General features: G+C 42.9%; 2 protein-coding genes, 2 non-coding genes and 1 pseudogene across 4 annotated transcripts; 3 read left to right on the plus strand and 2 right to left on the minus strand.

Moving 5' to 3' along the window:
• Nucleotides 1-165,909: 165,909 nt before the first annotated feature.
• Nucleotides 165,910-808,490, plus strand: LOC126474680 (uncharacterized). Its single transcript, XM_050102159.1, has 35 exons — nucleotides 165,910-165,958; nucleotides 166,068-166,115; nucleotides 169,947-170,188; nucleotides 677,791-677,919; nucleotides 679,121-679,253; nucleotides 685,265-685,398; nucleotides 687,778-688,022; nucleotides 693,337-694,476; nucleotides 696,453-696,820; nucleotides 701,971-702,102; nucleotides 706,363-706,662; nucleotides 708,759-708,950; nucleotides 712,276-712,344; nucleotides 715,380-715,503; nucleotides 717,834-717,932; nucleotides 724,060-724,171; nucleotides 727,706-727,774; nucleotides 728,761-728,991; nucleotides 731,352-731,502; nucleotides 732,321-732,472; nucleotides 732,801-732,965; nucleotides 741,354-741,512; nucleotides 742,224-742,439; nucleotides 743,084-743,213; nucleotides 749,654-749,829; nucleotides 749,909-750,080; nucleotides 756,249-756,360; nucleotides 757,993-758,159; nucleotides 761,016-761,292; nucleotides 768,462-768,582; nucleotides 772,084-772,189; nucleotides 783,689-783,746; nucleotides 797,879-798,045; nucleotides 801,134-801,276; nucleotides 805,980-808,490. Exons 1-35 carry the CDS (start codon nucleotides 165,910-165,912, stop codon nucleotides 806,691-806,693), a joined length of 7,002 nt encoding a protein of 2,333 aa, XP_049958116.1. The 3' UTR covers nucleotides 806,694-808,490.
• On the minus strand, nucleotides 644,498-644,581 carry Trnas-gga (transfer RNA serine (anticodon GGA)). Its single transcript is given in 2 exon segments — nucleotides 644,498-644,532; nucleotides 644,542-644,581. It is a non-coding gene; the product is annotated as a tRNA-Ser (tRNA).
• A 37,511-nt stretch (nucleotides 808,491-846,001) lies between the features above and the next one.
• On the minus strand, nucleotides 846,002-1,122,226 carry LOC126473158 (protein white-like). The gene is made up of 13 exons (XM_050100020.1): nucleotides 1,122,010-1,122,226; nucleotides 950,180-950,465; nucleotides 911,701-911,933; nucleotides 892,136-892,207; nucleotides 885,224-885,322; nucleotides 877,605-877,843; nucleotides 868,602-868,782; nucleotides 856,878-857,042; nucleotides 856,632-856,763; nucleotides 854,451-854,679; nucleotides 853,606-853,711; nucleotides 852,983-853,154; nucleotides 846,002-847,809 (listed from the first exon to the last, which is right to left on the minus strand). The coding sequence occupies exons 1-13, from the start codon at nucleotides 1,122,130-1,122,132 to the stop codon at nucleotides 847,708-847,710; spliced, it is 2,139 nt and encodes a 712-aa protein (XP_049955977.1). The 5' UTR covers nucleotides 1,122,133-1,122,226; the 3' UTR covers nucleotides 846,002-847,707.
• Trnat-ugu (transfer RNA threonine (anticodon UGU)) lies at nucleotides 905,831-905,904 on the plus strand. The gene has a single exon. It is a non-coding gene; the product is annotated as a tRNA-Thr (tRNA).
• On the plus strand, nucleotides 918,675-918,792 carry LOC126475828 (5S ribosomal RNA; annotated as a pseudogene).
• Nucleotides 1,122,227-1,153,433: the final 31,207 nt, after the last annotated feature.

The following is a 1,153,433-nucleotide window of genomic DNA, read 5'->3' on the forward strand; positions in this document are numbered from 1 at the left end:
TTGGCGGCAAGCGTCGAAGGATTGAGGCTCTTTATTGTAACACAAATAGATTTCACAGAATCTTTGATAAAATAAATCTTAACAAGTTGCGAACAGTCTGCATTGATGAAAAGTTATAAAATATAAAAATAAAAGTACATCTGTTACTACGAGGCAGCACACGGTGTACCCTAAAACTATCACACAGGATAACAAGGAAAGGCTTTAAACTGCATATCAACTACATTACAAGCAGATTAACGAAACATGTTTTGATACAGGGCGTCTGTATGGTGCGGGTTGGTGTCCCATGTTATACAAAAGCACGTAGTTGGAGTAATGCTCTTCCTGTACATTAAATGTAATCGGATTAATAAACCATCCTAAATACTGTAATAAATATACAAAATGATTGTAAAGTAGAAAGAATGGTTATGGTAACCCTTGGAGAACAGGGTATGTTCGTTTGTATGATTGACGAACACAGCAATAGACCTTTGTGGAAGCGTTGTACTAACAGTACAAAGCACAAAAAGATAAAATTGCGTAACTAACGTCGAAGTAGAGCTGCCAAAATTAGGAGGTGTTGCAAAGGAGTGTAAGCCCAGGCCATGACATTTACATAAAAACCATCATATGCCCCTGACTGTAGTATTTTTATAAAACACTATGTAATAAAATACATGTTACATAGTGTAAAACTTCTTATAGTCCAAACATAGATGAAGAGGTAACATAATACAGAAGTGGAGGGAATGGCAATGTTAGTATACAATACATATAGTTAAGAAAAAGTGACATCATTCATAAAATGGAGTTGCAGATTGTAACAGTACCATTATCTAGGTTTCAATGTATTCCACACTATCAGATAACAGTCCATGTACATACCCCTTGAATACAATTACTAACAGATATATGTTATATCGAGGAAACTGTGGAAGACATAAAAAAGAGGGTCTCAGTTTTATTGGTGGGAATACACTGGGTTACCAGCCACGCGACATGCATGTGTAAACAAGATGATGTGAAGTACAACACACACATTTCTGGCTGGATGGGCATTCAAAGCTATTTATCCTTTCATAAATGTCTAAATTTCACCGTTGTCAATCGCTTGGGCTCTGGCAGTATTGATTAAAGAAACCTTTTTCCAAAGCAAAATTACGAGTTTTTACGTCATTGTATGGACACTTACCGATACAGGCGTTATCGATAACGGCCAACAGAACAAATACGTGAATTGCGGTCTCGCACAGAACCCGATGTACCGAGCTGCAGACCTGATCGACAAGCCTTGGATTTATGTGCCACATTGAAGTCGTCGTCCGCGAATTTACAGCGTCGTAAAACTTTCATAGCGGAGCTGTAATTTATATAGACGGAGTGTGATGTACGGCGGGCGTTATATTGTGGAGCGCCTACACGCAAGCGACCGCGTCGCGGCGCAGCGGTCTGTAAACGCGTCAGAATAACAAAAGTTCCTAGCGGTTGCCACAGGCGCCGTCGAAATGACGCACTGTTCGACTCCGCGAGTTATTTTAAGACGCTTTCGCGTCTTTGTTTGCGCTTCCGTGTATCAACTGCCTTCCATTTTTATCCGTGCTGCTGCATAAAATCTGGCGGTGCTATATTGCAATCCGTGGCTTATCTCTCACGTACCCTTTCAGTGCTACCTCTTGTGTGTTCCGCGAAGGGGTTTGTTATTAGCAGAGCACCAGAGAATTGTGTGTTATCGCGCCTGACGCTGGCGCGGACTGCATGCATTGTGTGTATGCAATTGACCGTGTGGGATCTTCAAACAAAGGGTAGTTAGGATATTTGAAATATAGCGCTCCAGATCAATAGCTCACATCACAAGCTTTTCGGTGCATTGTAGCCTAGCGCGCGAGTTCCTCCTGAAGTTTGGCTGGATTTGGCTGTCAGCTAACAGGAGGTGTCGCAGTGGAGAGAAACAGAGTGGCGATCACTTTCACTCTGTGATTAAGGCGATGAGTCGACGGTGAATCAATGTTTCGAGGGACCGTCACCACTGCACTCAACGCGCTGCTGTAGTCATCGGTTAATTGCAAGATAATGTCTGTAAAGAAGAAAAAGAATCCGATAACATCTAATTGAGGTATTAGTGGTGAACATCTTATACTTAGGGGTAATACTAAGGAATGATGTAAAACGGGACGATCTTGCGAAATCAGTACGAGGGAAGGAAATTAAACGTTGCCGATGACGCTGTCATTGTCTCAGTGCCGGGCAAGGATCTCGTAGAACAGTTCAGCGGTGTGTAAAGCGTCGTGAGAAGAGATTATAAGTTGAACAATAACAAAAATGAAGCAAAGGTAATGGAGTGAAATGAAATTAAATTAGGCGATGCGAAGGAAATTAGATTAGGAAATGAGAAACTAAAAGCAGTAGGGGACTTTGGCCAGTAAAGTAACTATTGATGGCCGAAGCAGAGAGAATAGAAAATACAGACTGGCAACAGTAAGAAAATTATTTCTGAAACAGAGGAATTTGTTAGCACCTAATATCAAGTTAAGTGCTACGAAGACTTTTCAGAAAGTATTTGTCTGGAGCGTAAGCTTGCAGTAAAGTGAAACGTAGACGATAAGCAGTTCAGACAAAAAGAGAAAAGAAGCTTTTGATATGTGGTGCTGCAGAAGAATGCTGAAGATTAGATGGGTAGATCGAAGAGCAAATAAGGAGGTACTGATTGGAATAGGGGAAAAAAGAAATTTATTGTAAAACTTGACTAAAATAAGGGATCCGTTGATGGGACACTTAGGGGGCGTAAAAATTGAAGAGGGAGACCAAAGTTCGAACACTGTAAACATGTTCAAATCGATGTAGCTTAGGGTAGTTATGTAGAGATGAAAGGACTTTTACTGGGTAGACGCTGAAGGTTAGATGGGTAGATCGAAGAGCAAATAAGGAGGTACTGATTGGAATAGGGGAAAAAAGAAATTTATTGTAAAACTTGACTAAAATAAGGGATCGGTTGATAGGACACTTCGGGGGCGTAAAAATTGCAGAGGGAGACCAAAATTCGAACACTGTAAACATGTTCAAATCGATGTAGCTTAGGGCAGTTATGTAGAGATGAAAGGACTTTTACTGGGTAGACTAACATGGAGAGCTGCAGCAAACCAGGCCTGGAACTGAAAACAACAACAACGATGTAGATATTTTCATTTCATTTGCTAAAACATTATGATCAACGTTAGCTAGTGTAATACTGAAACGGATAAGTTGTTTGTTTCAGCTGGGAACATCATATTGGTTGGCGAAAAAGATAGAACAATAGAGCATTTTATATTAGAAGAAAGGAAGAAGAAAATTTTTAATGTCCCGTCGACGATTAGGTAATGTTGGGAAAGAATGGGGAAGGAAGTGGGCTGTCCCCTCTTCAGTGGAACCATCCGGTATTTGCCTCTAGTGATTTAGGGATATCCTGAGAAAACTTGAATCTGGATGGATTGACGAGAATTTGAACTGCAGTCCTCCCGAATCCAAGTCCTGTGTCCAACTCCGGCACCTCCATGTTAGGTCGTTTCATATTCCTATCTCATAGATACTTCGGTTATTTTATTTTATTTAATTATGGAACGTGGTTTCATCAAGTGGAAAGCTCACTGAATGAAGATGCTGTGTGAATAAATATCTTCAACGTTGTGTCAAACTAAAGATGGCCTAGCATCGCAACTGCCACCTGTCGGTCACGAAATCGGCATATTTCATCATTGCTGCGCAAATAAGTAATTGTAATTAGTATATAGAAGAACCAGCCGATCTAGTTCCCATACTTACTACCACCTAAGATACAGGGTAACAATTATTGAACTATATGAAAAAAAGCGTAATTTGGTTACAAACTATGGCGTGCACACACTTTATTCGACATGTAAACGTCACTACAGATATTCGGATTTAGCGTATGACATGTTCGATATGCCTGCCATCATTGTTGATGATGTGGCGCAGACGAATAGCATGACCCGCTGAAGTGTCTGAACATCGATGCTGTCGGTGACCTCCTGAATGACTGTTTACAGCCCAGCTATAGCTTTGGGGTTATTGCTGCACACCTTGTCTTTAATATAGTTCCACAAAAAGGAGTTGCACATGTTCAGATCTGGAGAATATGACGGCCAATCGAGGCGCATGCCTCTGAGCTACAATGCGGCCCCAAAGTGCTCCTCCAGGACATTAAACACTCTCCTGCTTCAGTGAGGTCGAGTTCCGTCTTGCATGAACCACATCTTGTCGAAATAAGGGTCACTTTGAATAATAAGGATGAAATCATCTTCCAAAGCCTTCACGTACCGCTCGGTAGTCACCGTGCCATCAAGGAATATCGGACCGATTATTGCGTGACTGGACACTGCACACCTACGCAGTCACCTGTTGGGGGCGAAGAGGTCAATGGTATTCGGCGCAAGGGGCACCTTCAGCTCAGTCCCCTTTCTATGAGCCGCTTGTTAATTGTCCTTGAGGTCACTGAAGCACGTCGGATCGTTGATAATGATAAATCCGGGGCAATGAGTGGCTCTCCGACGATTGGTCGGTCCTCAAATTTTATCGTCTCTCTAGGTCAGCCACTTCCGTCTTCATACTATGTTCGGCCATTGTTCACCCACTTCTGCCAACACCGTCCAATAGTGGCATCGCTCCGATTCAAATGTCGAGCGATTCGCCGATTACTCCAACCGGCGTCTTTGAGCCCATCTATATACTTGTCAGCTGGGCGATGAAACTGCGCTGCTGCGTAACATATTCATCCACCGACCACCGAAGTTTATAACTTTGCATTTTCCTTCGATACCTTGCGTAACTCTGTTGTGGTGCATCTTTCTTATTTTATATTTTATTTTATTCCTTAAAATAAATTAGTTACAGCCACTCAACATGAATTGTTACAGCCTTTGTTTCCCTTCCAGTGAAGAATACCAATTATCGCACGGTACTCCGCTATGTCAACGGGCTGAACAATTCTCTGCTGTCTACTAAAGCGGCGTGCTATCGTAGTGTAGCGTGGGGATTTCAATGAATACTAGGAGTGCAGACATGTACCTGCAGACAAATACAAGTTAATTACGTAACTTTATTATTTTCGGAGTGGTAAGTAGAAGTTTATGACTAGTTGTCATAGATGAATGTGGATGTACGAGGCATGTTCTGAAAGTAAGTGTACCGTGACCATAACGGGCTGTTTTTTTTTTGTTTTTTTTTAATGTTTGACAACACTGAGTGATAGAGGGGGACTTCCTGACCAGAACTAGCACAGCCGGAAGACAGTAGTACTTAAATACACGTTGTAGTATCCAATTGAAGCCGGCACGGTAGCCCAGCGTGTTCGGTCAGAGAGGTGTGTGCTCTCTGTGATAAAAAAAACTGAGTCAAGGAATCAACAGTTAACTTGAACGGATGTCTTGTGACGTCCGCCAAGAGCAAACGCAACGAACTATATCGAACGAAATGAAAAAAAAAATGTGAAAGATGTCTAAGAAGTCCGGCAAGTACAAGGCACGTGCAGTGATCCGCTTCCTACTCGCAAAAGGAATAATACCTGACGAAATTTTTTCGGGAATCAAAACAGTTTACGACGTAGGTGTTATGAAGAGAACGAGTTTGTTTAGTGATGTAGAGAGTTTAGTGGAGGCAGAAAAATGTTCATGACGAACAGAGGAGTGTAAGACCTTCCATTTTGACTGATGAGTCGGAGCAAAAAATCGAGGAAACTGTTCGTGAAGACTTCTGATTGACAGTGGATGAAATTTCTGCGTTGTTTCCACAGCTCTCCAGAACTGTCTTAATGCGACACACCAACAGAAACGCTGGGATACCGGAAACAATGAGCAAGAGGAGTTCAAAAACAACTGACAGAGCAGCAGAAGAAAAATCGGGTCAGTAGTGCCCACGCGTTTCTTGAGAAACTTGAATGGGAAGGTGAGGATTTTCCGAGCTCTATTGTGATTGGAGGTGAAACATGGGCGTCTCATTACGCGCCTGACACAAAAATACAGCCGTCACAGTGATGTCGTACCAATTCCCCCATCTGCCAAAAAATTCAGAACCACAATTTCGGGCAAAAATATCATGGCCTCAAGAGTTTTTCGACCGAAAAGATAATTTTGGCCTAATTTCTGCCTCAAGGAGAGACCATCAATGCACAACGATATTGTGAGATCCTTAAAAAAACTGAAAAGGAGCATTCGAAACAAAAGGAGGGGAATGCTGACGAGAGGAGTGTGCTTTTTGCACTACAACGCCAGTCCTCACATCGCATTACCCACCAAGGCGCTCTTGGACTCATTTGGATAGGATGTTTTTAGCCCCGTCCCTCTCCGTGTTCCTCTGATTTGGCGCCTTCAAATTATCATCGTCAACCGATAAGCAGGTGCAAAAGAGGTTTTGAGTTGGGGAAAGGAGCTGGCTAGAGAAGTATTCGGCGAGGACAGCAGGGCACAAAGAAACTTGTGCCAAGGCTCACCACATGCTTTTAACTTGATGACAATTATGTGGAAAAGTGGTCGACAAGTGTATCAATAATATCCTTTTTTTTCAGATGTACTTTTTCTTTAAAAAAAAAAATCTAATACACTTACTTTCTGAACATGCTTCGAAGGCACACAGCTGAACTTCCTCGGAGCAACACTAAAATAAAAAGAGACGTAGGTCTGTCTTAAAAGCCATGTTACTCTGCGTCGTGCTCCTGTGCCACAGTTTGCTACGAGCACTTTAGGGCGCTGCGCATTGCGAACGCGCGAAAGGCCTGTCGGCCTGAAGGCCGCGGCGTCCAAAAATCTCCGTCGGAAGCGAACCGCGCTCGGCTATTGACGAGCCGCTGTTCGGCGCCGAGAAAGCAGCCGCTGTGTTCGGCGTGACGGAAGCCGGGGAAGGGACCAGCCCTGACCTTTATTCATTCCGGGTATTTCTCGTGATCGCAGGGCGGCAATTGGCTAAAATCTTGATCGACCCGAAAATTAAGTACACCGGCGACGGACATTCGCTCACAGAAAAAGCTGACATGCCAATCGGTAGCTGTCATTGCGGCCGCGGTGTAATATTATGAGCCGTTAGTATAAAATGCAACGTGGCTTTGTGGTGTTGAAATCGCTACCAGTGGCACGTTTCTGCTTGAAACGAAATGCCATAAAATTCTGATGTCCGCAGGTGTCCTGGGTGTCCAGATTTTTCTAATAGGGTGAACTGACTAGCAGAGGATGAGTACTCCGCTAGTAACAGAGTGTGCTGTATCCCTGCAGAAAAACGACTTGCAGAAATGGACTACATATCTAAGTATCTGAGTGTATTGGTCAGTGGCGCAAAGACAGACAACACATAACGTATATGAATGTAATTATCTGAAATGAAATTAGCCAAATGACGCGATTTACAGTCTTTCGAAAACATTCATCGGATTTCACAAGACTGCATCTTTTACATGACTGAAGCCGGCTGCTGTGGTCTAGCGGTTCTAGGCTCTTCAGTCCGGAACCGCGCGACCGCTACGGTCGCAGGTTCGAATCCTGCTTCGGTCATGGATGTGTGTGATGTCCTTAGGTTAGTTAGGTTTAAGTAGTTCTAAGTCTAGGGGACTGATGACCTCAGATGTTAAGTTCCATAGTGCTTAGAGCCATTTGAACCATTTGAACATGACTGAAGATAGTATTTATCGGTAAATATGTCCGCCCCAGTAGCTGAGTGGTCAGCGTGACGGATTGCCGTCCTCTGGGCCCGGGTTCGATTCCCGGCTGGGTCGGAGATTTTCTCCGCTCAGGGACTGGGTGTTGTGTTGTGTTCATCATCATTTCATCCCCATCCGGCGTGCAGGTCGCCCAATGTGGCGCCGAATGTAATAAGACCTGCGATATGGCGGCCGGACCTGCCCCGCGAGGGGCCTCCCGGCCAATGACGCCAAACGCTCATCATCATCATCATCATCGGTAAATATTAGCTTACAAAGTTTTTATGTTGAAGAAATCATCCAGTTTAGCACGGGTCTACCTTTTACATGAATGCTCGTACAACCGTGAGGTACTCTTTAAAATTACGTTTATGATCAGTGTTTTCGTTTTAACTTTCACGAATGTTCCAGTGTACCCACCACCGGACGTACAACAGAGAACCACGCCATCATAAAATTCGTTCATACTTCTACGGTACGTGGTTACTGTGTTTCTCATATTCTCCCGTCCTGATGATTCAGTTTTGCATTTAAATGAAACGTAGCCTCATTCCTGAGCACTGAACGAGATGAGAAATTATTGCCTTCATTAAAATTATTGCCTTCCGTAATGGGTTTGTAGCATCTGAATTCTGCATGAGTAGAAACAGCCAAAGAAGCAGACATGAAGGATGGAAAACTCACAGCTGGCACGACTAATAGACTTCTGCGGACTACGTGCAAAATTCTGTCGAATGCGGTGTACGTCTCGAATGAGCTCAAAGGTGTGACCTGTGAATTACCCATTACATAAACAATAAGTGCGTGAAAACAGCTGATGCCGTTGTCGAATTCTTTGCACTATAGGAGGTACAGTACCGTCTTCTTGACGAAATTCACGCCACAGCTGAAGAAGAATTTCACCTCTTGAAACGAAGAACGCGAAACAACTCTTGTTCCGGCTTTATCGCCACCTCTACTGACGCATATTGGTTAATGAACGAGCGACCTACCTGCACCAGGTAGATGCCTACCGGTACCCAAATTATTTGGCAACTTAGAACGGCCATGAAATTTAATTTATAAGTCAACCCAAGTATTTGTGTTGGCTTATGTAGAAGATATAGTCTTGCGGAACCATATAAACCTTTTTGGAGAACCCTTCAGTTCGACTACGCGATAAGCGATAAGTCACTGAACTGTATCATAGGAGTATCTATCGGCAACCATATCAGGAGCAACAATCACAGTCGGAAAGACAAATGCGAGATTGAGATTTGCCGAGAGAAACATGAAGATGAGTGACTCACCCATCGCAGAGTTGCAAAACCCTCGTACGGCACGTTATTTTGTGTTGTCCGTAGATCTGCGTCACTTAACAACAGCAAGAACGAGTGACAGACAAACAGTGAGAATGATCACAGGGGGTTTGCGCAATTCGTCAGCGCGATAGCTTCATATCATTGCGCAACGAACTCCAGTGGGAGATGCTGCAGGAAAGGTTCATTGGCGGAAGTAATTGTGGAAATACAGCGTCACAATGTGGTGCGACGCTTTTCAATTTTCTCTGACCAACTCTATGACTAAGCGTTTAGAGTTGCTGGTTACGGAATCTGTAGTTCCCGTGCTCGATTCCTGGCGCCCACATCGTATTTTTCACTAGCCGCCGGCCAGAGTGGCCGTGCGGTTCTAGGCGCTACAGTCTGGAACCGAGCGACCGCTACGGTCGCAGGTTCGAATCCTGCCTCGGGCATCGATGTGTGTGATGTCCTTAGGTTAGTTAGGTTTAATTAGTTCTACGTTCTAGGCGACTGATGACCTCAAAAGTTAAGTCGCATAGTGCTCAGAGCCATTTGAACCATTTCACTAGCGGAAAGGTCCGGAACCTTATCCACTTGGTCTCGTGAGGTCAATTAGTAGGCATCTGCTAGCATAAATAAACAGCAATGTTGAATTGTAAGCTGGCGAAGTTGCGTCAAATCGCCAAGTTTCCCACTTTTTTGAAAGCACAGGTCTTGTATTTTTATGTTACTTCGCATAATAGTTAGTTTGCTTTTAGCAGTCCGTAAAGTGTAGATGCGAGTCGGAAGTTTCGTGTCATTCCTAAAGCATCTTCTCCTATTTCCGTGCACTGAGTACTTCTTGAGCCTCATATTTTAGAGCTAGTGTTTAGAGCTAGTGTTTAGCCATTTGGTTTATTAGTTTTCTGTGATTGTGTTGTAACAGACTGAGGTCATAAAAGCCACTGCGTACCTCCTAATATCGTAGTAGTGCAGTAACTCGACGTGGCGTGGACTGGTCAAGTCGTTACAAGTCCCCTACAGAAATATTGAGCCATGCTGCCTCTGCAGCTGTCCATAACTGCCAAAGTGTTTTCGGTGCTCGGTCTTCTTCACGAGCTGACCGCTTGATTAAGTCTCAAAAATGTTCGATAGGATTCATGTCGGGTGATGTGAGTGGCCAAATCATTCGCTCGAATTGTCCAGAATGTTCTTCAAACCATTGGCCAGCAATTGTGGTCTGGTGACATGTTTTGGAACATGAAGTGAATGAATGTTTCCAGATCGTCTCCAAGTAGCCGAACATTACCCTTTTTAGACAATGATAGCTCAATTGGACTAGAGGATCCGATCCATTCCGTGTAAACACAGGCCACACCATCATGGAGCCAAAGTGCCGTGTTGACAGCTTCGATCCATGGCTTTGTGTGGTCTAAGGCACACTCGAACCCTACTACCAGCTTTACCCAGCTCAAATCGGGACTCATATGACCAGGTGTCGGCTTTTCAGTCGTCTAGTCTCCAACCGATATGGTCACGAGCCCAGGAGAGGCACTGCAGGCGATGTAGTGCTGTTAGCAAAGACACTCGCTTTAGTCGTCTGCTGCCATAGCCCATTAACGCAAAATTTCGCCGCACTGTACTAACGGATACTTTAGTCGTACGTCCCACATTGGTTTCTGCGGTTATGTCACGCAATGTTGCGTGTCTGTTAGCACTGGCAACTCTACGCAGACGCCGCTGCTCTCGGTCTTTAAGTGAAGACCGTCGGCCACTGCTTGTCCATGATGGGAGGTAATGCCTGAAATTTGGTATTTTCGGCACACTCTTGACACTGTGTATGTCGGAGTACAGAATTCCCTATCGAATTCCGAAACTGAATGGCCCATGCGTCTGGCTCCAACTATCATTCCACGTGCAAAGGCAGATAACTTCCGTCGTGTGGCCATAATAACGCCGGAAATTTTTTCACGTGACTCACCTGTGTAGGAATGACCGCTCCTCCGATGCACAGTCCGTTTATACATTTTGTACGCGATTGTAGCGCCATCTGTATATGTGCGTATCGCTCTGCCATGACTTTTGTCATCTCAGTGTACAGGTTATGTGTACGAATCACAACCATTCACAACATTCAAGAATTATTCATTAATCGTATAACATTTATTTATTGGCGACGCGTTTCGAGCCACAAGTACTTACCCTCAGGCATCATGAAATACAAGTCTTAAATATTAGTTGCATTACAAGGCTAATTAACTAGATTGTCGCTAGTTTGTTGAATTTCCTGTTTTCGTCAGGTCCTTAATTTATACCACCTGCATGTACGTCCATTGGCTGCGGTGGTGGTCGAGCATCTTTCCTTTTTTTGTTGCAGTTTTCTTGCACTGTTTTCAGTCACGTTTCACTTCGCACAATGCACTTAATATAGAGTGATTCTGTCATGATGTTACAAATTTTTGGGGATGATGGAGAAGAGGAAAAATTAAGGTAATCGACCCTGGTCTGGAAATGACCGAGTCAGAAATTATAAACGAAAATCGTTCTCATACCTATGACAGTGGACCTCTTCTACTGCAAGGTCTTTGGTTTCCATAGTTTGTGAGGCGGTAGTGTGAACCAAAAAAATGTGCAATTAACACGGGCTCTAAATTGCACGATCACTTGTTCATCTTAGACACTATGAAACAAATCTCTTCCACTGCAAGCTCTTCCCTTTCCGTACTCGAAGCGGTGGTAGTATACAACAAATGTTCAATGAACATGGACTCTACTAAATAAGTGTTCATAGTTCTTGAGATATGTCTTTTAGAGCCCACGTTTACTACACATTTTTTTCTTGTTTTGGTGTACATTACCTTCTCCCAAAACATCAAAACGAAAGAACGTGTAGTAGAAGAGGTGCATAGTATCAGAACGATTTTCTCTTATAACTTTCGAGTCGGTCGTTTCCTGACCAGGCCCCCTTGCCTTACACTGGTACATTTACTCTTCTCCGTCATCCTTGAAAATTTGTAACATCATCAAGGAATCACTCTGTGCATAATTATCTCTGTGTACGGGGTGAACCCGAAATCCGCCGTAGGTTGTTCCCCATTTATCTTTGTATTTCACTGAAAATATGTGCACTACAGTGCAAAAAGCGACGGTATGCGCTGTGTGTCTTGTTTGGGAACAAACTTGTGTCATTGACGCACAGTAGACCTACATGCTGTTGACATATTTAATGACCGCTTTATTGTTTTTTTTTTTCGAAACTTGCGCTCGGTACTGCTCAGATCTGTCTTGGATTTGTTTTACAGGCGGTGTTTGTTCTGCGTTGACAGTGGTACTCGGCAGTGTGGATAGATTCACGAGAGTAGGTCGGGTTTACTGGATGCGGTTGAAAAGCGTCACAATGGCGATGAATTGTGTTGTTGACGCAACGACGGCAGCGAAAGCACAGTACTGTTGTATCCAGCTGATGATTGCTGTATTACTTTGTGTTCTGTGTCGCACGTTTTGGTGACTGCTAATCACTGGCTCTTTCATTCTCGTGAAGGTATTTTTGCAGAAAAAATGTAACTGCTGTGACAAACCGAATGAGTCATCATTACACTGTTTCTTTATAACGAGCCGCCGGATACCACGGGACCCTTATACCAAAATTGTTAGGAAAAAAACAGCACTACCGCATAATGAAAAAAATATGAACCTACAGAATATCAGACGAACTGTATGATTAACTGAAGAGTTTGTAGCAATCAGAACACAACGGAGAGAAAGTAGTGTCTTAGAGCCATTGCTTTTCACAGGATAAATAAATGAGGTAGTGAGGAACATTGGAAGTTTCATGAGCCTTTTTGCGGATGATGATGCTGTATACGGAGAAGGAGCACCACTACCAGATTGTAACAAAATGCAGGAAGATCTGCAGAGGATCGACGCTTGGCAATCAAATTTAACATCTTGCACATAAATAGGCGGAAAGACGGCTTATTGTATGATCATACGATAGTGGGACAGTCACTGGGAGCAGTTGCATCCTATAATATATGGGAGCAAGCGTCATTGGAACAGCCACATAAAATTAATCGTACGTGATGGCAGACTGAAATTCATTGGAACAATCCTCAGGAAGTGTAGCACACCTACAAACGAGGTAGCATACAAAATCCTTATTAGACTCCTTCATCTTTTACTGGTGCCTTGTTCCGTGGCTTCACAGGATCGACATGGTTAGGAGCGGATCTGGCAAGGTCAGTTTTAAGGGGTGCCCGTATGCCCTTTCTGCCGCCACCCCTTACTCCCTGGGACGAAATTAGTGTATCCCAGCTGTCTGCGTCTATTGTAATCCATGGACTAGTGCGAACGTGTTCAGGTGTTCGCGAGTCGTGTGACTTAGGCGGAACGTGGGGACCAGCCCGGTATTCACCAAGCGGGATGTGGAAAACTGCCTAAAAACCACATCCAGGCTGGCCAGCACACTGGCCGACGTCGCTAATCCGCCGGGCGGATTGGATCCGGGGCCAGCGCGGCTGCCCGAGTCCAGGAAGCAGCGCATTAGCGCTCTCGTCTAACCTGGTGAGTCACAAAACCCTCGTTCGACTAAAACTTGAATATTGCATGTCAGTCTGGGATCCATACAAGATAGGACTGATAGATGAAAAAGCGAACAACTGTAGGAGAGCAATGTGTGTTTCATTGGAGCTTCATTTACTAAGCTCTAAAGTGTCACAGATATGCTCAGCCAACTCCAATGGCAGACGGCTGCAAGAGTCGTTATGCATCACGGAGAGGTTTACTGTTAGAGGTCTGAGAGCATAACTTTTCTAGAAGGGCCAACCTGTATATTGTTCCTCGTATGTATATCTCACGAAAAGACAACGAAGGTAAAATTAGAGAGATCCTAGCTAACAGGGAGGCTTATCAACAATCAATGAGGGCGGGGGGATATGGCAGTGGTACATTAAGTGCCCTTGACCAGACACCATAACGTGTCTTACGCCATAACGTGTCCTGCGGAGTATCAATGTAGATGTAGTATAATCTCCGAGGTTTTGTCGCTGCAGTTCGATTACACCCTGCAAGCGTTAGCTGCTTGGACTCATTGTCAGAATGTGATGCCCTGCTGGTGTTGCATTTCTCTTTATAAATAGTTCGATTCCCGCCTTTGCAGTGCATTATTTTTCCCTCCGTGCTCTTGTTCCGCAAGAATATATATAGCACTGCACAATATGAACTTCAGCCTGAATAATTGCACACAACTCTGAATCCACTAAGTCTTCACGACTAAACTCCGCGTAATTATTTCCGAATACGAATGTACAGCAGTACCGTAATTCCGTGTTCAAGACAAATTAATTATTGCTGTTTTAATGCGCTAATAGACACACGACCTGCAATTTTATCTCATTGCCGGTTTCCTTTTAATAATTCCGTTACGCATCATGGTGATGTAGCTGATTGAATATGAAGTTAAATGTTCTCTCGACAGCGAGAAAAATTGCGCCTCTCGCAATAATAATACGCCTCGCTTCGATATTATCTGTAATTTATAGAGAGCGTCATTTCTGAATGCTCTTTTTTCCTAGAAAAGTTTTAAATAAACTCGAGAGTCACATTAAACGCATCGAATTATATAGAGTGGAGTAATTTTGTTTCGGAAAATTATGGAAGCTTTTTGTCGACTGAACAACCTAAGTGAAACTGCCTGCGGCAGTTTGATCTAGTTACAAACTTTTAATATCGCATAGCATCCCGCTCACAGGTTCTGCACCAAAATGTCAAACAAAAAATTGAGAATGCGTAATACTCAAGCTTAATTTTGCGTTTGTATTTATAATCAACTCTCTAATGCGTATTTTTTTACGTTAGTCTGAGTTTACGCCTTGACTAAGTTGCCCTTATTTTTGATATGAAAAAAGCTGGTAGTTTTTAGTTTTAATCGATTTCAGTGATTTCCTACATCAAGATAAATACATATTTTTGAATTAATCATTTACTAGTAACTATTATACAGTCATTTTCTGTTACGCAAATTAGAATTAAGCTAAGAACGCACCTCATAGCCGAAAAACATTAGTTAACCAGAGTTTCTACCCACAATGAGAACATCAGCACACGAGCACACTGGACTGGTTAGATTATTTATTTATCGCTTTTACAGAAGTGGGTAAGCATTCTAAGTTACATGTAGCTAATCTAATATTCCCCATTTACGGTGTATCATCATTTGCCTTAATGAAATCTAGGAAAAAAATTATTGAAAAAGTATAGCTACTCGATTGTGCCATTTGTCCCCTATCATACGAGAACATTCACTTAATCCACTGCAGGCGCAGTCCAACTACTCTTTTCTACTGCAATTAGTAGCCTGTTTTTAGAATCTTTGTGCTTCGAAGTGCCTTGCTTAAGTGCATGTACCTTCCGTTATGGGTTAGACCCACGTCCCTGCATTGTTGCGGTGGTGCCTAAAGACTGTTACACACCACCGACTTCTTGTTCACAGTGCACACCCATACTCGTAGTGGCCGGCCGCTGTGGGCGAACGGTTCTAGGCGCTTCAATCCGGAACCGCGCTGCTGCTACGGTCGCTGGTTCGAATCCTGCCTCGGGCATGGATGTGTGTGATGTCCCTAGGTTAGTTAGGTTTAAGTAGTTCTAAGCCTAGGGGACTGATGACCTCAGATGTTAAGTTCCATAGTGCTTAGAGCCCTTTGAACCATACTGGTAGTGGATGCGCGTCACTTCCCAGCGTCTAGGTCACCCACGATCCTCGTCACAAGTGAGTCAGTGACGTCAATTATCAGTTGATTGTGCCGAATATACTGCAGACTGCGCATGCGTAGAAACAGGGCACCGCGACAGCCTCTGCTAACATCAGTAAGTTACTCACTCGTTTTATAGTAACGGATTTTATATTTTGTGTCTTAGTGATCATTATATTCTTGGAGTTTTGTTTTCGCGCCATATTGCGAAAGTATCTGAAAGCAAAATGCTATTTAGGTTTTGCATTATCTGCACTATGAAAAATCCTAAATTGAGCATGAATGAGAACGTAAATAGATGAAGAACCTCAATTAATGAAAGTGTTGTCAACAGCGAAAAATTGAGCTCTATTGTAAGACAAAAATAGTTTTTAATATCGTATTTAGAAAGACAACAAGACTCGTAGGATAAATTAAAAAAAGCCGCATTTACTGCCTTGTACAAATTATTTGATGTTTTTGTTTTTAAATATTTACTCGAGCAAACACACTACCGGAAAAAATTAGTACATCTTTTTAGAAGTTTCCAGTTCACTCAAGATTTGCCGTTGCAACAGTGGATATGGAGTACATGAAATGATCATATTTACGGGCCAATAGTACAAACGGGTCTGAGGTACCAGATATCGACCACTGCTGGAACACCCATGTTAGTGCGTTGTGTAGCCTCCACGGGCGGCAAAGCAGCCGCTGACTCTGGCATCTGGTCGATTGTACGGATGGAGAGCACTATTCTGGGATATGCTATGCCACGCCGGCTCGACCCGTTCACGTAGTTCTGTAAGAGTTGCTGGTTGACGAGTCACGCGAGTCGCTTCTCGTCCCATTGAAATATACCAGGGCGTAACGATTAAGTAACAAATACTCATCTTCATTTCTCGGCGATCTCCAGTCCTGCAGTATCTTTTAAGGAATTTGCGAGTTATCTGCTCCACCAAAATTTGCTGCAGATTGCTCAGCTCTTCACAGTGTTGCTATAAAATTAGTAGTGCTAAGACAAATTTCAAGAAATTCACGTTGATACGGTGTTCTCTTCCAAAATCACAATTTTATTGCGTAACACTGTAACAAAACTTATTCACAAAAACTGTCGGAATACTGGCACACTGATGACTGATTCGCCACTTCTTGTAACAATTACTGTCTACGTCATCCAAAATCTTGCTAGTGTACGCAGACTGTCGTCACTGAGTCACGCATTCATTCGTTCCCCTCACATAAATTTTTGCACGCCTTTTAGCTTTTAATATTGAAATTCGTAAAATATGTTCGCTATCAATGTTTTTTTATAAGTTCCTTGTATCACAAAGATTATTATTTGAAAAATGTTATTAAAATTTCTGTCAGTTTATTACACAAATACAAACAGAATGCTAATTTCAATCCTAACAAAAACTATCCTGCACTTACAAAATGAGAACTGTTTATGTTTTATGTTCAGTTTTCGATTAGTAACAGTCGAACCAACGCAGAGATATATATGTATGCTTGCTAAAGTCGGAATGAAATAATGAATTCTTAATCACCAGATAATTGAAATAAGGCTGTTACAAAATGTATGTAAGCCTGTAAATGGGGCAGCCTGACACCTAAGGTCAACACTTCGAGTCATACTTACCATAACGATCATTTATTGGTATGTTTCACCGTCATATCCCACACTTGGTCGATTGGAGACAAGTCAGGAGATCGTGCTGACCAGGGAAGTTGCTGCACGTTTAGCAGAGCACGTTGAGTTTCATGGGCAGTATGTGGGCGAGCATTATCCTGTTGGAACAACACTTCACCTTCCTGTTGCAAGAACGGCAAAAGAACGGGTCTGACGACATTCTGCTCGTTCGGAGCGCTGGTTAGCGTCTCCTCCAGAAACACCAAAGGTGAACGGGAGTTGTAGCTTATCGCGCCTCAGACCATAACGCCTGGGATGGGGCCAGTGCCTTGGACGAATGCACTCTACGTGACAGTGCTCACCAGTTCTACGTCTTACGCGCAATCGGCCATCTTTTGGGTGCAGGCTGAATATGCTTTCATCGCGTAAGGCCACGTCGCACTGTTCCATCTTCCAAGTGACCCCCTGACCGGCGGGAGGGGGGGGGGGGGATACCAGTTGAGTCGTGAACGTCGATGCTGTAGTGTGGGTGGAAGACAAGCTAGAGATGTGCGTACCTGTAGTCCCACTGCCAATAAACGGTTCGCAACAGTTTGTGTTGACACGTCTGGGCCCACAAGCCCTCCTACTTGTCCTTAGGTAGCTGTACGATCTGCCACTGGCGCCCGGTCACTGCAGGCGTCTGTGCTGCGTCGACGTCTACGTGGTGAGAATTTTCGCGTGACCACTGATATCAGCATCGTTGCACAACTGACGCGCCATATCCAGCTTGTGTGGCAATTCTCCGAAAGGACCCTCCAGACGCTACTCGGAAGGCCACAGTGTGACCTCTTCCAAACTAAGTTGGCTGTAGGAAGCACGAGTGCGTCTCCGTCGCATGGTTGCTTGCTTGCTTCACGCGTTTGCTCCACTCTAAGCCCTCTGGCTGCGAGCATTCCGTATTAAAGGGTAGACACAGATGGCTCTGTGGTAGCTATGCCACTGCACTGTCCGTTGGCGGACGACATTGAAACCGTTAGCAGTACATCTGCTGTCCCCCAGTTGGCGTATACTGGCATCGGATCAAGATCTACGTCTTTTCAGGTGTGCTAATTTTTTACGACAGTATAATTTAAATGTTGATGTTCTGAAATATTTAGACAACACGTTTTCTGTTTCTTCAGTTGTCAGAGACTACACGACCCTTGTTCAGAACATTCACTATGAATTTTGCCTAGATTATTAATAAACTTTATTATCATTGCTAGTTTCTTAAAGCTTTTACTGCTTCGACTTTTGTAAGAAGAATGATACCTGATAACTTCACTTTCACCATTCAGGCGCCAAACTCCACAACCAACAGCACTTCAGAATACACGCAATTTTGGCTATTACCTGTGAACAGAAACAAGCACTCGTGGCCAGTCTCAGTACATGTAGACCTAAAAGGCGCTAAGGGCGCTGCGGTAGACTCACTTGCCACGTGTTTTCGATTGGAACAGGAAAATTGTTCGTGTAAAAGTTGCTTCAAAGCTAGCACGCTGCTCGCTTCGGTTCGTGACGCTCCACCTTCCGTCACGAGAGATTCTCCCGAACCTTTACCACTCAGTGAACACACATGATAAGGAACATTTTTTATCACACGTGAATATTCAGTGAATTGCAGATCAGATATTTCCATTTTTAATGTCGTATTGGTCTCTACTGTTGTTCCTTATGTAAGAACTAGCTATTGTATGTGGAACCGTCCACCTTTGACTCACAACCAAAGTATTACGTTACGTGTTCCAGTTATTTAGAGACTGCTATTATCGTATATTATTTCTTGGTTACATTTCAAGGAGTGCTCAGAGGGCCGGCCGCGGTGGCCGAGCGGTTCTAGGCGCTTCAGCCCGGAACAGCGCCACTGCTACGCTCGCAGGTTCGAATCCTGCCTCGGGCATGGATGTGTGTGATGTCCTTAGGTTAGTTAGGTTTAAGTAGTTCCAAGTTCTAGGGGACTGATGACCTAAGATGTCAAGTCCCATAGTGCTCAGAGCCATTTGAACCATTTTGAAGTGCTCAGAGGCAGCTGTTTTCCTGACTGTTTCAGTCTACTGTTTGTACGATCTGTATCATTCATTGGACTTGACACATGCCATCAATCAGTGACGCCGAAATAACCTCACAAATCACGTTGGTGCGCAACGCTCTCATCTATCGTTCGCTGCTTTCGAAGATAGTAAAGGAGCTGTAACACAAAAGTGGGTTGAGTGTTCCCGACTCGCCTAAACAACAAGTATTTAAAAAAGGAATCAGAGCTGAGGATATCTGTAGGCGGAACACGCAGAAGCTGTAAGAAGAGCACGGTGCAGATGCCGGTCAAAAAACTCTCAATCTGGTACAGCAGCTGAGCCGCTGTAGCCTGCAGTCTGCGAGCCGTAATCAGGAATACCTCGGCGATGCCAGGCATGCGGGGAATTTGGCAGCGTCCCCAAGATCGCAGGCGACGCACGCAGGGAGCACATGCGACAGCCGTGGCTCCAGTATTGCGCTCGTAAACCCGTCCTTTCCCGTAGTGTGTACCGGCAAATGAAGCAAGTGACCGACAACGACGTGATTGTATTTAGTTTATTTGGCTCTTTCTGTAACAAATCAGATGTGCAGCACAATACAAGGCAAGAAAGGAAACGAGAATAGCGTTTTCGAAAGCAGTGGTGGTTCCATCCATGATATATGGATACGAAACGTGGACTCTTGCAAAAAGGGAAGCATCGATGGCGCAGTACACTGAAATAAGTTTTCTTAACGTTGTAAAGGGTTGCTCTAAGACTTGGTCAGAAATGAGGACGTACTGTATGCGATTACAAGGTGTACGACTTTGCTTCCGCCGTTTGCCGATAGGTGGCGACAACGGTAAGCAGCGGTCGAAAGAAACAGGTCGCAGACGTCAGGAAGTTAGCTTGGACCTCGGTCAACATAACCTCATTCAAACATTAGTCAATTTGTGTCTTCATCATAAAGTTGTTCTTGATTGAAAATGTCAGTTTACGACCCTAATTCTCGTCATTTGCGGAGGTGTTACTGTTTTCTTTCAATACGAAGAAAATAGCGGCTGAGTCTCATCGAATGCTCTCAAGTATGTATGGTAAGGACGCTATTAGTGAAAGAACGTGTCGTGAGTGGTTTCGACGCTTTTAAGAACGGTGATTTTAACGGCTTAGACCGGCATAGTGGTGGAATGTTTTCGAAGATGAAGAATTGGAGACATTGCTGAGTGAAGACTCGCGTCAAACTCAAGAAGAATTGGCACGATTAGTGGGAGTGACGCAGCAAGCCATTTCAAAACGTCTCAAGGCTATGGGCATGATTCAGAAAGAAGGAACTTGGGTCCCGTGTGAGCTGAAACCAAGAGACATGGAACGTCGTTTGAGTGTTTGTGAACAGTTGCTTCAGAGGCAAAAACGGAAGGGATTTCTGCATCGCATTGTGACCGGGGACGAAAACTGGGCTCATTACGATAACCCTAAACGCAAAAAATCATGGAGATATCCCGGCCATGCTTCCGCGTCTACGGCCAAACCGAATATTCTCGGTTCCAAGATCAAGCTCTACATCTGGTGGGACTAAATCGTGTACTATGAGGTGTTAAAACCAAGTTAAACAATCACAGGTGCTCGTTATCGAACGCAATTAATGCGTCTGAGTAGAGCATTAAAAGACAAACGGCCGCAGTACAGCGACAGGCACGAGAAAGTGATTTTGCAGCACGACAGCGCTCGACCCGCGTTGCAAAAGAGGTCAAAACGTACTTGGAAACGTTAAAATGGGGAGTCCTACCCCACCCGCCGTATTCTCCAGACATTGCTCCCTCTGAGTATCACCTGTTTAGATCAATGGCGGATGGCCTGGCTGACCAACACTTCCGATCTCATGAAGAAGCCACAGATTGGATCGATTCGTGGATCGCTTCAAAAGATGAACCATTTTTTCGACGCGGGATTCGTACACTGCCCGAAAGATAGGGGAAAGTAGTGGCCAGCGATGAAAAATACTTTGAATGATACATGTGTAACCAATTTGTTTCAGTAAAGCCTCAAATGTTGGGAAAAAACGGCGGAAGCAAAGTTGTGCACCTTGTAATTAAAAATATCCAGCGAGCTGAGTGAGGTAATGGAGTATAGTAGAATTTCCAAAAACACTGACACGGAGTGTGAGTTGTGTTGAAACTTTGAACTCAATCGCTGATGAAAACTGTATACCGGGCCCGGAATCGAATGTATAACCTTGTCTTTCAGAAGAAATATGTAACGCCTGTGTACTCGTTTCTGTGCCTGTTGTGTACGCCCGAGAAAGATTTACCCCAGCCTGGAAGTAATGGTTCAAATGGCTCTGAGTACTATGGGACTTAACATCTGAGGAGGTCATCAGTCCCCCAGTACTTGGAACTACTTAAACCTAACTACCTACTTAACCTACTTAAACCTAACTAACTAAACCTTAAACCTAACTAACTAACATCCAAGCCCGAGGCAGGATTCGAACCTGCGACCGTAGCAGTCGCGCGGTTCCGGACTGAAGCGCCTAGAACCGCACGGCCACCGCGGCCGGCTGGAGGTAATGAACAGGTCATTCCCTAATCCTCTCAAATGGGCGATGGTCGGAGCCGACAGGGCATATTTCAAAGGCGAGTATTTTGCCGGTGGCGGCCGTTGTTTTCCAAAACTCGTTGCAGAGTTAAGTTACAAAGGTCGTGCCATAAAGTAGCACCTTACAAGAGTGCCAGAAGCGGGAGCATTCTGCTCTTGCTTCTCATTCGCTAGAAGGTCTAAATGTTAAAATAATTTCATGGAACGGTTTGAAGCTCGCTAAAACGAGGAGTCGACCGACAGCCGTCGCGCGTGTTGGTTGGTTCAAATGGCTCTGAGCACTGCGGGACTTAACATCTGTGGTCATCACTCCCCTAGAACATAGAACTACTTAAACCTAACTAACCTAAGGACATCATACAACACGCAGTCATCACGAGGCAGAGAAAATCGAACCCGGGAACCCGGGCGCGGGAAGCGAGAACGCTACCGCACGACCACGAGCTGCGGACGCGTGTTGGTGGTGTGTGTCCTCTGAGGCGGAAATAGGGTTTTATAGTGTGTTATGAAGTAAGTAGTTGGTGATTATGAGTGATCAGACATATTATTTTTCTGGTAAGGAAACTTTTAGAACAATCGAAAGTACGCCCGTGCGCGGGCATGGAATTCTGCTCTAGCATTGTGCGGTAGTCTAGGCCAGTGTTGCTTTTTAATTCAGCGTAAACGTGCCCAGTAGATACACCTAGCAGAGCCAGTAGCTAACTGGATGGTAGTGTTTCACGGAAAGAAATGCACTTGGCAAGGTTTAATTGAAGCAAATACTCTGCATTTCTTTCCGTAGAGATTTCGGAGAGATTTTGTGTGATTGTCTCCCTATTGACTTCGCCTATTGTAGGCGGTGTATTAAACTATTAGCATTGAACATATCCCACTCCGATGGTCTGATCTCGACATCTTCCTTGTGAGTAGTTATAATCAAAAGACATTTAATTATTGACTTTGCAGTAATGAGAAGTTTTAAACCAGTCGCGCGGGTCAAAGTGAGGCAGAAGACCCTTATGTGAACTGATTTTTATCAGTGCAGAAAATTAATGCAGATTAGCCGATAAACGTTGCCGAATAAATCTGTGGAGCAGTATGTCGCGTAGTTTGTCCCACGTGCTGCACATCGCAAAGAATACGAGGATTCTGGCCGTGGCCGTGAGTGTGACATCATGCGATGTGGCTGTAGCTCCGAAAAACCGACGAACCGCTTCAAATGCTCTTACCGGTTGAGCTATCCATGCACGGCCTCTATGGAGCTTGGAAAGTAGGGGAAAGGTACTGGCACAAGTAAAGCTGTAAGTATGGGGCGTGAGTCGTGTCTGGTTAGCCCAGTCGGCGAGGGCACTGCCAGCAAAATACAAGGTTGGTGCTTTACTGGACTTGGTCTTCGTGGGGGTGGGTCGTTTTCCTTCATGGGACCTTAGAACTGACTTACAAGGTCTTCCAGTTTAACAAGCACAATGTACAACGGTGCAACTTGTCTTTTTCAGGGGTCAGGGATTTTCTCTGCCTCGTGATGACTGGGTGTTGTGTGCTGTCCTTAGGTTAGTTAGGTTTAAGTAGTTCTAAGTTCTAGGGGACTGATGACCATAGATGTTAAGTCCCATAGTGCTCAGAGCCATTTTTTTTTGTCTTTTTCACGTTAGCAAATTATCGCCAGAGATGAAAATAAGCGATATCCAGCGAACATGGCAGTGTGACAATGCATCACAGTAAGAGGAGACTACTTTAGACACTCTTTGCGTCGGGCAAGTGCTTATGTGCGTGCGACGAAACCGAAAAACAGCCTCTAACATCTCGTCTGAAGAGCTCGAAGTACATCAGCACTTCCAACAGAGTAATATTTGGCACAGAGTAGCGTATCAGCTGGGAGGCATGTTTCTGCTGCCATGTTATTTCAACTGTGCGGCGATATCGGATTTGCAGACGGCGCGCCGTTTGATGTCGGTCAGTTTCGTAACAGCTCTGCGGCGTGTGGCTCTCGCATATTAAATCCCGCCGGTAGCAGAGAGCAGGATCAAAAATAACAGCTGCAGCGACGTAAGTGCAGCGTGGACGAGTGAAATCTGAAAGCATTCCTGACGCGGTAGGAACTCCAGAACAGGATGTTATAGTCCATCATGAGATCTTTTTCCCCAAGGAATACTTCCGAGCTGAGCTATTTTCTACGCACATCGGACAAAAAGCTAGTCGTTCTCAGGATACGTTAACTCATTCCGAGCAAAACAGCTTCTAGCCCTGATAAAGGCCTCAACAAATTTCTTCAGATTAGTAGAAAAGCATATGTTTATTTGTGGAAAAAACTTATATATTTGCGTATTTGGTATTGCACGCATTTTCCGGTACAATTTACAACAAAGCAAAGCAAAACAAAATACAGCCTCATTTCACCATTAGAATTAGGCGAAGTACTAAAAAACTGAAAAAAGGTGGCCTCTCGGGTAGTAATGCGCGGAAGTTTGTATCAAGGCAGGTCCGCTAGACGACGTGGACAGTGGTTAATGTCAACAGATTACTGCAGTTAACAGTTTGGAGTTTTGTCTCCTAACGTCGTACGGCAGTTATTTGATAATGCCGCGTGGAAAGCCTCTATTAGGTGAAGAGCAAGCAAGTCTTAAGGCGTACAAAGAAATAGAGCTATCTAATTGCCAGATTCCTGAGAAATTAGGGCGTTCCAGTTGTGTTATTGATAATTTTGTCACATTGGGTGCACAGTGTGGCAAAAATTGCAAATATAGGCGGACACGAAAATTGTCAGCGTTTCATTGTGCATAAAGGAAAAGCCAGCAGTTATCAGTCACTTCCAGAGGTGTTAGACAAATTCTGGTTCGAGATGCGAATCTGGCGTTCACGAAACGGCTCCATAAGCCACTTTTATACAATGCGCATTACGAGACTCGATTGAATTTTGCGGAAGAACGTATGTCGTGAACCGCAGAATGGGACAAAGTAATTTTCGGCGATGAGAAGAACTTTAATTTGGATAGGCCGTATGTTTTACAGTATTATTGCCAGGATCTCCATATAGAAGAACATGTTCGGATGAGTTGAATTTTTGCGGTGGCAGTATAATGATATGGATAGCATTTTGTACTAAAGGCACGCCCAACATAGCACGGCTGCACCTCAAAAGAACTCGGTGGTTACATAGGAATGCTGGAAAATGAATTGGTTCGTATGTACGCGGAATTTGACGATGATAATTTACTATCCCAACACTATAACACTGAGATTCACAGGTCTGCCAAGACGAAGTCGTGGTTTCAAGATAATGGAATTCTACTTCGGAGCTGGCCATCGAGATGTATGGATTTGAATCCCATGAATAATATATGAAGGATCCTAGCACGATGTGTTTATCGCAATGGACGACCGTTTGAGAGTATGGCTGAGCAAAAAAACTACCATTGGAATGGAATGGACCTCAGTCTGAGAGGAAGAGATCACTGCCCTTATACCACCAATGCCAGAGAGTATTTTCACAGTTATTAAGAACAGTGGAGACCATAGTTGTGATCTATTTACTGTATACGGTAGTTTGTTCTGACAACAATTCATAAGTGCCTTTATATCGGCTTTCCACCCCTAAAGTTGTCTTGTTTCTTTAAATTCTTAAGTGCCAATGGTAATGGTAAAATGAAAATGTATTTCGGTTTGCTTTGTTGTAAGCTGTATGGGAAGAATGCGTGCAATACTAAATACGTAAATAAACTTTTTTCCACAAATAACCACGTGGCTTTATACTAATTACCATCACTGTATACAGATAAAGCCCCTCCGTGATGATTTGATCCCATAGAGCTACCATACCGAGGGGACGCAATGATGATTTGATCCCATAGAGCTACCAAACTGAAGGGACGCGGTTTGCTACGCTTCACCCGCTGTTCCATATAGTCCCATACATTTTCTATGGAATTAAGACTGGGTGATTTAGCGGTTCAGTGCAGGTGCGAGAAGGTGCGTGAGTGCCCGTCAAACCTGCTCTCTTAACATGACTTTCGTCATCTTGGAAGCTGGGAATGACCACAGTATACTTACGAAGATGAAGAAGAATGGGCAACACTTGGTCACAGAGTATGTTGGAATAAATACTCTAGTCCACGTTCATGGTAAAGTGAATGAGTGAGCCCGAGTCATGGTATGGAAAACACCTCCGAAACATCACAGAACCAACTCCGACCTGAACTACTCTATCCACCAACTAACGCCTCAGCGCGTTACAGCATTTGAAAAGAGTCAGACTCACGAATCGTCGGACCATACTAGACAACTGTACTTTCTGTGTAGTTTGTCCTTTTAATTAAGTAATGTGTCACAAGGGAAAGTACGTAATTTGTCGTATTCCAGAACAATGAAAACGGCTCTTATATGCATCCGTATTTCTCCGGAGGGACCTGTATTCTTGGATGCTCAGTAAGCCGGGAGTGAATTCTAAGGAAAAGAAAAATCACATGGAAAACTTCTGCAGACTTTGTTCTGGAGCACTGTGGCTATAACTTCTGGAGGTATGGGAATGGTCAATGCTATTGATACTCGGTGAGAGATTTGTATTTCACGCAGTTAAATAACTGTATATATGTAGAAAATTTACAAACATGTGGCAGTGCGTTCGATGTTCTGGAGTTCAGCTAGCCTCTGTTGCCAGTACCGCGTGCTTAATAACCGGCTGCTGAAATCGAAAGAAAAACGCGCGTCGTCTGACGCTAACAGTGTGGATCATGTGTCATTATTTCGTGACCTTGCGCTGACGTCACCATTGCCGAGGTCAGGAGTCATCGAGAATTACTGCAGTTATTAACTCCGTTTCTGCAGACGCTCTTGCGTCGCTGACAAGATGATTTAAGAGGTGTTTTAATAGGACTTTGCCACGGAGTCGTGTGGGATTCTGTTGTGACCGAGCGGTTCTAGGCGCTACAGTCTGGAACCGCGCGACCGCTACGGTCGCAGGTTCGAATCCTGCCTCGGGCATGGATGTGTGTGATGTCTTTAGGTTAGTTAGCTTTAAGTAGTTCTAAGTTCTAGGGGACTGATGACCTCAGCAGTTAAGTCCCATAGTGCTCAGAGCCATTTTTGGGATTCTGTTAAGGCTTTAAGTTGAAAATGCACATAGTTTCAGGGGACCAAATGAAGATGGCACCGATGGTCATTTGTTTCAATACAGTATTTTTTAAAGATGGCATTTGATTTACATTTAATGAAATCTAAAAACAAATGTAATCGCTGTTTTTCGGTTAATCATCTGTCTGAATTTACGCAATTGGACTAGTGCTGTATCTGTCGTATTAATAGTATCATTCTGAATTTAACAACTGCCGCATCGGTAGGTGGGCATGGTTAATAGCAGATTACTGTTAATGTAATGCTATCGCAAGATGCAATTTCAGTGGCGAATGCTACTGGACAATTTCGGCTGTGAAACATACAGTTACAAGATGATAACTACTTACCTTTGACTGTAAAGTCTGATAATGTGGCGAAACTTCTCAAGATCGCTACTGCACCTATTTGAGCCTGCGCACTGTACTGTAGGCATTGGTCCCCCTTTTATAATCTTCACTCCCCAGTCTTCTCTGCATTGACAGATTAACTTATCCTTGAAGCCTCAGGATGTGTCTTATGAAGCTATTCATTCTTTCTGTCTAGTTATGCCACAAAGACCGTTTGTCATCAATTCGGTTCAATACCTCTTCATTAGTTACTCGATTGCTAGTATGAGAATTGATGACTTCTTGGATTCTGACGAAGGTATGGCACGGACTGTACTTTTGCATACACATCAGAATGGCTTCACAACCGACACTGTATAGTAACGGAAACAAAATAAGGGGAATTACGTAGTCTTTCGCTCCGGATTCGTTCTGCAATGTGTTGCTGATCACTTATCACGTTAATTATCTGGCGACGCTTTCCTGGCGAAGACAGTGGTGGTTGCTATCGAAAGCACACATTTTAAGAAAGAATCGCAACAACTGCACCGATAACAGTTTATACAAAATAGAGGGAAGATTTTCTATGTGCAGTGAAAGCTAGTGTGGTAAAATTTTACGATTGAGACAATTTGAGGTGGCTGCGGATTCTGTTGCAGTCACAGTAATGGGTCAGATTAACCCTTTCGGTCAGGGCATCTTCATATAAGGACATACTAAATAAGTGCTTAGTATATTAAAATTCGTTAAATTTTACCATTTGTGATTGTTGTCCTCATATTGTCGCATGCAGAGAGTTTATTTGATAACAATGTCGACGTCCCCTGTCAATCTGTGGCACCACAAAACAAGACAGAGCGCACACAGTCACATGGACGCTTCCCAGGTGAAAACTAAAGGTGTCTTTCAGAACGAAAGGTGACATATTTATAACTTTACACGTGTGTCCAAATGAGGACATTGTGATTGAAAGGCTGTAATAGCATAGAAATTGAGGACATTATTTCGCTGTCTTTTTAGTCACCTTACGGTGATTTCACATCGCGCCGAGTCTAAGATAGACGAAGGCTACTTACAGAAGGAGAAGTTACATAGCTCCTTAATTCATCTGAAACAGACGATCCATCCGATGATCCTGGAAATAATTTTGAACAAGACGACAATGATGGAAGTAATGTTAGACGTTTTATACCATATGGTATACTGTAAGCTGAGTAGCCTTGACGCAAAGCCCGCTAACTGCATGATACGTGACACTGAGATAATCACGAAACACTCGTCCCATCCGAACGACAATGCATTAGCAGCGAGAATGTTATTGTTGCGTACGAATTTGTTACAGCGCAGCCAACCTAAAGCTGAATAAGAAAAATATCCATTATAATCGTAACAGACTGAAAGGTAGCTCTGAATGACCAGATTGGTAAGTCGGATGTCTGTTCACGTGCTTTGCGTCCGGACATGGCAGGGCGACAGCCACGTCTACCGGCCATTTAGCGATCTTTGCCCCCGAAGACAACATGCAGTTAGCTGCTTTTGAAACCGAACTCGATTTTCGACAGCCATGTTTGTTCATGCAATTGATATTGCATGTGTAAATGCATGGACTGAGTACAAGAAAAACGCATCAGAATTAGTTGTTCTTAAAAATAAGACACTTGATTTGCTTCACTTTAGGGTAGGTGTGGTCGAAGTACTGACGAAAGCTGCCAGGAAAAGGGGGCGTCCCACTAGTCAGAGTCCAATGCCATATCCAAGAACTTCAAAACGAGTCAATGCGGAAGTTCGTCCAGAAGCTGATGTTCGTTTGGACAACGATGGGCATCTTCCAGCGGTCAGTGACAAAAAATCATTTGACAGGTGCAAGAAACCGGGTTGCAAACCAAAACCAAATTTAAATGTGTAAAATGTAGCATTCAAATGCCTGGATGCAAAAAAATTGTTTCTTTGATTATCATTCAAAAATGTTCAAATGTGTGTGAAATCTTATGGGACTTAACTGCTAAGGTCATCATTCACTAAGCTTACACACTACTTAACCTAAATTGTCCTAAGGACAAACACATACACACCCATGCCCGAGGGAGGACTCGAACCTCCGCCAGGACCAACCGCACAGTCCACGACAGCAGCGCCCTAGACCGGTCGGCTAATCCCGCGTGGCTGGTTATTACTCTTCACAAGTGTAAAATCATAGTTGATGTATATAATCATTATGTAAGCTTTGTGTAAATTATGTATTTTGATGAAATAAAATACTTTGAGTTTTCGACTTATACTGCACCCACTTGAACACAATGTCCTCATTTGGGGACGCGTTGTATCACCCCTTGGGGGAACCTCGGAATATTTTATACATCTGAAAAGTCATAATTTAATTCGAAGAACTGGAAAAAATAATGCATGACTGAAAGGGTTAATAACCTTCCGACAAGATAGACGCCGAGTGTGCCACAATCGGTGGTGCATGTAATTGCTCACTGGATGTCATAAGTAAGTGCGTCGACAGCAAGCGTACCAGTGATTTGAAGTTCTCAGTGTGATTCCGTGTATTGCGGTATTTTTTGCCCAGTGCTGTAGCAAAGCTCGGCCCGGCGCCGCATTGACCAGCGCCCCTGTCGCTGCTCTATCTATTTCTGCCCGTCACCGGAAAGCGGTCTCTACGCCCACCCCGTCTCACCCCCCTCCCGCGGCCAGCCATTCGGCACGACTCTTTTTGCACGCACGCGCTGCAGCCGCGCCGCCCCCGCTCGCGTTCTTCTGGCGTAGCACGCCCTTGACCCCCTTTGATATCCATCGGCGTCGCTTTTGCGTGCAGACCACTCCACTGCCACTCCCGTAATCGGATCCGCTTTTCAGGCGGAAAAGCTATGCAAAAGCGGCGCTGCCAAACAAAAGCCCTTTGAGGCCGGCCTCGCCTGCTTTCGTGCGGCAGAACGTGCCGGCGCTCCGTGTTGTCAAAACTATGCTGAGCAGGCAAGCGGCCGGCGAGCGACGCCCAGCGCTGAATGGAGAGGCGAGAGGGGCTCGCCTTTCACTCGCGCCGATGCCTGCCACAACACTGCCGCGAGAGGGCACTTCACGCGTTCACTGCAGATGCGCTCCTGTTCCGTTTTCGAAGCTGTGCCGTTGAGAAGATGTGCGACACTTCGTAACAAATAGACAACCCTGAATGAATGCGCGCCCTTACACCGCTGCATCACCGCACTAAACGGTCGGACTATTCAAAGAAATATCCTGGTAAGTGCGAGTAAGACTCACTCACATTAAGTTCCGCGTAGACTTAATTATGAACGTAAATAATTTACCTATCCCAGGAATCCACAACCTCTAACTACTTTTGCCTGTTATCGATATCGATGAAATGAAATGTCGTGTGGCTAGGACCTCCCGTCGGGTAGACCGTTCGCCTGGTACAGGTCTTTCGAGTTGACGACACTTCGGCGACCTGCGCGTCGATGGGGATGAAATGATGATGATTAGGACAACACAACACCCAGTCCCTGAGCGGAGAAAGTCTCCGACCCAGCCGGCAATCGAACCCGGGCCCTTAGGATTGACAGTCTGTCACGCTGACCACTCAGCTACCGGGGGCGGACATCGATATCGATACTGGCAGGCTATCGTCCTGGTAACTGTTAGACTAACGAGAATGTTAAAAAACTTTTTTCGTGTGATATAATTACAAATTAATAATTTTGAGATTTATTTCTTGTACTTGCAGTGTGAAACTTTACAAAATTTCATGACTAGATCAACGGGAGGTACCCCGCAGATTTTGTCGAGTGATTTTGCGAGTATCAAAATATATGAGATAAATGGCCGTATCTTTTAATTGCATTAGACTTAGAAACTTAACTTTTTACAACGCCAATGGACCATAGACCTTAGTATGCAACATAAACTTCATCTTGATAGGTCCACCCGTTGCTGAGAAAAAGGTGTCTTAACAGACGGACAGGTTGATAGTCGGCTAAGAAATTACAAAACAAAAATTTTTTTGTTATGATACAATTTCAAAGTAACTCTTCCTCGATTTTTACCTTTACTTGCACTTTTAAACCTTGCCTCTTTCAAGATTTCGTGCTTCTATATTATTGAGAAGTACCCTGTATATTTCGATGATTAGGTTTGCGGGTGTCAAAATATGTGACATGAATGTCCTCATTAGTTCATAGCATTGACTTAGAAGCTTACATTTTCTACACGTTCAAGGAAATATAGACCTCAGTATGTGACATAAATTTCAACTTGATACTTCCCTTTCCGAAAAAAACAGGTTTTTAACAGTCGGACAGACAGACAGACAGACGGACGGACAAAAGTCCGATCTTATAAGGGTTTCGTTTTTACCGATTGAGGTACGGAACCCTGAAAATGGAGCGCTACCCATATATAGTTTGATTCACTCGTAAGTCATGAAGTGTAGTAAGCAGTGCTTGGCACAAAGATCGGCAGCTCTCTCTAAACCTAAATATACTCCTGTCCGCCGGCCGAAGTGGCCGTGCGGTTAAAGGCGCTGCAGTCTGGAACAGCAAGACCGCTACGGTCGCAGGTTCGAATCCTGCCTCGGGCATGGATGTTTGTGATGTCCTTAGGTTAGTTAGGTTTAACTAGTTCTGAGTTCTAGGGGACTAATGACCTCAGCAGTTGAGTCCCATAGTGCTCAGAGCCATTTGAACCATACTCCTGTCCATTAATAGCATCATCAGGAAGAATTGAAAACAAGAAATTTTATGTTTTGTGTTTGTGTGGTGTACGAGGGAGAATTCGTGAAATTTAAAGATGATCTGGGGTTACACAGAGTGCTAAATTAAGTACATAGAGCTGCCACCACTGACTCTATCCCAGTTGAGCTCTGATTCGAACCGACCTTTGATGACAGAAAGAGTGCGTTATTCCATTCTGCTTCAATTCTGTGCCAGAGTTCATCAATGATAGTGGCTAGCGATTGGTGGCCAGTCGGTCTCTCGGTAACCCATGGCCAGATGTTGTAAATGGGTGAGAGGTCCGAAGAATATGCTACCCAGGACAACATTCGAACAAAGATAAGTGAGTGAAGTACAGAGATAAGTTCCTTATGTAAATTAAAAAAAAAAAAAAGGAAACACAAAATTGTGACCATGGGTTTGAACCAAGCCGGTTTTCCCAAGGTGAATGACATCCACAGCAACGTATAATTGAAAGCTGAACAACAAATATCGTTTACAAAGGTAAGTTCTTAATGCAAAGTAAAAACATAAACAGACGTCCCAATTTCCAAATCGGGCTGGTTCCAAGAGGGGACAAGATCCACACAATTTATACACTGATGAGCCAAAACACTACGGCCAACTGCTTAATAGTTTGTTTTTCAATCTTTGGAACGAAATACATCACTGATTCTGCGTATCAGGAATCCGAGAGTTTCTTGGTAGGTTTGTGGAGGTATGTTGCATTAGATGTCTATGCCTAGATAACAGGGCGCTGATTTGTACTCGCGGTGATAACGCCCGATACCGACCCAGCTGGGTTCCATAGGATTTACTGCAGGTGAATTTGGTCGCCGAGACATTAACATCAGTTCACTATAATGCTCCTCAAACCAATGTAGCTCGGTTCTGGCTCCGGGACACGGACAATTATACTGCTGAAAGATGACATCGGCGTCGCGGAAGAAATCAAGCATGAAGAGATGCCAGTGGTTGGAGCTGTCAGCTTGTCTTCGATTACTACCGCAAGTCCCATGCAAGCACAGGATAAGGTCTCTCATATCATACCATTGCTCCAACCAGCCTGATTCACCCGAAGATCAGACACGTTTCCAGTGACCGACTGTCGAATCACGATGGTCCCGTGCCCACTATAACCGTAATTGTTCAACAATGTATGATGAACGTTTCCGCCCCCCCCCCCCCCACACACACACTTGTGCGTGCACCAGCATTGTGCTCTTCCGGCAGAGATGCCACAGGTCACCATCTATCCTATTCTACGGAGTAGACAAGCCTCCGAACCCCGCGTTCTGTGAAAGTCGTGGGCGCCCAACCATTTAGCGACTAGTGGTAGTTGCACTGTCCTACCTCTTTCTGTAGATGCTCACGATAGTAGCACGTGAATATTCGACCAGCTTCGCCGTTTTCGAGGTACTCTGTCACAGGTTCTGTTGAATAACAATCTTCCCTTTGTCAGAGTCGCTTATCTCAATGGATTTCCCCTTTTGCAGTCCATATCTTGGCTGCGGTGATCGACCGTCCATGTCTGCTCCGCTTACATACTTTTGTTACCACGGCACCAGGCGGCATCCAACGTCGCGGTGGGCAGTGATCATTAAGTTTTGTCTTACCAGTGTACTGACGTCTTTTAAACAGCTCGCCACCAAATAATGGTGAAGTAAAGCAGTTACACTTGTAGGGAAGGGGGAGCCCCTCCCAACCAATTTTTCTCTCTCTTGTTTTTTATTTTTTAATCTTCTTTACAAGATCGCCTCCGCGGCCGAGAACTTGTGACAGGACAATATGACGTGGTTCAGATCCGCCACCGCCGTTGTGTTCTGATCACAGTGTCCAGAAGCGATTGAAAAAATGCTTCAAATGGATCTGAGCACTATGGGACTTAACATCTGAGTTAATCAGTCCCCTAGAACTACTTAAACCTAACTAACCTAAGTACATCACACACATCCATGCTCGAGGCAGGATTCGAACCTGCGACCGCAGCGGTCGCGCTGTTCCGGACTGAAGCGCCCAGAACCGCTCGGCCACAGCGGCCGGCTGAAGCGATGGCTTTCCAGTCGGTATATGTGGGCGGGGTTGCACCCGTGTCTCAGGTTACATGACGTTTACTAAACTTCACCGAGGTTAACCATGGCCGTGAAGAGACGTTTGCTTGTATGACCTCCAGGTTTCTGAAAGATAACGTCACCGAAACCCAGCTCAGAAACGCAATGGCTGCTATCGAAATGCCGGACTTTGAGAAATAAAGGTAGTCGTGCTTTGACCTCACTGGCACCCCACGTTCGCCACTATGAAGACAGCAGATGCACTCTGGGATCGTTTGTTCTCTTAGAGGCCTCCACGTTAGAATGAATTCATCCTGATTCTGTACGCAGAACGGCGACACGTCTTTAAAGACTACGTGGCACCTCTCCTGTCCCAAAATTTTCGTTGGGCGCACTACTGTCTGGCCGCCTTTGTCTGCTGTTGCGTCAAGGTAATCCGCAACAATGGTCGCCTTGCTGACAGTATGTGTCTTGCTGCTGGACAGGCTCCAGGTACGGCAGAGCTAGCAGTACGATTGTCCTCTCTGGTTCTAGTCGTGTGGCGCCATTGAGGTCCTGCATAGCGTTGAAATGGCCCTTCCGGATGCATCGATTACATATTGGCATGGCAGTCGTAGGATCACGAGTAATATGAGCAGCAATGTCACGGGTCAGTTAACTATAGTATCGATAGGCCACGATCCTGTCACTGTCGACGGCAGTGTGTAACGCAGTTGGCTCTCGGCCCACCCCAGGAACAGCTCCCAAATCGTCAGTTAATTCGAATTTCCGAATCATGTTCTTCAACCCTAGTGCGGAATCAGGGCCTCGCCGTACCCCTTCAATGCACCAATTTTCGTAAAGAGCAGCAGCGCTATTGGTGCTGTTTTTCTAAAAGCTGGACAGGAAAAGCTCTGCTGACCTTGTGCAGACACTTGTTGACTGTCTGCAACTGTAATGCACACAAGTGGTTGAGCTTCAACCCTGTGTCGGTGTAACACTACGGCGCTGAACTGGGAGTCATGACACTTAACACTACTAACAACGCAAATCCAGGAGTGCACAATGAGAAGACCATTCCTATAAAGTTTGGTGCCAATACGGTAAATATTTTCCGTGTACAGTGGCTCAAGTAGAGAAAGTTTAATTATGACCACCCTGCATATTCGAACAAAGTTTGTAATATAGTCTCTGCCATTGGTTTCTACCGATTAGCACCAACCATCACTCTTACCATATTCATGTCCATTACGTTTGTTTAGGACATCACATTAAGAGTAAGCGAGCAGCCTGCTACACAGCTAGTTACCAAACTACAAATTATAATCACCATCGTCATGTAACGACTGGTTATGTCATTCACTTTTCAGTGTATTATTATTATTATTATTATTATTATTACTATTATTATTGGCTACCTCGATGGATACTTGAAAATCTAGTCCTTTAGTGCTAGGGAAACGGCGTAACTGGAATCTTACGTCATTCGCATGTGGCAGGATTGGGATGAATAATGCAGGACAAATAAGGACAGACATTGTCGACTACTTGTTGACATTATGACAGAACGCCACGTGTTGCGCGAACACACTTGCGAACCCTTAGTTTTTTATCCTCATCCATTTTATGCAGAAGCACTCCCAAAGAGTTCAGAAAATGTTCTGCGTTGTTGGACAATTCAAAACTAGAAAATAAAATTTAGGCCTAGAATCGAACCTCGCAAGCTCTAGTTCAAAATGGTTCAAATGGCTCTGAGCACTATGCGACTTAACTTCTGAGGTCATCAGTCGCCTAGAACTTAGAACTAATTAAACCTTACTAACCTAAGGACATCACATACATCCATGCCTGAGGCAGGATTCGAACCTGCGACCGTACCGGTCGCGCGGTTCCAGACTGTGGCGCCTAGAACCGCACGGCCACTCCGGCCGGCCCAAGCTCTAGTATTCTAACACAAAACTCCACCAACTGCACTAAGTGGGCAGCACAGCTACAGAGATATTGTTGTACATGTGATTACAGTGGTGCCAAATTCCCTTCATTTGCCAATGTCTGGTACCTGTAGGTCGGGGCCAGCGAGACATACCGGCCCTGTGGCATGCGTCACAGCACGTAACAAAACAGGTCTTCACGAGTGCCAGCGACCATCTTTGGCGGAGAGCGGTTTACTATTTAACACCAGTTTAATACCTCACAGCTGCGCCTTTAAATACAAAAAAATGGCTCTGAGCACTACGGGACTTAACAGCTGTGGTCATCAGTCCCCTAGAACTTAGAACTACTTAAACCTAACTAACCTAAGGACATCACACACATCCATGCCCGAGGCAGGATTCGAACCTGCGACCGTAGCAGTCGCGCGGTTCCGGACTGCGCGCCTAGAACCGCGAGACCACCGCGGCCGGCTTTAAATACAGAGAGGCTCTCGATAACACATGACAAAGTTAAGGACTTTACTGCGTACCTTAGCATTCACATGCTGATTTTCTGCCTGACCCCGGACATAGCCGAGGATTTGCGATGTGTATCGGGCAAGACAACTAATGCAACGTCTCAAGTTCGTTACGGGGCTGTATTTCTCGTGGAGCCCTCTGTAGGTTCAAGTGGTTCCGACGCGTTTACGTTACGGAATGAATTGTATTAGTTGCTGCTCACCTCGAATGATGGAAATAGATTTTGACTCATGTGAAAGACATCAGCGAATATACCATACAGCTTTACAGGCATTTCGCTACGTTCGCAGGTTCGAATCCTGCCTTGGGCATGGATGTGTGTGATGTCCTTAGGTTTGTTAGGTTTAAGTATTTCTACGTTCTAGGCGACTGATAACATCATAAGTTAAGTCGCATAGTGCTCAGAGCCATTTGAACCATTTTTTTACAGGCATTTAATATCCGATCACAACGAAACTCGTCGTTAATTAAATATTTTATCATGGAGCAGTTTCTAGCATTTCCATTTTAATTTAATTCTTCAAAAATATTCTGCTTTAAGATACGCAGAAGACTCGTCATGGAGAATAGCATTTTTAAAGGTAACGTAGAAGTGTGTATCTGAAGCGAGACGCCGCGCGGGATTAGCCGAGCGGGCTTAGGCGCTGTAGTCATAGTCTGTGCGGCTGGTCCCGGCGGAGGTTCGAGTCCTCCCACGGGCATGGGTGTTTGTGTGTGTGTGTGTGTGTGTGTGAGTGTGTGTGTGTGTGTGTGTTTATCCTTAGGATAATTTAGGTTACGTAGCGTGTAAGCTTAGGGACTAATGACTTTAGCAATAAAGTCCCATAAGATTTCACACACATTTGAACATTTTTTGAGGTGGGACGCGAAGTCGGCCTCTCGTAATATCCTCTAAATAGTCATATAAGGGGTTTTAAACCACCCAGTGCCTAATTGACACTTTTTTTGGTGCGTATATGTGCGGGGCCAGTTACGGGTGAACTCGTCAGTGGCATCCAGATAACAGAATAGTAAATCACTTAGCAATAAAACGAAATTTATTTATGTGGAGCCAGAAAGGAACTTAACTAGGACTAATATGACCAGTAGCACAATTATTCTTAAAATAATAACAGGACAAATTCAAATACGGAACAAATTCAAACCTTGCCATATAACAGATACCGGGCAACAACATAAAACGGTTTACAATGTGTAGCACTCAAATGGTTCAAATGGCTCTGAGCACTATGGGACTTAACTGCTGAGGTCATCAGTCCCCTAGAACTTAGAACTACTTAAACCTAAGGACATCAAACACATCCATGCCCGAGGCAGGATTCGAACCTGCGACCGTAGCGGTCGCGCGGCTCCAGACTGTAGCGCCTAGAACCGCTCGGTCACTCCGGCCGGTAATGTGTAGCACTCGGAAATAACCAGATATAATAACTGTAAACCTACCTTGGATGAGTCATATAATCTCCAACTGCACCTTGAATTACTGTTACTACCGTCACCAGACAACTTAGGCACCAGTTTATCCGCAACGGTACCAAACTACTCATGCTTATCTCTAAATAACTTCTTATACTATGAAGTATGTGACAGATTATCTACAAAAAATGGTTCAAATGGCTCTGAGCACTATGGGACTTAACAGCTGTGGTCATCAGTCCCCTAGAACTTAGAACTACTTAAACCTAACTAACCTAAGGACATCACACACATCCATGCCCGAGGCAGGATTCGAACCTGCGACCGTAGCAGTCGCGCGGTTCCGGACTGCGCGCCTAGAACCGCGAGACCACCGCGGCCGGCTATCTACATAAATGCAATAACAAAATAAAATCTTAATGCAACATGAGCGAACCAGTAGCTCAATCATGTAACATCAATAACACAGTTAACTCTTAAAATCACTGGAGTAAACGACTGATTTACGGTCACGGCGATAAAAAGATCAGTTCTGTTTAATACACCTAATCACACCTACAGCGCGTAACATCACAATTATGCCCACATTGCTTCACAGCACTCACTGTCACAAGCCGCGTGTACCACAAATAGCCAACAGCTAGTTACACAACACCCACATATTTCCGTGCAGGAAGTCGCTTACAAGTGCCTTGTGGTGTACAGAGATACCACCCAAGAAGAGTTTGTGTCAGTTGGTACCAGAACTTCCGTGGACGTCTGTCCGGAGCAGGAACATCACTTCACGCAAACCAATCATAGGGTGCCCGCGAGAATCACACCCCCTGGAGCGGCAACGCCGCCAGGAAGAGAAGACGCACGCTTAAGTAACCGTGCATGATCAAAAGTTGTCAGTTGTGAGTCACACCGATTCAGGCTAGGGAGTTCTGCAGATCGTTCGTCGTTTCTTAAGTCTTCAAGTAAGATAGAAACAGCAGCCGATCGGTAGAAGTGGTTAGTCTTCAACAGAAACAGAAAAGTGAATAGAGCTGTCGTGTATGGACAGAGCCCGCCTGCCTAGAGATTTAACTGGAGTTGTGTTCGTGGAACCGTAATCAATGTAGAACAGATAGGCTAAACATGCATTCCGCATTTGCTGTAACAAGCTTGACCAAATTTGAGAAATGTATTTTAGCATTCACTGTTCTGTGTTACGTTCGTTGTGTGTGCGCTGCCCTGGAACCCACGCATCCGCCCTACCGGGACACCTGTATTAGCCTTTTTCAGCGGCAGCGAGATTTTCATCAAAGTGGACGCCCGGAGCCCACCACATCTCTCAGTGGACGGTTCGCACAGAACACAGTGCACCGTCTCCTTCATATAACCTCCAGGATGCATTCATCAGCTGCAAAAGCACTCGGGTGGTGCCCCTCGTATCATGCGGACGACCTTCCTTCGTCTCCACAGGCATTACTGTGCGTCCGACCAGAAGAGACAACAATCGCTCTGCCAGGTTATTCTCCGAACAGCAGCTGTGTCATTGCAGACCGTCGTCTCGTCTCGTAACTGCCCAAACACACCAGCTTCTTGAGGCTCTCGCTCTTGGCTGAGCCCAGCTCTCGCTCCTGCGTAACACTTCGACAACTGACGAGCTCCAACAACTTCAGGCATTTATTCACAACAGGGTTCCACTTCCCGAAACAATGCAATTTCCAGTTGCGATAATACAATATCTTCGAATGTTTATCGATAGTAAACTAAGATGGGCTCATCATATCCGACATTTCATTACTAGATGTGAAAAAGCATGCACTCTCACTAGAATTACGATTGGACTATGATGAGGCCCTGATCGGCGGACAGTAATGACTTTATACCGGTTCCAACTAAGGACACACTTTGACTGTGACCGCATGTGCTAAAGATCAGCGTGCTCCGAAGACTTGATATTATGCAGTACAAAGCCTTGTGTGTAGTTACTGGGGTGTTCATGTCAACCCCAACCAACGCATTATTTGTTGAAGCGAATGAACCACCGTTAAAGCTGTGACGAATATTCCTCTGCAGTACATGCCACCTGCGGCTGTACTTCAACGAATGTGGGCTCTGTGAAGAAAAGGTCCGGGAATTAACATCCTACTGTGTGTGTGGAAGATTTTGGATAAATATCCAACTTCCACACGTCGCGGCTGAATATATGGCCATGCAGGCGTTAAGAGACATGATGTGGATGTCTCTTCTTACGTATACCGCAATAGGCCATACGAAACATCGAATCTGCAGACTGATTTCCGGACCAATTTAACGATTCAAAATCAGGACCCAACTAGCGAAACGGCAATGGAATTCATGTCTCAGTGCCATGATGCGTGCGTGGTGTATGCAGATTGGTCCAAGTCTAGTGAAAGTGCTACTAGTGCTTACTGGGTACCCAGAAACAAACGAAGATGAATGCCGCTTTGGAACCCCTGATACTCGCACAGACAAAATAGTCGTGATCTCCGATTGTGTATGAGCCCTACAACTAAACCATCATATAAGTTGCACCAACCCCATAGCTGCAGAAGATGTCGACGTTGTGTTTCGGATGCAGAGGAACAGACGCAACATTGTGATGGTATGGATGAAAGGCCGCATATGATACCTGGAAATGAGGAAGTACATCTCCAAGTAAAACAGGCATCTCTGCATGGAGCTATTAAATGTAAATAAACTTCCTCTCACAGATAGGATATGATGCTCAGAAAATGGTTGTCCTCGGACTGGCAAGAGGAATGATCGAAGACATCTAAAATCAAAGGCAGACACTACGCACTAATTCCCACGATTCCGAGAGTACCATGGTATAATAAGGCACAAACATCAAGGAGCTTCACGACAGTTATCGCACGGTTGAAATTTAATCATTAGAAGTTCAACAACACCTCCATCGGATGGGCTCAGGCGCCACCTCTCTGTGTGTTTTCGGAGAGGAAGGCCATATGCTCCGTCAGTGTCCTCGGAACACGTATTACATAAACGTTGTTGCAAATAATCTTCGGGCTCGTGGTCATCAGTTCCCAAGCAACATCCAAACCTTGGTATCATCCAGCTATATAGCAACGTGTAAGATACTGTACGAATTCGTCAATAGTCATAATTAGATTGCCAGGGGAAGACGAAAAGCTCAATTAATTGGCTATATTCCCACGTATTCCTCAGCGGGATGTGGAACCTCAGCCTATAAAATAATGTATGACACTGTGTACCTCGTGTATGTATGTGTCCGATTAGTAGTTTAACTATATACGTGGTTGTAATATCAAATCCAATGTAGGCCTGCGTATTCAAATACAGATACATGTAAACAGGCAGAATACAGCGCTGCGGTCGGCAACGCCTATATAAGACGACAAGAGTCTGGCGCAGTTGGTAGATCGGTTACTGCTGCTACAATGACAGAGTATCAAAATTTAAGTGAGTTTGAACGTGGCGTTACAGTGGGCGCACGAGCGATGGGACATAGCATCTCCCAGGTAGCGAATGAAGTGGGGATTTTCCCGTAGGACCATTTCGCGAGTGTACCGTGAATATCAGAAATCCAGCAAAACATCAAATCTCCGACATCACTGCGGTCGTAAAATGCTCCTGTAAGAACGGGAGCAAAGACGCCTGAAGAGAATCGTTCAGCGCGGCAGAAGTGCAACTCTTCCGCAAATTGCTGCAGATTTCAGTGCTGGGCCATCAACAAGTGTCAGCGTGCGAACCATTCAACGAAATATCGCTGATAGAACATTTTATTGCTCATTTATATACATAGTCATTACTATGGATGGAATAGGGTTCAAATGGTTTTAAGCACTATGGGACTTAACATCTGAGGTCATCAGTCCCCTAGTCTTAGAACTACTTAAACCTAACTAACCAAAGGACATCACACACATCCACGCCCGAGGCAGGAATCGAACCTGCGACCGTAGCAGTAGCGCGGTTCCGGACTGAAGCGCGTAGAACCTGTCGGCCACAGCGGCCAGCTATAGAATAGGGAGTATCCCAAATGTGTACCAACGGCGATTTAATGGTTCTTATTGTGTTACCAGCAGGATTTTTGTTGCATACTAACTCTATGTATCTTGTGGCACATTTTCAACTTGCTTACTCGATTCGTTATACTGTGGATTTAAAATTTGTTTTCGGTCGGAATCTACCCTTTGTTTAAGCCAATGTAACTTCATACCAGGTTACGATTTAAACTAATGTGTACTCTGAATTGTCAGAACAAACTGTAGTAGAATATTTCTATTGTTGAAATGGCTATATGGGCAAGTTCCGAAAGCCAATTAAAAAAGAGAAATTGCTTCAGGCCCTGCCCGTCGTTACTGACACCTCGGCCGGCGTGCCAAACGGGCTCCCGGCGACAGGCCGCCGCTCCCACCGGCCACGGCGCGGTCATGAGATGTTGCTCCGTCTCCATCTCGATCACGGTGGCCTGCGCCTGCGCCGTAAACCCTCTCGGCTCGAGCTCGACACCCGACTCGAAACGATCTCTAATGACAGGGAAATCGACTGTGCCGTTCGACACGGCACACATCGGTTTGGCGTCAAATAGATGGACTTGTACCAGGCTTCCAGCCAGTAATGTCTTCCAGTGGAGCCGGCCGGGGTGGCCGAGCGGTTCTAGGCGCTACAGTCTGGAACCGCAAGACCGCTACGGTCGCACGTTTGAATCCTGGCTCGGGCATGGACGTGTGTGATGTTCTTAGGTTAGTTAGGTTTAAGTAGTTCAAAGTTATAGGAGACTGATGACCTTAGAAGTTAAGTCCCATAGTGCTCAGAGCCATTAGAACCATTTTTTAAAATTACGTGCGCGGGATTAGCCGAGCGATCAGGGGCGCTGCAGTCATGGAGCGTGCGGCTGATCCCGGAGGAGGTTCGAGTCCTCCCTCGGGCATGGGTGTGTGTGTTTGTGCTTAGGATAATTTAGGTTAAGTAGTGTGTACACTTAGGGACTGATGACCTTAGCAGTTAAGTACCATAAGATTTCACACGCACTTGAACTTGAACATTAAAATTACGCCATTTCTCTTCGAATGCGATCCAGACATCGCCAGTTCTCTTCAAATGTGTGCTGGTACGCAAATAAAATGTACCAAAACATGCTCCGTAGCGCTCTCTCTCAAATAGCTAGAAACCAGTGTCGATTGCTGAAATGACGGGTTAGCCGCCCTACGGTCGACTCAGAGAAGGGATGCAGCTGTTTTGTTTCTGACTGTGCATGCTCTGATGTGACGTCTTTCCTACCGCCAATGAGGCTGCTACGCTGGTCACAGCACCAGGTCAGTATTTTTCTTCGAGCACTGTGAGTAAAGTATTGTCCAAGCGTAGATTGAGGGGAGCACCTGGCATATCGGTGCCATAGTGCAGTGATCAAGTGCACGGACTGGCAGTTTGTCAGGTTGGGTTCGCTTCCCACTGCTACCATATTTATTTTTTCCATTTTATTTCAGACAGTGTTAAACTTTGAATTACAACAGGTACCCGTTTGGCTCCTACAGACGTAGTCTCTACATTCCTCGCTGAGAGGGGCTTTGTTGTCGGCGTACTGCTATCCTAATGCTGCTACCAATGTTGAGAGACGGTGTTCCGGTCGCTACGAAATACTTATCATCCGATTTTAAGAAAATTTTACAGTGAAAAATTTTTATTTTTGCTCATCTTACAGTTTGATATCTTCACTCATTAAAGAACTTTTTTTTTTCTTTTATTCGGCGTAGTCACTTTACTGCTTCAAATTAAGCAAAGCTCTGCGCAAAATTTTGCTGAGTTCGCAGAGATAAAAACGCATTGCGTAAACTTTGCATATGGTTGATTTTAGCACATACATTTCTGTGTGTGAAATGTAGACAGCATATCTAAATTTTATTTAAAATTTAGGGCTGGAAGATATTCTCATTTTGCTCCCGAGTTATTGATTTTTGTATTCGTCAGACGTTCACCCGTGGTGTGCCCAGTTCTGTCCATACGGACTTGCCAGCTGCTGTGAAATGCTAGCTTCAATGAACAGCACGCAAAGAGGCACGTATGTTATGTGATAAATACTCGGAACTTTTTTATTCACTGAGATGGGGAAGCAACTTGTCCGCAGCAATGAGAGGATTGGCGGTACGTGTTGCGTAACTACGTCAATACTGCTTAAGTTCTCTATAGATTTACACATAGAGTATGAGGCATTTTCGAGCACCGGTTCACTTAATAGTTCGATAGCCCAGTAGTCTAGCACACCGAATGCCAATTCGTTGGCTCGGGTTTGATGCCTACTGCTACCATTGCTTTCATTTTCTTCATTTTATTTTGTTCCTTGCAACGTTAAGCGCTTAATTATAAAATTGAAATAAATTTAAACAGTTCAATATATGTAATATAATTAATATAGGTTTTCCATTGAGTTTTGACTAGTACCCTTGTAAGTTAAATGGCTATAGGCCACTACGCTGTAGCACATTGGTAAATGTGCGCCTGTTATTTGAAGTTTCAGACCAGAGAAGTGGTGCAATGGTTAACACACGATTTGTAGTTTAGAGGTGCATGATGCATAACCCTTCCTGGTCACCAGATTTAGGCTTCAGTTGGCCTCGTTTTACTGCTGTAAAACATATACTAATTTTTTTTTATTCGCTAATGTAGACCTAAAACTGTAAAACTTATATTATGTTTTGTTACTATTGCTTATCTGAACTGCATTAATTTTAAAGTTTGTAAGATACAGGTTGCCCTTATTTTATGTGTTTTACGGTGAGAGAGCGTGCCATGTACAAAGTACTTTGAGAAAAAAAGTCTTCTTATGTTTCGAGAGCGATCTTGTTTGCAGTTCCCGAAAGTAAAGGTAATGAATGTATTCTGCTTACGTTTTTCGTCGTATTATGAACCCTTGGTGTGTTTTTTGTGGGTTGTAAATAAGCACATATATTTTTTACACCTTTTTTACTTCTCTCTCACCTAGTATCGCAAATTTTCATACTCAAAACGAAATTTAGACAAACCTTTCAGAATAGTCATTGACAGATATTTTGTTACTGGCACTGCTTACTTGTTGGTCGTGTTGAATTAGTTAATAGTGGCGCAAAGGTGATTGGATGCTTTCCTCTTGATCTGTCGTTATTCTATCATTAGAGCATTGTACATGTGTGGAGGGATTTGGCTCAGTATTAGGAGCCTCCTGAGGTTGAGTTTATCTGTTTGTCCCGATAATTACTCAAATCTTCAGCAAAGTATCCAGTAGTCTTACGTTGAGAATTTGCGATCAGAGGCACATATTTCTTAACGAAGTCAGTGCAACAAAGTCGTGAATTTTCTCATATTCACAGAATGACCGAGTTCTCTGATGAGAAACTTGTCATGGCACAGTACCGCCAAAGTGTTACCAAGTACCTTTAAAAGTGTTTCATTATCATTTATTTATGTAAATTTAAATAGGTAACATTAGTCATATCTGTGCTGGCTTAGAGCCTCCACATAGGGTAGTGGCTTAGTACACCGGTAATTTTTCAGCCTCAGTGGTACCCCAGCATATTCTAAACAGTTTCTATAGAGACTGCGCCATTAATAGTAAATCGCCGCTTAAAACAGCAGCTTCCCTTATTCAGTATTCAGAAACCAGTCTTAGCCATTTATATAGATGCTATTATGTTTACTAATGTCGTCGCCAGCGTAATGCGCCGATGTTAGAGACGGGGTTTCTGATAAACTCCAAACAGTTGCTTTCTAAACTGTGATCAACACTGACGGCAACGGCCGGACTGAAGTGGCGCGGGGAGAAGACCACGTTCCCGTGTGCGAGTGCGAGAGAAGATTGGAAAGCTCCTAAGAAGGGCGGTCCATTTCGGTCCAGTTCTTAGCGAAAGTGTCATTGATGAAGAACTGTCTAAACTATTTTTCACTCAGACCCAACTTTCATTTCTGCGAAAGTTAAAGATCAGAACCAAAATCAGCCTCCGTGTAGACGTCAACATAAAAATTTTTAATGCGAACGTTTTAGGTTAGGCTTTACCGTGACTGTTATTAAATGAAACAACAAGTTTACTGTTACCAGTCACTCCACGACGTGTTTCAAATGTTTAAACCTCCATCATCAGGTGGATTTACATTTGTTAGTATGACGTGTGTGTGTGTGTGTGTGTGTGTGTGTGTGTGTGTGTGTGTGTGTGTTGTGTTACGATTTTTTGGAGGAACTTGTGGCACTGTTCCCAGTGGTCACAGGTTCTTTTCACTGTTATTTATTTATTAAACATTTGTTTACAAAATATGACAGTATGTTTGTGATGTGTTACGACAGTTATCTTGTTGTTTCATTTAATGAAGATTTTTGCAGTACGTCGTTCAATGTAAGAGTAAGCAGTCTGTAGTCCCAGCGTAAAGGACATCTACTCATCTTTTACGTAAGAATCACTGCCACTCATCTTTTGGAACTGAATTATTGTTATTGTTTTCATCATAAAATGTTTGACGTAATTTTGAGGTGCCTTCAGTGGTCTACAAAGACAAAAAAAAATCATACTTAGGTGTAAATATTTTGTTATGAGGTATGTACTGTCACATACTACCACTTTTAGGCTACACATATCCACATTATTTGCAAGTTAACGATGTAGACTGCACACTTATTTTATCTTTCTTACATTTTATGTATACAGGGTGTTACAAATAGTTACGGCCAAACTTTCAGGAAACATTCCTCACACACAAAGAAAGAAAATATGTTATGTGGGCATGTGTCCGGAAACGCTTACTTTCCATGTTAGAGCTCATTTTATTACTTCTCTTCAAATCACATTAATCATGAAATGGAAACACACAGCAACAGAACGTACCAGCGTGACTTCAAACACTTTGTTACAGGAAATGCTCAAAATGTCCTTCGTTAGCGAGGATACATGCATCCACCCTCCGTCGCATGGAATCCCTGATGCGCTGATGCAGCCCTGGAGAATGGCGTATTGTATCACAGCCGTCCACAATACGAGCACGAAGAGTCTCTACATTTGGTACCGGGGTTGCGTAGACAAGAGCTTTCAAATGCCCCCATAAATGAAAGTCAAGAGGGTTGAGGTCAGGAGAGCGTGGAGGCCATGGAAGTGGTCCGCCTCTACCAATCCATCGGTCACCGAATCTGTTGTTGAGAAGCGTACGAACACTTCGACTGAAATGTGCAGGAGCTCCATCGTGCATGAACCACATGTGGTGTCGTACTTGTAAAGGCACATGTTCTAGCAGCACAGGTAGAGTATCCCGTATGAAATCATGGCGGTGAATCGGGGAAGTACAGTACATACTGACGAAACTAAAATGAGCTCTAACATGGAAATTAAGCGTTTCCGGACACATGCCACATAACATCTTTTCTTTATTTGTGTGTGAGGAATGTTTCCTGAAAGTTTGGCCGTACCTTTTTGTAACACCCTGTATATGTCTGTAGGAGACACAAAAACGCCCAGTTTACATCATTTACCTGTAAATCTAAAATTGCTGCTATGATATACAGCATATCTCAGACAAAAGAACTTATACTGAAGCAGTACACCCAAGGTTCACGTCCAGTTTAGTGGATCAGTATTTTGCGCGTGGTGGTGGTTGTCGGAACGATTGCGCACACTGGTCATAGAGGAGAGGGGAGCATTGCATCCAGACGCTGAAGAGTGGGCGCACGATTCGTCTCTGAGCCAATTATGTGTTTTAGTATTGTGTGTGTTATAGTGAAGCAAGGTTCTACAAAATATGTTTTATCCATAAAACAGTTAATATGCCACCAGACTTTTGATTACTGGGGGTTGATTAGCAAATGAATCTAAATTCAACATCAGCTGGGGGCGCCAAGCTGTAGTCTCACCCCGGAAACGGATACAGTATTGCCGTCTGCGCCTTAGAGCATTATATTCTAGCAATTTTCATTCAGAGCTAATTCAGGAAACGCGGGAAATGTGTGTCCAGGGCCGATATAGGCTACGAATCTGAAAGGTCGGAGATCATTCTTTTGTGTCAGTGTTCTCAGTGTAGAGTCTTGTACCAGGAGAAGCAAGGAGAGAATGTTGTTTTGGTGGCCAGTATCCTCTATCTACAACAAAACTTTATTAACATAAAGCTAGTTCATATTTTGTGGTACAAACTCTTCCGTAACAGACCGTGTGAGCCTCACTGCTGGTGAATTACAAGCCCCACTATAGACACTACACTCTCGTAGCCAGTGACGTGAACTGACAGACACCAACTAGAATAGTAACTGAGCTAGTAACTGCGACTGACTCGGCTGGCTGAATGACAGTAACTGACTGGACTCTCTGGTCCGCGGCGGCGATCTAGGTACTGGCCGTCGAGAGGGCGTTGCGAGCGCGTTGCTTGCGAGTCTGTCTTTGGTCTCCCTCCTGATAGGTTCACTTGATTCAGCGCCTATCATCGATCTTCGTGCAACCTCTTCGCCGACCAGCGTGCTGGCAACAGGTTACGCCAGCACACATTCTACTGTCTGTTCCAACGATTCTCCTTGCGATTGAATGTGGCGTCACTGGCGACAACGTTCTGTATGTGTGTCAGATATGTCATATTCCACCAAAGCTTGGGTTTTGCATTGACCTGTGTAAGGCTTTTTTAATGTGTCTGATGAGGATCAGCAACTTTTTTTCGTTTTTAGGTTAAAGCCCCCATGTATAAACGAGTAATTCTCACACTTTTTTTTAATGCCTTCAGAAAAGAAATTAGTTCTGAAACGCTAAATACAAGGTGTGGATTCATGATGATGTGTTGCTAGCATGTCATGCCGATCACCGATGCACTGAAGTGCAGCATTCCCATTGAAAGCATTAGTTATATGCTCTGGACTTCCAGGTGCGTGTCAGTCTGCACTGCATCTGTGTCACTGAGAGGTTCACCAGTGCATACTCTACCCAAAGTTTGTGAGAAATTGTATCAGGTCACTGGTCTATTACGCCCCGCAACTTTGAATCCCTTACCTCACCGTTTACTGATTTGTCTGCAGCGTGGCCTGAATAAGCGGCCACCATGCTCAAGGACATCACGTGCTGATCATGGATATTCGTTTCAGCATTTTCACTGTCCACTCTATGATAATGATAAAAGCTTGGACATCTCTACAACCACGTGGAAATTTTACGGGTTCCTCGTGGAAGCTCTCGACACTAATTATGTTTCGAGAAAATATGCTTAATCTTCAGGCGTGGGGCTAAAAGCCAAACGCCCTGGCTGATACTCACTAGGTCAGAACTGTCAATCATTGCGTAGTACTTCTGCGAGTACTTAGCAGCTCTGGCAGCAAATCCCATGTGTGTGTAGTCCCTTGACAATGCACTCACTTTGAGTGTAGCAGAAGGGCCAGAGTGGAATACCTGTCTCTGGCTCCTTAAAGGTGGAACTTTTCTGTAAGGGTGACAAAAGCACCTCCCCCATCCCCCTACCACTAGTGCAAGTTGTTAGGTTTCAAGAGGTCATCAACGTACATGCGTTTGACCCTGTAGCATCAGTCGAGCGTTGTTCATTCTGTACAGTTTTTACAACCCTCCATGACAAAATGAAGAACACCTCGATGTTTCACGATGTCTCTTAACATTTGCCGTCCTTAGTCAAGTTGTATTATACTTTTTTCCAAAACTCGATGCAGGTCTTCATTTTTTATCCAGTATACCCATTTAATGTTAAAACACTCTTCCATAGCAACAAATATCAAAAGTTTCTAATGTGTTCTTGTCTGCAGTGTTAATCGTCCACGCGTGGTTTGCACATAATGCTACTCTCCAGTTTCATTCCTAAAGGAAAAACTTCGCTATATTTATATCTCATTTAAATCCTATAGATTGAATACTTCAGGGTGTGTCTTAACATTTTCCTTCCTTAGTCAAGCTCTACTACAGATTTCTTTTCTCCTAAACTCGATGGTGATCTTCATTATTTATCCAATATAATGGTTTAATGTTACTCTTCGAGAGCAACATATATCAAAAGTTTCTGATGTGTTCTTCTCTGCAGTGTTAGTCGTTCATTGCTCACTTCCACATAATGCTATTCTCCAATTAGATCCCTTCAGAAAAATCTTCGCAATATTCTTAACTGAGTTACATAATGTAGGATGAGTACCTCAAGGACGCAGATAACAATCAAGTAACAAGCCAATTTTACCGTGGTATGATTGCGATATGAATTTCTCACTATTTAGACTTCAACTAACTTTATGATCGTGTACGTTTAATTTTCGACTGCGAGAACTTCATTTTTTGTACTCTCCCTAAGACGCTTTGACAGATACATTACAGCTTTTACGGTGGATTTTTCACGTGCTTCCGAAGGAGAATGTTCTGATAGAAAATTCCATGCTCGACAAAACTGTTACCATCTCATGCCGTTCAAATTTTTTCTTGCCAGAACTGTTTACAGCGCAAGTTTAACTTCCGTATAAGGCTAAACTCCAGGCGAATATCTTAAGTAAAGACTTCTGAACACTTATATTTATGGTTACCTAACATGATCAGTCAGTGCAGGGGATAAATTTTGTATTATAGTCTTTTTTTCGAAACCAGTTTATACGCCAAGGTCGTTACGTGAACACAATTACAGGATTACTAGTTTGGGTAATGTGAATTTCCGTTGTCAGATGTATAAAAAGAACAGCTCAGTGTAGCTACATCACACCACTCCGTCACGTGAGGACTATATGCTGTAAAATAACAATGCTCATAAAATTCTGCTCATATGGGCGGATACACTCCAAAGTCAGCATATAATAATGAATACGTCTAATACGGATGCGATCATCATGATGCTGTAAACAGAACCTGGATTCATCCGAAAAAATGACGTTTGGCATTCGTGGACCCAGGTTCGTCGTCGAGTACACCATCGTAGGCGCTCCTCTCTGTGATGCAGCGTCAAGGGTAACCGCAGCCATGGTCTACGAGCTGATAGTCCATGCTGCTGCAGACGTCGTCGAACTGTTCGTGCAGATGGTTGTTGTCTTGCAAACGTCCCCATCTGTTGACTTAGGGATCGAGACGTGGCTGCACGATCCGTTACAGCCATGCGGATAAGATGCCTGTCATCTCGACTGCTAGTGATACGAGGCCGTTGGGATAAGCACGGCGTTCCGTATTACCCTCCTGAACCCACCGATTCCATATTCTGCTAGCAGTCATTGTATCTCGACCAACGCGAGCAGCAATGTCGCGATACGATAAACCGCAATCGCGATAAGCTGCAATCCGACCTTTATGATAGTCGGAAACGTAATGATACGCATTTCTCCTCCTTACACGAGGCATCACAACAACGTTTCACCAGGCAACGCCGGTCAACTGCTGTTTGCGTATGAGAAATCGGTTGGAAACTTTCCTCACGTCAGCACGTTGTAGGTGTCGCCACCGGCACCAACTTTGTGTAAATGCATATCAGAGCATCTTCTTCCTGTCGGTTAAACTTCGCGTCTGTAGAATGTCATCTTCCTTGTGTAGCAATTTTAATGGCCAGTAGTGTATATTCTGACTTTGGTATTTTGCCCGCTCTTCAGAATATTATGAGAACTGTTATTTTACAGCATATTGTATAGTCGTCATTTGAAAGAGTGGTTTAAGCATTATATGATGTAGCTGCCACTACCTGGTGTTATGGGTATGTAATTTTTTTCACTGAATTGTTCTGAATGCCCTACTAGATTTATTTTTTGACTCTAAACCTATAATTGAGACTTCTTTTTATTTGAAATCTGACGATTACAATACATACTGCCGAAACTAGTAATCTATTAGTTGTGTTTGCAAAGTGATCTTGGAAAATGCATTGGTTTTCAAAAGAAGACTGCAATACACTTATATTTATATTTGATGTTAAGACATTTTCTCTTTATCACGAAAACTTTTCTTGCTGTTGGTAGCCTAATTTTATTGTCTCTTCGCTTCCAGCACAGTCAGTTGTCTTGTTGCCCAAATAGAAAACCTCGTGTACCACTTTTAGCGCATTATTTCCTAATCGCCAAATCTTAAATTTTAGTTTCTTCTCATTGAACTTCAATTAACTTTCACAATTTCTCCTTGGTTTCATTTAGTGCTTGCTCTGTGGAAAGAGTGAGTAACGTGGGGATCGGTGACAGCCTGTTGTGCCCCGTTTCAAGTGGTGCGTGTAGTGCGTGCAGCGCCCGCCGGCCATTGTGCTGTGTGCCAGGGACCCGCCCCCGTGGCACGCCACTAGCGTGGGCGGACGGTGCGCCCTCGCTACCCCCCTGCGGCCGGTGTTCCAGCGCCGCTGGCGCTGCCCGGACGCCCTCGCCCCTCTTTCTGGGCCGGTCGTGTCGTTTCTTCTTCCGCCGTCCCTGACCCACTTGTCCGAAGGCGCCGGGACACGCCTTTCCTCACCAGTGGCCCGCGTGGGCGGCACCTGAGCCAGGCCAGCAAGTGCCGGCAGCCCGTCACGCCAAAATCTCATTAAGTCTGCCTGCAGTGCATCACGCCCTTCGCGTAATTGATCGCTGCTCTCCACGGCGATACTAGCCCACAAAAGCGGAGCTTTGACTTTAACTCCTACTACATCGAGAATCTTTATTATTTCACTGAATTACCTTTCGCTGCCCTAAGCTATACAATCTTCTTTGCAGTCGACTAACTCCAGATAGAGGGTGGAACAAGTCGACTAAAACTAACTAAAGATACTACGAGGCAAAGTAATGTATTGCGAATACATAGAAAGAAGGCTCCTTTATTGTATGATTATATGATAGCGGAACAAACACTGGTAGCAGTTACTTCTGTAAAATATCTGGGAGTATGCGTGCGGAACGATTTGAAGTGGTATGATCATATAAAATTAACTGTTGGTAAGGCGGGTGCCAGGTTGAGATTCATTGGGAGAGTCCTTAGAAAATGTAGTCCATCAACAAAGGAGGTGACTTACAAAACACTCGTTCGACCTATAGTTGAGTATTGCTCATCAGTGTGGGATTCGTAAAAGGTCGGGTTGACTGAGGAGATGGAGAGGATCCAAAGAAGAGCGGCGCGTTTCGTCACAGCGTTATTTGGTAAGCGTGATAGCGTTACGGAGATGTTTAGCAAACTCAAGTGGCAGACTTTGCAAGAGAGGCGCTCTGCATCGCGGTGTAGCTTGCTGTCCAGGTTTCGAGAGGGTGCGTTTCTGGATGAGGTATCAAATATATTGCTTCCCCCTACTTACACCTCCCGAGGAGATCACGAATGTAAAATTAGAGAGATTCGAGCGCGCACGGAGGCTTTCCGGCAGTCGTTCTTCCCGCGAACCATACGCGACTGGAACAGGAAAGGGAGGTAATGACAGTGGCACGTAAAGTGCCCTCCGCCACACACCGTTGGATGGCTTGCGGAGTATAAATGGAGATGTAGATGTAGAGTTTGTTAAAGGGCCAAACGAAATAATAGATACTGTGTTTGTGTTTTAGCACGATACTGGATACGGATGAATTTCAGCCAACCTCGTCTAAATAAGAGGTGTGACTGTAAAACAAAGGGACTGTTGCTGTCACAGCGTACGTACGCACGGGACAAAAATGGACGAACAATAGCTGTGAAGCCTTCTCAGTCGAATGCGGCATCTCTGATGCCTGTATACAACTCAGTGTGGCCGTGCCTTCGTTTGTGAGAGAGCTGTTACGTTGTTTTACCGAAAAAAAATGATAAGTATAATAATGGAGCAACGAACTGTCGTGAAGTTTCAAATGAAACTTTGAAAAACTGTTATCTTTTACTTAAAAAAGTGTATGGCAAAGACTGTTTAGTACGTACATGAGTGTTTGGGTGACTCAAGCGGTTCCAACATGGCGGAGACACGACTCACGTCCGGGACGCCATTATACATAAAAAACGGATGAAAGTATGAGACAAATAGGTAATGTAATTCGATCTGACTGTCGGTTAAGTATTCAATCGCTTGCTGAAAGAGAAGGAATTGACAAAGAATGGGTAAGGCAAATACTACATAACAAATTTACATGAGAAAATTGTGTGAGAAACTGATTCCGGCAATTCTGACGGCCGAACAAATATAAGCTCGGGAAAATGGTTGTACTGAGACTTTGAATACCAAACCGACATTTCACGGCAATTAATCTGTAAAAAATGCACCACATATTCTGATGAAAGCAAGAAAACCGTCTGAAGATGAATCGCAATCATTCGAAACTGGTAACGGTACCTTTTGAATAAAGGAGCTGCAAATAGATTTGTGGCTGGTTGCTGTTTCAACACCATCAACATTCATCCATTGAAAATGATTGATAAAATGTGACAAATCTTGGTTTTTTAGTTATGATCCAGAAACCAAGCGCCAAAACATCCAATGGAAAGGCCCAACACCACCGACAGCGAAAAAAGTTGAAATGAGGAAATCAGTATTCAACGCGATATTCGTGGAATTTTGTATCTTCACTGGGCTTTGAAAGCCAAAATAAACTGACGGAAAAATATCGGAACACCCAAAAATAACTGATGTACAGTAATGAAATTTCGGGAATACGTTTGTCGAGGTAATTTATTTTAGTGATTAATATTGCGAGATCACAGGTCAATGTAAGTGCGAGATCAGCCATTGCCAATGTGAAATCCTGGTACACTAGTAACCGGAGTAACTGACAGAACGTTGAATGAAAGTATGCAAACATGCCTGCATTGTGTTGCACAGGTGCCAGATGTCAGTTTGTCGGATGGAGTTCCATGCCTGATGCACTGGGCTGGTCAGTACGGGAACGGTTAATCCTGTTTGTGGATGACGGTGTAGTTGTCGTCCGATGATGTACCATATGTGGTCGATTGAAGACAGACCTGGTAATCGACCATACCTAGGTAATATGTCGACACTCTGTGGACCATGTTTGGGTTACAACAGTGATTATCTGGGCGAGCGTTATCCTGTTAGAAAACACCCCTAGGAATTCTGTTAATGAATGGCATAACAACACGTCGAATCATCAGATTGACGTACAAATTTGCAGGATAACCACGAGAGTGTTCCTGCGGTCATACGAAATCACACCCTAGACAATAACTCCAGGTGTAGGTGTAGTGTGTCCAGCATGCAGGCAGGTTAGTTGCTGACCCTCAGCAGACCTAACTAACTCACGGCCATCACTGCCATCGGGGCAGAAGCAACTTTCATCAGAAAACGCAACGGACCTCCACCCTGCCCTCGAATGAGCTCTCGCTTGACACCGCTGAAGTCGGAAGTAGGGTGGTATGCACGCTACAGGCCGTCTGGCTCGGAGATGCGCTTGAAGTAGCCCGTTTGTAACAGTTCGTTGTGTCACTGTGGTGCCAACTGCTGCTCGAATTGCTGCTGCAGATGCAGTACGAAGTACCAGAGCCATACGCCGAACGCAGTGGTCTTCCCTCTCGGTAGTAGCCATGTGGCCGTCTGGAGCCTGGTCTTATTGCGACCGTACGTTCTCGTGACCACACTGCCAGCAATCATGTACAGTGACTACATTGCTGCCAAATCCTTTGTGCAGGTTCGCAGCCCTATTACACGACCTTGTTCAAACTCAGTGAGTTATTGGCTCGGTTGAAATGGCTCTGAGCACTATGCGACTTAACTTCTGAGGCTATCACTCCCCTAGAACTTAGAACTAATTAAACCTAACTAACCTAAGGACATCGCACACATCCATGCCCGAGGCAGGATTCGAACCTGCGACCGTAGCGGTCGCTCGGTTCCAGACTGTAGCGCCTAGAACCGCACGGCCACTCCGGCCGGCTGAGTTATTGATAATGGCGTCTTTGTCGCCTAAAATATATTCTTGATTGACATAAAATCATAACGTCCAATCTCGATGATAACTAGCGCCCACGACCGTTACGGCGTGTATTTAAAGCAAACCTGATTTGCATCTTCATAGTGGCGCTAGTAGCCCCACTCTCATGCGACTCTCGCGAAACTGGAATAGACTTCATTCTTCGAACGTAGAAACACGCCTATCAGCTTTCGCACAATTCTTATGTATAAAAGAAGCAACTATCGTTGAAATGGTGAAAGAGTTTTTATTCTACAGACCCGTTCATTTCAACGGATCTACCTTTAAGGGACTGAAATGTCCAGTGAGACGTACATTGGCGGTCAAGATCAACAACTTACAGGCACAGCGGATCAAATACTGGCTGTAGTATCCGTAGATACACATCGCGAATGCATGCCGCGTCGGAAACTGCAATCACTTTAAATCTATGAGCATATTTAGATCACAGGGTACAAATAGAACGTGCCATACCGCGTGATGACGGTGGCTTCTATTACGTTCAGCAGCAAGTTCTTCACGGCCGGATTTGTTCCGTTGCATTTGTAACAACGGCAACTAATCAATAAATGAGAGTTTCCAAAAATTTTTCTGTCGAATTCTCGAGTTTCGCCCGTCCCACAATGTACTGACATTTGATGGTACTATCTTCAAGATGAGTATTGCTGCAGTAATTTGGGTATTTAATTTTTCTATAATTTTTTTCGTTGTTTCATCTGAATGCAGAAATTTTAAGTAAATCGGCCAAGAACTTACAAGCAGAACGAGCTGTATGGTAACAACATTAAGTATTAAAAAATATATAACGTATATCTGCCCACATGCTCGTTAGTGGATTGTGTATAAATTTGAAGTTAATCGGCCAAGGACTTTCAACGATTTTTGGTAACAACCTTTTCCCTGTATATATGACATACATTTATACTTCAAGTCAGATTTCCAACTCTTTAGTTGCTTGTTATCTTCCTCTTGTTGTGAAGGTAAAGTATGTACGGGATCGTCTAGACATTTGAAGTAAATCGGTCAAGAACTTTAAGAGATTTTTGGTAACAACCTTTCCCATCATACATCACGTACTTACGTGTTTCAAGTCAGATTACGAAATCTTATGTACGCAGTGATCGTCCCCTTGTCTTGAAGGTAAAGTATGCAAAATTTCATCAAGATCGGAATAAAACTGTAGATCTGGTTGAATTACAAACAAAGAAACGGACACTTCTCTTTACGTATACAGACTGTGAAGGAGATTTCGAATCGTCATGTATCTTCCATGAACAAAATGGTTCAAATGGCTCTAAGCACTATGGGACTCAACATCTGAGGTCATTAGTCCCCTAGACTCAGAACTACTTAAACGTAACTAACCTAAGGACATCATACACATCCATGCCCGAGGCAGGATTCGAACCTGCGACCGTAGCAGCAGCGCGTTTCCGGACTGAAGCGCCTAGAACCACCCTGCCACAGCGGCCGGCTTCCATGAACAACTTTAAGTTGTTTGATTGAGGGTGGGTTCACCGAATAATTTTTTACTGCTCGCAGAAAAGCCAAACTCAACGTTTATGTTTTATTAATATTAATGTATATTTGTAACAGAGTTTATTTCCTGTTTCGTGTATGTTCTTACACGTTTAAAAAACAGTGAATACGAAAAGTACCTTCGATTCACACAACAGATAGATATGACTCCTCTATCTGTCTGCAGAATATCGACTTAAATAAACGATGACTGGGAAACCAGGGAGCCAGCTAGTTACAAATTAAACTCATTGCATACCGTCACCCATTTTTACATGTTTGTCCACCACACTCTTCAAGAAATTTACTGCGTCATCTTCAGGTGGACTGCCGTATTTACCTCGTCTTCATCCAAATGATGCAAGTTCAGCAGCCTACCTGAGATTAAATACGTAACGCAGGAATTTGTTTTATTGCTGCTTTAATTCTTACTCTTAAATCTAATATGTATGTCATTGAAATATAATAATTACATTGATCTTTAGCAGATTTTCCACAAAACATTTATTTTCATACGGTTTAGGTGACAGTTGGTTGCAATACATTCGTATTACGCTATTACGCGCAAAGATATTAAACACATTATTCTTATTGGAAGCATGAAATGAAGTGTCAGCAACCGAAGGAGGAATGAAGCGCTGATATCTACAAGGTGTGATTGGAAAGTTTTAAGAATGGACTTGTAATTGTACAATGGTGGTACTTACATGGTACTGTGATGCATCTCCTTCAAAATAGTCCCCTTCTGACTGAACACACCGACTCCAACGGTGTTTCCACTTTTGGAAACATTCCTGGAAATTTTTTCCCTGAAGTGTAAGGGCGCTCTCCGTATTTGCCTGGATGTCTTCAGTCGGGTCAAATCGCTTCCCTTTCAGTGAAAATTTCAGTTAAGGAAACAGGTAGAAGTCCGCAGGGGCCAAATCAGGGGAATATGGCGGTCGTTGAAGCACAGGAATTTTGAATTTGGTCAAAAATTCAACGATGGAGAAGGCTCGATGGGCCGGAGCATTGTCATGGGGTAGCACTCAACTCCTGTCTTTCCAGAATGCAGGCCTTTTCTTCCGCACCTTTTCGTACAAACACTCAAGGACACATTTTTTGGTTAATTGTCTGTCCTCCAAGGGTAAATTCATGATGCACAAATACCGGTAGAATCGAAAAAAATCACCAACATTCTCTTCACGTTCGACCGACTTTGCCGTGCTTTTTTCGGTCGTAGTGAACCTGGAATCTTCCACTGCGTAGACTGCACTTTGGTTGCAGGATCGCCTGTAATTATCCTATTTAACAATGAGCTGCATAGAAACTTAAATTAAGTTCATCAGCCATCTCCCTAATTGTAAGTCTACGATCAGAGCGCACTAAGTCGCCAACTTTCACAACATTTTCATTCGTTTTTGAGGTGGAAGGACGGCCGGACCGTGGTTCATCTTCAAATGATTCGCGGCCATTTTTAAATCTGTTGAACCAGACAAAAACATTTGACTGGCTCATACAATTATCTCCAAAATAGTTCGTAACTCTCAGAAGCTCATTTGCCGGTTTTAAAACAAAATATCACACAAACTCGTTGCTCCGTTTTTACGTCCATTTTCACGTAGACAGAATCCGGCAACAAGCCCTAACAGACCCACATTCAACCAGCCGCCACAAGGAAATGAGTAAAAGAAACGCAGTTTCCTGTCAAAGGGCGTTCAAGGACAAGGCAATGACTCACTTCCCACCCTCAGTGTCCCTGCGCGCCAAACCAGTAAGCAGTAGCCGATCCATTCTTAAAACTTTCCAATCACACCTCATATATTCCACTCGTTGGTATTATAATAGTAAAAACGATGTATTGGTGATCTACTGTGAAGGCTACTGTTACCTCTGGAGTGGAAAATCAAGCAGGTTTTATATCGTGCCCCCTACTGAGACCAATAACAGTGTGAAAACTGAATCTGTTCGGTTAGTTGTTTTTATTCACAGATTATTGAGTTCCCGTCAGTCTTATTCTTTGTGCCCTGATGTACAGTTTTTTCATGTACGTTGTTATTTGTATACGCCTTCCTGACAACCTTGTGCAGAATTTGAATCGCGTTCCTGTTGTTACCAACCTCTGTGGTGCTTCTTTAGCGTAGCACAACTGACTCCCATGTATTACGTGTTCCATATAAAGCAAAATCTAGCTTGTATGTAGTATTTTTATTCATTTGTGCAATTTTGTTTTTTAACTAAACGGATCTTTGCCTGCATTCCCTATACTGCGGTTTGACACAACGCGTTACTCCTTCACGATGTTGGCTGTTCTGGTAGGCAGTGTACGTACACGAGGCAGAATGCATCGTTTCTTGGAGAATGTTCTCTTTGGTCTTTATATTTCTTTTTTTCTCCACAAGTGTTGTGAACGATAGTCACTCAGCAATCATTGTCGAAGGCTACTACGTTGATACTATGTAACTGCATGTCGAAATCATTTTCCGACGTTGGGACGGAAAGCAGAACGTGGATCGTGAAATTAAATTTTATGGGAGGCTGGCTGCACAGATACACCTCGTAAAAAGAACCTATGAATGTCTATTTGCGGTAGATTTGTAAACTGAAGAGCATCCGGGAGCAGATTTTTCTTTTTTCTGTCCTTTCTAAAGTTACGAATCGTCGAAGGTCGATTGCCTGTCATTACCGTGTTTTACTACAGCTGGGACAAATACTGAAAAGGCGAATATCAATTTCAGCACCTTTCTAAAATTTTACAGTGGCAACATTGCCATTATTTCATCACAATCCATTGAGCTACGCCTCGAGAGATGAGACAGAACAAATAGAGGACCTAGGGTCTTTATGTAAGGACTTTACAAAAGAGGACCATGTAGTGATAGTGGGTGGGGCGGGAAACAGTTTGGACAGGGATGGGGCATATGACATAGGTGGTGACCTGGACAAGATAGCTTCCCTGACTCATGGCACCAACGTACACTTTGTTGAGCTGTTCCGGTGTCATGATCGACCACACCTTGAGGAAGCTGTGAGGTGAATCAATGTGGGGTGAGGGATGGCTCTGAGGACAGCCAACTTTGCTCATGTTTCTCTGGTGACCGTCAGGACTATCAACAGATGGGGTTTCACTAGGCTAATAATGTCAAATACAGCATCTAGAAGCAGTTCACTAACTTTATCTCTACTACCTTGGATATCGAAGCGCCAAAGAAACCGGTATAGGTATGCGTATTCAAATATAGGGATATGTAAACAGGCAGAATACGGTACTGCGGTCGCAACGCCTATGTAAGTGTCTGGTACAGTTGTTAGATCGGTTACTGCTGCTGCAATGGCAGGTTATCAAGGTTCTTGAGCAGTGCTTGTTCTTGAAAAAACTTGCTCTTTAGCTGAAGTCTCGATAATCGCTACATATCCTGAAATTTTGCGTGACATAAACACAAAAAATTATACACCTAAACAGGAATGGGAAGGGAAGATTGGTACAGCTGATTCATGAAAGTATAGGGGTGGATCTTGGGCCACACATGGTCATATAACTGTTGTTATGGGTAGGAAAAGTAAGTCTTTTCTAGGATATGTCCAGACAACAGGTTCCCCTACCTAAAGAATATCTCTAGCACTTTAAAAAATACTGAAACAATCACTCACAAGACAGATTTTAACACTCCAAATATCACACATACCAAATGTCACAAAAAAATAGGAAAGAGTAATTTGGGGCATTTCACAGACTTGTCAATCCTCCATCAAAATATGCAATCAATAAAAAATAAAATATAACTATTAGAAGTTGAGCTCCAATCTTTGAACTGCACAGTAGTTTGTTTTACTGAGCACTGGTGTAGAGACACAGAAATCCAACTAGTAGTATTATCATTGAATGAAAAGGCAAACTCTTACTGCAGAACTACTTCAAGGGGTGGAGGATCATGCATTTATATCAGAAAAGGTACACAGTTCAAATCAAGACATGACCTCAGTACTATAAGTGAAGGCAAACACTTTGAAATATCAGCTAGTGAATTAACAGGGCTTGATATCACCAAGAAATTAATCATTTTGTGTGTGTATAGATCTCCCATTGGCAGTGTGGACACTTTTTTCATTAAGTTAACAGAAGTTCTAGATGAAGTCTCAAATACAAAGGTCAAAATAACTCTGTGTGCGGACATTGACATCAACACTAATATCGTAAATGAATCCAGCAGCACCTTCATAAACATCCTTAAAAGTTTTGGTATGTTCCTATTGGTCAATAGTGCAACAAGGGTTACCACAACGACTTCATCAGTAATTGACCATGTGGCCACAAATATGGACAGGGAAAAATGTGAATGTAGCTGTAAAAGATCTCGGACTATCAGACCACCTCTGTCAAATAACAACAGTAAAGTCAGGCATCGAATCGTTCCCTAAACTACAAGCCTACAAGCGACATCTATCAGAAATCAAAATAAAAGATTTTTCAGAAGAACTAGCAAAACAAAGCTGGGATGAAGTGTATAAGGAAACCAATGTGAATATGAAATTGTCTAAATTCTCCACATTGTTTAAATTGAACTTTGAAAAGGCATTTCCAAAAGTCTGCATGTCTGTATCGACATTTCACAAAAACAGATGGATAACAGTTAGTATTAAGAAGTCCTCCCAAACACTTAAACACCTCAGTTCCATGAAAAAGATTCGCAATGATCCAGAATTCTTACATTTCTATCATAGATACAAAAGATCTCTAGGAAGGTGCTAATTGCTGCAAAAAAGTCATTTAATGACAAAATAATATATAATGCAGAGAATAAAACCAAGCAGTCTGGGATGTTATAAAAAAGGAAACGGGGAGAGACAAACAAACGCTGAATAACATACTGCTACGGGAGGGGCATAAAGTAATAAATGATCCACAGCACGTAGCAAACTATGTAAACGAGCATTTTTCAAATATTGCAGAGAAGTTACAGCAAAAATTCCCCTAACAAATATAACACCTGTAAATAATGTTGCTCTAAATACAATGATGTTACTTCCAACCACAGAGAATGGAGTCAGTAAAATAATGCAAAAACTAAAAAATAAAAAGTCAGTAGGCTTAGATGAAGTACCAATTCGTGTACTGAAACAATGCATAGCTATTATGCCAGGCCCCTTAACAATATAATAAATGATTCCTTCACATCAGGGACATTTCCAAAGCAGTTAAAACAGGCAATAGTTGTTACCTTTGCTTAAGAAAGGTAATACAGAAGACAGAGAAAATTACCGGCCCATTTCCCTACTATCAGTATTCTCAAAAATAATAGAAGCAATTATGAAAGACAGATTAATTAATTACCTGAATAAATACAATGTTTTAAGCGAATCACAGTTTGTTTTCCGAAGTGGCAAAAATACGGAGTCCGCCATAGTAGAATTCACAAAAGTTGTACTCAATGCTCTTGATAAAGGTGAGTGTGTTACAGGCATATTTTTGGATCTTTCTAAGGCGTTTGATACAGTCGACCACAAGATTCTATTAAATAAATTAGAATCGTTAGGAATAAGAGGGGTAGCAGGACACTTAGACAATGTAATAGGTCTACTAAGGAGACTGACTACACTACGCTTGTCCGTCCTCTTTTAGAATACTACGGCGCGGTGTGGGATCCTTACCAGATAGGACTGACGGAGTACATCGAAAAAGTTCAAACAAAGGCAACACGTTTTGTATTATCGCGAAATGTGGGAGAGAGTCACAGCAATGATACAGGATTTGGGCTGGACATCATTAAAAGAAAGGCGTTTTTCATTGCCACGGAATTTTCTCATGAAATTCCAGTCACCAACTTACTCCTCCGAATGCGAAAATATTTTGTTGACACCGCCCTACATAGGGAGGAACGATCACCACGATAAAATAAAAGAAATAAAAGCTCGTACGGAAAGATATACGTGTTCATTCTTTTTCCGCGCGCTGTACGAGATTGGAATAATAGAGAATTCAGAAGGTGGTTCGATGAACCCTCTGCCAGGCACTTAAATGTGATTTGCAGAGTATCCATGTAGATGTAGCTACTAATACTATTGAGAACTCTTTGGAACTGTCCAAATATTTGGAATTTTAACTACGAACCACAAGGGGAATACACATTTGGGGAAATTGTATCGTAACGATTGATTCATAAATGAAATTACTAAGGCAAAAATGAAATAATTTTTCATGAGATATTATTTAATGATATTCTCTACGATTAAATTGAAAAAAGAAAAAAGAGGAAAGAAAAAGCAAATTGAAAAAAGCACTGGCAGGACCCGTACCACCAGCGTGATAGCCGTGAACCTTGGCCCCTACACTTCGCGCACTTGGTCGCAATGTATTTAACGTTAAAGTAGGAGGTACGCGTGAAACTTCAATATTGATTTTGTGGGAAACTAGGGAGCTTCGAGGGAATAGTCGCTAGCCAGGTACTCAGGACAGGTCCCCGTACAACACACCGGAGGCTGATCAAATTCCGTGATGAATAGGTCTGATGGTGCCCTTGTAATATCGAAAGCCAGGATAGCAAGTAGTAAAGTAATGCTAAAAAGGGAAGACAAAAAAATCAGCAGTGATGACACTCAAACCGTAAACATCTTCATACTAGCTAAAGTGACATTTAGCATATTTCCGCGACGAAAAATCGACGATTGATGAAGTAGTTGGTTGATCGCCGTGCTGTTCATGAAACATCTCTGCCTTAAATGAAAAAAATAGTTGAGAATCAACGGTCTTAATGGTTATAAGCCAATCGTGGCTCTTAGAAGTTGGCCGTGTAACGAAATAAATGAATATGGAGAAGATTTTCCAATTTTTTTTTGTTTTATCTGTAATTAAGTAAAACTGTAATCAACCTGAAAGCTCATTTGTACCCCACAGTGCTGTACTAGATATGGTCCTGTAGGAGGTGGTATGCCGTTGCCTACCTCCGATCTCTGTACTGACTCCCCACCCAGTTGTAGAGAGACCTGCAGTTCATTGTGAGCTCCGAATCACGATGCAGTTCGGAAATTTTCGTGAAGAAAAAGGAAAAAGAAAACGTTGCCAGAGGTAAAAAACATGGTAATGACTGGTCGGGAATCGAACCGCTGATGTTTGGATCCTTTGTGTGGTACTTTACTACTAATCCACCGAGACACTTTGTTTAATCGATTCTTCTGTAATTACATCGATACCGCTCATTTGTGGCAACTTAATACGCGGCTCTGGACTGGTACTTGAACCCTGACAAGTATATTTCACGTCCAGTGCTCCCTTCAATTTGATGAGCATCAGGTGACTCAAAGCATCCAGTTACTGCTGCATCTTCTCCATTCCATCCACACTGCGCATAGGTTACGCTGTTGCGTTAGCAACCTTGGCGAATGGATATAAGCGAGCATTTGAGTGCACTACGGCACAGAGCTGAAACGGTGTGGGCAGCACACTCACTTTTCACGAATGATCAATGCAGCGCATATTCGGTGAAAAGGAAGATGATTCCATCTCTCACGGAAGCTTTCCCTGCTGCCGTTTCACGGACTCGGAATAACGCTCGACATGAACGCGTTGGGTCGATAGCTGCAGACAAAAGCCTCCGAGGCGACACTATGGGAGTCTGCGAGCGGTTTGTTGATATCGGAACGACGCCCAGAGACAAAAGCGAAGTGGGAGAGGCGGCGAACCACCGCCGGAGAGCAGATAGCTCGCGCTGCGAGTCGCATTGTCCCAGCTGTGCGGCGTATCTCTGGCCAAACTCATGGCGGCGCCCGAGGAATGCGGTTGGGGAAACGATGCAGCGCCTTCCCAGCGCTCGCTGTGATGTTCCTTGTAATGTTGCTGCAAGATCGTTCCTGTGTATAAGAGCTGTTCTCTGGACCTAAGACTCTGAAACCAACTGCGAGATGTTACTTTGGAACATGATAGTAGTCTCCATTAGAAGTCATATAAAGTTGGTACATCAGTTCGTAATGTTTTTGTGAGTCCCATAGTGCTCAGAGCCATTTGAACCATTTTGATGCTACTTCATGATAACACCCGCCTGCATGCTACTAGACTGACAAAAAACACTCTACAGGTGTTGGATTGACTTGTCATTCCGCGCCCACCTTTTTCACCTGATCTTGCGCTTCCAGATTTTCACCTTTTACATTCTCTTTCGAACAACTGTCAAGGAACTTTCTTTTCGGATGAAAATGCGCTCCGAATATGGTACGACGATTCTTCGCCTCAAAGCCACGTGATTTCCACAGTCGCGGAATCGAAAAGTTATCCCAGCGCTGGCATACAGTTGCAAATAGTGAATTAATGACTAATGTCTCTTTTATGTATATCTATTCTTAAACGCTACGAACTTATGCACCAACCTAATATATCCATCGACGAATGGGAGGAAAGGGGACAAGGGAGTTGTAGAGGGCTGATTGCTCCATCCTATTCGTCATCACTCGGTATTTCCCAGCCGGCACTTGACAATGCTGACTATAAATGTACTATGAAATTATGGAGATGGCAGGAATAAAATACAGGGAGCGAAAGATTATCTGCAGCTGGTACAAAAACCAGGCTGCAGTATAAGAACTGAATGACGTTAAATTGAAACAGTAATTGAGATGGGAGTGAGAGAACGTTGTTTCCCATCACCCATGTTAGTCTGTACATTGAGCTAGAGGCAAAAGGAACCAAGGAGATATTTAGAAAGGGGGCTGAAGTTCAGGGAGAAGAAGTAAAATCTTTGAGGAAACCAATGACATTGTAATTCTGTGAATGACGGTAAAGAACTTGGAAGATAAGCTGAACTGAATGGATAGTTCTTGAAGAACAAGATGATTATCAACAAAAGTAAAACAAGGACAATGGACTGTAGCTGAATTAAATCAGGCGATTCCGAGAGAACTAGATAAGCAAATGAGACAACAAGAGTAGTGGATGAATTTTGCTATTTGGGCAGCAAAATAAATGACGGTGGCTGAAGTTGCTGATACAGTCATCGCCTCCGCATTGTGCCTCTACTGCACGCAGTACACCGTACTGTAAAATGGGTTCGTATCCTTCCGAATGTGGCGGTTTCAACCACGAAAAACTCACCCACACCATAACACCATCTACTCCGTACTACACTATTAGCGCTACACGAGATGGCAGGTAACGTTCTCAAGGCAACCGCGAGGCCAAGACGCTTTCATTAGATTGTCACGGGGTATAGCGTGATTTAGTGCTCTAAATCACTCGTTTACAGTCATCCACTGACCAATGGCGTCGCTGTATCTCCCTGCTCAGTCATTCTGCTAGCTGGACTGCTTGTAGCACTTTGGAACTCACAGGTGGGTCCGTCCGCTTATTTCATGCGATTGTTTACAGCCATCCTCTGCAATGCAAAACGGTCGCTGTCCGTCAGTACATAAGGCTGTCTGGTCTTGGTTTAGCTGCGGTTGATTCTTTGCGTATCTCCTTCACAATCGCATCACGAACAATCGACTTGGGCGACTTTAAGAGGGTTGAATGGTCCTGATGGATTTGTTGTTGTTGTTGTTGTGGTCTTCAGTCCTGAGACTGGTTTGATGCAGCTCTCCATGCTACCCTATCCTGTGCAAGCTTCTTCATCTCCCAGTACTTACTGCAACCCACATCCTTCTGAATCTGCTTAGTGTATTCATCTCTTGGTCTCCCTCTACGATTTTTACCCTCCACGCTGCCCTTCAATGCTAAATTTGTGATCCCTTGATGCCTCAGAACATGTCCTACTAACCGGTCCCTTCTTTTTGTTATTCAGGTTAAATTCAATGACTGGTCCTCGTTGGATGTCACTGAGCTCACCTATTGCATCTCTAATGACAACACAATAGGGTACTTCTCATCTAATAGGTTAGCTGTCTCTCTCGCGTACGTACTACCTACACTATGCGATCAAAAGTATCCGAACACCTGGTTGAAAATGACTTACAAGTTCGTGGTGCCCTCCATTGGTAAAGCTGGAATTCAATATGGTGTTGGCCCACCCTTATCCTCGATGACAGCTTCCACTCTCGCAGGCATATGTTCAGTCAGGTACTGGAAGGTTTCTTGGGGAATGGCAGCCTATTCTTCACGGAGTGCTGCAATGAGAAGAGGTATCGATGTCGGTCGGTGATGCCTGGCCCGAAGTCGGCGTTCCAAAACATCCCAGAGCTGTTATATAGGATTCAGGTTAGGACTCTGTGCAGGCCAGTCAATTACAGGGATGTTATTGTCGTGTAACCACTCCGCCACAGGCCGTGCATTATGAACAGGTGCTCGATCGTGTTGAAAGATGCATTCGCCATCCCCGATTTGCTCTTGAACAATGGAAAGCAAGAAGGTCTTAAAACATCAGTGTAGGCCTGTGCAGTAATAGTGCCACGCAAAACAACAAGGGATGCAAGCCCCATCCAGGAAAAACACGATCACAGCATAAGACCACCGCCTCCGAATTTTACTGTTGGCACTACACACGCTGGCAGATGACGTTCACTGGGCATTCGCCATACCCACACCCTGCCAACGGATCACCACATTGTGTACCGTGATTCGTCACACCACACAACGTTTTTCCACTGTTCGGTTGTCCATTGTTTACGCTCCTTGCACCAAGCGAAGCGTCGTTCGGCATTTACCGGCGTGATCTGTGGCTTATGAGCAGCCACTCGACCATGAAATCCAAGTTTTCTAAATGGTTCAAATGGCTCTGAGCACTATGGGAGTTAAAATCTGAGGTCATCAGTTCCCTAGAACTAAGAACTACTTAAACCTAACTAACCGAAGGACATCACACACATCCATGCCCGAGACAGAATTCGAACCTGTCAGCGTAGAAGTCGCGTGCAAGTTTTCTAACCTTCCGCCTAACTGTCATAGTACTTGCAGTGGATCCTGATGCAGTTTGGAATTCCTGTGTGATGGTCTGGATTGATGTCTGCATATTACACATTACGACCCTCTTCAACTGTCGGCGGTCTCTGTCCGTCAACAGACGAGGTCGGCCTGTACGCTTTTGTGCAGTACGTGTCCGTTCACGTTTCCACTTCACTAATACATCGGAAACAGTGGACCTCGGGTTGTTTAGGAGTGTGGAAATCTCGCGTACAAACGTATGACGCAAGTGACACCCTATCACCTGACCACGTTGGAAGTCCGTGAGTTCCGAGGAGCGTCCCATTCTGCTGTCTCGTGATGTCTAATGATAGCTAAGGTAGCTGATATGGAGTACCTGGCAGTAGGTGGCAGCACAATGCACGTAATATGAAAAACGTATGTTTTTGGGGGTTTCGGATACTTTTGATCACATAGTGTACGTGTTTTTCACAATGGTCTTTCATCACCTGACTCTTTTCACGCCCTATATATTCTGTACCAGGCCTGGTGGCAACGTTAAACACGAGCAACACTAATGCTGTCTGGTGGCTGTTCTAGTTGTCACATAGAACCGCAATTCTAACCATTTACATACCACGATGGTGTGTATATGTGTAAAGTTACATTGACCTGCGACTATGTGTGCTGGATGCTCAACATTTTTTCAGGCAGTGAATTTAAGAAATTTTGAAATTTGTGGTAAGGTCTCATGGGACGAAACTGCTGAGGTCATCGCTCCTTTTGCTTACACACTACTTAATCTAACTTAAAGTAACTTACGCTAAGGATAACACACACACACACCCATGCCCGAGGGAGTACTCGAACCTCCGACGGGGGGAGCCGTGCGGGTCGTGACAAGGCAGTGAATTTAAAGAGGACAAGGACAGATCCACTGATGGTATACCTAAAATTATTTTTGACGTTTGTGATACAGCACCAGGAATAAGCCCATGAAGTGAACATTGCGGAGTACTCTAGAAGAGCCTTCAGGTAGCTTTACAGCTGCTTTCGGTACTTTCACAAGTTACCTCTGTTACTGCAAACGGAACAGGAACGGAACGATTCATACGAAAGGCAGCACCTGTTACGACGGAAACAGGGTGCACATGTAATGGTACGAAACACGAGGAAGAAGGGCCTTATAGATGTTAACAACGGACCTACCTAGTGCGGGAAAGCGTACACTGAAACCATTATAATGGCTCTGCGCGAAGTGTGTAATGATAGTGACTTACAACTATTGTTATTATCGATCAGAAAATAGATAAAAATCGTAATACTGACCCTGCCCTTTAATATTCAGTAACATTAATACCGCGGTGCAAGCTTTTATCCGCAAAGTAGTTCTTACTGCGGACATCCGCAGATATGCGCAGCCGCCGTCGTCTGTTACAGCACCACATTTTTTCCTATCTCTGTATGATTCCTGCTGTGCACTGTGTGTTATAAGGAGTCCCTTTTCTGAGTGAGATCTTGACCTTTCTTCGCACTCCAAGTTTCTCAAGCCCTCTCGTCGGACGCCCTGCGGGCGTAAAGCGGTCGCTCACCCGGCCGTGAGAGGGTCGGGGGGATGGGGGTGGGGGGTGAGTGTAGGACTAGGGTGGGACGGCGGCATTTGGGCTCCTAAAGGTCAGCCTGGCAGTCTGCGCACGCTATGCTGGCTGCTACAGTTTCTGCTGGCCGTGACTCTGAGGGCTTGCAAACACTGCCATACACTATTCCTACTGCCCAGCTGGGAATTCGCTTCATTTCACAGTAGCTATACTATTCTTACCTTCAAAAAAAACTACACACATTCAATTTCACGTACATTGTAGTTGTATCGCGCATTTCCACTATACAGGGTGGTTCAGCTGTCTCTACCCATGGGTTTTACGCAAACTGCAATGCCTTCAGAAACCATGCGCAAATTTTTCATGTTCTGTCGCTCGCTACACACAAAATATTAGTCCTACACGAAAAATGAATCGGATCTTTTCGTAAGAAATGTAATGCAGTTAAATTTTATACTGGGATATGTTTTCGCTGAATGTCATGGTTTTCGAGTTATTCAAGAAAAACGCCTTGGAAGGTCACTTTCCAGGTTTTTCTTGAATAATTTAAAAACTACGGCGTCTAGCGAAAGCATATCGCAATACAAAATTTAACTGCATTAAATTGCCAACTAAAAGATCCTGTCCATTTTTTTCTGTAGGACTAATAGGTTGCGCATAGTGAGCGAGAGCGTATGTAAATCGTGCACATGTTATTTCAAGGCGTTGTGGGTTGTATAAAACACAGACAGCTGAAACACCCTGTATATCAAACACAATGCCTGACAAAAAACGAGAAGCACCCAGGACGGGAGGAGAAAACGAAGTGAGACTTCAACAGGTTGGGAGTGTATGTGACGTTATTTTAGCAGTTAAAATATCGTGTCAAATGCACGAAGAACTTGGTAGTTTGAGCTCTCTGGCTTGACTGCATGCAATGATTCAGTTGGGCAAACTGTCGTAAAGCTGTTGTATCCCCTGCCAAGGCAAGCTGCACGTAACTGTCTATTTTAACTGATCCTTGATATCCTAGATAGTGGCACTGGGGTGGAGTTAACATCTGAAATGGCCCCACACACGTCTTATCGGGGACAGATCTGTGGAGCCTGCTGGACGCGGGAGTACCTCAACACCACGCAGACAATTCGTAGAGACGAGTGCCGTTTGTGGATGAGCATTTTCGAGATATGGCATAACAGTATTGTTGCAGAGTATTTTTTAAGTTCTTTCCATTCCCAACCCCTAAAGGTAGAGCAGGCGTTTCGAGTAATGACAGACTGTTTAGTCGTGTACTTTTCAGCCAAACACTAGGCGATAGAGTAGAGGACGTCGCAATTGGTATTATTTGGGAAGTGGTTTTCAGTTCCAGTATTTGCCTTTCAGCGTAAGGAAAACTCCCTAAAACCTTGCTCAGAATCGAACAATGAGAACAACTTTTATTTTTATTCTGGGACATCATGATCCAGAGAATAAATGTGAAAGCCTAGAAAATAACTGTTGATGGTTAAAGTAAAGAGTATATAAATCGCAGACTGCCTGTAGCAAGGAAGGAATTCCTGAAAAAGAGGACTTTGTTAACATCTAATATAATTTTAAGTGCTAGGAAATAGCCTTGTATGGAACTGAAAAGTTGACGTAAACAGTTCAGTCAAAAAGGGAATAGAAGCTTTTCAAATGTGGTGCTGCAGGAGAACCCTGAAGATTAGATGGGTAGTTGCGTAACTAATGAGGAGGTATTGAAGGTAATTGGGGAGAATAGAAATTTGTGGCACAACCTGACTAGAAGAAGGGATCAGTTGATGAGACATATGCTGAGGAATCAAAGTCTCTTCAGTTGTATTCTAGGGAAGTGTTGGGGTAAAAATTGTAGAGGGAGAGCAAGGGATGAATACAGTCAGCAGGATCAAACGGATGTAGGTTACAGTAGTTATTCTGAGATGAATACCTTCCATTGGTAGAGTAGCGTGGAGAACTGCATCAAATCAATCTTAGAACTGAAGACAACAACAAACAGTGTATGTACATGTGTATTTGTTTGCGTGCATACAGAGTGAAGTTAATGATTTGTTCCACGTGCCCTTTACAGAATATGTATGTGCGTGTAGATATAGATCAAAGAACGACCTTCACCTCCTAACTGCGAGTCCAACATTTTCTTTTCTCGAATGTAGTACCTCTGTATAACTACGAAAGAGGTAGAGAAGGCGGCCACACAAACAAAAACTGAAAAATCACCAGGGCCTGGAAATCTACCAGCAAAATAAGTGAGATATTGCCCAAGCATTCTGTGTGAATGTCGAAGCAGGTTGTTTAATAAAAGTATATGAAAAGTGTATGGTATGGGATGGAAATTCTAGTGGAGTGGAACGTATCGAAACCCTACACATAAAAAAAAAGTAGCAAGGAAGTGTGTAGCAATTATTGTGGCATAAGTGTCACAAGTTCAGTTAGCAGACTGTACGGAACTATTTTAAAATCAATAATGGAGAAGATTGTAAATGAAGTGGAAGAACAAAGTGGCATTAGAAGACGCAGGTAATGTGTAGATATCATCTTTACCCTAAGACAGATCATGGAGAAGAGACGAGAAAAGTATCTAAGCAGCCATTTTGTCTTCATAGATCTTGAGAAATCATATGATACAGTGCCACTAAAGCTATTGCTCGAAGTGCTGTGGTGAGGGGAATTGTGAAAAATTTATATAAAAATATCGTAAACCTCTGCAAGTCGGAAAAATGTGTCATTAAAGTAGAGAACGAAATTTCTAGAGAGGCCTAAAGGACTGAAGCATGGGTACTGTTTGTCTCTCACACTCTTTAAGGTATGTGTGCATAAGGCACTGGATTTATGGTTTAGAAAGTACATAGGGGTGGGAATTGAAGGAAGCAACCAGTGTATGTACACACTTTTCTATGCTGACGATGAGGTCACTGCAGCAAACGTTGAAGAGTGTATATCCTAAATGCTTCCGAAATTGTTGGAAGAGTGTTAAACGTGGATCAAGTAACAAGCTGAAGGAGTGAGTGCTGGGCACTCACAGAAATAAATAAAAAGAGACTTAGAGCTTTAGAAATGGACTGCTTGATAAGCGCAAATACAACTTCTCGACTTGACCACGTAAGAAATGAAATAAGAGAAAGGTCGCTGACGGATAGTATAGAAGAAAGGCAGCTAAGATGGTTTGGATATGTTAAGAGAATGGATGAAGACATATGGTCAAAAAGAGTACTTTCATGGCAATCTTCTGGAAGAAGAAGAGGAAGACCATAACAAGTGTGGCTGCGTGGTATCCAAGAAGTTTTGGAGAGAAGAGGAATAGAAGAGGATGAGGGAGAAAGGCGAAATTCAGGCGTTTGGCGACAGCTGTAGGATATCCCCCAACAAGAGAGGCACTAGCACAGTTAGACTACAGGTAAAATAGTTTCGTAGTTAAATTAATTAGAAAAATCTTAAAACTACACCATTATTATATTACTTCTCTACATATTCACCTTTCAGATTTAAGCATTGTGTTATTTTTTAACCATTTGCTAAATTTCGCCTACATACAATTCGTGAAGTTTTCCCGGCGGATGCGATATTCCATCATCTTCCGGACGTACATCCGCGACATAATTATTTCTTCTTCTGATAGTGCAGCTCCTAACCGTACGACCACCTTCTAGGTGAGTCGGGGACTGAATTAGAACCACTTGACGGAAATATAAGCCTACTGTGGAGTAAATGCCCGTTTTAGGAAATTTCTGAATTTAGAAAGCAAATGTTTTATGTTCCTAACTAAGCATTCATTCAAAGTAATACGGATTACATTGCGATGAACTTCCAAAGAAAAAAGTGGTCGCTACCACACACACACACACACACACACACACACACACACACACACACACAAAGTGCGCGCGTGCGACTCTAAATTTGTATTTGATGGGATTCGCATTTCATTGTGTGGAATCTGTTTATTAGAGTAAAATAGCTATTCCAAGAGACGCTTGCATCTGACAGCCGAGACTTTAGAGTTTATGGAAGCAAGCTGTAATGGACTGAAACAATTTTGATAAAATTCTGGAATCCTAAAAAACAAATTCATTAATCAGTAATTACATTTAAGAGCGTGACGTGATGGATATACTATGTGTATCTGATGAGTAAGTAGTAAGGCCCATGTTGATGTATAGTACAGCGAAGTAGCAAATGGGTTCACCAGGCAAGTAGAAGAAACAGCAATATACGAGTATATTTGAAGATATTTCCAACTACAGGCATTTTGATCTTTTTTATTCAGAAACTTTATTGATTTCAAATATTTCTAGAGTAACAACAAATTTCTAAAATCGTAAACTCTGTCGAAATCTGTTCTGAAAAAAATACGTCAGTTGTACTTAATACTTGCTTGTGGGCGAGTTAAAAAATATTCTCTGTGAAACCCCTCAAAAAAGCAAATTTAAAAGGTCCGAATAGTTTCAGTTTCTGTTATTAAGATTGGCATTACCAGTTTGTAAACAGTGTTAAAGTTGGCCCGTAACATTTCTGGCATCGGACGTAAATTGTGGCAAGGAACACAACCTAACATTGTTTAGTTGCTTAAATAGTTATGCACATTTACTTGATTAGCAACAATTTTTGAAGCACATTTGCGTTCAGGACCATATTCAGGATCTTTCTCTTAATCGTGGTTAATAACATCACCCTTGAATTTTTACAAATCATCCGTGAAAAATATTTTCTAGGCACGAACACTGCACACATTAATGCTACTGGCAGTCATGTTTTTGACACCACTGTTTACATGGATACATCCAAACAAAGTTGCCTTTTGTGAGGATATGAAAATACGGATAGAACTGCTATTTCTCAGTTTACAGCGGAACTATCAACTGATGTGAATAGAGCACATCGCATACCACGTTTTACTTGCAGTAACTCTTGTTTCCCATCGTGTGTCACTTAACCGCTGTTTACGACCGAGGTCTTCATTTTTCTTCCCTACAAGAGCAGTATGCGTATTTTGAGATAATTTTCAACGACATTGATTTAAGAACTATCTAGAAAGACGAGTGATGAGAACTACGTATAAAGAAATACAAGTGATGAAGCGGAAACAAAATATACCTAGATAACCATATAAATCAAAGTATCCATTGACCAGCCATATCCGAATTTGTGGATAGGCATTCCCTCGTTAACAGTAAAGTAACTAGGGAATGGGACTCATCAAGCTCATAAGTGCAAAATAAAAATAGATGAGTCGCTGAACTGGAGCGATCATAGCCAAGAAATACGCGATCTGTAAATTTGCTGTTAAAATGTTCGTAGTAAGAATCTAGCAAAAGAAGGTATCTAATAAATTATTTAAATTAAACACCCAGTAACTACAGGTATCAACGAAATGTGCCGTCGACATGTTTTTAAATACAAATATAGTAGTTGTTAACCATTTAAAATCGTTATATATAACTGTTTCAACGCGCTTTAAAATATCTATGCCGCACTTTTGTAATTAAATAATGTGATCCTTGGTTAAAATGTTGACTGCATCGGTCAAATAAAAATTCTTAACAAATGCACATGTCTTTTTCATCGAGCGTTTTATTTATAAGCTCCTTAATGTTATGAATAGTCAGTTTTCCAAATTGAGTCATCCATGTAATGAAATTTCTGCTTTGTTTCAGGTAAGACGCTATTCCTGCGACTGCAGGGAAAGGTAAACGGCTGCTCAATCTATATAACTTACTGAACTTTGCATGCCCGCATCTCGTGGTCGTGCGGTAGCGTTCTCGCTTCCCACGCCCGGGTTCCCGGGTTCGATTCCCGGCGGGGTCAGGGATTTTCTCTGCCTCGTGATGGCTGGGTGTTGTGTGCTGTCCTTAGGTTAGTTAGGTTTAAGCAGTTCTAAGTTCTAGGGGACTGATGACCATCGATGTTAAGTCCCATAGTGCTCAGAGCCATTTGAACTTTGCATACCGCTTTGAAGGAGATAGCAACCGAAAGTTAACGTGTGACACCGACAAGATCTAAGCAGAGCAAACTTTTTGTGGTGCATACAATTTCATCCAGTAAAGAAATGTACTCGTATACAGTTCTCTCTAAGCCTTCTAATTCGGACCCGTTGTATTGAGGGATCTTTGAATAATATTGTTTTGCTGAAGTTACACAGGTGACATCATCCGGTAGATTTTCAGTTATCTTCTGTACTTCTGGGAAATGCTTATTGTAATATTCCGCTGCTGCTAACCACATGCCCCAGAGGGTAACAACAGGTTCAGGTGGCAAGGGGACATCTCTAAGTAGTTGCTTGAATGCCTGCATCCTTGATGGTGCCTTAACAAAAACTTTCTTTTCTGTGGAAATTAATTTATTTGCCTTAGGGAATTTTAGCCTTACTTGCTGTGCTGTACGGGTGGTACCGTGTACGACACACGTTACATGCAGCATCAAAGGCTAGAATACTTGAAACAATTTAAACGCTGCAATCATACGAGGGTTGACAGAAAAATAATGCCTCCACCTACGTAACTCTTCAACAGTTGGCAGCATTGGTATGCGGCAGGGACTGGGGTGTTCCGTAGCCTCTTCTCAGCAGCTCCAGTTGGCGGGAAGCCTTAGCATTGAATGGTTGTGTTGTTACGGTGTAAAGCATGGAAACCTGCGCATACGGTCGGTCAATGCGATTTAAGCAACGTGCAATCTTTGAATTCTTGACAGCAGAAGGTGTCACCTCAAAGGAAATTCATCAGAGAATGAAAGCAGTTTATGGTGACTCTGTTGATGTGAGTACTGTGCGTCGTTGGGCGAGTAAGCTTGATGTTGAGGCGGGAACATCACACCTGCGTGACAAAGAGTCGGACGTCTGTGACAGCAACCACCGAGGTTTACAAGCAAAATGTTGACAGATTGATTAAGGACGATCGTCGTATCACTCAGAGAGAAACTGCAAGCACAAATCGGGATTTCACAAGAACGTGTGAGTCACATTATTGCTTTGCTTGGCTGTCGGAAGATCCGTACACGCTGGGTACCCCGGATTCTGACTCCTGAAATAAAAGCGCACAGACTTGAAATTTCCCAGGAACTCCTCTCGCGTTACGAGAATGAAGGTGAAGCCTTTCTCCTTTCAATTGTGACAGGAGACGAAATGTGGCTACAACATTACGACCCCGAGAGGAAACGTCAGTCTATCGAATATCGACACAAAGACTCGCCCCAGAAAAAGAAACTCAAGACGCAGCCCTCAGCTGGAAAAATCATGGCCACAGTGTTCTAGGGCGCAGATGTTGTTATCCATGCTGATTTCCTTGATCGTGGAACAACAATAAATTCAAAGCGTTACATCACATCGCTGCCAATTCTGAAACGACGGCTAACAAGGGTCCGAAAGGAAAAGGGAAATGTTTTCCTGCTGCATGACAATGCCAAAACACACACTTCACGTGCCACCACAGTAGAACTTCAGCGACTGAATCTCACCAATGTACGGCATCCTCCATACAGTCCAGATTTAGAACCGTCTGACTTCCATGTGTTCCCGATAATGAAAGACGATCTGCGGGGACAGCATTGTGCTTCTGCTGAAGCCGTTGAGAGAACTGTGAGACTGTAGTTGCGGAAACAGTGTCGACTTCTTGCGTGACGGCTTCAGAAAACTTGTTCATCAGAATGAGATTTTCACTCTGCAGCGTAGTGTGCGCTGATATGAAACTTCCTGGCAGATTAAAACTGTGTGCCGGATCGAGACTCGAACTCGGGACCTTTGCCTTTCGTGGGCAAGTGCTCTACCAACTGAGCTACCCAAGCACCACTCACGCCCCGTCCTCACAGCTTTACTTCTGCCAGTACCTCGTCTACCTGTGGAGCAAAAAAAAATTTTCAACATATCTGCGTATCTTTGCGAAGTCATTGCCAAGGCCATCTTCAAAAAAGTATAGCCCTATGATCCCTAATGTAGATATGGTGCACCACACCAAATAACCGGAGAGATGGAAGTGAGCTTCATCACACATCCTAAAACGGTTTACAATGTCCTCGTCTTGATTAATCATGTCCAAAAATTATAAGCAGAATCGGTCTCTGCTCACATAATCTGTTAAGGGCCTGAAGCATCTGGTTTATGTCGGGGTGAAAGTGCAAATCTCGGTGTAAAATTCTTCTTACCGTCCTGATTGAAATCTCAAGTGTAGTGCTGCGCCGGCGAGCTGAGCGACGAGGGCTTCTCTCAATGGCAACTTTTACACGTTCGATGTTTTCAGGTGTACGCACAGTTTTCTTCTTTGTCGTTGTCCACCTCCCTCCGATGCAGTTTGATTCGCATGCTTTTTAAAATCGCTCGATATTATGCCTCACCCTGTATTTAACATGTAGAGCTTCCTGTCAAATCTTCGTAGAATATCCTTTTCTTCGAGAAAATCGTGATTTGCCACCCCAGAATATTACAAAATATTCCCGGTAGCTAGAACTTTACTGAACCACGTGTTAAGCTTACCATACATACTGAGGTGAAGTTGTGTTGTAGACAAGCTGAGTTTGAGTGCTTTCTCAGTAGTGGTGGTGGTGGTGGTGGTGGTGGTGGTGGTTAGTGTTTAACGTTCCGTCGACAACGGGGTCATTAGAGACGGAGCGCAAGCTCGCGTTAGGGAAGGATTGGGAAGGAAATCGCCGTGCCCTTTCAAAGGAACCATCCCGGCATTTGCCTGAAACGATTTAGGGAAATCACGGAAAACCTAAATCATGATGACTGCAGACGGGATTGAACCGTCGTCCTCCCGAATGCTAACCACAGCGCCACCTCGCTCGGTCTCAGTAGTCAGTGAGTCATTTTGAGTCAGTGTAATCTGTCAATTTTTAAGTCGGCCAGATTGACAGCATTGGCGTTACGTGGGACAGCAATTAATATATAATATGAGATTAATGCAGACGATTGAGTAAATCAGGGATAATTTGACGAGAAAAATGAAAATTAATAAATAGTGCGGGTGATTGTGATAGGGCGTTATTACAGTAATTACTGTGGCTCCAATACTTAAAGTTAACAACCGCGTGTAAATAATAAACAGCGTAATTTCCCGTATATGAAGTTTCAGTTAAATTTCGTTGGTGTAATGGTACGTGTTTAAATCAAGGTGAATCAGAATGTATAAAAAATAGGGAAAACAATACAGAATGACAGTAACCATAATGAAAGTGGTATCATGACAATGACAGCGCGAATACGGACTTAAAGTTTTAAAGTCGAAATGCTTGTTAAAGAGTCAATGATTTAAGGAAGTGCTTTCCTAGTGCTCAATTGTAGACTAAAGCACATTCTCCTAGTATTGATGAGATTAAGTAATACGAATAATTATCAGATTACATTTATAAAGAAACAGGCACAGGGGAGCGTTGTTTGGTACACAGTCACAGCTCGTCCAGTGTTTGCCTTTATGTGAGCTTCTCAAAGTAATAAATTTCCTTTGCCATAATTAAAATTGCGCCCGATAATACCCAATAAATATAAGAATAAGCTTTCATAGGCTTCACTTCATCTTTATCGAAAATTTCCATGCACTGAAATGATCTATGTTTCATACAAAAATGTCAGCCTGGGCTATCGCTGCTGTGGCACTGTCATTTGAACTTCACACAACTGTTCTGCTGTCTGAAGGTTAGCAAAGCAAATTATTAGTGCGTGAAAGTAAATTTTACGAAAGACTTATTAGTGATACGTCGTCGTTAAATCGCAGCTGTTTATTGCAAATGAAAGTGGTTTGTAAGGCATATCCGATATGGGATGATGGAGTGGTTATGATGTGTAATGTTATGACAAAATTTCACATGGAATTGTAATTGAATAAGTAAAACAGAAAGAGAGAGATATACATTGTTCTACTGGTCTCAGTAGTCGTAGATGGAGCAAGCATTACACTTCCAAATGACACACGTTGTACTGTCGCGTGGAGTCACGACTGAATCTTGAATCTTGCTGCTGCAAAAGGGGATGCCGCCTCTGACCCCTGCAGCATTAGTCATTCGTGGCTGACAGAGAAAGCAGCGCAGCCGCTCCCCACACGATGTTTCCCGCTGGTGGTCATTAATTGATTCCGCACGGAACATCGCCCCTGCCGTTCTTCCGCCGTAAGGGAAGCCTCTTCTGCCGGCCTGCTCTTTGTTGTTTGTCAGCCGCAGCTAAGAACAAGCTATCAGCAACTGCCGTCCCGCACTTATAATTATTTATAAGACTTACCATCAGTCCCCTCCATTCCTGTGGCTTCTGCTTAACCCTTGTGACCGCCCTACCTAGGTGACTCGCATGGGAACCTTGCCTGCTAACCATCCAGCAGAAAATTCGCATTAGACTGAAACTTTTTTTTTAAAATCGAGTTGAGCCTCTATTGACTGTGTGGTAGCAACCAATTTCATTATAGTGTCTAGGTCGTGTTCTTGTTCCAGCTTTGACTTTCTGCCAGCATCTTCTGAGCCCACCAAGAAGTGCCTGTTTATGCTCTTCGGACAAAGGTTCTCTCCGTCTTTTGGACGTTGAAGCCATTTTAAAACTTTGGTAGTTGTTCACCAATCTTCTAAATTTGTTCCTGTCAGGAATTTCTCTCTCTGAGATACCAATCTGCCTAAGATCTTTTTCACATTTTTCGAACCATCTCGGCCTTGTTTTCTTAGACAGGATGAAACTATTAAACGGCTGAACACGAGGATTGCATTCCTCACATCTACATTTCCGAAATTGGACCCCTCCTCTCCTCTAACAGTCTCACCTTGATATTCGCTGCACCCAATTTCTATCAGCCCCTCCTTGAAGCCATGTACTCAGTCTTGTTTACTGCACCCCCTTTTCATCGCCACTTGAATCCTTCACCAACTCGTAAAATCACACTTCCTGATCTTCTACAATGAACATGTCAGTATGTACTTAACATCCTTAAAACCCGATTCCAAAAGCCCCAAAGTTCCTTACTTGACAACCAGTCCTGGCATGCCACCGATCCAGCACATTCCACTAATCCCACCTTTTGTGTTTTCTTCTACGGGAACTTCAACAATCTTCCCCAGCTAGGAAAAGAAGTCTACCCCGACATTTAACCATCTTGGTACATCTAATCCGTCCCTGTCCTACTGCACATCAGGGCTCTCTCGTTCTGTATCATTCTTCTTTCTCCATAACCGTGGCCTGGCCACCACCCCTCCATATCTCTTTCTCCTGCCACTCTCACACGCGGCATTCTGCACAAACGAACCCACCAACTCCATTGTCGCCCGTACCTTACAACAACCGAGGGAAGTGACGCAGTGAACTTGCATGCCGGAGGACAGCACGTCAAGTCTCCATTCGGCCCTCGGGATTTAGGTCTTCTGTGGCGTCTCTAAATCGCTGAATGTAAAGACCGGGATAGTACCTTTGAAAAGTACGCGGCATATTTTCTTTCCCACACTTCCCCAATCCGAGCATGTGTTCCGTCTCTAAACACATCATCGACGGGATGTTAAACCCTAATCTGCTTGAAGTGCTCCACTGTCAGAAATACATCAACTTTTGTTTTTAAATGACAAGATTTTCTGACATCAATCAAATTACAGTCGTCTGGTTAATAATATAAAAATGTATGATAATATTTTACCGTTTAAGTACATTCGGAGAAAAAAGAACCCGATAATAAGGTCAGAGCAGGGTAGGAGGTGTCGAATCTTTTCCCAATAACCTCAGGTCGGAAAGTCACTTGTAGAGCTAGAGTTATATAACGGCATACATGCGGCGACTGTCTCGCGGTAGTCGCCACTCTAAGAGCTCGTCGCAAGAATTTTTTAGGTCGTGACAATCATTCCCAGAATGCCAATCATTTCTTCGACAATGTCAAATTTGTATCAATGTTGGAGGCAGGAATCCTATACCTTCACCTGCTCTCTGCAAGCCACATTCCGGTGTATGACAGAGATTACTTCTAGTAATACTATTTTTCCCCCCTTCCTGTTCCATTCGCGAATGGTACATGGGCAGAATGATTATCGGTAATCCTTTGTATCAGCTCTTAATTTGTAATTTTCGCGCTGTGGTCATTTTGCGAGACGTGTGTGTTTCAGGAAGTAGTGTGTAACAACCACTCTTCCCTGAACTGTTACGCTGCTTCAGTAATAAATCTCCCCTTCATGCAAAAGGCCTCTCTGCTTTCGTATGTCACCGGAGTTTTTTGAGTATCTTGGTAACGACCGCGCGCCGGCGTAGTGATCGCGTTTCAATGAGTCCCAGCCAGGCATCTGCTTTTTCTACAATTTCGAGCATCTTTTCTATTAATCCGACTGTCAAGACTGACGATCAGTACTCATGATCGGACAAACAAGCGTTTCGTAAGCCACTTATCTCGGGAGATGAGTTACATTTTCGTAAGATCCTTTCAGTGAATCTCAGTCCGGCATCTGCTTTTCGTACAATTCCGAGCATGTTCTGGAATGAAAAGAGAGAAAGAGAGAGAAAAGAGTGTTTTAAAGTTGATTTTTTCCCCACCATTGTCTTACTTCATACTTAGGCCACATTCACTTGGACGCTGCCGCGCGGGTTTAGCCGAGCGGTCTTGGGGGCCGCTGCAGTCATGGACTGTGCGGCTGGTCCCGGCGGAGGTTCGAGTCCTCCCTCGGACATGGGTGTGTGTGTTTGTCCTTAGGATAATTTAGGTTCAGTAGTGTGTAAGCTTAGGGACTGATGACCTTAGCAGTTAAGTCCCATAAGATTTCACACACATTTTTGAACTTGAACGCTGCGAGCTCCTAGGAAAGCAGTACGGGTTGGCAGGCAAACTGGGGCAGTGTGCAATGAACAGCATCGCCACGCATGCCACTAATGTTTGGGATTGGAAGAATGTCGCTATCAAGGGTGCCAAGAAAAATTTATTTGCTAGAAAGTGCTACGGTTAAGACTGACGATTCTGTGATGTTGTTGTCCTGTACTTGGGTACATGAATTCAGTGTGTCCAGAATTATTCATAGTGAATTTAACCGTCTCTGTCGTGATGCTCGAAAGTAATGTGATATAATTTCCATCTATATACGAATGTCATTAGAGACGAATGATTCACTGTTGGAAAAGCTGGAGAGACGTCTTCAAAGAGAAGAACCACAGAAGGACAATAACCCCAGAAGAACGGATTGTCGTTGTCATGAGGCGTGTAATATGACAGCATTTCTAATTTATAATTGGGTAATTTACTCATAAATATTGTTAGAAATGTCACTAGCGTTAGAAGTGGTAGAGCCGGCCGTAGTGGCCTACCCTGCTCTGACTTTACCAACAGGCTGTTCTTCTGCGCATATACTTGCAAAGATCTTCGTATTGCAATATGCTTCTGAAGAGCGGCAAATGTACCGCTGCGAGCCTGTCTTTACTCTTCTGAGCGAGGGAATGAAATTACAGTAACAGGAGAAAAATTATCTGTCACTCTTCAAACAGCAGTTTTTCGGTGACGGCTTTACTGATACAAAACCCACCAACTGGCGTCTTGTAGACACGTGCTTACTTGGCTAGGCCACAGGACGACATGTTGATTGCATAGCTTGACGCTGCTGAGCCCACAGTCTGTTCAAAAGCTCCTCGTTTGAGCGGAATGCTTCGCGCTCTGCTTGAACGTGTTGAATAACGCCACAGCAGGCTTTAAACGTCATTCACGCAACATTTAATCATCGCCAGCGAATTACAAACAGTTAAAAGCCCCGGCGCAAATATTTTAGGATCTTGTCACACAGCTGTAATCTGAGTTGACGTCGTAAATTTGGAACCTGGAACCATTAAACTTGCGAGTCTGGACGTCACTTGAGGCAAATAAGACCAGACTTGTTGATGATGTACAACATCCTCGTGTTCTAACGCCCGTAAATTTGCATGCGACTCGTTGTTAAAATTCCCAAGCGGCCTATTTATGATGTTTCTCCACTAACGAGATAAGCACCAAATGTTTCTTCGGCTGTCGCAATAATTTTGCTTATATGTGCGACAAATCTTGTTTAAGTGTAGTATAGCGTATGAAGCGTAGTGCTTCCAATCAAACTTGTCCAGGGTACGTGAAACTGGCAAAGAAAAAGAGGGAAATTGGGCACTGGGTGCCACAATTCTAATACAGTACTTTGGTTAAAGGATAGAACTCCAGTATAGTGCAAGAAAGCGTAAGTATACAGTAATTCAATGTAGCGTATGGTGAATTTATTTCACACTATTACTGCGAGATTTCGGTAATAATTGGCTTTGGGCAGATCAAGGTCAGTGATCAACCGTGAGTTAGTACCTCCGTGAGGCAGTGGTTAGAGGGCAGGTCTACCCTTCCTCTTGAAACCAATTGAGAAGCTGTTTGAGAAATTAGCCAGTGAAATGGTCCCACAAGCTGCTGAGGTGTTGTCAAAGGTGAAAAGTTCCACCAGCCTGGTAGCCATACGAGTTAATTTATTTATCAAAAATGGTTCAAATGGCTCTGAGCACTATGGGACTCAACTGCTGTGGTCATAAGTCCCCTAGAACTTAGAACTACTTAAACCTAACTAACCTAAGGACAGCACACAACACCCAGCCATCACGAGGTAGAGAAAATCCCTGACCCCGCCGGGAATCGAACCCGGGAACCCGGGCGTGGGAAGCGAGAACGCTACCGCACGACCACGAGATGCGGGCATTTATTTATCGTGACGATTAATTCCACAGTACTTTTTGTATTTGGTAACAGTATTGCTTCTCTTTTAATTTATTGTGTGTGTGTGTGTTGTTGGTTATGCCTTCTTGAGTTCATTTTATATTTAAGAGTTCTTTGGGCTGCTAAAACATTGATGAAAAGGGCTAGTTCTCGCCCCGAAGGACGAGAGTTTAGCGAACTGCTGCGTTGGCCCAGTTTCCGGCAACTTTCCGAGCTACTGCCAACACGAGGCCAATATTGTACACGAGAGAATGATGTAACTTTAAGGAGACGTGCAGGGATCATGTTCTAGTCGTTCTAAAAGGAAGGAGAGTTTGGTAAGAGTCTGCTGTGCCGTCAGCGTCATGGTTGTTACGAGTATAAACGGAGTTGCACGCTGTTCATTGGGGAAACAAGCAGTGGACCTTTTCAAAGAAAATACCTCGTCACGTTCTTGCTCTTCTTTGGTAAAAACCCAAAATAGGATAGTACAGGTTTAGAAGTCATGTCTGTGCAACTGAAAAAATGCAGTTTTTTTAAAGGATATCATTTTCGCCATCGACTGTACTATTTATTATACTTTTCACTATTCCGATTTTGCCGGTGCATCATTTTCAAGAGAGTATAGTTGCTGAAAGTACTACAGACGTCAAGGCTGTGAGCCCTATGCCTGTCAGCATTTTTCACATTCGCCATCGGTATGTAAAGGATGGGATTAAATCAGTTGAAACTAGGTTTGTGGTTACTGCACACGTCAGTTTATGCTTTGCCATACGCGTGTCGGCGTAATTTATTTGAAGCATCTTCAGTGATTAATTTATTTGAGTCATCTTCAGTGACCTGACGTGGATACGTGTTTTCTCTTACATGCAGCTCTCTTACATTACATATTTCGACGTTACATGTGTATGACATAAACAGTTCTGGCTCAGGCGCTTTCTTGCGCAGTGCATGCTTTGTCTTTTTACTTACAGTGTACCTGTATATTGATGTTGCACTACGTGTGTGCTTGCTTTTCTGCCGGTGAAGCTGTTTCGCGTCTCCAGTGGTGTAAACACCTGTCAGCATTACACGAAAACTATATACACTTTTCCAACATGTTATTAATGTTTCGCGTTCTGTTGTGTTACCAACTGCAGAAAGTATCCTGTGTGTGTGTGTGTGTGTGTGTGTGTGTGTGTGTGTGTGTGTGTTTGTGTGTGTTTTAACTGTTTTATGTCTTTGGCTAAGATTAAAAATGGATTGTTTTCAAACTTTATGGCAGATTAAAAATATGGACCAGACCGCGACTCGAACCCACAGCCCTTACCTTTCGGGTACAACGTTCTTATCGAGTGAGCCGTCGAGACACGACTAACGACCCGCCCTTCTCGTAGCTTTATTGCGGGCAATACTTCTCTTCTGTTTTTGTTTATATGTGTTTGGTCGTTTATCAGTTCTTTGACCTTTCCAATGACATTTAGGATACCACAGTTCTCTTACATTGGGATGAGGACCCTTGAATGTTTCGTGACAAGTGAAAACTTGTGCCAGACCTGGACTGGACCCCGGATTGATTTCCTGATTATCGCGAGCAGCCGCCCTAACCATAATGCTGTCTGACTCAAACTTTCATTGTCACTGATGTCTCCATCTACGATGATTATTAGAATAATTTCGGTATCTAGCAGAATATTTCTGCGGTGATGGCTATGCCGTTTTAAACAGTGTGAAAATGTGGAATGATCTGTGTAATACTTCCAACATGTAATATATTCTTCACATCTTGTTTCAAAATTTATGTTCGTGATTCCTCCATACACTGCATTTGAACATTGTCATTTAAGTTCTTGTATGCCTGCTCGTTTGAATTTATCACTCTTCAGTGTTGGAATAATAATACTCATAACTGTTGGAAAGACGCTTCCGCTCCGTTTATATGAAGCAAAGCATTAGTTTCAAGTGCAATACAGTTAGAGAGTTTGGCACACAACACAGACGTCTGACTGGCAGGAGTTAAGCAGAGGATGAAACTGTGATGTACCTTAAGTCCATGAATCTTGCGCGAGTCCGTCTTAGCACAGTGAGATATCAAGCCACAGTGAGACACGAAACATACTCCAAACTCACAGTGTAGTTCATCAACAAAACGTGGCTGGTGAGTGTGTTCTTGACACAACAGACGCATAAAACTACAGACCTATATCTCCGACGCCGCTCTGTTGTAGAATGTTGGAACCTGTCTTACGCTCGCGTTTTGTGTCATTACTGGAAACTGACTATCTGCTCTGTAGGAATCAAATTCGGTTTCGAAAACAACGCTCGTGTGAAACACAGGTCGCCCCGTTCGTCCACGAGACGCATAAGGTAGTACATACCGGCGCCCAGGTTGATGGCGTATTCTTAGACTTCCGGAAGGCGTTCGATAGAATTATGCCCTGCCGCCTAATCAGCAATATACGAGCGTGCGGAATATCGTACCAACTGTTCGACTGGACTGAAGACTTTCTAGCGAACATAAGATACCTTGTTCTTCTCAACAGAGAGAAGTTTTCAGAGGTGGAAGTAACTTCGGGCGTATCCCTAGGAACTGCTAGTGGACCATTACATTTTACAATTTACAGGGTGAGTCAGCTCTCCTTACCGCTGCCGTTTCGTGCTACCCCCAATGTTACATCTGGCCTTCAAAAATCACACGCAAGAGTTTCATATTCTCTCGCTCGCTATACGCAACCTTTTAATCTTACAGAAAAAATGAACAGGACTTTTCTTCTACGAAACTGAATGTACGATAGTCATTTTTAAAGTAAGAACCGATAGCACATCGTGTTCGCGCATCCTGCCAGTACGTTTGACGTCTTTGCCGGTGTTGGTTGAATGGTTGTACTGCTTCGTTCGTCGCTATGTCAATCAGTAAGCCCTCCGATTGTGAGGTGCGCTCGATTATTCTTTCTTAAACGTAAAACAAATTTTTCATGTTGAAATTCACCGGCAACTTGTTGAAGTTTATGGTGCAGGTATAATAAATAGCCGGCCGTTGTGGCCGAGCAGTTCTACGCACTTCAGTCCAGAACCGCGCTGCTGCTACGGTCGCAGAGTCGAATTCTGCCTCGGGCTTGGATGTATGTGATGACCTTAGGTTAGTTAGGTCTAAGTAGTTCTAAGTCTAGGGGACTGATGGCCTCAGATGTTAAGTCTCATAGTACTCAGAGCCATTTGAACCATTTGTATAATGAATGATGCAAATGTGCGTAGATAGTGTAAGCTGTTTAATGAAGGAAGGACAAATGTTCACGATGAATAACGATCTAGACGGCCTACTGTCGTGAATAAACACTTGACACAAAAAGTTGGTTAGGCGCCTCGCTGTTGACGAGCTGCACCAGAAACTTCCACAAGTTTCTAGATGAGTAGTTTTTCCCATTGTTACTGACAAATTTTACTAGTACAAAAAAAAAAAAAAATATGAGTGCGAGGTGGGTGCCGAATATGTTGACAGAAGAACACAAAACAAAGCAATTGGCACATTCTTTGTGCGTTTTGGAGCGTTGTAACAAGAATGCCGACGTTCTTGAGTCACATTGTGACCGGTGATGAAACGTGGATTGCGCCCTACACTCCAGAGAATAAGCATCAATCCACTTAGTGGCATCATTCGAACTCCCCGAGACAATTCAAACAAGAACCTCCAACATGGAAAATCATGGACTCGGGGTTTTGCGACTGGAAACGCATTAGACTTTAAGAAGAATGACAATAAATTCTGAGGGGTACTGTGAAATATTATTAGAACTTACTGTTCAAAATCGCCGTCGAGGACTGCTCTCTAACGGCGTCGTTGTGCTTCACGACAATGCTCGGCCTCTCGTTGCGGCAACTGGACAAGTTTCATGAGGAATTATTGGAGCACCCACCATACAGCCCTGACTTAGCACCATCAGACATTAATGTCTCCAAAACTGAAGGAATTTCTTGGTGGAAAGCGCTTTGAAGATGATTACTTGTTTGGAAGAAATTGTTACTAACTGGTTTAACGGTCAGGCGACGCAGTTCCTGATGCTGGGATTCAAAAGCTGGTGCCACGACTTGACAAATGTTTAAATGTTCATGGTGACTACGTTGAAAAGTGAAAAAATTTGCATAAAATTTATGTTCAAAAATAAATTTTCCCTTACTCCGTTATAAATCGGATCCCACCTTAAAAATGACCCACGCACTTAAAAGTTATACCAGGATACGTTTTCGTTAGAGGTCGTAGTTAAAGAGTTCTTCAGGAAGAACGTACAAAAAGACTTTCAAAAGCGTCACCGCCCTCACACTCATCCCTCATCAATCAGGATTTCTAGTATGATGTTCATGGCACTCCCTCGAACCACTGTACAAAAATTTGCGACTGCACAAATTATATTACTACCCACATTCTTCACTGACTCGTTTTATTACGCCGCTGGCTTATAAAGCATTTAAAAATTGTAAAACAGTACTTTTTATAAATTTCACGTAACAGTTTAACAATTTTATGAATTTTAACAGCATAAAATAAACATTATATCGTTGTATTCTTCAAGCCCTCTGACTACGAAACTCCTATGCTTGTAAGGGTTAAGTTTGAGTCGAATTGTCAGCGTAATTACTTTTAGCGTAACGTTTACAAAGGCTGTACAGGTGTCGGGTGTCAGTTTGTGGGATGGAAATCTGTGCATGTTGCACTTGGTCGGTCAATACAGGGTAGTTTAATGCTGTTTGTGGATGACGTTGGAGTAATCATCGAATGGATGACGTTGGAGTAATCGTCGAATGGTATCCCGCATGTGCTCGATTGGAGACAGATCTGGTGATCGAACAGGTCAAGGCAACATGTCGGCACTCTTAGAGCATGGTGGGTTACAAAAAAATGGTTCAAATGGCTCTGAGCACTGTGGGACTTAACACCTGAGGTCATCAGTTCCCTAGACATAGAACTACTTAAACCTAACTAACCTAAGGACATCACACACGTCCATGTCCGAGGCAGCATTTGAACCTGCGACCGTAGCAGTCGCGCGGTTCCGGACTGAAGCGCCTAGAACCGCTCGACCACCGCGGCCGGCTGTTGGGTTACAAAAGCGGTATGTGGGCGAACGTTACCCAATTGGAAAACACCCCCAGGAATGTTGTTCATGAATGGTAGCACAACCGGTCGAATCAAGGTCCGACGTACAAACTTGTAGTCAATGTGCGTGAGATAATCACAAGAGTTGTCCAGCCGCAGCAAGAAATCGCACCCCAGACCATAATCGCAGGTGCAGGTCCAGTGTCTCTAGCACGTAGACAGGTAGCTGCAGGCCCTCAGCTGGCCTCCTCCTAACGAACACACGGCCATCCCAGGCACCGAGGCAGAAACAGCTTTCGTCAGAAAACCAAACCCACCCTCCAGTGAGCTCTCGCTTGACAGCACTGAAGTCGCAAACAGCGGTAGCTTGGAGTCAGTGGAATGCACGCTTAGGGGCGTCTGGCTCAGCTGTCCTTAAAGTAACCGATTTGTTACAGTTCGTTGTCGCTGTGGTGCCACCTGCCGCTCAAATAGCTGCTGCAGGTGCAGTACGATGCGCTAGAGCCCCACACCGAACACGATGGTCGTCACTGTCAGTAATGCCACGTGGCCGTCCGGAGCGCTGTCTTCTTGCGACCGTACATTCTCCTGATCACCGCTGCCAGCAGTCATGTGCAGTGACTACATTCCTATCAAGTCTTTCTGCTGTATCGCAGATGGAACATCCAGCTTCTCGTAGCCCTATTTCACGACCTCATTCAAAGAGAGTGAGGTGTTGATAATTGGCATCTTAAAGTCCTTCGGGACTGACGTCAACTCACTGCGTCCAGTCTCGAAAGTAACTAAGCTCACGACCGTTACTGCGCGCATCCAAACAAACCTGATTTGCGTCCTCATAGTGGCGCTAGTAGCGCCACTCTTATTCGATTGGTGAGAAATTTGAATAGACATCTTTCAGAGGCCTATCAACTTATGTTCATGTCGCACAACTCAAAAATTCAAATGTGTGTGAAGTCTTATGGGACTTAACTGCTAAGGTCATCAGTCCCTAAGCTTACACACTACTTAACCTAAATTATCCTAAGGACAAACACACACCCCCATGCCCGAGGGTGGACTCGAACCTCCGCCGGGACCAGCTGCACAGTCCATGACTGCAGCGCCCTAGACCGCTCGGCTAATCCCGCGCGGCTCGCACAACTCCTGCTTGGTATTGCGATTTTATTCCTTCAGTGTATATTTAAGGAAACTTAGATAAATTGGTTGATTCAGTGATTTAATGCCATATATTATTTATGTATACGTGCTGGAAGAGATATGGTGCTATAGAGTGATAAAATTAGATGGTTATTATGTAAACTGAAGATGAAGGGGGAGAAAGGAAAAGATGATATCAGTTACATTGGGAATCGGCGGATACGAGTGAAAAATGTGTGGTGGACCGGGACTCGAGCCCGGGATATCCTGCTTACTAGGCAGTTCCCACCTAGTGCCACCTATCCGCTGTCCCCTTCTATGTCCTCTACGGTCGTTAATTTTAGATTCCTGCCGGAGGTCGAACGATATAGTGCATCCACACTGAAGGTTGTGGATTGCCCATCGTGGCGAATCAATTATATGAATGCCTGATGTCTGATATTTCATAAAAGTAGATGGATTGATGAGATAAGGACTTTATTCGTAGAATTAACGAGGAAAGGAAAATGTGGAAAACATTGATAAGAAGAAGGGACAGAATGATAGAACAATTGTTGAGACATCGGGGGATAACTGGAGAGAGCTCTAATGGGTAAAAAATTTAAATGGGGACAGATATTGGGATATATCCAGCAAATAACTGAGGACTGAGGAAGTTGAGTATGTGCTACTTTACGATGAAGAGGTTGGCATAGGAGAGAAGTCGTGGTGGGTCGCATGAAACTAGTGTCGACACTGAAGACCCCTCAAAAAGAGTAAATAAACGACAATCGTAATACTGCCTCTGTTTCTTAACTTTTAACAACAACACAATTCTTATTGCGGATATCGTCATCCGCGCAGACCTCTACCGGCTGGTGAATGAAGTCTTCATAATCGGTGTTTGGCTGGTAGCAACCAGTTACTCATTATCAGAGTGCGCACCACAGTTTTGAGTTATATCCAAAACCTCTCCTCAGTGCGATACGGAAAAATTTGAAATTTGTGTTAAATTCCTTTGGGGCCAAACTGCTGAGGTCATGGGCCCATGGGCTTACACACTACTTAATTTAACTTAAACTTACGCTGAGAACAACACACACACCCATGCCCGAGGGGGGACTAGAACCTCCGACGGGGGAAAGCCGCGCGAACTGTGGCAAGGCGCCTGAGACAACGCGGCTACGCCGCGCGGCTAGTGTGACATAAAGGGCAGTTAATGACACTCTTGAAACTCAGTTGTCTACTTGGTACGCGAAATTTCGTAATTGTTTTAAAAAAATTCTTCGCCTGCATCTAAAACCAAACGTGGGAAAGCTGCACCAGCTGAGCACATTTGGGAGGGATTACTTTAATACTGCAGAATAAGGTGGGAACGGATAAAAGATACCGGCAGCCACATTCAGTCCCTGAACCTCAATCTTATGAAACTAACCATTTACTCGTCCAGCTGAGGACTCCATGAATGACAGCGACCATGCAGTTCGCCTTCATAGCTGAGTGGTCAGGGCGGCGGTAGTATTTGCAATGGGCCCGGTTTCGATTCCCGGCTGGGTCGGAGATATTCTCCGCTCGGGAACAGGGTGTTGTGTTATCTTCATCATCATCATTTCATCCTCATCTACACGCAAATATCCGAAGTGATTTCAGCTAAAAAGACTTCCACCTGGCGTCCGGGCCCCTCGCAGATGGGGCTCCCGCATAGACATACACTTTATTATAGCGACCATACAAAGTACATAAGTAGGTCTAAAATGTTCACACTCGGTTTTCTCGAAACCGGTTGAGAGTTAAGTCTTCCTGTTTACATATGCTGAAGCGACGAATGAAAATTTGTACCAAGGCTGGAACTCGAACCGGATCTCCTGCTCACTAGGCTGATGCGCTAACCACTATGCAACCCTTGCACATTTGCATTCGCACAACAACTACACGGACTATCCTAGCATGTGTCTCTCCAAAATCCAAATTCCCATTCACGCCTCAGCTGACTTGGTATTCTTCCTAAACTCGAACAGCATTGCAGAGGCTCTCATACTGTGTTGGAATAGTACCTCAGCGTCGAACGAATCGACGGGTCCTGCCTGAAACCCAGGCATAGGTGCTTTACGGAACTACCTGATTCCAGAGACCGTTTCAAGTCTCAGATCCATAATATATAAAAGCAGTTGGCATAAGGTTCACGCAACTTATGCAAATATTTTATCCTGTGACACCTGTTACAGTTTTATGTTGACAAGAGACTCTGCCTGTGTGCATTTACTAATGAGCATTCATTTCTGAAGTACGATATAGGTAATCATGGCTGGCGATAATTCTTGTTTTGTCAATTTTGTTTATGACAAGAGCCGCTCGGCTTCATCTACTGTATTGTACCATCGTGTGATGTAACGAGGCCACTACTTCTAAAAAAGATATTTTTACAAATATCGAAACCATGGTCAATTTTTGATAAACCTTTATTTGCAACTGGTTGGCTGATTTTTCAACCTCTTCACACATAAACAGACTGAAACGACGAATGAAAATTTCTTTTCATTGATTGAAGCACACATATGCCTGGGTTTCATGCAGGATTCCCTATCTTTTCGTTCGAAGCCAAGATGCTATTCCATAACAGTTCCAGAGCCTCTGTAATGCTCTTCGAGTTTTGGGGGGAATACCAAATGGCTCAGATGTAAATGGGAATTTGGATTGAGGAGGGAGGTGTGCTAGAATAGTCCGTGCAGTTGTGCACTGTGCCATGTGCCATGATGACATATTGGGTAAAACGTGCCTAGTCAGCAGGAGAGCTGGTTTCAAACCCTGCCTTGGTACAAATTTTCATTCGTCACTTCAGTCTGCATGTACATATCACAAATGTTCGAGACTTGAAAAGGTCTCTGAAACCTTATTGTTCATTGGATTGTTTGTTTTAAGGTTAAACTTGTATTGGCCAGCTGGGTAAGACTAAGTACTCGATTTGTCGCTGAGCTGCAGTGCCGTATCTTCCCTCGCTGATAGTCGCCGTTGGCGGACGCTTTGCTTCGTGATTTCGCATTAGCCAGCCGTGGGCTACCTCGCCGACCGCTTGTCTCTGCTCAGGCCACGCGCTCGGTAGTTGCTCGCGGTCGTGATGTGACGTCACGCGGGCGCAGCTGCGCGGTTCCAGCGGAAATAATGATTACAGTGGCGCAGCGCGCAGCCTTGTCATTGTTACGAGGCAGTCCCATTTCGCGGGGGAGTCGAGTCCACGTACGCGGCCTGCTCTTTGATCTGGTAAAAGCCGGCCGGCCCCATGCAGTCTCATCTTACGGCGCAGCGGGGCGTTTGTCTGCGGCCGTGTTACTCGTAGCTCCGCGAAGTCGTCCGCGGCGATGACGTACGTGCCATTTGTATAACGGGTTTGCTCTCCAGCGAGCAGCCTCAGCGTCAGTGGGCGGCTGAGGATAAAGGTAATCGGTGAAACAGGAGGAAAAACTGTGGAAAAAGTTCTGATACGAATTACTAGAGACAGTATGGAACGTAACTTCGCACTAAGCTGTACTGAATAAACTGTCAATAAATTGCTAAATCAGTGTTAGTGCACCACTAGTCTTATCAGAACTGAGCTGCATTCACACTGAACAGACGCACCGGCTTTATCATAATTACTAATAGCGGAAAGAGACACGGCTGAACGCATACGACCATTGACGTTGAAACTTCCAGAAAGCATGGGTTCACAACGATCCATTTGAAAGATGAAACTCGGGAGCTTTGCCTGTTGTGGGCAACAGCTCTACCGACTGAACTATCCAAAGGCGATTCACTGCCCGTCCTCACAGCTTTACTTCGGCAGTACCTCTTCTCCTGAGGTGAGGACGGGTCGTGAGTCGTTCTTCGATAGCTCAGTCGGTAGAGCAATTGCCCGCGAAATAGAAAGGTCCTGAGTTCGAGTCTCGGTCTGACACACAGTTTTAATCTGACAGGGAGTTTCATATCAGCAAACACTCCGTTGCAGAGTGAAAAATTCATCCTGACATTTGAAAGGTAATTGCGAATATGTGGTTACGAGCTGCCAATGGCTTAATTGTGAAACATTTTCCTAGATAGTACAACGACTTTTCGATTAATTCTCCGTCTAACTGGTATTTAATTTCAGCCACGGCCTACTTTTACAAGAAATGCAACACTATTTCAGCACATTACATGTTGCATTTTCTGATCCAAGTGTCGTCCTCACATGATTTCATTATTAGAACATTTCTCTTCCGTAACACACATAAAGTTGTGTTTTCCTTTTCAGCTGCATACACAAAAAGTGTGACCATGTTTATCAGTTTTCATCTACTTTCAGAGCAATTTTTCTTTGAGTTAACTACGTACTGGTGGTTAGAACATACAACGTATCCAGTTAAGCAACGTCTTACGTTTAGTGTGTCAGTATACAGTTAGATGATATTTTTTGTACTTCTGTCTCATTTTTTCTGGTAAAAAGTGAAATAATTTGCAAATTATGCAATTCAATTATCAAACCAAAAGCAAAACAAATTTTTGTATTTTAATTCATTCCACTTGCCACATTTTTATTGAAGCTGGAATAATTCAGTAGTCTCGTTCTTTCCGCTTTCACCAAAAACCTTTATAGATCTCAGGAATTATCTTAAATGAGAGTGAATTGTTTCTTCTTTTGGTATTTAAACAATAATAAAATTTAGAACTTATTTCCGTTGCAAAGGAATGTCTGTGTGATACTTACTTTAAAACAAAAAATTGACTATTGCGAGTAGGACCTGGGCACTGACAGTTTCATACAAACTTAGTTATATAGTTAATCCATCTTGGGAATCGAGAATCACAACGCCTTTCGCCTGTTTTCGATATCTATATTGACAAGGTACTAGTTCCCAGAATTCCAAGACCGTATCAATGTCTACAGTAGTTCCTCAAACTTGTCCGGACGTACACAGAGAAACGAGCAGGGGACTTCAGTTTATGTATGTAGAGAGACAAGATTTAATAAAACGTTTTTTTATTTACTAAAACGTGACTGTAACGTATATTTTATGTTTGCATGCAGTAATGTTCGTCTGTTCTGCTGTCGAAGGATGTTGAATGTAGTGGATTTTCAAATGGCAAATGATATTTTTATGTGATATAATTACAATGTAACAAGTTTCGGATTTTTTTACTTTACTTGTACCGCGAAACCTTGCTTCTTGACGTATTTCGTTATATTAAGTCAACGGGAAGTACCCTATAGCACCCTATAGGTATTAATGAGTGAGTTTGCGAGTATCAAAATATATGACATAGATGTTCGAATCTTTTGATTACTTGAACTCGATATATGTACCAGCTCCTGAGAAAAAGGATTCTTACCAGTCAGGCAGGAAAACAGACACACAACACAGTGACACCATAAGGGTTCCGTTTTTATTGATTCAGGCACGGAACCTAAAAACCCATATTTTCACGATCACTAGATACAGATTTATTTTTAATGGTCTTAAATAGAGCCCTGAGAAAGGCAACTAATGTCTGAGTGACAGAGAGAGAGAGAGAGAGAGAGAGAGAGAGAGAGAGAGAAGGGGGGGGAGGGTGCGCTAAATGATGTATCGCTTATGTGGAAAAATGTTGTCGACTCAGCCCTGCGTAGCTGTCATCTGCGAATGTCGTTGTTATTGATTGAGGTAGACCCAGGTTTGACGCCCGAGGTGGCCCCTGTGGGAGCCAGTAGAAGTGATAGAAAGGTAAAGCTCGATGAGTACGAAATTGAAAAGTCGAACAATTGAATGAAGTACAGAGTTTGGTTGCTGTGCAGGATGAGGACAATATACTGCAGTTAGCGGCGCTTCCATTTGAAAATGAAACAATACTCACATGGAAGAAACGACAAAAACTTCGTCTCACCGAAGATGAACGTCCGTTTATGCCTCCGGAAGTGTTTGCTTTTTTTACTTTTCCTTTATAACATAGTAACATTGTCTAAATTATGCGACTCGTTCACAGTCGTCTGACTTCTGCCACGATAGTCATTTTCAGGTGATAACTGCGTGCGTATGTATTAGAACTATGCATCTAATGTTCAAAATTCTGAAGTTAATCTAACAGTAAACCCTGGACTTCTGAAGTCTCCACAGACATGGTGGAGAGGAGGCATTCACAAAACGGCTTCCGAGGTAAGCAGCGAAAACTCACTTTCCTGAAAAATAGGGTTTTCAGGTGTGACTTTTATCATCCGCAAACATTTTTCTAACTGTGCAGGGTGTCTCAAAGAAAGCACGGACAAGCTTTAGGGACGGATTCCTTACAACAAAATTAGGAAAGATGGGCGGCTGCTGCTGCAGAAAGTGTCGCCTCTTCTTTCTCTAAGTTGCTCATTTTTGGAACACTGACTACGGCCAGGACAATGCTTGGGCAAATATAGCAAAAGTTGTAAGTGATTTGTTCGATCGATGGGTCTGGGAAGTGCTGTACCATCGACTACGCTTCCCGGACTTCAGCCCTTGTGACTTAACTTCATTCCTAAATTATAGGTGGCACTTTATGGCATTCGCTGTAGAACTGCTACAGACATTCGTCGGGCAGTAGACCGCTCCATTAGAACTATCAACACAACTATCGTTGCTGAGGGTAACCTGCGACTTTCACGTCCCTGGTAACGGTCACAATGGTGGTGACTACTTTGAAGGACAGTAAAAATCTGATACATGTATCTATTTTATTTAAGTTGAAAATAAATAGTAGCCACTATTAAATTTTCAACCCTCGTACACGTGATGAGCTGTGGCACAGAGTTGTAGCAAAGTTCTGCTCGATGCACGGCGGATCAGACCCGTGTTCGATGCCAGAGGTGGCAACTTTGTATACTAAATTTCCCACTCTGTATAGGAGGCAATCAAAAATTCCATTATTTGTTGTTCCTGCTGTATTAGGCATTTATCCCCAGTAACTAAAATTTGGTTCTTTGTTATCCTCCAGTTTTAATATCCGGTTGTGTATTATTCTCGTAATAGGTAGGACCCAGTAGCAATATCATTTGGTTGGTACCCGCGTGTGCAGTCATGGCTGCTGACACACTCGATTCTCAAGTAAGCCGATTCGAATCCTGGTGCTGGATGAAATTTTCACATCCAGTATTTGGCAGGCAAGAGGATGAAAGGTGACCGAGTAAAGTTCCTAACCGCCAGTCTTTGCGCCAATGAACTGGATTTAGTTTCAAACCTCTGCGCATTGTCTCACAAAGGTGTTTATCTGAGACTGATAGTGATCTGTCCATCAGATGCCGACGTTAAGCTCGGGGATCACTTGGAACTATTCGAGAAGAGTACACTATGTGCTGACTCCATGTATCACCCTCTCTCGTCTTTCGTTACACAACATAAATATCAGTTACACTCATGTACACTCTTCAAATAAAAATACGAAACGATTCTCACATACCCGCAAGGAAAGTGTCCAATGTGCCGACAGGCGGCTGAACCCAGTCCGTCGGATATTGCAGCCAATAATGCCATACAACGTTTTGTTATTTATTTTGTCAGACACTTGAAGTTTCTCCCATCCATAGTTGAGCACTGCTATGCTGAAGGCGACTGCCCTGCTTGCGTTTAGTCTCAGCACAGTGGAGCTCCATAGTCACATTATACCGGGTGTTCCAAAATGAAAGAAGAGATTTCAGTTGTTTATGACAGACAAACTACGAAAGATAGAAAACCTTGTGCATGCCACGGGATAGCGGAAGGTTCAGAGTTTTGAGGCAACATGGGGTGTGCATGACTAGGGAAATAATTTTGTGAGTTGGGATTTGCGCGGCATCAATCCATTGTTAAAAGTGCAACGCGAATTCCGTCGTCGATGTAGCAGGAAACCGCCTCTGCACAAGCAGATGTATGACTGGCATACAGAATGCTTGGAATTTGGTTGCATAAGCGAAGGAAAGAGCACTAGTCGGCCTCACACGTCTGATAAAAAGGTCGGGCGTATCCTAGATGATGCGTTCACACGAACCCTCGGAAGTCCAGAAGATGAGCAGGCAGGAATTTCAGCTTCCTCAAACAACGGTGTGGCATGTACTGAAAAGACGCCTGGATATGAAGCGTTACAAGTTGCAGTTACAGCAGCAACTGTGTCCCGGCGACCATAACAAATGGTTCAAATGACTATGACCAGTATGGGACTTAACTTCTGAGGTCATCAGTCCCCTAGAACTTAGAACTAATTAAACCTAACTACCCTAAGGACATCACACAAATCCATGCCCGAGGCAGGATTCGAACCTGCGACCGTAACGGTCGCGCGGTTCCAGACTGTAGCGCCTAGAACCGCTCGGCCACTCCGGCCGGCCGACCATAACAGAAGGTACGAATATTGCATTTCAGTTCTCCAGGATATGGCGGAGGACACTTTTTCCGAACGACCCGTCTTTTAGGAAGAATCAACCTTTTATCTATCGGATAAAGTAAACCGCCATAATTTCAGAATTTGGGGCTCACAAAATCCTGGAATCGTCGCGGAACCTGAAAAGAAACTAAAAAATGGTTCAAATGGCTCTGAACACTATGGGACTTAACATGTGAGGTCATCAGTCTCGCCGGCCGGAGTGACCGAGCGGTTCTCGGCGCTTCAGTCTGGAGCCGCGCGACCGCTACGGTCGCAGGTTCGAATCCTGCCTCGGGCATGGATGTGTGTGATGTCCTTAGGTAAGGTTTAAGTAGTTCTAAGTTCTAGGCGACTTATGACCTCAGACGTTAAGTCGCATAGTGCTCAGAGCCATTTCATCAGTCCCCTAGAGTTAGAACTACTTAAACCTAACTAACCTAAGGACATGACACACATCCATGCCCGAAGCAGGATTCAAACCTGCGACCGTAGCGGTCGCGCGGTTCCAGACTGAAGCGCCTAGAACCGCTCGGCCACAACAGCCGGCGAATAGAAACTCTCTGAAACTGAATGTGTTCTGTGCTGTTTCTGTTGACAAAGCATAGGACCTTTTTTGCGAAGGAAACTGTGACAGGAATGTCATGCCTCGACATTCTGCTGTAGCCGCGCGGGATTAGCCGAGCGGTCTACGGCACTGCAGTCATGAACTGTGCGGCTGGTCCCGGCGGAGGTTCGAGTCCTCCCTCGGGCATGGGTGTGTGTGTTTGTCCTTAGGATAATTTAGGTTAAGTAGTATGTAAGCTTAGGGACTTATGACCTTCGCAGTTAAGTCCCATAAGATTTCACACACATTCGAACGTTCAACATGCTGCAAAACTTGTTGTTTCCTCGACTTCATAAGGATTCCAATGATTTCATGAATGACGGCACCCCGCTTCACTTTTAGCTTGAGGTGCGGCGTTAACTTAACAACACCATCCTACAATTTTTGATTGTAAGAGGTGTGCAACAAGATCGTGTTCATTGCCTTTGGCCTCCCAGACCACACACCTTGTGATTTATTTTTCTGTGCAAGTATATTAAAGGCAGAGTCTTTGTCCCATCTGTGGCATCTACTCTTTTAAGAGCTGAGAAATCGAACTACTGAAGCTGTCGATTCAATAAACAGGGACCTGTTGATTCGTGTGTGGAATGAGATGGACTATCGTTTCGATGTTTGTCGAGCAAAGCATGGTGCTCATGTTGGGTGTATGGTATTATGCCTGTGCGAACACAAAACTTTTAAGCTTCCTCTATCCAGTGGCATGCGTAATGTCAAAAAAAGGTTCAAATGGCTCTGAGCACTGTGGGACTTAAATTGTAAGGTCATCAGTCCCCTAGAACTTAGAACTACTTAAACCTAACTAACCTAAGGTCATCACTCACATCCATGCCCGAGGCAGGATTCGAACCTGCGACAGTAGCGGTCGCGCGCTTCCAGACTGAAGCGCCTAGAACCGCTCGGCCACCCGGGGCGGCGCGTAATTTCATAGTTTGTCTGTGATAAACAACTGAAACCTGTTCTTTCTCTGTGAATGACGCTGTATACGGCGTGGGAGGCTGCAGTGCGATCAGCAGCACAGGAAACGGCGGTGACGCGGGTCGGCGGTCACCGAGGCAACCGCTTGTTGGCAGAGCAGGCATAAACTTCCCGGCCCGTGTTTACCGCCTATTTCGATCATTGCACGGGCGCTAATGGATGCATCAAGCGCCATCAGCCCGCGTCCGTCTCCGCCTGGGACCACTCCGGGATTTGCTGAGTCGTTCCATATGTCTCACTGCTTTCCATCGCGTTGGGATTTATAGGATACATTATCTGAATGAGTTAATGACTGAATCGATTGCGCGGCACTAAGAGTAATCCAACATGAGACGTGAGATAAATGTCCGCACAGTACGTCTGAAGCACAATGAGCACGTCAAAAATTAACAGAAAAGTTGGCATATTCATTGTTTATTTGCTCACGAGAGAGATAGCAGCGTGTTTTGGAATTCACTTACCATGTAAAGTTTGCTTTCTTTCCTCACAAGCTTCTTTGCCGACATCACTTACGTTTTAGCTGGCAATACCCTAAGACAGGCCCGGCCACGGCGTGTCAAACTTCACGTGGGCCAAGTGTGCGCGTCACGGCTCGGCTTGTCTCGTTCCTTCCTGAAAGTACTTGGTAAAGCGCGACATTTTATTTAGATATATGAATGCGTGGCTTCTGTTCTTTCGGACATGTCCGAAAGAACAGATACCACGCGCAATCCACAGCTGCGATACATACAAGAGAAACTCTCCATTGCATCACCCTCAGATGTGGTGCTAAGTGGATAGTCCGCCAAAAACTGAGCACAGATCAGGCAGATAGAAGGTGTACTGAACTGTGTAAAAAGAAGCAAAATAGAAACAGTGAACGGCTCAAGCGCAAGATGTGCAACATCGAGCGGATGTCAGTATCCTTCGCGTCGTGGTTATGTGGTCACAGTGGTGGACTGCGAAGGGAGAGAGTCAGATCTCACTCGTGACCCCCATTTTTCCCGAAATTATGAACTGCCCGTTCGGTCATTGTCGTGTGTGTCTGTTCTCCTTCTGTAGTTTTGGCGGTTGTCATAATATACATTGGTTATAGAATATGAGTGATGTAGCAAGAATGTATCACCGTCCCAAGTAAATGTGATAAATAGTGAGAGCAGACGAGGAGCCGCATAGACCTCTCACAGATATGAAAAGAAGAAATAAACGGGTACGAACTATTTTACAACAAAGGAATGCATGTGTCAGATCTTCTGAAACGGAACGCAACAGTCATAACATGTGGTACTTGTGTAGAATAAATAAGATTTGTGTTCATCTGGAAGTCCCTTTCTTACAAATTATGGTTCAAATGGCTGTAAACACTATGGGACTTAACATATGAGGTCATCAGACCCCTAGACTTAGAACTACACTACTAACCATTAAAACTGCTACACCACGAGGATGACGTGCTACAGGCGCGAAATTTACCCGACGGGAAGAAGATGCTGTGATACGCAAATGATTAGCTATTCAGAACATTCACGTAAGGTTGGCGCCAGTGGCAATACCTACAACGTGCTGGCATGAGGAAAGTTCCGAACCGATTTCTCATACACAAACAGCAGCTGACCGGCGTTGCCTGGTGAAACGTTGTTGTGATGCCTCGTGTAAGGAGGAGAAATGCGTACCATCACGTTTCCGACATTGATAAAGGTCGTATTGTAGCCTATCGCGATTGCGGTTGGTCGTATCGCGACATTGCTGCTCGCGTTGGTCGACATCCAATGACTGTTAGCAGAATATGGAATCGGTGGGTTCAGGAGGGTAATACGGAACGCCGTGCTGGATCCCAACGGCCTCGTATCACTAGCAGGTATCTTATCCGCATGGCTGTAACGGATCGTGCAGCCACGTCTCGATCCCTGAGTCAACAGATGGGGAAGTTTGCAAGACAACAACCATCTGCACGAACAGTTCGACGACGTTTGCAGCAGCATGGACTATCAGCTCGTAGACCATGGCTGCGGTTACCCTTGACGCTGCATCACAGACAGGAGCGCCAGCGATGGTGTACTCAACGACGAACCTGGGTGCACGAATGGAAAAACGTTATTTTTTCGGATGAATCCAGGTTCTGTTTACAGCATCATGATGGTGGCATCCGTGTTTGGCGACATCGCGGTGAACGCACATTGGAAGCGTGTATTCGTCATCGCCATAGTTGCGTATCACTCGGCGTGATGGTATGGGATGCCATTGGTTACACGTCTCGGTCACTTCTTGTTCGCATTGACGGCACTTTGAACAGTGGACGTTACATTTCAAATGTGTTACGACCCGTGCCTCTACCTTTCATTCGATCGCTGCGAAACCCTACATTTCAGCAGGATAATGCACGACCGCTTGTTGCAGGTCCTGTACGGGCCTTTCTGGATACTGAAAATGTTCACCTGCTGCCTTGGTCAGCACATTCTCCAGATCACTCACCAACTGGAAACGTCTGGTCAATGATGGCCGAGCAACTGGCTCGTCACAATACGCGAGTCACTACTCTTGATGAACTGTGCTATCGTATTGAAACTGCATGGGCAGCTGTACCTGTACACGCCATCCAAGCTCAGTTTGACTCAATGCCCAGGCGTATCAAGGCCGTCATTACGGCCAGAAGTGGTTGTTCTGGATACTGATTTCTCAGGATCAATGCACCCAAATTGCGTGAAAGTGTAATCACATGTCAGTTCTAGTATAATATATTTGTCCAATGAATACCCATTTATCATCTGCATTTCTTCTTGGTGTAGCAATTTTAATGGCCAGTAGTGTATTTCATTTAGCATTGTAGTCGGTCGGCTCAACTCTCTTCACTTCGGCAGAATCGTGGTGTCAGTGTTGTTTACCCTTCGCAATGTGTCTGTGTTGTGAAAGACGTTCACAGGTCCAGCGGATGTTTTGCACAGAAAGCGGCAGCTCAGTGGTCTGTCGTCACAACCCTTTAAAAATCAGTGGGCATGACAAAAGAGAGAGATCAGAATTCTCAACAGCTATTATGCGGTCGCCTGAACGACAGTTACCACAAATTTGCCATGGAACAACATTACAATACCATACAGAATGAATTTAAAGATTTAGTTGATCATGGGAGAGCAAAAAATTACAACTATCGACAGATGGGATTCATCAAGAAGCACTTTGTCCTAAATTTGCAGGCATACAGCACGCGAAGAAACTGGTAGTTGGAAAAATAAAATATCAGATGTCCCACGCAATATTCCACTGTTAGTTGCAACAGTTTTCGATGGAGTTGAAGGTTAGGAACACTTTATATATTCCTGCAAAGTACGTTGTTTAGGTCAAGGGGCACGACTAGAACGATTTTCCAATTTAAAACTCGCCATTTTTGAATTTATGAAGGAAAAGGAGTGCAGGAACGAAAACTAGAATACCCCGAACGGATTGCAGACCTCGCGATTTAAGTGCACGTTTCTGCACACTGCTAGCAAGAAGACACTGCATGGTGAGAAACAACTTCTCTTTTGATATGGATGCATTTATAAAGAATATCATATTATAGAGGGTATACGTTCTGACAAACAGAGTCCAGCTCTCTTAACTCACTACCATTAAAGAACACGCGAAATCTGAAGAATTCATTGAAGCCTCGAAAGAATTAGAAGAACAGTTTCCTAAACGTTTCGAAGACACTGTCAGTCTTACTACTGTTAAGGAGACCGTTCGTAGTTTCAGTTGCAAGCGGCCCTGTCCATGTGCAGAGCTAACTGTTCGACCTGCAGGGTAATTCCCCAATTTATTTTACGTTAAAACCGTCCAGGGCGTCTGCATTGCTTTCCTCAGGTAATTTTTCCACGTTTGCTGATGAGGACGGAAAAGTGCTACGATATTTCGATCGACATATTTGTGTGAAAGACCTTTTTCGATTCTGAAAATCACGATTACGTGGAAACTTGAGTGGGAAAATCTGTGAAATCGTGTGTGTTTGTCCGTATGCCGACAGTTTGTAAAATTGTAAATTCGTGATAGGGTCTTATGGGGCCCAACTGCTGAGGTCATCGGTCCCTAAGCTTACCCACTACTTAATCTGACTTAAAGTAACTTATGCTAAGGGCATCACACGCTCCCATCCCCGAGGGAGGACTCGAACCTCCGACGGGGGGAGCCGTGCGGGCCGTGACAAGGCGCCTCAGACCGCACGGCTACCACGTGCGGCTGACATATTATTTGTTCAGCGCGCCAAAAATAATTAAATAATACTGAAGAAATATAACATCAGGTTGTATGCGGTGCGAGTGCTCTGCCATTTAAATGAGGCTCCTTTGTTTTTTCCTCTCGTCTCCCTCCAAGTCCTCAGACGTGGCGAGGCTGAGCGCTATGGCACTAACCCCAGGGCACGGCACACGAACCGAAATCTTGGGCGCCCCTGCCGTAAGTGGGAACTCAGAGAGTAAGTTATAAGTGTCGTTCCCAAGCTAAGAGTATTCTGCAACAAGAGTGGCGCATTGTCAAATGTAGGTACACGTTCTGGGATTCCTGCAAACACAGTTCGGTTGCGGTACGGATAACAGGTGCCTCACAGTGTGCGAGTGAAAAGACGCGGCAACTGGAAATGTACTCCAAACCTGAAGGACGATTCTTATAGGCAAAACATCTGAATTGCACACAAATGTCACCGTGAAATTCTGGCATTGTGTGGACCAAATGCAGTGTCGCGTCCAGCGGTAATGAAATGGTGCCAACAGTTCGACAGAAGGCGTGAGTGATGCTAATGAGGAAGGAAGGCCATCTACGTCGACGACAATATCCAGGCAATCGACGATCTGATTCGTCGCAGTCACGGGAGAAAGACATTTTCCAACGGCGATGACGCTGACGCAGCGGTTCTTGAACGGCTTCGTGACCAACAAGCAGATTTCTATTATCGAGTAACTTAACGATTGGTAGAACATTCCAATTACTGTTTTCAGATACTTGACGGCTTTGTTGAAAAACAGTGACATGTGTATGCGTCACTTTGAAGTGTAGTGCAGCAGTTAATAAAAATTAACGTGCGTGTCATAATAATGTCTAACGTACTATATGACGTCCATTCGTATAAGTAAAGGATATACAGGGTGGTCGGAAATTTCCGTTACAAACTTCTAGGACATGTAGAGGGTAGTGAGTACATAACATTTTGAATAGGAACCGATGTCCGGAAATGACAACAGTTTCAATGCAGATGATTATCTGATCCACACCCACGTGATGAATGTACTTAGGCGTGACCCAGTACAATTGTTGCAATCCATTTGAAAAGAATACTGACTCGTTCCGTTATCACTTACGCATTTGCATTACAACTTACATCTTATGATTTACATTACTCGACAACAACAAGAACCCAACATCTACGGCACCAGCCGCAACATGCCGATGCATTACCAACGTTGTTTCACACATTGTACCTCCGAAGCATGTTCTGGTACACTCTGTCCATCCCACCTGGTGTTTCTTCAGTGTTTTGTGCAGCGGCCAGAACTCGTGCCAGCAGATCTTCCTCTGTCTCCAGTGGTGTCTCAAAAATTAGGTTCTTCATACGACCCCACAAGAAATAGTCCATAGGGGTTAAATCCGGCGATCGTGGCGGCCACGCGGTTGGACCACCAGGGCCTATCCATCTTTCACCATACCGTCTGTTGAGATGTCTCCAGACAGCCAGTGAAAAGTGAGGTGGTGCTGCCGGCCGGAGTGGCCGAGCGGTTCTAGGCGCTACAGTCTGGAACTGCGCGATTGCTACGGTCGCAGGTTCGAATCCTGCCTCGGGCATGGATGTGTGTGATGTCCTTAGGTTAGTTAGGTTTAAGTAGTTCTAAGTTCAAGGGGACTGATGACCTCAGATGTTAAGTCCCATAGTGCTCAGAGCCATTTGAACCATTTGAGGTGGTGCTCCATCATGCTGAAACCACGTTTCCTGACGGGCATTCAATGGCACACCTTCCAACAACGGGTCCGTTACGTGTTGTAGGAAGTCTAAGTATGCGGGACCCGTGAGCTTGGATGGAAGGAGGTATGGTCCAATCACATGATCGTCCAGAATACCTGCCCAGACGTTAATTCCAAACCTGTCTTGAAATCCCTGAACATGAGTGGCATGAGGGTTTTCGTCCGCCCAGACATGTCTATTTCGAGGATTCAGAACACAATCCCTTGTGAACCTACATTCATCTGTGAAGAGAATCCGACGTGGAAATAGGGGCGCGTCGATGCAACGGTCCAGGAACCATGTGCACAAGGCGACGCGTTGTGGAAAGTCTGCTGGACCCATAGCGTGTACCCTTTGTAAGTGGTACGGCTGTAACTGTTACTGATGCAAGACGTCCAAGACGGTACTGTGACTGACAGCCATTGCACGCGCAATTGTTCGCGGACTCGTTGACGGGCTATTTTCAATGCGACGCAGTACACCTTCTTCACATTCGGGAGTGCGGCGTCGCCGTGGAGCACCACAGGCCTGCCTCCTCACGGTGAAGGTACCCGTTTCTCGGAGCCGTTGTGTAACTTGGGCAAACAGTTTTTGGGATGGAGTGTGACGGTGTGGAAAACGTTCGTGATACAGCCGACTAGCATCTCTTCCGTTACCTCCAGCTTCGCCATACACAAGGAGCATGTCTGTGTATTCCGCAAACGTGTACTGCAGCATGTTTCCTCTATCGGTGATGCACAGTTATTGACTCGGTCTCACAGCAAAGTGGACAGTAAATGACATCTGGGGATCGTTTGACGTAGTACACGTCATCGTGTCTACCCTGTTGCATACCAGGACAGGGAACTCGAGACGTTTCTCTTGCCCTAGGCAGACGTTGACGAGGTACACATCTGTATTGAAACTGTCGTAGAAACGATACGATTCCGGACATGGGTTCCTTTTCAAAATGTTCTGTACTCACTACGCTCTGTATGTCCTAGAAGTTTGTAACGGGAATTTCTGACCACCCTGTAGACTGAGTACGTATTTTTATGTTTCCGGTATATACTGAAACCACTGCGAAATGCATGGCAGAGGGTACTCCAGATTCTACGATGCGTTAGTGTATCTTTCCTTTGCATTTGGAGCGTGGGATGAATGACAGCCCAAATGCCTGTGTGTGCGCTAATAAGTCTCGCCTAGTCTTCGCAGTTCCTACGGAAGCGGTTCGTAGGGGGCTGAACTAAATTTCTAGATTCCTCACTTAATACTGGTTGTTGACATTTTTAGTAGGCTTTCGTTGGATATTTTGCGCCTGTCTTTAATCGCATGCCTGTTTGGGCTTTTGGTATCGCCATGACTCTCGCTCGTGGGTGAAACACCCCTGTGACCTTATGTTGATAATTTTCACGTCATGTCCGTCTGTACGTGAAAATCATCAATATAATGTAACAAGCAAATAAGAACGACAGAACAATGAAAGTTAAGCCCTGTGACCATTCGTGATGCCTTTCTTTGTATACGCTCAATGTTAGACCGATTTAACGTGGATTCCACATATTTTGAGCAATATTGTGAGACTGGTCGCACGAGTGTAAACAATCACCTTGATAAGATTATTGCATTTTCATAGTACCCTACCCATGAACCGAACTCCGGCAACTACTTTACCGACCCCTATGTCATTACTTCATTTAATATCCGTACATCATCCAGGAAGTTGTATGAGTTGACTGATGTTATATTCATTGGATATTACCTTTTTTTCCTTTTCTGAAGTGCACAGTTTTACATTTTTGAACTTTTTAATGCAGTTTTCAGTCCTTGCACCATCTGAAATCTACTCCAGATCGACTGGATATTTGTGCAGCTTCTTTCAAATAGTGAGTCGTTACACAGTGCCCTGGGGGGCGCCTGAAGCAACTTCTACAGCTGTCGATGATACTCCGTGCAATGTAACAAGATGCATGCTCCTTACCAGTAATTCTCAGTCCAGCCACATAATCTGTTTGATGCCCCACAAGATCGTACTTTTATTAATATGCATTGTTGATGCACTGAGTCACGTGCTTTTGGAGGTCGAGTAATACTTCATTTACTCGATTATATTGCTCTTTGTTCAGGATGTCATGCGAGAAAAGCGCTTCTGGACCGAAACTAGTTGTTTTGGGACTTGCCGGAGGCCTACGTTCTTTTGCGGTGGTAACGTGTACGTGTGTTTCTTCTCCTTAACGGTCTTTCGCACTCTCCATGCGGTGGCGAAAGGACGATGTGCTCTGCAATTTGACAGTAATCAGCTGGACACGATCCGCGGACAGTCAGATGGAGGCGACTGCGTATTTACACCGTCCTCATACGGGACTAAAAGCTAACAAGGTAGAGGTACTGCTCGAATTTTGTGACGTCACAACGGGTAATATCAGGGGACATTCTTCAAGCTTGGAAGGCATAATCAGACATGTATTACGACACAGTTTGGGTTCCGGGGAAATGTAGGAACACGCGCGGCAATACTGACGCTGTGATATCAAAGGTAGACTGAACGCTAAGGTTTTGCCGGTGACATTGTAATTATGTCAGAGACCATAAAGGACTTGGAAGAACAGTTGAACAGGATGCAGAGTGTCTTAAAATGGGGTTCTAAGATGAATATCAGCAAAAGTAGAACAAAGTTAATCGAGTATAGTGGAGTTTTGTTGCTTTTGCAGTAAAATAAATGATGATGGTTTAAGTAGAGAGAATATAAATGCAGATTCGCAATAGCCAGACAAGCATTTCTAAAAACGAGAAATTTTCTAACGGTGAATATAAATTGAAGTGCTTGGACAGATTTCTGAAGGTATTAATCTGGAGCGTAGCCTAATACTGAAATGAAGCTTTGGCTATAAAGACTTCAGCCAAGAAGACAAAGAACCATTTGAAATGTGATGCTGTAAAAGAATGCTGAAGATTAATTGTGTCGCGTAACTGAATCCAATTAACAAGAAGAGAAATTTATGGCACAACAAGACTAAAAGAAGGGATCGGTTGATAGGACACAGCCTGTTACATCGAGGAATAGTTGAAATAGTAATGGAAGAAGGTGTGGGGTTAAAAATAGAAGAGGGAGATCAACGCTTGAGTATCGTAAGCAAGTTCTAATGAATGTATACTGAGGTGACAACAGTCACGGGATAGCGATATGTACATATACAGATGACGGTAGTATCGCGTACACAACGTATAAAAGGGCAATGCAATGACGAGCTGACATTTGTACTCAGGAGATTCATGTGAAAAGGTTTCTGACGTGGATATCGCTGCATGACGGTAAATAACAGACTTTGAACGCGGAATGGGACATTCAGTTTCGTAAGTAGTTAGGGAATTCAATATTCTGAAATCCACAGCGTCAAGAGTTTGCCGAGAATACCGAATTACAGGCATTACCTCCCACCACGGATAACGCAGTGGGCGGCGGCCTTCACTTATCGACCGAGAGCAGCGGCGTTTGCGTAGAGTTGTCGGTGTTAACAGACAAGAGTGAAATAATCGCAGATATCAATGTGGGATATAACGCCTCCGTCTGGACAGTGCGGCAAAATTTGGCGTTAATAGGCTATGGCAACAGACGACCGACGCAAGTGCCTTTGCTAACAGTACGACATGGCCTGCGGCGCCTTTCCTGGGCTCGTGACCATATAGGTTGGACTCCAGATGATTGTAAAACTAGGGCTTGGTCAGATGAGTCCCCATTTCAGTTGGAAAGAGTTGTGTAAGTGTTAGGAAGTTTCTTCTAAAGGCATCTGTCGGGAGTGTAGACTCGTACAGAAGTGATAGGTGGACGATAAACAGTTCAGTCAAGAAGAGAATGGAAGAGTGGTACAGGATACATCAGTAGATCGAATAACTAATCAGAATGTACTGAAACGCATAGAGGTAAGCAAATTTATAGCGCAGCTTGACTAAAATAAAGGATCGGTTGATAGGACATATACTATGGTACCAAGAAATCGTCAAGTACACCCGAGCTAACTACGTGCGTAATGATAAGTGTAAACAGTATGTGACGGTAACAGTCTTCGTTGAATAGAATTTTCCGCCAAATCATCGTATCAAAAGCACGTGGAAGTCATAACATCTTTCGTCAACGCATTTTAGGCAGAGCACGAAAAATGAAAAAAGAGGTTCTCAGAGTCGCGAATGAAACATAAAATAATGTAAGATTATGTACTCGTTCTGAATAGAAAATTTAAACAAAGTGCATCACGTGTGAAATGTGTAGTATTTGAATTAAAAAAAAAAAAGAAACAGGCATGGAACCAATGCCAGAAGAGAGGATTCCTGTGAAATGTACACGCAAGCAACACATCTGCAAGTAATGTGAAACATAAACGGAAACAGCCAAACTGTCTGAGAATGGAAAACTTGTAGTTGCATAGACAGCATCAATTTTAATAAAATATTTGTGCAGCAACTGTGGTTTGATGATCACACGAGAAACTAAAGCAATTTAACACCCACAGTGAACATTCAGTCTGCAGCGGAGTGTGCACTGATATGAAACTTCCTGGCAGATTAAAAGTGCGTCGGACCGAGACTCGAACTCGGGGCCTTTGCCTTTGTCAACATTAACTTATTAAAAATGTTCATCGCAGCGTATACCCCCCCCCCCCCCCCCACCACTTAAAAGTAGTGAAATGTTATGTATCAAGCCAGTTAAACACCAATTTATTGTTGCACAAACAACAGCCATATGTAGTATCTCTTTTCGTCTATTCCAAAGGTTGTTAGAGATCAAGCCCATCATAGTCGAAGTGTCTCAGTTTATTATCTTCCTTTTAGTAAGGATTGGGTCGGTGTGCATTAGATTCGGGCCGTCATAGAGTTTCGGTTCTTTTCGGCCAAAGGTAGTGGAGCAGCGGGATTTCGAGGACGAATGAACTGTCAGAAGATTCCATCCTTATAAGTATATTTATAAGATATATTGCCTGTAGTTACTTGGAGAGCTTGTATGCTCTTTGTGGGAAGGAGTGGCGTGTTTTCACCAAAGTTCTGAAAATAGCTGGTAGAAACATTGGCACACATTGAAATGTAGGATAATATAAAGAAGACCTTGAGTTTCTAGTCATATCAGTGGGGACCAGAGATTTATATATATATATATATATATATATATATATATATATATATATAGAGAGAGAGAGAGAGAGAGAGAGAGAGAGAGAGAGAGAGAGAGAAGAAAACAGAAAGAGGTAAAGTAAGTTGCTTATGTTAAGACTGGCGACTAGGTAGTTGGGTGGTCGAAAATGTCATCTTCCTTTGCTCGAAAACATAAAAAAATGGGATTATATAGAATGAAATCAATCTGAAAGATTTCGGACTTTTTAATAACATGTATATGGTATTATATTTTAATAACATTTATATGAAAGACCAGCGCTCCTCCAGCTTCACTGTCTGCGCTTCGCAGATGCAGAGAAACGTTGACAAGAGGCAGTATGTTCGACTAGTGCTTAGCTAAATAAAAAGTAACAGCGACGTGCAGTCGTGGCCTGCCCGAGAAACCGCGCACGTTAGCACGCCGCTTTCGGGATTCGGGTGTTCGCGTCCGGCAGTTTAACGACGAGGGCCAGTGTGTCGGCTAGGCTGGAATGCGGTTTTTGGGTTCACATGGCTGTCACTAGACGCAGACAAAAAAATGGTTCAAATGGCTCTGAGCACTATGGGACTCAACTTCTGAGGTCATTAGTCCCCTAGACCTTAGAACTAGTTAAACCTAACTAACCTAAAGACATCACAAACATCCATGCCCGAGGCAGGATTCGAACCTGCGACCGTAGCGGTCTTGCGGTTCCAGACTGCAGCGCCTTTAACCGCACGGCCACTGCGGCCGGCAGACGCAGACACATTGCTACACGGTACGGGATAAAGCCAAGAAAAAGGAATAGGAGAAGTTGCAACATCTGATCGATCGTATGGAGTTGTACCTCAAAAACACTGTCTGTTTCATTACTCTTTCAAAAGAAGACCTCGTTAGCGGTTCGTATGGTACATACCAACGTTCTCGTTGCTGTCTACCACTGTAGGCTTCAAGCATCGTAAGTACAGGAAAAGTTCTTCATAACTAGACACCTGTGATTATATGCAGTGCCGTTAAATTTTTGTCTGAAGAGACAAACGAGGAAGGAAAATTCCCATTACACATTGTGCTTCAGAGGATTACAGGATCCGCTAGCTATTGCAATCTCTCAAGGGAGTGAATAAAGAACGAGAAGGAAAACATAACTACAAAGCTTCATTACTTTGGAACTTTGGAAAGATGCAGAAGGAGAAAGTTTTTGTTTTTCTTAAATATGACGTTGCTGAACAAGTTATCTGGGACCTGACAATTTCCATGCAACACATGTCCTTTATTTTAGATTGGCGGTATTGTAGTACCGGCCGGCCGCAGTGGCCGAGCGGTTCTAGGCGCTACAGTCTGGAGCCGCGCGACCGCTACGGTCGCAGGTTCGAATCCTGCCTCTGGCATGGATGTGTGTGATGTCCTTAGGTTAGTTAGGATTAAGTAGTTCTCAGTTCTAGAGGATTGATGACCTCAGATGTTAAGTCCCGTAGTGCTCAGAGCCATTTGAACCATTTTTTATTGTAGTACCCGTTTTTTGTTTTGTGAGAATGATCAGACTTATTTTGCATTGGTTCATTCTTTGTTTATGTGACTATTTCATTTTCGTTACTCTAGTGATAAACTATTGACTTCGAACATTTATATTTGACAAAGTATTGCCGATACTGGCGTAACCTTCAGTACGATCGTTTGCATACTCTCTCGCTGTACCTTACAAGTTACGCGTGGTATGTGTTTGTACATAAGCTTCAGCTGTCGAACTGCATCTACCCCACCGCGGCAACGTCGCTCACGATAGAGACGCCACAACTGCCGTACCGTCTGAACAATGGACACAGTTATATTATACAGGGTGTTACAAAAAGGTACGGCCAAACTTTCAGGAAACATTCCGCACACACAAATAAAGAAAAGATGTTATGTGGACATGTGTCCGGAAACGCTTAATTTCCATGTTAGAGCTCATTTTAGTTTCGTCAATATGTACTGTACTTCCTCGATTCACCGCCAGTTGTCCCAATTGAAGGAAGGTAATGTTGACTTCGGTGCTTGTGTTGACATGCGACTCATTTCTTTACAGTACTAGCATCAAGCACATCAGTGCGTAGCATCAACAGGTTAGTGTTCATCACGAATGTGGTTTTGCAGTCAGTGCAATGTTTACAAATGCGGAGTTGGCAGATGCCCATTTGATGTATGGATTAGCACGGGGGAATAGCCGTGGCGCGGTACGTTTGTATCGAAACAGATTTCCAGAACGGAGGTGTCCCGACAGGAAGACGTTCGAAGCAATTGATCGGCGTCTTAGGGAGCACGGAACATTCCAGCCTATGACTCGCGACTGGGGAAGACCTAGAACGACGAGGACACCTGCAATTCTCCGTGCAGTTGACGATAACCCTAATGTAAGCGTCAGACAATTTGCTGCTGTACAAGGTAACGTTGACCACGTCACTGTATGGAGACTGCTACGGGACAACCAGTTGTTTCCGTACCATGTACAGCGTGTGCAGGCACTATCAGTAGCTGATTGGCCCCCACGGGTACACTTCTGCGAATGGTTCATCCAACAATGTGTCAATCCTCATTTCAGTGCAAATGTTCTCTTTACGGATGAAGCTTCATTCCAACGTGATCAAATTGTAAATTTTCACAATCAACATGTGTGGGCTGACGAGAATCCGCACGCAATTGTGCAATCACGTCATCGACACAGATTTTCTGTGAACGTTTGGGCACGCATTGTTGGTGATGTCTTTATTGGGGCCCATGTTCTTCCACCTACGCTCAATGGAGCACGTTATCATGATTTCATACGGGATACTATACCTGTGCTGCTAGAACATGTAACTTTACAAGTACGACACAACATGTGGTTCATGCACTATGGAGCTCCTGCACATTTCAGTCGAAGTGTTCGTACGCTTCTCAACAACAGATTCGGTGACCGATGGCTTGGTAGAGGCGGACCAATTCCATGGCCTCCACGCTCTCCTGACCTCAACCCTCTTGACTTTCATTTGTGGGGGCAATTGAAAGCTCTTGTCTACGCAACCCCGGTACTAAATGTAGAGACTCTTCGTGCTCGTATTGTGGACGGCTGTGATACAATGCGCCATTCTCCATGGCTGCATCAGCACATCAGGGATTCCATGCGACGGAGGGTGGATGCATGTATCTTCGCTAACGGAGGACATTTTGAACATTTCCTGTAACGAAGTGTTTGAAGTCACGCTGGTACGTTCTGTTGCTGTGTGTTTCCATTCCATGATTAATGTGATTTGAAGAGAAGTAATAAAATGAGCTCTAACATGGAAAGTAAGCGTTTCCGGTTACATGTCCACATAACATATTTTCTTTCTTTGTGTGTGAGGAATGTTTCCTGAAAGTTTGGCCGTACCTTTTTGCAACACCCTGTATATACTCTACCTGTTCACGAATAGATTCAACAATGGAAGAGACTGCAAACGCTTTCCACAGGCGCGTCATGTGTGTGAGCTTTTCTTATCGGCTATATGCTGGACTGTTCTTTGGAAGACGCAACTTCCTGTAACAGAATCGAAGAGTAGTACGATTTTGATAGAACATGTGTGAGCCTAGCTACATTTTAAGAGGTGCCGTAGGCGCACTGACGAGCTGCCACTGACAGCGACGCTGCCAACACACTGCAGACGCCATCGGAAGTGTTTCTGTGGGAGGCGCGCAGATGTCCGTTGGCGGCCCACGATTGGTGGTCCGATGCTGGCTGGCACACTGGTTTGCTGCTGCTGCAGCCGTGAGTCTGTCGCCCGGAGCGTACCGACGTGTGTAAGTGGGCGGGATACGTCTCGCAGCTGCGTGTAATGCCTCTCGGCTGGCCGCGAGCCCGCGCCGCGCTCCCTAAAAATATGCGCGCCGGATGGGAAGGCGGACCTGCTAGACGCTGGACGCACCACAACAGGGCCGCGGCCTTATCACGGGAAGGCCGCTCTAATAATACGGACGCAGTTTGAGCCAGCTGCGAACGTCACGTCGTCATAACACAGTGCTTTCGTATCAAAACGGCCATTGTGAATAACAACAACACCACTCAATAACCATTCAAATTATCATAAAGGTTATAGCAATTAAAAAGTCAAGAATGATGAGTTGTTTCCAAAAGCCGCCTAATGTAGATGGACTGTTACGGACTACCAGCCTTCGGTTCAAAATGGCTCCAAGCACTAAGGCACTTAACATCTGAGGTCATCAGTCCCCTAGACTTAGAACTACTTAAACCTAACTAACCTAAGGACATCACACACATCCATGTCCGAGGCACGATTCGAACCTGCGACCGTACCAGCAGCGCGGTATCGGACTGAAGCGCCTACAACCGCTCGACCACAGCGGTCGGCACCGGCTTTCGGGACTTCATCCAAGTTAAGAGTCAAACCACACTGGTGAGTTGTCATAATGAAACTGAGTACACCCAAAAGATGCTTTCTCAAAACGTACGAAGCAAAGCTGCTGAATGAGCCATGTCAGGTAACAAGCGGAATGCCTTCCACCTTCCAGTATACTGCTAGCCTCCACGGGCTGCTTACACCACATCGGCCTCTTAGCCATACAGCGGAAGTACGCGATTTTCCTAAGTTTTATTAACATTGGTTCTGTACAGCTGAGGAGGAGGAGATTAGTGTTTAACGTCCCGTCGACAACGAGGTCATTAGAGACGGAGCGCAAGCTCGGGTTAGGGAAGGACGGGGAAGGAAATCGGCCGTGCCCTTTCAAAGGAACCATCCCGGCATTTGCCTGAAGCGATTTAGGGAAATCACGGAAAACCTAAATCAGGATGGCCGGAGACGGGATTGAACCGTCGTCCTCCCGAATGCGAGTCCAGTGTGCTAACCACTGCGCCACCTCGCTCGGTGTACAGCTGATGTGTACCGGATCTGATGATATGTCCTGTGGGGTGTTACCTGGCCTGGCTCATTCATGCTTTGTGCATTTTGACTCTTGTCACTTTGACTCTTTTGAATGTACTCAGTTTTAATATGACAACCCACCGATATGGTTCGACTCTTAACGCGGATACCTTCCCGAAAGCAGGGACTCCGCAATTGTCCCTATCCGTTACAGACCTACACTGAAGCGCCAAAGAAACTGCTATAGGCACGCGTATTCAAATACACAGATATGTAAACAGGTGGAATGCGGCGCTGCGGTCAGCAACGCCTGTGTAAGAGTGTCTGGCGCTATTGTTAGATCGGTTATAGCTGCTACAATGGCAGGTTATCAAGATTTCAGTGAGTTTGAACTTGATGTTATAGTCGGCGCACGAGCGATGGGACAAAGCGTCTCTTAGGTAGCGATGAATTGAGGGTTTTGGCCGGCCGGAGTGGCCAAGCGGTTCTATGCGCTACAGTCTGGAACCGCGCGACCGCTACGGTCGCAGATTCGAATCCTGCCTCGGGCATGTAGTTAGGTTTAAGTAGTTCTAAGTTCTAGGGGACTGATGACCTCAGAAGTTAAGTCCCATAGTTCTCAGAGCCATTTGAACCAATTGAGGGTTTTCCCGTACGACCATTTCACAAATCTACCGTGAATTTCAGGAATCCGCCATTACACCAAATCTCTGACATGTTGCGTCCGGAAAAGGATCCTGCAAGAATGGCACCAAAGACGACTGAAGAGACTCGTTCAACGTGACAGAAGTGCAACCCTTCCGCATATTGCTGCAGTTTTCAAAGCTGGACCATCAACAAGTGTCATCGTGCGAATCATTCAACGAAACATAATCGATATGGGCTTGCGGAGCCGATCGCCCACTTGTGTACCCTTGAAGACTGCACGACACACAGCTGTAGGCCTCGCCTGGGCCCGTCAGCACCGACATTGGACTGTTGATGACTGGAAACATGTTACCTTCTCTGACGAGTGTCGTTTCAAATTATATCGAGCAGATGGGCGTGTATGGGCATGGAGAGAATCTCATGAATCCAAGGACCTGCATGTCAGTATGGGATTGTTCAAGGTGTTGGAGGCTCAGTAATGCTGTGGGGCGTGTGCAGTTGGAGTGATATGGGACCCCTGATACGACTAGATACGACTCTGACAGGTGACACGTACGTTAGCATCCTGTTTGATCACCTATCCATTGTCCATTCATGTCCACTGTGCATGCCGACGAACTTGGGAAATTCCAGCAGGACAATGCGACACCCCACACGTCCAGAACTGCTACTGAGTGGCTCCAGGAACACACTTCTGATTTTAAACATTTCCGCTGGCCACCAAACTCCCTAGACATGAACATTATTGAGCATATCTGGGAAGCTTTGCAACGTGTTGTTCAGAAGAGATCTCCAGCCACTCGTACTCTTACGGATTTATGGACAGCCCTGCAGGACTCATGGTGTCAATTCCCTCCAGCACTACTTCAGACATTAGTCGAGTGCATGCCACGTCGTGTTGCTGCATTTCTGCGTGATCGCAGGGGCCATACACGATATTAAGCAGGTGTACCAGTTTCTTCGGCTGTTCAGTGTTTAACCGTTATAAATCTGAAGACCCTTCTATACTGACGGGAAACCGTCTTTTGCGAATAAAGTACCCTCATACAGCTATACGGCTTTTGGAAACACCTCATCATTCTTTAATTTTTAATTTTATAATTTTTATGACAATTTGAATTGTTATTGAGTGTTGAGTGTTGTTATTGTTATTCGTAATATCTCTGAGCTGTAGTTGCTCTCCCTAGGAAATTGTTTGTAAACGGCCATTCTTCCAACGATAAATCAGCCACATTATTTATTTATTTATTTATTTGCTGTTTTCTTCTAGTCTTTGATCTATATAAAAGAATAGATAGAATATTGCACACGAATTGGTATGAATAAAGACCATAATATTTTGATATAATTTCAAATGTGATAGTAATAACTAAGCATTATGCTATTTAATGGGAGGGGGGGGATGTACACAGAATAACGAAATTGAAACAATTATAATAATAACTAAAAAGTCTGCTTACTAGTATTTGGCCATCCGACGCACATATATATATTCATCCGGAAGGCACACACTACTGCTCTATTACACTACGTGGCACTGGTAGATAACAAAGTTTATAATTTTGGGCTCTACTACTACAACATTAAACTACACAGCACTACAGTACAGTACATCACTGTGCTTGGTATTTGAACCAAGTTGGATCTCTCATTTGTTTGGATGGGTTGCCCCCCCAGCGCGCAAAGGTGCAACTGAGGATTCACAGGGGCTGTGCCACCCAAGATGTAGAGATGGGGAGATGGCTATCAGGATCTTAGGAAGTCCTTCCTGGTCCTCGCCGAGGCTCGCCTCCTCACTGCTTCCAGAAGGTTGTTGTACGTGGGTGTTATGCCGTGGCGCGTTTCTATATCGTGATGTAAAGCCTCTTCATGGTTGTTTCTCAGCCGTGTAGGATTGCAGTTCATAGCCTCATATTTTAGCTGTGAGCGAGTTCAGCTCATGCCTCAGTTCCTCATTCCTTATTATGTTATAAACTGTAGCATTTCCAAAAGCGTTCCACTCGGGGTCCGTAAAATCATGTCTAATGGCACACTCCAAGACGATATGATCCGGGTTACCGACTGCTTCACATTCACAAGTGTCTGTAGTGCGCTGTCATATTATTAGTAAATAGCTGGGATACGGATCATGTTCCTACAGGTAGAGTATAGCTCCTTGGGTCGGAAGGAAGTATGTCAATTCTTGTTCTTTCTTTTATGTTGAAAAGGAACTGGTAGGTTTTCCACCCTGTTACTGCCCTGCCCCAGATTTCTTGCCATTCTCTATCAGTGCATGCTTTTATTTCCTTCCCCACACCTACGGGGTCAAAATTATGCAGAAAATATAGCATCCGAACCCACGTCTACGTTGCATCTGCATTCTGTACTCTGTAATGCTTCTTACGGTGTCTCATGGACGGCACTTCTGGCACCACTATCTTTGTCTACACTACACCACCAGATCAAAAGTATCAGGACACCAATTAGTGGACATTAATAAGGAGTGTGTCCACTCTCTGCTTTTATGACGGGTGTAACTCTGCTCGAACATTTTAAGTGAGATGTCTGAAAGTCTTTGGAGGATTGTCAACCCATTCTTCTTCAAGAGTAGAAATCAGAGAAGCTAGTGATCCTGAACGACGGAGTCTGGAGCGAAACCGAAGTTCTGTTAGGTCTACAACTTTGCTTCCATGGTTTTGCAATAGACGGCAGCAGTGGCGAGTGGTGGTGCAGATGGCATGTCATAAGTCTCATACAGTAAGCTAAGCCGTTTGTGAACATAACACCATCAAAATGTAAGTCAGTTTATGATATCATCATAAATTTATTCTCGATTAAATATGTCAACTTACAAGCTAAAGTCTCCTCATATGCGGGAAGTTTTAATTTTCTGCTTTAACACGAGAAACTCTTCGGAGGCACCTGATAGTGAACGAAAGACGCAGAGAATGGTTTCAATGCTTCAAGAATGCGATTTTGACGTCGAAGACTGGCATGGCGGTGGAACAGAGAAGGTTATCGAAGCTACTGAAACTGACAGAAACGATCGCTGGAGGTCGTTATGGAAAGCAGTTGATGCGTCTGACCCAAACACTGAAAGACAAAGTGCCACAATTGAAAGGTGGCTACACTGAGCCACTGCGTCAGAGATTGCGCCAAAGAGTATTATTCTGCCGCCTCCACAGTGCTTGGAGAGAACTCGTAGAAGTCAGTGCCTGTCGAGGTCTCGTAGCAGTCAGTGCTTGTTAAGAACTCGTAGCAGAGAGTGTTTGTTGAGATGTGCTAGTAGGCAGTGCTTGCTGAGATGTGATACTGAAGAGTCTTGTTGAGATGTGGTAGTAGAGAATCGGTGTAGAGATATATTGTAAGGATTAGAGTGATTTTCATCAATATAAATGAGGTAACCAACTCCGTTTCTTTTTATTTCAGTGTCCTAAATAATGCGTCATTATAGGATCAGTCAACAAAGCATCTGGCGTGTGTTCTTGTATTAGAGTTTAATTCTGCTTTCCTTACGCAATTATAGTATTTGTAATTTTCTTTTATCACGTCAGTGAAATTGGTATTTAAAATTTCTTGTCTTGTTGAAGAAGAACCGTGCCAGATGTGTACGTTGAGTCACACTCCCACACACAGAACAACTACACTTGTGCTTTGCTTTAGTAGGTTTTATAGTTGCTGGGGACTTAATTAATTAATTGTGTTAACGAAAATTTTCATTTCATTCTTTGTTGTTGTTCTTTGCAGTCAGATAGCGTAATAATACTAGTCAGGGCCAACCGATTACGAGACACAGCGTAATCTACTAAAAATAATTTCATTATATTTAATTAAGCCCCCATGCACAATACAGCGATAGACATGAAGAGGTGATTCTGCAGCATGACAGTACTGGACACCATGTCGCAAAACCTATCAAAACGTACTTAGAAACAATAGAACTGGAAGTCCTACCACATCCGCCATGTTCTCTAGATGTTGCTCCCTTTCGCCTGGCTGATCAACACCTCCGGTCATTTGAACAACTGCAAAATTGGATCGATTCATGGATCTCCACAAAAGACCCCCAGTTCTTCCGCCTCGGGATTCGTAAGCTGCCGGAGAGATGGGAGAAAGTAGTGGCCAGCGATGGTCAGTACTTTGGATCGCATATCTTTTGTATGTTTCTCACGATAAAGCCTCGAACTTGAAGAAAAGACGGTGGAAGCGAAGTTGTAGATCTAATAACTCATGCCAAAAGGTGCTCCGTTGGATTCAATACGGGACCCCAGGGCAGGGCAGACCGTTTCCTTCAGATGCTGCGTAGTGGGTGCATTGTCATGCCGGCGCAGCGCTTTAAAATGCGTTCATATATTTCCAAATTTAACGTTTGCTAAAACGTGACAGGGAGACTAAACCGTACGCCATCTCCTCCGTCATTCACTGTTTGGACTACACATGGTGGCATGTAGCGTTCTCCAGGCATTAGCCAACCCAAACCCTTTCACCGGATTGCCACAGGTTATAGCGTATTCGTCATTCCGAATCACTCGTTTCTTGTGATCGATTGCCCAGTGGCATCGCTCTTTACATCCCCTCAAGCGTCGTTTAGCAATGACTACAAAAGTATGTGCCTTAAGAGCAGCTGCTCGACCGTTGTACACATTCTTTTTAACTGCCAACGCACTGTTATTGTGCTAGCTGGACTACCATAGCGCTTTGAAATTCAAGAGTAATTTCTCCCGTTTATTTGGTGCGATTTTTTACAACCACCCTGTGCAGTGCTCGACGGTCCCTGTCTGTCAGTACGCGAGGGCTCTAATTGCTCCTTCGCGTTTCCACTTCACTATTACATCACCAGCCGATTACTTGGGTAGCTTTAAAAGGGTTTAAATGTCGCTGATGGATATTGATACTCAGCTGAAATGAAATGACTAAGCTGAAATGAAATGACTAGTCCGCGTTCGAAGTTACTGAGCTCTCCTGTTGCTCTTATTGCTTCGCTACTGCCAACACAATACTCCCTGCCTCCTTTTCTACTGGCTGTTCCGCCTCGTTTGACTTCTAGCTACCAATTCCGCATTACATAGGGTGTCCGGATGTTTGATCAGATAGTGTATAATCCGCAAGCCATTTTGCAGTTTGTGACTTATTGTACTTTCAGAGTTCCACTATCCTTTTCCCCCTTCCCTGTTCCACTCGCGAATGACACTTGGGAACAGCGAGCGGTGACAACTTTCCGTATTAGCTTCAATTTCTCTCATTTGCTCGTTGTGGTCTTTTCGCGAGACATGTGGGAGTAAGTAGTATTTTGCTCAACTCTTCCGGAAAATAGTCTCTCCGAATTCAGTAGTAAACCTCCCTGTGATTACAACGGATGCCCTGTAGCGTTTGCCAGTGTGGTTTGTTCAGCATTTCTGTAACGCTCTCTCGTTGGGTCCTCTCTCTCTTTTACCAGTGGAACTTGTTAAGGGTCTCAGACTGATAGTCAAGAACCGGTCCAGCAAGTGTACTGTAAGCTACTTCTTTCGTGTTTGAATGACATTTCCCTAACATTCCTTCAATGAATCTCAGGCTAGGATCTGCTGTTTCTACTGTTTGTTGTGCGTAGTCATCTGTACATCTCTTCGTGCTTTTAGGCTCAAAAATGGTTCAAATGGCTCTGAGCACTATGGGACTTAACTTCTGAGGTCATCAGTCCTCTAGAACTTAGAACTACTTAAACCTAACTAACCTAAGGACATCACACACATCCATGCCCGAGGCAGGATTAGAACCTGCGACCGTAGCGGTCGCACGGTTCCAGACTGTAGCGCCTAGAACCACTCGGCCACTTCGGCCAGCTTTTAGGCACCAGTGGGGTTCAATAAGTAATGCAACGCATTTTTTCTCAGTCAATTTCGGTGTAAAAAAGGCGGAATCTGTTGCGAGACACCGTGGAATGTTCTCCCTCCCCCCCCCCCCCTCCCTGCAGTTTCATGAGGTTCCGATAGGTGGCGGCGCTGCACGCAGCCTTCAAAGTGGCGTCTCTTGCGGAGGTGTGTTCCAAGCAGAGAACTGTCATTGAGTTTCTTTTGGAGGAAAACCAGAGTATCGCAGATACTCTGAGGCGCTTGTAGAATGTCTGCGGAGACATGGCAGTGAAAAAAAGCACGGTGAGTCATTGTGCAAGGCTTCTGTCATCATCACAACAAAGTCTAGCAAAACCTGTCCAATTTCCTGTGTGTCGGCCGGCCACACGCAGCTATGACTTCTGCAGTGTTAGAACTTGTGGACACTCTCGCCTCACAGCTGGATGTCTCTGTTGTGACACACTCGTCCACCAGCTGTGCTACTGAAAGGTGCGTGCCTGCTGGATTCCTTGACGCCTAACAAAAGACCATAAATAACAGGGAAGGACCATCTGTGTGGAATTCCTTACGCGTTACGAAGCTGATTGTTACAATTTTTTGACGAACGTGGCCACAGGCGATGAAACGTGGGTTCGTCACTTCGAACAGCCACCAGAAAAATAAAAACGAACTTCTCTTTCTCCATGACAACGCAAAGCCTCACCCAAGTCTTCGCACACGAGAGCTGCTCACAAAACATCATTGGATCTCGCGCCTTAAGCTTCCATCCGCCCTTCCCAGTGAAGAATGTACTCCTCGGGAAGCAGTGCGTGGATGATGGGGAGGTTATCGATGCTCCGACGTCGACCAGTAGAGTGGTACCATCCGGGCATACAGGCCCTCCCAGTAAGGTGGCGTAAGGCTGTCGCAGTGAATGGAGATTATGATGAAAAGTAGGGGTTTTGTAGCCAGAAGATGGGGGGATAATATGATGTATTTGTATCCTGAACACAACAACCTGCTTTCAGAAAAACATGTGTTGTTTTACTTATTGAACGCCCCTCGTATTTTATGGTAATTACTCTTTCCAGTGATTTTTCTCCAGTAGTGTAATGGAACAGCCTGTTTATAGGCAGTACGTCACATTTACTTACATTCAGAATCAGGAGCCAGTCCCTACACCAATCATTGATCCTCCACAATCTTCGTGCAATTCGTTAGAGCGTACTGGCGTTCCTATTTTCTTATAGACAACTGCATCGTCTGCGAAGAGCCTTATGAAGCTTCCGACGTTAACCAATAGATCATTTCTACATGTTGTAAATGGTGAAGGTGCTACCTCACCTCTTGGGGATACTTCTGAAATCACCTTTACATCTGCCTATTCTGTTCCTGTAAGAGCGACATGTTGAGTTCTGTTTGCGTTGAAGTCCTGTGTCCAGTGACAAATCTGGTCTGGTACCCGGTCAGCTCGTATTTTGTGCACTAAACAACAGTTCAGGACTCTATTTAATGCCTTATTGAAGTCCAGAAAAACGTCATAATACATGAACGTATAACGTCAGTGGTATACAACTATAATTATTTGTGTTTATGCTACGACATTTCTTGAAAACGAGAACGACCTGCGCTTTTTTCCGGTCACTACGTATCCTTTGTTCCTACAACTACGTACAATAAACTACTGCCAGGCGGGGACAAATTCTATCGCTTAGTCTCTGCGGTATCTCACAGGTATCTCATCAGGTCCATATGCCTTTCGACTGTTGAGCGATTTTCAATTCCTCGATCAGTTGTCCCAACATTTGCCATTTAGGAGTCGATGCGATGGTAGAAAAGGGGGATCTTCTTTCTACATTCCTTTTCCAATAGCGAAAAGTGTGTGGAACGGAGGACTGCTCTAATTTTTCGATTTGTTTCTCGCAGATGTTTCACGAGACATATGTCATAAGAAGTAATACGTAGCTCCGTTCTGCTAGGAGAGCACACTCTCAAAATCTCGAACAGTAAGTCTGTCCGCTTTACACGAAGTTTCTCTTGTATCTGTGTGACACCCTTCTGTCCGCTTTACACGAAGTTTCCCTTATATTGGTTTGCCAGTTGAGCATGTTGAGGATCTGCGTGACACCCTTCTGCTTACTGTAGGAACCTCGTAATCTCGAACAGTAAATCTATCCGCAGCTCGTGGTCTCGCGGTAGCGCTCTCGCTTCCCGAGCACGGGGTCCCGGGTTCGATTCGCGGCGGGTTCAGGGATTTTTCCTGCCTCGAGATGACTGGGTGTTGTTGTGTCACTCTCGCAATCTCGAACTGTAAATCTGTCCGCTTTACACGAAGTTTCCCTTATATTGGTTTGACAGTTGAGGATCTGTGTGACACCCTTCTGTTTACTGTAGGAACCTCGTAATCTCGAACAGTAAATCTATCCGCAGCTCGTGGTCTCGCGGTAGCGCTGTCGCTTCCCGAGCACGGGGTCCCGGGTTCGATTCGCGGCGGGTTCAGAGATTTTTCCTGCCTCGAGATGACTGGGCGTTGTTGTGTCACCCTCATCCCCATTACGGTCGGAGGAAGGCAATGGCAAACCACCTCCACTAGGACCTTGCCTAGTAAGACGGCGCGGGTCTCCCCTACGCTCTGTAAAGAAGAATGGGACTCATCATCATCATCAAATCTATCCGCTTTACATGAAGTCTCCCTTATAGTGGTCTGCCAGTTGAGCATGTTGAGGATCTGTGTGACACCCTTCCGCTTACTGTAGGAACTTGTGGCGGAACACGCCCCTCTTCGTTAGTTCTTTTAACACTACCTGTCACTACGTAGTGTAGGCATTGAAAAAATACAGTTCACTAGCTAATAGATGCTAGCTATTTTTAGATGCATGGTTGGACAAAAAGGAGACCGTTTTAAAAGAGATACTTAACTTTATTGTTATCATGACTTTCTTCTAGGACTGTTTCTAGCGGAAAGACCACGAGCTACATGTGCTTAATCCACTCACAGCCTGCGTTGCTTGCGCCGATCACAATACATAAAAGTATATTTTTCCAAAATACAAAAATTCCACCTAGTTTACGATATCCTTAAATGATAAATTTAGTTATTATTAATTAAATATAATAATTCTAGTCTACTCGTAAGGGTAATAACAATTGCTTGTTGCTCAACGGCCTGGTGCAAGCCACTTCGCTGACTTGCCTGTTCCTAAGCTATCCCAGAAATTCTACTGGCGAAAGGGAATCTACAGTTTGACGTGGAATCCGAACCACGTGTCATTCGTGGCGAATATTCAGAACTTTGAAAGGAAAAGGATAGGCGAAAGGCAGACTGAAAAATTCCGTGGTCCGACAGTATTCAATCCCGCGACCTTTCAGTTTCTAGGCACACGTCTTATCACTACATCACCGGGCTTGGCTAATCCTAAGTGTGGCAAATGGGTACAGTCACACTTACTGTGGCTAGGAATTTGCAACTTCTGGTACAGAGAAATGAAATGCGTACGAGATATCTGTGAGCTATGTTCTGAGTATCTAGTAAGGCGGCGCGGGTCTCCCGCGTCGCTCCCCTACGCTCTGTAAAGAAGTATGGGACTCATCATCGTCATCATACAGGGCTATTACAAATGATTGAAGCGATTTCATAAATTCACTGTAGCTCCATTCATTGACATATGGTCACGACACACTACAGATACGTAGAAAAACTCATAAAGTTTTGTTCGGCTGAAGCCGCACTTCAGGTTTCTGCCGCCAGAGCGCTCGAGAGCGCAGTGAGACAAAATGGCGACAGGAGCCGAGAAAGCGTATGTCGTGCTTGAAATGCACTCACATCAGTCAGTCATAACAGTGCAACGACACTTCAGGACGAAGTTCAACAAAGATCCACCAACTGCTAACTCCATTCGGCGATGGTATGCGCAGTTTAAAGCTTCTGGATGCCTCACGGTTTAAAGTTTACGGCCCCTTTTTCTTCTGCGAAAAAAACGTTACAGGACACGTGTATCTGGACATGCTGGAAAATTGGCGCATGTCACAACTGGAGACCGACAGCGCCGACTTCATCTTTCAACAGGATGGTGCTCCACCGCACATCCATCATGATGTTCGGCATTTCTTAAACAGGAGATTGGAAAACCGATGGATCGGTCGTGGTGGAGATCATGATCAGCAATTCATGTCATGGCCTCCACGCTCTCCCGACTTAACCCCATGCGATTTCTTTTTGTGGGGTTATGTGAAAGATTCAGTGTTTAAACCTCCTCTACCAAGAAACGTGCCAGAACTAGGAGCTCGCATCAACGATGCTTTCGAACTCATTGATGGGGACATGCTGCGCCGAGTGTGGGAGGAACTTGATTATCGGCTTGATGTCTGCCGAATCACTAAAGGGACACATATCGAACATTTGTGAATGCCTAAAAAAACTTTTTGAGTTTTTGTATGTGTGTGCAAAGCATTGTGAAAATATCTCAAATAATAAAGTTATTGTAGAGCTGTGAAATCGCTTCAATCATTTGTAATAACCCTGTATGCTAGAAGTTAAAGAAATTAAGATAATAATTTCCTCTACTTCTTCTGTTAACGTTATCTGTTACTGTACCAAACTAACGAGTAAGATTTAAGACTGAGCCGAAGAAAAGATTGCTTCGCAGTGCACTTTTTTAGTGGATGAATTACGTTTCCAACTAACCTCGGCAGGGAATCTGCTTGTATCTAGCACTGGAAATAAGCCAAAAGAGATAAAAGTGGATAGAGTTTACTATCATATTTCGCATCTAAATATGTATTCGCAATAAAAGGAAACAGATGCAGTGTCATTGTCACCGTTATTGCAGATCGGCAAGTTGGTCATTGGCAGGACGTTTTCAATAGTCGACGAGATGACATTAGAATAACCGACAAATTCATATATTTCTGAGGCGTATGTCACGAACTAATAACTCTCAAATCGAAAGCAGTGCAATACAGTGAGCAATAAATACTGAGAAACCTATCACTTGTAATGAGGATGGCAAAAGGAAATGACTCTAGAGATATTCCGCTGAGCAGGTAATGAGCGAGGCCCCGGATAAAATGGAAAAGCAGCATCAACAAAAGCACTGATGAGACGGGACGGATGGAAAACGAAAAGATAACTACATTTGTTAGTCCGACTAACTCCTGTAATTGTGGTGCAACGTTAAAAAAAAAACTGTTCGGCACCTACACGGCTTGCGATTTAACTCGTAGTTTTTCATATGCTTCTAACTGTCCCTCCATTTGCTGTGCGTAAAAGACTATTTTTTTGTACATAAACTCAAGGCTGCGCTCTTTATGGCTTTGCAGTTGGTCGGTTTTAACGCTTTTCAGTGCGGACAAAAAAAAAAAGGATGAATAGCTCTTGCAGTCTATTAAAATAATAGTTCAAATACTTTCGATCTACAATCTACGCAGAAAGTGAGCGCGCGCTCTCTGCTATTATTATTCTAAACAGCAGCTCCGGGGTACAAGCGGACGTGCTCTGAAAAGCAATTACACTGTTACATGCGGCGACTTAAATTTTGATTACTATTCAAGAGCGGCTAAAGACCGTAGCTTAATTAAGCCCAGAGGCTGCGCACCGTGATATTATAGGTTAAAGGTCACCGCGAGAAGCTGGCGACGCTGTCCCTAATGAGCTGCGTCCATTCCATTACGTTCTGCACTGCCACGTTCAGATTCAGTGAACTGAGGTGCACGTACAGTGCATCTGTACGTTGCTATCTCCGTCAAGTAGTTTGTTTATCACTGCACAACCTAACATGAGTTATCGATTGTTTCAGGGGTGTTGCCTTCTTTAACCTGGCTCGTCTCTCCGCAGAGCAAAATGTTTTTGGAGTTAATTTTACATCGGAATCCTTCTCTGTTATTGACTGTTAGAAGCTCCCCATTGCAGTCCACCATATCACTCAAGACATTCAATAACTTATTAGCAGTTTTGCTTTTCAATGCGACGCAACCGTCTGATAATGAACAAAATGTTCGATATCTTTAATTGCAGGCAGTGTTTGGACAGCTTTTAGGATTTTAAGAAACGTGATCATATTATTACAAAACTGTACTTATTTTTTTTATTTTAACAGTCGATTTCGGTCGGTTGTATAGAATATTGTATAACAGAAAATACGTTAATCTGAAGTCAGTCGTACAACTAACAAAGCAGTTACAACTGTGTAACATACGATGAATCTTCGTAAAAATAATGAAGTATTTTAAAAATACGCCATCAATTCAGTGGTTGACACCTGTTTTGAAACGGATCCATCCGTATCTGTCTAAGTAAACAGCTAACCTGGTGCGCACTCCTTGTTGTATGTTGCCTATCTAAAGGCTTTCACGGACAACAAAAATTTGGTTTTCAGTATTGCACATAATTATAGACCAAAATTTGAAGTACTGTCACAATCTAGCCATTAAGGGGTATAATCTTATGGTAAAGGTTTAACACAGCAAGACGAGTATTACAGTTGGAAACTGTGTATACATACTGAAGCAGCATAACTCGTGAGGCGCGCAAATTACCTGGACTGCACGAGTATTCATCCATTAGTTAAGAATAAGAGCACTTAGAGACTTGCAACGAACTTTACACTTAATTTCAAATCTTTTCAGTTTTTTTTTCCTTCCTGACCCCCCCCCCCCCCGCCGCCCCTCCCCTCTCACACGCACACACACACACACACACACACACACACACACACACACACACAAAATAATGAAAGGAAAGAAGTTTATCGCTTTGTTTTCGGTGTTCATGCAATAGACCTCCAGCATCAGGCAAGGAGTTTTATTTACTCTATACTACTAACTTATTTCGCAACACATTTTGCAAGCAGTCTTCACGTATACCACTGAATGTAACTGCAACTGCAACTGCAACTGCAAAACTATATCATACTATAATAGATAGCCGAGGTACGGCGTCGCAAAACTTGAGATGCGTGAAAAGCTATGTTTCCTTAAGAGAGAGCTGTTGAAGCTGTTTTGTGCATGGGAGCTCGGTGCTTTAAAAAATCGGGCGTAAGGGGGGGGGCCTTTTACTGGCATTTATCAGTTATTCGTTAAAGCTATTTCTGCACTCATGTCAGTCGTATGCCATCATAATTAATGTTTCTTACGATGGCTGGAATACTCTCTTTCAAATTCTGAAGGTGGCAGGGGTAAAATACAGGGAGCGAAAGGCTATTTACAATTTGTACAGTAACCAGATGGCAGGTATAAGAGTCGAGGGGCATGAAAGGGAAGCAGTGGTTGGGAAGGGAGTGAGACAGGGTTGTAGCCTGTCCCCGATGTTATTCAATCTGTATATTGAGCAAGCAGTAAAGGAATCAAAAGAAAAATTCGGAGTAGGTATTAAAGTCCATGGAGAAGAAATAAAAATGTTGAGGTTCGCCGATGACATTGTAATTCTGTCAGAGACAGCAAAGGACTTGGAAGAGCAGTTGAACGGAATGGACAGTGTCTTGAAAGGAGGATATAAGATGAACATCAACAAAAGCAAAACGAGGATAATGGAATGTATTCGAATTAAGTCGGGTGATGCTGAGGGAATTAGATTAGGAAATGAGATATTTAAAGTAGTAAAGGAGTTTTGCTATTTGGGGAGCAAAATAACTAATGATGGTCGAAGTAGAGAGGATATAAAATGTAGGCTGGCAATGGCAAGGAAAGCGTTTCTGAAGAAGAGAAATTTGTTAACATCGAGTATAGATTTAAGTGTCAGGAAGTCGTTTCTGAAAGTATTTGTATGAAGTGTAGCCATGTATGGAAGTGAAACATGGACGATAAATAGTTTAGACAAGAAGAGAATAGAAGCTTTCGAAATGTGGTGCTACAGAAGAATGCTGAAGATTAGATGGGTAGATCACATAACTAATGAGGAGGTATTGAATAGAATTGAGGAGAAGAGGAGTTTGTGGCCCAACTTGACAAGAAGAAGGGACTGGTTGGTAGGACATGTTCTGAGGCATCAAGGGATCACAAATTTAGCATTGGAGGGCAACGTGGAGGGTAAAAATCGTAGAGGGAGACCAAGAGATGAATACACTAAGCAGATTCAGAAGGATGTAGATTGCAGTAAGTACTGGGAGATGAAGAAGCTTGCACAGGATAGAGTAGCATGGAGACCAGTCTCAGGCCTGAAGACAACAACAACAACGATGTTTTCAGTACCAGGTGATATTAACCGCCATGTGCCCTTGAAGTCTTTTCCGGCGGCTTGTCTGGATAATTCTACGCCACTCTTATATAATTATCCGCCCCGTGGTCAGCGTGACGGATTGCTGTCCTACGGGCCCGGGTTCGATGCCCGGCTGGGTCGGAGCTTATTTTCTCCGCTCAGGGACTGGGTGCTGTGTTGTCTTCATCATTTCATCCCCATCCGGCGCGCAGGTCGCCCAATGCGGCGTCGAATGTAATAAGACCTGCCCCAAGGCGGCCGGACCTGCCCCCACAATGGGCCTCCCCCGGCCAGTGACGCCAAACGCTCATTTCCATATATAATTGAATGCTTGCGAGGTCTTTTTCTACATGACGTGATTGTGCAAAAGTATGGTACCGTCATTGTTTCTCCTTCCATTTTGTTTGGTTCGTGACTTGTGCGCTACTTTTGTTGTGTGTACTTGTAGACCCTATACCTCCTCTATCCATTAGGTGCTGATTATCTTGCCAGCAGATTTTCCCATGTTGTATTGGAAACTATGATGGGTTTTGTGACCAAACGCTTGGATGTGACAATTCAGGGGCTGTCTTGCTTTCATGTAAAAGAGTGGTGCAATTTCCCAGAACCGCTTTCTGTGGGTGGAGGGGGGGGGGGGGGGACATCTACAACTACCTGAAGTCCTTTTTCTCGTGGTGCGGCAGTCGTAGTGCGCAGTTCTGTACTCACTCTACGGGTTGGGCGTGTGAATCCGCAACGTCCCCACGCACTGCGGCGGTGTACTACAGAACCGAACTCAGGAGTGCCTTGTAAAGGGTGCGTCGAGACGTTCCGCTAACGCTACGCAGCAGGTAGCGGTACCCAACCCCTCACTTCCTGTGCTGAAGAAATATCGCGCGTTCAGCAACACGTTGAGGTAACTGGAATGCCATCAGACTTAGGCCGCGTCCTACGTAAGCGACAGAAGCGACCGACAGCGCGCGTCAGCTTCCAGCCGCAAAACACCACCGAAGGTATAGTTACAGAAGTGTATTACGCGAGCGACATCTGTGTCGCTGCCTGTCTCCCGCTGCAACTGGCGATGTTAGAATTAAAACGTGTTTGAATCTTGTCGCTGCAGCACACGTGACAGAGAGCGACAGCCACGTGTCTTCTCTGCAAAGCAGTGGAGCGGACGCGACGGCAGCCATGAAATACTTATCATTTGATTTTAAGAAAAGTATTTGGTGAAAATTTTTGATTCTTCCGCATCTTATAGCTTGATATCTTTAAACAATAAAGCTCTGAATTTATTTTCGTTATTCGTCGAGGGGCGTTTGAAAAATCCGAGAGATGGCACAACCGGCGCGTATCGACGTTATGTTTAGTTAGTAGCATCTTTGGAAAGAACGGACACCAAGTTTCAGCCATATTGGTCTATTTCTTTGTGTCTGGCATTCGTATGAATCAATGAAGTCGAATGATTGACAAAAAATGGACGAAAAAGAATTTCGTGTGGTGATTAAACATTGCTTTACGAAAGGCAAAACGCCCCAGAAGACTAAAGAGAAGCTTGATAAACATTACAGAGACTCTGCACCTTCGATTAGAACAGTTTATAAGTGGTTTCAAAATTTTCGGAGTGGCCATATGGGCACAAGTGACGCTGAACTTTCTGGACGCCCTGTGGAGGTTACGACTCCAGAAATCATTGATAAAATCTATGATATGGTGATGGATGACAGAAGAGTTAAGGTGCGTGAGACTGCTAGTGCTGTGGGCATCTCGAATGAACGGGTACGTAATATTTTGCATGAACATTTGGACATGAGAAAGCTATCCGCAAGATGGGTTCCGCGATTGCTCGCGCTTGACCAAAAACGGAATCGTGTGAAGTGTTGCAAGGATGGTTTGCAGCTGTTAAGGAAGAATCCGCAGGACTTTAGGTGTCGTTTCGTCACTACGGATGAAACACGGATACATTAATATACTCCTGAGACCAAACAACAGTCTAAAACAATGCGTTACCAAGGGAGAAACTGCACCAAAAAAAGGCGAAGACCAATCCTTCGTCCGGAAAGGTTATGGCGACTGTCTTTTGGGATTCGCAAGGGATAAACCTCATCGACTATCTGGAAAAGGGTAGAACTATTACAGTTGCATATTACTCATCGTTACTGGACCGTTTGAAAACCGAGCAGCAAGAAAAACGCCGGCGATTGGACCGCAAAAAAAGTCCTTTTGCATCACGACAATGCTCCAGGACACACCTCAGCAGTTGTGGTCGCAAAATTAATGGGAATAGGATTCCAACTCGTTTCACATCCCCCCCCCCTTCCCCCTATTCTCCAGACTTGGCTCCCTCGGACTACTATTTGTTCCCCAGTTTGACGAAATGGCTGGCGAGACAAGGTTTTATTCAAACGAGGAGGATCCACAGCAACTAATAGCTATTTTGCAGACTTGGACAATTGCTATTATTCGGACGGGATCAACAAATTAGAACAGCGTTGGACGAAGTGTATAAGTCTAAAAGGAGACTATGTCGAAAAATAAAAAAGGTTTACTCAATCACGTAAGTAGTTCTTATTTTTGCACAGACTTTTCAAACTCCCCTCGTACTGTGCTGCACGGAATTGAGTACACGGCTGCACGAAATTTTTAAGAATTTGCAGAGGTAAAACCGCATTGCGTATACTTTCCGTATAGTTCATTTAAGGCCATACATTATTGCGTATGACATGTAACCAATGTATCTAAATTGTGTTTAAAGTTGAGACCGGAAAGATATCTCTTTTCATTCTCGAGATATTGGTTGTTATATCCGCGGACGGGTCGCTCGCGGCGCGTCCGAATCTTTCCTGCGCTTAGGGAATCAAGTGGTCGTAAAAATCGTCGTATCTCATAAACGGCTCAAGATATCGAAAGGACGATTTTTGGAAATGACAGCACGCAGAAAGGACTATTGTATCGTATGATTAACACTCTATTCGTTTATGTAAACGCGTGAGCGGAGCGAAAACAAGACCCTCTATAAATTACACCAACAGGTTTTTTCCGAATTTTCATATCCACACAAAGGGAGAGAAAAAGGTAAAGGGGTGTATCAAAGTGACCAGCGTGAGGTATAGTTTTCCATGAAAATATTTAACTGCTTGGAAGTAATCAGGGTAACTAACGAAATCTTAATTAATGAGTTGAGGAGAAATTGAAATATTTCACGAAAAGCTGCTGCCAAGCTATTTAAATGAAGTCTCAAAATTTTCATCTGTTCAAGGCCTAGCTATTTTTTACATAAAAAGATAGATTGGTGCGGTATTTAAATGTCAAAAAGGTTTCCTTCCAATCAAGTACGTTAGGAAGGCAAACGAGGAGTCAGTAAGATCATGCTTTCTGAATAAATCTTGACAAATAAAAAATGAAAGAAAGCAGTCAAATATTTTATGAAATGATTTGTGTAAGCCGGCCGGTGTGGCCGAGCGATTCTAGGCGCTACAGTCTGGAACCGCGCGACCGCTACGGTCGCAGGTTAGAATCCTGCCTCGGGCGTGCATGTGTGTGATGTCCTTAGGTTAGTTAGGTTTTTAGTAGTTCTAAGTTCTAGGGGACTGATGACCTCAGCATTTAAGTTCCATAATGCTCAGAGCCATTTTTTTTATTTGTGTTGTAAGAGGTCCGAGCAGATGTAATTTCGATGTGTTGCTCATGCGCTGCCTACGATATGCAAGGTATAAGAGAATCTCTGACCAGAGAACAGTGTTGACTGCAGTAGGAACTGTGTAGCTGTAGCAGTAAGTTGTTGCTAGTCTGCAGTCTGCTCTGGTCTGGTCTGGTCTGGTCTGGTGTATCGTGTTGGCTGGGCCGGTCGCGGTGCAGCGATGCCGGAGCCTGAGTATTATTGTATAAGGTAAAAAGCAGCCTCGCGCATATGTAGTAATATCATCTCAAGTCCCATGTAAATGTTTTAAAAATCTCGTAATAATAATCTTTCTCATAAAAAGTAACTTTTAACAACCATTCATTTCAATTTAAAGAATTTACTAATTTCTCCCATCCATGACCATCCCGATTGTTGCAAAAGAAAAATCAGTTGCTTCCTTTCATAAATGACAAATCTATCGGGCAGCATTACACAGGGCTGTGCCAGAAAACATTATTTTAAGAGCAGATATATATGCGTTATCCGGCGACTTCATTGAGATAAGAATTTTCTTTTTTTTTTTTTATTCAGAATGATCTTTCAGGGCCATGACGCAGCACTGCTGACGTCCAAAATTTACCAGGTTAAATTCACAGTCAATTATTGAAAAGTCATAAGTGAGTGACAATTTAATTGAGAGGTTAGTTACATTGTATTATTACCAGGTTACTGAATTTATTTTTTTGTTGGGACGTTACAGTGAATGTGAACGACATAATTATAATTTTTTGCTGTTGAGAGATTTAGGAATTTTTCTCTTTTGAGCTTACATTAAATGAGAAATGAATTTTGTGCGGAGGTTAAATGTGAATGAATTTTGTGCGGAGGTTAAAAGAGAAAGAAATTTTTGTGGGGAGGTTACACTTAACGTGAATATTATTCATATTATTTATTTTATTTTGTGGGGAGGTTACAGTGTAAAAGAAATAAGTACATCTTTGAATGCTGCACGAAATCATGAACAGAAAATGATGTACCCTAAACGTTTTCCTAATGCTTTTTATTTCATAATTTTTTAGACAAATCATTACACAAAACGTTTGATTTTCTTTTCAAAAATTTTGTATTGCTTTACCTTTATAGACTATTTAGATTAATGGAAATGCTTGGCCTTAACACTGACTGCTAATGAATTACCTTCGCAACATCAAATATCTGTAAAATTTCATGGTGCATTGTAATTTATTAGGAATTTAATATGTGTGATATACTGGGATAGATGTGTTAACACTTAAAGATGAAGTTCTTTGGCAAGACCTTAAAAATATACCTAGTGATGCAGTGTAAACAGTATACATAAAATTTAATATATAGAATTGTAACTGAGTCAGTTAAAATATAACACGAAACCAGAATCGTACCTAGGATCTTAACGAAGCACGTAATCAAGGTCTTTAACGCTACCGCTACACCTCAGCTTGGTACTGACTGCAATCTACGTACTTATGTGGGTATTTAGGGTAGTTAGTCATGTAGTGAGTCATTCTTCCGCATTTATTGGCTGTGAAAAGTTCTTGATCATGTAATAAACATTCTTATTTAATTTATTGATGAGATTGTCGAATGCTCCTCTGCTCGTTCATGTGTATTCGAAGAATTTGTATGGTGAGCTTCCTAGTTGATGATATTTATGAAATTCTCCATGGAGATTCCTCCCTTTGTAAATTTCATGCACAGCATTCCTTTTCGCTTTATTTTCTTAAGTAAACCTAATTTTGTGACCTTACTCTCCAGCTACAATATTCTACAGTTTAGGGGCCTCGTTTTATAGAAACAGCTGGTTGACTCCGAGCAGCCATCTTGTAGCGCGACGTGGTCGCCCGCACGCAGGACACCCGAGCTTTTCAGACGATGCTGCTGCTTGTCGCTGGAGTGTCGCGTATCCAGAAGTCGCTCGCTGTCGGTCGCTTTTGTCGCTCACGTATGACACGGCCGTAGCACCGGTCGTCAGCGTGACAGTCGAGCGCAAGGTGGGCAAGGCACGCGACATGAGTGCGTTGGTTGTCGGCCAGGCCGTCTGTGTTCGACGCAGGACGTAGTGCAGGCACCGGGCATCTTATAGTCCAGCATGTGACGGGTGTACGGTGAGAGGCTCTATTCGGGAAACAGCATCACCGCCGCCGTAGCACACAACGCTTTGATCCTGTAGGTGCAGCGTCCTCGCTGCACACTTGTAATTGGCTGTAGCCCTTGTCCTGCGTACAGCGGGGGAGCTGTGGCGTAACGCTGTTAGCCCATTACGGCCCACCCACCGCACCGTCGGTAACAGGATTAGACGAGGCACTGCGCCCTCTGCTGCAGCGACCCGCGTGCCACCTCTCTGTGTGGGATGCATATAGCGCAGGCGCAACACTCACAGTGCGGTAAGGCCCTAGCTGCGGCGAATTGTCCATGAATGAAGAGAGAGATGTTACGCAACTTTTCACTCTGGCTGTAAAGGAGCGTTTGAGCTATAGCGTTGTTGTTGTCATCGTCGTCGTTCCAGTCTTCGTAAGGCTCGATTCACACGGTGGGCAACGTCACGTCATCGTCAGCTTGCCTGCCGGCCGGTATACTTCGAAAGAATAGTTTGGCGTTGACGGTGGGGGTCACGTGGTTGGCGAACTGCTTACGATTGGATGTTACTTTTCTCTCTGTTCTGCGGTTGCTCGCATGGCAAGAGTGATTCTGCTGGAAATGTTCTCCACATCGAAAATATCTACTGAGTTTTTAGTTATAAAATGTTTTTATATAAACACGAACGACGGGAAGTTAATCGAACTTGTTCGCCAAAATGTGGAGTTGTATGATATGAGATGCAAAAAAATACAGCGACACTTTGTTTAAAGGAGAAATATGGGAGAAAATTGGATTTGTTATCGGTCGCCCAGGTAAATAACTGTATGAATATTATAGGCATACTGCAGATTATATTTAATTTGTATGTAATATATTTAGATGTATAACATCGCACCTGCATGTATTTATGTATGTATGTACTCACGATCAGGAGGTGAAAACGCTTAGCAGAGGTTAGAGCCTTCCTGCTTTCCAATTTCACAATTATTCGCGAGTCATGAAAGTTTATTTCGACCATGTTTATATGTAATACTTATCATTCCGAAGCAAATATGAGTATTCTACGCCAAATAGTCATTTTGGCTAGTAGTTTACTTATTTATGTATAGTATTTATTTACATACTTTCTGGTACTGAGTCTCACTCAACATTTCGTATGGATACAGCGTATTTAAGTACAACTGCCTTGCCAATTTCCGCTCTCTTTCTCCTCATCATCTAAAGCAATTGCAATCGTAGCAAGTTCATCAAGACTAAATTTAATGTCCTCCATCCTCTCTCGTGAACACTTCTGCGAGTTTCCAACAACGCGCCAAAACGTGGTTGAAGTTCTGCCGTCGCTTGACGTGTGAATGTATGAATGCAAATGGATTTTTGACGGTGTGTGACATCACTAACGTTGACGTGACGTTGCCCACCGTGTGAATCGAGCCTAAGAAGGCTGATTTGATGCACTCTCCACGCTAACCTAAAGTCGTCGGCGCACGGACCGTGCTTTCGAACGGAAACGTTGAGCGTGCGGAGTTCAGCGTGCAGCTGAACGGTCAGAAACGATGCGACGTGTGCAGACGGTACGTGTGCCTCAACATGGTGGTATACGCGATCGCAACGCACTCCAGCGGCAGTTGTCGGTTGTATCTGGCTCCCTAATCACACTCTTAACGAAGTGGACGGGCGTAAAATTCATACGTTAGCTCTATTAAAACGCAAATTTCCACCATTGCCCCTGTGCTAGTCATGTTGTTATGTCTGTAGTACACGTAAGTAAAAGCTTCAATATCCTAGAATATGTTATAAGGCAAAAAGGAAAGTATCCTGTCCAATCACGAAGGGCATGGCCTTATAAAAGTTGCATTACAAATAGCGCTATACAAATTTACAATAGGTCTCTATTATTTCATTATTTTCACTTTCTAGTAAAACCCTAAGGTCATTACACGCCAGGGTAGCCGAGACCGCTAACGCGCTCCTTCCTGGACTCGGGTAGGCGCGCCGGCCCCGGATCGAATTCGCCCGGAGGATTAACGACGACGTCCGGTGTGCCGGCCAGCTTGGATGTGGTTTTTAGGCGGTTTTCCACATCCTACTCGGTGAATACCGGGCTGGTCCCCAAGTCCCGCCTCAGTAACACTACTCTCAGACATTTGAAACACATTCACACTATTTCACGATTTACACTAGACGCAGACAGCTGGGGTACACTACTTCTGTACTGGGGGGGGGGGGTATAGGGTGGCGGCAGGAAGGGCATCCGGCCACCCCTTAACCCTGCCGACCCTGCGCACAATGCGGGATAAAGGCAGTAGAAAGAAGAAAAGTAAAACCCTTAGGTCATTGATCACTGTTCCTGTTCATTAGCAGAATCGTAACATGTGAAATACGGAACATAAAAGAAGGCAGTGCAAAATATCTTACTGCAAGTAGTGCAGGAGACCTGTCTTGTAGATTAAGCCAATCGAAGAAACTCACTCCTCGTAAAGAGTGAACTTATATTTACATAACATCGAATATTATAGAATATACTTTTATTAAACTAATAAGGATGGTACGCACTACTGGTGTAAGGTTGCCTGAGAGTGGAAGGAGCGTGCCAGATAACGGTTGAACATCATTCGTATCAAGATTTTTTTTAACACTTCTCAGCAAAACAACTTATCAATTAGGCCAACAGGGGCTTGGCATATTAAGACAATAATTATTTAATAATAATTACTGATAACCTATCAATGAAGCTATTAACTATTTCAGAGAGGTCAGATAACAAAAAGTTGTAGTGTAAATTCAGGTACTTGCTCTCAACTTTCCAAGAGTCATTCTTGGGACCATGACAATTACCAAATGGAGGCTATTATGTTTTGGTACTAGCGACACGTTCCTCAAATCGCCTGGCCAGACGCACAAACAGGGAACAACAGCAACAGTAAGCTGCAGCGGGTCCAGTGTAGAAGCAGCAGGGCACAAACACGCGCAGGAAGGGAAACAGTCACAGTTATCACGCCCACAGCTAGGTGGAAGATCAGTCTCCACGAATGCCGCGTGGTCTCGGCACCCAAGCGATGAACTACAGGTACCTCACCAAGCATACAAACAGTGGAAAAGCTTGGAGCCGCCAGGACGTATGTGGCCACTGCTCGCCGCCAGACCTGGTCGGCCAAAGGAATTGTGTGGTCACCCCCATTTCCGGTGCACGTCCCTCGTGTCCGGAAAATGCTCAGACCAACCTGGAAGTCACACGGGCGATAGAACAAACAGCCGGCCTGTTGCCCAGCAATCTGCACTGGCCGTGCTGCTTCGCTGACTGCCTCTCCCCGGAAAAAAACCTCAGCGGCATTCATCGCCAACGTGCCACACCCTTTCATGCCAAAGATCTTGTTCCGCGAGACGTGAGGAAAGCTATCCACTGCGCAGCGATTCAAAGGAAGTGTCAGAACCTATTAGAAAATACCATAAAAGTTTTTCTCCACTGAAACACGAACTAGCAACACATCACATGATACAATTTTGCGACCCTGGTTATTAAGCTACACAGACCATGAATGATTTACATCCGTACATTGATTCTTAGCTTCTTACCATGCCTTGAAAGCTGTAATTGAAGGTACATTATTAATTGACATTTAATCACAACAGATTGTATCAAGAACATTGCGTTTTTGATGGCTCTTCAATATGCCGTTGCCTTGAAACAGCATACTTTCACAATTGGCATGTTACAATAATTCTTTAATCATCAGTGTGGCGATTTCCAGCATTTTATTACAATAAATAATACAATTAACGACGGGTTTTCGAGAGACCCTCAATTTACTGGTGCTTCGAAACGGCATGAATAGTCGTACATAAGGGCTTCCGCTGAAAGCCAATATTGTGTCTCGCGACTCTGTCTATACTGAACATAAATGGCATGCATGCGAACTAGGTGGCGTTCTTAAATCTCACTGGTCTGCGTCCAGAAGCACGTTCAGAATATGACAAGCTAGATATTGTTCTACACGTTCGGAAAGACTCCCAGCGTGCTTTTCCACACCATGACGTCAGAAACTCGGCACGCTCAATGCTCCACGTTCGAGTGCACGGTCCGTGTACCGACGTTTAACCGTGTAAAAGACTCCCTATCTCTACATAGCGACTGCAACCCACATCTGTTTCAAACTGATTATTGCATTCAAGCCTTGATCTCTCTCTGCAGTCTTCACCCCGTACACTTCCATGAATTGCTTGTTACTATTCCGAGATACCTCTGAATGTGTCCTATCTACCTGTACCTTCTTTTAGCCAAGTCGTGGTATAGATGTCTTCTTTCACCAATAGGTTTCAATGGCGCACCACTAGTTACGGAGTTAACTTTCTAATCTTCAGCATTCTTTCGTTATACCACAGCCTAGCTACGTGGTAAATGAGGACGGAGATTCGGTTCCCGCCCAGCCGTCCAGATTTAGATTTCCCGTGATTTCTCTAAAGAGGTTGAGCCGAATATCGCGATGGGTACTTTGAAACGGTACATCTGATTGTCTTCCCTATTCTTTCACAATCCGAGGTTTACGTCGACGAGACTTTAAACCACGGATGGCCCAGCGGCAACCCGCGGGCCGGATCATGCCCGCGATTGGTTTCAATCTGGCCCGGAGAAGAAATTCTTGGGTGAGAGAGCGGGAGAGAGGGGGGTGGGGGGCGGGGGGGGGGGGTGGAGGAAAGAGAGCGAGGCGCTTGCATTGTTCTCCACCCGGAACGAATTTTCGAGTGTTTCAATATTAATATTAGTAAACAATTCTCGTCCGTATTTCAACACTGCAGCTATTGAAATTAAGGTAATTTACGAGTATAATGAATTAGCTGCGGAAAGTTGCTTTTATAAGCGTGTGTTTTTCCATAATGACATTTCAAGATACCTGTATCACATGTTTACGTTTATTTTCGCGTCGTGAAGACTGTTTCTTTAGCTATGGCGTTGCAGCATTTTGTAACGGAAGTTCTTAAGACAGCTACTCTAAAACATCTTATGTAAAGAAACCATCTGAAGATGGGTTCAACATAAAATAGATGTGCTCTCAAAAACGGCATAAGTTGTTGACGCACGGGTGCCATACATACCGATGCGTTACCCCATAAACATTAACGTCACACATGCTATAGTTCTCACATTAGGCGCTAGGAGCGCTGCTGTCGCGTCACGTGACGAGGTGCCCGCGACCTTAAGTATCTATGTGAATCTGGCTCGCGGGTCACCAAAGGTTTCCCATAACTGTTTTAAATCCTAATCTTCCTTTCGTTGTGGACATTAAATTTCAGAGGACTCAACCCTCCTTTTGTCTGTGCTGTTTATTGTCCACGTTTTGCTTTCATATAAAGCTACACTCCAGGCAAAAGCTTTGAAAAAGATTTTCCAAGCGTTTCCTTGATATTACATGTAAAATAATAATATTTTTCGGAAGAGCTTTGAGTGCTGTTGCCAGTCTGCTTTTTAACGTCAATTACTTTGTTGCTCATGTACTTTCAGTGCCTCGTTTCCTTATCTAATTCTTTCAGCATCGTCTGAATAAATTCGACTACACTTCATAGAATTGCTGGGAACTGAGGATCGATAATTCACCGCTGGAGGACGCACTGGCGCAATACGACGTTATATGTGGTGATAGGGGTACTTAAGTGGTTCAGATGGCTCTAAGCCATCTGAGCTCATCAGTCCCCTAGACTTAGAACTACTTAAACCTAACTAACCTAAGGACATCACACATATCCATGCCCGAGGCAGGATTCGAACCAGCGATCGTAGCGGCAGGAGTACTTAAAAGTTTGCACTATCTACGAATTATGAAAGTGTGGCAGCTGCTCTTGTTTTAATTCGCAGACACTGTATATCGAAATGTTCAGTTCATCACAATTCTTTATTATACCTGGCCACGAATGTACCACAGTGGCCGGCCGCTGTGACCGAACGGTTCTAGGCGCTTCGGTCGGGAACCGCACGGCCGTTACGGTCGCAGGTTCGAATCCTGGCTCGGGCATGGATGTGTGTGATGTCCTTAGGTTAGTTAGGTTTAAGTAGTTCTAAGTTCTAGGGGACTCATGACCTCAGATGTTAAGTCCGCTAGTTCGTAGAGCCATTTGAACCATTTTGTACCACAGTGATTACCTGTAGTGTTGTTCCTTTCTGAAGAACCAAGATTCGTTGTAATGATACAAATGGTTAGTTGGTCAAAGACTGAAAAAAAGACGAGATTCGAACGCAATACAGGCAGACTTGTAGGCGGCAGTCTTAGTTGGTTGCGTTAACACCGCTGCTCGATGCTGGCTGTCACTCTCGTACGTTATTAAACAGATCTGCAAAATAGTGAACTTGTTTTTCTCGACACCACTTAAGAATCGCACGAGTCTAAAACACCATTCGTTATATCTAAATATGTCAACAGTTATGCTAAATGTAAGCAAAATCGGTAACCTGTTGGGCGTATGCGTCAGTTGTTAGTATATGAGGTCAGACGCAGGATAGCAGTCATTAGAGTTAAAAAATGGTTCAGATGGCTCTGAGCACTATGGGACTTAACATCTGACGTCATCAGTCCCCTAGAACTTAGAACTACTTAAACCTAACTAACCTAAGGACATCACACACATCGATGCCCGAGGCAGGATTGGAACCTGCGACCGTAGCGGTCGCGCGGTTCCAGACTGCAGCGCCTAGAACCGTTCGGCCACACCGGCCGGCGTGATTACAGTATACAATATTGCAGTGCGTGTGTTCGTAAGATGTACGATGCAATGTACTTTCAGAAATGCATCCATATCCGTAGGAACTGGCAGTGCGGCGAGTACATGAATCACAGGAAATGTATTCGCAGTTACAAATGCGGGCAGCATCCAACCGTAGACTGGACTGACGACATTGAAAATTGATGCCGGACCAGGACTCGAACCCGGGATTTCCCGCTTGTTGCGAACCGTCTTAACGAGTTCGGCTATCCGTGCAGACTTCCGTATGTCGTCGTCCATGGTTCATGACTGTAGTCGTACACTTACTGTAATTCCCGTACAAGAGAGAGATTTTAATCGAAAGTCGCTAGCCAGGTATCGGCGGATAAGTACATCGCAGTGCCTTTGCTTTTAGGTACGATACAATATTGCTTCCGACATTCCATTCTATGGTAAGAATGGTTCAAATGGCTCTGAGCACTATGGGACTTAACTTCTGAGGTCATCAGTCCCCTAGAACTTAACCTAAGGACATCACACATATCCATCCCCGAGGCAGGATTCGAACCTGCGACAGTAGCGGTCCCGCGGTTCCAGACTGTAGCGCCTAGAACCGCTCAGCCACTCCGGCCGGGTCTATGGTAAGAGGTTGCCCATGTTCGTAACTGAGAATACATTTCCTGTATTTCATAACGGCTGTAGTCGCCGCAGTGTCTGTTCCCTGGGATATACATGCATGCCCGAAGAAACGTTGCATTGTACTTCTTACAAACACAGGCACTGCAACATCATATTTATCGACCGATACCAGCCTAGCTAGTTTCGATTAAACTGTGTCCCCTGTACTGGAATTAAAATAAGTGTAGGAATACAAGTTACTGATACATGGACGACAACATACGAAAGTTTGATTGTGGCTGTGAAGCGTGCACGAGTAGCCGAAATTGTTAAGGCGACGGCTCGCGAATAGCGGGAAATCTTGTTTCGAGTCCGGCTTCGGCATAAATTTTCAGTGTCGCCATTTCATTCTACAGTTTAAGGTTGCGCCCATTTGCAACTGCGAATACATTACCTGTAATACATTAGGAGATGTTCCTTGTGGTGACCCACAATCACATGACATTGAATCAATCCGACAGCCTTCATCTCTACATACCTGCTGCAACCTACATCTATAGGGACTTCGTATGTCTGTAGTACACATCACTACCGGTCTACCTCCGTTGCAACATAAAACCAGTCTTCGGACTGAAGAGCACGGCACCAACCTGGAGACTCGTATGCGCTGCATGCTGATTGTTATCCGGCAGCAGGTCCTTTGCTAGTCCCCCACTCCTCCAGGCAGCTCCAGGCGCCGCGGCTGCCTCCGGCTGGCCTCGCACAGGTGTGGGCGGGCGTCCGGCGCAGACGTCTGCAGCAGTGCCCGTGGCGGCCGGTTACGCAACCTGCACGGTGCGACCCGCTTTCCGCCGCGGAGAAGAAGAAATATTTGCCGCCGGCGAGGCGCGGCGCTATTGTTTCGGGAGGAGCGTGTTTGACGGGCCGTTTGCGTCTCGGATGGCGCTACCGCGAAATCGGTTATTTTCGTTTGCCGGCCGGGGCGAGGCGCGCGCCCGCCGCCGCTGGATCCGGCCGGATTTCAGTCGCTCTGAGCAGCGCCGCCCGTTCTGGAAATGAAAAGCCCGAGCTTTGAATCGTCACTTTTCGTAGTAAGCACTGTTGCCACACAGGTGTATTAGGCGACTACAGTACTGTTGTACTTGGAAGCTATGGCGCTTCAATCGGCTTATCGTGAATTTTTATCGTGTTATTTCACGGGGACATGCTGAACCACTTGACAGTAAATACACAGCTGACTTGTAATAGCCGGGTGGGGTGGCCGAGCGGTTCTAGGCGCTACAAAAATGGCTCTGAGCACTATGGGACTCAACTGCTGAGGTCATTAGTCCCCTAGAACTTAGAACTAGTTAAACCTAACTAACCTAAGGACATCACAAACATCCATGCCCGAGGCAGGATTCGAACCTGCGACCGTAGCGGTCTTGCGGTTCCAGACTGCAGCGCCTTTAACCGCACGGCCACTTCGGCCGGCTTCTAGGCGCTACAGTCTAGACCCGCGCGACCGCTACGGTCGCAGGTTCGAATCCTGCCTCGGGCATGGATTTGTGTGATGTCCTTAGGTTAGTTAGGTTTAACTAGTTCTAAGTTCTATGCGACTGATGACTTCAGAACTTAGGTCCCGTAGTGCTCGGAGCCATTTTAACCATTTTTGAACTTGTAAACATTGACAGTGCAGTTCGTTTTCTTTAGTCACCACTGTAGTTGTTTACTTTTCCGGTAATGGCCACGACAGGCTGGGTGCAACAATACTCGTGTTTGGCAGTGTAAATGAGGAAAGCCATGTATTTTCCATTAGCGCGACACCTGGCCTTAGGTGCTGTCAAATGTTGTTGGTGTTAAGCTCCCCATACACGAGTGACTGATCGCAACGATTCGTTGCCAGATCGTACGATCTGTCTGGAAATGTCACTTACGTGGGAAAATTGCAGATAGCTGCGATCGATTACTGATCGATTGAAATTCTCAATCTGAGAATCCGATGCGATCTGGACGACACTCCTTTACCTAGTTATTAAGATTGGTTGTGTAGCTTCTTTAGCCGGTCGATGTGGCCGAGCAGTTGTAGGCGCTTCAGTCTGGAACTGCGCGACCGCTACGGTCGCTGGTTCGAATCTTGCCTCGGGCATGGATGTGTGTGATGTTCTTAAGTTAGTTAGGTTTAAGTAGTTCTAAGTTCTATGCGACTAATGACCTCAGAACTTAGGTCCCGTAGTGCTCGGAGCCATTTTAACCATTTTTGAACTTGTAAACATTGACAGTGCAGTTCGTTTTCTTTAGTCACCACTGTAGTTGTTTACTTTTCCGGTAATGGCCACGACAGGCTGGGTGCAACAATACTCGTGTTTGGCAGTGTAAATGAGGAAAGCCATGTATTTTCCATTAGCGCGACACCTGGCCTTAGGTGCTGTCAAATGTTGTTGGTGTTAAGCTCCCCATACACGAGTGACTGATCGCAACGATTCGTTGCCAGCAGATCGTACGATCTGTCTGGAAATGTCACTTACGTGGGAAAATTGCAGATAGCTGCGATCGATTACTGATCAATTGAAATTCTCAATCTGAGAATCAGATGCGATCTGGACGACACTCCTTTACCTAGTTATTAAGATTGGTTGTGTAGCTTCTTTAGCCGGTCGATGTGGCCGAGCAGTTGTAGGCGCTTCAGTCTGGAACTGCGCGACCGCTACGGTCGCTGGTTCGAATCTTGCCTCGGGCATGGATGTGTGTGATGTTCTTAAGTTAGTTAGGTTTAAGTAGTTCTAAGTTCTAGGGGACTGATGACCTGAGATGTTAAGTCCCATAGTGCTCAGAGCCATTTTGTAGTTTCTTTTCGCATTACCCAGATTGAGTAAGACCTTTACGTTTTGATTATACACAGGGTGTCAAAACAAAATAAATTAAAATAAAATCGGACAAGCTTTAAGGACAGATTTTTTATGCAAAAAAAGTCTGGTATAGATAGGCACTAAAATGCATACCGTAATAGCTGTGAGCACTTTGCCATCTTCGGTACTATGAAAACCTCTTCTATATATTTTGGGTGGTGGTAGTATGGATAAAGCCAAGAAAAAAAGGTCCATTAAACATGTTGTCAAAAATGCATGCTTTAAGAGCTATAATCACTTGTTCATCTTCGCTAGTATGGAAACATCTCTTCCCCTGAACAAATGCTCATAAGTCATCGGGTGTGCACTTAGAGCCCGTGTTTACTAGAGTTTTTCCGTGTGTTGACCCCCTGCAGTTATTCCTGGACCTCCATCCACTCTTGAGACTGAAGTTGAAGTCAGACTTGCCATTTCATTGAGTTGATAGAAGTCATGGGATACCTCCTGTTATCGGCTCGGACTTCCTATTACCCGACGTAGTGCAGCAAGTCGACGTGGCACGGACTGAACAACTCGTTGGAAGTCCCCGCAGAAATACTGAACCATGTTACCTCTATAACCGTCCATATTTGCGAAAGTATTGCCGGTGCAGGATTTTGTGCACGAACTGACCTCTCGGTTATGTCCCACAAATGTTCTATGGGATTCATGTCGGGCGATCAGGGTGGCCACATCATTCACTCGAATTGTCCAGAATGTTCTTCAAACCAATCACGAACAGTTGTGGCCCGGAGACATGTCATGCACAAAAATTCCATTGTTCTTTGGGGACATGAAGTCCATGATTGGGTGAAAATTGTCTCAGGGAAGCCAAACATAACCATTTGCAGTCAATGATCGGTTCGGTTGGACTAGGGGAATCAACACCATTATGAGCCAACATCAACTTGCACAGTGTCTTGTTGACACCTTGATTCCAGGACTCCATGGGGTCTGCACCACAAATGGTGCAAATGGCTCTGAGCACTATGGGACTTAACATCTGAGGTCATCAGTCCCCTAGAACTTAGAACTACTTAAACCTAACCTAAGGACATCACACACATCCACGCCCGGGGCAGGATTCGAGGCAGACGGTAGCGCCTAGAACCGCTCGGCCACCCCGGCCGGTTGTGCACCACACTCTAACCCTACAGTGAGCCATAAGCAACTTAAATCTGGACTCATCTGACCAGATCACGATTTTCGAGTCGTCGAGGGTCCAACCGATATGGTCACAAGCCCAGGAGAGACACTGCAAGCGATGTTGAGCTGTTGCCAGATCGACTCGCGTTGGTCCTGTGCTGCCATAGTCCATGTACGCCAGATTCCGCCGCACTGGCCTAACGAATGCGTTCGTCGTACGTGCCACACCGATTTCTGCGGTTATTTAACGCACTGTTGCTTGTCTGTTAGTACTGACGACTCTAGACAAAGGCCGCTGCTCTCGGTCGTTAAGTGAAGGCTATCGGCCACTGCGTTTCCATGGTGAGAGGTAATGCCTGATATGTGATATTCTCGGCATGTTGTTTGCACTGTGGATCTTGGAATATTTAAACCCCTAACGATTTGCGAAATGATATCTCCCAGGTGCCTAGCTCCAACTGCCATTCTGTGTTCAAAGTCTGTTAATTCCCGTCGTACGACCATGATCATGTCGTAGAGGTTTTCACGTGAGCCACTGAGTACAAATGATCGCTCCGCCAATACACCGATCTTTTATACCTTGTGTACGCGATACTACCGCTATCTGTATATGTGCATATCGCTATCCCAAGGCTTTCGTACCTCTGAGCACGTTCAGAAGTAACACAAAATTCACTCTCCGATTTTGCAGTGATTAGTGTTTTGAAGCTTGTGCATGCATGCATGTTCGAAGGAACTACGTGTAGTCCTCCTAAACAACACAGTCACTGCAATATCGTATTGCTTGGCAAGTCACTCGTGTACGACTGTGTCGAGGGAGAGCACCAATTTCAGCGATATCGCTTGCGACGGATCGATGCGATCCACCATTCGTGTGTGGGGTCGTTTACGGACAGTGTATTCTGTGCTGTTAACGTAAATTTTAGGAGAGATTAATGATGTGAATTAACGATTTTGTAGCTACATTTTCACCCGACAGAACAGCTTACGCTGTGTGGCAGAGGGTGCTTAGTGCATCAGAATAATCCAGGCTACTCCCGCTTTCCCGAGACCCCTGCCCCCCCCCCCCCCCCACTCCCTCCCGCCTCCTCCCCTCCTTGCAGTTTCTTTGCTGTATGGGTCGCAGGAAGAAATTTTGTCAGTGACATTCTGATTAAGCCAGAGTTTTCCTAGTTTTAATGTCGGAGACATTCTGTGAGGTGCATGTTGGGGAGAGATATTTCAGCGTTCATATTGGAACGTCCGTTCGGAGTCTGCTCCGATTCTCCGCAACATAAATACAAGAGTAATAACTTTGATTAGAATGCGGGTGATCCATAATACAAATAACGTACGCTGTCTTTAGACGACCGCATTTATCCGGTGCCAGTCCTGTACGTATTGTGAGGCGTTCAGATATGAGCGTGGCCCATTGCTGGACTGTATGGGAACACGACGGCGGGCATACCTGTCGTCAAGGTCTTGGTCGACCACCTCTGACCACCACAAGGGAGGATCGCAGTACTGTGCACCAAGAAAATCGTAACACTTCACATCTGCTTCCGACAATCCGAAAACATGTAATGGACTCCCTGCAACTTTGTGTCATCCCGCCCCATTGGTTGGAGACTAGCAGCAGCGGACTAAGAATTACTGTCCGTTGAGTACTCTGCCTTTAACTTCACAACACGAAAATCGGCTGGGTTTGGACAGTGCCGAGGTCGGGAAGGATGCTATAGGTCCTGTAGTACACCTGACGACCGTCGTAGGTGAGTATGGCTGCGCTCTCTTGAGAGGTCCCATTCTTCAAATGTTTTGCAGTGGCACAGCGGTGTTACTCCTGCCGTCATGGTGTGGGAAACCAACGGCTAAGGCTTCAGGTCAAGGCTGTTGATGATTGAGGGCACTCTGATAGCACAACGGTACGTCGCGGACAACCCGCGTTCTCATGTCTTATGTCTCATGCGATAGTGCCGTGGTACTGTTTGTGAGCAGGACACTGCTCGTCCACTTATGGGATGTATGTCTCTGAACTGTATGCGTGATGTTGACGTACTCACTTGGCTATCACGAACTATAGATCGGTCCCCGATAGGATATGTGTGGGACCAGCTTGGACATCAGTCCCGTCACGGTGCCAGTAACCGGGATACGAAGGACCAGCTACAAAAGTTGCGGACTAGCGTACCTCAGGGCTGGATACAATGGCTTTATGACACCCTCCCCAACTGAATCAGTGCCTGCAACCATACCAGAGGGCGTGCAACTTCACATTGTTAATTTGACTCGATTTTGTAATCATTGCAACAACACTGCACCCCCGCCCCCTCTCCTCTCCACAACTCGTAAAATTTCATTTCATTTCGTTTTCTCCTCCCTTTCTTGGCGTCTGAGTGTTTTTATGTCAGGCAGTGTAAGTTCTGTGGCTCACTCGTGGTGTGTGGCAAAGAGCACTACAGGCACAACGATCATTTCGTCCTCTTTCTGTTACCGAGCGCGTGCCTCGGTAGTTAAATCACTGGGAGGGATGACGGCGGTTCAGATTTATCTTTTGCATGGTTTCTCAAAATCGTCCAACGCGAATCTCGGGGTACTTGTTTTCAAAAAAACCACTGCGCCAGATTCAAAAGTGGTTCAAATGGCTCTAAGCACTATGGGACTCAACATCTGAGGCCATCAGTCCCCTAGAATTAGAACTACTTAAACCTATCTAACCTAAGGACATCACACACATCCATGCCCGAGGCAGGATTCGAACCTGCGACCGCAAAAGCCGCGTGGTTCCAGACTGAAACACCTAGAACAGCTCGGCTACCGCGGCCGGTCGGCAAATTCATTCCATATCCTTTCCCAATCCGAACATCTGCTCCGTCTCTTGTCACCTCATCATTGACGGAACTTAAAACTGTAACCTTCCTTGTTTTCCTGTTCTGGTGTGCGCGAAGAACAACGATCATTAAACATCCAAATGAACACAAAGTTCTCATTTTATATACATTACTGTTCACCCTAATAAAACCGAAAAACTGCGGGACGGATTCATGGCTGGGAATGGAAGAAAAAAGGTCCTAAGAACATGTGTCCGGAAACGCATGGTTGCCGCGGCTGTGTGATTGACGCAGCAACTGTCAGACAGTTGAACGTGCAGAAAGGCGGCGGACTGTGCGTACACCAGATTTGGAGGGCCAGGTTCTACCGGATACTGAGACGAACCCTTGTACAAGCTAGTTTTTTATTAATGTTCACCATGTATATACACCAGATATATACGGGAGCAGGCAAAATGGTTTTTCACTGTTCTTGGCACGTGCTTGTCGCAAGTTTAGCAGTCACTTCTCCGTGGTGCACACTGCTTCTTCTTAACGTCTGCCATTGGAGTTCTAACAGATTCACGGTGAGGCTTTCGCACTTTCAGAATGAACCTGTGGCGAAACATACTGATCTTTATTGGATCTTCTCTGTCTCTCCCCCAGTTGACGACCACTACTCAAGAACCTAGCGAACGAGGTTTCACTTTGTGAACGCAGATTGTTTATTTATCGAATTATTGATAGTGTGTACTATGCTTAAGACCCAAAGAAACTGGTATACCTGCATATTATCGTATAGGGCCCCTTCCACCTCGCAGAAATGCAGCAACATGACGTGGCATGCACTCGACAAATGTCTGAATTAGAGCTGGAGGGAACTGACACCATTAATCCTGCAGGGCTATCCATAAATCCGTGGCCGAGTGGTTGTAGGCGCTGCAGTCTGGAACCGCGCGACTGCCACTGTCGCAGGTTCGAATCCTGCCTCGGGCATGGATGTGTGTGATGTCCTAAGGTTAGTTAGGTTTAAGTAGTCCTACGTTCTAGGGGACTGATGCCCTCAGTTGTTAAGTCCCATAGTGCTCAGAGCCATTTGAACCATTTGTCCATAAATCCGTAAGACTACGAGGAGGTGGAGATATCTTCTAAACAACACGTTGCAAGGCACCCCAGATATGCTCAATAATCTTCAAGTCTGGGGAGTTTGGTGGCCAGCGGAAGTGTTTAAACTTAGAAGAGTGTTCCTGGGGCCACTCTGTACCAATTCTGGGCGTGTGGGATGTCGCATTGTTCTGCTATAATTGCCCAAGTCCGCCGAAATGGACATTGGACATGAATGGTTGTAGGCGATCAGACAGGATGCTTACGTACGTGTCACTTGTCAGAGTCGTATCTAGACGTATCAGTTGTCCCATATCACTCCAACTGCACGCGTCCTACACCATTACAGAGCCTCCACCAGGGTTGAACAGTCCCCTGCTGACAATCCATGGATTCATGAGGTTATCTCTGTACCGTACACGTCCATCCGCTCGATACAATTTGAAACGACAATCGTCCCAGGCAACATGTTTCCAGTTATCAAGAGTCCAATGTCGGTATTGACGGTCGCAGGCGAGGCTTAAAACTTTGTGTCGTGCCGTCATCAAGGGTACACGAGTGGGCCTTCGACTCTGAAAGCCCATATCGATGATGTTTCGTTGAATGGTTCATACGCTGACACTTGTTGATGGCCCAGCATTGAAATCTGCAGCAATTTGCGGAAGGGTTGCACTTCTGTCACGTAGAACGATTTTATTCAGTCGTTGATCCCGTTCTTGCAGGATCTTTTTCCGACCGCAGTGATGTCGGAGATTTAATGCTTTACCAGATTCCTGATATTCACGATACACTCGTGAAATGGTCCCCACTTCATCGCTACTTCGGAGATGCTGTGTCGCATCGCTCGTGCGCCGACTATGACACCACGTTCAAACTCACTTAAATCTTGATAACTGTCATTGTAGCAGTAGTAACCGCTGTAACGACTGTGCCAGACACTTGTCTTGTATAGTCGTTGCCGACCGCAGCGCCGTATTCTTCCTGTTTACGTATATCCGTGTTTTAATACTCTTGCTTATCCCAGTTTCTTTGATGCTTCAGTATATATGGCTTTATGCGATTAGTTTGCGGTGGCACATGTCACTAATGTTACAGCAGCTCGGTTCAGGATAGCTTATTTTCTTTTTTATTTCTTAAAAAGGCAATTGTTTACAATTTCTTACGAAGATTCAGTCTTCATACGAAGTCTGGTCGAATATTAACAGGTAAAACGATAACATAATATTCGCATTTGCTGTTTTCACAGGGAGAAATGTCCCAGTCATTCTTGCGACTGAGATGTGTTTTTCCTTGATGCAGGCCTGGATGTGAGCACACCTGGCTTGCGAGTTTGTGGTGCCCAACTTGGCGTTTTGTTACCATGTCGGAAATTCCTGGCACCGCGGGAGCCGACCACAGCCCTGCATCGAGTTCTCTCGTCAGTCAGTGGTAGAGCGAAACTAGATCTACAGCAACCGGGCCGCTGCAAGAGCGGAGAAATCATTCTGAGAACGCAGGGGACGCGTTAGGAGCAAATATTCCACTACGCTGGCAACTTGTATTGACATCCAGGCCGTATTCGACGTGAAACATAAACGAGAGAGAGCCAAGGTGTTGAGCACTCTTGTCAACGACGATATGAAAATACAGAAGAGAGCTGCTGTAGGGCCAGAGATGCTGAAGTACACATTTACGTCTGTATCATTGCCATAGTTGGACATTTCCTCCATTTTAATTGTTCTTGAGTAGGGTATTTCTTCAACTACAGTGAATGAGCAAAGGTCATGGAAGGTTCTGCGACACGAGTTTGTAGTCGGCTGCTGTACCCTGCGCGATGGATTTGCCTCTGTGCAGTCCAGGCAGAAATGCGTTCTTGGCGCGCCACGTCCAAATCGTCGACGCGCTGACTCACAGTAGACCGTCGATACGGATCTACTGCTCTAACGTGACGACCGTTTGTCAAACACTAGTGTTCGTCCTGTGCCGCAGTTTACTTATGTGTAAGATCTATTCTAGACAGTGTTGACCTCAAATTCCAAAATTCCTATATTATCTCCTATATGTTATAGCCCACGCGTTGAAGGTCGGTTAGCTCGCGGCGTGCTGCCATGTTCACTAACCACCTGTTTGTAACAGAGTGCTCAGATATCGTGTCTACTGTCGCACCATACGTCACATCCATCCGCAATATTCGCGCGTCATGTGGGGCCCATCTTCAAATGGTGCAACCCTTCACTGTGCTTTTGACTATTCAGTTCATTCGCTCTTTTCCTTCTATTAACATCAGCTTGATTGCTTTCATTACATCATATCATGGGTAATTTATACGTTTACGGCTCAAAATGTTTGCTTTTGCTTCCTTATCATGCTCGAAATCCCTTCTACACTCTTATACAGCTCACATCTTGGTCTGTGTATATACATTTCACCTTATTTTTTCTTACCACTTGATGTCTCTCAGCATCTTTCGCTATTCGCGATTCAGTCGGATACAAACTTTCTTGCTCAAGTTCATCGTCTCCGTTGCATATAACGACTTCTGAATTTGATCTTATTCATCAGAGTGTAATGAGTATTTGATTGATTTACTTTTAACAGAAAATTACCTGTCACAATTCCAAAAATGTTGCGTGTCTAGGACAAAATTATCAGATTTCTCCATAACGAGCCATTGGAAACCGAGGGGTCGTTCTATCAGATCATTGAGAAACCATTTCTGAGCGACCTCTGATAGCTTCCGATCCAGAATATTTTATTCTTCGTGTGTTTGTCCCGAACAACGTTACGTGGAAGCTGTTCATCCAGTGAAATGTCCAAGGTTATGGACATCTAAATAGGACTAAGACACTGGATGGTATCTCTTATTATAGATTTGTAACTATATACCGACTAATAGTGTAGCTTAAAGTCTGTAAGTCAGACAGCGGGGCCTGAGCACCGACGATCTGTGTGCGCGTGAAACAGTTTCCCATCTGTGTGAAAGTGAAGCATACCTGATCTTCACGCTGGGAATTTCCCACCAGACCTTTACCACGCCAAGACCAGTCATGGCGGTCCGGTTTTTGTACTTGGATAGACTGTACTTATAAAACATGAACGTATAATTTTTTACTTTTCTTAAATTCCCACTAGCCTTCTGAGTAGTTTGATGGGGCCCGCAGACTTCTTCGTCCACATTAGTGTCTCAATCTTAGAGTATTGTATGTGTTCCAGTCTCTGTCTTCCTATACAGTTTGACAATGTAATACTCTCTCTAGTGCCATGGAAGTTATTCCCTAATGTCTTAATAGATGTCATGCCATCCTGTCCCTTCTTCAGGTCAGCTTTCTCCACTTATTTCTTTCCTCGACGATTCTGCATAGGATCCCCATTTCTTATCGTGTCAGTAAACCCCCGATTCTTTATATAATGGAACTCCCATGTATAAAACAGGTTCAGCGTCTCATTACTTTACAAATGTGTTAATGTGTTGCCGTCTGCTGCGGCCGAGCGGTTCTAGGCGGATCAGTCCGGAACCGTGCTGCTGCTACGGTCGCAGGTTCGATCCTGCCTCAGGCATGGATGTGCGTGAGGTCCTTTGGTTAATTGGGTTTAAGTAGTTCTAAGTCTAGGGGACTGGTGACCTCAGATGTTAAGTTCCATACTGCTTAGAACCGTTTGAACCATTTTTTTTATTAATATGTTAATATTTGACTTCAAGCACGTAAGCGAGAAAAAGTTTAGGAAAGGTTTGAAGTTAAATTAAAATTTATTGGAAGTCGCTAAGTACTCTCTTTAAGAAACGACGAATGAATTAACCTGGGTAACTTGTGTTCGATTTTAGGCAGAAGCTAGTTTCTGACGCATCTCAATGTTTCGCAGGGACTTTCAGTGATATATGTAAATACTGTCTGTAAAATGTTTTGCGAATAGAATTAGTAGTAAAGAAATAATGATTTAAAACGCCATGCCTATTGCTGATGTTTACCCGCAATCACAGCGAAATGTAGTAAGCGATAAACTTTTTGCTTTCATTATTTTGTGAGGAGTGTCAGCGAGTGAAATATTTGAGGTTTGAAATTAAGTGTAAAGTTCATTGCAAGTCTGTAAGTGCTCTCATTCTCTGCTACTGTATGAATATGGACTACGTAATTTGCGTCTCGTGACATATACACAGTTTTAAATTGCAATACTTGCCTTACTGTGTCCAACTTTTAACACAAGATTATATTTCTTAATCAGTAGAGTATGAGAGCATTTTCAATCTGTAAATTCGGTAGATAATTACGCGTAATATTGAAAATCAAATCTTTCTTTCCCCTAGGACCCGTTAGATAGTCAACGTGGAACAGGTTCCGGGATAGCGTTTCAGTAATGTAGATCAGTGCTGCTCATAATTTTCAGCACCCTTGTTTAGCACCAGGTATTAAACACTCCGATTTTCTTCTTTTCGTACTTACTCTACATGCCTGTTCATCTACGATTCAGTGAAAAAAATCAGTTTTGCAAGTAACAACAACCGGTTACCAGGCATACTGTATCAAAAAAAAAAAAAAAGGCTCTGAGCTTAGAACTACTTAAACCTAACTAACCTAAGGACAGTACACAACACCCAGTCATCACGAGGCAGAGAAAATCCCTGACCCCGCCGGGAATCGAACCCGGGCGTGGGAAGCGAGAACTCTACCGCACGACCACGAGCTGCGGAATCATACTGTATCGAAACACTACGTTATGTTATAAGGAAGCTACCGCCCAAGACTTGCACCACTGGTCGCTCCACGCATCTGGGCACATGAGCATCGCCACTGGAAGCCCGAGGGGCTGGAATAGGTCTCGTGGACTGAGGCGCCGCAGTACCGGTTTGCATTAATTGTTCCCTGTGAAAGTCTCGGCGCGGTTTCTGGCCGGAGTAGCCATTTCCATAGAAATCGGAAGACAGTTTATGACTTAGGACTGATATCTCACTTGTTCCCAATCACTAGCCACCTCAGCTGTGAAAAACGAGTATCTTAAATGAACAAACGACGATTGGAGAAAGGTCCAGCCGTTGTCGTTGAGCGGTTCTAGGCGCATCATTCCGGAACCATGCGGTTGCTACGGTCGCAGGTTCGAACCCTGCCTCGGGCATAGATGTGTGTGATGTCCTTAGGTTAGTTAGGTTTAAGTAGTTCTAAGTCTAGGGGACTGATGATCTCAGATGTTAAGTCCCATTAGTGCTTAGAGCCATTTGATTGGAGAAAAATGCGAGAACACCGAGAGAAATGCATTGTTGAACTTAAATGCAGGTGCTCACAAAAGCCTGCAGGTTGTGCTGTCGTATTTGTCCGCGAATGGCACTTGTCCACTGTCCTTTATATGTTGTGCCATTCGTGGTCAGCACAGTGTCCTGTGTAGCTGTGAGTGCATTATGTCACATCCAAATGAATTCGAGCGTGGGGAAACTGTCGGTGCCTGTATAGTGGGTGCTTCCGTAACCAAGATAGCCGAAGTGTTTGGTGTTGCAGGACGCACCGTATCGACGATTTATACCGCGTAGAGGTAAAGCAGAAAAACAGCATCCGCTAGGTATCAATGAAACTGTGTGTTGAATGCTCGTGACAGACGGTCGTTGATGAGTATTGTGTGGAAAAGTAAGAGGACGACAGCTGCAGAAGAGAATGTCGTACTAGCGGATCCTGTCAGCACCGCAACACGAAGGAGGGGGGGGGGGGGGGGGAGAGAATAAGCAGGGAAAACCAGACGAGCTGGAACTCCAGAAACCATTCGTGATGCAAATGCCCAAAACGGGAAAACATGGTCCTGAAGCCATAAAAACTGTACTATGGTACAATGGAAAAAGTCATTTCGTCGGAAGGATCTTGTTTCACGCTCTTTCCAATTTCCGGCCCAGTTGACTTCCCAAGAGGGAAACATGCCGGGAATTCGGTGGTGATTTGGACAGCCACATCGTGTTATTCGACAGGCTCCGTGGTTACTGTGCAAGGTCACATTACTGCCCAGGACCATTTTTGGCTGATCAGGTTTATTCCATGGTACAATGTTTGTTCCCCAATGGTGATGCTTTGTTCCAAGACGACAGGACCACTGTCCCACACCTCGCATCGTCCAGGACTGGTTTTGTGAGTACGATGATGAATTGTCGCACCTACGCTGGTCACCACAGTCAGCATTTGTCAGTGTTATTGAGCCTTTGTGATCTGTTTTACAGAGAAGGGGACGTGATCGCTATCCACCTTCTTCATCGTTATCTAAACTTGCCACAGTTTTGCAGAAAGAAAGGTATACGATTCCCTTGGCAACCATAGAGGACATGTATTTATCCATTCCCACACAGTGTTACCCGTATTAGCTTAGTAATATGTCGTTTTTTTGGTGGTTCTATTTTTGTCCAACCTCATATCATCGTTTCCAAATGAGGCACTAAAAACCGTAAGGGTCCAAAGTACAGAAACAAAAGTTCTGAGAAAAATAGATGCTTGTCAAAACGACGTTTATAGACAATCCACCGGTCACAGAGGTATTAACATCCTATACCTCCTAAAACAAATAATATACCAACTTTATATTGTGAAATATTAATTAACATTTAAGAATAGGGGATCATGGAGGAATTTTATAAGGGGGCTATGCTCCAGACTGAACGCTGAAAGGCATAATCAGTCTTAAATGATGATGATCTACATCTACACTCCGCAAGCCACCCAACGGTGTGTGGCGGAGGGCACTTTACGTGCCACTGTCATTACCTCCCTTTCCTGTTCCAGTCGCGTATGGTTCGCGGGAAGAACGACTGTCTGAAAGCCTCCGTGCGCGCTCTAATCTCTCTAATTTTACATTCGTGATCTCCTTGGGAGGTATAAGTAGGGGGAAGCAATATATTCGATACCTCATCCAGAAACGCACCCTCTCGAAACCTGGCGAGCAAGCTACACCGCGATGCAGAGCGCCTCTCTTGCAGAGTCTGCCACTTGAGTTTATTAAACATCTCCGTAACGCTATCACGGTTACCAAATAACCCTGTGACGAAACGCGCCGCTCTTCTTTGGATCTTCTCTATCTCCTCCGTCAAACCGATCTGGTACGGATCCCGCACTGATGAGCAATACTCAAGTATAGGTCGAACGAGTGTTTTGTAAGCCACCTCGTTTGTTGATGGACTACATTTTCTAAGCACTCTCCCAATGAATCTCAACCTGGTACCCACCTTACCAACAATTAATTTTTTATGATCATTCCACTTCAAATCGTTCCGCACGCATACTCCCAGATATTTTACAGAAGTAACTGCTACCAGTGTTTGTTCCGCTATCATATAATCATACAATAAAGGATCCTTCTTTCTATGTATTCGCAATACATTACATTTGTCTATGTTAAGGGACAGTTGCCACTCCCTGCACCAAGTGCCTATCCGCTGCAGATCTTCCTGCATTTCGCTACAATTTTCTAATGCTGCAACTTCTCTGTATACTACAGCATCATCCGCGAAAAGCCGCACGGAACTTCCGACACTATCTACTAGGTCATTTATATATATTGTGAAAAGCAATGGTCCCATAATACTCCCCTGTGGCACGCCAGAGGTTACTTTAACGTCTGTAGACGTCTCTCCATTGATAACAACATGCTGTGTTCTGTTTGCTAAAAACTCTTCAATCCAGCCACACAGCTGGTCTGATATTCCGTAGGCTCTTACTTTGTTTATCAGGCGACAGTGCGGAACTGTATCGAACGCCTTCCGGAAGTCAAGAAAAATAGCGTCTACCTGGGAGCCTGTATCTAATATTTTCTGGGTCTCATGAACAAATAAAGCGAGTTGGGTCTCACACGATCGCCGTTTCCGGAATCCATGTTGATTCCTACATAGTAGATTCTGGGTTTCCAAAAACGACATGATACTCGAACAAAATACATGTTCTAAAATTCTACAACAGATCGACGTCAGAGATATAGGTCTATAGTTTTGCGCATCTGCTCGACGATCCTTCTTGAAGACTGGGACTACCTGTGCTCTTTTCCAATCATTTGGAACCCTCCGTTCCTCTAGAGACTTGCGGTACACGGCTGTTAGAAGGGGGGCAAGTTCTTTCGCGTACTCTGTGTAGAATCGAATTGGTATCCCGTCAGGTCCAGTGGACTTTCCTCTATTGAGTGATTCCAGTTGCTTTTCTATTCCTCGGACACTTATTTCGATGTCAGCCATTTTTTCGTTTGTGCGAGGATTTAGAGAAGGAACTGCAGTGCGGTCTTCCTCTGTGAAACAGCTTTGGAAAAAGGTGTTTAGTATTTCAGCTTTACGCGTGTCATCCTCTGTTTCAATGCCATCATCATCCCGGAGTGTCTGGATATGCTGTTTCGAGCCACTTACTGATTTAACGTAAGACCAGAACTTCCTAGGATTTTCTGTCAAGTCGGTACACAGAATTTTACTTTCGAATTCACTGAACGCTTCACGCATAGCCCTCCTTACGCTAACTTTGACACCGTTTAGCTTCTGTTTGTCTGAGAGGTTTTGGCTGCGTTTAAACCTGGAGTGAAGCTCTCTTTGCTTTCGCAGTAGTTTCCTACCTTTGTTGTTGTACCACGGTGGGTTTTTCCCGTCCCTCACAGTTTTACTCGGCACGTACCTGTCTAAAACGCATTTTACGATTGCCTTGAACTTTTTCCATAAACACTCAACATTGTCAGTGTCGGAACAGAAATTTTCGTTTTGATCTGTTAGGTAGTCTGAAATCTGCCTTCTATTACTCTTGCTAAACAGATAAACCTTCCTCCCTTTTTTATATTCCTATTAACTTCCATATTCAGGGATGCTGCAACGACCTTATGATCACTGATTCCCTGTTCTGCACTTAAAGAGTCGAAAAGTTCGGGTCTGTTTGTTATCAGTAGGTCCAAGATGTTATCTCCACGAGTCGGTTCTCTGTTTAATTGCTCGAGGTAATTTTCGGATAGTGCACTCAGTATAATGTCACTCGATGCTCTGTCCCTACCACCCGTCCTAAACATCTGAGTGTCCCAGTCTATATCTGGTAAATTGAAATCTCCACCTAAGACTATAACATGCTGAGAAAATTTATGTGAAATGTATTCCAAATTTTCTCTCAGTTGATGATGATGAACATTTAAGATTGTATTAATTATTAATATTACTTCACAAAATTTCGGTATATAGGCTTGTGACAGTCGTAAATCTTGTAACTGATATTAAACTAGAATTGCATCTTAAGGCGCTACAGTCTGGAACCGCGCGACCGCTACGTCGCAGGTTCGAATCCTACCTCGGGCATGGATGTGTGTGATGTCTTTAGGTTAGTTAGGTTTAAGTAGTTCTAAGTTCTAGGGGACTGATGGCCTCAGAAGTTAAGTCCCATAGCGCTCAGAGCCATTTTTTGCAACTTAAGGAACAGATACTAAATTCGCCATACACAGACGATTACGACCAATTCCAGGACTTCATGGTCGTCATTATCATAATTTTCATTAAGCACATCTGTGGACTTGAGGTTCAGCTAAAACTGGCGATACATCTCCGATTATACAGAGTTACTACTACGTACATGATGTAGATACTAAACTACGCGCACGCGGGAGGACGACGGTTCAGTATCGCGTCCGGCTATCCTGATTTAGATTTTCCGTGATTTCCCTAAATCGCTCCAGGCAAATGCCGGGATTGTTCCTTTCAAAGGGCACGGCCAACTTCCTTCCCCGTCCTTCCCTAATCCGATGAGACCGATGACCTCGCTGTCTGGTCTCCTTCCCCAACCAACCCAACCCAACTAAACTACGTTGTCAACCCTAGGGAACAATAAAGCAGCGCTGAGGAACAAAATTATGCTTTATGCTTTGGGTGCTTGTGGAAATGAGTATCCGAGAAATTGGTGAGGCAGATTTTCGTGAATGTACATATATACAGTCTGGGGCTACAGATATAGATAAAACTGGATCACCATAAGATTAGCAAAAGTCAGGAGCACGCATACATGCTACAGTCTCAAAATCGATGACGGTGTGCTTTAGGCCCTTATGGTTCTCAGCGCCTGAGATCATTGTAAACTAAATTAAATAAACATTTATGTGATCTCTAACTCCGTATTTTTACCGCTACTTTTGGTCACGAGTACGCAGACGCACTGATCACGGTGTTCTCCTTTAGCTAAAGTTGATTAGGTTGGCCTGCGCCGGGACAGCTGTCGGTAGCAGCCGTGGCCTTTCGACTTTGATCGATACTGCCACTCCTGTCAGCTACCAATCCGAGGGCCTTCTTAAATGGAACAATTCATATTCGAGTATGTCGAAAACGAATGAGGCGATTCATTCCGCTTTCCAACAGTGCACCGCTCAGGTGAGGTGTTCTCGTTTGGAGGGATGTTTATAAGGGATGAGGTAGGGCCACTGATACGTCTGACATTGTCTTTCGCGTGTAAACGATTCAGGAAACTACTGTCAGAACATATACATACGTTTGTGCACCTATCGCATGTGTGGGTTCATAATGGTCGCCGTTCCATCACATAATAGGTGCTTTGAGTTCGAGTTGCATTACGAAACAATCACCCAGGAAGTGTATGATTGCCGGTGCTGGTATTAAATATTGATTTAACAACTCGTTAAAGCTGTACAACGGAAGCGGCCAATTGTTCGCGTGCGTGTCCTTTGTCGGTGAATGCGCCGAATGTGTCTGCTATATTGACTCTTATCGTTTGCTCCGGGGCTCGTTTTCACCTGTCGCTTGATGAAGCTCCCCCCCCCCCTCCCCCCCGGACGTCGATATCCCGCCCCACGTTTTGTGTCGCATTGTGCCGCTGGGTCCCTCTTGGCTCCACTCGTCGTTCCTCCGTCTCCCCTTTCCCCGCGTGGCTCATCGTTTTGTGGCGGTGATTGCTGAAAGCAGCAGATCATTCAGCGGCGTCCGCAGGGAGGTGGTAATTAAAAGGCGACTGCCTTTCCGAGCCGCCGCGAACAAAGGCAGCCTGTCGTGTTGTCCCCGAAGTGGAACTGCAGTCTGCCCGTCGCGCGGCACCGCTGTATCGATCTGCCATCGGCGCTGCCGCTCCTTACTTCGTGGCGGGAGCTCAGTGTGCAGTTTGATGGAAACTGCGCGTTGTCTTCTCAGCGACACTAAAGTACTACTGGTCACTAAATGGTTCAAATGGCTCTGAGCACTATGGGACTCAACTTCTGAGGTCATCACTCCCCTAGAACTTAGAACTACTTAAGCCTAACTAACCTAAGGACATCACACACACCCATGCCCGAGGCAGGATTCGAACCTGCGACCGTACCGGCCGCTACTGGTCACTAATTTGCTTATTGAAGTCTGTATATCTGCGCACCGAACGGACAGAAGGTGTGACTCTGCTGACAATGACTTGTGCTTGTGGTAAATAAGTTCAAAATGGATCAAATGGCTCTGAGCACAATGAGACTTAACATCTGAGGTCATCAGTCCCCTAGAACTTAGAACTAGTTAAACCTAACTAACCTAAGGACATCACACACATCCATACCCGAGGCAGGATTCGAACCTGCGACCGTAGTTGTCGCACGGTTCCAGATTGTAGCGCCTAGAACCGCTCGGCCACCTCGGCCGGCGGTAAATAAGTACAGCTGCAAAACAAGAGCAATATTTAGGGGCGATCAGTTACATTTCTAACGTGAACACAATGTCAGCTTCTTGTTTTCTTTGCATACAAATTGGTTTTTCGTCGCTTGCCTGGAGTGTAAATCGGTACGTAATATATTCTCTCGCAGAAGAATGTGATGTATGTTAGGCTCATAACAGAATAAAATCTTAAAATGGTCCACTAGTATCGTAATAGTGAGCAGTGTTTTTTCTTGGTTGAAAAGGAGGAAGATTACGGTCTAACGTTCCGTCGACCTCGTGGTCATTAGAAACTGTTCACGAGCCGGCCGCAGTGGCCGAGCGGTGCTAGGCGCTACAGTCTGGAACCGCGCGACCGTTACGGTCGCAGGTTCGAATCCTGCCTCGGGCATGGATGTGTGTGATCTCCTTAGGTTAGTTAGGTTTAAGTAGTTCTAAGTGACTGATGACCTCAGAAGTTAAGTCCCATAGTGCTTAGAGCCATTTAAACAATTTTGAACTGATCACGAGCTCGAACTGGGGAAGGTAATTGCCTGGTCCCGATCAGGGGAACATCCCTGTCATTTTCGTTAAGTGATGAATTGCTACTGACGAAGGTGATGGTGGTAATCGTAGAAAGCTCGAATTTTATCCAGAACAGCCACGGCAAGATTTATTCTAAATCTAGATGGCCGGACGGGAGCTTGAACCACTGTCCTCCCGAATACTAGTCGTCTTGTTCCTGCGCTGTCTCGCTTGGTCCCTTCTTAGACACAATGTTTTGTAGCTTCACTTATATACTCGCAGCTGAAATGCGCATCAACTCCGGGATGCACTTTCTGAGTATACAGCAGGAGTGCCCGTCCTGTAAGCTTGCCTGAGCCACAGTGGAAGAAAAGGGGTATTTTTGGACCGTACATAATGTGATTAAACTTACCACTGCTAACAGTAACCGCTGAGGAAAAAAGAGAAAGAAAGTAGAGAGATAGAGGGAGAGAGAATATTATCGTGTCGCGAAAGTTTCGGTACTTTGGGCGCGGGTTTGGCACCCCTGATATACAGGGTGGTCAGAAGCAGTCTGAAAAACTCGCGAGAGTGTTGCGGGGTAGGCTGTGCTCAGAAACGGTTGTTAAGAAAAAACTCGATACATTACGCCGTTTCCGAGTTAATTTGCCTTGGACTTTGCCAATAACGCTGTTGCGCAAACAAATTCAAGCGGCCCACCAGAGACAGTGTCGCCAAACGTGTTCTTCGTTTGGTTTCGTTTTGGTTTCCTAAAACCAACAAAGACAGCGATACAGAAATTCGATATGGGACGGTAGTGAGGATCGAACCGTAGTCAATGAGCAGTCTCGTGAGCTAATCAACTGGAACTAATTGTACCTGGCAAGTCCCTTAAATTTTCGCGCGCAACGGCCTGATTAGCTAACTTCAATGCGGGTTAACTCGGAAACGGCGCAACGAATCGAATTTTTTTTTTGTTAACAATTATTTCTCAACACTCTTGCAAGTTTTTCAGAATGTTTCTGATCACCCCTGTATATGTGTTAATGAAATGTGTAATTATTTGTCCAGTCACATACATGTGTTGAAGTGTGAAACTGTTGTTCGATTCTGCGCTGTCTATATTTCCCTGTATCAAAGCTTTCTAACAAGAATACTCTGACATTACTGTGCTCCCCACACTTGCTGTAAACCGTCAAATTGCTTCTAAGTCCTACTCCTTTAAATGTGTGTGTGTGTGTGTGTGTGTGTGTGTGTGTGTGTGTGTGTGTGTGTGTGCGTGTGCGTGTGCGAGAGAGTGAGGGGGGGGGGGGGGGGGGGCAGAAACGAAAACTACTGTGAGGAACAAACCAAATAATTTCGTTTCACAATGTCTTATTCCTTTCTCTGAGATGAATTTGTGATTATCATGATTGTAATCCCTGTAGTGTTCCAAAAACGACGTATTTGTTTTATTCAGTTGTTAGTGCTGCCTGGATATTTTCATCATACTAAAATCTTCACTTAAAAAAAAACTGAAAACAAATAATGCTGATGTGCTTCATTAACGTATGTTTTCATCGTTGTTAGATAAGCTAAATTCTGTTGTTTGCTTTTTTTAAACAGCCATATTCTTCATTTAAACGTAAGTTTAAATACTATAGTACAACCAGTTTAATCTTTAGAGCTGTCAGCCAACTTTAAATGTAATCTTTAACATTGTCAGCCAGCTTCAAACCATATATTTTCTGATGATGCTCTCGTTCATTTGAAGAAGAATAAAAAAAATACAAAGTGCGACTTGTGGCTGTTTTCAGAAACTCATATTCTTCTTCTTAGAGTTCAGGTACCCACAATGGTATGCTTCCAACTGTTTTAGTATACAATAACACATTAGGCGTTGATGTTTATGCAGTTAGGCAAATCAGTTCGCCAATTCTGTCATTATGTTACAAATAATCCGCTATGTTATAGATGGACTGTGATAATGAATAGCCTAGGACGATGTTTCGTGGTGTCCTTAACTGATTCTAGGCCTGAAATTCGACGAAGTTTCCTTCAGGTTGGTTTATAAAATTTTGATCGAAAGTTACCTAATGTAGGCACGCTCAGACATGCCGGACTTGATTTTATATTTTTATTTTCTCAGTTCGTATCCAGCGGGTGAGTAACAGCGTACTTACAGTGTAAGAATTCTTTCTGTACTGCAGTGCGCGATAGTGCGAGTATCCATTTCCAGTCCGTATTAACTCTGCTTGTTTCTTTGTTTCAGGTAAGGTGTTGGCTCTCAGCCAGCAAAATACTATCATTACGTCTGCAGGTGAGTGTCTTTTCGCAATTGTCTGATTCATATTTACTGTCGCAGTGTGTCTGCTTAGTTTACCTGGCATTACGATACGTCTTGTTTCTTTGGAATAATATCCCCCATCAGGAAGTACCAAAAAGTGATTCTGGAAAATGAGAACCATTGTCAGGAACAAAGTGAATGAAAAATAAAAACCGAGAAAGTGTAATTATTTCCCCGAAAGTAAAGTGAAAGCCAGTTGTACGAAAAACACTGAGTTCAAAAATGTTCAAATGTGTATGAAATCTTATGGGACTTTAACTGCTAAGGTCATCAGTCCCTAAGCTTACACACTACTTAACCTAAATTATCCTAAGGACAAACACACACACCCATGCCCGAGGGAGGATTATAACCTCCGCCAGGACCAGCCGCACAGTCCACGCATGCAGTGCCCCAGACCGCTCGGCTAATCCCGCGCGGCCAAACACTGAGTTTTAGCGTGATTTTGCAAATAAGTTCTCAGTGTCTGGGGCGAGTAACATGCATGTAACTCACTCGATTTCTAAAGGTGACATGTGCCATTTTTTTTTCTTTTTAAATACTGTAAACAGCAGTTCGCTGTTAACACATGTGGGTTTTGGATTATTCGTGTTATTCGGCTATATGTACAGTGTCTGAGTTCGCATTAACCCGGATAATTGGGACTTTGCTGTATTGAACCTGCCGATACACCCTTCTATCACGTCTCATGACATCATGAAAATAGCGGACATGAAACACTCATAATACGCCTAAAATACGCGTCATACCTAGAATTGTACTGATCATCCTGACGTCTCATTCGTTAGTATTCCCAACTCACGACGGGCCTGTCATCATTCAACTTTAGATCTCGAGCTAGGCTACAGATTGTTGTCATTGTTTTGCTCTATATCTCGTCGCGCACGATGACATCAAATGGGTAACCGAGGGGCTGGCGAGCGCTACCAAAGGCGCACGCATAGGGAAGGGGGGGGGGGAGGGGGAGGGACAAAAATGGACAGAAAACAAACAAGAAAGAGAAATAGATAAGAAGGAGAGCTACGTTTTCTTTTATTTCCGGTTAATAAGTTATGCGCCTTACCAGAAGCTGCCGTAAAGAGTAATTAATACAATTTGTTTCACTTTCGATTTTGTAGAAAATTTACGTATTACAATGATATACTTAATTTGTTGTGTACAATATTTGTCATCAATGTAGTTCATTCATATTTATCAAATAATAAAAGAAATATTATATTTTGCTTTCAACGAAACATCTCTTACTTACTCATCAGTGGCCTATAAAACTAACGATAACTGCTGAAGTAATGCACGTATTTTGTCGGTTCGAAATCGGTAATTGCGCTGTTTGTGTAAATGAACAGCGAATTATCAGTAGTGGCTGGTTGCCGTTCTGTCCTTTGCAGGAATAAAGCTGTATTTTGTACACGGCCACGGTCTCAAAATGTTAGTTTTCGACAAAATGAGATATTTTGATATGAGTCGTGTACAGCTTCCTGGGAACACAGCTATAAGTTAAGTAAAATAGTAATATTCTTTCACACACACACACACACACACACACACACACACACACACAGAGAGAGAGAGAGAGAGAGAGAGAGAGAGAGAGAGAGAGAGAGAGAGAGAGAGAGAGAGGGGGGGGGGAGAGGGAGGGAGGGAGAAAGGGGGGGTTCCTGTTATGACATCACCCACCCTCCTTGCCGCCCCGCTCTCCTCCTGAAACTACCTGCAGTACTACCCTCTACAGCTCCCAGGATCCACCAGTCACCCTGGAATAAAGTCGTGTGCAGTGAACAGCAGGTAAGGCCAAGTGATATACTCGGTGATTCAAAAAGAAAGAACAGATCTCAGTTGTTTACTACAGACAAACTATAAAAGATATAAACACATCGAGTATATGACTGGATAGAAGCAGGTTAACAGTTTTGATACAGCTGCGCTGTTGCTTGTGGCAACATGGCGACTACACCACAAGAGAATCAACTTTGTGCGTTGAAATCCATTGTCGAGTGCAATGTACTCGTACTTTCCGCCGTCGATTCAGCAAGAAGCTGCCTCTACACAAGCACATTTATGACTAGCTCACAAAATTCCTGGAAGCTGGTTGCATATGCACGTCTGGTGCAAATGTCGACGTATCCGAGATACGTTCACGCGGTGCCCTCGGAAGTCCACAAGACGGGCAGGCCAGAAATTTCCTTCTTCAGTGGTGTGGCGTGTTCTGAAACGAGGCCTGTATACGAAGCCTTGCACGTTGCAGTTACTACAGAAGTTGCATCCCGTCGACCATAGCCAACGGTACGAATTTTGTATTTCAGTTCTCCAGGATGTGCAGAAGACACTTTTCCCAACAACTTTCTTTGCGGACGAATCGACGCTTCGTCTAATGGGTAAAGTAAACTGCCATAATAAAAGAATTTAGTAGTCACAAAATGTTGGCGTCGTCATCGAACATGAAAGAAACTCACCGAAACTGAATGTATTTTGTGTTGTTTCTGTTCACAAAGTTTATGGACCTTTCCTCTTTGCAGAGGAAACATTGACACCAATGTCATACTTAGAAATGCTGCATAATTGGTTGTTTCTTCACGCACGAAGATTCCATTGATTTTATTTTTATGTATGACGGCGCTCCGCTTCACTTTCATCACCATCCCACAACGCTGGATTGGAAGCGGTGGACAACAAGATATTGTTCATTGCTTTTGGCCTTCCAGGTCACTAGTTCTCACACTTTGCGATTTTTCCTATAGGGGTACATAACAGAGAGAGTCTTCGTCACTCCAATGGAGCCGTTCTTCAGGAGCCAAGAAAATTGAAGCTGTCGATTCAATGAACAGGCATCTGTTGAATCGTGTGTGGAATGAAATGGACTGCCGTTTTGACGTTTCTTGAGCAACGCGTGGTGCTCATGTTGAGCGTACGGTATGGTGTCTGTCGGAATATAAAACTTTGAACCTTCCTCTATCCAGTGACATGTGGAATGTTTTCCTATCTTTCATAGTTTGACTTAATAAACAACTGAAATCTGTTCCTTCTATTTAAATCACTGTGCACGGTTAACTAGAATCTTACAGTGTGCGTACACAAGAGCGAATGGGCACACGAAAAAATAGGAAGCATAAGAGTTCAGAATCGTGTATTTTCAAACAGTAAAATCACCCCCAAGTTCGTCCAGGAAACATTACGTGTCTCACAACAAAATAATGTTACGTTAAACAATTATATTTTATAGATCACTAATTGTTCCTAATCTGCATAGGTGTATCATGTTTGATTGAAACCAAATTGATATTCAGTTACAAAAGACGGATAATATTTATTATTAAACTTGGTTAACCTAAATGAAGTAGCAACTGATGAGGATGAATGGCTGCAAATGTCGACGATAGTTCATTTAAGTAATGTTTTCAACAACGCTTATGAAATTTGCAAAGTCTGCGTTTAGAAAATTTGCAGGGGGGTAGCTTACCAGGAGGGGGGGGGGGTTGGGGGTGGGGGACTTTCAGCCTTAATGCTGAGTGATTTGAAGTGCGTTATCAGCGATAGTGGCAACAATCTTGTGCGAGATGCAGCGAATGTTTCATCAGACAGGATGTTAATTTTGCAGATCAATAGCCGAACAGATTTGCCGTAGTAGCGAGGCACGGTTCAATTAGGCTGTAACGCTGATCCTTTCAGTCGGCCGCGATGCAGAGCGCCGGTTTTTTTTTTTTTTTTTTTTTTTTACTGTTTTTCCCCTCCGCCACCGCGTAATCCGTGCGCCGAGTCGGGGACAGCAGGTGCGCGCGCGTGCGGCGGCCCGTGTGGTGGGGGAAGCGGCCCGCGTGGAGGGGGAAGCGCCGGCCGGCGCGCGCCGCGGCTCAGTCTGGGTCAGTAGGCTGAGCCCGACACGTCTGGTTGCGGAGTGTGCAGCCAGCCAGCCAGCTGTCCGTGTGTGCGTGCGCGCGCCGCGTGTCCCGAGTCACGGCGGCGGCCGCTCCGCCACGCCTCGTCTCACCTCGCCACGCCACCTGCTGACCGACGACTTCGAAGCCGAAAACTTTCCGCCACTGATTGAGGTAGGTGGCTCCAGAGCAGCGGCGAGTCCGCGACAATATGCGAACCTCCATCTCTGACGTCTGCGGCGTTACTGTCAGCTGTGTCGTCAGTTCGGTGTCATCCCAATATTATTGCTGCTATGGACCTAGTAGATGTTAAACATAGGTGGTGTACAGCAAAATTTTTCATCCCCGTTTTCGGATAGGCGTTTACTGTTGGTGATGACGCGAAGTTTCGTATTAGAGCTGCCGTCCGGCAGATTTTAATAGGCATGGTCCTGTTGCATTTGATGAGCGTATTTATTCGTCCAGACAAGCGTCTCTTTCTCTTCTATTATAATAGGTACGGCACTATTTACTTTCAGACAATCAAAGCAGTGTGAAAGTAAATGTTACTTTTAAGTGTCAGAGGAGGTCGTTTGAATTAGATGGAAATTAAACTCCAAATATTTATAATCTGGTTGTTATGTGCACATATGAAGAGTTTGAAGCCGAACATAACGTCGCTTAAGTCGTTCGTGAAATACTAATGTTGCAATAGTTTCCCTGTCTTCTTCTGTCAGAAACTGTAGCTATAGTGAGGAGAAGTTCCGCCTTATACTGTACACAATTCATTTATTTTCTTTTCCCATGTGTTTTCTTTATATTACCTGTGCGTGGTGTAACTCCTAGTCATTCGTTCATCAAATGACAGTTGTAACTGTGTGATTATGACCGCAACCAGTCACTTTGCGTGGTTTATTACGGCCGTAGAACTTATGCGTACGTCACGGTTACAATAGGAGTGTCTTTGACTTTTTAAAAAAAGTGTGAATTAGATTTACACACCACACATCCACACAGTTTCCGCCAGACTCTCCACGTTGCCAACTGCAGAGAGGTCGTATTGTGCGGTATACACCGCTCTAAAACTTCAAAACTTGCAAGTACAAGGGGATAATTCAAGAACACTCAGTGCAAAATTTCCCTGCGCGAACATTCCAAAACAGTCGCCCGACAACACTGCGTATGTTATTTAATTTTCCGTTTGTTTATTTGTGGCTCAGTTTCAATAGTATTTTAATTTTCTGAACTAATTAGTAAGGAAGGAATTTGGATAATTAATAATATAGCATAGAATGCTATCCAAATATACAGTGATTTTGTTCTTTAAAAAGGCTACGTTTCAGATTCGTCCCCTCGTTGGCTAGGCAATATCCTTAGACGTGGTAGCTTCCAAGAAGGTATCTAACGTGTTTACACACATCTTTTAGCAATAAGTTGGTTCTGGTACTGTTTTAGTGTCCGTTTACGTCACTACAAAGCGAGCCGATCGCATCTGTTTCTCAAATGTATCTATGAAGACGTTGGTCGTACATCGCGCGGTCGTTGCCGCATCCCATTGCAATATTATCTGTGAGCTTCCATGTGCTTACTGTAGTTTGTTATAGTTTAGTTCAACACGTATTCGGCGCTAGTTTTACAGTACCACGTGCAGAGACATAATTCTTCAGCATTCTATACCTTAACAATTTTCCCTTTAATCTCTTCACGGCTCTTTACGATTCTATGAATGCTTCCCTCGCTATTGACATCTTTGAATGCACCCATTTGCGTCATTGTTCAAGGTCGCTGTAGTCACGTAGTACTGGGGAACCCGCTTTAAATTCAGCGTTCGGCAAAGCGTAACAGAACGATAGTGTTTGTGACGCTTGGGCGCAGATGGAATGAGTTGACATTTCTGCAGAGCCCAAGACACATAAAGTAGCTTTTGTCTTCAAATTCGTTGGATTCGCCAACTCACACCCAGTCATCTTCCAGCTTAACCTAGACCTTGTGCTAAGCTACAGATCAGTCTCTCACCACAGTCAGCTTCACATTCGTTGGTTTCGCAAACTCGCAACCAAACTGTCACATTCAAAATCCACTAGTTTTTTCAACGTTTCATCGTACATTAAACTAATTCCAAGTAACGCATGTGGACTGCGGAAAGCTGCACTCTACCGCTAGAAAGGACACCGTTTCTTAGTGTGGCCGTATGTTACCTGTGAGAAGCTGCTCATTCCAAGAGTTCCACGCACCGCAGAACTGTCTCCAAGAAGTTTGCCCGCGCTAGTGTGCTAACCTCGAAGAATCGGCTGCGGATAACAAGCGTGTAGAAATAAGTTCGCTGCTGATTAGTGTGTATTCCAAGATCTTGGGCGTCACGCGCATTAATAGGTTTTATTGCGCTTTGTGAGTAAAAGAGGGCGTTAACCTTATTCCAGTTACTGGCGTGTAAATAAAAGAACGTTGTAGAACAGGGACTAAATCAATGAGGCAGTGCAGTTAAGAGAGACATTCGGAAGGATGGACTTCGCTCCCTCCGGCCTTCCTGATTTCCGTAGTTTTCTAAATCATTACAGGCAAATACCGGTATGGTTCCTTCAACAAGACGAGACGGCCGGCTATCTGTCCTATGCACATAAAAAACATAACATTGTATAATGATAGCTCCTGTCTCTTTGTGAGATCATCCCTAGATGAATAAATAAATCATACAATACTGTAGAACTTCTTTGCTTGCTGTTTCATGAAGGATTATCGTTGTTACTTAAGTGAAATCTTCTATTACCGTAATATTTACAGGAGATAGTTATTAAGCAAAACCGCCTAATAACAAGTTTCCTAGACTCACACCTGCGTTTGGTGTCTAGCGGGTTGATCAGTTTCATTTACTGCTGCTTCTAAATAAACCGCATAGCAGTAATAATCTTTGACTGAGCTAGCACATGTAGCTTCGTCATTTGTACTACGGTTCACTCTTTCATCCCTAGACGATAACGTCTAGATCTCCGAAGATAATTTTATCTCAGAGAACATAATTCAGAAACAAGACAGTAACCTCGACGCATGAGGTCTTAGATGTTTTTCCTGTGAGTGTTCTTTCACAAAAGAGGCAGAATATTTGAAAATAATGATTTGCTTTGCAACATATGAACATAAGTCTACACCGTGCATTAATAAGAACATGAGTACATGGCACAATTTTCGTTAACTTTTTGACAATGGAAAAGTCCGATCCATTAATAAAGAAAATAATTGTATGAGAACGAAGTTTTTCGCGACGGCACTGTTGTAAACATTCTAGGCCTCCTTGCCGCGTCAGTTCAGGGTAAAACCTCAAGCTTTCGAGAATTACTTCCAACAATGTGTAGAGTCCTAGGAAGACGAGATATAAAACCTATTTTACGGGCTCCTGTGAGAGTGCGGAAGCAATTATATGGGTTAATCCATCCGCGCCATTTCCAACCGCTGTGCCGAACATCAACGGCGTACTAAAAATAGAGAACTGGAGAAATCGGCAGTTGTGCACAATCTCACAAACACAAAATAGTGTTTGACGAAACAAACGTTTTGTCCCAGGCTCCTACATACTGGGGTTCTGTAATTAAATAGGCTGTAGAAATAATGTTTGAAAAGAACTTCAACCGTGACGGCGGATAATAATATTTGCGGTGCATGGAAGCGACCTCTCGATGAAGAGGAGGCAGAGATACATTCGTTGCAGTGTTTACGCTGCTACGGAAGTGGTGGCGGCACCAACGCAGACGATGGAGATAATCGTCGAAATCTCGAGGTTTTACGCTGAATCGACAGCAGCAAGACGTCCGAGAATGTTTTATACATAAGAAAGTAGTTTTTGATGTTATTTGATACCTAGAAAGAAAACAAAAAGCAGTGTATATTGTAAAAGGGAACGTAGTTTGATTTGTTACGCATGTATTTTCTTTCACCAGTGAATGTCGAGCTTTTGAAATGTTTGTATGCCACTTTTCTTTTGAGCAATGTAGAACTTTCAGCATATAACCTTCAACAACATCCGTTATGAATTTTGTTTTGACCATTAACAAACTCTCTTATAATTGCTACTTCCATAATTCTGATACTATATTCAGATTTTTTTGCGTCACGGATGGTATCTCAATCTCACGCTCAGCGTTGAGTACAGGGCTACGAACACACTTCCATTTCACTACGACCTTCCGTTGACGTCCAGTCGGAATGGACATTAAGTTAACTTTTTTTTTTTATTTATCTTGCCGTTCTTATATCGAACAACTTACGTTGGAAAGAACACACAGAAAATGTTGAGGAAGGTTGACCAAAGACTGGGTTTTATTGGCAGGACACTTAAAAAATGTAACAGACCTACTAAAGAGACTGCCTCCACTACACTTGTTCGTCCTCTTTTAGAATACTGCTGCGCAGTTTGGGATCCTTACCAGGTAGGATTGACGGAATGTATCGAGAAATACAAAGGAGGACAGCCCTTTTTGTATTATCATGAAATATGGGAGGGACTGTCAATGAAATGATATGGGATTTGGGGTGGGCATCATTAAAAGAAAGGCGTTTTTCGTTGCGGCGGAAATTTCTCACGAAATTTCGATCGCCAACTTTCTCCTCCGAATGTGAAAATACTTTTTTGACGCCGATATACATAGGGAGAAACGGTCATCTTATCGTTTTTCCCGCGCGCTGTGCGAGGTTTGAATAACACAGAATTATTGTAGAGTTGGTTCGGTGCACTTAAATGTGATTTGCAGGGTATCCATGTAGATGTAGATAAGTAAAATTGCGTTTAACATGGAGGTAACGTAGACATGGGGCTACGCTACAGATCAGTCTCACCACAGCCTTGATTCCGCATTCACATTCGTTGGCTTCAACTCTCAACCAGATTGGTACCTTCAAACCTAATCCAGATATCTGACTACACTACAGTTAGCTCTGTCCCAAAAGCCAAGATTTAAAAGAATGATAGATGAGATTGGCACCGTACCGCTTTAGCCCTATATTGCTATTCAGACAGTAGTCCGTGCGTCGTCGTAGACTTTCACCCTCTACGGTAGATGCATTCTGTTTGTCTGCTTTCATGTCAAATATCTCCATTATTATTTCCCCAAGCTTTGCAAAAATGTCATTACAAGACAACAAGTAGAAATTTGTTAGCGCCTCTTTCGTTCGAAACTTAACAGTAAATGCAACGTATTGTTGTGATTGAATTTTGGCTCACGCCCCACAACTCGAGGCTCTTCGCGACCCACTGCATGGACGCGTCGCTTTACCTTTGTGATGAAGTGGATATACGAACTTCTTGTGACGAGATATATTGAGATGGACGTAATGTTGTTTTATCATGTGTGCTTGGTTTTCAGGAAGATCTGATCCCTGAAACAAGAGGTCAAATGGTTTATCAACGATACCGTCGGAAGAGCGACCGGAAATAATGAACCATTTACTCTAACTTAACCTGTTGACAAGATGGCTGCAAACGGAGTGATCCGTAAGTTAAAATGCCTGAGCACGTGCGGTGCACAGATCTACGTCGCACTCGGAATAGTGCTCGAAGGTCGCGCACGTCCTATTGATTCTTCTCGGTGTGTCCTTGAACAAAACTCTCACCATTGGCGTTTCGTGTCTCTACCGATTAAGTAACGGCTCATTTGCCAGTCGCAACTGTGCACGTCCCTTGGCGGGAGGAATCATGACTATCACTCCGAAGACTTCATCTGTCATATAGTCGGCGGCGGTGGTCTCGTAGATGATTACAGATGGCTGCGCTTCGCTGGAAGGAAGGAAGGAGCTACTGCTGTGCGTTACGTGTCAACACGCTGTCGCACGGTTCACAGGCGGCACCGCTCATGGTATTTGCGTTGGAGAACGCGTCGCTGTGGAATTCCGTTTCACACGCCGCGTTCCTCACGTGCCAGCTGTCTACACGCGCTTGACGGCTATCGGATGTGCTTATGTCGGAAGGACATTTGTTATTGTTTCAAATACGATAGTACACTACCTGTTGTTTCACTTACGATAGTCGTTGTTAATGGTGAACTAGTTTAAGCATTCAAGTATCCGGTTTTCGTGTTTTTATTTATAAGTTACTTAGGCACCCACATAAGGTTTCCCGTAAAGGTATTTCTCCATAACGCTTCTGGTTGGTCATATTTATTTATTTATACACACACATCCATCCAACCATCTGGGATCACATTGCAATGTATGGGATTTTTCATGATACTATGAAAATGAATATATTTAGAAATATAAATAAAATCAGAATACGTAAGAATGCTTTAAGACGGCTAGGCAGGTGGTCGACCGTGGGTTTTGTGAAGGAACCGCCCTGGCATTTGCCTATAGTGACTTAGGAAGACCACGGAAGACCCAAATCAGATTGGCTGGGCAGTGCTGAACATGAATTCATCACCTTCACAAATGCAGTGCCTCATTCGGTTGGTCCCTTTTGTACCAGTGTTCTTCGATAGAAACACTGTTTTAATTTTCATCTGTACACACATCAGCGAACCCGCTTATGACTTCGGAACCACGAACTTGCTGCTGTACCCCTTGTACATACTCCAGTTCCTTCGGAAAACTTGTCTCCAGATCTGTAAGCGTGTCACTGTTCCTCGTACACACTTCAGTATCGACTCTGTAAATACGGATTTGGCTTGCAATTTTTAGCTTCCACATTCAGTTTTCTAACTTACTTCAGTTGTGATTGGACTGTCAAGTCTCTATTTCATTGTTAAAATGCTTGTTAATGTGGGGCCAGCCGCTGTGGCAGAGCGGTTCTAGGCGCTTCAGTCCGGAACCGCGCTGCTGCTACGGTCGCACGTTCGAACCCTGCCTCGTTCATGGATGTGTGTCATGTCCTTAAGTTAGTTAGGTTTAAGTAGTTTCTATGGAACTGATGACCTCAGATGTTAAGTCCCATAATGCATAGAGCCATTTGGACCATTTGTTAATGTGGGTGAATTGGGGTCAGAGAAACGTAATAGTACTGGATCTACTTGAAAGTTCATTTAATTTACTTAAATGACGAAAATAACATGTAAATATGCAAGAATACTTAAAACCAAAAATATTTCGACGTATTATATTGGGCTGGCAACCTTACGGAAGGTGGTCTTTAGATTTCAAGTTTAAGATGTCGGCTGAGCTTAAAAACACAATTTTTGACCGATTTATACCACTAGTAATAACTTACAGCTGTGAGACAAGGGCATTGTGTTCATTTTTAGAAAACTGATAGCAGCTCAGAGATGAATGGATAGATTAGTGTTGATCTACACGAAGACAGAAAGAAATCAGTAGATGTCAGACGTGTAGGAAAGGTCAGTGGCATTACGGAAGGGGTAAATATCTTTAAATAGCAATGAGGTCGTCATGTCGTTCGAAGAAAGTATGGTATATCGACAAAACAAATACTTAACTGGAGCCGAATTCACTAATAGACCGGGGGGGAGGACCACCGGAGAGATGGGACAGATTTACGAAAGACTACGGGAAGCTCAAGATCGACCGGAATGGAAGAACTGTTGGTATCGTACGTTACAAGCAGACTCAGAGGCCATCATTGAATTAACGATGATGGTATATAACCCAAAGCAGGTTTTATTGAAGTGAAATACCGCCTAATGTAAGGCACCGTTTGATTCTTTTCGTTTCATCGATACATGTTTCAGCACATTGTGCTACCTTCAGCTGATTTCTTTTTGTTTTCTTCCTGAAACAGGCGGAAATTATTTCCAGTTTACGTAAGCAAACACGAAAAGTAAGAGGAGCTAAAACATCCAAAATATGATTAAAGTGATACATAAATGCTGGTACATATGTTGAATGGGCAAGCTCTAACTGCTTTGCGACAACTCTGTCCTGCATCACTGGCATCTTTATAAAATGCTATACCCACTTCCACTTTTAATGGAAAAGGCTCATACACGGTTAGTGATTGGTGACAAAATATTCACTAATTATGTGGTCAAGATTAAGAACGTCTTTATCCATTATTAAGAAATTTCGAAGACGCTAATAATGACGTTTCACCGTGCTGAGGAAATCGGTACTGCTTATTTGCAAACATCACTCTTTCTTTTCTTTTCTTTGAGTCTCCACGGCTCCACGGAATCAATTCTGACCTTACGTTTAACAAGACAGCGAAAATCGATCTTAGAAATTAAATTTTTGTCTTCCACAAGTTGCGTCGGTTGTAGACATGGACTGTGCGGCACGAAGGAGTATCACGCTTTCGGAATTGAACTCTCGTTGACTCGCCAGTTGTCCTAAAGTTAAATGAGGCATCACGACTTACTTGCATAAGTTAGGTGCGTACTTGAGGGTCACTGAAATATAGTTAGTGATTCTCAGTTATTACAAATATTCGTATGAAATATTTATGTTCTACAAAGTTCTAACGGTATTTCGTTAATTTGTCTCGTACAGACACATTCGCATAGTATTTAGCGCTATCGGGCCAGGAAAAAAGTTGTACACAAACTTAGGAAATTTAATTTCGTCTAGCTGGCCTTAGCTTCTCGGCCCAGCGTCCTATGACATGACTGTTAGGCCGCATTTAGAAGTAATTTTCATGAATAGGAGAGCAGTCTGCATTATAACTCAACATTGCGCTGTTAAGAAACTGGTAAAACTGATGCCATCCTTTGTGAAATCCTCTTTGGTTATGAACCGTGTGGCCGCGTCGACTTGAAACGGTTTAAGGAGTTCCGTATTCATATCCAGGAAACTAGCTTGTGGCAGTCTCTGGCATGCTATTTCAAACTAACTCTATTTTGAACTGCGTCGGAGGATATCGTGATCTTGTCGTATACATGAAGGAAAATTTAATCCATTTTTCCGGCACGGATAGGTGCCTCAAGCGACTAATGAGTAAAATTTTACTCGTTTGATTGTATTATCATTTCTCTCTCGAAATGAATGTTATCTTTTAACTGTAAACGTCTGTGATGAGTACGTGTAAAAAGTAATGTTCATGTTACTGAGAGTGCCACATAAAGTGAAAGGGCGATATCCAGCGCCGGCTGTTAGTGTTTCCTTCTTTAATATCATAAGTAGAAGCGTCACTTTCACATTGTTATCCCATTCCGCAGTGAATTACTGTCTGCCTTGTTACCAGCTCTGCTCTATAAATTTTAATTCAAGAGCGAATCAAATCAGTGACAAGAAATGGTGCACGGTATATGGGCGAACGAATGACTTACAGATGTATACATAAAATAAGAGTAATGTTTACAGTGCTGCTTATTAATCACGACGTAGCGTGTTGGGCAGGTCATGAGTCATCTGAACTCGTGCAGGCTTCTTAGAAGGTAGTTCTAAATGCTGCCAGCAGAACTTGTTATGTTGTTAGTCAAAACCACAAATGGAATAAGGGAGGCAATTGCATCGCTGCAGAAGCGGTACTGCTATAGTTGCCCGCGGCATCAAGTGAACAGCGCGAAGAGTAGTTAGGCGGAGAATTGCTGGCAATTGAGTAGGAGCGTTTTGTTCTCGGTACTCGCAGAAGGGCGAGGTCAGTAGTGACCTCCTACCTCCTACACGTTGTGTAGTATTCATAGTTACGGGCAGTGACTGCTTCTGAATGTCCTCATTTTCGTAGCTTCTCTCTTCTCCCCCCCACCCCCCCCCCCCACCCCCTCCGTGACAAAAATGAAAACTGAAGTGATTGAGGAATGCAGGAATAACGACAAAATGGATTGCTACGCCTTCATTTGTTTTCGTCTGTATTGTTTCCAGTGCTCGGTAAAATGAAATGTCATAGCTCTGTGCGCTATATTCCTCCGTGGCTTACATTTCTCTACGAACGGTGTCAGGGACGAAACAAACATAACTCCTAAATCAGTCTGCAATATTTTATACGTCAGTGTCATACTTAATCGTTAAATTGCATTACTTAGTATTCCACAGATACCAAGGAACGGATGGTGGTTTCTGGGATGTGGAGAGAAGTCAAAGACTGACATTTTAGTCACTATAGTGAAATGACATAACATTATGAAATATTGATGCATACAGTGCTAATTATACCTATGAAAATCTGAAACGAATTTAACAGTTTATGTGAACATACTCTACAGTGCGGTAGAGTTGAGCTGCAGAAAATTCTTTAATTCAGCCGTAAACTCCACATTTGATATTCTCTGGTATTTTATTGAATACATGTGTACTCATGTCTTCCATTTCTTTCTGTACTAATGTTAACTACGTGAAGCGTTTGCAGAGGTAGTTTTTGATACTACAGTTACATTCGTGCTTTTCAGTATATTTTGAGAAAATTGAAATATTGGTCACTTACAAAGAAGACTAATAATCAGTGTGCATGATGTGAAGCGGTCATCAAAATACAAAGTTTTTTTGAAGAAGTCTCTGCAGGGTCTTCGAGAATGAACGCAAAAAACAAATTCTTGTTGCATGCTCCTGTATAGTGAAAAGTCGTTCCCTGTAAGTTGAGTTTGCCCATATGATGATTCCGTAACTGATTAGTGAATGCAGAATAAACTATGAAAAGTTTTTTCAGAGTCCACTATCAGTCACAAATTATTCTTGGCTTGCTTAAATTATTTAATAAAGCAACAAGTATCGCGGTACAAACCTCAACAGACTACAACGGCAATTTAAAAAACAGTGTTATTGAAGATGTTCTTCACAATCTTGGCTTGTGCTGTAAAGAACAACTTCAGTGTTAGTATAATCTTTCGTTAAATGTTTTTTTGTATTGCCATTGTAGCCTCGAAACTTTTTGCTTTATTAAATAATTTAAGTACTGTAAGTCAACAAAAATTTGTCTGGTAGCGGTCTATGTAAAACCTCGATACTTTTTAAAGTCATGGTCCATAAACAGTCAATATGGCTTTAAATTGTGGAATAAACTAGTTTCTTCCTTTTTTAAATCACCTATAACATTAATCGTGTGTACTGATAACGTAGTGGAAGCAAGGGGCTTCATTAATTCTAGGCTGTGATTTACAAAAAATTAAATTTCTACTTCTTATACTTCATTATTCGAGAAACCTGTTTTTATAGCTTGTGCAGTTCTTTGAGAAGCACTGAACTACATCTACTCAGTCTTGTCAGAATGCTGCCTTTTTCAGGAAGAGAACTGATACTGACCTTTATTTCTGCGCTTGTCCCATCTGCTAAAAGGAAAAAAATGAAGTCCTCTGATACTGCAAGTGGAAGTTAGTTTATGAATACCGGAAAAAATAGAGGACCACAAAATCGAACCTTGTGGTTCCGTCTGTCTGCTTCTAATTTTGAGTGCCTAGTGTTACGTGATTCAAATGAAACTGATACACATTGATTTCAGTCTGATCTTACACAACGCAGGCGTTAGACCGTAGAACGTGATGGAGGCTGTGTAAAGGAATAGTAAATGTAGAAGAAATGTTGACTGATACTGTCAGCAAATTCTAATTGTTGAGAATAAATACGTTCTGAGAAGAACCTTGTCGGGCATTATTAATTGAACGAATCTCTTGCGAGGACCACGAAAATATTCTGAAGAGCCAAGAGAGAGGTCCACTGGTCTTGTCAGAATCAGTACTGCAATTGCCGAAACTTCTGAGATAGGTCAAATTCGTGATCAGGGTATGACCTTGATTCTACAGGCACAATACCCATCTGAAGTTCGGTTATCAGATAATTTTATCGCGTATCTTTTTTAGCAGAGAACTCGCTTATCTTGAATAAACTGGTCTTGGTGGGAACCAGCGTAAATTCTGCAAACACCTCTTACGTGAAATCTTAACTCTGGCTCTTCATACGGTACAGTCAGAAGCATGCACAAGGATGGCTTGTGTAGAGTCGCTGTTATTATTGACTTTGGAAATGCTTAGGTTCATTGTCGCACGAAAGCCTGTTACATAAAATACTTTTCCCCGTTTAACTAGACTGAGCGCTTCTGTGTGAACTAAATTATATGCCAGATTACGAGGCATCCATAAATGCTCAGGGACTCTAATAGGGGCATTTTCATAATTTTGTCGGTTAATGATCTAAGAATTCAGAAATATCTCACAGTCCAGACTGTCACAAAAATTGTAGTGACAGTTACTCTTACCTCCACAGATCAGGCGTCAGAGACTCCCCAAACTGTTCGTGCAACTCTACACCAGAAAGTGATTTAAACTACCCATTCTTGTCGTGTTAGTGGTATCGAGATCAGAAAGTCACGTTGTGCAAAAGACTTAAGTAAGTTGAAACACAACTAACGATAAACACTGGCAGTTACTTCTAAATGAAGAAAAACGTAATACCGTCCTCTTCGTGAATCTTACAAACCTCGTAGTCGACTTAATGAGACCCACTCTGAACGGAAGATTTGGAATTAAAATCCATTAAAAACTGAGCACAATATCGTATTGAAAAAAGTTGGGGAAGAAATTTGACGTATTCCTTTTTAAAAGAACCATCCTACCATCGTCTGAAGAGATTTATGAAACCCATGGGAAACTTCTTTATGCGTCAGAACTTCGTACAGATCCGCGGAGATCAGAAGGCAGGGGGGAAATAAACTTTCGCTTTGACGACAGCTTTATTTTAATTATACCTAGGAAGAGCAGTGTTTTTGATGATTCGACATGCAGTATACCACATTTTAATAAGAAGCGCTTCCATTACACACACCTGCCCCGGTACCTCCACAGGTCAGGCGTCAGAGACTCCCCAACCTGTTCGTGCAACTCCACACCAGACAGTGATTTAAACCACTCATTCTTGTCGTGTTAGTGGTATCGAGATCAGTAAGTCACGCTGTGCAAAAGACTAAGTAAGTTGAAACACCAATTACCCACTGATCCTCCAGAATCGTCACACCAGAAAATGCAAGGCTTTACAGAATCATCGTGAAATTTCTAGGAGGTATTAACCCGTACATTTGTTTATTCTCTTTGAGAGCTTCTGCATCGTGGACTTTTTTCAGGCAATAGCCCCATATCTTTACCTTGTTTAATCTTCATCCTATGAAATACATATAGAACTTAAAGATCAGGTGACTATCACTTAAGAATAGATGAGTGGATTTGTATTTTGCGTGAGTAATATAAGACAGGGTGTATCAAAAAGAATCATATTATTTGGCATGTCTATATTTCTGAAACTAATAAACATATACAATGAATTTTGTTTTTTGATAAATAGGAAACTCAAAGATTTTTTCATATCTTTTCATAGGCGTTCTACACGCCCCCCTTGAGACGTACGGCATATGTCAGTGCGGCATTCAAATTGTTCCCATACTGCAGCGAGCGTGTCTTTTAAATGGAATGTTGCCTCACCACTAAACACAAAGAGAGAAAGAAAACTGTCATACATCTTTCCAAGAACGAAATTACAGAACTTCACTCGTTGTTCGTCACGTTCACGAAGAACGAGCGGTAGCTGCATTTTGTATGGTTTCATGTGTAAACATCGACGCCACTCACGCCAGACGAACATCCGGAGCATGTTGAGCTGGCGACCTGCATGGCGAACTCCTTGTGAAAATATGGCGGATGCGTTCGACGTCGTGTCAGACTCTCGGGGACGGCTCGGCGATTTGCCTTTACGCAAACAACCTCTTTCTCGGAATTGTTCATGCCATCGTCTAAAGCTCTGTGCTGTTGGAGGATCCACACCATACATAGTACGAAAATCACGCTGAACAGTTATTACTGCCCCGCACTGCGCAGAACGTAGAGCACAAAACAGTTTCTGTTGTCCCAACACCATTTTTACTAGCACTCAAGTGGGCGCACATTGCTGCTACCTAGCGGGAACCATTCAGAACTATAGAGTTTGCTCTTTCTAACCGTACGTTGTTCACGCACATATCTCAAATAACATTATACTTTTGATTTTTTAGAAACCGGATGATTCTTTTTGATACAACCTGTATAATTGTTGTAGTAGTAGTAGTAGTCGTCAGTTATTCTTCTCCTCTAAGAGGTTCTTGTAAGTTATGTAACTGGTTCCCCCTTTCCGCACGTTGCATTGTCTCTCCCCCCCCCCCCCCCCCCCCCCCTTTACCGAGCGAGGTGGCGCAGTGGTTAGCACACTGGACTCGCATTCGGGAGGACGACGGTTCAATCCCGACTCCAGCCATCCTGATTTAGGTTTTCCGTGATTTCCCTAAATTGTTTCAGGCAAATGCCGGGATGGTTCCTTTGAAAGGGCACGGCCGATTTCCTTCCCAATCCTTCCCTAACCCGAGCATGCGCTCCGTCTCTAATGACCTCGTTGTCGACGGGACGTTAAACACTAACCACCACCCCTCCCCCCCCCCCCCAATCCCTCTCTACCCCCACCGCCCTTCGAATATCACGTGTACTAATATGATTGATGCATGAACAGAACATTGAATCACCAACTTTTCAACAAATGTTCTACGAATGCCCATTTGGTCACATGGCATATATCCAAGCTGTAGTCAAATTCGTTCCGTCTGTTACTTAGCTACATCGTGTGAATTGTCATCACAGCAGCATTGATGCGATCTCTGAGCTCTTGGCAGTTGGGGGTCCCTTAACCTTGGGCTAATCCCGTTCATGCGCCAGGATTTCATGAGAATTTTGTGTTCCTCACCCTCCTCCACATCGTGGCTATTAACCTTTCCAGATAAATGGAACGTTGTATCCTCGCTAAATATCAGCTTTGATGCGAAATGTTCATCCTGAATTGCACAGAAATCATGTAGATCTACATGAAGTGAAGTGCTTCTTGCATTTTGATGCAAAACTGAAGTCGCGTCGGCCATAATGTTCCGGTTGTACTTGTTACACAAACTATCGACGGTACGGTCTGAAATGTAACTGCCGTTACAAAATCTTCTACATAATTTGCTGCGAGATTCAAATTTCGTGGCTTCCGTGCACCGTTTTTTTTTTTTTTCTTCTGCGACGAAACTTTCCCTCATCCTCTGCACGGTTGCATCTGTCACTCTTGGTCGACCGTTACTTTTCTGTTTACAGACGCAACCAAAGTTCGTAAATTGCCGACACCAACGCACAATGCTCTGTTTACATTGGGTTTCTGTTCCATAATTCCTTCCAAATTCACGCTGAATTCTTTATAACAAATGCTTTGTTTTCATTTTGCTAGGGCTCTGCAGTATTAACGCCAACTGGTGGGCACAATGCAAACTCGGTGAGTTTAAGGTTCTATTCATGTATTAATCATATTAGATTGGTGCGTAAGTTCGTAGCGTTCTTGTTTTGGATGTTAGTATTCCGGTCGCTATGGGTTTATTTGTCAATTGTCATCTTTTATTTTCAGTTCACTGCTGCTAATTGAGTTTATATTTTGTCATTTGGAGATAGTGACTGGAGAAGTGGACGCTAGGAAACGGAGTGCCCAATGTAGAAATAGGAACATTTCCAACATATTCGTCTATTTGACTACAATAGAGGGGTGACAGCAACGGAGACAGCCAGAAACGTTTGCACCACCTCTGGATATAATGCCATTGGATAGAGCACGGCAGGAAAGTGATTTTTTCGTTTCAAGGAGTATAGTTTTGAAATTAGTGACTCGGCACGTTCGGGAAGACCTTCGGGGTTTGAAGAAGATCGTTTAAACGCATTAATTCACAATGATCCTCGTCACTGTGGACTGATCATTCCACCAACGTGCAACATTTGCATGCGACGCGGAAGGTTCAAAAATCGTGTGTGTGTGTGTACCGCATGCTGTAAGCCAGCATCACAAAATTCAGCGGGTGGCCTTATGTGCATCTCTTCTTGCTCGTTATTAGTTGGCTCGAGAGCAACACCGATCGTTCCTGTCGTCACTGGTGACGAGAAGTGGTTTCTTTAAGCTAACATCAGGAAAAGAATGGAATGCTTGAGCCCAGACAAAGCAGCAATTCCTCGTACAAAGACCTGTACGCATCCACAAAAGATAATGTTATGGATCTGGTGGGACAACGACGGTGTGGCGCACTACGAATTGCTCCCTCGAGGTGTAACCATCAGTGCTGACATTTATTGCCAACAACTGAGACGTCTTACAGACACAGTCCAAGAACAACAACCAGCAAGACTGCGTGATGTGATGCTACTACACGGTAACGCCCTCCCGCATTCTGCTATACTGACAAGAAACACTGTACAGGAGTTGGGTTGGGAAGTCATTCCGCATCCACGTTATTCACCTGCTCTTGCGCCGTCAGATTTTTACCTTTTCCGCTCTGTCGAACCGCCGTCAAGGAACCTGCTTTGCGGATGAAAATGCGCTCCGAACATGGCTCAATGAGTTCTTCGCCTCAAAACCACGTGGTTTCTATAGTCGTGAAGTCGAAAAGTTACTCCAGCGGCAGCAGACTGTTGCAAACAGTAAAGGACAATATACAGGGTGATTCAAAAAGAATACCACAACTTTAGGAATTTAAAACTCTGCAACGACAAAAGGCAGAGCTAAGCACGATCTGTCGGCGAATTAAGGGAGCTATAAAGTTTCATTTAGTTGTACATTTGTTCGCTTGAGGCGCTGTTGACTAGGCGTCAGCGTCAGTTGATGCTAAGATGGCGACCGCTCAACAGAAAGCTTTTTGTGTTATTGAGTACGGCAGAAGTGAATCGACGACAGTTGTTCAGCGTGCATTTCGAACGAAGTATGGTGTTAAACCTCCTGATGGGTGGTGTATTAAACGTTGGTATAAACAGTTTACAGAGAATGGGTGTTTGTGCAAAGGGAAAAGTTCTGGACGGCCGAGAACGAGTGATGAAAATGTAGCACGCATCCAGCAAGCATTTGTTCGCAGCCCAGGAAAATCGACTCGCAGAGCTAGCAGAGAGCTGCAAATTCCACAATCAACTGTATGGAGAGTCCTACGAAAAAGGTTAGTTACGAAACCTTATCGTCTGAAATTGGTTCAAGCACTGTCTGCAGCTGATAAGATTAAAAGAATCGGTTTCTGTGATTTTATCCTTGCTCAAATGGAAACAGATGAATCTTTCGTTTCAAAGATTGTGTTTAGTGATGAAGCAACTTTCCACACTAACGGGAAAGTCAACCGTCACAATGTCTGTATATGGGGCACTGAGAATCCGCGGGAAACAACTCAGTATGAACGTGACTCGCCTAAGGTGAACGTTTTCTGTGCCATTTCAGCCAATAAAGTTTTTGGTCCCTTTTTCTTCGAAGGTGCTACTGTAACTGGACTACAGTATCTGGAGATGTTAGAGAATTGGCTGTTCCCTCAGCTCGAACAAGAAGCACAACAATTCATATTTCAGCAGGATGGAGCGCCACCACATTGGCACTTATCTGTCTGTAACTACCTGAACGTCAACTACCCGAGGCGATGGATCGGCCGCCAGGCAGCCCGTGACAGAGCACTTCATCACTGGCCTCCAAGAAGCCCTGATCTTACCCCCTGCGATTTTTTCTTATGGGGGTATGTTAAGGATATGGTGTTTCGGCCACCTCTCCCAGCCACCATTGATGATTTGAAACGAGAAATAACAGCAGCTATCCAAACTGTTACGCCTGATATGCTACAGAGAGTGTGGAACGAGTTGGAGTATCGGGTTGATATTGCTCGAGTGTCTGGAGGGGGCCATATTGAACATCTCTGAACTTGTTTTTGGGTGAAAAAAACCTTTTTAAATACTCTTTGTAATGATGTATAACAGAAGGTTATATTATGTTTCTTTTATTAAATACACATTTTTAAAGTTGTGGTATTCTTTTTGAATCACCCTGTATTATTATATGTATATATGAGGTGTTTATTAAACTTAAGCAAAAACCTTACGAAGTTACGTACCAACCCAACATTTGTACATGTAATGCTTTGGGAAATATAGGGCTTTGAGAACGAAAGCATCATTGATATTAGCGCTGTATAATTATGACAGACTCAGTGAGGCTGTTCATCTCGATATCAGAGTCACGTGGTCGGATCCTCTGTTACCAACTGTGCAGACTCCGCGGTCGACTGTGTTTGAAGGCGCACTGCCGACGCTCAAGGTCACTCGCCTTTTCACTTGCTCCGTTCCTGGGAGTCGGCCAGGCCAGCCGCATGCCTGCAGATAACTGAATTGCCAGCCAGTATCTTTCATCTGGATCGGCGTCTACAGAGAGGGCTGGGAACAGAATCACTGTGTGACGTGGCCAGCTGCAACAAACACGCACCGCCGGTACGGCCGGCCCACTGGCAATGAGAAACCTTTTTTGGGGGTGGACGGCGCGCACAGAAAATTACTACGCGGGATCTCGGGCCGATTACGCTGCCGTAACCTCGGCTTTTCCCGCTCCGCACGTGCCAAATATGCAGCCAGCGCGAGTACAACGCGCACTGTTGTCCACGAAACACTGGAGCGACGCGCCGGACACGCCACGTCTGGTGCCCCGTCGCCCCTTATTCGGGTTTTCTGCGTACTGTGAGATCGGCGCCAGACCGCGTACACGCCGATATTTAAGGCTCAGTGGGCTGCATTACGACCTGAGTTTGCAAAGCTACTCAGAAGTAATTGGAAGAGGAGGCGGATTCTTATTTGGAGAGACCAATTTTATGCGCAACACAATCGTCTTTCCGTCCTAACAAGGATAACACGATCGTATACAACCTCTAGCCCTCGCTGCAATCAAAGCAATCACGAATGCAATATACTTCTACACTACACAAAGCGTAAATGCTTCCTTCTGGAGACGCCTACCAATTCGTGACGTTACATGTCGAGCGCTACGGATGTTTAATTTTGATACCTACCATAGTAATCGCATAATTCTATGTATTCCTGCTTTATACAATACTGGCCATTAAAATTGCTACACCAAGAAGAAATGCAGATGATAAACGGGTATTCATTGGACAAATACATTATACTAGATCTGACATGTGATTACATTTTCACGCAATTTGGGTGCATACATCCTGAGAAATCAGTACTCAGAACAACCACCTCTGGCCATAATAACGGCCTTGATACGCCTGGGCATTGATTCAAACAGAGCTTGGATGGCGTGTACAGGTACAACTGCCCACGCAGCTTCAACACGATACCACAGTTCATCAGGAGTAGTGACTGGCGTATTGTGACGAGCCAGTTGCTGGGCCACCATTCACCAGACGTTTTCATTTAGTGAGGGATCTGGAGAATGTGCTGGCCAGGGCAGCAGTCGAACATTTTCTGTATCCAGAAAGACCCGTACAGGGCCTGCAACATGCGGTCGTGCATTATCCTGATGAAATGTAGGGTTTCGCAGAGATCGAATGAAGGGTAGAGCCACGGGTCGAAACACATCTGAAATGTAGCGTCCACTGTTCAAAATGCCGTCAACGCGAACAAGAGGTGACAGAGACGTGTAGCCAATGGCACCCCATACCATCACGACGGGTGATACGCCAGTATGGCGATGACGAATACACGCTTCCAATGCGCTTTCACAGCGATGTCGCCAAACACGGATGCGACCGTCATGATGCTGTAAACAGAACCTGGATTCATCCGAAAAAATGTTTTGCCATTCGTGCACCCAGGTTCGTCGTCTAGTATACCGCCGCAAGCGCTCCTGTCTGTGATGCAGCGTCAAGGGTCTCCGAGCTGATAGTCCATGCTGCTGCAAACGTCGTCGAACTGTTCGTGCAGATGGTTGTTGTCTTGGAAACGTCCCCATCTGTTGACTCAGGGATCGAGACGTGGCTGCACGATCCGTTACAGCCATGGGATGAGATGCCTGTCATCTCGACTGCTAGTGATACGAGGCCGTTCGGATCCAGCACGGCGTTCCGTATTACCCTCCTGAACCCACCGATTCCGTATTCTGCTGACAGTCATTGGATCTCGACCAACGCGAGCAGCAATGTCGCGATATGATAAACCGCAATCGCGATAGGCTACAATCCGACCTTTATCAAAGTCGGAAACGTGATGGTGCTCATTTCTCCTCCTTACAGGAGGCATCACAACAACGTTTCATCAGGCAAAGCCGGTCAACTGCTGTTTGTGTATGAGAAATCGGTTGGAAACGTTCCTCATGTCAGCACATTGTAGGTGTCGCCACCGGCGCCAACCTCGAGTGAATGCTCTGAAAAGCTAATCATTTGCATATCACACAATCTTCTTCCTGTCGGTTAAATTTCGCGTCTGTAGCACGTCATCTTCGTGTTGTGGCAATTTTAGTGGCAAGTAGTGTAGATAATCAAGTACTTTTTCACTCTAGAAGTATAATGACCAATGTCTCCTGACACAAATGTTCGAGATTTGTTGTACAGTGTGTTTCCAAAAGAATTGCCAGATTTAAAAATTCCATATTTATTGATAAAAAAAGTTCAAATGTGTGTGAAATCCTATGGGACTTAACTGCTAAGTTCATTAGTCCCTAAGCTTACACACTACTTAACCTAAATTATCCTAAGGATAACAAAGACACACACACACACACACACACACACACACACACACACACACACACACACACACACACACACCCGAGGGAGGACTCGAACCCCCGCCGGGACCAGCCGCACCGTCCATGACTGCAGCGCCTTACACCGCTCGGCTAATCCCGCGCGGCATGTATTGATAAAAACATTAGAAACATGGGACGAATTGCAAAACAAGTCAACAAGTGGCCACGAAAGCCTTAACAATTTTGAAGAACGCAAAATCTTAAAATTTAGCTATGCTACTACACTCAGTGAATTAGCCGGCAGCAGCACGAACAACGTCTAGACGATAGATAAATTCTTCATAAGGTTTACACAATGTATCTTCTTTTACTGAAATTATGACGGCCGTTATACTGTTGTTCGCTTCTGCTATGTTACGAGGTAAAGGGGGAGATGAACACACTTCCCTGCACTTATCCCCACAAGAAAACATCTCGTGCGGTCATATCTGGCGATCGTGGAGACCAAGAATGCAGGACCGTGTCTCGAGGTCCCGTGCGCCCTATCCAGCGTTGAGGCAGTGTGTCATTGAGAAACTGACGTACGTTGTTGTGCCAGTGTGGGGGATTCCATGTTGCTGGAAAATGAGGTCGTTGTAGTCCTCCTGAAGTCCCCCACCCCCCCCCCCCCAAAAAAAAAAAAAATTATGCAGCATTTGAAGATAGCTCACTTCAGTCACCGTCTTTTGCTAAAAAAAAAAAAGAAGGGGCCACCAGTTTCATGAGAAATGGCACAAAAAAGTTCTCTTTAGGTGAGTTTCTTTCGTGCTTAATGATGTCATGAGGGTTCCAGAGTCCCCTTGTGCACACGTTATGTCGATTTACTTGATCGCCGACGTGAGAAGTTGCTTCATCACTGAAAATTAACCGTGTTAAAAATGCATCCTTTTCCATGTCCTCTAGCAAAACATTGTTGAAGTCGTCCATTTTCCGTGTATCACCGCGCGAAGAGCTTCTTCTAACTATAGCCTGTACGGTTTATAGGCCAAACAACGCCTTAATACTCGCCACTCGCCAGACAGTCGTATGAAATATTGCCAGTTCTCAGCTTACGCGGCGAGTAGATTTTCGTAGAGTCCGGTTAAACGATTACCGAATTCTTTCTACCATCGCATCAGAAGTGCGAGGTCGACCTGGACTCTTTATCTTTGCACAAGCATCCTGTCTCTTCAAACCGGCGATACCAAAAACGAATGTGTGCAGGCGGATCAGTGCCAAAACGCTGACGAAAAGCACGCTGGACTTAAATTACTCATACACACACACAACGCCTTCTGTTGAGCCGACGCCATCGTACTTCTGACTGCAAACGGAGAAGACGCATTGACTGATACCTAACGGCGATTTTCTGAATCTCTGTGTCACGCCCATTCAAACATACTTTTTCTTGCCGTCACGCCCCATGTTTCGTAATTATTACCGTCAAAAATCGGGTTATTCTTTTTAAAACAACCTGTACTACAAGATGCATTTCGGCTCCTTTGGGAACGTATTCGGACGTGACTATATTCTTATTCAGGTCTACATCTCTCGAGAAAGGTGAGGTCGTAATATGTTACGTGTTAAAGTTTTAAAATTGAATCATGGAAAACTTAATAGGAAAATAAACTGAAATGAGAAAGCGCTAGTTTCTCACTGATTTAAAGAATCTTACAGTTGCCGAATTTCCACGGCAGCTGAAGTCATTGGAAGACAACGTGACGCAAGTGTATCGGCGTCTCCCGGAGCATATGCGGTGCGTTTGTCTCCGTACGGTCCTCGTAGAAATAGATTAATTATATAACAACACCAAAGTATAAAATTTACGACTGTTATGCTGTTCACTATCGTAATTTATTTTCCACGTAGTTTGCTGTCACCCTTTTTCTTTTCAAACAGATCTGATGATGATGACCTGCTAAGAAAGACACACCGGTAATTATTTATTTTATCCTCCAGTAACAGTCCTGGAGTATAAAATATATATTTAAAAACACGCATTTTTGTTCCTCTCTCTTCACCCACACGATTCGGTGGTGATACACCCTAAGTAGGTTCGCTTTTTCTGCTGTAAAACTGGAAGTAAATATTAGATCATAATATCCACAAATATTTTAAGGAATGTATGTACCTAAATAGTACGTTTCGTTGTTGATGTTGCTGCCTGTATTCTGCAATACTGCAAGTACTTTAGCACACGTTGTAATCTGCAACTGACAATGATTTCCTAATAGTACTGAACTTTGTATAGAGCGAAAAATATTGGGATATATTACACTCTGTTATCGTTTCCATATCTCCACCCAATGTTTGTTTTTCCTACTATCATCACGACTCTGATGATCATGATTCACGTTTTTTCTGAAGTTTTTGTTACCGTTTGCGAAAAATATGCCTGGTATGTAGCTCAGAAACATGTTACTCAAGTTGGACTCTGCAAAATTCGTATGTGTGATGACGTGTTTGTAATTTGCTGAAAATTAATTGCGTTTGTGCTGGAGGTGTCGCGCTGTCACAACATTGCAAAGAAGATTGTGCTTCGCTCAAGAAGAAATCCTTACAATATAGAGGATGTCTGAAAAAGGTTCATTCGATTTCACAAGATTATATCTTTTACATCAATTAAGATAGAAACCTGTGCCGAATTTTAACTTGCGCTTGAGGCTACAGAGTTTTTATTTCCAAAGTAATTATTCGACTTTGCAAAGGTGTCTCTTTTATAAACACGCAAATACTTACAGCTGTTGCAAAAACGATTGTTTCTTTTCCATTTTGTACATGGAGACCAAATGTGCTTAATGTCCCCGTCTGTAGAATTGGTGCGTCCGCAGTAGGGGCAGGGATTCTATTTCGATGAAGGTGTGCTGGGATGTAATTTATAGGGTGAATAGGAATAAAACCGACAAACTGCAGGGACGGATTCCCGAGCGGGAAGGAAGGAAAAAATGTCCTACGAACATGTGTCTGGAAACGTGCGGTGTGCGTGCAAGGACAACAAATCGTCCCGGAACGCAGTACAGAGCTGCGTCGCATCCACGTCACAGCAGATGTTCAAGGTGCCCTCCATAGGTTGGAATGCACGCCGTTGTCACGTAGGATACGATAATCGTACTATGGCTTACACCATGTTGGTGGCCCATTTGTCTTGAACCTGTGCTAGGGTTCGTCTCAGTATTCTGTAGAATCCGGTCCTCCAAATCTGGTGTACGCATAGTCCACCGCCTCCCTACACGTTCGTCTATCTGAAAGGACCCATGGTCATACAAACGACAATAAAGGGCTTGAAATGTTGAGTGATGTGATTGGTGTTAGTGAGGGTCCTTTTTTTTTGGTGCAGCCGTGCTGCCTCTCGACTGTTTCAATCTGCTTGGCCGTACACAAACATCTCGGCTTGTTCCAGACATCAATACCGGACCATTCTGCCGCTTACAGTACGCTGCGTCAGTCACACAGCATGTAACACAGAAGGAACACACGGCACGTGGTCACAGGAACTGTCATTCGTCTATTGTGGCAACGATGGATTTCCGGAATCCTGTTCATAGGACCTTTTTTCCTCCATTTACAGTCAGGAATCCGTCCATGCAGTTTGTCGGTTTTATTACTGTTCACGTGTATACCCATGATTAACTTACAGGCGATATAGTCGTCTGGGCATCTTCAAAAAATGCCGTGAATAAAATCGTAAGAACAATCGGTACCGAAATGAAGGAACTCCGCAATAATTATGTGACCCGCTTGGATCTTTTAACATATAGCTATTTCTTCACGACCAATTTTAAGCAGTTTCCCGTCTGCCGGGACCCCAAGTGACCTATCACGTTTTCTTCCTGCGTTCTCTGCAAGGCTACGGAGAGTTTTGTCATTAACTAGTAACCCATTGTGTAGTTTAATCATTATCCATTTTAGTATTTCAGAATATTGTTAGGAAGTCTATGAAATAGATTGGAAGAGTGAGGGAACTGCGATTCGTCACTGCCTTCTTCACAGAAGACTAACTAGCATACCACGGCCTCCAGTTGTGGGGAAAAAGCAACAGCAGTGTGAACGTTGAGTGCTGAAGTTCATCAGTAAACTGAAGAGCGAGCAGCGCGTGTGGTGGAAGAAGGGGGGAAAGTCGCAGATCCGAGTTCTGATTCTAACAAGGGAACCTCCCCATCGCACCCCCCTCAGATTTAGTTATAAGTTGGCACAGTGGATAGGCCTTGAAAAACTGAACACAGATCAATTGAGAAAACAGGAAGAAGTTGTGTGGAACTGTGAAAAAAATTAGAAAATATACAAACTGTGTAGTCCTTGGGAAGATAGGCAACAACAAGGACAGTTGGACTCAAGGAGCGTCGTGGTCCCGTGGTTAGCGAGACCATCTGCGGAACGAAAGGTCCTAGGTTCAAGTCTTCCCTCGAGTGAAAATTTTAATTTTTTATTTTCAGTTTATGTGACAAACTCTTAAGTTTTCTTCACTTTTTTGGGGGTGATCATCACATCCACAAGAAAACCTAATCGGGTAGAAGAATCTTTTTACCCATTCGCTAAGTGTACAAGTTAGGTGGGTCGACAACATATTCCTGTCATGTGACGCACATGCCGTCACCAGTGTCGTATAAAATATATCAGATGTGTTTTCCTGTGGAGGAATCGGTTGATCTATGACCTTGCGATCAAATGTTTTCGGTTCCCATTCGAGAGGCACGTCCTTTCGTCTACTAATCGCACGGTTTTGCGGTGCGGTCGCAAAACACAGACACTAAACGTACTACAGTGAACAGAGACGTCAATGAACGAACGGACAGATCGTAACTTTGCGAAAATAAAGAAAGCAAAATTTTCAGTCGAGTGTAGATTTGAAGCAAGGACCTTTCGTTCCGCAGCTACTCACGCTAACCACAGGACCACGGGGCTCCTGAGACCACAGTTGCCTTGATGTTGTTTATTTGCTCATCGATTACTCAGTTCGTATATTTTGCTTATTTTTTTCATAGTTCCACACAACTACTTCCTGTTTTCTCGATTGATCTGTGTTCAGTTTTTCAAGGCCTATCTACTGTGCCAACTTATAACTAAATCTGAGGGGGGTGCGATGGGAAGGTTCCCTTGTAAGCAAGCTCTCTCCCCCTCCCCTTCATCATGGGCCATCCTCTCCTCCCCCCCCCCCCCCCCCTCTCGCCCCGTTGCCGTCACACCCACATTTAACGTGCCACAGATGGGTAGGCTTTTATTATTAATATTATTATTTTCAGATATTTGTGGAGTAAGAAGCCCACAATAAGCAGAGTCAACGAAGTAAAAACGGATTTAGGAAGAAACAATATAAAAGTAGAAGGTATAAACAACAGAGAAGCCTTACGGGAAAAAGTATTGAAAACGGAAGGATTCCAAAGCAGGATAGCTAAAAACACTGGTTCAAAATGGTCTGAAGGCAGAAAGAAGAAACATACTCGAAGAAAAGGAAAGAACGAAGAACTGAAATTGGAACGTGGTTCTCAGGTGGCCTATAGACACACATGAGTGTGTTTTAATACAAACAAAATAATTTGTTTGCATCAGTGGTTTAATAAAGTGATTGTACTTTTTTGGTGGGGATTCATGCTAACGCCACCCCACCCCCACACACGAGGTAGTGCAACATGTTGTGATTTATGCAGATTTAATTCGTGTGGTGTAGTGGCTGGCGTATAGTACTAACGCATTAGTGAAAATAAACGCTCACCTGACGTATGTGGACACCCTATCGTCACTGGCTTACAGATGCACTGCAGAAAGACTGACTGATATAACATTGTGAAACTGCCTATAGTTGCTCCTAGAGAGAGAGAGAGAGAGAGAGAGAGAGAGAGAGAGAGAGAGGGGGGGGGGGGGAGAGAAAGAATTCGCCTACTCGTTTTTCAGTTTGCATACAAACTACCGTACGTGCCGGTAGAAGTATCTGTTCCGTAGTAGCAATAGCAGAAAATTAATAATAGTAGCGGCGTTCAGCGTCAGTTACTTAGTTAATTAATGGATTATCGGCACAATAATTGTAGCGGAGACGTCGGCCGAGACCTTGGTTGCCCGTGTGTAGGCACGTCAGCGCGCAATACGTTTTGACGAAAGAAAACAAACAGTGGCTCTCCTCGCGCCGGGGTTACGTAAGTAGGAGAAGCCCCGGTGCTGCAGCTAACCGGGACGCCCTGCCCTCGCCGCCGCTGCTGCTGCTGCTGCTGAGCCAGCGGTCTGGTGTTCCAGCCAGGCGCTTCCGCGCTATGCTGGCGCTCTCCTCTGCAACTTTGCTGTGGCTCTAAAGTTCGGACCCCAGTCTGTGAATCGAGCTGTTGCTACGGACTGTCATTTACTACCGCAAGTCTCCTATCAGAAAACATTAACGCTACCCTTTCTGGTTGAGTAATAGAATGTTTGGCAAACTTTTAGGGATTCATCCACAGAAAAAACAGCTTCGATTCGAAATAAAATGATACCATAATTTGTGGAACGTTAAACAGAAATGTCTGTGTCAGTAAAATCCTTTTGATACAAGTACCTCAACTCGACTGGCTAAAAAGACTACAAAAAACAGATATTTCTGTTCTAGAACTTCTCAAGGTCATTACATTTCTGTGCTATTGACTTAACTTACGTAGAGTCTGGTTTAAACTAGTTTTGCACCTGATATTTAAGGTCCTAAGTTGCGGCGTTGTGTTAACCCTTTCGTGAGCCGTGGGAAACATGCTTCCCACTACAATGAACTTGCTCCTAGTCCCGTGGGATTCACAGTTCCCACCTCTGTACGGTGCTACCACCTAGTGAACAGTATAGGGTACTATTCCAATCGGAAGTTACCGCCGTTTTTGCTGTACCTTCGCGCAGAGGCATTGTATAGCTGAGTGTTGCTCTCTAGAGGAGCCTTTCAGTGCTGTTTGCGTGACATTTTGTGATTTTTTCCTCAAAGCTATAGTATAAGGTAAATACTTTTAATTTACCCAAATTTATGAAGGAAAAAAAAGTAAAATTGGAACGAGGAGAATTCCAGTTTGAAACAAAAGGAGCCATTTATGCAGTAAAATGGATGGATAACCGTCCAGTCACTTTCCTGTCCTCAATTCATGACCCACGAGAAACAGCCACAGTGAAAAGGAAAAACAAGGATGTTACTAGTACAGAGATTTCTTGTCCTGAAGTTGTGGCAGAATACAACAAAATAATGGGTGGTGTCGATTAGTTTGATCAATTACGAGACGTTCTGTAAAATGGTGGCACAGAATATTTTATTTCCTGGTGGACGTTGCTGCAGTGAGCAGTTTTATCCTGTGGAAAATGAGTAAAAGAGAAAGTGGACAGCATGATCAGCTCACATACAGGATCCATCTAGCCAGACAATTGATCGCTGACTTCTCATCCCAAAAAAGGCGTGGAGAAAAACCTGTCTTTCTGGCAAAAAGGGGTAAAGTACCTGAAGATTTTCGTCATGTGGCTGTAGGGAGCATCAACCCATTTTAGGAGAAACCTACTGCACGTGCCGTCATTGTAGTACCAAAGCTACGGAAAAGAGCACTCGCTGTGTTTGTACGTATTGTCAAATACCACTTTGCATAGACCCATGTTTCAGAAAATTTCATGGCAAGTAATTGTGAACAATCATTGTAACGAGAGAAGTAAATTTATCAAATAAATATGACATATATTGAAAAAGTTGTTTTTGTCATTTAACTCCAAGGAAGGGCAGTGGGAAGAATACTTCCCACCTTGTTGTGTGACCTCACTTTCACAGTTGGAGCAAATTTGATATTCTGTATGATAAACATACCTATATGTTAACTACCATCTGCTCTCCATCCACTAAAAAAAAAAAACTGCTCAATAATTTTGCCCACGAAATGGTTAAGTGCTTTCTACAGGCAGCCGCCACGTCGCATCGCTCTCTGTGGCGATAGAAAATCTCCTTAAACTCTCTATCTGCTACAAACATCAAGTAGAGAAATCTCAAATTCTCGTACGATATAGATCTACATAGTCACTCGCCATGTCAAAAAGTTTTTTTTTTTTCTTCCATAACAAATTTTCCCATTTGTAACATCCTATCACAAACTGCTGAGAGAAATAATTAACCAAACTTTTGGAGATTGCGTACTGCATTGCGTTTTCTATACAGACTTCTGAAAATGGCGTCTTTATGTAAGTGTCTCTATATTTAACACATAACAAGTACAAAATTTTGGCGTTATGAGGGGCATTTGGTCACCAACTGTCACTAACGCTGCTTCAACCCTATAAAAATGCCGATCCGCAGAGAATGGGAAGAAGAGGAGGAAGTGGAGAGAAAGAAGTAGTGTGAAGTGCTATCTTCTACAAAATTAACGTAAAATTTCCGAAATTCACTTACGCTATCACTCTCAATAGTATTTCTAAGCACGTTAAAAATCGCTGTTTAATTTTAATTAGGGACAGTGTTAAGTTTATTACTGAAATAAGAGAAATTTTCGTGCCGGAAAAGTTTCCTACATTTACGTTGCATCCCTAAAAAACTATTATACGCCCTGAAATCACATCTTGGTGTCTACACAAGTTGAACTATGTATCAACGTATGAGGGCGTGCCGAAAAATCACGCCTCCGAAATTTTTATGTGAAAATTCTTAATGCTTTTTAAATAAAACAAACGTAGTTAACGTTGTACATCTTTATTTCTCACCTCTACGTATTTGCACCCGTTGCCAGTAGAGGGCTCCCAATTGTAGCTTATAACACGGCGGTGTGCAACGTGTCGGTGTGTAGGAAACAGCGTGCTGTCATTGAGTCTCGAATTCAAAAAGTTTTTTCTCTCCTTCGGCATGAAAAATGCCAGGCCGCACACGAGTGCAGCGACATTCTCAACAATTCGACCCCCCCCCCCCCCCCGCACGGCCACCCTGTCGTCGATCATCCTCGTTAAAGTCCCGACTAGGCCCCATCCGATTTTCATCTGTTTCCAAGACTTAAAGAAAGCCTTCGAGTAACTTCACTTCGGTAGTGATGAAGCGGTGCAAGCAGAAGTGACGTTGTGGCTCCGCAGCAAAGTCAGACATTCTACAATGACGGCACCAGTAAACGTCTCTCTTGTGCGAGAAATTTTTTCGTTACCAGAGTGGCTATGTTGAGGAATAAATATGTAAACATGAAGAATAAAGATGAATGTTAATGACGTTTGTTTTATTTAAAAAGCTTTAAAAGTTTTCCGAGACAAAATTTGAAGTCATTACTTTTCAGCATGCCCTCGTATCGTACCCTAACGAGGCAATGGCAGCTAACTGAAAGTTATTCCTTAGTCTCACAAGAGGAAAGAGGAATTGATCGAAATAAATTCACAAACTCAAGATTTAATGGAAATAAGTTACAGTAATTTCAGGGGTAAGAAAAGGCTGCAACCTGTCTCCACTGTTGTTCATATTATTTATGGATCATATGTTGAAAACAATAGACTGGCTGGCCAAATAGGAGGAACCAAGTTAGAACAGGTGGACAGTTTCAAGTACTTAGGATGCATATTGTCACAGGATGGCAACATAGTGAAAGGACTGGAAGCGAGGTGTAGCAAAGCTAATGCAGTGAGCGCTCAGCTACGATCTACTCTCTTCTGCAAGAAGGAAGTCAGTACCAAGACTAAGTCATCTGTGCACCGTTCAATCTTTCGACCAACTTTGTTGTATGGGAGCGAAAGCTGGGTGGATTCAGGTTACCTTATCAATAAGGTTGAGGTTACGGATATGAAAGTAGCTAGGATGACTGCAGGTACTAGTAGATGGGAACAATGGCAGGAGGGTGTCCATAATGAGGAAATCAAAGAAAAACTGGGAATGAACTCTATAGATGTAGCAGTCAGGGCGAACAGGCTTAGATGGTGGAGTCATGTTACACGCATGGGAGAAGCAAGGTTACCCAAGAGACTCATGGGTTCAGCAGTAGAGGGTAGGAGTCGGGGTAGACCAAGGAGAAGGTACCTGGATTCGGTTAAGAATGATTTTGAAGTAATAGGTTTAACATCAGATGAAGCACCTATGTTAGCACTGAATAGGGGATCATGGAGGAATTTTATAAGGGGGCTATGCTCCAGACTGAACGCTGAAAGTCATAATCAGTCTTAGATGATGATGATGATGATGATGATGATGATGATGATGAGTAAAATCTCTTCTGTTCTATGCATACATACGAATTGAAGTTCCCTGGTCGCTTCTTTCTGATGCATGAGTTAATCTCAGGAACTACAGCAGGAATTTTGATCTGGTTTTGATTGATAGGTACTTTGATTCACGCGAAACGTTCGTGTGTATAATTTATAGCTGTTTCATGAAAATTGGATGAACCGTGATGAATTCTGGTCTCCCGATGAGTGTGAAAGGTACTTGCAGGAACTGCTTTAGTAAGTTAGATACAGTCCTCTCACGTCTTTAGGCGTTGTGATGCTTAAATAGTTCAATTTATGTGAAACTGGTGATATTCAGTTACCTGAAGTTCTTCTCTGAATTTTAATCATACCTCTACGCAGTGAGTCGTATACAAAATTACCATTACGCCGAAGTCTGCCGGCCCCTATATACTTAATGTTACCCGTGCGAAGCCGGGGCGGGCTACTAATTAATTACGACGTTGCCAAAGTTGTAAAAGTTTGTCGCTATTATAGTTCTTGAAATAGTTACATGATACAGGTACTTCTCACATTCCGGGACTATAGACTACAGTAGCACAAGTTGCTGAATGATATGACTTAGCACATTTCTCTTGCACACGTGTCCAGGCAATGCAATGGAGATGCTTATCGCCCAACTCTACATCAGTAAACATATACATACTGCAGTGCATCGTTGTTAACAACGGTTCGCGCGGCTGCTCCCATCGGAGGTTCGAGTCCTCCCTCGGGCGTGTGTGTGTGTGTGTGTGTGTGTGTGTGTGTGTGTGTGTGTGTGTGTTGTCCTTAGTGTGTGTGTGTGTGTGTGTGTGTGTGTGTGTGTTGTCCTTAGCGTAAGTTAGTTTACGTTAGATTACGTAGTATGTAAGCCTAGGGACCGATGACCTCAGCAGTTTGGTCCCATAGGAACTTACCACCATTGTTAACAAGCAACTAACGCCGTTGGGAAAACAAATCGTAAAAAAAGCAGAACAGTAGCGAATATAAAATTTAGGTCGATAAGTAAAGAACCACAGGAAGCGCCGTCAGTAAATGGAACAAGTTTGTTCCCAAACGATACACACATTGTGTACCGACGACATTTGCATTGTCTTGCAGAAAGTTTCTGTGCAGTGTAGACACAATTACTCAGTAATAAAAGTAATGAACCGACAGAGACAACGGGGTTTCTTATACTGGGATATTTATAAAACATTGGAGTTCACCCTATATAACAAAGTGGTTGAATTAGGTCATGACGTTCAGCGTTCAGGTATATTATCAACGTTTGCTTTTCTACTGATCTCGAGAAATGCACTGGAAAATAAGATTTTACTGATATCGTATGTTGCACCTGACGAGCTAGGTGAAGTTGTTTGTTTTTCATGCCGAAGACTACTCCGTGATGCGTTACGTTATGTGCTGTCAACTTGCTCCGTGCAATACAGATATCTTCTCCACTATTCGGCATATTACTTTAAATAACGTTAATTTGGCGACCATGATGATTTTTAGAACGGAGCCCATTGCAATTTAAACATCAAACGTGCAAAATGAAATTTCCTTTCTCCTCATTAGTCCCAATAATTATCTTAGTATGGATTAAGATGGGGGGGCTCTCTTCCAACGTTATTTTCATCCAGCTGAAAAGGTATATTCTCTAACGCCTGTACTACTACTACTACTACTACTGCTACCGGAGAAATGTCACTCGATTCGTAGTCACTAAGTAAGTATCCGCCCCCGGTAGCTGAATGGACCGCCGGCACGGTAGCTCAGCGTGTTCGGTCAGAGGGTTAGCAGCCCTCTGTAATAAAAAAACTGAGCTAATCGATCAACAACGAACTTAAACGGATGTCTTACGACGTCCGCGCCGGGCACATGCAACGAACAAAAGCGAACAAAATGAGATTATAAAAAAAATGGTCAGCGCGACGGATTGTCAATGCTCTGGGCCCGGGTTCGATTCCCGGCTGGGTCGAGGAATTTTCTCCGCCCAGGGACTGGATATTGTACTGTCCTCATCATCAATCTTTCACCCTCATCGACTGCAGGTCGCCGAAGTGGAGTCAAATTGAGAGACCGGCGCCCGGCGAACGGTCTGCCCGACGGGGGGCCCCTAGCCATACAATTAAATAATTACTAAGTAGGTTGTGAATTAATTTGTTTTCTTTGTTGGTTAGTATGTGACGCGCTTACTCTACGAGCACATGTAAGCGCATGACACACCATCGAAGGAAAGTGTGACAATATCTGTCCCACGCTGAACGCCATATTTCCGTAGAGAAATTCAAGGCTACAGAGACGGGATCCGGCGATAGCTGTCTAACCAGCAACTACATATGCGGGATGAATTATAGGACAAGGTGCTGACACGAAGGCAAAATGGTTATTTGTAGAATACAACGGCGCATAAAGATCTGACAGATAGTGGACTGGTTATTTCGGCCAGTGCTCTCTCCTCTGTTACGTCATAAAGCGACAGAGTAGCGTAACTTCCGTCTTGGGTGAATTGATCACTCCTTTTCAGTCCTTGGCCTCGTTTATTTGTTTGCTTCCATCCTGCCCTCTCTAACGGCAGCGTCCTACTTTAGAACAGTATTCCGGAATGTCGATTAATTCCCGCTTTGCCACTTACTGCTTTCTTCGGGGAAATGAGCTGAAAGAGGCAAGGAGCTCCTAAGGAGAGACTGAACGGTAGTATTAAGGTATTCCTCTTCTTTTATAGATGACTATCCCTAGCAGTATGTGACGGAAGCGGAACGAAAACCGGACAAATATTTTACTCCACTGGAGAATCTCAAAGGAATCAATTTAGTGTAGTCGGCTAGTAGCGATACCCAGCTGTCGACTTTGTTAGTGACTTCTCACGCCGTTTTCTCCAAAGTGCAAAGCGAAGAGGCTCTCGTTTAACTGACAATATTGGCACACGGCTTGTTGGTAAGGAAACAGCACTCCACCTGCTATCCATCCCTTGAAGGCCAAATTTTAGAGGTGAAGGCGGTCTGAAGTCGAGCCAGACACCTCCGTGTCGACCTCTCCCAGTCCACTGCGCTCTATCAGCCTCTGCTATGGAGGACACCGTTTAAATATTCAACAATCTGCAACGGAATCCAGAGGTTTTCCATTATTTCTGTAACTAGATACTGCCGGTTTCTTTCTCTTTCTTATGAGTATTATGTTATATTTATCTGTATTTAGAGAGGGGCCCACTTCATCATCTTGGCTCTTGGGGGAGTTCTTGATACTGTCAAAATCCTTCGGAACTACAGTTAGATGTAAACCACCTGTTGATCTCCATCTACCATTTGACTGATATCTTGGTCGAAAAAAGCAAGATGAATTCTCAAATTGGTGACTTTCTGCACGTATCTTCCTTTGCCATTCAGTGGGCTTTATGTGCACAAGGCCACCATGTAAGCGCTACTTGGCTCCACCACTACTTGGCCTGGTACATAGAGTGAACTCAGTCAATTGCGCACCGTCGTCCGCTTCTTCCTTACAGAGGTCGTCTTAAAAATAATGCTCTTTCTGACCACCTTTACAAATTTATAGTCTTCAAGTGTTTTGTAAGTGTTTTCTTCAGTATAACATTGCCTTTACGGTTATTTGAGTTGCTTTAAACATGTTGAAGCGTTAATTGCATAATCAAAAATGCATGTAATTCATAATGTAGGTTCTGAATATTGCGGTCGAGGAAGTAGTTCTCTTCTAGTAAAAGCACTTACCGACACCACTTCACACGGAATTAGTAGCCCGTTGTCTGTGAAAATCAAAGACATCTCTTATGTATAAATTGGCAAAGAAAATCTATGTTGAATGATTCAGGCACGTTACAGTACTTTACAGTACTGCCAAGTCTGCACGGACTAAATTTACCGATTGCAAAAATGTTATCGGATGGTATAGGGAGTTTACGCGGGAATCGCTGAAGGAAAGATTATTGTTCTTACGAAAGCCTCGAAAATGTGTTTAGAAGCAGTGTTTACAGTTCGATGATTCTTATGCCTCTATTCTGTACACTGGATAATGGCAGTGAGATCAAGATAGTGAGATTAGAAATTGTTTGAACGGCGAGGTATACCGACTTTCTTGTGTACTGTTTACTGAGTGAGTATGGCAGTGCCTTTCGAATGAGGTCACACGACTACTCGCAAATCTCTTTTCGATTATATGAACAAGGATTTCAGAGTTAAAATAAAGGTAGCCTTTAATAATGGGCTTCAGGAAGTTTGCGAACGAACTCTGCTGATCGTATGAGTGCTCTTCGTGAATGTAGTAAGTTGCCTCAAAATTGTCATACCAGTGGACATAATGGAATAACAGTTAACAACCTTTTGCGTTTCATTGTTACTTACAGTGGAAATTATGTTTGGAATTAAAATAGCAGCATTTAGTTTCAGTTTCAGATTGAGAATGCGATACTTTAAAGAGAGCTTTTCATCTACTTTGTCCAACGAATTTAAAGCATTAGACTTGTTACTCTCCTCCTTCCAGTGCTCAGGCCGAGAACTGGTTGCCCGTTGCATCGATAGCAGTAGCTCTTCTCGTCTTTCAGCCTCATTAATTTTTGTGTGTGAGCTACAGTAATGTTTCTGTCATTTTATCTATGCATTTCAGTTGTGGCATTCATCCAGATTTTTTTCCATTGAAAACCTCTCGTTACTTTTTATAGAGGCACCTCGTGGTCCCTGGATACCAACAATCTGGCATCTTCTTTTTGCAATAGTGTTGCACAGACTCCTTCCTTACTGTTTTCAGAACTTCGTCAGTCGTGCTCTTATTGGTTCATTTGAATTTCAGATTGCGCCTGTAACATCGCATCTCAGAAGAATTCAGACTCTTTCTTTCCTCAGTCGCCAGGGTCGTGACCTCTCAGCCACTCAGTGCTACACTCCAGACACAACCATTGTCGAACTTACTCCTGATTTTTGTGGCTGTTACTTTTTTTATAATATCTTTTTGTTTTATGGAAGGCATCTTTTGCTTGGGCAATCCTGCTTGTTACTTGGGAAGGGTTCATCATCTCCAGCGATTTTGTTTCCTAAGTAAGTTAATGAGACAACATGTTGCAGGAGGTTGTCACGTTCCTATGCTTTGGCTTTTCTTCTTTTGTTACAAACCAGCACTCGTTTATTTTCACGTTATATTCTTGACGTGGCTTCAAGATCTGTTTCACTTTCAATTAAAACAGCTATATCATCATGAAATTTGTTCTCTTACCATGTACTTCTAAACGCTGTGGTTATAAAATGTGGCTTCCATATGAGAAAACTGTGTAAATTGTGTTTTTCTGCAGTTATGTTTAACTTGTACAGAGATGAGACTGCAGTTCTAAGCGCCTAAAACCATGACAGAAAAGAAGTAGTTGAAAATGAAGAGGTGAGACAGGATTTATACACCGAGCAAGCAGTAAACGAAAACAGGGAGGAAAGGGAATTAAAGTTAAGAGAGCGAAAATAAAAAGGTGGAAGTTTGCCGGTGATACTGGAATTTTCGGAGGCGGCAAATGACTGGAAAGAACAGTTGAATGTTATTAATAGCGTTTTAGAAAGAGATTACAAGACGAACGTCAAAAGTTTTGAAAGGAGGATAACGGAATGTAGTCGAATTAAATCAGGTAGTTCTGAGAAAATTAGGTTAGGAAATAAAACACTAAAGGTAGTCGGTGAATTTTCTATTTGGGCAATAAAAAAGATGACGGTGGCTGAAAAAGAGAATGCATCAAATTCAGATTGGCATTGCTATGTAGCAGTTGGCCGCAGAGTGAAACAATATACGCCACTGAAACACATTTTAACCATCGTGTGTTATCAGTAATCTAGTTTGAATGTTTTGGAGATGACCCTTTTTCGAACCTGATGATCTTGATGAGGCAACTAGCGTTCTGTTTGCTGCGGAAGCATTGTGCTATGCAAGTTTATAGTATTCACAGTTATTAGAGCAGCAAAAGAGTGTTTTATGAACTCACAAGTTTGCTCATAATGTACTCAAAGTACAGCCACAATCAAAACGCAGGAAAGCAGATAATGGTAGGTGTACACTAGTTATCTTGTCTGTCCACTGGTAAATGCTGTTATAAAATGGTTCCTGCTCGTCAGGAATGTATTGTAGAATTTTATTTACATCCTCTAGTGTCTTCTTTTCTATTGGAGCAGCTCCACTATCCGACTTACATCGTTCTTTGAACAGGAAACTGGAAAGAAGTGAGTCCATCAGTGAATGGCCTGGCTTCAGTAACTGCAGAAGAATCTCTACGGGAAATGAAGTGACTGTACGTAGATATCTGTAATTTTATTTTTGTTTTGCTCCCTTAAGGGAACGCTGAGGTAGCATCCCTTGTTTAATTGTTAGGCCAACAGGTCTTGGAGACCATAATACCTTCTATTTCCACGTTTATGACGCTTAAAGTTCTGCTTCTGAGACGAAGAATGTGAATGTATCAAAATTCCAGACTCTGCTGGAGTCATCTCTGGACGTAGCAAAATGGTTCAAATGGCTCTGAGCACTATGGGACTCAACATCTTAGGTCATAAGTCCCCTAGAACTTAGAACTACTTAAACCTAACTAACCTAAGGACATCACACACACCCATGCCCGAGGCAGGATTCGAACCTGCGACCGTAGCAGTCCCGCGGTTCCGGACTGCAGCGCCTAGAACCGCACGGCCACCGCGGCCGGCTGGACGTAGCCTCTTAACTCCGTACCCATCTAGCGAGCATTTCTGTTGACGGGACGTGACCCTTATTCTAAAAATGTTATGTACAGATACGCGGATCAAGTACCTCCGGTTAACGGAATTCGTACAAAAGTGGACATAACCCGTTTTGCAACTCACTGATTCAATTGAAACTTCCTGGCAGATTAAAACTGTGTGCCGGACCGAGACTCGAACTCGGGATCTTTGCCCTTCGCGGGCAAGTGCTCTACCAACTGAGCTACCCAAGCACGACTCACGCCCCGTCCTCACAGCTTTACTTCTGCCAGTACCTCGTCTCCTACCATCCAAACATCTGCAGGGTTCACAGGAGAGCTTCTGTAAAGTTTGGAAGGTAGGAGACGAGATACTGACAGAAGTAAAGTTGTGAGGACGGGGCGTGAGTCGTGCTTGGGTAGCTCAGTTGGTAGAGCACTTGCCCGCGAAGGGCGAAGGTCCCGATTTCGATTCTCGGTCCGGCACACAGTTTTAATCTGCCAGGAAGTTTCATATCAGCGCACACTCCGCTGCAGAGTGAAAATCTCATTCTGGATCTTAGGAATTATTTTCTGAAGGCATTTTTCTGGAGTGTAGCTTTGTGCGGAAGTGAAACGTGGAAGACAGTCAGTTCAGACAAGAACAGAATAGAGGCTTATGAAATGCGATGCTACAGAACAATGGTGAAGATTAGATGGATGCATCGAATAGCTAATGTGGAGGTACTGAATAGAATTGAGGAGAACGGAAATATTACATAACGTGAGTAAATGAATGTATCAATTAATAGGATACGTCCTGAGGCATCGAGGATCTACATCTGCATTTACACTCCCCAAGATACTTTACGATGTATGGCGGGGAGCGCTTTGTGTACCCAGTCCTTTTCCTGTTCGGCGTATGGTTCGCGGTAAGAACGATTGCTGGTAAGCCTCTTGTGAGCTCGAACTTATATGATTTTATCTTCATGCTCCTTTCGCAAGATGTAGGGAGGAGGAACCAATATATTGGTTGACTCCTCTAGGAACGTATCGTGTCGGAACTTTTAACAGTAGAACATATTGTGATGCAGGAAGTCTGTCTTGCCATTAAAGTTGGCATCTCCGCGAGGCCTACTAAAGGAACATGTAAAGAAATTTGCTCTATCAGTCGTGTCTGGTAAGGATCCCAGTGTGACGAGCAGTATTCAAGTGTTGGGTCGAAAGAGTACTTTGCAAGCTACCTGCTCTGTTGATGGACGACATTTCCTGAGATATCTTCCAACGAATCTCTGTCTTGCATCTGTCTTACGATTGATTTTATGTAGTGTTTTTAGTTCAGATGGCTCCGTGTGCATAATCGCTCAATCGTCAGTTTTGTTGTGGGAAGAAGCGCGCGTGTGTGTGTGTGTGTGTGTGTGTGTGTGTGTGTGTGTGTGTGTGTGTGGCGGGGGGGATGGGGGAGAGGACACTTACAGAGAGGGAGACCAAAGCTTGAATACAGTGCCTATTTCAAGTGGATGTAGCTTGCAGCAGACAGAGATGATGAAACTTGTACGGAATAGTCTGGTGGAGAGCTCCATCACGTATCCTCGGACTGAGCACCGTAACGATAGTGAATCAACCTGTTGCCTGTAAGCCGTCGGGTAATATTATCCATTGCAGTTAATTTGGGCTGTAATACCTCTTTGTTGAGTAATTCCGGCAAAGATGCGTCTGGACGTATCCCAGTCAGACGTCGCACCGCGTCCCGACACGATTAGCGGCCGGCGTGGGTCCTTGACCAGGTGCCGGGGGGCGTGGCGCGGCGCGGCGCAGCGCCTGGTATCGATCCCGCGACCGCGGCGCTTAACGAGCTGCACCGGCGCGGCACAGGGGCACAGGCGTGAAAGCCGCATTGTGCGGCGCCGAGCCGAGCGCAGCGGAGAAAGCGACGCGGCTCGCTAATTACAGACGCCCACGCCAACACGCCAGCCAGCCAGCCAGCCGGCGCTGATTGGAAGAAAGGCAGAGCTGCGGCGCCGCGCGAAAGCGGGGGCGCCTCCTGCACACCCTGCTGACCGGGCCGCGTCAGTCAGACGTCAAAGAGGACGCTACTATAATCAGTTATCCGCCCATTTCGCAAGACTGCTCATAATAGGGTAATGAACGAGGACGCTAATGAACAGCAGTAAAAGATTGTTGGGAGATCTGAAAGACAATGAGGATGTGTACGTAGTGTTTTGTGCATCTGGAAAAATCATTTGTTGGTGGGACATTTCCTTATTTTCTCCTGTTCCCCCTGTCGAACAATGCGCCCCACCCCGCAAGTGAAAGTAGTCTCTCACTCAGGCAATGAGCATAGGGGAGCGGATGCAGGAATCTCACATCGCCGTTCTACACAGGGTTCTAGTAAAGGTGGTTTGCCATTGTCTTGCTCCGATATCTTACAAAGTGTCAAGTGTGCGCAAGTGTGTGTGTGTGTGTGTGTGTGTGTGTGTGTGTGTTTGTGTGTGTGTATGACTGCGAGAATTACTTGTACAGTGTAGTGTTGGGTTTGTGCTGTGGATGAAAGGAATGAAGAGGGCGAAACCCGGTTTCAGGACACAGCGTCCTCCTCTCGAAGAGCCGGCCGAGTGGCCGAGAGGTTCTAGGCACTACAGTCTGGAACCGCACGACCGCTACGGTCGCAGGTTCGAATCCTGCCGTGGGCATGGATGGTGTGATGTCCTTAGATTAGTTAGGTTTAAGTAGTTCTAAGTTCTAGGGGGACTGATGACCTCGGCAGTTAAGTCCCATAGTGCTTAGAGCCATTTCAACCATTTTTTCCTCTCGGAAGACCACAAAGGGGGCCACCGATACTAACGTCCCCATCCGACTGTCGCTCACTTGATGAGATACTGCGGAGACGTTTGCAATTTAATCCTGTAAATGGGCGAAAAGACTTGTGATCGGGAACTTACGACACCACCACCTCTTCTTCCCATGCCGGCTAAATACTGACAACGATAGTTTTCCACCACCAGGATTTGAACTGGCGTACGTCAGAGTAAAGTGCCACAGCACAACCATGAGTTAGCGACCTCGGCTACAGAGGCGGTTAATAAAAACAATAAAATATGCAAAATCTTGTAATATAATAGTATTCGTCTAAATTAGTGCGTAGTACATCACTTCGCAAGAAGAATCACGATAAGCTACAATCTGACCTTTATCAAAGTCGGAAACGTTATGGTACGCATTTCTCCTCCTTACACGAAGCATCACAACAACGTTTCACCAGGCAAAATTCAACCGTTGTTTGTGTATGAGAAATCGGTTGGAAACTTTCCTCATGTCAGCACGTTGTAGGTGTCGCCACCGGCGCCAACCTTGTGTGAATACTCTGAAAAGCTAATCATTTGCATATCACAGCATCTTCTTCCTGTCGGTTAAATTTCGCGTCAGTAGCACGTCATCTTCGTGGTGTAGCAATTTTAACGGCCAGTAGTGTATGAACTGAAGAGTTTCCTCCTTCTATACTGTCGAGGAGTTCCTTGAAGAATTAAGCTGATTCCTCTGTTACATTGTTGATTGCATTTACATAAACTTATAGCTTGACGCCTTTTTAGGATTCATAAACATTTTGTGTGTTATTACTTTTATTGTAATTTCATGTACTGACGTGTTCCATGACCATGGTGATTTGCTGCTCGGTTTGATCCTACGGAACTAGGCGTGTAAAATAAAAAAGGAATGAATACATGACACACAGTCCGCGTAAACAATTGTCGCTTCGTTTTAGCAATCGTAGAGTTCCTCGACGGTAGAGAACCCTTCCTTGATCCTCGTATTGTTCGCTGCACGTGACTTGTACGGTTGGGCTGTTAGATGGTCCTAACTGATGATGATGATGATGATGATGATGATGATGATGTTTGGTTTGTGGGGCGCCCAACTGCGCGGTTATCAGCGCCCGTACAATATCCCAACGTTTGCTCAGCCCAATATCGCCACTTTCCTGGGTGATGATGAAACGATGAGGACAACACAAACACCCAGTCATCTCGAGGCAGGTGAAAATCCCTGACCCCGCCTGGAATCGAACCCGGGACCCCGTGCTCGGGAAGCGAGAACGCAACCGCGAGACCACGATCTGCGGGCTATTGTCCTCACTGTGTGAATAGACAATGTAACTGTAGCTTTTCCTGGGCGTCTACTGCGTGCGAACGCTAATGGTGAGGCAATTTTTGGTGGGCGAGTTGGTGCAGCCCACCACGAGAGGTGCGGAGCCGAGCGGCGTGCCTGCTTTCTCACCTTTGTGGGGCGGCGAGTGGCGCAGCGCAGCGATCGATGGCGCGGCGAGCGGTTGCCCGGTCAAGGATGCCGCCACGGGCCGCGCCACGCCGCGCCGCTTACCGCCTCTCCAGAAGGCGACGGCGACGCCCCCGCGCGGCGCTCTGCTCTTCACACAGCTGTGTCCGAAGGCGGCTGTTGCGGCGGCGGGGCTACAGACTCAGCGCCACACTCCATCACCGTCCATTCACCATATTCTAAGCTCATACAATGACTCCTGGAGGAGAAGGGTAGTAGAAGTACACTGAAGCACCACAGAAACTGGTGTAGGCATGCGAATTCAAATACAGAGATATGTAAGCAGGAAGAATACGGCGCTGCGGTCGACAACGCCTGTATAAGACAAGTGTAAATCTGTTACTGCTGCTGCAATGGCAGGTTATCAAGATTTAAGTAAGCTTGAACTTGGTGTTATAGTCCGGCGCACTAGCGATGGGACACAGCATCTCAGAGGTAGCAATGAAGTGGGGATTCTCTCGTATGACCATTTCACGACTGTACCGTGAATATCAGGAATATGGTAAAGCATCAATTCTCGGACGTCACAGCGGCTGGAAAAAGATGCTGTAAGAATGGGACCAATGACGACTGAACAGAATCGTTCAACTTGACAGAAGTGCAACCCTTCCACATATTGCTTCAGATTTCAGTGCTGGGACATCAACAAGTGTCAGCGTGCGAACCATTCAACGAAATATCATCGATATGAGCTTTCGGAGCAGAAGGCCCACTCGTGTACGACTCAAAGCTTTACGCCTCAGGCTTTCAAAGTGCTGTTCATAAGAGGTCTCCAACCCCTCGTACTCTTACGGATTTCTGTGACAGCTCTGCATTATTTATGGTGTCAGTTCTCTCCAGCACTATTTCAGACATTTGTCGAGCCCATGCCATGTCGTGCTGCGGCACTTCTGCATGCTCACAGGGGCTCTACACAATATTAGTCAAGTTTCTATGGCTCTTCGCTGTATTTTAGACCATATTCTGCGCTCAAACATAATGAAATGTCTCGAACAGAATGACCACCTCCGTGCCAGTCAGCATGGATTCCAGAAACATGGATCATTTGAAAACCAATTCACACTTTTCTCACATGGCTTATTGGAAGTTTTATATCAAGACAGTCACGTAGATGCAGTACTTCTTGATTTTCGAAAAGCATTTTACCCAGGACCATGCCTACGCTTATTGTCAAAAGTTCCATCATATTGGGTATCAGGCGAAATTTGCAGCTACATTGAGGTCTCCTTGGTCGGGAAGACGCAGCATTTCATCTTGGATGTGGAGTGGTCGTCAGATCCAAAAAATAAATTCGGGTGTGTCCCAGAGAAGTGTGTTGGGACCCTTGCTGTTCATGTTGTACATTAACGATCTTGCAGATAATATTAATAGTAATCTCAGACATTTCGCTGATTATGCAGTTATCTATAATTAACTGCCGTTTGACAGAAGCTGCATAAATATTCAGTCAGATCTTGAACGAATTTCAAAGTGGTGTAAAGATTGACAGCTTGCTGTAAATGTTTAGAAATGTAAAATTTTGCCCTTCACAAAATGAAAAAACATAGTAACCTATGACTGTAATATCAGTAAGTCACTTTTGGAATCGGACAACTCATACAAATACCTGGGTGAAACACTTTGTAGGAATATGAAAAACACTTTGTAGAAATATGAAATGGAATGATTACAGATGCTCAGTCGTGAGTAAAGCAGGTGGTAGACTTCAGTTTGTTGCGGACGTGCAATCGCAAGTCACGTGTGCGACCCATTCTAGAATATCGCTAAAGTGTGCGGGACATGTACCGAAGAAGAGTAAGGGGGGGGGGGGGGGGGTGTTGAACGTATTCAGAGGAGGACAGCACGAGTGGTCACAGGGTTGTTTGACTCGTGGGAGAGTGTTAAAGAGAAGCTGAAGAAACTGAACTAACAGACTTTTGAAGATAAATGTAAACTATCGCGAGAAAGTCTACTGACACAGTTTCAAGAACCGGCATTAAATGATGACTCTAGGAATACACCACAACTCCCTACCGCTCACTTAGAGATTGTGAGGACAAGATTAGAATAAGTACAGCACGCGCAGAGGAATTAAAAGAATCATTCTTCTCGCGCTCCGTGCGTGAATCGAACGGGGAGAAACCCAAATAACTGGTACAATGGGGCGTACCTTCTGTCATTGATTTCACAGTGCTTTTCAGGGTAGAGACGTAGATTTAGAAGCAGCACAGGTTCAGGAAAAAGCACTTTCTTAATTGATACACAATATTTTGCGAACTGTAGATGCTGATGAGCTGATAGACTCAGTTTCCCTAGATTTCGACACTGTACCACATCTTTTGAATAATAACCAGGATAGGATCATGCGTAGTATCTTCGCGGATATGCGATTGCCATAATGCATTTTTCACTAATAAGACTCAGTGCTAGGCTAAGGGACGGCGAATATTCAGCAGAAACACAAATAACATAAAATGTACCTCAACGAAGGTCAAGAGCAGCAATAATGATCTCAATATGAGATCCCACTAGCATCCGATTACAGGATTAATGAGAACATCTCGCTTAAGTTTTAGGATTGTTACTAACAACTCCCCATCGCATCCCCCTCGGATTTAGTGGTAAGAGGAAGAAGGAAGAACGTTTTCTGAACTATGAAAACAAAGAAAAATTGAAATAGTGAACGGTCTAATAAAACAAAGTGCAATATAAAGCAGTCTGGAACAACGCTGTGGTCAAGTGGTCTCTGTGTTGCAATGTCAAGCGGGCAAGCCGTGTTCAGACCTGCCTCCTGCAATCTTTTTTTTCCGCTATATTCAAATTTGTGTGTCTGTCATGGTTTAACGTCCGTTTGCAACAGCGAGGTGTAAGGAAGGGACCTATAATGACATTTGATTCTGCACAACTACTCTATTAGCAGCCGAAATGAGGATGAGGATGAGGATGATGATGTCTGGTTTGTGGGGCGCTCAACTGCGCGCTTATCAGCGCCCGTACAAATTCCCAACAGTTTCTCAGTCCAATCTTGCCACTTTCACGAATGATGTAACAGCCGAAAGGAAGTGGCTTCCGAATGGGAACCACAAAGCTTCAAACGTTTGATGACGTAGGCGATAAGTCAACCGAAACCTCCACCGGAAAATCCGTCTGGTGTGTCATACACGACATTAGTGACAGTACGTGTGTCACACGATAGGTATCTCGTAGGGACGCGCCTAATTTGTACGCCTCGTAAAGTGAGTGAAATATGCCTCCTTGCCCGATTTTGGTCTTCGTATGAATGTGAATGTGACCACTCACAAGGAAATGATGAAAGCATGATAGTTTGTCATATAAGGTGCAACAAATGAACGCAAAAGTTTCACAATCGTACAGTTTCTCTGTGCTGTGGCTAAATGTTTTTAACGTTTTTGAAGTTGCATTCCGTTTTAGATGTTATGTCCCTTGAATTCATTTCTTGTAACATAGTTCACACCCGTTTATTTGTTGTTTTCGTTTCTGTGAGATGCCTATGTGGCATCTCGCCTGCTGTCACTATTCATCACGTTTACTTGCGACGGTAACGTATTCTTACCACATGCCTCACATTCTATAACCAATGTATAGTATGACAACTACCAATAGTACAGAAAGAGAACAAACATTTCAATGACCGGAATAATGTTGCTAAAAAAAAAAAAAAAAAACACGAGGGAGTTTTTGAACACGGCTCTTCCGCTTCACAGTCCAACATCGTGACCACTTAACGAAGACGCCACGATTGTTAGTTTTCCCTCAGTGTTGCACTTGTTAAGCTTGCACCGTTCAATGTTTCTCTTTTGCTGTTTTTTCGCAGTTCAGAACACCTCATTCCTGTTTTCAAGATTGATCCGTGTTCAGTTTTCGACGGGCTGTCCACTGAGCCATCGTACCACTAAATCTGAAGGGGTGCGAAAGGGAGTCTCCCTTGTAAGAACCAATATGAAATTGTATAAATTCGAAAAATTAGTAGGATGCAATACCAGTGGAAGAGATTGTTGGAAGCGGTCTGGGAAAATGCGAGTCCTCTGTAAAGGAAATAGCGAACAAGACGGTATGGGAACAGATAGTTCTAGCATTTTGAGTTCTTATAAGGTAGGCATGTCAGCAGACATGGGAAGCAAACAGAAACGCGCCGATCGTATTACAGGTTGTTATAGCCCATATGAAAGTTTAAGAGACGTGCCCATGTATTAAAAATGTAGAGAACCTGTGTTGGAGGAAGACGCAGCAACTGTTGTCTTCACCATCGGATATCTTTACTAGGGATCATGACAGTAAGGTATGAAGGATTAGTGCATATATACAGCCATTATTGCCTCGCTCATTGTGTAAAAGGAATAGAATAGAAAATTGCCAATATTGTTACGAAGTACCCTTCGCCATATACAGTATTGAGACTTCATTTTTCGTCACCATCCTTGACTTTGATTTCTTCAAAAACTAGTAAAAAGCCGAAACACGTTTCTCTTTCTTTTTTCAGTATGGAACGTCCTTACAAAACTCGATCAAAATCGGCGACTCATATGTCAACCCTCCCCTTGTATGTTCTGCATCGCAGGCTTTGCTGGAAGTTTTTTTAAAAAGACTTCCAGGCTTAAACTCTTGTGTGAGCCGTTCCGCACACGTTTTCCACGACTGTGCTTCGCGTAACACTCGGCAGTGAATACGCGCTGTTTTATAGTGAGTACCATTCTGTGTTCCATTTAACTGGACACTAAACACGTCTGCTACTCACATCACTCGAAACTAATGTCACAGCGAAGTGATCGAGAGTGAACAAGCCAGAGATGCGCAGACATTTCACAGCAATCGATTGGTGCATCGAAATCACGGTTTTCAGCACTTTCTGTGATGGGCAGTTTCTCCTGTTCATCAACAAGGGTCAGTAACGCCCGAGTGTTACAAAGTTTTCCGGACCACTTTTATGTTGTACACCCTATAGGTAATTTGTATAGCGTTCTGAAAGGTTTGTGAAAATCTCAAAAAGAGTTTCCGAAAACAAATTTTCAGCCCTCGTTTCTTTTTTCTGTTATCATGCACGCTAGAAAAACAGCAAGAAACAATATTTGTCCACATGTATAGTGGCGTGATTTACTACAGACAACTGATAAAGTAGAAAATTAAGATGACTGCATATTGTGAATGAACGGTTTTTAAAGAAATTAATTTAAGTTCATTTGTACTGCCGATTTATCATTCCAAGCCAATCTACTAACGAGTGTTTATAGTCGCCTCTGTAAATAATAGTAACATCAACAAAGCAACAACAGTAGCATAAAATGATTGTGATTAACAGTTGGTGAAAGATGTAAATTTAACATTGTGACACCAAATGTGATTTTCAGGAGTTTTGAAACCTATTATGCCACTGCGCCTGAGTGACTAAGAAAGAGGTAAATTTCTAAATGTGCACCAGCCTACGTCCTGTTAGAGACGGAAGAGTTAGGGCAACGTGTTCGGTGCATACCGGGTCAGTAGTAGTAAAAGTCACGGCCTCGCAGAGGCGCTGCTGTGTGTGTACGCGCAGTGACCTCGGACATATCAGGTAACTAACAAGTCCTTATCTAGCCTCTCCCGGCGCCTAGCGTAGCCCAAGGTGCTCTTTGTGTGTGATCTAGGCACCCGCCGGAAACGTACGGATAGCGTGTTGGGGCGCTGACCTTTGGAACATATTGTAAGACACCCAGATTCTCGGCGGACAGGGGCCCTCCTATCGCTGTCGGAGAAACTGAAACCTCTTATCTAATCTTCGGTCACGAAGCCGCACTTCGACCCCGAGCCTAAGCCGATTATCTGTAACAGATCACTCGCGATTCGCTTATGCGGTGCGTCAATAAAAGTTGTTGGCACAGCTGATCGCATCTCGGTAGCTTTTCTGTTAATCGGGATTACTCTTATTTAAAGTATGAAGTACGCAGTACGATGTATAGGCATGGAATGAAAAAGCAGCGCATCAACTTTAGTCGGAGAGAGATACATTCCGATCGTCCCATAAGAGTACTGATTTATACCGCGTCCGGGTTCAGCATCTGTTGCTTACTAAATATTTTGAAGGAAGAGATAACCACCGTATTCGTAACCTACTTCCCTTGAATCTCACGAAACACCTTGGTTGACTTCGTCATTTCATACGTCGTTTATTGTGCCCTCAGTTCAAAAAGTATCTAGCATGCGTTTTGATTTCAATCCACAAGATTGGCAAACCGCCTCGGTAATCAGAAGAGTGTTACTTGGTGGCACCTCATGCTAATAATCTGGAAACTGAGTGCATTAAAAAAAAGGCCTTGATTATTACTGCAAGCGTATCCCTAATGAATTTTCACTCAGCGAGTGTGCGCTGATTTGAAATTTCCTGGCAGAAATTTCCCGGTCCGGGACTTCAACCTGAGATCTTAGACTTTGGCGGTCAAGTGGTCTACCGACCGAGCTAACCAAGCACGACTCACGACCCTTTCTCAGCCATAGGTCCCAAGTTCTAGTCTCTGTGTGGCACACAGTTTTAATCTGCTGGGAAGTCTCTACACTGCTTTCGTGAAAATTACAACTCTCAGAAGGAAAGGTCTGTATCACTCCAAGATCGGAGGATTTGTAGAACAGTGTAAACATAGTAAGTGATAAAGGTTGCAGAGAGATGGCGTGTGCATAGGCCCAGTAACGCTCTCTTTTGTACGCTCTGATAAGTCAGTGTTACTCTACGCTCATTGGGTGCACAGTTATCAAATGAAGTGGAAACGTGAAAGCAAGTGCTGGCATGCATCTTCGATGTCAAAGGGTACGATAATCAGCATCTGAGTGAATTTGAACGGGGCAAGAGATGGTCTCTGCGAGAAGTGTTTGTCGCACCATGGCATTGCTGCTCTTCAGAGCATGCTGCTACGACAATGATGCGAGAGTGTAACCAGCGAATAGGAGAGCACCGTACACTGCACAAGCGGGTAGTGCAACACACAGTGTGGGATGACCATCATCTTATTTTAATGGTCGTAACCGACAGAACAGCTCCGTCCACAGCGTTGGCTCGACGTTGGAGCTCTGCAAATAGCGTGCACATGTCTGCGTCGGCGGTGCGACGCCCTATTCTGAGGGCTAGACTGGTGGCACGCATGCCATTGCGTCGGCCGCCATTAACCAGAAACCACGAACGTCCCAGACTCAAATGGGCACGTGACGCCGTCAGTGGCGTACTTAGTGGCAAAATGTAGTGTCCTGGGAAGAGTCTCGCTTCAGCTAATCCCACACTGATGACTGCGTGTGCCTTAGACGCCACAGTGGTGAACGGAATCGGGCATTCTGCGTTGTTGAGCGTGATATCGGACAGACGCTAAGGCCGGGTCGACGCATTGGGGCCAACGTTGCCGCCACCAGTGTTGTGGTCCTATGTGTGGATTGATGACACAGCATTGCAAGCAACGTTGGCCCCAGTGTTGATAAGGCTCCGTCGCTTGTCTGTATTCCTACCAAACATCGAACGGCGTTGTGGCCAATACTTGTACGTCCACCACACATTGGCGCCAACGTAGTTTGGTTTGGTTATCGTTTCGAAATCCGAATTTGTTTGTTGCTTGTACTTCCAGTTCGGATATTTGAAAACACGATGTCTCAGGTAGAGTGGAGTAGTGGAAGTTCTTGAGTTTTTGTAACTTTTCCAGGAAGAAATACATTTGTGGAATCCTACTACGAGAAGACACAACAACCGCAGTGTCACTGTGGATACGCGGCAATCAAAGAGCTACACAATTTCTGGCTCTCTTTCCGTAATCGAAATTGTTAATGTATGAACACAAACGCGTATCACAAAAAAAGTTGATTATTGGTGTATAGATTTTTATTCGTGTTTGTAACAGTGGTGCGTTTTCTTTACATTTATGTATTTGTTTACTTGTGCAATAAAGTTTGATTCACCCAAGTGCTTGTCATATACATTGTGCCATTTGATATTCCGAGAATTTTGTGACGATAGAGAATCCTGACACAGACTGGCATTATACTTCAACATTTCCGAAAAGTCAGGAGCATAAGGTCGTTACTTTTTGTTGTAACAGAAAAATTGGTTGCTGGATGGAAGGTATGGTGAACTACGTCTTTTTTCTACGAGTATTATAAAGTTTAGTAGCTGATAAGAAATGAAGTGGTTGTCCGAAGAATCGGCAACGAAAGGAACATATGGAAAATGCTGACAGCAAGAAGATAGAGGACGATAGGACATGCGGCAAGACATCACGTAATAACTTCCGTGGTGCTAGGGGGAGTTGTAGAGTGTGAAAATTGTAGAGGAAGGCAGACATTGGAACACATCCAACAAATAACTGAGGACGTAGGTTGCAAGTGCTACTCTGAGATGAAGGGATCGGCACATTAAAGGAATTCTTGGCGGGCTGCATCACACAGGTCAGACGACTAATGACTCAAAAGATTCGGTTTTTGAGAAGTTGTAGCAGGCACTACTCCAATAATCATTTATGTTGGTTTCTGGAAATTGGAATGAAATATGTTTTCACATTTAGGAAATATGGATTACAGACAAATGGCCTGTACCTACCTTTGAGTAGATAGTTTGTATGCAAAGTAAAAATGTGCAAATTACTCCATGAAACACAATGTTGGTAGGTATCCTTTTGTACATGGGTTGTCATTTTGCAAGGTTTGTATCAATACAGTGAACAAATAAGCTAATTCAGGGTAAAGCTAGTTTAGCAATGTAGTGTTTTAAGCATCAGTTTCATAAACTCACGGTCACCCAACAACTATGTTGTGTATTCGACTTTCTGGGTGGGTTACGCCGTAATTTATCTGATCCGTGAGTAAGAGTTTCCATGTTTCATCGATGTAATACACAGATTAATTCAAATACAAAGATAATCATATGCTATGTACTATTTATATAAACATATTTGAGAATGTTTTTCTCTTAACTCTGTTTTCCGAAACTTGTGGGTTGCACATATCTCAACCTGATTTTGGAATTTTTCTGCGCTGAAAAAGCAAAGGGTATATTAAAGCACACGAAGACTGATCCTACACTGAAATTTCCAAACCATGCCTTCTTGTTCTGGATGCCACACAATAGATCGTTGAGACTGGAGTATCTGTGTATAAATGTTAGTCATTGCCCGCCATATTCTTTTACAAGTTTTCGTTTCTTTTTTATTTCACAGGGTCAGAATGTTATCATTCACCTTCAAAACCGCAAATTCACCGACCACGACCTGTCCGTCAGACACGCTTACTTGGCTTTTTACGAATTTAACTGAATGTTGGCAACATTGCGTGGGCACTGTCCCATAACTATCACCCAATGTTAGCGCCACGTTAACATGTTTGTGGGCTATAGCTTGCTGTCTCGCCTCTTACATATCGAAGGTAATCTTAATAGTAACCGCATCCCTCCTGCAGGCAATTCCACATCCCATGTTCCAGTAGAACAATGCCCGACCACATGTCGCGAGGAATGTGTAAGCGTTTTTCGAAGCATGACGAGTACCACTGATTTTCTGACCTGCACGTTCGCCTGACTTGTCGTCCATCATACACGTCTGGGGAATGATCGGGGGGAAACTTGTTAGTTCTGGTCCACGTGCAACCACCGTCGATGCTTTGTAGACGCGCCTACAAGCCACGTGTCAGTGTGTTCCTCAGCAGCATATCCAGGTGCCCTTTGATTCCATACCACGACGTCTACGGGCTCTCATTGCAGCAAGTCCCGGCTTCATACCTTACTGAGTAGTCACGGTCAAAGTGCATGTAATTCTAATCATTTGTTTGTTGCCATCTGCGAAATAACTTTTATTGTAATGACTGTCTCCTCCTTGATATTGAAATTTTCGCAAACAGTACTGTACATCATGTCACAATAAACACCAAATGTACTACGATCCTTCGTTTTTTAATCTTATATGTAGTAAATGAAAACGAACACGAGCCACAATTAAATGTCAACATTTTGACTATGTGCCGTTTTTACCATTTCTGTAATACCATACCACCCGGTATTACCGTTACCCAGTGGGCAAGGTAATTTTAGTTAGTAATGGGATAATGAACTGTTGTGAATCAGAATGGATTTTGAAATTGTCCGCCCGCGAAGTTCGGATATTGATGTAATCAGTTGTTCATTATGTATACCATTCCCCTATTACTTCTCAAACAACGCGTGCTTCTTCCTATTCCTTAGAGGCAACGGTGGTTACTCTGTACCTTTCTAAAGCAAGCTCACGTAGCTTTCAGGTTCATTGTCCGCGTTACATAACGAAGCAGTTTTGTAATCTTCTCAGTTTTTCGTTGTATGCTTCACTGGTCGTGTGGCTCGAGGTGGCTTCAGCAGTTCCGTGTCGATAGCGAGGACCGATTGTGTCGGCGCCAGAAAGTTCCCATACATTCACCCAGCTGCTGCCTTACTGTGTTGATGCTGCATACGACAACTCTGTAACAAACCCGTGTACTACCAATCATTTTGCTCTACAGTTATTACAAAATCATTGTATAAGTAGTTTAACGTTTGTTGTTGTGGCCATTTTTCGCAAAGTCTATTTATAAACTGGAGTAGTTTACAAGGGAAACACCTTTTGCATGTTGCACAATATTTTATTAGGCACTCATGTGTTTCGCCGTTTTAGCAAGGTGTCTTCATTGGCTGTCCTGGATTACTACATTTTTTTTAATTTTCACATATTGGTTATAGATTTAAAAATAGTTCCTGGACGTTGTTATAATAAAGTTGAAAAAGGCCTATAGTTCAACGTCTAATTCATTATTTGAAAATCATGCAGATTTTCCTCAGATGGAAAACCAGTTAAAAACCATTTCTTTTTGGTGTAGTCAGTCACTGTTGTTTCGTAACATGACATTTCAACTGCCATTTTCGATGTCAAATTTATTTTTATTAAGCGTGCGCTCGTTGTTTATTAATGTATATTTAGGAGAGGAACTTGATCTGTAATCATCTGTTCGGATATTGATTATCTGTTGGGATATTTGGCTATTCATTTTGTTTAAGCAGTGTATGGCTAGCCATATTCACTTGGTCATTTGGTGATAGTTTCGTGCCTGCCCTTGTTTCGTAAATATGATAATTTTCTTGTAAATTTTGCTGGTGTCTTTAACTATTTATTCTGTTGTTATGCCTTTATCTCTTGCAGATGTCTTGCTGTTAATTTTTCGTAAAAATAGGAGTTGAATGGGTTGTCTCTTATTTCTGGGGTCTGATACGTTCATTGTAATGGGTGTCGAATGTTATGTTCTGCCGGGTGGCCTACGTATTTTCCATCACGTGGGTTGCATGGTAGTTCCTAGATTTGTGCCTTCTAATAGATATCTGTGGCATTCGCTATTTTTGGCTTGTGCTTCCGAACTTTAAATAAACTATTCCAGTTTATAAGTCGTTCCATTGCTTTCCTTATTGCTGTAGCTGATATCAATGATATAAAACGAGTCTTGTGGATGATTGTGATGACTACAACCCATTGTTGATTTGTGTAGTTGTGACTGACCACACAAATAAAAGATGAAAGATGAAACTCTCTTCACATAGCAATTTACACATAAATAGTACAAACGGACATGCAGGTCTCAAGCTTTCTCTATTGACGGCTCACCATAAATGGACCTAGCGCTCCTGTGGCATTCCGCAGAGACTCAGATTTAACGTGGGACATTGGCGCACCATGGCAATCGGGAAATGTATGGCTGAATACAATACTGCTAATAACAATTTCTCCCACCACTTGGGTATCAATATATATTCTGAAACGTTCGTCGCAGATGTAGTGGATTCAGCGATGTGGTCAAACCGGGTTAGCGAGATACACGGGCCTTGCAACGAACTTGTGACTCTCACTAGTTTGCTTGTCCGCCACTCTTCCCGAGCGCTCGGCTCCGTGCAGGACCCACGGGAAATCAACATTTAATTGGAAAGACACCGTCTAAAGGTCTTAATTTTGTCGTATGCCGTCGAGACCTTGCATGCATTCGAACACGCAGTCAACAGTTATTAAACTTGTCTCAGACAGCTACTCGCTCTCCGCCGGAGACCGCTGCTGGCACTCGTAAGACCTGTAGAATCACGTGCTGTGACGTACACGCAGCGGCCTGTCTTTCTCGTGGGCCTCGTCCAAACAGATGAGTTTTCCCTTCAACAGTCGGGGCGCTCGGCTAACGACACTGTGGTACTGCAGTTATCACATTAGTCGAAACGTTCGTAAACCTGTTGCGTAGTCAATTCTGTCTCTAATAGTAGACATTTGCTAAATACATTAATTTCAGAAAAATGTCAAAGCTACTGTGGTTTATGCAGCTAACGACATTTGTTTAAGTCTGCGAACATGACTGATTCTTATATCTGAAGTTTTCCTTTCATAAGTGATACAGCGTATACTCCCTCTCATGTCCTGAAAATATCCAGAAGCGCTTTTGGTAAAATAGGTAGGAGCATCAAAACCAAGCTTCCGATATGCCTGAAATGGAATGCTAAAACCATTCAAAAGCTGAGGGTTGCTCAGTGATGAGTGGAGAGATCCATATTGGGTTGCCGTTGCAGAGACAGGAAACAAACAGACGGATTAGAGAACGGAGCGAAGTAGAAGGTGCAGTTATGTCCGAGTGAAAAGTGAACCATGGATGTGCAGGACATACAGCCAGGCGAATGTATGCTAGGTGGACCCCTTCTAGTCCAATAGAGACGAAACGAGACGAGACGACCACCTAAGGGAAGGGGGGCAGATGACGTCAGCAAGCATGTAGGAATAACGTACGCGCTTATAGCGGAAGACCGTGATCCATGAAAAAAGTTTAGGCTCTAGAGGAAGTCAATATGCAGTGTTGGATGTGGAATCAATGATACGTACATAGGAGACAGCTTAGCCGTTTAACTTACATTAACCAGCCAATCAAGTTAAGGAGGAAAACCCTCGGTTACCTTCTTGCGACGTGCTCATTGTCTGCTACTCGCACTGATTTCTGAAATTCAGTACCATACGTCTCATAACCATCTGTATCCTGATTTTTAAGGCAGTTTATTGCTCTTGAGGGGTATAACAACACAGGCCGTTTGTTGTTTGTGTGCACTAGGATTACAAATTCTTTACCATTGTTTAGCAGCCCCATTTAGAGAACTTTCGAGTTTCTATTTCACTGACTCGCATCTCCCATTATTTGCCAAAATTGATAGCAGGTGCTTTTTAAGACAAGTTAATTTTTATCAACAGTTGTCATCTACAAGCAACTGTGCATTATATTGATTAAGTCGAAGAACAGACTGCCTGTAAGTTTCCACAGATCTCAAATAATAAGTCTATGGGACGTTTGGTATGTTGGCTGTGCAGGAAAGCCTGTTACTACAAATCCGGAGATCCTGTGTTCGAGCCTCGACTTCGGTAGGGTGTTTGTGGCCTTAACGTGATGTTCATTTCTGTGAGGAATAATTAAGTAAAGCTGTCCTGTGGTTCACATTACACGTTAAATTGTACACACTCTCTAACTGGCTGGGCGAACCGCTACTCAAACTGGATGAAGTCTAAGGCACCCCCAACGGTGCCGAGCCTGGTGTGTTTCTAACCAGCCTTCGAGTTGTCTAGTAGTTGTTCCTGTAGCAGATAATCATACGCTCTCAACACATGTTTTATTTGTAAGCCTTAATGTGTAAGCCTTATGGTGACGCATGAATCCTTTCTTCTTGCGCTTTCCTTTCAGCGGTGCTGTAGGCAAAAGAAATGTGTAACCAACTGAAGATTTTTTTCTTTGAAATTTTTATACTTACCGCGTTCGGAAATTAAATTTCGTAGCGCAGTTTCTAAATTTGCAAGATGTGCCTGCATTACAGTACAGTTATGTTATTACCGCTCGAAACGTGCATCACAGCTGGAGTAAAAAGGACGCCCAACTTCGTGTGCAGCAAATGCCACACGATTCACTACATGCACGGAATGATTATGGGCGTGACGTTGCGAACCAGTGACCATATCATTCACTGACACCACCGAACGACTGTCAACATTGATTGCAGCAGTAATGTTGTTTGTCATTACGGCAGTCACCAACAAATAGCGTCGCCTCTGACGGTTCTGCATGTCGGTCTACCTTCTTTGGCCTTAGTCGCAGCCCTATGGTTATTACCACTATTAACAGGCTACGGCCAAGGTCCATTAGATCCACTGTCGAAACAGAGTTCGGGTGCCTCAACTGGATAACAGATTTACTGTCTTACTTTGGCAACAACAGTACTATGGAACACAAAGCACGCGGATATTGCAGTCGTACTGATTCATTTAATTAGTTCGTTCATTGGGATCCCATATTGTAGAATCTTGAGTTATTTGAAACGATTCAAGGAAGAAGGAATACTCAAACTGAAGATTATGTACGGATTGTATTAGCAATAAACTAATAGCATTGTGTGCTTTCACCTGCGAAACGTAAACCAGTAAATTAGCAGGAAAGTCCGTTCTCTAATCTTATATTCGTAGGTTAACGTTTAGATGAACACTTCGGTACGTTTGAGAAGAAATAGTTACGTATATTTGACAAAAAATATTTGCGTTTTTGTAATAACGGAGAATACACAGCTTCTTGCGATGCAGTTTTGCAGTGAACATTGCAGCTTGCCTTGCGGAGATAGAATTTTCAGTCAATAAGTCTAGGTTAATTAGATAATTTGTAATGGTTGTCTGTTGGTCTGTTTTTATTATATCCAGAACTGTTAGGGATTGATACTCCCTTACCTTGCTAGATGTGACGTCCTTGAAGACGATCGGACGATCGCATTACTCGTTCCACACTGAATCACAGATAGGAAGGTTGGGGGGAAGGACCAAACAGCGAGGTCATCGGTCCGGTCGGATTAGGGAAAGACGGAAGGAAGGTAAAGTGTACGGAAGTATTTTGCGCGTTATAATTTTGAAAACTGTAATTCACATGAAACCGATTTTTATCACCAGTAACAAATATTATTAGGAATAAAAATAGAACGTGAGTGTGAGAATTAAAAGACCCTTAAAGAGACCTCTGCAAGATTTGTGGTTATTTGAGTTAAACATTATTCTTACTGCTGGGTACTGCAGTTCAGCTGGTTTCTTTTGGGTACATTTCCCAGAAAAAAATTCCGTAAAACAGGGGACGAAAATGCCAAGGCAATAAGATATTTGTAAGTGCAAAACATGCTGAAGTAAGGCATTTCATCTTGCCACCTCCTGAGAATGTTCAGAATAGTGTTGTGCTCAGTACGGGTGAGCTCTTTGGTGCATTATTGAGGGGGCAGATACACGTCCTTTTGATGTTACGCAACCGCTCGTCGTGCTTTTGCTGCCCGGCGTTCGCCGTTTGTCCGCCTGCTACCGAGCTATACAATTGCCAACAGTACCAGTTGTTCGGGTGAAAGGAACCGCGGCAGGCCCACGACTTTCACAGCAAGCAGGAAACAGATTCTTTGCCGAATTCCAAATGCAACAATCCCGCCGCCGGTTGAAAAGCGTACCTTGTAGGATACCTGAGTGTACCCTCTGTCACCCACCTTCTGCGGTCTTAAAATGATCTAAACTCCTTGACAATTGCTAAGGTACAGAAACATTATTGGACAGGAATGATCACAGGCACATAGTACATACGTAATAGATATTTATAACGAAAAATGGTACAGGTTTCACAACTTGAGAAAGCAGGATAACAGACATATGTAACGTTCATGTTTGACACAGGTCAGACTCTCAATGTAAAGGTCCGTCTCGGACTCTCAGGAATACGCCCTCCTCGGGCTGTAATGTACATTTTGCACTTGTTATTCAGGCTGGCTACCAAACCGTTGACGATTCCCACTTCTATCGCAAGGCGGTTTTCAGGTCTTCCACAGTTTGGGAAGGCGGTGTTCGTTGACACTCAGTCAACACTGGTTTAGAAAACATCGTTCATGTGAAACACATGGAGCTTTTTACTCACACTATGTGTCTAGTACTGTCGACAAGCAATTTCAAATCAATTTCCCATGTTTAGGCTTTTGACACTGTGCCACACACGTGGGTTGTAGTGAAATTGCGTTCTTGTGGAATATCGTCTCAGTTATGCGACTGGATTCGTGATTTCCTGTTAGACAGGTTGCAGGTCGTAGTAACTAACGTAAAGTCATCGAGTAAGACAGAAGAGATTTCTGGTATTCCACATCGTAGTGTTACAGGACCTTTGCTGTTCCTCATCTGTGTAAACGATTTATGAAACAATCTGACCAGCCGTCTTAGGTTGTTTGTGGATGATGCTGTCGTTTATCGTGTAGTACACTCATCAGAAGATCGAAACCAATTGCACATCGATTTAGATAAGATATCTGTATGATGCGAAAATTGGCTATTGACCCTGAATAATGGAAAGTGTGAGGTCACCCACATGAGTGCTGAAACGTTAAACTTCGGTTACACGATAAATCAGTCAAATCAAAAGGCCGTAAATTCAGTTAAATATCTAGGAACAACTTAAATTGGAAAGAACACATGGGAAATGTGAAAAAGGCGGACCAAAGACCGCGTGTTATTGGCAGAACACTTTGAGGATGCAACAGATCTACTAACGAGACTGCCTACACCACACTCGTCCATCTTCTTTTGGAGTGCTGCTGTCCGACGTGTGATACTTACCATACAGAATTAACGAAGTATATCGAGAAAGTTCAAAAGAGAACGACACGTTTTGTATTACGAAGAAATAAGGAGAGAGTATCATGGACATTATACAGGATGTGGGGTGGAAATCGTTAAGACAAAGCCGTCTTTCGTTTCGGCGGGATCTTCTCACCAACTTTCTTTTCCGAATACGAAAATTTTTTGTTGACGCCCGTACATAATAAAAGATGGGAAATCAGAGCTCACGCTTAAAGATATAGGTGTTCGTTTCTTGCGCGCGTTGTTTGAGTGTGGAATAACGGAGAATTAGTGCGAAGGTGATTCGATGAACCATCTGCCAGCGATTTAAGTGTAATATGCAGAGTAGCCATGTAGATGTAGATGTGGATACCAAGAACACCCTCGGAATGCTCTGTAGGGTGTAGGTCCGGGTAGTACATAGGCCATTCCATACGTTCCATATATTCACTTTCCAATGTGTCTCACACGTTGTTGTTGTTGTTGTTGTTGTTGTTGTGGTCCTCAGTCCTGAGACTGGTTTGATGCAGCTCTCCATGCTAATCTATCCTGTTAATCTATCCTGTGCAAGCTCCTTCATCTCCCAGTACCTACTGCAACCTACATCCTTCTGAATCTGCTTAGTGTATTCATCTCTTGGTCTCCCTCTACGATTTTTACCCTCCACGCTGCCCTCCAATGCTAAATTTGTGATCCCTTGATGTCTCAGGACATGTCCTACCAACCGATCCCTTTTTCTAGTCAAGTTGGGCCACAAACTTCTCTTCTCCCCAATCCTATTCAATACCTTCTCATTAGTTACGTGATCTACCCACCTAATCTTCAACATTCTTCTGTAGCACCACATTCTCTTCTTGTCCAAATTATTTATTGTCCATGTTTCACTTCCATACATGGCTACACTCCATACAAATACTTTCAGAAACGACTTCCTGACACTTAAATATACTCGATGTTAGCAAATTTCTCTTCTTCAGAAACGCTTTCTTGCCATTGCCAGTCTACATTTTGTATCCTCTCTACTTCGACCATCATCAGTTATTTTGCTCCCCAAATAGCAAAACTCCTTTACTACTTTGTCTCACTTCCTAACCTAATTCCCTCAGCATCACCCGACTTAATTCGACAACATTCCATTATCCTCGTTTTGCTTTTGTTGATGTTCATCTTATATCCTCCTTTCAAGACACTGTCCATTCCGTTCATGTGCTCTTCCAAGTCCTTTGCTGTCTCTGACAGAATTACAATGTCATCGGCGAACCTCAACATTTTTATTTCTTCTCCATGGACTTTAATACCTACTCCGAATTTTTCTTTTGATCCTTTACTGCTTGCTCAATATACAGATTGAATAACATCGGGGAGAGGCTACAACCCTGTCTCACTCCCTTCCCAACCACTGCTCCCCTTTCATGTCCCTCGACTCTTCTCTTGTAACTGCCATCTGATTTCTGTGCAAATTGTAAATAGTCTTCCGCTCCCTGTATTTTACCCCTGCCACCTTTAGAATTTGAAAGGGAGTATTCCAGTCATCATTGTCAAAAGCTTTCTCTAAGTCTACAAATGCTAGAAACGTAGGTTTGCCTTTCCTTAATCTTTCTTCTGAGATAAGTCGTAAGGTCATTATTGCCTCACGTGTTCCAACATTTCTACGGAATCCAAACTGATTTTCCCCGAGGTCGGCGTCTACCAGTATTTCCATTCGTCTGTAAAGAATTCGCGTTAGTATTTTGCAACTGTGGCTGATTAAACTGATAGTTGGGTTGGAGTTATTATATTCTTCTTGAAGTCTGAGGGTATTTCGCCTGTCTCGTACATCTTGCTCACCAGATGGTAGAGTTTCGTCAGGACTGGCTCTCCCAAGGCTATCAATAGCTCCAATGGAATGTTGTCTACTCCCGGGGCCTTGTTTCGACTCAGGTCTTTCAGTGCTCTGTCAAACTCTTCACGCAGTATCGTATCTCCCATTTCATCTTCATCTACATCCTCTTCCATTTCCATAATATTATCCTCAAGTTCATCGCCCTTTTATAGACCCTCTATATACTCCTTCCACCTTTCTGCTTTCCCCTCTGTGCTTAGAACTGGGTTGCCATCTGAGCTCTTGATATTCATACAAGTGGCTCTCTTTTCTCCAAAGGTCTCTTTAATTTTCCTGTAGGCTGTATCTATCTTACCCCTAGTGAGATAAGCCTCTACATCCTTACATTTGTCCTCTAGCCATGCATGCTTAGCCATTTTTGAGACGTTTGTATTCCTTTTTGCCTGCTTCATTTACTGCATTTTTATATTTTCTCCTTTCATCAATTAAATTCAATATTTCTTCTGTTACCCAAGGATTTCTACTAGCCCTCGTCTTTTTACCTATTTGATCCTCTGCTGCCTTCACTATTTCATTGCTCAAAGCTACCCATTCTTCTTCTACTGTATTTCTTTCCTCCATTCTTGTCAATTGTTCCCTTATGCTGTCCCTGAAACTCTGTACAACCTCTGGTTTAGTCAGTTTATCCAGGTTCCATCTCCTTAAATTCCCACCTTTCTGCAATTTCTTCAGTTTTAAGCTACAGTTCATAACCAATAGATTGTGGTCAGAGTCCACATCTGCCCCTGGAAATGTCCTACAATTTAAAACCTGGTTCCTGAATTTCTGTCTTACCATTATATAATCTGTCTGATACCTTTTAGTATCTCCAGGATTCTTCCATGTATACAACCTTCTTTTATGATTCTTGAACCAAGTGCTAGCTATGATTAAGTTGTGCTCTGTGCAGAATTCTACCAGACGGGTCCCTCTTTCATTTCTTAGCCCCAATCCATATTCACCTACTATGTTTCCTTCTCTTCCTTTTCCTACTGTCGAATTCCAGTCACCCATGACTATTAAATTTTCGTCTCCCTTCACTATCTGAATAATTTCTTTTATCTCATCATACATTTCTTCAATTTCTTCGTCATCTGCAGAGCTAGTTGGCATATAAACTTGTACTACTGTAGTAGGCATGGGCTTCGTGTCTATCTTGGCCACTATAATACGTTCACTGTGCTGTTTGTAGTAGCTTACCCGCACTCCTATTTTTTTATTCATTATTAAACCTACTCCTGAATTACCACTATTTGATTTTGTATTTATAACCCTGTATTCACCTGACCAGAAGTCTTGTTCCTCCTGCCACCGAACTTCACTAATTCCCACTATATCTAACTTTTATCTATCCATTTCCCTTTTTAAATTTTCTAACCTACCTGCCCGATTAAGGGATCTGACATTCCACGCTGCGATCCTTAGAATGCCAGTTTTCTTTCTCCTGATAACAACGTCCTCCTGAGTAGTCCCCGCCCGGAGATCCGAATGGGGGACTATTTTATCTCCGTAATATTTTACCCAAGAGGACGCCATCATCATTTAACCATACAGTAAAGCTGCATGTCCTCGGGAAAAATTACGGCTGTAGTTTCCCCTTGCTTTCGGCCGTTCGCAGTACCACAACAGCAAGGCCGTTTTGGTTAGTGTTACAAGGCCAGATCAGTCAATCATCCAGACTGTTGCCCCTGCAACTACTGAAAAGGCTGCTGCCCCTCTTCAGGAACTACACGTTTGTCTGGCCTCTCAACAGATACCCCTCCGTTGTGGTTGCACCTACGGTAAGGCTATCTGTATCGCTGAGGCACGCAAGCCTCCCCACTAACGGCAAGGTCCATGGTTCATGGGGGGGTCTTACACCTTAGCGGCCTAATTTTGGCATAATCAGAAAGTCGGAACCAACAACAACCCTAAACAGGCGTACAAGATCCAAAACAATCTCCCTGCAATACCGGTGTGCCTGAACGGTAGATTGCGCAAATAAATGCAGCGGTGTCCAGCCATTGTGCGCAATGACTGTCCCCACAATAACGCCTAGGTCATACCGATGACGCTCATGAACATTTTGTGGTGTGCAACTTGTCGCCTCCCCCCCTTCTCTCTCTCTCTCTCTCTCTCTCTCTCTCTCTCTCTCCCTCCCTCCCTCCCTCCCTCTCTCCCTCCTCTCTCTCTCTCTCTCTCTCTCTCTCTCTCCCCCAAACTATCTGTGGCCAGAATCATTTGCGACAGTGGAGCGCGGTTCGTCGGAGAACATCACTCCAGACCAGTGTCGCTGACCCCCAAGCAACATGCTCCACACTACAACGAACTACTCCTCAATGACGGCGTGGTTGAAGTGGTGTACATTTAAAAGGTTTCCGAGCGTAGAAACCAACCTGATTTAATCACTGCGAGATGGTTCTAACAATGACATGTGTACCGCTAGCAGTTACAGGGTCTGCAGCGATCAAGCAATCTGCCGAAGAGACCACTAGAGCGCGGTGTGGTGGACCGTCTACGACCACTTGCACGCTTTCACATAGCTTTTCCATCTTCAGCGGTCTTTTACAATCGCGGCGTGATACTGTTGGACATACCCATTATTGTGGCCAGAAGAGTGACACTGTGACCGGCTTCGGGCGGTCCAAATGTTCGTTCACGATATTAAGCACTCGGATGATGGCTTACAGACACGTTGCTGTACCACACGGAATGTCGCATTAATCCGTTCCACAATAACTATCCTTCGTCCGACACCGTACTGCATGAACTGTCGAATGCATACAGGGCGTTCGTGCACAAGCTTCGCTGCAGTTAACACGCACTGCCATGTACATTTGCTTTTACTCTCGCTGGTCAGGTAAAAATGGAAATGAGCGCAAGGCGTCAGTGGCAGGGAGTTCCCAGTGGGGAAGTTCGGCCTCCAAGTGCAGGACTTATTGAGTGCGACGCCACATTGGTCGATCTGCGCGTCGACAATGGGGATGAAATGATGATGAGGCCAGCACAACACCCAGTCTCTGAGGAGAGAAAATCTCCCTCCCGGCGGGAATCGAACCCGGGCCTCCATGCGTGGCAGTCTGACCATTCAGCTAATGGGGCGGAACTGGTCAGATGTTCCGCATCAATTGTCAGTTGTTTCTTAGCAAGTGTCGGTTGTTCCTTAGCGTGTTTGCTTACCAGTGTGTATCGATATACAGTTTCGAAACTTGGTTCTTGTTCGTCACTAAATGCCAAAAGTTTCTTCTTATTGTTACCTTCATTACGAACAGTAGTTCGATGTAAGAGTGTGACTATCTGTTCTGCTCAAGTTTCCATCTCTGCATAACTACTGCAGCCTGTTTACTGTAGTCAAGCTGTCCCCTCCCTGTACAATTTTTGCCGAAAAATGCTACCCGTTATTACCATGTGAACTATGCCTTGAACACACACACACACACACACACACACACACACACACACACATACATGCTTATGTCGATTAGATAAGTATCCTGCTGGTGATTACATTTTTTTTTTTTTTTTTGTTCCTCCACGTTATCGATGACTAAAAATACTGGCAATTTAAAAACAAGATTTAAGCAGCGACGTACAGCCAGTGGACACACATTCTCTCTTTGTATTAGTAGCTTTTGTTTGGCTACGAAAATGTTTCAAATAGGTAGCTACAGCACTGTATTGTTTCTAGATCGGTATGTTTTCATAAAGAGACTGGCTTTTAGCGGCGTATAGTTACTCGATTAGCGTGACGCATGTAATGGCACTTTTAAAACTTGTATGATTACAGTTAGAAATTAATTGGAGTGCAGAGAGAACGAATTAGTGTTGAGTAACGCTGAGCTGTAAAACACTCTTTCGATTGCTGTTTTTACTGTATCACATTCAGTGTTTTATGCGGGAACCGCTTGTTTTTTGTCAGCATTTTTGAACTTTATACATTTTCTACACTTTTATCATGGATAAACTTAGCGTTAACTGTTCTGACTATTACTGATTAAGAAAATTCTTTGGTACCGTTAACCGGGTATACTTTACCGCCTGGTTACTTTGCCTACTCATACACCAAAAATTTTACAGCTCTCTGATGGCTCTCAGTTGGGTGTTTTGTGTATACTATTTGGTGGTAAAGTTCCATCAGTATATGCTAAATCGCGCTATGCAATTCTAATTTTTTTTCGCAACAGTGAGCGAACGTGTGGCGATTTATAATTGTATACGAAAAAGTATGTTAAAATGAGGTTGTGCAAAATCCACCGATATCATTTAACTGTAAAGCGATCGGCGTTTTCTATTATTTCATGTATTTTACGCGGTTAATTCTCAAAAGAGACCACTGATCAGTTTTTTGTTTACGATTTCTAAGGTCATGTGCATGGTATCTCTGCTCCGGCGTTACTTTGACCACTGGTCATTGTTACACCAGGATTACAAATTCAAAATTTATTGAACGGTGTAGATGCCAATGACAGTGTGGAACTAGGGAATACATAAACAATCGATATATAGACGAAGGCTCCTTTGTAATTGTTAATGTGCCTGCAACTAAGAAAAACAAATGTTAGTCATATATTGATCAAACTGCAAGCTGTTGTGATACAGGTACAGCATGTAACGTCAGGTATTGCCGAAAACAAGGAATGAAGTTTGTTTGCCCACACGTTCCAGATTGTTGACTCGATAAATAGAAAAAAGATGAGCGTAATTGTAACTACAGTGGATGTTTTGAAACGAGGATTTAAGTCTAAGTTGGATGAAATTGAAGGTATGTGAGCGGTACTTCATCCTAGTATCCGTCACTATAATTTTGATGATGGATCACACTGTTTGAGATATGTACCGTACTAGGTGTTTATTCTTTTATGGGCCTTGATGACCTTGTTTAATAAAACCTTGTTAGTGTGTTTATTTCTGGATGATCAAAATTTTATTGTGTTTCTGAAATATTAACCGCAAATGGAATGGTAGTTGACAGTTGTGGTGGAAATGTAGGCCGGTCAGTATCTCTCCAAATCTGTGTTAACTTTGACCAACTACATTTTTTTCCATTACTTTCTCTGCATTTTAGAAAATGTATTGTACTAATTAGTGTGTAATTCTTTTATACAAGCCCCTGTGTCAACTAACATAAATATATCAGAAGTTAAAAAAAAAAAGTGCTAATCACATTCGAATTTGAAAGTTGGTCGAAGTATACCCGGTTTACGGTGTTTCAGTTGTGGTTATTGAAGTGGGATGATGGTGATCTTCAAGCTTTCAGTTCGTATGTCACGAGTTTCTTTGTTTGAGATTATTATGCTGCTGAGCATACTTATTGATTCTATTTAGTCTATTGAGTGTATTTAGTTCTTACAACAAACCCTCTAGCTCACCTGGAAAGAAGGGAGGAAGAAGGCAAGTAACGAAGAAAGAAAGAATGATTGAATTTTAAAGCCCCGTTTATAAAGAGATCATTAGTCGCAGCAAGGGCTCGGAATGGATAACGACGACTGAGGAAACTGCTCAAGTCCTTTTCAAAGGAACCATTCCGTATGTGTCTTCAACGGTTTAGGGAAACGACTGGACGGTTTATTTGATCCACGGTCCTCTTCGATGCGAGTCCACTAGTCCACTGCCATAACCACTGCATCAAGTCGCGTGGTACAGCTCGTCCGAGTTGTTGGCGAACAGCAAAATGTCATCTGCAGATATGAAGATTTTAGATTATTTTCTTCATTGGAGGTGGAATACTCGCTCCAGTCTGCTTTCCTGAACGACTGCTACGAAGTTAATCGCACCTCGGAGGAAGGAAACGGTTGATTCTGTCAAACAAGTTACGGTACTCGCTGCGCTGCGTTGTCTACACATGCAGAGGGTTCGCAGGTTGGTGTTTGTACAACGTAGTCGCTTACACGGCTCTTTGCAGTCTGAGAGGTTAAAATACCAGCAAGAAAAGTTTGTTTATTATGAATTTGAGATTGTAATCTCTGATAAGCCTCAAACGTAAATGCAGATTCGGAAGCAAAATTAATGGAATTAGAAGAGCGCATGTAGTTACGTCACGATCGGTTTTGAACGCTGCGATACACCACAGAAAAACGTTATTATAATTTTCCTCTCTAAGCCCTTTACAATTACTCTCTCAGACAAAGGAAGTATAGGTAACATTTGAAGAGAATGAAGAGCAATGAAAAGAATATTTTCAAGTGCTGCTCACTTTAGTGGCGAAATTTTATTTAGTCACCAGACAGTGCAATATTACGAAATGGCGTCAGTACGCGCCAGTAAAAATAAGTATTTACAGCTCGAGTTAATCACATGAAAATGGGGAGAATAATTGTCATGTATTTGTTTTATAATTTAGTATGGAGCTAGTAAAAGAAAAGAGCCAGCGATTCAAATCCCGAACGCATTGTGTCTTCGAAATAATGTGATTAACATGGTAGACAGTATTATTACTGAATTGTATACCAAATTTCAAAGGCTTAAATTTGGTTGATATTACAATGCAACGTACGGTGGTCAGCTGATGGCAAGTATTTACGAACGACCTCTTCCTTGATATTTAGAACCATTCTTTCATTCATATACATCCACACTGTTATTTCGGGAGGATTATGCACCAGTTCATGGTGCAAAGCAAACCCATACTTGGTTTGGACGATCAGCTGATCTGTACGGTCCTGCTTTATAAACCTCATCGAGTTGTTTGTATCGTATACAAGGAAACAATGGTAATTAGTAAAAAGGTGCGACTCACTGAGACTTCGTGCGTGAGACGATGACGTGCTAGCTGTTCCACCTCCACTCGGTGAAGTAGAGTTTAGATACAAGACGAGAAGCAGTCAGCAGAAAATAGAATCGTGATTCATCTCTCGATTCTTTTTGGTGTTGTAGGAGGTGGCACGTTTGCGGCAAAGCAGTCCTCAAGTCGAAGGTTGGTCTGTATACGGAAATCGTTAACTAAGCGTTGCCCTGTTGGTAATGTTAAGCTCTTGCCCTACCCATATTGTTGAACGGACTTAACCACCTAGATGTAATGGACGTACAGTTCAACGTAGGCTTCGGACCCCCGCGTGTTTCCGCATTTTTCACAAATACAAATCGTTGCAGAAGCGAAATAAGTTACAGAAAAGCTCCTAAGATTTTGGACAAGGAGTGAATGGCGGATATTGAATTACTGTCAGACTAAAGATCTTTTTCTCAGTTTCAGGATCTGAAAACTTTCTCTAGGACTTCTGTGAACCATTTTGGTAATACAGAATTCCTATGTTCGGAATTTCCCACTTCCTAAAGACATGTACTAATTCCGCTGTTGTATGTTCATTATTATTTTTTTTGGTGCAAGAGGCTTTACATTTTGATCCAGCTTCATATGTATAGTAATTTTAACTATACTCCCTTAGAGTGAATCAGTGTCTTATTTCGCACTGGCTGTTACTAGAGATTTTATACAAATTGAGTCGTGTACCCTTAGCGGAATTGTAACGGATTTCAAGTTAAATTATCGTCCCATAAGTTGCGTCCGTGCGCTTGTAAAAGTGCAGGCGCTGGAACTTATAGTTGCAGTTAGGGACGCTCACCTAGAGTAGGGTCACAAAAAGGAGAAGGTGAGGCGACACTGACATCACATGCTGTTCCTGTACAAATTCTCGGAAATTTCCTTCCGCCGGCAGCTCCTGCCGCCCAGTGGGATGATCCTGCAGGAAATGTCAGGGCCGTGTCCTTTTCAATCCTGGTCGGAACCGCTCAAATCGCTCCGTTCCTCACGACCGCCGCGTTAACGAGACGCAGCGCCGCAGGCCGTCGTCAGGTGCAATTAGCAGGTGACGTGAGCGCGACACGAAACACCGGCCACAGCCTTCCTTGTTAGCTTTCTGCATCGACATCTCTGCAAGCCATCTTAAGGCCTGTGGCGGAGGCTACCTTTAGTACAACTATCATTTTCCACCTCCTCTGCTCCGCTGTTTATATATTTATAGTATTACGCTGATTTTTTTTGTGCGGATTTCAAACTATCCACGCGTCGTTGGAGAACTCTGACTCTTCATTCAGTTTTTATGCAAGATAAAGCAGTCATCGATCGGAAGATTGGCTTGAACAATACAGTGTTTCACGAAACATGGTCCTTTCGCAGATTTTATGCCGTTGCGTTACTCTGGTCTTCGATCTAGCTTCCGACACACTTATGGGGCCGGCGAGACGGGGGGGGGGGGGGCAGTTTAGCGTGGATTCCGAACCACTTTGTAACTCGGCATGTTTTTTTTCTGAATATACGTGATAAGAAATAAATAAAAATCATAGGGCAACTGGGGATCGGATCCAGGGCCTTTGGATCCGCCATCTGGCACTTTATCACGTAGCCATCAGTAACAATTCCCTTACATACGTCTTGAAACGTCCCCTTTTGAAAATTATGAAATGACTTTGCTGGTCAACTTCTACGCTATTTGATTTTCAAACAGCTGAGCAACACTGAACGTACTCAGTCTATTTTTCTCTTTACTTATTCTGATCATCACTAAGCTGACACACAATATTTTTTTCAGCGCAACGCAATCTGACTTTCAATAATCCCTACAAAAGAATAGCCCTGACTAACAATAACCTATACCTTTCGTGAATCACTTACCTCACAAAAATCTTCGTTACTCGAACTACTGCAATACAGCGAGCGCCAATATTGCCAGCTAAATAAAAGATTCTAACTACTGAAGACACTAACTGCTGATAGGCGTAGTTAGCAAATGAAAGATTTTGGTAGAGAACAATCAATGTATTTACCTTAATAGTGTTCAAAAGTCGTAGTATATATATCAGTTCATGACATCCAGACTTACAAATTTCCTTTTTCTGACGGACACACGTCCAGATCGTCCGCTCTCCAAATTGTGCCATCTCTTCCCCTACATCCACTACTGCTGGCGGCTCACCTCCAACTGCGCAACGCTACGCGCTGTTCACATCCAGCTGCCCAACACTACAATAGAAAATATTTCAACAATGCAAATCAGACACAGACTGCACACAGCACAGTCAGTGATTTTCACACAGAGTGCTACGTGGCGTTACCAACATAAAAACCTAAACAGCCTACTTACAGTCTTGCAATTCTTCCTCCGCCTTCTATGTTTCTTCTGCCCTTGTCCCACATCCCCGCAGGGTGGGTATGGTTATTTACGGATTTTATTAATTTAGGAGTGATCAGATGCCTTTACTATGGTCTCTTAACCCCCCGAGATGGAATGGGTATATCCTAACTGCCTGCGCGTACCGTTATTCATGTTAAAGTGACCGAAAGTTTTTGAAATGGCTGCGAATCGTGTGACTGAGGCGAGAGTTGGATACAAGCCCGGTATTCACCCAGTGGAATGTGCGAAACCACCTAAAACCCACATCCAGGCTGGTCGGCACACCGACCCTAATCATTAATCCACAGGATGGATTCAATCCGGGGCCGGCGCACATCCCCACCCCGCAAGAGGCGCTTCAACACTCACAGGCATCCGAGCGGATTTTCATCTCTCTTGTATTTGAAGAATCTTAAGTGTTATATTGGGTGTTTCAAAAAGATGCACGTGGATTGAAGATGCTAATAACAGTTTTATTTTCGAAATCACCATCCCATTATACAACGGTATATCTTTGACATGCTTCGATGTACAACCTTGGGGTATTTCTTTCTTTTATCAAACCAAAACCGATGACAAAAAGTAAGTAAACTTTCTATTTCAAAAGTAATCGCCGTAACGATTAATAATTTTATCTCACTGTGAGACAATACGGTGAGGGCAATCAAGGAAAAATACACTGAATTGCCAAAGAAACTGGTATAGGCGTTCGTATTGAAATACAGAGATATGTAAACAACCAGAATACGGCGCTGCAGTTGGCAACGCCTTTATAAGGCGACAATTGGTTGGCGCAGTTATTAGACAGGTTACTACTACTACTACTACTACTACTACTACTACTACTACTACAATGGCAGGTTATCAAGTTTGAAAGTTGTGGATTAGTCGGCGCACGAGCGATGGGACACAGCATCTCCAAGGTGATGAAGTGGGTATTTTCACGAGTGTACCGTGAGTACCAGGAATGCGGTAAAACATCAAATCTCAGACATCGCTGCTGCCGGAAAAAGATCCTGCAAGAACGGAATCAACGACGACTGGAGAAAATCGTTCAATGTGACAGAAGTGCAACCCTGCCGCAAACTGCTGCAGATTTCAATGCTAGGCCATCAACAAGTGTCAGTGTGCGAACCATTCAACGAAACATCGTCGATATGGGCTTTCGGAGCCGAAGGTCCGCTCGAGTACTCCTGATGGCGGCACGATACAAAGCTTTACGCCTCGCCTGGGCCCGTCAACATCTACATTGGACTGTTGGTGACTGGAAACATTTTGCCTGGTCGGACGTGTCCCGTTTCAAATTGTATCGAGCGGATTGATATGTACGGATATGGAGACAACCTCATGAATCCATGGCCCCTGTACGTCAACAGGGGACTGTTAAAGCTGGCGGAGGCTCTGTAATGGTCTGGGACGTGTGCAGTTGGAGTGATATGGGACCCCTGATACGTGTAGAAACGACTCTGACAGGTGACACGGATGTAAGCATCCTGTCTGATCAGCTGCATCCATTCATGTCCAGTGTGCATTCCGACGGGCTTAGGCAATTACAGCAGGACAGTGCGACACCCCACACGTCTAGAATTGCTACAGAGTGGCTCCAGGAGGTGAGTTTAAGCACTTCCGCTGGCCACCAAACTCCCCAGACATGAGCATTATTGAGCATACCTGGGATGTCCTGCAACGTACTGTTCAGAAGAGATCTCCACCCTCTCGTACTCTTACGGATTTATGGACAGCCCTGCAGGATTCACGGTGTCGATTCCCTCTAGCACTACTTCAGACATTAGTCGAGTCCATGCCACGTTTTGTTACGGCACTTCTGCATGCTTGCGGGGCCGTGCACGATATTGGGTAGGTGTACAGTTTTCTTTGTGTTTTCACTGTGCGGAACCATGATTGTACCGAGGCGTGCATCTGTTAGTCCGAAGCAAATTAACAGGGGAAGATCGGCACTGTGCCGGTCGATATGGCCGAGCGGTTCTAGGCACTTCAGTCCGGAACCGCGCTGCTGCTACGTCGCAGGTTCGAATCCTGCCTCGGGCATGGGTGTGTGTGATGTCCTTAGGTTAGTTAGGTTTCAGTAGTTCTAAGTCTAGGGGACTGATGACCTCAGATGTTTAGTCCCATTGTGTTCAGAGCCATTTTTGATCGGCGCTGTATGGTGGTTGTGGCAGGGCTTCCCAGCGAAACGTCAGCAGCGTAGTAGAAACAGCAGACACGGCAGCTACGGGAAAAGTGTGATATTTTTCCTGAATGCAGTGACCCGCTGTAGTAATTACGAAATACCCTGTACACAGGTCTGTGAAGAACGAAGCTGATCTAAACTAGCCTGTTAATTTGAAAAGCGCTGCATTACATATTGCTGATGTTAGAGGTATATCTGTTCGTAGTAGGTCATTTGACATAGCACGTCACTGACTTTTCAATCACAACACGGGCGAGCCCCCGTGTAATCATTAAGTAACGTCATGATCACGATGGCAAGCCGCTGCTTGAATGAAAGCATTTTATTGGGTGCGAGTTTCGATCACTCAGATCATCATCCGGAGCCTTTATAACAACGGGAAAGCATGAACAATATTTGACCAATTTTACATGGAAAGAAACGAAATGTGATGTACGTTAACATAAAAAGTAACGTATTTCTATAAAAAATTAATCATCTGTGTGATTGAAATTGACAGTTAAGTTTTTATAGGATTAGTAGCTTATTGTGGTGGTGATTACGTTCCTTAATTATTTATAACATGTGTAACCCGGTATATATATATATATATATATATATATATATATATATATATATATATATATATATATATATATATATATATAGTGTGTGTATTTAGTCGTAAGCTCAGAATGAACTCTATCCCGGAAGGAAGGTTTCCTTTGCCGAGAGACAACCTGCGTTCGGAAAAAAAGAGCAGTACACCTAGTGGCTACGTAGTTTTTGTAGAGATGCCTTTGTTACCATGCGTAGTTGTTCAAAGCAACGCAAGCCGCCGCTGCTGTTAGATAAGCCACATCCGTTTCCCTTTCCTTGTTTTTTTGTCCTTCGCAGTGAGCTGCTTTCTTCCGCGTCGATTTCTACCTCTTGTGGTTCAAAATAGTAATGCCCACACCTACAACACTAGCGGAAAGAATTTCCATTCTTATCAATTATTAAAATTGTGCAGTGGTTCAGAAAGGAGTTCAGTATGGACCAACAAAAATCTTTGATGATTTGTCCAATAACGTAAAATGTCTGAGAGACAGCAAAGCAAGTTCTAAAGCTAAACTAAAATCATTTCTCTTTGACAACTCCTTCTATTGCGTGGATGAATTTCTATTTAAGTTTAGTTGCGTGAGAAGGATTTAAATAATGTTAATTAACCACAAAACATGTATGTATATCATGTAAACTGATTTGCTCCACATGATTTCGGTAAAAGAATCGTTGATATCATCTGTGGAATATACAGGGTGGAGAAAAACTGTCACGAATTTTTAACCCTGGATAGGTGATGCCAATGGGAACCAAAATTTCTAATGTTGTATAGGTCGAGAACGCACCATTTTTAAACTATGGAAACTTGGCGCCACGCGCTCCGATTGGCCGCGGGATTGCCCTGTCGCCGTTCGTCGGTTGACGGGCAGCGCGATGGTTGTCGGTTCACACATACAAACGTCCCTCGCCCCGTCACTGCCCCAACGTGATATGCACACGTGTCGAATAGGTCTTGCTGTTTGTCTCCATCTCACGTCAGAGGCATTCACACGTAAGCTTCCCTTTGGAGCGCATACGCGTCACCTGCGATTCAGTCATACAGTAATCATTCAGCATGCCGCCAATTGCAGCAGAGCAATGCCAGGAATCTTTGAAAGAGTTCGGCAAAACACCGTTCGACGTTACCAAGTTTGTGTCGCGTCAGAGGGTCGCCAGTTCGAGCACCTGCTTTAAGTAAACAATGTCATAGCTACAAAAAGGCCATTTTCAAGGCCGACACAGTTCGTAAAAGACTTTCTGTTCGCGAACTAACAGCTGTTGACGGGTTTGTTCCCGGTACGTCTTACCATGAAACTATGAAACTACAATGGATGTGTCGGGACTCTGGAGGATTCGCCCCCAGAGTGGAAGGCTGGCACGCTACCACCGAGCGTGCCTTAGATACATCATGATCTGCGGCAGGCAAAGCATTCGCGGTCATGCGTTCCCCAGAGCATCCGGCATCAGGGGAATCCCGCGGCCAGTCGGAGCGCGTGGCACCAAGTTTCCGTAGTTTCAAAATTGTGCGTTGCCGACCTACACAACATTAGCAATTTTGGGTTCTACTGGCGTCAGCTCTCCAGGGTTAAAACTTCGTGACACAGTTTTTCTCCACCATGCGTAACTTAGTAACTCTCAGCCTCTGAATGCCCTGTGTAAGTTTTGGTCTCTGTTTACACAATGTGTCCAAATAACTCAGCGTACAAGGCCGTTGGCGTCTCTCTATTGGACAGTTGCCAGGGCGACAGGTTTGGGGAGGTCCTTTGTGATGGATGTTACAGTTAATCAAGGCGGCAACGTGCGAAGAAGCTGGCCGGAATTGGCACTTTTCCTCTCTGAGACTCCCATCCATAGTTAGGATTTACGCGGGCGATAGTTCGTCTGTTTGTCATCCGGGATGGACATTACTTATTCGATGGCCTGTTCTGGCGTGTTGTTTGTCTGACAGTGTTGGGAGATGATACATCGGGTGACACGGTCGGTAACATTTTCTTGGCTCCAGCCAGTAGAGGGAGCTCTCTCGCCCCTTCTTGTGGTGAGCCATATCACGGTGTAACAAAATAGGTTTCTTCGTGCATATAATGTGTGACAGTGGGAAAGACTGTTAACTGTGTCAAATACGGATCATAGATTTACTTCTATTAACGAATGTAGTTCAGATGTTTGTCGGCAATGAACTGTAATATTACTCGACTAAGCGAATCGTTAGGTAAAGTCTCAACGGAATTGAATTGTTCACGTCACTAGGTACAGTAACGTTCCCGTTCAGAGTCGTGCACGTTGTTCCAAACGTAGGAAGTTACAGCGAAAAATGTCTTCTTGTTACAAAAATTGGTGTTTGTGCGTTTCAAGGATGCTAGATACAATTTATAGGATGTGCGTAATAGTGACCTACTACGCGCATCAAATTGCGCGCGCCATAGATTACAGTGGTTTCCATGGAAGCAATGGATGGTTGCATAGCTTCAAACAGTGCCGCAGACTTGCAAGGTGTAAGATAGCGAAATTTCCTACAAAGCGTCAAATTGACGATGCATAGCAAACTGTGGAATCGACCCGAAAATTTGTATATGATGTAAGCAAACTTTTCCATATTTGAGTCAGGAATTTTTCAACTCCGACCAGTCGGGGCCGGTTGGGGTGGCCGAGCGGTTCTAGGCGCTACAGTCTGGAGCCGCGCGACCGCTACGGTCGCAGGTTCGAATCCTGCCTCGGGCATGGATGTGTGTGATGTCCTTAGGTTAGTTAAGATTAAGTAGTTGTAAGTTCTAGGGGACTGATGACCTTAGAAGTTAAGTCCCATAGTGCTCAGAGCCATTTGAACCGACCAGTCGGGATTTGAAGAGGGAATGCATACGAAAGGACCCCTGGAAATTGGAGGTACCAATAGAGGTGCATCAAACTCAACTAACATTAATGCCTTAACGCATTCGTATACAATTATGCCGCGTGTTAATGTGGATGGTAAATTCACTTGAAAATTATTTATTGTGCTGCGAGAAATTGGAGGTGCTCTGCCTCCTACGATTCTCTCTGTCATGCGTGATCTTGCAAGAGTTGAAGGGAATATTTGCGTCATAACAAGCAAGACTGGGAAAATGGGTGTAAAACTACAACTAGGGTATGAGCAGTGCTTTTGGCCAATAGCTGTTCAAAATAACTCGCTTTTGTTCGATTCCTGGTGTGCGTATAAAAATCATACTCTTTTAGAGTAAACTATCCCTCCTGAAAAGTGTACGACATTGCAGTTCATACCACGTGGAACCACTGGACAAATTCAACCTCTGAACATTTGCTTTTTCCGTGCCTATAAAACATATTATCACACTACCTGCAGCTACGCCTTGAAAGATACATTCACGATAAGCTCCACGGCAGACTGGTTCGTATTCGGTTGCATACCATCACATTCCATCAGTTCTCATCGCCACATTGCACCGAAATGAATCTGTATGAATGAATGGATCTGTATGCACTCCTTAAGAGTGGATACGTAGCTGAAGGTCCTGCACGTTTTATAACTCCGAAGGAGTTCACCTTCGAACTTGACGAAGCGAACCTTTGTGATCACTGCGGCGCGCCATTTTTCATTCGTTGTTCATGGTGCAAGTTAATGCTTCGTTTTGCGGTCTAACGCACGGCTTTCTGGGCGGGAAGGAGCGCCTGGTCCCCGGCACGAATCCGCTCGGCGGATTTGTGTCGAGGTCCGGCGAACCGACCAGTCTGTGGATGGTTTTTAGGCGGTTTTCCATCTGCCTCAGCGAATGCAGGCTGGTTCCCCTTATTCCGCCTCAGTTACACTATGTCGGCAATTGCTGCGCAAACAAGTTCTCCACGTACGCGTACACCACCATTACTCTACTACGCAAACATAGAGGTTACACTCGTCTGGTGTGAGACGTCCCCTGGGGGGCCCACCGGGGGCCGAACCGGTGTCGGAAGGCGTAGGGGTGAAGTGGACTGCGGTAGTCGTCATGGGGTTGTGGACCACTGCGACTGCGGCGGGGATGGAGCCTGTCCGTCGTTTCTAGGTCCCCGGTTACCATACAATACAATACAATACAATACAATACAATACAATAATGGTTCGTTTTGAACATTCCTTGAATATCGACGATGTTCATTTAGTGAAGTGTGATACATACTTCCCATAATAGGTTGATCCCAGCACCTACCAGACACTCGTTTTCTGTCGCCTTCCTGGTGCATATGCGAGTCGTTAGCAGCTAATATTTTTCCTGTCATGATTGTTAACACATCACTTTCAAATTAGCCTTACTAAAGATTGAACTTGCGACCTCACGCTCAAGGGGTTCCTTGTGAGCTCTCCTGACCGGTGCGTTCTGCCGTTGCTCTTTCTCTAGTGATAACACAGTACTCGGCGCCTCCTTTTATACTGGCGGGTCCCTCTCTCGCGACATCTTATGCTCAGTTCCGCATCGCGCTGGGGTGTCTGGATACTTTTGATCAGATAGGGTACCTACCTACGGCCACTTTTAAAGACTCTCGGACCGTTCCTGGAAGGCGTTTTTATAGCTCCTATATCGCGTGGCTGCGGGTGGTTTGGGAGTGTGTGGAAGCAGAAGGTGAATGGCTCCCTGGGATGCCGGAAACTGGTTTACAGGAAACGTCGTGCGATAGTGGCCGTCGCTATCGCCTGTGGCGCCGGTTCTGGGCAGGACGTGTGGCGCCGCGCCGTTGCGAAACTGAGGCGCGGCCTGGCGGGAACTGCGAAAACACACGCGTAGTTTTGTCGTCTGCACATGCGGAGTCAACTTGCTTGAGAGAGAGAGAGAGAGAGAGAGAGAGAGAGAGAGAGAGAGAGAGAGAGAGAGAGAGAGAGAGAGAGAGAGACTGAGACTGACTGACTGGCTGACTGACTCAACTCGTTATGAGCGCTCTAGAATTTTCATTACAGATTTCGTAAATGACTACTTTGCAACATTCCAGTGAACGAGGCTGTGGCACTAACGTATGGATTGCAGCAGCACCATGCTGCGAGCTACAGAATTGCGGAGTTCATTTAGTGTGAGAGCATTTTAACTGTATTCTTGTTACTGTCTCCGTGGATTCTATTCTGGATAAAAAATCTTATTTCTGTGTCGGTTACAAAGTCTTTACTCATACGCTATTCATTTCGACGGCTAGGCCGTCATCAGGTGGAGGGCATCATTTACATAGCGATTTTGGTGGCTAGCGTTGGTAATAACTTGTTGTAATATGCGTGGTGGCCATAAGGTGAGTTTGCTTCCTGCATGTAGCGTACGAATGAAAACCTTTGGCTGCCGTCTAAATAGTTATATAATTCGCACTCCCCGAAACCTTATCATTCCTGAATGAAATTTTTACTTGTCTTCTACTTTTTTCATTTTCCCTTTCCTAGAATATATCTATCGCGTTCTTGGTGTGGTTTCCTGTTTCCCTTGGCCTATGTCGTCTCTTCATGTTTACTGTACAACGTCAGTATTCTCCGCCAGAAAGCTGATTTGGAGAGTAGCCATAATAAGGTTCAGAGGTACAGTGGTAATTAGCTGGGGCTCATAGATGTGTGATCGTTGAAGACGTGAACTTGTAGGAGACCGGATCTGTGACTGTAGTGAATATTTACAATGAACTGAAGTGCGATGGTTCCATAAGAACTACTGACATAGAACTGTAAAGAACACAAGTAGGAAAGTAAATCTGAAAATTGAACAGTGTTGTGATGGCAGTATTGCACGCCAAAAAATGTCAGTTTGTCAAAGGTGGCTATGTAACTACAAATGACATTGTCAATGAAGGAGACTTCGGTTAAAACACACAAATTTACGAAAAATCACTTAGAAGCAAAATGCTAACTGCATAAGATCACATTCGTGATTCAGAGTCCAATCTGGACTAGCTGGCTTGTTGGGCATAGTACGTAAATATTTGAAATCAGATTAGGAATCTGCCAGGTCACAATTCAACCGGCTCTCATAGAACCATGCGGCGTAATGAAATACTGCAGCGATATTGGCGCCGCCTGTCCGAGTGGCGCCTTCCGCAAGCTTGACTGTAAACCTGTTGTTGCTGCTTTTAGGTTTCTGTTGACGTCTGCCAGGTAGTCGGTACTGCGGGATGGCCGAAACCGTAAGTTAGAGCAAAAAGAACACAGTAAAAGTGAGTCATAGAACCAGCTGAGTGTATCAGAAGGCTGGGACTCGGTGGACAACAAAAGAAATAAATACTTTAAAACGGAGCAGAAGTGATTTCGTACGCTAAGTATACGTATTATCAGTTTAAATATATGGCAATCCGGCATATACTCGTACTTCCAATGCAAAAACCAATGAAAAACTGCGAGATACTGAGAGAGCAATGGAGAAGTGCAGGCTGGAACTTACTAAGACAGCCAAGAAAACAAGAGAATGGATGACGATTCAGTCAGCACTACAACATGAGAGGATGGTATTGAAAATGAAGTAGAAGTGGGTGAGACATGTAGCCAAGCGGATGGGTGGTAAATGGACCGAGAAAGTTCTCTGTTGGATCCATCAGATGACAAAAGACTGAATTTATAAATAAGTTTTTCAGGAACTGTTACCAATCACAAGTTTTTAGTTAACTTGCTTAAATTATAGTAATATTGCAACATGTCTGGGGGTATAACACACGGCAAAAAAGACTTAACAAAAACGTTTAACACGTGTAGACGCCGTTCTTCAAGTAGCCCTGCTGCCTGCCACCGGTGAAAGAGAAGCATAATTCATGTGAGATACTGTTTACTTAGTTTGCTTGCCTGTTGGTAACAGAGAAAACGTAAAGAATCATTAACTCCGTCCATCTTGAACGCTTTCTTTCTGTGGCGTGTTGTGTGCCTGGGTCTCGTTGGCAAAGTTTCGCAAGTAGTTTGTAAAAAGTGTACAATAAAATCCATGTAGCCACAGCAAGTGAAAAAGAGAATAAGCTACAAGAAGACAGCCATTTTAGACGAAAATAGCGTGTGTGTTTACGTTTTTTTTGTTGACAATGGAAACCGAACAAAGTAACCTTCCTAATGGATTACACGCCTTACTTCGCAGGCAGTGAACATGGCATACAAAGACAGGAAAGTACTACCTGAATATTTCTGCGTATTCGTGTCACATATTTATGTACGGGTATATGCGATAGTTACGTTTCGCCAAATCGTCACGCATACCGAATTCGCGTAGATCGAAAGTCATTTTGTATATAAAATATGGGTTTAGGTTCTCGTTTACTCACATATTAAGTTTAAAGTAGCAGCGTTTCTTAGTATTTTCATTAAAAATAAACACAATTATCTTAATGAAAAGCATTTTAATAAAAATTTATATATTTATAAATAAAATACTGAAACATACAGAAATACACTAAAATTATTATTCCGTCTCTAATGGGCTCCCAGCCAGCTCTTATCGCAGTCCTTTAGTGCACAAGGATTTTGAGAGTTGTAGATAAAAAGGAGTTTTAATTTACAGTCCCCTGCAGCATTGCCTCCGAAAAGAAGGGTGCATCGGTCTTTGGCAGCTGTGACTCCAGGTGCTGTTTATTTCTTCAATAGAAATGAACGTGCGGCTAGGTATTCGTTCTCAAACATAAGCTCGTTTCATCAAGGTTGGTTTCATCAAGGTTGAAAATCTGCTTCGCAGTATTGCCTTTTTATGTCTCAGTTAAATTCGCAATTTTAAATTCCTCAGATCCATCTTGGTCTGATGCAGCTACCTCTCCTGTCATTTTAATGTTGCGAAAGCCAAACCAACCGGAGCTAACCGAGACAGGTACCTGATCGACCTAATCTTTCGTTAAATCTCCATATAATTTCTTGGCATTAGCCTGAATAGCATGTCCAGAGAGATGCATGTGCTGTTGGTTGTTGTGCTCAGTACAGTGATAAAGCCTTATTTTTCCATTCTTTCCGCTGCCTCCGGGAGAGATCTGGTCACTGTGGTAATACGTAAGTCAGTTGAACGGTTAGCAGTTTTACGAAATGATTCCTCGTTGTCACGAGTAGTTCTCTAATCGGATTCGCGGAGTCCCAAAGCACACTGAATGTCAAAACTACGCTCACTTTTCTCATAGCGATCCAAAGTTTTCTCTTTGTTTCTAATGAATATGGCCTTCCTACATGTTTTTTTCGCTCGACGGGCACACTAAATTTCCTTTAACCCGACATTTTAAATACGGAAGCTGTCAAGTGCAACTTCGCAGCTCTGCTGATGGGAACTGACGATGCATGTCTCGACAAACGCGACAGAAAATGCGCGTTGAGATGCTCTAATGCGGTAACTGCTTCCGCTTTCTTCTAACAGATGGCAGCACAGCAATTCAGAGAAAAATCGGGTGTATGAAAAAACGCGAATAATAAATCCGCATATAACGGGATCTACCTGTGCAGCTATTTTTGTCCCATGTTGTTGTACCTCGAAATATGTTATAATATTAAATAGATTTAACAAACTAACAAAAAATTGACTGCGGTCACTGAAAAAACCTCTTCATAAATTTTAAGTTTGTTCGAATGAGAACTAGTAGCTTTGAAAAATACAGATCGAGATGAGTACTTAATGGTTGGTGAATCGATATGCTATGCAAGAGCAACATGGCTGCTCATATCTGAAGATTGTAATGCATGTGTGGACGACGACGATATCTACAACGACGACTTTCGCGAGATGGTCATAGAACTGATACACTGAGGTGACAAAAAGTCATGCGATATCACGTAATATCGTGTCGGGTCTCCTTTTGCATGGTGTAGTGTAGCAGTTCGCCGTGGCATGGACTCAACGAGGCGTTGGAAATCCCCTATAAAAATATTGAGCCATGTTGTCTCTGTCAGCGTCCATAATTGCGAAAGTATTGCCTGTGTAAGACTTTGTGCGTGAACTGATCTGTCGATTCTGTTCCACAAATGTTCGACGGGATTCATGTCGGGCGATCAGATTGGCCATATCGTTCGCTCGAACTGCTCAGAACGTTCTTCAAAGCAGTCGCGAACAATTGTGGCCCGGTGACATGGTGCGTTGTCACCCATAAGAATTCGATCATTGTTTGGGAACATGGAGTCCATAAGTGGCTGCCAATAGTCATTGATCCGCTCGGGTGGACCTGAGGAACAAGTCATCTCCTTGTAAACACAGCTCTCATAATTATGGCGCCACCACAAGCTTGCACAGCGCTTCGTCGACAACTTGGGTCCATGGCTTTGTGGAATCTGCTCCACCCTCGAACTCTATCATCCGCTCTTACCAAGTGAAAGCAGGATTCATCTGGCCAGGCCACGGTTTTCCAGTTGTTTAAAGGGTCCAGCCGATATGGTCACGAGAACAGGAGAGGTATTGTAGGCGATTTTGTGTTAGCAGAGGCAGTTACATCGGCCGCCTGATGCCACAGTCCATTTACCCCAAATTTCACCGCACGGTCCAAACGGACACGTTCGTCGTACGTCCGACATTGATTTCTGCGATTATTTCACCCATTGTTGCTTGTGTGGTAGCACCGACAATTCTACGCCAATGCCGCGCTCTCAGTCGCTTTGTGATAGTCGTCGGCCACTTCGTTGTCCGTGGTGTGAGGTAATACCCGAAATTTGGTATTCTTGGCACACTCTTGAGACTGTGGATCTGAATTGTTTAACAATTTCCGAAATGGAATGTCCGATGCGTCCACCTCAACCTACCATTTCGCGTTCAAAGTCTGTTAATTCTCGTCGTGCGCTCATAATCATGTCGGAAATCTTTTTGATGTGAATCAACTGAGTGCAAATGACAGCTCCGCCATTGCACTGCCCTTTTATACAGGGCGACTCACGGGAGACGGACGGTTTTGAACTGCGTAGTACTGAGGGCGCGGTGGTGGGAGGTGGTCGTGGTGGGGATAGTTCTGATCCACACAAGACGCCGTTTCATTTACTCACTCACTATGGAGCAGTGGGACTTGCGACGTCGAGTGTTTGTCTACGACAGTTTCGTGAAAAGTGGTGAGTCTCTTATTGCTACGCAGCGATTGTTTCGTGCGAGGTTTAATGTCGGTCGACATGGAGCTGTTCCGAACCGTAACACAATCCTCAGATGGGTGGAAAACTTCAGGTCACCTGGAAACATACTGGATAAGAAGCACCCTGGCCCGAGACGCAGAGTAACGACACCCGAAAATGTTGAAAGGGTAAGGCAAGCGGCAGTCAGAAGCCCAGGACGGACAGCTAGACGTCATGCTAGTGAGTTACGAATCAGTCGTGAATCGGTTAGACAAATTTTGCATGAAGATTTAAAATTCCATCCGTACAAAATGCTCATTGTCCAACTATTTAAGGAAACTGATTTTGCTGTACGAGAAGACTTCGCTTACAGAATGCAAGTGATTTTGGGCTCGAATGAAAATGAAATTTTATTTATGAGCGAGGAAGCTCATTTTCATTTAAACGAGACCGTGAATAAGCAAAACCTACGTTAGTGGACTCCAGAGCATCCACACCTTATCCACCAGCGTCCTCTACAGTCAGAAAAAGTAACAGTCTGGTGTGCTCGTGGCTCTGTTGGCATTATTGGAACTTATTTTTTTGACGAGAACGGGGCCACAGTTACTGTTTATTCGGTTCGTTACATTCGTATGCTCGTCGAAACATTTTTGAAACCAGAACTAAGAAGACGACGAATCCCTTTAAAACGCGTTTGGTTCCAGCAGGATGGGGCAACATCGCACACCGCAAACACTTCAATTACAGTTCTTAGACGCATGTTTCGTGGCCGGATTATCTCCCATTTTGGCAATGTTCCTTGGCCTCCCAGGTCTCCCAACTTGTCAAAAAATGGTTCAAATGGCTCTGAGCACTGGGGTCATCAGTCCCCTAGAACGTAGAACTACTTAAACCTAACTAACCTAAAGATATCACACACATCCATGCCCGAGGGAGGATTCGAACCTGCGACCGTTGGGGTCGCACGGTTCCAGCCTGTAGCGCCTAGAACTGCTCGGCCAATCCGGCCGGCTCCCGACTTGTCAGTATGTGGCTCTTTTCTGTGGGGGTACCTTAAGAACTGTGTCAATAACTACAAACCACGAAATTTGGACGAGTTGAAGATTGCAATCATTTAAGACATTGCTGCCATCCCTGCAGAGATTTTCGTCCGTGTGATGGAGGATTTTGAGAAGAGACTTGAGTCCTGCATTCGAAATGATGGACATCACCTTGACGACATTATTTTTGACAAATAACTTTGTTGACTAAAATGGCAAATAATGAGCTTTGATTTTGTGTAAATAAACATGTATTAATTTTAAAGTTTGGCTGAGTATTATTTCATTGAAAACTCTCCGTCTCCCGTGTGTCACCCTGTATGTTATGTACGCGATACTACCGTCGTCTGCATATTTGCATGTCGCTATCCGATGACTTTTGTCATCTCAGTGTAGATAGTGTCAGACTATTGGCGACGTGGAGATTTCTTACTGGTCGACAAGTTTGGCGTACCGCGGCGCTGCCTGGCATTGTGTATTTTGAAACTGCGACACGGAGCAGACCCGTAGTTTGTAGCAGTGGCTGAGCGCACGAGACTGAGCAGCGCCCAGGGAGAGTGACAAGTTATAGCGGCGGGCGGCGGCGAGCGCGCCCAGGAGTTGTTTGGCTGGCGATTTAAGAGCGCCACCTGCGGCCGGTTGTAAAGCGGCCGTGGCAGCCGCCGGCCGCGTGGCGTTTACTGCTCCTGCTGTTGCTGCTCTCACAGCAGGCGCCTTGCCGTGCCTGCCGGATGAGCGTGGCGGAACCTCTCCCTCTCCTCCCAGCCACCACTACGTGCACCACCACGACCACCCCGTCCTGGACGGTGAGCCGTCTGCAGACGCTCGTGTGGTATCCGCTATGCCCCATGGGAGCTTCATGGGAGCATTCCTGCTCGCTGCACACAGGGTATTACAGAATGATTCATTCAGTTTCAGACGACTATACAGGTTTTGTACAAAAAGATTCGGAAAAATATTGGATATATTGTTAAAATGCCTCAAAATTCTTCAAGGTACTGTCCTTGAGCGTCAACACACTTTTGCCAGCGGCTTTTCCACGACTCGAAGGCTCCATGGTAGATAGATTCCGGAAGGTGCTTAAGAGTACGCGTGCAAGCTTGTTTGAGCGCACTTAGGATTCCATGGAGGTATCCTTTGAGGGACGATATCCCTTTTGGGAATAGGAAATAGTCTGCTCGTGCCCAGTCTGAACTGTAAGGGGGTTGGGGAATCGTCGCGATCCGTTTATCGTCAGGTAGTCGGTGACTTGGAAGGAGGTGTGGCCGGGTGCATTGTCGTGATGCAATTTCCAATTTTCGGTCAATGGTTGGCCTCACTGGTTGGCCCTGCTCTTTAATATTCTTAGCACTTCTAGGTAAAAAAGTCACTGGCTGCCCTTTGTAAGGTGCCTCTTACGTGAGGAAGACATTTTTACCAGTTTTAATAAATTATTGTCTCTTATGGATGTATTCACCGCCATCTTAGGCGCCAAAATCACCGATTTTATTTATTTATATTTAATAATTTGTCATTTACGACGACATGAATACTAGGAGGAGCCTCTGGATGTTTAAAACTATTTATCATAATTTTGCCTCGTTAAAATTCACACCCGTTCATTAACAAATGCGTATCTTAGTAAGTACGAACTTGACCGGAAATCCACGAACTGTGATGAAACTAGTAAGAGATACGGACTGCGCACCAAGTCGGCAGTCGGCGTTAAGAGCTCTTCCTGTCTTGTTTGATGGTAGCCATGCTCTCGGTTACGAGTAGTTTGTGACATGAGTGTTTCATTATTGATCTAACAGGAATAAAAGTGATATTACGGCATTCTGAATGTTAATTTCGAGTAGATAGATATCCCAAAGTTGATCGCAAGCAATTTCAGATAATTAACTTCCACCGACAGAGACTTCAATGCGCCAATGAAGAATCTGCACTGCGCACAGGTAGGAGGAAATCCGACGACACGACCCATCAAGGCGGATCAAGGAAAGTCCGACTTACACTCGCAAATTCCGGGTGGAAATGCTGACCAATTACGCTGTACGTCACATATACCACCCTCTACGGACTCGCGGCTGATTCATAACAGTATCAGATTAGAAGCGAGGGAATCTTGCACCTTCAGGTACACATTGATAGTGGACCATCACTTGGCATCGAGGGAGACAATGTGCTTGGCTGGTTTGCCGTTTTTGGACGAAATGATGCAGCAGTGTGACACTCGGAAGTTTGCCACGTTTCTTCCGGTCGTATTCGAATATCGAAGTGTAGTCTCCCATGATTGCCTTGTCCAAAATGTCTGTATCTTCTCCAATGCATTGTAAAAGGCCTTCGCAACCAGACACTCGTCTCTGCTTTCGGTCGTTCTCCATGACCTCGTGGGAGGAGCTTAGCGCAGATCTGTTGTATCGCCAAAACTTCAGTGATAATGGTGCGCCAGTTGCATCTGGGAACAAGTGCACACAAAGGCGACGGTCTGAACTCAGCACGTCACGCACACATTGCACGTTGTCGTCAGAAACCCTCCAGCGTAGGTCTTGTCCTTCGCACTCTCTCGACCAGAGAGCTTGGAACACTTAAAAACGTGCTTTCATCCTTGAACACTTGGCGAATTGTGGCGAACATCTCTGTACCCGCTTCCCTGAGTTCAACACGGAATTTGATGGCGTACCGCTGTTCAGTCGCTCGCTGCATTTTGCGCTCGCACCGCGACACTCGACAGGGTTCCACTAAAAACACGATCTCGCCTGAACGGACGCTCGCAGACGGCTGGCACTTGGCGCCTGTTGAAGCTCACACTCTCCACCACCGGCATGCGTGATGCGAATACTCTGCGATTTACAGTCACGCCAGGAAAATCTTGTTCCCGGTACTTTTTATACAGACTTTGTATGTCCTGCATGAATGAAACTTGGAAGCTAGATTTTACACATAGGAAAAAGCTTTCTAAAGCCAAAATTGCGTAAATATGTCTTTTGTTTACAAAGACGGGTATCGGCAGACTTTGCTGCCAACTTCAGGTGTTCAATAATTTTTATTATAAAACGTGATCATTTTGTGTTGCAACCGCACGCGAAATTATCATGTAGAGGAAAAATTGTAGTACATTATACAAAGGTTTGTCATAAATAAAACATTTAAATCAAACATCGCCTTGAGCATTCGGCCGTCTCCATATATTTAGCGCTCACAGATGAATGTTACGTCATAAAAATCACAGTACACAATAGAATGCACATTAGCACATCTGTTTTCGTTAGCAGGTCCTGTTCTAATAAAGACATGCTTTTGCGATCTTCGCACTATAAAGTTTTTACCAAGTAAAACAGATCGCTCCTGATTTCTCAGCATGAGAAAATTCAGATACACATAGATTTACAAAGTTTTTATCGTCAAAAGATCTAATCTATCCCATCTTTCAAGATTATATCTTTTACATTCATGCACATAAAACCTCTGGGTATTTTCGGCAATTATGTTTACGATCAAAGCTTTTATTGATCTGTAGCAAATGTTCCTTGCGTCCTCAGCTAGCCGCACGATAGACATCAGGGAGGCAGTCCAGACTTGAAATGGGAGTGACATAAATGGAATATTTGACATCCCCTAAAATAGACATCACATACCATGACATGAGGCGACGTTGGAGGATAATGGTGCTGTGCTAGATCTATATACTCATTACGCTACAGACGGTGTAGTGGCGTACTCTTGACGAAATTCGCGGCGTACAGTTCAACTGTTGAAACATTGAACGCAAAACGCCTTTTATTGCTGCGTTATCGCCATCTATACTCGATGCACATTGGGTAACAAACGAGCGAGCGAGCAAACAAACAAGCAAGCTAGACACTGAAAGTAGTAAGCGTGTTGTGTGATTTGAACAGCAGAATCACTGATTACGGTCGACGTAGACAGGTTATAAAATATAGACTACCTGTAGAAAGAAAAGCATTTCTTGAAGAAGAGAAATTTGGTAACATCTATTCTACTATACAATAACAAGTCGTAGTTTAACGCTTTTACCAAATATTTCGAGGAGTTCTGTAGCGTGTTAATTTAGATTTTTATACGATACTCTAATAAACGTTCTGGTCTACTTAGGCTACTTATTTTTTTTAATATGTATGGGAAATAAATATATACATGTATTATATAAATGGGAAAGGTTTTTACCAAAAATCTCGGAAGTTCTTGACCGGTTATCATCATTTTTTTACACCATACTCTAATGAATGTTGAGAGGGACATAGACTAAATATTTTTAATTTGTATACACAGTAGTGTGCTGTTTCCTTTAATTTCTTGCAATCGGATTTAACAGAAAACGGAGAAGTTGTATTTATGGGTTATCGGCTTATGATTAAGATTACTACAGCGGAATCAGAATTATCTGAAAATTTGTAATCCTACTCGCTCACAGATTAAAACTATCCAAAATATTGTTGTTGGAGCTACTGTCGTCACAGTTCCAGCATTATGAGATTTTCTCTCTCCCACCCCGTATGCAAACGATCCCAACCGATTTACCCATTCATTTTAAACGATTTAAATTCTCAATCAAGGTTTACTTTGGAGGAACACCAATAAACAAGGCTCAAAGCAAGAGAGAGGGGGGGGGGGAGTGACTGGAGAGAGAGAGAGAGAGAGAGAGAGAGAGAGAGAGAGAGAGAGAGAGAGAGAGAGAGATAGAAGGGGAGGAGGAGAAGGGTAGAGAGAGTGGAGAGAAGGGAAGGAGAGGTGGGAGGAGGGGAACGACAAAGAGGAGGACGAGGAGGTGATGCACAGCAATTGCAATTAGAAGGCTTTGCCGGGTTCGCCAGACTTGTATAAATTTAAGTGCCAGGAAGTCCTCCCTGAAGCCATTTGTCTCAGTGTAGCCTCGTGCGGAAGTGAAACGTGGACGATAAACAGTTCAGAGAAGAAGAGAGTAGAAGCCTCTGAAGTGTGCTGCTACAGAAGACTGCTGAAGATTAGATTCGTAGATTATGTAATCAATTAGGTGGTACTGAATCTAATTGGAAAGAAAAGAAATTTATGGCAGAACTTCATTAGAACTATGGATCGGATCATAGGACACATGCTGAGGCATGAAGCAGTTGACAGTTTGGTATGTACGAGAAGGGGCGGGTGATTAAAATTGTAGGAGGATACAGGAGGAGAAATACAGTGAGAAGGTTCAAAGAGGTGTAGGTTGCCGTAGTTATTCCGATGTAAAGAGCCTTGCAGCGGGTAGACCAGCGTGCAGAGTTACATCAAACCGGTCTTCGGACTGAAGACAACATCAACAGCAACAACAACAACAAGAACAACAACACAGTTGTGTACAAAACATTACCTAGAATCAAATACTGGCTTTCTAGAGAACTGCAAAGTTGTGCCCATCACAAAACGTACAAGCGTAGTTTATTTTGGTGTGGTATTAGTGAGTCACAACTAGAGTCATTCATGCGACATAAATATTTCCGAGTAACCATGAGTAAAGATAAGAAGTCGATCGACCACGTAGGCTCACTCGAAGGTAAAATAAATAGTGAGCCTCAGTTCATTCGCAGTTCAATTAACTACGAAACAGCGAATTTTCTACAGAAAATACTTCAGTCCATAGTGTTGAATGCTGATAGTGTGTATGGCACCCATACTAGATGGGACTAACTGGTGACGTTGGGCATATACGTGGGGACTCGAGAACGTAAGTTATACATTTCGTCCCACGCTAAGGCCATTGCACAACAAGAATGGCACATTGTCAGAAGAGGGTACATCTTTTGGGTTTCGTGCAAACAATTTTGCTGCGGTACGGACAACAGATGCAGCATAGTGTGAGATTGAAATGGCGTGGAAACTGGAAACGTATTCCAAAGTGGAAGTACGCAAGACAATTCGATTCTTGTGGACAAAAGTCTAAATTACACAGTGGTTCACAGTGAAATTCTGATGTTATAGGGACAAAATGAAATGTCGCGTCCAGCCGTACTGAAATGCTGCCGACAATTTGACAAAGGCCGCAGAGACGTGCGTGACGGTGATGGGAATGTCCAGATCTTGCACCATGCTGTTTCCATCCTTTTTTTAGACTGAGAGTACATAGGGGCGAAAGAGATATTCCGACGATGAAGACGTTCATACAGCGGTTCTCCAAAAGCTCATTGACCAAAGAGCGGATTTCTGTTATGAAGGAACTGAACGATTGGTTTAACGATCTGGTTGGTAACTATGTTGAATAACAACAGCTATGCATCTGCGTCACTTCGTGTAGTGCATCATCCAACAAGAGTTACTTGGCCTGCGATATAGTTGTGTAACTTACTTTTTGAAGTCACATCGTGTTAAGAAGGGCAGTGTAGATGGTGAGATCAGTGAGAGAATGTAAAAGTAAGGTTGAAAAAGCTGTCAAACACTCAAGGAAAAATACCGTGCATCTAGTGAGAACTTGCTTTAAAAAATTCACGAACTATATTTCACGGTAGAAAATACGAACACTTTTCAGGCCCCTACGTGTCTATCCCGTAGAGATCGCACAAATAAAATTACGCAACTAACAATTCTCCCGGAGGCGTACAAACCAGTCATTCTTTACACGCTCCAAACTTTATTATATGGTCCGATGGTAACTGCCACCCGTCACGCAATTCATTGTATCGCTTAGCGTAGATCTAGATGTAACACTGAGAGCGTGTGCGTAATTTCTGAATGTGCATTTCGTGGCGACACCTCACCGTGAATTTCCCCTCACTGTCATTGTACCCATACAACGTCTCCAGAAATACACTCCTGGAAATTGAAATAAGAACACCGTGAATTCATTGTCCCAGGAAGGGGAAACATTATTGACACATTCCTGGGGTCAGATACATCACATGATCACACTGACAGAACCACAGGCCGGCCGAAGTGGCCGTGCGGTTAAAGGCGCTGCAGTCTGGAACCGCAAGACCGCTACGGTCGCAGGTTCGAATCCTGCCTCGGGCATGGATGTTTGTGATGTCCTTAGGTTAGTTAGGTTTAACTAGTTCTAAGTTCTAGGGGACTAATGACCACAGCAGTTGAGTCCCATAGTGCTCAGAGCCATTTGAACAATTTTGAACAGAACCACAGGCACATAGACACAGGCAACAGAGCATGCACAATGTCGGCACTAGGACAGTGTATATCCACCTTTCGCAGCAATGCAGGCTGCTATTCTCCCATGGAGACGATCGTAGAGATGCTGGATGTAGTCCTGTGGAACGGCTTGCCATGCCATTTCCACCTGGCGCCTCAGTTGGACCAGCGTTCGTGCTGGACGTGCAGACCGCGTGAGACGACGCTTCATCCAGTCCCAAACATGCTCAATGGGGGACAGATCCGGAGATCTTGCTGGCCAGCGTAATTGACTTACACCTTCTAGAGCACGTTGGGTGGCACGGGATACATGCGGACGTGCATTGTCCTGTTGGAACAGCAAGTTCCCTTGCCGGTCTAGGAATGGTAGAACGATGGGTTCGATGACGGTTTGGATGTACCGTGCACTATTCAGTGTCCCCTCGACGATCACCAGTGGTGTACGGCCAGTGTAGGAGATCGCTCCCCACACCATGATGCCGGGTGTTGGCCCTGTGTGCCTCGGTCGTATGCAGTCCTGATTGTGGCGCTCACCTGCACGGCGCCAAACACGCATACGACCATCATTGGCACCAAGGCAGAAGCGACTCTCATCGCTGAAGACGACACGTCTCCATTCGTCCCTCCATTCACGCCTGTCGCGACACCACTGGAGGCGGGCTGCACGATGTTGGGGCGTGAGCGGAAGACGGCCTAACGGTGTGCGGGACCGTAGCCCAGCTTCATGGAGATGGTTGCGAATGGTCCTCGCCGATACCCCAGGAGCAACAGTGTCCCTAATTTGCTGGGAAGTGGCGGTGCGGTCCCCTACGGCACTGCGTAGGATCCTACGGTCTTGGCGTGCATCCGTGCGTCGCTGCGGTCCGGTTCCAGGTCGACGGGCACGTGCACCTTCCGCCGACCACTAGCGACAACATCGATGTACTGTGGAGACCTCACGCCTCACGTGTTGAGCAATTCGGCGGTACGTCCACCCGGCCTCCCGCATGCCCACTATACGCCCTCGCTCAAAGTCCGTCAACTGCACATACGGTTCACGTCCACGCTGTCGCGGCATGCTACCAGTGTTAAAGACTGCGATGGAGCTCCGTATGCCACGGCAAACTGGCTGACACTGACGGCGGCGGTGCACAAATGCTGCGCAGCTAGCGCCATTCGACGGCCAACACCGCGGTTCCTGGTGTGTCCGCTGTGCCGTGCGTGTGATCATTGCTTGTACAGCCCTCTCGCAGTGTCCGGAGCAAGTATGGTGGGTCTGACACACCGGTGTCAATGTGTTCTTTTTTCCATTTCCAGGAGTGTAGGATAGACTTCTAAATTTTTACCTAGCTATTGTCTATATTGCTCTGCTATATGCCCATTTAATATTTGTTCTCTCTGTGTTTCAGGTAAGCCACTACCTTTACTCTGGGTCATTAAGGAAGCTGCAGGTAAGAGCACGCTCCAGTAGATTGGGCTGTAGTTTTATCAGAACTCAGTTTCTGAGTAGTGCATGTCACGATGTGAACATCTGTTCACTTAGCCGGTAGAGACGACAGTTACTTCGAGCAGATAGACAGCGAACTCGTGAGGGTAACGTGTTAGACCATGTAGCAATAAATAGATGTGGACTTTTTGAAACAACGTAGGGGAGGAGGGGGGCAGGGCTGTGACATTTTTCAGTGGCTACAGTGTTGTAGTAGAATGGCATCTGAATCAAATGAGGTGCCTGTAAAACTGTACAGAGATTATGGGAAATAACTTGCTCCATTCTAGCAACAGTTTATCGTAGGTCGCCAGTGCAGTGCAGGATACCTAGCGACTGGAGGAAAGTGCAGATTCTTCCTACCTTCAGGAAGCGGTCGTAGGACAGGTGCATATAATTATAGACCTTTATTGCCGTTCAGCCTATTTAGAATCACGGAACAAGTTTGGTGCTCAAGAATCATGACTTTTTACAGACCGAAAATCTGCTTTATCAAAATCCACTTGTATTCTGCAGACAGAGATCTTGAGAAAATCAGTTTGCTCTGTTCTGCCATGAGATCTCCAGCACCGTAGACATCGGCACCCAGGTGATGCCGTGTTCCTCGACTTCAGGAAGGATTTCGACAGCACCCCGCAGTGCCCTTTAGTGAAAAAAAGTACGAACTTAGGTAGTATCAGGCCAGATTTGCGACTGGATTCAAGGAATCGTTGCAGACGGAACTCGACACGTCTATCGTAACGGAACCAGCCGACAGATACAAAGGAAATGTGTCTATAAGAAAGAAGACAGTATCGATTTGCGGAATGACCAGCAGAGAATTGATAATTCGTGTGGGGACTCGCAGCTTACCCTACAGGTTAATAAATATAACAAAAAATGGTTCAAATGGCTCTGAGTACTATGGGACTTAACATCGGAGGTCATCAGTCTCCTAGAACTTAGAACTACTTAAACCTAAGTAAGCTAAGAACATCACACACATACATGACCGAGGCAGGACTCAAACCTGCGACCGTAGCGGTCGCGCGGTTCCAGACTCAAGCGCCTAGAACCGCTCGGCCACACAGGCCACCTAAATATAACACATTGCGCATATATAGGTGAAGATACCCACGACTCTACAGCTACACTGTTGATGACAAATCGCGGGAAAGCCAGCCGCTGTGGCCGAGTGGTTCTAGGCGCTTCAGTCCGGAACCGCGCTGCTGCTACGGTCGCAGGTTCGAATCCTGCCTCGGGCATGGATGTGTGTGATGACTACCACGGCCGGCAAGAGCAGCACGTTTTTTTTTTTACTAGGCTGTATAACTACAATGCGGTCTGTTCATCATGGAATTCTACTGTTGCATTGTTGCGAGTAAGGGAGATTGTATTTTCCTAGACAGAGCCAGTTTTGACACCCTTAATTGTTTACAGTTGGTATTAACGAAAAGTCCTATAGGGAACATGCCAAAGTACACCTTTGCGTATATATTTAAACCCGTTAAAGTACACTCGGTTTCTGTACACCCCCTTTCCCGTAACAAAAATTATCGAGAATTTGCTGTTCAGCTGTTCTAGTAGTAGTGTAAGCAAATATAGGCTAGACTACATGCTGCGCATTAACAGCTGTAAATACAAAAGTCACTACTATTTGTAAGTCACATTTCCTTCTGCTTGTAAAACTATCGCACTGGCATGATCATTCTAAAAAGTTGAAAGCTAGCTGCGCTACTTGTATTTATACTCCGAGCTACCTTACGATGTGTGCTGGAGGAATTAGTGTCCCCCCCCCCCCACCTCTCTCTCTCTCTCTCTCTCTCTCTCTCTCTCTCTCTCTCTCTCTCTCTCTCTCTCCCTCTCTCTCCCCCTCCCCCCTCCCTCCCTCCCTCTCCTCCTCCCTCTCCCCCTCCCCCCTCCCTCCCTCCCTCTCCTCCTCCCTCTCCCCCACCCCCACCCACCCTCCCGTCCCTTTCACAGATACATCCCGTATGAGCTCGAATATCTCTGTTTTTACTGTTGTGATCAGTTTGAGAGATGGATAGAGGGCTTGTTTTTGCGTAGATGACAGGCTGTGCGCTTAAAGTTTCTTTCCCGTCGTGTGCAGAAACCTTAGACTTGTGCACAGTATGAACGAGGATACAGAAGCTGCCTGGCTGTATCACAGCTGCCAGTTGCTGCAGCCAGACTGGTTGCGTAGGCGGTTGAGTGGTACTTTGCTGCGTATTTATACTCGGGGTCACGGCGTCTGCAAGACGGACGCGGCGGCTGTTCCATCCTTGCTCCTAAATCCAGCCCCCTGTTGCTGCCACACCTTCTAGAATACGTCTGTGGCTTGTGCCTTGGCACACGCTGGTTCGCGGTGTGGTTACGTAGTACAGGTTCATTGACGAAGTCGACGCGGCTTTGTGCACTGAACATAACGTCTCCATATTAATTACCGTTTCAGAGGGCCTATGACTATTGGCGTCCGTAACAAGTAACTAAGCACTGTTTACCCCAGTAGTACGTACAATGACTGATATTCAGAAGACAAATGTGAAATTCTGGTGCACTAATAACTACACTCGTGCTCATAAATTAAGGATAATGCTGATACATGGTGAAACATCGCTCTCGTTTATATCACTTCGGGGTATGACCATGCGGTGCATTTGACCTGCGGCCGTCGCATGGCGGCGCTGGCAGCAGTCCACATATGCAGAGGTGTGTTGGAGCATGTCAAAACACGGTGCAGCAAGTAAGTGTGCGACGTTTTCAGACGTGCTAATGGCGACTGTGTGTTGAAAATGGCTCAAATAACACATACTGACGACGTTGTGACGGGTAGAATACTAGGGCGACTGGAGGCTGGTCAAACACAGCGGGTCGCAGCACGGGCCCTCCGTATGCCACATAGTGTGATCTCATGATTATGGCAACGATTCCAGCAGACAGGGAACGTATCCAGTCGCTACAGTGCGGGTCGTCCACAGTGTACAACACCACAAGAAGACCGGTATCTCACCATCTGTATCACCGAGCGAGGTGGCGCAGTGGTTAGACACTGGACTCGCATTCGGGAGGACGACGGTTCAATCCCGCGTCCGGCCATCCTGATTTAGGTTTTCCGTGATTTCCCTAAATCGCTCCAGGCAAATGCCGGGATGGTTCCTCTGAAAGAGCACGGCCGACTTCCTCTCCCTCCTTCCCTAATCCGATGAGACCGATGACCACGCTGTCTGGTCTCCTTCCCCAACCAACCAACCAACCATCACCATCTGTATCCGCAGACGGCCACGGAGTACTGCGGGTAGTCTTGCTCGGGACCTTACCGCAGCCACTGGAACAATTGTCTCCAGACACACATTCTACAGACGACTGAACAGACATGGTTTATTCGCCGGAGACCTGCAAAGGACATTCCACTGACCCCTGGTCACGTAAAGCCTAGTGTCAAGAACGCAGTACATGGTCATTGGAACAGTGGTCCCAGATTATGTTCATGGACGAGTCCAGGTATAGTCTGAACAGTGATTCTCACCGGGTTTTCACCTGGCGCAAACCAGGAACCAGAAACCAACCCCTTAATGTTCTTGAAAGGGACCTGTATGGAGGTCGTGGTTTTATGGTGTGGGGTGGGATTATGATCGGTGCACGTACACCCCTGCATGTCTTTGACAGAGGAACTGTAACAGGTCAGGTGTATTGGGACGTCATTTTGCACCTGTATGTCCGCCTTTTCAGGAGTGCAGTGGGTCCCACCTTCCTTCTGATGGATGATAACGCACGGCCACACCGAGCTGCCGTCATGGAGGAGTTCCTTGAAACGGAAGATACCAGGCGAATGGAGTGGCCTGCCTGTTCTCCAGACCTAAACCCCATGGAGCACGTCTTGGACGCTCTCAGGCGACGTATCGCTGCACGTCTTCAAACCCCTACGACAATTCAGGAGCTCCGACACGCACTGGTCCAAGAATGGGAGGCTATACCCCAACAGCTGCTCGACCACCTGATCCAGAGTATGCCAACCCGTTGTGCGACCTGTGTACGTGTGCATGGTGATCATATCCCATATTGATGTCGGGGTACATGCGCAGGTAACAGTGGCGTTTTGTAGCACGTCTTTCTGGACGGTTTTCTCAACTTATCACGAATACCGTGGACTTACAGACCTGTGGCGTGTGTGTTCCCTATGTGCTTGTGCTATTAGCGTCAGTTTTGTGTAGTGCCACATTGTGTGGCACCACATTCTGCAATTATCCTTAATTTATGAGCGTGAGTGTAGTTTAACTGCAAGTATGCAAACGTGCATGCGCTGTGTTGTACAGGTATCTGATGTCTGTTGGTGGGGTGGAGCTCCATGTCTTTTGCACTGGGTCTGTTTATACACGGACGGTTAATGCTGTTTATGGTTGACGTTGGAGTTGTCGTCCGTTGATATCCTGTATCATGGTCGATTGGAGGTTAGATATGGTGGTCGAGCAAGCCAAGATATCGTGTCGACACATTGTAGAGCATGTTACAACTGCGGTATGTAGTCGAGCGTTATACTGTTGGAGAACACTCCTTCGACTGCTGTACGTGAGTGGCAGCGCAACTGGTCAAAACACCAGATGGACGTAGAAATTTGCAGTCAGGGTGTGTAGATAACCACCAGAGTGCTCCTGCTGTCATCCGGAATGACAGACCATAACTCCAGCTGTAGATCCAGTGTGCCCAACACGCGGACCGATTGTTTACAGGCCCTCAACTGGCCTCGTCCTAACGAACACACGGCGATTACAGGAACCACCTTTCATCAGGGAATACAACAGGCCGCCACTCTGATGTCCAATGAGTTCTTGCTTGACACCGTAGCGGTCGCAAGTTGTGGTGGTTTGGGTTCAGTGGAAAGCACGCTACAGGGTGTCTGGTTCGGAGCTGTCTATGAAGTAACCGATTTATAACAGTTCGTTGTGTGACTTCGGCACCAACGGCTGCTTAAATTTCTGCTACAGTTGCAGTACGACGCTCCAGAAGCATACACATTCCTCTCGATAGGTCGACGTGGCCGTCCGGAGCCCGGTCTTCTTACGACCGTACTTTCCCGTGATCACCACTGCCAGCGATTATGTACAGTGGCTGTATTCCTGCTAAGCTTTTCCGCAGTATCACGGAAGAAACATCCAGCTTCTCGTATCCCTGTTCTACGACCTCGTACAAACTCAGTGACGAGTTGACAATGGCGTCTTTGACGCCATAAAGGCATTCTTGGTCAACAACAACTCATCACGTACAATTTCAAAGGTAACTAAGACTCAGCACCGTTACAGCCTGTATTTAAAGCACACCTGATTTGCATACTCATAGTGGCGCAACTAGCGCGATGCTCTTTTGCAGCTGGCACGAAATTTGAATAATAATCATCATCTTTCAGATGTAGAAACACGCCTACCTACTTTCATTTATGTCGTACAACCTCCTCGTGGTGTTGCGAGTATTTTTCCGTCAGTGTATTTCTATTGTTGAATTCCTAGAGTACTTTCGTGGATTGCCGAGGTGTTCCCTCGAACTTTGCCATGGATTACTTTGACATCTGTAACTTAGTTAAGGCTCTGTCACTATCTTTCCATGTACTGGAAGATGACAACTGAAAAAGTAAAAGAGGAGGGTGACGCTCAAGTAGAGTTTGTGTTCTAGTTAATGTGTGCTCTTCGTGATTCGAAAATTCGCCGACCAACGACAACTCGCTGCTGCACGTGTTATGTTTTGGGTTCAAGACCTGGCAGTGGCGATGTAAGTTTCTCTTAGCGGGCGGTGCTACTAAATCTTTGATCCGCAGCAAGTCGTTCGTCCCAGGAGCGACCCTGCTTCTTGAACAAAGTTTTGACTAATGAAGAGACTATAGCACGAGAGGCGTTGAATAAGTAAAGCAAAAAAATTTTTCCTCGGTCAATTTCGATTGAAGGTATTGGGAATTTGTTGTTGGACATTGTAGAATAGTCACGCTTCAGCCCCTAATTTCATGAAGTTTCGGTAGGTGGCGGCGTTATGCGTAGCCTTCAAAATGGCGCTTGTAACGGAGGTGCGTTCCAAGCGGACGGCTATCATTGAGTTTCTTTTGGCGCAAAACCAGAGCATGCCAGATATTCCTAGCGCTTGCAGAATGTCTACATAGATGTGGCAGCTAACAAAAGCACGTTGAGTCGCTGGGCGAGGCGTCTGTCATCATTGCAGAAAGGTCGCGCAAACCTGTCCGATCTCCTGCGTGCCGGCTGGCCGCACACAACTGTGACGCCTGCAGTGGTGGAACGTGCGGACACTCTCACTCGAGGTGATCGACGGATCAAAATCAAACACTTTAGCTGCTCACTGGGACGGCTCTGCTGGTAGTGATGAGACATTCGTGCACCAGGTTGGGGTACTCAGAAGGTGTGTGCCCACTGGGTTGATCTACGTCTACATCCATACTCAGCAAGCCACCTGATGATGTGTGGCGGAGAGTACTTTGAGTACCTCTATCGGTTCTCCCTTCCATTCCAGTCTCGTATTGGTCGTGGAAAGAAAGATTGTGGGTATGCCTCCGTGTGGGCTCTAATATCTCTGATTTTATCCTCACGGTCTCTCCGCGAGATATACGTAGGAGGCAGCAATATACTGCTTGATTCCTCGGTGAAGGTATGTTCTCGAAACTTCAACAAAAGCCCGTACCGAGCTACTGAGCGTCTCTCCTGCAGAGTATTCCACTGGAGTTTATCTATCATCTCCGTAACGCTTTCGCGTTTACTAAATGATCCTGTAAAGAAGCGCGCTGCTCTCCGTTGGATCTTCTCTCTCTCTCTCTCTCTCTCTCTCTCTCTCTCTCTCTCTCTCTCTCTCTCCTGTCAGCCCTATCTGGTACGGATCCCACACTGGTGAGCAGTATTCAAGCAGTGGGCGAACAAGTGTACTATAACCTACTTCCTTTGTTTTCGGATTGCATTTCCTTAGGATTCTTCCAATGAATCTCAGTCTGGCATCTGCTTTACCGACGATCAACTTTATATGATCATTCCATTTTAAATCACTCCTAATACGTACTCCTAGATAATTTATGGAATTAACTGCTTCCAGTTGCTGACCTGCTAATTTGTAGCTAAATGATAAGGGATCTTTCTTTTGTGTATTCGCAGCACATTACACTTGTCTACATTGAGATTCAATTGCCATTCCCTGCACCATGTGTCAATTCGTTGCAGATCCCCCTGCATTTCTGTACAATTATCCATTGTTACAACCTCTCGATATACTACAGTATCATACGCAAAAAGCCTCAGTGAACTTCCGATGTCATCCACAAAGTCATTTATGTATATCGTGAATAGCAACGGTCCTACGACACTCCCCTGCGGCACACCTGAAATCACTCTTACTTCGGAAGACTTCTCTCCATTGAGAATGACATGCTGCGTTCTGTTATCTAGGAACTCTTCAATCCAATCACACCTCGACACCTAATAGCAAACCATAAAGAGCAACGTAGGATCATTTGTGCAACGAAGGATGCACTCCGGGGGAAACAGTACGTGGATGATGGGGAGGTTACTGCAGCAGCCAAACATTGGCTCCGAAGTCGACTAGCAGAGTGGTACCATGCGTGCATACAGGCCCTCCCATGTATGTGGCGTAAGGTCATCGCACTGGACAGAGATTGTGTTGAAAAATAGTGTTTCATTACAAGAGAGATGGAAATAGTGTGGTGTCTTGGAATCCTGAATAAAAACAATCTGCCTTCAGAAAAAAGTGTTGCTTTACTTATTGAATGCCCCTTGTAGATGGCCAAGTATCTACGCTTCTGGAGGGGAGAGGACTGAGCCACTTACTAATAGATGAACCAGCTTCATTACAGGTTGACAGAGCGCTCAAGGATTTTGAAAAGTGACTAGAAAATTATTATGTAATCGTCTCGTTAAGATTCTGTTTCGAAGACTAAGTAAATAATTGTATTCCAGTTGGTTCCTTTTAAATAGGTTGCTTCATCAACTGTTCATCAGTGTCAGCCATAGTACTATTGCTTTTAAACTAAGTGATACCTTCTGTAGACAGTGGGCCTTTGCTTGCACTCAATCTTACTTATGTTCAGCTGAAATCCTAACTACGTAAAGAAGAATTTCACTTCCCTGTACTCTAATTTTTCGCATCGTATTAACACTGATACATACTGGCGCCTACATTGTTGCAAATATTATTCATCATATTTAACTGTCGACTTGAACGGCTTGTGCTTTCTCTAAGTATAAGACATCACTATTTCGTATCATAGGCCGGTACATACATATTTTATGTTGTCGTATTTTCAAGTTAGTCTTCATGAATTGATAGTCTTCCTCGAATTGTTAGGTCACACGTGGTAACCCTGTAGATAGCGGCGCTAAAAGACCGCAGAGAGAAGCAAAGTGTAATGTTAAGACAGCGACGACACAGAAAACGGTATAGAGTAATGCTGTAGTGGCGCTGTGTCCAGCAGCGCTAATGTGTTTCCATTGTGTGGGAGGGAACTCCTCGCCGTTCAGCTAGGTGTCCTGCAATCTGCGAAATTAATCTCTGGCACTTAAAGCGCCTGCATTCGCGTCAGGTATCCACTCCATCAACCAAGTGCTTTAAAGCTTCAGGTCTTGCGTATACGAGTATAATTGTGTAATAAAGTAAACCGGGTTCGATTACAATAGTCGAAAAAATCAATCAGCGTCTGACATACAGTCTATCGTAATTGCTTATCTACACGGTCCTCCTAACGGACAAGTGGCCGCGTAGTTGGGCATATTGTCTTCAACTTGATACCGCTGCTATCCTGTTTCTGTACGTTGCACAGAATTGAAAGCAGGCCTATGTACATGCGTAGAAAGCGCTTCCGATGCTATACGAACGATGCCTATAGAAATCGAAGCCTTCACGCACACCTGTGCTTTCAAGCGGAACAGAGTCCCAAGCACGCCGACGAAGCGATCTCGAGGAGGAAGAAGAAAGTAAAACATGGCAAGGAATGAATGTGTGGTATAAATAGGCTTCTAATGTTGAATCCTACAGACATGTTGGAGTCTCGATTGCCTATTCTGTGGAGGCGACTAACTGCAGACGCGGATCCAGATTTCGGTGTGGCAGGAGAGGGTTCACAGTTTTCTTGCTCTTCGCTCCCTCTCACTCCCCCCATTCCGTCCATAAAAGGTAATCCATCACTCCCACATTTAACTCGCCCCAGATCCCAGGATTTTATAATAATAAATATATTACGTTTTGTAATATAAGAACTTGCTTATGTCAGTGGTTAGTGCAGTACTGTTGCTTTTTTTTTGGGGTTGGTGGGAGGCTGTCATAACCGTTATGAGACCCATCTGCGCTCTTGGATTTGCGTTTGTGACTGAGGAAGCTTTATTTGATGGAAGCGCAGCGTTACTAACGTTTGGTATCAGCTGCCGCATCTCTATCCCATATACTTCGATCTTGAGAGGTGGATAGTTGCACTACATAGTTATGGTGACTTCTCTTCTATCGTCTTATCTGCCGCTCTAGTTTCTGTGCGTTAATCTCCCTTGGTTTAAGATCATCCATCTAGTAGCATTGGAAAAGTGTGTATCCGTGTCGAGTACGTAACTACAGTAAGTGCTGATCCATTGTAGTTCAGTGTGGTGTTGTGTAATGGTGGTTGTTTATGTACGAACGTGAGCTAAATAGGAGAGAAAGAGTGGGAGAATTAAAAAAGGAAATGAAAAATGTATTCTCAGTGATGTCGAGAGAAGTGGTGCTTGTAATGATTGCGTATCAAAAGTGTAGTATTCTAATTTTTGTAGGATTCACCAGTTCTTATGTGGGGAGATTGCCAAAACAGTTGAAGATGAGGTCATTGCGTTTCTAAGAGCCATGGCCTCAAGCTGCAACATATGGATCTTGCATCTTCCAGAGGGGTTGTTACCCGCAATATATTCAGTCACATTCTTGCCGTCCCTTTCAGCTGTGTTGAGTGAGCGGCCAAGTCCAAGACTTTCGAAACTAGCACGCCTCAAGAGTACACTGTCTAGAGGGAATTGAGACTCGCGTGTGAAAAAGGCTAACGATCTGTGGTCGTGGATACGAATAATCTCTCTACCTCATGCTCATCGTAAACGGACTCTTCTGGGGGGGCGCTGAATGAAACATCTGTTCATTTGATGTGCAGGGCACAAGCATGGATGTACGTACGGACAGTACTTGGTGATTCAGACCGTCTAGTAACAGGCAGTCTGTTAACACTCGGCTGACTTGATGTAGCGCGCCTGTTTCTTCTAAGCACGCCGGCGAATGTCCCTGTCAGTCGCCGGCTGATGTTACGAGCGTCCTGCCTGTCATCGAACTCTGTGAGCAGTTTTCGCAATAGCTGACTGGACTTGAGCAGTTTACGGAACACCAGAGACCGAACGTGGAGCCATCGTCCCTGTCTTCCCCTTTCTATCATTCTGCTGAGTTACTTTTTTCGTCATGTCTCTAAATTCTGAATAGTTTCGAATTGTTGTTGTTGTTGTTGTTGTTGTTGTTGTTGTTGTCTTCAGTCCTGAGACTGGTTTGATGCAACTCTCCATGCTACTCTATCCTGTGCAAGCTTCTTCATCTCCCAGTACTTACTGCAACCTACATCCTTCTGAATCTGCTTAGTGTATTCATCTCTTGGTCTCCCTCTACGATTTTTACCTTCCACGCTGCCCTCCAATGCTAAATTTTTGATCCCTTGATGCCTCAGAACATGTCCTACCAACCGATCCCTTCTTCTAGTCAAGTTGTGCCACAAACTCCTATTCTCCCCAATTCTATTCAATACCTCCTCATTAGTTATGTGATCTACCCATCTAATCTTCAGCATTCTTCTATAACACCACACTTCGAAAGCATCTATTCTCTTCTTGTCCATACTATTTATCGTCCACCTTTCACTTCCATACATGGCTATACTGCATACAAATACTTTCAGAAACGACTTCCTGACACTTAAATCTATACTCGATGTTAACAAGTTTCTCTTCTTCAGAAACGCTTTCCTTGGCATTGCTAGTCTGCATTTTATATCCTCTCTACTTCGACCATCATCAGATATTTTGCTCCCCAAATAGCAAAACTCCTTTACTACTTTAAGTGTCTCATTTCCTAATCTAATTCCCTCAGCATCACCAGACTTAATTCGACTACATTCCATTATCCTCGTTTTGCTTTTGTTGATGTTCATCTTATATCCTCCTTTCAAGACATTGTCCATTCCGTTCAACTGCTCTTTCAAGTCCTTTGCTGTCTCTGACAGAATTGCAATGTCAATTGTTTCGTAACTCTTTTAATTATTTGGCATTTCGTGTACGTTCGAGGTAGGCACCAGCTCTCCTCGGCTCAGAACCTGACAGGCAGTGCATTATAAATCTGTGTATATAGTCTACATACGAGCTTTGTACACGCGATCTGGGCTTGTTCATTCTTTGAGAGCTGTATAGATAAAGCAGTTCTCCACATTATGACCTGCTGGTTTAATAAAACACCGGTCATCTGCAACGTGTTCTGCACATGCGGAATGAGAATAATCATTTTGTTCTGTTACAGGAATTTTCTGTGGGGAAGAAAGAGGTGACTTATCATTTACGCCGAAACAACAAGGTCCCACGTACTAGGAACTACAACAGAATATAATTGGTTACTCTTTTACTGGAAATATGCTCATCGTATTTCCCACGAAAGGCGAGGTCCCAATTCTGAGTCTCGGTCACTCACATAGTTGTCATCTACCAGAAACTTTCATTGTTCCACATGTCCGCCCCTGGTAGCTGAGTGGTCAGCGCGACAGACTGTCAGTCCTAAGGTGCCGGGTTCGAGTCCCGTCTTGGTTGGAGATTTTCTCCGCTCAGGGACTGGGTGTTGTGTTGTCCTAATCATCATTATTTCATCCCCATCGACGTGCAAGTCGCCGAAGTGACGTCCAATCGAAAGACTTGCACCAGGCGAACGGCCTACCCGAGGGGAGGTGTTCGTCACACGACATTATTTATTCCACATGCTCATGGATCTCGTGCCCTGAGCAATATGCCCGACACGGTAAATCTTCTTTGTTTCTCAGATTGTTTAGAGGCGTAACTCAATTCACTATTAAACACTCTGTTGACTAATTATTAGGTTGGTGCATAAGTTCATAGCGTATTTGTTTTGCATATTGGTATTACGGTTGCTATGGGTTTATTCATAGATTGTCATTTTTTATTTGTAGTTCCTTGTTGCTATATGACTTTATTTTGTCGTTTGGAGGTAGCGGGGGGCTGTGGATGCTAGAAAATGGAGAGGCAAATGGAGTGCTCAGAACATTTGCAACATACTCTTCTGTCTGAGTTCAGTATATGGGTGACAGCAGCGGAGACAGCCGGAAGCATTTGCGCCGTTTATGGGGATAAAGCTGTTGCACAGAGCTCGACAATAAAATAGTTTTCTCGTTTGTGGAGGATCGTTTTGACATTAGTGACTCTCCACGTTCGGGAAGACGCTCGGGGTTTGATGAAGATCGTTTAAACGCACTAATCTACAATGATCCATGTGTGTGTACTCGAGCACTGGCAATTGCTAAGAAACTATGTTCAATACACCATCGTGCGACATTTGGATGCAGTGGGGAAGGTTCTAAAGTTGGGTGTATGGGTACCACATGCTCTAAGCGAAAATCGCAAAAATCAGCGGGTGACCACATAGGCATCTCTGCTTGCTCATCATCAATTGGCTCGTGAACAACACCGACCATTTCTGTCGTTACTGGCGACGAGAAATGGTGTCTTTATGCTAACGTAAAGAAAAGAATGGAGTGGTTGAGCCCAAACAAAGCAGCAATTCCTCGTACAAAGACCTGGCCGCATCTACAAAAGATGATGTTATGCATCTGGTGGAACAGCGACGGTGTGATGTACTACGAATTGCTTTTTCGAGGTGTCACCATCACTGCTGACATTTATTGTCAACAACTGAGACGTCTTGCAGACACAATCCAAGAACAACGACCAAGAAGACTGCTTGAAGTGATGGTGCTCCAGGGTAACGCACGCATTCATTCTGCTAGACTGATCAAAAACACTATTCGGGAGCTGGGTTGAAAAGTCATTCCGCCCCTACCGTGTTCACCCGATCTTGCGCCTTCAGGCTCTGAGCAGATGGGACTTAACTTCTGAGGTCATCAGTCCCCTTGAACTTAGATCTACTTAAACCTAACTAACCTAAGGACGACACACACATCCATGCCCGAGGCAGGATTCGAACCTGCGACCGTAGCGATCGCGCGGTTCCTGACTGTAGCGCCTAGAATCGCTTGGCCACCCCGGCCTGCGCTTTCAGATTTTCACCATGTCCGTTCCCTATCGAACTACCTACAAGGAACTTCCTTTCCGGATGAAAATGCGTTCCGAACATGGCCCCACAAATTCTTCGTCTCAAAACCACGTGATTTGTACAGTCGCGGAATCGAAAAGTTACCCTAGCGTTGGCAGACTGGTAAACAGTGAAGGAGAATATGTTATTGTTGACTTAAGTCTCTGTTATGTGTATCTGTTGTGTTTATTAAACCTAGAGAGAAACGCTACGAAGTTATGCACCAATCCACTACCAATAAAAACCTGGGAACGCATAACGTGGAACTGAGAAGTTCACGTTCCAGCGGTTGACCTCTGCCTAAGCAGAAGCGATATTTTACGAATTATAAGATGAACTTTTTTCTTCGAAAAATTGCCTCCAAAATTCGAGTGAGTCTTATACTCTAAATTAATATAAAAAGATCCCATGTTCGATTAAAATTTCCGCTAGTCTTAAAAATGGCCATACATTGGATGCCGCTGGAAACGTATTTCTGTCTGGCAACACTCGATACAACTGCTAGTAGCAATGCACCGATCCGACGAACATGAATTGTGAGGGTTCACAAGCTTGCTAACAACACACAAGCGCCCCCCCCCCCCCCTTTTGTAGTGGTTTTCTAAGCTTTCCTTCTGCTTGTTAGTTTCCCCACCTTTTGAGTTTCGCTCCCATTGCTGCTGATTTCCAATTTGGTTTTTCTTTTACCCTTCCCTAAGTCACAGAACGGGCACCAGTGACGGTAGCAGTTTTGCGCCCTAAAACCATAACAAAAAAAGCTTGCTAACACTGTCTCCCTCCCGCCCCGCCATCACAAACCCAGAACACTGTCTAGCCTGTGATGCATCATTGCAGCCTTCGGCGCCAGTGAACTTAAATTGAAAATGATTTGTGTTATAGGTAAAAGTACAATATTTTTGTTAGTAGCTAGTTACGTGATGGGGAAAGAATAAAAATGTATTCATATGATGCGCGCTATAAATTGAAAGTAATAGCATGTGCAGAAGAACATGGAAACAGAGCAGCTTAACGGCATTTCGATCCTCCACCATCAGAAAAAACCTTTCGCCATTGTTGGGCTAATAAAGAAGAACTGGAAAAAATGAGGAAAACTAAATGTGCAACTAGAGGACTGAATACAAAATGGCCAAAACTAGATGATGACGTATTGAAATGGATTCAAAGGCAACGTCAAAATGGCATTGGAATTAATACAAGAAAGGTTCAAATACACGCTCGTAAGCTATCGCTGCAGTGGAACTGAACAGACTCGGACGGGTGGAGTTGTTTGGTGCTATAGATTTATGAAGCGTCATGGCCTTAGCACGCAAACCAAAACCAAAATATCTCATAGGATGCCACAAGGGTATGAAGAGAAAATATTATCTTTCATCGCTTTATTATTCAACATCGAAAGAAAACCAGTATGGAAGTAAGTCGTATAGCGAATGTGGGCGAAACTCCTCTGACATTTGATGTGCCGAGTAACAGAACTGTTGCCATGAAAGGTGCAGAAATTAATGACGATGCACTACACTGTTGTATTCTCAAGTTATGCTGACGGTACTAAACTTACTACAGTGATCACTTTCAAGCTCAAAACAATGCCAAAACCTTCTGAAATATCACCAGTTGCTGGTGTTCACGTACACGACAAGGGTTGGGTGAACGATTGTATTGTATGTTAACCGGGCACCTAGAAACGACGGAGAGGCTCCATCCCCGCCGCAGCTGCAGTGGTCCACAACCCCACGACGACTACCGCAGTCCACTTCACCCCTCCGCCCTGCCACACCGAACCAAGGGTTACTGTGCGGTTCGGCCCCCGGTGGACCCCCAGGGAACGTCTCACACCAGACGAGTGTAACCTCTATGTTTGCGTGGTAGAGTAATGGTGGTGTACGCGTACGTGGGGAACTTGTTTGCGCAGCAATCGCCGACATAGTGTAACTGAGGCGGAATAAGGGGAACCAGCCCGCATTCGCCGAGGCAGATGGAAAACCGCCTAAATACCATCCACAGACTGGCCGGTTCACCGGACCTCGACACAAATCCGCCGGGCGGATTCATGCCGGGGACCAGGCGCTCCTTCCCACCCGGATGGGTGGACGATACTTGTGTAAAATCGTGCATTAACCGAGTGTGGGAGAGAAGGAAAGGTACTTTATTGAAGAGGAGTTGTCTTCTTGTGCTGGATCAGTTTAGTAGGCATTGAAAAATCCTGTGAGAGAGAAACTGAGACAGGGAAATACAGATCTTGCTATTATTCCGAGAGGACTTACTTCACTATTGCAATCTCCTGATGTGTCTATAAATAAGCCATGTAAAGTGTATATGAGAGAGGAATGAAACCCAACATGAATTCGCGCCGAAGGGGGCTTTAAAACGACTTACAATCAAACAAGTGTGTCAGTGGCTAAAACAGTCGTTGTCTAGAGTGAAATCTTTCAAGAAGTGCAGCATAAGGAATGCTCTCGATGGCAGTGAAGACCTTATGTATGAAGAGGAAAATGATGACGACGACGAAGAAAAAGAAGAAGAAGAAGAAGAAGAAGAAGAGGAGGAGGAAGAAGAAGAAGAAGAAGAAGAAGAAGAAGAAGAAAGTTCAGATGACGATTTTCAGGGATTTTAGATATCAGTTCAGTTTTATATACTAAGAATTATTTTAGTGTGTCTTTGCAATCTAATAATAAAAATGGTAAACATGTAATTTAAAAAAAAGAAAAATTGCTTAGAAATTACGGTGCGTCTAATAGTCCGTAAAATACGATACGTCATATCCGGAATAACTTGCCAGAGAATGGGTCGTCGTGTTCCGTGGCACACCGGCTACGACAGGGACTGGCGCTGTTGACCTTTCGCCGAAAACAAGCGGCTCGGTGCCTCAGCAGCGATGCTGGCTATGGCGTTGGCCGTATTTCTTGCGACTCGACGTGGCAGTTCTGCCGCTAGCCCGAGCGGACACCTGTTACCCGTTGCCAACTTGGGAAGTCACACACCTGCTTCAGCCGGTAACGCTGTAATCCGCTACTCCAACTACGGACGGAGGGAATAGCGGCGATACCCCTCTAAAATTACTGAATTGCTTCCAATGCGGTACACTTCGAAGGAAGATCACTCTTAATGTCTCGTCGACAACTCGGGACAGAGTAACCTTGCAGTGGGTATGGAAATCGGCGGCGTCACTTTCAAAGGAAGACACTGCATCGTGCATGGCGGAGATGGTCTTGCACCCATAAATGTAGCGGGACAGCCGCGCGGGATTAGCCGAGCGGTCTCAGGCGCTGCAGTCATGGACTGTGCGGCTGGTCCCGGCGGAGGTTCGAGTCCTCCCTCGGGCGTGTGTGTGTGTGTGTGTGTGTGTGTGTGTGTGTGTGTGTGTGTGTGTCCTTAGGATAATTTAGATTAAGTAATGTGTAAGCTTAGGGACTGATGACCTTAGCAGTTAAGTCCCATAAGATTTCACACACATTTGAACATTTTTTTGTAGCGGGACAAAAAAATCGGTGTATACCCCTATGGACGAGCCTTAATTTCTGTTGTCTTCGCAGTCCTTACGAAAAATTTACGTTGGCGGCAGTAGAATCGCTCTGCAGTCAGCTGCAGATGCCAGTTCTCTAAACTTTCTCCGTAGTGTTCTGATAAAGAATCCTGGGTAGTGTTTCGATGAAGAAAGTCGTCAATCTTCTAGGGATCCCATTTGAGTTTACGAAAGATCTCCGCAGTACTCCCCTGTTGATGGAACCTACCGGTAACAAATGTAGCAGCACATCTCTGAATTGGTTCGACGTCTTCCTTTAATTCGGCTTGGTGGTGATTCCAAACACTTGACAAGTACTCAAGAATGGGTCGCAGTATGCGGTCTCCTTTGTAGATGAGCTACACTTTTATAAATTCTCTCAATAAACCGAAGTCGACAATTTACAATCCGTACTGCCGTCCTTGCGTGCTCGTTACATTTCATATAGCATTCCAACGTTACGCCTACATATTTGATCGACGTGATTGTCAGGCAGCACACCACTAATGCTGTTTTCAAAAGTGACATGATTGTTTCTCCTAGCATCTGCATTAACTTAAAAAAACTGAGTGTGAAATCTTATGGGACTTAACTGCTAAGGTCATCAGCCCCTAAGCTTACACACTACTTAACCTAAATTATCGTAAGGACACACACACACACACACACACACACACACACACACACACACACACACTTGCCAGAGGGAGGACTCGAACCTCCGCCGGGACCAGCCGCACGGTCCATGACTGTAGCGCCTTAGACCGCTCGGCTAATCCCGCGCGGCTGCATGAACTTACATTTTGCTGTATTTAGAGCAAGCTGCCGGTTATCACACCAAATAAAAATTCTGGCATTTGCCTTGGGCGATTCAGGTAAATCTCGGAGAACCTAAATCTGCATGGCCGGACGAGAATTTGGACCGCCATCCTCTGGAATGCGAGGCCAGTGTTTTAAAACACCGGTTTAACACCTTGAATACTTTTTCATGTATGTAATTCGTTAAACATTCAGTTCCCCAACCACTGATAGATGTGAACTGACGGACGAATACCACCTATGGTCCCTAGGCTCTTCCACTTTTCCTTTGGAGATCTCTGAAGCAGTGTTGTGCCGCATCTATCCGGGTGTTCAGGAATGGAGAATAAGCAAGAAATGAGAACAGATTTCTGGAAAACAGTGTCTGAAAAGCCGCAGAACTAGCGACACTTCTAGTATACAGATACGTTCAAAGCATCCAATTATAATTATTAAACCGTTGGAGCGCAATAAAAAAGATGTAACTAAGTTGAAAAAGCTTTTCTACAACGACGTAACTGCTAACACAAAATACCGTTACCCATTACATGTCGTACATGCGTTGCGGAGACACAATTAGAAAGCTCTGACTTCAGATATTACACCTAAAGAAAAGAAGCCGTAACCAACGTCTGGAAGAGCCCACAGTTGTGAACGACTGCAGGCAGGTCGCGTCTCCAATATGTCGCAGATATATTAATCATATAGGTTTCAAACCCGGAGACCTGCTGGCCCGTCCTTCAGTGGATATTTTCACTGGAGAAACTCATCCGCCAGTCTAGAGTAATGCAGACGCTCATTGTCGTCCATCAGGAGCAAGTTAGGACCATGTGTGCTACATAGAAGTTGCACGTATGATTATAGTTCACCTCTGTACGTCAGGGTGCTCAAAGTATTCATTCGTCAACTAACAAGTATTTCAAGCTCCGTGTGGCCACCTGATATGATGCTTGAACATGAAAGATCCCATGACCACCAAACTTGTGCCTCCTTAGGGTTTTCTTACCGCACCTCTCAGACAAAAGTATGTCGAGAATAATTCTGCAGACTGAAGCAAGATTCTAGTCAGAACAGGACGTAACCATCTGTTCGGCTCTATTGGTCTCTCGACTGCCAGTGAGTTGGCACACTTTCGTTTATACACTTCGCCATGTGGATAGTTCACATGCTCTAGGTAGTTCCTTGTAGCAGTGTAGTTTGTTTGGCTTTTGACGGTTCGGCCAAAAAGTGATCTTTGTGACAAGCCTGCAGCGGAGTTCGCACTGTTTTGAAACTCCTAACCGATTAAATCTGTCCTCAGTCGATGTGAAAATTGCGCGTGAACGGCAAGGTTTGGGATTCAAGTTGTGGTCCGACACACTCTTACGTTTCAGAATGAGAGGTAAACACGTAAATAATATAAAAATGACTGTTCCGAGGCGTTTCGCAAACCGCTATTCATTAATGCTCAAATCTTAGTATTACAGAGTCCACGCACTGCCGGACATCTTTCATACAGACGAACTGCTCTAACACGCTAAAAGAAGATTTGTAGGGACATTGCAACTTCTGAGGTAGCTACAACTCTCCCGTCACAACAGCATCTACTTCTAAACTCGGCAAGCTACGTTATGGTGGGCCTTATCAGTCTAAATAGTTTCGAGGCTGGATTGATAAAAAATGGTTAAGAGGGTGGTTTTAATGTTTCAGGTGTTCTACATAGTCCCCCCCCCCCCCCCCCCAACTTGAGTACGACACAGAACGTTCACACAAACATGTGAGACTGTCAAAAAATTCCATCTTTGGGTTGCTCTTAAAGTCACGCGTCACATTGGCTTGAATCTCGATTATGTAGTCAAAGCGTCGACGCGTCATGTCTGTCTGTGTCCTTTGTCACTTTGTGGTCTGTTTGTATTGATAACGGCAAGCCTTGTCATCCATGATGATGATCAAAAAGAGTTATCCGGGTTTTGCATTTCAGTCAAGTCCCGGCAGGCGTCCACGCGTCATTGTTCTTGTTCGGAATTCAAGGTGTGCGGGACAAACTGTGCACACTTTTCTCTTCTTCAAAACATTCTGTAGAATGCCTTGAACACTTGATTCAGAAATTTAACACTGTCTGCGCGCTCTCTCTCTCTCTCGTTCAGGAACGTATGCTCTTGGAATTTTAACACTAAATCACACAATGATAGCTTATCTGATGTAGCCTCTGCCACAGAAGTTTTCTATTCTTATGATTTTCCCCTATCAGTCCGGGACTGGTAAGGCTTCCGGGCTAACGATCGGTATTCAAGTATCGGTAGGACGAGTGTTTTGTTAGCTACTTCTTTCGTGGGCGGACTAGAATTCCTGAGGATTCTTCCAGTGAATCTGTCTGACACCAACCTTTCCTGTGATTAATTTTAAGTTTTAAACGTATCTGTTTGAGTACTCCCAGAGACTTAATGGATCAGAGTGCTTCTATTGATTGTTCGTCAATCGCGTGATCATACAATGAGCCTTTCCGCTAATTTAAGCCTAATACATTACATTTGATTATGTTGAGAGCCAGCTGTTAATAACCACACCAAGTGTAGCTCCCATGCAGGTCTTCCCGCACTTCGGTACAATTTTATAGCGTCGCGACTTCTCTATGCATAGTGTCGACTGTGAACACCCGTATGAAGCTTCCGATATTATCCACTATATCATTTATACAGGGTGTAACGGGTATAAGTGCGGCTATAGTTGTATATGATACCTTAATATGTCTACACATCTGGAGTTTGGTTGTTTTTCCTCTGCGCCGAACAGTCTTCCCACAAACACAATTCCACGATCTGATGTTTTCTGCACAGCCGTAACTACCCCATTAAGTGGACTACGTCTGTCAGTATAGACTAACCGTTTGGCGTCAGCTCTTACACATCCGACCTGCTGTCGAGGGGGAAATAAGCATTAATGGCGTACTCTTGCCACCTGTACTTTGAGGTACTAACCAGGCTAAAAACATACGACTCGTAACAGCTATAATTACTAGTCTGCAAAGGACTTAAGTATTGCTGTAACATTTTTCAGCACACCGTCCTCAGTCACCAGTAGAAATATCTGCACTTACAAACCTAACACGATGTACAAACCTAACACGATGTAGATAATGATCCTAATAGACCCAGATGTTGAGGGGGGGGAGGGGAGGGGATGGTTCTGGTAGGACTGGTCAATCAGTCAGTCAGTCAAATTTGGGGCCACGGCGTTGTTCCAAATGACGCGGCGGGCGTGCCGGCTCGAGCCGTGTGCAGCGGCAGCCAGCCGGCCTAGCCACCCCGTGACCGCTCCCGCTGCTGCCGCCGCCACGCCGCGGCGTTCCGCTATGCACCGTTGCGCACCGGTACAGCCCGGGGCGGCCTGCATTCGCGGCCCCGGGGCACACACTTGCAGCTCCCGGCGCCTTGCCCTAGCGCTGATGTTTCCCGTCCACTTTCCCTAACCATTGTGCAACCATCACTGGCCATTTACTTATATCATTACATCACAGTTTGTTCAGACAGTAATTTGCACTACTGGCCATTAAAATTGCCACACCAGGAAGAAATGCAGATGATAAATGGGAATTCATTGGACAAATGTATTATACTAGAACTCACATGTGATTACATTTTCACGCAATTTTGGTGCATAGATCCTGAGAAATCAGTACCCTGAACAACCACCTCTGGCCGTAATAACTGCCTTGATACGCCTGGGCATTGAGTCAAACAGAGCTTGGATAGCGTGTACAGGTACAGCTGCCCATGGAGCTTCAACACGATACCACAGTTCATTAAGGGTAGTGACTGGCGTATTGTGACGAGCCAGTTGCTCGGCCACCATTGACCAGACGTTTTCAATTGGTGAGAGATCTGGAGAATGTGCTGGCCAGGGCAACAGCCGAACATTTTCTGTATCCAGAAAGGCCCGTACAGGACCTGCAACATGCAGTCGTGCAATATCCTGCTGAAATGTAGGGTTTCGCAGGGATCGAATGAAGGGTAGAGCCGCGGGTCGTAACATATCTGAAATATAACGCCCACTGTTCAAAGTGCCGTCAGTGCGAACAAGAGGTGACCGAGACGTGTAACCTATGGCACCCCACACCATCACGCCGGGTGATACGCCAGTATGGCGATGACGAATACACGCTTCCAATGTGCGTTCACGGCGATGTCGCCAAACACGGATGCGACCATCATGATTCTGTTAACAGAACCTGGATTCATCCGAAAAAATGACGTTTTGCCATTCGTGCACCCCGGTTCGTCGTTGAGTACACCATCGCAGGCGCTCCTGTCTGTGATGCAGCGTCAAGGGTAACAGCAGCCACGGTCTCCGAGCTGATAGTCCATGCTGCTGCAAACGTCGTCGAACTGTTTGAGCAGATGGTTGTTGTCTTGCAAACGTCCCCATCTGTTGACTCAGGGATCAATATGTGGCTGCACGATCCGTCACAGACATGCGGATAAGATGCCTGTCATCTCGACTGCTAGTGATACGAGGCCGTTGGGGATCCAGCACGGCGTTCCGTATTACCTTCCTGAACCCACCGATTCCATATTCTGCTAACAGTCACTGGATGTCGATCAACGCGAGCAGCAATGTCGCTATACGATAAACCGCAATCGCGATAGCCTACAATCCGAACTTTATCAAACTCGAAACCGTGATGCTACGCATTTCTTCTCCTTACAAGAGGCATCATAACAACGTTTCACCATGCAACGCCGGTCAACTGCTGTTTGTCTATGAGAAATCGGTTTCAAAACTTTACTCATGTCAGCACGTTGTAGGTGTCACCACCGGCGCCAACCTTGTGTGAATGCTAAGAAAAGCTAATCATTTGCATATCACAGCATCTTCTTTGTGTCGGTTAAATTTCGCGTCTGTAACAATTTTAATGGCAAGTAGTGTATTATCTTAAGAAAGCCGCTAATTACTACAATATAAACATACACATTACTGGTTTGGGAATATTGACTGCCATCGTCGTACGTGACAGAAATCCAGCAATAGTTTAGCTGTAAAACGGCAGGATGTATGCATATTTTGACGGACAGTGCTTGACAAAAAAAGTGAAGCGTCCACAATACATGGTCGGCTGTAATTGTAACTTCGTACAGGAACGCTGACATGTAACCGAAATGCTTCCATTGGCTCTAAAGCACTATGGGGCTTAACATCTGAGATCATCAGTCCCCTAGAACTTAGAACTGCTTAAACCTAACTAACCTAAGGATATCACACACATCCATGCCCGAGCCAGTATTCGAACCCGCGACCGTAGCAGCAGCGCGATTCCGAACTGAAGCGCCTAGAACCGCTCGGCCACAACGACCGGCACATGTAATAGAGTTGCAGTCCTGTGTGACACAACGGCCATCAGAGTATGGTAGCGTTTTTCGTGTTTACTGTTGTTGACAGGCCTGATAAGGTACATAATGGGAATCACCGATCCATGTGTAGGTTCCCGTGAACACTAAACCATAAACGGCTGCGTTTGTAGTAGTGCCTTGACTAGGAAGCATGGACTGTTGATGAATTGCGTGGAACTGGGTTCAACGATTAATCGCGGTTCTGCAGTGCCTCGGTTGACCACCGTCGGCGACTGCGCCGGTGACCTCGAGAGGTGTCCCATTGTTCCCATGTTTTGGAGAGGCGCAACGGTGCCCTCCTGGCGTCATGTTTCGAGGAGCCATCGGGTACGACTTTTGGTCGCTGCTGATAGTGACTGAGAGAACTCTGAAACTTCCTGGCAGATTAAAACTGTGTGCCGGGCCGAGACTCGAACTCAGGACCTTTGCCTTTCGCGGGCAAGTGCTCTACCGTCTGAGCTACCCAAGCACGACTCTCACGACCCGTCCTCACAATTTTACTTCCGCCGGTACATCGTCTCCTACCTTCCAAACTTCACAGAAGTTTCTTTCTTCCAGTAGTGATATTCCTGCAAGGTTCGCAGGAGAACTTCTGTGAAGTTTGGGAGGTAGGAGACGAGGTACTGGCGGAAGTAAAATTGTGAGGACGGGTCATGAGTCGTGCTTGGGTAGCTCACTTGGTAGAGCACTTGCCCGCGAAAGACAAAGGTCCCGAGTTCGAGTCTAGGTCCGACACACAGTTTTAATCTGCCAGGAAGTTTCAAAATCAGCGAACACTCCGCTGCAGAATGAAAATTTCATTCTCAGAGAACTCTGACGGCACATCGGTACGTCACGGATATTCTGCGTCCTAACGTCTCACTTCCCAAGCGACAGTATCGTGGGGCAGTTTTTCGAAGTGGTAGTGCTCGTCCAAACATGACACGTGTCGCTATGAACTGTCTGCCTGATGAAGTGCTTCTTGTGGCCAGCGATATCCCGGGATCTAGCCCCGATAGAACATTTGCGGGACCAGCTCGGACGTCGAATCCGGCAAAGTGCCAGTATCCAAGATATCACGGACCAGTTATGACATTTGTCCCCTAGCTTCCACCAGGAGAGTATACAGCGGCTTTACTACTCTCTTCTCAACCGAATCAGTGCGTGCAACTTCATACTATTAAGCGAACTTATAGTGCCAAGTTCTCTGTAAATTTCAGTCAGTTTTGTAATCACTGAGATAACATCATATACCCTCTCAAACTGTGAAGTTTGATTCGTTTCCTCGTCCTCTTCTGGCTGCTCCAATTTTACAGTCTGGTAATGTATTTTGCACACTTTTTATTACATTCAGTTGCGTGTAACTAACGTTCATAAGGAAACTGTTTATCTATTATTGTCACATCTGAAAATGAAAGTCTAAAGCGGAAATCAGCAAAGTGAATGTTCATAGTAATTAGTGACGACCTTGACATATTACCGTACGTCCATATATACGTGGCATTCTTCTATTTGGCAGAGCGAAGTGTGTGCAAAGAATATTGACAAGAGAGGCGCTCTGCATCGCGGTGTAGCTTGCTCGCCAGGTTTCGAGAGGGTGCGCTTCTGGATGAGGTATCGAATACATTGATTCCCCCTACTTATACCTACCCAGGAGATCACGAATGTAAAATTAGAGAGATTCGAGCGCGCACGGAGGCTTTCAGACAGTCGTTCTTCCCGCGAACCATACGCGACTGGAGCAGAAAACGGAGGTAATGACAGTGGCACGTAAAGTGCCCTCCCCCACACGCCGTTGGGTGGCTTGCGGAGTATAAATGTAGATGTAGTAGACATTTTCGCCTTCAGGTTTTACGAGCGTAAATCAATTATTATCCGCAGTTTAGTTCTATTTTTGTTTATTTTGGTAGTGCTGCCGTTTTACGTTGATGACGCATGCTTTGTTTATTTGTTGTTATATCTTTGCAATTTTCAAGCTACTAGGTTAGCTTCGTTATCGCTGCCTTGCTGTTAATCATAGCTGATCCGCTGTCTACTTGCACCAAAGAAGAGCAACGTTCAGTGATTCGTTTTTTTGTGGTCGAAAGCGTATCAGGGGCCGAAATTCATCGAAGACTTTCGGTATAGTACGGGAACAGTGTATCGCCACAACGGACTTTCTACGAATGGATTGAAAAATTTCGAAATAGTCGCACGATGAAGGAGCCGGACGACCGTTTACTGCCGCAAATGAAGAAACCATTGAGCGTTCGCGTGAAATGATACTCGTAGACAAACGAGTAACTATTGACGAAGTGGCACATCGTCTGCAAATTAGTCACGGTTCTGCCTACGAAATCATCCACAACAGACTTGGATATCATAAAGTTTTCGCGCAAGATGGGTCCCAAAATATTTCACACAGTTGCATAAACAAACGCGCCGTGGACATTTACAAAAACATTTGGATTCCTATGGTAACGAAGGGGACAACTTCTTAGACAGGATCATTACTGGTGACGAAACATGGATCCATCATTACGAGCCGGAGAGTAAACGGCAGACTATGGAATGGAATCATCCAAATTCGCCGTACAAGAAAAAGTTCAAGGTCCAACCGTCCGTAGGAAAACTGAAGCTTACGGTTTTTTGGGACACACAAGGTCCAGTACTGGAACATTATGGGGAAAGCGGCACAACAATAAACAGTTTACGTTACAGTGAGATGCTTACTGTCAGGCTAAAGTCTGCAATTCGAAGCAAACGCCGAGGATTGCTGTCAAAAGGTGTTGTGTTGTTCCACGACAATGCCGGTCCACATACTGCTGCCCACACTGCTGAAACGCTCCAGAAACTCGAATTTGAAGTACTGCATCATCCTCCGTATAGTCCCGAACTTGCCCTTCTGACTATCACTTGTTTGGTCCACTCAAACGGGCATTAAGGGGCCGTCGATTTGCGTCGGACGAAGCAGTGAAAGAAGCGGTGCATTCCTGGCCCGCAGCTAAACCGAGAACCTTCTCTTATTAGGGAATCAGGAAGCTTGTACAACGATGAACTAAGTGCTTTGAGCCGGCCGGAGTGGCCGAGCGGTTCTAGGCGCTACAGTCTGGAACCGCGCGACCGCTGCGGTCGCAGGTTCGAATCCTGCCTCGGGCATGGATGTGTGTGATATCCTTACGTTAGTTAGGTTAAAGTAGTTCTAAGTCCTAGGGGACTGATGACCTCAGCAGTTAAGTCCCATAGTGCTCAGAGCCATTTGAACCAAGTGCTTTGAAAAGCAAGGAGACTATATCGAAAAATGATGTTCTCTGTGTTTCCAATTTGATTACAGTAAAATTTTATAACTAATTTGCGGACAGTAATTGACTTTACCTCGTACTTCTTTTGTAACTGTGTGTTGCTTCTATTTTATTCATGTGTTTTCGCGTCCAACATCTCACCGTTCCGTCCCCTCCGAAGCATCTCAGCCGTCACCGTATCGAAAAATGTTAATTACGTAGAATTTTTGTCGTCGTGTTTGAACGGTAGCTCATGGTAGCACTGCAGTGGCATGTGTGAACGCGGCTTTAAGGCTCTCCGCGATGTACATGTGTGTTACAACATTTAACACTGCAGTTTGTTGCGCATTTCTGGGACACTCTGACGCTGGCTAAAGAAACCCGTGAAAAATTATGCATTTCCTCTTTGACTGCCGCGGGGGATTAGCCGAGCGGTCTAAGGCGCTGCAATCATGGACTGCTCGGCTGGTCCCGGCGGAGGTTCGAGTCCTCCCTCGGGCATGGGTGTGTGTGTTTGTCTTTAGGATAATTTAGGATAAGTAGTGTGTAAGCTTAAGGACTGATGACCATATCAGTTAAGTCCCATAAGATTTCACACACACACACCTCTTTGACTCTTTCCTGTCTGTTCCCTTGTAGAATGGGAGTGGCTGACAACGGTATGAAGTACCGCGCTGTTTAGTGACTCGTGGACGTAGACGTGACGGAATGTGCGTTGCCTAGAAACGGAGCACTGCCCGGTCTCGGACGGGCCCGCCGGTTAATGGCACGACAGAAGGGATTGCAGCGGCTGTCAGGGGAGATGCATGGTTTGGGAGCCGCCGGGTGCGGGCCCCACATCCGAGCGGGCATGAATAAAACACGAAGCGGCGCTACGCCACGTACGGAAACGTGCGAGCTGTCACTTGCATATGAAATGCGGTAATTATGAAAATGAGCTCGCGCGCCCTTCCCCGCGGCGGTCGTCCCTCGCGCGAGGCGGGTTGGCCGACGCGCCGAACCTAACGGCAGGACTGAATGGAAGGACCGGTCGTGGGCCCATTGTGCAAAGCCACCGCCGGTCCCAACATCGTTGCGCGGGGGACGCCCAAACGACGGCAAATTGATCTCGTGGGGGCGGCTTCTGTCGCGCCCCGTGGGGAACCTCTAATGCGATTGGCGCACCCCAGCGCTAAAGTGACTAACTGGATTTCAATATCAGCATCGTTCGCCTCTAAAACATTTTCAGCGTCCCTTTGACAGCAACAAAACTCGCTTGGATAGAAGCGGAACAGATGATTCCCCAGCAACTTGTAAAACACGTATGTCGAGGAAGCGACACACTTGAATTCTGCGTGTGCTCAGCAAGTGTATCGAAACAGAAAAAGTGGCAAAATTACACTCTGAGCCAGCAACAGACGACTTTTATATGTGTATCCAGCAAGGCACCTCGTAGCGTGTGGCGGAAATTGCATCAGGTAGAGTGACCAAAAAGTAATTCGGCCCGTATACGTGCAGACGATGGTAGTGGCGGGGCCTCCATTGTGGATGGCCATCGCGCCGTTGCAGAGATACATTTCGACGGCTGAAGCCGTAGCAGAAACTCATGCCACGCGTAACTTGTAAGCTGCAGCCAGCGAGCTGGCAGACTGTGGTATTGACAGATTATGTTAGTAAGTAACTGTAGACGTTCAAAGTCACTTTGTCAGTAGAGTAACGAAAAATAAGTATTCGCATCAACAGAGGATCAAGAAAACAAAAAAGTCCGAAGATGTGCTGCTACAAGGAAGTCTAGTACAGCGATAGTGTCAGACCTATTTCTGCCCAGCGTAGTGCAACAACTCTACGTGCCATGGACTCAACAAGTCATGGAAATCCCATGCAGAAATATTGAGCCATGCTGCCCCTATAGCCGTCCATAATTGCGAAGGTGTTGCTGGTGCAGGATTTTGTGCGTGAACCGACCTCTCAGTTATGTCTCATTAATATTCGATGGGATTCATCTCGGGCGATCTGGATGACCAAATCATTTGCTCCAATTGCCCAGAATGTTCTGACAAAGTATTGTCATCCATAAAATTTCCAAAGTTATTTGTGAACATGAATTACATGAATGGCTGCAAATGGTCTCCAAGTATCCGACGACAACCGTTTCCAGTCAATACCCAGTCCATTCCAGGTGAACACATTCCACACCATTATGGAGCCATCGCCAGCTTCCTCAGTGCCTTGTTGACAGCTTGTAGCCCTGGTTTTGTGGGGTCCGCGCCACTTTCGAAACCTAGTCAGCTTTCACCAGCTGAAATCGGGACTCATCTGATCAGACGATGCTTTTCCAGTCGTCTAGGGTCAAACCGATATGGTCACGAGCCCAGGAGAAGCGCTGCAGGCGGTGTCGTTCTGTTAACAAAGGCATTCGCGTCGATCGTCTGCTGCCATAACCCATAAAGGCTGAATTTCGCCGTACTGTCCTAACGGATACGTCCAGCGTACGTCCCACATTGATTTTTGTGGTGGTTATTTCATGTAGTTTTGTTTGTCTGTTAACGCTGACAACACAACCAAATGCCGCTGCTTTCGGTCGTTAAGTGAAGAGCGTCAGCCGTTGCGTTGTCCATGGCGAGAGGTAATGCCTGAAATTTGATACTCTCGGTACAAACTTGAAGCTGTGGATCTCGGAATTTTGAATTCCCTAACGATTTCCTCAGTGGAATGTCCCTTGCGTCTAGCTCCAGATACCATTCCGCGTTCGAAGTATGTTAATTCCCTCCGTTCGGCCATAATCATGTCGGAATCTGTTTCTCACGAGTCACCTGAGTACAAATGACACCTCCACCAATCCACTGCCATGTTATACCTTGTAAACGCGACGCTACCGCAATCTACACACACCAAAAAAAAGTTTTGCATCACCTCTGTTCCGAGAGTTCCGGAACCTGTACAGAAAATTGGAATAGGTATCAACATAAACAACATTTCCGCCCTTTTTATTGCTCATGAAAACCGCGCATTGCCTGTTGTACCACCATTCAGCAAGACCTTCAGAGGTGGTGGTCCAGATTGCTGTACACACCGGTGCCTCTAATTCCCAGTAGCTCGTCCTCTCACATTGATGCGTGCCTTTATTCGTCGTGGCATACTATGCACAAGTTCATCAAGGCACTGTTGGTCCAGGTTGTCCCACTCCTCAACGGTGATTCGGCGTAGATCCCTCAGAGTGGTTGGTGGGTCACATCGTCCACAAACAATCATTTCCAGTCTATCTCAGGCATGTACGATAGGGTCTGTGTCCCAGAACATGTTGGCCACTTTAGACGAGCGATGTCGTTAGACTGAAGGAAGTCATTCATAAGATGTACACGATGGGGGCACGAATTGTCGTCCATGAAGACGAATGCCTCGCCAGTATGCTGCCGATATGGTTCCACTATCGGTCGGAGAAAGGCATTCACGTATCGTACAACCATTACGGCGCCTTCCATGACCACCAGCGGCGTACGTCGGCGCCACATAGTGCCACCCCAAAACATCAGGGAACCTCCACCTTGCTGCATTCACTGGACAGTGTGTCTAAGGCGTTCAGCCTGACCAGGTTGCCTCCAACACGTCTCCGACGATTGTCTAGTTGAAGGTAATGCGACACTCGTCGATGAAGAGAACGTGATGCCAATCCTGAGCGGTCCACTCGACATGTTGTTGGGCCCATCTGTACCACGCTGCATGGTGTCCTGGTTGCAAAGATGGACCTTGCCTGGACGCCGGGAGTGAAGTTGCGCATCATGCAGCATATTGCACACCGTTTGAGTCTTAACACGATGCCCTGTGGCTGCACGAAAAGCATTATTGAACACTGTGGCGTTGCTGTCAGGGTTCCTCCGAGCCATAATCCGTAGGTATCGGTCATCCACTGCAGAGTAGCCCTTAGGCGATCCGAGCGAGGCATGTCATTGACAGTTCCAGTCTCTCTGTATGCCGTCCATGTCCGAACAACATCGCTGTGGTTCACTCCGAGACGCCTGGACACTTCCCTTGTTGAGAGCCCTTCCTGGCACAAACTAACAATGCTGAAGCGATCTAATCGCTGTATTGACCGTCTAGGCATGTTTGAACTACAGACAACACGAGCCGTGTACCTCCTTCCTGGTGAAATGACTAGAACTGATCGGCTGTCGCGCCCCCCCCCCCCCCCCTCCGTGTAATAAGCGCTGCTCATGCATGGTTGTTTACATCTTTGGGCGGGTTTAGTGACATCTCTGAACAGTCAAAGGGACTGTGTCTGTGATGCAATATCCACAGTCAACGTCTATCTTCAGGAGTTCTGGGAACCGGGATGATGGAAAACTTTTTTTGATCTGCGTATAAGTGTGCGTAGCGGTATCCAATGACTTCTGTGACAGAGTGTAAACTAAAGAATGTGTCACCTATTAATCGTGTGTCAGTCCCCCGACATCCCGTTTGGCGATATTATCTAAATATAAAATTTTCTTCTGTGTCATTCCTGTTCCTTTAAGCCGTGGGAAATATGTAGCTGTATTGTCCCCAATTTTCTTCCATCTCTGTAATATGCGAGCGGAATAGCTATCGGTTCCTGCAGCCGTGCATCATTGCATATAATCGCAAGTGACTGATTACGGAGAACTTTCCCAGCACCTTCGGTGCATGAAGACTGCGGTGTCATGCTATGTTGCCACCTTATTTTGCGCAAGGTCTGCAATCTTAACTCGACTTTCCCTGATTTTTCCATCATAGCGAGATGTGTGTGAGAGAAAGTAATACGTTGCCCGACTCGTCTTGAAGCATGTGTTCTGGGAAAATGTCTCCATGATGCACAACTCCTACCCTGTAGCGCCTGCATACCAGACGAACCCGTGACGTAACACGCCGCTCTACTTGTGCTCTGCCCTAGCTCGTCTATTAATCACTCTTGGTAAGCATCCCATACTGATAAGCACTACTGCGGAAGAATGTGAACACGAATTTTGCAAGATAATCACCCTTATCATTCTTCCAGTGAAGCTGTCTGGCACATGCATTTTCTGGGACTTTTCTTACTGGCGTGGTACTTACTTATTCGTTCATTGCGTATACTTTTTCCAGTGACTGATCACCAGTAGTGTAGCAGTAGAAAGACAATATGTCCCTTTAAATATTATTTATGGGTGGTAAATTATTCCCATACCCTGCACCAAGTGTCGACGCGCTGCAGCTCTTCCTGTATTTCTGTACAAATTCGTGCCTTTGCGACTTTATCGTATAAAACAGCACTGCAAACAGAGTACCGATGTCTGCGATGTTTTGCGCCGTACCATTACACTAGCGGAAAAATGCTCCTACCGGAACACAAAAAAGGCGAATAAGCTCCTGTTTAAAAGACCCTGACTGAAAAGTGGGATATCAGCTTCCTTATTCTTCCTTCCTCAGCACCTTAAAAAAATTGACGAAGGTTTTGCATGTGAACAGATTCTCGATATTTTTAACATGCGGCTCACCTCTCATTCCCAGAAGCTTCCCTAACTGTAACTCGCGCACACCCATAGTCCGTCACTGTGAGTAAATCATATCCATCCACTCCCACTTAGCTATTCTCGCTCACTTCTGTACTGTCTCCTGTTTCATAGCCACAGTCTCCTTCGTTCTGTCCTACTACCACTGTCCCCTCCTCTCTCTCTCTCTCTCTCTCTCTCTCTCTCTCTCTCATTCATTCATTCCCACTGCTGATGTGTCTCCTCACTGTCGCTATATCTCGCTTCCTCGTTGTCACTGTGATAGACTCTTTCATTTACACCCACTAGCACTGTTTCCTTCGCTTTCTTCCTAGTACCATTATGTCACTGTCAACAATGTCCCACTGCCACTGTGTACCTCTCTTTATCCCACAAAGCCATTGACTCATTCGCCATTTCTGTACGGCAACCAGCCGGCCGAAGTGGCCGCGCGGTTCTGGCGCTGCAGTCTGGAACCGCGGGACCGCTACTGTCGCAGGTTTGAATCCTGCCTCGGGCATGGATGTGTGTGATGTCCTTAGGTTAGTTAGGTTTAACTAGTTCTAAGTTCTAGGGGACTAATGACCTCAGCAGTTGAGTCCCATAGTGCTCAGAGCCATTTGAACCATTTTGTACGGCAACCACTGTCTGTTATCTTCCAGTATTTATTACTTTTCCGTCTCTTTCCTACTGCCAGTGCCTCCTTTCATCTAAGCATAAAACGCGCGAATATGTTCGCATGCCAGAATTTTTGGGAAACGTTTGAAAGGTTCTGAGGAAGGTAGAATGAGGCAGTTGGTACCCCACTTTTCAGTCAGGAGTATGTTCACCCTTTTTATAATCCGCAAGTTACTCATATGAAAAGAACTTTATGGGTAAGTAAAATTTTGATAGTTTGCTTATATTAAATTGAAATAACGGAAAACTAATTTTACGCCACACATCGGATATTAATTGCACATAAATGTTGTCCCTGTGCCCTTGTGATGATAACGGAGACAGTTTACAGCATATTTCTCCGTGTTACGCCACTTTATAAACTACGTTCTTGTCTCACACCGAATTTCACGTGCGTATTTTACATAACTTTGGAACTCTATATCTCGAAAACCGATAAAGATGTCAATAAAATTTTCAAGATCATTCGATATCAGGATCTTAGGAATACATCGTAAAAATTCGGCCTTTTGAGTTGCATAACCGCGGCTCGGTTTTAGTACCCAGAAACCATGTTCGTCGGGTGTTTGTCAATGACGGATAAAGATTCTTGAAAACGTAAAGATGGCACTTCTAGATAAATGGCTAGAGAGTATAGCGTTAAGAGCACTTTGCTGCAGTTATTTATTTAGATATACGCTGTTGGCACCGAAAATATGGTGGAAAACGGGTTTTTCGTGTTTTCACCGGAACCGCTCATGAACTGAATGGTGCCTCCATAAGCCCCTTAAGGCACTTTATAGACCACATGTAATGCAAAACGAACCAACCGATTTGTTCCATTTGTGTAAAACTTTGACCGTGTACTGTAGGGTACTTACGGTAAGATGATCTTTCCGTTGGTTATACAAATGTATGTCTGCCCAAAGGCTGTCCAGAACACTTGACGTTGCCCCTCTATCATCAATAGAATCCTCTCAGAACTGAAAACAGCGACGTGACGCGATCGGCGGGCATACTACACACACTTCCCAACACATCTGTGCAAAACTTCATCGTATTTTCACTGTAGTTTCCATTTCGCAACCCATCGGACCTTACTTTCCGAATAGCCCTCGTACATAATGTTTGATTTTAAATAGTCTCTCTTTATTTTCCGATAAGTGCAGAAATGCTTTCGTAGTGCGTGGACTATGATGAGCAGGCCACTGTTAGCATCTCTTGTCCCATGAGCGGTGACATTATCCATGTAGAAAATCACGTCTTTTGGAACAATGTGCCCTTTGCAGATGGACATCAGCGATGACAAGCTGCCTTAAAAGTCTTACGTAGACAGATGGGTCTGAGAGCACCATGCACGGTGAACGCTTTTAGATCAGGTCACTACTTCAAATTGGAGCCGCGCTTTCCGACACGACAACGACGTTACCTGGCATGGTGGAAGGGCATCGTGCATTTAATAGATGAGCATTGACTTCCCCCCTGTTCCCATTTACCATAGAAGCTAGTGAGTTTACCATGTCAAAAGTGGACCCGCTTGCTTCTACACTAAAGTACAGTGTTAAATAAACCAGTGCGAGGTATTGTCGCAAAAAACAGGGAAAGACCGGGGTAGGGTTGGACAGTGTCCACCACGGACGTTGTCTCCTTCAGCGCACCGGCTGTGACAGGTCACATCACAGTTAGCTTTGTTTTATTTATTTTCGGTATTTCATCCCATCACGTAGACATTTCTGTATGTATAATTATAATTCGCGCTACGCCAGAGCCGGCTACTACGTTGTGATTCAGGGCGCCTAGGGTGTCAGATGGCACACTGCGTGTGTTGAAGGGAGATGGTGATGGTGGTCGTGGGGTGTGGGGGGGGGGGGGGGGGGACGCGTATGATGCTGTACATACGTTAAGCCTCCAGGGGAAACACTTCCTCACAAAAGTTCCTACTAAGTTCCTTGTTCAAAGACTCAAATTAGGATTGTCTCCAGACCCAATCTTTCACTCTGCAGTGGAGCATACTCTGTTTTAAAACTTCTTGGAAAATTAAAACTGTGTGTCACACCTGGAATCGAACTTTGCTTCTCGCGAGAAATGAATGGTGTGATTCACACTGTTAACATGCCATTTTAGTCAAATGCGAAACTGACCGAAGTTCAACGGTATTTGACGAAATCAGCAGTAAAGTTATCCCTTCCACTGTCTGGATTTAGTACAGTCTCGTACACACACAGTCATTGTAAACCAGGATACGTAGGAAGCGGGTTCCTTCAAGAAAGGCTCGAGTTCCAGTGGGCCCAATAGATTGTCAGAAACGTTAAGAAGCTATACTCTCTTTTCAAGTACATAATTAGATCCAAATCCTAACTTGAGAATGGCGACCACCATTTTCGAAGGCTCAATGACGGCCGCGCCCAAATAGCATCTCGCACTGCGGCAATGGCTGTCGTGGATGTATAGACAATTCTGTCCAAGCACGACCCTCCAGCAACTACATCGAGCGGTCAGACTATGTGAATGACTCGCAAATTAGAGTCGTTGATATCTAAGTCTTCACTGCCCTTAAAACTCGAAGGCGGACTATTACTCCTGTCTCACATCCACTTAACACACTATACAAGTTCCTATAGACGTTTGCTGACTGCCGGATAGATAGATAGATAGATAGATAGATAGATAGATAGATAGAGACGGCGCGGGAGGAAGGGGGGGGGGGGGGGAATACCTACTCAAAGAGTGTGTCTGTATGTTCTTCCCGTTTCCAACATCTTCCATCTTGTACAGGGTATTGCTATAACTGCTTGGATCCAAACATTTGCTGCGAAAATACGAGTTTATGATGTAATTTGGCTTCATCTCTGAGGATACTAAATAATTATTGCTCTGTTATTTAAAAAAACACGTGGTACCAGACTGAATTACAAAAGCATTACAGCGTATGAAAAAAGATCCATCCGGTGGGAATTTCTGATTCTGATTCGAGATAAAGATCAAACTCTGTCACATAACTGCATTTCAAGAAGTACATGGCCTTGCAGTGACTGTTGCTTCCTGTGTTCTCCACATACACTTCCAGTTATTAGGGAGAGTGCCGGGAGTTCGAACAGATTTACTTTAGACACCCCTATATATGGCGATATATTGCGGTAAGGCATTAGAAAGAGGGCAGGGATCACTATCCTTGGAAGATTCCTGTTACTGAGATAATGCGCACCCGCCAACTGCTCTAGTTTGTATCGAGCTGTACAGATGGGAAGAAAACAGGTGCCACCAGTCAGGAAGGATAACGTCATGTGAGCAAGAAAAAATAGAAATAGCTCGGTCGCTTGAAACGGTGGGATTCCATCTCGCCTACATGTGAAGATTTGCGGTGTGTTCAGATTGGCAAGAAGTGCCTGCCTCTGCTGAAATGACAGCTTTCCCCTAAGAGAGTATGCATCCATCATGTACCTCACCACGAATGGCAATCCTCGTTCATTTCCGGGCACTGCACAAAATCCAGTCATTACGGTAATTAATGTGGTAGCTTTCACATAAGAGAAATAAGGATATTACGGGCACCGTACGCTTAATGCAAACGTGTAGTATGACTTTTTCCATCATGCCGAGAGATCGAAATCGAGGGGCGTCTATGACTGCAGACAGTGTAGTGGACAACAAGAAGGTGTTGCTACAGGACGCCAGTCTCTCTAGACGTGTGCCAGATTTCTTTAAGTGTAGGGCGGTACCGTAATCACAGGCCTTCTCTGACCCAAATGTAGATCCGTTGTTCATTGAGGCCATCATTGTCACCTGCATAGCTTTGTTTGACAGAGTGGACGCTGTGGATAAGACACTCGTAGTATACACTGCCGGAAAAAAAAATACAACACCTGGAAGTACGACATCGATTTTGATCCGATAACGATATAATCCACCTGGACGATAGTAGATGTACTGATAATGGTTTCAGCGTCTTCCACCAGTAAATGGCGCAGTGGCATAGCTACCAAGACACACTTGTGCTTCCTACAGCCAACTGAGCGGGAGTAAAAAGGGGCCAAATTGTGGTCTTCCGAGTGGTGGGATGGTCCTTTCAAAGAATTGGCACCCAAGTTGGACGTGCTGTGTAAATTGTGTAACAATTCTGGTATCAGTGGTCACGTCACATTTTCATACCTACAGACGGGGTTCTGGACGTCCACGCACACAGACGCCCGCGGTGATAGTCGTCCTGTAAGGGCAGCAGTTGCATATCGTACAGCTAACACAGCACAGATAAGAGGGCTTGTGAGCCCGAAGTGTCGACACGAACTGTTGCGAACCGGTTATTAGCAGTGAGACCGGGCACGCACACCGTCTTCCAGTCACACCAAGCACCGACGTGCGCGGCTCGACTAATGCCGTCAGAGAATCGCTTGGAAGATAGAATGACTTGCCATGGATTTCAGCGATGAAAGTAGGTTCTGCCTGCAAGCAAATGGTGGTCGTTTGCGAGTACGACGTAGACCTGGAGAACGCTGTCTCGTAGACTGCATTCGTCCAAGAGACAGTGGCCACACTCTAGCCCTTAATTAAGGTCGGGGGGGGGGGGGGGGGTCGATAACCTACAACTCACGTTCACCTTTGATGTTTTTAGATGACACGCTAGTATGCGTTTGGTACGTGCAGATGTTGTTAAACCCATTCTTTTGCCATTCTTGCAACAGGGAATTGATGTGTTGTTCCAAAAGGACAATTCTCAAGCGCACACTGCCCGTGAAACTCAGTGTGCTCCGCAAGACGTGCAGCAACTTTCCTGGACCGCACGGTCTCCGGATTTGTTTCCAATCGAGAACAACTCTTACAGAACTATACAAACAGGTCGAGCAGGCGTGGCATAACATACTCCAGGACAGTATTCGACATCTGTACGATCTACTGGAAGCCATCGTTAGCGTCTGCACTGCCGCAAAAATGGTTCAAATGACTCCGAATACTATGGAAACAAAGAATGAACCTCCTTAATTATTTTACACATTTTGACTCAATAATGTTTTAGGGGTTAATTTTCTGGAATAACTCATAACTTAGAGAGTATCGATTGGATAAAAGCGATCAGTAAAGATAATATAGCGCGGTCACACGCAGACATCTTGTAGGTATCTCTTCTATGAGTTAGACATCTTAATTGCACTTTCACAATATATAGATGTCCGCCCCCGATAGCTGAGTGGTCAGCGCGACAGAATGTCAATCCTAAGGGCCCGGGTTCGATTTCCCGCTGGGTCGGAGATTTCGTCCGCTCAGGAACTGGGTGTTATGTTGTCCTAATCACCATCATTTCATCCCCATCGACGCGCAAGTCGCCGAAGTGGCGTCAAATCGAAAGACTTGCACCCGGCGAACGGTCTGCCCGACGGGAGGCCCTAGTCACACGGCATTTATTTTTTTACCAGAGAGGCAATTCTGACGTTGCGGTTGATAATAGAAGCAAGACTAAAGAAAAATCAAGACACGTTTATAGTATTTGCCGACCAGGAAAAAGCGTTCGACAATGTAAAATGGTGCAAGATTTTCGAAATTCTGACAAGAGTAGGGATAAGCTACATGAAGAGGCGGGTAATATACAGTATATACAAGAGCCTATAGGGAACCCGAGTGCACGACCAAGAACGGAGTGCTCGGATTCAAAAGAATGTAAGACAAGGATATAGTCTTTCCCTCGTACTGTTCAATCTTTACGTCGTTGAAGCAATGATGGAAATAAAATAAAGCTTCAGGACTGGAATTAAAATTAAAGTTGAAAGGATATCAATGATACGGTTCGCTGATGATATTGCTGTACTGAGTGAAAGTGAAGAATAATTACGGGATCTGCTGAATGGAATGAACAGTCTGATGAGTACAAAATATGGATTGACAGTAAATGGAAGAAAGACGAACGTAATGAGAAGAAGCAGAAATGAGAACAGCGAGAGACTTAACATCACGCTTGATGATCTCGAAGTACATGAAGTTAAGGAATTTTGCTACGTAGACAGCAAAAAAGCAATGAGGAACGCAGCAAGGGGGACATAAAAATCATAATAGCACTAGAAAAATATGCATTCCTCGCCAAGAGAAGCCTACTAGTACCAAACATAGGCCTTAATTCGAGGAAGAAATTTCTCAGAATGTAAGTTTGGAACAAAGCAGTGAAAGGTAGTGAAACATGGAAGCATTTGAGATGTCATGTTGCAGACGAAGGTTGAAAATTAGGTGGACTGATAAGGTGAGGAGTGAGGAGATTGAGCGCAGAATTGTAGAGGAAAGGAATATTTGGAAAACACTGACAAGGAGAAGGTTAAAAAAAATTGGCTCTGAGCACTATGGGACTTAACAGCTGAGGTCATCAGTCCCCTAGAACTTAGAACTACGTAAACCTAACTAACCTAAGGACATCACACACATCCATGCCCGAGGCAGGATTCGAACCTGCGACGTAGCGGTCGCGCGGTTCCAAACTGAAGCACCTAGAACCGCTCGGTCACCACGGTCGGCCAAGGAGAAGGGTCAGGATGATACGACATCTGTTAAGACATTAGGGAATGATATCCTTGGTAATACAGGGTGTTGTAGAAAGCAAAAACTGTAGAGGAAGACAGAGATTCGGATACATCCAGCAAATAATTGAGGAAATAGGTTGCAAGTGCTACTCTGAAATAAAGACGTTGGTGCAGGTGAGGAACTGATGTATTAAAAAAAGGCTGAAAACCCTAGGGACCGTTCAAGATCTTTCGATGACATTTAATCGTGATGCGAACCAGCAAAGGGTGTTCATGCTTTTACAGACCTTCCGTGACGTGATTAAGGGGGAAAGAGGCGGAAATGTGAATTGATCCATGCACGAAATAAACGTCAAATGCTCCCCACGCCTCTCAGTTCGGCAACACCCGCGCACCTTTGTTGGACAGTTTAAAAATATACATGTACGAAGACAGCCAGTCGCTGATCACTGGCCGCCGGCGCGATAGGCAACTGTTTCGACACCCCTGCGCTGAGTGGCGTTATGTTGCTGAACTAGCGCTCATTGCATACGAAATCTAAGACACGTCGAAAGGGCGTAAACACCCTTTGCTGCCTCGGATCACGTTCGGATTTCGTCGAATAGTTTTGTACGGTCGCTAGTGGTTCCATCCTTAGAGCAGAGCAAAAATCGGTGCTTACGTTCACATGAGGCTGCAGACCCACGATATCCTTTTAGAGAAGAGTTGAAAATTCCGGAGAGTGTCAGCAGTATCAGAAGTTGTCAAGAATGTCGTGCTGTTGCTCGTAGAACTGCGAAGTGTTTTGTTTTTGACCGCAAAATCTGCGCTAGTCAAAACCCCAAGGGAATGAGTATTTTCATTGACACCCGTATGCAGTCCTCTGAGGAGTTTCCGTGTCGATACTGAGCGGTGGTGCGTCTGAAACGTTCTTCTCGGCTACCTACATGAAACCACGTCATTTCAATGCTGGACGTCGTGCTTCAGATATCCATGACTGAGGCGTCAAACGAAGGAGTGAAGTATTGAAATATGGGTAAGAGGGGTCATGACGATATTTTCATCGTGTGACACGTCCACGGCGCGTAAAATCTCCTCCAGTACCAACCTTCCAATCCATCAGGACGTTGCCTCAAATCTTTCCCGACTAAGATCTAGAAGACCACCATGGAGAACAGCTCAAAACCTTATGGCTACGTCTTACGATGCTATGGATTCATGCAAAAATGAATGGTCTCAGACCGGACTATCCAAGAACTGCAATGAAATATCACCTGGTGGAAACCTACCTGGTACAGACCTGCCAAGAAGAACTTGGGTTATACTCAATAGACTCAGAACTGGTCATGGCAGAAGTAGCGAGTTGCTCTGTAGATGGGGCATACGAGATTCACCACAGTGCGATTGTGGACATCCAGAGCAAAAGATCCAGCACATCATTCAGGAATGCCCTAAACGTGCCTTTAAAGGATCCATTCGAGAACTTTATGCAGCCTCTCCTGCAGCCGTCGAGTGGATGGAAAACCTAGACTCTATAGATTCCATATGTGTGATTGCTGAATGACCTTATAGCAACAATTTCTATATGATAATTTTATCTTATCTATGACAAGATACCTTATTGTAACAACCTGTGTATGCCTACTTTATCCTTAATTGAATGTCCATAAGACGAGACATTAATTATGTGTTATAATGTATGTTGATTTTATCTTTATCTGTCTGTATGTATTTAAACATGAAACCATTTGTACTTGAAAACCACATACGCTAAATAATAATAATGATAACGGCGCCTTTGGGCACAATTGTGGCGAACTTACTCTTCACATGAATACCTGAGCTCTGGCTTTCTTTTCGCAAGCGTCGCCACCGTGCTGTTCGAAGCGTCGCCAAGCCCAAGGATGACGTTACAGGTCGCCACGCTTTTGTGGCATTAGAGAGCAAGGTTGTAGGCACTTTTGAGCCAAATTTCAAACTTCTGCGTCGCAATGCGAGAGAACTACAGGGTTTCGAGAAAGTGACTCTTCAGTTGTTGTACACAGTGTATTTTCTTTAGTTTTAGCTGTTATAGCCGGTGTGTTCCCTTGTAAGATTGTGGTCTGAGCGTGTAGATTCTCCACAGCTGAAACCATACTAGTCACGTAACTATTTCTACTGACGTTTCACTTACGAGAACACTCAACATACGAAACTGAGATTTCCACTATAAATACCTTTATTTAACAATGAAACTCGCCAAACAGCCGTGCAATTGAGAAGTTATTTTATTTTCGCTACCAGTTTCGGCGATTCATTATGCCATAATCAGCGAAAATAAAATAAAATACTTTCTCAGTTGCACGGCTGTTTGACGAATTTCATTGTTAAATATTTGCCCAGCCGCTGTCCCACGTCCACAATGGATCAACAAGGAATAAAAACGTTCGGTTCTGCAATACGAAAAAATATCAAAAGCACTGAGAATGCTCTTAAACAGAGAGTAATATGACGCAATGCATAAAACGAAGCAGTTGAAAGACGTCTGGTAGCAGGAGGTTCGTAATCCCGACAGCTCACAAGCGAAACGGGAAACACAGTCACCTTTCAAGTGGGCAGAGTTTACGTTTAGCTAGGTTTGCGTCATCGGCCTCGCGGCTGCATATACCAACGCCATCAAGTTACACCACGTTTTCAGTGAGTTGCGTGTTCAACAGACCTTTAGAGTATCCCTCTTCCCGTAACCGTGGTGTTCATCACGCTGCAACAATTACCAATGTAAACAATCGGCTAGAAAATCGTTTTTCTTTTAGCTGGTGACTTCGTTTACGAAGGACACTATGAAATAAAAATGATAGTATGTCACCAGTGGGCGGGAGACCCGTCTGGGTTTGCCCAGCCGCCTCGTGCAAGTCTTTCTATTTGGCGCTACTTCGGCGACTTACGCGTCTTTGTGATGAAGCTGAGATGAAATGAAACGGTTAGAAGTAGATGGAATTAGTTAACTACAAGCCAATAAAGAGGGAGAAACGAAACAGTCCGTCGAGAGAAACTGTCGAGCGAATCATGAAGGGAAAAAAGAGCAGATTGCTAATGCCAAAATCACTTCAGTGCTATTCTCTTGTGGCCATGACTATAACTTCTTGTGAGCTAGACAAATGGAAGTGTATTTTAGCCATAATGGATGCTCTTGCTCTCTGACCATACCTTTAAAGGGCTATATGAATAAAATCCTCTGCCTGTCACAGTTAAAGGTAGTTTATGTAAATCATGACATGTTTGCGTTTATGCCCATTTTCAGGTGATTACACGTTCACTGCTCAACATGTAGATAGAGTATCCCAAATCGCAGTCGCAGATTTATCACCAAAGAAACCATTTGAACCAATATATTCCGATTTTCACACATTTATACCTCTCAAATTGTCATTAACGGCAGATCGGACGTGAACTCAAAACATTCTACTTGTTAATATTCGAATGTAAATAAGTTGGATTCTGTGGATTCACGTCTCGTCTACAGTTAGCAATATTTTAAGAGGAATTAATGTGTGAAAATCTGAAGATATTGGTTAAAATGATTACTTTGGTGACAAACGTGCAATTACAGTTTCCGATAAAACAATTATATGTTGGACAGTCAATTGCAACATTAAATGTGGAAACATCACGCTGGGTGTGTAATGCCCTGAAGATGGGCATATACTAGGAGCTGGTAGTGATTTTTAAAAAACCATGCCGTTAGTGATTTAAACAACCAACCTTCAACTGTGGTTCGATGCAGATTTTATTCAACATTACCCTTTAGAAGTTTAGATGAATGGAACTTGACGGAGGTTCTGAATATTTCTGAAGCAGTCGTGGGAAAAATCGGAAAAGCGCTGTTCTCGCACAACCATCGGTACGTTCATCAGATGCCTACGAGGTCATGGCCACTCTAACCATCAGCCTAATTTTTTTAAGACGCCAGAAATAGCACAGAATTGCGTTTTTTACCCACGATATTCGTTCAACGTGTAGCAGTGTCCATACGCTGTGGAATGTCACGTTTCTAGCATTGGTGTAGGTAACTACCCTATCGAGTTGCAATCCATCCCTCGATGCTAAAGTTGTCTACAAAAGCCGTATACTGCAACTGGCTTAAGCGTCGCCAGTAGGTCTATCTGATCCACGTTTTGTATTTGAGACTAAGAGCATTTTGGCACGTCTGCACTAGACTTACGGCTAAATCGCCCAAGTTAAAATATTTATGCGATTGAACCTCTGCATGTATTTCGAAGGTGTACTGTTATTTGAATTGGACTTCCTGCTGTTATTACGCAGTGCATTCGGAAGTCGTAGTAAATGGTATCGCTAGATATACAGACAGCACAAATTTAATGACAAGAGACTGTTGGGGCATATGCTAATGTGTCCAAAGATAAAGTAAAGTGACAAAGAAGGGAAATTTGAAAAGAAAGCCGAGGAATAGAAAATGTGAAATTATACGTTTTTGAACGCGTTAGATGAATACTGCTTACTAAAGCAAGACACCTAAAAGAGAGTAATTTCAGTAGATTTGGAAATTAACATCTTTATGGCATTTTACAACTTTTTAAACAAGAAATACAGAGAAAATATCTTACCTTATCTTTAAGCCTCCTTTGTAGTAAAAGTCGTACTAAAATCTCCCATATTTAGGGAAATTATCCAACAAATTAACCCGAACTCTCAATCTAGCAACTACAGAACTTCTTTTTATGTAAGAGGCACTATAGCTCTTACCACATTCATCAGCGAGGAAAATAGATTTAATAAATCATAGTGGTGTTTATAAAATCATTTGCATTGACTGTAACATTGTATAACGGTCAACCAGGCAGTGCTATGGCAAGCTTGATTCATTGAGCATGAACGTAGCTTGATGTTACACAAGTCAGGCTCCACCTTTTTGTTGAGCATGTGCTGAAGGAAGCACATAGAAACAGACTTACCACAAAAGTGCTACATATAGCGAACAGAGGTATAAACTTCACCTATTGAAGCACGTGAAGTGAGTGAGAATCTAGCTTAAAAACCGTCACCTGGTTCTAAATGATCACTTACTGCTGAGCCGGCCAGGGTGGCCGAGCGGTTCTAGGCGCTACATTCTGGAACCGCGCGACCGCTACGGTCGCAGGTTCGAATCCTGCCTCGGGCATGAATGTGTGTGATGTCCTTAGGTTAGTTAGGTTTAATTAGTTCTAAGTTCTAGGGGACTGATGACCTCAGAAGTTAAGTCCCATAGTGCTCAGAGCCATTTGAACCATTTGAACTTACTGCTGAGCATGTCCCTTCTCTTAAGCTTGACATGATTCAGTAAACCAGCCACTCGATCCCAGAACTCAGTCTCTGTCGTCATTGATTTGCACAACTTATACCGCGACAGAACTGTCTCGATGATCTACGACTGTAAGTATTACATTCATACTACTTGTATATTTTAATGTTGTGTTTTTTTTGTTGTGTACGGTGTTTCATACTGTGCATTTTGTAAGCTCTAGTTCAACATGTTTGCTGCATAACACGATTGATGAGCGCTCGATTCAACATTTATTACATTTGTCATGAGCACAAGATTCTGTGTATGTTTATAGAATATTAGTTTGGTTTCCTGCTAAGTCTAGTATCTGTTGCCATCGCTAATCAGTTTTCTCTTGCCTCTTGGCCCAGTAACACGAAAACCGTTTCGAAATAAACAAGCGTTAATAGAATAAAAACTGATGGTTTTCCTACCTTAAACATGATGGAGAATTCGTATTTAACGCCCTGCCAACAGGGGTCATGAAAGTGGCAGATTCGAAAATGGTTAGGGCATACAATTGTGCATGAATTTTCAAAGGGAACATCGTGGCGTTCACCTCGAATAATTTAGGAAACTACGAAGAAGCTAAATCTTGTACTGTCAGCGGGGATGTGAGCCTTGTTCCTCTTGCACGAGTTCAGTAATTCAACCAGTGACTGCGTCGCCCTACGCGCTACTGTAAGACTGGCACTATAAGAACCTTTAAAAAGATGGAAACACAGGAAAATAGGCCTCCTAAGTTTCAGTACTTCTATAGTGTCGATGTCGTCGTATAAAAATACGAAGCATATAAAAGGTGAACAAATGACATATCTTTACTGCACACACAAACTCGTAAAAAGGTAACTGCAAAGAATAGTAATTTAAAACTGTCCTGATAATTCCCGTTTGCTACAGGAAATAGAGTGAGGGGATTTAGAAATCTATCAGATTATAATTGTCTTCTTGCATACATTCCAATTATTATTTCTAGCCATTTCTTAGTTAACTTTACATCATGAGATCCTCTGGAAAAATCTGGCAGTGTTACAGGGAATTGTACATTGCAGAGGACTGAAGTAGTGTGAAAGCATTAAAGAAAATAAGGAAGAGAAGAGTGTGGATAGCATCAGGGTGCAAGCCTTAGTCAATGCGTATATTGTGCTACTTGCCTGTCAGTTTATTCAAGCAGCTTCGCTGACGATACCACAAGGTAAGGTGGATCCGTATCCAGTCCGTCACATAGATGTCAAAGTGGTCACTGGATGTCGGTTTGTAGTCGTCCGCAGCAGTCGCCAGCAAAAAGTTGCTAGTAGCCCACAGAGACAGCCTCAGTATTTGAGGCGATTTCATGGAGTCTGATACAGGCATTTAACGCCGTGCGTATCACACAAGCATGCGACAAGTATCAAATCCACGCAACAAGCCAATATTCGGTGATGACAGTGGGACAAACGCACAAACCTTGAGTTTTAAGGTCGAGTCGGCCAGTGTCAATGACACCGCAGCAGAGATGAAGCATCTGCTCCAAACAGGTGTTGGGCTGGCAGCCACCGTGGGCCCGCCGGCTCCTTGGCATTTCGTGAGATCCCCCTCCCCGCTGTCGCTAAGGCCACGGCAAAGGTCGTCCCGCGGCTCGGCCGCTCTGACCCCATCCCTCAGATATTCAGGCCGCTCGTCTTGTTTGTGACGCACAAATGTCAACGCGCCCGTCCTATTTAACATCGCTTCGAGTTACTCGCGTGGCGTTGGACAAGATGCCTAAGGGTCTTCAGGCTGCAGCACCAGTGACTCGTACAGACACGCCAGGGATTGTTGAGGCGGTTTCCACAGCCCCCCCCCCCCCCCCCTAGCATAATGCCGTCGTATTTAGTCTGCTGTTATTCCACGATTTGCCATATTTTAGTTTTAACTTCGTGGCTGGATACCCTATGACGTCTACATATACTCCGCTAAGTTGACATACCTTGTATGGCAGAGGTTACCTTCTACTGCTGCTGCTGCTAGTCATTGCTTGCCTGTCCGGTTGCAAATGGAGATGGGGAAAAGCGACTGTCTTCTTGCCTCCGTACGATCTATAACTTACGTTGATGACAGCAGAGTCGTTCCGCAGTCGCAAATGCCGGTTCTCTAAAATTTCTCCACAGTGTTTCGCGAAAAGAGCGTCTTTTTCCTTCGGGGATTCCAATTTTAGTTCACGGAGCATTCCCGTAATACTGGCGCGTTGATCGAACTTAACAGGTAATTATCTAACAGCCTGCATCTGAAATGCTTCGCTGTCTTTCTTCAATCCGACCGCGTGGAGTTCTCAAACTCTCTAGTACTTCGGTACACAATAATCAGTCGCAATGGGGTTCCATGCGTGGTCTCTCTTATAGGTCAGCTTCCAATAAACCTAACTCGGCCACTCGTCTTCTCTACTATCGTTCCTAGGTATTCGTTCCATTTCGCGTAGCTTTGCAACGTTATGCGTTGATTTTTAAACGCCGTTGCTTTGTCAGGTAGCAAATCCTGTACTCGAACATTACAGAAAGATATGCTTACTCTTCAGCAAAAACTTACACGCTGTCATTCGTCACACGAAATAAAATTTCCGCCTGTGCTAACGAGTATCATCTTAGTCACTGAACCACTACACTTCTGTGGAACCGCGCGACCGCTACGGTCCCAGGTTCGAATCCTGCCTTGGGCATGGATGTGTGTGTGATGTCCTTAGGTTAGTTAGGTTTAAGTAGTTCTAAGTCTAGGGGACTGAGGACATCAGATGTTAAGTCCCATAGTGCTCAGAGCCATTTGAACCAACTACACTTCCCCGTATACTGCAGCATCATCAGCAAACAGTCGCAAATTGCTGCTCACCGTAGCAGTCAGATCGTTGCTGCAGGTAGTTGACCAAAGGTCGATAAGTTGTACGTTCCAACTGCCTCTGAACGGCGTAATTTTGTGTGTGTGTGTGTTATCATATTGTAAGTGTATCGTATTTTCTGAAGTGGAGATTGATGACCAGCCCAGCATTCGCCTTAACGGTTGTGGAAAATCGTCTAAAAGCCACTGCCAGGGTGGCGTGTGTAGCAAACGAACGCTCATTAATCCACCGCGGGGAGTAGTTTAGCTCACCTCCGTGTCTTGCTACCTAACACGCTTGACGTTGTACTATACCAGTAGGCCCAGAATGCAAATCGCGCTATGAACGCTAAAGAACTTTATTCCTTAGAAAAGTTGTGCCTTTCTGTGTGTGTGTCTTTTTTTTTTCCCCTCGGAAGCAGGCCTAGATTTACACTCGACAAGCTGCCTCACTCGGCGTGTGACATTGGCGCTCTACCTTTTCCTGTTTTAGTCGCAGAAAGAATTATGGTTGGTAAGCCCCGTCCCCTGTACGAACTGGAATCTTTCTAATTTTAACTTCATGGTCTCTTCGCGAAGTATATCTAGGAGGAAGCAATATGTTAGTTGAATCTTGCAAGAACGCAAGCTTCCGGAATTTCAGCAGTAACACCACAGCGCTATGCACACATACAATCAAGAGCTACAAAACCTTATACACCAGCCTAATACCGTCTAGGACCCCCGCGAGCACGACGTGGTATGGACTCGAATAATGTCTGAAGTAGTGCTGGAGGGAACTGACACCATGAATCCTGCAGGGCTGTCCATAAATCCATAAGAGTTCGACGGGGCGGAGAACTCTTATGAACAGCACGTTGCAAGGCATCCCAAATATGCTCAATAATGTTTTTGTCTGGGGATTTTGGTGGCCAGCAGAAGTGTTTAGACTCAGAAGTGCGTTCCTGGAGCCACCCTGTAGCAATTCTGAACGTGTGTGGTGTTGCATTGTCCAGCTGGAATTGCCAAAGTTCGTCGGAATGCACAATGGACACAATGGATGCGTGTGATGAGACAGGATGCTTACGTACATGTCACCTGTCGGAGTCGTATCTACACGTATCAGGGGTCCCATACCACTCCAACTGCACTTGCCCCACAGCATTACAGAACCTCCGCCATCTTGAAGAATCTCCTGCTGATATGGAGGGTCCATGGATTCATGAGGTTGTCTCCATACCCGTACACATCCATCCGCTCGATACAATTTGAAACGAGACTCGTGCGACCAAGCAACACGTTTCCAGTCATCAACAGTCCAATGTCGATGTTGACGAGCCCAGGCGAGGCGTAAAGCTTTGTGTCGTGCAGTCATCAAGGGTACACGAGTGGGCCTTCGGCTCGGGAAGCCCATATCGATTATGTTTCGTTGAATGGTTCGCACGCTGATACTTGTTAATGGCCCAGCAATTTACAAAAGGGTTGTACTTCTGTCACGTTTAACGATTATCTTCAGTCGCCATTGTTCCCGCTCTTGCATAATCTTTTTCCGGCAGCAGTGATGTCTGAGATGTGATGTTTTACCGGATTCCTGATGTGAAATGGTCGTACGGGAAAATCCGCACTTCATCGCCACCTCGGAGATACTGTGTCCCATCGCTCGTTCGCCGACTATAACACCACGTTCAAACTCGTTCAGATCTTGATAACCTGCCATAGCAGCAGCAGCAGGAACCGATCTAACAACTGCGCCACACACTTGTTGTCCTATATAGGTGTTGTCGACCGAGTGCCATATTCTGTCTGTTTACATATCTCTGTATTTGTATTCGCATGTTTAAACCAGTTTCTTTGGCGCGTGTATATAATGTGTATGGGCCAAGGGGCAGGCCGGGATTGAAGCGAATGATAAGCCTGACGAGTTGGTAAAGAACACAGGAAAGAAGGATGCATGTCAGGTGGCGATTTAACTGCTGTAGTTACCGACATGGCCTAAAGCAAATGGAACAAGGTTGGGGGTCGCCGTTTATATGTCACATGGGCACGTGGTATAGAAAGCTGCATTTGTACCGAAGGAAAATGATACGTTAGAAACTGAGATGTGAAACAACTCCACTGGCAAAGGGAACAAGAGGTGGCTCGTAATTACCACCGCCAGATTGAAATTCCACTACGGCTGCTGCCGACACCACCTCCATAGAATTCACGTCATCCTATGACGACACTACGTCTGTGGCGAGCACTAGGGAGTCGAACACACAGATCTGGGCTGCTCTAGACGCAGAAAGGAAGTAGACTGACTACTTAGGGATCTGCTTAAATTTGAAAATATATTTACCTGGAACGTGGTGGTAATCTTCAGTATAGTGAATATGCGAGGGGTCTTCAATAAATAATGCAACACATTTTTTTCCGTGACCAGTTTCGATGGGAAAAATGCAAAATATGTTACGGGGTATCGTGAAATATTCCCGCTTCGGTCTCTGTAGTTTCATGACGATCCACTTAAGCTATACGTAGGCCTGAAAATGGAGTCTGTAACGGAATGATGTTCCAAGTAGAGAGCTGTCAGAGTTTCTTCTTTTTTGGCGAAAAGCAGGGCATCGCAGATACTCATAGGCGCTTGCAGATTGTCACGGAGACCTGACGGTGAACAAAAGCACGGTGAGTCGTTGGGCGCGGCATCTGTCATCATTGCAAAAACACCACCTGCCGGCCGCCCGCGCAAAGCTGCGATTCCTGTAATGTTGGAACTTGCAGACACACTCATTCCAGGTGATTGACAGATCACAATCAAACACCTCTCTGCACAACATCCACGCTACAGTCTGAATCGCGCACCTTCCGACTTGCATGTGTTTGGCCCAATGCAAGTTAATGACACAGCAAGACGTTGGCTCTGACGTCGACCAGCAGAGTGGTACCATGCGAGCATACAGGCCCTCCCAGTAAAGTGGCGTAAGGTTGTCGCAGTGAACGGAGATTATGTTGAAAAAATAGAGTTTTGTTGCCAAAAATTTGGAGAATAATATGGTTTATTGGAATCCCGAAGGAAACCAACCGGTTTTGAGAGAAAAAAGTGTTGCATTACTTACTGAACGCCCCCTGTAAACAGACAAAGCTGTCATCAATGCGAAAGTTAGTTTGAACACCACGTTGCTTCACTAGGTGTGGTGCACAAGAGAGGCAAAGCAGCGACCAGAGTGAAGCAAACTGAACTTCCCTGAACAATGTTTTGTGTAGGCAAAATAGAGGGGAATGGGGAGCGGGTGGTACATGATATTATGTATGGAAATTACGAAATAACTCTCAACTGTTAGCGCTTAGAAATTATAGTCTGGAAGAATATTTCCTCCCAGAACAGCGCACGAACACTATATACATCGTCTCTCGACCGCAGGATGCCTACACAAAACATGGCAGCCAATAGGACAGCGTGGCACTGCCGGGAGCGTTGAATCCTAGGTATACTCCATCTTTTCGCGCGGTGCGCCTGTAGATGATTTGTTGTTGTGTTCCTCCGGTCTTTTAAACAGACATACCGAGTGGTTTGCAGTGGACTCCGGACCATGGCACAACTCGGCAGTCTCGCGTAGACGAAGATTGCCAGAGGGGGAAGAATTATTATTATTATTATTATTATTATTATTATTATTATTATTATTAATATTGTATCACAAAAGAAAACCTTGGAATGAGCGGAGGTCTCACCGGGTTAAGGTCTGCCACTTAACAAATGAATGACCGAGCGATACAGACACTGGATATAAAGATTTATAATTGCTTGTGGAGTTATTGTTAAAAATTGGCGTGAAATTACAGTATACCGTATCAGTTCTTTTTGGCCAAGCACTTATTTTTGTGACTGTAAATGAGTTCTGTGTATTAAATTATTCAGAAATTTCTGGAAAATTAATATTGATTATTCAGCGGAAAGGAAGCTCTGTTGTGTTTTAACTGGCTGTATCGGTAGTACCAAGGCTAGAAAAGAAATAGAGAACACACTTCTGTTGCATCGTATGCTTTCTAAACGAACCCGCCGCTCGTCATGGAACTACACCATTTCTACTATCGATCACACGTGACAAGGGACCGAGACTGAGAGGCAATATTAAAGTACCAGTGGTCTTTTCTTCGGCCTGAAAGCCAGCACACGCAGTCGTAGGTAATGAAAGTACGCACATCAGATGTAACCATTACGCCGCAGGTTCGAACCGCGGACTAGTTGGGCGGTGTCGCATTTCAGCTGTCCAGGGCTTGCCGTAACTAGTGGTATAGTGTGCACTTGGCTCGCAGCTGTGGGCCGGCCACGGAGCAGCTGTCGCCGTCGCTTAGCCCCCCCTCCGCCGTATCTCCTCACCCCCTGCGGCATTCCACTGGCCCAAGTTCGGCTGTGGAGCCGCTTATGAAACCGGAGCTTTCGCAACTGAATGCGGCGCGCGCCGCTGTAGGTGCAACGGAGCACTGCAGGTGCTCGCCATAGCTTTCCAATCGCAGCCACGCCGTTTGTCTCGTGCTGCTAACGTGTCACTGCTCAAGCAGTGGAGCGTCCTTGTAGCCACTGGCTGTGTCCTTGCCGTAATTTTACACGCGACTTTGTTATATCACGAAACTTTCCTGGCAGATTAAAACTGTGCCGGACCGAGACTCGAACTCGGGACCTTTGCCATTCGCGAGCAAGTGCTCTACCAACTGAGCTACCCAAGCACGACGCACGCCCCGTCCTCACAGCTTTACTTCTGCCAGTACCTCGTCTCTCACCTTCCAAACTTAACAGAAGCTCTCCTGCAGACCTTGCAGAACTAGCACTCCTGAAAGAAAGGATATTGCGGAGACATGGCTTAGCCACAACCTTGGGAATGTTTCCAGAATGAAGAAAAGATATTGCGGAGACATGGCTTAGCCACAGCCTGGGGGATGTTTCCAGAATTCTGGAAACATCCCCCAGGCTGTGGCTAAGCCATGTCTCCGCAATATCCTTTCTTTCGGGAGTGCTAGTTCTGCAACGTCTGCAGGAGAGCTTCTGTTAAGTTTGGAAGGTAGGAGACGAGGTACTGGCAGAAGTAAAGCTGTGAGGACGGGGCGTGCGTCGTACTTGGGTAGCTCAGTTGGTAGAGCACTTGCCCGCGAATGGCAAAGCTCCTGAGTTCGAGTCTCGGTCCGGCACACAGTTTCAGTCTGCCAGGAAAGTTTCATATCAGCGCACACTCCGCTGCAGAGTGAAAATCTCATTCTTTTGTTATATCACCATTATATACTGATAACTCTACATCTACATCTATACTCCGCGATCCACCTTACGGTGTGTGGCGGAGGGTACTTATTGTACCACTATCTGATCCCCCCTTCCCTGTTCCATTCACGACTGCTTGTAAGTCTCCGTATTTGCTCTAATTTCTCGGATCTTTTCGTTGTGATCATTACGCGAGATATATGTGGGCGGTAGTAATATGTTGCCCATCTCTTCCCGGAATGTGCTCTCTCGTAATTTCGATAATAAACCTCTCCGTATTGCGTAACGCCTTTCTTGAAGTGTCCGCCACTGGAGCTTGTTCAGCATCTCCGTAACGCTCTCGCGCTGACTAAATGTCCCCATGACGAATCGCGCTGCTTTTCGCTGGATCATGTCTATCTCTTCTATTAATCCAACCTGGTAAGGGTCCCATACTGATGAGCAATACTCAAGAATCGGACGAACAAGCGTTTTGTAAGCTACTTCTTTCGTCGATGAGTCACATTTTCTTAGAATTCTTCCTATGAATCTCAACCTGGCGCCTGCTTTTCCCACTATTTGTTTTATGTGATCATTCCACTTCAGATCGCTCCCGATAGTAACTCCTAAGTATTTTACGGTCGTTACCGCTTCCAATGATTTACCACCTATGGCATAATCGTACTGGAATGGATTTCTGCCCCTATGTATGCGCATTATATTACATTTATCTACGTTTAGGGAAAGCTGCCAGCTGTCGCACCATGCACCATGCATTAATCCTCTGACCGCATGGACAACATTCCTTAGTAATTTCTGAAATCATTGGGGGAAAAGGCAACCAAACGACTATTGGTGTGTAGAATCTATGAGACATACCACCAGACTTTCGGAAAAATATAATACACAAAATCCCGAAGATAACAAATGTAGATGAGTGCGAAACTGCTGTACAATCAGACTAACAGTTCTTGCGTCAATGTTACTAACAAGAATAGTATACGGAGGAACCGAAAAGAAAATTGAGGCCATGTTACATAAAGATTAGTTTGGCTTTGGGAAAGGTAAAACACCAGGGAGGTAGTACTGCCTTTGCGCTTGATAATGGAAGCAAGGTTGAAGAAAAGTCAGATAATTTCGAAGAATGATTGCCTATCGAATTAGCGTCTCATTGTCGCCTACATGACTCTGGTGGGGCGAAGTATGCTAAATGTACAGTGCGTTGCCAGGGGAACATAGATTATCGTTTTGGTTGTAAATATCAGCGAGTGAAAGCGTTGCAGTTTAGAGTGCCGATAGTCTCAGTTGCAAAATATAATTCATCGATTGTGTGAGAACGAAGTCTTCTGCAACGGCACTGTTGTATAAAACATTCTCGGAGTTCTTGCCACGTCAGTTCAGAGTAAAACCTCGAGCTTTCGACGATTACCTCCATCGTCTTCGTCAGGAGCAGCTGACTATCAAAGCTGCTGCTGTGGCCTTATATAGCCCAAAGACGGCTGCTGATTGGTGTGTAACTACGTCATGCTGTCGCAGATGGTGTCAACGCCTGCGCTGGTGGCGTCACCGCTCCCGCCGTGGCGTAAACTTGCGACGAATCTCTGTTTTCTGCATCGGGAGGTCGCTTCCCTGCACCGCTAAGATTATATCCACTGTCACTGTTGAAGATCTTCTCTCATCGGTTATGTAGTGTGGAAAGTAGTTTGAAATTTTGTTGGGATTCCGGTTTGTTTCCAAATGAGAATAGCAGGAATTGTGTAGAATGACATGGACTCAACGAACTCCGTGAAATTTCACAAGAAATAGGGGATGCTAATTTTCCTTTGAAATGGTACTCCGCCCCACGTCACAAGAGAACATCTATAAAAAATAAAACATGGTTTGACAGTTCCAATTTATTCATCAAGAAGAGCATAATTTTTAGTTTGTTGTTGAGAGACTTTACGCTACAGGCGACAGCTTCTGAAACAAAATTCTCCACTAGCACAGTGTTCGACTACTAAGGTTTCTGCTGAGAAGTCTGTTACGTCATAGTCACGAATGAGACTCCATCCCTGAAAAGAAGAAGAAAAAAAAAAAGATTGTCGAAATAGACGAATCGCATATAGCTACTAGCAAACACCAGACGGGACGAACGTTGAAAAATGAAGTTGAACACATTTGGGTATTTGGCGGCATTGAAAGAGAATCCCGCAGGTGCTTCATAGTGCATTCAAGGCGGAAGAAAACTTAAGTGCCTCTGATAAAGCATTTTATAATGCCAGGCACGAAAATGATAACAGACGGCTTCAAGAAACTTCCTGGCAGATTAAAACTGTGTGCCGGACCGAGACTCGAACTTTCAAGAGTGCTAGTTCTGCAAGGTTCGCAGGAGAGCTTCTGTGAAGTTTGGAAGGTAGGAGACGAGATACTAGCAGAAGTAAAGCTGTGAGGGCGGGGCGTGAGTCGTGCTTGTGTAGCTCAGATGATAGAGCACTTGCCCGGGAAAGGCAAAGGTCCCGAGTTCGAGTCTCGGTCCGGCACACAGTTTTAATCTGCTAGGAAGTTTCATATCAGCGCACACTCCTCTGTGCAGAGTGAAGATCTCATTCTAGACTGCTTCAAGTCATACATCATCTTAAGAAGAATTTTAACATGAATTCGTGAATCATTTTGTTGAATTTGTGTCATCGGACGCTCCATCTGTCCGCACACAGAACTTCGATGGCTTGTGGAAATCTGTGAAATCGATGATAAAAAGGGAGGGGCGTCCAGGAGATAAGGACGAACTCTACCTTTTCCTATACGTTCATTTCCACTACTCGAGTTGTGTGGAAAAATTGACCCTCCTGGTACTCTCTCGATATTTGTGACTGACGGGTTATGCGAAAAAAAAATTGCTGCCGGCCCATATACCACACACTAAACTTTGCTTGAAGAAGATGTGGCTAACAAGTAAACTTAGTACTTTGTAACCTAGTAAACGTTCGTCTTTTGTCGTTACTCTAGTGAACGCTTTAAACAGTATCTGTAACTCGAGCCACTACAGTCGTGGTGGACATCGAGTCGCACGTTCAATATATATCTTTGGGTCCCCGCGCGTTCGATAGACATTCCTTCTTGGAAATTATCAAAAATCAAGATACCTTCATAGGATTTACCGACCACGACAAATCATTTGCCACTGTAAACTTGTACAAGACTTTAGAAATTCTCAGGGAAATCGGAGTAAGCCATATGGAACGCGGGTGATGTAAAATAAGTTCAAGAACCAAGGGGGAACAATGAGAATGGAAAGCAGGGTTAAAGAGGCTGTAAGATAGAGATACAGTCTTTCGCCCCTACGGTGCAGTCTATGCATCGAAGAAGCAACAATGAAAATGAAAGAAAGGTTCAAGAGAGGGATTAAAATTCAGGGTGTAAAGTTATCATTGATAATATTCATAGACTCCTTCGCTGTTCTCGGTGAAAGCAAGGAAGAACTGCAGGACCTGTTGACTGGAATGAGTAGTCTATAATTTGTAAAGAACTTCGATTAAGTATAAACCGAAGAAAGACGAAATTAATGAGGCGTAACAAATGAGATTAGCGATAAATGTAACGTCAAAATTGGTGACCGTGAACTAGACGAAGTTAAGGGATTCTGTTAGATTGCATGCAAAATGAAGTATGACGGACGATACAAGGACATAAAAAGCAGGCTAGCACAGGTCGAAACATCCATCACCATCTTAATTTGACGAAGTGATTTCTGGAAAATTTTGGAAATTTGTAGTAGGTTCCTGTGCGTCAAAACTGCCAAGGTCGTCGGTCCCTAGGCTTCCACATTATTTTATCTAACTTAAACTAATTTTGGCTAAGGACAACACACACACAAGCCCATTCCCGAGGGAGGACTCGAACATCCGACGGGGGTAGTCGCGCGAACCGTGGCAAGGCGCCTTAGAACACACGGCTCCCGCGCGCGGCTGATTTCTGGAAATACCCGTTTGGGGCACAACACTGTTTGGTAATGAATCATAGACTTGAGAAAGCCGAAAAGGGAGAGTGTCGAAGTGTTCGAAATGTGATGCTATAGGAGGATGGCCGGCCGCGGTGGCCGAGCGGTTCTAGGCGCTTCAGTCCGGAACCACGCGGCTGCTGCGGTCGCAGGTTCGAATCCTGCCTCGGGCATGGATGTGTGTGATGTCCTTAGGTTAGTTAGGTTTAAGTAGTTCGAAGTTCTAGGGGACTGATGACCTCAGATGTTAAGTCCCATAGTGCTCAGAGCCATTTGAACCATATAGAAGGATGTTGAAAATACGTGTGTGAATGAGATAGTCAACGAAGAGATTCTTCGCAGAAATTGCGAAGAAAGCAAACTTTCGCAAGAAGAAGGGACAGGACGATAGTGCATGTGTTGAGACATGAAAAAATAACCTCCATGGTGCTAGAGGGAGGTGTAGGTGGTCTTAGAGGAAGAGGGAGGTTGGAATATATGCAACAAATAACTGAGGCAGTAGGGTGCAACTGCTAGTCTTAAGGTGAAAGGGGTGGTACAGGAGAGGTGGTCTTGGCCAGCCACGTAAACCACTCAGAAGACTGAGGGAAACAAAGCCGCAAGTCTTTTACCCACATCCACGGATATGAAAGCTTGTAAAACGCTTTAACTGGATGAGTACACTGAAGCTCTGAGTGTAGGCTTGAGCTTGTCTTGAATCGTCTGCTGGAGTCAGGCCTCGTAATTTATATTTCAGAGACTGACGGAGAGCCCGACTATAACACACTAAACTATCTAGAACCTACAAGTGCTATATATATATATATATATATATAAAGAATGGCTTATAGACATTCTATTCTTAAAGTTACCGATGCTCTCCTCTATAATTACAAGTAGTCTTTGTGATTAATAAGCAATTTTAGTCATTGATGGTTAGGTAGTCAAACCTATTGTATTTATTTCATACAAGTTACATGAATTTCGCTAGTTATATTTACTTCATGAAGCGCACTTAGTACTTAATATACATTTCTGAACTAAATATTCCACTGTAACAAAAGTATACGACGATGCCCACGTTTCCTTTCTCCTATAGCTGTTCTTGGTGCTTCGTTTTAGTTACTGGCTAGGAACTGTCTCTCCATTTACTCCAGTTATTACTTCTAGCCGCCGCCCCCCCCCCCCCCCCCCCCCCCCACCCTTGATGCACCTCGCGCGCTGTTTGAGCGGCCGTGTTTCCTGCTACAGTACTATTGAAATCTCTACACTAGTACAACGATGTTCTGAAATGTACAGTGCCATACAATTAGTATAATTGCCGCTAGTTACAGTTCTTTCTCAAAACGCACTTGCGATCTGCATATATTCCAGTCCTAGTTGTTTTACTGTAATGTAATTGTGCCCACTCATCTTTTCCTCTGTAGCCACTTTCCGACACTTAATATTAGCCAGTCGTTGACAATTCTCTCTCTACTTACTCCAGTTACACTTTCCAGCCCACTGATAAGCTTTGCAGTTTGTTTTTGCTGACAGGTTTCTTGCTTGTATGCCGCTGACCTTATTACAGCTGTTTTGAGATTAGTTTCCAAATTTCCCGTCCATAGCGCCACTTGTCGTTGGTATTAAGTTATTTTAAATATGTTTAGGTTTTTATATATTACTAATTACGCTACTTTTGTAGACTTACATTTTTGTTAATGCCTTATGACAATTGTAGCTGGACAAGGTTTTGTTTTATTATTTTATCGTGCTTTTTCCCACCCTGAGACCAACCTCAACATACGCAAGCCGTTAACTGATTAGCTCCAGTTGTGGCGTGATGTCTGCAGTTATTGTCTGATTGTCATCATTATACCATTTTTGTACAGATACTATGAATCACATTCAAGCGTTTATGAGCTCTTATTGTATTAATGTTTTCATTATTGTAATACTTATTGCTTTTAAATTTTATGTAGGACAGCAGCAATATCTGCATGCGTCGTATTGATGACACTTGTAAATCATGCGATAGTTATAAGTAAATTCCATTTTTATCTTTAAGTTATTAAAATTATTTAAACTTTCTGTACAGCCTTCTCAAGAAATTCACTAGGTGTCTGAAACCGACCAAGAAAATTAAATTCCTTTTATGCAACTGGTTGCTGATTATTTCAATACATCCAACATAGCCTGCCCTACTGGTAAAACGTTCCATACGTTACAGCGTTCTGTCGTAATTACCGAAGTACAGTTTGTGATTTTTTCCTGTGCAAAGTGGGAATTCAGTTGAAGTTGTCATATTTAGTGTACTATTTAAAAGCAGTGTGTAATTCATTTGTCAAATGTAGGTTAATTCATCATGATGTTACTCATGTTGAGGTGTTCCACTGCTTAGTGTGTTAAATGTTGCGTTGTGTGCTTTTAAGTGCTTTTCTCTTTCCCTTTATCCTGTATCGTGGCCGAGCGGTTAAAGGCGCTACAGTCTGGAACCGCACGACCGCCACGGTGGCAGGTTCGAATCCTGCCTGGGGCATGGATGTGTGTGATGTCCTTAGGTTAGTTAGGTTTAAGTAGTTCTAAGTTCTAGGGGACTTATGACCACAGCAGTTGAGTCCCATAGTGCTCAGAGCCATTTGAACCATTTTTATCCTGTATCAACACGGGGTCAGCGTCTTAATCTGGACTAATCATACAGCGTGGGAATCGGTTCGGTACCCACCGGGTCGGGTGTGGGGAAATCGCCTGAAAACCCCATCCATGCTGCCCAGCAGACCAGCCCTTGTAATAGATCCGATGGGCGGACTCGATCCGGGGTTGGCGCGTGAACTCTACAGCGGCTTGCTAACGCGCTAGGCTGTTAGGGCGTGTCCGTGCATTTGTGAAACACTTCAGATAAACGTTCATAGTCATTGTTTTTATATCGAGCAATACTAATGTCGTACGTGATACCATGAAGCGAAGATTCCAAGAGATGGAGGATCCAAGAATAGCTTTCCCGTCACTTCGTTGCGTTTCCTGGTAATTGCGCAAGTGGCCTCTGTTACTCTTAACGATACAGGAATGAGAGAGACGTAACTTGCTAGCACGAAATATTTTTGCTGATTTGTCTTTCACAGCTGATAAGTGATATCTGTAGAGCCCATAGTCTCCCTCCCTCCCAACACACACACACACACACACACACACACACACACACACACACACACACACCTACCTCCTGAATACATTTATTTTTACAAACAGTTTGGATCTTTAAGGCTATCTTCAGATACTCAGATACGTAAACATTACATCAATGTACAAATATTCACATCGTTATTTCCACACTTTAAATTCGTAGCAGCTAAGTACTGTTCGTGGGCCGAAATTGGAACCTGTGCTCTTGCGGACTGAGTTTTCCAGGCACGACTCACGTCCCGCCCTCACAGCTTGACTTCTGCCAGTATCTATGTCTTGCATTTCCAAACGTGTTTATCAAGACAGTCTATGTCAAAGGCTCTTTAAAATCTCATTTGAACAAGTGCTTCAAGTGTTTAACTATAGGAAACACGATTAAAAGTTGCAGCAATCCAGGAAGGAGCATATGTCGCGTCGTTACTGCACTGCAGATGTCAACAACGTATGTATCGTCTGCGCATTGAAGACAATGTTGTTGCATTCTATTTCGAACTGATAATTACAACTGCTATGCAGACGTGCCACAGCTGTTTGCTTTCTGGCAATTACAGGGAAATCACGTGCATTTGATTTTCCCCAGTAAAGTACACCCCATCCGCATTTCGTCACGAGCATCGGAATTGTGCGAAAAAAACTGTTGGTTGGTTGGTTGATTTGTCAAGACCGAACAACGGGGTCATCGGTCCCATCGGGCTTGGGAAGAATGGGGAAGGAATGCGCCCAATCCCTTTCAAAGGAACCACGCGGCATTTGCCTAAGCGATTTAGGGAAATCATGGAAAATCTAAACCAGGATGCCCGGAGGCGGATTTGAACCGTCGTCTTCCTGAATGCGAGTCCAATGTGCTAATCACTGCGCCACCTCGCTAGTCAAAAACAGTTTTCTAGTGTCGTATTTGTAGAGGGGGTCTTCTTTCAAGCTCACTAACGACCTTGGGTTATATTTGTGCAAGAGTATAAAGATTAATTTAAACTGTTCGCATAGGAGTATAGCGGAAATCGTTGCTTCGGCTGTGATTAGCGAAAATCGTTGCTTCGGCTGTGATGATTTGACCCCAAGTAAAAGGTATAGAGTATTGTTTATACGTTGTCGCTATATAACTTGTCTAGCTCAAAAATCATTCATCAAGTTGCAAAAACTTTCGTGTGTTCCGCCAGCGTGTGTACGAAATAATTTTTCTTGCCTTACTGGGACAAACTTACCACAGTTCGAAATATGTGTTCTTTATTGAATAATGCACACATTAGCGTGGCTTTGGGCATTCTCCATCGAAGGGGCGCAAGCTTCAGCATTTAGAACTTGGCAGCAGTATGACGTGTACGGTGGCGTTTCTGAGGGATGTTACGCAAAAAAAAAGTCATCTTATTGTTGCCACACTGGTGCAAACCTTTCAATTTATCCCATCTTCTGCGGCGTCTGCATATGGTTTCCTGAACATTCTGCCACACACAAGTCTTAAAGGTATTCACCTGATGTCGAGCTCTGGTCTTAAGCGTCTGTAGACAGTTTGCTGCTAACCATTACACCCCAGAGGAGACCTGTCAGAAAGTGACTAATGCGGACCCTGTACAGATAGAATTGAACGTGTGTTTAAGATGTTCATATTTTGAAAGAGTAAGGTCTGAGTCTCTTCCATGCCTTTATGCTGTATTAAACTTTCCGTGGTTTTCGAATATGGCGTATACGTGGTGGGACGGTGTGTCTAATGATGAGTAGCGTAGACTTGACGTCAAAGTGTGTCCCGCCCACAGTACCACCGCCTTAACTAAGAGTGACGCGTGTGAGGAAACTCCGCCGTAAGTTATCAGCTGGCTGCACCGCTGACGTAGCACCAAGTTTAGATTACACAGCAGTTGCCAAGACTTGTGTACAGCACGCTGAAGGCAATATTGAATTCCGCATTCAGTTTGCTGGTACAGCGGGAACATGTTAAGCTTTGCTTCGCGGCGCATACCCTCGTATACTTCTATGGCTTCTGTGGACGTATACGAGGCATCAGCGGGTGTTAACAATTGTAAGGCTTTCCATATGAATAGGTTTAGCTACGTATACTTATTTCTCATACGCGGCCACAAGAAATTGCCAAGTGCTTTGCACTAAAGAGGCTGTTAATATGAAAGTAGCGCTTCCTCCTGATGACGGCATAACAACTTGGACGCGTCTTGAATAACATTAAATACTTGTTATTGTTCAATTCTGAATCCTTTAATCGAGTTTGTAAGATGTGCCAGGAGCGGCACTCGTTCGTGTGGTCACGCCAAATGAATATCGACGTAACCCTACCTAACTAGTTTCTTCTCTTTCTACGTAGAGCTCAGTTCCTTTTTTTAAGAAAGTACCTCGAAAACAAGAGTACTTTTTGTCCGCTCTAAAGTGACTGATGTACGTTAGACACAAACTTTTTCATTTCTTTAGAGTTGACCCACGCATAATCAAGAATAGGTGACAACAAATAGCAGAAAGGTTTACGTGAAGCTGTGTCAAACTGTGGAAAAATAACTTTTATAGCAGTTTTATTACGTGTTATTTTTAAGGATAATCCGCCTATTTGGTTGCATTTGTAGACGAATTATAAAGTCTATCAGACGCCAATGACTGCACTAGACGTTTCGTAGATTTTCGTCAAATCTATTGACGGAGATGACGACGATCTTTATGTAAAGAAAACTGTCGTATTACAAATGCGTCGAAGTTTGGCAGTCGTATACCAACAAAAAAATTAATTATTTGTAAAAACTTTCAGCCGGCCCGGGTGCCCGTGCGGTTCTAGGAGCTACAGTCTGGAACCGCGCGACCGCTACGGTCGCAGGTTCGAATCCTGCCTCGGGCATGGATGTGTGTGATGTCCTTAGGTTAGTTAGGTTTAAGTAGTTCTAAGTTCTAGAGGACTGATAACCACAGATGTTAAGTCCCATAGTGCTCAGAGCCATTTTAAAAACTTTCAGTTGGCTTAATATGGTGCTTGATTTTGCTGACGATTTGGAATCCTGTCTCTCTGTCGGTGGTGTACGCTTGCAGATTGCGTTACCAAAACGATGACTCGAGAACCACCTTTACAGCTTATTTATGCCAGTATCTCTCTTACACTTGTCAAATTCAGTAGACGCTCTTCTATGTAATTTGCGGATCAAGCGCTCGTCAGAGAGAGGACATCTCAGAGAATATCTCAGCCACAGCCCAGGAGCTTTTCCCAGAATATTTCATTCTGCTGCAGAGCGTGACAACCTCACTGTGTAAACTGCGCTGTACAGCGATGGGATCTCGTCTAGCATACAGTTTTGTCTGGCAAATAAAGAAAGGAATTAGAGACTCTTCCGGAACGCCCTTGGAATGTAACAGTTGATTTAAGGAATACTAACACATCGCCCGCGCTTTGTGTGTGTGTGTGTGTGTGTGTGTGTGTGTGTGTGTGTGTGTGTGTATCGGGGGTGAGAGGGGGGAGGAATGACGTACACCTCATTGTAAATGACAACGTGGTTTTCGCAGTCACCAATTGATTAAAATGCCGGACTTTCACACACAGGGAGCAATGGATACTGGAAACAGACTGTAAACGAATATACAGTAGTATGTAATTTGACACGTCATTAAGTACATCAGAAGCGTTATGCGTAAGGGACAATAGAAACAGATAAGGGACGGGAAAGGGGGTGGGGGGATACACGCAAGCGCACGAGATTGAGATATATATATATATATATATATATATATATATATATATATATATATATATATATATATATATATAGCGTGGGGTGGGCGATCGAACATTGGTGCTAATACATGTAGCACGTACATAAACTTAACGTTTTAGCTGATCGGTGCCTATCGAACTTCAGTGCCGATAATGAATTAATAGCGGTATTTTTTTTGTTGTTATTTATTTTCACGCGAGTAACGTATGCTTGAAGAGAACATCAAAAACATACTAGTCTGTAGAAAGTGTTTCCACGACTAACAGTTGCCACTTGGCAACGTTTCTAAAACAGTGTTGTGGCAGATGATGGTTTATCCATCAAAAACGTTTGAATATCCGTTGAAGAAAACAAACGACGAATTATGGTTAAAAAATATCACAATAGTAACAATAAGTAGTTCGTCTAAATGTCCGTCACAAATATTGACAGAACGTGTAATTTTCATTTTATCCGTTATGAAATGGTTGTTGAAAACCTACGAGTGTATAAACGATGGTTGGGTTTCTTATAAAATATTTGCTTTTACCAACCACAATGTTTCCATATTTTGCGCACGACACCAATTGGCGAATGATTCCCGATATTAAGAGCATCCTTTGTGTAATATCACATTTCCAAATTCGCCATTATCTACAGGGAAAGGAAAATTCTTAATTACAAAATAGTGCATGTTCACATAACAGTAAAATTGCTAGACTAATCCAGCAGCTTACACATCGCAAGCATCGTTTCATAGTTCACGAAACGCGCACCTGATAATGGGTGTGATGCTGAAAGTAACTGATAAATCGTAACTAGTAGGAGGAGATATTTTATAACAAACGAAACCATTTAATTTTCAGATACGAAATAAAAATAGCCCGCCGATCGTAGGAAAATAGTACCGAAACGTGTATTGACAAAAAAAGTAAGAATAATTTGCTCTTGTGTGAGCAAAAGGTTGTAAGCCGCAAAGAAAGAAATATAAATTAATAAATGATAAAGTGTAGCTATTTAAATAATATTATCGGGAGGAAAATGAACATGACTCTTATAGAGAAAGGTATGATCTTCTTTAGATACTTAAACCAGGAAAGCTGTTTTGCACATCTAATAACGTTCAGGCAGTTGGGTATGGCAGTCCCTTATTCAGTTTACAGACATATCAACTATTCATCGACAGTGACCGTTTCAAAAATATGAAAAGGTTTTTCAGAGTCGTATGATTTTCTTGACTTACGCAAACGATTAAATGGATTAACATATTTCTTGATACAGACGTTATCTTCAGGCTAAAGTGGCAATACAAAAGCATTTATCGAAAGCACACACAGAAATTAAAGTTGTTCTTTATAGTCTTGGTACCTTCTGTGGTCATACTCTACAGAAAGAGAATGATAAACTGAGGGACTGTTAACTTTGTTTGTTGCTTTGCTGTTAACATAAAAATTTGAATCGCTCATTCACTTTGTTCACATAAAACGGCTGTCTCCGTGTGGTGTATTCAGTTACCTCCGTTGTTATGACTCCATGGATCTTGTTGAGCACTATTAATAAACTTGGAAGGCGGACTTAAAACACGAAATCATAATCAACTATCTTGTTCTGTAGAAACTAGATGCCTATCAATCGATTTAACTATCGATGTTTCGATCCTTGTTACATGCAATGTCTTCTGAACATCTTGATGTCTGATGTGTGTTGACAAGTATACATTGCAATAAGAGAGGGTGTGACAATTTAACAATAGAAATAACAGTAAAAATATTTTAAAGAATTACAAAATATTGCTGCTGGACCAAAGATTCATACGAGCAAAGTAAGTGATTACTTAAAATTTATGTGAAAAACAGATCAACAAACGAAGTGCGTATTCCCGCATATTAGGTTGTTATTCCCTTTCCCCATAGGATGACCTCTCCACATGCCAAGACCATAAAGAACAATTTTAATATTTACGTGTATTTTTGTTAAATGTTCTTGTATTGCCATTTTTTGTACATCGAAACATGGTGCTTCATTAAATCATTTAAGTAAGTCAAGAAAATCTTGTGACTAGTGGCGGGCTCTGAAAAACTTTTCCCCATCTCTTGTTCAGCTGTGGAGATCGGAATTATAACCTTCTGCCCGAAAGGAAGAGCGAATTTGTGTGAGGGGTGTTCCAAAGAAAATATACGAAACAGCACTGTGTGTTTAATTGAAATGTTTACTCAAAAGTTATCACCAGAGGTCTGAGCACAACTGTTTCAGTTTCACGATTAGCACACTGGACTCGCATTCGGGAGGACGACGGTTCAATCCCGTCTCCAGCCATCCTGATTTAGGTTTTCCGTGATTTCCCTAAATCGGTTCAGGCAAATGCCGGGATGGTTCCTTTGAAAGGGCACGGCCGATTTCCTTCCCCATCCTTCCCTAACCCGAGCTTGCGCTCCGTCTCTAATGACCTCGTTGTCGACGGGACGTTAAACACTAAACTACTCCTCCTCCTCCTCCAGTTTCACGATTCGAAAGATTTCCTGTTCTCTGAATTCTTGTGGCTGTGACAGGAGCCAGTCCTCTACTGTGCCCTTCAGTTCGTCGTCCGACTTGAACATCTTCCCTTTGAGATACTCTTTTAGTGGCCCAAACGCATGACAGTCACAGGGCGACATGTCCGGGCTGTAGGGCGTGTATTCAACATTTCCCACGTGATCTTGGCCATTATGCTTTGTGTGACCTTGAAGACGAGTCGTAATAAAATCAAACTGCTGTAACCGTCGTTTGCACATTTTTTTATGATACTGCAACCAGTTTCGGTGACTCAGTACTCCATCTTTAGCCTTTAACTGACGCTAAGGTGGTAAATTCCAATCCTCAGTGTCAGTTTAAGGCCTGAAGACGGTGTATCAAGTCACCGAAACTGGTTGTAATAGAGTAAAATAACATCAAAAAGACGGCTGCAGGTGTTTGTTTCATTTTATAACGTCAGTGAACGGTCAAAGTCCCGCAGTCTATCAGTCACAAGGATGGACATACAAAAACTTGGAGGGAGTGAACGCACGTTACCGTTGAGCAGACTCACTCCCTCCGTAAGCAGCCCACGCCGTTTGCTCTTGAAGGACTCACGTGGGCCACGGGAGAGTGTCACTGTACACGTCATTGTGTGTGGTTTCTCCATGCTCAAGGAATTCGAGAAGTATCGGACCTCGATCGTCAAAAAACACGATGAGTATCACCTTGCCTGCTGAAGTTTGTGAGTGGGAGATGACGACATTACTTTCGCGTCCCTAGATGACTCACGTTATCTCAAAGTGGCGTTTGCAAATTTCAACCTGTTTGGTTTTACGATGCTTCGTATCTTTTCATTTTAACACTCCTCATACGCAACACAGAGTCCTAATATTTTACTTAATGGTACTAACAGAGTCCTGCAAACATATAATTTTTTTAGCATTACAAATCAAAGGATAACAAGTCAAAAAGATACGTAACCTGTGGAAGATAAAACTAAGTACTGTAATTCACGATCAAGATTTCCAACCCACGATGAGTTGAGGAGCTACAGTCTTTGATCAACGCCTGTAAGCTCCGTTCGCCGACAGCGAGACTGTCAAGCGCGGCGGCACCCCGCTACTACAGAAGAGCCTCCCGCACAATGGCTGGTGGTCCTGCCGTGAGCCTTCCCAGAACGCGGAAGCACGCCGAGGGGGACAGAGTTCTCTCCGCCCTGGCGGGGTTGGCTGGCGTTTCCAGGAAGCACCGCTGAGGCGGGCACTTGCTGGCGCCGCCTTGGCGAGCGAAACGGAACAATATGCGCGCCAGCATAATATACAATGGCATTCACAAACTCCAAAGGGCAGAGCCACCGGCACCAGACGATGGTACCCCAGGGAGTCAGCCCTCAGTCCTAGCGACTGGAAGGCGCCGCATACCTGAAGAGCAGGCTGAAAGAATCCATAGCTTCAGAGGCGCAGACAACGCCAGTGCGAAGTTTCGAACCGACCAACAAATTGGACGTGTGGCCAACCGACCGGACCAACTCTTCTTATCGGGCTGTTGATCGGGTATGACTACTAATCGGGTTCGTATGAGCAGTTGCCAGCGGGCTCGTGCGCATGCGCAGAGCTGAATTCGCGTATGAGCAGTGCCTTCCTCCCGCTTCTGGCTACTTGGAGCGTGGCTGTTTGGTGTACGAGCAGTAGCAGCAAGTAGCCAGAAGCTACCCGGAAAAATTTTCCTGGCGCGCCCAAGCTGCCAGATTCGTGCATGCGCAGAGCAAGCTGAGTTATAGTGGGGGGGGTCCTTCCTCACGTGACCCGTGGCCGTGTCTTCGTTTAATGAAAACAAAACAGATTTCTGTGGCCGAGAGCCATCAAGTGAATTAATATACATTCTCATAATCATGAAAGACCAAAATAAGTTAGTAGTTTCAATTTTCTGATTTTATATTATTTCCAGGTTATTAGTAATCAACCATTAATGTCTTAATGAAGCTATTTCTGTCTGTTTTATAGAGAAATTTGCTTCAGTTAATTTTTTTTCCGCTGAGGCAGTTAGTTTATTTGAAACGAAACGAAGTGTTTCATTCCGCGCTACTGGCTACTTTCAACCTCATTCAATTTAAAGTGCAAATTTTCATTTTCTGGGACGAATGGCGTTATACCATAATAAAGAACCAAATACGAGAATACAGTACTGGACCTCCAAGAAAATTTGTATCACGAGAACCACATGAAAAGCTGAATTTCAGGAACTTCAGAGTCCATCTGGACACAGAAATGTGCAATTAGAGCGGAATGAAGCATTTAGTATGGTTTATGGAATTCCGATGCTGCTGGAGTAGTCTCTGATGTCCTGTTCCTTGTATGACACTGTAAGATCTCTTAATGCTATATACGTACGAACATACGTAAACATTGACTTGAAGCTAAGTAGGCAAATTTGGTCAGTGGTTTTGAACTAAATATTTTGTTTCAAATATAATGACAGCTGTAGCAGAATTTTATAGATCTGCCTTCTGTGAAAGTGTTTTTCGATCACAAGGCACTTGTCTCGTACTTCCTCTGGGCCTGAAGTTATTTCTTAATTTGTGTTTACGTCTTAAATTTATAGAATGCCATTCTACGCTAAATTTTAGACTGGCAGCATACCATGTTTTATCGTTTTAAACTCCCCACATGGCTTCATATTTATTCCTAGAGTAGAACATAAGCTGTCAGTTGTACAGTTTCTTTGCCTCATAGACAGCCATGTTAATTTTTTCACATTTTGAAATAGTCATGAAATTTATTGTCCTTTATTCCGGTGTAAGCTACACAAGGAACTCTCTTTTTTTGTTGCAAGTAATTTGTATTACATCCTAGTAGCTTTTTGCAGTGATGTGTAGATGTAAATGTGTTGGAAATGCTACATAACAACATCGCAAAGCACGAATTAAAAAAAAAAATCTGTCAAAAATTTTATGGTACTTCGAGCTGTGGAGTCTAATTTTGAAATGACTCAAAAGCCAAGAACTGCTTCCTTATTTGCATCCTTTATCTGTGTGCTCTAAGTACAATTCAGTATCCTCTCAACAACATGCCGCACGGGTGGCACGGCTACACATGGTCACGTGATGCCCTACCAGAAATACGACGAAAAGCGTATGAGCAGAGCAAGCACCAAGCACGGGCTGCCTACGTCATCGTAGCTGCGCATGCGCAGTACAGCCTGTTGTCTGGCGCATTCTGGTAACTGCTCAAACGAACCTGTACCGGCCACCATCCCACTACTTCACCCAACACCCACCACCATTTCAGCCTACAAATTTCGCCGTGTGTAGCGTCGCCGTGCTAACTGCTTGACTGACGTTTGTCAGCTATCTGTGCGCGGGAAATTGCTCTTACAGCAGTGGAATACTCGCACAATAGTGAAATGACAGATTCCAAGGGTGATCGCCTTAAAATGACAGAATTATTGGAAAAGTGCAGAAACAGTAGATGCCTGTGGGTTATTGATTGTCAGAAGTATAGTAACAGGGAAGCAGGACATACAGCAAGTGGTTCAAATGGCTCTGAGCACTATGGGACAACATCTGAGGTCATCAGTTCCCTAGACTTAGAACTATTTAAACCTAACTAACCTAAGGATATCACACACATCTATGCCCGGGGCAGGATTCGAGCCTGCGACCGTAGCGGTCGCGCGGTTCCAGACTGAAGCGCCTAGAACCGCTTGGACACAGCGGCCGGCTGCTAATAGAGTAGTTGTGCAGAATCAACTGTCATTATAGTTCCCTTCCTTACACCTTGCTGTTGCAAACGGACCTTAAACCATGACAGTGCCACCAAAAAGGTTGCACGAGGCAGGTTTGAACACGGCTCGCCAGCTTGGCATTCCAACACGGTGACCAGTTAACCACGACCCTCCAAACTGCTCATATCTTCAAACAGTTCAGTCCAGACACTACACCTCTGATTTTGAGGCACAAATAATATAATGTGCGAACGGCATATAAAACTAAATTGGAGAAGATATGTACTTTGGTGTAGCAGAAACTTTTTAGGGCAATCTGATTACGATCAACAGCACTCAATAGTTACGACTTAGTTTCATTAGATTCATCAGCTCCGGAAAGCATCGTCTACTCTAATTGCAAAAATCATCCGCTCCCAGTTTCTTCAGTCAAAGAGTGTGAGTGAATTTCTTTCTTTGCCTAAGCCACTTCTTTGCCCACAGTTTTCTCTGGGCTTTTCTTGCTGTTGTAACCTTCAAAAAAGCCAAGGCAATTCCCAGTTTTTGCTTGAGCGGCACCTCCCGAACCGAACCGAACATCAATGAACTTCATATAAACAATTCGGAAGCAGCAATACGAACGGGACGGCACTGCTGCTATCGCTAAGTGAGTGAAGTTGGTCGGGATGTGTGTAGGCTGCACGTAAATTGGTCAGTTGGCTGGTTGCTTGGTTGGTTGGTCGGTTGGTACGTGTATAGAGCACTTAATAGTCACTCTTTTACATTTAGAGTTTTCTTCTCCGAATCGACTATAGTTCGATCCACGAACGATGGCAGCTGGCGCATGTCGAAGCACGGACAGGGATTGCTTTGTTGACGATTCCAAGCGACAGTTGCGATATGCGTTTGCGCATGCTTTCCGCTTGAAGAAAGCGTATTTCCTGCAAATTATGTCTGTCACTTGCTTATGCAGAATTTGTGGTGTCACCGCCAGACACCACACTTGCTAGGTGGTAGCCTTTAAATCGGCCGCGGTCCGTTAGTATACGTCGGACCCGCGTGTCGCCACTATCAGTGATTGCAGACCGAGCGCCGCCACACGGCAGGTCTAGAGAGACTTCCTAGCGCTCGTCCCAGTTGTACAACCGACTTTGCTAGCGATGGTTCACTGACAAAATACGCTCTCATTTGCCGAGACGATAGTTTAACATAGCCTTCAGATACGTCATTTGCTACGACCTAGCAAGGCGCCATTATCAATTACCATTGATATTGTGAATCATGTACCGTCAAGACCGACGTTCACCATTAATGGATTAAAGTAAAGTATTCCACCAGCTACGTTCTTTTTTCTAAATTCTAATTTCCTTATCCTGTTCCAGACCTCACGCCAGCCTGCGTGAGCTAAAACGCGTGCCTTTCGGCCTCCTCTAGTAACACGGTGTTGGCTCTCCTGCCAACCAAAACAGAATTTATCTCTTACCACCACAATGATCGATGGTAACTCGCAACAAATGGAATTGAAATAATTTTGCTACGATCACGTTTAATGCTCGTATTACCTACGGGATTCAGTCCAGAGCGCTCAGAACACTACTAAGCGCTCATTGGTTGTCGGAGAATACGTGACATAGGCGCGCAGAACGAGGTTAAACTAGACCGCCATCGTTCGTGACTCCAACTATAGTCGTGGTGGGTGCGTCCAGTGCGCCGTCCCTGGCGTATTTTTGCTGTACGGCGTGTTTCCTGTCACAAGTGGTCGTTTTTGTTTACACGTTGGCGCCAAACTTGTGTCTGTTGTGAGGCCTGTCTTGTGTGGAGTTGGGCTTAAAAAGTCGAAATCTAGACTTAAAGAACTAACAATGAGAATAGGGTTTATTAATGAAAAAACGAAAAATACTAACAAAGATAATTTTTGTAAACTCTCCTCGCTGTTGAGAACCGAAAGAATAGCAAAAGTGCCGTGTGCAAGAGGTATTCAAAGGATAAAGACACAGTCGTTCCCCAGGAGCTGAATTTCCACCTTCTTTATCATCAGTCATTCGATTTATTGAACACATTTCTCCATATTTGTCATTCTGTGTCAATTCTTCTATCTCTTCCCACTTGGCCCAACACGTTAGTTAAATCGTCCTATAAAATAAACTGCAAACGATTTCCGGACCTACAATTTTTGCCCTCTACTACTGCGAGGGGGGAGGGAGAAACAAAACGTAAGTAAACTGTTTATTATTTCAAAAGTAATCGTCGTAACTGTTAATACATTTATGCCACTGAGACAAAGACAATCGTCTTCGTGGAGAAATGTTTGTGGTTGCCTGCGGAACCGTGATTGTACACAGCCGTGCACCTTTTCTTTCGAAGCAAATCGACGGTCCCAAATGTCTTTCCTCAGGGTTCCAAAACTTTGGAAATCGAATGGGGAGAGGGCGGGACTATAAGGAGGCTGTGCTACGGCTTCCTAGACAAACTTCTACAGCGTAATTAAAACGACAGGCACGCCAGATCCGGGAAATTTATAATGACCCATTTCTTTGACTGTGACGGCCCGCCCTTTATTGACTTTCTGGAACACGGCGCCATAATTAACGCACAGCAAAAATTGAAGCGCGCCATCCAGTCCAGACAACCAAGAATTTTAACGGACAGCATCATTTCCGTTCAGGATAATGCCTGCCCACATGTTGCCAGATCTGTTTCGACTATGCTGTAGAAGTTATGCTGGGAAGCCCTTACCCGTTCTTCATACAGTCCCCATGCGATTTCCACATTTTTGGAGCCCTGACGAAATACATTTGTGGCCGTCGATTTGCTTCGGACGAAGAAGTGCACGCCAGGCACAATCATGGTTCCATAGGCAACCATAAACATTTTTCCACGAATTAATACTTCCTAGCTTAGAAGTTACAGTCATGGACAGCCCACGACTTTATATCTATTTAGAACGTAATTGCCGTTACTTAATACATTCATGCCACTGATATTCCGTCATCAGTGACGATTCCTTTTGAAATAAAATACACTTTTCTTACTTTTTTCCGTGGGTCTCGTTTACATTTGGCTGCCTCTTATATTCGAAAACATCAACATCTAAATGATTTGCTCCAGAAAATGTGTACAAACACCAGTCAAACGATACAAACTTGCCGAGACTTTCGTGAGCACTTGTTGACGTAATGTCTGGTGCCTCGGGATCATAGAAAGACGTTTGTTTGCCGATTTTTTTAACGTTTTGCCAGTATGAGTGACTAGCATTGCCAAATGTTCACCCTCTAGTCCGCCACCAGCAATAGATGACTTTTTGACAATTCCAGCCACTTTACTTGTGGTAACAAAACGTTAGAAAAATCGCTAAACATAGGCAGAAGATCCTCAAACACAAGACAAAGCGCAATGCGACATCAGACAACGTTTGTAAGACAATCAATAGCACCATTGTTCTATATTTTTTATCTCATTCTCTTTCTGATCGCCAAATAATATAAAAATTAGTCTTCTGGTACAATAAATCTTTTTCGTTAAAATATGTTCTCATTTGCATTTTCTTCTTATGCATGCTGTAGGCGTGTTCTTTGTCCAGGTATTGTAAAGCCAAATAACGTTTTTGATTTCAAGTATTTATTTTCTCTCTCTCTCTCTCTCTCTCTCTCTCTCTATCTATCTATCTATCTATCTCTAATGGGAGAACACTTACAGGAAAAGTATCAAGTAGGTATTCATCAAAACTTTGCAACCTGTCGTGAAAACATAGCAAGCAATAATACAGTGATTAAGAAGAAATAAATCCATTATTATAACAGGAATGAGCGGTACGAGAATAGATTAACTGCCGATGTTAGCAGACAAAGCCACAGTCCCCTTTTTTCTGCGCAAACACACACTGCGGCACGCTCGGTGTTTTAGACCTCTACACTCGCACGGTCAATTGATCACTGACGTAAATGATCCACTCACGACGTGATTAGCGCCTGAATCACACGGAGGCATGCGACGCGCACCCGCCATGAGTGTGGCAATCTTGAACAGAAAGTCGCTCGTGTAGAACGGGCTTTAAATACAACTAGGGACCTACCAAATTCTACTAAGCGTGTTGGTGCCAAGAAGAACGAAAACAGAGGGCTGAGAAAGTTCGAGAAAACAGAGACTACAAGAATAGCAGGCACACCTTGTAATCCCGCCCAAACATCAAATTTTGCCTACGAGGCTCTTGGACTTATAGCAGAGAGGAATAGCAAAAACATAGAACCATGTTTCTGGCAACTGCACGTCTCTGGAATGTCACAACGGAGTCAGAAAGCTCCACGATATATGCAGCAGTAACGATGGGTCATACACTTTCGTTGAATATCCGCGCTGTCACCGCAAAAGTTATTAACATACTGGGCCTATAAAACGTTTAAGAGACGGGACAACGGAGAACATAAAGACACTGCCATACATCACGTTTTAGAACATACCGCACCAGTGACTAGTCCAACAAAAACGCGGATGATCCTGGCGCTTGAACGGGGAATGCTACGAAGTGTGTGAGACAAACAGGCAGATATGCTGTTGTATACCAGAGACATTAGTCAAGTACTACAGACACGATGCGAACACCTCACGGCAATAATCGGCAGGGCAAGACGGCAGCAACAAGCTCTAACTGCAAATTATGCATTGAACTCAAAGGATGTGTCACTACCAAGCCTGTCTCAAGCAGCACTCTTACGCATCAGGGGACTTGAGGAAGGAGAAGAAGAAGAACAAGAAGAAGAAGAAAAACAAGAAGAAACAGACAAAACGAGGAGAACACACATCACAAAGTGGACAGAAGACTAACAAAACGTCTGCTAGCATTTTAGACTATACAGAAATGCATAGCCATTAATGCATTATTTACAATTCGATAAATTAAGGATATGTTCGTTACACATTTAGGGCCGTTCGAGCCGGCCGAAGTGGCCGTGCGGTTAAAGGCGCTGCAGTCTGGAACCGCAAGACCGCTACGGTCGCAGGTTCGAATCCTGCCTCGGGCATGGATGTTTGTGATGTCCGTAGGTTAGTTAGGATTAAGTAGTTCTAAGTTCTATGGGACTAATGACCTCAGCAGTTGAGTCCCATAGTGCTCAGAGCCATTTGAACCATTTAGGGCCGTTCTTCTTAGCACCCCCACCACAAGAAAGAGGCAGATGCAGAAATTTATATTGAAAATAGCTCTCTTAGAGGCATTGTCAACAGAACTAAAGAATAATGAAGATACCAGTTATGAAGTAATGGAGTTTCCCCACACGAGCTAATGTATACACCCGATATCGTTGTTCGAGTGAGGGAATTCATCACTGAAAAAATCGCTGGTCTGATATTTCCCGATTCCGTCAATCAAGTTTGAGAGCACTGAGGTTAGATGCCTTATTCTACTATAAAAAGCTCATCACAGTTTGCTGACTGGAGCCAGAGGGTAGTCGTCATCAGAGTCCGAGCGAGGTAGAAGTGTGGTTAGCACACTGAACGAACTCTCTTAAGGAAGGACGACGGTTCAGAAGCGCGTCCGGCCAATCCAGATGTAGCTTTTCTGTCATTTTGAAATCCCTCCAGGCAAATGCCGGGATGGTTCCTTTGAAAGGGCACGGCCGATTTTCTTCCTCATTCTTGAAACATTCCGAACTTGTGCTACGTCTCTAACGACGTCCTCGTCGACGGGGCGTTGAAACCCTATTCTTCCTTTTGTGCTTTCTTACTCTTTATATTTGTTATTACTTATTTTGTTTCGAGACATTGCGAATGTTGCATGAGAACCTTATGCTTTTCTCTTTAGTGTTTTCTCACAAAGAACCCAATATCTTCGTTTTCATGTATGGACAAAGAAAGAACCTACATAGAGCACAAAGAAGCACACGAACAGTTAGAAAATGTTTTAATTGAAGGCTATAGAAACTTGCTGGATTTATCTTTCGATCGTTGTGAAGAACACACATTATAAATTTTGCTTTTATTATTAATGAAGTATAATACTGTCGTTAGTTCCGTAATTCTGATATTGATATCCCTCGCACAAAATGCCCCTAATAGTAAATCCCTATACAGAGAGCAACTGCTAACCAATCTGCTTACGTGTAAACTTAAAGTTAAAAAGTTAGACTTCATAATCAACTTAAAGTGTAGTTAGATATTGCACCCTCCCCCCTCTTCCTCCAGCGTCCGATTGAAGACCGAAAAAAATCGGAGAAATGAGAAAAACACTCCAGTTCTTTGTACCTAGTCGGTTACGGACGAATTAAAAGCTCAGATGAAAAGAAATTAGGGGAAACAATCAACTATGACAGAATTCCTTTTATGCTCTGTAACGTTTCAGTAGATACTACGTCTTTGAAATCAGACCAGAAATTAATTGGCCAACATCCCGAGGGAAGAAAGAAAATGGGCTTTCCACAGAAGTAGCACTGATGTGAATGAAATCCTGATTTTGTTAGGTTGGTAAAGCATGCGTTTGGTCTTCAGGATACGCCTTGTATAAAAAAAAAAAAAATCAGGATTTTTGCCTCTGAGCTGTTCAAATGGAAGAACTGTAGTCCAGTTTTATACACTCCTGGAAATTGAAATAAGAACACCGTGAATTCATTGTCCCAGGAAGGGGAAACTTTATTGACACATTCCTGGGGTCAGATACATCACATGATCACACTGACAGAATCACAGGCACATAGACACAGGCAACAGAGCATGCACAATGTCGGCACTAGTACAGTGTATATCCACCTTTCGCAGCAATGCAGGCTGCTATTCTCCCATGGAGACGATCGTAGAGATGCTGGATGTAGTCCTGTGGAACGGCTTGCCATGCCATTTCCACCTGGCGCCTCAGTTGGACCAGCGTTCGTGCTGGACGTGCAGACCGCGTGAGACGACGCTTCATCCAGTCCCAAACATGCTCAATGGGGGACAGATCCAGAGATCTTGCTGGCCAGGGTAGTTGACGTACACCTTCTAGAGCACGTTGGGTGGCACGGGATACATGCGGACGTGCATTGTCCTGTTGGAACAGCAAGTTCCCTTGCCGGTCTGGGAATGGTAGAACGATGGGTTCGATGACGGTTTGGATGTACCGTGCACTATTCAGTGTCCCCTCGACGATCACCAGTGGTGTACGGCCAGTGTAGGAGATCGCTCCCCACACCATGATGCCGGGTGTTGGCCCTGTGTGCCTCGGTCGTATGCAGTCCTGATTGTGGCGCTCACCTGCACGGCGCCAAACACGCATACGACCATCATTGGCACCAAGGCAGAAGCGACTCTCATCGCTGAAGACGACACGTCTCCATTCGTCCCTCCATTCACGCCTGTCGCGACACCACTGGAGGCGGGCTGCACGATGTTGGGGCGTGAGCGGAAGACGGCCTAACGGTGTGCGGGACCGTAGCCCAGCTTCATGGAGACGGTTGCAAATGGTCCTCGCCGATACCCCAGGAGCAACAGTGTCCCTAATTTGCTGGGAAGTGGCGGTGCGGTCCCCTACGGCACTGCGTAGGATCCTACGGTCTTGGCGTGCATCCGTGCGTCGCTGCGGTCCGGTCCCAGGTCGACGGGCACGTGAACCTTCCGCCGACCACTGGCGACAACATAGATGTACTGTGGAGACCTCACGCCCCACGTGTTGAGCAATTCGGCGGTACGTCCACCCGGCCTCCCGCATGCCCACTATACGCCCTCGCTCAAAGTCAGTCAACTGCACATACGGTTCACGTCCACGCTGTCGCGGCATGCTACCAGTGTTAAAGACTGCGATGGAGCTCCGTATGCCACGGCAAACTGGCTGACACTGACGGCGGCGGTGCACAAATGCTGCGCAGCTAGCGCCATTCGACGGCCAACACCACGGTTCCTGGTGTGTCCGCTGTGCCGTGCGTGTGATCATTGCTTGTACAGCCCTCTCGCAGTGTCCGGAGCAAGTATGGTGGGTCTGACACACCGGTGTCAATGTGTTCTTTTTTCCATTTCCAGGAGTGTAGAATGTTCTTTGTTTTGGACTGTAAGTTGCCAGAGGAAATTCATGTAAAGTTGCTGGATGTATATAAGCAATCCATCTCGTACACTTTAAATCGTTAAGAAATAGGTTCCCTGTTTTCGAGCTTGGCTGTATTGAGGATAAACGCGTAGAAAAACTGGAGTCACCTAATAACTCAGAAGTGCAGTATTGGGCGTTTGGGATTAGCGTTGTGTGAAATAGCTTACGGCACAGGTAAACGAGGCCAATGCGTTGACCATTGCATCACTATTAAAATTTATTATTCGTATCTAATGATGACTGCTGCATAATGGGAGTTATCGATGATCGTAAAAGTTCCAACGTTCGGACTTAAGCGAGTTCCGTATATCATTTGTGGGTCACGATACTGATACTTCATATTTAATCATCGTACGTTGTTGTTGTTGTTGTTGTTGTTGTTGTTTGGACCGCTGTATTTGTTTTAGTCTCTCTTGGAGAAACTTTTTTAACATTCAGGCAGTAGTTGTTGTTTTCCAGCTCTCCATGCTTTCCACGCTTGTCCATCACGTGCGAGCCTCATCATTTCTGATTGACTACGGCAGCCTACATCCATTTGAACGTGGAGATTGTAGTCTTGCCTCAGTCTTCTTCTCCAATTTGTATTCCTCCTCTTCATCGAGTACCAAATAGACTGAAAGAAGGAATCTGTTGATAGGACACATCCTGAGGCACCGAGGAATCGTCAGGATCTGCCATAAATTTTGTTTGTATGCATTTCATCGAATATTTATTTATTACACCACATCAGATTACGGGCGTTAGAGGCGTATCTTACGCATGACCGGTGTTTCCATCTTAGTTACTTAAGACATGAAAATTTCAAGATAATGAATAGTAATAAATGGTATAAATGGAAACAAAAGATTTGAAGCAAGATTCGCATTTACCTAATGAGGGTGAACAACAGTGCGTGAATACAAACGGTACTAGGACTTTTCCTCCACCTGCTTATTATAATAATAATAATAATAATAATAATAATAATAATAATAATAATAATAATGGAGGCCCGGGAAAAGAATAGGCCTCCGGTATGTTCTGCCAGTCGTAAAAGGCGACGAAAAGAACAAACCACTAATAGGGCTAACCCCCCTTTTAGTGTGATTACTTGGTTCAGGACAGAACTAAAGAAGCCTCGGACAAGCGCCGTCATGGTCGGGGACGACGCTTGAACCCTATGCCCGCCCACAATGGTAACGACACTGCTAGCCAACTGAAAAATGATTTAAATCCAAATAGAGGTGTTTTGCAGGATATGCTTCCTGCAACCACCCTAGAAAGAAAACAAAGACAGAGGATGAGATGGTCAGATGAAGTTAATCGACACCTCATGTTCTGTTATTACCAAGCAACAAACCTAGGAACCAACACAACTGGATACAGATCACAAGTATACACAACATTTATTACCAGATACCCAGAATTAAAATTTTTAACAGAACAACGACTAGCTGATCAGATCCGTGTAATAATAAAAAATAACAGGATACCCCAGTCAGAATTAGATAACATCAAACAACAAGTACAACAAATACTGGAACAAAATAATGTGCAATCAGAAGAAGAAGAAAATACAGTAATGGACTCAAACATCCCAGAGCAAACAAACAAAGAACAACACGCACCAATTAAACAATCAGAGGAAAACGAAATCTTAAGGCAGCCACCAGAACAAGCACAAATAGAACACGAAGTGACACAGATGTTAGATATAGAAGAAAAATTTCAGCTAACATACATAGAATACAAAGACACAAATACAGACATTAGACCATTCTTGCATAGACCACCAAATAACCCACAAGTCGAAACAACAATAAAAACTATCAACACAATCATACACAACAAAATAAATGAAAACACAACTATGGAAGAGTTATAACTACTGGTATATATAGGAGCACTCACTACACTAAATATACACACTAGGCAGAGATCAGAACCAACCAACACACAGAAGAAACTCACAAAACCAGCATGGCAACACAGGCTACAGATCAAAATAGAAAAACTGAGAAAAGACATCGGACAGCTAACACAATTTATAAGAAATGAAATCTCGGAAAAAAAACGAAAAAGGTTAGGTAAAATCTCACAACAAGAAGCGACAGAGCAATTAGACGAAAAGAAGCAGAAATTACAAGCATTCGCCAAACGACTCAGAAGATACAAAAAAAGTGAAAATAGAAGGAAACAAAACCAAACATTCAACACAAACCAAAAGAAATTTTACCAGACAATAGATAACACACACATTGAAATAAACAATCCACCAAACATAACAGACATCGAACACTTCTGGAGCAACATATGGTCAAACCCGGTACAACAAAACAGGCATGCACGGTGGATACAAGCAGAAACAGACACATACAAGATGATACCACAAATGCCTGAAGTGACAATTTTGCAACATGAAGTCACCCAAGCAATTAATTCTACTCACAATTGGAAAGCCCCTGGAAATGATAAAATAGCAAATTTCTGGTTAAAGAAGTTCACCTCAACACATTCACATCTAACTAAATTATTTAACAGTTACATTGCAGACCCATACACATTCCCTGATACACTTACACATGGAATAACTTATCTGAAACCTAAAGATCAAGCAGACACAGCGAACCCAGCTAAATATCGCCCCATAACATGCCTACCAACAGTACAAAATATTAACTTCAGTCATTAAACAGAAACTAGTGACACATACAACACAGAACAAAATTATAAATGAAGAACAAAAAGGCTGTTGCAAAGGAGCACGAGGATGTAAAGAGCAACTGATAATAGATGCAGAGGTGACATATCAAGCTAAAACTAAACAAAGGTCGCTACACTACGCATACATCGATTACCAAAAAGCTTTTGATAGTGTACCCCACTCATGGTTACTACAAATATTGGAAATATACAAAGTAGATCCTAAACTGATACAGTTCCTAAACATAGTAATGAAAAATTGGAAAACCACACTTAATATCCAAACAAATTCAAATAATATCACATCACAGCCAATACAGATTAAGCGTGGAATATATCAAGGAGACTCATAAGTCCTATGTGGTTCTGCCTTGCCCTGAACCCACTATCCAACATGCTAAATAATACAAATTATGGATACAATATTACTGGAACATACCCACACAAAATCACACATTTGCTATACATGGATGATCTAAAACTACTGGCAGCAACAAATCAACAACTCAACCAATTACTAAAGATAACAGAAGTATTCAGCAATGATATAAATATGGCTTTTGGAACAGACAAATGTAAGAAAAATAGCATAGTCAAGGGAAAACACACTAAACAAGAAGATTACATACTAGATAACCACAGCGACTGCATAGAAGCGATGGAAAAAACAGATGCCTATAAATATCTAGGATACAGACAAAAAATAGGAATAGATAATACAAATATTAAAGAAGAACTAATAGAAAAATATAGACAAAGACTAACAAAAATACTGAAAACAGAATTGACAGCAAGAAACAAGACAAAAGCTGTAAATACTTACGTCATACCAATATTGACCTACTCATTTGGAGTAGTGAAATGGAGTAACACAGACCTAGAAGCACTCAATACACTTACACGGTCACAATGCCACAAATATAGAATACATCATATACATTCAGCAACAGAAAGATTCACATTAAGCAGAAAGGAAGGAGGAAGGGGATTTATCGACATAAAAAACCTACATTATGGACAGGTAGACAATTTAAGAAACATCTTTCTAGAACGAGCAGAAACTAGCAAAATACACAAAGCAATCACCCACATAAATACATCGGCTACACCACTACAATTTCATAACCACCTCTACAACCCTTTAGATCACATGACATCAACAGATACAAAGAAAGTAAATTGGAAAAAGAAAACACTACATGGCAAGCACCCGTATCATCTAACACAGCCACACATCGATCAAGACGCATCCAACACATGGCTAAGAAGAGGCAATATATACAGTGAGACGGAAGGATTCATGATTGCAATACAGGATCAAACAATAAACACCAGATATTACAGCAAGCATATTATTAAAGATCCCAATACCACAACAGATAAATGCAGACTTTGCAAACAACAAATAGAAACAGTAGATCACATCACAAGCGGATGTACAATACTAGCAAATACAGAATACCCCAGAAGACATGACAATGTAGCAAAAATAATACATCAACAACTTGCCATACAACATAAACTAATAAAACAACACGTTCCCACATATAAGTATGCACCACAAAATGTACTGGAGAATGATGAATACAAATTATACTGGAACAGAACCATTATAACAGATAAAACAACACCACATAACAAACCTGACATCATACTCACCAATAAAAAGAAGAAATTAACACAACTAATCGAAACATCCATACCCAATACAGCAAATATACAGAAGAAAACAGGAGAAAAAATTGAAAAATACATCCAACTGGCTGAGGAAGTCAAGGACATGTGGCATCAGGATAAAGTTGACATTATACCAATTATACTTTCAACTACAGGAGTCATACCACGCAATATCCACCAGTACATCAATGCAATACAGCTACATCCAAACTTATATATACAACTTCAGAAATCCGTAATTATTGATACATGTTCAATTACCCGAAAGTTCTTAAACGCAATGTAACATACACCATACAGTGAAAAGGAAGTGACGCTTGATCAAGGTCCGCGTCACTTTCATTCCAAACCAGACCTAAGGTCTGAGAAAGGAAAGATAATAATAATAATAGATACTAAAGTATTTAAAGGCGTAAAAAGTGGTATTTCCTGACATATCGAGCTTTGAGGAAGGAGAAATGAGGAAGGCAAGGTTGGAAAGAAGGTGCGCAGTTGGAATGGTGCAAGGTGTGGGTGGAGGGCAAAGACAGACATACTACGCTTAAATTTTCGTGATAACTGGTTTATTGAAACCGAGGATTGCTTAATGTAATTAATTAATCGTTGTGTTCCGTCAGACATGACGCTGGTTCGCTTAGGGGAAGCGACCGACATCATCTGGAAATGTTGAGAGTTACGACATGTTTAATTAATCACGTTAAGTGTATAACAGCCGCTTCTCGTCTTTTTTCGTGCCTCGGATGTTGGATAACTTGCGGCTTTAATTATGTGCGTCGCCGACCGTCGAGGTAGCTCTAATTCCTTTGGGCGACCGCTTTAATTACGTGATTCTGTGACGCCTAATTACAGGAGACACACTTGCTAGGTGCGGTAGGTGAAACCTTTAATTTGGGAAAAGCACCAAGAGTCGCTTCCTCCGACCGTTTCGGCAGCGGAGAGCGATTTTCACAAGTTGTTGCGATGCGTCCCCAAGCATACGCCGCCATGAGAGGGGCCTGGAATTAAAGACTACGTCGCGTCTCTCAGTGCGTGCAGCTGCGTCGTGGCCGGCGCTCGGACAGGCCGCGCTGGTAATACTATACAGTTGTGCTGCTGGCAGTTCTTGCCTGTTTAGCGTGACCTACTGCGGGGGCTCGTGTTTGTGTATTGCCTCGGCAATATCCACTTCTTCGGCACGAGAGGTCTGCGTCGCGTGTCTTGTGCCGTTCTGGGAACGCCGCCGTATCGCCTCGTGTCCTCTCCGTTCTTGCCCCACAGCGCCTGCGGTATTGGTTTCTTTTATCGGCTCCAGCAGCTACACTTAGAGCGCCGCTTATGCTACAGAGTTCTTCCGCGTCGTTTAAAGCAGGCGCCAGATGGCCACTCTGCAGACGTTGTAACAAGAACAAATGCCGTACGGCTCGTGTTAACAGTGTGGAAACGAGAAAAACGCACTCGTGAGCCCTTATTTACTAGATGTGTACCAGGAAAGGAGAGGAAGGTCTCGTGCTCACTGAATAGTTCTGAGCGAGGAACCTGTATAGCTGTCTTTGCAAAGTCTTCGCGGGCGTGGTTTAGCTTTGCCTTTCGCTGGCCTGTGGATGACGATAGTTTGGATGAAGAAACGAAGCGGCGTATCATATTTAAGGAACCATCGTCATATTTACTCTAAGAGATATTCCTAAACTGAAAAGTAGGCGAGCCCCAAAACTGAAGGTTCTAAATCACGTTGCCTGACAATAAAACTGAAGTATCTATAAAGGTAGCAGGAGACCAAATGAAACGGCACGGGTAGAGAGTATATATGTGACGTTATTTCAGTGATTATTGCCTCTACTGATTCGGCTTGTAAGGTTTCAGAAAGCAGTTGTATCCTCTACTACAGCAAGCGAGCCCACAACTATTGTAACTGGTCCTTTACATCCTGGATACTGGCAGTGGGGCGCAGTTGACGTCTGAGATGGTTTCACACATCTATCGCCAGCGTGTGTCTTGCTGGCCACTGGGATACATCATCACGCAAGAAGTTCAGAGAACTTAGTGTGTGAACGAGCATTGTCCTATTGAAAAATGCCAGAGCATTACTTTAGCGTGAGAAGTAACACGAGGACGTACGTGGCCCGTGATGTACCGTCACGGTTCTCTCAATAACTACCACTCGTGATCGGAAGACATACCCGATGGCTCGCCACACCTTGACGCTACGAGTAACACTGCTGTGTCTCTCCGAAATTTGGTAAGAATGGGATCTCCCTCCAGGACGTCGCCATATTCCGCGACGACGGTCATTCGTCGTAGTGAAGAACCGCAGTTCATCACTGAGTACACCTTTAAGACAAAAAGTAGAAAGACGACGCACCATGGAGGAATTACCCGAATATAACGCATATCCGTAGAAGTGATGCACATGTACAGACAAAGAAATGACCAGTTAAAGAAAAATTAGATGATTTATTCAAGAAAAAGTGCTTCACAAACTGAGAAAGTCAGTACGCATTGATCCATCTCTGGCCCTTATGCAAGCAGTTATTCGGCTTGGCATTGATTGAGAGAGTTGTTGGATGTCATCCTGAGGAATCTCGTGCCTTAATGCCCCGAACGTTCTCACTTGGGGAAAGATCCGGCGACCCTGCTGGTTTTGGAAAGCACGAAGAAAAGTTGTAGAAACTCTTGCCGTGCGCGAGGAAGCATTATCTCGCTGAAATGCTAGTCCAGGATGGCTTGCTTTAAGACAAAAAACGGGGTTTAGAATGTCTCTTGGCTGTTTACAATGTTTCCGGAAAACTTTTCTGTGTGTGAAAAAGTATTTACAGTTATTTTAAGATCTAGCGTCTTCCCATTAGTTACTGTGAAGAACAGAGACTCTGTTCTGGTACATGTGGATTGCTACTTTGTATTTTTCGTAGTTTTGGTCTAACGGCATCAATATACTCGTTGTTACGTTCGCCACAAAACTACATCTCGGGGAGGAGACTGATGTTATTTCCTTGATATTTTATGAAAATAAATCTGTCAGGGCCCAACAGTATCCACTATGGATAGAATTAAAAGGTCCTAAATCGTGGAAAAATCGCATAGGAATGGGACTTTGCGATAGCGTTGGTCATTATTCTTGGTGTCTCTTTTCAGGCCATCGGTGGGGGAATGTGCTTTTCAGGTGCCCAAGGTCGTTAACAATGAAATGGTTCAAATGGCTCTAAGCACTATGGGACTTAACATCTGAGGTCATCAGTCCCCTAAACTTAGAACTATTTAAACCTAACTAACCTAAGAACATCACACACATCCATGCCCGAGGCAGGATTCGAACCTGCGACCGTAGCAGCAGCGCGGTTCCGGACTGAAGCGCCTAGAACCGCTCGACCACAGCGGCAGGCGTTAACAATAAAGTGAGATGGTGCACATTAGTTTTTAAACCACATCTTGCGAACTACAGGAGGAACAGTCTTGAGCAACATTCATGGTACATGTCGAAGGAAGCCCAGGTAACACGTACCATCCAAAAGTGACGTTACGAAATACAACTCTACCTCACAAGTTAAAAAAGAATACCTGCCGGTGAACAGACACAAGTGTGGCGTAAGGATCTGCGTCACATCGGACATGGCTACTGCATCAGTTGAAAACACAATCCTGGTTAGATGCGGCCTCATGCATCAGTAATAATGACTGTAGAAAGTTTGGTACTGTAGTAATGTGGTGAGTAATCTATGCACAGTACATCGGCGATATTGTTCACGAGTAATATCTCTGATGACATCCAACTTCCTGTTGAGGAGGACATTATATGACATCCTTAAGAGTGTTTCATGTGAATTAGGAATATATGTTGAACAGAGATCTGTGGATGGACTTCCCTTGATGTTTTCCAGAACTAAACCCACGAAAGCTCCTTTCTACGAAACAGATAGAACGGGCAACTACTTTATCTACTAGTCATATCGCTTCTGTTGCTGAAACGGCGACGCCTGTTGACCTGTTCATGCCGTTATTTATATTTGTGAGTAGAACTGCGATGGAGGGAGAACGCAGCAGTGTAAACACACAGCGATATCCTCGTTTCTGCTCCACCACACACAAATTGTGACGTGTTCAGTGGAATGAAAGACTGCCTGTGTTCGATTGTTCATTCTCGGATCTCTCTAATTTTATAATCGTATTATGTGTGTGTTTCCCCTCCGAAAATGCTCTGAGACTCGAAAGTCTAAGCTTATTCATATTCCACACTGTCTTTTTCTAGCGTCCCGCTTTGAAAGTTGTTGAAAACTAAGGAGACGATTTCGTCAAGACCCGAACAGAATTGGATCGCATTGCTCGACTTAGTTTTCTTGTGACAGTCCGTTTTGATTGGTGCTCAGACATGTAAACAACACATTCCAGCCGTCAACACAAGTAAATATTGCGATGTTCATAAATGAGATGGCTACCGATCAGTGGAGTCAATCACAATCCTCAGATATCTAAGGTATCTCTTCGGAACGATTTATGGTGGCTCAAAGATTTTCTTTTTGCGATCCTCGTGCAGGATGTGAAATGTAATGCAAATAATTTAGTAAATATGAGGGAGAGAGAAACGTACGGATTACAGAAAAAAAATTCAGTAATGTCACGGAGCTCTCTCAAAACAGATGTGCTGTTGTCAGGGTATGACGAAATAATCAGCGACGTCAAACATTCTGATCATACATACATAAAAATGTTATGTATATTACACTCAGTCTTGTACAGAATCTGAATCCTATTCGATTGAAATTAAGCGAAGTAAATAGTCTCTCGCGTTTGTGTGTTAGTGACTGCGAAAATTATTCTTGAAGTGACGAACTGTGCTGTTGTGAATATGACGTTAATATTACGTCCAGCAATGTTTTTGCCAATTTTGGTGCTAAATTCTCGTATTTACTTTTTTTAAAATTGATTCACAACTATCTGTCTCGTTATTGTGTACGTAACTAGCTGCAGCTGTGAGATATTTATAGAAAAGCACTTCTACTTGCCATCAGCTGCATATATTATATTTATTATTTAATAAAAATATAATACATAAAGCTGAAGGCAAATAAAAATGCTTTTCTACAAATGTCTTCGTATAGCCGTATCGAATATTTTACGACTTAATCTAGCTCAAGAACTAGAAAAATTATGTAATGGGCAAATTACTTTTGGTCCCAAAGGATTCGAAATGAATGGTCAAACCTGTAACTTTCCGTGTGTTCGTAGAGTCACGTTCGCTGTTGCAAATTATGGATAAAAAAGTTATAAACAAGGTGCACCCATTAGAGCACCAATCCGTTATGAACTAGTCCTGTGTTCCGTGTGACTTAGTTACGATAGTTTCCACCAATTACCAGGCAGCAAATGCTGTCAGCGGCTCATTAAGCCGTAAAAATACTTCAAACTGCTTTGGTACAACAATCGTGAGCATATGTAGTATGTTCGTAGCAACTTAGGTCATAGGTTTAATGAAGTTTGATATTTGCTTCAAATCATCAACTAGAATACGTGTTTGTGTGTTGTTGTAATCCGTATTTTCCCGTGAAAACACAGTCTGTGTGAAGCGTCTGAATTATACTTCAGAGAGGCTGAGTCAGGTAATGTACTGGTAAGACACTGGATTAACATTCGGGAGGACGGCGATTTCAATCCCATTCGGCCATACAGCTTTAGGTTTTCCGTGATTTTTTTTCCCTTCTGAATAACTCAAGAAGCATGCTGGGCCAGTCTCTTCCTATAGAACAGATTTCCTTCCCCTTCCTCTGGACAGTTAGCTTGTAATTTATCTGTTGACCAGACCGTTGATTGTATGCTATATAACGTCACATTAATATCTTCCACCCATAGCTAATAGCATCCCAGAGCCTCTGAAGATCTCAAAAATATGAGCGTCGCACGTCATTTGATTCCATCGGAAATCTGAATGCTTAGGTATTGTGAGCACGTTTGTCAGAACACCAAATTTAAGAAATACACGGGCCATGTTATAACGGGGAAACAGAGAACGACACGAGCGCTCCAAGTGGCCTGACAGCGAACAATATTGTGTTATCTGAAGTCCCTATATGAGTAAGAACAATTCAAGTACTATGTAAACCCAAGGTAATTCATTTGATAACGACACAAAGTGTAAATTTGAAAAATCGTTGTATTGGAGCAGGTTGCTTTGTATGTTGGTGTAGAGTAAGCTCTGCAAGTTGCGAAAGGGGCGGACACAGATTGCTTGGAGTCTTTCCGTTTGAGCAGTGCTGGCGTGCAGTCATGAATGGAATATGGTGTACTACGTATATCTTTAAATAGTGATTTTCGTTGGACCAACTAGCTGGGCATACATTTTAATACGTCATGATTCAACGCAAAATTAGCAACGAACTGAAAGGTTACATCGTCTTCTAGAGAGCCAAAAGTAAACAGAAACTTTTACGAGCATATTTCGAAGCCAGTGTTGATTAGCGCTATAACTACAGTCTGCCTTCCTTCCGACCTTCTAGTTAAAAAATAAGTAAATAAAAGGACATTGGACACTCAGTGCTCAGTTACGAAAAAAATATGTAGTAGATTAAGGAACGGTAATATGAGAGACCCTTACCAATTGAATATATGTAATTTCCTACGTCAACCAAAAAAATAAATTTCTGCTGTAAAGAACAGAAAATGGTGAAAAAATGTTGGGGGTAGACAATACGTACAATAAATTATTGAGGATGTTGGGACTTACACAGGACAAAATAGATTCAGGATACGAAGAAGTAGGCATCAAACCAATATACTGACTGATGACTAGGAGAAAAAAATTGTTCCTGAAGAACCAAATATAATTTGTAATCATGTTCACTGAAATGCGCGGAGATAGTCCGTATGTTCGTTCACTAACGTTCCTCTTTGTTTGTACCAACTGAGTTCGTCCTCAGTCCATTACGTATAGGTGGGAGACTTTTGTCGGTGATGTTTACGTAGCGTTGCTGCCTTCCTTAATTTAAAGTACTCTGTTGTAACATATTTCTCTCTTTGTTTCAGGTAAATTCCAGCTTATATCTTACATTTGCAAAAGAGCTGTTGCAGGTAAGAAAGTGCTATCCGATATACAAATCTTTCATATGAATTCTTGTGCTCAGTATTAAGAGAAAACATGTCATGAGATAGCAGGTTTCCAATATAATTCTTCGTTCCATCCACGATTAGATGAAGTGTATTGTAAGACCTAATTTGGAGAGGTGCTTGCCTGGACAGTTTTTGGGTTAGATAAAGTCCTCGAATCTGTATCGGAGAATAAACTGCGCTGAGCGTTTGTAGAGAGTTAGCACCGTGTGTGCCAGTCGGGGTCACGTGCCCGTAAACCTGTCTCTTCGCCGGCAACAACCTTGAGAGGCTGCGGTGGAGTCGCACTCTCGGCTGTATCATTTTACCCGACAGCCTGCATCGCTGGTCTGGCGGTTGTCGCTGCTGATTGCTGATGCGTGTGTCCCGGGGTCGATTGCTGGTAATCATTCTGGGTCCTTTACGTTACGGATATTTCTGTACCAGATCTACTCCGGTAAATGTGAATCGCGTGAATACATAAGCAGCAGTACAGGTGCTAACCGCTGGAATGATGCATGTTAAAGGCGTGCACTAGCGCCCTGCGGAGATACGAATTTTCACAAGGTACGAAGAAGATAGTGGCTGGATGAATCTTTAGAGTATGTCGTTGATGTGATGTGAGGAAGAGGGTCAACGCTGTTTGCGATAGGTAGGTGTCCGCTTTTGGGTCCCCATCACACTTTGGCCCCAAATACGTGCAGGAGCTCGTATCATGTCGGAGCATAGATGCAGGCTTGTACTGCGGCCTCTGAGCACATGTGAATCGTACACTTCATTTAAACATACGACGGTGCCAAACGTACTTGGGGTAAGTCACTCGGATGAAACAAACACCAACTTCGAAATAGTAGCTTAAGGTATGAGCTGTCGTAAACGTATTGAACTGAGACACAAAGGCAGTAGTCTTTCGTTTGCCAGTGGGCATTGACTGATATCAGTGGGGTAAATATTAAATTTGTGCCGGGTCGAGGTTCAAACAAGGGTCTCCTGCTTACTAAGCAGACGCACTGATCACGACGCCATCCGGACAGAACCCTACGGAGTATCCTTGCACGTCTCCCATCAGACCCAAATTCCCAATTTGTACTATACCTATGTAGTGTCCCTGCTCATTAGCCTCATTACTCACGGCACTTCGCCGATTCCCGTAAGAGTTCGACCTTGGTGTGCTTAGGGGAATCGGCGAAGTGCCGTGAGTAATGAGGCTAATGAGCAGGGGCATGGGTATAAATGGGTCGAATCCCAGTCAGGCACATTTCCAACATGCCTCATTGATATAAATCAATGCCCACTGGCACCTAACTTAAAAAAAAAAAAATAATTGTGTGTGTCTTGATTCATAGTGGCTGCAGGATCAAAATGATGTCTGTTCTAATGGTTCAAATGGCTCTGAGCACCATGGGACTAAACATCTGAGGTCATCAGTCCCCTAGACTTAGAACTACTTAAGCCTAACTAACCTAAGGACATCACACACATCCATGCCCGAGGCAGGATTCGAACCTGCGACCGTAGCAGCAGCGCGGTTCCGGACTGGAGCGCCTAGAACCGCTCGGTCACCGCGGCCGGCTGGTGTCTGTTCTTTCGGATTTATCCAGAACAAGAGGCACCTCATATACATTACTGAACTGAATCGATCTTCCACGTGTAAATTCTGCTGTTGCCCACGGGACATTAACCGCTAGCTCAGAATACAGCTACTTCAGTCGCAAAAACAGTGCATTAGCACTGTTGTTGAAGTACGTCGTTGCACGCTTTTGCTGGACTTTCTAAATCTCTTAAAGCTACTTGTCCGACACAAACACTACCATTATCTCTGTTTATAGTCCCTTCTAAGAATGGAGATTGTTAAAAAGATCGTTATCAGTATCGTTATATATGAAGTCCATGCCTCCTTATCTCTCCACCGAGATCTTTGCGTGAGAAATACAAGAGACTTAATAAAGTATTTAAAGTGTTTCAGGTACTTCACGCCATAATTTAATAAAGTGTTTCTCGTGCTGCCTCAGGCGTCTCTTTTGATCGTATGCTCTCGCGTGGGACATTTTATCCTAACAGAGTGATCCTAGAGTGTTGAGCCACATCCAACAGTTTCTGTCCTTTCCATTGGTATATTATTTACACGATTCCGTAAAAGTTTTGCAGTAATGTGGTCGAAAATATGATAAACAGGTCTTAGGGAAAAGAAAAAGCAATCGACATGAAAGTTCAGTTATTGCCTGTACAGTAGTGCTTCACTTATCTACTACAAGGTGCATTCAGAAAGTAAGTTTCCTATTTTTTAAAAACAAAGGCATAATAGTTACGTGAAAAACTTTATTAGTAACAGGTACAGCAGTGTTTGAGCTTTTTTCTACATAGTCATCAAAAGTATTCAGACCCTTGTGATATCGTGGGATCAACTTTTGTATTCCTGTGTCGTTGAAGTCTGCCGCCTGTGAATGGAACCAGCGTATGACAGTCATCTTCAGCTCTTTGTGATCTTCAAAACGCTGGTCGGAAGACAGGGATTTCTTGAGGTGTAACAAAAGATGGAAGTCGCTGGGAGCAAGATCAGGGCTCTATGCTAGGTGATCAAACAGGTCCCATTTAATCTTCTGCAAAACAGAAGCGACCATTGTCATGGAATAGCACAATACCTGCAGTAAGCGTTCCACGCCTCTTGCTCTGAATGGCACATCGCAGTTTCCGCATCGTTTTACAGTAACAGTCAGCGTACACTGTTTCCTCTCAGGGCAGGAAATCAATGAGCAGAATGCCGTTCGTGCCCCAGAACACCGTGCACATTCCTTTCTGCACCGTCATAGTCTGTTTGAGTTTCATCTTGACGGGAGATAAATTGTAATGCCAATACACTGACTGATGCTTGGATTCTGGGGTCAAGTGGGAAATCCACGTCTCGTTGCCCGTGACGATCCTGTCGAGGAACTCTTCGCTGTCATCGTGGTACCTCTGCACAAATGTCAGTGTTGCTCCAAAGTGTTTCGTTTTGTGCTTGGGTGTCAGGCATCAACCAGGTGATTATTGACGAGGGACGGTCGCCCACAGCGCTCTCCATCATAGACACTTCAACGAACTTCGGAAAAAAAGGCCTACGCCAGCGACGCACCATCTGTTTGCTCGTGATGTTCTGCCCATAGACCTGACTGAGCTGACAATGAATTTCGATGGGCGCTATGTTTTGAGCATTAATGGACGCTATTACTGACCGAACCTCGCAGCCGGCGGAGAACGAATAAGAGACGCCGTTTAGGGACACTGCTGCCCCGTAGTGGCAACAGGCAGGACCTTTCCGGCCGGCATTTGATTGTCACATCATAGATCTGTTGCGCACGCTCAAGTTTATACATCGGGAAACTTACTTTCTGGGTGCGCCACGTATATGCGGTCCAATAGCCTTACGATACTCTTCCGTCGCTTTAATATAGCTGTAGATTCAGTTTTTTTAAACTGAAAGCAAAATAACACCGAAGTGATCGACGGGTAATTATATGGGCGTCTGCATCGCAACAATCGGATAATGAACTTGGTCATTTCTTCTGATCTATTCAGTTGCCATACCGCTCTGCCATCTCCAGCGATCTGTTCCTGAATTGGAAGTCAAATTGCAGCTGCCTGAATGTGCCGTCCAAAGTACCTCATACTTTGTTTCGTGTGTAGCAACATAGCAGCCACAATGTTATACTGAAACGCAAAACAAAATACTTAACGATTTTTGAAGCGGTTACATCAGATGTAAAGGAAACCAGAGAAAAAGTTGGAATAGGAATTAAAGTTCAGAGAGAAGAAATAAAAATCTTTGAGGTTTGCGGATGACATTGTAATTATGTAGACAGCAAAGGGCTTGGAAGAGCAGTTAACGGAGTGTCCTGAAAGGAGGATATAAGACGAACATTAACAAAAGCAAAACAAGGATAATAAATAGTAGAATCAAATAAGGTGATGAGAGGGAATTAAATTAGGAAACGAGGTTCTTAAAGTAGTAGACAAGTTTTGGTGTTTGTGTAGAATATAACTGTTGATAGCCGAAGTATAGAGAATATAAAATGTAGACTGGCAATGGCAAGAAAAGCGTTTCTGAAGAAGAAAAATCTGTTAACATCAAATATAGATTGAAGTGTCAGGAAGTCTTTTCTGAAGAGTTTGTCTCGAGTGGAGCTACGCATGAAAGTGAAACATGTACAATAAACAGTTTAGACAAGAAGAGAATAGAAGCTTTTAGAATGTGGTGCTACAGAAGAATGCTGAACATTGGATAGGTAGGCCACGTAACTAATGTGGAAGTACTGAATAGAATTGGGGAGAAAAGAAATTTGTGGCGCAACGTGACTAGAAGAAGGGATCAGTTGATAGGTCACATTTTGAGACATGAAGGGGTCACCAGTTTAGTATTGTGGGAAGTGCGGGGGAGTGGGGGTGGGGTGGTTGTAGATGAATACAGCAAGCAGATTCAGAAGGACGTAGTTTTGCAAATTCTTGTCAATTTAATGCAGATTATACGAGTATGCAGGTAAATATAAAAATTACACGAAACTTCTTTGAAACACAAAATTTTCTATTGTCAATTTTGGGAATAAAACCACAAGAGAGGTTGTAAAATTCATTGCTTGTATGAAAGACGGAATTTCTTTTTTTGTAAGTATTTGCAATGTCGTGCTGGTCTGCTGGTTCCCTACTTCACACACCGTTACGATAGGCTACCTCTGGTGGTCGTTACCACAGGTTCTTACGGACAGCATATCGACTGGCAACCAAACTGCTGTGCTTAATTTTAGTGCCTCACATGTGTATCGCCGCTGTGACGAGGGAGCCATTGCAGTCGGTACGCCAACGTATTACTTAAACCAGACTGCACATCAGTGGAGGACTTTTCTTTTCAGTGAAGACTATCAGTTTACTTTGCAGAGTGACGAAATACGTGTTTTGATTTCTTAGACGCCAGGCTCCTTTATTATTCACAAGTGACTCTGGAGTTTCATCCCGGATATATGCCATTGCCAACATAAGCGAAAATGCGAAGAAAAAGCTTACTGAATACGGAATACTGTTCCAACAGGAGTAAACCAGAGAACAGGTTGTGCTGCTGTTTCTGTGAGGTCAGTTTGTCATCCTTCCCGTAGCTCAACTAAAAATAAGAGGGCAAAACCCAAAATACTTACTTTAACTTGAGTGAACTGTTTACTGGCCTGTGAAGCTGAGTGGTCTATGACTACACAGAGGGAGAGGAAGATAAATGAATAAATAAACGAGCCTTTGCATAGATGCGACGCACCTCCACTATCTGTTTACGGCTAGGCGGAGGAAGCACTCTATTCTTGGTACGAGAACAGCTTTGCGCTGGAAAGTGGTAGCACGACAGTAAGGAAGAGGAATCATGATAGGGAAACACCGCCGCTCCAGTCACAAACTGCCTGACCGCATTGAGTGTTATTACGTCGTGCCAAACCACTCATGTGAGATTTTTGCATTTCGTGTAGAAATGAAAACGGATGTGTCGCTCATTACGGAGTGATGTGTGTCTGGCAGCAGTCGCTGGTACAAAAAAAAGGGGGGGGGGGGAAGCAGTCTTGACTCACCCTTCCTCCCCCCCCCCCCACACACACACACACACAAACACAACCAATATGTCAGAAAAAGAGTGGCTCGAAAAGGGCGTGACATGTCCAGAAAATTACCAGGTACGTGAAAAGCAGAATTATTTTCATTTGCTTGCCTGAGGGCTTGTCACCTATTCGCCCACATGAAACGCTGCAGCCATGTGGAGACTCTCATTCAAAGGGTGACCCTGATTGCCATCAACAACAAACCCGACACGGTTCGTGAGCCCACAGGTAGAACCGTCAAACCATAAGAGGGAAGACGCTCCACTTAAAAAAATCAGGAAGACTGACTTTCTGGAATGTAGATGGAAACGACTGAGACAGACAGAATTCCCGCCCATATACATGCTCGCATATCAATTAGTGTGGAAACCTGTATTCTCAAAGACAGTGCTAGGTGAATATACATTTCGATTTCATTTCGAGTTAATTGCCACACAGGCATAACTGTTCGTGATTGAGTGTGGCTTTTACATTTCTTGACTCACTGTTATGACGCATATGCGTCTAAAATTTTCAGACCTATGTTTTCATAATAATGTGTATCACTGAAGCCCAATTTCTTGGAAGTCTGGCTAAAGCGATGTGCTAAGCAACGATGCGAACTAATTATTTTTATTATATTAAAATAAAAACATTTAAATATATATGGGAATAACATATTGACAAAGGAGGATTGGTTAATGCAGAATAAACCGAAGCAGAAAAGCAATAGTGTGTATGAATTCTTTTTGGTTGGACAAGAACATCTCTACCAGCAGTAACAAACGAACGGGCTTGCAAATAATCGAACCCTCTGCTACGGATCAGTGCTGAACTTTTTACATGTTGATTTCAAAAGAAGACGGATGGTTTGAAAATCGATTATTTACAAATGATAGCAAGAGTTTAAGGAATGGACAGAAATCTAATGAAGTAAGACCTAGGATAAGAACAAATGACAAATAAGATTGAATAAAAAAAAAAACATTAAACTGGTGTGCACATTTAGTGAAAGTGAAAGTGCCAGATCGGTGGCAGTAGGAAATTTTTTAATGGAAACTACCTTTCAGATAGAAATGGAGCAGACCAGTACGTTTTTAGAGGGGCCACATCAGTAGAATAATGGAGCATCGTGGTGCACGCTAGGATGATTCCCTGAGTAGAAAGGCGTGGCAGAAGATAACAGGATTACAGTACAATGTTGTCATGAATTGATGTTTGTATTAGCTAATGCTGTATACAAAATAACATTGCGTGTACACACACACACACACACACACACACACACACACACACACACACACACACACGTCACGACGTAAAACCAAATCCTGGATCCGTCTATGGTGATCGGCCACCTTTTCTGAAGGAGCTGATTTTAAATTCCTGTCTGATAGTCCCGCTTTAGGTTTCCATAAGTTCCCCAATTAACTATAGCTTCCCTAATTAGCTGTAGACTAAAATCGTGCCGTTCCTTAAAAGACTACGCCCGGTTTCTTACCCATTCAGAAGTAGTGACCCATCTCCAATGATATATCGATGGGACGTAAATTACTAACATTCCTTCTTGTTACTTTTTTACTTTCGCCAGCACTTCTGAACAGTTGCTTCGAATGAAATGAAATTGATTTTCACTAAGCATTAATGACAGGAAGTTGCTTGTAGCATTCTTCAATAAAGTAATGAATAGTCTCCAGTTGTTGTTCTTCATACATATGTGGTAATTTGTTATTGGAGACTGCTTGCTGCGTAGGCAAATTATATTTAGTAATCTTGAGGTGATATTCTCCAGAAAGCTCAGTGTTTAAGCCCATCGTCGCTGAAACTAAATACGTAATACATGAGGTTTCCGTCTTTAGAAAATCAGTGTCGTATCCATTGTTTCCCCATACAAGGTACAGTGACGTTAAACCATCGTCATTAGCTGTTATTATTATTTTATTATTATTATTATATTGTAAAGAGAAGCCAATGACCATGGTTTAACGACACTAAAAACTGTATGGGATACGTTGGACAACAAGACATTATTATTATCATTATTATTATTATTATTATTATTATTTCTTTCTTTTCTCAGACGTTATGTCTGGTCAAAAATGGAAAGTGACGCGGACCTTGATCAAGCGTGACTTCCTTTTAACTGTACGGTATATGTTACATTGCATTTAGGAACTTTCGGGTAATTGAACAAGTGTCAATAATTACAGATTTCTGTAGTTGTATATATAAGTTTGGATGTAGCTGTATTGCATTGATGTACTGGTGGATATTGTGTGGTATGACTCCTGTAGTTGATAGTATAATTGGTATAATGTCAACTTTATCCTCATGCCATATGTCCTTGACTTCCTCAGTCAGTTGGATGTATTTTTCAATTTTTTCTCCTGTTTTCTTTTGTATATTTGTTGTATTGGGTATGGATGTTTCGATTAGTTGTGTTAATTTCTTCTTTTTATTGGTGAGTATGATGTCAGGTTTGTTATGTGGTGTTGTTTTTTCTGTTATAATGGTTCTGTTCCAGTATAATTTGTATTCATCGTTCTCCAGTACATTTTGTGGTGCATACTTGTATGTGGGAACATGTTGTTTTATAAGTTTATGTTGTAAGACAAGCTGTTGATGATGTATTATTTTTGCTACATTGTCATGTCTTCTGGGGTATTCTGTATTTGCTAGTATTGTACATCCACTTGTGATGTGATCTACTGTTTCTATTTGTTGTTTGCAAAGTCTGCATTTATCTGTTGTGGTATTGGGATCTTTAATAATATGCTTGCTGTAATATCTGGTGTTTATTGTTTAATCCTGTATTGCAATCATGAATCCTTCCGTCTCACTGTATATATTGCCTTTTCTTAGCCATGTGTTGGATGCGTCTTGATCGATGTGTGGCTGTTCAAATGGTTCAAATGGCTCTGAGCACTATGGGACTTAACATCTTAGGTCATCAGTCCCCTAGAACGTAGAACTAGTTAAACCTAACTAACCTAATGACATCACACACATCCATGCCCGAGGCAGGATTCGAACCTGCGACCGTAGCAGTCGCGCGGTTCCGGACTGCGCGCCTAGAACCGCTAGACCACCCAGGCCGGCAATGTGTGGCTGTGTTATATGATACGGGTGCTTGCCATGTAGTGTTTTCTTTCTCCAATTTACTTTCTTCGTATCTGTTGATGTTATGTGATCTAAAGGGTTGTAGAAGTGGTTATGAAATTGCAGTGGTGTAGCCGATGTATTTATATGAGTGATTGCTTTGTGTATTTTGCTAGTTTCTGCTCGTTCTATAAAGAATTTTCTTAAATTGTCTACCTGTCCATAATGTAGGTTTTTTATGTCGATAAATCCCCTTCCTCCTTCCTTTCTGCTTAATGTGAATCTTTCAGTTGCTGAATGTATGTGATGTATTCTATATTTGTGGCATTGTGATCGTGTAAGTGTATTGAGTGCTTCTAGGTCTGTGTTACTCCATTTCACTACTCCAAATGAGTAGGTCAATATTGGTATAGCATAAGTATTTATAGCTTTTGTCTTGTTTCTTGCTGTCAATTCTGTTTTCAGTGTTTTTGTTAGTCTTTGTCTATATTTTTCTTTTAGTTCTTCTTATATATCTGTATTATCTATTCCTATTTTTTGTCTGTATCCTAGATATTTATAGGCATCTGTTTTTTCCATCGCTTCTATGCAGTCGCTGTGGTTATCCAGTATGTAATCTTCTTGTTTAGTGTTTTTTTTCCCTTGACTATGCTATTTTTCTTACATTTGTCTGTTCCAAAAGCCATATTTATATCATTACTGAATACTTCTGTTATCTTTAGTAATTGGTTGAGTTGTTGATTTGTTGCTGCCAGTAGTTTTAGATCATCCATGTATAGCAGATGTGTGATTTTGTGTGGGTATGTTCCAGTAATATTGTATCCATAATTTGTATTATTTAGCATGTTGGATAGTGGGTTCAGAGCAAGGCAGAACCAGAAAGGACTTAATGAATCTCCTTGGTATATTCCACGCTTAATCTTTATTGGCTGTGATGTGATATTATTTGAATTTGTTTGGATATTAAGTGTGGTTTTCCAATTTTTCATTACTATGTTTAGGAACTGTATCAATTTAGGATCTACTTTGTATATTTCAAATATTTGTAGTAACCATTAGTGGGGTACACTATCAAAAGCTTTTTGGTAATCAATGTATGCATAGTGTAGCGACCTTTGTTTAGTTTTAGCTTGATATGTCACCTCTGCATCTATTATCAGTTGCTCTTTACATTCTCGTGCTCCTTTGCAACAGCCTTTTTGTTCTTCATTTATAATTTTGTTCTGTGTTGTATGTGTCATTAATTTCTGTGTAATGACTGAAGTTAATATTTTGTATATTGTTGGTAGGCATGTTATGGGGCGATATTTAGCTGGGTTTGCTGTGTCTGCTTGATCTTTAGGTTTCAGATAAGTTATTCCATGTATAAGTGTATCAGGGAATGTGTATGGGTCTGCAATGTAACTGTTAAATAATTTAGTTAGATGTGAATATGTTGAGGTGAATTTCTTTAGCCAGAAATTTGCTATTTTATCTTTTCCAGGGGCTTTCCAATTGTGAGTAGAATTAATTGCTTGGGTGACTTCATGTTGCAAAATTATCACTTCAGGCATTTGTGGTATCATCTTGTACGTATCTGTTTCTGCTTGTATCCACCGTGCATGCCTGTTATGTTGTACCGGGTTTGACCATATGTTGCTCCAGAAGTATTCCATGTCTGTTATGTTTGGTGGATTGTCTATTTTAATGTGTGTGTTATCTATTGTCTGGTAAAATTTCTTTTGGTTTGTGTTGAATGTTTGGTTTTGTTTCCTTCTATTTTATTATTATTATTATTATTATTATTATTATTATTACTAGTATGTGTGGCTCAAGGGCCTGGTGCAAATCTTTCTATTTGACGCCGCTTCGGCGAACTGCGAGTTCCTACCATACCCGTTATCCAACCGGGCAAAGTTGATCTACCGTTTAACGTGGATTCCGAACCACTTGTTCCTCCTTGCCACTCCTCACATCGTTGAGAGGTGTAGGCTAGGTTAAAACGAAGACTGAAAAGTTCGTGGGCCGACCGACGTTCGATCCCGCGACCTCGCGGTTTTCAGGCACGCGCTTTACTTGCTAGGCACCAGCCTCGACATGTATATAGACAGTGCATCTACAGGTTTTGATGTGTGAGTTTCAGAGTATCAAAATATGTGACATATGCGGCCATATCTTTTGATGGAATTGACTTAGAACATTAAATTTTTTACATCACCGAGGGACTGTCGTAGATGCGGAAACTGAGTCTAATATGAATGTTGATGCTGCTAAACTTACTGATGTGCTGCATGGTCAGATTGCATTTCGTGGTGGACGTTTCGACTTTGCTTTGATTGGTGTTGACGTCCATCCTGGAGAAGTTTGGTTAATTGTGGCTATTGTTCGTGTTGTCTGCTCTACTACCTAACGCCAACAGGTAATTTCTTTGTAGAGTCTTCCACTGCGAGGAGAGAGGGAGAGGATATTGTTATGAGTGGCCGGTATCCTCTTTCTATAACACAACTGCTCACGGTTCTTTATTTACGTGAAGCTGCTACGTAACTTGAATAGAGTCCATGTTCATGATACAAGCTCATCAGTAATAGTCCTCTTGAGGACAATATCGGTAATCTTGCTATCGTCACTATTCTGGTCGCTGTGAACTATCGTAACCTTCAATGAACTATACCCGCTCCGCGATTGAACTGACAGACGCCAAAGTGGAGTGTGAGTTAATGAGGCCGAACGGTCAGCGGCTGCGTCCTAAATGGACGCTGTCGAGGAGGCGTTGGTAGAGTGTTGCTTGTCGGTGTGTCTCTGGCCTGTCTCGTGATAGGCGCACTTGATCTAGCGCCTGCTAATCGATCTTCGCACTACATCTTTTCTAACCGGTGTGCTGGCGACAGCACATTCCGTATTGACAAACCATTGTGTATAAAGACCTTTTATATCTGTACATTGTCTAAGGATGGCACTGTATGTATATTTGTAAAGGGAATAGGAATCAATATGAAATTTAATCTTGTTGGAGATATAACGTTGTATAATAGTGTTAGACTTTAATATTTGATATAAATTTCAAGTGACACCTCTATCCGTTCCTGAGAAAAAGCAGTTTCAATAGACAGGCAGCTAGAGACAAAAATATTTTTTATCTCATATAATTACAAATTAACAATTTTCGGATTTTTTTCTTTACCTGTACAGTAAAATCTTGCTATTTGCAAAATTTCATGATTCTAGGTCAATGGGAAGTACTCAGTAGATTTTAATGAATTAGTTGGCCTTAGAAGTTTAATTTATTCACACCGACTAGGGAACTTAGACATTAGTACTTGACATTAATTCCAACTTGGTGAGAGGGATCTTAAGAGACAGACAGACAGACAACAAGAAACTGATTCTATAAGGGTTCTGTTTTTACCGATTGAGGCATGGAACCCTAAAAACACGCTTTTTTCACAGAGGTAAACAGTAAATATGCTGCTTGCCATTAAAATTGCACCGCCATGGGGAATCGGAAACAGCGAAATTTAATTTATCGTACGCATACAGTATAGGAGGAAGAGCACATGACTACAGTTTTATGTTACTAAGGGCTGTACAGGGTGGGAAATACAGTGCACAAAGCTGCCACCTCTGGCAGCAGCACCAATGGCACTAACGCGACTGAGCAGATTGTCGGACAGAGCTGAGATGACATCTACGGGTATGTCATTCCAGGCTGCTTCATCTGTATGCCAGTGTTCGTCAATCGCAGTGGTCAACGACATGTGACATGCCAGGTGCACAGCAACCCTTGAACAGATGTTTTCAGTGTGTGCGAGATACTGAGAAAGTGCTGTCTACCTCTGTGTGGAGATAGACCAGGACAGCAAGGGTAACACACAATCTTGCATCATCTTATTCATATGTCATGGAGACACAACAGCTAAGCTTAACCGGCAAGAATGTAGCAGATGCTGTCCAAATTGCCGACCATTTGATCCAGATGATCGTGTTGTGTACCCAATGGCACCACAACAGGTGCTGGGCCCGTTGACGATGACGAATGCAAGCAACGTTCGTTCTCCTCGGAACCTCCACACATCGACATGTCCATCGTGACACTCTGTCCTTGTGGCTGTGTCGTGGCTGTACCATCCTGTACAGCCGAACGAACAGTATCCGTCCTCTCGGGTGCTAGACGCATGGGGAAGTTGGCATCTTACGTGGGTCTCAGTATCACTTTCCTTAACGCGGAACGATAAAGCACGATCTGAGGGAGTTGCCACGACCCTGTCTATGTCGAATTCTTGAACTAGGCATAACACGATCTTCTCACAAATAATTATCATTCTAATGCGATTTCTGAAAGAGAAGCCCCTTACGGAATGCTTCGTTATGTACAGAATGTCGATGACGTTAATCCTACCTACGTAGTACGGTAGCGCTGAAATGATAACCATATAGATATCGAAGCATATACAGGCTGGGCGTAAAGTTTCTGATCCCTTTATTAACAGAACCACCGTGGTTTTATGCTCTGTAGAGACAGTATCACGTAACACCAACAACTTCATGCTAATCTATATTGCTTGATGAATCTTGGTGAACACATTTCCACAGTTGTTTGTCTGCTGCTGGCACATCTTTTTGAGGAGGTGTACTTAATAAATTTAGCTGCATAATTTTTTAGGTATTCTTATCTTTTCATCTAATAAGAGAGTATAAAAGTAGTTAATCATATCTCTAAATTTTAATTAGGGAGATAGAAAAGATGTCGTTCGTTCTTGTTTCAAGGCATCCATGCCAGTGCAATGTGTAACATCAAAACCGCTCAAACATTTGGTGCTGATCCGAAAATCGTTATACTTTGAGTTAATAGAGGTGAAAGTAACGTTAGTGACGGCAACAGAGTTGGACGACCAACAAAAGTCACAGCAAACAAAAAAAGAAAATATGGTAAAGGAACCCAGGCGGTTGACAAACTTCTGAACCTCTCGAATGATTACTAGCAAAGACAGAAGACCATCGGTAAGTCAACTGTAAAAAGACTTCAGTCGTAGACAAAGGTGGGCAAAACATTACTTACGTCCAGCCAGCAAAACCCAAGCTGCCAGAAAAAGATATTGTTGATCGTCAGACATTTTGTGAAAGAATAACGCGTGAAGCTTTCTGCGATGCCAGCACTGAAGGAAAGCGGAAAAGGATGCGCGTTTTGTTTACGGACGAGTGGTCAACAGGCCAGCGTGGTCTTTTCCCAGATCCAGACAATGCTGCTCTTATGCAAGATGGAGGAACAGCTCATGCAGCCAAACAAACAACAGCTCATCTGAAGTGGTCACTTCCTGTTGTTCGGCATGACTGGTTTGGAAACAAGCCAGAGCTAATAAGCACATGTGCCCATGCAGCAGAGAACAACTTATTGCACGTATTCAGGAGGAATTGGTCTCAAGTTACCTATGGATAGAGAACAGTGACGTTGGACAGTTTTGGTAGACGGATTGAAGAATGCCTTCGTAATCAGGGACGTCATACAAAATACTGACAAGTGTACGGATGGCTGTCCAAACTATTCATTCAAATGTAGAAATGTGTTTCCGTGCAAAATTTGCTTTGTAATAAAGATACTCCAAAAAAACTTTAGAGAGAAACTTTCCATCCACCCTATAGTACATTTCATGCCAGTTTAACATTCGTTCCATGTCCACGACGTGCGTTGCAGTTTTAGTGGCTATCAGTGTTGTTGTTGTTGTTGTTGTTGTTGTGGTGGTGGTTGTGGTCTTCAGTCCTGAGACTGGTTTGATGCAGCTCTCCATGCTACTCTATCTTGTGCAAGCTTCTTCATCTCCCAGTACTTACTGTAAGCTACATCCTTCTGAATCTGCTTAGTGTATTCATCTCTTGGTCTCCCTCTACGATTTTTAGCCTCCACGCTGCCCTCCAATGCTAAATTTGTGATCCCTTGATGCCTCAGAACATGTCCTACCAACTGATCCCTTCTTCTTGTCTAGTTGTGCCACAAACTCCTCCCCAATTCTGTTCAATACCTCCTCATTAGTTATGTGATCTACCCATCTAATCTTCAGCATTCTTCTGTAGCACCACATTTCGAAAGCTTCTATTTTCTTCTTGTCCAAACTATTTATCGTCCATGTTTCACTTTCATACATGGCTACACTGCATACAAATACTTTCAGAAATGACTTCCTGACACTTAAATCTATACTCGATGTTAACCAATTTCTGTTCTTCAGAAAAGCTTTCCTTGCCATTGCCAGTCTGCATTTTATATCCTCTCTACTTCGACCATCATCAATTATTTTGCTCCTCAAATAGCAAAACTCCTTTACTACTTTAAGTGTCTCATTTCCTAATCTAATTCCCTCAGCATCACCCGACTTAATTCGACTACATTCCAATATCCTTGTTTTGCTTTTGTTGATGTTCATCTTATATCCTCCTTTCAAGACACTGTCCATTCCGGTCAACTGCTCTTTCCAAGTCCTTTGCTGTCTCTGACAGAATTACAATGTCATCGGCAAACCTCAAAGTTTTTACTTCTTCTCCATGGATTTTAATACCTTTCCTTTACTGCTTGCTCAATATACAGATTGAATAACATCGGGGAGAGGCTACAACCCTGTCTCACTCCTTTCCCAGCCACTGCTTCCCTTTCATGTTCCTCGACTCTTATGACTGCCATCTTGTTTCTGTACAAATTGTAAATAGCCTTGCGCTCCCTGTATTTTACCCCTGCCACCTTTAGAATTTGAAAGAGAGTATTCCAGTCAACATTGTCAAAAGCTTTCTCTAAGTCTACAAATGCTAGAAACGTATGTTTGCCTTTGCTATGTTTGGAGAATTCCGTCAAGAGCAAAAAATAAACACGTAAATAAAATAAACAATAAAAATTTTAAAAAATCATGTTGTTCACTAATTCCAATACATCCTTCTGTGAAACTACACCATCGGTGGGCTTAGCTTCATTTCACAACAAACAAAAAGGGCATGTTGTACAGAATGCAAGGAAGTTCGGTGTGCACGCAGGAGGCGAGTGGTTTTCTGCCCGTCGCCTCGGTGTCCCGGTGCTTGGGTGCTTCTTGGCCGGCAGCCGCGGTCACCGGACGCTGATGACGTCACGTCCGTCGCCGCCGGCTCGCGCCTGCGTAATTGCCTGCTTGCGCACAGCGCACGCACGTGACACGACTGTCGATGCGGACACCCACAGGATTTCTTCCCATTCTCATAGGGCTGCGGTAGACCACTGACCTTATTGCAAAAATAGACAAGTGAGGAAGTAAAACAACCAAGATCCTCGACTTGCAGCGTTCATCGGCCCAGCTAGATGTCGCTAGTTACAGGATACTTAATGCCTCTAGCGACGCCTTTATTGCGGCTAAACCTTTGTTAAAGCTCCCAACGATCACAGTCCTGGTAGGTTAGCAGATAATCATATTTGGAGTTGGGCGAGTAAAGGGAGAACTATTTCTTCTCTTTTTTCCCCCTGAACCCTTCTTCCTTTCTTGCCGCTAGGATAGTGAAACTCTTGTATCTTCTGCCAGCTTCAATTTGATCCATGTACTCCTGTCTTCTTCCCTCCATCATTCCTAGAATCAGAGTAGTGAACTGGAATGAATGGCGAAGTCGGTGACTAACCAAGTTTCTCCTCCCGGCAGTGACTATTTTGAGTATTCTCTTTGGCCGCCTTCCTATTTCAGCATTTCTTCGTTTGAGCTGTTAGTCCAAGGTGTCTTCAACATTCTCCTCCAACATCACGTCTCGAGATCTTGCAATCTTTCTTTACCGCCATCTTTAGCGTCCAAGTTCCAGCCTCATTCAGTCATATGCTCCGAATGTAGCTCTTCAAAAATCGTTTACTGGTAATCACGCAGACACTGACGTCTGAAATAAGCTATTCTGAGTTTAATATCCATTGTATTTTTACCATCCATAGTGATAAAACGATCGATACGCCTTTGCCAGCTTTTCCCCTTCAAGTTGCAGGACTGTTCTGTTTTCCATTTCTTGCACTGTTCTTGAATTTTGTTTTGCTTCTATTGATCTTCGTCTCGCACTTATCATAAAGAAGTTTTTCATCTGGTGAAGCCTTTCTGTAGCACATCTTAATTTCTGCCCATTGTGCCAGGCTCATCTGCAAAATGAGTCGTTTTTAAGCAAGGGAAGATACAGTCGTTGGTTAAATTCTTAAATCAAAAAACATTAGTACAGTTCAGTTAGAAGATTACAGCCCACAGATGTTATCTAGACAGGTTTGAGTCTCGGTCTGGCACCAGTAACTAAGGCCATGCAAGAAATTTATTGTGTATAGTTTTCACCAAATGAATGCTGCAGTAGCTTTTGAGCGAATGTATTGCTTCGTGGAACTGTTCTTGAAGCTTTTTGATAATTTCAAACCAGTAAGTACTAAATGTTTGGTAGAGATCTGTGCAGTTTCCTCAGTATAGGACTGACAAAGTAGTAAATCATAGACTTGCAGTGATGATAATAAAATAAACTGATTTCGAGTGTACTTCCAACACCGATTACGTCAGTTAGTCGAATCTGGTCTCGAACTTCGTCCTTTATCTGTGGCAGGGAAAGCCCTGTTGCCAAAACCTCCTAAGCCTTTTCAAATATTGTCTGTCAGAGACCTTCTACTAAGTTTGGTGGAGTATTCAAACTTGTGGTTCATGTCGTGTCTTACATAAACATGTGAACAGTGTATCGAAGCAAGCTTTGTATCGTACTGATCTGATGCTCATTCTACACTAATACAGATTGAGGGGACTGTTGCACGCGCTAAAATTTAATGGTGTAATGGCACAGGCAGCGCTGATATCTGAGTGACAGTTTTTTCTGAGTTACCTGTTGCGAGATGGGTGGAAAAACTACGGCGGATTACCTCATGATACGAGACCTGAACGCTTTCGATGTTGCAGTTATAGACTATAAAATAAAATTTTATTTAATCGTATGGCTAGGGCCCCCCGTCGGACAGGCCGTCCGCCGGGTGCCGGTCTTTCAATTTGACGCCACTTCGGCGACCTGCAGGATATGAGGATGATACGATGATGATGATGACAGCACAACATCCAGTCTCTGGGTGGAGAAAATTCCCCGACCCAGCCGGAAATCGAAACCGGGCGCGGAGGATTGACAATCTGTCACGCTGACCATTCAGCTATCGGGGGCGGACATAAAATAAAATGAAAACATGCTAACAATCACTAAAACCACCTGTTGTTGTAACTTGTATACAGTGTTGTGTGAGAGCTGCACCTGCATGCAAACCTAACTCTGGATATTAACGTTGTCAGTAACATTAAGATTTGATGTAGTATTAACCTAAGGCAGATTGTACGAAGAGAGGGTTGGGCTGTTGTCGGGGAGGAGACCAGACAGCGAGGTCATCGGTCTCATCGGATTAGGGAAGGACGATGAAGGAAGTCGGCCGTCCCCTTTCAAAAGAACCGTCCAGGCATTTACATGGCGAGATTTAGGAAAATCACTACGAAGAGAGGCCAAATGGAACATAGAAGTGTGGGACCAGTGATTGAATTGTATTATATCTATTATTAACTTCTCTGGGTGCCTATAAAATCAGGCGAATACCCGAAACCCGATGTAGCTCCACACCTGCAGTTCATGCCTTGGTGGAATTTCAGAAGATGAAAGTTTTGTGACTGTGAAGACAAGTTCACAAATCAAAGTTCACAGCGGACATATACTGCAGTGCGTTGTGTAATACTGATCAGTAGCTATATCAAATCCACTCAGATCAAGAGTAAACAGAGACATTGTGCTACTCAAAGCTTCAAGGTAAAAATCTTAGTTAAGTGGCCTTATTATCAAATCGATCTGCAGTACCTTCTGACGTCAGTAAGCCCCGTTTCATACGTTTTCCCTAAGTACTAATGTGTTTACGAGACGAACGATGTGAAATTCTCATTTCAACCGGAGCACGTAAGTGCATTTCAAATTTTAAAAGGATCATACACCGATAAATTAAATTTACTCCACCGCTGTAAACATCCTTGTCTCCAGTGCGAATCACTGTTGTCCAGTAATTATAGCGAAAAGATGGAAACTACAAGGGAAGATAGAGTTTGGTTATATACGAAGTGAGTCACGGGAGTTAGGCTACACAGATATTTCGTAAGCTGTGTCAAGTATCGAAACTAAGTTTCCAACAGTTGATAGTAAGCAGAAGGGCGTAATTTGCTGCATTGCATCTTTATCGATCGATAGATTGAAGAACTGGAACGATATACTTCCTTTAAAGGCAAAAGAAAAGGCTTTGAAAAAGGACGTTAATGAAACCACGCTTATTACGTGTAGTGAACCTACGAACACAAGGTATCTAAACACGCCAGCGTCAGCTAACTGTATTAATTACTTGCTCATTTGTCTTGTAAGCCATTACACGATTTTTGCCTTTTATTAAGTATAATTTGTTTGACGAACTGAAGTGACATGGTGGATCCAAATGTTAGAGGTTCAATGTCTTCTCGTTGTTACTATTTTTGTGGCACTAACACAGATTTCCCCCGTACCGACTCTTTGGTTATGCGAAAAATCAAGTGGTTTTTATTCCGCATTATAATTGGCTCGATAAGATCATCAGATCGTAAACTTTCCTTCAATAAGATCTTTGTTAATGAAACTGTATTGCATTACAGTCAAACTGGCGGTAAGAATTGTTATGCTGCATTTCTCATACACGTGTAAACCTTTCTATTTCCAAATAATACAGGATGTACATAAAGTCGAGGAACACTTTCAATTATTTGTTGCACAAGAACTAAACATTGTACAGATGTCATACATATTGCATTTTGAAGAGAAACTCTGAAAGTTTTTTTACAAACATTCGATATGCGAACCATGAGTGACACGGCAGATGTCAATAGGCATCTTCGACGGTGGCAGTTACTTCCCATATTCTCTCCCGGAGCTCTGCTACATCACGTGGTAGAGGCGGTACATACACCAGAAGCAACGGTCTGTAAACTTACTGTCACAAGCCCCATGTCCAATGTTTAAAATTTCAAATATCTCTATTTCGAAAGTATTCGGAATACAGTATGTGCGTTCGTGGCGTTTGCCATCCAGTGTAGTCTGCGCAGTCACCTGTTACCCCGGGTGAGTGTCCTGTAATGTGATGTTTACACATGAGCAGTATTCATTGGAAGACACACAGCTGTTGAACCGTATATCATTTTTATGAGGAGGTAACTATTCTGTGCGGAAAATAGACATTCGTTCACTGTGGCGTCAAAGTGCGGAAGAAGTCAACTCCATTTGTGGTGTTCTATCAGTATGGCCATCATTAATGGTAATAAGCGGCCATGTGGAATGCAGAAGCAGTTAATAACAGCTCCTTACGGTAATTCTCCGAGGAGCTTTCACATTCAGCAAGTTTCTCTTCCGCATTTGGTGCACTCGTGTAGTGTGTGTGTGTGTGTGTGTGTGTGTGTGTGTGACTAGTACAGATAGAGAGTGGTAAGGGGGGGGGGCAGAAAGGCGCGTTGAGTGACTAAATCATGCAGAAGCTAGCTAGCGCGGCGCCATATGTCTGGCGGCGGGTGACGAAACGATAGCTGTGTGACCAGGCTGCTGCCGGGATTTGGGTCCCGCTACCTGGTGATCCGGTTTCCTAAGCGCTACGGCGCTACGGGTGTCCGCAGGAATGGCGATATTTATATCTTGTTTACCCGCGCGGTGCGCTTCCTGCCGTGCAAAGTGTGCGCCGGCCGGATTCCAGGTGCCTGTGCCTCTGGCGCCTCTCCCTCTCCCCCCCCCCCCCCACCCCCCCCCCCACCTACACCCACATTATAAATAAGGCAGCAGCCGCCAGAAATACCGCCCCTTCTGCTGGAGCCTCCGGCATGCACGTTGGTATTTCGGGAATCCAGCTGTCCTGGACAACCTGCTGCGGTGTCAGATTTCTTTGTCATTTTATACGTGTAGCTCTTACCATCAGACGCTTCGAGGAATGCGCTACTGTCTGCGAAACACGCCGGACCTGCCCAACCAGTATTACGCGAAAAAACCGTACGGGCTTAGTTTGATGCACAGCTTAGCAGTTGGCGATGTTAGCTACACACGCCATAGTATTTTGGGAAAAAAACTGTATAATACCTTTGTGTCTAATTAGTCCTAAAGGCTATAAAAAGTTGACGATCCGATCCTGCGGGTGCATTCTGAATTCAGTAGTGGTGTTCAAGTTACGTTTATTCCAGTGTACGTATAGTTACGAAGAGAGAGAAAAATTAATTGCAGATAAGAAAAAATTATTAATTTTCTTAATATTCGCAGCTTCTACGAATCAAACGATTCGAACTTTGTATTCTAGTTTCACAAAATTATAAACTTTGCAACTACGTTCTACACAACAATCAGCAGATGGATTTGAACTCAAGACTGCAAATCCGGACCGTATCTAGTCTTTCTCGCTTAATGGAGCCGCCCACTAGCATGTAGTTGACAGCTTTTTTAAATTTTTTACCGATGCGTACATGTTCGATATATTGTTTGAATATAAAGATCTTTGCGTAATCATATGCATTACTATTACATATGACGTACACTGTGTGATCACAAATGGTTCAAATGGCTCAGAGCACTATGGGACTTAACATCTGAGGTCATCAGTCCCCTTGACTTAGAACTACTTAAACCTAACTAACCTAAGGACATTACACACATCCATGCCCGAGGCAGGATTCGAACCTGCGACCGTAGCGGTCCCAGACTGAAGCGCCTAGAACCGCTCGGCCACACCGGCCGGCTCACCGTGTGATCCAAATTATTCGAACACCCCTAAGTAATGCGGAATTGACCTCTAGATGTCATGAGTGGCAGACCCATCGGTATAAAAGAAAGCGGATAGGGATGGTGGGGTTGGAATATTTTGTTGTCAGTAGAGAAGCAGTAAAAACGGAATGGGCCGGTCAGTAGAGTTTCTAGCATGTACTAGTGGTTGGAAATCACCTGAGTAACAAATCCATCAGGGACATTTCAACCCTTCCAAACTTGCCCACTTCGACTATTCGTTATGTGACTGTAAAGTGGAAAATCAAAGGAAGAGCCACAGGTAGACAGAGACCAGGCAGACATCATTTACCGACGGACAGAGGTCGTCGAGCATTGCGGAGAGTGGTTGTAAAGAAAGCCACGTGAAATTAGCGGAAGAAATCACTCGTGAGCTCTAAAGTGTTACCAGTAGTCCAGCTAGCACAATGGCTTTGCATGGGTGGGCAGTTAAAGGAAGTGGGGTACAATGTATGGTCGAGCAGCTGCTGATAAGCCACACATGTATGCAGTTGGTGCTAAGTAACGCTTGAGGTGGTGCAAAGACCGATGCCACTGGACAGTGGATGACTGGAAACGAGTGATTTGGAGTGATGAGTTACGCTGTACCCTGCGGCAGTAAGACTGAATGGTTTGGGTGTGGCGAATGTCTGGAGAATTTTACCTGCCATCATATTTAGTCTCAAGAGTATAGTACAGAGGAAGTGGTGTTATGGCAGCAGTGTGTAGGTCGTACAGTAGAGGAGCAGTTCAGAGGTGATCGTTGTTTGTCTCAGCATGACAATGCAGCCTGTCATCCAGCAGCATCTGTGAGGCAGTGATCTTTGTACAAGAACAGCACTGAAATGGACTGGCCTGTCCAGAGTCCCAACCCGAACCAAACAGAACACCTTTGGGACGAGTTAGAACGTCGAGTTCATTCCGTACCTCAGCTTCCAAATTAACTACTTTCTTTGGTTTCGGTTCTTGCGGAATATTGGGCTGCTGTTCCTTCACAGACATCCAGACACCGTAATCAAAGTGTCCCCAGCAGATTTTAAACTGTCTCAAAGGCGGAAGGTACTCACACACCGTACTGATATCCACTAATTGGTGTCCAGATACTTTTGATCAGATTGTGTGCATGTTACGGAAATTTTAACTGAGCTGAGTACTATATATATATATATATATATATATATATATATATATATAACCATTAATTACTTATTGTAATTTCTGAAGTTAAGTAAAAGTAAAATGTAGTTATAGTGAATGGGGAGGGTTGGAGATAAATGTCTGGTGCCCTGTCACAGCCGCCAGGATGCGCTCACGGAAATATAAGACTGCGATTGGATGCTTATTAGCCAAGATCATCTCTCGTTCCAGACGGATGTGCAGAGAGATCTACGACCTGTACTCTCGTCCCAAGTCGGTTGTTGGAATTCTATTTGAATATGAATTTTATCTTCGCAACTACTGTTAGTACAAATATAATACAAATATTTCTAGTCACTTAAGTATTGAGTTGTAGACTGGAAATTGCAAGGAAAGCGTTTCTAAAGAAGAGAAATTTGTTAACATCGAGTATAGATTTAAGTGTCAGGAAGTCGTTTCTGAAAGTATTTGTATGGAGTGTAGCCATGTATGGAAGTGAAACATGGACGATAAATAGTTTGGACAAGAAGAGAATAGAAGCTTTCGAAATGTGGTGCTACAGAAGAATGCTGAAGATTAGATGGGTAGATCACATAACTAATGAGGAGGTATTGAATAGAATTGGGGAGAAGAGGAGTTTGTGGCACAACTTGACTAGGAGAAGGAATCGGTTGGTAGGACACGTTCTGAGGCATCAAGGGATCACCAATTTAGTACTGGAGGGCAGCGTGGAGGGTAAAAATCGTAGAGGGAGACCAAGAGATGAATACACTAAGCAGATTCAGAAGAATGTAGGTTGTAGTAGGTACTGGGAGATGAAGAAGCTTGCACAGGATAGAGTAGCATGGAGAGCTGCTTCGAACCAGTCTCAGGACTGAAGACCACAACAACAACAACAACAACAACAAGTATTGAGTGTGCATCGTGGCTTGCCGTCGAATTGAAACTGCTGAAAAACCATAAATTACCTGGCCTTGCCACATTTATGAATATTTGGTTCTACATTTTGTCCGAAATGGAGTTACTCTTTCTCTTATTTAACCGCGTCTCACTTCTTGCATGTGAGCTAACAAAAGGGTAAAATAGACTTAGTTTTCAGTCGACATCATATTTAGAGACGGAGCACAACCTCATTTATAAGTGATTGGAACAGGCCACCATTTGAGGCTGTTTATGAAATCCGTGGGTAACCGATATGAGTGTGGCGGGCACAGGATTTTGAAGCCCGATCGTGCGAGATAGGGAATCCACCGTGTTAATCGAAAACCCAAATTGCTCGGTGCGCCACGAACAATCTCCAGTAACACAGGTAATTCCAGTACACTCTTATCTAGGTTATTTCTAGAACATAAGGACCTATACCTCTAACGTTTTCACAACCATGGAACGTGTTACAAGTTTAGATATTACGAAATTGTTGAAAGGAAAGGCTCTCTCAGAATCGCAAACCGACGAAGACTGTGGGGAATAAGTTCTCTAGAAGCTTTTTTGTCCTTCTAATATATAATCGACAAATAACACATGTACTTGTACTACATACTACAATATCTCACTTTAAATGTAACAGAAACGGAAGAAAGATTGTTAATGCTCTTTTCTGATATTCGTGACTAACCTTTGGACTTCAACTATTAGTGTCGCAGAAATTAGAATAATGAGCATATTGTTTTTATCGTTTGATAAAACCTAGTACTGAACTAGTTCTTCTAGAAACTGTTTCCATCGCTTTGAGAGGACCGTCTACACTACTGTAGCATTTTCAATCTTCTGAGAATGTCATTCTCAAGGACGATTCCCAGTGAATTTGATCTTCGTCAGTCCCTGAAGCGAGAGTATTCTTGCGGTGTTGAAACGAGTGTAGTGTTTTTTCGACATTAATTAATGAAACAATCGGGCTTATCTGAACGGGCTACTTAGACCATTTTGTAGGTTCATACAGGCGGAAACTATGTTTTGTAATATGATATGACGGTGGTGGATAACACATCTTCCATATGGGATCAAGCAAATGTCCAGAAAATTTTAAAATGACTGTTTTTGACTAACATGTGACGAAGCTAACACTGTTATTGTAGTCGTATAGACCAACTCAGTCTCAATACAGAAAATAATGTTACATCAAGGTCCCTTGTTAAGATATGAATACCCCAGTCTTCCACGGAGATATTGGTGGCTATGCACTCTGTTTCACTGTTGGCTGATTATTTGAGCTCGGTGTGCACAACTGCCGCAAATCAGTCTCTGGGAAGAGATACGAGAAATAATGCTTGTCCGAACCGGACAAGCTGTTAAAACCATCCATTCAAAGTCTACATTGGTCTGTTAGTTCTATAACCGAGATAACATTCTGGCGCAGCGGCATGTAGGACGTATGACGTATGTTCCAGTGCGCTTTTGTTACTGAGAGCCGTCCCTAGGCCTGATCTGAACCTGCTTTTCAATGAATGCAGAGCTACGGAAAGCGGAGGACACTGTATATTCCTGCTTGAAGACACGATAATTTTACAGGCAATTTCAAAAAATGATGAAATATAGCTCTGTACCAGTACAGTCAATTGTGTTTAAAATGTAAGATGGATGGAAATGTACCATCTATGGAAGGTTGAAGACTAACACACTTCCAATGCACGTAGTTTACTGTTATTAAAAATCATGACAGCGACATGGCGACACGAGAGATCCATACTGCACAGTGGCTGACTCAGCGCTAAATGTGTTTTCTCACGCTGGATTCAGGGGCCCACTTGAGGGAAGTGTCTTTCAAGGTCACTCCATCAGTTGCTGGAAGCACTGCTACGTTGCAGTTCGACAAAGCTTCAAGCAAATGTGTTTTGTTCTGCTAAAAGCGTTGAGACGAAGCTAGTGTTCAGCTCGTGTTACGAATTCCCTTCAGTTTCGACAGCTCTGTCTAGCAGGTATCCATTCAAGTTCGCATCATGTCGGTAGCTTAGCTTTTCAGAATTACTGCGAACACTCAGTTTGTTGGAAATGCTCTCATTTACCTCTCCTCTGCAAGAATTGGTCTATGATCCTCGCGCGCTCCTGATAAGTAGATTGGTACGGCGGCAAGCAGTCTCTGTTTCCTAACCTCGATTCTGAGTTTCCAGAATGAAATTTTCACTCTGCAGCGGAGTGTGCGCTGATATGAAACTTCCTGGCAGATTAAAACTGTGTGCCCGACCGAGACTCGAACTCGGGACCTTTGCCTTTCGCGGGCAAGTGCTCTACCATCTGAGCTACCGAAGCACGACTCACGCCCGGTACTCACAGCTGTACTTCTGCCAGTATCTCGTCTCCTACCTTCTAAACTTTACTGAGTGTTCTACGTATCACGTCATACATTCCGTTACAGTTCTCGTTTTCATTTTTAATATCCGCTGACGAAGTGTGTAAGCAGTTAATGTAATCTTGTCAATCTCATAAATTAATTTGCTCTCGGCAACTAATTTAGACGGGCTTAAGGTGGGCCATACAAAAATATTTGGACTCCCTTTTCCCCAGTGAGATTTCAGAATAATACATTAATGGCAAAAGTAAAACTCTATAATACAAGCAGCTTGTTGAACGTACTTTCAGGGCTTGAAACAATTACTTCATAATCAACAAATAAGTGTGTCGGGCTAAAATTATCATTGTTCATGATATAGTGAAAACCTGATTGTAAAATTTTTGTCTTCCATGAGGGGGTAATGCATTTTTAAATGAAATAAAAGTGATAATTTAAAATAGGCTGTCGCACACCCATGTTTTCGAATTCTGAAGTGATTTCTGTTGGACTTTTCTTGACACACATTTCAGTCTCGTCGTAGAGGTTTATCGAAGCATAAATGTTTGTAGATGCTGAGGTACCATTCTCTCATTTCCTTAGTGATTTAGAAACCCATTTATCAGTATCGGAGCTACACATACGGAACCCACAATGTTCTTCAAGATAGGTATTCTTGATGATTAGCCGGAGGCGAATGGTGAAAACGCTGCTGTAAAGCTTCTTTTCGGTGATAAGCCTCTGTAGTTATTTTCAAGGGTTCTGCTTTCATGACTATAGGAAACACTACAGCTTTCTATTTATTTGAATTCGTTCTTTGCTTCTAGGACTGGTTGAAGATTTCCATCATTATCTTTTCTTATAACTTTAGGCAGCTCCAGGACCTTACTGTTTTTATTTCTTTTAGTGCTTCTAAATTATCAGTATAGTAGAATCGACACCGATTCACTGCATTCAAGTTAGGTACGGAGCAACTTTTTGCTCTTTGTTGGAATATTTCATTTTATTATACACCAAGGTTTGTGTACCGTGCACGTCGTTTTGAAAGTTTTTCAAAGTTTGCATTCCAGCACGCTGTAGACTTCCTTGCCGAGTCTTTTCACCACTTTCTCTTGCTGTTGCCTCTGCATTTTAGATAAAGACGTTCTTTGTCTCGTGCCTCCAAATGGTTTTCTCCTTACAAGTATAAATTGCTTTGTTCTTTCGTCCAGTGGATCAGTTATAACAGCTCCGTACCTTTCTCCTCACAGCATCTTTGAAAATGGGCCTTTGCGTTTAGGTTTCTGTGGTTATATAACCTCGTTGTAAATGGTTTCCCATACTGTTGAGTTCTGGTACGATAATTATCCAGGTGTTGGATTCCTATTTTTTACTTATAATTTCTCTGCCGCTGCTTAATTGGGATTTGTACTAAAATAGTTTTTAGTGCTATTGCTCTCGGTAATTATAAGTAGGTTCCAGTTCACCTGCTCTGTGAACTGTGAGGTATTGAGCCAATTCACTTCGCTTATAGTTCTCCATGGTGTATGTGATATCTGACTTATCTCATGCCTTCAAAATGTAGCAGTTTGTTATGTTTAAAAACATAAAGTTACTGAAATAATAAATTTGCTAACGTCAGTGGAACGGCCCTAACACGTTTGGTGACAATTTTATTATTTATTTTTTGTCTAATAATTCCGTTATTTTAATAGCCAGTCAGTGGTGCTGTGTTTATGGGAGGTGTGTTAATAAACTGGTCACAGAATGTCTCCTGAAGATGCTATGCCAGAATAATAAAAGTAATTTTAGGGACTGGTTACGGTGTGCGTTTTCTTTGATTGCACACACACACACACACACACACACACACACACACACACACACACACACACGTGTCGATAATTCTTCGTATGGGTTTTCGCACGTTCGTATGGACGGCTAGTTTTATTTTCTGGTAGCAATGTAATGCGCTACGTAAGCAAAAACAGGTTGAATGAGTGCTTTTCAAAATTGCGCTTCTTAATACAAACACGCTCCCAGCATATACCATACATGTAGCTTGTCGAAAAGTTCAAATATTACCCGATATAAAACAATGCTATGGAGATAGACGATATTTATTTACGTAGCTGTATCCTTGCAAGATAATAGTAATATCGTTTTGTAATCTGGTTTTAATTGTGAAATGCTTTTCAGTTCCACAGTAAAAATTAATTTCACTTTTTTGAATGAAAGCTTTTATCTCAGTACTGTTGAGAAACGATGTTAATGCTGATAAAGGCTAGAGCTTTGAAATTTATTCTCAATTAAATTCAAATTATAATGAGCCTGGCTGAAATGTAATGACTTGAAAATAAATTCTTCTGCTTATATTGTCGGGTGACGCCCGTAAGTAACAATGTTTTTCCGACTTTAACGTAATGGCTGCTTGTCCTACATTCCGACAGACAAAAGGCAGATGGCCAAAGGAATGTTCATAGCACATTTCTTATATTATTATCTTTGTGGGTATCTCACATGGAGGGAGATGAAATTAAGGAATACACAATTACGTTTAATACATATATTGTGAAAAGATACTTAGGTACGTCGATCTCTACAAGAAAATATGTCCGGTGGTTGCCGCTTCTAGAACAAAAACAAAAAGAATTAAGACCATACTTCTTTAGCGTCGGAGACTTAGTTTGTCACGGATTTTATAGAATATGGCCTCTCTGGGCTGTTACAATACATACATAATACGTCAGTACATTTACTTTTCCATACAAAATGTTAAATAAATTGCAGCGTTCTTTCACTTCCTGCAATTTCAAATTTACTTACAACTGTGGGTAATCGGTGTTTTTAAATTAACACGAAGTTTTTCTTTCTGTTTCGTTCTTACACTTTGTTCATGGGACACATTTTAACAGAATTTTTCCATGCAACGATACAACACGCGCGAGGTGGTATCCCCAAAAATCCTTTCAGCTGTTTTAATAGTACCAGTTTTACGAGAGCAATATGAATGAGTCATCCAAATAAGTATGGTGTGACTAAGACCATTGTTAATATCGTTCTTCGTGGTATGACCATTTTTCAATCTAGATTACTTTTAGTTGTGTGGGGTACTATTGCGGAATAGTTCGTCTCTCATCTCACCAGACACGGTCATTTTGGATGAAAGCTCTAGAACGTCATACGTGTAAACAGCGGGGAACAGGAGTTCGTTTACCTCATGTCGCAACAGCAGCGCAGTACGGCGAAGTGTGTTGGGTATACTGTACGGCGTATCAGCTGAGCTACAAGTCAATTTTCCCATGCTGCGGATACCGGTTCTTGCTTCACGCATCGATTCCGTTATGCGATAAGATCCACTTCAGACGTATGACGAGTGTGCTTTAAATCACCTTACAGCATTGTATTCTGTATTTGGCTGTTGAAAACTATGTTAAAGGTAGTCGACCATTTTTACTGCAGTGTCTCTCCGTAAGGAGTGCTGACGTTACGTCACGAATGAGCAGTGATGCATATCGTAGACATAAGCGCGAATTTATTTGTCAATATCGCATAGATACTTTGTTCGTGCAACAGATTTCATGCTGCCTTCGTAAAAGAAAGGTAAGGATTTTCATATTGTTATTAAGTTTTGTGTTAGGAATACTCTGTAACTAATTACACCGTAGTTGACGAGACATTTAGCGTTAAATGTCCTTCTTTCCATGTAGTACACTTAATATGTGTAAAGAGTAGAATATAACTACCTTTTCGTTTTTAATAGTATTTAGTCGGGTTGCATATCAACTTATACACAAGATAAAACGCATGCAATTTGGAAGACACTGTTACTCAGCTGGTCCCGGCGGAGGTTCGAGTCCTCCCTCGGGCATGGGTGTGTTTGTCCTGAGGATAATTTAAGTTACATAGTGTGTAAGCGTAGGGACTGATGACCTTAGCAGTTAAGTCCTATAAGATTTCACACATATTTGATCATTTTGTTACTCAGCTGTCCAGTGTTTATTTTTCTGTCAAATATCAGTGCAGGACTACAGAAAAAAGTTTCATAAAAGACTGGAGAAAACTACTATTGTAGAGCTAACTTTCAATAAATCTTGCACAATTTTTTAACGATTTGGTATTGAGAAGACGTGTGACGTCTAGGTTACCTCACCTACTGTATGTCATACACATTTCAGTAGGACGCTGCAAGACTGAAGCTAAACAAACTTGATAAACTGTTCACCTTGCACATAAGAATAACGATTACTCGTCTTCTGCGCCTAAATTTTATTTGTTTATAACCAGATGTTTTTCGCCTAATTGTTATAAGCATCTTCATTGGTATGCAAAGGAAATAATTATTAGCTTACTTGTAAATATTTGATTTTGAGTGTTTTGTGTTTAGATTCGCAGTCTTCCTTAGCGTCATCCTTACGTGAACGTAATATTCACATTAGTCGTAGTGGAGAATCCGTATTGAGCATTTTTATTTCTCCTGCGTTTTAAGTTGTCCACCAATGTCGTAAGGTGCACAAAGAGTAGAAACGTTTGAAGCGTGCGTTGAAGCTTCAGGTGACTTCGGCGACTGCCACTGAAGTTGCTAAGAGTGAAAGCGAATAGCCGTACGTTAGTGTGGAGAATGTTTCAGATGATATATTTCGTCTTCAGATCAAGTTACAATGAGCTTTACTTCCTAGCAGTTGATTATAATCGTTTATAATTTGATTATCAGATTGAAGATAGTGCTACAAAAACATGTTTTTTTGTTAAGATTCCACTGTTAAAGCCAAGGATTCAGAGTTTTGTTTCTTTTATAGTGAATTGTCTTACGCTATTTGGAGTACAAGTAATGTTGATTGTGTGTGAACGCTAAAACTGTGTACCGAACCATGCTTCAAGTTATGGTTGTTAATTTCAATGTTTATTACGTTTGTTAGTTGCAGCATACACATAAGTCACAAATTTTTGTATCATCACTGGTGTACTTTCAGCTGCAGGTAATCGCCTCTGTTCAACTTCGACTGTTACAAGCGTGGAGAATTTCATCTTGATGCTGCGTTCTCTTCGAGTAACATGTGTGTGTTTGTCACGGCATTCAGAAGTTCTAAAGTAATTGCCACGCGTCACCCCTGTGTGGTATGGTCTTCATTCAGACGTCTTGGAGCTCGCGAGAATCTAAGTTAGCAAATTGAATGATCAAAACTTCTCCGTCGTCCGATGAGTTATCAGACTGTTAGGAACTGTGGAAATGAGCAGCGCTCCGGAGAATGGGACGAGGTCTGGACGCTTTCGCATTCCCTTTGGGGAGGCTCAAAGAGCTCAAGTTGGCGAGCGGCTCTTCGTTGGAGTGGGCTACACGGGCCAGGGAGCGCGTGGCCGACATAATGGAAGGCTGGATGGGTTGGGGGTGAGGACGCCCAATTCTGCAGCCGCGACGGGCGACTAATTTCCTCCGGAGGACGTCGCACCCCGTGTGCTGGCCGTGTCGGTACGAGGTCGGTCGCCGCCGTCGCCGCCACCCAAAACGGCTGCTAGTTGTTCCACGTTTCTCATCCTGCTGCTTGATGAGGCAATCCTGATCGTACACTGCGCAGGAAGGTTGTAACGGCATTTTACTTAATACGCGTATGCATTATAGGAGGAAGAACACACCGTCCGTCTGAAACGTTCTCAGACTGCAGACGTTCTCAGACTTCGCTATACTTTCATTCTAGCAGGTTTATGGTGGTTTTTATATTTGTAAATTTTTGTGTACATCAGTTGAGCCCATTGTGTATCCTACATGTATGATGATTCACTCGATATAGTTTATCTTACCATCACTTTTTATACCAACTTTTACTATAAATCCCCTCATCACTCATTAGCCTGCCTATCTTCCCCTTTTTGCATATTACGGCGCATATTTTACAAGTCTATGAGGTTCGGGCTTATTTTTCTCCCATTTGGTTAGTTTCTTCCCTCCTAGCCATCTTCCTATATCATTCTTGTTTTATATGATATATGGCGCCCAATCTGATCATTTTTGTTTGTTATTTCGCTGCTTAGATTGCTATCCCAACATTTTAGATTTGTGAAGTTGTTTATATATTTTTATTTTTCGTCACTAGAGCCCATAATATATCATACATGTGACGATTTTCGTAGGATGGTCTATGTTATCCTTAATTTATACCACTGTTGTTACTGTTTTTATCCCTTTTTCATTCATTTCACCTTTGTACCGTTGCGTTATTGCATACAAACGTCACATGTTGCCAGCTGTGTGAGAGTTTTATCGGCATACTACAGCTCGTTCATATCCTAGTGCGCTTTTAAGGGGGGTAGGACGTCAAACGGGCCGTCTTTGAGCAGGAGAGACACCACAGGACATTTTAATTCCCACTGTCTATACTTTTACGAATAAATTCATAAAACTTTGTCAGCATGACCAGGAAGGATTAAGGATTCACAATCATAGCAGTGGAAGTTCCAAAAAGTTCATCATTTTTTAACTTGTATTGGCCGCGTTTGTTGCTATAGGTACACGTTTATTCATAAGTAAGAGAGATTCTTCGAAGAGTTTTGCACAGCATACAAACTAAACTTATAGGTGTATGAAACTCTAAAAATTATTTAATTTATGAAAAAATGATATGCTGTTACATTTTAAACTTAATGTTTAGAAAAAACTCAAATTTTGTAGTTAATTATCTCAATTTTTACCACAGTTTTTAATAGATTTGGAAAATTCTAGAGTTTCATACACCTGTAAGTATGGTTTGTACGCTGTGCAAAATTCATCGAAGAATCTCCCTTACTTATGAAGAAAAGTGTACCTTATCAACAAATGCAGCCATTGGTAAGTGAAAAAAAGGTGAAATACAAATGTAAAAAAAATTAATTATTTTCTTATATTTTTGAACTTCCACCACTGTAAGTGTAAATCCTGAATCCTTTATGGTCATTCTGACAAAGTTGTATGAATTTATTTTTAAAAGTATAGACAGTGGAAATAAAAATTCCTGTGGTGTCTCTCCTGCTCCAAGTCGTCCCGTTTGACGTCCTACCCCCCTTAAATGAAGTATTGTAAGCGCTCGGAGCAGTCAGTCCAGATATTCTATATCTTCGCTAATAACATCAGTTTACTTGCATGTACAAGGCTGGCGCCAGCGTCGCACCACGGCTTCAGAACTCTGGCGTGGCTCTCCCGCTGAATTGTGATTCGCGTTCCTATTATGTGGCTGTCAAGGCGTTGGACAGCGTTTGTTCTTGGTTTCTGTTTCCTTCGTTCCACCCGTGCGGACGCTAAACTTTTAGATTAGTTCGATTATTAGGCCCTCCCGTTTTTTTCTAATACCGCCAACATGCAGTGATTTGGAGCTCTTGCACTAAGTGGACCAACCGCATGCTATGTGTTACCAAATACAAGTCGCCTTGCTTCGTTAGTATGCTCTTTTAGTTTTTACATATATTAAATTTTCCCTCCTCGCCTTTGTATGTTACGGTTTTATACATCTGAAGACGGGACTTTAAAATCCAGAAACCGGTCGTGATTAGATTACGTAATTAGTACAGCTGAAGCAGATCTCTCTAAATTAAGTGTAGCTGCGAGACTGATTTTATTCCTGGACCGTGAGTGACATCAGCGCAGTAACTACAACGGTAGTTGTAAACAACAGATATCCATGCGATCAGTCGATTGGGAGCTGGCAGCGTTAAGCAGTGGGTCTGGGGCATAGTATGTCAAAGTTGTTGTTACAAATCGCAGTGCAACAACGAACTGAACATCTCCAAATCAAGCGTTAAAGACATTCTCCATAGTGCGTTGAAGAAGAGAAAAGTGTGTGCAAAGTTTGTTCCACACATCTTGGTTCAAATGGCTCTGTGCACTGTGGGACTTAACATCTAAGGTCATCAGTCCCCTAGAACTTAGATCTACTCAAACCTAACTAACCTTAGGATATCACACACATTCTTGCCCGAGGCGGGATTCGAACCTGCGACCGTAACGGTCGCTCGGTTCCAGACTGAAGCGCCTAGAACCACTGGGCCACAACGGCCGGCTCCACACATCTTGTCTACCGAGCAGAAAACATGGGTGGACGCATGCCGCCACTTGATTGAAATGACAAATGGGGACAGTTCTTTTCTACAAAAATTATCACGGCTGAGGAGACCAGGTGCTGCCACAGAGTGACTGAGTGGAGAGATTGTCGTGAAAGGTCAACGCTTTGACGATGTAACATTCAACCCAACCTAAATTGCACAACATCCAGAAGGTGCAGTTTTCTGACAGTTTCTGTGCGCTGTACTTGGAAGAGGGGTGCGGTGGGGGTGGAGGGGGGGGATGAAGAGATACTAGATACTATGCAAAACACCTGCAGCATCAAAAACATCATCTTAACTTTTCTCAATTTTTTTTAGTAATCCAGTCCGGAAACTTTTTAAACTGACGGGATTAAATTTGTAGTTGATTTGGGGTATACAGGGTACGGCATTTAGTTCAGAGCTGCCACCTCTGGTAGCAATAAAGCTCTATCCCAGCTGGTATTGAGTCAAACAGAGCTTGGTTGACAGATACGGGTACGTCGTTCCGCGCTCCTTCAACTCTGTAGCAGATTTAATCAATCGCAGTGACTGAAAAGGGATGGCGTGACAGTTTCTCGGGAACCCATGAGCTAGGGTTATCGATGGGTGATATACCTGATTTTGTTACATAAATCGCAGAGGTATCATTTCGTCAAGACAACGTTCTCTCCAAATTGAAAGTCGGGTATTAACACAAGAGTGCTTTCGGCATGATCCTGTTAGAGGTTGGAAGTCCAGCCTTCGAACTTACTTACTCAGCCTGTTGTTGAGGAATCTGGACTTAGAATCACGGTGAAAAATCGCGTTTTTCACGTATATAACACATTTTCAGAGGTGAAAGAATCGATCATGTACAGGAAGAAAAATGTAGGCCCGACTGAGGATTTAACTCTGGACCTTTTGTATTTGTCGTGTGACACACACTTACGTACGTACACGCCGAGACACACAGAATCACCATAGGAACAAGTTGAGATAGATTAAGGCGCTTTCGGAGGCGTATCGATGGTAATAGTTTCCGCGCTCAATTTGCAATGCCGCACACTTTACAGTGGCTTGTGGAGAATTTACATTCGGAACTGGTGAATTAATGAGACTCGTATTAGCACACGGGAGACAGTCATAATAGAGTACGATGGTATGTATACTTTACTGGCCGACACCACTGTATTTTTAAGTTTAACGGAATCCTCTAAAATTATGTCATTTCTTCGAATTTGAATTACCAAGAACATCGTCAAAGATTTCTGCGTCCTTTTTTTGTGAACGAAGCTACGGAACATCGCATAACGTCGCGTGAGACCGCAGAATTTCGTCTTGCATTTACTTCCTCAGAGGTAACTTAAGAATGCCGGTGCACCGAACCAAGCATATTTTATTGAGAGTAACAGCAGCGTATTACGAACAAATGAGTGAATTGCGGGGGCCAAGAAATGACTGAATCGGACTTCGCTCCTTCCGTTTCCTGTACTCCTTCTTCTGTAAGACCAGTATACAATCAGCTCAAGGCAATATCAGTATTTTCTTTTACTACGTCGCAACATGACGTATAGTTCATTTACATACTTTATGCGACTTCAGGATGTTCTGAGTGCATAATCACGACGAAACTTAGTGAATAAATCACATCTGAAGATAGCAATAAATTAAACAGACACTGTTACTTTAACGTAATAAATTAATAGGTAAACATGCATGAGGTCTCATACTTCTATTTGACAATGTGTCTATTCATAAAATAAAGGAACAGACTCCTTTCTTTGTATGAGGTTAGCTTTACCGCCCGTGTCGTCTCCTTCACGTGCGCGAACCACATGGACTAGATGCCTGTCTAATTGTATCAACCTCGAAATTTTACCGTGGATACTACAACCTCGTATACTACAAATATGCGAGACATGGTCTTCGTTCTTTTTTTTTTCCTGACAGATAAATTGGAAGAATGAAAGAGGAAACGTTTCTGTCTCGAGCCGCGACTTAATTTCCATTCCTGTCCCTTCGAATTAGGGCTCGATATTCTACCGTGCCATCCCGGAGGTCGTTAACCCTCCTTGAGAAATCGATCTCTATCACTTATGCAGTCGTTTCTAGCGGATCGTGAGCCGTAAAACGTCGACATAAAACTCCCGATGGATTCTTGCATACACGTCGTTTTGCAGCGTAGCATGGAAATTGCGGGAATAACTGATGATGCATTGAGCAAATGCTGTGGTCTTGAAACATTGTTTATTCCGAATTTATCTGAGGAAATGAGAAACGTAAGGGTCCAACGTAGAGAAACAAAGTTTGAGAAAAGTAGTTCTCTTTCATTAGATATCCAAATTAACCTTTCTTCTATAGCAGCACATTCCAAAAGCTTCTTTCCTTGTTTGAGGTGTCTATCGTCCAGTTTACACTTTCGTACATGGTATGGCTACACTCCAGACAAATACCTTCAAAAAGACTTCGTACAAAATTTATGTTCGATGTCAACAAATTTCTGTATTTCAGAAGCGAACTTTCTTACTACTATAGTCCGCTTTTTATATAATCTTTGCTTCTTCAATAGCCAATTATTTTGCGATCCAAATAGCAAACCTCAAATATTGTATCTCTTCCTAATCTAATTCTCTCAGCATCACCTGATCTACTTCGTCTTAATTCACCCTATAACCTCTTTCCAATACACATCCATTCGTTTCAATTGATCTGCCGAGTCCTTTGCCATCTCTGACAGAATTACAATGTCATCGGCAAACTTCAAACTTTTTATTTCTTCTCCCTGAACTTTAACCCCCTTTCCAAATTTCTTCTTGGTTTCTTTTGTTGCTTGTTTATTGTACAGACTGAATAACGTCAGGGGTAAGTTACAAAACCTATCTCCCTACCTTCTCACAATTGCTTGCTTCCCTTTCATATGCTTTGACTTCTATAGCTGGAGTCTGGTTTCCGTTCAACTTTCAGGTAACTTTTCGCTCCCTGTATTTTACCCAGAATTTTGAAGAGTGTATTCCACCCAACGTTTTCAAAGGCTTTCTCTAATTCGACAAATGCTGATGTGAGTCTCAGGGTCAGTACTGCCACGCTTGCTCCTACATTCCTAATACTATTAGAAGTAAAAACGGTTTTGTTTATTGATCCTTAATCATTTTCTGATAACAACTAGATTTTCTTTACCTTATCGATGGTCGTTGCACTCGAAAAAAGTTTCGTCACTTGGAAAGCTCGACCTGTTTTTTCCAGATTTTATAAGCCCACATTTTCTTTAACTGCGAAGATTTGTACGGAAGGTGGGCATAGGAACAAACACCAATACTTATTTTGTCCCTGCTGATAAGTCGACGTTAGTAAGAATTAAACACTGGTGTTCTCTATCCCTTCCTTTTGTGTATTTTGTATTACATGCTTTGTAAGACAGAGGTATGATGATTTGAACGACGCCATACACTTGTGGTCCTATCGACAAAGGGATGATTTGTCAAACTCTCCGTAGACTGCAATGCATTTAATGTGGCTGAGGTAGTTGTTTGGAACGGTGATTTTGTCTGTGATGAAGTTCCGTCCTGTTCATTAAGAATCGTCCGAGACACTCCCCAAACTGATTTGTCATAGCAGTGAATTGAATGTTAGAGTGCCGCTGGGAAGAACAGAGCACCACCTCCTAAACAGTGTGATTTCCTGCAGCGCCTGGGTATCTGTGTTAAGCGATGTCGTGATCACCTCGTCGTAAACGTACTTTATATCTTCCGTCTTTATTGCCGCTCGGTCGTAAACATGGTATTCCTCCGACATCCGAACCGGCAGTAACGGAAAGCATTCTGAGATATACATTATTGCCACTGGCAAGAGCAGCTGAAACAGAAGACCCATTTAGAAGAGAAGTTAAGCCACCGTTGCTCCATCACACAGAGCCGGAAATCGACAGCGGCGCTCTCGTTTGTCGATCCACCGTCATTAATGCTCTTGATGTCATTATGCAAGGAGCGTTCACCTCTGTTTCCTAGGAAAATGGCGGCTTAATTTCTCTTTTAATACCAAGTGACTAGATGTTGTCTAGAGGGCGAGACGATCTGAATTTCTCTTCTTCGTTCTGGGCGCTGAACGTGACAACTGCGGTTAAGTAGCGGTTAATTTGTGCGAAAACTGCAACCAACCGTTTTATAATGTTGAAAAACTTTTCATTGCTTTCGAGCCGCTACAGACCAATTGATCTGTGTTTATAAGACCCGACAACTGATACTAAGCTCTCAGTGACTTGAAATCTGGCTAATTAAACAACAAAAAGTTTATAAACATAAAATAGCGACTTGTTGCAATTTCTACATGAATCAACGACGATATGACTTTTTCGACTGCTTTTTGTCATAAATGGTGGTGGTGGTTGTGGTGTCGTCGTCGTCGTCGTCATCAGGAGGAGGACGGTACATTGGCACGGAAGACGTGACGTACTTGTACATCCACCTCCCATCCCTACCCTCCTAGCACTATCCCGCTTTGTGAAGACTGTTTTTTCGAGTCTTTGTCCATCGTGAACGATAGGCATATTTTTTACTGTGGTGGGATACTCTTCCTAACGGCACAGCCTGATCTCTATCGGAGGGGAGGTTCAAATGGCTCTGAGCACTATGCGACTTAACTTCTAAGGCCATCAGTCCCCTAGAACTTAGAACTACTTAAACCTAACTAACTTAAGGACATCACACACATCCATGCCTGAGGCAGGATTCGAACCTGCGACCGTAGCGGTCGCGCGGTTCCAGACTGAAGCGCATAGAACCGCTCGGCCACCTCGGCCGGCCGGAGGGGAGGTATGTTGGTTAATTCTATCCGCATTTTTTTGTGAAATCTGTTGCGCCTGCTGTTTGTATTTAACTGTTCCTGTGCTGTTTATAAGGCATTATCTTGAAAGAGTATGAGGAACTGTTGCAAAGCCATAACCGTACTATTGCCCACCGATATTCAAAGTCTGTTACATACTTTCACTTACATGCAATACTTTTATCTTAGATATTCGAAGACCATAAGCACAGGCAAGGACATATCCAGCTAGGGGTAGAGCACAGCTGGTCCACCCTTCCCCCCCCCCCCCCCCCCCTCCGCAATCACGTTGTAGAATGGCAAATATGTGATCTTCGCAAACCGAACTCACATCCTGCCCGCCACACAGAGAAATGTAGCACAGAAAGCTAAAGTATTGGAGCAAGTGTATCGAGAACCATTTCTTGTGAAACCCCAAAACTTTTGTCTTTCGTCGTTACTCTGCTTGAACTGAAAATTCCAGATGACTTAACGCAAATTTCTACATGAATCAACGACGATATGACTTTTTCGACTGCTTTTTGTCATAAATGGTGGTGGTGGTTGTGGTGTCGTCGTCGTCGTCGTCGTCGTCGTCGTCGTCGTCATCAGGAGAAGGACGGTACATTGGCACGGAAGACGTGACGTACTTGTACATCCACCTCCCATCCCTACCCTCCTAGCACTATCCCGCTTTGTGAAGACTGTTTTTTCGAGTCTTTGTCCATCGTTTTTTCTTCAGTTGGCGATGTTTGTAATTGTGTTTCCAGACAGTGGAAAAAACTAACCGAAAATGTGAATTAAAGTATTCGAATGCGAGCTGCCTGGCAGGACAATAGTACGTGCAAATTTTGATACATACTATACTCTGATATTTACATTGTAGGTATTAGGTACCTTGCAAAAAGTAAATTAGTGTTTTTTTATGATTAATAAGCAGTTTGTCCGTTACCCGCCCCCTATCACGAAACTAACAATTTGAATCACTAGAACTTTTGTTGAAATTTACGACTTTAAATTTGATTTCTTTCATTTTCGTAACTCCGCCTTCTATTTGATGCAGTGCTAAAATACTTATTGAGTGCCGCTGCTTTCGAAAACTAATCTATGGTGATTATTGAAAAATTCGATACTTAGGCCTAGTGTAGTATTCGACACTTATGTGTTTCTTATTCAAAGATTTATCTTTTCGAATCTTTGACACTGTCATGCGGTGTTACTATGTGAGAAAGTTTTTTGATGTAGATAAGATATTTTATTAATTTTTAAAAAAAATTATGCTAATAACACAGGGAAATTGCATGCAAGTGCTGTACACTACATTTTTTATCCAACATAAATTTGAAATTTCTGTATAAAATTTAGGTATTTTGTAAAAAAGCGATTTTGTACGATTTTAATGTATGAGAAATCTCTGCATAGGTAACGGAGAGTGTCGAAGCCCAATATTAACGGAATAATTAAGAATGTGACAAAATGAATGTACCAAATATTGATTGTAAACAGTATAAATACCATTTCCTAGCACAAAATTAGGCTTTCTCAATTGGAAAAAACTAAAAAACTTATAACGCGATAAACCTTGTAAATTTATGTAGTGTAGGTAAAGTTAAATAAGATGAACTTCGTAATGATTTAAAGTTATTATTTCTTTGTTACGAAAATCTAAATGTACACGTAAATCTAAATGTATACGTGACAGAGGATGCGAATAGATTGTTTTAACGAGCAGATTGTGTATAACTTTAATGTGCACTTATGAAATTAATCTAAAATAAGGCTATTAGTGTCAAATGGGTTAAAGGAACACGAACCAAAACATTCTGTTATCCAGGTAAGTGCGGATGAGTGCGGATGAAGCAAAGATTGTTGCTGATTTTAGCGGAGCGCGTGAAGGAAAGGGTGATGGGAAGGGGTGAGCGTGGTCCAATGCGAAGCGACGGGTCACGAAGTTAGTTTACGATCTACCTCCATAGCGGCAGTGTACTGGTCAAACGAGCCACGCTCATTTTTCATTGATTCTAACTCTTCTATCGATTGTCACCACCCAGCGTGCATTTTGTGCACACTTCAATACTTTATTTCCGCTCGAAGGCCTGTACCTGAGTGGCAATCAATTATTTCGTCTTGGGTCACCTTCAGAGCGAAAGGAAGTGTAGAAAGAAAAAGAGAGGGGTTATCACGTCTCGTGAGGTGACCACCGGATATCGCTGCCTGTTTTACGATCTCCTCATCGCTCGTCAAGCAAGCTTGGAGCTTCCCTTCGACTCCCTGGTCGTTCTGTGGCGAATTCATCATGATGACCTTCCATTTCAACACGTAGATGCTGGCGGCGGCGCAAGAATTCAATGAACACGATTTTGTTGCTCGACAATATTCGAGTAAAGGGTTGCTTGAAAAGTTTCCATACGGCGTGCTGCTTTTGTATAGTGATGGGCCACTTTTCGATCTGTCTGGGTGCATGAAGGAAGAAAACACGCGCTTCTATTGTGCTAACAGCCACAGAATATGTTATGAGAGTAACTTCTATTCAGACCGTGTGCGGAGCAGCAACCATAATATTCTCCGGGGTGTTTGAGTATCATTAAGAAATTTTTTGCCCACTCTTGAAAAACTGATGTTGGAGGTGTTGCCCCGGACGCCCGATATGTTCGACGGGAATATCTTCTGTTGCCTGTGCACTAGCCCGTTTTGACCTCTTGCGACGTTTTCCTGCGGGGATACGTATCATCCATCGTTCACATGGAAGGTTGGAGGACTCCTGCAGACTCGCAGGAGAATATTCGTCAAGCAATAGTGCTCTTACTAATCGGTGTGCTCAGAACGGTCGACCGGAACTTCAGACCTACATTAACTTAGTGTATACCCCGCGGTCTAACGCACTGCTTTCCGGGCGGGAAGGCGTGCCGGCCCCAGACACGAATCCGCCCGGCGGATTAATGTTGAGTTCAGGTGTGCCGGCCAGTCTTTGGATGGCTTTTAAGGCGGTTTTCCATCTGCCTCGGCGAATGTGGGCTGGTTCCCATTATTCCGCCTCAGTTACACTATGTCGACGATTTCTGCTCAAACACTTACTCCACGTACGCGTACACCATAGTTACTCTACCACGCAAACATTGGGGTTAACCGAGCGAGGTGGCGCAGTGGTTAAACACTGGACTCGCATTCGGGAGGACGACGGTTCAATCCCGCATCCGGCCGTCCTGATTTAGGTTTTCCGTGATTTCCCTAAATCGCTCCAGGCAAATGCCGGTATGGTTCCTTTCAAAGGGCACGGGCGACTTCCTTCCCCGTCCTTCCCTAATCCGATGAGACCGGTAACCTCGCTGTCTGGTCTACTTCGCCAAAACAACCCAAACATTGGGGTTATACTCGTCTGGTGTGAGACGTTCCGGGGGGGTGGGGGGCACTGGGGGTCGAACCGTACAATAACCCTGAGTCCGGTGTGAGGCGGCGGTGGGGTGGGTGGTTCAAATGGCTCTGAGCACTATGGGACTTAACTTCTAAGGTCATTAGTCCCCTAGAACTTAGAACTACTTAAACCTAACTAACCTAAGGACATCACACACATCCATGCCCGAGGCAGGATTCGAACCTGCGACCGTAGCGGCCGCGCGGTTCCAGACTGTAGCGCCGTTAACCGCTTGGTCACCACGGCCGGCAGGTGGGGTGGGTGAACTGCTTTAGCCTGTTGTAGGGTTGTGAACCACTGAGGGATACGGCGGGGACGAAGCCTCTCCGTCGTTTCTAAGTCTCCAGTTCCGTACAATACAACTTAGTGTATTTGCAACATGCGACGTTATTTATCCATATAGCGTATATCTCGTTTAAAGACGTATTACATTAAGTTTCCAGTTTGTAGAAACAAGAAATATAATTAAAACGACAAATACAACTCTTTTGTTTAATCGTCATTTCAGATCAGCAACTTTTTTTGTCGCACTCTGTATAAAAATGCATTTAGAATTTCGTAATTTAACATTACTGTCGCCATGTTGACATGAGGAGCTGTGTCCAACACCACAAAACATAAAAGGCACCGGCTTATTGTACTAATGTTAAATTACACTCATGTTCGGAAAAAAGCAGAACACATTGAATGACGAGGTGTAGAACGTTCATATTCACGAGAAATGTACATCAGCATGTTCTGCAGAAATCATTTAACATTCGAACCATGTTGGCCCGCGGTTTTAATGTTAACATTCATATCGCGGCGCAACACCACCTACCGGTAAAACGTGCCTGCAGGTCCCGTCGCTATAAACCGAAGATAATGGATCAGTGTGATTTGAGCAGACGTGCAGGATGCCTTGTAGGCGTATGCGCGAACCGTAACGATAAATCAGTGAGTTTGAAGGAAGGTGCATTATTGGCATGAGAGCATGTGGTGCATCCATCTGGGAAACTGCTGCTCGTGTGGGACGAAGTGTTTCGGCAGTGCAACGGGTGTGTGCAGAATGGTTCACGTAAGGCCGTAGAATACGACGAGATCGGTCAGGTCGTAGCACCCAGACCACCCGCGAGAAAATAGACACCTCATCCGAATGGAATTGCAGGACAGATTTGCGTCCTCCTCGGCTCTGGCGCAACAGTGGAACAGTGTAACACATCGTACACTATCAGGGATGGCAGACCGTCGCCGTTTGTTACGTCATGGGTTACGTGGGCATCGTCCACTTCTCCGCCTACCTTTGACGAACGTATAGACACAAGCTAGACGGCAATGGTGTATGGAAAGACGTCACCAGGGACAGATAGTGTTTTCGGATGAATCCAGGTTGTGTTTGTTTGAAAATGATGGCCGCAGTTTCGTTCGCCGCAGGCAGGGGGAGCGGCATCATAGTGACTAGATTTGCACAAGACAGACAGCGCTAAATCAAGACCTCATGGTGTGGGGTGCTGTTGGGTACACCCACAGATCGCAGATGGTGCATCTGCAGGGCACTGTGACCAGTGTGACATAGGTGAATGACATTCTGCCGGTAGCCATATCCTTTCTGCACAACACCCCAGATACCATTCTTCATCAAGGCAATGCACGATCACATATCGCTGCACGAACACGTGCCTTCTTGGTATCACAAGAAATCGGTTTTTTGCCCTGGCTCACCAGATCACCAGACGTGTCGCCAATCGAAAATGTGTGGAATATCGTGAAACGGCAGGTGCAGTGCTGTGTCCCAGTGCCAACCACCACAGATGAACATTGGGAACAGGTGAATACGGCGTGGATGGCTTTACCACAGGACGCCATTTGCGCCTTAGAGGCATCGATACGATCACGCATGGAACAAGTTATCAGGGCCCTGTGTTTACTAGGCAACAGGACACATGCTGAACCGAGGTGATTGAAATGTTAATCGTTTCTGCAGAACATGCTAATCTACATGTCCTGTTAATATGAATGTTCAAAGTTCTTCACAATAAAGGATGGCAGCCAAAAACAGTTGCAGGATAGAATTTTTTTATTAAAATTCTTGACCAAGGTTTCGGTACATATAAATATACCTTCATCAGAAGTAAAACTTCTAAAATTACATCATGCACTGGAGAATAATAAAACAATTATGCCAAAAGGCGTCGTCAGTAATTAAAATATCATCTCCATTTGTACAACATGTGTAATGGGCACAGGATCAAAGCGAACAGTTTAACAATGTTACTTCGCCTATGAATAGGCCTATGAATAGGCGAAGTAACATTGTTAAACTGTTCGCTTTGATCCTGTGCCCATTACACATGTTGTACAAATGGAGATGATATTTTAATTACCGACGACGCCTTTTGGCATAATTGTTTTATTATTCTCCAGTGCATGATGTAATTTTAGAAGTTTTACTTCTGATGAAGGTATATTTATATGTACCGAAACCTTGGTCAAGAATTTTAATAAAAAAATTCTATCCTGCAACTGTTTTTGGCTGCCATCCTTTATTGTGAAGAATTTTAACAGTTGCTGCTGCAGCCATGTTTAAAATCTTGAAATGTTCAAAGTGTTTTTTTTTTTTTTTTTTTTTTTTTCTAAACACGAGTGTAGTATTAGATTGGACGGGAACGTGTGTGAGCATGTCCAGTACGCAGCTAGTTGTTAAGCTAAGGATACATGTGAGAGGTTTTCACTCCCCGTGAGCTTTTGCGAATAATACGTGTTGTGTAAACAGCACCGTGACTCAGCTCGACGGCAGTGTGCTAGAGGGGAGCAAGATCACAGCCAGGCGCGCACTGCGACTTCAGATGCCTCGTGTAGACGGGAACTATCTCTCGAGAGTTTCTCGCCTTAGCTCTAGGACAAGGAAAACTATAGCGGCATTATCGGGGGAGCTGAGAGTATTCTGGGAGTGTGTCTCAGATTTGTGTCTTATTTAATAATATGTTTGCCACCACACCTTGGTAATATATTATGCCGTACTGATGCACACATTAAATAAGTGTCCACGAAACTGCGTGTTTTGAGCCATAATATGTGGCCGTGGCATGTTTCTGAGCGAAGAAATCGCCCGTTTTACCTCCTAAACGAACAGCACGAGCAGTTAGCCTATTTCGAAAGTCCTAGATGTGAACATCGCTGCGCAGCAAGTAATATGTACAAACATCGTAGACGTATTATATAGAATTAACAGACGAAAGTAAAAAAACTGTCACTGATGAGGCTTCATTGCTTGTTATTATAAAAATATGAATAATAGACAGTGCGGCAACCTGCTCTGCCAGAGCAACACTGTAACGAGTCACTCAATAAACGTGTACCGGTATTACTGGGACAGGTAAGAGTTACTGTCACGGTAGATACCCACGATGAAGTGAATGTCAGCGATGTGTCGGCAACAAAAAAGTAACAAAGAAACCTGCCGGGACATGTATTCAGGACGAAGTTACGCATTTAATTAATTGGTACGAGGAAAGCCTAGCGTTTTGGAACGTACATTTGCTGGAATACAGGAATAGGGATAAGAAGCGAAGTTTGTTGTTGAAATGCCTCCACCTAAGAAATTTGCCAGAATATCACAGGTCAAGGAATCAGCCAAAGTACTTTGATAACATAGAGAAACAAATGAAGATGTGTTTGTAAGTAATCGTTTTGGAATTCGGAAAAATTGCCATTTAACTACACGTAATACGGCGGTGGCAGTAATTTTTATGACGTGGTATTTATTGATTTTATTATTACATAGGATGTTGCAAAACAAACCTTAGGGAATTTCCGAGAAGTTCCGTAAGTCAATACAGGTAAAAGCCTTCAAATATGTTCGGTAATACTTTGGGTATCAGATACCCGCCATATTTGGCTTTTGAACGTGTACAAGTATCAAGATGAAATTGTTGTAATGTTATTTCATCATAATAGTTCCTTTGGTTTTTTTTAAAAATTTGTGGTAAGGTGTTATGGGACTAAACTGCTGAGGTAGTTGGTCCCTAAGCTTACACGCTACTTAACCTATCTTAAACTAACTTACGCCAAAGACGACACATACACCCATGTCCGAGGGAGGACTCTGACCTCCGATGGAGGCAGCCGCGCGGACCGTGACAAGGCGCCGCAGACCGCGCGGCTACCAAGCGCGGCTTTTGACAAATATTAAAAAGAATAAACATAGCTGATGCTAGAAATATTTGTGCCACAAGGAGTCCGTATTTAACACTAATGGATTTACGCATAATAGCATCTATAATGGTAATTTTGGGTCCGATTATAGAGAGTATTTCTTCAATCGCCATCGCTCTCATCCTCGTAAAATTTCGCTGTTGTTGTGGATTTTCTAAAGTGAGACTCTTGCATGTTGCAAAAATCATATCTCCGCCTAATCTGATCTCTGATCCAGCACGAACACTGATGTTTACGTTTTTTTTCCGTGCCACAAAAAATATTAAATATGCAGATGCGCCTCGACGTTCTTCCATCGCATCCTCTTTCTTCGCGCACGGAACTTCGATTGAAAAATCTCACGTAGAGTGATCCTCTCAGCTCCCGCAGACACATTCACCCTGCTGTGTGTAAACGCTTACGACATCTGCTCTCGTATGACTCTGACACTTACAGAAATTACTATTGTATCAGTCAGACTATTGTATCAGTCAGTGAAAATTCGCCCCTAGTGTAAACATCTCTGAGTTCTATGATAGAGTACCAAACGGTCTGAGAGCAAACTCTCAGGTGCATCCCAGCTCCTAGGAATATAAGCGGGGAGGGCGTCGCAGTGGCGGCATTTTGCCACGCTGGTGTACACCAGAGCAGAGCAGCGTCGCCTGCTGGATAGTTAACGCAGTCCCCGGCGGGCCTCAAAGCGCAGTCACGCCGGCACGGAGTACGGGGGCCTGCCTAATTTTACCCACGGCCCTGCTACACGTCGCCTTGTCGCTGGCCGTGTTTCCAAAACATTTCGTGAGGAGTGCCCAGCGGACGCCGCTGCTTGTTTGTGTTCGCAGGCCGGCGCCTGTATTTCTTCCCGCTGTAGCTCGGCGGCGTGTCGGCCAGTACAACAGTTGACAATGGCCGAGGGTCTCTGACCGCTGGCTGCGACCAGCTACTGCCGCTATACCCTCTCTCTTGTGAAGGAGGAGACCATTCGGTGCATCCAGTGATTTCTCCGTCACGCGGCTCGTGTCGTTTTCCTGCTTCAAAAACTAGTTGGTTTCAACAGATGACTCCAGCTCACACCTAAAATTATTTTCTATATGTTCTAAATAACGCTACCAGGCACTTGCTAACAATGCAATATTCACATAAGTAAAGAAAGTCGTGGTTTATGGTGTTATTTCCGGTGTCAACCACAGCTGTTGACTGCGTTGCCCTCTGGAGTAGACGAGATATTGACAAAATATTTTTACCTTGTCTGCAAGATATCAGACGAGAGAAATACTCTCGAGACTTGAAGAGTACAATGATTCCGGTTCCAAAGAAGGCAAGTATTAACAGGTGTGAAGATTACCGAACCACCAGTTTAACAAGTCAAGGTTGCAAAATACTAACACGAATATGAAGATGTTATCTGTTTCCGAGAGAACAGATACCATTGATGACCGTGCAGCTTCTCTAGAATGAAATGATAATTAAATCTAATCCCTTAGCTGCCGACAGGTGTTGTTGATATACATCAGTGGGGACAGCTGAAAATGTGTGCCCCGACCGGGACTCCATAGAATTGTCAAAAGGTGTTCTGTAAGAATTCAAGCACCAGTAAACCCTATTTTGTAGGGCTATTATTGACGTAAGCAGTTCATCGTTGAGTGAGGATAGGAATTTTTGACGTTACCAGTAATCATATGGTTAGACTAGAGAATCTTCCAGAAGACATGGTCGGATGTACATTTACACTCTATCGGAAGATAAGCAAATATTTGGAATTGCAGTTCTCTGTGACAGGTAGAACGCCAATCGGAATTGATTGGTGCTAGTGTTTAGTGTTGTTACCATGCCTGGCAGGGTATATATGGGGAGTGAACAGCAACAGAAGTTGAGTGAACACTCTGGGCGACACGCACACGATAAGAGTTTTAAAAAGGCCTCTTTGTGGCTTTCCATTTGGCGGACTGGTCGAATCGTGCAATATCCAGATCTGTAAGGCATACGTAGGTAACACTGACCCCATTTTGGACTACATGGGAATGTGAGGGCAAGCAAACTCGCCGTCAAGGCTCCGATCACCACGACTGGCCATAGCAAGGGAGAAAGGCCGTGTAGTGCACCAAGTGCATCGTAACCGCCTCACATTTGCATCTGCCATCCGAGAATAAGTGATGGACTCCCTGCAACATTCTGTTCCGTCTCAACGCTGCAATTTGACTAATAGTATCCGACATCTATTAATTTATGTGCGGTCGTAGTGGTCCACCCAGTCCATCAGTGCACTTAGCCCTCTACCAGGCACTTGGTTGTGAATAGCAGAGTAATCACGTAGATGTAAATGTAGGTGTAGCCGGAACCAACGACCCTCACTACACAGCTCTCATGCTACGCAGCTGAGGCCGCAGGTTCCGTTGGCCGTGTAGCACCACGTGGAGGTGAGACCTCATAGAGATCTTTGGTCCTATTCCTTTGTGTAAATTGCAGTTGTATTATACTTATTAAGCTATCATACATGACACTGGAAATAGCAAATTGTAAAAGACAAGCAGCAGCCGGACTAGGGAATTAACATTCCATGTGTAGATTTCACTTACAACGACACGAATGCCTGCTTTTGGATTGGTGCCGTGACTGGGAAGCATAGACTGTTGACGGATGGCGTTGCATTCTGTTTAGTGAAGAATCACTGTTCTGCTCTGCTGATGACCATCGCTAGCGAGTATGGCAGCGACCTGGGTAGAAGTCCCACCCTTCCAGTATTTGGACAGACGCAGCGGTGTTAGACCCATTGGGTATGACTTCAGGATACGGCTGGTAGTGACTGGGGAAACTCTGACTGCACATACTGCCTCCTCATGTGTTACCTCTTATGCACGAGTATCGTGGTGCCTTTTTTCAACACGGTAATGCTCGTCCACACATGACACATATCTCTTTGAACTGTCTGCGTGAGTGATCAGGAAATCTCAAGATCTGTCCCAGATAGAACATGTGAGAGACCAGCTCGGATCTTCCAGTGGCAGTATCAAGGATATCATGGACCAGTTACAACAGTTCAAACGGAGAAGGTACAAGGCTTTAACAGCCTTCCCTCTGAATCAGTGCGTGCATCAAGCTCAGAGGAAGGTGAATGTTGCACCGATACGAGGGATCATACTGTTAAGTTCTTTGTAAATAGGACTCTATTTTGTAATCACTTGAATAACATAACATACACGTCTTAACCCACCAAGTTTTGTTGCATGTTGCTATCCCCTTCTAGGCGCTTGCCTTTTACTTTGGTCAGGTTGTGAGTGAGTGTGTGTGTGTGTGTGTGTGTGTGTGTGTGTGTGTGTGTGTGTGTGTATTAAATTATGTTATTTGTTTATTTCACGGAAAGACCATTCCAAGCAACATTAAGAGAAGTGAAAATGTGTTACTCTCGTGTGAATAATATCGCTAATTCGTTTATTCTCATCTGTTCCTTATTATTGTAAGAAGTGTTTATTTTGTAATTTTGGGAAGACCTGAATTGATAAGCGTCAATTTTTAATTTGCTGGAAATATTTTATAGCTGATATACATACGTGCTTTTTGCTGCAGTTTACTTAACTAAATTTCTGTTTCTCGTATGTTTCAGGTAACGTATCCGTTCTCGACGCACTGCTTGCTCCAACCTGTGGGTAAGCGATTTCAGCGGTCTAGGATCATTCTATTAATAAGAGTACTGTTTCAGTACTAAAAGCTGGAGCTACTGTTTTAGGTAACCACAGTATATCAGTTTTTCCATCTCATTTTTAGATGTTCACAAACTATTTAGTCGTAAAGGCTTTCCCGTCTCATATTTAAGTACAAACCGAGGTTTTTTAAGAAAATTGTATCCACTCACGTAATTGAGTAATTAGTGTCAAAAGACATATTGGAAACATATTTGGTCTTTCGAATTAATTCATTTAATACCGGTTATACAGCGTGACAAAATGAATGTCAATTTGGTTAGAACACTATTCCACCTAGGCATCGAAGAGGCTGTTATCATGGATGCAGGTTTGCTTCGCGCCTTCCGTTATTGAGAATGGCAAAATCGTACCTACTTATCAAATATTTTTCTCAAGAACACACTTTCATATAATCACACATTCCGCAGAAGCATCTCTCTTCCTTATGGTGTTGTTCTTGATAGAGTCGTAAAGCGTAAGATAGAAATATAAAAGTAAAGACTACGTTGGAGAGCATTGTTTTATTATTCGTCTTTGAATCCTGTCCCTCTCTTTAAGCTAAAGCTTTTTCGGCTGTCGATCGATGGTCTTAGTATTAAAGTTTTTGGGTTTCTTACATTATTTCTTCCCAAGGTACTTCAAAGATTGTTGTAATCCACAGGAGGCATTGGTGCAAAATCGGGCTTTAGCGACCGAGACCGTTAGCAAAGGCGTCTCCAGAGGACCACGCAGAGATCATTACTTAGACGAGCGACGTCCAGGTTAAAATACCACCAGTGCTTGCAACAGCATTTCATCCTACGATCTTCCGTTTATCATCTTCTTGCCTTAGCAAGCCCCAGTGATTGGCTTTAAATGTAAGCCACCCGTTTAGCCAGTATACATTAGTTGTTGTACTTCACAGTGGGTTCAAGATATGGGAATACCCATCGAACAGCTTTGCCGAAAATTCTTCCGATATACGTGGTGCAAATTTGTTTCCCTTCCATAAACGTGCAGTGGCTCCTCTATGCTGGAAGAACATATCCATCCATGTAACAAAAGCAACCTCTTCCAATAATGCTGGAAGATCGTTTCCAAGCAAGTCAAGGTAACGTGCCCTTCTAAGGCAATGCAGTAACACAACAGGCGCAATCAACTGATGTTCTAGAATCATCTTGGTGTGACCCCTGTTGTCTATCATACCACACGACACGTTTATAGAGGAACGTTCTTGAAAACATCTCCACAGACGCCCGTGGGTTTTCTTTGGACCAGCGATAAGAATATATAGTGTTACTGATACCGTTACGAGTCATAGTGGTGTCCTTAGTAAACTATATTATGAAATTACTCGGTGATGAGCAGTTAGCCAACGACAAAATTCCAGTCATTTACTTACATCGTCATCATATTTCTGCTGCGTTTCCATTACACAAATCGTGCACAAATACCATATCGGCATACTCAGCATTTATAAACACGTGAGGCATGTTTAATCAATACATTACAACTTGCCAACAAGCCAGTTATTTTCTGCGTAACCAGTAAAAACTGGAACGTGTTTATTCGAATTAGTCTGTGCTACCACCACCTAAAATACATTGAGGGGGAAAAAATCGCAGCACCAAGAAAGAGTTGTGCGACATAAACGAAAGTTTGTAGGCGTGTATCTACATATTAAAGATGATTATTCAAACTTCGCACGAGTCGTATAAGAGTGGCACTAGTAGCGCCTCTGAGGATGCAGATCAGGTATGGTTCAAATGGCTCTGAGCTCTTTGGGACTTAACATCTGAGGTCATCAGTCCCCTAGAACTTAGAACTACTTAAACCTAACTAACCTAAGGACATAACACACACCCATGCCCGAGGCAGGGTTCGAACCTGCGACCGTAGCAGTCGCGCGGTTCCGGACTGAAGCGCCTAGAACCGCACGGCCATCGCGGTCGGCAGATCAGGTATGCTTTAAATTCACGCTGTAACGGTCGTGAGCATTAGTTACCTTTGATAATGGACGTGGTGAGTCGATGTTAACCACAAACGCCTTTAAAGCGATAAAGACGCCATTATCATCGCATCACTGAGTTTAAACGAGGTCGTGTAATAGCTACGAGAAGCTGGATGTTCCTTCAGCGATACTGCAGAAAGACTTGGCCGGAATGTACATGATTGCTGGTAACTGCGGTCACGAGAATGTACGGCCGCAAGAACACTGAGCCCCGGACGGCCATGTGGCACTATCGAAAGGGAAGTGCGTCGTGTTCGGCGTCTGGTTCTGGCGCGTCGTTCTACATCTTCTGCAGCAATTTGAGCAGCAGTTGGTGTCACAGTGACACAACGAACGGTTACAAACTGGTTACTTCAAGGACAGCTCCGAGACAGACCCCAGTAGCGTGCTTTCCACTGTCCTCAAACCACAGTCATTCGCAACTTCAGTAGCGTCTAGCGGAAGCTCATTGGGCCTGGATGGAGGTCTGTTGTATTTTTTGATAAAAGTTGGTTCTGCCTCGGTGCCAGTGACGGGTGTATATTGTGTAGGAGCAGGCCAGTTGATGGCATGCAACCAACCTGTCTGGGTGCAGGACACACTGGACCTACACCTGGAATATTGGTCTCGGGTGCGATTTCATAAGACGACAGGAGCACTCTCTAGGTTATCCCACGCACCCCGACTGCAAATCTGTACGTCAGTGTGGTGATTCGACCTGCTGTGCTGCAATTCATGAACAGCATTCCAGGGTGTGCTTTCCAACAGGATAACGCTCGCCCATATACCGCTGTTGTAACCCAACGTGCTCTACAGAATGTCGACGTGTTGCCTTGACCTGCTCGATCACCAGGTCTTTCTCCAGTCGAGCACATTTGGGACGTCATCGGACGACAAATCCAGCGTCATCCACAAACAACTACACTCCTGGAAATTGAAATAAGAACACCGTGAATTCATTGTCCCAGGAAGGGGAAACTTTATTGACACATTCCTGGGGTCAGATACATCACATGATCACACTGACAGAACCACAGGCACATAGACACAGGCAACAGAGCATGCACAATGTCGGCACTAGTACAGTGTATATCCACCTTTCGCAGCAATGCAGGCTGCTATTCTCCCATGGAGACGATCGTAGAGATGCTGGATGTAGTCCTGTGGAACGGCTTGCCATGCCATTTCCACCCGGCTCCTCAGTTGGACCAGCGTTCGTGCTGGACGTGCAGACCGCGTGAGACGACGCTTCATCCAGTCCCAAACATGCTCAATGGGGGAAAGATCCGGAGATCTTGCTGGCCAGGGTAGTTGACTTACACCTTCTAGAGCACGTTGGGTGGCACGGGATACATGCGGACGTGCATTGTCCTGTTGGAACAGCAAGTTCCCTTGCCGGTCTAGGAATGGTAGAACGATGGGTTCGATGACGGTTTGGATGTACCGTGCACTATTCAGTGTCCCCTCGACGATCACCAGTGGTGTACGGCCAGTGTAGGAGATCGCTCCCCATACCATGATGCCGGGTGTTGGCCCTGTGTGCCTCGGTCGTATGCAGTCCTGATTGTGGCGCTCACCTGCACGGCGCCAAACATGCATACGACCATCATTGGCACCAAGGCAGAAGCGACTCTCATCGCTGAAGACGACACGTCTCCATTCGTCCCTCCATTCTCGCCTGTCGCGACACCACTGGAGGCGGGCTGCACGATGTTGGGGCGTGAGCGGAAGACGGCCTAACGGTGTGCGGGACCGTAGCCCAGCTTCATGGAGACGGTTGCAAATGGTCCTCGCCGATACCCCAGGAGCAACAGTGTCCCTAATTTGCTGGGAAGTGGTGGTGCGGTCCCCTACGGCACTGCGTAGGATCCTACGGTCTTGGCGTTCATCCGTGCGTCGCTGCGGTCCGGTCCCAGGTCGACGGGCACGTGCACCTTCCGCCGACCACTGGCGACAACATCGATGTACTGTGGAGACCTCACGCCCCACGTGTTGAGCAATTCGGCGGTACGTCCACCCGGCCTCCCGCATGCCCACTATACGCCCTCGCTCAAAGTCCGTCAACTGCACATACGGTTCACGTCCACGCTGTCGCGGCATGCTACCAGTGTTAAAGACTGCGATGGAGCTCAGTATGCCACGGCAAACTGGCTGACACTGACGGCGGCGGTGCACAAATGCTGCGCAGCTATCGCCATTCGACGGCCAACACCGCGGTTCCTGGTGTGTCCGCTGTGCTGTGCGTGTGATCATTGCTTGTACATCCCTCTCGCAGTGTCCGGAGCAAGTATGGTGGGTCTGACACACCGGTGTCAATGTGTTCTTTTTTCCATTTCCAGGAGTGTATAACCTTAGTTGTATTGATAGACCAAGTGCAACAGGCATAGAATTCCATGCCACTAATTAGACCCGGCACCTGTACTACACAGTGCATGAACGCTTGGACGCTTCCTTTCAACATTCTGGCGGTTACACAAGTTGAAACGTCCCAGTAGAAAAATTTGTGAATGACTGTGCTGATAAACCCCTTACGTTATTTGATTTTCAAACAGCTGAGCAAAACGGAACGTGCACAGACATTTCTCTCTTTACTTATTCAGATCATCAATAAACTGACACACAATGTTTTCAGCACTACGCAATCTGACTTTCAATAATCCCTACAAAAGAATGGCCCTGACTAACAATAAGCTATACCTTTCATGAATCACTTACCTCACAAAAATCTTCGTTACTCGAACTACTGCACTACAGCGAGCGCCAATACTGCCAGCTAAATAAGAGATTCTAACTACTGAAGGCACTAACCACTGTTAAGCGCAGTTAGCAAATGAAAGATTTTGATAGAGAACAAACAAGGTATTTACCTTAATAGTGTTCAAAAGTCATATGTATATATATCAGTTCATGACATCCAGTCTTACAAATTTACTGTCTCTCATGGACACACGTCCAGATCATCCGCCCTCAAAACTCTGCCATCTCACTCTCCACATCCACCACTGCTGGCGGCTCACCTTCGACTGCGCAACGCTACGCGCTGTTCACATCCAACTGCCCAACACTACAATGGCGAATATTCCAACAATGCCAACCAGCCAGAGAAGGCACACAGCACAGCCAGTGATTTTCATACAGAGCGCTAGGTGACGTTACCAACATAAAAACCTAAACAGCCTACTTACACTGTTGTTAGTGTAGCAGCGTTTCACAGTTTCTGTGGCTTATCTCGCTTTTCCAGTGACCTGTGATATTGCCGTTTTAATGATTTAAATACGTTACCTAGACAAATTATACCCGAAATTTCATTACTCTACATTAATTATGTTTTGGTGGTACGAATTAATTTTTTTTGTCTGTGTGTGTAATATTCCTCCTGAACTACCCTGTGTTCTATGGTTATAGAGTATAACGAAACGAATGGCCAAATATTCAGGACACACTGTTCAGACATAGAAAACATTCATGGGTCCCGGAAAGCTTCATTTTCATGATAGAAGTTCTTCGTAGCATGGAAAACGAAAAGAAACAGAACGTCCCATTATGTAAAATGAAATTATTTCTTTCATGAAATATTAAAAAAACCGTTTGTTATGTATAGTTCAAGTTGTTGTGCATAAGGTATGTGTACACTTATACAAGGGAACCTCCCCATCGCACCCCCGTCAGATTTTGTTATAAGTTGGCACAGTGGATAGGCCTTGAAAAACTGAACATAGATCAATCGAGAAAACAGGAAGAAGTTGTGTGGAACTATGAAAAAAATAAGCAAAATATTCAAACTGCGTAGTCCATGTACAAGATAGGCAACATGATGTATAGGCTGAGCTCAGGAACGCCGTGGTCCCGTGGTTAGCGTGAGCAGCTGCGGAACCAGAGGTCCTTGGTTCAAGTCTTCCCTCTAGTGAAAAGTTTAATTCTTTATTTTCAGACAATTATCAAAGTTCAGGCACTCACACACATAATCAACTTAGCTCTCCAAAATTCCAGGACATGTTCAGATTTGCTTGGATATATGCAGGATTTCACGGTCTACACACGGAAAAATTTGAAAACGTTAAAAACATGTTTTGACGGAGCACAGGGAAAACTGTGCGACTGTGAAACTGTTGCATTCATTTGTTGCAGTTTATGTCACAAACTCTTATGTTTTCATCACTTTTTTGGGAGTGATTATCACATCCACAAGAAAACCCAAATCGGGTAAGGTAGAAGAATCTTTTTACCCATTCGCCAAGTGCACAAGTTAGGTGGGTCGACAATATATTCCTGTCATGTGACGCACATGCCATCACCAGTGTCGTATAGAATATATCAGACGTCTTTTCCTGTGGAGGAATCGTTTGACCTATGACCTTGCGATCAAATGTTTTCGGTTCTCATTGGAAAGGCACGTCCTTTCGTCTACTAATCGCACGGTTTTGCGGTGCGGTCGCAAAACTCAGACACTAAACTTATTACAGTGAACAGAGACGCCAATGAACGAACGGACAGATAATAATTGTCTGAAAATAAAGAATTTAACTTTTCACTAGAGGGAAGACTTGAACCAAGGACCTCTCGTTCCGCAGCTGCGCACGCTAACCACGGGACCACAGCGCTCCTGAGCTCAGCCTATCCTTCATGTTGCCTATCTTGCGCATGGACTACTCAGTTTGAATATTTTGCTTATTTTTTTCATAGTTCCACACAACTTCTACCTGTTTTCTCGATTGATGTGTGTTCAGTTTTTCAAGGCCTATCCACTGTGACAACTTATAACTAAATCTGAGGGGGGGTGCGATGGGGAGGTTCCCTTGTTAGGAACAATACTTCGGCGAGCGGCTGACGCGGCCAGCGTCGCGTTAGTATTCCGCATGTCGCTTTGCTCGCGACCGCGTGGAGCACAAAACAATGTCGTCCACACGGAGCTAAGCGGCCCGCTACACTCGACGGAAAAACCGACAGCTGGTGGCGTGCGAGCAGCGGGTCAGCAACAGCTCACGACCAGCGTCTTCACTTCTGAAGGACGTGCTCGCCATCGCGTGATACGCCGCTCTCGGCTTTGGTTCACCCAGGGACGCTCCTACTATTAGGTATAGGGCGGAAAAATTTTGATGGCGGCAAAGACCGTAAGAAATTAAATTCAAATCAAACAGCGAAAAAGCTGAGCAAATGCGGAGGTCAAATGAAAAAGAGGAAAAATTGAGACACCGAATTATTTTCAAAAGCATACGAAACAGCTACTTAATAAGGCTTTACTCGCTTTGAGGAAAGTTAACACATTGCCTCTACTTACCTCAAAAGTAAAGCAGCTGCTACTCAGCACGAAATGGAAAGAAACATGGCCTTGATTTATCTCCGTCGAACGCTGGAGCGAAGTACATGCGCTGACTTGCGATCATGCTACGACTTCATACCATACTCCCTCAGCACTTCTTATTGTTTTTGTCTCTGCGGATCATTTTTCAAGCATCAGTTGATGTTTTAGTTCTACTATCATTTCTTGTGGCTAATCGATCACTTATTCACAAGCTACGTTTTGTACATCTCTTTCAACATATCTTAAAGGCGCAAAGGGTAAGTGCGGTTATTCATACCTATAAACAAAAAATAAGATGGAGTCTGTCTGTAAGTCCGCCTCTGATTATCTGGGACAAGCGGCACGGGAAAGAACTACATTGTCTTTCCTCGAACTAAGTAGCCGCCGTTTTCTTAAAATTTTACGTACAACCAAATAATAGCCAGGAAAAGGGTGTCATGACTTGTTTATCGACTGGACATAATTGTAGAAATTGTGTGCCTTGCGCTTGCAAGCTGTTGTCTCAGTATAATGTACGCATTAGTGGATACTGCAATCTTTGTGTTGCATGTTGCACTTTGCTGACGCTTGCGTTTACGCACGTAACGCTCGAAAGGAAGTCTAATGAGAAATCTACATCGTTGTGCCGTTTGGGGATGTTGGTGGTGGTGACGGTGGAGAGGGTGGGGGATATCGGGAACACCGATGGTAGTATAAAAGAGAGGGCGTCATTTTTCGATTCTCGCCAATGGCGACAAAACGCCTAGCAACGGTCCTGCATTCACCTTGAGTATTGTGGGTTCCATTTCATTGAAAGCAACTCAGGCAGGCGACTCACTCCTCAACGTTACTTACACATCAAAATTTCAGTGATCGTTTACGATCTTGGCGAGGACATAAATATTCACATTATTATTGGCAATTGTGGGGACCCTCATGTACTTCCGGCCAGGCTCGGCAGATGAATTTAAAAAGCTATTTGGACAATAGTTGCACAAAAACCAGACGGCTGTTATGGTAGTCCAGGAACGTGAAAGAGAAATCAGTAGTTGGGAAGGGAGACAGTGTTGTAGCCTATACTATGTATGTACACTGAGTTAACTGTGAAGGAAACCAAGGCGAAATTAGGAAAGGGCGTTAATCTTCAAGGAGAAGAATATTTGGTGGTGACGTGGTAATTATGTCAGAGATGGTAATAGACTTGGAAGGAGAGTTAAATGGAATGGGTAGTGTTTTGAAAAGAGGTTATATTGTGAGCATCAACAAAGATAATCGAATGTAGTCGATACTGAGGAAATTGAATATGGAAATACGGTAATGAAAAAAGTAGATCAGTTTTGCTATATTCCGATAGATACATAACTGCGATGGCCTTAGCGGAGAAAGGCTATAAAACGCAGACTAGCAGTAACAAGAAAAGCGTTTGTGTAAAGCAGAAACCTGTTAACGACGGGCCGGCCAGTGTGGCCGAGCGGTTCTAGGCGCTACAGTCTGGAACCGCGCGCCGCTCCGGTCGCAGGTTCGAATCCTGCCTCGGGCATGGATGTGTGTGATGTCCTAAGGTTAGTTAGGTTTAAGTGGTTCTAAGTTCTAGGCGACTGATGACCTTGGCAGTTAAGTCCCATAGTGCTGAGAGCCATTTGAACCATTTGTTAACGACGAATATAATGTTAGGGAGTCTCTTTCTGGAGGTATTTGTCTGAGGAGAAGCCTTGTGGAGAAGTGAGACATGGTTGATAACAAGTCAGACTAGAAGAGAATGGTTTTGGAATGTGGAATGCTGAAGATGAGAGGGGTAGATCAAGTAACTAGTGAAGAAGTATTGGATTGAATTGGCGAAACGAGAAGTTTATGGCACAGGCTTACCAAATGAAGGAATCTGTTGATAGGATACATCGTGGGGCGTGAAGGAATCCTCAGTTTGGTGTTGAAGAGAAGTGGGAGGAGGGAGGGGAGGATATAAAGGAAGGCTAAAGGATGAATGCGATAAGGAGCTTCAGAAAGATGTAGGCTGCAGTATTAATGCAGCGATGAAGAGACTTGAGCAGGATGGACTACCATGGAGAGCTGCGCCAAACCAGGCTTCGGACTGAAAATGACAACAAATCAGATCAGCTACATCAATGGTTCCCAACAGGTGGTCCGCGGACCCCCAGGGGTCCGCGAGCTATGCCATAGGGGTCCACAAGATGCTATTAGAATAAAAAAAGATATAAATATATTTCGTATGATAAAAGATTTTTTGTTTTGGCCGCTTCCTGCAGGAGCAGGTCTTTAGCCAACGCTAACTTCTGCGTCTAGCTTCTTCCTAGAGCCAACTGACACTAGCACTCTCTATTTTTTTAATGAGTTTGTTATACTAAACACCCAGATTTGAAGACAAAGATTTTGAGCAATAATCAACAATTAAACAGTAACAATGATGGCTAAATTGAATAAGTTTTAAGCTCAATAGTTTTTGAATAATGAATATGTCAATGATTTTTCTAAGTACCAAAAAATAGAAAACGTGTAAAAAGACTCTTAATTTGGCTTTTTTAGGTACTTGATACTGTGATATGACAAGGTACCGATCATGCTCGATGAGGGGGTCCTAGAGAAAATTTTGTTGGGGACCCCTGAGCTACATGATGTGTGTTTATGTTCGTGAGTTGCTTAAAACCATATTTCGTGACCGATAGCATTCACTTTCTCTGTACGTAATTCCACTTGGACTTTGTTTAGTGTATCGAACCTTGGTACATGATGCGCTGTCTTCATGTCCGCATTGTCTGTGGCTACGAAGGCATACCAGCGCTTGAGGGATTCATCTTGTCCTTTCAAATAACTTTCATTGCGTTGCTGAGGCATATTAGATGGATTTTTTTTTTTTCCAAGAATTTTAACGTGGCCTCTATATCTTCACACTCATAGCAGCGGCTGTGAAGCTGCATGCCTTATAGGTACAATTACAACGATGGTAGCAGTGAGGGAATATTCACTGGGCCCATCTGCGAGCGGTGGCGCCCTCCAGATTAGGGTAATGAGGCTGAGCTTGAAAGTGAAGTGTGGAGAAATAAACGAGACGTCGCGTGCTTCGTCAGAATTACCGTCTAGCAGGTATTCTCGAGTGTGGCCGGACGGCGGTCAGAGCGGGTTCCCCTTTCTCTGCGTCCCCCGCCCAGAACGGACAGGGATGGGAGGGAGGGATTTCCTTCCCACGGCGCCTCGGCAGGTTCACAGACTCGCAGACCGCCGCGTACATGCCGCTACCTGTCGCCGGCGGGTCGCATTGTGTGGAGAGCAGAGGCGAGGCGACAGTCTGCGGTCAGCGCGCCGTGTGGCCAGGCTGCCCGCCATGTGCTCCTCATCCTGCTGCCGCCGCCGCTGTCTCACGGTACGTCTCACCAGCGGCTCTGTAGGCTTTTGGGAATGCGCCCTTTAAAATTAGAGAGGTTTGAGCACGCACGGAGGCTTTCCTGCAGTCGTTCTTCCCGCGAACCATCGCGACTGGAACAGGACAGGGAGGTAATGACAGTGGCACGTAAAGTGCCCTCCGCCACACACCGTTGGGGGGCTTACGGAGTATAACTGTAGATGTAAATGTAGATGTAGATACTGATCCCGGAAGTACCGTTGCTCAAAAGGGCTAAGAGCTCTTGAACACGACACTGAAATACGGAGATGTGTCTTTTCTAGCACCATATAAAGTCGTTTATGTGTAAAATTCCGCATTTATTTGGCCGAGCGGTTCTAGGCGCTTCAGTCCGCAACAGCGCTGCTGCTACGGTCGCAGGTTCGAATCCTGCCTCGGGCATGTATGTGTGTGATGTTCTTAGGTTAGTTAGGTTTAAGTAGTTCTAAGTCTAGGGGACAGATGACCTCCGATGTTAAGTCCCATAGTGCTTGGAGCCATTTGATCTGCATTTATTTGAAGAATTTATCTTTGAAAGTTGTTGTTGTTGTTTGTTGTTGTTGTTGTTGTGGTGGTGGTGTTGGTCTTCAGACCGAAAACTGGTTTTGCTTTAACTCTCCACTCTGTACTATTCTGTGCAAAGCACTTCATATCTGCATCACGGCTGCAACCTCCATCCACTCTGACCAGCTTACTATAATGGAGCGTTGCTTTCTCTCTAAAATTTTTGCTTCCCAACCAGCTCTTCAGTACCAAATCGATAATCCCTTGATGCCTCAGATCGTGTCCTATCAACCGATTCCTGGTTTTAGTCAGGTTGTGCCACAGATTTCTTGGTTACCCAATTTCGATTCAGCATCTCCTCATCGGTTACATGATCTACCCATCCAGTTGTCGGCATTCTTCTATCGCACCACATTTGAAAAGCTTCTATTCTCTTGTTATTTAAACTGTATATCGTCCACGTTTCGCTTCCACATAAGGTTACAAAGACAGATACATTCAGAATAGGTTTTTTTTCATCAATCATCTGACTGGTTTGATGCGGCCCTCTCCTGTGCCAACTTCTTCATCTCAGAGAAACTGGATTTATTCCAGTCTCTGTCTTTCTCTACAGTTTTTGCCCTCTACAGCTCCATCTAATACCATGGAAGTCACTCCCTGATGTCGTAACAGATGTCCTATCATCCTGTTCGTACTCTAGGTCAGTGTTTTCCACAAATTCTTTTCCTCTCCGATTCTGCGCAGAATCTCCTCGTTCCTTACGCTATCAGTCCACTTAATTTTCAACATTCGTCTGTAGCACCACATCTCAAATATTTCTGTTCTCTTCTGTTCCATGTTTCCCACAGTCCTTGTTTCACTACCATACAACGTAAATTCTTAGAAATTTCTTCCTCAAATTAAGGCCTATTTTTTATACCAGTAGACTTTTCTTGGACAGAAATGTCCTTTTTGCCATTGCTAGTCTGCCTCTGACGTCGTCCTTGCTCCGTCCGTCATTGGTTATTGTACTGCCTAGTTAGCAAAATTCCTTAACTTCATCAACTTCGTGACCATCAATCATGATGTTAGGTTTCTCGCTGTTCTCATGTCTGCTACTTTTCATTACTTTCGTCTGTCTTCGATTTACTCTCAATCCATATTCTGTACTCATTAGACTGTTCACTCCATTCACCAGATCATGTAATTCTTGTTCACTTTTACTGAGGATAGCAATGTCATCAGAGAATCATATCACTGATATCCATTCACCTTGAATTTTAATTCCACTCCTAAACCTTTCTTTTATTTCCATCACTGCTTCTTCGATGTACAGATGGAACGGTAGGGGCAAAAGACTGAACGGTCTTTCGAAGCGAAAAATTCCAGTAAACATGGGCTCCAAAATCCGTACCTTAATAGCTACGATCGCTTGTTGATGTCGCTACTGTGAAACACATCTCTTCTACCGAAAAAGTGCTCGTAGCTGTTAAGATATGCATTTTAGAGCCCATGTTTACTCGACGCTCTTTTCTTGTTTTCGTTCGTACTACCTCTTCCCAACATATGGGAAGCAAAGAGCTTGCAGTAGAAGAGATGTGCTTCACAGTATCGATGATTAAAAAGTGCTCATAGCTCTTAAGGTATGCGTTTTAAAGCCCATGTTTACTAGACTTGTTTGCTCCGAATGATCTATCCCGTCATATCTCAGAGGGACCGCCTGTATAACATTCGTCGTCCAGTATAACGTACTGCGCTCTGTAGTCAAATATTTACGGAGCCAATTACATGTTTGCGAAGATAATCTGTAAGATTGTATCTTAATAGCCGGCGATGTGATACAATGGCGAACGCCTTTCGGAAGTATAGAAATACGGCACCTGCGCGTTCACTTGCGTCTACTGTTGGTAAGATGTTGTATGTGTAAAGCAAGCCGTGTTTCACACGACTAGTTTCTCATGAATCTGTGCTGAGTCTGTGGGAACGTGCAGTTATTCCTAAAAGATTCTGCGACAGACTATCCGCACTTTGCTGTGTTCTCCTAAGCGTGCGTGTTTAGATTCTCTGTGGATCTCCGTACATAAGCCACCCTAGTGATACTGGTGCGCTACAAGCTGCTGCTTTTGTATATTTCTTTCTCGTTTGTGGCAGTGAATTATGACAGCCGTAACAATGCATTTTGGAGTGAAGCAGCGTTTAAAGCGTGTTGTAGTACGACTTGAAGCTGCGATACGCGCGGAACTCTAGTCCGTCTGCTTTCACGAAAGAGCCGCACATTCGTGCTTTTAATTACTACGAGTCAGTCATCTCATGGTACACCATGCACTGCAGGTGGCGACGTCAGCGGCAATATTTAATCGTATGGCTAGGGCCCCCCGTCGGGCAGGCCGTTCGCCGGGTGCCGGTCTTTCAATTTGACGCCACTTAGGCGACCTGCATTGGATGAGGATGAAAGGTTGATGATGACAGCACAACACCCAGTCCCTGGGCGGAGAAAATTCCCCAACCCAGCTGGGAATCGAACCCGGACCCAGAGGATTGACAATCCGTCACGCTGACCATTCAGCTACCGGGGGCGGACAGCGGCAATAGTGACAGAAACCGACAGACATTAACTGCTGTCCTTCATGTCAGTATGCCTGAAGTTTAGGAATATTACCTGAAGGAAATAAAGAACTTTTGGACAATATATTTGCTGTTGTAGCCCATATTTTGTCGCAAAATCATTTGATCTTTATTGAAAATAACACCTGAAAGTGCACACTCCCCGCTGCAGTGAAAGATACGTTGTGGAAACAATTTCTTACATTGTGGCTGTTTCCTTTCTCCGCAGTATCCTTTCTTCCAGGAGCGCTAGTCCAGGAAGGTATGCACAACACAACTTTGGAAAGTAGGAGAAAGGCACTGCTGCGAGTACAGCTATGAGGGCTGGTCGTTAGTTTTGCGTGGATACTCCAGCCGCTAAGAATATTTCTCGTGAAGGCGATGGTTCCAGGTTTGAGTCTTGGTCGTGCATGAAGTTCCAGTAAGACAAGTAGTTTCAGCACCTAGCGGGTCTTTCTGTGCAAACTGAGTCTCCTTTCTATCCTTGGTTGTCTTGTTTTCGAGAAAATCGATACCTGCATTCTTCTCTCCCCTCCCCTCCTCCTTGTTCTCTCATCAGTTGTAGGTTTAGTTCTGCAGAAATCCATTTGTATCTTATTTTCATGAAGCTCAGTTCGATTCGTTTTCCACTTAAAACGATATTAGCCTGTATTGAAACTCTGATATCCATTGTATCAAAAGAATTCCTTTAAAATGTGTTGGGTTTGGCAGATAAACTAAAAATATCAATTAATTGCATGATAGGAATAACACGGAAGTCCATAAAACCACGCAACCTCAATTTTCTGTATATTTCAGTCACGTTACCTTGTTTCATTGTGCAACACAGAATGGTCTGCGTTCTACATCAGTTCCAATGCCACTGAAATTATTACGTATAGGTCTATAAACTTTTTAACCCCTCTGGCTTTCAACAGTGTCTTAAGGCGTGTTATTAGCGCAGCTGTGCGTTTTTATGAATTGTCCGATTTCCGTGAACAAATTTTTCATGGAAAGAAGATGTATACCACCGCGGGTTTCGATTGCTGCTGTTAACACTACGCCGGCAGCCCTAATTCGGATTACTTGGCTTGTCGCCGGCCGCTTGTCATCTTTCCGTTGATGACAAGCTTCAAAGACACTAACTTTTGCGCGCTCTAATTTTCCGGAAATCCACAAACTCGAATTTTCTTTTCAAGTAACTTCTCTCCAAGTTCTACACTGTTATAATAATTATCCGTGCAGAGGTGATGCCACTTTCCATCATATGGTGTCAATGTTTCCATCACTGTTTTTGCTAAAGGCTGTCCAGCGCCGGAATATGTCTTGATTGAGGAAATGGATCCCGTAATCGAATCACACAGCATCCGAATGAGTATGCCGTCTTTCGTAATTTTCGACGGATTGTAAACTTTAAAATTAAATCGTCCACGCCACGGCATCATTCCTTCATCGATTAAGATGTTTTGAATTAGATTAAACGTTTCTTTAAACTTTTTGGAAAAATAATCAATCACGAATTGCACTTCGACAAGCCGGTCGGCATTATCCGGTTTATTGTTGCCGTCGGAAAAACGTAAAAATGATGATATTTGTCTGAATCTGTTGCGGGACGTCGTTTTGCGAAACATCGGTGTGTCTGTCAACGGATTCTTTGACCAATAATCATCGATCCTTGCTTTTTTCACAATTCTAATAAGGATAGCAAGCCCAAACCATTTTCTAAGTTTAGGTCCCTTAACGTCGACAAGTGTGGCATTATTTTAATCCCGTTTCCTTCTATTGCAATTTGGACTGTAGAACTTGTTGCTTTCGTTGCTAATATATTCAAATTGATCGTTCCCACTATATAATTCTACGATATCCTTGACGCTGTGTATATCTTTGGGAAATATGTTTGGGTCCAAGGATCCTTCAAATTTATTATTGGTCCTCGGTAAATCAAAGTCTGACCAATGTGCACTTCTTTCTTCGTCTGATTCGGCCGAATCAGTTGGCAACGGTGGCGTTAGCCGAATTCTTCATGGATGTATTTCACTATGCTCATATGATTCTGCTTCACTTTCGTTTTTCTTGATATCCAGTGTCTTCTTCCCAATAGGCCAAGTCGTCCGGAACGTCAGGCAAGACTTCTGCGCATTCATCGTAAGTAATCCTATTGTCTCGTTCGTCCGCCATGATGAAAGGGCACAAGTACTTACAAAAACAAAAAACCTGTTGACGTGTGTAACTTATGGTTATCCAAACAAAACACCAACAGAATTCAAGAGATACTTAAGTGGTGTCGCCGGCTACTGAGCGATACTATGCTGACGACACCAATGTGGTGTCGCCGGACGGCATAGTGTTAAGATAATCTCTCACCCCCTGCAAGATGATCTCGTCCTACGGAACAATACGCAAACTGAGAGTTACGACGACAACGTCTACTTAGTGTATCTAAGAAACTACGAGGGGCGTTGTATAAGTAATGCGTAATGCAACGTTTTTAAACACTTTTTTTCCTCGGCCGATTTCGATTGAAAAACTGCGCAATTAGTTATGGGACACTGTGGAATGTTCCCGCTTCAGCCCCTATAGTTTCGTGAAGTTCCGATAGGTGGCGGTCCTGTTCGTGGTCTTCAAAATGGCGTCCGTAACGGAGATGCGTTCCAAGATGAGAGCTGACATCGAGTTTTTTTTTCTCCCCCCCCCCCCCCCCCCTTGTGAAAGCGGAACATCGCAGATATTCATAGACGCCTGCCGAATGTCGACGTTGTCCCGGCAGTGAAGAAAAGCACGGTGAGTCGTTGGACGAGACGTCTGTCATCATCGTAACAAGTTCGCGCAACCTGTCCGATCTCCCGCATGCCGGCTGACCGCACACGTCTGTGAAACTTAAGAAACGACTTCAGCGTGTTCGTTGCCACAAAAATGCAAGCGAACATGTTCTTCTCCTTGACAACGCAAGGTCTCACACAAGTCAGCACATCCGAGAGCAGATCACAAAACTTCATTCGACTGCTCTTCCTAATCCACCCTACAGCACGGATCTCGTACCTACCATCTATTTGGCCCATGAAGGATGGACTGCGCGAGGAACAGTACGTGGATGATGGGGAGGTTATTGATGCAGCAAGAATTTGGTCCCGACGTCGACCAGTAGAGTAGTGCCATGCGTACATACATGCCCTCCCGGTAAGATGGCGTAAGGTTGGCGCATTGAACGGAGATTGTGTTGAAGAATAGGGTTTTGTAGCCTGAAGAGTGGGGAATAATGTGGAATACTGAATAAAACCAACCCGCGTACAGAAAAAAATGTGTTGCATTAATTTTTGAACGCCCATCGTATTTCGCAAGCATTGCTTTATACTTTCTACGTATCGTGGACGTTGCCATCTCATCGTAAAGCTGCGTTGCTTCCCCGCTGTTCCCAGTGTCAGCGAGTTGGAGTACCGAGACCGATATATTTTCGTCAGAACAACGTGCTGGCTCGTTCCGTGTCTTATTCTCGAGATTCAATAAGGCGGGAGAGGCGAGACCTTCACCTTTGGCCGCGCAGCTGAATCAAAACGTCGGACCGCAGCGGGCGCTCCGCGAGTACCGAGGCTTTATGGCGGCGCAGCGTCTAAATCTGGCGGCAGCGGTGCGACTTGCCGCGTTACCCCACCTCGTCAGTCTTTTTCGGGCTGCCGTGATGTATGGGATGACGCACGTCCTGCCTCTATCCCTGAGCTTGCCTCGGATTAGCCGACGCCGCTGCCGTTGCAGTGATGTCCCCTCCAGGCGGCTCGTCTCGGAAACTCGCCGCGTAAGTGAATCACTTCCAGAGCTACTGCTCGTTCTTGGTCTGGCAACACTGGGGGGCGTCAGAAATAACGCTTCAAAAGCGGTGTGATTGTCCAGTGATGATTTACCGTTTGACCTGATACAGATGGGCGTTTATTTATCGTCTTATCCACTGTGCTTATTCAAAGCCGCGACTCTAATGTAGCCAGACTCGCTAAATGTTACCAGATTTCTACTTGACACAGTGGAGAATCTGCAATGGCACGCCAAAGGGCAGTTTCACAGACGAAGCCGTACATTTATAAGGGACGATCAAAAAGTTTCCGTTTGAGAGCATTGCTGCAGCGTAGAGGCAACGTAGCGCGACTCCGATGCGGGTATATAAGTACCCACACGTATGCAAGTGATTACTGTGACTTTCCTGCCTTTCCGACGTCCTTGCGGTGAATACGGAAGCGTGAACTATGGCGACGTGATTGCCAAATGCGTTCGAGCAGGACCAACGTGCTGTTATTCTTTTCTTGTCTGTCGAAAACCACCGAATGTGGCAAGGGATGCTGCTGCTTCGTAATAACGCAGGTCCCCGTATCTCAAATGTCGTAACGCTGAAGTCACACCAACTCACGTCAGACACAATCGAGTACCAGCCCTGATAGTTTGTGTCTCCCCATGCGATTATCACGCCTTTGGAGCATTAATCCGAGCATTACCAACGAATTTTCCATAACGCGTACTACAAGGGGGGAGGCCAATAGTTTGGGCCCACAACAAAATAAATTTAAAAATGAACAAATTTCATTAATTGTTGCTAACTATTACTAACAATATCTGTTCTAAATAGGTACTTATCTACGAATTTGGTCCAGAACCTGAAAATATCTTTCAGGAGGATGATAGCAATATCAACGTATTTCCCATAATATCTACTCCGAGGAGGGATACTGTATGATAGGGATACTAAATGAAAGCCACCAAAAAATTTAAAAAAATACAATTATAGTTAATTCTTATTGAGTTTTATTCACAGCATACTTTTTGAAGATATGTAGTTGTGTATAACTTGAAAAATAACATTTGTTACGAGACATCATATTTACTACTAACAAGGGAACCTCCCCATTGCACCCCCCTCAGATTTAGTTCTAAGTTTGCACAGTGGATAGGAAAAACTGAACACAGATCAATCGAGAAAACAGGAAGAAGTTGTGTGGAACTATGAAAAAATAAGCAAAATGTACAAACTGATTAGTCCATGCGCTAGATAGGCAACATCAAGGATAGACAGAACTCAGGAGCGCAGTGGTCCCGTGGTTAGCGTGAGCAGCTGCGGATCGAGAGGTGCTTGGTTCAAGTCTCCCCTCGAGCGAAAAATTTTTCTTTATCTTCGCAAAGTTATGATCTGTCCATTCGTTTATTGACGTCTCTGTTCACTGTAATAAGTTTAGTGTCTGTGTGTTGCGACCGCACCGAAAAACCGTGCGATTAGTAGACGAAAGGACGTGCCTCTCCAATGGGAACCGAAAACATTTGATCGCAAGGTCATAGGTCAACCGATTCCTCCACAGGAAAACACGTCTGATATATTCTGTACGACACTGGTGACGGCATGTGCGTCACATGACAGGAATATGTTGTCGACCCACCTAACTTATACACTTGGCGAATGGGTAAAAAGATTCTTCTACGTTGCCCGATTTAGGTTTTCTTGTGGTTGTGATAATTACTCCCAAAAAAGTGATGAAAACATAAGAGTTTGTCACATAAACTGCAACAAATGAATCCAAAAGTCTCACAGTCGCACACTTTTCCCTGTGGTCTGTCAAAACATATCTTTTTAACGCTTTCAAATTTTTCCGTGTGTAGACCGTGAAATCCTGCATATGTCCAAGCAAATCTGAACATGTCCTGGAAGAGCGAAGGTGATTATGTGTGAGTGCCTGAACTTTGATAATTGTCTGAAAATAAAAAATTAAACTTTTCGCTCGAAGGAAGACTTGAACCAAGGACCTCTCGATCCGCAGCTGCTCACGCTAACCACGGGACCACTGCGCTCCTGAGCTCTGTCTATCCTTGATGTTGCCTATCTTGCGCATGGACTAATCATTTTGTATATTTTGCTTATTTTTTTCATAGTTCCACACAACTTCTTCCTGTTTTCTCGATTGATCTGTGTTCAGTTTTTCAAGGCCTATCCACTGTGCCAACTTATAACTAAATCTGACGGGGGTGCGATGGGGAGGTTCCCTTGTAAGACTTAAGTTTTTGCGTTACTTTTTATCGAACAATTACTGACTCTGATACACGAAATCATTAAAAGCAGCAACATTTTTCAGAATTTTAAAATATAAAGTCCATAACAAGGACATGAACTACCCCCCCCCCCCCCTTGGTATTGCGAGGGTGAAAAAAGGCCTTGAAGTGCGTTGGTTCCGTCGTACGAGAATGTGAGCAGCAGGCAGTTACGAACTACTTCACGCAGCAGAACGTGATGTTTTACCAAACGAGTCTTTACCTAGTACGCCGGTGGGATAATTGCCTCGGTGTTCACAGCCATTTTGCGTGATTGGCATACCGATTCTGGACTGTGCGGACCTCGAACGGAAACTGTATCATCGCTCCCTATTGGTGCTGTGAGCAGCAGCGATTCATTTTACATTAAACGCTGTACGTTGAATTGCGGAAGATTAAAGTAGCCAATTACTGTGATACTGTACCACACATAGTAGTCGGAACAAATTTAAAAAGTTGTTAAGGCTTCCGTGGCCGACATTCATCTGATGATTTTATTGACGTTTCGCCAGCGCGAGTGGCTGGCACTGTCAAAGCTTCACCCTCCATTGCCGATGGTGAACTGGCATCACCGCCGCTGCCGTATGAAGGTTTTTAATTTTCTTCAAATTCAAATGTGTGTGAAATCTTATGGGACTTAACTGCTAAGGTCATCAGTCCCTAAGCTTACACACTACGTAACCTAAATCGTCCTAAGGACACACACACACACACACACACACACACACACACACACACACACACACACACACAGTCCATTGCTGCAGCGCCTAGACCGCTCGGCTAGTCCCGCGCGGCTAATTTTCTTCGAGACACATCCCGACCTGTATTTACTGACCCCATAAAAAGAAACTAATCCGATAGCATTTGACATGAACAATATATCAGCGGAGTGAGTCACGTCGATCTGATATCTTGGCGTGACTATTTGAAGAGATAAAGATGATATTGTACGGTCAGAAGCGAGTTTTCGTATGAGGTTTTCAGGAAGAGCGTAATAGCTGTGCAACAGAATTTATGTAAAAAGATTGCTTGTAGTCCGGTTCCAGGATCGACATATAAAGCCGAGTACAAGTGTATAGCCTATTGGTCATCCACGCATGTTGATTACTTTCCATTAACGTAAACCTGCCTCCCCCCTCCATTATTCACAGCCACATTTGACACGAATTTGTGGTGGCAATAGTGTTGTCAACGTTGCCTCAATACGTGATAGAACTGAGTAAATTTATACGCATGAACATGTTTCACAGAGAACTCGGGTCGTTGCCGGTGGGTACATAATATTTCATGTGACAGTCGTAACTGGCCTGTGTAAGTGGTTGTCTCTTACCCTCGCACAAAGTTACTTCGCTACGTGAGTTGTCAATTAAAATTCAATGTATAGAAATAACAATAAGAAAAAGACATGTAGATACTTCATGCTCATAGTAGACATGGTCAACTCGCTACTTCTAAGTGTCCAAATTTGAATTAACTAGTAGGAACTTCCTTAAGCACAGCATTGCAGATTACCACAGCATTGGAAACTTCGTTGCTCAGTACACCAATAGAATGAACAACGATCAGATTAACGACGGAAAGACTTCGGGGATGATGAGCCGCAAGTATTTGATAAACTTGCTGAGCTTTTGAGGATATTCATAATGTTTTAATGAAGCGTTCATATTGGATCACTGTTTAAAATTTGCTTTAATTCATTTCACCCTACTTTCAAGGTGATGGAAACGTAAAAACTACCAAGAGATATTGCAAAGTGGATTTCAAAGAAAAACATGAAACGTCCGCCAGAGTCACAGGTTGCCTGTCCTAAGACCGATCGCCAGGCTGGTTGTAATGTACATGGTCTATAATATTATTGGGCCAGTTTTATTTACGAGATATTCAATATTGTGTGCTGGCGTTCTCGCAAAATTATGTATGAGGTGAGTACCCAGCATCAATTAACGAGATCTATTAGTCTATTTTTTAAAATTTAATCTGGGTTGTAAAAGAAGAAAAGCTGCACGTCGGTCGCTTTCACCCATTTCCGTGTCATTGCCGTAGCGTGTCTAATACTTCCGGCAAAGAAATGTACAAGACATGTGGCGAACTATTTTAAGAAAAACCTATTTTAAGTGAAAATATTGTAAGAGCTGGCGGTCCGTTGGTTGAAATGAGGACATGACACCTTTTTTTTCGTAGTAATAGGGCAAGAGATGTGCATATATTGAACTTTCTTGTACTGAAAGAACTCCCTGAAACGGTAGCAGACTGTTTACTTCATTTTCTTATATTTTTGTGCTCACGTGCCTGTCTCGTCCTGTAACCTGCCGTATCGACGTGCCCTATACATTTGTACATTTCATAATTACAGTTTGTCTTTTTGTGAAATGGTTCCATCTCGACCTTTTGCTATCAGGTGAAAATTTCCGAACTGAATTAGGCAATGCTAAGACAATTACATAAGGAAACGAGGCACCGAAATTAGTAGATGAGTTTTGCTATATTGGGTAGGTACATAACTTCGATAGCCGAATTGTATAGAGGACATAAAATGCAGATTGTCAGTAGCAGTGAAGGTATTTCTGAAAACGGGTAAATTCGTTAACATTGAATATTAATTCAAATGTTAGCAAGTGTTTTCTGAACGTGTTTGTCTCAAGTGTTATGCAGGGGAAACGTGGACGATAAACACTTAAGACAGGAATAGAAAATAAATTTTTGAAATGCGATACTGTGGAAGAATGCTGAATACCAGATGGGTAGATAATAGTACTGATGAAGGGCTGCTTAATCTAATGAGGGGGAAAATAAATTTATGGCACAGCTTGAATAAAAGAAGTAATCGGTTGGTAGGACACATCTTGAGGCATGAGTGAATTTTCGATTTGATAATGGAGGGAACTGGAGGATGGGGTAATGATTGGTGGAGAGAGAGAGAGAGAGAGAGAGAGAGAGAGAGAGAGAGAGAGAGAGAGAATTGCTCATTGCTCAAATGCAGTAAGCAGCTTCAAATGGAAGTAGATTGCAGTGATTATGTAGCAATACTAAGACTTGTACAGGATTTACTAGCGTAGAGAGCTGTAGCAAAGTCTTACAACTACTAATACGACAACTATCATTTATTATTTAAGATTTTAGGACGAAAATTTGCGTATGTGCTTGTTTTCAAAAATATGACTTCAATATAAAATTTCACTATTTTACAAAATTGTTAAGGCTTTCGTGACCACTTGGAGACGAATTGCCTGTTGCCTTCCGTCTCGGGTTCTTCGGCCGACGTTTGTTTGATGATTTTCCTGACATTTTGCTAGCACGTGTGGCTGGCATTGTCAAAGCTTCACCGTCCATTGATGATGGTGGATTGGAGCTGAGCTCGCGGCCGCAGAGTATATATGTACCTGGCGCGCTAACGTCCAAGGGCTTTCCCGTGGTCATTACCGCTGCGGTTCTACCCTTGCTACCTATAAAGATCGACCCATTTACCTACAAGCTTTCTTCTTTCTACACAAAGATGACAATAGCTTCAACAAGAAAGAAGAAAGCCTCAAGGTGAGTGGATTCCGTATTCTGGGGCTGCAGAGGACGACCGTTGCAGGTAGCAAGGGGAGAACCGCAGCGGTAATGACCACGGAAAAACCTTCGGATGTTGGCCCGCCAGTTACATATAATTTACGGCCTCTAGCTCGACTCCAGTACACCAGCAATGGAGGGTGAAGCTTTGACAATGCTAGCTAAATTTAGATTACGCGATAAGTCACAGAAATCTGAATGCTGTAAATTCAACTAAATGCTTAAGTATTACAATTAAAAATAACCTAAACTGGAACGATCAGATAGGTAATTTTGTGGGTAGAGCAAACCAAGATTGCCATTCATTAGCAGAACACTTGAAAGGTGCAACAAGTCTGATAAAGAGATTACTTACACCATGCTTGTGCGCCATGTTCTGGAGCATTGCTGTGCGGTGTGCGATCCGCATCAGATGGGACCGGCGAATGACATCGAAAAATTTCAAAGAAGGGCAGCTCGTTTTTTATTATCGTGAAGTAGTGGAGATGCCACATAAGTCATACGTGAATTGGAGTGGCAATTATTAAAAAACACAGGCGTATTTCTATGCACGTGGAATTGCATGGTGGCGACTTTGAACGTCGTGTACAGTTCTGCCATTGGGCGCAAGAGAAATTACGGGACGACGACGAAGCGTCATTCACCAACAACGGTAACGTAAAACGGGATAATATGCACTATTGGGCAACGGAAAATCCACGATGGCGGCGACAAGTGGAACATCAGCGTCCTTGGCGCGTTAATGTATGGTGCGGCATTATGGGAGGAAGGATAATTGGCCCCCATTTTATCGATGGCAATGTAAATGGTGCAATGTATGCTGATTTCCTACGTAATGTTCTACCGATGTTACTACAAGATGTAGCACTGCATGACAGAATGGCGATGTACTTCCAACATGATGGATGTCCGGCACATAGCTCGCGTGCGGATTGAAGCGGTATTGAATAGCGTATTTCATGACAGGTGGACTGGTCCGCACGTTCACCGGATCTGACGTCCCCGGATTTCTTTCTGTGGGGAAAGTTGAAGGATATTTGCTATCGTGATCCACCGACAACGCCTGACAACATGCGTCAGCGCATTGTCAATGCATGTGCTATCATTACGGAAGGCAAACTACTCGCTGTTGAGAGGAATGTCGTTACACGTATTGCCAAATGCATTGAGGTTGACGAACGTCATTTTGAGCATTTATTTCATTAATGTGGTATTTACAATCACGCTGTAACAGCGTGCGTTCTCAGAAATGATAAGTTCACAAAGGTACATGTATCACATTGGAACAACCGAAATAAAATGTTCAAACGTACCTACGTTCTGTATTTTAATTGAAAAAACCTGCCTGTTACCAACTGTTCGTCTAAAATTGTGAGCCATATGTTTGTGACTATTACAGTGCCATTTATAACAAAGCGAAAAAAGTGGTCCAAGTAAAACATTAATGTTTATTTACGTACTACACGAATATGTAAAAAAATAGGGATTCCTATTTAAAAAAAAAACGCAGTTGATATCCGTTTGACCTATGGCAGCGCCATCTAGCGGGCCATCCATAGCGCCATCTGGTTCCCCCTTCAAGCTAGACAAGTTTCGCCCTTTGTAGTTTTTTCGTTTGACTCTTTATGTCGTGAGATATTTGGCCCGGTCACGATCAGTGGACCACCGTGTACACAGCGTGTTACAAAAAGGTACGGCCAAACTTTCACGAAACATTCCTCACACACAAAGAAAGAAAATATGTTATGTGGACATGTGTCCGGAAACGCTTACTTTCCATGTTAGAGCTCATTTTATTACTTCTCTTCAAATCACATTAATCATGGAATGGAAACACAGCAACAGAACGTACCAGCGTGACTTCAAACACTTTGTTACAGGAAATGCTCAAAATGTCCTCCGTTAGCGAGGATACATACATCCACCCTCCGTCGCATGGAATCCCTGATGCAGCCCTGGAGAATGGCGTATTGTATCACAGCCGTCCACAATGCGAGCACGAAGAGTCTCTACATTTGGTACCGGGGTTGCGTAGACAAGAGCTTTCAAATGCCCCCATAAATGAAAGTCAAGAGGGTTGAGGTCAGGAGAGCGTGGAGGCCATGGAATTGGTCTGCCTCTACCAATCCATCGGTCACCGAATCTATTGTTGAGAAGCGTACGAACACTTCGACTGAAATGTGCAGGAGCTCCATCGTGCATGAACCACATGTTGTGTCGTACTTGTAAAGGCACAGAAGTCAACATTACCTTCCTTCAATTGGGCCAACTGGCGGTGAATCGAGGAAGTACAGTACATACTGACGAAACTAAAATGAGCTCTAACATGGAAAGTAAGCGTTTCCGGACGCATGTCCACATAACATCTTTTCTTCATTTGTGGGTGAGGAATGTTTCCTGAAAGTTTGGCCGTACCTTTTTGTAACACCCTGTATACGGAAATATAGTATCGACTTGACGGTGCGTAGGTTCCATCGTACAATTTAGATTTTTTCCACGTCATTTCCGGAGGCGCTACAATTTCCCTCCAGTTGCGATGAAATTGGCAGGGGCAATTTATTTTTCTGGTTTGTTATTATCTTCCGCATCATTTGCCCTTAATTGCCTTTGTTTCCATTTATTTGTCTACGTAAAGCTTTTTTTAAATGTTTCTACGTCTAATATAGCTTTGGCCGTATATTAGTAGTTAGGAACTGTTTGCGAGCCTTAGTGGACGCTGGAAATTGGAAATCGCTAACAGTGGCGAGAGGGCAGCCGCTTTCTGGGGGCCGTGAACGGGCGAGTAAGCAGAGAGAGGTAATGTCACGGTGGGACGGGGTTCCCGCGGTGGCGAGTACGGGTGCGCAGTGGCGTGCCGCGGAACCCAGAATAGCCGGCGTGGCCGCCGCCCAAGAATCCCTTTGAGGGGGCGGTTTCCGCCCCGCGCTCCCGATTTCCACGTGAACACTTTGCCGCCGGCAGCCGACATGAAAGAGCTCCGCTCGACAAACGCCACCAATGGTCTGCACGTCTGCCGCGCGTATCAGCTTTTGAGCGCTCACTCGACAAGGATGCGACTGGGGGTCGCACGATTACGTGCGCACGAGTGTGCTTCCGGTTCATTAGAATTTCAAAACAATTTCCACTGTCTAACTGGTACAAGTTTGCAAATTGTAGGGATGTTACGAGGCGGGGACTGATGACCATAGACGTTAAGTCCCACAGTGCTCAGAGCCATTTTTGTTACGAGGCGATAATAGGAGCGTTATTCACGAAGCCGTACTAACCACCAAAACTGTATTCCAATATCCGTGTTAAACAAGCCATTGCAATAATAAAGAACAGCTCACTAGAGCACAAAAAATGTTTACAAGCTCAAATGAATCAATATATAGAGTTACTGGAAATAATAAATGGTTCAAATGGCTCTGAGCACTATGGGACTCAACTGCTGAGGTCATTAGTCCCCTAGAACTTAGAACTAGTTAAACCTAACTAACCTACGGACATCACAAACATCCATGCCCGAGGCAGGATTCGAACCTGCGACCATAGCTGTCTTGCGGTTCCAGGCTGCAGCGCCTTTAACCGCTCGGCCACTTTGGCCGGCGGAAATAATAGTTACTGGGAGTAATAGTTACTGGGAGTAATAGTTACTGGGAGTAATAGTTACTGGGAGTAATAGTTACTGGGAGTAATAGTTACTGGGAGTAATAGTTGTAAGTAGGCTGTTTAGGTTTTCTTATTGGTAACGCCACGTAGCGCTCTGTGTGAGAATCACTGGCTGTGCTGTGTGCAGTCTGTGTCTAGTTTGCATTGTTGTCTGCCATTGTAGTGTTGGGCAGCGGCAGCTGGATGTGAACAGCGCGTAGCGTTGCGCAGTTGGAGGTGAGCCGCCAGCAGTGATGGATGTGGGGAGAGAGATGGCGGAGTTTTGAAATTTGTAAAAATGGATGTCATGAACTGCTGTATATATTATGACTTTTGATGACTATTAAGGTAAGTACATTGACTTCTGCAGAACTTAGCTTTCGGAGGACGATAATTACGACACTTCCACAGAATTATCTTACAGCAAGACGCACATTTAGCGCTACAGTACACGTATTTGAGTGATTAATTTTATACTTAAAACATTTATTTTTAAAGATATTTGAAGTACAGTGATACAAAGGTTTTCCGTAATACATTTCATTCCATTGTTGTAATCTGTAACACCTGAGGGTATAATTACATTAATCCTCAGGGGGGTACACGCTTACTTTGTGTACCATGTGTTTGGCAAGCGCAAGGAGCCCTAGCTAATATGGCATTTGCTTATACAAATTTACACATCGGTACCATATTTCTCTAACACACAAATTACACAGCTATCTGATCATTTAACTGAGAGATAAACATTTTTTTTACTACATCAGTGACACATGTTTACGCAATTACACAGTTGGGTAACTTCACACTTATGAAATTGTATTTTGTCTGTACTTTGTGAACTGTTCATATTTTTTCGGAACTATTGTGATACTATGAGAGCTTTGAATGTCGTATTTCTTATGGGATCATGATTTTTAAAGTACGTTTGAGGTAGATGACACTATTGAAATAAGCAGAGAATTTTTTTTAGGTTTTGAAACTATTGGAGGAAGCTACAACGATTTTGAGATTTGGCTGAGGTTTTATGATGTTATTATTACGATGATGATGTGTATTATGCTGTTGCCATATGTTTATGATCAATAAGCTGATGCTATATGAGGAATTTGATTATGCTACGTATTTATTATGATGAAATATTGAAGAAGTGTCTACGAATATGTATATGTGTAATAAGGTAAGGAATAATGAATAGTGGTTAGGGACTCTGGTTTGTGAAAAAGGATGTTGGAAACCAAGAATCGTACTTTAAGAGTTATGAAATGTGTGTAAATGCGTGAATGTATCACAATGCAGGCGAAAATTTTTTGCACACTGTTATATTCATAGGATTTTGTTTCTACACATTTGTAACGTAAATTTTCGACCTGTGAAATTTTCATACAGAGAGCGCTATGTGGCGGCGGCGTTACCAATATAAGAACCTAAACAGCCTACTTACATAGTTACTGGGAGTAATAGTTACTGGGAGTAATCGCAAATTATATATACTTTGCATTCAATGGTAACATTTATCAGCGACCAGATGGGTTAGCCATGGGCTCATCCGTGTCAGGCGCAATAGCAGACTTTTCATAAACCACCTAGAACAGAAAATATTCAGCAGCCAGGAACCCTGCTTAGAAAATATAGTAGACTACAAAAGAAAAGTAGATGATACCCTACATTTACTCAAAGGTGACACCAAAGACCTCAGTAACATCATAAAATTGTTTAATGTTTAACAACGTACACAGGAAAATAAATTTCACTGCTGAATACCAAAAAAATAATCGCACTGGTTTTCTAGATTTGTGTGTAAAAAAACAAAAACAGGGACAATTTTAGTATATACAGAAAAAAGACAACCTCCAGCAGCACAATCCTTGCCACGTCATGTCACCCAGATCTGTAAAACAAAGCTGTAACAACGGCACACAGAGCAAACGAAATCCCAATAAACAAAGAGGACAAGGAGAAAAAATTAAACACCATTAAGCAAGCTGGAGTCGCAAATGACTTCCGCAGCTCAGTGACGTAGTATGCCAGACTAATAGCATAAACGAAAGAAATTCCTGCCTCTAGAAGGAACCAATAACACAGTCAAGTGTGTGGCTAGGATACCTTACGTAGGTAACGTTTCTCATAAAGTAGCAAACCTATTTAGGTCATACAAAGTGAAAGTAGCTTTCTCCACAAATAAGAAATTACAACAGAAATTAGTCGTACCTTCAACAATAAAAAAGGTAAATCCTCAGTCTCAGGAATGTACAAAATAATATGTAAAACTTGCCGAAGCTGCTACTTACAACAAACTGGTAGGGATGTTCAAATTAGGTACACTGAACACATCAAGTAACCATATTATGAAATCAGCAATAGCAACACACACAAAAAAGCACTGTACACCTATTAAAAAAACATGGAAGAAAGTATAAGTAGTTCTAAGTTCTAGGGAACTTATGAGCTAAGATTTTGAGTCCCATAGTGCTCAGAGCCATTTGAACCAAACTAGATAGTGGATCAGTAAAGTTTTTCTAATGTTTCTCCTGCATGTGATAACTGTAGTTATTTTAGTAAGTATGTATATTACCTTATTAAAAAAATTCAATCGATAATTCAGTTGTCAAACGTGGTAAGATATATTTTGTAATTAACAACCTTACATATACAGTGTGATCCAGGAAGACGTAACACCTCTGATTGTGCACAGACTCTTTGTGAAACCAGAGTATCATAATATCTTTGTAGCATGTTTCGGTTACTAAAACAAACAGGGGAGATGATGATTTGCGTATGTGTGATATACTGTGTAATGTAAGCAGACAAACAGAAATACCATTTCTAACGTTAGTATTTAAAAACACTGTTTCATTTTGTACCATTTTCCGATTGCAACATAACCTCAGAAAGATGCAACAGGCAGAAAATCATACATGCAAACGTGACCAAAAATATTCGTGTAAACAAATGCACTTGAAAATGAGAATAAACTCTCGAAATACGTTGTGTTAAGCATGAAAAAATAAGTAACTGTTGCAGTTTTCTGTTTGAAATCTTTACGTAAGTAGAACTGAGAACACAATTCTAGTGCGTGGTCAGGCCCACGGGAGCACGCAACGTCATGATGAAGCTTCCAAATTGCACGTTCACCAGTTCTCTCAGATCCCGTCTTGTTTTACACTTTCTAGTCGCCTCTACGGACAGGACTATGCCCTTTCTCCACACTTACGCACACTTTTAGTACAAACAAATGTAATAGGAGGGATGGAAAAACGCTTAGATCAGCGGTAAACAGATACAATCCATAGATTTGCTGCGGAATTTGTGATCTCAGAGCAGGTACAGACACATGCTGACTTACATATACACTGCTGAAAGCAATTAGGGGATCAGGTGAGATATCATACACAATAGACATGTGGTAACGTATTTTACTCAGGTATCGTTTACAACTGTAATTTCTGTGTGATACAGTACGATATTTTGCTGTCTCAACTCTTCACTTGAGTTTTACATGGCATTTACGTAGAGCGAGGCACCATGGGGCTACCATAGTAGTGAAACAGCCATTCTCGTTGCCCTCCAATGTTGTGTGTGATCACCTCGGACGGCCAGCAAGTTGCACACCTGCGTGGCATGGACAGTATGAGGTTATCAATCAGCTCTTGACGGATATTTGGCCATTCTTCCATGAGTGCAACATCCAGCTCTGCAACCGTTGTGGGAGGTGCTGGTCTGGCTGCAATGCGTCTACCAAGTGCATCCCAGACAATCGGGTTTAAGTCCGGTGAACAAGCTGGCCACTCCCCCCCCCCCCCCCCCCAGGGGGTCTACAACTCTTTTGTGGACACGTGCGTAGCGAGCACGGGACCCCGAGCTAATGTGGCCCTCCTTCCTTTCCGGGCTGCATACCTTCCCTTCCCTTTCCGCATCCCTCCCCGTCCCCCATCTTCGCCCCCCCTCCCCCTCACCTCTGGCTCTTTCCTTCCCTTTCTCCCCCTCTGGGAGTATGGTTTGTGCCTACGTCCGGAGACGGACGCTCGAAACTGTTCCAAATTCCTTGCTTTTACACTTGCAAGTCCTCGTCCTTCCTCTGTCCTTCTCTTTTCCTTCCCTCTTCTCCTTGCCCTTTTCTCCGCTGCGGCGTTTGAGACCCCCTTTTCTTTCCTTTCCCTTTCTCTTTTTTCCTCCCTGTGCGTGTCTGAAGGCCGACCCACGCACTTCCATGCGTAGCCGGTGACGGGGTAACGCGTAATTCCCCGCCCCGGGTAGACAGGTAGGACACGTACGTACCCCCTGGTAACGGCCAGGCCCAGGGAGGGGTGATTACCCGAGCTGATACCTTCCGAAAGTGCCGATTGGTCCCTCCGTCCGTTTGTCGGGAGGTGTGACCTGAGGTGTGAACAATCACCTAAGGTGGGTGTGCCCTCAGTGAGGGCCCCCACAAGGGAGGAGCGCGCCATCGGAGACGCCGGTAATCATGGGGGATTCTTCCGCAATGGTTTCCTCACCTTCCACTATGTCTGCTCACAAACGTAAGTTCACTGAGTCTCAGCCACAGACGGTTCTTCCATCGTTGCCACAGTTCCTTGTTGTTTCTCGGTCTGACGAAGGTCACGACTTTTCCACGGTCAACCCTTTCATTATTCAGAAAGGTGTCGACGCAATTGCGGGTCCTGTAAAGTCTTGTTCCAGATTACGGAATGGCACCCTGTTGTTAGAAACACACAGTGCCCTCCAGGCCCAAAAATTGCTGCGTACTTCTCTGCTCCACACCTTCCCTGTCCGGGTGGAACCGCACCGTACCTTAAATTCCTCGCGTGGAGTCGTTTATACACGCTCCCTCGATGGATTGTCTGACGAAGAAATTCAGCACTATCTGTCTGACCAAGGCGTCACGGCTGTTCATCGGGTTATGAAAAGGGTTGACTCGAACATCATTCCAACCCGCACTGTCTTCTTGACAGTTGACAAAGTTCAACTCCCATCAAAAATCAAAGCAGGCTATGAGATAATTTCCGTTCGCCCTTATGTCCCAAACCTTACGCGTTGCTATCGATGTCAGCGGTTCAATCACACCAGCCAGTCCTGTTCCAATCCGGCCAAATGTGTTACATGTGGCAGGGATGCCCATGAGGGTGCTTGTCCACCTCCATCCCCTCGCTGCATCAACTGTATGGGTGACCACGCTGCTTCCTCTCGAGATTGCCCTGTTTTTAAGGACGAAAAGCTGATCCAGGAAATAAGAGTGAAGGAAAAGGTGTCGACCTTTGCTGCTCGAAAGTTACTCGCCAGTCGACAGCCCACCGTGCCTCAGAAAGGAAAATACAGCACTGTCCTTGCTTCTCCTCGGCCAACAAAGGAGGCGGCCACGCAGACTTGCGACCTCACATTTAGTACCACGGTCGTCAGATCGGCCAGCGCAAAGATCGCCCGTTCAACCTCACCTCTTTCGCCTGCCCACTCTATGGCTCACCCTTCGTCGGGTTCTGCTAAATCTCGAGCCCAAAAGTCAGACGCCAAGTCTTCAAAAAAAGAGCATTCTCGTGAAGAGTTTTTACGTACTGCAACTTCACAACCATCGGTTCCTCCTTCATCTAAACATACCTCCAAGAAGGCTACGAAGAAACACAGTTCCTCTCCTTCTCCGCCAAGGCGTGTCCCATCTACAGCACCACCTGGCGGAAATCGCCCTCGGCCATCTTCTGTGTCGCCGAGGCGCACTGTTGGTGGCCGGTCAACTGGCCGATCGTTGGTGGCAGGAGCTGCTCCTGACCAACCTATGGATCAGGATCTTCTGCCTTCGACTGAATGCCATTCCATGCTGTCGGTCGCAAGCTCTGAGCAGTCGTTGAGTTGACAGCACCCTTGGTCACGTTCCTCCATTTTCTGTTCACCCTATGTCCATTATCCACTGGAATATCCGCGGCATTCGCGCCAATCGGGAGGAATTGTCGATCCTCTTACGATCCTACTCGCCGGTCATCTTCTGTCTTCAGGAAACAAAGCTGCGTCCCCATGACCGCTTTGTTCTCCCTCATTTTCAGTCCGTCCGATATGACCTCCCCTCTGTTGAAGGCACTCCAGCCCATGGAGGACTCATGATTCTGCTCCATGATACTCTCCATTATCACCCAATCCCCTTAAACACTTCCTTCCAAGCTGTCGCCGTCCGTCTTTCCCTTTCTGGATACACGTTCTCTCTTTGTACGGTATACATTCCATCGTCTACACCAATGGCACGAGCTGATCTCCTTCATCTTCTTGATCAGCTTCCACCCCCCTATTTGCTGGTTGGGGACTTCAATGCCCACCACCCGCTTTGGGGATCTCCACATCCTTGTCGACGTGGCTCACTATTGCTAGACGTCTTCCACCAAGCGGATCTAGTCTGCCTCAACACTGGGGTCCCCACATTTTTGTCTGCCTCCACGGCAAATTTATCCCATTTGGACCTTGCGGTCGGTACTGTTCCGCTAGCTCGGCGCTTCGAATGGTTCGCCCTTGATGATACACACTCGAGTGACCACTTTCCATGTGTTCTTCGACTGCAGCCTCAACTGCCATATATGCGCTCGCGACGCTGGAAGTTTGCCCAAGCCGATTGGACACTTTTTTCGTCTCTAGCGACATTTGATGACCGTCGCTTTCCCAGCGTCGACGATCAGGTCACACATTTTACCGACGTTATTCTCACAGCTGCGGAACGTTCAATACCACGCACCTCCGAATTGCCCCGGCGCCCTCCAGTTCCTTGGTGGAACGAGGCATGCCGTGACGCAATACGTGAGCGGCGACGTGCTCTTCGCATTTTCCGTCACCATCCAACTTTGTCCAACTGTATCCGATATAAGCAGCTCCGTGCGCGATGCCGTCGCGTCATCCGCGATAGCAAGAAGGCAAGCTGGAAATTCTTTACTAGCTCATTTAACAACTTCACTCCCTCCTCGGAAGTTTGGAGTCGGCTTCGACGGTTCTCAGGCGCGCCTAGTTTCTCCCCGGTCTCTGGGCTCACTGTCGCGCATGATACCTTAGTGGACCCCGTCGCAATTTCTAACTCATTGGGTCAGCACTTTGCTGAGATTTCGAGCTCTTCAAATTACCCGCCAGCGTTTCTCCCGAAGAAACGTGCAGCGGAAGTGCGACATCTTGCTTTCTCCTCTCAAAATCGCGAAAGCTACAATACTGTTTTCTCCATGCGCGAACTCCAACATGCACTCTCTTCTTCTCGCTCCTCCGCCCCAGGACCGGATGGTATCCATGTCCAAATGTTGCTGCATTTATCAACCCATAGCCTGCGTTACCTCCTTCGCCTTTATAATCGAATTTGGACCGACAGTACCTTTCCCAGGCGATGGCGGGAAGATATTGTCGTTCCCGTTCCGAAACCTGGAAAGGACAAACATCTCCCCTCTAGCTATCGCCCCATTTCTCTCACGAGTAGTGTCTGTAAGGTTTTGGAGCGTATGGTGAATTACCGTTTAGCTTGGTGGCTGGAGTCCCGCAGTCTTTTAACACCAGCCCAATGCGGATTCCGAAAGCATCGTTCTGCTGTTGACCATCTTGTTGCTCTCTCCACTTATATCATGAACAATTTTCTCCGGAAACGCCAAATGGTAGCAATATTTTTTGATCTGGAGAGAGCGTACGATACCTGTTGGAGGACAGGCATCCTCCGCACACTGTTCTCTTGGGGCTTTAGAGGCCGGCTGCCCCTTTTTCTTCGCGAATTTATGGCAGAGCGCACATTTAGGGTGCGGGTGAACACTACTCTCTCCCGTACTTTCTCCCAAGAAAACGGGGTACCCCAGGGCTCCGTGCTGAGTGTTGTACTGTTTGCCATCGCCATTAATCCAATTATGGATTGTCTCCTTCCTGATGTCTCGGGCTCCCTCTTTGTGGACGATTTTGCGATCTACTACAGCTCTCAACGGACCAGCCTTCTTGAAAGACGTCTTCAAGGATGTCTCGATCGCCTCCACTCGTGGAGCATCGAAACCGGCTTCCGTTTCTCACCCAGTAAGACCGTTTGTGTTAATTTTTGGCGACGTAAGGAGTTTCTTCCGCCCTCCTTACATCTAGGTCCTGTCAACCTTCCGTTTTCCGACGTCGCTAAATTCTTGGGTCTTATGTTTGACAGAAAACTGTGCTGGTCCTCCCACGTTTCCTATCTTTCGGCTCGCTGTCTGCGTTCCCTTAACACCCTCCGTGTCCTGAATGGCACCTCATGGGGAGCGGACCGAGTGGTCCTTCTCCGCCTCTATCGCGCCTTAGTGCGCTCGAAATTGGATTATGGAAGCATAGTCTACTCCTCTGCTCGGCCGTCTATTCTTCGGCGTCTCGACTCTATCCACCACCGTGGATTACGTTTAGTGTCTGGAGCTTTTTACACCAGCCCTGTGGAAAGCCTTTATGCTGAGACTGCTGAACCTCCGCTGTCCAATCGGCGGGCAGTCCTTCTGAGTCGTTATGCTAGCCATCTGTCTTCCATGCCTGCTAATCCAGCCCATAACCTTTTTTTCGACGCCTCCTTTGATGTCGGGTATGCAGGCCGCTCCTCCTCCCTACTACCCCCGGGAGTCCGCTTCCGTCAACTGCTCCATTCTCTTTCCTTCCGCTTTCCTAAAACCTTCTTGACAACTTGGGGTACAGCACGGCCTTGGCTCCGTCCCCGGATCGACTTGCTCAGAGACCTATGTCAATTTCCCAAGGATGGTACCCCTACACTTGTTTACCGTCGGGCATTTGCTGCTCTATGTGCACAAATGACGGAAGCCACATTTATTTACACCGATGGCTCGAAAACATCGTTAGGTGTAGGGAGTGCCTATATTGTTGGCGACACCCCAAATCACTTTCGGCTTCCCGACCAGTGTTCGGTTTATACTGCGGAGCTTTACGCTGTTCTCCAGGCTGTCCACTACATCCGCCGCCATCAGCGGATACAGTACGTAATCTGCTCAGATTCTCTCAGCTCTCTCCTAAGTCTCCAAGCTCTTTACCCTGTGCACCCTCTGGTCCACCGGATTCAGGACTGTCTGCGCTTGCTCCACCTGGGGGGCGTCTCAGTGGCGTTCCTCTGGTTCCCGGGACACGCTGGTATCTGTGGAAATGAGGCGGCCGATATAGCGGCCAAGGCTGCAGTCTCTCTTCCTCGGCCAGCTCTTCAGTCTCTTCCGTTTACCGATCTACGGAGCGGTTTATGTCGCCAAGTTACTCATTTATGGCATGCGCATTGGTCAACACTTCCCCACAATAAATTGCGGGAAGTGAAAGCCGTTCCTTGCGCTTGGACCTCTTCCTCCCGAACGCGTCGTCGGGAGGAGGTAATTTTAGCTCGACTCCGGATAGGGCACTGTCTTTTTAGTCATCGACATCTTTTAAGCGGTGATCCTCCCCCACTCTGTCCCCACTGCTCTCAGCTGTGGACGGTCAGACACCTTTTAATTGAATGCCCCTATTTTAATCCGTTACGCTCCCGTCTACAGCTATAGCCTGATCTATCGTCGATTTTAGCAGATGACACGCGCTCAGCTGACCGCGTTCTCCAGTTTATTAGTGACAGTGAAATGACGTCAGTCATTTGAAGCTTTTTTTTGGGGGACAACCAACCCCTTTCTATAGTGGACTTTTAAGCAATCCTTCTGCCCTTAGTTTCTCAAATTTTCTGACTTTGTTTCCATTGCTGCTGATTTTAAATTTAGTTTTTTTCCTGTTTTCTACGTCACGGGCTGGGCGCTAATGACCATAGAAGTTTTGCGCCCTAAAACCACAAAAAAAAAAAAAAAAAAAAGCTGGCCACTCCATTCGTTCAGTTCCCTCAGCTTCAAGCACGTTGCCCACTACTGCAGCTCTCTGGGGACGAGCGTTACTGTCCACCAGAAGGAACCCATCTCCTACGGCACCAGCGTAGGTCACAACAAAAGGTAGAAGGATCTTGTCTCTGAACGTTATAGAGGTCCGTACGTCCGCCAATACTGACTCCTGCCCACACCATTCGTCCACCACCACGATATGGTAATGTTTCCTGCTCACAAGCAGGATTGTGCCGAGTTCCACGTTCTCTCCAGATGAGGGAACGACGATTGTCCGGCTTAACACAAAATTTTGACTCCTCTGTGAACAGCACCCGGCGCCATTCGTTACGATTCTAATCCTGATGCTCCTCCGTTCAGTTTCTGCGGGCTAAACGGTGTCGTGGTTTTAATGGGACACACACCATTGGCCTCTGTGCGTAGAGGCCACATTCCCGAAGGCGATTTCGGACTGTTCGTGTTGATATTGCGCGTCCTGTTGCTGCCTGTTGGGTGCGTTGCAGCTGAGTTGCATTCAGCCTCCTGTCTCGACGGGCTGTTAACCGGTGGTAACGGTCATCTCTTGCTGATGTTACCCGTGGACGACCTTGGCCTTGCCTTCCTTTAACGGTTCATGTTGTCTTAAATCGTGTCCAGGTCCTGGAAATTACACTTTTGAGACACTCCAGTGGCTGAAGCCACCTCCCTCCGGGTCTGTCCCACTATGGCTCTCCATGCCATAGCTTCGGGTAAGTCACGTTGTTGTTGCGTTGCACTACCTGCTCACTACACTATCTGAACCCAACTGCTTGCTTAATTCGTTTGATGGAGTAAACACAAGTCAACACCAACCCCCTCTGCAGCAACTTTCCGTATTACCACTATCTGGGTGACCGTAATGTTGTTGTCTCTACTCCGTAAAACCGACGGAAAGACGTCGACCCATTTTAGTTCATTCTGCCGATGACAATACTTCAGAACCTTGATATTTCAACTGATCCCCTAATTGTTTTGACCAGTGTATATACTAGCCAGCTAAAAGCTAAATACAAATATTCTGCAATTCTGAAGGTAGCAGAGGTAAAATACAGGGTGCGAAAGGATATTTGCAACTTGTACAGAAACCAAATGGCAGTGATGAATCGAGGCTCATGAAAAGGAAGTAGTGGTTAAGAAAAGGAGTAACGCAGGGTCGTAAGCTATTCCCAATGTTACTCAAACTGAACATTGAGCAACCCGTAAAAGAAACGAAAGAAAAACTGGAGAAGGAATTAAATTTCAGGGAGAAGAAATAAAAACTTTGAAGTTTTCTGATGACACTGCAGTTCTGTCGCAGATAGCAAAGGATTTCGAAGAGCAGCTGAATGGGATAGACAGTGTCTTGAGAGGAGGATATAAGACGAACATCAACAAAAACAAAACAAGAGTAATGGAAGGCGGTCGAATGAAATCAGATGATGCTTAGGGGAATTAGATGAGGAAATGGGTCACTAAAAGCAATAGATGAGTTTCGTTGTTTGGACAGCAGAATAAATGATGGCCGAAGTAAAGAGGGTATAAAATGTTGACTGGCAATGGCAAGAAAAGCTTTCTTGGAGAAGAGAAATTTGTTAACTTCAAACATAGATTAAAGTGCTAGGAAGCATTTTCTGGAAGTATTTTTATGGAGTGTAGTCATGTATGGAAGTAAAATGTGGACTATAAATAGTTAAGACCAGAAGAGAACTGAAGCTTTTGCAATGTGGTGCTACAGAATAATGCTGAAGATTGGATGGGTAGCCCGCATAACTAATGAGCAACTACTAAATGGAATTTGGGAGGAAGGAAATTACTGCCATAACTTGATTGGAAAAAGGTATAGGTTGATGATAAGAAGTGAAGGAATCATAAATTTAGTATTTGAATGAAGTGTGTGTGTGTGGGGGGGGGGGGGGGGGGGGGGAGAATCCTAGAGGGAGACCAAGGGACAAATACAGTAAGCAGGTTCAAAAGGAAATAGGCTGCTATTGGTATTCAGAAATTAGGACGCTTGCACAGGATAGAGTAGCGTGGAGAGATTCATCGAATCACTCTTCGAACTGAAGAAGAAGAAGACGACGACGACAAAGAAACAATAAAACAAAAGAATCGTCATGTTGACAGAGAAAAAATAAGCATTTTAGAAGCAACATTAGAAAGGGGACCACACGCGACTGAACTAAGTAAGAGTTCTGATACCAGAGTGACAACAACAGCTGTCTAACGCATCCCAAAAATGTATTTTGATGTTAATAACTGTATTTACAAAAGTGTTTTTGCCCATGTTGAGACCCCTGTCTTAGTGGACGAGTAATATCAGCCTTCTCCTTGTAATTTGCTTGAAATTCTCCAGGGGAGGGAAACTTGAAGCCTCATTTGTTTGATAAATGCTCAGAATAGAGTATGTGCTGCAAATAAGACTTTTAGGGAGTAATTGATGCAGTGAATGTGGAACAGATCACCAGTAACAACATTTTGATTACTTGTTTAGCAACTAATGAAAAGTGACAGGCCAATTTTGCTGTCAATTAAATCGCATCGGCCAAACGATCCTTCAGAAATAGAATTAATCTGTTACCCGTTGACTAACAACGACCTTGATACATGTTGTTGTTGTTGTTGTTGTGGTCTTCAGTCCTGAGACTGGTTTGATGCAGCTCTCCATGCTCCTCTATCCTGTGCAAGCTTTTTCATCTCCCAGTACCTACTGCAACCTACATCCTTCTGAATCTGCTTAGTGTATTCATCTCTTGGTCTCCCTCTACGATTTTTACCCTCCACGCTGCCCTCCAATACTAAATTGGTGATCCCTTGATGCCTCAGAACATGTCCTACCAACCGATCCCTTCTTCTGGTCAAGTTGTGCCACAAACTTCTCTTCTCCCCAATCCTATTCAATACTTCCTCATTAGTTATGTGATCTACCCATCTAATCTTCAGCATTCTTCTGTAGCACCACATTTCGAAAGCTTCTATTCTCTTCTTGTCCAAACTATTTATCGTCCATGTTTCACTTCCATACATGGCTATACTCCATACGAATACTTTCAGAAATGACTTCCTGACACTTAAATCTATACTGGATGTTAACAAATTTCTCTTCTTCAGAAACACTTTCCTTGCCATTGCCAGCCTACATTTTATATCCTCTCTACTTCGACCATCATCAGTTATTCTGCTCCCCAAATAGCAAAACTCCTTTACTACTTTAAGTGCCTCATTTCCTAATCTAATTCCCTCAGCATCACCTGACTTAATTAGACTACATTCCATTATCCTCGTTTTGCTTTTGTTGATGTTCATCTTATATCCTCCTTTCAAGACACTGTCCATTCCATTCAACTGCTCTTCCAAGTCCTTTGCTGTCTCTGACAGAATTACAATGTCATCGGCGAACCTCAAAGTTTTTATTTCTTCTCCATTTATTTTAATACCTACTCCGAATTTTTCTTTTGTTTCCTTTACTGCTTGCTCAATGTACAGATTGAACAACATCGGGGAGAGGCTACAACCCTGTCTTACTCCCTTCCCAACCACTGCTTCCCTTTCATGTCCCTCGACTCTTATAACTGCCATCTGGTTTCTGTACAAATTGTAAATAGCCTTTCGCTCCCTGTATTTTACCCCTGCCACCTTTAGAATTTGAAAGAGAGTATTCCAGTCAACATTGTCAAAAGCTTTCTCGAAGTCTACAAATGCTAGAAACGTAGGTTTGCCTTTCCTTAATCTTTCTTCTAAGATAAGTCGTAAGGTCAGTATTGCCTCACGTGTTCCAGTGTTTCTACGGAATCCAAACTGATCTTCCCCGAGGTTGGCTTCTACTAGTTTTTCCATTCGTCTGTAAACAATTCGTGTTAGTATTTTGCAGCTGTGACTTATTAAGCTGATAGTTCGGTAATTTTCACATCTGTCAACACCTGCTTTCTTTGGGATTGGAATTATTATATTCTTCTTGAAGTCTGAGGGTATTTCGCCTGTTTCATACATCTTGCTCACCAGATGGTAGAGTTTTGTCAGGACTGGCTCTCCCACGGCCGTCAGTAGTTCCAATGGAATATTGTCTACTCCGGGGGCCTTGTTTCGACTCAGGTCTTTCAGTGCTCTGTCAAACTCTTCACGCAGTATCGTATCTCCCATTTCATCATCTACATCCTCTTCCATTTCCATAATATTGTCCTCAAGTACATCGCCCTTGTATAGACCCTCTATATACTCCTTCCACCTTTCTGCTTTCCCTTCTTTGCTTAGAACTGGGTTTCCATCTGAGCTCTTGATATTCATACAAGTCGTTCTCTTATCTCCAAAGGTCTCTTTAATTTTCCTGTAGGCGGTATCTATCTTACCCCTAGTGAGATAGGCCTCTACATCCTTACATTTGTCCTCTAGCCATCCCTGCTTAGCCATTTTGCACTTCCTGTCGATCTCATTTTTGAGACGTTTGTATTCCTTTTTGCCTGTTTCACTTACTGCATTTTTATATTTTCTCCTTTCATCAATTAAATACAATATTTCTTCTGTTGCCCAAGGATTTCTACTAGCCCTCGTCTTTTTACCTACTTGATCCTCTGCTGCCTTCACTACTTCATCCCTCAAAGCTACCCATTCTTCTTCTACTGTATTTATTTCCCCCATTCCTGTCAATTGCTCCCTTATGCTCTCCCTGAATCCCTGTACTACCTCTGGTTCTTTTAGTTTATCCAGGTCCCATCTCCTTAAATTCCCACCTTTTTGCAGTTTCTTCAGTTTTAAACTACAGGTCATAACCAATAGATTGTGGTCAGAGTCCACATCTGCCCCTGGAAATGTCTTACAATTTAAAACCTGGTTCCTAAATCTCTGTCTTACCATTATATAATCTATCTGATACCTTTTAGTATCTCCAGGGTTCTTCCATGTATACAACCTTCTTTCATGATTCTTAAACCAAGTGTTAGTTATGATTATGTTGTGCTCTGTGCAAAATTCGACCAGGCGGCTTCCTCTTTCATTTCTGTCCCCCAATCCATATTCACCTACTATGTTTCCTTCTCTCCCTTTTCCTACACTCGAATTCCAGTCACCCATGACTATTAAATTTTCGTCTCCCTTCACAATCTGAATAATTTCTTTTATTTCATCATACATTTCTTCAATTTCTTCGTCATCTGCAGAGCTAGTTGGCATATAAACTTCTACTACTGTAGAGCTGTGGACTTCATATCTATCTTGGCCACAATAATGCGTTCACTATGCTGTTTGTAGTAGCTTACCCGCATTCCTATTTTCCTATTCATTATTAAACCTACTCCTGCATTACCCCTATTTGATTTTGTGTTTATAACCCTGTAGTCACCTGACCAGAAGTCTTGTTCCTCCTGCCACCGAACTTCACTAATTCCCACTATATCTAACTTCAACCTATCCATTTCCCTTTTTAAATTTTCTAACCTACCTGCCCGATTAAGGGATCTGACATTCCACGCTCCGATCCGTAGAACGCCAGTTTTCTTTCTCCTGATAACGACATCCTCTTGAGTAGTCCCCGCCCGGAGATCCGAATGGGGGACTATTTTACCTCCGGAATATTTTACCCAAGAGGACGCCATCATCATGTAAACATACAGTAAAGCTGCATGCCCTCGGGAAAAATTACGGCTGTAGTTTCCCCTTGCTTTCAGCCGTTCGCAGTACCAGCACAGCAAGGCCGTTTTGGTTATTGTTACAAGGCCAGATCAGTCAATCATCCAGACTGTTGCCCTTGCAACTACTGAAAAGGCTGCTGCCCCTCTTCAGGAACCACACGTTTGTCTGGCCTCTCAACAGATACCCCTCCGTTGTGGTTGCACCTACGGTACGGCTATCTGTATCGCTGAGGCACGCAAGCCTCCCCACCAACGGCAAGGTCCATGGTTCATGCATACCTTGATACATAAACAATAAAAATCATTTATTTTTAGCTAGTGGACTCTTAGGTAACAGGAGAGGAAATGCAGCATTTATATAGGTGTGGAGGACAGTGCCAAATGCATCCAGGATTGAAAGAAAAGGTAATGAGGCAGTGTTAAAAGAAATTTTAACAGGGAGCTGATTACCATATTACTGTAATCAATACTTTCGTTAATCTAGTGTGAGGAAAAAACGTGAGTTTGCTGTTGATGACACACACACTATTGGCTTTGCATACATCTATTTGCTCACTAGGCTGGATCCCACGAACTTTGCTGTTTCTGTACTTTGGAATTCTTGAGTGTAGCTTTTTGCTATTTTTTGATACCAGGTCTTGATTTCTCGAGCAGCGCTATACGATGATGCCCTCTTCCTCCTGCAGTCTGAGTGCCACGTGTTTCCGGCCGGCTAGTTTCGATGGTGACTCATGTCTCCGTCGCGTGTTCTTTTGTGACATTCTGGGTGCGTGGGGAATCACGAATGAAGTATACTGGACTACGGCGAGCAGTTGCCTTGAAGTATACCTGCACGTACAGGCGTTGCTGCTGATTCACAGGCTCGGCTTGTGACCACGAATGTGTGCTGCTCCTTGTAAATAATCGTCGATTTGTTAGGGAAATCGTCTGTAGATAGACCTCGTGGCCTAAATGTGTATACCACAAACGCTACCGCCACGTCAGGAAGGAACCACGCCGTTTTGGTCGACAGTAGATTAGGCCTATCATTTCCGCCGTGTTTTTCTCTCTCTCTCTCTCTCTCTCTCTCTCTCTCTCTCTCTCTCTCTCTCTCACACACACACACACTCCCTCTCCCTCCCTCTCACACACTCCCTCTCCCTCCCTCCCCCTCCCCTCTTTCTGTTTGAATTTTGTGATTCGGCAGAACTGAAGTCGGCTACAAAGATTTGTGATTCGTTGTAGTGTGTTAACATATTACAAATGCAATTTGTCAGTCCATCTGCATGCTCGATCTTCCTTCTTTATATTTATCTTCCATCTCTTCCTTCCTCTCCCTTCAGTCGCCTCTCCCCCCCCCCCCCCCGGTCCCTCTCTCTCTTTCTTTTCTCTCCTCAATTATCAATTATGTGCCTTTTTCATCCCTTATCCGTACTCATGTTTCCTATCATTACCAGTATATGTAGGCTAAACATTAAACAGCTTGGATTCAGTTAATTACAAATTATTATTTATTGCATATTTACTATGACACATTTATGACTGCAACACATGGATAATCGGGTGTGGCATTTCATAAATATCAGTTCACATGCCGGAAACACATTAGGCTAATGTTTTCGAAGTAGACGAAAACAGTTTGCCTATGAATGATTTTTCCATTTTTACCGATGCAGCTGTTTCTTTCATTTAGGCGCGTCTTTAAGTAAAATATAAAACGGTAATGTTTTGATTGCGTACTTTGTGTATCGGCAGTGTAAGATTAAATAAATTAGAGAACGTATTTCCATGTAAGCTACATTTTATTGGTCAAATCTAACGTCTATCAAATCTGTATTTTTTAAATCGTTGAGATGCGCATTTGAATTAACTAGCTTCAGGACGTCATAGCGTCCGTTCCATTACACTCTCATTGTTCATTGTCTCGTGGCTCTCTCCCGTCTCTCTTTACTTAAAGATGGTTGCGGTATTCATCGATAAATTGAATTAGTCATACACGGAGGTTTCAATTCTTAATTAGCATTTATAATTGCTTTTTTTGCGTTTAGCATTTGTAATTGCTTTCTCTTCTGTAATCAAACTCCAGAGGACACTATAGGTCAGTGCCTTTGACTGAACTATCTTGTCAGCAATTAAAACTTGGACCACTTTGCATGATCAACTACTATTTCAGAAAACTACTTCATCCGCAGACAAATCATTTCAGCCAGCCTCGCTACCGATCTGTTGTATCTTTTACTACGACAGTTTGCCAGTGACTCTGCGGATCGACTGCTGCTGCAAGCGACGCTAAAGGCATGGTAAATAAACCAATTGTTGCTGCCAGAGTTGCAGTATCACTTATTCTTAAAACTCGCCAAAGCGATTACTCGCTAGGCTCGTACGCATACATCGATATTTAGATGAGCCGTGAGAACAGCAACTTTACAGCATGCCTAAATATCAGAAATGGTTATTAGCTCGTAAAATACAGGATGACTAGAGGAAAAATTCTTTTTTTGTCGCAACTTTGTTGTAGCCTTATCGCACGCTTCCGGTTAAAGTATGTATCCATTTCCAGCAGCATAACGTTAAGTTACACCGAGAGCGAGATTCGCTGTAAATTGTGCAATTACTTTCAGATAGACCAACCACTTCCAAGAAATTATAGCATCCCGTCGCCTAAATTTTGAGAGAACAACCAACAGGGTTTGTGCATTGTGTTTATTATAAATGGATACAATAATTGTATTGCATTAAAATGAAATGGCTTTACGGGTAAATCTTCGGTAGTTACAGCACGATAAATGTTTAATTTGTTATGCGTGTTATAATATATAACGACGAAATTCCAGCTGTGGAGATAATGAAAGAGAATTATGAATTTTCCCATTTTTCTTTGTCTAGGATCTCAATATGGGCCCGATTTCAGCTCTTACAAGATATCCGACAGATCTCTTGTTTCAAAAAATACAAAGAACTGTAACCAGTCGAGTTTATTGTTCTTCGCGCTACGTGTTCAGAGAATTCTACTTCTGTCATGAGGTGTATGTATATAAACAAACTAGATACTTTAAGGAAACAAGTAAGGAAAAGATTAGGGAAATGTTTTGTATGGAGTGTTACTCTAATGATACCGTAACATGGACACATGGCAGGGGGAAAAGAAATGCTTAGATGCTTCTGAGATGTGGATCTGGAGAAGAATGGAAGGGTGGAGTAGACAGATAATGTAAGGAATCAGGTTGTGTTACAAAGGGTGAACGAAAATACTGCAAACAAGAAGAGGGAAAGAAATTCCCTAGTACACTGGATGAGAAGGTATTGCATAATAACGGAAGCACTAGAAGGAATGGTAACTAGAGAGAGGATGAGATCGAGATAAACGCATCACTCACAGCTACGAAAGGTCAACAGAAAACGGGGAGGACTGCAGAGTGCTGAACTTGCATTAATGGACGTGCCAGGTGGATAGACTAAATCATCACCACCACAATCAGATAACTTGCACATAACATCTCTTTTTTTCATGCATGCTGCCGGCCGGAGTGGCCGAGCAGTTCTAGGCGCTACAGTCTGGAACCGCGCGACCGCTCCGGTCGCAGGTTTGAATCCTGCCTCGGGCATGGATGTGTGTTATGTCATTAGGTTAGTTAGGTTTAAGTAGTTCTAAGTTCTAGGGGACTGATAACCTCAGAAGTTAAGTCCCATAGTGCTCAGAGCCATTTGAACCATTTTTATGCATGCTGTGACACTGTCTTTCGGTTGTCGCACGCTGCATTTAGAAGTGGCTTTACATTACGTTCACTTTCCATATACGCTATTTATAAAGTTTATGTAGCGTAAATGCGACTCGAAAAGCTGTCTCTGACCACAGAAAGACAGTGCCACAGATTGCAGAGAAACAAATCGGTTGGTTCAAATCATCTGCATCTAATTAATTTAAAGAAATAATCCTGGTAATGGAGGGGTAATCCTCTCAAGCTCGCACGGCAAAGATCAGTATATGTGACTGGTTACAGTAACTCGTATTTTCAATTGCTACTCGTGAGTTAATTTTATCTATCACAAACGATGTGTCTGGAAAGCTTGCAACTTTGACAGAATGATTTAAGTTACAAAGTACTGCACCTAGTAAGTCGTGTCGCGCCTAGCACGACCCATGCCAAAATTGTAGTCTCATTTTCGAGTGCTGTGGGGGTTTCCGTAGGCACCGTTTCGTATCTTTCTCTCTGTTTCTGTATTGTCGTCGTTTTATGTTCTCAAGTTACTGTGCATCCTCTCTGCGTTGTGGTACATCGTGAAGACACAATACCGTGAGAACATAAAAAGATGACGGCAGGGAAGAAGAGGCACGCGAATACAATCGCAGACATCACACACAGTACCCGTTTAAACCCTAAGCGTATGTGCTTAGTTTTTGAACAGTACAGGTTTCCAAACACTGTAAGTAAAGTAATTTTCTGTGAAAAACACCTATTTATTGCAAAATAATTGCTGTTTCTATTTCCGTTCATGACCTAACAGTTTGCGTAGAATAGCACAGCCGGTCGTTGTCGCCGAGCGGTTCTAGGCGCTACAGTCTAGAACCGCGCGACCGCTACGGTCGCAGTTTCGAATCCTGCCTCGGGCAGTGGATGTGTGTGATGCCTTTAGGATAGTTAGATTTAAGTAGTTCTAAGTTCTAGGGGACTGATGACCTCAGATGTTAAGTCCAATAGTGTTCAGAGCCATTTGAACCATTTTAGAATAGCACACCTATGACATACATCCTGAAGGCATGAGGAATGCCATCTTGTTGGAACGTGCGGCGTGTACACTTTTGTCACTATTTCCATTCTTACCCTCATACGTAACGTGTATATCTGCTTTCATAAGCACAGTGATCGGTACATGATACACGTATCAAATACACTGTAACCAGGATATGTAATTATGGTCTGATAGCTGTGAAGCAAGGATACTGTGAATCCTTCATACTTAGGTAATATGTCTTTAAAGACGATACTGTTCATTTTTCCTCCCATTATCCGTAAGGCATTTGTTTCACACAGCACTTTCCTTCAGTAAAAATTCGTTGTCAAAACACAACTATTACTACATAAACTGCACGCACCGGTAAAACACTGTGGTTATTAATCTGTGAGGTACCTCAGCTCGCTTCTTTAATAAAAATGGCTAAATATAGTGTAGCAGTCCGCGACTGGCCGAATAATGGCGGCGGCCGCCGCCGTCGGAAAATTGATCGTACTTTCCCTGTAGATAGTTTTAATGCAAACCCTTGTAGCTCTCGAAAATGGGAATAAATTCGTGAAGCTCATCGTACTACGCATGTAAAAATGTAATTACTGTAGTAGTGTTACATAAATCATGATATTAACGAGTCCCAGTTAAGTGTAACCTGCAAGCCGACCGAAGTGGCCGTGCGGTTCTAGGCGCTGCAGTCTGGAACCGCAAGACCGCTACGGTCGCAGGTTCGAATCCTGCCTCGGGCATGGATGTGTGTGATGTCTTTGGGTTAGTTAGGTTTAACTAGTTCTAAGTTCTAGGGGACTAATGACCTCAGAAGTTGAGTCCCATAGTGCTCAGAGCCATTTGAACCATTTTGTAACCTACAATGTTTGCATTTAAAATCTGTAATTTGCGGCATTGTCGACAGCCTTTAAAAATGTACCAGTGACGTGCCGGTAAACGCCTGCAACACAGGAAGCAGAGGACCGATGTTAGGAACGATGTTTGGTATCTATAGCTTTCCGCGTGTGAAGCACCGAGGGTGCGATAAAGAGCGACGTGATGATGGAGCCGATAATTAATAGCGGCAATCTCGCCCTTGGGAAGCGCCCCTGTGTCGGAATGGCCAACGGCAGGGCGCGGTGACTCACTGTCCGCATGACTAACAGGAGCCGCGAAGACCGCGCGCCCACCGGAAGCCGCGTCCAGTGCTCTGCGGAGAGCCGGGAGGTGACGACGACGAGTGGACGGCTGACAGCAACACCACTGCCCTGCTCCGCCTCTGCGTAAGTAACACATCGCTTCCAGCTGTAGGAGTCCCGCCACACGGTTTAATGCACGCTAGCTCGGAACACGCGGGTCTACACTGTTATATGGACAAAGCATACCAGTCAGGCTATCGACTTTAACCTTCCGCAATGTGGTGCATTATTTATAGCATATTCGGAGTCAATGTGGTTGTTTTGTGGCGTACCACACCGTAAGGAAATTGTTGTATTTTATTGCGAGTCTTGCTGTGTTCGATCCCCCTGATAAGTGCATACATGGAAAATAAAATCTGTAACAAAGAGAACGAAGCGGGCAGTGTCATATCACAAGACTAGTAGTGAAATCTTGACTAGATCACGTTATGTGAGTATTTAGGAGTAATGCTGAGAAGCGATATGATACGTAATGATCACGTAAAATTAATATTATGGAAGACGAGTGGAGAACTTCGATGTGTTGGAATAATTTCGAGAAAGGCGGTGAAGGAAATAGTTTACAAGACGCCAGGGCGACCAGTTCCAGAGTTTCGTGGTCCTTATCACATACGCATGACAGTAGACATCGAACGATTTCTGAGGCGCGCTGCTAAGATCTTAACAAGTCGGTATAACAGACATTATCGTGGAATCCCTGTAAGACAGACGGCGTAGGTCTCCGGAAACCCTGCTGTATTCGCAGAAGGCTGTGCGATCATTATGCTGCGTCCATCGGATGTATGGCTAAGTACCACAGTGCGAGATTAGGGCACCTACCCGGACAATTAGACAGTAAATTCTCCCTCACTCAATACGCGAATGGTATAGGACAGAAAATCGGTAAAGTTACTACGATGTACCCGCCGTCATGCACTGTAAGGCCGTTGGCGTGATATAGAGGGTATAATCGATAAAAGTTTACAAAGTACTGCAGTGGTGTATAGGAAGTTGAGACGAACAATTTTGTACTTGACACTTGTGGACTGTGAAGTCGAGAAACCACCCAAATTGGCCTATAAAAACAACTAAGCTACAGTGCACTCGCGTCGCGGGAAGTTTTTGTTTTCTCTTTGTCTTCACGCAAACTGTTAGTTCTGGAGAAAAAATGAATAGGACCTTTTTGTAGGACATTTATAGTAGCTGTACCGGGATACGTTTTTGCTAGAGGCAGCGGTTTTAGAGTTACTCATGTAAAACGTACAGAAGTGGCTTTAAAATGCATGCACATCTCATCACACACCGGCCAGGATTTTTAGTATGTTATCCATTACGCGTCCTCCTACCATTGTACAAAAATTTGCAACTGCACGAATTATTTGCCATGCGCAATATTTTTTGGTCTTCATTGGTTGCGCTATTACACTACCGGCTTAGTCCTGCACCCGTAAGTTGTAAAATTGTTCGTTTAAATTTTACCTCACAATTTTGTGAATTTTGAGAGCATAAAATTAACAATTAAATCGTTTTGTTTGTTGGCCACCTTACTACGAAGCTAATGTGCTTGTCAGGGTTTAATTTAGATCGCATTCTAAACGTAATTAACGTTTACAAAGGTATTTTCTGTCATTACATCCACGAAAAGGTTTAAATTAATGATGTTAACGAAGCAGGTGACAAAATAGTCGAGTAAATGAACAAAAGAGTTGGGTATGGAAAATAACCCGTGTAATCGCAAATTTTTCCGCGGTGATAGGAAGGTGTGCCATGAACAACATACTAACAGTCCTCACCGGTGTGTGTGTTTGGGGGGAGGGGGGGGGGGGGCGCTTTAACGTTTTGACTGACTCTAAAATCGCAACCTGTACCGAAAACGTATCCCGATACAAAATTAAACTACATCAAATTTACTACAAGAAAGGTCGTATTCATCTTTTCTCTACAACCAACAGTTTGTGCGATTAGAGGAAGAGAGAGAGAGAGAGAGAGAGAGAGAGAAAGAGACAGAAAGAGAGAGAGAGAGAGAGAGAGAGAGATAACCCATGCGCTATAGATGAGTAGTATTTGTTGGCACTTTTCCAACTGCTATAGTCCGTCTCGTCATCGTCTAAAACATTGTGGTACGTTGAACAATTATCGTTTACATCTTGTATATGTAGATATAATGGTGGAGCAGTCACAGGGGAAGTTACAATATGATGTTCAGGTCCCAAGCCTGCAGATTTCTATCTGAACAATATGTTGTAGCAGCGATCAGAAACTACTGAATTTCCAGTATAATTTTCTTATTCACTCTGTCTCATTCTACGCATGTCTTAGTCAGCTAGACTAATCGAGGTTCCCATTATTTTGTTGCCCATGCGTATCGTCCATAACGATAATCGTTAATTGGAATCAGTGAAACTATACTCGGAAGAAAAAGCAAAAAATACTTCTTCATAGTGGACACCACTGCCGTAAATTTATCTGATGGAGCCGACATTTTTCGCTGACGCTGTATTTACTTAGACCTCTTGTTCGCTATGTTACTAGTTTTGACTTTAAAAAACCATGATGTGGTTTCTCCAGAACACGATGGCATATGCATGGCACTAGCTATCAGTCAAACCTTTACAAGCAGTTTAACTTACAAACCAATATGAAGGATAGTAAAGCGTGTAAATACGCTGCTACTTTCACACCTGTGACACGTTTAGAGTAAACATTCAGTATTGGCGCATTAAACCGAAACTAGTATGTAGTTAAGAAGTCCTAATAAATACCGCCCAAGTGGAAAAGTGTCGTCTTCCTTCAATAAAAGTACTTCCTTCGTAATTAAATAGCATTGGGCTGCCAAAAGTTACTGTTATAATCGTGCATTGAAGTCACCGAAATTTTAGAAGATAATACTCTCACATTCACCCGTTTAAGCCGCACTTTACACTGGTTTGCTTCAAAACTATTGACGCAGTAACTCCACACAGTGGGGATAATTCTTCACAGCATTCATCTTACACTAAACTAATATCTCCGAACAAAATATTAGTCTCATACCTCCGCGCACATTGCGTGCCTGCGAAATGGCGTGACTTGCATTGCATACTCTTCTGGATGTACGAGTCAGCATTGCATACGCTTCTGGATGTACGAGACATTGATTTCCAGTCTTCACAAACAATCCGCGCGGATCAGCCAGATTTCGTGGACAGGCCCTACTGCCCAAATCCTTGGTGCTCCCATACGCGTCAAGATGTGTGATCTCTGCAGTCGGGGACCTTCAACGTAAATGTCACGTTATTCAAAGGATAATTGAGACGGAAGTAAAACATCCACAGAACACGACACAGTCAGCTCCAGATTGTATATGTTTCATGAAATTGTGCTGGAAAGTTTCCTGAGGTCCACAGTTGATACGAAGTTGGTCATCTAACACACACAGAGGAATAAACGCACCTCTTTTGAAAAAGCTAAAGTATTTAATTCTTCGCGGTTTATTTTGTGATTTTCTTCGCTTACAGTATTCAATCAAATATGTTTGCAAGAATTAGAAGTTCTGCTAGCACAAATACTATTCAAATTTTCTATGCGATAAAATTTTCTCTCAGGTATGTACATGATAAAACTTCGTTCTTAGTGTTCTTTCGTAAATGGCTTAGGAAGGACGTTTTTCAGAAAATCCTGCTTTCTGCGGCCGGCTGGGGTGGCCGAGCGTTTCTAGGCGCTACAGTCTGGAACCGCGCGACCACTACGGTCGCAGGTTCGAATCCTGCATCGGGCATGGATGTGTGTGATGTCCTTAGGTTAGTTCGGTTTAAGAAGTTCTACGTTCTAGGGGACTGATGACCTCAGAAGTTAAGTCCCATAGTGCTCAGAGCCATTTGAACCTGCTTTCTACGGAAGGCGGTAAGGTTTGGTACGTCTGGGGGCAATATCATTATTTTGGCGCTCTGGATGCTAATATATCCCAGTTCACCTGACGCCTGCTCCTCCTCTTTGTATGAACTACGCAGAGCCTGCACTTTGGTTTTGACGTCCTAAGTGATTTTTTTCCCCGTTGTATTATGTGATATATTTTTCTGTTTTTGTTTCTATTGCTGCAGCCTATGACAAGCTTATATCCCTGTGATAATCCTCCTGTTATGATGCTCCATGAATGAAATTTAACATTTCTTCAAAATACGGCTAAAAAATTGCCTGACTAAACAATAAGCATGAGCATGCTGTGAAGGATCAGTCGGCAGAGTGCTTAACAAACCAAATATAAGCTCGGTTTCTTCGTCCAGCAGACAGCCTTAAAATAAACTACTTTTGATGAAAACTCTCACTACCTTGTTTATTAGAAACTAAGAAAGGAAGAGAACAAGTCGTACTTCAGTGCACCTTTTGCGTGTAAAATCTAATTAGGTATTCCCGTCATCCTCGAAAACAGATCGTCCGGAAAAAAGCTGCTTTCTTCGGAAATAGCTACAACTGTTTAGGACAAGTGAAGGAACGTTCGCTGTTTGGGGAGTTGCTTATGACGGGCAGCATTGTGCTGAGAATAACGGAACGTTGTAGTAACTGTGGTTGCGGTCCCCGTAGCGATGACGTGGTACTGACGTAGCGCGCAATTTCTCGTGCGTTCTTTACGCGACAGCCGCTGGGAGCAGGGGACAGGTTATTTTCGTCCGGAAACTTGTCGTGACGTAACTGGCACATCTCCCGGCGCAATTCCTAGAAGGCGGGATGAGCTACAGGGCTCCCTCCCACACCCTGTCTGCCACAGACACAGGCCGTGATAGACTCCTCCAGTTTCATCTTGTGGGACATGTCAAAGATGGTGCTTCGAAGGAATGCCTACGAGCACCAGGGCAAACATAAATATCTGGAAAACTGTTCATTCATTTAACCGCTATGTTTAAATGCATCAGTATTTCGTTTTTTATTTCTTCCATTTTTATCATACACACTCATACGAAAACTGAGAACACTTTAAGTATACGTACTGCTTAAAAGTGAAATGGCGCGCTTGTATTCTTGAGACGCTAAGTTTCGAGTAACTTATTATAAATTCCTAATTTTAGTGTTCCGTGATTTTTCCGGAATGATGACCAGTCAATGGTACTGGCTGCTACGGTAGTTAACTTTCCCCAGTATTAAGTTTTGGAAAACGAAGTAAGTTCTTATGTTCTGTTGGTAACGTAGTTTCGTCGACGCACAGGTGCACTGAATAAAAAGAAATGATTATCAGGCTCCACCCTCAAACAGAACAATGTTAAATGTTTGGCTGAGGAATTCCGCCTTATGCAAGACACCTTTGGAGTTTTGTTTTACTCAGACATGTTTCGCAGTTTTTGTACTATATTCAGTAGGTTACTTTATTTCTGTAAAATTTATATTTTATATTAACTTTTAAGGAAAACATTTGGTACAAAATATTTAAATTTGTGATTGAAGTAATTGTAGTAAAATATTATACATGGTGTCGTGCAAAGGTGGAATTCCTCATTCAGTTTTCTTAGCAAACACGGAAATAAGAACTGCAACAGTTCAACATGATTAAACAATGTTTCGCCACAGCTGTAGCATTCCCAGTAAGCATTAGTTTCATTTCCTCTTTACATTACATATTGGAGCTTTCTGTGACATCTCCTTTCAGCCACTCATCCATAATAAATGCTTGTAATTGTTGGTGCGGAACTACGCTAGACTTGTGAGATGGGTTATTAAGGTAGGAGGTAAGGTGAAGTTGTGCGTTCAGGCCTTAGATGGGCCAATCGTGCCCGACCGACCGCCGTGCCTTCATCTGTCTGTGTCGTCATCGGATGGTGTATGGATGGGCATGTGGTCAAAACACCGCTCTCCCGATCGTTGTCGGGTTTCTTGACCTTGGAACCGCTACTAATCAGTCGCGTTGCTCCTCGGTTGGCCTCATGCGGCTGAGTGCATCCCGTATCAGCTCCCAAGGAGAAATCCCGTCATTACCGGGAATCGAACCAAAGATTTCCGCCTGGCAGCCAGCCGCGCTGACCACTCAGCTGCGGAGGCTTGCTAGGTTTCCTAATGTCTGTTGTTGTTGTTGTTGTGGTCTTCAGTCCTGAGACTGGTTTGATGCAGCTCTCCATGCTACTCTATCCTGTGCAAGCTTTTTCATCTCCCAGTACCTACTGCAACCTACATCCTTCTGAATCTGCTTAGTGTATTCATCTCTTGGTCTCCTTCTACGATTTTTACCCTCCACGCTGCCCTCCAATACTAAATTGGTGATCCCTTGATGCCTCAGAACATGTCCTACCAACCGATCCCTTCTTCTGGTCAAGTTGTGCCACAAACTTCTCTTCTCCCCAATCTTATTCAATACTTCCTCATTAGTTATGTGATCTACCCATCTAATCTTCAGCATTCTTCTGTAGCACCACATTTCGAAAGCTTCTATTCTCTTCTTGTCCAAACTATTTATCGTCCATGTTTCACTTCCATACATGGCTACACTCCATACGAATACTTTCAGAAATGACTTCCTGACACTTAAATCAATACTGGATGTTAACAGATTTCTCTTCTTCAAAAACGCTTTCCTTGCCATTGCCAGCCTACATTTTATATCCTCTCTACTTCGACCATCATCAGTTATTTTGCTCCCCAAATAGCAAAACTCCTTTACTACTTTAAGTGCCTCATTTCCTAATCTAATTCCCTCAGCATCACCAGACTTAATTAGACTACAATCCATTATCCTTGTTTTGCTTTTGTTGATGTTCATCTTATATCCTCCTTTCAAGACACTGTCCATTCCATTCAACTGCTCTTCCAAGTCCTTTGCTGTCTCTGACAGAATTACAATGTCATCAGCGAACCTCAAAGTTTTTGTTTCTTCTCCATGAATTTTAATACCTACTCCGAATTTTTCTTTTGTTTCCTTTACTGCTTGCTCAATATACAGATTGAACAACATCGGAGAGAGGCTACAACCCTGTCTTACTCCCTTCCCAACCACTGCTTCCCTTTCATGCCCCTCGACTCTTATAACTGCCATCTGGTTTCTGTACAAATTGTAAATAGCCTTTCGCTCCCTGTATTTTACCCCTGTCACCTTTAGAATTTGAAAGAGAGTATTCCAGTCAACATTGTCAAAAGCTTTCTCGAAGTCTACAAATGCTAGAAACGTAGGTTTGCCTTTCCTTAATCTTTCTTCTAAGATAAGTCGTAAGGTCAGTATTGCCTCACGTGTTCCAGTGTTTCTACGGAATCCAAACTGATCTTCCCCGAGGTTGGCTTCTACTGCTTCGTAATTTTTACCTCCTTCGACGTTTTTCTCGCATCTGAGATTATTACTGTAACTGAGTAGAAGCGGCTGAGGAGCCAACGTTTCATCACTTATGCTGATAGATGCTAGTGAAATAGTGGAAAGTATAGTGGAATCCTGACGACACGGACAGCGAGTTGCAGCTCTCGTTATCTGGATCTGTGGGTGGATTGAATTGGCTTTAGATATACGAAAATTTCCGGTGTTGTGTGACGGTAGTATCAGCGATAAACTGTTATCACTTCTATCAGTAATCTTGGTCGGAGAAGTAGAAGTGTTATCAGCTAACAGAACGTGAATACGAGTGTGAAGACGAGAGATAGCAGCTGGAGATTAGCTGTGGCAGTTTCGAAGTGGCGTGTTCCGTTCGCGGACGGCCCTCTTTCACGCCGTATGCTGGTTTACGGAGAATATAACATGAATAATCTTTATAGTTATACGTACCACAGTGACTACTCGATAACCTAGACCTTACGTAGTCAGTGAACGAAAATCTTTAGTCAGTTAAATAAAAACTTCCTAGCGGACCTCGCTCTGCAATTGCAGTGATAAACTTGCCAGGACTCTGACTCGTGCCACATGAGAGGTGAGTACTACGTCCAAATACTATAGGGCACATGTGAACGGTAATTTGTTAGTTTTGTGTTTTGAACTACTGAAATAGTTACTACTTTGACACAAATGTACTGTTTGTCGAGACCATCGTGTGACTCTCGAAAACTCTAACGAGGCTTTCATGTTTCATCTGAGCTACGAATTCTCAACAGTCGTCGCGTACGTGACTGATTTACGAAACACTTGGATCAATGTTACTTGCCAGCGTTTCTTCTTTGGCATAATTGAAGTAAACTGAATACTGTCAACACTGTTTTTTACGTTTGTTAAAGTTTAAAAAAGATATTAAATCCCTTTAAAATGTGCATCAAATTGCTGGAAAAAATTGTAGTATTTTTACCAGTGTAAAATACTTATCTCTGTTAAGAGATCCATTTAGTGTGGCTATGGACAGTCGATGTAATCCCAGGACAGTATAATATTAGTATGAAATTAGTGAAGTCCACGGAGTAAAACGAGCATCATATCTGGTGAGATAGGTAACATCGCTTGATAAAGGTCTTTTGAGAGTATCGACGAAGCCAAAGTAACTGTTCTCAACAGATTTTGAAGTAACTTTTCTGGTGGCGGTCGCTGCTGCTTTTTTTTTAAGGGGTTTTTAGGGTTTTTTTTTAGGGGTTCGTGAGCGCACAGAGCTTTGCAGGGTTGGCGCGCGGTGAAATATTGGATTATATCGCAGCTGCTGTAATAAAGGATGTGTGAGATTCGGTTTTACTTTAGCAGAGAGACCATTCAAATAATAAAAGTCGTAGTGTAAAGGCTGTGTTTGGGAATCCAAATGCAAGACAATTACGCCCCTTTAAAATTATAGTAACGTGCATGTACGTCATTTACTTCATTCGGCTTTCAGAAACTACCTTTGATTCACGTCCAAGTTAGACCCAACGTTAACAATAATACCTCTCTGTAGTTAAAACGTTTCTCTCACGTTATCACATTGGTCGACAGTACAATGATATTCCATCTTCTGTCACGCTGTTCGTTAATCAAATAAACGGATGTAAATCATACCAATCCAAGGACTGTAAATTCAACTAAATACTTAGGGATTGCACTTACATATTGGACCGATCACATAGATAAAGTTGTCGTTAAAGCAAACCAAAAACTAAGATTTACTGGCAGAACACTTAGAGCTTAGACCACGCTTGTCCGCCCTCTTACGGAGTATTGCTGCGCGGTGTGGGTTCCGCATCAGATGGGACTAGCGCAGGACGTCGACAAAGTTCAGAAAAGGGCAGCTTGTTTTTTACTATTACGAAATACGGGAGAGAGTACCAGGGATATGATAAGTGACCTGGGGTGGCAATCATTAAAGCAAAGGCGTTTTTAGTTGCGGAAGGATCTTCTCGTGAAATTTCAATCACCAACTTTCTCCTCTGATTGCGAAAATATTCTGTTGGCGCCCAGCTACATTGGGACAAATGATCGTCATGATTAAATAAGAGAAATCAGAATACGCACAGAAAAATTTAAGAGTTCGTTTCCCCGCACACCGTTCCATACTGGAACGGTAGGGAAATGGCTTGAAGGTGGTTCGATGAACCATCTGCCAGGCACTTAACTGCGAATTGCAGAGTGATCATGTAGATGTAGAAGTAAATAGAGTAAATGCCTGCTAGTAAAGAGTTAATTTATTTAACTAAGCGTCTCATCAGAAAATTTCATCAAATGTTTAAACTGTGATACTACCTGTATACCGCTGTTGTATGCTGTGACGATGTGAAATTGAACTAATTTGCTGTTTAAAGTTAAAGAAAAATTCCTTCACTAAAAAAAAGTTTATAGTTTTTGTGTGTCTAAAGAAAGAGACGGTATTAATTATTCTTGTGTCGGTTGACGTTCACTACCAGTTAGTCTCGGCATTAAATTTGTTAAAAACATAAAACCCGCTATTCTCTCAAATGTTATGTTTTATTATGACTTGTTGATGGCTCCCGAGGAGTGATGGAACTGCAAGACATACCTTCGTATTGCGTCTGTGTTGGGCGACTGCTCCCGGATGCTGTATAATACCTATGTCTTCTGCTGGACAGAAGAAGAGTTAAAGTGCACTTACGGTGTCGCTGGTTTTTACATGATTTGAACATGTTGGCAATGCTGGAAATGAAGACGGCTGATTATGAGTCAGATGTTGATAGCCAAAGAGAACCCACACCACATCACAACGGGCGACGCTGTAAGTGCACTGTTACACAGAAGAAGATGGTGATTGATACCCTCATGGTATACGAGGGTGAGTCAAATGAAAATCTTAAATATTTTTAAAAATATTATTTATTGTGCAGAAGTGGTACAAAGCTGTATCACTTTTCAACATAATTCTCCCCCCCCCCCCCCCCACGCTCAATTAAGTCCTCCAGCGCTTAAAAAGTGCATAAATACCATTAGAAAACCACTCGTGCACCGCATGGCGTACCTCTACATCAGAACGGAACTTCTTTCCTCCCATTGTGTCTTTGAGTGGTCCAAACATATGGAAATCACTTGGGGCAAGGTCTGGTGAGTATGGTGGATGAGTAAGACACTCAAAATGCGGGTCTGTGATTGTTGCAATTGTTGTACGGGCAGTGTGGGGCCTTGCATTGTCATGTTGCAAAAGGACACCTGCTGACAGCTATCCACGTCGCTCTGATTTGATTGCAGGCCGCAGATGATTTTTTACGAGATCTGTGTATGATGCACTGGTGACAGTGGTCCCTCTAGGGATGTAATGTTCCAAAATGACGCCTTTTTCGTCCCAAAAGAGTCAGCATAACCTTCCCTGCCGATGGTTCTGTTCGAAACTTCTTTGGTTTTGGTGATGAGGAATGGCGCCATTCCTTTCTCGCTCTCTTCGTTTCAGGTTGGTGGAAGTGAATCCAGGTTTCGTCCCCAGTAACGATTCTTGCAAGGAAGCCATCATCTTCTCGTTCAGAGCGCCGAAGTAGTTCTTCACTAGCATCAACACGTCGTTCTCTCATTTCAGGAGCCATCTGCCGTGGCACCCATCATGCAGACACTTTGTGAAACTGGAGCACATCATGCACAATGTGGTGTGCTGACCCATGACTAATCTGTAAACATGCTGCATTGTCATTCAGTGTCACTCGGCGGTTTTCCTTCACTATGGCTTCAACTGATGCAATGTTCTGTGGAGTCACAACTCGTTGTGCCTGACCTGGACGAGAAACGTCTTCCACTGAAGCCACACCATTTGCGAACTTCCTACTCCATTCGTAGACTTGCTGCTGTGACAGACATGCATCACCGTACTGAACCTTCATTCGTCGATGAATTTCAATAGGTTGCACACCTTCACTACGCAAAAACCGAATAACAGAATGTTGTTCTTCCTTGGTGCAGGTCGCAAGTGGGGCAGCCATCTTTATACGGATACTCTGACGGTATGTGTGCATCTGCACTATGCTGCCACCTACAGGCCATCCTGCACGCTGTTTGTAGCACGCTTACCAGCTTACAGAATAAAGGCTCGAAACTTCGATTGGTTATTACAAATTTAAGGTTTTCATTTGACTCACCCTCGTATTTTATTTTAATTGCCTGAAAATTTCGTTTTTAGAAGATCATTGCTGTAAAGCTGATACTAATTCTCCTCCTAATATAAACGCATCCGTAGCTGCGGGAAGTTTCAGAATTGTATTTTTAGGTTTGAAAGTCAGGTGAAACACGTACATGTCCATTTCAAGTTTATTGTTCGAAACATGCTTATTTACTCAGTCTTTTTATCACAAATAAAGCCTGCGAATGGCCGTGACAGTTTGTATATAATGTAATCTCCCGCTGCCGTGCGCGTAGATCAGTGATCAATTGAACTTCCCGTTTCTCACGTAACACAGTTCTGAAATGTACATTTTACGGACGGACCCATTCAATACTGTTACAACACCGTTCGCACTTTTCCATTTTATCCTGCTTCCGCCAGCTAATCATCTTCTTGCGTGTATCGCAGCTGTAGTTTCTAATGTTTCTCTGTTTCAACAACGAAACGCTCCGCCATGTGCTTAACAATGAATCTCGTTTTTACCGTGTTAGCCAATAGCGTCCACTTGCATATTCACACGCCCCAGTCTCTCGTTTCACCTACCAGTCCTTCGCCTTAACAAAATACTGCAGATATTATCAATGCGCTTAATTAGACCGTCACGTTACAGTAAATAGAGGGTAGATTTTTTTTGCGCCATACGTTACACACAAACAGAAATTTACACGAATCAGACAACATACAGAATACGATTTTACAGCTTGTTGTCAGTATTTTATTGAGATAGAAAATATTCCATACATTAAAATAAACAGGATCAACTCGGCCGTTGTAAGGCCAGATGAGGAGCTGCTTGAATAAAAAGCAGCAGCTGTATCAAATGGTTCAAATGGCGCTGAGCACTATGGGACTCAACTGCTGAGGTCATAAGTCCCCTAGAACTTACAACTACTTAAACCTAACTAACCTAAGAGGACAACACACACATCCATGCCCGAGGCAGGATTCGAACCTGCGACCGTAGCGGTCACGCGGTTCCAGACTGTAGCGCCTAGAACCGCACGGCCACTCCTGCCGGCAGCAGCTGTATCGTCACGATTCATGTATTGGCGTTGACGATTGAACGGACTGTCGAAATACTGATCACATGTCGCTCGATCGTAGATCGCTCCTCGCACTGCGTTGTAGGCAGCAGTAAAACAATAAGATAACTATGGAAAGAACAAATTAATTAAACAAATGTACGTGACAAAAATTATCCCGTACATTACTTCTGTAGAACTATTGTACGAAGTAAAACGTCGACTACTTTAAATCCGAAGAAGAAGAAACTGATTACAGTAGAAATGTCGTGCTATCGAAGAGCGTTAAAAATTTAGTGGTCAGATAAAGAAAGAAATGAGGAAGTACTAAATGGAGAATTGGGGAATAGCTGATTTTACCCAGGAAGGAGCAGCAGACGGGAATTACAAGCGATGGTAAAACAGGTGAAAATTTCACTTCTGAGCGAGAATAAGATACTGCAGAGCCTGTGTTGTTAATAAATACGATGTAATGTATCTTCGATCATGGATCTCGGAATGAACAATTCATCGAGCAACACAGGTTCTGCAGTTTTCAATTAAACTGTTTCTCCTGTACGGGAGTATGCATGATGTATGTACGAGTACATGTTGTATATGCAGGGTTGGCGACATTAGGAAGCTTGGGTTTGGCCGCTAAGTCTTCCTCAGATTGCCTAACGATAAGCGACGCTAGCGATAAGCGGAAAATCCGGGTTCCAGTTCCGTTCCGGCACAAATTTTCATTGTCATTCCTTTATACAGCTGATGGTTGTTCATATTTGCAACTGGGAATACATTTCATGTATGAGCGAGAAAGTCAATACAGGAGAAGGGAAAAATAATTGGACTGCAGAAAATTATTAGAATATCGCTCATCAAATTGCGGATGATGTTGGATGTTCTAGTTCCACAGCAGTGGAAATATAGGAAACAACAATTTTTCCTCTTTAGGGCCAGCAACGTAATGTGTGTCTGATAACGACATGGTTGTCGCAGTAGATACACCAAATAGCTGCTTATAATAAGTAATCTTTATTTTCATTTACGACAGTATGTTTCGGCTTAATCGCCATTTTCAAGTACCTGCAATTACAATTTTGGTGAGGACAGGTATGGATGCCAATGTCATTCATATTAAAGTAGCTGTCTTGTACTCACGTCTACAGTGATACGACGTCTGTATTGCGTCTTTAGGTTTTGCAATGAACATTCTTCAGCAATTAGAAAATTATATGTACACGAGAAAATACCCACAAGAAATATTAAACGAACATACAGAATTTAGACACAGGTACTACCTTAATAATTTTATTGAACTGTTAGAACACGAAAATGGATAAATCAGAAGTAACATATGCAACTATCGAAGATAATCGTAGCAAATTTTCGTTAATAAACTAATATCGCTGTTGATCTGCACAATCTTTGTAAACGTATAGCGTTGTAATCGTGGAACTGTCAAACTGCTGTCACGTAGTAATTAACATTTAATTTCAACATCTTAACAACATTTACGATCTTGTTAAAGCAGTGACAGGTACACAACAGCCCACTATTGACGCAATATGGGCGTCACATGAATGTAGACGTGAGTACAAAACAGCTACTTTAATATGAATGACACTAGCATCCATAGCTATCCTCACCAAATTGTAATTGCAGGTACTTGAAAATGGCGATTAAGCCGAAACAGACTGTCGTAAATGAAAATAAAGACTACTTATTATAAGCATTAATTGGCAGTGCGGCAGTATTGAATTCCTTTCAGAAACCAGGGAAGACAGAGTTTATTGGTTCGTCTGAGCCTATTTTCCCAAGAGCTAAACATCTCTTCTACCAGTGCGTGTAAAAAGTCTTTCCGTTGTTCGAATCAGTTTCTGACGTGTCGGCGCAACTTCGCGATTCCATCGACCGGGCAGTAGAGAGAGCTACCGCAGCAAACGCGCCCACCCGCGCAAACAAACTCGCGCAGCCACACAGTACCTGCCAAGCCCTGCACTAATGACGTGTCAGCGAGGCGCCCAATTAGCACCGCCCTCGCTGTGTCTCAAGGGCGAGAGGCGCGTCCGCTTCGCGACGTCACGTTTGTCGCCACACTCGGCCAGACCTGCTCCTCCAATCCTCGTACTTCTGCATCTGTACTTCGCAACCCACTCCACGCTGTGTGGCTATGGGTACACTATCACCTATTACTCTTCCCCTTGCTGATGTAGCACGAGGAGAAACTGTCGGAACCCCTCTTATGAGCCCAAATTCTTGCCTCATTGTCAATACGCGAGATATCTGTAGGAGTTACTGCCTTCCTTGACACGTTTCAGAACGGCTTCTTTGACTTTGACTTACTTCTAACGTGCCCCTCCTGAAGCGCCTGAAACTGCAGTTCGTTTAGCGTTTTTAAAAGTCTCGCCCTGCCTGATCAAATACCTGGCAAATCGTGCAGCTTTCCTTTGATTCATTTCTCTTCCCTTCCCTTAATCCAACTTGGTAACTATCCCATACTGACAAACAATTCGCAGATTTTATGTCTACATTGCACTTCCTCCTGATTCTCTCAATAAATTAAAGCCTGTCGACTGTCACTCTCATGGCTAGATTTGTTGAGCCATCCACCTTAGAGTTCTCCAGACAGATCGTAGTAGATACTTCTGTGTCGCGATTGATTCGAGCGACTGATCCAGAGATCGTGGTCAGACGCTATGGTATTTAGGCGCTTTGTATTCACTTTTTGTGTTTAGGGTCAGCTGCTTGAGCAGATACTTCTTCTGTTATTTGGCTTTCAGTTTTTGGATACTTCTATACATTTCTTATAATGATTACTTCCTTATACGATGGGTTACATGACATTGGCAGTATAGAGACTCGATCTATTATTTCAATGAATGTTGACTTTTTAGTGAAATTTTTAGTAGCCAGGATTGCATATTGGGAATCTGATAACTAGTTTCAGCCTTTAAGGGCTATCTTCAGATCAAAGTATATACAACTCTTTGTAAGATACGAGGACAATTTGTCAAGTGTCTGTTAACGTCGCAACGGAATGTCAGCTGCCAACCCATACGTGTAACATGAATTCGAAGCTGACATTCCCTTGCGACGTTAACAGTCACTCGACAAAATGTCCTCGTATCTTAGAAAGTGCTGTGTACGCGAGTACTTTGATCTGACGGTGGCCAGTAACGGATGAAACTAGTTATGAGATTTCCTATATGTGATCTTAATATGTGTTATGTATGGGTCAAGTATGACTATACTTAAATCATCTTTATGTGAATTTTGTTAAATTGTGCACATTTTGTATTTTCATATGAGGCAGTGCAGACGTTCAACAGCAACATGTCCTTTCTTTATGGTTCCTGAAGTATTCCATAACGACGCCTGTAGTCAAGAAATTTTGGGACGATTGATTTCATGTAATCGCTAGATTTTGTAATTGTTAGCACTACGTTATCTCATGTATTAATGATTTCGTGCTCTGTTCAAATCATGGTTGCTATTTGTCCTTTGTGTGTACCAAGAAATCTGAAGAAATTTAAATACGTAATGTCTAAGGAATATAAAAGTCGTGACAAAACTTCAACTGAGTACCATTGACTTTTTTTTTTTTTTCAGTCATGAGTTTTCTGAATCGTTTGATGCGGCCCGCCACGAATTCCTCTCCTGTACCACCCTCATGACAAGAAGAAGGGACCGGTTGGTAGGGCATGTCCTGAGGCATCAAGGGATGACAAATTTAGCATTGGAGGGCAGCGTGGAGGGTAAAAATCGTAGAGGGAGACCAAGAGATGAATACACTAAGCAGATTCAGAAGGATGTAGGCTGCAGCAGGTACTGGGAGATGAAGAAGCTTGCACAGGATAGAGTAGCATGGAGAGCTGCATCAAACCAGTCTCAGGACTGAAGACAACAACAACAACAACAACACCCTCATCATCTCAGAGTAGCACTTGCAACTTACGTCCTCCATTATTTGCTGGATGTATTCCAATCTCTGTCTTCCTCTACAGTTTTTGCCGTCTACGACTCACTCTAGTACCATAGAAGTCATTCCCCGATGTCTTAACAGAACCCTATCGTCCTGTGCCTTCTCCGTGTCAGTATTTTCCACAGATTCCCTTCCTCTCCGGTTCTGCGCAGAACCTCCTCATTCCTTGCTTAGGAGTCCGCCTAATTTTCGACATTCGTCTGCAGTACCACATCTCAAATGCTTCGATTCTCTTCTGTTCCGTTTTTCCCACAGTCCGTGTTTCACCACCATACAATGCTGCGCTCCAAACGTACATTCTCAAAAATTTCTTCCTCAAATTAAGGCCTGTTTTTGATACCAGTAGACTTCTCTTATCGAGGAATGCCCATTTTGCTAACGCTAGTCTGATTTTGATGTACTCGTTGCTCCGTCCTAATTGGTTATTTTGCTGCCGAGGTAGTAGAATTCCTTAACTTCGTAGACCCGCTGTTTAGGGGTAACGTCTTTGATTTGTAATCAAAACGTCGTCGGTCCTGCGTTCGAAACCCGCCACTGATTAAAATTTGAATAATAATCAGCATTGGAGGCCGAGGACTTCCGGCGTAAGAAGTCACCCTCCTTCTGCCAACGGCTTTGTCAAAAAGGACATAGGAGCAGACAAGGTTTAGGGCACCGTCATGTCCTTGGGGTGGGAAACTGCCCCTAAAGACGGAAGAGTCGGCAATGATCAACGGCATAAGGATGCAGTATGCAATGGAAACCACCGCATTAAAGACACACAAAGTGTATTAGCAGGACATGTGGCCAGTAAATGAAAAAGTGTCATGATGATCTCTTCATTGGCAAAAGATTCCGGAATAATCCCCCATTCTGATCTTGGGGAGGACACTGCCAAGGGTGAGGTGACCATGAGAAATAAATAGCCGTTCTGTGACGAAATATAAGATGATCGCTCGCCGAACGCTAGAAAGCAACCGATTCAAAATGACATTAATTTTCATTTGACCAATTACAAAGAGAAAATAATTTTGTGTAATATTGATATTCACTGCGGATGTTGCCTCAGAAAGTAAACTAACAGAATTAAGATTTCCATTGGCACAGTCGACAGCACACACAAACGCTGGGGTCCTGTTTTTTTGTACGGTTTGTGGCCTCCACATTCCGAGCAGCTCCGGGAAATTACGCAGGCTAGCAAGGGCAGTAGCGTCACGCAGATAAGAGAGGACCTTGCCAAACATGCGGCACATCATGGCGACCGGAGGAAACTTTTTTCGCATGACAGCACGACTGTGCTTAGTTTCACAACGTCCCTGATTAAGACCGCTGTCGCGCGTTGCGATATAACCACTCGACACAGCCGCAGCATTTTGGAACTCTCCATGCAGGTTAATATTTCATGACGGTGTCAGATTGCCAGTAGCAATTTCATACGAGTACGACCTGTGATATAACAAATTGTCCCAGCTTACGTATTTTTCGTAACAAATGTCTGTGGCCTTTCTCAGGAGGTTTATTAATACGTACGCTACAACAAAACGTGGTAGGCTTTCCTATTCATCCATTTCATCAACGGATCTCCTGTTTTTTATACAAACAACATAACAGAACTTCAGAATTTTCATGATTTGGTTTCTGTCTGTGATTCTACAGTTCATGTAACTGCCTACGGCTTTCCGATCATTTCTGTTCTATTTTCTTCAATTATTTACATGAATTCGTCCGATCTGATGTGGGACTTAATGGGAGCCTTTATGAAGTTCGTATTGAATACAATTAAAGACCTACTCTGATACAATACACGTCCATAATGAAGTAGTTTTTCTTATTAACTCATGTCCGAAGGTACCTGTTACGCGCTGAAAAAGAATACGAATTACTCCAACCAAACAAGTAACCCAAACACTATGGCGTCAGTGCTGTCGGCATATTAAATCTCCGTTAGAGAAAGAAAGAAAAGTAATTTTCAGAAACAGTTTTGATATGTATTATTTACGAACAATGATCAAAGATGGGAAATAGTTAATTGGAAAACATTTTTCAGGGAAGAAAATTTAAAAATGTGACAATGATGAGACATCTGAATCCATTAGTTAAGATAGAAATCCAGACACATTATACAAATGTATGTATGTATATATGTATGTATGTATGTATGTATATACGTACGTACGTTCCAAATTTCCTCCTAAACCACTGAACTGATTTACACCAAACACATCCCTTATTGTCGGGCAACAATCGCTGTGGGGTTAAGAACCACCTACCTATCAGTTCAAGAGATATGGCGTCATAAATAGTGAGATGTGTGAAAAACTGTCGCATCATGCATGACGTATAAATGTATTACTTTTGTGCTGCTAAATGTATTCGCAGTAAATTTCGCAGGCAGCGGTCCCAAGTGTCGCTAATTGCACGGTACCGCTCATAATTCAGGGAATATGACGTCATAAACAATGAGATGCGTGAAAAAATGCTACGTGATGCATGAAGTTTTAGTATATTCATTCTTTATTGCTAAGACACCCCTGCAATCGAGTCAAGGAAATCCCTGACAACCGCCAGCGCTTTTGACAGCCTTCAACTGCGAAGCGCAAACGGCGTTTGCCGAAGAAGGATAGCCGTCTATAGAACTATAAAGAGGCGTTGCCATAGAGAGGTTTACAAAATCGTGTTGTAGAAACACGGAGCAGCTGCGCCTAGCGTACAGGAGCTGTTAGGGATCATTTTTCTTAGTATCGATACTGTACTTACACATTTGTACAGTATGCATATTTCTTTGTACGACTGTTTCATAATTTCAAAGGTGTTTTCACGAGTAGATGGAAATTAAATTGTTTCGTTACTTCACTACAAACACTGTTAAATTTTTGTTTCCGTTGCTAATAGAAAATTGACAAAATGAACACTAGGGCAATTGTGGACCTGTCAGCTGGTGGCCTCATACATAAGAGACTCATCATTTGATACTTACGAGAACAGCTGTGCTGTGAGGAAGATTTGAATGCACAGAAAAGCGATGCATAACTTATACATGCGTTGTTATGACACTGACAATGAAATAGTACTGATAAAGACAGAACCAATTACTCTTTTCCTGTGAAAGAGGATACTCTATTAATAGCCGACGTACGGCCAGTAGTTAGATTCTAACCACTAGGATCATTTTATACTAGGAGATTTTATTTAATACTATAGCCTGATGTGTTCTTTTTCTTTGTTTCAGGTAAGGGACTACAGCCTGTTGAAGTGCTTCATCGTAGCAATGTGTAGGTGAGCTGTTGTGTGTTTAGCGCAATCATATATCATTTACATTCTGTTCTACAAATTATGACATCGAGAAATCGAAGGAAGTGTATGGACGTAACTGCTTGTATTTGTCTTGGCGTGGCAAAATACTATACGAATGCTAAATTAGATCAAATGTTGTAATATGGCTCATGTGCGCATTTCATAATTAAAAATTTAAATTCAGTTGAACGCAGAAAATTTACTTTCGTAATAACAATAATATAAAACTTCCTGGCAGATTAAAACTGTGTGCCCGACCGAGACTCGAACTCGGGACCTTTGCCTTTCGCGGGCAAGTGCTCTACCATCTGAGCTACCGAAGCACGACTCACGCCCGGTACTCACAGCTTTACTTCTGCCAGTACCTCGTCTCCTACCTTCCAAACTTTACAGAAGGAACCTTGCAGAACTAGCACTCCTGAAAGAAAGGATATTGCGGAGACATGGCTTAGCCACAGCCTGGGGGAGTGAAAATCTCATTCTGGAAACATCCCCCAGGCTGTGGCTAAGCCATGTAGTGAACATGAAGGTAAACCCAAGATACGGGGAATAAATAACACAGAAGAGACGGCAGGGGCTAGACACAACGTTGACTTGTACGGTTGTCAGTATACTGTCTGATCTAAAGTATCGGTTCACATATTAGTGGAAATGAACATAGGGAGTTTCCACCCCTCGCCCTGTCTACATTCGTGGTCTAGTAGCTAGCGTTGCTGCCTCTAGATCATGGGGTCCCGGGTTCGATTCCTGGCCAGGGTGGTGATTTTCTCTGCCTGGGAACTGGGTGTTTGTGTTGTCGTCGTCGTCGTCGTCCTCCTCCTCCTCCTCCTCCTCCTCATCATCATCATCATCATCATCATCATCATCATCGTTCGTGACAGTGGCTAGGTTGTACTGTGTAAAAATTGGGCTTTGTACGGGCGCTAATGACCGCGCAGTTGACCGCCCCCACAAACCAAACATTGTCGCCCTTCGCCCTTATGACTGCTTGAATTCTGCTGACGACACTTTCATTGAGGTGTCTGAACGTCTGTGGAGGAATAGCATTCCATTTTACATCAAGAGTCGAAACAAGATCCGATAGTGACGTTGGACGCTGGATCTGGAGTGAAGTCTACGAACTCGTCCCAAAGGTTCAGGTTGGGACGCTGTGCATGCCATTCCATTTCAGCCATATTGTCCACATACCATTGTACCACAGGTGCTGCTTTATGACGGTGTGCATTGCCATGCTGATGCAGTCGTGGTCTTCGAACTGTTCCTCTATTGTACGCAGTACACAACGCTGTAAAATTTGTTAGTATCTTTCCACATCAGCTGTTTTCATTCACGTTCGAAGTCACTGAGTTCTCGTTAGCAACCCGTTCTGCTGTTGCTGCATCTCTGCTGACAACACAATATTCCCCTGCTCCTTTTATACTGGCAGGTCCGCCGCTCATGGCATTTAGCAGTCAATTCTGCATTACTCAGAGATTTCCAGGTACTTCCGGTAAGATTGTATCTAGTGTCTCGAAAGTGTCGTCGCAGAGGATGGGAGACGACAATGGAGATGGAAAGGGCTGACCAGGAGAACGAAAGGCAGTTTTATGTAGAAAAAACTTTACGAAAAATGGGTTATAGCGAAGCAAATACTGTTGCTGCAGGCTCACTATGATCAGATCAACCAGAGTTCATAGTAAAACAGCTCCATACCCGTGTTTTATGTATAATCTCAGAAAATCATACGTTGACATCGAATGTGTGTTCGACTGGCACCTTAAAGGCAAAATAGAATACAAGCCAAGGATTGCATGGAGGAGAACAATCGAGAGGTAATAGTTGGAGTAATGTGTGGACTGTAGTCAGCGCCCTTGCACAAGATCGAGTTGGATGGAAAAGGTCTGAAGCTTCTCTGTTCCGTTGAGGAAAAATGAGAAATTTATGATAAATGCGCATAATGTTGACTACGTCGTTTCCATGTGCCTTCCCGTTTTAAGAGATTATATACGTCGTGCAATATGGTTGGTAAATCACGTCCAAAGAGATTGGGAACAACGTCGTAATTTACTGACGCCTGCATTGCGTTTATGCGGTACGGTATCTTACTGCATGGCGGCAAGCGATTGTCTTGGGACTTAGTAAGTGTTCTTAAACGGTTCATCCGGCTGCCAGTAGAGGATATCCAACTACAGTCATTGTGACGTTCAACGTATTATAAGCAAATATTGACGACAATGAGCCATAAATTATTTTCGTCTCGCTATGAGGATTTCGGCTCCTCAGATGCGCCACTTGAAGTAGTAGTCGTCGTTTTCAGTCCGAACTCTCGTGCAACTGTTCGCGCTAGTCAACCTCGTGCGAGCCTCATCTCCGAACAACCATCTACGTCCATTCGTCCCTTGTTCGTTCTCTAAAATCTCCCACCACGCTCTCTCTCTCTCTCTCTCTCTCTCTCTCTCTCTCTCTCTCTCTCTCTCGCTCTCTACCTACCATTACCAAATAAACAATTCCTTGACGCCTTCAGATATGTCCGCTCAACCGATCCCCTCTTTTAGTCAAAATTTCTTTTCCTCAACTCGATTCAGCACCTCTTCGGCAGTTACTCGACTTGCCCATCTCTTCCTCAGCACTCTTCTGTAGCACCACATTTTAAAAGCATCTGTTGTCTTCTTGCCTGTAGAGCTTATCTTCTACGTTTCGCTTCAGTGCCAGGCTACAGCTCCAGACAAATGCCTCCAGAAAAGACTTCCTAATATCTTAATTTATCTTTAGATATTTTAAAAAAATCCACTTTTTGAGAGAGCTTTTCGTGCTGTAAGCACTCTCATTTTACGATTATGTTCCCTCTGCTTCGGCCAATATCGCTTACCTTACTACCCAAGCAAGAAAACTGATCTACGTACTATTGTCTCTTTTTCTATTTTGTTGCCCTCAGCACATCCTCATTTAATTCGGCTACATTCCATTACCTTTGTTTTACTTTTATTGTTGTTCATCTTATAAGCTCTACTCGAGACACTTACTATCCGTTCCGTTGAACTGCACTTCCGCATTCTTTGCCGTCCGTAGCTAAATGTCAGCAACAAACCTAAAAGCTTTTTTGTATACCTTCCGAAGGTTTAATCAATGTACAGATTGTGTAACCCAGTTTCGCTCCCTTGTCAGCCACTGTTTCCCTTTCAAGCCCTTTGAACCTTATAACTGCTGTCTGTTTTTTGTATAAGCCGTCAAAAACCTTTCGCTCCCTGTGTTTTTATCCCTGCCTTTCTATAAATTTACAAGTGGTATAAAAGTATGCGTGCCTTTCTTCAACCTATCTTGCAAGGTAAGTCGTAGGTCAGTATTTTCTTGCAGGTTCGTACATTCCTCCGGAACTCAAACAGATCGACACCAAAGTCGACTTCCAACAAGTTTTTCTCCATTCTTGTGGTCCTCTTTCTGATAGTCCAGTTCTTAAATATCGACCAACATATACTCGTCAAAAAGAAGGCAAAGCAGAGCAGTCATCGCAAATGTTCTGGTATCGTTGATCATGTGTTGATGAGCATTTGAAAATGGTATTGTACGTTAAATCTGATCAGTTAATGGAAGACTATCGCGAAGCTGTGGAAAGAATAATAAATTACATACCCAAAATAGAGGGTGGCGGGTTTTCTGGGCTGTCAAGAATTTGTCTATGTCTAGTCGTACTGAATTTGAGCTATAGTAAAGTTAGCAAGTGAAATGAAGGGGGCTTAAATCCTCTTCAGGCATCCCAATGAGACTGTTCGCATATCACCTCCTCCTCTCCCCCCGCCCCCTCCACTACCGTCTCCACATATATATTGTCTTTCATAGGAAAAGGACACTGGCATTTAGACGTGAAAAAAAAAAAAAAATTACTTGTAAACTTTCATAATGGTGTTTCGTATTTTTCCGCTGGCTTCCGCAGACGCCACTGTGTGAGTGAGTGCATCCAGTGCCGCCAGTTATCTGTCGTGCCCCCCCCCCCCCCCCCCCCCCCCGCCCCACCCCGACGCTGGTTTGGTTCGGCGGTGCCTTTCCTGTGTGATCGATTGGCCACTCCACCGTCCAATATAGCAGTCGCCACCGCCCTGGCCTGTCATTTAAAGGCCGGGATTTAATTTGCCGTGCATGGCCGTAAATTGGCGGCCGTGGGAGCGGCCCGCAGGGACTTCGTGTGGGCGTCACACAAGCAGGCCCCGGTCATTGAGTCCATGGCTCTCAGCTGTTCTGTGTCGACGGGTCGTCAGTGTAGGCCGAAAGGGGGGGTCCCACACACGGCTACTCAATCACCCACAAACACGCAGTAAGCATCACATTTTGTAACGCGCTGTCGTCATTCTAGTAGCGGTTCCACTTCATTTCAACTCGAAGCTTTGAGTCAGATTGTCTCGGAATATGTGGAGCGCAGCAACATCAGAATCCAACTTCTGCTACATTTTCACCTTTAGGCAATATTCGTCATACCAATATTTATTTTACTGGAATGGTGTTAAAATAATGCCATTTTAGCAGTTATATGCAACCACCCGATAGGCAGACCCGCACCTAAAGAATACAAACATTTGCTCAGGTCACATCAGAGTACGAGAAAGGAAACAGAAGTAATCGGCCAAATTATAGACCTCTACCTTTGACTACGATTTGTAGCAGGATCTTGGCACTTAAACCATGTTCCAACATTATGAAACATCTCGAAGCAAAACATCTGTTCTCTCTCACTCACTCACTCACTCACACACACACACACACACACACACACACACACACACACAGCGCGGCTTCAGAAAATATTTTCTTGTGAAAAACAACTGGCTCTTTATTCACACGAAGTAATGAGTGCTGTAGACAAAGTATCTGAAGGGTATTATATGGTTTGTTGAAACAGAGTTTAACACTAAGCTTCTTACGCTTGGTTTGTTAATAACATGTACATTTAGGGAACTCGTAACTAATCCACTTGTTCATCCATATTGACCAATGACCATCTTGGTCCTGATCTACAAGCTTTGGTGGCAGATGTACACATTTGTGTAGCAATTTCCTATAGTCATGTCAAGAAAAAATAAAACAGACATCTCTTGCTTCTCAGGAGTATTTCTTATCTTCCCATAATACTGTTGATCAGTTCCACCACATCCGTATGCCGATTATATTCATCGACAATCAATGCCTTGTCGACGGAAAGATTCTGTTTCGGAGATTTGTCATAGCATCACACCTATGATTTTGGAATTTCCACTGCAAATGTTGTTGCCAATTTTGTTATCTTACTATCTCTTCAACCAACCATAGAAGCGTCTGCTCCACTGATCTCAGTTAGATGCTCTACCGAATACACACATTCCTTTTTCTGCGTTCCCTTCACAACTGGTATTTTACCGTTTAGAATTCAGCTTCTGTAGCATAGCCTCCAGTAAAAAAGAGTATAAATAAGTTATCGATACTCAACAATGGAAGCGTGATCTGCGCTCTCAGAATTGCAATTTGTATTATGTAGAAGAAGAAGAATGAGTGTATTTTTTTGTTTCACTGTCTTAACCGATTCTGATTGACTAGCTGACGGACGCTTATTGTTCACGGACTGTAACTGATACAATGATCCGTAGTAATAATAGCATTTTGTTCATTATATATATGAAATAATTTATGGTAGTATGTGTTTTTGTCAATAGCGAGTACCTATTCTGCATTTGATCCAGTTATGTGATAATTAAATGTTGCCCTGGCCATTTTGTGTAGGTTCGTTATTGTAGCGACGCCGTTGATGACAAAAATCATATGAATTCCTTTAACGGACACTTAAGGCTAAAAGTATTACAAAGAATAATCTCAGTAAACTGGAAACGGCGTCTTGTAGTATTTTCCAATTCATATTAGGCCAGAGTTACAGTTTTTTATTAATAGTAATATCTACAAATGTGTACTGCCACTGCACATAGGCAGGTATCCTGTAGCATCAAGCCAAACAGAAAAAATAGTTAAGCATTGTGTTTAATGGATTAGCGCCTAATATTAAAGGAGGACGTTTCATCCATCGTAAGACGGATGTCTTCACATTGGGATACGTATGATAATTCTGGCGATAGCGCCCTGAGAAAAATTAGCCGTGGCTTTTAACAAACATTTCATACAATAGGAATAACGGCACAGTTACCGTTGTACGAAGCAGTATTCAATTTTAAATTCGTTTTAAAAATTCGCGATACTACTTCTAATGGTAGCAAGCTACCTTGGGGCAACTACTTCGTGAAAGCAATTGCTGTCAAGCAGTTGTCAAAATAATCAGAATAATTATGATACCTTGGAATGTCACTTGCATGTGTTCCATATTTGGTTTTCCATCTCTTACAAATTCTCTTTGCTTATTTCAGTCTCAAACTTGCAAGCAAACCCCGATAAACCACTGAGCACGAAATTCCTTTTATAACACCAATTGTGTCGTTTGTTTGACACGTAATGTTTCATGTTGTTATGAAATTGAAATAATCGATTGTTAAAGACCGTATTTGCGCAATATTGCATTTCTGCAACATAGAAATATTCAGTTATATACGTAAAATGCTATAATTTTCCAGTTTCATCTATCAGATTGTTTAAAACAGAAGTATATCTGTTAAACACAGTGTCCGTTCAGTCTTATATATCACTTCTTTCTGAGTTTTTTTGCATCAAAAACAGCTGATTTTAGATATATGTATCCTTGGAAAACAGTAGACGAATACTCTTAGCAGAGATATTTGGCGGAATCTCTGAGAACTTTGAAAGGAAGAGGGAATGTTGTTGGAGCACTGCAACACTGAAAATTTAGTGCCCTGAGGGTTGAGAAAAATTATTTGTGGAGATTTAAATGGTATGTTGCAGAACTTCAACATGCTGATGAGAAGAGTTGACGTATTTTTGACAGAATTTTGCTATATTATAACCCACTGTTCCTATCGTTCTTCGGAACACTACTTCAGAAAGCGCCTTGAAAAGTGAGAGAGCTGTTTGAGGAGCAGGCTGTGTTGACTTTAACATTGTTTTATACAAAACAAAATGAGGATACGTTTCCCAACGGTGCGACATGACAGTGCTTCTATTTATGGATACAGAAAAGTTTCTGATTTTTAAAATAATGATAATAATGATGATAATAATAATAATTATAATTATAATTATAATTATAATAATTATTATTATTAAAAAGTGAGGTAATCACTATAAAGGGCTGGATGTCAATGTCATTTTGTATGCTGATTGTACGTTGTGTTCCAAAAAATGAGCAGCTTAGTGAAAGAAGCGGCGTCACTTTCTGCAGGACCCGCCCACCATTTTGCAGGACAGTGCTCGGGCGCATATGGCGCAAGTTGTGACTGATTTGCTTGATTGGTGCGGCTGGGAAGTGCTTTACACCCACCATACTCCCCGGATTTGAACGCTCAACTTGATTCCTGAACTGAAGGAAGCACTTCATGCCTCTCGCTTCAGAACTGTGACAGATAATCGTGTGGCAGTAGGATGCTGCATTCGAACTGTCAACACAACTGGTTCTGCTAAGGGTATTCTACGACTTCCACATCACTGGCAACGCGTTATACACAATGCTGGTGACTACTCTGAAGCACAGTAAAACTGAAAAATTTATCTATTTTGTAAATAAATAGCTGCGACTATTCATGTTCGAACCTCGTACCATCTTGCACCACCAGTGACGGGAAGTCCAGCTAGTAAAACGAGCAGTATATGAGTGGCATAAACTTCCGACACTAAGCTTCCTCACACTTAAGGAAGCAAAAATATTGTCCGAAGATTGTCAAAAAGCTACCTAGATACACACAGCATTACAGGTGCGTACACGAAATCCATTAACAGCAATGGTACTCCGTAAATAAGTGACCCAGCAAATTTTCTACGACTGTTCCGACTGAATTTCTGAGTACGAATGCTCTAAGAAATATTTGTTTCGAATAGGCGTGGCCAGTGCCTCAAACTGCAGCTACGGCGAAGATCGTTACGAAAATCACGTCTCGTTTGAGTGTAAAAACGTGCCAACGGAAATTACAGTTTGGATTGTGAACATCTACTTGCCCTGAGCACTGTTGAGTTCCATACACGTGTAGGTTTACAGAGCAGTATATAGCAGTTTACGTAAAATTGGAATCAACGTAGTGTGGAAAACATTGTGTTGCTCTGGTGTACAGTTCGACGGCTTAATTGATGCAGTTCTAAATACCACCCTATCCTGTGAAATCCTCTTCATCTCAGCGTAATTACTGTAACCTACATCAACTTGAACCTTCTTACTATAGCCAAACCGTGGTCTCCATCTACTACTACCCCTCCCCCCTCGCCCCCTTCTCTCTCTCTCTCTCTCTCTCTCTCTCTCTCTCTCTCACACACACACACACCAGTTATCAAAATTTCGTTTTATTTGTAGCTCAGAATATGTCATTTTTAGCTATCCCGTATATTAGTCAAGTTGTGTGATAAAGCTTTTTCCTCCCTAATTAGTTTCGGTCCCCCTTCATTGATTACCCGATGCACCCATCTAATCTTGAGAATTATTATGTTGTACCAGATTTCAGAAATTATCCTGTTCTTCGCTGTATTGATTATAGTCCACGTTCCACTTCCGTACAAATCTAGACATACGTACACAACTTCACCAGAAAAATACTTTCAGAAAATACTGCTGACACTTAAATTTACACCCGATGTTAACAGATGACTCTATTTTTGAAAAGCCTTTCTTGCTACAGCAAGTCTGGTTTTTATATCCTCTCTACTTCGGCCATCGTCAGCTATTTTGGCCCCAAATAACAAAACAGATCTATCACTTCCGTTGCCTCATGTTCTCTTCTAATGCCGTCAGCGTCATCCGATGCGTAAGGGGCAGCCAAAAGAAAAAAAGACAGACGGCAAAAAAGTAAGTGCACTGTTTATTACTTCAGAAGTAATTGCGATAACTGTTAATTCACACCTACTGTTTGACAAGGTGATCAATGCCTTCATCGAAAAATAATTGCAGTTTCCTACGTAACCATGATTGTATGCAGGCGTTCACGTGTTCGTCCGAAGCAAATTGACGGCCACGAATGTCTTTTATGAAGGTTCCAAAAATGTGGAAATCGCATAGGGAGAGGTTGGTACTGCGAAACTGCTGTAGCGTAGTCAAAGAACCTCGACAGCATGTGAAGGGGCGTTATCCGCAACAGAATGATGTCGTCCATCAACATTCCTAGGCAATTGGACGTGATGGCGCGCTTCAGTTTTTGCAAAGTGTTCACATACCGGTGTGCGCTAACTGTTGCACCGTGTTCCAGAAAGTCAATGAGCAGCGGGCCCTTGCAGCCAAACAAATAGGTCATCATGACTTTCCCGGACCTGGCGTACCTGTTGCTTCGACTGCGGTGCAGAAGTTTCGCTGGGAAGCCCGTACACATTGTTTCATACAGTCCTGATCTCTCTCCACGCGATTTTCGTATTACTGGAGCCCTGAAGAAAGACATTCGTGGCCGTTGACTTGCTTCGGACGAAAAGGTGGACGCCTGGGTACACTGATGACATTTTTCTATGAAGGCATTGACAATCTTGGCTCACAGTAGGATAAATTTACTGAAAGTGTAACGATTATCTTCGAAATAATAGTGTGTACGTACCTTTTCCCATCTGTCACGTTTTCATTTGTCTGCCCGTTATAGTCGGACTGTGACGCTAAAATGGAGCGGGTTTGTGTGTGTGTGCGCGGGGTGTGTGTGTGCGCGGGGTGTGTGTGTGCGCGGGGTGTGTGTGTGCGCGGGGTGGGTGTGTGTGTGTGTGTGTGTGTGTGTGTGTGTGTGTGTGTGTGTGTGTGTGTGTGTGTGTGTGTGTGTGTAAATTACAAAGGCCATAATTAATCGATGCATACTAGCGACTAGCGGCGTGTCCGCCCCCCCCTCCCCCCCCCCCCCCCTTGTGGGACAGTGGAGCTCTATTATAGGCTCATGAGGCTCTGAGGAACAGTAGCTCATCATCTGGAGTGATGTAATCATAATGAAAACATATCTTAGTCATGTCTGAAATAATTAAGTAGACAATCAAACACTTGATTGAAGGTGTAGAAGGGAAAAAGTTAAGTGCCGAGTCCAAATTTCGATGTTCACTGGTGTACACCAGTTTACACGTGTGCTGGGATGGATCCATCAACAAAGTCACATTATTTCTCTTCATTATTGTTCAGCTTAGTACTCAGTCCCTGATGACCTCTACATCGACGGGACGGTGTGGTACGAACACCTCCCTCCCCACCCTCCTCTCTTAACGGTGACGGTACAGCCGCGCTATTTACAAGAGAGAACGTGTGTACGCTACGAGCTGACAGATGAAACATTTCCGTCTGCTGTGGCGCTCGGAAACCCAGGGGCGACATTCCTCCCTGGTTACCATTCTAACGGTCGGTATGCGTGTCGCAACTGGCTGCAGAGCTTGCCGTTGGCGCACGCAAGGCTCTATTACTGAATCAATACCGGAAACACTTTGCATCCGGCTCGCGTTAAGCACACGAAAGAGCGTGTCGCGTGATGTGGACGGGCAGACCTGCTGTTACGTTCCCGCTGGCGGGTAATTTACTGATGGCCGATACGCCTTTGCTCCGACCATTCTCTTTACCCATGTCACTTCTTATAGGTGCCCTTGGGAATCCAAGTGGAAATAATGCAGTATGTGGTTTCACAAGCACCAGTGTAGTATGCGGTCAACGACTGCGCTCTTCAGTGGTTTGCAAGACCCCTCTTAAGTACGCCAAATGTGATTCTGAGATTTTTAAATCCTTTAGTTTCTACGTTTCTTCTTCGTCCTCCTTCCCACTTCCCCCCCCGCCTCCCACTCTTTCCCTCCCCCCCCCTCCCCCTCCTTCCTCTCTCTCTCTCTCTCTCTCTCTCTCTCTCTCTCTCTCTCTCTCTCTCTCTCTCTCTCCCCCCCCCCCCTCTCTCTCTCTCTCTCTCTCTCTCTCTCTCTCTCTCTCTCTCTCCCCCCCCCCCCTCAACTCCGTTCCCTCACTCTTTCTCTCTTTCCCTCTCTCTCTCATATATATTCTCTGTCCACCAACTCTTCCCCCCCCCCCCCCCCACCCTCCACCCGCTCCTCTGACCTTATGCCTTTTTTATTCTTCTGTAGTAGTATCCTAGTCCGCCCCTCGTGGTCTCGCGGTAGCGTTCTTGCTTCCCGAGCACGGGGTCCCGGGTTCGATTCCCGGCGGGGTCCAGGGATTTTTCCTGCCTGGAGATGCCTGGGTGTTGTTGTCTTCATCATCATCATTCATCCCCATTACGATCGGAGGAAGGCAACGGCAAACCACCTCCATTAGGACCTTGCCTAGTAAGGAGGCGCGGGTCTCCCGCATCGTTCCCCTACGCTCTGTAAAGAAGCATGGGACTTCATTTCATTTTTCATTTCAGTAGTATCCTAACCATAAACCAATAAGCCGTAAGTAAAACTTTCCTGTTTGCTAAAAACATTTTACATTTTTTAATGTTTCCCTGCATGTATTAACTTTATATAGATTTATATATTACATTATTTAAAAATGAGTAAATGAAAACAAGCGCATATGCCAGTAGAACGTTATGTCAAAATTTCAGAGCAGTCCATCAATAACTTTCGGAGATTAACGATTTTGAACAAACTAAGATTTGTATTTTTATAACGTTTCACCATTCATTACATATATATTATATATACACCAAATGGCTTTCCGGTAGGTACACTGAAACGCCAAAGAAACTGGTATAAGCATGTGTATTCAAATACAAAGGTACGTCAACAGGCAGAATACGGTGCTGCAGTCGGCAACGCCTAAATAAGGCAAGTGTCTGGCGCAGTTGTTCGAGCGGTTACTGCTGCTACAATAGCAGGTAATCAAGATTTGAGTGAGTTTCAACGTCGTGTTATAGTCGGCGCTCGAGCGAAGGGGCACAGCATATCAGAGGTAGAGATGATATAAATTATAGAGTGGCAACAGCATTAAAAGCGTTTCTGAAAAGAGAATTCTGTTGACTTCAAATATAAGTTTAAATGTTAGAAAGTATTTTGAGAAATTATTTGCTTGGAATGTACCTTTGTGCAGAGGCTGAAATGTGGCGCAACTCAATAGTGCGGAAATTATATGGCTGGATCGCACAACCAACGAAGATGTACTAAATAGAACTGGGGATAAAGACATTCCTGGTATTGATGGAGCTATGAAGAAACCATTAATATTTTAGGAGGCACCTAAGCATTGACTACAGAAACGGAGTGAAATGGATACAGGTTGTAGTAGTTCTGCAGAGACGGAAAGGCTTGCACAGGATAGACTAGCGTGGACACAACAACAGTAATACAAAGTCTGCCGAAATAGAAAAGTGTTGCTGGCATTACGAAAGATATATTTGCTCTGGCGTATTAGTAATGGACTGTTTTTCGATACTAACACGAGTCCTAGTATTGTCATGTTATTGCTCGCTCAACTCCATATCAGTGAATGAGCAGTTTACTACGGATGTAATTTCGTGCCACGCAGTAAGGCAAAATCAGCGGAGCTCCTGTGCGTATTGGTTCAAATGGCTCTAAGCACTATGGGACCTAACGTCTGAGACAGACAAATTGCAAAATTCACGCCCTTAATACTTTATTATATTTTTTAAAGTAAAAAAAAAACTTGAATCTGGACGGCACCACACATCATCGCCGAAAAGCCTTCGTTGAGGACGAGGGCGGTTGGTGGGAGATCTGAATAAAATTGCACAACTTGCCTTGAAACTGATATTGTCCAACGTAGTTCGTATGGATTTTTAAAAAATGGTTTTCAACAAAATGATGACGCTCTAAAATAAGTCATTGTTTTCGACAAAAAAGTCATTGCAAAATCGCACACCAAAAATCTAAATTAAATATATCTAAAAAATCTACAGTAGGTAGAACGCCCACTCACAAGCTACAAATAGGTATAATCTAAAGGCATGTTTGTTTCATGAATTATAGCTCACGCCAACTACATTCTTTTGCCGCAACTAACATTTAAAAGTTTCAACTAGTTTTTTAATATTAGAGTTGAACACACATTCAATCGGCAATGCCAGCACCGTGCAATTGGTCTTTTTCGGCCGATGTCGGGACCTTTCATTTTGACGAAATTATATCTACTAACTGGCTTCTGCTTCACAATCGAAGCGTTTTTTGTACGATTTGGATTAACTTTTCTAACCTCATAAATACATTTGTGTGCTTTTCGAGCCCTCACGTTTTACCTCGTAAAAAAAAGAAAAAAAGCGAAATGAGCGAATGGCAAGTTAAGCAGACGCGAGACAAGCACTTGATTTCAGACTGTTAACCATAAACGTATCATTTTACGAAGAGAAATATTGTTGAGAATAGTATTGGATTTGATACTAATGCCCTTGTGATACTAACCGAAACAAACAGGACCCCTATTCCGTCAGTAGCTATTATAATATTACATGGGTTGCATTCGAGCGCTCGGATCCACCAGACCCACATGCAGTAAGTCGCGATATTAACATATTTTAACATTTATTAAACACTTTATATGAATGAATTTTAAAAATAGACTGTCTGCGGGACATGGTAAGACAATAAAAAATGAGGCGCAAAAAAGTTTTGCCGGCCCCTGTGGCCGAGCGGTTCTAGGCGCTTCAGTCTGGAACCGCGCGACCGCTACGGTCACAGGTTCGAATCCTGCCCCGGGCATGGATGTGTGTGATGTCCTTAGGTTAGTTAGGTTTTGGTAGTTCTAAGTTCTAGGGTACTGATGACCTCAGATGTTAAGTTCCATAGTAATCAGAACCATTTGAACCATTTTTTTAAACTAAGGTTTTACCCTGCCTATCCCTCATAACCACTAATGGTCGCACGTTTCTATAGAGAAAGTAGCCCCTTCTTCCGCGAAAGGTAAATGGTTCCTTCAAAGGATCTTGAAGTCATGTCTTTCTTATAGTATAATGTTCTGCCGCTCTGTTGCTACATCTCTTCCTCGCGAATTTTTTCTCCACGCTCTCACTTTTTTAGATTTTTTCTTCGTTAGTCATCATGTTTTGTAAATCGATGATATTGCGTGTCATCATGTGGCAATTGCTACAGTTGTGAGTCTTGATGAACAGCGTTTCTATCATCTTATTAGCTTTACCGTCTTATTCTTCAAAATCATGAGACAAATTTGTAAGTTCTATTTACACACTAGTATACTATTCCGAGTGTTTGCATTTCTGATAATACCAGCAACCAGCCTCCTCTTGGCTTTCTGATCAAAATCGACTCTTCGAAGTTTGTCCGTATGTCGTCCCTGCGTGTAAATCAGCAGCCAGTCACCTCGCGAGAGTGTCTGTGACATCAGTCGTCTATAGGCTGTGCAGAGTGTGAAGTTCTAAATTTCCGAATGTGATCCACAGTGCGCTTACGCAGAAACATGTACATGGCGGCGTCTGCTAACATCGGAAATTAACAGATTCACTCCTATTATGGAAATGGATGCTGTGCTTTGATGTGTTGTTTGCTTTGTTTTCGCGAAAATCTGAGATGCTTCCAAAAAATCCTAGTATTTTTCTTACTAATGTTCTCCTACAAGAGTGACGAAATTTCTGAAAACAAAAATATATTTACGTTTTACTGAAAAAACCTGCGCTATAAGAGCGTGTTTTAATGAAAATTATTTCAGCAGTGAAAAAGTCTTAAATATTTGAAGAAAATAAGTTTCGCTGTTATTTGGCACTTAGTAAGAAAACAAGATACTAATGGTAAACTAAAAGGCAGTATTTAGTGCGTTCTAGGTATTTCTTGATGTTTAGACGAACATATTTCTTCCAGCACATAAGTATGTGTGTTTGGAGGACAGTTTTTTTACTCTTCCAGTTCGGCGACAAGAACATCCTCCACGAATTATGCTTTGGTCATTAACAAACTTTGTTAATATATTTGTTCAAACATTTTGTTACTATATTTCGCTTTTTCGTAAAATGGGTAGTTTCTCATAACCTTAGTTTCACTTTTCAGGTGCTAAACTGCACGACTGACAGCTCTCACAACACACGCCATTTTGGCGCGAAAACGAACACTCGAGACGGACTAGACTCACCGGGGGAAGTCACAAGGTTGGGACAACGGATTTACTTCACGCTTTGCACACCTTTAGTAGGACATTTAAACAACGTAATGTACAAGTAATAGGGTGCACTACTCTGGCAATTCCGGGAAAATCGCAGCAGAAGTTTTACGCGTCTGTTATGTACGAGGTTAATCTTGAAAGTGAGGTCTCCTATTTTTTTTTATATGTACAGAACTCTGTTTGTGTGGCAGTTGGTCACACACGGTTATGAAGAGTGCTTCACGCGTTGTGTGTAAACATGTGCACGCCGCGCTGAGGCAGCCGTTGAGAATGGAGCTCCCGTTGGATGTTACCGCCAAGTGCGAATTGCACGCAGTTATTCGGTTTTTGAACGCAAAGGGCACTGCGCAGATTGAAATCCATCGCCAATTCACGGAAGTGTGTGGTGAGTCTTGCATGGATGTCAAAAATGTTCGTAAGTGGTGTAGAGAGTTTGCAGCTGGTCGGACGGAAATTCACGACGAACAAAGGAGCGGGAGACCGTCAATTTCCGAGGAGACAAGAGTTGAAGGTTGACAAAGCATGCGTAAAGATCGGCGGATCACCCTGAATGATCTCTGCACGTTGGTTCCTGGGGTTTCCCGAAGCACCGCTCACAGAATTTTAACGGAAACATTGAACCACCGGAAGGTGCGCGCAAGATGGGTGCCACGCATGCTGACTGAGGACCACATGCGGCAACGAGTTGGTGCTGCCGCGCGTTTCTTCACCGCCTTGCAACCGAACAGGACAACTTTCTGGACTCAGCTGTCACGGGTGACGAAACCTGGGCATACCACTTTACATCTGACACCAAGCAACAATCACGCCAGTTCATAACTTTCTGAACAGCATGGCGGCCAGCTGGTATGACATGGGCATACAAAACCTGCCACAGCGTCTACAAAAATACATAGACAGAAATGTTGATTATGTCAAAAAATAGCTAAATGTTCAAGCTGTAAACTGATGTAAACCATTGTAGAAATAAACAGGCCTATGTACTAATAAAAAAATATACCTTACTTTTGGGATTACCCTCGTAACTGATGGATCTGTGCGAAGGTGCCGGCCATAAGAAGTCAGTGTAGTGAAGTGGTGCCTGCACTGTAGCTCAGCTTGTTCGAGCAGAGGGTTAGCTGCATTCTGCAATAAAAACAACTGAGTGAATGGATCAACGATGAACTCGATTGGTTGTCTTGGGACGTCTGCCTCGAACAAATGCAAGGAACAGTAAGGAACAAATGATAAAAAAAAAAAAGTGGCTAGCATTTGCGCTTTGCAAGAAAGTTGCGGACGAGGCGAGGGTTCGAATCGTCATCACATTCATTATCTGCAGTAGTCGAACAACACGAAGTCGCATTCATTTTTGTAGCAGAAATGTAAATTTTGTAATATTCAAAAAATTTGTAGCCTCACTATTCGTTCTTGCTACATTAGCAACGTCTCACCACTGCCAAATGGGACCTTCATCTGCGCCTGCTCGAAGCGTCGAGATGCAGAGTAGTTCCGGATACCTTCCCAGCTTGCATGTATCAGGGCTCTCGCAAATCACGACAGGGATAAGTTCTCAGGAAAACTCTATGCATTTCTTCGTTCACTTGTCGATGTTTATAAATATGTTTATGCTAATAATTACATTTAATTCAAAATAGTAAGTAGTCAAATAACGTGAAATTCACTAAAATTTCATGCAAATAGACGTGGTTTTTTGAATTTTGTTACCTCTCAAATGTCATATATATTAAATAATATGACCAGTGATGAGAACATATATAAATTAAAAATTATGTTTGAGTGGGAGACGAACCGTCGCCTCATAAACATACGTTCGTCTTACGTAGCTCGAACGCTAACCACTTGCCGACCCTCCATGAAATCTAACGTCCCATACCTACTCAGTACTCACGTACACATGTGCCACGTAATAGACCCGTAAAACTTCTCTTCCGATTTTCTCGGAATTGCCATAGTACTGCACGTTACTGCTTGCACGTAATATTGATTTAATGACCTACTAAAGGTGTACATAGTTCGAAACAAATTGTGATACCAGCGTCGTGGCATCCCCTTGTCAGAACAGCAATAAAACGCCAGGCGCGCTGCAGTAGCCTCACCTGTCTCGAGTAGTCAATTGAGACAAGGAAAACGATCGTGCAAATGTAGCTTGAGATATTGCAAACGTGTACCACACAGTTAGAGCCACGACTTAGCAACGTAATATGGTGGCTAGATATGACCATCTACCATTCGTCGCGATCTAAATTTTCTCCTCTCCCACCTCGGTTTGCATAAGGACCCAGATAATCATGAATGTTCGACAACGACGTGTTTGGAGATAATTACTGGACTTCACTTCGGTGAGTTTTGAGGTTCTTATGTCACCATTGTCTTTACAGTCGGTCGGCAACAAGGGGGCGGGTTTTCTTAGTCTCCCAACAGTTCTTATCGTAGCGCGGCGCTGTAGCCCTACCGTGATTCAATATTTTGTCTTCATTTTATTTTTTATTGTACACCGCGTCGGCGTAACGTTGCTTTCTCGCTCGTCATCGCCTCTGTATCGGTATGTAGGTAGGTGCAAGTAGGTTTGGTTCCCGATAAATCTGTCGTAACGGGTGATGAAGAGGCAAAATAGCAGGGCCGTGTCGGCTCGAAAGGAACCTTTAGACACCGTCAAGAAAATAATGGCTACCTCGACACTGCTTCGGCTGTGCCAGTGAAAGCGATACGAAGCGGATAACAAACGAGCAAAGAAAGAGCGTTTCCTGGGCGACGGGCCTTACGTAAGTGCACCGCCTCGCTATGTCCGATTCCGGAATTAAAAAACCAGCTGGTTTGTGATCGGCGTCCTGTCTCCGAGTAAAAGTCGTGCTAACGTGCGTGAAAAGGAAGTGCTGGAAGCAGCGAGGCAAAACAACGGGAAAAGTCGTCAAGTGGAGGAGAATGGGGTGTCGACATTAGTTGTAGAATGTGGTACAGTTGGGCACTAGTTTGGTAATTTCCAAGAATGATTGCCTATCGAAGTCGGAGGGGTCCAAACGATATATATCGAACGTGCGATAGTAAATCAATTATGGAAGTCTCGTGGCGGGCGTTATGAGTATGTTTCAAGTTGTCACTACAGCAACGAAAAAAGAAAAGCGTTAGAGAAGCACTTGTAAATTCAAAGGAGACGAGTTACCTTACTCGTCGTCGTGTGATGTATAAGGTGCAGGGGCAATTCCTTTTTTCCCGTAGCCAGGGTAAACTTTGCCAATATCGCGCAGGAATATCGGCAGAGTGTCGCATGCGTCGACTTTCCCTTGCAATCGCAAGTTGTGGAAGTATAGGTACTGGAACAAGTACAGTTCGTCCCTTTGTCCTGGACGCCCTTCTCTTTTTATGGTAGACTTGACAGACTTCCACAGCCGCTCTATATTCTGGGTGTGGACACTGGCGTAGTCTGAAGAGACGAACTCCACAGAATGGTTCACGAATTCGTGGTCGAAACCGTCAGCTTTCAGAGTCTTGTACGACTGAAACCCGTCTGTGATGACTTTTGTTCCGGGCAGTATGAAGTGCTTTATGAGACCAACTAAAGTCACCTTGTCTGGGGACAATAGCCTCACAACGAAACACTTGCGGGACTCTATTTCTATCCCACCGAAGGTGTCGTTAAATGACTGGTGGAGGATATTGGATGACTTACACAGAATTTCTGTTCGTTATGATGAATGACAACTTGCTCTAAATGTAGAAAAATGTAAACCAATGCAGATGGCTAGGAAAAACTGTAATGTTCGAATACAGTATTAGTGATTTGCTGCTTGACGCAGTCACGCCGACTAAATAGCTTAGCGTAACGTTCCTAAGAGACATGAAATAGAACGTAAAGGTAAGAACGGTTGTATGGAAGACGAACCATCGACTTCGGTTCATAGAGAGAATTTTAGAAAAGTGTGGCTCCTCTATAAAGAAGATAGCATACAAAACATTAGTGCGACCCATCCTTGAGTTCTGCTCGGAGTGTTGGGGATTCCCACCAAGTCGGATTAAAGGAAAACATCGAAGCGTTTCAAAGGGGTGATGGCACATTGTTGCCGATAGGTTTTACTGAAACGCAAGTATTACACAGATGTTCTGTGAGCTCAGATGAAAATCCTTGAAAGGAAGACTACGTCCTTTTCGCGAAACACTATTGAGAAACTTTTTGAGGTCCGGCATTTGCGACAGATTGCAGAATGATTCTGCTGCCATCAGCATACAACTCGCGTAAGTACAGCTAAAACAATATAAATCGTAGCGCGAAATCAAGGAACACGCATTTTCACCAGCGATTAAGCATGCGGCTAGTAACTGGCACGTGATTAAACAGTCCACCACAGATGCCACGTAATTCTCTTATTTGTAATAGAATCGCAGCATGTGCACGGGTTCTAGTTGTATCCTGCCACATCAAAACAAGACACTAAAAGTTTTAACATTTTCATCTTCGTGCGAAATTATAGTGACACAGGCTAAGACTTTTATCCCAGACTCACATTCGGAAGGACGATTCAATTACGCGTATGGTCATCCAGATTTTGGTTTTCCGTGGTTTTCCAAAATTGCTCCGGGAAAGTGGTAGAGGGTTCCTGTAGTAAATGTCACGGCCGATTTGCTTTCTCACCTTTGAAACAATGTTCTCGATGTCAACAGGACCTTAAACTCTAATCTTCTTTCCTTCCTTCCTTCATTCATTCAGATAAAATAACAAACTGTGCTGCAGAGTCGCGTAATCGTGTGTCTGCTTATCAAATTCACTCGCAAAGTTATCGGTTATTGTCAAAATGTTATCCTCATTACTTTTTAACCAAAGAAGACACAGCTCAAGATGAATTACATATTGCTGATCTGGTAATATAATCTACTTTGCCCGCAGAGAATAGAGTTTAACCGCGCTCTTCCTTACGCCGTATCATCATTGGTTCGAACCGCTTCGATGGGCGCTCTCTTTCACTGCAATAGCAAATGAGAAGGCAAGCAGTTTCTGTTGGAAACGAGTGAGTGGTGCATAAAGGTAGCAGCAACTGTCGTATTTGTCTTGCCCCTACTTGTGACGTCGTATGTCTGCTATTGTAGCCTTGCTCAATTCACATGTGGTGTGTGGATGTAAAGCAATGACTCAAAGGGCCGGAAATTTTACACGGTTGTTTTTCTCTCGCTCCATTTGCGAGCGGAACAGGAAAGGGAATGTCTAGCAGTGGTACAATGTATGCCTCGTCATACGCCTTTCTATGGCTTGCTGTGTACGTACGTACATAGATGTAGATGGTGTCCACAGAGAGAATAAACAGCAGAGGTGAAAAAGTAGTCACGAAGTCACTACTGGTCTTAGATTCGATGTCTAGAAAAATGCTGGGCGTATTGGGTTTAATATATAACTGCTGCAGCAATCATCGATCGTCGGGCTTCCCTGCATTTCGCTACAGCTTTCTCGCGTTTCAAGTTCCGTGTAAACAGCAGCATCGTCTACGAACACAAGAAGAAACATTATTTCAAAGGACGAGCAGAAAGACATGAAAGGAAACCAGAGCTTACCATATTTGACAGGAGCTAAAGTGCAATGCGAGCAACGTATGCACGTTATACAGGGTGACACACGGGAGACGGACGGTTTTGAACTGCGTAGTACTGAGGGCGCGGTGGTGGGAGGTGGTCGTGGTGGGGATAGTTCTGATCCACACAAGACGCCGTTTCATTTACTCACTCACGATGGAGCAGTGGGACTTGCGACGTCGAGTGTTTGTCTACGACAGTTTCGTGAAAAGTGGTGAGTCTCTTATTGCTACGCAGCGATTGTTTCGTGCGCGGTTTAATGTCGGTCGACATGGAGCTGTTCCGAGCCGTAACACAATCCTCAGATGGGTGGAAAACTTAACATCAACTGGAAACATACTGGATGAGAAGCATCCTGGCCCGAGACGCAGAGTAACGACACCCGAAAATGTTGAAAGGGTAAGGCAAACGGCAGTAAGAAGCCCAGGATGGACAGCTAGACGTGACGATAGTGGGTTACGAATCAATCGTGAATCGGTTAGACGAGTTTTGCATAAAGAATTAAAATTCCATCCCTACAAAATGCTCATTGTCCAACAACTTAAGGAAACTGATTTTGCTGTACGAGAAGACTTCACTTACAGAATGCAAGTGATTTTGGGATCGAATGAAAATGAAATTTTATTGATGAGCGAGGGAGGTTATTTTCATTTAAACGGGACCGTGAATAAGCAAAACCTACGTTAATGGGCTCCAGAGCTTCCACACCTTATCCACCAGCGTCCTCTACACTCTGAAAAAGTAACAGTGTGGTATGCTCTTGGCTCTGTTGGCATTATTGGACCTTATTTTTTTGACGAGAACGGGGCCACAGTTACTGTTAATTCGGTTCGTTACATTCGTATGCTTGAAACATTCTTAAAACCAGAACTAAGAAGACGACGAATCCCTTTAAAACGCGTTTGGTTCCAGCAGGATGGGGCAACATCGCACACTGCAAACACTTCAATGACAGTTCTTAGACGCATGTTTCGTGGCCGGATTCTAAAGTTTTGGCAATGTTCCTTGGCCTTCCTGGTCTCCCGACTTGCCAGTATGTGACTTTTTTCTGTTGGAGTACCTTAAGAACTGTCTATAACCACAAAACCCGCGAAATTTGGACAAGTTGAAGGATGCAATCATTCAAGAAATTGCTGCCATCCCTACAGAGATTTTAGTCCGTGTGATGGAGGATTTTGAGAAGAGACCTGAGTCCTGCATTCGGAATGATGGACATCACCTTGACGACATTATTTTTCACAAATAACTTTGCTAACTAAAATGGCAAATAATGAGCTTTAATTTTGTGTAAATAAACATGCATTAATTTTAAAGTTGGCTGAGTATTATTTCATTAAAAACCGTCCGTCTCCCGTGTGTCACCCTGTACTGTGACTGTAGTTCTGAGATGTGAAGCTGTCTTCGGAGTGCGTTGTAATTAACTGCATCACGTTTGAATGTTTATTGTGTAGCATAAGAATTGTCTGTTAACGTTTACGACATCGCATGTCATTTTTTTTCCTTTTTAGTTGTGTGACTATTTTATTTTTGTGCGATGTAACGTGAGTGCAAAAGAAAATGTGAAACAACCTGCTAGGTTACGTTTTTACGCTTGAATACTGAATCCCATACTCTGTACGTTAAAGCATGTCTTGCTTAAACTGTTTTTAGAGCATGTCAGGTTTACCTGTATCACGGCGGCGAACCTTGGTCGAGTACGTCGTTCCTTTCGTGGTGTCATCACTAGAAATGTTTGTCGCGGGAATTTTTGTAGAAAGATGATTAAATTAAAGAGCAATTCCAAAATTAGTCTTTTTTTAGTTGTAAAGTATTATTGCTCGCTTTGTTTCTCTGCACCATCTGTTAAGGCACAAAAGTAGTACCAATTGCACTACCTTGCTCAATCGTGTGAGAGGCTTCATCGAACACTGAAAAAACTTGCGTACTTATTTCCTGATTATACGGTTAATAATCGAGTCTTTCTTGCACTTTCCACAGCCCACGCAGACCCACGACGTCTGTGTCCAAGTCTATCCTCACACTGCTACCGTCCGGCTCAGTGACGTGGCATCCCTTCAAGACGCGTACCTCTACCTCTGTTCCGTGCTGTGATCACGCGAACAGCATACAGGAGTTGACAACGACAAAATGTGCGCCTTTTACGTCAACATTCAGAGGAGCTTTCTACGTTACCCGCGAGGTCATTTACGTGTACAGTGAACAGTGACGGCCCTGTAACCCTCCAATGGAGTACTCGTCAAAGATTCCACGTCGTTCATAAAGCCGCCGGGTTTCCAGAAGGTGCGGAGGGATGCGTGAACAGGAGCGGAAGCTGTAAACCGGCAGGCGGGAGGCGAGCCCGACAGCCGCGTACGAGCGGTTGACAAGAGCGAGCAGGCCAGACAGCGGCGGTGAGTCACGGCGGCGCGGCGCGGCGCGGCGCGCAGGTGGGGGCAGTCGAGGCGGCAGCCTGCTGGGTCAGCACGATCCCTCCCTCTGTACGTCCGTCTGGCGGCGCACGGCGGTCGTCGCTCTCCCGTCCCATCTGGACGCCGCGCCGCCTTCTGGGTCAAACCGCCCAGCTGCACATCGCACCAAGGTTCAGCTGCAGTCAAACGAAAACGTTATTTCTTTCAAATTGTTTCACTGAATAAAATGCTCTCAATCCTCAGGTCGCGTCCACTCAGATAAAATTCGGGAGCTTTCGTCTGCTGTCACTGATCTTGTCCCCGGGAGTTGAACACTATTGACAACGGGGATACGCGACGTGTCCGCCGTTTCAGAGTGTCTGCTGTATACCGTCTAGTCAGAAGCATCCGGCCGTGTTACTACACAATATGGGTTCTTACGGCATGTTAAAAAAGAGTGATATATATACACACGTGCCTAAACCCTTTCTCTCAATAATATTTCTCCCCTTCTTACCTCCTCTGTGTTACCACAGATGATGTGTCACTCATCTCATTTGTACTAAGATTGCAGTACGCGCGAGGTGTCTATTTGCTTCCATCGCCCTGAGTGGAATGCGTAAATTCCAATAAATGTCCACCAACCTGCAGTCTTCCATATTTGTTGTCTTCTGCGCAGAAAACATCGCGTAGTTCGAGAATCCGTTATCTTGAAGCTGTAAGAAACTCTTTATCGAGGAACTGTTATTTCAGAAATAATTAAATTTCCAGTCGGATTGTTTATACGGGATACAACTGGCGTTTTATTAACAGAACACAAGAAACTGCGCAAATACACTACTGACCATTAAAATTGCTACACCAAGAAGAAATGCAGATGATAAACGGATATTCATTGGACAAAAATATTGTACTAGAACTGACATGTGATTACATGTTCACGCAATTTGGATGCATAGATCCTGAGAAATCAGTACCCAGAACAACCACCTCTGGCCGTAATAACGGCATTGATACGCCTTGGCATTGAGTCAAACAGAGCTTGGATGGCGTGTACAGGTACAGCTGCCCATGCAGCCTCGACACGATACGACAGTTCATCAAGAGTAGTGACTGGCGTATTGTGACGAGCCAGTTGCTCGGTCACCATTGACCAGACGTTTTCAATTGGTGAGAGATCTGGAGAATGTGCTGGCCAGGGCAGCAGTCGAACATTTTCTGTATCCAGAAAGGCCCGTACAGGACCTGCAACATGCGGTCATGCATTATCCTGCTGAAATGTGGGGTTTCGCAGGGATCGAATGAAGGGTAGAGCCACCGGTCGTAACACATTTGAAATGTAACGTCCACTGTTCAAAGTGCCGTCAATGCGAACAGGACGTGACCGAGACGTGTAACCAATGGCACCCCATACCATCACGCCGGGTGATACGCCAGTATGGCGATGACGAATACACGCTTCCAATGTGCGTTCACCGCGATGTCGCCAAACACGGATGCGACCATCATGATGCTGTAAACAGAACATGGATTCATCCGAAAGAATGACGTTTTGCCATTCGTGCACCCAGGCTCGTAGTTGAGTACACCGTCGCAGGCGCTACTGTGTGTGATGCAGCGTCAAGAGTAACCGCAGCTATGGTCTCCGAGCTGATAGTCCATGCTGCTGCAAACGTCGTCGAACTCTTTGTGCAGATGGTTGTTGTCTTGCAAACGTCAGGAATCGAGACGTGGCTGCACGATCCGTTACAGCCATCCGGATAAGATGCCTGTCATCTCGACTGCTAGTGATACGAGGCCGTTGGTATCCAGCGCGGCGTTCCGTATTACCCTCCTGAAACCACCGATTCCATATTCTGCTTACAGTCATTGGATCTCGACCAACGCGAGCAGCAATGTCGCGATACGATAAAAGGCAATCGTGATAGGCTACACTCCGACCTTTATCAAAGTCGAAAACGTGATGGTACGCATTTCTCCTCCTTACACGAGGCATCACAACAACGTTTTACCGGGCAATGCTGGTCAACTGCTGTTTGTGTATGAGAAATCGGTTGGTAACACTCCTCACGTCAGCACGTTGTAGATGTCGCCACCGGCGCCAACCTTGTGTGAGTGCTCTGAAAAGCTAATCATTTGCGTATCACAGCATCTTCTTCCTGTCGGTTAAATGTCGCGTCTGTAGCACGTTATCTTTGTGGTGTAGCAATTCTAATGGCCAGTAGTGTGCATTCCACTTTAGATTCACAAATAATTTCCATTCTTTAACAAAATAATGAGTTGCGTATTTCCGTAATTACTATCACATTGTTCTCATCTATATGTCCAAAGAAACAGTTTGCTAATAGTCTTAACATCAACTGCACCAGACAACATGTCTATCCTCACAGGCTACAAACCATAGATTACTAATACAGTTGTAACTAACACCGACCCCGGCAGACAGTATGTCTTTTTTCCGACACTGACGAAACAGCTATGATCTTATAGCCGAACAGTTCACCCGCCATCCAAGTTAGTGATCCAAAGATCACCGGATTGCTTCGTCTGCCTTTTTCGTTTAGCAGTTGTTTATTATTCCGCTAGTTATTAATACTTGTCAAATAATGGAATGATGGCCCGCTATTGAGAGATGCTTTACTTTGAAATTCAAGAAAATACGCCGTTTAGTTTTTATAATATTAATAATAATAATAGATTACCATTTTGCCGCGCAACTTCCGAACGCAGCACCCAATCACGGAGGAGGACCACAATTTAGGCGGTCTTTCTCACGATACCCGTACCGAAGAAACCGTCTGTCATCGGCACCACACACCACATTACGTCATCTTGCCTCTTCTGCTTTCTCAACTGCTCTAAGAAAAGCTTCTTGTACCTGAATATGCTGGCTATAAAGCCAGAAACATTACACAAGGTCGGGTGATCAAGGAGTAAACGTTCAGTTCACAGATCAGTTAAAGGAACTGGAAGTTTTGCATTCTTTCATTTATCTTTGGCCAACCATGTGTGACATTCGAAGCTGTGGATAAGCATAAGAATACGGACCATGCTAAGGCGAGGGGCTAAGAAGCAACTCACCAAGATCTGGTGGAAGAGTGTAGTAATAAACACAACAAAGGTCCGGCTTGTTGAAATATTCGTGTTTTCCGTCTTCTGTTATGGTTTTGAAACATGGACTGTTAAAGCAAAATTTGGAAATTTGTGGTAAGAGCCTAAGGGACCAAACTGCTGAGGTCACGCACTACTTACTCTAACCTACACACTACTTAATCTAACTTAAAGCAACTTGCGCTAAGGACGAACACACACACACACACACACACACACACACACACACACACACACACACACACACACACACATGTCCGAGGGAGGACTCGAACCTCCGACGGGAGGAGCCGCGTGAACCGTGACAAGGCGCCCTTGACCGCGCGACTGGAACGTTAAAGCCAGAACAAACAGATTTAGTGCTGGCGCAGGATGCTGCACATAAAATGAACTGAAAGAACAAGAAATGTGTCCATTATTGAACAACTCAATACCTCCAGGCGCCTTTTTTGGCATGTCAACAAAAAAATTGTCTAGTTCTTTGGGCATATTGTGTGAAGAAACGTAGGAAAACCTAGAGGAAAGAGTCATGGAAGGGAAGATGGAAGACAAGAGACTGAGGGGAAGAGCAGCAGGTGGACTGATCAGATCAAGATAATCTCTGGACTACCCCTTCAGCATAGTCTGAGAGAAGGTGGTAACCGTCCAGGATGGAGACCCTTGGTCCATGCGGTCACGACGCTTAGCAGTGACCACATTGACTTGTGATGATGATTGTTCACAAATCATTTCTTCAGGTGATGCTGTATGGCAGGGTGCATTGGCACGTTGATACGAACAGTCTTCGTCTGCAAACTGTTCCTCTGCTTTATAGAATGCTGTAAAATGTGTTCATATCCTTCCGAATTTAGCATTTCCTTAAGCACAATGATGGAACAACAACCTAACGACAAAGAACGCCCCTTTACTGAAACACTACCTCTTCCATACTTCACTGTTGGGGAGTGCACATGGCAGCAGTAATATTCTCCAGGCGTTCGCCAACCCCAAACCCTTGCATGGGAGTGCCACACGGTTTAGCGTAGTTCATCACTCCAGACCACTCGTTTCGTCACACACTATCCAGAGGCGTCGCACGTCGGACCACCTCAAAATGGTTCAAATGGTTCTGAGCACTATGGGACTTAACATCTGTGGTCATCAGTCCCCTAGAACGTAGAACTACTTAAACCTAACTAACCTAAGGACATCACACACATCCATGCCCGAGGCAGGATTCGAACCTGCGACCGTAGCAGTCGCGCGGTTCCGGACTGCGCGCCTAGAACCGCTAGACCACCCCGGCCGGCAGACCACCTCAAGCGTCGCTTAGTATCGCATACAGAAATGCCTGGCTTACGAGAAGCTGCTCGATCGCTGTACCGCATTCTTTATAACCGTGTATGTATGGTCATTGTGCTAGCTAGGCTGCTGATAGAACTTTGGAACTCACGAGTGGTTCCTTCCACTTTCCGCAGTCCTCCACGATCATTGTCCGTCGATATTTAGCTTTGCTAGGTCTTGACTTTGCTGTGGTTGTTGCTTCACATTTCCATTTCATAATCACATCACCAACTTTAAATGGTTTGAAATGACCACAATGGATTTGTTACTCAGGTGGTATTCAGTCACAAATCCGCGTTCGAGGAGACTAAGCTCCCTTGAGCGACTATTTCTGCCACTACTGCTTCGCTACTGAAAACACGATATTCCCCGCGTCTTTTTATACTCGTGGGCAGTGCCTCCCATGCCATCTAGCGCTCAATTCTGTTTTATGTGAAACGCCCGAAAGCGTTTTATCATATAGTGTACGTACAAACGAAACGGGCGAGCAGAAGACAATGACTCAAGAAAATAATCCTAATATAAACATAAGTTTGTAAACCAATGGTCCCCCCGATATGACGCGTTAAGACTGATTACATGAAGACACTAGACAACCTGCGGACCCAAACTGCAGATACAGGCTTGGCGACGAACACATTACAATGGTTTCACTGGCCACCGTTCATGTAAAAGCAGGCTTTAACAAGTTCGTCATAGATCGCCATACAAATCAGGAATCCCAGGCATGTTTCGAATTCGTTGACAACAATCCACAATGCCTGCCTGTAGTTCATCGACACCATCAGCAGGACTGTAATACCCGAAAGTTTTCGAATATCCCCCTACAAAGAAATCCAACGGGTTCAAATCGGGGGACCGGGTAGGCCGTGGTATTGGCGAACCACGAACGATACACCAGTTGTCGAAACGCTGTTTACCAGTGCTTTGGTATAGATGACGATAATAAAATCCAAGGAAGGCTGTATAATTTATGCCTCGCTAGCGGTGTTTCGAAATAAAGAGTAAGCCTAGACCTTTACGGTGTTGTAACATAGGCGCGACTACAATTATGCAAGCATCGTATTGGGGAAGCCATTGGTTTCCGGACCTGTGTTCATTAGTATTATTTGTTTTGTTGGCGCAAACTCTGCTGCAGAGTGAATATCTCATTATAGGCAAACAGTATACAAAAGAATGTAACGAATCATCCGACGAAAACCCTAAAGTCAAGTGTCCATTTTGTTACAATGCTGCTTAAATATTCATTGTAAACAAACTGTACTTGCAGTTTCTGAGGTGTCAATGTTTTAATTATTCAGTCGTTTCAGTTTTCGGTCAGCATTTCCAGAACAACTCCGACGGTTTTTTCTCTCGGCCGGTCGCTGTGGCCGAACGGTTATAGGCGCTTCAGTCTGGAACCGCGCTGCTGCTACGGTCGTAGGTTCGAATCCTGCCTCGGGCATGGATGTGTGTGATGTCTTTAGGTTAGTTAGGTTTAAATAGCTCTAAGTCTAGGGGACTGATGATCTCAGATGTTAAGTCCCATAGCGCTCAGAGCCATTTGAACCATTTTACTCTCTATCAAGTCCTGTGTTGCGGGAGATTGTTCCAGTAGGGGGATATAAGCAAGTGGCCCCCCGGACTCACAGTACCTCTCCATGAGCTGAGAGGATGCCGCGTTTCTCCATGTTGGTCTTAGAACCAGAGACGTCCATCCGAAGACGGTGTGACCTTCAAACAGCGTAGGGCAGATGGTTTCCTCGGACTAGCTCTTCTTTTGCAGGGACATCCGGCGGTAGCTTACTATTCCAGGCGGTTAGACTCAGTTGTTTCTTACAGTGGTTTGAGTCCTAGCGATTAAAATCTTTGTAGATATCAGTGGATAAGGCAGAGTTCGTCGAATGGGGTTGGCTTCATACACCGTCCCGACAAGATTCGGACAATCTCGTTGACTGGAATGTCAACCTACTTGGTGTGAGCAGATGCACTCCATTCTGCAATTGACACACATCAAAGCAAGAGTCGATGTTCGCAGGACGTGTGGACTAGCTCCTCAGGATTGTTTCAGTAACAACAAATTAGAAATTGTCAACACTAGTAACGTCATATCTCAATAGCGCAATCTAACGGCCGCTTATAACAAAAACGAACCTCGTAGTGGACAGTGCAATATTTTACGGCAGGAAATTGTGTTCGTAAGAAATGAAAAATTCTATTGCCGTTACGTAACTTGAATACATGCAGTATCAAGACCTCTCCTTCCATTCTTTTCTTCCCGCTGAGTCATGAGGTCATTGTTGAGCAGTAATGGGAGTGAAGAAAGTGTGCGTGGATGAACTCATCTAAAATAAGTATTTTAAAAATGAGAACAGTGCCGCCGAATGTATGAAATCGTCGTGAAAATACGTTATGCCAAGTATCTTTGCAAAATACATTATTGGGTTGTTAAGTATTTGGCTAATCCATCGCAGTAGGTTATACAGGACACCGAAGTGACAGCAGCAGGTGTGCCGCAAGGGATGTTCTCAAAACGCTCAAACGAGTCGTCATACAATATGAGAAGCAGTCTTACAGCTAAGGGTGCTGTTGTGTTCAGGAAGTATTGTCGTGTGACGATCATAGGAAAACGGAGAAAGGTCTATTGCACAAGCCCGTGACCAGAGTGTTGGTCTGACTGTCTTTCTTCGTCGTGGCGCTGAGAGGGGAGGATGGTGGGGCCCATCACCCTGCCGCTTTTTACCCTCGGGAAAGTTCACCGATAATCATTTGTTAGTAGGCTGAGTAGACCTCGGGCAGTCCTGTAGGAACTCGAACGAGGAAAATTCCGCACCCCTATACTAGATTGAGCCGGGAACCTCCAGGCTTCAGTCAGTCTAGAGCTCTACGCGCTACACCGCCACTTCCAATTCTGTAATATTGTGGCAGCGTTTGAAATTTTGTTTTTGGTGTTAACTATTATGTATACTTCGTCATTTGTAACGTTCCGTGCCTCAGTCGGTAAAAATGGAGCCCTTATTGGAACGTTTTGCTGTCCGACCATTAAAAACCATTTTTCTCGGGAACGGATAGGACGTATCAACGGTGTGAAGAATGGAACCTTCCAAATAAATGCAATCAACAGATACCGCTATTAATATTACATTTTTTAACAGTCGCAAACTCGCTCATCGAAAGCTATAGTGTACTTCACGTTGGCGTAGAATCATGAAATTTGGCGAGAAGCAAAGTAAAAATAAAGGGAAAAAAATCCGAGAACTGTAAATCTGTAACTATAAGGCACAAAAAATTTCTTTTGTCGTTTGTTATCCGACGTCAAACTTAAAACAATGAGTAATTCTACATGCAGGCTGACTGGGTCGCAGTGGTAAAAGTCAGATACCAGGCAAGGTATGACTTTGTTGCTCATATGGCGCGTTTCGCAATTTTTCCATCATCTGATTTCCAGGACCGACTACTGCACGTGGGTATGACGTTTCAAGTTCTATGTGAAACAAACATTCGCAGACTAACCACACTTTTACGAGACTGAAAAACCACAATTCTGAAACAAGTTATTACTACCTTGTATCAATTCAGATTGCACTCAAACGAGTTGGAAGATCCGACCGCTGGATGGGAAACATCCAACGCTAACGGCTCCCTGTGACAGATTTAGAATGTCACCTAGGACGTTACCTCACAGGGCACTGTTCGAAAAGTTTACGTCATCCTCTCCTGTCCTCCACTTTTTGCTACTCAGGTAGTGGCAGTTAAATTTTCTTCCACTTCCATGATTCAGATCGATTACCTCAAAATCGAACAACGCATTGTTTGCTATTGTATGACAGCAACGTTTGCTAAGGAGTTAGGAACAGCTAATCTAAATTAATGAATTCTCTGTTAAAATGTAAATACATTTTCCACCTAAATTTATTCACGGTTCAGAACCCCTCTTTCTTGATCATAGAACGAATGTGTGTGCTTAGAAGCGTGTTTTTTCCGCTCCGCTTGTGGGCTTTGAATAGGTAGATAATGATCAGTGGCGATGGTGGAATAACAAGCAGCTTCTGACTCTCAGAAGACTTAAGCTAGGGAGTTAAACGTCTGTCCGACTTAAAGATCATTTAAAGACGGTCTGGCTATCGTTCCAGTATCCCTCGTAATAGTGACGCGGCATTTCCTTTTGCCATTGTCGATACATTCATGTGAGAACGGAATATGCTTATGATGTTTTGGCTGCTCCCTTAATTGCTCTATCTACGTATATGTGGAAGTAGTTCATATGGGTACCTAAATTTCTGACGGCGAAGCGCCATGGACACGGAGAGCAGATCGAATAAAATCCAAGTAACTGATCTCATATGGTCGGTATCCTAGGTGTCAGATTACTTACACAGGGACTCGAACCAGTTCGGTATCGGTATGTCGAAGGCTGTTTCCTGTTAGTTCAGTCTGATTATTGCTCATATTACTGACTGCTCTACGGCGGTAGTTCCACCTTCCTATTGATTAATTAGGATAGTACTATGCACGGAAGAAAGGAACATAGCATCTTCAAAAGGACACTGACAAATAAAATATTTGACATTAAAAAAACATTATTGGTGTCACTGCTTTGGTGTACTTTTACCGTAAATTAAGGTTCAGTCGAATTAATAAGAAAGCCAGTACGGCTGTTATGAGTAGTCATGTCGATGAGAACATTCCTTCCATATCATTCCTACCATATCCCCATGTGCAGTTTGTGTTATTCGAGGGTAATAATTGTAACCTGAGGGTCAGTAAGGCTTATCAGTGCGGGGACTGGCGCACCAGTTCTACATTTTCATGACTGCTCTGCAATTCAGTTATGTGCGTGGCAAATGGGTTCATCGAAACACTTTTGAGCTACGTATATCTCTACCGTTTTTGAACAGCGCGTGGGAAAAACGAACGTTTAAATCTTACGGTGCGAGTGTGTTCAGATGTGTGATTAATTTAAAACACTTGTTTGGCGAAGTCATGATCGCACTATCGTTGTGTTTTATATTAAATAGATGACGTATCTAAACAATTAATGCGTCATATTCGACATATTGATATCGTGGTACAGTTTTACTGTGGCTTCATAACAGATAGAAAAATCTTGCCAGCAGCTGTTGGTAATTGTTTTAGGTCAATACGTTTGGGACTGGGACTCACATTTATGATTAATTGAAACAGTGTAGTAATTGAATTGAGAAGATCAAGTGTGAAGAGTCGTAACATTCCGTGCTCCGTGTGCGTGCTAGTATGTCGTGGGTTGGAACTGGGTTTTTTGCGAAAAGCTGGTTCGAAAAGGAATCAGGGTTACAGTTTTAACAGAACTATGTATGACGATGTGCCATTTTGTGCGTTTCAGTACTGTTTTAATTCGAATAGTTTTATATTAGTGTACCTATTTGTAGATTGAGATTTAATAGTGCCAAATTGTTAAATCGGAAACCTAGAGAAAAAGAGGACGAATTATGTCTGTCGTTCAGTTTCATACTAAAATTTGGGAATTGTGCGATTTTACAGTCAAATGACGCTGGCGTTTACCTGCCAACTGCATTAGGAGATTCGCTAGTTCACGCAGTTGAAAGAATCAGCGGAAGAAAGTGCTAATCCTCAATTTAGTGAGGGTCTATCAGATAGCTCTGAGCACTATGGGACTGGCTGAGGTCATCAGTCCCCTAGAACTTAGAACTACCTAAACCTCGCTAACCTAAGGACATCACATACATCCATGCCCGAGGCAGGATTCGAACCTGCGGCCGTAGCGGTCGCGCGGTTCCAGACTGAAGCGTCCAGATCCGCTCCAGACTGAAGCGCCTAGAACCGCTCGGCCACACCGGCCGTCTTTATGAGATGAAGTTAGTTATTGTGCACCACATGCTGGCAGCAGGTAGTTACATATGTGCGACCAGAAAATACTGTCTAATCTCTACATTACTCAGTCGTCTTGCATTTGTGTTGTTCTCTTTAAAATGAGCCAGAAAGCAGTAACTCAAAATACGCGGATGTGTGTTAGCACTTTCTTCTGCCGATCCCTTCAGTTATCATTTTGTTGCTGTGCGTGTTCGAATAAGGTGGAGAATTGTTGTAGGCGATGGAGCCACATTCAAATATCGATAGGCTTCTGTGGTTTTCCTAAAATCGTTGCAGGCATAAAAAAATGCGTGGTTCCTGAAAGAGCCTGGCTGCTTCTTCATTCCGCGGAGTCGGCGCTTTGTTCGTAGCGACCGTCCTTTGATGACGCATTTAAAGCCTAATAAATAATGACCTGACTGGCGTGTCTTGGAGCACCTCTTTTGTCCGACATGGCCTACAGAACCTGCCTTTGCACAAAATGAGGGCGTTGTTACGAGAGGGACCGTGGCCGTGTGTGTGTGTGTGTGTGTGTGTGTGTGTGTGTGTGTGTGTGTGTGTGTGTGCGCGCGCGCGCGCGCGTTGTAACCTCAGTCATCACAGCACAGCGGCGTATTGCCTCATCCCTGGTGTCTGACGCTGACTCGTCAGCTGGCATCGCGTTACGGCCTGCTCCAGGGCTCGTGACATCAGCGCAAAGTGTAGTTCTGTTTTCGCCGTTTATTCGCGCTGTCAGGCGGCTCGTTTTATCACTAATGCACGGTCCGTTGCAGAAACCAAGTACGTAATCTCACTTAAAAAAAAAAACCTGTCGACAAATGAACTCCATTATGTTCTACTTTTTAGTTACGGAGTACATTTCCTTCTTTTGTATTGTGGGCTAGCTTGTAAGACGCTAGATGTCCCTTCCTAAACTCCCATGTGTCAAATAACTATTGTGTGTAGGAAAAAAATGGACTAACTTTAATACCCGATGAATGTGCGCCGTAAGTGATTTTCTTTCACGTGGCTGAGTTGTGGTCGTTTCTCAGCTAGATGTGGGGATGGGAAAAACCGACCGGCTGAATCCTACGTCGGTATTTTAGTTCAGAATAACCGGTATTTTTCGGTATTTGTTTGGCCCTAGTTGTAACAGGTGTTTGTATTTTTTTACTAATAACCAGGTAAAAAACCGAAATATCAGTTAGCCGTAGCAGCAGTGCTAAAATTTTTCGTTTTTGAATAATTTTTTTTTTTTACAGAAAGAGTGATTTTTATTCGTAAGATTTGCATTGCTTTGAAATTTTGCGCATAGAAAGTGGGAAAAGCAATCAGCGCTATTTTAATGACAATGCCAACAGAGACGAGCAAGAAACACATTGCATAAGAATTGGCACAGCATTACCTGGACAGTACTGTATTTATTACCATGTGGCGTAACCTGTTATATAGTTCGTGTGTACAGGCAGTGTGCAAGACGTGTTCCATGTCGTCTGTATAGTAGTTTCTCACTGTTGTCATCCGACATATTGTCCGCAGCTCGTGGTCTAGTGGCTAGTGTTGTTACCTTTGGATCACTGGGTCCTGGGCTCAATTCCCAGCCAGGTTGGGGATTTTCTCTGCCTGGGGACTGGGTGTTTGTGTTGTCCTCATCATTTTATCATCCTCATCATTCGTGACAATGGCTAGATTGGACTGTGGTGGAAAAGTGTGGACTGTGGTGGAAAAGTTTGGACTGTGGTGTGGTGTGGTGGAAAAGTTTGGGCTTTGTATGGGCGTTGATGACTGCACAGTTGAGCGCCGCGCAAACCAAACCATCACCATCATACATATTGGCACCATTTGTAAACTGGAAGTAGTTTAGAAAGTGCGATATCAGTGAAGTACTGTGGTCCATTTGCTTTAATAGAGTAAAAACGGGAGGCGCCACAACAAACTTGCGATCTAATATAAGGAGAAAAGTTAAGAGTTCATTCATAGTTACAATAAAAATATAAAGCAGCTGATCTGGTGCCTGTGTCTACATCTGCTTGTAGCCCATGGAAATGGACAAATTAATAAAAAAATAGAATTCTTCAACCTCATTTTTCAACTGTTAGCACTGACTTTGGTAATGTCCAGATAGTGGCACAGTTCCTGATTACGACAGGATTCTTGAGCAGATCTTCAAAAAATTAGGAACAGCAGGAGAATACTGGTGGTTTTTTTGTGATGTTCAACCATTTATCACTTTTCGACAGAAGCAGCAAACAGTGGGCGTACTAAGTTTTCTTTTATTAGCCTATTTAATTTAATATTTTGACTTAATGTATCTTCAAACTCAGGTAATCAAAATTTTTTCAATGTTCTTACGATTTCTACTTTCATTGCAAGAAATGAAAGGAATGAAAACCGAAAATCGGTTATTTCAGAAACCGGTTATTTTGTGCTATTTCAACAGTCCGTTTCAACAGTCTGTTTCAACTGGCATTGAAAGAAAACGATATAACCGAAAACCGATTGTTTGAGCGATAACCATGATACGTAACTAGAAATAGTGTCATACATACGAAGTAAACTGGTTGCTGTAGAGATATGAACAACGAAGATAGCACGGCCTGGGTATATAAATAATAAATGGTTTCGTGGGTTTCTTTCCAATGGGACGACACGGGCGCAGCTTATATGTGCACATAGTAAGCGGAAAGTTGCGCAATTTGAGCATTTCTCCTTAGTCAACGGGTTTCTGGGCCGCAAAAATATGCGTACCATGGTTGAACTCATTTGACGTGGCCGAAATTTGATTGGAGTACGCTGACAAAAGAAGAAATTATCGAACAAATGTTTGCAGAAGCATACGTCCATGGTTTGAAGAACTTATTTGTGTCAGATTTCAGAAGTTTCACATCGCGTTATTTTTTGGTCTCTCACGTTTGAGCATTAAATTGATAACATTCGTACGTTCAGAGTTTTCAACACGAGCTTGTTTGCTAGAGTGACAACGGATATATTGGATACAGCTGATGTACTATTCGGTACTAGCCATGTATTGTTCATAATTTTTCTTACTTGCTTGTGAAATTGTGCTGAATATAGTGCACACTATAACATTTCGTTTTCATATGTTTCATAGATTATTCGAAGCAACAATCTGAAATACGGTAAATCTGAGTGTGGTATCTTGATCTATGTAGCCGAAACAAACAGATTCTTTTCCGCATTGCATTTCCGTTTTCTCGTGGCTTCCAGCATAAATGCAGACATTGTCTTAAGTTTAAGCCAAGATCAGCTTACTGTCGTTATGTTATACTAATTACTTGTTTCTAACTGATACCTCTATTTGCAGGACGTTGCAACCGTAACTTTTCTTCTTGTCGCTGTTATATTAGAGAAACAAAACGGCACTATTTCGGCCACTGATGTTCGCAGTAAACACTGATGAATGATTAACTTGCCTACGTGATTTAGATTGCGATTAGCTTCGCCAAGAGATTAGGTGTTGACTTGCAACTGTAGCTGTTTCAAATCGTTTCCTCTCAGACATGTAGAGCTGAATTGTTTCTGTAGAGTGTACAATCGACTCTACGTTCAATCTAATCCTTGTCCTAAATCAGCGGACCCTGTATTTATAGGGTTTTGCTTTACCATTGACAACAATGTCGCAGGCGACGAATCGTAGCCCCCGACTGAACGAGAACACGTCAGCGGACAGTTCTTCGCTGTACTCGACTGGAAATATCATAAATGTCCAGCAATAATTCGAGTGGGTGAGATACGTCAACAAATAGTCTTGTATCCGTGTTCCAAATATAACTAAGTCATTTAACAGTTGGTTACAATGGTTCATTTCTGGATTAGTGCCCTAATTAACCAGTTTGTTTGTATGCAGTATCCAGAGCTCGGATTTTGCGAACAAGCGCCGAATGAAAACCCGCAGATATCGTTGTCAAACAGTTACTCACGACGTACTGTTAACCTGGTCTTTTGTCGGGTTAAATGTGTAGCCAAAACACTACACAGCGTGTGATCGTCTGCCGGCACAGTAAGTTACGGTAGAACATCACACAGATACGCTGGTGTAACATTCTTCGAAATTTATAATCTTTCGATGGAGTTGTTTGTAAGCGCATAGGAGAGGATCATCCTTCTGTTGAAATAAATTAATTTATTGCACGCGACCAGTATCGACCGTAGGCCGTTATCACGTACTAAGAAAAGCCGTCACTGCTGGTAGTAAACAAGACAGCTGGTTGCTACTATCTCGCCAGCCTGACTGAAGCCGTCACATGTGGAGTTTACGAGCATCATTAATTAATGAAAGTGACGCCTGGAACGCAACAGCCGGCTTTATTCGGCGATCGGCGACGTAAGTCAAGGCCTGCTTTTCGATAATACGAGTGCGTTCCTTTTTCTCTCCGAGATTCCCGTCGAGCCATCCAGATTTAAGTTTTCCGCGGTTTCGCTGGATCACATAAGGCAAATGTCGGGACGTTTGCTTTAAAAAGATGTTGCCGATTCATTCTTCAGCGTTCCCAAAGCTGAGTTTTTGCTCAAGTCGCCTAAAAGTCGTTGACAAAGCCTTCAACCCTGATCTTCCTTCTGTGTGTTTTTAGAAAATGAGTGAACCATCATTGGATAAACAATGGAAAGTAAGTTTATTGTGTGACTGTGAAAAATGCGGCCTTTGTAATTTCAATAGTTTTTTTCAGGAATTCTGGATTTTATGTTCGTATCAGAAGCAACAATAAAAGGAAGCGCAAAAAATTAAAGCATCCATAAAACAATTAACATTAAGTAAACATGTCTTGGTATAAGTAATTTGAAACTTACACTATGTACATCAATCCTCAGCATCCTCCTGTGCACCTTAACAAGACGAAATGCCTACTCGTGGAAAGCTGCCCTGTCCAGGCCAGACGATTTCATACCACCTGCTCTTCCTATCGCTGCTAATGCTTCGTATCCATGTGCCCTCACGCCCTTTATCTACTTTTAATGACTTCCTCTTGATCTGACGTTTGGTTGTGGGGACGTTCGACTGTGAGGGCGCCACACCTCAGAGAAGGCCAGTAATCAAAGCATCATCGAACTGGAAACAGACATTGTCGCTGTTAAAAATCTGTAGGACTGAGGTCTGTTTGCTGTAACCAGATACACTAGTACCGGACTCGCTTCCCATTCAGCCGGACGCTGCATACATATGTAAGACATGAAATAGGTGCACAACAGAGATTCTACGATACATGGCAAGTGGTTCACTTGACTTTCTCCCTCCGCAAAGGTTAACTTAAGGTTGAATTCTGATCATGTAGTAGAGAAATTAGTACGCGTTCTGCGTGCCTTTTCCTTGATTTTATTTTCTAGTTGGAGCCATAGTTTAAGTCGTGAGGCAATACTGACCCTACGACTTATTTTAGAAGCTAGATTAAGAAAAGGCAAACCTACGTTTCTAGCATTTGTAGACTTAGAGAAAGCTTTTCACAATGTTGACTGGAACACTCTTTCAAATTCTGAAGGTGGCAGGGGTAAAATACAGGGAGCGAAAGGCTATTTACAATTTGTACAGAAACCAGATGGCAGTTATAAGAGTCGAGGGGCATGAAAGGGAAGCAGTGGTTGGGAAGGGAGTGAGACAGGGTTTTAGCCTCTCCCCGATGTTATCCAATCTGTATATTGAGCAAGCGGTAAGGGAAACAAAAGAAAAATTCGGAGTAGGTATTAAAATCCAGGGAGAAGAAATAAAAACATTGAGGTTCGCCGATGATATTGTAATTTTGTCAGAGGCAGCAAAGGACTTGGAAGAGCAGCTGAACGGAATGGACAGTGTCTTGAAAGGAGGATATAAGATGAACATCAACAAAAGCAAAACGAGGATAATGGAATGTAGTCGAATTAAGTCGGGTGATGCTGAGGGAATTAGGTTAGGAAATGAGACACAAAGTAGTAAAGGAGTTTTGCTATCTGGGGAGCAAAATAACTGATGATGGTCGAAGTAGAGAGGATGTAAAATGTAGACTGGCAATGTTAAGGAAAGCGTTTCTGAAGAAGAAAAATTTACTAACATCGATTATAGATTGAAGTGTCAGGAAGTCGTTTCTGAAAGTATGTGTATGGAGTGTAGCCATGTATGGAAGTGAAACATGGACGATAACTAGTTTGGACAAGAAGAGAATAGAAGCTTTCGAAATGTGGTGCTACAGAAGAATGCTGAAGATTAGATGGGTAGATCACATAACTAATGAGGAAGTATTGAATAGAATTGGGGAGAAGAGAAGTTTGTGGCACAACGTGACTAGAAGAAGGGATCGGTTGGTAGGACATGTTGTCAGGCATCAACGGATCACCAATTTTGGTACTGGATGGCAGCGTGGAGGGTAAAAATCGTAGAGGGAGACGAAGAGATGAATACACTAAGCAGATTCAGAAGGATGTAGGCTGCATTAGGTACTGGGAGATGAAGAAGCTTGCACAGGATAGAGTAGCGTGGAGGGCTGCATCAAACCAGTCTCAGGACTGAAGATCACAACAACAACAACAACAACAACATCAACTGTGATGTGATAATTGTCCTGAAAATACAGTCACTCAATTGCACTCTCCACTAATTTTTTGGGCCCGTTGTATCTCGATAAACTGAGTGGAGTTATTTACTGTACAGTCCCGTTCAATGTCATTGACGTCCATTGTCATTCGTTCAGTAACACTTCACTTCCGCGGAAACAATATAAATTTCTTGATTTAAATTAGAGTTCAACAAGTCCGTCTCTACCACTAAGTAACACCGCCAGCTAGCTAATGAATAGACGTTCATATTCAGGCCTTTTCCTTTGTCACGTGCGCGCAGTGTTAGCTGCAACATCTAGCGCACCGTACAAGCCCAACACCTACTCAAAGGAAGGCCTCGGCGCTTGTTCGTGACGTCACGTCAGCTAGGCACGGCGAACGCCAGGTCTGTTGCAGGCATACTCATAATGGTGGTGTCTCCCTCTCTGACACAGGAAAATGTGAAACTATTGGCGGTAATTGACCAACACACATTGTTCTGAGAGATTTCTGCAATCAATTAACTGTGCAATTCATTACACTTCTTAACAAATAGTGTACTCCTGAACTTAAATTTCCACCTGTTTTAAGGATTGACATACAAAAACAACTTCATGGTTCAGCAGCAACAGAATTCGTGCTTCTTTACCTTATTTGTAAATCTGAGAAAGTTACGTTTGTACTGGGTTGCTTTTACAAGAAACTGTGAACATATTGGTGCTCTTCTTTAGGTATCTTGGTTGACTATGGGGTGAGGAGCACTGAATGTTAATGAAATATCTTGCGATTGTACACGTTTGGGGGGGGGGGGGGGGGACAGAAGAAGAAGCGAAAGAGAGATACTTGTTTTATCAAATAAAATTTTTTTATCTTACAAAGTTTCTCCTTTCAGTTGCAAGAGGGGAATATTTATCTTTTATAATGTGCATGTTTAAAAAAGTTTAAGCTCAGCAGTATTTTGATGTATGAAGCTATTTTGTTTCCTGTTTAGAATTCCTTTCGTTGAAAACGACTGTAATCTAATGACTGGCAACAGTTTGACATTTACACATGTAAATTAGTTCACATTTCCAGTGACGATGTCAAACGAAAATAAATAAAATAAACGAGTTCATTGTAAGGGGGTAGGGGTAAGTTTCGATAGCAAAATGGATCAAGTAAATATAGTTACTTGAATGTAAAATTTCCGAAGCTTGCAATTGGGCAAAGCATCTTCTCATATTGATCTACGTTTGTTTCGACAGGCTTCAGTAATACAGAATTATGATCTTCATTTGTAGCTTTACGATAGTAAGAAAGTCTTTCATCTAAATAAAACTGCAGAATCCAAAACAATACCAAACATTTTGTCCAAAAATGAGAGATTTATAGTGATAAGCACGCCCAGGCGTTTCTGCCTGCAACAGACCTGGCGTTCGCCGTGCCTAGCTGACGTGACGTCACCAACAAGCGCCGAGGCCTTCCTTTGAGTCGGTGTTGACAAGCCCCACTGTTGCGCAAAATTCGGAAAACAACCGTTAAGCATTACACCCCGCGCATTAAAGAAAATTAGCAAATAAAAGTCGCCGTTCGGGCCGTAGCCGGGCCAATGGTGCCCGACTAACATTTGTGTCATTCTCAGCCAGTGACGCTACCGAGATAGGGTATGGAATGTCGTGCGGTTAACCTACCGCTCTGCCGGCCGTTGTCGGTTCAGCAGACCTGGTGACGCCACTGCTGGGTCAGGTAGTTTCTCTGGTGTCATCACGAGGCTGAGTGCAGCCCATTCTAGTTCCCCACCATGGAAAGAAAATGGCTGCACCTGGAATCGAACCGGGGCCGATCAGGCAGGTATAGAGGAAGACGTGCATGAAAAACGCACTTAAAATTCTTGTAAATCTTGCATAATGGAAGAACTTTGTTCATCACTATAGATCATCAACTCAGAAATCAATAATTCAATTTAGATAGCTCCTCCACTCCAGGACGTTCATGACTTGTACACCCAGATGCCGACCAAGAGATTCCGTGAACTACTATCAACTTCCGAAAATGTTCAAATATTCTAGCGAGTGCCTGAAAAGCAGAATACAGGCATTCTCATTAGTCATCCCCACGGGCAATAACACTTCTCGCCTAGAAAAAAATTGCGTGTGACGAGGGCGCCCCGTCGGGTAGACCGCTCGCCTGGTGCAAGTCTTTCGATTTGACGCCACTTCGGCGACTTGCGCGTCGATGGGGATGAAATGATGATGATTAGGACGACACAACACCCAGTCCCTGAGCGGGGAAAATCTCCGACCCAGCCGGGAATCGAACCCGGGCCCTTAGGATTGACAGTCTGTCGCACTGACCACTTCTTTTTTATCTCATTTTGTTCTATACTGTTCGTTGAGTTTGTTCGAAGCGGATGTCCGATGACACCCGTTTAGGTTCTTTGTTGATACATTCCCTCAGTTTTTTTGTTACAGAGGGTAGCTAACCCTCTGACCGAACACGCTGGGCTACCGTGCCGGATTTTTTCCAACAGATGCTGGAAAACATTTCCTTGCACAGGAAAGTCGCTAGGCCCGAAGCCGTTACATTCTGAATCTCCTCTACAGCTTCTACGCGGATTAGGGGAAAACCATCCCAACAGCTACAGGATGGACGAGGCCAGTTCTACCATATGTCTGTTCTTGCGTCGCTAATAGTCAGGACAACGACCTCACGGCAGGGCTGCCTACTGGGGCAGACGCAAAAGCAATAAAACCTGTGCCCCAATGAAAACTGTGTTCGGATAATTGTTCTTACAAACGCTCGTCCCAACTGGCTCACGAATGATACGTTTACCGGGTGCAGCGATCGAGAAAGCAGACCTGATACAGTGCTTAAGCGAGGCTAGCGAGAAGACGGATCCAGTGTAGCCGTGTCGGGCCGTTTAGTACCTGTGACCTCTCGACCCCGCGGCACGTTTGGTTTACGACAGCCCCGCGCGGACAAGCAGGTGCGACACCTGTGCCGCAGGTCTGTGTATGTATGTATGTATGTGTGTGTGTCTGTGCCGAGTTGCACTGAGTCACGGGGCACTTTCTCCCTCCACGTGGCCCCGGAGAAAGCAGCGCTGCCCCGACGCAGGCTTGCGCGCTCACGACCCAGTGAAAGGAACCTCCCGCCGTTGTGTGTGTGTGTGTGTGTGTGTGTGTGTGTGTGTGTGTGTGTGTGTGTGTGTGTGTGTCGACGCTGCGACACTGCAAGTGCACAGCCCCAGTTGCTATAAACGACGACTGCAGCGGGAAAGCCAGCAACCTTCAGCCCTCTGCAGTAAATGCTTGCGTGCACATTCTCTTCCGTGTCTGGCCACGTTTACTCCCCTGTAACAGGAAGGTCGTTGATTCTATTGCATTATGGCAAGCTGTGACATGTCCAGAGGGAAAAGAACAGCAGTGAAGACCGCATTTTGTTTAGGTATTGAGAAGTAAATGCGTTTGTAAGGAAGTAAGGAAGGAAGGAAGGAAGGAAGGTTAGAATTTAACGTCCCGTGCACAGGTGGACAGTGTGGCCATTAAGGCTTTGCTGGCTTCCCCCCCCCCCCCCCCCCCCTCTCACCCCCCCCCCCCTCCGTACAATCAAAGACTTCGCAAACGTTATCTCGTTTTTCAAACATTTGACCTTCTATTGCGCTTTTGGCGTGTTTGAGGCGTTAGAGGAATTTTAATTGACGAAAAAATTGACACGATTGCGGACGTTGTTTGTGTTCATGTTTCAAATGGCTCTGAGCACTATGGGACTCAACAGCTGAGGTCATCAGTCCCCTAGAACTTAGAACTACTTAAACCTAACTAACCTAAGGACATCACACACATCCATGCCAAAGGCAGGATTTGAACCTGCGACCGAAGCAGTCGCGCGGTTCCGGACTGAAGCGCCTAGAACCACTCGGCCACTGTGGCCGGCTGTTCATGTTTCGCCGCATACTGTAGTTCTAGTGAAAAAGAGTTTTATTACAATTTCTCTCACTGTGTCGTGAGTATCCGCAATTATGGAAACTACGATCAAGGATAAAAACAAAACAGCGCTGGCAATTACCGAAATGGTGGAGGTGCTGCGTCTTTCTGAGCCACATATTATGTATGACTAGATTAAGAAGAAAATCTGGTTCTTTGCACAGCATACAAGTGAAATAAATTTTTTTAAAAATTTCTGCTTTGCTGCTCTTTCATGGACGATGTACACAGAGTGTTCGGAAGTTCCCAGTACAAACTTCTACGACCTGTTGAGGGAAACAAAAAAGGGAACCCAGCTTATTGTACATACAGAACAGTACTGATACAATCCAACAGTGGCTCGATGTGGCGACCACCAGTTTTGTTACAGACATTGTACCTTCGAAGCAAGTTCCGGCACAAACACTCTGCATCGCACCTGGTGTCTCTTCAGTTTCTAGTGCAGCGGTCAAAGCTCGTCCTCTTTCTCTACAGGAGGCTCGCAGCAGGGTATCGGGTGACCATCTGATGCAGTACACGTCATCCTTGCTACCCCTTTGCGTACCACGACAAGCAGCTCTGAGACTTTTCTCTTTTACTCAGCAGATATGAATGTGTTACACATCTGAAATGAGATCGTCGTAGCACGGTAACGGTACGTTTTCGGTCGTGGGTTCCTATTCAAAATATTATGTACTCACTCCCCTCTGCAAGTCTAGAAGTTCGTAACAAATTTACGAATACCCTTAAATTTCCACAACGTTCAATGAACTGGCGTTAGAGTACCAGCGGAAGGGACTAGCCGGCCGTTGTGGCCCAGTGGTTCTAGGCGCTTCAATCTGGAACGGCGCAACCGTTACGGTCGCAGGTTCGAATCCTGCCTCGGGCATGGCTGTGTGTGATGTCCTTAGGTTAGTTAGGTACTTAGTAGTTCTAAGTTCTAGGGGACTGATGACCCCAGATGTTAAGTCCGATAGTGCTCAGAGCCATTTGAACCATTTGAAGGGAGTAAATTTTCGCATACTTTTCCATTGTGAAGGTGAAGAACTCTGGTTTTAAAAGTTTGATTGCCCATTCGTAGATAATCACGTTCTGGGTGTGATATTTCCATTAGCAGATTTCCGTGGGTACATTTCTCTCTCTGTTTCAACCGTTCCCTTAACCAGTACCTTGTTTTCTTTTACTTCTTTATATACAGTGCCAAAGTCAATACAAGAAATGCTTTGTCTGCATTGGTAGCTATTCTCACTGGTGTCAAGATTTCGCAACACGAACAGCGTCAGCTTCAAAAGTGAATTTAAAGTGACAGGTCTCGTGTACTGGCTTGTTTGTCAAACCGACAGATCGGAGAGAGGGAAATTAGCAAACAAGTTTGATTGTGTACGGCGACCTCTTGAGGTGGGACGAAAGAATGGAGAAGCAAATCGGCCGTGCCAGTGTCAAAGACATTTGTCTGGAGCAATTTAGGGAAATTACAGAAAACCTAAATGTGTATGGCTGGACGGGGATTCGAACCGAATGAGAGTCCATTGTGCTAATCATAGCGCCACCTCGCTCGGTTGCTATGATGTAGAAGCAGTGAACACTGATTTTCGTACTGTGAAGTTAGTATAATCGTCGTTTCTGATTAGGAAGTTACAGGACAAAACTGAAAGACCCGATTTTCAGTTGAATATCGAAGACAATCGTGACTCCATAACACGTAAGAGCAACCACGGGGAAATTACACTTCTCAAAGCTTTCGTCTCCCTCCGTTTCCTTATCACTGAAATCGCTTGATCAGTTACGAAGGTGATCCATTTGAAAAGGAGACGCTTCATTTGCTCGCTTATCCTAGCTCTATCTGAGTTTATGTTCGGTCTCTGACGGCCTCGTTGTCGACGGGACGTTAACCACCCCTTCCTCCTCCTCGTTCTCTTTCTTCTTATCTTCCAGTATCATTGACCGTAAAGATGTAGACGAAACAAGGAAACATGTCTCAGTCGCAATGATCATGTCCCCTTCCTCTTCAATTCCTCATTTGCGCACAGACAGAACATTTTCCATTTTTCTCGATTCGGTTGTGCCTGACTCCTTTAGCACTGAAATTGAATACCAGGGGCACGACGTTTCTAAAACCGACCACCATTTGCGCTTGGGAGTAAATTTGCATATTAAAACAGTGTGCCGAAACGGCACTTGAACCTGTGACCTTCGCCTCTCGCAGTCAAGTACTCTACCGACTGAGTTATCATAGCATGACTCCGTTCCACCTTCACAGCTTTGCTTCAGCCAGTACCTCAATGCCTACCTCCAAACTTCACAGAAATTGACCCGCATACCATGCGGAAATAGCACTTGTGGAAGAAAGAGAGTAAAGCCGTGAGGGCAGATTGTGGGTCGTGCTGGGATGGCCCAGTCGGCAGAGCACTTGCCCGCGAAATGCAAAGGTACCAGATTCGAGCCCCAGTGCGGTACACTGTTACATCGGCCTGCGAGAAAGTTTCGAATCGGCGCACACTCCACTGTAGAGTGAAAATTCACTCTCCAAATTTATCATGTTGGCAAAAACTATTATGGGAACTCGAGCACCAAGAAGCTGTCAAATTACATCGGCCTGCGAGAAAGTTTCGAATCGGCGCACACTCCACTGTAGAGTGAAAATTCACTCTCCAAATTTATCATGTTGGCAAAAACTATTATGGGAACTCGAGCACCAAGAAGCTGTCAAACCGATGAGTTACCAAATTTACCAGTATATCTGCAAAATGTGTTATTGAGATACAGAAGAAAGGTAAAATCGTTTGAAATTTGGGTGTTGGTAACTCCTATTGAGAACAGTGTGGACAGCCAGAGCAAGTTGCTAGTCGTTCTTAAAATTGGACGGTACAAAAGAAAAAATCCTTTGGAAGCTGTGTGTTCTACTTTGACCACGTAATGAAACGAACTCTTCTATAGGATATTGTGCAAGGATAGGCGAGTGGCAAAAGAGGGCCTGATAGTTCATGACACTTCGAATGAATGCTGTCATTTATGACACCTACTGAAGATGCATGGTCCATAGAATGACCAAGAATCGTCCACGTTTCAGAAGATGAGTCGAAATGCGGGGAATTATAGTGATGTCGTGTGTGGAAATTCCTGTGTATAAACGACATGAGCTTGTCACCATCCATCACTTTAGTTCTGCTGTCGTTGGATAGCATAAAAATCTCAGAGGGCATACATATTTTTGCACAGAGGATATATATCACCAGAAAGTTAATGAAATGCTAAGGATGAAAACGAGTAAGGAGAGCTGGTACTCCCCGTAGCACTTGCCATCAGAATGGCTTGTGACGTTAGTGGCTGGCGTTGTTACACACAGTAGTGTTATTTTTCGGGCCACCGATACGTCTGGGGGAGCATGTGGGACGTGGCGGAACAAACGACTCGCCATTTGGACTGTGAAGCGGATTTCGGGTACACATGTCTCTTGGCAGTCGGGGCATAGCGGTCAGATTTGTCGTTGCTTGCTGTGGCCAGATCTTCTGACGATGGACGTAGGAGTTAGTACTGCCTTATGTCCTGTTTAAGTTTTGTGAATTTCCTCCCACGCCGGAACGCAACTGTAGGATGCCTTTGCACGCTGTCGTAACCCGGAACGAGAACTTCGACGTAATACCATAAGGCAGGGTTGTAGAGCATCACAGCAGTGTAGTGTGTCTGTCATTCGTCTCGGTCTCCATTACGATAGCCCAAATGTACAATGCAGAAGGAAGAAGAAGATACCAGACCTCAAGTTGATACCACGTCTCTTGACTTGCAGAAAACCTCCGTCACACTGCCGCAGCGTCGTCCTGCGAACAAAATACGTGTATGCAATGCTTATACACGACGAGATTTGACTTATTCACGAAAAATAGGCATCATCAGAAGTGAAAAAGACATTTAGCTACTTAGTGTTATAGGGCCGCTATTGGCAGGTAACGTCTGCTGTCATGCCACGCTGTCCATAGACACCGTAACTAAGAATAGCGAGGTGAGATTGTTAGGATGTTTGTACGAAATCCAGAGATACTTGTTGGTGATAAAATGACATGCAGTAAATACAGGGTGTCCTAGGGGGAAACGTCAACATTCAGGGATATGACGGAAATTATCATGGCCTCTGGGCTACGTACCCAAAGAACTATGAGCACTTGTTCATCCTTGCTACCGTGATACACACATCTTCTACTGTAGATCTGTTCACAGCTCTTAAAATTTGCACTTTAGAGCCAATGTTCACTCGACAATTTTTCCTTGTTTTCGACCACACTACCCCGTCCCAAAATATGGAAATCAAACATCTTGGAGTAGAAGAGATCCAGTTTCAGAGGTACCAGAACGATTTTTGCGCGTAATTTCGACTCCTTTGTTTCCGGTCTAGGGCCCCTTTCTTCAGGTTCATACAGTTACCTTTCTGCATCATCCCTGAAAGTTCGTAACGTCATCACGGGATCACCCTATGTATTATAACCGAATAACAGAAATGTGTTCCTCCCTGGTGCGAGTTGCTACTAGGGCATAGCCTCCTTAATAGATGCTGTGCCACAAATAAACTACATTAGGTTAATTATTCTTCAATCAAAATAAAATGTAGGGGAAAGAATGGAAAGTAGCCTACAATGATAAATATAACACAGCAGATGAACAGCGTGTCGTCATTAAGAGGATAAACGACATTTTACTAAAATATTCCGTGAAGAATAGACGTATCCATCTCATTAAGGTTTGCTTGTGGGTTCACAATAAATTTTGATTACGTCTAAGAATTACGAGATAGGGAAACGTTTGTAATATTGTTTTCACTAACATTTGCATAATTATTTATTGTTAATGCCTACTAAATCCATTAATGATACAGTAAGGCTACAATATTAAAAGTAAAATTTGTACTTAACTTTTTAAAAGAAAAATATGCGTTGCATTGAAAAGATCAAAAGTTCTTGATCGATGTCAGTGAGAAACAGATTTAGAGTAAAATCTAAACTGGCATACAGGATTCGATAAGACCTGCAGTCATACATTCGTCGTGTGGAAATTCAGTATTTCTTTATGCCTGTTTCATAAATTCATAGACAATGACTGCTCCATGCTAGACCTGTGAGTGATGCAAACGTTGATTCACATTTCTGAAGGACGCATATTCACGCTTACATGTGACATTAATGAAAGCTTCTTTAAGGACGTCAGGTAATCCAATAGGCAGCCGAAGTACTGGGAAACCACGTAAAATATGAGTCGAAGTGTGCAGCAGAGAAAGACAGCTCTATTATTACTGCGTTGCGGAAGAAGAAAAAGGAGAAAGTGAGGAATGGGTGGCCCGATGACCTACCATCAGGCCAAAGAGCTGACACACGTCTAAATGTCTGAAAACATGTCTTATGTGAGAGTGTTTGTAGCATGAAATAATGACGTGTGAGAAAGGCCCACAATCATTATACAGTACAAATACCGCACACTCCGTTGCATCATGACTGCTGTGGTGACGGGGATCTAGTAACGGGACTCGTGTTTCTCTGTCGGTGTGGTTCTGTAGCAGGACCGGTGAAGCTGTCCGCTGTGACGGATGCAGCAACTGCGGGGGCCCTCCGTCTTACGTCCAGTAGGCTCAAGTGGCGGGCCCGACCTTTCACATATCACGGCGCAGAAAAGTCACAGCGGGTGATACAGGACTGTTGAGGCCTCGGCGGCGGAGTACAGCTCTGAAAGCCGAGACCACCACGGACAAACTTCTTTCGCAATTCTCCACAATAGAAAATGGCTGGTCAAGTTTCTGATCATTCCTGCGCCATATGGAATACCCACTTCAGGATACGTGTATGGCGGACCTGTAACAGTGCATTTTGAAGAGACCTTTGTTTTGCAGCTATTTTATTTGGATTCCGTGCATCCCCGCTGATGAATCGTGAACAGTGGTAATACCGATGTTGCAAAGCGATTCTGAAAATTAACGAGACTGATCAAAAGAATGACCAGCTTCTGCGCTGAATACCCGAAGAAGGAATGGGTAGGAAATAGCCTGTTATCTAGAAGAAATGACAAGGTGGTGAAACACGTGCCGAGATCTTACAGAGAACTTGCATGGTATTAGAGAGGACACTTTAGAAACCAATTATTAGACACTTTAGCCTTTTTAAACGGTATTATTGACGTTTAATTGCGTCACTTCTCTGCATAAGTATTGTTACGATAAGCCGAGCCGAGCCGAGCGGTTCTAGGCGGATCAGTCTGGAACCGCGCTACCGTTAGGGTCGCAGGTTCGAATCCTGCCTCGGGCATGAATGTGTGTGATGTCCTTAGGTTTAAGTAGTTCTAAGTTCTAGGGGACTGATGACCTCAGATGTCAAGTCCCATAGTGCTCAGAGCCATAATTGTTACGATAAAAAAATCGCCGGGTGCAAGTCTTTGAAACCACTTCGGCGACTTGAGCGTCGATGGGGATGAGATAATGATCATTAGGACAACATAACACCCAGTCCCTGAGCGGAGAAAATCTTCGACCCAGCCGGGAATCGAACCCGGGCTCTTAGGATTGACATTCTGTCGCGCTGACAACTTTTTTGTTTTTTAAATCTCATTTTGCTCTATATTGTTCGTTGAATTTGTTCGGGGCGGACGTCCGATGACACCCGTTCATGTTATTCGCTGATCCGTTGACTCTTTCTTTATTACAGAAGGTCTCTGAACCCAGACGTCAACACAGTCTCATTCGCCGTGTTTACGTTTCTTTCTGAGTGCTTTGAAATGCCTCCTCCGATTGAGAATTCCACCGATTATGAAGTACCCGCTGTGATTGCTTTCCTTGGTGCTAAAAGCGTAAAAACGGCTGAAATTCGTTAGATCAGTAAAGTTTAAGGAGAAAACATTTTGAGCGCGAGATGGTAACGAAAATGAGTGAGAGCTTAAAAAAAATGGCCGTACGGAAGTGTGCGATGAGGAATGAAATGCGTAACCTTCTGTCATTACTGACGATTTGATGCAGAAAGTTGAGAGAGAGCAGACGCTTTACAATTTCTCCGTTATGTGACGAGTTATCTCAAGTGTCAAGCAGTGTGCTTCGTGGAATTGTTGCAGAACGTTTAAATCACCAAAAATGACGCTCAAGCGGCAGTTTTCTACGAAGATGGTATTCAAAGGCTGCTAGTGCTATACGAGAAGTTCCGTTAGTATTACTGGGATTTATGTAGGAAAGTAGATTAATTTACAGGCTTTCATGTAAAAATAAAATTGCTAAGAAAAGTTACTGGTTTTATTTTTATTTCAAAACTAAATGTACTTAAAGTTGTGATGACAGCTTCAGCACTATGTCGATTAGTAACTTTATGATTGATTTTTCAGTTTTGTGAACTGTACGTACTTCTGAATTAGAAAGGACTTTTTAGAAGAGCAAATTCCGTTCAGTTGTATTGAGGAAAGACTCGTCTCTTCTCTCAACGAATCAACGAAAGAAAATGTATTTTTGGTTTTGTAATGTATAGTTGGAGTCAGCCCGAACTACTGCTGTTCGTCACGCCTTTAATGCCGCCGATGTGGCCGAGCGGTTCTAGGCGCTTCAGTCTGGAACCACGCGATCGCTACGGTCGCAGGTTCAAATCCTGCCTCGGGCATGGATGTGTGTGATGTCCTTCGCTTAGTTAGGTTTAAGTAGTTCTAAGTTCTAGGGGACTGATGACCTCAGATGTTAAGTCCCATAGTGCTCAGAGCCATTTGAATCATTTTTTTGAACGTCTTTAATGCGACGCTAGTGTAGGCGGAAGGCGTCAGTTTGTTTCCCGTTGCCAACAAGATGGTTTTATAAAGCAGAACTTTAGGAGACCATTCAATAGCGCGGTTCCAAATTAGTCTAACGCAATATTTGTTTTATCCATATGTATCTAGAGGAACAGTAGAAGACGAAGAATAGCAACTACTCCAGCAGTGATAGCACCACCCTGGCCCCACTGACTGCTACCACCATACAGCAGCGGTGCTCAGTCGTTGCTGCAGTATTGGTTATTCTCCGTGTTTTTCTGTCCCTGTTAATACATATACATAAATTGAATATTACACTAGACTAATTTGGGACCGCTCTATCGAATGGGCATGTAAAATTCCGCTTGAAAAATGATTTTATTTGTAACGAGATATAAACCGTACATTTCCGTCGACGTTGGGGGTGACATGGAGGACATGATGAGCAGGATCTGTTTCGGCTGACTAAAGCTGCACACTACAAGAACTAAACTGCAGATATCTGTTGAAAAGCCAGAGAAAATACGCCTTAAGATTCTTAGGAGATAGAGAGAGAGAGAGAGAGAGAGAGAGAGAGATATTTGGTGGGGTGGGGAGGGGGGAGACAGTTTGAGCACGTGTTGCGACTTTGCGACAACAAACGTCATTAGTTAGAACAGCTTCTGCGCTAAAATTGTCTTCGACAGCGCCCTACACGTCTTCTTGAAATCAGATTGGTCGTCTTCTAATTATTTCCCTTTCCATTCTTCTATAAAGTAGTGTTATATTCTTGACGCGTGTGATGTGCACATGCAGTCTCCAGAAGCGTAAAGATTACTAGTGAAACCACAGTATGCGGGGCAGGTGGCACACGAGTTTCCTGCAGAACGCGTGACGTGTTTGAGATAGGCCTTGTTTTCTGCGGCGTGTTACGTCACAGGGACGTTAGCCAGCCGGCGCCGGCCATTGAAAACGACCTGCCGCACCGTACGTTTGTCGCTCGGCACGAGGCGTGTCGCCGGCTCTTGTTGCGAGCGTTGCAAGTAGACTACAGAAACGGGGAGTGCGTCACCTGTGCGTGGAAGCGAGAACTCCACTGCCACAGCAGAACACTAGCCATTAGCGCGAGACTGTGAGTCGTAAAATGGGTCACTTTGCTTACGCTTCCCCATGTGTTGTTGTTGTATTCAATTCTAGGACTTGTTTGATGCAGGTTTTCACGGTAGTCTATCCTGTGCAACGCTATCTCCGAATAACGACTTCAGCCTTCGTGGACTGTGTAACAACTGGGACTTCGTACGGACGCTGATGACCGCGCAGTTGAGCGCACCACAAACCGATCATCATGCTTACGTCCATTTGAACCTGCTTACTGTCCTCAAGCACTGATATCCATCTGCGGCTTTGATTCCCTATCCTTTATGAACTGACTATTCCGTGTTGCTTCAGGATATGTCTTATCTACCGATCCCCTCTTTTAGTCGAGCTTGTTTCATAAATTCTCCCCCCCCCCCCCCATTCGAATCAGTGCCTCGTCATCTAACCTTAAGCATTCCTCTGTATCACCAAATTTCAAATGCGTCTTCAATCTTCATGTCTGAACTGCTTATCGTCCGCGTTTCTCTTCTTTACAAGACTGGATTCCACACAGATACCTTCAGAAAAGATTTACTAACATTTAAATTTCTATTTATTGTTAAGAAATTTCTCTGTTTCAGAAATGCTTTCCATGCCGTTGCCAGTGTACATTTTATAGTCTCTCTACTTCGTCCGTTATTATTTACTAACAGCCGCGCGGGATTAGCCGAGCGGTCTCAGGCGCTGCAGTCGTGGACTGCGCAGCTGGTCGCGGCGGAGTTTCGAGTCCTCCCTTGGACATGGGTGTGTGTGTTTGTCCTTAGGATAATTTAGGTTAAGTAGTGTGTATGCTTAGGGACTGATGACCTTAGCAGTTAAGTCCCATAAGATTTCACACACATTTTTATTTGCTAATCACTGCCTCTTCTTGCCACGTGGCCGCTTGGTCTTTTAAGCTGGAGATACGCGTGATACACAGGGGCTGTTACTAATATTCAGCCTGCAATTGTTTTTATTACTTTGTTCCCCTATATAAATGTGCATTTTGTGTGCTATACACTGTGTGTTGCTTCTTCTGCTGTCACCTGTTATTGTTCCGCTGTGTCCCATAATCTGAAAGATCGCAATGGAACTATCACAGTCTCAAAGGCTTAGATAGTTTACTGGAGATAACCAAAAAGCAGTTGTGGATGATAATAGATTGATTTGAGGAGAAAATCACACAGAATCTATCCCTAAAAGACAGCCAAGAAAGCTAAACGACAAGAGGTTAATTATGAGAATCCTCAAATATTCGTGGCTCTGGTGGCAGCACGTTACTAATTAAAAGCACTACTCGATACTATCTCTCTTACTAAACGATCTCATCCTGAAATGCGCCGCTCTTCGTTGAATTTTCTTTCTCTCTGCTGTTAATCCAACCTGTAAGGGTTCCAGGTTAACAGATGGTATTAAACAATCGCTCGAAACAGTGTTCTGTAAACCACTTCTTTAGAGGATCAATTTCATTTCCTTGATATTATTAGCACGAACCTCATCCTGCATCGGCTTCTCCTGCAGTTGTTTGTTGTTTAGATTTTAATTCACTTCGGACTGTTACGCCAAAGTATTTTATGGTTGCAATAGCTGGCGAGATGTATCATAACCCGTTACGTCAGCAAGCCTACTTACACGTGATTTGGTTTAGAATGGTGGGCGAAGGGTTCTGACTCACATGTTTCTGAAGCTACGGGTATACATGTACATACGCAGTATGAGGGCAGCCCATAGAGTTGACTAGGAAGACATATCATTAACAAGTGACGAAACGTTCCAAGAAGAAGCTGTAACATAAATAGACTATTCAGTTAGATGTGTCATTGATTTGACAATATGTTGTTTCCCCCTTTTGAATGGTGAACGTCCAATGTTTAGAATAATTATATCGATTTTGAAAAAAAGATATTTTTTGGCTAGGTAGTTGGATTCCGCAATAGATTGGCAATGATTTGAGTTGTAGACGGAGAAAAAGTAAACATGCGTAAATTACTAACAAGATACGATGACATTAACAAGGATTCGCTGCAGTATATATGAGCCATGGAGAAGTACAATAATAATCGGACCTCCGTCATACAGTGTGTTTCAGAAGTGAAGGTCAGTAATTCACACATGGAAAGTACAGGCCAAAAACAGCTTAAAAGCTCGTATAATAAGTCCACAAATCAAGCGTTACTGAGGTATCGCATTAATTAGAGTTGTGAACCAACTATAAACGCCCCTGGGTACCCCGGTATTTGCGGTGGTATCTCAAAATGATCGACTACCTGTTTTTTATGCATGTGCAACTACTTCCCTTTCATCCTGCCTGCACTTTGCATTACCCCCGTCAAAATCAGTTACGAACGTGAAGGCATCAAGGGCAGAGGTTACACCAATGAAGAGCACGCTGACATGCACTTTACGTATGGCAAAGCGAGTGGCAATGCCCTTGAGGATGCACGATTGTATGAAAGAGCTTTTCCTTTCCGCAGGCAGCCCAAGAGGCGTCCATTTAGCCATGGTTACATCAGCACCTTAGAGAAACCAAGAGTTTCGCACACCGTGTCCGAGTAGGTCGACCCAGATCCGTAACATCCGATGTTGAGGAAAGGGTGTTACGCTTTGTACACGAACGTCCGAGTACGTCAACAAGGAGGATAGTTACCCAAAAGCTTGTCCTGAGTCGTCGCAGTGTATAGCGGATTTTACATCGGCAAGTACTCTGTCCACATCATCTCCAGCAAGTGCAAACCCTCAACAATGCAGACTTCCCTCCTAGAGAGAATTTATGCCAACAGGTGCAACAACAAAGTACCCTGAATTCCCAGTTATATTCTATTCAAGGATGAGGCTGGTTTTTTTAACTACCATTAACTCTCACATTTGGGCCGATGTCAATCGTAATGCAACACACGTATCGCGATATCAGCAGCGTTATTCGTTGAAACTCTGAGCAGGACTGCTCGGAGACCACACTTCTTACCACAGAGACTAACCGGACAGCAGTACGTGCTGTTTCTGCGGACTGTACTTACAGATGTGCATGATGATGTCCCATTGAACCAACGCCTTAACATGTGGTTCTTGCATGACTACGCTCCATCACATTTTCATTTACGAGTATGCCGGCTTCTAACGTATGGCCAACATTGAATAGGTCGATGAGGGCCTGTGCCATAGCCTCCAAGGTCTCCGGATTTAAATCCCCAGGATTTCTGTGTATGGGGTCTTGTCAGAAGCCTAGTCTACGCTACCGAGGTCAGCTCTCTTGAGGAATTACGCTTGCGGATTGAAGGACCCTTCAAGCATTTACAGAATTCCTCAGGACTGCCAGAGATGATTCGCAACTGATTTCCGAGACGGGTTCATTGCTGCATTCAGAGGCATGGACAACATTTCGAACACCTACTTTAACGTTTAGAGATGCCATGTGTTCGTATACACTGATGAACGACAACAGCAAATGTGTTGTATCTCGACAGCAGTTGATGTGTGAACCCACGTTTATTGACCTGTACTTTCCATGTAATGAATTATTGACCATCATTTCTGAAACGCCCTGTATCGGTAATGAGACTTACGTGCCAGTGTTTTACATTACTCGTCTTCTTTGGAATGGCAATAAGAACAGAGGTATCTTGCTCTGGTTTTTAAGAGATAGCCATGTATTATTATAAATATTGGTGGTGAAAATGAGTTTGTGCCAAATGCATTATTAATACTGAAGTCTGAGACGAAATATTGTGGTTTTGCTTATCATAACATTAATCCCTAACTTGCCTTTTCTTTTTCGGAACGTTAAAATAATTAACTGGGTTTCACGAACTTTTTTTTTCCCGATGAATGTGTGTAGAATCTTGGGTCTATTATTAAATTCAACAAAGCAAAATTCGAAAATTTCAAATTAATATTATCTTCGCTGTATATCAGTAATCACTACTTAAGTTCTAAAAGTAATTCTAAATTTCGCTAAAGAAAATTGTTAATCACATTGGGTGCTGAATTTGAAATGTAAAAGAACAGTTTAGTGGTATAATGTCGACTACGCTTCTTGTTACTATGAAGTTGTAAATTCGAAGACTAACAACTACACAATGACAGGACCGTCCGTTGTAAGTGGAGGGGCCAACAGCACTATTGTCAGTGAGTAATGATGTTAGCAGCAGTGATGTGTCACAGGAGATCGCCAACAGCGATCAACAGCTGCATCACGTGACACGAGTGTCGTCTAATAGTTGTGGGCATTTCACACACAAAGATTTTCGAAGTCGGCAGTTGCAAGGGGGCGCGGACTTCAGTGCGAGATGCTTATAACAGTTTCCACAACGAAACTTCGTCTCGAAACCTGGCAAAAAATCCAAAGAGATTCTGGTCGTATGTGAAGTATGTTAGCGGCAAGAAATAATCAACGCCTTCTCTGCACGATAGTAATGGAGATATTATCGAAGACAGTGCTACCAAAGCAGAATTACTGAACACAGCCTTCCGAAATGCCTTCACGAAAGAGGACGAACTAAACATTCCAGAATTCGAATCGAGAACAGCTGCCAACATGAGTAACGTAGAAGTAAATATCCTCGGGGTAGTGAAGCAACTTAAATCACTTAATAAAAGCAAGTCTTCTGGTCCAGACTGTGTACCAATTAGGTTCCTTTCGGAGTATACTGATGCATTAGCTCCATACTTAACATCATATACAACCGTTCGCTCGACGAAAGACCCGTACCCAAAGACTAGGAAGTTGCACAAGTTACACCAATATTCAAGAAAGGTAGTACGAGTAATCCACTAAATTACAGGCCCATATCGTTAACATCGATATGCAGCAGGAGTTTGGAACATATATTGTGTTCGAACATAATGAATTACCTTGAAGAAAACGGTCTATTGACACACAGTCAACATGGGTTTAGAAAACATTGTTCTTGTGAAACAGAACTAGCTCTTTATTCACATGAACTGGTGAGTGCTATTGACAAGGGATTTCAGATCGATTCCGTATTTATGGATTTCCGGAAGACTTTGACACTGTACCACACAAGCGGCTTGTAGTGAAATTGCATGCTGACCAAAGACTGCGTTTTATTGGCAGAACACTTAGAAAATGTAACAGATCTACTAAGGAGACTGTCTACACCACGCTTGTCCTTATTTATAATACTGCTGCGCGGTGTGGGATCCTTACCAGATAGGACTGACGGAGTACATCGAAAAAGTTCAAAGAAGGGCGGCACGTTTTGTATTATCGCGAAATATGGGGGAGAGTGTCACAGAAATGATACGGGATTTGGGCTGGAAATCATTAAAAGAAAGGCGTTTTTCGTTGCGACGGAATCTTCTCACGAAATTACAATCACTGACTTTCTCCTCCGAATGCGAAAATACTTCGTTGACACCGACCTACATAGGGAGGAACGATCACTACGATAAAATAAGGGAAATCAGAGCTCGTACGGAAAGATATAGGTGTTCATTCTTTCCGCGCTATACGAGATTCGATGAACCCTCTGCCAGGGAGTTGAATGTGATTTGCAGATTATCCATGTAGATGTAGATACCACCCTTTCTTACAGCTTATGGTCTCCCCTTCCCCCGTCATCTCGCGCCCCTCTCCCTGTGGCTATTTCTTCCCCTTACAGCTCACGCTCCACTACGCTGACTCTACAGCTGAACCTTGACTGCTTGTTGAGCAGTGAACGGAAATTTGTCAGAGCGTTGGGAACACGCTTCAGTGTTGGGAGACTCCTTAGGGCCACTTGGTGGTGTGATTGTCTGGCCTGCGCTAGTGAGGTCTGGTCGCGTCTAGACCAGCCGGCGTTCTTTCCTCGCAGCGGTGCCGGGCGCTCGGCGCGGCCTTGGAGCTGCGCCACGGTGACGCCAGAAGCGAGTCTCGCTCGCATCACGCATTAATTATACTCCGTTTACGGCCTGCGGTCGCCTTCAAAATAGACGCTACTCCTCACCTCCGGTCCCCTCTCTTCTCTCTGTCTCTCTGTATTTATCTCCTCCTCCTCCTCCCACGCCGTCCCTTGCCTTTGCAGCCACTAAGGTGTCTCACAATTGAAACGTTTGTGGTCGGTCGAGGAATTTGCTTTCAAACGTGTCCAAATTGTCGGTTTATTAAATTGCGTAGCTTATTCTCCGAGGCATGGCGTACTTACTCAGGCTGTAAGATGCGAAATTCCTGACATACGTTACGAGTACCATACGCTGTGCTGCACTGACAGAAAACAACTCACTGCACATGATGCTGTTTTGCTGTCATGGTAAAAAAAATATCGGTCTCCAGACACGTTTCCGTTGGTCATCGGGGCTCAATTCGAAGCGGGACTCATCACTGAAGACAATTCTACTCCAGTCAATGAGACTGTGTGGAGACGCTCCGTACAGTGGTGGGGTACCAACTTTACTGTCGCCCACCATACGGCTCGACAACCTGGAGTGATGGTCTGGAGTGCCATTTCTTTTCGTAGCAGGACCTCTCTGGTTGTTATCCACGGCACCCTTACAGCACAGCGGTACGTCGACCATATTGTACGCCCGGTTTTGTTGCCTTTCGTGGCAAGCCATCCTGGGCTTACATTTCAACAAGATAGTGCCCGTCCGGCGAGAACCTCCACTGTTTGATTTCGTGCTTCGCAAAACCTACTTTGTCCAGAAAGGTTGCCAGATCTCTCTCCAACTGACAACGTTTGGAGTGTTATGAGCAGGGCCCTCCAACCAGCTCCAAATTTTGACGTTCTAAAGCTCTTTCTCTCGAATAAATGTCCGCCTCGATAGCTGAATGGTCAGCGTGACGGACTGCCGTCGTAAGGGGCCCGGGTTCAATTCCCGGCTGCGTCGGGGATTATCTCCGCTCAGGGACTGGGTGTTGTGTTGTCTTCATCATTATTTCATCTCCATCCGTCGCGCAGGTCGCCTAATGTGGCGTCGAATGTAATAAGACCTGCACGAAGGCGGCCGGACCTGCCCCGTAAGTGGCCTCCCGGCCAATGACGCCAAACGCTCATTTCCATTTTTTCTTGAATAAATCATCCAATTTTTCTAACTCTGTAATCATTTGTTGTCTGTACATTTACCGATGTTAGTTTCATTCGGATAATTCTTTTTTTTTTTAGAGTGTAAATTTCACACGCTGATGAGCAACGTCAAATATGGGATAGTCGTCAGGCCAGAGGACCTACCTTTTGTGTGGGGAATTTTGTCATGAAATAAAAGGAGATCCCCGGTACTACAGTTTATCAATACAGAAAGCTGATCACCTGCACCCGTCGCGTCCGAAATATCTTAAGTGATTCGATAATGGAGATGATGCTACTTGCGTTCACACCAAGTTTACCGGAGTTTTTTGCTATTAAACACATCTGCAATATTTATCAAGTAAAATGCCCTCTCCTTCGACCATTCTTCGTAAACTATGGATGGTTTTGGAACAGGTACAGATGAAGCCTGTATCAAAACTGTGTGCCGGACCGAGACTCGAACTCGGGACCTTTGCCTTCGCGGGCAAGTGCTCTATCAACTGAGCTAACCAAGCACGACTCACGCCCCGTCCTCACAGCTTTACTTCTGCCAGTACTTCGTCTCCTACTACCCGAGTTCGAGTCTCGGTCCGGCACACAGTTTTAATCTGCCAGGAAGTTTCATATCAGCGCACACTCCGCTGCAGAGTGAAAATCTCATTCCAGCCTGTATCAATGTTCCACCACCTCCTTTGCACAACGAGAGACTGCTGTAATCAGGACGAAAAGAGCAGCTACACGTTTCAGTTGGTCCGTGGTGTAATTTATTGAGTGATTAGTATTTGGGAGTGTGACCGCCCACTGACGGAGCTTTTTCGAACTTGCCGTTTCGTCATTGTTTCTGTTCCACGTTTTTCATTTTGCGATAACGGCCTTTAAGTAGCACTGGGTTCTCGCAAATCGAAATTTTTTTGATGGAACAGCGTTTTGCCCGACATGCGCTACTTAACTCATCCTGCTGAGGCGGAGAGCAGCAGGTTGGCTGCCGCCGGCGCTGCGCCCTTTACGTCTGCGTGTGGCTGCCGTGAACTCTGTGTTCCGCGCTGTTGCTCCGCGAACAAAAGCTGTGCCCGGCTAACAAGGCCCATTCTTTCTCTGTTTCAGGTAAGCTGCCGTGACCACCGCAGACAACTCTGCTTCGCGGTTACGTGAGTGCAAGAAATACATTTGCCTGTCACCTCGAGCTTCACAAGTGGCTCTGCTTATTTGTGGGAGGAACACTTTCCTTTCCTTTCATTTCTTTATCGCTCCAATTAATCTAAGGGGGTGGAAAGAAACGAAAAGAAACAAACAAATGAGAGAGAGAGAGAGAGAGAGAGAGAGAGAGAGAGACAGAGAATTATGTGCATATTCATCTAAAATCGAGATCTTTATTTTGCTTCATTTTCCTCTGTCACATTATTGGAAGGAGATTAGTGTGTGTGTGTGTGTGTGTGTGTGTGTGTGTGTGTGTGTGTGTGTGTGTGTGTGTGCGCGCGCGCGCTCGCTATTCAAGACAATGAGATATATCTGAATGAAAGAAATAGCGTCTTTTAAATGAGGGAAGCTAGTATCGTAGAAATAAAAATTTAGTAAATGAGTTAACGTTTAAGTTCGAAACCTGACATTATTGGAAAAGATATTGGCTCTATATAAACCCATACTTACTCTCCATGTTAATAGAATATTTATTAATCATTGTGGTCAGAACACAAGTTTATCATTGCTTTTTTGAACAATTGAAAGGCGATGTGAAGTACCTCGTGCTCGATGAGAGACTGGAGTACGTGGACAGCAAGAGAGAATAGCGAGGTTTATGAAACAAATGAACCAGATTAACCTTTTATAACACCAAAAGAGCAGGCGACTCCAATGGGCAGGTAACATAATCCTACTCCAGGATAAAGAAGCTTCCGTTGTCCCAATTGCAACAAAAAGAGCCCTGGATACGCCAAGGAACAGATGTAGAGGTAATGTAAAGGAAGATGCGGAAGCTTCGAACGTATCAGTCAGGAGAAAACAGCAATATACAGAATGCAGTGCAGATGGATTGTTGACGCAACGCACGGTCTACTTGCTTCAGGGTCGGTGGCTGCTGGATAAGTAAGTAGGTGAATAATTTTTTTTTTTTTTTTTTTTTTACTGTCTTCAATTTGGACCGTTCCTTACAGTACGACAGTAATAGGTGTGTTCAACGAGCGTCGCGAATTGCATGCTACGAAAGCAGGAAGATTAGGGTTAAGCGTCCCGTCCACGACGAGTCATTAGAGACTGGCCATGTTATGTGAAAATGAAAGAACATGTTGTAAAGCGCAAATACCAAATCTGGATCACATAACGTGAGTAAATTAGTATTTCGTGAGATATAGGACAATTAGCTGTGCAGAATTGGATTGCTGTTTGCATGCTGCATTGCTGTACCGATTTTCAACACTATCAAGGCCAAAAAAATATCCGAAACTATTGCGAAGCTCTTAATTAATTTACTATTGGATTATCGAATTCGTTAAGCGTCTGGAAGCTGAAAGCGCATAAACTAAGAAACGTAGAAAGCTGAAAGCCATGTAAGCGGAGCGCATGAAGTTTGACAGCACTGCGAAAGGGAATCATCGATAATCGGAGCAATGAAAACTAAACGTTACGCCCAGTCGCATAGGTGATAGACATGAAGTAGTGTACAGACCGCACTCAACTGGAGCATCTCCAAGGGAGCTTAGCTTATTCAGCCGATTAATCACGGTAAACACTCGCATGCCCTGTCTGCACGAGACGTTGTGGGGAGGTTAGCGGTGTAATCCAGTAAACTGGCACTTGGTCTGGTTCTTAAATGTGCACCATCATCTCTGCTTTTCTTGCTGACCGGATACGGATGTAGAACATTTCTTTCGCCACTGGTATTGTGAAAGGTTTGTCTGCTTCAAAATTTAACGCGCGAGTGCGTATTTGTGTCATCCTTACTTACAAAAACAAAACACACAAATGCGTTATAATATTGCCTAGCTACTGCACGGAAATATCGTTTTATATCTGGGCCACCGCAAGCGGAACTCCAAGAGGGTTGTAAAGCGTCCGTAATAGAGGCTATAAAACCCGTGTGCCTGTAGCAGAAAACTGTGTCCTCTCCTACCTCGTCACCCAGACGCAACACGTGGGGGGCGTTTTTCTGGCTAAGTTATTGCGTTGATCTGGACGTCCTAACGGCGCCAAGTGTTTACTCGCTCTACGTGAAATGCGGCCAAGCGCCTTACTGCGTAGTGCGACACGCGTAAACACCAGCGACTGCCAGGAGTCGGGGCGTCTGGTCAGTGGCAGAGGGCAAGCTGCTGTTGGTCTAGCGTGACATAGCCGTCTTCATCTAGCTGCTGCCATTCCAGGAGGAATCTTTCACTTTACATCGTAGTGCGCGATTTTACGAAACTTCTTGGCAGCGTAAAACTGTGTGCCTCGAATCCACCATCCACGCGCGATCGCGGCCAAACGTGCCGAATCCTGCTAAGCTGAGGTAACCACTGCCACCTGTGGGTCAACGTACGTTACCGACCGTCGCAATCGACCACTGTACGAGAGTCTTAACGAATAAAGGATATATTTTCTAATTAATCTCTCCTAACTGTCCGATCACCATGTTGCTGGTACTTCGCAACCCGTTATCTTGCACGCGCCATCCTGTGTTAGAGCGATCATCCTGGCAATTAATGGTGTCCGCTTGTCCCGACACTTTTACAGAACCTAGAAGCGTGTCACGGAAGTCTGGTCATGTCTGTTATCACGCCTACTTTATAATGACTTCAAACGCTGGAAATATGCCTGTAATCTATGATGGGCATTCAGTAACTAGGAAGTTGATGTACAAAATAAACTGTCTGTGTTTACAAAAAAAGACTTTTACTTCTTCTCAACATAAACATTATCCCTCTCAGTAATATTTATCGCGTTTTATAGCTATAGTGGTCGTGGTCATTAGAGAATCAGGACTAGATATTAGAAAGGCTGCTCCAGTTACTGTATGTTATGTACTTTATTCAAGACCACATCCGGCTTCGGCCTTATTTCCAGACCATTTTCAAGCTCATATTGTACTGTTGTGAAGTAATTGAATATACAGTTACGGGTTAACAGCATTTTCCGAAAATGGAGAGCCGAGCGAAGTAGTCGCGCGGTCTTGGGCGTCTTGTCACGGTCCGCGCGGCTCCCACCGTCGGAGGTTCGAGTCCTCCCTCGGGCATGGGTCTGTGTGTCGTCCTTACGTAAGTTATATTAAGTAGTGTGTAAAGCGGGTATTACACGACGATCCGCCGCGAACAGTACTGGTCGTACTGGTGTACAGCGACAGCCAACTAGCGGTAGAACGGGGGAACTACGAAAATTAGCGCACACTTTACGCGCCTAATAGAGAGCAGTTCTAAACTGCCGTCAATCGGCGCATGCGCACTAGGCAGCGGCAACGCGCGCCCGCGCAGAAGGGGTTACCCCAGTGTTTTCTGCTTGTTGTTTGCTTAGTGCTTGGTGGCTAGTAGTTCATTTTAGATTTTCGTGTTGGGTATTTTCCGCGATTTTTTTCGGTTAGTTGGTTTTCATACATGCAGAAAAAACATTGTTCTTGCCAGTAGACTTTCTTTTATACTGTTTGTGAAAGCATTATTTCTATTGATTACTTCTTATTCTAGAAATGAAATGGAGCAAAGAGGCGCTAAGCGTCTTCATTCAGGCATACAGCGAGGAAGGGTGTACGTGTGACTCGCTGTATCATAATACGATACGTCGTCAATCGTTTCTTTCTGAGTAATGGGCATATAACGCCAAACAGTGATTTTCGATTAGTATCTTAATGCCTTAGCTTACGAAAGTTCTTGTTTGTTTTGATTGCATCTCTTGTTTATTTCAGCATGTCAGAAAAGAGAAACTGGTACGTAGTGATAGGCAACGAAGTCCGTGCAGTTTCGCCCAGTGCGATAGACGAGTACTGAAAAACCCTAAGTAGCACTTATATACCGTATAATTAAAACTTGGACAAATAACACAAGTACACCTTTAAGTATTGGTCCTTTCAAGTGCTACAAATTGCAGTGCATACATCCACAACAACTTTTGAAATGGTGAGCTGTGCTATTCTGTGGCTAAAAGCCAGACTCTTAAAAGATTCCCCATTCGCCAGGGAACGTAATGCTGCAATCAGCCTACAACATAACAGGGCGTTTACCGGTATTCTATCACTCATCTAGGCTGGTATGATCACAAAACGTATAAACATACAATTCTTACTTTCGAGAACACTTGCTGAAACCGTCTTCTATCATAAACAGCAGATTCTCGAAACAGGCCATGTCCATCCTAACGAATTTTCAAAATTCTTGCTGGTCTTCAGGCCTCAGTTCTTTCATTAACAGTGAATATATTCCCCTGCATTTGTCCCTTCTTTTCAGCTTGTCCGCAGCTCGTGGTCGTGCGGTAGCGTTCTCGCTTCCCGCGCCCGGGTTCCCGGGTTCGATTGCCGGCGGGGTCAGGGATTTTCTCTGCCTCGTGATGACTGGGTGTTGTGTGCTGTCCTTGGGTTAGTTAGGTTTAAGTAGTTCTAAGTTCTAGGGGACTGATGACCATAGATGTTAAGTTCAAATGGTTCAAATGGCTCTGAACACTATGGGACTTAACAGCTGAGGTCATCAGTCAGATGTTAAGTCCCATAGTGCTCAGAGCCAACCATTTTTCAGCCAGGGTCGAACCCAACAATGGCTGTCTTTTCGTTTACGTCGCCTTCTGCTCTTATCCGAAGATTTACTGTCACTGCAAGGGCAATAGCTCAAAAAACAAGTGGATCTTCCATATACAACATGTTGTATAAATGTAAATTTCGATATACATATACCTGTGTAACCAAGTGCCGTAATATGAAACTGTTGAGTCTGTAATTCAGAGCAGTACTAACCTACATAAGAGAAAACAATAAATAAATAATGGTAAAAAACATTTTTATTAAATAGGAACCCTGAGCTCACAGAAATAATTTGAATGTATTACGCTCCAGTATATCATATAGTCGCCCTTGAGTTGCGCGTGATAGTACGAACGACTTTACAAGACATCAAACATTTGCATTTTCTTTTCCCGCGTATCGACTGGTGCTGCGCATGCGCGCCAGGTATATCCCGCGTGGATGGTGTAATAAGTCGGACGTGAACTAGTCTGTAGTTACAGGTCTGCACGTTGGGGGCGCTAGTGCATAGGTGTACGGTTTAGGTGCATCGTGTAATACGGGCTTAAGCTTAGGGACCGATGACCTTAGCAGTTTGGTCCCATAAGACCTTACTACAAATTTCCAAATTTCGAAGATGGAGAAGATAATAATAGGATAAGATTTTTTGATTAAATCTGGAAGGAGTTAGGCGGTTTTGGGAGGAACTAACTCAGCTTACATCTAAACCTACTTGGGCATTCGAGCCATTCATTGTCTTTGTCTCTGTTCCATCTAGCTCTCTGCCAAAGTTTAAAAACAGGATAGTGTTGTCCAGAAACATGTGAACTGTAATGAAGATATTTCGCCTACTTATGATAACAGGTGACTTCCGAGTGGAAAAGGCAGACTTCTGGAAACTTCTGAGATGATGAAAAAAATGGTTCAAATGGCTCTGAGCACTATGGGACTTAACATCTGTGGTCATCAGTCCCCTAGAACTTAGAACTACTTAAACCTAACTAGCCTAAGGACATCACACACATCCGTGCCCGAGGCAGGATTCGAACCTGCGACCGTAGCGGTCACGCGGTTCCAAACTGAAGCGCCTAGACCCGCACGGCCACACCGGCCGGCGAGATTATGAAACAGCGGATCTTAATGAAAAGTCCTATATAGCGAGAATAAACTAAATGTTGGCACGGGAGCAATAATCACTTACTTGTTCTCACTTGCGTTGATATTTTGAATGTTTTCTCACTATATAGTGGCCTGCTATGTTACTGTTCACGGAATTGTGGATCATATTGTAGACAGCTCGCGATTCATCTCCTGTGAAAATATGTCTTGGTTGCGAATACCTAACCGAACCACTTTGCGAAACTGTGCTTTTAGCCTTGACAGGTGGAATAAGAATATTAAGCTAGATGTTCTAGTCCCAAAATCTTTCTTTTGCTCTTATTCTCTTACGTGGCAAGATGATACGGAAAAAGCTGAATCACACCTAAGACAAGAGCACATCTGTTCGTGTGTTTACGCTAGTCTGCGTTCTTCTTCGAGACAAGGTTACGAAATGTTAATAGGCTTCATCCACTTCATGACATGGATTTATGTGGCGTGTCGACATGTGCCGCAGTCTTAACTTTCTGGGATAGCTTTAGCCTCTTCGTAATCAATGTTTCCACACACATAATCTAAAGAATGCGTGCAACATGTCAAACTTAAGATATGGGTACTCATAAGCTGCTGAGTTCAAGATCCAAGGACTGGCCGTTGGCTTGAGAGATGTATTATATAGTGCTTCATTGCTGAACCCGTTTTGCCTAGTTAAACATCATTGAGTAATACGATCTTTAGTCCATATGTTTACTACCATCCTTCAGACTAATCTCCGTAGCTTGCCGATAACCCTATTTAGTGGCCGGTACCCGTTTGGGAAAATCAAGCCGCACCACGGACAACTTGTCTGAGTCTCCTCCTTAAGGAGAGAGTAATTACTTAGGCACGCTAAAGATAAGCCGATTGCATGCCTCGCTGCTTTCCCAATTTGAAGCAAGGTGTGGGGGCAGGGGGCAGATACTGCGGCTTTGTGTATCGCAAAGCTCTGAGCAACACTGCCTTCAGCCGGTCTTCTCTGCCTACTGGGTTATTAAGTTCTGGGCTGGGATTCACGCGAGAGCTTTTTAGCTCTTTCAGTCAGTTCGGTACTCTCAGATAGTACTCGCAGAATTTTGTACACTAGAGGCGAATGTTCGCTGAAAAGTTACTGTCTGATGGTTCCTTGTAAGTACTTCCCGTATGAACGCTGTGCGATCACTCGCCGCGAGATTTTTCTGTCGGTAGTTGTACGCGTGAAGGAAGAAATTGCGACGGAAGAGCGTCGAGCTGCAGCTGTACTTTTAATTGCAAAGAAAAAACGTAAACGTCCGTGTTCGTGTTGGATAAGAGTGCAGGTTAGGTGGCGAGATGATTTTGGAGCGCGTAAGAATCTCATTGTAGATCTTGTGATGGAAATTCCACAACAGTAGCGAAATTTTACGAGGATTAACAGCGATGGAGATGGAAGGAATACTCATTGTAATCGAACCCAAAATTACCATTCTAGATAGCAGTATGCGTAAGCCCATTAGTGTTAAAGACATATTGTTCGTGACACGGATATTTGTACTATCAGGTACGTTTATTCTTTTTAATATTTGGCAAAGTAACAATTATGATGAAATAAATGTACACGAATTTCATCTTGATATCCACAGACGTTCAAAAGCCAGCCAGGGCGGATATCTGATAAATGAATCATTTCCGGACATACTTGAACATTTTTGCTTGTATTGTCTTAAGGAACCACTTGAAAACTACTGAAGGTCTGGCTTTCAACAGCCATCGAATCAACAAATACCACGTCATATAAAATTATAGATCCAGCTGTATCACTTGAAATTAAATGCTTTTTTTTCCTAGTTCCAAATCGATTACTTTCAAACATAACTTGTTTCGCTATGTTACTCAGTGTATGTTATAAGACTATTCTGCCTGATTCCTTTAAATTTTGGCTATTTTGCTAAATTTCTTCTGTGGTGGTGTTAAAATATGTAGCCATTTCAGTCGTCAAACTTTGCTTCTAATCTCAGTTCCTGTACTCCAGTAACTGTACACTTCATAACACGCCTTTGCTCATAGAAACTACTGAAATGCACAAATTCGTCCTTGCTGCACTTTCCGGCACATTTCTTCATCACCTTTTTTTTTCGCTTACATTCACTTCACCATACTTACGAGTATACATCGCGACGGTAGTCTCATCTGTCCCAACGCCGGTGCTGGTTTTTGGAAAACACTTAGCGTTGTTCATGTGACGCACTCGTTGGCGCACTAGTCTTTGTTCCGTATTTTCATATTGACTTGGGATCGAGATTCTTCAGTGACAATATTTTTTTTAAGTTTTCGTGTGTTAATATCTCTGCGTATAAAAGGCAATGTCCCGATTAACTGGCTGACCCACTCACTCATTCACTCACTCAGTGACTCATCATCGCACAGCCCAAACCGCTAAGGATAGGTTAGCGTGTTGATCTTATACGGTAGGCTGAAATAGAGGATGAAAGGTTTTTAAAAACTTAGTCGCTATTAAGACAATTTTGAAGCTAGACCTACAAAAAATTTGTATTTCGTTTCTCGATCAGAAGTAAAGAAATGCGTGAAATAGAGCAGTGAATTGTTTTCTGAAAATATATAATTTTGAAACCATTTTTAATCTATGTCTATGACAGTTGGTATTTCAGTTCTCAGTTAAATTGAAAAAAATACACGTTTCTTTGTTTTTGGAAATTCAACCCTTGAGGGGGTGGGATAGGGTCAGACTGGTTTACTGACTTATCATCGGCTAACCTAAACTGCTAAGGATAGAAACATGGAATCTGGAGAGCGTGTGGATCTTACACTGAAGGCATCCTTTACTAAGGGATGGTTCGAAATTCCACTCTTAAAGAGGTGGAATAGGGGATGTAAGAATTTTTGAAAATACACTCCTGGAAATTGAAATAAGAACACCGTGAATTCATTGTCCCAGGAAGGGGAAACTTTATTGACACATTCCTGGGGTCAGATACATCACATGATCACACTGACAGAACCACAGGCACATAGACACAGGCAACAGAGCATGCACAATGTCGGCACTAGTACAGTGTATATCCACCTTTCGCAGCAATGCAGGCTGCTATTCTCCCATGGAGACGATCGTAGAGATGCTGGATGTAGTCCTGTGGAACGGCTTGCCATGCCATTTCCACCTGGCGCCGCAGTTGGACCAGCGTTCGTGCTGGACGTGCAGACCGCGTGAGACGACGCTTCATCCAGTCCCAAACATGCTCAATGGGGGACAGATCCGGAGATCTTGCTGGCCTGGGTAGTTGACTTACACCTTCTAGAGCACGTTGGGTGGCACGGGATACATGCGGACGTGCATTGTCCTGTTGGAACAGCAAGTTCCCTTTCCGGTCTAGGAATGGTAGAACGATGGGTTCGATGACGGTTTGGATGTACCGTGCACTATTCAGTGTCCCCTCGACGATCACCAGTGGTGTACGGCCAGTGTAGGAGATCGCTCCCCACACCGTGATGCCGGGTGTTGGCCCTGTGTGCCTCGGTCGTATGCAGTCCTGATTGTGGCGCTCACCTGCACGGCGCCAAACACGCATACGACCATCATTGGCACCAAGGCAGAAGCGACTCTCATCGCTGAAGACGACACGTCTCCATTCGTCCCTCCATTCACGCCTGTCGCGGCACCACTGGAGGCGGGCTGCACGATGTTGGGGCGTGAGCGGAAGACGGCCTAACGGTGTGCGGGACCGTAGCCCAGCTTCATGGAGACGGTTGCGAATGGTCCTCGCCGATACCCCAGGAGCAACAGTGTCCCTAATTTGCTGGGAAGTGGCGGTGCGGTCCCCTACGGCACTGCGTAGGATCCTACGGTCTTGGCGTGCATCCGTGCGTCGCTGCGGTCCGGTCCTAGGTCGACGGGCACGTGCACCTTCCGCCGACCACTGGCGACAACATCGATGTACTGTGGAGACCTCACGCCCCACGTGTTGAGCAATTCGGCAGTACGTCCACCCGGCCTCCCGCATGCCCACTATACGCCCTCGCTCAAAGTCCGTCAACTGCACATACTGTTCACGTCCACGCTTTCGTGGCATGCTACCAGTGTTAAAGACTGCGATGGAGCTCCGTATGCCACGGCAAACTGGCTGACACTGACGGCGGCGGTGCACAAATGCTGCGCAGCTAGCGCCATTCGACGGCCAACACCGCGGTTCCTGGTGTGTCCGCTGTGCCGTGCGTGTGATCATTGCTTGTACAGCCCTCTCGCAGTGTCCGGAGCAAGTATGGTGGGTCTGACACACCGGTGTCAATGTGTTCTTTTTTCCATTTCCAGGAGTGTATGTCTCTATTAAGGCAGTTTTTATACACTGAAGAGCCAAAAAAATGGTACACCCGCCAAATATCGTGTAGGGCCCCCGCGAGCACGCAGAAGTGCTGCAACACGACGTGGTATGTATTAGACTAATGTCTGAAGTAGTGCTGGAGGGAACTGGGAGATCTCTTCTGAACAGTACGTTGCAAGGCATCCCAGATACGCTGTATAATGTTCATGTCTGGGAAGTTTGGTGGCCGGCGGAAGTGTTTAAATTCAGAAGTGTGTTCCTGGAGTGACTCTGTAGCAATTCTGGACGTGTGAGGTGTCGTATTGTCCTGGTGGAATTGCTAAAGTCCGTCGGAATGCACAATGGACGTGAATGGATGCAGGTGATCAGACAGGATTCTTACGTACGTGTCGGCTGTCAGAGGCGTATCTAGACGTATTAAGGGTCCCATATCAGTCCAACTGCACATGCTGCACAACATTACAGAGCCTCCACCAGCTTGAACAGTCCACTGCTGACATGCAAGGTCTTTGATTCGTAGATAGTCTCCATACTCGTACACGTCCATCCGCTCGATACAATTTGAAATGAGTCTCGTCCGACCAGGCAACATGTTTTCAGCCATCAACAGTCCAATGTCGGTGTTGACGAGGCCAGGCGAGGCGTAAAGCTTTGTGTCGTGCAGTCATCAAGGGCACACGAGTGTGCCTCCGGCTCCGAAAGCACATATGTATGATGTTTCGTTAAGTGGTCCAGCATTGAAATCTGCAGCAGTTTGCGGAAGGGTTGCACTTCTGTTACGTTGAACGATTCTCTTCAGTCGTCGTTTGTTCCGTTCTTGCAGGATCTTTTTCCGGCGGCAGCTATATCGAAGATTTAATGTTTTACTGGATTCCTGATATTAACGGTACACTCGTGAAATGGTCGTACGGGAAAATTCCCACTTCATCGGTACCTCGGAGATGCTGTGTCCCACCGCTCGAGCACTGACTATAAAACCACGTTCCAACTCACTTAAATCTTGATAACGTGCCATTGTAGCAGCAGCAATCGATGTAACGACTAAATGTAAAAGTCGAGTGACTAGGGCCTCCCGTCGGGTAGGCCGTTCTCCGGTTGCAAGTCTTTCGACGCCACTTCGGCGACTTGCGCGTCGTTGAGGATGAAAGGATGATGATTAGGACAATATAACAGCCAGTCCCTAGGTGTCGAAAATCACTGACCCAGCTGGGCATCGAACCCGGGCGCTTAGGATTGACATTCTGTCGCGCTGACCACTTTTTTTAAATCTCATTTTGTTCGCTTTTGTTCGGTTTATCTGCTCGGGGCGGACGTCGTAAGACATCCGTTTAAGTTCGTTGATGATCGATTAACTCTGTTTTTTTTTATTACAGAGGGCACGTAGTCCTCTGACCGAACACGCTGAGCTACCGTGCCGGCACCACTCAGCTACCTGGGACGGACATCTAACGACTGCGCCAGACACTTGTTGTCTTTTATAATAGCGTTGCGGAACGCAACGCCGTATTCTGCCTGTTTACATATACGAGGTGCATTCAAGTTCTAAGGCCTCCGATTTTTTTTCTCCAGACTGGAAAGAGATAGAAACATGCGCATTGTTTTAAAATGAGGCCACGTTCATTGTCCATACGTCCCAGAGATGGCAGCACCGTATGGCAGATGGAATTCTACTGCCAGCGGCGAGAATGAGAACTGTTTTAAATACTTAAAATGGCGACGTTTTCCTTACTTGAACAGCGTGCAATCATTCGTTTTCTGAATATGCGTGATGTGAATCCAATTGAAATTCATCGACAGTTGAAAGAGACATGTGGTGATGGAGTTATGGATGTGTCGAAAGTGCGTTCGTGGGTGCGACAGTTTAATGAAGGCAGAACATCGTGTGACAACAAACCGAAACAACCTCAAGCTCGCACAAGCCGGTCTGACGACATGATCGAGAAAGTGGAGAGAATTGTTTTTGGGGATCGCCGAATGACTGTTGAACAGATCGCCTCCAGAGTTGGCATTTCTGTGGGTTCTGTGCACACAATCCTGCATGACGACCTGAAAATGCGAAAAGTGTCATCCAGGTGGGTGCCACGAATGCTGACGGACGACCACATGGCTGCCCGTGTGGCATGTTGCCAAGCAATGTTGACGCGCAACGACAGCATGAATGTAACTTTCTTTTCGTCGGTTGTGACAATGGATGAGACGTGGATGCCAATTTTCAATCCAGAAACAAAGCGCCAGTCAGCTCAATGGAAGCGCACAGATTCACCACCACAAAAAAATTCGGGTAACCGCCAGTGCTGAAAAAATGATGGTGTCCATGTTCTGGGACAGCGAGGGCGTAATCCTTACCCATTGCGTTCCAAAGGACACTACGGTAACAGGTGCATCCTACGAAAATGTTTTGAAGAACAAATTCCTTCCTGCACTGCAACAAAAACGTCCGGGAAGGGCTGCGCGTGTGCTGTTTCACCGAGACAACGCACCCGCACATCGAGCTAATGTTACGCAACAGTTTCTTCGTGATAACAACTTTGAAGTGATTCCTCATGCTCCCTACTCACCTGACCTGGCTCCTAGTGACTCTTGGCTTTTTCCAACAATGAAAGACACTCTCCGTGGCCGCACATTCACCAGCCGTGCTGCTATTGCCTCAGCGATTTTCCAGTGGTCAAAACAGACTCCTAAAGAAGCCTTCGCCGCTGCCATGGAATCATGGCGTCAGCGTTGTGAAAAATGTGTACGTCTGCAGGGCGATTACGTCGAGAAGTAACGCCAGTTTCATCGATTTCGGGTGAGTAGTTAATTAGAAAAAAAATCGGAGGCCTTAGAACTTGAATGCACCTCGTATCTGTATTTGAATACGTATGCCTATACTAGTTTCTTTGGCGCTTCAGTGTATTTACTTGCTGCGTAGCTTTTTTAAGTATAGAACTTTCTAAATTACCTACGTGGTCGTGCTGTTCGTATAGTAGGTAAACCGGGAGATTTCTTCGTTGATTAAGTACGGAAGGTGAAATGAGTTGGGCTAGACGTAGTGATTTATCGTGAGTTAGGAGTGGAGCAGAGACTCGCGGAAGCAGAAAACACGAGTCAAGTCCACGGCTGCTTTTCATGCTTGCGTGCCTTCCCGAGAGCAGACTTTTTGCCCTCGCGGCCTCGCTTGTCAGTCAGCGCGAAGCCGGCGGGGCATCGTTATAACGTGGCGCCCAATTCCTCATGGGCAAGCAGCCGCTGTCGCCTTCTGTCCGTGGCGACGCCTCGCCAGCTAACGGGCAGCCTCGCGCCTTCAATAGCCTTGCTATGTCCGACACGCAGTTGGAAGCCAAATTTGGCGGCTCTCCGTGGTCGCTGGGCAGGTCTCCGTGAACCGCCAGCCCCGACGCAGCTACGTGGTTCCGGGAAGGGATTAATGGTTGCAGTAAGAGGCAACTTTTAGGTGTTGCGGGGTTAATGAATAACTGCGTCCAACCTTCTGAAGCATTTTTTTAAATATATTATTGCACGTAACACGTTTCGGCTGCTGCCAACTTCGGACGAAATATTTTAGGCTTCCGTTTAGACGTGTGCATGAACAGTGTACTGTTCGAAGGAGCAAACTCTCGAGTTTTTACATGTTTCCCGCTGGGTATCAGCAATGTGCGCCCACTTCATTCTAGTAAAAATGGTGTCGGGTCAACAGAAAGGATTTTGTGTTCTACGTTTTGCGCAGTGCGGGACAGTAATAACTCTTCCGCGTGACCTTCGCAGTGGGTATAGTGTCGATCCTCCTACAGCACAGAGCATTAGACGATGGCATGAACAATTCCGAGAAACAGGTTGTTTGTGTAAAAGCAATTCGCCGGCGGTCCCCGAGTGTCTGACTCGGACGTCGAACGCATCCGCCATAGTTTCACAAGGAGTCTGAAGAAATCCGATCGCCCCCGATGTCCGTGTGGCGAGTGTTGCGTCGACGTTTACACATGAAACCATACAGAATTCAGCTACTGCAATTCGTAAAAGTGACAAACAGCAACGTTTGGAGTTCTGTAATTTCGTTTTTGGCAAGATGGTGGATGACAGTTTTCTTCCAAGCTTAGTGTTTAGTGACGAGGCAACATTCCATTTCAATGGAAACGTGAACTGTCATAATGTGAGAATATGAAGCATGAAACAACCACAGGAAGATGTACAACGGAAGAGGGACTCTCCAAAATTTAATGTTTTGTGCAGTTTCACGGAAAATGGTGTATGGTATACACTCCTGGAAATGGAAAAAAGAACACATTGACACCGGTGTGTCAGACCCACCATACTTGCTCCGGACACTGCGAGAGGGCTGTACAAGCAATGATCACACGCACGGCACAGCGGACACACCAGGAACCGCGGTGTTGGCCGTCGAATGGCGCTAGCTGCGCAGCATTTGTGCACCGCCGCCGTCAGTGTCAGCCAGTTTGCCGTGGCATACGGAGCTCCATCGCAGTCTTTAACACTGGTAGCATGCCGCGACAGCGTGGACGTGAACCGTATGTGCAGTTGACGGACTTTGAGCGAGGGCGTACAGTGGGCATGCGGGAGGCCGGGTGGACGTACCGCCGAATTGCTCAACACGTGGGGCGTGAGGTCTCCACAGTACATCGATGTTGTCGCCAGTGGTCGGCGGAAGGTGCACGTGCCCGTCGACCTGGGACCGGACCGCAGCGACGCACGGATGCGCGCCAAGACCGTAAGATCCTACGCAGTGCCGTAGGGGACCGCACCGCCACTTCCCAGCAAATTAGGGACACTGTTGCTCCTGGGGTATCGGCGAGGACCATTCGCAACCGTCTCCATGAAGCTGGGCTACGGTCCCGCACACCGTTAGGCCGTCTTCCGCTCACGCCCCAACATCGTGCAGCCCGCCTCCAGTGGTGCCGCGACAGGCGTGAATGGAGGGACGAATGGAGACGTGTCGTCTTCAGCGATGAGAGTCGCTTCTGCCTTGGTGCCAATGATGGTCGTATGCGTGTTTGGCGCCGTGCAGGTGAGCGCCACAATCAGGACTGCATACGACCGAGGCACACAGGGCCAACACCCGGTATCACGGTGTGGGGAGCGATCTCCTACACTGGCCGTACACCACTGGTGATCGTCGAGGGGACACTGAATAGTGCACGGTACATCCAAACCGTCATCGAACCCATCGTTCTACCATTCCTAGACCGGAAAGGGAACTTGCTGTTCCAACAGGACAATGCACGTCCGCATGTATCCCGTGCCACCCAACGTGCTCTAGAAGGTGTAAGTCAACTACCCAGGCCAGCAAGATCTCCGGATCTGTCCCCCATTGAGCATGTTTGGGACTGGATGAAGCGTCGTCTCACGCGGTCTGCACGTCCAGCACGAACGCTGGTCCAACTGCGGCGCCAGGTGGAAATGGCATGGCAAGCCGTTCCACAGGACTACATCCAGCATCTCTACGATCGTCTCCATGGGAGAATAGCAGCCTGCATTGCTGCGAAAGGTGGATATACACTGTACTAGTGCCGACATTGTGCATGCTCTGTTGCCTGTGTCTATGTGCCTGTGGTTCTGTCAGTGTGATCATGTGATGTATCTGACCCCAGGAATGTGTCAATAAAGTTTCCCCTTCCTGGGACAATGAATTCACGGTGTTCTTATTTCAATTTCCAGGAGTGTATTTTTCTTTGTCGGAAACACTATTACAGGAAGCAGATATCTCGATATGCTTGAGAACTTACTTTCCCACAGTTGGAGACTGACTCGAACGACTTCATTTGCCAGCATGATGGTGCACCGCCACACTGGCATCAGAAAGTGCGGTATTTTTAAATCAAAGGGTAACTGAACGATGGATCGATCGTACTGGACCAAATGATTCAGCCTTACATTACTGGCCTCCAAGGTCACCGGACATGACTGTATGTGATTATTTGTTGTAGGGGTTTATAAAAGGCACTGTTTGTGTGTCTCCGTCCTCAAAGACAATGAATGAACTGAGACATTGCAAAACAGCAGCCGTGGAAGCTGTAACTGAAGTTATCGCTGCAGTGGGGAATAATTTGAATATCGCATTGACATATGCCGTGTATCTCAAGAGGGGCAATCCATATGAAGGTATGAAAAAACTTACAGAGTTCCCCGTTCATCAAAAAACAAAAGTTTCAGAAATATAGAAGTGCCAAATCGGATGATTATTTGTGATACACCCTGTGTGTTGACGTGGAATCTCAGATGCACTACCGGCGAAGGTAACCATTAGAACAAAGAGTAAGTCCACAGTTCACCTCTAGATCATTTACTGAGGGAGATGTGGGCACAGGAAAAATGGTGGGAGCGGTTGTTACTAGGCGGAGCCCGAGTGCCTGGCCGTGGCCGCCGCCGCCGCCGCAGTAAGACGTTTCCTCATCAGCTCTTTTTTGTTTTCCACTTTGCGGCCGCTGCTGCTGAAGTCATCTCGCTGTACAGTGCACGGACGTCAGAGCCTCCGCGGCAAGGCGAAGCCACGGCGCTTAGCGCTCGCAGCAGGATTTAGTCTCCTCCGTCTCAGTATTCAGCCTAAGGTTTTGGGCAGTCGTCTGTCTCAACTGTTATTTGTGTTACTGCAAGAGTTATTCTTACAGCAGGCCCTGCTGTTTTATCGCTGTATTTTTAGCATTTGTAACAGACACGGAGATGGATCCAAGGTTCAAAAAATAAGAGATTTTTCTGTAACCTCTTTCAGTGAATTACACTGCACATAGTTGAAATACGTAACGCGACCACATCACAAGAGAACTTCAGCGAGTGGAAAATGAGCAGCAATGCACATGGAAACTCATCATGGTCCGATGACTTAAGAACAGCTGCACAGCCGTCATAAATTCACTATTGCACGACGTTCGTGTCATTCACTGAACTACCAAGTACCATACTTCCACATGTCCCCACAAACGAAATAAATTGAAATGAATGGCTCCATGGCGGTATTATAATGAACATGTAATGATATAAACTAGTATCTGTGCAAATCGTCTTTATACGCTTAACCTGCAAACAAATACGGAATATAATAGCAACAAAAAATTGTGCCCGACTGTGACTTCAAAACAGGTCACCTAATCCATTTCTCTGTGATGCCTTTCCGTCGTAACCCGCGGGAGAGCCGCGGGCAGTAGCTCTTGCAACTCAAAGTTAGAAACGTCAGTGGCAGTGGAGGTTGAAGTCAGACCTCGAGGCGTGCTTAGACAGCTATACTATTAAGGCGACTACTTGCGATAACGAGGGAATTCAAAGTTCTAGTCCGGCAAAATTTTCAGTTTTCACTATATTTTCAGTAAGTATTCAGTGTTCCTGTACTTCCCGGTTCTAGGCGCTACAATCTGGAACCGCGAGACCGATACGGTCGCAGGTTCGAATCCTGCCTCGGGCGTGGATGTGTGTGATGTCCTTAGGTTAGCTAGGTTTAAGTAGTTCTAAGTTCTAGGGGACTGATGACCTCAGCGGGTAAGTCCTATAGTGCTCAGAGCCATTTGAACCTATACTTCCTTTTTCCTGTTTAGCCCTTACATATTTCGCTGATGGTTCAAATGGCTCTGAGCACTATGGGACTCAACTGCTGAGGTTATTAGTCCCCTAGAACTTAGAACTAGTTAAACCTAACTAACCTAAGGACATCACAAACATCCATGCCCGAGGCAGAATTCGAACCTGCGACCGTAGCGGTCTTGCGGTTCCAGACTGCAGCGCCTTTAACCGCACGGCCACTTCGGCCGGCTATTTCGCTGATGTTACGCTACATTGACTGAGATCTACTTTATTCTACTGTACAGTGTGTTAAACGCAAACACGTGCAGGTCGTTTTTACGATCATCAGAATCAGAAAGCCGTTTAAAGAAAAACCTGTATTTTAACCGCACATTTGGCTTATCATATTAGTGTATGTCTTCTGTAGTACAGGAGGTATATTTATCTTTAGTTTGTCGTTCACAGTTAATATGGATTTCCTTCACTGCCGTACAATACGTGAAGAACTTTCAGCTAAAATGGAAATACTGTTCGTAGAATGAGGTCGCCTTGAGCTTTGGAGGAGACTGGTGAACTTGATATAAATTGTTGAAATTCCACACTTGGTTACATTTTAATTTATTTCAACAGATAAACGGTTTGGTTTCACCCATCGTCGCGCATGTTGTTAATCAGCCCAGTTTACATTTACTTGCCCTCTGTCATTTGATGGTCGCTGTAAGTCGGAAAATAATTATCTGTTCAAATAACTTAAAAGGTGAATCAAGACTCTGTAGTCTGTTTTGTTTGAGAACTAAATCTATTAAAGCCATTTTGCAGCTTTGTTATGGAGGAGCTTCCGTTTTATTTTCTGACCTGCATACCGACCCGATCCTTACACTTTTACCTCTCTTTAAATATTGCTTTCAGTGCCTCTATTTCGCCGCTCGTACATACTATCACCATCCAGTCAAATTTCGGACTGGCGTCACTAACTGCAGACGTACTATCTCTTGTTTAGTCTCTTAACCCACCAGCCAACTAACTTGCTATATTTTGTTGATTCTACTCCCCCTAAACTACGTTAATAATGTTTGGTTTCTGCCTTGTTTGTTCAAAGATGTTTGTGACTGTTGCGAAAAACATAGTTTCTCGAGAAAACTCACTTGACGTCGAAATTGTAAATTACTGACAGGGAAAACATTTGTAATTCCTGATTTAACGTAATTTGATGGATCTTCACAAAACAGTTTTATTGTCTTCCACCGTTTCTGTTTATGTGTTGTTGTTGTTGTTGTTGTTGTTGTTGTTCTGGCCCGGTATTTCGTAATGTTTAAGGTGCGTCCTGCATGTAATAGTCTTCCCTGTTCGGAGCACTTCTGTCATAAACTCAGTAATATTAAGTCAATTTACGGAGTTTTAAAACGCAAATAGAAGCAAAGACTTTATTGGGTCATGGGCTAGGATAACACTCTTCTTCAGGCTGCTATTTATCTACATTACGGACGGACCGTACAATACTATAGGTATAGGGTACAGTATTCCAGCCGGCCAGAGTGGCCGAGCGGTTCTAGGCGCTACAGTCTGGAACCGCGCGACCGCTGCGGTCGCAGGTTCGAATCCTGCCTCGGGCATGGATGTGTGTGATGTCCTTAGGTTAGTTAGGTTTAAGTAGTTCTAAGGTCAAGGGAACTGATGACCTCAGCAGTTAAGTCCCATAGTGCTCAGAGCGATTTGAACCATTTTTGAACAGTATTCCAGTTCGAACCAGGGAGTAGGTTCCACAAAGATGTTAATTATTTGATAGCTTTTACGTAGGCTGTGAAGTACACTGAACTGTAAAAAGCTGTTCACATTAGTGTATCAACGTTTTGTACGTTAGTATGTTCGTTGATGGAGTCGTTTTGATCTATGATTTATTTGGGACTTATTAAAGACTGCAAATACCGTATTCATGCATCCTTAAATAAACAGAAACTGTCATGTCCTTTGGAACTATAAACATATCACGGTTCGCCTGTCATAACCGTGACACAGCTTGCTCGTTGGAAAGAGTTTGCGCTATAAGAAGTCCACCCCTGCTGCCTTACTAGAGGCGCGAATACGTTCCGTACCCTAGCTGCACTTCGCCCTGGCGGATCTGTTGACGAGACACGGCTGCAGCATGGAACAGCTGTGGTTAATGAGTCACGCTGCATGGAACTTAACTTCTACAGTGACAGGTACGAATGGTATTACTGAAATTTTAACAGTGGGAAGACTGATATTTCGCCCCCTCATTGCTATTGAAAATCGAGGTGAAGTGTGAAAACTCGCTTCTCTGTAGTCGAAAACTGTCCCATTAAAAATTTGGAGAGTCCAGCGTTGATCGTATTGTTTTGTTAACATGGTAAGATTTGGTATCAGCGCTGTTTCTTTAAATATCGCCCGTCCCAAGTACACACAGTAAAAAAACGTGTGATTTGCCGAAAACGGTGTGGCTTTGCCGTTATACCTGTGCGAGGTGACGCAGCCGTCCCGCTGCGAGCCGGCGAGGCCGCCTCCGCTGGACGAGTTTGAGCGCGCTATTCCTGGCGCCGCGGACTAGCCCGACGGGTAGGACGGCCGCATTACCTCACACGACCGCAGCGTGATCCAGTACCGGCCTCATGACCGTCTTGTACGCGCCGCTTGCCGCCTCTGGAAGCTGGCTCCAGCCTCCGAACGCGTCACGCGCCGGTACCATCTCCGTGCAAAGCAGCTTCTAGTCTTTTCCTTGAATTTAACAGCAAACGCCGCATTGTTGTCCTTCCTAGCAAAACTTGGGAATAGGAGACACAGTGTTTGCGAATGTGGTTACATTCGACTACTTAAGCCTGCTGGACGTAGTATTAGGCATTCACGTAAAGGAGGACACGGGTCGTTTAGCAGCTCTGTAGATGGTTATAATACTAGGTCGTTATAAGACTCTCCTCCACTGATGCAAGTCGTGTAAATGAAGTGTTATGTATGTGCCAGTCCACTGTACGGGATCAACACCTTGTCAGCGTGGAGACGTCATCGGATAGCAAAAACGAGCTGTCGTGTTTGGACGTGCGTATGACCACTCCATGAATATAGTTGCCCGATTTTTTAGTTTGTTTTTTATTATTTACTCGCTACCATTTACAGATGACATGAAACATCAGTGCCTGTGTTATTAAGAAGTACGCTGCAATGTTCTTTTTGGAGATGCATGTGTGAAGGAACGTTTCATCGTACATATTAACCCAGGCACTGCAAATTTGTTTTTATTCACAAATACCATGCCAAGATTGTCAGTAAATATATCGTTCCATGATGGGAATATAGGTTGCGACACACAGACGAGGACGTATGGAAATTTGGGTCTAGCCATGATTCGAACACTGATAACCAAAGAGGTTAATGCGGCCGCTCGCGTAAAACAGGAAATCCGGGTTCGAGTCCCAGTCTGGCACAAATTTTGATTGTCGTCATTTCAATATACAGCCGATGGTGGTTTAAATTTTCAATTGAGATTGTTTCTTATATATACAAATGACTTGTGTCCTGGTGACTAAGCCAGGTCGTGATTTCACATCATAGGAAACTTACTTGATCTCTTATTATCATAACAAAGTTCCAGCTCAAAATACCTGGAAATTTAAAAGTAATTAGGAAACTAGAATCCCAACATTAACAATTTATATATTACAAAAGTAGGAAGACAGAAAAGAGGTTGCGCGTCTCTAGCCCTTAGGTGGTGTGATCCTATCTCTAGATTACGGTATTCTACACAGAACCGCAATATTCCTCTTACAATGTGATATTAATATCTAATGACCGCTTTGTTATCGTGACACTCCGTTGAGTATACATTTAGCCTGATTCTGTATTTGTCGGTCTTCAGGTGTACAAATTTTGTCTGATGTACGACCATTATTTTTGTCGTCTGTCTCGCTATTACTGTCCATGGAGTCATTCGTCGCTGTGCTCGCTGGCTTCTCTAGCTATTCAGACCGCTCTTTCTCCACGGGCACAGTCGGCTTCCTGAGCCAGGTTTGCACGCAGCAAATGTCTGGTGTACAGCCCGCGATCGATTAAGAAATGAACAGTGCTTCGCCTGATATTACCATGTTTCGTCCTTAGGTGTTCCACGACGTTGTGGTTTAAAGGAAAGATTAACCGGACAAAGCTGTTACGGGCTCTCTGTACAACTTGCCCCATCGTAGGGAAATCTTCGAAGTGGTAAAAACAGAGTTTGTATAACTTGCTTGCGGTGATGGGCCCACTGACTCTCAAGTTACTCCTTATGGCTGTAGTCTAAGATGGGAAGCGATTCCGAGATAGTGCCTTGTCACGGAAAGTCCGTATGGAGGTGGATTGCTGTTCCCAACAATACTGTCTGCACCTCTCTCTCTCGGCTACTCGCAGTTTGCCAAACGCTAAGAAATGTCTTCAGAAAGGCATGTGCCATGCTAAATGTTCGTATAGTCTTCAGATTATATTTATTTTACATTCTTTGTTGTTTTAGCGTTAAATTGCGATAGAAAAATAGAATGGCTGACGGTAGTAAGTAGTAGTAGTAGTAGTAGTAGTAGTAGTAGTAGTAGCAGCGGTAGCGGTGGCGGTGGCGGTGGTGGTGGTGGTGGTGGTGGTGGTGGTGGCGACAGCGGGGGCGGGGGAGGAGGAAGAGAAAAAATATATCAAATTTTTGTGATACCATACAGAAAAACCACTTTTCATGGTATGGCAAAATAACAAGTTACTGGAGGGGAGGTAGTCACTGATAACTTGGGAACGATTCGCTGGGCAGAAAAAGAAACGAAGGTGAACAAGAAAAAAGTTGATGTACGGAATAGAAATTGGTATCACAGCCAGGAACTTAAAGGAGTAAGATTGGCGAGATAAGAAGTTGTGGCGCACGGGGTGCTACAAAAGGCCTTCGATGCTATAAAACAAATATTTCCTAGATAGTATCATCCGCCGATTTCTCCTGTCAGTGGTACTCTCAGTATTGTTTTTATCCCAAAGTCGCCTGCGTGCGCCATATTCTTTGGAGTACCGCTACGAAAATTGAAACTATAATGAAGCGATGCTGACATGTGATTGATAATAGCCTTACTTAGACGCTTGTCCAGAGACATTCCGCTTATAGCGTCCTAATATCTGTCTGTGGTGCGCTGTGATGTACATCACATGCCTTACAAGCGCGCATATCGCGACTGTAACCCGACGGCCACATTTGCCTACTGCTGCAGCTGACGCCGTGCTCTACGCCCGGCTACTGTTACGGATGTACTTCACACGTCCTCTTGTAACACGGTAAAAATTATTTACTGTTAAGATAGGTGATTCTTCTCGCTAGCCGCGCGGTCTAAGGTGATTCTTCTCTAGCCGTGCTGTCAGGGGCGTCTTGTCACGGTTCGCGCGGATCCCCCCCCCCCCCCCCCCCCCCCCCCCCCCGGAGGTTTGAGTTTCGAGTCCTCCCTCGGGCATGGGTGGGTGTGTTGTCTTTAGCGTAAGTAAGTCTAAGTTACATTAAGTATAGTGTAAGCTTAGGGACCGATGGCCTCAGCAGTTTGGTCCCATGGAACTTAACACCACTTTTTATCGTCTCCTTAGTGACAGTGTGCGAGATTCAACGTGGCTAACGGAAGGATCAGTACAACTCTATTGCGGCTATCATTACAGCAGTTGAAACGGTCACGGGTAATGCAGCTGTCGATAAAAACTAGGAGCGGTGACCACGTGTCGGGCCACATTGTACACGCAGCTTTATCGGCCATAAAACTTCTCCAAATGGTAGGTTGTTGGGGCGGCGTCTTATGGCCGTTTGTGAACACCGATGGGCGGGTTATGTGATCATAAAACGTATTTCTGTTTATAGTAAACTACCAGCCTATCATACAGATCATGAATCTCCGGCGCATTAACATTCTGATGCGGTCCAAACACACACTTACTGGACAAGTCTATTTTATCATTGACTAACGGTGCAGTATTGTTAAGTGGCAATGTCAATCGTTAACTGTTTTGTTGAGAGAGAGAGAGAGAGAGAGAGAGAGAGAGAGAGAGAGAGAGATGTAACCCTGTAACCCTAATAATACTAATATCTAGAACTGATAAATTTGATGTTACTCTCGCGAAATACGCTTATAAGTGTCTTTCATGAAGACCGACTTGATGACCATTCTAAGCAAACCATGACGTCAAGCAAGCTTTTCTGTACGCTTTCGGAGTGTCATCCTTAATTCCTACTTCGGTATACACTAGAGGTGGGCAAAGTCGTTCATCGTTGGGAACTAGTTCACTGGTGATCGCTCTTTTTTCGGAACCGTTCATTTTTGCTCGTTCATTGTGCTTGGTAGATGGTAGTTATGAAAAATTGAAAATTAGTACCATAGGTGACTGAAGATGGAAGGCGCAAAGAGTACAGAGTTTTTATTCATACCAGAATTCTCACACACTTGTAATTTTCATGAGTCTGCATAACATTTCGTTTAGCCAACTGCATCGTTATGTGGCTGATCGCAGTGAAATAATATAAGGTAGGCACGGAAAACCGGCCCCGAGTACAGACTGCTCGCCAATTACGCACGATTTGTTGCCCGCTACGAGCAGAATAGATAAACATGGAATAATTAGGCACTGAAGAAATAATATGTAAGCTAATGCAAACAACTTCGAAACAGTAGATGACGATTGGTAAGCGACAATGAGCAGTCTAGTATTCGGGGAAGATTTTTCGTGCGCCACCCTGTACCACTGAAATAATATTGTAGGAGTTATCATATTCTCTTCACAAAATATGACACCATACACTCGATTAAGAAGGACGGGCTTCATTCGGTTGCAAGTTGGTCTGCCTTCCGTAACAATGAACGTGCTATTTTACCTTGGATAAAAAAATAAATAAAAAAACATGGAAAATAGCCACTCGTGTGTGCCGTGCCGACGTCCTTTGCATTTGTAATAATAAAAAATCTTGCCTCTTTACAAGTATTTCTAGTGCTGTTTATCGAAATAGTGAAGTAAGCTCATACGCCGTTTTGTTACCTGAAAAGATGTATGTATTGCATACCACATAATTTTTATGTAATTTACGTAACGTAATTATGAAATACATTTTAATTACCGGTCGTGGACGCTGAATAGAATACGAAAAGAATCAGAAGTTCAGAGTTCAAAAAAGGTTTGAAACAGATCTATAATGGGCGTGCGAAGCGAACGAAACGAACAACAACTCGATACTGAACTATGAGCAGTCGGTAATGGAACTGGGGCGACTGGCCCCGCGAAGAAGAACGAGTCCGGCCGACCGAGACCGAGACCGAGACAGACGGGAACAGGACCGAGGCTAGAACGAGACCAACCGTTTCCCGTTTCCGGGAACTATAAGTAGAAAGCCGCGACCGAATTGAACTATGAAAGACCGTTCCTTAAAATTCGTTCCTCGCTCGTTCCGTTCCTTTGGACCCGTTAGTTCCTAAGCGACCGATCTCTAGTATACACTGAGATGACAAGTGAACGGGTAGCGATAAGCACATGCACTGATGGCGGTAGTATTGCATACGCAGGGTATAAATGGTTAGTGGATTGGCGGAATAGTCAATTGTGCTCAGGTGATTCATGTAAAAAGGTTTCCGATGTGATATGGCTGCAAAACGGGGAGTAACAGACTGAACGCGGAATGTTAGTTGTAGCTAGACGCATGGAACATTCAGTTTCAGAAATCGCTTGGGAATTTGGTATTACGAGGTCCATAGTATCAAGAGTGTGCAGAACGTACAAAATTTCAGCCATTACCTCTCACCACGGACAACGCAGTGGCCGACCACCTTCACTTAACGAGCGAGAGCAGCGGCGTTTGCGTCGAGTTGTCAGTGCTAACAGACAAGGAATACTGCGTGAACTAACCTCAGAAATCAATGTGGGACGTACGACGAGCCTATCCGTTGAGATACTGTGGCGAAATTTGGTTTTAATGGACTATATATAGCAGCAGACCGTGTGTTTTTGGTAACAGCATGACATCGCCTGCAGCGCCTGTCCTGGGCTCGTGGCCATATCGGTTGAACGCTAGACAACTGGAAAACCGTGGCCTGGTCAGCTGAGACTCTGTTTCAGTTGGTACGAGCTGATGGTAAGTTTCGAGTGTGGCGAAGACCGCACGAAGCAGTGGACACAAGCTGTCAACAAGGCACTGTGCAAAATGTAGTGGCTCCGTAACGCTGTAGGCTGTGTTTACATGGAAGGGAGAGGGTCCTCTGGTCCAGCTGAACCGACCGTTGACTGAGAACCGTTACGTTGGGCTCCTTGGTTCCAAACAACGATGGAAGTTTTTTAGACGACAATGTGCCATGTCACCGTGCCACAGTTGTTCGCGATTGGTTTTAAGAACATTCTGGACCATCCTAGTGAATGGTTTCGTCACCCAGATTGCCCGAGGTGAATCCCATCGAACTCTTAAGAGACATGATCGAGAGGTCAGTTCGTGCACAACTTTCTGCACCGGCACACTTTCGCAGTTACCGTCGGCTTTAGCGGCAACATGGCTCAATATTTCTGCAGGGGACGTCCGACTTGGTGCAGGAGGAGGTCCGGCAAGATATTAGGAGGTATCCCGTGACTTTTGTCACCTCTTTGTATGTTGTCGTTTGTAAGATTTATAATTTTTGAGATAAACATAAATTTCGACAAACGCGTTCAGCATGAGTTTCTCAGTGAAACACCGAAAACAATGTACGGGTATAACTCCACCCTCCTCCCCGCCCTCTCCCTCTCGCCCCCTCCCAACTCTTCCCCCGCCTCATCCCTACCTCTGACCATAGCTGGGTGGCACGAAAGAGGGTTTTCTGTTCGGTGAGTAGAAATGTTACTCCGCTTCTGTAACACCTCTGCTTCTGTAACACAGGCCAGCGGCGTTGCATTGCAATAGAGGGCTATTACAAATGATTGAAGCGATTTCATAAATTCACTGTAGCTCCATTCATTGACATATGGTCACGACACACTACAGATACGTAGAAAAACTCATAAAGTTTTGTTCGGCTGAAGCCGCACTTCAGGTTTCTGCCGCCAGAGCGCTCTTGAGCGCAGTGAGACAAAATGGCGACAGGACCCGAGAAAGTGTATGTCGTGCTTGAAATGCACTCACATCAGCGAGTCATAACAGTGCAACGACACTTCAGGACGAAGTTCAACAAAGATCCACCAACTGCTAACTCCATTCGGCGATGGTATGCGCAGTTTAAAGCTTCTGGATGCCTCTGTAAGGGGAAATCAACGGGTCGGTCTGCAGTGAGCGAAGAAACGGTTGAACGCGTGCGGGCAAGTTTCACGCATAGTGATGTGAAAGATTCAGTGTTTAAACCTCCTCTACCAAGAAATGTGCCAGAACTGCGAGCTCGCATCAACGATGCTTTCGAACTCATTGATGGGGACATGCTGCACCGAGTGTGGGAGGAACTTGATTATCGGCTTGATGTCTGCCGAATCACTAAAGGGGCACATATCAAACATTTGTGAATGCCTAAAAAAACTTTTTGAATTTTTGTATGTGTGTGCAAAGCATTGTGAATATATATCAACTAATAAAGTTATTGTAGAGCTGTGAAATCGCTTCAAACATTTGTAGTAACCCTGTACTTGAGATAGGGGGTTGAGTAAAGTAATTGTTCTGTTTTCTCTTGCAGTTTGCGAGTTCAGATGAGCCAACGTTTCGGTGCCAAAATTACCCTTTGCTCTGTAGACAGCGTCCGTCCTTTGTGCTCGTACAGCTGTCCTCGTTAGCGAAGCGTGTTTGGCTGTGGAAAACAAACAGAACGCCGCGGAGGGACCGGCGCTAATTCCTCCTGTTGTTGGCAGCCTGCTGCTACATTCACCGTGGCCAGCGACTCAGCAGTGTCGCCGTGTCTACACTGACACACACCCATGAGTACTTCTCGATAGGTGTACGGCCTTTGTGGGTGGAGTACGACGGTTGTTTCCCCTACCAGAAGTTGACAGTTGCGGCTTCCTTTTTAACTTTCATAAAACATTGCCGTCTATCTTGTAGATAAGAATAACTATTTCTCGACCTTTACAACTGAATTTTTATTGTTTTTCACCAAACACGTTGCACGAAAGTGTTTAGGCGCCTTCAGTGGAAAAGAAGGAATTGTTCGCTTAACTACGAATATTTTGTTATGAGATACGTATGGTTTTTCATAGCAGCATTTTTACAGTATCGCCAGGTATTGAGAGCTTTGCCTGTCATCTAAAGTGCTTACAGCTCAGGAGACTTGGCAGCTGTGGCGTTTAAAAATGCCGGCGAAAACGTAGTTCTGCTGAAGTTATAAACATGTTACTCCTTTTGAAGTTTGGTGAAAACCCGAAATGTGTCTTGGCATGAATAAAGCTACGAAAAAAAGAAAGATGGTTGGTTACTGTATTTCGTCCAGTAATTACATCCAGAACCTCGGAACTCCATCACTAATACCATGGAAAAACAAATTGCAATAGACACAAGTTGTTGAGCACCCCCACTTTTATGTTTTCTACGTTTATTAAAAGTATTCAATCTCATACTGTAAATAACGTAATAAAAAGATATAGTGGAGGTAGTGCTACGGAAAACTGTCTCCAAAAACAAAAATATTTGTCTTTTTTTGCGCTGAGAAATTACCACGTTAAATACGAATATTTTTTGTTAGGCTGTACTGCAACTGTTACGGATATCAGTCCAAACTTGAAGTTTACTGTTACCAGGGAGAATTTATTTTATTTTCAGTACGTGTTTCAGAGATTTGAATCTCCATCAGGTAGATTTATGGGAATAAATAAGACATATACGTTATACACACATAATTCGTTTAGCTACTACGTCTCCCGAACTTGGTTGGTTGGTTTGGGGGATTAAAGGGACCAGACTGCTATGGTCATCGGTCCCCGTCTCCCGAACTGTATGCACTTTCTGAAGATAGGTAAAGCTCTCAATACTTGGCTAGGCAAACGTCAAGTAAATATTAAGATATTGTGTACGACTTCGGGGGTACTTTCTGGTACGATATAGTAGCAGAAGACGAAAACAAAATGCCATTTTAGTACAAGTGTCAAAATATTGTGGAGGTGCAAGATACTATATTTTCCGACATATTGTGAAGGTCTTTGGTCTCAATTTTATATTTCCCTTCCATATTTGCAGTTAAACAGCTACAAAAAACTTTGAGCTGTGTACTAGCGTTTTGTTTTTGTCTTTTGCCATTAGATAGTGGGGCAGGTTTACCCGAAGTTGTACCCACTCAACATACACATGTTTTCTTAAATCACACAAATCTACGTGATGGTATAGCTCTAAACCTCTGAAACTTGTAATGGAAATAAAATAACTTGTGACTGATCATAGCAAACTTGTAGTTTGAATTGTGTCTTTCGCTTTCTCGTAGATGGACGACGAAGACAATTTTGTGTACCTTGTTCAGTTCAAAACAGTAACATTAATTTAGTCCAACAGTAATCTCTCTTCTAAAAAATATATAAGATTGCGAAGCGGTAACTGAGTAAGAATAGCTGCAAACGTTAATAGTACCTTTGGACAGTCAATATGCGCAGGGACTTACACAAAATACTAGATTTTATCTAACTGTGCCCAGCCGTTCCGTGCGATGTGTGGGGCCACCGATCCTTTGTCACCTTTCCAAGCAGTTTCTGCGCCTGGTGCACGGTCACCGCGCGCTCCTTACGATGCCATCTCCTGAGGCCAGCGGCCTGGTGTGTTGTAGGTCGCGACTGCCATTGAATCTACGTGCTCTGCTATGGCCAATTTCACATGCCAACGTGGCACTTGAGGGCTGTTGCTTGGAACTTTGGCCACCCAGCTGGAGCGCCCGAATACTCTGCTTCCCAGCCGGCATGTCGTTTCATGAGAAGGCATAATGCAGCGAGATACTACTTGGTGTGTAACTTCTCATTTTATCTCGCGTAGGGTCTCTGGATGTGCCGTTGACGGCGACCGGGCGCGTATTGCTCGTCAGTTAATAACGGCAGCCGCGTATCTAGAGCGCCGATTGAAGGTGGCCCCGAAGGCTTCGTCTTTGTTCTGTTGTAGACAGGTAACTACTGTTGTTAAGCGCAACTTATTGTAGACTACTATTCACGAGGAAGTTACTCGAAAAAGAGGAACTACCGTCCCAGGCCTACAGTTTACCTGATCGAACCCAAACCTGTGGTCCGCCTTTCCTGAACTGTTGTCATTTCTGTGTCAACAAATACCATCATCTCCACTCTTTATCCGAGTTAAAGTACACACCTTGCGCGACTGTAAATAGGACGCTATTATTCACAGGACACGTAAATTAGCATGTTCTGCAGCTTGCGTAGCGTTTCAGTCACCTCGGTTCAGCATCTGTCCTGTTGCCTAGTAAGCACGGGGTCCGCCATGGGCCCTGATAACTTGTCCCATGCGTGATGATACCGACGCGTATAAAGCGCGAATGGTGTCCTGTGGTATAGCAATCCATACTACATTCATCTGGTTTCAAAGTTCATCTGTGGTGATTGTCTGTGGATCACAGCGCTGCACCCGTCGCTTCACCATATCTCTCACATTTTCGATTGGCGACAAGTCTGGTGATGTGCTGGGCCAGGGAAAAAGGCTGACATCCTGTGACACGAAGAAGGCACATGTTCCTGCAGCAACATGTGGTTGCGCATTGTCTTGCTGAAAAATGGCGTCTGGGGTGTTCTGCTGAAAGCTTATGTCTGTGGATCGCAGGATGTCATTCAATTAGGTCACACTGGTCACAGTGCCATGGACACGCACCAGCTGTGATTTGTGGTTGTACCCAGTAGCACCCGCCTTCAGTTGGCGCTGTATTTTTCGTGCGAATGCACTCACTGTGATGCCACTGCCCCTGTCTGCGGCGAACCAAAATGCAGCCATTATTTTCAAACAAACAGAACCCGGATTCGTCCGAAAACACCATCTGATGCCATTCCTGTTCCCAGTGACGTCGTTCCGTAGACAATTGTCGTCCAGCATATTTCTGCACATTTGTCAAAGGTAGGCGGAGAAGTAGCGACGTGTACGTAACCCGTTCAGTAATAAACGCCGACGGACTGTCGCCCCTGATAGCGTACGATATGTTCGCTGTTCCACTGTTGTGTCAGAGCCGAGGAGGAGCAGATCTGTCCTGCAATGCCATTCGGATGAGGTGTCGAATTTCTACAACCGTTGCACTGTCGAAACACTTTGTCCCACGCAAGTAGCAATTTCCCGGTTGGGTGCATCGCATTCTATCGTGCCAATATGCGCCTCTTTCATACTCACTGATTTGACGATACGGTTCGCGTGTACGTCTGCCAGACATCGTGCACGTGTGTTCAAGTCACACTGATCCGTTACATTCGGTTTACAGCGACAATTGCAGTCACAGGCACATTTTGCCGTTAGGTGATGCGCCGCAGTATCGATGTCGGCGTTGAAACCACGGGCCGCATAGTTCAAATGCCAATCATTTCTTTTTGGTTGATTTGGGGGAGGGGACCAAACAGCGAGGAAATCGCCCGTGCCCTTTCAAAGGAACCGTCTTGGTATTTGCCTGAAGCGATTTAGGAAAATCACGGAAAACCTAAATCAGGATGACCGGACGCGGTTTTGAACCATCGTCCTCCCGAACGCGAGTCCAGTGTGCTAAGCACTGCGCCACCTCGCTCGGTATCATTTCTGCAGAACATACTAATGTACACATCGTATGAATATGAACGTCCTATCCGTAGTCGTTCAAGGTGTTACCTTTTTCCGGACATGAGTGTAGTTCCCCCATTTTACGTTTATTTCCAGAGTTTCAAAGATATTCTGTGATTGTAGTGGCAGTTAAAGTCTTTAAGTGCGTAGCTGTACTACCACAAGCGTAGCCTCACAGAGAACATTTTAATGAAACAAATCCAGGGTTAAAATTCCACGGTAATTCGATTTCTTTTATCACTTGTGTCGTTCTCTATGGTTCGCATTGGCAGTAGTGAATAGAACGATAAAGAGTCGGCATTCCTATTTGGCCGCAGCTAGGTTCAAATCACTGTGCGGCCATCGTAAGCCAAGATATGTCTAAATAACTTTATTGAATTGTCTCGTCGAGTAGTGGAGCCACCAGGTTCTCACGTCTAACCTGACATCGCACATATTTTACTTTACGGTCACTACAAGTAGGTTATGAGAGACCTTAAATCTGTGACAAAATCCATCATTTAGAAATAACCATGATATAATTAGTGTAAACAGTATTACATTTTGCGGAAAGAAACAGGTTATATTTTTTTCATGAAACGAATGGCTGAATGTGGAAGAAAGAGACCATCACACTCTAAACATCCATCGTTGTCCAATCTGAATACGTTGTGCGTTAAACGCTTCCTTTAACTAATGATATTTTTCGGAAAATAGACTTTTGCTACTGACGTACTGCCACTGTGAGTGAAGTTGTACGTTTCAAATGTAATATGTGGTATTTGAATTTCACTAGTGAGATTTTGTTCACTGGTTGTTAATGATAAAATAAATGTCCCGTAACCAGTTTCACCTTTGGTTCGATTCGGCAAATTTTTTGTGGATGACATGTTGTATTTTTCAGCTGACATTCCAAATACACCTACCAGGCGCAGGATAACGTAGGCCTACAACGTTGTGGGTAATAGATTCACAATTAATAATGTATAAATTTACGGTAATTGTTCTACCAGACCAAGCAGTCCAACGTCATGAAGTTGTTCTTAAGAGCTCTATGATAGGATTGTCGGAAATACGAAAGGGGAACAAAAAGTTTGATATCCCCAAAGTGTATGCGCGTTTATCATGCTTATTATTTTGATACCGTTTGCAGTAAAACTGCTGTGGAATCCGTATCTGTCATTACTTTATACAAGGACAGTGTATTTTTCCCCTCTCACGAGTTCGCGCAGCAATTTCAATATAATATCAATTTTAATATAAATTTATACCAGCTGACGTCCCACTGCCCTCCACTTCAACTATGGATGTACGAAGATTTAGTTTCAAGGTATCTTGGTTTTTGTCTCAGCCTTGGGTTACAGTCTCTCCGTATTTTCAGCTTGAGACTGATGGGCCCCGCCTGCATTGTTAGCGGTTGGGTGTGGCTGGTGGACATCCAGGTGGTCCCTAAGCCACCCCACTGCGGTATCCGGTTTTTTGTTCCTTCAGAACGGGTGTCCGGTGATATGTTTTCACTAATGGTGGGCCGATCCCGGCGTTGTGCACCGAGGGTCGGGCCCGTGTCGTAGAAGCAACCTGGTCCTGAGTCTCCTGCCACCAACCTACAAATGGATGTCGTGGTGATGTAAATGAAGTTTCATCTACGGTGGACCAATGTGGGACCGCCCTTCGCGTTTATTCTTAGCTATTTTTTAGTTTCCATGTCTTGGTTTTTGTAAGGCCACAGTATGAGCGTAGAGCTGCCGATTTGGGAAGCGCTTAGCGGAAACATAATTCTGTCTGGACAGAATTGCACATGTTGGCGTTATAGGGTATTTTAAATATGCTTGTACGAAAAGAAGCCTGATTTGCATTAGCGACTTTCTGTTCCAAACTGACAACTCGTGATGGATGCGAGTCTCTTGGCAGCCTGTAAACCAGCTGCCAACCACTTTTGCGTCACTGACCAGTTTACTGTGTCGGGTGTAGAATTCTATAAAGTCAGGACTATGCCGAAGACTGCTAATTCACGGGAAGACAGGACGGTGGCGTATTCTCTTAAGGGGAGTGCGTATATCCTATGCCTACAGTGTTAAATTTGCAATATTCATGACCCGTTATCTCAGAACCTGTGACAGAGATCTGAAATTTTTGGGGAAGTATAGTGCCACTCCTTTTCTGATTGCTGAACCAGAATCATAATATATAAATGATTAGTTAGTTATGATTTTTTTAAATCTATGTTCATTTTTTAAATCTACTTTCGCTTCTGTAAGCAAAAAACCACTATAGCTAGAAACGTTTTGATGGCGCATCAGCATTATACTAACAGGTAAAACTGTGTAAAATTAGATATACGTATCTGTAATAGTTCCTGAGATAATGAGGCAAATATTTTAAAAAAAGTCTTTTTCAGGAAATCAAGTTACACGTTTCATTTGATATTAACTCACATAGGGAGGCATGCCAGTACACGGATAATACTGGACGGCAAGTAAGAGCGAAGGACGAAGTTAATTCTGGAATTTTTTTCCCCTCTCATTTACTTTTCCTTCTCGAGATTACGTACTGGCGCTCGCCATATTGGGACGTTTATGGTTACGCTTCAGAGAACTCGGTGGCGGGCTAATCTGCAAGAAAGCCTTATGGAGACTGTTTGGCCACGGCTGCAACGGCCTACTTCATGGTCTGTTTACAGTGCGGGTGCTGCCTCCCGCCGCTAGAGGCGCTGACCCGTTCCGTAAGGCCTTCTTGCAGCACTGACTGTCTTGTGAGCCCGCCGCTGTAGTCGAGCGGTTTTAGCCGCTTCGGTCCGGAAGCGCGCTGCTGCTACGGTCGCCGTTCGAACCCTGCATCGGGCATGGATGTATGTGATGTCCTTACGTTAGTTAGGTTTAAGTAGTTCTAGGTTCTAGGGGACTGATGACCTCAGATGTTAATTCCCATAGTGTTCAGAGCCATTTGAACCATTTTTTGAACTGTCTTGTGAGAGATCCGGATTGCCTACGTTAAGAGTGCTAACTTACATCACTGCAACGAAAAGGCTTACGAATGGCTGCATGCAGAAGTTCAGCACACGTGGGTGGATGTGTTCAGTACGAACTCTGAACCGTGATAATTGTTCTCGGAAGTTTGCTATTTTTGAAACATTCCTTCTGTCTAGCGAGGCGGGTAAGCCAGATAGGTATTCAATTATATTGTGGAGGAGATGGCTCAAAATCTAGAATTATGTTTCGCATAATTTCTCTTAACCGCGTTAGGCAAATGCCAAAATTATACCTCATGTACACCGAGACGACAAAAGTCATGGGCTAGCGATATGCACTTATACATATGGCGTTAGTATCGCGTACACAAGGTATAAAAGTGCAGTGCAATGGCGGAGCTGTCATTTGTACTCAGGTGATTCGTATTAAAAGGTTCCCGATGTGATTATGGCTGAATGGCGGGAATTAATCGACTTTGAACGAGGGACGGTAGTCGGAGCTAGACGCTTGGGACATTCCATTTCGGAAATCGCGAGGGGATTCAGTATTCCGCGATCCACAGTGTCAAGAGTGAGACATTACGTCTCACCACGGATAACGCAGTGGCCGACATCTTTCACTTAATGTCAGAGAGCAAAGGCGTTTGCGTAGAGTTGTCATTGTTAGCAGACAATTAACGCTGCGTGAAATAACCGCAGAAATCACTGTGGGACATGCGACGAACGTATCCGTTAGGGGAGTGCCGCTGAAATTAGGTTTTAATCAGCCATGGCAGCGGACGACCGACGCGAATGCCCTTGCTTACAGCACGACATCGTCTTCCGCGCCTCTCCTGGACTCGTGACCGTATCGGTTGGACCCTAGACGACTGGAAAACAGTCCCGATTTCAGTTGGTAAGAGCTAGTGGTAGGTTTCGAGCGTGGCGCAGACCCCACGTAGCCATGGATTCAAGTTGTGGCTCCAAATGGAATAGGCCGAGTTTACATGGTATGGACTGGATCCTCTGGTCTAATTAACACGATCATTAACTGGAAATGGTTATGTTCAGCTACTTTGAGAGACCATTTGTAGCCATTCATGGAATTAATGTTTCCAGACATGTCACCAGGCCACAGTTCTATGCGATTGGGTTGAAGAACGTTCTGGACATTTCGAGGAAACGATTTGACCACCCACATCGCGCGACTTGAAGCTCATCGAACATTTATGGGATATAATCGGGATGTCACTTCGTGCATAAAGTCCTGCACTGGCAACACTTATTGACGGCTGTAGAGGCAGCATCGCTCAATACTTCTGCAGGGGGCTTCAAACGACTTCTTGAGGCCATGCCACGTTGAGTTGCCACGGTATTGTGAGGTACCCCATGGCATTTTTCACCTCAGTGTAAAGTTGTTAAGGAAAAGGGGGAAAGATTGTATATTCCGAATCTCTGAGAGAACGCCGGCCGGAGTGGCCGTGCGGTTCTAGGCGCTGCAGTCTGGAACCGAGCGACCGCTACGGCCGCCGGTTCGAATCCTGCCTCGGGCATGGATGTGTGTGATGTCCTTAGGTTAGTTAGGTTTAATTAGTTCTAAGTTCTAGGCGACTGATGACCTCAGAAGTTAAGTCGCATAGTGCTCAGAGCCATTTGAACTTCTCTGAGAGAAGGAAGCAATTCAAATGTCGTATGCCAAAACTGCCAGTCTTACCTTGTGAAAACATGAATTTCTATTTGCTCAACGGAAGGACCAAGTGTACAGGTTTTGTTCTTATTTTGTTGACGAAAATGTTTAAGTAATTTCGACTTCAGGTGTAATACATACAGGGTGGTCATAAATTCCCGTTACAAACTTCTAGGACTTGTAGAAGGGAGTGAGTATGTAATATTTTGAATAGCAACACATGTCCGTTTTCGTGCTACAGCCGTTTGAAAACATGTTTGCTAGGTAGGTTTGCAACAGAATAGTCATAGTGATGGGTGCTTACGTCAGATGTCATTTGACATCCTATCCTACCTCACTGACCTGGTTGAGCCTCAATCACGCGTCTGCCAGTGTTGGAACAACATGGTTGAGTACAAGTTTGCAGAAAACACCGACATGATCCTCCTGAATGGCGAAGCTCACGGCAATGGAAGAGCTGCTCGTCGCCTTTATCCAGATAGTTCTCCACAGCTTCAGATTACGTCGCGTACCCTTTTCGCCACAGTCACGCAGCGGTTTCGAGAAAGGGTATCTTCACCAGCAGCAGGCGTGACTGTGGCGCTCCAGGGAGGCCCCACAAGCCCGAAATGGAAGAGGCGTTAATGCATCACGTTGATGAGAACCCTTCAACAAGTACACGAGTAGTCTCATTGTCTATTAACGAGTGAAACTATAAAACAAGTGATTTAGTGGATCACGCCCAGTCAACTACTTGTAAAAATGGTCGCATTAGCAACACGTTTCTGAACATGGGTTCCTATTCAAAATATCATCTACACACTCCCCACTACAAGTTCTAGAAGTTTGTAACAGGAACCTCCGACCGCCCTGTATGCATCTTCATGCATACAGTGCAAGCCACTGTACGCTTTACAAACGTGTCTCTCAACTTGTTGCTCATTCAATACCTCGTACCGCCTGAAATACTCAGTACCGGCCATCAGTTGTGTAGTCAACAAGAAGCCTTCTGTTCCTGTTCCTTGTATAATCATGAATGTTGTGTGGGAAGAACGGCTGCAGATTAGTCTAGAGTTCATATAGATTGTATCTTGATTTTCTCGTCATGGTCATTTCGCGAGACACGTGTGGAAGTTGTGTTACCCGACTGTTCTTGGAAAGGACGCTCCAAGAATTTAAACAGTAAATCTGTCCCTAATGGATAACACGTCTTTCGTAGCGTCTGCCACTGGATTTAGTTCAGTACGTCTGTACGAACCCGCCGGTGCACACGCTGCTGGCAAGTCATTGACTGACGCGCGCTACTCAAGAAACAGTCGAATCATTGTACTGTGAGTCACTTCTTTTGTGGGTGAGTTTCATTTCTTTAAGAGTCTTCCATTTATTCTCAGCTAGGGATCCGCTATTCATAAAAGTAATTTTATACAGCCATTCCACTGTAGTTCGTTCTGGACGGTTTTACGGTTGTTACTGTTTTCAGTGATTTATCTTCAGTAGCATCATCTGACCGTAATTGGATGTGTTCGCTTATTTATGCGCCAGATTTACCGTTGCTTTCTCATCTCAAAATACTACGTTAATTACGCACTACCATTTGGACGTTGTAACATTTTTTTAATTTCCTTGTATCCAGATAAAAATAGGAGAAAATTCCACCTTATGCAAGATACATCCATTCTTTTACCCACCTGCTGTAAAAGAAAATTAAGAGAGTTATGGCCGGCCGGAGTGGCCGAGCGGCTCTAGGCTCTACAGTCTGGAACCGCGTGACCGCTACGGTCGCAGGTTCGAATCCTGCCTCGGGCATGATGTGTGTGATGTCCTTAGGTTAGTTAGGTTTAAGTAGTTCTAAGATCTAGGGGACTGATGACCTCCGAAGTTGAGTCCCATAGTGCTCAGAGCCATTTGAACCATTTAAATTAGTTATGTCTTGCATAAGGCGGAAAATCTTCCGCCATGACCCCAACGGTTTGGACACCCTGTATCCTGAGTCCCCTCTGTCACCAACAGAAGTGTGCAATGAGAATGGTGGACCAAGCTGGGGGCTAAAATAAAATTTTCAGTTATGATTCAGTCTCGAAATTAAGGTATTTAAAAATATCGTTTCTTTGTCGCTTTCGTCGCTTATTAGATAAGTAACCATTAATCACATAAAATTATTAAACATGGTTATTAACTCCGGAGATTGGCAGTTTATTTATACAATAGTGTCTTATTGTTTATTGACCTCAATTAGCTACAACATGTGTTTCAAAACATATGAAAGCGAAAAATCACAAAGAATATTAATAATCAAGAAGAAGATAGTGAAAACACGCAAGTGATGTTCCGAAAAGTGAGTTGCTTATGTTTCTCAAAGAGCTAGAAATAAAACTTTCGGTGATTTATCCCATATTGTGCCAGTCTTTCTTAAACGACCAAGAATAGAATCAGAAACAGAAACAAAATTTCTGAAAATTTCTAGAATAATTAACATTTTGATGCTAACTTTCAAAATTTTCGAAGTACATAGTGCAGGCGTTATAAAAGTACTGCGTCCTGGTATCTGCCATACACACGGTCTTTAGTGCATATTTCGCCGGTTTTCTTAGCAGTTACATTCAGAATCTACAAGGATTTCATCAATACACATAATACAGCCTCTGGAGCAACACTAGTGACAGTTACCAATAAATACCTTAGTAATGTTTGAAACTGCGGCAGTCACGTCTTCTTTTTTCGTTTCTACCTCAAGTAGAAGAGGTGCCGACATGAACAATACTTTTATATATACACTCCTGGAAATTGAAATAAGAACACCGTGAATTCATTGTCCCAGGAAGGGGAAACTTTATTGACACATTCCTGGGGTCAGATACATCACATGATCACACTGACAGAACCACAGGCACATAGACACAGGCAACAGAGCATGCACAATGTCGGCACTAGTACAGTGTATATCCACCTTTCGCAGCAATGCAGGCTGCTATTCTCCCATGGAGACGATCGTAGAGATGCTGGATGTAGTCCTGTGGAACGGCTTGCCATGCCAATTCCACCAGGCGCCTCAGTTGGACCAGCGTTCGTGCTGGACGTGCAGACCGCGTGAGACGACGCTTCATCCAGTCCCAAACATGCTCGATGGGGGACAGATCCGGAGATCTTGCTGGCCAGGGTAGTTGACTTACACCTTCTAGAGCACGTTGGGTGGCACGGGATACATGCGGACGTGCATTGTCCTGTTGGAACAGCAAGTCCCCTTGCCGGTTTAGGAATGGTAGAACGATGGGTTCGATGACGGTTTGGATGTACCGTGCACTATTCAGTGTCCCCTCGACGATCACCAGTGGTGTACGGCCAGTGTAGGAGATCGCTCCCCACACCATGATGCCGGGTGTTGGCCCTGTGTGCCTCGGTCGTATGCAGTCCTCATTGTGGCGCTCACCTGCACGGCGCCAAACACGCATACGACCATCATTGGCACCAAGGCAGAAGCGACTCTCATCGCTGAAGACGACACGTCTCCATTCGTCCCTCCATTCACGCCTGTCGCGACACCACTGGAGGCGGGCTGCACGATGTTGGGGCGTGAGCGGAAGACGGCCTAACGGTGTGCGGGACCGTAGCCCAGCTTCATGGAGACGGTTGCGAATGGTCCTCGCCGATACCCCAGGAGCAACAGTGTCCCTAATTTGCTGGGAAGTGGCGGTGCGGTCCCCTACGGCACTGCGTAGGATCCTACGGTCTTGGCGTGCATCCGTGCGTCGCTGCGGTCCGGTCCCAGGTCGACGGGCACGTGCACCTTCCGCCGACCACTGGCGACAACATCGATGTACTGTGGAGACCTCACGCCCCACGTGTTGAGCAATTCGGCGGTACGTCCACCCGGCCTCCCGCATGCCCACTATACGCCCTCGCTCAAAGTCCGTCAACTGCACATACGGTTCACGTCCACGCTGTCGCGGCATGCTACCAGTGTTAAAGACTGCGATGGAGCTCCGTATGCCACGGCAAACTGGCTGACACTGACGGCGGCGGTGCACAAATGCTGCGCAGCTAGCGCTATTCGACGGCCAACACCGCGGTTCCTGGTGTGTCCGCTGTGCCGTGCGTGTGATCATTGCTTGTACAGCCCTCTCGCAGTGTCCGGAGCAAGTATGGTGGGTCTGACACACCGGTGTCAATGTGTTCTTTTTTCCATTTCCAGGAGTAATATATATATATATATATATATATATATATATATATATAAAATTACACTGTGAAAAATAATACGTGCAATACCACCCACTGAGAAAAGATTATCAATGGATTCATTACCAGATTTGTTGATTGCTGTGAATACAAGTAAGGCTGCAAAAGCTTTCAGATCAAGAACAGCATCATATAAAAAAATATGTGTCCTTTTTTGACTAGTGTTATTTTACTGATTTTAACTTTCGATCTCATCTAAAGTATTATGTTAAAAAGAAGACCCTAAAGTTGTTCTGCATCTGGATTCCTACCCAAGGCATTAGTCCTAAGTCGAAGACCAGGAATCTGCAACACTATGTTACATTGTCTTTTTCTGACGTTAGTTGGCGGTTGTGCTTTTCACCGTTTGAAGAAACTTCCCCCTACTAAAAGAAAAAAAAGTAGAAATTACTGCAGTATAACTTTCCAGAATGAGATTTTCACTGTGCAGCGGAGTATGCGCTAATATGAAACTTCCTGGCAGATTAAAACCGTGTGCCGGACCGAGACTCGAACTCGGGACCTTTGCCTTTCGCGGGCAAGTGCTCTACCATCTGAGCTACCCAAGCACGACTCACGCCCCGCCCTCACTGCTTTACTGTTGCCAGTACCTCGTCTCCTACCTTCCAAACTTTACAGAAGCTCTCCTGCGAAAGGCAAAGGTCCAGAGTTCGAGTCTCGGTCCGGCACACAGTATTAATCTGCCGGGAAGTTTCAGCAGTATAACTCCTTTTTATTCATATCATCTGTACCTGTTTGCATGTACTCCGTTCCATCATAACCACACCTTCATTCACATCCTATTTTGGATTCATGTCGTCATCACTTTCTTGTTTTGTAATCTGGAACAATATCAGTCGTCCCAAACTTCATCAATTATTTATTCGAAATACATTTCTTGGTTCATTTACTCTCGGAACTCATTGAGAATTACCGGTCTGTTTTGAATGATGAGATCGACTTTGTAGAGGCTACGTATTGTGCAAAGTAATTGCGAGACACTGTCAGTAATAACCACAATGCGTTATCGCAATGAAACGGAATGTTGATAAACGCGTCTAAGTGAATTAAATCAGCCTACTCCTATCATAAGTCTGCGAAACATCACGGTGACTTTACTGTGTGTTCGATGTAGATCAAATGGTGCGATCGCTACCTCATCTACACTGCAAGAAACCAGCACTACAACTGAAAGGTACTCTGAGTGAAAAGTCGGAACGAGGCAAAGAGGGGAGGGGTGGGGGGGGGGGGGTGGGGGGGAGATTGTATCTTCACCAGAAAGTTCGGTAGCCGCCTCACAGAAGTGTGATACCAGTTAAGGGTTAAATTAGACTAAAAGGAGCGTAAAGTCATGTAAACATTCATTTTTCACTCAGTCAATGCGCGAGTGGAATAGGGCAGTATACCCGTAATACTGGTACGAAGTAGCCTCCCCCGTGCACTGTATAGTAGCCAGCGGAGTAAAAAGTATATGCGGATGTAGATAGAATCTCGTTCAGGGTTAACGGTCTCAGAAAGGTTGGAAACCGCTGCTCTATACAATCAGATGGTGAACTAGGAAGAGCCTGGTATTCGTTACTGCGACCACTGTGCTGTGGGTACACAGCGTCGTGCTGGTCCACGGCCTGCAAGAAGGCCCTACCGTCCGGGTCGCCGCTGAACAGCCGAGCGGTTCTCCGTTGCTGGTGATTTAGAACGGTAGCCGGCCGGCCCCCAGTGCTCCGTGTCGGCGCTTGTACAACAGCTCCTGCATGCGAAATCTCGTCGTTATCTCGCGCAGCCCTTTGCATTCGCCGGTTCAGCGCGTTACAGGGAAAGCTCCGCAGCTGGTGACAGGGGCTGTATATCAAAGCCGAGAAGGAGTGCCTGCCGCTTCGTCCAGGTACCCTTCCTTGTTGCAAGCGGTCTGATTCGTGTGACCTTTGGCTGTGGAAAGGGGGAGAATTACTTCCGGGATGACCTCCTCGGTGAAGATCTACTATTGTCAAAATAAACTTGCGCTCTCCGCAGAAGAACCGAGAGGTGCAAAATGTCTAGAGGTCACTCGAGGGCAGTCCAGTTCATACAGCTGTGTTAAAAGCAGCGAAATATTGCAGTTAGGCGTATGAAGATGGATGGAACCCCCAAATTCCTCATTTCGAAAAGGAGGTCGTCCAAGTATATTCTCTCTCTCATATGAACCTGAAGCCTCGGTGTTCTATTTCCACATCTACATCTACTACATCTACGTGATTACTCTGCTATTCACAATAAAGTGCCTGGCAGAGGGTTCAGTGAACCACCTTCAAGCTGTCTCTCTACCGTTCCACTCTCGAACAGTACGCGGGAAAAACGAGCAGTTAAATTTTTCTGCGCGAGCCCCGATTTGTCTTACTTTATCGTGATGATCATTTCTCCCTATGTAGGTGGGTGACAACAGAATGTTTTCGCAATCGGAAGAGAAAACCGGCGATTGAAATTTCATGAGAAGATCCCGTCGCAACGAAAAACGCCTTTGTTTTAATGATTTCCACTCCAGTTCACGTATCATGTCTGTGACACGACCTCCCCTATTTCACGATAATACAAAACGAGCTGCCCTTCTTTGAACTTTGTCGATGTCATCCGTCAGTCCCACCTGATGCCGATCCCACACCGCACAGCTCGCAGTGGTTAGCACACTGGACTCGCATTCAGCAGGACGAAGATTCAATCCCAAGTCCGGCCATCCTGATTTAGGTTTTCCGTGATTTCCCTAAATCGCTCCATGCAAATGCCGGGATGGTTCCTTTGAAAGGGCACGGCCGATTTCCTTTCCCATCCTTCCCTAATCCGATGAGACCGATGACCTCGCAGTTTTGTCTCTTCCCTCAAACAACCCCAAACCCACGCGGCACAGCAATACTCCAGAATAGGACGGACAAGCGTGGTGTAAGCAGTCCCTTTAGTAGACCTGTTGCACCCTCTAAGTGTTCTGCCAATGAATCGCAGTCTTTGGTTTGCATTACCCACCATATAATCTATGTGAGGTTCCAAATTAGGTTATTTGTAATTGTAATCCCTAAGTATTTAATTGAATTTACAGTCTTCAGATTTGTGTGAGACTTATCGCATAATCGAAATTTAGATGATTTCTTTTAGTACTCATGTGAATAACTTCACACTTTTCTTTATTCAGGGTCACAGTTATCATAGGAGTATAATGTATAATCGTTTAATAAAACTTCGGTCCATGCACACCTTAATTGTGGTCCCCACACTTAGTGCCACACTAGGCATTAGGTGGCATAACATTTCACGGGGACGAAAACGCATTCTTTATGCAGATCTAAAGTAAGTGTAGAGGTGTTAGTAAAAATCTATAACCATTTCGTTATCAACAGAAACTTCAAACTCGCCGACAGATTTGTTAAGAAAGTTATCTTGTCCTTCTGCTACAAGGGAGGTTCTGTGCATCACGAGAGATTTACCGTTAAGATTCGGCGAGTGTATAGGGCCCGACAGAAATATGGAAAGGTCACAAGAAATGCACCCTTCAACATAAAGGCATATGCTAGCCAAGCTTGCAGGTGCCACTGTTCTATTTGACCAGAACGGCACATGTGCATCGCCCTTAGTACGTTGCAAGTCCCAATTATGGTCAGAACAGTGTTTTGTGTAGTTGTGAGGCGATTATGTAGGAGTTTAATGAATCCGAACGTGGGCAAATTGTTGGTGCTCGTACGGTGAGTGGTTCCGTAACCAAGGTAGCCGAAATGTTCGGTGTTTCATGACACACTGTAACGGAGAATTATACCACATACAGGGGAAGCGGAGGAACATCATCCGCTAAGTCATTAGGCGGACGATAGTGTGTGTTAAGTGATCGTGACGGACAGTCATTCAAAAGGATTAGCCGGTCTGAGCGATCGAGCGGTTCTAGGCGCTACAGTCCGGAACCGCGGGACAGCTACGGTCGCAGGTTTTAATCCTACCTCGGGCATGGATGAGTGTGATGTTCTTAGGTTTAAGTAGTTCTAAATTCTAGGGGACTGATGACCTCAGAATTTAAGTCCCATAGAGCCATTTGAACCATTGAAAAGGATTGCGAGGAAAAATAACAGGTCGACAACTACAAAAGTCACTGCAGAACTGAATGTCGCACTCGCAAATCCTGTCAGCACCAAAATAAGACGAAGGTAGCTTCGTAAGTGTGGAGTTCCAGGGCGAGCTGGAATTCGAAAACCACTCATGAGTGACGCAGATGCTCATAAGAGGAAAACGTGATGCCGAAGCCATTAAAACTGAGCTATGGAGCAGTGGAAGAAAGCAGTTTGGTCGGATTAGACTTGTTTCACTCCGTTTCCGTCATTTGGCCGAGTTGACATGCCACGAGTGAAACGTGCCAGGGGTTGGATGATGGTTTGGGCAGCCATATCGTGGTATTCCATGGACTCCAGTGCTACTCTGCAAAGTCGCATTATTTCCAAGGATTGTGTGACTATATTGGCCGATGAGATCCACCCCATGTTATTATGTTTGTTCCCCAACGGTAATACTCTGTTCCATCCGCCAGGTTATCCGAGAGCGCTAATGCGCTGCTTCCTGGACTCGGGTAGGCGCGCCGGCCCCGTGCCGGCCAGCCTGGATGTGGTTTTTAGGCGGTTTTCCACATCCCCCTAGGTGAATACCTGGCTGGTCCCCACATCCCGGCCCCCAGCTACACGGCTCGCAGACATTTGCACGCTTTCGCACTGTTCCACGGATTACACTAGTCGCAGACAATTGGGGTACACTAATTCTGTCCCGGGGGGTACGGGGTGGCAGCAGAAAGGGCATCCGGCCACCCCTTAAAACTAACATTGCCAAATCCGATTAAGCATGCCGACCCTGCCTAACTGCAGGTAAAGGCACAGGTGAAAGAAGAAGAAAGATGTGATGCTCTGTTGCAAGACGACAGGACTGGTTTTGCGGGCATGAGGACGAATTGTCGCATCCCCCATGGCCAACACAGTCACCAGATCTCAATATTATTGAGCCGTTCTGGTGTTCTTTGGCGAGAAGGGTGCGCGAACGCTATCCTCCTCCGTCATCGTTACCTAAACTTGCGAATATTTTGCAGTAAAAGTGGTATAAGCTTCCCTTGAAGACCGTACATGACCTGTGTTTACCCCTGCGAGAAGATTGGAAGCTGTTTTGAATGCCAGCGGTTTTTCTAACTGCGTTGTGGATTGTAATGTGTTGTCATTTTTGTGTTCCCGTATTTTTGTTCACCACCCGTACAGCTCTAGAAGAGTCGAACGGCACACTACATTCTTCCACAAGTGTCTCGCGAAAATATCCTGAATTTAAAATCGGGAAGTTAGAGCTCATTAGGAAGCTTTTGGACTATTGTTCTTCCCGGGTACCATTTGCAAATGACACAGGAGATGGGGGAGGGGGGCAGGAATGGCGGTTGGGAGCGGGACAAATGATATTGGTGCATGAAGTACGAATCAACACACAGCACACATTGTAGCTTGGCTTACGGAATGTGGATGTAGATGATTATGATGATGATTATTACTATCTCTTGACGCTAATGCGTCACTCGTTGACCACGATGGCACCGAAACAGAGGACGACCGAAGAAAGGCAGAAATACTGAATTCAGTGTTCCGAAACTGTTTCACTGCGGAAAATCGTAACACGGTCCCTGACTTCAGCCGTCGCACGGACGCCAAAATGGAAAATATTGAAATAAACGATATCGGAATTGAAAAACAACTGCTATCACTTAGTAGCGGAAAAGCATCCGGACCAGACGAGATACCCTTAAGATTCTACAGTGATTATGCTAAAGAACTTGCCCCCTTTCTATCAGCAATTTATCGTAGATCGCTGGAAGAACGTAAAGTACCTAGCGACTGGAAGAAAGCGCAGGTCGTTCCCATTTTCAAGAAGGGTCATAAATCAGATGCGAATAATTATAGGCCTATTTCGCTTACGTCAATCTGTTGTAGAATAATGGAACATGTTTTGTGTTCTCGTATTATGACGTTCTTAGATAATACAAATCTCCTTCATCATAACCAACATGGATTCCGCAAACAGAGATCATGTGAAACCCAGCTCGCCCTATTTGCCCAAGAAATTCACAGTGCCGTAGACACTGGCGAGCAGATTGATGCCGTATTCCTGGACTTCAGGAAGGCATTTGATACGGTTCCGCACTTACGTTTAGTGAAAAAAATACGAGCTTACGGAATATCGGACCAGGTTTGTGATTGGATTCAGGATTTCCTAGAAGAAAGAACACAACATGTCATTCTTAACGGTTCAAAATCTGCAGATGTCGAGGTAATTTCGGGAGTACCGCAGGGAAGCGTGATAGGACCTTTATTGTTTACAATATACATAAATGACTTAGTTGACAACATCGGTAGCTCAGTGAGGCTATTTGCAGATGACACGGTTGTCTACAAGAAAGTAGCAACATCAGAAGACTCGTACGTACTCCAGGAGGACCTGCAGAGGATTAATGCATGGTGCGACAGCTGGCAGCTTTCCCTAAACGTAGATAAATGTAATATAATGCGCATACATAGGGGCAGAAATCCATTCCAGTACGATTATGCCATAGGTGGTAAATCATTGGAAGCGGTAACGACCGTAAAATACTTAGGAGTTACTATCCGGAGCGATCTGAAGTGGAATGATCACATAAAACAAATAGTGGGAAAAGCAGGCGCCAGGTTGAGATTCATAGGAAGAATTCTAAGAAAATGTGACTCATCGACGAAAGAAGTAGCTTACAAAACGCTTGTTCGTCCGATTCTTGAGTATTGCTCATCAGTATGGGACCCTTACCAGGTTGGATTAATAGAAGAGATAGACATGATCCAGCGAAAAGCAGCGCGATTCGTCATGGGGACATTTAGTCAGCGCGAGAGCGTTACGGAGATGCTGAACAAGCTCCAGTGGCGGACACTTCAAGAAAGGCGTTACGCAATACGGAGAGGTTTATTATCGAAATTACGAGAGAGCACATTCCGGGAAGAGATGGGCAACATATTACTACCGCCCACATATATCTCGCGTAATGATCACAACGAAAAGATCCGAGAAATTAGAGCAAATACGGAGACTTACAAGCAGTCGTTCTTCCCACGCACAATTCGTGAATGGAACAGGGAAGGGGGGATCAGATAGTGGTACAATAAGTACCCTCCGCCACACACCGTAAGGTGGCTCGCGGAGTATAGATGTAGATGTAGATGTAGATGCCCCAGATTGCCAGCCCCAGATTCGGTAAATGTCCGGTTCAGTGCCAGATAAGATCGAAAATTTTTCTCCTCTCTCATTCTCGCAGAGATGTGCCAGACCTTCTCTAGTTGGGCAGAAAGCTTTCAACACTACTCTTTTTTAGTACTAGATTCAAGATGGAGATGGTACTTTAGCTACCAACTCTGTAGAATACTGGATGATTTCTCTCCTTTGTGACATCCAGGAAGACTACTGATGCCCCATAGCACTAGCAGCAGCGGGTATGATAGGTAACATTGAACAAACTGGGAGACACGCTGCTAGAGTCGTAACAAATTGGCCGAGCCCATACGAAAGTCTAGCGAAGATCACCGGGGAACTGAAATGAAATGTCGTGAAAGAAAGGAGACGTAGTTTTCACGAAATGCTGTTGTGTAAATTTAGAGAACCTACGTTTGGGGAAGTCTGTGCGACTATTCCACTGCCACCATCGTGTCTCTCGTGTAGGGATCATGAGAGCAAGATAACAGATTTGGGCATCTACAGAGGCGTTTAGCCACTGCTCTCTCGTTCAGTATGCAACTGGAATTGACGGAAATCTAGGTACTGTGCAAAATCTAGGTTCTGTGCATCCTCTGCTACGCGCTGAATAGTGACTCACGGAGTGTGCATGTAGGGTATCAGACCGATGCCATATTCCTTGACTTCCGTAAAGCGATGGCTCGGTGCCCCACTGCAGACTCCTAACTAAGGTACGAGCAAATGGGATTGGTTCCCAAATATGTGAGTAGCTCGAAGACTTGTTAAGTAATAGAACGCAGTACGTTGTCCTCGATGGTGAGTGTTCATCGGAAGTGAGGGTTTCATCTGGAGTGCCCCAGGGAAGTGTAGTAGGTCCGCTGTTGTTTTCTATCTACATAAATGATCTTTTGGGTAGGGTGAATAGCAATGTGCGGCTGTTTGCTGATGATGCTGTGGTGTACGGGAAGGTGTCGTCGTTGAGTGACTGTAGGAGGATACAAGATGATTTGGACAGGATTTGTGATTGATGTAAAGAATGGCAGCTAACTCTAAATATAGATAAATGTAAATTAATTCAGATGAATAGGAAAAAGAATCCCGTAATGTTTGAATACTCCATTAGTAGTGTAGGGCTTGACACAATCACGTCGATTAAATATTTGATCGTAATACTCCAGAGCGATATGAAGTGGGACAAGCATGTAATGGCAGTTGTGAGGAAGGCGGATGGTCGTCTTCGGTTCATTGGTAAAATTTTGGGAAGATGTGGTTCATCTGTAAAGGAGACCGCTTATAAAACACTAATACGACCTATTCTTGAGAACTGCTCGTGCGTTTGGGATCCCTATCAGGTCGGATTGAGGGAGGACGTAGAAGCAATTCAGAGGCCGGCTGCTAGATTTGTTACTGGTAGGTATGATCATCACGCGAGTGTTACGGAAATGCTCCAGGAACTCGGGTGTGAGTCTCTAGAGGAAAGGAGGCGTTCTTCTCGTGAATCGCTACTGAAGAAATTTAGAGAACCAGCATTTGAGGCTAACTGCTGCAGTACAATTTTACTGTCGCCAACTTATATTTCGCGGAAAGACCACAAAGATAAGTTAAGAGAGACTAGGGCTCGTACAGAGGCATATAGCCAGTCATTTTTCCATCGTTCTGTTTGGGAGTGGAACAGGGAGAGAAGATGCTAGTTGTGGTACGAGGTACCCTCCGCCACGCACCGTATGGTGGATTGCGGAGTATGTATGTAGATCCCTGTCGCAGTTGTGAAGAGAGGGTCGATCTCAGCTGTATTACGCTCTGTGGGACGGGCTGACAGGGGAGGCTAGACCACGAGGAGCAGGCTCGCTCCCCCAGAGGCCACACAGAGATGTCCTCTCATACGCCGGCTCAAGGGCCGACACTCGTACCCTAGTGACGTCACGTCACGTGACGTGACACGGCGCGCCTCCGTCCTAAGCCGCGGCCACACGTGATGGACGGCTCCTCGTTCTGTGGGTGGTCGCTGCTCTTGTGGCCAACCCCTGCGACTGTACCTCCCACGTCTTCAGCTTCTGAGCGCTCGCTTCGTAATCGCACCGCTCGCTCCAGTGAGGTTAATTGGATACTCGAAATTCGATACTGGTTCAGCTCCCCGTCCGTGCAGCGAAGTAGACACTGGCCATGTGTCTGAGCTCGACACGGTGATTGCGGTATACAAGAAATGCTGCAGTCAGTCGTGCTTATGAAGATGAGCGGGCGCATGAGCTTACTAACACAACGTTGTCATACCGTGAGGAGTAAACGTACAGAATGACATTCACTACCACCTCACTCGCGTTGACACACACTATCTCACACGTCGTAATGTAACTGAGAAAGGGTGAAAGTCGCTAAATCTGGGATTAAAACACACAGAAAACGACAGGCTTGCAGAAACAACTGCACAGAGAAATGTGACTGGCTGACCACTTCCAAAAAAAACCTGGGTGAGCCAGTCAACCTTTTAATAAATGGTTCAAATGGTTCTGAGCACTATGGGACTTAACATCTGTGGTCATCAGTCCCCTAGAACTTAGAACTACTTAAACCTAACTAACCTAAGGACATCACACACATCCATGCCCGAGGCAGGATTCGAACCTGCGACCGTAGTAGTCGCGCCGCCTAGAACCGCTAGACCACCGCGGCCGGCCAACCTTTTAATACATTAAGAACATATCCCTAAAGTTACAGGGAACAAAACCGTAACAACGCTGACCACGCTCGTCTTGCTTGGTCTTGTTCTTTAACACGTCAGTATTCCTTTGAACAGGGGTTAGAATTACCACCGTCAGCGGACTGAAATCTGTCATCTTTGGAAAGCTGATATTTGTGTACAGGTATCTATGGGATCGACACGTATCGTATTTTCAGAACGAAATGGGACATTACTTCTATATAATTGTAAAATTAAAACCGGAGGGCGCAGTTCAGACAATGGACCCCTGTACGCTAGGGGAACGGTTCCAATCGAAGTCGATTCAACTTGGTTCAGTATTTTATGTATTATTTCGAACATACAAATAGGCTGCGCCATTTCTCTTCTGTATTCTTGCCCAGGCGGGCTTATGCTCCGACTACTGCCTCACTGGCGTTAATTTGCCGAAGAATTGTGGAACTGCTCGCGTGGGGCCTTTTTTCATCCGTGTGAAACTCTCCTTCCGCTATTCCTTCACAACTAAATGGCGAATGCCCCGCAGGTGCAGTGTTTCGTGATGGCCAGAAAACCTTCGATATAATTCCGCTTCGTTGGCTAAGGAGTGAAGGGACGATAACGTTTTAACTCCGTTTCTTGTTCTCATGCGTTTCTTAATACTGTTAATATATATTTTCGCAACTCTGTTTTTTGTGTAAATGGAGAATGTCTTGTATCTTTCCATTGTATTCTAGTTTTGTTCAATTCTGCCAACAGTATCTTCCAATCCATCCTATTAGTAAAAATTCTGCTTCAGTTATTTATCTTGCTTAATATTTGATAGGACGTAAACGTAATAGTCTTACAATACCAAGCGCTTGTGAAACGTAAACACAATAGATCAAAGAAGAGTTCCAGGTGCAGCTTCCCGTGTGATACGGATAAATTGAACTTTCCCTAGCGTTCATTATGGAGAGGAGCCCTTAAAAACATGGGTGAGAAACCGACATAAATCAATACGTAGAAAAATTTGTTACGCCTACATTCCTCTGCGCTGATACCGGATGAGCGTGTGTAGATAACTACAATTATCCCTTTGTGGGCCATTAAAAGTCGTAATTACTGGTGCCGGAAAGAGCCGCAACGAGAATGGGGCAAACAATGGCCCAACACACAGGATAGGTGTAAACAGAGCGACGCAGCCCGCTTTCCTAAAATTACTGTCCTTTTGTTTGCTCGCGTTCCCATTGCATAGAAACAATACTTAATTTCCACTTCACTCGCAGACTGTGATGGACCAAGAAGTTGTTCATTAACCTGCCTATCAATTTAATGATTTTTCAAATAACTACCTTTTGCATTAATTCTCTTCGGCGTCTACCGACAGGAATATTCTTCTACTTGACGTACCATACAGAATTAATTCGTCTGTCAGATCGGAATTCTGATCGTTTCCTTGCGGTAGTAAAGCCAACTGATAGCGTCAGATATCTCTACACTACTGGCCATTAAAATTGTTACACCAAGAAGAAATGCAGATGATAAACGGGTATTCATTGGACAAATAGATCATGCTAGAACTGACATGTGATTACATTTTCACGCAATTTGGGTGAATAGATACTGAGAAATCAGTCCCCAGAAAAACCACCTCTGGCCGTAATAACGGCCTTGATACGTCTAGGGATTGAGACGAACAGAGCTTGGATGATGTGTACAGGTACAGCTGCCCATGCAGCTTCAACACGATACCACAGTTCATCAAGAGTAGTGACTGGCGTATTGTGACGAGCCAGTTGCTCGGCCACCAATGACCAGACGTTTTCTATTCGTGAGAGATGTGGAGAATGTGCTGGCCAGGGCAGCAGTCGAACATTTTCTGTATACAGAAAGAGCCGTACAGGACCTGCAACATGCGGTCATGCATTATCCTGCTGAACTGTAGGGTTTCTCAGGGATCGAATGAAGGGCAGAGCCACGGGTCGTAACACATCTGAAATGTAACGTCCACTGTTCAAAGTACCGTCAGTGCGAACAAGAGGTGACCGAGACGTGTAACCAATGGCACCCCATACCATCACGCCGGGTGATATGCCGGTATGGCGATGACGAATACACGCTTCCAATGTGCGTTCACCGCGATGTCGCCAAACACTGATGCGAACATCATGATGCTGTAAACAGAACCTGGATTCATACGAAAAAATGACGTTTTGCCATTCGTGCACCCAGGTTCGTCGTTGAGTACACCATCGCAGGCGCTCTTGCCTGTGATGCAGCGTCAAGGGTAACCGCAGCCATGGTCTTAGAGCTGATAGTCCATGCTGCTGCAAACGTCGTCGCACTGTTCGTGCAGATGGTTGTTTTCTTGCAAACGTCCCCATCTGTTGTCTCAGGGATAGAGACGTGGCTGCGCGATCCGTTACAGCCATGCGGATAAGATGCCTGTCATCTCGACTGCTAGTGATACGAGGCCGTTGGGATCCAGCACGGCGTTCCATATTACCCTCTTGAACCCACCGATTCTATATTCTGCTAACAGTCATTGGATCTCGACCAACGAGAGCAGCAATGTCGCGATACGATAAACCGCAATCGCGATAGGCTACAATCCCCCCTTTATCGAAGTCGGAAACGTGATGGTACGTATTTCTCCTCCTTACACGAGGCATCACAACAATGTTTCACCAGGCAACGCCGGTCAACTGCTGTTTGTGTATGAGAAATCGGTTGGAAACTTTCCTCATGTCAGCACATTGTAGGTGTCGCCACCGGCGCCAACCTTGTGTGAATGCTTTGAAAAGCTAATCTTTTGCATATCACAGCATCTTCTTCCTGTCTGTTAAATCTCGCGTCTGTAGCACTTCATCTTCGTGGTGTAGCAATTTTAATGGCCAGTACTGTATTTCCTCCAGTAGATGCTATACATTCTCGCGTGTGCGTGTGCGCTCGCGCGTGTGTGCGTGAGCGCTCGCGTGTGCGTGTGCGCTCGCGCGTGTGTGCGTGAGCGCTCGCGCTTGAAGTTGGAGAGGCGAAAAAGGGAAGGAACTATTTACTGATGTCAGCTGCATCGAGACTTCATGCGGAATGAGCGCCAACGAATGAAAACGTGTGCTGGACTGGGACTCGAACCAGGAATATCCTGTTTACTAGGCAGCAGTTACTTTAAGCACTGCGCCCCCGGGACACAATGTTCAATGCACGGACTATCTCGGTACGGTCCCCGGCCGACCCACATTCCCGCCAGCACCACCTATCATCAGTACCCGTTCGTGTCCTCCTTGCTCGCTAATTTTAGATTTCCGCCGGAGGCCGGTTGTGAATGTGAATCCGCACTAAAAGTTGTGGATTAATTGCCCTTCGATGGCAGTGAATTGTATGAGTGCCTGTTATCTTTTATTTCGGATATTTCTGAAAGAACAGACACGAAGCATCCGTACAGCTTTAAATAATGTTGTATTTTACATGGAATTTATTGTAAATTTCCTGGTGCACTGAACAAAGGATGGTGATTTGTGTTTCCGGTTGGCCATCATTTAATACCACGAACGATATTTCAGCTTTATACCTGCCAAACATATTCAGGTGAGCCGTCGTAGATTCGCCTTGGCTACCCACAATATATTGGCGCGCTGTTCGCATTTCAACGTCCGGCTGCATTTCCGCCAACTCATGGAGGGTATCATTTATTGGCGTCATGGCTGTGTTTGTTGCACAGATCTGTTCCAGAAGATCGTCATATCGAAAAATCACAATGAGAGTAGTTGCGAATAAAGGATGCCTGTTATAAGTGGTCTTGCATTTATGGACGTAAAACACACTTTCTTGAAAGGAGCAAAGATTGCAAATGAAAATTTGTAATGTAGTGCTTGATGCCGTAATGTCGCTCACAGCTATTATCACATTTGTAAATATGCCGAAAAAATGAAGCTTCCTGGCAGATTAAAACTGTGTGCCCGACCGAGACTCGAACTTGGACCTTTGCCTTTCGCGGGCAAGTGCTCTACCATCTGAGCTACCGAAGCACGACTCACGCCCGGTCCTCACAGCTTTACTTCTGCCAGTGTCTCATCTCCTACCTACCAAACCTTACAGAAGCTCTTCTGCGAACCTTGCAGAGCTTAGATGGTAGAGCACTGGCCCGCGAAAGGCAAAGGTCCCGAGTTCGAGTCTCAGTCGGGCACACAGTTTTAATCTGCCAGGAAGTTTTTTAAAATACACCCGTTTTCAGGATTTTAAATCCTACAACTGTTTTGGCTGTCATCATTTACCGTGAAGAATTTCAACAGTTGCTGTTTCAGTCATGTTTAAAATCTCTATTGTAGTTGGTCACGTTAGAAGAATCCAGTCCAGGTAGGGGTGAGGGAGCGGAGGCTTTGGGGCTCCAGCAACACCCTCCCCTCCTCCCTTCTAGACCTACACTAGTTTCTTCTTAAACTGAAAGAGAGAGAGAGAGAGAGAGAGAGAGAGAGAGAGAGGGGGGGGGGGGGTGGTTCTTTACAAACTAGGTTTTACTTAAGTCTTAAAAATTTTCTCGTTATTGTAGTTGGTATTATTATAGATGAAGTAACGATCTTCGTTTATTGTAGAGGATTTTCCTTTCTCCTCGTCCTCCTCCCTCCCCCACCCCCACCCCCCTTACACACACACACACACACACACACCAGACCAAAACCCTGGATTCGACTCAAGTCTGCCACGTAATAACGCAGGCTTGCAGGCTTGTTGCGGAACACTGTGCAGACGAATTTCGCCCTCGACTGGGGGAAGCGGGTTCGCCGCCCTGTTGGAAACGCATTCCGGAGAGGTCTCCCGCGATAAGATAAGAAGTGCGTGCGGCGCGGAACACCGGAATGCGGGCTCGGGAGCCCAAACCGACCGCAGATGTAACCTCTGCGTCCCATTTCAGCCAGAGCTGGAAGCTCACCGAACCTAGCTTCCAGCCGTTCAGCCGCGTCTCGTTACAAGGCCGCTGCTTTGATGTACACTTAACTAATCCTTCCCTCGCCAGCACGCCGTGTGGCCCGGTGGTAGAAAGCTGCACTCCTGCCAACTCATTCTCTCACTCACTCACTCAGTCGTTCCAAGTAGATTGCGTAATGGTTTCTGTGTAGTATCTCGTATAATGAGTGCAAAAGGATCCGACCTCTCTCCAGATGAGTACTTTAAACAGTACGAAGTTGCGTGTTGACGTCAGCTTCACTGCCTCTTATTTACTTCTACGTGACTACTCTATAGTTCACACTTAACCCTAGATTACGAAACCCTCGTAAAATTTATGATCGCAATAAGGTATAAAAGAGGACATTTTGTACTTAATGTGGTATATAATGTACCATTGGAGATCTGATAATTGTAATTAACTAATGCGTAACCTATAAATATGACTTCCTTTGAATTAAATGTGTAGTAGTGAACTTAACGATCATTTAGTGCCAGCCGGGCTGGCCGAGCGATTCTAGGCGCTACAGTCTGGAACCGCGCGACCGCTACGGTCGCAGGTTCGAATCCTGCCTCGGGCATGGATGTGTGTGATGTCCTTAGGTTAGTTGGGTTTAAGTAGTTCTAAGTTCTAGGGGACTGATGACCTCAGAAGTTAAGTCCCATAGTGCTCAGAGCCATTTGATCATTTAGTAACATCCCCCCTCCCTCCCCCTCCTCCCTTAAGTCTTCTAGGATTAAGAGCGTGGCAGAGGGATCATCGAACCACTTTTCTTTCCCGCTTTTCTCTCTTTGTCTACCGTTACACTCTTGAACAGCGCGAGAGAGTAACGGACTCTCAAATATTTCCGTTCGAGCTTTGATGCATGTTATTGTATTGCCATGGTCGTCTATCCATGTGTAGGTAGGTGCTAACAGAATATTTTCGCATTCGGAGGAGAAAGTTGGTGATTGAAATTTCATGAAATGACCTCGTCGCAACGATAAACGTCATTGTTTTAATGATAGCCACCCTAGCTCGAAAGTCATATACACTGTGTGATCAAAAGTATCCGGACACCTGGCCGAAAATGACATAAAAGTTCGTTGCACCCTCCGCCGGTAATGCTGGAATTCAGTATGGTATTGGCCCACCCTCATCCTTGATGACAGCTTCCACTCTCGCAGGCATACGTTCAATCAGGTGGTGGAAGTTTTCTTGTGGAATGGCAGCCCATTCTTGACGGAGTGCTGCACTGAGCAGAGGTATCGATGTCGGTCGGTGAGGCCTGGCACGAAGTCGTCGTTCAAAAAGTGTTCTATAGGATTCAGGCCAGGATTCTGTGCAGGCTAGTCCATTACACGGATGTTATTGTCGTGTAACCACTCTGACACAGGCTGTGCATTATGAATAGTTGCTCGATCGTGTTGAAAGATGCAGTTGCCATCCCCATTGCTCTTCAACAGCGGGAAGCAAGAAGGTGCTTAAAGCATCAATGTAGGCCTCTGCTGTGATAGTGCCACGCAAAACAACAAGGGGTGCAAGCGCCCTCGAAGAAAAACACGAACACACCATAACACCACCGCCTCCCAATTTTACTGTTGGCACTGCATACATTGGCAGATGACGTTACCGGGCATTCGCCATATCCATACCATGCCATCGGATCGCCACATTTAGTACCGTAATTCCACACAACGTTTTACTATTGTTCAATCGTCCATTGTTTACGCTTCTTACCAAGTGATGCGTCGTTTGGCATTTACCGGCGTGATGCGTGGCTTATGAACAGCCGCTCGACCATAAAATCCAAGTTTTGTCACCTCCCGCCTAACTGTCATAGTACTGGCAGTGTATCCTGATGCAGTTTGGAATTCCTGTGTGATGGTCTTGGATAGACGTCTGCCTGTTACACATTACGACTCTCTTCAACTGTCAGTCAACAGACGAGGTCGGCCTGTACGCTTATGTGCAGTACGTGTCCCTTCAGGTTTCCACTTCACTATCACATCGAAAACAGTGGTCCTACGGTTGTTTAGTCGTGTGGAAATCTCGTGTACAGGCGTATGTCACAAGTGACACCCAATCACCTGACACCTTCGTAGTCCGTGAGTTCCAGAGAGCGCCCCATTCTGCTCTGTCACGCTGTCTAATAATTACTGAGGTCACTGATAAGGAGTACCTGGTAGTAGGTGGCAGCACAATTCACATAATATGGAAAACCTATGTTTTTGGGGGTGTCCGGATACTTTTGATCACATAGTGTACGTGACTCTCTGTACCTTTTTGTCTCTGTAGTACACAACGAGCTTCTTTGATCTTTCTCTATGTTCTCTCAATCCTGTCTGGTGAGGATCCCATACCACACGGCAGTACTGTAGCAGAGGACGAAACAACGTAGTGTAGACAATCACTTCAGTGGATTTGTTGCATCTTCTAAGAGTTCTGCCAGAAAAACACAGTCGCCGTTTCTCTTCGCACGACGTTATCGATGTGATCACTCCAATTCGTTGGTCGCAATTTAATTCCTAGGTATTTAGTTGAATTGGTAGCCTTTAGATTTGTGCGATTTATCGTGTAACCGAAATTTAATGGACTCCTTTTAGTACTCATGTCGATAACCTCACACTTTTCATTATATCGCGTAGTTACCAATTTTCGCAACATACAGATACTGTCTCTAAATCACGTTGCAATTGTTTTCGATCTACTGACGACTTTAGTTGACGGCAAATGACAACATGATTTACAAACACTGTAGGAGGATTGCTTATGTTTTCTTCTAAATTATTTATATAAATCAGGAACAGCAGAGGATCTGTGACACTTTATTGGGGAACGCCAGATATCACTTGTTTTACTCGTTGTCTTCCCATTAGTTACTACGAGCTGTGATCTTTCTGACAGGAAATCACGAATCCAGTCGCAGAACTGAGACTGTACTCTTCAGCCACTTAGTTTGATTAGAGCCCCATATCAGGAACGGTATCAAAAGCCTTCTGGAAATCTAGAAATACGGATTCGAAAATTGTGATCTCTTGTAGATAGCACTCATTTGTTCATGAGAATAAAGAGCTTGTTATGTTGCACGTGAGCGATATTTTCTCAGTGCGTCCTGACTTTGTCACAACATAGTTTATCTCGAGGTAATTCAAATTTTTCGGTCTGTCTGTGTTCCAAGATCCTACTGCAAAGCATTGTGTTTGTTCTTCTGTACCTAATACCTTCTGGTATGCTTGATTAAAACAGAATAAGAAAAAAATGTTACTTTCCTCATAAAACTTATCTTTATATCTCTGTAATTATAAAGCATGTCCATATTTATGATTAATTACTCAAGTTTTCATATACTGGTAGCAGAAACTTTCCGACGTGTTTACCTGACGCTTACATAGACGAGGCGTTGTGAGCAACTTGAACACTTCTCTACGATCACGTTCACGTTGTGTGTACTGTAAATGAAACTTGCTGCAAGACTGTAACTGTGCGCCGGACAGGGACTCGAACACGTAGGAAGTTTCAAAATAATTACACTCCGGTGTAGATTAATTCTCGTGTAATTGCATGTTTCCGGAGATAAAAGTCGATGTGGTATGAGACACCGTGCCTTCCTCCGTATGTTCTACATACATGGAAAATCCAGGATGGAATGTAACATCATCATGAAAAGTTGCTATTCATCATATAGATGCTGAGTCGCAGGTCAGAAAGGGAGCTTTCGGCCAAAAAGGCCTTGTTGGCCGCAAGCTCACTTTCTGTAGGTCTTTTTGTTGTGCCTATCTGCGACTCGGCATCTCCGCAATGCGATGAATAGCAACTATCATTTTCATAAAGTCGTTCTACATATATTTTATGTAAGACTGTAAGACAAAGTTTTTCGTTTTACAACATCTGATGATGACCAACAGTCAAAATAAGTAAGCGAAGGAAACAAAATTATTCGTGATTATTGCAGTAAAAATGATGAAATATGATCGTGTACTTATTACTCGCCGTCTCTTCTTGCACTAAATTTAAACGTGTCACACCAGATCTTTGTACCGGACAACGCTCATTAGATCTAAGCCATGAATGTATACTGCACGATCCTTCTCGAAACTCGAGTTTGCTAGCATCTCTCCCCTTGTGGCTACTGTTGTTATTAGCACTGTACGAATAATTTCAGCACAAAACCGCCCATATTGTACCGTAGAGGGAGGGTTTTACGGATGCTGCAATAAGCAAAGTGTCGTCCCTTCTGGCGTTATCAATAATAACGCAGAGCAAGCCCTGGGAACCAGTACGAGATTCCTCCAGTACCACCGGCATTCTCTGGTCGAATTTAGGACTCGGCTTCACATTAATGGACGTATGGACGTTAGGTAGTGAAACACGAGGCCGCTCCTATGTCTTTTAAGGATTCTGACTGGGACATTAAATCCAGCTATCCCAGTAGCTGTCGTTGTCCTGCTGTAACGTGATACTAAAGTTTTAATTTAGTACGCAGGATGCCTTCGAGCAGACAGCTTGTCCGCATGTCGGGTGTGTTCTACACAGTATTTTACGCGTCAGAGGCGCCTGGTGACGTTCGTTTGACCTCCTTCCGGCGGAAGTATGTAGGCGTAACGGCTGCGTGAGTGAGCGAGACGTTTTCATTCGGCGGTTCATTGATTGGAAATAATTGCTTTTCACTGGGTGCGACGATAATGGAAACGATAAACCGAAAGAGAGCCGTTCAGACTGACTGGAGTATGAAAGGGAGAAAGCTGGGTGACTGGCTGTAACGAGGGGAAGGTGTCTACACGCCGCCTCACGCACATCCTGCCGTCTGAGCGAGCACTTGTGCTGTGCGTCTGTTAGTGTCTGCGCCACGGAGAGAATTGGACTCAGGCGGTTCTTCCCGAGGGTGCGAAGGGTACACCGGCGACGCTGTCTCCGGGAGTGGGGTGAGATAGGCTGTGTGTGACGTCCATCACTGAGCTAATTTATTGCGTTCATTTATTTTACGTGTCCAGGAATTATATAACACAGAATAGTAAAAATATCGTACTAGCTGATCCATTCTCCAAGATATTTGAATTCTTTGATGATCTCTATTTATTGTTCTCCCATTTTAATAAGATTTAGTGTTTTTTTATGTTTGTTGTTATTCTGCTCTTTCCATCGCATCATTTAGATGGATATCTATTTTGCTGACATGGCTACAAACAGGATTTTGCGATAGGATACACAAGTGCTTGTGCTGTAGATCTTTAGGTATTTGCATTAGATCCCTAGTTAGCACCAGCCAGTGTTCTTAATATTTTATTTCTCGATTTTAGCCTCCGTACATTAGTTCTAGGTATCTCCTAAATGTCAGGAATCCATCGAGAGTCAGAACTATATATTTGGAGCGTCGTCAGTGTCATCATTTTTTGCTTCGGAAGATTACGTTCAGTTCTCTGTTCGGCACTCTGTTACATGGAATGAACAGACGTATGTTTTATCAGGGTTTGGACAAAGTCTCCAATTTTTATAGTACTACACAAGTTGGGAATTATCGATGATGATCAATGTGACTGCGCAACATTGGAACGAACAATGGAACACATATTGCACGACTGCCCAATAAGAAAATGCGTAGATGTATCTGCTTGTACTAATTAATAACATTTTATCTTATATCAACTTAATTCTGCGTACTTGTAAAATATAATTCTGTACGCCATATGCTAAATAAATAAATAAAAATAACAAAATTCTTCAACACACTACAAATTTTCTACTACATAGACCGTAAGCTCCAGAATTTCGTTATCACTTGCCGCATATAGGTCTTCAGTGGTACAATGATCGTGCAAGTTTCTGCAAACCAAGAGATGATATGGGTCCTGCAGGTCACCACACTCGCAGAACTCGGCTTCATTCATGAAGTCCCACTTCCTTGGGATAGTTGCATCGTGACACTCCTGTCCTCAAATGGTTTAGTGCCATCCATGTACGTAAGGCAGATGAAATTCTGCGGCGGGTTCCTCTTTGACGCTCTCCGTAATCCTTTCGGCTAATGAAAGTCGCCATAGATGTGTTTGGCAAGTTCCAGGTGCTGATGTAATTGCCGATGTTGTGCGCTTGACGCTCCTCCTTAACCTCATCCTGGGGTTTTGTGGTTCATGTCCGAACAGGGGGTGTCTAGGATCCATTTCCTGCTTCCTTTCCTCAAATTCTGCGACTGTTCTTCTGAGGATGTCAGATGGAGCTATTAGTAAATTGTACTCAGAGCTATTATGTCAGTCGTTGTATTTTACGAGTGTATGGGCCACAAATCTGTTGTGTATGAGTGACAGATTTCTAAACAATTACGTCTCATATGTTTAATTTGGTCTTAATTTAAAAATTAAAATCTCATTAAATTTTTGAACACCAGAGCTGGATATGCTAGCCAACCTGACTTCAACATTAACTGGTAGGAGCCAAGGTAGGCTAGTACTCGCACCCCAGCAACCAATAGGCTCGGGCCCAGTCTGGTCTATTGATGAGTAATCCGATAACCAAGAACTTCTCGATTCCAAAGCGTCTTAATTATCAACGAAAACTTATACCGCGTATTTGAATACCATTTTCGGCACCAAGATTACAAAATCTTTGCAAATCGACTCATGTCGATAATAATGGAGGCAAGACCGCAAAAGTAGTTTGCTGTAACTGTAAGAATACTGACATGTCTATTCGATTCCTAGAAGTTATTGGTTCTGCCCATCACTCCACTGATTTTATCGTCATAAGTCACAAGAAATCCACTGTCTGATAAAGATCTCCTGTACAATTTCCAAGCATCACGGTCTCCAGCTTCCAGGATTTGAAAAAGAAGTCAGGAAAGGCGATTCCGTATCACCAACATTTTTCTCAGCAGGCCAAGAGAAATTTTACAGTCCCTTCAACCGGGAATACTGAGTAGGAGACAATGCTAGTGGAACATAACTGAACCACCTTCGTTGCTGATGACATTGCACTGCTCGTCCTCTATTCTAGGATGGACAATAATAGATGCTGAAATCTAAGCGTCGTTCATGCAAGTAATGTTTGCCGGCAATGGGTATCACGCGCAAATACAATCCCAATCCTTCAATGATATTAACGATCGGAGGCGTAGGACTGAATTGTATTTTATATGACACGGTGGTTAGCCTCCATCTCAATTTCATTACACGCACAAAATGGTTCGACAATTATGCTGTCATCAGGTGCAGACTTAAATTTCGTCTCTTTCAGCTTTGCTTGGTGGGAATCAGACAATTTTTGGCAGCAGTATCACGTATAAAATTGCTAGTAATAAATAATTTAGGTTCGACAACCGTTAACTAGCATCTTGCCGTACGAATGTAAAGATTTGTTCCGTTCTGTGAATGGAGTGTAAGATGTAGAGTCCGTTAAAAACGATATTAGATACTTCACATTGTACTTTGACTGCTAGACAGGTATATTTACTCTTTCCGAGGCATAAGTTGCCTCGTCACATTTCTTACTTATACTTCAAAATAATTGACACATTTCTTATAGTCTGTGTTTCATTACTATAGAATATCTTTTGTTATTATGTGGTAGTAGTGAGTTTGACGAGAAAATTTGTTGAGGACTGTTAAGGTTTTGGAATTCATATTCAAGGGGGAAGAGGGTTAACGTCCAATGACTAGTATAGTCCACAAAACAAGTATACGAAGAGCGAAATGTGCAGAATTTAACTAGTTACAATAGAAAATTGATAATTCACAAATGAAGATACCTACGCCAAGTCGATATCAAAAATGCTAGGCGTACTATTATAAAGCGACATGAAAAGTACACAATTGAAGTTGTTCGTGAGTTTTCTGAAAACTTAATATAAACGTTTGTAAATTAATAGACTGTAATTTGTATTACCTTTTGGGAATGTAAACCTTACGATTTTGTTTTCACTGAGAATTGGATGCTTGTTTGTACACGCTGTGGAAAACATATCTCTTACTAACTTTGAGTAGTGATAAACGAAATAACTGTATTTTGATACTGTTTGGATAAAGTAGCAGCGGGAAGCTGGTAGTAAATGTCAGAACGTAAATTTCAGAATGGTGGAAGAGAGTGAGTACTTTTCCTCGCATCGCTTGAAAAGGTAATGGCAAAACATTTCCAAGTTCAGCATTCAGACAGAAAGCGCATCTGGTGAAAAAAGGTTGGCAGCAAAGGTCTCTGACAATTTTGAAAGCCGCTGAAATTCGAGGCACCAGATATTTTGCTATCTCTACAGGTTTCGAATCATCAAGCTGTTCACTCGAGCCGACAGAAAGTAGTCTGCTAGTGTCATTTTGATATGTACTTTTTTTCCAAGAACTACGACTCCTACACAAAAAAAGTTTGTTTGCGTGGCCATCCTCCGCAGCACGACTCCTAGACAAAAAAAGTTTGTTTGCGTCGCCATTCTCCGCAGCAAGCATAGAAATACCGTAGGAAAATGCGGTTTTATTTACAAAACAAATGTTCCTAGACAAAAATACCAACAGATGCGATCCATACTGTCTTTGATGTACTTCGTCATCTCTCAAGAGCCGGCCGGGGTGGCCGAGCGGTTCTAGGCGCTACAGCCTGAAACCGCGCGACCGCTACGGTCGCAGGTTCGAATCCTGCCTCGGGCATGGATGTGTGTGATGTCCTTAGGTTAGTTAGGTTTAAGTAGTTCTAAGTTCTAGGGGACTGATGACCTCAGAAGTTAAGTCCCGTAGTGCTCAGAGCCATTTGAAGCCATCTCTCAAGATTTGCAAAATTATACATTCCACAACACTGAATTGTTTTGTACCTTTTGCTGGAAACTGGTTGTACTATCACATGGTCAAATGTCCGCTGTTCTTTGTTCTTGAAATATCTAACACGTGAACGGTACGAGTTTGTTATTTGTATTAATGAGTACATTTATCCCCCTTCATCTTAAGTTCTTCGTAGCTCTGGTAACAGCTAGTTTATAGTGCGCGAGCGGAGGCCATGGTTAAGTGTTCTAGGCACCAGAGATTTGAGCAGCGTAATGGAACAGGAAGTATATCCCTTACAAGTCAGGTGGAGCACATTATGCAGTGGCTTGTTCTCTCCATCTCTCTCACTCCCAAAAGCAGATATCGGGAAACGCTAATACCTGGCTGCCAGAATTGCGAAAGCCTTCTGATATTCGCCAGTCGCTTCTTGCGAGCTGGATCTCCGCCAGACGGTGCTGTTAACTGCTGCAGAGTATAAAAAGAACAGTTCCAATATGTATGGCAGATACTTTTTTTTTAAATCAGATTTTTGTTTGAAGGAGACGAAGTTTTGGGACAAAGCGTTTCGAAGGGCATCAAAGTCTCGTTACGTTATGCAGTAATTTCACACTTCTCACTCGTCGTGCATCCCATCCGTAATAAACGTTTTAGCTGTTGTACTTGGTGTAGTTGTCGAAGTAACGAAAAATCCTCTTCCATATTGAGTAAATAAATCAGATCAATCTGAACAGCCGCTTGCCTCCAGTGCCCTAACGTTTATGTGGGAGACGCCAGGTAGCGGTACCCAGTTTCCTCACTGCAGTGTCGAATTACGATGGCCATAACTCACACTAACTTTTTTACTTACACGTTTATTTTTTTCAATATCTCTTTACAGTCCTTTAACATAATCTCTCTGCTTCTCTGTGACTGAATCCCAACGTCTCAGAAGCTCTATTATTCCATTCAGGACAGCATTTGCGTTCATCTGTCGAATGGCTCGGTTAACGGTGGTAGAAAGCTCTTCCAGGCAACGGTAACGACGTCCATGCATTGTTTTTTTTTTTTCAACGTGGGGAACAAGTCGAAGTGTGGTGGACTCGTGTCCGGGCTGTAGGGAGGATGCGGCAACATTTTCCATCCGTATTCGCGCAGGTTTTGGCTTGCAATATTACCGATATGCAAGCGAGCATTGTTTTGGAGAATGAGTGGTCCAGATTCGATAACCGAGGTCGGGTTTTGTGCATTTTTCTGCGCAGGTACACTGCTGTGATGCTTGTTCCACGCGGGAGTCTTACATGTCATGATAATTCCTTGGTGATCATAACCACAAATCATCATTTGCTTTTTGATTGAGCGTGTCGAAAGTTTTTGGACATGGAGAATCTGAAGCTCTCCACTCATTGGACTGTGATTTCAACTTCGGTTCAAAGTCTCTAATCCACGTTGCATCAATAGCGACATTTTCACACAAGAATCCTTGACCTGCACGGTCGAATCGTTATTTTAGAAAGGTTGCAATGTCCAGGCGATTTGCTTCTCTACAGCAGCCAAACAGCGTGGGACTAATCATGCAGAAATTTTCCTCTTCTTCTCATTTGTCAGAATACGGAATGCTGATGTTGGCGGCATTACCGTCGTTTCAGAGACCACCTCACATCTCGCACTGCGATCTTCAAGAGCATCTGCCATAAGTTTCACACTTCGTCCATCTGTTGACATTTCCGGCCTTCCGGGTCTTGGATTATCATCTATGCTCATACGATCACCATGAAAACGATTGAAACAACGTGAAACTGTACTACGATGCACTGTAAACTCAGCACAAACTTCACTTAACGCACTATGGATTTCTGTCGGTTTTTTAAAAAATAGCTCTAAGCACTATGGGACTTAACATCTGAGGTCATCAGTCCCCTAGAACTTAGAACTACTTAAACCTAACTAACCTAAGGACATCACACACATCCATGCCCGAGACGGGATTCGAACCTGCGACCGTAGCAGCAGCGCGGTTCCGGACTGAAGCGCCTAGAACCGCTCTGCCGCAACGGCCGGCTGTCGGATTTTTGCCGCGTAAAGTTTCGATCTTGTTGTGCGACCTCTGGTCTTTAACAGTCACAGTACTCGAAATCCCTGCGTGGCCCATTACTATCTCTCACATATTTTATGTTAGAGTACACAGCGAAAAAACAAAAATATGTGGTGTTTCGTCAAGCTACCAACTAAATCTGACTGAGATTGATTTAAGCGTCTCGCCTCGTCCCGACGCGAGGAATATAAGAAATAACGGAGCCAGTCCTCTTTGTTTAGTAAGACTTGCCTTAGGGTACAACTGTTTACGCATGACTTACTTCTGGTAACAAAACAGCTTACAGCCATCAACCAGACTATCCAAGGCGTGCATCTGAGCTCTTCAACGACGGGAACAAGCGTCTTCTGCTGTCTACACGTGTCATCTTCCTCCGCAATGACAAATGAAGGTGTAGTGAGCTACAAATATAGATAAATATCCATCCAACTACAAAAATGCCAATCAAAATATGCTTCTCTGCTCGACGTTAAAAATATGAGAGAATAAAAAAGAAAACGATAATATGAACCGCAAAACTAAACAAATATACTTCTATTGCTGACCTTGCCGGGGCGGTAGCATTACAGTTATAACTGATTGAAGGGGTTCTAGGGGTACGCAGAAAGTACTGTGACGCAGGGATTTCGGAGTGTACCATGACTGCTGGTATGTACCTACAATCAGACGTAAACTGAGTGTATAACCTTATTTTGTAGATGTGATAATTAAAACATTATGACTATCCACCGTATACACATTAGAACCTCGTTTCATGATGTTTTATGTCTCCTGAGGTTGCTAGTAAGATTCCTTATGTTTTCGCGTTACGCGACAATCTCTCCAAACCTTACGCTAAAATCTAATACCACAGTGCGAATAGTAACTAAAACCTACATTTAAAGTATAGGAAATAGGCTTATATTCTGGACGGCGCTAGAGAAAGAGAATGTTCTTGTTTTCGAAAGAAAAGTTGCACTGTCTTCGAATTGATTAGTAAATTGGAAACATTTCAGGACAGTTTTATGAAGTTCATTTTTAAGTAAGTTATGCTACTACTGGTTTGTATTACTCGTTTCCAAGTTAAGCTTTGCTCTGAGGGGTGTGCACCGAAACAGTATCTCTGGGTGCACGAAACAGCAAGGCCGGCCTGGGATCAATCCTCGTACCTTTCTTTTCCTCTAGTGGTAAGTACTCTAACGTCTGAGTAAGTTTGCAGAGCGAAAGTTTCATTCTGGCTAAGTCATTCACCGCTTATCTTCTCTACCAAGGCCATTTGTCCAGTGTGGCTTGGGAAAATGTGAGAGGTGTTAGCACGTTGCAGCTGTGAAACTGGCCGTGACTAGTATGCGCGCTAATGTAAGGTCCTGGTTAAGTACCGTTCCATTGCACACATTAATCAGCAAATATTATTTTATCTTTGCCACTAGCAGTTTACAGGAATTTCCTAAAATGCGTGATGTGTCAGTGAGCACTTCTTACTAGAAATTTATTTGAAACTAAATGGGTTCCACTATTTTCCCCTAAAGCCACACGTATTAACGCAAATGATGGAGAGTTGACGCTTGTCGCAACGTGCAATACGCGATCCGGAAGGAAGCGGCACAAAAGCAGAAAGACCACACTTGTTGTTTGTTGACAGAGAGTGGAACTTACGACTGTAATATTATGAGGTGCTTGCGCTTTACAGATAATGTGTTGGGGAAGTGAAGTCTTGGAAAACAATGATTGCATCAGTTGTTTGGAGATGGAGAGAGATAAGTGTAGTGAGTCACAGGAAGGCGTAGTAAAAGAACTGACTGCAGCTGAGTCAGCTCATTGTTGCGCCCAGTATTCCCCGTAGGCATAACGTCAAGGGAAATGTGTGTGTTTGGAAAACTGTGGGTTTGGGAACTACCAATAAGCTTTATCTATTTAAATTTCCAATAGTTAACTGCACGGTAATCTGATCGCTGAGGATGGAAAACTTAATGGCAAAAGCGGAACATTTTAGTAAGCATTTCGGGGGATAGGAAAAGGACTTTGTCGTCAACGGGATGTTAAGCTACGATCTTGTTTCGTACGTGGTTTGAGAATTCGGGACCGAAGCTGTTTCCAACTCTTTCGAAATGTCCTCAAGTGGATGAAACTAGTGGTGTGATTACTATTTAGGTTTCCCGCCAAAGCCCTCCTGTTAAATGGGAAACTGTACGGCATTTTGTTGTAATAGGTTTTATGGTCATACCGCCAGTGCATCAACCACACCAAAACGTTGACCTTTAAAAATTTGGTAGCTTTAAAAAGTGATGTATAAAAATGTAAGCAGGCTATAAAAATTGTTTGTACCGTAAAACAGGCCTCTAATATGAGGACGGCTACTACCTATGCATTTTACGTATTGAGTAGATCGCGGCTGGACCAAATTTGCTGTTGAGCCATCCATTTATGAAATCTGTACTACGAAAAGAATAGGGAGATAATTGATCTAAGGATATATAATGGTATGCTTAAATTCCAAGTGCTTCGCTTCAAGCACAAAAAATGTTTCTCCATATTGGTTTCTATGGCTCTGCTCTGACGAAAAGAAAACGCCGCATTCGCTACCCCAGACTAGTTTTATCGGTAATTCGCCGTGAACGGTTTTTATATTGCAAGGGTCACAACATTAATTTTGAGAAAACACGTGTTATTAATGTCGTAATGAACAGAAAAAGCAGAGATTAAGAACCAACCGTAACTAGATTGAAGATGACAGTGTTTTCATCAAGGTGGACCCATAATTCATTTCAATTTTTTTTTCTTGTTGGCCACTGGGCGCACAAATACATCCGATTCAGATTGAAGGGTTGCTTTCCACAAATTGCCTAGTTATTTACTACACAAATTTCTGCGGCGTCAATGACAACACTTATGTAAATTCAGTGGCCAAGATATTTGTGCATATTAGACTACCAAAGTAATTTCTGAATAAACACACACACACACACACACACACACACACACACACACACACAGAGAGAGAGAGAGAGAGAGAGAGAGAGAGAGAGAGAGAGAGAGAAATCGTGTTTTCTGTACGTTCTAAACGGAGATACAGTCGAAGACTGTAAAATAGTACAACAAATAAATGTGGCAGGATGGTAACTGGACCGCAAAATGATGGGTCTCCCACTTTGCAGCGCAATAAAAGCTCCACCGTAAAACAATAGGAGTGCAGGCACTACACAGAACTTCAAAACTGTATGCAAGCTCGTCTCGTCATTCTCTAAAATAGTGGGCCGGCCCTCATTTAAATTCGCTTCTGCCGCTCTATAAGAAATGCACTCCTCTCAGAATTTGGCCACCGTGATTGGGACGCCGCGGGCGCCACAGACTGGCTGCACCAAGGAATGTGGCGCGCGCACGGTATGCGGACCAGAAGACGTGTTTGGGTTTGGAGCTGTTGACGCGGCGCGGCTCGGCGCCAGTGGCCGTGTTGTTCTGAAGCTGCGCTGGCCCCGCCATTAGGAAGCGGCGCCGCCTGCTTACCCCGCTGTGGCTGGCGGCCGTTATCGCGAAGGCTTTGTTGCCCGCGGCCACCGGTATTCTGCCGCCAGAGCTGTGTCGCACGGGGAGAGGTGGAGGCGGCCGTGTCTTCCTGTTCAGCCAGATGGTCTGTGACGGCCACACTGCGTTACAGGGCCGTGACGATTGTCGTAACTTATGTATTTTTCGAAAACTCTGGTGAACAGTATCTAACCTATACAAACAAGTCGGCGGTATTTATCAGTATACCAGTGGATCTAAAATTTTGGGTGTAATGCAAAACGAGAAGATGGAAATTACAGAATGAAAGGCAGCTTAACCGTTAATTTTGGGTGTTGTGCAAAACGAGAAACTAAAAGTTACAGAATAAAAGCAAGCTTAACCGTTCGAAATGCAGTCAACAAATAAAACCTACATTTGCGCCAGTTGAAGCTGGATGAAAACCAGAAAAGCATGAATAGTTTTTAGTGTTTCTTAAAATATCATTTATGTAGTACTCTTATTCTGAAGAAAGTCCCAAAAATTCACAAAAATCTTTAAAAATCCTTTAAAAACTTCCTTTTTTAAATGAATGAAAATTCTTGACGTTCTTCTATGAGGCAACACAATCGGTTTCACACCATTGTAGATGCATCTTCAGGTGATAGTCTGTATTGAATACAAAACTTGTTTTTATGAAACTGTTAATACATAGTTTATAGCAGCGAGAAAAGAGGACCAGGTTTTTACTCACAACTTTTCACTTCATAAGGCTAAAGAAAACATACAGTGTCCTAACATTTAAGTTGCGAACCGATTGGCTGCGTAACCTCATAAAGGTTGATCATCGAATGGCCAAGCTCGGAATTACACACCGTAAGATGGAAATGAGCGCCGACCGGATGGCCGAGCGGTTCTAGGCGCTGCAGTCCGGAACCGCGCGACAGCTACGGTCGCAGGTACCGATCCTGCCTCGGGCACGATGTGTGTGATGTCCTTAGGGTAGTTAGGTTTAAGTAGTTCTAAGTTCTAGGGGAGCGATGACCTCAGAAGTTAAGTCCCATAGTGCTCAGAGCCATTTTTTCTTTTTTTGGAAATGAGCGTTTGGCGTCATTGGCCGGGAGGCACCTTGTGGGGCAGGTCTTATTACATTCGACGCCACATTGGGCGACCTGCGCGCCGGGTGGGGATGAAATGATGATGAAGACAACACAACACCCAGTCCCTGAACGGAGAAAATCCCCGACCCAGCCGGGAATCGAACCCGGGCCCCTTAGGACGGCAGTTCGTCACGCTGACTATTCAGCTATCGGGGCGGGCACACCGTAAGGTGAACGTCGGAAGCATCAAATCACTGCAGTTAAAACATGTAAGTCCAAAACAGTGATAATGGGCACCGTGTAGTGAAAGACGTCACCCACCAAAGTTGTCTCATAATAGACTCGTGGTCTAAAGAGCTGACTCCTTATTAAACTTGGACCAAAATACAGTCCCTATAAATTTTTGAATTTTTTTAATACTCTTAACAGTGTAGCATGTAAACTGTGGTTGCCCTAACCACAAAATACTGTGTTTTATTTAGTAATTGCGGGCACATTATAAGTCCTAGCAGTAAAAGTTCTATTTGGGGAATCTTCCGCATATCAAGTATTCCGGTCTGCTCTAGTAATTCTAGGTACAAATCCACTGCACATCGCGCCCTCGTTCTCGTCGGCGACAGAATACACATCCACTCTTTCTTCACCTGGAATCGTCGGATGACTCTCGAGTAGTCTACATTGATTGTATTCTCGGAAGTACCGCGCAATACTTTCCGCACAGACCCTCGAAATTTTGTGCTCTCTACATTGGCAGACAAGGAATACTTCAGACAAGAGGAGAGTAGACGCTTTTGAAATTTGTTGCTACAGAAGAATCCTGAAGATCAGATGGCTACATCCGATAACTAATGCGGAGCCACTGTTTTGATCTCAGAAAAAACTAATTCTCTGACTAAAGAGTAGGTCGGTTGGTAGGAGATAACTTGAAGCACAAAGGAATCGGTGTGTCGGGGAGGAGGTTATAAATGGGGGGGGGGGGGGGAGGCAGGCCAGTACGCCGCTGCAAGAAATGTTACGTGATATGGTTAATATCTTTGTTCAAACGAGAACAAACAAACGCTAGCGTTTAGAGATGGACTAATTTTAAGATGATTGCAGAGAAGGTTAACACGTTCTGTTCCAGCGATTTCAAATTTTTGCCGTGCTAAATCTTCCCTCTTGACGGATGAGCGGAGTACCGTTGTATGTTCCACTAATGGAGGCGTGAAATCTGCAGCCGTTTACTGCTGTGTCAAGTAGGTGAGCCACGTTCTCCCTTTCCTTTCACTGGGTTGGAGAACGGAATCGCGAATCCTGGGCGATGGTGAGGTTTTACTTTATATTCTTCAGAACACTCGTTTACTGCAGAAACTCCGGACCTCAACTGTGAACAGAGTTTCCAGTCCAGTCATTTTGATTACGCTTATTTATATCGTTTCCAGGCAGACTCCTTAAACATCCCACGACATTCCACCCCCCCCCCCCCCCCTCCCACGACTGCCTTCAAGAACCGTAACGGAAGTAATTCGTAAAACTGCCTCCCCGTATCACTGACATGAAATTGTAGAATCTTATAATATATTCTGAGCTCGGACATAATGATGTATCTCGAGCAGAGTGATCTTCTCTCTGCCAACCAGCATTAATTCCGAAAACACACACAACCCAGCATGCACTTTTCTCTCATGTCCACGGATCCAGCCAATTAAGTGGATTTGACACTTGACACTCGAACCACGCCAATGCTTATTATCGAATTTACGATCGTATAGGGTAACTAACTAAATTTGTGGCTCGATTGAAACATTATTGACAGGGACGATGCAGCATATTACCTTGGTGGGAAGTCCTCGGATTAAGTATAAGTAAATTCAGACGTGCCCAAGATAAATGTGTTGGGTCTCGTGCTCTTCATGTTGTATATTAATTACCTAGCATAGTAACTTCAAACGTTAGGTGATAGAGTTATCTATAATGGAAGCTCATCTTGAGAAATCGTCATTTAATACCGTGTAATTCCGGCATTCCACGTGATAAGCATCATTTTATACCTTGTAATTCCGGTCCTGGACTAGACAACCGCCTGGATTCGGCTAGGAAGAGAGTGCAAAAGGTTGTGCAGGTACGTCACATCCAGGTTAAACCAATTGCAATTCCACCAAATTGCGGAGACGCTGATGTCGGCGTTTTACCCGCTGCTCCAACATGTCGACGAATTTTCTACGGCGTTAAAGTCAGGTTATTTTGCGGGCCTGTCGAGGTGTAATAGGGTGGAGGAGTGTTTAGAAAATAAATTACACATTCTTCCAGCCCGATGAACGTCTGTGTGTGCTTGCGTTAGCAGTGGCCCCTTCCTAGGCGACCGACTCTAGATGTTCAGTACATGCAGTTCCCGTCACAGTGTTCTCTCGCTGACAGGTTGGGATGGAACTTCATTCTGCCTGCAGAAATTCCTGTCCGATTTGGAAGCTATTTTGTTTCACAAACCGAACGCGTCTTCTGTCCCTTTCAGAACCGTTTTTCGACCAAACTTCTGACTTGTTTCGTTGAACAGCCCGCCGCAAAACACCAATAAATCCAACAACTTTACACACCGTACGGCGATGGACATGGCCAACCGCAATTTCTTCTTTCTGCCACTCTTTCGTGTCCTTACATTTACTCAGATTTCCGTACAGTGTGCTCTTGAAATGTTGACATCTCACTGACCGCTACTGGCCTATGGTCACACACGAGACAGTGCACGGGCGTTTGAGCACGTGTCGCGATCGCTGTGCCATTTGTAAAGGCTTAACGGCTCACCAGTGCGTGTGCGCTGGGGTGACTAAGCTTTCGTCCGGTGACTTCATTATCCGCAAAAAACTGCGAAAATATTGAATGAGATCTTAAAATGGTACGCAGATTGACAGCGTGCTTTAGATATCCAGAAGTGTAAAACTGTGCGCTTCACAAAACACACAGACAAGTACTCAGTGACAGTAACAATGAATAACCATTGGAATCAGTCAACTAGACAAATTCCAGGAAGTAACAATTTGTATGGGTATGGACTGGAATAATGACATAAGTTCGGTAGTAAGTGAAGAAGGTGGCAGACGTTGGCGCGATGGGAAGACAGTGTGGAAACGCATTGCGTGTTTGGAGGACACTGCTTACAAAAATACTCGTATGACCTATTCAAGAATATTGCTCATCCAAACATAACCTTAGGAGACGATAGGCCGGATCCACGTTTCGCTCCCGTAGGGACCGTGAAGACAATGCTTATAAGTGATTTGCAGAGTATGGATGGAAATGTACACATTATTCCACAGCTGAGCTTCTGCTTCGTCTCTAACGATCACGAGGCTGTCGTACTTCAATCGCCGATCTTCCGTTTTCACTCCCTTTCCCCAATAAGAATAAAGTTAGTTAACCACAATGCCCTGTCACCCTTCGTGAACATGTCACCTTAAGACGTTACGCCACTACATTTTAAAGTTTTTCTCGTGTTAATAAAATGCAACGACTGTGATTTACATTTGCGTATCGGGGCAGTTAACTCCCCGTAACAGCGGAAGGAGAGAAGTCGACTGCAGTTTTGTGTTAGCTGCTACGCTACACTTGAGATAATGTGAACCGCTTCCGCTCTACCGGCGGCTGATGCGAAAGGAAAGAATAGATTTCAGTTGTTAATTACGGACGAACGATAAAAGATACAAACACATTGCACTTGTCATTGGAGACATGACGCTTCCAAGTTTGTTTGTAGCAATATGGCGATTACACCACAAGACAAATCATTTTGTGTGATATAATTTGCGTGTGATGTAATTGTTCAAGTACAACGTGCATTCCGTCGTCGATTCGGCAACAAGCCGCCTCTGCCCAAGTCTGTTTATGACTGGCATCCAAAATTCGTGGAAGTTGGTTGCATAAACAGGGTGAGTCAGGAAGAAAGGTAGATGCTTTGAGGGGTGATAGTATTAGTGATTCTGAACAAAAAACTTCAATGGACGTATGCCCTATTCCGAATGGTATTCGCGATAGAACACGTTTAATATCACTTTTGTACGTTTTTCTCGAATAACTTGAAAACCGCACCGTCCAGCGAAAACGTATCGCAGTACAAAATTAAGCTATATTAAATTTCCTACAAAAAATGTCCTATTCATTTTTTCTCTAGAACTAATAATTTGTGCGAAATGAGTGCGATAATTTGGAAAAACTCGCGCATGCGTTGTAGCTTACGTAGCTGTTGTAAGCCAATTTGAGATAGCATATTGAGGTAGCAAGTTGAGACGAACTGTTTGATACGTGACACCTGTGGTCTATGAAGTCGGAAACTACCTTAAATTGGCCTACAAAAACCACATAAGATACGACGCATGCGCGTCGAGCGAATTTTTCACTATTCTCGCGCTCTCTTCGCACAAATGATGGACAGTTCTAGAGAAAAAATGAATAGGAGCTTTTTTTGTAGGAAATTTATTATAGTTTAATTTTGTACTGCGACACGTTTTCGCTGGAGGCTGCGGTTTTCCAGTTATTCGAGAAAAACATACAAAAGGGATATTAAATGTGTTCTATGTCGGAAACCATTCGGAATAGGGCATACGTCCATATGGAGTTTTTTTTGTTTAGAATCACTAATACTATCACGCCTCAAAACATGTACCTTTCCTCCTGACTCACCCTGTATATGGAAGAGCACTGGTCGGCCACGCACATCTGGCGAAAATATAGTGCTTGCCCTAGAAGCGTTCACACGGAGCCATCGGAAGACTACGAGACGGGCAAGCCAGGAATTCCCTCAAACAACAGTATGGCATGCTGTGAAACGACGCCTGCGTATGAAATTGGAGTTACTGCAGCAAGTGAGTCCCAGGGACCATTTTTGGCAGAGGACACTTTTTTCCGAACGACTCATCTTTTCGGACGATTCGACATTCGATCTGTTGGGTAAAGTAAACAGCCGTAATGTAAGAATTTGGGGTCAAAATCCTGGTGTCATCATCGAACATGAAAGATACCAAAACTGAACGTGTTTTTTTGCCGTTTATGGACTTTCCTTTTTTGCGGAGGAAACTGACAGGAATATCATACGTGGAGATGCTGCAAAATTGGTTGGACGGCCAGGGTGGCCGAGCTGTTCTAGGCGCTACAGTCTGGAACCGCGCGACCGCTACGGTCGCAGGTTCGAATCCTGCCTCGGGCATGGATGTGTGTGATGTCCTTAGGTTAGTTAGCTTTAAGTTGATTTCATTTTTATGCATGACGATGCCCCGCCTCACTTCCACCGTGAGGTGCGGCGTTATCTTAACAACACCATCCCACAACGTTGTATGGGAAGAGGTGGACAACAAGACCTTCTTCATTGTTTTTGCCTTCCTAGGTCGCCAGATCTCATATCATTAGGATTTTGTTTCTTTTTTTCTGTGCGGGTACATAAGAGAGAGTGTTTATCCCACCTATGGCAGCTTCTCTTAAACAGCTGAGGAACTGAATTATTCAAGCTGCCGATTCAATAAACATGGGCCTGTTGATTCGTGTGTGGAATAAAATGGACTATTGTTTCTGTGTTTCTCAAGTAACGCACGGTGCTCATGTCGAGTGTATTCTATAGTGCAGTGGTTACCAACAGGTGGTCCGCGGACCCCCAGGGGTCCGCGAGCTATGCGAGAGGGGTCCGCAAGATGCTATTAGAATAAAAAAATATATTAAATATCTTTCGTATGATAACAGATTTTTTGTTTTGGCCGCTTCCTGCATGAGCAGAGCTTTAGCGAACGCTAACTTCTGCGTCTAGCGTTTTCCTAGAGCCAGCTGACACTAGCACACTCTAGCGCATCAGCACGCAAGGACTACAAGAAACTTGGAGATAAGGCAGTGAAAAAGATCCTTCCATTTGCAACCACATATCGTTATGATCAATCATTTTCTTTCATGTGTTTCCTGAAAAACAAATATAAGAATTGCCGCGCGGGTTTAGCCGAGCGGTCTTGGGCGCTGCAGTCATGGACTGTGCAGCTGGTCCGGGCGGAGGTTCGAGTTCTCCCTCGGGCATGGGTGTGTGTGTGTTTGTCCTTAGGATAATTTGGGTTAAGTAGTGTGTAAACTTAGGGACTGATGACCTTAACAGTTAAAAGTCCCATACGATTTAACACACATTTGATTTGAAATATAGGAATTGGCTCGACATGCGGTCGGATTTCAGAATGAAAGTTTCAAGTTTGGAACCTAATATTTCAGAAATAATGGACTCAAAGGTCAGATTGATCTCATCTCATTAAGAACTGAAAATTAAAACTAACTGTATACTGATGGAGTACTCTGTTGTAACTGTATTGTTTCAAATAAATAATACCTTGTATGAACTTAAGTGTTTTCTTATTTTTCACACTTCTCTACTAAATGAAATCTCAAGTGTAGTACACTTGAAAGAGCAATACACACAGTTTTAATTTTTTCGTGTCATTTTAAGTTCATACTCCTTTTTTTTTGAGTTTGTTATACGAAACACCCAGATTTGAAGACAAAGATTTTGAGCAATAATCAAAAATTTAATGACGAAAAATTTTTAAGGTCAATATTTTTTCAGTAATGAATGTCAATGTTTTTTCTAAGTACCAAAACTAAGAAACGTATGAAAAGACACTTAATTTGGCTTTTTTAGGTACTTGATACTGTGATATGACAAGGTACCAATCATGCTCGATGAGGGGGTCCTCGAGAACATTTTGTTGGGAACCCCTGGTATAGTGTCTGCAGGAGTATAGTAGTTTGAACCTTCTTCTATCCAGTGACATGCGGAATGTGTTTATATCTTTCATAGTTTGTCTGTTCTTCCTTTTTTTTATTTTTTATTTTTTTTTTTAATCACACTGTATGCTGTGCTGCCGTGAGAGAGTTGGGGTTTTGGGATCACTCTCGGAGAGGGCGCAAAGCTGCGGCTGCACATAGCCTCCGCGTGCTGCGGACAGGTCACCGCCTCTGGTGGCTGAGCTGTAAAGTGGGGTGCTAAAGAGACGGGAATAGCCGGCTGGTGGCCACCTGGCCACCTCGTGCCACGCCGGATGTCGGAGCTCCGCTGTAATTGCTCAGCCGACGTCGCTGATTGGCGCGGATAAGTCAGTCGTTCCGGGAATTGCCAAGTGGAGCCTTCGCCAGTCTCCTAAAACGGAAGTGTTCAGACCATACCGGCCAATCTCCTCTTAATGTGCGCATTTCTTGAAATGCTGCCAAGTGCCTGTTATAATTCTGCAAGTGAATATGTGAAGGTTCATTTATTGTTTTCTCTTCCGTCGTAACGGCAAGCGCCGGGACGAAGATCAAGAACGTAACCGCAGAGAAGGCTGTGAGAAGACGTCAGCCTAAAGCACGCTGGCTAGGACGTCACCACGGCTGCAGCGGCCTCTACAAGAAGAGAATATAAGCTCCGTTCCTGCCAGTTTCGGCCGGACAATTGTAGACGGGCACTAGCTGACCCGGACAGTACAAGACGCGCTCTGGCAGAGGCACTAGCAGAACCGTTACTATAGTTCAATTCTTTTATCTAGGCGGTTCGCGCATGCCCACTCAGACGCGGGAGACTGCTGCGTTGCCAGTTGCATGCGCCAAGAGAAGCAACGCCATAGTATAGTATAGTTCGCAAACTTACGTTTAGGGGGGAGCGCGCAGTTTATGCAGTAAAGCCACCACGGCCGCATTAACCCTTTCGCTGCTACAGAGACGTGCTTCCCGCATTCCGCGCTGTGCGCGATTTTGCCATCACTACACTGCTCGCCTGTGCAGTCACATGGTGTTTCGACTGCTTTGTCACACTTTATCATTAGATTTCACAAAAACTATGTGGCTCAAAAATTTGATTTTTACACATCTTCTTGACCGATACCTTCCCCCCCATAAACGACTTAATTTTGTTTCGATGTTCAACGCAGTTATTGCGCAGCATTAAATGTAGTAAACCATTCAACACAATTTTGAAGAGTTCGCAGAGGTAAAAGTCCAAACCGTATACTTCCCGTATGGTCGATTTTAGGTGCCATTAGAAACTTCAAAAAATTACATTCAAACGAATAAAATTCACGAAGTAAGACACTTCGATATTGTTTTTAAATACAGAAAATGTTAAGCACCGAACAAGGTTTGAACTCAAAACCTTTCGCTTAGTAGCTAAACACTTCAACCATTACGCTAACGCAGCTCATCATTCAACAGCCTTCCTGGAGGCAAAATAGCAATAAACACTGTTGGTTTGACTATGAATTACTCACGTTTCGTCGAAGTACAATAGGAAATAAACAATTACCGCTGTTCTTTATTGCGAAAAAGCGGTTCGTGAGAATGATACAAACACCTTTCCTTGCTATCGCCTGAATTAGGAGGCTTATTGCTTGTTTGGTTTAATTAATTAACAGAATATGAAGCAATTGGTGTAAAGAAGGCTTTTTCCAAACTACCTATAAAAGAAAGCGTGCTATCAAAACATTGCTTTTGTTCAATTACTTTATTTATGACTAAACGTTTCTAAAACTGAAGACACTCGTCCGAGATCTGCACTGCATCGAGCTCTGGCAGCGTCGTTCGCTGTTCAGCCGACTGTGTTTTGTGACGTCAGATGCGCAGAACGAACCTAAACTCGGCCGCCGTCGTAAATGGCGCGCACTTTAGTGAACCATAGGAACTGGTGTGATATCTGGCATGGACATCGTATATAGTAAAGGACACTGATTGTTTGCATGTCGCCAATCGCTTGCGACACGTTCTTGTAAACCAAAGTATTGTCAGTCTACTTTATTGTAATAAAAACCGTTAAAGTTATGTGCCTGAATTGTTGTATAGCTGTCAAAGAAAGCAACATCCTCTAGGAGACGAGTGGGCAGGACGTCACATTTTCGTGTTAAGGCGTGTACACTCTATGCCAACGAACAATAGCCAGTGGATTCGGCCGAAAGTTGGTCGCCACCGCGCCGGCCGCTGTGGCCTAGCGGTTCTAGTCACTTCAGTCCGGAACCGCGCTGCTGCTACGGCCGCAGTTTCGAATCCTGCCTCGGGCATGGATGTGTGTGATGTCCTTAGGTTAAGTTAGGTTTAAGTAGTTCTAAATCTAGGGGACTGATGACCTCAGATGTTAAGTCCCATAGAGCTTAGAGCCATTTGGACAATTTTGGTCGCCACCGCATAGGTGTTTGGCGTCACATCCTCACCAAACGAATGGATTGGGGGCCAAAGCATTCGGCCATGTGGAATCGCAGTTGGCTCTGATAGCTTGTCGAGGACGTTCCGATTTTGTTATTGATGCAAAGAAGTGTTTGAACTACCAGTTCACCAGCCGATACTATGAGGGCAGAAGAGGATTTAGCATCAGAAAAAGAAGAAAAATAAACGGCACTTGTGGACGACCCCTCTTTTAAAAATAGGAAGAAAATTAAACGATACTTGTGGACTACCTCTTTTTTAAAAGTAGGAAGAAATTTTATGGCTGACCTTAAAACTGAATTGTAATGCGGGTTATTTCATCATTTTTCACGTTGTGTGTATTACCTTCCAATGTCCGCCCGCCGTAGCTGAGTGGTCAACGCGACAGAACGTCAATCCTAAGGGCCCGGGTTCGATTTCCGGCTGGGTCGGAGATTTTCTCGGCTCAGGGACTGGATGTTGTGTTGTCCTAATCATCATCATTTCATCCCCATCGACGCGCAAGTAGCTGAAGTGGCGTCAAATCGAAAGACTTCCACCCGGCGAACGGTCTACCCGATGGGAGGCCCTAGTCACACGACATTTATATTTTTACCTTCCAATAGCTCATTTATTTCCCTCCACCCTTCTAATCTTTTCAATTTTTTTGCAATCGCAGTTCGTAGGATCCCATAAACATTCTTGTTTACGATGAAAATTTTCAGCTTTAATTCTGTCTCTGCACTCAAGAGTCCAGCTTCTTAAAACATCATAAATACACACCTTTCCAACAGAGACTGCAAATCGCTACTGAACGAACGGACATTAGACACGGGGTCCACACTAGGAGAGTAGTCCAATGGGCAGCCTACCGCCAACGCTCTGATTTTACCGATGGCAGTCTGAACTGCAAAAAGGCCAACCGCTTCGTTGTTTCCGATTTGCCGCCCGTCCACACTAAGCAAATTTCGATCAACGGTGCGGTTTGTCGTCGTTGGCCTTGTGTGTATGCGCCTTTACATATTGTGTGTTGATTTTTTTGCGTTGACAAAAATGCCTATTAACAGATCAGTGACAGCCAGTAACACAAAGATCAGTCAAATACAAATGTTTAACAGTGTTTACTGTGCATACGCGCTACCAGACTGTGTCAGTCTTGGGCATTAATTTCAGTCAAGACCGTTATGGTTTCGTCAGTGAGTGCGAAATGCTTGAAAGCTTTTCTGCAGGTACATGTGTCTCTACACGTGTACTCTGGAAGCTACCGTATGGTGTGAGGCGTGGGGTACATGATGTGGCTTCTCGCACCCCTCCTCCCTCCCTCTCTTCACCGGCTCCTTTTTTAGATTATTTCATTCGATATTCTGTCCATTGTGAAGACTCTACACGTCCATCCTCTACCTTTTCGCTCGGCTACATCTAGTAAATAGCATTGGGTTTTAGCGATTATCGATGGTTCCACCTCATCTTAGTCGCCATTCCTTTGGCTATGACTTTTCTGCCACGAAGAATTCCAGTAACTGTTGTCCAGTTCCTTCACACAACTTCTTCTTTGTGATATATCTCGGGAGCGAGTTTCCCGTTACCTGCCGCAGTTAACTCGATGTACTACAAACTCTTCGACGTCTCTCCATTCGTTAGGACAGTTTAATCTCTCACTTCTCGGGCTTAGATATCCGGTATCTGTTTTGCTGGTTTAAAGCCCTCTGTTCTTCCGTCTCGTCTCCAGCCTTCCAACTTGCTGTCCTTGCTGGCCTCGGAAAGAAACTGTCGTCGGCAAGTAGCGAGCGTCATGTGGATTTAATCTTCGATTCCTTCTGACGAGACGTTTAAAATTAAACCACAGATGCGAGGACTTGTGGCAGATGGCACCAACTATTGACTTGTATCCATTCTGTCAACATACGGCTTGTTACCTTTTTTTGCGCTCGTTCATACATATATGAGATGTACATATGTCTCTAGCCCTTGCTTCTTTCTCATACATTATTATTTTTCCTTCCATGGTACATTGTCATGTTTTCTCTAGGTCTTTGAAGACCATATGTAGTTTCTTGTCTCTCGCCGGACGTTTTCTTTTCCTGGCACAAACCCAAAATTGATGTCTGCTTTATCACAGTGAGGCGCTGTCGCTGTAAAGGTTATTTCAGTGTTACGTGCTGCCAGGGTGATCGTCACATCATTTGGCTCACAGGAGCGTGGAGTGCCGTGAGACCAGAAAACATGACCCGAAGGCAGGTGAATGCACATTGAGGTGATAAGTCATGGGATAGCGATACTCACATATATAGATGGCCGTAGTATCACGTACACAGCCGGCCGCTGTGGCCGAGCGGTTCTAGCCGCTTCACTCCGGAACCGCGCTGCTCCTATGGTCGCAGGTTGAATCCTGCCTCGGGCATGGCTGTGTGTGATGTCCTTAGGTTAGTTAGGTTTCAGTAGTTCTAAGTTGTAGGGGACTGATGACCTCAGAAGTAAAATCCCATAGTGCTCAGAGCCATTTGAACCATTTATCTGAAGAGGTGTACGATGACGTTAAGACCACACGACGGGAATTAAGATTTTGAACTCGGAATGGTACTTGGAGCTGGGCTGATGGAACACTGCATTTCGGAAATCGCTAATGAATTCAATATTCCGAGATCCACATTGTCAAGACTGTGCCGAGAGTACCACATTTCAGACATTACCTCTCACCACCGAAAACGCTGTAGCTGACTGCATTCATTTAACGACCGAGAGAGCGGCGTTTGCTTACAGTAGTGCGCTAACAAACAGTATTGTGAAATAACCGCAGAAATTAGTGTGAGACGTACGACGAATGTATCCGTTAGGGCAGTGCGGCGAAATGTGACGTTAATAAGTCATGGCAGTGGACGGCCGACGCGAGTGCCTTTACTAACAGAACATCGCTTGTTGCACCTCTCATGGGCTCGTGACAATATTCGTTGAACCGTAGACGGCTAGAAAACTGTGGCTTGATCAGGTGACTACCGATTTCAGTTGGTAAGAGCTGATAATAGGGTTGAATGATTTGATCTCGAGATCGCCCGACCTGAATCCAGACGAAGTTTTCTGGGACAGAATAGAGAGATCAGTTTGTGTACATAACTCTGCACCGGCAACACCTTCGCAGTTATGGACGGCTGCAGAGGCAGCACGGCTCAGTATTTCTGCGCGGGACTTCCAACGACTTGTTGAGTCCATGCCACGTCGAGTTGCTGCAGTACGCTGGGCAAAACTAAGTTCGACGAGATATCACCTCAGTGTATAGGAATGTGTGGGTTCAGTCGGCAGACTGATGGGCCAGTTAGCAGATTGATTTGAGTTCTCGAGGAAGCGTATACGGAGTCTAAAAGTGTCCAGAGGGCGGGCGGGAGGCGCAGCTCTCGCTTGGTTCGCGGCCGCGCGGCCGATCGATAGGTTCCTCCAGCACAGCACAGCACAGCACATCCTGCCGTCTTTACCTCCCTCGCTGTGGGCACGTTCTGTGTCGGCCCACGATGCCCCCCTTCTGTTCCCCCGTTCAAATTTTCCTAAGCGCTCAAGTCAGAGTGTAAATGTAGCATCGGTACCGACGACAAAGGCGTTTGTAGGGTGCTGAGTTTGGTCGATAATAATTACGTCTCAGCAAGGAAATGTGTGTTGTTTGCATAGGTGTGGCCTGCAGTTCCAGAAAATCGCCGGTAGATGTCAGTCAATGGGTCTTCTCAGTTTCCTGTCAGTCGTAAGTAAGATGGTGTCCGCTCAACAGAAGGCGTTTTGTGTCCTGCAGTTTTCATTGGGTGAGTCAGTAGTGATTTCGGTCAAGACGTGCTTTTCGCCGGCGTTTTGGCATTAATCCGCCTGCACCCAAAAACATTCGTAGTTGGTGTCACCACTTTGAAGAGAGAGGATGCTCGTGCAAATGTAAGAGTTCAGGTCGACCACGCACCTCCGATGACGTGGTGGAAACAATTCGGTAAACATTTGAACGGAGTCCACGAAAGTCTACTCGCCGCACAAGTTGAGAACTGGTAATGCCTCATACGACTGTGTGGCGAATGTTATGAAGCCGTTTAGTGTATAAACCATACAACTACAATTGTATTGTATTGTATTGTATGTTAACCAGGGACCTGGAAACGACGGAGAGGCTCCGTCCCCGCCGCAGCCGCAGTGGTCCACAACCCCACGACGACTACCGCAGTCCACTTCACCTCTCAGCCGCCCCACACCGAACCCAGAGCTATTGTGCGGTTCGACTCCCGGTGGACCTCCCAGGGAACGTCTCACACCATACGAGTGTAATCCCTTTGTTTGCGTGGTAGAGTAATGGTGGTATACGCGTACGTGGAGAACTTGTTTGCGCAGCAATCGCCGACATAGTGTAACTGCGCTGAATAAGGCGAACCAGACAGCATTCGCCGAGGCAGATGGAAAACCGCCTAAAAATCATCCACAGACTGGCCTGTTCACCGGACCTCGACACAAATCCGCCGGGCGAATTCGTGCCGGAGACCAGGCGCTCCTTCTCGGCTGGAAAGCCGTGCGTTAGACCGCTCGGCCAACCGGGCGGGCCACAACTACAATTAGTGCAAAGTCTTCTGGTTGATGATAAAAGGAAAAGAGTTGACTTAACCATTGCTCTGCTAGAGGATACGGAACAAGGAACATTTCGTATCAGCCGTCAAGTAAACCGACATAATATGCGCATATGGGAACTCCACAACCCTCATGACGTTATTGAGCATGAAAGAGACTCACCCAAAGTTAATGTTTTTGAGCCAATGAGCTTTCTTCAAATGCTGCAGAAATGGCGTCTTGCCCAAATTTAGAAGGACTCCGATGACTTCATTTTCCAGGGGAATGGAGCTCCATCACGTTGGCACAAGGTACGTCACTTTCTCAAAGACACTCTGCCTCAACGCTGGACAGGGTGCACGGGACCCCGAGACACTGCCCCGTATTTCTGGCTTCAAAGATCGCCAGACATGACCTCATGCAATTTTTTCATGTGGGGATATGTGAAAGAAAGTGTGTTCATCACTCTTTTACCTCGTTATAGAGAAAAAGTGAAGAACAAAATTACAGCCGCCATAAATTCCGTAAAAGCGTGTACACTCTGGAAACTTTATTACGAATTTAGCTATCGTTTAGATATTGTTCGTGCTGCATTTGTAATAGCAAAGTTCAAACTTCAAGATTTGGTGAGTATTTTGCAATCCATCCCGCGTTTGAGTCCGATCCACGAACGATGGCAGTTCGCGCAGGTCGAGACACGGATGGGGGACTGTATTGTAGGCAGTTCCAAGCGATAGTTCCGGTACGAACACAGATGTAATTTGAGCTTCATGAAACAGTGTATCGCGCAAATTATGTCTCTCACTTGCTCGTGGCTACCATCAGCCATGACAGCTCGCAACAAATGGCATAAAAAGTCATTAAATAATGTGCTACGATTACGTTTAATGCTCGCATTGTCTATGACATTCACATTTCACAGCAGATCGCCCTGGACACTACTGCACTCTCATTGGCTGTCGGAGAATCCCTTACGTAAGTGCGCAGACCAAGTCATCATTCATGAATCCAACTATAGTAGCTGGTTTTTATCTAGAAATACGGAGTTCTGAAATCGGGTCATTCTTTTTGAAATACTCTTATATACTAAGGATAATTAAAATTGCAATATCGCGAAAGATAGCAAATAATGAAATTTGTCGCGACTGCACGATCCCGTAAGGCAGAGTGAAAAAATATGGCATCCTCCCTTTAAAACTGACAAGGCACTTTGTCTACGCCATTCTTCACTGATTCAAGCTTGTGCTCCGTCCCTTCAGAACTCGTCGACGATTTACTAACTCTAATATTCGTTCGTTTTCGTTTTTACCGAATTAATCTCTCATGATATTCGCCGCCTAGATTCCGCCAAAAGAAGAAAAGCATGCGTCCGGGGCTTTGACCTGTTGCTACTGCCTCAGCTCGCGATTGAGGAACGGTTATTTCTACGACCCTCTCTCTCTCCCTTCACACCTCCACAAAGAGGGCCACAATATTTCCAACACGGAAGAACTCTTCGGTCCATTACCTTCTAGTATAACAGAAAGCCTCACTTCTTTAACATAGGTAGCAAACAGAAAATGAGATGCTGTTGCAGCTGGCTCCATCATGTCCCGTGATAGCCAATTCTTTCTCGCGTTGCTATCAGTGGCGGAACCGCTCTCGGCGCGGATGAATGGCTGCGGGGTTTCTCCCCTGGCTCGTCGCTTTCCTCCGTTCCGCTCCGTTCTGCCTTTTAATGGCTTGTTTCGGATCTGACTCGCCAAGATTGCTGGCGAAGTGAGCTGCGGGCTGCAACGGCACTACCACAGTAGGCGTGCTAACAGATGCTGCGATAGTGAGTGGAATGTTAACAGAGTGTTGACGTTAATGAACCCATTATCAGACAAAAAAGTTGAAATTTCCGGACAAATCAGAGGTGCATTTATGCAATTTTGTTTTGAAAATATAATGCAAAGCCTGTCTGACACGCTTCGATGACTTAACTACTCCCGTTTTATTTTGTTCGGAATTGTACAGACATTATTTTATCTCTTTCAACTTGTGCAAACAGTGTTATACACCCCACACCTCTAACAGTTGGGTATTTGGCCAGTACCATGATAAAATGTACTAAAACCGTTTGATAATCCTACTCCACTGTACGAAAATTGAGGTATTGGTTGTAACTAAAGAGACATAAAAATGATTATACAAAGCAGAGAAGATGATCTTCAGAACATGTTCCACTGGAATAGATTAGAGAAAAACCGTCTTAAGCTGTAAAATTCAAGCTACACCGCACCGTATCACGCATATGTGACGTAGTGAGATTTAATCCTATCAGACCTGAATTTTTCCTGGAGGTAGAAAAATTTTTCTTTAGCTGATAATACTCTTAAAAGATTTTTTGATAATTTTAGATGCAAGATTTATACAAAAATATGTATCCATTTTCAAAACATACTTTGTACACTTGGCTAATTCTCTGGACTAAAATAACTGATTACGAAATATTATTATTGTGATAAATAGTAAAATGATCATTCCATAATTACCATGCAAAATAACAAAAACAATATTCACTTAAACAGTGGAATATAGCGAGCCAACCACATCCGTGTAGTCTGATGGTCACGAGACGCTGCGTACTGCTACATTGATTTGTTGATATTATTATACTGATGCCCAACAGTTGGTAGAACTTGCGCATGACGAAAAGGTGGAACATTCACAAATGTGTACCTCAGATTTCCATTGGGGAAAAAGTACTTCTGTTGCAGCTGAGACACAGTAAAAGTTAATTTACACAGTTGTAGCCAGAGACTCTGAAATTGTTAAACTGTCAGTTAAGAAGGAAGTGCTATTAGAAGTCATCACGTACTCGTGTGCTTCCTTTGTCTTCAGTTGTGTGTAGAAATGACAAAAGGGCTCGATAAAGGAGCGCGAGTGACATAGGATTAACCGTTTTGGTGGAATCGATCATATTATTTATTGTCAAACCAACATTCAGGCAGCCAATGAAAAACTGCAAAGACCAACACCATCAATATGAAATAAAAATCCTAATGGTATACCCAGTAGTTCAAAAAATCGTTACTAGACCTACTAGAATGGTATACTGTACAGAACAACATTTTAGTTGAACTGCTTTGCTTAGACGTTCCAACTAAAGTCAGTTCCATCGTCGTCAATCTGCGCTCTATATGTCTGAACTTCTGTAAGTTCCAAAGATCGACACTTGTCGTTACACTGGTTCTGAGAAGTGGAATTGGAGAACTAGTAATAGCTGATCCTCCTGGACGGTTTTGTCATCATAAGAGTTCTGCGTATGAGATCAGGAAAGATATTCCGATGTCTTTGTAGTATAGGTGGTACATTTCACACCGTGTACTGTTGTTCGATTACCAATCTATTTGATGGTAGAGAACATGTTGGTCGGACAAATTACACACAAAACTCCAGGAAGGTAGTCCAAACAAACATAGATTTAATTTTGAAGTTTGTGTTAAGTTCCTGTGAGACCAAACTGCTAAGGTTATCGGTCCCTAGGCGTACACACTACTTAATCCAACTTAAACTAACCTACGCTAAGAACAACACAGAGCCCTTGCCCGAGGGAGGACTCGAACCTCCGACGGTGGGGTGGGGGGGGGGGGGGGGGCGAACCGTGGCAAGACGCCTCGATTTAATTTTCTACGGCAGACATTGCGTACTAAATGAAAACATTTTTATGCGGTGCACGCTTTGTAATACAACTGCAGTCAGTCAGATTGCAACTTCAGATACTGACTGCCGCGTCTTCGTCTAAATTAGCTCAGCGATTACTTTGAACACGTACTGGTACAAGCAGAATGCTAGAAGTAGCAATCATTTTTGGATACAAGTCTCCAGTCTTCCCCATAGCGAGGTCATGCTGTGGTAATTCAGGACCCTGAAATAGTATTTCTGTATGGAGTATAGAAACGGTGGTCTCGTCTGTTACACAGACAGAAATATACTGAACAGCACAATTTAGTCGTGTACGGATCTAAGAAAAAATTTGCAGTGTTAAGACGACGACAGCAATCACTCATTCTGATGTTCAGTGAATACAGGCGTGGGCGAATAATGAGATTGCAGTTTGCAAGTGGCGTGATGTCCTTAATCCATCATTGGTGGAGACGACGGGTCGCAGTAGATGAGTCGCGCCAGTGTGTTCTCGAGGCACTGATGGGCGACTGGGCAGAGTCCGCATAAAGTCACACAATCGCCCGATAGAAGTGGGTCAGCGTTCCTGCCGAGCTTACCCTTGACAGCGATTCATTGGCGACATCTGTATCCGGTAATGTCGTAACACAGAACATGGGGGCAGTGAATAGAGGTCGGTGGTAATTAGTAATAAAAGTCGTTTCTGTAAGGGGGCAAACTCGTAGACGTCTTCGTGCCCTTAGAGATGTTCGGGGCGGAGAACAAATGTCGTGTGTTCATTACGTGCCTTTGCGCCACGTTTGGAATTACGTTATAGGACGCAATCAGCTGCGCACCCAAGCCTCTCTGGAATTTTTTCAGTGGATAACTGAAAGTGTTTCTTTCGCCTGTGACGTAATCACTCTTGTTATTCCATCGTGCTTGAAATCTTTGTGGGATCCATTTCCCAACACGATTAACGTACGTCCTTGTATTGTAAGGGGAAGGCAAGACGGTGAACCCCTATCGTGGCTCTCTATATTTGCGGACCTCAACTCCCTTGATCACATGTGGCAACGACGATCATGCAGGTATGCCAAAATGTGCAATGACAATGGAATACTGCACCCCTCTGAGAGACATTACAAAATTTTTCCGCCATGTGACAGATTAGCTTCTTGATTGGCCTTCTACATTACTTATTAAAGTTTCTGTTGGGCAGTGGCGCCATTGAGTTAGTAGACTGTTCTGTCTAGCGCCACTGGCTCATGTGTAGTATCGACTATCCCTCTTGCGGCCCCACTGCCAATATCTATGAGGAAGAGTTGGTATCTGTGGGTTGTGCCTTTAGAAGGTCTTTGCTTGCCTTATATATGGGGTTCGCTGGCTCGACAGAGGGGTAGGAAGTTTGGGGATTGGCGGTGGCGTCGCTACAAGAGGTGGTCACGAGGTCCGAGCGGCCGAAGCCACGAGCTGCGCAAGGACGGCCTGCGCAGAGCGAAGATACGGGAGTACTTCACCGGGCTCAGCATAGATTGTAAGCAGCATGCCGACATCCCGTCGGTGTCCGCCCCCCGGTAGCTGAGTGGTCAGCGCGACAGACTGTCAATCCTGAGGGCCCGGGTTCGATTCCCGGCTGGGTCGGAGATTTTCTCCGCTCAGGGTCTGGGTGTTGTTGTCGTAATCATCATCATTTCATCCCCATCGACGCGCAAGTCGCCGAAGTGGCGTCAAATCGAAAGACTTGCACCAGGCGAGCGGTCTATCCGACGGGAGGCCCTCGTCACACGCCATTTCATCCCGTCGGTTGGTTGGCAACATTCGTGTCGGACGACCGCTCGTGGCTTGGCTGCCCTCCTCTACCTGGCTTTCATTGGCGCCACTGTCCGCCCCGGCAGGGTCGGGGATTTTCCCCGCTCAGGGACTGGGTGTTGTGTTGTCCTCATCATCATTTCATCCCCATCCGGCGCGCAGGTCGCCCAATGTGGAGTCGAATGTAATAACACCTGCACTAAGGCGGCCGGACCCGAGGTACCGGGTTCGATATCCGGCGGGGTCAGAGATTTTTCACCTGCCTCAAGATGACTAGGTGTTTCTGTTGTCCTCATCATTTAATCGTCATCCATGAATGTGGCGAGTTTGGACTGAGCAAAGGTTGGGAATTTATACGGGCGCTGATAAGCGCGCAGTTGATCGCCCAACCAACCAAACATCATCATCAGCGGCCGGACTTGCCCCATAAGGGACCTTCCGGCCAATGCCGCCAAACGCTCATTTCCATTTCCATCGGCGCCACTCGGTAACCGCCGCGACGCACCGTGGATCCATGGAACTGCTTGCTAATAAAGGGGACTAACATTCTGAAATCCTCGTGACGATTTGTGTCATTGTCTACCTGTCCTCATCATTTTCTGGTTTGTAGCCGACCCTCAGTAGAGTTTTACTCGGTCGGCTCTTTGGGCGTAAATATAGGCCGTAGTATTGTACTAGACAATAGTTGTCGTTTGAAAATTTGTTCCGATATTATATTGCCTTTCCTTTCTGGCTTATACCCGATCGTTAATGTTCTAATAAATCAGTTAGTGGTCGTAAATACAGTCGGAACAATTGTAGTAAGGCACAGGTTGACGTTAAACAAAACAGGGGCCTTGTGGTTAGATTTAGATTTTAACCGGTTCAATTCTTTGATTGTAATTGCATTTTTCAGTCATTACTTATAATCTGAATAGCTTCTTGTACTAAGCTGTGCGATGCTGTGTTTCAAAGACCGGGTCATTATTGGTGTATTTTAGATAGATTTTGTGGTTCCGCCGAGTGAGTTCTCTTGTAATAAGTGTTCACAAATAATGTTTTAAGACGTTCCTTCAGAGCGGTCCTAATAACTGACAATCAGTTTAACTTTGAAAATATTAACAGCCAACTGTCACCAGGGCTTTAGTCAAAATAAGATTATCAAAAGGAACAGGTTGGGATCCAGTCGCACCTCGGTTGCCGGTTGAAATTAAGAGGTTGGTTGCTTTGAAGCAAGCCTTGTCATTGTCATATTGTTTCCTAATCTGTTTAGCCTTTAAGCACAGGTGCGCATCTTAACCCCGAACCTTTCGACATACAACTTTCAAATCAAAAGTTACATCATCTGTTTTCAGTACTTGGATCACTCTTATCATCAATGGCGCTTACATAGTTTTCATGCGTTGCAGAAGGGCATTTAATAAGAGAGACTGTGTCCAGCGCGGTGGCAAACACCGCTGTTTCACCCGATAACGGGCGGGCAGCAGTTCCACCCGTCTTGTAATCGTTGTCATATTGTTTGCTGTTTTGATTTCTTTTGTAAAGGTTATTCATGTTAAGGTTTAAGGTCAAAATAATTTTGCAAATTTGTTCATTTGAAGAAAAAAAACAAATGTATGGTTATATATTCTTAAATAAACAGGTTGTGTGGAAGGAAAGTTATGTTGGTGAGTCCTCCCTCCCACGTTTTCCTTAATTCCAGTAAGTACCACGTCTCATCTATAATATTTCTTCAACCCACCAGCCACTTGCATATTTTATGGATGTTGAACAGGCTCTGTTTTTAAATCAGTAGCACTTTCCAGCGTTCCATTTTTAACTGCAATAAGTTTGCATCGCTGTAGGACCTACATCTGTTCTGCGCAAACCGTCTTGCGGTTTGTGGCGGAGGGTTCTTCCGAGGCCACTATCATTTTCCCCCTTATCCCTACCATTCCCGATTGGCGCGTAGGTAAACTCTGAATGAGTCAAAATTTGTCTTCGACGTCATGGTCATCTCGCGAGGTGTATGTGGCAGGACGGCTAATATACAGGATTTATATTCGCCTTCCTCCCATACATACCTCGCGACGTAACCATGACACTGAAGACAAGCAAATTTGGGCTCATACAGTGTCTTTCTTGGAACTACGTTCTCGGAATATCAGCCGTGATCGTGTCCGCAATGCGAAACGCCTGACTTGCCGCGTTTGTTACTGATATTTTTCTGAAGAGCTCTGGGACACCGTCGCGCTTGACAAATGAGACTGGGACAAAATATGCCGCTCTTCTTTATATCACCTCTGTTAATCATAACTGATAAGAATCCCAGACGGACGAGCAATATTCAAGAATAACCTTCTTTATATCACCTCTGTTAATCATAACCGATAAGAATCCCAGACAGACGAGCAATATTCAAGAATAACCTGATACTGTTTTGTTTAGCCACTTCTTTAATAGAGGACTTACATTAGGGCTACAGTTTCGCTTCCGCCATCTTTTCTCGAAGTTAGAGTATTTATTGCGAAAAACTTAAAAAAAATTTAGGATTCAAAGTACTGGCCATTGTTTTTTCCCATCTTTCGGGCAGCATGCGAATCCGCGTCGGAAGAACAGGGTGTCTTTTGAGGAAATTCATGAATCGATCCAATTTTGCACTTGTTCATATGACCGGAAGTGCTTTACGGTCATGTTGTGTGTCATTGATCGAAAAAGGTGATAGTCAGTAGGAGCAGTGTCCAGAGAATGCGGCGAGTTGAATAGGATATCCCATTTGAAGTATGTTCTGACGGATTCTGCGTCATGGCATCGAGCACTGTTAAGATCGCCTCTTCGCGTCTGTCGCTGTATTGTAGCCGTTTGTGTTTCAGTGCACGGCTCAAATGCATCATTCGCTTTCTGTATCGATCTCCGGTGGTTGTTCCCGTCGGTTTCAGTAGCTTCGAAAACCTTCTCTCTTCCACCGCCATGCCTGTCTTCGACGTCTAAAACACCGTTCTTGAAGCGCTGAAACCATTCTCTGTACACCCTTTAGCTAATAGCTGTCTCACCATAAGCCTTGCCCAGCATTTTATGAGTCCCAGTCGCTGAGTTCTCCATGTTAAAGCAGAAAATTCCTGTAAATGACGAGAATTGGTCTCGTAAGTTGACGTATTCAATCGAGAATAACTTCATGATGCAATCACAAATCGATTAATATTTTGATAGCGTTTTGTTTACGAATCCCTAAGCTTACAATATGACACTTACGACCTACCACTTGCTCCACTACTTGCCGCTATTGCCAACTGTTCCAAAACGATGGAAGCAAAGGTAGGTGTGTAGGGGTGTGTGTGTGTGTGTGTGTGTGTGTGTGTGTGTGTGTGTGTGTGTGTTTTGGAGCTTACGGGCGCTCAACAGAAACGTTATCAGCGATGAAACAAATGTGGATAAAGTGACTAAAATTGTTGTCATACAGTAAGAAGTAAACGTATAAAATGACACTAATTCATTCACTCCAACTTCGCTCGTGTTGACGCACACGGTGACTCTATCTCATCTGCCGTAGGACAAGAGAGAAAGGGTGAAATGTACTTTACCTGTGGTTAAAACAGAAGTAAAACTACAAAAATGAACTAAAAGAAAGGCACAAGGAAATGTGACTGGCCGACCATTTAAAAATAAGTGTGGGCCATAAGCTCTGTTAACACATTAAGAAAACCTCCCCAAGAACAAGTTGGACAAATCAAAAAAACCTTAAAACTCTCTCCTCATTCGTTTGAATATTACTTAAAATAGTGGGCAGATCCGTCGGCAAATCCGCCGCGACCCACTGGTCGGAAAATAAAACACAGTCCGATAATATATGGCGCACAGTGACCTGTATGCGACAAGCACCGCACAGTAGGGTCCTCGAGCACGAGCAAGAAGCCATGCGTCATAGGGCTGTGCCCTGTGCGGAGACGATTAAAGAGAAGCTCGTCCCGTCTGCGTGGTTGAAAGTGAGTACGCCACGGTCGTGTTGTGGGCTTTACTAGACGGAGCTTATTGTCTGTCACTTCCAGCCTCTCATCTTCTCACCTACACATGATTTTGAACTTCAACAGTGAGATGATAGCATGCAGCCGGAGGGCACACTGAACTTACTGAGGATCGGGAACACGTCTCCTTGGCTGTTACATCCGCCCCTTCGTTCCCCGTAATACCCAAGTGCCTGGTACCCAGCAAAAAGAAACCTCCTTCAACAGCCATTGTAGTTGGAGAAGGTCGTCCTAAATATCCTGGACTACTTTACCGGCTGAATATATGTTGCAGAGACTGAAGGGCACTCAGGGAGTCGGGACGAAGTTGTAGACGTAAACTTCCCCAGGATTGTTCCAATGAGTCCGCCTGCCACATCTGCTTTTTCTACGAGTGTTTGGAGAGGATCGGCTGCTCTATAACACTGTTGGACGACTATGCTGTCGTGTACAGGAATTTATTTCTGTTGGACGATCGTAAGGAAACGCAGAAAGATGTGGACAAAATATCCAATTGGTATGATGCTCTTCAAATGTGGACGGATCCAAGATAACGCCTTTAACAAAGAGAATGCGATAGTATCTTACAACAAGGTTAGTAGTGAACATTTCGAGAATGTTATGTCGAATAAGCATTTAAGGGTAATACTGCGAAGCAATATGAAGTAAGACGATCACGTAAAATCGTTCTTAAGAGAAGAATGAGAGACTCAGTTTTTTGGAAGTATTCTGGAAAGTGCAGTGCATCTGTAAAGGAAATAGCAATGCAAGCAGCTTGTGCGCACAACTCTAGAGTGTTGTTCCAGTGTTTGTAATCTTTATCAAGTAGACGTTGTAAGATATGGGAGAATTCAGAGGCATGCTGCTAGGATCGAATAGATTGTCACTGCACGTAAAACTAAAGTGTAACACAAATGCTCGGAGAACTTCAGCGGGAATCGCTGAAGAAATACGACGTATTTCTCGCGAATTGCTGTTGGGTAAATTGAGAGCAGCTATACTAAAGCGCCAAAGAAACTGGTATAGGCATGCGTATTGAAATATAGACACATGTAATCAGCCAGGTTACGACGCTGCGGTCGGCAGCGAATATATAAGACAACAAATGTTCGGCGCAGTTGTTAGCTCGGTTACTGCTGCTGCAATAGCAGTTTATCAAGATTGAAGTGAGTTTGAACGAGGTATTCTAGTCGGCGCGCGAGCGATGGGATACAGTATCTCCAAGGTAGCGATGAAGGGGATTTTTCCGTACGACAATTTCACGAGTGTATCGTGAATGACACGAATCCGGTAAAACATCAAATCTCCGACATCGCTGCAGTCCGAAAATGATCCTACAAATACGGGACCAACGACGTCTGAAGAGAAACGTCGACGTGACAGAATGCAACCCTTACGAAAATTGCTGCAGATTTCAGTGCGGGACCATCAACAAGTGTCATTCAACGGAACATCATCGATTGTGCTTTCGGAGCCGATAGCCCACTCGTGTACCCTTGATGACTGCACGACACAAAGTTTTACGCCTAGCCTGGGCCCGGCAAAACCGACATTGCACTGTTGATGACTGGAAACATGTTGCCTGGTCGGACGAGTGTCGTTCCAAATTGTATCGAGCGGATGGACCCTGTACGGGTATGGAGATAACCACACGAATCCATGGACCCCGCATGTCAGGAGGGGGCTGTTCAAGCTGGTGGAGGCTTTGTAATGGTGTGGGGCATGTTCAGTTGGAGTGATATGGCATCCCTGATACGTCTAGATACGGCTGACAGTTGACACGTACGTAAGCATCCTGTCTGATGACCTGCATCCACCATTCATGTCCATTGTACATTACGACTGAGTTGGGAAATTCCAACAGGACAATGCGACACCCCGCAGGTCCAGAATTTCTCAAGACTGGTTTCAGGAACACTCTTCTGAGTTTAAACGCTTCCACTGGCCACCAAACTCCCAGAATGCCTTGCAACGTGCTGTTCAGAAGAGATCTCCACCCCCCCTCCCACTGCTCCTCCCCTCCCCCCCGCCCCCCCCCCCCCCCCGGACTCTCACGGATTTATGGACAGCTCGTTAGTACGACTTCAGACATTAGTAGAGTCCATGCCACGTCGTGTTGCGGCATTTTCGCGTGCCAGCGGGGGCCCTGCCCTACACGATATTAGGCAGGTGTGCCGGTTTCCTTGGCTCCTCAGTGCTCGAAGAAGACTGTGGGATCATTCTACTGCCACCATTGTATATCTCGCGTAAGAATCGTGAGAGTAACGTAAGAGAGTAGGGCATGTATAGACATTTATTTTTCTCCCAGACAGTACGCGAATGGAATGGGAAACAAAATCGATGTAGATTTAGAACTAGCTTTATGGAACCTGACAGTGTATCCAGCGAGCTAAGGTTGCCCTCTGAAGCTATCCCAGTAACCTGTGGGCCCTCACATCACATCACATCACATCGCATTGCGGCAGCCGCCAATTACGAGCGACGCCATTTCGCCTTTGACTGGCGGGAGACTGTTACATTCGCGCCGCGAAGTGCAATTAACCGCCGGGATGCCACGGTGGCGGGCAGCGGCCTTCTGTTTGGACAGGAGTGACGTGAAAGCGGCAGCCGGATCGCGTGCCGCGCTCCGGAGCTGCTAGTCTCGTTCTCTGTTTCTTTTTTATTTTTTCCCCGCCGCTTTTCCTCTTTTTGTGGCAGTACGTCGCCGGGCCACGCCCACTTGTTGTGAACTATTTGCTTTCTTACGTAATGCGGGGTCAACTGCTGCGGGCGTTGCGACATAGGCGGGTGGTCGGTTGACTGTTTGCTCGGAAGCTGATAGGTCCGCCTGTTTCTTGCTGGCGCGTGCCACACCGATGCCAAATGAGCAGCGAAGGCCGCGGAATAGAAAAACAGTCTAACTCCCTTCTTTTCGCTGTCAAAACGGCGTTGTGTAAATGCAAAATGTTTCCAGAAGTGGAGATACATTATGTAGTTCTCCGGTACTGAATGAAGTTTTCAGTTCACTTCGGTAATAACAAGATCCATCAGAATCCCCGCAGTAACACCTTAGCCACCGTTTCCGGGCAGGTCTATTGCTGCACCTGTTCCTTGCTCGTACCACTCCGCTTCTTCTTTCTGGTTCGTACTTGAAAACTAATTTTGGCAAGCGATGGTGTTTGTAAAATGTATACATATCACTGTTCTATACAGCGCGTCTTGGACCTTCAGGGTTCCTACACTGTATATTTTTAAATACGAAAATAACGATCGGAAATAAATGTTTTAATTTTTTATTTACATAAATAAATAACACTTTGTAGCAATAACTTAAGCTTATGGCGCCTGTTCACAGTGTCGACCGCCAATCTGAAGCCACGGTTTTAACAAAGGCGCATAAAATTTTGCCGTTGGCTCTTGTGCACCTGTTTGTTGTGGAATGATACTGACAGCTAGGAGCCAACAGACGAGATCACCTACAGTCTCTGAAAACTTTTCATACAGCATTCATATTAAATAATGCCGCATGAGAAGAAAAAAACGGCTGTAGACCGTCCACAGACAATTGTAATCCTTTTGAAGATAGCATAACATACATCTCTCCTTGCACACGCTGTTTGTCCTGGTGCACCACGCCCAGTATGCTTGACGATGCAACTGTCCCGCGTTGTCACGCTGAAACCGGCGTAAATGTGCCTTTCCATACTGTCTGCTCGTCTAATGAGATCCTTTCTTTTTCTGTTTCAGGTAAGCAGCCATGACCATTGCAGCGAACTCCGGTGCATGGTTACGTGAGTAAAACGGATACATCCACCATTCTGTGTCAGTGCTCGAAGGGGTTTACCAGGGAAACCATGTTGTTTTGATATTCTGATGAGTTGAATGGTGCTCCTGCGAACGTTCTCAGTTAGAATGAGTAGATATCCATGCACATTATAGAAATAGATTTATATATTTGTGTGTACGTTCCACATATCCTCCTAAGAAACTGAACCGATATCAACCAACCTTTGTACACATTTCTTTTACTGCCCGGCAACACTAGCTGTTGGGGTAAGAACCACCTGCCTATCATAGTTCAGGAGATATGGCGTCATAAACAATGAGATGAGGAAACAGGATCAGATGGGTGGAGAGAGGGGGGAGGAGAGTAGATGGACACAGTGACTGGCATATATACACTTTGGCTTGTGTGTAATGCCAGAATTACTAGTAAATTATGACATAATTGTATATTTAAATAATTCATTGATTTAACATTTATTTTTAGCTTATGCAATAACACGAATCCACAGTTGGCTCTTAAATGTGATAAGAAAGAGTCGCATCCTTCTAACTCCAGGTGGGATGTTTTTCGTTCATCTATCCCCGTCTCATATTCTGACCCTTTTCCGCAATTTTCTTTTCAGACTTTACAAACAAAAAGCATTTTCCAAAAAATCAGAATGAAAATTGTTCAGGGGCTAATTCTCCCCTTCACTCATCGTTGAGACACTCTTCGACAAGATCCGAACACTACTTTATCATGCATTAACGTGAACACAAAATACTTCTATATGCTTTTAAAGTAAAACAAAATGCATTCGATGTCGAATTTACAGCAACAGCAGACTGATTGCTATATTCGGTAAGATGAAATAAGTTCCATTTTATTTTATGATGTATGGGTGTGTTACGCATAACAAGACAACAAGTTGTGGCCGAAAGCTCGAGCTAGTAGTGCAATGAATAAATCAACAGAGAAACATATGAATTAAAAATATTGTGTGACTGGTCGCACCCACAGACATACCGCGTTGTTGTAGTTACAGTCACGGACAATCAAGATTGAGTTGGTTGTAAAATTTTATCAGGTCTCGACCCCCAATTTGTGTTGTTATCTAGTCAACTGTACAGTTACTAGTGTTCATAGATGGCCAGGAGTAGCTTGAACGGGTTCTTGAACGAAGCTGTTGTCTTGCTTTGAGTGTCCTCGTCCGGTGTGAACGATTGCTCTGTATCTAAACAGTCTACCCTTGACGACTGTTGCTTAAGGTGGAAATTTTGTGTTTAAAAATACTCAATTAATTTATCATTTTTGTTCACTCAGTGATACTCAGATCACGTGTCGCTGATGTTATCGACAACAGTCGTGTAGGTGGCTCCACTTCCCTTACCCTATCCCAGTTAATCATCCTTTCCTAATTACCGTCGTGGCAACTGAGCTTTGGAAACTTTCCTCCCTTCTAATGAAATGTCGGCCAGTGTATTTACTGTAACTCAGCTTCTCGACTTTCTGGAAGACATCTGATAATTCCTAATGTGTCACGCGTTCCAAGTTATTTCTTTGTGGTGAGTATTTTCACTTGTGTGCGGGAGTCTAAACAAGCTAAATAGTAACCCGCTGTTCTTGCTCAAATTTTGGCTCCGCACCAAATGTTCGATAAGGGTCGGTGCGAGGGCGTGAGGTGCGAATTACTCTTCTTACGTTACACCCATTGGGAGTGTTGGTACGAGAGTGAATCCAGCCAACCCTTGGAACTTCCGAATGAAAATACCAACGGAGTCAAACCGTATCTGAGTATCAAATTGTAGACACTTCTACCCCAGACTTCGCACTTCCGGTTAGAGCTCCGAGCCAGCAACACCGTTGGTTTGTAGTTGCCAAGCCATTGTATAAAGTGAAGCATATACACAGAACAGGTACCGTTAGGAAAAGTACAAAGATGTGCTGAAAATATGCGAGATATCAGAAGATACTAGATCAGAATTATCTCGAGTTTGAACGACTTAGATTATTTATTGGGTGTTTAGTTACGAAAAAGTGGAATAGCAGAGTGTGGAAAATTCTACTGAAATGCAGGAGGATCTGCAACGAATTGACAAATTGACGCATGGTGCAGGGAATGCCAATTGAATCTCAATGTAGACAAGTGTAATGTGCTGCTAATACATAGAAAGAAAGACCCTTTATCATTTAGCTACAATATAGCAGGTCAACAACTGGAAGCGGTTAATTCCATAAGTTATCTGGGAGTAGGCATTAGGAGTGATTTAAAATTGAATGGTCATATTAAGTTGGTCATCGGTAAAGCAGATGCCAGACTGAGATTCATTGGAAGAATCCTAAGGAAATGTAATCCGAAATCAAAAAATGGTTCAAATGGCTTTGACCACTATGGGACTTAACATCTGAGGTCATCAGTCCCCTAGAACGTAGAACTACTTAAACCTAACTAACCTAAGGACATCACACACACCCATGCCCGAGGCAGGTTTCAAACCTGCTACCGTAGCGGTCGCTCGGCTCCAGACTGTAGCGCCTAGAACCGCTCGGCCACCCCAGCCGGCCCGAAATCAAAGGAAGTAGGTTGCAGTACACTTGTTCGCACACTGCTTGTATATTGCTCACCAGGGTGGGATCCGTACCAGATAGGGTTGATAGAAGAGATAGAGAGGATCCAACGGAGAGCAGCGCGCTTCGTTACAGGATCATTTAGTAATCGCGAAAGCGTTACGGAGACGATAGATAAACTCCAGTGGAAGACTTTGCAGGAGAGACGCTCGGTAGCTCGGTACGGGCTTTTGTTGAAGTTTCGAGAACATACCTTCAGCGATGAGTCAAGCAGTATATTGCTCCCTCCTACGTATATCTCACGAAGAGACCATGAGGATAAAATCAGAGAGATTAGAGCCCACAGAGAGGCATACCGACAATCTTTCTTTCCACGAACAATACGAGACTGGAATAGAAGGGAGAACCGATAGAGGTAATCAAAGTACCCTCCGCCACACACCGTCAGGTGGCTTGCGGATTATGGACGTAGATGTATTATAGCATATCACTACATCGCTGTCGACACATTTAAAGTTCACGGCAATGTTGTCGAGAGTAATTGTATCCTTAGTGGCTGTTGTTGGATCTGTGCAAACTGAAACTCCTGAAACAACACGAGAGGAAAAACACTGACTTATATATTATGTGAACTGAAAGTGGAGGAGGGAGAAAGTGAAGAAAACGAAAGCTGCATCGGGACTTTATGTGGGATCTGTGGCGACGAGTGAAAAAGTGTGCCGGGCCGGGACACGAACCGTGCATCTCGTGCTTACTAGGCAGTTGCGTTAAATTCTTTGCTACCCGCAAGCAGTGTTTATCGTAAATGCGCGGGCACGTTCCCCAGTCCACCCATACACCCACATAGCGCCACCTATCTGCAGTACCCGTCCATGTGCTCCAGACTCGCTAGTTTTAGATTCCCGCACTGAAGGCTGTGTATTAATTGTCCATCGGGGCGTATCGGTTATATGAGTGCGTGGTGTCTGTTCTTTTGGACGCATATTGCAGGTGGGTGGCGCCAGATGGGAATGTGAACCGGCGGGGAAGCGTACCGAGATAGCCCGCGCATTTGCGATAAACAGTGTGTGCGGTTGGCGCACTGGTTAACGCAGCTGTTTAGTAAGCAGGAGATCCCGGGTTCTGGACCCGTCCAGCACACATTTTCACTCTACTCCACTGATTCCATATGAATTCCCAATGCAGCTGATATCGCTAGTTCCTTCCCTTCCCTTTCCCTTTCTTTTCCTTCCTTCTCCCCCCTTCCATTTTCAATTTACATTACACGTATCACAGCTGCGGAATTCGCTTGGTGTCTGGCCTCTCGGACACGTCCGAAAGAACAGACACCACGCATTCATATAAGTGACCTATATATAATTTCGTCATTATTCGTATACGACAGTTCCCACTAATCTACCGCTATCAGATGATACACAGCCGTGAACTACAGATAATGTACGTCGTAAAATACAGATTTTGCACATTACACTGATTTTTATTTCGCATGTTACCATAATAAACACCTGTGTGTGTCACAAAAATGTGAACTTGACAAAGAAAAACAATGTAGTTAGTGGGATGTCCTGCGTGTAATACGGAGGAAGCAAGTGCAACCACTCACCGTGTAATTGATGTGCTGAGCGGTTAATAGATATTTAAACAATTAGAAGTATTAAAACAAAAACCATTAAAATCTTCTAAAAAAACTTCCTTTATTATACGTTCACACTCAACTAGTTTCGCGTTGGCTGAATCGCATTCTCAGGTGTATACATCTATGAAAAAAACATTAATTAGAAGTATAACAGTGGTATAGATAAGACAATTTATCAGGAAGACAGGGGACCAAATACGCATGCATCTAATTTAACATTGGTTCGTGAAAAATTCACAGCCTTCCAACGTTCGGATGGCGTTAGAATTGCCGGAACAGTCTAAATTGTATGGTTACAAGATAAAACATAAAAAATTCCAGGTGGGAACAGGCGCAGGCCGTGTACATGGACCTAAAAAAGGAGTTGAAATAGGATCTCGGAGGAAAACTATACGGAATAAATCCGCCTTTGGACAGAATATGAAGACTCACCAGTGATGAAAAATCAACAAATGCCCGCAAAAGTCACATGGTGGAGAGATGTCTGTGCCTGAAGTAGGAAGGCTAGGGAGAGAAGCGGCCAAGAAGACGGTGCAAAGATCGAGAAGGAATAAACACGATTACGTACCAACCGAAGGCTGGGAACCGCTGCAAAGTAAATTGAGGAGGAAAAAGACAGTGAGTAATATAACAAATACTTGCAGGACAATAACAGGCGCGCGGTAAGAGCCGCTAAAATGGAAATTAAAAGTACCATACAAAATCTTCCTGTGATAAAACATTAGTTGTATAAACATTGCAGAGTGGTCTGTAAACATGGTTACAATTGCGACGAACATAGTCATAAATTAATAATACTACACATAGGTAGTACAAATACATATGTGGGGAGGGTAGGCGATTGTGTGTAATCCTGTAATAAGGGAACCATTAACAGTTGATCCGGCTACCAAACTTTTTTATAAGATTTTAAAGGTTTTCAAGACTTTTAAAGATATTTCTAGCATGTATCTAAGCTGTTGATGCCCAAACCTTAAAACATATGTAAACAGTTGTTTGTGACTGGATCACTCACCGCCTCAGCTATAAGTGTACAGGACGGCGAATGGGATGTGAATAGGGTGGAAGAAGTGATTATTAAGGGCGAAGGAAAATTATAAGTTCAAAGAAAAGAATCCTGAGTTAATTGCAGTTTACTGTTTAGATCGCTTACTGGCAGGAGCTGCAGTAGTCAGAGTACCGCCAGTACTAACTTTGTTAGTTCATGGTCAGTGTTATTTCCTCACATTGCCACTTCAGACTTCAAATCATTTTAATACTTTTTCATATCAAAATTTTTGTTAGGTAACTATGATGTAAAAAAGTTACTGAATGTGTGAAGTCCTGGTCCGATGTAAGAGAGGGGCTGATGGTCCTAATCATATCAGATTAAATAAACAGAGACATGGGGACCGATGGCCTTTGTAGTCTTGTCCCTTCAATCCCCAGAAACCAACCAACCAAATAGAGACATTGGGGCCTTCCATCATGGATACAGTTCCACCATTCTAACCTCATGGGTCACTGTATGGCCAAAAGTTAACAGAATACCAAAAGGGTGTTGATGTTACTGGGGTAAATGATGAATAATAGAGAGAGGCATACTGCCGTCTGCCGTATAGTAGAAGAGCAGATGGTCCATCTTCCCTGGAGTGCAGCTAAAGCTCAAGACAGCCAGAGGAGACGGTATTAAACCGTCTGTCCTGGAGCAGGAGTAATATACAGAAGGGCATAACTCACGTTCATCTGCAGGCAGACGCGGGAGACAGTCTCATGACCTCTTTCCCACGTCTCCTGATTTGCTATTCAAGGAATGCTGGTCTGTGCTGCGTCTTAACTCGGGATCGTAGCACTCATATAGTGGCACGTGTAGCTGCCTAGAACAGCTGGATGCTTAACGTAAGAGATTAACGAGGTGAGAAGACAATAAAAATTATTAATTGGTAACAGTCACTATATGAGTGATCAGGAAACGTATTTGTGCCAAAATGATTTCAAAAACTCGCATGCCGGAACAAAAAGCCCAACTTATGACTGTGACTGATATGTTGGAACAAGTGGAATTAAACCCAGAATTACTGAAACGAGTTATCACTGGTCATACAAGGAGTTTTTCCCAGTATAAGCCCGATACGAAACGTCCGAATTCGCAGTGGTGGTCGAAGGAATTCCCAGGACCAATGTAAGTGCGGATGTCAAAGTCATAGGTGAAATGCGTGCTTGTGTGTTTGATTCCATGGGTATTGTGCACAGAGAGTGGCTATCTCGAGGCTAGTCAGTAAACCAACGCTTCTACCAAGAAATTCTCGAAAGACTTCGGAAACAGATCCGTCTCATTCATCCACACATTGCTAACAACTGGATCCTGCATAATGGTAGTTCACCATCTCATACTGTAGTCTCTTTTGGGCAGCTTTTACGTCAAAGCCCATTCCAGTACTACCATAACCTCCTTATTCTCCCGAAATGGCCCGGTGTGATTTTATTTTCTTTATTCCCGAAAGTGAAGTCAGCCATTAAAGGACACCGTTTTGCAACAGTACAGGACATTAAAAAGCTATAACAGGGGCTTTTGCTGGTATACCAGATGAGTATAGCAGTGGAAACACCGCTATGGTGTAGATGTGTGCAGGCTCAAGAGAGGTACTTCGAAGGGGTACCAGTGTATTGCAGTTGGTTAAAAATGTACGAGGGCAGTTCAATAAGTAATGCAACACATTTTTTTTCTGAAACAGGGGTTGTTTTATGCAGTATTGAAATACACCAGGTTATTCCGCAATCTTTTAGCTACACAACACTATTTTTCAACGTAATCTCCATTCAATGCTACGGCCTTACGCCACCTTGAAATGAGGGCCTGTATGCCTGCACGGTACCATTCCACTGGTCGATGTCTGAGCCAACGTCGTACTGCATCAATAACTTCATCATCCGCGTAGTGCCTCCCACGGATTGCGTCCTTCATTGGGCCAAACATATGGAAATCCGACGGTGCGAGATCGGGGCTGTAGGGTGCATGAGGAAGAACAGTCCACTGAAGTTTTGTGAGCTCCTCTCGGGTGCGAAGACTTGTGTGAGGTCTTGCGTTGTCATGAAGAAGGAGAAGTTCGTTCAGATTTTTGTGCCTATGAACACGCTGAAGTCGTTTCTTCAATTTCTGAAGAGTAGCACAATACACTTCAGAGTTGATCGTTTGACCATGGGGAAGGACATCGAACAGAATAACCCCTTCAGCGTCCCAGAAGACTGTAACCATGACTTTACCGGCTGAGGGTATGGCTTTAAACTTTTTCTTGGTAGGGGAGTGGGTGTGGCGCCACTCCATTGATTGCCGTTTTGTTTCAGGTTCGAAGTGATGAACCCATGTTTCATCGCCTGTAACAATCTTTGACAAGAAATTGTCACCCTCAGCCACATGACGAGCAAGCAATTCCGCACAGATGGTTCTCCTTTGCTCTTTATGGTGTTCGGTTAGACAACGAGGGACCCAGCGGGAACAAACCTTTGAATATCCCAACTGGTGAACAATTGTGACAGCACTACCAACAGAGATGTCAAGTTGAGCACTGAATTGTTTGATGGTGATCCGTCGATCATCTCGAACGAGTGTGTTCGCACGCTCCGCCATTGCAGGAGTCACATCTGTGCACGGCCGGCCCGCACGCGGGAGATCAGACAGTCTTGCTTGACCGTGCGGCGATGATGACACGCTTCGCCCAACGACTCACCGTGCTTTTGCCCACTGCCAGATCACCGTAGACATTCTGCAAGCGCCTATGAATATCTGAGATGCCCTGGTTTACCGCCAAAAGAAACTCGATCACTGCCCGTTGTTTGCAACGCACATCCGTTACAGACGCCATTTTTCAGCTCCGTACAGCGCTGCCACCTCTCGGAAGTCAATGAAACTATACGAGACGAAGCGGGAATGTTTGAAAATATTCCACAAGAAATTTCCGGTTTTTTCAACCAAAATTGGCCGAGAAAAAAAAAGTGTTGCATTACTTATTGAACTGCCCTCGTAAGTTTTTACTAACAAATTTCATCACTTCGTCGCACTTCGTATATCCCCTCCCCCTCCTCCTGCTCTGTGACTGACTGGCTCGAAGACTTCTTAATTAATAGAACCTAGTATGTTGTCCTCGACGGCGAGTGTTCATCAGAGACAAGGGTATCGTCCTGTCCTAGGGAAGTGTCATATGATCGCTGTTATTTTCTACATGCGTAAGCGATCTGGCGGTTTTTTCTGATGATGCTGTGGTGTACGGGAAGGTTTCAAAGTTGAGTGACTGTGGAAGGATACAAGGTGATTTGGACAAAATTTCTGGTTGGTGTGATGACTGGCAGGTAGCTCTAAATGTAGAAAAATGTAAGTTAATGCGGATGAGTAGGGAAAGCAAAGCTGTAATGTTCGTACACAGTATTAGCAGTGTCCTGCTTGACACAGTGACCCCGTTTAAATATCTGGACATGGTGTTACTAAGCGATACGCAATGGAACAAGATTGTGAGGGTAGTTGTAGGGGAGGCGAACTGTCATCGTCGGTTTATTGGGAGAATTTTGGGAAAGTGTGGTTCATCTGTATAGGAAGTTGCATGTAGCATGTTAGTGCTCTTAAGTCTGCTAGAGCGTTTGGGATCTGCGCCAGATAGGATTAAAGGAAGAGATCGAAGCAATTCAAAGGCGGTCTGCTAGATTTGTTACCGGTATTTTCGAGCAATACGTGTTACAGAGATGCTTCGGGATCTCAAATGGGAATGCCTGGAGCGAAGACGACATTCTTTTCGAGAAACAGTATCGAAAAAATTTAGAGAACCGACATTGAAGCTGATTGCCGAACGATTGTACTACCGCCGATGTACGTTTTGCGTAAGGTCCACATGTACGATATGAGAAATTAGGGCTCATACGGGGGCATACAGACAGTCTTTTTACCCTCCCTCTATTTTCGAGTGGAACAGGAGAGTAAATGACTAGGGGTACAGGGCTTTCGGAGTACCTATTGAGTTGTATACAACTGATATTTCAGCGCGAACGAGATGATATAATTATTGTTGATAGTCTTATCAGAACGGTAGGAACGCAATGTGTTGGAGCACCCGTCCTTAGAAAAAAAAAGAGAACAATGAAGTTCGCTGCAGCATGACCGAAACGTCGTTTGTGCTACCATTTCTAGTGTTTTATAGAATGAAGCGGCAGCTCATTCTGAGTGCTTTGACGGGACTGGCACCACCTGCGGGAGCGCGCGTATTTTGTACGAGAATGATCCTGCGTTCGTGGTGTGTGTGGTTGTTGTAACTGCCTTGTTTGCGAGACCCGCAGGATTTAATTTAAGCCGCCTGCTGCCGCTGACAAGTGACACTCCCCCGGCTCGCCGCCACGCAAGGGCGTACACGTGTCGCCATTGTGTGCACAGGCCCCGCGCCACCCCGCCCTCGTCCGTAATGAAGCGTGGCTGCGAGCGCAGGAAACCCCGCGCCGCGCCGCTGCCGCTGCGAGGCTTCTGCGCGCTGCACGCCCTCGGCTACCCCGCTTCCCTGCCTGGACCGGGCGTTAAGCTTCACAACAAGCACGCGTCTGCCTACGCGCGTCTCAGTTGTTGTTTTCGGTCTGAAGGCTCGTTTCAGGCTGCGCTCCAAGCTACCCTAAACCTCATCATCTCTGCGTAACTATTGCAACCTACAACCATTTTAACTTGATTACTGTACTCTGACCCGACTCCGTAACTGAGGTCGCTGACGCACACCTGTGCGGTGGTGCTCGACTCGATTCCAATGCCGGTGGTGGAAAACTTTCGTAGCCAGTATGGGGCCGGCAAGGGCAAGAAAGGTGGTGGTGGGAAGTTCCTATACCAGTCTTTGCACCAATGTTCTGGATTAAATTCTAGACCTATCCGCAGTGTCTGGTGGAATGAAGGCATGCGACACTCCTGATGATGATCGGTTCGTCGGATGGGGACACTGAGCTCGGCGGCTCCTGGTGCTCATCGAGAGAAAGTAGGCTGTGCCGGCACCGGGTTTCACCCTCTCCCTTCCCTTCAACCATAACAACACCAACCCTACACTTCGTTCTATAAGCACTCATGACAGACGTTCACACGACACAGAAGCACATGGCAGTTTAAAATAGGACGTTGGAAGGCAAAGGCAAACTACCTCCGCTACTAACTTCCTTACAACGGCAGTGCAGCGTTGCTACGACCGCTCCCCAACACTCTTTTCCTGACCACGGGGCGACTTTGACTTTTTTTACTGTAATCGAGGCATGTCTGTCTAAAATTTTTATCGCACTTTCCCTGCACAACAAATTAACTATTCCTTCTTGCCTCAGTGTCACATCAACCTATCCCTTCTTTTGGTCAACTCGTGTAAAAAATCTCTTTTTATTAGATTCATTGCTCTTCGTTAAATACCCGACGTACCCATTTGACAGTCTTTGTATGCACTTGTCCACGGCAGCTGTAAATTTCTCGAAGGAAGCCTGTTTCCTGCGTAAGTTGTTGTTTTATTTTTAAATAACTACTATTTCATAATGTAGCTATTGGCTGGTTTCGCTTCCTTGGTCAGCATCAAGCTATATGAAAGTAAAAATTGTTATGTATACAGGGTGGTCGGAAATCCCCGTTACAGACTTCTAGGACTTGTAGAGGGGAGTGAGTACATCGTATTTTGAATAGGAACCCATGTCCGGAAACATGATCCAACGAGACTCAGAGCGTCAAAGTTACAGGTGCGGGCGTCTGTAAATGTACGTATACACGGGGTGATTCCGTGATGATGATGATACATACTTTCTAGGACGATAGAGAACGATAAATGTGTTAATTTGAAGTAAGGATTCCTTTACCTGAAACGAACGAGTCGAAAACCGTTCTGATACCTCTGACAGTTGAATACATGTACCGGTTCTTGTATTGCGAAGAGTGTAGGGCTGGTAACTTTCAGTGGTGGTAATGTGGACAAAAACTAGAAAAAATGTCCAATAAACGTGGGCTCTTAAAGTGCATACCTTAATAGCTATGAACACTTGCTCAGTAGAGGAGATGTTTCACATTAGCGAAGATGAACGAATGGTCATAGCTGTTACAGTATGCAATTTACAGCCCACGTTAATTGGACAATTTTTCTCGTTTTTGTCCACACTGCCACCACTGAAAGTTACCAGCCCTACACTCTTCGGAATACAAGAACCGGTACATGTATTCAACTGTCAGAGGTATCAGAACGGTTTTCGACTCGTTCGTTTCAGGTAAAGGAATCCTTACTTCAAATTAACACATTTATCGTTCTCTATCGTCCTAGAAAGTATGTATCATCATCATCACGGAATCACCCCGTGTATACGTACATTTACAGACGCCCGCGCCTGTAACTTTGACGCTCTGAGTCTCGTTGGATCATGTTTCCAGACATGGGTTCCTAATCAAAATACGATGTACTCACCCCCCTCTACGACTCCTAGAAGTTTGTACCGGGAATTTCCGACCACCCTGTATAGCATGATGTATTGCACTTATCCGTAGCCGGCCGGAGCGGTCGTGCGGTTCTAGGCGCTACAGTATGGAAACGAGCGACAGCCACGGTCACAGGTTCGAATCCTGCCTCGGGCATGGATGTGTGTGATGTCCTTGGTTAGTTAGGTTTAGTTAGTTCTAAGTTCTAGGCGACTGATGACCACAGATGTTAAGTCCCATAGTGCTCAGAGCCATTTGAACCATTTGAACTTATCCGTATCGTGTAAGCAATAGGTGATGGCATCCCTCGGAGTTCAGCATAACCACAGTAGATAAGGGCACAACTATCCCAGATCGGATGTCCATACGTAAAGTCAAAAAGCGCAATCCTTATGCGAATTTCGTCCATGTACTAGCATACAACACATTAAAATACAACCGTGTAATTATTAAAATACAAAACACACATGGCGTGGTCAGCGTCCTAAAATAATTAGACTAGCGTATTTTAATGTGTCGTACGCTTTTTCCACTTCTCGTTGAACTTTTAATTCCACTTCAAAATGCTCCGTGATTTTCTTTGCTGATTGTTCAGTATTGGCTCTGAGCACTATGGGACTTAACATCTGTGGTCATCAGTCCCCTAGAACTTAGAACTACTGAAACCTAACTAACCTAAGGACATCACAAACATCCATGCCCGAGGCAGGATTCGAACCTGCGGCCGTAGCAGTCGGGCGGTTCCGGACTGAGCGCCTAGAACCGCTAGACCACCGCGGCCGGATGTTCAGTATTGCGGACTGAATAACAGCCGGGGTAGGCTAGAACACTGACTACTCCCTTTTCATCTCTACTTGCCTGTTACGTCCATCGAGTCTATTTCCTATATAAGCTGTAAATAAGATTTCGCTTGCTGTATTTTATCCCCCCTATCTTCAGAATTTCCAACAGTGTAGTCCATCAATATCGTCAAAAGTTTTATTTGAATATACAAATTCTACAACCATAGCTTTGTCTTTCTTCGACTTATCTTCTAAGATAAGTGCTAGAGTCAGTATTGCCTCGTGTTGTCCTTTATTCCTGTGGAACCCAAACTGAATTTTCCCATGACCGGCTTCTACAAGTCTTCCAGTTCTACTGTAAGTAATTAGTGTCAGTTCTTCGCAACCGTGCGCTATAAAACGGATGGTACAGTAATATTCACACCTTTCAGCAGATGCTTCGTTTAGAATTGGAATTATTACATTCTTCTTGAAATGTGAGAGTATTTCGCCTGTCTTATACATCTTGCACACGAGATGAAATAGTTTTGTCATTGCACCTAAGGATGTCAGTTGTTGTACCAGGAGCCTTGCTTTCACTTCGGCCTTTCAGTGCTCTGTCAAATTCATCTCGCAGCATCGTATGTCCCATCTTCATCCACTCACTCTTTTCTTGTTACTCTCCTCAAAAGAGCAATAATTGAGAAGTAGGACGTTTTAAATTTTATCTTTCACAAATTAAGTTCATAACAAAAATACATTACATGCTCGATCGTTACATAAAAAGAACTGAAATGACAGAAAACAGAACGGAAACAATCATTCATCCCGGCATTCTGAGGCTTTTCATTGGCCTTTGAGAACTTTAATAATGTGTACCCCCTCCGTAACCGTTCGATCACCGACGTGGCAAGCTCCGTATACGAGGCCTACGGAGAGCACCCTGTTATATCAGTTCCGATTATTCAACGAGAACCCATGAGAGATCACTGGTGGAACAGGACGACCACGAACACATCTGTTAAGCATGTTCCACATAGGCACGGCGGGGTTCAGGGGGGGACTCACGGTCGGCCATCCCATTACTTCAGCGTCTAGGCTGACGCGCGCCGCATGCTGCCTGCCATTAAAAGGAATTCTGGGACACCATCGTATGCAGCAGCCGCCACATGGTCCAGCCGCGTCTGTTCGATTTACTGCGCACGTCATCATAGAACATAGGAAATCTGTCGGTTTCCTGAACAACATTTGGCAGATACCGCGCACCATGGTTCTCCCCACACGAACACGGCCATCACCTTGTGTCTGAGGATATCTGGACCCATCTGTCAGTAACACGTGTCGCCAGTGGCGAAGTTGGCAGTTGACGTGGGAACGACAGAAATGAGGGCGAACTGCAAGATGTTGTCGTGTCAAGCGGGATGCTCGAAGATGATGTCTGGATCGTGAGCACCTTTCTCGTAATTTACTCATTGCAGTCTGATCGGCCACAACGGCTTCAGGGGCCATTCTGAGATCGTCACGCTGTGCTCCCTAGCAGTACACGAGCGGCGTCGCAATGCAGACACGGCTAGATATCAGTCTTCATGTGGGGCTGCAATTCGTCGGCGACCTCTTTGTGTACTGGCCTTTCCCGCTATAGCATGTGGTCGGTTGAATACAACGTCCACAAATGACAACTTCCATCTGTGTACCTCACTAGAAAACGTAGAAAACTTCTCACTTCCTTCTGAGATGTCACCTGACTCTGTAATGCGTAACACAGCCAATAAATAGAAATGACGAATGATTTTAATTGTTGCTCATATTGAAAGCGAAGATTCAAGCCATGCAGTAAGACCACAGGTTCGGCCTGTGTCAAGATAGTTTTAACATACCGAACATTGATACATGGGTTCCAAACGGTTCAAATGGCTCTGAGCACTATGGGAGATCATCAGTCCCCTAGAAGTTAGATCTACTTTAACCTTACTAACCTAAGGACATCAGACACATCCATGCCCGAGGCAGGATTCGAACCTGCGACCGTAGCGGTCACACGGTTCCAGACTGAAGCGCCTAGAACCGCTCGGCCACAACGGCCGGCTACACGTGTTCCCATAAATCTTTTGTGCAGTGTAATATTGCCTTGACTTTTGTTTCCCGTTGTATAGCCTTTCTGTATACTCATTCAAGTTCATATTTCCCCTGGTGCAGTTTTTTTATATACTCATTCCACACCACAGCCTTCTCTTCTTTGCTTAGTAATGGCTAGCCATCCGACCGTTCAGTATCGATAAAAGCGCTTCTGTATTTTGTCCAAAGGTCTCTTCAGTTTTCCTATAGACGACACCTATATTAGGCCTTCTGGAGCCTTGTTTTTCTCCTTTGGCCATTCTCCCTTTGCTGTCTTGCACTTGTGTGTGAAACTTCCTTTTAGATGCTTGTATCCGTTTTGCCTGCTCTATTTGCTGCATTTTCATATTTTATTCATCGTAGACGCGATAAACTGTAAGCTCCCTTCATTGTTCCCGTTCTTGCTGTATTTCTGCGTGAGCTTCTACACGCGTAGCCTTCTGATGGTGCCACTGTTGCGTGTTATTCGGGAACCTTGTGGACCAGCAGCCACAGCTTGTTGTGGAGGATGACTCTGTCTCCTTGGCCCCCTCAGTTCGTGGGGCACGGCCGCGTAAGCCGCACCGCAGTGCGCCACAGAGGCTGGGGCTAGCCTGCCGAGCCGGCGTATTGACCCGCCCACAGGAACAGCCACAGCCTCCGCCTCCTGCTGGCTATCTGGCCACGCCGCGCCTGTCCCACTCTGCCGGCTCACCGTAGGGAGCGGACGGCTCACCGACTCGCGGCAGCTGGCCAGTGCTGTGCTGCAGTTAACGCACGCCACCGCACTCAGAGCATATGTTCTACACCTACGTACTCGGCAGTCACTGTACGCGACTTACAAGGAGACGGCACGACATTGGGGTCGGGGATTTGTCCGAAATTGTGTGTGGTGAAAGAGGACCCCTAACGTCTCACGTGGTTAACATATTAGGACGCACTACTCGGAAAATCCCGAGAAAAATCGTTCCAAAGTTTCTTCGGTGCCGTATGAGTATAAGATGTTAGTCCACTGCCGAGCCGCCGTCTGGCCTACATGGTTAGCGCTCGGACTCGTACGCCAGAGGTCTCGGATTCGATTCCTCCTCCGGCACTTTTTTTTCTGTTGCTTGCAAAATTGCAGCGCATTGTTACAGGAGAATCGTGAAATTAATTCGCGGAAGACTGTATAAAAATTCATTCTATAATTCACCATCGGTTATCGTCACCAATATCCCGAGACATGATTCAATATGCCTGGTTTGCCTCAAAATTTTTCGTAAATGTTAATGGGGCATGTTTTTGTACAGATTTATTGCAAACGCCCTGTGATTGTAAAAAATCCGCTTTTATATGCTGCGCAAGATGTCGCAAAAATTATTTGCTTTGTTTGTTTTTACGATGATTACAACTGCGGTTCTTGTTTATAATTATTATATATACAAAAATAATTGAATGTTTCCCAATCGACTTTGTTATTCTGATTAAAAACCTAATGTTCCTCCTCATATACTTTACAATGAAAAATGGAAAACCCACCGCCATGAATTGTGTTGTTGGACAAAAAGAAAATACTTTTTATTCAATAATGTAACTAATTTGCTAAAGATAATGTAGGTTTGGGAATCTTTCTGAATAATTGGTGGAATAACCGTAGAAAATGAAACAGAAAAGAAAAAAAAGTGCTGGAGGAGGAATCGAACCCGAGACCTCTGGCGTAAAAGTCCGCGCCCTAAACATCCAGGCCAGACGGCGGCTCGGGAATGGGCTAACATTTTATACTGATAAGGCACCTAAGAAAATTTCTTTGGATCGATTTTTCACGGGATTTTCCGGGTAGTGCGTCCTAATATTTTAACCATGTGAGGTGTTAGGGGTCCTCTTTCACCACACAAAATTTCGGGCAAATCCCCGACCCCACGGTCGTGCCGTCTCCTTGTTAGTGAGGGTACCTGGTATCACTGTTGACTACACTGAGGTGACAACAGTCATGAGATGCCTCCTAAATCGTGCCGGACCTCCTTTTACTCAGCTTAGTGCAGCAACTCGACATGGCACGGACTATGAAGTCTTTGGAATCCCCCAGCAGAAATATTGAGCCATGCTGCATTTATAGCCGTCCATAACTGCGAAAGTGTTGTGGATGCAGGATTTTGTGCACGAACTGACCTCTCGATTGTGTCCAGTAAATATTCGGTGGATTGCAGAAAATTCGCTCAAATTGTCCAGAATGTTCTTTCAAACCAATCACAAAACATTTTTGGCCCGATGACATGACGCATCATCATCCATAAAAAATTCCGTCGTTATGTGGGAATATCAAGTCGATGGAACGGCTGCAAATGATCTCCGAGGAGCCCAGACTAACAATTTCCAGTCAGCAATCGGTGCAGCTGAACCAGATGGTCCAGACGATTCCAAGTACGCACAGCTCACACCGTTATGGAACCACTGCAAAATTGCACAGGACCTTGTTGACAAGATAGGTCTGCGCCACACACGAACCCTACCATCAGCTCTTACCAACTGAAATGGGGAGTCATCTGGCCAGGCTACGGCATTCCAGTTGTCTAGGGTTCAATTGATATGGTCACGACCCCAGGAGAGGCGCTGCAGACGATGTCGTGCTGTTAGCAAAGGCACTCACTTCGGTCGTCTGCAGCGATAGTCCACTAAAGCTAAGTTTCGCCGCACTGCCCTAACCGATACGTTTGTCGTACGACCCACATTCATTTTTGCGGTTATATCACGCAGGGTTGCTTGTCTGTTAGCACCGACAACTCTTCGCGAACGCCGCTGCTGTCCGTTTTTAAGTGAAGGCCATCGGCCCCACTGCGTTGTCCGTGGTGGGAGGTAATGCCTGAAATTTGTTAATTTCGGCACACTCTTGACATTGCGGATCTCGAAATACTGATTTCCCTAACAATTTCGAAAATTGAATGTCCCATGCGTCTAGCTTCAACCACCATTCCGCATTCAAAGTCTCCACGTCGAGCGGCCATAATCACGTCGAAAACCTTTTCACGTGAATCACCTGAGTATAAATGCCATCTCTGCCAGTGCACTGCCTTTTTATACCTTGTCATGTGATAATACCGCCATCGTCACCTTGAGCAAGGGTCTATATGGTTCTTTACGCTCCCTTATCTCTCTTTGTCGTTCTATCATTCCCATGCGAAAAATATCAGGGGCGCAGCAGGAGCTGCTGCAGAACCTTCTTCCAACATCATTTTCCTGAATTATCAAACACGTTTTCTCTAGAAAACCATTTCCTGCCTTTCTGAGATTACCATTTACGCTCCCGAGCACAGTTGTTAGCTTTTGTTATGGGCTGTACAGACTCGTTACAATCGTGGCAACGCGTCTGCGAATTCATTCGATTTCTGTTGTCGTGCAAACTTGATAAGGACTCCAAACGCTGAAATAGTCCTCTAGAATTGCATTTCCAGGCAACAAGCGTTAAGCATCCAGATTGCGAAACAAAACTCCACAGGTTGAAAGGGTTTGTGATGTTATTTCAGTGATTACAAAATCGACTCAAATTTAGAAAGAACATGGCAATTTGAGAGCACTTATCGGTATCACGTTGCACTCCCACTCTGCACTGATTCGTTGGCAGAGGTGACACAGTCATTGTATCCTCTCCTGGGGCAAGCTGACTCACTGGCAGTGGGAAGGAGGTTGCGTGTCTGGTCCCACACAAGTTCTGTCGGAGACACATATGGGAACGTTTCTGGCCACGGGCGTACCTCAACATCGCACAGACAGTGCATAGGCACATCAGCCATGTCGGGACGAGCATTTTCCAGTTGAACAATGGCACCACGTTACTGTCGCATGAGAGGTGACACATGAGGATGCAGCCCTGGTAAAAATACTAAACACGAACAACATTAACGCTACTATTGGCTGTTCTACCTGTCACAGAGAACGGCAACACACTACATCGACAACCGACCATGTTTAGTGCGCGCTTCACATTGATTGTCAGGCACTGGTTAGCCAGTTACACGTTCCATAGATCATTTCACGAGTTTGTTATCAAAAAGATTTGGAACGAGCTTCTTCACAAAACACAGATGCATAATGAGTTTCAGTGGGTGGCTACATACTGGCCATTGACAACTTCCTAAACCGCATACATGCCTAAATTTGACATTGGAGAACATATTACTTTTCAGCCCTTTTCTTGCATCTACACTTCAAACTAGATTGTTTTTGGGGGTTGCCAAGGAGAAGTGATTTTACTTTAGATTGAAAACTTGCTTTACTACTGTCAGACATTTTATACTATTCGGCAAATGATCAAAACATTTTTAAGCATGTTTAACTCCTTTCTGAGCCACTGATAGCTTTAATAATGAGCAATAAGTAGCATTTTCTCGTCAAGTGTTGTAAGTTATTTGTTTTGTAAATAAAAATCACCTTTTCGTGCTGAACTGTGTTTTATTTCTCCCAAACGTGTTTCGCCTTTTTTTAGTTCAAAAAAATGGTTCAAATGGCTCTGAGCACTATGGGACTCAACTGCTGTGGTCATAAGTCCCCTAGAACTTAGAACTACTTAAACGTAACTAGCCTAAGGACATCACACACATCCATGCCGGAGGCAGGATTCGAACCTGCGACCGTAGCGGTCGTGCGGTTCCAGACTGTAGCGCCTTTAACCGCTCGGCCACTCCGGCCGGCTTTTTTGTTGTTGAAGGCATCTTCAGTGAGATCTAGAATGATAGTTTTGTTTTGATATGAGTTATTGTAGATTATAAAACATTGCACGTCTCGTTTTTTACGTTAAAAAAGTGATTACTTACAGTTCTTCGCGTTTTTTGTTGGCATCTGCGTTTCCTCTCATCTGGTCACATGCTGGAGGTCGCACTATAACTTCAGTTATGATTATGTTTCGTAAATGAAGATACAGCGCGAACTCCAGCAAGTGACCAGCTGAGAGGAAACCGAGACGCAACCAAAAACGCGAAGAACTGTAAGTAATCCTTATTTACGTTAAAAAGAACGAGACGTGGACTGTTTTGTAATCTACAAATAACGCATAACGTAACAAAACTGTATCGTTCTAGATCTCACTGACGATACCATAAAATAAAAAAGCAAAGCGCATCTGGGAGAAATAAAACACAGTTCAGCAAGAAAAGGCGGTTTTTGTTTACAAAACAATTATTCTTGTGCTTGCTGTAGGGTAATACATCGCTGTCGTTCTGAAATTGTGATTGATTGTATATGACGAATTTCACTAGCGAATCTATAAACTGTAAATAAAATGTCGTGTGACTAGGGCCTCCCTCGGGTAGACCGTTCGCCGGGTGCAAGTCTTTCGATTTGAAGCTACTTCGGCGAATTGCGCGTTGGTGTGGATGAAATTATGATGATTAGGACAACACAACACCCAGTCCCTGAGCGGAGAAAATCTCCAACCCAGCCGGGAATCGAACCCGGACCCTTAGGATTGACATTCTGTCGCGCTGACCATCTTTTTTTATCTCATTTTGTTCGTTGAATCTGATCGGGGCGGACGTCGTAAGACAGCCTTTTAAGTTCGTTTTTGATCTATTAACTCAGTTTTTTTTATTACAGAGGGCAGCTAATCCTCTGACCGAACACGCTGAGCTACCGTGCCGGCTACCCCTAAAACATTATTGAGTCAAAATGTGTAAAATTATTAAGGAGGTTGATTCTTTGTTTCCAAGACTAGCACTTATGCGGAGACCAACAATAGCTGAGCAGTTCAGTGATGGTGTTTTTTTCCAATACAAGTTTTCACCAATATGTACACCCAACTATTGGGGACATTCTACCCTATTTATCGACTCCTGTTCATAGCCTGCATCAATTTTTTGCGTGACTATTAATTTAGTGTTTGTTTCCCAAAATTAAGAGAATCCAAATTCAGAGAACCACGTAATAATTCTTCGAAAAACATAATTAAAAATTTCTTCTGTTGCGCTCTCTCTCTCTCTCTCTCTCTCTCTCTCTCTCTCTCTCTCTCTACTGGGATTTTCTTTAGCATCGGTACCGACTGCAAAAAGTGCTAATTCTGCTTGATGAAAGTTAATTGGAAGGTTATTCACTTATATACGAAATAGGGGTAGAGGCTGTGGGACTTACTTCGTGATTTCTTTCCAGTCACAAAAATATTTGCTCCTTCCCACAGTGTCTAGATTATTCAGCATAAACGTTTTTGCATTATGTTTGTGAAATACGATTGAAAACAGCTGTTTGTAAAGCCATCTATTCCACAATACACTCTTTTTATAAGGGTGTAATATGATCTACAGAATCAGACTCCTTCACAGATCACAGAAAATACCAGCTGGCAATATTTAATTATTGGAAGCTTGCAATATTTGGTGAGTATCAATGTAATTTCTTGACCACTCTTTTGCGCTGGAGCTGCTTGATCTTGTAGTCGCCTCAATCAGTTTCCGGCTGCAGGGAGTGGTGACCGGAGCAGACTAGGCGGATTTTAAGGGCGAGTATTTCTTCAGATCGGCCAGTGTTTCCAACATCCATTGGAGGATAAGCAGCTCACTACAGAAGCGCCGTGAGAAGCTGCAGGAAATGACGAATGAGAATGCCTACATTTGGATGGAAGTGTTGTGGAGCGGTTTGTAGTTCGTGAAATAGGGGACTTGGTGGGCAGCCCTCGTGGTTCGGTGGTTGGGTCTTTCGCTTACATGTTGTTTTAGACAGTCTTGTGAAACATGTACGGAAGTGAAGCGTGGATGACGAACTTTTCAAAAAAGACGAGAAGAGAAGATTTTGAAATGTGGTGCTACAGAATAATGTCGAAGGTCAGATGGGTAGTGTAATGGATCTGGGAGATGTGTTATTTTCTACTGGATTTATCGATACCAAATTTAATGAGGGAAGTTGTAAATGTTTTCTTATATTTTTGTCAGAATTTTTTTAAATTGTAATTTGCCTTATTTTATGCTAATTTACTTACATTTTTGAGAGTGACAGCATATTGATTACTATTAGTAGATGTGACGAAGAATATCAAATAGACTGATTACAAGTGGAAACTTGTGTGTTGTGTAAAATGTCTTTGACGCTGGAGTTGTCTTTGACTGTAGTCAGTCGGCAGTGAACTCTTGGGGTGTGTTGACGGTAGAACAATGTGCAGGTCGCCGTTATAAATATTTGCTAGTGAAGAGGAAAAAATGAATTATGTTACTACTTTTTTATATAAACGTTAAGAAGAAACCACATTCGAAGAAATGGTATTTGAAGCACCAAAAATGAGGCAAACGCTTTGAACCAGGTCATTTCTGCAGCCGACGAAACTGCATTGTGGAGTCATACTTCCACTAGACGACTGAAGCCAAGACAAATATCGCCTTGTAAACATTTCGCGGAAAAGGTACTGTCACGAAATATGCTAAATACAGTATAAAAAAAATTGTGAGCATATTTCAGTAGGTCGAATAACGAATGAGAAAGTACAGAATCGAAATGGGGAGAAAAGAAAGTCGTAGCACAGCTTGACTAAAAGAAGGGATCGGTTAACTGACACATGGTGAGGCATCAGCGCATCAACAGTTTGATAATGGAAGGAAGTGAGGGTAGGAACATTGTAGAGGGCGTGCATAGCTTCACTTCTGTAAGCAGTTTTCAGTGGTTTAGGTTGCAGTATTCATGCAGAGATGAAGAAATTTGCTTAAGATACTTTAGCGTGGAAGCTGCATCAAACCAGTATTCGGACTGAATGCCACAACAGCATAAATTTATATTTCCACACTCTTTGCATTACGACTTATTTGCTTGGCTCGCTATCCTCAGCTGTGTTTTTATGTTGTTTTTCTAGTTGTTTTGACAGTGTATACAACCACATGCACACTCTTTGGGTTAAATATACTTCTTACGGTCACTCCACGCTTTCGGCTTGCAGCAAGTTGTGCGTTACCACTGGGTCATTCTCAGCTTGCGTAACTCAGATAAAACGCTGACCCTCAAGAACAACTGTTCTTTTGTGCTTCGCATAGCCTCTATTCTGGCCACGTGAAAGTCTGGTTACTCTGGCCTTATAAGGGATCATGTCGGAGACAATCTTTTGCTTTGTTCCCAGCTGTCAACAACGGGCGTTGTTTTATCTGAGCATTGCAGAGTCCCAGCACTTTGTATCCTTGAGAAGTAGATTAAAAACTTGCACAGCGTGCAGAAAGAATGCGGAATTTAGGAGTACTCGCACCGGGTGACCGCAGATTGTTTGGCGGCAGTATGCTCTTTCCTTTCAGTAAAGCCTGTTGACCACAACGTAAGCAGCAGTTGGCGTTGTATGCGCGACAGGTGAGCCTGTTCCTTTGGATAATAAATCCCATGAAGGACGTAAAGCATTACCACATCATTTCCTTAAACGATTTCGGGCGATGTCGACAGAGCACAAATCCGTCAATTTCATCGGAAATTATTTCGCTCCCTGTCTCCGATGCTCGTTTCGTCCAACAGTATTTTGTTTCAGGATGTCAAATTAAACACCTTTCAGCAGTCCAGTTTCCAAACTTATTTTATTTAACTACCAGTTTCGGTGATTTACTACACCATTTTCAGGTACCTGACCGACATGTGGGAAGGTGCCACTTCGGATGTGATAAAAACAGGGGTCAGCAATAGTGGTATTAGTAAACTTCTGATTTTGCTGGCCCCTTTTTTTTTTTTTTATCACAACCAAGGTGGCACCTTCCTACACGTCGGTCAGGGACCTGAAGATGGTGTTGTAAATCACCGAAACTGGTAGCCAAATAAAATAAGTCTGGAAACTGTACGGCTGCAAGGTGTTGTTTAATTTGACATCCTGTATCGAACAGCCGAGTCCCGCAACCATCTACTCGTATGAAAAGATGGATATACAGAGTATTTTGTTTCAGTTAGTGAAGGGAGTATCGACTGACTCGGTTCCTAGCGAAAGGAAACTATCTAACGAGGGGGACAAAGTTTACATTACTTTTATTAACCATGGCTATTTCACCCAAACCTTTACTGTTAGTATTTCGCCGGCCGGGGTGGCCGAGCGGTTCTAGGCGCTACAGTCTGGACCGCGCGACCGCTAGGTCGCAGGTTCGAATCCTGCCTCGGGCATGGATGTGTGTGGTGTCCTTAGGTTAGTTAGGTTTAAGTAGTTCTAAGTTCTAAGGGACTGATAACCTCAGAAGTCAAGTCCCATAGTGCTCAGAGCCATTTGAAATATATATATATATATATATATATATTTTTTTTTAAGTGTTTATGATTGTTCAGTTACGTAACTCCACTTTGAGTGCAGTTGACATGGTAGTTAAAGACACGATTTCCAGGTCCCCAATGCCACTTTGTGTACAGGGTGCATGTCGAACCAGGAACGTTTCTAATTATCTTGTTATAACTACTCCATGCTCACCAGTGGGTCATTTTGGAAAACACGTGTTCTCTGGGAGACTGAATGGAGACATCTACAGTAAGCCCCCACGCACATAATCTTCCATAATTTGTGGGAGATTTGTCGCTGATATTTCACAGGCTTCTGTGCTTTCATGAGGATGGGCGTGGTCTGTGGGGTATTGTGGTGTACAGTTTCGGCTATGATATAAAGGTTTTAGGTGGTCCTGTTCCTTGGCCAGCTCTGACGGGAGAAATGACTAAATGGACAATTTACGGGATGGTACGAGGAGCTACCTTCGCGTAACTCGCAAATATTGCTTGGATTGCCAGCCGCTGAAGTGGTACACCAGCCTCCTGCGATGCCAGAGCAAGTGCGAGAGTTCATAATAGATTCTCTGTTCAATATGCGGTGACTGTGACAGTTCTCGTATTGAACAGCTCCGTCTTTAAAAAAGTGATTCTGTCATTTGTTGCAGTACTGTCCACTATCTGTAGAACTAACTTTTTCGTATTGAGTCAGGGCTATTGAAGAAAATTCGTGGAGAAAACATGTTCCTTGCATTAAATAATTCACTTACATATCCCTAAATGTACGAATGTTTCTTGAAGTACTTTTATTCATCGTCCATACTCAGAAGTGGACAAAAACTCTAAACGACAACGTACTAGACGAACCATGTTCTAGTAACATTTGCAAGCTCCGTGGAGACATTGCGTGTTTAATACTCGTACATATGTAGGCAAACAAAAATTATGAACTAAAATTAAGGGCTAAAATTTTACTGAAATATAGCCTCCCCACCCCCCTTGCAACGATGAAATTATTTGTTTCTGTCCCGTTGGCCTTTGTTTGTTTGTTACATTTAACGAAAGCTTAATAGCAACATGCTTTTTCAAATATGGTACTGTTCTGTTATCCTCAAGATACCTAAAGTATTTTATTAGTCTACCGTGAATTTTAATACTCTTTACCGCATTTTTCACAATTTTTATTCTATATTCTGCGAGCAAGTAGATCCAGTTGACTTCCTTGTCTAACACTTGTTTCCTCTGCTTCTGTCCTAATGCCATTACTCAGTTTCCGTGCTTTGATTTTCGAATACATTTAGTATGACTCCTATCGTCACATCACTGTATTACAACCCTGTTTATTTCTTGGAAAAAGGTTTCTTCCAATCTGTATAAAAGAGTACTTTTAGTAGAGCATTCAAGGTACTGTGTTTTTTTTCTCTCTTGATCTCGATTCTAATTTTTCATTTAATAATTAACATGGATGTTTTGGGATTTGTCCAGTTGGAGTCGATGGAACTTTGTTTTCCACGTAACTTTCTGTTGACTTATTCAGCTAGTCGCAGGCGAACCTACAGTTAAACGTGGACAGCGAACCAAGTTACAACGTTTTTTGTACATACAAAGTGTTATTATGCGACTCGACAGCCACTATGTTTCGAGGAACCAAATGCTGTATCCTCGTTGCTAATGATAAGTGGGTGGAAGGTGGCCAAAGGGATCAAGACAGGCGAGCACAAGTTTAGTTGACACAAGTGCACTTTAAATAAATGTATTGTGTCAACCTGTGGGTGAAGAAGTACTACGATGTTGACTATTTGCGGCAGCTGTGGCTAGCTATAAGCAGATGCCCGACACGGTTGTTCATCTAAGTACACTGAATGTTTGCCGGTAGAGCCAGCTTTCAACAACTCGGTGTAACGTTCATCACCAACTAGCGACACAGAAGTAGTCTCGACTAAAAGACTGATCCCCAGGTCCCCGCCGGTTATAACACCGTCGTGGTGGTCTTAGTATCGATAAGCTACGATACTACTCAAAGGGTTCTTAGAGGTGAAAGAAACGATCGAGGATTGAACCTTGGACCGCTGAATTTGTAGTCTGACACCCATTCGGCCACCGCGCGGATGATTTACAGTATTTACACGTGTTTTAGATTCTGTCTTTTCCTTCTCCTTTGTTACTCGTAAATTGCGTTGTTCGTCTCCTAAGTGTTGCTCAATCGGTGTCAGTTTATATTATTTGTAGTAGATCATATTTCCATTGGATGACCCTGTGACTGTGTTCCCTCCATGGAACACGTGCGTGGGAGCTCTTTCGAAAACTGCCGCTCGGATCATGTGTGACTGATCGTGCATTAAATATATCGAGACACGTGACATCTCAAGGTTGCGTCGTTTTGCTTGATCAGCCTCCGCGGTGACGGCTGAAATTGTGCAGAGCCTCTTTGTGTTAGTGACCGCTTCTGGTTTCGTTACGCTCTACTGAACCGTGAAAAACGTTCGTGTTTTTTGTCTGTTCCTTTCATCTTCGGTTCTTCCGCTATGCAGTTGCCGCCGTCAGTCAGAATGCAGTAGCAGGCCGAATAGGGAATCGTATTTCCCATTTTCCGAAACACATGTACTGGTTTAGTCCGCCTACTTGCACGTAACGCGTTGATGCTCCACTTAGACCTGTGTGGGTATAAACTCGGTAGTCAGGCACTGTTAACGATTCCAAAGAGATTTGGTAGAGGACCACTATAAAATAACTCCTGTGGAGAACTTAGATCACTAAGCTTCGTCTCTCGGGAAAAAGAGGTCAGAACTCATGGCCCAGGGTCCGTTGAGGACCAGATGAAGTCATTAGAACAGTTGAAAATAAAGATACTTCAATTAAACATGTCAGGCGCTCATCCTTACAGTTTCATATAAATCGAAGAATTTGTGATTTTTATCTATTGCAGTTGTACTTGAGAAAGAAACCTTTGCTAATCCATTGGGGGACTGTTACCCGTGACCATTTTACCCAAACTTTTACTGTGAATGTTATTAATTGTTCACTTACGTGGTTCCTATGTTATAATTGTGCGTGCAGTTGACGTGATAGCTGAAATACCACTTTGTATTCATAGTGCATAATATGATAGCTACAGAAAACCTTTAATTAATTAATTAATTAATTAATGCCCCATCGATCCGAAATGTTTTTGTCACTAATAGCTTCTATCAGCTCTGGCAATGATTTATATCTGTGAGCCGGCCGGGCAGGCCGAGCGGTTCTAGGCGCTACAGTCAGGAACTGCGCGGCCGCTACGGTCGCAGGTTCGAATCGCCTTGGGCGTGGATGTGTTTGATGTCCTTAGGTTAGTTGGGTTTAAGTAGTTCTAAGTTCTAGGGGACTGATGACCTCAGAAGTTAAGTCCCATAGTGCTCAGAGCTATTTGAACCATATTACTGTGAGAAATACTATGTTGCAGTGTGGTTCGGAGTCCATGTGAGATTGGAGAGTCCCTCCTCCTATCATTGACTGGGTAAGACAATTCATAGATTGGAAGGAGGCAAGGCATACCCCAGTAGGAGCATGCCTAATAAACCACTATGGTGTTCAGACTTACCTCCCGCTTGAGCACTGTTTTTAGGATTCCGTACCTCAGTATAAACAGAATCCTTACAGGATCACTTTGTTGTCCATCCATCCATCTGTCTGTTTGTCCGTTCTTCCAACTGTTTAGATCCCTTTTTCTGGGAAACAGGTATACGTGCAAAGTTGAAATTTGTCATATACTAAGGTCTACGGACCCGTGTCACCGGAAAAAAAATTAAGGTTGTAAGTGCGAGCAATTAAGAGATACGGCTATTTGTCACATATTTTGATAAAAACTCACTCATCAAAACCTATAGGTTACTTCCCATTGACATAGAATCGTGAAATTTGGCAAGAAGCAAGGAAATCCGAAAATTATCTTCGAATTGAAAATTTTGGGATTCCCGGTACATACACTACTGGCCATTAAAATTGCTGCACCACGAAGATGACGTGCTACAGACGCGAAATTTAACAGACAGGAAGAAGATGCTGTGATTTGCAAATGATTAGCTTTTCAGAGCATTCACACAATGTTAGTGCCGGTGGCACCTACAACGTGCTGACATGAGGAAAGTTTCCAACCGATTTCTCATACACAAACAACAGTTGACTGGCGTTGCCTGGTGAAACGTTGTTGTGATGCCTCGTGTAAGGAGGAGAAATGCATACCATCACGTTTCCGACTTTGATAAAGGTCGGATTGTAGCCTATTGCGATTGCGGTTTATCGTATCGCGACATTGCTGCTCGCGTTGGTCGAGATCCAATAACTATTAGCAGAATATGGAATCGGTGGGTTCAGGAGGGTAATACGGAACGCCGTGCTGGATCCGAACGGCCTCGTATCACTAGCAGTCGAGATGACAGGCATCTTATCCGGATGGCTGTAACGGATCGTGCAGCCACGTCTCTATCCCTGAGACAACAGATGGGGACGTTTGCAAGAAAACAACCATCTGCACGAACAGTGCGACGACGTTTGCAGCAGCATGGACTATCAGCTCGGAGACCGTGGGTGCTGTTAACCTTGACGCTGCATCACAGACAGAAGCGCCTGAGATGGTGTACTCAACGACGAACCTGGGTGCACGAATAGCAAAACGTCATTTTTTCGGATGAATTCAGGTTCTGTGTACAGCATCATGATGGTCGCATCCGTGTTTGTCGACATCGTGATGGACGCACATTCGAAGCGTGTTCGTCATCGCCATACAGGCGTATGATCCGGCGTGATGGTATGGGGTGCCATTGGTTACGCGTCTCGGTCACCTCTTGTTCGCATTGACGGCACTTTGAACAGTGGACGTTACATTTCAGATGTGTTACGACCCGTGGCTCTGCCCTTCATTCGATCCCTGCATTTCTGTAGGATAATGCGCGAACGCATGTTGCAGGTCCTGAACGGGGGTTTCTGGATATAGAAAATTTTGGATTGCTGCCCTGGCTACCACATTCTCCAGATCTCTAACCAATTGAAAACGTCTGGTCAATGTTGGCCGAGCAACTGGCTCGTCACAATAGCCCAGTCACTACTCTTGATGAACTGTGGTATCGTGTTGAAGCTGCATGGGCAGCTGTACCTGGACACGCCATCCAAGCTCTGTTTGGCTCAATGCCCAGGCGTATCATGGCCGTTATTACGGCAAGAGGTGGTTGTTCTGGATACTGATTTCTCAGAATCTATGCACCCAAATTGCGTGAAAATGTAATCACATGTCAGTTCTAGTATAATATATTTGTCCAATGAATACCCGTTTATCATATTCATTTCTTCTTGGTGTGGCAATTTTAATGGCCAGTAGTGTATATCTTGCCAGTATAGATATAAACAGCAAAAATTATCGAGAGTCCTGATTCCCAGAATGGATGAACAATCTGTGTACATAATAAGTTTATACACAATCTACTGTGCACGAGTCCTACTCGCACTCAACGGATTTTTTTGTTATTTATTGGCTTTTGGGCCTCTAGCCATTCAGCCATCTATATACAGTTTTTAATCCTTGGTACTCAGTTCTTAGAATTTTAGCGTGTTTTGTTTGTGTGGCTTAGGCAGACCGGATACAAAATTTTTTCGCAGTTACATGGAAATATATAACTAGGTAGAACGAAGTTTCAGAATTATGCAGTATGTGGTATTGCGTTTAGTCAATTTTAGAGAGAGTGGGAGAGAGGGAGGGAGAGAGGGAGAGAGAGCGCAACGGAAGATATACGCTACATAACTGGAAAATTAGTAGATGTACATTACTGATACTACAACCAATATACTTGCTGCATAGGTCCTAGAAGAGTCAGTTATATGTAACTGTATTAACTCGTGTAAATTAACAGGCAAATTCAGATGTAAAAGTTTCTTGTATCTCAGTTTAACAGTGATTAATCTGACGGTATATGCAAGTATTAACTATTTAATTTTTCTGCGCACAGGAAGGGAAAGATATCCTTGTATAGCGTGTAGTCTCTTGTCGCCAGGAACTCCAGTACAGATGTTGGAAGAGGACATTCTAATGCTACCAGACGCGGAATCCATGTTACAGATTGTCATCTTAGATGGTCTCTTCCAAAGAACATTTGATCACATCCTCCTTCGTTCCATACGTACAACGCGGTGACTCAACACTAAGCGGTGTAACCGCTGTCTGAAGCAAACATGATTGAAGCTCGGTCGTGCTGTAGTGGATACAAACTTTCTGCCATAACAGCTCTCTGGGGATCAAGGCTGCTTGGCATTCCTCTTGACGTAGGCTACCTGCATAATATCGACGTCGTGCGGACTGTGCTCATATTCTATTCCAGTAATTTCTTGTTAGTCGTCTGTATTGGTGTAGAAAGTGTTCCAGTACTTAAAGATGTTTATTTTCACCATCATGTATTGCATGTTTCATTAGACTACTTGCAGTTCAGTTTCCTTCTACCGTACAGCAAATTTTGATCCAATACGTTTTGACTTTGTTTATTGTCATAAATACCTCCCAATACGTCTAGGTTTTTTTAGTTCTGAATGCCAGTGTTAACTCCATAAGTACTCAGTATGAAGACCAAAATGCAGATTCAGTTTTTCATGTTCGCAGTAGTACACGAGGAGATAACTTCTTCCATTCTTTGCAACTCTGTTGTGAGATGTGGAGCTAGCACTCTGAAAATGCTTGAAAAAGAAAGAAAAGTGTAGGATATTTGTTTCAGCGCCCGGGAAGCTGGTGATGGAAACCCACTTTCAACGGAAATTTCCCCAGGCTGAAACTAAATAAGGGGCACCACATTTTTCTTTTTAATTGTTTAACTGTGGTATCCCGAAATAGCTTACAGCGAATCTTTAGAATTTATCTCAGTCATAGAGATGCAAGCTCGTATGGATTCAGAATAGCAATGCCATTGACGGCATCCGTCCATCTCACCATTAGATACCGTTCGTAATGACACAGTGAATAGCAAAAGGGTTTGTACTGTTGCGGAAGGGAAGTAGGGAGAGTGGGGTGAGGGAAAAAATCTCTAACGTGTCATTATGAATTAAAGCTATGGCTTTCTGTGTTGTCTGTCTCTTGCTGTGAGCCATATGATGTTCACCTGTTAATGTATGATGCAGCCATACGAAGGAGATATGCGAGTACACCGGATTAGCAAACCCAGATCCGTGCTATTACGCACAGAGTAACGCTGGATGTGAAGTAATCAGCAGATTAAAACACTTACCGGTCTCTATTTTAACCTGGATCTTCACCCTTCGCGGGCAGCGTTCTACCAACTGGACCATCCGAATATGCATCACGGCCCGGCTAACAGCTTTTCGCCGCTTTTTTCCCCTCTGTTTCTTTCCAGTGCAGCGACAACCGCGCTTCTAGGAGCAAGAAGGAAACAGAGAATTTGGACTAACTTACTTACCCACCCAGTTACGGGAGGACCTACAGTTTAACATGTGCCCAGTAACAGGTCCAACTCGACATTTTTTACGTTAACTAACATCGTCAGAGGTGAAAGAAGTGAAAGTTGCAGATAAAAATACTGGGAGAGGTCATGAATTCAACCCCAGACGTCTGAGTCCATAGCCTGGAAAAAAGCCACTGATCCACTGAGCTAAACATATTTTTGAACGTAATTTGTGAGGACAGACTGGTCTGAAGCATAGCCCGAGGACGAGGTGAGATCAAAAGACGACACTTTGGTTGTGAGCTAGCGAACCCAACAGCTGTGAAGTTATGAAAAGCATTGTTTTACTTTTTATGGCGTACATTTTACAAATTTTGCCTCTATGACTGTGTTTCAGTATTGTGTTGTTATAATGTAAACGTCACAATGACGTGTTGAGGAAATTATTCTGTCATGGTATCCGCCATTATATGTACACAGACAAATCAAACGGTTGACAAGTTATGTTTCCATATTTCTCATATTTTTTTCTTAACACTAATTTACATCGTACGAAACGGTAAGTACGATGATTTTTTTGTAATAAACCCCACTGTTCGTGTTTGACAGACAAGCCACAGTCGGATGCAGGAGCGCCTGCTACTTATACAACCATGTGTAACAAACAAGGCGAGCTTATGCGTGAGGAACGCCGTTAGGATTACATCGATGAGAAACTGAAACGAAACATATCATCTCTGATAGTTATCAAAGTGACAGAATTCGTGTCGGATTATTTTTTCTAACAGTTACAGGACATTCCTTCCAAGAAATGAGCCATAAAGTCACATCTTCATACTTTTTTTTGTCTCCCGCTTATAACATTACATCCCTGTTCTCCTAGCAACTGGCACGTGTCGTGTAACCGCGAATTAGCTGGAAAGAGGACTGTACTGCCGTTTGAAATGCTAGTACTGGCCGTGCTCCTCCTTTTATGATGCTGGCCTGGAGGTCTCCAGTGTGGCTGTGATCAGTGGTAGAATCTACTTTTGGATCTGTCACCGAAGGCCATCATAGGTCCACAGTGTGTAGGATGGATTATTGTCAGTAAATCTTTCGGGGAACTTCAGATTCTTATATTGAAGATCTCGTATATTGAACGTTGGAGGAAGTAACATGTTGCTTAACTCTTCTTAGAACGTACTCCCGGGGAATTTTAGTAGTAAACCTATCAGTGATGCAGATGCTTTTGTTGTTGTATATGCTACTGCAGTTTGATGATCATCTCCGCGATGCTGTAGAGACAGCTTGTTTTACTTGGTTATTCCACTTCTGGTCGCTACAAATGAATATTTTACGGTTGTTGCTGTTTCCAGTGACTGCTCGTCAATCAAACAAATAATGACAAAGCATCTTCTTGCCTTCTCATGCAAAATATTCTGTTCATTTAATTTTACCTAGCGTCGATCGTCGACACGTTTCCCGCATTTCTTTGTATGTTTTCCCCGCATTTCTCTATATGTTGCCGCATGGTCTAAGGCACCTTGTCACGGTTCGCGTGACTTCCCCCGTCGGAGGTTCAAGTCTTCCATCGGACATAGGTGTGTTGCCCTTATCGTAAGTTAGTTTAAGTAGTGTGTAAGCCGAGGGACCGATGACCTCAGCAGTTTGGTCCCATAGAAACTTACCACAAATTTCAGTTTTTTTCTCTGTGTGTTTCTGGCGTTGAAACTTTCTTATATACGACTGTATCACCCATGAATAGAATCAGAGATTCCGACATTATGCAGTAGGTCAATGTGTGTACAAGTAAACAGGAATAGGCCTATAACCCACTACCTTTAGGTACGGCAGAAAGTACTTTTACGTCTGACGGTTTTGTCCCAATAAGAGCAAGGTATTGCATTGTATCGGCTAAGAATGTGTTGTTGTTTTTGTTGGTTGTGGTGGTCATTATTACGAAGAATGGTTCGATCTAGCTCTTCATGCTAGTCTGTGTTGTGCAAGCTACCTCACTGCAGCATAGCTACTGCGCCCTACATCCACTTGAACCTGCTTGCTGTATTCAAGCCTTCCTCTCCCCCTACAATCAAGGGAAGCCTTATCCAGTCACCATACTAGTCCGATAATTCATAAGCTCGTATTTTTTTCACTAAGCTTCATTGATGTACAATAAACTACTACTTGACGGGTAGCAATTTCTTTTACATTATCTATGCGTGATCTCAGAAGTAGCCCGTCATGTCCTTTCCAACCATATTACTTGATGCCCAGATACGTAGCACAGAATCCAATATTTTGCCCACTTCTCTTTCTTAACCGGCCGGGGTGGTCGAGCGGTTCTAGGCGCTTCAGTCTGGAACCGCGCGAACGCTACGGTCGCAGGTTCGAATCCTGCCTCGGGCATGGATGTGTGTGATGTCCTTAGGTTAGTTAGGTTTAAGTAGTACTAAGTCTAGGGGACTGATGACCTCAGATGTTAAGTTCCATAGTGCTCAGAGCCATTTGAACCATCTCTTTCTTACTCCTCCATTACTTTTGAATTCATTGAATGCGTCTAGCGTTAGTCCCCTTTACTAATTTGGGCTCGTTTGGTTTTCGTTTGTCAGCAAGACTTTCTAGGAATAGTGGTTAAATATTCTGATACACTAATATTACAAACATTTGATATTTTCTCCGTCCGGCCAAATAAATGGAAGTGGGCGCAAAATCGACTTTGCAGAGGGTAAATTCATAATAGGCGATGCCACAAACATTATGTAATTCGTGGCGTCTTCTCTTCCTAAGATATTCCTTTCCTCACCACGTGACCAGTCGCTCGTGTATGTAGTCCTACAGTCCCACGATTCGTTTTGTCGCCAGCCACCGCTGACTGCCTGTCGATTCTTGCCGCCCGTTGACCATTGTTTGCCACAATTTGGGATAGGCCGCCCACTCTAGGGTAACCTCCTCAGTTGCCTCTTAGGGTGATGCTTTGATTGGAATTGAACCCGTTTCCAAGGCTCTGCTCTGAAACAAAGACAGACAGATCGATGACTTTCTGTAGCAAGTAGCCTTGAGCCCGAAATACACGGCTAACAAACGAACGAGTGAAAGAGTGATCATAGCTCGTTACCGCGTACTGCACCTGGCCTGTAAACGGGGCAGTAACTCTTGTACGCCGGCGTGCTTGGTGGACGGCTTTTACGTGCCAGCTATAGCAGGCAGTAACGAGGTCGTTCGTCGTTTTCGGACTCCGGCACTCCTTTCCGGTCTGCAGAGCGGAACACTGTTCGTCGTATAGCTGCTGCATAAGTTCGTATTTCGTGACGCTCGCTTCAAAACGTCACAGTGCGATCTGTAACAACACTTAGAATAGGAAGGAAACAATTTAATGGCCACAATATAGGTAAGAAAAATTTGGACGATTGAAACAATGAAAATTTTTATATAATGATATTGATTTTGAAACAGCGCAAAAATACAACTAATTTAAAAGCAGAATTGATTCCAGCTACAATTAAGTGATGGAGTAAAAATACACGAAAGGTTTAGAGTTAGCCTTTGGACACACTGTGAGAAAATTAATTCAGTGTGATATAATTTGTGTTGCGAGGTTTAATTAACCTTTTTTATCCGAAAATTCAACGGAAACTTTCCTGGCAATTGTAACACGCCAACATTCTGAGCATTTTTGTGTGTAGCGTGATTTTGATTGATACGAAAGCTTCTCACGTACATCATAAGGCATCATTGCATCAGAGGCAGTACATTATTGCAAAACTAGGTATCCCCCTGTCAATAGAGCCAGTTCGAATCTCCGTCTGGCCCTCCCAATTTAATTTTCGCGTGCTTATCCTAAATCTCTTTAAGGCAAATGCCAGGAGAGTCTCTTTGCAAAAGAAGATAGCCGGTATTCTTTCTCCAATCCTAACTTGTGCTCCGTCTGTATAAGTGACGCCGTCGTCGACGGGTCGTTAAATCTTATCTTACTTCGCACCCGTACCTTAAATATACTCCATGTTTCAAGTCTTGCTGCACGAGGATGAAGTAGATAAGTTGTTGGTTATCATCAGATCACCTATAAAATTTGGTATAATATATGAAGTAAAATCTAGCAGTTAGTGCTGCTGACTGCCATGTTAGCGTGGTTACAAGGAGGCAGAGAAAAAAATTACACTGCATGTAGCACCTGACGAATCCGTGGTATGTACAAGAATTGTGCAGATACTTAGGCAGGAATGATGTATTACAAAAATTCCTGGAAGATCTAAACCGTGTGCTGGGCCAAGACTAGAACCTGGGGCCGTCACCTTTCGCGGGTAATTGCTCTACCGACTGAGTTATTAAAGCAATACTCTTGACCCGCCCTCAAAGCGTCACTTCTGCCAGTACCTCTTCTCCTACCTTCCAGACTTCACAGAAGTTCTCCTGCATATCTGTAAGGTGAAAATTTGTTTTGAAAACAGGCTCCTAAACCGTTGTTCAACCATTTCTCCGCAATATTTTTACCTCCAGGAGTTTTAGTCCCTCAAGGACAAAATAGCGCGAAACAGGCTCCATAGGAATTAAAAATCGTTGGCCTGTTTATCCGAAAAAAAAAGAGTTCGAACACCAGAAAACATCGCTCAAGTGAAGGATACCCTGGAACAAATTTCGACAGACCTCAACGCCGTTTATCTGTGGATGTGGGAATGAAGAGAGCGTCGTATCGAAACATCAAAAACGACCTCCATATGTATCCTTACTAATTTATTGTTGTGTGTGAATTAAAGCGTCCATTTGAACTTTGGCGTGTTGAGTTCTGCCGGTCGTTTCTGAGTACAAAGGAATCAAAACTTTTAGGTCCTTAGTATTTCATTTCTTCGTTTGACACCTGGTTCAACCTGTTAGGATATGTGAATTCCCAAACTATGCGCCATCATGCGCCAGAAAATCCCGAACAGAACTTTGAAGAGCCTATGCAAAATCTCAACACTGGTGTTCGGTGCGCAGTATCTGGTGTCCGCTTCTTAACACGATCTTTCAGCACACTGTTAATGCCGACCGGTATGTCCAGAAACAGTTCATTCCATATGTGGATCAGCCCACGGAAGAAATTTTTAGCTAGTCGGAGCAACAGCACAAACCGCCTCGACAACCTTGTCACGAGTGCATGAGGTGTTGGGTGAGTGAAGAGAGGACAATCAGCAGAGGCAGTGCAATCTCCAGACAACATCGATCGCCTGATCTCTCTCCCTGTGATTTTTACCTCTAGGGCAATGTGAAGGGTCATGTGTGCTCAAATAATGCACACACACACACACACACACACTGGAAGAACTGCGTTAGTTGATTGATAACGTTACTGCTGTTACCGCTGTGGCAGAGATCTTACGGTTGCTTCACAGTTTGATAGACCGAGCACAGCGCTGCATCGACGTAAAAGGTAGCATTTTCCAGTGCCTTCTGTGATGTTCATTAGCAAGGATCAGTCTACTTGTAAATAGAATGAGATTTTCACTCTGCAGCGGAGTGTGCGCTGATATGAAACTTCCTGGCAGATTAAAACTGTGTGCCCGACCGGCACGCCATTTAGCGTCGCGCGGCAGGGGCGATACGTAGATAATCAGTCACCCTTCTTCATATTCGTAGTTCCACACACATTGAGGTGACAAAAGTCATGCGATAGCTATATGCACATGTGCAGATGGCGGTAGTATCGCGTACACGATATATACAAAGACAGTGCATTGGCGGAGCTGTCATTTGTACTCAGGTGATTCATGTGAAAACGTGTCCGACGTGAATATGGCCGCACAACGGACGTTAATAGACTTTGAAAGCGGAATGGGGGTTGGAACTGGACGCATGGGACATTTCATTTCGGAAAGCGGAATGGGGGTTGGAACTGGACGCATGGGACATTTCATTTCGGAAATCGTCAGGGTGTTCAATATTCCGAGATCCACAGTGTCAAGAGTGGCCGAGAATAAAAAATTTCTCGGTCGGGCACACAGTTTTAATCTGCCAGGAAGTTTCATACTTGTAAATATCTTCCGGGCCAATTTTATTTTGCTCACTTTGTAAAAGTGTAACCGGTAACACTATTGCTGGCTTCATTAAGTGTCGTTATAATTTCGGCCATTCTCGTGATGCTTATAGATTCTCGCTTGTTGATAACCGCTTGTTGGTACTTTTTAATAACTGCTCATCGCTTAGCTGAGCCATTTTTATTATAGGTCTTTCACCGGGACTCTCGTGAAGAAATGTTTCCACTGAGAGCCTAGTACTGTATATCAAGCGTTTCATAAACGTTCTGGTGCTCACGGCGGCACGCCATTTAGCGTCGCGCGGCAGGGGCGATACGTAGATAATCAGTCACCCTTCTTCATATTCGTAGTTCCACACACATTGAGGTGACAAAAGTCATGCGATAGCTATATGCACATGTGCAGATGGCGGTAGTATCGCGTACACGATATATACAAAGACAGTGCATTGGCGGAGCTGTCATTTGTACTCAGGTGATTCATGTGAAAACGTGTCCGACGTGAATATGGCCGCACAACGGACGTTAACAGACTTTGAAAGCGGAATGGGGGTTGGAACTGGACGCATGGGACATTTCATTTCGGAAATCGTCAGGGTGTTCAATATTCCGAGATCCACAGTGTCAAGAGTGGCCGAGAATAAAAAATTTCAGGCACTATTGTCACCACAGACAACGCAGTGGCCGACGCCCTTCACATAACGACCGAGAGCAGCAGCGTTTCCGTAGAGTTGTCAGTGCTAACAGACAAGCAGCACTGCGTGAAATAACCGCAGAAGTCAATGTTGGACGTACGACTAATGTATCAGGTAGGGTAGTGCGACGAAATTTTGATGATCGTTCTGGAAGATTTGAGTGAATGATTCGGCCACCCAGATCGCGCGACATAAATCCATTCGAACATTTATGGAAGATAATCGAGAGATCAGTTCGTGCACACAATCCTGCACAGGCAAAACTTTCGCAGTTGGGGACGGCTATAGTGACAGCAAGGCCCAGTATTTCTGCACGTGACTTCCAACGGCTTATTGAGCCCATGCCAGGTCGGGTTACTGCACTACTCCAGGCAAAATTAGTTCCGACACGATATTAGGAGGTATACCATGACTTTTGCCACCTCATTGTGTGGTTGGGCGCCACATTATTTAACGCCGCAGCCGATACACGCGAAGGCCTATTGCACGGCACTGTTTCGCATTCGATCGATGCGCGAGCTGCAACCTGCCGTCCGGGAGACCTCTAAACTAATAGAGTGAAATCGAAAGTGAATAGAGCCAAGCTAATGTGGCAGGACGTGTTCGTTCCAATGCCAACCGGGGACGAGAAAGTATACAGTTATTCTAAAATGCTACTAAACTTATAAGTTTGCTTAACACAATAGAACTGGGACAGAACTCTATGGCGAGCAATGAATACTAATAAACTCTTGTCACACAAACAGTATTATAAAGAAATGTTCACGGCGTGTGGCGCAGATTTGTGAAAGCCAAAAGAACCGCCTGCTGACTGTCAACATGGATTTTTGGAGACGGAGTTTTGGATTTTCAAGGCTTGCTCACCCTAGGAATGACAGAATCAGAGAGACAGTGAACGTCCAGATTCCGTGGAAAGGAAGCGCCTACTCTGGTATCATCGCTTACAACGTATGCCAGACACAAGATGGCCAAAACGAATGACTCCGCATTAGAGAAGAAAGCGTTGCGGACCTTTGAGATATTGTAAAAATAAGTCACGGAAGTCACGGCAACGAGTGGCGTTAAGGTGACCAGGAAGTGAAAATATGTCGAAATAGCGATTTTGTTTTCCTATTATGTGAAGTTGTACTCCAGTCTTTCCTGAACAGTTGTACTCCAGTCTTTCCTGAACAAGAACATGTATGGTTTTTCTATGTTTGTTATATATTCATAAAAAAGAGATACCATTTTCTAAACAACGACTCAATTTAGCTGTCTTTATCCCGGCTGCAGCAGACTTTTCGTGGTCGTGCGGTAGCGTTCTCGCTTCCCACGCCCGGGTTCCCGGGTTCGATTCCCGGCGGGGTCAGGGATTTTCTCTGCCTCGTGATGGCTGGGTGTTGTGTGCTGTCCTTAGGTTAGTTAGGTTTAATTAGTTCTAAGTTCTAGGCGACTGATGACCTCAGCAGTTGAGTCGCATAGTGCTCAGAGCCATTTGAACCATTTTGCAGCAGACTTTCTCCGTCATTGTTTATTCTTTGACTACTGATTGTCAAGTGGATTCCCCCCCCCCCCTACCTCCATGGTCCCCCCGGTGATAAAGGAATGTAGGTTGCAATTGAACATCAATGTAGCATTCTGTTTACGTTTTCTTCGTCGCAGTGATTTGAACGAGACGCTTGATTTCAAGACGTAATCTTATTGTGTTTTTAATTCTATTTTATGCGGATAGTTCTTTAGTCTGAGCAGAATAATATAGAAAAGCACTAATAATTTAGAAGGAATGAGAAAAACTCTGTGCGTCACCTTCTTTCCCAATATTGCTATACACGAGGACCCTTTCATTCTCTCTGTCCAAAGGGCCCCGAATCATGGTGTAAACATTAGAGAGCTAGTGTAACTGAAGATGTGTATATAGACACATCCATCCCCTACCATTGGCAATAGCAGATGTTGTAAAACCAATCTATAGAGACAGTTAGCAAAAATTTTCTCACTTAATGCATCCGTGGGAGAACTCAAAATTCCAACGGAAGTTTCGATAACTGTGTTTGGGAATGCTTGCCTAAACTGTATTTGTGGGTCTCAAAACCGTAAAATCTGGTGTCACGGATGCAGTGTTGTGTTTAGATGATGGGTCAGCCACTAGGCAGAAAGTTTTCAGTGACATGGACATAGAAAGTGGGGTGAACACGAAGTACATGCACCTGTCGGGTGATCAGCTGAGAAAAGTGCAGGATGCTGAGAAAAGTGCCCTACGCTACAACTGACAAAAGAGGCCGAATTTTAAAAGAAGTCTACCAAACGTAAGTCGGAGGATACGGGAATCCGCGACGATGACAGCGATCAGGCGAGTTTTAACTTTGAATGTAGGTTGAACAGATGGCGCCACTGACTTTAAATGCATTTTGTGGGATTCGCGGAGACGTGCCAGCCCCAAATAGAATCCGGCTGGTGATTTAAAGACCAGGGCCAGTGTGGCAGCCAGCCTGGGTGCTGTTTCTAGGCGGTTTTCCATTTCCGGTTAGGTGAAGATCGGGCTGTAGTGTATCGGTAAACTAACGAGCGAGCGGCGCTCTTGATGGGGCAAGTGACTTTTCCCAGAAGATCTCTGCAAATGACCTACAGGTGCACCAAAAAACCTGTCGCCCATTTTCTGTCCAGCAGCATAGTGCAGTGTGCTCTGATAATGGTCTATTCTGTTCGTGTGATTTATTTACTAGCGTCAGTCAGTCCGGTTTGTTTATTTAGTGATGAAGTGATGAATAAGTTGAAAATGTGCACAATAGGAAGAGGAGTTATTTGTGAAGTATGCATGTCCCGACCTCAGTTACACGATTCGCAAACTTTTCGAAAAGGTACCACGCTTTCACATGACGAAAACAGATGAGCCACGCAAATTCAGTCCGGGGGGGGGGGGGGGGAGACCGTCAGGAAGAGCATCCAGCCCCCCCCCCCCCTCCCCCTCTCTACTCCAAACATTGCTAAATCCAGAAAAAACATTACAACACCGTGAAGACGCGGGATAAGACCAAAAAAAGGAGGAAGAAGACTCTGTCCCTACATGAAAAATCATGTTATACTCGTGCAAAATAGTGCAAATGACTCTGAGCACTATGGGACTTAACATCTGAGGTCATCAGTCCCCTAGAACTTAGAACTACTTAAACCTAACTAACCTAAGGACACCACACACATCCATGCCCGAGGCAGGATTCGAACCTGCGACCGTAGCGGTCGTGCGGTTCCAGACTGAAGCGTCTAGAACCGCTCGGCCACACCGGCCGGCCCCGAGGCAGGATTCGAACCTGCGAACGTAGCGGTCGCGCGGTTCCACACTAAAGCGCCTAGAACCGCTCGGCCACAACTGCCGTCTACACTCGTACATGTCACTTTAAAAAATATTACATGGTTATTTTATCTTGCATACTGTGCCCTTTAAAGCAATGTCGTACTTAATATACTACTGCCATAATGTTTGTTTTCCACATGGCAATAATCGCAGTGATACTCAGAATTATTATTATTATTATAAAGAAAAAGTTTCATGTTTGAAGCCACATATAGGAGAAGCTACATTGAGATTATATGTGCATAATCCTGGCCTTTCAGTGTACACAACTCGTCTTATGTAGACTGCCTGACAAAAAATGTGAAGTACCCGTAGACTTGGTCTCGTGTTTAACTTCATTCACGTACTCACTACCGGCGGGTAAGACAGATAGAACGATATCAAAATGCATTAGTGGTGTTCGTGTTTAATGTTGTTGCTAGGGCAGGTAGGGGCATGAATAGCGTCAGACGTTGAGTGATCACTGTGAAGCCCGCGAGATGCCTCTTACTCATGTCAGACATTGTTGTCAGCACCTAACAGTGTTGGAATGGGACCTCTTGTGGGTGTCCATTTAGCCGGCTGAGTGAATCGTGCAATATCCAGATTTGTAGGGCATTCGGATGTGACAGTGGCCCCTTGTTGGACTGCGTGGGAGCACGGGGGCGCGCATACTTGTCGTCAAGGTTCCTGTTGACCATTACAACGAGAGGGATCGCCATATTTTGCAACACACACATCGTAACCCCTGCATATCCGCACCTGCCATCCGATAACAAGTAATGAACCTTCTGCATCATCGCGCATTATTCGTCGGATACTAGCAGCAGCCAGAATAGTGAGCTACCGCCCTGCTCGCAGATTGCCGTTAACACACCACAGACGGCTGTGTTTGAGTGGTAGCGTGATCGGATTAGCGTGAACCGCTGATGAATGACGTCGCATTGCGCGCACGATGAATCACGACTGTTTACTATCCCGGATGTCTACCGTCGGCGCGAGTGGTGGCGACCTGAGAAGGGGTCCCATTCTGCTAATGTTTCCGAAAGCGGTGTTATGGACCTCGTACACGATCAAACAATTTGTCAAACTGTACTATGTTTGCCAAACAATTGACCGTGTACGATGCTGTTTGACGTCTTTGTCAAGCATAGGTCTTGTTTGACGTGTTGGCGAGAAATTTTGATTAACGGGAAGTCTGACAAGATTTCGGACGTTGTTTGCGCTGTCGAATCGCCGCATATGTTTAGTGAACATTTGTTTTACTACAATTTATCCCACTGTATCGTGAGTTTCTGCCAACTGTGGAAACTACGACCAAGGATAAAAACAAAATAGCACTGGCATTTGCGAAAGTGGGAGAGGTATGACACATTTCCCGACCATATATCACTCAGGAAGAGGTTATGAACAAAATCATCGCTAACATACAAGCGGAAGTGCAATGAAATAAAAGAAAAGGAAGTTTTCCTGTTCTTCCACGGCGTATGTGGGCTATATGTTCCTACGTTGTGGCATTTCGATAAACTGTCGTTAGAAGAGCAAGCAGAAGAGAATAAATTTTCGCATACATGTCTTCTTTAGTGTGAGGGCGAAGTAACTGCAAATAAGTTATAAAAGGTTTCACTGCCCATCCGCAGAAAGCTGATGTAATCATCAGGTTGTGAGTGTAATACTTTAACAATTTTCATGTGCATGTTTCTCTCTCATTTTAAACCATTCCTTGGAACAGCGTCTTGTTTTCTACTTCTTTAACCACAATGTCAGTCAATGTTAGTAGTGCTTTAACTCCATTTGTAGTCATCCGACTATTGCCAAAATACAGCATACACGAAAAGCGCCTGCTTCAAAAGTAAGGTAAAATTGACAAGCTTTCCTGGTACGTGTACAGACTTGTTGGACACATCCATGACTATATAAGAACGAATTTGACTTAAACAAAAAAGGTTTCCTCTTTTACGAAGGTCTTAACAAGCTCTTTAAAAGTCTCACTGTCCGTTCGAAGAAAGTTGATGTAATCATCGGATTATGAGAATAATAAAGTATTTCCCGTAGCAAATTTTCGTAGGCAAATCTCTCATTTTAAGGCATTCCCCTTCATTACTACTTCTTTTTTAAATACAATACCAAAGTCAGTGCCAGGACTGCTTTGTCTGCATTTGTGGCTATTTTCACTACTGTTGAAATACTCACGAACACGATCAGCGTCTGCTTCAGATTGAGGTTAAACTGACAAACTGTTTGACAAATCCGCAGCTAGACTAGGGCTCATTTGACTAGCAAGTTTGCTCTTTTACATGGCATTTACTCCCGGGGTCGTGGTGCGGACAGCCATCGGGTACGTCTGGGGTGTCCTGCATCCTCATGTGTTATCCCTCATGTTACAACATCGTGGTGCCATTTTTCAACAGGACATTGCTCGTCAACACATGAACTGTGTGCGTGATGTTGAGGTACTCTCGTAGCCAGCAAGATCCCCAGACGTGTCCCCCACAGAACATGTCTGGGAGCAGTTCGGACGTCAGGTCTGTCCCAGGGATAGTATATAGTCTATGAAGGATCAGAAACAACTTGCCTCAGCGGAGGTCACAGCGGCTCTATGAGACTTTTCCCAGTCGATCCCTCCTGGCCAGAAGGGGCGCAAGGTCATACCGATAAGTGATACGTTATCTGTAAATTTAACTGGGTTTTGTAATCACTAAAATAACATCACATACACTCTCAAGCTGTGAAGTTCCGTTTCGTTTCCTCCCCCTCTCCATTCTGAGTGCTCACTTTTTTTCCCTCACGTCTTGTACAATGTGCCGATTTACAGATACGGACCATACTTTCGTGCAAAAAATTCCGGAACTTATACACAAAAGTTTTCTACGCTTACCTTTTACTTATTGTGCATGGTTTCCTTCGAAATACCAATACTCTCCTCCACAATTAATCCACCGTTCCCAACGCCGTTTCCATTTCCGGAAGCAACCTTGGTACACCTCTCGCTGGATCGCGCCAAGCGCCGTCTGCGAATTTTCTTTTATCTCGTTTTTCGCTGCAAATCTTCGTCCTTTCAACGGGGGTTTCTACTTTGGAAGTAAAAAAAGTCCGCAGGAGCCAGGTCTGGAACATCTCGTTCTCATTTGCACCATCCAAAAGCTCTTCACAGATTGCGAGGCGAAGGTCTTTCTGGTCTTGACTTATGAGCTGCATGAAGAACTAGGCGGCAACACGATAGATTCCAAGACGCTGTGTCATGAGTTCATGGCATGAACCAACCGAAATGTTACATTGTCCTGCAATCTCTTGGACAGTCAGTATTCGATTGGCACCCACAGTTTCGTTGACGTTCCGGAGATGAGCGTCGTCATAGGCGTCGAAGGGCGTCCTGAACGAGGATCATCTTTAACTTCCGTCCGGCCATTTATAAACCGTGTGAACCATTCGTAACACACCGAGTATATGGCTTAAGCACTCGTCACCGTGTGCTTCCTGCATCATTTGGTGTGCCTCTGTAAAGATTTTCTAAAGTTTCACGCAAAATTTAATGCAGACGCGTTACTCCTCTAACTCTGCCATCTCGAAATTCGCTAACTGTGCTACAAAACGTTCTACTCAATACAGCAATGAACAATGACTAACAGGCATACAACAATGAAACTTATGGCAGTTACACATTAAACACAGACGTGTGCAGGGATGCCAGTCGCATTTCGCTGCAACACACCATTGGCGCGAAATTACGAATGTTCCGGAATGTTTAGAACAGAGCTCGTATTTTATATTTAAGTATGTTTTGTCCAGTAGAATGGATAAGAATTGTAAATTTGGTCTGTGTTTCCCAGTGTAGATCCGATCATAAGTGAAAGTTTTGTGATTGCAGCCGGCAGAAAATAAATTATAATCACTTCCGATTGTAAAAATCTCGCTTTACCGTTCTTGATTGAACGTCTCCAGTTCTCTTAATCAGTACACCAAGTAAAACTCCTCGGCTCATCTATCTGCCGGTCAAGTTGCGAAGTTCTGACGGTGGGATTACCGAATGACCTGTAGTTTAGATTTAGAAATTTAGCGGTCTTATTATCCTTCCTTGGGGCACACCCGATGTTTAGTTTCGTTTCTGTTGAACATTAACCGTCCGGTATAACTTACTGGGTTCTGCCAGTTAAAAAATCGTAGAGCCATTAGCATACCTGTGAAAATGATTCGTATTGATTTATCTTTATCAATCGACACTGATTTCGTTTCGTAAGCCTCTCGGAAATTAGGGAATCTATCTGTTCACACATCTCTCGGAAATTAGGGAATCTATCTGTTCACACATCACTAGTTCGCAAGATCTGTGTTTCACGCGACTTATTTGTTCTGAACCAGTGCTGATCCTTTGAAATAAGAATCATCTTGTCTTCCAGGAACTTCGTAATGTTATAGCTTAAAAACATGCTCTAGGATTTTGCAGTTGATTTGTACCCTTTTTGTAAATAGATGTGATCTGCGCTTATTTTGAGATTTGCGATAAATACGAGTTAAGGAAGGCAGTGATTTCGCAGCATAAACAATAGGAAATATAATAAGAATTTGGCCAGGGCTCGGTGCCATGTTCGCTTTGAGTGGTCCAGATTATTTTCATTTAAGTAATTTTTCAATTAACGAAGAATTGGAGTCTTTCTTACACCTGCACGCAACTTGTTTAAAACAACTACACTGAGGTAACGGAAGTAATGCGTTAGCGATATGCACATATACAGATGGCGGTGCATTGGCGGAGGTATCATTTGTACTCAGGTGATTCATATTAAAAGGTTTGCGGCGTCATTATGGCCGCAGGACGGGAATTAACACACTTTGAACGCGGAATGGTATTTGGAGCCAGACGCATGGGACATTCTATTTCGGAAATCGTTAGGGAATCCAATGTTCTGAGATCCACAATGTCAAGAGTGTGCCGAGAATACCAATTGTCAGACCTTGCCTCTGACCACGGACAACTCAGTGGCCGATGGTCTTCCCTTAAAGACCGAGAGCAACGGCGTTTGCGTAGAGTTGTCAGGGAAAGCAGACAAGCAACTCTGCGTGAAGTAACCACAGAAGTCAACGTGGAACGGGACAAACGTATCCGCTAGAACAGTGCGGCGAAATTTAGATTTATTGGGCTATGGAAACAGACGACCGACGCGAGTGCCTTTACTAACAGCACATCGCCCGCAGCGCCTCCCCTGGACTCTTCACCATATTGGCTGGACCCTAGACGACTGTAACATTGTCGTCTGGTCGGATGAGTCCCGATTTCAGTTGGTACGAGCTGATTGAAGGATTCGAGTGTGGCGCAGACCCCACGAAGCGATGGATCCAGGTCGTCAATAAGGCACTGTGCAAGCTGGTGGTGGCTCCATACGGCCGTGTTTACATGGCGTGGACTGGGTCCTATAGTCCAAACGAACAGATTACTAACTGTTCGGTTTCCTGGAGACCATTTGCAGCCATTCATGGAATTTATGTTCCCAAAAAAAGGTGGAATTTTTATGAATGAAATTGGTTCAAATGTCTCTGAGCACTATGGGACTTAACATCTGAGGTCATCAGTCTCCTAGACTTAGAACTGCTTAAACCTAACTACCCTAAGGACATCACACACATCTATGCCTGACACGGGATTTGAACCTGCGACCATAGCGGACGCGCGGCTCCAGACTGAAGCGCCTAGAACCGCTCGGCCACCTCGGCCGGCTTCTGCAAGGGACTGCCAACGATTTGTTGTGCCCATGCCACGTCGAGTTGCTGCACCACACGATAATAGGAGGCATCCCATGCCTTTTATCATCTCATTTATGTCCAGAGTAAAGACTTCCACTTACGTCACCTACTGGAATGTAAAATCTAGGTTAATAATAATTCATTGTTGTAGTGCCAGCGCGCGTGAGGTTGAAACCGAACAGCGATGAAACATTTTGGAAGGTTTTATAAAAATCAAATAGTTATAAAGATGAAAAAATGAAAAGATCGTATGACATTTATTGGCCGGGATATCCCATTCGGAGTTCGGCCGCTGTATTGCAAATCTTAGTTGACGCCACTTCGGCGACTTGCATGTCAGTGATGATGAAAATGATGATGGACGCACAATGAAACAGATGAGTGACTTTTATGGATACATCGACCTTTGACGTCGACTGAAACATGTGCAGTTAATTTTCGTGTCGCTAACTTTTCCGATGCATCAGCGAGCTCACGACCTATTACCGCTAATGAGTGACGTATTGGGAACACTAAATGAAGAACCGATAATAAAGGCGAAATTGAGCGCTGACCCTGTTGGCTGAATAGTGCGTCAGTATGACCTAATTAACAGCAACACAGCAAATAGGCGTCGAGGACGTTATCCGATAGAGTCAACTTGAATACGCTCTGTTACGCTTGATCGAAACGGAAACTAGTGATAGGGCGGCAGATATAATCTCAGAATCGCGGCCTTCATTATGTGATGGTTAAAAGTACATGACTTGAGGTGTGAAGGCGAATGTCGAATACATCTTTCAATCAGGGCAGAATGCTCAGTATTAAGCCAGTTGCCGTGGATTTAAATAGCACTAAGTTCACGCCAAGCTGAGAGCTACTTTCAGTATTTCTTGAATATTTTTTGTTGTTAAAAATTTAATTTTAATATCTTTGCCACTGAATCCATCATTCGACAGCTTTCTCTATCACGTACCGTTTTGTCAGTATGTGACTCTATTAGAAACTAGGAAATTAACAAAACACGTGAAAAGTAATTTAGTGTTTCGGTATGAATGAAGGTTTTATTCAAGTTTAAATATAACATCCCTTCATTACACAGAAATCACGTGTCATGTTTTGTTCTGTGTACATATTGCAGGTCATCAAACAGCTTACCTTGAATGTTTTCGTCATCTTGGATGCTGCGAGAGTTTGTCGTAGATCGATTTTGTTTCCTTCGTGAAACCACGTTGAGTGATAGAACTCTCTTTCGAATACTTCAGACGTTTTCCATCTTTGGACAAAGCTTTCATAATCTTTTTTCATTACGCCAAACGGTATGTGGAGAAGTGCTAACAGAAATTTTTCAGGTCCACGAGGTTCTTTCTTAATTAGAAAAAGGTTGTAATAGTTAAGATATACACTAACCAGTACCAGTGCCACCGAAATTTCGATATAATGATAATAACAACAATAATAGTAATAACAATAATAAATTACGAAACTCGCAAATTAAAATCGCTAACAGTTTTTTTGTTTTAAATTAGTTAATGGTAATTATAAAAGAGGGAGGATGACGTGGCTTTTGTTGTCGTATTAGAATTCGCAAATATGTAATCAATAATTCTGTATTTGACGTAAGCAGCTTTTCTTGTGTTAGTTTATATTTCAAATTAGTTTGGGGCGTCAGCCCATCATCGGTGATATCTTATATGTTGGCTACTGTTTTTTAGCGTATGCCTAAGACGGTGTTTCGTAATAATAATATAACGTGATTTTTATGGGCATACGCGAAAAAGCAGTACGTGTAAAATATTGCTGATGATCGACGACCGCCAGAAAAAGTACGATAAAATAAACTACCATGAAGAGCAGCTTATGTCAAATGCATAGTTATTAATGTGGCATATTCGCAATTTTGCCAAGTTGCAGAGTACCAGGTGCACAAGAGATTCGTGTTAGAATACAGCACACAAAAAAACCACAAGAATAAGCCACTCATAAAAAAAAAGAGTTGTTTCTTTGACAGCCTGTGTAATTACACATTGTAGGCAGAGAAGACATTCCTGCGTTTCCCTTTGCCTCTCGAGGGTCTAGTGGGGCGACTGACGTTTACCTTCAAACACTACTTGAACAAAGTTGCAGTCACCACATAATTGTTGAGGTTAGTATGCATACGAAGTTACGGGTGTATTGTGCAGAAATAAATTTTTAAATAATTCTTGGTCCATCATAGATACACTTCATAGAAGAACCAATTCAAGCTTGTAAGAAACCTACATCTACAAACATTCTTTGCAAGCCACCATATGGTGCATAGCGGAAGGTACCTTGTACCACTACTAGTCATTTTCTTTCTAGTTTCACTCACAAACAGAGCTACGGAACAAAGGACTATCTATATGCCTCTGTACGAGCCGTAATTTCTCTTATTTTCCTACTCGTTACGTTGGCACCAATATAATCGTCATTTAGCTTCCATTAACTCTGTCAGGTTTAACAGTTTCCTCCTACGAAACTGAAATCTCAAACCCCAACTGCCCAGTTTCTGACAAGTAGATAATTGCTAAAATAATGTAAACAAATGATATTTTGTCGTGCGCCATTGTTGCGATACAATAATGACATGTGCCCGAGACATGATGAGGTTTACATGCAGTATGCTAGGTGAGGTTTTTGTCTCAATACTGTCTATACGGACGGCGTTGGCCCAATGGCAGATCATTGGCTTTTAAGGATGACAGTTTGTTGGAGAGTGGTGTGCATGGAGACAACTGCATGGAAGACGGGAATGGCATTTAGATAATTTACACACGCGAGTAGTACGTACACACATCAATAAAAAAATATTGCCTGAAATATCAGACCTTGTGTTGCCACAGAAGTTCGATATGCAATCAAAAATCACACGATCCAAAATTTTTCAAAGTAGTTGCCCATGAACATAACGCAGAATCAAAGCGAGCAAAAGCGACAATGAGCCACTCCTGACCAGCTTGAACACCATTAGTCAATATAGTTTTGTTCCGAGGAGTCATATATCATCTTGTATCCAACAAATAGGTCGTTTTTCAATAATTCCGCTTAAATCGGAAGGTGGGCTGGACTTTCATCGTAGTTTTCTGACGAACGTGCGAATGAATTTTTCAGTATCTTCAAGTATCCGATCAGTGCAATTCGCCTTTTGAATTTCGCGAGAATTTGCACATGTGCACCATGTACAGCTCGCTGCAACTTCGTGTTAATCGGATTCTTCCTTCTGTTTCCATAACTTTTGATATAAGTCTGTGCAAGAGCGGGGTGGAACTTGCCCCCTCCGTCCCCTCTATACTATTACTAAGGGCGGAGCTTATTCTCACCGCTCCCCACTTCATAAAAAAAAGTACCACACAGCTGTCTTCTACATGCGTACATGCACTGAGAAACCTCGCAGTATTAGAAGCGTGATGTGTGACAACTACGTTTTATTACAAAACAGTCTATCCATGAGTTCTAGGTACGTAAAAATAATGTTCAAGAACAGCGGGGATGTTATTTGCCATATGTGGAGTCTCCGAAGTTTCCGATTTGCTCCTTCGGTCATTTTGATGGAATCTACTTTTAAATAAGCACGGTCATCTGGCATTATATTTGCTTCAAAGCACTATGCTGATACTTAAGATATACTGTTGCTTTAGTGCTTATATGGAGAGTATACTACCAATGTTTTTCAGTCGTTTACCGATGCAGAAACTGCGAATTGAGCGCTTTAAACAAGGTAGGCTACGTAAACAACAGTAAATTTTTTGTGATGATTCAAAATTAATGTAGAGGAGTTTTTTTTTACCACGTTAAGCCAACATATTTTTTAAAAAAATATATAGTGTCTGTTATGGTAATATTTTATAACAAGTTATTTGTTTTCCTAATTATTGACAGGATCCATTCTTGGTCCTCTACTATTCCTCATATTTATAAATGATCTACCTCAATGTACAATGTTTCAGTGATGTTTTACCATTTTTGCAGATGACACCAACATTGTGATTAATGGTCATACATGTGAAGATCTTCAAGGATATGTTAAATGTTCTTACTGATTTAGTGAAATGGTTTAGCTTCAATGGACTCCTGTTGAACTTTAATAAGACTAATTATATTCAGTTCACTGCAACTGCTAAAACGGAGGAGGAATTAACTGTGAAATGTGGAACAGGATCAATAGAAAGAGTTGAATCAACAAAGTTTTTAGGCGTTTTAATTGACTCCAGAGTAAACTGGTCTCATCATATAACAAATCTTCAGAAGAGACTCAGCTCATCGATTTTTGCCCTACCCAATCTCTCTGAGCTGAAACGTACACACAATGAAAGTAGCATACTATGGATATTTCCATTCTCTTATAACGTATGGTATTATATTTTGGAGAAACGAAACACTAGAAAAGAAAATACTCTTGGCCCAGAAATGTGTTATAAGAATAATGAGCGGTGTAAACTCCAGATGTAGTTCTAGAAACCTAATCCGGAAACTAAAAATTCTTACTGTCATGTCCCAGTACATATTTTCTCTTATGGGGTTCACCAACAATAACACTGAGTTTCATAAAAGAAATAGTGAATACCATGGATATGATACCAGGAGAAAGCATGGTTTCCAAAATGAATGTAAAAACTAGACCATGGTGCAAAAGGGCGTGCAGTTCTCTGGTGCAAAAGTTTTTAATGCTCTCCCTCCCGATATTAAAAACAAATTTGATCACCATTCCTCCTTTAGGGAGCATCGGAAGCAATTTCTACTGGGAAGATCATTTTACAGTTTAGAAGAGTATTTTAGCCACAATGAAAAATCCACCTAGGTCTGCAGACCAGATATTTTGAGTGTGATACACCATTGTTTAAGTCTGAGCCATGATGTAGGTACCATACCCATGTAACATTCGTAATCATTTTCACTGGTTTTTAATTTGTTTTCACTTTCTATGTGTAATGTTTGGTGTAATCTGTCACTCTTACCACATATGTGTATAGCAAACATGTGGTATTACTTTTGTCTGATTGATTGCTTTAATACTACCTTTGTATTGTTTGTTTACTGACACACACTATATCCTTGTGAGTTTATCACAGTTGGATCGATGGAGTAATAAATAAACAATATAAATAATAAAACAAAACAAAATAAAATAAAAGTTGCTGTTTGAACTCTTTGTGAACTGAAATTTTTGTAGCATTAGTTCCAAGTTATCACACACTACTTTGTTAAAGTAGTATGCTACTGCCTAAGAAAAGTATTTTGGTGAAAATGGGATATGGTGCAGACAGAACATTAGACCAAACATTTTACACCTAAACAGTCTTGGGATCTAAGAAAGAAAAGTGTCAGGAACTTTCTGCCAAGGAAAAGTGTAGTGCTTTATTACAGTGCTGTCACTAGAGTCCTTAACGAATAAATCATAAAAACCAGAGGAATATGAACAAATGTAAATGCCATTGTACAATATTATAAAAACATACCGTAAATTGAAACACTTCAATGTACACACTATACTAACTGAATTTTGTGTTAATTTACTGTCAGTTACTGATTAAGTGGGTGACTCACATTTTGACTTTTTTGTTTGTTACAGTCCCCATTGAGCAGAAGGCATGACATACCCAGCTTCAGAGGACCTAGAAGTCTTTTCCTGAGACGGTGTGAGAATGGCTTTGGGTTCACTCTCAGGCACTTCATTGTCTATCCACCTGAGTCATACACAGTGAGTTGAGTTGCCACATATGAATGACATGTTTTCTTTATAGTTTTTCAAATTGATGTATTTTGGGTTGTGCAATATTTCGAGACAATTCTGTTATTTCAAGACAATTGTGGTTGTGCTTCAAACATTGTCACTGCCCCAAACATCGGCGTCTATTAATAGCTGAAATAGGAATTTTTTTAAGAACATTTTAAAGCACTGATAGCATGGAAGTAATTGAGGTTCAAAGATTATAGATGGAGATAGAGGCTTGAATACAGTAAACATGTTCGAGTGGATATAGGTTGTAGTAGTTATTCAGAAATGAAGAGGCTCGCACAAGATAAACTAGCATGGAGATCGGCCAAACTAGTGTACAGAACCAAAGAGGACAACAGCAATTGTTGAAGATATAGTATTTTCAAAGAAACTATAATTACAAAATTTCCACGGGGCAGAAGTCTTTCTTTTATATTGACAATGTTATGAAAAGGGTAGATTGCTACTCACCCTACAGAGGAGATGTTGAGTCACAGGCAGGTACAACGAAAATACTGCTATAAATTGAAGCTTTCGATTCAAAGGCCTTTTCTATTACAAATAAGGCCTTTTGACTGATAGCTTAAATGTATTTTTTTTTTTTTTTAAGTGGATGTGGTATAAGCAGTTCATTGAAATTTTGGTGTTGAGTGCACCAATTGTCTCTGTTCTCTAGCATGGGTTTCATCTATAGCAATATTGTCTGTTACCTGCTGATAGTGTCTTTTTCTCATGCCATTGCACATGACTGACTGATACAATATTCCTGACAGTGATGTGGCTCAGAGGTTAAGATGCTGGGCTCATATTTGGGAGGAGAGGGGTCCCACCACCTAAATTTAGGTTTTCTGCAGTTTTTCTATGATACATACATCAAGTACGATGATGATTCCTTTGACTAGATGCCTTTCATGCCCCTTCCGAGGCCAGTCCCGTCTTGTGATTGCTTTATCTCTTATGTCCCTACCAGTAATGGGATGTTAAATGCTAATCATTCTTTCTCTTTAAACTTTCCTGCCTGTCATTGTTTTTCAGATTCCATTTTTGGTGTTGTGTTATACTTCTTGCTATGTTAAAAGTTGGGCTAAGTAGAGTGATTGATAGTGGACATGCAAATACTCATTTTAATGTTTTTAAGACATCGTTTCAGTTTTGAGTGTTGATACAGTTTATAATTTTGTAGGTGCTGCAAGGTGAGAAAAGATTGGGTGTACAGCATGGGCACCATGGCGCTGCTCTTGATGAGCCCATGGACACAATATTTGTGAAGAATGTATATGAGAACAGTCCAGCTCATGCCGCAGGCCTTGCTACAGGTATATGTGCTTTCAGAATTAAATGTGGTTTATTATAGTAATAACAAACAGATTTTGTTTGTCTTCTAATAAGTTTTGTAACTTGTGTTAGTATCACTGGAGGGCACAGCCACCACAGTAAATGTAGAATATGCTAAATACAGGAGTGAAACAGTATTAAATGAAGAAATACATAGCTTTCCTGTTGACTCTTTAGTATTTAGAAACACTGACGATGACTAAATCTTCTGAAGATTTTTGATACAGGACCAGGAATAAACTTTGCAGGTAAAAGACCGTCTTTCATATGAACCCAAGTGAATTTATGGATCCGCTATACAGCAAGATTTGAAGTATTACTTACAATCTAGAGGGAATGAGACTGATAACTGGGATGTGTAGGACCAACCAGGGTGTTGATAAGGTGCCACTATGTATGAGGTGCCAATGTCCCATGCTGCTACAGGCATAAAAAATCATTTTTTCCAATTCATCTATGCACCACACCATTGCTTGCAAGCCGGTCGGTGTGGCCTTGCGGTTCTAGGCGCTTCAGTCTGGAACTGCGTGACCGCTACGGTCGCAGGTTCGAATCCTGCCTCGGGCATGGATGTGTGTGATGTCCTTAGGTTAGTTAGGTTTAAGTAGTTCTAGGTTCTAGGGGACTGATGACCACAGATGTTAAGTCCCATAGTGATCAGAGCCATTTGAACCATTGCTTGCAGGCTGTATGAACTGACAGGGTGCAGTGCAGCCGTAAAGGGTTCTGAAGTACCCAAAGAAAGGTACCAGAGAGTGGAGATGATTAAAGTCATAATGCTCAACTGCTGAAGCATTCACAACAAAGTCTCAGAATCGGAAACAGTCATAAATAGCACTTCAGCTCATATAACACAATTTATGGGAGGCTTGCCAACAGGGTTGTTGTAATATAATCCAACCCCCCTTCCACCCCCACCCTCCCACCCCCAAAAAAACCATGAGGGTTAAAAAAAAATAATAAATAGCACCAAAAAAGAAATAAAAATAAAATACATGTATGTAATTGTGAAAATTTAATGAGTATACAAAATGTTACATAGGCAGTTTTACACAAATTAAAAAGAGCCATCACTTTTATTGAAGATAACCATTTAGTGTCACAAGAATATATTTTATTAACATTGTATTTTAACTTTCAATGTAAGACACACTGTAAATGACATTTACACTTACAGAAAAAAACTATTAACTTGTGTTAGAATTGTAAGAACTATAAAGTAAAATTTAGCCCCTCTTTGGAAGCATACAGAAATTTCTTCTGTCTTTTTCTCTCCTGAATCATTTCTTATTTTGACCAAACAAGCCCATAGGTCGAAAAGTGTCTGACAATGGATGCAATGCTGGCAGAGCAATAAATGTAGCATTTAACTAGAGTAATAAATCTCATTGATAAGTTTCCTTTTATGCTGTTTTCAACCCCATTATCTTGCAGTGTTCGTTTGGATGCAACAATGTTACGATTGCATCGGAAAACTTACTTGCAGGAAAATAATCAGAATCAGCAATCCTGACAGACCTAACACTTACAGTCCACCCTGGATGCATCTCTGAGCCCGTTTTCTGCACTTTCTTCTTGTTTAGCAGTTAATCTTTTCCATCTGAATCTTATACCTTACACTGAAAGGGTTTTGGTGCTAGTTCCTTTTTTTCATTTGAGTCTGCATCATGTTTTCCAAACAGATTGATCCATAGTACTGCAGATTGTGCAATATTTGTGCTGTCTGCATGAAGAAGGTCCAGGACTCTACAAACCTCTGACAGTCATCAGAGAAGATAAGTGGTGTCTTTCGAATTTATAACATTATCCAAGATTTTAATAATATTACAAGGTCTTCTTCAGAATGCTATGTTACAATTTCTACATATTTCAAATAATTATCAATAAAGGTGCATAGAAAATCATGCTGGGAATTCTGTGCAGTAGAATTTGAGAGTCGCTGTAGTGGAATTTGCGAGTTGCTGCATAAGACCATTCGTTTCATCTAACAAACCGTGTAATTGAGGGTGCTTCCCAAAGTGCTTATGAACTTCATCAGTATGCTCTATTACACACATAGGTGTTACTTCTTTGAGTAGATTAAGGTAATGAGCTGAACAACCATATGTTAATAAGTCAGGCAGGTATCCTTGTAAAAACTGTTGCCTTTTTGTAATTTTATTTTCATTATCAATGCAAACAGCAAATACTTCTTTCTGAAAATTGTCTTCATACATTTTAATTGAATTTTTCAAAGACTCTGCACAGAATGGAGCTTTCTTTGGTTGGCTGCACAATCAGTTGCATTTAATAGAAACACTTGTTGGTATATATGGATACTGGTTGCTATTTTTACGTATGACCAAAATTTTTTGGGATTATTTTTAGAATCTGCAGATAAAATATTGGTTTAAATTTGTTAAAAGAATATCTCATTGACATTTTGACAGCTGCTTTCATTTCGCATAATTTCTGTTTGTCATCAGGGCCACAATGCCATATTCTGGCTGTTTACAAGGCTCTGTATTTGAATACGCATGCCTATACCAGTTCCTCTGGCAATATTATGAAAAGGATAGATTACTACTCACCATATAGTGGAGATGTTGAGTTGCAGACAGGCACAACAGTAAGACTGCTAAAAAAGCAAGTTTTCAACAAAAAGGCCTTCTTCTGAGTTAAAACACACACACACCTGCACACAACTGCGTTTAATGTGTCATTGTATTATGTCTGTTAGTTATTATCCAGTGCTGTATTGAGTACAATATTGTGTCGCATGGTTTTCTAATTTCTATATGGCAGGTTTAGAGGAGCAATGTGTCTGCATTAAATTTTGTGTGAAACTTAAGAAAACCTTTACAGAGATACACCAAATGCTGCAGAAAGCCAACAGTGATGAATGCTTAAGCCGTACTTGGTGTCACAATTGGTTCACATAGCTTAAAATTTGCCGAACAGAAATAAAAAATGACCATCATCAAGGGCAGTGACTATGTTTAAAATGACCAAAGATGCTCAATATCTTTGTGTCCCGCGGTGAATGTTTAGAGCTGACTATGAAGATATTCATTAATGACACTTTTATTTGCTTTCCCAAACAAGAAAGAAGTGCCTGAGAGTGAACCCAAAGCCATTCTCACACCGTCTCAGGAAAAGGACTATACAAGACAACAAGTATCTGGTGCAGTTGTTAGATCGGTTACTGCTGCTACAATGGCAGGTTATCAAGATTTAAGTGAGTTTCAAAAACTCATTTACGGTAGAGGACTGCAGCACCAGTTCCCCTTTCAATCATCGAACAAGCACAAGGATGGCTGACATACTGTTCAGTGTATCTGGGATTGTAAAACAGTTAAGATCCTTGACACCAGGAAGGCATCTGGCCCAGATGGTATCCCCGTAAGATTTTATGTTAACTATGCTACAAATACAGCACCAGTCTTGTCCATCACTCGTGAAATGGTTGTACGGGAAAATCCACACTTCATCACTGCCTCGGAAATGCTGTGTTTGTTTTATTATTTATATTGTTTATTTATTACTACATCGATCCAACTGTGATAAACTCACAAGGATATAGTGTGTGTCAGTAAACAAACAATACAAAGGTAGTATTAAAGCAATCAATCAGACAAAAGTAATACCACATGTTTGCTATACACATATGTGGTAAGAGTGACAGATTACACCAAACATTACACATAGAAAGTGAAAACAAATTAAAATAAAAGTTGCTGTTTGAACTCTTTGTGAACTGAAATTTTTGTAGCATTAGTTCCAAGTTATCACACACTACTTTGTTAAAGTAGTATGCTACTGCCTAAGAAAAGTATTTTGGTGAAAATGGGATATGGTGCAGACAGAACATTAGACCAAACATTTTACACCTAAACAGTCTTGGGATCTAAGAAAGAAAAGTGTCAGGAACTTTCTGCCAAGGAAAAGTGTAGTGCTTTATTACAGTGCTGTCACTAGAGTCCTTAACGAATAAATCATAAAAACCAGAGGAATATGAACAAATGTAAATGTAAAATGATCTTCCCAGTAGAAATTGCTTCCGATGCTCCCTAAAGGAGGAATGGTTATCAAATTTGTTTTTAATGCTGTGTCCCATCTTCTAGTGACGCTCATGTCAGGAAAATCAACAAAACTGTGCATGCCAATCGAAGACTGACTGTCAAAGAGATTGCAGGAGGATGTAACATTTCAGTGGGATTATGTCATGAAATCATGACACAACATCTTGGAATCCATTGTGTTACTGCCAAGTTTGTCACACAGCTCATGAGTCAAAATCAGAAAGACCTTTGTCTTGCAATCTGTGAAGAGCTTTTGCGTCACACTGATGAGATCGAGATGTTCCTTAAGAGAATCATAATAACATGAGTCTACAGTTATGATGATAAGACCAAGGTTAAATCTGCATAATGGGCCAGGAAAGGTTCTCGGGGCCCAAAAAGGCTCACCAGGTCAAAGCTGTGCTGATAGATGTCTTTGATTTTCAAGGATTAGTTCATCATGAATTCATGCCACAGGAACAAACTGCTAATCAATGTTACTATTGGGATGTGTTGCCACACCTGCGAGAAAATGAGAGATGGAAATGGCTTGAAATGTGGCGAAACAGTTGATGGCTCTTGCATAATGATAACGTACCTGCACATTCATCCCTGTTGTTATATGGCTGTTGCACAAATAATGATATCACTGTGCTGCCTCATCCTCCATACTCTCCAGGCCTGGCCCCTGCAGACTTTTTTTTTAATTTCCAAAGTTAAAACACTCATTGAAAGGACGATGATTTGCAACAATAGAGAAGATAAAAGAAAATTCCCAGATAGCGCTTCATGCAATTGAGGAAGCAGTGTACTACGACTGCTTCGGGAAGTGCAAACGATGTTCAGTTGTGGAGAATAGTGTTTCAAAGGAGACAAGCAAAATAAGTAACGCGTAAACATAGAAAAAAATTTTGTGGACAAAGTTCCAGAATTTTTTGACCATACCTCGTATGTTGTCCAACACAGAGTAAGGTCTTGTGGTCGAAAGCTTACTTTTTTAGCAGTCTCTTTGTTGTGCCTGTCTGCAATTCAACTTCTCCGCTATATTGTGAATAGGATTTATCCTTTTCATAATACTGTCATTATTCCATCCTCTACTTCCCATTGTTTAAACATTCAATAATGCAGATTGAGGCCATATCTAAAGTAAGACTTCAGAAACTTTAGGAAGTTTTGTAGAATATTTGACCAAGCACTGGATAGATATGTAGCTAATCGAACCTTTCATGATGAAAGGAATATATATACCGTCTTTGTAAAGAAGCCACAGCCACTGCACTATAGGCATAAGAGAAAGTATAGGGCTATATATAGAGAGATGCTAAATGAAATGCAGTTGGTTATTAAATGGGCAGTGCGTGAAACTTTCAACAGGTAATGTGGAAGAGCCTTATCAAAAGATCTCTTTCGAAACCCAAATAAATTCTGCATATATGTAAAATCTATCAGTGGCACAAAAGTCAGTTGTTGATGAATCAAAAACCGAAATTGAGGGTAGCAAAGTAAAAGTTGAAGTACTGAATTACATTTTCATATCTTCCTTTAAAATGGAGGATTTGTGGAGCACTGCCACAGTTTAATTAGTGTCATTGACTTTGAGAAACAGCTAAAACTGCACAGCATAGTGGAATTTGCCCTTTTAACATATTATCTATGTATAAGCCATTTACTTTCCTGTATACTCTAATTTTGATGCAGTAATGTATAACTTTGATCTAGATACAAATTGTTCTGTTTGGATCCATTGCCCATAATTAATGTAATTTTTATATCCAAGGATAGTGTATTCTGTGATTGAATCTGGTATTTACAGTATTGTGCCAGTTGAGAGTTTTCAAAAATATTTAAAAGCTGTAAAATACTGCCATCTTAAAAAACTGTAATGTTTCATAATTCTTATAAGAGTGTGAAGGGTTTTGTTATGTTCTAATTTGGCTATTTTTGTCTTGCAGGGGATCGCATCATCAGTGTGAATGGTTTGGCAGTGACAGGCTGTAGCTACGCGCAGGTGGTGCAGACTATACAACACAGCGGAAACTTCCTACACCTGCTTGTCGTGCCTAAGGAAAACGACCTACTGCAGCTGGTTTGTGATTAAAGTGGTTGAATATGAATGCACTGTACTATATCTTTTTTCTTCAATTAGTGAATGACACCCCCCCCCCCTCACACACACACACACACACACACACACACACACACACACACACACACACACACACACACACACACAAAAGTAGGTTGTGGGGGAGGGAGGGGCATAAAACAGAAGAGGAATCAGACAGCAGAGAAGAAAGTGTGGGTGTAGGTTTTACACTGAAACTAATCATGTTATACACTACTTATGTGCAGGCTTTTATATGGATGTGACCAGTATTAGCCGTCCACCCATATGAATAGTCATTGGCCAATATGCTTGATGTCAGTGACTGCTTCACAGCCTGTGCTATTCCTCGACACCACCCTTGCCTCCCCCCATCTGCCTGATTTCAAGAAAAGATTCTTATTTGATTTGCGTACATGGGAATCGCTCGTGTAACCCATCCTTTGATCCCACAGTCCTGACACCAATCTCAACAAGGTCGTGTCTCGACCCATCTCCACCCTGATCGCCATGTTACGCTACAGTCAGATTCACGAGTGATTGCTGTTTGCACAGGTATAGGCACAGGCACGACTCACATAGTCGTTGGTTCCAAGTGACAGTTGTATGTTGCGCATACACATCTTTGCATTTGAAGAAAGCGGGTTTCCTACCAATTATATATCTTGGTTGCTTGTGTAGAATTTGTCATTTACCACAACATTTGGCGATGACAGATTGCAACAAATGGAATAAAAATTCACTAAATACATCGCTACAGTTATGTTTAATGCTCACATTGGCTATGAAATTCACAGCAGGGCACTCAGCACACTACTGAACACTCGTTGGCTGTCGGAGAATGCATGACCTACATTTGCAGAACAAGCATAAACCTGACCGCTGTCTTTGAAGATTCCAATTATCTCCAAATATGCTTCACCGTCATCATTCTACAGTCTCATTGTCCTTACAGGAATCCCCCCCTCCCCCTCCATGTCTGTGGAGGTGGGAGGGGGAGAGGGCAGGCAAATTTCTTCTCTTTGTGTTCCGCACCCCCCCAAATGCATTAAAGAAGTACATTTTTACAACTTGCTAAAAGGCGCTGCATCACCTGCCTTCTAGCGTGACATGTCGTAACATCCCTGCCATTATACACTTGTTATTCGCTGTATCGTGGGTCTCTCCTTTCTCTGTTGTCCTAAATCAGGATAGAGTGTGGACCAGGAAATTGAATTTAACTTTCTTACACATAGGCTGTTATTGATTATAGACATTTATTCTTACTGATAGCCATCTCGTGTATAATCATATTTCAGAGGACACTATATGCCGCAGCCTTTAACTGAACAGTCTGGTCGTCACTTATTCTAACAACTTACTAGTGCTGTTGCTCTCTAGGCTTACATGCACAAATCGGGGTTTGGATTATCTGTGAGAACAGCAGCTTTATAAGGTGCAGTGTCCAAAGTGCGCAAATACAAGATAGTTCTGTCCTTTGTATTGGCAGTGTTTCTATTATCAGATGCCCAGTGGATGATTGGTATCATTTTTTCATTCAAGCAATTTATTGTGCTCACTTGCAGTCCACACACAAAAACAGTAAATTAAAAAATACACAGGCATTAGTAGTCTTATGAATCTGTCTTTCAGTCAAACCACTGAAAATCCTTAATTGCCATTTACTCTTTTTATTTGTTACAAGTGTTTTGTAGCTTGCCAGCATTTACAAAAACAAACCAAACCCTGTGACAGAACCTAAAAAACTGTAAACGTAGTTTTTTGTTAGAGTGGTACATTACATAATGAACACTGATTGTGCTCTTAGATTATTAAATCTGTAACAATCTGTGTTTGTTTGTTTTGTGAATGACATCCACAATGCACGTAATGCAGAATTGTTTTGAACTACTGATTTTCTGACTGGAGTAAATTTTTTCTCAGTTTGAGTCACAGAATACAGCATTGCATCATAATTATTCAATGAAAACACCTGCATCTTCCATACACACATCCTGTGATATAATATAAATATTACAATTAGATGGTGGTTTCACATGCACATGTAACAATTTGACTGATTCTGGAAGTTGTAGTTTCCAATGTTTTAATGTTTGTGCTTTCTGTTTTGACTTGACACCTTAGTAAAATTATTTAAGCGGTATTAGGTGTATTATGTTTCAAGTAATGCCGTTCACTCCAACTCTCAACAGAAAACTTAAAAAAATGTTGTCCAGTTGATTTTCCCTCTGAATGAGTAACTGAAAGTGTTTTTACAGAATTTGTACTGTGAACATTAAAATTAATATCTCCATTAAACTAAATATAATTCCAGTTTAACTTCCTAATGCAGTTTAGCTTTTGCTACATATTTATTGGCAGTACTTCGGTGAGACGGCGCACAACCCTGAGACAAACCGGCGGCCATCACGGCTGCACTCACCAGGCCGTGGCATGCTGCAGCAGGCGGCTCCACCGCTGCGGCAGTATGCCTCCCCTCCACCATACCGCCCATTGCAACAGGATCCTGACTTCCGTAGTCGACGTTCCAGTGAGGGCTGTGACCGTGACCATAGCCCTTTTCGATCAGAGCGTCGCACTAGTGCAGACAACTGGGGTGGATACAGGTGTGTACGCAGGACATAATATCATAAAAGTAACTTATAATAAAATGATCACAAGTATTTTACAGCCGCCTGTTACTGGGTTTTTTCAATTACATTTGATTTTGTAAAGTTATAAAGCTGACCGTTCATACACTAATTTCTTTTAGACTGTATTATGGCATGTTATTTTCAAGTGTAGCTGCATGTCATGGACGTTACCAATATCCTCAAATTCGGGTAGGTTTGTCAATGGCTTCCTTAAAACACTTGAAGTGAATGACTTTATTTGTCCATGAAAAAAAGAGAATAACTTGTAATTTCACCCAGTCTTGTCCAGTTTAACCTCTGTTTCATTAATACCCTGTTGATATTGTATTAAACTGTAAGTACTGTCTCCTCCTCTAGCACATTACGTGCAATACACACCTACCATGAAATAACGTCTGCTTACCTTTCTTAAGAAATTTGAATTTTCATCCATTCATAAATGAACTTTGTTTTTATCCTCTAGTTTTCCATTATGATGCGGTAAATTAACGTAAATTGGTTAACATTCTGGTGCTTGATCAGTTCGCTACCTCTTCCCACCAGTCATTCAATGAGTCACTTTTATAGCAAAAGTTTATGGATGAATTGTGTTACTTGCGAAACCAATACATAAGGTTCCCTGGCAATGAGGAATTCTGCCTTTCTTCTGTACTTGAACTTTCCCCATGAATAATAAATAAAATTTACTTTTCTATTATTTGTTTATCCTTCACAATTACAGACTATTATCTGGAAAGGTAACAAAGGCCATAAAGTAAGTACAAACAGAACAAAAAAATTAAAAATGCTATTACTGAGAACATCACTAAACCTAATACTATTACTACTTTGTACCACTACAAAACTACTGTAAACACATTGCTACTACCGATCCTGGTTATTAGGGGGCAACTAAACTGTAGATGCTTGTTTCCACTACTGAATCCACTCTCATACTGCCTGCATTAACAATCTTTCTGATGGTTTCCTTGGGCATAGAGCAGCATGTCACTGTAACAAGTGATTCCAGAATTCAGTGAAACATCTGAGAATCCACACTTCCATAATCACTTGCACCAATGTGATAGAAGGTCTTGAAAAACTGCTACGAGGGTCGAATGAAAAGTAATGCCTCCATCTTTGTTTATTGGGTTTGGATGGGAATATTTTAATAAATCAAATGCAGAAATAATCCATAGAATGTGATCTTTAATGATCAATATTCAGTTTTTCACATAATCACCAGCCAGTTGGATACATTTCTGCCAATGATGAAAAAGTTTTCTGAAGCCGTCACGGAAGAAGTCTACACTCTATTTCTGCAACCACGGTCTCTCAGTTCTCTCAACATCTTCATCAGAAGCATAATGATGTCCCCGCAGATCGTCTTTCATTATCGGGAACAGCTGGAAGAGGAGTTCCTGGCAAATTTCAAGTCTGCGCACTTTCATTTTAGAAGTCAGCATCCGGGGTACCCATTGTGCACAGATCTTCTGATAGCCAAGCAAAGCAATAGTGTGACCTACATGTTCTTGTAAAATGCTGATTGTGCTTGTAATTTCTCTCTGAGTGATACGACTATTGTCCTGAATCAGTCTGTCAACACTTTGCTTGTGAAATTCGGTGGCTGCTGTCACAGGACGTCCAACTTTTTGTTTGTAACGCAGGTCAGATGTTACCACCTCAGTATCTTTAAACTTACTCACCCAATGATGTACAGTACTCACATCAACACAATCATCATAAACTGCTTTCATTCTCTGATGAATCTCCTTTGGGGTGACACCTTCTGCTGTCAAGAATTCAATGACCGCACATTGCTTAAATCGCATTGACCGACCGTCTGTGCAGTGTTCCACACTTTACACTGTAACAACACAACCGTTCAATGATGGGGCGCCCCAGCAACTGGAGCTGTAGAGAAGAGGCTACGGAACAAGCCAATACCTGCCGCGTATCAATGCTACCAACTGTTGAAGAGTTATGAAGGTGGAGGCATTACTTTTCAGTCAACCCTCGTACATTCACTGGTTGCTAACCTCAGTTGCCTTTTCATCTGTAGAGTATATCATCAAGCCAAGCCGATAGCATGTTGACATGCGGTTGAATGCTTCATGAAGTTGTCCTTTGCGTCCTGGATACTGTGTGTGCAGTGTTATCCAACATGCATGAGATTGACCCATTCCTCAGTGCTGTTTTGGGACCCAGCATTCTTAATATCTGACAACCATTACCCACTGCTTAATTGTAGAATACGAAGTTTCTCAACATGTTATCTGGAGTGTCCACAGTGCAACAGTCATTGGTTTGCCTTTTGTTTTTGTACAGATGTGTAGCTTATGGCCCATGGCTGGTCAGTTAATGTATTAGCCCACTTGACAGGTGAAGAAATTTCATTTTTAGTCTCTCTCAGATGTTAGGGAGAAATTCATTGCTCTCCTGTTTTCACCTGAAGTGCCCACTCATTTTTCCACAGTTAAATACTTGATCTTGTATTTATTTTTTCATATTGGTCCCTGTTTCCAAGTATCCTTTGTACTTTCATTTGAGTGCCCTTCTTGAACCATTATAGGGTCCCCTTTTACCTGATTTCCATGTCCAGTGGGCATATTCCTAGAATTACTAACAGTGGATAATTTGGTTTTGTAAAGTAGCCACCTGTTAATCTTAATGGTACTCCTCTTTGAACTCTTCTGACTAACAAAGATGGCTTCCAAGCTGACATCTATGACTCCAAATGCTTGTACCATATACAGCTGACGCTACAATAAATTGGTGGTATGCTCAGATTGTTTTCGTGAGAGTCAAAATTGCTTATTTTCGATCATTATAATTTTGCCCACCATTGTACCTTTTCTGCTTGCCTCATCTGTATGATGTTCAAAATTGCGATGTTCATTCCCATAATTGTTCTTAACCTGTGCTGGTCTTCTGTCTCATCTCCTTTATTGTTAGGATTCACTGTTTCAGTTAGCAGGGCAGTGGACTGTTACCAGCTTTGTTACCATCCTATCATTTCTTTTGAGCAAGGACTAGACTATTGGTGAACTTCGACATAAAAGTTTTCTGGGTATGGTACCACGTCATAATGTATAAAACTACTGCTGCTGGAGAAAAACCAACGTTTCGGCCATGGTTGCAGCGGCCTTGTTCTTGACCAGTAGACCCAGAAGAAGGCCACTGCAACTGTGGCTGAAACGTGGTTTTTCTCCAGCAGCAGTAGTTTTTTACATTATGACATGGTACGATACCCAGAAAACTTTTATGTCGACTGACTCTGGTCACGGAAGCCTACGCAATTATATTGGTGAACATGTTTTCTTGTAGAATGTTTTTTTTACTCCCAGGGAACTGTTTTTAAGATAATCTCCACAAATTGTTACCATTGTTCCATTTTTATTTCCCATGACTATTGCTTAAAACGTTGTTTAACATGCCTGTATGTATGCAGCCTGTGGATTCTTTCTTTTTGGTCACACTGCTGTGGCATGGCTTTCTGGCTCTTCTTGTTTCTCATCTCAATTTTATGCAATGCCTTGGTCCAGGTGCAAGGTGCTCCCATAGAAGCATCTCTCCTGGTAGGTTTGACACCTCCATTTCTCTGTGTATAGCTACTGTCACTTCTTGCACTTTAAAATCTACATAATTGATGAGCAATAGACTTCTGAGACACTGAAACACACTTCTTAGTTCTTCACAGCCTCCTTGATGTTGTATTTGGGCCTTGCAAGCACATTTTTGGTAGTGTTTGGAATTCCCTTTTAGTGGTGATGTAGTGTGTGATATTATGATGATGCGATGTCATTTCATGCTCAACATTTCACATGGCATGCCTCTGTTGTATATGCCAGATTGACATCTGTCTGTGACAATGCTCCAACCCTCCCTTCCTAGGGTGGCAGATGGTGAGGTGTGTTCAATTCCTTCAGGTTCAGTTCTATGATGGTTTCTTCTGGTTTCCTTCCACAATCAATAGTTAGGCGGCTACGTCACAACACTGACTTCGCTTTTGCGTCAGTGATGTAGACGCAAGAGGCTTATTTTTCTCTAGGTGACCAATATCCTTTACCCATAGCTGATACTCATCCATATCATCACTGAATTGAAAATACATGGAAATAAGGATGTAACTCTCCTTTCTGTTTAACATTTCCACACAGGTTACATGTTCCGTACAATACTGTCAAATTTTTATCACTGCAGCAGCCTTGTTAAATAGTATTATTGCTGCCATAGGACGTTGCCCTTGGAAGACTGTCTGGACAGTTTTTGACATATTTTAAACCTTTCCTGTCTCCAAGAACAGTGTACTAACTTGAACTCTTCTGCCACTTTTCTATTCTCATGTAGTACACTGGCACATCTGATGGTATTAAGCTGTACTATATTTACGTTAATTGAGGATGAATGCAATCCCATGCTACATGACCATCCTTGATGACAGACTGCTTGTACAACATATTGAAGGTATATAATTAATTCCTGCTGGCAGAAACCTGTTTCAGTAGAGTCATCAGTGTTCCACTTCTGTTGGCAAATTTTTCACTTTAAGATGGATCCTATCTATGATACCAGGTTCAGGAAAAGTAATATACTCTCCTTTTGGGTACATATTCTTTACCAGGTGTAGCAAGTCATTGGCTCTTCCAGCCTGCAGAGATGTCACATTCCCTATACTTTCATAAATCTGTCGCTGATCTGTTCGGTATATTTATACGACATGAACACAATTTTACTATTGTCTTTTTCTACTGTGACTTCCTTCCTCATAGTGTCCATAAATCGCTGCATGTTGATCACAATATTTTGCCAGATGACTAAAGTCTTGGCATTTCACGCACCGTGTCACTACTAAGTTGTCTTTCACTGAAACTGAACAAAATCTGAGATATACTTTGTGTCATTTCATGAGAGCTGTTCTAACATGAAGGTTCACTTCAATAACTTCATAGACCACCTTTCCTCCCATTGATCCTGTCCTGAATAGTAATATAAAGTCACATTCAAAGCTTACCTTTGTCAGTTCATCTTCAAGGTTTTGTGTGTACATTGCGCCTGTCAGTGCCTTTACATCTATGTTGTCTGAGTCTCACAGAATATCATTAAAGATCTCTTTTTCTCAGGTTATTGACATATCAGTTTCTTGTACCTTTTTGTTGTTCATTATCTTTTCTTCGTCACTTTGTGTATCAGTTTCCAGGATGCTTGATCTTCCTTATACAGTTATTAAAATATTCTTGTAATTAATTCACCCATTTTGAATTGCTTGGTCCTTGCTGTAACTTTAATGAATACTTTATTTCCACAGGGCAACAAACAGCAGGGTAGGACCAGAGAATCCTTCCTCACAAGTTCCAGAAAGTCAGCATTTCGGTAGTCAGGATAGCTATCTTCAGCTGCCTGGTTGCCGGCGAAGCCTGGACGGTGGAGATGGCGGAGGGGGAGGGGGAGGGGGTGGAGGAGGCAGTCGCAGAGAGTCATCTAGCTCTCTTCCAAGTACAGACTATCTTACACCTTCGGATAGTAAAGACAGCCTGTACGGATCTACATCTACGCTTACAGGGGGACGCAGCAGTGATGATTCAATTATCATTGACAGGATACGGAAGAGCTTTGAGCAGAAAGAAGAATTTTTGAGGCGGCCTAATCAACCCATTTCATGGAGTGTCCTTGAAAATGTGGTCAGAAATCAGCAACAGCATCATCATCAGCAGCAGCAACAACAACAGCAACAGCAGCTGCTCCATCATAATCATCAGCAGCAACACCACCTCCATCACCAACAACAAATTCATCAACAGCAGCAACTTCAGTACCAACAGCAGCAGCAAAATCAGTGTTACCAAAATCATCCACAGACTGCAGCCCAGAATTCACAAAGCAGGGCAATTATTGCTAGGGAATTCTATGCCAGACCACAGAAATTTCAACGTCCAGTGTGGCCACCAACTAATTCTGCTTCGTCACTACCATCACAAATTGCTCCACCTAGTGATGAAAGACAGGAATCCCCAGTGAGAACCGCTGGTGCAAGAGTTAATCATGTGAGACCCTTGCATCAGAGTCTCCGTCGTGTTAAGTCTGATGTGGATGCTGAGCGGCAGTCTTCGGCATGTGGTAGTGAGGACAGCAGTAACCGTAGTGTGGCAGAGCACAGACTGCCATTTGAAAGAGCGTCATCTGAACCGTGTGAGGACAGGAGTGTAAATAGGTCACAACATAACTCTCTCAGTGCAAAGTTACCGTACAGTCCTGTGGTGCCCATTGAGAGTGCAAATTCTCAAGTGAGAAGTGTTCCTGCTGCAAACAGACCTGGAACGGGCAAGACACCCTTTGTGACTACACTGACACGCATTCATGAAAACATACCTGCCATTGACCGCAGACGAGAATTTGCCAATTCTCAGTCAGAATTTGCATTCCAGAATCTCCAGCAGCCAGATCAGAGGTAAGTTGCACACCTTCCATCACCTGTTGTTTAACTGCATATTGAAAATAAGTGATAAAGCTATTTAACAGACTTCAAAGAAATTACGTATTCAGTTATACCTCATTTTTTAAAACAGATTTTAGTTATTCGTCAACACAGTGTATGATTATTTGGTGGCTGATACAGTTAGTGTATGCCTTGTCTTATTCTTAAAGTAATTTTTATAGATTATGTTTATGGATCATACTTGTGTGGCAGTAGAGAACTTAAATATGGCTGAGAAAGATAGGGAGGTGAACAAATCACGGACTAGACACAGGATTGTATGTTAAAGAAACACACTAGTGAAAATTTTAAGTTATCATCTTTCAAAGCTAAATCTCATTCTGGAAGCTAATATGATTTAAAGAGGAAAGTAGTAAGTTATTCATTACTTGAACAGTTACTTTAAAGTAATGTAGACTGTATGCCCACTGTCTGCTTTTGTTCATTGTTCTGTATTTGTAATGTTATTGAGAACCACCATAAGTATATTGTTTACTACATTTGTCAGAGTTGTTGACAGAAAAACATAAGCCACATTGTCATTCAGTTTTTCTTTTTCATATGTATTTCATGTGCAACATTGGATTTCACTATCACTAATATCAAATTAAACTATCTTTACCATAAACTTTAATATTGTCAGTGGTGAATAATTCTGGGACCTTATTATGTTCTCTATAATATCTGATTAAATTTACATTTAGTCTTTCTGACCCAGAAAGGTGTATCCCCTTTTTTTTATATGGCTGGTCAAAAAGACTGGCTTTCCTTTACAGGGAGTTTCTCAGTATCTCAGTAGTGCTGTTACATTAATCTAAGCAAAAACGAGGCAACATGCAGTTTATAAATACTCTGCAGTTCCTCATTTGAATGCAATGGGCTCGTGGTAACTTTATAGGCCCTCACATTGAAACCATCGTTTTTCAGCCTCATTTCTGTCACCCTTTATTTTGTTGGCAGAATGATGAGTGCCTAGATGTTGTCTTCACAAGGTACAATGGCCAAGTCGGCAATGCCTGTGCTCTTCAGTTGCTGCAGTGAGCAGTCCATACACTCTGCTACTGCCAAAGCGCTATACAGCTTCTCAAAGCTGGCTGATCATAAACAGTACAACTTACAGCTGGTGTTGAACACTGATTATTTCCCTCTCCATCTATATCCATCCCACACTACATCCCATGTCTTTCTTTTCTTATGGTGATCTATGTGTGTGAAAAGATGCTTAGTTGCACTGTGGTTTGGAGTCAAAATTTGACTGAAGCACCCCTCTCCCCATCCCCACACCTTGCTGGTTAGTGATTTGAAACATGGGAGGAAGGCAAGGGCATACCACCTCAAATAAGACCATGCCTAATAAAAACATTGGTGCTCAAACCATCCTATGATTTGATGACAGTTTTACCTCTACTATGTACAAATTCGAACAATTAAACATTTAAGAGAAGCACGACTGGCTATATTCTTCTACAAATTTGCAAACTAAATTACAGCAATTGATAGATTTACCTCTCATTTCCTTCTGATTGGCACTAACAGTGATACGTGCTCTGGTTAGTAGATACATCTCTATTTCATGGGTAGCATGACAAATGAAGTAATTTAATAAGTGATACACCTGTAGAAGCACATATACAACAAATAAAACTTAAAATGGAGTGCACAACTGCAGGTTAACACTATTTATTAATGAAAATGTTCAAATGCGTAGCATATGAAAAAATAGTGTGTTATTACATGGAGCAAATTTTTATCTTTCTAAACTTAATTTTAACTTCATCATTAACTAGGCTATTTGTATTTTATGTCTTTTATATAAACCATTACTATAAGTTTAAGAAGTCACTCCAGAGTGAATAACTAAGTAGAAATATACAGTGTCATTTTATGGCTGTAGATTATTCAGTGAAGAACGTTGGTTAATTATTGTCCCACTTTCACTGTTTCCTTAGATCCATTTCAAGACCCACAGAGGATGGACCTAGGCGTGAGAGGTCCTGTGAACGTATGCAACAAGTGCAACCTCAGCAGAAGGAAAATGTGGCGGAATGGCAAAGGCTTTCTCCTGAGCCTGAATTACAACCTGTTTACCAACGAGCAAGGCAGTTTGAAGAAGGCCTTCTGGCGGAGGACCGCACCAGCTTGTACCGCAGTGAATTGGCTCGTCTATCTGCCAAGAAGAGTGTACCAAATGTGGCTGTGCGAAAGCGTGAATTTGAGTCGCGTTCGACAGCCTCTCCTCCTTCGTCATCTGCAGTAACCAGGGAATCTCGAGAATCGAGACGTACCACCCGTGAGAGCAGATCACTAGAGAGTGCTGGTATGTTCGAATGTGCTATTGAATACTAAACAAAGTATGTGATGCATTAATCTGTGCTTTGAATGCTGACCAGAAGAAGTGTCCCTTTAAATTTATTATAACTTACAGTTGCTTACATTCCTGTGTATTTTGATAACTTTATGGTAAAAATATTATTTTATTTCAGAGAAATACATTTTCTCCATGTGATGCTCTTGCTAGTTGTTATCCTCTTATGCAGAAATTGTTCTTTGGCATACTGAGTAGACAAAAGTCATGGGATAGTGACATGTGCATGTACAGATGGTGGTAATATCACATACACGAGGTATAAAGGGGCAGCGCATTGGCGGAGCTGTCGTTTTTACTCAAGTGATTAATAAAAGGGTTTCCGATGTTTTTGTGGCTGCGTGATGGGAATTGACAAACTTTGAACGCAGATTGGTAGTTGGAGCTTGATTAAAGTGACATTCCGTTTTTGAAATCCGTGGGGAATTCAATATTCTGAGATCCACAGTGTGAAGAGTGTGCCAAGAAAACCAAATTTCAGGCATTACCTCTCACCACAGACATGTAGTGGCTGACAGCCTTCACTTAATGACTGAGAGCAGCGACTTTTGCATAGAGTTGTCAGTGCAAACAGCTAAGCAACACTACATGAAATTACCACAGAAATCGGTGTGGGATGTATGACGAATGAATGAGTTAGGACTATGCAGTATAATTTGGCATTAATGAGCTATGGCAGAAGACAACCAATGTGAGTGCCTTTTTTAGCAGCACAACTTCATCTGCAATGCCTCTCTAGACAACTGGAAAACTGTGCCTGGTCAGATGATTCCTGATTTCAGTTGATAAGAACTGATGGTAGAATTTGAGTGAGGTGCAGACACAATGAAGCTGTGGGCCCAGATTGTCAACAAGGCACTGTGCAAGCTGGTAGAGGATCCATAATGCTGTGGGCTGTGTTTACGTGGCATGCCCAGGCATTTCCACTCCGACTGAATCAATAATTGACTGGAAATGGTTTTATTCAGCTGCTGGAAGACGGTTTTCAGCCATTCGTGGACTTCTTGTTCCCAAACAGTGATGGTATTTTTTATGGATGACAATGCACCATGTTACCAGGCCACAATTGTTTGTGATTAGTTTGAAGAACGTTCTGGACAATTCGAGGTAATGGTTTGGTCACCCAGATTTCCCAACTTATATTCGAACATCTGTGGGACATTCTCTAGAGGTAATTTCATGCACAAAATCCTCCACTGGCTACACTTTCGCAGTTATGGACGACTGTAGAGGCAGCATGGCTCAGTATTTCTGCAGGGGCTTCCAGCGACTTTTTGAGTCTGTGCTGCATCAAGTTGCTGCAATACACCAGGCAAAAGCTGGTCCACCACTTTATTAGGAAGTATCCCATGACTTTTGTTGCCTCAGTGTATTTTATCATATTAACTGCCTGTTGTTTGTGATGAGGGAGATATTGTGGTGGGAGGACTAATTTGCTTGTTGAATTGTAGACATACATTTAAAAAGTGCTTAAAGATATGTAAAATGGTATTGACTGGAAAGCGAGGTTTCATCCTAATAGTGTGATGCACAAACCCTCTGTAATTTGTATTTGATTTTGGAAGTCGTTCGTCAGGCTGCCTTTCTCTTCTTACTGCCATACATTCCTGTTTGATTGAGATTTACAATTCTGAGACAGGCTTGGGTCTCACTTGGGCATTGGCCCATAGTCATAGACTCATATCTCCTGAACTGTGTGTCATACAATGCTATAAGTTGCAGTTACATTCAGTAATATATGTTGATATTGCCAGCAAAATTTGGTGCAAATAAAATTATTAACAAAGAAATAATAAATTAAAACAACATGCCTGTGAGATTCAGCTCCAACTACCATACACCTGCTTGCACTGTTATTGATATGAGATGAATTTTGTCGTGTGCTACATTGCGTAATTTCATTTTCATTCTGTAATTGTCTTTTATGCTTCCAAGTGTGGCTCAGATTTACTGAACAAGGTTTTATTTATTTCGTATTGATTTCTTGACTTGAGACAGGAGCTATAATTTGAACAGTGTTTTATGCACATCATACAGTACATAATGTGACTCCCAACATAACTGTAGAAAATATATTAATTCAGTTATTGTTAACAAATGGGGAATTAATTGCTAAGAAATAATACACAGAAGTACATACTGTTTTTGTTATTAAAGAGTGGCTCTGGGTGGATTATTGAAATGTGGAAAATTTTTCATTATTGACATATCAGAATAGATTTTATTTACTGGTTCTCTTCCTCACTTATTTAATTTGTTGAATGCTTTGTGTTCACACTGTTATGGCATTTATGTTTCTTGTCCTCAGTTTCACCCATTCTTGGTCCCAAAATTCTGAAGTTCAGAGTATCTTGTTTCCACATTCAGTCTTGCTCATTGTGTTCCTTTTTTCCAACTGTTCAAGGGGTATTATAGCCAACTCTTGACAGCTGAAAGAGTGCAATATTTTTTTGGTGTAGGACTCAATAATATTAAAGTCACTATGCAGTTTGACATACCCACATTTTATACAAACATTAGCATTTTTTTTTATTAATTTAGACATTTTTGGCACCTGAAAATGTAAACCATACCATATGGTAACTGAATGGCATTTTCTTCAGTTCTCATTTAATCACCCTTGTGGCATGTTTTCACTGTAGATGAAAACAAAGCTTTTGAGAATATTGTTGATACTTTTGGTGATGACTGACTCCATCAATACAAAACAGCATGTTCACAAAGCACAAAGATAGTGCATCGAGACAGGAGTAACAGATAAAATTTTGGCAGTGTTATATATTTGTTACAGCAAAATTGTTCAGGCTGAATTCAGTAACAGTTTATAATTAGGGACAGGAAAAAAATTGTTTGATTGTATGGTCAGCTTTGGTGATAGGTTTTGCCAATTTTGGTTTTAATTTTTTCCAATTTTTATGTTATTTGCTTCAGATTTTGTCTTTTTTGTCAGTTATGGTATTAGTTTCTGACGGCTTCTTTTTGAAGTACTTTATGTTCTTATTTTTTCTTATTTCATTGTTCTTCTGTGCTATGTTGAAAACAAAAGTATACCAATTAATTACATTTTATTTATTCACATCATGGATCACATTTATTTACATTATCCAAAAAGAAATCATTTACATTAAACCTGTTAAGTCTAATCAGTTAACTTTGCAGCAATACCCTCTTCAAAGTTTTTCAAAATCAAGAATTGTCGTAACTTTAAAGGTTTCTTCTGCGATATTATGCCTCCTATCTGTCAGCATTTTACTATGGTTTGAAAACAACCACACAGAGTCTGAATTTAAACATGGAAGACAAACTGCCTTCAGCACAACAACAGACATTTGATGTCCACATATTCTGTGGGTATGGAAAGTTGCTTTTCCACTAAGTAATGAAGTTCTAGGTACACAGAAATCTTTTTGCCATGTTAATATTAATTGAACTCTTTATCACCTCATGACTGAAACAAAAAGTTAGAATGATCGACATTGATTATTTGGATCTGTGGCCATAAGAGTTGCTAGCTTAATTTGAAGGTGCAAACTGGTGTTTTCTTCACCTCTGCTTGAAGTATTCGACCCTTCATATTTCTCAATTCTCCAAAAATTCATTCTCCCTCAATAATGAAGCTTCAATTTTAACGTGGAAAAGCAGTAATGGTTTTATATGGTAATATTGGGCTTCCCGATATTTTTGCCCAACAAATAACAACAAAAACAATGCTGTTTGGAGTGACCTCTAATCTGGTGCATCAGTTAAACTACATATTTTTGTAATGTGCCAAATACGGCACTTAGTTTCACAAACGCATAAATCAGCACAGCGCCCATTCAGTGATCTCTTGCAAATTTGTTTCTGATTGTAAAACAGAAGACAAGAACATTTATATCAATATTAATGCAATATTATCTTTACTTTTTCATGAATGACATTTGTGGTGTCTTTGTGACTTGTTGCATAGACTAGGGCCTAAATTACATTGAATGTTTATCAGACACCATGTTTGCACAAGAAAAGTGACATCCATATTTAGTGTTTTTCATATTTACACTTGCTTATTATGGAAATATCTAGTTTAATTGATTTATTCTATTACATTCTCAAAATTGTGTAACTTTTTTATGATAGATTCAAATGTGTCAGGAAATTTCATGTCAGCTACTGAAACTGTTGCTGGGACAGAGATCTTTTGAAGCAGAGAGTTTATGGTTGCTTTCTTATTTATAGCTACTGAGGCCATCGTTATTCTCAGGAAATAGACTGTTAAGACTATACACAATTCTCAGTGTTGAGAAAACAGTCAAAATTCAGCAGCATTCAGCGATTATCAGTTATCAATATTAATAAATTGCTGCCCTTAAATTCAAGACATTTGTACACATGTATAGGGAAAATGCCAAAGTTAGTAACCTTTCATTAAAACTGTCTGTTTTGCCATTGGTCACTAAAAATCACAAATTTTGTGTTATCTTTAATTTTATCATTTACATGAAGTTTTCCTGTCCCTACTTATAATAAATTTGGACATTTAGTTGTTCAACTTGATTTCTTTTTTAGAAAACTCAAAAATTTTGTGGCTGAAGAAACTAAAATATCTGTATATGGTAAAGGCAGATGAGGCATAATGAAGATTTCTAGTTTCATGGGGTTTTGTCATTTAATTTTCTCATTTCTGTTTAAAGCCCTTGGAGAACACAGGCTTCCGAATAATATTATACTTGCTAGATGGTTTTAAGGAAGAGTGAACCATGTCTGTAAAATTTTTATCTTAAATTTAAGTAGTGACTTGTACTTGTCTTCTTGAAATAATTCTCATATCTCTCAATGAAGGAAATTAACTATACTATGTTAATTCTTTTGACTGTTGACTCTTCACTGATAGCAATGATAGACACTCAACTCATTTTAAATATAGTATCTGTGACACACTTTAAATACTTTCATGTCCATTCTTAATTCTAATAGTTTAAAATAGTCAGCTTTTCTGATTAAATATTATGAGTGAGTAAAATGGCATTATTATTCAATTATGTGGCAATAGTTGAATACATTTTGTGTTGTTTTAAGTATGAAATCTGATTCTCAATTTACATGATGTCTTGTTCTATGCATAGAACTCTCTAAGAAGAAGAAAGACGGTGAATTAATCAACACGGGGGTCTCAGGCAACCGTATGATTTTAGTAGGCAGTACAAAGCTACACTGTGAACCTCCTTGTGATTTCAAGCAGTTTAATGTTGCTCCAGGTATCAAGTGTGTCACCTAACATTTAACACAGTGTGTCCTGTGCTAGAATTGTCATGAGAAACAGCTTTTGAAATTCCCTGTACCTGTGTTCTAATGTATGGCCACTGGAATGCCCTATCTGTTATTTTTCTGTGTCAATTTAATATGATATAACAGCCAGTATACATAATGTTTGTGTTTGCTGTTAATGGTCTCTTTTCTCATGCTTAGTAAAAATTGAAGTTTGCTTCTGTTGAGTCTGGTGTCATTTGTATTAGTTTGCCATGTAATCACAACAGGCTGAACAAATTGGACATCTTTTTAGGTTACAGACGATGGGTCATTTGGTATAGTGCTTCATGGAGAGAACATTTGACTGGCTGTTCACAGCTTGCAATACATAGCTGTATAGTTACTTTGGGAGTGGGAGGGGGGAGGAGGGTGGGGTGTTGATGAAAGTACGATCAGCCAACCTTACTTGTGGTTCCATGTCCTGAGGAAGGAATTGCCATGATCCATTTTTTGTCACTCATTATGTCACTAGTACCTCTTCAATTTCTACTTCCCATGTGCGTATAACAGGCAAACTTAATCACAGAAGACTTATTACTAGTCAACGCTGTGTTTTTAAAAAAAATTATGTTGTTTTGATGATTGGTGTTCTTACCTCTGATTTTCATTCATTTCTTGTGTCCCTTGTTTAAAGTGCTGTTAAGTAGTCTGTACATTCAACTTAGTAGTTAATCTACTGCTTGCCTCCTCCTGCTGTAATCCACCAGTTACTTTAATCCACGTTTGAATTTTTATTCACTCCTTTATTTGCATCTATGGTGTAAAAGTTAAATAGCAGTGATAATAAATCACTGACCTGTCTTAATTGTTTTTGACATCTTCATTATATTTATTTATTGTAAGAATTCTGCCAATCCCTAGATTTTTACACACTAGGTGTAATGTTTATTGGTTAATGCCTCCTGTGGTAGCAAGATAATAGTGTGTCCCTCTTTCATAGATTTTGGTTGCAAGATTGACTAACAATGTGGGTCTAGTATCACTCTGTGTCTGTTTTGGAAGGTATTTTATCTATAATGCTTGGCTTCATATTTTCCAGGACTGTATAATTGTAAAACTGAATCTCTTATTTCTTCCATGTCAGCTTTTTCTTCCTCCACAAGACAGTATTCTCTACTTTCTCAACAGTTCTCTCTTATCAGTTCTGAAATTTGTATTTTTTTATGCTGTTTGTCAGATTTGTTTCCACTATTTTTTATTCCCACAGTTATGTACATGTGCTTTTGTCTGTATGTATCATACATCAACAATGGATTCTCTGGCCTAAATTATTTCTATTTTTAACATACTAAACTTCATTTTTGGTTAAATTGTGGGAAGTGTTGTGCTCAGTCTGGTGGGTATCAGTTTCAATAATTTCAAAGTACATTACTCAATTTGTCAGTGTTACTTTCTGGTATAGTATTTTTTAATTCTATTTATCTTTGACTTCCTTTTCATAGTTACTAGGTTATAATCACAATTTGTGATGTCACCAGCATATGCCTTTCAGGCCTTTGCATATTTCTGATACGCCTTGTCTTCTGTTTTCTTTTCTTTTTTTAATTATTCCATTTCATTTCATGGATTTTTCTCTGCGTATTGCCTTAGGCAGAGTGATCTGCCATTTGTCTTTTCTATTATTGAATACCTAAGAAAGCTAAGAAATTCATGAGATATTTTTCCTATTTTCGTGTATTCATTAAGTGATATGAGCATTGAATGTGGCACGGATGGGTTCAGTATGAATTTATTGGAATTCTCAGAATAATGGGTCTGTCATTGATTATTCAAGGTGATTTAATTGAAAACCAAGATTTTTGTGCATTACAGTTTCTCAAATTTATTATAGATCCAGAAAATTTTCACCACAGCAATTGATAAATTACGCATTAGATCCTGTGCTTGAAGTAATTTCCCTCTTTCTCGTTTCCTTTCAGTAATCTCATATAATCTAAATTTAGCATAGGAAAAGGAAGCTATTTCTTATGAGACGCAGATTGAGAAGACTGCATATGCTGTACATAAATGCTGTAATTGTAATGCATTGGTTTCCATTGCCTTCTACCACCCCAAGTCTTTGACAGATGCTAATTCTCCAGTTTTCAGGGGCAGTTCTGTCACAAAGATAAATTGACACTTCTTAATTATATCTACTACCCTTAATGAAGCACTGACACTGTGATATGGAGACTGATCATTTCTGAGACCTTCGATTATCAGAGCAAAAAGACTTCTCCAAAATCATAGGAAAACTGAGATTATACTTGGAATTTCTGGACTTCTACTCAGTGACATGAACCACTAGACCTGTAATTAACTTTCTTCTCAGTTTCCAGTAAAAACTTGTCAGTTTCTACTAATACTGTAGGTTTTTCAATGTTATGCAGTAACTGTGATTTGCATTTGTATTCTCACTAAGAGCTGCATGTTGTGTTAGAATGTAAGCACGTAATGCATGGTGATAAATTCTGTCTCTCTCTCTCTCTCTCTCTCTCTCTCTCTCTCTCTCTCTCTCTCTCTCTCTCTCTCTCTCTCTCTGTGTGTGTGTGTGTGTGTGTGTGTGTGTGTGTGTGTGTGTGTGTGTGTGTGTGTAAAAACAAAACTGCTTCTGGACAGCAGTGCACTGACAATGATTTTCGTATATTTCAAAATTTAAAAAATCGGTTGTTAAACTTTAAATCTTCACTTACTAAGTATAATATGGAAAATAATTTTGTATAAAGTTAAAGGTGGATATATTTTAGACTCTCTTGTTCACTAGTATTACATTCTTTCACAGTGACCCTATTCTGAAAATAATTTATATCATCACCAGTTTCATCTGTGTGTCACTAATTCATACGTCTTATTTACACGAAGAGTTATTCTTACCACCACACTAATTTCAGTGATGTGGTTAAAAGTAGATGTCATTGTCATATGTGTTGTTTTACACTGTATACATGCTTTTGAAGTGAAGTGTGATAAAGGCCGAACAGGGATACAGCTGTAATTGTTGTTCTTGTGTAATGAGTGAATTACATGTTCCCCACTGAAATTTGTAGTTCAATATATGCAACTAAAATACAATGATGGTGCAGATTTTTTTCTTCACTTTTCGTGTGATCAGACAATCTGAACATCAAAATAACGTTTTAGAATAATGTAGGGAAACAGAAGGGTGCCGTTTACTAGTGGAAGGCCCTTTTTGGAATATAAGTAATGAAAGAAATGAACTTATAATTGTGGCTGTAGTGATTGAAACACACACAAACTAACTAAAAACTCTGCTAGCTTTTGGATGGATCCTCCTTCAGAACTGAAACAACACATGAACATAAAAACAATCTCTCTCTCTCTCTCTCTCTCTCTCTCTCTCTCTCTGTCTCTCACTCACACACACACCATCTTACAATGATAATTGAGTATGTGAGGTAAGAGATTTTGGATTATTAGGTGTGTGTCACAATCACACTCTTCAGTATGTAGTAGTGATCAAAGTGAAAGGCTGACCTGTCTTCTGCGTAGTATGTGTATTCTATTAAATTTTCACACTATAGTGGTCTCTGAAGTGGTTCAGATTTCCCTCAGCAGCTTGTTGGAGTGCTACCTCACAATCAGCTCCTTCTTATTTTTTGGCAGTACAGCTCTTGATGGGACTTGGCCTCATCAACTTTCCTTTCCCCTTACAACTCTGTTCTCTGCTTTCCTCTTCCATCCTCAGATCCCCATCTTGGTAATGTCAACCAACACATTGTTCAGCCATCTAGCTCTTGGTCAGTCCTTCCTTCTGTTGGAATACAACCTGCCTTTCATGATTCATTTTGGCATCCTGTCCTCTGTTATCCTCTCCATATGCCGTGACCAGCTTATTCTTTGAGATTTAATAAATTTAATGATGTCTTTCCCTTGTTTAAGCTCTCACATCCATAAATTTTTTGCATGGTTTTTCTTTCGAATTACCTTAGATTTTTCATATTTGCTTCTGTCATTGTCCACATTTCTGATTCATATGTAGCAACTGGTTGTACAAGGGAACTCGCCATCAGCTGACAATAATAAAACACCCATTAACTTCTCAGAATTAGACTGCACATTGTATGTGTGTCTGAACTCAATTTTTTATTTGATATTTTGTCTCGAAACAAAATTTCAAGAAATTTGTATAATTCATTCATCTATGTAACAAAACTTTTCCTTCTGTTTCGTGAGAGATAAAATGTACTTTTTTTCTGCCCCCTTCACAGAACCACCTAGTCATGAACCACCTGTGCGCTTACGTGCACGGTCCAACTCAGCTGAATCGTGGGCTGCTGCAGCTCGAAATCGAATGGCAACAGCTTCACCAAGATGGGAAGATGAGGCAGCAAGGGGCCGTAGTTGTGAAAGGGATAGAGAGAAGCTGTGGGACAGAATTCAAGAACAGAACAAGGACATTAATGACAAGGATAGAAACTTGGAATGGGATGCTGGAGAGGAGCCACCTCGACATCGTGCTGTTAGACAGGATTCTTACTTGGCTGCTGTGAGGACACCATTTGGTACAGGTATGATTATAGTTCAGATTGTGTTAGTTGTTTACATTTACCGTGTGTATTAAGATGTCACTTCAGAGAAGTTGAGAGTGCTTGTAGCATTTTTGGGTTTCTCAAAATAGACTTGCTTCCTCTTTTTATTTTTCCTGGTTGCTTGTATATATGTTTCTTTATCCATGTGTTCTGCACATTTTGACCATATATTTTAAAAATTCACACATCCACCATAACCTTTCCACTAAAAATGCAAACATTTCCAATGCCATTGGGAAAACAAATTGTTTTTCCTACACCATTGCAAAAGCTTTCACTGCATTGTCACCACTAGACTTTCTTTAAATGCTTTTACAGATTTTTCATATCAATGTTTCTACAAAATCATTTCACTATCTACAATTCATTGCACATTATTCTTTTATTTTTCTTTCTTGATTCCAGTATTTCCAGAAATTCTGCACTCATATGTGCTATTGGAATGTTAAATCATTTTAAACTACTTCTCTCACTTGTCACTCAATGATACTTTAATGTTGGGATCAGTGTTCATAAATGCTCATATTGAGGTAGTGTCAATATCAGTCTTTGGTGAATTGTGTCAAATGGTTACTGGCATATCATACTACTTTTGATAGATGTTTGTGCGGTATAGTGTTGTTTTTTGTGCTGTTGTTAGTTGCAACTGTAATTGTGAAACTCAGCTGTTGGCACATAACCTATACATGTGGTGTTGGTAGTGGGGGATGGAAACACTGACATTCACAGTCTCAAGTGATGGAAGGCTCACTATAAACAGTATTACATGTCTTTGTTTTTTCATGAGACACTGAGGAGAGGTATGCCACTGCCACATTTCCTTCTCTTTCACCCATTATCTGTACTGATTGATGAAGAATATTTTGAAAATTTTTGATAAGATGAGCAATTTGTCTAAATTCTCATTATGATCAGGTCTACCCTCCAGTTATTTATATAAATTTGTGCCAGTGTACCTCTGAGACATTGTACAACATAATATACATAAGAAAAAGCTATATTTTTCTTCTGTATTATTTGATATGTCTGTAGTCTCTGAGTAAACACAAAGTGCTGCCTTATCGTTTGTGATGTGATTCTGTGAAATAGTTTTTCTTAAATTCTGAGTGGCATAATTTTGTTTCTGGATGTATCACATGTCTTTGTAAAATGAAGTTAAATAATTCTTTGTTCTTTGTAAACAGTGCTGCACTGCTTCACTGTGCTTAATGAAAGGCATTGCAAAACCACCAAAAGCTGCTGTTGTGTGTGTGTGTGTGTGTGTGTGTGTGTGTGTGTGTGTGTGTGTGTGTGTGTGTGTGTGTGTGTGAGAGAGAGAGAGAGAGAGAGAGAGAGAGAGAGAGAAAACTAGCTTTGGTCAAGGAATGATTTTCATCATGAATATCATTACATCAGATTAAAAGGCAGATGCTGCAACTGATAATTGTATATTTAATGTCAAGGATCATTCCTTTAACCTGATTTAATGATACCTTTGACTTGAAGATAGCCATTTGACCAAAGCCGGTTGTCGATAAATAAATATGCATAACAGCAGCTTTTGGTGCTTTTGCAATGCTATTCTTTAAGTACGTAATTTTTTGTTGAATTTCTGCATGTAATTGTGTCAACATGTCATTCTCAGCATAGCTCTCACAAAAGCATAGCAGTTTTATTTAACTTTCAGTTTTTTAACAGAGTAAGTGTACAAGGAAAGCTCCAGTACACGCAAAACTAAACAAAATATTTTTATCCATCCTTTCTCATTGAATTCTCAGCTAAGCAGATACACCACTTCATTCATTTTCAATTCTCCCGCATGATTTGTGATAGGTAACATCACATGTTCACAGTCTCGTCGAAAACTATGAACAGTGTGTATGCAGAACAATAAAAATGCATGAATGAAAAAGAAAGGCTATAACTGAGATAGCTGCAGTAGAGTTATTTGCCTTTAGCACACAGTTATTGATAGTGCCTTCACTGCACCCACAGTTTCAGATTTTTTTTGATAGCACTTTGTACATGTGTTAATTTATTTTCTTTAGTTAACCTTGTTTATTTTATGCTTGTGCTTATGTGTATTTTGCTACCAGAACGACCCAACAGGCTCATAACACACCAGACACCACAGTCTGTGACCGAGAAGGAGGGAGGACATCCTGTAGTCTCTTCTGTGTGTTCTCAAATATCCCCTCCTCGACCTACTCAGTTAGATATACCCAATCCTGCACGTCCTGCAGAAATGGGTCCAGGTGCTCCGGCAGCTGAGGGAGATGCAGTCAAAGGTTGGGGCTTGTAGCTGTTGTTACAGTTTGTACAGATGCATGCATTCCGAGTATTAAGTTGCCTTACTAACACTGAGCAATGGCCAGAACCTAATTTATGTTGGTCATCTGGTAGGCTTGCACAAAATTTTCAAAACTAATTGTTTAAATGAAGACAGAGCCTTTAGTACTGACAGAAAAAAAAAAGTTAGAGGTATAATTTACCTCATTTCTGTTCGAATGTGGTGTATGGCACATGCATTTGTTAAGGTAAAGCAGTCTAATAGATTAAAGAAAAAAAAAGTTTGGGGGTAGATCTGAATACAATGCAGAACAAAGTCTTTAATATGGTTTATAATACAGTTTTAAAAATGTTATGTACTGTTGCACTGACAAAATTTTAATTTGAGTTCTGTGTACGAAACTTAATTTGCTTGCAGAAAGAATTTCGTGGTGTATGTTATATATGATTAATGACGGAGGTGTACTCCCAACAGTAGGAAATAATTCTATTTCACGTCCTTGTCTTAGTGCCTGTCATCTGTGGTACAGCCACTCAATCCAGTCATGTGCTGTAGCATATTTACAAATGTGCTCTAACCAAAATTTTGTGTATAAATCTTGGGAAGCGAAACTCCCTGACATTGCCATAGTGTAATAGTTGTGGAGTACTCAATTAGTATTGCATGAAAGTCATTCAGTGCTGTGCATTAGTCAGGAAGTGCATGCAGTATTTTTTATTAAGTTACTGTAAAAGTGCTGGTTGCATGCATGGGCTTGCTGTGGCTTATATGTTTAGCAGTCCAACAATGAAAGTGGATTATGGATTGCTAGCCAAGAATTAAGTTCAGCCAGTTTTCTGTGTGTGTATGACCTCCAGAGATGAAAGAGTATTATTTTTTGTGGTTATATGAATGAGTGAAAGTGGGGGGAGGGGAGGAGGGAGGGAGGGAGGGAGAGAGAGAGAGAGAGAGAGAGAGAGAGAGAGAGAGAGAGAGAGAACATGCATGCACAGACTTATGTTTTCCTTTATAACATGATTCTCTTTTAAGGGTTGGTAATCCTGAGTTGTCATTGCCATTTTAAAGTAAATTATGTAAACCCTGCCACAGGATAGTGTTTTCCCCAAAATTTTCCACTGGTCTCATAATTTGTAGTATAAAATATTGACTTATCAAAATGTACAACATATAAGTATGTGATAAAATCTTCTTGGGTTATCATTTGAACCATGGCATCATGTTCTTGCAATGTTTTGAAGCACTGGAAACTCATTGAAATGTTGTAACAACATGAAGCCACAACTCGGCTGATAACCTGAGAAGATTTCATCAGTGAAATTAACCTAAAAAGCCTGCACCCCCACATATAATTAATTATTCATTTGTAAAAGTATATTATTTATCAGGTATTTAAATGCTTGAAGAATAACTACATAAGACAACATAATTCTAGCTTTGTGACAGGTATATTGACCTTTTAAAATTAGTGGCTTGGATAAGTAAGCAGATTGTACCAAGGCCTGTTTTATACGATTTCTGGTTCAATAGTTAGGTCAATGCAGTACGGTTGGATTTGGGTGGGAGTGTTTTTATAGATGAATCCTTTGATGGTGCTTAAGTAATGTAAGCCTTTTTTCAGTTTATTAAATTTAATACAGTATTTCTAGTAGCTCTGGTTTGAGAGGATTGTATGTGGGGAATAATGCTGTTCACTAAATGTGGATAGAATCACAACCAGATTGTTGTGATTAAAATTTAATTGTTAAATTGGTAGAAAAACTGAAATTGTAAATCTGGTGTTTGTGTTTAGTTGACACAGATATCATCTAATGAGATACACGGGTGAGCAAAAATATGGAAACACAAAAACCCAACATAGTGCCATGCTTAATACATAGTAGAAAAATGTTGACATTCAAAACAGCTTCCTAGTCATCTCAGAATGGATAAATACAGGTCCTGTATGGTTTATTCTGTACTCACTGCAAAGTAGTGGAAAGTTTAGGTAATGATATGGAGACAAATAGCTATCACACACCCTTCTCTCCAAAGTAGGCAGCAAAAGCTCCATCATTTGGGATCTAGTGACTTTGGTGGCCAGGAGAGATGTGGCAATTAATTCTCCTGCTCACAGAACCAGTCTTGGATGATGCGAGTGTTTGAACAAGGGCCCTGTCATCTTGGAACACAGCATCACGATTGGGGAACAGTACCATAGGATGGACCTGATCAGCCAAAATCGTCGCATAATCCTTGGCATTGATGTGATTTTGCAGTGTAATAACATTAGGGCCCATGGAATACCAAGATACGGCAGCAAGCAGTCTGTGTTGTAGGCTTGGTATGACATATCCCAGATGTAAATCGTGCCAGAAGTTGGAAACAGTATAAAATGAGACTCATCTGATGTGATGGCGTTCTTCCATTGCTCCATAGTCAAAGTTTTTTGGCTTTTCCCAGCTTATGGGCATTGTTTTGGGGCTGATAGTGTTTCTGAGTGCAACATTCAGTTCTGCAATAACTTTTGCAGCTGTTGTTCCCTTATATTTCGTCACAATCCTCTTCGTGATCATTTGTCATGAGGACTCAACATACACTTTCATCCCTTTTGTGATTTAGTGGATGATAATTGTCTGCTTTCCTTGTATGTGGTGGAAATCTTCAGAAGTCTTCAATATGGTGCCTCTTGAAATGCCAGACACTTTGGCTGTCTTGATTATGGAAGTGAGCACCAACAATTTGCCCATGTTCGAATTCACTTAGCTTCGACATAATTCTACACAGAACACTGTCTGACCACAACTGATGCAACATATTGAGAACATTCCACAGCTTCCATTTGTGATCAAACACAAAATGCCCCCTGCAAGCTTGGCAAGCATCTGTAATTAACTTCAAGCATGCATTTCTTGTGGTATGTCCATATTTTTGCCCTACCTTGTAAATGGGTAGTCTTTTGTGTTCACATCAGTGGAAGATCAGACAATGATACAATGCAGAAAAACTGGGATTTTTCTAAGGTTAACAGGTAACAGTGCCATACACTCTTGCCATTCTAGCTGGTTGGAAATATCTTTTCCACTAAATGGTATGGATGTTGCAGATGTGATTCAGAGTGATTATGGCAGGAAATGTTTATTATGTGCCAGAAAAAAAATTGTGATTCATGTCAGCAAAATAATTTAAACTTGTACCTAAAAGTCTCATTTTATCATTATAGGCTGAAAGAAAAATATTTATACTTTTTATTATGTGTGCTAATTTATCCTCTGTCAAGTGTTCAACAATAATGTGCTGAACTGCTTAACTTAGGATCTTATGGTTTTTTTTCCTTTATTTTGAAGGTAACACAGGCCACCCTAGCCCTCACGTACCTGTTGTCATCAGAAGGCAGAAAGCAACAGAGCTAATAGGTATTTGTGGAAATTTACTCATGAATACTTTTTAATTTTAATAAGTACTAGGAAGAATTGATTTACATCCAGTTATTAGCATTGTGAAAGTCAGAACGGATATAATTAGTACAGTGGAGTAACATTTTGTGTTTGTTCTACAAATATTGTCACACAAAATGGATGCATACAACTCTTTAATTGTTGCATTGTTGCTGAGGAATTGTGTGCCAGTTATCATGTTATTACTATTGAAAATGTAGAACTCTGCTTAAATACTTTGTTGTCTGATGTGTCATAGGTGTTTCATAATGTTTAACCCTTTTGCAGGCTATGAGGTTTGTACTGTATTTCTTCACTGTGTTTATGGGAATATGTCCTATCACTTTTGTACACTTCTGCCATCTTGTGGTAGTTATTGCACCAATTGCAGTTTGTTTGTTTAGAGCCATGAAAAATGGTTCACCTTGCCAATTAATATTGTTTTAAATGTTTTTAGGTTTCTGGGAAGAATACTTACCACTAAGGTAGTTATTCAAGATGATAGAGAAGTACACTTACCACAAAATTAGTATGTTCTTTGTGGACCTTGAAAGCATACTTACCACCAACTTAGTGGTTTTATAAACCTTTTGGGCATAATGCCCTACCACCTCTGGTTGTGTGTGACATCACTGTTAGGTCACTACTGTAACCACTTGCGAAGTCAGAAAAAATTGCTTAGTTTTTACTCACCACCAAGATAACAGCTCACAAAAGGATTGCGGGAGATATGAACATCGCCATAGTTTTTAGTCCTAAATCACAAAAATAAAATTATAAAAAAAAAGATCTATATGTTTGCCAATCCATATTCGGGCAAGTCATTATGCCATTGTAATCTCGAAAAATGGTTTCCTCATTAGGAAAGAACATCTGTACCATAGAATGCCCTAAGTAACTTAAACTTTCTGGTTAATGCTGTGTCTGTTTGTGTCCTCAGATTGTAACAGTAAGGCTCGCAGAATATAATGAATCAGTGACTCATGTGATCATCTTCATAGCCATAGGTCTGTTAGAAAAGTATCCGATCTTTGGCAGGGGGGGAGGCAGACTTACCTGGAGCGCTGGACACCCAGTCACCATCAAAATAGTTCCATTGGGACTCCATACACTTCTCCCAGTGGAATTGCCCTGTTGGAAGCACGCTGAAAAAGCCTCTTACGGAATGCTGTTTAACTTGCCTATTGTTGCTGCCATAATGTCCTCTCTTGTCTGAAATTGCATTTCTTCCAGTGGCATCTTGATTTTGGGGAACAGCCAGAAGTTGCAGGGGGCTAATCAGGAATAAGGAGCCTGTTGGAGCTTGGGAAACTTTTTTTTTTTTTTTCACAAAAAAGTCTGAATCAAGTGCAAGGAATGAATGTGCTGGAACATTGTTGCGACTGATATGCCAGTTCTTGTTCATGGCCAAATCTTTAGTCACAATGGAATGTGCTGAAAAAGTGCCGATGCCCACCTCTTCGGAACTTTTTTTGATATTCACACAACAGTCCCACATCACCACAGTGTTTGCTTTGGCAACGATCTGATTATTGGCGCACATTGATAGCCTACCGGAGTGTGGCTCACTCTGCACTGATGTGCAGCTATCTTTAAACCAGTTTTACTGCTCCTTAATCTGTGTGATGCCTGTAGCTTCATCACCGAAAGCCATCTCAATCTTCCGAATAGTTTCCTCCTGGCTGTCACGCAGATTCTGTCAAAATTTGATGCAGTAGCACTGCACCAGTTGTTGTGTCATTTCCCTTGCAATGAGAAATCCATTCAAGTGCTACACACTATCTCACTCATCTCCCGCTTGCCCCCAACTGACACTATCAGCATGTGGGGAAAAGATTCACACGTGTGAACGAAAGTTCGAGGTTGGCTCATGCTAATGTGCTAGATTCAGATCCAACAGATGTTCATAACGGATACTTTTCTGACAGACCTTGTACATAAAAAAAAGAGTAGCTGTTGAAAACTATTTTCTAGGTAGCTTGAGAAATTAACTATGATTAAACTGCCATTTTGTTTTTGTACTCACACAAGTTGTAAATGGAAAGGATAAAAATCAATTTAAAAAATAAATTTTGTCCTGGAGGCGGTTGGCTGTTGCTCCCTCAGTTGTAAGAAGTCACTGATACTTATTACTAGGGCTCACATAATACCTAAATGACTGCACTAACTGAGTCTATGTCTTCTAAGACTTTATCAATAGTGGCCTCTTCATAATGAATACTGTTACTTTTCATGTGCTAACAGGCATTAAGTAGCAGCATTTCACTGTCACCCCCCACCCCCCCCCCCCCCCCCCCCCTTCTCTTTCTCCTGCCCCTTTCCGATATTTGCATCTACTTTACTGCCAGTGTTTGTTTTAATATTAAGTAGCATAGGGAAAAATGTATTGGAAAGATTTACCAAAGGAATTTTTTTTTAATCCTGCCTATTTGTTTAACGTGGCGTGTCTAGGAAACCTGCTGCCTCGGATTGCTGTACAACAGTTCAAACAAATCGTATTAATGATTTTTATTACGAAATGAACTATGACAATACTTAACTTTGACAATAACACAGAAGCGTCACAGACAAATGGCAACTTGCAAATAAGAAATCTCTTCAGTATATACAATTCCTAAGTCACCGGTCTTGAAGTGCCTTATCTTGATGCTGTAGAAGTGGGTCACAGCCAGTCGGCACGGCGCTTATGTCCTCTTCGTACAGGAGCCGCAGCTGTCGCATTGTTGTCATAGAGAGTGGTCGGTCAGCGTGCAATTGGCTGACGTCTTATTCACAGCCCTCTCTGCTCTCTCATTTCCGACTGGCGTTCCGGTGCTGGACTGTACCCCATAACAATTTCCACTCGTTTCCCACTAAACACTTGAGTGGGTAGACTTATACTGTGCTTATTTGTGTCACTATTGGGGTACTTTATCATTACAGCCTGGTAATTTCCTTAATTAACTTCAAAAGTGACGCTTGAGATTTTCTTACGTTTATATATTTAGGTGAATAAGCATATTGTTATCTTATAGGTGAAGAAGATCGTCATGCGAGAAGAGTATCCTACCTAAAGGCTACATGGGGAGACAGGATGCATGTTGACAGTGACCTGGAGTTAAGTGACTCGGAAGCTCCAGTATTTGTGGAACAGAGAAGGTAATTTTTACATTTATTTTGGATATACAGTTTCAAAGGAGAGGAAGTACATTTCATTGGTTTTTTTAATATTTTGTTCAGTGTTAATGCTACATTTAAAAAAAATGTAAAATGTGAGAGGCTAATAGCCTTGTTCGGAAGGGCTGGTGAAAATGTCTTTGTCCCTCATGATAAGTGAAGCAGCACATGTAATAGTGAATGCTGTATAGTGGTAGAACTTGCAGTAATTAGCGTCACAAGGCAAGTAGTTGCGGTGAATAATACTGAAGTTATCTGTGCACAACAATGTGGAATTATAATCATGGACTATGTTAAATGATGATGGTATTATGGAAGAAAGATTGTACTGCAACATCATCATTAAGAGGTCTGTATTACAGTAAAGTAATGTGGAAAAAGATTGACGACATGTTTTGGAGACACATAGGAAATCCTGCATGTTGATGAGTTCTTGGCAACATGAACTGGAACTGCAGAATTTATGAAGTGCAGGATCTGTTAGCACAGGAAGGATGTTGCTGCTGGTGGTCAAAGCTCCTTCATGTAATTAAGAATAGAGCAAAACAAAATTGCCTGAAGTCTAGCACTTGAGACCATAAACACCAGTTCAGAACCTTCTGAAAATGTTGTGCTAACTATTTTTTTCTATTAATCCTCATGAACCCTAAAAATAAGACTTCTTGCTTATTTATGAGCAAAAAATGAGTTGAATCCAACCAGCATTGAATCAAATAACACATGTATTCAGTAGGATTAATTAAGGTGTCTCAACAACACAAGTTTATTTTTAGAAATTCTGAAAATTAATTTCAAGAATTTGTCTAATTAGAGAGGTTGGGTAGCAATTCTAACAGGTGAATTAAAGAAACAGCTCATTGTATTTTCAGTTGGAAACTGGTGCTGCCTTTTCATTCTTTGAAAATGACATCCTGCTGATTTCATACTTGGTATTTATATGAAACATTTACTGATTAGCTTCCCCAGTGGTAAATAAATGTGCTAGTAGTGCAAAGTATGTTCTGATTTGTGTGAAAAATTGCAATTCACTGTGAGAAAAATGTATCCCTCTGTACTGGACAGTAACTGAAACAACAAGAAAAAAACAACAGCAGGAACATTTCTATATTGGTGTCAGAATATGTTTCACCTGAATATGTGCTTTTACTTAGGACATTCTTGTTTGGAAAAGAAATCTCCTATTTTCTTTTATACTTTATTGGCAACTGAGATAAGTTACCTTTTAACTCTTTTTCAAATCCAGTCTTTTTTTGTGCTTTTTATTCTGAGTGGTATTTATCTTACAACATTTAATTGTATTTGCCTGTGTCATTCTTAATTTGTCAGTTATTGACAGTGACAACTCAAACCTGAGAGAGAGAGGGAGAGTGTACTCTTATATATGTCTAACCTTATTACTGAACATATTCCTGTTAAGTTAATAAGAAAGTGTCAGAATTGACAAGAAATGTGGAGGTGGGGGGGAAAATGCTTGGTAACAGCTGGACATGACCCTATTGAGTTAGACTTTGTAACTCCACACCTTTATCCATTTCTCCAGAGTGAACTTCTAATTAAATCTCCTGAAGATTTTACCTGACATTTTTATAACAAATCATACCAAGAACAACATGTATTAGATAAACCTTAAAATTGCCATCACCATGAAAAGGCATACTTTCATAAAACTCTAGTTATTGTATGCAAATAATGAAGTGCAAAAATTCTTTAACTACGCATACGACCTTTTTCATCATTTTATTACAACAAATTGTACCATTACTGATGTGTTTTCAAGAGATATTCAAATGCTGGTGTTTTGAGACAGCATACAAAGGACATAATTTATAATATAAAGTCCTCCAAATATGAGCTTCAGCTAAAAATGATTAAATCTAATATGATGCATTCCAAGTTCTCTGACCATACTGAAGATCACAAAAATCTACATACAGCTCCACTATCTTTGATGAAGCATGTGATGTCACATTTGCCCACCTGATGTGCGTGGAGTATTCACCTAAGAGGAAAGACATTCTATGATTCAGATTCCCGGAGTGGCTGCCCTGTAAAGTCTGCAGTATAACACAAAACATTTGTTCCACAGGCTCATTATGAAGCTTTTAAGTGTACAGCAGTACTAGGCTACTCGGTAGGCATACAGAAGCTTCTGTGTGCTTAGCTTCAATCAGTTTTGCCTTTCTTAATGCACATTTTGTTTGGGAATTTCTGTGAATAAGCTATACTCACATAGATACATAATTGCAAAAGTTAATGTTGATAAATGCAGAATAATGTGTAGAGAACAAAAAAAGTGACCTGCTTGTTTACAGAAGACAGCAGGGTTGGAAATCTGCACAGTTAGTGCCTGATGTTGAGCGACTTGTAAAAATTGTTGAGGAAGTGCCACCTGTTATTATCACTTCCCAATGGTGAGCAGTGTGAGACTGTGTTTCTGTATGTGTGTGTGGTTTTCCTCACTGTTTTGCTTGAACAGTTGCAATGGTGTTGTGTATTGTTCACATTAGATTCATTTTTTTACAAGGATAGGTTTCAGATCAATAGAAGAGCCACTAATCTAGCAACTTTTGCCTGAGATTGCATGATTTATGAATATTTTGGTCACATGCCACAAGAGTGTTGTATTTCTTATGTGTTGAATTTAATAGTTAACACTATGCCGTCTGGCGACACCACAGCGGTGTCGTGTGTGAAATAGCGGTCAACATCCGGCGACACCACAGTGGTCTCATATACATAGTACTGCTCAGTGGCTGATGACACCACAGTGGTGTCATGAGCAGAGCATCGCGCAGTGGCCAGCGACAGCATTTTAGTATCTTTTGCATTTGGTTGGTGTTTTGTTTGTGTAACAATAAGTTACACACATCAACAAGTTTTTTGGTTTTATAAGTATTTGTTCCCTTTCGTCATGACAGATGAATGAGACAATATGATTATTTACAATGAATGTGCGGACATCTTGTCTGACATTCCGGACGACTTGGCGGATTGGGAAGAAGACAATGGATATCAAAAAAATGAAAGTGAAGCAGAATTGTTGGAAGAATTTGGCGAACGCTACGGTTGCCAACTGATTCAGATGAATCAGATGAAGAAGACAGTGCACAGTGGTCAGACTTTGATTTACCAGGTACCAATAATAAATTTGAAGGATCTCTGGGTCCAAACATATTTCCCAGAGATACTCAGAGCATCGAGGATATTGTAGAATTATATATTGGGAATGACCTATTTGAATATATTAGCAACGCAACCAACAAGTACTACAGTCAAAATTGCAATGGAAGGAAACTGGATGAAAAAAGGCCAAATTTGTCGACGTACGGGACCCAAATTTAGAAAATGGTTCGGGCTTGCTATCCTTATGGAAAAAAAAAATCCGCAAGGATCAATGATTATTGGTCAATGAATCCTTTGGCAGATACACCAATATTTTGCAAAACGATGTCCCACAACTGATTCAGACAAATATTATCATTTTTACATTTTTCCGACAACAATAATAAACTGGATAATGCCAACCCGCTTTTAAAAGTGCAATTTGTAGCTGATTATTTGTCCAAAAAGTTTAAAGAAACTTACAATCTATGTCAAAACCTCTCAATTGATGAAGGACTGATACTGTGGCATGGATGGTTAAATTTTAAAGTTTACAATCCGCCGAAGATTAGGAAATATGGCATACTCATTCAGATGCTGTGTGATTAGAGTACGGCATACATTTCCGCATTCAACATGTATTCCGGTGCTGGACACCCTTTAGCGATAACGGTCGTGGAACTTTGACACCTTCTTATGGAAAGAGGCATCACCTCTACATGGATAATTATTATAACAGTGTAGAACTTGCAGAGAAGTTACTCAGAAAACAAGAGTTTGTGGAACAATACGGCAAAATAGAGGATTTCTGGAAAAATTAAAGTGAGCAAAAGTCAATGTGGTTAAAGCTTGTCATAAGCGGAAAGGTGAATTACTCGCACAGATATGGAGAGCTTCGAAAACTAAAACAATACCAGTGATCTCTGCAGTTCATAATGCCACTTTGACTGACACTCAAAGAAAATGTAGAAAAACCAATTACACAATAAAAAACATGAAAATGTATTACACTACATCAAATACATGAAAGATGTGGATCAGGCAGACCAATATTTGACTTATTACACTACACACAAAAGAACCATAAAATGGTCAAAAGAGGTTTGCATGTACCTCTTTAATTGTGCATTATTTAATGCATTCTGTACATGTCAGTACTTCAATACAGACCACATGAGGCTCTGGTATCATGATTTTTTTATTGAAAGTGTCTGATTCGTTGATAAAAGACCATGTACCTGCTACTGAGCAAAACTTGGAGGTTGCCAGTACATCGCGTACATTTCATCATGATCCAGTCGACAGACTTTCCGGTCACATAAAACAGCACCAACTAATACTTATTTCCGAAACAAATAAGTGAAAATGAAGAAACTGCCATTTATCTTCTCCCCCCCCCCCCCCCCCCAAAAAAAAAGAAAAAAAAAAAAAAGAAAAAGAAAAGAAAGAAAACAAACTTAATGTGCAAGTCTTGTGGAGTTGCATTACATCTTGGAGACTGTTTGCTGCATATCATATGAAAGAGAAATACTAAGTACCAAAGACAATGCAATTAAAAAATGAAGCAAACAAATTTTGTATTTATTTATGTATGTATATCTGCGAAATTTCGTGAAAGTAGGGGAACAGGGTTGAGAACTTATGAAAACTAATGATGAGATTAGTAAAATGTAACAATTTATAATCTTCCGATAATGTCAAGAACGGCCAGTGACAAGGCAAGTAATCTGAATTAGCGCTGCTGGTGCCAAGCGAATCAATTTGTACGAGACGTGCAGACGGCAAAGTGTTAATAGCAACAGAAGTAGTTTTCAGTTCTGCTTTTGTAGAGTGAGTAATAGGAAGATATAACCAAACCTGTTTCTTGCAAGACTTTTTTTTGCCACTGTGCTGACCACAGCATTTTGTGGATTGTAATTTTAATAGCGGTTACTACTTACTGGCAGCTACAACAAAGAAACTTTCATAATACTCTTCTACCATGTAATTTACTCAGTGGCATTGTGTATGACTTTGTGCTAGTGACAGAAACTTGATAATTTGAAAAAGCTGTTTTCTGAAGAGAACACTTTATAAGGTCTATTGAGTTATAGTGATTGGTAGAGCATCTCCCAGAGTCTGTGTTAAAAAAAATTGGATACAGGTTATGATGCATGTTACTAACAATTGTTTTCAGAGATTTGTAGAGAATTGTGTCACTGTTTCCTCCAAATGTTTTATTGAAGTTTAAGTATACAGTATAATAATGTTCATTGAATGTGACTACTAGCCTGTTCTGCAACTGAGATTCGCTATACATGTTTCAATATTTATTTTTAAACCCATCATTGGATCTATAACTACACTGTCATTGTAGATAGCTCTTTGTAGTTTCAGTACTGTGTGTTATAACTATAAACTTTGTACTTGAAAAAAGTAATTTTATTTTTAAGCTTGCACAAAGTTTTCAGTATTACTTAAAATTTTGTGCTATTTCATTTGTTTGAATAAGTGAAATTGTCAGTATTGCTTTATCAATGAACCCCCACTGCGTCAAGGCATAGTAATACGCTACTCACACACACACACACACACACACACACACACAGTTGCACTCTCCCAATGTGTGTGTGTGTGTGTGTGTGTGTGTGTGTGTGTGTGCGAGCAAGCGAGAGAGAGAGAGAGAGAGAGAGAGAGAGAGGAGGGAAGGGAGGCAGGGAACAAGATGGGGAGGGGGGGGGGGGGGGTACCTGATTATATTTTGGTCTGTGGATTTTTAATCCATAGCCTTTGTAGGAGCAGCATCATGTGTGACACAGTGAAATCATTGTGTGAAATGACGATGAGACATGTAATATGAACACTACCAAACATTAAGAGGAATAAATATTGAGTTTTAATTTTGAATACTATAACAATTCAGTCCTGGAAGGTGTTTGTTAATGCAGTATATTTTGTGTCTTAGTCATGCACTAAAATCAATTATAGTGGTGACTTCTTGTATGTAACAATTTGTAGTCACTCAACAATTAAATTTTCTTTACCTATAAATGCAGATTAACTTACAGATGTTCTGTCTCATGTAAAAAGTACATATCAGATTTCTCATTTACCATTTATATGATTCTAGATATAGAAAATCTCACAGTATTCCTGGTGTCAGCAAGATAATTTTCATTATGTGAATTAGAAATGAATATGCCTGTTTTGAATGCATTCAAAGTAACATCTAGTGTTGCACAGTTCTGAAATATATTTACATTTTTTTTTAAAAAAAGTGAAACACTCCACATTTAGTTAGCTACATAGTTGGGTATACTGTTGACTGCATGCACAATAACATTTTATGCTAGATTAAATTTTGTGTCAATTTATAAAAGCAACATTTACACAGTGCTTTAATTGATGTACCCTGGTCATTTACAAGAGTGACTTATTTGTTTATTTGCTTGAAGTATAACCAGACTTTTACTTTCTTTGAGAAACATGAAGTCGCTGAGCTATCTTTTCTAAATGTTAGAAGCAAATTTTAATGGATATCTGTTTGATAGTCATGAACATTTATCTCCTCTGAGAAGCATGGTTATGAATGAGTCTGTAAATCCTATACTTCAGTCTCTCTATGTAAACTAAAATTTCTCATTCGGTGATGTAGTGTATATTATGACTACATTGCTAATTAGATCTGTGAAAGAATAAATTTGAAATACAAACGTATTTGTAATTTAATGTGTCATTCATGTGTCTCAGTAAATTGTTGTACACCTTTGTCATCTGAATATTACCATATTCTTTTAGTTCCAAGACATTTCATGGTTTATTTGTATAGCCTTGTGACTTTGAATGTCTGCATAGGTACTGCCGCATAGAGACTTCTCCACTGGATATGAGTCAGAACTTGGCTTCTCTAATGAATGTTTTGTATTGGCTGTTGCTCCAGTAACAGTAATTCCATTTGCGTTCTGAATGTCTGACACATTATTCTTTTGTGGGCTATAAATTCTGCACTTACTATCCTACACAATTCAAGACAAATTCTTTGAAGAAAGAAACTTCTGTTGTTTTATGTAGAAATGAAGTCTTTATCTTCTCTGCTCTTTCATAAAAGAAGAAAGAATAATAATAATAAATAATAATAATAATTATAGTTTTTCTTTGTGTGTGGCAGGGGGGGGGGGGGGGGGGGGAGCAGTGTTGGAAACTATGTACAGCAAAGGTACAGTGCTTTACTAGAGTGTTCACAATATAATTCATAAATGACACTATTCATGAGCCTGGTAAGCTCATTATGTACCACAGATTTTGCCCTCAAAAGCCTCATTACATATATGCAAAAAAACTTTTTTTATGCCGAGACAGAACAGCTGGTCAGTACTCAACTTCAGGAAGTGAATTCCCAGCTCATTAAAGGGAACACGAAAGTGAGAACACTAATACTAGATTTTGGAACTAATACCTCCTTTCTTGGGAAGGAAAGATGTATCACACACACACACACACACACACACACACACACACACACACACAGAGAGAGAGAGAGAGAGAGAGAGAGAGAGAGAGAGAGAGAGAGAGAGAGAGACTAACAAAAAATGAAAAACTAAGTTGATAATTCTGAGACATTGGGTTGGGTATTGATGGAAACTTAAAATGGAAAAGCTGACCTGCTAAAACATTTAGGTACAGGTATTTTTGTCATAGGAATAATTGGCAACTTAGGGGACATATGAATCTGTTACTTAATGTATTTTCCGTAGTTTCATTCACTGATGTACTACTGGATAATATTGGGGGTGACTCCTCATGTGAGCAAAAAGTTATTCATTAAACAAAAGAAATTAATTGGAATGATATGTAGAGTTCTTGGAGGCATCTATTTAAACCATTGGCAATGTTAACTACAGCCTCGAATTTATTCACTGTCAATAATCCTCTGCAGTTTGAGAGTACTTGGTATATTCATTAACAAAATTCTAAAAGGAAAAATTATCTGCTCTTCTCCCAAGGTACTCTAACTTTGGCACAGGAAGGAGTGCAATGGTCAGCTACAAAGTGGTTTCAAAGTTTTCTGTGTAATAACTCCTCCTATACCATAGAGGAATTCTTAAGTGGAAAGAATTAGTCAAATAAAAATTTATATTATTCATTTGAAAGGTTCCACAGCATAGAATTTATTGTGAAAAGAAATTGTGGGACTAACTAATTTTTGCTTCAGAACAATTTAACATCAATTTAATAATGAATGATTTTTTCAAAAGTTTAAATATAAGAGATCTTTTCATAATGATACATTTAAAAAGTGAAGTGTCACACTCCATTATTAAAGTATTTTTTAGGATACATATAGCACTGAAGACTGTAGTAGTAATGCTAAAGAATGTAGTTTAGTGTACCTCCCTTTTGTACTAGTCACAAGTAAGTGGAAACTTCAATATTTTCTCTATTTTCTCTCTTTACCAGTTACGGGGAATCAAATGCACCAGTGGAGATCGGAGATGAAGAAACTGATGGCAAATCTCAGGTGATACGAGAAGGTTGGCTTCAGTGCAAGGTTTCACTCATTGAAGGAAAGGTAAATCTTTCACTACTGCAGAAATTGCAGGAAGAAACAAAGTATTTAATGAAAGTTATGTAATATATGTATTGGCTCGGAACTTAATTTTAACTAGGAAATTGTTAGTGAAGTAAACAGAAAAGGAGATTTTTGGCTTCATTCATGTAGTTAACTTGTTATGAAAATAAGTCATTTACTGACATTGTACTGGAATATTTGTGACTTTAACTTATTCTTACTGCAATACTTTTAATTGGTAGCACAGAATAGGCATTGGAATTGAGCTAGCAGAATTTTGAAAAAGTGCATTAATAATTTCACAGCATCCCAAAGCAGCCACGCCAAATAACTTGTCACAGGTTTAGAAAAAAATATATAATTTTTACTGTAACCCTGGTATTTTTAAGGCAGTATCAAGTCCCATCCAAGGAATATGTTATCTAATATACAGTGTAACATAGTGAAGAAGTTGAGTCATATATGAGCACAACAAAAAACTGCCAAACATGTAAGCTTTCAGCCAGAAGGCCTCCTTCCAAAATAGCCAACATACATACATACATACATACATTCACACAAATTCAGTTTACACACAAATGACAACTGTCTCTGTCATTATTTGGTCAGTACCTGAGAGTTGTTTTCCTAATGGAATTAAAAATCTCTTGTAAGAGGAAGAGGGAAATTTAAGTGCCGAATAAGTCAAGATCTGACGTTACGTCCATACTACAAAAAATATTGTAGTATTTTAAGGACACTTATTAAAATATCCAGAAGTATGTGTGTAATGACAGAAATAAATAATACAGATAATAAGATTAAAACTGTAAGGTGCATTGTCAAACATAAGACATGACAGCCAGTCAGTGTACAAGATTCCATAATAATTAAACTTCATGACAATGTTATGACTGATAATTCACAAGTTGCAAGGACTTTTAACAATCAGTCTCTAAACATAGCAGCAAATATAGGATTAAATGGTTCAGGTGAAAAAGCAAGAGTATGTATTAGGAATTTCACTTCATAAAACTTTAAGAAACTAGGAAGGAGCATCCTTAACCGATAAAAAAAAAAAAATATTCTTGCAGGTTGATGGAATTTCAAACAGAATTCTGAAAATCTCATCATCATCATTTAAGACTGATTATGCCTTTCAGCATTCAGTCTGGAGCATAGCCAGCCCCCTTATAAAATTCCTCCATGATCCCCTATTCAGTGCTAACATTGGTGCCTCTTCTGATGTTAAACCTATCACTTCAAAATTATTCTTAACCGAATCCAGGTACCTTCTCCTTGGTCTTCCCCGACTCCTCCTACCCTCTACTGCTGAACCCATGAGTCTCTTGGGTAACCTTGCTTCTCTCATGCGTGTAACATGACCCCAAATCTGTCCCAACGTAATTAGTAATGTCCTTAGTGATATATACAATGCATCACTGGCACAGGGAATTTTTCTAGACAGGTTTAAATATACAATTATCAAACCACTTCCTAAGAAAGTGACAAGACAGACTAAACAATTATTGTCCAGTTCCTTACCGGCATCTTTTTCCGAAATATTTGAAAAAGTAACATATTCAAGAGTAGTCGCAAATATGTAAGTGGAAAAAATTTACTTAGCACATCACAGTTTAGATTCCAGAAAGGTTGCTCAACTGAGAAAACTATTTATACATTCACTCAGCGGATAGAACAAGCTTTAAATGATAATAAATCTGCAGGTGGTAGTTTTGTGCCCTTTCCAAGGCCTTTAATGGTGTAGATCATGATACACTCTTAGAAAAATGCAAGTTTTGTGGAACAGAAGGCTTTACACACAGCTGGTTTGAATCTTACTTGATGAACAGAATACAAAAGGTTGTGGTGAATAATTTAGACAGTGTCAGAAAGGTAGTCCCACTGGGTTCAATTTTGGGTCTACTCTTATTGCTCACGACTCATGTGTCTGGGCCCGCAAGCCATCTTATCTATTCTGGGGTAGCTGCACAGTATGCCAATGACGCCCTTAGAGTACAACAGTGCTGGTGGGGGTCTGTGCTGCGTGGAAGTTCAAAACATTGTCTTCATTGTAAGAATGCTGGCCGCTGTGGAAGTTCAAAACACTGTCTTCATTGTAAGAATGCTGGCCGCTGTGGCCGAGCGGTTCTAGGTGCTTCAGTCTGGAATCGCACGACCGCTACGGTCGCAGGTTCAAATCCTGACTCGGGCATGGATGTGTGTGATGTCCTTATGTTAGTTAGGTTTAAGTAGTTCTAAGTTCTATGGGACTGATGACCTCAGATGCTAAGTTCCATAGTGCTCAGAACCATTTGAACCGTCACTGTAAGAATGTTCATGTAACCACTGATACCAGCATCATTGCACCCATATTGTATGGCAATTACCTGAAAAGGACCATACTGCCACTCAGAAGACTACAATTTGACCCCAAACTTGCTCGTTTGGCTGTAGGAAGCACGAGTGCACTCCATGGCACGATTGCTTGCTTGCTTCACATGCTGGCACCAGACTGATACTTTGGGCTGTGAGTATTCCATATTAAAGGATAGACCCAAATGATGGACTGGTAGCTATGCCACTACACAATCTGTTGGTGGATGACACTGAAACCATTATCAGTACATCTACTATCGCCCAGGTGGCATCTGGCATCACTGGATTGAAATCTGTCATTTTTCCAGGTATACTTTGTTTGTTTTGAAGTGTAGAGCATTCAGATATGCACATGGATGCTTAGCACCTTTCAGTCCATGGTATAACTTTCTTAATGTTTTTAACCAGGTTTTTCCTAATTATATTAACCCAACACAATTTGCTTTTTTCTCTCTGCCATTCAATGTTAACTTAGTAGACTCCAGGTTCGAATTATTTTTCTGCTTCTTCCTACCAAACCTCACAGGAAAGAAACTGATCATTTATACTCCAGGTGCCACACTTATGAGTCTGAATGTAATTATGCATTTGTATAGGTCTTTCTCTAGAATGAGTACAGAAGGTCTCATATTGAATTGGTTTATTACAAAATATTTTTGGCAATATTTAAATTACTTGTAAAATTTACTTTCTCTATTTTTTTTCTTTCAGCCATTAGAAACTTATGTTCGGCCTGTTTATCTTGATACTACCTTGTAAACTGCGCTTATTAGTCAGAAATTGTTAAAATAACTTGTGGAAGCTGGCACAAATAGCAAATCACTGTACATGTGATTTATAGGTCATTGTTACATAGGGAATATTAGTTTAAAGAGTAAAGGTAACAGCTCATCAAATGGTACAGGCGGTGTGTATATATTCTGCCTCAGAAAAGGATTCATCCAAAGAGTAGCTAAGTTTTTGGTCTTCTTCTTCTCTTCTCTCTCTTCCCCCCGCCCCCCTCCCCCCCACCTCCATGACTCAACACTTGTACTATTCGGTGTGTTGTTAACTTTATCCCTTAAACTTTACATTCCATTCCATTAGCATTTTCCATTATTTTTACAAGTTATATATACTATATATCCTCACATACTTCTAAAAATTCTATGGTATATAACTGTTTCCTAATTTCAGCGTTCATCTGATCGATCATGGCGCCAGCTGTGGGTTGTCCTTGAGAACACTGGCCTTATATTGTACAGGGTATGTACTATTAGACTTCAATGTCACTGTTTTAGAGAAAAATTTAGTGTGACAGATTTGCTTTCTTCTCATTATTCACAATGTTTATTAATTGTGTTAAGCTAAAATAAGCTACAAGAAAACAAAAATAAAAAGTTTAAGATGAATGTGTAATAGCTTAAAAGCATGTAAAGAAACTTTAATGAGAATAGTAAGATCTGATGTGTATGATGACACAGCCAGGGAAAAAGACTTGCGTAACAGCTAAGAGCTTTAGGATATGAAGATTCTACTCTTGCAGTGTAAAGCATGATATAAAGGGAACATTTGGGAGCAGTTTTGAGGTAGAAAACTTTTATATGTCAAGTCAGGCTCAAGAATGATGTAGCACGTACGATGAGTAATAATGATTGTAAATGCAGACATTCAGAATCAAAAAGGAATGTCTTGATTCTGAAAAGTAGTGTATGTTACTGTAAGACTTCCTTGCAGATTAAACACCAACCCTGGACTATGACTCAAACCCATAAACTTGCTTCTGGTGGAGCTGCTTTGACTTAGCTTTTCAAGTGTGCCTCAAGGCCTGGCATTCAATTCTTAATTTGCTTTACTCTTTCATCCATGGGTGTTACTATAATGAGAAATGCACAAAGTCCTGATTGTAATACATTTAATACATTTTGCTCTTGCAACAGTGTGCTGCAGTGGCATTTACCTTAAAGTTCGAACTTTGTAGACTGATACCGGGTGCCTTAAATAATCATGATGAAAAAGGTGTTTCACATGGTTCTCTGTTTCACAAAATATTGTTAGTTTTATGAAATATTTTAAGTTTTTTGGTTGTTTTAATCAAACTAATGGGATAAATTGAGGACTAGCATGGGACTGTACTATATTCTATACTAGAGGCTGTTATCAGTGTATAAGGCTTGTTTGTGCCTTTGAGTGTTTTATATTTATTTCAATTTTCAATTAATAAATTTTATTTACTTATTTTGTATTCATAGGCAGCAACTTGTTCAGATGAAGAAGCACGTGTGCAACCACTGCATGGAGTCACAGTGGAGGTGGCAGCTATCACAGGTTACACCAAACGCAAGAATGTTATACGCTTGACAGTACCTACAGGCAGTGAGCTTCTGCTGCAAGCAGAGGATGAGGTCACCATGAATGCATGGCTGCATGCACTCCAGGAGAGAGTGTCAACACCACATCCTCACATTGTCACTGCAGATGAGGTCTGTATTTATCATCACATGTGTACAATATTTTTAGTTAATTGTCTTGGTACTGGATGACTGTAAAAGGATGTGGCAGAATGTTGTTACCATGATACATACATGCAATGTGAATTAGGTAAACTGTATGAGGATCAGCATGAATTGTTACAAACTCAGAAACTTATTCTTTGCATAAAATTTTAACCTTCCTTATCATGTAATGAGAGTAAGAATGCTCACCTTGTTAGATTGTTTTGAAATCGTATCCCACACAGAATCCAACAAAAATACAGATATTAATTGATGGACCATCCAGAATGGACTATGAATATCTGTATGAGGATATACCTTGGCTTACCAAAGAAAAATCGAGATGATGAGCAGTGGACAAGCAAGTAGGAAAGGAAATGCTGATAAAAAAACTGATCTTCTGGACAAAAGCTACACACACACACACACACACACACACACACACACACACACACACACACACACACACACATACCAACCTACTGCCTGACTTGTGTTAGTAGTCCGGATGCTTCGTGGCATTATTAAAAAGTGGGGATGAATAGAAACAATGTGGAAGATATTGGTACATGCAGGAGAAGCAGTTCCCATCTACACAGAAAAAATGAAACAGGATATATGGCTGCTCAGACAAATGCTAAGAAAATGGCACAGTTGGAAAAATAAAGGAAAAATAAACAAATAGGAAAAGGAGGATGAATGTGATCTAGATAGGAGTTAAAAAGTGTCACAGGCTGTGTGAAGCTGTCATGGTGGCAAGAGAGTACAATATAGTGAAACAGAAATATGCCATGTGTGTCTATTATTATTATTATTATTATTATTATTATTGAGACTGTAATTAAAACTTTATTGCTATCCTGCCATGAGAAGGTGCACAGGAACAGTTGGTTGAACACAATGGTAAAGAACGTTTTAACAGCGATTTAGCCATTGTAGCGTGTCTAGTGCATTTGTTTTTCCATGCTTCCAAAGTCCAGTAAGATGAGATTTGTGTACCAGCTCACTTTTATTTATAAAAATTAATTCAGATTATTTTCATTTTAGAAAGTGATACAAACTCCCTTGATACCACTGGCTCCCAACTCCATAATATGCCACCAACAAACAGTAATTACAGTTAGACAGTTGCCATTACTTCTGTAGGAAATACTCCCTTTGCTACAGATTTTCAGTTGTGAGAAACTGATTTATTCAGGTGCAGACTCCCTCTGTGAATAAGTGGATAACTTAACCCCTACTTTTTCATCTTATGGTTACTTCTAAATGGTTCTTCATGTCCTCTATTTAAGGAAAAACAAATCTCAAAGATGCATACTTCTTGGAAAACAATACTACAGAGCAACTTCAATACATTGTCCTTCTGACCTGTGTATTATGGTGATTCTCTGTGAATACATAATGATCTATGGTATACTGTGTGCATGCCAACCTGTTAGATTTTAATTTCTTTGTGATCTTCATTATTCATATGTAGTTTGTTGATATACTGGGTGTGCTAGTATGTCCAGAACAGATCAGCTCTGTAGATAAGACAGGAATCTTATCAGTTCAGTGCTTGAATGTCAAGATGTGTTTTGATAACATTGGCAATATTGTGTTTCTTGCATCTAGTACTTATATAATAAGCATGAAAAGATACTTATAAGTTTCAAGCATGTCAAGATTATTTTCTGTTTGCTTATGTTTTATGCTTTTTCCCTTGGAGCCTGATAAGTCGTGCAAGAAAATAAATTTACTTTATTGTAATTCAAGGCACCAATGAAACAAAATGTGTGCCTTTGTGTGAAGTATAATAAGAGTATAGATGATGTAACAGTTATAAGGCAGGTTAGTTTGTCTAAAATTGATTGTAATAATTATTATTACAAGGTTCAGCAGTGTATACAAGTTGCAGGAGTTAGTGTACTTCACACAGTTTGATAAAAAATTTTGTTCTACATATTGAATTGTGTGTGTGTGGTCATTGATATACTTCAATTACAATGCTCTAGTTATCATCACCATCATTCTGTTAGGTTGTTGCTGGTCAGTTTGTAAATAAATGGGATAATTTTATTATAAGGTTGTAGTGAAAGCTGGTTGACAGCAACTATGACAATTCCATTGTGTAGCTCTGTGTGTTCATGTTTGTCATGTGTTGTTCAATTTCTGTTTGTGATCTTAAACATTTTCCCCTGATATTCCAGTTGTCAGTGTTAGAATGGGAAAAAGAGAGAGATTGATTCTGTTTTTGCATATAGTGTAAAGTCACTATTGTGGGCTGTCTGTTTATCACTACTTTGTGACTGTCCAATATTTGTGTTCACTGTAAAAATGGTATGTAACAATTTTGAACTTGTTTTTAGGAGGAAGCTGTAAAAACACAGCAAACCTTTGGAAGCACTCATCTGTCACCTCAACCTGCTCACAAAGGTATCCGGAAGCTCACGTCATTCAGAAACCGGTCACCTACAGGCCAATCTCCTGTGAATAAAACTCGCAAACCAAGCCAGTCAGGTATTTATTATCCTTTTTCTACCTTCTACCATCTCTGTTAAGAATTATCATGGTGCAGACAAAACAAAAAAGCTATGTGAAAGTACAGTTAAATAAAAATAGGAAAAGATAGCTTCAGGCTGAAAAGTTTGTTCAAAAGTTACAAAGACTCATTTGCTTTCATAACTGGGAGTTCTTTCATTTAAGAAACACAATTGGAAAAAAATGACTGTAAATTCTTGAAGAATCATCAGTACAGAACTACTGCCACATAAGATTTGAAAATAAAAGCAGTTACAAATGCCAAAAGGGCAGTAAACATATGAAATAAAGGAAAGAGATACTATGGCTAGAAGTGCAGGTGGAAAACCCAATAGACTTATACTGATGAAAAGACAAGCAGGCAGTGCCAAACTGAGAATAAAGAAAGGAAGAAATAAGATAAGGGGAAAAAAAAAAAAAAAGGATTGCTGTTACACTCCTCATTTTATGATTTCTTAATTTCCAAATATGTTTCTTATTTGCTGCTGCCATCTTACTTCTGTCTCATCATGTCTGTCATATCCAGCACCGTTCAGAGATAGATAGAACACATTAACTGCTGCATTCTGTAGAGTGATGTATTTACTTTAGGCTCTCACTTAGGTAGCTCATAGGTAATGTATTTTTACATTGTTATTCAAATTGCAGTGCATTTGTATTGATTTGTTGTAGCATATTTTATTTTGTTGAGTGTGATTCTAAACCATTTCTGACATTATTCTAGAAGATATAAATTTTCTTTTTCTTTTTTACCTAAATATTGTAATTATGTTTACAATATCTTGTTCTGAGTTTAGATCAACTGCCTTCACCAAAGTCAAAAACATGGAAAGGCCGTGTTTATCAGCAGTTCAAACGGATACAGCAAGGTGGTGGTTCACCAAACTCACCAACAGCTCCTCATCCAGAAGGTGCAACCATTGGTATCCCTCTTGAGGAGTGTCCTCCAGTAAGTTTAGACTTTCGTGATGCTACAGAGTTGAAAGTAAACTTGTTAAAGACATCTAATTGTGGGGCTGAGGTAGTTATTAACTTTTTATTTTGACACATACAGTATTGTTACATCATGCCAAGAATAAATTTACAAGACATAAGTCAGCCAAAAGCTTAGTGAAGATAATGTCACAAGTGGCATAGGTACGATAATGAGGTCCCAATAAAGGTTCCAATAAAGTTTTTGACACTTAAGATAGTGGTGATAAGTGTAAACCTGAATTTGAAATCTGTGAGTACATGGAAACGCAACATCGTTATAATACTTTTTTTCTGCTTTACAGTCCAAATTCTCTGAATATGTTCCATTGTTGGTGGAAATGTGTACTAGTATAGTTGACACAAGAGGCTTGGATATAATTGGTATCTACCGTGTTCCTGGAAATACTGCAGCTGTTTCATCACTCACAGAAAGCCTGAACAAAGGATTTGATTGGGAAAACATGCAGGTACAGAAGCATATTCTTTCATGAATATCATGTATACTGTGTATCTCATCACAGTACATAAAATGTAATGGTAAACTGTGGCTCTTTATTGTTATTGTTACTAGCTGTTTTTGGATGTTCTAGGTCATGTTCTCACTCGGATATTTTATATATAGCAGCAGTGATAGTTCTTCTGAAGTGTACCAGTCTTCCTCTCTTCTCAGTATGCAATAAAATTATCATGATACAATTTTTTAATGATTTTAAATAATCTATGCTATCAGACATTACTATTACAGTAAAACACTGCGTAAGGAAACTCAGATTTGCCGAAATCCTGGTTATCTGAAACTCGCAAAACAAAGGGGGGATTTGTTGGCGGGGGGGGGGGGGGGGGGGGTAGTTTGCAGTGACAGGTGAATGCCCAGTCTAAACAAAGCTTACCTGCCAAACAATAGTATACTTAGGTGGTTGGTTCCTTCCATTGAATGTGCATTTTTGTGCTATGGCAACTAAGTGAAATCATGTTGTGATTACTGTAGTTGGTAAATCAAATACTATCAATGTAGTTGAAAAAAGAAAGTTTATAGAAAACTGTTGAAGTTAATTCTGGAGTTTGTTTCCATAGTTTCAGTATGTGTGAGGTCAAAAACTATATTGTTAGAGCAAGCTGTCACAAACACTCATAGAAAAACACTGAAAACATAAGACGGTGAAAATGTAAGTCAGGTGCTTTGTCGTTATTTCATTCAACAACTAGAAACGTGCATGCCTTTCACTGGCCCAATACTGCAAGTAAAAGCTAAATTGTTAGCTGAGCACTTTTGTGAAAAAGGAAAAGATTGTTCTTCAACCTCTGGAAGGTTAGAGAGATTTAAAAAATGGACACAGAATTTGGCAGTGGAATGTGTTTAATGTGTGTGTATAAAATTATCTGCAGACCCAGATGCAGTTGATGTTTCCAAAACAGAGTTTGGAAATTACATCCGTGGCTACACTAAGGACCTACAGAGTCGATGCCACTGGAGTGAGTTTCAAAATGTTGCCTACGAAATCCTTGGCTTCCTCAAAAGAAATGTCTTCCCAGAGCACAAAATGGAAAAAAGAACAGGTAACTGTTCTTTTTGCATAAAATGCTCATGGCACACACAGACTGCTCCCCAGTATGTTTCTGGAAGTCAAAAAGCCTCAAGCCTTGAAGGACATTGCCAAAATGAGCTACCAGTATTTGATGGAGCCAAATGATGGAGGGGTCAGTTTGTACTGAAAATTGATGAGTTTGTAACTGTTAAAGGTCTGCCTAAAAAAGCCATATTATTGACAGTGCACCGAACATCATTGTGAGTTAAACAGTGGTGTTATTGTTGTGCATTTCCTTTCCCCAAATGTTACCATTCTAATCCATCACTGGATCAAACCATAATAGTGATGTTTAAACAGCACTACCATGGGCTATTTTTGAGAGAACCATCCTACAAGATGTGAGTTGCAAAACAAAAACATAAATGATACCCTGAAGGCAGTAAACATGAAACTCGTAATTTATTGTGTAAGCAACCTTGGATAATGTGCAAGCAGAAACTATTCAAAAGTTTTGGAGAAAACTGTATGATGATTTTGAAGAAGAAAAGTTAGGAAACTTCGAAAACTTGACATGTAGGATAAAAAGAATTCCCAGGTGCAAAGACCCATATTCTTGACGAGAAAAAACCTTGTTTCACATTGCGCCTAGCATCCAGTGCACATTGGTCCATCGATTACTCATATGATTTTGATGCGCATCCTGGTTTGTTTTTGAACGCACTCTGTAAGTTGATTTCTGAATGAATCATAAGCTGCGCGGGGTAGGCATGAGGTCTGAGGTGACTTGGCACAGTTTGTGTGGCTCCCCCATCGGAGGTCCCAATTCTCCCTTGGGCATGGGTGTATGTGTTGTCCTTAATGTAAGTTAGTTTAAGTTAGATTAAGTAGTGTCTAAGCCTAGGGGCCGATGACATCAGCTTTTTGGTCCCATGGTAAAAAAAAAAAAAAAAAAAGGTTGATTTTTGAATGCATGCATAGTGTACGTGATGTCTCTGTCAGGGGAATCCTCGTCGCATCTAGAAATAAACTTGCCTGCAGGCAAAAGGGGACCGGGCTGTACAAGCTGAGTGGAGTAAAGCCAAACAAGTGGACGCCAATCACTGTCTGAGTATGTTGTTGTTTGGGTTAGCGAATGATCAGCATTGTTATAATTACTAGGGAGAACCATAGATTCAAACTACCAGAGTGGAAATAAATGACTAACAGGAATAACGGTTAAGAAAGATTACTTATTATCTTCTCAGTGTATCCAGGAAAATGAAATTTTGTCACAAAATTTTTGGCCAGGTCACTACACTAGTCAGGGCCAGTTGTACAGTCCCTGTCTAGCAGCCACTTAAGTTCTATTCTGCAAATAGCGCGGAAAATGGTTTGTACAAATATAACAATGCCTAACCGGAGAATAATCAGGGATGACTAAACCGGTGATTCTGGCAGGGCTAGTGAAGTTAACTGACGAATAAGTTTTGACAAAGGCAGGAATAGTTCCAGAATTAGTCATGACTAGATAGTTTGTTAGAACGAGGAAGGAGAAGAAATGGGAACTAGGAAAGAATAGGCCGATTCTAAATTTATATAAAAATCTCGTACTACTACTTTTCGGTCTCATGCTCGAGAAACTGGAGCACATGAATGAAATGTGAAACTATTTTCTAACATAAAACTTTTTGCTTGTAGTAGGCCTAATAGGCATTTTATGTTGGTCTTCGTGAATTATATTCTGTCGTGTTATAAAAATGACCATTTGAGCTAAAATAGTCTCGTTTATTTGATGTATGTTAAGATTTCTGCAGTGTTGGAAAGGCCTATTTTGTTTTATCTAGCAGACAGTGACAAAATAGACGTAATCGGATTGAGAAACCACACTAGTCTTGGGTATTATTTGTATTAACGGCTTACACAGTATTAGACAATGATATTTCGATTTTTCATGCAGCAAATGCTTGACGAACTTTGATGAGGTAATAGATTCTGTCGCAGAAAGCAAAGCATACCATGTAAAGCTGTAGCAAGATTAGAGAGAAAACAATGCTAGGAGCTAAGGATTGAAGAAATGTGTACTGTATTGCTTGTCTTTTGTCTTTACTGGTTTTATGTATCCTATATTTAATTTTATGTCACCCAAAACAGAAAGTTATTAGCTAACAGGTAATAAAGAGCGCAAATTTTCAGTCCGTGTTCTCCGGATTACAAATAATCCCATCCAGTATTAATAGCGAGGGTGCCTTTTTTTTTTAAGAGGGGGGGGGGGGGGGGGCAGGATGTCAAACAGGGCGACCAGGAATGGGAGAGGCACCACAGGACATTTTAATTTCCACTGTCCAGAATATAATTTGATGGCATCCAGTACAAAATATACACGTTTCAATTCCACGGAGCGAAATACAGTGACGTGCGATAGAAGAATGCTGTGTGAAGAGAGGTGGTACTGTACTCTGGCACACTTAAGACCTAATAACATATCTTGCATTTCCTCAAACATTTATGTTTTATGTATCAGACTCTTCAGAAAGATGTGCGCTACAAAATGAACATATTTTTTAAAATTCAATTTTTTTTAAATTTTTGATGTATCTCAAACGCTCGAGGGAGGGGGCTGAGGGGGGGGGGGGGGTCACACTATCTTAATATTGCCCTGGTTCGGAAATATCGTAGATCCAATGCTGATGCGCAGAGCAGTCTGAGTTATAGTGGGAAAGTGTGTAGTTCCCACGTAATCCGTGTTTACGTTTAGTGATTTTGCTGTTTCCTCTTCGCTTACTGCTCTCACGTCAAATGAAAACAAAATGGGTTTCTGTGGCTGGGAGCTATCAAGTGAATTAAAATACATTCACATAATTACAGAAGGCTAATGTACGTTATTAGTTTCAGATTTTATTTTATTTCCACTTTTCTGACAGCCATGCATTAATCACCTTGTATAACAATGAAGTTATTTTTCTCAGTTTGCTAAAGAAATTCGGTTTTTATTAATCTTTTACACTGAGGCAGTCAATGTGTTTGAAACAAAGTGTTCAGTTCCACACTATTGGCTAATTTCAACTGCTCACTGCATTTCAAGTGCATATTTTCATCTTCTAGCACATATGGCATTATGCCATAATAAAAATCAAGAATTATTTAATGCAGTACTGGTACTCCAAAAAAATTTACATCCTGAAACCCACACTGAAAAGCTTAATATTGGGTCACGGCCTACTTCATTGGGAATCTGGACATACGAATGTGCTTTTTAAGTATGCACTTTAAATGTACCATTTTAGTATGGTTCACAAAATTCCGATGCTCTTGGAGTATCCTCTGATGTCTTTTTTTAATTTATGACATAATGTAAGATCTTTTAATGTTTTACATGTATGAACGTATGGGCTTCCTGTGTCATAGCAGCTGCCAAAGCGCGGTGGCGCCTGTGGCGCTCTGACAACTACTGAAACGAACCTATTTCTAACAGCTCGCGGGAAAATATTGCGAATGGTGATTTCAAAAGCATTACTTTCAAAGTAAATTTCCTTTTACGCATGTTGAACTATGTGCGAGAATGTACGATGAATTTCTTAAATCACAGAGCATTTGATGACGAGCCATTTAGAAGTATTTTGAGCCCAGAAGATCAGACATTCATGTTGTTATTATGAGCAAATTGATGTAGTGTTACAGGAAGCTGTCTCCCTTCTGCAGTAGCTAATTTATTTGTGGAACACTTTGAGGGCAAGTCACTGGACTCTGCTAAAAATTTTACTGGCACATTTGTGTGATATATCTTAAAGTGTAACACATGCAAAAAATATCAACATTATTTGTGAAAGCTTAGCTTCTCTTGCAGCATATTAACCTTAGAGACCAATATTATATGAGAAAGCTTTGCTTTTCTTGTAGCAACACTATGTATATTAATTTAAAACATTAACTTTTCCTGTTTGTGTATCCACACTACTTAACAGGATGTTGCTATTAGTTGACTAAATCACATGTCCTATGGTCTGAATATCCGCTGTCATAGGCTGGCAGGATCACATGACATGAGCTATGACAAACTTACAAAAGCACATTGCAATCTCAATTACAATGGTTCAGAAAGTAACATGTGGTGTTTGGTGGAATTCAAATTTATACTTTTGTAATACAAAAATTTGCAGCGTACATGTTGCTTCACATAAAAAATATTTCCAAAAGGAGTTTTCTTCCCTGAGTTTAGTTTTTTAAAGTGCTGGGAAATTCTATGCCCATGTATAAAAACATAACCATTCAAAGAATTGATAAGTTTTACAGTTCCGAGGGAAAATATACTGTCACTTAATAACGCGGAAAAAGTGTTTTCATCTGGGAGAAAGTGTATTTTTAACCAGGAAATCTGGGAAAAATAGGGGACTTTTTTTTTCCCTTGTCTGCGTATAGGAAAGTATCAATACCACTTAAGGTGTAGAGAAATAAAATGTGACCTGTAGAATACTGAAGCTTGCTATGAGGACAGGCAGTTGAGGGTCAACTGCAATGAACTTAACACATGGTGCATAAATAGATGAAAAGACCCATTATTATGTGGTACATGATTGGTAATTAAACCTTGGAAACAGCCACAGTGATTAAATATCTCCATAGCAGCAGAAGTTGTTAAAACTACACAAATATAGTTATAGGATAGGTACTTTGTAGATTGGGATTTATTTGCAGCAGTCTAAGGAATTGTAATTCACCCAAGAGAGAATTCATTTACAAAGCCATCATTTATCTGATTTGTCCACCTCCATAACTCAGTGGTCAGCATGTCTGGCTGCTATGCAGATGTCCTTGGTTTGCCAGTACTGTGAAGGAATTCTCCTTGGTAAGAGAACTGGAACAGGGTGCACTCATCTTCGTGATGCTAGTTGTGCAGCTACTTGAGTGAGAAGTAGCAGTGCCAAGGTCAAGAAAGCCGACAATGCCAAGAGGGTGGAGTGCTCAACCCGTGCCCTCCGTACTACATTCAATGACCCCAATGGCAGCGGATGACATGGTAGTCAGTCAGAATGAGAAAACAGAGGTTTGCTTTGCTTTCATGTGATTTGGAGTTCAACTGGTCAGTCAGAGGAGCTTCATGATAGATCCCATATTTTTATGTAATTCTTTGTCTTCACTTCTACACATGTGAAAAGTGGAAATATACATGAATCATATTGCCAGCATTGATATTTTTCATTTAATCATTACATGTTTTTGCAGTTTTCACTATAGATATGTTCTTATATATTTATAATGGTTGGATGTTTTTATATATTTAACTTTACACTACTTTAAATTAAATATTATTGCCTTGTTACCCCTCATATTTCCATACACTATCAGCCAGTTGCTCCCTTAGGAAAACATCAGAGTCTTATCTACATAAAAGTTGAAGGTAGGAAGTAAATTATCTCTAACGATCACATTCTAGTGCAATAAAAAATGGTTAACTGCCTTTTGAGTTTGTTTATGAAGAATGTACTTCTGCTGAATTTTCTAAGATTTAGGATTTCAGTTCTCAAAAGCAAAGAAGATACAATAACAATACAGTGATTATCATTGATGTAGCTATTATTATGTGTAGTAAAGGTCTTTATGTGATGTTGAGATTAGCACTGGGGCTAACAAAAGACAAGTGTCATGAAGTTTTCCAACCTCTAGAGACTTCTACTGATTCAGAAACAGGGAGTGACTTCACTAAGAAATATTTGCCAAATAATATTTCTTAAGACATCAGGACTGTTTCTGCTCACAGTGCCTCCTGTTGCTTGAAAATTGTCATCTAAATTAAGATATTGGGTTACTATGGAGGACACTTTCACTACTGATGGAAAGATTGTTCCGTGTTGAGTGTGCAATAAGCAGGTTGGATGCTTCATGGAGTCTCAATGTCAGCAACGTAAATGTAGTGATTCACACATGGGGAACAAACCAATGTAATTATCTAAGAAGCAAATGTTATCGATGTGGCTGCAGAAGACTCCAGCCTCCACAAATGAATTTTTCCATGTGCTTTGCTATGGTCCTTGCATAGATTACAGACATCACACATTTTTTTCAAAAATACTGCAGTTATCAGATTCTTGATGAATCGATGGTAAGGAAAAGGGATGTTTTTTTTATTGCCAGAAGGCTTTGAAGTGCTCTGTGTTAAAAAGGTAACTGCCACATTTGGATAGCTGTCACTGAAACAGAGGACATATGTGGACATTTTGTTGGCAATATCGTTGATGACGAACTCCATGGATAAGAACACTCAAAGCTATTATTTATTTCCTGTAAAGTGTCGGAATGCACAAACAATTCAACAAGTGCTCCTTTTATGAATGACAGTCTTAAAGTGCTGTGGCATGGGATAATTGAAGAATAAGTTCATGTTATCTATTTGAATACTGCAGCCTACATGCTAAAGGTGGCAGCTGCCCTAAACATATGTTATCCTCATTTAATCCACTTGGGCTCCCTTGCCCATTGACTTCAATGTGTCACTGAACTGGGTGCTAGCTACCTTGAAGTAACTAAAAGAGTTTTACTCCCCAAGAAAGGGTTTCTCGAAGCCCCAAATTGTGTATTTCTCTATATAGAGTTGCTGCCTGATCAGGGATTGAAGCTATTGGTTCTTATGATTTCATGAACATTTTCAAGCTGTGAAATCTCTGATTTATTCCTTTTTAAGAGAATCTTCAGTTTCAGTATGAGAGGCACAAAATGCTTTCACTGAACCTAAAATCGGTGGTGCTCTGGTGTACATCTATAGTAGGTGGGCTTCCTTTCCAGCAGCGTTAAAGTATTAGAATCATTTGGTTGCCTTTGTGGGAATTGTTCGTAATGGTGGATAACTTCAAATGCAATCTGACTGACTCATAGGTTAGGGAATAAGTTTGAAGCTGTTTTAGCAAGAAATCCAAGCTTTTCAAGTTTTGCTGCTATCTGCAGTATCCTCAGCAGGGGTGAGAGGAATATATTTTAGCAACATCTGTCAAGGAATATTTCATCTCCTGAAATTTGCACTATTAACACACACATACAAACCCAGCCATGACACTGAATGTTTTATGCTACCAATACATACATTGATGTATACATGATAGCCTGAAACTATGTACAAATCTGGTCACCTTTGGCATCCTGCAGCCCTTGTGTGCAGTGCAAATGATCCATTGGTTCCTTTGAGGGACATTTTAAATGTACAGTTACTGTTTTGAAAGCAATATCTTAAGATTCGTGTGTGTGTGTGTGTGTGTGTGTGTGTGTGTGTGTGTGTGTGTGTGTGTGTGTTTTTAATATCTTACATTTTAATTTATACAACTTTTGTGTATTAATTTGAACATCTGTTCGCATTTTCAGGATCCACGATGGAATGATGTTAATGTAATATCCAGTCTGTTGAAGCTGTTCTTCCGGAGGCTACCCGACTCATTATTTACAAATGAGCTTTATCCTAGTTTCATAGAGGCTGATAAAATTGAAGATTCAAACAAACGTTTTGCTCGTATAAAGAAACTGGTAACTACATTTTATAATATAGTATTTCTTAAGGCAAAGCAACAACATGAAACATTACAAGTGTCTTAAAAAATTATTTTTCAAACATGCCATGTTTTTTTATCGTGAAATGAAATGTTATCTTGTTTTATACTTTAGTTTGAATGGATTGAGCTATCATTTCCGTGAAGTATTTTCTCATTAAAGCAAGTTTTGAGGAACTTCCTTATTTCAACACTGTTGACGTCTTTCAAAGGCTTGATCAAGGAAGTTTCCTTGTATGTGGCTGTGATGAAAGTGGTAGAGAAATATGGAGAAGCTGTTTAAATGTCAAATGGGTAAAAGCAATTCACATGAAAGTTCTGTGCCCCATTGAATTCAAAAGACCAACATTTAATCATATTAGTTTATCATTCAGATCGTATTTAATTCTGGGTATGTTATGACAATCTACAAGAACGAGGTACTTCCATTGTTGTATACAGAACGTGGATTGTACTGTCACAGAAATTGGGTCTACCACTATATGGTTCATTTGTGCAAATTAGTGCAGACTTTTCTTTTTTCAGTGTTTAAATTTCTTACTTTTGATTACTTCCTTGGTATATGCAGAAAAATTCTTTGTTAATTATTAGAAAGCTATTTATACTTCAACATACATCACTCGTCTGCTCTTATGATACTTTGTAAAACAAGGTGATGGATGCTAATATGTTGCTAATGTTCTTTCAGGTGCATGAGCTGCCAGAGCACCATTTCGAAACGCTTAAGTACCTGATGTACCATTTAAAAAAAGTGGTTGCACATAGTGAGACAAACAAAATGGAAGCACGTAATTTGGCTATTGTATTTGGTCCAACACTGGTTCGAGCAGCAGATGAAAATATGGTGACTATGGTAACAGACATGTCACACCAATGTCGTATAGTGGAGTCACTGATACAGCAGGTATTACTCTTACTGTTACTTAAATTGTAGCAGTCATGTCATCACATTTGTTGTGGGAAAGTTATGAGTGAAAGCTCATACAAGAGTTGTTGTTAAAATTCACACACATCACAAATAGCACACCTCACATAATCAAATGACCGTGGTATCACTTCCTTCCTTTGTATGTTTTCCAGCCCTATCACTTGCCGATTTGATAGTAGAGTTTCATTCTTTCATCAAAATAAGATAATGATTTTGGTACAAAGCAAATATTCAGTTATTAAGTAAGAAAATAGAAAACCAGGAAGTTAGAAGTGATAGAAAAGAAAACTGTGAAGGATTTTTTGATTGTATTAAAGTAGTGGGCAAAGAAGTAAATGAGAAATGGTTAAATATAAAGGGGAGACAAAAAGTGAAGATAAAGGTTAAGTGGAAAGCCAGTGATGTGGCCATTGTCAGTAATTCATTTTTGCAGGTTCTTTTATATTTACTTTATATAACTACAGAGTTGTTACAGTGCTTGTTTTCTCCTTTTTATTGCTTTGTTAATTATGTTTAGCCTACATGCTTTTGTGTCATGGTGCCTTGATTGGTTGATTGATTGAGAGAGAGAGATGATACACTATCTGTACTGTGATGTCGTGCCCTATTTTTCTTTGCAGGTTGACTGGTTCTTTTCTGACTATGATATTGATGATCCAAATAACCTACCAACAAATCTGCCACAGGATTCTAATGAAATGGAATCTGCTAATCAGAATTTATTACTAAGCAACATTCAAAAAGTGGAAGGTAAAAAAAACTGGTAATGCTTTGCAATTTCCAGTGGAATTTTACTATGCAGTCAAAATTGATATGAGAAAGAGGCTCTTGAGAATTTCACCAGATTGGCATAATGAACTTGAACTCTAACTAAAATGAAACCATATGATACGCAACACATGTGTTCTGATATCACCATCATACTTGGCCATTTTGTCAGAGTTCTCAGGAACTTCTCATCAGTTTTACTTTGTAAAAATTTGAAGTTACTAACTTCAGTATATTTCTTTTCTTTTTATATCATTGAGTTTTAATTTCATTTTTATTAGTCCTGGTCCCCAGCCCCCATTGTTGAGACAAAATATATGGTATTCATGAAACAATTCTCAAATGTAGGCAAGCAGTGTTCATTGTTGAATTTTGCATCACGATCGCGCCACTTTTTAAACCGAACAGTGAAGAGAAAATTAACAAATTGTTCCATAGTTAGTACCGACACACCCATGATGTAACTTACTCCAAGAAAAAAGCAGTAGGAGTACAAAAACTTGATAATGTCCTTTGGTAGCAATGCCCCCCCTCCCCCCACTCTGACTCAACATTCAAAGGTTTATTAATAATTTTTAATATGAATCTACTACTTTTTGTTCTTTGTTAGTAGAAGTTTGACTGTATGATCTGTGTATTTTATGCATTAAAAAGCTTGTAATATGTATCTGACATTCAATGCATTTATTATGTTTTTCTGATATTTTGTGTTACTTACACATAATTCATGGATAAATGTCTGATGTAAGAGATTTGTGAGGTTCTGTTAGTTTAGGTACAAAACAGAGTTTATATTTTAAGGGGTTCAGTTGCTTGTAGCATTGCACATATTTGATCTATTTATCACCTTCTTTCCTCTCTTTCAGGATAGTCATCAGTGTGTGCTACATTTATATTCACTGAACTCAGTTTGCTGTCAGCTTTGTACCTGCATTTCTCTATCTTTAGCAGTGGTATTCCGTCCCTCACCTTACCACATATTCTCTTTGCTATTTCACGCTGTTTAAGATAGTTTTACTATGGCATAGAAGCAATTTTAATTTTGCACAGTCGCATCTAACTCTAATACTCGATTATCCAGTAGTTGTAGCAGTAGAAATGATAACTCCTCTTAAAGTCATATATGTTGGGCTGCCTTTTTAGGTATGGCTGTTGCACTCTGTCCTCTGAAATTTGTTGCCTTGAAAATGTTAATTTATTATTCAGTCTTTATATCTTCATTTTTAATTGTTATTCTTTTGTGCATGTTCATCCTTGTTCGTACATTGCATTTTGTTTTTAGTGAATTCCGTTCTTATCTAATAAAGATCCCTAATTCAGCATCGCTCTGTGAGGCAATGTTCCTTTATTATGTATAGCATAGCTACTAAAAGAGTTTCTCATTCGCAATTTCACACATAACGGGCTTCATTTTTTCAGAATTACTGCAAACTTCACAGCTAGTAGACAAGGACAATAAAGATGATTTTACACAGGATCTGTACAGTTGTCTGTAAATCACACACACGCCCCCACACACACGCCCACACACACGCCCACACACACACGCGCCCACGCGCCCCCCCCCCCCCCCCCCCCCCCCCCCCACACACACACACACGCACACACAAACTGAGTGATATTTATCAGAGGTGGAAGTTGGCCTAGGTTTCTTCCTAGAACCCTAATAGTTATTTGCACTGCATTACCTTTGAATGTCAATTGCCCTGTTGTTTGAGTGTGCGTGTCTCATATTCTTTAGAAAATAATTTGTTAAATGCTGTTGCAGTGCTATGTGCATTGCAGATAATTCTGTGCCAGTCCTGTCAACTAAGGCAGGAAGAACTTCAGAAGAGAACTTGTTTGATACTTGTCTGTTAATAAAATAAAAAAATAAATAAAAAAATCCCACACACACAGACCTGTGAGCAGATAATATTCAGTGGCCACAAAGTTCCAGTGATCATGTAATAGTTTTCTGCTAGCATCTTGTGGTGTTCAAACCAACTTTCAGAGTGAGGACAGTTTTACTTACTACAAAACATGTTAAGAGACTAATGGGTTTTTGTAACGGTTTAAATATATCTTGAGTTTCTCATGGAGGTATGTCCAAGTGGCACTTCAAGAAATTAAAAATACAGAGAATGAGGGATTGAAATTATAATGCCATTGAGAGAATTATACATAAAGTCTTCATAAAGATCTCAAAATCAGATAGCTGTATGAAAAAGTCAGAAGATGGATAAATGCAGTTTTAATTCACGTACGAACTTCAACTCAAAATTTTGTTACGTAGCTAACATACATAATAATTCCCACAAATACGTGAAACAGTAGTTGCCAGCATCAATAATACAAAGTGTAGCACAATGCAGTCTGAATTAAACAGTTATAATCACTTCTTGTTGATGTAAGTTCTACAAAATGAGATAAAGGTTGGGAGAACGATGTAATGTTGATCATTGTTTCGATTTAAGTGTTGCGTGTCTCCACTATGCAATGCATGAAATTTTATCCTGCAGAGCATAGATATTTGTTAAAATTTTGTAAATGATATTGTCATAGACAGTGAAATAAATCAAATTTTATTTTAATGTAGAGCTGATATGGCACAAAAATGTGGAAATATCTTAATAGAAATGTGCTATCGAATTTCTTATGCAGTGACTTTCCACAGAGTGTAGTGGTTTGACCAACAGCATTGTATAGAAAATTATGCACAGATTTTCTTCTCATCCTTTGTTGCCATGTCTTCCTTGAATCAGGATTTTGGATGTATGCTGCCATGAGCATTCAGATGTTATTGCCCTGAGTCTTTTCCGTTATCTTTTGCTAGACAAAGGTCTCTGGAGTTGCCAAAAGCTTCCAAGTTTTTTTATTATTTATTTATTTATTTTAAATTATGTATTCATCAGCCTTTTTGCTGCAGCATGTTAAAGTAGCTTATTCAAATTTCTTCAGATTCAGGAACTGTAGTTCTACATAAGACTACCATTTTCCTCAAATATTTTTAGAAGATATTAGTAGATGCCAGCTTTATAAACTCATAGTGCAGCTTGAAGTAACATGTAAAGCTTATAAAGAATGATTCGGATTCCCTGTTTATACTGTAGGTCTGCCTGTGTAATTGGCTACTCGAGAATGTTCTCTGGTTAGTGGGAAGTGAAAGATATTACTTCAGATAAAGTCCATGTCTGGTATTTCACTGCTGTGTGCAAGTCAGCTTTTCAGCCAGAAGCTGCTTTGTTCTCTTTATGATTACGTGCTGAAATTCATTATTGATACTCACAGTAATTCAGTAACATCATTATAAATATTGCGTGGCAAGTTATGGTAGAACGTAAGTACTGTAGGTGTAAAGAAGATGTCACTAATTCGCTAGTTATTTGGCATTCCGTTAACCAGCCAGAGTACACATACAAAGAAGAAGTACGTGTACACTCCGATGACAAACCGTTCTATTACTTAATGAGTGGTCTCCTTTACTCCAAAATTATTTACAATAGCATAATTACTTTATTACTCATGAGTTAAAGATAAGTGCATGAAGAACTCTAAAAATTAGCAAATTGGTGTGAATCGTGTTCTAAGTCCAGTTTCAAATGCAGAATATTTTATTTTAAGTAGGTTGAAATACATGAAATTAATTCAATGCACTGAAGTGAAAGAAGTGAATTGATGGGAACCATTTTATGAAACATCAGTGACAATTAAATGTAATCACACCTTGGAGGTGTTCTCAGAAATCTGTCCTAGTGTGGCCTAAATTTTCCGTTACCACTGCTTATTTAAATTGGTTGACTTTTTAACAATAAGAATGAAATCACTAGCATTTTTACAAAACAAGCTTTCTTTCTTGCCTACAAATTTCCTTTATGATTCTCTGTTTCTTATTTACCTGTTTTCCTGTTTCACTGGTGGATAAGCATGCACTCATCTTCAAAGCTATGTACCGTGGTTCCAACTTAGTTTAAAATTTGACAGATATTAATCATAAATCCCAATCACAGTCGCACATGCGGCAGGAGAGAGAGAGAGAGAGAGAGAGAGAGAGAGAGAGAGAGAGAGAGAGAGAGAGAAGCACTTGCAGAAGTGCCAGTGCAACTGAATTATAATGAAAACTTTCATTCAAATTTTGAAATATTAATGAACAACAGCTGATCTCCATGCCAGGGTCTATACATAAGTAGTAGTTCAGAATGTAAAGGAGGATCCAAAAAGAAAGGTGTATGGCAGGGAAAGAAAAGTCACACACACCTAAGTAGCCAAGAGAAGGACATGGGAGATTGAAAAATGCAAGCACAAAAAAGGACAATAATTAAGTTCCAACATTTTTGCACAGTTGTTTGGAAAAACCAAACCGTAGTTCTACTATACTAAGTAACGTGCAGTGACCAAAAAATTGTCTACTTGAGATTGGTATATTTGGACAGTGTGGAATAGAAACCATGTAGTATTGCAAGACTTTCATTGAAATGTTCTTTTTAGCTTTTATTCAAAATTGTCACTGTAGCAACAGATAAAAATTATCATCAGAGTAAGGGAAATATCTGAACAAGCAAAGTTATTACAAAGTGTGGTCATATGTGAATTGTAATATGGTTATTCTCATAACCATTTATACTAAATAAACTTGACACACAATGGAAACATTTAAAATTAATATACTTTATGAAAATTTCTTATAGTTACCATAAATATGCATGTAACATACAAATATTGGCATGACAATTTCACATAGCTTCCTTTTGGTTATTTTATTGACCGTTTTTGGTGTATGAGCAGTTATCTGTAGTTTGTTCCACATACAGCATTTCTTTTCATCGAGTACTTTAGGAAGTCACTGCAAACAATATGTAATAATATTATAAGCCTGCACACTACTAATTATCTGATTTTCTAAATAATTTTAGTTTGGGGTTAAGGACTTCTAATATTTTTTTGTTTGTTATATACAGATGTTATTCCATGAAATATTGTTTTAAATAATAATAATAATGAGGTAAATAAGTTTTTTGTGTGTTGGATAACTATAATAAAGCGTGAGTAGCCATTACGACTGCCTTTGTCTGGTTTAGACTATAAATGTAACTGTAAGACCTCTCACTTTACATGTAGATAATAACTAGCATATTTTATTTCGAATTTGACGCATCATTACTTGCAACAAATTTACATGAAAGTTGTTCTGATCAGACAGTCAATCAACTCTTTATTACACCTGTTTGGGTGCCTCACTATCTGAAGCATTGCTTCAGCAAACTGTACATGTGGAAAAAAATTGTGTGACACTCATACCATCTTTCCCTGGTCTTAAATTGAATGTATATTTTTGAAGACTTTTATGTTTGGAAATGTAAAAATTTGAACTGTACTGCAGATTAGATTGCTTGATCAGCAGGTGGAGATGAACTTTAATTTGACATCGTCAGATAACTAGGAAGATGATGATGTCTTGTGGCACATTTACTGCTAAACGTTATATAGTCCCCCCCCCTTTTTTTTACCTCATGTATCATTATTGCTCAAAGTATAGCTTGTCCTCTACAGAAGGTGTGAACAAAAGCATGGTGAATGTGTGACATTCAAGAGAATATAGTTTTAGAGTGCCATGAATAAATGTAAAGGACAAATACTTATGCACTGTATATTGCTAATAAAATGAAATGGAGAAGGAAATAATCAGAGACATATATTAGTAGGAATTAAAATAAAAAGAATATTATCTAGTCTTCAGCTTTTTCTCAGATGGACTTATGCAAAGATAAGTTCCATACTTTAGTATAAGGGTTAAGGTCTCTTTTAATCTTAAATGTTTAATAAATGTTTTGTTATCTAAGAAGACTAACATTACATCTTGCTTCTGTTACCAGGAAAAATTTCACATTGTTGTGAAGCTCATTGTCTTGTGCTTAAGCATTATATTATATTATATTATTTTTTTAGATTTTCTTTACTTTTTTTCTGTTTAATAAGTGACTAGCGATGTTCTGTCACTGAACTGAACTTCTTAACTTGCTTTGACCATTGAAAATAACTGATTGATTCTGTGGGAAGGATGCCATTGGTAGTTATTTGCTCTCATAAGGGACAGTCTTCAACTAACATATCTGCTTTCCCTTAACACAAAATAACATTCTTTACTAAAATGCAAACTGTGAAATGGATGTTGTGTAGAAAAAAAATTAAAGCTACCTAGTGCAGTATCAGTTACAAAACAGTAACTTACTGGAAATACGATTTGAAAATAAATGCATTCAGTGTCAGATGCAACTTTATTTACTTGCTTATGAATGAGCATGGTTCACTGTATTGTTCTATTATGTGAATGTAAATGTTGCTGTTACAAAACATGTGCTTATGCATGACTTTCTTTCCTTCCTTTGCCTACCACATGTGTCACCTTTTACATCCCAACATTCCTCCTCACTGCAAACATACAGGCATGAAGGGTGATTCTCCGAATAAGGACATCAGTGCCAAAGACATTGTTTCATCAATTATATCTGCAGCAAACCGCAAAATGCAGAAAGCCAAAGCAAAGAAAACAACAAATACAGCAAGTCTTGGTGTAGAGGAAGTATTTGTGGACAGCCAGAACCACACTGAAGAAAAGCAGGTGAGAGAAACTGAACATCAGTAGTAGTATTTGTTCATGTAATGGAATTAATATCTTAATTTGCTGTTTGTTTTGCCAGAGGGAAAACAATAATCAGGTTCATGAAGGAGGTACACCAGAACAAGATGATGCCATCTCTCAGCATGTGGCATCAGATTCGCCTGCTGGCAGTGATGATAAAATTTATTCTAGAATTGAAGAGGAGGATCTTAATAGAGAAAAGGAAAATATTAATATTAATAGTAATCCAGGTGAGAAAAAGTTTCTTTTATTATGTGAGCAGCAGCATATAGTGCACAAGGTGTGATCAAAAAACAAAATGGAATAATTTTTTTAAAAACCAACTAATGAGCTTACATGTTTTCCATTTAATCTCCTTCAGAATATTGTCTTTGGCTAGCAATCCACTTGTCACAATGTCAAATCCATAACTGGAAGCATTTGTGGAAGGCTCATTTTGGAAGGAATTTAGCTGCTCTGTTGTGGTCCTCAGTGTCAGGAGTGATGTCAAAACATTTTCTGTTAAGCACAGTTTTAATTTTTGGGAAGATCCAGAAGTCACATGCTGCTAAATCTGGTGAGTAAGGTGGATGTGAACAGAGAAGAGCACTTATTCTGGTGGAAAACTCGTGACTCAAAAGTGTGTGTGGGGGGGGGGGGGGGGGTTGCCACGGCATGTTGTCATGATGGAGGAGGAAGCCATTGGTTCATGCTTCAGCCTCTTTCTTCATACATATTGCAGTACACCCTTTTAAAATTTGGCATTTACAGTTGTTCCCTTAGAACGAACTCTGACTGTACTATGCCTTGAATAATGGGAGAAAAAAAATCAATGAGCATGACTTTGATATTCAGTTTTGTTTGATGTACTTTCTTAGGGCAAGGAGATTCAGTGGTTTTCCATTGGGAACTCTTCAATTTTCATCTTAGGCTCATACCAATAGGCCCAAGGTTCATGTCCAGTTACAATTTTGGACATGAAGTCTAAATCTGAATGAAGACAATCCTTCAATTCTGTGCAAACTGACACATGATTTTCCTTCTGTCTTGGAACAAATTTTGCAATCTCTTGTCTTTTGCAAATCATCAATTAAAATGCTTTGCATGGATTCATATGTGATGCTAAGTTCTGTGGTAAGCTCTCAAATAGTTATTTGCCTGTTTGAATGAATAATTTTAGCAACTTTTGAATGTTTTCTTCTATTTTTGAGTTTAAGTAATGTTCCAAACATTGCTTGTCTTCTGCTGACTCATTTCCTCTTTTAAATCACCCATACCTAAAAACAGGGAAAATTCGCATTTTTTGATAAATGCGAAATAGATGCGAATTATGCCTCAAAATGCAAAATTGCTTAAGAGACACAATTTCATAGTGAATTGTATCCAGATAAACTATTTTATCAGAGATAAGTTTGAATTAGCATAACTTTCTGTACATGAATATTGAAAATTTAACCAATTCTCAGTTATTGGTATTGTGCATCATCTGGCAAAGCCCAGTTTGGACAGATAATGTGCATAAGAACCTTTTTGCAAAATAAAAAGTGTACAAACGCAGTCGTGTATCATTGTGCTCAGTGATCGTCCTCAGTGATCGGGCACCATGACAGCTGTGGATGGTTGAATGGTCTTTTTAAGATCCATGCCGCATAGTGTAAAGTAGTAGTACTCAGCTGTGGGACCTAGCATTTTACAACAAAGACATGTGTATATTTGTTTATTAACCAAAGCTCAAAAGATGGTATAATGTGGAAATTTTTAAAGAGGCAAATTAGGCGGCAAGTGTTTGAACTGTGGTCGCATTGAATACTGGTAGGAGGTAGGCCTGAACTGTGTCGTTAATGATACTCTGATAACCTCAACAAGAAGATGCGCGATAGCCGTCGCCAAATGCCTTGTGTTGTTTTCTTTTCTTATTTTGAAACAAGTGAAGAGACTGATCCTTGTCCATCACAGATTTTGGTTACCGCCCTTAAATACCAGAAGAGATCGGCAATCCCTCTAACAATGTGTCAGTTCTGCTGTAGGCTGCTGCTTTGCTAAAGAGATGCGGCACTTGTTTGGCTGTACCACCCCTCTCCTGTCTGGCAATCAAAATTCTAGTTTGTTTACACTGGTGGCCATGTGCCACTATAACCTATAGTTCGCACTTTATGTGCTGTGGTGGCTGGAAAACAAAATCTGTAACTTTTTTTGATTGTTCCGAAATCCTTCCTCTAATGTAAAAATTGAATTATCACATGTTCGGTTCTACTTCTGTGCTAAGTACTTTCTCAGTTCAATATGTAGCATTGTCAAGCATGGATTTCAAAGCCATGAATGCCCACAAAAGGTTGAAATAAATTGTTTGCAGATTTTGTAATTGAATTTGGTGGGAGCAGACAAGCAACATCCAGAAACACCTTGATTGCCTGGCAGGAAAATGCTGCTGCCTTTTAACAGAACAATCATTCTTGAAGGCTTAAATATTGCCAAGTGAGGATAATAAAGGGCATTTTGGAATAAAAAGGTGTTGAAGTTTTTGCAAAAGCAAACAGTCTAGTCAAAAAGTTCCCAGTCAGCATTTTTTTTTTTAACAGTTGATTTGCAAGAATTAAAACTTTGTTCTTCTTCATTCGTGTGGCATGACAACTTTTTTATCAGTGCATCTAATCGTTAACAAATGAAAAGGAGAAAACAAATACGAATTTTGCCGAAAATAGTTGTGAATCTTGACTCAAATAGATTCGAATTTTGCCAAAAACAGATGTTACATTTTCCGGTCCCTATCCATACCACTTGTAAACATCTGACTGACAAGTCAGAATGTGTCTCAACTTGACACTGCATGTCCCAACAGATCAGGCTTTTGAACAAATTACATCAAATGGTTGTAGCTTCAGCATTTACTGCTAAAAAAATTCGTTCACCACATTTTTTGGTCTCACTTCATACCATCTTTTTGTCAGACATTAACTTTTTGCTTCAGAGGCTAAAGAAGGAAACCACTTAGGGATCTGATTTTCAAGGCAGTTAAATGATAGCTCATTTAAAATATTTTCTGATCTGGATTTAAACTTTTAAGAGATGTTTCTGCTGCTGTGTAGATAAAAAGCTGTCTGGTCCCTATTTCTGTTTTATATATATACTACCCAATCCAATACTAGAACTATATGGAACACAAATTAAAATTTTTCAGTCAACTGATGCATAGAGTTCCCCCTAGCATAGTTACAGTGGTGTTCGTAGTGTCATGATTTTTTTTTCAATCGTGAGAATTTTCAGCTCTAGTTTTGCACACACTTTTTTTTTTTTTCATATTAAACTGGCTATGTAAAATTTGGCGTGTGCATTCTTTGCCAATTCCTACAGTTTCAGCAATCGATCTAATACTCAACTGACCGTCTGATCAAATCAGATTTTTATCTGTTTTTGCAGGGTGTGAATCACTTTCACCGTTCTTTCAGCCATCTTAAAAAAGATTGAACCACTCGAAAACTCAACATACGTTATAAATAGTCCTCGCCACACACTTCTTCCATTAAAAGATTCGTTTCTGTTGCAGTTTCTCCAAGTTTCTTGTGAAACTCCATGACAGTTTGTTGCTCTATTACTACACTTATCATTTTTCTGACAAAACAAAATAATAGCTCTTACACAAATGAAGACTATGGCCACACTGATATCTACAAGCCCTAGAGATGCCTCATTCAACTGAGACAGCTTCACGCTTCATAACTGTTGGTTATTACTCTACAGTGCAAATTGCAAGTGTACTTACTCTGCTACAGCATTAGTCCCCGTATTTTATAGGCTACCTCATATAATTAATGTTCCTTAGAGGTCGTCTACAAAAAGCGACACATCATGGGTAAGATGATATACTGAGATAAAGCTATTTGGATGAGGGACTGTAATAGTTTTAATTTGCCATCCTTTGAGTATCTAAAGCTCCATTACAATTTCAAAAAACACACAATATTACTTTAATGTCTCTTATAGGGGAAATGGTGACACTTTTAATTTTTTTTGTTGGTGAATCATATATGTTTAACCTACTTTGAACTCTGGTGGTGAGTGATGACATGAAAAACATTCAAATTAGAACACATCATTTCCACTTGGATGTCAACTTAAAGCAGATCTGGCCAATGTTCGCACTCCTGGAGTGCACTCACACTCCTGCTTAGTGCTCTGGCTTCCCCCACCACTGCACTGTACCGAGCAGCTATTAGTAGACCACTATTGCCAAAGGCTGCACAATCTGAAGCTTAGGAAGGCGTGTGTGAGCGAGAGGTGAATACTGCAGCATTCTTTTATAAGCAAGAGTTTATCACACGTGTCTATTTTCAACTTTTTATTTTTCTACCAAAGCAATAAATTTTATTACTTAATTGTATCTAGAACTATGGTTTGTGAGACAGTTAAACACATAGAGTTATACAGATTAAAATTGGTTAAACCCAAACACTGGCATGACTCCATCAGTTTCATAAGAGAAGAAAAAATGTTTGCACTCGTTGTTGAACCAAACACTGAAATAAATTTAGTCGCTTGTCTGTGCAGTCAGGGACATTGCTCATGGGATAACATTTCATAAAAGTCTTATAAATTCGTGGATTGGACAGATAGATTGTTGAGCTGGGTACTCCACTGTATGTCTATCACCTCATGTCAAGTAATGAGGTACATTAGCATTGCAAAGTGAAAATGGTCTGACAAATAAATCGGAATCCCTCTTCCATTGTACAATGTCTTGGAATCTCGTTCAGGAGTAATTATGAAAAATTGCAGTTTCTGAAATTTATTCGATCATGTCTGATTTGTAAATGACTGCCTTGAGTTAAGGAAAATGTTTCATGTCGTGAACTTGAAGCAGATTTTTCCACAGGATTAATTTTTGTTTGATAGTTACAGTCTTGTCCGCCAAGTGTTAAGATTCTCCCATTGCATTAAGACACTTAATGAATTCAAATAATTTGTGGTGTCAACAATAAAAGATTTTGTAACAACTCTTCTTATTTTGAATTTAGTTTTATTCCCTAATGGCCACTTTCAGTTCAGGAAGAATTCACCATTATTCATAAGAAAACAAGTTCATTGTATCGTCTTTGTGGCTGGTGTTGCAATGACAATCCAATAAATATTTTTCCAACTCATAATAGTGCAATGGTATATTAAGCTCTTTGTTTGGCCTTTAAATGATAGAAAAGGTAAGGCAATTCTGATTTGGTATTGGACAAGTGTATAGACGCCATAGTACTTCTAATGCAGTAAGTAATTTAATGTCAATAGTACCATCAGCAAACTACATGGTGTCTGACAGGGGGATTGTCCAGCTCTCGAAGCATCTAGCTGCAGCCTTCGTTATGCTCTTCCTCCTCACCTTTCAGCCCCCCTTGCTGCTGCACTCTAAGCTCTAGGTAGGAGCACGGCTGGAGCACTCATGCTCGCGGAGTGCTGTTTGACGAGGCCTGGTTTAAAGGATAGGTGAAATCTGTAGTACATTGCCTTAATCATATAAGTTTTCTTCATCATTTGCTTGGAACTACAATACTGTAATGGTACTCTGAGACTTTTTTATTAATTGTTGTTGTTGTGTGGTATTATCCTAATTTACTCTCAAAAGACATAAATGTCTACTTAAGTCATCTTATTCGTATGCCCCTCATTCCATCTCTTACTTTTAAAGTTTTGTTCATCAATCAGCTCTCTACTTTGAAGTAACTGGAATAGAGGGAGAAACCAGTGGCAGAATCATTTTTGTGTAACAACACATTATTCATGTGGTATAAATTTTATTTGTTGGTGCATTTCAGTTGATAAATATGTTATTTTTTCGAAAATCTCCCACACTCATAGCTTGTTTGTATATATTCTCGTACACCACGTACACTGGTGGAGATTATTTAATTTGTTTCTAAATTTGTTAGGTCTTTGCTGTGCTTTATACTCTCTGTAGTAGTTCGTTATGGAGTATGTGTCACACACATATATCTTCTTTTTAGTTATGCCCTTTTCCATTTCAGATAGTAATAACTCCTGTTTTGCTTTGTAACTCTGTATATCTTTCTCTAACAAAGCTGTCTAGTTATTCTTTAAGCACACTTTTTTATATGCACATATGTTGAGGATACAGTGTATCTAGAGATCTAAACTGTAGTTTTTTTTATTTTTTTTTTTATATTGAATCTAGTAGAGAGACGAGACAATTCATATGTTGCAAGGAATCATAGTTTCTTTCTTTTAGACTGAAATTATAAATACATCAATGTAATATGCTTCAGCAGCAATTTATTTATTTATTGAATTGCTTTGCCAAACTGTTGTGACTTGATTTTTGCACAGTTCTACATTTTCCCTTTAGAAAAAAATCTAATTTTTATGGAATTGTTAGGTACCATGTGTCCTCATGCAGAATTATGTTCAAATGTTTTCAGTTAATCCGATATGTGAGAAGATGCATCCTGATATTAGGAAATATTTCAGTAATGATGAAACAACATGGACTTACTCCGGATTGTCAGCTACAACTCAAGAACGAATACGAAGGTAAATAGCTACTCTCTTGTTTTTTTTCAATTACTGATATGACCATTGTTTTTATTATAATCATTTAGTTTTCTTTTGCTTTGTTATTTGTAGTTATTGACATTGTGATACAGTCACCAAGGTTTGTTTCTAATGAAATATAATATTGACAGCTAATCACTGAGAACACAATCACATTGTTGTGCATTAATACCATGCATCTGAAAAATTTCAAAGTTTTGTGGTTCCCTGTTTCAGTTTGCATATTGTGAAGCGAAGTTTAACATAGTGACTGTCCTGTCAGTGAATAATGTGTCTTTTTTTATTCTTACTGTAAGTTAAATGTGAGATAGAAATAAAACAATCAGATTTTCATTAATGTAACTGCATCTAAGGGCCAATGGAATATGGCGAGTTTTGAAACATACATATGCCGTTTGTTTTTCTTGCCTCTCCTTGTGTAATCCTCCTCTATAAAAAAATAAGCAGACTTGTTGTTGTGTACTGTACCTTTAGTTTTGATCTTTAAAAATAATGAAATATTTATCAAAACAACCTAGAACAGGATCTCCAGAAATTTAGATGGAGTCAATCTAGGAGAAGTGGTAGTCTTTGTGGAGTCGTTTTCAATAAATGATCAACCACATATTAAAAAATGAATAACTTGAAATTCTGTGTAATGAAATAATTATGTTATTTATGAAGTAAGGGTTCTATGTTTCAAAAATCGAACTGATTATTGTCTCATTTGGAAGTTCGCATCATCTTGACTAATACAGTCATACCTCATTATACAGAAATAAAATACTCCTTCAAAGAACCATCTTAAATATTCAAGAATGGTCATCAATCATGGCCCTCTGAATATGAAATACATATACATTATAGACTGACAATCTGCTTTGGCTGTGACTGGCTAGGTATCAGAGAGAAGAATGGTGAATGATTGGGGATCTTGTAATTATATGTACAAATGAAGGTTCTCTAAGTGATGTAACAGATAGTCTAACTTCTCACCAAATTGCCTGTGGCTCTGCTAAAGAAAATACTAGTTGAAGAGCATTGATATGTGATTTGAGAACATATGCCCAGATTACTCTGATCATTTGGCTAAAACCTCTTGTCACTCAGATGTTTTGTGGTTAACCGGCAGAGCATGAAGGCATTATCAGGTAACTGGCAGATGCACTTTATTTGAAATTGTTGTATTCTTTTCTGTAGATTCTGTTGAAAGATTATGAACAAGTTATGATGACTACAGGAAATATAAAATTTTGATGTAGCTCCTGCCTGTGTGATGATACTGAAGTGACCTTCTAATTCTTTTCCAGCTGTCTCCAGCAAATGATTGCTAAAGTACTTCAGTTTTGTCAGTTTGGATGGGATGGGATGCGATGGGATTTAACACTAAAATGGGACAAAAGGAGTATAAAGGATCAGAATGAATGAAGTAGTAGTAGTAGTAGTAGTAGTAGTAGTAGTAGTAGTAGTAGTCGTGGTGGTGGTGGTGGTGGTGGTGGTGGTGGTGGTGGTGGTGGTGTGTGTGTGTGTGTGTGTGTGTTTTCATGTTCATACCATAACCTGATGCCTTTCCATACAGAATCCAGTTTTAAATTAATTTTTTTTCTATATGTTTATATTGATTTGTCCTAGGTTTGAATTGGAGACCAAGGCAATGCTACAAAGAGACCTGACACGGCAGAGGCACGAGCAAGAGGAACGTGAGAAGGAACGTAGAAGAATCGAAGCAGAATGGCAGCAGGCTAAGCGAGAGCTTGAGGGGGATGACCCACTTGATTCTCTTGCAGACAATCCATCAGGTATGCTGCTGCTGATGATGATGATTCTCCCTCTCTCTCTCTCTCTCTGCTGTCCACATGCACTTATCTTACACCATTGTCCCATCGTGTAGTCCTAACAGCATTGCATTGTTCATGATGACACATTGCTCTTTTCTTTCATTATATGAATTTCTGTGTTCATTGAATTTGTTCTGCAGATGATCTTTATAGATGATCTTTATGTTTCTGCACATCCCTTCAGAATTTGTTTGTTTTAACCCTTCCATGTGTTCTAACGATATTCTCTGTCTGCAGTTCCGATCAATATTGTTTCCGTCATCTCGTGCACTGATGCTTCCTTTTCATTAAACAGAATGAACACTATCGTAAGAAAATTCATCATATATGAATAAAAAATAAGTTTGTTACAGGTTCTGTTATGTACCATCCAAATCGAGAAATTTGTTTTCCCCTACTTAGTTGCCCATTTTTATTTTGTTTTGCTTGTATTTATTCAGTTATCAGCAGTTGTGGTAAGCTATATTCACAGTTGAATATACATGCTCAAATGCAGTCAGTGTGGTGCCAGAGTTCTGAGCACAATCAATATTTACTTTTTTGACACTTTCTTTTTTATCATCATTGGGATAAATTTCTGCGCAATCAGTTCTTTAACTGTGCCAACAGATTATCATAATATAGTAACTTTCTGTGTTAAGAGCAATAATGTAGTGCAAAATAGTTACAAATGACTATTGCTCATAGAAGTGCTCATGAGACTTAGGACTTTCCCCCATAATTATGTGGGTCGAATAATTTTAGAAGTCTCCTGCTGTTTATCTTACTCTGACTTCTCCTTATTATTCAGTTAATATTTTACTTCATTATTGCTCATATGACTCTTGTGATGGTTATTGACTGTTGACTTTCTTATTGTTGTCCACTTATAGCAGCAAATTCATTTACAAATTGACTGCCCTTAATTTATTCTTTATGTTGAATTCAGCCTCTTTATATGTCCTTGGTGTGGCAGTTATGACTCTTCATCTAACATGGTTCCAATAACAGAAAGTAATGTGACGTACTAGTTCTGTTGTGTGTAAATTGTTTAGCTGTTGCACAGTTATCAGTTGGGTGACTGGACATGTTCAAATGCTACAGATGTGATGGTTTGAACCCAGTTTCAATGTGTCATGCCTTTCAGTAGCAAAGATTTTGAAGGTTACGTTATTATTTTATTGGTGGCTGTGTGAAGTGAAATACAAGAACTCTGTGAGTATGTACTTACCACAGTTTGCAGTTTACCAATTATAATCATATTTGAAGCTTTTATATATATCATAATAGTAATGTACTTTTGTGAACCAAAAGAGTAAGGTTGTTTCAGTAAAAGTATTTAGATAATTAATTATTCACAAACAATGAAATTTAAAACATATGCATCCACATCTCCCAATAGTTGTTTCATCAATATCTACAAATGCACGATTACTCAGCAATTCACACTTCAGTGTTTGGCAGAGTGTTGATAGAACCACTTTCAAACTATTTGTCTACCATTTCACTGTCCTGGGAAAAATGAACGCCTAAATCTGTGCAAGCTCTGATTTCTTTTATTCTATTATAATGCTTATTTCTCCCTATGTAAGTTGAAATGTCATGAAATGATCTGAACAATAAAAAAGCCATTGTTGTAATGATTGTCACTGCAATTGGCAAATCATATCCATGAAGTTTTCTCCCCTACTTGACGTTAACACAAAAAGAGCTGTCTTTCTTTGAACTTTTTCAGTTTTTCCCATCAATCCTATTTGGTAAGAATTTAAAATGGTCATTCAGTCTTTGTTTTCCATATTTTATACATAATTGAAAAATACATTGATGTTCTTAACTAATCTTCCGTTCGTTCTTGGTAGAATAACGTTTTAATAAATGAAAAGCACGAGCTTGCTTGCGGTCTACAGTATATTGTAGAACAAACACAAACTAGTGTTTTTCATTTATTATAATTTATGTTCGCAATGTAGATTATTCTGTAATCTTCTGTGTCTGAAAAATCAGCTTTATGATGATGATGATGATGATGATGATGATGATCTGTACATTATAGACAAATCTCAAGATAACTTGTGTTTTCTTTATGCTGTCTGCTGTGGTATATTTTAACTACTTCATCTATTTGCAAGTTTGCCCAGTAGTCAATGTATCAAACTTGATTGCCTTCATATATTCTGTGCTTAGTTATTGTTTTGATTGTATTTTGATACTTCAAATAGTTACTGTTGTTGTCTTGAAGTTCCTCCTCCTTTTAGAGATGACCCTCTTCAGAAAATGGAAGGAAATGAATGAACTTTGAAATACTTTTGGAGGTTTTTGGTGATGATTATTCAGATGATCCTAGTGAGAATGATGACCTGGATTACTGTGTGAATGACTTTTTTATGGTTCTGAAAATGATTCCAGAGATAGTGACATATTAGAACTGTAAAGAAGCAGTGTTTTCAAGTGATTCTGACAATAATGATGATAGTGTTTTTGTTCTTGTGAGTGATCCATTTTGTCATAATGGTAACCATTTTGAGACTGCCAAAATCTCACATGGGTACTGACTATGGCACTGCCTGAGTGAGACCTGTGCACCATCTTGAATGTATTCAATGACCAACAAAAATGACATCTAAATCAGGGATTTTTTTTATTAAAATAATTGCTATGTCAGCTTATGTTTGCAAAAGACAGATTTCAAATCTGAAATTGGCACTCTTATTTTTATATAGGTGGAAATTATGAATACTGATGCATGTTTGGAAAAACAGCAGGTAAACATGGTAATCATACTGAATTATTAATTTATTTACTTTTTTATTGGTTAAGATGATGATCTATATTTTTTAGATATCACAAACAAAATTAAAAAGAGTGATACCTCAGTGCAATCTACAACAAGTCAGATACACAAAGCATCACCAGCAGCTGCATTTTTAACCAACACAATAATGCATCAGCAAGCACTTCATGGAGCCCTCACAGCAGAAAGGAATAATGGCAAGGAGACAGGCTCTACAGTTCCTTCAAATAAAAGTACAACTGATCTTCACCATAAAATGCTCAGTAATGACACCTCACACAAACCAGAAGCTTCTGGGTCTCACAGCAGGAAACTGAATGAAAGGTAATTATTTTTCATCTCTTCTGCAACTTTGTGTGTTAAACTTTACTGTCCATAGTGTGATGGACTTGAAATAATATGTTTGTTATATGTTTCACCCAAGACATTACATTAAAATACTTGCATTTCTACTGAGGAGTGATTTCTGGACCCTCCACAGCTTTGGTTTAGATTTAAAAAATTGCATTGGTTAGCAAAATTCAAAATAAATTATAATTCTTTTTTCATAGACTGAGTGGTTGTCATATCTCACACCATTATTTTTATTGGAGTCAGGTTTTTCTGTTATTGAGATGTACTGTTTCATACTAATGATGGGACAGTTGACTCTTTTTTAACAACTGTTGGGTCATTCAGTTGTTTCTTCATGCAGTCAGTTTTTCAGTTGAACGAAAGAACCAAATGAAACTGCAGCCATGTTAGCTAAAATTAATGTTTTCACTCATTCACTAGGTTAATGTGGTTTCAGTCAATACAAGACAACTGATGTCTGTCATTTGTGACCATTACACAAGTGTTCTTACTCACTGACGGGGTTTGAGTGGTTTCATTCAGTGTGAGACAACTAACTGACCCAAGTCTGTCGGTTGCAGATGTCATACGAGTGTTTTCACTCAGTCTCTGGGTTTAAGTGATATTATTTATGTAATTTTTTGGCCTTTTCAGTTATACATGAACCATAAGTAGGATTGTTAGTTTTTTTAGGGACAGGTAAAGTATCTCGTTTCAAGAAAACATGAATAAAATGTATATTTTTAAAGATAAAGTATTTTCAAAATGTGGCCATTTACTTAGTTAAATATGAATTTTCGTATTTGTGGCATTAGATATCAATTATTGGTTGTTTTTAAAAGTTTAATATCTGGTGCTACACTGTAAATTTATGTGAACATTAATGAAAAAACACTTTTTAACACTTTTTGTCGAGTTGGTTTCTTGTCTGTTTATTCAGTATAAATTTTGCAGTTGATTTTAAACTAACTTCTGGTTAAGATGGACACCTGAAACTTTCAACATAGCTCAGAACTGGATGACATTGCAATTTTTTCATTTTCTTTTCTGGTATGTGGCATATAGTACTTGGTGTACCAATCTTACTTCCCCGTTTTTCTTGTCCATGTCGCAAATGTTTCACAGTTAAGAATAATTGCTGCTAAAGCTTCTGTGTGAGTTCAACTCTCTCTAATTTTTATATTTTCAGGCTTTTCACAAGACATACCATATTGGGAAGCAATATATTGGTTGTCTCTGTTGAAGAGATACTGAAATAAACCTGAAATTTATTACATATTGCTGTCGTAATCTCATAGAAATTTTTGACATCAATTGAAAAATTTGAAACAAGAGACTAAAAAGCAGAAAATAACTGTTTAAAAACTTTTAAATACAACATGTTTTAAAAATGGACTAAAAAGTATTAAATAATACCTCGTAGCCGCATAAAGATTCCTAATGCCACACAGGTAGTCTTAATAATGATGACAATAATTGTCCAATTGAAAATGGAAAAGGTGGGGCGTATGAAGTAGATAATAGTAAGGATTGTAGATAGTAACTGTTGTTGAGAAAAATCAGAGAGCAGTTCATTTCATTTGAAGTGCTATAAAATTGTTAGTGACTTAGGTGAACTGTCCATGCATCCCATGTTTTTGTTTCAGGAGTATCTGTATATTGCATTAAGGGACTAAGAAAAGTTGTTTAATATATTTTAGTCAATTATAAAAATGTATTGCATTAAGAAGTTTTTACTTAAATAATTATTTTTAATTTAAATTTATTGAACCTCTGTCTGTCTCTTTCCACCAGTTATCACCCAACATAGATAATTCTTTTTTGGTAAATGCTGAAGTGACGTGATCATAATCCAGAAATGATACAATATTTTTTATTGGTGACTTCATCAGTTCCATTTTGAGCATATAATGCTATTTGTGGAAGTATTTTTTTCCAAACAATATTTGTCATCATTTGTTAATTTCCCTTGAATTTCTTTGCTAGTATCATAATATGAACCATCCTTGTACGAGGCGTGTTTTTTAAGTAAGTACCGTTTTGAAATTTAGAAAAGACATGCTAAGATATCTCAATAATTTTATTTTTACATGAAAGCCTGTACCTTAATCTACGCACTGACGCCATTAAAGTCTGATTCTTCCTTGTTTACGTTGTGTACTGAGTGTTTAAGATGCCTCCGATAGTCGTGAGCCCCACTGACTGTGAATTACGGGCTGTTATAAGATTTCTTAGTGCTAAAGGCCTAAAAGCAATTGATAATCTTCGTGAGATCTGTGCAGTTTACAGAGAAAACATTATTTGTGATAGAATGGTAAGAAAGTGGGTGAGAGCATTTAAAGATGGCCGCACCAATGTGCATGATGAACAGCGGAGTGGGCGTCCTTTGGTCGTTAATGAAAGTTTGGTGCAGGAAGTGGACAATAAGGTGAGAGAAAACTGACGCTTTACGATTTCTTCCTTGCTGGATGACTATCCTAATGTTTCTCATAGTGTTTTCTTTCCTAATGTTTCTCGTAGTGTTTTCTTTCCTAATGTTTCTCGTAGTGTTTTCTTTCCTAATGTTTCTCATAGTGTTTTGTAAGGCATTGTGACCGAGCACTTGAATTACCAAAAATTGTGCACACGTTAGGTACTGAAAATGTTGACGGATGTGCACAAAACCAAACGTTTAGACAGTGCATCGACTTTCCTTCAGCGGTACCACAACAATGGTGATGATTTCTTAAGCCAAATTGTTACGGGTAATGAAACATGGGTGACCTATGTCACCAGAATCAAAGCAGCAGTCCATGGAAGTTGAACAAGGGCATAGTTTTGCTGCTGCAAGTCAATGCCCGTCCGCATGTGGCAATTCAGACCAAAAATCTCATCACATATTTTTAGTGGGAAACTCTAGATCATCCTCCGTACAGCCCCGATCTTGCGCCCAGTGACTACCATCTGTTCCTGCACTTGAAGAAACACCTGGGTGGTCAGCGTCTTCAAGACGATGACGAAGTCAAAAGAGTGGTGATGCAGTGGTTAACAAGTCAGGCGGCAGACTTCTGTGAGGAGGGTATTCAAAAACTGGTACAACATTATGACAAGTGCCTCAATATTGATGGAAATTAGGTAGAAAAGTAGATTAAGGTACAGGCTTTTATGTAAAAATAAAATTATTGAGATATCTTATCACGTCTTTTTTTAATTTCAAAATTGTACTTGTTAAAAAAAAAAAACACGCCTCATATATCACAGTGGATTTATCTTGACAATCACGTCTTACTCAGGTATATGGTTTCTTCCATTCATATATACATATATTTATGTAATAATCAAACAATGGAAAATCCAGGATGGAATGTAACAATACCAGAGAAGGAAACTTGCTACTCACCATACAGCAGAGATGCTGAGTCGCGATAGGCACAACAAAAAGAATCACACAATTGTAGCTTTTGGCCATAAAGGCCTTTGTCAGCAGTAGACACACTGTTTTCAGTTCTCTGAGGCTGCAGACGTGTGTGCAAGTTGTGTTTGCGTGTGTGTGTGTGTGTGTGTGTGTGTGTGTGTGTGTGTGTGTCTGTGTGTGTGTGTGTGTGTGTGTGTGTGTGTGTGTGCGCGCGTGTCTGTGTGTGTGTGTGTGTGTGTGTGCGTCTACTGCTGACAAAGGCCTTTATGGCTGAAAGCTACAATTGTGCGATTCTTTTTGTTGTGCCTATTGCAACTCATCATCTCCGCTGTATGGTGAGTAGCAACTTTTGTTCTCTGGTATTGTTGTATTTATGTAATAGTTAAGGCTCACCTGTTTTCATCAGGCTTTTAATACATGAGAATCATTTGCAATATTATTCGTTTCCATTTAAGCAGTACAAACGAACAAAATACACATATAAATTTCAAACTCTACAGCATCTTAAAACACAATAAATTTGACATGCAAACAAAGGTTACCTCAGAGGTAGTCAAAATGGTTAACCAGCTCAGCATTCGCCTAGATGAGCATGAAGAAAATGCGTAAAAAACTACACTCAGGCTGGCTGGCTCAAACGATTTGAAGTGACGGGGTATCAAACCGAGATGGCTCTCATCTTCGCAAGCCTGCCACATGGCAGACACACACACTTTTGAAATAATATCTTAAAATTACTCAGCTGTATTACATTATAACATCTTTTACCCATGTCCGAATAAGCTGTGAGCATACTAGCATGATGTTACTATGAGCACAGATAAATTTCAATTAATTAGCATGGGGGAAAGTTATAATTTTGCAAATTGGGTTTCCCTGAATTGTTCTTGGCTCTGAAGGCATCAAGAGGTTTACTGGAGGAATTTTTATACAATTATCTGGGGAAATTAGATTGATGGAAGTAAATAGATCGTAATAAACCTTAGTTAAAATTCATTAAATGAGGACTGGTCCATAAGCAGTTTCTTCATTTTAGTTATTAAAAACCCAGAGGCAAGAATGCTTAGATCCTCGTAAACACACATAGGATCTTTACAGTTTTGATCACATATATTTCAGAAACAGGAATAGTTAGAAAGGTGTTACTTATCGGTTGGTCACCCCCAGCAGATGGTACAATGTGCGGAATAGTTGGTACAGACCAGGTACCACACCCAGGTCATGCAGAGCCCCATTACATTGTTTTCTTTGGCCAGGATCTGCAGAAACTGTAAGCTTGCATCAGAGTAGCAACAGCACACGCTAACGAGAACACGCTAGGCCGGACATGGAACTGAAATATTGTCTAGATATCCCATGTGCTACAGATTGCACAAACATTGAAGGTGACCACCATCCCCCCTTCCCCTTTTTTGTGACAGTTGCAATTTTTCTAGCACTTTTTTCTGAAGTTACGCAGGACACTTGTTAGTTCCATATTTAACAGTTGAGGAACCATTCACCCCATATTAGATGTTAGTTTCAGCTGTGTTATTATGCTGCTACTGGAAGGGTATTTTTCCAAATAAGTAAAGTATGAAGCTACGACAAAACACAGTTTATTATAAAAACTATGAAAGCAATGATAGTGAGTAGAGTGAATCATTATGAAACTTGAGTTGAGGGTTTTCATATGATGTTGAAGAATACAGGCATGCTGAAGAAAATTTACAGCACTGATAAATACTGTATATCTGCTCGCCTTGTAAATTAGTTTATTTATTGAAACAAATTAAAGTGGCAGTTTGCATTTATTACATTTAATTAAGACATTTTTGCAATATCAAAATTTTTAATACGTCCTGAAGTTCGATCATTAAAATATGGTCACCTTAACACAATGAACTCTGTTAAGTGGATACCAGAACCTTAGGTGTGTATCAACATCATGCCACAAATTGCACATTTCTACCTCTCCCTATTTCTGAAATATATATGATCGAAATTACAAAGATAATTTTGGAACGACCTGTATTTTTCATACTTCTCTATTGAAACAATGAGAAGCCACCAGAAATCAACGATCGCATACGCCATGATGCCACCTTACCCGCCAGACAACAGAACATTTTAAATGTCATTTGCCTTCTACTCATCAAGCTGTATTAAAGCTGACTGAATTTACATTCATATTCCTTACTGCAAATAAGCACTACATTTGAAAATGAATGTCTATATACTGCACTTTCACAAACCCTTGTTACTCTCGTGCGTAATTTATATCTGCTGATTGGTAGGAGGCGCGCGTCCTCTGGCATTGTCAACGCTGAAACTCAAGCATTGAAACATTCCTCTTCTCATATCCCCACTCCCAGTGGCACATCATAGCCATCTGCTTAATGTCTACAGACTGTGCGTGTCAAGGAAAATAAGCCATTTTGACTTCGATGTCCGGGGTTTTTGAAATTTTTGTCCGGGGTCAGCATTAATGGAACACGGAGCAACTTAATCCACAATATATAAATCGGTTTTAAATGATGAAAAGAAAAATAACTCCATTTTGTATATAATTAAATGAACATGTATGGTGCTTATTTTAACTTTGGCATACCCCCCTGAGATATGACTTCACTTACTCCTGGAGGGGGTGGGGGGGATGGGGGGGGGTGGGACTACCCTACCATCTGGTGGTATGATGTAGCGCTGCTTTAGTTCAACTAATGAAAGTTCTGGAGGCTGGCTTCTCTCATAAAATGAAGGGATAGCTCAGTCAGCTAAAACATCAAAGAGTGGTTTCAATTGAAAGAATGAATACATGGTTCAGCCTACAGAAAAACTACTAGCTTGAAAAGAAAGAATGAATTCTGACTTATTCAGTCAGGGTGCAAAACTACACTGGTCTCGGATGTTTTCACTTGGTTGCTCTCACAAACTGCTTCGCTCAGGGTGAAAGGGAAGGGGGGGGGGGGGGTGTAATCCAACTGATGTGTGAAACTACAACCAACTGACTCACTCCTACAGACTGGTTTCATCAAAGGAATGAGTGTGTAATCTAACCAGCAGAACAATTGTTTTCATTTGGTTACTCTCATAGATTAGTTTCACTTAAAAGAATGAATGAATAATTCAACTGATACATAAAACTAAAACAGAATCAGTCTGTTGTTTTCCAACAACTGAATGAATCAAATTTTTTTTCATTCTGTTGTTCACTATTTCACACACAAAATGTTTTTGTCTCTTCCCCCTCCCCTCTCCCCAACTTCTCTAACCGAGCGAGGTGGCGCATTGGTTGGCACAATGGCCTCGCATTCGGGAGGACGACGGTTCAATCCCGTCTCGGGCCATCCTGATTTAGGTTTTCCGTGATTTCCCTAAATCACTTCACGCAAATGCTAGGATTGTTCCTTTGAAAGGGCACGGCTGATTTCCTTCCCCATCCTTCCCTCACCCGAGCTTGTGCTCAGTCTCTAATGACCTCGTTGTCGACGGGACATTAAACACTTATCTCCTCCTCCTCCCTCCAACTACTCCACCCACTTCTAATTAAAATTTCAGGACCACAGCACAGTTGCTTTATTTGCACACTCCTCTTATTGTTGTGTAACTGACCCTTTAATGCATAATTTTGTTTCATTAGTTTGTAATTTCACTTGCATGAAATGTTTTTCCATGTGTAATTCTGTGCTGGCTCTCTCTCTTATCATTGTTTGTTTTCGTCGTAACCCATACAGCTGTTTTTGACTTTGCTAGTCTGAAGAAAATTTCTGTTTTTGTTTTGTTTCAGCCAGCCTCGAAATTTATTGAGACGCGGCAGCTCTGCAGAGAACCTGCAGGCACTTGAGGAGGTTTCTCAGAAAGGTGTTATTAATAGCATGCTCAAGAGACTAAAGACTGAAAAGGAGAATGTAAGTTCTATTTGTGCAGCATTACATGTAAAAAGTGGGGAGTGAGTGAGGCAGAATAAAACCACAATTTGAAGCACATCATTCACCCTCTTTTCCTACCCTGCACACACACGTATCAGTTTCTCCATTTCAAAGAAAAAAAGTCTTAAGCCTTAAAAGAAAAAGTGTGTGTGATATATGAAAAAAATAGCAAATTCTTAAAAATATCTCTGGTAGGATGACGATCTTTCAAGCACTTGCATTCTTCTAGCTGATCCCTGAATTTGGATAGTGGAGTTCCTGACATCCCTAAAACAATGGAAATGGTTCCTTTTTAACCTGCATAAATATTTTCATATTTCACTTAAACACATCCTTTATTTTAGTGTAAGTTAAGGCATTCAAGTTGGAACTCAAGTAGGACTGTGGAATGACAATTAGCCAGATGACCAGTGCCCCAGTATTGCTCATGCAGTGCGTAAAAATTCGTAGCTGCCACTGTACTTCCTCCCCCCTATCTGTAACTATGTAGACAGTACAAGGAAGGGTCTTTGCATTGTGCCATAGTTTTAAAATTCTGACCTTATCTGTACTCGCATACGGTGCCTTTTATGTTGCTGCTTGGTGTTGCATTCATACTACTTTCATCTGTCAATAAGAGTCACAAGGGAAAAATAAGCCAAAAAGATACATCGTGGTTGTGTCCTAATTGTGATGTTGCTCTCTGTATGTGTGTGTTTTCAGAACATACAATTCTCAGGCAAAATATGTATAAGAATGGTATGTCTAATTGCCCCCCCCCCCCCCCCCCCCCCCCCAAGGAATAAAAACATGATTAAGAAAAAAAATTTGTATGTCTGTTAATTTGAATGTATCATAAGACAATCTTTAGGAATAGATAAACGAGGTTTCATCGTTCCAAATGACACACCACACAGATTTATTGCATTTATAGTTCCAAAGCTGTGATCTTGTTAAAAACAGCAATCCAGCTACTCCAACCAAAGTGACTGAGGCCAATCTCAAGAGTGATAATCCCTGTCTTTATGCCAATTGTAATGATAATTATTTAACATGATAATCAATACATTATTTACTTATTTCAGCGAAAAGAAAAAAAGAAAAAAAAAAAATACCCTACGGGTGATTGTTGCTCATGCTAACTCGTTCCTTAAACAGTAGACTTTCATGTATTAACTACTGGTAGGACCTTTTAGACATGTTCAGTATATGTACTCCATATTATACTTGCATGTATTCTGTACACGGCTTTGTTGTATTTTTCAAGTCCTTGAAATCTTCTAGTTGCAATTGGCACCGGTAGTCTCAGTTATATGTGCAAATTTTTTGCTCATGACTCTGGCGCAGCTTACACAGTTGTTGCTCTGGTCTTAATGCCTTTGCTAAGACTGATTTGGCACTAATTCTGCTTTCTGTTATCCATTTCCTACTGATTGACCCACTGATTTTGAGCTCATATTCTTACCACATTGCATTACAATATCATTGATATATTACACCTTGCCAGAATCATGAAAATGTGTACTTTTATTTAGTGTAGGAATATTACATCTTGGTTAAAATGGAGCGACATAAGCAGTAATATTTAAGATAAACCACTCTTTCTCTAGCTTTTTTCAGTGAGTGTCATCTTTAAGGACAAATAAAAATTGGACCATAGTTAAGAGAAAAATTTCCTTTGGCACAGTTTAGAGGTACAACCTTGTTCTATTTACAAGCGGATTTCATTATTTTCTGACTACTTGTTTCTTTGCTATAACGTCAAACCTAAGATGCTGTGATTCAGCTCACCATTGTAGCTATTGCAACGGAGATGTAGGCTTCGTGTCTATCTTGATTACAATAATGCATTCACTGTGCTGTTCATAGTAGTTTAATTGGATTCCTGTTTTCTTATTTTTTATTAAACCTACTCCTGTGTTACATCTATTTGATTTTGTAACTGTAACCCTGTATTCACCTGATCAGAAATTCTATTCCTCCTGCTACAAACTTCACCAGTTCCAAATATGTAGCTTCAATTTCCCAATTTAAATGTTCTAACCTGCCTGCCCAATTAATGGATTTTGCATTCCACACTCCAGTTCATAGTATAGCAGTTTTGCTTCTACTCATAATGATATCCTCCTGAGTAGTCCCCACCTGGAGATCCAATGGGGTAGTATTTTACCTCCGGAATAATTTACCCAAGAGTACATCATTATCATGTGACCGTGCAGTAAAGCTGCATGCCTTTGAAAAAAATTATGGCTTTAGTTTCCCCTTATTTTCAGCCATTTGTAGTACTAACACAGCAAAGCAGTTTGTGTTGATGTTACAAGGCCAGATCATTCAGTCATGCAGACTGTTGCACCTGCAGTTACCGAAAAGGCCACTGTCCCTCTTCAGGAACCGCATGTTTGCCTGGCCTCTCAACACATCTTCTGTTGTGGTTGCACCTGTGGTATGGCTATATGTATCACTGAGGCACGCAAACCACCTCACAAATGGCAAGGCCCATGGTTCATGAGATATGACATTAAAAATGTTGATGCTTACTAAGACTGCAAGTCTACAAATATTTGCTAAGTTACTGTCAACATTTCCCTCTCTTTTTTACACTCTGTTTGAAAGTATGTGCACAGTTTTTAGTTTTCCAAGTATCTTTCTTGAACTTGAAAGCTCTTCAAAAGTTCTGAATCCATGTTTTAATTACTCATGTAGACAGAATCAGTAAACAGTGATGAATGTTAAATAGTTACAGGAAGCGTCATGCATAGGTTCACAAGGATTATAGTTTTTACAAAATTCTTTTACACCGTGCATTTGGTTCCTGGGAACCAATTGCTTGGTTGTTAGCTGCCAAACAGTAATGGATGTGTAATGTGGCAAACAGATATGCCCACCTATGTCCCAATGACATAGCACAATTCATGCACTTCTCAAAATCACTCATTCTGCCTCACCTTGTATCTATTTGCAAACTAGTGAATTTCATGCAGGGTAATTATTGGGTTGATCATATTTTATTTGTTGTTTGCTTCTCTCTGTGAAAAATGTTCAAAGGTGGTTACTCCACTTTGCATACCATATGAACATTTCTCTTAAAAGTTCTTGTATTTCCTCTACCAATATCAAAAATAGGTAGTTATTGTTTGTGAGTTTAAGCTGAAAAGTTGCAGCACAATGCCTGTAATCTAAAATTGGATGTGCTGCAGTGAGATTTTTAAGAGCAGCCTGAAATATATTTTAAGATGAGAATTTCAAGTTTTTTATTTATAGATTTGTGGCTTTTGGTACAGGTATTCCTTATCATAACTCATTCACTTGTTGTTCAGTTAAATCTTTTTTCATATGTATCCATCTGTGTTTTGCACATAAACTTTGATAAGAAGTATTCTGTATTCCTGGAAATGTGTCAAAAAATGTATATGATGCGTTTGGAATGATATGGGTAATTTGTAACATAATACATGTGAAGTACTCAACTTTCTGGGTAGCAACTCATCGTTTCTGCTGCAGGTGGAGCTATCTCAGCCCCTTACATCTCTTCGTTGTGGATCTCTGGATTCGTTACATGAAACTCACTTGACTGAACATCCCACTGCAAGTGACATATCTGATGATGGTAAGTTGTTGTCGTTATTGGGTGTTGTTGGGTTTCAAAAAAGAGAAGACATATTTTCTTCATGAATGTAATGTAATTGTGATGTTTCTAAAATGAATCAAATATGGTTTAAGACTTACTGTTTGCAACAAGGCATCAAAACAGAAGGAGCAATTATATATTCTTGCAGCATGTAGAAAATTAAATAACGAAATGGTATATATTGGTGAGCTTTCTATGAAAATATCAGATTGGATGCAGGTTTTATCCAATATTTGTTTGTTTTGTGTTTGTTCATAATTAAATTCTGAATATTGAAGTCACTGCTTCCATTTGCAGGCATTAATAATATACAATTGTTATATTCAAGTTTATTTACTCATATTGTACTATCATTGGATTATGTTTAAGTACCATAGTAGCCTTGTTCGCTGATATGTGCATGCAGTCTGGCTTTTGCAGCCCAGTCACACGAATTTCACACTTACAAAAGGCAGGGTAAAATGTGAAAGCAGCCATGCTATTTATCAGCTATCTTTCCCATTCTCTGTCATTGTTCACACCACTCCTTCCGTGTCCAGACCACGTACTGCCTTCTCCCACCACTAAACTATTCCTCACTTGCCATGGCATGGTAACTCTCTCTCTCCCTCTCCCCTCCTTCTCTCCCGCCCCCCCCCCCTCCCCCTCCCCCACACTCCTGCCTTGTACTACCCATTTCTTGCCTTGTCTTCCTTTCCCTACACCCTCCCCTCGTCAACCCACCCAGCAACTGCTCTCAGTAATGTTGATGCTGCCATGATAGTTGTGTTTGGGTGCCTGTGGAGTTGTACATGTGAATATGAGTACTTTTCATTAGAAAAAGAGCAAGATTTTAAACATATTCTCAGAGAATGCAATATTTTAATTTCCTCACACAGGCAGTAAATTTGTTGAGCACATGTCACATAAACACAAGTATATCTTTTTTAATGAAATATTGATATAAACTAAGATCAACATTTCTTTCTCCTCTCCATCGTAATGAATGGAAGAAAATAAAAGAAAGAGAATGGGGGGCAGGGGGGTGGGGGGAGGAGAAGGCCTATCATATTGATCAACAAACTGTAATTAATCTTGGCATATCAGCTGTCCATTCTTCATGTGATAACAGTTAATAATCATTTGCGTGGAATGTGCTCTGTGATCCCATTGAGAATGTAACCTTATAACAGTTCTTAAAATTTCATATTGTGTGATGCAGTTTTACACAGTCGCATACTATACACAGATATACATTTTGCACAAAAACATTGTAAAATGACATTGGGATGTCTGACCTTGGCGCTGAAGTACAGACATTAAGACATTTACCTGTAACTTGAAAACGGTGCAGTCATAACTGTGATCGTGGTTCAGTGAGCAACTTCAAATCTGAGTATCTCAGAATAGTAGTTGTAACCTACATCCTCAGTTATTTGCTGGATGTATTCCAGTTAATAATTATTAAATGTTATTGATCTCTCTCTCTCTCTCTCTCTCTCTCTCTCTCTCTCTCTCTCTCTCACACACACACACACACCAGGCTTAATTCATTGATTGTTTTAACACCATGTGTGATGTAACCTTTCTGCACCAATAGGACTCGCTGCTAGACGCACTGAAGATGGTTACACTGAAGCTGAAATCTAGTTAGGTCTAGAATAAAATACAGATTGATACATGCTGTTGGCTCTGTTCATTCCTGGTTATACACTTATGTAATGGTTATATAAGCCACATACATTTATCTGTTTTAGTGTACTATAATCAATTTAAAATATTTCATGCCAGTCATCAGATGATTGAATGTCCAGATATCACTTTCTCTTCTGTGGCTGAATTCTTTGCTTGATATTCTTATTTATCTAGTGGAAAACTGGCTGAACAATTTAACATAAATTATCAAGCACTATTGGTTGGTTGTTTTGGGGAAGGAGACCAGACAGCGAGGTCATCGGTCTCATCGAATTAGGGAAGGACGGGGAAGGAAGTCGGCCGTGCCCTTTGAAAGGAACCATCCCGTATCAAGCACTATTCTCACTTATAAGGAAAAGAGCAATAGGTAGTGCATTTTTATGATATTTTTACTAGCCTGTTGGCTTCCACCATTTGTGAGCCAGATGGGTTGTTGCATTTACTTTCTGAGCCCAATCTTTGAAGCTAAACATCACTTCCACTATGTAACCATTTGACAGGGAGAATGTTGGCATTATACAAAGTATGAAACCATTAGATTAAGACATAAATCAGATGAACAGACATCTGATGATGAGGATGGAATGACTGTTCACAGTATTACACAGTACACATCTTTATTTACTGGGCAACAGCAAAACTGGACTATTCATCACTTGGAAAGTATTGATAATTGTGCAACATTACTTTCATCGAAAAGCACGGATAGAAATCAGATCCCTTTTTTATTAAAGAAAGAAGCATTGCCAGAATAGTTCATTTTTTTCATGGGATGAGGTTGGTGGTTTAGCAGTCCATTCTTCTTTTGTATACATTGCCATTTGTATATTTCACATTTTACACAAATTAATTTCTTATATTCATCCACAGACACAGTGCCTTCAGAATTTCATCTTCATAGCCATCAGTAAGGTACAAGACATTTTTATTCCTCCAGTTCCCCACCCCTACCCCATAGACACAAAGTTGCACTCACATTCAAAGTTGAAGCAGTAACTGTTAACAAATTACAATAAAAAATAGGTTTATTGAATGCTGTTTTCAGTATTATGTGAACATGAACATGGATTAATTGGATTTTGTTGGAACGATTGTAACTTCTGTTGTTTTATTTGTGAAGTTAAACATCTTGCATATATTGGTTTTCACTGAGATTAAAGATTCCACTGAAGAGAGCAATTTGCCACCTCCCCCTTTTTTTTATTAACTGTGTTATCAGAACTTTGAATGTGAATGCAAATTTGTGTCTCTGGGCCTGGAGTGGGGAATTGGAGGAAGAAAAATGTCTCCTACTTTACTGATAGGTGCGAAGATGAATTTTGAAGGCACCATGTCTGGAGACAAATACACGAAATTAAGTAGTGAAAAATGTCAAACGTACAAATGGTGGTGTCTACACATGAAGAATGGATTTTGCAAGCAACTGAAGTACAAACAAGCATTTCTCTGGGATTGTAGGAAAATTCTCAAGAGCTGTCATTAAAAAAAATATCGATATGAATTGATTTCCTGTAGCACTATGAATTTACAAATTGGGTGTGTCTACAAATCTAATGCAATGCAAAGCAAGTGTTATAACCCTGCAAATACCCAGCGTGCACTTTCATTTAATTAATGAAACTAAAAATCCATAAAAATTGTAGGCATCAGACGGTAGTGTTATTTTGTCTTTAGCTTTCTGTTACATTTACTTCGATAATGTTGATAAAAGTACATTTCAGAATACTTTTGTCGTAATTGAGCATTGAGGCACTATTATTCTCATTTTTGCAAGATAAGTAAGAACTCAGTAGTTGTCCAGGATGGTAAGTGCCTCTCTGTGTAACATGTCCTCTCCAATAACTTCTATGTCTGTCATTTGACTATTTATTTATTTTATTTATTTATTGTTCCGTGGGACCAAATTAAGCAGAAGTCTCCATGGTCATGGAACAAGTCAATACATGGAATTTCAACAATGTAACACTGGAATTTGCTTAATTTTTTAGCTCTTCCAGGAGCTCCTCGACAGAATAGGAGGAGTGAGCCATGAGGAAACTCTTCAGTTTAGACTTAAAAGAGTTTGGGCTACTGCTAAGATTTTTGAGTTATTGTGGTAGGTCATTGAAAATGGATGCAGCAGAATACTGCACTGCTTTCTGCACAAGAGTCAAGGAAGTGCATTCCACATGCAGATTTGATTTCTGCCTAGTATTAACTGAGTGAAAGCTGCTAACTCTTGGGAATAGGCTAATATTGCTAACAACAAACGACATTAAAGAAAATATATACTGTGAGGGCAATGTCAGAATTCCCAGACTAATGTATAGAGGTCAACAAGAGGTTCTCGAACTTACACCACATATAGCTCGAACAGCCCGTTTTTGAGCCAAAAATACCCTTTTTGAATCAGAAGAATTACACCAAAAAATAATACCATACGACGTAAGTGTATGAAAATATGCGAAGTAGACTACTTTTCATGTTGAACTGTCACTTATTTCAGATACTGTTCTAATGGTAAATAAAGCAGCATTTAGTTTCTGAACAAGATCCTGGACATGGGCTTTCCACAGCAGCTTACTATCTATCTGAACGTCTAGGAACTTGAACTGTTCCGTCTCGCTTATAATATGCCCATTCTGTCTGATCAAAATATCGGTTTTTGTTGAATTGTGAGTTAGAAACTGTAAAAACTGAGTCTTACTGTGATTTAGCATCAAATTATTTTCCACAGGCCACGAACTTATTTCATGAACTATATTATTTGATACTGTTCCAATATTACACACAAGATACTTCACTACCAAGCTGGCGTCATCAGCAAACAGAAATATTTTTGAATCACCTGTAATACTAGAAGGCATATCATTTATATAAATAAGAAACAGCAGTGGCCCCAGCACCGACCCTTGGGGAATGACCCACTTAACAGTGCCCCATTGGGGCTGAACACCTACCACTCTCAATATTGCCGAGAATTACCTTCTGCTTTCTGTTCTTAAAGTAAGAGGCGAACCAATTGTAAGCTACTCCCCTCACTCCATAATGGTCCAACTTCTGCAGTAATATTTTGTGGTCAACACAGTCAAAAGCCTTCGTTAAATCAAAGAAAACACCTAGTGTTCGCAACCTTTTATTTAATCCGTCCAAAACCTCACAGAGAAAAGAGAATATAGCATTTTCAGTTGTTAAACCATTTCTAAAACCAAACTGTACATTTGACAGCAAATTATGTGAATTTAAATGCTCCAGTAACCTTGTATATACAACCTTCTCGATAACTTTAGCAAACACCGATGGCATAGAAATAGGTCTAAAATTGTCAACATTATCCTTGTCTCCCTTTTTATAAAGTGGCTTCACTACCGAGTAATTTAATCGGTCAGGAAACCGACCACTCCTAAAGGAAAAGTTACAGATATGGCCAAGTACTGGGCTAACATACATAGAACAATACTTCAGTATTCTGCTAGATGCCCCGTCATATCCATGAGAGTTCTTGGTCTTTATTGATTTAATTATTAACTCAATCTCCCTCTTGTCAGTATCATGGAGGAGCATTTCAGATAACAGTCTCGGAACACTTTCTTCTAAGAGTGCTATGTGATTCCCTGTTGGGACTAGGTTTCTATTTAGTTCACCTACTATATTCAGAAAGTGATTATTAAATACTGTACTTATACGCGACTTACCAGTAACACGGACATTCCCACTACGCACTGATTCTATATCCTCGACCTGTCTCTGCAGACCAGCCACTTCCTTAACGACTGACTGTATGGTTTTAATATAATAGAGGGAAACATTCCACGTGGGAAAAATATATCTAAAAACAAAGATGATGTGACTTACCAAACGAAAGCGCTGGCAGGTCGATAGACCACAAACAAACACAAACATACACACAAAATTCAAGCTTTCGCAACAAACTGTTGCCTCATCAGGAAAGAGGGAAGGAGAGGGAAAGATGAACGGATGTGGGTTTTAAGGGAGAGGGTAAGGAGTCATTCCAATCCCGGGAGCGGAAAGACTTACCTTAGAGGGAAAAAAGGACGGGTATACACTCGTGCGCGCACACCACACATGTCCATCCACACATATACAGACACAAGCAGACATATGGTTTTAATTTTATCCTGAGACTTATCTATTCTATCTGCATACCACATACTTTCTGCCTTCCTAATAACATTTTTAGGCACCTTACAATACTGTTTGTAATGGGCTGCTGCATTTAGATTTTGCCTGTTTCTAAAGTTTTGATATAATTGCCTCTTTGTTCTACAAGATATTCTTATCCCTCTAGTCAGCCACCCAGGCTGCCTGTTTGTGCTAGTACCCTGTTTTGAACGTTCTAACGGAAAGCAACTTTCAAAGAGCACGAGAAAAGTCTTGAGAAAAGCATTATATTTATCATCTACTGTATCAGCGCAATAAACATCTTGCCACTCTTGTTGCTTGATAAGGTTTACAAAGGTCTCTACAGCAACTGGGTCAGCTTTCCTAAACTGTTGATAACTATATTTAACATGTGTTGCAGCACAAAAATCTTTTAGAGTTAAAATTTGTGGATCATGATCTGAAAGGCCATTCACCTTTTTGCTAACAGAATGCCCTTCTAGTAATGACAATTATTATACCCTTATCTACTTTTTCCCATATGGCCTGCAAGCTCTACAAACCATCATTCTAGATAGTGCTTGATGTCATCAGTCCACAAAAGGTGGCTGATGCCATTGGCCAGCGTAAAATAAGGAACTCAGCATCATATGAGAGGAATAACTGATATCCTCATAATGTAACTGGATAGATAAAAAAATCTGCTCACTAACCCGTGACAGGAAAATTTAAATGTATTGTAATTTGGAAGCTGGCACTATAACATGTCCTTGGTTCTCACCACCCACCCCCTCAATTTACATTTATTTCTTTGGTCCCGGCACTTCTTCTCAGTAACTATTCCTTTCTTCACTCCCTTTTATTTTCTGGCCTGTCTGTCGTCCCCTCTCCTCCTCCCCCTCTCCCCACCTCTACACACATACAGTGTGGTTAAATTTCTACATCTACATCTACATGGACAGTCTGCAAATCACTTTTAAGTGCCTAGCAGAGGGTTCATCAAACCACCTTCACAATTCTCTATTATTCCAATCCTGTATAGCACGCGGAAAGAATGAACACCTATATCTTTCTGTACGAGCTCTGATTTCCCTTATTTTATCATGGTGATCATTCCTCCCTATGTAGGTCGGTGTCAACAAAATATTTTCACTTTCGTAGGAGAAAGTTGGTGATTAAAATTTCATGAGAAGATTCCGTCGCAACGAAAAACGCCTTTCTTTCAATGATTCCCAGCCCAAATCCTGTATCATTTCTGTGATACTCTCTCCCTTATTTTGCGATAATACAAAACGTGCTGCTTTTCTTTGAACTTTTTCGATGTACTCCGTCAGTTATAACTGGTAAGGATTCCACACCATGCAGCAGTATTCTAAAAGAGGACAGACAAGTGTAGTGTAAGCAGTCACCTTAGTAGATCTGTTACATTTTCTAAATGTCCTGCCAATAAAACGCAGTCTTTGGTTAGCCTTCCCCACAACATTTTCTATGCGTTCCTTCTTCCAATTTAAGTTGTTCGTAATTGTAATACAGTACCTAGGTATTTAGTTGAATTTATGGCTTTTAGATTAGACTGATTTATCGTGTAACCAAAGTTTAACGAATTCCTTTTAGCACTCATGTGGATGACCTCACATTTTTAGTTATTTAGGGTCAACCGCCACATTTCACACCATTCAGATAACTTTTCTAAATCATTTTGCGGTTTGTTTTGATCTTCTGATGACTTTATTAGCTGACAAATGACAGCGTCATCTGCAAACAACCTAAGATGGCTACTCAGATTGTCTCTCAAATCGTTTATATAGATAAGGAACAGCAAAGGGCCTATAACACTACCTTGGGGAACACCAGAAATCACTTATGTTTCACTCGATAACTTTCCATCAGTTACTACGAACGGTGACCCCTCTGACAGGAAATCACAAATCCAGTCACATAACTGAGATGATACTCCATAAGCATGCAATTTCACTACAAGCCACTTGTGCGGTACAGTGTCAAAAGCCTTCTGGAAATCCATAAATACGGAATCGATCTGAAATCCCTTGTCAATAGCACTCAACACTTCATGTGAATTAAAAGTTAGTTGTGTTTCACAAGAACGATGTTTTCTAAACCCATTTTGACTGTGTGTCAATAGACCATTTTCTTCAAGGTAATTCATAATGTTCGAACACAGTATATGTTCCAAAATCCTGCTGCATATTGATGTTAATGATATGAGCCTGTAATTGAGTTGATTACTACTACTACCTTTCTTGAATATTTGTGTGACCTGTGAAACTTACCAATCTTTGGGTACAGATCTTTCGCTGAGCGAACGGTTGTATATGATAGCTAAGTATGGAGCTAATGCATCAGCATACTCCGAAAGGAACCTAATTGGTATACAGTCTGGACCAGAAGACTTGCTTTTATTAAGTGATTTAAGTCGCTTCACTACTCCGATGATATTTACTTCTACGTTACTCATGTTGGCAGCTGTTCTCGATTCGAATGCTGGAATATGTACTTCGTATTTTTTTGTGAAGGCAGTTCGGAAGGCTGTGTGTAGTAACTCTGCTTTGGCAGCACTGTCTTTGATAGTACTTCCATTGCTATTGCGCAGAGAAGGCATTGATTGTTTCTTGCCGCTAACATACTTCACATACAACCAGAATCTCTTTGGATTTTCCACTCTTAATAACTTGTGCATGGACATTTTGTCAGTAATCTCTGTGCTGCATGTTGTCCAATCTTTCACCTTTAAGCTTTCAGGTTTTCAAATATCATCTGGTGCAATCCCCCAACAATCAGTCTGTCCTTATCCCCTGACATGAGGTCCTGGGCGATGTTTCTGAACTCTCCCTATTTCCTAAATCTCACCAATCCTTTCCCTTCACCCCTCTTTCCTATTCAGCTCTTATACCAGGAGGAAGATCCACTGTCTGAAAGCTTGCAAATTTCAATATCTTTCATGTGTGTTTTCTCCTCCCACTGCTTTGTGAGTAGATTTTTTAATCTATCCATGTTAGTTATATTTTTAAAAAATTTTCATTGATATCCTTACAAGTGTAATTGTAGGTATCTTTCTCAGCATTTTTTATTGAAATGTTGGCGATTGTTTTCAAAATGCTGCTAACTCAGAAAAAACTAAATTTTGTATTTTTGTTATTACTGCTATGTAAAACACCTGGACCACTTTTTACTGGTATATTAAAATTACATTCTCACTAGTACCATATTTCCCAAAATGACCACTATTATGCTTGTCACACCGGCGAAAGATTGTAAGAAGATGAACTTTGATATGTCCCACAGCTGCTACTTTTTGATTCATGACAGTAACTTTCTTATGGCAATACAAATTAAATTTGTAGTGTACGAGAATACAAAATGAATTAACTGAGTTACAAAATGGAATAAAATTTGACATTACCCATAATTATGCAAGCGATGGGAATGAGTGCCAGTGCCAACAGTTATACATGGCGCTGCAATATGTTGAGTGCCATGTCTCGTATGAAGTCTCTTCTCATGGCAGAAGGGTGTAATATTGAGAATTTGTATTTTAACTTTGTTGTGCAGTATACTATATTATTATACAGACTATGGGACTGACATGCCACCTGCCTAAATTGAAACTATTTAGGTAAAGCAATGTGACAAACAGTTGCATGAAGATTCACTGTGACCCCAGCACATTGCAACTCTTACTTTTGGGAATACCCTCATACATTTTTCCCAAAAATGATTGTATGTGATCCCTATATGAAAGGTGATCACACAAAAATATGACTTTTTAGACAAATTTTTACTTAAAAACAGTGTAGTTTAAAGCAGGCTGTTGCAGCTCAAGTGCTCGTCTGTGGTTCTTCCTGCCGTAGTATAAGAAGAAGGCCGAGGTGCCCCTGTGTGATGTGGGGCATCATGGGAACAACCTGTTTAAGGGGGCATCGTTTTTTCTTGGGTTGTCTGATAGAATGTAAACTTTTGATTCTTTATGCCAGTTTTGTGTTTCATCATTTATGTTGGCAGTCAAGTTAAATATGTTTCACTTTTTTTTGCACATACTCCTATATGTTGATATCTTTTTCGGGGAGTTTCCAAAAGGTTTTTCCATAGGTGACAAGACAAGGATGTGTACAGTTGATGCTATAAATATTCAGTACTGAGCTTGCAGTGCTACAGGTTGGTTGGCAGTGAATTGCTGCCTTTTGTAATAATGTATCAGCAAGGTGATGAGTGGAGAGGTTTATTCCTGGCAGAGATTTTGTGTGTAGTTCAATGATTTTCTGTTTCTTCAGAAATTTTTGTTGGTTATGGAAATATATTTTGATTTATTATGTGAAACAGCAGTACACAGCTGTAAATTTCAAATTTTGAAATTGTATTACTGCCAAACTGTGCTCAGAACCTTTATAAACGTTTTTCTTCTCATTCAACATGTTAGCAAACAGCAGATATATATTAGTTTAGAAAATATAATTCAAGGTAAATTTTAGCAGTGTTAACATCTGCTCTAAGTGCAAAGCTATGCTCGTAACAGCATTTCTTGTGTGTTAAAATTCATCTTTACATTTAATCAACTCTTCTGCATTCTTTTGATATCACTTTACTGTATCACTTGCAGCAAGTGTTGTATAGGTATTAAGTGTTGCGAGCTTATACAGTAGAGTGTATTGTTAACACACGTGAGCAGATTGAACGTAATGTAGAAACTTACATTAGGAGGCATGAAGATGATAAGAAAAGAATGAGTATCCAGTCCAAAGCTATAGTTATTGTACCATTATTGCATTTCATGCTTACTAGGAAATCATTTGGTTAAATTTTACCATGTGTATTTTATCTATGTGCTCAGTCACACCTCTAGTTTCTACAATACTTCTCTGCTGTAAATGTCTAGGGACTGTGTTTCAGACCCTAGCTTTTTGTGGGATTAGGTCTGCTTTGATATTGCCAAAAGTACAGAGGATCACCCAGTTTCATTTATGTAAGAAGTTGGAATGGAAGCTCTGAAGAAGCTATTTTCAAAACAATACTAGTGAACAAGTGTATCGTACCTAATGTCAGTGAATGTACTGCTTAGTGGCAGTTAAGTCAGCGTGTCTGGGTGCTTTGTTTTCAAATTTTTTACAGTGCTCTGGTGCCTCTGATCAGCCAGTCTTTTCTTCTGGATTTATTCTAGATTTTTACAGCTTTTTCATATAATTATACATTGTAAAGCAGTTCATGAAGTTCTTCCTATACATGCCTCTGCATTTATCCTGCATGAAATTAGTGCAAGGTGTTTAATTTGTAACTCAGTATCTATTAACATAACTGCCTTCATTGTGAAGTAGATTAAAGTATCCCCAAATTTGTGCTTATCTTGATTTATCTTGTTATACTGTGTAACTTGTGACATGTGACATGCCCAGTAAGTACTTAGTGACATAACCTAAATAAGTAGTATCATAGGTAACTGTGTCGGCCACCTTTTACTGCGATGACACTTTAAACTCTTTTAGTTATCATATTACAAATTTTCATGCCATTACTCTTGTGCTAGATCACAATTCTTCTGTAATATATGCTACCATTATCACCCCTCATTCATAACATTATAGCCAAGATGTTGTTAAAAGGAAGTAATAATTTGTAAATTACCAGTTGTGTCAGTTTTCAGAATTGATGAACTCCTTATCTAAATGTCTGCCTGTTTCTTATGAATAACAGGTGGTTGCTTCTTCTCTTGGACCCGCAAGATACTTGCGATTAACAAAAAAATCTCTAGGTACTAACTTTATATATACTGTTTTTTGCTTTTATTTTATATTCATTTTTTGCATAGGTTAATTTGTGACCTCTATGATATTCACAGTGAAAAATTCGAAGTGAGAGTGAAAACAAGACACTAAAAACTATTAGTGACAGAAGTCAGTGGATACTTTCTGATCTCTGGCAAAGAAACTTGTGAAGTAGGGATGACATAGTTTGCTGTTCCTCGTAATCAGTATACCAAACAGTGGGCCTTACTCAAAAGAAATAATAAAATTCAGTTGCTATCAAAAGACACCTGCTGGCAAAATAAGTAATTAATACAAGATAAGATCCATTCAGTTGAAAATAAAATATTAATAAAAAAGAAAATTAAGATCAAAACATGTTTTATGTAAGAAGAGGATATACTATTAGAACAGCAGAGAAAGTAATCTGTAAAAGAGAATGAGGAAACCAAATGCTAAGAGGACATTTACATTCAGTGTAATATCTTCCTTAAAAAAAAAAAATAAATAAATAAAACAGATGAATGGGAATTATGTTTTATGATTATAGTATAGTCCCATACAAATGAGATTCACAATGTAATATTACTACCAGCAGGATGATGATCCAAAAAATATTTGTTCCTGTTATGTATCAGATGTGCATGGTAACAACAGTTAAGTTTTTGAACTAGGCCACACAGTATATTTACTCCAGCGTATTGTAGGCATTTGATACTACCTTTGATTTACAGCATCTCATTACTGGTGTACTGATCGATACTATAACATGGATTTAACCCTAACTTTCACAGTGTTCATTGACGGCTCCCAATGTGACCCAATTCTGGAAAATGTTATTAAGCAGAATTGAAATTATTTGGGCTAATACAATATGCGTGGGCCTAAATATAATTAATTATGTGGACAGTGTTCAACCCATATATCCTTTGTATCACCTTTATGCAATAACTGTCCAGTTTTAGAAGTGTACTGTTTCAGAATGGTCACTTGCTTCTGTAGAAATATTTTTATATAGCTGTGAGAGTTTTCTCTACTGTCAAACTTTTCTTCACATTTGTTTGCTGTGCTTCATTCAGAATGCTCAGCTGTTGACAGAACTTTCTTCTCACAATCATTTTGCTATAAATTCTTCATAGTTTACATGTTCTGAAAGCGGATTTCACCAAGTTGTGTAACAGTGAACAACTATCCAGCCTGATGTTTGTAGTTATGATGTGCAGTGATTCATTGTCTTGTTTGTTTTTACAACCATTATGTCATTCTGTGTTTGTTAATGCTAGGCATTTCCACATTGTGTCCCTGCATATTTTAGTGCTGTCGTGTGAGCTGTCCTTGATTGTGAACATTAATAAATATTTGTTATAAATAGCATGTTTCTGGATGTTCTTCAAACAGCAGTATTTGTCCTTCTCAAATTATTACTGCATACTGCTGTGCCCTGGTATAAGTCTTCTCAGCAAAAAATCTAAAGTCTTTGAGTGAAACCATTTCCTTAATTTAACAATGGAAACTCCAGGTAGGAATGTCAAAAATGTAGTAAAAGACAGATTGCTTCTTGCTGTAAAGAAGACGCATCATGTTGCAGACAGGCTCAGTTAAAAAAAAAACCTTATATAAAGCTTTCAGCCACACACTTCATCAGTGAGAGAGAGAGACATGCACCATTCACACAGACAAGCAAGCACACCTCAGGCGCACACAACCAATTACTCCAGCATCCTGGGCTGGACGTGTGCTTGCTTGCTTGTGTACTTGCTTGCTTTTGTGTGTGTGTGTGTGTGTGTGTGTGTGTGTGTGTGTGTGTGTGTTTTACTGATTAAGGCTGTGGCCAAAAGCTTTATGTAAGTGTCTTTTAATAGTGCCTGTCTGCAGCTTGACATTGCTTCTTTATGGTAAGTAGCAATCTGTCTTTTCCTATGTTATTTCCTTTAATTTAACATTTATGAGAAACAGCCGTTTGCATACATATGTTGTGTCATCCAGAAGGGAAATAAATATCTGTGAAACATCTATACAAATAGGTGTTATATTTGAAAATAGTGGTAGAGTGTATCAGATAGGTTTTGAATTTGATATAGTGCATCACAGTTGTATCTTCAACTCAAGATTGTTTCACAAAATACATTTGTTTTGTGTTTGCAGTTGTACTGAATTTGAAACTAAATTTATATGTTTCAAACTTGTTGTTAATTTGTGAGTAAATGTAAAAATTCTCTAATGGTTCATTAAAAATTTTATATAAAACAATAAATGTGACATGTTACAACCTTTTGTATGGCATTGGTGACTGTAATATCCTGTAGAGGTCAAACCTCTATAGTCAGAGGCACTTTCTTTATTTTATCTGTTGGACATCTTTCCTCATGAAAATGTAGGCTCAGTTAGTTTTTCGGTTCACCAGTTCCTGTTTGAAATAAAAAAGTACTCTCATTGTGATGAAAGAACATGTCAAGTGATAATCGCGTATCCACTGGCAGATATATGAAATAACAGTAAACTATATTCAATCGGACATCATCGCACATGCTGAATATCAGAGAGGTCAATGAGTTAAGAAAGATATGTTCAAGCTGCATGTAATGGGAAAACTGTTGCTACAAAATGTACATCTGTAGATACTGTCACTAATAAGCATGCTTGCTTTCCAACAGTCCTTTGAGTTAAATAGTAATAGAGAAATAAGCTATTAGTTTGATATGTTGCTCAACATAGTCGTTGCGCACTTAGTTTTGTAACTGTAAGTAATAACTCTCATAAGATTGTTCCATCCAACAATTTTCTTGAGTTCCTTATGTTGTATGCTTCATATCAAGTATTTGCGATGCATGTTTCCACATTCTGTAGTGTCTTGTATTTTGATGATGTTAATATCCTCACAATTTTATTTTTAGTGTTGATTCCACAAAAAGCAGATACATCAATGTTAGGATTAAGCATTGCTGAACACTAGGCATTTGCTAATGGATATTAGTATCATCAACATTACAAAGGAAGAAAATTTTGGTTCAGTTTTCTCAATTCTATTTATTCATTTATTTTAAAAAAAAGTATATATGCTCAGTTGCCATTTGCCACTCTTAAATTAAATTGTATGATGTTATATTGATTAGTATTCGTTATTATTGATGTTTAGAGAGTAAAATTATTTTGTCGAGTTAACATTTTTATTGTAACTTCACTGTTTCCCTCAGTGCAAACATTTGTATCAACCTGTTTGCAGTTTCTGAAGAATATCACAGTATGATTTGAGAATGTTAACCAACTCATATCATTAAACCATGCATAATAAAAGGTGTCATTGGCTTTAAAACTCTTCCATCTTTCAAAGATACAAACACAGTTTGAGAAAAAGAAAGGGAAGTAGAAATAATAATTCTGAATTAGAAATGTTACATTACATTTACCCGTGATTGATTTGGTCAATTTTCTTTCATTGGAGAGGGTAAACAATTCTCTAAGAATATGCTATTATTAGTATATTAACCAAGCAACATTAAGATGGTTTAGTTTTTTATTATACATAACAGTGGTATCATTTTACTTTTATTGTTAATATTTTGTCAATACTTGAATCAGCAGTTGACTGCAATAGACAGAAAATACAATAATATTTTGTTACATTACACAGGTGAGGGGAATCTGACAGTATTATGGAAAGGATAGATAGTTACTCACCATTCAGTGGAGATTCTGAGTTGAAGATAGGTTCAACAAAAAGACTGTGAAACAAGCAAGCATTCAACCAAAGAGACCTTCATCAGAATTGGACAAAACACACACACACACACACACACACACACACACACACACACACACACACACACACTGCAAATGCAACTCACATACACATGACCACAGTCTCTGGTTTCCTCGCCTGCCCCTTGCTCATTAATGTACTTCATCATCGCCACAGTCATCTTGAACAATTCTGAATGTCAGATAAGATTTCTCCTTTCATCTATTCTTGTTTCCTCCTCTTGTATAATTTTCCCCTTTGCCACTATTTCCACAATATTGCTTTGTCATTTTATGAACTTCATCATGTGCTGTCCACTCTGTGGCTCCCTTTGAATCAATATCCTCACTGCCCGAGACATTTTTCAGCAAAAAATCTATATAATCATTTCCTTGTTTAGTTTCAGTTTCACACATGGATTCAAAGTTAAAATGTCCACCTTAGTAGCATAAAAGAATTTTTGAAGACCTTGCAAGTGACACATTCAGATTTTCTTCTTGTGTTTTGGCCAACCATCTTGTGGCATATAGCAAGTCAATTCTCTTCAGAATAGTTACACAGTCTTCATTATTTTCAGTCACTGACATCAGTTAACTAAGAAGACGGTGATGATACATCTTCTCTAGCATTTAAAGTGTGTCCTGGTCTATCGGCTAACAAAGAGTAATCACATTTGTTGTTAAAAATAATGCTTTGCTATCTACATCCTCAAGTTTGTCGCCGGCGGGTTGTGAAGGTGCGATGTTGAGAAGCAACAGAGCTTTGCTTGGTAAATTGTTGTCTTTCAAATATTTCTCTGCTGTTGTTGTTGTTGTTGTTGTTGTTGTTGTTGTCTTCAGTCCAGAGACTGGTTCGATGCAGCCTCCCATGCAACTCTATCCTGTGCAAGCTGCTTCATCTCCCAGTATGTACTGCAGCCTACATCCTTCTGACTCTGCTTAGTGTATTCATCTCTTGGTCTTCCTCTACGATTTTTACACTCCACGCTGCCCTCCAATACTAAATTGGTGATCCCTTGATGCCTCAGAACATGTCCTACCAACCGATCTCTTCTTCTACTCAAGTTGTGCCACAAGCTCCTCTTTTCCCCAATTCTATTCAATACCTCCTCATTAGTTATGTTTTCTACCCATCTAATCTTTAGCATTCTTCTGTAGCACCACATTTCAAACGCTTCTATTCTCTTCTTGTCCAAACTATTTATCGTCCATGTTTCACTTCCATACATGGCTACACTCCATACAAATACTTTCAGAAATGACTTCCTGCCACTTAAATCTATACTCGATGTTGACAAATTTCTCTTCTTCAGAAACGCTTCCCTTGCCACTGCCGGTCTACATTTTATATCCTCCCTACTTTGACCATCATCAGTTATTTTGCTCCCCAAATAACAAAACTCTTTTACTACTTTGTGTCTCATTTCCTAATCTAATTCCCTCAGCATCACCAGACTTAATTCGACTACATTCCATTATCCTCGTTTTGCTTTTGTTGATGTTCATCTTATATCCTCCTTTCAAGACACTGTCCTTTCTGTTCAACTACTCTTCCAAGTCCTTTGCTGTCTCTGACAGAATTACATTGTCAACGGTGAACCTCAAAGTTTTTATTTCTTCTCCATGGATTTTAATACTTACTCCAAATTTTTCTTTTGTTTCCTTTACTGCTTGCTCAATATACAGATTGAATAACATCGGGGAGAGGCTACAACCCTGTCTCACTCCCTTCCCAACCATTGCTTCCCTTTCAAGCCCCTCGACTCTTATAACTGCCATCTGGTTTCTGTACAAATTGTAAATAGCCTTTCACTCCCTGTATTTGACCCCTGCTACCTTCAGAATTTGAAACAGAGTATTCCAGTCAACATTGTCAAAAGTTTTCTCTAAGTCTAAAAATGCTAGTAACATAGGTTTGCCTTTTCTTAATCTAGTTTCTAAGATAAGTCGTAGGGTCAGTATTGCCTCACGTGTTCCAATGTTTCTACAGAATCCAAACTGATCTTCGCTGAGGTTGGCTTCTACCAGTTCTTCCATTCGTCTGTAAAGAATTTGCATTAGTCTTTTGCAGCCGTGACTTATTAAACTGATAGTTCGGTAATTTTCACATCTGTCAACACCTGCTGTTTTGGGATTGGAATTATTACATTCTTCTTGAAGTCTGAGGGTATTTTGCCTGTCTCATACATTTTGCTCACCAGATGGTAGAGTTTTGTCAGGACTGGCTCTCCCAACGCTGTCAGCAGTTCTAATGGAATGTTGTCTACTGCCAGGGCCTTGTTTTGACTTAAGTATTTCAGTGCTCCATCAAAATCTTCACGCAGTATCATATCTCCCATTTCATCTTCATCTACATCCTGTTCCATTTCTATAATATTGTTCTCAAGTACATCACCCTTGTATGGACCCACTATATACCCCTTCCATCTTTCTGCTTTCCCTTCTTTACTTAGAATTGGGTTTCCATCTGAGCTCTTGATATTCATGCAAGTGGTTCTCTTTTCTCCAAAATTCTCTTTAATTTTCCTGTAGGCTGTATCTATCTTACCCCTAGTGGCATGTGCCTCTACATCCTTACATTTGTCCTCTAGCCATCCCTGCTTAGCCATTTTGCACTTCCTGTCGATCTAATTTTTGAGACGTTTATGTTCCTTTTTGCCTGCTTCATTTACTGCATGTTTATATTTTCTTCTTTCATCAATTAAATTCATTATTTCTTCTATTACCCAAGGACTTCTATTAGCCATTGTCTTTTTATCTACAAATTCATTTTGGAACCAGGTTTGTGAACATTTCTGAATTCATCCATGCTTTCTCCTGATGAGTGTAACATAGTGGCAGCGATTTTATTTTTCAGGTTTTTGAAAGCTCTAGTTTCTGTGACTTCACTATTAATGTAAGCCTAAGCTTGTGGTTGCAAGTTGCTTTACTGCAAGCTAATATGGTAACTCATTTCGTACTTTCTTTTATCTGGATGCAAAGACATCTTAAAGTGTTTTTGTAGGAAGCATCTTGTAATTTAAACCACTCGCATCATAGTAGTACAACAGTTCGCCAGAAATTCACTCCTAGACATTTAACTTTGAAAGATGGTCTTTGAACAAAAGCACAGCCTCTTTGTTAGCAGATAAAGCCTCTGCACTAATGGTAATCTGGCAAATACCAAATAATTTTCTCCACTGATCTAATCATCCATTACTGGCAGTAAATTCTGAATTTTCTCCTTGCAGTGTTTTCTCCTGGAATATGGGTTCAGTAATTGACAAACCTTTTTCTCTTAAAAGTCCATGCCATAAAAATAAAGCTTCCTCAACTTCTACATGCTTGCCTTTTGATGTTGTCTTCCTTGCCTTGATTCCACTTCCACTAACTTGAGAAGCACACCATTTTCCAATTTCTGCTTGATTTTTCTTCCAGTCTCCAACAGTATTTTTTCCTAAGTATCGTCTGTTGAAGAGTGGTTCCAGTAATTTATTCAGTACCTTATAATTCTGACTCCCGATGTGCTAGAAGCACAAAAGCCATACAAAACATTTTGAAAGGCCACATTGCATTGTAGCTGGTGCGCACTTGCAGGAGCTTTGGAAAGGTACAGTACAAACAATAAATTAATCCTCATTTTATCATGGAGAAATATATTTTTGCAAAGGACACCAAAGACAATAGCAAATGTTCCGCTTACAAAGAGGAGATTTGTTAAAGTTGAAAATAACCTGTCGGAAGCACACAGAAGCCTTGGGAGTTCTTCATAGTGAAATAAATGTAACTTATTTGAAATGGAAAAGACAAGCATCCTCTCACCAGCAGAAGAGTGATGGTTGGCACATAAAGACTGAGAATATCAGAAAATCACGTCAGGAAAGTATTGCCTAAGAACTGTGACTAGGCATTTGATGCAGTTCCACACTTACACCTTGTGAACAAAGAATAAGTGTTATCAGATCAGCTATGTGAGTGGATTGAAGGGTTCCCAGGAATCAAAACACTGCATATCTTTCTTAATGATGGGGAGTCTTTAGATGTGTAAGTAGCTTCAAGTTTCTGAGTCATTACTTTCGCAATATATATCATTGATCTAGTGGACAACATCAGAAGCCCCGTGAGGTGGTTTGTGGATGATGCTGTTGTAGATAGACAAGTAGCGACACCAAAAAATTCTTGGGAAATGTGGGAAGACCTATAGAAGATTATTCAATATTATGTGTGTACACAATTGCCAACCACGGGAAACAGCCACATTCAAGAAATAGCTGAAAGTATGCATTTGCGAAGAATACACACAAAACTAATTTTAGGAAACTCAGATTGCCACACAGAAATTCACTGGAAGAATCCTCAGGAAGTGAAGTCCACTCATGAACAAGACAGCTTAGAAGTGTGCCAACCACAAATAACATTGTTTGGTACCATTCCATTGTTGGTTTAAAATTCTGAGACCACTTCTGTTCCTTCATTATTGCTTCAGCTAACAGCGATAAGCTGTGTTTTATACATCCAAGGGAGCAGCAGTAATATAAAATAAACACTGAGCCAGGTGAGAAAAAATTTTCTATCCATGCAAGAAAATTGCCCAGATTCTGAGCTAGCAGCACAGTCCCTTAATGAGGCAGTTCCCTATGGGATAATTATTAATGAATAAGTGTTTGATGGGGATATGATGCAACTGCACTGTTTAATGCTTCGAATGTGTCATTATTGTGCAGTAGCAATTGTACATGGCAACACAGTGATACAGTGAAAGTTTATTTTATTATTGTTCAATAAAACAATGATTTAGATCATATAAGTTTCATCCGTCATTGTTGATTAAACTAGGATTGAACTGTGATTTTGCTCATCCATGTTTACCTGGTAACATAAAAAGAGCTGTCCGTTACATGTATATAAAATGTAACACATGCCCGTTTGTGCTATGAAAATTGGCGCATCCGCTCAAGGGTTAGCAAGTGCAAAACTTCATGAAGATACACATCAAACTCCAGTGGCTGGCATTACAAGACCGGTGTTGTGTGTCATGGTCTGGTTTACTTGTCAAATACTGACAGTTCTAGGAATGTACAGTGTCAGCCAACATATTATTTCCTCTTATGTATATCTCATTGAAAGGCCATGAAGTTGAAATTAGAAAGGCTCAAAATTATATGGAGACTTACCCAGTAGTCATTTGTGCTACACATTGTTCATAAATGTAACAGGTAAGGGAGGAATGACAGTGGTACATGATGTACGTACCCTCCCTCACACACATAAGTTGTCCTGTTGGTTTTAGTTATAGGAAAAAAATGCAAAAGGTGTTATGTTGTATGTGGGGCAGACCAGTGGAATAGTAAAGGCGAAGTGCATGAAATTTAATCATCACTTCTGACTAAAAAAGCCAAATATGTCATGTTACCAAACACTACCTGGAGTGTAATCATCAAATGAGATAAGACAAAGCAGTAGCATGTTGTAGGATCAAATTTTCTGGGGCGATGTTGTTAAGCAGACAACTGAAATAAGTAAGTTGGAAAACTTTGGTAATAAAGTGGTGGTTTTAGTTTAGGCTAGGCTTCGGATCTGGCACTCTGATGTTAAGATTTCGGTAGTAACTCATCTGTCACAGCCAGGCAACACAGATACGGTGTACATTTCACTGAGCAGTGGTGTGGACACACAAAAAGAAACGAGCACCAAAGATTATTGCAGGCACTATAAATAGAGGAACAAAACTAATAATACATCAAATCGGCTTGTTGAGTAAATAAGAACATCTAAAGTAACTGGTAGGAGCACTACAACAAGATGTAGAAAAACTTACTGTAATTTATATTCATTAAACATGAATTAAGTTGTGAACTGATTAAGTAATGCCCTTGCCAAAGTCCCTACTGTCTGATGTTTTATGTCAGTATGTAAGTAACAAAAATTAAACAATTGAAACTCCAGGTTGGAATATCATAATATTAGGAAATAGATAGATTGCTGCTCACTGTACAGATAACTCGTTGAGTTGCAGACAGGCACAATGAAAAGTCTGTTACATGTTATAGCTTTTGACCAAAACCTTCTTCAGCGAAGAAAACACACAGTCACACAAGCAAACACACCTCATGCACACATGATCACTACCACCAGTGCACTGCCGGTAGTAGTAGTCGTGTGCTTGCTTGTGTGAATGTTTGTGTGTTTTCTTTGCTGAAGAAGGCTTTGGCTGAAAGCTATAATATGTAACAGTCTTTCCATTGTGTGTGTCTGCAACTCAGTGGGTCATCTTTACAGTGAGCAGCAATGTATCCATTTCCAAGTATTATTAATGAAAATTAATTTCTGTTCTGTGTAAGGATTTCGTTTAGAAACTTGTGACACCATCTGTATATCTATGAATGTATGTGGGCTTAGATTTAAAAAACACTGGATGGTGAAATGAATGAAACAGTTTCTTTGAAGGTACACATCAGTGAAATAAAATTATACTGTTGGTTATCACTCAGTACCACGGCTGCCCCACTCCCATGCTTCGTAACATGTTTGGCGTGATGTCTACGAGGTTGTCACAATTTAGTTGCCCAAACCTGCCCCTCCTGACATTATCCAATGTGTCAGAAAAGTTTGTGAGATGAGACACTGGATGTTTCAGCAGGTCCCAAGTGTGCTCAGTCAGTTCATGTTGGCAGATACAGCTGACCATTCCGTTAGGTTGCTTGCTGCCTCCTGGAACAAGGTGCTCAAAATGTGGATGAGATATGCCCATGCATTATCCTGTCAACAGATACACACTTTGCTGAAATGTTGATTATAGGGTTGGACAATGGACTGGAGGATACTGTTCCAATACTGCACGGTCCTCCAATTACTTTTTATAGCATGGATATATCCCTACATTCCTAAAAGTGACTGTCACAGCCCTCCTCTTTGCACCCAGAGAGACAGTATGCTGGTCTGTTGCATTCATGTTGGGGTAGCTACAATCCAGTATTTGTAATAATGGTGAACTGGTGGTGTCACCATCTACTACCAGGCAGATTTATTTATTTATTTATTTATTTTAATGTTCAGAGCTCATTGCTGTGGTGTATTCCGGTTCAGTTGCTAACTTCCCACACTCATAATCCTTCTTGTTGTAATGAAACTCATGGTATAAGTTTGAAATTACATTTAAAAGCATGTTTACAGGCTGAACAGGGTACACAAGCACCATTATTGTGTTCACAGTTGGAGACATAGTCAGCTCTACTGAAGTGACACAACAATAAAGCTTCACTTTTACCTGGATTACACAGGTGGCTGTACCTAATGATTCCTGTGGTAAAAGATCATTGAGAAAGAGGTTAAAAGTAAATAAAATAAGAATAAACATATTTACTTCTTTTTGAACAGTTGATAGATCACCACCAGTTCTATGATTAAATCTTGACAGTTGACTGCCCTTCAGTTCCATTCTGTTCTCAGTAAAACTCAAATCACAACACATCTTTTGTAATTTCTCATATTGTTAGGATGCAAGTAACTGCATTATGAGAAATATATAAATGAGGCATCTTCAGTAGTGTTTAACACTAAAATTATTTGCATTCCTTTCTGCCTTGAACCTTGACATTTTCCTGTGGGATATTTGATTGATGATGTTATTTATAGTTGCTAAATGCAGAATAAAGTTCCAGATCCAGATCTACAGTGTTGTTATCTTTCATTTAAGTATTTACAGGACTTTGTAACAATAGGTTGGTATGATGTAAAAGAGTTACATTCTGATATCAAACTAAGTAATCGTTACTGTCATGTACACTTGTTAGTAATTGAATTGGAGAAGCTGCAATTTTGGGAGGAGAGCATTCTTCTTGCTCCTGTGAATGGAACTTCCCAATGTGTCATGGGATCATGTTAGACAGTGTACTATCCATTGTAAAGATTGTTGAGTGCACCAGTTGTTGGGTACAGAAGGTACCGTTTCATTGCATAACTCTTTTTCATCACATGTCGCTGGGCACAGGAACTCTGCTGTTGGATGCACAAAGCATGAAAAGAGGTCACTCATACTGACGAGACATGGCTCACATTGAGTATGTCAAATTAAACACCTTTCAGCTGTCTAGTTTCCAAACTCATTTTATTTGGCTACCAGTTTCAGTGATTTACTATGCCATTATCAGGCATAGCGACCAATATGTGGGAAGATTCCACCTTGGTTTTGATCAAACCAACCTACATGTTGGTCAGGGGCCTGAAGATGGCATAATAAATCGCTGAAACTGGTAGCCAAATAAAATAACTTTGTAAACTGAGATGGCTGAAAGGCGTTTTAAGTTGATATCCTCTACTGAACAGCTGAGTCCCGCAACCATCTCTGAAAAGATGGGCATACAAAGATGGTTCACTCTGGTTGCACTGTTTGGAACATGGTAGGAATTTGAGAATGATGTGAGATGAAACATCTCACACTCTAAAAGGCAGGTCCTGGATATATTCGTGTGTGGCAGATGTTTACGAGGGATGTAATGTGACACCTTGTATGTATGCCATTATCCATCACTGACAAGTGGCGAATGAACATGCAGTGTGACTATGTGTATTTTATATTTATCCCTCCTCTCCCTTTCCCCCTCCCCAAGGAGGCAATGTGTACCACCAACAACACTTGATTTCAGGAAAGCTCCAAAGGCATACAGGCCTTTCTGTGATGTCTTTTATTACCTGACCTCAGTGTTGTAGACATATTTTAGGATGCCGTCAAGCGAGATATGTGTGCATAGGTGCCATCTCCATGCAATCTCTGTGATTTTTAGGTTGCAGTTAGGTAGTTATAGTTCAGGATGGCTCCCCAATGCTTTTGATGTGGAATCAGGGCCATAATGCACTCTACTAAGTATTTTGTGAACTTTAACACAATCATAATTTGTGTGAAAGTATTGAAGTACCACATTTAAGGCATTGGGATCACATGTTAAGAAAAGCAATTTTCATGTTCATAGCAGGATAACAGTGCCAGGTCTAATATTTGGAATGAAATTCATGCCTGTGAAATAGTGGGGAAAGTTATTGACTTGATTAGCAGTTTTTCAGAGGCTTTGGTGACAATATTGATGGAAACAGTTCTATGTCAGTGAAGAGAATCTGAAATCATTGTGTCCTTGCCTTCCATTCTTTCTTTTCTTTCCAAAGAGAAAAAGACAAACTGGTTATTTGGGAATGACTGACAAATTATTTGTATTATCATCAATGACAAAATTTAGGTTCTAAGAGTCACGGAGGAGTCAAAATAGTCAGTCCTGAAATAATTCCAGTGGAGCAGTGGAGGAGGAGGAGGAGGAGGAGGAGGAGGAGGAGGGAGATTACAATTAACATTATATTCCTCATTGAACATGAACTGTCATTATTGCACAACATATGGTGTTGTCCCAAAATCTGTTGGGTAACCATTTTTTATGCCTCTCTCTGAGATTCAAGTTGAATTTTGAAACAGTTCCAGAGATGGGATTTTCAACTGAGGAATGATAATGTGAAGTAGTGAAGTGAGAAATTTGTCTCCTACATGGAAACATGAACTAGCACATGACATGGTTGTGTGTTTACCATGATTTAATACAAATGGATGTGAATTACCTGTCTTAGGAGTGTAATGGTGTCCAAATCTGAGCATTAACTTTTTGTGTAGCAACTTAGCGATCCAGCTACCAGTGTTTTAAGGGCTTTGCTATGTGTCTATTTCAGATGCTCTCCTTCAGTTATTTGTCTTGAAAAGAAAGATTTTCACAGTCTCCTGCTGGAACTTCCTTTTTGTTATGAAAGTTGAGACTAACACTGCTATAAAACTCTTTGTTAACCTTCATACTATTTATATTAATTGCAAGTCATCGTGGATATTATTAAGAATAAAATAAAACAATTTGTTCTGGTATGTTCTTTTACATCATGAACGTGTGTGTGTTGGGAGGGTGTTGGTAAATTGTGTGTACAAACACAAATCTATAATCTATTAACTCTTTCAATATTCAAGATCCTAAAATAATGCAGGTACAATATTATTAATTGTTTGTTGAAACTATTTACTGCAATTTTGATTTGATATTTCTGGTACCAAACGTGAACTTAGAAATTTTATATTGATTACTTTGCAATAAAAGGACTGAATGTAACTGAAGAAACATTGTAAATGGCTCAAAAGGTAGCTGAAAGATGCACAAATGTCACTACAGTTGTACAGTGAGCCAACTCTTTAAAGAAACTTCTGGTAGAATTGATCCATTTTGAGGCTATTTCTTTTTAAAGAAAATGATTTGTCATGTAATGCCCACTGCACATTTTCTCTCATTACTTTGATGTATGGCAAACTTAGAGGCAGACCTATATGGGTCAATTGTACACTGACAACATGAGATTAGAGTAGAAGCCACAGAGTGTAGCACAGACTCTGTGGGTGCTGCAGGCAGGCAGCGGGGCCCGGCTTCTGGTGCTTCCTCTCTCAGTTGCCCCAGCCACAGCCACAGACACAGCCAGGCTCAGGGGTTGGAGGCATCTGCAACAGTGCTGGCAGCATCACCGGTCCCGGCCCCACGCCTGCGGCGGCAGAGGCACTAGGCAGGCTGCGCCGAGGTAAAGAGGCACCCGTGCTGGCGGCGGGGCACGGCTCGTAGCTTGCACACTCGTTTGCTCGCTTAACCTGGCGACTGACTGACTGACTGCCTGCTATTCGTCATCACTGTTCCCACCTAACTCTGCTCGCTGTGTGGAAGACTAAACTGCTTTAGTATCACTGTTTTTTTTGGTATTATTTATTTATTTATTGTTTTTTGATTTGTGGAATTTAATACATTGAAATAACGCAGTGTAAGTTGTTTTTACTGACTTTTCCTTTATTCATATTCATATACAGTACATAGTTATATTGTCTTGATTGTATCCTCTGTGACATAGAATCAATACTATCTAGTTCTTAAAAAAATACTGTGTTGATCTTTGGTGTAGTTCGTGCTAATTCAAAAACATAAGGCAAGTGTGTTTCATTGCTGAAGCTGTGTGCACTGGTATATGATTTAAAATATACAGACTTGACTGGCAGTTTCATTTTACAGTATCTAATTCGTTGATTATGGAAACAAAAGGTTCTTTTACTAGAAAGTATGACAGTTATGGATCTTTGTTTTTAACACAGTTTCTCCAGGTGTATTCATGGAATGGGTCATATTGACTTTTTGTAAGCCTCAAAAGATAGATGTGCAATACTTTTTCCTTTTTTGGTGATGATAATAGTTTACCACTGGCCATAGGGATTGTCATTGGATTGTAATTAAAATGTTGTTCAGTAAGTTTATTTTATGAATTTAAGTTAAACAATTAAAAATATTGTTTCGAACTTTGGGTGTTTACCAATTGTCTAGAGAAAATCTATGCAGAGATTTAGAAATTTTTATCACATAAGATATTTCGTTCTTGTATTACCAGTACATATGATTGTTAACATCAGGTTTTCTGTGTTAAGTAGTCTCACCCTTTGCTGTGGGTAACTCTAATTGACTATTAACAATTTTGTTCACTAATAAAATTAAGTACAGATTTTTCTTGCTAATTATTGAACTGTCTTGTCGTTACATTATGGCAAGAATACCAAAATAACATCAGCATTCAATCCAGTAGCTATTTTACTGTTCGTATTAACTTGTAGCATTACAGTAAATGCAGTTAATTATATTTAAATTGATATGATTGGAGTTTTTTTTTTGTAAATAACCTTGTATATACATAAGAAATATTGGTAAAGCTTTGTGTTTGCTAAATGACCCTACGTAAAATGCATGTAAAATTAAAAAAAAAAAAAAAAGTGTAAATATTTTCTGTTGCAGTGTAGTAGCTTACTGGTAAAATTTATGACAAATATTCTCAACTTTGATATGGATTTTTTTCCTTAATTTTTAATTTATGCTTCTGTGAATTAGGCACTATGTTTAGTGGCTGTGCAAGAAGCTGAGAAGCTGTCTATAACTGTTGTGGCATAGGTTAAGAAGTTGTGAGTTCTGTTGTCACCTGCTCTTCTTATTGCTTTATTGATATACATATATGTAATTAACAAAGAAATATATAAGATAAAGATTGTAGTCTTCAAATTGCAGCAGACACTGAAACCAACATCTGTAGAAATGCCAACTTTCAAAATCTGATGCTATTGTACATCAGAGAAAAAGGTAAACATTGGAGAAAATGGATCTGTTTGCAGCTTAAGCAGTACCTCTCCCCACAATTTGCAAGTCAATGAAGAAACATTGCAAAGCAAGAAGCAGCGATGTTACAAAATGATGGCAACAAATGAGACTTGAAGTCCAGAACAGACAACATACTGGGATTATTGCAACACTAATGATCGGATTGTTGTCAGTTATACTTGCAATCAGTTATGAGACTGCATAGTGGGTGGAAGAAGCGCTTAGATTGTGCTACTTATGAGCAGTTGACATTTTATCGTTGTGTCATATCAGGAGTGGACTATCAGAAGTTGAAAGGCATTCATGAAACTGAATGGTCAGTGTTTTGTGCAATGATTTATAAAAGCTACAAAGCCACCACTATAACGTGTGCTGAGAGAAATTTTTGTCTCAAAATTATTTTATTACTCCCTGGTCTTCTTTTGACTATTCCTTGAGATGTACACTTCGATTCTTTAAATATTTGGAATTTCATAGTTTCACATTAGGCCTCTGAAGCCTGTACACTGTTACAGTATAGCACAGAAACACGGTCTGTAAGTTGGGCAGATGGAAGTAAGTTTGATACTAGCCCATCTGGTTAGCTGCGTGGTCTAATGCACTGCTTCCTGGGCGGGAAGGTGTGCCAGCCAGACACAAATCCACCCGGTGGATTAGTGGAGAGGTCTGGTGTGCAGGCCAGCCTGTGGATGGGTTTTAAGGTGGTTTTCCATCTGCCTCAGCAAGTGCTGGCTGGTTCCCCTTATTCCGCCTCAGTTACGCTATGTCGGCGATTGCTGCGCGAACACTGTCTCCGTGTACGTGTACACCATAATTACCACGCAAATATTGGGGTTACACTCGTCTGGTGTGAGATTTTTCCCAGGGCGGTCCACTGGAGGCCAAACTGCACAATAACCCTGAGTTCGGTGGGGGTGGCAGTGAGGTGGGTGGCCTGTTGTGTGGTTGTGAACCACTGAAGGCTATGGTGGGACGAAGCCTTTCCATCGTTTCTAGGTTCCCGGTTCAATACACAATACACAAGTTTGATCTTGTGCTATTCTTTGTTTTGACAAGCATTATATAGTGAAAAGAAATGAAACTTGACATGTGCAAATACTTTTAGAAAATGTAGGTTCATTTTTTTAAAGTGCTACAGCATATGTCAAAATCACTGCAAGTACGGCATGTCTTGCAATATGTATTTTTCAGAGAGAGGTTCCAGAAGCTTTGTTTTCCTTGGATGTACCTTTCAGTCAGATTTTACAAAGGAAAAGTTTCAGCCAGAGAATTAGAAACTTCTCTTGGTTTTATGTGATGAGAACAGAGACTACTTCATTTTGGGATGAACTAATGTCACCATTCGTAATCAGATAATCTCAGTCATTCTATATAGAATTTGCAGTTAATTTAAACCAAACCCTCAGTTGTATCACAAGTAACCAAGCAACTGATTGTGTGAAATTGTGTATTTCTTAAAAATATCTGTGTGGTTTTTTTTACAGGAAGCGATCTGCTGGCAAGCTTCACATCAACCTTTGATCGTAAGCTGAAATCCCTGCTAAGCACCACGCAAGTGGCTGAAGAAGATGAAAACAAGATATACCGTGATCCAAGTCTCCACAGAGGGCGATCTGTGCATAGCTGGGTTAGTATATGAACAAGATATTCTAAATTGTATTGAATGTCATCATTCATTCAGTTATAGACATCCAGCAGGTTGTGAAATATATAAACAGAGGAAACTAAATTAAATGGATTATGGATCAAGCTTAAACCTTGATAATGAATAGTTGGTTGCTTTCAGCTTATCATCATCACTCTCCTGCAACCAGCAAACACATTTGGGGGGGGGGGGGGGGCAGTGAAAGATAGGGACATTAAATAATCATGGTAAACGTAACTGTTCAAACTGAAGTAAATCATATGTAATGTACAAACGTTATTTTTTGGCCTTCAGTCGAAAGACTGGTTTGCTTCAGCTACCCTACCCTACCCTACCCTACCCTGTCCTACTATTTGGTGCAAGCCTTTTAATCTCTGCATCATTACTGAAATGAGCATCAACTTGAATCTGCTTAGTGTTGCTCTAAGACTTGTTTTCCACCACACTATTTATGCCGCCCCCCCCCCCCCCCCCCCCCCCCCACACACACACACACACACACACACACACACACACACACACACACACCTTTCCCTGCATAGCTTTTATTTTCTTCTTGTCTGTACTGTTCAGTGCCCAGGTTTGATTCCCTTAAAAGGCAATGCTCTGGCAATCCTCTCTATTGCGGCCACCACCAGTTTTTTTTCCCCCTCCTGCACAAATATCATTACCCTTGGTGATTTTCATCTTATTATCTCTTTTCAAGATACTGTCCATACACTGAATTTCTTTTCTGTGCCTGACAGAATCACACTGTCATTGGTGAATCTTAGAATTTTTATTCCTTCTCTCTCTGAACCTCAATTCCTATTTCAAATTTCTCTTTGTTTTCCTTTACTTCTTGCTCTGTGTGCAGATTGAATATCATGGGGCACAGGCTACAACCCTCTCTCCAGTCTTGTTCCCATATGAATTGTAGATAACCTTTCATGACTCCCTGAATTTTATCTCGATTAATTCTGGTTTTTAAAGAGTGAATTCCAGTTGACATTATCAAAAACTTTATGTAAATCTTCAAATGCTAAAAGTGTAAGTTTGCCTCCTGCAATTTGTCTTTCAAGATAAACTGTAGGGTCAGTATTGCTTTGAGTGTTCCTACATTTCTTTGAAATTCAAACGTATGTTCCCTCCAGATCAGCTTCTGCCAGTTGTTTCATCCTTTCATTTTCACACTCGTCTTTTGTATTTTGGGATTAGGTTCTTTATCATGTCTGGGAGCAATGTCTGATTATTCTTAGGAAGTAATTGTAATTGTTTTTCAAAAAATAAATTGTAAAAGTTGAATAGACAATCTCACGTTGGAGATTCCCCTTTCATTTATACTGTACCCGTTACTTAAAACAGATCTTGTTGAAATGTGTGCGCCCAACTAGAGATGGGTGAACTCTTTCATCTTTGGGAGCTAGGTCACTGGTGATGGTTTTCAGAAGCCATTCACTTTTACTTGTTCATCATTCCTTTTTTGTCTAATTATTCATGCTATACAACACAAATAGTCAATTGACAATATAATGTAACTAGATTGATAAAAAACATCTACTCACTGAGTGACAGCAGGAGATCACACACAAAAGAAGGTTTAACTTACACAAGCATTCAGAGCCAGTGGCTCCTCCTTCCAGCAGAAGAGTTGAAGGGGAAGGAAGAGCAGTGAAGGAAAAGGACGGGAGAAGTTTAGGGAAAGTGGGAGTGTACAGCATACAGACACATGGTGGGTACAGGGTAAGGGGGAACAGCTGTGAGGTTAGACCGGGGACTGGGTGAGGGAGAGTTTCTGTACAAGGTTGGAATGTTAGTTTCAGTCTGTGGAGGCCTCAGTGAGAACCTTGGTGTATTTGTAGAGGGACTGAATTTGATTCATTGGTGGCTTGGCTGTAAGGAAGGGATTTTTTGGTATGGAATAGGTGGCAGCTGTTGAACTGGAAGGATTGCTGGTTGTGGGTAGGTTTGATATGGAAGGGGGTACTGATGTAGCCATCCTCAAGGCAGAGGTCAACCTCGAGGAAGGTGGCTTGTTGGGTTGAAGATAACCAAGTGAAGAGAAAGGGTCAGATGATAATGAGATCCTGGAGCTGTGGGGTATGGGATTCTGGGTGGTTAGGAAGGATTCCTGTACATGGCCCATGTATAGGTTGACATAGGATGGTGCCTTGTGGCTTCCCATTGCCGCATCACAGATTTTTTTTGTAGGTGACGTCTTCAGAAGTGAAGTAATCATGGGCGATTAGTTGGTCATGGTAACCAGGAAGGAGGTTGTAGGTTTGGAATCCATTGGGCATTGGGAAAAGCAGTGTTGAGTAGCAGCAAGGCCATGAGCATTATGGATGTTGGTGTAAAGGGAAGTGGCATCAATAGTAATGAGCAAGGCATCATGTGGTAAAAGAACAGGAACTGTGGGGAGTCGGTGGAGAACGTGGTTGGTGTTTTTTACGTGGGAGAATAGGCTACAGACAATAAGTTGAAGATGTTGGTCTATGAGAGTAGTGTGTTGGGTTTGTGGATTTTCAGGAGCATATAGAAGGTAGAAGTAGAAAAGTAGGAGTAGAAAAGATTCTACTTACTTTTCAGAACTATCAGAGGGGAAAGAGAAATAGGTCTGGGATGCTGGGAAGGGAGGGGTAGGTCACTCGAACTTGCAGTTGAGTTGGACTGAGCTGTTGTGGATGAGGGGAGATAAAAATGAATGGGAAGGCATCAGTCTTCTCTGCCCAACAAAAGAAAAACCAGTATTCTTAATATTATGGTTATTATTATCATCTTGTATGTTGTTGTGAGGTAATCTATTTAATATCTTGGTAAGATATGATAAAGCAGATTTGATTGATGGCTGGCCTACATACCTTGGCCATACTTGGGGGAACTACAAAATTGTAAGGAAATGGAATGTCTGCCTATTACTTACCTTCAGGAGACTAAGTTGCAAGTACTTCCAATATACATTTTAAAGTAGGAAAAATACAGTACTAGCTTTTGGATCTGTTAGCAACTCCCTTGGGAAGATAAGTGGGTTTAGTTTGGAGGAGATTGGTAAAGATAGGCAGTTGCCCAGACAGAGGGTGAGAGGCACCCGTGTGCCTTTTTTTTCTAGTTTGAAACAAATGTGTGGGCAGTATTTGGCACTTAAGTGGTATATGATTATCAGTGTTTTTATTAGTTATGTGTAGTTTTGTAGTCTATTGTGCACTCTACCATCTTCGTATACATTCATCAACAACAGTCCTCAACAAACTGTTTTACATATTTTAATTTTTGCCATTACAATTTATCCTCTCTCTTGCTTCTTCTGCAGCCAAATTAATTACTGTGCTCTTGTTGCAAATGTCATGAAGTGTTACAGACATTGCCCCTGAGTGTAAATATCGGTTGCTAGGCTCATGGAGAACATGATCGACCAGTTCCCATGATCGAAGAACAAACAAAGCTCCTGTACAAATTTAAGCATGGACCACTGATGATACTATGGCCATAAACAGATAACAGATGTCAATTACTTAGGATACATAAACTTAAAAATGCAACAAATTATGAAATATGCAACGTAGTTAAAACAGATTATAAATCAATGTAACCATTTATCTTAATCTTCTCATTTACTCCTGGTAGTACATTAAGCTCCTTTTTTTTACATTTAGTGCTTGTATTCCTAGACATCTTGGAACTGTATTCATAAGGCATTTTATGTACACGTTTCCCTTGTCCGATACATGATTTTCTTGTAATTGATTTTCAAATTATTTTGCAGACGTAATTGATCTGATGCATTAGGGTCTTATAAGTAATTATAAGCTTCATTTATTTTATATCTAACTTATACATGTTCACAAATTATCAGCATTCTATTTCCATTTTTATTCAAACTTTTCTTACAGCAACATTGCCTTCATTACTTCTGTTATCCTCCAGATAGTGTCTAACTGTTTAATTCAAAACTTTGAATTCATGAAATGTGTATAGACTATTAATATGTTGTGAAGCAGCATTTGTGGTTACTATATCATTTTGGCACTTTTTGGATTCAGCTGCTGGATGTTAAAAAGAAATACACTACTTTTTGATTTGATGTTCTGTCACAAGTGAATAAAAAACCATATTAAAATTAATTGTTGTTCTGTGCACATAATTAGCTTTTTTGTTTTCACTTATTTATTATTATGTTACATTGTGACTTATATTGGCATACGTATTAAGCACTCTTTCAAAACAAAGATGATGGTGTTTGATTAAAAGGTTCATAAATAGGTGAACTTTAATAACATCACATTTTTCTTAATGGGATTATCCATTTTGATTAACTATCCCATAGGCAGGTTTTGCAAATGTGGCAGCATACAATTCATTAAAATGTATTAGTGCAACTATTTAAAATGAAAACACATGTGGCATGGTCAGCAACTTAAAATCAGTAAATCGTCTCATGAAACATCATCCATTTCAGGACCAGTGCTTCGGACCTGCTTCAAACTATTTAGAAATGGCTATAAAGTGAAAATAAAGTTCCGTAGTTGTATTCTTTTTCCAGGCAACAGATGTTGGATACATCAGAGAATACTGTTGATAACTTGTTGCATGGAATATTTTTTAGAAGTTTCCTTTCTTGCTTAAGCCAGAGTTATGATATCAAAATCTGTAACTCATGCTGTAAGTATTGTTGCTTAATGTATTGATCATTCTTTTCTTTCCCGTAGGATGCATGTGTGAAAGAGGGCTGTGATGCAGAACTTCCAAGATCCCAGAACAGAGAGTCCAGCACAGGACAGAAAAATGTTTCAGAGCATAAAGCAGTCCTTTCTGATCTTAAGAACACAAGTAATCTAGAAAAAGTGGACACACAAAGTGCTGAAAAAACAGATCAAGGCCTTATGTCTAATTCAAAGACAAAAAGTTCTGAATCAGCTGCTAATAATGAGAAAACTGACTTGACACGAAATTCAAAATTGAGGCGTTCGGGGTCTCTTACCAAAGCAGACAAGAGTGAAACATTAGCTAACACAAAACTTAGAAGGTCGGAATCATTAACTAAAGCAGAAAGATATGAATTATTATCAACTACAAAACTTAAAAGATCTGATTCTCTCACAAAGACAGAAAAGACTGAGTCAAACAACAGCAAGAGGAAACAAGAAATGCGCACATTGCGAGGCTACGGCAGGGAGAAGGAGAATGTTGCCATTTTGGTGAAACTCAAGCGAAAGAATGGTATGCCGGAACGATCTATTAAGCGTAGGCATACTGTTGGTGGCACTAAAGACTTCGACAAATTGCATTGGGTGGATAACAGATTGCAGTACCAACAACAACAGTTAAATGAGAAAGAGGATAAAGAAAGACGCACAAGTTCACCAGAGCTCAGCAGCCATAGTCTGCCAGAACCTATACCTCCCCTAGAGTCTCATGTCTGAAAATACTGCAGTGTAGGATGATTGCACATGCAAGTGAACTCATTTAGTTTGGGTGTGTAATTAACTCGCACACTCGGCCTCATCCACTCATCTGTATTGTACCAAATAGTCAGTGTCAAGAGTTCCTTCAGATTTGTGTAAATAATCTGCAAATCTAGTTGGGCTGGTAACAGTTTTAAAATGGAAATGAGTGTTATATTTTAAGAATTGCTATGGATATACAATATATCATTCTGTCTTTATTGCAGTAGCCTTGAAGCTACATAAAGTGTCATTACTGGTGATATGTAGAGTAGTGTATTTGCAAGAAATTCAGAATATATCTGCTGTATTTTAGACTGGTCAAGTTTTAAAAATAAACTTTTTATAGTTAGTTTATATTGCGCTGTAGAGAAGCTGTTCAAACATATATTCATTTAATGCCATTGTAAACTTGACAAATTGACTGAGAAAAACAATTTCAAATTAATATTTGTATCAAATAGAAAGTTACTTTTGTGATTTCTTTTGAACCAAATAGTTTTGTTGCACACATGCACGTTATTTTGGTACAAGTGTTTTGCCTGGTAAACTTTACAAAAACAACTTACCTGGACTCTTACTCCAGATATATATGTATTAGTGAGCAGAGATGACCTGCACAGAAAGTATTGTGATAAAACCTTCATATTTTTCAATGTATTTATTCCATTGTTCTTGCATCGATTGTAAATAATATGTTACTTTGGCTTTCTTCTGTTAAGTAGTATCGAGACTTCATAAATTTTAATATATTAATTTTACCAAAAATCCCCCTGAATTAAACTGTTTCATTTTGTATTATGTGTAACAGATTCAGAGCTATTTATTTGCACATATGTCGTTTCCTACAGTTTGTTAAAAAGCTGTTGTTTCGGTTTCTGTAAGAGGAGGATGATATTGTTTTAGTTTGAGCATCACGCTAGCTATAGTACAAATTACTGAATTGACTGCAATATTAAAATTTAACAATTCATCTTCTTACTATAAATCGATATTTGTTGAGAAGAAGAAGAAGAAGAAGCCTGTTGTGCAGAGTGTTCATAGTGTATGTAGCAGAAGTGTAGTGTCTCAAGAGTTGCAGTTCATCAGCTTTGAATGAGTATAAAAAAGTGAAATGTGATATTTGTTTTTATTGTACAGTGTTAGAAATCTATAAAATACTTTATTTATTTACATGTATAAAGCTATAAAGTATGAAATTGTAATTTCTTTTCTTCGAGTTAGTGCAAATATGTCAATTATAAATAACGAAGAGAATTATTTTTTGTTTCACTGTAGGTTTTCAGTGATACACAATTATTTTTACAGTGTTGCCAATGTTGATATTTCCTTTTTTAAAAAAGTTATCTTAAATGCTTTTCATAAAAATAACTAGAAAATTTCATGTGATGGAAGCATATGTTTTCAGTGTTGTTGATATCCACGTAGATTAATGTATGATTTTGTATCATTCGTAGAATTAATGTAGTATGTCAAAAATGCCTTATACCAAAAACACCAATGATATATTTTGGGCGCTTTTGTTCTTTCATATTTGGTTCATACTCAATTGCTGTAATATTTTACATGCAGATTACATCTGCAATGTAACTTGCAGACATAGAGAGCTGTAAATATATACTGAAACCGGTTGAAGGGATGAGTCTGTAAAAATGTACATTATTTGTACAAAATATTTGTGTCTTTGTTTGAGACTTCGTCTGATTCATTGTTGCAATATACTCAGTGTGAATAAATATTAAATGTCTGGTGGTCCATTTATGCAAAAATTTCTCATTGCGTCAACCCACATTATTTAAGAAGCACAAGCAATGTAGTTTGACAACGCATAAAACCTTAGGATCTACTTATAGTCGTCTCCTGCTTGCCTTGTACTATACTCTCCAGTCCTTCCTCCTGCTACTCATCCTCCTCTGCACCCTTTCCCTCTTTCTCTGTCCTCCTCCTTCCTCCTCCTTTTCCTTTTCTTCATCTTATTCTGGTGGTAGTGGTTACAAATCATTATTTGTATTTAGCGTTAGAAACAATAAAACAACGTTAAGACATAGGAAGATTGTGTTGGCGGCTAATGCTACAACTACAGTTACAAATTTAAAGAATCAGATTATCGTCTGTTTACATCCTCAAACATACAATGTAGGTAGTGGTAAACAATGGTTATGATGTAAATATGATGATGGTGATGGTGGTGGTGGTGGTGGTGGTGGTGGTGGTGGTGGTTGGTGTTTAACGTCCCGTCGACAACGGGGTCATTAGAGACGGAGCGCAAGCTCGGGTTAGGGAAGGATTGGGAAGGAAATCGGCCGTGCCCTTTCAAAGGAACCATCCCGGCATTTGCCTGAAACGATTTAGGGAAATCACGGAAAACCTAAATCAGGATGGCTGGAGATGGGATTGAACCGTCGTCCTCCCGAATGCGAGTCCAGTGTGCTAACCATAATATATATATGATGAACTGGCATGTGCACAAGGAGAGGAGGAAACAGAAAAAAAAACAGAAGGGGATAAGTAGAAAAGTGCAGTTGTAACCATGCTGGATCTCCTAGAAATGGATGAAAATACTGAAACCATATGACATGAAGTTATCATTCCAAGCAAAAAATTGGTCAGGTTTAGCTTAAAGCTGATGACAGAAACAGGAAGAGCTAATTGGAACAAGTGAGGTTACTCACTGAAAGGAACTCAAGAAGGCAGAGAGATATTGCATGTAGAGAAGAAGCCAGATGATAAGAGCGTGACTCTTGAAATGTGCAGCTGTGTTTCTGACATTAGCCAACAGGACCTTGGAATGTTGGTATTTTGAGCAGCTGAAACTACAGCCAGTATATTATGTGAAAACATCTCTATCATATGGAGTACTGATAATGTCGTCCTCGGGTTAAATAGTCTGGTGGTAAAATTGTCCCCTATTTGGATATCTGGGTGGTGATTGTGCAGGTGGATGGTTTCTTCAGAAACAACAAAACTGATTTTCTGCGGGTTAAAGTGTGGAATGCTGGATCCATCTCTCACGTTCATAGGTTACAGAATTTAAAAAGACATGGATGGGTTGATGTTGGATGTAGTGGGGCTCATTGAAGTGTAATGATGATAATGAATAAGAAAATAAGTTACTTTAAATATATAATCATAGCCAAGATTGACTCAAAATCAACATCCACAACAGTTGTTCCAGTTTGCATGCCTTGACTGTTAACATACATAAAATTTAACTGCAATTAGCGACTGGAACTCACATGTAGGAAAAAGGAAGAGAGAGAAAAATAGTAGGTGGAGTGGGGGTAAAAGGAACAAAAGGGGAAATTGCATGGCAGATTTTACAGAGCTATAATTTAACTAAAGAATTACGAAAAAATCTTGTGCACAAGGAAGAGACCTGGAGACAGCAGAAGATTTCAGATAGTTTATTTATAATGCTAAGGCAGATTTAGAAACCGGAGTAAATAGCACAGCATTTCCAGGGACAGATGTGGACTCTGACTAATATTTATTAGTAGTGAACGTCAGGCTAAAACTGAAAAATTACAAAAAGGTAGGAAGTAAAGGATATGGAACATGGTAAATTGAATCAACCAGAGGGCAACATTAAGCAACAATTGACTGAAATTGGGGAAGGGAATACCATAAAAGATGGATGCTACTCACTGTACAGTGGAGATGTTGGTTGCAGACAGGCACAACAAAAAGACTGCTGAACAGATGAGCATTTGGCCAAAAGGCCTTCTTCTGGAGTGGAAATTACAAACACATGTGAGCACGGTCTCTGGCTGCCGAGGCCAGACTGACGTTCGCGGTGTGTGTGTGTGTGTGTGTGTGTGTGTGTGTGTGTGTGTGTGTGTGTTTGTTCTGTTCCCGAAGAAGGCCTTTTATCTGAAAGCTTATCTGTTTAGCATTCTTTCTGTTGTGCCTCTCTGTGACTCAGCATCTCCACAATATTTTGAGTAGCAGTCTGTCCTTTTCATAATATTGTCATTATTCCATCCTGGATTGTCCATTGTTTAGTAGGTGATGAATGGGTAGCTTCGAGAGATGAAATAATGAAGGCAGCAGAGGATTAATTTGGCAAAAAGACAAAGCCCAGTGGAAATAATTGACTTACAGGCAATTGAATTTAATTCATGAAAGGAGAAAATATCAACGCACAGAAGGCAAATGAGGCAAAAGGGGATACAATGCATACAACATTAGAGACTAGAAGAGCAAAAGACAAAAGGAGAAGAAACAAAGCATGTATTACTGTGGGATGGATAGATGCAATCTACAGGAAAATTAGGGAACTGTTTGGAGAAAAGAGAAGCGGCTGTATGAATAGCGAGAGCTCAGATAGCAAGCCAGTACTAAACAAAGAAATAAAAGGCATAGGGAATCTACAGAAAGGCTGTACAAGGGAAACAAACATAAAAAAACAATCTTATAGAAAATGAATAGAACATAGAAGAAGATGAGTCGGGAGATATGTTACTGTGTGAAGACCTAAGTCAAAACAAAGCACTCACAAAACCTTGGTGCTGTTGTGGTGATGGATTCAGTAGCTGTAGAGTCCAGTAGTATGTTTTTAACTGAAGCTACAAATGTGCCAATTCCACCTGTGGTCTAGGGATAACAATGTTGACTGGTAATCAAAAACTTTCCGTGCTCAATCCCAGGTCCTGCTTAAATTCTGAATAAATCATCAGCACTGGTGTAAGAAGTCATCCTCATTCTACCAACAACTTTGTCAAAGAGGGTGGAAGAGCTGACAGAGTTTAAGGCAATCTCTTACCCTTGAGGCAGGAAACTACCCCTAAAAGGAGGAAGAACCAGCAATTATCAATGGCATGAGAATGCAGAAGGCAATGGAAACCAATGAATTAAACAGACGCAGTGTGTATCCATAGGACATGTGACCTGTATTTGGAAAACTGTTGTGTTGATCTCTCCATTGGAAAAAGATTTTGGTTAGTCCCCCGTTCAGATCTCTGGGAGGGAGCTACCAAGAGGGAATTGTAAGTCTATGCATATTATTTGACCCAATGGTATAAAATAAAACTTTTGGCCATCGCTAGTTTTGTGCTACGTATCTATTATAAAATGGTTGTATTAATTCAAATACCTCTACAGGCATGTGCGCAATAACTGACCAAAGTTTCATCACAGCTGGATGACTGGTCATGACCTATATGGAACAATCCATTTTTACAGTGAGATGACAAAAGTCATGGGGTATACAAATGGTTGTAGTGTTGCAGACACAAGGTATAAAAGGGCACTGCATTGGTGGAGCCATCATTTGCACTTGGGTGATTCATGTGAAAAGATTTTGGACAACTTTGAATGCGGAATGGTAGTTGGAGCTAGACACATGGGACATTCCATTTTAGAAATCAGTGGGGAATTCAATATTGTGAGATCCACAGTGTCAAGAGAGTACCAAGAATACCAAATTTCAGGCATTACCTCTCATCATGGACAACGCAGTGGCTGAAGCCCTCTACTTAATGGCTGATACCAGTGAAGTTTGCATAAAGCTATCAGTGGTCTAGAGTTGTCAGTGTTAACAGACAAGCAACACTGTGTGAAATAACTGCAAAAATCAATGCAGGATGTTTGAAGAACATATCCATTAGAACAGTGCAGTGAAATAGGGCGTTAATGGGCTGTGGCAACAGATGACCAACGTGAGTGTCTGCTAACAGCACCACATCACCTGCAGCATTTTACTGGGCTCAAGACCATATCAGTTGCACCCTAAATGTCAGGAACACTGTGGATTGTGCAGTTGATTCCCAATTTCAGTTGGTAAGAACTGATAGTAGGGTTCGAGTGTGCCGCAGGGCCCAGGAAGCCCTGGAACCAAGTTTCGACAAGGCACTGTTCAAGCTGGTGGGGCTCTGTAATGGTGTGAGCTGTGTTTACATGGAATGGACTGGGTCCTCTTGTCCAGCTGAAATGATCGTTGATTGGAAATGGTTGTGACTGGGTCCTTGTTTCCAAACAATGATGAAATTTTTCTGGATGGTAGTGCATCACGTCACATAACCAAAATTGTTCATGAATGATTTGAAGAACATTCTGGGCAATTTTAGTGAATGATTTGGCCATCCAGATCGCTTGAAATCAATCCCATTGAACATTTATGGGACATAATTGAGAGGTCAATTGATGCACATCCTGCACCAACACTACTTTCGCAGTTATGAACAGCTACACAGCCAACATGGCTCAATATTTCTGCAACACTTTCACAATTATGGACAGCTATTGAGCCAGCATTGCTCAATATTTCTCCATGAAATTTCCAATGAATTGTTGAGTCTATGCAACATTCAGTTGCTGCACTACGCCAAGCAAAAGGAGGTCCAACACAATATTAGAAGGTATCCCTTGATACATTATACAGATGATAATACCAACTGGTCCATTCATGGTGTAGTGGTTATAATTGAATTGTGTGATGCAAGAGGTGGTAACTCAAAAAACTGTTTATCACACCTATGTGTGCAGTAAAATTAGTTGCATGTCTGATGCAAGGATGAGGTAGATCTGTTGGAAACTGGTGGCAATACATGTGATTGAATCTGTACTCCCCCTTGCATTTGGGGCAAGAGAGAATATTCCGGAGGTAAAATAGTCCCCCATTCGAATCTCCAGGTGGGGACTGCTAAGAAGGATGTCATCATCAGGAGAAACGAAACGCATTATATGGATCAGAGTGTGGAATGTTAGATCCCTCAATTGGGCAGGTGACTTAGAAAATTTAAAAAGGGAAATGGATAGGTTGAAGCCACATATACCGTATTTACTGGAATCGAAGCTGCACCTGAAATTTGAGTCTCGAAATTCAAAGGGAGATAAAAGTTTTAGACCACACCTCCAAATCAAAACAAAGTTGGTCCATTGTAACATGAGACACAATTTAGATCGAATGGATGAAGATACAGCTACAGTAGTTTGGTTCGAGGCATAAGCTTAGCAGCTAAGCTTTACCAGGTAGCCATTGCTATGCATCTGGCGCTCCATCCATATTTATACGGATACCCTTCCTTTTTCAAGTGCTTCATCTGGTTTGAATCGAATGCTTATTTTGCTTTTATCTGATAAGTGCCATTCTCTTTGTTATAGATGTTTACGTCACTCTAAGCTGAAAATGCATTGTTGTACTGTGTCATGCGTTGTTTGTCGCATTTTGATAATGAGTGTTTATGATCTGTCACCGATCACGGCACGGCTTGCTTTTGTGCGTGCTGCCACTGCTTCCAATAAAAAAAAGAGAGGAATTGTCTCATTAGCGAAACAATGGCAAGAGACTGCTGTTCGTTGTTACTTAGACTGCTACTTTCTTTGACAATGATCAACAAGAACCAAATAATAGACTGCGTATGATAGATGATGTTCTGAACGAGAGTTTAGCGAAGATTTTTCTCTGTTTGAAAATCTTTGCAGACGCCTCTTTAGTATATTACATTCTGCACAGAAATTAGTAATCTTGGATTTAAAAGTCTAGTCAGTTGCCATGCTTCATTTCTGACTGTATCACAATTCAGCATAAGAATAATACGAATATAATCATGACATGATATGTATATTCTTCTGTATTTGCTGTTGTCTCACTCTAGTTTTGTAGTTTATTAGGCAGACAGGATTTAAATGAGATAGCAGCAAACACAAAGGAATACATGGCATAATGTTTATATTCATATTATTCTTATGGTGAAGAGAATACTGCATGTGATTCACGATTCATAAAAGTTGCTATTAGCAACCATCTCTTGTCACAGGTAGGAAAAAGTTCAGAATGTAGGGTGCTCGTATTGACATACATCCCAAACACTCTTGCCAGTAGTAGAATTTCATAGTAGAATTTTAGTGATGACTTCAAATGCAGTGTGTGTTGTCGTTGTCTTTGGTCAGTAGACTGGTTTGATGCAGTTCTCCACACTTTTCTATCCTGTGCAATGCCGAGTAGCAACACTTATAAAATAAGAATGAAAATAACTTAGAAATTAAATGCTGAAATTTAAAACAAAATTTTATTAGGTTTGTAATACATCTTATACAAAATGTTTAAAATATCAGTCATGATTCTGAATCACTATCACTCGATTCTTTGTTGCTCATTGCTTCATATAGAGCATCATCGTCCTCCGCACCATCTAGTGCACTGGATATCGAACATTTTTTAAATTCTTGTTGCATTCACGGTCTGATTTGGAACACACTTCCATGCATCATAAATCCATTGTCATGCTTGCGACAAATTTGGGCATTTTACACGTCCTGTTGGTGTCGGTTGTTTGTCGCTTTTTGAAAGCCAGTCTGTGTACATGCATTTAATCTTGTTCTTAAATGGTTTATTCAAACAGACGTCGAGTGGTTGCAGAATTGACATCATCCCACCTGGAATTACTGGCAAGTCCGTTTTGCTTTCCTCTAGTTTTCATTTTACTGCAGGTGTTGTATGGCCTGCGTACGCATCTAATACCAACAGACTGTGTAAATCGAGCATTGTGCCAGGACGAAGATTCCACACATGCCTAATCCATTCCAGCACCATGTCCTCCGAAAACCACCCAGTTTGGTTTGCTCATACACTTACAGTTTTTGGAAACACTTCCGATTTCGGTGAAGTCTTTCACTTTAAAACTATGAATGAGGGTAATTTATGTCCATCTGCCGTGCAAGCAAGCATGATAGACATCCACTGTTTTTCAACCCCTGGCGTAAGAACACTTATGTCTTTCTTCCCTGCGGCGTCAACCATATAATTTGACGGCATGTCAAAATATATGGGGGTTCGGTCAGCACTTCCTGTCTGACCAAGAAGGTATTGCTTTTCTGTGTGCCGCCTAATTATGTAGTGCTGAAATTCCACAAGTTTTTCTTCATAATTTTTCGGCAGCTTCTGTGCAACTGAAGTTTGTGTCTGAAGTGAAAAACCCCAGCGCTTCATAAACAGATCAATCCAGCTGCGACTAGCCTTAAAATTCTCGATTTTTTGTTCTCTAGCAATTTCATGTGCCTTAATTTTTAAAATTTTGGCGTTCACAGGTAGGAATTTCTGACACTGTTCCTTAACAAATTCATCTAAAATCATTTCTAGTGCATGACATTGGCCACACTTTGGCCCGCTAAATGCTTTCCTGCTACTTGAACATTCAAGTAATTTCTCTCTCTGCATTCGCCATTGCCTGCAGTTGCTCTCATCAATCCCGTATCGCAGACCTGCAGCATGATTAGAACTTTGTCCCACAAAAGAAATAACTCCCCTTTCGAATTTGGCACTATAATGAAAGCGCTTCATTATGGTCCACTAACAGCTACAAGCACTTCACAAAATTCCACGAAGCAAAAGGTGCCACTACATGAAATCTTAATGAGCCCCACTGTATCAACTCTTGCAACAATCAATCCTAAAGCCTTGTGCATTATTGGAATTTTGTGTAAAGAAATTTATTTTTGTTGCTACGAATATTTGAAAGGCTGCTACATTTGAAGATGAACAATACAGAATTTCTATTTACTTAGTTGGAAATGTATGAAAATGCAGGGGCCGAAACTCGGCCGAAACTGACGCAGAGGTTTTGGAACATGTATTTATCTTTGTGCCTGCAAAACATGCCCATGTAGCGCTACATATACTTGAGTGGCAGAAATTTGTTGTGGCGGCACCTACCAACATTTTTCAGAACTTCCACTTACTTTGCACTCGATTCTAGGCTGCATCTGGTATTTTGGATTACAAAAACCAGAAAAAAAGAACTGCTTAGTTTCGAGTAAATACGGTAATGGTAATTTATGAAGTTTGGTTGCAGGTGAATATGCAATTATAAAGACAATATCAAATAGGGGTAATGCACAAATACGTTTTATAATGAATAAGAAAATAGGAATGCAGGTAAGCTAGGTAGGCTCTGTCTCAGGCTGATACTGATCTTCGGCCTGACATGGCTGCTTGTCCTGTTCCAGAGGTTGCCCCTCAGTCTGCAAGATCCGGGCAGTTGCAGAGGGTGGGCTTACTGGTAGTTGGGAGCTCCAACGTCAGGCGCGTAATGGGGCCCCTTAGGGAAATGGCAGCAAGAGAGGGGAAGAAAACCAATGTGCACTCCGTGTGCATACCGGGGGGAGTCATTCCAGATGTGAAAAGGGTCCTTCCGGATGCCATGAAGGGTACAGGGTGCACCCATCTGCAGGTGGTCGCTCATGTCGGCACCAATGATGTGTGTCGCTATGGATCGGAGGAAATCCTCTCTGGCTTCCGGCGGCTATCTGATTTGGTGAAGACTGCCAGTCTTGCTAGCGGGATGAAAGCACAGCTCACCATCTGCAGCATCGTCGACAGGACTGACTGCGGACCTTTGGTACAGATCCGAGTGGAGGGTCTGAATCAGAGGCTGAGACGGTTCTGCGACCGTGTGGGCTGCAGATTCCTCGACTTGCGCCATAGGGTGGTGGGGTTTCGGGTTCCGCTGGATAGGTCAGGAGTCCACTACACGCAACAAGCAGCTACACGGGTAGCAGGGGTTGTGTGGCGTGGGCTGGGCGGTTTTTTAGGTTAGATGGCCTTGGGCAAGTACAGAAAGGGCAACAGCCTCAACGGGTGCGGGGCAAAGTCAGGACATGCGGGGACCAAGCAGCAATCGGTATTGTAATTGTCAACTGTCGAAGCTGCATTGGTAAAGTACCGGAACTTCAAGCGCTGATAGAAAGCACCGAAGCTGAAATCGTTATAGGTACAGAAAGCTGGCTTAAGCCAGAGATAAATTCTGCCGAAATTTTTACAAAGGTACAGACGGTGTTTAGAAAGGATAGATTGCATGCAACCGGTGGTGGAGTGTTCGTCGCTGTTAGTAGTAGTTTATCCTGTAGTGAAGTAGAAGTGGATAGTTCCTGTGAATTATTATGGGTGGAGGTTACACTAAACAACCAAACTAGGTTAATAATTGGCTCCTTTTACCGACCTCCCGACTCAGCAGCATTAGTGGCAGAACAACTGAGAGAAAATTTGGAATACATTTCACATAAATTTTCTCAGCATGTTATAGTCTTAGGTGGAGATTTCAATTTACCAGATATAGACTGGGACACTCAGATGTTTAGGACGGGTGGTAGGGACAGAGCATCGAGTGACATTATACTGAGTGCACTATCCGAAAATTACCTCGAGCAATTAAACAGAGAACCGACTCGTGGAGATAACATCTTGGACCTACTGATAACAAACAGACCCGAACTTTTCGACTCTGTATGTACAGAACAGGGAATCAGTGATCATAAGGCCATTGCAGCATCCCTGAATATGGAAGTTAATAGGAATATAAAAAAAGGGAGGAAGGTTTATCTGTTTAGCAAGAGTAATAGAAGGCAGATTTCAGACTACCTAACAGATCAAAACGAAAATTTCTGTTCCGACACTGACAATGTTGAGTGTTTATGGAAAAAGTTCAAGGCAATCATAAAATGCATTTTAGACAGGTACGTGCCGAGTAAAACTGTGAGGGACGGGAAAAACCCACCGTGGTACAACAACAAAGTTAGGAAACTACTGCGAAAGCAAAGAGAGCTCCACTCCAAGTTTAAACGCAGCCAAAACCTCTCAGACAAACAGAAGCTAAACGATGTCAAAGTTAGCGTAAGGAGGGCTATGCTTGAAGCGTTCATTGAATTCGAAAGTAAAATTCTATGTACCGACTTGACAGAAAATCCTAGGAAGTTCTGGTCTTACGTTAAATCAGTAAGTGGCTCGAAACAGCATATCCAGACACTACGGGATGATGATGGCATTGAAACAGAGGATGACACGCGTAAAGCTGAAATACTAAACACCTTTTTCCAAAGCTGTTTCACAGAGGAAGACCGCACTGCAGTTCCTTCTCTAAATCCTCGCACAAACGAAAAAATGGCTGACATCGAAATAAGTGTCCAAGGAATAGAAAAGCAACTGGAATCACTCAATAGAGGAAAGTCCACTGGACCTGACGGGATACCAATTCGATTCTACACAGAGTACGCGAAAGAACTTGCCCCCCTTCTAACAGCCGTGTACCGCAAGTCTCTAGAGGAACGGAGGGTTCCAAATGATTGGAAAAGAGCACAGATAGTCCCAGTCTTCAAGAAGGGTCGTCGAGCAGATGCGCAAAACTATAGACCTATATCTCTTACGTCGATCTCTTGTAGAATTTTAGAACATGTTTTTTGCTCGCGTATCATGTCATTTCTGGAATCCCAGAATCTACTATGTAGGAATCAACATGGATTCCGGAAACAGCGATCGTGTGAGACCAAACTCGCCTTATTTGTTCATGAGACCCAGAAAATATTAGATACAGGCTCCCAGGTAGATGCTATTTTTCTTGACTTCCGGAAGGCGTTCGATACAGTTCCGCACTGTCGCCTGATAAACAAAGTAAGAGCCTACGGAATATCAGACCAGCTGTGTGGCTGGATTGAAGAGTTTTTAGCAAGCAGAACACAGCATGTTGTTATCAATGGAGAGACGTCTACAGACGTTAAAGTAACCTCTGGCGTGCCACAGGGGAGTGTTATGGGACCATTGCTTTTCACAATATATATAAATGACTTAGTAGATAGTGTCGGAAGTTCCATGCGGCTTTTCGCGGATGATGCTGTAGTATACAGAGAAGTTGCAGCATTAGAAAATTGTAGCGAAATGCAGGAAGATCTGCAGCGGATAGGCACTTGGTGCAGGGAGTGGCAACTGACCCTTAACATAGACAAATGTAATGTATTGCGAATACATAAAAAGAAGGATCCTTTATTGTATGATTATATGATAGCGGAACAAACACTGGTAGCAGTTACGTCTGTAAAATATCTGGGAGTATGCGTGCGGAACGATTTGAAGTGGAATGATCATATAAAATTAATTGTTGGTAAGGCGGGTACCAGGTTGAGATTCATTGGGAGAGTGCTTAGAAAATGTAGTCCATCAACAAAGGAGGTGGCTTACAAAACGCTCGTTCGACCTATACTTGAGTATTGCTCATCAGTGTGGGATCCGTACCAGGTCGGGTTGACGGAGGAGACAGAGAAGATCCAAAGAAGACCGGCGCATTTCGTCACCGGGTTATTTGGTAACCGTGATAGCGTTACGGAGATGTTTAATAAACTCAAGTGGCAGACTCTGCAAGAGAGGCGCTCTACATCGCGGTGTAGCTTGCTCGCCAGGTTTCGAGAGGGTGCGTTTCTGGATGAGGTATCGAATATATTGCTTCCCCCTACTTATACCTCCCGAGGAGATCACGAATGTAAAATTAGAGAGATTAGAGCGCGCACGGAGGCTTTCAGACAGTCGTTCTTCCCGCGAACCATACGCGACTGGAACAGGAAAGGGAGGTAATGACAGTGGCACGTGAAGTGCCCTCCGCCACACACCGTTGGGTGGCTTGCGGAGTATCGATGTAGATGTATATGTACAAACAGCATAGCGAATGCTTTGTTGTAGCCAAGGTAGACATGAAGCCCACACCTACCACAATAGTGCAAGTTGTATGCTAACTAGCTCCACAGATGATGATGAGATTGAAGAAATGTATGATGATATAAAAGAAATTATTCACACAGTTAAAGACAAAAATTTAACCGTGATGGGGGACTGAAATTTGATAACAGGAAAAGAAAGAGAAAGAAAAATAGTAGATGAATATGGATTGGGGAAAAGGAATGAAAGAGGAAGCTGCCTGGTAGAATATTGCAGAGAGCATAATTTAATCATTGCCAACACTTGATTTAAGAATCATGAAAGAAAGATGTATACATGAAAGAGACCTGGACGTACTGGAAGGTCTGAGATTGATTATACAGTGGTTAGACAGAGATTTAGGAACCAGATTTTAAATCATAAGCCATTTCCAGGAGAAGGTGTTGATTCTGACGACAAAGCACCCCCCGCCACACACTGTTAGGTGGCTTGCGGAGTATGGATGTAGATGTGGATGTAGATGTAGAATTTAGTGGCTATGAACTGTAGATTAAAATTGGAGAAACTGGAAAATGGTAGGAAATTAAACAGATGGAACTTGGATAAGTTGAAAGAACCAGAGAGTGTTGAGAGCTTCAGAGGGAGCATTATACAACAGTATACTAGAACAGGGGAAGGAATGCAATAGAAGATGAATGGGTAGCTTTAAGAGATGAAATAGTGAAGGCAGCAGAGAATCAAATAGGTAAAAAGACAAGGCCTAGTAGGAATCGTTGGATAACACAAGAGATATTGAATCTAGTTGTTGAAAGGAGAAAATTTAAAAATTAAGCAGGTGAAAAGGAATACAAACGTTTAAAAAATAGGATTGGTAAAGTGCAAAATGGCTAAGCAGGAATGACTAGAGGACAAATTGTAACATCTGTGAGTTCCTGAGAGTGGATCATGAATGAGGTTGCTTAATGTTACATTTCCAGAGGTAAAGTGGACTCTTCCAACTGGTAGTTCTCTGGAGTTAGAGCTGCAAGTTGAAAAGGTTTCGACAAGGAAACTTGGTATGCAGAGGAAATATTTCTCTAAAAAGGAAGTACAAAGTAAAGTTTATGATGTACTGTCAGCTTGTGAGGTACTGTGAAAATAACTGAGACACTGAGAAAACAGAGAGGTATCGCTACCCTGTGCAACTGTTGTTGTTGTGGTCTTCAGTCCTGAGACTGATTTGATGCAGCTCTCCATGCTACTCTATCCTGTACCAGCTTCTTCATCTCCGAGTACCTACTGCAACCACATCCTTCTGAATCTGCTTAGTGTATTCATCTCTTGGTCTCCCTCTATGATTTTTACCCTCCACACTGCCCTCCAGTACTATATTGGTGATTCCTTGATGCCTTAGAACATGTCCTACCAACCGATCCCTTCTTCTAGTCAAGTTGTGCAACAAACTCCTCTTCTCCATGGTTCTATTCAATACTTCCTCTTTAGTTATGTGTTCATCCCATCTAATCTTCAGCATTCTTCTGTAGCACCGCATTTCGAAAGCTTCTATTCTCCTCTTGTTCAAACTATTTATCGTCCAAGTTTCACTTCCATACAAATACTTTCAGAAACGACTTCCTGACACTTAAATCTATACTCGATGTAAACAAATTTCTCTTCTTCAGAAACGCTTTCCTTGGCATTGCCAGTCTACATTTTATATCTTCTCTACTTCAGCCATCATCAGTTATTTTGCTCCCCAAATAGCAAAACTCCTTTACTAGTTTAAGTGTGTCATTTCCTAATCTAATTCCCTCAGCATCACCCACCTTAATTTTACTACATTCCATTATCCTCGTTTTGCTTTTGTGATGTTCATGTTATATCCTCCTTTCAAGACACTGTCCATTCCGTTCAACTGCTCTTCCAAGTCCTTTGCTGTCTCTGACATAATTACAATGTCATTGGCAAACCTCAAAGTTTTTATTTCTTCTCCATGGATTTTAATACCTACTCTGAATTTTTCTTTTGTTTCCTTCACTGCTTGCTCAATATGCAGATTGAATAACATTGGGGAGAGGCTACAACCCTGTCTCACTCCCTTCCCAACCACTGCTTCCCTTTCATGTCCCTTGACTCTTATAACTGCCATCTGGTTTCTGTACAAACTGTAAATAGCCTTTCTCTCCCTGTATTTTACCCCTGCCACCTTCAGAATTTGAAAGAGAGTATTCCAGTCAACATTGTCAAAAGCTTTCTCTAAGTCTTCAAATTCTAGAAATGTAGGTTTGCCTTTTCTTAATCTAGCTTCTAAGATAAGTCGTTGCCTCAGAATTGCCTCACGTGTTCCAATATTTCTATGGAATCCAAACTGATCTACCCCAAGGTCGGCTTCTACCAGTTCTTCCATTCGTCTGTAAAGAATTTGCATTAGTCTTTTGCAGCCGTGACTTATTAAACTGATAGTTCGGTAATTTTCACATCTGTCAACACCTGCTTTATTTGGGTTTGGAATTATTACATTCTTCTTGAAGTCTGAGGGTATTTCGCCTGTCTCATACATCTTGCTCACCAGATGGTAGAGTTTTGTCAGGGCTGGCTCTCCCAATGCTGTCAGTAGTTCTAATGGAATGTTGTCTACTGCCAGGGCCTTGTTTCGACTTAGGTCTTTCAGTGCTCTGTCAAACTCTTCACACAGTATCATATCTCCCATTTCATCTTCATCTACATCCTCTTCCATTTCCATAATATTGTCCTCAAGTACATCGCCCTTGTATAGCCCCTCTATATACTCCTTCCACCTTTCTGCTTTCCCTTCTTTCCTTAGGACTGGGTTTCCATCTGAATTCTTGATATTCATCCAAGTGGTTGTCTTTTCTCCAAAAGTCTCTTTAATTTTCCTGTAGGCAAGATCTTTCTTACCCCTAGTGATACGCGCCTCTACATCCTTACATTTGTCCTCTAGCCATCCCTGCTTAGCCATTTTGCACTTCCTGTCAATCTCATTTTTGAGACGTTTGTATTCCTTTTTGCCTGTTTCATTTACTGCATTTTTATATTCTCTCATTTCATCAATTAAATTCAATATTTCTTCTGTTACCCAAGGATTTCTACTAGCCCTCGTCTTTTTACCTACTTGATCCTCTGCTGCCTTCACTATTTCATCCCTCAAAGCTACCCATTCTTCTTCTGCTGTATTTCTTTCCCCCATCTGTGAATTGTTCCCTTACGCTCTCCCTGAAACTCTGTACAACCTCTGGATTAGTCAGTTTATCCAGGTCCCATCTCCTTAAATTCCCACCTTTATGCAGTTTCTTCAGTTTTAATCTGCAGTTCATAACCAACAGATTGTGGTCAGAGTTCACATCTGCCCCTGGAAATGTCTTGCAATTTAAAACCTGGTTCCTAAATCTCTGTCTTACCATTATATAATCTGTCTGATACTTTCTAGTATCTCCAGCCTTCTTCCATGTATACAACCTTCGTTTATGACTCTTGAACCAAGTGTTGGCTATGATTAAGTTATGCTCTGTGGAAAATTCTATGAGGTGGCTTCCTCTTTCATTTCTTACCCCCAATCCATATTCACCTACTACGTTTCCTTCTCTCCCTTTTCCTACTATCGACTTCCAGTCACCCATGACTATTAAATTTTCGTCTCTCTTCACTATCTGAATAATTTATTTTATCTCATCATACATTTCATCAATTTGTTCGTCATCTGCAGAGCTAGTTGGCATATAAACTTGTACTACTGTGGTAGGTGTGGGCTTCTTATCTATCTTGGCCACAATATGCTGTTTGTAGTAGCTTACCCACATTCCTATTTTCCTATTCATTATTAAACCTACTCCTGCATTACCCCTGTTTGATTTTGTATTTATAACCCTGTATTCAGCTGACCAGAAGTCTTGCTCCTCCTGCCACTGAACTTCACTAATTCCCACTATATCTAACCTTAACCTATCCATTTCCCTTTTTAAATTTTCTAACCTACCTGCCCGATTAAGGGATCTGACATTCCACGCTCCGATCCATAGAACGCCAGCTTTCTTTCTCCTGTGCAACTAGATGCTGAAAAAATATAAGTCCTGCACCTAGAAGAGTAACTCAGAGACTGCATTGAAGGCAGAGTCTAAGACGGAATCCCTCAAGCTGGTCAGAAAAAAAAAAAAAAAGGTTCAAATGGCTCTGAGCACTATGGGACTTAACTTCTAAGGTCAGCAGTCCCCTAGAACTTAGAACTACTTAAACCTAACTAACCTAAGGACATCACACACATCCATGCCAGAGGCAGGATTCAAACCTGCGACCGTAGTGGTCATGCGGTTCCAGACTGTAGCGCCTAGAACTGCTCGGCCACCCCGGCCGGCTCAAGCTGGTCAAGCTGTTGTCTATATATGCTCATGTGACATTTCCACAAACTCTGGGGAACTCTTATACCCTGGACACTTTCTGACCTTCATTTGGTCATGTAGTCCCTCCATATAGAAGCTTACTCTTATCACATGCTACGCAGCTCTGGTTTCTTCCGATCTGCTACTTGTGTAACCACCCTGTGAGTGGAGGCTTTCCAGGCCTCCGAAGGATATGAATCTAGTGAGCAGCAACTTCCACCATTGTGTTACAATATCACAGATCTCTATTGAATGACGACAGCTTAATCTATACCCAACTGCAATTTATTTGTGACACCTCCCCCTCCTGTTGAAAATTTTGCAGTCTCCATCTCTGAGAAAGCAAAATTTTCATGTGTTATATGTATCTCTTAAACTTATTCAAACAATGGAAACTCCATATAGGAATATCAATAATGTTGGAAAAGGTAGATTGCTGCTTACTTTAAAAAAGGCACACCAAGTTGCAGACAACCATGATTAAAAGACACACACATATAGCTTTCTGCCACAGCCTTCATCAGTAAAGACACACTCTCTCTCTCTCTCTCTTCTCTCTCTCTCAAGCGAGCTTGTTCTTTATTGATTACTTCTTTTATACAATAACATGCTTACATTTCTCTTTTACAATGTTATTCAGTTCTTCTGTGCTTCTTTGATTTGATTACAAAGCATAATTATAAACACAGCTTATTCCATTCTTGTAAGACAAGTATTCAATTTTCCTGTTCATTCACAGTTTACAAGTTTCTGACACAAAATATACGATTACACACAATTATCAAAATTTGCAACCCTCTGACACAAAAGATACAAGATGATTACAAAATATACAATATTACATACAGAAAGCATTTGTTTGTCAAATTTCTTGAACACATAAAAGATACACAAACAGTTTTTTTGAGGTGAGTGTACGCATATTACTATTTTCCCTAATGACACTCCATTACATCAAAAACATGTTTGTTATACAATTGTAGATTGATAACTACATTAAAACCAATGCAGAATATACCCTTTTATGCACATAATTTATATATATAAAAAATCTGATTAGTCAGTTGCAAGAATATGCACTGTATCTCATTAACACTTATAGTTTTGAAAGTAACATTAATGGATTTATTTGCTCGGCATCAAAATCTTTGTTTGGAGTGCAGGGTCATTCCCATAATATTGTTTCACTTGGTCTGGTCTCATATCAACTTGGCATGAGCTCAACGGTAACCCTTTCAACCTGACTGGCTTAATATTGCACCAGCTCACAATTTTATTTCTCACTCAGATTCTGGTACAACAGTCATCTCCCACGTTCTACAGAAGAATTTAAAATAATCTCAACAACATTTACAATGTCTACAAATATATAACATCATGATTAATATGACTGTACTTGACCCCACATAATCCCAAGTGGACATATTATCAACTGTGAACAAATTAAGTACAGTTCTTCATTGATATGAAACTTCACTTTCTAACTCGTCTTGTTTATATCCTGGAGGCGTCAGATCATCTAGTTTCTTACTACCAGAGCAATAGTTAAGTACAAAGGTAATTTAGTTTTCCTTAGTTCACTAGACAACAATCAGTATCCATATTGAAGTTAGGTACCAATATCATTAATTGTGACATTCAGTCTAGTGATATGTTCAGACTCTATCAGCATTTGAGTTCCATACCCTTTACATTTACTCGTGAACTTTAATTTACCTGTTCTGCTAATAGCTGTGGTGGATGGTTATTGGTCGTTACACAAAATTGTAAATCCTTCTTCTTTAGGCACTACAAATAGCCATTCATTACCTCTAATCTGCATCTATACACTCTCATTTAACACAATGTATTTTTGTATACAATTGTCAGGAATCTCAGTAACAGGTTGAAGCATTCTTGCTTCACACACTTCTTGGTCATAGGTAAATAACAAGACAAAGGTTTGTTTACAGATGCTAAGATTTGGTTCAGTCTTATTACATTATATTTGCTCATTACTTCATTTTTCTTATTGCCTCTTAACATTGTCCCTTAATAGAATTTTCTTTTCCAGAGCTATATACACGTACATTCTTTTAGTGCTACCTATTTCGACTGGTAATGGCCACAGCCTATAAACATGAAGTATGCTGGTGTCGACTAATAGGATATTTAACAAATAACTCAATATATTTCCAGCAATAAATACATCTAAGTCAGTTACCTTTATTTCTTTAATAAGTGCTAAAGGAAATTGCTTGTCTTTAATCTCATCTTTAATTAGTTCCAAATATTTAACTACCTGTATGGGATTAATTAAATGCAGTTCGAAGATACCCTGCTGTGCATTTACTATTGCTGTGGTTAACAAATCATACTCTTGTTCCAATTCATTAAATATAGATATTAACTGTATAAGGTGCTCATTTAGAGTGACAGAAATAGTAATTTTTTGCAGCCATCGATCAGTGGTATTTTCATACTGTTTTTTTTTTTTTTTTTTTTTTCATTCCAATTGATCCGCAGTGAGGAGGTCCTCCAGGATGTGGAACATGTCAGAAAAACAAAACAATACATGACAAATATTTACAACTAAAACAAATAAGCTAATGTACGATTACAAATACTAATGCACTGAATTTAAAATAAAAGTTTTTTATTTATTTATAAGGTAATAAACATGTAATACAACTACTATAATACTTATTTACAATGAACACATTACTGCACTGAAATAGTGCAGAAGTTATTTTGTACTTATATACAAATCAGTTGGTTTTACTAAGAAATTCATCAATGGAGTAGAAGGAGTTGGCCACCAATAAATCCTTTAGGCTTGCCTTAAACTGAATTTCATTGGTTGTTAAGCTTTTTATGGCTGCTGGCAAGTTATTGAAAATGTGTGTTCCTGAATAATGCACACCTTTTTGTACAAGACTAAGTGACTTTAAATCCTTGTGAAGATTATTCTTATTTCTAGTACTGATTCCATGAATTGAGCTGTTGGTTTGAAAAAGTGATATATTTTTAATGACAAATTTCATTAAGGAATAAATATATTGGGAAGCAGTAGTTAGTATCCCTAGTTCCCTAAACAGGCTTCTGCAGGATGTTCTTGAGTTCACACCACATATAATTCTTACTGCATGTTTTTGTGCCCAGAAAACTTTGGCTTGGCTCAATGAAGTACCCCAAAAAATAATCCCATATGACATTATGGAATGAAAGTAAGCATAGTATGCCAGATTTTTCATTTTTATATCCCCTATGTCTGACACAATTCGCATTACAAATAGAGATTTGTTAAGACGCTTCAGCAGTTCTGTGGTGTGCTCCTCCCAGTTGAATTTATTATCAAGCTGTAATCCCAAGAATTTAACACTGTCCACTTCTATCTTCTTGTCATCATATGTTAGACACATACTCGTGGGACACCCCTTACAAGTTCTGAACTGCATGTAGTGTGTTTTTTCAAAGTTTAGTGACAAAGAATTGGCTAGGAACCAGTGATTAATGTCCACAAATATTTTATCGGCTGATCTTTCTAAGACTACACTTGATTTGCTATTTATTGCAATGTTTGTATCATCGGCAAACAAAACGAACTTGGCGTCTGGTAATGTTACTGATGAAAGGTCATTGATATACACAAGAAAAAGTAAGGGCCCCAAAATGGAACCTTGTGGGACCCCACATGTAATTAGTTCCCAGTTGGATGATGCTTGATACATGTCTCTTTCCTAATAACACCCTTTGTTTCCTGCCAGAGATATAAGGTTTGAACTATTTTGCAGAATTTCCTGTTACACTATAATATTCTAATTTACTTAAAAGGATATTGTGATTTACACAGTCAAATGCCTTTGACAGATCACAAAACTACCAGTTGCCTGCAATTTTTTGTCTAATGAATTAAGCACATTTTCACTGGAAGTGTAGATAGCCTTCTCAATATCAGAACCTTTTAGAAATCCAAACTGTGACTTTGACAGTATGTTATTTGAAATAAGATGGTTACAAAGACGACTGTACATTACTTTTTCGAAAATTTTTGAGAATGCTGGAAACATTGAAATTGGACGGAAATTTGATGCTATTTCCTTATCTCCCTTCTTAAACAGCGGTTTAACTTCAGCATATTTCAGCCATCCAGGAAATATTCCACTGATAAACGACTGGTTACACAGATAGCTTAATGTTACTTAGCTCAGAATCACATTCATTAATTAACTTTGTTGATATTTCATCATACCCACTAGATGTTTTTGATTTTAAAGATTTTATGATGGACATTATTTCTGTTGGGGTAGTGAGGGTCAAATTCATATTATGGAAGTTAGTTGAAATGTCTGGTCTGAGGTATTCCATAGCAGCATCTACCTAACCTGACAACCCCATCTTTTCAGTAACAGTTATAAAATGTTTGTTAAAAAGTTCTGCAACACTATACACATCTGTCCCCAATGTATCATTTACTCTTAATGCTATTTGTTCCTCTTCATGTCTAGTTCTACCGGTCTCCTCCTTCACTATATCACATATTGTCTTTATTTTGTTATCTGGTATGACTATCTTTTCCTTGTAATATATTTGCTTTGACATCCATATTACTGTCTTTAATATTTTGCAGTATTTCTTATAATGTGCTGTAGCATCAACATTGGAAATGTTTCGGATTGACAGATACAGTTTTCTTTTTGTTTTACAAGATACACCTATTCCTCGAGTAATCCATGGCTTCTTTGTAGACTTTGTTCTAACCTTGGTAAGTTTTGGGGGAAAGCAGTGTTCGAATAAGGTAAGCACTTTATTAGCAAAAATGTTATATTTTTAATTCATGCCATGAGCAATGTAAACATCAGTCCAGTGAATCTCTCTGAGGAGTGTCCTAAAATAATCAATTTTTGGCTTACTGATTACCCTCTTGAGCTCAGATTTAACAGATTTTATATCATGTTCAGTATTAACATTTAACAGAAGAAACTGCATGTCATGGTCTGAGAGGCCATTGACTATTGGTTTTGTAATATAATTTTGTTCATTGGACTTTTCTATAAAGATATTATCAATGGCTGTTTGTGAGCAGGTGGCTATCCTAGTGGGGAACTTTACAGTGGGAATTAAGTTGAATGGTAGTGTTACTAACTCAAATAAGTTCTTATTGGGAGAGTCTTTAAGGAAATCTACATTGAAATCACCAGCAACCACTATTTCTTTGTTTTTGGTTGTTAAATGGGCCAGTACAGCTTCAAGGTGGTTTACAAACAGATTAAAGTTACCTGCAGGTGCTCGATATACACTTAATATTATGAAGGATTTTTTGTGGAATTCTAATTCTGTTGCACATGCTTCCATGTGCTGTTCTAGGCAAAATTTATGAATGTCTATGTTTTTAAATTTATGACAGTTCCTGATGAATGTGACAACTCCTCCTTTCTCCATTTCTGATCTACAAAAGTGAGATGCTAACCTAAACCCTGTAACACTTAAAAGTTCTATACCAGTGGTCACATGATGTTCAGAGAATCAGATTATGTCAGCTGGGTTTGAAGACTCTAATTCATCTATGCAGATAGTTAATTCATTAATTTTATTTCTCAGCCTCGAATATTTTGATGCAATAAAGATAGCTGACATTTCACATTGACTGAGTTAAAATTGGGCAGAGTTAAAATATCTGCTGACTGTTGAAAATTCTTAACCAATGGCTATTTATGCTGATGTAATAAGCTGGAATTATGTTTTTTGATTTCTTTCTCAAACTGAAGGTTTGTCTCAGTTCTAACCTCTCTTAAAATTTGCTTTCTTTCTGTCCTCCCTACCCTAAAAAAGGGTCTTTTCTGAACCCTATAACCCCTGGTATTTTACCACTCATAACAGTGCCTCCCCCCTTTAACTTTCCTGCTATTTTCCCAGCCAATTTACCTTTCAACACATTGCTGTAGCTTCAGCATTCCTTCTGCAATAATCTTCTAATTTCTTGCAATTGATCTAACAGCATGATTAAAACTATGTAAAATGGCCTTGATGATCATTACCTGTTGTTTTGATAATTTTAATAATTCTTTTTGTCCCCTACAAGAATAGTTCAAACCTGCATCCATCCATCCTGATTTACATTTTCTGCGATTTCCCTAAATTGCTTCTGGCAAAAGCCAGGATGGTTCCTTTAAAAGCGCACAGCTGACTTCCTTCCCCATCCTTCCCTAATCCGATGGGACCGATGACCTCAGTGTTTGGTCCCCTCCCCCGAATCAACCAGATTGTTGATCTTATCCTTAAAATAGGCAGCATCATTTTCATCCAAAGTCCCAAATGGTACCTTGCTTATATCTCCAACAAAATTTAGAATTCTGAACTTTTGAATCTTGTGCTCATGTCTAGCTAACTGCTCAGTTACACTTTGTGAATTTTATACCTTGTGTACATCCCAACATAAAGCCTGTTTTGCACTAGTACATTTGAAGGTGCTCTTATTAAGTTGTAACAATTTCTTATGGCAAAAATCGACATCTCTTGGTACAAAATTTTTGGTTGATTCAAATTTCTACTTAATTCTGATAGATTAAAATAACTTACAATTCTTCAGGGTGACACTGTACAGACTGCCCATACTTTTGTCATTATAATATAATCCTAAGGATGACTGAAATTTTGTCACTAGCAAGTCTTGCTGTTGCACTACTGATGTAATGCCAAAAACTAAGATGGCCAATCCTACTCTTGAGTGCATTACCATGACCCTGTAAATTAAAAGAACTGTTAATCTGTTAGCACGCACTTTTAGACATTTATTTTGTCTTAACGGAATGACTACATTGGGTCCTTTAACTTCAATAACAGTGTTTGGACTGCGCCACTGACTAACTTTTTAGAGCGACCACGTCGCATGCTTTCATCAAACAGAAAAACTTTACCATCTTGTCAGAGCGTTTTTGGATTCTGTGTCTTATCATAATATTCTTTGTTTTTGATTTTCATTTGGGCCATTACTTCTCTTGCATTCTGATGCATTATTCTCAACCTTACCTTCAAATTAATTACATAATTATTGTGATTGTAGATGGCCTCTGCCAGCTTTTTCTTTAATACTTCCAACACATTACATACTCTTCCAAAGAACAATTCTGTGGAGTATAGATTGTTGTACTATGAGGCGTGGTATTAAATATAACATTGCATATGGAACCCAAGTGTCCCAATTTAGTTGATCTGTGTCGACGTATTGTGGTACAATGGGTTCATTCTAATGCTCCTTTGGCTTGAGGGTGATAACTGGTAGTATTGATTTTGTCTGTATAGTATTCTGCATACCTGATGCATTGTTTCACTCATAAAATTACTATCCATGTCACTGAGTAATATCGGCAATATATTGTACTTCTTCTCTACCAGTACTGTAGCGACTGTTTCTGCATCTTGCTGTTTGATCAGTTTTACTATTAAAAATTTGGTTAAGGCACCCTGAAAGATAAGTATATATTTATTACGTAGATGTGTTTGAGTGAGTGGGCCTACAATATACACATTACAATGTTCGAACATGTGTTCTGGGTTTTATGATCATAGGCATCTTTATTCTATTTTGCTTTATCTTATTCCTTTGACAGCTTTCGCATTTGCAAATATGCTGCTTGATATCAGCTTTTGCACCATCTCAGGTAAAATACACTCCTGGAAATTGAAATAAGAACACCGTGAATTCACTGTCCCAGGAAGGGGAAACTTTATTGATACATTCCTGGGGTCAGATACATCACATGATCACACTGACAGAACCACAGGCACATAGACACAGGCAACAGAGCATGCACAATGTCGGCACTAGTACAGTGTATATCCACCTTTCACAGCAATGCAGGCTGCTGTTCTCCCATGGAGACGATCGTAGAGATGCTGGATGTAGTCCTGTGGAACGGCTTGCCATGCCATTTCCACCTGGCGCCTCAGTTGGACCAGCGTTCGTGCTGGACGTGCAGACCGCGTGAGACGACGCTTCATCCAATCTCAAACATGCTCAATGGGGGACAGATCCGGAGATCTTGCTGGCCAGGGTAGTTGACTTACACCTTCTAGAGCACGTTGAGTGGCACGGGATACATGCGGACGTGCATTGTCCTGTTGGAACAGCAAGTTCCCTTGCCGGTCTAGGAATGGTAGAATGATGGGTTCGATGATGGTTTGGATGTACCGTGCACTATTCAGTGTCCCCTCGACGATCACCAGTGGTGTACGGCCAGTGTAGGAGATCGCTCCCCACACCATGATGCCGGGTGTTGGCCCTGTGTGCCTCGGTCATATGCAGTCCTGATTGTGGCGCTCACCTGCACGGCGCCAAACACGCATACGACCATCATTGGCACCAAGGCTGAAGCGACTCTCATCGCTGAAGACGACATGTCTCCATTCGTCCCTCCATTCACGCCTGTCGCGACACCACTGGAGGCGGGCTGCACGATGTTGGGGCATGAGCGGAAGACGGCCTAACGGTGTGCGGGACCGTAGCCCAGCTTCATGGAGACGGTTGCGAATGGTCCTCGCCGATGCCCCAGAAGCAACAGTGTCCCTAATTTGCTGGGAAGTGGCGGTGCGGTCCCCTACGGCACTGCGTAGGATCCTACGGTCTTGGCGTGCATCCGTGCGTCGCTGCGGTCCGGTCCCAGGTCGACGGGCACGTGCACCTTCCGCCGACCACTGGCGACAACATCGATGTACTGTGGAGACTTCACGCCCCACGTGTTGAGCAATTCAGCAGTACGTCCACCCGGCCTCCCGCATGCCCACTATATGCCCTCGCTCAAAGTCCGTCAACTGCACATACGGTTCACGTCCACGCTGTCGCGGCATGCTACCAGTGTTAAAGACTGCGATGGAGCTCCGTATGCCACGGCAAACTGGCTGACACTGACGGCAGCGGTGCACAAATGCTGCGCAGCTAGCGCCATTCGACGGCCAACACCGCGGTTCCTGGTGTGTCCGCTGTGCCGTGCGTGTGATCTTTGCTTGTACAGCCCTCTCGCAGTGTCCGGAGCAAGTATGGTGGGTCTGACACACCGGTGTCAATGTGTTCTTTTTTCCATTTCCAGGAGTGTACTTTTTGACTTGTTCTTATAGGTGTGTCTATGCCTTGGTGTCCACCAACTGGGGAGACATGATACTGTTTAAGAATTTTCAATTTGTCTTTCTGACTTAAACTATCCTTATGCTGAATTGCTGTCATGTCACCCTTTGGGAACATCTGTCATGGTCTCTTGGTCATTCATGGTCACGTTTGACTCTGTGTTATCACCTGATTCTTGCTCATTAACATTCCTTGCAGGATGTTTTGTACCATTATTTCGGTTGCCCTGATGTTCCGTATTCTTGAGAGGACATCTGCAACCAAATTCCTTTTACTGCCTTTATAGATAATTTGGTGATCATACTCCTCTAATTTTATCCAGAATTTAAACAGCTGGGATGACGGATCTGAGATACTGCTGATTCACATTTGTGGCTTAAGATTCATACAAATTGTAAACTTGTGCCTGAACAAATAAGGTTGGAATGGTTTGATCACCCAACATATGACCAACATTTCCCTCTCAATAGTACTGTAATTTCTCTCACTACCAAGTATGCCCCGACTTAAAATGGCTCCTATACAGCTCAGACTCACATCAGTTGTGACTATAAAGTCTTTATTAAAATCAGAATAATTCAGTATTGAAGGGTTCAACAACTTTTCCTTCAGTTGTTGAAATGCTTCTTCTTGTTCTGTTCTCCATGTATAGACAGCTCCCTTTTTCAAGATGTCATATAATGACTTTGCCATTTTACTGCAATTACTTAAAAATCAATGATAATTTCCACTTAAACCCAGGAATGCCTTCAATTGTGTTGTAGTTTTTGGTCGTGGATATTGCTGTATCACTTCCACTTTCTTTGGATCTGTCTTTAATCCATCACCCTCACCAACGTTCTTTGTAAGCTTTAATCCATCAGTCCCACCAACATTCTTTGTGATCTGCTGTAATGTATGGTGTGTCGGCCATTGGGTTGGGTCCTGGAGCCATGTGGGCTACTGGCTCATGTCAGGGCAGCTTCCACCAGGGTCGCTCTACCACTGATAATCTTGTGTCCCTCGAGTCTGCCAACTGAATAGCCTTTCCCAGATGCCAATAAGTGGTTGCCATCTCTTTGATTTACAAAAAGCGTATGACATGACCTGGCATCATCATATCCTTGCCACATTATACGAGTGGGGTCTCCGAGGGCCGCTCCCAATTTTTATCCAAAATTTCCTGTCACTTCGTACTTTCCATGTCTAAGTTGGTGCCTCCCATAGTTCCCCACCATATCCAGGAGAATGGGGTCCCGCAGGGCTCTGTATTGAATGTATCTCTATTTTTAGTGACCATTAATGGTCTAGCAGCAACCGTAGGGCCGTCCGTCTCACCTTCCCTGTATGCAGATGACTTCTGCATTTCGTACTGCTCCACCAGTACTGATGTTGCTGAGCAGCACCTACAGGGAGCCATCCATAAGGCAGAGTCATGGGCTCTAGCCCACGGTTTCCAGTTTTCGGCCACAAAGTCATGTGTTATGCACTTCTGTCAGTGTCGTACAGTTCGTCCAGAACCAGAACTTTACCTTAATGATGATCCACTCACTGTAGTGGAGACATATTGATTCTTAGGACTGATTTTTGATGCCCAGTTGACTTCACTTCCTCACTTTTGTCAGTTTAAGGAGATGTGCTGGCAGCACCTCTAAATGCCCTCCGCTGCCTGAGCAACACCAACTGGGGTGCAGATCGCTCTACGCTGTTGCAGCTCTACAGAGCCCTTATTCAATCTCGCCTTGAGTATGGGAGTCTGGTTTATGGTTCAGTGGCACACTCAGCATTGCATTTTCTCAACCCACTGTGGCATTCACCTAGTGACAGGAGCTTTTAGGATGAGTCTGGTGACCAGCATCCTGGTGGAGGCCGAAGGCCCTCCACTGCAGCTTAGGTGTGCACAACTGCTGGCCAGTTATGTTGCACATGTTCATAGTTCTCCCGTGCTCCAAATTACCGTCTGCTTTTCCCACCCACGATGGTTCATCTCCCACATTGGCGGCCCAGGACAGGGCTTCCAATTGTAGTTCATGTCCGACCCCTTCTTTCCGAACTGGAGTCCTTGAATTTACCACCTATACTTTGCCCTAAGAACTCAGTTAACCCCGCGGCTCTCTGCTGCTACTTCCTCACTGACGGCTCGATGGCTGATGATCATGTCAGCTTCATGTATGTCCATGGAGGACATATTGAACAGCATTCCTTGCCTGATGGCTGCAGTGTTTTCACTGCCAAGCTGGTGGCTATATCTCATGCTCTTGAGCACATCCGTTCATGCCCTCGGTAGTCGTTTCTTCTGTGTACTGACTCCTTGAGCAGCCTACAAGCTATTGACCAGTGCTAACCTCATCGTCCTTTGTTAGCAACCATCCAGGAGTCCATCTATGCCCTGAAATTGTCCAGGTGTTCAGTAGTGTTTGTCTGGACCCCATGTCACATCGGAATCCCAGGCAACGAACTTGCTGACAGAGTGATCAAAGAGGCTATGCGGAAACCACTTATGGAGCTCGGCTTCTCTGCAACTGACCTGTGTTCAGTACTATGCTGCAAGGTTTTGCAGCATTGGGAGATGAAATGGCATAACCTTAGTATGCACAACAAAGTGCATGCCATTAAGGAGACTAAAAATGTGTGGAAGACTTCCACACAGGCATCTCACAGGGACTGTGTGGGTCTCTGTCGTCTCCGCATTGGCCACGCTTGGGTGACACACAGCTACCTCCTGCGCCGAGATGACCCACCTCAGTGTCAGTGCGGTGCCTGGCTGACGGTGGCCCATATCTTGGTGAGCTGTCCTTCTTTGGCTGCCCTGTGATGGACTCTTCAGTTACCGGACTCATTGCCATTAATTTTAGCTTACAATGGCTCATCGGCCAATTTAGTTTTTATGTTTTATATGTGACGGTGGGTTTTTATCACTCTATACAGTTTTTGCACATGTCCTTTGTCTCTTTGTGTTCTCCACTCTAATGCATGTAGGCTGGAGGTTTTAATGTGTTGCAGAGTGGCTAGCTTTTTCTTTTTATTCTCGTGGGTCGGCCAGCCATGGTCATCTGCTCTCTTGTTTTTATCCCTTCTACCTGTTTCTTGATTCTCTCTGTGGTTTTCTTTTCTTCTTTTGTCCATAGTAGTATTGGTTGTCCTCCTGTCATTCTTTTGGTTCTTCCATTCTCCTGTTATTGTGCTGTACATCTCCTTTCTTTTCTTCTTTCCCTTGTGTAATTATTTTACTGGAAACAAGGGACCGATGACCTCGCAGTTGGCCCCTTCCCCCCTTCCTTAAACAAACTAACCAAACCAACCAACCAGATTTAGCCCTCAGATTATTTTCTGTTCCCAAACTTGAAAAAATGGCTCGGTGGTCGAAGAATTTCAACAAATGAAGACGTGATGCTGGCAGTTAATGGCTATTTTGAGGAGTTACACAGTTCTCATTATAAAAAGGGTATAGAACTTATTGAACATCGCTGGGAAAAGTGTATAGAGTTGAAACGAGATTATGCTGAAAAATCCATTTTTTTCCAAAATTTTTATGTTTTCTTTGTTGGGTAGGATACTTACGGGACCACCCTCGTATTGTTATTTCCACTGAGTGAGGGCAGTAGTAAGCATGCCTCTGAGGTGATCAGACATATTTTGTGTGAACAGTGTAATATTGGCTTTGTTAATGTGAAAAATCAAAAGACTATGATATACTAAAATATGAGAACATATATTAACATAACAACAAAAATTCTGCAACAACAATCTTCAAGTCTATTTAGATCAATTCAATCATGAGGACCTCAAATGTGAGAATTTCAGCTTGAAGAATCAAACCCCTAGACAAGAAGAACTGGAGCCAACTCTACATGAAAAGATAAGTAAATTAGAAAGCTTATTGTAATCTTTGCACCTCTTAAATCTTCATAAAAGACTAATGTGGACAACAGCTGCAACTAGGAAGGAGGGGGTAGATTACAAATATGGGCGTCATCCATGACTAATTCACTAATAATGAAGTTTTGTATGTTGTAGAAATTGCTTTAGTTCATTGATTTTTGAAATTTATCTATGAATAAATTTTTGACCACATGGAGCAAAAAACTGAAGGTTGCTCAACAAAGGATCTCTATATCAACAGTGATGATGTACTGCCAATAATGATGGACCAGATCGAATGAAAGTTATGAAGACTTTATGACTACAACCATGGACATCAAAAAGGAAAGAGAAGTACAAACGATTTTTGAAGTTAATTTGTTCGTGGATTGGTGTGCCTGTTAACAAAAATGAATAGGGACAAAAGCAAAAGTGAGGTAGAAAGGAAAGCTGCAGGATACTGTCAGGACATGTTTGAGTTTAGTGAAATCATAGTCAGTAAAGAAACAGTAATGACTGATGTTTTGCAGTTAATTTTGGCAAAACTAGAGGAAATGAAGACAGATAACAATGGTAAATGTAGTGCAGTTAATGATCAGTTAACTGAAATAAGAACTGAAAACAATAGCAAGATGGACAGAGTACAAGATCAGATAGATCAACTTAGTAATCAAATTTTAGAGTTAAAAAATGGGTTATCAGAGGGGTTACAAAGTGTGAGTGAAAAAGTTGATGTTTCAGAAAATAAATGTATTATTTTAGAAAATGAGTTTGTTGCTGAGTCAGTGAAACAATCAGAGAATGTTGATGATATCAGCATTGAACACAAGGGCATAGAAGGAAGAAACCAACAAAATATCGCCAGTTTAATCCAAAAAATTTTAAATGTAGAAAACAATATGCAAATGAATGTAGCTGTTTTAGAGCAAAATTTTCAGCAGTTCATAAAATTTATATTAACTAAAATCTGTGTTCAACAATGGTACTACATGGTTCAACACTCCTACCAAAAGTTTTCCATCAAATAATTTACATCCAGTGGATCTTCTGCACTACTGCAGAGATAGTTTTGTGTCAGGCATGAATGACAATCAAAAAATTAAATTTGTTAAAAGATTTCTTGGAGGTGGAACTCTGTTACTGGTAAATTTAAATTTAAGTCAGCGGGAAACATATCAGAACTTTGAGAAATGATTTTTAAATAAATTTTGGTCAGAAGCAGAACAGGGGAGAATCAGAAGTGAATTTTTGAATGGTCTTAATTATAGGAATAGGGACAGCACTTTTAAAGAGTTTTGTAAGAACCAACTTAAAAAATCAGCACATCTTGACAAACCATTTGACAAAATTGCCTTGATTGATGCACTTAAAAGGAGATTACCAGAAAGAGTGCAGTGAGATTTAGGGCACAGACCTGATGATTGTCTAAAACAATTTTTATGATATGTTGACAGGCTGGATAGGACAGTAGAAAGAAGTATGTACCATAATAATAGGAATGATGGAAATCACAATGGGAGTAATCACAGAAACAGAAATAATGGTAACTTCTATCAGAATCAAAGTGTCACCAGAGAGAGAAGTTCTGAACATGGGGATAACCATGGGCATTTCAGAAGAAGAAACAATCATAGAAGTAGTTACTCAGGAAACAGCAGTTCGCCTCAATGAAGGGCTACAGTTTTGGGGGAGGAAACATAACAAGCACATGACTCCCAAGTTACACTTGCAATTAGACAATAATAACAATGTTAATGATATTGCACATGTATCTGAAATTGAACAGAAGGAATATCAGATTTCTCATTTATGTTTTGATCAAAAGTTTTGGGATAGTATATTTAATTATGGTGATGTAGCACTTACATCTTGGGAGGAAAACAGGTGATGACTGTATTGGATCTGAACTAGGTGGTATTTTTGATGTAGATGTGAACAACAGCTGTGAAGTAACTGAGGTTGGTAAGTCTTGAGACTGATGGCTTACTGCAGATGAACGTAGGTGAGGTAAGTGACTTTGATGGAGATGAGACTTGTATTGTCAGTGATGTTGATGATGAGGTAATTTTGGAGGAATATGATGCTGATGAGTATCAGGTATTTGTGGAGTTTAAGAATAATGCAGTTTTAGAGTTATTTGTAAATGACATTGACAATACAGTTAAGGTAAGTGGGGTATGTGATATTGTATGTGAGAGTCATGGTATACCAGTCCAGTCAAAACAGTTTTTCATTAATGTCATGCAGAGTAATGATCCAGACAGTAAAGGTAAGGTAAGTGTGAGCCTGGAGAATAAAGGTGAAAACCTTTTGAAGTTTGTTTGGGACCAGATTGATGATAACGTAGATAATGGTGCATTCTGGAATAAGTTAGCTGTGGCTGTTCAAAATTTGCATCTCAATTGGTGGAATGAAGTGAAAGAACATCTAAGCAGGAAGTGCAATTTTAACAGTAATGTGTTTTGTGTTCCTTCTGTAACAAGTGATGTTAATTGTGCCTTGGAATCTGTTCATTATGTCTAATCTTTACCTTACAACATAAGTAATCAAAGTAATGTTATGAGACCTGTAAAGCTGACTGTGTGGATGTAGCATTTGACGAAACTGAAAGTGATCTCTTGCATGAAGTGTCTGACAACAAAGAGGATTATTCAGATTTTGGGTGTCCTTACATTAAAAATTAAGACTGATTAATGGGAAGGCAACTGTTTGATTGATACAGATAGCCCAATTTGTGGTGTATCTGAACAATTTAGAGACAATACCAAGTATAGTAAGAATTTTGTGGAAATGCCCATTCTAGGTGTAAAGATAAGAGGAGCTACAGGTAAGCAAAGCAAATTGGTAAAATCTCAGATACTTTTAACTTTTAGTATAGAAGACAAGACCTTTGAACATGGATGCGTAGTGATCCCTAGTCTGGAAGAAAATGTACACTATATTTGCAGGTTCATACAACTATATAATTTTGTTATGTTCAAATTAATGATATCAATATAATAGAAGGAAACATTCCACGTGGGAAAAATTATGTATAAAAACAAAGGTGAGGTGACTTACCGAACGAAAGCGCTGGCAGGTCGATAGACCTGTCTATCGACCTGCCAGCGCTTTCATTCGGTAAGTCACCTCATCTTTGTTTTTATACATAATTTTGTTATGTGATAGATTTATGATTTAGATTTTGACACATATATGCCATGTGACTAAATGGGTAGATCCTTTTACAGTTTTGAAATGTGACAATGCCATTAAATATCTAGTATAAATTTCTTATTTTAGAATGCTATTAGTGTTAAATAATATCATTATTATTCTTGTGTACTCTGCAGAAAGTGATTAAATTTAATTGTCATGAACTCTTGTGGGTAATGTCATGAGTGTTGTGGTAAATTGATTGAAGACTCATTTTATTCATGTATACTGTAAATACTAGAAATACTATCTTGAAATATCATGTGTGCAAATCAAACAATGTGTAAGCTAAACACAGAATTCTTATGTCAGCACATCATGGACTATGGTCCATACTCATTTTGTAGGCATTTGTTGGATGCTGCGTCAGTGAAGTCCAGTTTGTCTTGCTTGTGTACATAAGTTTGTTGTATCTGCTAATTGCTAAGTAAATGTTACTTTGAGATATTTTTAGTATATATGTGTATATTACCTTGCTAGTTCATTTTTTTCATTGCATTTAGCTCTGTTTATTCTTTTTAATCCATTCGGACGAGAACCCTGAATACTTATTTTTTTTCAATATAGATAGGCAAAACATATGCTGTGTGATGTGAGGGAGGTATTGAACAGCATACTTAGTATATAAAATGATATTTCAGGATTTGATGTGAAAGCTTGATAGGAAATTACCTATCTGTTGGAGTGTGTGATAAGAAATTTAGGGAGGAAGCTGAAAGATGTGGGTGGATCCACTCCCACATTCCTGTATGGCTGCACCCTTGTTGATCCAGTCAACTCTCAAGAGATCATAGATGCTGGGTAATTTTTCAACCACATCAGTCTTGTGACTGAAATTTGCAAATTGTTAGCCAAGAAATTATCCTGTATGCAAAATTCTTGTATTTATATAAATTTCAAGGAACTATTTGTTTAGAAAAGTAGTCACTGCTATGGACAGTGTTATTCCACATAATGTATGTTTTTTTCAGGTAGGGGGATTAACTTCACAACACATTGTGTAACTTTAAATCTTGTTTGACTTGAATTTAATGCTGTGGAGGGTTGATGTTCTATGACTAATCATTTGTTATGTTCAGCACAGGAAAGTGAAAACTTTAAAACGTTCAGGAGTATATTCTATGAACCATGTTGTAAATATCAGAATCTGATAAAATTATGCACTGTTAGGTTGGCAATCATTCATTTCAATGAACTTTCTGATCTCAATGCTCAGTATGTATTTTCTTATCAATTGTAAATGAATTTCCTAGGTTTATATGTACCTAGGTTAGTTTGTAAGAACAATTAGCAAATAGTGTGAAAGACATTTACATCTGTGATCATGAATTATGTATAAACTATATTATATAACAAGATGTACACATTTCTGATTTCACAGACTGATTTTGGTCCTCAAGCTACTTGATTATGTCACTATTCAGTACTATTTATGACTCTCATTATCTGTATTTATTTTGAGTAGTGCATTATTGTATCTCATTGGCACCTAAGTTGTGTGCAGACTCATGCTTAATTCTGTTTTGGTACCCCTGATCATCGTGACTGCGTGTGTGTACTCAGGACGAGTGTACAACTACTGATTGATACTAGATGCTTCCTCTAATTATTCTTTACACATGATTAAACTTATTGATATATGATTATGAACTTTATTCATTTTGTTGTGTCAAAACATTTCTGCTGGTGTGTACCCAGTATGGTATGGATTCATGGGTCGTTCCCCATATTGTAAGCATAGGCCCTAATATTTTTTTAAATTATTTTCTCCTTTCATGAGATAACTGTGGTTTATGTGGCTCATTGATTCTGTTGTATGCTCCTACTTGTGATCAAGTATATTCTTCTAGGCAGTACCCGTCATCGTGAGTTTTTTGTCGGCTCACTCGTCATACTCTTAGGATCTGAATTTTGATGATGATTTTGAGGAAGTGAATTTATAGATGCAAACTTGCAATTTGTAATTCTAGTAATTCACATAATCTCTGCACTTATCTCTGTAGTTTAGTGTTGTAATATTGTAGTTTTGACTTTGTAGCATTTGTCTTGAGAGAGAATGTTCCACAGATCCAAAAATCTGAATAACATGTCCTCATATACACATAGATTATGACATTCATAGTAGATATTTTTCTTATGTTTTCTGTAATATGTTATGTATCAGATACTTCTATACATCTGTAATCTATCTTTTGGCATCATTTTGTGCACCATATGGCAAACCATATAAGTAGGATACAATATATTGTAAACACATTGTTTGCATATTATGTGAGGGGGGATATTGTAATGGGACATCCTCCTCTAGCATTACTTTTTCTCAACATTAGTTCTCGATACCAGTATTATTTTTCGAATTTTGGATAGGTCAGTACTACCTCAACTGCTTTTCTGAAAACTTTCATGCAGTTTTATACACAGTATGTTATATTTCAAGCTAAAATTCATGAAAAGGAATTATTTTATTTTGGATGTTATGATCAATAAGTACTAGTTCTGAATGCACAGTTAAAATTTTTTTTTAGAAACATTTGAAATTACGAGTTATTTGGCACACTTAAAATTTCTATTTTTAATTATGCAATCTAGAACTATTTACTATGTTTATTTCTGGATTCATTTATGAAATAATAATCGAAACTAATAGAAATTCATTTGTCAAGAAAAATTGTAAACCCTTTGGAATATTGTCATTTCCACTGAGTGAGGGCAGTAGTAAGCATGCCTCTGAGGTGATCAGACATGTTTTGTGTGAACAATGTAATTTTGGCTTTGTTAATGTGAAAAATCAAAAGACTGTTTGATATACTAAAATATGACAAAATATATTAATGTAACAACAAAAATTCTGCAACAACAATCTTAAAATTTATTTAGATCAGGTCAACCATGAGGACCTATAATGTGAGAATTTCAGCTTCAAGAATCAGGCCCATAGACAAGAAGAACTGGAGCCAACTCTACATGGAAATATAAGTAAACTAGGAAGTTTATTGTAATCTTCACTCCTCTCAAATCTACATAAAAGACTAATGTGAACAACAGAAAAAGGCAATGCAGTATGGACATCCACTAAGTGTTACATATAGACATGCTACATCATTTTTGATGCTCTACACTGAAGTAGTTCATTATCAAAAACCCCGGTGATCACATTATCCAGACCTTTGCCACAAGCTGCCCCATTTAGCTGCATTTTAATTATTTCAGCATAACTCCAAATTTGTGCTTTTTTGTTGGGTAAGGAAAGCACATACAACAATTTCTGTTTTGGGAAATATTATGCTGGAAGTAGCCTACTACATATGATAACATATAATTTTTTCTAGAAAATGTTAGCTTTTTAGCAAGTAATTTGTCAATGATGACTCTTGTGAACTTACTGGTCAACATTGTCCATTAGCTGATACTGTTTCTTCAAGGATTTAGTCTTATGTAGTCCTTAGATTCATTAACCTTCACACTGATTATACAAAAAAGCAGAGTTTTATAGAATGACCATGATAGTTATTTGAAAATACAGGGTGGGTGAGGATTAATGTCCTACTGAAAACTGTTTATAAGTTTTTAAATACTTAACTAATTTTCATGAAACAAAACATTTTGTTCCGTACAGTGGTAGAACTTATTATATCTCATTTACGTCATTGCAAATATCAGTGGTAGACCATGGCACAAGTCTAACCTTTAATGAGTAGGCTCAGCTGGCATCCCAGTACAAAGTATGGCAATCTGTGGTACAAGTACAGAGATGGTGCGAAGTGTGAAAGGACCTCGCGCGTCAGTATGTGCAAAGATCCTAAGGAATTTCTACATAAAACTAACTGACACAAGTTCTGAATGAGATGTTATGAGCATTTGTGTGCTCTCAGCATGCAGGATGAAGGAAAATGTGCAAGAGGTTCAGGAAGTCTTCAGAAATCACAGAGCCAGGCATCTTGCAAAAGTGGGTCAACCTGATCCCAACTGTTGTGAAGAAAGAGTTGAATTTTCGTCTGAGGAAATCACATTACTGCCAGGAATTATTGCCAGAATATTGATTATTGGTTGGATTACAGGGAGGTGATGCTTGCTTGGTGTGAAGACTGGTCTGATATTTTTAGTAATATCCTGTGATCAGATGAAGCCATGTTTCAAGTTGGGGAGTTTAAATGGCACAATTGTTATTATTGAGCAACAGAAGATCTGAGGGTAGTTGTTGAACAAAGCCAGTATTGCCCAAAGATTACTGTGTGGTGTGCTACGACATTCATGAAAAGTTGTGGATTTCTATATCATTCGGGACACAATAAATGCAGAACAATTCCTTGATATGCTGGAAAATTATGTTAATGGTATTGTATCCACATGGAACAACTACAATGACCTAATCTTGAATCAAGATGGGGCCCTGCCTCACTTTGGATATCCTATCCATGTGTGGCCCAACACCTATTTTCCAGGATACTGGTTCTGATGTCATGGCTCCCTTGATTGGCCAGCAATGAGTCCTGACCCAATGTCCTGTGATTTCTTCACTTAGGGGTAGGTAAAAGGAGAAGCTTATCACAGAAAACCAAAAACTCTTGATGAACTGGAGAAGGAAATTTGCCAAGTTCTTGGAAATATACTGCTCTATTATCTGCAGAAGTCTGTTACTAACATCCACCACTGTTTGCAGAACCTGGTAGATAATGGTGGTGCTTATGTTGAATTTTAGCAATGCATAACAGTTCTACCATTGTAATGAACAAAATGTTTTTGTTTCCTGAAAGTTGGTTAAATATTAAAAGAAGTTATAAACAATTTTTAATAGGGAGTTAATTCTCACCCACCCTGTATATGTCCATGATTTAAAATAATTGTTGTTTAGTTTTAGTAATTCCCTTTACTTTAGTACATCCCTTTATTATTAGCAAAATATAGGATGTTGAAAGCAACAGTAATAAGATGAGGATGTGTAACAAGAATCAACATCTCAAAAGTAATAATAGCACAGAAATATCATGAAAAAAAATATGAAAGGATGTATGGTGGACATCAATGGATGTAGTGATAAGAAAAACAAAATTATGGAGGAAGAAAAATAGTCTGAATTGTTTTCAAACTAGTGATTAACAAAATGTTAAGTTTTGGACACTTAACAGAAATCAAAGTAAATATGTAAATTTCATTTCTTATCTCCTGTAGCTGTTTGTGTTTCAATGAACCTTACCATAAGTATTGAAATCTAATATGAGTCAAGATTAAAAGGCTTTTATGCTTTTCTGTTCTCCGTTTATAATTGTATTCTGGAAGTTAAATGTAGAGGAAAGACTTTCTTTTGTATTAAAATATCTTTTATTTAAACAAACTCTTATAGACTCAGTGTGAAAAATCAATATTTTAAAAATGAAAAAAAGCTTTATTAAAACAAAATATAGTTCATTTTTTAAATAATATGCTACAAAAAATTTCTTGCATCACTAGTGAGAAAATGTACCTCTCTGACAACATACTAGACATGGGCGTACCATTTATACCACAGATATATAAACTGTAGCAGTTTTCCATTCATGCTGTTGTAAAGAACCTGCATGATGTCAAGCACTTATTTTACATTTTTTTAAAACAAGTTAACTGTTTGCTTTCAGAAATCAGCAGTAAGATATGTGATGTTCCCTTATAGAGAAACTCAGTTGTAACAAGCAACAGATTATTGAAAATAAATACAATTCCATATCCAGAAAACTCTACAAAAAATAATTTATAATTAGATGTTAGAGGTGCTATGACTATTAATAAATCTGTCTCTTTCATGTGAGTTAAAAGAGTTCAAATTTAGAAAATTTTGGCTTTGTATTTAGTTTTTATGTGACACAGAATTCTGTAATATTGTACATAAAATAGCATTTAAGTATAGGAAATTAAATTGTGCTTTATGTTCTGTACAACTGGCAATTGTAGTATTGCTAACAGTTGCCCCTGGTGTCTTGAATATGCATCTGTAGTTAAATCACAAACATGTCAGATGACATGTGATAAAAATTATTGATCATACATTCACAAATTACAGTGACTATGAAAAATCTTTATTTTCATGAAGTATGGTTAATATACGCAGGTCTTTCTCCTTGTCATCAGATGATATATCACAGGATGAAATCATCAACTTATTTCTACATATTATTTTCTTGAAGGAAGTAATGAGTCAGTACTAATACTTCTGAAACTGACAAAAGTATTTGTCTATATCTTTCATATAATACCCAGATAGTGAATTCTGTTAAATTATAGATGAAGAGGGAAAGGAAACAAGATAATAACTGAAAAAAGTCATCCCAGTTTGAAGAATAACGTAACAAGGAGAGCTGAAAGTGCATGCAATGGTGATATTTGGAATGAGTTTTAGAGAAAGGCTGCATAGACTATGTGATACTGAACTAAGAGGCAATCATGAGAGATCAATGAAAAAAAGTTAATTATGGATGAGGATGGAAAGCTCTTGAAGAACCATTATTTTTGAGGGAACAAGGAAACAGATGGAGGACCATCTAAACAAACTCTGTATCACTTCAGCATTATTATATTTAGAAATAATCCAACTCTTATGGAACTTCATTGGCAAACATCTATTGCCACTCCTTAAATACAATTTGCATTGATGACTGATGGTGAGAGTAGCAATTTATTTTCTCTAATTGAAACAGAAACCTGAAAGTCACTTTTCATGCTTAAAATATACTTTGTCACAGCCTCATATTTGAGGAAAAAATTATATTCTCTTTTGTGTTTGTATTGGAGATATCCTGGAAATCCATAACGCAGAGCCTTCATAGAGAACTATAAATCCAGCATGTAGCTATACCCAACATTTCCAAACACAGACTATGTAATAATTCACACAATTGTTTCATAAAATTGCACATTAATTTTACAAAACTGCTCATTCTAGATACATCACATAATGACCTATGTTGTATATCACACTCCACTATTATTTTCAGCACAAGCTTCCAAGCATATAATGTCCTGCATTGCCGGTGCCTTTGCTACTGCTGGTATCCTGTACAGCTTGAGCTCATGACTAGCTCATTAGGTATTATTTTGTCAATGTGTATGTGATGCCCGTGCTAGCAGAGCTAAGAATGCCAGTAACCTGAAGACCACAATCAGTGCAAAAAGGCTGATAATGTCCATGGAAAAATCATCCTGCAATGAAAAATACAATTTTTTTAAATATGTGAATTTAAAAATTAAAACACAAACACAGTCACTCACTCATGAACTCTAATGCTAACTCTCTCTCTCTCTCTCTCTCTCTCTCTCTCTCTCTCTCTCTCTCTCTCTCTGAGCACCTATTGAAGAAGTAGCAAAAATGAAAATGTAATCAGTAAATTAATACAGAAAACATAGTTATGTACCAGAAAGCAGCAAACTGTCTGAAACAAACAAATACAGATATATTCACCAACTGTTAAAACCTTTGACCCCTCATTTTGTGAAAGAAGCAGACAACTGAAAGATGAAGCAAGACTTCAGATTAAGCAGGAAAGTCACTCTTTTCCTGCTTTAGAAAGTGACAGCACATCCCAAAAGCCCAATAATTTATAACTATTTTATGTTTACTTTCTCTACCTGCTTTTATTCGATCATAAGAGGATATTTGTAGGCCAATAACTACAACAGAAAATTTGTACTGAATATCAAGATTTTTGAACCACAGGTTCATTTATATTCAAATAAAGAGAATCATGAGAAAAGAGAAATGTTAGGAAAAGCATGTGAAACATAAAATGGAATGATAAGATTCTGAAAATCATGTGTACTTAGAGACAAAGGGAAGGGGAGTCTAATGGTGATTAGAACATTCATTGTTATTAAAGAGAAACAGTGATATACTGCAAGTAGTTAGCCAGTATACTGAATAAGCTAGAAGAGATTTTTAATCTACTACAGCTAATAATATAGCTCCATAAAAATATTTCTGTATCAAGCACACTAACCATCAATAGCATCTGCATTTTAATAGCTGCCATCCCTTCTATACTAAAATGTCTCTCCCATTTAGCCCAGCTGCCTCTATGTAGTGTGCATCTGTAGGGAGTGCCAGTATGCAGAAGATCTTACTAAGGTCTTAAAAGACAATTATTACCGTCCATACCTAGTCCAAAAAGCACATCTCCCATGCCATAGGCGCACATACCCCCCCTCCCCCCTCCCCCCTTTCCCCATCTGAATCCTCTAAACACACCCAATAACCCAGTAGCAAAGGAGCAACCCCTCATTTCCCAGTATCACCCTGGAATGGAATGACAAACACATCCTTCCAGTGCTTCAGCAGCCTATTATCATGTTCAAAAAACATCCTACCTGATATCTCTCCCACTCCCCTGAAACACGTATTCCTCTGCTACCCAACAATACACAAAATATCTCGGTCCATCCTGCTGTCATACCTGCTCCATAGCCCTTTCCACATGGCTCAAATCTGTGTGCAAGACAGGTGCAAAATCTGTCCCAGACACCCAACCAGCTCATCCTATTCCAACTTCATCACCAACATATCCTGCTCTATCAGAGGCAGGGGCAACTGTGAAAGAAGTCTTACCATAGGGGCAGCTGTTAAAGAAGTCTTACCATAGGGGCAGCTGTTAAAGAAGTCTTACCATATAAAAGCTCTTTTATGTGAGCACAACTACCAGCTAGCTGTCTCCCTCTATGAATAGCCACACCTAAGTATGGCCAAGGGCAGACTTTACACACCAGTGGCAGAACATACTGCAACCACAGTCTTATCTCCACCACAACTTCACTGCCGGCCGCAGTAGCCGAGCGGTTCTAGGCGCTTCAGTCTGGAACCGAGTGGCTGCTACAGTCGCAGGTTCAAATCCTGCCTCGGGCATGGATGTGTGTGATGTTCTTAGGTTAGTTAGGTTTAAGTAGTTCTAAGTCTAGGGGACTGATGACCTCAGATGTTAAGTCCCATAGTGCTCAGAGCCATTTGAACCATCTTTGAACCACAACTTCACTCTCCCTCATAACATCTTCTCCCCCCCTCCCCGTCCTTCACTTTCCACCAATTCATTGTGTGTGGTGCAATTCTCCCTCGTTGCTCCAGGGAAAGCTCACTGGTGGCACATAACACATTACCCTCCGCCACACACTGTCAGATGGCTTGCAGAGTATGGATATAGATGTAGATTCCTGTATCATCTATTGCCCTCCCTCACTCCCTCTCTCGGACAACTCCTACCAACACAGTCTCTCACTCCCAGCTGAGCTGCACAATTTCTTTTAGCTCTGAAGATGTTTTCAGTCTGGTTTGTGCCAATCAACCACTCAATGTACAATGAGTTCTTTACCTTTACTCCTTCTAATATTTATATTAATAAGTCATTTGATTTGTACCAGAAATGGGTCACCCTGTGTATCACTGCTAAAATAGTGGCTACAAATATGTTAATTACCAAGGAAGGTATCCTGTCATCAACCCACTGCTTTACTACATACAGTGATGTTGGAAGTGGTAGGCTCTTGCCTTCCTCTGACTTATTAAATGGCTTACCCAGCCAGTTAGAGGGTGATTAAAAATTTAAAATGGTCTCTGAATCATGGTTCAGCTTCACATTGTTCACTAATACAAATCATTGCCAAAGATCAAACAAGTGAAGTTAGCAGAAACACTACTGCAAATTGTTGTAAACTGAATGCTAGACATTTGGATTTGTAATATGGCACTTAGTCATTAAGCTGCTGAGCCACACATTGAACTATAGCATTACATTAATATTGCTTTCTCATACAGTAGATATGGAAGAGTTGGAAACATTATGTTACATGTTTGTACCTGTAGCAGGGAAACAGTATCATTTCAGACAAGAGTTCTTGTTCAAAATAGTACCTACTCCAACCACACTACAGGCCTTCAGACTGTGTAATGGAAATTTGAAAACATCTTATAGTTAGGCTTTGGTTGGGTGACTAACAATCACCATTAGCTTTAGCAGTGTTTCTTCTAGCAGAATGCATAACAACATAAGCTTAACTTGTAAACATCTCTGCTTGTTGTGTGGACTAAGTACCACACATTTCTGTATTGAAGTGCAAGGATGAAAAAACAGGGAAAAACATAAAGCAATTACACCAGGGAAAAGCAGATAACAGCAATGTCTGTGAACAAAAGCAATGCAGAAAAGTCGTGAAGCATTAAAAAGATACTATTTCAAAATAAAAAAAGGAGGAGGGAAAGAACAGAAATTCTTAGAATAAAGACTGGCAAAGAGAGAAGCAAAAGTAAGGTTCAGGTACTAGAAGAAACTACAAATCATAGTTGATGATGATAAAAGAATGGGGTGAAAGAACTGCAATAAGTGAAGACAAGAGAGAAAATTTTAAGAGGAAAATGAAAGAAGGAAATAGATGTTGCTCAGTTAGAGTGAACATACATACTGTGAACACAGTAGGGCAGACTGATATTCAAGATTTAGTAACATACTAAAAATAGTTACAAAAGAAGAAAATTCCATACACCAGAGATAAGTTGTTTCTTTACTTTCAAGTATGGTAATTTAAAAATATCAGTATACTGCAGTTACTCTGCACTTTGTGCATTTTCAAAGAATAATTATAATACTTCAAATATTGGTATGACAAGGCCAGTAGAATTCACATTAATTCTCAAGCAGATGTAATAATATTACTGAAAAGAAATGAGGGATTTATTGATGACTTTTCTAAACCATGACAAAATATTTGATTGTATGGTTGAGTTATACAAATCAATCAAGAAAGCATTCTGAAACTTTAGTGTTTCAGTAGCTGAACAGATGTGTTAAGAATGTATAAGCTGAAGAATCAGCTGGAAACTAACAAAATATCCTATTAATCAGATTTTTAAGGATATAACAAGTTATTTGAGAATTGTTGATGGCTCAGGGCCATAGACTGTTATATGAGGCTTTTGATAAGAAAATAAGAAATTTTAGAATTAACTCTGGTACTGTAATAGGAGAGCGAAGTCAAAGAAATGTATGGAAAGGCTGTTGAAAAAAATGTAGAATATAATTAAAAAGAGATTTAGAATGTACCAACTGACAATGAGGTCATTAGAAGTGGAGCAGAACAAGACTGGATTTGAAGAATGAGGAAGGAAATTGACAATGGTCTCACTTAAAACTTCCAGGCTATCAGGCTGTAGTCAATGTATAAAACTTTCTCCTGACATTTCCTCTCTGTTTGCAGAAGACATCTTCATATGCAAAATTAGTACCGGCCATGAAAGCTTACATTGTATGACAATGGTCTATACAAAGGAGCTATCTGGGGTTTATCTGAAGAGGTACGGCAAACAACAGAAAACCTAAGTCATAATTACCAGATGGGCATTATTAGTGAACACTAGTATACTTTAATCACTTTAGAATTTGTCAGGGAAGTGTAAAAGGGATAATTACAAATATAAATGAAGAAAACTGGAAAGTAAAAGTACTTGAAAGACATAAAGAAGGAAAATAAATTCTAAAAATTTTTCAAAATCACAGTTCATTGTGAATGGATCTCTAGGTCCTTGACAACCAGCCAGCAGATATAAAACAACAGACTGGTGATTCTTATACAGGCTAGTAGATAAAAGATGCAACTTTAGTGGCATAAATCAAAACTATATTGTTTTTAAATTTAGGCATTTTTATAGACCCTGAGGAAGACAATTCTTTAAATATGTAATAATAAGAATGTTCATTACATTATAAATAAACACTTTGTTCAAATTTTTTAACTGTCTCTATACATAAAAGCATTCCAGCATGTCCATAAAAGTAAAAAAACAAAGATAAGTACTGAAAGTCTAACTAGTGTAAAGATCTGTAGAGGCTGTACAATAGCTCATTTGGTAATGGTGGGGAAAAAGGAAAAAAGCAGTTGCGGCATCCTTAAGGAATGTATATGGTGCTATTCTGAAGTGTTTTAGGGAAACCATGAAAGACTACGTGAGATTCTGAAACCACCAAAACAAGTTAACAGTCCCAATGTTTGGCTTGATTACATGTGGTAAATGAAAGATAATTAGTTACTTTGGGCTCTTTGCAGTTAAAATTAAGAAAATCTGCATTAACATGGTAAGGATACCATCATAACAAGTGTCAAATATCTCACATGAAATTGAGAAAGAAGGAAAAGGTTTTGGAACCATAGAGAGGAGAGGGGAAAGTGTATCTCAAAAACTGTGTTGGTGGAAGAAATACATTAAAACAGACAGTAAGTTAACTACTCAAACTGAATACTGATAAACATCTAATTTTTTTTCATAATATGTGAAATATGAAAAATGGAAATGATAAATACAATGAGAAACTGTCAATGAAGAAGTAATATATGTTCTCACCTCTGAAAAGTTAAGTGTCTCGAGGACAACATGGCCACTGCTCGGACATGTGCTGTTTGCTCTTGTGCAGCTGATTTCCTCCACTCCAGACCACTGATTAATCAGCAGTGCTTCATTTCCATACTTGAACCAGGACAAGTAACTAAGCCACTCGAAGTATGAAGGAACAGATCTAGGGCAGAAATGTACAAGGAGTGAAACTCAAGAACAAACATGTGCACTTCTTACTAGTGGATGTGAATAAAAATGCTCTATTAGATTACTAAAGAATGGAGAATTTTAATTAAAATAAGTATAGTCAAATCTTCACTATTACACACAGTGAGTCAGTAATATGCATACTTCCCACAAAATATTTGCCTACACTAACATATTTTATGTTAAAATTCCACTTTGTATAGTGAATAATTCCTTACTATTTCTTCAATGTACAAGTAAGTGATAAATGTTGGTGATATTTTTATTTGATTTAGTAACATCATACAAATACTGAATGTTTGTTTCACTTGGGAGAGGAAGTGCCTGCAGATGCAAGAGAGAGAGAGAGAGAGAGAGAGAGAGAGAGAGAGAGAGAGAGAGAGAAACATTCCAATAAATGGTGACTTAGCTATACTAAAACTTACGCGCTATTAAGGAAGAATCCTCCAAACAGCAAGAATGGAATAACAACTGGTGGTCCTATGGAGAGTGCCATTGACACACTAGATGAGATGCATGAAATGAGGTATCCTGAAAAGACACAATATTCTTTAATGAAGGGTGTGGCTTTAGTATTTAATTTTTTACAGTTAGTCTCAGCACAAATTTCACATCTTGATTTATTATTTATTAGCAACACAGCTAGTTTGCACAGCTAAACAGTAAATGGTAATTTAATTGAATATGTAATGTGTTTCTGCAAAATATATAAACTGCATAAGAACTGTACAGGTAAAATGCTGCCAACAGCTTAACGCTTGATCAATGTCATTCTAATGTGCTAAGTTCACTGAGTGAAGTTAGTTACCTCATTTGTACTTATTTATTAAGTATTTCGAGCAATGATTTCCTTGCTTTAGACATAACTAAGAGAGAGATTATTTATATAAATATTTTAAAACCGACGAAAAACACAAACTCAAATGATTCGATGTTTTCTCTTGTATGTCATACACCCCAAATTCTGCTCATGGACTGTTTCATATAACGTCTGTTGGCAATGAAAAAGTTTGTTTGTTTCTCATTATAAACTCCACCCCCTACACACACTCATAGGCACTTTTTATCTAGTGGTACTTCTGAAACAAGTAAATATTTTAGAGAGAAACTGGGTACCATTTTCACATTCACAGAAAATTTGTTGGGTCCTGAGCATGTGAACAGTGAAGCTGTATAAATTCTACTTTGGATCCTTTATTTTTATGTTGCATCTCTCTTACGTATTTGTGTGTGTGTGTGTGTGTGTGTCTAAATCTCAAATGATTCTTACCGAAAGAAGTAGCCACATTGGCCACAAGTATAACAATTAATGTGGCAACTGCAAATCTCTGTGGATCTGGATTGAAGCCCACCAGGTAGTATGATACAGATGTGAAAATGAGAGGAATTGCAATAAAAATTGGTAGCTCTGCCAAAGTTTTGCTCAAGAAATAAACATCTGTTCGATACATTCCATTTAAATGCTCCCTAGAGAAAACTGGTAGCTCTGAGCAAAACACCTGTAACAATTTCAAAAAAATCTTTAATATGCACATCTAATGCTGTTAATGACTTAATAAATAAATAGTTCTTCCACCTTTATTAACTTCTCATACATACAAAAGTTGACCATATATAAACAAAAAGTTGTGCCTTTGGTGTTTTAATTACAGCATGTTCAACATTTGGGTGATCGTGTTTGTGACTAGCCAAAATTTAATGGTAGCCATCTGTGTGACTGGTCAGATACTTAGATGTAATACCCAGACAGAACACTGCACGGTAATTGCAGCACAGCTGGATTATTGTGCACCGGTTATGGAAGCACATGGTCCCAACTTTCATGAGATACAGAGCTGACTACAGTTAGGTAATGGAAGGAGTAGGTTGGGACAGACCTTGTACCTGGTATCATTTGTAAAGGAGTGACCAGTGGGGTTCACTGAAAGCAAGAGCAACATAGTGATGACAGGGCTTGATATTTTGTTGGTTGGTTGGGCAACCAAATATCACTTTGAGGGAAGAAGGTGGTATTTGATGTCTTTTATTGCAGAGCACAGGGAGAGGATTCACGGGCAAGGTGAACTGTATGTATCCCACAAGTAAAACTTATTACATACAGACATAGAAAACAGTCAATATTAATTATAAATGTATAACTGAAGCATAAAAAAGGAACTTCATTTATGATTTAAGAGCCATGGGTACCATTATCAAGAATGGAAGGCGATTCATGTAATAGGTTATAGAACACAAAATTGAAGTAAAGTGTTGTATAGGAAACCACTGTTAGTTTTCTTCTTCTTCTTCTTCTTTTTTTTTTTTTGGGGGGGGGGGGGGGGGGCAGCAAAGGATTAAATAAAAGAGAGAAGTTTCTGTTTCAGAACGTAAAGTTTGTAGATTACAGAAAACTGATAATTTTTGATCCTCACTTTTTATACCATCGTTTGCATTTACTTTTACTGATAAGAGAAGTGCAGTTCGTACATACTTGTATCTCACTATATATCTATATATGTCAACTAAACCTATATCGGTGTCCTAAAACTGTTGTTATATGGGTAGCAAATAAATAAACAAAAGATGTAACTTGATCGGAGATTCTCTGGATATAAAAGGTTGCTTTTAGAACTACTCTAGTTGCTGAAATTCAGTAAATAACTACACATCAGTAACTTAAAGTAGGGAAGGCAAATCTTTTTAGACATCTTTTGATGTCTATTACAGTTTGTTTTTATACTTACAGTTTTACAGTGACACAAAAAACTTCAAGGTATTGCAGAAACAAATTTCTGAAGACAAACTGAGGATGGGAAACTATAATGTGAAACCTCATACAACCACAATACAGATAATTCAAAATATGAGGATCAGTATCTCTCGACCAGTGGCTGATCTAAACAAACAATGAACTTCAGTGTGAGAACTTAGATAGAAGCTTCTGAAGGTGTTTATTCTGTGTCATTCAGTGTTATACAAGTGCTGAGCATGTTTGAATAATGTAGGCAGGCATTTTGTTTAGTTCATTTTACAATTAGCTTGAAAAGCAGTACCTACTACTTCAAGTTTCTTTTATGTATTTTGCTGATTGTTGTAGGTAATTTGCTCCTTTTTACTTTATATGCATTTCCTTTCTCTTACACTAAATGAACACATTGAATTGTTCAATTCTGTATTGTTATTCATTATTCTCAACTGATTGCTACCATGTCCAGTGGCAAAAATGGTGTCATCTGCTGCTCGGACAATGTTCTGGTAGGCACTGGTTATCATTATGCCTATGCCAGATTTATCTTGTTATAGCATCCATTGCAGTACCTTGAAGTTTCTCAGTGTCATTTGAAACATCCTGCATTAACACCACACAACAGGCCATGTTGTTAATTTCCGTACTTGACAGGATTCACAAATACAGTGCATATTTTTGTGTGTTGTAAAATTTTTCTGAATTTGTTCAGAATTGAATACTTACATTTATTACAGCCAGTACATTTTGGAATGTCATGTTTGTAAGGAAAATAAAAAGAGCACCATTAATGTTCATAACACCATCTTGATCCAATTTCTGCCCAAAATATATGAGACCGATCAGAAAGCCAACCATCTGAAAACAAACAGAAGCCTGTTCAATCAACTGTTTACTTCATTTCAATAAAAGAATGGATGTTCTGAAATTGTATGATCCTTGTAGTACCTATAAAAAATAAATCATACTTACAACAGTTTGCAACAGTCGAACTCTTATTAAGATTGGTTCCTTGATGACACTCAGCCAAGATCTCCATAGTACAGCTCGGAATTGTGCACACCACGAGGCCTTGTAAGGTGAATGCACATTGTCAAAACCTTGCCAAGGCTGCTCTTTCCACATGGCTGATCTGAACTGCAAAATTTTAAACCTATCAATATTATGTGATAAGAAAAAATCTTTATATGTCATACATATTGACAGACCACAAAAATACAGACTCAATGAAAACAATTTAATGGATTATATAAAGCCTGTGTAAACTGAAGTTGATTTAATAGAATGAAATAACAGGTATTACAATAATAATGATAAATGAAATGTCGTGTGGCTAGGGCCTCCCGTCGGGTAGACCGTTCGCCTGGTGCAGGTCTTTCGATTTGACGCCACTTCGGCGACCTGCGCGTCGATGGGGATGAAATGATGATGATTAGGACAACACAACACCCAGTCCCTGAGCGGAGAAAATTTCCGACCCAGCCGGGAATCGAAGCCGGGCCCTTAGGATTGACAGTCTGTCATGCTGACCACTCAGCTACCGGGGCGGACAATAATAATGATGAACACTTCCAGTATTTAAACAGTAGTAGTATATATAGTTGAGTCAGCATCAGTTTTTTTATTTATTTATTTACATTTTCTTTGCGTGGAGCCATCGTAATGATGGCTTTTGCAAATGTCAGACTTATATTTATACTTATAAAATACACTATATTCTGTAGCTCTAGCTTCTTATGTCTATTTTTTACATTTATCGCATTACAACTGGATGCCAACCGCATTTCACTCCAACATACCATTGGTGTGAGATTAAGAATGTTCCAGAATTTTTTGAGCAGACCTTGTATTTCAGTATAATACATTGAATGAAAATTAAGTGGACTCAACTCATTAAATCAGGTTTGGTGAGGGTAAAGAGAAGATGTCATTTTTATTTGAAATATTCTGGACAAATGCAACGCATATGTGTAGGAAGCTATGTACAATAATGCAGTGTATCTCTAATTAAACACTGTTCAAGTGATTGAATGTATAAGGGGGAGGGAGAGATAAATAGAGTTTAATGTCCCATCAACAGTTTGGTGATTGGCAATGCAGCAAGAAAGGGCTACAAAGGATGAGGAAGGAAATCACCTGTGCCCTTTTCAGAGGAAACTTTTTGGCATTTACCATGTGTGATTTAGGGAACCCATGGAAAATCTAAATTTGGATTGTTGGATGGGGATTTGAACTGTTATCCTTCTGAATAAAAGTCCAATATGCTAACAAATGTATCACCTGACTCACTTTCAAGTGACTGAGTTCATCATAAAGTTGTGTTGAAAGAAGAGATGAAAGGAATTCAGAGCAAGCCTCAGAGATTTAATATCTGGTAATAGATAATATCAGTTCTTGCATGTGCCCTATAAACTCAAAATTCAGTGTCATTTTCTGAATACATTCTGCTATGAAATGAGTATTCTTGTGGCAGAAATTTTGTTTATATGGGGGAATGGAAAAATTAAATACACACCTTAGTGTAAACAGATTTTTGTTTGAGTTGAAAGTGTTCTGAGGCACAATAATGTATGCATCATTGAGGTGTACATCCTTGCTTGCAGACATTTGATGAGGGCAAATAGTGAGTGCCTATTTAGTAGTGTAGAGCTAATGTAGTTAGTCTCATACCAAATGTGGTTACCCAGGGATAAGACACTGGACTCCTGTTCAGTTCGGCTGCAATTTAACTCCAGATTTAGGTATTCCATGATTTCCCTAAACCACTTAAGAAGAATATTGAGAATGGTTTCTTTGAAAAAGCACAGCAGATTTGCTTACCCATACTTCCCCAAACAGAGCTTTTACTCTGTTACTAATAACCTTATCATCAAAGAGACATTAAATCCTAATCTTCCTTCTTTTAATGCCGTGACAGTATAAATTATTGAAGTGAAAATTCTGTCTGCATAGCACAACTGGGATAAAGATACAGCTTACTGAAAGTGGTAAAATAGCAGTAAAGGGATTGCTACCTGTTACAGGAACACTAGCATCACAAAATGAGTGTTGAATCTAAAATATAGTTAGAGAAGACAGTGTCACCTAAAACAGTGCAACAAAAACAGCTTGAATAAGACATACATGGCAGAGCAGCTATCAAAATGTCACTGCTAAAGAATGATATAAAATTCATTGACCATCCTTTGATATTTTAAATGCATTTATCTCCAGTGAGATCTGGCATATTTTTGGTGTAAAAGATGCACTGTACCATTCTGTGAGAGGAAATGCTATTTTGTTCAATAACTGCAAGCAGTCTATTTCCTTTCCATATCATACACATCATCTAGTCTACAATGTGCCAGGACAATGTTGCTAGATGGGATTAGATGGGATAAGGTAGCCATGGTGTGTGTGTGTGTGTGTGTGTGTGTGTGTGTGTGTGTGTGTGTGTGTGTGTGTGTGTGTGTGTGTGTGTGTGTGTGTGTGTGTGTGTGTGTGTGTGTGTGGAGGACATTGTCTAAAGGCCCAGCAATGATTTCAGTCTGTTGATCACTTGAAACCTTGATTATACAGTGTTTAGGTACATTTATCCTTTGCACTGTTTGTGCTCTCACCAGTGTCTGATTAAAAAGAAAAGTATCAAACAATGGTGTGGCCTGCACAGCTGTTTTACTGACCTGGAGAAGGCTTTGATGAGAGTGCCATGACATGTACTTTGGTGAACGTTATGAGAGGTAGTCATAATTTTCTGATTATCACATAAAAATGAAGATATGTAATTATTTTTTTGTTTGTTTGCAGGAACATCTGCATCCTGGTACTCTTTCAAATCCCCATGCCACAGTCCTATATACACACCACCAGATGAGCCAAAACAAAATGGCACAGTCCACTGATCAACTGTAATATCACACAGTAGTTAATTTTCGGCAGCAGCAGAAATGTTGCAGTTGTGTTAGCAAACATCAGACAACCAGAATACTTTCAAAGTTTGACAGCTGTTTGTTTGAACTAAGGTTAGTGACAATCTAGTTCATGTAGTTCTGTTTTTGAAATTTTGTTTTACATCCCTTTCACTGGTTTTAAGTTTAGTCACAGCCTGCCTTTCCAATACATTTGTCTGCCATCTTTCAATGCATGTCTGTGAAGCTCTAATGCATGCTTTAAACTGTTTGGATATGCCAGTGTGTTCATTCTCTCCCACAAAAAGTTGCAATGTTAATTTTTTAACTTTCACTGCCAGGCAGTGTAGATCAGGCTCTCCTGACCAGTGGACACAATGTTTTACTGTGTTTGAAAGTCCCATGGAGAGAGTATTGCAGAAGTTTTTCCTATCCAGAGGCCTAAACTTTGTAGCAGACATAAACTGCAGAGATGCAGAGTCCAATATATTCACTTTTATTTTATATAAATAACCTGTGCCTATTTTCTGAAAAATAATTGTTAAATCTACATGTGGGTGTAGAAGCATTGAAAACTATCCTTGTGTTAGTGTTGTAATGTAGTCTTTTCCCATATTACTTCTATCTCTGCAAAGCATAACTGAAGTGGAAACACTTATCCATCCCACCAACATCAGTATAAGTGCTACTGACCAGCAGAACCAAGCAGAATGACCTGGGATCAAATCAAGACAAAACTCACTTCCCAGATTTAGAGGTCATGACATGTTACTCTATAACCACCTCAATAGATTAACAGGTTTCTAACTGGGGGGGGACACACAACATACTTGTTCACTTGGTTAAGCAATGGTTTTACAATTCAAATGTGACATGTAGTATTAGTGTTTTGCCTAAATTGAAGTGCATAGCATTTGTTAGCACTTAAATTAGCAAACTAATTGTTTTAGACATTAGATTGGCATTTTATATGGAAGTAAAATAATGCACTAAAAAGTATGAATATGTGGCAGAACTGACTGCCAACAGCTACAGCAAACACCAATACTGACACAAAGAACAATGAATGAGTTTGGTAACGATTGTCTCTGATGCTCTGTCCATTATAGTTTTTGTGTCTCATGCTATGGTGTAAAGTGTGATTTGATTACATTTCATGTACAAGAATTAACAAAGTATATATGCAGACTAAAACAATGAATGAAAATTTGTACCAAGCCCGGGATTCAAACTTGGGCCCCCTGCTCACTTGGCAGACACACTAACCATTACACCACCCTGGTATAGTGGCTCTGCACAACTGTACGGACTGCCCTAGCATGCCTCCCTCCTCAGTTCCCATTCACACCTCAGCTCATTTGGTTTTCCCTCACTTGGTATGCCCCCTAAACTCGAACAACACAACAGAGGCTCTCCAACTGTATTTGAATAACACTTCAACACCAAACAAAAAGAGGGATTCAGTTTGAAACTCAGGCATAGGTGCTTTAATCAAACGAAACTATACAGTTCCAGAGACCTTTTCATCTCTCAAACATCTATGATGTTTGCATGCATACTGAAGTGGCAAATGAAAATTTGTACCAAGGCCAGGATTTGAACTTGGGTCTCGTGCTCACTAAGCAGATGTGCTTACAACTGCACTAGCCTGGCACAGTGGCTTTGCACAAATGCACAAACTACCCTAGCACACCTCCCTCTTCAATTCAAATTTCCATACATGCTTTGGCTCATTTGGTATTTGTCATAATCTTGAACTCACTTCAGTCTGCATGTATACATCAAGCAGCAATACTTTTGTACCTACAATGCAAACTGCATCTACAATGTGTCATTGGATGTATGATCTGCCAGCAAATGTTTGACAAACAAATTTACTAATCAGCCCTGCAGGAGTGCATGGACTAGTGCATATACTGAACAAGACAATAATTTGTCTCTGTTGTGTGGTGGATATCTATAATTTGTTTTGTTTTATACTATATCAGTTACGGGAGGAAAAGAGCTTCATGGCAAAATCTGCCAAAAAGAAGGGAGCCGGAGGTGTCAGGGTGTAGTTGATTTGACAGTGGAGGAAAGTGTGAGGATAAAAGTGGGAGTGGAAGGTCATGCTGAAATTTTCTACCTGCAAGGGTAGTGAGCAGTTTATTAAATAAATTTTAATGTAATTGTTAATAGTTGTTCACACTATCCCCTCTCCTCCCCAACCCCTCTGTCCCCTCCCCTTCCTCCCACCCTCTCACAAATATGCAAATACATTTACAGCTGAAAATGCACTATTGTTAAATGTTTATTACACCTGAAATCTAAACAGGAGTGCCTAAGAGATTTAATTACCTGGTTTTAGTGGCATGGAGTGGAACGATATTTCTAGCACTAACAGTCAGACCATTACACAACGAATATTAATCATGTTGAATCCTATCATATAGTTTATATTGTTGGAGAATCATTAAAGTTGCTTTATGGCTCACAGGTGAGGGAAGGTGGAGTTGTATTTTTGGATAAAATGTACTGCCAGTCAGATTTTTAAGCAATATATATCCATGGAAGATGCACCAAAGTGAACACAAGAGTTCACACATTAACAGCAACACAATGGTAGTTATGCTACTTGACTTTAAGCTGCTGCAGTTTGTCACATGCAAATGTGTATCTGACTTATCCGTTTCCACCTGAAACCACACAATCGTGCGGGTTCGGTTTTTATTTTTTTAAGACAAACTGAATCATTTGCCTTGCTTCCAACTGACCTGCAACAATTGTGCAGGTTGTGCGCTACGCGTTTCTCATGTTTATGTTGCCATTCGGCACCAGCAGATTGCAGCACATGTTTAAGTTGCCGGCGCGTGGTTAGTACCTCATAATTAAGTTAAATTGAATTGTTTCGGCAATTTGCTGGATCTGGTTATTTGTAATAGTGTGTACAACATTGTGATATTGATAATTATTAGTAACTTCATATCTTTGAACCATGGACCTTGCATTGGTGGGGAGGCTTGCGTGCCTCAGCGATACAGACAGCCGTACCGTAGGTGCAACCACAACGGAGGGGTATCTGTTGAGAGGCCAGACAAACGTGTGGTTCCTGAAGAGGGGCAGCAGCCTTTTCAGTAGTTGCAAGGGCAACAGTCTGGATGATTGACTGATCTGGCCTTGAAACAATAACCAAAACAGCCTTGCTGTGCTGGTACTGCGAGCGGCTGAAAGCAAGGGGAAACTACGGCCGTAATTTTTCCCGAGGGCATGCAGCTTTACTGCATGATTAAATGATGATGGCGTCCTCTTGGGTAAAATATTCTGGAGGTAAAATAGTCCCCCATTTGGATCTCCGGGCGGGGACTACTCAAGAGGATGTCGTTATCAGGAGAAAGAAAACTGGCGTTCTACGGATCGGAGTGTGGAATGTCAGATCCCTTAATCGGGCAGCTAGGTTAGAAAATTTAAAAAGGTAAATGGATAGGTTAAAGTTGGATATAGTGGGAATTAGTGAAGTTCGGTGGCAGGAGGAACAAGACTTCTGGTCAGGTGACTACAGGGTTATAAACACAAAATCAAATAGGGGTCATGCAGGAGTAGCTTTAATAATGAATAGGAAAATAGGAATGCGGGTAAGCTACTACAAACAGCATAGTGAACGCATTATTGTGGCCAAGATAGATATGAAGTCCACACCTACTACAGTAGTACAAGTTTATATGCCAACTAGCTCTGCAGATGACGAAGAAATTGAAGAAATGTATGATGAAATAAAAGAAATTATTCAGATAGTGAAGGGTGATGAAAATTTAATAGTCATGGGTGACTGGAATTCGATAGTAGGAAAAGGGAGAGAAGGAAACGTAGTAGGCGAATATGGAGTGGGGCTAAGAAATGAAAGAGGAAGCTGCCTGGTAGAATTTTGCACAGAGCACAACTTAATCATAGCTAACACTTGGTTTAAGAATCATGAAAGATGGTTGTATACATGGAAGAAGCCTGGAGATACTAAAAGGTATCAGATTGATTATATAATGGTAAGACAGAGATTTAGGAACCAGGTTTTAAATTATAAGACATTTCCAGGGGCAGATGTGGACTCTGACCACAATCTATTGGTTATGACGTGTAGATTAAAACAGAAAAAACTGCAAAAAGGTGGGAATTTGAGGAGATGGGACCTGGATAAACTGAAAGAACCAGAGGTTGTACAGAGTTTCAGGGAGAGCATAAGGGAACAATTGACAGGAATGGGGGAAAGAAATACAGTAGAAGAAGAATGGGTAGCTTTGAGGGATGAAGTAGCGAAGGCAGCAGAGGATCAAGTAGGTAAAAAGACGAGGGCTAGTAGAAATCCTCGGGTAACAGAAGAAATATTGAATTTAATTGATGAAAGGAGAAAATATAAAAATGCAGTAAATGGAGCAGGCAAAAAGGAATACAAAGTCTCAAAAATGAGATCGACAGGAAGTGCAAAATGGGCAGGGATGGCTAGAGGACAAATGTAAGGATGTAGAGGCTTATCTCACTAGGGGTAAGATAGATACTGCCTACAGGAAAATTAAAGAGACCATTGGAGATAAGAGAACCACTTGCATGAACATCAAGAGCTCAGATGGAAACCCAGTTCTAAGCAAAGAAGGGAAAGCAGAAAGGTGGAAGGAGTATATAGAGGGTCTATACAAGGGCGATGTACTTGAGGACAATATTATGGAAATGGAAGAGGATGTAGATGAAGATGAAATGGGAGATACGTTACTGCGTGAAGAGTTTGACAGAGCACTGAAAGACCTGAGTCAAAACAAGGCCCCGGAGTAGACAAGATTCCATCGGAACTACTGACGGCCTTGGGAGAGCCAGTCCTGACAAAACTCTACCATCTGGTGAACAAGATGTATGAAACAGGCGAAATACCCTCAGAATTCAAAAAGAATATAATAATTCCAATCCCAAAGAAAGCAGGTGTTGACAGATGTGAAAATTACCGAACAATCAGTTTAATAAGCCACAGCTGCAAAATACTAACACGAATTCTTTACAGACGAATGGAAAAACTAGTAGAAGCTGACCTCGGGGAAGATCAGTTTGGATTCCGTAGAAATACTGGAACACGTGAGGCAATACTGACCTTACGACTTATCTTCGAAGAAAGACTAAGGAAAGGCAAACCTACGTTTCTAGCATTTGTAGACTTAGAGAAAGCTTTTGACAATGTTGACTGGAATACTCTCTTTCAAATTCTAAAGGTGGCAGGGGTAAAATACAGGGAGCGAAAGGCTATTTACAATTTGTACAGAAACCAGATGGCAGTTGCAAGAGTCGAGGGACATGAAAGGGAAGCAGTGGTTGGGAAGGGAGTGAGACAGGGTTGTAGCCTGTCCCAGATGTTATTCAGTCTGTATATTGAGCAAGCAGTGAAGGAAACAAAAGAAAAATTCAGAGTAGGTATTAAAATCCATGGAGAAGAAATAAAAACTTGGAAGTTCGCCGATGACATTGTAATTCTGTCAGAGACAGCAAAGGACTTGGAAGAGCAGTTGAATGGAATGGACAGTGTCTTGAAAGGAGGATATAAGATGAACATCAACAAAAGCAAAACGAGGATAATGGAATGTTGTCAAATTAAGTCGGGTGATGCTGAGGGAATTAGATTAGGAAATGAGACACTTAAAGTAGTAAAAGAGTTTTGCTATTTGGGGAGCAAAATAACTGATGATGGTCGAAGTAGAAAGGATATAAAATGTAGACTGCCAATGGCAAGGAAAGCGTTTCTGAAGAAGAGAAATTTGTTTACATCGAGTATAGATTTAAGTGTCAGGAAGTCATTTCTGAAAGTATTTGTATGGAGTGTAGCCATGTATGGAAGTGAAACATGGACGATAAATAGTTTGGACAAGAAGAGAATAGAAGCGTTTGAAATGTGGTGCTACAGAAGAATGCTAAAGATTAGATGGGTAGAAAACATAACTAATGAGGAGGTATTGAATAGAATTGGGGAAAAGAGGAGCTTGTGGCACAACTTGAGTAGAAGAAGAGATCGGTTGGTAGGACATGTTCTGAGACATCAAGGGATCACCAATTTAGTATTGGAGGGCAGCGTGGAGGGTAAAAATCGTAGAGGAAGACCAAGAGATGAATACACTAAGCAGATTCAGAAGGATGTAGGTTGCAGTAGTTACTGGGAGATGAAGAAGCTTGCACAGGATAGAGTAGCATGGAGAGCTGCATCAAACCAGTCTCAGGACTGAAGACCACAACAACAACAACAACAACAACATATCTTTGCACAGCAATTGTGCATTAAATTTGTACTAGGACGACTGTGCAGGTTAGGTGTTGACTGTGTAACTTCATCCTCAAGTGGGTGTTGTTGATTGTGTCATTGGCCTCCCTATATTAATGCTTCTCATACAGTTTTGAATGGGAAAGTTTTTATGCACATTCACATTATTGTATGCAGGTTTATCAGACAGTCAAATCAGTTCTCTATTAGAGGATATGGATTTGAGTGGCATTTTGTCAGGTGAAGACGATGAGTTTGTTCCTTCTCCTTCAAATATTCAGCAGGCAAACGATTTGTCTGATGATAATTTGAGTGCCAAAGAAGTTCCTGAAGAGTGGAGGAGTTCACACAGTGTCACAGAAGGTGTCAGACCATTGCTCTTTCAGAGATAAAATTTTGTTCGGAAGTTTCATCCACCATACATTAATTACAGTGCTGTTGAGGTCAGTGGCAAAGAGGTGCGATCTGAGTTACCTATTTCGTGCATCATTCCCATTTTCTTACTAAAATATCTTCTTTTTAATTCTAGAGTCCTTCACCAATTGGAACTCCTGCTGAATATTTCTGTGAATATTTCAGTGAAAAGTTTTTTGAAGAGGCAGCGAAATATACAAATATGTATAGTGTTGCAAAGACAGGGAAGTCCCTAGGGACTACAGCTCATGAACTGAAGGTGTTTTTTTTGGGATAAATTTAATGATAGGGTGCATGAGGTATCCTAGGCTACCCATGTACTGGAAGAAATGCATTTCTTTATCAGCTATTAGTGGCACTATGTCTAGAGACCGGTTCTTTGCACTCAGGAATAATGTGCACTTTGTTGATACTATAAAACCACCTGAAGAGGCTAAAACTAATAGACTGTGGGAAGTTCAACCAGTGATCGACACAGCAAGAAGAAGATCTCACAGTTTGCCTCATAGCTTTAACTACAACAGTATTGATGAGTAAATGTTCCCTTTTACTGGGCGTTGCAAACTGAAGTAATATGTTAAAGGAAAACAAAGGCCTGTAGGTCTTAAAATCTTTATCATGACCTCAGCATCAGGTGTAGTGTTGGATTTTGAAATTTGTCAGGGGCCTACTACATCTCTGGGTGATAAGTCATTAGGATTAGGCCCTTCTGTTATTTTATGACTAACACAGACTCTCCCACAAGGAAGTTTTGTTTATTTTGATAGGTAGTTTACCACAATTCCTCTCTTAACAAAGCTTAAGGGGATAGGAATGGAGGCTACTGGTGCAATAATGGTAAACAGAATTAAGAATGTTAATTTTAAAGAGGGAAGAATGAAAAGAGGAGAGTGTCATTCATATGTTAGAGCAGATGAAGCTGTAGTAATTACTGAGTGGCAGGGCAGTCAGAGGGTCATGATAGCATCCACTTGTGCTGGCATTGAGCCAAAATGTAAAGTTCAAAGGTGGTGTAAGCAGGAGGGTCACTATCTTGATGTAGATTGCCCTTTTGTAACTTAGCAGTACAATGCCAATATGGGTGGTGTAGACATTCATGATTGAGTGTTAACGAATGTGGTTCAGAACCAGAAAATGGACACTCAAGTGCTTGCTGAATTTCATAGACCTTTCAGTGGTCAACTGCTGGTTTCTCTACAGAGAGCACTGTCGTGAAAACCAGACTGCCAAAAAGAACATTATGGATCTGTTGAAATTTAGAATGTCTCTAGCTGAGGCTCTTCTGTCATGTCCAGACAGAAAGAGGAGAGCTGAAGACTTTGAAACACCATTAGATGATACATTAAGTACCTCCACAAAGGCAAAAGTTTACAAACCCCATCCGAAACCAGGTTTGGACAAGCGATATGATGGGTACGATCACTGGCCGACAGTGGATGACATTTTGTCACCACGAACATGTCAGTATGAGTGCTGCAGTTCCAGAACAAAGACAAAGTGCATAAAATGCAATAAGTACTTATGTCTTGCAAAAGGAAAGTATTGTTTCAAATTAGTTCATGAAAAGTAAAGCAGTCTGAACCATGACTTTGTGTTACAAAATAAATATAAACAAATTGTTATTAATTTTTTTGCCACAGAATATGATTTGCAATCTATGTAACATTTTTTATAATAACTAATAAATAAAAGTAATGAAAGAATAATTATTTATTCATAACTGTTCCTCAGGTAACTTATAATATCAAACAAATAGCAGGAAGTCAGAGAATAATTTTGGTGAAATAGAACCTGACCCTCACGATTGTGCTAGTTGTTTTCCCGCTACATTTTTTATGGAAGAGTTTTTTTTATTATTTTTCCCATTGTCTACTGTGCCCAAGTACACAGAGAATTCAACTTTATTCACCATTTTTTTTAAAAAAAAAAAGGTGTTCAGGGTGGAAAGGGTTATATATAAACTAATTAATATTTTTTTTTCATTTAAATTAATTTCTTAAAGATTAATAGTGTTTGCAGTACACAGATGCTTAATTGATTCGATGAAACAAGCAAATAAGATGGAGTACATCACAGCAGTACCTGTTTAGAGAAATATGACATACAAGCTTAACCACAATGTAGTGTGCATACCTGGAGTTCCCCATGCACTTCAGATTCAGCTTCAATGCGCTGTCCGATCTCAGAACGAGCAAAAGCATCACAGACCAACTCAACAGTCTGCCGACAGGCATCTTCCCGACCAGGCACGACGGCCAGTAGCTGCACGAAAAAGTCAGCTGGGTTGTAGTTGGCTGGGCAAGACGCCCCCATCCTGCAACATGCATATGCACTGCGTTGAACAACTAGTAACTATTTATATTCCTCCTCAGTAACTTACTACATAAGCCCCTGACTAAATGACTGAATAATCGTCTGTAAAATTACATGAAATGGCTGGCCAGTACTTATACTCCAGGAAGTAAAATTTCCATACTGCCAACAACACATTCAATAGAGAAAAAATTGTTATAGCTTTCAGAACTGTTGGTGCTTTTCTTGTGGAGGAAAGAGGTATAGGTTTGGGAAGTTTGGCAAGAATGACTACGTAAGTCAGGTTGAGAGGGATCTACCTGTTGAGAGGACAAGAGGAGACAAAGATATAAGGGAAATATCAGAGAAAGTGGAGGTCAAAGAGAGTATATTGATAAGCACTGCACCAGCTACATTCAAGGTATAATAGAACAGCCTGAGAGGTAAAGGAAGACAAATTATAATAAGTGCAATGAAAAGTGCAATTAAGGACCAAGAGAAGAGCAGGAAAGGATGTGGTTAAATACCATAAAAGAGACAGAGGAAGCATAATAGAGCTTCTAATTTTCTTAATATACATAAAAAGTTTATCGGATAGGATCAACAGCATTATAACGTTGTTTGCTCAAAATGTTTTTGTCCACACGAAAGTATTGTCATTGGACAATTGTAAGGAAGTACAGAGAGACTTGGACAAAATTTCCCCTTGGAGGAATGAATGGTCACTCTCTTTAAATAGGAAAAAATGGAAGATAACACTAATCAATGAGAAAGAATCCAACAGCATCAGATTACAATATTAATCGCAAACTTCTGGGACATGTGACATAGTTTATGTATTTAGACTGTAGAGGTAATACTAAGACATGATGCAAAATGGAATGATCACTTAAAACCAGTATAAGAGAAGGTGAAAAGAAAGGTTTGACTGTTGGAAGGGGTTCTTGAAAAATGCATCTATAAAAGAAATTACGCAAGTTGATAATGCGACAGGTAGTGCAATATTATTCCAGAGGTTGGAGACCCTATGAGGTATACATTACAGTAGACACTGAATGAATTCAGAGAGACACTACTAATGTTACACAACTGTTTTTATCTAAGCTGCCAAGCATTATGACCAAACTCCATTGTATTGATAAACCCAGTTAATCAAAATTAATTTCCATTGAGAAATGAATGTGTGAGTACTGATAAAGTTAACACTGCTAAAATTTCATATTAATTTCTTCTTCTGGAGGATTACTTAAATGAGTAGTAAAAAGAGTCGGATTGAATGCTTGTCGTGTGGAGCCCCACAGAGCAGAGACTGAAGGGTCAGCGTGAACTATTAGCTTCGAGGGGCTATGGGTCCTTTTCACTGTGCATGTGCTGCCACTGCTAAGAGGTGTGAGACACCAGGGAGGATGCTGCTAGGTGCTGTGTATTGTGTGAGCAGAGGCCCACCAGACATGCACTGTCTGCACTTTCTTAGATGGTAATAGTGCTTGTGTCCTAAGTGACGAGGGGCTACTGAATAATAAAAGACAGTTTTTAATGGGGCATATCTGTCAGTACTGGAGACACATTTCAGCTTATTTGTACAAGCTAACTGTGATAGAGCGTCAGAACTGTAAAGGACTGAGCTAAGTATGAGTCCCATAATTTAGAAAACATTGATCAAGGGGCAGTTTGGAGGTAAGATCTACAAGGTACAATCAAAAGAGGCCATCCTGCACCTTTGTGTTTTGGAGCGTGATGCTAGTAGCTGTCAGCCTGATGCCAAACTAATGGAGGTTTTGGTTCTTTCTAAGAATCTGTAAGAGCAGCTGCCATCGGTTAATATAAATTCTGGAGTGGGAGAAAGGAGTTCAGCTGTACATAAGTGGAGGAGAGCTTATTGGCTGCATCACAAAACAGAACAGATAGTGGGCATCAGGTGCTGCCTGTTTATCATTTCTAGCACTGAAAATCCCTGTTATTGGTTGACTGTATTAAATTTTAGTATGGAAAGGAGAAAGCTGTCTTAATTATAACATATCTGATTGGTCATCACTGGCAATTAAAATCGTGCACAAGGGATGATGAGTAAAAAGAATGAGTAAAAATTTACTTCTTCCTTGGAGCACTCTGTAGGTCACATCCATCCAAGACTCAATAGGGGATACTTCATTCAGGAGGCGGACTTCAACTCCAGGCTCTGAGGGAGAGCAGCCTTTGATGTGGGGCAGATAACTAGAGAGTTCTGAGGCCACCAAAGCTGCCACTCATGGGCAATTGTAACTCAAAGTACAGTGAACAACAGCAGTGTTCATGAAGTGAACTGCAGGAGGCATCAGATTAATGTTAGGACTTTCAAATTTCAAGTACGCTTATTAGCAAATGCAGGTTGAGCACGTGCTCTATCCAGGCAGTAGGTGCATGCATGATTCTTTCTGTTGTTCCTTCATTCTTATCTAATAATCAGCAATCACTGTGCAGCTTCCGCAAACTTCATTGCTTCATTAAATATGTCCTCATTCTAACTTCTTTATTCCAGATCCATTATATGACATCTGTCAAGATGTTGGAAATTTATTTCAGTTGTAACCTGTGTTGATATTTCATGAATGTAACAGTTCTTTGTTATTGGGAGTGATCTGTTTATCAGTAAGGTCACCTGATACAGATCATTCTGATATCTGCAGGGGTATATCAACTACTCAGCTATCACCTCATACTAGTACTGCAACAAGTCAAGAAATTTCTCAAAGTTAAAATTGATTAAGACATACTTAAGAAGCATGATGTGCCAAGAAAGACCATCTGTGTTGTCAGTACTATCAATGGAAGTGGAAATAGCAGCTAGTATTAACTACGACATAATCTTAAAAAGAATTCAGTGAGGAGAAAAGCCGGAAGTTTTGTTTATTTTAATGTGAGTTTGTTTAATGTAATTTTGGTCGTTAGAGTAATCCTTGTGTATTATAATAATAAAATTTGTGTATAATTATTATTAGTGCATAATTCAGCTCATTTAATTTAACATTTTTTTTTTTTACTGGAAGGTGAAGGGGGTCTCGCAAAGTTGATTCATTGCCGACGTTCAGTTTACGCCTACTGCCGCCACTGCCTGTAGTCAAGAAAGATTGTGTGACCATTATGTTGATACCATTGTATGTGTCACATAGGGACCATGAGAACAAGGTAAGAGGGTTTTGGGTGCCTATAGAGGCATATAGACAGTTATTTTTCCCTTGCACGATATGCGAATGGAATAGGGTAGAAAAGCCAGTGATACTGTACGACGTACTCTCCACCAGCCTGCCTCCTTAGCTGAGAGCAAGTCTGACTGCCACGACAAGGACCCGGGTTCAATTCCCGGTACTGCTAGAGTTTTTTCCTTGGTGGGTGGACTGGAAAGGGATCTACGAAGCCTCGTGATGACAATTGAGGAGTTATTTGACTGAGAAGTAGTCAGCGACTTCAAGGTCTGTGGAGCTGACAACGGCTGTGTGAGCTGTGAGCTGATGACATGCCCCTGCATACGAACTGGAACTGACTGCAGCAGAGGATTATGACATGCCGGCTGGTTGGCACTGAATGGTCAGTCACGGCTGGAATGTGGAGCTCATCAGTTGCCTCCATCATGAACTGTACTGGGGCTTGCATCGTATACAATGTGTTTCTATAAGAGTGTGCAAAAATGTAACAGGACATACAGAATGCTACACTGAAAAATTTGAGGTAGCGAACCTGGTGTCAGAGAAGCCATCTAAAGGAGATACGGAAGTAAACTTGTCTACCGCTGTGTCTAGCATTATTGTTTTCCAGTTTATTTACAACTAACATGCATACAAGTATACACGTACTGTGCTTTTTATTTACATGTACAATCTTTATTTCCTGCAAGGAAACAAGGAGGGCAAGCCTGATTATTAGGAAGTAATCATTCATGTTTTGTTTACTTTACTTGTCCATAAGGTGACTTTCTATCTTTCTTTCTTTTACTGTTGCCATGTCCAACGCTGACGCAGGGTCGGCATAGTTAGGAATGGATTTTGCAAGGTTAGTGGAAAGGGGCGGCCGGATGCCCTTCCTGCCGCCTTCCCGTGTCCCCCGGGATGGAATTAGTGTACCCCTACCGTCTGCATCGAGTGTAATTCATGGAATAGTGAGAACGTGTTCAGATGTCTGCGAGTCGTGTAACTGAGGTGGAATGTGGGGACCATCCCAGTATTCACCTAGCGGGATGTGGAACACCGCCTAAAACCCACATCCAGGCTGGCCGGCACACCGGCCCTCGTCGTTAATCCGCCGGGCGGATTCGATCCGGGGCCGGCGTGCCTACCCGAGTCCAGGCAGCAGCGCATTAGTGCTCTCGGCTACCCTGTCCATAAGGTGACTGTTGTATCGTATTTATGTTGTCCCATACCAGAACGTACCGTGAATCAATGACAGACCCAGTGCTATTCAGAGAGTTACAGGACAGTATGATGGAGCAGTACTGGTACAGTTGCAATGCTCTCGCTGCCAAGAGGCTGTACAGAGAACGATTTCCTAATAGACATCATCTTTCATGATGAGTGTCTATTTCCCTCATTTGACGAATATGGGAGACTGGTTCATTGGAAAGAAGAAACGAGGGCCCAGGGAACGTGAGGACCACTCGCACACCTGATTTTGAAGAGGAGGTGTTGGAACGTGTTGCAGCAGACCCCACTACGTCGTATTGCACATGAAATGGGCGCTGCACATATGAGCGTTGCGAGTACTCCACGAACAACAATTACACCCATATCACCCACAACGAGTCCATGCACTGACTTTGCAGCAAGGGTCACATTGTGTCAGTGGCTGCTCCAACAATTCATTGGTCGACCAGATTTCCTCCAAATTGTGCTGTTTACTGATGAGGTCTCATTTAATTGTTGTTGTAAATGATTAATGGAAAATCTCATATAAAGATGTGAAACAAATACTAACAAAGAGATAGAGGGGCTGGCCAGTACTTACCTCAGCTCAGTACAGCCGATAGATACACGAAAAACAGAACCAAAAATTTACGTTCCTAGCTTTCGGAACAAATGTTCCTTCATCAGGGAGGAGAGAGGGGAAGAGAGAGGGGAAAGAAAGGGAAGTAACTGAATCTACTTTCCCTTCTTCCCTTCCTTTCCCCTCTCTCCTCCCTGATGAAGGAACATTTGTTCTGAAAGCTAGGAACGTAAATTTTGGTTCTGTTTTTTGTGTATCTATCGGCTGTACTGAGCTGAGGTAAGTACTGGCCAGCCCCTCTATCTCTTTGTTAATTGTTGTTGTTGTTGTTGTTGTGGTCTTCAGTCCTGAGACTGATTTGATGCAGCTCTCCATGCTACTCTATCCTGCGCAAGCTTCTTCATCTCCCAGTAACTACTGCAACCTACATTCTTCTGAATCGCTTAATGTATTCATCTCTTGGTCTCCCTCTACGATTTTTACCCTCCACGCTGCCCTCCAATACTAAATTGGTGATCCCTTGATGCCTCAGAACATGTCCTACCAACCAATCCCTTCTTCTAGTCCAGTTGTGCCACAAACGTCTCCTCTCCCCAATCCTATTCAATACCTCCTCATTAGTTATGTGATCTACCCATCTAATCTTCAGCATTCTTCTGTAGCACCACATTGCAAAAGCTTCTATTCTCTTCTTGTCCAAACTATTTATCGTCCATGTTTCACTTCCAAATATGGCTACACTCCATACAAATACTTTCAGAAAAGACTTCCTGACACTTAAATCTATAGTCGATGTTAACAAATTTCTCTTCTTCAGAAACGCTTTCTTTGCCATTGCCAGTCTACATTTTATATCCTCTCTACTTCGACCATCATCAGTTATTTTGCTCCCGAAATAGCAAAACTCCTTTACTACTTCAAGTGTCTCATTTCCTAATCTAATTCCCTCAGCCTCATCCGATTTAATTCGACTACATTCCATTATCCTCGTTTTGCTTTTTTTGATGTTCATGTTACATCCTCCTTTCAAGACACTGTCCATTCCGTTCAATTGCTCTTCCAAGTCCTTTGCTGTCTCTGACAGAATTACAATGTCATCAGCGAACCTCAAAGTTTTTATTTCTTCTCCATGGATTTTAATACCTACTCCAAATTTTTCTTTTGTTTCCTTCACTGCTTGCTCAATATACAGATTGAATAACATCGGGGATAGGCTACAACCCTTTCTCACTCTCTTCCCAACCACTGCTTCCCTTTCGTGTCCCTCGACTCTTATAACTGCCATCTGGTTTCTGTACAAATTGTAAATAGCCTTTCGCTCCCTGTATTTTACCCCTGCCACCTTCAGAATTTGAAGGGGTATTTCGAGCAGCAATAATAGCCGTGTGTGGGATGTGGAAAACCCTCACGCTGTAGAGTCACACCATCAAATACGTGAATATCCGGGCCGGCATTTTAGGCGACAATCTCATCTCATCTACATCATACTCCGCAACTCACCTAATGCTGTGTGACGGAGAGTACTTTGGTACCACTATCTGACCCCTCCAACACTGTTCTACACGCGAATAATGTCTGGGAAGGGTGATTGTCGATAAGCCTCTGTATTGGCTCTAATTTCTCGAATTTTCTGCTCGTGGTCAATATGCGAGACGTATGTGTGGGAAGTAATATACTGTCCGACTTCTCCTGAAAAGTGCTGTCCCGAAATTTCAATAGTGATGCACAACGCCTCTCTTGTAACGTCTGCCAGTGGAGTTTGTTTGGCATCTCCGTAACGCTCTCTCGCCAGCCAAACGATCCCGTGACGAAATGCGCCGCTCTCCGTTGGATCGTCTCTATCTCCTCTATAAGTCCTACCTGACATGGATCCCAGATAGATGAACAATACTCAAGAATCGGGCGAACAAGCTCCTTATAAGAGCGTCTTGGGCCATATCTTCTACTTGGTCGTCTGAATGGTCACCTGTACTTGGGGTTAGTGCAAAGATTTCGACCTGAATTGCTGTAGAACGTACCCTTGCCTGCTGGTGAGAGGCCGTGGAGACAACATGGCGGTGCACCGCCTCACTTTAGTGTGCATGTTTCCAACGATCTCAGTGTTGTAATTCCTGGTCACTGGATTGGAAGGGGAGGTTCAGTTTCATTTCCTACGAGGTCATCTGACGTGAATCCCCCGGAGGATATCCTAAGGGGATATCTAAAATCATTTGTGTATGACACCGAAGTGTATACAGAGATGGAATTAATCGCTAGAATTATATCTGCCTGTGATGTGATTCGAAACACACCAGGAATATTTGTCAGGGTGCATCAGAGTCATGTTCGCCAATGTCATGCTTGCTTTGAGGTTGATGGCCGTCTGTTTCAGCACTTTTTTTATGATACAATTCTGCCCATTAAAATTGCTACACCACAAAGATGACGTTCTACAGACGCGAAATTTCACCGACAAGAAGAACATGCTGTGGTATGCAAATGATTAGCTTTCACAGCATTCACACAAGGTTGGCGCCGGTGGCGACACCTACAACCTGCTGACATGAGGAAAGTTTCCAACCGATTTCTCATCCACAAACAGCAGTTGATCGGCGTTGCCTGGTGAAACGTTGTTGTGATGCCTCGTGTAAGGAGGAGAAATGCGTACCATCACGTTTCCGACTTTGATAAAGGTCGGATTGTACACTATCCCGATTGCGGTTTATCGTATCGCGACATTGCTGTTCGTGTTGGTTGAGATCCAATGACTGTTAGCAGAATATGGAATTGGTGGGTTCAGGAGGGTAATACGGAACGCCGTGCTGGATCCCAACGGCCTCGTATCACTAGCAGTCGAGATGACAGGCATCTCATCCCATGGCTGTAACGGATCGTGCAGCCACCTCTCGATCCCTGAGTCAACAGATGGAGACGTTTCCAAGACAACAACCATCTGCACGAACGTTTGGAGCAGCACGGGCTATCAACTCGGAGACCATGGCTGCGGTTACCCTTGACGCTGCATCACAGACAGGAGCACCTGCGATGGTGTACTTGAATGGCAAAACGTCATTTTTTCGGATGAATCTAGGTTCTGTGTACAGCATCATGATGGTCACATCGGTGTTTGGCGACATCGCGGTGCACGCACATTGGAAGCGTGTATTCGTCATCGCCATACTGGCGTATCGCCCGGCGTGATGGTATGGGGTGCCAATGGTCACCTCTTGTTCGCATTGATGGCACTTCGAATAGTGGACGTTACATTTTAGATGTGTTACGGCCCGTGGCTCTACCCTTCATTCGATCCCTGCGAAACCATACATTTCAACAGGATAATGCACGACCACATGTTGCAGGTCATGTACGGGCCTTTCTGGATAAGAAAATGTTCGACTGCTGCCCTGGCCAGCACATTCTCCAGACCTCCCACCAATTGCAAATGTCTGGTCAATGGAGGCCGAGCAACTGGCTCGTCACAATACTCCAGTCACTACTCTTGATCATATCGTGTTGAAGCTGCATGGGCAGCTGTACCTGTACACGCCATCCAAGCTCTGTTTGACTCAGTGCCCAGGTGTATCAAGGCCGTTATTACGGCCAGAGGTGGTTGTTCTGGGTACTGATTTCTCAGGATGTATGCACCCAAACTGCGTGAAAATGTAATCACATGTCAGTTCTAGTATAATACGTTTGTCCAATGAATACCCGTTTATCATCGCATTTCTTCTTGGTGTAGCAATTTTAATGGCCAGTAGCTTATTATCTCATTAAGCTGGCTTCTCCGACCCCAGGTTCCCTACCTCAAATTGTTCAGTGGAGGATCCTCTATGTCCTGTTAAATTTTTGTACGCTCTTACGGAAACACCCTGTATGTAGATGTAAAAGGTAATGACGCAACAGGTGACTCACCCACGGAAGAAGGCGAGCGCCTCGTCGGCGGTGCCCAGGAAGGCGACACGGCCCTCGGCCATGAGCAGCAGCTTGTCGAAGAGTGCGAACAGCTCCGAGGAGGGTTGGTGAATCGTGGCCACTACAGCCTTGCCCTTGCGCGCCATGTCCTTCAGCACGGCCACCGTCGTCAGGGCCATGTAAGCATCCAGGCCCGACGTCGGCTCATCGCAGAACATAAGCGGAGGGTCGGTGAGCACCTGCAAGTAAAGTGCGTACAGCCTCACCTATTGTGCTCGTAACTCTCGAAAGCCAAAATAGTCAGTTCCTGGTACAACAAAATTAGCAAAAAGAATAACACCTCACGATCTCCGAAACCACAGAAGAAAGCAAGTACAATATATACATTTCTGAGCCAAAATATTATGATCGCTGTGTACTACGAAACTACCCTGAAGAGGCAAAGAAACTGGTACACCTGCCTAATATCGTGTAGGGCTCCCGCGAGCACGCAGAAGTGCCGCAACACGACGTGGCATGGACTTAACTAATGGCTGAATTAGAGCTGGAGGGAACTGACACCATGGAAATTACAGAGCTGTCCATAATTCCGTAAGAGAATGAGCGGATGGAGATCTCTTCTGAACAGCACTTCGCAAGGCATCCCAGATATGCTCAATAATATTCATGTCTGGGGAGTCAGGTAGCCAGCGGTAGGGTTTAAAGTCAGAAAAGTCATTCTGTAATAATTCTGGACGTGTGGATTGTAGCATCGTCCTGCTCGTATTGCCCAAGTCCGCCGGGCTGCACAATGGACATGAATTGACGCAAGTGATCGGACAGGATACTTATGTACGTGTCACCTGTTAGGGTCGTATCTAGACGTATCAGGGATCCCATGTCAATCCAACTGCACACATCTCACACCATTACAGAGCCTCCACCAACTTGAACAAGTCCACTGCTGACATGCAGGGTTCAAGAACTCATGAGGCTGTCTCCACATCAGTACTCGTCCATCCGCTTGATACAATTTTGAAACGAGACTCTTCCGACCAGGTAACAAGTTTCGAGTCAAGAACACTCCAATGTCGATGTTGATGGGCCCAGGTGAGGTGTAAGGCTTTGTGTCGTGCACATCAATTGTACACGAGTGGGCCTTCGGCTCGAGAGCCCATATCAATGTTGTTTTGTTGAATGGTTCGTACGCTGACACTTGTTGATGACCCAGGCTGAAATCTGGAGCAATTTGTGGAGGGGTTGGGGGTTGGGGTTGGGCGTTGTTTTCGGACGGAGACCAGACAGCGAGGTCATCGGTCTCATCGGATTAGGGAAGGATGGGGAAGGAAGTCGGCCGTGCCCTTTCAAAGGAACCAACCCGGCATTTGCCTGGAGCTATTTAGGGAAATCACGGAAAACCTAAATCAGGATGGCCGGACGCGGGATTGAACCGTCGTCCTCCAGAATGCGAGTCCAGTGTCTAACCACTGCGCCACATCGCTCGGTGGAGGGGTTGCACTTCTGTCACGTTGAAAGATTCTCTTCAGTCGTCGTTGGTCCCGGTCTTGCAAGATCTTTTTCCGGTCGCAGTAATGTCAGAGATTTGATGTTTTACCGGACTCCTGGTACTCACGGTACACTCGTGAAAATGTCGTACGGGAAAATCCCCACTTCATCGCTACATCAGAGATGCTGTATCCCATCGCTCGTGTGCCGAGGCACCACGTTCAAACTCACTCAAATCTTGATAAGCTGCTACTGTAGCAGTAGTAACTGATCAAACAACTGCGCCAGACATTTGTCTTATATAGGCGTTGCTGACTGCAGCGCCATATTCTGCCTGTTTACGTATCTCGCGGTAAGGAAAGTAGAGTAAAGACGAATTGGGAATCATTTAAGGGACGATAAGGTCCGTAAGCGAGGGAATTCACTGACATAAGCGATTTTTTATGCCGAGAGAGCAGCAGACAATGGCACTGGGAAAGAGACGGAAAAATTATAAACTCTGGAAGCTATTAGACAGTGGTTGTGTTATAACATGGCCGAAGAAAGCAAAGGCAGTGTGAGACAAAGAGAGGGACACAGTGGCAGTGGAACATAGTTGACAGTGACAGAACAGTGTTAGGAAAAGAGTGAAGGAGTCAGTGCTAGTAGGAGAGGCATAGAAAGATTGAGGAAGTGGAAGTGGGTGAGAGCCGGTGATATAATGAACGACAGTGTCTATGATAATGACAACGAAAAAGAGAGAGGTAGTGATAGTGAGAAGAGACAGGGCCAGTGAGAAGGAATGAATGAGATAGTAGTAGTAAGAGAGAGCAACAGGGTGCCAGTGACATTAAGAGGAGACAGTAGTAGCAGGACATAACGAAGGAGGCTGTGGCTGTGAGACAGGAGACAGTGACAATTAAAGAGACACAAAGAGATAACGATAATGAGTTGGGCTACATGAGTAAGTGGGAATGGGCAGGTGAAAATCGATAAGTATGAGCGATGAACTAGTAGGTGTAAGCAGACTGCAGTCAGAGGAGCTTTCGGGAATGAGAGGTGAGCTGCATGGCAGAAACAGCCAAAATATGTTCGCATGCTGAAATTTTTTAAAGGTGCTGAGGAAGGCAGAATGAGGCAGGTTTTTAAACAAGAGGATATTTTTTTGTGCTCCGGTGGGCAATGATGTCTGAAATAGCAACGGATATGCTTGTCGTCGTGTTACACAGCGATGAACAGACAACGATAGCAGAGACTGGAACATTCGAATGTGTTGCCATTTAGGTACCGTAAACCTCGATATGGCTTGAGTTGGCTGTATAAATCCCCATCAGGCCATTCTGATTTACATTTCCCCAAAACGCTGAAGGTGAATGCCAGGATATTTCCTTCTAAAGGGCAGGGCCAATTTCCTCCTCTCCCCTTCTCCATACCGCGCTTGTTCTTCGTCTCTAATGAACTCGTCGTCGTGAAATTAAAAGCTAATCTTCGTTCCTTTCTGCTTTTGTAATTCTCATTATAATTCGCAGTCATGTAGCTTGTATAAAGATTTTGTTCCTAAAAAAGGATTACAATTACTAACTGAAATAGATCTATTAGGAATTAAATAGTAATTAGTGACACCCAGTGTGTTGGTAACCTGTCAGTCCAAGTTATTCGTCATATAATGAACGTTCTTCATGTTTTGAAGTTCTAGCTTTCAGTTACCTAATCTCAGTCTCTTTGAATGAATGAAAGTAGTCTCATTTATGCAGAGTCAGATTCTAACGTGATAACAGCTATATATTTTTTTTCGTTCGTGACTGTCTTTAACTGGAATAAATACACGCACAGAGCGCTATTAATTTCCGACAGTCACAGCACATTGCCAAACAACCTCTGATTCAATTTGATGCAACAACAAATTTTGTATTCACATTATAATTATTGTTTTGCAGAAACTGTACACAGAAAGCGGTACTGTAACAGTTCTCGTTATTGCTGTTATAATTATTATTATTATTATTTTCGTATCAATGACTGTACAGTACAGTTATTACAAATACAAATATATACATAAGACTTTGTAAATGCCAAATTGTTTCTGAGGTTCAGAATCCGACTGTTTCGATTGCTGGAACATCTGCAAAAACCAGATCATCCAGTGTGCAAGGTTCAGCGTCTTTTAAGTTCTCCAAACTCGGAGGTTACATCTGCTAGTAATGTAGCCTCACCGCTTAAAGTTTTCTTTTTGCACCGCTTCATTCCAGTTCGCAGTCTATTTAGTCTTCCACGTCTGGTAGGGTAGTTGGAAACTGGCAGTGGGCTCTTTTTTTCGGTTTTGGCTGTTACTTCCAGTTCTATTCGACAAGCGGAAGCTGATGATATAATTGCTTCAGTTGTTCGAAGAATGCCCTTTCACGACTTTAGCCTAGCACTTGATGCTTCGCTGCCAAACATGGGATGCCTGGAATCATTTTCCTCAATCTCTGCCGTTATCTGATATCCAGGGGTGCTATGCCTATAATATGGTAGATTTTGTTCGCTGGAGTTGTTTGTAGGCAACCAGTTATAATGCGGCCTCTCTTGTTAAGAGCGGAGTCAATGTGCTTGGTGCGTGCAGAGTTCTGCCACACTGGTGCAGCATATTCTGCCGCAGAGAAACATATAGCTAGAGCAGGTGTACGTAGAACATTTGGTTGAGCCCCCGCCCCAAATAGGCTGTTAGCGAGCTTGCGTATAACTTTATTTCGGTTGCAAATTTTGAGCTTCATGTTCTCGCAAGGCTCTTTGAAAGTAAATGTGCAGTCGAGCTTTAATCAGAGGTATGTAGGGGGCGTCCCAGTGTTGTAGTTGCTGTCTCCTCCAAGTTACTTCCACTTTTTTCCTAGACTGTCCCCCACTCAGGTGAAACGCACAGGCCTGTGTTTTGGATAGGTTAGGCTTTAAGTGGTTATTCTCATAGTGTTCTGCCAAATGTTCGACGGCAGCAGTCAGTTTCATTTCTAACTCCTCGAACGTTCTTTCTTGGCCTATGTTTAAAAGCAGTGTCCGGGATGGGTACAGAGGGAGCACCTTTACAAATAACACATGCGTGTGCTAAGAAACCTGGAAAGGGTGTTTGTGGAGATGACTGCGACCCAAATATAGTCTGTAATAGCGGCTCGTTGGGTCTTCACAAAAGAAAGTAAGAAAGTGTCTTGGCTCTCGGGGTAAAACGGAGAATGTCTGCAGCGCCCACGCGTTTTGCCGGCTGTTCCAGCGAGTGGGATAGACCTAACGCACCGCCTCTGCGTTACGCAACGACGAATTAAGCCTATTAAACTGGGATCCCGGAATGGACCCGTTACATTTATTGCAGAAGAACTGTTGAACGCTTCGGCGCACCCAACATAACTGTGGCTCGTACCAGTTATCTTCGGCCAGTGTTAATGCCTGCAGGTTCTTTTCATTTCCTATGCAAGTAATTAAAATTAATTACTTTGTTGTAACTGACATAATAGCTCCATAATATCGTAGGAAGGAAGATAGGTTAGATTTTAACGTCCCGCCATTATCGGAAGCGTTAGATACGGAGCACACAGACTGTGCATTTCCAAACACATAAAAATGACGTACTGCCTGTTGGCTTTCGTCTCGCAATAAACGAGAAGTAGAGGTCAATGAGCAGATACTGGATGGGGCTCCATATGTGAAGTTTCTAGGCATCCAGACGGATAAAAAACTGACCTGGCAGCAGCACGTGGTTTAGTTCAAAAATGGCTCTGAGCACTATGGGACTTAACAGCGGAGGTCATCAGTCGCCTAGAACTTAGAACTACTTAAACCTAACTAACCTAAGGACATCACACACATCCATGCCCGAGGCAGGATTCGAACCGGCGACCGTAGCGGTCGCGCGGTTCCAGACTGAAGCGCCTAGAACCGCTCGGCCACTCCGACCGGCTGGTTTAGTTAATCAGGTAGCTTAGTTCTGCATGCTTTACAATTAGAAATCCCTCCAACTGGTCTTTTAGTAGCACTTTCATGAAAAGAGAACAACATCAGAACTGAACTCCCGACCATTTTTCTGTTAAATGTCTGCATCAGCCTCTTTCTTTACGTTTGTGAAGAATGAGTGCTTACGATTGATGAGTGATACTTAGACTTATTGTTCCGAGTCTCTTTTGTTTCATTGTTACATATATACGACCGTCATTTATAATGCATTGTGTACAATAGAGTTAGTCTAGCAGCCTAGTTCTCTGCTGACTTATACTCCTGTTCTATGCTAGGAGAAAGAACCCATAGGGACCAACTTATTTACTTTTGTATTTCACTTCAGCAACCTTTTCCCTTTTTTCCGTGATCTCCATCATGAATAAGCTCTATGTGGATTTGTGGGTAATTAAATTTGCGTAGGCACCGGTGGATGACAGAGTAGTTTTCTTTCCTTTCTGCATCAAGTATTGGGAATTTTCCACAGAGTCCAGTTTCAAGCACGCACTGGGGGGGGGGGGGGCTGATGTTGTCTAGGGCAACTGACATTCCGCCATTTTTAGCGTCTTGCGATTGGCCATGCACTAACAGTGTAAAGTCGTGGAATTTTCCACTGAATACTGTTCAAATTGTCCGGTGAATTAGTATGCTCCAGTGCAACGGTCCCTCACCTTTTCTAGCGCCTTTTCGATTGGTCAAGCTGCCGGTGGCTTTTTAACGATTTCTCGAGTGATCTGTTACGTCCCCACTCTGTACAGAAAGGGGAAACAACGCCGGCTAACTGGGGCCACTGGGAAGCTTCCTGAGGACACTCTTCTCAAGTGTCGATGTGAATATATCGTTCTCTCCGGAGTGCGCTTAGGGTAAGTTTCCATTTTGGTCAGGGTTCGTTAAAATTATTGCTTTGCATTGTACGCAGTAATCGCGTTCACTTAAGTTAACAATCGAGAGATCTAATCCGAAATGTAATGAAATGGAACACCTACAGCCGTCCTTAACAATGTTATTTATTATATGGCTACCAGTTTCGGTGCTTCAGTACACCATCTTCAAGCCTCAACCGACGCTGAGGGAGTTAACTTTAATCGTATGCACGATTCATCAGTGGCCAACATCTATGAACTGGTTTTCGCAGACTACCTGCAATGTTGTGTCTACAGCCAGTTGATGGAAGGATACACAACATCGTTGCTGCAGGTAGTCTACGAAAACCAGTTCATAGATGTTGGCCACTGATGAATCGTGTATACGATTAGAGTTAGTCCCTCAACGTCACTTGAGGCCTGAAGATGGTGTACTGAAGCACCGAAACTGGTAGCCATATAATAAATAACACTGTTAAGGACGTCTTTAGGGGTTCCACTTTATTACATAAGCGAAAGGCCGAAGTCCTTCATACCTCCAATTAGAAGGATGGACATACAAAAATTATTCCGAAATGGCCAAATTTTCTTTCCGCAGTTAACATGGATTTTAGTGATCTCATACTCTGAGCTATGTCTGGTGCTGGCCCATTGCTTTTCAGCACGATCATCAGTTTAGTTGAGGACTTGCTTCCGTTGTTGCTGATTGAGAAGTGCGCCCTTGTAGAGCGTGAAGAGAGCATTTCAATAGAATTCTATTTTTTTGAAAACTATGAGTTCGATATTTGTACCAAGTTATCATAGAAGGTGCTCTACCTCTGTAGCTATTGACCACTCTCATCAAACTGTCTGAAAATTTTTAATTGTTTGCTATTTGATCATTTTAATCGTATTTATCTTTCGTGTACGATAATTGAATTTGGAATGAAACATTTGTGTAATACCAGCCACCACGTGGGCCTTGAATTGATTCAGTTTTCCTCAAGGTGACTGGTTAATCGAAAAGTTCTCGTCTTACTGAATGGAACTAATACCTATACATGTATCTAAATTTGTATGTGTCAGACTTTGCCAGTTTTATTATGTTTTCGTCATTTTCCCAGTTTTCGTCGTTCCTTAGTTGCTTCAGGTTTTATGGAGGTGTCTTCATGGTACGGCCCTACAGAGACAAAGAGACGACGTAAAATATATGTATATGTTATGTCATACGATTGTAATAATAGTAACACTTCAGCAGACTGGTCGTTTACAAGAACCTACAGTACTGTAGAATTACTGTGAATATTTCTGTGATACAGACCCACAACCTGTGTGGAAAAATGTTACAGGGCTCACCTCTGAGGCGAAGGACAGCCGCTTCATCTCGCCACCCGAGATGCCTTTGATGCGGCCTGGGATCCCGATCACAGTGTGCTGACACTTGAGCAGCGCGAGCTGTGGAAAGAAAACACATTTAATGGAGATCAAGTCTGTGGTACATTGTACGTATTTCCAGTGGTCTTCAATTTCTAAACTGAGAGGCCAAAAGTCGGGAAGAGGGCTGTCCCATTTAAAGACGTGCCGTGAACGACCGACTATTGTGGCTAGATGGGGTGTATTGGCGCTAGGGTAAACATGATATCAGTCTGTTACAGCCAGGTGCGTAGTGAACGTGGCAGAACGTCGCGAGTTTACTGATTCTGAACGTGACATGTCAGTCGGTGGAGAACGCGTGGGTCGTAGTAAATAATTGATTACAAAAGAATTTGGATTTCGAAGGTGTCTAGAATGGATCTTCAGTTTTGTAGAGACAATGTTTTCACTCGCTTAAACAGCCGCACAGGACGACCCCAGGTGTGTGATGATCAGCTATTGCGTCGCCTCCGCAGTGCCATACGGGTTGACGCACAGTCTACTGTGACTCAGACTGCAGCCGATTTGAATGTGGGGTGTCAGGAAGCCATTTATAGCGGAACTTTACGGAGACAAATGAACTGCGTAAGCTTCAACAAGCCAGTCCCTTCCCATGACATTTGGCCACTCTTTGTAGAAAGTCTGTTTGAATGCATTCGACACACTTTCTGAGAGATGAAATGTCAGGGTTTGCAGCAAACATCACGACATGTATATAATTCGTTCCACGTACACTTTAAAGAGGTGCTAATTAATTAGTAGAATTTCAAGTTTCCAGCATCCAAAACCGATGGATGCAAGTATAACGAATATACGCGTTTAATCGAAGAGTTCTAGTATACTCATAATGTAGAAGTTGAAGGGAAAACCTCAGAAAATATCATCAATCAACGTGGAACACGCAATGTAGCTTAAAGCACAACACGATGACTCTTCTGCATTGTGCCACGCGAGAGTTCCAAAGCTGGTAGAGACTGACTACATTGCCGGAAAGAAAATGGAACACCCTGAAGAATTGTTTTCAGCGGTACCGGGATATAATATGCGCATGCTGAGAGGTTATAGTGTTCAGTGGCGGCTCGTGGCTCGGAAGTAAGGTGAAGAGCTGGCGAGAAAGTAAAACAAGCCTATATTTGCACACGTTTATCTTAATAACTGACTTGCCCATTGTTTGTACACTAAATCAATCGCTTGTTGCTTTAAGGTTGCAAACTTATCGGTGATGTCTTCATAGAATGGCTGTGTTTTTATTACCTGCGCTGAAATGTTCGCTAAAGAAGGAAGTATCTCTTCTGAAACTGCATTCTTCAGGTATGTTTTTATACTCTTCAGGCAGGAAAAGTTTCATGATGCAGTAGAAGAGATGGACAGAGTAAGAGGGAACAGTTTATAAGTATCAGTAAAAAATGTCCTTATCCTTATTAAACATTTCCAACATCTTTCCGGTGGAAATCTTTCTGCTCTTCTCATCGGCATATAAAATAGAGAATACGTTTCTTGAGCGTTGTGTCTCGGGGAAATAGGTCCAAAGATATTTTCGAAGCTTTCAGGTGCACTAGAAGGAAAACATGTATGATATTCTTTAAATTTTGTGGTACTGGCAAGGCAAACAAAATACACTCTTTCACAATCACAAAATCTCTCATCCATTTCCTTGAAAACGTGGTCCAAAATTACGTAATACAAGGCTCGATACTACGTGAAAGTACACATTACATCATAAGCAGTATTCCTATTCAAAACATGCAGCACTAAACGCACTATAAATGGAAGTGTGCTCGACGGGCATATTAACCACTGCTTTACAGTCTGTCGTCTGGAACTGGAAATAACTGGGAATAGAATTTCCATCTACCCACCTGGTATCCCCTCTCCACAGACAAACTCAAGCAGGTGACGTCACGGTTGCTATAGCAACTGTGTAGCTATGCTCGGCCTGTGGCTCTGCCCATGTGGTTGATCTGCCAGAAAGGGGAAGCTTACTTCACTATGCCTGGTCAGAATCGCTCGCTTGCTGCTACAAGACAGTTCCCTGCAGTACAAATCAGGGAAATACGTAGTAACTTTTTAAAATGTGGCAAGATAAAAGTATTGGTGAGGTGCCACTTCACCTACTATACCTGAACAGTCGCCCCTGTTTAGTATTAGTGACTCGTTTGTCACAGTAATCGGCGATCAGATGGCGCCCGGGTGGCTTGTCTGTGCACCTTCTCTTTTGACTCTGCCGCCAGTAACTGTCCTGGGTTTAGTGGTGAGCATTGTTTGCAACATTTATTCTAGGGAAGAACAATGCCCAACCGACGAGTACGTATTCCTCTCCAATAGCTTCGACCGTTTGAACAGGATTGCATTGTGGGCCCGTAGGAAGCTGGATGGGTGTATTGTGGATTGCTGCACATGTTGGGCATAATGTGCCGGTGGCGTGTCGCTGCTTTCAAGAGTGGTCTGTGGAGCATTGCTACATCTTTAGGCCAGGTTCTGAACGTCCGCGCAGTACAAACGCACACCAAGATCGACGCATTGTGCGAGCAGCGGTGGCCGACCGATTATCATCCAGGGACGAAACATGGACTCACGTTGCGCCTGCCGTGTCATCAGGGACAACTGGAAACCGTTTGCTTGCAGACGTATACAGCACATGTGCCTCTGACTAAGCTACCACTGGCACCATGACACGACCAAGCACACATGCTCTAGGGTCGTGGAACAGTTGACTGCAGATTGGAATCTCGCTCTGTTGTCTTCAGTAATGAGAGCAGATTCTGTATGTAAGCGAGTGATGGACGTACCCGCGCACCACGTAGATCTAATGAGCTGCCTATTCCAGAGTGCTTTCGCCCACGACACACAGATCCCATCCCACGGTTCACGGTGTAGGGAGTCATCAGGTACAACTCACGGTCGCATTTGGTGTATCTAGAGAGTAAAGTAACCAGTGTCTGCTACACTGCACGTGCTGTTATCCCCGTGCTTCGACAGGAGGGTGATGTGCTTTTTATGCAGGTCACTGCATATGAACATACGGCTGGTGCGACGCAACGCGACCTTCGTGGTAAACAACAAGTGCCCTGCCCAGCAAGATCACGAGATCTCTCGCCAAATGGTGAAGAGTGAATTTACTCGTACTCCAGGCCCTAGAAGAATCGTTGCCGAATTACAACAAAAGGCGCCTGGGTCAGTCTATCGCTGGATGCCATTCGGAACGCTTATCGTCGTTTGCTTGAGAACACACACGCTTTCGTCTCCGTCGGAAGAGAAGTGTGTTTGTGCGACTGTTCGACCACCCTTTACTATGACACGTGTGATTCATTCGGTCTGGATTTGTTATCATACGAGAGTAATCCCAAAAGTAAGGTCTCCTATTTTTTTATAAGTACATAGCCTGTTTATTTCTACAATGGTTTACATCGGTTTACAGCTCGAACATTTAGCTATTTTTCGACATAATCACCATTTCTGTCGATGCATTTTTGTAGACGCTGTGGCAGGTTTTGTATGCCCATGTCATACCAGCTCGCCACCATGCTGTTCAGAAAGTTATGAACCTCTTCTTCCACCTCGTCGTCGGAGCTGAGTCGCAGGGACCACAATTAACGCTGACAGGTACTGTGAGACTCTGAAAAAACTCAAACGGGCAATTCAGAACCGGATAAGAGGAATGTTGACCAAGGGCGTACACATTCTCCATGACAATGCTCGCCCACACATCGCTCGGCAAACCGTTGCTCTCCTGCAACAGTTTCAGTGGAACATAATCACCCATCCACCCTATAGTCCAGACTTGGCGCCCAGTGACTATAACCTGTTCCGTAGGTTAAAAGAACATTTGGCTGGAAAGCGATTCAACTCCGACGACGAGGTGAAAGAAGAGGTTCATAACCTTCTGAACAGCATGGCGGCGAGCCGGTATGACATGGGCATACAAAAACTGCGACAGCGTCTACAACAATGCATCGACAGAAATGGTGATAATGTCGAAAAATAGCCAAATGTTCAAGCTGTAAACTGATGTAAACCATTGTAGAAATAAACAGGTGTATGCACTTACAAAAAATAGGAGACATTACGTTTGGGATTACCATCGTACGTTGTTACAATGATGAAATACTTGTCACATCTCTTGTCAGTAAAATGACCTTGTCCTTGAGACTGTTGCATTATTTCCCCTGCAGTTATATCCCACAGAAGTGGGGAAACTTTACGCGTAAGAAATATCTGCTGTCTATGGTCTATTTTACAGCATTCCTCATATCATTATCAATGTGTGACGTGTCTATGCTGCTTGGGCGCACAGCGCTGCATCTCATGTGTTTTCATTATCTCAGAGATCCGGTAGTCCAGGCTGTTCCACTTCATGCGCCCACCGGTGGGCAGGCGGGCGCCCACGGCCACAGGCGGGCAGAGATGGGAAAAAATCTGACTTACGGCCAGTCAGCCGGTCCGTAAAGCCGTCGGCACACGGACCGTGCTGTCGAACGTCAACGTTGAGCGTGCCAAGTTCAACGTGCCGCTGAACGCTCAGGAACGATGCGACTTGTGCATACGGTACGTGGGCCCCAACGGGGTATACGCGATCGCAACGCACTCCGGCGGCAGTTGAGGGATGTTTCTATTTCGTAAATCACACTGTTTACTCAACGGGCGCGCATAAAATTCCCACGTTTGCTCTATTAAAACGCACATTCCTTCATCGTCCACGAGAAGGAAAGTACCATGTCCAATCAATAAGGACACAGGCTTATAAAAGTTCCATTACAAACAGTGCGGTACAAATTTGGAATACTTCTCCGCAAGAGATAAACATTATTTCATCATTCCCACATTTTAGTAAAACCCCAAAGTCTGTCTTAATTGATCACTGTTCCTAGCCAGTAGCAGAATCTTTGCAACATGTGAATTACGAAGCGTAAAAGAAAATGGAGCAAACTATCTTTATACAAGTAGCCCAAGCTGTCCTGTAGACGAAGCCAATCGAACAGTCACCTCTCAAAAAAAGGTGAGCTTATATTTACATAACATCAAATATGATAACATATACTGATATTAAACTAATAATAAAGTATCAGAACCTAAGAAAAACGCGAATGTTAGGAAAAGCAAACTGGGAGTGTTCAGACGCGAACCACCGCCCCAACAAAGACTCATTACTGGACAGGGACACTACTCATTACGCCAAACCAACAACACGATGCTTGTTCTTAACCATATTGTGTTACCCCTTGCTAAAAACGTTAATCGTAGATAATTGTGTTACTAATTGAAATTAAATTATAACAAATTGTACCAAGAACAATTCGTTTTGGGTGGATATTCAGCGTGTCGCTGCCTTCAAAGAGCCTACTCTCATAATACGCAAGTCACAATAATTCTTTTGCCACGAATGTGATGTTTCTCATTATTTTACTGGTACGAATAACAACTAACAACGGGTTTTTCAGTGATTCTCAATTTGCTGGTGCTCAGAAACGGCATATATACATATAGGCTTGAAATGAATGCCAATGTGGCGTCTCACGACTCTGTACTGAAAGGAGACGCGTGCGTGTGACGTAGGTGGCGATGTGCCATCTCATTGGTCAACGCTCAGACGCACGCTCAGAATATCTGACATGCCAGATATTGCTCTGCACGTTCGGAAAGACTCCCGAGCGTGCTATTCCACGCTATGACGTCAGAAACTCGACACGCTCAACGCTCAACATTCGCATGCGCGTTCCGTGTGCCGACGGCTTAACGTATGGGACAGTTCTGCAGTGGCCGAATGCACGCCTCGGCCCAGGGTCGCCATGATGTTAGCGCGAGCGCTGAATGGCGGGTAGCCTATACTGGCTGCACCTGCTTATGGGCAAGCTGAGGGGCGTCCAGCAGTCTCGCGCCCCTATGCGGCAGATTTGGGGCATCCTAGATAGCCTGTGGACAAGAGTGTCCTACTGCAGTCGTTTCGTAGTACAGGCAGTTGTACTCCTATAAGGAGGAAGACACACTATAATTATGTGATTAATCAGCAGCAACATTAAAGTGCAGCCTACCATAAAAAACTAAGGCCACAGGGAAACCTATTGAAACAGCCCTTGTGCTCATGAATACGTAACTCTGTTTTTTTAATCAGTAATTTGATTGGTTTGATCGTGCTCTCCATCTTTTCCTGATGCCCATTTTTGTCTACAAAATATGACAGTTTACACATGATGTGTAACGACAGTGAAAGGAACCTGTTGAGTACTGCAGACAGTGCCACAAGTTCCCTCAAAATCGTAGCACAACATACACATATGTCGTACTAGCAAAGGTAAATCCACCTGATGATGGAGGTTTAAACGTTCGAAACGCTTCGTGGAGATAAAGAAATAGTGGCTGGTAATAGTAAACTTGCTGTTTCATTCGATATCACGGTAAAACCTAACCTAAAATGTTCGCATTTAAGGAACTTATTTCTATTAAAGTGATAAAGTAGTCCCAGAACCTCGTAGAAACGTGAATGCACCAAGAATGACGTTCTTCTATAAATCTCCAATGTTTCATTGCCTCAAAACGGCATCCTTTCGTAACACGCAAGTTACAATACGAAATAACAGAATCCAGTATGGTGTTTGCCAAGCAACAAGCACCGAATGTTAACGAAAGTCGCTAGCAATTTCTGCGGTCTTCGATAAGTGCGTGTTAGGTCAAAATGACGTCATGTTCACACAAAGCCTTGTGAACTGTAGGTTACACTTCTTCTGCAAGCGATTATTCAGCGCGCCGCGACCGTCTAGTCACTATGCGAGTCAGATGAATAAAGTTCTGTTTTATATCGGAATGGCCCTCGTGTTAGCGGCTTTTAGAAACTTAATAAGCTTTCGTGGCTGTACTTACCTCCTGAATGACCTCGTCCACTCGCTGCATCCTCTGCTTGTACGGTATGTACCGGTCCATACGCACAAGAGCCTGAAAACAGGAAAGGATAATAATGTCAGAACAGTGGTACTCCAGTCAGAAAATTCTGAAAAAAGAAATGCAGCGCTGCAGGGTTTTATACTTTGCACTTGTGTAACGAGGGGTCCAGAGCAAAACAGAGAGATCTGTTCAGCTAAAGAGCACAGAACCCAAGCACCGTCAAGAGACATCAGTAGCGAGGATTGAAGTGGCGTGTTTCCTACAGGGAGACTAAAAATTGTTTCGGAGACGAGTTTTGACCCTAATTCACTGGCCTCTAGTAGCTGCTGATATGAAGGCAAGAGAACAGTTTCCTGTTTTGCTTCAGAGTCTGTCATGACGAATATGTCGGCGAATTATAGGAGAACGACTTTGCTTCCAAGTCAGAAAAATCTAATACGAAAACCCACAGAATGAAATTTTAAGAACGATGGAGATGCGACGAGAGAAATGTACGGTACATTGTTCTATTGTACATTCGTACTGCTTTGTTTCTGCGTTAGATTTGTTGTTCCAACGTTCAGATATCCTACATCGACATCTATGCTCCGCAAGTCATTTTACGGTGTGTGGTGGAGAGTACTTCTGATACCGTAGTACTACCTTCTTCCCCTTCCCTGTTCCACTCGCAAACGGCACGTTGCTTCCCGGATTACTCTCCAGGTATTTCATTAAGAGACCTCCCCGTGATGCACAACACTTCTTCCGAAGCAACTGACACTGACATGTGTTGATCGTCTCCCTAACACTCGTGCGTCAACTAAACATTCCCGTGACGAACGCGCCACTCATTGTTGGATTTTCTCTACGTTTTCTACGAATCCAGAGTAGTAAAAGTCCCAGTCTAATAAGCAGTACTCAAGAATCCGTCGAATAAGTGTTTTCTTTCGTGCAAGAGCCGGCCGCTGTGGCCGAGCGGTTCTAGGCGTTTCAGTCTGGAACCGCGCTGCTGCTACGGTCGCAGGTTCGAATCCTGCCTCGGGTATGGATGTGTGTAATGTCCTTAGGTTAGTTGGGTTTAAATAGTTCTAAGTCTAGGGGACTGATGACCTCAGATATTAAGTCCCATAGTGCTTAGAGCCATTTGAACCTCTTTTCGTGCAAGAATTACATTTCTTTAAGATTCTTGCAATGAATCTCAGCCTGGCAGCTGCTTATCGTGCGGATTGTTTTATGTGGTCATTCCACTTTAGGTCGCAACGGATGGATAGTGCTAGACAGATTAGATCAGGGCTTCTCAACCTTTTCAGCTGGTGGACCCCTTCTTCAGTCGACAATCCATGGCGGACCCCTAGTCAGTGAGGAGCACAGTATCTTTAAATTTCAGAACGAACCCCATGGGAACTGAAAGCTTCTTAATGCAAGTTTCATGTTCCCAATGACCCCCCCTCTCCCCCCCCCCCCCCAAAGTATCAATAGTCTTTGGTTTAGAGATGAATGAAAACAACTTGAAGGTCAAAAATCGACTTATGAAATAGATAGTGCACTGACAAAGGAGGTTTAACATTTAATGATGCCTGGGGCCACATACGTGCCAGCGAGCGCTGTGGTTGGTCGACAAAGCTCGCTCCGCTCATGCGTAAAAGGTTTCAGCGCATCTACCGCCGTGAGCCGGCGCACAAACGACCCCCGTATTGTTGCGAAACAGTCGATTAGAGAAGCCGCATTCTCCAGCACTAAACTGTGTATGCGTTCTCACTTAGGAACCGCAAAGGCTGCTTGGGAATACGACCTGAAGTAAAAGTACACATGCTTTTCACACGAAAAAAATAGTGATGAATTTGATTTTCACATTTTTATTCAATAATTTTACTCATTATTTTACACGATTTGGTGAAGGGTGGCCGTGGACCCCCTAGAAAGACCCCCCTAGAAAGACCACACGTTGGGAAGCCCTGGATTAGATAGTTATCATTTAAAGTAACAGTACACTAGTTTATTTCTTCGCCTATTTATGTGTAATACGTTACATTTATTTACGTTTCAGGGTCAACTGCCAGTCCCTGTAGCAATGTCGATATCCTGTAGGTCTTCGTGCAATTCGCTATACTCTTCTGCCTTTGCAATTTACTTACAGACAACCGCATCATCTGCCGTGAACAGCCTCATGAAGCTTTGGACACTACGCACTCGATCATTACTTAAGGGGGCAGTTCAATAAGTAATGCAACATATTTATTCAAGATTCCAGTACACCATATTATTCCCCGCTCTTTTGACTACACAATCCTATTTTTCAACAGGATATCCGTTCAATGTGACGGCCTTACGCCCCTTACTGGGGGGATCTGTATGCACGCATGGTATCACTCTACTCGTCGGCGTTGCAGCCAACGTCTTGCACCTCCCCATTATCTGCTTACTGCTTCTCGCGGAGTGCATCCTTTATTGGGCCAACCAGATGGAAGTCGGATAGTGCGCGATCCCTGCTGTAAAGTGGATGAGGATAACAATCTAGTGGAGTTGTGTGAGCGCCTCTCGGGAGCGCAGATGTGCGTGAGGCTTTCCGTTGTCATGAAGGAGAAGTTAGTTTGCATTTTTACTGCGATGAATACCCTGAAGTCGTTTCTTCAGTTTCATGAGGATAGCACAGCACACTTCTGAGCTGATCGCTGCACCATGAGGTAGTAGCTACATCAAACAGAATAAGCCTTTTAGAGTGTCAGGAGATCGCCGCCATGATTGTACTGGCCGAGGGTGCGGCTTTGAATTTTTTCTTCCGAGGAGAGCTGGTGTTGCGCCTCTCCATGGAGTGCCGCTTTGTTTCCGGTTCGAAGGGACGGTCAGTGCCTGTGACTATGTTCGACAAAAAATTACACGATCAAATTCGTAACGCGCAAGCAATTCGGCACAGATGGTCCTTCGTTGCTCTTTATGGTCTCCTGTTAGGCGGCGAGGAACCTACGAGCACATACCTTTGAATACCCCAACGGGTGGACGGGTCAGTAAGCGCCACCAACAGACGCGTCCAGTTGAGCAGCGACGTGTTAATCCATACAATTTCGGGCATGCGGCCGCATAAATACCGTTCAGCAATATTCAGAGTGATCCGAGGCTCACTCTGAAGATGGCTGGACGGTATTCAGCCGAAGTATTAGAAGAAGAAGTTAAATTTATGCGGGCGCACGCCCGAAGTTTTATGGATCAGTACTTGCGCCGCGAAAATATGTAGAGGCACAGTGACGTATTAGTTTGTTATCTGTCAGTCTCTTAGAATGAGTGTTGCACGAGTCAGAGCTGTGTGCGGCCGGCCGACACACGGGAGAGTGGACAGGTTTGCGCGACCTTGTGGGATGATGACAAACACCTCGCCCAGCGATCCACCGTTCTTTTGTTCACTGCAAGGTCTCCATAGTCATTCTGCAAGCGCCTATAAACACCTGCGATGCTCTGATTTTCCGCCAAAGAGACTCACTGACAGTTCTCTGCTTGGAACGCAGCTCCGATACAGACGCCACTTTGAAGGCAACGTATAGCGGCGCCTAGTGGAAATACTCCACGACGTCCCTCAACAAATTCCGCATTTTTTCAATCAAAACTGGCCGAGAATAAAATGTGTTGCATTACTTATCGTATGCTCCTCTTGTTAACCAGGTGAGCCAGGAGAATATTCAATATTTTGGGATATAATAGGAACTATCATTAAAAGCAAAAAGTCCAGTAAACATGGGCTCTAAAATACATATCTTAAGAACTATGAACATCTGTTCAGTAGAAGAAATGTGTTTGGCAGTATCGAAGATGAAGAAGTGCTTATAGTTCTTAACATATGCATTTCTAATCTATGTTCACTAGACTTTTTTGCCTCGAAAGGTCATCCCTGTCATGTCCCAGAATGCTGACCGTTCCTCCTGGGACATCCACTATACTGAACAGTATATTGAACGACCTATACCTGCACCAGCCTTTTCTTCTCACTTATTCAAGCAAAGCTGGTCATTTGAATTGTTTATTACACTACACGCTACCTCTCTTGGCGATATTCTTCATATGTCATCATCATCATCATCATCATCATCATCATCATCATCATCATCATCATCATCATCATGCACAAGCTGCAGTAGCCAGTTGCAGTACCTGATAAATGTCGTTGCTTAGTAACGTTTCAGCTCGAGGTTGAGCACAGCTGAAAGGGTTCGGCTAAAACCGATACGCCACCTGTCAGTCCTAGGTACTGCCCCAGAGACCCGACTGTGTCTTGCCGGTATTGGCTCCCGTGCAATGGTGGGCACAATGCTCGTTTCGTACGAGTAAGGCACTGCATTTAAGCTAGCTAATGTACATAGCGTGAAGCAGTTGGCTGAACAAGCTCTATAAAATTAACCGAGTAACTCCTGTTTCGAGTAGCGGGTCCTCTATCAAGCTGTATAATACCTTACAAATCCAAACGACTTTATACCTTAATTTTCTGAAGGAAGCTGTGAATTAAGCGCAACAGGCTGCTGTATGATACACCACCTCACAAAAAAAGTGAAGCACCCAGAACAAGAGGAGGAAAGAGAATGAGATTTCGCGGGTTGAGAGGGTACGTGATATTATTTCAACAATTACAAACTCGAGTCAAATATGCAAAGAACATGGCAGTGGGAGCCCACTTTTCAGTATTACGTTGCACCTCTCTGGCCCGAATGCATGCACTGATTCGGCTGGGAAAGGTGTCAGAAAGCAGTTCTATTCTCTTGTGAAGCAAGCTGGCCCATAATTCTTTAACTGGTCCTTAATATCCCGGATATTGGTACTGGGACGGAATTAATGTCCGAGCTGGTTCCACACGTGGTCTCTCGGGGACAGGTACGCGGATCTTGCTGGCCAGAGAAGAACTTCAGTATCACGCAGGTGACTCGTACCATGTGTGGAAGAGCATTGTCCTATTGAAAAACGATAATGTGGCATGAGAGGTAGAGAACACAGATTGTCCGTGACGAACCGTTGTGCTGTTACAGTTCCCTTGATTAGTATGGACCGTGATCTGAAGTCATAACCGATGGCTCCCACACCAAGGTGCCAGTAGTAGCTCCGGTGTGCCTCTCAAAAACATTGGAAGAATGTGACCTCTCCCCAGGTCGCCGCCACATCGCTGGCGGTGGTTATTCGGCGTAGTAGGGGACCGTGATTTCTCGTTGAACACAGTGTGACGCTAATCATCACCATTCCTTGCTTCCCAGTAATGTCATCACATATAACGTAGCCGTTTGCTTTGTTTTGTTAATAGTATCCTACGCGTGTTATGGTAATTCCATAGTCTGGCTGTTGCTCGTATCTGGGCAATGGTGGAAAACGATACAGAATGTTGCAAGAAGTCCATTACTTGTTCTCGGATGGCAAGTGCAGATGTGAAGGGGTGAGGACGTGATTCTTGCACAATCCGGCGATCCTCCACTGCGATGGTCAGACATGTTTGTCTGGAACCTTGTCGACCGGTATGTCTGCTCTCACGTTCCCGCGAAATCCAACGCTGAAACACTGTCACATCCGAACGTCTCACAAGTTTGAATAATGAACGATTCGACCAGCTGGACAAATGCAGACCCATAATGAGGCCCCTATAAACTCCGCTAGGTGCCGATAACGCTGTCTCATACGAGACAAAATCCCTCACAGTGATCATTCAACATCTGACGCTGTTCAGGCCCCTTTTACACCCTCTGTGCCTTGGTAACAGCACTAAACACGAAGAACACTAATGCATTCTGTTGGACATACTACCTGTCACAGAGAATTACAAATATGGTCATTTATGTGCCAGGAAACTGTGTGTTCGTTTATGAAGTTGCACCGACATCCGACTTTTTTTTATCAGACAGTGTGTTTAACTGATAATGCTGAGTATTCGTAAGTGAAACTAAAGAAATTTTGATATGTACGGAGCCAAACAGACACTTATAGTTCCATCTTTCGCTTGCCTATAAGAAAAAAGGTAGGAAGCGACTTTTGCGTCCCATTATATACGGCGCACGAGCTCAGTTTGATAAGGATACACGAGAAATCGATAGCGGTCAATTTGAGAAAAAATGGTTCAAATGGCTCTGAGCACTATGGGACTTGACTTCTGAGGTCACCAGTCCCCTAGAACTTAGAACTACTTAAACCTAACTAACCTAAGGACATCACACACATCCATGCCCGAGGCAGGATTCGAACCTGCGACCGTAGCGGTCGCGCGGTTCCAGACTGTAGCGCCTAGAACCGCTCGGCCACTGCGGCCGGTGCCTATATAAGACAAGTGTCTGGCGCAGTTGTTTGATCGGTTACTACTGCTACAGTAGCAGGTTATCAAGATTTGAGTGAGTGTGAATGTGGTGTTATAGTTGGCGCACGAGCTATGGGACACAGCATCTTCGAGGTAGCGATGAAGTGGGGACTTTCCCATACGAACATTTCACGAGTGTACCGTGAACACAAGAATCCGGTAAAACATCGAATCTTCAACATCGCTGCGGCCGGAAAAAGATCCTGCAAGAACGGGACCAACGATGACTGAAGAGAATCGTTCAACGTGACTGAAGTGCAACCCTTCCGCAAATTGCTGCAGATTTCAGTGCTGAGCCATCAACAAGCGTCAGCATGCGAACCATTCACCGAAACGTAATAGATACGGGCTTACGGAGCCGAAGGCCTGCTCCTGTACCCTTCATGACTGCAAAACACAGAGTTTTACGCCTCGCCTGGGCCCGTAAACCCCCTCATTGGACTGCTGATGTCTGGAACCATGTTGCCGGGTCGGACGAGTCTCGTTTTAAATTGTATCGAGCGGATGGACGTGTACGGCCGGCCAATTTGAAGGAACTGTGTCCACTTTCGCCTGAGGTGATATCGAGAAATATGAAAACGCTAAACGGGGATTTAAGCCTCACTCCTCTGAAAGAGTAACCATTACATCCTTACTTGTGGAGTAGGTGGGATTCAGGAACTGTGAATATTGGAACACTGTCCGCGTTTTCCCTCACTGTACCAATAAATGTCACAACTAGACACGTGAGGATTTGTTTTCTTCTGAAAAAGATTTAAAAATTGCTCGTTTTAGTGGCACTGTACATGTCTACATTTGAATTGTTTTTACGTTAATGTGGTTCGGTAGGTCTGCTGTGCAGTGCCAAACCACAAATCCAATGGTCGTGAGTTTGATCCTCAGTCGGCAATAGGATTTTTATCTGTCGCTATCACTCCTTTCCACTCTGACAGTGTCTGCATCGTGGTCAAATGTCGAAATTAAACTCCAGGTCCCCCTGTATCTAGCTGGGTAACGCAGTTCGAAGATAAGAGGAAGGCAACACCATGCCACCACCAACAGAACCACACCTACGCTTGAGGTGACAAAAGTCATGGAATAGTTGCATGCAGTTATACAGATGGCAGCAGTATCACGTACACAAGGTATAAAAATGGTTCAAATGGTTCTGAGCAGTATGGGACTTAATATCTGAGGTCATCAGTCCCCTAGAATTTAGAACTACTTAAACCTAACTAACCTAAGGACATCACACACATCCATGCCTGAGGCAGGATTCGAACCTGCGACCGTAGCGGTCGCGCGGTTCCAGACTGAAGTGCCTAGAGCCGCTCGGCCACACCGGCTGGCACACAAGGTATAAAACAACAGTGCATTGTTGGAACTTTCATTTGTACTCGGGTGATTCATGTGGAAGGATTACCGACGCGATTATTGCAGACGGACAGAAATTAACAGACTATGAACGGGGAATGGTAGCTGGAACTAGACGCATGGGACATGCTCTTTAGAAATAGTTTGGGAATTCAATATTCCGAAATTCACAGTCTCAAGAGAGCGCCGAGAATACCAAATTTCAGGCATTGCCTGTCCCCAAAGACAATGCACTGGCCGACGGCGTTCTTTTAACGACAGAGAGCAGCGGCGTTTACGTACAATTTTTGGCGTTAATGGGCTATAACAGCAGACGACCGACGCGAGTGCCCTTGCTAACGGCACAACATCTTTTGCAGCGCCTCTCCTGGGCTCGTGACCATATCGGTTGGACGCTAGACGACTGGAAAACCGTGGGGTGGTCAGATATGTCCAGATTTCAGTTGGTAAGAGCGGGTGGTAGGGTTCGTGTGCGGCGCAGACCCCACAAAGCCATGAAGCCAAGTTGTCAACAAGGCGCCGTGCAAGCTGGTGGTGATTTTGTGATGATAAGGGCTGTGTTTACATGGAATTGACTGGATCCTCTGATCCAACTGAACCGATCATTGACTTGAAATGGAGACAATTTGCAGCCACTCATGGAGTTCATGTTCTCAAATAACGATGGAAATTTTACGGATGGCAATACGCCACGTCTCTGGCCCACAACTGCTCGCGATTGGTTTGAATAACATTCTGGCTAATTGGAGCGAATAATATGGCCACCCATCGAACATTTATGGGACGTAACTGAGAGGTCAGTTTGTGAACAAAACACTTTCACAATTCTATCTATCGCTTGCGCCTTTGTCCCGCATTGTGCGCGGGGTTGGCGTGGTTAAATCGGATTTGGTATGTTAATGTGAAGGGGTGGCCGGATGCTCTTCCGGCTACCACCCCACAGCCCCCGGCACGGAATCAGAGTACCCTATCGGTCTGCGTCCAGTGTAAATCATGGAAAAGTGCGGATGTGTTTCAAATGTCTGTGAGTCGTGTAACTGAGGCGGGACTTGGATACCAGCCCGGTATTCACCTAGAGGGATGTAGAAAACCGCCTAAAAACCACATCCAGGCAAGCCGGCACACTGACTCTCGTCGTTAACCCGGCGGGCGGATTCGATCCGGGGCCGGCCGCCTACCCGAGTCCAGGAAGCAGCGCATTAACGCTCTCGGCTAACCTGGCAGGTCAAAACACTTTCACAGTTATGGCCGGCTAAAGGGACAGCGTTGCTCAAAATTTCTGCAGGGGACTTTCAAGGCTTGTTGAGTCCATGCCGTGTCAACTTGTGCACTATGCCAGGCAAAAGGAGTTATCCCATGACTTTTGTGTCCCCCCCCCCCCCCCCCCCCCTCCAATATATAGAAGAGTTGGCAAAAGAAGATACCAGACAGCTGTAGTGGGCTTGGCATGCTGCTTTGCACGTCTGCTTCAACCAGCCACATAACGCGATTTTATTTACGGCTCTATGGCAACGCCTCAGTGTTGCCGTAGTTCTATAGACAATTGTTGTTCTCGTCTGCAGACGTTTGCGCTTCGCATTTGAAAGCTGGCAACAAGCTGCCAGCTGTCACGAATGTTTTTTCATCTACTCTGCACCGAGCTAGGTGACGCAGTGGTTAGCACACTGGACTCGCATACGGGAGGACTACGGTTCAATCCCGCGTCCGGCCATCCTGATTTAGGTTTTCCGTGATTTCCTTAAGTCGCTCCAGGTAAATGATGGGATAGTTCCTATCAAAGGGCACGACCGACTCCCTTCTCCATCCTACCCTGATCCGATGAGACCGATGACCTCGCTGTCTGGTCTCCTCCCCCAAAACAACCCAACCAACCACAATCTACTCTGCTAGAGTCGGTTTGGTGTGGTGTTCGGGAGTGTTGACAGCTTTGCCGTTTATATTTTCTGTGATATTAATGGTTGTGAAATAACCAGTCCATATTGTCGAAACTCTCGCTGTCCTCTAATAACGAGATAATCTTCCGCGAAAGATGACAATGTTACCTGACACTATTTGCAGTTGTCCCTTGAATTTACACTTCCCTGGCGGATTAAAACGGAAACGGATCTTTGCGTATTTTGGGCAACAAGGTTTCACCAGAAACATACGAAGACCCTTCACGAACCGTCGCAATGATCTGCCTATTTCTCTCCACCAACTTCTTGAATTTCTTTGAGATTGTTCCCAAGATCTTACGAGAAGTATCACATCTGGCAGAACGGACTTAAAAGACAGGAATGTGCGACTGGGTGTCGGACAAGGACTCGAACCTGTAACTCTGCGTGGCACTGCTTTAATCTGCATGCGACGTTCAGTTTCGCCTACACTCCGTTGCAGAGTGAAAGGTTCACGTCGCACGACGAATAACAGAACGGGAACATATTCTATTCTTTCTCGCACTTAGCTAAGACACAAGTTAATCAACCGAGATAAATTAAAAGGAATGACAGAAAGCAATGAATTACACTGGTGGCTGTAAACCGTGTTATTAAACGTTCTCAGCGGGTGGCTGTATTGCCACCGGTTGGAGATTGCATCACCACGCGGTGGTTCGAGAGAAAGAAGCTGGAAATCCAGGGACACTGGGAAAGAAGAGATGCTTGATCGGTGTCAGATTCAGGCAAGTTTTTCGAGAAACCATCGCGAAACCTGGGCGGTTTCGTAATTATCAAGTCGAAGAGATGTGACGCGTCTTTCTTTTACCTAGCTGCTGTAGCCTATTTCTCACATTTTTATCAAGTTAGCATCGTCCCTCGTCTGTGGTATTTGTGTTGAATCTGTCTAATTATGACCTCTCACTATGCAATTTTTCTTGGTTTCTGTATGATAATTCTTCTGCGTTTGGTTTTATCCTTCTCTTGCAACTGATTATAGCTCTACACGTTTCCTGTTTTAAGTGCCTTTGCAGACTGTCACCTCACTCAAGTGATTCTAATTTTCATTAATTAATTCATATAGTTACTTATTTTAGTTGTTGTTATATTGGATGAGCTGTTCAGTTAATCAATTTTCTTCAGTCCCTTTTATGTGCCCTGTGATAGGTCCATCCTGTCTGGATTGCCTCTGACTATTTAGTATTTTTCTGTAGAACTCCATGTGTTTCTTAGTTCGTAGTTGCCATTGTCATCTTATTGTATCTTAGAAACTATCCAACAGACTTTTTTTTCTACTTTCTCCTTGTTTCTGTAACACACAGAAAGCAAGTTTTACTACGACGTTGCATTACATAAATATCACGTTTATGATGATTGACTTTTTATTTTAGGTGTTCTTGACTGGTTGGTACGCCATCTTAATGCTTAGAGTGATGTTTCTAAGAAGTAAGAATTTTGGATTTTATTACTTTTTTCAAAACTAGGTTTTTGGTATTTTTCACGATAACTGAATTTATCTTTCAAGAAGAACGTCAGATTATGACAGTGAGAACGCGTATTTGTTCTTATTTATATTTGGTTTCCAGCTTTGTTTGGTGATTAATTAATTAATCGCAGTACGAACTTCGGCCAAACACACTGAGGCGAATGTTATAATGCTACTTTTAGGTGTTACTTGTGTCATCTGGATTTGACCGAAACCACAGCCAGATACTGATTTGTTATTATGAAAACTGTGCCTTCTGAATCACATGTGATTTGCAACAGATACAGGGTGAGAATTATTAAACAATATGAAATAAAATCGTCATGATTTCTGAACGTTTTGGGTTAGGACGTTCAAACTGCGCTGTTCGCCGCGGGGTATGATGGGAATTGCACTGAAGAGCCAGAGAAAATGGTACACCTGCCTAATATCGTGCGGAGCCCCTGAGAGGACGCAGAAGTGCCTCAACACGAGGTGGCATGGAAATGACTAACGTCTGGAGGGAACTGACACCATGAATCCTGAAGGGCTGTCCATAAATCCGTAAGAGTAAGAGGTGTGGAGATCTCTTCTGAACAGCACGTTGCAAGGCATCTCGCATACGCTCAATAATGTTCATGTCTGGGGAGGTTGGTGGCCAGCGGAAGTATTTAAACTCAGAAGAGTGTTCCTGGAGCCACTGTGTAGCAATTCTGCACGTGTGGGGTGTCGTATTGTCCTGCTGGAACTGACCAAGTCCGTCGGAATGCACAATGGACATGAATGGATGCAGGTGACCACACAGGATGCTCACGTACGTGTCACCTACCAGAGTCCTATCTAGACGTATCAGAGGTCCCACATCACTGCAACTATACATGCCTGACGCCGTTACTGAGCCTCCACCAGCTTGAACAGTCCCCTGCTGAAATCCAGGGACCATGGTTGGTTGGTTTGGGGAAGGAGACCAGACAGCGTGGTCATCGGTCTCATCGGATTAGGGAAGGATGGGGAAGGAAGTCGGCCGTGCCCTTTCAGAGGAACCATCCCGGCATTTGCCTGGAGTGATTTAGGGAAATCACGGAAAACCTAAATCAGGATGGCCGGACGCGGGATTGAACCGTCGTCCTTCCGAATGCGAGTCCAGTGTCTAACCACTGCGCCACCTCGCTCGGTCCAGGGACCATGGATTCATGATGTTGTTCCCATACCCGTACACGTCCATACTCTGGGTACAATTTGAAACGAGACTCGTCCGACCAGGCAACATGTTTCCAGTCATCAACAGACCAAAGTCGGGTTTGACGGACCCAGGTGTGGCGTAAAGTTTTGTGTCGTGCAGTCATCAAGGGTACATGAGTGGGCATTCGGCTCAGAAAGCCCATATTGATGATGTTTCGTCGAATGGTTCTCACGCTGACACTTGTTGATAGCCCAGCATTGAAATGTGCCAGCAATTTGCGGAAGGGTTGCACTTGTGTCACGTTGAACGATTCTCTTCAGTCGTCGTTGGCTCCATTCTTGCGGGATCTTTTTCCGCCCGCAGCAATGTCGAAATTTGATGTTTTACAAGATACCTGATATTCACGGTACACTCAAGAAATGGAAGTACGGGAAAATCCGCACTTCATCGCTACCTCGGAGATGTTGTGCCCCATCGCTCGTGTGCCGACTATAACAGCACGTATAAAGTCACGTAAATCTTGACAACCTGCCATTGTAGCATCAGTAACTGATCTAAGAACTGTGGGAGACACTTGTTGTCTCACGTAGGCGTTGCCGACCGCAGCGCCGTATTCTGCCGGTTTGCGTATCTCTGTATTTGAAAACACGTGCTTATACCAGTTTCTTTGGCGCTTCAGTGTAGAATGGTTTGATTTAGAGACGAAGCTCACATTCAAAAAATGGTTCAAATGGCTCTGAGCACTATGGGACTCAACTGCTGAGGTCATTAGTCCCCTAGAACTTAGAACTAGTTAAACCTAACTAACCTAAGGACATCACAAACATCCATGCCCGAGGCAGGATTCGAACCTGCGACCGTAGCGGTCTTGCGGTTCCAGACTGCAGCGCCTTTAACCGCACGGCCACTTCGGCCGGCAGCTCACATTCATTCGGATGGGTTCGTCAATAGGCAAAATGGCGCATTTGGAGGACAGAGAATACGCATTTCAAGAACGAAAAGTCTCTTCGGCCTTAACGGGTGACTGTGTGTTGTGCAATGTCCACTCACTGAATGATCGGTGCGATATTCCTCGATGGCACGGTGGCTATCGAACGGTACTTGAAGGTTTTGGAAGACGATTTCATCCCCAATATCCAAAGTCACAAGAAATTATATTAATACCTTCAGCTGCTGACGGGCATTGATATATATCATCGGGGACAGGGGAAAATGTGTGCCCTGACGGGGACTGGATCCCGGGATCTCCTGCTTACATGGCAGACGCTCTATCCATCTGAACCACCGAGGACACAGAGGATAGCGCGACTGCAGGGACTACCTCGCGCACGTCTCCCGCGAGACCCAGATTCTCACCTTGTATGTCCACACACTACATTCGTAGTGTCCCTACCCAACACAAAGTGAGAATGTGGATCTAGCGGGAGGCGTGTGCGAGATAGTCCCTGCAGTCGCACTATCCTCTGTGCCCTCGGTGGCTCAGATGGATAGAGCGTCTGCAATGTAAGCAGGAGATCCCGGGTTCGAGTCCCGGTCGGGGGACACATTTTCACCTCTCCCTGTTGATATATATCAACGCCCATCAGCAGCTGAAGGTATTAATATAATTTCTAATTTCGTTCTAGACGGCTGCAGGCCATCTATGGTGTCTGTTCTTTCGGACATGTCCGAAAGAACGGGCACCATATCCATATAAGTATATAGTTCTGACAATATCGGTCATGATCTTCTTTTTCTGTGAGGATGCACACGTATTACCCGAACTTTTACGGGACTTGATAAGAATGTCTTCCACGAGTAATGAGTGTGTTGGGGTGGGACACTACGAATGTAGTGTGTGGACATATAAGGTGAGAATGTGGGTCTCACGGGAGGCGTGCGCGAGATAGTCCCTGCAATCGCACTATCCTCGGTGCCCTCGTTGACTCAGTTGGATAGATCGTCTGCCATGTAAGCAGGAGATCCGGGGTTCGAGTCCTGGTCGGGGCACACATTTTCACCTGTCCCCGTTGATATATATCAACGCCCGTCGTCAGCTGAAGGTATTAATATAATTTCTAATTTCGTTCTAGACGGCTGCAGGTCATCTATGGTGTCTGTTCTTTCGGCCATGTCCGAAAGAACGGACGCTATATCCATATAAGTATAAAGTCACAAGATGTTCATCCAAGACGTGGCTCGACCCCATCGAAGCAGGAGAGTGTTTGATGTCCCGGAGGAGCACTTTGGGTATCGCATTCTCGCTCTGGAGTACCCAGAGCCCACTGGCATGGGCCTCGATTGGCCGTCATATTCTCCGGATCTGAACACATGCGACTCCTTTTTGTGGGGCTATGCTAAAGACAAGGTGTACAGCAATTAGATTAGATTAGTACTTGTTCCATAGATCATGAATACGACACTTTGTTCAAAAATGGCTCTGAGCACTATGGGACTCAACTTCTGAGATCATTAGTCCCCTAGAACTTAGAACTAGTTAAACCTAACTAACCTAAGGACATCACAAACATCCATGCCCGAGGCAGGATTCGAACCTGCGACGGTAGCGATCTTGCGGTTCCAGACTGCAGCGCCTTTAACCGCACGGCCACTTCGGCCGGCACGACACTTTGTAATGATGTGGAACGTGTCAGATTAATAAAAGGTGTCTATACAAGATATTACATTACACAAAATATTACATGACACTCAATATTTTTTATTTTTTTGTGGTTGTTGGGGAAATTATCCACTTAATATATCCAAAAATTCATCTAATGAGTAGAAGGAATTGCCATTAAGAAATTCTTTTAATTTCCTTTTAAATGCTATACGGCTATCTGTCAGACTTTTGATGCTATTAGGTAAGTGACCAAAGACTTTTGTGGCAGCATAATTTACCCCCTTCTGAGCCAAAGTCAGTGTTAACCTTGAGTAGTGAAGATCATCCTTTCTCCTAGTGACTGCTACGGTCGCAGGTTCGAATCCTGCCTCGGGCGTGGATGTGTGTGTGTCCTTAGGTTAGTTAGGTTTAAGTAGTTCTAAGTTCTAGGGGACTGATGACCACAGCTGTTAAGTCCCATAGTGCTCAGAGCCATTTGAACCTTTCTCCTAGTGCTGTAGCCATGTACACTGCTATTACTTTTTAATTCGTTCGGATCGTTAATAACAAATTTCATAAGTGAATATATATATATTGTGAGGCTACAGTGAAGATCTCTAGCTCTTTAAATAAGTGTCTGCAGGATGATCTTGGATGAGCTCCAGCAATTATTCTGATTACACGCTTTTGTGCAATGAATACTCTTTTACTCAATGGTGAGTTACCCCATAATATGATGCCATACGAAAGCAGAGAATGAAAATAGGCGTGCTAAGCTATTTACTCAGAAGTATATCTCCAAAATTTGCAATGACCCTAATAGCATAAGTAGCTGAACTCAAGCGTTTCAGCAGATCCTCAGTGTGTTTTTTCCAGTTCAACCCCTCATCAATACATACACCTAGAAATTTTGAATATTCTACCTTAGCTACCGATTTCTGATCGAAGTCTATATTTATTAATGGTGTCATGCCATTTACTGTGTGGAACTGTATATACTGTGTTTTGTCAAAGTTTAATGAGAGCCCATTTGCAGAGAACCACTTAATGATTGTCTGAAAAACATCGTTTACAATTTCACCAGTTAATTCTCGTCTGTTGGGTGTGATAGCAATAACCCCAAGGCCATTACTGAGCTGAAAAAAGCCGTTCAGGAAGTGATCGACAGTATTCATGTTCCGACACTTCAGCAGGTCATGCAAAATTTCGCTATTCGTCTGCGCCACATCATCTCCAATGATGGCAGGCATATCGAACATGTCATGACCTAAATCCGAATATCTGTAGTGACGTTCATGTGTTGAATCAAGTGTGTGTACGCCGTAGTTTGTAACTAATTTACGTTTTTTTCATACAATTTTTTTTATTGGTCCAGTTTTATCATATAGCACAAATTGTACAACTGATATTGGACAGGTCAAAGATAAGTTACAATAATACTTAGTATTAGCAATTAAAGTTAGGTACCTACTACAGTTAATTTTGTTACTTATTCAGAAATTCTCTGACAGAATAGAAGCAGTGCGTTATTAGAAATGCCTTTAGTTTAGCTTTAAATATTGGATGAGTAGTATTTTTTATTTCCTCTGGTATCTTATTGTGTAGTATCACACCAATGTAATTATGCTCCTCTGATAGGTGATTGTTCTGTGATATTTTTGATGTATATTTGATTCCCTTCTGGTACTATAGTTGTTTACACTTTTGTTCTGTAGCAGTTTGCCTGTTTTTAGAAGGTAGTCCCTAGTGAACAAGTTAGTTTCATAAATGAATAAACTTGGAACATTTTGAACACCAAGCTCAGTAAAATGGGATTTACAGGGCTCCATCTTTTTAAGGCCACAAATTATTCTTAAACCTCTTTTTTGCATTCTAAAAACGTTCACACTGTGCGTTGAGTATCCCCAGGAAATGATCCCATATCGGATTAGTGAGTGGAACTGTGCATAGTATGCCTGCCATACTGTTGTTTTGCTTGTTGTAGCCTTTAAAATTCTTAGGCCATAGCACACAGATGATAGTTTTCTACACAAGTTATTTATATATGTGTCCCACTTTAAGCCTTGCTGAACCCAAAGACCCAAGAATTTTGTGACACTTATATTTTCTAGGGGATCATTTTTTAATTGGACTTGAATAGACATTCGATTAGTTGGAGGAATTAAATGAAAATCGACACACACAGTTTTTTCAGTATTTATAATGAGTTTGTTTTTTGTGAACCACTCAGAAAGTCTTTTCATATAACTTTCTGCTGTGGACCGCAAACTTTCTGGACTGGATGCAGTGAGCAATATGTAGGTGTCATCGGCAAACAGGATAGTTTTTGTGGGACTCATATATTCAACTAAGTCGTCCACATAAATCAAGAAGAGTAGTGGACCTAAGATTGAGCCCTGTGGAACACCATATTTTATTGGTAATTCCCTAGAAAGAAAGGAGTTGTTTCTTGTTTTATTCATTTTGTTGAATTCATACTGAAGTGATACTTTCTGCCTGCGGTTTTTTAGGTATGAACACAACCAGCTATATGCTACACCTCTTACTCCTCGTCTTTCTAATTTTTCGAGCAGAAGGTTAGGGTCCAGGACGTCGAAGGCTTTTGATAGATCTAGAAAAATACCTGCAGCTAATTTATGTTGATCAAGGGATTTTAAAATGCAGTCTAAGAATTCGAAAATTGCTGTCTGTGTAGATTTAGACTTTCTAAAACCATGTTGTTGTACTGTAAGAGGTGCATATTTATTTATGAAACTTAAAAGCCTGTCATAGAAGAGTTTTTCAAGAATTTTTTAGAAGGAACTTAACTGTGACACGAGTCGGTAGTAGAGGTTCGCGAACGAACGGGTGCAAAGGAACGGTTCACCAAGATAAACGAAAGGACCGAGGAACGAATTTCAAGGAACGATCGGTTCGTAGTTCACTGTTCACTTCGGTCGCGGCAGTCTACTTATAGTTCCCGGTAACGAGGAACGATCGGTTCATAGTTCACTTCGGTCGCGGCGGTCTACTTGTAGTTCCCGGGAACGAGGAACGATCGGTTCATAGTTCACTAGTTCACTTCGGCCGCGGCGGTCACTTCGGCAGTTTTCGTTCCAGCCTCGGTTGCGTGCTCGTCTCAGTCTCGGTCTCCCTCGGCCGCACTCCTTCTTCGCATGACCACCTGTCTCAGTTCCACTGCCGACTGCTCCTGGTTAGTTCAGTATCCACATGTTCGTTTCGTTCACTGCGCTCGCCCATTTTACATTGTTCCAAACTGTTCTTCCACTTGGGTCTGGCTATTCAGCGTCCACGACCGGTAATCAAAAAGTATTTTATAGTCACGTAAATTACATAAAAATCAGGTTGTATGTAATAGGTACGTCTTTTGAGGTAACAAAAGGGCATATCAGCTCACTTCATTATATCGATGAACAGCAGAAGGCATAACAAGGCAAGTTTTTTTGTTATTCATATATTTTTTGGTTTCATCGACTTGATTTAGAAACTAACTTTCAATAATTTGCTTAATTTCTAGTGTAAGAAAATTCATATAAAACAATTTTCGTGTATCTTTCATACACAAAACATTACATTTAGGAAGGCTCTAATTATTTTTAGGTTTGGTTCTTTCTAATTTGCATCACCTGCTAGTTTGGTTTCTTTGGAAAAAAAAGAAAGTGGGTTGTGGGTCATTTTGGCTCAGTAGCAAAAGCGGTGCTTCTCCATTTGAAAAGACATAGATTGCCATAAAATCGTATTTACTTATTATCTCAAAATCATTTGTCCAGAAGGAGCTTTGAAACCAAAAACTTTATTACTGCGAACTTTATTATTATTGCTGCATTAACTTTAATAATGCAACATAAAAACCTGATTTTTACTAAGCGTGTGACGCAAATATGATGAGAAAACCACATTTTATTTTATGCTTTCATAAAGTCTACTTCGCCTACGAACTCGGAGACAACGTGTAGTATATAGGGTGTAAACGATTATTGTTTACAACGTAGCATAGCTATGTAGTGGAAGTCGAAACGAAGAATTTTATACAAGACACTTGTGGTCTATTAAGTTGGGAAACAGCCACCAACAGGTTTACAAGACTACATGAGCTATAGCCCACGCGCGTCGCGTGATATTTTCATGTTCTCTTCTCCAGCTCTCTACACATAGTCATCGATTGTTTCGCCATTGTTGCTTGCATTAGCTTGTTACTTCTTCACTGCCTAATTATTACATGTTTGTCTGTTTGTTGTATCTGCTCGTAACGGGCAACACATCGTCCGTAATTGCCGAGCAGTCTGTACTCGAGACCGGTTTCCCGTGCGCCACCCTATATTATTTCCCTGCGATCAGCCACACAACGCTACAGTTGGCTAAACGAGAGGTTCTGCAGAATCACAGAAATTACTTCTAAAAGTGTGTAAGAATTCTGTAATGAATAAAAACTCTATACTCCAGGGGGGAGGCAAGTGCCCCCTCTTGGGGTCCTCCATCCTTCAGTCACCTACACTACTAGTTTTCAGTTTTTCACAAGAAACATATGCCAAGCACTAATGAACGGTGAACGAGTAAAAATGAACGGTTCCCAAAAAAGAACTATCAGCAGTGAACTAGTTCCCAAGGATGAACGAGTTTGCCCATCTCTAGTCGGTAGTTTGATATTTTTTCAGAAGAGCCTTTTTTTAGCAGTGGTGAAACTTTAATAATTGTCACCCTGTACGTGACTTGTTGGCCATCGCTAGTGCCTGCAGACGGGGGAGGAGTGGGCGTACCTGGAAGACGAGGTGCTCGCGCACGGTGAGGGTGCCGACGAAGAGGTCGTCCTGCTGGACGTAGGCGGAGAGCGCGGCCAGTGAGGCGGCGTTGGCGGGCCAGCCGGAGAGCGCGCGCTGCCCCGAGTGCACGGCGGGCCCGCGGAACGTGAGCGCGTTCAGCAGCGTCGTCTTGCCCGCGCCGCTCGCGCCCAGGATCGCCAGCAGCTCGCCCGGGCGCGCCACGCCGCTCACTGCGCACCACACACAACACACGGCGTACCATTACTCACTAGTCCCGACCTCTGAGCTCCCCGTCATTGTCCTCTGGTAAACTACTCACAAAAGATTTGGAAATTTATTTAGTTTGTTGCGTGTTCCATTGATCAATCGCACGGTACGGTAGCTGTTATGATGTAGAACGTGCCAAGTGCACAAACAATGCACATATGAAACAAGATTTTCTAATATATATATGCAGGGTGGTCCATTGGTCGTGACCGGGCCAAATATCTTAAAGAAATAAGCGTCAAAAGAAAAAACTACGAAGACCCAAACTTGTCTAGCTTGAAGGGGGAAACCAGATGGCGCTATGGTTGGCCCGCTAAATGGCGCTGCCATAGGTCAAACGGATATCAACTGCGTTTTTTTTAAAATAGGAACCCCCATTTTTTATTACATAGTCGTGTAAAGAAATGTGAATGTTTTAGTTGGAGCACTTTTTTCGCTTCGTGATAGATGGCGCTGTAATACTCACAAACATATGGCTCACAATTTTAGACGAACAGTTGGTAACAGGTAGGTTTTTTAAATTAAAATACAGAACGTAGGTACGTTTGCACATTTTATTTCGGTTGATCCAATGTGATACATGTACCTTTCTGAACTTATCATTTCTGAGAACGCATGCTGTTACAGCGTGATTACCTGTAAATACCACATTAATGCAATAAATGCTCAAAATGATGTCCGTCAACCTCAATGCGTTTGGCAATACGTGTAACGACATTCCTCTCAACAGCGAGTAGTTCGCCTTCCGTAATGTTCGCACATGCATTGACAATGCGCTGACGCATATTGTCAGGCGCTGTCGGTGGTTCACGATAGCAAATATCCTTCAACTTTCCCCACGGAAAGAAATCCGGGAACGTCAGATCCGGTGAACGTGCGGGTTACGGTATGGTGCTTCTACGACCAATCCACCTGTCATGAAATATGCTATTCAATACCGCTTTAACCGCACGCGAGCTATGCGCCGGACATCCATCATGTTGGAAGTACATCGCCATTCTATCATGCAGTGAAACATCTTGTAGTAACATCGGTAGAACATTACGTAGGAAATCAGCATACATTGAACCATTTAGATTGCAATCGATAAAATGGGGGCCAATTATCCTTCCTCCCATAATCCCACACCATACATTAACCCGCCAAGGTCGCTGATGTTCCACTTGTCGCAGCCATCGTGGATTTTCCGTTGCCCAGTAGTGCATATTACGCCGGTTTAGGTTACCGTTGTTGGTGAATGACGCTTCGTCGCTAAATAGAACGCGTGCAAAAAATCTGTCATCGTCCCGTAATTTCTCTTGTGCCCAGTGGCAGAACTATACACGACGTTCAAAGTCGTCGCCATGCAGTTCCTGGTGCATAGAAATATGCTACGGGTGCAATCGATGTTGATGTAGCATTCTCAACACCGACGTTTTTGAGATTCCCGATTCTCGCTCAGTTTGTCTGCTACTGATGTGCGGAATAGCCGCGACAGCAGCTAAAACACCTACTTGGGCATCATCATTTGTTGCAGGTCGTGGCTGACGTTTCACATGTGGCTGAACACTTCCTGTTTCCTTAAGTAACGTAGCTATCCGGCGAACAGTCCGGACACTTGGATGATGTCGTTCGGGATACCGAGCAGCATACACAGCACACGCCCGTTGGGCATTTTAATCATAATAGCCATACATCAACACGATATCGACCTTCTCCGCTATTGGTAAACGGTCCATTTTAACACGGGTAATGTATCATGAAACAAATACCGTCCGTACTGGCTGAATGTTACGTGATACCACGTACTTATACGTTAGTACGTTAGTGACTATTACAGCGCCATCTGTCACAATGCGAAAAAATTGGTCCAACTAAAATATTCATATTTCTTTACGTACTATAGGAATATGTAATAAAAAATGGGGGTTCCTATTTTAAAAAACGCAATTTATATATATATATATATATATATATATATATATATATTTATTACAGTACAGAGTTGAAGATTAATATTTCTATTATTTACCCCATTCCCTTAAATGGCACAAAATGCATGTACTGTAGTTATAGATTTATTTATTTCTAAAAAGGATTCATCTATGGTATAGGAGTTGTCAAGGAGATATTATTTCAATTTATTACTGCTGTCTTTCAGACATTTTATTTCATCTGGTAATTTGTCGAAAATTTTTATAGCTGCATATTTTATCCCTTTCTGTGCCAAAGATAGGTTGAGTAAAGGATACTGTAAGTCTTTCTTTTTTCTGGTATTATAATCATTAATGTCACTGTTGTTTTTAAACTGGCCCATGTTGTTGAGAACAAATTTCATTACTGAGTAAATGTACTGTGGGGCTGTTGTAAAAACTCCCAATCTTTTGAAAATATGCCTACAAGATGTGCGACTATGATACCCACACATTATTCTAACCACTTTCTTTTGAGCAATGAATACTTTTTGTCTAAATGTTGAATTACGCCAAAATATTATTCTGTATATCAGAGAGTGAAAGTATGCAAAGTATATTAGCTTACTAATTTCTATACCCTCAAAATTGGCAATTATTCTGATTGTAAAAGTTACTGAACCTAGTCGCTTTAGAAGATCCAAAATATGAATTTTCCAATTAAGATTCTCATCTATATGTACACCCAAAAACTTAGTATGCTCTACCCCATCTACTGACTTCTTTTGATGTGTTATATTTATTGAAGGAACTGTACTTTTTGTAGCAGAAAATTGGATGTACTGTGCTTTTTCGAAGTTTAGAACAAGCCCATTTTCTGAAAACCAATTAATGACTTTTCCAAAGACCTGATTTGTATCATTTTCAATTGGAGTTTCTTTTACCGTATTAATAATGATGTTTGTATCATCAGCAAACAGTGTCAGTTCAGCTTCCTGTTTCAGATAGGAAGGGAGGTCATTCACATATATCACGACCAGAAGGGGACCCATGATTGAACCCTGTGGAGCACCTCATGTAATTTCACCCCAGTTAGATGAAGTGGCAAACTTATTTAAATCGCTTGACCCAAATAAGGAAACTTTTTGCTTCCTGTTCTGTAGATATAACTTAAACCACTCAGATGCTTTTCCATTTATACCACAGAATTGTAATTTCTGTAACATAATGTTATGGTTCACACAATCAAATGCTTTGGACAAGTCATAGAAAATTCCTATTGGTGACATTTTACTATTTAAAGACTCTATTATGTGGACAGTGAAATTGTATATTGCTGTCTCAGTGGAACAGCATTTCAGAAATCTGAACTGTGATTTACTAAGTATCCCATTACCGTTGAGATGGCTAACTACTCTTCAGTACATTACTTTCTCGAAGATTTTTGAAAATGATGTAAGCAAGGATACTGGCCGATAATTATTGACAATTGTGGTGTCCCCCTTTTTGTAGAGAAGCCTGACAATGGCATATTTAAACCTGTCTGGGAAAATACCTTGGCCGGCCGGGTTGGCCGAGCGGTTCTCGGCGCTACAGTCTGGAACCGCCCGACCGCTACGGTCGCAGGTTCGAATCCTGCCTCGGGCATGGATGTGTATGATGTCCTTAGGTTAGTTAGGTTTAAGTAGTTCTAAGTTCTAGGGGACTGATGACCTCAGCAGTTAAGTCCCATAGTGCTCAGAGCCATTTGAACCAAAATACCTTGAGTTAGTAATGCATTACATATGTGACTCAGAACATCAGCTGTAATTGCTCCACATTGTGTTAATATCTTATTAGAGATGTCATCCACTCCAACAGAACATTTATTTTTCAAAGATTTAATAATTTTACTTATTTCACAAGAGGTTGTTAGGGTAAAGTTAATCTGACAAAATTTTTTCAAAACAGACTCTTCCATGTACTGCCTGGCTTTTGCTTTTGAACTGTTCTCACCAATTTTTCTCCTGCACTTAAGAAATGGTTGTCAAATACAGTAGCTGCTTGTGTACTGTGGGTTAGGATGGTCTCATTCTCTTTAATAGTAATACTACCTACCCCAGAAGTACTTTTCCTGTCTCCCTCCTAGCAACATTCCATATTGATTTGATTTTATTGCCGGTGTTGTTAATTTCTTCTCTAACATATACATTTCTTGATTTCCTTACAACTTTTCTCAGTATGTTACAATAATTTTTATAGTGTACAACTACTTCTGGATCTTTACTAGTTCTTGCTTTTACTCATATTTCAGACACAATTTCTATGATACGGCCATAACGGGTTTCGGCCAACATTGGCCATCGTCAGGCACTACAACAACAAGAAATAGAAAAAAGTATAACAATATCTCTTAAAATCTGCAATAATCATTTTTCTTGCTGTCACGCTGTAAGGCGCTAAAACATTTTAATCGAGATGAAACAGGTATGATTTTATCTAACTCCTTCTCAAACAATGTGGGGCTATATTGCTTCCAAAGTTAATGGACGTGATGAGGGAAGGGAGAAAATTGCAGTTAGTGACGAGTATCTTGATCTTACACAAGGTGTTCCGAAATTCCCGTTACAAACTTGTAGGACTCCCTTCCGGGAGTGAGTACACAATATTTTGAATAGGAACCTACGTCCGGAAAAGTACTGTTTCCGTCCTACGACAGCTTTGATTCAGGTGTGCAACGCGGCCACGCCTGCTGAGGGAAAGAGAGGAGCTGCTCGTCGTGGTATGCAATAGGGTGGACAGGATGACGTGTATTACGTCAGACGGTTACCTGGTGTCACTTAACGTCTGCCTTGCTACGAGACTCTTGTAGTGACAGAGGAAGATCTGCTGGCACGAGTTCTGGCTGCTGCACTAGAAACTGAAGAGACACCAGCTGGGATGGAGAGTGTGTACCAGAACGTGCTTCGCAGGTACAATGTCTGTAACAACATCGGTGGTCGCCTCATCGAGCCGCTGTTGTAATACATTAGTATTGTTCTGTATGCTGGGTTCTTTTTTGTTTTGGAATAATGTAAACACTTATTGTGTAGGTGCCAATACAAACAAATGTGCTTAAGTGATAAATGGATGTTTCAGTATGTTTCCTTTCGAAATGTTATCTAATAATTTTACTGCGTCACGCCTAATTCAATTCCTCAAGCAGAAGTGGACGAGTTATTCGATACGTTTCTGGACATGAATTTCTATTCAAAATATTATGTAGTCACTCCAGTCTACAAGTCCCAGAAATTTGTAACAGGAATTTGCGAACACCGTGTGTCAATGGGAAACTAAAGACTGCCCTAAATATAATCGCAATGTGGAATTGCGAGGGTTGGAACTTTAATAGTGACAACTATTTATTTACAGCTCGTACAAAATAGATACGTGTTTCAAAGTTTTACTGACCTCCAAAGTAGTCACCAGCATTGTTATAACCCATTATCAGCGATATGGAAGTCGTAGGATACTCTTAGCAGTGTCAGTTGTGTTGACAGTTCGAGCGGCGCGGTCTACTGCCCGACGAATTTGTAGCAGTTCTGAAGCGAATGCCGTGAAGTGTTTCCTTCAGTTTAGAAATCGAGTTGAACTTACGACGGCTTAAGTCAGGGGAGTGCAATAGGTGGTATAGCACTTAGCAGCCCCATCAGTCAAACAAATCAGTAACAGGTTGCACTGTACGTGCTTGAGCATTGTCCTGCAAAATGATGGTCAGGTCCTGCAGAAAGTGTCATCACTTCTGTCTCTAAGCTAGTTGAAGGTTGTGTTCCAAAAATGAACAGCAGTACTCTCATTATGACAGTACTGAACAGCGACCTGTTTTAATTCAAAAGCCAAGGCCAACGGCCTTGCCGCAGTGGTAACACCGGCTCCCGTCAGATCACCGAAGTTAAGCGCTGTCAGGCTGGGCTATCATTTGGATGGGTGACCATCCGGTCTGTCGAGCGCTGTTGGCACGCGGGATGTACTCAGCCCTTGTGAGGCCAACCGAGGAGCTACTTGATTGAGAAGTAGCGGCTCCGGTCTCGGAAACTGACATACGGCCCGGAGAGCGGTGTGCTGACCACATGCCCCTCCATATCCGCATCCAGTGACGGCTGTGGGCTGGGGGTGACATGGCGGCCCGTCGGTACCTTTGGGCCTTCATGGCCTGTTCGGGTGGAGTTTAGTTTTTTTTATTCAAAAGCCAAGATCTCAAAAAATATATTTTTTATTAAAGGCGACCGGTTTCAACAGTCTTAGCCGTCATATTCAAGTCTTAAACTTTTTTTTCTTTTTGGTAGAAAAACGTGTTTATTTTACGTTGAATCTCATGCACAAGTTGTCAAGTGGATAAAACTCAACACATTATAATTTAACGATGAAAAACGTTTATAATGTGCTGAGTTTTATCCACTTGACATCTAGTGCATGAGGTTCAGCGTAAAATGAACGTGCTTTGCTACAAACTATGTTTAAGAGCTGAAGATGACAGCTAAGACTGTCGAGACCGTTGTCTTGAATAAAAAACATTGTGCGATATTGACTTTTGAATGGGTTTTTTACAGTAGTTTTACAGCTCTACTCAGGATCCCACGACAATTATGGACTCATTGGGTTCGGAACGGTCATACTAACGCTGTACAGGATCAAAGTCGCCAATGGAACTAGCACTCGAGAAGACAGAGAAGGTGTTCGCTCTGTCGTGCAGAATAGTATAGTCACATCACGTGGTTACAGTCAAGAAACAGGCTTGTTTCCAAACAAGACAAGTATCCGAACAGATATTATTTTAATTTATTAAGTCATTTAGCCAACGGCCTTGCCGCAGTAGTAACACCGATTCCCGTCAGATCATCGAAATTAAGCGCTGTCGGGCTGGGCTAGCACTTTAATGGGTGACCATCCGGTCTGCCGAGCGCTGTTGGCAAGCGGGGTGCACTCAGCCCTTGTGAGGAAAACTGAGGAGTTACTTGATTGAGTAGTAGCGGCTCAGGTCTCGTAAACTGACATACGGCCTGGAGAGCGGTGTGCTGACCACATGCCCCTCCATATCCGCATTCAGTGACGCCTGTGGATGAGGATGACACGGCGGCCGGTCGGTGCCTTTGGGCCTTCATGGCCTGTTGGGGAGGAGTTTAGTTTAGTATTATGTCATTTATTTGACATCAGGTGTAATGTTTACTGTATAGTGGTAAATCGCGCAAACTTCTGCATGGAGAATACGAGGTATATCACAATTTTATAATACAATCCATGTTCCTATATAAATATGTGTATTTTAGCTGATCTACTTCAAAATATGCATTATAAACTGTAATATGAAATTAAGTTAAACCTACATCTATCTTCTAATTACACCTCTTATTTTTAATGTGACCTTTTATCAGTAGACTCAGACGCTTACATCCACACGGAAGTGCCATGACGTCTAGAGCACCACGACGTGTCACAGCGGTGGGCGTTCATCCAATGAAGCCTTTCGGGACCGGTTATCTTAGTTAATGGTGAAACTTCCGGGTTGTTTGATCATCGTGCATGAAACTTTATTGTTGCTAACGTTTTGTCCTGAGCTGCGGTGGACATTTTCAAAGATGCTCGTGGTATCGGTGACAAGGAGACCATCAGACCTATTAATCGCGGGTTCTGACGAATCTCAGGCATGTTGTAGAGGGACCGGTCGGAGTACCTGGCTAGTGACTTTTCATGCGACGGAACCTACTTTCCGAGAAAACTGATGTTGAGGTTCAAAGCGTACCTCTTATATCCGTAGCGTTCGTCGAGCGGCTACCACGCTGGCGGTACAGGTTTCCCAAGCATGTGATGCTTACTTTTACATGTAGATCAAAATTTTCACAAAAAAAAATTCAAAATGCTCCCCACTTGCTGAAGGCTAATGGAGAAACCGTTTTGAGGGAAGATCACACGAAAATAGATTCTTTAATTCTGTATCAAATTAGTGCACCTGCTTTCACAGGAACGCGCAAAACCGCATGGTTCGCATCGAAGTTGATCGAAGAAAGAGTAATCTTTCTGAACTCAAACGACCTTTTTTCCGGTATCGCTTCTGTAAAATACGTGTATCTGCAAAACAGTAGCTTCCATTAAGTATGCGTTGTGCTCTACGAATTTGTTTTTCCGTTGCTTCTACGTCAAAGACAGTCCCGGGTCTGTTCTTGCACTGCAAGCGATAGCGATTAACACGGTTCTCTAGTCTATAACAAAAGGAATACACATTTGAAACAACTTTGTTGTAATTTATTAATTAAGTTGTTGTTGTTGTTGTTGTGGTCTTCAGTCCAGAGACTGGTTTGATGCAGCTCTCCATGCTACTCTATCCTGTGCAAGCTTCTTCATCTCCCAGTACCTACTGCACCCTACATCCTTCTGAATCTGCTTAGTGTATTCATCTCTTGCTCTCCCTCTACGATTTTTACCCTCCACGCTGCCCTACAATACTAAATTGGTGATCCCTTGATGCCTCAGAACATGTCCTACCAACCGATCCCTTCTTCTAGTCAAGTTGTGCCACAAACTTCTCTTCTCCACAATCCTATTCAATACATCCTCATTAGTTATGTGATCTACCCATCTAATCTTCAGCATTCTTCTGTAACATCACATTTCGGATGCTTCTATTCTCTTCTTGTGCAAACTATTTATCGTCCACGTTTCACTTCCATACATGGCCACACTCCACACAAATACTTTCAGAAACGACTTTCTAATGCTTAAATCTATACTCGATGTTAGCAAATTTCTCTTCTTCAGAAACGTTTTCCTTGCCATTGCCAGTCTACAGTTATTTTGCTCCCCAAATAGCAAAACTCATTTACTACTTTAAGCGTCTCATTTCCTAATCTAATACCCTCAGCATCACCCGATTTAATTCGACTACATTCCATTATCCTCGTTTTGCTTTTGTTGATGTTCATCTTATATCCTCCTTTCAAGACACTTTCCATTCCGTTCACCGGCTCTTCCAGGTCCTTTGTTGTCTCTGACAGAATTATAATGTCATCGACGAAACTCGAAGTTTTTATTTCTTCTCCATGGATTTTAATTCCTATTCCGATTTTTTCTTTTGTTTCCTTTGCTGCTTGCTCAATATACAGATTGAATAACGTCGGGGATAGGCTACAACCCTGTCTCACTTCCTTCCCAACCACTGCTTCTCTTTCATGCCCCTCGACTCTTATGATGAATGAAGTTACTAGGGCGAAAATGACTATTTTTGAGTAATTTTGCGTGACATATACTATTTAATCATATTCTGGACGATGAAAGGTCCACGGGCAGGGTCTGAACCTGTAGCGCCAACCACCAGCCTGATAGCTGTGAACCATAGGCGCTACACTGCGCTGGCTCGGTAGAAACACGACGAACGTAATGGTTGTAGGAGGTACACATACGAGGGCAGTTCAATAAGTAATGCAACACATTTTTTTCTGAAACAGGGGTTGTTTTATTCAGCATTGAAATACACCAGGTTGTTCCCCAATCCTTTAGCTACACAACACTATTTTTCAACGTAATCTCCATTCAATGCTACGGCCTTACGCCACCTTGAAATGAGGGCCTGTATGCCTGCACGGTACCATTCCACTGGTCGATGTCGGAGCCAACGTCGTACTGCATCAATAACTCCTTCATCATCCGCGTAGCGCCTCCCACGGATTGCGTCCTTCATTGGGCCAAACATATGGAAATCCGACGGTGCGAGATCGGGGCTGTAGGGTGCATGAGGAAGAACAGTCCACTGAAGTTTTGTGAGCTCCTCTCGGGTGCGAAGACTTGTGTGAGGTCTTGCGTTGTCATGAAGAAGGAGAAGTTCGTTCAGATTTTTGTGCCTACGAACACGCTGAAGTCGTTTCTTCAATTTCTGAAGAGTAGCACAATACACTTCAGAGTTGATCGTTTGACCATGGGGAAGGACATCGAACAGAATAACCCCTTCAGCATCCCAGAAGACTGTAACCATGACTTTACCGGCTGAGGGTATGGCTTTAAACTTTTTCTTGGTAGGGGAGTGGGTGTGGCGCCACTCCATTGATTGCCGTTTTGTTTCAGGTTCGAAGTGATGAACCCATGTTTCATCGCCTGTAACAATCTTTGACAAGAAATTGTCACCCTCAGCCACATGACGAGCAAGCAATTCCGCACAGATGGTTCTCCTTTGCTCTTTATGGTGTTCAGTTAGACAACGAGGGACCCAGCGGGAACAAACCTTTGAATATCCCAACTGGTGAACAATTGTGACAGCACTACCAACAGAGATGTCAAGTTGAGCACTGAGTTGTTTGATGGTGATCCGTCGATCATCTCGAACGAATGTGTTCGCACGCTCCGCCATTGCAGGAGTCACAGCTGTGCACGGCCGGCCCGCACGCGGGAGATCAGACAGTCTTGCTTGACCTTGCGGCGATGGTGACACACGCTTTGCCCAACGACTCACTGTGCTTTTGTCCACTGCCAGATCACCGTAGACGTTCTGCAAGCGCCTATGAATATCTGAGATGCCCTGGTTTTCCGCCAAAAGGAACTCGATCACTGCCCGTTGTTTGCAACGCACATCCGTTACAGACGCCATTTTAACAGCTCCGTACAGCGCTGCCACCTGTCGGAAGTCAATGAAACTATACGAGACGAAGCGGGAATGTTTGAAAATATTCCACAACAAATTTCCGGTTTTTTCAACCAAAATTGGCCGAGAAAAAAAATGTGTTGCATTACTTATAGAACTGCCCTCGTAAAACTTCAACATCGTTTATCACGGAAAGCAAGGGCCGCCGTTGCATGAAAATCCTCTGGGCAGGTACTCAGAATAGGTCCCTCAACAATCTACCTAATCCTTGATGAACAAGTATGATGGTCCCCTGGTGAGTCTTGAGAATGCGCTTGGGTGACAAATACAGATACGCCATTGTATCTTACCTTAAAGAGTTCGCCGGCCGAAGTGGCCGAGCTGTTCTAGGCGCTGCGGTCTGGAACCGCGCGACCGCTACGGTCGCAGATTCGAATCCTGCCTCGGGCATGGATGTTGTGTGTGATGTCCTTAGGTTAGTTAGGTTTAAGCAGTTCTAAGTTCTAGGGGAGTTCACCAGTCGTAAGTCGCTGGCGAGCAGCGACACAAAAATTCAAATGGCTCTAAGCACTATGGGACTTAACATCTGAGGTTATCAGTCCCCTAAACTTAGAACTACTTAAACCTAAATAACCTTAGGACATCACACACCTCCATGCCTGAGGCAGGATTCGAACCTGCGACCTAGCAACAGCGCGGCTCCGATCTGAAGCTCCTAAAACCGTCCGGCCACATCGGTCGGCGCAGCGACACAGCAATCTCGCAGCATCCAATGAGTACATGTTTACAATGGGCAAGAGATCTATAGAATCTGCTCGCTAGAAGACAGCAGCCGGAAAACTATCCGTATCAAGGTAGATCAGGAACGCACGGGCAACATGCCGCCTTGCGTTGTCTCGTTGAAAGGTAAAGTGACGGAGACACCGAAGATAGATCACATCCGGTGGCTTTAATACATCATAAATGCAACTGCTGCTGACCAGATCCCCTTTATGCGAACCATAGGTTCTCCGAAGAATGAGCAAGATAAAAGGAATGTATGCAAAAACATTGACAATAAGAAGGGACAGGAAACTAGAGCATGTGTTAAGACATCAGGGAATAACCTCTGGGATACTAGATGAATCTGTAGAGGGTAAAAATTGTGGAAGAAGGCAGAGATTGGAATACATCCAGCAAATAATTGACGACGTAAGATCCAAGCGCTACGCAGAGGTGAAGGGCACCGCATCAAAACCAGTCAGAAGACTTAAAAAGAAAAATAGTGATCGTGTTGTGTACACAATGGTATCCTGTGCCATCAGGCAGTTGAACCCGATGACCTGAGGTACGTACCGTGATGTTGTGTTGAAGAAGCTTATTATTAATTACCTCCTTTGGTCGCCCGCTTGGACTTGCCGTTGTCTAGGGAATTTTGTAGCCTTCCTACTTTCCTGACACCGTTGTGTGTGTCTATCCGATTGTGCTGATTCATTTGAGCTTATTAACATCATATAAATCTAATTCTATACTCTGGGAAGCACTACGAGTTGTGTGGCAAGGGATATGTCTTACTGTACTATAAAGGACGACCGAAAAGTTTACGTTCGAAGGCCGTACAGTCCAGAATCGGTATGCCTATCAGACAAAATCGCCGTGAGTTTCGAGGCAATCATGTCAGCGACGCACCAGGTTGTAAATACCCGTTTGGGAAAACACTCTGAACAAATGCCTAACTGCCTACTGCACATCCTCGTCCGACAGCTTAGGAAATTGCAAATAATGTATTTCAGAAAATTATTAAGTGGTTCTCTGCAAATGGACTCTCACTAAATTTTGAGAAAACACAGTTTATACAATTCTGTACAGTAAATGTCATAACACCATTGATAAATATAGACTATGAACGGAAGTCTGTTACTAAGGTACAATACTCAAAATTTGTGGGTGTGTACATTGGTGAGAAATTGAATTGGAAGAAAAACATCGATGATCTGCTGAAACGGTTAGGTTCAGATACTTATGCTATTAGGGTTATTGCAAATTTTGGTGATAAACATATCAGTAAATTAGCCTAGTATGCCTATTTTCATTCACTGCTTTCATATGGCATCCTATTTTGGGGCAATTCGTCATTAAGAGAGAAAGTATTCATTGCAGAAAAGCGTGTAATCAGAATAATAGCTGGTGCCCGCCCAAGATCACCTTGCAGACATTCATTTAAGGAACTCGGGATATTCACAGTACCTTCGCAATACATATATTCACTTATGAAATTTGTCATTGATAACCCATCCCAGTTCAAAAATAACAGCGAAGTGCATAGCTACAACACTAGAAGAAAAGATGATATTCACTATTCTGGATTAAATCTCACTTTGGCACAAAAGGGGTGAATTATGCTGCCACAAAAATCTTTGGTCATTTGCCAAATAGTATTAAAAGTCTGACAGATAGCCAACCAACATTTAAAAGCAAATTAAAAGGATTTATGAATGATAACTCCTTCTACTCAATAGATGAATTCTTAGATATGAAGTAGTAACTGTAAAAAAAATTAGTAATTAATTATGTTATGTAAAGAAAACTTATGTTAAAGTGACATGTTCCACATCATTACGAAATGTCGTATTCATGATCTATGGAACAAGTATTAATGTATGTAGGTATGTATGTATGTATGTATGTATGTACAGTAATCGTCGTCGGTCCAAGACTTTTTTAAGGGAGCGAAGGCGCGAAAATAGCAAGGGGTGAGAATGGGACCACAGGGCGGATGCTCGAGTGTCTACCACTTTAGTTGGCGTAACTTCTGCATTACGACATTTGCTATATGGGGACGGGCCTTATCATGGAGCAGTATTCCACAAAGGTGGTTTCCGACAGCCATGCTGTTCCAGACACATTCATCATTCTTCGATGGATATCTACCGATGTTTGTCCATCGACAGCCAAGAAAAAATAACAGTACTTTGGTCCTGTTTGGGCGCATATGGTAATAACGTCGTCATAGTTCACATTTTGCTGACATTTGCTATATGGGGGCGTGCGTTATCATGAAGCACTATTCCATAGCGGTGGGTTTCGACGGACATGCTGCCCCATAAACATTATTCACTCTCCGATGGCTGTCTACCGATGCCTGTCCTTCGACAGTCAAGAAAAGAATAACAGTCTTATTTGGTCTTATTTGGACGCATTTGGTAATAGCGTCGTCGTAGTTCACATTTTGGTGGGTTTCGACAGACATGCTGCCCCATACACATTCTTCATTCTCCCATGGATGTTTACAGGTGTATGTCCTTCGACAGCCAAGGAAATAACATCAGCACATTGGGTCTATTTGAAAGCATTTGGTCACAACGTCGCCATAGACACGGGTTCACAGGTAGATGCCGTGTTTCTTGACTTCCGCAAGGCGTTCGATACAGTTCCCCACAGTCGTTTAATGAACAAAGTAAGAGCATATGGACTATCAGACCAATTGTGTGATTGGATTGAAGAGTTCCTAGATAACAGGACGCAGCATGTCATTCTCAATGGAGAGAAGTCTTCCGAAGTAAGAGTGATTTCAGGTGTGCCGCAGGGGAGTGTCATAGGACCGTTGCTATTCACAATATACATAAATGACCTTGTGGATGACATCGGAAGTTCACTGAGGCTTTTTGCGGATGATGCTGTGTTGTATCGAGAGGTTGTAACAATGGAAAATTGTACTGAAATGCAGGAGGATCTGCAGCGAATTGACGCATGGTGCACGGAATGACAATTGAATCTCAATGTAGACAAGTGTAACGTGCTGCGAATACACAGAAAGATAGATCCTTTATCGTTTAGCTACAAAATAGCAGGTCAGCAACTGGAAGCAGTTAATACCATAAATTATCTGGGAGTACGCATTAGGAGTGATTTAAAATGGAATGATCATATAATGTTGATCGTCGGTAAAGCAGATGCCAGACTGAGATTCATTGGAAGAATCCTAAGGCAATGCTATCCGAAAACAAAGGAAGTAGGTTACAGTACGCTTGTTCGCCCACTGCTTGAATACTGCTCAGCAGTGTGGGATCCGTACCAGATAGGGTTGATAGAAGATATAGAGAAGATCCTACGGAGAGCAGCGCGCTTCGTTACAGGATCATTTAGTAATCGCGAATGCGTTACGGAGATGATAGATAAACTCCAGTGGAAGACTCTGCAGGAGAGACGCTCAGTAGCTCGGTACGGGCTTTTGTCAAAGTTTCGAGAACATACCTTCACCGAAGAGTCAAGCAGTATATTGCTCCCTCCTACGTATATCTCGCGAAGAGACCATGAGGATAAAATCAGAGAGATTAGAGCCCACACAGAGGCATACCGACAATCCTTCTTTCCACGAACAATACGAGACTGGAATAGAAGGGAGAACCGATAGAGGTACTCAAGGTACCCTCCGCCACACACCGTCAGGTGGCTTGCGGAGTATGGATGTAGATGTAGATGTAGTTCACATTTCCGCATTTAACACACGCACGTTAGAAATAGACGAATGCTTCATTAATCCGTTGCCTACATTTCGGTGCTTGTACACCCGCATCGGAGTCGCTCTACGTTTCATATACGCTGTACCAGTGCCCTCAGATGGAAACTTTTTGATCATGTCTTATACTGGCCCGAAAATAAGCTGCAGTAATTTCTCGATATTCGGCCTTGAAAAATTAAGGTGCACTTTATCCGTGCAACCCTACAAATACCGGCGTGTTTTCGCACCACAGAAACTTCAGCCGCAGTGCTCGTACCTTAAATGGACGTGAAGTATCCGTAACAACGCCGGTAGTGTTTCTCTTCAGGCTTTCCCAGGGGTTACGTACAGAATACGGCGATCAGGTCTGCCGCCGGATCTCCTTTTTGTGTATCCCATAGTTTTTCTTCGAAGCAACTGTTCCACATTGTCGGGCGATGGTTGTATGTTACTAATGGCAAGTAGCGGCCACCGATGTCCGCATTGCGACAGTCTGTATGGAGTCCTCATTTGAAAGTCACGCATGCGCCTTCGAGTCGCTTGCAGACAGTCAAGCACACCGATCGTCACAATTAACTAACTCGTTTCGAAGTTCCTGTCTTATTTCGAAGTCAATGGCCTACCCGAACGTTCTTCGTCGCGGACAGATACATACTTAATTAGTATTTGCAGTCTTAAATTTCTCTTTCACTAAGACAGCTATCCCTATACTGCAGGTGGATTCTGCCAATAACCTCTGCAGCTTTAAATCCCTTCAGAGAACAGAAAAGAGTTGCTCCAGACATTTTTGTCTTGCTGCTTGCAGGCAAAGGGGCATTCAGAATAAAATGCTGTGAAATCACTGAGCTCCACCCCCACCCCCTCCTACTTTACATTAGGAAAAAAAATTCTTTACAAAACATCCTGCCCTGCCACACCGACAGACACAAGCATCAGATCAGTATCTCATAGGGAACGAGATGCCACCGTTATGGTGACCATTCACTGTGACTGTTAAGAAGATATTCTGAGAGTGCAAGAGTACTCATTCAGTAAGTGGGAACTTCAAAATCTGCCCGCCACCATTTCTGAAAAGCGAAGCTGTAATGCCATTCAGTTCTGAACAGCGAAGCTGAGATGCCTTTCAGCTACGACAGAGGTCCAGGAAAGCTGACCGGTCGAGAAAAGTGGGCTAAGTGCAGTCACTATTGCTTCACTGTGGCGAGCGAGCCCGCCAACTTGTCTTAGATTCCGGGATAAAGTGCTGGCGAGAAGAAAACACTAGCCAGTCTGGCTCACATAAACAGTCATTGAATCAGATGATTGATTCCTGATAGTCAAGGAAGGCAGGATTCGGTTACGATTGTGGACAGGGCCGTAATCAGTTACTGTTGGTTCCATTTTGCAATTACACACATTTCTTTAAAAAGGGTAATTCCAGACTCAGCAATAAATAAAAATATCACACGTTATTAATGAAGGAATAAACAACTGCTTTCAATGCGTTACAATTTACCAAATGAGCATAAAATACAGACACAGCAAATAATGTTTTAAAAACAAGCCAATGTGATCCCAATTAGAATTTTAAGGCAAGTAACCACGGTCTCGGCTGAAGGCCTTTAACGCCAAGAATGGCAATTATTAAAAAAAATTAACAAACATACTGTAAAACAGCAGTGCAGTAGCAAGGTTAATTTAAAAGAAATGGGCAACTGATCACCAAACGGGTGAGACAAATGATGGTAAACTTGGTAGCACAATCATTTAAACCTACTGTAACGCCAAGAATGGCAATTATATATACAATTTAGAAACATACACTAAAACAGCAAATACAATAATAAAACACAAGGGCCAGTCGCAGACGGTGCACCAGGAATCGACCTCTGAGGAGGTCCGGCAAAACACTTTCGCGAGCAATGAGATATGCAGCCAAGAGTTGCATCCACTTCACAAGATAGTAACTCAGACTAGCGGCAGTCTAACGAATGACTAATGATAAATCTTGCTGAGGCTACCTGACGTCCAATAAACCAAATGCAAAGATGTAAAAATACGCCAAAGCTGGAACCAGCAGTCTGGACTCCGCCCGCAGAATACTGTGCTTAGAGCTCCCGGAACGAGAAAGGAATCACTACCACCGGAGTAGAAGAATAGCCAACCAACCTACAATCAAGAAAGCTGTCAAAGCTACACGCCTCACCGGACAGCAGCGGCAAGGCGAGGAAACGTACACTGCCATTACATACACTAACCCCCAGGGCAGGTAACTGAACACAATAAATCGTAATTAGAACTCCAGGAAAGCTACTCAGATCCACCTTCCCCAAGCACTCTACTCGCTACACTTCGCCTCGGCAACACTACGATCGGCAACACGAGCCCAAGTCACTGGAGAATCGCAAGATCTCACAATAGTGGAGGTTTCTCTACTTGAATCCAAATGCACTCAACTTAAAACTTGCAGGATCTGGTTTACAGTGAGGTCGTGCACCCTCGTGACCACAGGCCTTTGATCCAGCAGCCCATGCGCACCGCCAGCGGTCCCAGCGTGTTCACGCACTGCGCAGACCATGGCTCCTCCTGAGTCCCCTACCAAACTGTCCACTGACACCACCCGGAAGCACAACAACGTCGCCCAAAAGATCGATCACCGCCGCTGCTGCCACTAGCGGGCAGGCAACGCTTGCGAAACCAAGTGGCGCGAGTCAACACGAGAAGAAGACAAACAACCGCTACCATGTCAACTAAACGATACGGTCTGGACTCCAACAGAGGACAGAAACCTACAAACAGCACCAACGCGAGCCGCAGCACGGCTCAATGATCTCTCTCAGTCTGCTCAGATCTTTTTAGATAGTGTCGAAGCGTGTACGTGATGCTGAGCCACGACACCAACGGCAGCCACTATTTTCGAGACAAAGGCTGTTCGCAGTACGCGGAGATGCAGCCAGTCACCTACATTGGAGTTACGCTCCAGAAGCTGCAGGCATCTACCAGAGTGGAAGATTGTTTCCAGGCTACCTGATGTCTCCACAGCACCGAGTCACCTATTGGTTGACTACCTCCTTAGGGCATCCTCTTCCCTGGTGAGATATGTGCTCGAGTAGCAGCCTGGATACCACGTCACTGCACTCTGGTCCTCGTCAACCGCCTCGTCGCGACCACCCCCAGAATGTGCACTCGCCTGCGACGTCGACCACCCTGGGGGCTACAGTCTGACAACCGTCCTTCCTCGTGGTGTATCCTGCGGTCGGAGGCGGGCAAGCAGTCTGGCCATCCTGCCATTCACCAGTTCCTGCCGACATCAGCTAGTGGCGCTCGCTGCCCATGTCCGTCCTACTGACGGCGGCTCTCTTAGCTTTTGTGACTCACTACATCATCCTGAGGCCAACGGCCTCTACTCCAGCGGCGATCACACCTTTCTACCCAACACGAATAAATTAATTCATTCGGGGATATCTTGGTAGCCGTCCGCCACTCCATTCTAGTCCCCATCACCACTTAAATGGTATCGATCTTCCGTAGCCAATAAGAACTGAAGCTTAGTTTTCTGTATCTTGAAGTTTGAAAGCTGAGGTGTGTGTTTCTTTGCTGTAATTATCTTCACCCGAAAGAAAGTCTCAGGCTCTCTGTAACCTCAGGACCGGCTAGGCTTCTTTGATCAAAACTACTAAATGATATGCCCGAAACTAAAAAAATGTGCTTACTAACTTATTTATTCGCATCACAAAGATGACGTAACACGGACCCAACAAAATCTGAGACAACACTAGCGATGCCAGGGATACTGCCACAGGTCCTTACAGACGTCACAATAATCGAAATATACGATTACATTCATTGTTTAAAACAGTAATTTTGAAGTTTACAATTAAAAACTGAATGGTTTTTCAAACTAAGTTACAGAATTTGGATTTACAATTTGTTAAGATTTTTTCAGAATAATTAACGTGGCCAAACAATAAAGTTATCATCGTCAGAATGCGGTAGTATCTTTCCAAAATAATGTTTGATATAGAAATGTTTACAGATTTTTAAATACAAGTATGATTCTGATACTGTTAGGTACACGACTGTGCTTCCGCCGTTTTGCTATAGATGGCAGTAGCGGCAAATGTCATGGAATAACACCATTAAAATATTAATCGATTTGTGATTGCATCACAAATTTATTCTCGATTGAGTTTTTTATCGTCATTCGCGGGAAGTTTTATCTTTGTGCTTTAACATGAAGAAATGTGCGGTTGAGACTCATAAAATGATGAGTAGTACCTAGGGCGAGCACCTATTAGTGAAAGAACGTGCAGATAATGGTTTCAACGCTTTAAGAACGCAGATTTTGACGTCTAAGACCGACACGGCGGTGAAAGACAGAAGGTTTACGAAGCTACTGACACCGATGGAAACAATCACAGGAAATCGTTACCGAAAGAAATCAACGTGTTTGAGGCGAGCGCTGAAAGATAAACGGCCACAACACGGCGATAGATATGAGAAGGTGGTTTTGTAGCTTGACAAGGTTCGACCCAGTATCGCAACACTCACCAAAACACACATGGAAACGCTTAAATGGGAAGTCGTACGCCATTCGCCGTATTCTCCTGACATTGCTCCCTCTGGCGTCATCTCTCTCGATCAATGGCAGATAGCCTGACTGAACAGCTCTTCTGGTCGTATGAACAAGTGCAAAATTGCATCAGTTCATAGACCTCCTCAAACGACACTCTGTTCTACATCCGCGGGTTTTGTGTGCTGCCCGAAAGGCGGAAGAAAGTAGTGGGCAGTGATGACCAATACTTTTAATCGTAACTGTTTTGTAAGTTTTTCACACAAAAGCCTTGAACTCTAAGACAAAACGGCGAAACCAAAGTTGTAAACCTAATAACATAAATCCTGGATCTCTACATATATCCAAACCATAATTACAGTCAGATTTTGTAAACACTAGCTTTAACATTTGTAAACCTTCGTTACAGATATTTTCGAATGGAAACTACATTTTTTCATAATTTTACTTTACTTCATTATTATTTAGATTCAGGCACCTTAGTTTCTGAAACTGGCACTTAGGGAAAGCAGGAAAAGGTGTGGACGGGGCCTAATCAGTTACCGTTCGTTACACAGTAAACATGAACACTTTATTTAAGGAAATATTTTTTTTAAAAAACAATTTTAAAATATTGACTGTAACACAAGCAACACTGACGGGAGAAGGCCTTATTACGAAAGAATTCAAAATTATTTGTCGGCTGAAGGCCACGAGCAATACTTCAGAGTAATTAACGGCTGAAGGCCTGAATTACAAATGAGGAAGACAATTACACGTTAAAAATACGAAAATAATTTTTAAAACAATCATTAAAAATTGACTGTAACACAATCTACACTGACGCCGAAGGCCTTATTAAGAAGAATTAAAATTATTTGTCGGCTGAAGGCCACAAGCAATAGGAATAATTTAAACAAAATATTATTTTTAAACAATTGACACAATCAGACCAAATAAAGAAGTGAGTGATCCACAGACAGTGCTCCAAGGATCGACCTGAGAAAAGTCCCTACAGCTGCGTAAGTGGTGGGAGAGGCAGCCAAGAGTTATGCTCACTTAACGGGATGGCAACTCAAACTAATGACAGCTTAAACGCCGACCAACACACTCGCAAAGTCCACCAAGATGCGATAACCAATACCACGATAGAATAACAGTTAGCATCGTCAAATGACAAGCGTTTAATTACACAAGCTGGCTCCACCAAATCCTAGTACACAGACAGGGTTAAGACCAAACTGCCTATTCAAAATCTGACTAGATGCACATGGAACTGCAAAAAACAATTTCACAAACAACTCAGACAATGCTAAAACAGTCACTATACAGCAACAAGACGAATTGGACGTAGACATGAACGTTAAGAACACAGAAAGACCAAATACACGTCGTCCTCTGAGACGACCAACCGAACAACCAACCATCGGTCGTTGGCAATCAAGTCAGGCATGGGAAACGTCGGAGTATATAACCGACAACTGACGGCTTGATGGCATGAGATCACTTCGACGGACGGACGCACACACAAGTGAAGGTTGCACTACTCGAATACAACGATCCATTCAACTTAAACTCGCTGAATCCGGACGTCGACGTGGCCGTGCACTCTCGCGACCACATCCTTCCATCGGGCAGTGGATATATCGCCAGCTCCCTCGGCGAGTACTGGTGCTGTCCGGACCTCACTGCTGCTCCGAACTCGGACACACGACGACCGGAAATACTTGAGGTCGCTCCAAAGATAGTACCACAGTACTCGCCATCGATAACGCCGCTGCTGCCACTCACGGACAGACAAAGCGAGCAAACGTAGTGGCGCCAGTGAATGCACTAAGAAAACGAGAGGTCACAATCCGAATACACGACGCCAACCTGTCAACGGAACAAACACGAGCCGGAGAACGGCTCACAAGGGAATGGTCAGACTTGTCATGTCTAAACCTGTGTTGCTTTTTTTTTTACCACTGTGAGCTAACATTGCAAGAAGTCTGTATGCAGAATTTTAGCTGTTGACATGACCTGGAAGTCTGTAAACAATTTTATGAATAAGACATTATTGTCGCATGGTTTCCGCGCGCCAGCCGGTGTGGCCGTGCGGTTCTAGGCGCTTCAGTCTGGAACCGCGTGACCGTTACGGTTGCAGGTTCGAATCCTGCCTCGGGCATGGATGTGTGTGATGTCCTTAGGTTAGTTAGGTTTAAGTAGTTCTAAGTTCTAGGGGACTGATGACCACAGATGTTAAGTCCCATAGTGATCAGAGCCATTTTTTGGTTTCCGCGCTTATAACTGCCTCTTGTACAACCCTGACCTCTCTCGCTACGTTATACCAACGCCATCTAGGCACAAGGGGCGTCAGCTACGCACCGCTCTCTTGTCACAGCAGTGAGATAGCTGATTCCCCCAGTGAAAGCGATCGTATGATAATTAAACATTCGTTGACAAATATGGCTGATATGTTATCTACAACATTCTTTCCAAATAGCTATGAAATAGACACAAATAAATATACGGTTTAGAACACGCCCAAATTTTATTTCTTGTAATTACCGCAAAAATGCGAAATATTGATACTATGTTCAAAACATAGGTTTTTTGTGCACCAAGAACATATAAGCAATGACGACATATGACAGCCCTACGAATCACAGACGTTGTTAAATGTCCGTAGACAAAACTGGGCTGGTGTTAGGAATGAATCAGGCCTAGTATCAGTACATTTAGAGGAGTGCCACGCATATTTAATCAAATTCTGAAACCGTGGGGAGGAAAATTGATAATGTACTACTGATTGCAGCTTGTCACGGTGACAGACAGGAAATTGCAGTGATCTGCACACAATAATTTTCTATGTTAGTTTTCTGTAAAATGCCTTCCACTGACTGAAAAATTTTCTGTCTAAAGGTTGAATTACGTTCGTCGTGCCGGGTGGAATCTGAAGTATCTCTACTTATTTGTCGGGGTGGGCTCGAAATACAGCTTTTAATGAATCAGACCTTTTATGACCTGACCACGAATCTAGAAGGAGAAGAGATTTGTTCCCGCATAACGGAAGAAAAGCATGACGCATGAAAAGTGTAACGTTTTCATTTCCCATGTTTCCAGACTTCGATGCGTCTACCACAAGACTGTTTGCGTAGAACATCGTTCTTTTGACACGTGGTCCAAAACGTCCAGTTGGTTCTTGAAGATACACATATAGTTTAGGCAGCAATGAACCATTCAGACTAATTATGGGCATTATAGTGTATGAATGGGTGAGTGCAGTCGTGGACTGCGCAATCACCTCAATATGTTTGAATGACAGTGTTCTTTTCGCACGCATTTCTTTTTGAAAACCTGACTGATCTACAATGTACACGTACCATTCACTAAAACTAGCGATCTTATTTTTTGCATTCGTAAGAAAAGCTTCTATCATTTCGATTTGTGTCACTTCATTTTCCGACCCGTTTCTCGATACAAATTTTGTTATTTTTCTTGCCACAATTTTATGTGGTCTTTTGAAGCGACTAATCCAACTTTGAGAAGCTGTAAATTCTTTAGCGCCTATCGCGTTGGCAATCTCTAACGCCCAATCACGCAAAGTTGTATCGCTGACACTACGGTAAATAGCTCAAAAAGTCGCGCATTTATCTCCGTTGCAATTTCCAGTCGACTCTTACGTCGTCCAGCGACTTCCTTTGTCCATCTATACAATTCACGTTCAGAACGGACAAAGTGATACTTATTTTGAACAGTACTGACACGTAGGCGTCTCTTACTACTTTCGTTCAACCAATACATCACCGCTTTTTCTTTGTCTGATAAGGTAATTGTAGTTGCTAGTGTTACTTTCGGAGATAACTGATGATGGTACGTGGCACTATCACTCGAAGCGTCTTCATGAGTGCAACTTTCGTCGGTGTCTTCGCCGTCTGTAGATTCACAGTCTGCAATATCGAGTGTTTCAGTTGTTCCTAGCCACATGTCTGCGCCATTTACATGCTCGCCTAGAAGATTAACAACCATGTCGCACAACACATAGTCTTCACGCGTGTTTTCTGTTGATTGCTTGTCCGCAGCTCGTGGTCGTGCGGTAGCGTTCTCGCTTCCCGCGCCCGGGTTCGCTTCCCGGGGGGGCTCAAAATGGCTCTGAGCACTATGAGACTCAACTGCTGAGGTTATTAGTCCCCTAGAACTTAGAACTAGTTAAACCTAACTAACCTAAGGACATCACAAACATCCATGCCCGAGGCAGGATTCGAACCTGCGACCGTAGCGGTCTTGCGGTTCCAGACTGCAGCGCTTTTAACCGCACGGCCACTTCGGCCGGCTTCCCGAGGAGGTTAGGGATTTTCTCTGCCTTGTGATGACTGGGTATTGTGTGATATCCTTAGGTTAGTTAGGTTTAAGTAGTTCTAAGTTCTAGGGGACTGATGACCATAGATGTTAAGTCCCATAGTGCTCAGAGCCATTTTGTTGATTGCTTCATTTGGCGTCTGTGGTATATCTCCATGGCAGGCAGCAAAACATTTACAGGGTTCGCCATCACCTGTGAGGGGAGATTGAATGTTCACCGCAAAGTGGCTTGCGGAGTATAGATGAACATGTACAGAACATCTTTCACATCTCTAACCAGTTTCAGGACGGTATGTTTCGAAATACGTACCAGAAATTAAAATGTCGTGCATGCCACAGAAACGAATATTCGTTTCCCCTTTCCACCAAAACCGTTCAGCGATATTCCTCTTTAGTGAACGCCGCGATAAGACGGCCGCTCTTCCCGACCATGCGCACAACGCCAGCGACTCGCCATTTGCAGGGGTGGCCAACCGTCACTGCAAGCGCCAAGCAGGAAACACAACCATGTTCGTGATTTTTTTTAGGTGACTTCCAGTTCATGTCAGCAGCTACAATTTTGCATACGGACGTTTTGCACTGTTAAATAACAGTGCTAAAAAAGCAATACATGTTTCGGTATGACAAGTTTGACCATTCCCTTGTCAGTTTCATTGATTCAGTCAAGTAATATCGTTACAATGTGTGCCCATTTAGTTATATAAGTTTGCGTATACATAGGACTTAGTATCGGTTATTACGATATGAAGTATATCGCGATCTTCGTTATGTATCGTCCCATTCCGTTACGTTACACATTCTCAACCTACGTCCAGACTATAGAAGCGGTGCTTCATCCTGACCTTCGTTCAGCCGTTTCTTCCGTCACTGATGGTGTCACCTCGCGAACCCAACAGCACAGCTGACTGATTCAGAATCACCGATACGTTCGCACGTAGCTGCTAAAACAGGAATTCCAGCCCCACAGATGCCACAGCCTCTAGGTAATTGCACACGTCGCTAGGCCACTGCTCCATATTACGAGGGTGAGCATTACTAGGCGGCAGGCAACAATTAGCCTGCGACTGGGGCATCATTGTGTTTTACATCATGATGATGATGATGATGATGATGATGATGATGGATAGGGTTTTAAGGGCGCACGACGGCAAGGTCTTTAGCGCTCGCTCAGTAACAGATTGAGATGGGTGTCAAAAGACTCAGAACGATAAGATAAAACAGAACGTAAGACACAGGAAACCAGCTTGGAAAAATATGTGCCTACCCACACCGAAGCGTGGGACGAAGCATGCCGCCAGCAGTAAAACATGGACAACCCAGGAAGAAAGTGGTAGAGGGAGCTAAAACAATATAGCAGATGGTAGTGGCTGGCTAACCGCAAGGAAAACGCGAGGAGCCAGTCACTTTGCAATACACTAAAACCTCCAGCCCAAAAGTTTAGGCCACAGTCCAGACACATCACAAAACTTTAAAACCCTAGACACACACGTCTCATCATTAGCTAAAACACAGGGCAGATCCCCACCAACTCGTGCTTCTGCCCTTGCATCACGGTATAAAACGCAGTCTGTTAAAATGTGTCGGACAGAGATCTGCACACCACAAGCATCACAAATCGGGGGATCCTCCCGCCGTAATAGAAAACTATGTGTGAGAGGACAGTGCCCAATCCGAAGACGCGTGAGGGTCACTTCCTCCCGCCTGAGCAACCGGCAGGAGGAACGCCACGGCCGAGTTGTTGACTTCACCAACTGCAGTTTATTGGCCGTCACCGCCAGCCATTCTTCCTCCCACAACTCCATGCACTTCTTGTGGAGTGCAGAAATGACAGACTGCAAGGGAACAGGACATTGGACCACTTCCTGCTCTCTGCAGGCCTCCTTGGCAGCCCGATCGGCCTGTTCATTGCCCCATATGCCGACATGACCAGGCACCCAGCAGAAGGATACCTCTTTACCCCCCCCCCCCCGTTGGAGCAAGTACAGTTGGTCATGTATCAGCTGGACCATCTCCTCAGTCGGGTATAGGTTCTGCAGTGATTGTAAGGCACTAAGAGAATCGGAACAGAGAAGAAATCGATCGCCCCGAACACGATGCATCAGCTCCAGTGCCTTCAGGATCGCGTGGAGCTCCGCTGCGAAAACGGTATATTCATCAGGGAGGCGAATCCGGGTAACATGATCAGGGAACACCACAGAACAGCCAATGAAATTCTCCTGTTTGGAGCCATCAGTGCAAACGACGGTAAAACCGTGATGCGCATCTAAAATGTTAAAAAAATGAGATTGGAATGTAAAATCTGGTGTACTATCTCTCACAGACCAAGAATATTACGTGGAGTTCTTCTCAGAAGGATATGGATAAAAATAACGGAAATAAAGATACTGTGGCTAGGGTGCTGTGAACAGTACTCTGTCCATTTAGCACGTCGTACAGCAGCTGAGAGTAAGGGACAGTGTCGTCACTGGAGAGAGACAGAGGTGTCGCAGGAGAGTGTTTGCGGGGCCGATACCGAGGACAGAGGCGGGTAAGAGGCTGGTGGCTGATTCCTCAGGGTCGTCAGCCTGCCGGCGCCTTACGTAACCTCCGCTGGAATGTCGCCTTCGCACTGCGAGGAGAGGCGGCTACGTTTCCTGGCGGTTTGCGGTCGCTAGAAATATAACGCTTCAATTGGGAAGTGCGAATGGCCAGTTACGCGCGGTTCTAAATCCACTTCTGTACTCTGTGAAGTATACGGCGGAAAATACTCTTTATCGTATCATAATTGGAGACGAATTCCGTTTAATGCAAGACACCGTTTATTATTTCGATGTATCCATGCGTGTTTGAGCACTTGTTGTGCTATGTTCAGTGGGCTTTTGTTTAGCATATTTCTGAAAAATTGTTGTTACATGTTAACCTCTTGTGTAGGTTATGCGAATTTTGGATCAGAAGCATTTACATTTGAAAGAGATGCGGTGATTAGGCACCAAATATTTTGCACTAGTTTACGTAAAGTGTACCTACAGTTAAGACACACGTCATTGAGTTGAGGCATTGTATGTTGTTCATTTACCTTTCAATTGCCAACTGGAAAATTTTATTATTGACGATATACACTACTGGCCATTAAAATTGCTACACCAAGAAGAAATGCAGATAATAAACGGGTATTCATTGGACAAATATATTATACTAGAACTGATATGTGATTACATTTTCACGCAATTTGGGTGCATAGATCCTGAGAAATCAGTACCCAGAACAACCACCTCTGGCCGTAATAACGGCCTTGATACGCCTGGGCATTGAGCCAGACAGAGCTTGGATGGCGTGTACAGGTACAGCTGCCCATGCAGCTTCAACACGATACCATAGTTCATCAAGAGTAGTGACTGGCGTATTGTGACGAGCCAGTTGCTCGGCCACCATTGACCAGACGTTTTCAATTGGTGAGAGATCCGGAGAATTTGCTGGCCAGGGCAGCAGTCGAACATGTTCTGTATCCAGAAAGGCCCGTAATGGACATGCAACAGGCGGTCGTGCATTATCCTGCTGAAATGTGGGGTTTCGCAGGGATCGAATGAAGGGTAGGGCCACGGGTGTAACACATCTGAAATGTAACGTCCACTATTCAAAGTGCCGTCAATGCGAACAAGAGGTGACCGAGACGTGTAACCAATGGCACCCGATACCATCACGCCGGGTTATACGCCAGTATGGCGATGACGAATACACGCTTCCAATGTGCGTTCACCGCGATGTCGCCAAACGCGGATGCGACCATCGTAATGCCCTAAACAGAACCTGGATTCATCCGAAAAAATGGCGTTTTGCCATTCGTGCACCCAGGTTCGTCACTGATTACACCATTGCAGGCGCCCCTGTCTGTGATGCAGCGTCAAGGGTAACCGCAGCCACGGTCTCCGAGCTGATAGTCCATGCTGCTGCAAAAGTCGTCGAACTGTTCGTGCAGATGGTTGTTGTCTTGCAAACGTCCCCATCTGTTGACTCAGGGATCGAGACGTGGCTGCACGATCCGTTACAGCCATGCGGATAAGATGCCTGTCATCTCGACTGCTAGTTATACGAGGCCGTTGGGATCCAGCACGGTGTTCCGTATTACCCTCCTGAACCCACCAATTCCACATTCTGCTAACAGTCGTTGGATCTCGACCAACGCGAGCAGCAATGTCGCGATACGATAAACCGCAATCGCGATAGGCTACAATCCGACCTTTATCAAAGTCAGAAACGTGATGGTACGCATTTCTCCTCCTTACACGAGGCATCACAACAACGTTTAACCAGGTAACGCTGGTCAACTGCTGTTTGTGTATGAGAAATCGGTTGGAAGCTTTCCTCGCGTCAGCACGTTGTAGGTGTCGCCACCGGCGCCAACCTTGTGTGAATGCTCTGAAAACTAATCATTTGCATATCACAGCATCTTCTTCCTGTCGGTTAAATATCGCGTCTGTAGCACGTCATCTTCGTGGTGTAGCAATTCTAATGGCCAGTAGTGTACGTCGAGAGTTCAAGTGATGTAATACTTATTTTTTCTGTACGTGGGTTGGTTTTATTCAGGATTTCAGTACACCATATTATTCCTCATCCTTTTGGCTACAAAATCCTGTTTTTCAACATAATCTCCTTTCAACATGACGGCCGTTCGCCACCTCACTGGGAGGGCCTGGCTGCCCGCAGGACAACACTTTGCTGGTCGACATCGAAGCCAACATCTTGCACCAACAGTAACCTCCTCCTCATCCATGTACTGCTTCCCTCGGAGAACATCCTTCATTGGGCCAACAGATAGAAATCGGAAGGTGGGAAATCCAGCCTGTGCGGTGGATGAGGAAGAACAGCTCAATGAATTTTTGAGAGCACCTCTCTGGTGACCGTATTTGTCTGCGTTGTCATGGAGAATTTTTGTGGCGACGAACGCACTGAAGCCGTTTCTTTAATTTCCTGAGGGAAGCACAATACACTTCAGAGTTGACCGTTGCAGCATGAGAGAGGACATCAAATAGCGTGATCTCTTCAGAGTCCCAGAAGACTGTCGCTATGGCTTTACCAGCTAGGGGTGCGGCTTTGAACTTCTTCTTCGGAGAAGCGGTCGTGTAGCGCCACTCCACGGATTGCCGTTTTGTTTCTGGTTCGAAATGACGAACCCATGTTTCATCGACTGTGACGATGTTCGAGAAAACATGGTCCCGATCAGCCTCGTATCGCGCAAGCAATTCCTCACAGATGGTCCTTCGTTGCCCTTTATGGTCTTCTGTTAGGCAGCGAGGAACCCAGTGGGTGCACACCCTTGAGTAGTCCAACTGGTGGACGACTGTGTTCGCTTTCCTTGCACTGCCTCAGTTTCTATCTGAAATAAATGGTCAATGAGAATAGGTTATGTAACAAGAGAAACGGTTGTATGTTTGGAGAATAGGACTTGTTTCTTATTAGACAGTTTCCGAAAGTGAAGCGATTGCTGCATCCCTGTAGATTAGTGGAATGTTCTGGTGAAACTAGGCCAGGTCTCCACATTGGAATCACCGATCTCAATAACGTTTTGCCGTAGTCCTGTTTCTGCTACAGTGGTGGAACTAACAACACAGGACAGAATAGCTTCGAGAGATGTCTTTGGACTGAAGATCACAACCAAAGCAGGCTGAAAGAGTAGTACCAAATATTTTAATATTTTAGAAAAACGCTTTCTGCCGTCGTAACGATTGAAGGAAGTGACTCTCAGAACACCGACAAAATTAAAAGTTTCAGCTACAGCATCTAAAGCAATGGGCTCTCCTGTAATCAGACGTCGCATATTCGTGTAATTAAAGCGGGCAGCCGTCATAATAGGACGCAGTTTATCCCACGTCTGAAGCAGGGAAAACACGATATGCAGTTTTATGCATATAACATTATGATTTAAACACGTCGGCAAGTCTAACTCGCAACACCCTTATAAATTAATTAGTTATTCGGCTGTCCGCTGCTCGTGGTCTCGCGGTAGCGTTCTCGCTTCCCGAGCACGGGGTCCGGGGTTCGATTCCCGGCGGGGTCAGGTATTTTCCCTGCCTCGGGATGACTGGGTGTTCTTGTGTCGTCTTCATAATCATCATTCATCCGCATTACGGTCCGCAAACCACCTCCACTAGGACCTTGCGTAGTACGGCGGTGCGTGTCTCCCGCATCGTTCCCCTACGCTCTGTCACGGAGTATGGGACTTCATCATCAGTTATTGGGTTGGTGCATAAATACATAGCGTTTTTTCATAAGACTAATAAACGCAACAGAAAGACGTAACAGAGACTTCAGTTATCAATCATATATTCTCCTTCACTATTTACAACAGCCTGCCAATGCTGCGGTAACTTTTCGAGACCGTGACTGTAGAAATCACGTGGTTTTGAGGCGAGGAAATCGTCGAGTCCCGTCTGGAGCGCATTTTCATCCGGAAAGGAAGTTCCTTGAAGGCTATTCAATAGAGAACGAAAAAGGTGAAAATCTGAAGGCACAAGTTCAAGTGAATAAGTTGCTTTCGGTATGACTTCCCAACACTACTCCTGTATAGTGTTTTTTGTCAGTCTGGCAGAGTGCGGGAGGGCGTTATCGTGATGTAGCCTTTCTGATAGTTGTTCTTGTATTGTGTCTGAAAAACTTAGCAGTTGTCGACAGTAAATGTAAGCAGTGATAGTTACACCTCGGGGAAGCAATTCGTAGTACTCCACACCGTCGCTGTTGTGCCGAATGCATAACGTTATCGTTTGTCGATGCGCAGGTCTTTGTACGGATAGTTGCTGCTTTGTCTGCCCTCAATTATTCCTTTCTTTTCCTTATGTTAGCATAAAGACACCAGTTATCATCACCAGTAACGATAGTGGAAAGGAACAACCAGTGTTGTTCACGAGCCAATTGGTGACGAGCAAGCTGAGCTTTTGGTTTTGATTAGACCATGCGATACCCATAACCCGATTTCTGAACCTTCCCCATTGCATGCAAATGTCGCACAATGGTGCAATGATTACAGTTCATCAGATTTGTCAATTCTCGAGTACACTGTAGGCTAATGCGTTTAAATGATCTTCATCAAACCCCGAATGTCTTCCTGAACGTGACGAGACACTAATGTCAGAACGATCCTCCTTAAAACGAGAAAACCACTCAGCCCCATGGCATAATCCCCACACACGGCGCAAAGTTTCTGGTTGCCTCCACTGTCGTCGCCCTTCTTTTGAAGTCAAACGGAAGAATATGTCGGAAATGTTCCGATTTCTGCCTCACTATCTCCAAACGACAAAATGATCATATATAAACTCAAATAGTAACAGTGAAATACAAATAATAAACAACAATCGATAAATATACCCATAGCAACCGGAATAGCAACATGCAAAACAAAAAGGCTGCGAACTTTTGCAACAGGATAATACGATGGTTGCAACTTCAATAGTGGCAAGTATTTATTCACAACCGATACAAAAGCGTTACATGTTTGCACCTGTTACTGTCCTTCAAAGTAGTCACCAGCGTTGTGTAGAACGCGTTGCCAGCGATGTGGAAGGCGTAGTACACAGTTAGCACAGCCTGTTCTGTTGATGGTGCGAATGGAGCGGTCTACTGCCTATCGAATCTCAGGAACAGTTCTGAAGTGAATGCCACGAAGTGGTTCGGAATCAAAATGGTTCAAATGGCTCTGAGCACTATGGGACTCAACTGCTGAGGTCATTAGTCCCCTAGAACTTAGAACTAGTTAAACCTAACTAACCTAAGGACATCACAAACATCCATGCCCGAGGCAGGATTCGAACCTGCGACCGTAGCGGTCTTGCGGTTCCAGACTGCAGCGCCTTTAACCGCACGGCCACTTCGGCCGGCTTCGGAATCAAATCAAAGTCACAAGGACGTAAGTCCGGGGAGTATGGTGCTTGCGCCCGTGCATTGTGGTGAAAAATGATGGGTGAGTTGCGCAGAAAGTGTCGCCGCTTCTTTCGCAAAGCTGGTCGCAGGTGATGCTCCAAAAACGAACAGTAATACTGTGCATTGACGGTCTGCCGTGGAGGAACGTAATGCGTTAGGATAACACCATCACAGTCGTACACGAGAATCACCATAACTTTACCCCTCTCCATTTGCACCATCAACAGAACAGGGTCTGCTAACGTTATAGTACCCCTTCCACATGGCAACGGGTTCTACACAATGCTGGTGACTACTTTGAAGGACAGTAACAGGTGCAAACATGTAACTCTTTTGTATCGGCTGCGAATAAAGAGTTGCTACTATTTAAGTTCCAACCCTTGTACATTACCCTAAACTGCAGTTTCAGTAGTCTGGTTAACAAGAAAATTTGCGCTCATTATTAGGATGGGATATTGGAAGTATAACGTTTCATGAATTGACAAGAAGGAAGTTATGAGCATCTCGAGTGAAAGAAAGGATTGGTTGATAAGACATCCTGAGAAATCTACAATTTGGCTATAGAGAGAAATAAGGGAGCGGTTAAAAATTGTGAAGAGAGACCAAGGTTTGAGTACGGCAAGCAGGTTCAAATGGATGGCTGTTTGCTCACATAACTAATACCAGAAGAATAGAACAGAAAATTGAAGATGTGCTATATGACGATCAGTCTGGCTTTAGGAAAGTTAAAGGCGCTAGAGAGGCTGATCTGATATAACGGGTTGATAATGGAAGTTAGAAAATGGAAGTTAGACTGAACAAAAATCAAGACACGTTCATAGGATTTGTCGCCTCGAAAAAGCGTTCAAAAACGTCAAATGGTGCAAGATGTTCGAAATTCTGAGGAAAATAGCGATAAGCTCTAGGGAAAAACGGTTGCTATACAATATGTACAAGACCCAAGAGGGAACTATATGACCGGAGGACCAAGAACTAAGTGCTTGGATTAAAAAGGGTATAAGACAGGAATGCAGTCTTTCGTTACTACTCTTCAATATACGTACATTGAAGAAGCAGTGACGGAAATATATGTAAGGTTCGAGAGTGGGATCAAAATTCAAGATGAAACGATGTCAATGATAAGATTCGCTGATGACATTGCTATCCTCAGTGAAAGTCAAGAAGAATTACAGGATGTGTTGAATGGAATGAACAGTATAACGAGTACAGAATATGGAGTGAGAATAAATCGAAGAAAGTCGAAAGCAATGAGAATCAGCAAAAATGAGAACAGCGAGAAACTTTACATCAGGATTTGGTGATCACGAAGTAGATGAAGCTACGGAATCCCGCTAGCTAGGCAGCAAAATAACCCATGACGAACAGAGCAAGGAGGACGTTAAAAGCAGACTAGACCTTGCGAAAAGGTTATTCATGGCCAAGAGAAGTCTACTATAGTCCGAGCCACGAACGATGGCATTTCGCGCATGTCGAGTCACGGGCGGAGACGGCAGTGTTGACGATGGTTCAAATGGCTCTAAGCACCATGTGACTATACATCTGAGGTCATCAGTCCCATAGACATAGAACTACTTAAACCTAACTTAAGGGCATCACACACATCCATGCCCGAGGCAAGATTCGAACATGCGACCGTAACAGCAGCGCGGCTCCGTACTGAAGCGCCTAGAACCGCTCGGCCACAGCGGCCGGCCTTTGTTGACGATTCCAAGCGATAGTAACGGCACGGGCAAGTGCGTGCTTTCCACTTGGAGAAAGCGTATATCCTGCAAATTATGTCTCTTACTTACTTATGCAGAATTTATCACTTACCTCCACTATCAACAATAGCAACTCGTAGCAAATGGAATCGAAATTCACTAAACGACTCGGTACTATCACGTTTAATGCTCGCATTAGCTACGGCATTCACAGCAGAGCGCTCAGAACATACTGAATATTCATCGGTGCCGGCCGCGGTGGTCTCGCGGTTCTAGGCGCGCAGTCCGGAACCGTGCGACTGCTACGGTCGCAGGTTCGAATCCTGCCTCGGGCATGGATGTGTGTGATGACCTTAGGTTAATTAGGTTTAAGTAGTTCTAAGTTCTAGGGGACTCATGACCACAGCTGTTAAGTCCCATAGTGCTCAGAGCCATTTGAACCATTTTTGTTCATCGGTTGTTGGAGTAGACGTGACATAGGTGCGCAATACAAGCTTAAACTCGACCGCCATCGTTCGTGACTTCAACAATAGTATCAAAATGTGACTTAATTTGAGGAAGAATATTCTAAGAACGGACGTGTGCAGCATGTGGAGCACACCATTGTAAGGCAGTGAGACATGGATTGTGGGAATACCGGAACAGAGGAGAATAGAAGCGGCTGTGTTATGGTGCTAGAGAAGACTGTTGAAAATCAGGAGGACTGATGTCAGACGAGTATATTTCTATTGTCTATTGTCAAACCACGATTTATGAAAGATGTTTATATTTTATTAATAGGCTTAAGTAGGAATAATTAATATTTGTCATGTTGGAAATAATTGTGGTATCAGGGAATGTCTGCACCAAAGTATTGTCGGCAGGAGAGACCGCACACTGAAGTAATTTTAAAAAGGGCAGGAGAGACCGCGTATGGGTACATTTTAAGAAAAGACCGCACACTCATACATTTTGTAATGGTAGAAGGGATTGTCTGCACCAGAAAGCATTGTTGGCAGGAGAAACCGCACTTTAGCGTTCGTAGGAAGTCAGTAGTAAGCGAGATGTGAAGCGAGTCGGTAGCAGATCTGAAGCGAGAGGTTGAGAGGAGCTGTGTGCCTGCCAGCCACCAGCTATGATTTACAAGAGATTATAAACGGGTGTACAGAGACATCAGCTAACTATTATCATAAGAGGAACTAATATTATTGAATTATTTCTTTGAGAAACTCAAGACTACTGAAGGTATGTTTGCGCAATGCTAGTTGTAAGATTATTGTAAAAAGTAAGTCCCATTTGAATGTTTGTATAATCATCTCATTCAGAATATAATTCATTTTTGCCAACAATATTGCATTACTGATTATAATCAATCCCAAAAGCCATCAACGTAAAAATTTGCAAAATTTTATTGTTGTCAAGAAAAAGTTACGTAACTTCAGTCAAATTAATTAAAGAATAACGTCAGCTTTGCTCGCAGTTCGATGTTGAAGTCCGATGGATATCCAGTAACAGTAAAAAAAGGTAAGGAACAGTTTTGGGTTATTGCAGGTAACGACTGAGGGCCACGACGACGACACATTCTATGTTTCGTCGAAATAATCAGAAAGCAACATTTAAATTTGTATGCGAAGTTTGAGAAAGAGAATTAATTTCAATGGGAAGATTTCATTTGTTATTATTAAGCAAGAGATAGAAATCCTAAGGGAAGGTTTCATAGGTTATTGTAGAAGGGAAAGTTGCGTAACAAAAGAGATATAGAGGAGACGGGAAGGTAAATAGCGAGGAGGTACTCCGTAAGTTCGGGGAGGAAAGGAATAAACAGAAAACAATGACAAGAAGAAGGGAAGAATGATAGGACATCTGTTAAGACATCAGGGACTATGTTTCATCGCATTCGGAAGGACGATGGTTCAAACCCGCGTCTGGCCATCTTTGTTTAGGTTCTCTGTGATTTCCCTAAATCGCTCCAGGTAATTGTAGGGATGGTTCCGGCGAAAGGGCATAGCCGACTTCCTTCTCCATCCTTGCCTAATGCGATGGGACCAATGACATCGCTGTTTGGTCCCCCCTCCCACGAATCAACCAACCAACAAGTTCATGATACTAGAGGGACCTGTAGAGGGTGAAAACTGTAGAAGGAAACAGAGCTTGGGGTACATCCAGCATATAATTGAGGATGTAGATTGCAAGTGCTACTCTGGGGTAGGGTTATCAGATTTCGGAATGCCAAAAAGAGGACTTTTCCATATTTTAGGATGAAAAAAGAGGACACTTTCTATTTCTTAGATTTATTACATATTGTTGTTGTTGTTGTGGTCTTCAGTCCTGAGACTGGTTTGATGCAGCTCTCCATGCTACTCTATCCTGTGCAAGCTTCTTCATCTCCCAGTACCTACTGCAACCTACATCCTTCTGAATCTGCTTAGTGTATTGATCTCTTGGTCTCCCTCTACGATTTTTACCCTCCACGCTGCCCTCCAATGCTAAATTTGTGATCCCTTGATGCCTCAAAACATGTCCTACCAAGCGATCCCTTCTTCTAGTCAAGTTGTGCCACAAACTCCTCTTCTCCCCAATCCTATTCAATACCTCCTCATTAGTTACGTGATCTACCCACCTTATCTTCAGCATTCTTCTGTAGCACCACATTTCGAAAGCTTCTATTCTCTTCTTGTCCAAACTGGTTATCGTCCATGTTTCACTTCCATACATGGCTACACTGCATACAAATACTTTCAGAAACGACTTCCTGACACTTAAATCTATACTCGATGTCAACAAATTTCTCTTCTTCAGAAACGATTTCCTTGCCATTGCCAGTCTACATTTTATATCCTCTCTACTTCGACCATCATCAGTTATTTTACTCCCTAAATAGCAAAACTCCTTTACTACTTTAAGTGTCTCATTTCCTAATCTAATCCCCTCAGCATCACCCGATTTAAAGCTGCATGTCCTCGGGAAAAATTACGGCTGTAGTTTCCCCTTGCTTTCAGCCGTTCGCAGTACCAGCACAGCAAGGCCGTTTTGGTTAATGTTACAAGGCCAGATCAGTCAATCATCCAGACTGTTGCCCCTGCAACTACTGAAAAGGCTGCTGCCCCTCTTCAGGAACCACATGTTTGTCTGGCCTCTCAACAGATACCCCTCCGTCCTCCGTTGTGGTTGCACCTACGGTACGGCCATCTGTATCGCTGAGGCACGCAAGCCTCCCCACCAACGGCAAGCAAGGTCCATGGTTCATGAGGGGGATTTATTACATAAGAAAAAAAAAATAAAAACATTACACACATCTCACACACCTACGTATTTTTCATTTGACTGAATCTTTTTTAAAAGTTCCTTTCTTGACACAAATATTTAAAAAAGTTCTTGCAATTCAAATTTCTAAAATTAAATTTCACCATTGCAATCCCCTTTACAGTGTCAATAGTGAGTTTATTTCTCTCCTTTGTCCACTGTGCCTCTATTAAGATCAACAACCTCTCCACACAAGCATTATCGGCTGGCAACGCGAATAAGAATTGTGCAATTTTAATTAACTTGCTAAACTGTTTCTCACTGTTACACGACTCAACATACTTGCATCACTTCTTAAGGGCCGGTTCTGATTTTCTATCATACGTGGCTATGAATTTTTTAAAACTGGAGAACTGTTCAAAGCACTTTTCATCGTCAATTTTAATATATTTATTCAACAAAAATTTGATTGATTCTTCCACGTAAGACCACGATCTTAAGGATTGGTTTGCAACAGCTACAATGGCAATTGTCTCCATTCTGTGCGTCTTTCAGCTTCTCTCTTAATTTCTTTATAGGTGTTACATCCCACGTCTATCACGATTTGATCCATGTACCTCAGTCGTGGTCTTCCTCTTGGTCTTTTTCCCTCGACATATCCCTCTATGATTGTGTTCAGGAGTCCTTTATGTCTTAATAGATGGCCTGTAAATTGCACTCTTCTTTTAACAATGAAACTCCAGAAGCTTCTCTTCTCACCTGCTCATTCCAGAACCACTTCGTTTGTGATATATCTGAAAAATCGAGCCACTTAAAACAAGAAAATTTACAAAATGGTTCCATCCAGATATTCAGGTACTCCAAACATCCTTCATAGAGGGTACCAAATTGGCACTTAAAATTCTTCGCCTTCAAAGGATAACCATGATTTTCCATTTGAAACAATCTTTCTTTCGCACTCAAAGATATAAAATTTTCATCTTTCCTGTGCTGAAGGGAATACAGTACATTCATGACATCGATAAGGGAGTTTTCTTCCTTTTCTAAGATACTAATACAATTATGAAAAATGCCAACTAATGATTGGATATGCCATAGATATAGCTCATTGATAGGGTCCATAAAAAAACATTCTTTAGGACTGTTGGAGGTTTGTTTTGTGACAGCAAGAAGGATTTCAGAGCGGGAAAGATCTCTGTAAGTCTCTGAATGGCTGGAAATAGTGACAGCCATCGAGTCTTGCTATGGTTGAGAAGTTGTTGGTACTCTATTTCGACAAAATCACGAAATTTCTTTAGTGACTCTACACGGACAGTGCATATCGAAAAATGATTATACATTTTCATTATTAATCCTTGTAAGTCAATTTCTCCGCCAGATTCTGGGGTGAAAATGTTGGCACAGGAGAGGAATTCGTGGCGGGCCGCTTCAAACCAGTCAGAAGACTGACGAGTGAAAAATACAGGGATGAAGAGGTTTGAAGTAGATAGCCCAGCGTGGAGAGCGGCATCAGAGCAGGCGAAGAGCACAACAACCGTCAGTGGAGCTTTACTCGGCAGCGCGACTCACCGTCCTTGAGGATGTGCTTGCGCGGCTGGTCGCCGCCGACGGCGCTGCCCCAGAAGCGGCGGCGGTGGCGGCTGGTGTGGGTGGGCGCGAACACGTTGAGGCGGTGCCACGTGTAGGTGACCAGCTGCTGCTCGAGCAGGCTGGCGCCGCTGCCCGCGCTGCCCTCTGGCGAGCCGCGCTTCGACTCGCTCCTGGCGGTCGCTCGGATCCACTGGACCGGCTCCATCTGCATGTCCGAGTCGCTGCGACCGCTCAGCGCGCTCGTCGTCGTCCCATCGCCGCTCACCTGCAACACGCCCGTACCCCACACTCACTCTCTTATTCCAGATCCATCTGTGTCAATTTCTTACAAGGGAAACTCCCTAGCGCCCCCCCTCCCCACTCAAATTCAATGGTAAAATGCCCAGTGGGAGCCCGTCAAAAACTGAACATAATTCAAGTGTGAAAATAGGAAGAAAGTATACTGAACTGTCCGATTCACCACTTGGTGCAACCAGTGGTTGCTTAAGGTCAATCCTTCCAAAACCCAGGCGATCATAGTAGGCAAAACCACCCCTTCCTTCCGCCTCCTCGATTTCTATGTCACCGTCTATGGCCGTCCTATCGCCCTCACACCCACCCTTAAGTACCTTGGCGTCACCCTTGACCGTCGCCTCTCCTGGACCCCCCACCTCCGGACGATCTGAGCCGAGGCACGCTCCCGACTCCATCTCCTCGAGCTCCTTTCTGGCCGTACGTGGGCTCTGGACCCCTCCATCATCCTCCATACCTATAAATACCTCATCCGCCCTATCCTCTGCTACGGCCACCTTGCCTGGATCTCCGCCCCCCTATATTTTACAAATCCGATCAGATCCTAGAACGCCATGCTCTTCGCCTCATCTATCACATCCGTCTCCCCTCCCGCTCGCGGATCCTGTACGACCTTATTCTGTTCCCCCACCTCCTCCTTTTCCTCGAACGGATACGGATCCTCTACACCTCCCGTAAACTCGATCCTCCTCACCCGCTTGTCTCTCCCGTCCTCTCCCACCCCCGTCTGCTGCCGCACCTGTATTTCCATGTCCCACCTGCTCTCCATCTCTCCACTCTCCGTACCCTCTCCCGAGGCGGCTTCCGCCAGCTCCCCCTCCCTGATGATGCCCTTCTCCCCTCCATCTACCCCTCCCACCAACTTTGATCCTCCCTCCCTCTTCCTGTGTTTGTTCCTTTGGGCACCCTCTCTCCCTTCTCTCCCCCTTCCCTCCCTCCTCCCTTTCTCTCCACTCCTCCATCGGGCTTCCCCTACCCCCATACCTCCATTCCTCCTACCATCTTCTCTGCCATTGGCATCTTTGCTCTCCTCTCTCCCTCCCCCACCCCCTTCTTCCCCTCTCGGCATGTCCCCGGACTCGCACACGTTCAGTGGACATTCGCGCGCCGGAAATCATCGCCATCAGTTTCTCGTGTGTGTGCCATCGTGTTTGTGGTTTAGTGTTCTTCATCGTCAAGCTCCTTCGTTCACCTGTACTGTCTAAGTCGTCAGTGTTCGTGTGCAGTGCCGACAGTTTTTAGTGTTTTTTCGTCGAGTGTGAACGGCTTCGTGTTATTTGTTTCTGTATCTACTGTTTTTTGCCCCCCCCCCCACTTTGTTCAGTATCTTCTGTGTCTCCTCTGTATTTTCATTGTTAAACTTGTGGCTGAAGAGCAGCGTAGTATGCTGCTGCCAGGCCACCTTATGTAAGGTGTTTAAATAACAATAAAGAAAAAAAATACTGAACTGTGAAAAAGAAGCGGAATAGAAATAGTGAACGGTTCCAGGCTGAAACGTAATGCGGTCTCTCGAGCAGAGAGTCTTCTTCCCTGGTTAGGCGATCGGCATGCACTCTGAAAGCAACGCTCATGCGAAACCCAACCCGCGCTTTTCTCACTTGACATCCTGAAAGCCACAGATCAAGGCAGTCACGTTAATGCACGATTTCGTCTACATCTTCACACACTACCCGATAAAAAGTATGCGGACACCCGTATGGAATGTCGGGAGAGTCGGACCCATCAACATATAACGTGGTTGGAAATATTGTTTTATCAGTAGAGAAGCTGTTACAACAAAATGGGTCAGTCATGAGAGCTGATTGACTTCGAACGTTCACTAAAGTGCGTGCGGCCGAGTTTAGGTTCGTTGTGCGCATCTGACGTCACAAAACACAGTCAGCCAACGAACAGAGAGCGACGTTGCCAGAGCTCGACTGCAGTGCAGAGCACGGACGACTGTCTTCAGCTTTAGAAACGTTCAATCATAAATAAAGTAATTGAACAAAAGCAATGTCTTGATAGCAGACATTGTTTTATAGAAAGTTTGGAAAAGGCATTCTTTATACCAATTGCTTCATATTCTATTAATTAATTAAACCAAACAAGCAATAAGACTCCTATTCAGGCGATAGCAAGGAAAGATATTTGTTATCATTCTCACTAACCACTTTTTCGCAATAAAGAACAGTGGTAACTGTTTATTTCCTTTTGTACTTCGACGAAACATGAGTAATTCATAGTCATACCAACAGTGTTTGTCGGTATTTTGCGTGACATTTTAAAGTTCTCTGGGAGTTCTAATGAATGATGAGCTGCGTTAGCGTAATTGAGTTCAAACCTTGTTCGGTGCTTAATATTTTCTTTATTTAAAAAGGAATATCGAAGTGTCTTACTTCATGAATTTTATTCGTTTGAATGTATTTTTTTGAAATTTCTAGCAGCAACTAAAATCGACCATATGGAAAGTATACGCTAAGGACTTTTACCTCCGCAAACTCTTCAAAATTTCGTGTAATGGTTTACTACATCTAATGCTGCCCAATAACTGCGTTGAACATCGAAACAAAATTAAGTTATTTATGGGGGGAAGGTATCAGTCAAGAAGATGTGTAAAAATCAAATTTTTGTGCCAAATAGTTTTTGTGAAATCGAATGATAAAGTGTGACAAAACAGTCGAAACACCATGTGTCTGCACAGGCGAGCAGTGCAATGATGACAAAATTGTGCACAGCACGGAATGAGGGGAGCACGTCTCTGTAGCAGCGAAAGGGTTAATGCGGCCGTGGTGGCTTTACTTCATTAACTGCGCGCTCCCCCCTAAACTTAAGTTTGCGAACTATACTATGGCGCTGCTTCTCTTGGCACCTACAACTGGCAACGCAGCAATCTTCCGCGTCTGGGCGGGCATGCGCGAACCGCCAAGATAAAAGAATTGAACTATAGTCACTAGCAGTCACCTGAGTAACGACTCCATTAGGGATATTTCAGCCCTTCTAAAGCTGCCCAACTCGACTGTTAATTTTGTCACTGTGAAGTGGAAAAGCGAAGGAACAACCAAAGCTCACCCAAGGAGGATCTGCAACGATCTGACGCACGGTGCAGGGAATGGCAATTGAATCTCAATGTAGACAAGTGCAAGGTGCTGCGAATAGATAGAGAGAAGGATCCTTTATCAATTAGCTATAATATAGCAGGTCAGCAACTGGAAGCAGTTAATTCCATAAATTATCTGGGAGTAGGCATTAGGAGTGATTTAAAACGTAATGACCACATAAAATTGATCGTCGGTAAAGCAGATGCCAGGCTGAGATTCATTGGAAGAATCCTAAGGCAATGCTATCCGAAAACAAAGGAAGTAGGTTACAGTACACTTGTTCGCCCACAGCTTGAATACTGCTCACCAGTGTGGGATCTGTACCAGATAGGGTTGATAGAAGAGATAGAGAAGATCCAACGGAGAGAAGCGCGCTTTGTTACAGGATCATTTAGTAATCGCGAAAGCGTTACGGAGATGATAGATAAACTCCAGTGGAAGACACTGCACGAGAGACGCTCAGTAGCTCGGTGTGGGCTCTTGTTGAAGTTTCGAGAACATACCTTCACCGAGGAGTCAAGCAGTATATTGCTCCCTCCTACGTATATCTCTCGAAGAGACCATGAGGATAAAACCAGAGAGATTAGAGCCCACACAGAGGCATACCGAAAATTTTTCTTTCCACGAACAATACGAGACTGGAATAGAAGGAAGAACTGATAGAGGTACTCAAGGTATCCTCCGCCACACACCGTCAGGTGGCTTGCGGAGTATGGATGTAGATGTAGATAGTGCTGACGAACAGAGCATTGCGAATGGTGGTTGTAAAAAGTCGCATGGAACCAGCAGAAGGAATCTCTCGTGAGCTCAAAATGATACAAGCAGTGAAGATAGCACAATGATTGTGTAAGGAGTTAAAAAGAACGGAGGAAAATAGTCGAGCAGCAACCCATAAATAACAAATTTCTGTAGTCAGTACTAAGCAAAATACTAAGAGACGCTTGAGATTGTGTGAAGAGCGTCGCCAAAATGGAAACGAATGATTTATCTTGCTATCCTCTGTGCCAATCCGATGGGTTCGCGGAATACCTGGACAACGTTGCCTGCAATCATGGGTAGTGCCAACTGTGAAGTTATGTTATGGCATGGGTATTTTTCGTAGTTAGGGCGTGGTCATCTTGTGCTTAAGAAAACGCAAAATGCGGAAGCATATGAATACATTTTCCAGCATTGTGTACTGTGTACAGTAGAGGAACAGTTTGGAGACGATGACTGATCGCATCAGCATGACGATGCACGCTGTCATAAAGCAGCATCTGTGAGGCAATGGTCTGTGGAGAATAATATTCCTAAAATGGACTGGTCAGCCCAGAGTCCCTTCATGAACCATAGTAACACACCTTTGGGTCGAATTACACTCATGCTCATAAATTAAGGATAATTGCAGAATGTGGTGCCACACGATGCGGCACTACACAAAACTGGCACTAATAGCATAGGCACATAGGGAACACAAACGACACAGATCTGCAAGTCCACGGTATTGGTGATAAGTTGAGAAAACCGTCCCGAAACACATGTGCTACAAAACGCCACAGTTTCCTGAGCATGTATCCCGATATCAGTGGGATATAATCACCATGCACACGTACACAGGCCGCACAACGGGCTGGCATACTATGGATCAGGTGGTCGAGCAGCTGCTGGGGTACAGCCTCCCATTCTTGGAGCTCCAGAAGTGCTCTAGGGGTGTGAAGACGTGCAGCGATACGTCGACGGAGAGCATCCCAGTTCTATGGGGTTAAGGTCTGGAGAACAGGCAGGCCACTCCATTCGCCTGATATCTTCTGTTTCGTGTTACTCCTCCACGATGACAGCTCGGTGGGGTCGTGCGTTATCATCCATCAGGAGGAAGGTGGGACCCACTGCACCCCTGAAAAGGCGGACAGACTGGTGTAAAATGACGTCTCGATACATCTGACCTGTTACGGTTCTTCGGTCAAAGACACAAAGACATGCAGGGGTGAACGTGTACCAATCATAATCCCACCCCACACCATCAAACCACGACCTCCAAACAGGTCCCTTTCAAGCACATTAAGGGGTTGGTATCTGGTTCCTGGTTCACGGCATATGAAAACCCGGCGAGAATCACTGTTCAGACTATACCTGGACTCGTCTGTGAACATAACCTGGGACCACTGTTCCAATGAACATGTACTGTGTTCTTGACAGCAGGCTTTATGGGCTCTCCTCTGACCAGGGGTCAGTGGAATGCACCTTGCAGGTCTCCGGGCGAATAAACCATGTCTGTTCAGTCGACTGTAGATTGTTTGTCTGGAGACAACTGTTCCAGTTTCTGCGGTAAGGTCCCGAGCAAAGCTACCTGCAGTACTCCGTGGTCGTCTGCGGGCACTGATGGTGGGTCTTCTTTTGGTGTTGTACACTGTGGACGCCCCTTTCTGTAGCGCCTGTCTGCTGGAATCGTTGCCATACTCTTGAGATCACACTTTGTGGCACACGGAGGGCCCGTGCTATGACATGCTGTGTTTGACCAGCCTCCAGTCGCCCTAGTATTCTATCCATCATAACGTCATCAATACGTGTTTTTGAGCCATTTTCAACACACAGTCACCATTACACTTACTCGCTGCACCGTACTCTGACGTGCACCAACACACCTGTGCGTATGTGGACTGCTGCCAGAGCCACCGTGCGACGACCGCAGGTCAAATACACCGCATGATCATAACCCGAGGTGATTTAAATCCGCAAACCGCCCATCAGAGCGTTGTTTCACCATGTATCAGCATTATCCTTAAGTTATGAGCATGAGTGTAGAATGTCGATTATGTTCCGCACCCCAGCGTCCCACACACACCATATTAACGTCCAGTATAATGTGTCCCGGTACTTTTATCCGGTACTGTACTTAGTACACAAGCCACCATACGGTCCACGGTGGAGGGTACTGGGTACCGCTGCTAGTAATTGCCTGCTCTGTTTCACTCGCAAATGGAGCGAGGGGAAACGACTGTCTACGTGCTTCCGTACGAGCCAAAATTTCTCATAGTTGTCTTCAAACCCCTTGCGACGAATGTACGCTTGTTGCAGTAGAATCGTTCTGCGGTCGATGGTGTTTCGCAAATGTAACGTTGTCTTCTCTACAGGGATTCCTATTTGAGTTCATGGAGCATTTTCGTAATGCAGTACTCTACTTTTGATCGAACCTACCTGTAACAAATCTAGCAGAGCACCTCTGAATTCATTCGATAACTCCCTTTCATCCCATTTGGGGAACCCCAAATACTCGAGCAACAGTCAGGTCGCTCAAGTGTTCTTCAGTCTCCTTTACAGATGAACTACACTTTTCTAGAATTTTCCTAGTAAACCGAAGTCGTTAATTCCTATCTTTTCCCAGAAATTCCTCAAAAAACAAAGTCGACTCTTCACCTTTCGTACAACAAACATGCTCGTTTCATTTCTTGTCACTTTACTACATTATGCCTAGATATTGAATCGACGTGACTGTGTATTCGAACATTACAGAACTGTTTTCCCTAGTCATCTGGATTAACTTACAATCTTCCATATTTAGAGCGAGATGCCATTCATGACATAAAAAAGCAGTTCCACTCAAATTATCGCGTATCACTCAAGTTACTCAGCGATGACACTATTTCGCCGGCCGCTGTGGTCGAGCGGTTCTAGGCGCTTCACTCGGGAACCGCGCTACTGCTGCGGTTGCAGGTTAGAATCCTGCCTCGGACATGGATGAATGTGATGTCCATAGGTTAGTTAGGTTTAACTAGTTCGAAGTCAAGGGAACTGATGACCTCAGATGTTAAGTCCCATAGTGCTTAGAGCCATCTGAACCATTTGAACACTATTCCGTACATCGCAGCGTCATCAGCAAACAGTCGCAGATTGCTGCTCACTCTATCCGTCATATCGCATATGTACGATACAGAGAACACGGGCGGGCCCACTCACCCCCCGACGACACCTTTCTCTCTGATTAACACTCGCCGTCCACCCCAGCTTACTGGTTCCATTACTTCGAGCCACTCACGTATCTGAGCACCTACTCCACATGCTCGGACCCTAGTTAACAGTGTTCAAGGCAATATGCTTTGAGGACATCTCGGGGTATGGAACCTACCTGTTGCCTTTCATGCATGTTTCTCAGAATATCGTGCGAGAAAAGAGCAAACTGTATTTCGCAAGAGCGGTGCTAATTTGTGGACAGAAGCTTTTCGCTCTCAAGGAAAGTTTGTTATATTTGTACAATGTTTCGGAGCTGTCTACTTCGGATTTCAGCCAGCTTACGGTTTCGAGTATAACTTGAGCTCGACAGGTTTTCGTTTTGTACGAATGTTTAGCAAATTACTGTTAGAATCTTGGTATTCCGAGTGTCTTTATTTTGTAAGCGATCTGATTTCCCTCTCCGTGTTTTGGCTGACGAGTGTTCGTCAGAGAACCTTAAATTATCGCCTAGCCTACCAAAAAGCATTTTACTCAGTGTCACGCTTATTAACGAAAGTACGGTCACAGGGGCATCGAATGAAATTGGTTGCTGAAAGGAGGATTCCTTGACAGGGTGAACGCACTATGCTAGCTTGGACGGAAAGTCATCGTTCATGCACAACTAATTTGAGCAGTGCCCCAGGGTAGCGTGTTGGGACCCTTTCTGTTATGTTGTAGGGGTGACCGAAAAGGCCATTAACATTTTTAAATTCAATGCTTCATGAAAAAATACAGGCAGAGAGGCAAAAATTGACATATATGCTTGAAATGAGATGGGCTTTTACTGAACTCAAAATAAGTGCAAAAAAGACCAACAAATGGGGCTTCATATGAAACAAAAGCAATAATTAGCATAACAATTGATTTTTAAAAAGGAAGATGTTGTTTACAACAAATGCTCGCCATGTCGGCCGCCATTCATCAACGATACCTTTAGCCGAGGGACAATGTTGTGAACAATAGCGTACAGCATAATAGCAAGTATGGTGAGAAACTGCCATTGGATGTTGTCTTTTAGCATCCCTAATGAGGTCGGACGATCGCAGTAAATTTGCGACTACAAGTAAACAAGTTATCACATATATTAAGGTGTGCGGGCCTGAGAGACTATGTATGGCGTAAGTGCAAGCTCGGCACGCGATCCTCACCAAACGATGTGCAAACAAACCTTTCGCCAGTGTGGCAATATGACGTGGAGCGCCATCTGCATACAATTCGTAACTTCCAGCAGGTGTTTATCAGTCAGGCCAGGAATGATGCGATTCCTAAGATACCGGCGTACCTCCATCACGATTCTCATGCGGCGTCACTGATGAGTTGTTGTCGAGCGCCATCTGTTGTCCGGCTTTCCTCTCGTTTTTGGTTCCAGTAAAACCTCATATCACTTGAGGCATCTTGACATCTGTGTCAGTTTTACCTGTCTACATACATTATTCCGTGAATTAGTGCTTGTTCAAATGTTAACAGACTTTTGGGTAATCCAGTATATTAATGACCTGGCACATAACATTAATAAGAAGCTCAGAATTTTCACAGATGATCTATAATGAAGTACTGCCGCTTAAATAACCAGTGAGTTATTTATAAGACTTCAAATTGGTACAAAGATTGGCGGTTTGTTTTAGTTTTAAAAAGATAAGAACTGTGCACTTCACAAAACGCAGGAATGTAGTCGCTTATGACTACAAGATCAGTGAGTCACAATTGTCATCAGGAAACGCATTAAAATTCCAGGGTTTAACAATTTATAGGAATCTGAAATGGAATGATCACATAGGTTCAGTCGTAGGTAAAGCGGTTGGCTGACTTTGTTTCATTGTGGTAGGGTACTGAGAATATATAGTTAGTCTGAAAAGGGGATTGCTTACAGAATACTTGTGAGACGCCTCGTACAGTATTGCTCAAATGTATTGTACCCATACCAAACGGGAGAATAGGGGATACTGAACGCACACAAAGGTGGGCAGTACGAATTTACTAGCAGCTTGGACGCTCTGGAAAACTTAAAAAAAAAGAAAAGTCTCATTTTCTACACTGAAAGACAGAGCACGCTATTCGGAATCAGACCTATTGTAGACCCCAGTTGTTTTCGGACAAATACCCGGTGAGGGGTGGAAGAGAAGAGGTTGGAGGAGGGAAAAGAGGGACGCCCTTTTGGGAATACTTGGAAGTGAAATTTCATTTTCGGTATTTGCCTTACAACCAACGAAACCCTCCGAAAACCTTGGCCAAAACCGGGTCACGGAAGCAAAAAATACGAAATCCTAAAGCAGTGATCGTCAAAATGCGGCCCGCAGGCCGCATACGGCTCTAATAAATTGTTCGTGTGGCCCGTGGTTTCAGCAGTATTTTACAATATAGCATCAAGCAGCTAACAACTGAATCAAAAAACGTCAATTATAGTTAAGAGCACCTTGTGTAGCTTCTCTGCTCAGTAACAAACGAAAATACTTACTGAGACCCGAGACAGTAATATTTTAAAATGTGCGTAATTTAAACTGACTTTGGGTTGATTCGGGCGTAGCTAAATAAAATTGGCCGCTTAGCTCAAGGCCAGAAGGGTAAGTAATGCAGCCACTGCGACGTTAGAAAATGTGCGACGGCTAATGTTCTCTTATTTGTTCCAAATACCGACAAATGACGGGCGTGCGCGGCTGATACCGATCAGCTGATCAGCTGCTATGGTGCAAATTTTGACACGAAAGTGACGTGGAGTCGTAAATACGCGTTACGGTCATCTTCAAATGTGCTACCTATCTGTAGCAAGAAACACTGAATTAATTAAGGCTGTTGTAAGGCAATACACGGAGCAGAAGAAAATTGGCATTTAAAACATTTATCAAACTTTTGTGAAAGTCTCATGTTAGGTAGTGCATTTAAATATAAGTACAAATACTGTAGTAAATCAAAATCAACGCGCACGCAATGAAACCGACAACACTTCACTTCACTACGCAACTGCGACATCGTTCATGTTGGCAGCGACCTCAAACAGACCACAGTCGACACGATGTGTTCCGACTAGTGCAGAATTTTAACGATCAGTTCTTACGTGTAGGCGGCCAACTTATCGCGCCATTACTACAGATGTTTTTCGTACATCCGTCTTCTAATGGATAATGGGACAACTACTGTTCAATTTATGTGCAACAACAACAACACTATCAGCTGCCTATATTAGTTTTATTTAACTACAACCGCTTTCGGGGACACAATCTACCATCTTCAGGCCCCTTTGCAACACAGGGTGATGACGATTTCCGGTTCTAGGCGCTTCAGTCCAGAACCGCGCGACTGTTACGGTCGCAGGTTCGAATCCTGCCTCGGGCATGGATGTGTGTGATGTCCTTGGGTTAGTTAGGTTTAAGTAGTTCTAAGTTCTAGGGTACTGATGACCTCAGAAGTTAAGTCCCATAGTGCTCAGAGCCATTTGAACCATTTGTTACGGAGATGCTTCGGGAACTCAAATGGGAATCCTGAGAAAATTTAGAGAACCGACATTTCAAGCTGACTGCCGAACGATTCTAATGCCGCCAACATACTATGCGCGTAAGGACCACGAATATGAGATTCGATAAAGTAGGAATCATGCGGAAGTATATAGACATTTTCCCTCTCTCTCTTTGCAAGTGAAACAGAAAAGGAAATGATTATTAATGGTATAGGGTACCCTCCGCCACACTCCTTACGGTAGCTTGCGGAGTACCGATGTAGATGTAGTTGTAGATGTCTTTTGCCTCTAGCGTCACAAAATACATTTATTCTCGACTACAGAAGTACTACTACAGTCACCTGTGTTATTACGCAGTTAACACTAACGCTTCAGGGGATTAATTAAAACTGACAGCGAATACACGGGGAAATTCTGGTGATTAACTATGGCCTGCTTTGTAGATGTCCCTGGCTTCTACAAACGGTAACTGGGAGGCGTTAAGCGAGTGATGGGTCTCCGAGATTCGCGGCCAACGGCACCATACAAAACATTCTGTTATGATCACCAAGCATTCAAAAGATAAGTGAGTCTCTTTAAGGCTTCAGAAATGCATATCATCTCGGTCGCAGCAGAAACAAGCGACACTGTGTCTCTCTAATCACAAAGGAACTGACTTCAAGATAAGATCGTTACCAGAACTAAAGCGACTTTAACATTGTCCACAGATTACTCCCATACACAAAAAACTGTTACTCAGGTTACAAAAAAAATGTGTGTGAAATCTTATGGGACTTAACTGCTAAGGTCATCAGTCCCTAAGCTTACACACTACTTAACCTAAATTATGCTAAAGACAAAGACACACACCTATGCCCGAGGGAGGACTCGAACCTCCGCCGGGACCAGCCGCACAGTCCATGACTGCAGCGCATTAGACCGCGCGGCTAATCCCGCGCGGCCTACTCAGGTTACAAGTCAACGTGTATTTGTGGCCTGCCTCATGAGCAACGAAACGAAGTTCTACAACATGTTGCAGTCATCCATACACTGTACGCCATGAACAGTTTTTTTTAGCTGACACGACAAGCGCTTCGGGTCAATTAGTTGGAGTTCTGTCTTGAACTGAACATCGGTTCTGAAAGGGTCGGTAACATGACAAATAAATTGATTCTGTATACGTAATGTTGTGAAGCTGTGTCGATTTATTCTTTACGTTACTTGGTTGCCCTGATCACTCATCGCCACTCGCATTGTCAGAAAGACAAGAAGTAACGAACAAGTAGCCAGATATTGAACGTTATCGGTAAGGAAGAGACAATCAGGTTTAACATCCCGGGAGGGGGAAAATGGTTCAAATGGGTCTGAGCAAAAAAAGAAAAACGGTTCAAATGGCTCTGAGCACTATGGGACTTAACATCTATGGTCATCAGTCCCCTAGAACTTAGAACTACTTAAACCTAACTAACCTAAGGACATCACACAACACCCAATCATCACGAGCCAGAGAAAATCCCTGACCCCGCCGGGAATCGAACCCGGGAACCCGGGCGCGGGAAGCGAGAACGCTACCGCACGACCACGAGTTGCGGACGGTATGAGCATTATGGGACTTAACAGCTGAGGTCATCAGTCCCCTAGAACTTAGAACTACTTAAACCTATCCCGGCGGAGGTTCGAGTCCTCCCTCGGGCATGGGTGTGTGTGTTTGTCCTTAGGATAATTTAGGTTAAGTAGTGTGTAAGCTTAGGGACTGATGACCTTAGCAGTTAAGTCCCATAAGATTTCACACACATTTGAACATTTTAACTTAAACCTAACTAACCTGAGGACATCAAACACATCCATGTCCGAGGCAGGATTCGAACCCGCGACCGTAGCAGTCACGCGGTTCCAGACTGAAGCGCCTAGAACAGCTCGGCCACAACGGCCGGCCGTTATTAGAAACTTGAACTCTTTTTCAGTCCGTGAAGATAGCAATGGTAAAATGCCTGTCTGTATACATTTGTACGTTCCATAATTCCTCTTATGATATTTAGGTGATATAAATAATGGAATCAGTAAAAAAACTTTAATGTCAATGTCAAACACTGGTTCTCTAAACGTACTCACCAGTGTTTTATGGGAACACTTTCGTTCTTTCGACAGTTTTTTTTGGGTAAGTCACTCTATCATGTCTATAAGATTCAATTCTTGACTAAAGCGTGAGCATGGAATGCAATCAGCAGTCATTTTAGTTCCTCCGACCGACTCAGTCACATGTCGCACGAGTCTCTTGGATGCACTGTTCCTCTGCGCGCGCGACGCTTTCCTCAGCAGATTCACAACAAAGATACGCAGTATCATCTTATCTTTATTATCAGTAGACATTGTGGCACAGTGTTAGCATTTTTCGAGAGGAACTACACCTCGTGTATTATCAGTTGACAGTATGGCAAAATGCTGGCACCTCCCCAGAGGTAATACATTTGGTGCAGTCTTGATTCACAGGATTTCGAGTTTGAATGGAGTGGAAGGAAGGGGATTAACGCCCCGTCGACGACGAGATCATCGCGGACGGAGAATCGGCTCCATACGCACAGTAATAATAAACGAAATCGGTCGTGTCCTTTTCGGATATTTGCCTTAAGCAATTTCGGTTGGTTGGTATAGGGAAGGGAACCAGACAGGGAGGTCATCGTTCCCATCGAATTAGGGAAGGACGGAGAAGGAAGTCGGCCGTGCCCTTTCAAAGGAACCAACCCGACATTTGCCTAAAGCGATTTAGGTAAATCAAGGAAAACCTAAATTTGGATTGCCGGACGGGTATTTGAATGACGCCCTCCCAAATGCGAGTGAAGTATCTTACCCATTACACCTGCAACCGTCGGACTGCATCAGCCGTATTTGCGCTGTTTTATTTCCCGCTTTAAAGTAGTAAAGGTAGGCAGATGTCGTAAAGATGTTGGCTGAGTGATGGAATTAGGGCTGCAAACGTGAGAAAAGCATTTTATTAACTATTAAATCTGTTTCGTGTAGAGTAACGAGTTGCCATAAAGCATCTCAACCCGCCAGTGGGAAAAGTACCTGGCCGGAGGAAGCGTAAGCGCTGACGTCAACGCAACAGGCACTCGGGCAGCATGGAACCTGGAGAAGCTGTCGTCTACAGTAAAGAAGACATGAATATACAGTACCAATAGTTGGCTTGTACTCTTTTGAAACCGTTATTATTCTCTCTATACAGCTTTATTGAGTGTAATTATTGTTTGTGAATGTACTTGACAATTTAATGTTCAGCAATATATTGCTTTTATTCTGAGTGATTAGAGCACTGACTGACTGAATGGTGGTTCAACAATTTCATTTATTATACAGGGCGTTCCATAAAGAATGACACGATTTTAAACAGAATTATTTATTAGGAAGAAGGGCTTAACACCAACAAATTGCACCCTAAATTACTCAGAAAAGACAGAAGTTTATAAAAATCCATCATAAATGTTCAATATGTCCTGCATTGGCTACACAGACGACATCCAGCCGATAGCCGAATTTATCCCAAACTGAGTGTAAGGTGTCTTCTGTCACTGAAGCTATAGCAGCTGATATTCTGGTTTTTAGTTCATCAGTGTCACGTGGTAAGGGAGGAACGTAAACACATTGTTTAACATATCAAAAATGGTTCAAATGGCTCTTAGCACTATGGGACTTAACATCTGAGGTCATCAGTCCCCTAGAACTTAGAACTACTTAAACCTAACTAACCTACGAACATCACACACAACCATGCCCGAGGCAGGATTCGAACCTGCGACTGTTGCGGTCGTGCGGTTCCAGACTGAAGCGCCTAGAACCGCTCGGCCACACCGGCCAGCGTTTAACATATCCCCACAGGAAGAAATCACATGGTGTTACGTCAGGAGACCTAGGAGGCCAAGAGTGTAAAGCCTGGTCACGTTTAGGCACGTTGGCATTGAGGAAACTGCGCACGTTGTTGTGCCAGTACGGTGGTGCTCCATCTTGCTGATAGATAAAATTGTCAGAGTCAAGTTATGGGAATAAGCAGTTCTGTAGCATTGCAAGAGATGATTGTCCTGTTACGGTTTCTTCCTCAAAAAAGTAGGGTCCATAAACCTTGCTTTGCGAAACGGGTCAAAAAACATTCACTTTTGGTGAATCACGATCGTGTTCAATTGTTTCATGAGGATTTTCGAGCCCCCATATACGCACATTATGACGGTGAACCTTACCGCTAATATGGAGAGTTGCCTCATCGCTGAATATCTACCTTGACACAAAAGTGTCATCTTCCATGTCGTCTAGAATAGCATTACCAAAGTCCACTCGCTTCACTTTGTCGGTATCTCGAAGAGCTTGTACCAGTTGTAATCGGTGTAGTTTGAGGGCTAAACGATGCCGTAACACCAGACACACTGTCATGCGCGGTAACGCAAGTCCTCGGCTAGCACGACGCGTACACTTGCGAGGGCTCCGCTCAAACGCTCGTCGGATTTGTTCCACTGTATGTTCAGGAACGCGTGGCCGGCTAGGACTTTTGCCTTTACAGAGGCACCCTGTTTCTTTAAACTGTTTATAACACCGTCGAATGTTCTTTGCTGACGGTGGTTAAGCACGAAATCGTTTATGAAACGCCCGCTGAACTGCTATCACTGATCGAGTACGAATAAATTCAGTAACACAATACGCCTTCTGCTGCGCGGACGCCATATTGCGCGAAATTGGCTGCACGCTCCAGGTCAGCGCTCGTAGCGACGTCTAGCGGATGAAACTCTAGACCATGCCGATTGCATCTAGTGCTGTTTCAGTTACCTAGTGACTTTGTCTCAATATTATTACAAGTTAAAATCAGGTCTTTCTTTTTGAGACACCCTGTATTACGGTTCAACATATGAATAAATTCTGAGAAAAGAAAACGACGCACCATGAAGAAATTATCCGAATCGCACGGAAATCGGTAGATGTGATGTACATGTACAGACAAAGATATGATTACAATTTCAGAAATATTGGATAATTTATTCAAGGGAAAGGGCTGCAGAAATTGAGCAAGTCAATAAGGCGTTGGTCCAAAAATGGTTCAAATGGCTCTGAGCACTATGGGACTTAACATCTTAGGTCATCAGTCCCCTAGAACTTTGAACTACTTAAACCTAACTAACATAAGGACATCACACAACACCCAGCCATCACGAGGCAGAGAAAATCCCTGACCCCGCCGGGAATCGAACCCGGGCGTGGGAAGCGAGAACGCTACCGCACGAATAAGGCGTTGGTCCACCTCTAGCCTTTATGCGAGCAGTTATTCGGCTTGGCATTGATTGACAGAATCGTTGGATGTCCACCGGAGCTATATCACGCCCAGTTACGTCCAATTGGCCAGTTAGATCGTCAAAAATACCGAGATGGTTGGAGAGCGCTGCCCATAATGCTCCAAACGTTTCAAATTGGGAAGAGATCTGGAAACCAATCTGGTCAAGATAGAGTTTGGTAAGCACGAAGACAAACAATAGAAACTCTCGCCGTGTATGGGCCGGCATTATCTTGCTGAAATGTAAGCCCATGGTGGTTTGCCTTGAATGGCAACAAAATGGGGCGTAGAATCGTCGACGTACCGCCGTACTGTAAGAATGCTACGGCTTACTACCAAAGGGATCCAGCTGTGAAAAGAAAAGGCACCTCAGACCGTCACTCCTGGTTGCTGGACGGTATGGCGACAGTCAGGTTGATATCCCACCACTGCCCGGGGCGTCTCCATATACGTCTTCACTGGTCATCAGGGCTCAGTTCGAAGCGGGACTCATCACTGCAGACAATTCTACTCCAGGCAGTCAGATTCCAAGCCGAAGACGTGTCTGAAGACGCCCCAGAGAGCAGAGGAATACGAACCTGATTGTCGCCGCCATACGACTTGACGCCCACGAATGATGGTCTGCGGTCTTATTTCATTTAATACCAGGACCTATTTGGTTGTTATCCGTGACACCCTTAGCACAGCGGTACGTCGACGATATTCTACGCCCCGTTCTGTCGTCATTCATGGCACGCCATCCTGGGCTTACATTTCACCAAGATAATGCCCGCCCGCACATGGCGAGAGTTTCTATAGTTAGTCTTACCTTGGCCATAAATGTCGCTGGAACTCTCCCCAGTTGAGAACGATTGTAGAATTATGGGCAAAGCCCTCCAACGATCTCGTGAGTTTGACGATCTTGGGATAGCATCGGAAGTTCACTGAGGTTTCTTGCGGATGATGCTGTAGTATATCGAGAGGTTGTAACAATGGAAAATTGTACTGAAATGCAGAAGCATCTGCAACGAGTTGACGCATGGTGCAGGGAATGGCAATTGAATCCTAATGTAGACAAGTGTAATGTGCTGCGAATACATAGAAAGGAAGATCCTTCATCATTTAGCTACAATATAGCAGGTCAGCAACTGGAAGCAGTTAATTCCATAAATTATCTGGGAGTAGGCATTAGGAGTGATTTAAAATGGAATGACCACATAAAATTAATCGTCGGTAAAGCAGATGCCAGACTGAGATTCATTGGAGGAAACCTAAGGAAATGCAGTCCGAAAAAAAAGGAAGTAGGTTACAGTACACTTGTTCGCCCACTGCTTGAATACTCCTCACCGGTGTGGGATCCGTACCAGAAAGGGTTGATAGAAGAGATAGAGAAGATCCAACGGAGAGCAGCGCGCTTCGTTACAGGATCATTTAGTAATCGCGAAAGCGTTACGGAGATGATAGATAAACTTCAGTGGAAAACTCTGCAAGAGAGACGCTCAGTAGCTCGGTACGGGCTTTTGTTGAAGTTTCGAGAACATACCTTCACCGAGGAGTCAAGCAGTATATTGCTCCTCATATCTCGCGAAGAGACCATGAGGATAAAATCAGAGAGATTAGAGTCCACACAGAGGCATACCGACAATCTTTCTTTCCACGAACAATACGAGACTGAAATAGAAGGGGGAACCAATAGAGGTACTCAAGGTACCCTCCGCCACACACCGTCAGGTGGCTTGCGGAGTATGAATGTAGATGTACATCTACATCTACATCTACATTTATACTCCGCAAGCCACCCAACGGTGTGTGGCGGAGGGCACTTTACGTGCCACTGTCATTACCTCCCTTTCCTGTTCCAGTCGCGTATGGTTCGCGGGAAGAACGACTGTCTGAAAGCCTCCGTGCGCGCTCTAATCTCTCTAATTTTACATTCGTGATCTCCTCGGGAGGTATAAGTAGGGGGAAGCAATATATTCGATACCTCATCCAGAAACGCACCCTCTCGAAACCTGGCGAGCAAGCTACACCGCGATTCAGAGCGCTTCTCTTGCAGAGTCTGCCACTTGAGTTTATTAAACATCTCCGTAACGCTATCACGGTTACCAAATAACCCTGTGACGAAACGCGCCTGTCTTCTTTGGATCTTCTCTATCTCCTCCGTCAAACCGATCTGGTACGGATCCCACACTGATGAGCAATACTCAAGTGTAGGTCGAACGAGTGTTTTGTAAGCCACCTCCTTTGTTGATGGACTACATTTTCTAAGCACTCTCCCAATGAATCTCAACCTGGTACCCGCCTTACCAACAATTAATTTTGTATGAGCATTCCACTTCAAATCGTTCCGCACGCATACTCCCAGATATTTTACAGAAGTAACTGCTACCAGTGTTTGTTCCGCTATCATATAATCATACAATAAAGGATCCTTCTTTCTATGTATTCGCAATACATTACATTTGTCTATGTTAAGGGTCAGTTGCCACTCCCTGCACCAAGTGCCTATCCGCTGCAGATCTTCCTGCATTTCGCTACAATTTTCTAATGCTGCAACTTCTCTGTATACTACAGCATCATCCGCGAAAAGCCGCATGGAACTTCCGACACTATCTACTAGGTCATTTATATACATTGTGAAAAGCAATGGTCCCATAACACTCCCCTGTGGCACGCCAGAGGTTACTTTAACGTCTGTAGACGTCTCTCCATTGATAACAACATGCTGTGTTCTGTTTGCTAAAAACTCTTCAATCCAGCCACACAGCTGGTCTGATATTCCGTAGACTCTTACTTTGTTTATCAGGCGACAGTGCGGAACTGTATCGAACGCCTTCCGGAAGTCAAGAAAAATAGCATCTACCTGGGAGCCTGTATCTAATATTTTCTGGGTCTCATGAACAAATAAAGTGAGTTGGGTCTCACACGATCGCTGTTTCCGGAATCCATGTTGATTCCTACATAGTAGATTCTGGGTTTCCAAAAACGACATGATACTCGAGCAAAAAACATGTTCTAAAATTCTACAACAGATCGACGTCAGAGATATAGGTCTATAGTTTTGCGCATCTGCTCGACGACCCTTCTTGAAGACTGGGACTATCTGTGCTCTTTTCCAATCATTTGGAACCCTCCGTTCCTCTAGAGACTTGCGGTACACGGCTGTTAGAAGGGGGGCAAGTTCTTTCGCGTACTCTGTAGATGTAGATGTAGATCTTACGGGCCAATTGTACAGAATATGGCACACCCCACAGGAGAGTATCCAAGAACTCTATCAATCAGTGCCAAGCCGAATAACAGCTTGCACAGGATCAGAGGTGGACTAACGAGTTACTGAGTAGCTCAGTTTGTGAAGCTCTTTTTCTTGAATAAATAATTATATTTTTCTGAAATTGTACTCAACTGTTCGTCTGTACATGTAAATCACATCTACCAATTGTCGCCCCATTCGGATAATTCTTTCGTGGTGTGTCCTTTTTTTGTCTTACAGCGTATTTAAAGCGTGACAGATGTAGCAAGGACAACAGTTATTCCTTGATTGTGGTGTTTATTCTTTGAAAGAAGGCTATCCGCTGCGTACAGTCGGGGATTTTTGTGTTAGTCCCCTTTTGATGGACGGTGCAACCGAACCAGAACTGTAAGAACTATACTGTTATTGAACTCCAGAGCTCGGGAGGTTTGGACACTTATCAGCTAAACCCAATGTTTCGGTTCATTAAATACGAGAACACCGCACACCTCACTCGGTAATATGTCACACCCTCTTTGAGCCATAGGGAAGCAATGTGGCATGGTGATCAGTTCTGGATGACGCTACGCATGACTGGATCGTTGGTAGATAGGGGCTGCGCACAGACAATGAATGCTGGCACGTTAAACTGAAAACGCTCATAACGCGATTTCTCAGTTGCAAAGAACGCATTCAGTGGCATTGAGGACAATGATGATTAAAGATTTCACTCCGGCGCCAAGACGTGTGTTTTGCCTTAAATTTTCGAAGACAACGAACCAGCACAGCACCTGCCCGGAATAGAGATCTCGTCTTCTGGGTCACACATCTACCACCACACTGTGTACCGTAGGCTTAGATAGGTTAAATTATGTGCTCAGACACCTGCCTGATCAGTTCCCCTCACACAAAGGTACGTCAAAGCTCAGTGTGTGTGTGTGTGTGTGTGTGTGTGTGTGTGTGTGTGTGTGTGTGTGTGTGTGTGTGGACGCAGAATCAGCTGGTCAGTTTTTCATGGATGGGTCTTGGCATACCCTGTAGATTGATTCTCACCGTCTGCTCATCCATGGCATAAAATTGTAACCTTGATGATATTGTAAAAAGAGAATAACATTGCGGCCCTACTGTCCTTGTTTGTGGTGCCTTTACGTTAGAATCCTGTATACAACTGCATTTGTATCCTAGGGCTGAAGAGATAGCAGCGGTCTTCATAGATTGTCATCTGCAGTAGTGTCAGAGTCTTACCGTTGATTCATTCATCTGCTCGCTCCCTGGCTTAAATCCGACTGAGTGTGCAACAGACCCTCTTGGCCGCAAGGCTCCATCCCACATCGTCCCCATCATTGTTGGCCATCACTGGCAGCTAGTATAGACATGGGAAGCATAGCCATCGAACCATGTAGGACTGCCTAATCCATCGGAAAGGAAGCATATGTGTGTTCTACATTGTCATACGAGGGAATCAGACCTCGTATTCATGTGCTGTATATCACTGATGGTGAACGCCACCTATGGTAAACGAACTCATGCCTCATGGTCAGCGTTTTGGTATTCCTCGTAATCAGGTTCACTCCGCCCCACGTATCACTATGTCGCCTGGGCACCTTATAGGGTGAGTGAGTATGTGTGTGTGTGTGTGTGTGTGTGTGTGTGTGTGTGTGTGTGAACGTCTTCGTGAAGTACCGATCAGCTCAAAAGTAGTCAAGAAATGCTGTCATTAGAGTCTTTTTTTGAACGGTGTCTTCCTCAGTCTCCAGAATGTTTACTATAGTAGCAGTGTACCGCTTATGGTGAAACTGTAACTATGTTTTCGTTCCGCTTATGAGTGTTTCTTGAAGACGTCTGATTAAATTTATACGTTGGGAAGGAAGTCGAACACGCAGCATTTTTAAACTAAGACTGAACTGACCCTGCTATCAGGCCCCGTGGATCAAGCGCTGTTGACTGTTCGCCGTGGTTTAATACTTGCTCCTACACGACAGGGAAACGTTAAGAATAATATCGGAAATGTGATTTAGAAATACTTTTGAATGGTCAATGTATCTTACGGATAAGGTATAGATACTGAAGGGAACACTTTTAAAAAATAAGGAATGTCTATATCATAGGTCTGTATTTGGTGAACAAGTAACATGCCGAAAGGTCCGCCTCAGTAGCTGCGGGGCCAGCACGGCAGATTTCTAAGCAAAGGGGCGTAGGTTCGACTCCTGGCCGCGTTGGAGACTTTCTCCGCTCGGGGACTTGTCTTGTGTCGCCCTTATCTTCGTACCGCCACAACTAACAAGAAAATGGCGTCACATGACAAGTCTAAGGCCGCGTAGCTTCGTATCAGGGTACGGCTTGATCCTAATGGAAGTTCTGAATTATTGAAGCACACTACCGTATCGTCTTTCCACTGCTGGGCCGGCTGTATGGATACATACCGACAGTCAATAAAAAATAACTTGCCGAAATGACAGAATGCCAAATTTCCAAGCTGAAATATCATACAACAATCCAATGATATACGTAATTGGTCCAGCAAATCTGTAAGAAAATACACGAATGAAAGAATATCTATGTCATACAATTTTGAAATATGTAGGTCTATTAAAAAGCAAGAAAGGAACAGAGAGGATAGATGGACGGAGAAATTGCAGCACGCTGCTACTGGAACTGTAGTAAGTAAGAGCACGAAAAAATTTGGGGATGATGAACGACATAAAAGACGCGCCCGAAAAATAAAACTCTGGGTGCACATGCATATGCAACATGAAAGGAGGAGTAAATGCGGTCCTTAGAACTAAGTGAAAGGAACCGGTAGCTCCAGCAAAAAGATGAAGTGGGAAGTCTACAAAAACACAGGGCCAAGCAGAAACCGTAAAGATGAAACAGCCATCATAAAAATAACGTTGTGTTGAAGAGCGATATTTGATTTCCGCTTCTGGGCGCTACAGTCTGGAGCCGAGCGACCGCTATGGTCGCAGGTTCGAATCCTGCCTCGGGCATGGATGTGTGTGATGTCCTTAGGTTAGTTAGGTTTAATAGTTCTAATTCTAGGCGACTGATGACCTCAGAAGTTAAGTCGCATATTGCTCAGAGCCATTTGATTTCCGTTAAATCCATCCGATAACTCCTTCATACGTGCTAACTTTCGCAAAAGTGCAACACCAACAAGAATACGTGTTACTGAGGTGCACTTCGTATCACAGCTTACGTACGTAACGACATACGAATGATTAGAATTGCAGAACTGTATCTTATTTCGAGCTTCAAAGAAGACTTTCAAAGCCCTCCCCACATGTTCTGGAATGTAAGCTCAACAGACAAAAAATTAGTTATCGCGAAAGAAATCATTACAAGCAGCATTGAAGTTAGCTAACCAGACTTTTGCATGCGCAAATTCAAGTAGCCCTCCAGATACAGTGTCATTTGTTCTCATAACGTAGATGACAGCGCACGAGACTGTTCAGCCTTTGGCTAGGGTTCGATCCTTACTACCGACCCATGTCCAGTTTTCATATCGCTCCTTTGTTCCGTTTTAGGAAACCAGACGAACATGTTTGGCAGTACAGTCTCTGGTGGGCCGATTGAATTTGTGCGTGTAGCGAGATGACTGGCTAACTTCAATGCTAATTAACTTGGAAATGGCGAAACTACTAACTGTTAACGGTTATTTCTCAGCACAACCTGTTCTGCTACACCCTTAAAGCTTAACTTCCTCCAATCTGAGAAATAGTTGCACACAGTGAAGAGGGCCTTTTGTTACAGCTTCATGAAGAAACTACATTTCGAGGGAACATGTTATTTCATCTGAAGTATAATTAGATTAATTCAAGAAACATGGGACTTATTTGGGATTGAAATCCGAGTCTTCGGAGTTGTAATTCTGCACTTAAGATAATGAACTGCTAAACCAGACAAAAACTCTGGTAGAATAAATAAACTGAGATGAGTATTTACAATTTTGCAAATTGTCTACGAGGAAATATTATCCCATAAAAAATGTAATAGTATTAGTTGAAAGCTGTCTTGGATGCAATTTTAGTTTTTTTATTTACCAACTACGTGTTTCACCTTATTTAGGCATCTTCAGGCTGGTCTTAATTTGGTATTTCTTAGGAGTCACTCATGTCCATCTAGAAAGTATTTACAGAGGTTAACGAAGGCGAAGTTGGCTTGATGTACTCGACGATGCCTCTTAGCTAACACTGTCTAAAGGATCATCCTAAGAAATGCCAAATTAAGATCAGCCTGAAGATGTCCAAATAAGGTGAAACGCGTAGTTGATAAATAAAAAACTAAAATTGCAACCAAGAATGTTTTCGACTAATACTATTTAACACTGGTTTGCTGATTCATGCCACAGTTGGACTGGAAGAAAATTGTAAGAATATCCAGTTAGTTCTTGGCATCAACCTGGTGCAGCTAGGTCTTAATGTTGAGAAAACCAATGTTGTACACTTCACGAAACGTAGAAATCTAGTAGACTTTCACTAACGCTCAACGCATCTTAGCTAGCGTCTGTGATGTACAAATACATATAGGTAATAATGAGTAGTCTATGCAACGGCACAACCAAATAAGTCGTAGCTACTGCAAGTGGCAGGTTTCGACTAGGAAAATATAATTTTCCTGCGAATAAAAATGGTTAAAAACTCTTATGGCGCGCACTAGAATATCGTTCAAGTATGTCGGACTACATTAGATGCAACTACGGGTAATAAGAGAATGTCAAGCATATAAAGAAAACGGCAACACGGATGACCACGAGCGTATTTGACTGGCATGAGACTATAACAGGAACGCTGAAATATTTTAAATTGCAGTGACTCGAAGAAAAGGTCGCTCCATATGTTGCGGAAATCTACTTTAAAAAATCCTAGAATCGATTTTTAGGGCGGTAACTATCGGTATTATTAAGACGTAAGGCTCATGATGTACTAATACCAGGTCACAAAGAGGAGTACAAGGAATCATTCTTTCCCTGCACCATTCGTGAATTGAATGGGAAAAACATTAACATGTGGCACATTAAAAAAAGACCCCGTGCACCAAGCTCACTTGCTCATTATGCATGCTACTTTTTAGTCTTGACCTTCGTTGACTTTAATGACTGAATATTTATGAAGGTCAGTGATGACAGAGAGATCACGTGTCGGTGATAGATCTTTTTGGCTGTGTGCCTTGTAATAATGCGGTCGTCTTAGTACAACTCATATTGCTGTTATTTGGGTTAAAAATAATGAATGTGTAAAATGAAAGAAAACAGTTAATACTAATAATAGGGTTTCTTGTTCGGCAAAACATGAATGAGCTCCCTACTAAACCTCACTCACGGTAATAATATTTCACTTGTAGGTTTACTTCAGAGCTAGTCTTTGTTTCGTTATCTACTGTGGATGTAGGCGAAGTGAAATGCTTTTAAAAAGTTTTTCATCACAATCAATATTGTAAAGATACGGTTTCACTTACACAGTCGGACATTATCAAGATGTCTGTCCCTGAAATGGGGTACAAAACTGTAACAAACCTTTCTGCCTGTCTTTATCGAGGTGAATCGCGTAACCGGTATATACGTAGATTTACGCCTGACAGGATCTAGTATCATTGACTGGATCATAAACAGATATACCAGTTTTTTTTTTTTCCACAAGCACATTTTATCTACTGGGATTATGTCTTCTCCATTTCAATGCCAGAGACACACTCCCTAACAGCTGCCTTCACACTGCAAATGAGGTGCCTTCAAATAGAAACGAAACAGAGGCTGTAAAATACAAACTGCTGAAGGGATCATAATGCAGTTGCCTATGGCCGGACACGTGGCCCTGGAAGAGCGCGGATGTCGCTAAAGGGACAGTGGGCGCATCCTCGAGACGACAGAGCTAGCAGGTGCACCGTTCGACCCGTCCACTGCACTCTGTCAGGCTGAAAACGGTGAAACTGAGGCTTCAAAAGAAGAGAAAACAGACGCAGTACATTTGCTAACAGCGCGAGTAGCAGGGGGAACGAAAATTCATTGTAGAACGACACAAGTGTTCGAAGAGCACTGCATATCCGTTGCAAGGATGAAGGCGTAGGGAGGATGAACGCACGATCTGGAACGCTACACCACATTACCTATACCACTGCGCAGCAGGTGGATGCCGTCATTATCGAATGTTACGCCGACGAGTTACGCTGGAGGCCATTGCCCCAGAGGTCGGATTGAGCGTCGCAACTGCAACGGACTGCGATGCTCTCTGTACGCTTGTCATTTTTCGATGACTTTCCGTTCTCTGCAGTGCTTCCGCTGTAGAAAATGCACTACACCTCTCTGCTCTTCTTTTGAAGCCTGCATCTCTCTGTTTTTAACACGACTGTGTTCGGTGGGCGGTAAACGGATGCACAAACTCGCTCTGTGGTCACTCGGGTGTGCGCCCATGTCCGTATAGAGGCGAGTTAGGTCCCTCAGCGCTCTTACAGGGATTACTTCCGTAGGCAATGGCATTCGATCCCTTCAGCGTCTTTCATTTTAGAGCCTCCGGCTTTTTTAATGCACCTTATACTACTTTAGTGCCTGCCTTGGTGGCGTGATAAATAATCGATTCTTTTCTTCCATAGGTTGGCGTCTTAGCTTCATCAAAAGAGTTCTCTGACACTTCCAAGTGTTTCGAGTTGAAATCAAGAAGCTTTCCTTGAACCAGTGTCTGTTGTATGTGACAGCAAGTTTCATTTTACTCGTTTTTATTACTGTGAATACAATTTATTGAACTGCCACAGGATTTACTACTAATTATTCCAAGTTCAACTAGGATCTACGGTTTTATCAACAGTTCTGTACGTTACAAGCTCTAGCCGCCCATGGAAAATTCGTCGTTACAATCGTCCGTCACCGTTCCGTCTCATGCCCTGCATTGCGTGGTAACCTCAAGTACACGAGAGAAACTCGTAGGAACACGTTTCGCATTGTTGTCACTATTACAGTAACGACGCATGAAGTTTCAGACCGGACGCCCTTCACTCTATTGGTCATTCTTAACTTGAAGCATCATATAGTGAGAAAGTCGGCAATGTAGTAGGCCTACTTTACATTGAATTTGGCAGAAAAGAACCGGGGATTGAATATTCAGTGATGAACTACACAAAATGTGCGTGATAAGGACGAATTCAAAGCTATGTGAGCCACTGTGACACGTTACTCTGTCGCATTCACAATCATGCCATGGCTAACAGCTTGAAACCCGAGAAGCCACGTACAAACACGAAGATACCCGAAGTAGCTGAGCGCGATAGAGGTAGTCGCGGAAGAGTAACAAATATTACAATGCATTGCCCTCCTTCATGTTGCCTTACGCGACACTACAACCGATTCATTCCGAAGGAGATTCTTACGGCGATTTTGAAGCAAAATGACTCAGATCATCTGAGGAGTAAAAATATCAAACACTGAAAGCGGTAAATCTCTTATTTATCAGTGAATTATGCTGCTCACCTCATCGTTACAAAAAATAATGAGGCAAATAAGAAAAGAAATAATGTATTAAGAACGTTCTAAGAGCCGCACCAGGAAACTGACTGGTTCTAAGTGCCAATAAGAAAGTTTTTGTTGCAAGTCTCACTAATACTGAGGCATTATCTTTTATGTGTTATAATACAAGGACAGAAATACACATTAGTTGACTATCAAGGGGGTACAAGAAGTACTTGGAGGAGGTCGTCGGACTGATGAAAGATAATTTCTCAGGAACGTGCAGAATCGCAATTCAGTAATTATGTACCACCTCAGCAACTGCCCCCGGCGGCAATTTCAGAGAGCGCTAAATTCATATTCTTGAAGAAAAAAACTTTGTTTCACAAAGCACCTAACATTCAGCGCTTTGGTCTACCAATTATTCACATGATTTTGAAACGCATCTGTGTTTGTTTTTGAACATTTTTGAACACATTCCGAGCAGATTTCTGAATGAATCAAAAGCTGAGTTTTGAATGCGTGCATAGTGAACGTGATGTCTCTGCTAGGGGAATTCTCGTCGCGTCTATAAATAAAAAGTTTTCCCGCAGACAAAAGGGGACGGGGCTATTCGAATTGAGCCGAATAAACCCGAATGGGTGAATTCTAAACGCTGTTGATTTATGTGGTCGATTGGGTATGCGAATGATAAGCGTTGTTGTAATTGTTAGCTAAATCCGTAGATTCAGCCTACCAGAGTGGAAATAAACGACTAACAGGAATAACAGGTAAGAAAGATTACCTATTATATTCTCGGTGTATCCAACAAAATGAAATTTTGACAGAAAATTTTTGACAGAACGCTTCACTACTAAGGGCCAGTTGTACAGTCCTCGATTAGCAGCCGCTTAAGTTCTGTTCTCGGAATAGCACGGAAAACGCGTTTTACGAACACGTCGTAATGCCTAACTGGAGAATAAACGCGGTATAACTGAACCGATGATTGTGGCAGGGTTAGTGGAGTTAACCGGAGAATAAGTTTTGAAAGTGGCGGGAATAGTTACAGAATTAGTGATGACAATATTGTTTGTTAGAACGAGGAAGGAGAAGAGACGGGGACATCACATAAATTACGTGGGAGAATATGACGATTCCAAATTTATACAAAAATTTCGTACTACTACTTTTCTGTCTCATGCTTGAGGAAGTGGAGCGTACGAATGAAATGTGAAATTATTTCCCAACATAAAACCTTTTGCTTGTAGTAGGCCTAATAGTATTTGTTATTGGTACTTCGTGAAACATATTCTGTTGTGTTATTTGTGTAACTGAGGTACACAAAAATGACCATTTGTGCCGAAACAATCTCACTGATTTGGCGTGTGTTACAATTGCTGTAATATTAGAAAGAGCTGTATCGTTTTATCTAGCAGTCAGTAATAAAATAGACATAATCAAATCGAGAAACCACGCCAGTCTTGGGTGGTTTTCAATATTAGACAGCGACATTTTGATTTTTCGTGTAGCAAAACGTTTGATGAACTTCGATGAGCTAATAGATTCTTTCACAGAAAGGAAAGCACGCCGTGTTAAGCTGTAGCAAGATTAGAGAGAAAAAAATGCTGACATCTAAGGATTGAAGAAATGTGTACTGTCTTGCTTGTCTCTTGTGTATATCGGTTTTATGTTTCGTATATTTAATTTTATGTCCCACAAAAGAGAAAGGTATTAGCAAATTGGCAATAAAGAGTGCAAATTTTCTGGTGAGTTCTTATTTTCCTGGTCACAAATAATCCCACCCAGTATTAACTGTGAGTTTCTTTAACGGGGATGGGATGTCAAATTGGCTGACTGGGAGCAGGAGAGTCACCATAGGACATCTTTATTTCTGCTGTCCTGAATATGGTTTTGATGGCTTCCATTACAAAATATACACGTTTGAATTGCGCAGAGCGAAGAACAGTGACGTAAGATAGAAGAATGCTGAGTGAAGAGGTTTGACACTGCACTTTGGCGCACTAAAGACCAAATAACACGTCTTACATTTCTTCGAACGTATATAATACATATATCTTTCTCTTCAGAAAGATGTGCGCTACAAAATGAACATATTTTTGAAAAATCGTTTTCTTTAATATTTTTGACGTCCTATCTTAAACGCTCGAGAGGGAGAGGCGCCACTATCAAGTTTTTGTCCCGGTTTGGGAATCTCGTAGATCCGGGGCTGGCTAGAAATGATCGAGGAAGACGCAACAACGGCAGAGCAGGCGGGGGAGAAGAAATGGGGAGAGATCAGAATCAGAACTTGCAGACACACTAAGGAATACTTATGTGGAGGTCCGCACACAAATGAGGCAGCGCCCAGGGCCATTTAATTGTTACAACCGGCAAAAGATGGGCTGTAGTAATTACGAAATTAGAAGCGGAAGTACACGACTGGTAATAAAGGGGGTTGTTTATCAAAATTAACGACAACACGAAGCGAAGTGTAGATCAACACTGAGTACCGTCCGTGTGGAGTCAACGGTCGCGAGGAGGGCATAGAAGTAAGCGGAGAAGGCACCCCCTCCAGCGAAGCTGACTCCACGCCTGTTGCCAAACAACATGAATTTAGCAACGGACAAGCGAGTGTTGCAACCAGTAGGAGTGGAACATTTCTCATGTCTGTTACGTCTTTTACAAGCAAATAACAAAATTAAATTCAACAAAAAACCGTTCAGTATAGACTTCTATTACTAAACAACTCCATTCTTGGGATCAGATACTGCAAAATTTACTGAAGAGCTACCTGTCCTGTTGAGGAAGAAACTGTTGTTCATAACATTTTCCAGACACACGTTGTTTTGTCTATTCACTGTTCTAGATTTTCTTACGGTTGCTCAGACCAGAATTATCTTCTTCGATTACAGAGATGTTTTACTGACACAAACGAGAGCTTACGTGCAATCTAATCACCCAGCAAACTGTCTACCAAGTAACTGGAGGATAGCTTGCCGCATAATACTTGGAAATCCAGAGGGACGTAATGCTTGGCGCAATGAATGTGCGCCACTTAGTAAAGATTTTTTCCATGATTTGGCATTTGGAACAAGTCTATGGATATGCAACTGAGTACCGAGAACACAACAGCACTGAAAACACTTTTTGTGAAAAAGTCGCACGTTGCAACGTATGACATCTCCACTCTACTATTCTTTCCGTTAACGAATAGTACAGCTCGCGCTAGAGCCTATCAGTATTCCCCGAGGCTTTCAGAATTCCTTAGCTTTTACAGTCGATCCACTCTTCGGGAGAATCCTCGATTTTTGTAGACGAGTCGCCACCCTTAACTAACCCACGGGGGTGTGCTCTCCCCCTGCCAGCGCAGGCATCCAGAGCTACGAGGGGCGTTTGAAAAATCCGTGCAAAAATAAAAACTACTTACGTGTTTGAGGTAAACCTTTTTTTATTTTTCGACATAGTCTCCTTTTAGACTTATACACTTTGTCCCGCGCTGTTCTAATTTGTTGATCCGTTCCGAATAATAGGAATTGCCCAAGTCTGCAAAATAGCTATTAGTTGCTGCAATCACCTCCTCGTTTGAATAAAATCTTTGCCCCGACAGCCATTTCTTCAAATTGGGGAACAAATAGTAGTCCGAGGGAGCCAAGTCTGGAGAATAGGGGGGATGTGAAACGAGTTGGAATCCTATTTTCATTAATTTTGCGACCACAACTGCTGAGGTGTGTGCTGGTGCATTGTCGTGATGGAAAAGGACTTTTTTGCGGTCCAATCGCCGGCGTTTTTCTTGCAGCTCGGTTCTCAAACGGTCCAATAACGATGAATAATATGCACCTGTAATAGCTTTACCCTTTTCCAGATAGTTGATGAGGATTATCCCTTGCGAATCCCAAAAGACAGTCGCATAACCTTTCTGGCCGAAGGACTGGTCTTCGCCTTTTTTGGTGCAGATTCTCCCTTGGTAACCCATTGTTTAGATTGTTGTTTGGTCTCAGGATTATAGTAATGTATCCATGTTTCATCCATAGTGATGAAACGACGCTTGAAGTCCTGCGGATTCTTCCTGAACAGCTGCAAACCATCCTTGCAACACTTCACACGATTCCGTTTTTGGTCAAGCGTGAGAAATCGCGGAACCCACCTTGCGGATAGCTTTCTCATGTCCAAATGTTTATGCAAAATATTATGTACCCATTCATTCGAGTTGCCAAAAGCACTAGCAATCCCACACACCTTAACTCTTCTGTCATCCATCACCATATCATGGATTTTATCAATGAATTCTGGAGTCGTAAGCACCACAGGGCGTCCAGAACGTTCAGCATCACTTCTGCCCATATGGCCACTACGAAAATTTTGAAATCACTTATGAACTGTTGTAATCGAAGGTGCAGAGTCGCCGTAATGTTTATCAAGCTTCTCTTTAGTCTCCTGAGGCGTTTTGCCTTTCATAAAGTAATGTTTAATCACTACACGAAATCCTTCTTCGCCATTTTTTTAAAATCACTCGACTTCCTTGATTCACACGAATGCCAAACATAAAGAAATTGACCAATATGGGTGTAACTTAGTGTGCGTTCTTTCCAAAGATTCTACTAACTAAACATGACCTCGATACGCGCCGGTGGTGCAATCTCTCGGACTTTGCACGGACACTTCAAACGCCCCTTGTAAGTAAGGGCGAGGTGTGAGCGCAGCGTGGCACGGTCGGTACCAGCGTTCATTAGGTATTCACAGGGAACTGTCGCAGACGTGGAAGTACTCACGGGTCTGCGGGAAGCGAGTTCCATGAGCGCATCGGTCCCACGGCTGACTGCAGCTGGTCTGGTCTCTGCCTCTAGTGTAGCTTTAGTATCTCTCCGCGGATTACCTTCTTATCGGGCGGGCGTCACACAGCCCAGAGATCTTTCGCTCCGGCGATAGAATGAGCTTAAACTAACAGGAAGGTGCGTAACCTGACAGTCCCCAATCCGTCCTACCCTCCACAAACCTTGTGCGTGCCAATGAAAGGGCAAGAGATAGGGACAGTGCACTATTAAAATGATACACAACTTCACATGTATGAAAGTCTTCCGTATGTTATCTGACAGATGCGTCTACAGAAAGAGACGGTGTTGGTGGGTAACATTTGTAACACGAATAGACGTAGGTATGGTCACGGTATCGAACTAGAAGTATCGATAATTTACTCACGAGTAGTGTCGTAAGAATACATTCGTACCCATAAAAATAGCATCCTTGATGTGTTGATGCTTATCTGTGATTAAATGATTAGAGAAGATATTCTCTATCGGCTGCAATCTCTCCATTTATTTTCTTAACGTCTACATGTAATAGCCCGATAGAGCATATTTTCACAAACGTTTAATAAAACAATTTTTTTTTATTTTCATTACAGACTACAGTTTTCAACGATGTGCTTCATTACAATCAGGCCGTTTCGAGAACGTTTTTCCACACACGCGACATATCATTTGGCGCCGTCCCCCTCTCTGTCATTAGTTGCCTTTCCTTGGTCTCTTAGTAACATCTTTGAAAACAAATCAATCTAATAATCGTGGCAATGGGTAGTTTTATCTTTTATAGTAAGTACCCCATAGACAATCCTGTGTAATGGAAACAAATTTCTTAATCTTATACCACTGACAAATGTTAAGAATCGAAACAATTTGCATTTAAGCTAACTCCTTGGATCTTTAAAAGATTTTTAGTGCAAACAAAGAGAACAGCAGTATTGTATCGTTCTAGCTTCAATAAAGACATGTTACCTATTAAACTTAGTCTATAAAATAGAAATATAAAATTCACGTTATTCGTTTCGGTTTAACAATGGATCTTTTTTATTGCATAATTTACAAATTATTCTACTTCCCATCGGAAAAAGTGACACGTAAATGTAATTTTATTTTTACGTGTTACATATAGACACTATATAACTGCGTTAAGTTGTATTTTACATGAGACAACTCAGCAGTAAGTAGTTAAATTTTAAAAAAATAGGCATGAACGTAGTTGGAAACTGATAAACACTCTCAAATTTTTAAAAGTATGCAGCAGAAAATGAAAAAAAACGAAAGAGAAACACCCTGTTAACAAAGGAAAGTGAGGACGTCACAAAAATCGGAAATTGTATTGGAAATGTCGTGAGACTAGGGCCTCCCGTCGGGTAGACCGTTCGCCGGATGCAAGCCTTTTCATTTGACGCCACTTCGGTGACTTGCGCGGCTATGGGGATGAAATGATGATGATTAGGACAACACAAAACCCAGTCCCTGAGCGGAGAAAATCTCCGACCCAGCCGGGAATCGAACACGGGACTTTGGATTGACATTCTGTCGCGCTGAACACTTTTTTATTAATCTCATTTTTTTCGCTTTTTTCGTTGATTCGGCTCGGGGCGGACGTCGTAAGACATCCGTTTAAGTTCGTTGTTGATCGATTAACTCAGTTTTTTATTACAGAGGGCAGCTAACCCTTTGACCGAAGACCACTCAGCTACTGGGGGTGGACGGAAATTGTATTACGAAATGTAAGATGCTCAAGTAATATTGTACTTCTTGTTGAAGTAGTCTTTGGATTAAATTTTAGCCCCAACTAGACGCGGATATAATCAAAAAGCTTACATTTCAAATACATCTGAACCAGTCAGGACAATTTTGGTAAACATTTTTGGAAAGCAGTGATCAATTAATTGTTATATTTTGACTAAAGTTCAGTCTTGATCACGTCATGTATGTTTTGATGATACAGGTAACCGGTGCGTAGCAGCGAGGAGAGCTCCGCCTACCATCCTAAGGGAGCCATGGGTCTGATGATGGTTTTGTAGAAAGAACCGAAACCGGTTACCTTTATCATCAAAACATACATGACGTGATCAAGACTGAACTTTAGTCAAAATAGTCAGGACAATATTTTACACTGCTGGCCCTTAAGATTGCTACACCACGAAGATGATGTGCTACAGACGCTAAATTTAACCGACAGGAAGAAGATGCTGTGATATGCAAATTATTAGCTTTTCAGAGCATTCACACTAGGTTGGCGCCGGTGGCGACACCTTCAACGTGCTGACATGAGGAAACTTTCCAACTGATTTCTCATGCACAAACAGCAGTTGACCGGCCTTACCTGGTGAAACGTTGTTGTGATGCCTCGTGTAAGGAGGAGAAATGCGTACCATCACGTTTCCGACTTTGATAAAGACATTGCTGCTCCCATTGGTCGAGATCCAATTACTGTTTGCAGAATATGGAATCGGTGGTTTCAGGAAGGTAATACGGAACGCCGGGCTGGATCCCAACGGCCTCGTATCACTAGCAGTGGAGAAGACACGCATCTTATCCGCATGGCTGTAGCGGATCGTACAGCCACGTCTCGATCCCTGAGTCAACAGATGGGGACGTTTGCAAGACAACAACCATCTGCACGAACAGTTCGACGACGTTTGCAGCAGCATGAGCTATCAGCTCGGAGACCATGGTTGCGGTTACCCTTGAAGATGCACCACAGACAGGAGCGCCTGCGATGGTGTACTCAACGACGAACCTGGGTGCACAAACGGCAAAACGTCATTATTTCGGATGAATCCAGGTTCTGTTTACAGCATATGATGGTCGTATCCGTGTTTGGCGATATCGCGGTGAACGCACATTCGAAGCGTGTATTCGTGATCGCCATACCGGCGTATCACTCGGCGTTCTGGTATGGGGTACCATTGGTTACACGTCTCGGTCAGCTCTTGTTCGTGTTGACGGCACTTTGAACAGTGGACGTTACATTTCAGATGTGTTACGACCCGTGGCTCTACCCTTCATTCGATCCCCGCGAAACCCTACATTTCAGCAGGATAATGCACGACCGCATGTTTCAGGTCCTGTACTTGACTTTCTGAATACAGTAAATGTTCGACTGCTGCCCTGGCCAGCACATTTTCCGGATCTCTCACCAATTGAAAACGTCTAGTCAATGGTGGCCAAGCAACTGGCTCGTCACAGTACGCCAGTTACTACTCTTGATGAACTGTGTTATCGTGTTGAAGTTGCATGGTCAACTGCACCTGTACACGCCATCCAAGCTCTGCATGACTCAAAGCCCAGGCGTATCAAGGCCGTTATTACGCCCAGAGGTGGTTGTTCTGGGTACTGATTTCTCAGGATCTATGCACCCAAATTGTGTGAAAATGTAGTCACATGTCAGTTCTAGTGTAATATATTTGTCCAATGAATATCCGCTTATCATCTGCACTTCTTCTTGGTGTAGCAGTTTTAATGGCCAGTAGTGTATAAAAAAAGTCAGTGGCTGCTCGTAACCCTACACCCTTAGCTATCTGTCAACGGCTCGTTTGCGGAACCATGTTTACTGGAACGTCTTTGCTTCTGTTATCGTATACTTACAGCCGTGTTGGTTTCAGATACTCATTATGATACGAACTAAACTCCACTCGAACGGGCCACAAGGGCCGCCGTGTCATCTTCAGCCCTCAACCATCAGTGGAAGCGGATATGGAGGGACATGTGGTCAGCACTCCGCTCTCCCGGCCGTATGTCAATTTACGAGATCTGTATGATACACCGCGTGTGCAGATGTTGCACTCGGGCGTCCCAGGCGCCCATTCAGCTTGCCGCCGCTCTCACCTTGGCGCCCCACCGGCCGGCTGCGTCGCTTGACTCTTAAACCGGCCCGGATTCTTATCTCGTGTTTTGAGTCATCAGTCTTCTCACTTGTCTCATGCGGCCCGCCACGACTACCTCTCTTGCACCCAACCTCTTCATCTCAAGTAGCACTTGCAACCTACGTCCACTGTTATTTTTCTATGTATTCCAATCTCTGTCATCCTGTACAGTTTTTCTCCTCTACAGCTCCCTGTAGCACCGAGGACGTCATTCCGTGATGTCTTAACAGACGTCCTGCTGTAACGTCTCCTAGCAAAACACTTATTATATGTGGTAAAAAAGGAGAAAAGAATAATTGAACTGGATGATTGTAATTGCGTGTACAACGATTGTGTGAACTTTATGTAATCAAGAGAAACCATTATGTGCCATGTTTTATACTTATATAGAATTATGTACCGATTATTTTTAAAGATAATATCTGTTTCAGCGAGTACTGAAACCGCCACAGACGATACTTATTAAAATGGTTCAAATGGCTCTGAGCACTATGGGACTTAACTGCTGAGGTCATCAGTCCCCTAGAACTTAGAACTACATAAACCTGACTAACCTAAGGACATCACACACATCCATGCCCGAGGCAGGATTCGAACCTGCGATCGTAACTGTCGCGCGGTTCCAGACTGTAGCGCCTAGAACCGCTCGGCCACTCCGACTTGTGAAATATCAAACAAAGATGAGAATATGTCACAACGAGTATAAATAGTAGTGACCGAGCATTAATTTCTCTGTCGTCTTCTTGGAATTACGTGAGTAGGAAGAGCCTGTGACGCTATATTGTATGCTTGTGTAGTATTCTTTGTCAAGATTGAGAGAAGGACGCCATTAGGTACTGATTTGTAAAGGTCTGAAATAATTTAATCTGTCTAAATATTTTGAATAGAGTTACTTAGTGAAGACTTGCATTATGATTTGTAATAAGTTTGCCTGGTATTTTATCCTATCCTTTTAAGACATTTTAAGCTATTTCAATATTATTTGTGGTGCAGAGTGCGCTACCAACGAACGAGACGCTGCCGCGGCGCATTCAAAGTGCATTAAATGAAACCAATCATACCGCAAAGAAGCGGGCAGGTAATAGTGAACTAAAATTATTTCTTTCAGCTTTCGGAATTGCAGGGCAGAGCAGCAGATTTTATGATGTGTTTTACAGGTGGACGCTGGCTGCGGATGATATATTATTAACAGTGCAAAAAGATAATTTACCTTCATAACATAAAAGAAATCTTGCTGTGCGTAGTTCTGGTCTGGCAGACATTATAGTAAAAACATCTTTTTCTCTGATAATAGTCTCATGTTCTCGTGTTAGTCGTGGTACTTATTGGTGTCTTACTGTTAACAAAAATCCACTGCAAAATTTTGATGTTGAACAAACATTGCGTACTGTAACATCAGTATTGATAACGAAATAATTTTCAGTAACCTTTTCAATAACTGTAAAGTAAGGAAGATATGTTGAACTTTATAGCGAGTTACAGTAACGAAACAATGTTCCTTTAACAGAAAGCCAGATCCAGAATAATAAGAACATAATATATTTTATTTTGTTGAAAATTAATTATCCAAAAAAAGTCACAGCACAGCATCCCTAAAAAGTATTTCAGGGCTCTTTTCGTAGCAACATATATTAGTTGTTACTCGAGCAATAATAAAGCAGAGAGCCAGCGAAACTGCCATCCTGTCCCTTTTTCTCGTCTGTATTTCCCATACATTACTTTACACGGCGATTCTGCGGAGAATCTCCTTTTTCCTTATACCCTACCTTATCAGTCCATCTAATTTTCAAAATTCTTCTGTAGTGCCTCATTTCATATGCTTCGATTCTCTTCTGTTCCGGTTTTCCCACAGTCCATGCTTCACTATCGCACAGTGCTGTGCTAGAAACGTCCATTCTCAGAAATTCTTTCCTCAAATTAAGCCCTATGTTTGACTTTAGTAGACCTATCTTGGACAGGAACGCCCGTTTTTCCAGTGCTAGTCTGCTCTTTATGTTCTTCTTGCTCCGTCCCTTATAGGTTATTTTGCTACCTACGTAGCAGAATTCCTTAACTTCATCTACTTCGTGATCATCAATCCTGATGTTAAGTTTCTCACTGCTCTCATTTCTGTTACTTCTCATTACTTTCATTTTTCATCAATTTATTCTCAATCCATAATCTGTACCCATCAGACTGGTCATTCCGTTCAGCAGATCCAGTAATTCTTTTTCACGTTCACAGAGGATAGCAATGTCATCAGCAAATCTTTTTCATTGATATCCTTTCACCTTGAATTTCAATTCCACTCTTGAACTTTTCTTTTATTTCAGCCATTGCTTCTTCGGTGTATAAATTGAACAGTAGGGGCCAAAGGCTACATCCCTACCTTACATTTTTTTAATACGAGAACTTCTTTCTTCGTCTTTCACTCTTACTGTTTCCTCTTGGCTCTTGTATACATCTAGTTTATTAAACTACTGCAAAGTTTCACTTTATAGGCGCTTCCGTTTACTGGTTCAGTAGTTCTCAACGTTTACTGTGTCAAACAACGATACAAAAACAAACAAATAAGTCAAATCGTGAAAAGAAGAGGATTTCTAGAGAACGAACTGTGAAGCAAAAGTTTTCGAACGCTCACTCTGTTCCTCGCTTGTGCGCGGACACACACACACACACACACACACACACACATACACGCACACACATCGCTCGTTCAATTGCTGGCCTGCAGGTGATTGTCGAAAAGGTCTTAGCTGAGTTACGTGACCAAAATGTTGCATAAATAAAAAAACCGTATTAAATCATTTCTAGAACCATTCGACACTATAGCTGCTATAAGTGCTAATATTACTACAAGTATCGCCTAGGAGTTTCGATTAGAGAAGTATCGATATAAAAGACGAAATGAAAAAGTCGTCTGGCGTTATTGGACGGGAGACCGAGTCGGTGGCTGTTCGACCTCCGGGTGCAAATCTTTCTATTTGCTGCCACTTTGCCGACCCGGGCGTCTTTGCGACAAAGATGAGATGAAATGTTGAGAACAACGCAAGCACCCAGCCTCCGAGAGAAGAAAATCTCCGACCTGGCTGGGAATTAAATCACTGTACCACGACCTGCAGACGGTGTCGACATGAAACAATTCGACTCGATACCAAGAAATATCGATACTTTTCCCGTGCCCTTAGGAGCAACCATCACAATTACGATCGGCATTAAGGAGTGCAAGATTGCTTATTTGTCGCTCTGTAGCCCACTGTCTCTTGTTTCCTCCATTCTGGCCTCATGTTGTGCTAAGAAAAACGATGTTTTTCTCGTTGGGCCGGCAGATAACGGGCGAATGACTAGTGTCTTGTTCTGCGTGTTAAGAATGAATAGCTACTGCTCGCTTGTTATCGATAGACGTACTCACACTTGCCGATAATTACCTTCATTATCTCTGTCTCGTTGCTCTCCACGAAGGACATAAAACAAGTATTTATGCAGTATCATTCACACTTTCACGACGGCTATGTATTATTTTCCACTAAATGAATGTTGATGGGACCGGGAAGCATAACTGATGTGAAACTGGAAGAAATCTGTTTTCTTTCTTGTTTAGCTTAGTTTAGTTTAGCTCTTTACACGCTCCCTGGATCATATTTCTGGCAAAACATAAAGATGAGCAACGTACCAGTAGCTTTACAAAAATACTTTCTCTGTGAAAACAGGGAAACATGCTGGCCATTTACATAACTGGATTATTTAATCCACAATAAAATTTAATGAATGTAACTTAACAACATACAGATATTAACTGTTCAGGAACTGAAGGTGTCAACACAAGGCAGTGCTAATCCTCATTTTAGTGATCATGTTAGATGTCTTTTCTAATTTATTACATAGTGATAACAAGTGCACGTGCGAATGTATCACATGCTGATAACAAGCTGTTCCATGTAAATTATTTTATCATACGGTATTTATAGTCTTCTGTTTGAACGTAACCATTCACAAAAATCACAATAACTCAAAATACTTTCTCGTGGCTTAGCATTTTCTCTGCTGGCCCCTTCAAGTCTTCTATGAAAAGAAAGCCTTTGTTAAAAAGTAATGATTTAAATTAGTTGCTAAAACTATTTTCATTGTCTAGCAGCAACTTTGATTCACAAGGAAGGTGGTCAAACATTTTTATGGGTGCATACCTGGCTTATTTCTCTGGAAGTGATGTATACGCAGTTACACATGGTACACAACGAGACCTGCAGCCGATCAGTTCCAGTCATTCCACCAAGAAGGAGGTACACAGCTCGTGTTGTCTGTAGTCCAACCATGCTTAGACGGCCAATACCGCGGTTCGATCGCGTCCTCATTGTTACTTTTTGCCAGGAAGGTCTCTCAGCAAGGGAAGTGTCCTGGCGTCTCGGAGTGAACCAAAGCGATGTTTTTCGGAGATTGATGAGATACAGAGAGACAGGAACTGTGGGTGACATGCCTCGCCAAGGGCTACTACTGCAGGGGATGACCGCTACCTATGGATTACGGCTCGAAGAAACCCTGACAGCAACGTCACCATGTTGAATAATGCTTTTCGTGCAGCCACAGAACGTCGTGTTACGACTCAAACTATGCGCAATAGGCTGCTTGATGCGCAAATTCACTCCCGACGTCCATGGCGAGGTCCATTTTTGCAACCACAGATGGGCCCAAAAACATGCCGAATGGACCGCTCAGAATTGGCATCTCTTCTCTCAACCAGACTATCGTGGGACACGTGTTTGGAGGCAACCCGGTCAGGCTGAACGCCTTAGACACACATTCAGCGAGCGCAGCAAGGTGGAGGTTCCCTGCCGTTTTGGGGTGGCATTATGTGGCGCCGACGTACGCTGCTGATGGTCATGGAAGGCGCTGTAACGGTTGTACGATACGCGAATGCCATCCTCCGATCGATAGTGCAACCATATCGGCAACATATTGGCGAGGCATTCAGCTTCATGGACGACAATTCGCGCCCCATATACATCTACATCTACATGATTACTCTGCAATTCACATTTAAGTGCTTGGCAGAGGGTTCATCGAACCACAATCATAATATCTCCCTAGCATTCCACTCCCGAACAGCGCGCGGGAAAAACGAACACCTAAACCTTTCTGTTCGAGCTCTGATTTCTCTTATTTTATTTTGATGATCATTCCTACCTATGTAGGATGGGCTCAACAAAATATTTTCGCATTCGGAAGAGAACCTTGGTGACTGAAATTTCGTAAATAGATCTCGCCGCGACGAAAAACGTCTTTGCTTTAATGACTTCCATCCCAACTCGCGTATCATATATTACGTGATAATACAAAACGAGCTGCCCTTTTTCGCACCCTTTCGATGTCCTCCGTCAATCCCACCTGGTAAGGATCCCACACCGAGCAGCAATATTCTAGCAGAGGACGAACGAGTGTAGTGTAAGCTGTCTCTTTAGTGGACTTGTTGCATCTTCTAAGTTTCCTTCCAATGAAACGCAACCTTTGGCTCGCCTTCCCCACAATATTATCTGTGTGGTCTTTCCAACTGAAGTTGTTCGTAATTTTTACACCCAGGTACTTAGTTGAATTGACAGCCTTGAGAATTGTACTATTTATCGAGAGATCGAATTCCAACGGATTTCTTTTGGAACTCATGTGGATCACCTCACACTTTTCGTTATTTAGCGTCAACTGCCTCCTGTCACACCATACAGCAATCTTTTCTAAATCGCTTTGCAACTGATACTGGTCTTCGGATGACCTTACTAGACGGTAAATTACAGCATCATCTGCGAACAACCTAAGAGAACTGCTCAGATTGTCACCCAGGTCATTTATATAGATCAGGAACAGCAGAGGTCCCAGGACGCTTCCCTGGGGAACACCTGATATCACTTCAGTTTTACTCGATGATTTGCCGTGTATTACTACGAACTGCGACCTTCCTGACAGGAAATAACGAATCCAGTCGCACAACTGAGACGATACCCCATAGGCCCGCAGCTTGATTAGAAGTTGCTTGTGAGGAACGGTGTCAAAAGCTTTCCGGAAATCTAGAAATACGGAATCAATTTGAGATCCCCTGTAGATAGCGGCCATTACTTCGTGCGAATAAAGAGCTAGCTGCGTTGCACAAGAACGATGTTTTCTGAAACCATGCTGATTACGTATCAATAGATCGTTCCCTTCGAGGTGATTCATAATGTTTGAATACAGTATATGCTCCAAAATTCTACTGCAAACCGACGTCAATGATATAGGTCTGTAGTTCGATGGATTACTCCTACTACCCTCCTTAAACACTGGTGCGACCTGTGTAATTTACCAATCTGTAGGTACAGATCTATAAGTGAGCGAGCGGTTGTATATGATTGCTAAGTAGGGAGCTATTGTATCAGCGTAATCTGAAAGGAACCTGATCGGTATACAATCTGGACCTGAAGATTTGCCCGTATCAAGCGATTTGAGTTGCTTCGCAAACCCTAGGGTATCTACTTCTAAGAAACTCATGCTAGCAGTTGTTCGTGTTTCAAATTCTGGAATATTCCATTCGTCTTCCCTGGTGAAGGAATTTCGGAAAACTGCATTCAATAACTCCGCTTTAGCGGCACAGTCGTCGGTAACAGTACCATCGGCACTGCGCAGCGAAGGTATTGACTGCGTCTTGCCGCTTGTGTACTTTACATACGACCAGAATTACTTCGGATTTTCTACCAAATTTCGAGACAATGTTTCGTTGTGGAACCTATTAAAGGCATCTCGCATTGAAGTCCGTGCCAAATTTCGCGCGTCTGTAAATTTTAGCCAATCTTCGGGATTTCGCGTTCTTCTGAACTTCGCATGCTTTTTCCGTTGCCTCTGCAACAGCTTTCGGACCTGTTTTGTGTACCATGGGGGATCAGTTCCATCTCTTACCAATTTATGAGGTATGAATCTCTCAATTGCTGTTGCTACTATATCTTTGAATTTGAACCACATCTCGTCTACATTTGCATAGTCAGTTCGGAGGGAATTGAGATTGTCTCTTAGGAAGGCTTCTAGTGACACTTTATCCGCTTTTTTAAATAAAATTATTTTGCGTTTGTTTCTGGTGGGTTTGGAAGAAACGGTATTGAGCCTAGCTACAACGACCTTGTGATCACTAATCCCTGTGTCAGTCATGATGCTCTCTATCAGCTCTGGATTGTTTGTGGCTAAGAGGTCAAGCGTGTTTTCGCAACCATTAACATTTCGCGTGGGTTCGTGGACTAACTGCTCGAAATAATTTTCGGAGAAAGCATTTAGGACAATCTCGAAAGGTGTTTTCTGCCTACACCGGTTTTGAACAAGTATTTTTGTCAACATAGCGAGGGAAGGTTGAAGTCCCCACCAACTATAACCGTATGAGTGGGGTATTTATTTGTTACGAGACTCAAATTTTCTCTGAACTGTTCGGCAACTATATCATCGGAGTCTGGGGGTCGGTAGAAGGAGCCAATTATTAACTTAGTTCGGTTGTTAAGTATAACCTCTACCCATACCAATTCGTACGGAGTATCTACTTCGACTTCACTACAAGATAAACCACTACTGGCAGACACAAACACTCCACCACCAATTCTGCACCCATGGTGCACATCTTATGTATGACTTCCTTCAGGATAACGACATCGCTCGACTAGAGTGGCCAGCATGTTCTCCAGACATGAACCCTATCGAACATGCCTGGGATTGATTGAAAAGGGCTGTTTATGGACGACGTGACCCTCCAACCACTCTGAGGGATCTACGCCGAATCGCCGTTGAGAAGTGGGACAATCTGGACCAACAGAACCTTGATGAAGTTGTGGATAGTACGCCACGACAAATACAGGCATGCATCAAAGCAAGAGGACGTGCTACTGGGTATTAGAGGTAACGGTGTGTACAGCAATCAGGACCATCACCTCTGAAGGTGGTACAACATGCAATGTATGGTTTTCATGAGCAAAAAAACGGGCGGACATGACGTTTATGTTGATCTCTATTCGAATTTTCTGTACAGGTTCCGGAACTCTCGGAACCGAGGTGATGCAAAATTTTTTTGATGTGTGTATATTGGCCCTACGATTACACCAGTTGCCATCTTGCGACTCAGTTACCTTTACAGCATCAGTTTTTCTGTGGTAGGCGGTCCACTTCCTCCTACCTTGTACGTGACATCAAACTTGTTTTAGTGGAGAGTACAACAAGAAGAGAAGATTGAGTTATGGATAGTGAAGGCAATTTCTTCTCTGGCAGTCTGTTTATAAATAGACGCTGCAACTATTATTTTAAAATTGATACTAACCCTTCATAATGATTGTATGAGGCTGTTGCCAGATGTTGTTAGCATGCCTGGTATTTTAAATGATTACCTAAGTTTTCAGTGCCTCATTCAACACCTTTCTGCAAGCACATGTCACATGAAACGCATTTGGCTGGGAAACTGAATAACTTAGAGAAAGCAGCCGGATAATGTCTTCGACAAACTCCGATATATGGACAGCTAAAGGTACAAATGCAACGAGAGTTCATTCATTGCTCATGGCAACTTAAACCCTCGGTGCTCGTGGGTACACCAGCCAGGAACCGAAAGATGGTGTATGCAAAAAGACAACACACATAGTAAACAACCAGTGCCACCACACAAATATTAATCAACAACGGTTGAGCACGTAGCACTATCCCTCTGTTATTTAACCAGGGAAAGAGCAGGATTCGAAGAAGTTGTTTACGATGTGAGCTGCCTTTCTGCATACGTCATCTTTTGGTTTCTGGTTCGCGTAGCCCGCAACCACCGACAGTCTGAGTAGTTGTATACAGTGTTGTCTCGTTTCATTTGTTCTTGAAAATGATTGGGGTGTTTACGAGCCCGGTCGCGTATCCAGCTATTCGTATAGTGACTGAATCAAACGATCCGATCTTGAGGTTGTCACGCATTTCAGAGACCGAAGCGTGTCAGACTGAAAGTAGCCGAACCAGTCCTTCAGATATTTCGGGGATTCAGAAGTCTTTTCAAACATGTTGCATGCTGCGAGGGAACGAAAAACCACTTTTAGCGCCGCCCGTGTGGCCGAGTGGTTCTAGGCGCTTCAGTCTTGAACCGCGCGACCGCTACGGTCGCAGGTTCGAATCCTGCCGCGGGCATGGATGTGTGTGATGTCCTTAGGTTAGTTAGGTTTAAGTAGTTCTAAGTTCTAGGGGACTGATGACCTCAGCTGTTAAGTCCCATAGTGCTCAGAGCCATTTTTTTGAACCACTTTTAGCCTCCAGCGGGGAAACAAAATACCAGATTTATCCAGTGGGGGAACAAAATATCCTATTAATCCTCTAGCTACAGTCAGCTAAAATACATCATTACGTTCATGCTGCACTGCTGAAAAAAGTCGTAGTTCAGAACCACGAGACCTGTTGTGAAATAAACCTTTAATAACGAACAGTTTAAATCAGAAGAGTATCGTAAGATGCCATAAAATTATTTATATCAGCCGATTACTGAAACGGCCGTCAGTAGTGCATTTTATTATTGATGGTTGTTTCAGTAACGAGACGTGATTTATTTTTTTGTATCCACAGTGAGAACGTTGCCACACAGCAAACAGCTTCTAAGGTACCTAATGAAGATCGGTTTACCGAAACTGGTGGATATTGCAGGTTTCTTTCATCAGCAGCTGTTGGTGGTTCTGAAATACTCTAAGGGAAAAAAAGACGCTGGACGAAGAAGATGAGCAAATTGCTCCTGAAGTCTTCTACGGAAACCAGGCGCAGATATAGGTTCCCTGTTATATACCGGGTGATCAAAAAGTCAGTATAAATTTGAAAACTGAATAAATCACGAAATAATGTAGATAGAGAGGTACAAATTGACACAAATGCTTGGAATGACACGGGGTTTTATTAGAACAAAAAAAAGTTCGAAAATGTCCGACAGATGGCGCTTCATCTGATCAAAATAGCAATAATTAGCATAACAAAGTAAGACAAAGCAAAGATGATGTTCTTTGCAGGAAATTCTCAATATGTCCATCATCATTTCTCAACAATAGCTGTAGTCGAGGAATAATGTTGTGAACAGCATTGTAAAGCATGTCCGGAGTTATGGTGAGGCATTAGCGTCGGATGTTGTCTTTCAGCATCCATAGAAATGTCGGTCGATCACGATACACTTGCGACTTCAGGTAACCCCAAAGCCAATAATCGTACAGACTGAGGTCTGGGGACCTGGGAGGCCAAGCATGACGAAAGTGGCGGCTGAGCACACGATCATCACCAAACGACGCGCGCAAGAGGTCTTTCGCGCGTCTAGCAATATGGTTGGTTCTAATAAAACCCCATGCCATTCCAAGCATGTGTGTCAATTTTTACCTCTCTATCTATATTATTCGGTGTTTTATTAAGTTTTCAAATTTATACTGACTTTTTGATCACCCGTTACATGTAAGAGTGAGTGCTTTTTGTTGTTCATGCTACAGGACCCGTAGATGACTCTATTGAAGAGTCTAAACTGGTAGCCGAAATAAGAAGGTATAAAAATAACGGCTGTTGGAATATTACTTCTACAATTCATCGACCTGCCGCAGTTCACACCCCGCAACTGCAAGATGGTGTTACGTTCACTGACGAAAGAAGGTCGCTTTAGATTTTCGTTAAGCCGTGACTGGCGCCAAACTAGTATACCCTTCCTAGACTTTTAATAATAGTTAAAAGTTTTCAAAACACTCCAATTTAACACGGAAACAATTTCAGGTTTCAGCGCTGGCGAGTGCTAGAATTAATTAATTATCTAATTATTTACGGAGGTAAGTACTGTCTCAACCAAGCGGATATGAATGATCACCGACTCGTTCCACATCATTTCGATATCAAAATCGTTCAATTCATATGTAGAACGAGCAACTAAAAGACGACGCCGAATGAAAGTAGTGAGTGACTTCGCAAGCGGAAAGGCGGTGTCAGTCGGAGAGGCCGCAGCCACTAATCAGCAGCAAACAGAACAGGTCCGACGGCTCGCTTCGTCAGACTCAAGTATCGGTGACCCACACCACATCAGGGTTGTGGGTTGCTCAGCGAATGGTGTCAGGCGTGAGACCTTCTAGTAGCCACACTGCAGCAAGGCTCCAATCACAAGGCAATCGTCTGAAGCCAGCCCTAGCAACCACTTCAATCAAGGTTCTTATTGAAAGAAATGGTTGTAGTTCCGTCACAAGTTGAATTGAGAAATATCCGTTTTTTTAAATTATTTCTTGATGGTGACTAGTTTCGCACACTTGTATCCATTTTGAAACCTTCCGTACTCAAAGTGCGGCAAATACAGGTGATAGCCCATGTATAGAAACTGCCCCTGCTGTAATCAAAGCGGTATATTGCCGAATTAACAACAGCAAAATACACGACATAGGACGGACATTAGAGTTCTCTAATGTCACCCTTCATCTGAATTTCTGCACTTCGTCGTTATGTGGTAGGTTCGTATTGATTACATAAAGTCTCGTCACTTATGATGATCTTTTACAAAATTGTCCGCGTATTGGGTTTGTATCTAGTTACGGAAGGCGTCCAGACGTTGTTGTTGTTGGGGAATTAAGGTAAGCGGGACATACTTTGCACAAACTTTTCTGTTTCTCAAAACATTTTAGGGAATATCTTCCACATTTTAGAGATGTTGTTCCATTGCGATTTGTGATAGAACAACGGAAGCCCTATGGCCGCACGTCCACTACTTAACACTAAATACTTCCAATTGACTGTTCGAACACACATTAATTGTTTACAGTTGTTAGTTCAAGCTGCCACCGTAGTTTATAAGCCAGAAGTAAAATCGGTCTCGGAACTCTTTTTGATGGACGGTGTATGTTGTCTCGTTCGCAGATGATGATTCGTTTATTCTGGCGCTATTTTAATTCAAATCCGATAGTCAGAACATTTCGTTCCCGTTCTGTGCGATAAAAGCTGTAAAGTTTCCGCAAAGTTGCTTTTCCTTTTTGCTGTTCATAATATCGCAGAAACTGATACCTAATAACATCTTTATCCATTATCATCAATAGAAAGTGTATTACGTGCACTTTGGTTGTAGATACCAGAATCCTACCTCGCTCACTATCGTGCCCTCCTGCTATAATTTGCCCACATCGACTTACTCAAAGTAACAAGCTGCGTGCACGTTCCATCAATACGGCAATTACTTTCTTCTTTATCTATGTCTATATAACTAGTCCTCAATTCACACCTAAGTTCCTGGCAGTGTGTTCATCGAACCAATTTCGGACTATTTCTCTTCCTTTCCACTCTCTAACAGCACGAGGGAAATTGAACATTTAAACCTTTCCGTACGAGCTTTGATTTCTCTTATTTTATGGAAATGATCTTTTCTTCCTACGTAGGTTGTCATTAACAAAATATTCTCGCATTCTCAGGAGAAAGTTGGTGACTGAAATTTCGTGGAAATATCTATTTGTAACAAAAAACTTTTATTTTATTGTTTGACACCTAAATCGTGTATAATATTCGTGACACTGTCTCCCCAATTTCGCAATAATACGAAACGACCAGCTCTTCTTTGAACTTTTTCGATATCTTCCATCAAACCTATCTGATAATGCTCTGTATGTCCATCTTTTCATAGATGGTTCGGAACGTCGGCTGTTCAGTACAGAATGTCAAATCAAACACCTTTCAGCCGTCTAAGTTTCCAAATTGTTGTTTTATTGGGCTACCAGTTACGGCTATATATTACGCCATCTTCGGCCCCCTGATCGGCTCGTATTAAGATTCCAACCTCCGTTCCGGTCAAAATATGGTCAGCGTTGAAAAACTGGTATCTGAGGATTTTTGTGACAGCGTTTACTTCAGACATCATCTCCGACTCGGAAGGTGACATTTGAAGCGACCACTTGCTTAAAAATCCGCAGGTACTAGTCTTCGAATGCTGGACGTTGTTTTCACCGGAACCGAGGTTGGAATCTTTCTACACGTCGGCCAGGGGGCTGAAGATGGCGTAACAGATCAACGAAACTAGTAGCCCAATAAAATAACAATTTGTAAATTTAGACCGCTGAAAGATGTTTGATTTGACATCCTCTGTCTGATAACGATACCGTTCCGCGGAACGGTACTCCAGAAGACGATGGACAAGCATAGTGTAGGCAGTCTCTTCAGTATACCTGTTGCATCTTCGAAGTGTCTGTCAATAAAACGCAGTCTTTGGTTCGTCTTCCCCACAACATTATCTATGTGCTCGTTCTAGTTTAAGTTGTTCGTAATAGTTATTCCCAGACATTTAATTGAACTGATAACCGTTAGATTTGTGTGGCTTATCGTGAAACCGAAATTTACCCGACTGCTTTTAATACTAATGTGGATGGCCTCACACTTTTCATTATTTAGCGTGAATTGCCACTTTTCGCACTATACAGATGTCTTGCCGAAATAATTTTGCAATTGGTTTTGTTCTGCTGATGACTTTCCTAGACGGTAAACGACAGCATCATTTGCAGACGTTCTAAGAGTGTTTCTCAGATTGTCTCCTAAACATTTTATGTAATTCAGTATCAGCAGAGGTTCTGTAACACTTCCATGGGAAACGCCAGATATCACTTCTGTTTTGCTTCTCATAATCAATATACAGTATTTCATGACGTTAACAGCAAGCCGTCGCCACTGCCCGTGGAGGCATTTTCCGCGATCACTTTCCATGCCTGCATTGCGAAGCATCAACAGGCGCTACTCTGAAGTAGAACGAGGTTGTACCTAGTCATGTGATGAAAACAAGTTCTCCCTACGGCCTGGTCTATGATTCGCAGTGTCGAGATATTATTTACCGCACCACTTGCGCCCCAGTTTACCCAACACCAGACTGACTTTCACTCTGCAGCGTGGTGCACGTTTTTTGAAGACCCGGCAGATTCAAACCGAGTGCCGGATCGGGACTCGAACTCAGAACCTAATATTCTTACCGGCTGAGTTACCCAGGCACGTTTAACAGGAGTCGCCCTCACAGCTTCAAGTTTCGAAATTAGTTGACAGGGAATGATAGGAAGAGGCGGGCTGTGATTTGTGCTTGGAGAAATCAGTCGGTAGGAACACTGTCAAGGGTCCTGGTTCGAGCCCCTGTCTGGCACCTGATTTTCATCTCCCGGGAAATTACATGGCATAGCTCTCTTCCACCGCCGCGCCCACTTTCACACACGGTACACAGCTGTAACAACAGCGGCATTGCCAGCCAGGCAGTCTCCAATGTGGCGCCACACACTTATGACTAATCGCCACATAGATGGCACACTGGGTTCTACTGATGGTTCCACCATACGACTCACAAATAATCCGCACCGTCCGCCAATAGCCATGTCAGCCACCAGAGAGGACGCTGATACAAGGGTTTACGTACCGATTCTTCCGTCGGTCGCGGAAAAAACTGCTGCATTCTTTCACTGGGCCAGTTGAAACAGATTTGGAGTTTCTTCCGTTATGGCCCAGCAGTTACCAGCGAGTTATCATCAACCAGTCTACGCTAGGCCTGACCCAAGATTACGTCGTGAACTGACGTATGAAGCTGCAGTTCATAATATACATTACGTGTTTGTTGTCTTACTGTTAGTTTTAGTCTTTTCCAGATCTTATGCAATTTTTTGATATGTATAACCTTCGTGTACTTTATAATACAACTAAACAGTATTCATAGATGCGTTATCCAAGGAATATTACTACGTAACTTCGGGCGATTTCTCTATTGTAATACGCATTAGATGAAAGTAATGGATGGCATTTGAGCCTGTAATTGCACTTCACTTCGCAACGAACTTCGCTCAGCGCCTCAGTCCGCTGGACGCAAGGTCCCAGCGGCTGCCTTCAGTGTGACCTCGTCTGCAACGCTACTTCGTAAATACACCGGATGCTGTATGGCCCACGTGCACGGCTTGTTTCAAGAAGTGGTTAGTCGCTTCCCACTGACCGTTTTATTTAAAGTTGTTGTACAAAAATTAAAACATTGTCAATTTGTTGCCCCGCTACCTGAAGCTATTTATGTAACGAGTAACGTAGGGCTCGTTACGTAACAGCTGTTCTCGGAAGCGCGCCAGTGGGTGTAGTCCAGCCAGGGCAAACCGCAGAACCCACCATTGCTGAAGGCCTGCTAGTACACTAATAGGGTCTTTCCGTCGCTCCACACTAGAAAATTTTCATACTTATGAATGAATACACGCAACCGTGAATTGTCTACCGCAATTTCTTTACACTACGAGATAACTTATTGCTTACAGAGTCGTCTTCAAATGAGTTTTTGCTTCAACGGAGAAAGAGTTTCAGCCTTCGGAGTTGCCTTTCAGGAACAGTTAGTTGAATCAGCTTACCGACACAGTCTTGAAAAGCAATAAATTCCTCTTTATGAAGTGACAAATTTGTTCACGTGTAGCAGAAAGGTTTTTTTCAGTTAACAAAGCAAATACTGAGTTAAAAAAAGATTTATAAGCCAACCGCCTCAAAGCAGTACGTTGCTTTTTCAGCTGACAAAGCCTTCTTCAGGAAATAGTTGTTTTTGTGATTGAGCTTATGTAAATATTATTAATATTTTCGGGTAGCATTTTTCTTACCAAAGCTAGGAAAATTAAGCATTATCGCTGAAATCATCTCTCGATGCCGGAGCCAAATGCCATACTCAAATTTCAGTTGACTGAATCTGTCATAGCCTAACTGGCTTGGAACTAAAATGGTTCAAATGGCTCTGAGCACTCTGGGACTTAACTTCTGAGGTCATCAGTCCCCTAGAACTTAGAACTACTTAAACCTAACTAATCTAAGGACATCACACACATCCATGCCCGAGGCGGGATTCGAACCTGCGACCGTAGCGGTCGCGCGGTTCCAGACTGTAGCGCCTAGAACCACTCGGCCACTCCGGCCGGCGGCTTGGAACTAAGTTCGTAGCGTTTCCCACAAGATTAATGAACAGAACCGATACACGAGGGTGAGTCAAATGAAAATCTTAAACATCTTTTTAATTTTATTTATTGTGCAGAAGTGGTACAAAGCTGTATCACTTTTCAACATAATCTCCCCCACGCTCACTGCAGGTCCTCCAGCGCTTACAAAGTGCATACATTCCTTTAGAAAAAAATTCTTTTGGTAGTGCGCGCAACCACTCGTGCACCGCGTGGCGCACCTCTTCATCAGAACGGAACTTCTTTCCTCCATTGCGTCTTTGAGTGGTCCAAACAACTGCTGCAATGTTCTGTGGAGTCACAACTCGTTGTGGCTGACCTGGACGAGGAGCATCTTCGACTGAAATCACACCATTTGCGAACGCCCTACACCATTCGTTGACTTGCTGCTGTGACAAACATGCATCACCGTACTGAACCTTCATTCGTCGATGAATTTCTACAGGTTTCACACCTTCACTACGCAAAAACCGAATAACAGAACGCTGTACTTTCCTGGTGCAAGTCGCAAGTGGGGCGGCCATCTTTATACTGATACTGCGACGGTATGTGTGCATTTGCACTAAGCGCCACCTACAGGTCATTCTGCACGCTGTTTGTAGCACTGGATAACGGCGCGAAATTTCGATTTGTTATTACAAGCTTAAGGTTTTCATTTGACTAGCCCTCGTACATAACAGAAAATTTGTCATCAATAATATATTCTCCTTCACTATTTACAACAGTCTGCCAACGCTGCGGTAACTTTTCGATTCCGCGACTGTAGAAATCAGACAAAGAACTCGTTGAGCCACATCCGGAGCGCATTTTCATTCGGAAAGGAAGCTCCTTGAATCTTGTTCGGCTGAGAACGGAAAAGGTTAAAATCTGACTGCCCAAGATCAGGTGAATAAGGTAGGTGTGGAATGACTTTCCAACCCAACTCTTGTATAGTGTTTTTTGTAAGTCTAGCAGAATGAGGACGGGCGTTATCACGGAATAGCATCACTTCACGTAGTTCTCCTGGTCGTTGTTCTTGTATTGCGTCTGCAAGACGTATCAGTTGTTGAAATAATTGTCAGCAGTGATGGTGACACCTCCGTGAAGCAATTCGTAGTACACCACACCGTCGCTGTTCCACCACATGCATAATTATCTTTTGTTGACGCGTGCAAGTCTTTGTACATGGAGTTGCTACTTTGTTTGGGCTCAAGCATTCCTTTATTTTCCTTACTTTAGCATGAAGACACAATTTCTTGTCACCAGTAACGATACAGGATAGATATGGTCGGTGTTGTTCACGAAACAAATAATGACAAGCAAGCAGAGATGCACATATGACCATCCGCTGACTTTGGCTTAGAGCATGCGATACCCATACACCCGATGCATGCAAATGTCACACGATGGTGGAATGACCACAGTTCATCACATTTGCTAGTTCTCGACTACAATGACTTGTATCAGTGTGGATTAATGCATTTAAACGATCTTCATCAAATCCCAAAGGTCTTACTGAACGTGGAGAGTCACTAATGTTGAAACGATTCTCCTTAATACGAGAACATCATTTTCGTGTCGTGCTATGTCCAGTGGCATTATCTGCATGCACGGCGCAAATGTTTCTGGCTACCTCAGCTGCTGTCATCCCTCTGTTGAGCTCAAACAGAACAATATGTCGAAAATGCACGATAGATCATCAGAGATAATCTTTTTATCCTCTGAGAAACTTTACCTCTGTATCATGAATTCTGAGCATTACATAAACCTTGAGTATCCACAAGGCACTCCTTTAAAGTCATTTAAGAAAAGCTTTGTACCTACGAAGCCATGCTCTAACCCGTCCTTACCATTCTCAGTATCACATAGTAATCTGTACTGAGGAAACTTTTCGAATCTCCCGAAATACTTGAATGATGTGAGTTCCCCATAACCTTTCACATTCGGTCTTCTGAATTAGTTATCTTTCATTAAATTATGAAACCTACCTCTCCCACCTCCCAAATAAAAGCCCTATGCACATTTAAAATGAACCCCAGCGTTACCTATCATCTTATGCCTTTTTCTATCTCTCTCTCTCTTCTCCAATCCTTGTACGCTGCGCTAACAACACCGCCACGTCCCCACACCCATCTACTAACTTTTTACCAAATACACTGACGGAAAAAAGTCCCAAAATCAAGAAATAATTAACATAGAGTAATGAAATTTTGGTAATACACTAATACAAGTAACATATTTAAGTGACTAACGTTGCAAGATCACAGGTTAATATAAGCGCGAGAAAAGCCATTGCAAATGTGAAATGCTGGCACGTTAATAACCGGTGTAACCACCAGAATGTTGAAAGCAAGCATGCAAACGTGCATGTATTGCGTCGCACAGGTGCCGGATGTCAGTTTGTGGGATGGAGTTTCTTGCCCGTTGCGCTTGATAGGTCAGTATTGGGACAGTTAATGTTGGTTGTGGATGACTCTGGAGTAATCGTCCAATGATACCTCATAAGTGATCGTTTCGAGACAGATCTACACTACTGGCCATTAAAATTACTACACCACGAAGATGACGTGCTACAGACGCGAAATTTAACAGACAGGAAGAAGATGCTGTGATATGCAAATGATTAGCTTTTCAGAGCATTCACACAAGGTTGGCGCCGGTGGCGACACCTACAACGTGCTGACATGAGGAAACTTTCCAACCGCTTTCTCATACACAGACCGCAGTTGACCGGCGTTGCCTGCTGAAACGTTGTTGTGATGCCACGTGTAAGGAGGAGAAATTCGTACCATCACGTTTCCGACTTTGATAAAGGTCGGATTGTAGCCTATCGCGTTTGCGGTTTATCGTATCGCGACATTGCTGCTCGCGTTGGTCGAGATCCAATGACTGTTAGCAGAATATGGATCGGTGGGTTCAGGATGGTAATACGGAACGCTGTGCTGGATCCCAACGGCCTCGTATCACTGGCAGTCGAGATGACAGGCATCTTATCCACATGGCTGTAACGGGCCGTGCAGCCACGTCCCGATCCCTGATTCAACAGATGTGGACGTTTGCAAGACAACAACCATCCGCACGAACACTTCGACGACGTTTGCAGCAGCATGGACTATCAGCTCGGAGACCATGGCTACGGTTACCCTTGACGCTGCATAACAGACAGGAGCGTCTGCGATGGTGTACTCAGCGACGAACCTGGGTGCACAAATGTCAAAACGTCATTTTTTCGCATGATCCAGGTACTGTTTACTGCATCATGATGGTCGCATCCGTGTTTGGCGACATCCCGGTGAAGCGTGTATTCGTCATCGCCATACTGGTGTATCACCCGGCGTTATGGTATGGGGTGCCATTGGTTACACGTCTCAGTCACCTCTTGTTCGCATTGACGGCACTTTGAACAGTGGACGTTACATTTCAGATGTGTAATGACCCGTGGCTCTTCCCTTCATTCGATCCCTGCCAAACCCTACATTTCAGCAGGATAATGCACGACCGCATGTTGCAGGACCTGTACGGGCGTTTCTGGATACAGAAAATATTCGACTGCTGCCCTGGCCAACATATTCTCCAGATCTCTCACCAATTGAAAACGCCTGGTCAATGGTGGCCGAGCAACTGGCTCGTCACAATACGCCAGTCACTACTGTTGATGAACTGTGGTATCGTGTTGAAGCTGCATGGGCAGCTGTACCTGTACACGCCATCCAAGCTCTGTTTGACTCAATGCGAGGCGTATCAAGGCCGTTATTACGGCCAGAGGTGGTTGTTCTGGGTACTGATTTCTCAGGATCTATGCACCCAAATTGCGTGAAAATGTAATCACATGTCAGTTCTAGAATAATATATTTGTCCAATGAATACCCGTTTATCATCTGCATTTCTTCTTGGTGTAGCAATTTTAATGGGCAGTAGTGTAGTTACCTAGCAGGCCAGGGCAACCTTTCGACACTCTCCAACGCAATTTGGGTTACAAAGACAATATATGGACGAACGTTTTCCTGTTTGAAAATACCGCCTGGAATGCTGTTTATGAATGACAGCACACTTGATCGAATCCTCAGACAGACGTACAGATTTGCGATCGGGGTGAGTGAGATAACTTCGAGAGTGCTCCATCTGTCATACGAAATTGCACGCCAGACCATAACTTGAGATATTAGTCCAATGTGTCTCAGTCTCCTTCGAACCAACACCGAAGCTGAACAGCCTTTCGTGAGAAAACACAACAGATCTCCACTCTGCCCACCAATAAGCTCTCTTTTGACATTACTGAAGTCGCAAACGGTGGTAGTTTGAGGTCAGTGGAATGCACGTTACAGAGAATCTGACTCGGAGCTGCAGTTGACGCAACAGATTTGTAACAGTTCATTATGTCACTGTAGTGGTAATTGCTGCTCGAACTGCTGCTTCAGCAGGATTACGACGCGTCTTAGCCATAAGCTGAACGCGATGGTCTTTCCTCTGGGTAGAACCACGTGGCCGTCCGGGCTTGCGACCGTACCTTCCCGCGATCATCGTTGCCAGCAATCATGTACAGTGGCTGCACTCGTGCCAAGTCTTCCTGAAATATCGCGGAGTGAACATCCAGATTCTCGTAGCCCTATTACACGATCTCGTGAGATGTTGATAATGGCGCCTTCCTCGTCGTAAAGACATTCATGACTGACATCAACTCACTATGGCCATTATCAAAGGTAGCTAACGCTCAGACCGTTACAGCGCGTATTTAAAGGAAATCTGATTTGCATCCTCAAAGTGGTGCTACTAGCGCCACTCGTACGTGACTGGCGTGAAATCTGAATAGACGTCATCTTTCAGATGAAGAAACACGTCTACCAACTTTCGTCTATCTCTCACATCTCCTTCGTGGTGCTGAGATTTCTTTTTCCGTCGGTATACTAACCTCACAAAAGGTCAACCTTGTTCCACTGTCAGATTGCGAGACATCTATCCAGAAATCTACTATGCACAACGTGCCACGTACAGCCTCCTCTCTATTTTTGCCTTCCGCTCCCTACACATCAGTTAGAATTCTCTAGCTTAAATATCTTCAACATTTCGCGTCCCTGTCAGCAATTGTGTAAATATTACTTTTAATTTTAATAATTAACAGCCTCAGTTGCACTGTTTGCCTAGAATTTACCTAGGTTTCAGTCGGGATAACCCGACCTTCTTCAGAATAACAGTAACTGCCGTCTTTTACATAGTGAACATCGTCAAGCTAAAACTACAAATCCATAAATTATCGTCAGACTACAAAACTTATCTGGAACTGCCTCGGCCCCACTTCGCAACCGCGATGCGGCAGCCACGAGTGCTATATTGGAACTCGTGGCTGCCGCATCGCGGTCTCGAAGTGGGGCCGAGGCAGTTCCAGATAAGTTTTGTAGTCTGACGATAATTTATGGATTTGTAGTTTTAGCTTGACGATGTTCACTATCGACAAACGGTAGTTACTGTTATTCAGAAGAAGCTTGGGTTATCCCGACTGAAACCTAGGTAAATTCTAGGTAAACAGTGCAACTTAGGCTGTTAATTATTAAAATTAGAAATAATATTTAGCTTAAGTTAGGTCCTCTCCACACCAAATACCCCATGACATCCATACCTTCATACTAAACATCCTCTCCCTGTACATTATTTCACCTTATCCTTCCTTCTGTCCAAGCTTTCCATATCCATAGTGCAGGTGCGTGCAAGTAAATAAACAACACAGCAATCTCACAATCTCCATCTTTTATTTGCACTGTTATGTAGCACTTCATTCCGATATCGTAAAAGTTCCAATAAATTGTCTCATTTAATATTAAAATTTCAAAACCGTTGGTGGACCTATGTTTTAAAAAGATGTTTCAGTTACATCGCCTGTATGGAGAGTGGGTAACACTGTATCGCCATTTATTGGATTCTGGCTACCACCTTTTCACTGCACAATAATCTCTATTACTGAAGCACCTACTTTTCAGTGTTGTGCACCACGGCATAAGTCATCAAAAAGATAACGAAGGTCGTCTGCTGTGAAGTGCAGAAGCTGCCTGCTGTGTGGTACTGATGCGCTTCGCAGAGCCGCCCGACGGCGAACACAACCTGTTAGCAGCGCCGCCTTGCCGCTTCACTGCTCCCAGACGAGAGAAACCGGACTTGCGATCCGCGTTCTCGAGCCGAGTGTCGGCAACATTGGTCTGCTTGGATGCGCCATAGAAATTAGAGACGTTGCTGCTGTCATATAATTAGAATTGCACAATATAAACAAAAATATGCTCTTCCCCTATCGACACAGTCGCATGTAGGGGGGCTGACAATACGCCGAGAGACTGTCCTGAAAATGTTGCTTTACTTAGGGCGAACGAAATATGGAATGCGTGCAGTCAGGAGCTGTGGATGAAGATAGTTTGCCAAATGTAAATATCCCTGTCAAGGTGTCACACAATTTAATGTATACTAATGAGCAAAAGAATTAGAGGGTATCAACATACGGAGATTAAACTAGCAAACAGTCGAATCCAATAGATTTTGTAAAAAGTGTCTTAAACTTGCTACTTAAATTTGTCAGTGTTAAAATTAAGATTAAAACAAAGGTAGCTCAGCAAGTAAAAGTTTTCTGCATCTTTGTTCTGGTTTTATACTGCGAAAGTGAGCACTTACACTGTTAAGGACGTGTCAAGAGTTTCTACAGTGACTATTATTGAATTTTGTAAAATTTCCGCTTCAAACTTGACGCTTGCTCGTACATGTGCTCGCTTTCAGAACCGCCATGCCCACTATTAAATAGCCGAATATACTACGACCTGTTGAGACCTTGTCAGACGCTATATCCGCCTACATTCCTATCAAGATCATATATCTCCACAGTCCCTCCCTCCCCCTACAAGCCTACTACTCCTCCCAGCATCCCGTCGTATATACTGCTCCTTTTTCCACACTCGTGACCGTGTTACACTCAGACGTTACCAGAAAATACAGAGACATATCAGGAATATAGTAAATGCAGAAAAAGCTCCGTGTCTGGCACCAGACATGCACCAATCTCAACGCTACATTCCCCATTATCTTTTCAAAGTACGGGGAAGCATTCCATCGACTCACTGGCTACAACACTACGAGGTGCGGCTAGAAGAAAACCGGACTGATGCTGAAAAAACATTTATTTACAATTATTTACAATTTCATGTTATCTCCTTCAATGTACTCTCCTTCTCGGTCTCTACACCGCTCCATACGAATTTTCCACTGTTCATAGCAATGCTGCAGATCATTTTCGGTAAGTCCATACATTACTTCCGTCGCTTTTTCTTTTACTGCTTCAACAGTCTTAAATCTAGTTCCTTTCAAAGCTGACTTGACTTTAGGGAAAAGAAAAAAGTCACAGGGGGCCAAATCAGGTGAGTAGGGTGGATGATCTAAGATGGGAATGTTGTGTTTTGCCAAAAACGTCTTCACTGACAACGCACTGTGAGCTGGGGCATTGTCTTGGTGAAGGATCCATGACTTTTTTCTCCACAAATCGTTCCGTTTTCTCCGTACTCGCTCACGTAGGATAGCCAGGACGCTAATGTAGTAATGCTGATTCACTGTTTGTCCCTCTGGTACCCAATCAATGTGCACAATCCCTTTGATGTCAAAAAAAAAAAAAACAATCATCATTGCCTTGAATTTCGATTTTGACATTCGTGCTTTTTTTTTGTCGTGGAGAACCAGGAGTTTTCCAATGCATCGACTGGCGTTTAGTTTCGGGATCGTAAGTAAAAAACCACGATTCATCGCAAGTAATAACATTTTGTAAGAAGGTGGGATCACTTTCAATGTTTTCCAGGATGTCAGAACAAATCATTCTTCGGCGTTCCTTCTGTTCAATTGTGAGACACTTTGGAACCATTTTTGAACACACTTTGTTCATGTTGAAACTTTCATGAAGAATCTGCCTAACACTTTCCTTGTCAACTCCTGTTAACTCAGACACTGCTCTGATTGTTAAACGGCGATCTTGTCGAACAAGTTTACCGATTTTTTCAATGTTTGCATCAGTTTTTGCTGCCAGTGCGAGTGTCATCACTGGTGTCTTCGCGGCCATCTTTAAATCGTTTAAACCACTCAAACACTTGTGTTCGCGATAAACAATCATCGCCGTACACTTGTAACATTACAAACGTTTCACTTGCAGATTTTCCTAGTTTGAAACAAAATTTGATGTTAACACGCTGTTCTTTCTGTACACTCAACATTTTCCGACGCACAGACAAAACGTCAACTATTTAAAACAGACGCCACGGGCAGACTGAGTGCAGGAGGCAGATGAAACTCGAGCAGTAGGCGGAGCGAGAGTCACGTGACAGGCCACGCGACTTTCAGCCTTATTGCATTCGTTTTATTGTTTCACCAGTACTAGTCCGGTTTTTTTCTAGCCACACCTCGTATACCTTACTGCCTGCTTCTACACGATAACCCTCCCTTACCTGACAACCTGAGAAAAGTCAGCCACTTTGTATCCTATCTGCCTGAAATCATCTCCATTTCTGATGACGCACGCCGGCCGCGGAGGCCGATCGGTTCTAGGCGCTTCAGCCCAGAACCGCGCAACTGCTACAGTCGCAGGTTCGAATCCTGCCTCGGGCATGGATGTGTGTGATGTCCTTAGGTTAGTTAGGTTTAAGTAGTTCTAAGTTCTAGGAGACTGATGACCACAGATGTTAAGTCCCATAGTGCTCAGAGCCATTTGAACCATTTGAATTAGAGGGAGGGGGAGAAGTAGAGAGGGAAGGAGAGAGAGAGAGGGAAAGGGACGGGTAAGGGCCAGGCAGGGGGGAGGGAAGGAGACAGAGGGAGAAAGCTGTATCAAATAAGCTTTTGATGGTGTTGAACGACAGTCCTACAGTATTTCTTGAAAGAATACACTGCCATTTGACTGTATACTACTTTATTTTTCTTCAGTACAGTATTGTTTACCTGCTTTGAGATGACTTTACCAGATATAACGTGTTAATGGTCTAAGAATTATCAGCATAGTGCTCGATAATGGTGTAAAAACCGAAGTCTACATTTACAGAAGAAACATACAGCAATATACAGTCAGATAGTGCTGTATTCTTTAAAAAATAAAAAACTAGCATGTCAGTCAGAGCTGTACACAAAGAGAGCGACACGCGGCAAGGTCGGGTTCCAGATAGGTGCCACATAATTATGGTAGGATGCCATAGAGATCGCGTACAACACGGACTATGTTACGCTTCTGCCTGATATCACAAATAGTTCCAAAGTGCATACCGACCCGGTAAATGCGAATACAAACAATATGCGGTCCCATTAAGAGTGAATCAACAGTTAGTTTGACAGTATCAACACCGAGCATCAAGACAGCATCTGGACTTACCTTCAGTCGCCGCCCAGAAATACCCGACTGGACATTCTCCTCCATACATTATTCACCATTCACCGGATTCAGGACTAGACCAGCGTTCAAAGACTGACGAGCTCAAGTGAACAATATACTACATTGTCAAATCAAACGCCTTTCAGCCGTCTAGTTTCTAAACTCATTTTATTTGGCTACCAGTTTCGGCGATTTACTACGCTACCTTCAGGCCAGTGACCGACGTGTAGGAAGATTCTAGCTCGGATCTGGTCAAAACAGGGGTCAGCAATACTAGTGTTAGTAGATTTCTGCTTGCTATAGCGATCACTTCAATCATCATCTTCCGACCGCCGAAACTGGTAGCCAAATAAAATAAGTTTGTAAACTAGACGGCTGAAAGGCGTTTGATTTGACATCCCGTATCGAACAGCCGAGCCCCGCAACCGTCACTGAAAAAGTGGATATACAGAGACTAATACTACATTGCCACGCGTTCTCCTCATACTCACGTACAGTAGTGTAAACGTTTTATAAACAAACTGGCAGTGCCCGCCATGCGTTGCGGTGCAACATTTCTTTTTAAACAGCAACACGTATACAAAGCAGGTAGATTGACATGTACAAAATAAATGAAAGACAATGATTATTTTCTCCACGGCTTCAATCGCATACACATGTTACGTGTTTCACACATACATAAAGTTCATATATATTTAACATATGTCACTTATTTGTACCCATATTTTTCATCCTTATCTCTAGCGCATTTCTCCCTTATGTTACATTTGGATTCTGAGGAAACTTTAGTTCTGTCAGTAACTGATTGTCGTTTCGAGAAAAAGGACTACCTCTGGCAACTGCCTGATTCTCCGCTGTTGTACAGCATGAGACACCAAAGAGGCCGTTAACTGTACAGAGCCGTATGTCATTTGGCCTTCGAACTCGCTGGTAAAATTTTTGGCTCTCCGCGGCACCCATTCTTATGAAGAGATTAATGCATTGAACAATGCAAATAATAAACAGATTGCGCTCCATGCGTTTGAAGTACTCCAAGTCAACTACTTAGAGGAAGCAAATATGTGTCGGACGTTTCTACATACAAACCTTTCTCATCGTCACCCCGGCCCCTAGCTGTAGTAAAGCATCTTATTCCCACAGTATTTATGCAAATAGTGAATAATGTACATACGAAATGTAGTTGAAATTGCTCCAGGTGTACCTGATTTATGTTTTTATATCACCCCCTTTCACACCACACCCTCATTCATAGGGGTTTCTCAGTGTCACAGTAATTTTTTCGAGGTAGGATTCTCCTAGAAATTCCTTCGTCAGATGTTATAGGAGTATGCCGATATGTCACTGTCTTTGCACCGCGTTGCCCCAACTCTAACGGTGAAAACTCTTCGGCACTATTACCATGAAGTCCAGCGACCCCGAAAACAATTGATTTGGTATTAATATCGGTCGTTATCGACTAGTTTTACATGTAACGACTTCTCACCCTCATCCCCATCCCACATTAGGGGTGATGGAGGTATATTACCACCACAATATTTTTGTAGAAATAATTATACAAATAATGATTCATGTATAAAGCCGGCCGGGGTGGCCGAGCGGTTCTAGGCGCTACAGTCTGGAACCGCGCGACCGCTATGGTCGCAGGTTCGAATCCTGCCTTGGGCATGGATGTGTGTGATGTTCTTAGGTTAGTTAGGTTTAAGTAGTTCTAAGTTCTAGTGGACTGATGACCTTAGAAGTTAAGTCCCATAGTGCTCAGAGCCATTTGAAACATTTGGTTCATGTATAAACAAAATTCGCTTGATTTTCTCCCAGAGTTCCTGAATTAAGCTTCTACCTCACCCCCTTTTCAACCCCACCCCTATCGGTGGTGTGTGGTTCTTACCCCCTCAGAAGCCTTCGCGGGAGTGCGCACAACAACTCACCAAAGTTTCATCGTAATTGGATGTATGATGTAGGAACGCATAGAACAAATGTTCCTTTCACAAAATGAGCAACTCAGTAACATGTCGCTCCACTTCTGGCCCTTATGCTTGCAGTTAGTCGGCTTGGCACTGATTTATGGAGTTCTTAGATGTCCTCGTGAGGGATATCGTTCCAAACTCTGCCCAAATGGCGCATTAGGTTGTGAAAGTCCCAAGATGGCTGGACGGCTCTTCCCATAATGCTCCAATCTTTTCAATTGGTGAGAGATCCGGCGACCTTGCTAACCAAGACAGGATTTGGCAAGCACAAAGACAAGCAGTAGAAACTTTCGCAGCCTGCGGGCGGGCATTATCTTGCTGCAGTATAAGCCCAGGACGGCTTTCTATGAAGGGTAACAAAACGCGGCTAGGATATCGTCGACGTACCGCTGTTCCGTAAGGGTGCCACGTATGACAACCAAAAGAAATAGCACCTCAGACTATCAGTCTAGGTGATCGGGGTGTACGGCGGGCGACACTCAGGTTGGTGGCCCACCGCTTTCTGTGACGTCTCGAGACATATCTTCGCTGGTTATCGGGGCTCACTTCGAAGCTCTAATCATCGCTGAAGACAATTCTACTCCAGTCAATGATATTCCAAGCCAAATGTGCCCGACACCAGTGCGAATGGGCTTGCTGGTGTGCGGAGGTGAATGCTAGTGGGCGGAAGAGGCACTTTGAGCTCAGCACCCTTTCTGTAATCCGCTTGTTAATGGCCCTTGTGGTCACTGAAGCAGCAGTTGCACGTCGAATCGACGGTAATGATGAATATGGGGTTCTGAGTGGCTCTCTGACGAAGGGTCTGTGCTCACGTTCCGTCGTCTCTCTAGGTTACCCGCTTCTGTCTTGACGTTGTGTCCGGTCATTGTTCACCCAATCCTGCCAGCACCATTGAATAATTGTACCGCTCCTATTCAAATGTCTGGCGATTCGCCGGTTGCTCCAACCGGTATTTTTGGGCCCACCTCAGCGACCTCTCTCAAATCCTGACATCTGCGTAAACTGTTGATGCGCCTGTTTGCGAGGCATAGTTAATGTCCAACTGAGTACATGGAATGAAATTTGCAAAGACTTTATGCCTTGGTATCGACATGGCTCCTGTTTACTGCGCGTTGCAGCATCACACATTCATCCTCGGCCGTCAAAATTTACGATTTCGCACGTTTCGTCGTAGCCTGTATGAATATCAATTTGTAACCAATTTGCATAGCTCCTTCGTGACGCATCTTTTTTTTTTTGAGAGTATATATTAGATTGTTATAAATTTTTGCTAATCTGTGTTGCCTACAGTATTGCTGTAGTTTGAGTAATCATATTCGGGCCTCTGATGAGTCTGTACAATTGCTGCGTGTAAGTAAGCCACCTCATAACAGCAACTACTTTCAGTGGTCGGGGTTCTCGCCATGCCACAGTCGCAGGTTCGAATCCTGCCTCGGGCATGGATGTGTGTGATGTCCTTATGTTAGTTAGGTTTAAGTAGTTCTAAGTTCTAGGGGACTGATGACCTCATGTGTTAAGTCCCATAGTGCTCAGAGCAATTTCAACCATTTTTGAACAATAAGTTCATTTGGTGAATAGAACAGAGACAGAGAGAGAGAGAGAGAGAGAGAGAGAGAGAGACATGAGAAACGGAGAGAGGGGTAGAGAGAGTAGTACTGTCACCACAGCTCTGCCGTCGTATCATGTGAGTGACGTTCGTGAGCAGGATGGGCAAGACATTGGGTATCTGCGAGCGGATGGTGGCGCCTGACGCATGCGATAATTCGTCTCCGAAGTCGTGCAAACATTGGTCTTCTTAGAATGAGATGTTCACTCTGCAGTGGAGTATGCGCTGACATGAAACTTCCTGACAGATTAAATCCGTGTGCCGGACTGAGACTCGAGCTCGGGACCTTTGCCTTTCACGGGCAAGTGCTCTACCATCTGAGCTACCCGAGCACGACTCCCGACCCGTCCTCACAGCTTAAATTCTGCCAGTACCTCGTCTCCTACCTTCCAAACTTCGCGGAAGAGTTTCTGTGAAGTTTGGAAGGTAGGAGACGAGGTACTGGGCTAGCTGTGAGGCGGGTCGTGAGTCGTGCTGGGGTAGCTCAGTTGGTAGAGCTCTTGCCCGCGAAAGGCAAAGGTCCCGATTTCGAGTCTCGGTCCGGCACACAGTTTTAATCTGCCAGGAAGTTTCATTGGTCTTTTTACTTTTCACCAGACGTCCCAGCGTAACTAAAATTAGGGGCAAACACCACCGCCAGTTAACTGAGCAGGCATTGCCGTTGACTTTCGAAAAATGTAATATCAAGTAGACTAGTAAACTTTCAGAAAAGCATTCGCATTTTCAGTGCTGGAAACAAGGAAGATTAGAGAGGTCATTAGAGACGGAGCACAAGATAGAACTGAGAAAGGGCAGGAAAGGAAATCGATCACGTCCATATCAAAATGCCGGTACTTGAGTCAGATGGTATAGGGAAACAGCGAAAAACCAAAACCTGGCAGGCAGGTCAATAATAAGCGAACAATGGAAAGCTGAAATGCGAGAGGAATATATACAGGGTGTAGCGAGTATAGGTGCAAACGTTTCTATTGATGACTCAGGACGGTGTACTGACAACATTAAATCAGTGTTTTCGTTATTTGCAGGCTAATAATTATAGCTATTATAAGTTGTATTTTTTTTAGTTTGGGTAGTACCTAGAAGATCACGTGGCAGGGGCAAGCCATTAATGCTTACTTTCCCCTGGGCAGTAGATCAGGTGTTGAAGTGTGTAAGCGTGGACGCAAAATGGGTTGTCTATACTGACAGGCGTACTCCATTTAGTGGTGCAGTTACGACCTGCAGAAAACATCAGGTCCTAAAGTTTGTGACGTGTTTGTGAGAAGACTGTTCGACACAGAGAAAAAACAACCAGCACATTGATGTGTGTGAATAGTAAGGTACTACATATAAAAGTATCTGCACTTGTCCCCACTACACCCTGTATAGATGGGCTCTAGAAGGGAAATGAACTTGCAGACAATAATAGAGAAATGGAAGTGGATGTAGATGAAAATCAGATGGAAGACTTGATACTGCGACAAGAATTTCACAGAGCACTGAAAGAACTAAGTCGAGACAAGGCCCCTCAAGTAGGCAATACTCGCTCAGAATTAGTAAGTGCCTTCGGTAAGCCAGCTACGACTGATGTGAAAGATATATGAGACGGGGGAAGTACCCTCAGACTTCATGAAGAATATAATAATTCCAATTCCAATGTAAGAAAATGCTGACAGGTGTGAATCTTGCCAAACTATCAGTTTAATAAGTCATGGCTGCAAAATGCCGACAAGAATTATTTACAGAAGAATGAAAAACTAATAGTGATCAACCATTAGAAATATTCGTTTGGGTTACTGAGAAATTCATGAACACGCGAGGTAATACCGTTTTGCTTATCCTAGAAGATAGGCGAATCTACGTTTACAGCATTTGTAGACTTAGTGAAAGTATTTGAGAATGTAGGCTAGAATAAACTCTTTGAAATTCTGGAGGTAGCAGGGATAAAATACGGGAGCGAGGGATTGCATACGGCTTGTGCAAGACCAGACTCCACTTTAAGAGAACACCTGGAAGCACACTATTAAGGTTAAAATAAGCCACTGACCTCGAATTAAAAAGGCGAGGCACCTTTTAGCAAGTGAATGGTGAAGAGTGAGCCATGAAAAAGAGTTAATGCATTCCAGCGAATGAACGGCTCTGACCCGATTCCGGAAGTGGACGATTTTGTCCATTTCGATGCAGACAGGACGTTGGCTGGCTCTAAACAGGTCCGCACAACGGGTCTTGTTTGTGTGTGCCTAGCTGCTGGCCAGAGACGGCTACATGTTAGCCTTCTCTTCGCCATTTAAGGGACCTGCATGTATTCATATGTATGAAAGACCTAAAACTATGTAAGGAGTCATTAGCTTGGTTTCGTATTGTTCCAGCGAATTACGTTCAAGTCCCTTCCGGGGACACTCCCATCTTCCCATTTCCTCTCTGCTCGCACGATGTGCATTCGAACAGCAAAACATTTCGAGAATTAGGTCAAGAACGTGTTTCGATTAGAACGAGCCATTCTGCAAACTTCTGCGATTCTCTAATGAACTGTACTTCTCAATGGCTTAGATTTTAAGATGAAAACATGTGCTGTTAGCATTCGTAATTTTTTTAAATTTAAACTGTCTTGCGTACGGCACATCCCTGAAGCTCAAACGTGTTTTCTTGCTACGTCATGACAACTTAAACGTGATACTTGCTGCATGTGAACTAGTGCGACTAGTAACGATAAATTTATTATTACAAACTTCGTTGTTACTTACTTTTTTGTCCTGTGGAAAGTGTTTCCCACTACTCATGATGATCCTTGCCGAGGTAGGATAGCCGTACCGCAGTTGCAACCGAGCCGGAGAGGCTATTGTGAAGAGGCTAGACAAACATATGGTTCCTGAAGAGGTGCAGCAGCCTCTTTAATAGTTACGGGGTCACCAATCTGTTTGATTGGCAGTAACGCTAGACGGCATAGCCTTACTATGATAGTATTGCGAACGGGTGGAAGCAAGGGGAAACTACAGATTTTTATTATCCGAGGACATGCAGCTCTATTGTATGGCTTAATGACTATGGCATCCTGTTGAATAAAATATTCTGCAGGTAAAATAGTCCTTCATTCGGATCTCCGGGAAGAGACTGCACAGGAAAAACAAAACTGATGTTTTACAGGTAAGAATGTGGAATGTTAGATCCCTTAATTGGGTTGGTAGGTTAGGGAATTAGAAAAAAAGAGAGATGGGTGGACTGAAGTTTTATATAGTGAGAATTAGTGAATTGCGGTGGTAGGACTTCTGATTAGGCAGTACAGAGTTCTCAATACAAATTCAAATAGTGGTAAAGTGGGAGTCGATGTAATAATGAATAAGTAAATAGGAATACGTATAAGCTACTATGAACAGTATATTGAACGATAGATACGGAGCCAACATTCACAACAGTAGAAAAAGTTTTTATGTCACTACATCCGCAGTTGGTTAAGTGATTGACAGAATGTATGATGAGATAAAAGAAATTATTCATATATTTAAGGGAGACGGAAATTCAATTGCGATGGTGGACTGGAATTCGACAGTAGGAAAAGGAAGAGCAAGAAAAATATTAGGAGAACATGGACTGGGAGAAAGAAACGAAAGGTGAAGCCGTCTGGCGGAATACTGTCCCGCGCACAATTTAATAATTGGTTCAAGACTCGTGAAATAAGGTTATACATCTTGAGGAGGCATTGGGACACATTCCTCTCTTAGATTTTTGTCTCTGGTGATGGTTGAAAGAAGAAGTCCATAAAGAAAAGTAAACACAAGAGACGTATTGATCGGTCAGATTATGAATAGTGCCGCGCCCATAAAAAAATTCAAGATGATCTTAAAAAATCTACCTGTGGTGCTGTCGAGACAATTGGATCGTACATTTAAGTCGGAGGTGGAATTTACGAAAATCGGTTCGGACTTAATCATTTGCCTTTGCTTAACACCATCTGTTAATATTTTTCTTGATTGCATTCCAACAGCTGTATATCTGTTACTAATAAAAACTGGACCCTTATGGGATATTTTATCATATTTTCTCTATACTACCACCTCCTAAAATATTAGGTCTACAATTCTGCTTTGCCCGTTCTGCAATAAATGGCAGTAGCGGTAAGTGGTGTAAAGGTGGTATAAAGGTGGTATAAAGGTGGTATGTCATATAATAAGCTTAGGCATTTGTAAACGTAACACCATCAGAATATTAGTCGTTTTATGATTGCATCATAAAGTTATTCTCGACTTTCGAGCCCAATTCTCGTCTTTTGCGGGAAGCTTTAATTTTCTGCTTTAACATGAAGAAGTTTATGGCTGAGGCTTAAAAATTCTGGGTAAGACCTATGTCGAGGCATTTATTAGTGAAATAACGTGCAGACCATGGTTTAAACGCTTCAAAGACGGCGATTTTAAAGTCAAAGACCGACATGATGGCGGAAGAGGGAAGATTTTTCGAAGCTACTGAAACTGACGGAAACAATCACAGGAGATCGTTATCGAAAGCAATTGAGGAATGCAAACGGTCACAGTACAGCGACAGACATGAAAAGGTGATTTTGCAGCATGAAAAAGCTCGACCCCAAGTCGCAAAACCCTTCAAAATATAGTTGGAAACGTTAAACTAGGTAGTTCCACCCCATCTGCCATATTCTCCAGACATTATCCCTCTGACTACCATCTTTCTTTGACCAATGGCGTACGGCATGGCTGACCGTACTTCCGTTCATATGAACAATTGCAAAATTGGATCGATTCATGGATTTCCTCAGAAGACGCCCAGTTCTTCCGGCGTGGGATTCGTATACTGCCCGAAATATCGCACAAAGTAGTGGCCAGCGATGGCCAATATTTCGAATCGTAAGTTTTTCACAATAAAGCCTCGAACTTCGAGAAAAAAACAGCGGAAGAAAGGTTTTGGACCTAATATTTACTGCTCCTCCTGAAACTCTCTGTATAAGGACGTATAGTGCGTAACACTTTCCTCCTCTGAGAAGAAAATCAGAAGAAAAATCTAATAGATGTACTGATCACATTGCAGCTCAATCAGTTCCAAAGCGCACCGAAATACTTTTAGGCACACTCTTTGCTTGTCAGGTCACTCCTCTGACGATTGTTGATCTAGGCGACGTGTCTCGGAGCCTTGGATCTAATCGTCAAGTCACCTGTAATATTGAACAATACATGCAAAATTAACTCTAGCAACGTGCAAAATTCTCATGAGAGCATCACATTTAGCGCTGCACAATGGAGTTCTACTCATTTCATGTACCAATGTTCAGTTGTGAATAAACTATCAATAACGCCCGCCCCTTGGCCGCGCGGTCTAATGCACAGGCTTTCTGGGCGGGAAGGAGCGCCGGTCCCCGGCACGAATCCGCCCGGCGGATTTGTGACTAGGTCCGGTGAACCGGCCAGTCTGTGGATGGTTTTAAGGCGGTTTTCCATCTACCTCGGCGAATGCGGGCTGGTTCCGTCTATTTCGCCTCAGCTACACTATGTCGGCGACTGCTGCGCAAACAAGTTCTCCAGGTACGCGTACACCACCATTACTCTACCACGCAAACACAGGGGTTACACTCGTCTGGTGTGAGACGTTCCCTGGAGGGTTCACCGGGGGCCGAACTGCACAATAACCATGGGTTCGGTGTGGGGCGGTGGAGGGATGAAGTGGACTGCGGTAGTCGTCGTGGGGTTGTGGACCACTGCGGCTGCGACGGGGACGGAGCCTCTCCGTCGTTTCTAGGTCCCCGGTTAACATACAATACAATACAATATAATACAACTATCAATTTTTTTTTTTGACAAACTTCCGTCATCTAGGTGATGAAACACGGTGAAAAATGCCGTTAAATATGAAACTTACACGAGGATTACGGTAACTGGTTGGATTAATACTGCGTCTAGTTAAAAATAGTCTTCAACAGGTTTTACAATTTTATCGACTTTATCTCCATACGATTAATAGCCTCAATACATAATTTGAGAATCACTTGGCATTTCAGTCTTTCTGAAGAAACGCCTGCGCAAAATGAGACAATCGTTTCAACATATGGTTACACATATATCAGATGGCTCAGAATAATCTCTAATACACGTCATGTTCCTGTCAAACTCGTGCCCGTGCTTGCGGTCGCAGATTGTGCAGCATGAGCATTGGAAGTAAAATTAAAAATAGCTGTTCTCAAAAAAGTAAGGAAAGAAAGCACCCGTGTAAAATCAGCAAGAGAGCAGTGAAACAGGAAAGAATGAGTTCATAATTGGCATACAAGACAATTATTCACCTGAAACAGAGACAGAGAGAGAGAGTGGGAGAGGGGGGAGGAAGGAGGGGTGGATAGATGGAAGGAGGAAGGTCGGGCTGCGGGCAGAATGTGGGTGCGACGTAACGCTGAAAGGTGTGAGGCTTCCTCGTTCCTCGATTGGCTGCAGCCAGTGGCATTCCTGCACGCCTTTTCCTCGTCCTGCCAATACACCTGTTATGCAAAACTGTCCAGTTGGAAAAAGTTCATATCTAACATTGCTGAAAGAACAGGCACCCATTAATATCTAACTTACGTAACCATGTACGTTTAACGACTACATATGAATTCTGCCATACACTACCAGCTGCATGGCTGAGGGTATTATTAGAGTTTCTTCTTGAAATATTCGCGTAGGAGCGTGGGATGAATTACTGTTTAAATGTCTGGGAAATGCGTCTAATGTTGTCTTCGCGGATTTCTTGAAATTTTGTGAGTAGCCTCTGTGGCGTAGTTGCGCTGGCCGTATTCTTCTGCCAGTTCACGTTTTTCACCATTGCAGTGACGCTTCCAAGTGAATCGAACAAACCTGTGACCATTCATGCTATCCTTCTTTGTTTGTGTTCTCTAGTTAGCGATATCTGGTATGGGTCCCACACACTTGAATAATACTCTAGGATATATCGATGGAGTGTTTTGCAAGGATCCTCCTTTGCGGAGGAATCTTCTCGAGAAGTTCCAATCACTAACTTTCTCCACCGGCTACATAAGGAGAAACGATCACCATGATAAAATAAGGGAATTCAGACCTCATACGGAAATATATAAACTATGTGATCAAAAGTATCCGGATACCCCTAACAACATATGTTTTTCATATTAGGTGCATTGTGCTGCCACTTACTGCCAGGTACTCCAGCGACCTCAGTAGTCATTAAACATCGGCAGAGAGCAGAATAGGACGCTCCGTGGAACTCACGGACTTCGAACGTGGTCAGGGGATTGGATGTCACTTGTGTCGTACGTCTGATCGTGAGATTTCCACACTCCTAAACATCCCTAGGTCCACTGTTTCCGATGTGACAGTGAAGTGGAAACGTGAAGGGACACGTACAGAACAAAAGCGTACAGGCCGACCTCGTCTATCCAGACCATCTGTCCAGACCATCATGCAGGAATTCCAAACTGTATCAGGATTCACTGCAAGTACTATGACAGTTAGGCAGGAGGTGAGAAAACTTGGATTTCATGGTCGAGCGGCTGCTCATAAACCACACATCACTCCGGTAAATGCCAAACGACGCCTCGCTTGATGTAAGGAGCGTAAACATTGGACGATTGAACAGTGGAAAAACGCTGTGTGGAGTGACGAATCGCGGTACCCAATGTGGCGATCCGATGGCAGGGTGTGGGTATGGCGAATGCCCGGTGAACGTCATCTGCCAGCGTGTGTAGTGCCAACAGTAAAATTCGGAGGCGGTGGAGTTATGGTGTGGTCGTGTTTTTCATCGAGGGGGCTTGCACTCCTTGTTGTTTTGCATGGCACTATCACAGCACAGGTGTACATTGATGTTTTAAGCACCTTCTTGCTTTTCACTGTTGAAGAGCAACTCGGGGACGGCGATTGCATCTTTCAACATGATCGAGCACCTGTTCACAATGCACGGCATGTGGCGGTGTGGTTGCAAGGTAATAACATCCCTGTAATGGACTGGCCTGCACAGAATCCTGACCTGAATCGTATAGAACACCTTTGGGATGTTTTGGAACGCCGACTTCGTGCCAGGCCTTATCGACCGACATCGATACCTCTCCTCAGTGGAGCACTCCGTGAAGAATGGGCTGCCATTCCCCAAAAAACCTTCCAGCACCTGACTGAACGTATGCCTGCGGGAGTGGAAGCTGTCATTAAGGCTAAGGGTGGGGCAACACCAATTGAATTCCAGCATTACTGACGGAGGGCGCCACAAACTTGTAAGTCATTTTCAGCCACGTGTCCGGATACTTTTGATCACATAGTGTAGGTGTTCACTCTTTCCGCGCGCTATTCGAGATTGGAATAATAGAGAATTGTGAAGGTGGTTCGACAAACCCTCTGCCAGGCACGTAAATCTGATTTACAGAGTATCCTTGTAGACGTAGATGTAGATGTAGCCTTGCGTTTACCCAATAACGTATCTGTAAACTGCAGTAATACGGGCTACAATAAAGGTTGCTCCACTTTTCAATCATTGGCTCCTACGTATGTTTCCTACCATTTTTGACGAAAACCATCTAGTAGAGAACACTCCAAAGGTAGTGGGATTCAACACAACGGATGGATTAACAGCTATTGGCTACCGAGACAGTAACTCCAGGTATGATGTCTGACATAAGCCGAACCTACACAACCAGCTGTTAGCAACAAAGAGAGTCTAGTTTCTATATGTAATTACTTTTTGTTTTTGTACTTAGTCGTTATAGTGAAAAACGGAAAGCATAGGCTCTGACAGTTTTTCAGATGCAACAAGATAAAGCCGTTAATTTTTTGCTGACAACTAGGTTATGACCTCCTCCTGCGAAGATTATTTTAGAAAAGCTATTCATGTGATCTATAATACAGCAAAAATATATTATTAGATAATCTCGAAAAGCACTACTCAAGTATTAGCTTTTGTAACTGTAGGGTCAAAAAATAGGTTCAGAAGGCAGGTGTTTCGAACGAACATCCAATACCTCAACTTCAAAGTCGCACATGAAAATAGCTCATTCAGAAGAGAACTGGCAGAGATGCCTTTCAGAGATCCAAATCACGCTCCGAAAGGTAATGACAGAAAATTGCTCTGTGCGAGAGCGAAGTGTGGATTCTTGCTGGGTCATCGAGATGAAACGGGACACGGCCTGTATAGAAAGTGCCGACCTGTCTTCGACTCTGTCGCAACATACTTACAATTAGAATCCAAAGAGGGCGCACACGCCAAGAATTGCGTTGCGCTTCTGTCTTACGTCATACAAACAGTTCCACAAGTGGGCAGCCATCTTCCAAACGCGACATAAGCAAACAGACGGCTCTACTCAACAGTTAGCTGATCTGTATCTCGAAATTGTACCGGATGGTTAGTTAAAGTCCAGCTACTGACAGAGATCCAGTGTGGGCTTTAACTATCGTATGGCAGCGAAACTTAGTAGGTATTCTAATGCGTTAATGCAGACCACATTTACGCCGAAAAGAAAAGTTCCAATTTTGGTCGCCAGGTGCAAATTTGGTGCTGTACCTGTACGGCATCTCGTCGACACCTCCGCTGCTCATTTTGCACAGATTATGTGAGTGTTGGTTAATAATAAAATCAACATTACGCCTTCCTCATTTGCTGAAGTTTTTCAGCCCACGTCGCCTCCCAAATCCGTTACATATGGAAACATTTCTATACGCCTTTCTTGCATTCACAGTGCCATATTTGCACCTGGTGGCCAAAATTGGAACAATTTTTTTTCCAGTGTAAATCGGTTCAGCATTAAAGCATTAGAGCGTCCACTAAGTTTCGCTGCCATACGTTAGTTACAGCCCATTCTGAATTTCGGTTAATTATAACCACCCACCACCAAGAAGAGTCAAACTGTATGTTATACAAGTGATGTTCGTCATCGTTCTCTGATTCTAGGATGACACCAGTGCTTACAGACACCAGTGCAAGTGAAAATTGATCTGTATTGTCACAAGCGTTCATTAACCCCAGATGTTGTTGTTGTGGTCTTCAGTCCAGAGACTGGTTTGATGCAGCTCTCCATGCTACTCTATCCTGTGCAAGCTTCTTTATCTCCCTGTACCTACTGCAACCCACATCCTTCTGAATCTGTTTAGTGTATTCATCTCTTGCTCTCCCTCAACGATTTTTACCCTCCACGCTGCCCTCCAATACTAAATTGGTGATCCCTTGATGCCTCAAAATATGTCCTACCAAGCGATGCTTTCTTCTAGTCAAGCTGTGCCACAAATTTCTCTTCTCTCCAATTCTATTCAATACCTCCTCATTAGTTTGTGATCTACCCATCTAATCTTCAGCATTCTTCTGTAGCACCACATTTCGAAAGCGTCTATTCTCTTCTTGTCTAAACTATTTATCGTCCACGTTTCACTTCCACACATAGCTACATTCGATAAAAATACTTTCAGAAAAGACTTCCTGATACTTAAATCTATACTCGATGTTAACAAATTTCGCTTCTTCAGAAACGCGTTCCTTGCCATTGCCAGTCTACATTTTATATCCTCTCTACTTCGACCATCATCAGTTATTTTGCTCCCCAAATAGCAAAACTCCTTTACTATTTTAAGTGTCTCATTTCCTAATCTAATTCCCTCAGCATCCCCCGATTTAATTCGACTACATTCCATTATCCTCATTTTGATTTTGTTGATGTTCATTTTATATCCTCCTTTCAAGACACTGTCATCTCGTTCAGTTGCTCTTCCAAGTCCTTTGCTGTCTCTGACAGAATTACAATGTCATCGGCGAACCTCAAAGTTTTTATTTCTTCTCCATAGATTTTAATTCCTACTCCGAATTTTTCTTTTGTTTCCTTTACTGCTTGCTCAATATACAGATTGAATAACATCGGGGATAGACTACAATCCTGTCTCACTCCCTTCCCAACCACTGCTTCCCTTTCATACCCCTCGACTCTTGTAACTGCCATCTGGTTTCTGTACAAATTGGAAATAGCGTTTCGCTTCCTGTATTTTACCACTGCCACCTTCAGAATTTGAAATAAAGTATTCCAGTCAACATTGTCAAAAGCTTTCTCTAAGTCTACAAATGCTAGAGACGTAGGTTTGCCTTTCCTTAATCTATTTTCTAAGATAAGCTGTAGGGTCAGTATTGCTTCACGTGTTCCAAGATAAGTATTACAAAACCTTTGTCAATAAACCATTGTAAATTGTTGCTAATCTGTGTTGCCGCATATTTTTTGCTACAGCTGTTGCCTTACACTGTTTGGCCCAGTGACGAAGCTGGGTAGCTGCTGTGTACAAGCAAGCCACCTCATTAACAATAACTACTTTCGGTGGTAGGCGGTTCTCTTTCTGCCACGTTTATACACGGATCAGCCAGGGCATTATGACCACCTACCTAATAGCCGATATGTCCACCTTTGGCACTGGTAAAAACGGCGACGCGTCGCGGCATGGAAGCAGTGGGGCCTTGATAGATCGCTGGAGGGAGCTGGCACCGCATCTGCACACATATAGTCACGTATTTTCCATAAATTCCGTGGAGGGGGCGATGAGCTCTGACGCCACGTTCAATCACATTCCAGATGTGTTCGATAGGGTTCAGATCTGTTTGGGGGCCAGCATATCAATTGGAACTCGCTGCTGTTTTCCTCGAATCAATCCATCACACTGCTGGCCTTGTGGCATGGTGTATTATCTTGTTGAAAAATACCACTGCCGTCGGGAAACGTAATTGTCATGAAGGGGTGTACGTGGTGTGTAACCAGTATATGATACTCCTTGGCCGTCATGGTGCCTTACACGAGCTCCACTGGGCCCGTGGATGGCCACGTGAATGTTCCCCAGAGTATAATGGAGCCGCTGCCAGCTTGTCTCCGTCCCACAGTGCAAGTGTCAAGGAGCTGTTCCCCTGGAAGACGACGGTTTCGCGCCTTCCCATAGGCATGATGAAGAAGGTATAGGGATACATCAGACCCTGCAACGTTCTACCATTGCTCCAACGTCCAGTGCTGGTGGTCACGTGCCAATATCAGTCGTAGTTGCCAATGTAGTGGTGTTAACAGTGGCACATGCAGGGATAGTCGGTTGCGGAGGCCCATCGTTAGGAGTGTTCGGTGCACTGTGTGTTCAGACACACTTGTTCTCTGCCCAGCATTAAAGTCTGATGTTAGTTCCGCCACAGTTCGCCGGCTGTCCTGTCTTACATGTCTGCTCAGCATACGATTTACGACGTTTGTAATGAGGGGTGGCCGCCTAACCCTTCTACGTCTGGACGTCGTTTCACCTTGGTTTCGCCGCGTGTTGAAGACAGTCATCGCAGCTCTCTTCGAACACCTGACAAGTCATGCAGTTTCCGAAATGCTCGTGCCGAACCTCCGGGCCATCACAGTCTGCACTCGGTCAAATAAATTGCGCGCCTTCCCCATACTGCACATGGACAGCACGCCCACTGATACTTCATGCATCGTGCGTGTGTCTGACTAGCACTCATTCCTCGCCAGGTGACACTGCTCTAACCTGAACGGCTTTATATCGATGGTAGATCGGTGGTCATAACTTTCTGGCTGATCAGTGTACGTTTGACACGAAGTGCATTTGGTGAATACAATAATCCCCAAGGTCGCCGACATGAATCGTGTTAAAGATACAGACTTGAAGTTCCTTAAAGGAATAAAAATGTGTAAAGGATTGCATCAAACTCACTATGCAGGAAAAAAGAACAGAACTGTGTGTCTTCTCAATAACTGAAGAACTAGAAGAATAGAGGCAAAACATCTCAACTGCAAGCAACTGCAAGCTATAGAAAACTGGCTGGAAGGCAACAGCAGATGACTGGGGGAAAAAGAATGTGAACTGACAGGTAAATTGCTTAATCAAGGAAGATGATGGTGGACTGCTTTTTAGCATAATTCCTATTAAATTGTTGGTTAATAAGGATATTTTTATTTTTATTTTGGTTTATTTAGTAGTGTTGGTGGAGCTTTAAACCTCGTAGGTTCCATGGCGGATGAGCCGTGATTGTAATGCAACTGTTCACGTGAACATTTAACCCTAGTACGCTACAGGGAGGAAAATGTTAGATTGATACATCGTAAATTTTATTACTTCGTTTCTTATTCAAAGGAAGTCATAATTTACAATGTATGCACTAGTTAATTACAATTATAAGGTCTCAAGTGGTACGTTACTTACCCTATGCTGACAATACCCGATTGGCGGGAACCGCGAATTGGTGCCAACTGCAATCGTAAATTTTACGAGTTATTAGTAATCTAGGGTTAACAGCGGCGTGCCGTTGTTACGGAATCGTTGTCGTCTTATCCCTATACGGAACGTAAATTAAACAGGGGTGCCCTGACGCGCTCGGGACTCGACGTCTTACAAGTCTGTGATCACTCGGAATTCTAAAGCAGTGTAGAATCGTCACATATTGTACAGTTTCCTTATTGTTTGATAAAAAGTCAGCTCACTTTCCAGTTAGATATGGATTAAACCATCTTTATAATATCACCACTGTTGACATCATCGACAGCAATTCATCATCACTACCACCAGTCATTGGACATCCATTGTTCTGTGCAGTCCGCATGCATTTTTCTCCTTCATATTTTTCAGTGGCGTCTATCCAGTTTCCATTAGATCTTACAAGTTTTTTCCTGTCTCTCGGGCTCCAGCAAAGAGCTTCCCCGGACCAACGACTATCTATTTGCCCTGCTTTATTTTCGATTCACCTCTGTTTCACATTCACTACAGTCTTATTTTCGTCTTATACTCCAGCCTGTTACCTACTTCATTTTTCTCGTGCCTATCCCAGTATTTCCGAATACGCGGCTTTCAACTGGTCGCTGCGCAACCATTAGTATTTGGCTCTTTATCGCATTGAAAGCCAAGCCTTACTGCCATAAATCAAAACCGGTAAGAGAGACTGGTTGCAAACTTTCCTTTGAGGCACATCAGAAGCCTTACTCTGAAAACCTTATTTCTTTACCAATAGCAGGCCGTTTCTACTCTCCTGTTAGTTTCTATTGCTGTTCATTCAGTCATTGTCCTCAGTTACCCTAAACGCAAAAAGCACATCAACTAGTTCTATCACTAAATTATTGACATGTAAAAACTGCTTTTCGATGAGTTCGTTGGACATTATTCTAGTGCTATTATGGTCGATTTTCAGGCCTTCTTTCATAATTCCTCAAGAAAGTTCTTCTTTGTTGAGGTTTATCTGCTCTAGAGTTCAGTGCATCGTCAAAACGAAGGTGGCTCAGGTATTTTCCACTAGGATCCATTCCTTCTTCGGTAAACTGGCAACAGAAAAATTCTGGCGATACACAGTCTCCTTGCCATACCCGTTTTTCGGTTTTTAATTTCTCGTTACCCTGATGAAGCCGAGTGGAAGTCGTAGCAGTGACTCTGAAATCCTTTGATGTACTAATATATGTTGAATCAGTGCTTTATTTCTCAGAGGCGTTAATACAGATTTAATAGAAACTGAATTGTAAGCTTCCTCACTATGTATGTATCGGAGACAAATTGATAATTCATTCTCAATGCAACGTTCTATTATACAGTTCGCAATTTAGAAATAGTACAGTCTTCTAACAAGGGGAGGCCGCCAATTGTGAAATTCAGATTCGATTAATACTGCGCATAATAAAAGCTCATGGCCAGAGGCGTAATGTGGCAAAGCACCAAGATGCACTTCTCAGCCGTTGTCGAGAAAATCGACAGTTACAAGAAACCGTTGCGATGAAATACTCTCTACGGTTAAAAGTCTTCTACAGTGTTGTGGCTCAGCGGTAAGCGCTCGGGATCGTAATCCGAAGGTCGCCGGATCGACTCTCGCGCCATGCAATTTTTTTATTAGTTTTTTGTAATTCAAATTATATATATATATAACTATTAATGAATTGCTTATGCATGTTGGTGAAGGCGGATCGCTCTCCAATTGTATCGCCTCCATTTTTCCGTTTATTTAACAGGGTGTACCAAAGCTCTCCCGTCCGCACTGATTTTCGACGATGTTATAAGTTGCGCTAGGGACCGCATCTACCTTCTTTCGAAGTTAGCAAGCAACTACGCTGTTATGTGGCTGCTCGTCCCGCCCATTCAACATCTGTCCTTCAAGTGTAACGAGCGAGTAACGGAGTTTATATTTCATACCTGCCACAGCAAATTTGTGTTCGTGGGGTCTCTGTTCTAATTCGAACGTTTGACTTACGCTACACGTATTCGTTTCGGAATATCGTTTCTACGTCTTCCGTTAACTATACGTGGTTAACATTATGAAGACAATTAATAACATTTGTGAAATACAACTTTGTTTGCGGAAAACATAATGATGTTCGAAGTCGCCAGTTTTTCCACGAGAAACGACTTTCCACAACTTATTATATGCATAATTGTTGCAACTGATTGCCGGGAATTATTGTGTATATACACATTAAAATTACAAAAAACAACTACTAAAAAAAAAAGGTTGCATGACGCGAGATTCGATCCGGCGACATTAAAATTACAAAAAACAAATACTAAAAAAAAAAAAAAAAGTTTGCATGGCGTGAGATTCGATCCAGCGATCTTCGGATTGTGAACCCGAGCGCTTACCGCTGCGCCACGACGATGAACAAAAATTATTAATCGTAGAGAGTATTTCACCGCAACGGTTTCTTTCAACTGTCGATTTTCTCGACAACGGCTGAGAAGTGCATCTTGCTGCTTTGCCAAATTACACCTCTGGCCATGAGCTTCAATTATGCGCAGTATGAATTGAATCTGAATTTCACAATTGGCGGCCTCCCCTTGTAAGTAAAATTCGACAGTTAGCTTGTCCCTTCGCCTGATTAAGATCGATAACTTTTTGTGCGGTTGGTAGTAAATTTAGTGAAGGGCGTTGATGGGCCTGTAGTTTTTATGTACTCTCTGCCTCATTCCTTGTATCTCGTAGAATGGTTTTATACTTCTGCTCTGAATGGCTTTGTATTTCTTAACTGCCATTGCTTCCGGACTGTCATTATTTTCGTGGTTCACTATCTGTACTTATGACTCATGTCTGATACTATACACACAATTACAAAAATCTTCAAATGGCTGCGCAATTTTCTCTCTATTGTTGGTTACTGAGTCATCTGCCATCTGAATTGATGTAATGTGGTAAAAAATCGACGTAAGTTCCTGTTTTGTTTTCTTCATGCTTTTATTGTTTTGAATTTTTTTCCAAATTTCATTAGATTTTCTTGTATTGTTATATACGAATAGTATGTTACGTAGGGACATAAAAAATTAAGATGTATATGTCATCCTACAGTAAGGCCATTGCGCAACAAGAGCGGCGCATTTTCAGAAGAGTGTGCATTTCCGGTAGCATGCGGAGATAATTCTGTTGTGGCACAAACACTAAGTGTACTGCAGTTGAATTTTTTTCGTTTTGAGAGAAGTGAAGGGTGATCTGCTTAATTGTTTAAAACCATTCAACAGGCAAGATCACATTTTTTTAAATTTAAGGCAACCGGTTTCAATAGACTATTCTGTCCAGGTCTCAAAATCTTTTGTTGTAAAACATCTTTATTTTATGCTGACCTCACGCACAGGACGTCAAGTGGATAAAAATAGCACATTATAAAAGGTTTGTCATGGCTAAAATATTGAAAAGCGTAAAGCACCTTGTGCAACAAGCAATGTCCGTATACATATTGTTCACTTGTTTGTTGCATCGTACAAACATGGTACACAATAGCACAACGGTTTACACATGCTGGACATATTCTAAGCAGCGCCAATCCACTGGAGCTGAACACAGTTAATAATAAACCAATGTATGGGCAAAAGGTACCTTAAGACAGTCTTGGAAATGATTAGCACGTTGCGATATTTGTCACTGAGAAAGTGTACTGTAATTGTAAAACTAACCGCTTCCATATCATGGGAAGAGCTCTCATTTATGATGCAAGAAACAAGAAAATGTATAAACGGAATTAAACTGGCATCGGTATCTCTTGTCTACAGTGGTAGAGGAATCTCGACCCCTCCCCACCCCCCATCTCACCGTAACTCGTCAAGACACAAACTCGGTCTCCGGGCCTCGTTCTGCACGTACTACGCCGTCCTTACGTAAGAAACCAAAGACTGCGGCTGAAATTCAATTCTTACAGCTGTGCAAATAAAAAGTGGCTTCTGCTTAAGTGGAGCGAGTGGCGTTTGACACACTACACTCCGCAAAGAACGTGCATTAATAAGGCATTTAATTGCAGTCCACTTCGACAGGAACAAGGGCGGTTACATAAACAGGTTTCCCGCGTAACGTGGATGCTTGCAGCATTTCATAGGCTTTAAAGATATCGAGATACAGACAAGTGACAATCGCAACTTTTTTATAACTGTAAATATACACTGAAGAGCCAAAAAACCTCGTGCACTTTCCTAGTAGCATGTAGGGCCACCACGAGCACGCAGAAGTGCCGCAACAAGACGTAGCATGGACTCAGCTAATGTCTGAAGTAGTCCTGGAGGGACTGACACGATAAATCCTGTAGGGCTGTCCATAAATCTGTAAGTCTACGAGGGGGGTGGAGATCCCTTATGAACAGCACGTTGCAAGGCATCCCAAATATGCCCAATAATGTTCATGTCTGGGGGGTTTGGTGGCCAGCGGAAGTGTTCAAACTCAAAAGAGTGTTCCTGGAGCTACTCTGTAGCAATTCTTAAAGCATGGGGTGTCTCATTGTCCTGTTGGAATTTCCCAAGTCCGCCGGAATGCACAATGGATATGAATGGACGCAGGTGATCAGACAGGATGCTTACGTACGTGCCACCTGTCAGAGTAGTAGCTAAACGTATCAGGGGTCTCATATCACTCCAACTGCTTACGCCCCACACCATTACAGAGCCTCCAGCAGCTTGAACATTCTCCTCCTGACATGCTGGATCCAAGGGTTCATGAGGTTGTCTCCATAAACGTACACGTCCATCCGCTCCATACAATTTAAAAAGAGACTCGTCTGAGCAGGCAACATGTTTCCAGACATCAATAGCCCAGTGTGGGTGTTGACGGGCCCAGGCAAGGCGTAAAGCTCTGTGTTTTGTAGTCATCAAGGGTACGGGAGCGGGCCTTCGGCTTCGAAAGCCGGCATCTATGATGTTTCGGTGATTGGTTCGCATGCTGACGCTTGTTGATGGCTCAGCACTGAAATCTGCAGCAATTTGCGGAAGGGTTGCACTTCAGTCACGTTGAAAGATTCTCTTCAGTCGTCGTTGGCTCTGTTCTTGCAGGAGCTTTTTCGACGCAGCGATATTGGAGACTTGATGTTCTACCGGATTCTTGTGTTCACGATACACTCGTAAAATGTTCGTACGGGAAAATCCCAACTTCATTGCTACCGCGAAGATGCTGTCTCCCATCGCTCGTGCGCCGATTGTAACACCACGTTCAAACTCACTTAAATATTGATAACCTCCCAGCATAGCGCGTAATCGATCTAACAACAGCACCAGACACTTGCTGTCTTATATAGTCGTTGCCGACGGCAGCGTCGTATTCTGCTTGCTTTCATATCTCTCTATTTGAATACGCATGCCTGTACCAGTTTCTTTGGCGCTTCAGTGTAAATACCGGTAGTGACCGTGTAAATCGCGTCTGTCGGTTCATTTTACACTCGCGACGACCCGTTGCAAGAAAAGTACTGTACAACTCAGTGTTGACATATTAATTGACACCGTGCCAGGATCCGTATGAGAGGGTTAGTTGATTCTAAGTTTAATGATTCTCTTAGCCAACTGTTGCCGCTGTTACCTCCGGAGTAGCAAATACAATACAGTTATTTTACTAAGAAATTTAAAAAGAAGTAAATGATTCGGACGAACGGGAGATCCGGATCAGCGAGAGCTGAATAAGCGGGGTACCCCTCTAATGCGATTTAATATGGCAATTTTATCAGTGGAATATTCTTGTGAAGACAGCTATAAATGTGCTGAAAGCAAGGCTGGAGGCTTGTAAACGGTTATGTCTCAGCTCCATTGTCCGATGAAATTAATTAAATGTGGTGATATGAATTCAATGTATCGATGGAGATGAAATCAATGCTGCAAACCGTTTACACTCAATGAAATTGCAATGAAGATGTACTGACATCATTTCATGTCATTACACATTTATTGATCCGTTAAATTCATTTCAGCGTACTTATTCCATTTCATGCACATCCCTTATTGCAGGTTAAGCCAAGGTCACCTATCGACGGTGTTCCCCAAGTGAAGACCTTCCCGCATGGTCTGTGGGAGAGCCTTTGGTGTCGGTGTTTGGAAACATCAGTGAGAATAAAAGTGTGCCTGAGGTGTACGCAGCATAATGGTCAGGGCAACTGCTGGCGATAAGCAGGCATTCTGGATTTATGTCCAGGTCCGGCACAAATTTTCAACTGTCGCTGCACATGCACTTTCCACTGTTTATATGGCAATGGAAGTGAATTTGTGCTGTTACGACTTAGGTCTTACATCTACCATACTTCCTGGCTCCTACTGCAAAAGTGGCACTCTGAACATTGAGGCATTTTATACCGGTATGACCTTGTTCTTGTTATCACAAGACTTCGAACGTATTACGTTGGTGCATAAGTTCATAGCGTTTTTGTTTTGCATGTTGGTATTGCGGTTGCTATGGGTTTATTTATCGATTTTCATTTTTTATTTGTAGCTCACAGTTTCTGTTTGTGTTTACATATTGTCATTTGGAGATAGTGAGTAACGTTATAGAAGCTAGAAAATGGAGTCCAAGCGGAGAAATCGGAAAATTTCCGACACATTCTTCTGTTGTAGTTCAATAAATGAGTGACAGCAGCAGAGACAGCCAGAAACATTTGCATAGTGTATGGGGATAATGCTACTGGACAGCGCACGTAATATATATAGAACTGGCAAACGTGATGAACCGTGGTCATTCCTCCATCGTGCGACATTTGCATGCAGTGGGGAAGGCTCAGAAATCGAGTGTATGGGTGCCTCATGCTCTAAGCCAAAATTACAAAAATCAACGAGTGGCCATATGTGCATCTCTTGTCGCTCGTCATCAACTGGCTCGTGAAGAGCACCGACCATTTTAATTACGTATCGTTCCTGGAGACAAGAAATTGTATCTTCATGCTAACATAAGAAAAAGAAAGGAATGGTTGAGCCCAAACAAAGCAGTTCCACGTACACAGACCTGCGTACATCTACGAAAGATAATGTTATGCGTCTGGTGAAACAGCGATGGTGTGGTGTACTACGAACTGCATTCCCGAGGTGTAACAATCACTGCTGACATGGATTGTCAACAACTGGGACGCCCTGGAGACGCAGTCAAAGAACAACGATCAGGAAGACTGCGTGAAGCGACAATGCCCGCCCGCATTCTGCTTGACCGACAAAAAACACTACACAGGAGTTGGACTTGAAAGTCATTCCGCACCCACCTTATTCACCCGATCTTGCACCCCCAGAGTTTCACCTTTAACGCTCTCTATCGAAAAACGTTCAAGGACCTTTCTTTCCGAATGAAAACGCGCTTCCAACATGCCTCGATGAGTTCTTCGACTCGAAAATACAGTCGCGGAATCTAAAAGGTTTCTCAGTGTTGGGAAACTGTTGCAAACAGTGAAGGAGAATATACACTCCTGGAAATTGAAATAAGAACACCGTGAATTCATTGTCCCAGGAAGGGGAAACTTTATTGACACATTCCTGGGGTCAGATACATCACATGATCACACTGACAGAACCACAGGCACATAGACACAGGCAACAGAGCATGCACAATGTCGGCACTAGTACAGTGTATATCCACCTTTCGCAGCAATGCAGGCTGCTATTCTCCCATGGACACGATCGTAGAGATGCTGGATGTAGTCCTGTGGAACGGCTTGCCATGCCATTTCCACCTGGCGCCTCACTTGGACCAGCGTTCGTGCTGGACGTGCAGACCGCGTGAGACGACGCTTCATCCAGTCCCAAACATGCTCAATGGGGGACAGATCCGGAGATCTTGCTGGCCAGGGTGGTTGACTTACACGTTCTAGAGCACGTTGGGTGGCACGGGATACATGCGGACGTGCATTGTCCTGTTGGAACAGCAAGTTCCCTTGCCGGTCTAGGAATGGTAGAACGATGGGTTCGATGACGGTTTGGATGTACCGTGCACTATTCAGTGTCCCCTCGACGATCACCAGTGGTGTACGGCCAGTGTAGGAGATCGCTCCCCACACCATGATGCCGGGTGTTGGCCCTGTGTGCCTCGGTCGTATGCAGTCCTGATTGTGGCGCTCACCTGCACGGCGCCAAACACGCATACGACCATCATTGGCACCAAGGCAGAAGCGACTCTCATCGCTGAAGACGACACGTCTCCATTCGTCCCTCCATTCACGCCTGTCGCGACACCACTGGAGGCGGGCTGCACGATGTTGGGGCGTGAGCGGAAGACGGCTTAACGGTGTGCGGGACCGTAGCCCAGCTTCATGGAGACGGTTGCGAATGGTCCTCGCCGATACCCCAGGAGCAACAGTGTCCCTAATTTGCTGGGAAGTGGCGGTGCGGTCCCCTACGGCACTGCGTAGGATCCTACGGTCTTGGCGTGCATCCGTGCGTCGCTGCGGTCCGGTCCCAGGTCGACGGGCACGTGCACCTTCCGCCGACCACTGGCGACAACATCGATGTACTGTGGAGACCTCACGCCCCACGTGTTGAGCAATTCGGCGGTACGTCCACCCGGCCTCCCGCATGCCCACTATACGCCCTCGCTCAAAGTCCGTCAACTGCACATACGGTTCACGTCCACGCTGTCGCGGCATGCTACCAGTGTTAAAGACTGCGATGGAGCTCCGTATGCCACGGCAAACTGGCTGACACTGACGGCGGCGGTGCACAAATGCTGCACAGCTAGCGCCATTCGACGGCCAACACCGCGGTTCCTGGTGCGTCCGCTGTGCCGTGCGTGTGATCATTGCTTGTACAGCCCTCTCGCAGTGTCCGGAACAAGTATGGTGGGTCTGACACACCGGTGTCAATGTGTTCTTTTTTCCATTTCCAGGAGTGTATTATTGATGAGTAAAATCTCTGTTATATGTATCTGATGTGTTTATTAAACTTCTGGAAAAACGCTATGAACTTAAGCGACTAACGCAATAGTTAAAGTAAATCGGTAAATCGTGTCATTTAAAAAAAATGAATTGATACAAATGTTCGAGGTCAATGATACAGCTACACACTGTCCTCTTTTGCGTACTCCACTCACCACCTCATACCCAGACCTTCAGACGGTTAGGAAATATGAGGTGTCCTTATAACACGAGTATCACTGCACGATCAAAAACGGACCTTGAATACCTCGGTGCATCCCACTGTCCGCCTCCGTAGGTAAGTAGTCAGCGTGTCCGACTGCAAAGTGGAGTACCCGGTTCAATTCCCGGTAATGCCAGGGATGTTTCCCTTATTTGGAGGACTGGAACGGGGATACTCAGCCTTGTGATACCAACTGGCGAACTACTGGAGTGAGAAGTAAGCGGCTCCAAAGTCCGGGATATTGACAACGGTCGGGAAAGCGGTGTGCTGACCACATATCCCTCTATACTACGAGCGAATGACGCCGTAAGGAGGACGATGACATGGTGGTTGGTCGGTCGTCTGGGCCAGTACGCAGAGCTGGTCATACAAAGTGTCCCAGAAGGAATGGTAGATGTTCACGGACACTACAGGAACACTCATTAGAAGCAAAATACTTCATATGAACGTATGTCCCTATTCAGAATGGTTTCCGAGATGGAACACATTTAATGTAGATTTCATGTTGGGCTACTTGCATTTTTCGCATATTTCATTCTTCTGACGACACGCGCTGCAATAATATACTTCCTGCATGACGGATATCTTCCACATTTTACCAGACGTGTGAGGGAACGTCTCAACTGCACTTACCTTAATCGCTGGTTTGGTCGTCTTAGTACAATTAATTGCTCACCAAGATCGCCACTAGTTATTTGTGTTATGTGGTTTGATGAAGCTTGAGGTGTACAAACGACATGTGAATACGTGAGATGAACTGCTTGGACGCTGATGCCCTCATTAGGCAATGTGCAGAGGCACTCACACAAGAAACAAAAAAATGACTCTGAGGACTATGAGACTTAACAGCTGTCATCAGTCCCCTAGAACTTAGACCTACTTAAACCTAACTAACCTAAGGACATCACACACATCCAAGCCCTAGGCAGGATTCGAACCTGCGACCATAGCAGTCTCGCGATTCCAGACTGAAGCGCTTAGAACCGCTCGGCCACAACGGCCGGCCACAAGCAACACAACGTTTCCTCCTAAGAGTGCCCAAATGCATCGAAGTTGACGGTGGGACATTCAAACATATGACGTGTACGATGATGGTAAGATGTGAATAAGTTAAACACACGCCTTTTTCAATTGATACTTCGAAAAGGCTTGTTGTAATGTTTACTAACTGTTGTACATGCGTATATCTGTAAACCTGACAATGCACTGAATAATGCGGTAAATAAATAACAATGTATGCTAAATGTGTTCTTTCTCGGAAAGCATTCGGAATAAGGCACATGTCCATTTGACGTATTTTACTTCAAATCATCGTTCGTGTAATATCCCTGAAAACTGAGCGTTCCTCGTGGGACCCCCTGTACATCCTGCTCCATTTGTAAACTTGATTCCTACAGCCTTATCGTTTATCCTTTAATTTTCAAGCGTGGTATAAATGAAATGGCGTGTGACGAGGGCCTCCCGTCGGGTAGACAGCTCGTCTGGTGCAAGTCTTTCGATTTGACGCCACTTCGGCGACTTGCGCGGGATGCAATGATGATGATTAGGACAACACAACATCCAGTCCCTGAGCGGAGAAAATCTCCGACCCAGCCGGAATCGAACCCGCGCTCTTAGGATTGGCCGGTAGCTGAGTGGTCCAAGCGTGGTTCCCTGCCGTGAATATACCGACACATTTCCGAAACCGCTCACACTTCACACTCTTTCTCAACGGAACTTCAATTCACCTCCTCTACCACGCAACGAAGTCCTCGCCGTTATTTATCCTTGTTATTTGTTTTAGGTCTTCCCTCCCAGTTCTACCACATATCAGAGAGCCCATCTCCCTCTACACCTTTTCCCATTCCATTCCTCTTCTTACTATGTTCTAGTCCACATTTCAGTTTGCTATTCCATTTCAGTCTCTTAAAATCCATTTCCCTCCCCCTCCCCCTTCCTAATCTGCCAAAATCTCCACATAACGACTCGCGGTGACTCTTTGTTTGTGCCCATATCCTTTACAACCTCTGAGCTTTCTTCTCCTATCCATACTTTGTCAGTGCAGATTGCATCAATTTGAAAATGAATAAAATCTAGTTATTTTTTATACCATCAATGCAAATCGCGTAGTTAGTAACTCTGAAAATACTCCATCTTTTTAATTGTAGTATATTATTATGCCTCGTGAGTGCAAAGGGGCTCGAGACTGGGTTAATAAAAAATACAGAAAATTAAGATGGTGGTTTTAATGCTTCAGACATAGTCCTACATAGTCTCCCTAGAATGACGTTCGTACAATCATGTGAAGCCGTCAGAAAGTCTTTGTTTGGAATGTTGTTCAATTCACACGTCACATTGGATCAAATGTCCCTTAAACGTTGTCAAAGCGTTGACTCTTCCTGTGATTTTCTACACGTTACCTTTTTATGGTAGGTTCATATTGATAACAAGAAGTCTCGCCGCCAGTTACGACTTCTTCCAGAAAATAATTGTCCACGTTTTGATTTTCAATACCTTTGATGCAGTGTGCACGAGTCTTTGTTTTGTTCCGGAGTCAAACTGAAAGGGACAAACTTTGCACACACTTTTCTTCTACCAAACATTCTGGAGAATGTCTTGAACACTTGATTCAGAGACGTTGCTCCATTGTGATTTGTGACGCAACAAACTCGGCACAGTACGGCCATACGCCCACTACTTAACACTGCCTGCTCCCAAGTGACGTTGCTTATACGCCAGGAGTGAAATTAGTATCGGAAAGGTTTGGATGTGCGGTGTATGTATTTTAAAACTATTAGACTGCAGATGGGATAGCCCTCCGTCCATTTTGGACGAAAGGGGATGGAAAAAAATAAAGAAAAACAAACACGAGTACATAATCTGCATGACGCAAGGGTAAGCTCTCGGGCTGGCACAGAGGTTAAATTTGCAACTAGCCTATTCATCACTCTTACAACTGGACTCGTGATACACCACATATTTGACAAATACAATTTAATAAAGGTAAAATATTAATTAGATTTTAGCAGCTACACTCACGGGGATTACGTTGTTTATTCATCACAGTCTAAAGAAACAGATTGCACACTGTAAAAAATTAGGTGCTCGTTATCGTCTTGTAAATCGAGGTGCAGGTGTCGAGAATCTACTTATTCCGTTCAGAACATTGCACAGCATCCCCTCTGAGGGAAAATAAAAGCAGAAGGAGAGGCTCCGGTTTCATAAGCAGGCATCAAATGGAGGGAGAACGGTGTACTGACTTCGTACTTCACTGTCGCCTTACTCACAGGACGTAACAGCAGCGGGTATTGAATGACTGTCTCACAAAGTGGTATTTAGTTTCACAGTGGTAGCGACATACGTCTCATGTGACTATACTGTATCCGAGTTCATCACTGAACGTTTATTGTTCACATTTTTAAAAGAAATTTTTGTAAATATTTTATTCAAACTGTTAAAGTAGAAGTAGAGACATCTTGTTTGAAGCGAAATCGATACTGAAACTCTTTGATAAGATTAAAATGAATGTACATATTAAGAAGGAGGGTGTAATATTTACTTTTAAATATTGCAAAGATATCTATTTGTTATAATTATTAAATGTAAAAAGGTGCTTTAATGTAATTATGTATGTAATAATTATGGCACTCACTTAGGGCTGTATGAGATATGTGTAGTATAAAAGATGGAGTAGTTCCGTCAGGAACGGAAAGCTGTGTAAGCGTAGGAAAAGGTGGGAGCGGAAACGTTTGACGCACTTTGGCGGGCGCGAACAAAGTCAGTCGGTGGCCAGTGATCTTAGAGGTAGCACGTACAGCGCCAGCGTAGCGTGGAGTGGGCCGTATTGTTGCATCTTGCCTCGACTGGAAAATGCAGTTTATCACGGCCTGGTATGGGGAGAAAAACGGGCTGTTGATTATAAGATGGATCATCGCTATGAAGAGGAAATAAGTCAGACATGGATAACTGCTCTTGGCCGTTCTGATACTAATGCAGTTGTTGCCACCAACGCCATCGTCGCTGATCGCAGCTTACAGGGTACGACATTTTAGCGATATATTTTAGTGTATGCCAGGAACTTGAAATGTGCTTTAAGAATAATAACCATCATTCAAACTAACAATTGTGTCTACCTGGTAATTTATCCTGCTCATAAACCATGCAGGATCCTAACCTGGTAAATGAAAATTCCGAGTTACCTGTATTCAACCAAGACTATGACATCTTTAATATATTGTTGGCAAATCAGTGATTAATCAGTGAAATAACTGATGGAAAGAATAACTGAGACTCTCATAATTAACATTGCTATTATTTTCTGTGTTAAAATGATTACGTAAGGTTATGCCATATTCAGAGGCCACATTAGATAAATTGTTTGCTGCTTTCACATTACGTATTAATGAAAGTAAATACTAAGTTGATGATTAATGGTGATAAATAGTAACGTTAAACAGTTTATAGTGAATCAATGAAATGTTGAGTACCAGATATGTTGATGTAGGAACCCCCCCCCCCGTTCAAATTTACTTTCGTTTTCATGAAATCAGTCTGTTTGATTACGCAATTGGGTGCTGTAGTTTTGTTTCGAGCGGCTAAACTTTTCTTGTATTGCTCAACAATCTTTTATCTAAATCTAAAGTGAAGTCTGTTAGGTAAGTAGGGAGTTGCAATCTTTTCTGCTGTCCTGCTCAGCTTCATTACACGTGCCTAATTCGACTGGCGAATAATAATGTACCACGAACCACGTATATTGTTATCGATGCAGAATAGTAGTCTAATCACTGTTATTTGCCTTACCTCTGAACTGATGACTTATTTGAAAAAACGAGTTAAAGTCTGATGCTTATTCCTTAGGTTAACACACACAGTTGTGTCACTTGTTTTTGTGGTTTTGCTGTCCGGATAGGTAACCGTATTTCTGTTTGTTACATTGCTTATTATTAACAGTATAGTATAAGAATATTACAGTTGGCTTTGCATGACAGTACGTTTTGTAAACCAATTCAGAGAATACAAAATACAAGCCGGCCGGTGTGGCCGTGCGGTTCTAAGCGCTTCAGTTTGGAACCGCGTGACCGCTACGGTCGCAGGTTCGAATCCTGCCTCGGGCATGGATGTGTGTGATGTCCTTAGGTTAGTTAGGTTTAAGTAGTTCTAAGTTCTAGGGGACTGATGACCTCAGAAGTTAAGTCCCATAGTGCTCAGAGCCATTTGAACCATTTTTGAATACAAAATAGACGCAAGTATTACATCTGGTTTTACATATCAGGATAGTAAATAACACACACAAAACAAAATAAGGAGCAAATTTGCACTGCGACAGTTAGCAGCGGCACGGGAGCGTTCTAAAATGGCGTGTGACATCGAGGTGCGCATAAAACATAGATGTCACTGAATTTTTTACTGCTGAACAAATTGCGCCAAACGAGATCCATTGACACATGGCGCAAGTCTATGGAGACGATATAGTACACATGAGTAATGTGAGACGGTAATTGGTGCGTTTCAGTAGTACTGAAATGGATGTGCTTAACAAGACATGCTCTGCCGCCATCCCTCATAATGAACAAGGTCTCAATCAAATCGTCCTTGATGACTGACGGATTCTATGCAAGGACTTGTGCGCACACTCGAATGTCGATTGTAATACCTTAAACAAGATGTTAGGCAACACCGCTTATCTTAAAGTGTGTGCGAAATGTGCCGCAAGGATGCTTACAGAAGGCTAAAAAAGACACCAAATTGAAACTGTGGGCCAATACGAGTCTGAAGGTGACAGTTATCTAAACACCATCGTCACCGAAAATCAGACATGGTGTCACCACTAGGAGCTGGAAACCAAAATACAGTTCTTGGACTGGCGACACGTGGATTGTCCAGCAAGGAGGTAGTTCAAGACATCTGCCAGCGAAGTGATGTGCGATCGTCAGTAGTAGGCAGAGTGCAGTTGTTTTGAATGTATTGGAGACTAAAGCAACTGTCAATTTAGACCGCTACAAGACTAGCTACTGACTAGTCCGAATAAGCACGAATTCCCAGATTCACGGCAGAGTAGAAGATAAACTTCCGCTTGCAACACGATAAGACCAGGCCCTACAACAGTTCTGCGACCAAGGGACTCACTGCCAAATTTGGCTGGGCTCACCTACCGCGTCCACCTTTACAATCTTAACTTAGCTGCATCATACTTCCATCTCTTGAGGCCTGTGAAGGATGGACTATGTGACTAATATTACCAAGGGTGCAGCATGTAGACTATTATTCATCGCTGATGAAAGTTCATAGCGAATGATGGTGACTCTGTAAATAATAATAATAATAATAATAATAATAATAATAGAGAGAGAGAGAGAGAGAGAGAGAGAGAAAAGATTTGCTAAGTGCGACTAGGGGTCGCTCACTGAGATTCCGAATGAAATTAATCATGTACATAGATAGTTCATCCATACCGGGAATCGAGAATCTCGATGATTTTTCCCCTTTAACGATATCGATACTGGCAAGATATTGGTACTGGGAACTCAAAGACCTAACAAACTATCAGCAGTAGTACCTGACTCTAGTCCGGACACACAAAAACAAATGAGCAGAGGACTTCAGTCTATACATCTACAGAGAGAAGATATACTAACATGTTTTTATTTACTTATGAAAACATCATTACAACATGCATTTTATGTGTTGATGCAGTAATACTTTTCTGTTATGCTTCTGACAGATGATGAAGTCAAAGTAAGTCAAATGGAAAAATTATACTTTTACGTGATATAATAACAATTCAAGAAGTTTCGCATTATTTACTCCACTTGTACTGTGAAATCTTACTCCTTGCCAAAATCCATGGCTCTAGGGCAACGGGAACTATCCTATAAGTATTGTCGAGTGAGTTCGAGAGTATTAAAATATGTGACGTAAATGGGCGTATTTTTTAGCTAAATTTTTTTTAAGCGCGAAGGGCCATTGAGCTTTGTATGTGACATAAATTTCAACTTGTTACGTACCCGTCCCAGACAGGTAGACACAAACACATGGACAGCAAAGGTGTCCTATAAGGGTTCCGCTTTTACCAATTGAAGTATGGAACCCTAAAAATGGCAGTACACAACTGAAATCTTGCTCTATTGAACTGTGCTATTGTGCATTCTGTGTCTGTCGTAGTCTCCATTAAATTAATGGGAGGACTAATTTCGGAATAATCCTCCGACAGAGCGAGGAGTTGCACCGGCGCAACCTTCGATTCCTCTGACGGTCATCCTTAGTTAAGTATTGTTTCGTTTCCTTCAATTTCTTCACACGAATATTGGACTGGTTCTTCAGAAATGTGGCGGCTCTTCCTTGAGTTGACTGCTTTACGCTTGGATCAACAGTCGCATTAAATTTATTACAATAAACTCGTATTTTCCTCCGAAAGGCTGTACTTATATAAAATAGACATTTTATTTCATTAGAGATTAGTTAATTTCCACCGTTTGGTATTATCAGGCATCTCATGATCCAAACAGTGATTTGGCATAGGTCAACATGTAATGGCTTCTCGTAGACTGACATATTTTAATACAACTTCCCGTGTGTGTGCTACAACAATGAGTAGATGCGCATATGTGTTGCACTTTTTGGTTGTACATTAGACTCTGACGTATGTAGATGTTTGATATTACCCCATTAGAAGGGAATATAAGCACGTCATTATATGCTAATCTATTCCATATTGCTATGAGCATCATGACATACTAACGCAACAACGCATATAACGTTTTCGTAGGAAGTTGTTGTTCAATAATATGCAAGACAATAGAATTAGCTGATCACCACTGAAATAAAGTGTTTGTTTAAAACAAAACATAACTTGATGCTGGAAAATGACTTCTTTCAAGCTAGTACCTTGACGTGTCTACCTCGAATAGGCCAGTCTTGTCTGCCTTGAGATGTCTAATTATTGTATGTTACCTCAAAAGACAAGTCCGGATGTTTTTTAACTGCTATGTAGTGAAGAACACTTTGAGTTTTTGGATAAGAAGATACTGCTTCGGATAGTGCTCAAACACAGGCTAAGCATAACTCTTAAAATTCTCCCGGCGGATAGAATATTCCATCGTTTTTCCGGGAGTGCATCGAGTACAACGACGATTAGTCTTCCGATAGTTCGGCTGTCAACCTAATAACCAAGGCGAGTTACGGACTCTCTATGAAGACGACTGTTACGTTGACAGCCGAAATACCGGAAGAAGAATTATTGTTGTCATTTATGTGCTCCCGAAAAATGGTGAAATTAGTAGGCCTGCACTGACAGAAAGGTATGATTTCAAGCTTAATGACTTCGCACATCACCTTCTCTTTCGAACAAACACGTCAGTGGCCGAGGTTCCGAATAATACCCAGCGCAGACGCACTTTGACTCGGACACCGGAGGACAACGGTTCATATTCCCGTTCGGTCTTCCACATCTAGGTTTTCCACTGTTTCCCTAAATCGCATCAGCCAAACGGTTCTGCTAAAATGGGCACAGCCGATTTCCATCCACATCCATTCCCCAGTCCAAGCTTGTGCCTCGGCCTTGATCACCTAGTTGTCGACGGAATGTTAATTCCTAGCTTTTAACTTATTCTTATTACTACGACGCCTGCAGTAAAGTTCAGTGATGAACTCGGATACAGTATAGTCACATGAGTCGTATGTCGCTACCACTGTGAAACTAAATACCGCTTTGTGAGACAGTCATTCAATACCCGCTGCTGTTACGCCCTGTGACTAAGGCGAAAGTGAAGTACGAGGTCAGTAAACCGCTCTCCCTCCATTTGATGCCTGCTTATGAAACGGGAGCCTCTACTTCTGCTTTTATTTTCCCTCAGAGGGGATGTTGTGCAATGTTCTGAACGGAATAAGTAGATTGTCGACACCTGCATCTCGATTTACAAATTTCTTTTAAAAATGTGAACAATAATGTCACAGCAGGACAACGACACTGACGGGAAATTGGTGGGAAGGTTAAAAAATTGGTACTTCGCCAACATAATCTAGCTCGTACCTGAAAGTCAGTACAAAAAAATAGGAGACGTTGATTTCGGAATGACCCTCATTTGTAACTGCGTTGAATGATACTGACCGGAAAGGCTCTCATATTAGCGGCAGGAGTGGAAGCGATGTAGCAGGCGCCACAACGCCGAAGGTCATCCAAGTGCCAGCGTTGGTCTCTGGACCAGGGTACCAGTTCTGCAACACGGCCTTCTGGTCGCAAGGCGGCTACCGACACGTGGCACTACTGCTGTTGGAATGCGACGTAATCGACTGTTTCAGTTATATGAACTGTAAAACTGCAGTAAATGTAGGGGACTGTATTGTACCTGCAGGATAGCGTACCTAGGAACATACGATTGTCCTTCTCGCTGTTTCAGGCTAGAGACCGATTTTCAAATGACATGACGGAACGTACGCTAGAGACTGCCATAAGCAGTTTCCGGTAACTTCTACTGGTTTTCTTGCTGTAAGCCATAGAGGTTGCGTTTTGTTCGAGTTCTACATATTTTGACAGGTCCCTGTATTAGCTCCTTCATAATGTTTAAATAAAATTTAACTCCCGGAACTGATATTGGTTCTATGTCTATTTTATACTCGTGTATTGATTTCTTACGTATCTGTGCTTCCTATGCCTTCCCCACAATTAATTACAATGTATTTATATAGTACCATTATTCCTCCTTCCCATTCCTACCATCTTAGAGCGACAAAGTGAGTGACTGCGTATGTATATTGAGTTTTCATAGTGTCTGATGGCGCGTAACATTCTTGTATGCTACTGTGGCAGTTTAGGCAACTTTATTGTAAGCTAGAGTGGCAAAGAGGCTTCGTTCCCTTCTAGTCGAAGTGCTATTGTGCTTAAGTTGGAAAGGTGCGGTAAGGGCGTTCTCTGACAACTTCCGCTACCTGTATGTCGGGACCCCGATTAGGTGAGAGTGGCGGACGGACCCTCGGTCCTGGGATATTCGAGAGAGAGATTGCTCGTGGCAGCTCGTTTGCAGCAGTGAGTATCGTAACCGAGTCTGTGTAAGTTTCAAATGGTTCAATTGGCTCTGAGCACTATGGGACTTAACAGCTGAGGTCATCAGTCCCCTAGAACTTAGAGCTACTAACCGAAGGACATCACGCACATCCATGCCGGAGGCAGGATTCGAACCTGGGACCGTAGCGGTCGCGCGGTTCCAGACTGAAGCGCCTAGAACCGCTCGGTCACAGCGGCCGGCGTGTAAGTTTCAGCCTAGTCGAAATTTTAATTCATTTCTTTTCTGGCTTCAGACCTTTACAGTCATGCAGAATATTTCACTCAGAATGGAAATTGGTAGGGTTTATGGTAGTTGTTTTATTTTACCAGTAGTTAAATTGTTCATCCAGAACTTAGGAATGTCGGAGCATGCTGCGCAAACTCTGTGTAGTTTGGATTAGAATTCGTGTTCCCTAATACGAATGTGAGAGTGTTTGTGTATCTTTGATTATTTCTTCTTCTACTTCGTTAGTTTCGTCGATATTCCGCAATTTCCATCAGTTAGTGCGTCGCTTGCCTTTGTTTGCTCAATCCCACGTGTTTTGGAGAAGCTTCAGTTCTCGGAATCTTCAACGTATTATCCGATAATTTACTTATATAGATAGTTCCTCCCATGAATTAACCGACTTTTCAGAATTTTTGTAATTTTGCGTAGTGTGACTGTGTGGCTAGGGCCACGTGTTTGAGAAACGAACGAGCCTTCAGATCCTCGGTTTTCCATTCTTATTCCGTACTTGTAGGGCTTAAGCTACATTGCCTTCACGTGTGTTCTGTGTTTTACAGGCATTCTCGATTTGATCTGCATTTCGGATCCTAATCTTCGTTCAGTTCCACCTTGAGTTATCCGTATTTTGCGTCAGACCGCCGGCCGGAGTGGCCGAGCGGTTCTAGGCGCTACAGTCTGGAACCGCGTGACCGCTACGGTCGCAGGTTCGAATCCTGCCTCGGGCATGGATGTGTGTGATGTCCTTAGGTTGGTTAGGTTTAAATAGTTCTAAGTTCTAGTGCAACGGGAATTCCACTGTTAAATGCAGAGGAGAGAGCAGATAGGTGGAAAGAATACATTGAAAGCCTCTATGAGGGTGAAGATTTGTATGATGTGATAGAAGAAGAAACAGGGGTCGATTTAGAAGAGATAGGGGATCCAGTATTAGAATCGGAATTTAAAAGAGCTTTGGAGGACTTACGGTCAAATAAGGCAGAAGGGATAGATAACATTCCATCAGAATTTCTAAAATCATTGGGGGAAGTGGCAACAAAACGACTATTCACGTTGGTGTGTAGAATATATGAGTCTGGCGACATACCGTCTGACTTTCGGAAAAGCGTCATCCACACAATTCCGATGACGGCAAGAGCTGACAAGTGCGAGAATTATCGCAAAATCAGCTTAACAGCTCATGCATCGAAGCTGCTTACAAGAATAATATACAGAAGAATGGAAAAGAAAATTGAGAATGCGCTAGGTGACGATCAGTTTGGCTTTAGGAAAAGTAAAGGGACGAGAGAGGCAATTCTGACGTTACGGCTAATAATGGAAGCAAGGCTAAAGAAAAATCAAGACACTTTCATAGGATTTGTCGACCTGGAAAAAGCGTTCGACAATATAAAATGGTGCAAGCTGTTCGAGATTCTGAAAAAAGTAGGGGTAAGCTATAGGGAGAGATGGGTCATATACAATATGTACAACAACCAAGAGGGAATAATAAGAGTGGACGATCAAGAACGAAGTGCTCGTATTAAGAAGGGTGTAAGACAAGGCTGTAGCCTTTCGCCCCTACTCTTCAATCTGTACATCGAGGAAGCAATGATGGAAATAAAAGAAAGGTTCAGGAGTGGAATTAAAATACAAGGTGAAAGGATATCAATGATACGATTCGCTGATGACATTGCTATCCTGAGTGAAAGTGAAGAAGAATTAAATGATCTGCTGAACGGAATGAACAGTCTAATGAGTACACAGTATGGTTTGAGAGTAAATCGGAGAAAGACGAAGGTAATGAGAAGTAGTAGAAATGTGAACAGCGAGAAACTTAACATCAGGGTTGATGGTCACGAAGTCAATGAAGTTAAGGAATTCTGCTACCTAGGCAGTAAAATAACCAATGATGGACGAAGCAAGGAGGACATCAAAAGCAGATTCGCTATGGCAAAAAAGGCATTTCTGGCCAAGATAAGTCTACTAATATCAAATACCGGCCTTAATTTGAGGAAGAAATTTCTGAGGATGTACGTCTGGAGTACAGCATTGTATGGTAGTGAAACATGGACTGTGGGAAAATCGGAACAGAAGAGAATCGAAGCATTTGAGATGTGGTACTAAGACGAATGTTGAAAATTAGGTGGACTGATAAGGTAAGGAATGAGGAGGTTCTATGCAGAATCGGAGAGGAAAGGAATATGTGGAAAACGCTGATAAGGAGAAGGGATAGGATGATAGGACATCTGCTAAGACATGAGGGAATGACTTCCATGGTACTAGAGGGAGCTGTAGAGGGCAAAAACTGTAGAGGAAGACAGAGATTGGAATACGTCAAGCAAATAATTGAGGACATAGGTTGCAAGTGCTACTCTGAGATGAAGAGGTTAGCACAGGAACGGAATTCATGGCGGGCCGCATCAAAGCAGTCAGTAGACTGATGACAAAAAAAAAAAAAAAAAAAAAAAGTTCTAGGGGACTGATGACCTCAGAAGTTAAGTCCGATAGTGCTCACAGCCCTTTGCGTCAGGCCGGTGCAGCAAAAATTTTGCTCACTATATGCGTTTGTGGTGCATACTGAAGATCATTTACTATTTACTGTGTGGTGTTGGTATGAATCAGAAGTGCACATGGTCTTTCTTACCATTAAGTAATTCCTACTCTATGAGACTCTGATGATTTACAAGCACTTCGGGCAAGGTATCAGAATATTTGTTGCTTTCGCGTGGTTATTTAAAACAGGCGCCAGCAACCGTTATGTTTTTATACAGATGTGCAGTACTTTCTAATCTGATTACGTGAAATAAATGTTAAATCTAATTTAAATTAAATTTCACTGTTAATGTTTTATCCCAATCTCTGTTTCATACGATACATTCTACAGCGTTTGTCGCTTGTGCACTTTACGTAAGCCAATTTATTTAATTGCTTGTTAAGTACAATTTAAAATGTTGTATCGGATACAGGACGATGAGACATTTTTGGACACAACAATCTTCAGTGACGAGTCAACATTTCATATCACTGGCGTCGTGAACACCCAAAATTGCAGATATGGCGCAGTGAATGTCCACATGCAACCCTGGAAGACGTTCGTGACAGCTCCAAACTTTATGTGTTTTGCGCCCTTAGCAGTTTGAAAGTGTATAGCTCTCTTTTCTTCATGGATAAAACTGTCACTGTTGGATATGCTTGGGACCTTTTTAATTCCACATATCGATGAAGATGGCGGAGATGGGACTGCTTACTACCAGCAAGATGGTGCTCCACCTCATTTCCTCACGGAAATTCGAGGTTTCCTCGATAATCGTTTACCAGGACGGTGGATTGGCCATGAAGGGCCAATCACTTGGCCACCTCGCTCCCTAGACTTTACACCACTTGATTTCTTTCTCTGGAGTTCATTAGAGACCGTATGTATGTTCTTCCCCTACCAAACAATTTAGCAAACCTGAAAAATCGAATCTTTGCTGCCGTTGCACTAGTTCCGCCTGATTTGCAACAGCGAGTATGGGAAGAAACTGATTACCGGTGGGATGTTTGCTGCATCGCAAATGGTAGTCACATCGACCAGAATGACTCTTGACACGTTTATGTGAAACTTGAGGCTGTTGGCAACAAAATGTCACATCTGCCAATTCTGCAAGATATCTCAATAAATTTCTATATTACTCCAAAGTTGTAAAGTCCTTTTTGATTCACCCTGTAAAATAACATAAAATCTCACAAAAGAAAGTTATTAATGTTCCCATTGTGTTACGTACACGTTTCTTAAGCCTGAAACACCACCACGAGTAACAAGGACTTCGTAATAGAGCAATAATTGAATGGAATTATTTTCAACTCTACAATGCAGGACAGCACGACGCAATAAATGTACGTCCCAATAACAAAAAGAGGGCAGCGCGCAACAAATTTCCATGCCAGTGCAGTCGCCAGCAGTTAATAAAATTCGAATGTTGTCCATAAACGAGCTGAAAATAATCACACACACAAAAATTAAACCCATAAACGATGGAAGGTGTTTATGAATATTATATATTAAAATAATAAAAACACTTGGCACCATCACGTCCAAAATACCTAAAACTACTCACTCATATCTCCACTGCGGAATTGTAATATATATTCTTCAAAATGGTAACTAAAGACTTTGATGTAAGCGACTATAAAAGCATTCAAGTGTTATCATCCGAGAAAAGAAAAAGTATTGGTAGACTATTAAACACTTAATCCGTCGAATACTAGAACAGGAGTTTACTATATACATTTACATCTACATGGATACTCTGCAAATCACATTTTAAGTGCCTGGCAGAGAGTTCATCGAACCACCTTCACAATTCTCTATTATTCCAAACTCGTACAGCGCGCAGAAAGAATGAACACCTATATCTTTCCGTAAGAACTCTGATTTCCCTTATTTTATGTTGGTGATAGTTTCTCCCTATGTAAGTCGGTCTCAACAAAATATTTTCGCATTAGGAGGAGAAAGTTAGTGATTGGAATTTTGTGAGAAGATTCCGCCACAACGAAAAACGTCTTTCTTTTAATGATGTCCATCCCAATCCTGTATCATTTCTGTGACACTCTCTCGCACATTTCGCGATAATACAAAACGTGCTGCCTTTCTTTGAACTTTTTCGATGTACTCCATCAGTCCTATCTGGTAAGGATCCCACACCGCGCAGCGGTATTCTAAAAGAGGACGGACAAGCGTAGTGTAGACAGTCTCCTTAGTAGGTCTGTTACATTTTCTAAGTGTTTTGCCAATAAAACGCAGTCTTTGGTTAGTCTTCCCCACAACAATTAAATTGTTCGTAATTGTAATACCTAGGTATTTAGTTGAATTTACGGCTTTTAGATTAGACTGATTTATCGTGTAACCGAAGTTTAACGATACCCTTTTAGCACTCATGTGGATGATCTCACACTTATCGTTATTTAAGGTCAACCATTCCGATATTTCTTCTAAATCGTTTTGCAGTTTGTTTTGATCTTCTGATGAGTTCATTAGTCGATAAACGACAGCGTCATCTGCAAACAACCGAAGAGGGCTGCTCAAATTGTCTTCCAAATCGTTTATATAGATAAGGAACAGCAAAGGGCCTATAACACTACCTTGGGGAACGCTAGAAATCACTTCTGTTTTACTCGATGACTTTCCGTCAATTACTACGAACTGTGACCTCTCTGACAGGAAATCACAGATCCAGTCACATAACTGAGACGATATTCCATAAGCACGCAATTTCACCACGAGCCGCTTGTGTGGTACAGTGTCAAAAGCCTTCGGAAATCCATAAATACGAAATCGATCTGAAATCTCTTGTCAATAGCACTCAGCAATTCATGTGAATAAAGAGCTAGTTGTGTTTCACAAGAACGATGTTTTCTAAACCCGTGTTGACTGTGTGTCAATAGACCGTTTTCTTCGAGGTAATTCATTATGTACGAACACAATATATGTTCTAAAAATCCTGCTGCATATCGACGTTAACGTTATGGGCCTGTAATTTAGTGGATTACTCCTACTACCTTTCTTGAATATTGGTGTGACCTGTGCAACTTTCCAGTCTTTGGGTACGGATCTTTCGTCGAGCGAACGGTTGTATATGATTGTTAAGTATGGAGCTAATGCATCAGCATACTCCGAAAGGAACCTAATTGGTATACAGCCTGGAACAAAAGACTTGCTTTTATTAAGTGATTTAAGATGCTACACTACTCCGAGGATATTTACTTCTACGTTACTCATGCTGGCAGCTGTACTCGATTCGAATTCTGGAATATTTACTTCGTCTTCTTTTGTGAAGGCATTTCGGAAGGCTGTATTTCGTAACTCTGCTTTGGTAGCACTGTCCTCGATAGTATCTTCATTGCTATCGCTCAGAGAAGGCCTTAATTGCTTCTTGCCGCTAACATACTTCACATACGACCAGAATATCTTTGGATTTTCTGCCAAGTTTGAGACAAAGTTTCGTTGTGGAAACTGTTATAGGCATCTCGCATTGAAGTCCGCGCTAAATTTCGACCTTCTGTAAAAGATCACCAATCTTGGGGATTTTGCGCCTGTTTAAATTTGGCATGTTTGTTTCGTTGTTTGTGCAACAGTTTTCTAATCCGTTTTGTGTACCAAGGAGGATCATCTCCGTCGTTTGCTATTTTATTTGGTATAAATCTCTCAATTGCTGCCGATACTATTTCTTTGAATTTAAGCCACATCTGGTCTACACTTATATTATTAATTTGGAATGAGTGGAGATTGTCTCTTAGGAAGGCGACAAGTGAATTTTTATCTGCTTTTTTCAATAGGTATATTTTTCGCTTATTTTTCGAGGATTTGGGAATTACAATACTCAATCTTGCTACGACAGCCCTGTGTTCATTAATCCCTGAATCGGTTTTGATGCTCGTTATTAAATCAGGATTATTTGTTGTGTTTAGCACAATTTCGGATGATATGTTATGCGTACCTCTGGAATTAAACATGTATTTTCGCCAACATATCGAGGGTAAGTTAAAGTCACCACCAACTATTATCGCCCGAGTCGGGTACGTGTTTGAAATCGAACTCAAGTTTTCTTTCAACCTTTCAGCAAGTGTATCAGCTGGATTTGGAGGTCGGTTAAAGGATCCAATTATTATTTTATTCCGGTTGCCAACAATGACCTCTGTCCATACTAACTCACAGGAAGTATCGACTTCAATTTCGCGACAAGATAAACTACTTCTGACAGTAACAAACACGCCACCGCCAACTGTGTTTAGCCTATCCTTTCGGAGCATAGTTAGGTTGTTCGCAAAAATTTCAGCTGATCTTATATCCGGCTTTAGCTAGCTTTCGGTGCCTATAACAATTTGAGAATCAGTGATTTCTATTAGCGCTTGGGGCTCTGGTACTTACCCAACACAGCTACGACAATTTACAACTGTTATACCAATGCTTCCTATACCTACGTTTTTCCTGTGTTCAGCCTGCACCCTTTGTGACTGAAGCCCTTCTTGTGTTTTCCCGAGACCCTCTAACCTAAAAAACCACCCAGTCCACGCCACACAGCCCCTGCTACCAGTGTAGCCGCCTCCTGCGTATAGTGGACACCTGACCTATTCAGCAGAGCCCGAAACCCAACCACCCTTTGGCGCAAGTCGAGGAATCTGCAGCCTATACGGTCGCAGAACCGTCTGATCCTCTGATTCAGACCCTCCACTCGGCTCTGTAGCAGAGGTCCGAAATCGGTCCTGTCGACTATGCTGCAAATGGTCAGCTCTGCTTTCATCTTGCAAGCAAGACTGGCAGCCTTTACCAGTTCTGTTAGCCGCTCGAAACCACAGAGAATATCTTCTGATCCAAAGTGACATACATTATAGGTACCAACGTGAGCCACCACCTGCAGTTGGCTGCACCCTGTGCTCTTCATGGCATCCGGCAGGACCATTTCGACATCTGGAATGACTCCATCCGGTATGCACACGGAGTGCACATTGGATTTCTTACCCTTCTTGTCAGCCAAGTCCCTAAGGGGCCCCATAACGCGCCTAACGTTGGAGCTCCCAACTGCCAATAATTCCGCCCTTTGCGATTGCCCGGATCTTACAGGCTGAGTGGTTTCCTCAGAAACAGGACAGGCGACAGCATCTGGCTCAGCGACAGTGTCAGCCACAGACAGCACCTGGAACCTGTTTGTCAGGCAAATTGGGGCGGCCTTACGTGCGGCCGCCTGGGAAGTCTTTCGCCGCCTTCTTCGCCCCAGGGTGACCTCCCACTCGACCACAGGTCAGGAGTCAGCCTCAGTGTGAGCAGCAACTGGGTTGGCCACCGCTAGGACTCTGACGTGCTGAACGTTCGTTGTATCCCCACGGCCGGCCCACAACAGTGGTGCCCATCCACTGGAGCCTCAAGCTGTGTAACCGAAGCCATCACAGCCTGAAGCTGAGAGCGAAGTGTCACCAACTCGGCTCGCATCCGCACACAACAATCGCAGTCCCTGCCCATACTAAACTATGCAGATAAGCGGACTATCGGCACGTACTGCACAACTCTACTGTAGAACCTAACGAAAACGCACGAACGGTGTGTAGTAATACGCAGATATTCAAAAACCTAACTACCGAAGCACTCAGGTGAAACTAAATAATTTGGCCCTGATTTGGAACTTGTAATATGTCACAAAATAGGTTTACTTTCCCACGCAAACGAAAAACGCGACAACTATGGCTATTAGATATTAAATTTACACGCAGAAACTCAAGCAACTGAACTATTAAAGCACACAGATGATATAATAATGTTGGTGGGTCTGTCTCGGTCGGCTACTGCTGCCTGACTGAGAATAACCTTTCAAATCATACAGGGTGGTCAATAATTGTCTAAAAAAGTTGTGACAGTGTTGCAAGGTAGACTGCACAGGAAAGGAATTGTTACGAAAGCAATTCGATACGTTGCACCGATCCCGAGTTAATTAGCTTTGAAATTAGCCAAACAAGCAGCAAGGTGCACAAACTCAAGCGACCCGCTAGATACAACTGGTGTCAGTTGTAATCGTGTGAATGGTAGCAGATGAGACTGCTCGCCTTTGGCTCAGCTTCGATCCTTACTACCATTCCATATCGTTCTCTTGTTCGGTTTTAGGACACCAAACGAGGGACACGTTTGGCGACACAATTTCTGGTGGGCCGCCTGAATTTGCGCGCAACAGCCTGATTGGCTAACTCCAATGCTACTTAACTCACAAAGGGTGCAACACATCGATTTTGTTCTTACAAATGAATTATTTCTCAGCCAAATAAACCCTGTAATACCTATACGCCCTCCTTCTGACACCCTGTGTAAGACATGTAACACACCTGAAAATACTAAAATTATATTATATGAAAGCCTAGTGTCTGTTCTTCCGGACAACTGTGAAACACATTATGCAGATTGAAGGAGGAAGAAGGGAGAAAGGAAAGGAAGGGACTACTGACATCATCCGTATCAGGATTTGTGCAGTATCAGCGGCGACTAGCGAAAATGTGTGCCAGACCAGGATTCGAATCCAGGATCTTCTGCTTACTGGGCAGTTACGTTAACCATTGTGTTCGGGTGGCGCAGTACTTAACGCAACTGCTTAGTAAATGGGAGATCCTGGGTTCGAATTCCAGTCTGGCTTATATTTTCACTCGTCGCCGCTGATGTCGCACAAAGTCCTGATGCAGCTGATATCAGTAATTCCTTGCCTTTCCTTTCTTTTCTACCCCCTCCTCCTTCAGTTTGAATTATACTAAAATTTTTTGTTCAAAGAATAGAATTTACAGGATACGGTCACTGCCCATCTACGGGAAAAAATGATAATCCCATTTCCCCAGATAACGTACTGATATCAATGTTATTACTGTTAATCATGTAATCTGGGGGGGGGGGGGGGGAAATCATTCATTCGAATTGTCCAGAATGTCAAACCAATCGCGAACAATTGTGGCCTGGAGACATGCCGCATTGTCATTCATAAAATTTCCATCGTTGCTTTGGAACATGAAGTCCATGAATGGCTGCAGACTGTCTCCAGGTAGACGAACATAACCATTTCCAGTCAACGATTCAGTTAGACCAGAGGACCCTGTCCATTCCATGTAAACACAGCCCACACCATCATGGGGCCATCATCAGCTTGCACAATGGCTTCTTGACAACTTGGATCAGCGGCTTCGTGGGGTCTCCGCCACTATCGAAGCGTACTCATCAGCTCTTAGTAAGTGAAATCCGGAGTCATCTGACCAGTTCATGGTTTCCCAGTCGTCTGGGGTCCAACCGATATGGCCAAAAGTCCAGGAGTGGCGGTGCAGGCGACGGCATGCTGCTAGCAAAGACGCTCGCGTCGCTCGTCTGCTGCCATACCCCACAATGCCAAATTTCGCCGCACTGTCCTAACGGCTACGTTCGTTGTTCGTCCCACATTGATTTCTGCTTTTATGTCACGCAGTGTTGCTTGTGTGTTAGCACTGACACCTCTATGCAAACGCCGCTGCTGTCAGTCATTAAGGTCGTCGACCACCGCGTTGTCCGTGGTGAGAGGTAATGCCTGAAATTGGGTATTTTTGGCGTACTCTTGAGACTGTCAATTTCGGAACATTGAATTCTCTAATGATATCCGAAATGGAATGTCCCAAGCGTCTAGCTTCAACTGCCATTCCGCAGTCAAAGTCTGTTAATACCCGTCGTGGGCCATAATCGTGTCGGAATCATTTTTACATGAATCACCTGAGTAGTGAGTACAAATGACAGCTCCAGCAATGCACTGCCCCCCTTTCTACCTTGTGTATGCAATACTACTGCCAACTATATAAGTGCATATTGCTATCCCATGACTTCTGTCACCTCAGTCTGTATACACTACTGGCCATTAAAATTTCTACACCAAGAAGAAATGCAGATGAGAAACGGGTATTCATTGGACAGATATATTATACTAGAACTGACATGTGATTACATTTTCAAGCAATTAGGGTGCATAGATCCGGAGAAATCAGTACCCAGAACAACCACCTGTGGCTGTAATAACGGGCTTGATATGCCTGGCCATTGAGTCAAACAGAGCTTGGATGACGTGTACAGGTACAGCTGCCCATGCAGCTTCAACACGATACCACAGTTCATCAAGAGTAGTGACAGGTGTATTGTGACGAGCCAGTTGCTCGGCCACCACTGACCAGACGTTTTCAATTGGTGGAAGATCTGGAGAATGTGCTGGCCAGGGCAGCAGTCGAACATTTTCTGTATCCAGAAAGGCCCGTACAAGACCTGCAACATGCGGTTGTGCATTATCCTGCTGAAATGTAGTGTTTCCCAGGGATCGAATGAAGGGTAGAGCCACGGGTCGTAACACATCTGAAATGTTAAAAGTGCCGTCAATGCAAACAATAGGTGACCGAGACGCGTAACCAATGGCATCCCATAGAATCACGCCGGGTGATACGCCAGTATGGCGATGACGAATACACGCTTCCAATTGTGCGTTCAGCGCGATGTCGCCAAACACGGATGCGACCATCATGATGCTGTAAACAGAACCTGGATACATCCGAAAAAATGACGTTTTGCCATTCGTGCACCCAGTTTCGTCGTTGAGTACACCATCGCAGGCGCTCCTATATGTGATGCAGCGTCAAGGGTAACCGCAGCCATGGTCTCCGAGATGATAGTCCATGCTGGTGCAAACGTAGTCGAACTGTTCGTGCAGATGGTTGTTATCTTGCAGTCGTCCCCATATGCTGACTCAGGGATAGAGACGTGGCTGCACGATCCGTTACAGCCATGCGGATAAGTTGCCTGTCATCCCGACTGCTAGTGATACGAGGCCGTTGGGATCCAGCACGGCGTTCCGTATTACCCTCCTGAACCCACCGATTCCAAATTCTGCTAACAGTCATTGGATCTCGACCAACGCGAGCAGCAATGTCGCGATACGATAAACCGCAATCGCGACAGGCTGCAATCCGACCTTTATCAGAGTCGGAAACGTGATGGTACGCATTTCTCCTCCTTACACGAGGCATCACAACAACGTTTCACCAGGCAACGCCGGTCAACTGCTGTTTGTGTGCCGGCTGAAGTGGCCGAGCGGTTCTAGGCGCTACAGTCTGGAACCGCGCGACCGCTACGGTCGCAGGTTTGAATCCTGCCTCGGGCATGGGTGTGTGTGATGTCCTTAGGTTAGTTAGGTTTAAGTAGTTCTAAGTTCTAGGGGACTGATGACCTCAGAAGTTAAGTCCCATAGTGCTCAGAGCCATTTTTTTTTTTTTTTTTGCTGTTTGTGTATGAGAAATCGGTTGGAAACTTTCCTCATGTCAGCACGTTGTAGGTGTCGCCACCGGCGCCAACCTTGTGTAAATGCTCTGAAAAGCTTATCATTTGCATATCACAGCATCTTCTGCCTGTCGGTTAAATTTCGCGTCTGTAGCACATAATCTTCATGATGTAGCAATTTTAATGGCCAGTAGTGTATGATCATGAGGATCTCTTTCAATGCTTGAGTGGTGTAGCTGATTGGGACTGAAACATACGAAGGACCTTAAAAAAGCAAGTAACACATAACTACGGTAGCCCAACTAACTTTTACTGAATGCTGTACTATACCTGAAAATGACAGATACATGACACTGTTTTTCAACTCAGTCACCAAGTCTCCGTAAATAACGATCGACACGCCCTACGATAGTTCAATTCCTCGACAATAGAAAAATCCGCTGCTTGGCCTCGGAGCCATTCGAGATTCTCTGTGAGAACGTCCTTATCGTTGGAAAATATGCGACTACTGCGATGGAGTTCCCCGACTGCCCGGACGTTGTAGTCTGTGGTGGATTTCGGTGGCCTCCTTTCCCGAACAGGATCGCCCACGTGTCTGCGGCCGCGCCATTTTGTTCCCACAGTGCGAGGCACCTGTTCTTCGTATCGCAACAGGACCTCGTCTGCACGAGTCCCACAACATATGCTCTCTTCTGACAATGCGCCAGTGTTGCGCGTTGGCCTTAGCGTCGGACGATACGTGTATCTTACTTTTTAATTCTCCTCGTATACGAGATTTTCTTTTTTTCTTCGCGTTGCAGCTTATTAAATTCTATATTTTTCTCAGTGAGAAGTGATTTGATTTTGAGTTGTCTCCGCCTTAGTATTCTGAGTACCAAAAAGTCATAGAAATAATAAACCAGTATATTTTAAGGAGACAGAAACTTTACTTATAGACTTGGATACTTATAGTCTTTCCAAAGCGACAGTTGTGAAGCTAAAGTAACACAGATTATTAGTTCATAACCGAACTCAAGGGGGGTAGGAAGTGAAACGGGCCGACTTGGAGCAGGAGAGGCACCACAGGACATTTTAATTTACACTGTCTATACTTTTACAAATAAATTCATAAAACTTTGTTAGAATGACCAGGAAGGATTAAGGATTCACACTCATAGTAGAGGAAGTTCAAAAACATAACAAAACAAATTTTTTTTACATGTGAAATTTCATCATTTTTTCACTTGGTATTGGCTGCATATGTTGCTGTAGGTACACTTTTCTTCATAAGTATCAGAGATTCTTCGATGAATTTTGCACAGCATACAAACCATACTTGCAGGTGTATGAAACTCTAGAATTTCCCAAATCTGTTAAAAACTGTGGTAAAAATTGAGATAATTAACTATAATTTTTGAGTTTTCTCTAAACACGAAGTATAAAACGTAACAGCCCATTCATTTTTCCATAGTTTAAATAAATTCTAGAGGTCATACACCTATAAGTATGATTTGTAAGCTGTGCAAAATTCATCGAAGAATGTCTCTTACTTACGAAGAAAAGTGCACCTATAGCAACAAATGCAGCCAACAGTAAGTGAAAAAAATCATGAAATTTCACATTTAAAAAATATTATTTTTTCGTGTTTTTGAACTTCCACTGCTATGAGTGTGAATCCTGAATCCTTCCTGGTCATGCTGACAAAGTTTTATGAATTTATTTATAGAAGTATAGACAGTGGAAATTAAAATGTCCTGTGGTGCCTCTCCTTCTCGAAGTCGGCCCGTTGTACGTCCTATCCCCCTTAAACAATCTTGCCTGGCAGCAGTAAGGAGAGAGAACTTTCAAGGACTTCATCTGTCAAGCGAACGTATTCATTGAGGTAAAATTGGAATTTTGTTGTAAGGTCTTATAGGACCAAACTGCTGAGGTCATCGGTCCTTAGGCTTACACACTACGTAATCTAACTTAAACTAACTTACGCTAAGGATGGCACACACACATCTATGCCCGAGGGAGGATTCGAACCTCCGACGGGAGAAGCCGCGTGGACCGTGACAAGATGCCTAAGACCGCTCGGCTACCACGCGCGGCGTATTCATTGCGAGTTTACAATATTTGTAGAGACTTAATACAGGGTGTTTCCGTAAGAGCGTGCAAAAATTTAACACGACTTAGAGGATGTTCCACAGAACAATTTGCTGCAGGGAACCTGGGGTCGGAGAAACTAGTTTAAGGAGGTAATAGAAATAAAATAACATTACTGTTTACTTTTTTATTTGTATTAATCAAAATATCCACGGGTGTACTGCCGGTATACAGTGTCCAGCGGGCACAATATTTCAGCTATCATACATGTCGCCATCATCAGGTGAGCTGACGGACTGAGGTCCTGTGAACGTGCCGGCACGGAGATCCGTACGCTATGGCTGCTCAGAGGGAACTGGGTTCGGTCGCGGCGGCGGCCGATTTAAATACCCGTGGCGCGCTCCCTCCGCTGTCCGCGCCCCGCGCCACGGTCACGCGGTGGAACAAATTGCGACGGCGTCTGAGATGACGTCAGAGTGATGGCTCTGTCCGCCGTGGTCGTCACAACTATACGTTTGCTCCATTTACTCTTGATTAACCCAATCGCTGGTTCCCAAGCCTTGCTAAGATTATAGCCACAGTCACGGTTTATGAGGTCGTCATTGGTGCGAATTTCGATGGCCTCTCTAACAACGCTGTCCCAGTATCTCGACGTCTGTACCAGAATCCTCGTGCGTTCATATTCCATAGCGTGATTTTCCGACAAACAATGTTCAGCGACCGCCGACTTGCTCGGATACATCAGTCGAGTGTGCCTCTGGTGTTCGATCCTCGACGGTACGCATCGTCTGACCAATATACGACTTGCCACATTGACACGGAATCTGGTACACGCCGGCCTTCCTCAAACCGAGGTCATCTTTGGCGCTCCCCACCAGTGCACGAGTTTTATTCGGAGGACAAAACACAGTTCCGACCCGGTGTTTCTTCAAAATGTGGGCGATTTTCCCCGAGAGTGCGCCTGTATATGGAATAAACGCAGTGCCTACCTCCTCCCTCGTGATTTCATCCATCTCCACAGGTTGTGCTGTAGTGGTTGGGCGGAGAGCACGTTGAATTTGCCACTCTGAGTACCCATTTTTTCGAAATACAGTTCACAGATGTTCCAATTCCTGGGGTAGACTCTCTGCGTCAGAGATAGTGCGCGCCCTATGTACAAGAGTTTTAAGTACCCCATTCCTCTGTGAAGGGTGGTGGCAGCCGTCTGCGTGCAAATACAGATCAGTGTGCGTTGTCTTCCGATACACCCCATGACCTAGGGTGCCGTCAGCCCTTCTCTTGACCAAGACGTCAAGGAAAGGTAATTTACCCTTCGTTTCAGTCTCCATATTAGTTACAGTTAACTGCAAATACCATCACTGATATAAAGAACGTACCATTTGTACTGTATTTTACAAAATGTGCTAATACTGGCGACCACTCTCAATTCAAGCATGACATCGGCGATCAAGATTCTGACGCAGCCTGACAAATATCCCTGGTGTGTTTCGAATCACAACAGAGGCAACTACAATTCTAGCAACTAATTACATCTCCGTATCCACTGGGGTCTCAAACATTAGTGACTTTAGATATACCCACAGGAACTTTCCAAGAAGGTTCAGGTCAGGTGACCTCGCAGGCCACGGAGTAGGACCTCCCCTTCCAATCCAGTGACCGGGTAGTATTGTACCGGCACTGCTCCATCGCATTGTACCGTACGTATCTGAATAGCACTGAGTAATGAATGGGTCTGTCGTTGATTTGTAGCACGTTCTGCCGTAAAGACGATACAACAGAGCCATCTTATGGACAAGTAAAGTAGACAAAACCTGCATCATGACTTCCTGGTAATTGGGATCGGCCTCCTTGTTCCCTTGCGGGAAATAAAGGATGTACATGTAAATAAACAGCAAAGGTCGTGTAAACCTGTATGCATGTTAGTTTTAAATGAGCTGGAAAACAGTAAAACTAGATAAAGCGATAGACAAGTTGACTTCCGTATCTCCTTAAGCTGGCTTCCCTGTCCCCAGGTTCCCTATCTCAAATTGTTCAGTGGGGCATTCTCTATGTCCTTTGACATTGTTGTACACTCTTACGGAAATACCCTACTGTTTCGATTTCTGTGTTTACAGGTGGATGCGCAATACTGCTGACTGAAAACCATCTTCTCCGTCAGTGAGGATGTAATGTATGTCTTGACTGCCACTCTCTTTGTACGTCGTTCTTCTGCTTCATGGAGGTGAGTTGGCGGAATGACACAATAACATCGGGAAATGATTTACTACACTGCGAAATATCCCTGCTAGAGATCGAGAGAAGCCGTTAGCTGCGACGTCCATTTTCGCACGTATTGAGAGAACACGAAACGTGCGTTTGTAATGACGCTCATAATTTAATGATTACGCATACGTCCACAGAAATAAGGTATCTGGGAAAATAAATTATGTGCTCTTGTAGTCTCGCGATAGTTTTCTTGCTTCCCAAGCCCGTGGTCCCGGGTTCGATTCCCCGTGGGGTCAAGGTTTTTCACCTGCCTCGAGATGACTGGGTGTTGTTGTGTTGTCATCATCATCATTATTCATCCCCATTACGGTCGGAGGAAGGCAATGGCGAACCACCTCCACTAGGACCTTGCCTAGTGCGGCGGTGCGGGTCTCCCGCATCGTCCCCTACGCTCTGTTACGGAGTATGGGCCTTTATCATCATATTTATTTAGCAGAGTCTTCGAAAACATCAATTCAGTTGAGAAAAACGTGCAAAAAGGAATGTAGAATTCTTTCTAGATAGTCTACCATATGATATACTCCTGTATTATGAACTACTTTGTAGATATTCTCGTACTTCAAGGATGCACGTTCTACTTTTTTTTATCTAATTACAAAATAAATGTTACAAGGAGAGGCAGCCAATTGTAGACCAGAGATATAGTTTAAATTTGGCACAGGTGTTTGTCATTAAAAACGAAAACTTCCAATATTTTGATTTTTGGTTCAAAATAGAATTTGTTTGTTAAAAAATGTTCAAATGTGTGTGAAATCTTATTGGATTTAACTGCTAAGGTCATCAGTCCCTAAGCTTACACACTACTTAACCTAAATTTCCTAATGACAAACACACACACACACCCATGCCCGAGGGAGGAATCGAACCTCCACCGGGACCAGCCGCACAGTCCATGACTGCAGCGCCTAGACCGCTCGGCTAATCCCTAGCGGCAAATTTTTTGTGTCATTTGAGTCATAATGAGTGTGTTCACTTGCAGAACCTGTCCTACAGTATTGAATATAATGTTCATATTTTTATTTCATCGCACTTTAATGTTTATTTCACTTCATCATTCTGTATTATTATTATACATCTCTATTCGTTTATCATAATAAATCTAAACATAATCCTAATTTTAGCTTATATCTTTTGCATTTCTCAAGCATTTGGATGCATTTAGCTGCAAAAACACCAGGATCGCAAGGGTTTTTTGGCTCACGTGTTGCAAATGAATGAATTAACTGTTTCTACGTGTCAAACAAATAACGGTACTTATAATATTAAAGTGATGAATACTTTTTGAAAATGTGTATTTCAAATAATGAAGTAATTCTAGCCAATATCGAGGCAGGCTAGAACACAAAAAACTTTTTCTTTGATTTTCTCCAAGATTATAGAGTTTTGAGTTAAAAGCCGAGAATATCTACTTAGATTTTCGTTGAAGATCATCAGTGCGAAATTTCGTGCAATTCTCTATCCCACAATTCTCCTTGTTTATTCGTAAGATGTGCGCAGTATCCAGTAACTAAATTTACCTTACCTACACAGGTTCTACTGTGTTCTGACCAAGAAGCACTTGCCTGATGCATCATCGTCTTGGAACTAGCTGTACCATTGTCATACTTTACAGTAAATCATCAAAAGAATCTTTTTATTATATTTTAATACTATTATTTTAGTATTTTATCTGTAACAATCTGTATGTATTGTAACATTCGGATAATTAGCAGCAAAATGATGGTTGTCATCAAACCTCCCTTCTCTCCTTTCCCACACCCCCTCCCTCACCCCGGCCCCTCTGGGCAGATTCAAATGATCAATAAAGAAAAAAATAGTGGACATTCTAGAAAAACAGATGTAAGAAGAAGAAACAAATGAAGCCAAACATGCCATTCTGTAACTTAATTTCCTTTTGCGGGTATTGCAAATATGAAAAAGGAAAAGACGAGGATCTTTTATAACGTATCACTCTATGTATCAATGATATTGGAAACAACGAAGTGAGACAAAGTAAGTATGGCGATGGTAGGAATGAATGTTTTGAGGAAAAGTATTTTGATGTTAACTACAGGAAATCAAAAACGACGAAATGAAGAAAAGAATGAGAGTGGAGAAAATTGTAGAGGGAACGTAGAGACGAAGGATTTTATGGTTTCCACCTGTGATTCGACTTGGAGATATTCGATGGATGAAGACGGTTTCGTTGTGTAATCCGACTTCAAAAATAAAAAACAGGAAGACTGCTAGTAGAGTAAGGCAAAAAAGTAAGGAAGGATTTGAGTAGAATAAGGAAGCATGAAGAGAAATGAAATGCACAGAACCTTCGAGAAGAGGTAGCAAAACTTGTTTGGGAACAACAGACTTCTGCATCTTCCTATAGTATGCTACGGTGCACGAACCCATGAGCCGGCCGGAGTGGCCGAGCGGTCCTAGGCGCTACAGTCTGGAACCGCGCGACCGCTACGGTCGCAGGTTCGAATCCTGCCTCGGGCATGGATGTGTGTGATGTCCTTAGGTTAGTTAGGTTTAAGTAGTTCTAAGTTCTAGGGGACTGATGACCTCAGCTGTTAAGTCCCATAGTGCTCAGAGCCATTTGAACCACGAACCCATCAGTCCTTAGGGCGTCGGTGTTTCGCTGCATTACGTGGTCTATAAATAGGATCCCCAGCCTTTGAATTGGCTGTGTTGGTCGGATGAGAACTTCGGCCTCGGTGAGGTAGCAGGCCCTGTGGAGGGGGAGAAGTGGAGTCTGCAGAATGCGCGCTATTGCTTTACCACAGCGCCGCTGCTTCCTCCTTCCCCTCTTCACGACCTTTTATATAAGCGGTGGTGCCCGCGTTCGCCGCTTACGTAATCACCTGAGTCGTCCGCAGTCATTCACTAAAACTCCTCTGAGATTTTCGTTCAATGCATTCAGATGCAATTTACTTCTCGAGTGATATTGTGAGATTTTCTCAATGACGCCATGTTGTCGTCTTTGTGCTATTTTATGTAATCGTAATTACAATCTTGGCCTTCTAATATTCTCCAGTGGTACTGCAGCACTCTCCCCGATGTTATTCAATCTGTATATTGAGCAAGCAGTGAAGGAAACAAAAGAAAATTTGGAGTAGGTATTGAAATCCATGGAGAAGAAATTAAAACTTTGAGCTTCGCCGATGACATTGCAATTCTGTCAGAGACAGCAAAGGACTTGGAAGAGTAGTTGAACGGAATGGATAGTGTTTTGAAAGGAGGATATAAGATGAACATCAACAAAAGCGAAACGAGGATAATGGAATGTAGTCGAATTAAGTCGGGTGATGATGAGAGAATTAGGAAATGAGACACTTTAAAGTAGTAAAGGAGTTCTGCTATTTGGGGAGCAAAATAACTGATGATGGTCGAAGTAGAGAAGATATAAAATGTAGACTGGCAATGGCAAGGAAAGCGTTTCTGAAGAAGAGAAATTTGTTAACATCGAGTATGGATTTAAGTGTCATGAAGTCGTTTCTGAAAGTATTTGTATGGAGTGTAGCCATGTATGGAAGTGAAACATGGGCGATAAATAGTTTGGACAAGAAGAGAATAGAAGCTTTCGAAATGTGGTGCTACAGAAGAATGCTGAAGATTAGATGGGTAGATCACATAACTAATGAGGAGGTATTGAATAGGATTGGGGAGAAGAGGAGTTTGTGGCACAGCTTGACTAGAAGAAGGGACCGCTTGCTAGGACATATTGTGAGGCATCAAGGGACCACCAATTTAGTGCTGGAGGGCAGCGTGGAGGGTAAAAGTGGTAGAGGGAGACCAAGAGATGAATACACTAAGCAGATTCAGAAGAATGTAGGTTGCAGTAGGTACTGGGAGATGAAGAAGCTGGCACAGTATAGAGTAACATGGAGAGCTGCATCAAACCAGTCTTAGGAGTGAAGACCACAACAATACAAACTGCAGCAAACATAGCCGAACCCTACAGACGTTCTGACTTTATAAGCGCAATAGCAGCGTCACATAATATGCAGACAATCATTTAAACACTTGACATTTAAGATATGTCCTGTCATGCCCCATGTGTTGAATGTCCGTGTGCTAATTAGACGTCGTAATTATGCAGTTGGAACACCTGTGCATTATGGTAATGTTTTTTGTGCTGGTTGTGTCCCACAGCTCGTAAGTATTTAAAAAAAATGTCATATTTCAAAATCACAAAGAGCTGATGATAAAATAATTCTTTAGTTACTACTGGCTCCCATCATGTGATCATCTTCAGCTATCACAAACTGATTTACAACAGCCTGTACGGGAACGTTTTTACTTTGAGGTCAAACAATAAAAACTATCCTGCCACTATGTCAGTATTAAAATACATTAGAGTCAACAATAAAATGTACAATCACAGAGAATAGAGTGCAATGCACACGAAAAGATGGAACCTCATGATGACAATCTACGAACACTGATTAACTGTGTCAGTACATTTGACTATCAAATGTATAATGTATGTTATTCTTGACGGCACTAACGCGGAATGGATATGATTTTATTCATGCCACAGTAATAACGCTAAGCTTGTAGGTGGTTGTAAATAATTTTCTGATATCTAAATATGATTATAAGATAAAATACCTTAGTAAAATGGTTTTTTTTATCAACAGCTGTAGGCCGTTTTGAAATATGACCTTTAAAATTTGGTTACATTCAGTGCATACCACTTACGAAGATTTCGAAGACCGAAAGCGGAATTGGGAATAAAGAAAATAGCACTACCGTAAGCATAACATGGTATCTTAAAAAAAATCGCATATGAGTATGCACCCGACACAAGAAGAATTATTTAAGATTTCTGTTTCTCTCATTTCCACGTCTCATGCTTATCACAGCTTACAATCGACGCTATCTCACAGATTTCTGAAACTGTTTATAACTACCCCTGCTCTATCTATTTCTGGATTATCTTATGACCAACGCGTTATGGCCGGCAGCCTGCCGACAAATTCTGAAATGATAATTTACTGTTTGATCTGGTGAGTTTCAATGTGCAGTTTTTAACCGACAGTCATTTTTTACAACTTATTGTAAAGAGCGGTTTTTAATTTTGTTAGGGTTTACCATCCCAGCGACAATTTAATTTTTAAGAACGATGCTTTGGGCAAGTTTAATGGTCACACTGAGGATGTTGTTGCGTAACCATATTGACATGCGCCTCGACAGAGTTGAAATAATCATGATTAACCCAGCTCATTGTGGCCACAGTTGCGTTAAACCTAGCACCTGCCATGTTTTTGTCTATGTAGCATTGTAATTCAGAGTACTAACTGACATAAGCATACTTTATAATGTTTCTACGTTTTCGTAACTTCTAGAATTACTTTTTACCCCTTAGCCTCAGTGATTTTATTTTTGTTTTGTTTTTCTTTTCCTAGTTTCTGCGTGTCCGATATCAGTGAAATGAAGTGTTTTGAATCTTGAGAATTCAATTTGCAAGTGAGGAGTTCATAGAAACGAGGCGAATAAAACGTAATGAAGTGGAAGGGGCAGGTGGAGTCGAAAGTTTCAGCCTCTTCAAACGCGTAACTTCGTCCTGGGTACGATACCAGACCTATTCTCTGTCCTGCGACATATATCTGACAAAAATCGATACTCTGCATTTAATTCTTTTTCTTTCCTTCCTCTTTCGTCCTTCCTTCTGTATCACTACTCATCATAAAAGCCGCAAACATACACTGTGGAAGCACACATCCGCATTATTACTATTCACATTATTTATCTGCTCTTCTCCCGGTTCCTATTTTCTTATTATACCAATAGTCGTTACAAGAGAAGCATCCAGAATTTACATACCAATGACTCCAGTATGTTGTTGCGGCCTTCAGCCCTGAAGCTGTTTTGATGCAGTTCCCCATTTCTGTAGCTTACTACTTATCCCCTCCATTTCAGTGGGTCTGCTAAGTGCCACATAATCAACAATCTACCTTTATACTCTTATTTGGGCCAGCATCTGCGGTTATTTCCTTCCACAAACTCTTCCAATATGGTTTCCAGCAAATATTCATGTCTTAGATATGCCCATGCATCTTGTTTTGTGCTTTATGAGCCATTTTCCCACCTTAACTCGTTGTAAAACTTCTTCCTTACTCGATCAATCCTCCCATCTGACACCACATTTCAAAGGCTTCTAATAGTTAGATTACTGTCTTCCCCGCTGTGCATATTTCACACGTACACAGAGATATGCTTCACAGATGCACTGATGAACCAGAACGTGTGAACACTATCCACCGCGAGACTGAATACTACCTAGCGGCGCTTCGAGTACTTGACGCAGTGGAAAAGGTATAAGAAAGCGAAAATCGGTAATCATTCTAGCGACGATGAGGAAATGCGCTGAGGTAACAAAAGGCATGAGATACCTCCTAGTATCGGGTCAGACCTTCTTTTTCCAGGCGTAATGTAGCAGGTCAACGTGGCAAGGATCAACGAGTCGTTGGAAGCCCCTGCAGAAATAATGAGCCATGCCGCCTCTATAACCTCCATAATTACGGAATTATTGCTGGTGCAGGATTTTATGCACGAACCGACCTCTCGATTACGTCCCATTAACGTTCCATGGGATTCATGATAGCCAAATCATTCGATCGAACTGTCCAGAATGTCCCCCCCCCCCCCTTCTCCTGTGGGTCCGGGGGTTAGAATAGGCCCGCGGTATTCCTGCCTGTCGTAAGAGGCGACTACAAGGAGTCTCACACGTTTCGGCCTTTATGTGATGGTCCTCTATCGGGTTTGACCATCTTTCTAAATCTTCTCGAAGAGCTAGCTAATTGGGGAAGGGCGCCTTACATGTTGCATCGTGGCCATCGTGCATTGAGACCTTTAGCTCAGTTTCTCGTCGTTGGATTGCAGTCCCGCTCATTCTCCATCTCTTGGGTCAGGACATCTTCCTGGGTATGTTTTCCACCATCTACTATGCAGTGTCGCTTTCTGCGCCGATGATGACCATGTACTTCTTAGCACCTCATACCCGGCGCGGTAGCCAGCCATTTGTGGTGGAGCCGCCATGTACCCTGTTGGTTGGAGACCCCTGACAACACAGGGATCGCTCTGCTGATACCTACGCCGTTAACTCCCCACGTATGCCATGGAGTAGATGCCCATCTCCCTGGGGCATCGGGACTACCGGCAATGGCCATCCTGCCAGGCGGCCCTTGCTGAGGCTGGGTGGCGCTCATGGGGAGGGCCTCGGTTCGGAGTGGGTGGCAGCAGGGCGGATGACACGCTGTGAAGCGTAGTACGTCATCGATTGGGCGTCTTTAAAGGATGCGACAGTCCATGATTTGCCGAGCTTATGAGTGTGTAGAATCAATAGGAGAACCTTTGCAATGTTTGTTGTGTTTCAGTCTTGACAAATTTCTTCGTTAACAACTAAAAATGGAAGGCTTTTCGGATTCGTTGATATGGCATTTTTCCTACTCGTATTTTGGAGTAAGGAATATGCCTCCACAGCTTATGAACGTATTTTTCATAGAGCGCGTAATCCGTAGAATGCGTTGGACTCAGAGGACACTAATTCTGACAACAATAAGGAAAGAAAATTTGATTTAGTTCACGCTGGTAGTTAGATCAGTACAGAAGGAGCGCTAACTTGGATCAGAGTAGATGAAGACGTCAAGAGGAAGAGGTGACATATCGTTTTGTTTACAATGAAATTAAAGATTACTTTCACAATCAAGGTAGACAGTATTCGTCCAGAGACTGTAGCCTTTGCTTCCGTGTTTTCTTACAAATAAATTTGTTTTTGGGTGGAATCCGCCGTGAGAAAGTCCAGTTTTACTTCTTTCATCCAAACATTTTTCACTGAAGTTGCAGCATCACAAGCGACCTTTCTTTAATTCTCTTACTTGTTTACCGCATGCTGATGTTTTCGTGGATTTCTGTTTTGTGTTATAGTTTGTCTTTATTATACAGTTTATCACTTTTTCTGGTTTACCCATTATCTTCACTGTGAAAGAATGCACTTTTTAAACTTTTGCTGTAAAAAAAAAAAAAAATTAAGACAGGCAGTTTTTAAAGTCCAGTTCAATCTTGCCTCGCAAGCAATTTCAACTTTTAAACAAACGCATTTCATATTTTTCGAAGAGAATGCTAAGAAAATTCCGAGAATCGACTTTTACAGTTAAAAGTCTCCTACGCATCGATCAGATGGAGTTTTTCGAGATACAACCGGACTAACAACATTTCCCAAAGAGGCATGTAAAACATAATTCTTTCCACAATATATCCTTGAATGTAACGGAAACAAACTTAACATACTGTACCGCTGCTTAATTTGATAAAAGTATTCAGGCACCTAGAGGAAATTATAAACGAATTTTGCGGCGTTCCAAACAACAAATGCCGGCTGGAGTGGCCGTGCGCTTCTAGGCGCTACAGTCTGGAGCCGAGCGACCGCTACGGTCGCAGGTTCGAATCCTGCCTCGGACATGGATGTGTGTGATGTCCTTATGTTAGTTAAGTTTAATTAGTTCCAAGTTCCAGGCGACTGATGACCTCACAAGTTAAGTCGCATACTGCTCAGAGTCATTTGAACCATTTTGAACCAAACAACAAATAAGATAGCGCCTGGTGTTTCCAGTGTGTGGAGTCGGCTTCTTTGCTTGCCCACAAATTATAACTGTGATGATGATACAAACTAAAACAGAAACGATATGGTGCTATTTGCCGAGTACGCACAGACAGGTAAAAGTGAATCCTTACGTTATTATAGACTGGGGTAACTCGAAGACTAGATGTAGCCTCCTAAGTAGAAAGGTGGGATTTTTTGCCTCCGTGCTCAGAGAGAACTTTTCTTAACGGAGCGTGAGTAGTGTATTCCTTTGTGGAGCGGTTTAATGTGGTCACCCTGATTAGCGTGTGTGAGTGTAGCGTCGTTTGTTTTTGTAGATGTGTATGGATTGCAAGATGATGGTGAAACTGGATACTAGCACATAACCCCATCCTCTCAAACGGAAACGATGTGGCCGCCGGTCTTAGAGTCATTATCCGACGGATTGATGACAGTTAACTGCGTCAGGCATCCTCGCTCCGTAAGACTCTGGCCAAAGGTTCGTTTTCCTCAGAGAGCTGGCGTACAATTTGATGATCACACAGTGTGCACTATAAGACGTCCCCTGCTTTCCGAATATAGGCGATTAAAATTGGCAAGCACCAGGTTTCGAGTCGACTATTCCGTATCGAGTGCCACGAAAATGGATTGGCGAAGGAAGACTGCACGCCGCTGTCAACGAAGAGAAATTATCATGTGTGAAGCCAAAGCGTAAGACGAAGAGTGTATCGGATGAAACGTGACTTATAGATAACTCGACGGATAGTGCCGGAAGGGACGATGAGCTGTACGCGGACGATGCAATTGTGTATTTGGAAGTCAGAGAGCCAGGAATTGAAGCGAAATGCAAGAAGACCCGCAGACGATCGACGATGGGTGCTGGGACTGGAAATTGACGCTACACATAGTACATGCGCGTAAATGGGTGCAAAGCTGCAATATTTCCTGAACACACTATTGACGCCGCCCATCTCGGCCCGGCGGAGGTTCGAGTCCTCCCTCGGGCATGGGTGTGTGTGTTTGTCCTTAGGATAATTTAGGTTAAGTGGTGTGTAAGCTTAGGGACTGATGACCTTAGCAGTTAAGTCCCATAAGATTTCACACACATTTGAACATTTGACGCCGGCCGCGGTGGCCGAGCGCTTCAGTACCGAACCGCCCGACTGCTACGGCCGCAGGTTTGAATCTTGCCTCGGGAATGGATGTGTGTAATGTCCTTAGCTTAGTTAAGTTTAAGTAGTTCTACGTTCTTGGGGACTGATGACCTCAGATGTGAAGTCCCATAGTGCTCAGAGCCATTTGAACCATTTTGAACACTACTGACGATCACTCAATGGTCATTTTAATAAAAGTAAAATATGAGGGGCTTCAAAAAGTAAGTTACAAATTACTATTTTATTTAATGCTGCAATACACTTAAAAGTGTTACAAATACATGACACTACTTTTCAACGTAGTCACCCAGTCTCTGTAAACAAATATCGGAACGTTCTACCAGTCGTCCGATTTCTTGACGAAATAAATTCGACAAATAGTCACGGAGCCATTCGAGAAGTACAATGTAAACGTATTCATCGTTGGATCCCACCTCCCACCCTCCCCCCTTCCCCAGATGTTCTTCCTCTATTGCTTGGATATTGTCCTCTGCGTACATTCAATGTATTCGCAGTTGCATATGTGGACTACCATCAGCTGTATAGTGGAATCACGGCAATGGGAATTTCTGCCAGATCAGGACTCGAACCCGGATTTCTCGGTTATCGCGAGCCATCACCTTGCCATTTAACAATCCGTGCACCACTGACGGCCGGTCATAAACTTCCACATGTTGTCAACCATGTGTCAACAACCTGTACTCGTACATGCACTCTGTATATTCTCGTACAGGCGACACACTTTACTTGGAAGTAGCTTGCCCTGTTCCGGCCAATAAATACGGTATTGGAGTGCCTGTGTGTCCGCCCCCGGTAGTTGAGTGGTTAAAAAAAAAAAAAAGTGGTCAGCGCGACATAATGTCAATCGTAAGGGCCCGGGTTCGATTCCGGCTGGGTCTGAGATTTTTCTCCATGAAGGGACTGGGTGTTATGTTGTCCTAAATTAAGATGCAAAGCGTGACACAAAAGGAACTTGGCATCGTAATTCAGAATAACACAAGAACTGCAATATCATATTATCCTCTGTGATCGATGTCGATGGCCTTCCTTCCCGATCAGCGTCACCCTCGTCTGTGCGGTCGTGGTCAAAATGTTGCCACCATTTCACTGCGACAGGATGCGACATTGCATTTGGCCAGTATTTAACGGGGCAGTTTAGACGTTTAGACCACAAGAATACTAACGTCCCTCCTACTTCAGCTATGGAGTGCGATGCCAGTTGCCGCGCTGTTTAACTTCTACAAAGTGACACACGTATTATGCGGACAGCAGCAGACTGTCTTTACACGAAACGCGGAATTTGAACTCTCTTCTGACAATGTCCCACTCTTGTTGCGCCTGATCTTAGCGCAGAACGACAGTGTATCTTACTCCCTACATATACTAGTATCACGGTTTGAATTCTGGGTAATTTACAGTGTAACGAACACACAAAACTAGTTGTAGGGAAGGCAGATTCCACAATGAGATTCACTCAAAGAATCACAAGGAAATATAATTCACTCAAGAAAGACGTAGCTTGTAAAGACCTTATTCGACGGATTCTTGAGCATTTCTCGTCAATCACGAATCCTTCCCGCACAGGATTAAAGAGAAGTTCGAGAAGATCGAAAGAGCAGCGTGTTTAATCATGAGTTGCCTTAGTAAGCACGAGAGAGCGTCATGGAAGTACTCATCCCACTTATAATAGCCCTGATCAGTGCGACACTTCCATTTTGATAATAATACAATACGATAGCCACGATACAGGGACATTTTTACACAACCATAATTTATTATTTTCATTTACGTTCAGACAGACGGTAAAATATAACTTGTTTATATTGAAAAGTAAAAATATGTGGATTGGTTGGCTGGTTGATTTGCGGTATAAAGGGACCAAAGTAAAAATAAGTAAAGAAAATTTGTTTCAGACTGAAGACTGTAATGCTAAAAACATTTGTCAAACAGTTTTTAAGTTTAGAAGACATCCGTTACAATCATTATCGTCATCTGTGCAATTTTTTATGATCACTTATAACATTTATAGTGTCACTTATCAAAATTACAAATTACACATAAAATTGTCTTTGTTTATGTAGATCGATTTCAAACAACATCTGAGCTCTCTCTCTTTTTGGCGTTGAAAAATGTTCGTTGTGAGCTAATGTGGCGTTAAGGCGGACATTTTTGCGGAAAATACACTCCTGGAAATTGAAATAAGAACACCGTGAATTCATTGTTCCAGGAAGGGGAAACTTTATTGACACATTCCTGGGGTCAGATACATCACATGATCACACTGACAGAACCACAGGCACATAGACACAGGCAACAGAGCATGCACAATGTCGGCACTAGTACAGTGTAAATCCACCTTTCGCAGCAATGCAGGCTGCTATTCTCCCATGGAGACGATTGTAGAGATGCTGGATGTAGTCCTGTGGAACGGCTTGCCATGCCATTTCCACCTGGCGCCTCAGTTGGACCAGCGTTCGTGCTGGACGTGCAGACCGCGTGAGACGACGCTTCATCCAGTCCCAAACATGCTCAATGGGGGACAGATCCGGAGATCTTGCTGGCCAGGGTAGTTGACTTACACCTTCTAGAGCACGTTGGGTGGCACGGAATACATGCGGACGTGCATTGTCCTGTTGGAACAGCAAGTTCCCTTGCCGGTCTAGGAATGGTAGAACGATGGTTTCGATGACGGTTTGGATGTACCGTGCACTATTCAGTGTCCCCTCGACGATCACCAGTGGTGTACGGCCAGTGTAGGAGATCGCTCCCCACACCATGATGCCGGGTGTTGGTCCTGTGTGCCTCGGTCGTATGCAGTCCTGATTGTGGCGCTCATCTGCACGGCGCCAAACACGCATACGACCATCATTGGCACCAAGGCAGAACCGACTCTCATCGCTGAAGACGACACGTCTCCATTCGTCCCTCCATTCACGCCTGTCGCGACACCACTGGAGGCGGGCTGCACGATGTTGGGGCGTGAGCGGAAGACGGCCTAACGGTGTGCGGGACCGTAGCCCAGCTTCATGGAGACGGTTACGAATGGTCCTCGCCGATACCCCAGGAGCAACAGTGTCCCTAATTTGCTGGGAAGTGGCGGTGCGGTCCCCTACGGCACTGCGTAGGATCCTACGGTCTTGGCGTGCATCCGTGCGTCGCTGCGGTCCGGTCCCAGGTCGACGGGCACGTGCACCTTCCGCCGACCACTGGCGACAACATCGATGTACTGTGGAGACCTCACGCCCCACGTGTTGAGCAATTCGGCGGTACGTCCACCCGGCCTCCCGCATGCCCACTATACGCCCTCGCTCAAAGTCCGTCAACTGCACATACGGTTCACGTCCACGCTGTCGCGGCATGCTACCAGTGTTAAAGACTGCGATGGAGCTCCGTATGCCACGGCAAACTGGCTGACACTGACGGCGGCGGTGCACAAATGCTGCGCAGCTAGCGCCATTCGACGGCCAACACCGCGGTTCCTGGTGTGTCCGCTGTGCCGTGCGTGTGATCATTGCTTGTACAGCCCTCTCGCAGTGTCCGGAGCAAGTGTGGTGGGTCTGACACACCGGTGTCAATGTGTTCTTTTTTCCATTTCCAGGAGTGTATTTGTGTAATTCACGTTTTGTGTGTTATGACATGTTGTTCAAAACAAAGTATTAAATGATGGATATAATCATGCAAAAAATCTTGCAACGTATCGTTTCTAAAGTTGACGCTTAACCAAACTCACGATGCGGGATCTCTCCTCTCCCAACAGGAAACATACTTCTAGATATATGCTGCTAATGTGAAACACCGAAAAACTACAAAGAAGAGACGAAGATAAATAATAAACAGTTTTACATGATTTGTGAATTATTATACTACACAACGTTAATTCACTAATCTTTCTCGTGTCTCTAAGTATCGAGAATTATTTAAGCAGATCACACCAGTGTTCACCATTGAGACTTGCTTAACAATTTTAAGTATTATTTTCACCCCATTTCAAACGAGTGGGTTAGAAACACCAGTGGCAGAAGCTACAAGAGAGGCACTGGACATCACGGGATGTCTTACTGTTGGAATTTACAGAGCGAAAGATTTGACTCAATAATTCTTTTTTTTTTTAAAAAAAAGGGCGACGATCAATAACACAATGCAGGTACTTTCTGTTCGCTACCTGGGTATCTTGCGAACCACGAAGAGGACAATGACCTAACGGCATGCTGCATCATTATGACACACCATAACGAGGCTTGCGAAGTATAGCTCTAATTTGTGGATTGCGAGCAACGTACGTCACGCACGAAGAAGGAACAGCTGACAGAAAAATGATTTAGATCTGTCCTCTCTTTCCTTTTGTTGCGAACAACACTTTGAGTTCTCAAGGTTCTATCACGGTCAATACATTTTAGCGAAGCAAATGATCAGAATAGCTACTGCATCAACATCTCGACTTTCGAAAGGCCTTCGACTCAGTTCCGCACTGTCGCTTGCTACAAAAAGTGCGCGCTTACGGTCTATCCGATGACATATACGGTTGGATAGAAAGTTTTCTAACAGACAGGGAGCAGTATGTCGTCCTGAACGGGGTAACTTCAACAGAAACAAGAGTAACTTCAGGTGTGCCCCAGGGTAGCGTAATAGGTCCACTGCTTTTTACGATTTACATAAACGATCTGGTTGATGGTATTGACAGCGGTCTTAGACTGTTTGCCGATGATTCTGTAGTCTACAGGGAAGTAGTATCACTCGAAAGTTGTGAACAAATCAATGAGGATTTGCAGAAAATAAATGCGTGGTGTAATGACTGGCAGTTATCTCTCAATATTAGTAAGAGCCCTACTGCGATAACAAGGAGAAAATCCCCATTAATGTATGAGTACAAAATAAATGATCAGTCTTTGGAAGCTGTAACATCAGTCAAGTATTTGGGTGTGACTATTCGAAATGATTTCAAATGGAATGATCATATTACACAAGTAACGGATAAGGCGAACTCTAGATTGCGGTTTACTGGTAGAATCCTGAAGCGATGCAGTCCTTCAACAAAAGAAATAGCTTACAATACGTTAGTTCGTCCAGTCTTATTGTTCGTCTGTATGGGGCCCTTACCAGTTGGGTCTGCAAGAGATTGAGAAGGTCCAAAGAAGAGCGGCAAGATTCGTGACTGGTACATTTAGCCACCGCGAGAGCGTTACAAATCTCATAGAAAGTTTGAAGTGGGACACACTTGCAGATAGACGACGCGCTAAACAGAAGGAGCTGCTCACTAAATTCCGAAATCCAATCTTCGCCGAGGATGTTGTTGTTGTTGTGGTCTTCAGTCCTGAGACTGGTTTGATGCAGCTCTTCATGCTACAAGCTTCTTCATCTCCCAGTATCTACTGCTGCCTACATCCTTCCGAATCTGCTTAGTGTATTCATCTCTTGGTCTCCCTCTACGATTTTTACCCTCCACGCTGCCCTCCAGTACTAAATTGGTGATCCCTTGATGTCTCAGAACATGTCCTACAAACCAATCCCTTCTTCTAGTCAAGTTGTGCCACAAACTCATCGTCTCCCCGATTCTATTCAAGACTTCCTCATTAGTTATGTGATCTACCCATCTAATCTTCAGCATTCTTCTGTAGCACCACATTTCGAAAGCTTCTATTCTCTTCTTGTCCAAACTATTTATCGTCCATGTTTCACTTCCATGCAGGGCTACACTCCATACAAATACTTTCAGAAACGACTTCCTGACACTTAAATCAATACTCGATGTTAACAAATTTCTCTTCCTCGCCATTGCCAGTCGACATTTTATATCCTCTCTACTTCGACCATCATCAATTACTTTGCTCCCCAAATAGCTAAACTCCTTTACTACTTTAAGTGTCTCATTTCCTAATCTAATTCCCTCAGCATCACCCGACTTAATTCGACTACATTTCATTATCCTCGTTTTCCTTTTGTTGATGTTCATCTTATACCCTCCTTTCAAGACACTGTTCATTCCGTTCAACTACTCTTCCAAGTCCTTAGCTGTCTCTGACAGAATTACAATGTCATCGGCCAACCTCAAAGTTTTTATTTCTTCTCCATGGGTTTTAATATCTACTCCGAACTTTTCTTTTGTTTCCTTTACTGCTTGCTCAATATACAGATTGAATAGCATCGGGGAGAGGCTAGAACCCTGTCTGAGCTCGTACTGAGGTGTTCTGACAGTCGTTTTTCCCTCACGCGATTCAGAGAGTGGAACAGAGGGGGGAAATATGACTTTGGCGCGAATTGTGCCCTCCGCCACACACCGCTTGGTGGCTAGCGGAGTATATATTTAGATGTAGATGTAGATGTCTGTGGCTCAGGTCATCGGTCTCTAGACTTACACTCTACTTAACGTAGCTTAAACTTAGAGCCGGCCGGGGTGGCCGTGCTGTTCTAGGCGCTACATTCTGGAACCGCGTGACCGCTACGGTCGAAGGTTCGAATCCTGCCTCGGGCATGGATGTGTGTGATGTCCTTAGGTTAGTTAGGTTTAAGTAGTTCTAAGTTCTAGGGGACTGATGACCTCAGAAGTTAAGTCCCATAGTGCTCAGAGCCATTTGAACCATTTTTTTTTAAACTAACTTATACTAGGAACAACACACGCCCATGCCCGAGGGAGGACTCGAACCTCCGGCGGGAGGGGCCGCGCACTCCGTGACATGATGCCTCAAACCGCGCGGCTACTCTGCGTGGCATCGTCTGTGGCATCTTGCGCTCTTGAGGATATTATTTTATACAGGAGATTGACATCCCATAGCTTGGAGTCGATATGTGAAGTCTTCGTAGTCCAGCATATGGGACGCAGGACCTGTGATTTGTGCCACAACCGCGGCGAGAGGCCACAGGGACGGCTGGGTCAGCAATCAGCGGAGCAGGTGTGTGGCGGCTTATATAAGAAGTACAAGATGTGTGCGTTCAAGGCTTGCTGGACGCGCCTGTGCTATGAGTCACGTGACTCGCCGCAAGCAGCCGGCGGAAGAGGTGACCAACTGTTCGCAGATCCTCCAGGCGTGGCTCAGCGAGGTGGACGACTGCCGGTGCTGTGGCTATAATCCCGAGCGTCCCGTCACGATACGTCACGGCGCGAGGAGGTGGCCTGCAAGCTGCTTCTGCTGCCGGCAGGCTGATCTCCACGTGTGCGCTGCAAATTAGCACGACCTGTTTACCAAATGATATTTTTGTTGTACCGTACTGTTAATGAATTCCCCCAGAACGCTAACGTATTATTCTGTCTTCCTAGTTTCTCTTTTGCAGTCCTGATGTAAGAGCACAGGTTCAGCACAGGATTATACAGCCGACAGTTTGCACATAACTGGTACATTGACCTAGGTTTCGACACATTCTATGGGTGTCTTCATCAGAATGAAATTTTGATAAATCGCAAAATTACATTGCTAAAAAGCAATGGTCGGAATTTAGAGCAGCTATGCTCGAGTCAAAAGTGAAATTAAACGTTCTAGCCTTTGTCACGTGTTTCCAGCTGGAAACAACAGTTATAGGTTCAAGAATTATGCTTTTAATGAGGACATATTGCGTTACGAGAGGCAGTCAAAATTTCAGTTATCACCTCGAAAATATAAAGTTACGCAATTAATGTTTTGCTAGTTGGAGGCACATATCTCCGGTTCTCGTAAACACTGAGACTCTCTCTCCTCAGAGCCGTAGGAAGCCGTTAGGGCCAAAACAAAATCGCGCAGCCCATCTCTACCTTATCAATGGGCTGTGTCCTGTTTTTTTTGGCTCCTCTAACAGCTTGCTACGGCTCTACGCGCGGTGACAGTACAATGATAGCCACAAACAGACAAAAACTTAATTAACTAACTTACTTTTTTTGAGGTGGAAGTTGAAACTTTATGATTACCTCTCATATATCGCACCCGAAGTAGATGAATTGAATGAAATAGTGATGAGTTGCACTAATTAGTCCAAGTATGTTATTACCATTTCAGTCGTTTTTGGTTTCCTATTAAACACCACAAAAGCTGAGTACCTGAAAAAAATTCTTTCTTCTGGACTGCCCCAAATCAAAAGACAAAATCTGTAGGTCGAGATAATCTGATACCATGGTGCCAGCTTACAAACTGCTTCCAGCTTAACAACGATAAGCGATGTATAATCATATCACCTTGATGAGATTGTAGGAACTCCACGAGATGAGCCAGCCGCGGTGGCCGAGCGGTTCTAGGCGCTTCAGCCCGGAACCGCCAGACTGCTACGGTCGCAGGTTCGAATCCTGCCTCGGGGATGGATGTGTGTGATGTCCTTAGGTTAGTTAGGTTTAAGTAGTTCTAAGTTCTAGGAGACTGATGACCTCAGATGTTAAGTTCCATAGTGCTCAGATCCATTTGATCCATTTGAACCATTCACGAGATGCTGTGCAACAAACAGATGCCACTACATCATTTTGTCAAAATGTGCACTGGGTAGCTGGGAGCTCTGGACATCAATGGTGACCAATGAGAGACTCCTCTAAGCTGGGAATATGTGTGCTCTTTTGCATGATGGAGATTTCTCTTCTTAATGAGGTAACCGACGACTCTAGCCGGCAGAGGCTTGACATATCACTTACTAAAACCAGGCTTTATGGGTGTGTTTGGTATAGAGTTATAATAAAGTCTATTACCGCTCTTTTTCTGTTGCACTTGTTCTGTAGCTATGGTTCAAATGGCTCTGAGCACTATGGGACTCAACATCTGAGGTCATCAGTCCCCTAGAACTTACAACTACTTAAACCTAACTAACCTAAGGACATCACACGCATCCATGCCCGAGGCAGGATTCGAACCTGCGACCGTAGCGGTCACGCGGTTCCAAACTGAAGCGCCTAGAACCGTAAGGCCACACCGGCCGGCGTTCTGTAGCTATAAACATATATAGCTAAATGAAAGATTCTCTTGTATCCCAACCTGACAGCAACACAGCCTCGGACTGAGACATCGATAATCACATAGCACAATTGCTGTCTGACAGGACGACCTGCGCTAGGAGGCGCTCGCAACATGTCAAGTTTAATTGGTACCATCAACTACTGCGCATGAACGATATACACTGATGAGCCGAAACGTTACGACCACCAATTTCATAGCTTGTCTGTCCCTCTTCGGAACGAAACACATCACTGACACTGCGTATCATGGATTCGACAATTTGTTGGTAGGTTTGTGGAGACGTGTGGAACTAAATGTCTACTCACGGGTCAAGTAATTCGAGCTGGCGTTCACCCAGATGTCGCCATTTGTGGAACTACCATCGACCTCGTGTAGCAGAAACGTGATTCACCCGAAGAGCCGGCACGTTTCCATTGATGGATTATTGAATCCCAATAGTCCCGTACCCACTGCGGTCGTAATTGAAGATGTCGTTGTGTCAACATGTGAACACGTAGGGGTGGTCTGCTGCGGAGCTCCAACGTAGGATGGTGTGCTCCGCAACACTTGTGTGCGCACCTGCAATGTGTTCCTTCGGAAGAGATGTCACAGATCACCATCTATCCTACTTTACAGAGCAGACAAGCCTCCGAACTCCACGTTTTGTAAAGAGTCGTGGACGTCCAACCATTTAGCACCTGCTGGTAGTTTATTGTCCTTCTACCTCTTTCTGTGGATGCTCGCGACAGTAGCACGTGAACATTCACACATTTTCGAGATACTCGTTCACAGGCTCTGCGTAATAATAATCTGCCATTTGTCAACGTCGCTCACCTCAATGGATTTCCCCATTTGCAGCTCATATCTTCGCAAGGGTAATCCCTCGTCCGTGTCTGCTCCGTCTACATACTTTTGTTCCAGTGTCACGTGCGTGCAACGCAACCAGGCGGCATCCATCATGGCGTTGGGCAGTGGTCACAATGTTTTGGCTTATCGGTGTATACGGAAAAGCATCGGCCATGTTTAGAGCACTTCGGATCATCAGGCAGCTATTGGCATCACCGGAAATGATCGAGCATACACGACGTTGCCCGTGGACCTGGATATGCAACGGATTACTACTTTGAAAGATTTTGCTATTGCGTATGTTGACAGGGGGTAGAATACTTAGACATTGTAGTTAAACTGTCTTTTCCTGTTTTAATCTCTAGTCGACGCTAATTCGGCACGACATGTTTAGAAGCTAACTCACTTGTTGTACTGTGAGCGAATATTCGTCAAGTTCCGTGTCGAATACTTCAGATTCTTTGAATGATGAAGACAGAAGAATTTTTCTTCCCTTCTACGAACACGAACATGCATCCAGATTTGCGTCTGCTCTTCACGACTGTCACATGACAAGAGTGTTTCACATTCTTCCTTTGTTTTAACCATCCCTTGCCGATGCATCGAAACAAGGCCGAGTAGACCACCAGCCAACTATGACAAAAGTATTCCACCTACTATACCAGACAGGAAAGAATCCCCTCTGGCTTCAGGAAGAATGTAATTCCAATTCTAAAGAAATCAGGTGCTAACAGGTGTGAATGTTACCGAACTAGCGGCTTAATAAGTCGTGCTTGAAAAATACTGACACGAATTATTTGCAGAAGAATAGAAAATCTGGTAACAACAGACCTCAGGAAAGATAAGTTTAGGTTTTGGAGAAATGTAGGAACACGCGAGGCAATACTGACCCTACGACTTATCTTAGAAGATAGGTTAGAGGAAGGCAATCCTACGTTTACAGCATTTCTAGACATAAAGAAAGATTTTGGCAACGTTGAGTGAAATACAGTCACTTAAATTCAGAAGGTATCAGGGACAAAATACGAGGAGCGAAAAGTTATATACAGCTTGTACAGAAGCCAGAGTGCAGTCACAAAAGTGAAGGATGTGAAAGGGTAGCAGTAGTTGAGGAGCGACAAGCGGTTGTAGCCTACCACCGATATTATTCAGTCTGTATATTAATCCAGCAGTAAATGAAACGACGGAGAAACTGGCAAAAGAAGGCCATAGTGATTCTGTCAGACACGGCACAGGACTAGAAAGGGCAGTTGTCCAGTATGGACAATGTCTTGAAAAGAGGTTATTAGATGAGCATCCTCTAAAGTAGCGCAAGGGTAATGGAATTCAGCCTAATTAAATACGGCGATGCTGAAGGAATTAGATTAGGAAATGGGAAAGTAAAAGCAGTAGATGGTTATGCTATTAAGACAGCAAATTAACCGTTGATGGCCAAAGCAGACAGGGTGTAAAATGCAGACTGACAGTATCAAGGAAATCATTTCTGAAGAAGAGGAGTTTGTTGGCATCTAATATCAAATTGTCAGGAAGACTTTTCTGAAGGTGTTTGTCTGGAGTATGAAAATATGGGAGTATGGAAGTAAAATGCGGACAAGATACACTGCAGACAAGAACGAGATAGAAACTTTTGAAATGCTGAAGACTATATGGGCAGATGAATAACTAATGAGGAGACACTGAATCGAACTGGGGAGCAAACAAATTTATGGCACAACCTGCCTAAAATAAGGGACACATTCTGAGGTATTAACGAACTATCAGTATGGAAAGTAGGAGACGAGGTAGTGGCGGAAGTGAAGAAGTTAGCACGTATCGTGAGTCGTAGCTCAGTTGGTAAGCCGACACGGTAGCTCAGCGTGTTCGGTCAGAGAGGTGGTTGGCCTCTGTAATAATAAAAAAAAAAAACTGAGTGGAAGGATCAATAAACGAACTTGAACGGATGTCATGTGACATCCGCAACGACCAAAGACAACGATCAACAACGAACAAAATGAAAAAAAGGTTGGTAGAGCACCTGCCCGCGAAAGGCAAAGGTCCCGAGTTCGAGACTCGGTCCGGTATACAGAAAGTTTCACGTCAGTATGTTATTGGGTGGGAGTGTGGAGGGTAAAAATTATAGAGAGAGGCCAAGGAATGAATAACATAAGCAGGTTCAAATGGAGGTAAGTTGCAGCAGTTATTCGGAGATAAAGAGGTTTGCGTGAGATAGGTCATCGTAGATACATGCAACAAATTAGCCTTCGGACTAGAGATCACGAAGCAACAACAACAACATGAATGACAAATGAAATAACTCAGCAGCAGAAGCATATAAGGGGCAATCAAGAAGTTTCCTTTCGGGGGCGTTGCTGAAGCGTATATGGAAAGTAACGCTATTCCGATGCCGGTATATGAACACCGTCATGAAGGCAAAGGATTAGTGTTGCATTCCGACGTGCGTGCGGTAAATACACTCCTGGAAATTGAAATAAGAACACCGTGAATTCATTGTCCCAGGAAGGGGAAACTTTATTGACACATTCCTGGGGTCAGATACATCACATGATCACACTGACAGAACCACAGGCACATAGACACAGGCAACAGAGCATGCACAATGTCGGCACCAGTACAGTGTATATCCACCTTTCGCAGCAATGCAGGCTGCTATTCTCCCATGGAGACGATCGTAGAGATGCTGGATGTAGTCCTGTGGAACGGCTTGCCATGCCATTTCCACCTGGCGCCTCAGTTGGACCAGCGTTCGTGCTGGACGTGCAGACCCCGTGAGACGACGCTTCATCCAGTCCCAAACATACTCAATGGGGGACAGATCCGGAGATCTTGCTGGCCAGGGTAGTTGACTTACACCTTCTAGAGCACGTTGGGTGGCACGAGATACATGCGGACGTGCATTGTCCTGTTGGAACAGCAAGTTCCCTTGCCGGTCTAGGAATGGTAGAACGATCACCAGTGGTGTACGGCCAGTGTAGGAGATCGCTCCCCACACCATGATGCCGGGTGTTGGCCCTGTGTGCCTCGGTCGTATGCAGTCCTGATTGTGGCGCTCACCTGCACGGCGCCAAACACGCATACGACCATCATTGGCACCAAGGCAGAAGCGACTCTCATCGCTGAAGACGACACGTCTCCATTCGTCCCTCCATTCACGCCTGTCGCGACACCACTGGAGGCGGGCTGCACGATGTTGGGGCGTGAGCGGAAGACGGCCTAACGGTGTGCGGGACCGTAGCCCAGCTTCATGGAGACGGTTGCGAATGGTCCTCGCCGATACCCCAGGAGCAACAGTGTCCCTAATTTGCTGGGAAGTGGCGGTGCGGTCCCCTACGGCACTGCGTAGGATCCTACGGTCTTGGCGTGCATCCGTGCGTCGCTGCGGTCCGGTCCCAGGTCGACGGGCACGTGCACCTTCCGCCGACCACTGGCGACAACATCGATGTACTGTGGAGACCTCACGCCCCACGTGTTGAGCAATTCGGCTTTACGTACACCCGGCCTCCCGCATGCCCACTATACGCCCTCTCTCAAAGTCCGTCAACTGCACATACGTTTCATGTCCACGCTGTCGCGGCATGCTACCAGTGTTAAAGACTGCGATGGAGCTCCGTATGCCACGGCAAACTGGCTGACACTGACGGCGGCGGTGCACAAATGCTGCGCAGCTAGCGCCATTCGACGGCCAACACCGCGGTTCCTGGTGTGTTCGCTGTGCCGTGCGTGTGATCATTGCATGTACAGCCCTCTCGCAGTGTCCGGAGCAAGTATGGTGGGTCTGACACACCGGTGTCAGTGTGTTCTTTTTTCCATTTCCAGGAGTGTAGAAAAACCTGAATCATGACAACGTTATTGCCCAAATACGCGAAAACAGGACCAACGTGTTGTCATTCTTTCCTTAGCTGCCGAAGGACAAACACCGGTAGACATCCATCGGAGAGTGAAGCACGTGTATGGGGCAGCATGTCCGTCGAAACCCACCGTTAAGGAATGGTGCGTCAAGTTCCGTGCTGGTTGCGATTCGACACAGGACGCCGGTAGATCTGGGATTACATTTCATTTACGTTCATGAATCTGAAAATACGTCGCCGGGCTTACCGTAAAACTAGCTAACATTGCAGCCAGAACTTCGGGCATGGATGTGTGTGATGTCCTTAGGTTGGTTAGGTTTAAGTAGTTCTAAGTTCTAGGGGACTGATGACCAATGATGTTAAGTCCCATAGTGCTCAGAGCCATTCGAAAGTATGAAAATGATTATTGTAATGAAAGTAATACTTATTTCGTTTTATTATTATTTACCTCTCATTATAAGATGACTGCCTCAGTGCTCACGGCGACTTTGCTTGATTGACATACCGATTCTGGGCTCTGCGGCCTACGAACGGAAACTTTTTGATCACCCCTCATATTTTGCTCAAGTGAGCGCCTAATCGTTACAAAAGATACGAAGCGAAAAATTTAATAACCCTACTTTAAAACACGAATAGAAACGGACTGCGTTTGTGACAGCCGGGGTGGGGGGAGAGTAGCTGTGATATCACAATGGATAATTTCCTGCGATTTTGTCATATGATGATAATTTCCTGTTATAGAACGGAGCAATGAGTGTGGATAACACTATTCTTCTGAGAGTAACAGATTTACTTGACAGTTTTGGCTCTTTTTCAACCTAATTTCAATTGACAGCCCTCGAGGAACACGGCACTGATTCAATCTATGTAAACTGAAGGCTATGAACGCCAGAATTTCATATTCCATTCGACCACGTCAAAACGCTGAGAAACTAAAAGAAGTCAGGCAAGGAGATTTAATATCATCAAAGCTATTCACGGTAGTCTCATAGAAAGTTTCTACATCAGGCTGCATACGTGTTAACGTAACGTAACGTATCGGAAGTATGATTTTGCTGACAACATTGTACTTTTTGCCTTTAATACAGCTAAACTTCAACCGGTCATAGAAGAAAGGTGACTGTTACATTTCACTTATCGAAAAGAAAACCACAAATTAGCAATGATATCCTACAAGCAACTGATCAGTTTTTTCACTTAGAGAAATTGAACGTGACTGGACAGACAATTAAAGAAAGGAACAGGTGAGTGAAATTGGTCGGAGTGCTTATGGTACTTTAATACGTTTTTCAGAACTAAATTTACGTTGTGGCTGAAAAGCAAAGTTTATATTCAATCTATATTAGCAATTTCTGCTGGTGAGAATTACTGGATGTGACAAGGAAACCACGAAATTGATGAGGCAACAGACTGTAGAGGTGGACGAAATTGTAAATGTAGTGGAAATGGAGATGGGCGGGACACAGGAGAGTGGGTGGTTCGTGAACCAAGGAAGTTCGCAAACGCACTACATGATGGAAAATGGGCGACTGATACAAGGAAACAAGTAACAGCAACGTGCTTGATTATACCGGACTGAAGATTACAGTGCATGGAAAAGTCTAAGAGGAGGCCTGTATCCAACAGTATGTGTCAAATGTCTGACGATTATGATGATGATGATGGTGGTGGTTAACACAAAAAATGGAGGAAAAGATGGATTCACTTATGCGGAAATGTCTCAGAACATTACTTCTTACTATGGTCACGACTGCATAGACTCAAATGGTAACCATCATGTATGCGAACTAAATAGAGATGTTCGAACGAAGAGGTAAAATATTGGCGTAGGTGTGGAAAGAATGCCAGAAAGAAAGTGCAAAAAAAACTGGTCTCGACTTCACAAAAAAATGGCTCAAATGGCTGTGAGCACTATGGGACTTAACATCTGTGGTCATCAGTCCCCTAGATCTTAGAACTACTTAAACCTAACTAACCTAAGGACATCACACACATCCATGCCCGAGGCAGGATTCGAACCTGCGGTCACGCGGTTCCAGACTGAAGCGCCTAGAACCGCACGGCCACACCGGCCGGCTCGAATTCATGATTACTAACAAGTCTTCAATTGCGACTGCAGAAATGTGAAGAAACTTTGCCTTCTAACGGTTGTCGTGTCGTGTTTTCCACGCGGAAGAACATAACAGAGCCACCCAACACCGATATTCGATATCCTGCGGGGAGGGACAGTTGGATCGCATATCCTGGGGTGAGCAACGTTAGCACGTGAACGAATACACAGGGGAGTCCGCTATGGCGAACCAGTATCGAAGACATACGCCGTGCTTCTTGTCATCACTTACAGGATAGTCTCATCGATTTCTACTGTAAACATTGACAGTGTCGCCATACTGGATGGCCAAAAAGTGAGAAAAAAGTCAAATATCCAGAAGTTGCCAGTAGCAAGACGCAGTTCTTTCAATAATGGAGAAAAAACACGACAAAATTGCGTTGGCAGATTATTAAAATATCCACCAATAGGTCGCTCTTACGCGACCTCACAGTTAAAGATACTTGTAAATATGAGGAAAGTATGGTCATCCCTTTTCTCTCCGCTCGTCTTCGTCTGCAATTCAGAAATGGCTGAAGTCGCGTCACGTCAAATTTGCTACCATATTGGACCCTCCAGTCAGTGTCTGGCTTAAGATGTGATGAAGTATTTTCGTGAGTTTTGAGTGAAATAGTGCTACTGTGCTATGCTTTCGGCAGTAGAAGGGAGGGAAAGTTTATAGAATTCTTGATAAGGGAGAGATACAGGCGGTTATTTGAAACACTCACGAAAAGATAACAAATAACTGAGCAACATAACTGATTTAGCTAAATTCTTGCGTTCTTTTCTCACACGCTTATTAGCGTTTAGTGAATCACTACAGCAATTGAAGAACAAAATTGAGATAAGAGAGCACAAAAACACGTAAATATAGTCAGAAGAACGCAATAGTTTTTTAAATCGTCTGTATCTCACAGCTGGTTATACCTCACAAAAAGAAAACAGTATGAATCAGATCTGTGGGAGTAGGTCGTACTGTCCTCTTGTTAGCGAAAATTAAAACTTATGTTAAATGTTTTTTATTCCAGTCTTTGTTCACAATATCAATTCTTTTGACGATGACCGGTTTCAGTCAGTAATGACCATCCTCAAATCTTTCCTACACCATGTCCTAAAGTAATAAATATACTCAGCACAGCATCGTATATTTATATGTTTTCACTTTAGGACATGGTGTAGAAAATATCTGAGGATGGTCATTACTGACTGAAACCGGTCATCGGCAAAAGAATTGATATTGTGATCAAAGACTGGAATAAAACACATTTGACAGTATTGGACCACTGTTCATAAATGCGACTATGTCGCAGCTGGTGTAAAACTTATGTTGTTCAGACGTCCACCTTTTCTTTGAACAGAAAGGTTTCCAAACATTGTAAAATGGAAGGTCATACCTGATAAACAATACTGATGTGTTAACTATCAAGGAAGGATATTGTAAATACTCCACGTTTGGACAACTGGTTACCGCTAAGGCAGTTGTGTTTTGTAGTAAAAACTTGTTGACGAAAATACATCAGTATTCGTGCAAGGAAAGTATTTGGTTGGTGCATACGTTCGAAGCGTTTTTCCACAAGTTTAATAAACATAATAGATACACATAACAGAGACTTTAGCCAGCAATCATAAGTTCTCCTTCACTATTTATTGTAGTGTACCAACGGTGGGGTAACCGCGACTGTAGAAACCTCGTGGTTTTGAGGAGAAGAATTCGTAGAGACAAGTTTGGACCATATTTTCATCCAAAAAGGTTGTTCAATAGAGAACGGAAAAGGTTAAAATCTGAGGCTGCAAGATCAGGTGAATAAGGTGGGTACGGAATGACTTCGCAACCCGTGTTTTTGTCAGTCTAGCGGAATGCGGGCAGGTTTTATGTGGAGTAGCATCACCTCACGCAGTCCTCCTGGTCGTTGTTCTTGGATTGCGTCTGCAAGACGTCTCAGTTGCTGACAACAAATATCAGCAGTGATGGTGTTACTTCGGTGAGGCAATTCGTAGTACACCACACCGTCGCCGTTCCACCTGATGCTCCGAAGGTCTTCCTGAACGTGGAGAATCACTAATGCCAAAACGATCACCATTAAACAAGGAAACCATTTTCTTACCCCACTCTGTCCGATAGCATTATCCTCATGCATGGCGCAGATGTTTCTGGCTGCCTCCGCTGCTGTCATCCCTCTGTTTAACTCAAACAGAAGAATATGTCGGAAATGTTCCGATTTTTCCACATTGTCTCCAAATGACAAACTGACAATACGTAAACTGAAATAGCAACAGTGAATTACAAATAAAAAATTATAGTCGACAAATAAACCCGTAGCAAGGGAAAATCAACATGCAAAACAAAACCGCCAAGGACATAATGCACCAACCTAATATGTAATATGTTCTGTTCTGTATGGGTTATACAGTGATGAGCCAAAAGATCATGACCACTGCCTGCCACGAGACTGAATGGCCTCGTGGAGACGTAACGGGCAAGTGACGCGGTAAGTGAAGTGTTTATGTGGAGGAGAGACGAAAAGGGAATCGTTTTTGTGACGGTACGGGCCTCAAATAGAAAATCCACTGATATAATTGATTTTGACAAAAAGCAGGTTGCTATGCCCAGGTGTCTGGGAACAAGCATTTCGGAAACGGCAAGAATGGTCGACAGTTCGGCTGCTACTGCTGTGAGCATCTACGGAAAGTGGTTGAAAGACGGTGAAACCACGAGCTAGCAGTATGATTGTCCTCTCAGGTGCTACTCACATGGGATCTCAACAATCCCAAGTGACTAGCACCTGAGAGGACAATCATACTGCTAGTATGGGCGTGCAGCACTCTTGAGATCCGGCATGGCGTTGAGTCTGGCCGTTCTGAACTCACTCCATATTTTCTAGACAGTCGTGGCATCCCAATCGTTGCGAGAAGCAATATTACAGAACAATGTATCCCAGTCTCCATAGGACACGATTCTTCCTCTGTCGAATTCCCACACTTGCTGATATCGTTTCTCTCGCAATCAGCCATCATTCAAATATGTTTTATGAATGAAAAACGCTGTACATGTTTCCTTATATGCAGAATGTAGATGGTGTTATTTCTACGTAATCCGTGCTATTCCGCTGAAATGCTAATGATTTGTATAACCAAGTAGAGAGATCGGACAAAAATACGGAAACAATTCGAAACATGCATGCTCGAATATACACTATTGCCCATTAAAATTGCTACACCAAGAAGAAATGCAGATGATAAACGGGTATTCATTGGACAAATATATTATACTAGAACTGACATGTGATTACATTTTCACGAAATTTGGGTGCTTAGATCCTGAGAAATCAGTACCCAGAACAACCAACTCTGGCCGTAATAACAGCCTTGATACGCCTGGGCATTGAGTCAAACAGAGCTTGCATGGCGTGTACAGGTACAGCTGCCCATGCAGCTTCAGCACGATACCACAGTTCATCAAGAGCAGTGACTGGCGTATTGTGACGAGCCAGTTTTTCGGCCACCATTGACAAGACGTTTTCAGTTGGTGAGAGATCTGGAGAATATGCTGCCCAGGGCAGCAGTCGAACATTTTCTGTGTCCAGAAAGGCCCGTACAGGACCTGCAACATGCGGTCGTGCATTATCCTGCTGAAATGTAGGGTTTTGCAGGGATTGAATGAAGGGTAGAGCCACGGGTCGTAACACATCTGAAATGTAACGTCCACTGTTCAAAGTGCCGTCAATGCGAACAGTAGGTGACCGAGACGTGTAACCAATGGCACCCCATACCGTCACGCCGGGTGATACGCCAGTATGGCGATGACGAATACACGCTTCCAATGTGCGTTCATCGCGATGTCGCCAAACACGGATGCGACCATCCTTATGCTGTAAACAGAACCTGGATTCATCCGAAAAAATGACGTTTTGCCATTTGTGCACCCAGGTTCGTCGCAGAGTACACCATCGCAGGCGCTCCTGTCTGGGATGCAGCGTCAAGGGTAACTGCAGCCATGGTTTTCGAACATATAGTCCATGCTGCTGCAAACGTCGTCGAACTGTTCGTGCAGATGGTTGTTGTCTTGCAAACGTCCCCATGTTTTGACTCAGGGATCGAGACGTGGCTGCACGATCCGTTACAGCCATGCGGAAAAGATGCCTGTCATCTCGGCTGCTAGTGATACGAGGTCGTTGGGATCCAGCACGGCGTTCCGTATTATCCTCCTGAACCCACCGATTCCATATTCTGCTAACAGTCATTGGATCTCGACCAATGCGAGCAGCAATGTCGCGATACGATAAACCGCAATCGCGATAGGCTACAATCCGACCTTTATCAAAGTTCTCCTCCTTACACGAGGCATCACAACAACGTTTCACCAGGCAACGGTGGTCAACTGCTGTTTGTGTATGAGAAATCGGTTGGGAACTTTCCTCATGTCAGCACGTTGTAGGTGTCGCCACCGGCGCCAACCTTGTGTGAATGCTCTGAATAGCTATTCCTTTGCGTGTCACAGCATCTTCTTCCTGTCGTTTAAATTTCGCGTCTGTAGCACGTCATCCTCGTAGTGTAGCAATTTTAATGGCCAGTAGTGTAAATGCAGATGCTAGCCAAGCCTGCACATTGTGCTGTTATATTTGACCACGAAAAGCACCTGTGCAATGTCCCCAGTACGCTGCAAGTGTCAGTCACAGTTAGAACAGTGTTCTGCGTAGATGTGAGTGCATTATTTCGGAGCAAATTGAGTTCTGAACTTTGCAAATTGTTGGTGCTCGTGTGGTGGGTGATTCCTTAACTAAGTAGCTGAAATGTTTCGTATTTCAACAGGAAAAACAGTTTTCGTCAACGTGGACGAAAGGATGTGTTGAGTGATCTTGACAGACGCATATTTGGAAATGATTATGCCGAAAATATAACAAGATGATAGATGAAAAAGTCACTGCAGAACTGGATGTCGCACTCGCGAATCCCGTCAGCAACCAAATAATAGATGGAAACTACAGAAGCAGGGCACTGCAAGGAAAGCTGGAATGCCTAAACTACTTGTCGTTAATTCAAATTGCCGTACCGGAAAACAAGGCACCGAAGCCTGCATTGTGGAACAATGGAGAAAAGTCATTTATTGGGATGAGTATTATTTCACACTGTTTCCGACTTCTGGCCGAGTTTACGACCCCAGAGGCAAACATGGTGGGGGTTCGACGATGACTGGGCAGCCATATCGTGGTTTCCCATGGGCCCCATTGTTATTCTTCTGCGCAGTGCCGATGGTACTGTCACCGACGACTGTGCCGCTAAAGCGGAGTTATTGAACGCAGATTTCCGAAATTGCTTCACCAGGGAAGACGAATGGAATATTCCAGAATTTGAAACACGAACAGCTGCTAGCATGAGTTTCTTAGAAGTAGATGCCTTAGGGGTTGCGAAGCAACTCAAATCGCTTGATACGGGCATGTCTGCAGATCCAGATTGTATACCGATTAGGTTCCTTTCAGATTACGCTGATACAATAGCTCCATACTTAGCAATCATATACAACCGCTCGCTCACCGATAGATCTGTACCTACAGACTGGAAAATTGCGCAGGTCGCACCAGTGTTTAGAAAGGGTAGTAGGAGTAATCCATCGAACTATGGACCTATACCATTGACGTCGGTTTGCAGTAGGGTTTTGGAGCATATACTGTATTCAAACATTATGAATCACCTCGAAGGGAACGATCTATTGATATGTAATCAGTATGGTTTCAGAAAACATCGTTCTTGTGCAACGCAGCTAGCTCTTTATTCGCACGAAGTAATGGCCGCTATCGACAGGGGATCTCAGGTTGATTCCGTATTTCTGGATTTCGGGAAAGCGTTTGACACCGTTCCTCACAAGCGACTTCATATCAGGCTGCGGGCCTATAGGGTATCATCTCAGTTGTGCGACTGGATTCGTGATTTCCTGTCAGGAAGGTCGCAGTTAGTAGAAATAGACGGCAAATCATCGAGTAAAACTGAAGTGATATCAGGTGTTCCCCAGGGAAGCGTCCTGTGACCTCTGCTGTTCCTGATCTATATAAATGATGCTGTAATTTACCGTCTAGTAAGGTCATCCGAAGACCAGTATCAGTTGCAAAGCGATTTAGAAAAGATTGCTATATAGTGTGGCAGGTGGCAGTTGACGCTAAATAACGAAAAGTGTGAGGTGATCCACATGAGTTCCAAAAGAAATCCGTTGGAATTCGATTACTCGATAAATAGTGCAATTCTCAAGGCTGTCAATTCAACTAAGTACCTGGGTGTTAAAATCACGAACAACTTCAGTTGGAAAGACCACATAGATAATATTGTGGGGAAGGCGAGCCAAAGGTTGCGTTTCATTGGCAGGACACTTAGAAGATGCAACAAGTCCACTAAAGAGAAAGCTTACACTACACTCGTTCGTCCTCTGTTAGAATATTGCTGCGCGGTGTGGGATCCTTACCAGGTGGGATTGACGGAGGACATCGAGAGGCTGCAAAAAAGGGCAGCCCGTTTTGTATTATCACGTAATAGGGGAGAGAGTGTGGCAGATATGATACGCGAGTTGGGTTGGAAGTCATTAAAGCAAAGACGTTTTTCGTCGCGGCGAGATCTATTTACGAACTTCAGTCACCAACTTTCTCTTCCAAATGCGAAAATATTTTGTTGAGCCCAACCTACATAGGTAGGAATGAACATCAAAATAAAATAAGAGAAATCAGAGCTCGAACAGAAAGGTTAAGTGTTCGTTTTTCCCGCGCGCTGTTCGGGAGTGGAATGGTAGATAGTATGATTGTGGTTCGATGAACCCTCTGCCAAGCACTTAAATGTGAATTGCAGAGTAGTCATGTAGATGTAGATGTATGACCTTTTGGCTGATCAGGTTCATGCCATGATACAATATTTTTTCCCCAACGATGATGCTGCGCTCAAAGATGACATAGCCTCTTTTCACAAAGCTGGCATCGGCCAGCGCTGGTATTTTCGAGCACGACGATGAATTGTCGCACCTCCCCTGGCCAACACACAAACCAGAACTCAATATTACTGAGACGTTGATGTCTACTTTGGAGAAAAGTGCGCGTGATCGCTATCCAACATCTTTACATATAATTGTCAATATTTTGTAGGAAGAACGTATGAGATTTCCCTGAATACCTTACAGGACCTTTATGCATTACAAGACGACTGGCATACAAACGTCTTTCCTACGCCGTATTGGGCATGATAATGTGTTGAGTTTTGGTATTTCCTTTTTTTTTTGTCCAGCCCCTGTACGCAGCACTTCACTGCCATTACTTACCCAACAGCGGAGGGTCACACGACAAGTACAAGTTCCGCCCTATCTAAAGCACAGCAATGCGATCAGTGCGTTCTCTTAAGGGGGTGATCTAAGTTGTTCAAGGGAAATACCATGGTCTACATCTACATGATTACTGGGCAATTCACAATTAAGTGCGTGACAGAGCTCACCGAACCACCTTCAAGCTATTTCTCTGCGGTTCAACACTCTAACAGCGCGGGATAAACGAGCAATATTTCTGAACGAACTCTGATTTCTCTTATTTTATCATGATGATCATTTCTCGCTATGTAGGCAGGAGCCAAGAGAATATTTTCGCATTCGGAGGAGAAAGTTGATGAGTGAAATTTCGCGAGAAGATTTTGCCGCAACGAAAACGCCTTATTTTAATGACTGCCACCTTAATCCCGCCTCATGTCTATTACACTCTCTCCCCTATTTCGCCATAACAGGAAACGGGCTTCTCTTCTCTGAACTATTTCGATGTCCTCCGTCAGCCCATCTGATGCGGATCCCACACCACTCAGCAGGACTCCGGAAGATGGCGGACAGTCGTGGTGTAGGCAGTCTCTTTACTCGATCTGTTGCATTTTCTAAGCGTTCTACCAATAAATCGCAGTCTTTGGTTTGCCTTACCCACAACATTATCTATGTGATCGTTCCAATTGAAGTTATTCGTAATTGTAATTCCTGTAAGTATTTAGTTGAATTTACAGCTTTTAGATTTGTGTGATTTATTGATCAACCCAAATTTAGTGGATTTCTTTTAGTACTCATGTGGATACTTCATACTTTTCGTTATTTAGAGTCAATTGTCACTTTTTGCACCATACAGATGTCTTGTCTACGTCGTTGTGCACTTGGTTTTGATCATGTGATGACTTTACAAGACGGTAATATTTTCCTTCCCCACGTTTCCCCATATCCAAGCTCCTATTCTGTACGTAAATAACGTTTCTGTCGGCAACACGTGAAACTCTGGTCATTCCTCCTTGAAACAGAGCCGATTTCTAGGTGTTATACAGGGTGATTCAGCACTCCCTAACTATGGGTTTTATGCAACCTGCAACGCTTTCAAATACCGTGGGCAAGATTTTCGTGTACTCTCGCTCGCTACGCGCCAACTAAGAGTCTTACAGAAAAAAATGAACTAGACATTTTTGTAGGAAATTTTATGTAGTTAAATTTTGTACTGGGATATGTTCTCGCTGGAGGCTGAAGTTTTCGAATTATTCAAAACAAACGTACAAACGTGACCTTAAAACAGTGGCGTCCAGCGAAAATGTATCCGAGTACAAAATTAACTACACAACTGGCCATTAAAATTGCTACACCACGAAGCTGACGTGCTACAGACGCGAAATTTAACCGACAGGAAGAAGATGCTGTGATATGCAATGAATAGCTTTTCAGAGCATTCACACAAGGTTGGCGCCGGTGGCGACACCTACAACGTGCTGACATGAGGAAAGTTTCCAACCGATTTCTCATACACAAACAGCAGTTGACCGCCGTTGCCTGGTGAAACGTTGTTGTGATGCCTCGTGTAAGGAGGAGAACTTTGATAAAGGTCGGATTGTAGCCTATCGCGATTGCGGTTTATCGTATCGCGACATTGCTGCTCGCATTGGTCGAGATCCAATGACTGTTAGCAGAATATGGAATCGGTGGGTTCAGGAGGATAATACGGAACGCCGTGCTGGATCCCAACGACCTCGTATCACTAGCAGTCGAGACGACAGGCATCTTTTCCGCATGGCTGTAACGGATTGTGCAGCCACGTCTCGATCCCTGAGTCAAAACATGGGAACGTTTGCAAGACAACAACCATCTGCACGAACAGTTCGACGACGTTTGCAGCAGCATGGACTATCAGCACGGAGACCATGGCTGAGGTTACCCTTGACGCTGCATCACAGACAGGAGCGCGTGCGATGGTGTACTCAACGACGAACCTGGGTGCACGAATGGCAAAACGTCATTTTTTCGGATGAATCCAGGTTCTGTTTACAGAATCATGATGGTCGCATCCGTGTTTGGCGACACGTGGTGTATGCACATTGGAAGCGTGTATTCGCCATCGCCATACTGGCGTATCACCCGGCGTGATGGTATCGGGTTCCAGTGTTTACACGTCTCGGTCACCTCTTGTTCGCATTGACGGAACTTTGAACAGTGGACGTTACAGTTCAGATGTGTTACGACCCGTGGCTCTACCTTTCATTCGATCCCTGGGAAACTCTACATTTCAGCAGGATAATGCACGACCGCATGTTGCAGGTCCTGTCCGGGCCTTTCTGGATACAGAAAATTTTCGACTGCTGCCCTTGCCAGCACATTCTCCAGATCTCCCACCAACTGAAAACGTCTGGTCAATGGTGGCCGAGCAACTGGCTCATCACAATACGCCAGTCACTACTCTTGATGAACTGTGGTATCGTGTTGAATCTGCTTGGGCAGCTGTACCTGTACACGCCATCCAAGCTCTGTTTGACTCAATGCCCAGGCGTATCAAGGCCCTTATTGCGGCCAGAGGTGCTTGTTCTGGGTACTGATTTCTCAGGATCTATGCACCCAAATTTCGTGGAAATGTAATCACATGTCAGTTCTAGTATAATATACTTGTCCAATGAATACCCGTTCATCATCTGCATTTCTTCTTGGTGTAGCAGTTTTAATGGCCAGTAGTGTATATTAAACTTCCTACAAAAATCTCCTTTTCGTTTTTTTCTGTAGTACTTATAGTTTGCGCATAACGAGCAAGAGAAAATGAAAATTCCGCGCTTGGTTTTTTAAGGTGCTGCGGGTTGCATTATACCTGTAGATAGGGGCAGCTGAATCACCCTGTAGCGTTGTCATGCTATGTTGACAAATGAGTTTCCTGCAACTAGAGCTAGCACCAGTGGCTGTACTGGCGCTCACAAAGTGGAGACGGCGTGCGTGCTCGGAGGGGATCAAGTTGGCAGCGAGAGCCTCGGCTCTGGCCTCCAACGAAGTGGATCAGGCTGGGCCGGCGGGATTTGCATAGCTAACAGGCGGCAGCAGCAGCGAGCTGTGGCCTCGTGGACGATTCCACTGCGGTGTCACTCACCTCACCTCACCACACCTTACGTGTGCCACACACGCTAGCTGCCTGCGCCACGGCTGCATGCAGATGGCCTCTCCCGAGCGTAGACCAACGGTCGTACGCTAAGGCAAATCCAGTGTTCAACGCAGAGGAGAGAGCGGATAGGAGGAAATCACATAAATATATCTTTATTTACAAGCAAACGGTTTTTGACCGATTTTGCTGTCATCTTCAGGTCTTCGGAAGTTCACTGTTGATTACTTTTTTACATCATCATTGTCCTAACTTTCAAAGGTTTAATCTTCAAGAATGGTTTGTGAAACACATCTATAAGACCTTTGAATATCGCAGAATAACACCTAGGCCTCTTTGCATCCGAGTTTGGAATCATCACCACCTATATTTTCGACGATCGGGCCATGAGTTCACAACGAGACCAGCGAGGGAAACACGAAAAGATGAGTGCCTGGTTTATCCATTATTTCATGAAATGACTTTATTAACTGTGCTCTAATGACACCTGCCGCATAATATAACTTTTTTGTTGCCCGAAAATGCAATATTTAGCAGCGTGAGCAACACTACAATCATAATTAATTTTTGACCTTTGTTGTGGTAGGGTTGTTAGAGTGGGCATATGTACATCTCTGCTTGCTCGCCGCGCGGAGTAGCCGCGCTGTCTGAGGCGCCTTGTCACGGTCCGTGCGGCTCCCCCGTCGGATGTTCGAGTCCTCCCTCTGACATGGGTGTGTGTGTCGTCCACAGCGCAAGTTAGTTTAAGTTAGATTCAGAAGTGTGTAGGCTTAGGGATCGATGACCTCAGCAGTTTGGTCCCAAAAGACCTTACCGCAGATTTCCCAATTTCTGCTTGCTCGTCATCAACTGGCTCGTGAACGACAGCGACCACTCCTATCGTCTGTCGCTTCTGATGACGGGAAATGGTGTTTTTACGCTAACGTAAGAAAAAGAAAGAAAAAGTTGAATACAAAGTAAGCAGCAACTTCGCGTACAAAGACCTGCGCGCACCGACAAAAGATAATGTTATGCAAAGGGTTCAAATGGCTCTGATCACTATTGGACTTAACATCGGAGGTCATCAGTCCCCTAGAACTTAGAACTACTTAAACCTAACTTACCTGACATCACACACATCCATGCCCGAGGCAGGATTCGAACCTGCGACCGTAGCAGTTGCGCAGTTCCGGACTGAAGCGCCTAGAACCGCTCGGCCACCGCGGCTGGCAATGTTATGCATCTGGTAGAAGAGCAATGATGTGGTGTTCTACAAAAGGTGTATCTTCTAAATTCATACAAGCTGGACTGTTCCATAGAAGGTATATACACATTTTAAGACTTGATGGTCCATGCGACATCCTCTGCTTCTACAAGTCTTATTTATCGTCCACAAGCTAAGACGTAGCTATTGTAAGCTATGAGTCTCGGACAAAGTTACAATCGACCTTCCTAACTTGTATGCAATATTGCTGCACTAGTGTGAAAAGAAACATCAGTTGATTCAGTCGTCAGAATTAGTGTTATCTTCCCCTTCTGTCTTATTCGATCTCAATCAAGTCTTCCAAATCAAAATGGTTCAATTGGCTCTGAGCACTATGAGACTTAACTTCTGAGGTCATCAGCCCCCTAGAACTTAGGACTACTTAAATCTAACTAACCTAAGGACATCACACACATCCAGGATTCGAACCTGCGACCGTAGCGGTCGCGCGGTTCCAGACTGTAGCGCCTAGAACCGCTCGGCCACCCGGCCGGCTTCTTCCAAATCTCGGTTCAGTTCTGTCTAATACTGGATCCCATACGTCTTCCATATAGACTGCCATATATACTTCTTTCGCGTCATCACTGAAGTCCTCCTCCTCATGGAGGTTGAATTTGCTGTTACTGGGAAGTTAGAAGAAGCGATCTGTTTTACTTGATTAAAACTAACTAAAGCCGAGATCGCATAAATATTTGTTTATTTGCAAGCAATTAGTTTCGACAGACTTTGCTATGATCTTCAGGTCTTCGAAAATTTATGTCATAAAATGTATTCATTTTGAGTTGGAACACACATGACAACTTGGCATGAGGTCCATAACAAATGACGATCGATAAATAAACCCATAGCAATAGAGAAACCTACATGCAAAACAAAAACGCTACGAACTTATGTACCAACCTAATACTCTATTTAATTACACACAATTGGCAAATTATGGCCTTACACGCCATTCCCAAGTGATGTCTACAAAAAAACAGTACAAAGATGCAGGAAGATTCTGTCTGGCTTCCTGGCGAAGGTAAAGCACTACAGTATCAGCATACGAAGATTAAACAGGCAAACAGTCGAATCCATTAGATTTTGGAAACAGTGTGTCAAACTTGATACTTTTTATTTGGCAGTGTTAAAGTTAAGACTAAAACAAAGATGGCTCAGCAAGTAAAAGCTTTTTGCATCTTTGTTCTGGTTTTATACTGCGAAAGTGAGCACGTACACTGTTAAGAACCTGCTGGACTTTCCAAAGTGACTATTACTGTATTTAGTCAAACTTCCTCTTTAAACTTGACGTTTGCACGTATAAGCGCTCGCTTTCAGAACCGCCATGTCCACTATTAAATAGCCGAACATACTACGACCTGCTGAGGCCTTGTCAGACGCCATATCCGCCCACATTCCTATCAAGACCTATTCCTATCCAAGTGGATCCCACCTATCACGTAAGAGTTGTACTGCCCTGAACAGTCTCAGAAAAGGCCATGGCCGGTGCAGAACTCTCCACAAATGGAAAAAGCTGCCTAATCCAGACAGTAACTGTGGAGCTCCACAACAAACTATTCAAAATGGTTCAAATGGCTCTGAGCACTATGGGACTTAACATCTGTGGTCATCAGTCCCCTAGAACTTAGAACTACTTAAACCTAACTAACCTAAGGACATCACACACAGCCATGCCCGAGGCAAGATTCGAACCTGCGACCGCAGCAGCCGCGCGGTTCCGGACTGAGCGCCTAGAATCGCTAGACCACCGAGGCCGGCACAAACTATTCATCGCACCTCTGTAAGTCCATCTTTATACAGATGGTTGCGGACCTCGGCTGTTCAGTATGAGATGTCGAAACAAAACACCTTCTGCAGTCTAAATTTACAGTCCTTGCTTTACTGAGCAACCAGTTTCAGCGCTACATTACACCATCTTCAGATCCCCTGACCAATGTGTCGGAAGAATCCCAACTCTGATCGAGTCAAAATAGGAGCCAACATTCTGTGACTGGTGTTCGTAGATTTTTGACACAGCAATCCCTCCGATCATCACTTACTGGCAAGTGATCAGAGTTGGGATTCTTCCTACACGTCGATCAGGGGACCTGAAGACGGCGTAATGTAGTTCTGAAACTGGTAGCTCAAATAAAATAAGAACTGTAAACTTAGACGGCTGAATGCATTTTGTTTCGATATTTTATATTCATCATTCTGTCAGTTACTGCAAGATTCGAGCCTCTCACGGCGATGAAGACGTCTTCCTGCCGGCAATTCCAGATACTGTCCGATGGATTGAAGGACTCGATATCCAGCTGTGAAGCGTACATATTGATAAGTTTCTCATCTGTAAATATATAGACCTGTATAGGTATGTCCGGACACTGAGATGTCAGTACTAACGATACGCTAAATAAATCCTCATTCGTTGCCCGTATCGTCGCTAGAATGGATTCCCATTCGCCTGTCCTCCGCTTATGTACCGTTCTTATCCGGGCAAGGTCACCAGGTGTCATTTATTCTCGCTCTAGGAACTGGTCATAATGTTTTGGCTCGTCACAGTTTATCGTCGCAGTACGCTGTACGGACTGCATTAATTTAATATTGTTTCACGCGATGTAGAAGTTGCGAAGAGATCGACGCCGATTTGACAAACCTCACATTTTCTCCGAGAAGTGTGAGTGAGACTGAAGAACGTGGAGTGGAATTCTTTCGTGAAGCGAGACAAGCGGATCTGGAGTTGCCTCACTTGTCGCAGCGGTATTAGGAGTGTTTACGCGCCGCCAGGTCGTAACTCACAGCCAGCGGGCGTGAAAGAGGCGAGGCGGCAGACACAGAAGCCGTAGAGGCGCCGGCGCCGTGTGCAGGGGAAGCCTGGGGCGAGCTGAGGACGGTGCAGCGGGGGGAGTGCTGCGGGGAGCAGGGGGGCGAAGAAGAGAGAGGAGTGGAACAGCGGGAAAACAACATTAAAGGGATAACATAGTCCAACAACAGCTTACTAATTATTAACTTGTAAATGAATAACAGTCTGATTTCTGGCAAAATCACAGCACGACAACCGCTCTTACAGAAGTGACTGACTAATTGAAACAAGCTATGGACAAACAGGAGACAATTATGTGCTTTTTATATTTCAACAATGCTTTATATACTGTTGTCTTTCGGCCGGCCGAAGTGGCCGTGCGGTTAAAGGCGCTGCAGTCTGGAACTGCAAGACCGCTACGGTCGCAGGTTCGAATCCTGCCTCGGGCATGGATGTTTGTGATGTCCTTAGGTTAGTTTGGTTTAACTAGTTCTAAGTTCTGGGGGACTAATGACCTCAGCAGTTGAGTCCCATAGTGCTCAGAGCCATTTGAACTGTTGTCTTTGATATTCTACGGTACTTGCTAAACTCAAAAGCCAAATTTTTTTCCTGTACAGTGGTTCCATTCATAACTTTTACATCCTGCCAACAGCACGTATTGATTGGAACTAGAGGTTCACAACGGGGTATTCAGTAACAGAGGTCCCACAAGGATCTGTACTGGACCAATTAATTTTTTCGTTACATCTTAATGATATGTCATCTATTCTCTCAGACTGTAAATATCACCTACACGCTGACGACCTTCAGTTACATCTAAGTGCAAATCAACACAGACCTGTGGACAGCCATCCAGCAAGTAAATGCCTTATCTGAGTGGATGCAGAACATAGGTCTGAAACGTAACCCCTCTAAAACGCGAGCAATCTCAGTCACTCACAGAAGACTTACTGACACGCAGCTTAGACTGTCTCTTCCACCCTCAATCCTAAACGTCACAGAAATAACTTCTCCTTCTACTGTAAAGAACTTTCTGGATCATCACATATACTGGACTGAACACACAACTGCAGTCTGTAAGAAAGTGTCAGCGTCACTTCTTTCACCACAGAAACACTGCTGTCTTATATACGTTAGCGCGGACGGATCTGCTCCATACCAGCGATCCCTACAGTCATCAAGGAATGTAGATCAGATGGTGATCTCTTAGACGATCGAAACCGGTCATCTAAGGAATAAAAATTAACAACTTAAAAGGGATCACGATTGTGTTCACTAAATAAGTTATAATTGATTACAATATTGAAAAAGAAAATAAAAATTACATAATTTATTCAAGACACACACATGGCTCTGAGCACTATGGGACTTAACTTCTAAGGTCATCAGTCCCCTAGAACTTAGAACTACTTAAACCTAACCAACCTAAGGACATCACACACATCCATGCCCGAGGCAGGATTCGAACCTGCGACCGTAGCGGTCGCGCGGTTCCAGACTGTAGCGCCTTTAACCGCTTGGCCACCACGGCCGGCTATTCAAGACAAAGAGCTTCAGAAATTGAGTGAGTTAATAAAGCGTCGGTACCCCTCTGGCCCTTATGCAACCAGTCATTCGGCTTGGCATTGATTGCTAGAGTTCTTGGGTGTCCTTCTGAGAGATACCGTGTCAAATTCTGTCCAATTGGCGCGTTAGATCGTCAGAATCCCGAGCTGGTTGGAGGGCACTGCCCACAATGCTGCAAACGTTCTCAACTGGAAGATCTTGCTGTCCAAGGTATGGTTTTCCAAGCATGAAGACAAGCATTAAATCCTCTCGCCGCGTGCGGGAGGATATTATCTTGCTGAAACGTAAGCACAGGATGGCTTGCCACGACAGGCAACAAAACAGGGTGTAGAAAATCGCCGACGTACCGCTGTGCTGTAAGGGAGACGGGGATGACAACCAAAGCAATCCTGCTATGAAGAGAAATGGCACCCCAGACCATCATTCCAGGTTGCCGGGCCGTATGGCAGGCGATAGTAAGGTTGGTATGCCACTGCTGTATGGGGCGTCTCCATACACGTCTTTGCTGGTCATCGGGGCTCAATTCAAAGCGCGACTAATCACTAAAGACAATTCCACTCCAGTCAATGAGATTCCAGGCCGAAGATGTGTCTGGGGACGTTAAATACGCAATATATAATTAAATAGTTCGTGGTAAACGAACAGGCACACCGGACAAAAATTAGTCACCACCAGGAAACAGAGGCACGCTGATACCGTCAGACACCGGGACTTAATCTTGAGATTTCATTGTAAAAATACAGCAACCAGCCACTTTTTAATACGTTTTATTTATGCCAATATGCATTTCGGTTTTGCACCCATCTTCAGCTGGCAAATTACATGGATCTTCAGTTACTACAGTAGTACAATCTCGACAGCAGTTTGGATGCTGCAGCAGGCCTGTGCAAAAGCAACGATTCCAATCATTTACTTCAATTTCGCGAGTTTAAAGTTACGCACTATCAGTTGTTCATTTTACTTACATTCTCCTCTCCTTGTTTTTTTCTTGGCTTTTCTTCTTTCTTGCAACAACACAAACACTTTTAACCACGTATTTTACACAGGCGCACTGCGTTATCCGCCATGTTGTCGACTGACAGTTTTTGTTTACATACAAACGGTTTATCTATGGACAGAGTTATATTTTTCGAAAGTGTTGAGGTTATAAGATAAGCTACTGTTTTCTAAACATTGACTTGGGTGACAGAAGTATTCTAAGTACAATGCATACAATTTTTTTCTTTTTCTTTTTTTTTTGTATACGGTTTATCTATGGACAGAGTTATATTTTTCGAAAGTGTTGAGGTTATAAGATAAGCTACTGTTTTCTAAACATTGACTTGGGTGACAGAAGTATTCTAAGTACAATGTATACAATTTTTTTTCTTTTTTTTTGCCAGCTGAAGATGGGTGCAAACCCGAAATGCATATTGGCATAAATAAAACGCATTAAAAAGTGGCTGGTTGCTGTATTTTTACAATGAAATATCATTATCCACGGCCACGGAGCTCAACAGTCCAAATATAATGGACAAATTGTTATTAATCTTGAGAATATCTCCATTCCGCGAGGAAGAGAGCCCACGAGTTTCTTCAGGTATTCCGCATCTGGCTGAAGATCATATCCTGTAGAGCCATCAAACGTCGCACGCGCTGTCGTAAATAGTTCTACACATTTTCTATGGGAGTAAGATGGAGTGACTCAGCTGCTCATCTAAGGTGCAGTAAGGTGCCTTAGCGTTCGTAAAACCGGGAATGTGTACGTGCAGTCCTGTGAAAACGGCAGTTGTCACAGGAGTGTCTAGAACATACTCACCATGTAGATGTAGAAAAAAGGGCAATAATTGTTCAGCAAGAACGCTGAAATGACATCCTGAGGTTCGTGTTGCAGTAACATGAATGAAAGGGTCCTATTCATGGTACGAACAACACAACCACAACATCACAAAACCACTTCCGGCCTTACTCCATCCACTCATTGTGGGGTAAAGGTGTCTTTGGGCTGTCGGTACACACGAAGCCTTCAGTCATTTGAAAACAGGTCCACTCGTCGGCCTACACTGCACGCCTCAAGCTGATGTCCAGTTTCTGTGTAGTCTGACCCATTGAAGATGCGCAGCTGTATGTGACCTGTGAACAACGGACTTTTTCGAGGCACCAAGTCGCACTGTTCGCTAGGAAACTGGTTGAGAGAGAGACCTGTATTCTCTCAAGTTTCAAACCAATCATCTTGATAAGGCGACTCCTGTCCCTGTCGGCTGGGATCTTGTATTATCCATTGTTATTATGCCGTGTAACACGCCAGCGAATGGTACTCCACTCCTTGAAGACACGTTGGACAGTCTGCGTTGATTCACGAACGAATTCAGGAACTTCGTTCACGGTGTGGTCTTAGGTGCTTCTTAAACACAATAGTCCTTTCTGTCTCTCTGTTGCGTCTCCACGTTGATCCATTTCACGGACGCAGACACTATCTGATCAAAGGTATCCGGACACCCATCACTGCACATTAATGTGGACTGTGTGGGCCCTTATGACTCTGCTGGTGACACTTTCAGTGAGGTGCATAAATCTGTACAAGAAAGGCAGCCCCTTCTACCTCAAGAGTCAAAACCAGGGAAGGTAGTGACGTTGGATGCTGAGGTCTGAACCGAATACGAGAGCGAAATCGACGCCCTAACTCAAGCCAAAAGTTTTCCATTGGCTTAAGATCGGGTGTCTGGGCAGGCCAGCCCATTTCACGAATGTTCTCGTCCAAAACCCAATGCCTAACAGATGCTGCTTCATGACAGGGTACATTTTCATGCTGATTCCAACGATCATCGTCTCTGAGATGTTCTTCTACCGTAGGCTGTACATGTTGCTGTACAATGTATTCCTATCCTTCCGCATATAGGATTACTTTCTTAACCACATCCATGGGATCACACTCCAATCTCTAGAAACATCCCCATGACGGTACGTAAGGTGCTTCTGACATTCGACAAACCCACATCCCTCCATCGGATTGTCACGCGGAATAGCACGATTAATCACTCCAAATTACTCGTTTCCAGTCATCCACTCTCCACTGGCATCACTCTTTACACCACCTCAAGCGTCACTTAGCAATGACTGTAGAAATGTGTGGCTTATGAAGAGCTGCTCAACAGTTCCCTGTGCAGCGTCATTCTGCTAGCTGGAATGTTGGTAGCACTGCGAAACTCACGCTTTTTTCCTGCTGCCTGTTGCATGCGATTTTGTACAACCACCCTCCACAATGCTCCACAATCTGTCTCTGTCAGTACATGAGCTCTGCCTGGTCTTACACCCAAACCTCCAGATGTCACACACTAAAATCGGTGCCTAACATTGTATGTCGATAGAGTATACGCGAAAACATCGATTTAGTTCGTGCTGTGTGCTGCCGACCAGTAGAACATGCGTAAACGGTAATTAAAAATAACTTCAGATCGACGAAACACAGGAAAAGCGTATCTGTGAGTAATTATTCGTAGATCTCGCGAGGGTGATTTGGTAGAGCGTGAGTTGTTCGTATCAAAGATACCGGCTTCAAAACCCACTCACTGCATATATATATATTGCAGTCAGTGGGTTTTGAAGTCGGTATCTTCTGTTTAGGCGTGAAACTGTTATATGTAATTTGCTTCACATATTTCGTCGTATGCAACCATTACTGTGAAACCTTTGTTCCTGAATGAATTATACTGTGTGTGTGTGTGTGTGTGTGTGTGTGTGTGTGTGTGTGTGTGGTCGTGTTTGAATTAATCTTTGATTGTTATGTACTTATTGTTGATCTTATTATTTTGTTTATTATTACTACTATTAGTTTTATTGTGTGTATTATTATTACTATTACAATTACTCCCGAACATGTGACGCAGTTGTTTCGTCACTTTTCTGTTCTGATTGTATGTTCTGTGAAACTTCAAATGAACTCTATAGGTTCACTACTTTGAAAGACACGAAGCGGAAACAGACTGCCAAGAGAATCTTGCAGTAAACTCCAAACAGCCCTTTACATGTCATAAACATGTTGCCCCATGTAACACTTTCACGCATAATACAGTAAAAAAACTGTAATAATTCGGGTTTGAACCCATGACGCTTCGTAGGAGGATTCAAAGCTATACCAACTTCCCGGCAAAATGTCCACGTAACAGTTACAGTTAAGCGTAGTTTTGGTGTTACTTTTAATTAATGTTTACGCCCGTTCTGCTGGACGACAGAAAATAGTACGAACTAAACCGGAGTTTTGGTTGATACTGTATCGACATACAACGCTTGGTACCTATCTGAGTTTCTGACATCTACATTTATACTCCGCAAGCCATTCAACAGTGTGTGGCGGAGGGCACTTTACGTGCCAGTGTCATTACCTCCCTTTTCTGTTCCAGTCGCGTATGGTTCGCGGGAAGAACGACTGTCTGAAAGCCTCCGTGCGTGCTCGAATCTCTCTAATTTTACATTCGTGATCTCCTCGGGAGGTGTAAGTACGGGGGAGCAATATATTCGATACCTCATCCAGAAATGCACCCTCTCGAAACCTGGATAGTAAGCTACACCGCGACGCAGGGCGCCTTTCTTGAAGAGTCTGACACTTGAGTTTGCTAAACATCTCCGTAACGCTGTCACGCTTACCCAATAACCCTGTGACGAAACGGGCCGCTCTTCTTCGGATCTTCTCTATTTCTCTATCTCCTCCGTCAATCCGACCTGGTACGGATCCCACACTGATGAGCAATACTCAAGTGTAGGTCCAACGAGTGTTTTGTAAGCCACCTCCTTTGTTGATGGACTACATTTTCTAAGGACTCTCCCAATGAATCTCAACCTGGCACCCGCCTTGCCAACAATTAATTTTATATGATCATTCCACTTCAAATCTTTCCGTACGCATACTCCGACATATTTTACAGAAATAACTGCTACCAGTGTTTGTTCAGCTATCATATAATCATACAATAAAGGATCCTTCTTTCTATGTATTCGCAATACATTACATTTGTCTATGTTAAGGGTCAGTTGCCACTCCCTGCACCAAGTGCCTATCCGCTGCAGATCTTCCTGCATTTCGCTGCAGTTATCTAATGCTGCAACTTCTCTGTATACTACAGCATCATCCGCGAAAAGCCGCATGGAACTTCCGACACTATCTGCTAGGTCATTTATATATATTGTGAAAAGCAATGGTCCCATAACACACATAATGAGTGCGACACTTCGCTGCCACGACGTACTTCAACCGTGGAAGGTCTCAGAGCGCCTGCTACCAGTCCTACAGCGCTCAAAAATATACCAGTGTACACTTTTAAGTGGTGACAGATATTTTGTCCGGGCTGTTACATAACATGGAACCCTAGTGAGGACAACGCCCTGAACGAGTAGCTCTCCAGGTACGAATAAGGGCCCGCCCAGTCTGTAACACCATTGCTCGCAAAAGGTGCTTCATTCGGTTTCCTGTCAGGCACACAATTTTAATCTGCCATGAAGTTTCAAAATAGCCACACTTCGCTTCACTATAAAATATTCATTCTGGAAACAATCCTCCAGTCCGTGGCTAAGCCATTTTCTCCGTAATATCCATTTTTCAATGATTACTTGTCCAGCAAAATACACAGTAGTAGTTTTGTCAGGTCTGGAAAATGGGAGAGGGGTACTGGCAGAACTGAAGCTGTGAGAGTGGACCGTGAGTCGTGTATTCGACTCGCATCCGCTAGGTACGGGGTTCAAATCCCCAACTGGCCCTTCCAGTTTTTTTTTTTTTTTGCATTCCTTAATGCGATATCAAAATATTTCCGTTGAAATAGTCATGTCCGATGTCCTTTCATATCCTCGTCCAAATCTGAATTTGTGCTGTGTCTAACGATCTCTCATAAACATAAAGTTAAACCCTCACCTTCCTGTTTCTTAGTGCTTTAAAAATAGTAAGTGAGCATCAGACGGAACCCGACACCATGCTAAGAAACCAAATATTATCTTTATTGGTGCAAAGAGCTAACCAAATCGTAATATTTTGAACGCATTGACCGGCAGTAACAGTTTTATTGAGAGAGACTTAGCTGAAGCACGCTGCATCGTGTCACTTTCTAGCTGTGATTCCAGAGTCATCGTATCCAAACAAGAGTTTGGTAGATAGTTTAAGAACAATATTTACCCGCGGCCATCCTATCACAATGAGAGCAGCATTTGTGAACTACTCGGAATAAGCAGCACTGATCTACGCCGCAGTTACAAAAAGTCTGGACCTGCAGGAAACTTTAGGGAAATATTTGTACAAGATATTCTGTTCTAATGTAACGCAAAGTGACATATTTCGTGGATTATGATAAAAACTGACTTTCGTAACGTATGCCTGCAAGGACAACAGCGTATTTTAGAACTACGGGTGGTGCAGTATGCTAAGAGCATCTTATTTTACATTCCTCTTAACGAATAATGTGAGTCGTAAAAAGTTGTACTAAATCTTTGACACTAATTTCTCCACAAAATCAGTACGAGAGCAGTAATGTTCCGCATATTGTTGCGCCAAGGCAATATTTGAACACTCACAGCAGGATGCTTTTCAAGACTTTGTTCAATTCACATCCACATCTACATACATATTTCGCAAGCCACCGCATGGTGCGTGGCGGAGGGTACGTTATACCACCAGTAGTCATTTAGGTTTCTGTTCCACTCGGAAATAGAGCGAGCGGAAAACGACTGTCTATATGCCTGCGCGCGAGCCTTAATTTCTCTTATCATGTCTTCGTCATGTAGAACGTGAAATGTACGTTGACGGCAATAGAATCGTTCTGAAGTCAGCTTCAAATGCCGATTCTCTAAAATTTTTTGAACAGTGTTCCACGAAACGAACGTCGTCTTCCCTCCAGAGATTCTTACTTGAGCTCAGGGAGCCTCTCCGTAAAAATTGAATTTCGATCGAACCTACCAGTAACAAATCTAGCAGCCCGACTCTGAATTGCTTCGCTGGCTTCCTTTAATCCGACCTTGTAGGGGTCCAAAATATTCGAGCAGTACTAAATATTTAATCGACATGACTGTACACTACAAATGCAACCGAACATTACTGGATTATTTTTCCTTCTCATCTGCATTAACTTACATTTTTCTACATTTAGAGCAAGCTGCCATTCATCACAGCAACTAGAAATTTAGTCTAAATCACTTTTTATATAGCTGCAGCGGATTATTCTGAGAGAGGAATATGATATCGTCCTTCGAAACGGCGTTGAGACAGTTATTGATTTAAGAGTATTTACCTTTTGTAGTAGGACAATAAATCCAACTCTTTTCAGACCTCCCGTTCGCCAGTGACATACTCAGTTTCTTACTTCCATTCGCAAGGGTTTGAAAAAAGTGCTGCTTTCGTAAAGATAAGGTAGCTCAGTTGTTCGACTCTTATGTCTCATTACAATCTAATATCGCGCTGTCCATTTACAATTATGGAAAAAATATCGCAACACGAAGAAGAGGTTGTGCGTGTTTCTACATCTGAAAGTTGATGTCTATTCAAATTTCCCATCAGTTGCATAAGAGTGACGCTAGTAGCGCCAATATAATAAAAAAGGCACTCCGTCGTCAGGCCACGAGTGGCCTACCGGGACCATCCGACCGCCGTGTCATCCTCAGTAGAGGATGCGGATAGGAGGGGCGAGGGGTCAGCACATCGCTTCAAATGGCTCTGAGCACTATGGGACTTAACTTCTGAGGTCATCAGTCCCCTAGAAATTAGAACTACTTAAACCTAACTAACCTAAGAATACCACACACATCCATATCCGAGGCAGGATTCGAACCTGCGACCGTAGCGGTCGCGCGATTCCAGACTGTAGCGCCTAGAACCGCTCGGCCACATCGGCCGGCCCAGCACACCGCTCTCCCGGTCGTTATGATGGTATTCTTGACCGAAGGCGCTACTATTCGGTCGAGTAGCTCATCAATTCGCATCACGAGGCTGAGTGCACCCCGAAAAATGGCAACAGCGCATGGTGGCTGGATGGTCACCCATCCAAGTGCCGACCACGCCCGGCAGCGCTCAACTTCGGTGATTTGACGGGAACCGGAGTATCCACTGAGTAGCGCCAATGTGAGGATGCAAATCATGTTTATCTAAATAGACGCTGCAACGGTCTTGAGTGTTAGTTACCTTCGAGGTTGGACGTAGTGAGTTGATGTAAATCAAGGATGCCTTCAAGGCGACAAAGATGCCATTATCAGCACTACACTGAGTTTGAACGAGATCGTGTAATAGGGCTACGAGAAGCTGGATGTTCCTTCTATGATACTGCAGAAAGACTTAGCACGAATGTAGCCACTGTATATGATTGGTGGCAGCGATGGTCACGAGAATGTACGGTCGCAAGAAGACCGGGCTCTGGACGACCACGTGGCGCTACCGACAGGGAAGACGTATGGCTCTGGTGCATCGTACTGCATCTGCAGCAGCAATCTGAGCAGCATTTGGCACCGCACTGACACAACGACCTGTTGCAAATCGGTTAGTTCAAGACCAGCTCCAGGCCCGACGTCCTTTAGCGTCATTCCACTGACTCCAGACCACCGCCATTTGCGACTTCAGTGGTGTTAAGCGAGTGCTCACTGGACGACACGGTGGAGATCTGTTGTGTTTTCTGATGAAAGCCGATTCTGCCTTGGTGCCAGTGATGGCCGTGAGTTGGTTAGGATGAGGCGAGTTGAGGGGCCTGTAACCAACCTGTCTGCATGCTAGAAACACTGGACCTAGACCTCGAGTTATGGTCTGCGATGCGATATCATATGACAGCAGGAGCATCCGCATGGTCATCTCAAACACCCAGACTGCCAATTTGTAAGTCAGTCTGGTGATTGGGCCTGTTGTGCCGCCATTCATAAACAGCATTCCAGGGGGTGTTTTCCAACAGAATAACGCTCGCCCAGACAGCGCTACTGTAACGCAACATGCTCTACAGAGTGTCGACATGTTGCCTGGGCCTGCTCGATCACCAGATCTGTCTCGAATCGAGGACATGTTGTACACCATCGGACTACAGCGTCGTCCGCAAACAGCAAAAGCCGTCCTTGTATTGACTGACCAAGTGCAACAGGCATGGAATTCCATCCCACAAATTGACACCCAGCACCTGTATAACACAATGCATGCATTCTTGCATCCAACATTTTGGGGGTTACACCGGTTGTTAATGTACCAGAATTTCATATTTCCAATGGCTTATCCACGCTTACAGTAAACTGTGATGTTGCAATGTTAATCACTCAAATATATTACCTAGACGAATGTATTCCCGAAACTTCGTTCTTCTACATAAATTATGTTTTGGTGTTGTGATTTGTTTTTTCCATCAGTGTATTTGTTTTCGATTATGCACTTTTGAGTAATATGTTCTTATTAAAGGAAGATTCTGTTGGCATACCTGAAGTTTTCGGCGCAATGCTGTAGGAACAGATTTCAAGGTCACAAAACAAAAAGTCTCGGGTGAATGTTACCTCGGCAAAACATGTTCTGCGAGTCGGTTTTCCGCTTGCTGCTGTTGCGGCAAGGTGGGGGCAGTGAATAGGGCACTGGACTCGATTAATGGAAGACGGCGGTTCAAACCCCCGTCCAGCCTTCCAGATTTGGAGGTTGAGTGATTACTCTAAACCACGTAAGGCAAATACCAGGATGACCCTTTGTAAAGCACACGATTGATCTCCATGCGGATCCTTATTCCGCACAGGCTCGGCGGGATATTAAACATTCATCTTCTTAACCATCATTTTACGTACAATGTTGGATGCAATCTCTTTAAAAAGTTGATTACAAGAAACTTTCCTAAGAGCAATCGGAAGAAGTGGCTTATTCGGCATATGTAAATACAGTAAGGAATCAGCAGTAGAGAAGAGTGGTACTATGCACGAAAACTACTTAGAAAAGTCATAGTTATTGTGAGAATTTAAACTTCATAGCGTCATAAAATTTTAATTGTCATATCAAAAAAATGATGTCACATAATTAAGTTTTTGTTTATTTGTAGGTAAGTGTACGCAGTCTTGATATTTAGCAGTCAATAAACAAAACATCTATCATCTAACTTTGTTTTTTCAAGGTGATGATAAAGCTTTATGGTTGTCTTTCATACTGCAATAATTATCCGTATGCACTATATTCCACCTACAACTTCTATTCCCTTTTTGGAACCTTTTCTTTTGTTTTGTGCTCTGTTGGCCATTTAATAATTCTAGCTTATCCTCGAAAATAGGCTTGCATTTGTGTTTGGTTCTGACGGCACTATAAAAAACACACATTTTCATCACTACATAAGGAGCACATGCAAAAGATAAATTGCAAGCCTTTTATTTGAAATAAGTCAGCTGGTTAACGACCTTGCTGGGAGAGGTTATATTCAGTAACGCGAGTGCATGTAGAGAGTTAATTGACCTCGTTACGTCACAGTAATTGCTCCTTAACGTCTTGCGTCCCGGCTACTCCGTGGTATCCCGTGCCGCCAACCGAGAGGGTACCAAGCATCTTGCGTCGTAGACAACACAACCGCATTTAAAGACTCCACGTGGAGACATAGCATGAGTATTCCAGGTAATAAACCAACGACGTGATTAATTAGCAGCGAAGCAGGCGAAAAAATGGCATATGCTAAGATCATTTGACTTGTAATCAGATCAACAGTGCTCACGACTTAGCAAACGTAATTAATTTAAAAAAACTATCGAGCAGAGGAAAACGGCGAAAACAGAAAATCGCTGCCAGAACTAGTTGCTGAAACAAGTTCTGATCGAGATGAAGGTCATGTTTAAGTGACCTCCGAAAATCCACAGTTGCCAACAGTAAAACCAAAATGTTGCTCCGGAGTTTCTCAGCACGGAACAGTCAGTTGGTTATACAATACCTGGTCGAAAGACCACGTGACTGCCACGTGTTATATAAGCATGTAAACTCTATTCTGATAAAATGCAAAAGCAAATGGCATTTTTTTTCACTTCCTTAGCAACAGAAAAGTAAAGTAGCATAGTGTTTTTTACTAGAAAAACTTGAAGGGAAAATTTTAGCCAGCAAACCGAGAAAGTTTTCTTCCCTTGTGAAAATCAGCTATAGCGCGTCCGCACATGCGCGTTATGTCGCAGATATAATAGTTTCATCTCTAGGCGACTATGTTAAACGCATGCATTTTAGTGCTGCGTTTGTATTGCTGATAACGATGTGAGAGAAGAAAGAAGTTATTAGTAGGTGACGTAACAGCATATGCATCCCAACAGAGCCAACGTGGCCAAATTAGCTTCCCAAACACATCCGACGAATGAATTACCATCAGCATTGCTACCTTCCCCACATCTCTTACGACACTGCGAGCTGATCTGGGATTCAGTCAGGACTTCACCGACGAATATGATGATCAGAATATTCCCGTCACCTTATCATATCTACGTCTCATTTAAATTCTCGGGGTGGCACTCCCTTACAACATGATTTGTACCGGTTACTTAGTAATGTACGTTACGGATCTAGTCAGTGAAGGAGGGTTAACCTTAGATAGAGACAGATCTCGACCGAAGGTAAAATGCAATTTTTTTAGGTCTCAGAGTGTTTCACTGGGATCCATGTAGAGAACTGGCTAAAATTTACCACCATATGTTACATTCTGTGAATATAAACATGCCACGTTAAGAGAATAATTAATTCCTCATCGAGTGAAAAATTGCCGCTTTCTGTGGAGACAAGTTACTGTTAAAGAAATTAGCAAAGGGATGGCGTTTCCACAGTGTTTAGCCTCTCATTATAGCCATGTAAAAAAATAATAAGGAAATAATAAACAATATGTGGTTCGCTCAAAAACTGAAGCACATAAAGGCAAGCAAAGCAATGGAAACGTTGACATCTACATTGGGATCGACATGATCATTAATAGACATTCGCGAATTGTAACAATCGAAAGATAGAGATTGTAATTTGTAGATTAGATTCGTTGTTATTGTTGACGTTGAGTGTGAGAAAGACGAGAGCTCTGCTGTGGCTGGAATCGATGTGCACTGACTGATGTTTCCGAAATAACTTTACGAAAACTAATGTCATATATCCATAAAACAGCAAAAATCCCTAACAGGTGACTGTCCAACCTACAAAGAAACATTCAGATAATCGCCACCCAGCGACTGGCAACACTATAGACCTCCGGCGAGATACAAACGAGGTCATTAAACGTCTTGTGGCACGAAGAGATGAACGAGAGAGCGAGAGAGACAACCACCGCACGACAGATGGAATGCTGTCCTCGTGTAAACAGTGTCAGTTACGTGAGCGACAAACATTAAGGGAGCTTGAGGAGCACTCATAAGTGAAACGTAGAAAGAATACAGCAATACCTGTCGACGAAATGCTCTGAATACAAGAATCTAAATTTGCTGTGCTAAATATTGCAGTGGAACGCTACTGACGAAATGGCCTTATGCAACTGAGTATACATGAAAACAACAGCAACACAGGTAGTTTTCCTTTTGATTTGTCTAAATCATTACTATAAATTAAAACTGTGCAAGCTGGCTATAAAAATGAAAATTCCAGGCTAAAAAATTTACTTCCGTTATTGAGTCTTGCAGTGTTACATTTTCACATGTTTAAATATGAGAACTTGGTGCAGATTTCACGAAGAAAAAAGGAAAAAAACAAAGAAACTAAAATTTTTACGTTGTCGGTACACCACTGTAGCTGCATTCTTATTAAAATATTTCGTTTCTCTGCCTCGTGATGACTGGGTGTTGTGTGCTGTCCTTAGGTTAGTTAGGTTTAAGTAGTTCTAAGTTCTAGGGGACTGATGACCATAGATGTTAAGTCCCATTGTGCTCAGAACCATTTGAAAATATTTCGTTATATTGCGTCGTGGTAGCCGGACTGCAGCACAATAACGAAAAATATTTAAATGAGTAAGACATTTCCGTTCCGGCTTTTTACAAAGCGCGTTTTAAAAATGTAATTTTAAAAAACGTAATTTCGTTGTAGTCATGGACTTACTACTACCTAACATTGCAGCTGCTTCTCGTACCGCTTAGTCGGAAATCTGAACCAATATTGACGAATGAAGATTCGAACCACATTTCTACCGAATACAAGTCCGTATTTTCTAGTTATTATACCAACCTGCTGAATCATTATTCTTACAAACTCCCCCCACCATCAGTATGTGTTTTCGACAGAGAACACGGACAATCGAAAAAACGTTACCAGAGAAGTAAGTGTACTAATGAAACTACATCAAACGATTAGGAGAATGTTAGAAGGATTAGCGTTTAAGGCCCAGTCGATATGAAGGTGTTTAGAGACGCAGCATGTACTTTGCTTGGACAGTGATGGAGGACGATTCTGCCATGACTTGTTGATGTAAACACCGGCATTCGCCTTTATGTGATTACTAAATACACACACACACACACACACACAGCAGTCATAAATGAGACCTGACGGGGATCTTCATATTATGTCTCCCAGACGGGAATCTAGTGGCTTAACATTTCATCAGGCAGTGATCTAAATGCTGATTCTGCACCTGGAAATAAACTAAATCAAGGTGAAGTAATAACAAATACACACACGCACGTGGAGGCAGACTCTGCTCATAGGGACTCATGATGAGCTGACACATTTACGGCCATCAGCTAGACAGGCTTGCAATCTGAATAAGACGACTTGGGCGAGAAAACGATCGCTATTAAAGAAGATATGATGCTAATTAAACTACGTGTGAGAGGTTCGCTTGCCTGGATTACGCAACCTCAGGTAGCTTTTTACATCTATCATATCAACATTCGGATCCGTACAATGGCCTTGGCGGACCATTGGCATGAATATAAGCCGCACCCGGATTGATTTTTAGGGAGGAGTGGGGGTAGGAGGGCTGGGGTAGAAAGACATACACCCAATAGAGAAAAATTTGTCACATTACTCGTCTATAAAAAAAGCTGTTCACACTGGTCACCCTTACCGTATTTTTATTTTGCTACACTCAGTTAGCAGGCTTCTCCTCACGGTCTTCACTGATGCCACTTGACTTCACTACTGGTCTTTGTCTTATCAGTGTTAGTATTTCTGTCACTCTCCTCCCAAAGTTCGTTGTCCTCGCTACCACTCATAGAACTGGCAAAGCAGCGCTTCTTGAACCAAATCTTTTGAGTCTTCTCTTAATGACGTATTTTTCGTATAATTAATAATGCGAATTTCAAATTTGAATTACAGCTTCGTAGAATTCCGAAGTTTGTTGATTTCGCTCCAATCTTACCTCTCATTCAAGAAGACCAATTTTTTCTCTTGAGTTAGGGAAAAATTATGCTTGTGTTCTCGCGTAACGTAGCATAGCTGTGAGCACAACAGCAGTCAACACCGTGCCTCCCCGAGGTGCGACTACTACAGTGCGTTTAGTTTCGTGGTTGTTTTATAGTGTTTCCTATATTATTTTATAGTTCATATTTCTTTTGATATCGATTAGGCGCTCACTAACGCAAATATATCTCTATGCCTGGCTTTTTTTCACACGTAACCAACCAAAGGAGAAAAATAAAAACAATTTGGTTAGTTTTCTTAAATGAACCCTGCGGGGTCAGGGATTTTCTCTGCCTCGTGATGGCTGGGTGTTGTGTGATGTCCTTAGGTTAGTTAGGTTTAAGTAGTTCTAAGTTCTAGGGGACTGATGACCATAGATGTTAAGTCCCATAGTGCTCAGAGCCATTTAAATGAACCCACCGCCATTTGACAGTATTTTTGTTTATTTAGTTACGACCCAGGTCGGCCTTTTATGCCATTTTCAAGTGTTTCAGTTTATGTCATTAACATAAATTGCACAAATATTTTTTTCTCGCAGGGTCGTCTTCTTGATTCCGGAGAAAATGTGACGTCTGATGATGTCTTACAAGCAGCAACGTTGTTAAAAAAGATCATTGATTTTTCTTCTAATTTTTTTCTACCGAGTACCGTTATTTCGATTATTTCTTGATTCCGCCTTGATCAGTCAAATTTTCATTACATTGAACTCTCAATTATTCGAACTTTTTCTGCGGTCCCGTGAAATTTGAATTATCTGGAGTCGACTACACAGTAACAAACTAATCTAACTCCGCGATCTTTAGAACGGAAGAAACAGTTTTGGTTGCACAAGATGAGTTTATTAAACCTTCACATGTGACGCGTTTCGTCAGTCTAGTAGCCGGCGTGACAGCGCGCGCTCACAGTGATGTAAACAAACCATACTTGTGTTCATGGGGCGGTTTTTTCATGGATGATATAATGAAGCACTGGCAGTTGCTGCCTGGCTGTTATCTCCCAGTTCTATGGGTCTCTTAATTACCTAAGACGCCTCGGTCACGATTAGCAAAAATTTTTATCGATTGTCTGATGATGCCAAGAATAAGCGAAACGCGTCACACGTGTAGATTAAATAAACCTATCTTGTACCACCAAGAAAGCTTTTTTTCTGTTCTAAACATTTATTACAGTTGCTGTACCAGTGCTATTGCGCCAGTCATGGGGTGGAGTGATTTTAACTATGCGATCGGTCTCCGAAGACCAGGCGATGTCGACCGGCATCCGTGTCATTCTCCACCTTGTGGCGTCATGTGGATGATGCATGGAGGGTTATGGAGTCAGCACACCGCTCTTCAGGTCGTTGTCGACTTCCAGACCTTGAAACCTTGAAACTGCTATGTCTGATTCAAGTAGCTCCTCTGTTGCCATCATGAAGCTGAGTGGACCCCGTTTCCGTCCTCACACCAAGGAAAAATAACACCTAGTGCCAGGAATTTGAACAAGGATCCCCGTTCTACGTTGCGTAAAAATACCTCTACGCGAAAATAAGTCGCGCCGGAATTTTTCGTGTCCGAATTAGGAGGAAAATGTGCGGCTTATATTCGGGCATATACTGCGGTGTACCGGTATGAAATGGGCGTTAAGATACAAATGTGTCGATAGGGAACATTTGTTGTGAACGAGCCTTAATTTTTTTTTGTTTGGTTGGTATGACATGTGTCAAAGATATTTAGTATACATCAAGTCATGGAACAAGCAACATCATATGTTTTCATCGTGTTAACAATGTCGAATTTTGTACCAGAAAGTGATGATTTGCGGGAAGCATTAATTTTTTGTTTTCATTTGAAAAAAAGTGCTGCAGAGTCGCATCGAATGCTTGTCGAGGCACATGGTGACCATGCTCTATCAGAAGCAACATGCAAAATATGATTTCAACGGTTCAGAAGTAATGATTTTGATGTAAGAAATGAAGAACGTGGAAGACCACCAAAAAAAGTTCGAAGACGCCGAATTGCAAGCAATATTGGATGAAGATGATACTTTGAGTCAGAAGCAAACGGCAGCAATGCTAAATGTTGCACAACAAACAATTTCTGACCGTTTGAAAGCTATGGGAAAGATCCAAAAGTGTGGAAAATGGGTGCCATCTGAATTGAATGAAAGACAGATGGAAAACCGAAAAACCATTTGTCAAATTTTGCTTCAGAGACATGAAAGAAAATCAATTTTGCATCGAATTGTTGCTGGCGGTGAAAAGTGGATTTATTTTAAGAATCCTAAACGGGAAAGATCATGGGTTAATCCGGAACAACCATCAACATCGACTGCAAAACCAGATCGATTCGGCAAGAAGACAATGCTCTGTGTCTGGTGGGATCAGAAAGGTGTGGTGTGTCATGAGCTTCTAAAACCCGATGAAACTGTGAATACTAATCGCTACAGACAACAAATGATCAAAAAATGGTTCAAATGGCTCTGAGCACTATGGGACTTAACTTCTGAGGTCATCAGTCCCCTAGAACTTAGAACTACTTAAACCTAACTAACCTAAGGACATCACAAACATCCATGCTCGTGGCAGGATTCGAACCTGCGACCGTAGCGGTCGCGCGGTTCCAGACTGTAGCGCCTAGAACCGCTCGGCCACCCCGACCGGCAACAAATGATCAATTTGAACTATGCATTGATCGAAAAAAGACCAGAATGGGCCAGAAGACATGGCAAAGTAATTTTTTTTTACACGACAATGCACCTACACACAAAGCAAAACTGGTTCAGGATACAATCAAAACACTTGGCTGGGAGCTGTTAACCCACCCGCCGTATTCACCAGACTTGGCCCCTTCCGACTACCATTTGTTTTCATCAATGGGACACGCATTGGCTGAGGAACACTTCGATTCCTACGAAGAAGTCGAAAATTGATTGTCTGGTTTGCTTCAAAAGACGAACATTTCTATTGGCGTGGTGTCCACAAATTGCCAGGAAGGAGGTCAAAATGTATAGAAAGCAATGGTCAGTACTTTGAATAAAATGTTTTTACTTTTCAATTCAAAATTAGTGTTTCATGTTCACAAAAAAGAACGCTCATTTCATACCGGTACACCTCTACGCTCCTGAAACTAGAGTATGTTACCAGGCACACAATTGTGTTTTACCAGTATCATTTCCCCTCAGCTACCCTCTACTTTTCTTCTTCGCACTCAATTTGCCGATATTGCGTGGGGATGAAAACGTTGGTACACTTCCATACATTACGTAACCGAAAATTCCTCTTCTTTAGTGATTGCAACACTCCAGAAAGCTACAGAAAGCTCTAGAATGTTTGCAGCGTCCGATTTCGGACAGCTGCGTTCACAGAAGCAGAGTACGACGAGACGACTCTTAGTAAAAATGTGGCCGCATGGCGTTGTGTACTCACGTAGCAGGTGTCGGCGACGGCGCTGTACGAGACGGGCTTCGCCTTCTTGCTCGCGCTTCCCGCCGATGCCGCAGAACCCCCGGAGGAGTCGCGGAGCAGCGGTTCGCTCTCGCTGTGTGTCATTTTTGTGTGTACTCCTTCTGTGTGCTGAGTTACAGGAACGAGCTACCGGCGTCTCCGGATGCTAGGCCGCCATCGCACGCACTGGCGACGAACCGCGCGCTGTCCGCCGGCCTCGCTTTACGTAACAGACTGGTTTGCAGGCGGCGCCGTACGCCATCCCCTCTCACCTGGCACGCGCTACGGAGGATACGATGCACCACTGTCAGGGGTGCCTGGGAAACACTAGAATCTATTCCTGTTTTTTGGTAGTGGTGGTGGTGGGGGGGGGGGGGGAGGGGGGGAGGATGGCAACAGATTGACAGCCACGAACTGTGCCGACCTCTTCATTATACGAGGGTAATCCCAAAAGGACCTGAGTCGAAACAAGGCCCCCGGAGTAGACAACATTCCATTGGAACTACTGACGGCCTTGGGAGAGCCAGTCGTGACAAAACTCTACCATCTGGTGAGCAAGATGTATGAAACAGGCGAAATACCCTCAGACTTCAAGAAGAATATAATAATTCCAATCCCAAAGAAAGCAGGTGTTGACAGATGTGAAAATTACCGAACAATCAGTTTAATAAGCCACAGCTGCAAAGTACTAACACGAATTCTTTACAGACGAATGGAAAAACTAGTAGAAGCCGACCTCGGGGAAGATCAGTTTGGATTCCGTAGAAATACTGGAACACGTGAGGCAATACTGACCTTACGACTTATCTTAGAAGAAAGATTAAGGAAAGGCAAACCTACGTTTCTAGCATTTGTAGACCTAGAGAAAGCTTTTGACAATGTTGACTGGAATACTCTCTTTCAAATTCTAAAGGTGGCAGGGGTAAAATACAGGGAGCGAAAGGCTATTTACAACTTGTACAGAAACCAGATGGCAGTTATAAGAGTTGAGGGACATGAAAGGGAAGCAGTGGTTGGGAAGGGAGTAAGACAGGGTTGTAGCCTCTCCCCGATGTTATTCAATCTGTATATTGAGCAAGCAGTAAAGGAAACAAAAGAAAAATTTGGAGTAGGTATTAAAATCCATGGAGAAGAAATAAAAACTTTGAGGTTCGCCGATGACATTGTAATTCTGTCAGAGACAGCAAAGGACTTGGAAGAGCAGTTGAACGGAATGGGTGGTGTCTTGAAGGGAGGATATAAGATGAACATCAACAAAAGCAAAACGAGGATAATGGAATGTAGTCGAGTTAAGTCGGGTGATGCTGAGGGTATTAGATTAGGATATGAGACACTTAAAGTAGTAAATGAGTTTTGCTATTTGGGGAGCAAAATAACTGATGATGGTCGAAGTAGAGAGGATATAAAATGTAGACTGGCAATGGCAAGGAAAGCGTTTCTGAAGAAGAGAAATTTGTTAATTTCGAGTATAGATTTAAGTGTCAGGAAGTTATTTCTGAAAGTATTTGTATGGAGTGTAGCCATGTATGAAAGTGAAACATGGACGGTAAATAGTTTGGACAAGAAGAGAATAGAAGCTTTTGAAATGTGGTGCTACAGAAGAATGCTGAAGATTAGATGGGTAGATCACATAACTCATGAGGAAGTATTGAATAGGATTATGGAGAAGAGAAGTTTGTGGCACAACTTGACCAGAAGAAGGGATCGGTTGGTAGGACATGTTCTGAGGCATCAAGGGATCACCAATTTAGTATTGGAGGGCAGCGTGGAGGGTAAAAATCATAGGGCGAGACCAAGAGATGAATACACTAAGCAGATTCAGAAGGATGTAGGTTGCAGTAGGTACTGGGAGATGAAGAAGCTTGCACAGGATAGAGTAGCATGGAGAGCTGCATCAAACCAGTCTCAGGACTGAAGACCACAACAACAACAACAACATCCCAAAAGTAAGGTCTACTATTTTTTTATAAGTACATAGACCTGTTTATTTCTACAATGGCTTACATCAGTTTACAGCTTGAACATTTAGCTATTTTTCGACATAATCACCATTTCTGCCGATGCATTTTTGTAGACGCTGTGGCAGTTTTTGTACGCCCATGTCATACCAGCTCGCCGCCATGCTGTTCAGAAAGTTATGAGCCTCTTATTTCACCTTGTCGTCAGAGCTGAATCGCTAGGACCACAATTAACGCTGACTGGTACCGTGAGACTATGAAAAAACTCAAACGGGCGATTCAGAACCGGAGAAGAGGAATGTTGAGCAAGGGCGTACACATTCTCCATGACAACGCTTGCCCACGCATCGCTCGGCAAACCGTTGCTCTCCTGCAACAATTTCCGTGGAACATAATCACCCACCGGCTGTATAGTCCTAACTTGGCGCCCAGTGACTGTCACCTGTTCCCTAGGCTAAAAAAAAAAAAAACATTTGGCCGGAGAGCGATTCAGCTCCGATGGGCATACGAGAACTGCCACAGCGTCTACAAAAATGCAACGACAGAAATGGTGATTATGCCGAAAAATAGCTAAATGTTCAAGCTGTAAACTGATGTAAGAAATAAACAGGTCTAAGTACTTATAAAAAATAGGAGAACTTACTTTTGGGATTACCCTCGCATCAGAGTAATACTTGCACTGAATGTCGTCAGTTACTTGTTGGACAGCCAGCAGCCTTGCCTCGTTGCATACCCAGGTTCTCGTGAGACTACCGAAATTAAGCTACGTCGGGCGTGCGTAGTACTTGGATCGATAACCGCTTCGTATGCCATGTTCTATTGGCTACTTCCCCTTTGCTTTTACAGCAAAAGGGAGGAGGAATTATGGTGGAAAGTTTCTGACCACCGGACTTAAACGCCCATGTCCTGGAGTAATTTCCAAACCTCTCTGTAGTTTCTCACAAAATAAGAGCAGGTGACAGTGTTGATGGTGATCTGTCCGTCGAATGGTGATCTTAAGCTCGTCACTTCCCTAAATTCTATTCGTGAGCAGTAGTCTCTTACGGTTCTCCCAGCCAACAATGCCACGCGACTATACTTTTACTCGTTCATTCTTCTAATCTCTGTCTTGCCTTACAAAAAAATGGTTCAAATGCCTTTCAGTACTATAGGACTTAACATCTCAGGTCATCAGTCCCCTAGAACTTAGAACTAGTTAAAACTCTTCCCTTACAGGTTTTACTCTCCACCAAATGCCTCTAGTGTTGTGGCAGTTATTCCTAGATGTCTGAACACATTTCCTTGTTCTCAATATTTTCATTTCCCGCTTCTCGTCGATCCTGCGGTAAACATCCTCGTTTCTTATCATTACCAGTCCGTCTAATTTTCAACATCCTTCTGCAACATCACATTTCAAACGCTTCTGTTCTTACTTTTCCGGTTTACTCATTGTCCGTGATTCACTTCCATGCAATGCTGTTCTCCAGACGCACATTCTCAGAAATGTATTCCTCAAATTAAGGCTTGTGTTTAATAATACACTGAAGGGCCAAGGAAACTGGTACACCTGCCTAACATCGTGTTGGGCCCCAGCGAGCAGGGCTGTCCATAAATACGTAAGAGTATGATGGGGTGGAGAACTCTTCTGAACAGGACGTTGCAAGGCATCCAAGATATGCTCAGTAATGTTCACGTCTGGGGAGTTTGGGGCCAGCGGAAGTGTTTAAACTCAGAAGAGTGTTCAAGGAGCCACTCTGTAGCAATTTTGAACGTGTGGTATGTCGCATTGTCCTATGGAATTGCCCAAATCCGTCGGAATGTACAATGGACATGAATGGATGCAGATGATCAGACAGGATGCATACATACGTGTCACCTGTCGGTGTCGTATGTAGACGCATCAGGGGTCCCATATCACTCCAACTGCACATACACCATACCATTACAGAGCCTCCACCAGCTTGAACAGTCCGCTGATGACATCCAAGGTCTATGGCTTCCTGAGTTTGTCTCCATACCCGTACACGTTCGTGTGCTCGATACAATTTGAAACGAGACTCGTCCGACCAGGTAAGATGTTTCCAGTCATCAACAGTCCAATGTCGATGTTGACAGGCCCAGGCGAGGCGTAAAGCTTTGTGCCGTGCAGCCATCAAGGGTCCACGAGTGGGCCTTCGGTTCCGGAAGCCCATATCGGTGATGTTTTGTTGGATGGTTCGCATGTTGACACTTGCTGATGGTCCAGCATCGAAATGTACAGCAGTTTGCGGAAGGGTTGCACTTCTATCACGCTGAACGATTCTCTTCAGTCGTCGTTGATTCCGTTCTTGGAGGACCTTTTTGCAGCCGCAGCGATGTCGGAGATTTGATGTTTTACCGGATTCCTGATACTCACGGTACACTAAAGCACGGCGAGTCATTCGGCAAGGAATCTGTCATCATCGTAACAAGGTCTCAAAAAATCTTTCCTATACCCCAGGTGCCGGCTGGCCGCACACTGCTGTGAAATTTAAGAAACAACTTCAAGGTGTTCCTCACTCTCCATGGCAACGCAAGGCCTCACACAAGTCTACGCACCCGAGAGGAGCTCACAAAACTTCATTCGACTGTTCTTTCTCATCCACCCTACAGCATGGATCTCGCACCTACCATCTGTTTGGCAATTGACCTGGCAGACACGAATAGTAACCTTAGACTTATGCTGATGATATAGCTATCTGTAATGAGGTATTGTCTGAAAAATGTTGCACAAGTATCCAGTCAAAACTGGCTAAGGTATCAAAGTGGTGCAAACACTGGCAATTCGCTTCAAATGTTCAGAAATGTAAAGCTATGTTCTTCAAAAAACCCAAAATAGTAGCCGGCCGGAGTGGCCGAGCGGTTCTAGGCGACACAGTCTGACACCGCGCGACCTCTACGGTCGCAGTTTCGAATCCTGCCTCGGGCATGGATGTGTGTGATGTCCTTAGGTTAGTTAGGTTTAAGTAGTTCTAAGTTCTAAGGGACTGATGACCTCAGCTGTTAAGTCCCATAGTGCTCAGAGCCATTTGAACTATTTTTTGAACCAAAATCGTAGTGTCATATGACTTCAATTTCAACGATTCGCCTTTAGAATCAGCGAACTATGGAAATGGCTGATCGTAACAATTCGTCATGGTATGAAACAGGATGATCACATTGGCTCACTCGTAGGTAAAGCAGGTGGCAGACTTTGGTTCATTGACGTGATACTGGGAAAATGTAGTCTGTCTATAAAGAGGACTGCTTACGAAACAATTTTACGTCTCATCTTAGCATACCGTCCAAGTGTGTTCGAGCCATACAAAAAGGAATAATGGGGGATATTGAACATATTCAAAGAATGACATCTCGAATGGTCACAGGTTCATTGGACTCACTCTACACCGGGGTGGAAATACTGGAAAACTATAACTGGCAGACGTTTTAGGATATAAGCCAATTATCCCGAGAAAGCCTACTTCAAAAGTTTCAAAAACCAGTATTAAGTGAAGAATCAAGAGTATAAATCAGATTATTGTGTAACTCTTCCGTAGAGACAGCGAACACAAGATTAATTACAGCGCGCGTAGAGATTTTTCCGGGGCCCGATACGCGATTAGAATAGGAAGAAATCGTAACATATGGTGTAATGTCAACTACCCTTTAGCATGCAGCTCTACAGTCGTCTGCCGGGTATGTATGTACGAGGGCATGCTAAAAAGTAATGTCTCCGAATTTTTTTATTCTGTTCACAATATCGGTTAAGGTATTAGATGTCATGTGTATAACTCACTCGATTTTCCCGCTTCGCAACCGCAAAGCAACCTTTCACCGCTAGTGGGATCCGAACTGTAGCGTGAACATGGCGGCGTGAAACGTAACTACACACCTCAACAATATATTGGATTATCGTAGAGTTTACTACAATGACTTCTTATAGTACACCCACTGAACTTGTACAATACCTTATTCACAAAATAAACGTAATTCTTTCTGAAAACAGGACGATTTTGGTTAGTAACAAAAAATCATTACAAAACAAAGCACGCTCTCTCCTAACTGTACAATTTGGCAAAGAAAAATAGTGAAAAATCTTTATCTCACGATGGTCATTATCAGTCCTGGGTATTGAGAACGTCCTCCCTGCACACGAATGAGCTCTTCCACTCTTCAAGGCATGTTCTGGATGAGACCACAAGTTTATCATGGGGTATGAGGTCCCACTACTCAATGACAGTTCCTGTAAGGTCCTGAAGACCTTCATATGGATTCGGCCGTTGTGCAATGGCCACCGTTGAGAGGTCCCATGCCTAATCAATTGCATTCATGTCTGGGGACTGTGCTGGCCAATGGTTCAAATGGTTCAAATGGCTCTGAGCACTATGGGACTTAACATCTTAGGTCATCAGTCCCCTAGAACTTAGAACTACTTAAACCTAACTAACCTAAGGACATCACACACATCCATGCCCCAGGCAGGATTCGAACCTGCGACCATAGCAGTCTCGCGGTTCCCGACTGCAGCGCCTAGAACCGCACGGCCACCGCGGCCGGCGCTGGCCAATGCATTCGTTTGATGTTGCATCTTTGAAGATACTGAAACACTGCTACATTACGGTGCGGTCTTGCATTGTCATCAACTAGGATGAAACTGCCACCGACTTCACATCTGTACGGCCATACAATTGTTTATAGGATCTCTTGGAGGCATAGGAGGCCAGTCAAATTGCTGTAAATGTGGTCTACCGCTTCTCCAAACCCTGACGCGTCTAGTATCTGGTCGCAAACCAATCCTTTTCTCGTCAGCAAACAGGACTTTACTCCATTTTGCAATGGTCCAATATTGATGAGCGAGCCCAGATCCTTCGATTGCGTCGGTACCGTTGGTTCAGTGAAAAACTTCTCATTGGTCTTCTGGACTGAAGACCACTCTGATGCAATCGTCTACGCACTGTTTGGTTTGAGATATGAATCCCTGTTGTCCAGGAAACGTCAGAGTGGCGCACGAAATGAGTTACCAACTGTTTCTTTCGCAATTTACGACGCACATTAGATATCCCGCTGGGATCTCTACAGCAGTACCAGCAGAGCTTGGAAAAACAATTGAGTTACGAAATGACGTGTACTTCACGATACTGCCGCTAGAGACTAATAAACAGCAATGGCTGACAATGGAAGACTGACGACACAGCAACGGTCGGCAATTGTGTTACTTTTTCATGAAACGAAAAGCCTTGTTGTGATTCAGAGGCGTTGTCGACAACAGTTTAACACACGATGGGTCCCTTGCAAGAACATCATCCACAGGTTGTACGATAAATTTGTACAGGAAGGAACAGTATTGGAAGCGAAGCGACCTCGGCCTAAGCCTGTTTGTTCGCCGGAGAATATTGAAGTGGTACGAATTGCTGTACAGAGAAGTCCCGGGAAATCGTGTAAAAAATGGTTCAAATGGCTCTGAGCACTATGCGACTTAACTTCTGAGGTCATCAGTCGCCTAGAACTTAGAACTAATTAAACCTAACTAACCTAAGGACATCACACACATCCATGCCCGAGGCAGGATTAGAACCTGCGACCGTAGCGGTCGCTCGGCTCCAGACTGTAGCGCCCAGAACCGCACGGCCACTCCGGCCGGCGGAAATCGTGTAGAAAGGCAGCAGTGCGACTGGGAATATCCAGATGCTCCGTTCAACGCATTCTTAAAAGTGACCTCCATATGTACCCATACAAGATGACCTGTGCACAGAAGCTCACTGAAGAACACAAGCAGCAGAGACTACTGTTTGCTCAGTGGGCGGAGGATAGGGAAGAAACTCTCAACAACGTTTGGTTTTCAGACGAGGCGCATTTTCATTTAGACGATGTGGTTAACAAACAAAATGTACGCTTTTGGGCCACTGAAAACCCTCAAGTGCTTCATGAACGGCAACATTATGCTCCGAGGATTACAGCGTGGGCAGCAATTTCCAGTCACGGACTTATTCGACCCTTTTTCTTTGAAGAAACTGTGAACAGCGAGAGTTATTTGAGCATGCTTCGCAATAGCTTCATTCCACAGCTTCTTGCTACTGCCTTGCCCTTCAACACGCAGTGGTTTATGCAAGATAGAGCAAGGCCACATACTGCAAACACTGTGTTGGAGTTTTTACAAGAGCATTTCGACATGCGGATCATTTCACTCACGCTTCCAGGTCGCTTCAATGACGGACAAAATTGGCCCCCCAACAGTCCAGACCTCAATCCATGTGACTTTTTTCTCTGGGGGTACCAAAAGGAAAAAAATGTCCCGAAACATCCACGTGATTTAATGGAGCTCAGAAGACTTATTCTTAAAGCTTGCAGTGAAATTACTGAAGACATGTGACGTAGGGTAATCACTAACTTCAGTGTTCGCTTGAAGGAAGTTAGGAAACGAAATGGTGGACATATTGAGCATGTGCTGAGTTAGAACAAATCTCCATGGACGGCTCTTCATTGTAGTATATGTTCCTTTCAGATTGTATTGACAATAAAGTTTATATTCAAAAACAAAATGGTAACACATTTCGTGCGCCACCCTGTTCCTGACAAGTGGAGGAAACGCTCCTGCTGGGGTGGTATCTGCACAACGTAGACACATCACTTTTTGTGACATGTAACCGATCGACAACATGTTGCTGCGCATGACCTGCTGAAAGTAAGGCCTCTATACTGACTCTATTAAAGTGTTGTATGCCTCTACGTGGCATGTTACTGCAGTGCTGAACACAAACTGAATGAAGCTGTTGTTGATACTGGAGTGCTCACGGTGTGCCGCTGCTTCAGCGGTATGGTTACGTAACTGGGAAACGGCCACAGACCATGCCAGTAGTAAACACTGTCCAATATATGGGCTCTAACAGTTAATGCATGACGTGCATAGGTCAATGAGACCTCTAGCATCGTAGACTACATTTTACGATACTATTCCAAAACTTTTGTTGAGCGGTGTATGTCAGTGCATGAGAAAATGAGTGCTGTAATCGTGGTTATAACCGCAGAAAACGTGTCTACGACTGAAATCTATAGAGGAATGAAAGCTGTGTACGGTGATGATTGTATTGACGTCAAAAAGATGCGACACTGGGTTTATCGTGCTCGTAATAATGGAAACGGTGTTGCTAACCTCAACGTGAATGACAGCGTACGGCAACCTACGAGACTAATCGAAATCGGGTTGATGAACTCTAATAACGCAGACGCAGCTCTCACTTAACTGTCGTATATCATGAGAGCGTGTACAGACCATCATTACAGAGTTACAACACAGAAAATTATGTGCACTGTGCGTGCTTCGAATGCTCTGGGTTTAGTAACAACAGTGTGACACATGAGAAAAAATGGGTGCACCATTCTGACTCCAAAACAAGAGATCATAAGCGGAGTTCCGCCGCAAAGGATCGTCGACGTCAGAAAGGTTCAAGACCATGCCATCAGCAGGGAAGTACCTATATGGTCACAATGTTCTGTGATGTTAAAGGTATGGTGCATTTGGAATTAACGCCTAAGGGCACCAACCACCATAAACTCTGTGAGGTACTGCAGAACCCACAGAAAACTAAAAGCACGTATTCGAAGAGTTCGTCCACACATGGAGAACCCTCTTCCTCACCATGATAATGCCAGACCACACACGGGCGCTGCGACATCCGTGACAATCCAGAGCCTTCGGTTTACTGTCATCGATCATCCTCCATATACTCCCGACTTGGCCTCGTCCGATTTTCATCTGATTCCAAAACTTAGAGCACCTTCGAGGACTTTACTTTGATTGCGTGAAGCGGTGCTAACGGAGGTGAGGTTGTGGCTCCGTCTACAAAGTCAAAAAGTTGCAGTGACGGTATCGACAAACTCGTCTCTCGTTGGGAGAAATGCATTCGACTACCTCGAGAAATAAATCCGTAGACAGTAAGAATAAAGATGTAAAACGTTGAAGTTTGTTTTATTTAAAACGCTTTAAGAATTTTTACATAAAAATTCGGAGGCATTACTTTCCAGCACGCCTTCGTACATGTACATCTCTGTAATAGAGTCTCAAAGTAAGTCAAAAATCTGTTCTTAATTTTAATTAGGGTCGTAGTATACAGGGTGTTACAAAAAGGTACGGCCAAACTTTCAGGGAACATTCCTCACACACAAATAAAGAAAAGATGTTATGTGGACATGTGTCCGGAAACGCTTAATTTCCATGTTAGAGCTCATTTGTACTGTATGTACTGTACTTCCTCGATTCACCACCAGTTGGCCCAATTGAAGGAAGGTAATGTTGACTTCGGTGCTTGTGTTGACATGCGACTCATTGCTCTACAGTACTAGCATCAAGCACATCAGTACGTAGCATCAACAGGTTAGTGTTCATCACGAACGTGGTTTTGCAGTCAGTGCAATGTTTACAAATGCGGGGTTGGCAGATGCCCATTTGATGTATGGATTAGCACGGGGCAATAGCCTTGGCGCGGTACGTTTGTATCGAGACAGATTTCAAGAACGAAGCTGTCCCGACAGGAAGACGTTCGAAGCAATTGATCGGCGTCTTAGGGAGCATGGAACATTCCAGCCTATGACTCGCGACTGGGGAAGACCTAGAACGACGAGGACACCTGCAATGGACGAGGCAATTCTTCGTGCAGTTGACGATAACCCTAATGTCAGCGTCAGAGACGTTGCTGGTGTACAAGGTAACGTTGACCACGTCACTGTATGGAGAGTGCTACGGGAGAACCAGTTGTTTCCGTACCATGTACAGCGTGTGCAGGCACTGTCAGCAGCTGATTGGCCTCCACGGGTACACATCTGCAAATGGTTCATCCAACAATGTGTCAATCCTCATTTCAGTGCAAATGTTCTGTTGCTGTCTGTTTCCATTCCATGATTAATGTGATTTGAAGAGAAGTAATAAAATGAGCTCTAACATGGTGGTGGTGGTTTTCGGGGAAGGAGACCAGACAGCGAGGTCATCGGTCTCATCGGATTAGGGAAGGATGGGGAAGGAAGTCCGCCGTGCCCTTTCAGAGGAACCATCCCGGCATTTGCCTGGAGTGATTTAGGGAAATCACAGCTCTAACATGGAAAGTAAGCGTTTCCGGACACATGTCCACATAACATATTTTCTTTCTTTGTGTGTGAGGAACGTTTCCTGAAAGTTTGGCCGTACCTTTTTGTAACACCCTGTATAAATGTACGAGGGCAGTTCAATAAGTAATGCAACACATTTTTTTTCTCGGCCAATTTTGGTTGAAAAAACCGGAAATTTCTTGTGGAATATTTTCAAACATTCCCGCTTTGACTCGTATAGTTTCATTGACTTCCGACAGGTGGCAGCGCTGGCAGTGATCGAGTTTCTTTTGGCGGAAAACCAGGGCATCTCAGATATTCATAGGCGCTTGCAGAATGTCTACGGCGATCTGGCAGTGGCCAAAAGCACGGTGAGTCGTTGGGCAAAGCGTGTGTCATCATCGCCGCAAGGTCAAGCAAGACTGTCTGATCTCCCGCGTGCGGGCCGGCCGTGCACAGCTGTGACTCCTGCAATGGCGGAGCGTGCGAACACATTCGTTCGAGATGATCGACGGATCACCATCAAACAACTCAGTGCTCAACTTGACATCTCTGTTGGTAGTGCTGTCACAATTGTTCACCAGTTGGGATATTCAAAGGTTTGTTCCCGCTGGGTCCCTCGTTGTCTAACCGAACACCATAAAGAGCAAAGGAGAACCATCTGTGCGGAATTGCTTGCTCGTCATGTGGCTGAGGGTGACAATTTCTTGTCAAAGATTGTTACAGGCGATGAAACATGGGTTCATCACTTCGAACCTGAAACAAAACGGCAATCAATGGAGTGGCGCCACACCCACTCCCCTACCAAGAAAAAGTTTAAAGCCATACCCTCAGCCGGTAAAGTCATGGTTACAGTCTTCTGGGACGCTGAAGGGGTTATTCTGTTCGATGTCCTTCCCCATGGTCAAACGATCTACTCTGAAGTGTATTGTGCTACTCTTCAGAAATTGAAGAAACGACTTCAGCGTGTTCGTAGGCACAAAAATCTGAACGAACTTCTCCTTCTTCATGACAACGCAAGACCTCACACAAGTCTTCGCACCCGAGAGGAGCTCACAAAACTTCAGTGGACTGTTCATCCTCATGCACCCCACAGCCCCGATCTCGCACCGTCGGATTTCCATATGTTTGGCCCAATGAAGGACGCAATCCGTGGGAGGCACTACGTGGATGATGAAGAAGTTATTGATGCAGTACGACGTTGGCTCCGACATCGACCAGTGGAATGGTACCGTGCAGGCATACAGGCCCTCATTTCAAGGTGGCGTAAGGCCGTAGCATTGAATGGAGATTACGTTGAAAAACAGTGTTGTGTAGCTAAAAGATTGGGGAATAACCTGGTGTATTTCAATGCTGAATAAAACAACCCCTGTTTCAGAAAAAAAATGTGTTGCATTACTTATTGAACTGCCCTCGTATATTGTCCGCCTCCATAGCTGATTGGTCAGCGCGGCTGACTGACGTACGAAGGATATGGGCTCGATTCCCGGTGCTATAAGGGATTTTTACCGTTGGTGGGAGGACCAGAACGGAGCGCACTCAGCCTCGTGAAGCCAATCGAGGAGCTACTTGATCGAGGTCACGAAAACAGACAACAGTCGGAAGAGCGGTCTGATGACTGCACACCCCTCCGTACCGCATCCAACGACGCTAATTGGCAGAGGATGACAGGCCGGTCGGCGGCACCGATAGACGCACCAGGGACTGTGAACTGGGTTTAAGTATGTACTTGTATATGAATATAAGCAAAATTTTTACATCCGGAAAAGTTTCCTACTTGCAGTCTCACAGGCACCATGCTTTGCACAGCAGAAGTAGCAAAAAACGGGGGGAGCCGACAATGTTGAGTCTGGCGTGCTCGCTTTCAAATGCCAACAAGTTTAAATTGCACTGCTCACTTTGGAATAACATCTCATCTATGTTGTTTTCTAACGTATCCAATTAAGCTTTGTATCCCACGTACGAGCACTACGCCACGCTGCATGAACCGACCAGAATAAATTGTTGAAGGTACAACACATTTGGCACATGGGGTTCTGACCGAGTGAGGTGGCACATTGGACTCGCATTACAGAGGACGACGGTTCAAATCCCCTCTCGCTTAGATTTTCCGTGATTTCCCTAAATCTCTTAAGGTAAATGCGGAGGTGGTTCCTTGGAAAGAACACGGCCAAGTTCTCCTCCACCCCCCTCTCCTCTTTCCCTAATCCGCGCTCGTGCTCCATCTGTAATGACCTGTTTGTCGATGGGTTTGTAGATAGTAATCTTCATTTTTCGTGGAGTTATGGAAGATGGTGTCACAAGGGAAATGTGGATCGTAAATTATACGATAAGGAATAAAAATCGTCGTTTCCTAGTTGCGTAGGCGTTATCTAATGAGCGTGTTGGCCGCACCAAGCGGACCTGCGTTTGTTGTCTTCCACATTTCACATCGGTTTTCAAAGACATGCTGACGCTGCAGTGTTCATCTTTGACATGCTAGTGCAAAAGTGGACACAAAATCAACCATGTGCAAAAATACGCGCAACTCGCACATTTATTTGCTTATATTTACTTCTATAAGACGAATTCTGGTATTTGTTTTGTCTCGAAGTAAAATCACGTTCGCCAGAAGAAATCGTTTCGAATACTTAGGTCCAAAATGTTGACATAATTTTAAACGTGTTTGTCGGTTTGATTTTACCAGAACTCGTGCTGGTGTCGTGATATATTGCGTAGTACCATATCGTCAATTGTAAACTTAATTTGCGCTTTTACAAAAACTTCTGACCAAAGTATCTTCATTCAGATCTAATAGTTCCCTAATTTCATCATATATTTACACGAGAAACGTATATTTCTCAGAACTTTAGACGTTTGAAAACGTATATTTCCGAGAATTTTCGTAAGTTACTAGTGTTTGGCACAGCCTGTTTCGTGGTAAATCGGCGTTTCTGATTTACAGTTGCAGTAAATGAGTAACATATCATGTGTCGCATTAGTTTTTTTTCTTTTAGCAAGCGTGTATACTGTCTGCATTCGTCGTAAATTAACACTTTTGTCGTATTTGTTAATCACCATAACACGAAATTTGTACCAAGTTTTCTCTTGTGGTAATAGAGTATATATCTCGTTTTGGCTGTTAACTGCTGCAGTTCTGAAATGTTATTGGTAATATAGCATATCAGACTAAACTAAAAGAGAATCAGCGAGCTTAGTTTAAAGTTATTTGCTTACTGCTCGGAAAAATATTGCACCCGGCTCAATGTAGACCCGCTGCGTTTGCTATTCTCAAGGAGAGACACAGTTGATTGATATTCGTAAGCAGCTGGAAATAGCCCTGACTGCTGTCAATCGATCAGAAACTGCTGCGAATGGGAGTGCTGGGAAGGCTACCGCGAGTCATTTACCAGAGATACCAAAAGTTCCTCAAGTACTGTCTTTTCCTGTGGATGCTGGCTCTTTCACGGGAAGTAAAGGATCCATCATTACTCGTGCTATTAACTATGATTGGTGTGTCAATGGTAGGTCTAGGTATCCTCTACAGGAGAAGAGGGGCCAGGAAAAACTCAGGATATTACACCATTCCACCTAACGAACGAGATCAAGGTACCGTCTTCCACTGAAACCGAAATTGAACGAGTAAGACTCACTTGTTGGGAAACATACTGTGTCCTGTGTCAAGAGGAGGCGAACGCAAATAGGTAGGGATTTATTAATTGCGAACGGTTCAAATGTTCGTCGAGTAATAGTTCTACTTAGGAAATAGCAGCAAGAGATGGGAAGGAACGCCAGGTGTACGCAGTGTGTATGCCTGGGGGATCATTCAGCATGTTGAAGAAGTTATTCTGGCAGTCACTGAGGCAACAGTGAGCAAGAAACTGAAAATTGTGGCGCACATTAGAATATACGATACCTTTCGTCTGGGATACGAAGTCATACGTGGATCATTCCAGTGACTTGCAGAGAAGCTTGAGAACACCAGTCTTGCTCATAATGTTTTAACGAAGCTGAAAATCTGCAGCATGGTCCCCAGAACAGATTGTGGCCCCTCCTCGTCCTGAGTCAAGTGGACGGCTTGAACCAGAGACTGTAAAGGTTCTGTGAGGAGCTAGGCTGTGGTTTCCTAGACTTCCGCCATAGGGATGAGAACTTTAGGCTCCCATGATTTGGTCAGGTGTGCACTAACATCAGAGTCATCTGCCCAGAAAGCTGACTGTGTGTAGGGAATACATAAGGTTTTTTTTTGGTTAAGTAACTCCCCGTCCAATCACGGACAACTATAGGAAACCGGGAAGTATCAGTGTAAAAGCCAAAGAAACGCCCCCACAGGTGAGAATATTAAAAACCTAATGGTTACTTGCCAAAGCATTTGCAAAAACGTGACAGTGTTTGAAGCGCTTCTAAAAAGCAATGAAGCTCACACACAAGGTGGGTTAAACGTTAAGTTGACAGCAGTGAGAGCCCTGGGGAAAATTTTAGCGAGGAATGGAGATTTAGAGAGGAACGGAGATAATACATACCTGAGAAACCTCTAGAAACATATTTACATCATAGCAAAGGAATCACAAGTACCATTATTATTAACAGGCGAATAAAATGACATATCCTATAGTCATATGGAAGATCGAGCCGTTTCTCTGTTACTTTAACTAAATTAGGGGTCTGCAACTATCTAGGAAATTTCTATGTTTTAGTTACACCTGTTCCTTTAAAATGAATCCATCCTTGTGGGTAAAACATTTGAAAATCTCTACTTTTCTCATGCAGAAGTTCAAAGCCTTCTAGTCTCCGTGGCGTGTGCTGGAGAAGGAGCAGATGTTCAACAAAAACTTAAAAGTGGAATTTTACACTTTTACCTTTACTTAGCAGGTGCTCATTATATCTTATTATATCTTACTTTAAACGGTCTCCCTGTCTATCCTATGTAATAGTTAGGGCAATCATCACATGTAGTTTTATAAATACAAAAGTATGTGAAACGATATTTTTGTGTTTTAATAGAATGGGTTAATATTTGTTTTAGACTCTTCTTTACAGAGAAATCAACTTTGCGGCCATATTTATTATTTAAAAGTCTACGTAATCTGTGTGCTGCATTTCCTAGAAAAGGTAGAAAAGGTGTAGAAATAAACTTATTACTCTCATTCCCTGTCCTTTAGCTGGATTTCTAAAGGAGTGCGTACTGCACTATGTATTGCTGATCGGAAAAAAGCGCTTTATGGGTATGTGGATTACATGAGTCAGCTGGAATGGTATTATCTGCAAAAGTGGGTTTACGGAAAATATCAAAGCTGATTTTGTTCTTAAGCAATCTTAGTTTCAAATCCAGGAAATTAAGTTCTCTGTTTCTTTTCTGAAATTAATTTTCTGATGTCCGCCTGCTTAGCTCTTTTTTATACATCCATTTTATTATTATTATTATTATTATTATCATTATTATTACAGAGGGCCGATAACCCTCCGACCGAAGAGGCTGAGTTACCGTGCCGGCAGCTGGGTGGTAACGTGCTCACCTCCCATGCACTGGGCCTGGGTTCGATTCCCGGCCGGATTGGAGATTCTTCTCCGCTCAGAGACTGGGTGTTGTGTTGTCCTCATCATTATTTCATCCTCGTCATCGGCCCAAGTCGCCCAATGTGGCGCCGACTGAAATAATACTTGCACTTGGCGACCGAACCCGAATGGGACATCCCGGCCAAGAATGCCATACGATCATTCCTTTTCTTTTCAATTTTCTCACAATAGTTGTTAAAATCATGGAACATTTGTTGTATAGTCATTAGCATTAAACATTATGAGTAAATCGTCTACGTAACGTACGTAGAAAGGAATTATATTCTTCAAAATGGGATTACTCTTGAGAAAGTTTTCTTGTATCTGCTAAAATTCCAGCTAACGGACGTACCACAGCTAAACAGAATGGTTGCTCTTACAGTTTCCCACTGGAATGAAAATAATTGTAATTCAGTTCTGTCTGTAATAACGACAGTAGTTCAGATACTTGTAGCTCTGTTAAGTTTTTATGTCGCCCGATATTATTTTCAATTATTTTGAGAGTGAAATCTACCGGATCATTAGTATACAAACTTGTAATGTCAAAGGAAATCAGCTGACAGGAAGGGGCATGCTCTGTAATTTTTAACTTATCTATTAAATCAGCGGTGATTTTAACGGAAAATTTGTTTTCTAACACGAAAGCTTCTTCGATTTTGTTTGGAGAAATTCTCGCTAGTTTGTGATATGGACTGTTTATCCTGTTAACTATCGGGCGAGTCGGGTGCTTTTCCTTATGTCCTTTGAACTGACACCTCAAAATATTTGGCTTAGGTTCATGTTAATTAACTTTTTTTCTGAGATTCCTTCGTGAGATTTTTAATTGCATCTAAAATACTCCTAATTTCTTTTTTTTTAATTTATGGATAGGATCATAACGATTTCGGAGATGCCATTTTCTACATCTACATTCATACTCCGCAAGCCACCCAATGATGTGTGGCGGAGGGCACTTTACGTGCCACTGTCATTACCTCCCTTTTCTGATCCAGTCGTGTATGGTTCGCGGGAAGAACGACTGTCTGAAAGCCTCCGTGTTCGCTCGAATCTCTCTAATTTTACATTCGTGATCTCCTCGGGAGGTGTAGATAGGGGGAAGCAATATATTCGATACCTCATCCAGAAACGCACACTCTCGAAATCTGGCGAGCAAGCTACACCGCGATGCAGAGCGCCTCTCTTGCAGAGTCTGCCACTTGAGTTTGCTAAACATCTCCGTAACGCCATCACGGTTACCAAATAACCCTGTGACGAAACGCGCCGCTCTTCTTTGGACCTTCTCTATCTCCTCCGTCAACCCGATCTGGTACGGATCCCACACTGATGAGCAATACTCAAGTATAGGTCGAACGAGTGTTTTGTAAGCCACCTTCTTTGTTGATGGACTACATTTTCTAAGGACTCTCCCAATGAATCGCAACCTGGTACCCGCCTTACCAACAATTAATTTTATATGATCATTCCACTTCAAATCGTTCCGCACGCATACTCCCAAATATTTTACAGAAGTAACTGCTACCAGTGTTTATTCAGCTATCATATAATCATACAATAAAGGATCCTTCTTTCTGTGTATTCGCAATACATTACATTTGTCTATGTTAAGGGTCAGTTGCCACTCCCTGCACCATGTGCCTATCCGCTGCAGATCTTCCTGCATTTCGCTACAATTTTCTAATGCTGCAACTTCTCTGTATACTACTGCATCATCCGCAAAAAGCCGCATGGAACTTCCGACACTATCTACTAGGTCATTTATATATATTGTGAAAAGCAATGGTCCCATAACAATCCCCTGTGGCACGCCAGAGGTTACTTTAACGACTGTAGACGTCTCTCCATTGATAACAACATGCTGTCTTCTGTTTGCTAAAAACTCTTTAATCCAGCCACACAGCTGGTCTGATATTCCGTAGGCTCTTACTTTGTTTATCAGACCACAGTGCGGAACTGTATCGAACGCCTTCCGGAAGTCAAGGAAAATAGCATCTACCTGGGAGCCTGTATCTAATATTTTCTGGGTCTCATGAACAAATAAAGTGAGTTGGGTCTCACACGATCGCTGTTTCCGGAATCCATGTTGATTCCTACAGAGTAGATTCTGGGTTTCCAAAAACGAAATGATACGCGAGCAAAAAACATGTTCTAAAATTCTACAACAGATCGACGTCAGAGATATAGGTCTATAGTTTTGCGCATCTGCTCGACGACCCTTCTTGAAGACTGGGACTACCTGTGCTCTTTTCCAATCATTTGGAACCTTCCTTTCCTCTAGACTCTAGAGACTTGCGGTACACGGCTGTTAGAAGGGGGGCAAGTTCTTTCGCGTAGTCTGTGTAGGATCTAATTGGTATCCCGTCAGGTCCAGTAGACTTTCCTCTGTTGAGTGATTCCAGTTGCTTTTCTATTCCTTGGACACTTATTTCGATTTCAGCCATTTTTTTCGTTTGTGCGAGGATTTATAGAAGGAATTGCAGTGCAGTCTTCCTCTGTGAAACAGCTTTGGAAAAAGGTCTTTAGTATTTCAGCTTTACGCGTGTCATCCTCTGTTTCAATGCCATCATCATTCCAGAGTGTCTGGATATGCTGTTTCGAGCCACTTACTGATTTAACGTAAGACTAGAACTTCCTAGGATTTTCTGTCAAGTTGGTACACAGAATTTTACTTTCGAATTCACTGAACGCTTAACGTATAGCCCTCCTTACGCTAACTTTGACATCGTTTAGCTTCTGTTTGTCTGAGAGGTTTTGGGTGCGTTTACACTTGGAGTGAAGCTCTCTTTGTTTTCGCAGTAGTTTCCTAACTTTGTTGTTGAACCGCGGTGGGTTTTTCCCGTCCCTCACAGTTTTACTCGGCACGTATCTGTCTAAAACGCATTTTACGATTGCCTTGAACTGTTTCCATAAACACTCAACATTGTCAGTGTCGGAACAGAAATTTTCGTTTTGATCTGTTAGGTAATCTGAAATCTGCCTTCTATTGCTCTTGCTAAACAGATAAACCTTCCTCCCTTTTTTTATATTCCTATTAACTTCCAGATTCAGGGATGCTGCAACGGCCTTACGATCACTGATTCCCTGTTCTGCACTTACAGAGTCGAAAAGTACGGGTCTGTTATCAGTAGGTCCACGAGTCGGTTCTCTGTTTAATTGCTCGAGGTAATTTTCGGATAGTGCACTCAGTATAATGTCACTCGATGCTCTGTCCCTAAAACCCGTTCTAAACATCTGAGTGTCCCAGTCTATATCTGGTAAATTGAAATCTCCACCTAAGACTATAACATGCTGAGAAAATTTATGTGAAATGTATTCCAAGAGAGCCAAAGAAACGCCCCCACAGGTGAGAAATTAAAAACCTAATTGTTACCTGCCAAAGCATTTGCAAAAACGTGACAGAGTTTGAAGCGCTTCTAAAAAGCAATGACGCTCACACAGAAGGTGGGTTAAACCTTAAGTTGGCAGCAGTGAGAGCCATGGGAAAAATTTTAGCGAGGAATGGAGATTTAGAGAGGAATGAAGATAATACATACCTGAGAAACCTCTAGAAACATATATACATCATGACAAAGGAGAATCACAAGTACCACTATTATTAACAGACAAATAAAATGACATATCCTATAGTCATATGGAAGGTCGAGCCGTTTCTCTGTTACTTTAACTAAATTAGGGGTCTACAACTCTCTAGGAAATTTATATTTTTTAGTTACACCTGTTCCTTTGAAATGTTCCATCCTTGTGGGTAAAACGTTTGAAAATCTCTACCTTTCTTATGCAGAAGGTCAAAGCCTTCTAGTCTCCGTGGCGTGTGCTGGAGAAGAAGCAGATGTTCAAAAAAGTGGAATATTACACATTTACCTTTACTTAAAAGCAGCTGGTCTGATATTCCGTAGGCTCTTACTTTGTTTATCAGGCTACAGTGCGGAACTGTATCGAACGCCTTCCGGAAGTCAAGGAAAATGGCATCTACCTGGGAGCCTGTATCTAATATTTTCTGGGTCTCATGAACAAAAGCGAGTTGGGTCTCACATGATCGCTGTTTCCGGAATCCATGTTGATTCCTACAGAGTAGATTCTGGGCTTCCAGAAATGTCATGATACGCGAGCAAAATACATGTTCTAAAATTCTACGACTGATCGATGTCAGAGATATAGGCCTATAGTTTTGCGCATCTGCTCGACGACCCTTCTTGAAAACTGGGACTACCTGTGCTCTTTTCCAATCATTTGGAACCTTCCGTTCCTCTAGAGACTTGGGATAATTCGAGGGAACTTCGATCATCCAACGGACAGTTGGGATAGTAGGAGCTTTGTTAGTTATAGGCGTGACAAAATGCTAATGTTTCTTTCGTATCCCGCCTGGAAGGCGGTGCGTGGGTCTGCTCCTGAAAACTGAAAGGTTGGCCGAATGACGATAGGGAGTAGGAGCAGGAGAGGTAAAACACTTCGGTACTGCGTGTAAAATTATAGATGTTTGCTATAGGTTAAAACCAAGTTAATAAATGGTTACATAACTTTGCAATGCTGAGCACGTAGGTGCGAAGTCTTAGACTCGTCGTAAGTAGTGCAAAGTCTCTATATGAAGCGAAGTGTCCCGGCGGTCTGCTCTTGATCAAATGGGCTGAATCCGGAGCGACGCTCGCAGAGCTCCACAGCGCCAGCTAGAGGGCGCTGTCGTCGGTGTCGGTGTCGTAGTGCCAACTTAAAAACTTGCACCTACGCCGTGGCATCGTAGCTATCGATACCACAGTTTTGGCTATGTTTTTGCTATTGTGGACGATAACAAGCTATTTCCTTTGTCAGCCCTCGTGATTAGAGCCTCAGTGACCTTTAATTTACGGTTTGTGCTAGTAATAGTGCATCTTTCTTTTTGTTGCAAATGCTTATTTTTGGCTAACTTTGTTTCTTTTTCTAAAATTTCACTGCATTCGTGAGCAATTCTGGTCTGTTGATATTTCTCGATTTTAGCAGAATCAAGACCAATTTTAAGGTCAACAATAAAATTATCTGCAAAATGTAAACTTTCACTGCCGGAATTGTGAGAATTAATAAAGTATTCCGGGCCATTATGCCGTGGTCAAATGGATTTCACTTTAAAACCCGACGTTTCGTCCCCATCTGCGGAGGATATTTTCAGGGAGGATCCTAGGTTTGTTGAATGTCCGATTCACAATCTGGCTCGCCACTGAGTACAGCAAAATTCCACTTTCGGGAGTTTCTGCGCAGTGGCCAAGTTTCGATTCCGCCACGGAATGATAGTAACAGCGGACGACGGCAGTCAACAACGGCCAGTTGCGCTCTCGTATTCAAACCACGTGACGTCACGCCACTACGCGGAAGCGGAATTTAGCTGTAGTCAGTAGCGAGCCAGGGTGTGAATCGGACATTCGACAGAGCTGTGATCTCTTTTTGAAAATGTCCTCCGCAGATGGAGACGAAACGTTGGGGCTTCAAATTTAAATCCATCCGATCAGCCCGGAATTAATTTATTATTGTATTTATTAACTGTAATAAAATAATCTATCACCTTAGAATTATTTAGCCTAGGTACAAAATTATACCTATAGCTAACATAGTATTTCCGTGATGTGTGAAACTTAAAGAAGCTTTATTTGTCACTTATTCGCTTACTCTCTTGCTCGCGGCATTTCAGGGGAATCGGTGAATGCCGCGAGGGATGAGAATAATTGACAAGGGGCACTGCACTAGTAGTGTGTGGGTAAGTTGAGGCCGGCCGCAGTGACCGAGCGGTTCTAGGCGCTTCAGTCCGGAACCGCGCTGCTGCTACGGTCGCAGGTTCGAATCCTGCCTCGGGCATGGTTGTGTGTGATGTTCTTAGGGTAGTTACGTTTAAGTAGTTCTAAGTCTATGGGACTGATGACCTCAGATGTTAAGTCCCATAGTGCTTAGAGCCATTTGAACCATTTTGGTAAGTTGAGAATTTGGTTCTGACGGCAGGCGTGCTAGGGTAGTCCGTGCAACTGCAATGACCACTGTGTCCAGGTGGCTTAGTTGACAGAGCAGCTACTTACAAGGGAACCTCCCCATCGCGCCCCCCTCAGATTTAGTTATAAGTTGGCACAGTGGATAGGCCTTGAAAAACTGAACACAGATCAATTGAGAAAACAAGAAGAAGTTGTGTGGAACTGTGAAAAAATAAGCAAAATATACAAACTGAGTAGTTCATGGCAACATATGCAACATCCCCTCAAGGATAAGAAGATCGCAGAAGCGCCATGGTCTCGTGGCAACGTGAGCAGCTGCGGAACGAAAGGTCCTTGGTTCAAATCTTCCATTGAGTGAAATTTTTTATTTTTTATTTTCAGTTTATGTGACAAACTCTTATGTTTTCATCACTTTTTTGGGAGTAATTATCACATCCACAAGAAAACCTAAATCGGGCAAGGTAGAAGAATCGCCAAGTGTACAAGTTAGGTGGGTCGACAACATATTCCTGTCATGTGGTGCACATGCCGTCACCAGTGTCGTATAGAATATATCAGATGTGTTTTCCTGTGGAGGAATCGGTTGACCTATGACCTTGCGATCAAATGTTTTCGGTTCCCATTGGAGAGGCACGTGCTTTCGTCTACTAATCGCACGGTTTTGCGATGCGGTCGCAAAACACAGACACTAAACTTATTACAGTGAACAGAGACGTCAATGAACGAACGGACAGATAATAACTATGCAAAAATAAATAAAGTAAAATTTTCACTCCAGGAAAGATTTGAACCAAGGACCCTCTCGTTCTGCAGCTGCTCACGCTACCGCGGGACCACGACGCTCCTGAGCTCAGATTGTGCATGATGTTGCCTATGTGGCCCATGGACCACTCAGTTTGTTTATTTTGCTTATTTTTTCACAGTTCCACACAACTTCTTCCTGTTTTCTCAATTGATCTGTGTTCAGTTTATCAATGCGTATCCACTGTGCCAACTTACACCTAAATCTGAGGGGGGTGCGATGGGGAGGTTCCCTTCTTAGTAAACAGGAGACCCGCGTTCGAATCCTGGTACGGCACAAATTTTCAACTTTCCTCATTGATTTCAATCAACGGCCGCTCGCAGCCAATGTCTGTCTTTCCTTTGTGTCGTAATTCATAATGGCTGCTGGATCAAAATGGTTTCCAAGCATGCCCGAAAGAACACACACGACCTTGCATGTCCGAAAGAAGGGACGTGTGAGGCGATACGGCCGATGATCTCTGCAGTGCAAATGAACGCCAGGCTCGAACTCTTACGGCAGTCGGTGAAATGCAACTAGTAATGAGGATAGTGGGCAAGAGGCATACACAAGCAGTGTGTGGATATGGTGAGCATTTGGGTCTGACGGGAGGCGCGCTAGGGTAGTCCGTGCCAGTGCAATGACTACTGTGTCCGGAGGGTTTCGCGGTCAGAGCCTCTGCCTAGTTAGCAGGAGACACGGCGGTCTGGTACAAATTTTCCACTTTCCTCAATGTCAGCTGGCACGCAATGACTATAATTCCTCTGTGTCTTAAATCAGTGTATTTGTTGCAGTAGATCAGAAACTTGATTCCACTGAGACAGAAATTGAAGCTGCACGCGCTATTGTTTGGGCACGACTCAAAGGAGGGCATACAACTGTAATTGGATCCTTCTGTCAATCACCAGACTCATCTCTGAACGAAACGGAAATTTCAGAAAAAAAACTACCGTTTGCTTGGACATAAGCTTCTTGCTCCTGCTGTAATCATTCGAGGGAACTTCAATCATCCAACGGACAGTTGGGATTCCGAGCTTTGTTAGTTATAGGCGTGACAAAACATCCTGAAAACTACCTGTAACTGATGTCTATGAAGTTTACATTGTTTCCAGAAATGATTTTCTATAATTGAATGTAATGTATTTGTTTTGGTTGGCAGGAGAGCCAACACCGGGTTACTAGAGGAGGCCGAAAGGCACGCGTTTTAGCTCACGCAGGCTGGCGTGAGGTCTGGAACAGGACAAGGAAATTACAATTTAGAAAAACGGACGTAGCTGATGGAATGGTTCAAATGGCTCTGAGCACTATGGGACTTAACATCTTAGGTCATCAGTCCCCTAGACTTAGAACTACTTAAACCTAACGAACCTAAGGACATCACACACATCCATGCCCAAGGCAGGATTCGAACCTGCGACCGTAGCAGTCGCGCGGTTCCTGACTGAAGCGCCTAGAACCACTCGGCCACCGTAGCCGGCAGCTGATGGAATACTTAACTTTAATCCGTTAATGAAGAACGTCGGTCTTGACGGTACATGATTCACAATATCAATAGTAACTGATAATGGCGCCTTGCTAGGTCGTAGCAAATGACGTAGCTGAAGGCTATGCTAAACTATCGTCTCGGCAAATGAGAGCGTATTTTGTCATTGAACCATCGCTAGCAAAATCGGTTGTACAACTGGGGCGAGTGCTAGGAAGTCTCTCTAGACCTGCCGTGTGGCGGCGCTCGGTCTGCAATCACTGATAGTGGCGACACGCGGGTCCGACGTATACTAACGGACCGCGGCCGATTTAAAGGCTACCACCTAGCAAGTGTGGTGTCTGGCGGTGACACCACAAAGGACATCACACACATCCATGCCCGAGGCAGGATTCGAACCTGCGACCGTAGCGGTCGCGCGGTTCCGGACTGAAGCGCCTAGAACCGCTCGGCCACCGTAGCCGGCAGCTGATGGAATACTTAACTTTAATCCATTAATGGTGAACGTCGCTCTTGACGATACATTAATCACAAGATCAATAGCAACTGATAATGGCGCCTTGCTAGGTCGTAGCAAATGACGTAGCTAAAGGGTATGCTAACTATCGTCTCGGCAAATGAGAGCGTATTTTGTCAGTGAACCATCGCTAGCAAACTGGGGCGAGTGCTAGGAAGTCTCTCTAGACCTGCCGTGTGGCGGCGCTCGGTCTGCAATCACTGATAGTGGCGACACGCGGGTCCGACGTATACTAACGGACCGCGGCCGATATAAAGGCTACCACCTAGCAAGTGTGGTGTCTGGCGGTGACACCACAGTATTGTATATCATATACTTAATAAATAAAACTGCAAATTAATCTTGCCAAAAGCCAGATGGAAAAAAAGGACGAACCACGAGAATTCTCCGAATGGAACCAAAATCGGTAGATGTGGTGTACATGTAGACGCACACACAAAAAAATAATTACAATTTCAGATACAGAGCTTCACAAATTGAGCAAGTCTATAACACGTTAGTTCGCCTCTGGTCCTTACGCAAGCAGTTATTCGGCTAAGCATTCCTTGACAGAGTTGTTGGATGTACTCCTGAGGGATATCGTGTCAAATTGTGTAAAGTTGGCGCGTTAGATCGTCAAAATCCTGAGCTGGTTGGGGGGTCCTGACCATAATGTTCCGAACGTTCTCAATTTGGGAGAGATCGGACTACGTTGGTGGCCAAGGTAGGTTTGGCAAGTACGAAGACAAGCAGTATAAACTCTCGGCGTGTGCGAGCGGGCTTTCTTATTGCAGTGTAGGCCCAGGGTGGCGTACCATAAAGGACAACAAAACCGGGCGTAGAATATCGTCAATGTATCGCTGAGCTGTAAGGGTGCCGCAGATGACAACTAAAGGGGTCCTGCTATGAAAAAAAGGCACCCCAGACCATCACTACCGGTTTTCGGGCAATATGGCGGGTGACAGTCAGGTTGGTACCCCACCACTGTTGGGGGTGTCTCTAGACACTGAGCAAACTCATCGACTAGAGTGAATTGTCTTCACTGATGGGTCCCACTTCGAGCTGAGCCCTGATGACCAGCGACGATGCGTCTGGAGACGCCCGGGATGGCGGTGGGATATCAACCTGATTGTCGCGCATCATATGGCCCGACAAGTGGGAGAGATGCTCTGGGGTGCCATTACTTTTCATAGCACGACCCCTTGGTTTCCATCCGCCACAGCCTAACACCACGGTGGTATGTCGACGATAGTCTACGTCCTGCTTTGTTGCCCTGCTTGGCAAGCCTTCCTGCCCTTATGTTTCAACAAGATAACGCCCGCTCCCACACGGCGAGAGTTTCTACTGCGTGTCGCCGGATCTCTCCCCGGCTGAGGACGTTTGGAACATTATGGGCAGGGCCCTCAACCAGCTCGCAATTTTGACGATCTAACGCGTTAATTGGACAGAATTTGGCACGACAATCCTCAGGACGACACCCAACAACTTTATCGATCATTGCGAAGCAGAATAACTGCTTGCTTATGAGTCAGAGGTGGATCAACCCATTATTAACTTGCTCAGTTTGTGAAGCTCTTTTTCTTGAATAAATCATCCAATTTTTTCTGAAATTGTAATCCTTTGTTGGTCAGTTGATAGACATAAATTCTACCGATTTTCGTCCCATTCGGACGCTTCCTTCGTGGTGAGTCGCTTTTCTTCTTCTTCTTCTTTTATTAGAGTGTATATGAGATTTAAAGGCAACAATTAGACCTCACCTCTTTGAAGAAATCCACATCGAAACTGATATCAGTGAACATGAGGCATTTATAGCATCAATGAATACCAAAGTGCGAATGGCAAATAAAACAAGTAGGAAGATTTATATGTTCAACAACCTATACACGGAAACAGGAACGCCGTATCTCAATGGGAAGCTTGAAACTCTCAGCTCAGGAGAGGAGCATGTAGAGGAATTATAGCTCAAATTTAAAAGAATTGTTGATCATGCATTGTATAGTTGTGTATGCAGTAGGACAGTTTATGATGGGAGGGACTCTCTATGGTATATAGTCAATGAAAAAAAAACCTTGGAAACAAATAGAGATTACTCCATAATAGGTATAAAACAAAGCACAGGACATAGACAGAGAGATGCTAAATGAAACGCGTTTGGCTCTCAAGAGAGAAACACGTGAAGCCTTCAATAACCACCGTAGCAGAATACTGCCGGAAATCTCGTACAATATTGGACTACATCTTTGGTTGATGAGTCGTGTACTTTTAAACCTCACATAAAGATAAGTCTTTAATTGTGCAATAACAATTAATTAAGGCAATGTTATATCATATATAAGTAAATTGATAGCTATTGTAAGCCGTCAATTGTAGGTTTCACATTTATTTGCGTATTTGCGGAAGAAGAAAACATTTCATAGGCTCGAGTTTTGGACTAGGTTTCGTATACGTTATCGTATACTGTAAGTTACGTGATTATTTCAATAAAGTACAGTTTGTGTGTTACTGTATTCTTACATGCTATCCATTTCATTCTCTAGTAAGTAACCAAAGACAAAAGTTCGGAGATAAGTGAAAAGTTCATATCGTGTAAGCTCAGTTCTTTGTTTACTTTTTTGTCACGTAAACAAAACAGATTTAGTCGTTACTATTTCTCCGCAAGTTCTGATTAGTATCCGAGCTTTAGGCCTAAACTTACTGAGAAATTTAATATATTAACTGATTAGTCCAGGAAGTTATTCTTGTTTGATTTAGACTAAAGCTAAAATTTATTTGCCATGAGTGAAAAGTGTATCACTTGCCATAGGATTATTATTTATGGGGTGTGATGTGAGGGTTGTGGCAGTTTCTTTCATGTGGGTGACTGTAGCGGCGTGGGAATTAGGTAAAGAAACAAGGCTCATTGGCTGTGTGGGACTTGCTGTAGAGGTAGGAAGATAGTGGAACAGGATTGCTGCCCTTCAGGCGGAACTAGAAAAGGCAACACTAAATCTGGAAAGGTTAAGTGGGGAGGGGGGGGGGGGAAGATAGGTGGAAAGTGACAACAGGCTATAGAAGAAATAGGAATAGGACTTTCTTCAGGCAGCTTTTTGTCAATGTGAAAAACAGATTTGATCTGTTGCCACAGTTGGAAACTCATGAGCCACAAGTAGATGCAGGTGTTGACAGAATACAATAAACCTTCCAAAAATATTTGAGAAGTAAGAACTCAGAAAAAGTTGTGCATAAGAAGAAAGGTTTGTTGTTAGGAAGTTCACATGGTAGAGGTATTGGCCAAATGTTGCGGGATGAACAAGGGACTGGTTACCAGGTCACAGGTTTTTTTTTAACCTAGTGCAAGTCTGGGTCAGGTGGTAGAGGATGTAGGTTCACTGCAAAGACTTCACAGAGGACGATATCATGGTAATAGTGGGTGAGGTGGTCAACATCATAGACAGGGACCCTAATTATTCAATTAAGGGGACCTGGTAAAGACAGCTTCAGCAACGAGACATACTGGTGATGGGCGAGTATCTGTTCTGAGGCGCCATTTAAACTCTTCTGTCAGGAGAGATAATTTAGAGGTGGAACGGCTGCTTGGATCAGGTATGGGGTCTCATAATGGTGTGGTTCCTCTGGATTTTATCAGTAGGGGGACTATACTAGGAGTGGACTTCGCCTCAACAGGAAAGGGAAGGGAAAACTATCTGGGCTAATAGCAAACTACTTAAGGGGGAGGGGCACTGTCACAGTTGGTAAAGTACCAGTCGTTGCAAGAGACAGAACAGCTGTGTTTTAGGGTAGGGAAGGCAGAAACAAAAGAAGTTCAGTGACAGGCTGAAAATGACATTCACATTGATAAAACAGGCAGCCAGAAAGCAAATTTTAATTTACACAGTTCATGCAAACAGCCCCTGACTGAAACTAGAGATACTCAAAAATTGACAGGAAAATGAGGTGCATCCAGTTGCAATTCAGACATTACACAAAATCAGTTATCCTTATTGCATCAGAACATCTGAGGATACTTAATGAGTCGCTTATATGCTGAAGAATTAGAATTGAACAAACCAATTGATATAATCTGCCTCTCTGAATCTCATGTGACCACTGGTATAGATATGTTAAATGTTACAGGATTCAAGTTAGCTTCTTACTTCTGTAGAGAAAATATGGGGAGAGAAGGAGTTGCCACATTTGCCAGAAACTGTTTTGATTTCAAGAATACTGAGATTAATAAATTTTGCTCAGAGCAGCACTTATAAGCTTGTGCAACAGAAGTAGTATTTTATTTTTATAATAGTAAGTATATACACAGCACCTTCAGGAAAGTTTAATCTCTTCATAAAAAATCTGCAAGCTCTGTTGTCCCACGTAAGAGTATAAAAACAAGGAAATAGTGGTTGCTGGTGATTTTAATGTGGATTTATTGAAGAGCTCTGTTAGTGAACAATTATTGCAATCTGCAGCATTGTCATTCAATTTAATTGCTACTGTGAACTTTGCAACTAGGGTATGGATGTGCTCTGAGACTGCTATTGATAATATCTTTGTAGACAAATCTAGGAGAATAAGTCATATCACAAAACCAATAGCAAATTGGCTATCTGATCATGACATGCAACATCTTGTGTTAAATGTTGAAATTTGTTAGGATAAAAAAATCTGTTAAATTTGAGTACAGGAGGGCAACAAACCAGTCAAAACACGAGAATTTTAGGAGACTGTTCAAAGACATGATGTGGATAGATGTTTACAATACTTCTGACTCAGACAGAAAGTACAACGCATTCATTATAAAGTTACATCCTCTTTTGAAAATTGTTTTGATCTTAAGGTAACTCAAAATGGAAGTCTAAAAATAAACCATGCATCACCAAGGAATAAAGGTATCATGTGGGACAAAAAGGAGCTGTATCAACTATCTAGGAGCGGCTCTGATGTTAGCACTGGAATGCATTACAAAGAATACTGCAAAACATTGGAGCAAGTGCAGAAATCTAAGCAACTTTATTATGAGAAAAAGATAATTACATTAGGCAACACAACAGAAACTATATTGGATATAGGGAAGGCAGAGGCAGGTGGGGCCATAAAGGAGAAGAGGAACAGATAGCTCTAAAAGTAAATGAGATATCAGTAACAAGTGCATGTAGTGTTGCAAACCATTTAAACAAGTACTTTGTTTCTGTTTCTGACTGCCTGTGGTTATCAGGTTCAGTGAAAATTGCAGTGGAGTATCTGAGACCAGTCTTTACAAATAGCTTCAGCAAAGTGTAGATGACACTCACGTCTCCCAAAGAAGTAGCATCCATCATAAAACCCTTAAAATCGAAGTATTCTAGTAGTTACGATAACATATCAACGAAATTAATCAGTGCTCATGTGAATTGAGTTCTATCTTAAGTTATTTGTGTAACCAATATCTTATCAACGGAACATTTCCAGACTGGCAAAAGCATGCTTAAGTTAAGCCTCTTTACAAGAAAGGGAATAAAGAGATACCATCAAACTATCGACTAATTTCGCTTTTGTCGGATTTTCCAAAATTGTTTGAAAAGGTTGTGTTCAAGCGTCTCCTTAAGCATCTGACCGCAAATAATAGATTATCCAAATCACAGTTTGGGTTCCTTAACACAACAAATTAGAGTCTACTGGCATTTTTTGTGACCTGTCAAAAGCCTTTGACTTCGTGAATCATAACATTCTCTTAAATAAATTAGAACATTATGGTGTCACCGACAGTGGTGCAAAATGGTTCGAGTCTTGCCTAACTAACAGGAAACAAAAGATGTTGTAGAGAAATACCTGTGCAGTAAGCAGCCTGTCTTCATATGAATGGAAATTCATTACATGTGGTGTTCCTCAATGTTCCAGCTTAGGTCCATAGCTCTCCTTGTGTATAGTAATGATCTTTCGTCTGTTACATTGCAGATGCTAAGTTTGTTTTGTTTGCGGATGATACAAACACTGCTACGCTAGCAAGTCAAGTACAGATTTAGAAATGGCTACTAATCAAATTTTCACTGATATTAGTAAATGGTTAAAAGCTAATTCACTGTCATTAAACTTTGACAAGGCGCACTATATGCAATTCAGAACTTGTAAGAGATTTCCTTCTAGCATGTGCAGAACGTATGAAGACATGCAGATCGAAAGAGGTTGATAGTGTTAAATT

Source organism: Schistocerca serialis, chromosome 4 (assembly GCF_023864345.2).
Source record: "Schistocerca serialis cubense isolate TAMUIC-IGC-003099 chromosome 4, iqSchSeri2.2, whole genome shotgun sequence".
NCBI classification, from domain to species: domain Eukaryota; kingdom Metazoa; phylum Arthropoda; class Insecta; order Orthoptera; family Acrididae; genus Schistocerca; species Schistocerca serialis.

Excerpts from the sequence above, each read along its gene's own strand:
- LOC126474680 (XM_050102159.1), top strand. The coding sequence starts at position 165,910 with ATGCCGGACTTGATTTTATATTTTTATTTTCTCAGTTCGTATCCAGCG. Across the intron at positions 688,023-693,336 it reads GACAACTGGGGTGGATACAG|GGCAACAAACAGCAGGGTAG; the intron begins GTGTGTACGCAG and ends TTATTTCCACAG. Across the intron at positions 742,440-743,083 it reads TGGAGTCACTGATACAGCAG|GTTGACTGGTTCTTTTCTGA; the intron begins GTATTACTCTTA and ends TTTTCTTTGCAG.
- LOC126473158 (XM_050100020.1), bottom strand. The coding sequence starts at position 1,122,132 with ATGACACACAGCGAGAGCGAACCGCTGCTCCGCGACTCCTCCGGGGGT. Across the intron at positions 911,934-950,179 it reads CAAGCACATCCTCAAGGACG|TGAGCGGCGTGGCGCGCCCG; the intron begins GTGAGTCGCGCT and ends TGTGGTGCGCAG. Across the intron at positions 853,155-853,605 it reads GGATTCTTCCTTAATAGCGC|ATCTGTTCCTTCATACTTCG; the intron begins GTAAGTTTTAGT and ends TTTCTGCCCTAG.